The sequence below is a fragment of the Triturus cristatus genome, chromosome 10, assembly GCF_964204655.1.
Source record: "Triturus cristatus chromosome 10, aTriCri1.1, whole genome shotgun sequence".
Lineage (NCBI taxonomy): Eukaryota > Metazoa > Chordata > Amphibia > Caudata > Salamandridae > Triturus > Triturus cristatus.
Window position 1 is genome coordinate 977,465,293 of NC_140593.1, and position 1,153,433 is coordinate 978,618,725.

General features: G+C 44.7%; 2 protein-coding genes across 4 annotated transcripts; both read left to right on the forward strand.

The window, feature by feature from the left end:
• The first annotated feature begins 2,094 nt into the window (after positions 1-2,094).
• On the forward strand, positions 2,095-33,200 carry SELENON (selenoprotein N). Its single transcript, XM_085628885.1, has 2 exons — positions 2,095-2,170; positions 26,136-33,200. The coding sequence occupies exon 2, from the start codon at positions 26,138-26,140 to the stop codon at positions 27,830-27,832; it is 1,695 nt and encodes a 564-aa protein (XP_085485011.1). The 5' UTR covers positions 2,095-2,170; positions 26,136-26,137; the 3' UTR covers positions 27,833-33,200.
• Positions 33,201-62,619: 29,419 nt separating this feature from the next.
• On the forward strand, positions 62,620-575,191 carry MINDY4 (MINDY lysine 48 deubiquitinase 4). 3 transcript variants are annotated; one of them, XM_085628881.1, is made up of 18 exons: positions 62,620-62,991; positions 114,594-114,713; positions 138,770-139,008; positions 161,508-161,760; positions 163,133-163,563; positions 310,439-310,491; positions 352,369-352,478; positions 372,422-372,538; positions 399,337-399,416; positions 406,015-406,116; positions 417,147-417,210; positions 442,544-442,609; positions 443,891-443,958; positions 494,019-494,082; positions 496,406-496,567; positions 532,953-533,133; positions 550,763-550,835; positions 574,710-575,191. In XM_085628881.1, the coding sequence occupies exons 1-18, from the start codon at positions 62,929-62,931 to the stop codon at positions 574,756-574,758; spliced, it is 2,295 nt and encodes a 764-aa protein (XP_085485007.1). In that variant the 5' UTR covers positions 62,620-62,928; the 3' UTR covers positions 574,759-575,191. The 3 variants fall into 3 exon arrangements, with proteins under 3 accessions (XP_085485007.1, XP_085485010.1, XP_085485008.1); XM_085628884.1 differs by having other exon boundaries at positions 62,749-62,855; XM_085628882.1 differs by having other exon boundaries at positions 62,787-62,967.
• Positions 575,192-1,153,433: the final 578,242 nt, after the last annotated feature.

Here is a 1,153,433-nt window from a genome sequence, read left to right on the forward strand (position 1 = left end):
CCTTCCTGGAGATCTTGTATCCTTGGGGAATGGCAATGGCGATGTCCGGTCCCGAAGTGGTGTTGGTCCAGGTTTCGGTAAAGAATGCTACATCTGGGGTAGTGCTGTCGAGAAGGTCCCAGTTTTCAGTGGCGTGTTTGTGGAGGGATCGGACGTCGAGGAGAATGCATTGCAGGGTCTTCGGTTCAGTTGTATTGCGGGCGGATTGCGCTGGGTCAGTGGTCTTGGCGGTGCTGCAGGTGTGCCGGCAGCGGTGACAGCTGAAGGGTCCGTGGGTGTCGGCTGGTGATGCTAGATTGCAGTTGTTGCGGCCTGGGTTGAGAGCGTGGTGTGCCGTTGGGTCGTAGCGTTGGCGGTGCAGAGATCCAGGGTTCCTGGCGCTAGTCGGGTCGCGGACGGGTGCAGACGAGCTTGCCTTTGGCGCTCCGCCATTAAGTAGGGGTCGTGGAGGGCTGGACAGCTGGGATGCAGGAGCGGGTAGGGGAGCTGAATTGGGCCGTTGCACTGGTGGTGCTGGGGGGGAGGGGCCACGGGGGCAGCAGCGGCGGGGGAAAACGGACTGAAAAGGGCAAAAGAAAAAAGCCAAAACGAGAGAGAAAAGTGCAAATAAGGCAGCAAAAGTGCAAGAAAGAGTGGAGGAAAGACACAGAGGACACAGGAGAGTGAAAGGGGGGGGATTGAGATAAGGGTAAAAACGAGTGAAAAACGGAGGAAAGACACAGGAGAGTGAAGGTGGAGCTTGAAATGAGGGGGAAACGACATAAAATGGAGGAAAGACCTAGAAGGAGACTGAAGGGGGGAGATAGAAGTGAGGAAAAAAACGAGTGAAAAACTACAGTATAGTAGTCAGTGCGTCACGGGCCCTTGTACAAGGAAGAACATTGGATCCCTGTCTACTGTTTGAATTGCTAAATACTTCAATAATAAGGGTTCAGTGTGCCCCTCAGACCTCTGGACCCCGGTGCCACTACACCTGCTGCACCAATGGAAGCTACACCCCTGAAACTGTACGCAACACTCTAGGGACGCCATGGGTGGTTGAACAGGGAGCAGAGCTGGTGCACCCGAGATCCAGGAGGTGACTATTGAAAAATAACATTTTTGGTTAATTGCACCTCTTAGTCAAAAATACAATTATTCCACATCGATAACAACAATAACATTCAAACTCTCCCAGCAGAATTTACGTTGTGTACTCAGCTGCTACATAATTATCTAAATGTATATGTGTATGAATAAACGCCTCATAAACGATGTGCATTCCTGGAGTGACGTCGTCACAAATGTCTCTTAAAAGTCGGAAGTTTAGCAGAGAGGGGTCGTTTTCTTTTGAAAACATCAAATTGCACGACGATACACATATCGATTGCATTTGTTTTTAGTTCGTTTTTCGTACAGCGCTTCAAGTATCGCATTTGAAAGTACTTTAAAAATGCTATCAACACATAGTACTTGGGTGGGTGACAGTAGGAACGAAAGAGGGCAGTCTTTTACAACAGGCTCTAGCTTGCAGGCATCCGGACTACGTGCATTCTAGGAGTAAGCCAATGGGGGAAATTATAGGGGCTCTGGAACACTGAACAGATGTTCAGCGGCATCACTGCCTTGGGGGTAGACAGTTAAGTGCTTCTGCACCCGGAAGAAGGGATAATTGCTACAGCTAACGGTGGGGGCGGGTAGGTATTATATTAAGGAAATTAAAAACGTAGGTTAAAATAGAAGAATGCAGCCTCTACATACACCGGTCCTTCAATTTCATGCTTGCCCAAATTGGCCATTGTGTGGTTTGCATGAACTCTACGTTGATACATAGTTACAGTTCTGTTTCCTAAAAATGTGTTAAACAGCTGCAGAGCTCCAGAAGTCCCGTTTTTTCTTCGGACTATACCACTCAGCTTGTTTATAGCGGGGGTGATCTGATGGGAGTTTTAACCCTTGCAACGTCTTTATAGATCAGAGGACGCTTCCCATCCATTTATAAGAGTACATTTCTTTTGAAGGACACAAAACGACATCGATGAGCCACGAGAATAATATTTCATTGAACCAAAATATTTATTCTCAGTCGCCCCCCCCCCCGCCCTTCTTGGCTGTCCTGCGTTGGTACGTTGTAGCACAAACGCTGTTCACTCTCACTGACTGCTCACTAAGTCTGCGTGTGTTGGGAGGGGTAAGTCGTGATTTCTTTCGGCTATCGTTTGTGCGGTTAACAAACAGTATTTTTCTAGTTGTGTAACGTTTATATTGTGCTACTCTGTTAGCTGGTTGATATTAGTTTGTGAACACGCACAGAATGCCCGGTTTAAGAAGATGGCTGCTTTAGAGAGGTGATGTTCGAATCGTGGGCAATCATACGCCTCAACTTTAACGTGTTTTGCATTTTTTTTTTCTCACTTCTCATGTAAAACCTGCATCTCATCATCAGGGACTATCTGACGCTCGTTTCCGGGGCATGTTTGGCGCCGTGGGATACAGGAGAAGGCAAAGAACTAGCTTTATTTCTAAATCGATGTTACTAGACTAATGTGCATTATAGGGAACATGAATGATGTCAGCTACATTTTTTTTTACGTACTGGCTATAATTGGCCTAGTGTAAATCAATCAAAAATTATTCCAGGGAACCCCATTAAAAAATGAAATGCATTGTGGGCACCGCACAATGATACCATCCACTTGTAACTGTTTCCCGTGTCCGGAAGTGCCGTCCTTGAATAAGATGGAGCTTTCAAGTTTTCGAGGTCCGTGCCTGGGAACTTTATCCAGTCTTTGTTTTTCGTATGCTTTATGGGACTTGTAGTCCTGATTGTGCAATGTGATAAATAGCAGAAATAGTTCCAGGATACCAAGTGGGTGAGCTACTCGCCCAGGAAACGTGAGGCGCTAATCGGAATTTGGTAAAATCCTCTATTCTTTTTAAACATGCTGATTCTGCTCCTGTTTGCTTTAATAAGGATTTAGGAGTAGCCTGACTAGCTCAAATACATTTGAAATGGTTTTGTAATGTGTTTGCTGCATTACATATATAAAGTGAAAAAACTAGCTTTTACACATTTATTTTTTCCATTTATTTTAACCATCATATACATTGGTTTCTCTTGTGCTACCCTGTTATCAAGTTGCATTTGTTAGTTCTGTTTTGTTTTGCAGTTTTCCTTGGTTGTAGGAATATCTTTATTAAAAACCTTATTACGCGTTATATACACCACCGCATGTGAACCTCGTCTGCTTGTAGAATAGGGGTGGTTGACTGAGTGGGGATTTGGCTGCAGGGCTTTAAGTGGGATGAAAAAACTGGGGGGTCTCTCAAAGGGTCGTGGTCAATGTAATTAAGTGTGTGGCTTAAAAACACATAAACTGCAAAGATTTGGAATGATAAAAATATTGAACAAGGAGGGGTGTAGATCTTCAGGAGTCTGTAGTAGGAGGTGCCTAGGTTTATTGAAATACCAAAGCTTGCACGAACAGAATCCAAGTATTTTTATTTCTTTATTTGACTTTATAGTTTTATAGAGCGCAAACCAGACCCGTGAGGGTATCCGAGCGCTTAACAGGATTAAGGGTGTTATACAAAGCATTAGGAAGGTAGGGATCAATTGGGTAAAATAGAGGATACATTATACAAGAAAAACACAGTCTAAAGTCCCGCTACATGGGCTCCATGCTTATATAAAAGGCACACTAGTCTGGTCACTACACAGGGCCTAGCCCTCAAAAAGTAACTGAAAATGCATTCAATAAGTGAGTGAAGCTTTACCCTACAAAGTCCTTCGCTGATCAATGAGGGAATTTGGTTATAAGTGAAAGTACAATAATAATAAGTAGCAGTAGCAAACACATGGTTGCCATTTTGTGCAGTCATTTTATGAAACAGCAGTCAAAAGTATGCCACTGTCAGGTTTGTATTGTAGTATTTCTGTAACAGTCATATAAGAGCTCTTTCTTGAATGGCCTGGTACGTAATTACTACAGCTGTAATGCATGGCTGGTCGAAGTGTTTTGGTAAGTCATCTATTAGTGTTGAATTTTGGTGTCATTTGAGGACCAAAGCGTGTGCTCCATAGTTGGTGCAGCGAGATGTAAGCACAGCATACAGTTGCAAGCAGAAGTGTGGTGATGGGATCTCAAGCAGCTTATACAAATCAGTATTTGCTGGAGGGGATTCAGTCGAGTCCAGTATCTGGAAGAAGACAGGTCTTTATTCCTCCGATAAGTAATGTAGAAGTAGACAGAGCGTGTTAGCAGTGGTTTCTTCAAACTGTGTGTAGCACAATTACAGCTTAATTGTTGAACCAAACTATTATCAGTTGTCTGTGCCACTAGGCACAGTAATGACGGAGGACAAACTCAAAACCTGGAGGTGGAGGTTGTCATTTCATCCGTCAATCCTGCGTTCTCTCCTAAATCCAAGTCTCACTCTTTTGTCCATCTCAACATTGACTTTTCCCCTGTGTCCCACGTGCCCACTTTACTGGCCTCATACTGGTCATTGTTGCCTCAGTCCTACCTCTTCCTGCCTGCACATTTCTCTTGAATAACTTTTCATCTGGCTCACAGGTTGTATGACTTTCTCAAGTATGCCTTTTCCATGCAGCCTTTACCAGACAGATGTCTTTACCAGGCATGCCTTTACAGCGCATGCCATTAATATGCATGGAGATTACATGTATGGTAAATAAGTGAAAGAAAAAAAAAATATAAATATATATATCTCCCGCTCCTCTGCACCGTAATCAGCGCGTCACTCTTAAGGCGGGTGCTCTGTCGCGGCGATGCTCCTCGATAAATTATCGCTCCAAATTCCTTTCTTCTTTTCAAAAGGAAACCAGCACTCGCGGGGTCGGGTTGCAGCAAATTTAATTTATTTCGAACGCGCAACAAACAAACGCGTTTCGGAATCAATCCTTCGTCCGTGTTTACAGTTGACACTGCGAGGCAGCATGATGGGTGCCAGTGTATTCCTTCGATATGCTTGATAATGTCAGTAGTATCCTTAATGTAAGATGACAATTGTAAAACTGACAGAAAAAGAAAATGATCTACAAATCTAGGAAGGTTTTCCGTTAGACTGCCCAGGGAAGAAACTATAGGTCTCCTTGGTGGTCTCAAACAGTCCTTATTAATTTTTATCAGATGGTAAAATGTTGGTAGTATAGGATTCATTGATCTCAGAAATAAATACTCATCCATGATTGCCAGTCGCCGATACACGGCAAGATTATTCTGAGTTAATGGTAATTGCATATGCCAATCACGATTACTGATGATACTGTGACAAAAAATTAATTTGATGCATAAAGAATCGTCATGTGCTTATATAAGCATAAAATCAGGCATTAATGAGATTGTAAAAATACCATTACAAAATGGCGCTTGCATTTTTACGAGCACCATCCCTCTTTTATTTCAATGTCCGAAGCTATGACGTTTAAAAACATGCTGCCTCGCAGTGTCAACTGTAAACACTGACGAAGGATTGATTCCGAAACACGTTTGTTTGTTGCGTGTTCAAAATACATGAAATTTGCTGCAACCCGCCATGCGAGTGCTGGTTTTCTTTTAAAAAGAAGAAAGGAATTTGGAGCGATAATATATAACTTTTTTTTCCTACTGGCAGTTGCCAGTAGGTAGTTACAGTTAGGATGTCGTTTCCATAGGAAGAGCATTATTTCATTTGCCAATAACTTTGGTGTCGTTTGACGAATCCTCGTGAAATTTTCTAGTTCGAGCTCACTTCAACTGGTGTCTTGAAAGTTTTGGATAATCCATCAAACAGGGGCAGAGAAAAAGGGGAGGTCCAAAAAGGCATTTTCCCCATGTTAATTTCCATAGTAAACTTTAGGCATGGCTACAGCCCGAACGGCTGAACTTAATTACGCCAAATTTGGCAGAAAGGTAGGTGTTGCTTCAGAAAGCGACCTTTTTGTGAATTGGTGCAAATCCGTTCAGTACTTGCAGAGTTATTTAAATATTTTTCAGATATACAACTGGAGACCTGGCCAATCTGCGCCGCCTCCCGTGATCTTGTGCAGAGATCTGATTTGCTGCTAACACTTCAAACAAGGAAGTGTCAGCAACCATCGTGTGACTCAGTTGAACTGAGTCACTGGAAAAAACGTTAAAAAAAGGCAGGGCAAAACACCCTGACCCCCCTAGACTTCGGGGGGGGGGGAGGTTGCAAAGGATCCGCAAGTTCAGCTGAAAATGTAAAAAAAATGAAGTGTGAACCTCCAGGCTTCGTTCTGAATCATCCCCCGAATGGGCCAGGTCCCAGAGGCATTGTATAAATTGAGGAGGGGGACGCACAAGCCCCCCCCCCCCCACTGGGGCTTATCATACCACATGGGCCAACACCTGAACAGGGCTTATTTTTAATAAAAGTGCAGGGTTGCCTGTTTTGCAATCCCTGTGCCCTGGAGACCACCACCTCTCCAAGGCAAAATGTGAAATTTATGCGGTGGCGCCTGTGCGACCTGACCCCGGTGACCACCACCTCCCCGTGGCAAAATACATTAATGCGGGGGGGGGGAGCTGCACACCTCCCTGGGGACCGCTACCTCCCCGGGACTAAAATTTAATTTGTGCAAGGGCCCATAGGGCACCCCACAGCCTTGGGGACCACCACCTCCCCACGGCTCAAGTAAAGATTGGAGGGGGTCACGCGGCTCCCCTTCTGGAGCCCTAGATGGACGCCACCCCCCAGGGCCGGCTCCTGCTATGTCCCACGGTGCCCACCCCTGGGACATACCTGTTTGCTATGGCTTAGCGGGAGCTTTTCCTCTCCGGCCAAGCCATAGCAAACAGTGCTCCCCTTTCAGCAATTGAGAGCATTAAAAATGCTCTCACTTGCTTAAAGCGAAGCAGAATTGCTGAACATGCAGCTCCCTCTTTCTCAACGCAATGCCGGCTCCCGCAGGACGTGGGGAGCTGGCAGGGACCGCGAGGGCCTTGCGGCTCCCCCCGTGGTCCCCAACTGAGTGGGTGCCCTGGCTGGGACCAGGGCCCCCACAAGGGAGGCCAGGTACCGGTGGGTGGCCCCGGGGCTGAAATAGGCCCGGGGAGGGTCCTTTTGACCCCCTCCCTCAAAATTATTAAAAACATTTTTTTTTTTTAAAGGCTGGGCCCCGGTGGATTGAGTTCCCGGGGCTGAAATTTGCCCCTCCTTGAATAAAAGGAATACACAAATAATTACGAAAAACACCAGCAAGTCGCTGGAGGCCACGTTCCCTTTCTCCACCCCTCTGCATCACGCCTCCTGTCACAGTACTGGTGGGGGATGGTTTTGTATGAGGAAAAACTAACCCTAACTATAACGTCCCTGCAACCTGTTTTTTTTTTTTAAGGGTATATGTGTGTGTGTGTGTGTGTGTGTGTGTGTGTGGGGAGATACACACATATATATATATTCACTGAAAAAACCATAGGTTTCAGGGGCGTTATAGTTAGCTGGACCTTTCACTCGTACAAAACCATTGAAATTCTCCCGTTATAGTTAGTTCAACTAACTATAACTTGCGCGCGCGCAATGCACTGCTGATATCACATATTACATCACTCATGACATCTGAAATGACATCACTCATGACATCACTGATGACATCATCCAGTGAATGTGTGTTTTTCTGAAAATTACGTATGTTTTATATATGTATATCTCAAGGTCGATGGAAGAATAAATGGGTATATAAGTGTCTAAATGGATGATTTGTTTTTGAAAAATTGATTTATAACTGACTGATTAAGTGTATCTTAGTGAATACATGGCTTAGTGAGTAATGTTTAAATATGTAAATATCTGTATCAGTCTCTCACTTTGTGTATAAGTGGCTGCATGGGTTGGTGAGTAGCTACATGAGTGTCTATATAGGTTATTAGTTGGTTTTTTGAGTATCAGTATGAGTGTCTGTATGGTTCGGTGGGGGGTATTACGTAGTGCATAGGTGCATGAATGAGTGACTCACTGTTTCTATGTGTTGAAGACAGCATGTGTGCAGGACTGTATGGGTGGATGAGTGTGTGCATGGGTGTGTTAGGGAGTGAATGACTGTCTCAATAGTGTCTTTATGAGTAACTACATATGTGTTAAACTAGTATATGTGACTATTGGTGTATATAAGTGAGTATATGTGAGAGTGAGAGATTGAAAGAGTTCCTGTATGAATAAGTATGTGTTTCTATAAGTGATTGTTTAAAAGACTAAGTATGTGTAAGTTTCTGTAGAAGTAAGTGTGGTGGTGTGTGTATAACTGTGTATGCAAGTAAATGGATGTTTGATTCTTTATTAGCATGAGTGACTATGTGTGTGAGTAACTCATTGGATGAGTGGTGTTGTGTAACAGGATGTATAGGTGTAGGAGTACATATGATGAGTGAGTACATGTATGAGTGACTGTATAGGACTGTTGGTGAATGAGTGGATGTGTATGTGGATCTTAAAATTACTGAATAGGTTGTTGTAACTGGTATTGGTATGTCCATTGTTTTGAAAATGTTAGTTTCTATTTTTGAATGTGTGTATCAAAGGTTATATTAGGGGGAGAGGAGGTCTGCCACTCTAGCACAAGGATGATGTCATCAGTGATGTCATGAGTGATGTAATATGTGACGTCATGAGCAGTGCATTGCGGGTGCGTGAGTTATAGTTAGCTGAACTAACTATAACGGGGGAATTTCAATGGTCTTGTACGAGTGAAAAGTCCAGCTAACTATAACGCCCCTGAAACCTATGTTTTTTTCAGTGAATTTTTAAGGTTTTTTAAATGCTAATTTCTAACTATGCCTACAGAGATAGGACATGTGAAGAAAGAAGAAAAAACGCACAGAAAGAAAAAAAAGAAATGCAGAAAGAAGCAACAGAAGTCCTCAAAGACGAAGAAAAGTGCAGGAAGAAGGATAACGTGCAGAAAGAACAAACAGAAGAGCAGAAAGAAGCCTTGTTCAAAATCATCCTGTACCCTCAACTTTTTCAGACGGATACTGGTGGTAACTGAGTCTGCCTAACCAGTCCTAGAGCCAGTGCTATGTTAAAAGACACTCAGAATACAGTGAAAACACCTACATACACTAGGGAACACTATGTGTTGGGGTCCCCCTGTGATTAGCATGACCTCCTCTGTAACCCCTAGTATATAATAGGGCAGGGGATTAAAACTACCTCTTAAAACGCGCCACAGGGCGTGTTTGCACACGTCACCTCAGGCCCCGTCCCCTCCCTTCCCCACTGTGTAAACACGCCCTGTGGCCATTTTAAGTTGCGAGATTAAGTCCCCTTGAATCCTGAGGGTCCAACTAGCCCACTAGGTACCTCCAGTAAGTGCCACAGAGCTGCGTTGCAGAGAGATGTAACAAGCATTTACAATGCAATGGTCTCTGCATTGTTAAAGTTAGAGCTGTTGGCATTGCTCATGACATTCTTGTATGTTTTTGTTTTTAAAACATTTAAAGAAACGGCATTGTTATTTACAATGTCAATAGCTTAATCACTCTGCAATGCGAGACCTATTGCATTTGCACCCACACATACAGAGCCACATACACATACACAGCCACACTCACAGAGCCACCCACACACACAGAGCCACCCACACACACAGAGCCACCTACACACACAGAGCCACTCACAGAGCAACCTACACACAGTTACCCCCACCACTCACATAGAGCATTCTACACAGAGTTACCCCCACACAGACTCCCACACACACAGAGCCACACAGACACAGAGCCTCCCACACACACATACAGAGCCTCCCACACACACATACAGAGCCACACACACACACAGCCTCCCACACACACACACACCCTCCCACACACACACAGAGCCTCCCACACACATATACGCTACAGCCAGGGCTTTAAGAGGGCCGGGTCTCACCAGTGAAGAGCATCGGCAGTTTTTTTATTAACTAGGGCCTCGAAACGGGTCTCTATCGGGCTCTGTTTTGTGCCCTGGCACCAGCGGTCCGTTTTTTGTCAGTTTTGTGTCACAGCAGGCACATTGACGTGCGTGCTCACTTCTCTCTAGTGGAGAAGTTAGCTTTACCGTTGTAACCTTTAAAGATTTCCCTTCTGTTGAAACTCAGGAGCAGCAACATCATCGTGTTGTCACCAGGGCTTAAAGTGGAAGCTTTTTCAATATTACATATAATAAGCCCTAGTAAATGGTTCCTGAGTACCTAGGGCATAGAGACTGTAGAGGGTCCCCTAGGGGCGCCTCACCTAGGCCATGCAGACTGCCCTGTCACTTCTGGTTAATTTATTTTTTATTTTTTTACAAATTAAGCACTGAAATGGAGCAGACTCCATACCCACTTAGTACCACAGTAACATTGCATACCAACTCAATTTCAACCCCTACACAACAACAGTAAATCAGTGTTTGGCTAAAAATACCCTTCTCATTCACCCACCACAAGTACGCACCCACCCTAAGCCTTATGAAATTGCTCTACAAATGGAGAAACACTCAGACTCGTAAAAACACCTAAATGGCTATGTAACCCAGTTACAACAGTGTCAAATTTGCACTTGCACGTGACTGGTTGAGGAGGGATGCTGGTCCCAGACACCAAGGAGATGAAGAGCGAGTGCTAAAACAAAAACATAACACACACACCAACACCTGGGTCTTTGAATGATGCCTGCAGCACAGCGCCTAGATACCTCCCGGGTATTAAGTTGCGCTCTACAAATAACGTTTTATTGAAAGTTGGCAAAGGGAGCTCAAATCAAGCGCTTTTCAAAACAATGTGTAACTGACACCAATAGAGAAATACATAACTGTATCGCAGTGAACCAAAATATACTCTTACCCGCACGTCCTACATATCCCTACACTGCTCTCTCCTCCACTATCTCTCGTATTCTACTGCCCCTCTGAGGCACTAAGAAATATTTGTTAATTGTGGAACATTTGTTCTTCGTTAGCACGTTTGTGGAGTTTAATACACCATTAATTCGCAGGATACACCATCGTGGGCCTTCTGGTAGTGGGGTAAACGTCTCCAACGCAGACCGGGGGCCCCAGTGGCATAACATAAGCCCCCCCTTAGCAAAAATGCTGGATTGGAGCCAGGGCGTGGAGTCCCCCTCCGTGCACTTTACAGCGCCCCCCTCGAGTTTCGTTACGCCGCTGCGGAGCCCTGCTCAGTTTTGTGGAAGGAAGTAGTCGGTGTTAGTTTTAATAAATTCGGTTTTTCTGGCCAATGACAGCTGTGCCAAAGTGCTTACGCATTCCATCGGTTGCACAGGGGCTCTTTTCCCGGTAAAAACACGCATGTAGTAAGCATACTGCTGGTTGCCTTAACAGCCTGTTATTGTATTTTCAGGTGCGTGGCTTTGCGTACCGATGTGCGTCTTAATGCGCACTATGTAAGGTAGTTTAGCAAAAATACTGAATAATTATACCGCCATCTTTCAATAACTTTAGATCCCCGTAGTATCATTTAAATTTCAGAAAGTTGGCTGCCTCGGATCACAAGAATGAAATGGACATGCTTTTAAAGGAAGTGCACCTTCAAGCTACGCTCGTCAAACATGGCAGCAAGTGTTTACATTTGTGGAAAGCAGAAGATAAAGTTGCCAATCACTTCTCATCAGCATCACACACGCCGAGTGACACAGTATTTGAATTCCGAGGAGCCGGATACTACAAGTCAGACGAATGAAAGAAACCCGGATCGGACTGCGAAAGAAAAGTTTTCACTCACCAATTAAGACTCCTACCAGAAACGCCAATTAACAAATGCATCCGGACGCCGGGACCCCACCGCCTCTCTCCGAGGCGAAGCAGAAATGCCTCGGAGAAAGGCAGCGGCGGTTTCGGATTCGGGGGCGTGTTTTGCTGTTATCTCCTCTTGCCATTGGCTGGAGGAGATAGACTTTCTGCAAAAAACACGCCCCCCGATCCGAAAAGGACGGGGCCTGATCGGAGTGACGGGACCTCTTCTCCAATGGCTGGCCAGCATTGAAGAGGCCAGCCAATGGAGAACAGGGGAGAAGAGGGGCGGGTTCAAGCCCCTCTTCTCCAAGTCATTAAATCTCGGATCGAGACTGCGCAAGCGCAGCCTTCGAGCCGAGACCTAAAAAGGGGCACGGCCTAGGCCACCTCTCTGCAACGCAGCGCAGTGGCGCTTACTGGAAGCACCTGGTGGGCTAGTTGGCCCCCAAGGTCCCTCAGGATTGAAGGGGAAATATTTCCCCAACTTAAAATGCGCCACAGGGCGTGTTTGCACACGTCACCTCAGGGCCCCGTCCCCTCCCTTCCCCACTGTGTAAACACACCCTGTGGCCGTTTTAAGTTGGAAGATTAAGTCCCCTTGAATCCTGAGGGTCCCTAGGGGCAAAATAGCCCACTAGATACGTCCAGTAAGTCCCATTGCAGAGAGGTGTAAAAAGGGGCACGGCCTGCACCACCTCTCTGCAACGCAGAGCAGTGGCGCTTACTGGAAGCACCTGGTGGGCTAGTTGGCCCCCAGGGTCCCTCAGGATTGAAAGGGAATTATTTCCCCAACTTAAAACGCGCCACAGGGCGTGTTTGCACACGTCACCTCAGGCCCCGTCCCCTCCCTTCACCACTGGGTAAACGCGCCCTGTGGCCGTTCTAAGTTTAGAGATTAAGTCCCCTTGAATCCTAAGGGTCCCTACGGTCAAACTAGTCCACTAGGTACCTCCAGTAAGCGCCACAGAGCTGCGTTGCATAGAGGTGTATAAAGGGGCGTGGCCTCAGAACACCTGTCTGCAATGCAGCTCCCTGGCGCATACTGGAGATACCTGTTGGGCTAGTTGGCCCTCGGGGACCCTCAGTATTGAAGGGGAATTAATTCCCCAACTTACAACTGGCCAGGGGGCGCGTTTGCAGAGTGCTGCAAGGAGGGGCGTGGCCTCCGGCGCGATGCCGGTCCTTTATTTTATTTTTTTAAGAAAGAGGGATGTGTGGCCCCCCTTCTTTTTCTAATTTATTGGCCTTGGGGACCCCATCCCCCAGGGCCTGCACCCTATTTTTTTTTCTGTTGAAAAGAATTAATTTGGAAGGGGGCCGCGTGGCCCCCCTCCCAAGGCCTTAATCGGCCCCGGGGACCCCAACTCCCCCGGGTCATGGCCTTTTCTTTTTGTATTCTTTAGGAGGGGGCTGCGTTGCCCCCCTCCTCAGAACACTTATGGCCCCAGGGACCCCATTCCCCGGAGCCGGCCTTTGTTTTTTATTATTTAAAAAAAAATATATATTTATAGAAACACCTAGGACATGCTGGACAAACCGTATGTACCTATCACCATGACGATTTGCGTGATATTCATTAAAAGGCGACTATGCATACAATGAATCCACGTGGAATGTATTTACACCGCTAGTGAAGCTCTGACGTGTCTGACGCCCTACCGTGCCTAATCCCGGCGCCCCCGCCGGTGGGTACTCTCCAAGTAGACACCCTTGTCGTTTATTTATACAAACATGGGTAGCTTTAGACGGGCACATTTAATACACACGCACACCTAGCCATTCCAAGGGGATTCGACAAAAATTCGACCAAACTATGCAAGAAACCCCCTCACAGATAATAAAACACACATCCACCGCCGGATGTGTAATACTTTTTATTTTACTCTCTGGAAAGGAGACGAACCTCACTTGAGAGTCACAGCGTGCTCCTGGCTGAGCCCAATGCTGTGTTACACCCACCAGTGCCCGCCAAGTGCCACACACCTCTGTGTTGTATTCCACCAGCTAGTGCGTATGCTATGACACTCTATAGCCCATGTGCACTGTACCACCACCCCGTGAATATGTCATGCCACACTTGCCTTCGCGCGGGTTATATTGCCCCATCTAACGTGCCTTTCTCGATGCCTATGTTATAACGCACAGCGCTATGCCATACATATAACAATCTGGGATCCATATCTTTGTCACAGTGCATATGCAACGTTACACTCCCCAACACATATTTTATATTACAACTTTAGAGACTAGTTAGGTTACACAACACTGCCCTGTGCATATTACACTCCCAGGCGCATATCGCATAGCACGCGCTAGTGCCTGTGCTATCTCGCGCTCTCCAATGAATCTGTCATTGCGCACAATGTATTTCATATTATATTTCACGCCCCGGTTCATCTTATATCACACTTTTTGGTGCATAGTTTATACCATATACTATATCTAGTTTTCATTTTCAATCGTGCTCTCAGGACTATGTTCTATATAACACTGCGTCCACCTACCCTTTTCACGGGCATTACATTTGGCGATGGGGGTGGAGGGTCAGGGGGTGTTTCTACCAAGTGAGCCCGGAGTCACAGTCACAAACGTCCTCTTCTTCCTGAATAAAAGTGACATTATGCTGCATACTTGTTCACATTTTAAAAACAATAAAGTTCCTAATACCCACCTTCTCTGAACAGTTAGCTTGCTGCCCCATCCACCTCCTCCCTATCCTCTGTTGTCTGAATCCATGGACTAGCCTCCTCCCTCCTGCCATGCATGGTCTGATGTGCTGCCACTGCCCTCCATTTAGCATGATGTACCAGTCCACTCCTCCTGCCCTCCATTGCCCAATTCTATGGCCCATCATTGACCTCCTGTTTAGCCTCTGTGCTTAGCTTGCTACCCCTATTCTCCTTCCCCCTGCCCTCCGATGTCTTTGTGCATGCCCCCGCTCCCTCCTTTTTGCCCACCATGTTCAATGGACCTGCCACTCCTATCTACTCTGAGTGTTCTGTTGAGCTGCCACTCCCCTCCCACCTGCCTAGCATTGTCAGATGACTGTAACCTGTCCCTGCCACCTCCACCCTACCTGTCCACATGCCATGCCCCTATCCCCTTCCTCCTGTCCTCCATGGTCCATTTTACTGCCACACCCTTCTGCCCTCCCTGGTCTGTTGTGCTGCAACTGCTCCTCCTGCCTGCCCCGCGCAGTCTGTTGTGAGGCCCCTTCCCCTGAACTCTCTTGTCTGTGCCCAGGTCCTGACCCTCCCTTCTATCCTCCATGGTCCTTTGTGCATGCCCCTGCACCCTCGTTCTTGCCCATCATAGCCGTTGTGCTGCCACTAACCCTCCTGCTTGCCATGCATGGTCTTCTGTGCTGCCATGGCCCCTCCCACCTTCCCTGTGTGGTCAGCTAGCTGCCCCTGACCCCCTCCCACCTTCCCTCCATGGTCTCTGTGTATGCCATCATAGTCTCACTGTTGCTCTCCATGGTGTGTCTTGTTTCTAGTGCCCATCCTGCCTGACCTCCATGGTCATCTTGCTGCTCCTGCCCTGCCCCCTTGCCCCAGCATTCTTGTTTCCATGTGCATACCCCTATTCCCTCCCTCCTGGCTTGTCTGTTCCATTGTAATGCCCCAGATCCGTCCCCCCTGCCCTTTATGGTCTGTTATGCTGCAGCTTTCTCTCCTGTCTGCCCATTCTGGTCAGCTAGCTACCATTGCCTCTTCTCCCCCCCCCCCTCTGTTCTCTGTTGTCCATGTGCATGGTCCTGTCCCCTCCCTATTGCTTTCTATGGATTGTTGTGCTGCACTCCCGTCCCGCATACCCTGTGTGGTGTATTGTGCTGCTGCAAACCCTGATGCCTGCCCTGTGGGGTCAGTTTGGTGCACCTCTCCATGTCCCTCTTGTCCTCTGTTATCCAAGTCCATGTCCCTACCCCAATTCCTCCTGCCTACCATGATCCAATGTACCATACTTGCGAACATTTGAACCTGGTAAGAGGGAGATTTTGAAAAAAAAACGGGGTATTGATTTTCCCCTTTGAGTTACATTGAAAAAGAGGAGATTGTAGACAGGAGACAGATCAAATAAAGCCCATTTGAGCTTAAAAACATTGGACGTTTCCTGGCTGAAACGGGTCTGTAGGCATGTATGGTTGTACTACCACTGCCTCTTCCTTGTGCCCACAATGGTTTATTATATTGCCACAGCCTCTCTTGCCAGTCCTGTATTGTTGGTTTGTTGCCCCTGCCCCCCTTTCCACTGCCCTCCATAGTCTGTTGTGCTGCCACTGCCCTTCCTGCCTGCCCAGTGTGGTCAAATTGTTGCCTCTGCACTCTCCTACCTGCCTTCAATTTTCAGAGTCCGTGCCCCTGGCCTAGATTGTTAACATTCTATATTTATTACAAAAGTGTGGAACGCCTGACGTCATCTTATTGTAATCAAAACTGTAATACCTAGAGCATTTCCTTTAGAAGTTACATATATGAGAGGGTCTTATTTGCATCAAAATTATGGTTAGTGCTCTAAAAAACTAAAATGAGGACATATTTTCTGAGTTTTCAAATAGCGACAAAGAACTTTTACATTATTTGTAATCTTTGTTTTTTCATCCAGTTGACCACTTGATTAAATGTTGCACTTAGGGGAGAGGATGTGGTGTTACTTCCTGAGCTGCAGACTTTGCTACTGGGGAACCAGGTTGGAGTTTCTGCTTCAGCTCAACATTCTGTGATTCTGGTCAAATGACTTAATCTCCCCATGTCTACAACCGAAATGAATTTGATCTTCTGTGATGTAACCAATGCTCATGTAAAGCACTCCAATACCTGACAAGTCTGCACTATATAAAACTGCAAATACACAAAAAATAAGTGTTTTGCACACTTCTGTCATTGGGCTACATGTGGGCTACATCTGGGTGATATTTGTGCAGCATTTGGGCTCTTTTGTCTCTGGTGGCCATCTTGGGAGATTTATTTGTTATGAAGTTTCCTAATTTCCTCATTTACTGCAGTCTCCTCAGTAGGAAATGCATTCAGTTTTTTTACTTTGATTCCATCAAGAAGGTATTCAGATTTGTCACACATTTGCCATAAATTCTGAATGTTAGCACTCTAATGCTCATTAGATCACTGTAGTAAAGCTACTGCTCACCAGGCAAGTCTGCTGTTGGTATTAAAAGTGCATGTTTCAGTCTGCATATGAGAATGTTTTAATGAAATGGAAGAGGATTTGAGAAGTCACTCAAAATGTGCCCTAATTTTTCTTTCTTCAGCACTAATCATAATTTCTGTGGCAGAATGAACCCCCTCATTGTGTTCCTTTTTAAATTAAATGTTTTAAGTGTTACCAGTTTATTCCAATCAAGATGGCCTCAGGTGTGCCATACTTTTGTCATATGTAAGACTGTTAGCGCTCTAGTTGTTCGTTAGAACACTCTGGGACATTCTGTCATGGGCTATATTTGGGCTACATCTGGGTGATATTTGTGCTACATTTGGGCTCTTTTGTCTCTGGTGGCCATTTTGGGAGACTTATTTGTCATGAAGTTTACTAATTTCCTCATTTACTACAGTCTCCTCAGTAGGAAATACTTTCAGTTTTTTACTTTGATTCCATCAAGAAGGCATTCAGATGTGTCACACATTTGCCATAAATTCAGAATGTTAGCACTCTAGTTGCTTATTAGATCACTGTAGTAAAGCTGCTGCTCACCAGGGAAGTCTGCTGCTGGTATTGAAAGTGCATGTTTCAGTCTGCATGTCAGAATTTTTTAATGAAATAGAAGAGGATTTGAGAAGTCAAAACGTGCCCTAATTTTTCTTTCTGCAGCACTAATCCTACTTTCTATGGCAAAATGAACCCCCTCATTTTGTTCCTTTTTAAATTAAATGTTTTAAGAGTTACCACTTTATTCCAATCAAGATGGCTTCAGGTGTGCAATACGTTTGTCATAAGTAGGACTGTTAGCACTCTAGTTGTTCTTTAGAACACTCTGTGAAGCTGCAGTAGAACACAAAGGAATCAACTGACAGTCTGCCCTTGTTGGATGTACTTGTTTTACTGAGAATGTCAGACTTCATTCTCACATGACTGAGAAAGATAATGGGAATTTACAGAAAATATGCTCTCAGTTTAGCTTATAGATCACCTTCCAAACCTCTGTGGGAAAAGCATGAGAAAATAGTGTTTCTCTCAAACATGATTCATGATATCACAGCAGAAGGCTTTTTCACATAAAATCACCTTAGAACACACCACAATTCCTAAAATGAGTATGGTGCCATCAACAAATGATTTATAATGTAACTAAAGTCTTAAAACCTTCTATTAACTGCAATGCTTTTTAATGAGGTGCTATGATGTATATTGGTCCCAAGATGGCTGCCAACACTTCTTGGATGAAGTACTGACAGCCAATCAGATCTCACGATGAGATGTGTGGTTAGGCTCTGCCCAGATATATCTATCTTTTTAACTCTAATTTTCTCAGGAACTACTGAACTGATTTACACCATTTAAGCAAAAGGCATGAGTCTGAACTGAGGTCTACCTCTTTGCCAAATTTGGTGTAATTCCGTTCAGCAGTTCGGGCTGTAGCTGCGTCAACAGGTCCTATGGGGAAAACGTGTTTTGGGACCCCCCTTTTATTTCGGCCCCCACTTGACGAATCAGCTGGCCAAAAGTTTGGAAAATTTCACGAAGATTCATCAATCGGCGTCAACGTTATTCCAAATAGAATGTGTCAACGTTATTCCAAATAGAATGTTGCGGATTTCCTATGGAAAATAGGTCCTAACTATAACTACCTACTGGCGACTGCCAGTAGTGTGTGTGTATATGTATGTGTGTGTGTATATATGTATGTGTGTGTGTGTGTATATATATATATATATATATATATATATATATATATATATATATATATACACACAAAAAAGAAGCAGAGAACTCTGGGTAGTTCTCAAGTTTAGGTGGAAAGCAGTTCCTGTATGGAGCACTCTCAACACCAGCGACACTCTAGATCTGCTCACCTCAAATGTCTGTTTTTCTATCAAAATCTTTAAGCATAGGATTAGCACAGGGTCATCCACGCCGAGAAAGAAAAGGACAAAGTCTTTTGCCATTTGTACAGCAAAGTCTTTAAGCATAGGACTAGCACAGTGCTGTCCTTGCCGAGCTATAAAATGACAAAAGCCAATTACCACTCCAGGCACAGTATTACAGCTTTGAATTATATATACACACGATATTTAATACACCCCCTTGTTTTTAATTTACCCATAAGCCCCTTTATCACTGCCCACCCCTAAACCCTACAATTACCTCCCTTTACAAATAAAACAAGCATTGGCATAGCCAATAGGACTCGCTTTTGGTGCGTTATAAGTGTTTAGACAGAGCTATTGGGTTTGTTAACGTTTTTAATATGTGTTGTAGAGCATTGTGACTGTTGTGCAGCACACACAGCTGTGCATTGTGCAGAGATGTCAAAGGTAGCACGCACCACAGCTGCGCAGAGGTGTGAAAGTAAGTGCGCACCACAGTGCTAAAAAACGAGTGTTAAAAGGTGCGGTCAATTTTTAAGCTGTGTACTGTGCAATGGGGGGAAAGGAAGCACGCACCACAGCTGGACAAAGTGCAGAGATGTGAAGGGTAACAGGCACCACAGCTGCGTAGAGGCATTATTTAGCAGCTGGTGCCAGCAAGCACACACAAAAAGCAAGTGCTAATAATTAAGTGCCCATCGGCAGACACCGCCTCAAATTAAGCCCCCAGCAAGTCCCTGCATTATGCCCCTGGATCAAGCGAGTCCGAAAAACAATGTGGGAAAAGGAAGCACGCACCACAGCGGTGCGCTCTGCAGAGATGTCAAAGGTAGCACGCACCACAGCTGCGCAGAAGTGTAAAAGGAAGCGAGCACCACGGTGGTGAAAAAACGTGACTGTTAAAAGGTGCGTTCAATTTTGGAGCCATGTACTGTGCAATGGGGGAAAGGAAGCACACACCACAGCTGCGCAGAGGCATTATTTAGCAGACGGTGCCAGCAAGCACGCACAAAAATCAAGTGCTTATAATTAAGTGCCTATGTGCGCACCAACAGACACTGGCTCAAATTAAGCCCCCAGCAAGGGCCTGCGAGCACCAAAAGCAATGTGGGGAAAGGAAACTCACCACAGCTGTGCACTATGCAGAGATGTCAAAAGTAGCACGCACCACAGCTGCGCAGAGGTGTAAAAGGAAGCACGCACCACGGTGATGAAAAAACGCTAATGTTAACAGGTGCGGTCAATTTTTAAGAAGGTACCGAAAAAGAGGCGACTATAGAGGCCAACTACAGAGTACAGCAAATGTCTTGACGATAACATACTAATACAACGATAACGGTGCAGGAAGAGAGTACTGACATAGATGAAATGCGAGTGCTGGAAAAAGAAGCGTGCACTTCTGTGGCGGTGGGGTCTGTCCCTTGGCCGGGGTGGAGGGGACGCGCCTTGTCAGTATCTTATTGTCATGAATGTGAGTGCTGGAAAAGCAGCTAGCACTCTTGCGGCGGTGGGATCTGTCCCTTGGCCGGGGTGGAGGGGACGCCCCTTGTAAGGAAAGCTGCAAGGTCTTGAAATGAAACATGATCCACAACAGATGGCACACTGCGCGCCGTTGCTCGCTCCTGACAGCTAAACGCTGTGGGAGTAAACATTTTCAGAAAAGGTTGGACATGCACCTGCCTTTGGCCAATTGTGTGCTTTCATTTTTGAAAGCCAACGCAAAGGCCAATATCATGTGTGGAAAATCGAACACCACACGCATGAGTTTGCAGAAAGTCTGAAGTGATTCCAAGAGGCCTTCTCCTCGACAGCGCATGCGCGCTGCGCTAGGTTCGACCTAAAAATGTACACACACTTACTATACGTGGTGAAGGCATCTGCATGGTGAAGGATCTGCATGGTGTAAAGTTTGTTTCTAGGTTCACCACCTCACTTCGATGCCCCATCTCTCTATTTGTATATAGTAGTCCCTGCCTGTTTTCAATGTGCTCCAGTGATGAGGGACACTGTGCTTTCCTTTATTCTGACTTGAAAATAATCTTCTATCTGGAAGCGGTTTGATCGCATCTTTTATGGTACCACTCTGGGGGGGATGGGCTCTAACATGATTTAATTGCAAGGTATGGATGCTTGGAGATTAAAAAAAATAGCAAGTCATCACTCTTTGCCTTTTGTTTGATATAATTGGATTAGCAACCATAGCCGAAAAAAATAAAGTTTTTCACATTTTTGATAACTAGCATACAAATGCATCGTAATGTGTGGGAAAATTAATCTAATTCCACCACATTGCTTAAATTCAATATTATTTAAAAATAATTATGATTATTAATTGTAATAATTACAATATACTCCTTAAAATAATAGCAATAAAACGATTGTTTCCTCATATATTAGTATATGTATATAGTATAGATTATATGCATAATTTTTACTTACAATTTCAAATAATATTAGTTACATCTTATACAGGCAATGTATGTCATGTGTGAACATAAACACGATTTTATCATTCACATTCATTGTTGTCATAGTCTTCTTCTGATGAATAGGTGTCATCATTATCTGTGTCTGTTGATTTTCACATGCGGGAAGTTGCACATGTCACTGTGCTTGAGGTCATTTAGACAGCAGACAGGTACTGGCAGTTTGCAGTTCCTAATGCAGTTGCAAGCTATTTGATCTAAGACAGCCTGAGGTGCCGGCTGCCCCTCAATCCAGTCAATTACTAGTTGCTCTGCTCCCTCGTGTTTTTCCAACTTCAACTGTCTCCCATTTGGACTAGGTGTCTGTGGATCATTCAGAAGACATCCCTTGCTTATAGCGGCTTGATGATTCGCACGTTTGTCATGTTCCTTCAGACAATCCCTGCCAGGTGGAAGTTGATGACTGTCTATCTCACCCTTCCTTGCACAGAATAGGTGATATCAAGTTTTTCACGTGATGAACCAAAGATTTTGGTGCATACAGCAAGAACGAGCATTGCTCTCATTTGGACATTGGTTTGTCAGAGATATCCCATTTGTTTCTGAACTGCGAAAATGTTTCTGTGTATGCCTGTTGGCAGACAGGAATTTGAATGCACATACTTTTCCTTTTCCCACAAATGTCCCTACTGTCTTATATCTGGTAAATGTATGGGGACCTATCCTAGCCCGACAAACATTTTGACCAAGAGTTGAATCTATTTTCCCAATGTCATGGATTTGCATGCTTATTTCAGTACCACATTTCAGAAACAATTTAGCCATGATTCTGTCATGGAATCCCAAACACATAATAAACACATCGGTGTCATCTGAGCTTATCATTACTGCCTCATAACCCTCATTAGCAGTGTGTGCAGCATGCAGCAACCAACGACCATCTGCTTCTTCGTGTGTACTTTTGCGATCTGGCACTCCGTATTTCCCTTCAGATGTGATTTTGTTGCATTTGTCTTCACAGATCGCAAATAGTGTTTTATTCTCAAGTTTTTACAACATACTGTGGTTTCCTCCATTCATTAACAAAAAATGCGATGAGAGTTTTTGTATTCCTTACGTCACTTGGCTTTGGAATTTCTTCCCCTGTCCGACAATCTGGGAAGGTGAGATGCTCTGTAACTGGTACTAGAGTTCTTCCCCTCTGATTGTCCTTTCGCTGTTCTAAATAGAAGTCTCATTGTGTGTATCAAACACAACATCGATCCATTGACTCCTATTTTCTTCCAATAAAGCCATGGACAAGACAGACCTAGCCACCTCACCAAAGTTTGATTCCTTTTATTCTCTGAACAAGGACGATACCATCAATCAGCGTGGCTGAATTTCTAAGTATTTCCTCAGCAGGGGTAACGCTTTTCTGCAAGTATGTTGCAAAAACAGCTTTTTTTTGTCTTGCGCGAAAGACCTTGGTAAAGGTCCTAAGGGACGAGAGTGTACATCCGCCATTTGAAGGTTCGTATTTTGTGCTTTCACAATGATTTGACCAAATAGTGCTTTGTCTTCTTTCATGGTGAGTGTCCTGCCACTGCTGTTTACTGCATTCTTCTTGGACATGTTAGTGAAGGATTTTATTTTGTTTATTTTCATTGTGTCATTAAATTTCTTAATAGGCGTATTATTCTCAAGTCGCTCAAGTTTAACGTCTGTATAGCACTGTTCCCCTATTTCATGTGCCTTCATTATGTCTTGTGATGCCTTTATTGCTTTGGCGAGACTGAGATTATGTGGCCCAACAAATGGATTTATCCAGCTTGGAACCAGACTAACAGCTCTTGTAACAGTATCTTCATCTTTTTCAAATTGTGACTTATGTTGGTCTGCGTGAATAAGATCTGATGATACAAACCATTTCCCTTATCCACCCCAGAAAGGCGCTTGTGTGTACAGCCATCCTATATCTTTCCACAGCACCTGGCTTGAGGTTGAACCTTGTCATACAACCCGGAGTCTGTGTGTCTTTGACTGTTCTCTCTACCATTTGATCAACCAGAATTTGCCCAAACAGATTAACATCTGACGGTTGAACTGAAAATCATCTGTTGATGAAGTTGTGGTGTACCTGGATATTTTCCTGCAAGTAATGTCATTTCGATATAGTATACAGGCAGATATATAGCACAGTTCATCCTGTCATACACAAAACACCATGGGATCATAGAGCATATGGCGGCAAGATGTCAGTTTCTGTCTCGAGCAGCACGCAGCAGAGCCAGCAAGACGTTTTCATCAATATCCACATAAGACACTCAAATTGAAAAGAGATCTACATTGTCATGACGAAGATGTTCCAGGAATTCATCCCATAGCTGTTTTACTTCGGCAAAGGCAGCATTCTGCAAAACGTAATCTAATATTCGTTTGCATAGGTATTTTGCAAAGTCATTAACATCCTCAGTGAAGGAGCAAGTAATATTTATTTCCAAAGCGTGTAAATGCCGAGGCATCTTAGCACTAATATGCTGCCAACTGATTGAAAAACCTACTTGACACTAGAAGCAATGAGCCAAGTCTTCAAGGATTTCCTAAAACGCAGTCTATTTCTTGGAGACCTCAGAGAAAAAGGCATGGAGTTCCGTAGCTTGCAAGCCAGGGGGGAAAGACTTCTGCCACACCAAATAGCCTTCTTTACCTTAGGAATAACCACCAACCTAGCGGTAGCTGATATTAAGGCACATCAGGGGGCCTGCCAGGCAAAGGTCTTCTGAAACACAGGTGGTCCAGAGCTATGCTGTGCCTTGTGTACAATACTCAAGGCCTTAAATGTTACCCTCTCCTGAACGGGCAGCCAGTAGAGGTCCCTAATGCTCTTCCATATGGAGCTAAATTTGGGATTTTTAGAGGCACATGAGCTGCTATGTTTTGCAGAGACTGAAGGTTTGATTTGAGATGTTTATTAGTTCCCAAATAGAGAGCATTACAATAGTCCATCTTCAACAGAATCAAAGCGACTATGACAGTTTTTTCCATGTCTAATGAAATGAATGGAAAAACTTTCGTAAGTATCTTCAAAAGATAGAAGCATGAAGATGTGATTTGATGGACCTGTCCAGAAAAACAAAGTTGATCATCAAGCATGACCCCAAGATGTTTCACTTTTCGAACAGGAGATGGAAGCAAACCTGACTCAGCAGGCATCCAGGAATTGTTGGGGATGTAATTTCCAGTAGACAACCTGAATGTTCTCTTTGTAATTCTTCTCCACCCGGGGGATAGATTCCAACCAAGCCAGTCTCAACATTACTTCATACTTGCACTTGTGTACTGGAACTACACAATTGTACATACGCCTTTCTCGTACTGATGTTATTGAGCCTTCTGCTATCATGTCTGCTTCAATGCAAAGGTTGCGAAGGCCAGTGTCTTGACTGTGTTTTCCAAGAATAGACATGACATTGCAGATGCTGTGAAAGGTGCCTATTTGAAGAGTGAATCTGTCACACGTTACTTTATGCTTCCACATGATCTCAGTTGCTTCTGCATAGAGAGCTTGAACCATGACCATAAAAGTTTTCGCCAAATGCAGTGACTGTTTCAGCATTTCAGAAACAGTCATCAACTCAGTTGGAAGGGCAATAATGGTGGGCAAACAGCCAATGGTCTCCAGTGATACACTAACTAGGTCTCTAGTACTGATGTTAAATCCTGTCCAACTTCGTATTATCTGTGCAAGGCTCTTTTCTTGTCTTGTAACAACCCAGATTATTTTCTTATTTTGTGCAAGCTTCAATTGGGCAACACATTCCAGCGTAACTTCAATACTTGTCATCAATGGCTGAGACCCAACACATTCACCAGAAACATACTTGAACAATTATTTAGTATTTGTGGTGGTCAGTGTTTCTCAATGCTTGGGAGAGGAGCTTTAAAAGGTTGTGGTCCAAACAACTTGGGTTGCACAGCTATACTGTTGACTTGATGGATTGTCCCCTTACCAGTAATAGGCTTTTCCAACCTATCAATGTTATCCCATGGTAAGTTAGTGAAGATATGAGGCTGAATGTTGGTTCATTAAGATAGCAGCTAGTTTCTAAAGACACAAGGCGGTATCGTTTTCTTCCAGCTATGAGTATGAAATCCTGTGACCAAGTCTGTTTAGAGTGCAAATGATTTCAACATTACCTGTGTACTCCACTCTAATGCACTACTCCACTCTACGGCACTCTATGCCACTGCATTCTGACACTCTATGGGACTCCACAACACTGTACTCTGTGCCCCTCCTCGCCACTCTACCACACACTACTCTGCAACACTCCACTCTATCGCAGTACTCCAATCTCTGCCACTCTTTGCCACTCCACTCTTGACACTCTCTGCTACTTCACAACACTCTACTTCACTTTACACGCCTCTGTATTCCACTCTACACCACTCCAATCTATGCCTGTCCTCACCACTCTACACCACCACCCTCCACTCAATGACACTCCAAAATCCTCCACTCTACATCAATCCATGCCGCTCCACTCTACAATATTCCACTCTACACCACTAACTTGAACAGCAGCCAGGATGATGTTCAACATGGCTAAAACACATTGTTAAAACCAATAGCTCTTGCATTGACAAGACCTATTGGCTTGCCAATGCTAGTTTTTATGCTGCTCTTGTAAACATGTGCCTGGATATCTGCATACTATTCAGAATGGGTTGTATCATTGCTGTCTCTAAAGCTCAATGCTTTGTCATCAAGATCCATACTTTATGAATAAAACAATAAAAATACGAAAGTAGATTGTGGCAATTTTGTTGTCTAGTAAAGAGTAGACATAGAATTTTTTGAATAACATTGTTTACCCTAAAGCCAAACTGCGTTCTTTTGGTGCAATGTATGAGAATTGCTCATGCCTACTCCTCTAATTTTGTATTTGTCATTTAATCATTACAGTGATGTCCACAGACCTAAGGCTTCGACGGAAGGAAAGTGAGCAGAATAATGCAGCATCAGAAGAGAAAAGAGGCAAAGAAAAAAGTGAGGAAAAAAGATCATGGAAAATGTGTTCTTTTCTTGTGCGCATCTTCTTTCTGGTTTTTCTGATTCTGGCCATCATTTTGGGCATCAAGTTTTATTATGATGATCAGACTATTCAGCGGCATGAGGCAGCTCTCCGATCCCTAGGGACGGAAGGATTCTTCTTGTTCTCCTCGCTGGATGTTGACAAAGATCTCTACTTAAGCCCTGAGGAGTTCAAGTCAATAGCAGAAAAGCTGACTGGTGTTGCTCCTGTTTCAGACTACGAAGAAGAAGATGTTCAGGATCCCAGTGGGGAGACACTGTCTGTAGTTGCTAATTTTCAGCCTCTGATAATGGAAACCATGACAAAGAGTAAAGATGGCTTTTTGGGAATTACTCACAATGCCTTGTCAGGACTGCGAAATTGGACAGCACCCGTGACACCTTCCAGTGTTTATTTTGCCAGTCAGTTCAGAGCCTTCCTACCTCCAAAAAACAAGCTGAGCTTGGGTGATCCCTGGTGGGTAGTCCCCAGTGAACTCAACATCTTCACCGGATACCTTCCTAACAATCGTTTTTACCCTGCAACCCCCAGAGGAAAAGAGATTATTATCCACAAGCTCCTGAGCATGTTCCACCCACGTCCTTTTGTTAAAACCAGATTCGCTCCTCAAGGAACTGTGGCCTGCATCAGAGCTGTCAGTGACTTCTATTATGACATTGTCTTCAGAATACATGCTGAGTTTCAGTTGAATGAGCCTCCGGGCTTCCCCTTCTGGTTCTCACCTGGACAATTCACAGGTCACATTGTAATATCCAAAGATGCTTCACATGTAAGGCAATTCCATCTTCATGTCCCTAACAACCGGTCACTTAATGTTGACATGGAGTGGTTGTATGGAACAAGTGAAAGCAGCAATATGGAGGTTGACATAGGATACTTACCCAAAATGGAATTGCTAGCTACAGGCCCTTCCATCCCTTCTGTGATTTATGATGAGAACGGCAATGCCGTTGATAGTAGGGACCCCTTGGGTGACCCAATTGAGTTTGTGTTCGAAGAGATACACTGGCAATCGGAAATCAGCTGGACAGAAGCTGCAAAAAAATTGGAAGTAACCATGTATCCATTTAAGAAGGTGCCATACCACCCTTTCACTGAAGCCTTTGACAGAGCTGTTGCAGAAAACAAGTTGGTCCATTCCATTTTGCTTTGGGGAGCATTAGATGACCAGTCCTGCTGAGGTTCCGGGCGAACTCTCCGGGAGACAGTCCTGGAAAGTTCGCCCATCCTCGCCCTGCTGAATGAAAGCTTTGTCTGCAGTTGGTCCTTAGTAAAAGAATTAGAAGAACTACAGAGTGACAAAGACAATGGCTTCTATGCAAAAGTGGCAAAATTGCATCTTGAGAAATACAACTTCCCCGTAGAAATGATGATCAGCCTACCCAATGGGACAGTTGTTCACCATATTAATGCCAACTATTTCCTTGACATCACCTCTATGAAGCCAGAGGAAGCCGAGAGTAGCATCTTTAGTTTTACTGCTTCATTTGAAGACCCCTCCACTGCCACTTACCTGAAGTTCCTGAAGGAAGGGCTGGAGAAAGCAAAGCCATTTATGCTTACATAAGCTGCTGAGGAAAACAGATCCAGAAAACATGTTTTGACTTTTTTATGGAATTCATTTCAGCATCTTTTTCAAATACCTCTGCAAATTTGCACATTATTGGCCCAGTATTGACAAAGTGACTGCCAAAATACTTAAATATGTAAATAGATTTTAATCCGCTTTTTTCTTGGTCTACCAAGTACAACATGTCAATTTTAGTTTTGAAACGTTTGATGTTTCTCTTTTTGGTTGGATAAATCCCACATAATATCGAGATTTTACTTTAAGTAATCTGCAGCAAACATGTATTGTAAATAGGAACATCGCAACACAAATGTGATCATTTTGTTTTTAGAGAATGATTTTGTCTCCAAGGATTGATGAAATAATGCAAGTGTCCAAATCATTCCCTTAGCCGAGCTGACACCGATCTTTAAATTCCATAAGTAAGTAATCTGAGTTTTCAATTTTTAGCCCTTTCCTTTGTGAAAACTGTGATCACCAGCTTTCTAAAATTAAAAAAAGGTGTAATTTTCAACTACTCCAAGACTGCCCTTGGATTAAGGGAAAAGTGGGCAAGTTTAACTAAAGAATGAAAGGCGCACATATTGTTTGATTAATCATTAATCAATTTGCATGTTGAGCACGTTTCTGCAGAAAATAACAGGTCATTCAGGCTAAGACAAAACAAAAATATATTTGGAAGAAGGGTGTTTGAGTAGAGTTAATTTAATACTGTTTAAAAGGAAAATCCTAATTGTGAAGAAACATCGACAACAAATCATGAAGTCTGTCGAGAAATGTGTTGTGAAGTAATGGCCTCGTCTGTAATCGTTTCAGTGGAAATAGCACAATAGCATTTTTCTTCCTGTTCCAAAGCACTCCCAATTTCTTTTAGATGGCAGGCACCGGAAGATTACAGATTTTCCCAAAATCATAGCGTTTCATCGAGTTTGCAAGGCCACTGCAGGATTGCATGTCTTCTGTATCCATGGAAGACAATTAGATTGGAAAATTCTTGCTTCTTGTACTCTGCACTTTTCCTTTTTAGAGCCCAGTCACTGGGTTAGGTAGCTTGATGACACTAGGAGCAGAATATGTAAGGCAATGCACCCTTTGAAGTATAATCTGTGCAACTTGCAGTAGCATTTTTTCTACAATGTATGCACAATTTAGAGCTTCGAGGAAGATAGTAGGCACAAGAAAAGCAACCTGAAAAGACGTTCTTTGCCACTGATTTCCTCATGAACAGTGAATCTCAAACATTGCCTTAAACAAACTTGGAAGGCAAAAATAAGTTTCTTGTGCATCAATGATTTTAAGCATTCACAACTCTTCCCATTCATTTGATCAGTTGTTTTGGAGTCCCAAGTTTTTTTGTTATGAAATTAGGAAATGCTAAATGATGCTGGGCCACGTGACCGGTTCCTTAATTTTTTTGACCATCTGATGCACTGTGCCTTTTTAAATGTCCTAGTTCATGGGAAATCTTACTCACAGTTTTGAAAATGCTAAGTTGGAATAGTTTTCATTTGCTGATACACTGCCCCCCCAAAAAAATCAGCAGAGAGAGCCGTACTAAGATCATTGGGTAAAGTGGCTGGGAATGCCAGTTTAAAGAGACCATTGCAAATTTTGACCGATGTCCTCCTCACATAGACAGTTTGCCTAAACTGATGCACAAAATGTAATGAACATGGATTTGTAGCTTGCCACTGTAATATTATATTAAATTGAGCAGGAGTATTGACAGACAACTAAGAACTGACAGCTGTTTAACTCCAAGCTCAGTTTTGCTTTTCTTTCAGTACGCTTTATGGTGGGTGTAAAGAATGTAAAGCCATTGCGCTGTGCCTTACAGACTTCTCCTGATGTCTTGAGATTATTCAAAGTTATCGCCGAATGTATAAGACAAATTTATGCAGAAGTACCAAAACTTGCTCTATATTTTGCTAGCGGTCGACCAGAATGATTACAACCAGGCTGATCTGACAGGCTGATCTGACAACGTGGGTGGGTACATATGGGAGGAACCAAAGAGGCATAAGTGAATTGGAGAGACATGGGCATGGCAGATGAGGCAGCCCATCACAGTTTGGCTCTACAGTAATCCCTACATTACTGAATTGCGTGGAAAAAAAGGAGGCATGCCAGGTGTTAGAAATGGCCTGGATCAATCCACACTGCAAGAGATGTACATGGAAGCAGGAACAGAGGATGAAAAACAGCATAGAATGGTGTTGTGGGCTATCCTTTATATTCCATTTCAAAGTAAAAGCAGTCATGCAAACCAATTTGTAGTCCAATCGGATACAGTCGTGAAAGGGAAGGAGGGCCATAGGAAGGTTCGACATTACCCCTCACCTCAAACCTGTAATCAGGTCAGATTAAGACCCTAGCAAAAGTGGTGGGTGGAATTGCCCCTTAATAGGAGTACAAGAGGACAAGATGAGCCTAGTGAGCCACAGCCCATGTTAAAATTGTTCCTATGAATATAGTAAGGTCTGTACCCCCACTTTAAATTGACTACTCTCTGCTTGCACTGATTTCCCAACTTATATACATAAGTTTAGTCGGTTCAAAATGAAGCAGCAGGTATTGACACATAAAAACTGTTAAGATGTCTCTGCACATGATATTTAGCACATGGGAAGGCAGGCAGAGAATACATTAATGATCAATATGACACCAGCAAATCTTGGTTACATTTTACCCTTAGTAGTTGTTCTGTAGTCAGTTAGTCAAAAATGACTGATACCTGAAACGTGCATTATTCCATTGCTATACACTGTGTGTACTCATTTCTGTAACAAACATTAAAAATTGTGTAACTGGTCAACGTAGTGGATGTTTATCAGTAAGATGAGCAGCTGTACCACAAAGTTCTTTAACAAAGGAAAGTCTTAACCATCCTCGGCGAATAATACTTCGATTGCCATTTTTGACGACTACTAGTTTTTAAGTGGACTAATGGACACTTTCTGTGTATGTGTGTCACAGTTTCAAGGTCCGTAATAACACCTACTCATACTCCAATTTAAAGACTGACTGTCAGCATATCGGCAAGCTAAGCCTGTATAGGGAATTATAGTTTTCTGTTTTTAACTCCACATTTACTTATTTTGACATGTTGGTAGTCGTACATAACAAATACGGTTGTGATACTACAGAAAAAGAATATGAAAAAATGCAGTACACGATTTTCAAGTGTTTTTGATTTTGTCCTGTTGACATCTTGGCTGTGTAGGTTATTACAGTTCTTCAAGTAAAATCTAATGTTTTAATTTGTTTAAAGCAACATAACCAGGCCAGAGTCTGATGTCTGCCAAACATTTGACTGCACAAGCATAAGCAATTGTATACATTGTATTTTGTACTTGTTAAATGTTTTTGTTAAATGTAGTTAAGGACTTTTTAAATGTTGATCTATTTGTAAAGGAGGAGTGAAAGAAATACGTTGTTTCTCTTGACCTTCTGTTCTTCATGATGATCCAGTCTTAAAGTTAAGCAAGTAAGAGGCCGGGTCTGATTTCCTGACAGTTGCAGTGCAAGAGAAGAATATGCTTCTGTCTCTCCTCTTCCATAGATTCTTGCTATCCTCTGTGTTTTTGGTACACTGCCACTTCTGTTTTTCAGACCAAAGTTCTCCATTTCATTTTAAACATGATCTCAGAAGGGTGTGGAGATTCTGTTTAAGAAATATGTTTTACTATCTAGGGGACTATCCAAAATTCAATTGCACACTGAATAATGGAACATTTTGAAAGCATGCATTTGTGGTAATTTTCATATCTGCCTTTCCTTCGCTCGAAAGAGACTTTTGATTATTGCTGCTGCATTTTATATTGCTATTTCTCTGCAGCAGCAGATCAAAACACTTTAGCGACCAGGGCTTTTAAAAGCAATTTCCCAAATAAAAATACATTGGAACCGAAGTACAAACTAGACATTGGCTACTAGACAATGGCTAGATAGCTTGGTTTTAAACCCCAGTAGCAGAAAGGCTTCCAGCTGATACAAACAAGTTGGAATTTCTCTGGCAGCACACCTATCATGCCAGAAAGTAGCATATTCATGACCACATACGGGGGTGTTTCGCAACATCCAGATTTGGCAGGAAATATCGATGGTGTGGATTATGTCAACCTGTCTAGTACTGAGTGCTTAGTTTATCTTTCTGTGATGCTCTTCACCTCGGACCAGGACCAAATACGGCGTTTGATTTCAAGTACATCACCGAGCAGACTTGAGCAACGGTTGAGTCACGTAACAGAATCCGTTATGTTGGATTTTAATGACTCACTTTACCTTGTGCTCAAAATGCAAATACTAACTGGGAATGCCTTGCTTTTTCTTATGCGGTTTTCCTTTTATATTTGACAGTGGATCCACTTTGAATTTGATTGAGACCGATGTAATATGGGCTCTTGAGAGATTTACAATCCTCCTGAGTGTATATATAGGTCATCACTACCCAGGAAGTTATGGGCCCTGCGACAATAGCTGTTTGCATAATAGTTACAATTATAACTTTGTTGGAGTTTACCATGCCCGGTAATTATAGGGTATGAAAAAATCCGATCCCCCATAGTTAAATTTCGGCAGCTCAAACCTGCCAATATTTAACAAGTAATAAATGACCACTAAACCTAAAAGATTGGGATTTCTTTAAGCATAGCACTAAACTCTGCATGTTTATTTCCCGGTTGGATAATGAACAGTCTTAATAGATAGATATGTATTGGCTTCCATAAATAACACACCCCCACTGGGCCGCTCGTAAAGAGGGCCAAAGTGTATCGTGGATCTAATAACCAATGTTAGACAACCAAAAAGTATATTTTTAGACAGTTTGAGCCACACTTACTTTTCCACATTGAACATTTTGGTTTGACTTGAAGGGGATCAGGTGTTCTCATCCGTTATTAAAATACCATGCAATTTTATTTTCATACCATAACACCTTTTCCCCAGTCTTGACTGAAGGAACTTGCTAAGTAAGGTCCACTGACTGAGATGGACAGTCAAATAGTTTAATTAAAATGGAAACCTTTAGTCTGAGACTCATAATCTGCAAATGAACATCTCATGCTTCCTTATAAACACCTAAAGCAAACATTCTACAAATCAGGAAAATCAACAACTGCTCTCTATCCATACTTCAGTTGTGGCTTGAAATCGTATTTGCAATATGTGACGTATTGATGTTGGCTGTACCTGCAAATGTCTCCGGTTTAGTGAACGTTTCTGTGTTTATATTTGTATTACTTTATATCTTTTAGTCTTCCAGCAGGTGAATCTTCGCCACACCTACTGCCATTTATATGTGTACTGTTTTTATATTTTGTATCGGTTTCATAAAAAGATAATAAAGTTTTAACTTTAAAAAGTCGTTATTTGATTGCTTAAATTTTGCAGATGAAATCTGTTGTTCTGTCTTCGGATCACCTGCACCCATCCCATTTTTCCTTCATTTCAGTCACTCTCTCGATCATTCTTTGTATGCACTCTCACTCTCTCTACCTTCATTCTTTCTCTCTCCTGCTCTCTGTGACTGTCTTATCTCTCACTCCTGATCCTTACCATCTTTACATCCCTCCTGTCTTAATGCCGGGCTGCTGTGGTTTATATGTGGGAGCCGCAGTTTCAAGAGTGGTAATAATGGGTGTGAATTTTGCCCTTTCCCAGGTAAAAGTTTGTGGAAGAAGGTTACTTTAATTGCCATTATTTACTGACAATATGGAATTTCATGGGAGGTGAAGGCAAATGGGGAGATTCTGTTTTATTGGTACTGGTGGAGGTCTTGAGGTGAGGAAGGTTTGAAGTATCCTGTGGGGGGGTCTTCTTAAATGAGCAATATGGCTGAATGAGTTGAACGGTCACCGGTCGAGATGGTTGAGGTGCCTGTTGTGTACTGCGGCTGAAGGCATGAAGTTAGAGCTGTCAGTAAAATGGGTGTTTGGTCACCACTATCTCTCCTTGCACGATTTATTACAGTTCGGTCACCTGCTGAGCTGCACTTCCTTCACCTTATCCACATCTCCTACGCAAGACGCTCCTCCAAATTACTCCTTACTCTGGATCGCGCTGTTGGGCCCAGACTGCTCACAAACTGGAGGTATTGAGAGAGTTTATTTTGTTTTTAAAATAATGCTGGGAAGTGAGCTGGAAGAGATTGGGATACCAGGTTATTTGTGCGACAAAAGCAAAAGGGTATTGGTGCAGCAGATCATAAGTAGTACCCAGACCTCCTACTCTACAAAAAAAACAAGCATTTGCAATGCAATAGGTCTCGCATTTGCAAGATTTTGAGCTATTGGCATTGAAAGGGACAATGCCTTTTTATTTGTGTTTTGAAAACCTGCAAGCAATGACAAGAAGTACAAAGTGCACATAACTAAAAGGCATTTTCATTTACAATTCCAATAGGTCAAAGTTTAGAGAATGCGAGACCTATTGCATTGTAAATGCTTGTTTTTCTATTGACAATTACTTTGGTCCACGTTGGTGGCCCTGTCACTTTCCGCCACCATGTTATATTCTATCTAGAAAAGCTGATTCTGCGTATTTGGCTCTCGTTTCTACTGCCTTTCAGATGGGCAAGTCTACTAGACTTCCTTTTTTCATTGCCCCTTCTCATCCTTTCGCGTAGGACCAGCGGTTGCAAATGCCACACACCCTGCTAACTTTCTCCTATTCCAAGTTCCAAATCTATCCCTTTTTTCCAAGGCACTAGGAGCGCTCCAGCTGTAAAAATGCAATTTTGCCTGGAGCGCTGTACATGCTTGCATCGTTTTTGGAAGCATCTCCGACACTGCAGATGTCAGTATCTTAGAAAGAGTTTGAGTCATACAGACAGCTGACAAGTGATATCCTTATGTTTTGCAGTTAGTCCTTGTAAATTAAGCGACGTATTGGCATGGAAAGTGCGGCGGAAGCAACTGTAAAGCGTGCGCATATGTTTAAGTGGCAGGAGAGAGTGCGTGGCAGAGTGAAAGGCAGGGCAGGGAATAACACCAGGATAGGTGGCAGGATAAAGTGCGTGACACAGAAGAGGCACGGGTAGACAAAAATATAAGGGTAAGTACCAGGACACGCTGCCAGTGCCTATTTTTCGTCCTAGTCCGACCCTGATGAAGAATCATAGCAGTAGAAAGCACTGTAGTAATGCTTACAGTTGCAGAACATATTAATTCTGGGATAGGCTAGAGCAGTGTCTTTTTCAGGTAACAGACTTTCCGGGCATGAGAATTTCCTTTTAAATAAACATCGAGCCACTGCTGTCTGCAGCGCTCTTGTGGGAGAAGTGAATTAGCATGGAACAGACAATACTGCCTTTTCATATAATGGGAATCAACAGGAGAAAACAATCACACAGTGGCATGATACGCCGAGCTGTAAGTAGAGCGCGCTCCGAGTATCGGCGTCTCAGCTGCCGCTTCCGGTAAGGCGAGGAGTCTCACCGCCTGCCTCATTTATTCTTTCCTTTTACCATGAACAATAGTAATAAAGGCAGAAGTCATCAAAGGGAATTGGAGGAGATGTTCCAGGAAGGCTGCAGCTGGGAGGATTGGCGCTGACAAGGACAGAGGCCCCTCTTACCTAATTTCTCCTCACTCATGTTATTTGACGACTGTCTTGTTTTATCTTCCTTTCAGCTGAGGAGAAATCATGCATGCAGTGCTTCTCCTCCCGGTGCATGCCATCATCACCCTCACCGCAGAAGAGGGTTGTGAATGCTGGTATATTTTCTGAAGTTTAAAACCTGTCTATGTCAAGTCCTGTTATCAGCATTTACATAAAACATTTCAAAAGGAAAGTGGGAGGTTAAAAAATGCCCTACGGATTAAAGGACCAATTAAATCCTGCTCCGGCGGTGAATGCTTGCAAGAGCTAATAAATCAAGCGTGTGGTGGGAGCGTGTGAAAGCTCCTATCACAACAAAGGAGATGCCAGAGAGGAGACGCCATGCGTGTGCACATCGCCTGTCCGGCGCGCACATGGTTTGTCCCCCTACGCGAACGAAAGCAACAACACTAGAGTCTCGCAAGGCGAAGCAGCGCATGCGCTGCGTTCACTAGCGAGACCTAAAAAAAAATGACATGATCATTAGTGGCATAGAAATGCAACACTGCACAAAAAGCCTAAATGGTTTCTGGAAGCATGGTTGACCCTCACTCTCTTGTGGCTCTGCTAGACATAGGCTTGGCCCTACTGATGAATACAAGCCCCAGCTAGGCCCGCAAGAGACAAGGGTTCGCTCTTCTGTAACGAAATCTATAAGGAAGTTGGCACGGAAACTGCAAAGTACAAAAACAACGTTTATTAACCCTTAAGGGTGGTCCTACAATCCACACAACACTCTTCAGTATTGCAAGGAGTAGCACACAGCTTGCGTACATTGTCCCCTTTTATACACAACAGAGGGGCTCATGAGTGGGTGGATACCACAGAGTTGAAGAACATTACCATTTAGGGTCATTCTCGATACCAAATCAATACATGGGCGGAGCTAACACACTCCTTGGGCCCGCGAAAACACATGGTCAAGCAAAGCTAATTATAACAGATGTGGTCAAGTCTGGGCATGCGCCAGACGGACAAGAGAGAGCTATTTATAACTGTTGCTAGGCAGATTACAAGAGCAACTAACACAGAGGTCGGACTCTCCTCGTGGTGAACACGTGGCAGCATGTCAATACAAAATGGAGTCCGGACTTCGGCCAACATAGTGAGGAAAACACGATAAAAGGGAAACACTAATGTTTTCAGTAAATGCTTAATCACATTCTGTCCTTAATTTACAACAGACGACCCTTTCAGCATTTACTGAAGACATCTGGCTTCCAAGAATAATCATCGTATATGTCAATTATCATCATTCCTTTAACCTCTTTAGCTAGACCCTTCTGGCGGGCAACATCGGCAATAGCTTTCTTATCTGGAATGCAGAATGAAATGCATACGGAACAGCACAATGGTCCACATTGAATACACATACAGAAAAGAAACAGAATTACTACAATAATACAGAGACCAGTTAGAACCTTCCAACCCCAGGCAGTAACCAACGCCCAAAACCATCCAGAAAAGGACCAAGTGCCGTTTTCTGTGTGGACTTCAGCTGCTATTTTGTGCAGTTTATTAATGGCATTATAAACGGATGGCGTATGATCAGGGATGAACACGCAGCAGCTACTTCCAATAATTTTACAGGCTCCTCCTCGATCAGCTAGCATCACATCCAATACCATACGATTCTGTAATGCAACAATCCTGGTAATCTGTAATTCTTCCGTAAGATTCCCAAGAGCAGCAGCAGTCTGATTAGTCACAGCTTCTACCACTCTTGTTAATCTTCGGATCTTCCTACTATTCAGAGCGGCTCCAACAAAGAAAAACAGTCCTAAATTAAAATCAATATACTGTTGCAAGCTGGTATCTGTTTGATCCACCTCATCAATAGATAGAGTACGTTTATATCTATTTACAGTCACATTATTCAGCAATTTCAAATCCTTATGATATGACGCAGGTGCTAAGAATACAGGAGGTAATAGGAATGATACATAGCATACCCCAGACCACCCAGCCGGCAAACGGTAATACCCTTTATTTCCACATACAAAATAGGTATTATGGGATGCTAGGAAGGTGCTGTTATTTAACCCATCAATATTTAACACAGTTATACAATCACTGACACCGACAGGGATAAAACCCACACTCTGGACGCACAGGTCCGCTTGGGCTTGTGCTACTTGGATTACAATTTATCCTTCCCCACAGTGTCTCTGGTGTTCGTGAAGATATAGGGGATGGATTCATTGTCCGGTCGGTACTCTTCCCATTCCCAAATTGTCCCATTCGCTTGTGGATATCCATTCTTGTCCTGATGGCATTCTTTATTAAGTCTGAAAAGCAATCGTCCCACTGTCGGTTTTCGAGTGGCAAACAACAGAGTGTACCATGCTCTACAAGAGCCATTGTGAGAGAAAGGAAGTGGTATGAATGGCGTGCCTCCTTTCTTCTGATGGGCTGGCATCATCCCACATATCCAACAGTTCGTAGCATTTGTAGCAACGTGGGTGTGATGCAGCATCTGAATGAAAGTGTTATTCAAATAGGATTGTCGATGCTTCAACTCTTGATATGGCAATGTATAAAAGTAGTGCTCCGCAGGCACTGGAGTCGTCAACACAAGTGTCTCTCGGGCTGGAGTTGCCTCCTCCACAAACCATGTGGTTATACCAATGATAGCTACCGTTAGCATGAACCCCAACGCACAAAAAATTTTCTTCTTCTCCATGTCAAAGGAAACAATACCCTGATGTCTTCCTGTAACTAAAAAGTCTGTCAGAACTCTTCCCCTTGGGCAGCGGTTGATTTCTTCACCAGCGGGCCAAGACGGGTGTCGCTACACTAATGCAGGGCTGATCCCCCCCCCTTGCCTCATTGGCTCTCCGTTTCACTAACCCAAGGGCCGTTCTGACAGTATGTCCCGGTACTGGAAACCTCACTTCCTTGGTCGCAGATGATATCGCCTTCCTCCAGAAGTCGTATGGTCCGGAAAGAGCTCCTCAGTGTCGTTTGGCTCTGCAGCACGGCCTGTCTCTGCTGCTAGGATGTCTCGTTGATCGGTCAGCACGGCAGACCCCACCAATCCGGACGGTACCTTTCGACAGTGCAAGGAATGGATCCAATTCTTCCTGTTCGAGACTCGCACTGCCGTCCTCGTTGCAAGAAGGACTTGCTCAGGTCCGACCCATCTCGGCTCCAAACTGTTCGATCTGTCGAAAACCTTTATCATTACATGATCTCCAGGCCGGAGACCATGTCCTTCGCCAGTAGACCGATCAGGGAGCGCCTCTCGGACCTGTTGATGAATAGAAACCAAGTTATCCGTTAACTGTGCCAGATAATCACTCATCATCACACAAGGTACATCATACACAGCCTTAGGCCTTGGCGGACCCCAAATGTTCATTGGGCGTCCAAATACAATCTCATAGGGTGTAAGGCCGGTTCGAGAGTGTGGCACCGACCTAATTGACAATAACGCCAGTGGCAAAGCGTCTGGCCAAGTCAAAGACGTTGAAGCTTGAATTTTGGCGATCTTAAGCTTCAGTGTACCATTATATTTCTCGACTAGTCCTGCAGACTGAGGGTGGAACACGGCGTGGAACTTCTGGGTGATGCCTAGGCCCTTCAAGACATACTTTATAACATCTGCTACAAAGTGAGGGCCATTATCACTCCACAGAAGTCTACAGACGCCGTATCGGGGGAAAAACTCTTTCAGCAATAGCTTCGCTGTAGTCATTGCAGTATTGTCTTTCGCAGGGTACGCCTCGACCCATTTACTGAAGGCGCAAACTACTACTAGAACATACTTCAAATTGTTACAGCGCTCAAGCTGGATGTAATCCATCTGCAGAACCTCAAAGGGTGCAGTGGGTGTCGCAAATCCTCCTGCTGGAGTTCGCGTGCCTTTCCCTGGGTTATACTTCAGACAGATCATACAGGTCTGCACCACCCTCTTTGCCGTGCTAGCAATCTCTGGATGCTCCCAGACTTGGGTAAGCAATTTCACAATTGCGGAAGCTCCAACATGTGCTAGCCCATGTGCCATCTGGACCATAGGTTGTACAAAAGCCGTGGGTAATTTCCATCTATCCATCTGCTTATTTCTCCAGCAACCCTCGTCATCCAGTTCTCCTTCGCTAGCCCATTGTTCCCGTTCTTTGTCAGAAGCGGTCTTCTGTATTTCTCGCACTTCCTCCTTCGCATCATGCCATCTCTCCACCTGTGACTTCACTACATACATGGCAGTAGTACCGGGCTGCATCGCAGTCTCCCGTGCTACTCGATCCGCTAACGCATTCCCTTCTCCAACCTTATCAACTACTTTCCTATGGGCACTACACTTAACAATGGCAATTTTCTTTGGGTATGTCAATGCAGTTAAAAGATTGTGGACTAACTCCCCATGCATTATCTGCACCCCATGTGACGTTAGAAACCCTCTCTCCTTCCAGAGTAGGCCGAAATCGTGCGCTACTCCGAAGGCATAGCGGCTGTCTGTGTAAACATTCACACACAATCCTGTACTGAGCTCACACGCTCGTGTTAACGCTATCAGTTCCGCTGCTTGAGCTGATTTCTGTGGTATGCGTGCTGTCTCCACTATCGTCTGTAACGTGGTAATTGCATATGCTGCTGAAGTCGTACCATCTGGTAGCTTCAGGCATGATCCATCCACCCACAACTCTCCATCTACATCTGAAAAGGGCGTATCCTGGAGATCAATACGACCCTTTGTTTGTTCCTCAGTCACAAGAATACAATCATGCGCTTTCTGTGCCTCAGGCTGGGTCTCGGGGTATGGCAACAATGTGGCCGGGTTTAATGTCACGCACCTTTTTAACGTAATGTGAGGAGCTAAAAGCGTCAACTCATATCCCGTTAAACGGGCACTGGTCAAATGCTGCGTCTTTGTTTGATTAAGCAGGGCATCAACAGCGTGGGGAACTAACACCAACAGTTTATGGGACAATACAATTCCTTCACTCTGCCGTATTGACACAGCTGTCGCCGCAACCGAGCGAAAACACCCTGGCAATGCTCGGGCGACAGGATCAAGTACAGCCGAAAAGTATGCACAAGGGCGCTGCTTATCGCCGTGCATCTGCACTAAGACTGATAATGCACATCCATCTTTCTCATGCACATACAACGAAAAGGGTTTTGCATAATCAGGGGTCCCTAACACTGGTGCTGAACAAAGGGCCTGTCTCAATTGCTGAAAAGCAGCGTCACACTCATCTGACCAGGGGATCGGGATGGGCGTGTCTTTTGTCAAGAGCGCTAGTAATGGCTTAGCTATGTGTGAAAACCCCAATATCCATTGTCTACAAAAAGAAACAAGACCCAAAAATGCACGCACATCCTTCTGCGTGGATGGCCTTGATGTGTCCAAAATTACTTGGATACGATCTGGTGTGAGTGCACGCCCCTCCTTAGACAAAAGGTGACCCAAATAAGTCACCTTTGGTCTACAGAATTGCAATTTCTTCCTAGAGACCTTGTGATTGTGGGATGCTAAAAAGGAAAGTAAGGCTATCGTACTTTTCTCGCACAACTCCAGGGTGTCAGCCGCCAACAGGATGTCATCGACATATTGAATGAGGGCGACCCCCTCAAGTAAAACAAAGGAATCCAACTGTCGCTTCAAAGCCTGACTATAAATACTAGGGCTTTCTGTATAGCCTTGGGGAATTCTACAAAAACGATAAGATCTATTGTTTAATGTAAACCCAAAAAGAAATCGGCTATCAGGGTGAATGGGGATAGAAAAGAAGGCATTTTTCAAATCAATCACTGAGAACATGGTCGCCGTAGGCGGGACCAAGGTAAGCAACGTCGTGATATCGGAAACCACCGGGTACTGAGGTATCACGATCTTGTTTACCTCCCTCAAATCAATTATAAACCGATAGACTTTTGCATCCGTGTCCTTTTTCAAAATTGGGAGAATCGGACTGTTACAGATATTATAGGGAACTTCTTCCACTACTCCCACTGCGATCAGGTCTCGCACAATCTGTATGAGAGCCTCCTCGCCCTCCTGGGAAATACGATACTGCGGGAGGCGTGGTAGTACCGCCCCCTCCTGGACACTAATGTGGACCGGAGGAATCACCATTTGTCCGACATCTGTGTCCGAAGTCGCCCATAAAGCTTGGGGGAGGGTAGCCAACAATGCATCCTCTGAGATTGTACACATCCGCCCAGATCGGGGGTAGTTGTCATTTAAAATCACCCTCACACCCTCAGGGGAACAACGAATTGTAGCCCTAAAGTACTTTAACATATCAAGGCCCATAATGTTATCCGGTGTGTACGGAGCAAGCAGAAACGGACAAGGCGCAGAAAAACAATCAACTTTAAATGCAAGGGGCTGTGAAAGAGGGCTTCGAGAGAGTGTACCGTCAAACCCTACCGATGTAACTATTGAGCCGGATGGGGGAGCCCCCGGAACCAAGTACCTAGACAATGCACTACGTGTCGCTCCTGTATCCACTAGGAACTGATCAGTAGAACCTAAAACCTCAGCCGATACATAAGGACCCGTCTGATCGACCGGCACCTCAACTGATTCGGACCCCCATCCTACGCATTCCTATGCATGCTGAGAATCATGATATCCTGAGCGATCGATGTCCGATACATGATACTGGTGCTGGCGATCAAAAACATTTGAGCTATCTCGGTGCTGTCCAGCGGTATCGAAACGGACATTATCGTTGGAATTCCCTCTAAAGTTCGAGAAGCCCCCTCTACCTCTCGGGCCACCCGGAGTGTGCCCCTGACGCGAAGCACGCAACGCTGGGCAATCCCTGGCCCAATGGCCCAACTGCTTGCAATACGCACACTGATTCCTATTCAAATCCGATCGGCCCGAAGGGGGACCATAAGATCCACCCCTTCCCCTACTATTATTACCCCGGCGGGGCGGGCCATATACTTGTGCTAACATCACTTTGGTTTTAAGATCTTTCGATTTCTTCTCCTCCTGGCCCTTCGCCTCGTGCTCCTGACGCTCATAATACTGAGCAATGGTCAGAAGGGCCGTCGGTGTCGCGGAGGACCAAGAACTCTCACTCGCTTTTAACCGGGCCGCAACTGCCGGCAGCAGATTAGCCACATATTTGTCCGCGAAAAGGTGGCGGCCCGTGTCGTCAGTAAGCGACTGGCCACTAAAATCATGAAACGTCTCCTCAAAGCGCGTAAAGAAGTCCGCGACTGACTCGTCAACTTTCTGTTTACATGCAGCTAACATGTTCCAGTCAATCTTTTTAGGGGGGATAATCGTCTTCAACTTAGCCACAATAGCCGCAGGGAGATCTAAAATATTCTGGGGGGGTTTCTGTGCGGGCTTTCGTTCCCTATCCTCATCCTCAAGGTCAGACCACCGGGCCTTGAAGGCAACCGCATCATCTACCTTCCGGACAGAGCGCCACGTATCCGGCGGTAGGATAAGGCCAAAGAATAGGTCTATATCCGCTAAGGTCATAATGCAAGAATTCAAGGCCCCCTCGACTTCTTCATAGAAGGCCGCTGGATTCTTGCGGGGGTCGGGCAGCGCATTCTTTAATGCCATAACATCGGCCCTATGCCATGGAGTATAAACCCAATTATATACAAAATATCCCCTTGCATCGGCGGAGTTAACATCCGAGCTAGTCCCTGCTCCCTTAGGAGGAACATACAAAGGCGCCGCCTCTCGAATTGGTTTAGCATGCACTATGTCATCCTTATCTGGCTGGGAGGCGGATGGGTGGCCCCCTGCTGCAGACGAATCCGACTGCTTCTCCTCCTCCGTTTGTTGACGTGCTTTCTCTCTAAGGGCCAGCACTTCGTCCCGCAAAGCGAACAGCCGCCGAGCCGCCTCAGAAGCCTTAGGGGGAGAAAAAACACCATTACGTAATGCTCCGGCATCCGAAGACACGTCGGCAGGCTCAAGGACACTAGAATATTTTCGGAAAGCAGCAATTACTTCTTCTGAAAAATGAGACCGAAAATACACCCTCTCTCTATCTTGCCACGACCCCCAAGCATGGAACAACTCCTCCATAGACATCTTGCCCTTAAGTGCACGAAGGGAAAGTTTCCGAAGCTCAGCCATATACTCGGCCGATAACATGGACCGTGTGTCGACCTTACCCGGAGCCGGGCCAGAATCTTGCGGCCGTGGAGCAGATGCGCCAACATAAGGGGGCGGAGAGCGATCTAGTAAATAAAAATCGTCATCAGGATTATTAAGGACAGGATAAAGCGGCTGACGAACAACATATTGACCCGAAACTTGTAGCCTACGCTCTTTCTCTTGTCTGTCCGTTTGCTCTTTGTCCTCCCGACGCTTTGCTTCCTGCGCTCGCATATGATCATTCTTTCGTTGCTCCTTATCAAACAGCGCTTTCTCACGTTTCTCTCGCTCACGCACTTCCTTCACCCATAATCGCACACACTCAAACATATCCTGACGAGCACGTCGCTTACACATACACTGTTCCACATACTCAATCTTACGTATATCAAACGATCCATACAAAGGCCATCGCAACTCAGGATCCTTCCTAGTATATTTCCTCCATAACGTGCTGTACATTATGGAAGAAAGACCATGCTTCACGTACATATCCCTATTAGGAGTCCCCTCTGGGGGAGCTGGAGCAGATTCCTCGAGGTTCAACCGGTTCCCAAGACAGCAGCACCACTTACGAAGTGCGCTAAAAGCAGGCATGCTAGGAATAATGCAAAATATGCAGTATTATCAAAATAAAATGGCACTTAATCGTTGCGCCGTTCAAAGTTTACACAGCTCCGGAGAAATTTCTCCACATTACCTGCCTATATGTGTTGCAACGCATATATTTTCACAAAGACAAATTCAAAATATGACTAGTCACCATCAATCAAACTCAAATAGCCAGACCAGGCTTCAAAACTCGGAGCAAGTACCGTAGAACGGTTCTTACCAATCAAGAGTCCAGGTTCCAACTGCCAAGCTCCACAATCGCCCAAACGGCTCTCACGGCAGGACCGACAGAAGAGGTCTCAGTCGATGACCGGCGCCACCCAGATGGTCAGCTCGGAAGGGAAGGAAGAAAAACCTCGGGATGCCAAGGCTAAGACGCCGCTGGCAGTGATCACGTCCCCGGCCAAACTCCTCACCTTCGTCGCGACCAGTCCTTCGGGCATCCGAGTCGCCGATGAGCCCCACGTGACGGGCGCCAATTGATGAATACAAGCCCCAGCTAGGCCCGCAAGAGACAAGGGTTCGCTCTTCTGTAACGAAATCTATAAGGAAGTTGGCACGGAAACTGCAAAGTACAAAAACAACGTTTATTAACCCTTAAGGGTGGTCCTACAATCCACACAACACTCTTCAGTATTGCAAGGAGTAGCACACAGAACTTGCGTACATTGTCCCCTTTTATACACAACAGAGGGGCTCATGAGTGGGTGGATACCACAGAGTTGAAGAACATTACCATTTAGGGTCATTCTCGATACCAAATCAATACATGGGCGGAGCTAACACACTCCTTGGGCCCGCGAAAACACATGGTCAAGCAAAGCTAATTATAACAGATGTGGTCAAGTCTGGGCATGCGCCAGACGGACAAGAGAGAGCTATTTATAACTGTTGCTAGGCAGATTACAAGAGCAACTAACACAGAGGTCGGACTCTCCTCGTGGTGAACACGTGGCAGCATGTCAATACAAAATGGAGTCCGGACTTCGGCCAACATAGTGAGGAAAACACGATAAAAGGGAAACACTAATGTTTTCAGTAAATGCTTAATCACATTCTGTCCTTAATTTACAACACTACAAAGTCCATAGTGAATTAGGATTGACCTTACGGATGAAAAAATATGTTGTCTTTGATGCTGATGTGTATCATTCCTGTTAGGATATCTTACCCCATTGTTTAGAGGGACACTCCTGATGGTTGGCATCGCAGCGTAAGCAAATGTGGTGGACTTTCAGAATTCACTGGTCTTCCTAGTCACCTAGCTCCTGCCAGTATCGTCACCTGCTGTGCGAATACACTTAACACTGGTGCACTGGCAGGCTGACCAGCTGTAAACGATATAGGTCACATCCAATATCCACCAAATTCTTAGAGGGCAAAACAAAATGAACGAAAAGGGATACATTCCATGATATTTGAAAGTTTGTGAGGGGGGATCCCTGTATGATTATTTTCACTCAAAAGACAATTTACCCAGAAACACCTCCTCTTTAGCACTCAGAAATCCTTCACACCTTCATTTATGCCTTCTACCAAATCTCCTTCTGGCGTCCCCGGCCACAAACTGCCTCTTGGACCACTCCTCACCATCCAAACAATGCCCATCCAATGTCAAATGCATGTAGTGTCCACAACAAAGTTGTCATCTTTCGTTTTTTGTAATCAGAGAGGCTAGGGATTAACCACTTCTAGACTATCTAGGTATGGGAGCTTGGCAGCTTAGTTTGGATCTTAAATGGCAGGTGCACTCAGCCCTACACTCCTCAGAATTATCATTTAGGGCTTATAACGTGCTATTTTACGAGTACTCATTGCCTCCTCGCCCTACAAACTTCTGACCACCTTCCTTTCTCTTTATTTCCTTATTTCTCACTCCACCCTCTTCTCTGCCCTCCTCTTCCGCTTCTCTTCTCCACTCCTTTGCTCTTCTCCCTCACCTCATGCTTTGATTATTTTTTTGCTCCACCCTAATGATGTAACACCCTTAATCCTCAATGTATTCACTTGTGCTAAAATGAACCCTTAATCGACAACAGCAAGGTAAGAGCCTAACACCCAAACTATGGCACATCTGGAATCCACATCCAGAAGTTTCACACAGCATGTACTTTATACGGTATAAATACACAACATTCTATTTAAAACTCCCTCCCTCTGAGAAGTAACTTCACATAGCCACCATGTAACTCCCCAGATATTCCTATCTAATACTTGGGTACTTGCAAACATTTGCCCAGGGGCCACAAAGTACGGTTTGTGGTGTGATTGAGGGCCGCACTAATGCCAGCAGAGTGGCGTTAGGAGGTCTGGGTGGGTCAGGGATTGTGTAAGGAGGTCTAAAAAAAAGTTATTTAAACAGACAAGCATTTATTTGTAGGTTAATACATACTTGCCTGTTTATTTAAAAAAATTTATGAATATTAGTGTTCAGAAACTAAACAACATCTTGTGCTGCTGTTCACCATGGGGGGGCCGCATGTAAAGGTCAAGAGGGTTGCTTGCGGCACCCGGGCTGTACTCTGAGTATTACCGATCCAGTACCTTTAAAACCCTCTCTGCACCATTCCACTGCATTGAAGGATTACTTCCCCCCCCCCCCCCCCCCAAAGAATCCTGATCCCACTCCAGCTTCCTTATGAGCGCACACGTTGCTATGCCAGGCTTCGAAACAATCATCAGTCCCTTTTCTTCAGTAGGTTTTGTTTCCCGCTACTAGTGTTGCCCAACCCCAACCGTATCACCTATGTCATCCTCTTAGCTATTCAGCCTTGTGTGCATCTGGGCAAAGGGCGTCTTCAATGTCAGAAATTGGTAATGGCCTGGTTTCAAAGATTCTTCTCTTTAAGGCCCTCCTTTTTCCCAACATGTCTTCACCTGCTTCTTCCCTTTCTCACTAATCCACATACATTGCTTCCATAGTAATGTAAAGTCCATATGGTCGGACTCCCTCTTGTGTAGGCCCAACTCCATTTTTAGCAATCCGAGTCTCAATCTTCTCTATTTCGGCATAATCTGTGTCATGTCTGCCATTGTCGCAGATGTCATCTGACCTTATCTTTCTAAGAACTATCAGTGCCAAATCATTTAGGCAGAGACATAGATAAAACAAACACCTAATGCAACATCAGTCTGGAACAAGCATCTTATCACAACGTCAAGGTCAAAACAGAACAATCAAAGACAACTGTCAGTAAAGGTCCTTCGCCCACATTATCACACCAGATACTGCTGGAGACAGTTTTGACAGCTTTAGGCGCACCAAGAAGACACTGCATCATAACAAGCTGAGTCCAGGTATAAGGATGCTGCTGTGTGCGTTTCTTTCACAGGGAGCTCTGTCTTCACACCTCTTTGATAAACTCTGCTTTTGGTGTGAACAAGGCATGCAGTTCGTTGCTTCTCCCTAAGAAAGTCTAGATTTCAAGTTCTACTTTCCATGCTCTCCTAGCGTATCACAAAGAAGAAGGTGTTAGGCTTTAGATTTCATTTTAATCATGTTAGAAATGTTCATTTTATTCTTGTTGTTCACAACTTGCATTCTTTCTGATTTTGTGATGTTCTGTATGGTTGTTTTTAGATGTACTGAACAACAGGTTCACCCTTTTGCAATAAATGCTTTTGGTTAAGTGTCTATTCTTCTTAGTACCATTTCTGTGTGTTATATTATGAAGAGCAAAATTGGTTTGTTTTCACCACTCTGGTGCCACAGATCCCAGTTTACGATTTGTTAGTAATCCAAAAACAATGGTTTCACTTCAACAATTTATTGGATAGGTTTCTGCTGTGTTACAACGACCAGTCTTTCACATTCCGCGTTGGTGCATTGAAGTTCACCTGTGAGGCTTGTGGGTGGGAAAGCACACCTTGCAGAGCTAAGCCAGTCGTAGTTTACACAACAGTAATCAGTGGGTTGAATTAGCCTCAGCCCTAGATTGAACCCGCACAGACCCCATAGAGGTGTCTGACCTGTACCTCCACCACTGCTGTATGGTACACCATAGTCTATCTAATTGTCAAAGAAAACGTTGTTACTCTGCATTTGGATTCAATCTGCAAAATGTATTTAATAAAAGCTGTAATCACACAAATCTGGCCGCAGTCGCCAAAGAGGAGAGTTCCCAAAAGCAACGTAACACATTTATTGTGGCTATTAGAAACTTCTAAAATCAGGTCACATGCTTGAAGTTTAGTTACTTTAAGACAAGTGCAGGTGAGAAGAATAACAGCATGAGAAGCAGTGATACCTGAGACTGAGTGTCCTGTCATAGTGCCTGTTAGACCTGGCATATTTGATTTACCCGGTCTTTTTGCTTCTGGCCTCCTGTGTTTTTTGACTGTATGCTCCATTTCGTTTTTGCTGGATTTAGGACCCTGGGCACCTTACTACTGCTGGCCAGTGCTAAAGTGCAAGTGCTCCCTGTGTAAATTGTATTGGTGATTTGGTTTATCCATGATTGGCATATTTGATTTACCAGTAAGTCCCTAATAAAGTGTAACAGGTGTGCTCAGGGCCTGTAAATCAAATGCTACTGGTGAGCCTGCAGCACTGATTGTGCCACCCACATGAGTAGCCTTGCAAACATGTCTCAGACCTGCCACTGCAATATCTGTTTGTGCAGTTTTAAACTGCCATTTCGACATGGCTAGTGCACCCACTTCCCAGGCTCAAACCTTCTCTTTTACTTCATGTAAGTCACCCCTAAGATATGGCCAAGGCAGCCCCATGGGCAGGGTGCACTGTAATTAAAAGGTAGGACATGTGCTGTTGTGTTGTACACGTCCTAATAGTGAAATGCTGCTAATTTAGTTTTTTTTACTATTGCAAGGATTACCTTTCTTCTAGGGTAAGATGGGTATTGCCTTGAAATATCTATTAAGTGTAATTTCCCATTGGGGGCTGATTGAGATTTGGAGTTTGTAGTCTCTGAACTCCCAATTTAAAAGTACATCTTTTGGTGAAGTTGGTTTTTAAATTGCCTGTTTGAAAATAGCACTTTTAGAAAGTGTGCATTTTCTTGCTTAACCGTACTATGCCTCTGCCTTTCAATAGAATCCACATCTCGAATAGGATGACAGTTAGGCTCTTGTGCATTCACTCTAGACAGTCACACAAAGGGAGCTGAGGTGTGCCTTACATATCCTGATGGCCCATCACCAGGCTTCTGTTCCTTTCTGAGCTAGAGTGGTGGGAGGAGCGGTCACTGACACCTGAATAAGGCTGTGCCTGTCCTCACACCAAGCTGTCTCTACCCCCCTGTAGTGTGTCTGGAGCCAGGTCAGGAAAAGGCAGGGTTTTGTGCACTACAAATATTTTCCTTCGAAGTTTGGCAGAAAGTGGTATTCGTAGTGGACCTCTGACACTTCAAAATCAGAACACTTCTGGACTAAAGGACATTCTGCCAGAAAGAGGAGGGACTGTCACTCCGCCTGTTGCTTTGTTGTGCTTGCCTTCTGCTTCTGTCCTGGAAGAGAAAGGACTAAACTTTGCTTACTGTATCCTGCTTCCAAGGTTCTCCAAGGGCTTGTTCGTGTTTGCCTCCTGTTACGAAGTCTCAGGGACATCAAAGTCTTCACCTACCAGTGTCTGTGTTCTTCTGAGAGCCCTGACTTGCCAAGTGGTGGAAAATCCAGTTCCTGGGCCCTTGGAATTAGAATCTGGTGATCTGAAGTTTTCTTGAAGCAGCACTGTTGTCCGGCTAAAGAATCAACACAGTGTCTGCTTTGCAGCTGAAAAATCACTGCAGCCCAAGTCCCAAGCACTGTGCCACTGACGTCCGAGTCACCAGCGAGGACCCCGACACAGCCCTTGCTTCACCGCTGAAGAATTGATTCATCACCTGCTTTGCGGCTGTGAAATCAAAGCAGCACCTGCTTCGCCACTGCCGTATTGATGCAGCGTGTCTGGCTTTTCGATTCATCATTCCTCAAAGCCCGTCTCTTCATCCACATTGCCCTGCAGTAAGGACCTGAGGTGCATGTCCAGGGACCGACGCATCACTTCTCCTTCCAGTAAGAAACCGACGCATCAACGGCCCTGGCAGTAAGTAACTAACGCGTCGCCTCCCTTGTCAGTAAGAAACCAGCGCATGCCCTCCCCAGGCAGTAAGGAACCAGCATATCACCTCCCCTGCGAGTAAGGAACCGATGCATTGCTTTACTTTTCCAGAGCCTCACCTCACCTGCGCTTGTTTCGTCTTTGAATTTTGAAACATACAATGTACTTTGAGCCAAAAGAAATGCATACATAGATTTCTATGGACATTTGAAAAGTGATATCTTTACTTGTGTGTGTTGGATTTTTGTCGTTTTGGTCTTGTTTTATTCAGATAAACATTGCATATTTTTCTAAACTAGTGTGGACTCATTTTTTAATTTTTTTTACTGTGTGTATATGTACAAATGCTTTACACATTGCCTCTGAGATAAGCCTGCCCGCTCGTGACAAGCTACTAAGGAGGTGAGCAGGGGTTATCTTAGCTGTGTGAGTCGTTTACCCTAACTAGAGTGAGGGTCCCTACTTGGACAGGGTTTAAACCACTTCCAACTAGAGACCCCATTTCTAACAGAGTCTAAATAGGGCCAGTAGTTTTATGAAAATCACATCATAGGTTCCAAAACGCAAATCCCTGTCTCGCTACGACTTGTGGGCTTATGCATCAATATGCTTAATAAAGATGACTACTGCAGGTGACATGATTAATTGTTAGCATAACTATATTTAGCAACCACCCTCACTTATGTGCTTGACACAATCTTTAATGCTTTTACATGTATTTAACGTTCATTATCATACTTTTCTTTCCTTCATCTTGATCTCTTTCTATTCGCTTTACACTTACAATTATGGCCTTGTACTCTGAAATAAGTGACCAGGCCCTATTCCGAATAACATTTGAAACTGAAAATAAGTGACTAGTGTAGTGAAAATAAGGCTAGTTCCAATAATGTCTTACTCTAGTTGCCAAACCGGACCTACCATTCTTGATTATATTCAATACTTTGCCCTTCTATAATTGACATTAGTGTAGCAGAAGATAGATCCACCAGAGTGGTGTTGCCCTAGTCAATTCTGAATTTGATTGGAGCATGAGCTGCATTGCAAATAATGTGCTAGTATTACCCTGCTCAGCAGTCCCAATTTTTCCACTGTGGTTGGATGGGAAGCTAAGTTTGGTTTGCCAGTATTCATATCTAGGATATGTAAACTTTACTTAGCTTAAATGTTACCATATCTAACAACATTAGAAGATATGGAACATTAAATGCCAAATGTTACTTAATGAACACCACAAGGAAAATTTACATGTTGTCAAAGAGGAGTCCCAAAACGCAAAATCCCCATATATTTTCCTTAAACTTTTTTAGACAAGGCTACAGAGAAAACTACTGAACGGAATTACACCAAATTTGGCAAGAAGCTCGATCTTGGTCTGCAGATTCTGCTTTTTGTGATTTGGTGTAAATCTGTTTAGTTGTTTCTAAGATATAAGGGGACAAAAATAAATGTATATTTTGCAAGTTGGGCTCACGAGAGTCCCGCGGGCGTCCAAAAGAACGCAAATCAAAAATGGAGGCCTGAGATTGGTCAAGAGGCCAATTTTTCCCATGAGCCTTCATGCTCTCGCAGGAGGGAGCGCTCTTATTGGCTGGCTGTTGGACTGTTGGAAATAAAATGGCCACCGTTACTGTCTACTGTAAAAAATTAGAGGTGTTGTGGAATTGAAGTTAAAAAGCTATATCAGGGGGCATCAAAAAGGCATGCTGCCACCCTAGAATTAGAGATGAAGCGTCTAAGGGGTAACTACTGTGAGGATAACAAATGTATATTGTTTTTAACTAATCTTTTCGTCCTTGCAAGACTTTCACAGGATCATGAATAGTAAAAAGGAGTAGATGAGTTCTCGATACACTCTGTTAGTAAGAATGCATATTGTGGTCCTTGTTTTTGAGAGGAAGTGTGTAAGAGATAAGTACTGTGATCAGAATATTATATCTTTTTTTGTTTTAATATTACTATCTCACAAGACCCTTGCGGATCATGGAAGTAGGGACTAGATGATGCTTGAATACACTCTGCTATGCCCCCTTGTTATTGTATGAAGGAGTGTTGCTGGAGATGGTGTTTATTGGACTCTACTATTTATGTTTATTGGTTTGAGAAGAATTGTGAGTAGAGTTAATGCTCATCCAACAATCTACTACGCACATCAATCCGCTGAGATAAAGGTCTGAAAGGAGAGCCCAGACCCTCCCTACACCCTACTGCGCACACCTATAATTACAGAGAAAGGTCTCAACTAAGAGGCCAGTCCTTCCACACACTCATCTGAGAGAGAGGTCTGAAAGGAGAGGCCAGTCTCTCTCCACACATACTACTATGCACACTCATCATTACAGAGAGAGGTCTCACCAGAGAGGCCAGTCCCTCTACACCCACTCCACAACGTATGTGTGTATATGTATGTGCGGTCTTATATAGCGCTCAAATTACCCTTGGGCATCTCGGCGCTTGCATTGGGAACCCGTCCTGGTTTTTCCCTGTGAGATAACCCGTACTGGGCATCCCCAAGGTGAAAGCCAGGCATCCCGCCGCGGGGGGCCGTTGTGGAGATTAAGCAAGCTTGTTGCCCAGAGCTGCATAGTGTGAACTCGTGCTTAGAGTAGGCACCGAAGCGAGAATTATCGAGTCCGTGGACAATTGGGCTCCAGACCCTGCCGCGTCGGGAATCGAACCCTGGTCCCGGGTCTGACCTCTGCTTCAGGGTATGCCTCCTCTAACCAGTGAGCTACACTTCTCCACGTACACCTGTGATCTGAGAGGCAGGTTTGAAAGAAGTGCCCAGTCTCTCCCCACACCCTACTATGCACACCTATCATTACATAGAGAGGCCTCAGCAGAGGCCAGTCCCTCCACACCTGTCATCTGGGAGAGAGGTCTGAAAGGAGAGGGCACACTCTCCCCAACACCTTACTACGAACATTTGTTATCTGTGAAGTCTGAAAGAAAAGGCCAGTCCCTCCACACACCCTGCTATGCACACCCGTCATCTGAGAGAGAGGTCTAAAAGGAGAGGGTAGTCCCTTCCCACACCCTACTATGCACATCTATCATCTGAGAAAGGCGTCTGGAAGGAGAGGGCAGTCCCTTCCCACACCCTACTTCTCATGCCTATTATTACAAAGAGAGGTCTCAGCAGAGAGACCAGTCCCTCCACACATGCTACTGCGCACACACCCATCTGAGAGAGAGGTCTGGAAGCAAATGGCAGTCTCTCCCCACATCCTCCTATGCACAACTGTCATCTGAGAGAGAGGTCAGTCTCTCTCCACATCCTACTACGCACACCTATTATTACAGAGAGAGGTCTCAACAGAGAGCCCAGTTCCACCCACACCCTACTACACACACCTGTCATCTGAGAGAGAAGTCTCAGGAAAGAGGCTTATCCCTCCACACACCCTTCTATGCACTTCTGTCATCTGAGAGAGTGGTCTGGAAGGAGAGGGCAGTCCCTTCCTACAACCTACTATGCACATCCATCATTACAGAGAAGTCTCACCAGAGAGGCCAGTCCCTCCAAACACCCCACTACGCACACCTGTCATCTGAGAGACCGGTCTGAAAGGAGAGGGCAGTCCCTCCCCACACACTACTATGCACAGCCAACCGTCACCTGAAAGAGTCATCGGAAAGGAGAGACCAATCCCTCCCCACACCCTACTGTGCACACCCGTCGGTGGTTGCATTTAAGTATGGTAATTAAGTATTACTTTACATTAAAAAGAACCCTAGAAAAAATCACTGAAAAAAACAAAGGTTAAAGTAATGTTATAGTTAGGGGAATTTCTCGGTGACAACATTAATGTTTTGAATGGAAATATAATATCACAGGAGTTCACCAGTTCTAGTTAGCAGCGATAACTATAACTTGCACTGCTTATGACTGCACATTTGTTCAGCATTCCATCCATCATCTGTTCCTTTTGCTTTTGACGTCCTAAGTGGGAAGGGTATTTCAGATGTGGGTCGCAGGCTCACTGTGCCACTAGATTCAAGCTAGCCTGGCTGATGAGGGGTGATACCCCGAAACTCGTCCCAGGATGCTTATTTCCAACACCGTGAGAACCTGGCCTGGCAGTTCAGGCTGGAATGTTCTCATGGGTAGCAGGGTCAAGACTGATTTGCATATGGCTTGTTCCTTACTGGGGTAGCATGGTGATCAAGAAAACGATGAACTAAACCCAGATCTGTACTGGGGGTGATTGTTTGATTTTTTTAGCATTCAGTTTATCATTTGTACTTCTTGCTTATGACCGCACATATGACATCACTCATGACATCTCCTTTGACATCATTGACATTGATCACATTGAGGGAATAATGCTTCTCTATCTTATAAGAAATTACATCAAGGTGTGGGGTACCCATGGTTTCAAACTCCAGGAATTTTCTGTTTTTATGCAGCCAGCATATCAAGATACAGGACATATTACCTCACAGAGTTTGTAATGTTCTGAGATGCCAGATCTAAAATTAAGGGATTTGATGTAGCATAGAATTTCCTTCATCTGCCGACATGGGTGTAGTATTAGGGGCTACTGGTCATAGGGCAATACTAGTCTTGCAAGTAGTAGAATAGATAAAAACACAGGAATGTCTTTATTGTTCCAAAAGGTTTGAAATAGTGGGATCCATAAGTGAGGTGCTTCCCTAACTGAAGTATCCAACACATTATAAGGCTGGTATAGGAAACGTTTAGATGGAATAAACCCCTGGTTCTGAATTAAAACGTACTGAAAATTGACTCTAGTACTAGATTTGAGTAGCTTTCAACACAAAGGTCTTTCAGCCTACAAAAGATGCATGAGCTAATAAAAAACCTTTTTCTTTTCGGATGTCGCAGGGAGGTGGCCTACTATAACATTACAAGGCATATTATCTTTGGTTCTTTGCCTCCAGGTGTAATCACTTTGCTGTCCTGTTGTGCGTCACCAAGTTTGAACAAATCAACCATTAATTGCCCAATAAGATTACATGTATTTCGTTCTCTGTTAGGCATCTTATCAGTCCATGTTTTATTTAAAGTTCACTTTCTTGCCTAGCATCACATCATGGAATCTCATGCATCCATGTGACTGCCAGAAAATATGGTACCATCTTTGTCACAGCACCTTCCTCAACAGACTTTAGGAGAATCATTGCTGTCCATGTATTTCTTACCCTGGTTCTCCTGCACTAAGGGACGGATTCCTTCCACTGTTCTTTATATTGGGGAAAATTAAAAGAAAATGTTTCAGACTTCCTGGCAGGTTTAGGTGCCAGTTGCAACAGTGCTCTACCAATTTCCACCTTAGCAGTTTCTTAGATGATGATGATGGAGGGGGTGGGTGCAAGGCTGTCTTGATTATTGATGTAGAAGAAACAGTTTTGTCTGCAAAATGTTTGTGATTTGTTTTTGGAATATCAGAGGTGCATGAAACCTTTTTATGCGCATTCTCCAGAACTGACTTTGGTATAAACCTTCTTGTGGGGCCTTATTGACCTGCAATGAACCAGTCATTTCAGTTTGTAGCACAGCGGATGCATCTCTAGGGAGTTTGTATTGAAGCTTATCTTGAGTGTCACTGGTTACCTCAGACTTAAAGTCCTGTGTGTCAAAGTTTATACTCTGGTGAGCTCATGTAATGATGGGAGTGGGTCTAAGGCTGTTTTGAATATTGATGTAGAAGAAAGTGTTGTCTGCAATATTTTTGTGATTTGTTCTTGAAATCTCAGAAGTAGATTCTCCAATACCGACCTTGGTATAAACCATTTTGAGGGATCTGATTGACCTGCACTGAACCAATCATATTCCAGTTTGTACTGCAGCAGAGGCACCTCTAGGGATCGCCTATCAAAGCTTATCTTGAGTGTCACTGGTTACATCAGACTTAAGGTCTCACCAGTCAAAGTTTCCACTCCGGTGGTATTTGAAAATGCTCGAGCAAGGAGATGAGTCCCTTAAATGGGTGGGGCCCATTCCAAATTATCTGATGGCAGTTCTTGTACCGAAACTCTTCTACTCTGATGACAAAGCCTGTGTCCTATAAAAACTCAAAGTTCATGTATGGTACTAGTCTCTTCCTCCAATGAATTTTGTTGTTCAGAGGACTCTGCTGCATCACAGTACAATCAAACATTGGCAAAGCCAATAACTCTTGTCTATGCAAGAGCTATTGGCTTTGCCAATGTGTTTTAGCCATATTGTACACCAGTGTGGCTAAAAATTACTGGCATAATGAGAGTGGCATGGAGTGAAGTGGAGTAGAGTTAGGTAGAGTGGTGTGGTATAGAGTGTTGTGTATTGCAGTGGTATAAAGTGGAGTGGTGTAGCGTGGCATACAGTGGAGTGGCGTAGAGTGTAGTGGACTGGTTTAGAGTGCATTGGTATAGAGTGCTGCAGAGTAAAGTGGCGTAGAGTGCAGCAGCATAGAATTCTGTGGTGTACAATGCAGCATCGTAGAATGCAGTGGCGTAGATTAGAGTGTTGCATAGTAGAATTCAGTGGCATGGAGTGCAGAGTGTAGTGGTGCAGAGTAGAGTAGCGTAGAGTGCAGTGGTGCAGAGTAGATTATATTGTCATAGAGTGTAGTGGCATGCAGTGTAGTGGCATGCAGTGCAGTGGCGTAGAGTGGAGAAATGCAGAGTAGAGTGGCATACAGTGCAATGGCATAGAGTGCTCTGGCAAAGAATGCAGTAGTGCAGACTAGAGTGGTGTAGAGTGCTGTGGTGTAGAGTGGCGCAAAGTAGGGTGGCATAGAGTAGAGTGCAATGCATAGAGTGGGTTACATTGGAATGGAGTGGCATGGAGTAGAGTGGACTGGTGTAGAGTGTTGCAAAGTACAGCAGCGTAAAGGGCAGCAGCGTACAATGCAGTGTCATAGATTGAAGTGGTGTAGAGTGCAGTGGCATAGAGTGCAGTGGTGCAGAGTATAGTGGCAAAGGTTGCAGTGGCTTAGAGTGATGCAGAGTAGTGTAGTGGCGTAGAATGGAGTGCTGCAGAGTGCAATGGCGTAGAGTGCAGTAGTGCAGAGTAGAGTGGTGTAGAGAGCAGTGGCACAGAGTGCAGTGAGGTAGAGTGCAGTTACGTAAAGCAGATTGTTTCAGAGCAGATTGAAGTGGCTTCGAGTGGAGCGGTGCAGGGTAGAGTGATGCGGTGTAGAGTTGAGTGGAGCAGGGTATAGTCCAGTGGCATAGGGTAGTGGCGTAAAGTTGTGTAGAGTGCAGGGGTATAGAGTGCAGTTGTGCAGAGTAGATTAGAGTGATGTACAGTGGAATTCCATATAGTGAAGTGTTGTAGAGTGGAGTTGCGCAGAATACATTGTCATAGAGGAGAGTGATGTAGAGTGCACTGGTGAAGAGTGCACTGGCGTAGAGTAGAGTGGTATAAAGTGCATTGAAATAGAGTAGAGTTGTGTAGAGTAGAGAGACGTAGAGTGAAGTGGCATAGAATGGAGTAGTGCAGAGTGGTATATGGTGTAGTGGCGTGGTGTAAAGTGAAGTGGTGCAGAGTGGAGTGGTATAGTGTGGAATATGCATGGTGTAGTAACACACTTCCATTACAGACAACACATCTTCAGTTGGAATCACCATCCCATTTGCATAAATATACAGTATCACTGATAAAAGTATACAGTGCACAAACGATAATGTGTGAAAATGGCATCACGTAGTGTATTGATTTGCTTAGATCATTTTAAAATATTTGTTTCCACCACACGTCAGATTTACCAAAAATGTGCTGCATTTGGACTTTTCTAATTCTGTAATAACTGCACAGTTCATTTACAGACTTAATTTTTGTTATGTGCTAGGAAAAAGTAACATTGTACACTCCCCAGAGCCAGCATAATTGTCACATAAAGTCTCTCACTTTGAAGTCAGACAAAGAAATGTAAACACCAAGCCTTACATTTGACCTCTGCCTTTGAATGCACAGCAAATGTGACAAGTTAAGAACAAGATTTAAAGGATTTTTTTCAGAAATTGAGCACTGGTGGACGTATACAGTAAATAGGGTTCAGTCAAGGGAAGGGACAAACTCCAGCTGGACAGCCTAAAATAAATAGAGACAGCTAATAGAAAGCAAGCAAATGTGAGTTACAAACCACAAGGCTAATAGTAAACAACAGGCGGAATGCGTTCCCAGGTAATCTTTCCGAATGTCCCCAAGATTTTATTAGCAGGCTTCGACCTAAAAAGGAACTTTCTAGATGAAGGTTTCCTAGGTGAGAAACACAGGATTATGTAGGTCAGTAGTAGACAATTGGCCTCCACATCATTGCACAGCTCGAAAGCTGGTGTAAAATGTCATTAAGGGCCACACAAGTGTCCGTGGCCCCTTCTGTAATACCAAAGTGCCGCCGGGGGCTCACAAAGCGGGCGCTAACGCCCACTGCGCCCCTGGGGCACTTCTGTAATATAGCCCCCTGCTTGGCACAACAGGCGAATAGGACCGTCGTTGGAGCTGTGGTCCTCTCCTACCTCCTCTTGCCATTCCTTTCAATATTTTCTTTTTCTTTCCTATCTATTCTCTAGCCATCATTTCAAATCACCTCTCCTTTAACAGCTGTGATGTGTCCGTCCATTTCTTTCTGTTTGCTACTGTACTTATTCTTTCCTGTCTACTGTTCCTTTTTCATTGTCCCATCTCATAATGTCTTTCCAGATTAATCTTTTTCTCTTGTTCACTTTCTTTTTCATGTATAAAAAGAATTCTGTTTCCATTTAACTCTGCTCTTATACCTTTGTGCCGCACATTCCGCTGTTACCTCATACCAACCCTTTCCTTTCAAAAATGCCCCTCTTGTCTACATTCTTTGTTATTATTTACTCTTTTATCATTTATTCTGTCTCTTAACACCCTTCATGTCTTTCCTCTTATCTCTCATGTCTTCTTACTTTTGTGCTCCTAGCTCTCCATATGATCACACACTGTCTTTACTCTTTCTATCTTATCTTTCTTTTTGTTGCAGCTGGTCTCCTTTTAAACACTGCCATTACGTTCTGTTGCTTATTTTTCTATCTTCTTCTGGCTCGTTCCTCTCATATATGCTTTCAAATGTCCTCTCTTATTTCATGCCTTCTATTTCACTCAGTTATGTCTCTTTTTCAATTCGTTCCATTCTATTCCTGTTTCTCACTAAACCTTACCTTTCCTCCAGTTTATCTCACGCTCTTTCTATTAGTTCAATTTCTTCTGTTTTCTTGACTCTCTATGAACATATTTTTAGTTTTCTTCTCCCCTCTGTTCTTGTACTTTCTTTTCTTTTTCTCATTCCTCTCTAGCTGTTTTCTCATCGTTTTACTCTTCTCAAGTTATCCTGTTACACAAACAAGGCAAACTGGCTCCTACGAAAATCGGGAAAATTTCCCCGAAGCAGGTGCAATATGAAGGACAGTCCTTCAGGACAGAGACCTGAAGCAAGTTCTCCCATATTCCTACTGTCTTACTGTTAATACATTTCACAATAATATTTTTTTAGGAAGCTCATAATTTTTTGAACAGCTTAGTCTCTGTTGGTCTGCTAGCTCTTAAGCTGGTCACCAATTTAATTTTTAGATCTAGCTTCAGCGATGACCATTTGTTTTTCCAACAAATATATAAAAATACATACATGAATACAGGGGCCTTCAGTCATCCCTCTGGTATGTTGCAGTTCCATTCACATTTTGCTTCTGCCTATTACAGGATAATTCAATGGGTCATCCCATTTCCCCTCACTGTAAATTGCGGCATTCTGCCCAGCGCAATTTGCACACAGGCAGAAAAAGTTTTTATGTGAGGCCTTCTCACCAAACCAGATGTCTGATTGATTTTCAGTAGTCTTATAACCACTTTCTGTAAAATCAGGACAGCCCTACCAAAACCAGGTTTGTCAGATCAGAGACTGATGTTACGACTTTGACCCACTGAGACAAAACCCAAAAGCATGTATGTATATAAGGACATTTTATTTGCTCTCTATGAGAACCCATTATTTTATCAACCTTGGAATTCAAACGAAAGACAAAACCCACAAACCTCATTTTCTACGAGTTGTGGAATAACACGTATTAGTCAGTGGTGAGATTGTTGCTCCTTCCCCACGAATGGAAAAAAACTTCTCAAAAACAAAAGGTCTTTTCTTTTGAAAAGCTTCTATGGAGACCAATGCATAGGCATCCTACTTGTGCCAGCTTTGTGAATGCAGCTAACCTTTGCCTACAGTTCCTGTTCTGTTGAAGTATCAGCAATAAACAGATTTAGGGTTGTAAATGGTGCTTCCTCTTTTTTTTTTTTCCTGAAGGGGCCTCTTTTTAGGTCTCACGCTCTCACTTGCGTCAGATATTGTATTCAAGGGGCTTACTCCCCACCTATTGTTTAACATTTATTAGTTTCATTGTCGCTCATATACCTTCTAATTGGCCAACACGCGCTTGCTTCACTTCCTCTTCTTTTGGCGGAAGCATGGACCAAGTACTGATTGCTTCAGCTTGATAGCTGTCATTTCGCTGATCATGCTGTGATTGAAATACTATTTTTATTTTGTCTTCTTCACTGTCGTTCTTGTTAAACCTCTTGCCATTTGTAGCTGTGTTTTACTGTGCCACATGCACTTCAAAGAAGCCCTTTTCTCCTCTGCGCTAATGCACTTAAGAAAAAAAAAAGCCACACTGTAAAGCAGATACGCCGTACAGCTTGGCTACAAAACCTTGTCAAAGCCAATAACCCTCATAGGCAAAACTTTTTCCAATGCTTGCTTTGCTATCTTGCTTCTAAAAGAGGTTTGTTTCCAATGTAAGCACTGTGGATGACCAAAAGGAAGTGAGCAGTAAAAAGCCCCTAAAAGGTGGCGCACTTTCAGTGCACACCCTGATGGCAGCCCTCAGGTGGGGGCAAGGGGGTCCTGTGGACTACCCAGACATCCCCTTGCAGACAGGTGTAGTCACTCGCTGCACCCGCCTGCAAGTGGATCTCTTTCTCCTCTTAAAAGTGCAGGCGGGTTGTCACCTACACAGTGAAAAACGAAGCAGCTATTTCAAAGCTGCTTCGTTTTTCGCTTGAATGCGCTGCCACCAGGGCAGCTTGACTTCGTGGGTGCCCTAGGGGCAGCGCATTCAATGCAATTGGGTGCACTTTCCTTGTTTGCACCCCTCTTTTAAGATGCACTGTGGCGCAAACAGGGAAAGTGCGCCCTGTATGTAATAGGACCCCAGATGTTCTTATTTCTGCACAGCACACCGTCCTACCATGGGGCAGTAGTGGTTGAATATGATTTCAGCATGACAATCATTAGAATGTATCAAATAAATGTACAATGTCACTCCTAAAAGTACATATATGTCAAAACTCCCTAGAACTGAGATCACTACATTGGCACTGCATGTGTGCCTATACCTGGGAACAGTTAAGGGGGAGATTTAGAATATAATACCTGGAGAATTCGAATTCCACATAACTACATTGAACTGCAGGAATCTGCAAGTAAGAAAAAGCTACGGTGAAGCTATTTTTATCTTACAAAATTGGTTGTTTCCAGGTTCAATCGAGCTAAGGGTCATTATTATATCTCTTGTTCTAATCTATCCATTCTGCTTGCAGGCTCTGGGTTTGTGTAGCATTGCTAAACTCCTGGCACCAGTGCAGCTTAAGGTACTAACACACGGGCGGGTGGTTATGTTGGGTGGGAATAGGGTGGCATACCCTTTTAGTCTCCAGACCAAGGTCAATGGGGCAACAAGAGTGTCCTAATGCAAGAAAGGTAAATGGACCCTCATCCCTTGGTGTGGTAGTAAACAACAAATTCATGATGACATTGCAATGTAGCCCCACATCGCTCGGTGCCACTGCACGTGCTGCACTATTGGTAGGACATGCTGGTCCAGTTTGAACTTACCATTGCAAAGCATTGGACAGCAAGAGTAAGAAGTACAGAGGAACAAAACGATACTGCTTTTTCTGAAACGTGAGAAAACATTGATGGTCAGACCGCTTGCCCTCCTTAAAATAGAGAATACAATTTGATCGTCAATTGAATTATCATGCAGGCATCTCTGCAGACAAATGTATTTAAGTGCGACCGCGGGAGAGAATGCAGCCTTACCGCTAGAGCTGCCGACTTTGGAGCTCGGGAACAAGGTTCGAGCCTCGGCGTCGGCTCAGCATCCTGTGATTCTGGGCACTTAATCTCCCCGTGCCTACCAAAAATGAATGTATGATTGTGTAATGTGACTGGTGATCATGCAAAGCGCTCCAATACCTTCGGGGCGAGTGCGAGCGCTATAAATATGCAAAAGATAAGAAACGCTGCGGCCATCTAATAAGGACCTAGAAGAATCTTTCAATGCTACATAAATACCGTGGGCATTATCTTAAAGATTAAAATTCATACCAGGTACGTATTAGCCAAAAAAATGGACACAGATGGCTACGTAAACGTAAAACAGGTTGCGTTCTGGGTCTCTTCTGCTCCTTATCCTGCCAGCCCTTCGCAGCTGTGGCGGCTGCCTGACTGCATTCCCAGACTCAGACGGGGGCACAGTCGGCGAGAGGATTGGAGGAGGACGTCCCTCCCCCCGAAGGTCGTGCTTCCTTGGCAACAAAGCCATGACAACTCAACCGGCAGCAGCCGTTTAAAGCTGCAGTTCGAAAATGCTTCCTGGAACACTGTGGTCTGCAATGGCCGCCCCCAGAACTGGTTAGTCACTGGGCATGTCTTGGACGATCAATGTCAGTGAACGAGGGAGCCCCGGACGCCTCTGGGGGTGACGATGGATAATGCCTTTGTGGAAGAGGTCGCTGCGTCATTAGTAAGAGAATTTCTTAGTAGGAAGGTACTGTAAGCTCACGTATTTTTACATCTCGCCACTCGACTGTCTTGAATGAAAGGACACTGATAGATAACATACAGGGAGTCGTAATACCACCGACCCCCGTTTGCCCTAACAAACATCAGCTGCAACCATTAGTCGTTATTTTCAAATCTTTAGTAATTCTGTGTATGCAACATTGTAAAACGATAGATAGTATGCAATGGGAGGGTGAGCCGACTACATCTCCCAGAAGTCAATGTGTATTGGCCACGAGGTGCTTACCATCACAAATCGGACTGTTTTTGTTTTGAAGGGGCGCGTAGTTGGAAAAGAAACGCCCCTAGCTGTAACTGGAATGTGCTCTTCTGTCTTTTGGCTAGAGATGTATACAGACAAACAGCCGTTGTTCACTCGTACATAACTAACTTCTCAACAGATTCGCACTTTTAGGATCAAACGTTTGACCCTAAGGTTTTTTTTTTTAGATCTGTTTTGGCAGAACATCTGTTTCGACCTCACATGATAAAAGAGCTTTCAGTTGTACCACAGGGAGGGGTTTGGCTCTGGTGGTATGTTGGTAGACGGGAGTACATGTTTAGATTTGGCAGAAGTTGTGTGCTTCCAAAGAAAAAGTGCCTACCCATCAAGAGCTGTAATTTTATCAAGCTGTGGAGCCTCGGCCCTTTATCAAGACTAGCTATTGTTCAACAACAGAGCCCAATCTTAAGTTCAATCACTTGCCACTGTATTGCTATATGTCTCCAAGATAATTAGATATTTATGGTGCTTGTTATTTTCTGGCAGCAGCAGAAATGGGTGGAGAGTAAATGGGTGGAGAGCAGCCAGGAGGAATGTGTTGTTGTTTTGCAGTCCCATGAGTCTCCACTTCCTTTTTCCATCATCAACTTCAGAGATCTTCTTTTGAAAATTGTTTTTTAGGTCGAGCCTGGGCAGCGCATGCGCTGCTCTGCGAGGCATGCTGTATTCAAGTATGGATTTGAAGCTCCGCCCACTCTATGGCCATATTTTTCATTGGCTTGTGTCATTGTCCTTTGTAAATGCTGGCTACTGATTAGTTAATAGGCTTGTTAGTCCCTCCTTAGTATCGCCTTGTCTTCATTTGTAACCTTCCACGAGGGCTGGCCCTTTTACTTCTGTTGTTACATGGTATGTCTTATTTAGTCTGTAAGCACTATTATCTTTAATGAGTTTCTCCTACTGCAGGCACAACATGCTTTCCTGCAACATTAAGCGCGCCAAGCCTGCTTTCCCTTTCCAAGCAGCCTGGGACAATGGCGGGTGCTTCTTTGAAATGAAATAGGTCTCGCATTTACAAGAGTTTGAGCTTTTGGCATTGTGAATGACAATGCATTTTATTTATGTGTTGATTTTCTGAAATACATAAAAGGCATTTTCATTTATAATGCCAATAGCTTAAACTCTCGCAAATGAGAGACCCATTGCATTGTAAATACTTGTTTTCTAATAGAGCTAAGATTTATGGACTGGAGAGACTTTTTTAAGCTCCTAGACTCCCAAAAGTTAATTTAATTATTAATTTTCATTTATTTAATTTCTAAACATTACATTATTATTTAACTTCTGATGTAATATGTTTATATATTAATTCATTTACTTATTAAATATACTGTAATTTTAAATTACCCTTCCCTCAGCTCCAAAATTCTTCGCTGCTGCCTTATGCAACCCATTTCCTGAACTCCGCAAACTTCTTGCCACCGCTTAGCACTACCTTTCCCTGATCCCTAATAACACCTTAATACCCTTTAACTCTACTGTGAACCTTGAAAAACACTTACAACTCCTTAATGCTACTCGTCCATGAACCCTAAAAACCCCTTACTAATTTTTAGTATACTTAAACACCGATTGCTATCGCTCAATAATGCTCATCCCTGAACCCTAACAACCCTTACTACCCTTATTGCTACTCTTCCATGAACTCTAAAAATCCTTTGCTACTTCTTAACGCTTACATTCCCTTAACCCTAGAAACCTTACTATCCCTGAATGCTATCCATCTGTGAGCTCTAAAAAACATAATTCTCCTCAATGCTACCCTTGTATAACCCTAAAAGGCCCTACCACCTATTAATGCCACCTACGCTTAAACGATAAAGACCCTTACTATCGCTTCTCTGATTCCTATTGATATGAAAACCCCTTGATACCCCTTAAAGCTTCCTTTCAAAGCATCATAAGAATCTCTTACTATCCTTTATCCCTTAATGATACCATTCTCTGAACCCTAACACCCCCTTATAACCCCTTAACTCTACCTTTCCCTGGACCATACAACTCCTGTCTACCCCGTACAGCTACCCTTACCTAAACACTAAAAAACCCATAGTATTTCTTAATGCTTGCTACATTTTACCAAATTCGGAAAACTTACAACCCCTTAACAATACCCTTCACTTGACCCTAAAACTCTCCAACCACTCCTTAATGCTGTTCATCCTTCAATCCTAAAAACATCATACTGCCCATTAATGCTGTCCTTCCCTGAAATATAAAAACCCCTACTAACTCTTAATGCTACTGATCCCTGAACCATAACAACCCTCACTACCTTTTAACACAACCCATACATGAGTCGAAAAACATTTACTATGCCATTATGCAAACCTTCACTGAACCCTAAAAATTCTTTACTACCCTTCAACACTACTCTTCCGTCAACTTTAGAGTACATTTTACTTCCCCTTAATGCTACAATGCTCTTAACCCTAAAACCCCATTGCTATGACTTAACGCTTCCCTTCCCTAAACCCTAAAACAACACTTAACGCTACCCCTTCCTGAATCCTACAACCCCCTTAATATCCCTTAACGCTACCCATCCCTTAATGCCATCCTTTCTTGAAACCTAAAAATGCCTTACTACTCCTTAATGGTACCCATCCCAGAATCCTAAAAAACTCATACTTCCCCTTAACGCTACCCTTCTGTGAACCTTAAAACTCCTTACCTTAATGCTTCCTTTTCTTGATCCCTACAAACTCCTTGCTATCCCTTAACGCTACCCTTCCCTGAACTCTAGAAAACCCCGAATACCACTTAACGCCATCCTTACCTGAACCCTAAAAAAGCCAGACTACTCCTTGTCGCTACTCTTCCGTAAACCCAAAAAAACGATACGATCCCTTAGGGCTACCCTTGAAAGAGCCAGAAAAACCTTCTACCAATTAACACTACCCTTCCTCTAACCCTAAATACTCCGTACTACTCGCTAATGCTACCCTTCCTGAAACCTAAAAAGTCCTTCATATCACTTAATTCTGCCCTTCCCTGAAACCTACAAACCCATGCTACTCCTTAACTGCACTCACCCCTGAGCCACTAATACCTTTACTACCCCTTACTAATGCCATCTCTGAACCCAAAATCTTTTCTGTCCATTTATTGCTATCCTCCATGAAGCCTAAAAACCCTTGCTACCTCTTAATGCTAACATTCCCTGAACTCTAAAAACTCCTTACTATCCATTGTCTTTATCCTTAAACCCTAAAAGCATCTTACTACCCCTTAATTCTATTCTTGCCTGAACTCTAAATATTTCTTCCTGTCACTTAACAGTACAGCCCTCTAACCCTATAAACCTTACTACCCTTGCATCAATCCAGACAACCCTTAAGGTGAATTTAGGGGTCTTAGACAACCTTTATTTATAAAATATGTATTTATTATAAGACACTCACTAACACATACATGTATCTCTTAGCCAGAGATGTACACAATACTTATCAATAGAAACAGCTAAGTAGCACAGAATACACAGTGGTCACCAGGGGGAGACCAAACCATATACTAAAATAGTGGTATGTGAACCACAACTCAAGTAATGACTAAACCTAGATGACATAGAAGTGCCGGGGACCCACATAACCACCCAAGGTGAGTATCTAGGAGCCCCACGGAGGTCGTGTGTAGTGTGGGAACACAACCGCGTTCTGAGTACAAATCAACGGGTAAGTCGCGGTTGCAATTTTAAAGAAGAAGGACCCTTCCCAACGGACCCTGAGGCTCTCCAACAAGAGGTTGGAGAGCCACCTCACCCGTGGATACCCTAGGATCCAGGATACCTACACCAGGGAAGCCGGGTGCATAGGTGTGAAATGGCGTCAGAAACCGTCATCAAACTCAATGGGAGACTTCAGAAAGATGCCGCTGCTGGGAAAGGTGAAAGTTCCCGGTGAAATCCCAAGGTGGATTTGAGGTGAAGAGTACCTGCAAGCAGAGGGGACAGAGTCTAGGTCTAGGGAGCATGGCAGACGAGTGCCCACCGATGTCGGGTGTTGTAGGAGAAATGACGGTGACCTTGGAGCTGTAGCTGTGAGGACCAAAGGCTGTATGGGTGTCCTGCTCATGCAGGGGCACCCTCACACTTAGAACCAAATACCCTGCCTTCAGGATTGAAAAGGCCTGCTTTAGGGGTGATTTATAGGTTTTAAGTGCAGTGACTTTAGATATAGGGAAACCTATATCTTTCGTAAGTGGTACTAGCACCAGCGTACCCAGGCTGCAATGGCCGGCCTGTAGTTACAGTTTGAGTGCTCCCTCATGGGTGGCATAATGTATGCTTCGGCCAATGGGGGACCCCTGGTGTACCTATGCCCTGGGTGCCTTATACTAGGGACTGATAAGGGTTCACCAGTGTCCAATCTGGGTGTACCTAAGTACTTACCATACCAATTTAGGGGAGAAAGAATAGAGACTGGGGTCCTGGTTAGCAGGATCCCAGTCAGACTAGTCCGAAACAGCATAGCACCAGGCAAAAAGTGGGGGTAACCATAAAAGCAAAACCTACTTTCCTACATTGACTCTTATATGACGCATAAAACCCCTTTCTTCCCCTTACAGGTACCCTTCCCTAAATGCTAAAAACCCCATGCTACTCCTACTAAATTGGTAAAACCTATGAGCCCTTAATGCTACCCTTCACTTAAATCTTTAAAAAAATCCCCAACTACTCCTTAATGCTACCCATTCCTTAACCGTAAAAATATCTTACTTCCCCATAACACTGCCCTTCCCTCAAAACTGTAAAACCCTACTGCCACTTAACGCTGCCCTTCCCTGAACACTAAAAACACATACTATCCCTTTTTGCTTTCTGTAAACACTTAAAATTCCTTACTACCCCTGAGCAAATAGCCTTTTATTACCCCTAAATGCTAGCCTTCTCCCTACACTGAAAACCCCTCGCTACCACTTATTGCTACCCCTCCCTGAACAATAAAAACCCCCTGACTACCCCTTGAAAATACCCTAGCTGATCTCTATAAACAACTTAGCACTACCCTTCACTGAACCCCACAAACCCCTTATTATCTATTAATGCTACCCATCCTTTAATGTCACCCTTCCTTTAACCCTAAAAACCTCTCACTACCACTTAACAGAACCATCCCTAAATCCTAAATAACCCTCTACTTGTTCCAATGCTGCCCTTCCATGAACCCTGAAAACCTCTTAAAAAATCCTTAATGCTAGCCTTCCTGAACCCCACAAGCTCCTTGCTACCTCTAAACAATACCCATTCCTGAACTCTAAAAAGCCCTACTACGGCTTAAGACTACACTTTCCATAACCATAAAAAATGCTTTCTACCGCTCGCAGCTACCCTTCCCTAAACCAAAAAAACCTACTCTACCACTTAATGCCCCCTTCACTGAACCACTAAAATCCTCTACCTTAATCATTACCCGTCCCTGCACCCTAAAAAACCCTTACTACTCCTTGACAATACCCTTCTGCAAATGAGGGAGCAGAAGTCTTATTGGCATTTGAAGAGATTTGTGCGCAGGTGGCATCTGGTTTAACATTGCCTAGTAGAAGTCATACTAATCTGGGTGAGAAATGGTTTGACAAGGATTGCTCGAAAGCTCACCAAAAACTTATTTCTGCCTTGAAGCAGGTCCGAAGAGATCGTGCCCTTATAGCCCAATTGAGGCAGTCCTTTAAATGTACGATTAATTACTGTAAACAATAAATCGAAGATGAGGCCTGGAATGACCTGCTTTCGGTCGAGGTTCATAGAGAAAGTGCTAGATTTTGGGCTATAGTTAATAAACCCTTTTTTTACAGGACTAAATAATAATCCCTTATAATGTAATATTACGGAGGATCAGTGGTACTCCCATTTTAATACTATTATGGAGTATCCCAGTTTGGGAGGGGCTCCCCAGTTCTTCCTGACAGAGATTGGGGCAATACATCATTGAATTTTACAGAAATTGAAGTGGAAACAGCTATCACTCAAATGGCTAGTAATAAGGCCCCCGACCCTGTGTTCCGGCTGATCTATTTAAACAAACTCCGCAGCTCTGGGCAAAAATTATAACCAAACTTTTAAATACGGCTAGTATGTATGGATTTCCGATATCCTGGTCTCTCGCTACCATCATTCCAGTTTTTAAAAAGGAGCAGAGAGGTGAGCCAGGTTGTTATAGACCTATCTCCCTGATTGACTCAGTGGTTAAGGTTTTAAGTAGTGTTATTTTAAATAAACTTTCTGAATGGTTGGACGACACTGGACTTTTAACAGACTGTCAATATGATTTTAGAAAAGGCAGAAGCACTATAGATCAGTGTCTAAATTTGCACCTTCTGGCTGAGAAATATACAGTGGCGAAACAAGGTACGTTGCAGCGGGCCTTCATGGACTTGTACTCGGCCTTTGATCTAGTAAATAGATCAAAGCTATGGACAATATTGATAGGTATGGGGATGGACCGTTGCTTAGTCCATTTTTTAGCAGATCTTCATAAGGATCTTTATGCCAGGGTTAGAGTCAGCCAAGATGGCAAATGCACTAAGCACATTAAAATTGACAAAGGGGTACGACAGGGCTGTATTTTCGCCCATTTGCTTTTTACACTTTATATAAATAATTTAAACACCTCCCTTAGCACTGCTACTTTAGATATTCCACGTATAGGAGACAGGGTTATTCCTGCTCTCCTATACGCTGACTATGCAGTTCTTTTGGCCCGCACTGCAGTTGGCCTTCAGAGACTTTTGGATTCCTTTGGGTCCTTTATGCAATCACTGGACCTTATTGTTAATAAAACCAAATCGCACACGGTGACAATGGGCCAGAAGCCCAAAAAAATCCAAATCTTTTCATTGTGAAGGGGTTGAGTTGTCAAGGGTTTCCTCTTTCTCCTATTTGGGAGTTTTATTCGATGACTCCTGGACTCCCCAGTTAAGAGCGAAAAATCTTGCAATGTCTAGGTCCATAGCTGCTATACAAGGTTTTGTATCCCGACTAGGAGCGAAGCCCCTTGAAGCTTTGCTAAAAATTTATAGATCTAAAAGTATTGCAATAGCAAGGTATGGATCTGCGATTTGGGGAAACAAAGCTGTAGTAGAACTTCAGCAAGTTGAAAATAAATGTATGAGATATTTCCTGGCAGTACCCCAATTTACCCCTACCTATGATATTCACCAAGAGTTGGGTAGTGGTTTTGTTGAGGACCAAATTGGGCTGGGTCCTGTGGTATGTTGGCTAAAGACATGGATCAATACGGAACTGACACTGAATAGAGAAATTATCAAGGACTGTATAGAGCTGGACAATGTAAGAAAAATCCAATGGATACAATATGTCAAGTCAATGCTAGGTAAAATGGGACGACCAGAACATTTTGCCACCCCAGGAAAGGTAGTGAAAGAGGACCTGGCATGGGTTAAAGTACAATTTTTAAACGTGCTGTTTGCAGAGAGAGAGGCGTTGGAGATTGTGAAACCCATGGTGAAAGCCCATTTTCTGTTAAATAGAACCGTACTTGACAATTGTCACAAAGCCTTTCCACCGATCTCTTCTAACCAGGTTCCGTTTCAATCTCATCCATTGTCTTTTAGCAGATGTACAGGGTTGGAGTAAGGTAAATGATTTAGGCCCCTGTACATGTGCCAATTTTTCAACACCGGATACCTTACATTTTATAATGTTTTGTGAGCATTTTAGCCCCATAAGGAGAACGTTTTTTAGTCCCGTTTTAAAGGGGAGGGGTTTTGTGCAAGTTAGACCTGCCTTACTATATTTGCAGCTGTTAAATAACCCCTGGAAGATTTTTAATGTTGCAAATCTTTTGGTGGCGGCAGTTAGACATAGGAAGAAAGGGTGCTAGAAATTTAAAATTGTTGTTTGATTTTATATATTGATAAAAAAGTTTTATTGCTTGATTAATGAATTACAAGTTACCTCTTTTTACCGGTATTCTTTTATTGTTTGTATGTGGTATATTTTATTGAATTCAAAATGTATCAATATGATCTTATGTACTTTTCGTATGAAAATTGTTGTCTGTGGTGTACTTTTATGGCTTTTGCTAGCCAAATAAAGTGGTTTGAACTTGAATCCTAAAAAGTCATTACTACCCTTTAACACTGTACTTCCCTGAAACCTACACACCCAGGCTACCTCTTATACCTACACCTCCCTGAACCATAAAGGTCCTTACTGATTCATTTCTGAACCCTAAACCCTCCTTACTACCTGTTAACACTACCTTTCTGCGAACCTTAAAACATTTACTGCCCCTTGATGATGCCTCCATGAACCCTAAAACCCTCTTGCTTCCCCTTACCATACCATACCTCCCCCTGAACTTTACAAAACCCTTAACACTTCCCTTCATGAACCCTACAAACCCCTTACTATCCCATAATGCTACCCATCCCTGAAACCAAAAAACCCTAACTACTTAAAACGCTAAAAAAGTCGTTACTACCCCTTAGTGCTACCCTTCCATGAACCCTAAATGCCACTTAATGCTTACTCAGGAAATCATCTCCTGAAAGCAGGAGGAGCCTAAAGTGAAATTGTGTGATGAATTGAGAATCAAATTAGTGCTTCCCCCAGTAATATCTCATTTCTGAGGTGAACTTTAAAGACCAGCTTGTGAGCTGTTATTTCTGTCCCCACTTCCTTTCCAACAGTTATCAATGCCCCTGGTTTCGGGAACTCAGGGGTAAGTTACTAGGTGATACCAGACACATCGTTATAAGTCCCTTAGTGGCTGTGGGTAACACAGAAAAGCTTACTTTTTAAAGATTTGAAGAACTCTTTAGGGTATCTGTGGAAGCACTTTCAGGGCTACATGGTGCTGTTTATGTAAAGTGGAGCTGTGCTGCATTGCTATTTGGGAGAAATGAGCATCACCCATCTAATGGGAGTCATTTATAGAATATCAGATGTTTTACTGTTATACCACAATTCGGTAATAGTGTTACCACAACGAGTTATCATGACATTACTGCAAATTTGGAGATAAATGTGCAATCATTGTTTCTGCTTCTTTATCTCTAATTATTGGTACAGAATTAGCACCAGCTTTTTGCTTGTGCTGGGACACTAATGGACTCAGAATGGAGTAGTGTTCTCTTAATTTAAAACAAGCCCTTGCATAGCCAATAGGTTTCATCTTCAGGACCTTATAGATATTTAGCCATGCAGTACATTTTGCTGGGTGCTCCAACATCTACTGTTACTTCACGTGGCACTGGTGATTGGCCACACACCCAAGGTTCGTTTTTCTTGCTTTTTAATGAACACTGGAAATGCAATGCATTAGCAAAGCATGTAGGACAACCTTTATTGTGATGAACAACATTTGTGCATGCAATGCTTTCAAACTTCATTTTCAGTGCCTGTGATCGTGTTGGTACATTACAATCAGATCTGTTGGCTTTGCCAATGTTTGTTTTGTTTTAAATTGTCGACCTATAAACCCCCTAGATTCTATTCCCAAACTTGTTTTTCATTCATGTTATTTTAGTGAAGCTTTGAAGCTTAGTCAGCATTTTAATGTCAGGCATTCATCATTATAAGATTGTATGGAACTACTAAGGAATTTCTTTATAAGATGATGTATCCCACTCACATCATCCCATCATTTGGTCGGCACTGATCACTAAAATAAACAAGTAATAAAACTGGTCTGCATAAAGTGAAAAATCACTCAATCCTTGTGAACCTGCACAGATGCATTATATACCAGACCCCTGGAATTATGTGGCATCAGTGGACCAAATTGTTAGGTAGGGCTGACTAAATTATGTGGCATGCAAATCAAATTATAAAATGTAATAGGTCACATTCTGACACAGTATCAGCTCTCTATTTTGACATTTTAACACATTAATATTGCCTGGGCATACGTTTCACCTCATTAGTACCCGTTTAACACCTAAATATTGCAGTTGGCAAAAAAGGCGATCAGTTAACCTTAGCAAATGGTCAGCTGTGCCATATTGTGTTTGACAATTTTTTTAAAGCAACGTGTGATGTGTTTGAGATAAAAACATATTTTGTGTTGAAATCTGCAAATTGTGCAGCAGATGTTGGCCTACGTGGCAAGTGCGGTAAATTCATATTTACCAGGATAACACTACAGCTACAAAATCACGTTATTCCAGTGGTCCAGATTGTATTGGGTAATTTCGTCATAAATCTAGTGTAATCATGTACCAGAACCACCCTTACCCCCATGTTACTGTATCTCCCTGCTATGGAGTTACTGTATCTCCCTGCTATGGACAAATCTCGTACACAGGCTTGGGTCAGGTTAATGCTTAATAAATACCCTTAATAAAAAAATTAAAATGATAGCTTGAGAGCATAGGCATTGCTGTTACTGTTCTATTGGATGTACCTGTACTGATCAACCTGCTTTCAACTGAAGCTTTACACAAGGGGCACTAAGCCCTTTCGCTCTTATATTGACTACCTTCATCTTCCCTGCTACTCTCATCTTCTGTGCTCCCTGTTATCCCACCTCCAGGCTTCCTATTTGGCACAACCTTTTACCCTATTAAGATTCCAAATCCTGGAGTCTTCTGTCTTTACAGCATTTGTGAATAATTGGACATGTATCATAGGCCTGGTGTATATTGCCATGTTCTTTGTACCTCATGGATTTCTAATCCTCACTAGGTCAACAACACCCATCACATTGTGTGGCTTTCAATGCATGTTTCCATGCCAAACCATTTTTTCTTTTCTTTTACATTTTCACTCTTTTGTTCTCCAATCACACTTCAATTCTTTTCTGGCACATATTTCATTCATCCAAGCCTGGTAAATTACAGAATTAGGTTTTCTTCAGTAAAAAGTTCTAACAGGACTTTTCCAGTAACTAAGTGCGGAATTAGTAACATTTTACCCTCAACAGGAAAACTTATTTCCAAGTCTTCCCATTGACCTTGGACAACTGTAAAGTCTCAGTAAGCATGCTGGTAAATCTCTGAAACATTCCATTGGCTTCTAGATAATCGATCACACATTCTTGTATTTTACCTCTTCTTTTCTAAGAAAATCTTCAAGTTCAGACAAAAGTAACAGAACCCCACCATCTGTTAAAATAGAGAGTGGTAATCCCTCCCTACTAACATTTCATTAAAAACTCTGACTACATTGTTCCTCTTGGTACTGCTTGTCACGCCTATTTCTGGCCTTGTGGAATACATATCTATTAAAGCTGTGACATAATGTTGACCTTCTTTACCTGCCATCGGTTCTAAAATATATAAAGTCATTACCTGTCATGGTTTATCTGGTAATTTCCTTCTAATATAGGTTGTACTCTGTGACTGTGCATTGTACAATTTAAAAAACATCCTACATAATCCCTAACTGTGCTTTCTACTTGCACATCCACTTCTGGCCACCAAATACTCATCCTCCATCTTGCTTTAACCTTGCTAATACCAGCAAGTGTCCTTGATGTGACTGATTCAGTTTTGTATAACTATTTTATTCTAAATTACACACATACACGGATTCCCCAAATGATGAAGAGAAATGAAAGTCAAATTTAGCTAGAATGCAAAATGTTACAGCTCAGCCTTCCTTCCTTAGTTCACCTGGGGAACCATGTAGAGTAGGGGCAACATGGAAGAAAGTATTTGGACATTATACAACAGTATGTGGTAGATCATGATTGAGTGCAGAGAAAAACCTCTCTTATCCTTCACTGTCTTGATCCAGAAGTCCGCAATGTTTTGGATAATTTCTAGGATTAACCAATGAAGAGGCCTCAGACTTTAATGTCTTTGAAGTATGCATTAAAAAACTTGACTGCATTACCTATTCAAAGTTTAGTACGATACATAGGAGGTATTACTTTGAAAAGAGGGTGCAGAAATGTTTTGAGATAGTGTTGAAAGTTATGTGACAGATTTGCGCAAGCTGGCCTTTTCATGCAACTGTGGAATGACTCTAAAGGAGTGCATTAGAGACTAATTCATGCTGGGGTGTAGCCTAGAGAAAGTGAGCGAAAAACTGTGGCAATAGTAAAATCCCAACATCAGGTGGGTGTCTATTATTCAAAATGGATGCTAATATCATGATGGTCGTTCATGTAATCCCATTTTAGTGAGTGGCTGTTGGGTCAGATCTCTGGGCACCATTTGCTGAAACTATTGACAATCTCTAGTTCGGCCAGCAAGTGGAAAAAAACTTGAGAATGCTATCTTTCTTTTTTAAATGGTGGTGACTAGTTGGTGAGCTGCACGGTAGTTTTTTTTTAATCCTATTGTAAGTTTCTGACCATTGAATTTAATTATTTGAAAGAAACAATTGAAAATAAGCAAAATTCATTAAAAACCGTGTAGCATTATTGGCAAAATTTCCTTTTTAATGAGACTCACTTTTATTTTAAATTCTTAAGTGCCCAAATACTGATTATAGATCTCAGTTTGTATAATCATTTGCTAAAATTCAAATCTATTAGACGAGACTGGGTTACCAAGGTTTTAATATCCTGATTTCTGAGATAGAGTATGGCTTAACAACTTCATTTTTCATTGCTAGTTCTATCTTCTGTCTAAAGCTTTGGGCCTTGCCATTGACAATACCCAGCACCCACCGATATTTTAGATAATTTGCATTCATATCTAGTAACTGTATGAAATCCTGACAGATGATATGTAAAAAAAAACAGGTAGTCCTCAGTATAGTGTTGTGTATGGTTTCTCTCTCTGATTAACCTCTTGGGTGTGGAGGACAAGATGTCTGTGTCCTCTGCATTTCCTTCGTAGTGCCTAGGGCCTTATCATCTCATCCTCTACAAAGACTCAGAAAATCCCCTCCTTGTAAGGCAGATTGAAGTGGTTTATCCCTAATATCCCCTTAAAGGAGAGAGCGCCCACCACAAAAGTTAAGCAAAAGGGGTGGGGGGGACTGCAGAGTCATAGGACCTGACCCCCCCCCCCCCCCTCCCCCCAACCGTAATGGGTCCAAAAGGCTTACTTTTCCTTGGGAGACCGATTGAGGGTTTACTCCCAACCTTTTTCTGGGTGGGGTCTAAAACGCCACATATGACACCGGGGAATGTATTATTTAAAAAAAGGCATACTGTGACTTTCGCGAGCATCAGGCCTGGCCTACCTCTCATAAAAAGCCTGCAGGCATTTCTCCCCCACCATGGTGCAGATTTCAGGGCTTACCCCAATGTACTATTTTTGGTAGGATCATGGGGTGGGGTGCAGACATCCCAATGTGACACCATGATTATTTTTTTAAAAAAGGATGGGGCAACTCTCCTATGTATCATGACTGACCTCCCACCCCTAAATGACACAACAGCCTTTCAAGGGGGTGAGTGAGGGGACCTCCAATTTGGTTCTGTCAGGGGAGTGGGGGGGAGGGCAGCAGAAAGTCAACTATGACACCAGGAAATTTATTTTTAATTTTTTAAAAAACAAGGGTTAGAGTGGCCTGACCCATAACCCATAAAAGCCCAATAGACAAAAAGGATTATTCATTTATATGTTATTCATCCCCTCCTGTAGGATTTAAAAGAGTTTCAGCACCCCTTGGAGGCAGTTCGGGCCAGATTGGGGGTAAATGCCCGAGGGGGGAGGCAGAAAACTGTTTATTTCCAGGAATAAAAGATAAAAGAATGGGGTGGCTGAGGCGTCAGCCAGTGCAGGGCCATTCGACAAATCCATTGAACCCCATCAGTCTTTATGTCTCCTAAGAGGGAAAGTTTGATGATTTTTCCCCGAGTTTGCCCCCGGGGGCAGAAAGCACAACGGATACCAGGATTTATTTTTTAAAGTATGTGTATAGGGTGGAGCTGGCCAGTTCTGGATCAGGCTGCATCACACCCTAAAGCTGCAACAGTCTTTCAGCCCTCACGGGGCCTAGATCATCCCCAAGGAAATTAAAAGTAAATTTGGACTCATTTGGGCATAGTTTTTACATATGGGCCAGCAGAGAATTTCCTCTCACTTGCCATGGTGAATGGGATCACTATTCATTCTCTGGGTCAGCCGCCAACCAGGTAATCCTATCGACCCTGGGCTTTTCTGAAACTTATAGACACAGGCAAATCCACAGTGATGTGGCTTGTATGAATCCGAGCAAGTATTCCTACCTAGAATCCCCTGCATTAATGTATGGCTACCAATACGCAAGCGTATTAAATTTAAGATTTGCTGCATTTTGCACAAAGCACTAAACGGCTATGGCCCTAGTTACTTTGCAGTAAAACTTACCCAATACCAGCCACCAGACCACTTCGTTCAGGGTCAAAATCCTTGCTCCTTGTTCCGCGTTTTAAGAAATCTCGCATGGGTGGGAAACCATTCTACCATGTAGCCCCCTTCCACTGGAACCAGCTCCCCACACACCTCCGGAAATGCCCAGAATACCTGCAATTTCAAAAGCTCCTTAAAACTGAGCTTTTCTGAAATCCTTACCCCTATTTTCGCCTTAACTGTTGTACCTCCATAGGGCAGAGATACCCCTTTTGGGGTGATTTGGGCACTTTACAAGTCAATAAAAATAAATACAAAATATGGGTCAAAAAAGGCTATTTTTACCACATTTATATGACAGAAAACAAGCAAACTTCCAGACGGTTTCCAAAGTCTTACAACCCTGTGCTCCCACTCTTCTTCCAATTGAAACACTGTTTCTCATATGTGGTTAGACTTAATGCCCTACACATAAAAGAGGGGACAGATAGAAAAAGGAGGTCCATAAGGATAGCCTCCCAAAATACTACTACCACACAATAAATGTAACCGGCAAGATCAGACCCCGAATTAGGTTTTTTTTTCGAAAAAAAAAGAGTTGAAGAGAAAAACATTTCCTTTGAGAAAACAACCATCCACTACGATTTTCTGTCATCATGGGGTCTTTATTGCACCCTGGTGATGTTTAACCAAGGTGGTCTCAACCTCTAACAAGCATTGGCATAGCCAATAGGTCTCGCTTTTGGGACCTTATAAGTGTTTAGCCATACAACAGTTGCATAACTAAATACTTATAAGGTCCCAAAAGCGAGACCTATTGGCTATGCCAATGCTTGTTTCTGTTTATTACTGCTCTGTAGTAATGGCGGCGCACGGGTGCCACCATTACTACATAGAAGTAATAAACAGGAGGAAAAGAAAATGGCTCACGGAGAACATCAAAGCGGCCGTGCGGCCGCGAAAGTGAGGCGCGCACGCCCGCGCACATGCACTGTAGCTCTATGCTACAGTGGTAGCACTTTTTTGAGCCCTCACAATAAGTCTCGCTAGAACCAGTGCATGCGCTGGGTCAGGCGAGACCTACAAAGGAGCACTTAATATTATGTGTAGTGAAAAAGAAGGAGCACTTGAAAGTGTCTGGTATATTAACTGTATGCCTTTTTATTGTGGGATCATCGGACAAGACTAAAAACTTGTTGATGTATTAGGTCTTATGTTAACCCCCCATCCGTTATCACATGGGTACTCACAAGCATTTTGCCTGGGGCCACAAAGTATGGTCTCCGGTGTGCCTGAGGGCCACATTGATGTCTGCAGGGTGGGAGTGGGGCTCTGCTAGAGGGTACGGGCTGGAGAGACTAGGTTTGCGTGGGGAAAGTGAAGCATGTACATGGTGTAGTGAGTGAGTCATGGAGCCATTTTGAAGTTTTCATTCCATACTGCCCTCTGAATTAAGCCCTTAGTCACTAGAAGAGTCATAGATTTGACAATAATGTGTTATGCTATATTTGAATCGCGGTCCCTCTACCGCAACTTAGGGTAAGCCATATCTACTTGCTAGCACTACCTTGGGAGAGTCAAGTGTAAAAGAGAAGTAACTTCATTATTGATTGGAATGAAATAGAATTGCACTCATCAAAACCAGAAAACCTAGAATCAATCCCAGCTTCCTCATATGACCAAATTGTGTGACCCTTGGCAATTGGTTCATTTCACTTTGCTTCTTTTTCCCAATTATCACAAGAAAGAACACCTTGAAATACATATGTTTAGGATATACACTGTACATAAACCTCTCTTGTGTTTGAATTAAGAAACTATAATGTCCATGTACAATAACAACCGAGAGGGTTTGACATGACAGCTGACTTTGTTGTAGGGTGGGATTGGGCATGAATGCTTCTTTGTTCATTTTTTAAACTATCACTTAAAAAAAAAATACCTCTCAATGCACTGGTACAATCTGATGTATTAAGATGAAACACTCCTGCATGTTAATGAAGTACCCTTCTTTTCATTTTGAAGAGAATTTGTCATGTTTTTAAACTTTTGCTGCAAGATGTCTTAAAAAGATAATGTGTTTCTAAAGTTATGTCCTGCAGTCTACTTAATTACTTCTTTGCTTTTACTTTAGTTAGCTTGTAAATAAACGCTTCCCAGTCTATCATACTACTGTATGTTACTTATCTCTAAAGTAAAATGCAGCCCAGTGTGGCGGATCAGCATGAGGCCCATTGTGATGGTCAGGAGGGCCGCATGCAGCTCCCGAGTCGTACTTTGAGTATAACTGCTTTATCGTATGCATGTTTCAGTTAGACTGTTAAGCCTAAGCAGTTCAGCAGCCAGTGGTACACAGCATGTGGTGCGCACACGCAGCACTCATGAACTACTGTTTCCAATTATGTCACACTTGAGGCACACTATCAGAGCCACACTCATCCTAATACTTTAAACCATATGCCCCCTGAAAGATGAGACAAATTAATGAATGATTGAATTTCTAAAGCATGCATCTACTATGAGAGTGTCCCGGCACTAAAGCAGATAGCCAAAAGGAGAACTTCAACTGCCCTACAGTTTAAACAAATGGGTTTTCACTTGCTTTCGGAAAGTGTTTTTATCTGGGATACATCTGAGTGGGAAGGGGAGCTCGTTACAGTACTTGGCTGCCAGAACAGAGCAGGCGGAGCTGCCCCACTTCTTCCATTTAGTGTGAGGAGTAGCAAGCTACCGAGCAGACTGTGATCGCAAAGATCTTCTTGGACAGTATTCAAAAATCTTTTTGGACAGGTATTTAAGACCAGCCTCGTAAAAGGCAGAGTGCACCTCCGCCGGTGCTTTAAAAAATATAACTTTTTAGGTCGAGCCTATAGCGGCAGCGGGCATGCGCTACTTGCTTTGCGAGGCATGCAGTAATCGGGTATGGAGTGGAAGCTCAGTGAAAGCTCCGCCCACTCTCCGCCAATGTTTTTAATTGGCTCCGGTCATTGTGTTTCCTAAATGCTGCTAACTGATTGAATATGAAACTTGTTAGTCCCTCCTTATTTTGCCCATGTCGTAATGTATACCCACCCATGGTTACTGGCCCCTTCACTTTGAGTGTTACACAGTACTTGGACTGTGAGCACTACGTCTCACCCCCACCCCTCCCGTTATCCGTGGTGCATGCAATGCAATGTAACAAAGAAGGGTACAAAGTTCCTCGTGTACAGTGGCGGAGAAGAGCAGGTAAGAGAGTATCTCAGCTGATCAATGATAAGAGAGACCAATCAGAAGAAAGCGGGGGGAAATTCCCTTAGTTTGAACTAGTGCTCTCACACACCCAGCAAGCTAGGTGTCATGCTTCATCATATGAGCACTGCCCCTCGTCAAGTCGGCGCTGCAATCCTTGACGGGCTCCCGAAACCGGGGCTCTTTGTCGGGGATCTTTTGTTCCTGCCGAAGGTGCTTGGGGGTGAGGGGCCTAGTGTGAAGTGATGTAGCAGAAAAGTGGGTTTAAAAGGGGGTCAGTTGGTCCTACTTCAATTTTATTCCAAAGGTCAATTGCCCTGTTAAAAATGTGTAGAGTGGCTAATTGCTAGGAGTTAGGTATCTAGACATGAGCTCTACTCTATATGATCAACATGTTTCTTGCCGTAAGAGTCAGGAGGATCAAGGCAATTCATCAGGATCAAAATAAGACTGTCTACAATAATACGTGGTAAAGTGATTTTTACATACCACTTCTTATGGTTTGTTCCTGTTGGGGAGAAAAGAAATTCTTTATACTGTACATAACTATGGAATATTGTGTCGTAAGTGATCACCGTGCTCAGGCGTGCAACACGCAATTTCAGTACATAGTAGTGTCTCTAACGCCATTCGGGAGTGTGGGGTGGGGGAGGATAAATTAATATCCAATGATTCTATGGAAGGAAAAAGGACTCACCTAAAAGGGTTGCTACTGTTGTTAGCAACGGTGCTGGCGGCTAAAAAGGAACCCAATTGGGTCCTAGGGAGGACATAAAAGTTGCCAGAAAACCGTCGTTAATAGTATCTACATTTTGGAAAAAATATAGTATCTGCGTTTTGAAAAAATTATAACAAGAAGTCACCAAACATAAGGTGGCAACGTTATAGGGGGTCGAAGACAGCCGGGCAAAGCCACAGTTACCATAGCCCTGAACGATCACCCCGTACCGGACACCAAGATCGAGTCAGGGAGTGCTGGCCTCGGTACTTGGAGTCTGTCGGAATGGATCAGGAGGGTTCCGGTGGTCAGTTGGCAGATGTGACTCCTCGGGTGTAGGGAGAAAAGACAATATTAGATTCAGTACTCACCGACGTGGATTCACGTAAAGGGAAACGACCTACCCAAACCGCCAGGAACCGGGGTGGTGGATATCGAGAGGGAGTACGAGAAGATATACTGTGGTTCCGGGTGCGTCATCGAGTGCGTGGAGCACGTCGTGACGTGTTACGCTACAGGAGTACAGTCGAGTGATTGGTCCTAGGCACGGAGGAGCGTCTCTGTTGCTAGGAAACCTCGTGACGTTGTCTCTGGGACAGGTGACGTGTCTCGCTGTTGGGTTTGCGAAGTGTAAACTGGCACGTGACCCACCATAATGCGACGTGTTCCGCTAATGGAGTACAGGCATGTGATTGGTCCCAGGCACGGAGATGCGTCTCTGTTGCTTAGCAACCTCGTGACGTTATCTCTGGGACAGGTAAACTAGTACGTGACCCACCATAATGCGACGTGTTACGCTAATGGAGTACAGGCATGTGATTAGTCCCAGGCACGGAGAAGCGTCTCTGTTGCTAAGCAACCTCGTGACGTTGTCTCTGGGACAGGCGACGTGTCTCGCTGTTGGGTTTGCGAAGTGTAAACTATTACGTGACCCACAAAAATGCGTCCAAGGCCTTTGACTCATGAACTAAAGGGTCAAAGAACAGAACAACAATTATAACTGCAGGCCTAATCATCCGAAAGGGGGCGACACAGTGGTGAGTAGCGTTGTCGTACAGTATACGATGCATCAGATGATGAAGGTATAAATACACCACTCCCGAATGGCGTCGGATGTGTAACACAATATTACCACATGTGAAATTAAAACAGTCGAATATCGATCAGAAGATTGTGGATCATCATTGGTAATGTATAAGCACTGCATTGCTTGGGGGCTGTATCATGAAGATGTAGATAAGGAAATCTATGTGTCTACAACATAGCGTGTGGTATGAGTAACAATGTTGTAGTCCCTATGCAATCCAACTTCCTGAGGTCCAGGTGTAAGAATTGGTGTGTCAGTAATCACACAATGCGTAGAATGGCCCATCGGTACATGAATAAAACTTGAAAGAGGGGGCCTGTAATCAGTGTGTTCATATATAGCAATACGGGAACACAGGGAAACAGGAGCCTCGTATCCTGCCAATGAGAAAGTTAATAGCATGGACTATTCAAAGGAATGAACCAAACATCAGAGTGGAGTAGGATCAGGAGATTAGGGCATACAGTTCCCAGTTCAAGATAGGGTGCTCCAGGGTATATCATCATTGAGACCCTCGATATGGCTTGATAATCTATGTACCCATCTCTGTTCAAGCCTGAAAAGGGAGGATTTAGAAATCTGTGCATGGGATTCTAATATGACCCAGTGTAATGAGTCGGGAGTATGTTGTGTCTCCAAGAAATGTCTGTATAGTCTTGTAGTTGTGCGTTGGCAACGTATGTTACTCCTATGTTCAGTTATGCGGATTTTAACTGGACGCATGGTCGTCCCTACGTACTGTAGATCACAGGGGCAAGTAATCAGGTAAATACACTGTTTAGTATTACAGTTAGTGTGTTTTTGTATGTTCCACTTAAAATTGGAAAAAAACACAATTGATGGACAGAATGCAGAACAATGTCATACATTCACCCCAGTACAGAGATCTGGGCCTAAATCCATCGTTTTTTTGCTCACCATGCCATTCCAGTTTGAACCCAGCCATATGCAAATCAGTCTTGACCCTGTGCCCCATGGGAACAGTCCAGCCCGAACTGCCAAGCCAGGTCCTCCCTGGACTGGAAACAAGCATCCTAGGACCGGTTTCGGGCTTTCAGCCCTCGTCAGCCAGGATAGCTTGATTCCAGTGGCATGGAGAGCAAGGGACTCACGTCTGAGCATACCCTTCCCACTCGGGGTGACAAATGCAAAAAACACAATTGATGGACAGAATGCAGAACAATGTCATACATTCACCCCACTACAGAGATCTGGGCCTAAATCCATCGTTTTTTTGCTCACCATGCCATTCCAGTTTGAACCCAGCCATATGCAAATCAGTCTTGACCCTGTGCCCCATGGGAACAGTCCAGCCCGAACTGCCAAGCCAGGTCCTCCCTGGACTGGAAACAAGCATCCTAGGACCGGTTTCGGGCTTTCAGCCCTCGTCAGCCAGGATAGCTTGATTCCAGTGGCATGGAGAGCAAGGGACTCACGTCTGAGCATACCCTTCCCACTCGGGGTGACAAATGCAAAAAACACAATTGATGGACAGAATGCAGAACAATGTCATACATTCACCCCAGTACAGAGATCTGGGCCTAAATCCATCGTTTTTTTGCTCACCATGCCATTCCAGTTTGAACCCAGCCATATGCAAATCAGTCTTGACCCTGTGCCCCATGGGAACAGTCCAGCCCGAACTGCCAAGCCAGGTCCTCCCTGGACTGGAAACAAGCATCCTAGGACCGGTTTCAGGCTTTCAGCCCTCGTCAGCCAGGATAGCTTGATTCCAGTGGCATGGAGAGCAAGGGACTCACGTCTGAGCATACCCTTCCCACTCGGGGTGACAAATGCAAAAAACACAATTGATGGACAGAATGCAGAACAATGTCATACATTCACCCCAGTACAGAGATCTGGGCCTAAATCCATCGTTTTTTTGCTCACCATGCCATTCCAGTTTGAACCCAGCCATATGCAAATCAGTCTTGACCCTGTGCCCCATGGGAACAGTCCAGCCCGAACTGCCAAGCCAGGTCCTCCCTGGACTGGAAACAAGCATCCTAGGACCGGTTTCGGGCTTTCAGCCCTTGTCAGCCAGGATAGCTTGATTCCAGTGGCATGGAGAGCAAGGGACTCACGTCTGAGCATACCCTTCCCACTCGGGGTGACAAATGCAAAAAACACAATTGATGGACAGAATGCTCACTCCATGCCACTGGAGTCAAGCTATCCTGGCTGATGACGGCTGATAGCCAGAAACCGGTCCTAGGATGCTTGATTCCGGTCCAGGGAAGACATGGCTTGGCAGTTCGGGCTGGACTGTTCCCATGAGGCACAGGATCAAGACTGATTTGCATATGGCCATGTCTAAACTGGGGTGGTGTAGTGGGCAAAAGAACGATGGATTTAACCCAGATCTCTTGACTGGGGGAGAATGTCTGCATTGTCAGCATTCCGTCCATCATTTGTTTGTTGTAACGCTTTTCGCCCTAAGTGGGATGGGTATTCCCAGATGTGGGACCCGTGCTCACTACGCCACTGGAGTCAAGCTATCCTGGCTGATGACGGCTGATAGCCAGAAACCGGTCCTAGGATGCTTGATTCCGGTCCAGGGAAGACATGGCTTGGCAGTTCGGGCTGGACTGTTCCCATGAGGCACAGGATCAAGACTGATTTGCATATGGCCATGTCTAAACTGGGGTGGTGTAGTGGGCAAAAGAACGATGGATTTAACCCAGATCTCTTGACTGGGGGAGAATGTCTGCATTGTCAGCATTCCGTCCATCATTTGTTTGTTGTAACGCTTTTCGCCCTAAGTGGGATGGGTATTCCCAGACGTGGGACCCGTGCTCACTACGCCACTGGAGTCAAGCTATCCTGGCTGATGACGGCTGATAGCCAGAAACCGGTCCTAGGATGCTTGATTCCGGTCCAGGGAAGACATGGCTTGGCAGTTCGGGCTGGACTGTTCCCATGAGGCACAGGATCAAGACTGATTTGCATATGGCCATGTCTAAACTGGGGTGGTGTAGTGGGCAAAAGAACGATGGATTTAACCCAGATCTCTTGCCTGGGGGAGAATGTCTGCATTGTCAGCATTCCGTCCATCATTTGTTTGTTGTAACGCTTTTCGCCCTAAGTGGGATGGGTATTCCCAGACGTGGGACCCGTGCTCACTACGCCACTGGAGTCAAGCTATCCTGGCTGATGACGGCTGATAGCCAGAAACCGGTCCTAGGATGCTTGATTCCGGTCCAGGGAAGACATGGCTTGGCAGTTCGGGCTGGACTGTTCCCATGAGGCACAGGATCAAGACTGATTTGCATATGGCCATGTCTAAACTGGGGTGGTGTAGTGGGCAAAAGAACGATGGATTTAACCCAGATCTCTTGACTGGGGGAGAATGTCTGCATTGTCAGCATTCCGTCCATCATTTGTTTGTTGTAACGCTTTTCGCCCTAAGTGGGATGGGTATTCCCAGACGTGGGACCCGTGCTCACTACGCCACTGGAGTCAAGCTATCCTGGCTGATGACGGCTGATAGCCAGAAACCGGTCCTAGGATGCTTGATTCCGGTCCAGGGAAGACATGGCTTGGCAGTTCGGGCTGGACTGTTCCCATGAGGCACAGGATCAAGACTGATTTGCATATGGCCATGTCTAAACTGGGGTGGTGTAGTGGGCAAAAGAACGATGGATTTAACCCAGATCTCTTGACTGGGGGAGAATGTCTGCATTGTCAGCATTCCGTCCATCATTTGTTTGTTGTAAAGCTTTTCGCCCTAAGTGGGATGGGTATTCCCAGACGTGGGACCCGTGCTCACTACGCCACTGGAGTCAAGCTATCCTGGCTGATGACGGCTGATAGCCAGAAACCGGTCCTAGGATGCTTGATTCCGGTCCAGGGAAGACATGGCTTGGCAGTTCGGGCTGGACTGTTCCCATGAGGCACAGGATCAAGACTGATTTGCATATGGCCATGTCTAAACTGGGGTGGTGTAGTGGGCAAAAGAACGATGGATTTAACCCAGATCTCTTGACTGGGGGAGAATGTCTGCATTGTCAGCATTCCGTCCATCATTTGTTTGTTGTAACGCTTTTCACCCTAAGTGGGATGGGTATTCCCAGACGTGGGACCCGTGCTCACTACGCCACTGGAGTCAAGCTATCCTGGCTGATGACGGCTGATAGCCAGAAACCGGTCCTAGGATGCTTGATTCCGGTCCAGGGAAGACATGGCTTGGCAGTTCGGGCTGGACTGTTCCCATGAGGCACAGGATCAAGACTGATTTGCATATGGCCATGTCTAAACTGGGGTGGTGTAGTGGGCAAAAGAACGATGGATTTAACCCAGATCTCTTGACTGGGGCAGAATGTCTGCATTGTCAGCATTCCGTCCATCATTTGTTTGTTGAACCACTTAAAATTGGGTCGTAACACAATTTCTTTACTGGCTGTGAATTTGCAAACTGTACATGTACCACAGGGGAAATGTCCTCTGACCGGTGGTAAACCCCAAAGGGTGGTTTGTGATGGGGTAGTGTACTTCTTGGGTCTTGTGTGGATCAAGATATCTCTCAGGCTAGTAGTTCTCGTGTAGGCAAACCTAGGTGCAGGTATCTGTAGGTCGCCTGTGTTTAGAATGCCCCAATGTTTCAAGATAATCTTTTTGGTGGGGGCAGAATTAGGTGTAAATGAAGTTACACATGTGATGATGTCCTCAGGTTGTTTCTGGTGTACTTCTAGTAGTGCCTCCCTAGGGCTATTTAAGGCTCTCTTCATGGAGTTTTTTATCACCTTCTGTGGATAGCCTCTTGTCTTTAGTTTGTTGGCTAGTGAGGAGGCTTCTAGTTTATAGTCATTAGTGGAAGTACAGTTGCGCCTAATACGTAGGAATTGTCCCACGGGAAGGTTATCTTTAAGCGCTCTGGGGTGATGGCTCTGGTATAGGAGAAGGCTATTGCGATCTGTGGGTTTTTTATAAAGGCCTGTAGAGAGTTGGTCGCCTGATAACTTGATGTTCAAATCGAGGAATGCAATGTTTGTGTCTGAGATAGTATGTGAAAATTTCAGAAATGGGTTTTGTTGATTGATCCACTGCACAAATCTGTTACAAGTGTCAATAGGACCCTGCCAGAAAATCAAAATATCATCAATAAACCTTTTCCAGAGGATAAGATGTTGTTGGAACGGGTTGTGTACAGTATTGATGACTTCTTTCTCAAATGTTGCCATATATAGACAGGCCAGGCTCGGTGCAAAGGTGCTCCCCATCGATGTGCCCTGGCATTGATGGTATAATTGCCCTTTGTACTCGAAAAAGTTCTCAGTTAGCGCTAGGGAAGCGCAATCCATTATGAATGTAACTGGGGTAGGTGAGTCCCACTCTAATGAGTTCAAGGCTGCTTCTACAACTGTCAGTGTATCTCCTTGAGGAATGTTAGTATATAACGCCTCTACATCAAGTGTGATGAGGAGGTCAATACAGGATGAATCCTCTATGGAGTCAATGATTCTGAGGACGTCAGTCGTATCCCTGATAAAAGACGGGATATCCCTCACCAAAGGCTGTAAAAAATGATCCACGAATTTGGAAAGCGGTTCCAAAATTGAGCCGATCCCCGACACTATTGGGCGCCCGGGAACCGGTGTTGTGCCCTTGTGTATCTTTGGTAGAGTGTAAAATGCAATGCAATAGGTCTTGTGTAATTGCGAGTTCTATTGCATTGCAAATGCTTGTCTTACACAAGGTGCTTTAGTTTTAATATGGCGCACTCACGCCTTTCTTTTGTTGTGCACTCGGCACGCAAACATTTTTTTTTTTAATTGAAATTGACAACACAGGCGCCATTCTGTGTAGCCCAAATGTGCCTCCCCATTACTTGGGCCACAGCACTAATTATTTGCTGTAACTCCCGCTGGCCTTCGCCGCTGCTCTTGTCAGTACTTGTTTCGCCTGTATTGGACCAACCCTCATCCTCCCCTATGCTATCCCCCGGTGCTTCTACCGGCAGCTGCCTTCGTCTCTTTCACCTGGTAGCCTAGCCATGGTAGAGGAAAAGGAAGGATCCGTCACTGTGATCATCCGCGTAGCTGGGGTGAGGAATTCAGTCCCCATTATAACTGAAGAAGGTTGTAAAACGTGTGTGTTTGTTTAATTAGCGCTTGTGTTTTCAGCTGATCCTCGTTAATTGCTTTAAACTAACAAGGATAATCTGAAAACCCAACCACTTGCAGCTTGTTTTCAGCCTATCCTCGCCCCTCCCCTACAGCCCCTCTATCCTGGTTTACTTTATCAGCAACCAAGCCGAGCATTGTCCCTAATTCACCCCTGCTGTTTCTGCTCCGTCTCGTGTTGGTTCCCTTCCTCCCCCGCCTCCTCCCAGCGGTTTCTGCTGGCTTCACCAAACCCTGCCACACCACTCCACCCTCTGTCCTGCTTTAAATACCCCCACCATTCTTACCTTGTGTTTCTTGTTCCCAGCATCTGTAGAGGTTTCCTGTTTTAAAAACACTTCCTCCCTGCTTTTCAGCCAGGCAGCACGCCGTGCTTCCTGGGACCCGTTCCTAAGGTTTGAGTTTGGGGGCAGGAGATGAGTGGTGTAGGACTCGACTCTGTTGCTTACTGTAGCAAGTTTGTACGATCGAAGCGGTGTCTTGGATGAGTAGATGTGTTACAGGTAAGTGTTGGTAGCATTTATATACAGTCTGTTATGTTGCTAAAACCTAAATCTATGTCACCATATGCCTTTTTTTCGCAATGAAAATCAATTGTTCTCTGCCGATTGAGGTTTTTTCTGCTTAATACATTTTCTAACATATAATTACTTTCAGGCTCTTTATCTTTACACAGCACCCATATTTGCATTATCTCATGAGTTCAATTGAGTAATGTAATCAATTCCAGTGGTCAGTTAACTTGCTTAATTATAGCAGCCTTTGTTGTCCCCCTTGCTAATTTCCAAACATCCATTGTTAGAGATTGAAGAGTTTTCAGTGAGAAATGCAGCATTACTGCTACAAAAGGGTTACGGAAAAAGTGACAAGCAGTCTGTTTCGGTTTGATATTGCACTACTTTTAAATCCGGGTCTTTATAAGCCTATTGTTGACCCTAAATAGGAAAATTCCAGATTTATGTCCTTGTTATATCGGCTTCAGCTGGTGTCCATGGAATTCTCTGGTGTTGCATTTCACCGGCAAATATTTCACTGTTTGTTTCACTGGCCATATAAAATTTAATGTCAGGCAACTGAAATGCTACATTGGATCATGCGAAAACAGTTTTAAATATGGCCCACTTTTTAGGTCTCGCCTGGCGTTGCAGCGCGCATGCGCTGCTCGCTCGGCGAGCCATATTGTGGATGAGGAGATTTGTGAAGGGGACTTGAAGCCCCGCCCCTCTTTTTAATTGGCTGGCATCACCGTTTATGTAAAACGGTGGCCGCTGATTGAAACTGAGGCTTTTTGGTTGCCGCCCTTCCGCCTTTTCATCCGGCCCATCCGGACTGGATCGTCTGCTTCACGGCTGTCGTGAAGCAATTCCTTATCTTTATAGGGGCCATCTGTTTCTAATCTAAACAAGCTGTGAAGCAATGGATCCAGTCCGGATGGGCCGTCCCAAAAGGAGGAAGGGCTGCAGGCAGGCACAACACTTTCCGATTCCATTGCTTGGCGACAGCTTGTTTTAGTACTTGTGCCCTGGTACCAATGTATCAACGTGTAGCGCTAATCTGGCTGGAGGCAAAGAAGCGCTACACAAGTTGAAAGTACAAAAACAAACCACAGATGAATAGCAACATAGGAAGAATTTGTGATGTTGATTCTGGGGCTGAAGGCGTAAACAATGTATCAAAGTGTAGCGCTAATCTGGCTGGAGGCAAAGAAGCTCTACACAAGTTGAAAGTACAAAAACAAACCACATAGCAACATAGGAAGAATTTGTGATCGTCGATTTGAGGGCTGAAGGCGGAAACAATTTAGCTCTTGAGAAACAAAAAGGAGCAAAGGGATTTGCAAGAAACAAATCTTTCCCTGCCTTTCTTCCGCAGAGCATGAAACAAAGCGATATTCTTACAGGAAAAGAAAAGATGCAAAAAATTACGAAAAACCGGTTGACCCGGTTGCAGCCCCCCTGTTTTGTAAGGGGAGGTGTGGGGCTGTTTGAACACGAGGAAGGTTTTGTGAGGAAAAAAAATCTCATTTTTATTCTGCACAGGACGGTGTGCTGGCATCACACGCCCGCAGCCTGCTCGAGGTATGCATAGCAGCAGCGACAGCCATCGCTCTGCCCTAGCTCCCCAGCCCCACCAACAATCACCTTGAATTAATTCCCAAAATACCCAGTATCATAGTCGCTCAGACACAGTCAGCACTGGTACACGCTCCCCTCTTCTGTATGTTTACTTACAATCAATCATAGCACCTCGATGCGAGCCCCTGCACAACAGTTTTGTTAGTACGCATGCAACGACCAGCCGATGGTTACCTCAGCTGTATGTGGCTGGGCTGAGAGGGCCGTAAACTTCATGTACAAACTTGCACATATATATATATAACAATGGTATTTACAGAATGACACGTGGGAGGGCAGGAGTCACATTGTCACTAGCACGAGCTTCTGCAGTGTCCCAAACCCACTCTAATGCCACGTTGTATACCGCTTAGCCTATGGCCCTGGGTGCCCTGACCCTGTGCATTGCCTCAGACTCTTCACTGCCTGCCCCTCTGTACCACCCAGGTCACGTCCGTTGCTCCAGACCCCTCAGCATGGCATTTCCCACACCTCCTTTATTACCTCTTCGGCAGTTCCCTAGAAGCCTGCACACAACCCGGAACCTCACCTGTGTCCATCTGCAATAGACAAGCCCCCTTCCCTGTCCCCTGGTACTGCCTGGGGGTCGCTGCATCACCCATCCGTGCCTGCAGTGCCCCTCTCCCATTGCCCCTGCATTCAGTGCCAGGCTCCCAGCACCCCCTTGCATTGCCACAGTACTCTTGCATCCTGTCAGCCCCCGACCGTCGCATTGCCCTCACCTAGCATTGCCCCCCTCTTCTGGTACCTCAGCCCTATCATTGCCTTTCAGTGCCCCTCTATTATCTGCACCCCGTTCCCCACATGCCCCCAGGCCCTGTCACTCACCCAGCACCCCGGCCTCCGGCTCCCCGGGGGTGTTTGGGCTCGGCTCCCCCCGGGGGTCCCCGGGCTCGGCTCTCCCAGGCATGCTGCAGCTGCTCTCCCGTGCTCCGGGGAGGGGATGCACCGCTCCGCCCTGTTCAGCTCCGGAGAGGAGGGACAAAGGCTGGGCGCAGGGCGGGCGGGCGGGCGGCGCACACACACTATAGCTTGTATACTGAGTGCACACATTTTGTAATGTTTAAAATACTTCTGTAGTTACTATCTTTATTGTAATGCGCATGCCCAGTTTATATTCAGTTGTTTTGTTGTTTTTATTTGTAGAGTTTTATATATCACCATCACCATATACAATAACGGCACTATCCTCATTCAAGCCACAGACCGTAATTTAAATCTCTTAGACAACATCTTCCCCATCATTAAAAACCGGGTGTCTATATCCCAGCTGCCTTCTCTACCCGCTCCCTGCGGCAACACAGAGGGGATTAGCCCCCCAACCTGGTAAACAATACTTCCCCGCTACCGCCCTGTCCTCGTCCGTCCCCCACATAATTCACCCCCTCTCCCACACACAGCGTTTAACCTCTTCCTCACCACCCTGCTCGCTTGACACCCCTGCCCTGCATACTCTACGGCCACCGCTGGCACCGGTGCCTTATGGCTCTCCCCCCCTGTACACCCCTTCCATCCACACCCCCTGTCACTGCACCTGACCCGTGCATTCTACTGCCCAGCACGACTGAGACAGCCTACGCGCCTCCCTTAGATGGGGAACCCATTCCTCTGAAGCCCACCACTCCTCTCCCCCTCTACAGCTTATACCCCTCTGATTCTATCTCTTCCGCCACCTCCCCTTTGCCAGACACGGCCTCTCCTGACTCATACTCCCCTCAGCTCAGTCACCCCCCCCCCCTTGTAGACTGCGGGCTCATAACGTATCACCTCACCCCCTTTCTGATACCACGCTTCCTTCCGAGCAATCCACCCTCCATGCTATCCCTACTCCCTCACAACAGCCAGCCACCCCCACCTTACACCCTCCCACACAGCCATCCTCAGGCATAACACACTCACCAACTTCTCTCTCATCCGCACCAGACCCTAGACTAGAGGAAATTATGATCGCCCTGCACCAAATTAAAGCGGAGCTTCATTGGTTCAAGGTGATGTTGTCGAGACACTCATTGCGCCTCACTCCCTCAAAGACCTATAAATTACACGAGCGCCTGGACCTCATTTCATCCGTCTCTAAAATGCCCCGTCCCACAACACACTAACACGCCCAATGCGCAGCACCAATCCGTTTTCGGAGAGCAATCTTTTCTCTCTTCTGCACTCTCATGAACCCTTCCTTCCCAACTCCCTTGCGTCCTCTCAGATGACCATCCCGACTATCCCCCTCAACCCCTGCAGACCCGCTACACACAACAACAGAGGAGTCCGTGATAATAACCTAAGAAGAATCCCTATCCCTCAGGACCCCTCCTCTTCCCTCATTTCACCCCATCTGAAATGCACTCTGCTAAACTGTAGATCGGCCTCCAGACATGCAGCCGACATAGCTGACCTCATCATCTCTCAGGAGCAGGACATCTTATTTCTAACTGAAACCTGGTTAACAGAATCCTCCACCCCTCTCCTCGACATCCTAGTACCACCCAACTACGACATCATTAGATTGGACAGATCAGACAAGATAGGGGGTGGCATAGCTTGTATACATCGCAGCATCATCAACATAAACACGGCCATATCGCCTACTTTCCCATCATGTGAATACTTATGCCTGGACATGAGCTGCAAGGGCAAACCAGTATGCTCACTCCACATCATCTATCATCCCCCAGGAGACAACCTCCTCTTCATCGAACACCTCATGGACCTGATCTCCTCTAACAATGGGCGGCAAAATACCCAAATATTCCTTGGCGACTTCAATCTCCATTGGAACGAGAATAATGACTCAGTGATCAACAGCTTCAAAAACTTCCTGGATGATCTGCCCTCATCTAATCCTGCAACAGTCCGACACACAATAAAGGCTCAACCCTTGAACTTATTATCTCCAAAACTGACGTCATCCATGTGGACTCAATCCAACCTTGTGACTGGTCGGACCATCATATTATTGCCTTCTATATCAAAGAAACCACTAAACTCAACTCAACGCAATCCACAAAACCAAAGATCTGGATAAGAGACTTGAAAAAACTCAACCCCAACTCACTACCCTCCTCCAGCTACAACCTGCTCCAGCCTCCTGTAGGCACCTCTGACGTCCATGATCTCACCAACCACTATCTCAAAACTATGACCACGATAATTAATGAGGTAGCCCCTCTGCAACTTAAGAGAGCTCCCATTAAAGATTCCAAGCCCTGGTACAACGCTCTACTTAATGAGGACAGACGGGCCCTCAGGTCCTTGGAACGCAACTGGAGATCAGTCCCATCGGCTCACCACCTCAAACATCTTAGGAAAAAGAGAAATGCATACTACAAAAAGATTAAGCGGACTTCTTCAGCCATCAACTAGACCAAGCAAAAAACCGCCTCAAAAATCAATCCAAGGACGCACCCCAACGGCTACAAGACCTAGCTCGCCCATAACCAAACTGCGAAGAATTCTCTACCTTCTTCAATCTGAAGACCGACAACATCATGAAGGATCTCCTCAATGACCGATTACTACACACTGCTCCTCATACGAAAATCACCACCTCATTTACAACCGTGCCATTCCAACTCCTCCCTAAGCCTGGCCCTAAAAACGAGGCAGCATGGTCTTCCTTTGATACGTACACTGAAGACGCCCTAGGCAAGATTCTCAACATCCTGAAACCGGCCAATCACCTCATTGACCCTCTCCCTGCCAATGCAGTCAAAGACCTTTCACCTTGGCTTCTTCCACTATGGACCAAAATCATTAACAGCTCACTTCAACAAGGCTGCATCCCGGACTCCCTCAAAGTAGGCCAAGTTTCACCTATCCTAAAGAAACCCACAGTTGACCCTACGGACCTTAACAACTATCGTCCCATATCCAATATTCCCACCTTGGCCAAACTGCTGGAAAAATGTGTACAACGACAACTGACCAATCACATAGATCACTTTGACCTCCTAAATAAACACCAATCAGGCTTCAGAGCTGGTCACAACACTGAATCAGCCATGACACACATTATTGATGATGCGTTACAAATCCTTGACCAGAAAGGATCGTGCTTACTCATCCTGCTAGACCTTTCCTCAGCCTTTGATACGGTCAAACACCAGAAACGAATAGATCTCCTGGAGCATAGAATGGGTCTGTCAGGCACAGTGTTAAACTGGTTTACCTCCTTCCTCCATAACCGTACTCAAAAATTTAAGGTCAACAACACACTCTCCAATTCCTTTCCTGTAACACTTGGGGTGCCGCAAGGGTCCTCACTCTTGCCGACATTATTTAACTTGTTCATGGAACCACTCACTGAAATCCTACAGGCATCTAATGTACAATTTCATATGTACGCGGACGACACACAACTATATCTCAAGATCAACTCCCTAGAAGACATTAAGATGCTTAACTCCACACTCAAGAACACCCAGTCTTGGCTATCAGAAAATCATCTCAAACTGAACGCACTAAAAACAGAATTCCTCCTCATAGCACCACCGGTCAAAGTCCCCTTAATGCATGACTTGATCAAACAGCTTACTGCCTTCAAAGTTCAATCAACCATTGTGGACTCAGCAAAATCCTTGGGAATTACTCTTGACAGCAACCTCACGATGCAAAAACACATTAGTAACGCTACAAAGGGAGCTAATTTCCAGATAAACGCATTGAGGAAGCTAAAACCCTTCCTGCCAGTCGAGGACTTCAAGCTGGCAGTACAAGCTCTAGTTATCCCTTGTGTGGAGTACGGAAGTGTCTCCTTATGTGGCCTCCCAAAAGCTGCAACAGCGACCCTAAGAGCATCTATCAACGCTGCAGCAAGACTCATCACTGGCTCGAAAAGAAGTGCACACATTTCCCCGGACTTAAAAACCTTGAACTGGCAACCATTTGAATCTAGAATCCACCTAAAAGTTGCGTGCATGACTCATAAAGCCTTACATCACAGCACTCCCAGCTACCTCGCGCAGAAACTGACAATCTCTGGTGGTCTAAGGTCCTCCAGGAGTGCTGAAAACCTTTTACTGAAACCACAAAGGTTCAACAAGAAGAAAACTTATAAACGATCCTTCTCAGGGATGGCGCCCAAAATATGGAGCACTCTTCCCCCTGAAACCAGACTGAATACCTCTTCCGCTTCTTTCAAAAAAGAAGTTAAAGCGTTTCTCATGGCAAAATTTACATGAGCACTATCTATTCAGGCCCGAGTTCTTTAGATCCTGTTATAATATACATTACCATGTTTAATCCTCCTACGATATTTGCACGAAATGTTTTATATGATTGTTACTTGCACATTTTTGTTTGTTCAACTTACAGTTGGTTGTTATGTAAAGCGCTCTGATATCCGCAAGGATCTTGTTCGCGCACTATAAAACGTTCAAAATAAAATAAAAATAAATAAATATAGCGCGAACTAGACCCGGGTATTAGAGAACTTTACATGAGCACCAGTTTCGTTACACAAGGACACATTCATATAATGACATGACAACATAATTTGGCTAGCAATAACGGCGTTACAAAAAAGTGACGCGTGCCATGCACGCAGCTTCCGTCCGTCTGTCACTTCAGCCCTCTGTCTTCAGTTATTGGTAGAATGTACAACGCATATATATATTCGAATGGATGGAAAGCAGTGTCATACCGCCAACATGCCTTACCACAGAGATTTCTGCGGGTACTTCACGGCCTTTTTTAATTTATTTTATTTTTATTGGTTTCTATGGCGCTGACGAGACCTAAAAGCACGGTAGGGGAGTGCCGGGGAACGGGGCATAAAGGCAAACATAAATCGAGAGGGGTGTATGTTTGCAATTGGGCCGAGGAAGAAAGTGAGCAGCACCAAGTGAACAAGTGTTGAATCTACAGAAAATATACAAAGGAGGTACTGAATAAAATACCCCGTGGACGACGACGTGGACGACTTGTAGCAGCGAGGCAACAAAAAAGGAAAGTTGGGTACCCCTGGAAAGGGGGGCTCTGCGGCTCTGTGGTGGGAGCGCCGAGGGTCATTCAAAAGCAGAAGCTTCGGGAAAGGCCGCAGGGCCAGGTGAAAGGAGGAGTAGATGCATCTATGAACCGATAGTTAAAATCTGGACCGCGGCGCTGAGACGTGTGGCACGGGGGGCAAGGGCAAGTGTAAGAGGGGAGGGAGCGAGGGTGGAGGAGAGTCTCCTTTGTGTGATGGAGGAACACTGAGGGAGCTACCGGACTTCAGATGCTGTCATTCTTCAGGGATGCACAAAGAATAATTTAAAAAAATATATATGTTATTACAGTGCCCACATACCGTGGGAATAATTTACAGCACTACACAAAAGCACATGGAATAATGTACCACAAAATAATACAGTGGCAGAATCTGTAAGATTAAAATAAGATAACAAACCGAAATCCATGATTTTTGGGGGAAATGAACAGTAGTGTTTTTTACAAAGAAGGTGTAGAAGTAGCATTTTTTTCCTCCGAAAAACGATTGCATGAAATCCGGAGAGGCCTTATTTGTTTTCACAGAAACATATACGGAATTCTCGTTTTTTCAACAAAAAAACACAAACGCACAAAAAAACCTTGAGGATTTTATATTTTTCATCTCTGAACAGGCCGAAAGCTTTTGATTTATTTTTTTTACAACGAACTAACATCCATAATAGTAGCGCTATGAAATGAAAACGTGGGCGCTGCGCAGATGTTACGAAAACCTGCTTGATTTTAATCCTTATTTGGTGAATTATTCCTCTTAATCCCGGATGTATCTAGGGGACTTTAAAAATAAGAGCGGTGTTTGCTGTCGTGCGCAGCAGTCACGGGCGCCTCCATCTATTCACAACTGTTTTTAGCTGAAAATGGGATTTTTTAAACTTTAGGGCTTACTGAATAGCAAGCAGGGCAACAACACTGTGCGCGTCTTTTACTGTAATAGTTTAGTTTTCGTTTTTTAACATATTTATTATAAATTGTAGTGTTTGTTAATTTTTGGGGTGGTCTGCCAGGCCTGCGCCTTGCCATTGACACCACGTCTACTGATGCCCCGGTTACTTACCGGTAATCTTCATTACTCCGAGTCGTAGTCTTCCTTGCCACAGTATTCACATATGAGCCTCCGGCTCCACACAGAACTCCAAGTAAAATAAAAGAGCAGCGCTCTAGTCTCCCCTCCCTCCTCCAACATGGCCCCCAGTGGCTTCAGCCAATCCCATAAAGGGATACAAACCAGCCAGCCCGATCTGATAATCAAAGCCGCAGACAGGAAGCCATCATCCGGGCCGGGAGGGAAGGGAAACTATACTGTGGCGAGGAAGACTAGGACTCGGAGTAATGAAGATTACCGGTAAGTAACCGGGGCATTACCTCCTCGTCCAGTCTTCCTCGCCACAGTATTCACATATGAGCCGATACCAAAGCAATCAGCTTCATGTAAGGAAAAGACCACACCAAAAGTGCAGTGGAAAACATAATTTAATATACAGAGGTACAGCTATCAAAGACAACCCCTCAAGACATCCCCGCAGGCAGAACAGAAGATGCAAATGAAACAGACCCCCCACCCCCAACCTGGAGGCGGTAATGGGACATGAATGTATGAGGGGAAGACCAAGTAGCAGCCCGGCAAACATCCTCCATGGACACCCCTTTGAAGGAGGCCCACGACACAGCAACAGAGCGGGTGGAACGCCCCTGAACAGGAAGGGAGGGAACCTCAGAAACTGAAGCATACGCCAACAAAATGGCCTCCTTAATCCAGCGACTGATCGTCGAGAGGGAGGGTTTCAGTCCCTGACGCGACAAACCATAATTGACAAACAAGTTGTCCACTTTGCAAAAGGAAGAAGTGCGCGATAAATATATCAATAAAGCACGACGAACATCCAAGAGGTGCAACAGGGATTCCTCATCCGAGGAAGGATCAGGACAAAGACATGGAAGCACCACCTCAGAAGACCTGTGAAAATAAGAATCCACTTTCGGAATGAACATAGGATGAGGGCGCAACACCACACGGTCCGACAAAACCAACAAAAAAGGAGCAGAACGAAGGAAAGCACCCAACTCACCCATACGTCTGGCAGTAGCAATCGCTACAAGAAACACCACCTTGAGCGTTAAAAACTTCAACCCCACCGACTCCAAAGGCTCGAAGGGAGCCAACTGCAAGGAGCGCAATACCAAAGGCAGGTCCCAAGGTGGAGGACACATGATAGGACGGGGGCGTTGGAAAGAGAGAGACTTAAAAAGCCTAGCAACCAACGGCGAAACAGAAATTAAAGGGAGGACATGGAACGCCTGAATCACAGCCCACTGAGCCCGAAGAGTCGAAATGGCCAAGCCCAGCACAAATCCATCATTCAAAAAATCCAAAATGCGAGCCGGGTCCAAAGAAGCCACCGACAGATCGCGACACAGACACCAAGAAACAAAATTATCCCAGTGCTTCGCATAGGATTTAAGAGTAGAGGGTCTCCTGGATTGCTGAATGACCCCAGCCACAGCCAATGAACAGCCAGTGCGCATCAACGAATCCCTCTCAAGAGCCAGGCCCGCAGACCCAAGGAACGGAACACAGGCAGAGGAAGAAGAGGACCCATCAGAGGATAAGGAATGAATGGCAAGGCCCACTCCGGAGACACAGCCAATTCCAATATCAGGGGATACCAAGGTCGACGCATCCAACCCGGAGCAATCAGCAGCACAAACAACCCCTCCCTCTTGATCTTCTGCAAGACCGCCGGAATCAGGGGAACAGGGGGAAAGGCATACAAGAGACCCGTCGGCCAAGGGAACGACAGGGCATCCACCCTCCATGCATCCCGGCAAGGCATAATCGTGCAAAAGCAACGGATCTTGAAATTGTCCTGGGAAGCAAAGAGGTCGACAATCGGATAACCAAACATCCGCCGTAACCTCCTGAACATCACATGTGTCAGGGACAAAGATCCCATGGAAGGAAACACCCGGCTCAGACAATCCGCCACAGTGTTCTCCGCGCCAGGTAGATAAATGGCAGAGAGGGACTCCAGATGTATCTCTGCCCAACAACAAATCCGACGGCTGAGGCAACTGAGGGATCGAACCTTGCACCCTCCTTGATGGTTCACATACGACATCACAACCTGATTGTCCGTTCGGACCTGTACATGTTGACCCTGAACAAGATCCGAGAAATCCAACAAACCCAGAAGTACGGCCTTCAGCTCCTTGTAGTTGGAGGAACATGACAACACCGAGTGAGGCCAAACCCCCTGAGTCGTCGAATCCCCCAGAGTAGCACCCCACCCCAGCAGGCTGGCATCGGTAGTGACCACGCGGGTGGGAACAATCAGAAAGGGGCGGCCCCTGGACAGATGACCCTCGTCCAACCACCAACCCAGGACCATCCGAACGTCTTCCGACATAGGAACCAAAACAGTCATATCTAGGGAACAGGGGTCCCAATGCGACAAAACGTGGGACACCACCGGGTACATGTGGAGTCGAGCCCACGGCACCGTCAACAATGACGCCGACATCAGACCGTGAACCCTCAACCATAGGCTCACAGGATGAGAATGCCCCACCAACAGGGCACGAACAGCAGACACCAGGGACAGAATCCTGGGAGGTGGCAGGAACACCATACCCAACCGAGTCCTGAACAGAGCCAGCAATGAAAGTCAATTCCTGTGCAGGAACCAGGGAGGACTTCGGTACATTCACTAGGAACCCATGATGCTCCAGGACATGGCACACTCTCTGGACATGCAACTCCGCCTTAGGAAGAGAAGAAGCAGAAATTAAAATGTTGTCCAGATAAGGAAAAACACTAATGCCCTCCCCATGCAAATGTCCAATAAGAGGAGCCAGAACCTTAGTAAAGACCCTGGGAGCAGAGCAGAGTCCAAAGGGCATTACCTGGAATTGGACCCATCACGCAAAACCGGAGAAATTTCTGAGAGTCTGGATGAACAGGGATATGGAGATAAGCATCCCTCAAGTCTATCGATGCAAGGAAGTCGCCCTGAGATATCAGAGGAAGGATCAACTGAAGGGAAACCATCTTGAACTTCTGGTGAGGGATGTAAGTATTCACCCACTTCAGGTCCATCACTGGCCGAAGATCCCCAGTGCGCTTTGACACCAGGAATAGGATGGAATACACACCCAACCCCAATTGATCGATGGGAACAGGAATCACCGCACCCTTGACCACCAGGGATTCGATGCCTTCCAAAAGCGCCAATCTCCTTACAGGATCTCAGGGACAAGGAGTTGCCCTGAAACAGTCTGGGGGAGTCTGGATAAATCCAATACGCAATGCCTCTGAAACCACCTGCAGCACCCATTTGTCCGATATAGTCATTCTCCAAGACTCCAGGAAGAAACTGAGGCGACCCCCAACCGGACCCATACCAGGAGCGATCCAGTCATGACTTTGGTGCAGGAGTGGAGGAGGAAGAAGAACCGGAGAACCGGGTTTTTCCAAAGGAAGGAGCACCCCGGCCACGCCCCCTCCCACGAAAGGGCTGACCAGCTCGACCCCTCCGAGAAGGGCCAAAAGCCCTCTGAGAACCAAAGGAACGGAAGTGACCCGCCCTCTCAGGAGCCAGGAGTTTACGGTCCTCCGCCGTTTTCTTAACCATGTCATCCAGAGGCGACCCAAAAAGTTTAACCCCAGAAAAAGGAATCTTCATCAGGAGATTTTTCTGCGCAGCATCAGCCTTCCATGAACAAAGCCACAACTGGCGTCTCGCAGCCACCGAAGACCCAGCCGCGGAAGCCGCCGCTCCCAAAGAGTCAAAGGAGACATCCGAAAGCAACCTAACTTGTTGCTCCATCATAGCCAGGGTAGAAGAAACATCCTCCCCCTGGTCCAACAATTCAGACAGAGACTGAAAATCCTTAAGCAAGGATTGTATAGTGTAAGAAGCATAGGCAGCCGCCCTGATAGAGAAATTTGCAGCCGCAAAAGTGCGCTTCACCGCACCATCCACTTTACGGTCAACCGGGTCAGCAGGAGAAGAATCCTCAGAAACTACAGTCCCATGAGACGCCATGCTGGCCAACAAGGAATCAACCTTCACCGAGGAAGGGAATTTCACATCAAAGTCCAGTAGCGGGTACCTCTTATTCAAAAAGCGTGGAATGGAACCCTTGTCCACATCTTTCCATTCATTCTCCAGGACCCTCAAGAATGAAGAGTGTAGAGGCAAAGAATCAGGTTCAGGACGCTGGTATTGCGCAAATAGATCGTCTTCCAGAGGAACAACAGAAGCAGGAAACACCAAGTTCTCTCTAATGTGACCCAGCACCTCCTTTAGGTCGGCACCCTGCACAAAACGACCTCTGACATCAACCTCCTCCTCAATGTCAGAATCAGCAGCCGCAGCGCCATCAACCTTAGCCCGCTTCACAGGAGGAACAGGCATCTGACCTTGCATAGTAGCAGCCACAGCAGAATTGATCATCTGCTGCAACACGTCCATAGAGGGTATCTGTATACCAGAACCAGAAGCCTCAGGAGCAGAATCAGCCACAGAACCACTCTCCATCATAGTCATACACCAGTGAACGCATGAAGTGAAACACAGGCAGGGAAGAAGACAACACGCCTGGCATAAAAGGCCCCGGGGTTGCTAGGCAACCTAACAAGCCAGTACATGCAATCAGACAAATCAACATAAATGTCGGACGAAACAGCCGCGCGCATGCCCATAGACAGTGGATGCACTACAGAGACCGTCTTGTGAGGTCGGAGACAGATCGAACACCGCCCCACCACTTTAAGGAACGTGCACCGAACCTGCATCCGAAGAAATGCGTACGGGAGTCACCCTCCCCCACAGCAAATACACGCGGCCCCGTCAGGAGGTAAGAATGCAACCGGGAGCCTCCGGCCCCCAGAGCAAACGCATCCGGCCGCGCTACGTCCGCTTAGCAGGACGCGCGGCCGGTAAATGAAACAAACCACCGACAACAGTCAGGAGGCTGAATCCAGAGTCACAGTATGACTCACTGTCACAATCGAAACGAACGCCACTGAAAGTCCGCTGAAGCAGGACCAGAGGCGCGAAGGTAGTAGTAGGAGGTAAAAAAACATTATAAAAAGAATTAAACTACCGACAACAGTGAAAAAACATACTACTACCCCCAAACTAGATACCCTAGGGCATAACGGGTCCGCTCAAGCAGGAACCCAGCCCCACTCACCTGATCAACAGGCAACACAGCACTCGGAGAAGTGCAGAAAAAAAGAACAGATCGGGCTGGCTGGTTTGTATTCCTTTATGGGATTGGCTGAAGCCACTGGGGGCCATGTTGGAGGAGGGAGGGGAGACTAGAGCGCTGCTCTTTTATTTTACTTGGAGTTCTGTGTGGAGCCGGAGGCTCATATGTGAATACTGTGGCGAGGAAGACTGGACGAGGAGGTAATGAGATATTACATTTTAGGGAGACTGTCGAGCCGCCAGGCTAACGCCTGACTCCGTTTTACGCACCTTTTCTCCTCTTCTTCGCACAATTCCACCTCCTACCTTCTGCAAGCATCCCTGGAGACCAGAGGTTGGTGAAAAGTGATGTACAACCTCGTTCACATGCAAATGGTCTTTTAAAGACCTGTGAAGTACTTGGGTGCGGCTGTGTGTGTGCCCGGGAAGCTGTGTCAGCCTGGGCTGCCAAACACGACGGTGGAGGGGGGTAGAAGCCCTTTGAGCCCAATGGGCGTTGCGCGCCTGCCTCTAGTTACACACACACGTGAATTCTGTAGAGATCGCATTAACTACCAGCATTTTCCTACCCAAACCACGCATTTCCATAGATCAGTTTCACTTTTCATTTAAAGGTTTTGCATTACATGTTATATTCAGGTACCTTTAGGTTATAAGTACAACTTATATCTTTTGAGATGCCTGTCTCGCTTTCTCTTTATATGCAAGGTTACTGAAATTATGCAGCAATGGAAGACCAAGTTATTATGTGGGAAGAAAATAAAAAATATGAGGTGCAGTGCTGCACAATCTGTGGAAGTTGTATTTCACTATTTTATCATACAATATTGTCAAGCATTTGCAATGCAATAGGTCTTGCATTCACACGATTTTAAGCTATTAGTATTGGAAATAACAATGCCTTGTATTTACAATGTTTTAAAACCCAAAACATAAATAGAAGGCATTGTCATTTACAATGCCAATATCTCAAAATTGTGTGAATGCGAGACCTATTGCTTTGCAAATGCTTGTTGTAATTCCTGCAAGTCTTGGCAAAAGGAGACTAGACAGTTTCCTTCAAACATATGTGTGAATATTGCTGTAGACAACAAGTACGACCAGGTCCTGCAAAATGACATCCATGCGCAGGTGTGTTACATACAGAGTAAAAAAAAAATCTATTTAGAACTGATCTTATGAATCTAACAACAAAGATGCAGTGGCCTCACTTCTCCTTCTTACACTGTTAACACAGGACTCATCATAAAGCTTTTCCAGTTCATAGCTGCAGATTCAAGAAACAATCCAAACCAAAAGCAGAATGTATTCGACAACACTTTTCCTCCTGTCAGCAGAAACATATTAATTGTCCTGTATGGTTGTCCATGTCTAAGCGACTCACCGTATCAGCACAAATCTGAGGTCCTAAGAGCAATTGGCATTAACTGCCGTTGCTGACATGTTTTTATTAACATCTCTGCAGGGTGTGACCTGGCGTGTCACGCAGTTTGGCGCTTACTTTCCCTCCATGTTAAAGAACAGTAGATGTTTCAGCACCCAGGCTAATGTGCTGCATAGCTAAACACATATAAGGTCTCAAAGGCGAGACCGATTGAATTGCAAATGCTTGTTTTCACTGGTAGCCAATGAAATTGGTTACGATAGTGGGAGACTGAGGTATGTTTGGGGAGTTTAAACAAAAGGTGAATTGCCATGTTCTGCACTGTTTGTAGCCTCTGTATTAGGTAGTCCTGGAACCCTAGGTAAAGAATGTTAGCGTACTCCAATCTGGAGAGGAGAGACCACTCCCTGTAGTCAGACACTCTATTGCCATTAATATGGATGGCCATTGAATCATTCTCTCCCTATCAGACATTTCATTATTTAGAATACTCCTTGAACTTGACTTTAGGAATTGTATACATTAAATTAAAATCACGTCAACAGTGTGGCATCCGGTCCTGCCACCTACTTTTTTTGCCTGCGTACTATCAGTAAAATGTTTCCATGGAATCGTGTCCCCCTCTGACTTCTTCAAGAGACTGTCATCATTTATTTGGCCTCCACACATCCTGCTGCTGAGTTTGCCGCTTGAGAAAAGGAGCACAACTTTCTCCCGTCTGGTAGTCTATATAGCAGAGTCTCATGGCTGCATTGCGTCATTGCATAACATCCCCCGTCAATGCAATGTGTGTCTGTCATCGTGTTCCAACGCTGGTACGTATCCATTCTCTACCTATGGGTCCTGCAGCGTAAAGAAGGCTCCAATTCCTGTTGTTAGTTTCACACAAACCAGACAGCTCTCTAATATTTAGAAATATACAATTCAATTTCCTAAAGTTGTTACTTCTTACCACAAACAGAACCATAGTGCATATGGTCTTTTGGAGAAACTGCAGATGTAAGCTGTTAACAGTGTAGTGATCGTTTCCAGGATAAAACATTATATGAAGAGAATGAAGCTAGGTTAATATGTGTCTCCACCTTTAGTACGCAGATCCCATGCTCCAACAAATTACAATTGTTTACCAGAGCAAAAACTTGATGTCTAATCATTAGGCCTAAGGGCTTATTCTGTTGCAAGCAATGAGCCTGCCCAGCACACAAGTGAAGTACCTTTACGTCGAGCAGTGTGGCAACATTGAATATTTAAAAAAAATAAAAAATCATTGACCATTTATTTTCTCTCCAGTTTTGTTTACAAATGGAATCCAGTGTGCAAGAGAACACATTTTGAAAAATGCATCTGAATCACATGATATTATTGGTAACCAAAATTCACAGCTGTGCAAATAACCACTATTTAGAAACTCAGGGGCATATTCTCAAGAAAGTGTGATAATCATCGCAAATTTAGCTTAACGCAACTCTTCACATCGCAGTCTATCGCGGGAAAACAACTCCGTGTTAACGTGGTATTCTCAACACGGCAGTACCATGCGGTAGTCCCAAGATAACTCGTCAAATGACCGTGTCAAAATTAACGCAACCCCGGAAAAACACGAAACACGAACGTGAAAACAGTAGTGATGAGGCCAATCGCGATACAAAAATCAGCAATAACCAGCGCTAGGCCTGCAATTCCCACGCATCATTCGGGAAAATGCACCATAAAAGCAGAGTAAAAAACGGTGAGATGACAATACGAGCACAACCCCACATCCGTGACGTAGAACAAATGACCATTGTTCTGCATCAAATAGGCATCTCCTCACAGTCACAATGTACATTGACATGCAGTCTGCATGTAAACTGCGCCAATGCTGAAACATGCATGCAACACACTGTGAAACCGCATCTCCCCTTCACATTGCAGAGGGACAAGCAACCCATCCTGCACACAGATGTGTCATGACCATGATCAATCAAGTATGAAAGCGTAGACGAATGTAGGGGCAGTGACTCCCACTCACGTACATGTTGCCCATGTTGTGGAACTTGAGTAACATATCTGACCACAAAAGGAGCCCTGTTGTCACCTGTAGGTCACAAATGGCAGCCAAAATGGAATGATTTAGGACACATGTGAAACGCAGAAGGGTGGGATTCCCTACTAATTGTGACACACAGAACTGGCAGTTCGAATACGTGACACCCTAAACAGCCTCTCTGCACAGGGGTGACACACCCACCATCCATGAACAAATCATAAAATTGTTAGCACTACATGTCGCACTCACACTTGTCTGAGTGATGTACCTGTACAGATGAGTTAATGGGAAAAAGAGGAAAACACCGGGCACAGTGTATATAACATATAGATCACCTGTCAACTCCAAATTCAGCAAAATTACTAGTGGCTATACACTGTGAATACATACATTTGTAAAAAAGAGATTTAGAAAAAACTGATTGAAAATTTCTTTAATTTATTTTTATGTTTTTTTGTTGTAATATATAAATATTTTTGTTTTGCTTTCTTATTTTTGAATAAATGAATATATCTATGAACATATCCAATAGTAATAATCAATAAGTAGTCATAATATTAGTATACACATAAATTATATTCCTAGTGGTTCATGATATAGGTAATACACTTGTATAGCTCTTTATTTTTGTCATTCTCTAGACTTGATCTTAATGATGAATACTGAGCATTTCAAAAGAACAATTTATACATATCCAAACATAGTTCTTTCTCGACAGGCGGTTTGTAGACACAACGCGTTTCGGCTAAGCCTTCGTCAGGAACCCGCTCAAGGTTGTATACTATATGCAAGGAATAATCAAAAATAAAAACCAATGTTAAAATTAGGAGTCAACATGGCGATCTATACTTATTTACAAATTTTAATGTCAACATACAAATAATTAATACAAATTGTACAGATGAGTGACATCCACTCAGAGAATGTGTTTTTTGAATGCATTTATTTGCACATGCTGTGCCTGTGGTCATTTTGTACTGTCCCATGATCGCTAAGGACTTTCACAATGTGATGTGCTCATGTGAAGAAATTGTCAATGATGATGTTCCTACGGGCTATTCCTGCTGCTGCTGCAGTGGGGTGTGGTCCATCTGCCTCATTGTTATCACCATCGTCCGGTGCATCTGGCACTTGTATCCATGGGGCATTGCTGCATACAAATATGTTGTACAACATGCAACGATCATCTTGCACACGATGTCTAGGCTGTACAGGAGCCTTCCACCTGTGACGTCCAGGCACTTGAAACGTGACTTCAACACGTCAAATGTGTGTTCCACGATGCCCCTGGTGTGTTTGTGTTCCGCATTGTAATGCCTCTGGGCCTGTGTGTTTGTGGCTCGGAGGGGTGTCATCATCCAAGCGCAGAGTGCATATCCTTGGTCACCTGTGACAGTACAGAATGACATGAGTCAATATTTGGTTCTGCACTATGTGTTGGCAGGCTCACTGGTTCATTGGTGTGTGACTTTGTGATTCCTGTATGACATGTACTGCTTGTTGCAAATGAGCGGCATCAATGTGTATTACGTAGCCTCACTGCTGTTCTCCCTCCCTCTGAGCCTATTCACTAGTGTGTGCAGCGCTGTTGCATCACTTGCACCACTACGGCCCTCCATTGTCATGCCCGTCTGCGCATGTCCACAAGCCTGACAATGACACAGTGATGTTGTGCGCTGAAGGTGGGCAGCCATGTGTGTGTAGGACAGGGCGGAAACAGATGTAGAGTTCATGCCTGCTGAACTCGCCATGCGGTTGAAGGTAGACCTTTGGCTTATGCTGTGGAATTAGTGACACACACAACAGTTGGCATGTCTGATCCCTGACCCCGAGTGGCCTTGCGCACCCTCATGTACCCCTCGCCAAGTCCGCACTCCGGGGCATGCTACATAGCAACATTGTACATTGCATGACGGGTGGCGCCGACACTACACCATAGAAATAGCATTAGTTACATCCTTGGAAAGGCCTAAACTCAACAACGCCCAGAGCCATGTGTTAAATGACCACACCTCTACGCCGTACTGCGGTACGCTTGTCCACTCCCTTACGCTCACAGCTACATGTCCCAGGTCTACCCCACTGCCTGAGGTGACAAGGTTGCGCCCGCTGTACACAGCACAATGTAATGTTGTATGACCCGAGCCCTCATGGTGGCAAGCCTAAAAATAGTATTTTTGACCAATAACTCAGATGGCCTAGTTGTAAAACTACAGATGGCTACCGATTAATTTCACTACTTTATTCAAAAGTCTTATTAAAAAAGTATGGTAACCCTCCTAAAAGCACAGAAGTTCGAGTTGACAGCCATTCTGGCTTAATCATTCCCCTTTATAAGCTCAATGATGACAACCAATAATCTTTCTTCACTGATCTGGCAGTCATCACGATGGAAATATAAATTGTCCTTCTGGAACAGGGTACCACTTCAGGCACTAGCTTTAAATAAACAGTGTAGGCCTTAAACAATTACATGGTAACAGTAGACTCAGAGTTCTAATCTGTCAGATGTCAATAATAGCCAGCTGAGGCCATGTAGACTTGCAAATAACATTCGTTTTCTTAATTCTGTTCTTTTAATCAACTGCACTCAACCTAAGGTCACAAAAACTAATCTACCAACATCAGAGTAGGCCATACAACTGAGCCCAGTTAATCTTACTAATGCACCTCCCAATGTTGAAGAGCAAATCATCAATAAAGTTGATTCATCTGTTGACTCTTTAGAATGTGCTATAATTGTTAAAACAATCGGCAAGATCAAATTAAGGCCTCTAAAAAATAGAGGTTGATTACACAATTCAAAGGTCAGTTACTTTATTGTCTAGAAGTGCCAAAAAGAAAAAAAGCACAAAGAATTAAGTTTTTTTTCATGGATCATTCTAACCTAGTCAAAGTAGGCTCCAACATTTCCAGGTTGGATAAGATGACATGTGGCATGCCCCAAGGATTCATTCTCTCACCTGTCAATTGTAACCTTTACATCGAACCACTGAGCTTACTGTTGGAAAGGTCCAATATAAAACTACACCAGTATGCATACGATACCCAAATCTACCTAAAAATCTCCTCTCACAAAGATCTTAACATACTCCAAGATGCAGTCTTCCATTTTAAGTTCCTTGAAACTAAACCCTAAAAAAATAAGCCCCTGGTCCGTTCATGTAAATCAAACAATAACTAGATCCCTCACTTATCTACCTGCAGGTGAACTATGGATGCCCACCTTCTCCTGCCTATGTGGTCAAGTCCCTAGGATTCCTCATAGACAGCAAGCTCCCACTCAAATCTCATGTTCGTAACTTAGCCCAAGGAGCAAACTTCCACCTAGACTACTAAAAAGAATAAAAACATCTTCTCTCCAGCGATTAACTGAGAACTCTAGCCCAAGAATTGGTGGTCTCCAGAATTGATGGGTGGAATGGCATACTCTCTGGGCAACCAGCAAATGCTTTCCGTCCTCTGTAAGTGATTCTCCACTCAACAGCGTGCCTAGTCTAGGACAAAAAAATGTTTTACCACATTTCACCTATATTGAATGACCCAAAGGGGCTTCCGTTAGAAGCCTGGTTGCAATAGAACATTGGTTGCTTTACCTTTCAATCATACAGACCAAGCTACCTCTCCTGTTGAAATGTTTGGGTGGTATCAGAAAATCCCATCGCATTGTCTTAGAACATTTGAAATTCAAAACATCTTTAGCTCATCTTTCTCCGGTACTGCTCCCACATGATGGAACTACTTACCCAACAAATTAAGACTGGCGCCCATCCTTTCTTTCAGGAGCCTCATAAGACTTTTCTGTTTAAACAAACACTTGTCGGCCAATACTCAACAGCTATACCCCATTCCCCGTTATTTTCCTCCTCTTTACCTTAGTAGATCCATCAACCAACCTCCTAATACTTTCTTCACAGTGTTAACCATATATATATTTTTTGATTGGGAGAGACTCCCACCCCCAAGCGCCCCATTTATTTTTATTAGGGAGATCCCTCAAAACCCCCCATCTTTTAAAGTGATATTAAAAATATATATTTCCTTTTTGAGGGGGGAACCTCCCAAACCCCATATTTTTGTAACTTTACCATGCTGTTCCTGTACCCCCTATAAACCCTATACACATCCCCACCACCCTATAACCTAACCAACTCCATAAAACACCCTATACCCTTACCCACCTCTAAACCCTGAAAACATCCGTACCACCCATTTGCCGCTTCCCACACTTAAACCCTAAACACACCCTTATCACCCAACCCCCTTACTCGCCCCTAAACCCTAAATTACATTATATATATATATATAATAGCAGTGGCAGTCACCTCTGGGTAGTTATAGTTAGGTCAGCTGTTCCATAAGAAAAGCATTTTTTGTGTTGCAACTAACTTTGCCCCCGTTTGATGAATCTCCATAAAACTTTCAAAAAGGGTGCTGCTTTTTAACTAGTTTGTGCATGGAAAGATTTGGTGTGATCCATCAAACAAGGGCTGAGAAAAAAGGTGCTCCCAAAATTCAAATTCCCATGCATTTTACATAGAACCGAATTACACCACATTTGGGAGGAGGCTAGATCTTGCTACGCAGATTGCGCTTTTTGTGACTTGGTGTAAATCTGTTAAGTAGTTTTGAGAATTTGAGGTTAAAAACAATATAGATATCTGAATCTGAACAGGTAGGTCCGCAAAAGGCTTGAGGGACTCTCACGTGAGCGCCAATTTAAAAAGGTTTATGATTTGCCCACTGATGTTTTTTCCCTTGGGCCAATTTGCTCCTGCAGGAGTCAGAGGAACACCGTCAAACCTCACCAGGGCCAAAAGCTGAAGGGCCAGCTGGGTACCGAACAGTAGCACCAACCTAGCAAGGAGAAAGGCCCGATGATGAAGCATGGCAGTTTGGTGGGTGAGGTTCAGCTCATCCAATAAAGGATGACCTCTGGACGGATTTTACTTCATTTACTTGAGTGTTGAGTCGATGTAACAACTGAATTGTTACATCGACTCAACACTCGGACTCAACGCGGACGGTAAAAAAATATATATATTAATAAATACATAACTTAGCATTTAAAAAACCGTACAAATTCACTTAAAAAACCATAGGTTTCACACACGTTATAGTTAGGAATTAGCATTTAAAAAACCTTGCAAATTCACTTAAAAAAACATAGGTTTCACACAGGTTATAGTTAGGTGGATATTTCTCTCGTAAAAAACCAATGAAATTCCCCCGTTATAGTTAGTTCACATAACTATAACTCGCGCGACCGCCACTCTATCACAAGGATGATGTCATCAGTGATGTCATGAGTGATGCCACTGACCATGTCATGAGTGATGTAATATGTGACGTCATCAGCAGTGGATTGCGGGTGCGCGAGATATAGTTATATATAGTGGCCTTACCACACAGCATAATCTCGTTTTTTTCTGTATTCAACTCTAAGCAGTTATTGGTCATCCAAACTGCAATTGCGTTCATCCCTTTGGAGAAACATTCTTTTACTTTGACCAGGTCTTTCTCAACGAAGTTGACCAGCTGAGCGTCGTCAGCATAGGACAGTTTTTCAAATCCAAAGGATTTAATGATCTTCCAAAGTGTAATCTTCCAAAGTGTGACCTGCAACATGAGTGGGACCTTTAATTTTCTGGTACAGACCCAGCGTCTCTAAATTTGAAGTGAGCTGTGCTACATCCGGATTTGAGGGGTCTTCTCCGTGGTAAGTAAAATCGCCCAATAGAAGAAAATGTGATTACATGGGCCGCAATGTGTTCGGTTAAGCAATGGCTAAAGTCTTATTTAGGTCCTGGAGTGTGGTAAAAAGTGTTCCTTTCCAACAGTCCTTAGGGGAGAGTTAAAGTTTAAAGATGCATAACTCAACCCAGTTAGTGTTTAAAGGGCCTATAAGAGAAACTTTGACTGTGTCTTGAAAGACGATGGTGATACTTTTACCTGTCTTCCCTTCTCAATCAAGTTCAAGCATACGATAATTATCTGGGAGTGCCAACATAATAGCAGGTAGATTGGTAGAACGCAGCCAGGTTTCTGTGATAAAACTGACCTCTTGTGATAAGGAGGAAAAAAGATCCCAGAGTTTGATCGCATGCTTTGGTAAAGACCTGAAGTTACATTGCAGGCTAGTGGGTCAGTTTGCAGACTGGCGGTGTGAGGGGTGGGACTTGGTTGTGAGCATGCCTATGAGAGTGTTAAAGCCATCTTGCATGTCAAATAATCAGCCGACTGAACTCACAACATAATATCTCTGGTGATGCCATAGAAGTAGTTACATTTACATTTTAAGGAGGCCATGGGGCCTTCGCAGTGGTGTGGGAGACGACTAGGAGGTGGAAGCTCTAAGCAAGTTGCCATGTGTTTGTAATGCCGCCGGAGGAGTAGGTAATTCTAATCGTCTAACGCAGATGACTTTTATACTCCACTGGAATTCGTAAGTCCAATAGTGATGAAGTAAATGTGAAAGTTTAGAAAACAATGAAAACATTGTTTTCTATACTTTCAAGATTGCCTCCGCAATCTGTGATGCAACGTGCATTGCACAATCATGTCGCAGCAACACTCATGACAGCGTGGTGCATGTTGCGTCCTGCAACGTGTCAGCCATCTTGAATGTGTAGAAAGCAATGTTCTCATTGCTTTCTATATTTTTAACATGGCTTGTCGGGCACTGGCCAAGCCGATTGCTTCTGTCGATCGACACTGGTAAAGCGAGACCTTTACCAGTGCATGTTTACATTCATTGGGTATCTAATGTCATGAGCTTTACTAAACTCCAACCGAATAAATTCACCAACTTACCTTTAGCATCTGATAAGAACGTATTGTCTAACTCTAAGTTATACTCTGATAAAAATCATAGATCTGAACAAGTGACATTTCAATTATATATTTTTCATTTTAGACAGATTCTTATTTAACTCTAATTCAGTAGCTCTATAAAACTGGTTTGATTTATTTATATAGATGACTTACTTTGGATGAAGAGTCGTTAATACACAATCTGTTTACATCCCTAGTCCTAGCAGACTTGTGGCCCCAAGCAACATTGGTAGCATGAGGGAGGCTCTTGACAATCTCGAGTTTCGGTTCTTGAGAGGGTTTGTACATGTGCTACAAAATACTTAAACCTGGTTCTGCTCATCCTCCATACCACAATGTTAAAACTAGGATAAAATTTCCTCTACCCCCATATGGGAAGTAAAAAGAGTATGGGGGTTGTCTTTATGCGAACGGAGTCTTGTGGATGCAAATTGATTAATTCCATAAACAATTTATATTTCAAATACCTAATTGAAGGAATTACAAAAACAGCTGAGGCTGAGGCTGAACATCTTAAATTGCTCTATAGTGTTTTATTGCACTGATCAACACATCTTTCTGATCATATTATCCTGGGAAATTTCAACTTCCACTGCGAAAAACACGAGGACACCCACACATCCACTCAAATCTTTCCTTTCAGAAAACAACTTTCTTCAAGATTGTACCTTTCCTATCTACCTTTAAGGCACTACTTTTAACCTGATTTTTATAAAGGAACATCACATACACTTCCCTGAACTGCTCAATTTGTATTGAGTAGAACACTCTTTCATTCCTTTCAAAATTCTGACCTTAACGCACCCTGCATATACTAAATCGGAGTAAAATTTAGAGCCTGCAAACACATTGATAACAAGTGTTGGAAAGCCATTAAGTCTGGCTCTAATGTGCTAGCATATGCAAATTCAGTCATGTAAATGTGTGTAGACTATATAGTGATGTACAATACAAATGATAGAACAGCGCTATACACCGGCTGATAGCATAACAAAACATTGAATTTTGCCCTTATCTTCTCTGGTGGTAGAACTTTTAGCACTGATCTCCCAAGGCTTCATTATTCTTGTGTCATGTTGGCGATTTAGAGTGGTACTCTACTTTGTATGATCAGTGTTCTCTGTGCAATCTCCTAAATTCAGCAAATGAGGGTTACAATGTAAACCTCTCCTAAACAGACACACACATTCATGTACCATAGTTTTACCTTCCTGAAAGAGAGACTTCAATATGTAAAGGTTTAGAGATTGCTCAATCCAGTTTCAAGGAAAATCCCACCTACGAAACACGATTAACACTTTTTTACAACTGTTCTAATTGCACACATGTGAACAGTTGACGAATAACCTGAGCAAGGGTTTTTTGTGCTTTGCAGGGTTTAAAAAAGACTATTGGCACCATGGACCAAGAACTTCCACGTACAGATCGGAGCATCAACAACAGAAACGAACTTAGAAAACTGTTGAATTTGGATTCCCTATATACGCAGAACAAGGTAAAGAATATGCAGTTGGTAAATCTTCAAAAGTGTGTTTCCTACTAACATCTACGTATGCGGTGGAGGGTTGGTGACATAGTTCATGACTAGAGGAGATGTTTCTAAATCTAATTTGCTGTGTTGCCCAAGTATGTTATATTTGACACATCCATAAGTCTTCTAGATTTATTCACTGACAGTAGTAATATTATCTGTAGAAACACTGCATAAGAGATGGTGCTGTGGTTAACAGTTAAGGAAATACCTCTATAAATTGTCAAAGTGAAGGCGAGATTAAGGGAAATGTATTTACATACGACACATTAGAAGGAGATGATAAAGTGTGAATTTGTCTTAGATGTTAAATTGACATATGGTTGATTTTGTTTCAGTTTAGCCCCTACTGAAGCCCGAGGTGTTCGTCATCTGTCATATATGAGAGAATGTGGTTATAAAGCACTCTGAAAAATGTTTTTGTATGAAGTGATAAGCTCCCATGCCATCTTAACATGGTTGTTAGTTTATTTTAAAAACAGTTGTCTTTTGGAAAGTATTAAATCAGATAATAAGCAACGTATAGAGATGCTGTAGTGTTCCCAAATAGTTTCCTAGAAAGTGTGCATCATTGTTAATAGTCAGACGAAGTACACTATACTTCAAAGCAATATGTTCAAGCCACAAACTCCTATGTCATATTGAGATGGTCATACGTTTATTCAAAAACATTGTCTTACATAATCTAATGAACAGAGTGAAAATTAGCTTCGTAAACTGCTAAAGGGATCCTGGATATATTCCTGTCCCTGTAAAGATGGATACTTGTAGTACAACTTCTGTATGAACTCTGGAATACGACCTAAAGTCTGAACACTGGTATAATTCGTACATTTACTCCACCCCGAATCTTTGATAGATGATGAGCACCTGGACTATGTTTCCAAGAGAATGGCATTGACCATCTAAGACAAGTGCCAAAATTCTACAAGAAAACATGGGCAAATAATTTTCCGTGGGATAAGGTACCATCTATGTGCTCATTAGTTTCTTTAAAAAATTAGAAAAAAACGTACGCTAGAATAAACACAAATAATCCGCACAAGAGTGGGATTTCTGCCGTGTTTGAGATGTCATGTTATGAATAAATTTGATCATAATTAAATATTACTCAGAGAGTTTAACAAGGGACTTTGCAGGAAAATAATAATAAGCTTTTCAGGATACCATGCAAAAACATGACTTACCTCTTTTTCACATGGGCAGCCAGTCCTCCATGGGTTAAGATTATGATTACTCGAGATGGACTGTTTGAACAAATCTTTTTTTCATTTGGAGAGTTCCAGCATACCTTTCTGCATCTTTACCTGCTGCCATTCTGAACCTCACTGCTCTCGGCAATGGTGTTCTTTGTACAATTGTCTTGCAAAGACAATGGACACTGAGTCGAGGATGGAGATGGAGATGAGGAGCTACTTAGCTGTGACATTTCCAGAAGGTCTCTCTAGAAGAGTACCTATTAGGTAGTTCTTAGTCTCCGTGTACATCCTTGACCCAGTGGCCATCTTCTTGGCAAGTGTTAGACCTGTCAGCCCTTTGGGTGGTCCCTCCTCATCATTATTTATTTTGTCCCACTTTTGCCTCAAACCCTGTTAGAATTTTTCCTTTTTGGGAACCACCAGACTTTTTAGTGTTGATGCAGGGTCAGGGAGCCATTTTCCCTACCCCTGGAACTTCTGTCTGAGGGCCTGAGACACAAAATGGTGGCCACCCATTGTCACCTGTGACATCACTGGAACCTACTAGTACCTTCCAGAACATTCTAGAACCCTGTGACAGTGTGAGGCAGGTTTAGAATGCTGGGAAACCATCTCAGGTTGACAGTTGGCAGTTGGCATCTGACTAGAGAGGAGAGAGGACAGAGATTCAGAAGGAGGAAGGAGTGAGGCAGCAGGGGTGGAAACCAGTGCTTGGAGTGGGGTCCAGAAACCCACCCTTGATGCTAGTCCCTACTGACCAAGCCCAGCCTAGTGCCCTGTGTGGGATAAAGACCAGAAAATCATCTTAAGGACCTGAACAGCCGGAACAGGCCTTAAAGGAGAAGAACAGCAAGTTCCTGACCTGTTTGGTGGAATCCTCCTGGAGACCCGACGTCGAGAAGCCTGGAGACCTGGAGCCCGAGGTGGAGAAGCGGCGCTGACAGAAGGCAGACGTCGTACCCGGAGCCGCTAGAGGTCGAGTGAGGGCGCCGATGGAGGTCGTGGAGAGACACCGGAGGTCAAGTAGAAGTCACCTGAGGTCGAGGTGAGGCGTCGACGGGGGAGTGAAGTCCGCCCTCCGGAGTCGCCGGAAGCTGAAGTGAAGCGCGCAGGAGGTCGGGAGTGGAGATCGCACTCCGGAGTCGCCTGAGGTCGAGGCGAAGCGCGCAGGAGGTCGGGAGTGGAGATCGCACTCCGGAGTCGCCGGAACCCGAAGTGGAGCCGACGGAGGTCGGGAGTGGAGATCGCACTCCGGAGTCGCCGGAACCCGAAGTGGAGCCGACGGAGGTCGGGAGTGGAGGTCGCACTCCCGAGTCGCCCGGAAGCGGGGAGACCGTGACCCTGTGACGCCGGAACCCGACATCGAGCCGAGGCCACCGAGCGTCATCGATCCGGAGCCGCCTCACGGCATCGACCCGGCGTCAGGTAAAGCGGATCGACCCGACATCGAACCGAGGCCGCCCAGCGACATCGAACCGGAACCGGCCGACGGCATCGACACGGCGTCAAGTGGAACCGATCGGCTCGTCATCGAACCAGAGCCGCCCATCGACGTCGACCCGGCGCCGAGTGGAGCCGAACACCGAGAAAAGGGCAGTAAGTGGTAGAAGGGGCATCTGAGGCCCTGTGGAGCCCTAAAAGACCATTCCAGGGGCTAGAGGGGTGTTAGGACCAACCTGCGGGTGCTGGGGGGGGGGGGGGGGTGAACTGAGACTGGTGCAGGGACCTGTGTGAGGGACTGTGTAGTTGGTGAGCCAGAACCTTGGGGTACCCTCATTTTACCTCAGCTTAGGCCCCAGCCTTGACCACACTAGGTGGGACATCCCCAGGCCACCCCAGTGACCACAAGCTGTACTTGGGCATGGTAAAATCAATCTACCTCATAAATGTGATCTGATTTGCAATTGTTTGACTGCTTATATTATTCATTGAAGGAGTGTTATTTATTGTCTGACTGTATTTATTCCTGCCTGGTATTTATTGTCTGACAGTAGTTATTTGCCCTATGTATTTATCGCACCTCTATTTATTCCTTGTGTATTTATGACCTAATCCTATTTATTGCACCTGTAAAGTGTTATTATTTAATTGACCTGCTATTTCTGAAGAAAATCCTTTTGTATTGTATTTGTGACATAACCCTGCAACTAAGAGAAAATTAAGATAAACACAGAGAGATTCTTTCATAAATTTTTACGGTGTAGAGTCGTTTTTGGAACGGATGAACGCATGGTTATTGTGAGGGTGTGACGTACGCTTAACACGGTGCCTGACCCCCGACCGCTCGAGCCAAGCTACCCCTTATGCGTGGAAAGGCCGGGTGACTGCTAACCCGGTTGCCCGGTTTTCTAACATAATTGGTGTTCAGTGGTGGGATAGAGCTGTGCTTGCGTCCACTCGACAATAACTATGGGTAGTCCATAGGCCTACACCGGGAGTTTTCTCAAAGCGTACTTCCTAATTCTGAGTTTTGTTTTTTTTCAAATTTACTTCTGGTGGTGGGAGGAGGTATTACAAAAGGTACCCCCCTGCATAGCTTCTGTAAACACCTGTCTTCTAATCTGAGTGGGCAAAATGGAGTTTGTGTTGGAAGATGTGGAAACTTACACTGTGGCCCAACTCAGAGAGTTTTGTCAGAGAGAGGGGGTGTTTTGTCCCCAAGGTGCAAAGAAGGGTGAACTCCAGACCAGCTTGAGGGCTTGGGGGGAGGCACGACGAGAAAGTAAGGCTGAGCAGGTGGACAGGGATGGAGAGCCTGACAGCGAGGGGGCTGGGTTGTACCAACCTGAGGTGGGGAACCTGTTAGCGGGGCCCAAAACTCTTTCCAGGAAGGGCAGCACTGTCTCTAGCGGTGGCTTATCTGAAGCGGAGTTAACTGACCGGAGGGAGAAAAGACAGCTCACATGGAAGTTGGCGGAGCTGGAGAAAGAAAAGGAGGAACGGAGGATGGCTCACGAGTTGAGGCTCAAGGAGATGGATCTCCAGATCCTACAAGTCGGGGCACACACTGTTCCTAATGGTGGCAGCCAAGACAGAGAAATCACCAGGGAACCCAAACCCTATCTGCCAAAAGACCTAGTAGCTAGCTATAGTGCAGGGGATGATATTGCCAAGTGGCTAGCGGCCTATGAGGTCTCTTTAAGGGCCCATGGGGTTCCAGAGAAATATTGGGGAGGGGGATTGTACAAATACATGCCTCCAGCTGGTAGGGATGCATTATTGGCCCTAGAGCAGGATGAGCAGACCCACTACCCCACCATGAAAGTGGCGCTCGTAAGAAAGTTTGGACTAACACCCGAGAAATACAGACAGAAGTTCCGGGGTAGCCACAAACTGGGCACACAGAATTGGGTGGATTTCCTGGACTATGCGAAGAAGGCATTAGAGGGTTGGATTCAGGGCAGTGAGGTGAGGGACTACGAGGGGTTGTTTGATTTAATGTTGAAGGAACACCTGCTCGAAAAATGTTTCCCTGAACTGCGTCAACACCTGGTGGATAGCAAGCTGACCAATCCCCGGAAGCTTGCTGAGGAGGCGGACATTTGGGCTAGTACCCGGGTGTCCACAAGGGGGACTGGAGGGGATACTCAAAAGGCCGGACAGGGCGCCCCCCAGAAGAAAGAGGGAGGGGAAAAGAAAAAGGAGTTCTCTAAAGGCCCCCAAAATAGTTTCCCAGGGAAGGGAACAGGATTCACCCCTAGGGCTAACCCACCCAGAAACCCTAATCCTGGCCAGAGTCAGCAGCCAAGGGTTGTCCATTGCTTCGAGTGCGGTGGCGTTGGACACTATAAGGGAGATGCGAAGTGCCCGAAAAGACCACCCCCTCCCATTGGAGGAAAGGCCCCCGGAGTAGTTAGTGCAGTGCTCGGGGAGGAGATGCCCTTAACTGAGGGAAGGGAGTGGGCGGGTGTCACTTTAGTGTCCCTGGGAGAACGGGAGATGGTTCCTAAGATCCAGGTGCCCGCAAATACCGTAAAGTATGGGCAGTGGGTCACCATCAACGGCCAAAGAGGGGAGGCTCTGAGAGACACAGGAGCCAGTATGACTATGGTACGTAGCCAACTGGTGTCTCCAGAGCAGGTAATTCCCGATGTACTCCACCCAGCCGCGATGGCTGACGGCAGAACAGGCCACTATCCAGTGGCCGAGGTTCCCTTTGAATGGGAGGGGGTTGCAGGTTCACTTCGAGTTACCGTAAGCCCTGCCGTGCCAGTCGATTGTCTGCTGGGGAATGACATGGAGCACAATGCTTGGAAGGAGGTGGAATACCGGACTCATGCTGAGATGCTGGGTACACCTGACTGGGCCTGTGTGAGCACAGGGTCTGCGACTACCCGGAGAGGGAGTTCGTTTCGGCTGGAGCCTGGAACAAAGGCCCAGCCAGCTGCCGACCAAGGGAAGAACCGAGGACAGGAGGAGCCTGCCTCGGCATCCGCGCCCCGTGTGACGGATAGGCCACCGGAGGTGGTGGACCAGGAGTCCGCGGTGGGAGATGTTACCAAACTGGAGGACCTACCCATCCCGGCCGAGTGGCACGTGGAGGGAGGGCCGACCAGGGAGGAATTCTGCAAGGGCCAGAGGGAGTGCCCTACCCTTGAGGGACTAAGGCGACAGGCCGAAGCCCAGGCAGCAGGGAACGTTGAGGGGAACTACAACGTTTACTGGGAGGATGGCCTCCTCTACAGTGAACCCAAGGCACCCCTACATGGATCGTCACGAGCCTTAGTAGTCCCTCAACGTTATCGAGCCTTCCTACTGGAGTTGGCTCACGAGATCCCCTTGGCAGGACACCTGGGGCAAGACAAGACCTTCGCCCATCTTGTCCCACACTTTTATTGGCCTCAAATGAAAGTGTCGTCCGACACCTACTGCCGGACATGTGTGTCTTGCCAAGCCAGTGGGAAAACAGGGGTGAAGCTGAAAGCTCCCCTGGAACCACTTCCTGTCGTTAGCACCCCCTTTGAAAGGGTGGGCATCGACATTGTGGGTCCGTTAGATCCACCTACTACAGCTGGTCACAGGTTTATCCTGGTTCTGGTGGATCATGCCACACGGTACCCAGAGGCCATACCTCTGAGGACCATTACTGCACCTGTTGTGGCTAGGGCCCTGATGGGAATCTTTACCCGAGTGGGTTTTCCCAAGGAAGTTGTGTCCGACAGGGGGACCAACTTCATGTCAGCGTACATGCGGGCGATGTGGAAGGAGTGTGGAGTGACATACCGGTTCACCACTCCTTACCACCCCCAGACCAATGGTCTGGTGGAGAGGTTCAACAAAACCTTGAAAGGCATGATCAGAAGTCTGCCTGAAAGCCTGCGGAGGAAATGGGACGTCCTCCTACCCTGTCTATTGTTTTCCTACAGGGAAGTGCCACAGAAGGGAGTGGGCTTCAGCCCCTTCGAGCTTTTGTATGGGCACCCTGTGCGTGGACCTCTCAGCCTGGTGAGAGACGGATGGGAAAGAACTCCCAGAAAGCTTCCCCAGGATGTGGTGAGCTACATGCTGGCCTTCCGGAGCCAAATGGCTAAGTTGTGGAAGCAAGCTTCTGACAACTTGGAAGCCAGCCAAGCAGTAATGAAGGTGTGGTATGACCACAACGCTCACCCGGTGGAATTGGAGCCTGGCCAGAAGGTGTGGGTGATCGAACCAGGAGAGCTTAGCGCCCTCCAGGATCGCTGGTCAGGACCCTTTGAGGTATTGGAAAAGAAGGGTAAGGCTACCTACTTGGTGGATCTTAAGACCCCTCGCCAGCCCCTACGGGTGCTGCATGCCAACCACCTCAAACCCCACCACGAGAGGCCCGAAGTCATATTGATGATGGTGACTGACGGAGCAGAGGACGTGATAAGCGAGCCTCTCCCCGACTTATTTGCGTCTCAAGAGAAGGATGGGTCGGTGGAGGGAGTGATTCTCTCCCCATCTCTAACTCCTGAACAGCAGGAGGACTGCCGCCAGGTCCTGGGACAGTACTCTTCGTTGTTCTCCCTTGTTCCGGGTAGGACTCACCTGTGCGTCCATGATGTGGACACAGGAGACAGCCCACCTGTGAAGTCCAAGATCTACCGGATGTCAGACAAGGTGAAGGCCAGCATTCACAGTGAAGTCACTAAGATGCTGGAGCTAGGAGTGATCGAACCTTCCAGCAGCCCCTGGTCCAGTTCGGTGGTGTTAGTACCAAAAGCTGCACCACCGGGTGTCCAACCGGAACTGAGGTTCTGTGTGGACTACCGGGGACTGAACTCAGTAACCAAGACTGATGCTCATCCGATCCCGAGGGCGGATGAATTGATTGACCGGCTGGGAGCTGCCCAATATCTAAGTACCTTTGACCTTACTTCGGGGTACTGGCAGATCTCTCTGACTGATGGAGCAAGGGAAAGGTCAGCCTTCTCCACGCCCAATGGCCACTACCAGTTCTGTGTGATGCCCTTTGGGCTCAAGAACGCACCTGCCACGTTTCAGCGTCTGGTGAACCAGATCCTCACTGGAATGGAGAGTTTCTCTGCTGCTTATCTGGATGACATAGCCGTCTTCAGTAACAGCTGGGAGGATCACTTGCGTCACCTGCAAGCTGTTCTCCAGGCCCTGAGACAAGCTGGATTGACGATCAAGGCCAGCAAATGCCAGATCGGGCAGGGGTCGGTAGTGCACCTTGGACACTTGGTGGGTAGGGGAGCGGTGCAACCCCTCCAGGCGAAAATCGAGGCTATTATGGCCTGGGAACCCCCCAAGACTCAGACTGAGGTCCGAGCTTTTCTGGGCCTCACGGGATATTACCGCCGCTTCGTGAAGGGGTACGGGACCATTGTGGCCCCCCTCACGGAGCTTACGTCCAAGAAACAACCTCGACGGGTAGTCTGGACGGAGGCTTGCCAGCAGGCTTTTGTGAGACTGAAGCAAGCCATGTGCGAGGCCCCGGTCTTAAGGGCCCCAGATTTTTCCAAGGAGTTCATTGTCCAGACGGATGCATCGGAACATGGCATTGGGGCAGTGTTATCGCAACTCAATGAAGAGGGTCTGGATCAACCCGTGGTCTTCCTATCCCGGAGACTACTTCCCAGGGAACAGAAGTGGAGTGCAATAGAGCGTGAAGCCTTTGCCGTGGTATGGGCTCTGAAGAAGTTGCGGCCATACCTGTTTGGCTCGCACTTCCTAGTTCAGACCGACCACAGACCCCTTCGGTGGCTGATGCAGATGAAGGGGGAGAATCCCAAGTTGCTAAGGTGGTCTATTTCCCTACAGGGAATGGACTTTCAGGTGGAACATCGGCCTGGAGTGGACCACGCCAATGCAGACGGTCTCTCAAGGTATTTCCGCCTTAGTGATGAGAACTCCCAAGGGGTTGGGTAGCTCTCCCCACTTTCAGCTGGGGGGGACGCGTGTTAGACCTGTCAGCCCTTTGGGTGGTCCCTCCTCATCATTATTTATTTTGTCCCACTTTTGCCTCAAACCCTGTTAGAATTTTTCCTTTTTGGGAACCACCAGACTTTTTAGTGTTGATGCAGGGTCAGGGTGCCATTTTCCCTACCCCTGGAACTTCTGTCTGAGGGCCTGAGACACAAAATGGTGGCCACCCATTGTCACCTGTGACATCACTGGAACCTACTAGTACCTTCCAGAACATTCTAGAACCCTGTGACAGTGTGAGGCAGGTTTAGAATGCTGGGAAACCATCTCAGGTTGACAGTTGGCAGTTGGCAGTTGGCATCTGACTAGAGAGGAGAGAGGACAGAGATTCAGAAGGAGGAAGGAGTGAGGCAGCAGGGGTGGAAACCAGAGCTTGGAGTGGGGTCCAGAAACCCACCCTTGATGCTAGTCCCTACTGACCAAGCCCAGCCTAGTGCCCTGTGTGGGATAAAGACCAGAAAATCATCTTAAGGACCTGAACAGCCGGAACAGGCCTTAAAGGAGAAGAACAGCAAGTTCCTGACCTGTTTGGTGGAATCCTCCTGGAGACCCGACGTCGAGAAGCCTGGAGACCTGGAGCCCGAGGTGGAGAAGCGGCGCTGACAGAAGGCAGACGTCGTACCCGGAGCCGCTAGAGGTCGAGTGAGGGCGCCGACGGAGGTCGTGGAGAGACACCGGAGGTCAAGTAGAAGTCACCTGAGGTCGAGGTGAGGCGTCGACGGGGGAGTGAAGTCCGCCCTCCGGAGTCGCCGGAAGCTGAAGTGAAGCGCGCAGGAGGTCGGGAGTGGAGATCGCACTCCGGAGTCGCCTGAGGTCGAGGCGAAGCGCGCAGGAGGTCGGGAGTGGAGATCGCACTCCGGAGTCGCCGGAACCCGAAGTGGAGCCGACGGAGGTCGGGAGTGGAGATCGCACTCCGGAGTCGCCGGAACCCGAAGTGGAGCCGACGGAGGTCGGGAGTGGAGGTCGCACTCCGGAGTCGCCCAGAAGCGGGGAGACCGTGACCCTGTGACGCCGGAACCCGACATCGAGCCGAGGCCGCCCAGCGTCATCGATCCGGAGCCGCCTCACGGCATCGACCCGGCGTCAGGTAAAGCGGATCGACCCGACATCGAACCGAGGTCGCCCAGCGACATCGAACCGGAACCGGCCGACGGCATCGACACGGCGTCAAGTGGAACCTATCGACTCGTCATCGAACCGGAGCCGCCCATCGACGTCGACCCGGCGCCGAGTGGAGCCGAACACCGAGAAAAGGGCAGTAAGTGGTAGAAGGGGCATCTGAGGCCCTGTGGAGCCCTAAAAGACCATTCCAGGGGCTAGAGGGGTGTTAGGACCAACCTGAGGGTGCTAGGGGGGGGGTGAACTGAGACTGTTGCAGGGACCTGTGTGAGGGACGGTGTAGTTGGTGAGCCAGAACCTTAGGGTACCCTCATTTTACCTCAGCTTAGGCCCCAGCCTTGACCACACTAGGTGGGACATCCCCAGGCCACCCCAGTGACCACAAGCTGTACTTGGGCATGGTAAAATCAATCTACCTCATAAATGTGATCTGATTTGCAATTGTTTGACTGCTTATATTATTCATTGAAGGAGTGTTATTTATTGTCTGACTGTATTTATTCCTGCCTGGTATTTATTGTCTGACAGTAGTTATTTGCCCTATGTATTTATCGCACCTCTATTTATTCCTTGTGTATTTATGACCTAATCCTATTTATTGCACCTGTAAAGTGTTATTATTTAATTGACCTGCTATTTCTGAAGAAAATCCTTTTGTATTGTATTTGTGACATAACCCTGCAACTAAGAGAAAATTAAGATAAACACAAAGAGATTCTTTCATAAATTTTTACGGTGTAGAGTCGTTTTTGGAACGGATGAACGCATGGTTATTGTGAGGGTGTGACGTACGCTTAACACGGTGCCTGACCCCCGACCGCTCGAGCCAAGCTACCCCTTATGCGTGGAAAGGCCGGGTGACTGCTAACCCGGTTGCCCGGTTTTCTAACAGCAAGAAAATGGGTCAGTCCTGCGTCTCACAATTTCTTTGCCTTCTCTAACATTCAGTGGACACCTATAATGACTGCTATTTAGTGTGTTTTACTTTATTTGGCAAGACTATCACTATTTATCCTCGAGATAGTAGCAGGCTTGTTCAACAGTACACTTACAAAAGAATATGGCACATGCACCCGATACAGCACACATATGCCTTAAATTATTGTGATGGGGCACCAACAGTGCTCAACAATAACACAACTTTGACAGAACACATTAGCCAGATCTTTGAGAACATAAACAACTCAGGTAGGTAGAAAACAAGTTTATTTATACAACTGTCCACAAATCATTCTAAAAACACATTTGACAGTTAAAACCAATTAAACCCCATCTTGACTACCCAACGCCCCCTTCCCCTACTGTTCGTCATTAAAACTCTGTTTAACAGACTGTAAAAACTGAGCAATTCCAACTGACAAATCTAAATAGCGCATTTCTACATCCACAGCTTTTCTCATATGGACAGTATCATATTTAAAAAACAAAGGTTTTAAAAACTTAATACTGTGTGAAAGATAAACTGTCTATAAGTATGTGCAGTAGAGAGCATTTTACATTAAGGTAGCAGGGACATAAACCGCTGTTACCTTGAACCCTGGCCCAACGTGAGCGGGATGAGTGGATTGGGTTTCAACCCACCCCAACCCTTAATGTTTCATTTCACAACCCAGGGTCGGGTAACTGTAACCGGTATGAAAAAACAGTGTCCTGGCCTAAAGTAGGAAAGGTCATTAGTTTCAGTCACTAAATCTACAGATTCTTTCAATGCCTGCTTGCCTGGGATGGGGGACCAGTGTGTGATTGTACCACTGTCTGAATGGAGGTTCTTAATAACAGTCAATCTAATACTTACTTCCTTTGCCCATCTTCTTTCACTACCTTTAAACTCATCCCAGCACAATTTGGAAACGTTAGACACCTCATCACCCTATCTCAAGGCACGAGTGAAGGCCTGCTCTTTCCAGGAGACCAGATTGAACTCTCTTGTTATGGCCTGAACCATGGTACCTGGAGGGAGTGATAAAAGCCTTCTGAGAACTGCCCCTTCTAAACAGTCCTATCCATAGGCGGTATCAAGGGAAAAGACCTCTCCTCCATACAGACCCAGCAGAGGTATCTTCCCTTCGTAGGCCCTTAGTAGTGAAATATGGGATAGCCCCCCAAATTGACTGTTATATCTTGACTGACAACTGTCCTGCAATAAAGCCTTCTGCTTAGGTACTGTCCCAATGCGAAACCACCTAAAAGTCAAACCCAAATATTGATATTGGTCGACTTGCTCCACCTCCCGTTTGTCTCATTACCAGCTAAATGTTTTTACTTTGTTCCCGAAAACCAAATTCTTGGTCTTTTCCAGATTAATGTGAAGCTGGTTTTGCTTGCTATAGGTTACTAGGGCATTTAATTTCCTCTGCAGACCAATTGGGGTACAGTAATACCAAATTGTCTGCAAAAACAATCAACGTGCTGTTTCCCGACTTTAACACTCAGCACAGACATACCTTATATTTGTGTGTTCAAAATAGCAATGCCCCCAAAGACATACCCTTTCCCACCTTATCACAGCACACATTAAGACATAAACCTGAACATATGTTCAACACAACCCAAATATGAAAATAATTGTCTGTCAACGAGTACTTTACCACTGGATGATATGCGTTAACTTTTTAGTACTAATCTCTCGTCTTGCATCCCAAAACCATCACGAATATTTAGAATTAACATGCTGAGCATACTGATCATTCACTTCCACAGAACCAAATCAAAATGCACTCTGTTTTTGAACCATTTGGAAAGCCATACACAGACCAACAAAAGGTGTTGTGGTTCCATACTAATAGTAGACTGTGCGCTATGCAAGTTCTAATTATCAGTGACAAAAATATTAAGCATTGGCGGACAGGAGAAGGGTTTATAAAGCCTAGATTGAAGTCAAATGTTTTTAGGTGCCACTTGTATTTTCTTAGGAGAAAGATCTGGATATAGAAATGTTTTGCTTAGGTTCTGGCGTGTCTTTTAAAGGATAATTGGCATCCTACTATGCAACTGTACAGGAGTTCAGTACATACCAGCAAATGCTCCTTTTTAGGCTGAAACATACCAGACAGCACATCTGTCTGGTTGCTAAAGGCTTATTGAAGACATTCTGAAAGCTGACCTAAGAATCCATTCCGCCCATTGCTTACCATTGGCTTTGTGGTTTGTATCCCACATTTGTTTGCTTTCTATTTGCTGGCTTTATTTGTTTTAGTCTGTCCAGCATTTCTTTGTCCCTCTCGTGGAGCATATCCTGTTTACTGTATTCTTCCATGAGTGCTCGCATTTCTGTAAACAGGACTTTAAATGTTGTTCTTCTCTTGTTCCATTTGCTGTGTATTCAAAGACAAAGGTCAAATGTCAGGCTCTGTCTTCCGAAGGAGCTTGATGTTTACTTTTTTCGCTGTCTTCAAAGTGAGAGGATTTATCTGACAATCTAGGGATGTGATAGGAAGGCTTTTTGTAGCTCACAACAAAATTTTAATGTTTTAAAATGAACTGTGCCAGAGTCCGGTATCCTTATTGGGTTCCGCACCTGGGTACTCGCTTTCCCAGGAGTAGAACGTCTCCAACTGGAGGGAGAGTGCCAATAAATATTCCTGATAGGATCTGTGTCACCATAAAATTACCTTCTATACCTGTAGAGGGATTCTTTAATGTGGAAAAAAGGAACAAGGGTAAGATTAAAAACAAGGTTTGATGCCGTTCAGATGCATTACCATTCGTCCGCATCGTCAGTGGTGGTCAACATGTTTTGGCCGTAAAAGCCTTTAAGGGTCTGTGGCCTTCGTCTGGACTGATTTCGGTCAGATCTTTTCTCAATTGTAGTTGTGTTTTTTGTACTTTTTTAAAATAAACTCTCAGCTCTTTGTTATGATTTATAATGGATTGTTGCAGCAGGCTTAGCTATGGCCTGCATCTATGAGAAAGGACAAACAAAAGGGGAGATAAAGGACATGGAAAACAAGTACATATAGTTTCTCAGTTTGTGGATATTGCCATATTGCCCCCGATATGTGGCAATTTGTTTCATGCATTTACAGCCTGGTAATATAAGGTGCGGCTAGCTGCACTCACTATGTTTTTGTAGCGATGCATGCATTTCTTAGTGTCAGGTGACCCAGGGCATTGACTGTCAAACTATGTAAGATGGTCCTTGCAAACTAAATAAAAAAACTTTGGGATGGGAGTATGCGGATGGGTAAAAATCCCAGGTGATAGGGGAGATGTAGTATGGAGTCAGAGCCTGATATTATCAGTACTCCTGTACAGTTTTTTCATGTAGTACAAATACACTGCTAGTGTCCTGTCCATTCTGTAGAGGGATATGTCTAGCAGGCTTGTGGTGAGGCTGACCTTGAGTGCGCTTACAGCGGTAATGTTTTTTTTTTTTTTGTTTAAATGTGTTTTTATTGATTTCAATGTTCAAATTTACATTATTTCAATACACTTCAGGTAATGCATTTACAGTATATTTGCAATTCAATAAAATTACTTCACCTAGGGCCATATGTATGAGCACATTTTCCCTTTGATACATCTGACCCCTAGACCACGTTTCTAGCGAAACATATCTGATTTAAACATCAATACCTATTAATCTGGTGAGGGCTTTTTACTGTGGATTCACAAACCTGATGAACATAGGATTAGATTATTTGCAACACAACATTGATATAACAAAATAAAATAACACACTGACTCCTTTGTTTGAAATTGCACTATTGATATATAGCAACATGATGCACTTCTGATGTCTTCTGACTACAAGGTTTATTCGATTGTCTGCACACAGCGCCTGGATATGTATTACAGCGGTAATGTTGGTCCATCTATGCTATCGGCCCTTGTGGCTGGCCCTGCTGGTAACTAAATAAAAAGGTCATGTGCTTCCTGACTCGTTATGTCCCATACTTCTTTTTCAACTAGAAACATAAATGTGTTCTTACTATAATTTGGGCCTTAGATACAGTCCAACTAGTTCTCTAGTGTGCGGCTTTGCTGAATAATAGTAAGGCTAAGGTTATAAAAAAAGAAAGAAAAGCAAAGTACCTCTTATTTGGGGAAGCGTTGCTTCATAGTTAGCGGGCGCTGGTGGGGGAGTCGCACAGTACAAAAATGAACAAAATTTGTTATTTTTCTGTGTAGGGGCTCAGAGCATCTCAACATAACCGTCATCATTGAGATCAAAATGTATACAAATTTGTCTAAGAAGAAGTAGGAGCCCTCCGTTCATCACTTACTTGATATGATACGCGCCCCCGGCTGTTGCGCCAAATTGTTCTCCTCGTCCTGCATGTTAGGGATAGACAGTCATGCCCCAGTATTAATAGGCGGATTAAAGTGATTGGAGTCCTGAGCTGGATTACAGGTGCATCACGGATATCCCTAGGAACAGGGCACATCTTGCTAGAAATGACCCAAATATGGTCATAACAACACTGATAGTGTGGTGATACAGGCTTCATAATAGACATAGAAGCGAGCTTTATCAGGGTAATCTCTTGAACTGGAAATATCTATTACAGTAATTTCTGGTCAAATAAACCACTCCGTGTGAAGAACCTTTTTTAAAAATAAATTTAAAAAGCTATGGATACATTTTTAGGAATTAACTTTGGCACTAGTAATGTGCTTGTGTTTTTTACTGGCACTAGATTCAAACAGTAACAGCTGTACAGAGAGTGCACTTATCTGATCGATCCCAACACTTAAGAGAACACAACTGTTTTTAAAGATCGGGATGAATGTTAGTGTTGTCCATGCTGAGTGGTTTATTCACTTCACTCTGTGACACTCTACTCCACACTATGCCACTCCACTCCACTCCACTCCACTCTATGATACTTCAAACTATGGTACTCCACTCCCCTCTACAACATTTTATTCCCCTCTACAACACTATACACCACTCCACAACACTCAACTCTATCACAGTCCACTCCACTCTATGTTACAACTCTCTACAACACTATACAATCTCTCCACTCTACGCCCCTCCACGCTACGACCCTGCACTTCATGACACTCCACTTCTGTCTACTGCACTCTAGTCCACTGCTACACTTTTCACCACCCTACTCTACTACACTCTGTCACCCTACTCTATGCCACTCTACACCACTCTACTCCACTCTACACCACTTTACTCTACTCCACTCTACTCACTCTACACTACTCTACTCCACTCTACTCCATTCCGCTCCATGACACTCTACGACTCTCCACTCTGACACTCTGTCACTACACTCTGTCACAACACTCTACTGTACTATACTCCCATCCACGCTACACCCCTCCACTCTACAATACTCTTTCTTTGCCTCTCCACTCTGACTCTCTATAACACACTACTCTACTCTATGAAACTCCCTCTACTCCACTTCACCCCAATTTACTCCACTCTACAGCGCACTACTCCAATTTACTTCACTAGACCACTCCACACCACTCTATGCCACCCCATTCTACGGCACTCTGTGCCACTCCACTCTATGACAATCTACTCCACAACACTCCACTCTACGACACTCCATGACATGCCTCAACCACCAGTCCATGACACATCTCTCCACTCTACGCCACTTCACAACCCTCCGCTCCACCCCACTCTACGCCATGTGTCTCCAACCAGTCGATTACGAGCTACTGGTAGCTCCCAGACACTTTCAGAATAGCTCTCAGCCTTGAGTTCATTTTTAAATAGGCAGACAGTCATATTTTTCTTTTAAATTAAGGGAAGGCTGTGTTTATTTTGCATTATTATCATCAGGCTGTATAAAGCAGGGCCTGATTATGAGAAGTACTCAGTCAGATTTATGACCCAGGCAGGAGCTGCATCACAGAAGTGAACAACTGAAGCACTGAGGTATTTAACTCTTAATAAAAGTCCTAGTCAACTCAATATTGGAGCTGTGAACAAAATTATGTTTCAGAATGCTTTTAAACGGGATAAAATTTAATTGAAAAGTTACCTTAATGATAAAGTTAACTCTTAAGTTAAATTTTATGGCATGACATAGAGGCTAACATTATTCAAATCTCCTTTATTGCGCAGCTCACAGCAGCAACAATTGAAGAGATCTAGAACTTCAAAAACATTCCAACAGTGTATATAGTCCCTCCACACTTAGTCTTCTCCCTTCTTTGTTGCTGCTGCTGACAAGATAAGTACGTCTCATTTTCTTCTATGCATGTTGTATGCCTGTTTCAGCCATTCGTTTACTGTTATGATTAAATCCCTCCCAACCCCCTGCCACTTCTTGCTCCATGTTACACTGCATAAAACGTATTTTGGTTATTTCTGCCCTATTTATCTTTTATTTCGCGAGAAGGGGCTCTTTGTGATCACTAGGAGGCTTTCTGCCTCCGTTTCATTTAACTAGTGTACCCTTCTGCCTTATTTTCGAATTGAAGCAGAGACTTCCGACCCCGCTCCGCAATTATATCTAAATTCCCATTCAAGAACTGGCTAAACTAATTGCCTGTGTGGGAATTGGGGCGGAAGCTCTCTGCCTCCACCCTGACTCGTTTTATTGCTTTTCTCGTCTCTCTAATGCCGAGGGAAGCTCTTGTTTCATGGGATCAGCATTTTTTAAAATCTGATCTCGTGCTAAGAACTGCCATCGGACTCCGTGTCCTCCCGCTCCCATGGCAACCACACGGCCAGAACGGGAGCTCTGATAGAGCCCCGCTGGGTTACCATGACAGCAAAGAAGGAGCAAAGCGCATCGTGAACCGATCAACACACTGGCTCACGCTGGAGCTCGCTCCATGTTTCCCCTTAAAAATAAATAAGTAAAATAAAGGTTAACCCCTCCTTAATACTGTGCCGAGTCACCCTCCTTCTCACAACAGTCACCGATTAGTAATTTAATAAACTTAATTCATTAAAAAAAAGGAAAGAGAAGAAGGACAAATGAGTCATACAGGGTCACACTCACTACCAACATAAAAAAGGGACTCTGACAACAGGCCTAAATCTAAGGAAAAACCCTTAGTAACTCCTGGCAACCATTTTGTTAACCAGGTTAAGCTACTACAACTGTTTAAGCAGCCATTTTATAAAACTGGTTAACCTTACTTGTTTTTGACAGTTGGAAACTGACTAACTCTAAGGACAGCTGCCTTTCCATCACCACTTCTCCATTTCTAACCTTATTAATAATTCTGTCATCTGAACCCTCAACTAGCTCCGTGGAAGGTAGATTGGAGGGCCTTGTTAAAAAGCCCTAGATAGGGTAATAGTGTTACTTGATGACACCATTAACAAAAAATTGGAGGTCCTATCAAAAAAAGGCTGGCCAGGCACAGGACCCCGCGAGGAGGGCACCGAGACTGATAAAACCCCTAGGAAGAGGACTGATAACCTTCTTAAAGGTGCTAAAAAAGCCAAGACTTTCATCCCTCTGACTTCACGCTGTGCTGGTGACAATGACAGTGCCTTGGGCACAGTAGAGGGGCAAGAGAAAGGCCCGGTATCATCCATCCCCATCAATAGGGACGATGGTCTGGAGGATGAGATCAACCTCTCCTACTCCTCCAAGTTTGACTCTGAGGAAGACGGTGAGATCAGGAACGTGGATGCATCTGGTGAGGCATCCTAAGGCCTCGGGTCCAAAATGGGGATTGTAGACCCCTTTGGTGAGTGTATGTTTGACCCCCTTCTTATCAAACACCCTCTCACCCCAGAGTGGGTCCCTTCCCAACATGTAGGCGAATACTTTTGTTTCTAGCTCCGTAAGGAAATCGCAAAGGAGGTGAGGTCTCACCTCAGATCTGAATGCCCTCATCCATCTCTCCCAGACAAGGTGGCCTCAACCCCAGACCTAGACAACAAAGAAGTTGCGTTCATCGCCAAGAGCGGGAGAGACCCAAGGAAAGGTCTGAAGGGCCTGAAGTCTTGACCGACTCTTGGATACTACGTGCCCTCTAACAAAAATGTTTGAACCCATTGACCCCAGAGAGCTGTGCCAGTGGGCGCAAAGGGCCATTTGCCTACTTGGCAAAGCCAACACTGCACTCTCTAATGAGAGGAGGAAGAGTGTTCTATTACAAATCGACCCCATGCTAGTAGAACTAGCTAACAAGAAAGGTGGAGAAGCCTCTCAAGGCCTTCTCTTTGGGGAGGAATTTATCAAAGAAATGGCCAAGTATGTGGGACTATTTAACTCCATTCAGAAATCACAAAAGGACATAAAGAGGGTCTTCCACAAAAGGGTTTTTGGCAGGGCCTGGAGAACACCGGGTCAGTTCCCCGGCAGTGGCCAGGACTCAAGACCCTTCATGGGACGAGGAGAAAGATCCTCCCAGGCAGGATTTACGGGCCACTCATCCTTCCCTCAAAAACAAAGATTCCGTGCCAGAGGCTTCAGGGGCGATTGGAGACAAAGAGGCTTTTCAGAAGTTAATACTTATGAAAGACCCTTTAGATACCCCTATAAAGGTTGGAAGAAGACTAACCCAATTGTATGGGACCTGGAATCTGGTGAGCTAAGATCCCTGGGTACTGGGTAAAGTCAAAGAGTACAAGATGGAGTTTATAGACTTCCCAATACAAAAGAGATTACCCCGGGAGATATCCTTCTCACAACAAGATTCAGCCCTAGTGGCAAAGGAGGTAGAAGACTTGTGCACCAAAGCGGCAATACGATAGGGAAAAGAGTTAGGTTTTGTCAGCAGTGTCTTTCTAGTGGAGAAGAAAGACAAAGAGATAAGACTTGTTATAAACCTAAAAGAATTGAACAAATAGGTGGTTTACCACTACTACAAAATAGAGGAAATTCACCTACTCAGGGAAGTACTGAGGAAAGGAGACTGGTTAACTCGTCTAGACCTGAACGACGCTTACCTCACTATTCCTATCTAGCCTCCACATCAGAAATGTCTCCAGTTAACAAGGGAGGGCAAACTTTGGCAGTTCTGCAGCCTCCTCTTTGGCCTTTCGTCAGCCCCCTGGTGTTTCACCAAGGTGCTATGCCCAGTAGCCGGTTGGCTAAGAGCAAGAGGGATAAGACTGATCCTGTACTTGGATGACATACTAATAATGGCTCAATCCAGATAAGTGGCGTCACAACACATAGTTCTCACAATAAAGCTCTTAGAACACCTAGGACACTCAGTTCCTGTGTTTTATCGTAAATACAGTTCAAGCAGAGTTAAAATTACCTGGGGAGAAACTAAGGAAAGTTTGGAAGGAGTTAAGGAAAATACTGAAGAAAGAGGGATTCCCATTGAGAACATTAGCAAGGGTTCTAGGCCTCATGTCCTCAATGAGCCAAGCCATATATCCGGGCCCCCAGCACTACCGGGCCCTTCAGAGACTCAAGGCCAAAGCATTGAGATTGAATCAATCTTATTCCCAGACAATTTCCCTGGACTCGGACTTGAGGAAAGAATTACTCTGGTCGCTGAAGAATGCAGAGGCGTGGAATGGCAGAGCCATTTTTGGGGAGTAACCGGAAAAAATAATCGAATCAGACGCGAGCTTATAGGGATGGGGTACCACATGTGGCGACTCATCGACAGGGGTACGATGGACAGAACAGGAGAAGGAGTTGCATATCAACTGCCTAGAACTACTGGCAGTCTCCTTTGCAATTTGCAGGTTTACCAGGGACTTAATGAAGTATTCAGTCATGCTTCGCATGGACAATGTATCTGCAGTCAGATACATGAACAAGATGGGGGACCCCACTCCAAAGGGCTATGACCTAGCCAAGAACTTCTGGACCTACTGTCTCAGCAAGGAAATCTCAGTGAATGCCGAACATATCCCGGTCCTGAACAACGGTGTCACAGACAGGTTTTCCAGGAATTTCAGAGATTCCACCAACTGGAGGCTAGACAGGAAATCTTTCTGACCATTCAGGCGATATGGGGACCCTTTGGGGTAGATCTCATTGCAGACAGACTGAACACTCAACTACCCACATTTTTCAGTTGGAGGCCTGGACCCTCAAGCTTTGGGAATGGATGCCTTTCTTCAGAATTGGAGAGGACTAGCACCTTATGCCTTCCCTCCTTTTGTCATGCTACCAAGGCTTCTATTACAAGTTCGCAGGAACAGGGACACAATGGTAGTTATAACGCCCCTCTGAGGTCTCAGGCATGGTTCCCAATACTGGTGGAAATGAGCATAGACCTACCAATCCTTAGACCTACATTCGAGGAAATAATTACAGGTCCTCAGGGAGAATCCCACCCCCTTATACAGCAGGGCCTTCTGTCACTGATGGCGTGGAGGATTTCAGGAGACAGTGGCAGTTGCCAGGACCTTCGGAAAATGCTTTCAGTCTCATAATAGAGTCGTGGGCACCTGGCACAAGAAAAGCATATATATTGGCTTGGCAGAAATGGGTTTGTTGGTGTCTTCAATGGAACTACAATCCCGTTTTGGCTGATCTAGTACAAGTAATTAACTATCTATCTGAGATTTTTGCATTGGGTCTGGCCTATCAGACAGTGAATGTCTACAGATTGGCCATTGCAGCAGGCCATTGCCTTGTAGACGGAACATCTGTAGATCAAAATTTACTAACCAAGAAGTTAATGAGAAGTATTGGTGTTTTAAACCCACCATCTGCCAAATACACTGCCCTTTGGGATGTGACGGATGTCCTTCGAATGATTACAGACTGGGGTGAGAACTCTGGACTTTCTCTAAAGCAGTTATCTTATAAACTCACTGTTTTACTGTGCCTAGTATCCATAAGACGAACGTCTGATGTGAAAGCCTTAGAAATCACCAGTAGAGCATTCCAACCAGAAGGGGTCTGCTTTTACTTAAAAAGACGAACTAAGACCATGTCAACCTCGGTTTTCTACCCCTTCTTTCCACAGAATGAAAGATTGTGTGTAGTAAAGTGCCTGTTGGAGTACGAAAGAAGGACTGCAAGGTTAAGAAGAAATGTTGAACAGGTTTTTTTTTTTTGTAAGTTTTATTTATGATTTTCATGAAGCATCATGCAATACATACAGACGATAATGCAAAAGAAGGACAATATGAGTGAATAAAGAAATAAAGCAACAGTGTCATCAAACATAAAACAAATAAAAAGTGGCCATAAGATACATACGTAGGGGGTAGATTCCAAGTGCTACAACATAGTTATAGTAATAGTACAACACATACATTAATAATACTGACAGTTATACAGCCTCCGTATCAGAGGCATTGTGTGAAACAATGGAACGTAAGTATATCAACAGGGGTTCCCAAATATCATTTGGCCCAGAAGTCACAGGTAGCTCTACCGCATATAACACCAAATCTTCCCTGCAATACGTCAAGTCCTTAAGCCATTGTGCCTCTGTGGGGCTCCGTTTACTGTCCCATACCATCGCCACTCGTCTCTTCGCAATGAGTAATGCCACCCTAGCTAGTTTGCCTTTAGCACCTTTCAAAAAGGGGAGCAGACCCAATAAACACACCTGGGGCGAACAAATCAAAGTAACTCGACTACATTTTTAATAATGTAGTCGTCACTGTGGTCCAGTAGCTCCTCACCTTGTTGCAGGACCAGGCCAAGTGCCAAAAATCTGCGCTCAGAGCACCGCATCGCGTACACACATCAGACTTCCTGAGACTATATCTAAAAAATGTTGAACAGGTATTAATTTCCCATAGTACTCCCCATAGAGCAGTTTCCTCACCCACCTTAGCAAGATGGGTGAAAGATGTTATGAAACGAGCAGGAATAGATATATCCTTATTTGGCGCACACTCTCTTAGAGGGGCCTCAGCCTCAAAAGCCTTTATTTTGGGTGGAGGTCCACAAGACATCCTTAGAGCTGCGGACTAGTCTAATGAAAGAATCTTCAAAAGCTGTTATTTTAAACCTGCATAATGTTAGCCTCCATGTCATGCCATAAAATTTAGGTTTTTCACGGCCTGGTGGGAAGAAAATCTGGATTTTATTAATGACACAGAGGCTAAGATTATCCCTCCACTAAGTACCAACCCTGGGTAAACGACTAAGTGGTTGTTTTTTCTTGTCTTCCAAATTAGATTTTTCACAGAACTAAAGAATGACTACATTAAAGTTTGAAAAAAGAAGGTTAAAGTTCTCTTTTTCGCCGCACAAAGAAGGGAGAAGACTAAGTGTGGAGGGACTATATACACTGTTGGAATGTTTTTGAAGTTCTACATCTCTTCAATTATTGCTGCTGTGAGATGCGCAATAAAGGAGATTTGCATAACCTTAGCCTCCGTGTCTTTAATAAAATCCAGATTTTCTGCCTACCAGGCTGTGAAAAATCTACATTTTCTCCCATTTCAAAGTGTTGCATTTACAAACAGCAAGCCTGTTGCTCCCAGTGGCCTGTAGACACTGTGGCATATTTCTAACTGAAAAAGCAGTCATTTTTTAAATGAGAGAAATTTAAAGTGCAGACAAATGTTCCATGTTATGAACATTCGTGCAGAACAGGTTTTTGCAGTTTACATTTCTCTCATTTAAAAATAATGATTGTATGTTTATGTTATGCATTTAACAGTGCCACACATGGTGAAAGGCATATCCTGTGCTACAAGTACATATGACACAGGCTCTCAGTCACCCGTACAAATATATCCCAATTATACGCACACATGTTCACACATGCCCAAAGACCACAATCTTAGACAGACTTGGCAGCCCTGTCCTAGTTCCCCTATTCAAAGTATTTTGTCCAAACCATAGTGTTTGGCTCTATGGATATTAGGTTTAAAGTTAATGAAGATGGGCATGAGGGTGTCTTGTAACAATGCACGAGTTGCTTAGCCTTCAGTAGCTCACGATGATTTTCACTAATCAGAAGTAGCTCTCACTACAAAAAAGGTTGGAGACCCCTGCTCTATGCACTCCTTTCTACAACACTCTATGCAACTCCACTCTACAACTTTCCACTTCACCCCATTCCCTTCTACTCTATGGCACTAACTTTTAGCCGTGTTGAACAGCTGCCACACTGTTGTACAGCATGGCCAAAACAGATTGACAAAGCCAATAGCTCTTGCATAGGTGAGATATTGGCTTTGCCAATGCTTGTTGTAGAAGTTTCACCTTCAGAATTTAGTGCATCTGGGCATCTTTTTATCTGTTAGACTGCCCTTTGCTCACCTGATGTGCTGGGTAAATGAGTTGAGATGGTTCACAAAGCTCACAGCTCATTTATTGTTTAATTAAGACAGTTTTTTTCTTGTTGACGTAAAGTGAGATGTCAAATAATAAGGGACCCCTGATCACCCCAAAAATGAATACGGTAGACTAGCCCTAGATTGTGAGCATGAACAAGATACACAAGATTATTATTATTTTTTTTTTGTAGTTGCAGACCAGGGAGAGTCCTTTAAAAACTGCGATTGAAATCATTACAAGATACTTCCTTGAACAATTTGGAAAAACAGCTTTGTCGGGAGTGCAGAATTCAGCAACTTTTGTGCCGCAAAAGCAAGCATTTTCGCTGAATGAACCAGCTAGATCTAACCTGAACGTTTATGATGTCTCCGACAGCGAGGAAGGGGGAAGCACAGCAGTGTCCGAGACGAGCAAAACCGAGATCTACAGGTATTTTCTTTATTCCTTTTAGTTCACGTTTACTGAGGCAACTGAATCTCAGAAAAATTCTATGGATATGTTTTGTGTTTCAGAGTTCGAGCAAAATGACATAAGCTTTTAATAAGTACATTGTTTTTGTTTTCATTACTGTATAACATTATACATACCAACAAATGCAGAGACCAAAACAGAGTCAAGCGGTGAACAATCCCGGATGTGTCCTTATCCACACTAAAGAAATTTAGATGAAGTATGGACGCTCCCATATATGTTTCGAAGTTCGTAGGTATTGCCTTTAGCAAATTGTTCTTACATCCGCCTTCTCTCGGGCAATCATTCCTAGGAAATCATTTGTGCAGACAAAAATGCGGTCATCTATAGCCCTAGTAATAAAGTCAGTCCACATCTTATCTCCTGTGCCTTTGGACCCCCCGCCCCCACATTGGTCCCCAATCAGAAGTAAACATAAGCATTCTGCCTTGTTTATCTCCACTTAATGTAGTTTGAAACTCGAAACCAGAAAAGCAGAACGCAAATGGCGCCTATCTTACACATTTAACTGCAAAGCAACTTACAAAGACAAATGGGGATTTCCTCTTCCCCGAAACAATATTACTTTTATCGCAGTATATCCACCAGAAACAAGTAGAAAGACATTTTGCAGTTGTCATGGAGCTTTCTGACATTATCAACTTTCTTCTGCAAACCTTGCCGTCCCAAAAACATACCAGAAACTCTGCCCTTGACGCCTGTCCCCAGGCCCATTTCCCTCCACTAGTAACAAATTTTACGCTCTTCCCATGGCCTCGGCCGTAGATATAGCCAGCCCAATAAAATGCAAATTAGGCTCTCCATTACACCCCAGTCCTATTAAGATCTTGCACCTTAAACTACCAGATTTAAAAGAATCCATATGGAATGTCTTGAATCTTGCCATGACCTTTGGACATGTCCTGTTTGAAATGAAAGAGGGGATTGTATAGCTGGTTCTCAGAAAACCTGGTTTAGACCTTACCATGCCATCTAGCTATAGACCCTCATTCAAATAGTAGCTAAACTTTTAGTCTGGTATGTCGCCTCTGAATTATATTGTTTTTAAGTATCTATCCACATCCTGGATGATGTTCAAATAGGTTTTAGACCCAACAGAAGCACGAAATTTGCCTTCAATGTTGCAATCAACAATCTCGCTCTCCCTCTCTCTCTCTCATATATTGGACAGCATGTAACAGCTCTGCAATATTATACCTCCTTTCTCCGTTAAGTTCCCAGACACTAACACTAGGATCATGCACATCATCATTACAAGGCGCTCCTACTGAAGTTCCACAAGAGTCAATACTTTCCTATTACCTGTTTAACATATGCATGATCAGGGCTTTAGGCATCTTCTTCTTTACTTATGCTGATGGATCTCAATTTTCCAATTAACAGATGCTCATGCAAATGATCTCTTTCAAAAGTACCTTTACAAAGTAAAAAATTGGATGGACAACAGCTGACTTAAGAAGATCAACTTGGACAAAACAAAGGTAACGATTGTAGGGAAGCAATCCCTCTATCTGTTCCTTTAAATTCTTGTCCAGTTTGTGCAGTTCCTGCCCAGTTTGTGCAGTTCCTTCCCACCTCCAAGAAACATTGTGAAAAGCCTAGGAGTTAAAATATAGTCACAACTTGGAATGGAATCTCATTTCTCAACAGTTATTTCCTCCTGTTACTTTCAGATGAGGATAATTAAACATTTCCTCTCCTTCCTTACTCTGGAAGGCAGAAGAACAACTATTTCTGCTCTGATCTGTTTGAGCTTGGATTACTGCATTGCTGTTTATCTAGGCATTAATAAAATCCCTTCTACGTCATCAATCCATTTAAAAACAAGTTGCGTGACTTACTGTTACAGCTCCTCACTTTGCGAGAACCAAACCCTTTCTAACACAGCTGTACTGGTGTCGTGTGAATTCCACAGTGTGATTCAAAGTGTTATGCCTTGCACACGTGTGCCTCTATAGAGCTGGGCTTCCATTCCTTATCTTTAAAATATTCAATTTCTTCCCTGTACGGCATCTCAGCTCAGCTCCTCTCGTCTTAATCTATTCAAAATACCCTCTTTTAGGAATCCCTCCTATAGGGAACATGCTATTTCAGTACTCGTCCGTAAACTTTGAAACATTTTGTCACTAAACATTAAAAATATCAACTCGAAGATAATATTCAGACAAACATTTGCAATGCAATAGGTCTTGCATTTACGAGAGTTTGAGCTATTGGTATTTACAAAGCCAATAGCTTAAACTCTCGCAAATGCGAGACTTATTGCATTGCAAATATTTTTTGTGTCTAAGCGCCCCATGCTACACTTTCAAGGTCATGGAGGCCACGCCCCTTTCTTTAGACCAGCTGTGTCTAAAGAAAGGGGCCTGGGTGACATCAAAGTGAAACCACGGTTTGGGGGCTTTGACAAAAAAAACACGATCTATTTGTCAAGTTGACAAACAAATGCATTTTTATGTAAAGGCACCACATGCCGCGCTTTCACAATAATAGCGGCCGCGCACCTTTCTTTAGAACCGGCTTGTCTAAAGAAAGGGGTGCAGCCTCCATGAATGTGGAAGCGCCACATGGGCACTAGTAAACAAAATAAATCAGCGTGGCCGCTATACTTAAAGCAGACCTCGCTGCTAAAATAAATAAAGAAAGAAACGCGGCCGCTATAGTTAAAGGAGACCACCATTATTATTAAATTAAATTGATATGGCGCAACAGCTACCCGGAGGTTATCCGGCGCCTACGGACCCATGCAGGGGAAAACAATGGAAAGTCAGAGCTCAGAGGTTGAATAACCACGTTTTGTGGTTTTTACGGAATTTGGCCTAATTATGTTCATAACTAAGTGGGAGTGGAAGAGAATTGCATAAAGAAGGGGCCAAGTAAGCAAAGGACCGTCCACCCATTTGAGTGAGTTTGATCCTAGGGACAATAAACTTTGCCAGTTTGGATGATCTAAGAAGGCGAGTAGGAATGTACGGGTGAACTAAGGTATTAAGGTAGCGAGGAGCTGTACCGGGGTTAATCCTGTGCATGTAGCAGAGGGCTTTGAATTTAGACCAGTTTTCTATCTTAAGCCAATGTAAGTCCCAGAGAGTCCCTGTGATAGAGACCATTCGAGGAAGCTGACATAGAAGCCTGGCCGCCGAGTTTTGGACCACTTGCAGCCTCCGAATCACTTCCTTGTTGGCACCTAAATACAAAACATTGCCGTCGTCCAGTCTGGACACGATCAGGGCCTGAACCACAATTCTTTGTGTCAGTGGTGGTTGCATCCATAGGATTTTTCTAATCCATTTCAAAATTACAAAGCAAGTTGAGGCAACCTTGACCGCTTGCTGTCGCATAGACAGTTGATCATCTATAATAGTAATAGTAATCATTAGTAATTAAAATAAAAGCGGGTGGCATGCTGCAACGTAGTGGGTGGAATAGGGGCAAATTATTAAACAAAATAGTGCTCACAGCCAAGATAAAGCAGACCTGTAATACGACAAGTACAAGGTCCAGTCGTTATGGGAGGTTACAAATGCAGACAAGGCAGTAATAAGGGGGGACTAACAAGCCTAATCAGGAATGAAAAGCAATGATTTAGCAAGGACGGTAACAGGAGCCATTTGAAAAAATGGGTGGAGCTTCAAGTCCCTACCTCAATACAGCATGCCTCGCAGAGCAGCGCATGTGCTGCCCAGGCTCAACCTAAAAAAAAGAAGCACTCCTCCATCCTAAATTCATTATTCCTTCAGCACCAAGAGATCTTCAGGTGAAGGAGCACTTGTATAAATGCCACTTACTATAACCTACTCCTTCATAAACATTTCCTATCATGAACCATCTTCCCAGATTTCAGAATTGACACAGAGGACTCAGTGGCGTAACGATAATTAAGGGGGCCCCCCTGCAAGGTACGTGGAGGGGCCCCCTCCGGACTTTATCAGGAGATCCCCGGCCGAAGTGCAGTGCTGAGGGGGTCCCCTGGAGCTTGGGGGCCCGCCCGCACTGCGGGGGATGCGGGGGCCTGTGTTACGCCCCTCAGAGGACTGAGAACATCACATTGGTTAGGAAGGAAAATCCCCTAATTTGTACACCATGATGTTGACATATGGCCATCTCAGATGAGGGGGCATTTGTTATTTTTCTTTCTCAGAAAGCAACATGCACCACCACATGCCTCATTCTGCCTTGTTGCTTGTTTCCCCAAAGCAGTATTGGTGCTTTTGGCAAAGTATCTACCATAGACGCAATCTTGAGTACTTACTAAAATACTTTCAACTAATGTGGCAGCCATTACTGTGTGACCTCACATAGGAAAATAAATACTGTTGTGATGTTACTTTCACACCACTGCATCAGCTCCCTGCAAAACTGTTAGCCCAAAAAATAATTTGTACACACAGTGACCACACACACCACCTGCCACGCGAGATCATGTATGGTAAACTGTGTTCAGAGTACTAAATTACATTTTGGGCCTTCCTTTGCAATTGGTTCCTTAATCACATGATGGCATGTGATCAATCGAAGGATCTGTAGATCAATAGAGGGATCTGTACACATCTTGGTTCCCCATATCTATTATGGCTGCTGTCAGGACGTTCAATAGGGAGTGTAGATGATGGGTTAATACTGTGTTTTCAACTGTCCATCCTTTTACTTGAAGGGTGGTTTCCAGATAACGTTGCATATTTCACTCAAGTGATTACAGAGACCAATTCAGGGCCCTCATAACAGAATTATAGGACCCCCGGCAAAGCAGTGCACTGGGCCCTGCCTACACAACCACTCACAGGAATAAAACTGTTTAACGAAAAATGAGTGCTGAGTACTGGTTTGCATGGGACCCCTATGCCCATGGGGTCGCCAGGCAACTGCCCAGCATGCCGATGCATGAAGACGGCACTGGACTGATTGCCAATCCTGCACCTGGCAAAATCAACATCAAATCGCTCTCCACTGCCGAGTTTTAGAATGCTGTGGACTTCCTTCTAGATCCATTTTCTTATGCAGTCATCCATTACAGGTTATTGTAGTATATTCTTGTGGTGTGATAATGGGCCATTTATACATTGAAACATGCAGGCACGTTTTTATGGAGAAGAGCACATGAAAGAAAAGCTTGGCCTTTATATTCTATGATGGTGTCATGCGCTGAGTTGGGGTGTCTCATCACTTCCATCTAGAGTCTCTGTCTTTTTGTAAAGAGGAGGGCCCAAAGACAAATCCCCTGAGAGAAGTGTAAGGAGACCAAGAACACAGCAGCTAGTTCTTGGTAGAGATGAACCTCCCTTCTAGAGTGTTATGTGCACCGAGACTAAACATAAAGAAAGCTATTGAACATGTGGCATAGTGTGTAATAAATATACCCAGTTCTTGCTACTCATTATTGTCTACTTGTATTTTATTTCCCGGCTGTTTTTCTTTAGCTCTGAAAGTATCTAAAAAGATGAGGCTGTTACATAATCTGTGAACGCTTACCATTGAAAAGGCTTTTTTGACTTGCCTAAACTTTTGACCCTATGAACAGATTTCAACAAACTTTTAATAGTCTAAATAAAGCGAGGGAAAATAAAAAACAGTTGGTAGTAAATAGTTCATCATATGAGCCAAAACCTAATGATAGGGGAGCTTTGATAAAAGGTTCAATTCTTCCAATGTGAGCGCAAATGTACTTTATTTGGAAGGAGATCGACAATGTTTTGTGAGGAATCTAAAATTGAAATATTTTTTTCTCACACATTTTATCATAGCAAAAGTAACACAGTGTAATTGGATATTAAAATATTACATGCAGCTAGAGTAATACATTGCAGACGCCTGCACCTGACAGGGACTGCAAGTCCCGGAATCCCTGTGCCCTGCCCAGCTGGGTTGAGGCCGGGAGGTGGAACCAACTTCTTGAGCCCTATATAGCGCCAGCTACAGTCCCGCAGCGCTGGAGTATCTTACATTCACCAGCGCCTGACAGGGATGTAAGTCCCAGGATCCCTCTGTGCTGCCCCATGTTGGATGAGGCCGTGAGGCGAACCAACTTCTTGAACCCTATATAGCGCCAGCTACAGTCCCGCAGCGTGGGAGCAGCTTACAGACACCAACTCCTGACAGGGATGTAAGTCCCAGCATCCTTCTATGCTGCGCTATGTTGAACGAGGCCGTGAGGCAAACCAACTTCTTGAGCCCGCTATAGCGCCAGCTACAGTCCCGCAGCGCAGGAGTAATTTACAGACACCAGTGCCTGACAGAGATGTAAGTCCCAGGATCCCTATGCAGTGCCCCAGTTGGCATGAGGCGGAACCAACTTCTCGAGCCCTATATAGCGCCAGCTACAGTCCCGCAGCGCTGGAGTATCTTACATTCACCAGCGCCTGACAGGGATGTAAGTCCCAGGATCCCTCTGTGCTGCCCCATGGTGGACGAGGCTGTGAGGCGAACCAACTTCTTGAGCGCTATATAGCGCCAGTTACAGTCCCACAGCGCGGGAGTAACTTACAGACACCAGCGCCTGACAAGGATGTAAGTCCCAGTATCCCTATGCAGTGCCCCAGGTGGTATGAGGCCGTGAGGTAGGGGGGCAAATTCTTGAGCGCTATATAGTGCCAGCTACAGTCCCGCAGTGTGGTATGCACATAGGACGCACCCAGGCAAAGTCTGAACCAAGGCAGGACATTTCTTCGCCCGTCATCATCTGGAAGAGGCTGGTCTGGGCACCCTCTTGGCCTGTTATTTGGACCACCTAATTCTCTTCTTGTGAACCTGTGAATGTGATACAGATATGGTTTGCTGACTTACTATAAGATATGCTTGAGCAGCACTGGCTCCCTTAAATGTTTTTGCCTTGCATTGTGTAAAGTTTACCTGCAAGTACATTTGTAGCCATTAAAGAAACTTAACTGAGACACTAAACTAGTAACAGTTTGAATTATTCATTGAAAATTGGGAACAGAAAAGCTGTCACTTGTCCCCAGGATAAGCAAAACAAGAAAGGATAAGGAAGTAATAGGGATAATCCTATAGCCAAACAAGGTAACATACACGTAGGAGAGCCGATGTGTTTGAGGGAAACTTAGTTGATGAGACAAACCCAGAAAGTTTTAGAAGGAGAAGAGCACTAACCCTTGCTCCAAATGTATACAACATGTTAGAGAGGGTTCCTTGACCTCTGGGTTCAAATGCCATAACTCATAATATGATAAATGGATTAGGGGGCCGACATCAAGTGCAATAATGTCATCTGACTGCGTGCCATTAGCCAAAAGTTCTATTCTGACTGAGAATGATGTCTTTATGACTATCATTCCAAAGTTACGCCTTAGAATGCATGAAAATCCTGAATCCCTAAAAAGTGAGGTTGTACACTGAATGAGATGCATTGTTATTCCCTTATATATGCTGGCGTGATCAATGTTGATCATTATCCCAATATCATTGGAGACTGGGACTTTATCAAAATTACTTTAAAAGATGCCATATTGGTAGAAGGCTTAATATCACTTGGCATTAGGTCAGACCCTCCACAGCGCTCGAGAATCCACTTCTCGAGGTAAGCCACAAGTAACACATTGAGGAAGGGAAAAAGGGGGCGAGCCCTCGGATAGGCACCTACCTCCCTCAGGCTAGCCTTGAAAGATTCCAGGCTGGTTGATTAAGGTTCAGTGTGCGAAACCCAGGGGGAAGTAAATTGCATAGCAAGAAATCGTCTCCACCTCTAAGACAAATCTCCGATCCCAGTCTAAAAAACGTTATACTAATAGACTGTTGGCACCAGCGTATATTTGTAGATAAGAGTCCACCACCTTACATTACCTAGCTCACACTGATGCCTGTCCCAACGATCTTGGTGGGGTAAAAGGAGCTACCTCTAAAGTAGATCTGGGAGATACCCCTTTGACTAATCAAAATGTGTTGCAGATGTTTCCCTTATTCACAGTGTTTTATCCCTTGACCCGTATATGGATCATTTGGGGGAGGGCGTAAAAGCCACAGATTCCCCCCATACCCTGCAGAAACAATTGTCTATTCTTAGTTGGAACATATTAGGCATAAAGACTACATTGCTTGACAGGGATCGAGAAACTTTGATCGATTGCTTTAATGTATACATGTTGCAAAAAAGTATGCTACTAGCTAGGGCAAAGACTAGGTTATAGACATGAGCACGTTTTTGCCCAAAAATCTACTCTTGGCCAACTGTCGGGTGTCCTAAGTACATGGATAAAAACGTCTGTGTCTTGTGATATGAAACGGGTTCCTACTGAGTCTCCGGACCTTGTAGTCCTAAAGTTATTCCCAAAAACCAGAAAACTATCCTCCTAGTTCATGTATACAATAGAAGTACTGCTCACTCGTTAGTGTCAGAAACATTAAAACATTTGAAAAATTGCAAGTAGAGAAAATTAAGGAATAGTAGAATGTCTTAAATACCTATCTTTTATAATCAGACAACCCTACACAAGAATTCCAAGACAATCTTGCTAGAATACTTAATGAGGCTTTGAAACAAGTGTGGATTACTTCAATAACAAAGAGATTCTTCACAAACACATCAAAGGATCCAGATGTACTAAGGGATTCTACAGTGACAAAATATGTGGTCACTTAACCATGGGCAAAATCAATTTTTATTATTAACCAAACCCATTTTGCCATTCGGAAAAGTTATTCCAAATGGCAAAATGGGGTTAGCAACCCATTCAAAATCGCAGTTTGGAAGGGGCATGAAAGGGGTGTTCTTTCCAAATTGTGAGCCAGTATGGTATGTATCATTGGATTGCAACTGCAGTTCCGATTGCAAACCATTGATCAGTTACTGACTCCCAAGTTAAAGTGATAACTAATTCGCAGATGAGAACAGATCCCCTTTGGAATTCCTCCTCTTTGTGAATTGAAGTTGCATTCTCGGGGGTGAAGGTAGTGATCGTGTTTTTTGGTATTGTAATGCAGACACAGGGATGATGGCCTGCTGTCCCTTGGATGTGATTGTAAGACCACCATCCCTGTAATTGCAGCTAGTCGCAAGGGGTCACAAATTGCATAGTCTTTTGTTCATATTAATTTGGCTGTTCATTTTGTAGCCCCCTGTGATTCGTTATTTTGTGAACTGACCTATTAGTACATAGGCGCGTTCCCAAAATCTGATTCGATTTGCAAAAAGTCAGTGCTTGGTACTCATTTTACGACTTCTTTTGTCAAATTAATCTTAGTACATCTGGTCTTGATAACGTATGGCCAAAAATAAAAAGAAATGTAACTTGCCTTACATGCAGATGTATAATTTAATCAATACAGTTGTTACATCAGTTAGAGGATGCATGGATTATATTTTGCAACAATCAACAACATGTGAAGTAAATGCCTTCATTCAATATACCTACTTCAGATTTCTTAAAAAATTAGAAAAAAAGTATTTTGATGATCTTGAGGATGTTTCTGTATGTGCTAAGGGCATAATGCCACTATATATGCACCATATATGCACATATCACATGGTCAAATAAAGTGATAGAATGGTCTCTATTAAATCATGCTTTAAGTTAAAGAAATGAAATATTTCTTCTGCAACTGATAGAATTAACTTTATATTACAACTATGTTAGATAGATGAATGTTATTCTGAGTTTCATAGCCCTCTATGGGTTCACTGACTGCAACAATGTATTTATTTTATTATGAGGAAATCTGAGGAGATGTATATTTGGAACATCCAAAAATGGCAACATGAATTTAAGAAAATGTTCAGGTTTATTGTTTGAATTAAGGAATGCAATCTGTTTGTGGTAGTATCCATATACAAAAAAGCAAGGAGCAAAAGAATATTATAATGTTTCATCAGGGCCTAATGTGCACAACGTGTCAAAATAGTTTCCCCTCTCAGCAGTATATAAGGAAATTCCAACAGAAGAGTCTCATGAAAATATAGTATATACTTTGGATTATGAGAAAGTAACCGGCAAAGTGCCGCTCCGCGATCAGTAAATCAGCAGTTCTATGCCAGCGATTGATATCATGAAACACGTGTTAGCCATTTGATATTTGTTCAATAAATCAGATGACTGTGTTAAGATTCTTTTGCCCTTCACATTTTTGTATATGGATTTTTCTCACACCTGTGGTGGAAGACAGGTGCATTTTAGAGGGAGCAGCTCTGTGGTCAAATTTGGGTGATCTGCCTCAGCTTTGTTTTACTGTAGTGTCTACCACAAAATATTGATCCTGCCTACTCTTGCATCATTCCCCACCGTTTAACCATCGTTAAATCTTGCATTCTCACATCATTCACCAGTCTTACTTTTGCTACCCATAGAAATATAACGCCATCACCGGTCTCAATCTCCCTATACATCACACTCTGAAATTCAGAAGTCTCACTGTTACTGTTCTTCTATTGAGCCCCCTTTTGACACAAGGAAATTATAGTTCTGTAGTGCGGCCTTGAGCGTGGTTGCTGTGCCGTGCCCTTGCCAAAACAGTAAAGTTGCAATATTGTTATAAAGCAGTGAGCTCAGTGGTTCATTGAACCACTTTGACACAGTGGAATTGCACAACTGTTGTGAGTGTGTTGCTGTGATCTGCACCTCCATTACACAGATGATGCAGTGATGCTGTGTGGTGTTGAAGTCTAGCCTCCCACTCCACGTGACTGGCGCTAGGCATTGTGGGAGACGCGGGGGCGATTACGTACAGGGGCACTACGAGATTGTACGCCCGCGCTCTCCCTCTGATCATTGAAATAAATTACTTGAAGCCTCACACGGAGTCCGAGCCTTATTCCAGATTTTCAAAAACGTATGCACAAATTAGTCAAAGACATCAAGGGAGTCTTATATTTCCAGGACGACATACTCGTCATGGGGAAAACTAAACAGGACCATGACAGGAAACTGTCTGCTGTGCTACGGACACTGTCAACCAACGGCCTCACGGCAGAATGGGAGAAATGCAGGTTCGGCCTACGCTCCGTCACATACTTGGGGCACGAAATAAGGGACAGCAGAATTTCGCCAAAGAAAGCCAACGTAGAAGCCATCATGTCTGCTCCCACACCTCGAACCAAGAAGGAAGTCCGTTCATTCCTGGGGTTGGCTGAGTTTTACAGCAAATTTTTACAGAATTTCACCACCAAAACGCACCACCTCCGTCAAATCTTGAAAGAGAAAAATGTTTTCAGCTGGTCGCCTGGCTCCAATGAAGAGTTCGAGAAAATCAAGATAAACATTTGTGACGCCGTTCCCCTCCATGGGTTCGACGACTCTGCCACATCCACATTGACTACAGATACCAGTGACAAAGGCCTGGGGGCGGTCCTCTCGCAGATGTCCACGGGTGGAGTGGAAACCATCAGTTGTGCTTCCCGTTCCCTCACTCAAAACGTTCATCACACAGGGTTGGCCTGAGAAGAGGCACATGAGCAACAAACTCACGAATTTCTGGGAAGTGCAAGACGAACTCTCCATTAGCGATGATGCCATATTTTTACTACGAGGGGACAAAGTCATTCCGCCTCAACAATTAATAGACCGCCTACTCACCATCCTGCATGAAGGCCACTTGGGAATCGTGAAGTCGAAGAGACGAGTCAAGCAGTCGTACTGGTGGCCCGGCATCGACAACCACGTGGAGAAGCATGTGTGAGCAGTGCGGCAATGCGGACAAATCCCTAACCTTACTACGATCACCCCTGGGGAAGTTCACAACGCCCAACAGCCCATGGGAGGAGTTGTTCGTCGACATTTTGGGCCCCATTCTGGACTCCTGCGGTACAACCAAATACGCAATTGTCCTGATTGATCGATACTCCAAGTGGCCGGAGGTAGAAATATGTGAGAAAGTGGACACGGACACAGTCTTTGCCTTTCTTACCACAACGTTCTTGTGAGAAGGGATCCTGAAAGTCATCGCATGTGTCAATGGTCTCCAATTTACGTTGGAGAAGTGGAATGCATTCACCAAAAGAAATGGAGTCACGACCAAACACACCCCCATGTACCACCCTGCTGGTAACCGCCTAGCGAAACGGTTCAACCGAGTGCTCATGGGATTCGTTCAAGTTGCCATCAGTGCGGGTAAGAGTTGGGAGACAGAAATAAGACATACAGTCTGGGCATACCGCATCACACCCACCCTGACTGGCTACAGCCCATTCAAGATCCTACGTGGCCGGGAGCCATTCACACTGGATAACACGGTTTGGATGAACCTCACCCTGCAGAGCAAATGGTCCCCAGCAGTGGTCAGAAGCAACTTGGAGCAGGCTCAGAAAATCTACACGGACAACTACAACAAGAACGGAGTGCGAGAAGTCACCTTAGTAAAGGGGGAATGGGTCAGGGTGAAGCTTGGCCAATTACGTAAGAAGTGAGACAGCAAGTTCAGCGAGCCCTTACAAGTCAAATAACTTTACTTGCGCTCTGCCCTGTTAAGTGATGGCAAGATATGGTTGCACAGTAGAATGGCCAAATGCAGTAAAGGGATCAGATGGTACAAGGATGCTTCAACTACAAGCACAGGGCATGCTGGGTGGGAGTTTGAAAATGAGGAAGACGAAGTGGCTACCAGCACACCGAGAAATGGCACAATGAGAGACACCGAAGGTGACGTTGGCACCACAGAGGAACTGAATATTTCTGGGGGTACACGACACAGCATACCACAAGACTGCCACGACATAGGCGACCCAGGCACCATGCAGAGAACTCCCACGTCACACAACAGGGGCCAGGAGGAGAGTACTGGGGAAGCCAGTTCACATCCAGAGAGGCACAAGAGACACAGGTACCCCTTACAGACACCCGCACAGGTAGAGCGGTCGTGTTACCCAAGAGGTACAGAGAATTTGACATGTAACTGCATATCTATCGCGTAACGTTCCCTCCACTGTATTTCCCTTCTGTTTTCTCCCCTCTTACCTCCCCCCCTCCCCTATGGAAGTAAAGCATCTTGTGTTATGTTTCCAGGCTCTATATGTTTAGGCGCTTCATTATGATTTTTGGTATATTGAGAACCACTTGTTCGTTTGGGTGTGGTTGAAGTGGGAAGATATGTGGTGTTGCGGTCTAGCCTCCCACACCGTGTGACTGGTGCTAGACATTGTGGAAGACGCGGGGGCGATTACGTACAGGGGCACTACGAGATTGTACGCCCCACGCTCTCCCTCCGATCATTGAAATAAATTACTTGAAGCCTCACACGGAGTCCGAGCCTTATTCCGGGTGCGGGACCCGACTCTACATGCTGTGAAACCTGTTGCTCTGAACTGCATTAAGCTAACTCAATGAAGTTGCATTGTAGTGCTGCTCTGAATTTACTTGTTCTTTTCTGCACTTCCCTGACCCATGTAACAGCAGTGCCGTTGTGTGTGTGCATGTTGTGCAATTCACCCATCTTACACCGTGACGTGCTGTTCTTGAACTCTTCATCACTTCTTGCTAGTTTGTTTTGGCCCAATTTCATCTCACTCACTGAGTTCCTATTTTAGGAAAGGCCGCAACTACAAAGATAGCTATGTTTATTAGCCACCAGTAATTGTTTGTTCAAACTGTGTGTTTAGGGTTAGTAGGCAGCACTCTAGGTGCGTCTTGCCTGGCACATGGGTTTGCCTAGAGCTCCTTTCTACCTATTTTGTTCCCAGACTTGTACCAAAGATGCAAAGCATTAACACAATTAGGGGTAGAGAAACTTTTACCAATCTTAAAGTCCAGTCCCAGTTGGAGGCTTGACTTATTTTGTTAAAGAAATAAGTAATTTTGGTTTGAACCAAGCACTGTTTATAGTGTTTTAGCTGATTCCTGTGGTAGTTCACCATTCCTAGAAATAATCTGCCTTTTCAAACTTAATAGTGGGAGCAAACCATCGGTCAGTACCTTTTCATAATTTCCATATAATTCCTCTTCCTAAATTCAGGGAGGTTTGTCTGCTTTTCGTACAATTAAGGTCACTCTTTTTGCCGCCCTTGACACCTAATCCAAGAATAGGGCCAAAATGGTCCCTCATGCTCATTGGGCTTCTGGGGACACTCCGTTCTATTGTAGTGCTAGGGCTTCCAGACATCAAGCATGGAGACGCACCTTGCCAATAAAATGGGAATGTGTTGGTGTGCAAGGGGTTTAAATACTCTGCTTCAAGATTCCAGATTGGAATAGGTGTTTTATGATGTGATGAGATGAAAGCAGGAAGGGAGTTCTAACTGTAGATGGAAAACTGAAATGGAGGAGAAGCTGGCTCTGGAGTAAAAGTCAAAGAGTCTGGTTCATGAGAGGAGCATGAAGGAGCTGGACCTTAAAGCCAAACATGCAGCAGCGTCCAGCAACAGTGGCAGTGATATCCCAGGGTCCATTGGGGACAGGAATGTCACATCCCCACTGACCTGGTGCCTAACCTTGTTGTGGGTGAACGTCATAAATAAGTGGTTTGAGGCCTTTGAATTTGCCCTAGTGATGCACAGGGTCCCTGTGGAGGACTGGGGTGCCAGTCTCAGGAGGCACCTTCCAAATGAAGGGAGGGTTGCACTGTTAGCCCTGAGGAAAGGGGACATACAATGTCCACTCATAAAGGACACTCTTACCAGGAAATATGGTCTCGCACCTGAGAAGTACTGTCAGTAACTTAGGGACACACAGAAGTTGTCCCATCAGTCCTGAGTGGATTATGTGGATTTCTTTTGTAAGGCACTTGATGGCTGGGTGAAGGGCAGTATTGTGTGAGCAAATACTAAGGGCTGTAACAATTTATTTACCAGGGAGCACATGTTCAGCAATTGTTTTCCAGAGCTGCGTAAAAATCCAGTGGATAGTAAGCTTGTTGACCCCAGGGAGCTTGTTAAGGAACTGGACTGCTGGCTCGTTACCAGGGTCCACAAAAAGGTATCTAGGGGAGGAATCACTCAAAGTGTTAACAGGATCCCCAACAGAAAATAGAGGGGGAAGAAAAACATAAAAATAAGGAGTTATCTATAGGCCCCCAAAATAGTTCCCATGGGAAATCTAACGAGTCCCAATCTGATCAGAAGAAAAAGAGTTTCTTTGAATACAAGACAGGGGGGGGTTGAACCCCCAGTGTACTGAGTGCTACAAGTATGGGCACATGAAGGGAGTCACTTAATTCCTCATGAGGGCACAGCCCCCTACTAGTGGGCAGACACAGGGATTGGCCAGTGTAACGCTTGGGGAGGAGGTGGTCTCAGCACGGGGGAGATAGCAGAGGTTACCTTAGTGTCCCTGTGCAACAAGGAGATTGTGCCCAAACCCCACATGCCCTCAAATACTTCCAAGTACCAGCGGTGGCTTCAAGGCAGAGGGTGGAGGTTCTTAGGGACGTAGGAGCCTGTATCGCTACTGTAAGGTGTCATCTCTTGTCATCAGAGCAGGTGATACTACAACCTGCTGGAATGAGTTGGGTAGCAGTCAACCGTGAGAGTCACTATCCAGTGGCTCTGGTTCACTTTTAGTGATGTGGGGGGTCTTAGGTTCTCTAAATGCAGCTGTGTGCCCTGCCATGTCTGTAAATTGTCTGTTAAGCAATGATCTGGGGCACACTGTGGGTGTACATGACCACACAGTCCATGGCTACCCAAAAGTGGAGTCAAGGAGGCCTGGAGCCTCGAAAAATACTCCAGGCTGCTTCCAAAATGAAGAAGGGCAAGAGTGTGGAAGGCAGCCCTTGAAACTCCTATGGTCGAGGAGGAAGCAGAACCCAAGGGCACCACTCTGGAACCTACCGGGGAGGACATTGCCTCACAGGGAGACCTGCCTGAGCTTGTTGGATGACAAGTTTAGGGTGGACCCTCTAGGGAGGAATTCTGTAAAACACTGAAGGAGTGCTAAACTCTTGAAGGGTTGCGGCGGCAAGCTGAAGCACAGGCAGCTGGTGACATCTCTCTAGATCATCTGAACTATTGGGAGAATCTCCTATATAGCGAGCCTAAGGTTCCTGGGCCTGGGACAACTCATGTGTTGATGGTTCCCCAGTGCTGTGGACTCTTCCTGCTGGATCTGGCTCATGAAATATCCCTGGTAGGACATTTGGGGAAGACAACCCCTTTGCTAGGCCTATCACCCAGTTTTAACGGCCCTGCATGAAGACCGCCTCAGGTACCTTCTGTAGGTCATGTCCCACCTGTAAGGCCAGTGGGCAGACCGGGACAAAGCTAAAAGCTCCCCAGCCTGTCATTAGCACCCCCTTCAAAAAGGTGGGTATCAACATTGTTGGGCCCCTGGACTCCAAGACTGCCTTAGGCAGTAGATGTATCCTTGTCCTGCTGGACCATGCCACCAGATACCCAGAGACCACACCTCTGAAGTGTGTGATTGCACCCACAGTGTCTAGGGCCCTGATGGGAATATTTATCTAAGTGGGGTCCCCCAGAGAAGTAGTGTCTGACAGGGGTACTAACTTCATGTCTGCGTACATGAAGTCCATGTGCAATGAGTGTAACTTAAAAGTTCTCCCCACCCTATCACCCTCAGACAAATGGGCTTGTTGAGTGGTTCTGCATTCTGTCCATCAACTGTTTTTGCATTTGTCACCCCGAATGGGACGGATATGCCCAGACGTGGGTCCCGTGCTCTCCATGCCACTGGAATCAAGCTATCATAGCTGAAGAGGGGTGAAACCCCGAAACCGGTCCTAGGATGCTTGTATCCAGTCCAGGGAGGACCTGGTTTGGCAGTTCGGGCTGGACTGTTCCACGAGGCACAGGGTCAAGACTGATTTGCATATGGCTGGGTTCAAACTGGAATGGCATGGTGAGCAAAGAAAAGAATGGATTTAGGCCCAGATCTCTGTACTGGGGTAAATGTATGACATTGTTCTGCTCTCTGTCCATCAACTGTTTTTGCATTTGTCACCCCGAGTGGGACGGGTATGCCCAGACGTGGGTCTCGTGCACTCCATGCCACTGGAATCAAGCTGTCCTGGCTGAAGAGGGGTGAAACCCCGAAACCGGTCCTAGGATGCTTGTTTTCAGTCCAGGGAGGACCTGGCTTGGCAGTTCGGGCAGGACTGTTCCCATGAGGCACCGGATCAAGACTGATTTGCATAGGATTTCCGACAAACTTAGTTGGAGACCCCACATCGATAAAATGCTCCTAAACCACAAGAGAGTTGCGGGGGCTATTGGGAAGGAACATCGCTCATCCCAGAGCAGGCCCGTCGCTCCCGCACTGGTGGTTTATGCTGCAAAAGCTGTAAGCTCTGCACTTTATGGGGCCGAACTCTGGGGCTTCGATAATGTTAATGAAATCTCAATGTCGGAAAACAAATTCCTCAGGGTTCTGGTCTCGCTCCCTATGGGCACCCCGCTAAAGCCTCTTATGAGAGATATGGGCAGGCGCTCATTCAGGGACCTTGCCAGACTACGCCCCTTGCTTTTTTGGACCCGCCTATGGCGTACCCCCGAGCTCTCCAAATATGTTGAGGGTCTTAGAGAAGTGATCAGCTTGTCGGGTTCCCATAGGATCACTTGGCTGTCTAACATCAAAAAGTCCCTCTTTGCAATGGGCTTAAGAGAAGTCTGGGAGTCTGGAATGCACTTAAGCAAGGCCGATCTAAAGAAGGCTTATTGGATTTGGATTGACAACCAAGAGAACACTGCTGTGAATATTGGTAGATTAACTGAGGCCTTTTATTTACCCAAACCAGTGACAAGGTTGGAGTTCTACCTTGACCTTATCCAGAAGCCTAGAGACAGGAGACTGTATATTGAGTTCAGATTTGGTACGCTGCCCATTCGGGAGCGTACAAGTAAATGGAAACCCCCCTATCAGACGATTGCAAGTTGTCCATGTTGCAAAGCGAAGGCTGAAACTGTAGCACACTTCTTATTCGAGTGCCCAGTTTACAAAAATCCTAGGGCAAGATGGTTGAGTCCCGTCTGCAGACAATTGGGCACTGCGAACCATCGTGTAGTGCTTAGAATTTTACAATCGGATACTAGTGCTTTGCTTGTATGTGGGGTGGCCAAATTTCTTGCCTGGTCCTGGTTGATTAGATCAAAGCTCCTGGGTCCTTTGTCGTAACATGCTTCTTTTTGCCTCCCTACAATATGATATATTGCCTCTCCTTTTCTTTTTTTTTTCTTCATGTCAAAATGCTCAGGGGATACATTTCTCTTTTTGTATCAAATGTAATTTAATACTTTTTTAACCTTGTGAGTGTTTTTTTTACCTATTTATTAAACGTTTTTAGATGTCCTGTGTTAGGTTGAGGGGGGAGTGGAAAAAGGATGTAGTAATGTATCTTTATCCAGTATTCCGTCCATTGACATTTGTATCACTGTCTCGCCTTCATTGAATTTCGCTCTGATTTTTATCGCATTTTTATGTTTGTTTGTATGCTTTTATGTTATAATTTTATCGAAATAAAGCTTTTGATGATGATGATAATTTGCATATGGCTTAGTTCAAACTGGAATGGCATGATGAGCAAAACAACGATGGATTTAGGCCCAGATCTATGTACTGGGGTGAATGTATGAAATTGTTCTGCATTCTGTCCATCAACTGTTGTTTTTGCATTTGTTGAGTGATTCAATAAGACCCTTAAAGCATGGTTATGGGCCTGATTGAGCCCCTGAGGTGGAAGTGAGACTTCCTCTTACCATGACTGCTATTTGCCCACATGGATGCGCCACAGCAGGGAGTTGGGTTCAGCCCTTTCAAGCTCCTCTATAGCCACCCTGTTAGGAGACCTCTCGGTTTGGTGAAGGAGAGATGGGAGCAAGCTTCCAAGAAGCCCCCTTAGATTGTAGTCAGTTGCATGCTGGCACTCCAAAACCAGATGCAGCACTTCTGGAAGAAGGCCACTGCTAACCTAGAAGCCAGCCAGGATGTGATGAAGTTCTGGTGTGACCGGGCGGCCATTCTGAGTGAGTTGCAGCCTGGCCAAAAAAAGTGTGGGTTATGGAGCCCATGGACCAAGGGTATTAACCTATGTGCTGGGCACTACAAGGTGAAGGAGAGAAAGAAGGAGGTCATCTTCTTGGTGGACCTCAGGACTCGCAGGAACCACTTAAGGGGGTTCCATGTAAACTGCCTCAAGCCACACTACGAGAGGTCTGAAATCACCATGCTCCTGGTGACAGATGATGGGATGGAAGAGGAAAGTGAACTTCCCTCGACCTGCTATCTTCCAATGAGCAGGATGGCTCAGTGGAGGGTGTCACCCACTCCCCTACCCTGACCCCAGAATAGCATGTGGACTGTCACCAGTTGCTGGGGCAATTTGCCTCTCTGTGGTCCCTCACCCCTGGGCTTACTCATCTGTGTACCCATGAAATAGATACTGGAGACAGCATGCTTGTAAAGAACAACATTTACAGACTGTCAGACAAGGTGAGGGCCAGCATCAAGGCAGAGGTATCCAAGATGCTTGATTTGGGGGTGATTTAACTCTCCAATCCTCCCTGGTCCACCCCAGTTATGCTGGTTCCCAAAGTCACCTACTTGGTGCCACTCAAGAACTCCGGTTCTGTGCGGATTATAGGGGCCTCAATTTAGTTACCAAAACTGATGTTCACCCTATCCCGAGCTGATGAGCTAATCCGTAGACTGGGAGCTGGCAAGTTCCTGAGTACCTTTGACTTGACATCAGGATACTGGCAGATCTGACTGAGGGGGTTGAAAGAGAAGTCTATATTTGTGACAGCAAGGGGCCACTTCCAATTCAGGGTGATACCCATTAGGTTGAGGAATGCCCCTACCACCTTCCAGAGATTGATCAACTGGCTCCTGGCTGGGATGGAGGCATTCTCTGTCACCTACCTGGACAACATGGTGTCTTCAGCTCCAGCTGGGAGGAACACCTGTTTCTCCTTCAGGAAGTGCTTTAGGCCCTGCAACAGGCCGGCTTGACTATCAAGCCAGGATGTGTCAAATAGGGCAGGGATCTGTGGTGTATCTGGGACACCTGGTGAATGGAGTAAGGTACAGCCCCTCCAAGCTGGGATATACACTATCCTGGCATGGGAACCCCCCATAAAATCCAACTGAAGTGAGGGCCTTTCGGGGTCTTAATGGATATTATAGGAGCTTTGTCACAGGATATGTCACCATTGTTGCCCTCTTGACTGAGCTGAGTTCCAAGAAGCAGTCCAAGAAGGAGACCTTCAAGGAAGCCATGTGCTCGACACCTGTGCTCAAGGCTCCTTACTACTCTCAGCAATTCAACTTGCACGTGTATGCTTAGGGGCTTAGGAGCTTGCATAGGGGCTCTACAGTCACATTCAAAAGAGGAGGGCCTGGATCAAGCCTTCATCAGTAGAAAGTTATTTCCTAGGGAACAGCGGTGGAGTGCTATTGAACAAAAAGCATTTGCTGTGGTGTGGGCACTGAAGAAACTGAGACCATACCTGTTTGGGACTCACATCTGGGTTCAGACATACCACAGAGCCCTCAGAGGGCTCATGCAGATGAGGGGTGAGAATCCCAGATTGTTGGAATGCTTCTCTGGTCCTGACCATGCCACGTTCTTTCACTTTAGTAATGGAAACATTCTTAATGTTAATTCATATTGTGTAGCTATAGGGATATTTTACTATGGAAATGTGCTTAAGAATAGAGGTGTCTTTTACATTATAGCTGCAGATGTGTTTGTTATAATTCAGCCATTTTCCATATTGAAATATGTACCTCTACGTAAATTCTATAAGATGGGGTGGGGGCTTGTAACATCCACCTCTGTGTGGCATTTTTTTGTTTTAACAACTGTAGGATTTGGCCCTTTTTGGCTAAAGTTCCCTAAACTTTTTGCTTTCCCCCTAGACCGTTTTTCTGACATGGTTTTGCCAACTTAGATGCTTTGAACACTTTGCCACTGCTAAGCAGTGTCAAAGTACAAGTGTTCCCTGTATAAAGAGTAATTGTAATTGATTGTCGTATGACGCATTGCATTGTTTCTGCATAACGAACTACCTGATTAGCGTATTACGCATTGCATTATTCCTGCATAACAAACTTCCTGATTAGTGTATTACTCATTGCCTTATTTCTGCATAGCAACGTACCTGGTATTCGTATTACGCATTGCATTATTTTTACATTGCAAAGTGCCTGATTGTTGCGTATGCATTGCATTATTCGTACATTGCAAACGTGCCTGATTATAGTAATATGATCTGCCTAACATGGTGTTAGGATTACAGTAGACTGTTTAGAAGTGCTCATTAATATCGCCAGAACTTACAAGTGCTGGCTGGCCGGCCGAACAACCGGCCAGAAGGAATATTACAAATACGCATATGTTGGATTTATATTGTGTGGTCTTATCTTTTTACATAAAGTTTATACTCGTTTTTATAAAACTTGTGTGGAGTCTATTTATGGTGTCATCATTGGGCTGCTGTGAGCGTGGTCGCAAATACTTTACACATTTGCCTTGAAGATAAGTCTGGCTGCTCGTGCCAAGCTACGAAGGGGGTGAGCGGGTCTATCTCAAGCGGTGACCTTCTTTTCCCTGACGTGGAACCGCGGGTCTCTATTTGGCCTAAGGTACCTACCTCAGCCAACCAGGGATCCCGGGTCTAACACCGACCGCAAGCACCACCTTTTAGTTGATGTGTCTCTGTTTTGTAGAAATGCTCAATGGGGATAAATAACCTGTGCTTAACCAAAGGGTTAAGCCAAGTTTAATTTAGTGACATTTTGTTGTTCACCCCCTCAACCAACTACCCAATTTCCCACATCACCTGAAGGCGCAGATTCAGTATTTCACAAAATGATATCAGTCTTTGATAATATTAGGTACATCAACTGCTTGATGTGCCCAGAAAAGTGTTTTTGCAGTGTATCACATATTATAGCAGTAGCAATGAGATGATGGTCAGACACATTTATCTCCTTTTGGTGACTTTATCATGAAACTATGTGATCACTTCATGTGTCAGCTGCTTTTCCACAATATGGAGCAGAATGACCAAACCCCATTACACAGGGCCTTAATGACACCATTGTAGGTAGGAAGCAACAGCCACAGTCACTGACCTGTTTCTCGGCTACAATGAACCAGGCCTGCCTTTACAGGATGCCAGCTTCATCCGCCCCAGTCTAGGAAGTGCCTATGACCCTCCTAGTCCACTGGCAATTGTGTAGTCCACGCCTGTTGCATGACTTGGGGAATACAATGTCTACACCTCTCCCAAACTGGACTGTAAAATATGTTTTGGAGGCAGTGTTTACTGTAGTGGCATAAAAGTTGGACTTCCTCGAATGAGAAAACACACCCAAAAATATCAATATGCTGTACGACTAATTAATGTGAATTCGGTATTATGGACCAGCCTGCGCCTTGTGCACAAAGAACAGGTACAGAATGGCAAATGCACTGGGTGGTTTGTTCTTAACTGCATGTTCTGTATCATCCACCCCCATAATCCTGTCTAATCTGCACTGTACTGAGAAGTAAACCTTGCGTACACTAGTAAAGATAAAATCCATATGAACAAATTGAACATGTTAAATGCCTCATATTTTTTGTGATAGATCTGTTGGTGACATTTCAGTCCAGTCATTGAAACCCCATGCTACAAGTAAAGAATCTACAACTGATGCAGTAAGCAGTGGCTCATCCTCAGAAGGAGAGACAAAGGAGAAAATCAGCCTCATAAAAACCCCAGAAGATAAAGTGAAATCTACGGAACCCTTAGGAGAGATGAAGACCGCAGATATTCCCAAACCGAGATCTGGCCGAATCGTTCGGGGAATGATGGCAGGCCCCATTTCCAGTTCACTAGAGGTACCCATTTTCTGAAACTTCATTCAACTGTTTGTACAGTGTGGCATTTTTCTGCTGATCTATTTGCCTGATCGAGAACCTTTTGTTACGAAGAGATATACCCCATCCCTAAAATTCATTTAATTTGTCTTCACCCTGGAGATGTGCTCCATTGACTTTGTAAACAGTGGCTACTTTAGATCCTGTTGGGGACAGGTCAAGAAAGTATTTTCAGTTTATTTGCAAACTAGTCACAACTTTGCTTTTATTACATATTCACATTTATTTCTATATATAAATGAGTTAAACTATATTTGTCCGTTTATTGCGGTACATATTTTAATGCAATTTTTTTTAGAAAATGTATGTAAGCAGTGAAAGCACTCTTGTGCTTCCCATGCTATAACAACTAAATAAACACAAAAACTAACTGAGCATCTTTTCGCTTGGCGCAGTGGGCAGTCTTGCTACGAGGGTGAACATTTAGCTAAGCATATATTTTTGTGTCCTGATCTTGAATATCCTTGAATTATCCCTTTTTTTCCTCTCCTCTATCACTCCACTATCATTCTCATCCCACTTACTTTCATATTTCTCTATACTAATTCCCCACTAATCCTTTATGGATTCCAAAGTAGCGTGATACTCGCCGAAAAAGCGCTTCAACCCCCCATCAAGGGTAGCATGCGCTATATAAATGCAAACCCTTTTCTCTCTTCTATTGCTCCATTATCGTTCTCATCCAAATAACTGACAAACATATCCACCATTCAAATCACTTTCATATTTCACTATACTAATTCACCACTAATCCTTTATGGGTTTCGGAGTAGTGTGATACTCGCCGAAAAAGCGCTTCAACGGGGTCAGGGGTAGTAAGCGCTATATAAATGCAATTAAAATGCTGACACTAAGGGTTGCAATGCCACAATAGATTCTGGGCCCGAATTAGAAAGATTTGCTGTCTTTCTGTTGTAGTACTCCTGACTTACTCCTGAACTTCAGGCCTAGAATTCAGGAGTAAGCCAGAAGTTCCTCAAGTAAGAGTTGCACATACCCATACCAAAATGTTGGTGAACTCGTCTCATAGTGTTGGTAGGAGGTGACACGGGGCAGGGTTGTACACATTCTTACATGCTGACATCAGGATTTTAGGATTACCTAATTTCGCATTATATTTTCAGATCTTTTGCCAAGACGATTTCAGAGCAGATGTTTGAAAGACATAGGCAACCTTTACAATGTATTGTGTCAAACTTAAACTTAAAATTATTCATTAATAGTTCATTATTTTAAAGTTGTTTTCTTATCTCCTGCAAATGTAAATAATGTATTGTGTACAGCCGGAGTGAGAAGATAATTCAGTCCACTTTTTTGACATTTGTCTTTTTAGGATTCCTTAAAAAAACGGACAGTAAGAAGACCCCCAAGTGCCACGAGCATCACCCCTTCTAAATGTGAAGCCCCATTAAAAATGAATCAGGAGGTCCCAGAAGCAAATGTTCAGGATCGCGTTGGAAGCTCCAGCCATGGTGGAAGCTCCTCAAATGCCGCCTTGAACCTCGGCAAAGATTTTGCGGCCAAAGTCCTGGCAGAATCCTTATCCTACAGTGCCACGGACAAGGCGCGAAGAGTTCCCCTGGGGAGAGAGGATCCGCTTGGGAGAAAGCCGTCTGACAGGGATAGAAACGTTACTGACGATTTCCTCATGAAAAAACTTGATCAGACTGATGTCAATGAGAGAAGCTTCAAATATAGTTTCTCTCTTGAAAGTGCTGGAGATGGACAGGAGAAAAGAGTCAGAGGAAGCAAAAGAAACAAAAGGTGAGTCTATTCTGCGGTACATTGTTAGAAGCTGCAAGACCGCCTATATGCAAATAAAATAAAGACTGTCCTTTTGATAAATAGTTCAGAATGATCTACTACCTATATTTTTACTTAAGCAACACTACATATCCTAGGTTTCAAAATCTACTCCTTATACATGTATATATGTATAAGTGTATATATGTGGATATACATATATACCCCTATAACCCTTATACATGGATATTTATATATAATATACGTCACGAAGGGCTGTTCCTGAGTGGTATTCAATAGTACTACAGTATGATGAAGCTACAGTACCTCTAGAAACAGGTGCTCTATAAAACCATGAAATATTAAAATATTATTAATGTAGATCAAGTACTCCCCAGTCACCAAGGCACCTCTCATTTTCTTTTCGTCAATCTGATTATTATGTTATGTTATGTTATGTTATGCTATATAGAATTTCTATAGCGCACGGCTACTCCGACAGAGTGTCCCGGCGCTTTTCACTTGTAGCTCAGCGAGAATAACATAACATGAAAACAAAACGGAAAAAGTCAGAAGAAAAAACCTAAAGATTAAAAAGCCAGGTCTTAAGGCTCTTCCTAAACAGAAGCAAATTAGACGTGCTCCGTAGAACCAGAGGCAGCGAGTTCCAAAGCTGGGGGGCTTTCAAACTAAAAGAACGCCCCCCAGTACGGGCTTTCCTTACACGTGGCACCAAGGCCAGGTATAGAGCTTCTGATCGTAGAGAGCGGGCTGGGCGATAAAAAGTCAACCTCCGCTGCAAGTACTTTGCCCCTGTGCCAAACAGAGCTTTATGCATCAGGGTCAAGGTTTTAAACATGATCCGTTTCCGGATAGGCAACCAATACAGCGCCTGCACCAGCCCCGAAGCTCCCGCTCGCCTATGGAGTCCAAAAATAGCGCGCGCCGCAGCGTTCTGCGCCACCTGCAGGCGCTGGACCAAGTAGTCCGGGAGCCCCAGAAAGAGGGCATTGGCGTAGTCCAGTCTAGAGCCTATTAGAGCCTGAACAGTGATCCGCCTGTGCTCCTCAGAGAGCAATGGTAGAAATTTGCGGAGCATCTTCAAAATGCCAAAACAGGTGCCGACCAAACCAAGGATATGTGATCTTAACGTAAGCTTGTTGTCCAGCTTAACTCTCAGGTTTTTGGCGACCAGAGAAGACTGAGCAGGGGGACACATATCCATAGGCCACCAGACCTGCCATTCAGGGTCGGCGGTGCATCCGAAGAACAGGATCTCTGACTTGCTGGAGTTGGCCTTAAGGCTGTTCCGCTGGAACCAGTCAAAGACCATCCCCAGACAGCCCCGAATACACTCTCCATCGAATGCCTGATCTTTCCCGCATGTGAAGAGCAGTTGAGTGTCATCTGCGTAGGATACAATCTGGGCCCCAAAAGCCTCCACCAATGCCGCCAGAGGGGCCATAAAGATATTAAAAAGAGTCGGGCTCAACACAGATCCCTGTGGAACTCCGACTCCCAATGGCGGCATCTCTGCGGGGCTTTGGGAAACCCAGACTGTTTGGCGGCGGCCCTGGAGAAAAGATGTAAACCATTTGAACACCGTCCCCCTAAGACCGATGTCATAAAGCCTGGCGAGAAGCGCCTCATGGGAGACGGTGTCAAAGGCCGCCGACAGGTCTAGCATGACAAGCATGGCCTTGCCGCCTACATCCAGCGTCTCCCGGATGACCTCCGAGACCTCCAGCAGCGCCGTCTCAGTACTTAAATTGGGACGGAACCCAGATTGTGATGGATGCAGGAGATGGTTGGTTTCTAAGAAACCAGACAAGATGCCCTGGACATGCTTCTCCGTGATCTTAGCTAGGGCCGGGAGAAGGGAGATTGGCCTATAGTTGGCCAACACCTCGGCGTCTAGTCCAGGCTTCTTCAGGAGGGGGATCACCATCGCCCTCTTCCAGGCGCATGGGACCCTTCCCTCCCTCAAGGAGGCATTAAGGAGAGAATTAACCAATGGGTTCACCACCGATGCCACCCTGGCCAAAAATTTGGCCGGGCAGGGATCCAATGGCGAACCAGATTTAAGATTGGTTAGCAGCATCAGGGAAGCTTCGTTGGAGATAGCGGGGAACTCCTCCAGCACAACAGCTGGCATGGACGATGAAACAGATCCCACCCCAATGCTGCACCCCCCCTCACCAGACCTCTCCGGAAAAGAGGCCTGGATAGCCTTGATCTTCTCAGTGAAGAAGCTAGCAAGATCACAGACCCATGTGTCAGATGACGCTGGAAGGGGCGCGTTGGATCTCAGGGTCGTGAACTCCCTCACCACAGTGAAGATCTCCTTACAGGAGTTCATAGACGCCTCTATCCTCCTGGCCAAGTATTCCTTCTTCGCACACAAGATGCCACGATGGTACACTTTCACTGCCGCCCTATAGGCTAGTTTAGCCTCCTCGTCATATTGGAAGCGCCAGGCCCTCTCCGCAACCTTACACTGGCAGCGGGACAGGCGAAGCGCCTCTGTAAACCACGGCGCAGATAGTCGTTTGGCCGTGGACCGAGGGGCAACTGCAGGGGCGAGATCGTTCAGCCTTTCTGCCAGCCAGATCTGCAGGGCCTCGGTGTCCCGCTCCAGATCACCCGTGAGGGAGCACGGATGGTCCACCAGCGCCTGCGCCAGCATCTCAGGCGTCACTTTGTGCAGTGCCCTTGAGACTGAACTAGGTTGTATAGGGGTGTCGCTATGTGGGAACACCGCCTCCGGTATAGAGAACTTAATCAGCCTGTGATCAGTCCATAGCACTGGCACAGTATCGATGTCGACAAGAGAAGTCGAAGAAAACACTTGGTCCAAAGTGTGACCCCTCTCATGGGTGGAGCCCGTGACAAAGGGTGCGAGACCCAGCGGAGACGTAATGTCCATCAATCTGATTGCGTCTGAGTCGTCCTCCACATCCAGATGGAAATTAAAGTCACCCGCCAACAAGCAGTGCTGTGTGGACAGGGCCAGTTCGGAAATGGCCATCTGCAGGTCCTCGAAAAAGGGACCCACAGGACCTGGAGGCCTATATACCAGTAGCCCTTTCAGTGCTTGGTGCGGGGACAATCTAAGCGAGAAAGCAAGAGCCTCAGAACCACAGAGAGGATTCAGGGGGAGAAGAGAGCAGGAGACACTCTTCTTCACCACCACCGCTACTCCCCCTCCCCTACCCTTGACCCTATCCTGCCGGAAGATGTTATAGGCCGGAGGGATGGCCGCGAAGATGTCCGGGTTAGACGCCTCACCCAACCAAGTTTCGGTCAGTAGGAGGCATAAAGGGCTTTCCCTGACCAACAGATCATAGATGGCATGGCTGCCTAATGATCTGGTGTTAAGCAAAAGGCAAGAATGGATAGCACAAGCCTCATCTGGTCGGCGGGCGGCCACCGGAGCCCAAGTAGGCGACCAGCCACAACCCGGGCAACATCGTTTCCCCTTGTAGCGTCCCGGGAATGTTGTCCGACAGGAGCGAGAGGAAGTCCGCATAGCATGAAGAATGGATGAAGAGTAACAAATCATCCTAGCGGGGCGCCAGGTCTGGCCAGAGTCTCCCGCCGCTCCGTCGTCTCCGAGTCGCTGACGGGCGCAGACGGGCAGGACTCTGGCGAGACTCAGGCGTAGTGAAGGCGCTTCACCGCTGCGCGTGACCGCTGCGCTGCGGAAGTGATGTTATATAGGAGTGACAGGCGGAGTACTAGAGCGCTCACCTGGATGTTGCAGGAGCGTCCCAACCCGCTCCAAGATGGCGGCCAAAGTGCGCGCGGGAGCCCCGTGAGCCCGGGCCTGCCAAAACAGCGGTGCGTGTTTTGATGATTTTACAGTGCAGGTAAGGGCCAGGGAAGGGAAACCCCGCGATAAAAGCAAGGAATAATGAAAATGAGAATGAACCAAAATAAACAACAAGGAAGCTTAAAATCAATAAGAGCAGCCAACAGATGAGCGTGTGCGCGCTGCAAGCGCTAGATGCCCAGTGACGGTCACCTTTCCAGGCTGACCTACAGGGACTCGGCGCCTGAAATAGATTTTCCAGTCGGAGCACTAGAGCGCTCACCTGGATGTTGCAGGAGCGTCCCAACCCGCTCCAAGATGGCAGCCAAAGTGCGCGCGGGAGCCCCGTGAGCCCGGGCCCGCCAAAACAGCGGTGCGTGTTTTGATGATTTTACAGTGCAGGTAAGGGCCAGGGAAGGGAAACCCCGCGATAAAAGCAAGGAATAACAAAAATGAGAATGAACCAAAATAAACAACAAGGAAGCTTAAAATCAATAAGAGCAGCCAACAGATGAGCGTGTGCGCGCTGCAAGCGCTAGATGCCCAGTGACGGTCACCTTTCCATTGTAATGATTTTGTATCTTGCAGAGCAGTGAAAGTAGAAATCCAATCCCAAATGACAAAGTAAGAGACTTCACTATATGGTAGGTTTTCAATTCCCATCTCTTTTGGTCTGTCTTGATTTCTTCTCCCATCTATAATCCACTTTCCTACTCTCCATAAACCCAAAAACAATCAGCCACAAACGTCACAAGTCAATTTATAAACACAATATCTACAAAGTAGCTAAAATACAGTAGTACTAGAGAAAAACAGCACCATTAGAATATACCTCTCATCCTTTGCAGTCTTGTCACATTCAATATCAAACTGCCACCTTTCGAGTGTTTCGTGATTTTCAATACTACTGATCACTACGACCAATTTCTGAACAGAGCATTTGTACAACCAATCTTCAAGCTGCTCCACCACATTAGAAAGGTACTTTTTCAGCTCTGGATCTGTCGTCACAAGTAAAGTCAGTCCATATTTTTGCATACGAGTGAAGGTCTCAGATGGGTAGATTCCACGCTGATATAAAATGCTGTTAATGCCAAAGGAGAAAAATTCGGCCACGATCTGCGCGCTGCCCTTCAAAGTGATGCCCTCCTGGCCATGTTCAGTAGTAGTACTCTGCCTCCAAGACCGATGTGGGCTCTGCACCGTCACTTACTAGTGTGCCACTGCGCTAGACCCAGTCTTATTCCAAATGGGGCCAAAACCCAAAAGGCGTAGCTGAGAATAATGTATGCATGGATGATGATGTTTCCACATGGCATTTAATTACATCTGGAACAAATGGTTGGTGTCTGGAACAGAAGTCATTTGTAAGTGCTCGCGGATGTCGGGCACTAGTGTCGCTATACTGAGTCCAATGTCTTGAAAGGTGTTGGCCAGATGTGGACAACCATCTCCGCCACATATCCTGCGCCTTCTTAGTCAATGTGATCCTTGCATTCTTTCACTGAATACCGGCAATTCTGCCAAATTGTGCAGGATTTTCATAGTAAATACAGAAATCCATCAGAGGCGAGGCAGAGAGAGCAAATTATATTTGTTTCCATGCACTGATTTCACCACACTGATTCATAAGCAGGTATGTTATATATAAAAAGTCAAATGAAAAATATTTATGATGCAAAACCTCGATTTATTTTCAGTGTACACTTTCATAATTTACAAATGTTAATTATTCTTTGTTTTATCTAGCTATTTTTTTTATTATAACATTTATATAGCTTTTATTGCCCCATGAGGGATGTTAAAGTGCTTGCCTATATGGTTAGTACTCTACACCGTGTAGTATGTGGATGGAAGAGTGTTGTGTTTGCTTTGACTCTTTGTCGTGCAGTTTGACCATCGAGGTGCCATTATCATGCTGGTTAGGGGCATGACCCTCGGTAACCTATTTACACTCCACAGTTATACCTTTCCCGGGGCACAAGTCCTATAAAAAAGAAGTGGGGGGACTGACAATATGCAAATGACCTCATGACGTCACGTGCTGAACGTGTCCGGGTGTCTGAAAATTTCACCGGGACACATTCAGCTTATTTCTGTGGGGCCCAGCTTCTTGGCAGGGAGGATGGCGTCCACCCTGTGAAAAGAGTGGGGGGACACAGTGTACCTGGTGTACCCCTGGCTCGAGCCCTGACCTTTCCTTTGTCCCTTTCTTTCTTGAACTACAGCAAGTTTTACTATTACACACTGTCCTCGCTCATGTCTGCTACAGCCCGTGAATGCCTCTCTGGTGCAATTCACCTTGCTTATTACAATTTTGCATTTCTCATTCTGGATTGTTCTGCTTTTTAAGATTGAAAAGGTTCTTTAACTGAAGCATCAATCACTGTTCTTTTTCCACCATTTTTAGGTCTTGCCTGACCCAGCGCATGCGCTGGTCTGGCGATACTTTTTGAGAGGGCTCCAAAAAGTGCTACCAGGCCAGCCTAGAGCTACAGTACATGTGCGCTTGACCGCGATTACTTTCACTTTCGGGACCGCGTCGTGCTTGTTTTATTTCTATTATCTTGAAAAAGTTGGTTCCCCGCAAAGGTAGATTTCTGATGCTCGCACTTTGTTTCGCCGGGCCCAGCGCTGAGAAAGATCCGTTGTTTTCTTAAATTTCTTGGCACTTGTTTGCTTTGGGAGTTCTCATTCGTCAGGTGGAACAAAACGAGCGTGAGAAAGAATAGCTCGCTAATAGTGAAGGAGGTGGGGAGTTTGCGTTCAACCGCTTGAGTTATAAACCAAGTTATTTAAAATAAAAGTTTGTATTAATGGTTTTACTGCCATCCTTCATCTTCTCGGAGCAGATGGAGCCTTTGTGTCTTAGCACTGCATTTCGAGAAACGGCACAGCCGCTTCTCCAGAGTCCGCATGTAAACATCACGGGCCCACATAATTGGTTGATTGATTGTTGAGCCATTTTGTTTAATCGACCGTACTTTCTTTAATATGCCAAATCGAACAGCTCACTGGGTTAATGTGCCTGCGGTCGAGATCTGTATGTAAGTACTTACTGCTGCATTGGATACAGGCAATACCTAGTATTTTACAGTCTAAAAACCTACTGGATGTCCGGGATAGGACCACTCACCTCTGCTCTGGTATTAGCCGAGACTGTCTCCCAAGAAGGCGTGGCTCTCACATCTGTTTTGCCCCAAAAACTAATAATATCCTTTTGCACTTCTGTGAGGCAAAGCTTTATTTGTGCTACCGAGCACTTTTGAGGGGGCCCATTCCTGACCGTTCCTCAACATGTTTTTAGTGGCGCTAATTGAAAACTGTTAAATCTGAATTTGCTGGTCAAAATGCACACAGCCCAGGCACCGCTGGTCACTAAACCTGACTCCTGTCCGAGACCAGGATATGTCCCCTCAGATCTCTCCCAGGCTTCCCAGACCGGCAGCGGGTGTCTCGAGGTTACATCTGTGCATAAGAGACCTACAGCTCACAAGACCATCTGAGCCGTTCATCCTCCAGAGGTCGATATAATCAATAGCGTTGAATTGGGTAATAGTAATGCCCGTGGTTTACAGCGCTTAGAAACTGACAAACTATGATAACAAGTGCTGTATGTATTATAATGTTTGCATTTCGACAGAGGTTTTGAAACCAGGGTATGTGAAATCACGTGTCTAATCTCCACATCCTACTTACGGTTTTTAAAAAAACACAGCTTTCTGCCAGTCATGCAGTTTCGAAGTGCTGTGGGCGCTACTAATACTAATTTCAGGTCTATGTTTATGCAGGTAATCCCGGCTCCGCCGTTTGGGCTCGTTGTGTGATCCTGTACGACAGTTCCATTATCTGTAGGTATTGGATGATCTTAGAAACCCGAATAGCCAAATTAGTTAAGTGCTATTTAAAGACGGGGCCATTCGTTGACATTTCCACACCCAGCTCAACGGCTGCTCACCACGCATAGGTATTCCTACAACCGATAGGATATTTCGATAAAATTTGGAAATCTCAATTTGTTTCCGTTGACTAAAGTAAATCCAAGGAAACCTGGCAATTGTTGCCTCCTTTTCGACATCCCGTAACCATGTACCCCGCTAATTCAAACGCTTTAACGCTCCCCAAATTTCACATCTCAGGGTGTAAAGCGGGAACACGACGGAACCTTATACTATACGTAAAATTCTTGAAAAGTTAACTAAAGTCACACTTTAGCGGATGGGTTGGGCAAGGGCCAAGACAAACGGGCCTTGCTGGCAGGTGCTCGAGCACTGAATATTCGGGAGTGTCAGTTATCTTTCACTGGACTGTCCCTCCCCACTACATCCATCCAGATACATGAATTTGTGTCTTTTTTTCTCCTCTTGCGCCATTTAAGTGTACTGCCATTTCCCAGATGACTGGTCTCCAGGCGCAGTTCACGATATAGTAAAAAAGAGGGCCTGTCACCATTCGCAGTTCATGCTAGATTACAAATCATACAGCGCCCAGACGGCCGGTCTCCAGGCGCACTTCATGCTATAAACACAAATAAGTGCTCGCCTCTGCGTTTACGCTTTAGTCCATTACAAATGTGAACACAGCCACAGGGGAACTAGGATTCGAACTATATATATCTGTTGGTTAACCTGCCCAATTTCACAATTATTACTGTAAACCTTTTAGTGAGCCCCAGTTTGCATAAACAAGGCGCTGTCCTAGTGAAAACAGATTAGCTCTATCACATGTCTGTCACCACGCTGTTACCAGGCACTTTCCTGAAGTTCGCAAGTTTCACATTTTTAAATAGGTATTTTAATGACAAATTCAGTAGTCCCTGTCACCACTATACATTTCATCCTGCATTTTTAGGTCTCGCCTAGCTATTGCGTTTACGCAATCGCTAGGCGAGACTCTAGTAAGAGGGGCATTTCAAAGTGCTCCCAAAAGTGGATTGCATGGCGAGCACGCACACAATCACGTGCATCGTGCCGCCATGCAATCCGTTTGGGGAAGCGCTTCAGCCCACTGGCTCGTGTAGCCACAGCCTCGGCATCATACTTCAAAGGGTCCGCTCCCTCGCCTGGAATGCGCTCCCCCGCCCCCGCCACAGCATGCCGAGAGATTGTTTCCTCATGGCGCCTCTCACAACTGTCCCTCCCCCACCACAGGGCTAGTCTCACGGACGCATTGCCATCCATCGATTTCACTTTCATGCCTGTGTTCTCTTTGCCTTTCAGCACACAGCCCGCCCTCCCCCCTCCGTGTTTTCTTGCAGCTTTGCCCAGATCTGAGTCTCAAACCACCAAAATAATAAGTTTGCCCTGCACGCTTTCTGCGCTTACAAAGTTAACATATGCCGCGCTCCTTCCCTTTTCATCCTTCTAAGGTCGATAACATTAGCTCCATTAATTCTGCGTCTAAGGATTTAAATAACCATATGTTTTCTTGCAACTTTAGGCACTTCACACACACAGCCCCACTGCTCACACACACAGGCATCAAGGCAGCAACAGAATGCTCTGAGCCCCACCAGTGTTTGCCACACACACATGCCTCTCGCATCTTGTGTTTTCTTCCAGCTTTGGCCTGTGTTCTCTTTGCCTTTCAGTACTCAGCTTCCCCGTAACCACCATTTAACTAACATCCTGCCACACTCATTCCATTTTCATCCTCGCTTTCACTTTCATGCCCGTGTTCTCTTTGCCTTTCAGCACACAGCTTCTCCGTAGCCACCATTTAACGACCATCCTGCCGTAAACACCATTTAACTACTATCCTTTTAGTAAAAATAAAAGAATTGCCTCTAAGGGTTTAAGGAACCATAGAAATACAAGGTAAGGCAGCAACAGAACGCTCTGAGCCCCACCAGTGTTTGCCACACACACATGCCCCTCGCCTATCTCTCCCCCGCCCTTCCCCCTCCGTGTTTTCTTGCAGCTTTGCCCAGATCTGAGTCTCAAACAACCAAAATAATAAGTTTGCCCTGCACGATTTCTGCGCTTACAAAGTTAACATATGCCGCGCTCATTCCCTTTTCATCCTTCTAAGGTCGATAACATTAGCTCCATTAATTCTGCGTCTAAGGATTTAAATAACCATATGTTTTCTTGCAACTTTAGGCACTTCACACACACACAGCCCCACTGCTCACACACACAGGCATCAAGGCAGCAACAGAATGCTCTGAGCCCCAGCAGTGTTTGCCACACACACATGCCTCTCGCATCTCGTGTTTTCTTCCAGCTTTGGCCCGTGTTCTCTTTGCCTTTCAGCACTCACCTTCCCCGTAACCACCATTTAACTAACATCCTGCCACACTCATTCCATTTTCATCCTCGCTTTCACTTTCATGCCCGTGTTCTCTTTGCCTTTCAGCACACAGCTTCTCCGTAGCCACCATTTAACGACCATCCTGCCACACTCATTCCATTTTCATCCTCGCTTTCACTTTCATGCCCGTGTTCTCTTTGCCTTTCAGCATACAGCTTCTCCGTAGCCACCATTTAACGACCATCCTGCCGTAAACACCATTTAACTACCATCCTTTTAGTTAAAATAAAAGAATTGCCTCGAAGGGTTTAAGGAACCATAGAAATACAAGGCAAGGCAACATACACTCCGAATGCTACTCAGAGCCACATAATTACATGCCAGATAACTACAATGCACTCAATACAACAGACACTCCAAAAACCAATCAGTGCCACATAGTTACACACCACATAATTACACAGCGCTCAATGCCACATACACGTCAAATACCACTCAGCGCCACATAATTACACACCACATAATTACACACCACATAATTACAATACACTCAATGCCACATGCACTCCAAATAACACTCAGTGCCAATTAATTACAATGCAAACAATGCAAGATACACTCAAAATAACACTCAATGCCACATAATTACACACCACTAAAATCAACATACACTCCACACAAAACCACTCAGTGCCACATAATTATATTCTACATAATTAAACTTTATCTATCGCCCTCACACTCTGTCTATCTATCTATCTATCTATCTATCTATCTATCTATCTATCTATCTATCTATCTATCTATCTATCTATCTATCTATCTATCTATCTATCTATCTGACTATTGCACTCTATATATCTAATATGTTCTCTCAATATTTAGGCTTTATTACAAATGGCACAAAATATGATAATATTTAACTTCTGTTCTTGGATTTTGGGCACAATTAAATACACTAAACATAATCTTCACAAGAGTTATTAACAAAAGTTTAAACGATTGCCATTATAATTTACATTAACTTTTATTTAAGTATTAATTATTTGCAAAAATTAAAAGCCATTGTTATTTGTAATATCAATACATCTAAGTCACGTAAATACAACACATATTGCATTACAAATGCTATAGGTGTCACATTTGCAACAGTTAAAACTATTGACATTGTACATGAGAAAGCTAGTCATTTCAATATTTTCAATACCAACACATAAATAAAAAATTAGTCAATTTACAATACAAAAAGCTCAAACTTTCCTAATGCGAGACCTATTGCATTGCAAATGCTTGTTGCTATAGGGCAGTTGTGCAGCGCGCCACTTTCTCCATACAGGGGCTTAATAGCTGCATTCCTCGTTGGTCACGTGCTTTCGCTTCACTTTTGGTTGTTATCTGCTAATTAAATTTATGGCCTTTCCAGATGCTGACGCCCTTGGTTAACCTAGTATCCTGTTACTAAATTATTTCCACCTGGCTTTTCTTTGAAATGCTTGTTGTAATTGAAAACAGTCCCCAAATAACCTTTTTCGTCACTGTTTTTGTCCAAGCTTATTAAATAATAATACACAGTAGAGCCGTGTCCCACGTTTTACAACAGCAGTAATGAAAATGTTGTCCTGAGCACAAAAATGAACTTGAAGAATGCTTCAAACTTCCCTCTCAAAGTTGTTTCAACAGAAGGTGCTCGCGGTATGCTATAGGGAAGTTGTGCGGTGCGCCACTCTCTTCATTCAGGGGCTTAATTTCACCCGGTGTTTGCCGGTACGCTCATGACCAAAACATATTGAAATATGAAAAAAAATACGGCTAATATGTATGATATGCTATAGGGCATTTATGCAGCGCGCCACTCTCTCCATACAGGGGCTTAATAGCTGCATTCCTCCTTGGTCACGTGCTTTCGCTTCGCTTTTGGTTTCTCAACTTTTTAGGTCTCGCCTGACCCAGCGCATGCGCTGGTCTGGCGAGACTTTTTGAGAGGGCTCCAAAAAGTGCTACCAGGCCAGCCTAGAGGTACTGTGCATGTGCAGTGCATGTGCGCAGGCGCACGCGCCGCGCTTGACCGCGATTACTTTCACTTTCGCGGCCGCTTTGATGTTTGATCGCGATCACTTTTACGGCCGCTTGGTATAGCCAATAGGTCTCGCTTTTGGGACCTTTATAAGTATTTAGTTATGCAACTGTTGCATGGCTAAACGCTTATAAGGTCCCAAAGGCGAGACCTATTGGTTATGCCAATGCTTGTTGTTAAGATGTGTTGTCTCTTAGCATAATTCTTTAAATGTAAATACAAACATGTTACTGTGCATACATAATAATTACATGTGGAAAAAGGGAGACTTTCGGTGACAGGCTGGCAGGTGATTTTGAAAGCTAGTTTTCTTTGAGAAAGTGTCAGTTAGCTTGCAGAACTTTCTGTATTTGTACATGGATTCTGGAACACTAGTTGTGAACATTTCAGAGTGGGCGCACTGAGGATTGTCACATTATAACTGTTGAATTATAAATGCCCTTTTTACTTACAATTTATTTAACATGTGCACGTGCCCAGACATCCACTGGTGAATGATCTATTCAAAGAAATACCCACAATCTCCTAACTGTGAGTGTAAACAAACATTGTAATGCTTTTCACACTGACTGCCCTAGGAGTCTGTGCAAGGAAAAAAATATACAATCTGGCAGTAGACATGCACAGAGCCCTCTCCCCAGTACTCTTCTAGCTCCCGGCAAACAGCATCTCCCCTGGAGCAAATGAATGTTGCAACGCTGTTCCAATATCTGGTAGCTGGGGGACCCTCATCTCCCTGACAACCAACAAGGTGATCTGCAGGGCACTACTCCCACCCCCTTGCTTTTGTCTGTGGATGGTGGGAGCATCTGGCCTCTCTAGGACTTTGATACTCCTTGCTCCTGCAGCCTGCGCGAGTGGGATCATATAAGGATGCTGGCTCCCATGCTGGGTATATGCAGGGAGGCATTGGGACCGCAGGAACTTTGGGGCTCCACCTGCGGCCCCCAATGAAAGCAAATGCAGTGGGTGCACTAGTTAGGGTCAGGACATCCATTATAAGCACACACAAAACACTTCCTCTGCAATAGCTGCATCAAAGGGTCACCGCAGGGATAGGATCAGCTGGGGCCTAGAGCATCCCATAATCCCTTGCAAGGCAAATTGTATAATTTGAATATTCCATTTGTAGTGCCCCGGGAGGGCAGGGGCACCACAAAGAGATTTCTAAATGTTTGTAGGGCTTCCATGAGTGCAGGCAGCAGTCTCTACAGGAGCCCCATTCACGTTTTTTTTGTTTTTTTAAATCACCTTTGTTCTCCTAAGGTGTTTACTAAGTGACCCTAAGAGAGTTTCTATGCAGTCTCAATCACACCTTTTGACTTATGCCCAGAGGATCTGAGGTGGTGAGATCCTTGTTGGTGAGTTCTAAGGCTGTACTTGCAGCCTGTTAAAAGTAAAAACATAAATGCTCATATTTTTTTCTAATGGTTTATTATCAAATCCAAATTTGATAGTCATGCTTTATATGTTTAAATAAAAGTCATAAGAATGTTTTTTTCAAATATCATCAAGTTAAAAGTGAGTCATTAAAAGGCGGCACCACCACCTTAGTACTTTTAATTATATTGCATTGGTCTGGTATGTTATGTTTCTGCTTTTATGAATGTGGTAACACACTGACAAAGTCCATAGGCCTGCCTTTTGATAACTACACCCCCTTTTATTGTGCCTAGTATATGGGGGGGTAATATGGTCTTCTGGTTCAGGGCTTCCTAGGTGTACGGCTGTTAGGATGGTGTTTTGTAAATTAATATGTAGTAGCCCCAGTAAGGGAAATTTAAAATTTGCATATTCTACCTGCAGAGTCCCAGAGAGGTCAGGGTCACCACAAAAGTGTCCCTAAGTGTTTACGGGGCTGTCAGGAATGCAGCAGTCCCGACAGGAACACAAATAAGAATTTTTGTTTTTCTTTTAAGCTGTTCCAAGTTTTATCAGGGGTTCAATTAGTGAACACATGAGAGTTTTTACACAGTTTGAAGCACAACTAAAACTTCAGCTTTTGCTCCTCAGAGGCTGTGGGGACCCTTCTTGGTGAATCCTATGGCTGCATTTGCAGCCTGTTGGAAGTAAAAGAAAGACTCATCCTCATGTTTTATTGAAATTGTGATGCTTTTTGAGAGTGACATAATTGACAATATTTCCTTATATGTCTTAATGAAGTTCAGGTGAATGTTTTATTTATTATCACCAGGTTAGCAGTGAGTCATTGCAAGTTCTAATGAATGTCATTTTAATGTGTTCTCAACTGTAGCAGTTTTTATGGTGTTGTACTAGTCTGTTATGATGTTTCTGATCTTATGAATGTGGTGCCACCCTGACAAACCCAGTAGGTCTGCTTTTTTATAACGTCACCCGGCGGCGGCTTCTCTGCAATGACGGAGGAGTGTCTTCCCACTGCAGAATGAAAAATAAAACGAAAATAAAACAATTTTATTATCGTTTTATTTTTCACTGGCAGCTGGTGCTGCCGAGTCTAGGACCGGGCCAGGCAATCCTCTCTCGTCTCTAGTGCGGGGACTGGAAGGAGTAGTGGAGGGCACTTTTAAGTGCGCAGGTCTGTTTGAACGGCCATCTTAGACTGTGCACTTTGAATTTCTCCTCTCAGCCATATTGTACAGCTGGGTGGAGAAATGGCACAAGCTACCAGTCCCCTAGTGAGCGCCTAACTAGGCCACTCAGACCAATCCAGGTGCTGCTCTTACAGCATGAGAGCAGCGCCTGGACTGGGTGGAGAGTCTGTGCTGGTCCTGGAACTTCCGGAAGACAGGCAGCAGCGGAAGTAACCGGTAAGGGCATTTTTTTTTTATTATTTGCCCCCACGCTGTCCCACCATTTTATTTTCACAACAGCTGCTGCTGGCATCACCCCTGTATATTGTGTCTTATATATGAGGGGCATAACATGATATTAGGGTTCAGGGCTTCCCGGGGTTGTGGACTGTTAGGAGAGTGTAATCTTAAATATTTCCACCTGCTTACTTCTACATATATGTAAATTAATGCATAGTGTGTGCATAAAAACTACTTTTCCTTTTTCATTAGTAAAATGTATAGTCAATGATTTATTGGGTGTTGTTTGTTGCATACCTGTAGACTGGGGTACTAAATTCCACCATTTCCCCCAAGCACGTCTTGGACTACTCTGCATTGATAACTTGAGCGAGTCAAGTGCTGCAATGGGACACTTGGTCCCAGTAGATGGAAGGTTGCAGACTTATCACCTGAGAAGGCTCACATCCTTTCCAAGTAATATCCCACTTATTTGCATTGGTGAGGGTTGGGTGTCCTGCGCCTAACCACCGCTGTGCTGGGGGGGGGGGGGAGTAGGGGGAGCTGAGCCGCAAGTTGCCAAGGGGGTTTGGCATATGCTCAACTTAGAATATGATAAGAAAACACAGAATTTCACAGAAGAAACCAAATATCATAGATAAGATCTTAACTTACACTTGAAAAAACTGAAATTTACTGAAAAATACAAGGGTTAAAGCACCAATATAGTTAGTTGCTCAAATGAGATAAGAACTAATGTAAAAACACTGAAAGACCACTGAAGTTAATCAGTTATAGTTTAGTGAACTAGCTCCCGTCGTGCACTACTTATGACCTCACATATTATATCACTCATGGTATCTCAAATGACATCATCAATGATGCTGCTATTCACATTATTCCATAAACTCTTACCTCATTTTCAAAAATAAATTTGTTAGCAAATGGCTTATAGTTTTTTAAAGCCTAGAGTTAAGCTATGTGTACATGCAGGTGCATACATTGGAAATAGCATAAACCCTGAAGGCAAGTGTGGTTGTGCTTGTTAAAAGTTATGTCACATCCTTTACAAACCAGTAGTGTGTTTGGTGCAAGTAGTACTCTGTGTTGAACACAGTAAAGGTGAACAAACCTGATGTGAGTTGAAGAGGCATATTTCAAAGTAGGTTGTGACTTATCTCTAAAGCATTTTGCAAACAATCTGTGAGAAAAGCCAAATCTACTGTTGACAATAAATTATTCACCAGTGGATGTCTGGGCACATGTTGAATAGTTGTACTACAGTGCTATAAATAAATTGCATGTAACAAGGACATTTATAATGTGTGGATGTTTATTTCCAGAACTTCGCTGAAAAGTTTGAGGCATTGCAGATTGTTAAAAAATATAGAATGTTGGATAGACCAACTTAAAGATGGGTTAACTTGCATTGGGGTTGTAAGCATGGCTGAATGTCATTGTGCTCATCTCAGAAATGTGTGTAGTATATTGTACGAAATTATAGACGGTCGTCCATAGGATCTTATAGTGGCTAATGCATACTCTTAACTTAAAATGTTGGTTCATGTAAAGGCTTTAAGAGAGCTATCCTGTTAAGGTAAGTAGAGTCCAAACAGGTTTTTGGAAGGGGTTCAATGTTTCGAAACAGGGGTACCTCATTAAAGTCTATGGAGGCATTTTGTTTATTTGGTGGGTGAATTCCAGTACTAAGACGGTAACACCCACTAAATGTGGGTAACTTGACAGATATGCAATGTGTCCAGCATGTGGTCAAAGGTTATATAATTAATCAATCAATCAATCAGTCACTTGTAAAGCGCACTACTTACCCGTGAGGGTCTCAAGGCACTGAGGGGAGGGGGGTGCTGCTACTGCTTGAAGAGCCAGGTCTTGAGGAGTCTTCTGAAGGTGAGCAGGTCTTGGGTCTGTCGCAGGTGGGTAGGGAGGGTGTTCCAGGTCTTGACGGCGAGGTAGGAGAAGGATCTGCCGCCGGAGGTTGTTCGTTGGATGCGGGGGACGGCTGCGAGGGGAGGCTGGTGGAGCGGAGCTGGCGGGTGGGGGTGTAGAAGCTGAGTCTGCTGTTCAGGTAGGCTGGTCCGGTGTTGTGGAGTGCTTTGTGTGCGTGGGTGAGGAGCTTGAAGGTGATCCTCTTGTTGACGGGGAGCCAGCGCAGGTCTCTTAGGTGGGGGGTGATGTGGCTGCAACGAGGATGTTGAGGATCAGTCGGGTGGAGACGTTTTGGATGCGTTGTAGTCGTCGTAGGTGTTTGGCAGGGATTCCTGCGTAGAGTGCGTTGCCGTAGTCCAGCCTGCTGCTGACAAGGGCCTGGGTCACCGTTCTTCTTGTTTCGGTCGGGATCCATTTGTAGATCCTGCGGAGCATTCGGAGGGTGTTGTAGCAGGAGGAGGAGATGGCGTTGACCTGTTTCGACATGGAGAGGGAGGAGTCGAGGATGAATCCTAGGTTGCGTGCGTGGTCCGTGGGTGTCGGTGCTGTTCCCAGTGTAGTCGGCCACCAGGAGTCGTCCCAGGCAGAGGGGGTGGGGCCGAGGATGAGGACCTCTGTCTTGTCCGAGTTCAGTTTCAGATGGCTGCTCCTCATCCACTCGGCGACTGCCTTCATTCCCTCGTGGAGGTTGGTTTTGGCGGTGTGCGGGTCCTTGGTGAGGGAGAGCATGAGCGGAGTGTCGTCGGCCTAGGAGATGATGTTGAGGTCGTGCTGGCGGGCCACTTGTGCGAGGAGGGCCATGTAGATGTTGAACAGGGTCGGGCTGAGGGATGAGCCCTGGGTTACGCCGCAGATGATGTCGGTGGCTTCAGATCGGAAGGGTGGGATTAATAACTTGTTTGGGGAGATAAGCTAAGCTCACTTCTTCTGATTGGTCACAGTGGAAGCACTCTGGAAGTATAGACCTGTGCAGAAGTATTTTTTGTTGTTCTTATAAATTGTGACTTTAAGAGTTATTAATACCATCTCTTCTATAAAAAAAAACCTGCCACCTTCTTTTTGACAATAAGTATTGTTAAGCCATTGCTAGACCAGAAAATCTGTGCTACTTATTCTGCAAATAGGATAGAATATATCTTTGTTTTGTCCTACTCTTGTGATACCTGGGAAAATTATTTGAGACTGAATACAGAGTAGGCAATAGCAATTCTGCAGTTATTGTCAGGTCCGAGTTTCCATTGAAAAAGCATTTTTTTTCTTAATAATTTTGGCGCCATTCATCCAATCTGCATGACTGTATCCCATAAGAAGAGGTGTGGCGCAGCGGCCAGGGTGCCTGACACCGGACTACAGGGTTCACGGTTCGATCCCTGGTGCCGGCGGCAGGTTAGCCCAGCACCATGTGACTCTGGGCAATAGCTTGCTTAATCTTCCCGAGGGCCCCCAGCGCCGGGACACCACTTCGGAGGTAGCTGTGCGCTTTACAAATACTGGTATTTCATTTCATTTCATAAGAAATCCACCTAATTTGGATTTAGCATTCCACATTTTGTGCAGATCCATCAAAAAGGACAGGGTGAACACATGGGGAGGGGGTAAGAATGGGGGTGTCAAAGTGACTTCTTCCATTTTAACTCTCATCAGAACTTTTCTCACTGCAACAGAAAAAATACTCACTAAAATTACACCAAACTTGGAAAGTAGTCCTTTACCCTAGGAAGTGCAGTTGTTTGGTTTGTTGTAAATTTGTTCAGTAATTTTCAAGATACAGTTTAAAACTGGTTTAGGCTGTTTTCTCTAAAGAAAACAGTATAAGACACATAAGTACGTGCTAAAGTAAACTGCAACCATGCTGAAGTAAGAGTATGGCAAGCCCGGGCACCTGCGGAGAGGCGGGAGCATTGCTATCTCTGGTGCCACGTTGATGCTATGTTACTATTCACAGCCGTGGCCCGTGCAAGTAAGAGCTGTAGGGCAGGGGGGCCGGGTGGGGTAGGTATATCGACAGACAACAAAAAACTAAAAAAAAATTCCTTTCCCCTTGTCATCGTTTTTTAAAATTTTCTAATTTGATCAATAAATAGTAACTATGTTTCTGTCTGAAAATGGCCACACCGCATTTTGACTGAATGGCTATGGATGCTGGGCATTAAGAGCATACTGCTGGACACTGCATATCAGCATCAAGAATGTATCATGTGGTCAAAGAGATACCGATATAATCAGGTCGACTTTGGTCGACAGTTACACTAATATTTGATATATTTTATGGGATTAAATAATTGTATAAAATCAGATACCTCAATTTCATCAGTGTCTGTGTACCTGAAAAAAATGTCGTAGAAGCTGGAAAGCCCAAGCGACCTAAAGATAATTCAGTAAGACTAACACTAGCAAATGATTTGAGGGCAAACACTGCCACCACGTGGACTAGTTAAAATATACTCATTGACAAAAATGGAATACAGAACAAATGTTATGATCCCAGTCAGTTCTTAACACATGCAGTTTAAGGAAAAATAATCTTAACACATAACATTACACCTAAAAGTGCTTTTAAAGAACTTGCCAACAACCTTATTATATAGCAGAACAAAAGGAGTATATTTTGTTTAAAAATAAAAGATTTTACTTTTACAGCGATAGCACGTGTATGTCTTGTAGGTTACATTTCATAGCTCCAGTAAGCTCAATAACATTATTTAAAGATATATATATAGTCTGTACAAATATTACCACGTATTAAACCACGTCAAAGCCCACTCACGGATTTAAGGCAATTTCCTCTATAGTAAAAAACACTATGTGGTCCTCTGCAGTGGTGGGGTAGCCAATCGTGGCTCGAGGCTGGCCTGGACCGCGTGTCTGGATCTGCGTCAGGCCCTGGGACTGGTGGCTAAAATATAACCAGTTCTAGGATTTTGGGGGGGCCTGGGCAGAAAGGGAATGTATGAGGCCCCTCTAATTTGCCTACAACCTGACAGATTCAGGGCTGTTTGCGGCCCTATAGACGACCCTGCTCCTGAAGTGGCTTTATACAGACCCCTTCTGAGCTGCAGCCCTTCCTATCTGCCTCCTACAAGCACCTCTTTTACAGCTCATAACGGGGTGAACCTTGTGGATAGAGGAGCTTGTACTTACCTGCGGTCCCGCTGGCTTCTTCGTTGGTGCTCTTGCCGCTCCTGGGTCCCTGACGCTGCGGGTCTCCCCCGACGCCGCTTCCTGGCATCGCGGTTGAGACGGGGGGAGACTACAGCTCCCAGGCTGCATAGCGGCCAACTTCCTGCCGCATTCGCGCCCGGAGGCGCTTAAAACGCTGAAGCTCCCTCGGAGGAGCGGGTGAACCTTGTGGATAGAGGAGCTTGTACTTACCTGCGGTCCCGCTGGCTTCTTCGTTGGTGCTCTTGCCGCTCCTGGGTCCCTGACGCTGCGGGTCTCCCCCGACGCCGCTTCCTGGCATCGCGGTTGAGACGGGGGGAGACTACAGCTCCCAGGCTGCATAGCGGCCAACTTCCTGCCGCATTCGCGCCCGGAGGCGCTTAAAACGCTGAAGCTTCCTCCGCGTCGCGGGACGCGCGCGGGCGGCGCCGGGCTAAGCCCGGGACAAGGGCGGGACCGTCTGTGGCCGTCCGGGGCCGGAAGAGGCCGGGCTGGGCCAGCCCTCTAACTGCTACTGTAAACTGTAAGTACGTACACCAATACAGTGCATTTCCCACATTCAATACAATGACTACTAGAAAGGGCACGAAAGCTACACCCATAGGGATGGTTGCTGGGACACTGGATCAATTTATAACAAGGGCATCGTCGGCGTTAGAGCACGAAATTCAAATGACGCAACGCCGTTTGTCATTAGATCCGGTCCTTTCAAGAAGATCCTCCCTGGGCCTTGTTTCCCATGCTAGCTCTCCTGTCAACATGCAGCCAAACCTAGCCTTAGTGGATTCCCCATCTAATCCACATAACGTGGGGGTAAGCAGTGCGACTGGTCCTCAGACAGAGGTCTTAATGCGTCCATTTTGTGGCCAGCCTTCAAACAAATCTGTGGTTCCTCCGGAATCGAGTTTTAATAATGAAAAGGAGTTAAGACCCAAGGAGGGTGCAATCCCAAAGAAGAGGAAAGCTGATACTTCAGCACGGGGTAGTAAACTAAAACAACCTAAGAACACCATTGAACTGCCACCACCTTTTACGGCTCTCCCGGAGCCTCGCTCCTGTGAGATTTTAACAGTTAGTCCTGCCAAGAATGGCAGCCCTCCTGCAAACTCTTGCTCCCTGGACCTGGATTTATTGGTGGGCAGACTGAGCCTTCTTATATCTTCCCTTATCCAACCTGTGGAACAAAAGCTGAAACACCTAGATGATAGACTTGGGAAAATGGAGTCTTTGCTCATGGATAGCGTGGGCCTCAGGAAGGATTTTCGCGTTATCCAAACCCAAGTCAAAGATCTAACCCTATCAGCCAAAACCCCACAGTCACAAGACATGTCATTACATTTAACTGCAACTAACAAACCTACAATGACCACCAATCAGGGTTTGACCCAAGGTCACTGCAGTACCTGTCCAAATAACAGACCAAATAACTTGGATAAGGCACCTCCTGGGCAGCCCTCGCAATTGATAAATCCGGTAAATGTTGCAACTCGGGGGAAGGAGCACCCTAAAAACTCACCAGAAAAAACTATCTATCAAGATCTACCATGCATTAACTTACCTCCGGACTGTGCTCCATATGTCGTTATTCTAACGGAAGTCCCAGAGCTGCCAAGTGATAAAACAGAATCTTTTGAGGAACTCAGAAATAAGACTCTGCATTGGTTGAATACCCATAGACCCCTGCCTAGATCCTTTTTTAGTAAAATACTGTTTGTTAGAAGGGTGGGGTGGGTGGGTTGCAGACCTAAAAATGTGGGTGGGGACTGTGTAATCATCACATTTGAAGATCATAGGGCAGTTGATCACATATGTAGTTGGCAACAGCCAAGTTTTGACACAAAGATTAAGACATGGAAGTTAGACTATTTTTATCTCATGGACCATGTTTGTTCCTCTCTCGACCATGGGAGGTTTGTCCCTAGGCCACAGCAAGAAGGTACCTGGCATTGTGCACCTAGAGGCAGAGGTGGCCAATTCAGGGCAGAACCGATGGGAGTCCCGTTAAGTAATCGATTCAGTCTGCTTGATCAAGTAGATTGACTCCCTGCGCTGCCCAGCCACTGTCAGGATCATCAAAGCGCTGACTTAAAAAAAGCTAGAGCTTTGAAGATTACAAGGAAGAAGCACCCGAGGGAGGAAATTGATGCTAATAATTCCTTGCCTCCTATCAAGGATAGTTTGATAACTAAGGAAAAGCCCCTTTCATCAATAGGTGTGCTAGGGGACGGTTTATCTACCTCGCCGAATTCTATCTGTACTATGGTTTTACAACCCCAGATTGCCCATGCACCTCTAGACCATCGATCAGCTGGCCCTGGGACCCATGACTCTGTCAGGTCCTGTCTTGAGGAAAGCATGGAAAATGTGCAGCCTAGAGGTAAAGGGTCCCTTAAAATATTATCCTGGAATATAGCAGGCCTCGTATCTAACTTAGAAATTCCGGACTGGTATACATTTGTGGACTCCCATGGGATTTGTTTATTCCAAGAAACATGGGCAACTAGTCCCACACATAGAGTAGGATATGTAACTTTTGCAGAACCCGCAGTAAAAGGGCTAAGAGGTAGACCCTCAGGGGGGTTGTGTATATGGGTTGGTATTCACCTAGGATTCACAATGAAAAGAATAGAGACTAACAGTCCGGACCTGACGTGCATCCTGTTGTCCCATAACAAGACACCCAAGCTGGCCCTAATTAATATCTATTCACGGCCAGTTAAATATGGAGGGACATCTAATACCTTGGATATGTTAACTGCTTTTCTGCACACGCTAGGGGGCGACGCAGTGTTGCTGATGGGAGGCGACTTCAATTGTCACTTCGAACCTTTATATGGGGTCCCCTCAATCACCAAGGCTGAAGATGAAACATGGTCTGTTCCACCCCCAATTGCATACCCCGCAAAAAAATGGTCAGCCCTAGTGCTTCAGATGACTTCTCTCACATATGCATTCTCCCTGAGAGCCTGCAATGGCCGCTTCAAGAGCGATACTCCTGCCCAATTTACTTATAATGGCTTGGGACATTCATCGGTGATCGATTATTTTTTGGTGAGTTTAGTCTTCTGGTTTAAAATCATAGACTTCTCCATCTGTCACCGCACTGAAAGCGACCACAATCCCTTGATAATAGAGATGGATCTCCAACTAACCGGTGGGGATGCCGCTACAATCATTACTCCTAGTTGCGATCTAAGATTAGAGCAAGGTGGGAGAAGAATCCGCTGGGCGGCAGCAAAATCCTCTATGGAAATTATGCCCAACCTATATAGAAAAGTAATTCCCTTGCTTGAAAAGACAAATTCTGCCCTTTTCCATCCTCCCACTATTGACGTGATCGCAATTGGTGATATCCATAATGAAATGGTTACTCTATTAAAGGATACATTTTACAAAGATGGCGTAGTTAAATCTAAACCATGTCATGGCAATAATCCATGGTTCAATAGAGGATGTAGAGACGCAAAATCCGCATTACTCCAGGCCATCACTCAAGGAGCTAGGCACTGTATCATTGAAGCCAGACAAGCTTATAAGAAAATGATACATAGCGCTAAAATTGAATGGGAGGCTGACCGCTGGGTTGCTATTTCTTCTGCACTTGCCGCTAAGGATGCAAGATCCTTTTGGAACCTTGTTCATACTGGGAACACAGAAGGCAATTCTGCAATTATTCCAAATATTTCTGAGGAAGCCTGGTCCATGTATTTTAAAGATCTTTATTCTCTCTCCCCATCCTGTATCAATGAAATCCCTTTGAGTCCTTCACCCTCGACCCCTATCTCGCCAGTGCAATTATACACACTGGAGGAAGTAAAGACAGCCATACTTAAGATCAAGCCCAATAAAGCACCGGGTCTTGATAGAATCCCGGGTGATTTATTAAGAGATGAACCAACAATTTGGGGCCCCTATCTTTTAGCTTTATTTAATGCGATACTGCAGGGGTTACCATTGCCGAGTACTTGGCTTGGGGCGGAGATTATCCCAATTTATAAGAAGGGCTCTCCGCTCGATCCCTCTAATTACAGGCCAATCAGCCTTATAGATGTTACACAGAAAATTTATGCAAGGGTATTGCTGCAACGTTTGGAGGTCTGGTCCAGTGATAACAACATTCTAACACCACTACAGGCGGGATTCAGGGCAAAAACATCAACCATCGATCAACTATTCCGGTTACAAGTACTGTACTGGAAGCACGTGTTCCTGGAAGGGGGTAGTCTCTATCTCACTTTCGTCGATCTAAAATCTGCTTTCGACATGGTGGACAGGAAACAACTATGGTCCATTTTACTAACAATGGGGGTTCCACCGTATTTATGTCAACAGCTTAGAATCCTTCACGAAGGCACTTTTGCTAGAGTACGTTTTGGCAGATTAGGCCAGTTAACCGGGGCCTTCCCGATTGAGAAAGGTGTCAGGCAGGGGTGTGTCCTTGCCCCGACCCTTTTTTCTCTCTTCCTCAACGGGTTGATTGAAGATCTTTTAGCCACAAATGACATAGACTCCCCCAAACTGGGTGCCCGAAGATTTCCCGCCCTAATGTTTGCTGACGACACGCTTCTACTCTCAAAATCCCCAATGGGGATGCAGCGCGTGTTGGACCAGTTCTCCAGATTTTGCACCAAAAGAAACCTGGTAGTTAACATCAATAAGACTAAGTACATGGTTTTTAACGCAAATACTGTTAACTGCCCCCACCCAATGATGGATGGCAGACCCCTGGAAAGGGTCCCAACTTTTGAATATCTGGGCTTGACTCTGAATGACAAAATGGGTTGGGGTCCGCAAGTCGATAAGGCTAACCTAAGACTAACCCAAGCGGTAGGGGGAATCCTTAAGGTCCAGAAAAGTTGCACCTTCAAAACAATTAGTGCTCCTCTGGAAATTTTTAAAGTGCAAGCCAGGGCTTCTTCTCTGTATGGGGCAGAACTCTGGGGTCACACAACAGTGACCAAACTATCAATAACTGAAAATAATTTTTTAAGACAACTTCTGAACTTGCCAAAAAGCACCCCTCTAGTCCCGCTAAGACTCGACCTAAATCTTTGCCCTATTGCAGACGCTATTTTTGTCCGTCCATTATTATTCTGGAAGCGTCTCTGGAGCACTCCCGAGCTGGCGTCCTATAGGGAGGAGCTTAAAGTTGTCATGGCTTCAACTGGTTCTGGTAGGATCCCTTGGTTAGCATTCATCAAACAGTCACTCGCGCTGATGGACTTCGAGGAACTCTGGTTAAACCCCGAAGTCTCCTGTTCAGCTATTTCTAAGAAAACTATGACGAATGCTATAAAGGAAACTAATCTAAGGAATCTTGTTCGCTCAGTAAAAACCTCAAGCTTAACCGATGTGTTTTTGGATATTAAGTCCATTTATAGCTTTGAGCCTGCGATTGATTCAATCCAACCAACACTAGCAAAAAAGCTTTATCTGCAATTCAGATACGGCACTTTGCCTTTTTTTCACAATATTGGTAGGTGGAAAGGTGGAACAGCACGCCCCTGCCCAGGCTGCCGTCTAGAGGACGAGACCCCTATCCATGTTATTTTATTTTGTCCTGCTTACGCCTATATTAGGAAGAAATGGATCATTCAGTTGTGTAAGAATATGGGCATAAGACAATACTTGGTTTTCTTTAGAATATTAAAATCAGATACCGACCCTGTGATTGTCTTTGCAGTGACTAAATATTTACATTCTATGTGGTTTTTACGAAGGAACTTGATTAACAATGATGTTTTGATTCATGATCCAGTATAATGAACTCTGAGAGAATAGCGATATTTTAACTTTTTAAGAATAATTTTGTCATATCGATTTTAGAATTCTGAAATTATTTATTAATTTTAAAGCAATAATTGTCTAACAACTATGTAATAATCGGTGATTACAGGTTTGAAATGGATTGCCTGATTTGGTGTTTTGTATATTTTTTATGTGCTTTTATGGTAAATCTAACCGAAATAAAGCTTCAGACTGAACTGAAAAGATTTTACTTTTACAGCGATAGCACGTGTATGTCTTGTAGGTTACATTTCATAGCTCCAGTAAGCTCAATAACATTATTTAAAGATATATATATAGTCTGTACAAATATTACCACGTATTAAACCACGTCAAAGCCCACTCACGGATTTAAGGCAATTTCCTCTATAGTAAAAAACACTATGTGGTCCTCTGCAGTGGTGGGGTAGCCAATCGTGGCTCGAGGCTGGCCTGGACCGCGTGTCTGGATCTGCGTCAGGCCCTGGGACTGGTGGCTAAAATATAACCAGTTCTAGGATTTTGGGGGGGCCTGGGCAGAAAGGGAATGTATGAGGCCCCTCTAATTTGCCTACAACCTGACAGATTCAGGGCTGTTTGCGGCCCTATAGACGACCCTGCTCCTGAAGTGGCTTTATACAGACCCCTTCTGAGCTGCAGCCCTTCCTATCTGCCTCCTACAAGCACCTCTTTTACAGCTCATAACGGGCTGAAGGTGTGAGGTTTGCTTGTAGTCTGAGAGGGTTAAAACTGCGGGGAGGGGTGGGGAAGGGGGCACTTAACTGTGGGACAATGGGCGCCCCGTGGTGATTCTGTATGGGTATGAGGGTAGGAGCCCTGATTGCAGGAGAAACCTGCAGAATGTGTCTCCTTCAACTGGGAGCATGTTGGGGTGTGGGGGGCAGGGGGGATCCGGGAAGGGATAGGAGGCTATCCCCTGGGCCTCGCTACACCATAGCATCGAGTCCCAGAGGAGGAGGGCCCTCCCTCCCGTGGACACAGTTGCAACAAGTCACCTTACTCTCAGTTAGATGAGCAAGAGAGCCAGTGTGCCGTGGCCTCGCTGTGGCGTACTGGTGTGGGTCCCTGTGCAGCTGCACACTCTGCACATGCCTGGCGCTACTCGGTCGTTGGAGCGCAGCAGCTGTTAATGGGAGCAGATGAATAGTATCGGAAAGGTGGGTTTCTGCTGTAGCTGAAAGCAGAAGACGGAAGTGTATGTCTGAAGCTAGCTGCTCTCGCATATGTGTCGTGAAGGCTTCCAACCCCAAGAGCAGTTTCTCTGGGATCTTTTATGCTGCTTTATTTACAGGGTATTGTGCTGCTCTTGAAATCAGTCTTTGGAGGAACTAACCAATTCTAACAAAAAAGGAGAGAACATTCTCGGCAACGTCCAAAAGCACAAGCAAACCACACATTGCATCCTCCACTATTTGAGGTGTAGCTGTCTCAACAGTAAACCACAATTACAACCTAACTGATAGGATGGGTATAAATGAAGCTGAGGCGCTACACATCTTTCAAAAAACTTGCAGAAGAAAGCAAAATACAGTCATTAGGCGTCTGTTTTCCGGTCGGAGCATTCCAGTATGGTTTTTTCATGGACTGGCTTGACAGCACAGCTGTCACCAGAAAAGTATGTGAGAACTGCCCAGAGCGGGACCTTTGCTTCACCCACATGTTGGGAGTCTGGAGTACATGTTTTGATGAGCAAGAAGCTGTGTGCTGCCACAAAAAAGTGCCTTGGATAACTAGATCATTTATGGTGTTTTCTCTGGAAACAACACATATGGTAGGAGGGCAGTCAACAACCTAACCGCTATACACTTGATTGATGTGCAGGGAAACGTTATGTCTATTTCCATATGTCTGATCTGTTTATTAAGAAAAGTTACTACAAAGGCAGCAGGCCCTTCTTATTTAATATGAAAGGCATATGGGTAAAGCCAGTAGGCCTCTAACAGTGGATTGTTGTCACATTATGCTACAGTGATGTCACAAAGAGAGTTTCCTTTGGACTTGAAGCTAAAGATTTCCTATAACTAGCAAGACTTACTCCAATCACTCCAATAGTCACACAGATTCACAATTCTGGGGATGGTCCTCATGGTCACTCAGGTTACTCACACTCCTCTTACACCATCCATACAAACGAGAGCAGAAAACTAAACCCAAACTCAAAATACAATTTTTTTTTAAAATAACAATGAATCAATTTATTCATAAATATATGTATAAGACAAATGAATACAAAAAACATAAATCATTTGATAAAAAACAATCTAAAATCAATAGTCTATTACACAGATGACTGAAATACAAACTACATAAAGAGAGTACACATAAAAAAGACAACAAACTTTGTCATTACACACACATCCGTGGTGAAGCAATAAAAACAAACTATAACCCAATGTTATGATTGATTGGTAATCTGTGGTTCCAGCAAGTCCACGGATTGTGTAAGAAAGCGTCCCTAAAGGGAGAGAGGTAAAATAACTTGCAGATTAATAGCTTTTGAGACTTTTACAGGAATATGGGCAGGAATTTTTTACGTTGGCTTTCGTAAAAAAACAGAGCGAGGTTAAAGTCAGACGAAAGTAAAACAATCGTTTTAAAAGAGAGCTACTCTTCATGAAAGATTCAATTTATTAGAACACAATTATTACTTTTTTAACAGATGATTTTGCGAGCTGATTTAAGATAGTCAATCAGGACAGTTGGCTGGTGTGGATTTAGACAGCAGTTGGCAACTGAAAAATGCTCTATCTCAATTCAAATATAAAAATAAAAAGCTTTTGCAGTCCAATTTCAATATACTTAATCCACAAACAGGAAAATGTAGAACCGCTTTCACACCGTTCAGCCTTTTAACCAGGTAAGCATGCCGACTGCTCGGAACATCCTTCTGCCGTGGAGCTGATGGTCTTCCATGTGTTTTTACGGCTTTTACTAATGAGGTTTCATCTGCAATGATGCAAACTGCTTTTTGACATTGACATTGGGCCCATAGGAACTAACTGAAGATCCAGGACCATTAGAAAGGAGGCCTACTTCAACCCCTTTGTAACCATTAAACATACACTGCTCTACCTTTTTTTTTTTTTTGCAGATTTATATAGCGCAAACTTGACCCGAAGGTATTGGAGCACTTTACATGAGCACCGGTTACGTTAAACAAGGACATATTCATTTATTTGGTAGGCACGGGGAGATTAAGTGATTTGCTCAGAATCACAGGATGTGAAGTCGACCTCGAGGCTCGAACCTTGGTTTCCCAGCTACAAAGTCGGCAGCTCTAGTCGTGAGACCACATTCCTAACAGTTAAACCTACAATACAAGGAAATGTGATTCTTCCCGTGCTTTCCCAGTGGTAGGCGGGTGGAGTGAAGGTGCCTTGGGGCCATCTGTTTGGCAAAGGTGGAGTGAACCTTCCTTCAAATGGTAGTGGGTTCATCATGTTAATCAGCCCATTCATCTTCTGTCTGAAACTTGTGAATCGGTTCTCCTCTGTTTGATGCACGTCCACTGGTCCCCAATTATGCTAAGGGTGGCATTCAAGACACTTTGAATTTATCATGTGGATATAAATGAGCAAAGAAAGTTCAAGAAAACCCCTCTTCTTTCGTATCACATTTTTATCTAGTACCCCAGGTACCCTATGAATAAATATATGGTTTGGGTATACCTGTAGGTATTTTTAACATCACTCAGCTGGTTCTCTGCATGGCCAGTCAATATTTTATATAAGAACTCCCATAACATCTCTTTTGGTTGAGTCCGCCCAGGTAGTACCATCTGACCTGGTTGTGGAAAGATGCCTATGATGAAGCATGTCACAATAAGTGAGTGAGGCGTCTTCTCCAATATCTTTGGATACCCTTCCACTCTAAGATAGTTGGAGGACCATCATTCAACCAGATTGGGATCCACCTTTTTCTTTCCTTCCTTCCGTTGTCTGAATACCCAAAAAGGTTATACTGACACCAGCAGTTGCCTTTCGTGATGCAAGTATATTTGGGAGATTGCAACTGATCTGCTTCTCTCACTCTCTCTGGTGATAAAGAGATTTAAGACACTTTGCCTTGTGTAAAAATGTTGTGGCACAAACTTCTGTATGATCTAGGATCCACATTCCATAGCAAGGAGATGGAGCCAAACCTGCTGGGCAGATGCCAAAGTCTGCTAACTATGGCAGACTTTGGAGCCTTGGCACGATGCAAGAATTCAGAAAACGACTGATAGTTCACATGCTTCGATGGCCTCAGTAGACTTTACTGGTTAACCTCTTGAGCTCCTACGTGGAAGACAATCTCCTAACAAGTCTACATTTCGTAGAAGAACTTCTTACGAATGAGGCAAAGTAAAGAAAAAGTGGGAGTTGCATGAAATTTGTAGTTTCCCAAATTGATCAAAAGTTTATTTTCAAAAGCCGTTTGTTTAAAATGTTTGGTAAATACATTAGTAGGAACTGGAGATTCAGCACCTTATGACTTGGGGAAGAACTTGCGTGTCACACCAGGAGGTAGTCTGCAAGGCAGTGAAACAGGAACATTAAAATTCAAATCAAAATACATTTGTATTCTAGAAACCTCCTGATTTCTCCAAATGATTGAAATGATGTACGCATGAAAAGATAACAATGTGCTGAGAGTAGTGACCTCGAGGAGTGGCAAAATCTTAGCAGTTTTATCTGCGTCAGCGGGTCATTAAATGGGTGGTAGTGGCCATCTCTGATTAACGCGCTAATTCATTTTTGGGTAGTATCCTTTCTCCATTTCTAAAGAATGCACTGGTACACAGATCTGTATGGGACATGTTTCTGTGGTGCAGGTTACGGGTTTAGCCTTCTAGATGTCTGTCACGTGTAAACGTATACTCAGGCATTAGGGGGTGCCGCTTTTTTCAAGTGCAGCAATATTGCAGGTCTGAGTAAACCGCTTTCAATGGGGGTGAAATTGAGGAAAAAGTGCACACATATCTAGAGATCATGAGAAACTGACCAGCTCCATGGTTGATGAGAGAGGTCAGACATTCAAGAAGAAGCAGTGTAGTGAGGGCAAGCTAGAAGTGGTGGCCAGAAAAGCTTAGGCAGAGCATAAGTAAGGACATGGAAAGAAAAGAAGTAAGCAGTGAGAAAGTGCATTGCACCCTATCTCAACAGGCCACTAAAAGAGGGTGTTTGCATACATTTACTTTTTCCTAAAATGGTTGTTCCGCCTTAGTTTGGTCCTTGTCTTTTCTATGCATCAGAAATTTCAATCTACTACTGCCAGTGACAACGAAGGATTGGAGATTCCAACATATTCTCTTGTACAGACCCATTCACTGCCTTTTGTAATGACAATTGACATTTGAACATTTCCTACATTCAGTTAAGTTATTCTCTGAATTTCCATTGAAACTAGAGCATTATTATTTTGATTTTGCATCCTAGACCTCATGCCTCCGCAGATAGGGAACGAGTTCCTTCAGCATTTCCAGCAATGTAACCTGCACTAACCGTAGCCTTGCCCCTGGCATCCAGGCATTCAAGGCTCCTGTTGCCAGGTGGCTTGCGAATTCCTGTGACGTTAGAGGAGTCCAGCCTCCTGCAAGCATTGCTGTTCATTTTCCAAAGTAAAGGCAGTATTGATCGATGTTCAAAGGCATTGACCTCTCATAGAGATGAGCAGCATAGTTACAGGCTACTCTTCTTGCTTTAGTGAGCATTATCTCCATGATGCTTCTTCTCATAAAGATGCAGACTTTGGTCAGGAAGTTCTCAGGAATCTGTTTGCTGAAACTCGTTGCGGGCTGTGAAATCAAATTTCCAAACACTTGAGAAGGATGAGAAGGAGGATGACAAAGAAAAATAGAGAGTCCAAATTGCATTTTTATTAGAACATTGGAATGTTGGGAGCTCCATGGAAAACAATGGAGTGCTCCGGGCTTCTAATGGCCGGTAGAAGCCCGGAGCTCCAACATTCCAATGGTTTTTCAGTTATTGCTGTGAACAAAAGGCTTCAAGGAGTCGGGCTCCGTGAGGACTTTGTTTTACAAATTAGAACATTCTTCCAGCTAGAGGCAGAATGTTCTAATAGCCTAGGAGCCCTCTGTAGTGGACTCTACGAGCCATAAAACATCCGCTCCCTTGTTAAAGGCCCACGCCTTCGGCACAGGCTTTTAATGCTGGAGAGAGCCTTTAAGGCTATAATCCTAAACTTTGCTCTTCCTCCATCACAACATCTAATCAACCAACCTGATGGTAAGCATGTCATGTGCTAACAAGCATGTTAAGAGCTGGGAAGGAGTAGCTGGTGGTACATAGGGGCAGCTGGACATAGCACGTAAAAGAGGGCTATCACGCTGGGCTCAATCTGAAGTTCTTAAAATGGCCGCATATTTTGAAGAAGCCTTTCTCAGTCCTGCCTGTGGAGCAGGCAATACCACACTACTTGTGTAGTGTATAGAGAAAATGTAAGCGTGCCGGGATCACCAAAAATTCACTAAAAACATGAGTACTGTCGGAAGGATTAGGATCCAGATGTTGGGAGTGGAGCAGATGCTGGGGAGAGGGAGGGGAGTGAAGTCCGTAATGAAATGTGAGAAGAAAGAATGAGCATCACTACGGCATCCTTCTATCCTGCTCCCTCCATGACTATGGGACTATCAGAAATTAGCTCTGGGCACGATGAGTCTCAGGCTGTGTTTCAATCCATAGTCTCTTCGTTGATGGGAACTCGATCTGGAGCCACAGGAGAGAAGGCACTTGGCAACAAATTGGCTACATTCTCTTCAAAGGCTCATGAGTGGGCCTCTATGTGCTTTTCAGCCATAAGAGAGAGAAGGTGCAGCCGCAAGGGTCATTATAGGGTTACCGCAAGGGGTCATTATAGGGTTACCGCAAGGGGTCATTATAGGGTTACCGCAAGGGGTCATTATAGGGTTGCCGCTTTTCCCAGAGAAAAACACCAGCCCTCTGTTCATGTTTTAAGATTCTGCAAAGGCCGGGGCGTAGCACTTGAGTAGAACATTATATGAAATCGTCTGTATTCATTTTTTACCAAGGCCTTTCTGTCGTTGTTTACTTAAATTATCAGGTAGGTGTCATTAGGGTAGATCTAGAACACATTTTAAAATGTTTTCTTTGTATATTTGCTATCTTAATTATGTATTAATAAGGGGAAAAATACCAGCTTTAGGTTATTTTCCTCAATTTTTCTACCCGCTGAGATATCAGAATATTGTTCTTGCTGGTACGAAAAGTGGTCAGGTGGCAACCCTATTTGTACCCCAGTGCCACAATTAAACTAAACAAAAGGGTACATAGTAGATAGTACGACAAAAGACTGTCTACCCTGGGCACAGTATTTATAAAGTGCAAATTGAGCAAGCACGCAGAGAATGCATTTTGTAGCAGAGGCGATGGTCATAGCCTGTGCACAGTGCTTAATGTTTACTGCTGGTTATCTGGGCATCTGAACCCATTTTGGGGGATGAGGACGAATTTTTCATCATCAGACTTTGACTCGGAACAAGAGACCGAAAGGAATGGGGAAGAAAAAGGTAGGATAACAGGGACAAAAGGAGAAGGCAGCGATGAAAAAGAACATCGCAAGAGTGCTGATCATGTAAGCATCTGTCTGAGTTGAGTTTTCAACACTGCGCTTTAATTACTACCGGGACAATTACCAAGAAATACCTGATCGGCTTCAACTGTGCAAATAATGATGTGCACAGCAGGTGGCAGCACACCCCTACAGATTTAACATTGATGGCTTATAAAACCGAAAGGAACACTTTATCCATCTATTCTTAAACTGAAATATGCATACAATGAGAACAAAAACCTAATACATATATATGTGAAATAAACAAAGAATACGGAGAGGTTATAGTTAGGCTCAGATTTAACTCGTACAAAACCATTGAAATTCAATTCAGCAGTTAAGTTTGCCTAAGTTAACTATAACGTATGCTCCTGCAACGCACTGCTTATAGGGTGACCAACTGGCATTGGTGTGAATTCAGGACGGTGAGTGTAAAAATTCAGGACAAAGGGTCAAAATTCAGGACACAAATTCAGGACAGGAGGTCAAAATTCAGGACAATAGGTACATTTTACAGACACATCAGAGGAGGTCGCGCAATAGTATATACGTAAGCCAAGCCATATCCAAACATATTCAACCATTTGCAAACCTATCCATCATGTATCCTTCCATCTATCATTTAAACTCATCCATCCCTTCATCCATCCTTTCACTCATCCATCCATCCACCCTTTCACCCTATCCATCTGTACACTCATGCATCCACTCCTCTACCCATCCATTCACTCATCCATCCAGCCATTTACCCTTTCACCCATCCAGCCATCCTTTCACTTACTCATCCATCCACTCAGTCACTCATCCTTCCACCCATCCACCCTTTCAGTCATCCATCCATCCTCCCTTTCTCTCCCCAACAACCCTTTCACTTAGCCATCCTTCCTCCCATCCATCCACCCACCCATCTACTCATCCACTCATGAATCCATCCATTGACCCTATCACTCATCCATCCTTTCGCTCATCCATCTATCCTTTCACTCCTTCACTTATCTATCCATCCTTTTGTCCATCTACCCTACCTTTCACTCACTCATCCATCCTTACATCCACCCATTCCTCATCCCTCCATCCATTCACCCTTGCACTTATCAATTCATCAATCCATCCTTCATTTCACTCATCCATCCACCCACTCACTCATCATCCACCTTTTCACTCATCCATACTTTCACTCATCCATCCACCCTTTTACCTATCCAGCTACCCTTCCACCCATACATCCAGCTATTTACCTTTTCTCTCATCCATCCTTCCACTCACTCATCAATCCATCCATCCTCTCTCATTATCCATCTCTTCAATCTATCATTCATCCATTCGCCCTTTCACTTATTCATCCAGCCATCCACCCATCCCTTCACTTACTCACTCGCCCACCTTTTCATTTTAATTTTGAGCTGAGCCTTTTTGAGAAGAGGCCCATCAAGAACTTAACCCTCGCTGCAGGAGCCATTCTAGGACTGGGACAGGATCCACCACGGGGGGGGGGGGGGGTCAGGAGCCATCACAGGGGTGGGCGGCAGGAGCCATCACAGGTGGGGGGACAGAAGCCACCACATGGGGGGGGCAAGAGCCATCACTGGGGGGGGGGGGGGGGCAGGAGCCATCACAGCAGGGGGAACAGGATCCACCAGGGTGGGCATGCAGTATTCTAGTATCATCTTGGTCTCTTCCAGGGTGGGGTAGGGCTCCTCACCCCCTCCTGGACAGGACAATGAGAAGACAGGCTCTCTTTCCAAAATGTTAGTTTTGCCATCCCCCACTGTGATGTACAGTAAGCCTGGGCAAAGCACTATGCTATGCTCGCGTAGTTTGCGAAGTTCGCGCTACTTCGCACTACGCGAATTGCACGTAGCACAGTGCAAACACGCGTAGTGCAGCGGTCATTTTTTGCTGGCTCGCGGTCCTCAATGTCAAGTTGGCGACCGCGAGCAAGCAAAATGACATCCTGGCGAGACTTTTTCTTCGTTCGCGATCAGCAACCTCAAGTTGCCGATCGCAAGTGTGAAACATAAACCACCCGACGAGATTCTCAACGCGGGAGGTCAGGTTTCTCATTGCGAGTGGTAGCGTATGCTCGCGACCGCTCGCGATGAGAAACTACCAGTCCGCGTTAAGAAAGCTGCCGCTCGAGTAAAAATCTACAGAAAACTACAGCTCGCACTGTGCAAGATGCCGTTTTCAATGATTGCACAGTGCCGGATGCTTGTCCGCACTGTGCAATCATTGAAAACGGCATCTTGCACAGTGCGAACAGGGTACTACGCAGTTCGCGAAGTGCTATGCGTAGCTCGCGAAGTGACTTTGCATAGCTACGCGTAGCGCTGCTTCGCAAACTACGCCCAGGATAATGTACAGTACTTAAAGGAGATACTCCACGAGAACTGATTTAACTGATTGTCCTCCATACTTTGTTAATCAGTGTGGGTGCGATTGTGCCATTTCTTTATTTTATTACATTATAGACTGCATGCTTGAAGAACCGAGGTTTGCTTAAAGTTTAGTGACAGTAATTAAGCTCTGTGACGAGAACCACCACGTGCTGCCTCGGTGTAATCAGGGCCGGTTCTAGGACGTTTGGGGCCCTGGGCAGAAAGGGAATGTGTGAGGCCCCTCTAAATTGCAGACACATGACCATTCAGGGCTGTTTGCATCTGAATAGATGCTCCTGCGCCTGAAGCTTCAGCCCCCCCTCTCAGTCACCTTCAAACACCTCTTAACAGCTCATCAAGGGCGGATGGTGTGAGGGTTGCCATCCCGCTGTGCCTCTCCAATGCTGCTGAGTATCTGAGCTTTGGTACTGCATCGGAGTCTGTTACACCCGACCTCAACGGCATCGGAGTCAGGCCCGGCTCCAGGAATTTTTATATGGGTGGGCCAAGGGTGCATTTGGGTGCGCCACTGCGGGCTCGATTTGTCGCATATATGTCTGGGCAGGCCTGCTTCAGGGCCCTCCTTTATCTCTTCTTAGTCTTACAAGGCCCAGTAAATCGCACTCTTTTCCAAATCTCTTTCTAAATATTATCACTCTCAAAAACTGTTTTTTCTATGTAATTTTCCTTTGATGGGAAGAGGAGGTTTCTGAGGTGGTAGTATCAGGCAAGTGACACTACTTGGGCTCCCTCTGTTCGAGCCTTCATGGAGGATCCCTCTTCATTGCTAGCTCCACCTGGCCCCAGACTCTGCAACGCACTCCCTTACAGGCTCCCTCTGTTCGAGCCTTCATGGAGGATCCCTCTTCATTACTACCTCCACCTGGCCCCAGACTCCGCAACGCACTGCCTTGCAGGCTTGATTATCCACTACTCCTCTCCAGTGCACCTTATCTCACAGCTGACCTTGGGCCCCAGCCCCATATCAGGCATCATCGGGCTCCACTTTCATTTTTCCCGGTAAAAACAGTAAAATCACCTTCAAACTTAAAACATTGAATATAGCAGTAAATATAATTAGCATGCCCTTTAAAGTATGTTCCACAGTAGCCCTTATGACCCGACTGCTAATTAAATAAACAAAAACAGAAAGGCCATGACAGGGCCGGCTTTAGCGCTGATGCGAAAGTCTTTTTTGGCACCACACCAATAATCACTGCCATACACCACAAGTGCCCCTCAGCTCCCCATAGCCCCTACCCCTCATGACCTCCTCCTCAGATTCCCTCACTGCCACCCTCTACCAATGCCCCTCATTTCTCTGTAGCCCCTCCCCCTCATGACCTTCTCCTCAGAATCCCTCACTACTATCCTCCAGCAGTGCCCCTCATCTCTCCCTAGCTCCCCCTCCTCCCCCCTCCACCCATGACCTCTTACTCTGATTCCCTCACTGCCACCCTCCAACAGTGCCCCCCATCGCTCCATAGCCACTCCCACTACCTCCTCCTCGGATTCCCTCACTGCCACCCTCCAACAGTGCCCCTCAGCTTTACGTGGCCACTCTCTCATATGCATTTCATTTGTTGTGTAGCGCTACTTATATCAGTGTAGTGTGTGTCAGTACTTTACACCACGCACACATTATACAGAGACAACGAATCATACAAGTATGTAAATCAACCTACAGGGAATGTCACATAAGCCAATGAGGATTACAAGGTGTATGAATCACACGTCATCCATACTGGTGGGCAGTTATTTTAAGAGGGTTTGGTCTGGAGAAGCACAAACTCAGGATTTAAAGAGTACTCCAGTGGATAGGGGTCAGCTTTACTGATAAAAATGTATTTCTGCCCAAAGATACTCATTTTAGCAACATTAGAATAATGAAAGACTGGGGAAGTTCTAACTATATCACAAAACTAAAAACGCGAAGTTCTAACTATACCATTCAGGTTTGCATGCAGCTCTTTGATGACAGTTCATTGGTCACTGTCCTATGTTAGGATTGTAACTTCTGAACTGCAAGTAACACAAGGATCTCTGTCACAATGACAGTAACCCACTGAGCTTCCACATAAAATACAGTTCATCTGCACTTAAAACTACTAACAGAGAAATGATTGCTCTCCAGCAGGATCATTTATCGCCAGCGTTATCTGGGCATTTCTTTTACTGTCCTATTGTTGTCCTGCATCAGCCATGATAACGATAAAAACTGATTAAATGAAGCGCACACGAAGTACAGATCCTGCTGGGCCTGTGCAGAATTTAAAAAGAAAAACAAATAGTGACACATTCTCCTACCTACTCCATTAGTCAAACTTAGTGTCGCAGCCTGAAGTGATAAGCAGCTGCAGGGGTTGGGAAAGGTGAATCAAAATAAACAAACTTCTTTTCTCCTGCGCTGCATAGAAAAAGAATATCCACGCAGCAGGACAGTAGGCAAAGGTTTCCGCGGCCAAAGAAAGGATTTGTCGCCTTTCGCCATGCCCCTGTTGGAGATGAAGGGGTGAAAAAATAAACAAAGCCTCGCTAACATGTAAATGGTCTTTTAAAGACCTGTGAAGTACTCGGGTACAACTGCGATAATCTCAAAAACTGTCTGTGTGCGCGCGCATGGGGGCACACACACGACGGGGGAGGCGGGGGGCTTTGAAGCACTTGAGCCCCATGGCGTTGCGCGCCTCCCTTCAAGCCCTCACTGCAAGGGCCAAGGCTCCAGTTTACAAGACACATACATTTAGGGTGGTGCGACCGGTGCCTGGTTAAAATTACGGACAAATAGCGTCCGTTAAAGAATCCTTCACGGACAACGGACAGACGGCCGAAATTACGGACTGTCCGTGAAATTTACGGACGGTTGGTCACCCTAACTGCTTATGAACTCACAAATTAAATCACTCATGACATGGCCAGTGACGTCACTGATGACATCTCAATTACCTGGGAATTTGTAATTTCCAGGTCCGGTTCCCTCAGTAATGCTTCATTTTGTCCCTAATTCTACCCAGAGGTTTCAGGTGGTTTTAGTAGCCAAAATGATCTAGTGAAACGGAAAACTACAGCCGTTTTTCTGCGTATCTCATAATTCTGATGGCACTGGCAAGTATCGTTACAAGGGACCGCATAATGCGGAACCAAACCTCTTTTTTTCCATTTTCTTATACACCTATTTTTTGATCTGTATTTTTTGTGATGTACTTATGTATGGCGCTCAGTTTTCCTGAAATAGATCATATTCAGGCTATCGTTATAGGATATTCGGACTGTGTATTCCTCAGATTATTTATCGAAGCTGTGGTTTGGGTATACTCTTATTCTAAATAAATCAAATGAATTCATGTATTTCAAGAACATTTGTAAACCACTCTGTTTATGGAAACATCTTAGGGCATATAAATCCATCTAATTTCTCTGCTTTTGTCTTTCACTTTTGTATTTGTACTTTTTCAACTTGTGGACTGTGCTGTGCCATCTATCGAGACCTTTTTCGAAAACCATTTTAATTAGATAAATAAATGTAACAACTTTTGTCCGCGCTTATTTATTTGTTCTTTTATTTATGTTATTTTATTCACTGCAGCCCTTCAGAAAACTGTGGGACTGTAGAACGTAACCCACTAAACAATCCATAGTTGATGATAAGGGGACTTGCACATGTTTTGAGAATGGTGGCTAGGGAGGGTGTTAAAGTGGCGACGGGTCTTACTAATGGGTATGTGTTGAGTAGGTGTTTCAACGGTTTTTTACATTTGTTTCTGGAAGGGTCACTAGTTTGCTGGATTGTCTGTTTATTAGTTGGCCTTTTATACACCCTCTAATGAAATGCCAACCTACTTTGTTGAAACCAAGCAGTTTATGGAACATTCCAGAGCAGGCTGAGCTGCCGCAAATGTTACCATGCTCCAGGTTCACCCCATTTAAGTCCTGTAGGATCAAATTAAAACACCGAGACTGCTTCCATTTCAATCGAAAACTCCTTTTTGCGCCCCAAATAGGATTATCGTCTGGTGATATTTGCCTTTGTAATAGTAGCACACACGCCATGTACCACTGTGCAAATTATGCAATTTGCCCACAAGATTTTTACAGGTAAAACCTGGCGAGAATCTTGTACCAAATAGTATGAAATTCTAATTTGCACACATTGTAACTTGTTCCAGGGGGTGCAAATTGAAATTTTGCACCCTGGGATGCTTTCTGTGGAGATCACATGAGAATTTCACTCTATTTGGAACAAGATCCTTGCCAGGCAAATAGTGAATGGGCGAATACCGCCTGACTTCGAGTCCCCTTTCCGGTTCAAAGGGCAGATTGCAGCCGAAACGTAATGAGCCCGGTGGTTGTAATCAAGGCCATAGTGAACTCAGCTACCTCTCAGTAGCCACTGTTATAATTCTTACATGTGTGCACCTGAATGAATGCGGCCCTGAATCGGAAGGAGAATTACCCCAGATCTGTGCAAGCCTACATATGTCAATGTGTATTTAGTGCAAACTTAATGCTGCAAGGAACTTTTGTGAATTCACAAAAGTGATTGTGAATGCTATTTTCTGTTACTAATCTACCAAAGCAGTAGTAGTTGTGTAATTGTATAAAAAAACTAAACGCTGCCCATGGGCCTATTGCGACAGTTAGTTCTCTTTTTCTCAGTCTTGTCAATGCCAGGGTGTGTAATGTTAAACAAGCATTACTACTCTTGTTAATATCATGAAGTAATTCAAGAAGGTGATGAGGTAACTGTACAGCTGGTTCGTTAAGCTGCTTATTCTGCTCAAATTCATACACAGTCTACGATTGGCACAAATGGCTGACACATATACTTGGTTTGAGCTCCCAGTGAACCTTGCATCTTCTTTCTGGTGGAGTGGCACAGCGTCCTGGTGCTCAACACTTCCACAGTACAGTTACTGAAGACCAAGAACGCAGACCTGGTGCTGCCATGCCCGCACTGGTTCAGACAGATCACAGCATTTTAAAGAAATATCTTCTTGGTACTTGGTAGCACATGCATCAAGCCCGCATTTTGCAATTTGTAAATAGCTAATTTTACCAATTCGCTATTTAGAAATCGCAAAATGCAATGTATGAAGGATTCGCAAAAAAAAGTGATTCCTTAAAATTCCTTAATTGCGAGTCGCAAATTGCGAGTCGCAATTAAGGAATTGATTCCCATTCATTCCTATGGGCCTAGAGACCCATAGGAATCAATGGCAATTGCATGCGCAATTTGCGAGTACTCCATAGGTACTCGCAAATTGCGCATGTAATTTCAATGGTGCAAGGGTTCAAAAAGGATACCCTGATGCACCCCTGAAAATCCCCTTTTTCCACATGTTGCGCACACACAGGCTCCAAGGGCATGTGTGTGTGTAAAATGTGACTTTGAAAAATGCACTTTAGTGCATTTTTCAAAGCAATCGCAAATTACCATCAACTTTAGTTTGATAGTAATTTGCAATTCCTAATAGCGAAATCGCAATCATTTTTTGCTTAATGCATCGCATTTAAGGAATCGCAATTTGCGACTTCTTAAATTCAAATACTATTCAAGTAATCGCAGTTTTAGCGAATCCTTAACTTGCGATTTTTGCATTTGGGATGATGTATCCCAAATGCAAAAATACCGGTCGCAAAGGGACAGATTCTGCGAATCTGCCCATTTGCGACCGGTTTTTGGTTTGATGCATGGGGCCCCAAGGGCCCTAGATGATTGAGAAATGTTTCAAAGAAAGTACTTTAATGCATTCTTGTGCCTTCGTAAATACCATCCTCAATACTCATTAGATGGCCACCTTGATTTTAATAATATGTTCCGTTTTGCCTTACATACAATATAAATCCAGTGGTCATCAGCTCCATGCATTCAGATAGGAGCCTTTCAAAGTTGTTTTTTTATCTTTCTGTGAGTAAATAGAAAGTAAGCAACAATGCATCCGTATTAAAATAAATAACCGTGGTGGAAGAAATGTATTGGTTTGTCGCACGGTAAGTGTATATGTTACCAAGGGTACACCTTCTAAAACATTAATGGGGATGGATATTAATTGGACGCCGAGGCCACTTGTTCTCATCAACTTAAAAGGGAGAATGAGCAATTTACGTGCTATAGCCATGTGACCTGTAGGAAGAGACAACACTCACTGTTGTTGTGAGACAAAACCATGTTATACTTTTCTGAATGCTTAACGATTACATGTACATAGCTTATAGACGAGGAGGTCAACCTAAATAAATGTAAGACTTTAAAGTTTGCTATATACTGAGCTAAATGGCAGCTAGGTGGAAACTCAGTTTGATCCTTACAAAGTCTAGAGTGGAGTTGAACTCTCCCAATGCACATGCCATGGTTGCGTCCAGGCACTGGTGCGACCTATGGGTAAAACGTGAGCCTAACAACAGTCTATTCTTTATTTCTGTTTTAGAGCTTGCCTTAAGAGAGGTAGAAAAAGGACTGATCTGAATCTGTTTGGGGGCCATTTTAAGAGTAACGTGTATACTTATGTGTGTAACCATTGCAAAGATAAAGAAGTGACCCCATAGGATCTGTTCGGGGTCAATCTGCAGTGTTTGAACTGACTGTATGTGTTTGTATTTTCTGTTGTATATCCTCATTGCATTTGGAATTGATAATATAACTCTACCCAACATGTTTTTTTTTTTGTGTTGACATTTTTTATTGAGTTTATAATAAGAATACATCGAAGCATGAACATCAATAAATAAGGAGATGATAAATCCATAGTGAAATATACAGTGCAAAGAAGTATTGATGAATAAATATGAAATAAATATGCATTTACATAAATAAATAATAGCTGAAGCAACAATTAGTTTAAAACATAGATCGATAATACATCAGAGCATGAACATCAATAAATAAGAAGATGATAAATCCATAGTGAAATATACAGTGCAAAGAAGTACTGATGAATAAATATGATATAAATATGCATTTACATAAATACATAATAAGTGAAGCAACAAATAAATTAAAACATAGATTGATAAGACATCAGAGCATGAACATCAATAAATAAAAAAAAAAAAAGATAAATCCATAGTGAAATATACAATGCAAAGAAGTACTGATGAATAAATATGAAATAAATATGCATTTACATAAATAAGTAATAGGTGAAACAATAATTAAATTAAAACATAGGTTAATACATAATAAAGAGTAACCTATAGAAAAGAGAAAAAGGAAAGAACCTAGAAGATAAGTACACAAAATATGAATGAATGAAGCAAGGAAAGAGCAATTAGATAGAAACAGAAGGACGCTCTAAAGGATGGAAGAGGCAAAGAGAAGGAGAGAAATAAAAAGCAAAAGAGGGTAAAAGCTGATTAATCTGCTTGGGCAAGAGTGGAAGCAGGAGGGTCTGCAGCGTTTGATTTAAGAAATGGAGACCAAGTTTGAAGAAAAAGATCAGCTTGGTCCTGGAGATTATAAATTGTGCGTTCATGTGAGGCTGTCTGCATCATCGCTACCAACCAATCTTCCTGAGAGGGAGGTAAAGATGATTTCCAATGACGCAGTATACATATTTTAGCTGTAGCAAGTGAGGTATGAAAAAGGCGGAGTTGTGGTTTCGAGAGCTTTGGGGAGTGACCTAAGTCATGCAAGAGAATGTTAATTGGTGTAAGTGGTAATTTTAGAGGCATAGTGTAACTCAAGGAAGCACCAATGTAAGTCCAATAGGCTTGTATACTAGGACATTCACAAATGATGTGGGTGATATCACAACCAGGATTGGAACATCTCCAGCAATTAGTATGAGAGAGAAGGCCGGCTTTGTGTAATTTGACTGGAGACCAGTGCCAATTATGCAGTATTTTAAAGAGACAGAATTTGAGCCTTGATTCTTGGGTTCCTTTATGTAAATTTTCTAGGATAAGATCCCATTTGGTGTCTGAAAAGGAAACTGAGAGACGAGATTGCCATTTACATTGAAGATCATGCGAAAGAGATTTGGAGAAAAGATGAGACAATTTTTTTTTGTATAAACCAGAAGTAACACCTTTAAATTTCCCCCAAGTATTTAAATAGGATAATATAGGGGAATCTTGCAATAACCAAGGTGATGACCCCAGGTGAGTCTTCAAACATTGCTGAAGCTGAAGGTATTTAGAAGAATGATGTTGGGGAAGGTCAAATTCCGCACTGAGCTGAGAGAACGATTTAAAGTCACCATCCTGAAGAAGTTGATCCGGACAAAGGATACCTGCAGCCTGCCATTCTGGCCAGGATAACATACGACCATTGATACGGATACCCAAATTATTCCATAGGGGAGCCTTGATATGGATTCTTGGATTTGAACCTAGTAACCCTTCACTTTTCTGCCAGGATTTATGCATGGCAGACAGCATTGGATTTTTCGGATCAAAGCGACTAGTACCACTACCATACAAAGGAGTAAGATTTGTTTCTGAGGATAGAAGATGACGTTCTATTTGAACCCATTGTGGTAAATCTTTGATACCGGGTAGAAAATATGAGAGTTGGGAAATGTGCAATGCTAGAGAATAGTGTTCAATAGATGGAAGGCCAAGTCCCCCGCATAACTGATGAGCCTTTAGCTTTGTTATAGCAAGACGAGGTTTAGCGGTGCCCCAAATAAAAGATTTAATCTGGGAATCTATTGATCGAAGCAAAGATAAGGGAATCTGTAGGGGAAGCATACCTAAAATGTAGATAAATCTCGGAAGGGTGACCATTTTAATAGCCTGGGTTCTACCCCAGAGAGAAAGACCCAAAGCCTCCATTTATCAAAATCCCGTTGCATTTGGGAGATTAGAGGAGTTAAATTATCTGCAACCATGTCTTGTAACCCTTTATTAACTAGGACACCCAAGTATTTAAGGCGTGAAGACTGCCAGTGAAAAGGAAATCCATAAATAGCTGCTTTTGTAGTTCCATTAGAAATGGGTAATGCCTCACTCTTGTCCCAATTAATCTTATAACCTGAAAAAGAAGAGAAATCATTTATAATTTGAAGAAGAGAAGGAACCGACCGAGGAAGACGAGTAAGAGTGAGTAAAATGTCATCAGCATATAGGTATATTTTGGAATGTCCGATTGGGAGAGGGACACCTGAGACCTCCTCAGATTGGCGAATAGTAGCAGCCAAAGGCTCCATAGCCAGAAGAAAGAGAAGGGGGGATAATGGACAACCTTGGCGTGTCCCTCTCTTAATCGTAAAAGTGTCAGATAAAAACCCACCACAATTCACCTGGGCAGAGGGATTGTTGTACAATAAGCGTACCTTATCTATAAAGTTCTTACCTAAACCAAATCTGTCCATGACCGTAAAAAGATAATCCCATTCAATGCGATCGAACGCCTTTTCTGCGTCAGGTGAAAGGGCTAACGCATCTTCTGTAAGATGCTGAGCTGACCATAGTGCATGGGACAGAGAGCGCAGATGATTCCGGGAAGAACGTCCCGGTACAAAGCCTACTTGAGTATGGTGTATCAAAGAAGGTAAGACTTTACGTAAACGGGATGCAAGGATGCTAGCTAGAATTTTAATATCAGAGTTCAGCAGAGAAATAGGACGATAGCTGCTGCAAAGTTGGGAATCTTTACCTGGCTTCGGAAGCACAACAATAATAGCTTTGTTAGAAAGGGAACCTAATGAAGATACACTATCCGCCTCCTGGAGTGCGGCATGTAGAGTGTCAATAACATTGTGACCTGCCCATCGATAAAATTCAGCAGGAAATCCATCCTCACCAGGAGCCTTATGGTAAGGCAGGGCAGCTATCGCACGAGAAACCTCATCCTTGGTTATGTCACCCTCAAGAATGGCTCTGCCATCCGCTGAGAGAAAAGGAAGGTGCACCTTTGCAAGAAATGCTGACATCTTATCCGGATCCATGCGGTTATCTGAGGTGTAGAGGGATTTATAAAAGGAGGCGAACTCATTAACAATGTCTTGAGGCTTTGTGCACAAGTCTCCGTGCTCTGATCTGATGGCCGGAATGGCCATAGCCGCTTCCCTCTGGCGTAACTGCGCAGCTAATAATCTTCCCGCTTTTTCCCCTTGCTCGTAGTGTCGACCTTTCATTTTTTGTAAGGCATATTCTGCTTTAGACGTAAAAAGACTGTTTAAAGCCATTCGAGCTTGCTCGAGTAATTTACGATTTTGTAAGGTCGGGAAGCTGTATACAAGCGAGAGTAGGTTTGTATGTCATGTTCTAGCTCAGCTTGTTTCCTTGCATTTTGCTTATTAGCAATTGCTGCATCGCGCATTAATTGGCCCCTTATAGTAGCCTTAGCTGCAGCCCAAAGAGTCCTGCTGGAGGCCACAGACCCCTGGTTAGTGGAAAGATAGGTTTGAAGGTGTGATTGTAGTTGTGATTTGCCAGTAGGAGTCCTGTGGCGTTGTATACTCATACGCCCGGGCTTTCGTCAAGGCCTAGAAAGTCCAAAATCAAGGGAAAGGAAAACAGGAGAATGGTCAGACAAGGCTGCCTCCAGAATACAGGAGTCTGTGACCAATTGAACTACGTTATGCGAGATGAGGAAATAGTCAAGACCAGAAAATGTACCATGGACCGGTGAAAAAAAGGTATATTCCTTATCCGTTGGATGACTGAAACGCCAATGATCAACCAATCCAATATCTGATATGATATCACCTAGCAAAGCTCTATCTGATGCATTGCCCCTATCTAATGGGCCAGTTTTGTCTAGAATGGAGTCTTGTGTCACATTCCAGTCCCCGTCAATCAAATATTGTGATGCATTAATTTCTAGTAGCAGGCGGGATAATTGAAGAAAGAATGTTTTTTTAGTACCTGTAGGGGCATAAACAGATCCTACACAAATGTGAGAATCTCCAATTTTGAGTTTAGCAAATACATAACGGCCATTTACATCTGACCATGTTTTAGAAACAGTGACCGGAAGCGACTTGCGAAGGAGAATTGCAACTCCACATTTGCGAGAGGGACCTGCGTCATTGGATTCATCCTTTTGGATGCTACTATGTATAACCTTGCCCACCCAATCTCTGCAAAGTTTATCTGATTCTAGAGCATCCAAGTGAGTCTCTTGTAGCAAAGCTACACCTACATGTTTAGTCTGAAGGTAAGAGAGTATTTTCTTCCGTTTTATGTAATGGGTGAGACCATGTACATTCCAAGTAATTGTATTTAGAGAATGTGCTTTTGCCATATTAGAATAGTGCCAATATCAGTACCAGAAGAAGAATAAAACACAAAACAACGTTCAGAGCTAATCAAAAGGAACAAAGGATAAAGACTGGTTCAAGTGAAAAGCATAAAGAAAGAATTAAAAGAGCAAGAAAGAAAAGAAAATGAGATTTGGACAGATGGTACAATAGTAAACAAAACTATAAAATATCAGGTAGTAGCAAGTAAAGATCAAGAGACCGAAAACTGTTACCCGCGGGCCTGGGCGCACTGGAGCGCCGCCGCGGGAAAAAACCCCACAGAAAAAGAGAAAGGATTAGGAAAAATAATAATAGTATAGAAGGAGAGCCCATAAAAACATTTTGATATAGAACACAAGTACGATGGAGGAGAATAGAAGAGTAAGAGAAAGCAAAATAGGGGTTTAGAAACTGTGAAGCATTGCTCAGGAAGAAGAGATCGAGTAGTAATTAGATAACATAGAATAACCTAAAAGCATAGAACATACGTTACGCATATAAATAGACTTAAACCAATATGCAGGCAGGCACAAAATAAATTAGTAAAACGCGAATCAAACAATTAGGCGCCAAGGCACCCAAACAAATGCAGGACTAATAATGATATACTGTAAATTGTAATATGGAGAGCAAATAATATATTAAAAATAAAAGTAGTGCTATAATGCAAAGAAATGGTAGAACACAGGGTTAAAAGGAAGAAAATAGGGCATATAGCAAGTGAGGAAGGAAAGAAGGAGGGGAGTCAGACATTGTGAGAACAGCAAAATATACCAAAATACGTTAATTAACCTTGATGTAACTAACAATAAGAACGAGACTCACAAACAAGTATGGAGTCTACAAGTAACTACCAAAAGGTCTGAAGATAACAACTTTCAGGGGAGAAAAGAATCATTCAATCCGCATCTGAAGGAGTTTTAAGAGGAGACCTAGACTTGTCTCTTTGCAGATCTTGTGGGAATTGAGGCGTCGAAACCGATTGTGATGCAGATTTCCTATCTTCTTGTGAGCGATGAAGTCTTTCGAAGTCCCTACCACGAGGCCGAGGACTACTAGGAGGGCGTCTGCTGCGGTCTGGCAATGGAGTAGAAGACTTATAGGGAGAATGGGACTGATCCTGCTGCGAAGATGGAGTAAGGACCTCCATATCTTGAGGTTGAAGACAGTCCAAAAATTGCTGAAGATGCTCTGGGTCATAAAAGTCCTTAGAATCTCCATCTTTGGTGATGCGAAAACGTGCAGGTTCAAATAGGCCATACTTAATGCCTAATTAACGTAATTGAGGTCGCATGGAGAGAAAGGCTTTCCGCCGCTCATTTGTTTCCTTAGAGAAATCAGCTGCCATATGAATCCGATGGCCATCTAAGGAAAAGGAGCCTTGTAACCGAGCAGAAGCCAGTAATTGTCTTGTTTGTTCGTGGCGAAGGAAACAGGCAATGATCGGTCGTGGTCGCGCAGCAGGATCATTACGTGGAGGGCCAAGTCTATGAGCCCGCTGTATCTCCAGAGGAGTGAAAGAAATGCCAGTCAGCTTTGGAAGTATACGACACAGAAATGCACTGGAGTTTTGTCCTTCAATGCGCTCTGGAAAACCAAAAAAACGGATGTTGTCCCTCCTACTACGGTCTTCCAAATCAATGAGTTTGCTATGAAAGAATAAAAGGTCTTGGTCCTTGTTTGGAAGGGAATCAAATCGTTTCTCCATTGCCAGAACTCTGGAGTCCAGGGATTCAACCTTCACATGGAAGCTGGTGATTTCTGCTCTAATCGATTTAGTCTCTTCAGCCAAGGACGTGATTGTAAGGTTCATGTCATCTAGTCGGCGACTAACCTCAGATATTTCATGCAGAATACGCTGCATAGTTGCCGCCGACGCTTGCCCACCATTAGAGGGCGAAGTGTGAGGTGAAGGGGCCGAGGAGGATGCATTGCCTTTCGTTGGCATAGTAGTAGACTGTTTAAGAGCTTCTGCGAAAAGAAGTGGTTTAGGAGTCTTATTTCCTTGCTTGGCAGCAGACATTTGGAGAATAGGCTTGATGGAAACTTTGAAAATACGTGAAGACGTCTTTCCGTGTTATGAAATACTTATATGTGAGCACAAAAAATATGGCAAAGTATCGGAATATGCAAAAGCAGCACCATTAATAACTGTACATATATATGATAATAAGACACTGGCCCCCCCAAAAGGAGCTTATGTCTCACTTTCAAACACTGGAATGCGAAAGCATATTTTCAAAAAGTGGTATCTGTGCAATGACAAGGTATCAACTATCGCTATAGTCAAAAGGGCACAGAAATATAACAGTAATAGAATGAGAAACAGCGTATGTGCGCTTATGGCGGTGGCAGACAAATTTGTGATTATGGCGAGGCTTAAATAATCAATATTCCAGAATGCAGACTAGTCATGGCCCATGCAGGAGCAGAGAACACAATTCCTGACTGAAAAAGTTGACAAGAGCGCTATGACGACATTATAAGGAGACACACTCTAATGTATGTCAGTCAGTCTGCGCTAAAGAAAGCCATTTCCATGAAGCACCAGCTTATACAATAGTCAAAAAGCGCAAAATTGCAGCTGCAGTGAAGGTGTGGAGAAACAACTCTCAAAAGAGCGAAAGGTTCAGTTTTTTTTTTTAATTCAGCTGAGCTTGAGGAACCAGAAATTCCAATTACAAGAGAGCCGTTGACCGTGTAGAGAATGGAATGCACAATTCCTGTGCGAAATGTACGTCAAAGGTGCTACAACAGTAGTATAGGAGAAATTAGCTCTACCAGTAGCTGACGAACAACGCGGCAAAAATCATGGTTCCTGTCAGATGAAACTCCTGAAGGAGGTGTTGCTGCAGGTAAATTGAAGGAGGCGCGGCCAAAGTGAAACCAAGCAGGCGCCCGTCGTCAACATCGGGGGCGCGGCTTCATGAGGAGAGTGAGGCGGCCTGAGGGAGCACGTCAGGCAGAGTGCGCCGGATAGCAGCACCACAGAACATCGTCGAAACGGTCAGCAACAGAGAGCCGTTGTCGTCATGCCTCCGACACCCGCCCAAATCCTGCCCCCCACCTTCCGGCTGCAGCAGGGCATGAAAAGAAGACTCCAAAGCCGATGGAAGGTGAGAGAATTCCGTTAAGGGCTCATCCCGCGGTGGAGCTCACCCGTCAGGCGGCCATCTTCCTGCGTGGCCAGACCACGCCCCTACCCAACATGTTTAATTTTGTATGAAAGCATAAGCTTAAATCTTATATTCGTTGCAATAAAAGACAAGGAACTTCTGAAGGTTTGTCTGGGAGCCATCCTGCAGGTGTTAATTATATGTGTATAGATTTTCTAAGCATATTTCTCCATTGCATTTGAAGCTGATAATAAATTCTCAGTGTATTCAGTCCTGGTAAAATAATCATAATCAAATCCCCACCTAAACTGCTCAAGAGCTGTTTAAAGTGTTACATCTAACATCAAAGACCTGGGGTCTTCCCAGTATTCTGGGAGGAGAATGCTGAGCAAGAGGAAAACCACGGAAACCCATATGGCTGCTGCATATAATTTGGCTGAAGCAGGCATTAATGAACAGGTTCTTAAGCATCTTCAGAAACATAAGTACATTGTTTTTCCATCTGCCTTGACTGTCTCAAAAGTTAACACCCTTTTTAGATGCATTTCTGTCAAAATCTATTGAGTTTTCCAGGAAATCTGTTTCGGTTTTTGTTCAGGATATTGTGGTTTTCGATTTGACTGACTTTAGTTTCGTAGAAAGCAGACAAAGACCATATGGATTTTATATCAATAGTTATTGATCTGTTATTGTTATCAATAAATTACACTTTCTTAGACATGTATTTCAGTACAATGTTTGATTTTGCCTGGAGGGATGGAAAAGCAAATTTAAAAAACTGTCCTAATTTCACTATGCACGTGTTGTTTAGTACGCTGTCAAGTTTTGAGGCACAGTAATTTCTCAGAATGGTCTACTTCCTGTTTGGCAGAAAAACAGAGGGGGATCAATCCGTTTAATATTGTTTGCCTCATTTTGTATGAGAAAATAGAGGTTTTCAAAACTTATTTAGTAATAACTCTTCCCTTTGTTGTGACTGATCCATGTGGTTACAATCACAACCTCCGGAGGCCTGTTAATTACAATGGGCCCAGTAACCTACATTTCTGGGCCCATTTAAATTTTGAGTTTAGTAAGGACATTTCTGCTCAGTGGTATTTCACTCGGATAATTCACGTGAAGTCTCCAGCTGGAATACTGGGGAAATGCATGCATTGTTAAGTGCTGGACACAACATTAGCTTCACAGATTTTTCTATGGCTTCTTCGTGGTAAGGGCGATGCTTTCTGATAGCCACGTTGCCCTTCACTTAATTCATGCACCAATGATTAGTATCTGGAATAAAGACTGTTTGAAAAGGCCATCCAGCAGGAAGAACCTACAAGAAGATGGAAACAAGTAGCAGAAGAAACGGCTCGAAGGAGTCAGGGCTATAACAGTACGGGATAACAGACTGAAGAGAAAAGAACTCCAGGGAGCAACAGACTGGTTCAGAAATACAAGGATCAAAAGGAAAAGTGATGGGGCAATGTATGCGTTAAAAAAAAAAAAAAAACACTCCAACCGTGTTCCAACTCCATGCCTACTGGTCTCCAGCTCTTTGTATAGGGGTAGGGCAAATAACAGGAAACTGAAGGTGCTCCATTGGATTGGAAAGCAGAACTAAGATGCAGTGAAGAAAGCTTCCTTGGACTGATTTTTACTGTGAACCTTCTGTGTTGAGAAAATGTGAAAATAAATGCTGCCAAGGCCACTTATCATCCAGGAGAAGCCCCACATATGCCACCGAGGTCGAAACAGACATGTACCATAAGACTGGCATGAAGGAGTGCCACAACCTGCCATGCAGAAGAACTGCGACACACCCCTGCAAATCTTGAGAGGTCTCTACACTCTTAGTCAGCAGCATTGCGAGCCATCTTGACCCAAAACATAAGCCCAGTAGAAGCAATGCGCCTCAACCGCTGCTAGTCGGAGTGCACCCCTCTGCATGGCTTTACGGGACAACATGAGTAAATTGGCGTGATAAGTGGGATATCCTATTGTTATTCCTCAAAAACTCCTAATCTCCATGATTGTCACTCTGAAATTATTAAGGCCCCTGGAAATTGTAAATCTTGTGGGAGGCAAATTACAAGAAAGTTTTACAGTCCACTCGTAATGAGGGCCTAAGTCTGACTCTCTAGGACACATTTCACGCTAAAATACGGCACAAAATGATATTTTGCATTTTGAGTAATTATGCCTAATTTCACTTAAATTTGTTGAAATTCTGCATAATTACGGAAAAGTAAATTTCATGAATTTTGCACACCTCCAATTTTTAACTTGCATAAGGACCAGAGTATTTACGCGTCTAGCCCTACACTAATGCCTGTGTGTGGAAACAATGTAGATCTTGTAAGTACAGGTGGAAGATTGGTACAATGTAGCAGAAGGTACTTTCGTGGATAACGAATTCTTCATTGACATAAAAATGTCCATTCTCCCCTTTGTGCTTTTGTGCCCCAGGAAAAGACAAGTGGCTTCCCCAGTCTGGTGCCTCCCTTCACTGGCGACAGCATAGCCTTCTCTTGTTTCTGGCACTCAAACAGTGTCCTTAAATAATGTGGGACTATTTGGGAGTGATATTGCAGAGGGATGTTGAACCCCAATTGCCTCTAAGGCAGTGGGCTTCAAACTTTTTTAATGCCGCGGCCCCTGTGGAAATAAAATCATTGCCCCCCCGCCAAAGTTTTTCACAATTATTCTATTAAACTGGCTATGTTTAAATATGTCTAGACTTATTTAAACATTGCAGTGTGTAAGTTCTGTGCCGTTTTAAAAATGCAATGATAAACATGGATGCTAAACATACTATTCTGGTCAGGCAGGCCTTACTCTTCAAAGGTATCCACAGTGTGATTATTTGAAATAGGGCTCGAGGGGTTTGAAGAATATGTGGAGTCCCTTCCCTTTTGACACCTTTTCCCTGTCAGGATATAAATAAAAAAAGATGTTCGGTATGGCCCATTTCAGAGTGCGGAATACTGCCACTCATTATCCCCCCCTCCTGATGAACACAAAGCAATGTTATCAGCATAATGCTTCGTTTGCCGGAGCCTGACTCCCTCCTGGGCAGGGGCGTCACACAGGCTCCTGCAGCCCCTGCGGTGAGGGCCCCCTGAGCTTCAGGGGGCCCCCGAGCTGCAGGGGGTCCCCTCAGCACAGTACTCAGGCCTGAGAGCTCCGGATTAAATCCGGAGCGGGGGCCCTCTGTGTACTTTGCAAGGGGGCCCCCTCAACCTTCGTTACACTACTGCTCCTGGGATCACTTGAGGCCCCCCCCCCAGTTTGAAGACCCCTGCTCTAGGGTGAATACCTTTTAATATTTGAGTTCTTGAGAAATAAAATTAAGAACACTTAATATTTTTGCCTTCAAGATATCCTAATGTTTAGGAGAAAACCTCCTGGCGTTTCAAGTACTGAAAGATAACACATTGATTTATCAGTCCTCCAGTGAAATGAAACAGTGTGTCTTGTAAAATAACAGAAATTAAAATTTGTTTTGGCATAAATATACATTTGATATTTGATATGGATTTGATATGGATCGTATGGTACAATTGTTGTGTTGTTGTGTTGTTAAGATTAAAGCAGCAGTTTTATAAAAGTATGAAAGAGATAGGAATGCCTCCTTACTTGTCTAATGGTTCTTTGTTGTAGCCACAGTACTCGTTACAAATATATATTGGCAATGAATGCATGCACATTCTCCAGCACGAACTTTTGTATCATTTTTGAAAGGTGACCGTCTTAAAACAAATACAAGTCCATTTTCAGCTGCGTCTGATTTACCTATGCTCTTTTTAGTTCTGGGCTACAGAGAGTAGTACCCCTATGTAGTCATCACAACACATATATAGACAATAGCAGAGTGGGGTTTAGGCAGCTCCCTTCAGCCATTGACTGTTGCCATTTTTTCAGTCATTGGCTGCTTACATTTGTTTTTTAAAAGTTACATTTGGCCTGGTGTAATGTCCTTAAAGGCATGGCATTTCGTGAAATGTTACATAGTGCTTTAACTTCGTTCCCTGTGAGAGCCTCTCCATTTTGATGGCATCCCCCCACTGTCTCTTTTCTCCACTCCCACCTCCTTCACCCACCCAGCTCTGCAGTGCAGGATGTGGTCCTGGCTGGTACCCCTTATTGATACAAGTTGCTGGCACTCATTCCCATGTATTTTAGCTTCGCAAGTGCTTATTAAATTGATTCACAAGCATTCACAAGCCAAACCATTCCAGAATGGCCCAAGACATACGCATACGCACCGACCTTCTTTTAATAGAGATTTCAATATGCATGCTGCTCAATTAAAATATGTCTGCCATGCATCTTGTAAAGGAGTTTCTTTTTCAAAAACTCTTTCAAGATGGCTACACTGTATTTGCACACAAGCAAGGCCGACATCTTTGAATGGAGTTTTAAAAAAAATTATTGTGTACTACAAGAAGGTCGCCATGCAAGAACGTTGGGGTTGGGGGAGAGCTGATAGTCGTGCATTTGCTACCAGGCACAGATCTAATTGGCTTTGTCAATGCTTGTTTTGCCTTTTATTTCGGGGGAGGGGGTGGAGTTGTATCTTGCAAACAGAGTTGCAAACAGAGTTTCTCAATGACATGCACACAGGACAGGGACCCTCATTCTAACCACCGAACATCACAACATCATCCCGTAGGACCGATGGAAGAAATGTGTCCTCCACTCAGCCAGACCAGACTTGTCCATTATATCAGTCAAGGTTTGACATTGGATTGAACGTTAGGAAAGCTTCCTATATATAAGACTTGATCATCTTGTTCACCAACATCTTCTAAGAGAGTTTATTTTAGTGAAATTTGCTTTCATTGATAAGTTATATCCGCATATGGAACTAGCTCAGAAAGTGAATGGCAGAAGTCGGGCATTGTTTTGAAACACTGAAGTTTCTCATAGGTTTACTTTTTAGGTCTTGCCTGAGCCAGTGCTTTAGCGCTGCTCTGGCGAGAGCTTTAGTAAATGGGGGATTTGGAAGTGCAAACTAGTGCTTTTCAGGCCTCCAAAGACAGTGCATGTGCGCCGGGCGCACGCACCATTTGGCAGCCTGCCTGATCACTTTCGCGGCCGCTTTGATGTTCTCAGTGAGCTGCGCGGCCACTGAGAACATCAAAGCGGCCGCGAAAGTGATCACCATTTGCCACCCCCTCCCTTATCCCACTTCCTGCTTGTTATTTTATACTTGCCTCGTTGTCCCTTTGTAGCCCTTTTCGTTTGTTTTATTTCTTTCTGCAGTCTGGCTCTCTTATCTTTTAGAAGGGCTTTTCGGGTAGTCATGAGTAAGTAAAGTAAATTATTAAGTAATAAGATCTTCTGGTCTTGACTTTACACATCAGATAAGAAATGCTAAAAAGGATAATTGGCTATTGAGAAATTCATTTGGCCTAATTAATCTGACCTTTCCTTTATAATGCTTCATTTTTGATGAGTAAAACTAGCTGAATTCATAAACTCACACCAAGAAGTAAATGTGCAAATTATGTAATTTTGGCTGATACTACTGCTTCCATGCAAGGAACTAGTAATCATACATTTTTAAAATGACTTAGTATACTATAGAGCTACCAATGAGGATTAGCTGAATATATCACTGAGACCAATAGTATTGTAGCAGGAGTATCGTAAACTTGGAGCGTTGTATATGGAATAGTTGGCATAGGGGCTCTAGAGCAGACTGATGCACAGAAACCACATTGTGATGGTATGGGGCTGGTTCTAGACATCACACTGCATTTTTCATATTTTCACATCTGGATGCATAGCTAATGTGTGATTGTACGAGGTTGCAAAGATTTTCCTTCCCAAACTTTGTGAAGATGTCTTCAAAACTTTTCAAGGTTCACAACCTCCTTAAACACGGCAACATTTTAATTGCGAGAAACAAATCTGCAGGGTTTGCTAAATTAAACTTCAGCAAAACCAAATTCTCTCTCTAAAAGGTTTTAAGTTTACAAAACATTCTCACGTTTGTAAAGGGAAAACATACATTTAGCAAAACTATGCAGGCAGAATTTACATTTCACCAACTCAAAGTAATTACAAGCATTTGCAATGCAATAGGTCTCGCATTACTGAATCTTTGAGCTGCTATTGGTGTTGCATTATCATTAGCAATGCCAGTAGCTCAAACTTTAATAATGCGAGACCTATTGCATTGCAAATGCTTGTTAATATAAGTACTGCTTTCCTAGAATGGTTGTACAGCCAACTGTCACTTTTGAAAGCTAAGCTTTAGATTCATTTTGAGCACTTGCAAAGCAGACTAGCCACATCGCACATGTAAGTGCTGTATGATTGTGTAAAATTTAGTATATGGGATTTCTGCTTTTATTTTATTTGTTTAAGTTTATTTGTATTTGAGACAGCCCCACAGATTGCCTTAAGGCAGCTCCAGAGAACTTTGGAGATACTACTATTCTTTTAAGTCAGCTATACAGGGATGTGCCCAATCAATTTTGTAAGTGCTTACAATACTGTACTACAAATAACATTAACACATTCTCATTACAATTCAAGTATCTGTTGTTATAGCTAGCGGAGGGATCTTAAAATGTGCCTGTTTTTTCAAACATTGCTTGCTTCATCACTTGCCTCCTCTGTAGGCAGTATCTGACTAGCACTTGATTCTCTTTCTTCCGTGAGCCTTGTCCCTTCTAGTAAAAAAAAAAACTCGCTAATCCTGCTTTAGATTAACAGCATTTTAGTAGAAAGCCTGGTTGTCCTTCTGGACTCTACGCTGTCTATGGAATCAATGTGCTTTAAAATATTGCTGTGGTATGTCGGGGGTTTTCTGACATTGATTCTAATGTTGATTGACACTGGATGACAGTCGTCTTGCTTTTAAATTGTGGACATTAAAGATACATTTATATTGCTTTTCTTTTGGTGAGGGACCTCAGGAGGTCAGTTGTCATATGGTGTAATACCTTGCCTTAAAGAGTTTCCACCATTTGTGTTGACAGCTTTCCAAACCTATGTTTTGACCTGGGTTAGCTCTGGACTGTCAACGAATCTAAAGTTTCACTCAACTTTAACAAAGCTTTCATTTTCTAATCCAAGATATAATTTTGATAATACTTTTTGGAACCCTGCAGTTGGAACAGGAATGTCGCCTGCATGATATACGAGTATGTCCTTCTGCCCTGAGTGCAGGACTGCATGTATATCTAGCATCCTGTCCTTTATTTTGGTCCTGGTGTCATGCTAATCTTTGGTGTGCGCTCAGGCCTAGGCCTATCCCAGAATATGCAAAGTCCTTGACTTGTCCTGTGACCTGAAGGGGGTTAGCACACACAAAGGAATGGTGACAGCATGCTGTGTTTTGGAGTTTGGTAATATGGCCAGACCTTTTTCTGTGTTACTGAGATTGGGGTCTAGAGGCACCTCTTGTGCAAAGTTCAGTTGTTATGCACAGAACCTTGTAGTGACATCCTATTTGTATTTTGAGTGTGTGCATTGTACTTGTATGGCAGTAGGACTTTGTGTGTGAGTGAGCTGGATTAATGGCATGGCATAAGTTGGAGGATGAGGATAGCTTTCCCCAGATAATGGAAGTGTATTACTTTCATTTCTGTGGCTGGAGGGTGGGAATCTAGCCACTGAAGCGAGGCGAATGGAGACCGGGCTTTCCATTGAAAATCTGTGAGGACTATATTTTAGCAAGGGGCTGCTCATTAGTTCTTCCTGAACACTGCCACTTGGTTGATGGTGGGGTAAGGTGCGGGACTGAGGATTCTATTGTGTACGGTGCGAAAGATTCTAGATTAGCTTTGCATCTTTTGTCTATGCTGGATTACTGCTTCAGAGAACCTCACAACAGCCATGTGCAGAAAACTTACACTTCATTGTGCTTGCATTGTGGGTGCTCCAGTTTTCAGACTGCCTCAGTGATTCCTCCTGTGTAAAGCATCACTTCATTCAATGGCTGTGTCTGGAGCGCTGTCTCAGATAGACAATTGAAATAAAATTACCCCAAATTGGTTCTGAAGTTTGAGACAATGGATCCACATCCTCCATCTAGAAAATGTCTATAAAAGTGGAACCCAAGTCACCCCACATGGCTTCGGATTGAAATCTTTCAGGACCAAGGAAGGGAGGGATTTACAGAGTTTAAAGGACTGCTGTGTGACAACAACTAGTGTCTACCCAACTGCAAGTCTCCCAATGTGAGGGGACACATTCTGAGGGCTGCAGTTTCGTCTGGAGGAGCGGATGGTGGTCCTGGTGCCTAGAAACCGGCTTACCATTTCAGAGGGGGAAGAAGCCTCCCTGCAGGAGGCGAGACAGCCCATGAGGATAAGCCCAGCATGTCCCCGGACTGTGAAAAAGAGCGGGCCAGGGTGACCCATACTGCAGAGTCCCCTTGGTCTCTTGTATCTGGTCCCTGATGGGAACAACTTTAGGTAACTGCCTGTTTTAGCCCAGTTGAGGCTGCATCTCCTGTGTTGACGACAACTGCTGGATCTGGCCTAACTCTGCCTTTTTTTTGGCCCAGTTATGGATGTACCTGTTGTATTGCCAATAGTGATACGTTCTGGGCTACAACTGCCTGCTTTGGCTTGACTGGGGCTACATCTGCCACTTTGGTGGTGTTGGTTTTATCAGTGATTCAACTGCCTGATTGGGGCTGCACCTGCTATGTAGACAATAAACGCCTGATTGGGGCTACAATTACCTATTCTGGCGCAGTTGGGTCTGCACTTCCTGTGTGGACAGTGCCGGTTGGCTCTGCTGTCGTGACTGGCACATCACTGTCATTGGGCCAGACATGCTTTATGGTTGAATGTAGCCATAGCAGCCCGGGCAGCATGTACATACCACCAGAGACACTGCTTCACGAAACAAGAGCCTTTGTGGCTGCATGCACAAATGCAGCCATGCCTTCCCTACTCAGCCGCTCCCCAAGGCTGTCTTCACTCACCATGGGCCTATCTGCAGAAATAATAGAAGTCTACTGGATACACTTCAGGGCTGTACATTGCAGTTACTGTGGCTGTTTGTTAATTGTTGAATTCTAAGTTCATGCACCCACACACTACCTTTCGGAGAATCCTGTGACTGTTTGTCCTCACCACCCTGAGAGTCAAGTACAGAAGGGCTGCACTCGTCCCAGTTTGTAAAGCCATGTCAGAACAGACACCAGGACACAAGTGGCAAACCACCACAATTGGGGTCCAGAAGCCCCCGGCTGCCCTGTGGCCCCCGAACAGGATCTGACATTTACTATTTGTAGTTTATGAAGGGCATTTTTCTGGAATGCTCTGTTCATTGAAATTCAATACTGCACTCTGAACATTGTGACAGTCTGAGCTACCTGAAGGTTTTGCAATTCCTACTCTTGTTTGGAGGAGTGGGCAAATCTTTTATAGCCTATGTTAGAAGTGAAGTGTGACTCTTTACTGCTTTACATGCCACAAAAGCCCCTTTGGCATTACCTTGACATTTTGTTCCCATATGCTCATTCGTAATGGCTGTATCATAGATCGGGGGCATTTTGCTGGGCGTATTCATGGAACTAGGCTGCTTAGGAGCATGGTTTCTGTGCTGTTGCCATTCTGTTAAAGCAGTTGCCTGAATCCATCTCTACTCTATTTTGAGACAGTCTGGGACTGCCATTCCATCCCTTAAAGATAGGCTGTTATTTGCTCTTGTTATAAGTAGTGTTGTTCGATGGATGCAGAAAATGTTCCTTACATTGAATGGTGAGAAAACAAACGTTCTGTGGCTTGGCCAGCAACCATCCTTAAGGACGCCCTCCTGGTGGCCAATTGAACTTGGGGATCCACTGGTACCCACCCCCACAGTCAAGAATGTCAGAATCATCTTTGAATCAAGATATCTATTTTGACTTTCAGGTTAATCAAGTGGTTTGGCATTGTTTCATTCGTTTTAGGATGTTAAGGAAGATTGTGATTCTTCTCCCTTCCTCTGCCCACAAATCAATTTTCCACTGTTAGATTATATTGTGCCTCATTTTCGGCAATACCCTGGTACCCCCCAGCTGTCTCACTCGGCACCTTCAAATCATTACAAACTCTGCTGTTCCACTCATTTTGAACCTTCCTACTGCTGCTTCCAACTGTTCACATCTAAATGATCTTTGTTGGTTACCCATCAAACAATGCTCCAAACTCAAAGTCCTATGCTTAGTTCTTATAGCTTCCTATGATACAGGACCTTCCTATCTTAGGAAACAACTCTAGCTCTATCTTCTGCTCACTGCCTTTGCTCTTCGTCCGCTAAGCATATCTTGATCCCTCTCATCAGTAAAACATGCTTTTGCGTCTGTCCTTTTTGTATTTATCATCCAAGCAATGAACTTTCTCCCTCTTTCCTTAAATCTCTAAATTAGACTTCCTTTCCATTCCACAAAATACTCAAAACCCTCCTCTGTCTCCAATCCGATTCCAGTTCCTGAGGTCTGCCTTAGTTCCCTTTCCCTTCCTTTAGTGCCAGAACGTCCAGTGAGTTTTTGCCACGCTCTGGAAATTCTAATGATAATAATAACAAATTATGATCTGCAATACTTTGACAGTGAAGCCTCTTTCTTCAATGACCTTCGGCATATGGGAATATATACACATAAAACAATAGAGAGTAGAGTGCAGCCCGCCCCATGCAAACTAGAGTTACCATCTGCCTATGGCAAAGGGATATAAATGAGCCCAAAACTGGGTCTGGATTAAATAAGCAACCAAATACCGCGACTGACACAGAGGGGTAAAAGAACAAGAAAAAGGATTTTCAAAGTCAATTTATTTCAATATAAAGGATCAGGATATTTGTCAATAGGGAAGAGAATAAATAACAAATTACACATTACAGAAATATATAAGTCCCACACTAAACAATCTTACACACATACATTCCCAAAACATACTCATTTATTCAACAAACACAAAGTTCAAAAACAGATAATTTCATACAAAGGTTAAAACCAACAGTATTCAAGAAATAACAATTCCAGAGAATAACAGTTCCAGTGGATTTGTGCTCTCCCAGTCGTGTAAATAGACGGGGTCTTCAGGTAGGCACGAAATAATACAAGCCAACGCACGTTTCGGTGTTGAGCCCGAGGAGGGCTACACCTTCATCAGGGCAATGGTAATTACAAACGTGTGGGACACACAATGGACACACAATGGGGGTCCCGGAGGGGATTGAAGGAGCACAACCGATTCAGTGGATTGAATCTTTCGTTAAACAGCAGATTCTTCCAGGCTGTATGGATGACTTAACAATCACGCGGGCACATAGAATTCCATCGCATCCTCTTCCAAATTCTCGGATACCACGTACTGTACTAGTCAACTTTGCTGACTTCAGAGTTAAAGAGAAAATCTTGACTAAGGCAATTGAACAGAGACAATTTACGGTCAATGAGACATCAAAATGTCGTGTCATTTCAGACATGTCAGCGCAGGCAGCCAGAAGACGCAAAGAGTTTATCAAGCTTCTTCACCTGTTCAAAGCTAAGGGGGCACAAGCCTCCATAGCTCAGCAATCCAAACTAAAGGTTCTAGTTAGAGGCACATTTCTAATGTTTTCCTCTGTTGAGGAAGCTCAAGATTTACTGAAAGAGCTATCAACAGGGTAGAATGCCTTTCTGGGGGATGGAGACTGGAGAGCTAGAGGATAGAAGGGAAGTGAGGGTAAGGGAAGAGGAAGGAAAGCGAGAGAAGAGAAGAAGGGTAGCCTGGGAAAGAAGGGGGGTAAAGAGAAAAGAAAATAAAGGGATAAAAGGAGAGTAAGGGAAGGGAAGGAAAGGAAAGAAGAGAGAGGGAGAGAGAGAGAGAGAGAAGAAAGGAAAGGAGAGGGTAAGGGGAAAAAAGAAGAGACAAGGAGAATTTATGTATTCAGGCGAGTAAAGTCTGTATAATTTGTGCCTTCACTGGGGTGGGATGGGTTGTAGGTCACACACACAGGGTGCAACAACAAAGCACCCTATGCGGTATGGGTGGGAGAGGTGTGGAAAGCGGGAAAGTGCCATATCTCTAGGGGTTAGGTGGTTGTGGGATGGGGGGGTTAGGGTTGAAAAAAACAAAATGAGCAGTATCAGGGAAAATTATAATTTGGATAAATCAAAGGAAATTACGACCAGGATTGTTTTACAAAAGAATGGTTAGTAAAGGCAATAAATGTATCATAATGTCTGTTAACGTAAATGGGATCTTAAATAAGCAGAAATATGGTGGATTAATTAGATGGCTCACCTCCTTTCCCCCCCATGTTTTATTTATGCAAGAAACTCATTTGAAAACCAACCTTCCTAAATTATTTCTTCCTGGTTTCTTTTCTCATGCGTTCTTTGCTTCTTCTGGTTTAGCGCAAAGAGGGGTCGCAATTTATTTTTCCAGGAATCTTTCCTGGGAGTTTTCTCAAATAGAGAGAGATCCGCAAGGGAGATGGATTTGGGTAGTGGCTAAATTGGATGGCGCAATACTCAATTTCATAAACTATTATGGCCCGGTGGTAGATGAGACCCTCCAGTTAACTAAAATTGCAAATCTAATAAGGGGTGTGCCAGGAAAAATAATCATGGGAGGAGACTTCAACTTCATTCAAGACATTAAAAAAGATACATCTAATGTAAATAAAAAAGAGTTGAAACCACGTACTAAGAAAGTTCTTGAAGCCCTCAGATCGGAGCATCATTTATATGATCCCTGGCAGTTACATCGGTCCGTGCATCAATATACTTGTTTTTCGCGTCAATTTCTTTCGGCCTCTCACATTGATTTTTTCCTCTTATCCCAGTCACTAAAGTGCTTGGGTTCGGAGATAGGGGCTAATTCTTTTTCAGACCACTCATTTATTAAAATAGAAGTTGAGGTCTTTGAACAATTAAATGTTCGCTCCAGGTGGCAGATGGATCGGCGCTTAACGCAAGACCCCATCTGGGTGGCAAATACTAAGAATTGGATATCGGAGTGTTTTTTCTCATAACCAGGACTCAGCAGGGATATTTGCGGTCTGGGGTGCATTTAAAGCGACATTACGCGGCCAATTAATAGCTTATTCATCAGCTCAGAATAAATTACGGCGAGATAAAATTGCTAAACTTCAGCGCGATGTAGAAATAGCTTTACATCGTCTAAATAATGTACAAGGCTTTATCAATTTTAATGGTCGATCTCTCCTGGATAAGGCTAAACACTCACTGCGAGAATTTTTTATATTAGAAGAGATCAGTCATACTAAAAATTTTCAGCAAAGGGTGTATGAAGAAAGCCAGATGGTAGGCAAACTGCTGGCTGGGACAACCAAATTTAAGCAGGAAGCTTCATCGGTAAATGAGATTACATTCTCGAACTGAGAACACAACGCTCGAAAAAGAACGAATAGCCCAGATCTTTATGGACCCCTATTAAAATTTATATACCACACAATATAACTTACCTCAGGAAAGAATAATCGAATATTTTGAGGCGGTTTCTCTCCCCCACCTGTCAGAATATCGATGTGAGTTAATTAGCCAACAAACTACTGAATTAGAGGTTACACAAACTATAAAATCTATCTCAGGTGCTAAGGCGTCCGGAGCGGATGGCTTTCCCGCAGAACTATACAAAACCTTTTCCCAGGAGTTGACCCCATTTTTGACAAAGCTTTTCAATGTTATTAAAAATGGCTCAGACATTCCCATCAGTTTTAAAGAGTCGCTGATTGTCAGCTTTGTTAAGAAAGGCAAAAACCCAAAGGATGTAAATTCTTACCGCCCGATTAGTTTGCTTAATGTCGATTATAAACCTTTTATGAAAATTTGGGCTCAGCGTTTTACACCAGCCGCGCAGGAAATAATCCACAGTAATCAATCAGGTTTTATAGCCGGTCGCTTTATGTCATCTAATACTAACTACTTGATTCAAGCTCTTGATTACTGTACTTGTAATAAAATTCCATCAATGTTTATAATGGTTGATGCCGAAAAGGCTTTCGATTTAGTAAATTGGGAGGCATTATTTATCGGGCTAAACAAGTTTGGATTTCCATCATCAATAATACATATGCTAAGAAATATTTATTCGGGAGCTGAAGCTAGAGTAGTTTTGAATGCCGAGCAGATTGGAACAGTATCCATTAAACGTGGGGCTAGACAGGGTTGTCCCCTTTCTCCTTTATTATTTACGTTTTTTATAGAGCCTCTTACAATCAGAATCAGAGAAAACCCCGAAATAAGACCTCCAATAGGTGGGATGGAGAAATTGAAACTTTTTGCAGACAATATTATTCTTTATTTACATCCGGATAAATCCAATTTAGATCATCTGTTGGCGGAATTCACTAACTTTGAGTCTATAGGGGGGTATAAAATTAATCAAAATAAAACGGAGATCATTATACTAAACTTAAATGACAACTCTTTTTTACCACCCATTCTACAAATACAAGCAGCCAAGTTAGCCCCGGTACGTTATCTAGGTATTTTTATTTCTAAATCAATAGATCAATTATTCTCCCTGAACTATAGGGCCACATTGACAAAAATAAAAACCCTTCTTGATAAATGGTCTGTACTTCCTTTATCTCTAATCGGACGGGTGTCCCAGATTAAAATGTCGATTCTCCCGCTTTTGTTGTTCCTTTTCAGCAATGTGCCCTTAAAAATCAATGCGAGTTATTTTAAAGAAATTGATTCTTTATTTAGGAACTTTATTTGGGCTAAGACGGCATCCAGGGTTAAACTTGATGTTCTACATCTCGAGGTAGAAAACGGGGGGCTCGCACTTCCAAAAATGCGAACTTAGGCGGTGATGCTGGATAAAGTAGCTTGTTTATTAGATATCAATAATTCAGAAGATCATTTTTTTTTTAGACAAAATGCTTCAGGAGGCAGGCGTACAACTTCCTACTTTTTTGAAAATCATCAAATTGCCAAAAAAAACTAGGTATAAGACATTACGTGATTTTTCATTTAGATTGTTATCACTATTTAAACAGAATATTTTCCCAGGGTGGCTTTACTTAAAGCTTCAGGAATGCAAGACTTTAGGATTATTATTACATCCTGTACGTATTCTGAAATGGAAGGAAATGGGTCTAGAGGAATTGGGACATTTCTATATGAATAATAGGATCATCTCGTGGCAGGAGATTCAAAACAAACATCCAGATCAAACTGTGCTCAATTTTCTTGATTACTTACAGATTTCTCATTTTTTCCAAACGGCCAATTTCCCCCCCTCCCTCGGCGACGATACATCTGGCTTCCCTTTTATATGAAACTAAAGTGAAAGGCATAGGAAAATGGTATTCTCTTCTCCGGAAAGATAGCGAGCTCCCTATCTTGCATAATTTCTTGGATAAGGTTGAGCGGGAAACGGGGTGCGTTTTATCTAGCCAAGAATGGCAACTTCAAGCTCAGTTAGGTCATAAGGTGTTGAGAGCGGCTAATTTTAAACGGATGGCTTTTCTAAATAGATGGCTAGCATATTATACCCCTATGGCCCTGAGTAAACGATTTCCGGAGGTAGAAAATAGATGTTTTCGGGTGCCAGGCCGAAGAGGGAGGGAACTGGCTTCATATTTTCTATACCTGTCCGAAGCTTAATGAATACTGGCGAAATATTTTTCGAGCCATAAGTCAGGCCATCCATAAATCGGTAGATCCCCAAGAAAAGATAGCCTTATTTGGAATTTCTAGAACTATCTCAGGCTTGACCAAATATGAAGAAGCATTTGTAATGATTTGTTCATTGATGGCACGGTCTTTAATATTGCAAAACTGGAGATCACCTGAGATACCATCTATTGCCCTACCGCAAAGGAATTCACAGTAACCATTGTGAATCGGAGGGTTAATGTCCATGGTTGTTACAGGTTGTACCGTTTCTAACCAGTTTTACTATAATTTGTTTTTGGTGATGGTGGTGAATTCCATATTTCACTATTAGGAGTGCAACTATTATATGAGCAGAGGCCCTGACGAATGCCAAGGGATTAAACACCCGTTAGGCAGAAACATGTTGGCCCTTATGTAGACAGATAATTGTCACTGTCTTCTTTTGCACTGTTCTATTTTTTAATTAGGAGGCGTGTCCAGTCCGTAGAATAAAGTATTTAGAAGGAGGACATTCCATCCTATTTTAAATCACTTTCTTGTTCGTTGCACTATTTCTTCTTACTTTACCATCAAAAGATCAGTCATCATGGACGGTTTGTGTATTTGGTGGACCAAATCCTGATACAACAATAAGGTGCGGAGCTGAGTGTCCCACTGATCAGGGGACCAGCCTCATTTGCACATGGGTTTGGCCAAATGATAGGACTGATCATTGAGTCTAATTTGATGGAAACCCTTTACAATCTGTTGTGGATTAATCAGCCATTTTACGAATAATCGATGATGTACCGGTCTCCTCTATGCATGTAGTGTTAGCCTTTTTTCCTTCTTTATCTTTATTAATACGTTATGTGTGTGCGATAAAGATAGTTTGAGATCTTGTTGACTCAGTATCGACAGTGTAGCCTCTCAAATTTGGCTGTTAGACCCCCTGTGTTTCGTGTGTTATACATACCCTCATTTATGAAATGGTTTAATAAAATGAAACATACGAGGGCGTTTGAAGAAGCCTACGCGGTGAGGGTGGGAGCAATGAGCAAATTTAAGAAGACTTGGCAGTTTTTTGATTATTCTGATATGGCCTGAAGTTGATTTAGTTTTTTTTTTTTTTTTAAAACAGTACTTTAACATTGTGGCTTATTTCAGTTGTATACATACCTACATTTTATGGAAAAACGTTTCAATTGTGTTTTATATGGAATATGAACTTGACGTATATGGAGAGTTACTTCTTTTGATTGTGTTTGTTTTTATCCCTGCTCTGCTCAATAAAACATTTAAAAAAAAAAAAAAAAAAAGAGTTAGGTACAAGCCCTTTAGCACTGGTTAGCAGTGGTAAAGTGTACAGAGTCCTAACGCTGATAAAAATGAATTTCAGAAAAATAGGAGGGGAGAAGTCAAAACGTTTAGGGAAGACCACCCTATGACTTGCCATAAACATCTGTTGTAAAAGAACATTGCTGGAGCTAGTCAAGTAAGATGAGTGCTGTGGAATGACACTGGTCCAGCCAGAACAACATCTATTCACAAATGTCTAAGTTAATTCTGTCCTTTTTGGGGGTTAAAGCATGAGTGACAAGCATGTTAGTGATACCAGGTCACAGGAACGAAATGAGTCAGTCACTAAATTGAACTGTTAGACTTACAGATGGAAAGAAATGTAAATCTCAAGATGAATGTAAATTATTCATTAAAGGCCTGAAGACAAATTGGCCTGAATACAAGACAAAAAAGTAACAACATGAACTAAAGAAATCGATGTTCAACATCATTTATCATTTTTAAGTAAAATATCTAGGGCAGACCCCAAGAAGAACATATTTGAATGTTGTGGCAGCAAATTGTTTTAAATCACTAGAATACTAGCTATTTGTGTTTCCTTTGTGTAGCTGCAGTTCATCAGAGAGCTAGGACTATTCCTATGTCTTTTTCTGCCACTCTTAACTCAGCGGAATGTCAACATATTTTTTTCAAAACCTTGTTGATTCATAAAAGAAAGAAACATAGACGCACAAATTGTTTATAGCTAAATATTTTTATTTTATAATCGATTTAAATTTGATCACATAAAAGTTTATACTGCATTAATTCCGTGAGGCATGCGGTTTTTACTACTGTTAGGAATGTCTTCAAGTTGTGCAATATCTTAAATTCCACCCATAGTGATTCGAGAGTGATGCCACACAACCGTGGGCATTAACATGCATAATTCTTTCAAGTGAGAAAAGAGACCCAGCCTGGACTTTCAGGCATGTGGAAGGCCCCTTTGAAACAACAAGCAACTCACTCTTTCAGCCCTTGATGAGCTGTGAAAGAGATGCTTGTCAGTGTATGGGAGGGAGGGCTACTGCACAGGGGAGGTCATGAGCTAATCACCTGGTAGAGGAGTTGGCCTAACGGCTAGGGCGCTCGACCTCGGACCTGGGGAACTGGGTTCAAGTCTCAGTAATGACGCTGAACATCCTGTGATTCTGGGCAAATCACTTAATCTTCCCGTGCCTAACTAAACAAGCATTTGCAATGCAATAGGTCTCGCATTTGCGAGAGTTGGGGCTATGGGCGTTGTAAATGGCAATGTCTTTTACCCATGTATTTTTGTTTTGAGTGTTGTGGCTGTATGTGGTGTACTGTAATTGTAACTGCATTTATATATATAGCTCTAACAAGCCAAAGACGAGTCAGCAGTGCGCTGAGAAAAGAAGGACTCAGGACGTGTTTGTTATTTAAAAGGGTGAAAGTGACCGCGATATTAGTCTTCCATTCAAACCAGTGACACAGGCCAGCCGGAAAAAAACACATGTGAAGCAACAACTTAACAGCCTGAAAATTAAAATCAATTAAAACAGCTTTTAAAATAAATCTATTTACAACCACATTGGGTAACTTGACAGAACTTGGGTCAGTGTACATACAAAAAAGTCCTTCTCAGAGTATTTCAGCTGGAAAACCGACTCCCCGGGAGGTACATAAACATGCTGGAGAGCCTAAAGCAAATAAAGACAGCAAACAGAAAGCAGGCTAAGCTGAGGGACAACAACACAATGGCAACAGTAAACAATGGATGGAAGGTAGTCTTGGGCAAGCTTTCATCAGGTCGTAAATATGTCTTAGGAAAGGCTTGGACTTAATAAGGGGTTTGATTTCAGACCCTTTTCTGGTACTAGTTTATTTACCCTCGAGGGCACACCTGTACAATAGACGAAATAAGGTTTGCCCGCTCATAATCTTGTCACGTGCTGCTGCGAGGCACAGTTCCTTGATAGGCAAGGGGTGGTGTTGGTTTAAAATCTGTCCGTTTGATGTAAGTGATTGTGAACTGAAGACAAACTCCCTATGTTTTTAGAACGGAAGTGCTATGTGGAGCTGAGTGCCAATAGAGGGGGCACAATGGGGCGGTGCCAGCCAGAGATATGTATGTCGCTGTCGAACAGAGCGCGACTTCTGATGGTGAAAGGTGCATTCTGGGTATGTGGATAATGTGTACCTGGAGCCACCGTTTCGGCCAAATAAAAGGACCTGTTCTAAAATGAATTCCGTACCATCCTCTGGTAAATGCATGCCCTGTGTTTAAGCAAACTGCAGCAGCCCTGTGGGAAGGGTGACTCCTTGTAGCGCAATATTGTGCATGCTCAGCATTTGAACTGCAAATAATTCACTAATTCTTCTCGTTCTAAAACAAATGTGTGCGATGAGCTACACAACCCCTTCGTGTTGAAATCGTTCTGTGCCTTGCGTTTCACTTCTCTTGTATGCCAAAACTGTGACCTTCGTCAAAGGCGCTTCGATTTTCGGAGTCACTCGGACACAAGAAACTGTAGTTGTTCAGGTGGATGTAAGGGGTGGTTACTGGTCTCTCACACACAATGATGTCTTATTCGTGAGCCGAGGCTGTTCACACTGTTTGGTGCTCTTCAACAGAATACCTATTGGGACAACGATGCTATCGCCTAGACATTGTGCACAGCAAATGTACAATACAAATGAAATGCCACACAGCAGCTCTACCTTCACCTAGCTAGATTGACACCCCCAAAACCTTATGGATTCTAGTCGCACACTTGCCACCTCCAGTTGCTGCTCTGGGAAGGGTGGGTCAGGGAGGGGCTCTCGCAGCACTGAGCTCTGGGGAGTCATTCTATACTGGGGCTTGTGTTTGGCTGTGGGAGTCACTTCAAATTGCAGCCTCTCTGTTCTGTGCACTCTGGAGACACACAAAGCGAGCTCGTCGTTCCCATCCCATCACGCCTGAACCCTCGGCACTTACAAACCGTCCAAGTGCATTAAAGCGCTATAAAAGCGCCAGCATGATATAACAGCATCTACAAAGCGCTGCGAGAGGCGAGGACCTCACAAAAGTACCACCATCACTTACAACCATACATCAACTTTGATAAGAGCCCCATCTCAATCATCAACAAGCACTGGTGTTGATAGTTAAGTGCTGCTGCTGAGCACCGGAAACCACTGGTTCAAATTAAGCACTGACTGACGTGCTCCCATTCCGGCTCAGTTCATCTGCCCTGCATGGGATCGTTTCTCTGCTGGAATTGGGAGCTTTTGGAAACAGGCTACACGCCAATATCATACTCTATATATAAAAGAAAGTGACGTACTGCCTGGCACGTAGGAGCTGAAGCAATTTCTGTATTACACTCCTGGCGCCGCCTGACTCTGCCTGGCTCTGAGCAGACCCCATTCCTGGACGGTTACCATTCCTCAGCGAATGAAAGATGTACGGAAGGTATTGTGAGAGGAGCTCCTAGTGCCGCCAGTTAGAACATCTACGCATCCGAGGCTGGAAGTAAGAATGTCACAGGCTTGATTTCAGAGACCCCCGACTGGGAAATGACACTCGGTGGGCAATAAAAGCATCACGTTAGGCGGCAGCGGAGAGACGCGGAACTTGCGAAGAGAAAAGGGGACGTTACGCAGTAAAGAAAGAATGCGCCGCTCTCTGTATGACACGAACCAGTAATAGCAAAGAACAAGACGAATCTACACGTTTCCAGCTCAGTGGCTCACTTCAACCCAAGAATACACTGTTTTCACGATCATCGTTCTGGATTGTGTGTATTTTCCAGGGAAAGCCTGGCCATCATATCTAGGAAAACAAATACATGATCCTCACATACTCCGAACAAGCCGGAAGTCAGGCGCCCTTGCCCGGGACGTGGGTGGGGCATGCTCCGGCAGGAAGAGAAACTGGTGTGCCGTGCTAACACGGGGGTCCCATGCTGAAGGGAGGGCCCCGCGGTGGCGGGCGGAGTGGAGAGAAGTCCCAGGAGGGGACCCGGCTGAAGAGTGCGGTGGCCGAGGCTGTCCACGGCAGCGCGGGGCTCCCAGGAGTGCAGGGAAGCCCCGCAAGAGAAGTGCTGCAGCCGCGAGGAGGAGCCCCCCCCCAGGAAGAGCAGCCCGGTGAGTGAAGAAGGGCTGGGGGGCTCCGTGTGGGCTATTGTTGGTGCCTGATCGAGGCACAGTGTCCTTTTGGCATGCTGAGCGGCCCCGTCTTGCAGCGGGCCGCTCCAACGGGGCTGGCATGTGGTCGGAAGGGGGACGGGAGATGTGCACATCGCGTGTGTGGACGTGCGTGTTCACGTGCGCGTACACAGGCTCCAATCCACCAAAAGCCTGCGCGTGCCCATCTCCTGTCCCACTTTCGAGGCAAGTCAGCAATAATAGATCTCGCTGGCGACAGCGCTTTCACGCTGTGTTCGCCAGGCGAGACCTAAAAGTGAATGTGTGTCCTCATGTAACGTAATTGGTGCTATGTAAAGCTCTCTGCTACCTGATTGGATTCGGGTCAAGTTCGCGCTATATAAAACTCTGCAAAAAAAACAAAAAACGATTGGGATGCAAATAGGGTTCCCATCTTTCCAAAAAGCCATTTGTTGCTCTTTTAGGAGTCGGTAATCCCCGGGACAGAATACTAAATAGCATTGTAAAGAAAATCGTAAGTATTCATTTGTAACACGGTGTTGGAAATACCCCACTCCCACACCGGAAGGGTTGGTGGTAACGGGGTCTCTCCACACATACACAGTGGTAGCTTGGCTCGAGTGGTCAGGAATCAGGCTCCGTGCTAAGCATACGTTATACCCATACAATAACCATGCGTGCATCCGTTCCAAAAACGACACTACACCGTAAAAATTATGAAAATATCTTTCTTTATCTTCTTTTTCTCTTAGTTGCTGATTGGATAAAATAAATAACAATCACAATATACAAACTTTAAATAGTGCAGGTCAAATAAGTACTGGCTTAATGATTCAATAAATAGGGGTGATCATAAATACTGAAGGCATAAATAAAAGTGCAATACATACAGGCAATTAAATATTCTGAGGCAATAAATACTGTAAACCAATAAATATTGTGCATCAATAAATACTGTGGACCAATAAATACAGTGAAGCAATAAATAGGTTAAATACAATAAATACAGTGCCCCTAATAAATACTTAAAAGCTGACTGTGACACTCATAGAATCAGATCACTTTTGAATTCCTAAGGGCTGATTTGGCCCAGGCACAGCTTGTGGGGATGTGGAAGGCTTGGGGGTGTCTACTCCCTGGCTTGGACAAGGCTGAGGCCTAAACTGAGGTAGATCAAGGGGGGAATACCAGAGACCTGGCTCTCTTCCTCCACACAACTTCTCTAGATTAGTCCCAGCTCACCCCTGGCACAGTCAGGTTGGTTCCAGCACCTCCCTAGCCCCTTAGAGCAGTCTCTCAGGTCTCCACAGGGCCTTAGGCGCCCTCTACTCCACTTACTGCCCTTTTTCTGATGCTCCGACGCCGCTGGAGTCGTGTCGACGCCGTGAGGCGGTTCCAGTTCGATATCGGCGGCCTCGGCACAATGTCAGTTCTTTGACGACGCCGGTAGGCGGCTCCGGTTTCGATGTCAGCGGCCTCGGTTCGATCTCGGCCTCCGATTCGATGGCATCGGGCAGTCTTTACTCGATGTCGACTTCGGGCGGCTCCGGTCCGATGGCGACCTCGGATTCGATGACGTCGGCCGGCCTTGACTCGATGTCGACTTCCGGCGGCTCCGGAGTGCGATCCTCACTCCCGACCTCCGGTGCTCCTCTCCTTAGGTTTCCGGCGACTCCGGAGTGCGACCTCCACTCCCGACCTCCGGCACGATTCTCTCAGGTTCCGGCGACTCCGGAGTGCGATCCTCACTCCCGACCTCCGGTACACCTCACCTCGGTCTCCGACGACTCCGGAGGGCGGACTTCACTCCTCCGATGACGCCGCTCACTCGACCTCGGGTGACTTCCTCCTCGACCTCTGGTACTCCTCACGACCTCTGACGGCGCCCTCTCTCGACCTCTGGCGGCTCCGGGTACGACGTCCGCTTTCCAGTCGGCGCCGCTTCTCCACCTCGGGCTCCGGGTCTCAGGCTACTCGACGTCGGACTCCAGGGAAACCAGTTTCCAGGTCAGGATCTTGCTGTTCTCTGTTTCTAAGGCCTGTTCCTGCTGTCCAGGTCCTTAGGATGGGTTTTCTGACTTCTTCCCACACAGGGCTCCAGGCTGGGCTCAGTCAGTAGGGACTAGTAGCAAGGGTGGGTTTATGGACCCCACTCCAGGCACAAGTTTCCACCCCTGCTGCTTCACTCCTTCCTCCTTCAGGTTTCTGCTGCTCACTCTTCACCAGTCAGGTGCCAACTGCCAGCTCCAACTGCCAACTCTCTGTCTTAGCTTCCCAACATTCTAAACCGCCTCCAACTGTCACAGGGTTCTGGAATGTTCTGGAAGGTGCTAGCAGGTTCCAGTGGATGCTGGTGATGTCACAGGTGGCCACCATTTTGTGCTCCAGGCCCTCAGACAGAAGTTTCAGGGGTAGCTAAAATGGCTCCCTGAATCTGTAGCAACACTAAAAAGTCTGGTGGTTCCCAAAAAGGAAAAATTCAAACAGGGTTTGAGGCAAAAGTGGGACAAAATAAATAATGATGAGGAGGGACCACCCAAAGGGCTGACAGGTCTAACACGCGTCCCCCCCAGCTGAAAGTGGGGAGAGCTACCCAACCCCTTGGGAGTTCTCATCACTAAGGCGGAAATACCTTGAGAGACCGTCTGCATTGGCGTGGTCCACTCCAGGCCGATGTTCCACCTGAAAGTCCATTCCCTGTAGGGAAATAGACCACCTCAACAACTTGGGATTCTCCCCCTTCATTTGCATCAGCCAACGAAGGGGTCGGTGGTCGGTCTGAACTAGGAAGTGCGAGCCAAACAGATATGGCCGCAACTTCTTCAGAGCCCATACCACTGCAAAGGCTTCACGCTCTATTGCACTCCACTTCTGTTCCCTGGGAAGTAGTCTCCGGGATAGGAAGACCACGGGTTGATCCAGACCCTCTTCGTTGAGTTGCGATAACACTGCCCCAATGCCATGTTCTGATGCATCTGTCTGGACAATGAACTCCTTGGAAAAGTCTGGGGCCCTTAAGACCGGGGCCTCGCACATGGCTTTCTTCAATCTCACAAAGGCTTGCTGACAAGCCTCCGTCCAGACTACCCGTCGAGGTTGTTTCTTGGACGTGAGCTCCGTGAGGGGGGCTACGATGGTACCGTACCCCTTCACGAAGCGGCGGTAGTATCCCGTGAGGCCCAAAAATGCTCGGACCTCAGTCTGTGTCTTGGGGGGTTCCCAGGCCATGATGGCCTCGATCTTCGCCTGGAGGGGTTGCACCGCTCCCCTACCCACCAAGTGTCCAAGGTACACTACCGACCCCTGCCCGATCTGGCACTTGCTGGCCTTGATCGTCAATCCAGCTTGTCTCAGGGCCTGGAGAACAGCTTGCAGGTGACGCAAGTGATCCTCCCAGCTGTTACTGAAGACGGCTATGTCATCCAGATAAGCAGCAGAGAAACTCTCCATTCCGGTGAGGATCTGGTTTACCAGGCGCTGAAACGTGGCAGGTGCGTTCTTGAGCCCAAAGGGCATCACACAGAACTGGTAGTGGCCATTGGGCGTGGAGAAGGCTGACCTTTCCCTTGCTCCATCAGTCAAAGAGATCTGCCAGTACCCAGAAGTAAGGTCAAAGGTACTTAGATATTGGGCAGCTCCCAGCCGGTCAATCAATTCATCCGCCCTAGGGATCGGATGAGCATCAGTTTTGGTCACTGAATTCAGTCCCCGATAGTCCACACAGAACCTCAGTTCTGGTTGGGCACCCAGTGGTGCAGCTTTTGGTACTAACACCACCGGACTGGACCAGGGTCTGCTAGAAGGTTCGATCACTCCTACCTCCAGCATCTTAGTGACTTCACTATGAATGCTGGCCTTCACCTTGTCTGACATCCGGTAGATCTTGGACTTCACAGGTGGGCTGTCTCCTGTGTCCACGTCATGGACGCACAGGTGAGTCCTACCCGGGACAAGGGAGAACAACGAAGAGTACTGCCCCAGGACCTGGCGACAGTCCTCCTGCTGTTCAGGAGTTAGAGATGGGGAGAGAATCACTCCCTCCACCGACCCATCCTTCTCTTGAGACGCAAACAGATCAGGGAGAGGCTCGCTTTCCACGTCCTCTCCTCCGTCAGTCACCATCATCAAGATGACTTCGGGCCTCTCGTGGTGGGGTTTGAGGCGGTTGGCATGCAGCACCCGCAGGGGCTGACGAGGGGTCTTCAGGTCCACCAAGTAGGTAGCCTTACCCTTTTTCTCCAACACCTCAAAGGGTCCTGACCAGCGATCCTGGAGGGCGCTAAGCTCTCCTGGTTCGATCACCCACACCTTCTGGCCAGGCTCCAACTCCACCGGGTGAGCGTTGTGGTCATACCACGCCTTCATCACTGCTTGGCTGGCTTCCAAGTTGTCAGAAGCTTGCTTCCACAACTTAGCCATTTGGCTCCGGAAGGCCAGCATGTAGCTCACCACATCCTGGGGAAGCTTTCTGGGAGTTCTTTCCCATCCGTCTCTCACCAGGTTGAGAGGTCCACGTACAGGGTGCCCATACAGAAGCTCGAAGGGGCTGAAGCCCACTCCCTTCTGTGGCACTTCCCTGTAGGAAAAAAGTAAACAGGGTAGGAGGACGTCCCATTTCCTCCGCAGGCTTTCAGGCAGACTTCTGATCATGCCCTTCAAGGTTTTGTTAAACCTCTCCACCAGACCATTTGTCTGGGGGTGGTAAGGAGTGGTGAACCGGTATGTCACTCCACACTCCTTCCACATGGCCCGCATGTACGCTGACATGAAGTTGGTCCCCCTGTCGGACACAACTTCCTTGGGAAAACCCACTCGGGTAAAGATTCCCATCAGGGCCCTTGCCACAACAGGTGCTGTTATGGTCCTCAGAGGTATTGCCTCTGGGTACCGTGTGGCATGATCCACCAGAACCAGGATAAACCTGTGACCAGCTGTAGTCGGTGGATCTAACGGACCCACAATGTCGATGCCCACCCTTTCAAAGGGGGTGCTAACGACAGGAAGTGGTTCCAGGGGAGCTTTCAGCTTCACCCCTGTTTTCCCACTGGCTTGGCAAGACACACATGTCCGGCAGTAGGTATCGGACGACACTTTCATCTGAGGCCAATAAAAGTGTGGGACAAGACGGGCGAAGGTCTTGTCTTGCCCCAGGTGTCCTGCCAATGGTATCTCGTGAGCCAACTCCAGAAGGAAGGCTCGATAACGTTGAGGGACTACCAAGGCTCGTGACGATCCGTGTAGGGGTGCCTTGGGTTCACTGTAGAGGAGGCCATCCTCCCAGTAAACACTGTAGTTCCCTTCAACGTTCCCTGCTGCCTGGGCTTCGGCCTGTCGCCTCAGCCCCTCAAGGGTAGGGCACTCCCTCTGGCCCTGGCAGAATTCCTCCCTGGACGGGCCTCCCTCCACGTGCCACTCGGCTGGGATGGGTAGGTCCTCCAGGTTGGTAACGTCCCCCACCGCAGACTCCTGGTCCACCACCTCCGGTGGCCTATCCGTCCTACGGGGTGGGGACGCCGAGGCAGGCTCCTCCTGTCCTCGGTTCTTCCCTTGACTGGCAGCTGGCTGGGCCTTTGTTCCAGGCTCCAGCCGAAACGAACTCCCTCTTCGGGTAGTCGCGGACCTTGTGCTAACACAGGCCCAATCAGGTGTACCCAGCATCTCGGTGTGAGTCCGGTATTCCACCTCCTTCCAAGCGTTGTGCTCCATGTCATTCCCCAGCAGACAATCGATTGGCACGGCAGGGCTTACGGCAACTCGAAGTGAACCTGCAACCCCCCCCCCCATTCAAAGGGAACCTCGGCCACTGGATAGTGGCCTGTTCTGCCGTCAGCCATCGCGGCTGGGTGGAGTACATCGGGAATTACCTGCTCTGGAGACACCAGTTGGCTATGCACCATAGTCATACTGGCTCCTGTGTCTCTCAGAGCCTCCCCTCTTTGGCCGTTGATGGTGACCCACTGCCCATACTTTGCGGTATTTGCGGGCACCTGGATCTTAGGAACCATCTCCCGTTCTCCCAGGGACACTAAAGTGACACCCGCCCACTCCCTTCCCTTAGTTAAGGGCATCTCCTCCCCGAGCACTACACTAGCTACTCCGGGGGTCTTTCCTCCAATGGGAGGGGGTGGTCGTTTCAGGCACTTCGGATCTCCTTTATAGTGTCCAACGCCACCGCACTCATAGCAATGGACAACCCTTGGCTGCTGACTCTGGCCAGGATTAGGGTTTCTGGGTGGGTTAGCCCTAGGGGTGAATCCTGTTCCCTTCCCTTGGAAGTTATTTTGGGGGCCTTTGGAGAACTCCTTTTTCTTTTCCCCTCCCTCTTTCTTCTGGGGGGCGCCCTGTCCGGCCTTTTGAGTATCCCCTCCAGTCCCCCTTGTGGACACCCGGGTACTAGCCCAAATGTCCGCCTCCTCAGCAAGCTTCCGGGGACTGGTCAGCTTGCTATCCACCAGGTGTTGCCGCAGTTCAGGGAAACATTTCTCGAGCAGGTGTTCCTTCAGTACTAGGTCAAACAACCCCTCGTAGTTCCTCACTTCACTGCCCTGAATCCAACCTTCCAGTGCCTTCTTTGCATAGTCCAGGAAGTCCACCCAATTCTGTGTGCCCAGTTTGTGACTACCCCAGAACTTCTGTCTGTACTTTTCAGGTGTTAGTCCAAACTTTCTGATGAGCGCCAGTTTCATGGTGGGGTAGTGGGTCTGCTCATCCTCTTCGAGGGCCAATAATGCATCCCTACCAGCTGGAGGCATGTACTTGTACAATCCCCCTCCCCAGTACTTCTCTGGAACCCCATGGGCCCTCAACGAGACCTCATAGGCCGCTAGCCACTTGGCGATATCGTCACCCGCCCCATAGCTAGCTACTATGTCCTTTGGCAGGTATGGTTTAGGTTCCCTGGTGATCTCTTGGGTTTGGCTGCCACCATTAGGAACAGGTTGTGCCCCGATTCTCAAGATCTGAAGATCTATTTCTTTCAGTCGTAATTCATGGGCCATCCTCTGCTCCTCCTTCTCTTTTTCCAGCCTTGCTAAGTCCCATGTGAGCTGTCTTTTCTCCCTCCGGTCTGTTAACTCCACTTCAGACAAGCCACCGCTAGAGGCACTGCTGCCCTTCCTGGAAAGTGTCCTGGGCCCCGCTGACAGGTTCCCCACCTCAGGTTGGTACATCTCAGCCCCCTCGGTGTCAGGCTCTCCATCCCTGTCTTGCTCCTCAGCCTTGCTTTCCCGTCGTGCCTCCCCCCAAGCCCTTAAGCTGGTTTGGAGTGCACCCTTCTTTGCTCCTGGGGGACAGTACACCCCCTCCCGCTGGCAAAACTCCCTGAGTTGGGCCACAGTGTACGTTTCTAGATTTTCTAGTACAAACTCCATCTCGCCCACTCAGGTTAGAGGACAGGTTTTGTGCAGTAACTATGCAGGGGGGTACCTTTAATAATACCTCCTCCCACCACCAGAGTAAATTTGGAAAAAACAAAAACCCACAATTAGGAAGGCCGCTTTGAGAAAACTCCCGGTGTAGGCCTATGGACTACCCACAGTTATTGTTGAGTATACGTAGGCACAGCTCTATCCCACCACTGAACACCAATTTATGTTGGAAATACCCCACTCCCACACCGGAAGGGTTGGTGGTAACGGGGTCTCTCCACACATACACAGTGGTAGCTTGGCTCGAGTGGTCAGGAATCAGGCTCCGTGCTAAGCATACGTTATACCCATACAATAACCATGCGTGCATCCGTTCCAAAAACGACTCTACACCGTAAAAATTATGAAAATATCTTTCTTTATCTTCTTTTTCTCTTAGTTGCTGATTGGATAAAATAAATAACAATCACAATATACAAACTTTAAATAGTGCAGGTCAAATAAGTACTGGCTTAATGATTCAATAAATAGGGGTGATCATAAATACTGAAGGCATAAATAAAAGTGCAATACATACAGGCAATTAAATATTCTGAGGCAATAAATACTGTAAACCAATAAATATTGTGCATCAATAAATACTGTGGACCAATAAATACAGTGAAGCAATAAATAGGTTAAATACAATAAATACAGTGCCCCTAATAAATACTTAAAAGCTGACTGTGACACTCATAGAATCAGATCACTTTTGAATTCCTAAGGGCTGATTTGGCCCAGGCACAGCTTGTGGGGATGTGGAAGGCTTGGGGGTGTCTACTCCCTGGCTTGGACAAGGCTGAGGCCTAAACTGAGGTAGATCAAGGGGGGAATACCAGAGACCTGGCTCTCTTCCTCCACACAACTTCTCTAGATTAGTCCCAGCTCACCCCTGGCACAGTCAGGTTGGTTCCAGCACCTCCCTAGCCCCTTAGAGCAGTCTCTCAGGTCTCCACAGGGCCTTAGGCGCCCTCTACTCCACTTACTGTCCTTTTTCTGATGCTCCGACGCCGCTGGAGTCGTGTCGACGCCGTGAGGCGGTTCCAGTTCGATATCGGCGGCCTCGGCACAATGTCAGTTCTTTGACGACGCCGGTAGGCGGCTCCGGTTTCGATGTCAGTGGCCTCGGTTCGATCTCGACCTCCGATTCGATGGCATCGGGCAGTCTTTACTCGATGTCGACTTCGGGCGGCTCCGGTCCGATGGCGACCTCGGATTCGATGACGTCGGCCGGCCTTGACTCGATGTCGACTTCCGGCGGCTCCGGAGTGCGATCCTCACTCCCGACCTCCGGTGCTCCTCTCCTTAGGTTTCCGGCGACTCCGGAGTGCGACCTCCACTCCCGACCTCCGGCACGATTCTCTCAGGTTCCGGCGACTCCGGAGTGCGATCCTCACTCCCGACCTCCGGTACACCTCACCTCGGTCTCCGACGACTCCGGAGGGCGGACTTCACTCCTCCGATGACGCCGCTCACTCGACCTCGGGTGACTTCCTCCTCGACCTCTGGTACTCCTCACGACCTCTGACGGCGCCCTCTCTCGACCTCTGGCGGCTCCGGGTACGACGTCCGCTTTCCAGTCGGCGCCGCTTCTCCACCTCGGGCTCCGGGTCTCAGGCTACTTGACGTCGGACTCCAGGGAAACCAGTTTCCAGGTCAGGATCTTGCTGTTCTCTGTTTCTAAGGCCTGTTCCTGCTGTCCAGGTCCTTAGGATGGGTTTTCTGACTTCTTCCCACACAGGGCTCCAGGCTGGGCTCAGTCAGTAGGGACTAGTAGCAAGGGTGGGTTTATGGACCCCACTCCAGGCACAAGTTTCCACCCCTGCTGCTTCACTCCTTCCTCCTTCAGGTTTCTGCTGCTCACTCTTCACCAGTCAGGTGCCAACTGCCAGCTCCAACTGCCAACTCTCTGTCTTAGCTTCCCAACATTCTAAACCGCCTCCAACTGTCACAGGGTTCTGGAATGTTCTGGAAGGTGCTAGCAGGTTCCAGTGGATGCTGGTGATGTCACAGGTGGCCACCATTTTGTGCTCCAGGCCCTCAGACAGAAGTTTCAGGGGTAGCTAAAATGGCTCCCTGAATCTGTAGCAACACTAAAAAGTCTGGTGGTTCCCAAAAAGGAAAAATTCAAACAGGGTTTGAGGCAAAAGTGGGACAAAATAAATAATGATGAGGAGGGACCACCCAAAGGGCTGACAGGTCTAACACACGGCGTTTCTGTTTTTATTTAATTTATTATTACGCAGCTCTAGGACACTTTTAAATGTGTTTTTTATTTATTTTTGCTTTTTTAATTATGTACAGATAAAAGCTAAAAATAACGGCTTGAAATGATTTGCTTATTTCTATACTGGCCGGGACATGAAACAAAACAGACTGTAACAGTAAGCCAACTAGGTGGCAACCCTAGATGCAAACAGCTTTGAATGCGTAAAGAAACCCATTTTTTTACAGTTATGTATAGCGCAAACTCTTCCCGAAGTTATTGGAGCGCTTCATGAGATCCAGTTGCATTACACAAGGACTTATTCTTTTTTTTGGCAAAGTGATTTGCGCAGAATTACAGGATCTTGAGCTGAAGCCAGGATTGGAACCTGGTTTTCTAGTTACAAAGTCGGCAGCTCTAGCCGTAATGGCACATCCTGGTTTGACAGAGGGTGGCAGGAAGAAGCCACATAAAAACTCGGCTCTTTATGGACTTGTGGTTCAAACTAAACCTCGAGCTGAGTTTGAGCCACGGAGTTAGCCTTTGGTGTCTATTTCTCACTTTAAGAGTGCTTCAAAGTGCTCCCATATTGTCAGATCGGTAGACGAGTAATAGGGAGAATTGTATTTGCCTAGGATTAAACAGTTTGTTTAATTAGTAGACCCCGGACTGCAGCACATTGCTGCTTGGTACAAAGGCTATATATTTACCACTGTACACATTTAGGTGACTATTACATGACTGGGCACCTTCCTTCTCTCAGAAAATATTCAGTAAATGTAAAAAAACGTCGGTGACTTGCTGTTTTCACATTGAATCAAAATACTACTAATCTTGCCAAAAAAGGGACAGCAGGGCAATAAGGGCTCCTGGAATAATGTCGCGGGAAGAGTCAAATTGCATGGCAAGTATCATGCACCAAGAAAAGGCATAATATGCAGCGTAAATTGGCACATTCTATGATAGTATTACTTTACTATATTGTCATTTTTACACTGTTAACACCGCACTTAATTAGTACCTGTTTAAGATCCAAATGCAGCAGTAAGCGTCAGAAAGGTAACCAGTCTATATGTGTAAAGGATCTTTGGCTGTGCTGCAACACTTCTCTGAGTTGTATTTTGAACATTTGCGCTGGAAACAAAAATAGTTTTTGTTAAAACCTTCAGATTATGCAGCAGATGATGGATTATGTGGCAAATCTATAAATATGTGAAAAATGCAGCAGCCACACAATCGCATAATTCCAGAGGCCCTGCCAAGAAATTCAGAAAAGTGATTGCTCAAGAGCACCCAATTGCCCAAATGGGAGGCCAGGATTAACAAACGCGTCTCCTGGTTACATAACTCCAACTAGTCCACTAGCCCACAACAGGTGTGTCAGTGATTCTAATGGCAATTTGAAGGGGCTGCCACTGGCAGGGAATAAATTATCAGCCCCGTCTGACTTTGTTTACTGTGGAGCGTTATCAAGCGCACTCCTTTGGAGGATGTCTCCCGTCTCTTACTTATGATGCTATCGGATTGTTTGGACATCATCTACTGACCTACTACTCCTTTATTAAGGTTTTGTCGACATTTCATAGATATCTTTGACGCTTTCGCCTTATGTTGACTTGAGCCACACTTGATGTGCTTCGTATCCAATCTTTGGACTTCATTGCACGTATTTTACTTATATAGCCTTGAGAAAGACTTTAGTACCAATAATGTACTGACGAAACACGTGTTGGCTGTTTTCGTTTCTGGATTTTGATTCAGCTATCGAATAAAAGAATATTTTTCATCAAAAACAACATGGACCTTTCATCTCATATTTTCTGAACAGAAGATTTCCACAGATGGATATATGTACATATCTGTTTCTTTTTCCGAATAACGCATGTGTTTATTATTGGTTATTCAGTTGGACCTTTTATACACTGTTTATGGTTGTGCTGTAATAGCTCTATTTTGCAAATTATCAGGCCTGCTCACCTTTAGAGCATGGTGATTATTTCCATCATAAAGCAGAGATTAGATGTCAAATATCCTAGTTTCATGGTTAAAACGTACCAGTTGGACCAGGTTCTGTGGCAGTGGGTTTCTTATTGGACAGTATGCGTGGTAGATACTGATATTTACCACAGGCGTTTCAAAGCTCAAGACTATACCATTCTGTTTCAATACCAGAGTTCATTTTCTAAACGTGTTGCTCAAAATTTGCATGTAATTGAGAGCGTTCAAAGTTTACTCCAGGAGGTGGTAAATGGATTAGAACTCAAATATACTATGAAGAGTAATCCCGTTCGATAAACTCAATCTCCAGATAAGTTATCTTTAAACATGACCTTTTTTAGAGGGGAGATTCAGAATGAAACCCCCAAAATATGCTTTGTAACTTTTAATTCCCCTGCTCCCCAATAAACATCTTCCGATGTCTCTGCACGCAAAATGTGTCTCCACATGCGCAGTGTTTCTCCGAAGGCATAAATTGTCCTGTGAAGTGATAATGGAAAATTGGCTACTCTACTTGGCTCATGCAATGACAGCTGGGGAATATGGCTGTGAGGCCCAGGCAAGGTGACTCTCCTTCCCTGGGTCTTGCAGCACCAGACCATGGATGGGAGGCCCAGGCAGAGGGGCCTCATCCCATGGCCCATAAAGCACTACAGCATAGCTATGAGGCCAGAGAATGGTACAACGCCCCCAAGGGCCTAACAGCCTTGGATCATGGGGGGTGTTCCATAGGAGTGAACACCCTTCCCCTGGGCTTGTAGTGCTGCACTATTGTTGTGAGGCCAAAGATAGAGGGCTCCCCCATCCTGGGTCGCCTCTGCTTGCCCTTGCAGCACAGACTATGGTTGCAAGGCCTAGAGGTGTGGAGGCCCCTACCCTATTCCTCATAGCCATCATATAGCATTGACAGTCCATTTGGAGAGCCCCTCTCCCCTGGGCCTTGCAGCCATGGTTATGTGCTGTGAGGCCCATGGGTTAGTTGGCTCCCTCCCCTAATCCTTCCAGCGCTACACCATGCATGATAGAGGCCCAGGAGGTGCTGGGACTTGTGTGAGCCCCTCCTATGGGCCCCATTGAAATGGTCTCACAGCTCTGTGACATGGCTCTGTGCATAAGTCGATGTCAAGGTCTATGTCTTGTGATTTCATTTTCTGTGATTTCACGTTGTACGCAAATTAGAGGGAGCTAAAACATTCCCTTTCTGCCCGGGCATAGCTTTCAGTCAGGGATATAGTTATTAGTAGTGCAGTAGGTGTAGTGGCACTGGGCCCAGGGGAATTAAGTGCCCAGTGTTCCCAAATTATGACTTTATTTTACTGTGCAGCCAGTACACAAGAGTGAGGGGGCAAATTTACTTTGCACCAGTACCCATGGCATTATTGCTATGCTACGTACCTCTCTTCCAATGGCATTGTAGCCATGTTCCAGAGCTACGAGGCCCTCACTCCCCTGGGCATTGCAGAACAGGAATATTGCTGTGAGGCTCATTGGGGGCCTCTCTCAGGGGTGTAGCCATCAGTAGTGTCACAGGTGCAATGGCACCAGGGCCATGGATGTTCTGGACCCAGATTATGGGTGTGTTTTACTGTCCGACATAATTCTTTGCATCGGGGCAATGGCTACATTACTATGCCACTGGTCTCTTCTTTCATGCATCACACAGCCATGATCCAGAGCTGCAAAGGTCAGGAAAGGTCCATCCTCCACTAGGCCTATTAGCCATGGTCCAGTGCTGAGGGGCCCAAGGGAGAGAGCCTGCTATCTTGAGCCTCGCAGCACTGGTCCACGACTGCTTGGCCCAGGGCAAGAGGCCTCTCTGAAGGGCATTGCTATCAATAGTGCAGCAAGTGCAGTGGGACCGTGGCCTCGTGGTGTTATGGGTCCAATGCCCCAAAATGATTGCTGCATTTTCCAAATCACAAAAAAGGTATACAAAAAGTGATGGATGAAAGGCTTGAATTAATAACAGTAACTGATCCATTGTAATTTTGCACTCTATGCCATCTTAGTTTAGACCCAGCAATATGCAAATCAGTCTTGACCCTGCTCCAATGGGAACAGTCCAGACTGAACTACCCGGCAAGGTCCTCTCTAACCCAGAACACAAGCGACACAGGACAGGTGTTGCCCTAGTTATGGATCCTCAGCCAGGTATAGTTTTGTTCCAGTGACAGTGTCCACGGGACCCACGTCTGGGCATACTCAGCACACTTAGGGTGACTCACTAAATTATACAAAAAGGTGAAGGATGGAATGCTTCAATTACTCTCAGCTACTGCCGAGGCTGATGCGTCGCTATGATAGATTGAAGTCCACCAGGGGGGCCTCGTCCCATTTTGAAGACTTCTATTTACACCATTTGACTTTAAATTTTGTGCACTTCAAATTTGAGAGACTTTACTTAACTGATGAGGCACACATATTTTATTCTAAATTCTTATATCCCTAGAAGTTCTATTGAGATTATTTGCTTTGTTGCTCTGTTTTAGACATGAAAACACTATGCATGGCCATAAAATACTCACCAGACAAAACTCTAGAGGCCTGGCCTCTCTCCCATGGGCCTTGCAGCCATAATCCGGCACTGTGAGGCCTAAGGACATGGCCCGGTTTGTTGTACTCTGGAATCATGTAAATGTATACTAATTATTGATATAAAAACGTTTAAAGGCTTCAGACGACGTTGAAAGGGGTGTTGTAGCCATGGCTAATGGCACATGGCATTAAACCCCCTTTAGCCTACATATGTTTGTATTCTGGTAGTTTCTGGTGTTTTTCAGTGATGTCTTTAATATCTTTTTTGCATAAAGACTATCTTGCATTGGATATCTGGAAACCATCTTGGAATTTTAATCGATACTGGCCCCTTAAGGCCATTCTGCATATTGCTGCACACCTCACTAGGGCATAAAGAAATATGACCACATCATAACATGTCCTCTTTGCTGGCCCACATCATCTTCAAGCTCAGCTGCATATCTGCAAAGCTATCACAGTGCATTAACAGTCCACAAACCAGCTATCGTTCCCATCACTCCACGACTTTATGCTTGTCATTGACCTTGTACAGTTCTCCACTGCTTTTGGCTTGGTTTGCACTATACGACTGACACCCCTGCCTTCTTGGATGGTAAGCTTACCATTTCCAGTGGCTCTCTCCACAGCCACAGCAAGGACACCTTCAGACGGAAGAAGATGTGCAAAAAAGAGAAAAAACAAGAAAAAGGCCTTTGCAATCTATGCTCCAAAGATCTGAAATGTTATCCCCATATCCCCCCCCGCCCGGCAGACCGAAGTCCGCTCCAATTTATGAAACAATGAATACTCAACTTTTAAAAATAAATGAAGCATGATGCAGTCACGATCCACTCACATGTTGACTGTGTCTTTGACCCTGTACAGTGCTTAGCAGCCTTTCGGCTTGGTTTGTGTTATATAAATACTACACATATACGTATCTAATGCATTAATCTGGAAACAAATGTATTTATTAGTGTTAATATTTATATTTTTGTTTTACGGATATCTGCACCAAGAAAGTTGCTCTTGCAAAGTAGCTCAACAATAGTCAATTGATGGCACTTCCTATGATGACATTTTCTGTGATTGCACATTTTATGCAAGTGAGGGGGTGTACACACATTCCCTCTCTGCCCAGGGCCCCAAAAGTCCTAGGACCGGCCCTGTCTGTGTTTACCCTCTGTGGCTTGCCGTTGTTTACTCTGTGAACAGGTCGGTCTGGCCTACTCAGTGCATTAAATGGGCTAGTACTATCTGGTACTGAGTACCGGCACTTTTTTATTTTGTGAGGGAGAGTATCGGCACTTCTCAAGAGAAATGTAATACTTTTAATTAGGGAGTACCGGCACTTCTCAGAAATAAGCAAGTACTCTGTTACAGAGTGCCTGCACTTCTGTTTTTTTCCATTTCAATTACCAGGCCTACTGATGTGTGTAAGGGCATCACTTCAACAGAAGGAACATGGTAGCAGTGGTCGACCTCAGATCGACATGACGCTGTGCGACTTGGCTTGCTTGGCTTGCTTGGCACACTTCCGATATTCCCGGTACTTTCTCTTAGACAATGGTCACCCGACGCTGACTTACTGGCACAAAGGACACATTTCCCTTCAAACTGCTGCTATTAAAAGTTATATAAGGTTCTGGAAATGCCACCTGGGCAGCTCGTTAAACAATCGGTTAGATTCCCCTTGCGACTCTATGGTTATGAATGCGTGCTTTCCAAAATGGAAACCTCTGGACGGTGCCACTAAGGAAACTACACCAGGGCGGGGGTGGTTAAAAAGCAGTGGAGCCGCGTGACATGTTTTGAAACGGATTCCTTCACATTTAATTAATTTTGGAACAGGGCTGCATGGATGACATAGAGGAAGGTCGTAATGTTAGAATACAGTCGTGTACATTGGGGATATGGTGTGAATTGGGGCTGGGATGCAGTACATTCGAAATGGAATAGCGCTTAGAGCCTTTTTTGGGCACTTTATAAGTTACTCAGTTATAACAGGTGCTGCATGAAGTCTGGCAGGCTCCGGGGTATGTGTGTGTGCAGAAACGTTTGGAACTGGCTCATGGTTGGTGTTTAATAAATGTGGTCACCTGTAATTGCGATATTTTCTTGACAGTGAAGAAACCTGTAAACCAGAGTTTGCCACGTTAGAGCTGAGGCACGAAGCACTTTTTTGGCACCTGAAAGCTTGGTTTAAAAAACTGCGATATGTGTAGATGCTGCGTATATGTGTTGATACGTTTGAAGGGGATCTGCTTTCGGTTCGCCAGCTCTCCTGAGGTCATCCCTGCACTTGCCCATCAGAGTGGAATGAACATTTGACCAGTTTTAGAAACTACTGAAATGAGTATAGACTTGTCTGCTGCCTCTCCTCTGGGAGCTTGACTTCTTGGCTAGTGCCCGGGGACCCCCTGCTCAATTTTTGAGTCATGCCTTTTTAAGAAATGCACCTAAAAACTGAACCTAAAGCTGATTACTGAAGTTTTCTTAGACTCTGGGCTTTAAAGGAGTTGTAAAACATGCATTTGTGTATGACTTGGCTATTTCCAGTAAGGTTCGCTGTATGAGTGAGTGGTCGTGTCCGAGGCCCATATAGATCCAGCAGATTTCTGGCTTTCCTCACACCTCATGTAAAATGAGCTGCCCTCCCTCATCTGCTGAAAGCCCCATTTGAAATCCGCCCCTGCACTTGGCTATAATTCTGAGCACTGATATTCATGGATGGGTAAAATATATGTTAGAAGAATCTTATAAAGCACACTCTCACCACAACAAGTCTCCTGGAGCTGGGGTGCAGTTGGAAAGCTTGAGAGGGGTCAGTACTCCACCCTCTTCCTGACACAGAGAAAAGGCCTGGTCACACTGATGATTGACATAACCTGGTACGCTTCTACCACCTATAGGTCTATACACGCTATGCACTGCTTCTTGCCCCCCCTTCAGGTCACAGAACTGGTTCTAAACTTTGCATCACCAGGCCCAGGCCTGGCCTCTGTGCACACGCTAGATTAGCATGACGCTAGAGCCAAATGAAAAGTCTCAATACTAGTTTCACATGCAGTCAAGCACTCGGGCCGGGTAAACACACCTGTTTACCATTCACGGTATATTCCCATCCCAAAGGGGAGTGTCACTGCTAATAGTTCTGAAATAGGGTGATCTTCCTGTGTGCAGGCCATCTTTGGATCACAGTGCATCCCATCCCTAATGCTAGCCTGGCACTGAAAAGTGTACTGAGATAAATATCCGACATACTGTAAATTGTCTGCCAAAATACCCAGTTATTGAACTAGGAAGCAGAATATTTTATTCCCCACTTGTCAATCATCTCTGTGTGTGGCTGATATCTTAAAATAAAATACCTAAAAGCCTAAAGGTTTATATTTTAATAGTGACCTCTAGTGACTTCCTATTTAAACCTCAATTGTAATTTTTTAGAAACCTTTCTTTTTAATTTTGTTTTCTGAGATATAGTCTTTTTAATAATTACTTTCTATCCAGCCAGAACTTAATTCAGAAGAATAATTGCAGTCCTGAGCTGATGAGTAAATTAATGTGCTGGAGAGATTATTTTAGCGCTGACAGTATGAGAGCCTCCCTTTAAAAAATGCTGGAGACTGTGGCAATGTTATTAAATGATCAGGCCCAATGGCAGAGAGGACCTCTAGACCCCTCTGAGAAGCCTGGCCACCCTAAACCAAATATTTCAGGACTTCTATTAAATACCATTGCTGTAGGGAGGTCTACAAGTGGGAATGGATTTAGCATTGCATAGTTAATTGCCCTTGTCCAGTGACAGCTATAATTTCTTTTCAAACTTCCTGGAAAGCCCTAAATCTTGTTAAAGACTTGAAGTGAGCACAACAGATATCATTCCCTGCACAACTGTGAAAGAAATACTTGGGATTTGTTCACCGAACCACTTGAATTATTTTCCCAGAGTGAATTTACTCTAGAATTGGAAATCAGCAACCTTTTGAGGTCGCATGGGATAATGCTGAGGTCTGGTGGTAAACCTGTTTGTTTACTGGTGGACTCTGATTTCCTCTTGGAAGCTGCATGTTGGTGGAGGTCCTGACCGGTGCCAGTTGGCCAATTAACTGGAAGTGCTATAGTTCCGAAGTGGACGGTACTCACTCGCGTGGGAGTAAGCTGGTCCAGTAGGGCCTTGGTTCCCGTGCTTACACCTTTTCAACCCTTCCAGTAAGCGGATAGATTTACTGAAAACCTGTCCTGTAGATTCCGGATAGGAATGCCTATGGTATAACCCCAGAGAAACAGTGCGCATCAAGGTAACCAGCTTCTGACCACCCTTTGGCCAAGGTTCTTGATTAAAACACCTCGTTGCCTCTCCGTGCTCTGTTCGCCATGCCTGATCAAGCCATTGATAATGAGTGTCCATTCCTTTCAACTTCTTTGTAATAACTTAGAGAATTTTCATTTTGACTTTCAGACGTTTTATACTTTGTATTGAATATGTTTAAAGACAAATAGTTTAGGAGATATTTATCCCTGTACACAACCAGTTTTCTTTCTTTCCCAATTTTCTCTCAATTTAGTTTTTTCCAGTATAATTAAACCCTTGTTCTGTTTTCCTTCATTTTTATTTTTCTCATTTCATTTTCCAAGTCTCAGTTGAACTTGTTAGATATTGTAAGTTCTGTATTTCTTAGTGCATTATTATGTTTAATGCGGTTTTCATCTTCTATGCACACATAGTTTGTCGGAGGTTTTCCTTGCTAATTAAGTCAATTTACATTGGCGGGAAAAAAGGTGTCCTCATTGAAACCTGTTCACCCATATAGACTGGTCTTTGCCCTTTAAATCCATTACTCATCGGTATGCATCATAATTTAAAGGGATCCTAGCACTAATTAACAGTGGAGCTCCTACAGCGAACATTTCTTTTCCACATAAACATCTTAGACACAAATTGCTGTGCACATAAAAGGGTTTTGTGTGGCTGGTTACAGAAAGCAGTTATTTAAGGGGATGTAACAAGAACGTGTAGTAAGAACATTGCTATTATTTTTCTTAAGTCATTACACACGGATTGATGCAAAGTGTTGCCCAGTGAGTTCTGTGCCTTCTTAGGCCCTCTGTGCATTCATGGTTATTTACTGTTGCCATAGAGGCTCCAGCCTGTGCTGTTGCAAGCGGTGGCGTAGCAAGGTCAGGTGGTACCCGGTGCGGAACACATATTTTTGCCATTTTGTCAACCCCCTCAGCGATAACACCCGGAGCGGCCCGCACCCACCGCACCCCCTTTCCTACCCCACTGGTCGCCATTGCTCATATCCAAATGTGCCGGCAGGAAGCTCTTCCACCATTGCAGCCTGGTGCAACCAGTAGCACAGGGTTATTCCAGCATTGATGCAAAAACATCATTTTACGAGCCTAATTTGTAAATAGATCTTTGCTCACTCAAATGAGGCAGCAATCTTGCAACTGACCTGCGATCAACACTAACTCCCTACATCGATTTTCAAACTCAATATAGAGAAAGTGGTGCTCTAAGTACGAATGATTACGTATGTATCAAATATATTAATAATATATGTTTATAGAACGAGTTGCCTGATTTTTACAATTTAGAATTTAGTAAACTGATTTGTAGCCCTTTTTTCACAGATCTCTGGTCATGGTAATCTGTTGTTCTTTTCTTTATGGCCAAACTTTAAGCTGGACCTGTTAAGGAATCTTAGAGTTAGTGCGCTTGCTGTCTTGACGGTGGACTAGAAGACGGAGGGAGAAAGTTGTCTTACTGAGTTGCTGAAAAATGTTTACCACTGACATTGGGCTTGGTGTGCCCGCTCATTCTAATACAAGTTGACGATCTAAGATGCCTTCATGGTCCAACATGAGGATTTATCCCAATATATAAATCAGGCTCTACCTGCAGTGCTGCAAAAACCTGAAACTGAAGAAAGACTGGGCGGTCGGTGCAGGTAAGCGCGGTCGGGTGGGGGGGTGGATGAGTCAACAGATGACGGAGTAGGGAAAAATAAATAAATAAATAACTCCTATTCCGTCGTCTGCCGACATCCCCCTCACCCCGCCCTGCCTCGCCTCTCTACCCCACCTCGCTTACCTGCACCGACCACCGCTGCTTGAGGTACAGCAATTGCCTAATCCCGCACTCATACATACCCTGGTGTGTCATAGTCTAACTAACATAGGTTTGATCACGGTTTCCCAGGAGAAACTGCGCTGTCTCCTCTTTATAGGATTCCCTCTGATGTCCAGAGAAAGAAAGCACTTAGTATCATTCTTGCGCACTGAGTCGTAACCCATGGAGCCCGAAGTTACTCAAAAGCATAAATCAAGCATCGAAAGAGTGGTGCTATGGTATCTTGTCTGTCAGCTGCTGAAAGGTGGTAGTAGCGTCTGCCTGAATGCACCTCCTGCATGTAGGCATCCCACTCCTCATCCTCTACCTCTGTTGCATCCTGCTTGTAATTTACCGGTGCCCTGCATGAGTCGGACCCCATTGTCACATTCACAAGAAGCCTGGACCTTTTATGAACTGGCTTCTTTAAACATCATTAGGGCTCATGCTTATTAATGATCTCCTGAGCAAGAGGGTGCAGGTCATTTCAAACACTTTTGGCAAGGAACTAAACACGTATGTGAGGTGTTTAATGTGCTTGAAGTCATAATATATGCTCCATCTGCTATGTGCTTGCTATGTTAGGAATGATATGGACCCTTTAGCCTGAACTGCGAATATTACATTCTGATTCTGTTTTGTGGAATAGGTTGTTAAACCTGAGCTTTCTCCAAAATGGCAGTTTCAGGAGTTGAAATCATTAACTTTTTCTGGTACCCAAGTAGGCACCCCATTCATGGCACTGCATGGACGTGCGCCTCATCAGGGTCAACAAGTGGGCTTTGTTCACATTATGGATGCGACCCCACAATAAAGGTAAATTATCTGCTATGTACGTGCCACATAACAATCAGCACATGGTTATATGATTTTGATGCAGGTCTTGAGGCACATCTATTAGACTCACGCAAAGTGTCCTAATATGGGTAATTATTTCAAATAATTTGTTAGATGCTTCTGGTGCCTCTTACGCGTCCATTGCATGGCCCACTGTCTCCTTAAATCTCTCCAGTGCTTGCACTGCTGCCACCCTGCCACCAGTGGTTTCATCTGGCAGGAACTCTGTTTTTCATCTGGGTAAACGACTTTCCTGAGATTCTTCCAAGACATAGATCCAGAAGGTGTGATCCACATTGAGGTGGTGCACAGTCAGCTACCCTCAACCACACCCCTTGGACCGAGAGAAAGGACGACCCAGTACCCTCCAGGCATTCCCTACAGGATGGTGCAGTCACTCTGTACTTGACTGCAGAGGGATCCATACCCCATTTCAATCTTAGGCCAGGTTTCTGACAGCAGTGAACGTCAGACCAGCAGCTTCAAACAGCAGGTCTACCTTTCGCTAATATACTGTTCAAAGTCCAGGCACGAGTTTGCATCAGTGCTCTGGACAGCTCATTGACTTTAATCGGGTACCCTGTCTAAAGTCTTCACCTGGTGTACCCAGTTAAGGGTATGAAATGGGGCAGAGTGGGACTGTGTCCCTGTCCAGAATAGGCACCCAAATGCTCAAGGTCCTGTTAAAATATATCTAGATCTTCAGTTTCGAGAAGGCTGAGTCCCTATCAGAACAAGATGGGGGTTTGATCCTATTCTACCAGGTGGAATCACAAAGGTCCTCTCTAACTATTAGGCTGACAATAACCACTTCATCCATGCCGTGGCTCATTGACACACAAAGCAACTTGGAAGACATTTTAACGCAGCAACTTTGATTTTCTGACACAAACATGAACCTAAATGTAAGACCTAAATCACCATGACAGGAAAATCATTAGGTCTAAAAAGAAATTACCGTAGAGAAGGATAAAATGACCAGGATCCTAATAGTTGATATGAGAAATATGGTCCTCCAAGAATATGACAATAAAAAGGGCAGCATAAACTTTTAGGAAGCATCTGGTGCAAGGAAGGGAGTGCTCTTGGGCTGACTCACACAAGTGACCTTAAAGCTTAGAAGAGAGTTGAAATCCTCCTCCAGAGTCCTGTACATGCTAAGTTTCTCAGGGTTTTTTTTGGACATTGGTTAGGGAAATCAACCGGTTCACATGCTCAGTAGATACTGTGAAGTGCATTTCACATCATTTGACAGAAATGCAGGAGGTCACCTGCAAGACCTACATAGTGACTTACAGGAACAGACCCGATGAGACCTTCTTCATGGTAAACCATCTCATCAAGAAACGTTCTGACAGACCCGATGCTTAAGACCTGCTGTTGCCTCCTGGCTTCTGAACGTGGTTCTTGCTGACTTGATGCACAAGCCGTTCAAACCAATGACTCTTGCAACTCTAGGTTATTTCCATTGAAAAAAAAATGTCAGTGACCATAACATGAGCCTACTCAGTGGTACTACATGAATCCAGGGCTAGTCAATTAAACGCAACCAGCAGGCCTGCCATTCTTATTGTGACACCCACTTAAGTAGCAATTTAAAAACGCGTCTCAGGCCTGCCATTGCAGCCTGTATGCAGTGTTACAGTGCCAACTGGACACTACAAAATAAGTCTTTTGCCAGGCCTAAACCTTCCTTTTTAATGCCTAGAAGCCACCCCTAAATTAGACCCTTAACAGCCCAGAGTGCATGCTGCATTGTATTTAAAAAGTATTACATGTTTTTTTAATGTTTCACGTGCTCTGGTAGTGAAAAATTCCTAAATTAGTTATTCACAACTGCAAGGCCTACCTCCCCCGTATGATAACATTGGGTTACCTCATTATATTTAATAAGTGCTAACTTTTGATTGGGAGCAGGTGGAAATGACATGTTTGGATTCCAATGAATTGTAATGTAAAATTCTCTTTAATGGTAAAGTAGGGATTAGATTACAATTTTGAAAATGCCACTTTTAGAATGTTTACTTGTTCCTGCCCTAAACTTTCTGAGGCCTCCCAGCTGCCTGGGTCTGTTAATTGCCCCCCAATCAGGAATGCATATTGGACCATACAGTGAACAGTAGGACATGGGTGTAACTGGGAGAGGACCATCCTGCCAGAATGGGAGGTGTGGAGCTGTTCCCTGCCCGATTTACATTTCAAAGGAGCTGCCTCCGCATCCTCCAAATAACTTGACATCAGGGTTTTATCACCCCAGACATCTTGGAACCTGGGCAGGGAGTTAGAATATTCCAGAACCATCTGTGGGGTGGAAACTCCAGAAGTTTCCTTCACATCAAAAATGGCACTCGGTATAAATAGTGGACCCTCTGACCTACACTTCAGGTCATTCCTGGACCAGCGGAAGACTACAGAAGGACTGCCTTGTACTTCAGAGAATTGCCCTGCTGCTTGAGGCCTGTCTTGTTTTACAGAGGACTACCATACTGACTCCAAGGGTCAGTTGGCTGACCTCCTGTTCTGAGCTTCAGGGACACAACACACTCCAGAGGCCTACCTACAACTGCCCAGTTGCCTTGTTGCAACTTGCCCTCTCGGTCCTACAACTGGACCTGCCTGGTCCTGCAGCTGGACCCGTCTGACCCCTGCTAGCCTCTGCTGGAGTGAATTCCTGATCTACAAGAGGTGCCTCTCAGGGTCTTGGACTCTTGAGTGGCATCAGGTGAGCTCCTCCTGTGAAATCCTGAAATATTGAACTCTGCGTGCCAGACTTTGAGAAGGAAACCGTTTCAGCGGTACTAACCTAACCCCTGAATCCTGCCCACACTCCGTCATGGTCGATTTGAGCTTGTACCTTTGTCCCGGTCTAGCACAACCACATACCTACAGTTAGCGCTTTCTGCGTTTTGGTGCAATATTTACTTAAACCTTTAAAATTGCCTATCTCCGGTTCTATTGAATGGATTTTTGACATTTTGGTCTCATTTTATTTATTACATTCGACTCTGTGTTTTTTTAACTGATGTGGGATTTTTCTTGTGTTTTGTTTTCATTTTATTACTGTGTTCCATAAATACTTAATACAGTACATCTAATTTAAGCCTGATTGCTTTTGTGCCAAGCTACCAGAGAGTTCAGCACAGGTTAATTTAGTGACTTTTGCGGTTCACCCTTACAAGGATTGTGGTTGTTGCTTGAGAAGGGTTTTCACCCTTCTCAATCGAAAACCCAATTACTCATAAACACTCTTTAATAAACAGATATAGAAAGTGTCACTGCCCTCCTGTAGCTGGGAGAGAAACAGATAAGCTGATAATGAGAAACAACCTACAAGCTGGACCCGCAGACTATTGGTGAACAGTTTGTAATCTCACAAATGTCATCACCCATCTTTATATTTCAATTGGTATAGAACTATGAACAGAAATTTAGGGGTTATTGGCTTATTAATAATCAGCTCAATAGTCCTCATTATATTTATTTATTTGACGAGTTTTATATAGCGCTGGCTAGACCCGAAGGTATCACAGCGCTTTACATGAGGATCATTGAGTTACAAGCGACATCCATTACAAGAGCATAGTAAAGCACAGGAACAAAAAACAATGTTACGGTAATACATAGGAGGGAGGGGAGGAAGGAGCCACAGCGGGGAGACGAGGAGAACTGTGCCCAATGTCCGGCTGGGTAGGTGGAGGCCAAAGGGGAGAACCAGGGCCGATCTCCTCTATAGCTGTCTAGCAGCTCCACCGGGCATCAGCCATGTTGCTCAGATCTCAGCGGTCAGGAATAACAAGAATAGCAGTTTTGCCTAGTTACATTAGCTGCAGTGGCATAGTCAAACATAGAAGAACAAGTCCCCCTCAAAAGGATTTCAAGTTGAGCTGCTGGATTCGATTTTGTAATCATTAGATGCCACAAAAACCTCTGCCCCCGCACTCTGAAACCTTTTGTGACTTTTGAAAGCATCATGCCTTGGACATCTGCAGACAGTGAAAACAGCCTTATTGTTCTGTATTTTTGGAAAGTGCAGGTCTGGAAACATAGTTCCCACGCCCAACATGCGTGAGACAGTCTGAACGGATGAGTTCGATCTCTTAGGAATCCCATACATATGAAAAGGGGATTTGGAGCGCACACTGCCAGCACAAATCGTGCTTCACACGTTTCCTTTGTGGGTATTTTCGTCCTGGAATACCTTGTGGGACACATAAGGAAAACGATCTGACACCAGACGTCGGTATCTGTCAACACAATGATTGATGTCCCGGAAGTCCCCTGTAAACTGCTCCCTCCACAGCACCGGTGAGATTACTTGAATGCAAGCTAGAAGGACGCCTTCCAAATGTCTCCTTTACAAGAGTGTTATCTTATTTTGACAAGTATGACATGGCGAGATAGATAAGCATCCCCCCCCCCCCCCGCGCTCTAGCGTTTGTTTTTTGTTCTGTATTTATTCCAGGAAGATGATCTGTTTGCCAAAGTACAGTAAAGATGCATTGTTTTCAGTGCATTCGCTCCTGTGCTCACAGGAAACCTCTGTGTGGCTCTCCGCGCAGGGCAGGGAACAGGGAATTTTCCCATATCCGTTAGACAAATAGGCATTGCAAAGGATCAATGAATGCCAAGTGCATGAAAGTCTCTCGGAGAAGAACATTGGAGGCCTTATTAAAGGCTCCAGGAATGCTTTCCAAGAGAGGATGGAGCGGCAAAGGAACAGGTCTTGTATAAATATATATTTTCAGGCAAATAGAACTAGTGAGGCTTTTATTCAGCACATTGTCACCAAGGAAATTTAGAAGAACTGAAGATGACACAAGTTTCAACATGTCAACATGTTTTGCTAATATATATATATATATATATATGCTGGTATCTTTAAATACATCATAGCTACCTAAAAATAAGGAGCTCCGACCAACTGCTGCTTGAAGGGACGTTTATGCATATATATACACTCGTTACCTTGCGCTGCTGCAAGGAGGAACCACACTCCAGGTTTCTTTATGGCAAGTATTTAATACAACTTACACGTTTCGACCTTCCTGGTCTTCGTCTGAGTCACACACATTATCTATCTATCCATCCATCCATCCATCCATCCATCCATCCATCCATCCATCCATCCATCCATCCATCCATCCATCTATAATTAACAAAAATTGTAACACCTCACTTGTTAAAGCGTAACACCCTGCTCACCACGAATAACCACCTCTAATGTAAATTCATCAAGGTTTTAAATTGCAACAGCGAATAGGGTACCAGTTGACTCTTGCATTGTGTTTTTCGTGGCGTTGTCTTGCAGTTTTAATAACTTTATATCCATAATCTTTTAACAAAAGTTTGCAAATTATGTAACAGATGGTGGCTAATGCGGCAAGTGCAGCAAATATGGAAAAAGCTTCAATGGAAAAATAGCATAATTAAAGTATTTTTGCATGTCATGTACTAAACATATGTGAACACTAATACGCAAGGCGATGTAATATGCAAAATGGTATGCACGCGAAACTTAATAATCTCTGAGACATAGGTAATTGGTGAGGTTAAATTTTTCAGCAGCGTAAAATGGTACTTGTGTGGATGTATTCCTCTGCGTACTAGCAGCTGCAGCTGCTGCAAGTAAGAGCGGTGGGGCCATGTGAGGGAGGAGTTTCAGAGACGACCACGAGGGACAATTCATTATTTATTTAATTTTCCCTCATGGTCGTCTCTTGAATCCCCCCTCACCTGGCCCCACCACTCTTACCTGCAGCGACCGCGGCTGCGTACTAAATTCATAGTTGTAGCATCATGAGTAATGACGTACTTAAGCGATGTATTTGTTGAAGAGTATCCTCTAATCAAATACGCTTACTGCCTGTGACTACTCACACTGGTCTGCTTCTCATGCACTACAAAAGTGAGGTATGATGCGCAACACCATACAAATACTACACATAACACAGAACATCACAGTCAAACACCACAATGCCACACACTGAATCATACTACAATTACCACTCTATATTGCACAGTACCTGCCACATCACAGGTTAACTCCCAATATCACATCTCACAACACCCTGCCTTAAAACCCACAGGGCATACCACAACCGTCCTTAGGGGACTCTCTCATGCTCCCTAATTTGAGGATGCTTAATATGCTGTTGACTTTTTCGCCTACTTCCATATTTGTCTCACATATTCTTTTAGAGGAGGCATTGTGAGATTAGAATTTGAACCTGAGACTGGCAGTTTTAAGCATGTTTTATGCGACTGGTGTATGTTTATTGCTATAAAAATATATTGTTCTATCTGTATCTACAGTTTGTTTTTCTTCCAGGTCTTTTTTTCTTCTCATTCACTTTTTCATCTTTAATCTTCGTTATTGTATCATCCAATAAATTACTTATGCCAGTTCTGTGAAACAAATAAAAACATACCTCACGAAAGTATACACGCTTGGACAGATCATTGGTTTACATTCATTCTAGCACAGCACACACCACCACATCACCCAACAGGCTGACTCATTTAATAATGCCCCCTCCGCATTTAAACCATCATACATCACATACCTGCATTCACCTTCTCATACAGTATTCGATGAAGAACCTTAAAACATCTTACCTATTGTAACACCCTTCCCCCTTCAATCACACATTACAACAATCAGCACTACTAACCACTACATGCTTGATTATCCGCCAGCCTACACTAGACCACAAAGCCAAACACCTTACAGTACCTTGCCCCATCACACACTAGCACACCCTACAACTTGCCACATAATGCCGGGCACTTCCAACATAACACATCACACCTCTTCACCCATCTCCTCACCATAATATATATGCACAATGCACCACGACATATTATACCATTCCACGCCGTATCCAAGTTTAAGTTTCAAGTTTATTATAACTCATGCAGAGTCAATAAAGACCATCACATGCTATTTGAAATAAAAATAAAAAGATTGAATAAGAAAAAGAATCCATCTGAACCTATTTCCAGTAGTTAGCTCAAATTTTAAAAATCAGACTTGATTTAAAAGCCACAGGATTAAAGAAAGCAGCAGCGAGGGAATCACCCTTTTAGTATTCTCGATGTTCGCGTGGCGCAGTTTTCTTGTTTCTCTGTTTGGTCATACTCTGGTCCATAAATCTATCATTGCAGGATTATGAATGTAAAAGATGACTTTAAATTCATAAAACATATAGCACTGCATCCTAAAAACGTCCTAAAAACATGTTACAAGCAATAGAGCAACTCGAGTGCTGCAAGTCTGATCACACCTTCAGTTTACCCATCACCCTCTTTGGGGACTTAGGGGCTTATTTTTGAGAGCCCTGCATCACTTTTGCACCATGTAAAGTGGTCCATGCATGACGCAGGGCTCTCATAAAGATTTATGAAGCCGTGCAAAGCCACCCTTCATGGCTTTGAGTGGCCTCATAAATCATGAGTAAGGCGACACAGCGCAAATCGCTGCATCACCTTACTCTGCACCTGGAAGACATTCCATGGGCATTACAGTGGGTTTTCCCATGCAACACCCATGAATTTGACGATGCCCCAGATTTACAGAAACATGTAAACCTGGGGAAGCGCCAAATCCATACACCTCGAGTGGCGTAACGAGTAGAAATAACTTAATTTCTCCTTGGTTTTTACTCTTTCCATGTGTGTTGTATTCTGCAGCACATATAGAAAGAGGCAGACACCTCTTATGATTGTTTTTGTGCAAGACAAAACAATCCGTTCTGCACGGATGTATCCTGGTGCACTATGGTGCAAGGGTGCCTACTTTGGTACTAGTCTGCCAAAACTGCGCCATCACAGGCAGAAAGGACAGTTATGCATCGTATTGCTTAATTACGGTGCATTCCTTCCCTTTCACTTTTGTGTGGGGTAGCGCAGCACGGTGCCTTGCTGACCTGCCCTATGCAAAAACGCCATAAATTAGTCCCTTAGTGCTGGGCCATTGGTCTGTCGGTTCCAAGGATCCCAAGAAGTTAAAATGTCTCTCTGCCGAGAAGGCCATTTGCCTTACTGGTTCAATTTATTTCAGTTAAATGATGTTTTGAAAGGCACACAAACATTGCCTGTCCACTGGGCTGGACTCCAAATTTCTTCCTGGCAGGTTCTAGAGAATTTCATTTACACTTCGCCTGCTATTTAGTGATTTGCAATTGCCCTACTTTTTTACCCCCAAAAATAAGCATGGATTTTGTAAAATTGGCATTTAGAGTTGTGTTTGCTGGGTTCAGCACCTCAGCAATGGCTTGCCTGCATGTCCGGAGTGAAAGCTGGTGGAATAATGACTGCAGCATACAGCGCCGTTCTTACTCGACACCAATCAGCACGTCAAATTGCCCGAGATCACATAATCTCACAAAATTACTGCAAATCAACCCTAATCTCCTCTCGTGCTACTCAATGTCCCGACCACCACACCAAGAGTACATCTTACATCTCCATTCCAAACAACACTAAATCGATTGAAATGTCCTCTTTTGTCTGCACCAGAATAATCATTTTTTCTAATTGAGGAATGTAAGGAGCACTTTTTAGACTGTTTCGCCATTTGAAGATGAGCGATTCAGTTGTTTGATACAACCACGCATGCCTAAACCACGCATGCCTAAACCACGCATGCCTTAACAACGTGGTCTGAACCAGAGGCGCAACTAGAGCCAAATTTCGGGGGGGGGGGGGGGCTAAGAAAACATTTCGGGGGGGGGGGTGGCTGAATCTTTAAGCAATAGGCAGAGTGGAGCTACAGGGGCTCTTAGAAGGGGTGAAACAACAGCGAGGCCTCATTAACATGCAAATGGTCTTTTAAAGACCTGTGAAGTGCTTGGGTGCGGCTGTGTAAGTGTGCCCGGGAAGCTGTCTCATCCCGTTCATGCCTTTGCAACGAATTTCGTTGTAAAGGCATGATTGGTATAGGAATATGCATGGTGAATTGCGTATTGCAGCCCACCTGCCCTGCGCCCTAACATCTGTTACCTCAGTCCTGTAATCAACCCCTCCCCAGCCTTTAAAACTACTCTGACCTCTCTCCCTAAGTCCTAACATTTTCTAACACTCAGTACCTACACCAAAAACTACCCCACCCTGTGCCCTAAAACCCTGTCCCCCCCACCCTGAACCCTAAAACCAACCAGCCCTGCCCTTAAAACTACCTCTTCGCCTCACCCCAACCTGAGGCCTAAAACCCTGCCCCCTGCCAAAAACTACCCTGACCCCAACCCCCGCCCTGAGCCCTAAAACCGACCCCCCACCCCTTAAAGCTCCCCCTTCCCCTGCCCTGAGCCGTAAAACCCACACCAGCCCTTAAAACTACCCCAAACCCCCCCCTATGAGCTCTAAAACCCTGCCCCTTCTGAAAAAAAAATACCCCCGCCCTGAGACCTAAAACTGACCCCACCCCTAATAAACTACCTCCTAAACCCTGCCCCAGCCCCACTTACTTGGACGCGTCCTGTTCTTCTCCCCGCCCATCCGGACATCTAGACCACTGTCTGCCTTAACCACGCATGTGCGTAGTTAAGGCAGATGTGTGGTTCAGGCAAGCGTTGTTTCCCTTGCGGGGAAACTGTGCACGTGGCTCAGCCTTTGTTGTAAAGGCCATTCACTCCTACTCCTTCTTCTTGCTTCTACTTGCTTGGACACAGAAGGGCAGAGAGTTTATACAAGTACTTAGCAGAGAAGGTTCTATTGCAGACAACGCTGATGCCTTATTAAAACACCTTCCTTGCTCTGGTTATACCATTCTACAATGGCATGCATGCCCATAGATAGATTTATCTTTTTTTGTAGGAAACAAGATCGTTTGAAACCTTTAACAAATATGCACCTTGAATGAGCTGGAAGCTTAGCTTTAGGCCTGTAGACCTGCTTGAGGAGTTCATCAGAGACCATATTTTTATGATGCTTTAAAACAGGAGAGGCTGGAGATTTTCTTTAGACAGGAGAATATTGCCATGCTCGCAGAGTGGGACTCTCTTTGTTGTGTGCCAAGGCAGTAAGGGGAAACTTGTGGAAACAAGATGTAGTGTGTAAAGTAAATGATTTAGAATTGGAAAGAAATCCTGCAACCACAGACTAGAACACGCGTTGGCCGAGCCACCAGATTTGGCCTTGGCAGGCTGGTGAGATGTGTTGTTTTAATTTCAAACATATGTCACAAAAAAGAAAACATGCTACCATGTAAATGTTTCCGCCATATGCTTGCAATAAAAAATGTAAATTAAAAAATCCACTGATGTTGTCGTTTTAGTAATGAAGTTTTTAAACAATAAGCATTTCAGGTTTTCCATATCACCAGCTAACCCAGCATTTAAATACAGGCAGCTGCAATGCAGCATAAACACCTTTGAGCAGCAACTTTTGTAAAGAGTTGGACAAATTATCACCATAAATTTGGGCATCCGAAGTATAGGCAAAATAAATGGACATTTGAATACAATTTGAACCAGCTTTGCCGCTAAAGAGAAAGCAACTATTTCTTGGTGGTTGTGAACAATGTACACAGTTTTTTACAGTCACTCAAAGTGAGGGACGTCAGTGGTCCAAGGGGGCAGTCCCCTTCCCCCATGTTGTATCCTGTGGTGGGCGGATGGAGAATATGATTTGATTTGATTTGAATGACAATTTAACAGACTAGTAGATAAAGCATGCTGGGCAAAAGACACTTAGTGAAAACATAAATCTTGCATGATAGCTGAAGATGTGCCAGCGGCCATACATAACAAGCTTTGGCAATGCCAATAGGGTTTGCATACGCGAGAGCTATTGGCTTTGCAGATGACTTTTAGCCGTGTTGTACAGCAGCGAGGACCACAGTGCTGTGGAATGGTGTAGAGTGGAGTGGCTTGGAGTGGACTGGTGTAGAGTGGCATAGAGTGCTTTGGCGTACAGTAGATTGGCATAGAGTAGAGTTAAGTAGAGTACAGTGGGGTAGATTAGACAGATGGAGAGTGGAATAGCGTAAAGTTGAGTTGCATGGCTTAGAGTGGTGTGGAGTTTCATAGAGTGGAGTAGAATCAATCAATCAATCAATTAATCAATCGGGGAGATTATAAGCGCTCTACTCACCGTGAGGGTCTCAAGGTGCTGGGGGGAGGGAGGCAGCTCCGGTCAGTTGAAGAGCCAGGTCTTGAAGGTCTTCCTGAAGCTGTGCAGGGTGGGGGCACGCCTGAAGGTAAATCTGCAGCTCGTTCCAAGTCTTGCTCACGATGTGGGAGAAGGTTCTTTCACCTGTTCTTGCTCTGTGGATGCGTGTGGGTTCGGCGAGGTTGGCCGATCAGAGGTTCCTCTTGGGTATGTGGAAGGAAATTCTGTTTTTGAGATATTGGGGGCCGGTGTTGTGGAGGCATTTTTAGGCGTGAGTGAGTATCTTGAATGTTACTATTTTCTCAATTGGGAGCCAGTGGAGGTTACGCAGGTGCTGGGTGATGTCTTTGTGTCGGGGGATGCAGAGGATTAGTCTGACTGTGGTGTTCTGTATGGTCTGTAGATTACGGAGCAGAGGTTTGTTGATCCCAGCATAGAGGGTGTTTCCGTGGTCCAGTCTGCTGGTTATGAGCGTGTGGGTGATCGTCTTCCTTGATTCCGGGGGGAATCCATTTGAAGTTCTTTCAGAGGATGCAGAGGGTGTTGAAGCATGTAGAGGCGACAGCGTTGACCTGTCCGGTTCATGGAGAGGGAGGAGTCGAGTACGATGCTGAGGTTTCGGGCGTGGTCTGTGGGGTAGGGAGGGCTGTCAAGGGAGGTGGGCCACCAGAAGTTCTCCCATGCGGAGGGGGTGGTCCGAGGATGAGGACATCTGTCTTATCCGAGTTGAGCTTCAGGCAGCTTCTGCTCATCCAGGATGCAACGCCTTTCATTCCTTCCTGGAAGTTTGGTCTGGTGGTGATCTGGTCCTTGGTGAGGGATAGAATGAACTGGGTGTCATCGGTGTAGGATACTCTGCTGAGTCCGTGCTGTCTGACGATGGTAGCGAGGGGAGCCATATAGACGTTGAAGGGCGTGGGGCTGAGCGACGATCCTTGGGGTACTCCGGAGTTGATTTACGTGGGTTCGGAGAGGAAGGGTGGAAATCTGATTCTTTGGGTTCTGCCGGCAAGGAAGAAGCGGAGCCAGTCAAGGGCGGATCCCTGAATGCCGGCTTCGTGGAGTCTGTCGGTGAGTGTGCGGTTGGAGACAGTGTCGAAGGCTGCATAGCGATCGAGTAGGATCAGGGTTGCGGTGTGTCCTGGTCGAGGAGGGTGCGGATGTCGTCTGTGGCGTTGAGTAGAGCGGTCTCCGTGCTGTGGTTGCTGCGGAATCCGGACTGGGAGGGGTCGAAGATGGAGTTTTCTTCAATGAATTTCATTAGTTGGATATTGGCGGTCTTCTCGATGACTTTTGTTGTGAAGGGGAGAAGGGAGAAGGGTCTGTATTTCTTGCGGTCCGTGGGATTTGCTGATGGCTTCTTGAGTAGGGGTCTCACTTCTGCACGTTTCCAGTCATCGGGAAAGATGCCAATTTTGAAGGTTGCATTGATGGTGCATCATAGCTCACGAGCAATGGCGGCGGCGACTCTGTGGAAGATGGGCAGGGGTCTGTGGGGGCTCCTGAGTGGATGCTTTTCATGGTCGATGCAGTAACTTCGGTGGTGACTGGGGTTCAGGCAGAGATGGTGGGCTGGCTGGTGTTGCTGGAGAATGGAGTTGTTTCGGAGTCAGGTGTCTGGTTGTTGAAGTTGTCGCAGAGGCCCTTGATCTTCAGATGGCAGTAGGAGCCAAGCTTGTTGCAAAGGTCCTGAGATGTGGTGATGTCCGTGGTTTCGCTGGGGGGTTTGGTGAATTCCTTGCTGATGCTAAAGAGTTCTTTGGAGTTGCTGGCGTTGGTGAGGATCTTGTTCTGGATGAATGTCCTTTTGGTGGATCTGATGCGTTGGTGGTATTCTGTCATGGCGTTCTTATAGGTGTTCCTGTCTTCTGAGGATTTTCTGTTTCTCCAGTCCTACTCGAGACGTCTGTAGGTGCGCCTTGATTGTTGGAGGTTGGCGGTTAACCAGGTGGCCTTCCTGGGGCGCTTTCTGTCGGAGTTCCGTAGGTGTGCGAGCTCGTCTGCGCAGTTAGAGTTCCATCTGTGGAGTTCTTTGGCTGCATTGTTGGTGTCATTCGAGGTGGTGGGGGCCTCGCGGTAGAGGGCGGAGTTGAGCTGCTCCTCTGTGATCTTGCTCCAGTTTCTTCGTGGGGTGCGGGGTGCAGGTTTGGGTGCCGTGGATTTGTCGATGTGGAAGTGTACGCAGTGGTGGTCTGTACATGGGGTTTGCGTGATGTGGCTGTTGCTACCTCCTGCGAAGATGAGGTCGAGGGTGTGTCCTGCCTTGCAGGTGGTGATGAGTTGTTTCAGTCTGAGGTTGTCCAGGAGGGTGGTGGAGTTGGGATCATTGAGGTTGTCGAGGTGGAAGTTGTGGTCTCCGATGAGTATGTAGTCCATGGAGGCGATAGCTTGGGGTGAAAAGAAGTCGGCGATAGAAGTGAAAGCAGTTTGAGGTCTGTAGGCGAGGGTGCCTCTTAGGGTCGTTCTGGGGCTGGTCTGGATTTGGAAGTGGAGGTGTTCGGTGTTGGGTGGGCTGTTGCTTGAGGTCATAAGTTGGATGGAGCTCTTGTGTGCGATGGCAAGTCCTCCTCCTTGGCGGTTGGGGTGGTCCTTCCTCTGGATCTTGTATCCGTTGGGGATGGCGGTGGGGATCTTGGGGCGGAGGTGGAGTTGGTCCAAGTTTCTGTGAAGAAGGCGATGTCTGGTGAGAGGGTGTCGAGGAGGTAGAGTGGCATGGAGTAGCGTGGCTTGGAGTGGCGTAGAGTAGGGTGGCATGGTGTGAATGGCTTAGAGTTACACTGTGTGGCGTTTAAGCCTGGGCAGAGTTCGTGGTGAAGCTCCGTGAAGTGCCCAAAAAACTCCAATGCGCTATGTGAAGTTCCGCGAGTGGGCGGAGTTTTTCTCAGCCACGTTTATAAACATAGGGCCCCTTATCAACCTGTTGTAAAGTTTGTTTTAACTACTGATGTCTTGGGGATCTGGCAGGACCCTTCCTCACTTAACCCCTTCGGTGCTCATGACGGAACGGTTCCGTCATGAGCCACGGTTGAGCTGTGCTCATGACGGAACCGTTCCGTCATGCCCACGCCCGCGCAAGATTCCGTCAGCACAGCGGCGGAATTTGCGCAGCATGGAAGGGGTTAAAGCCCTGTTGTTGAAACTCAAACTATGCAATATATCCACACTTTGACTCGAGCACCAAGCGCTTTGACGACGTTTGGCGCGCATTGCACTATATAAAAATACAAATTAATAAAGTATCAACAGTTCCGCGGCAGGGAGGCTGGCACTGCAGAGAGCCCCATGTCATTGTTCTGGGCCTTGCGGGCACTGAATCTCCGGATTACGCGCCGGCATAATCTTTTTTGCAACATCATCCCTGCTCCTGGATGAGGTGCACGTTCGCCTGTCAGCGGCCACAGTGAAAGATTGGGACAAATACAGAAGGAACAAACGTGCCAGCACCGCCCTCACCACTGTCAACCTTGGGGTAGCGTGTGCCCTGAAATATACATACATCCTTTTAAAGGGCGAGCATGGGTCATCTGCAATTTTAAAACACAGAGCTACATTCGTTAAAGAAAAACACAACAGCTGACGTAAAGCCACATATACAGGAATAAAAAACACAAATCTCATGGTTGTTGCACACAAAAGCAGAGCGCCGCTCTGTTGCTAGGCACCATGTGTGTATTAACAGAAGCAATGCTTCATCCCTTTTACAATATGTTTAAAAAAATAATCCAATGAGAGAGAGGCATCGGAGTTAGCGCTGGTTTGAAATGCAGAGGTGACACGCGGCATGAGAGGATTACAATTTCCTTTAACCTGAGTTTTTGGGGAAGTAATTAAATCCATTTCTGTATGAAGCAGATGGGCACTGGGTAATGAGATGATGAGCCCCAGGAGGAGGGAGTCTGTGTTTGTTAGAGCCCCTCCCCATATGCTTGGTACTGATAGGCTAGTGGAAGCATTATAGACGCAAGAGTGGTTGGCGTGTATAAAAAATCCAAAGGGCTAAACATTCAGGGGTTCTTCTAGTACGGTGCACTGTCAAAAGGTGGACATTCGCAAGTGGTCTTCCAAAGCAACGAGCAGCTAGCTGCACAGTGGCCTTAAGGCTTAAATGCACCTTCATGAGCAGTGCGGACCTTCCTGGGTGGTTGCTAGGAAACCTGAGCACTGATGGCATAATAAAACAAGAGGTAAAATAAAAGTTATTGAGAGGAGCCAAACTACAGCTTCTGTGCACAGCAGGACCCTGCCAGAAGCATATACTGTGAAATCAATAACTGCTATATAAAGCCGAGTAACAAAAACAACTAAATTAAAACTTGCTTAAGAAATGTCGCGGCTGTGTCAGCTAAGAACATAGTGCCCGTTTTCAAAACAAGTCAAATAGGAAATAGTATGTGGCAGGGGATCCAGATCCTCCAAGATTACAGGGAAAACAAAAAGAGCAGTATAGAGCGCGTCGGGTAGCAGAAGCTCACCCTTCATGAATTCACCACTGGTGCCGCGCACACACTGGTCATTAAATGCACCTTCATTGGCCTCGCTGACCAGCTTAGGTGGTTAAACAGTGCATAGGCAAACGGGGCGCCACTGAGCAGAGAGGCCACATGCACGTCTATTGGATCCCGGCGGCTCCTTCTGCAGGCGTCCAGCAAGTATAACATAAAATAAGTGAATACAAGACCAATATGTTTCTTCTCCCAACACACACCAACTCCTTTCCTGTCCTTTGGGTGAGGTGCCTAGTTTGCACTTGAAAGAACACTAAGCGAGATCAGAAATATTTATTTCTGCCACTAAAGGGCAATGATAACCTGTTATATTTTTATTCACACAGTGTAAAAGTGTTAATGAGCAGTATGCACTGGTAAACCCCGCTCTGCCAGTGGTTGACCTAGTTTTTGCAGAGTTCCATTTTCAAAGCGGAGCACCGAGTGGCAAAACTCTGCAAACTCCACCGGCAGATTCGAGTTTACTGCAGACACCTAGTGGAGTCATGTGGCATGGAGTGACATAGAGTGGAGTGGTGAAGATAAGAGTGGACTTGCATAGTGTGCAGTGGCAGAAAGTGCAGGGCGTGGAGTTCAGTTGGGTAGAGCGGTAAAGAGTGCAGTGGTGTAGAGAGGTGTATAGTGCCCTGGAGAACAGTGCAGTTGAGTAGAGTGGCATGGAGTGGCTTAGAGTGCAGTGGGATAGAGGAGATTGGTCTACAGTGTGGTGGCATATTGTAGAGTGGTGCAGAGCAGAGTGCAGTATTGTAGAGTGGTGTATAGTGATGCAGAGTGCAGTGATGTAGAGTGGTGCAGAGTGGAGTGCAGTGGCATGGAGTGTACTGGCATAGAGTCCAGTGGCACATAGCAGAGTTCAGTGGTATAGAGTGTAGTGGCCACAAGTAGAGTAGAGTGGTGTGGAGTGTAGTGGCCAAAAGTAGAGTAGTGTGGTGTAGAGTGCAGCGGCGTATAGTGCAGTGGTGTAGAGTATAGTGAGTGAGGTACAGTAGAGTGGTGCAGAGTAGAGTGCAATGCTGCAGAGTAGAGTTGCATAGAGTGCAGTGGCACGGAGTAGAGTGGCACAGAGTAGAGTGGTGCAGAGTAGAGTGCAGTGGTGTAGGGGGCAATGGCATAGAGTAGAGTAGTGCAGAGCAGAGTGGCGTAGACTGCAGTGCCATGTAGTATAGTGTTGCAGATAGAGTAGAGTGCAGTGGCGCAGAGTAGAGTGCAGTGGTATAGAGTGATGAAGAGTAGAGTGTTGTAGAGTGCAGTGGTGTAGAGTGTAGTGGCCTAGACCAGAGTGGTGTGGCATAAAGTCCAGTGGTTTGAAGTTCAGTGGCCTAGAGTACATTGGTGCAGAGTAGAGTGTCGTAGAGTGTAGTGGCATTATGTGCAGTGGCGTAAAGTGCAGTCACATGGAGTGGTGCAGAGTAGAGTGGTGTAGAGTCCAGTGGCCTAGAGTAGACTTGTGCAGCGTAGACTGTCGTAGAGTGCAGTGGCATAGAACGGGGCAGTGTAGAGTGCAGTGGTGTTAAGTGCAGTGGTGTAGAGTGGTGTAGAGTACAGTAGAGTAGAGTGGTGCAGGGACGAGCAGAGTGGCATACAGTGCAGTGGCATAGAGTAGAGTGGTGCAGAGTAGAATGCAGTGGTGTAGAGAGCAGAAACGTAGAGTAAAGATTAGGGGGGTAGGAGTAAAAATAAAGAACATGGAAAACACATGGAGTGCTTGAACACAAAGAAAAAAATGTGCTCCCAACCCGGGAGCAGTGGGCGGACACAAGTATTTGGTCCATGCTCCAAGGGAGGGCCAAAAACAAGAAGAGGACATTATGCCCACATGCCATGACAAAATCGGACCAAGGAAATGAAAGTGATGCTGAAGCTAGCAAATAGTAAGCTTTGAGCTGATTGTAAGCACACTGTATGTAAACTACATTATCTATTGATGATGGTTTCAGAGCTCTCGGGTAAGTTAGGTTTTGTCATAAATTTGTGTTTAAAAGGGTGTGATCTACCTAATAAGCAAGGTGAAGAATACTCTGATAGCAGCGTCTTTGATGGTTGGATGGCTTTAAACCTATAGAATCTTATCCAAGGTTGGCACCTTTAGTTATGGCCCAAAAGGCCAGTGCGAAAGAGTGTCCAAGCATAGAACCTAACAACCTTGGTAGGTGCATCTCAATACATAAATATCCTTTTACAAATATATGAGAAATACAGGTGTCAATGCCACAGTATTAAGATCGATGGCTGTAGCAGCTGTGCCCCACCAGATACTGCTGCACCACTGCTTTCTTTGTCCAAATGAAATCTCCCATTTTGAAATACTGCGCCATATTTTAAAGAAGACTTTCTCGTTCTGCGGTCCTCCATGAAGGAACATACCAGGGAGAATGAGGTATTCTGAGTCCTCCTGGAAAGGGGAATTTTAGGAGAGATGACAGAGTGGAATTTTACCAGGTCTTTTTGATGTATGTGGTACATGAGATCTGGGGAGATGGCATCAAATCAAAGAAAAGTTTAATGAAAAAGTTAGTTGAAGCTTATTTGATGTGATTTCGGAGTGTCCCTTAATTTGGAATGTTTCCAAATTGTGCTTTCTTAATTTATCAAGAGGAACAATTGATGGACGGAATGCTGAACAATGCAAACATTCACCCCCAGTCTCAATGATCTGGGTTCAATCCATTGTTCTTTTGCTCACCACTCTATTCCAGTTTGGAACCAGCCATATGCAAATCAGTCTTGACTCTGCTCCTGATGGAGAAAGTCCAGCCCGAACTGCCGAGCCAGATCCTCCTTGGACCGGAAACAGGCATTCTGGGACTGGTTTTGGGGCATCACTCCACATCAGCCAGGTTAGCTTGAATCCAGTGGCGCAGTGAGCATGGGATCCATGTCTGGGCATACCCTTCCTACTTAGGGTAACAAAAGCAAAACCAACGATTGATGAACAGAATGTTGAACAATGCAAGCATTCACCCCCAAACTCAAAGATCTGGGTTTAATACTTTGTTCCTTTGCTCACCACGCAACCCCAGTTTGGAACCAGCCATATGTAAATCAGTCTTGACCCTGCTCCTCATGGGAACAGTCCAGCCCGAACTGCCTAGCCGATTCTCCCTGAACCAGAAACAATCATCCTGGGACCAATTTCGGGGCATCTCCCCATATCAGCCAGGTTAGCTTGAATCCAGTGGCGCAGTGAGCATGGGACCCACGTCTGGGCCTACCCTTCTCACGCAGGGCGACAAAAGCAAAAGGACCAATTGATGGACGGAATGCTGAACAATGTATACATCACTAGCAGAGGATTCAAGCCGAATTTTGACCATCTGCTCAAAAAGTTGTCCTTAAATCTTCCCGGCTTTTGAGAGCTTGAGAAACACCAATATATGTTTTAAATTACCTTGTGGTATAGAGTGATATTTTTAATTCTACTCTTCCTAAAGTAAAGTTAAAATCCAAGTGGGACACCCTGGGGTAGAAATTATCCCTCATTTCCAAGGTCACTGCTTTAGCCACTTTGCAAGCGAGAAAGCGAATCCTTGGATTTCTTCAGGATCGAGGTCCCAACTACTATCCTTATCCACTACCCACGCATGAATTTTTCTAGGTGGAACAGACTACTGAAGTAATGTTTCCAGAAATCCTCTGACAAAACCAATAAACAAAGTAGGGAAGAGAGAGGATGCCTATGAGTATACAAATAAAAGGCCCTATTAGGTATGCATTTGCTTTCTTCTTGTCAAACAACATAGCAACAGGATATCTTTAGGACAGCCTAGCCCATGAAGCATTTTTCTAAATCAAAAACGGTCATCCTCTTCTGTAAAAGGTTTGTCAACAAACACCTTAAAAATCGCTATGTTTCAGATACTATTAGCAATTGTAATTCTCTGGATTGACAAGGAGACATGTGACACGTACACTCACTTGGCACTATACTTCTGTATGGCTTTTGTGCACTGGATGATCACAGTTTGTTGTGCAAGATATGAAGAACATTATGTTTCCACCAGTTTTTCCTTGATTGTCTCTTCCCTTGATGTGCTACCACGTTAACACCTTCTGATGTAATGCACCATTGAAAGATGTTGTACCAGAAAGCATGTTCTGGTAAATATAAATGAATGCTGCCAATAAATTAAAAAAATCCCATCACTAAAACTGGATCTTTACATTTTACTTGGAAATTTGAAAGACACTGAGTCACCTATATCACTTTTGGTTTGAATAATATAGTTTTCTTTCTCTGCCTCCTTTCTCTATGACTTTGGTAATATTTGAGTTTATTTGTATACCACCATCTGCTGTGAAGGGGATGCTTCAAAGTATTTTGTTGATGCCATAAATAATGTGTGCTTGAGTCACAGAAATCCAGGAACAAAGATGGGTGTGGCTCTAATCAGCAAAGCTGAGCCCATTAGCATGAAGGAACACAACAACCGCCAATGCTGATAAACAATTTGAAAAGTCACTAGAACGCGGAAGAACTTTGAAACAACCACGCCTGTACTAATTAATAGTATTTAATCAAGAGACATCTTTTTTGTTCATATGAATTTCACATAAAAAATGTTTTACTCATGTACAATAAACAACACCACGTTGAATTATTACCGCAAAATTAACAACAATGACCAGGCTGCCAGTTTGGCAGGTAACCCCATTCACATATACATTCAAACACCACTCCTCATTCATCAACAACCAACTCATGCATACATTCTGCCTTTGGTTGCCAATAACAACGCTTTAAATGAACCAAAGGTCAACCCAAACACCGAAAGAGATTAACCAATTCAATTTAATGTGCATCTGTCCTGTTATTGGACAAACGTTAACAGTTTAACAATATTCTTTTTTATAATGCACAAAAAGAAACCACTTAAACCAGTGTTTGGTATAAAAACAGAAGAAGGTCTACGCGTTTCGAACCCCCAATAGGTTTGAACACAGGGGTTCTCTTCAGGACCCAAACACCAAATGGCAGCGCACTTGTAGGAGCCCTTTCTGTATTCTCAAGTAGGAGCAATAAGGTGATGACCACTCCCGTGGTGGAAAATGAGGCTAGCGCCTCTGTGGAAATATATCCATTACACGCAATTAAGTAGGAGCGCAGGCTCCAAGTTTACGAGTGCTTGAACTCTGACTCTGCCTGTCAAAGAGTCACCCGATTATCTGAAAAGGTGCTAGTAGGAGCACACGAACCTAATCCGTGGAGGAGACTATGTTCTTGAGCGTTTCTTCCGGCAATGTGCAAATCAATTGCGTAATTGTACTCGTAAACTTGGAGCCTGCGCTCCTACTTAATTGCGTGTAATGGATATATTTCCACAGAGGCGCTAGCCTCATTTTCCACCACGGGAGTGTTCATCACCTTATTGCTCCTACTTTTCAAAGTCAACAATGGCAAAAAGCAAAGGCTGTTATTTCCTTTTATGTGTATGTGTGCATTTTTGGGGATAATATAGAGGAACTGAGTGCTGACTAAGCTTGGTTGGTAGACTGCTCTTAATATTATCCATCAAGTGGGGAGAGGCTACTGAGGGGAGGGAGAGTCTCCATTGTACAGTGGTAGATGGGGGCTAGGAGGTATTCTTTGAAAAGACTGGTCTTCAGCTTTTCTTTGAACTACACTTAGGATGATTCAAGCGTGATATGGGGACCTTTCATCGGAAATATTCAAGATATCCATTTAAAGGATTGTGAAAATGCCACACCCAGGCGACATAGGCTGCAGTTGAGTGTTAAGTTTCAAATACATGCAGGAGGTTAAATATATCTAATGTAAGTGCAACAAGCATATTTTATTTTTGAGTGATGTGCATATGGCATTGGAAAAATACATTATCAATTGTTGCTTTTAATATATTTGTGCGTTTCATTTTCAATAAAAGCCATTCAATTGCGCATCCGGCTGTGCTTAATTTGAGCCGGTGGAGCCCACTAGCATTCATTTTTGGTGAACGGCACTTATTTTTCCTCATAAGAAATTTCCAGAGAGCAAGAGAGGGAAAACGCACAAAAGGGGAAAGAAGCAGGAAGAGGAAGATGGAAAAACCATCACGAAGGGAGAAAGCAGGAAGTGATAATATTGAGGAAAAGGAGCAGACAGTGCCTGGTAGTGGATTAAAGAGGACTGTGGTGGATTGAAGACTATGCATTTTTTAGTCCACATGCTGACATTTATCCGCGCTGACTGCAGGCCTCTAAGCAGCGCTATGGGCACCGGTACTCATTGTTTTACAAATTAAGCTCTGGTCTGATATTAAGAGTCTAAAGCTCAACAGCAGCCAAGCTTTGCCGATGAGTTCATTGTTATATGAAATGACTCATAGAAGGAAAGGGAACAATGGCTGAGCCTTCACACAGCTTGCCCATCTCGCACAGCACTATGCAAGGAAATTAGATCCTAATCTCTGTTTATGAAATGCCAACAAGATGTAAGCAAAATCTTCCCATTATCAAAAGGCAAGGAAGGTCACACTTTCCAATGATGGAGTCACGTTTCCTTGTTTATTCTGTAAAAGTTGCCTAAAAAAAGGTAGTAGTTACTTAACAATTTATGATGACCATGTATTTATCAAGTTTGTTTGACATTTAATATATTTGTACAGATTCTCCAGACCGCCCCTTTGATGAAAACTCCCTCATTTTGTTTGCTTCACGGTGCTAATTCACAGCGTTGATTTTTGCCCACATCCCATGGATTTTAAGCGGCTCATTACAACTTTAGAGAAAATCCTGATTACGGTGGAAACAAACGTTTCCCCTCCAATCGATATTAAGACACAATGACGCTGGGAAAAAGTGTTTGGAATGCGGGTAAACCAGTGCTTAATTTGTAAGGAAATAAGTGCCAGGGCTCAGGTCAGTGGGCCACTGCAGCTTGCACCTCACATTGCCACTGCTGCCAACGATAGTAACACAACTATTACCCAATTATCCCATGCCCCAAAGATGTAAGAATGAGTTGGGTAGCAGATAATAGTAATTTTTACTGTATATTGCATTAATAATTAACTGTTGTTGTGCTCGTCTCTAAATTAGACAGCCGGACCTTGTGGCGCGCTGTAAGACTGTGTTGAGGAATAAGTGCCGGTGCTGAGCACCGGAAACCAAAGGCTCAATTTAAGCACTGGGGTAAACATGCAGAAATGGGTGCACAAACACGGATTTCTGTCCTTAATCCTTTTTTGATGATTGCATCTCATAATCTGGAGGGAACTGAGATCCCTCTAATCAACGGGTGAGAGATTTTAGACCTGATTACCTTCAATTTTGTTTCTTGTCCAACCCAAGCCTGTGGGTGATTGTCAATGGCACAGGAACTAAGATGTCGACATCATAATGTCTGACTCAGGTGTTGTGAGTAAACCTGGGCAGTGAACTGCGACGACAAGTTGGCGAGTGCAAGCGAGTAAAATATACCTCCCAGCGAGATTTTTCCTCGCTCATGCTCATCAATGTCTGGTTTGTGATTGCGAGCGAGGAAAATCAACCTCCCGGCGAGATTTCTCAACACGGGCAGATGGGTTTCTCAAAACGAGTGGTTGCGTATGCTTGCGACCTCTCGCATTGAGAAACCTTCCGTTCGTGTTGAGAAAGTTGGCGTTTGGGTAGAAAATCTACTCGCGCAGCAGAAAGAAAGCGGCGCTGTCTTGCGCTGCACATGGTGCAGTTCGTGATGATTTTCCAGTGCGGAACAAATACCCGGTGTTGAAAAACACTGCGAGCGGCATGACCCTACCCCACTCCACTGCTTGCAGAATAGTACGCTTTGGACATCCTACAGATGGATTTATTTAAACACCATTGAGCTACATATCTGAGTCGCATCCTACAAAATACATGAAGAAGCATGATCGGCCACTATCACGGGCATTATTTCTTGTCTGGAAAGCTTTGAGGAAGTCACTGGATGTGACGGAACACGTGTCAGCTGTTCTCACGCATCTTGATCAGGACTGTACAGCTGTGAACTTTTTATACAATATTTCCCCATCTGTATGTTCTCTGTAACAGGGTTTTCTTTTACAGTCTTGATTGAATTTGTGATGTTTCAAAAGTAAAGAAAGTATTTTGCACAACCTATCTTTGTTGTTTGACCAGTGATATATTGATTACATAGTTTTGTCAAGTCAGCTTATCAAGGTTTTACGAGAAGAGATTTGATATTTAGAGTGCCGGGGTATAACTAGGTTTTTCTGTATTGCACAGTGACTGTTGGCAGTACCTGTGCATTTGTGTACCCAAGGTAGTAGGGTACATTTTTTTACCCTTAGTGGCACCATAAACAATTGTTCTATTGCTTAGGTTAAATATGAGAATTAACCATATTTGTGACTGTCCATATTGATTGCATACCTTTCTGAAGTGCGACCCCCCAAAACACTACTACCGCTTTTTGTATTGTAACCATATTTGTATTTTGGCAATGGTTTGATAATTTTGTCAATATGTCTCTGTCTATGATTGCGAAGGGGAGCATCCACTGCCCCCCCATAACCATCCTTCTGCCTAGCAGGAGTTTCATGGAGGTCTGCTCCGAGCTACGTGTAAAATCTTCTCTCCACCAGTCTACCCTATGCATTGTGGCACGAAGGCAATCTTAAATGAGATTTGCAACATGAAAATATAAAATCTCCTACAATCTTTATATAGCTCAATGTCTAGCCCCCGGAGTGGTGTGAGAATGCAGATACAGTAGGTAAACTAGAACATGCATGAGTAAGTACCAGGTAAACTGTGACCTTACGGTTGCTGCTATGTCTGGGTACGAAAATAGGCATGCGTTAATGTAGAGGCAGCCAAAAATTAACTCACACCGTGGATTAGAGACTTTAGGAGACGCTTTGCTTTGATGGAGCATTATATGATAAGAGGGATGCATATTTCCTGTATATGATCCACCTGACAGTAAAAATAATTCTTTCTTTCTTTCAGAAGAAATGGTATGTAGCCTTTGATGTCACACCTTTAGCCTTAGCAGATATGACTATCCTGCTAAAGGTACCCTCTCATTTGTTGGGGTGTCTTTTTCCCTAACAATAAATGGTGTTTGCAGAGTGTACCTATGACTTCTAAATCAGACAATTGGTTGCCCAGTTTTGTTAGGCAAATAAATGTAAGCTCCACCAATGGTATAGCCTGGAGCACCCAACCCACGCCACGACTGCAGACCTTGGAGATCAACAAATATGGATCTGGGTGTATTGGAAACACTTCTCAAATGTTCCCCCAAACATTATCTAGTATTCCGGTGCAAACTAGCATGGGAACCTGACTATCCACTAGTCTATATGACAGTTCTAATTGTTAAGTTTAATAAAACAAGAATTTAGTTTTGGGCACTCAGGTTATTCCATGTTATAGGAATCATGTCCAGGCCAACTTCATTTGGCTGTGTTCTTTACATTCCAAATATAGGTTGGGAAATCTTAAGGAGCGCATGCCCATTTTTTGAGAAAACTGAAAGCTATTATTAAACAACCAGACAGTCCAGCATGCTACTTTCTGACCCTAGAGATTCTATTTCCATTTAAATTATATTTACTATTACTAATTGTATATATCTATCCAGTGAAAACAGGGTTCTTTACACTTGTCCACTTAGCTAAAAATGTGATCAAAGTTGGCTACAGGAACTTGGGCGAGTCTATTCAACTCCTTACACAGGCTTTAATTCTGCCATCTGCAGCCTAAATTGCCCATACTATAGAACGTGGAAGGTAAAGAATGTAATTTTCGTGACCCATTAGACACTGTTTGTAATAGGGAATCCAAGACCGTGTGTCTCGCCAGTTTTGCTTGTTGATGTTAGAAGCAGTGATCCATGAATTGAATGGGCAAGCATGGTCTGATTAATCCAGAAAGGCAAATTATAGGGTGCCTATAGGATCAACCGTTATTGATTATATCACTTTTCCCCGCCCTTTCCCCTTTCAAGGAATCAGTTACATACATTTTCATATCCTGAGGACTCCCTATCTGTGAAAATGTTAATAGGCCATAAAAAGTTGATACCTGGTGACGCAACTAAATTGGTCCTAAATTATTGTCCCAAAAATTTACTTGTAAAGATCGTTTATAATTGTGAAATCAAAGCATCTTTCCTTAGGAAAATACTGTTAGGTGGGTTTACATAAACAAAACCACCACATTTTCATTAAAAATGCTATTTACAAAACTATGCAAAGAAAACAAATCTACATAGGAGCAAACAACAGCTATGTGTCCTAACCCCCACTTGCGAAATTACTCCAGAAAAGAACTTCATCTGAGTAGCAGCATCACTATTGCTGAGATCCGTGGATATGCACTGTGTACTGCACACTGACTAGGTTGCCCGATTGACACTCTTAATTATAGTAAAAGATCCTTCTCAAACCATCTGTTAGCAAGGAGGCTGAAAAAAACCATACAAATACAGAGTAGTTTTGTAAGCAGTTGGCAGTTCAAAGCAATTCTTGAAATTAAACTTGCAGATCCCTGCACTGCTTCCAGTGAGAGTGCTGGATGCCCTGCGCGTTTTTAATTAGCAGCACGTGGCTTACATTTTTGTCGCCAGAATGTAAGATCCCTGCAGACAGAGGAGTCTGTAGACATATCTTGGATTTACCACTTTGTTGTCATACATAAGCTGTTAACAAGAAGCTAACCCTTATACGTGTGGAAGATTCAATTAACCTCGAATGAATGAATGAGATACTTATATAGCTCACTATCACTCCAAGGGAGCATCGGGTGCTGGACGGTAGTTAGAAATGCCTGCTACACAAGGATCAAGTAGGTAGGAGTTCAGAGGATGAGTGAGTAACATAGTGAATTAGGGATCCTGAAAATACATGTTTTGAGTTGTTTTTTAAAAATGGGTTCTGATTCAAAAATTCTGAGTTGTCTAAGGAAAGTGTTCCAGGCCTTTGAGCCCAAGACTGCAAAAGATTTCCGCCCTTCGTATCTGAAAGAAACACGTTAGTTAGATTCCTCACCTTAGAATATCCCCAGGCGTCAGACTGGATCCGGAAGATTTTTCGTCAGCAATACCCCTTGCGCGTCGCTAGGCGTCGTCTGCGGCTCCGCGTCCGTCGTCGGCGTCGTGCGCCGGGATGACGTCGTCGGAGTACTTAGACGCCGCCCTCGCGCGCTGACGTCAGTTCTTCTTTTTTCCGCGCCAGTAAGCGCAGATCCGGGAGAGCTACCCCTTTTAGTCTTTTTTGACTAAATCTTTTTTGATCATTTTTGATCCTTGTCTGTCGACATCTGGTGCCGGTAGGATGCCTGGGTTCAAGGCTTGCGAGGATTGTCATCGACTGATGTCGGTGACCGATCACCACCGCCGGTGCCTCTACTGCTTAGGCCCCGACCACGACGCGGAGTCGTGCAACGACTGCCAGGCCCTGACTTCGAAGGCTAGGCGGGAGCGGTCCCGCAAGCTTCTCGAGCTTCGCCACTCGGCTCCGCGTCGTGCGCGATCCCGGTCCAGGAGGAGGTCCAAGGATCGCTCGCGGAGCCCTAGCCGACGCCATCGATCGTCCGGCTCCAAGTCGTCGGGTAAGTCCAAACGCTCAAAGAAGTCCAAGAGGCGACACCGCTCTTCGGACTCCCCTCGCCGGTCGCGCGACTCGGCCGAGGGTCAGGGTGGTTCCACCCCCGCGGCTCCGGCGGAGCCGCAGGTGCCGCGTCCGCCCCCATACCTTCCGGTCCCTGGGACTGACGCGGCGCCGGCGGAGATCAGTGCCTTCCTCTCGGCCATGAGGAGCCTGGCCCCGCCGTCGACGCCCGCTGGCGCGCCTTCGGGCCCCGCGGACTCGACTGGGCGACCTCGCCTGCCGGCGGCTCCGGCCCCGGCGCCGTCGACGACTCCGGTCTCGACGCCGCAGGTCCCCGCGGGGCCCATGCCTGGGCCCCAGTCGACGCCGGTTGACCTAGTCACTCCTCCACCGGCGCCGACGCCTGAACCACCGACGCCGTCACCGGCGCTGCCGACGCCTTTGACGCCGACACCCCAGTTTAGCCCTCATCCGGACCCGGCGCCGGCGCGGCGTCGACCGACGCCGCATCCGACGCCGCTTGAGTCTTACCATCTCTACAGTCCGGTTCCGATCATTCCTCCTGTTTATCAGGAATCGGAAGAAGGGGGCGACTGGGAGGGTTTCGAGGACCCTCTGGCTGTTCAGTCACAGCTTTCTCAGGACTGGGCAGATGAACTGGGGGAGGCCAGTGGGCTGGACACCTCGCCAGACACTGGATTCACTTCTCCTCCGACCGTGGCTTCGGAGGAGGGTGCAGCATTTTCTGTGGTGCTGCGCAAGGCGGCCGAGGCCCTTGGGCTCGAGTTGCCTGCCGTGGCTGTGAGGACTAACATCCTCACTGAGGTGCTTCAAACCTCAGCAAGCTCCACTGAGCCTCTGCTGCCGTTCAACGAGGCCCTCACTGACGTTCTGCAGGGCACCTGGTCCAAGCCCTCCACAGTTCCTCCTGTGGATAGGAACGTTGCCAGGCGCCACCGCCCTGCTCCGGGCAACCCCAGTTTCCTGTCCCAACACCCCACCCCCGAGAGTCTGGTTATCCAGGCCTCTACCTCCCAATCCTCCTTCCCGACCGCTCCGCCGGACCGGGATTCCAAGAGACTCGAGCAGTTTGGCAAGAAACTGTTCTCGTCCCTTAGTTTGGGCCTGCGGTCCTTAAATACCGCCTGTCTCTTGGACCGTTATTCCCATTCCCTGTGGGATACGGTGGAGGACGTGCTGCCCCTGTGCCCGGAGGATGTCCGGACGCGTCTTACCCAGGCTTTGGCCGATGGGAGGGATGCAGCACGGCACGCCATACGATGTGGGCTTGACACCACGGACTCGCTGGGTCGGGCGATTTCAACCACGGTGGCGCTCCGCCGCCACGCCTGGATGCGGTCCACGTCATTTTCCGGGGATGTCCAGACCACCCTCATGGACATGCCCTTTGATGGCACTCGCCTGTTTGGTGAGAAGGCGGACAGTGCGCTGAACCGCTTTAAGGACTCCCGGGCTACGGCCAAGTCCTTGGGCCTTTCGGCTCCGCGGGCGCACACCTCCGCTTTTCGCCCCTTTCGTGGCCAAGGAAGGGGCGCCTCCTCACGTCCGCAAAGCCACCAGCCGCAGAACCAACCTGCGCGCGGTCGCGGACGTGGCTTCCGCCGTGGCGGAAATGGAGGCCGACGTGGTCAGCCCACTTCCACCCCGGCAGCATCCGCCTCAAAGCCCTCCTAGTCCGAGCTTTCAGGCCCATACCACGCCAGTGGGCGGCAGAGTTCGCCATCACCTGCTCCACTGGCGGTCCATTACATCGGACAGGTGGGTGCTGCAAATCGTCCGAAGGGGCTACTCCCTCCCCTTCGAGACGACCCCTCCAGCCATGCCACCGCAGCACCACCGTATCTCGGGGGATCATTTGAATCTTCTCCGCGAGGAAGTTACGGCTCTCTTGGCCAAGGGGGCCGTCGAGCGCGTTCCGAGCCCAGAAGTAGGTTGTGGTTGTTATTCCCACTACTTTCTGGTTCCCAAGAAGGGCAAAGGGAGCCTACGCCCTATCTTGGACCTCCGGAACGTCAATGCCTTCCTCCGAAAGGACAGGTTCAAGATGCTAACGTTGGCTCAGGTTTTAGCTGCCCTAGACCCTGGAGACTGGATGGTAGCGTTGGACTTGCAGGACGCATATTTTCATATCCCCGTCCTGCCGGCCCACCGGCGTTACCTGCGGTTCACGGTGGGCCAAGAGCACTTTCAGTTTACCGTGCTCCCCTTCGGCCTCACCAGTGCCCCTCGGGTGTTCACGAAAGTGTTGGCGGTGGTCGCAGCTCATCTGCGCAGATCAGGGGTTTCAGTCTTCCCCTATCTCGACGACTGGTTGTTGAAGGCGGGCTCGCCCCAGGCAGTCGTCTCCCACCTCCAGACTACGGCGGATCTCCTGCATTTGCTGGGGTTTTCCATCAACGTGCCGAAGTCACACCTGAGTCCCTCTCAGAAGCTCCTCTTCATCGGAGCGGTTCTCGATTCGGCGCAGTTCCGGGTCCATCCACCGGAACAGCGGGTCCGGGATATACAGGCCCTGATTCCCATCTTTCGGCCTCTATCCTGGGTTTCGGTCAGGCTAGTGTTGCGGCTTCTGGGGCTGATGGCCTCCTGCATCCTACTAGTGCATCACGCCAGGCGGCGCATGCGGGCTCTGCAGTGGGACCTGAAGTTTCAGTGGGCCCAGCATCACGGCAACCTGTCCGACCATGTCTTGATCTCGGAGGGCACTGCACAGCAGTTGCAGTGGTGGCTCACGGACCGCGAGTGGGTCAAGGGCAAGAGCCTCTCCCTTCCCCAACCGGAGCATGTCGTAGTGACCGATGCGTCCCTCCTGGGTTGGGGTGGCCATATGGGGGAGGCGGTGATCAGAGGCCTCTGGTCTCCGGCGGAGTCTCGTCTCCACATCAACCTGTTGGAGTTGAGAGCGATCCGGCTTGCACTGAAAGCCTTCCTTCCCTCTGTCAGGGGAAGTGTCGTGCAGGTGTTCACGGACAACACCACCGCCATGTGGTATTGCAACAAACAGGGCGGGGTGGGGTCGTGGACCCTTTGTCAGGAGGCTCTGCGCCTCTGGACGTGGCTGGAACACCAGGGCGTCACCCTAGTGGTTCAACATCTGGCGGGCTCTCTGAACGCCAGAGCAGACGAACTCAGCCGCCGGTGCATGATGGATCACGAATGGCGTCTGAACTCCGAAGTGGCGCAAGGTCTCTTTCAGCAGTGGGGAGAGCCTTGGTTAGATCTATTCGCCACCGAAGAGAACGCGCAATGTCAGCAGTTCTGCGCGTTGGAATTTCCAAGGCGGCGCTCGCTCGGCGACGCTTTTCGTCACGAGTGGAGTTGCGGTCTGTTGTACGCCTTTCCGCCTATACCACTTCTGCCCAGAGTGCTGAAGAAGATCAGGCACGACCGGGCCCAAGTCATCTTGGTGGCTCCGGATTGGGCACGAAGATACTGGTATCCCGAGCTACTCAGTCTGTTGACCGATTCCCCGATACGTCTGCCCCTTCGGGAGGATCTTCTGTCGCAGCAGCAGGGGACGGTCCTCCACCCGAACCTGTCCAGCCTCCACCTCCATGCGTGGAGATTGAGCGGCGGCAGTTGATGCCATTTGACTTGCCTCCTGAAGTCTGTGATATCATTCTGGCAGCCAGGCGTCCCTCCACAAAGTCGGTATACGCCTGCCGGTGGAACAAATTTGTGGCATGGTGCACAGCAAAGGCTGTGGATCCCCTTTCCGCCCCTCTTTCTGAGGTTCTCCTCTTCCTTCTTTCTCTGGCCCGGCAGGGCTCTGCCCTGGGCACCCTGAAAGGTTATCTTGCTGCCATCTCCGCCTTCTTGCGGCTTCCTGATCAGCCTTCTCTTTTCAAGTCCCCTGTGGTTACACGCTTTCTCAAAGGCATTACACACACGTTCCCTCCTGTCCCTTTTGTAATGCCTCAGTGGGACTTGAATCTGGTATTGACATTCCTGATGTGCGCTCCCTTCGAGCCTCTTCACAATTGCCCTCTTCGTCTTCTAACTCTAAAGACTGCTTTTCTGGTAGCCATCACCTCGGCTAGACGGGTGAGTGAGCTCCAGGCTTTATCTTCAAAGCCTCCTTTTCTATCTGTTCATCCGGACAAGGTTGTCCTTCGGCCTCGTCCCTCCTTTCTTCCTAAAGTGGTGACTCCATTTCACCTTGGGCAGTCTGTCACCTTGCCCACCTTCTTTCCGCCTCCGCATCCTTCCAAAGAGGAAGAGGGGCTCCACCGTCTGGACCCAAAACGTGCGCTCTCCTTTTATCTGGACCGCACAAAACAGTTCCGGGTGGACGACCAGCTTTTTGTTGGGTACGTGGGCGCTAAGAAGGGGAAAGCTGTGCACAAACGAACCATCTCTCGGTGGGTCGTTTTGTGTATAAAAATTTGCTATTCCTTGGCTAAAAAGGACCCTCCTGTTGGGCTGCGCGCCCATTCTACTCGGGCCACGGCGGCTACTACTGCCTTGGGACGGGGAGTCCCTTTGCAGGACATCTGTCAGGCGGCGACGTGGGCTTCGCTACACACGTTTGCCAGGCATTATTGACTTGACAGCCAAGTCCGGAGGGATGGCTTCTTTGGCCGTTCTGTCCTCCAGGACTTTCTGGTGTGATCTTGGTTCGCAGACCCACCACCGGGGATGGTATTGCTTGGGTATCTATTCTAAGGTGAGGAATCTAACTAACGTGTTTCTTTCAGATGAACAAGTTACTTACCTTCGGTAACGATGTATCTGTAAGAAACATTAGTTAGTTAGATTCCTCACCGACCCTCCCATCCTCCCCGTTCTGCGAACTGACATCTAGGGTTAAGGTTATCCTTTTCAGGCCCCTAGATTTTATTTTTGGCACCAGTGTCGGTCTTTGCATGGCTCTGCGTTCCTGGCGCGGAAGGCTATGTACAAGAACTGACGTCAGCGCGCGAGGGCGGTGTCTAAGTACTCCGACGACGTCATCCCGGCGCACGACGCCGACGACGGACGCGGAGCCGCAGACGACGCCTAGCGACGCGCAAGGGGTATTGCTGACGAAAAATCTTCCGGATCCAGTCTGACGCCTGGGGATATTCTAAGGTGAGGAATCTAACTAACTAATGTTTCTTACAGATACATCGTTACCGAAGGTAAGTAACTTGTTCTTCAAGTCTGAACATAGGGGGTTTGAGGAGGTGTCATGTGATGACCTGAGCGTATGTGGTGTTGTATATTGAGTAAATCTATTGATGAGCTATTTTGGGATGGATTGCCTATTTGCTCTGAAAGTAAGTAGGAGAATTTTAAACAAAATCCTTTTATTGGCAGGCAACCAGCAACCAGCTGACGCAGGGGAAAGTTGGGGGAGTTTTAATACTACTCTAGTAGGGGCATGTTGAACCTGCATACAGACCGTTACAATAATCAAGTCAGGATGTTATTAGGGCAAAGGCCACTGTTTTCCTTGCCACTAAAGAGAGATAATCGAAGACATTTTTTAGTGATTTTATCAAACCAAAACAAGATCCTGCTACTGCAAGCGCTTTGTGGACGAAATGTCAGAGACGTGTCGAATTTTCCTCTTAGGTTTTTTTCCACCTTTATCATTACTAGAGGAGGGGGAGTGGACTTAGACCACTACAAAACTGGATCAAACAAATTGGGCTTCCCGATCAGCATAATCTCCGTTTTGTCGGTGTTACATTTTAAATGATTGGATTGCATCCGCCAAATTACTTCACCACGGCAGTTGCTGAAATGATGTTCTGATCCAATGGAAGCTCTATCAAGCGACAAGATTAACTGCGTATCGTCAGCATAGAAAGTTGCTTCAATGCCGAAGGAGGTGATCAACTCGATCAGGGGAGCATATAAATGTTATAAAGTGCAGGGCGAAGTGATGAGCCCTGTGGTACCTCAGAGGTGAGCTTTCTTTGGCGGGGATAAAAAAAGTCCTAACATGACTGTTTGTCCAAGGTAAGAGAAAAATAATCTAATCCACGACAATGCCAGTTGGGAAATGCCACATCTCTTGATGCTTTGCCAGAGGATATCATGAGAGATGGTATCAAATGTGGTTGATAGATCTAATAGGAATAGCACTGCATTTTTTCCCTCATGCAGGGTGAGCTTTAATGTGTCAGCAGCCACTAACTGGGTGGATTCTGTGGAATGGCTTGGACGAAAGCCAGAATGCTGAGGGTGAAGGATGTCTGTCTCCTCCAGGAAAGTTGTCTGTTGGTTATTGACCAATTTTTCAATTATCTTACACAGAATTGGGAGAAGAGAAATAGGACATAGAAAGTATAGCACTGAAGCATCGGATACCTGTTTTTTATGTAAAGTTTTGACAACTGCTAGTTTCCACTCTTTGGGGACCTCAGCGGGGGACAGAGAGGTATTTAAAATGTAATTGATCGGTTGGTTTACCATGTCAATAACTTTGTGGAGTATGGAAGGGGTACAAGGATCATAAGGAGAACTGGATTCACAAGACAGTATGGCCTGTGGTGACTGTGCTAGGGTAATACTCTTAAAGGTAGCTGGAATGCTCTTGTTGGGGGATTCTGCCCCCCTCAATCACCTTTAACCCCTTGTGTGCCACGCCCTTTCCCCGCCCTGTGCCGGGCGTTGCATTAGCGGGCGGGGTTCATGACGAGCTGGACTTGTCATGGGCACAGCGCAACCACGGCCCATGACGAGTCCAGCTCGTCATGGGCACACAAGGGGTTAAACAGTGGGATGGGGCTGAAACTTTGTTGGATGGAGAGTTTTTTTTCCTCAAAAAATGAGGATATCTCATTACATAGAGTTTGAGAAGGAGGAATCTCTCTGGACAATATGAGATGAACAGAGGCACACTAAACTCTTTATAAACGTAAATATGAACTGACCCAAAAAAAACAAAGACGCAGTTGTTAGCCCATGAAGATTACTCAAGTGTTGCCTATTGCCAGATTTATTTCAGTATTTCAACATTTCTTTCATACTTTATTTTTTATGTTTTAGCCCACAAATGAGAATTGGTTATTCCACAATTTCTTGATGAACCCCTGATAATGGTCGGAGGAATCCTAGGGATCGGAACACTGGTCTATATTATAGCCTGTGCTCATCATGGTGAATGGATTAGATATTGTGAGGTGATTTTTGCCTAGGAACTCATTATAACTTTGAGTGTTGACTTTAGAAGCCCTTTAGCTTAAACCAGCAGCTAGTTTAACATCTGGTGTAGGTCGAATTGACAACCAAAACATGAAAGTACTCCCAACAAAGGGAGATGGAATTAGAGGTCATAAGACACTAGAATTTCTACATTAAAGCATTCTTCCCGATGTGTTGCACATTGTTCGTTTGTCAGCTTCACATTCCTTGTTGGGCTTTATATTACTATATTACTATGGTCAAAATGAAATGAAATGAAAATGAAATGAAATAGTACACCATTAGTTACTTATCTTATAAGCATTTAATATGATAAAAAGGAATAAGTGGTTTGTATGGGAATGTAGACTGACAAAAACTCTCCTGCATCTCAGTCCTAACTCAATCATGGTCTGGTGGTGTAGAGATTATACCCTCCCTAAGGAAATAATATAAGCAGGTCATTGAAATAAGGCATAATGAGCATCAGGAGAGAGACCGGCGAGATCAGAAATATCCCAATACTTTTCGCTAGAGAATTGTTACGATGGGTTGTAAATGACCAGCAAATCTGTGTAGAGTCATACTCGGCTAAAATGGTTATTGTAGTTAGAGCATGGCCTGTAGTTCCTGCATGTAACTATATAATAAAAAATGATGTGGTAAATGCACAGTAATCCTTTAGGCCCTGATTAAGAGTACCACGGAATGGGCTGATGTATTTACCAAATTTAATAAATACTGATTCAACGGAATGAGGTATTTATCAGGTTCAGGAAAGGCCTCCTATTCTGAGTTGACATTAGATTAATGGCGATTTCCCACCCACGTCAGAGTTTATCATCCCAGTTGTAATCAGGACTTTCGTAATGTAAAGAAGAACATTAATTTTGAGCGTAGATTTTGGTTAGAAAGATTTTCATCCTTGAATGTATTCGTTTACAGTTACAATCCAACTCATATCACGTCATACCAATCTTTTGGAGTAGAACTTTACCCTAGTTGATGTTCTTGAATCCTATTACAGCTTATGTATGTATATGCTCTGTGTATGGGTAATCTCGTAAGAGAGGCGACATATTTAGGGTTTCAGGAGTAAGACATGTGGAGTGGACAGCACTTGTGCCTTAGCATAATTCTCCTGTAAGTGTAACTGACCCAGCCAACATTGATGGCTGCACCTAACAATTGTCAAATACATTTGCTGAATTTTGAAGTATTCACTATTATCGATAAAAAAAAAAAAAAGAATTAAAGTCCAAATCTGTGGTTTTTACTTCTCATTGGTAAACCGAGGAAAAGGTTGTTTATCATTTAGAAGAATGCAGTCAGTGGATTATCTCCCATCTCACTTCACCTTTGACAGTTTTAGTAAAAAGGAAACTGTAGAGGAAACATGCTTAGTACGTTCCAGCATTATGTTCTTTCCATGTGTTTTGAAAAGACCTTGTTGAGCTCTTCACAAAGGCATTCAGAGTCTAAAGTTCAAAATGTGGTTTGCTAATATTAAGTCCAAATGCAACTTATTTTCTTTTTTTTAAAATAATAACAAACCAGGTCTTAGATGTTGCAAGCTGAGGTTATCAGAATCTTGAACCGGATTCAAAATTACATCCTTCTAAATCCAATTTAGTAACAAGTATATTTCCTTAGATCTTATAAGCAGCAAGTAGGTGTTAAAAGTGCATGTCACAGATGATTGGGAATTCCTGAGAGTTTTGTCATTAGCACAGTTTTAGAGCTCGGTGTTTTTTTGTGGAAATTAAATAATTTAGGTAGCTTTGTGGATCATGTCAAAAAATGGTTGGAAAAGATCAGTATAGTCGGCTGTGTGGCTCATTTCATGGATATCGAAAGAACGCTTGCTGGTGGCTGTGGAACCAATCTTTTCTTATTACTGGAGAATGCCTGTTACGATTGCAAGAGAAATGTACATATTCACATGAACAGGTACTCGCACCATTAACCATTTGCAAAAAAAGCATTAGATTAGATTGGTGGTTTGCACACCATTTTTCCTGACACAACCATACCTCAATACCAACGCCTGGCTGCTGTCAAACCACTTCTAGTACATTACACTGATTTGTCTAAAGAGGTTAACACTTTTTTTTTTATTTGCCTGACATCTTTAAAGGATGTTTATCTTTGACAGATAGTTTATCAAGTTACACACTTCTGACCATTTACTTGAATTCTTTGCTGACCCTACACTTCTTTCTGGTAGTTTATGGGGTGAAATATTTGGTTGTAAACTTGTAGAATGCTGTAAGGTGGAGATGGTCATTTGAAAATACTTATTAAACCCCTTCCTATTTTGCAGTGGACTTGTGGATTTCCTCACCGAGGCAATTTGCTTGAGCTAAGGGAAATCGTGAAGATATACTGGCTAGTTCCTGCTGCAATTGTAAAGTTACACTGACGAACAACTTACATTTTAAAGTTATCCAGAAAGCTTATTTTGATTAAAATAAAGAGCATTCAAGACTAACACAGAAAAGCGTGATACAAAATTTTTCTGTATGCTTTTAACATAATGGATGTTATCTTCAATAACAGATGAAGTGAGTGGGAATGCCAATGTACAGATAAATAGACCACAAATTTGGGAATCAGCATGGATAGAAAAGATTTGAGAAAACTTTGTGAGGACATGTTCCATAGTTAAATGAATTGGATTTCATTCTACAGAAATAATGCTCTGTGCCTGCTGGAATTGTTAGTATCTAATCGACAAAGACGACAAAAAAGATGACTTAGCCATCTTTTTTGGATTGTACAGTGTCCAATAGTTTGGCGTGTTTATACCTAAAACAACATCATAAATACTAAGGAGCACCCGAAAAATGCAATTGCTTTTTGCATTGAACAACAACTACACAGCAATGGATTCATTAAATGTGGCTAAAAGTTGAGAGCATTGTGTAGGCTTCATTATCAATTCAAGCACACAAAAAGGGATGGGAGGAATGCTTGCAATTTGTCTAACCACTGGCAATAGGTCCGGGTGGCATCCCTACTTATTGTTCTTTTGCTCACCACTTCACGTCAGTTTCGACCCAGCCACATGCAAATCAGCCTTGACCCTGCTCCTCATGGGTGCAGTGCAACCCAAACTGCCAGGTATGGGCCTCACAGAACCAGAACACAAGAAACCTAGGACCAGCTACACCCTGAAAAAGGCTCATCAGCCAGATATAGCTTAGTTTCAGTAGCAAAGTGAGCAAGGGACCCACGTCCGGGTATACCCTTACCACTTATGGCGTTACATCAATTACACAAAAGCCGATGCGAGGAATGCTTGCAATTTGTCTAACCAATGGCAATCGCTTGAGGTAGCATCCAACCCATCGTTCTTTTGCTCACCATGCCACTTCAGTTTGGACCCAGCCATATGCAAATCAGCCTTGACCGTGCTCCCCATGGGAACAGGCCAACTAAACTGCCAGGTCAGGTCCTCTTCGGCCCAGAATGCAAGCAACCCAGGACTGGTTTCACCCTGAAAGGGCTCATCAGTCAGGTATAGCATGGTTCCAGTGGCAAAGTGAGCACAGGAGAAAAACAAGAGGTGGGTAGATGGGATATTTACCAATTTTTTGCCTATGCCTTTAAAACACCCGCCTCTAAATGAGACCCTTTATCAATTTATTAGCAAAGGTGATGGTTTCTGGTTTATAGAACCTTTTAAATAATTCCTACTGTTCAAATACATCATTTTACTAATATTTGTAGGAATAAATAGGGAACATGTCATACATAGTTTTATGTTCGTTTGCAATGAAAATTATTTAAAAGCAAAAAAGTGTGCATTTCTTGGTTGATTTTAGAGATTCTCTAGTGTTATTCTTTGTGTCCTTGTACTCACTGGTCCATAACTTTCAAAATCACAATATTACATTTTTTAAGTTTTGGCTTTCATGGCGTGTTAGAACTTTTTATTGCTAATCTGTTGGATGGAAATAAAAAGTTGGGAGTTAGATTGGAATAGGAAGTTGGTGACTTTGTCATTCAAGGGTTGTAATTGCTGTGACCTTAGATAGCAAAGAAGAAAGGGTGTTTAGATACAGTAACGTATAGTGTGGGATTTCGTTTTGTCATGTATGCGTTAGCTGAAAAGGGTTCCTGTCCTAATAGTCTGCCTGATAGAGTGAGGCATTTGTTGTCATTTTTCTGTGCATTGTATATCCTGGCTGGCTGTAAAGAGGAGAGGCGTGAGCTACATTATCCTAGGCCTGTTTTTCTTCTAATAAAGTCTTTCCATTTTTTCTTCAAGATGGTAATTGTTAACTGCTAGAAATTCTCTTAAAGGGATTATTAGCACCAGAACCAGTTTTTTAGTTTTTTACTTGTTGGTGAATATCCCTGAACACAATTTACCTGCACTTCACAAACATTAACAGAATGCCTATTTAGGATATACACCATAATAATTAAAAGTAGAAATACAACACTACATTAACATAATCAATAATAAATGTATTTCTTTTTCAAAACAAATGAAATCCTTTCAACCACATCAGTTTGTCCATAGATGCATCCATGTCCGTTTCCCATCTATTCATTCATGCAGTCATTAGCCCATTGATCCACACTCAGGCATCCATTCCACAGAGTGCTTTTAGGTAAGTTGTGTGTTCTTGTTTGCTTGCTTGGACACTGTGCATTGGCATCTGCCTCTGTTTTGTCCTGCACTTTGCCCTGTGTCTGTGTGCTGCACGGATGTCTTTTGCTTTGTCTCTGCATGTGTGCGTGCACAGTTTGTCTTGTGCGCATGCCCTATTCAAAAGCCAAGCCTTTTGGCATTGCCATTGAATGTCTGCATTAATATGTCAGATTTGTAGATTGGTCTGGAAAATGGTCGTGGTGGGGCAGGGGGGCGCCATTTACGAAGAATTAAGCTTGTGATCCGTTTGGATATAGAAGGCCTCTCCTTCTATGGATTTGGAGATAGTCCAGTGCTTTAAATGGGTCGGTAATCGCCAGTACTGAGTACCGGCACTTCTTAGATTTATCACTCTGAGTACCGGCACTTCTCTACTGCGGTGGAGAGTACCGGTACTCATGAAAAGGTAGGCTCATTGGCTGTGTTGGTGAGCAGGAGTGGAACGTGTCTCTGGCAGCCAAGGCCAGGGCCGGCTTTAGGGCGGTGCGACCGGTGCCACCGCACCAGGTGCTGGCTTCCTGGGGGCGCCCTGTTTGAAAGTTTATTAAGCTTTGGAAGCACCTGCTGCAGCGTTTCTTTCCGCCTGCAATTACCAGGCCTCACATAAATGTCAAGAAAACTCGTGTGATTATTTATCTTCCTGGAGAGAGATCAGCTTTTTGTATAGTTGAGGTTTTGACTTAGGTGAAGTTAGTGCAGAGGGTTAATATGCCTGCTGCAAAGAACTTGTATCTACAGAGTGCATATGATGTAAACAGGTCAGCAGATTACTGCTTTCAAAAGAGACATCCTTTTGTTACTTGCAATTTATAACTTAAAGTCCTAATATACAACAGTGAGCTATTAACTTTCATCCTAGAACTGCATACACACTGCAAAGTATACATTATTAGAACATTGATTAATGTTACAAAAAGGGTTAATTTGGCTAGAAATAGATTCTTATTATTAAAGAAAACTCCCAACTATGCTGTTTCTTTTTGACTCTGCGTTTGTGCTTCTCCACACCAAGCACTCTTAAACTATACGCCTACCAGTATGGATGACATGTGACTCCTACACTTTCAGTCCTTTGGCTTAAGTAACATTTCCTATACACTGATTTACACTCGTATGATTGATTGTCTCTGTGTAATGTGTGTGTGATGCAAAGTGCTCGGACACCCTACACTGGTATGAGTGGCACTGTATATCTAATTCAATGCATCTGAGAGTGTGGGGTTACGGTGACTTGGTCACTGTTAAAGGGTGCTAGTGAGAGAATCCGTGGTGGAGGTGGTCATTGGGGGGGCGCCAACAAACATTGTCGCACAGGGCGCCACCAGCACTAAAGCCGGCCCTGGCCAAGGCGCTGCTTCTGCAGCCCCCGATCTGAGCCCCAGCTGAGCTATTCCGCAAGGCTCATTTGAATAATGTCCGGGTGCTCACCATCACGCTGTGCTTGACAGAGCAGGATCCATTGAGGCCCTGTGCTGTCAATCACATTCCCACTATCCTGTGCATTCTTGCAAGCACTGGAATCATGTCAGTGCCCTGGCACTGCCGGGCTACGGCCAGTCCGGCCCTGGTGGCAATTAAAAAAGCCATGGTCAGTGAGGAGAAAAGATGGCTTTTATCATACCTTAGTCTTTTGTGTGTCTGCTATGATTGTGTGTATGCCTGTTTTTGTAAGATAAAAAGTGAGAGAAAGAGAGAGATAATCCAGACACTCTCAGGAGGCATTTTAAAGAAAATGGGTGGCACTTTGTTTGTACATCTCTGCTCGGCGACAAAGATTCATAAATAATGTAAAAGGGAGGGTTGGTGGGGGAGTGAGTGAGTGAGTGAGTGGATGGATGAGTGAGCAAGGGTGGATGTATAGATGGATGGATGAATAGATGGATAGATGAGTCAAAGCATGCACGGGTGAAAGAGAGTGTATGATTGGATAAAAGGGCGGATGATGGGTGGATAAGTGAAAGATTGGATGGATGAATGAAAGGTAGGGAGGATGGATGAAAGGGTGGATGATGGATGAGTGAAAGGAGGGATTGAGTGTAAGGGTGGATGGAATAAAGGAGTGAAACAGTTGATGGATGGATGAGCCAAAGGATTGATGGATGAGGGAAAGGGTGGATAAAGAGATGGATTAGTGAAAGGATGAATTGATAGGTTTGGGGATGGATGGATGGATAGGTTTGGATATGAAGGGTGGATAGACGAAATGGTGAAAAACTGAATGATTGATGAAAGACTGAATAGGTGATAGAATGTAAAGGTTAAATGGTGGACATCAGCAGGTAAATGGTAGGATGAAAGTATGAATGGATAGATCAATGGAAGAGACAAAAGATATCTTCTGGGGAGGGTCATGATGAGTTGCTTCATTTGCTTGGTGCCATAAGAGCTTTGGTTCGGCGTGGGGTATTTTCACTTTCTTCCTAATCGCTACTCGCGTGCTCAAAAATATATAGTATTGTGCCAAACAGAAATTAGCAGTATGACATTAAGAAGGTGCAACTATTGCAAAAAAAGGAACTGTTTACAGATTATCACATTTCTCTTTCATTTTGTGTGAGGAGTTAACCTGCTTTGTTTATATAAACACATTTCTCATGTGTTTTGGTATGTGCTGCAACTAATATAGAAGTTGTTAAGTATCATCATGTCTTGCCCTTAGCCCCGCCCCCTCACTACACCTCTAGCTCATTTTAATGAGTACCTGCACTTATTTCTTCCCATTTAAAGCACTGGAGATAGAATCACCTTTACCTTCGTTTTAAAAACTGAAATGTAGTTATTGGCATTTAAATCTGAACTCTTGATCGCATATTTTTAGCCCTTCTTCAAACTGAAACACACTCCTCTATTAGCAGAGTGTAAGATTTCTTGCAGTAGATTTTTCTTTCAATTAAATTCGCATGTTGTTTATGTCCATGACTACAATAGGGTTGATTTAATCTCGTCTTTATCACCTGTCGTTTGCTTCTGACTTGTCAGTAGATGGAGTTAGGGATCACAAGCCTGAAAATATTGCTCATGCGACACAAACTTGAAACTAAAACAGCCCAGTAGGTTTGGTAAAAGCACGAGGCAGGAACTGCTGCTGATTCTTTATAGTGACTTGCCCTGCTGCGGGCACTCACGTCACTTCACACGTTCAGAGGAGGAAACTCGTGTAATGGAAAGCGTTCCTCAGAGTGGGTATTGTTGCTTTAACAATATCTTGGGTTGGAAGGGTGTTGGTGGGAAACCGACTCTCCGTCACGTTTATACACATTAGTATATACAGCAGGCCCATTTACAATAGGTGACAAATAATTAATGATGTTAAATTGTTTCAGTGAAATGTTCATGTTCCCTGTAATGTGACAGCACAGATCAATCACTTCCTGACATTTCCGAAAGCTTCTGTATACATCTTTACATTTTGGTGATTTTTTTTATTTTTATTTTCTGGAAAACTTTCAATTGAAGCAGGATGCGCGCAACGTAAATAGCAACTTTTCAGTCAGAATTCAATCTTTTTGTGTTCGTTCTCATTAACTTTATGTAGTACATGTTGCAGTGGAAGAAAGGTTGAGCATAGCAAAAGCATAACAAGCATTGGCATAGCCAATAGGTCTCGCCTTTGGAACCTTATAAGTAAAAAAATACTGAAGTATAAGACATGCGGGAGAGTAGGTGGATGATGTGTGAGGATAGTAGGGCTCAGGTGTGGAAAGCACCGAAATATGCAAGATAAAATAAAGCATGTCAAATGTAAGCAGGAACAACATGGCTACCTTAACGTACTGGAACCTGGTCATAATACAATGAATGATGACCTGCAAAGTGAGTAGTGGTGGAGGGAGGGCATCCTACAGGGAAATAGGGCACTCCCTGTTTATATGTGTGTTGTTAAAAGGCGCGTTCCTTGAAATAAGAGGAGGGGGGAGGAGGAGGCAGCCGAGGAGAGTAGTGAGTGGCTGCTGAGCGTGAGGGCTGCTGGAGTGTGCGCAGCCTTAAAATAATGTAAATCAAACCTATTTTAGTCTCTGTCAAGGAATAAAACACTGCTCCCATTGTGTGGTTCAAAGTTTCCACTCTCCATCAGTCTGAAGGGGAGACAACCTGTCCCAATTGTTGTGGGCCCGCAGTGCAAGAATCCAACGCCAATACACGTAAAGAGAAAGCACTGTGTGCCACGCTGATCTGCATAACCAAATTAAAGCGGGCGGCCTCCATATTAATGGATGGATGAGGTAAGGGATTTGGCGATAATGAGCCCAGCACTACGGCGTGTCTGGAGCCTTCGGGGACCGCGCGGACTGTTACTAAAAACAAGATTAAGTAACGCATGTAAAATGTAAGCAAGAACAACATGGTTACCTTAACGCACTGGAAGCTAGCCATATTACAATGAATGATGACAGACTGGTGGTGGAGGGAGGGCACCCCATGGGGAGATACACCGTCCGTTGCAGCCCGTTTCGCTTTTGCGAGCGTTTTTAATTGTTTACGTCTCTTTTTTCCTTTTGGAAGGGTGGGAGTATAAGCAGAGAACCCCGTGCCCCCAAGTCTCATGTTCCTATTTTTTAAACGCTTGCATCTGCTGCACAGTGAAATACAGCGATCACAATCTTCTAAGGCTGGAGCTGGTTTTTCCAGGCCCACAGGTGAAGGGACCAGGATAACGGGATAATCTAGCAGATGGGGTAGTCCTAACGAATGACCGGCGCAGGGTTAAATGGGACAAGGTGGCGGCATCTTGCGAGGACCTGGCAAGACTGTATAATTCAATTTTACCTTGGTTCATTGAAGTAGATGCCCTAACCTCCCAACAACCTCCTCCTGATTTTAATATTAAATTGCAGGCTCTACACATGGGTCTAGTTGGTACCCTATTTACTGTGCTCAATCCATTGGCAACCAAGAGAAAGAAAAGGATTCCTCTCTCCTCTTGGTTTAACAATGCATGTCGCTTGGCAAAAAAAGAGTTGATTCGGGCACTAAAACTTTGCAATGATAAGACCCTTATCTCTGCCAAGAGAACACACTATAAAGCTATGTTGAAACAGGCCAAACAGGATTGGGACTATGCAAAATGGACCGATCCATCCTGTGCCCTAGAACAGAATGATGCCCGCAAATTTTGGGCTATAATTAATACAGGAAGCGGTGATCCTAAACCCGCAACCGAACCCAACTTAGAGGCAAATGTCTGGGAAGAACACTTTAAAGCTTTGTACGCTGCTGCAGCTAATACGGACACACATCCGGTTCTAGTATCATTGAATGATCCTCATGATACCATAGAGTTTACGGTGGAGGAAGTTACCAATGCCATCTCCAAAATTGCATCCAGAAAGGCTCCGGGGCTAGATAAACTGCCGGGTGATCTCTTTAAACATCAAACGGGGATCTGGGGACCTTATCTATGCATTTTATTCAACGCAATCTTGAGAGAAATGAACGTGCCCTCCACTTGGTTGGGTGCAGAAATTGTTCCCATCTTCAAGAAGGGTTCCCCTTTGCTACTGGCAAATTACAGGCCCATCAGCCTTATAGATGTCCCGCAAAAAATCTTTGCGCGGCTCATCCTTGATCGACTGCAGGACTGGATGGAGGAGAACGATATACTGAGTCAATACCAAGCGGGGTTTAGGAGGAACACTTCTACCATGGACCAAATCTTTCGCCTGCTATTACTATTCTGGAAAACGGCAAAGATTGAGGGTGGCAGCCTCTACATGGTATTTGTGGACCTCCGCTCCGCTTTTGATTTAGTGCCCCTGGGAAAACCATGGACTGTATTGCTCAGTTTGGGTGTGCCACTTCCAATCCTGGCAATATTGATGAAGCTGCACGAGGGGAATTTTGCCCGGGTCCGATATGGGAAGAATGGAGCTCTGACATCCAAGTTCCCCATTGACAGAGGGGTTAGGCAGGGGTGCGTTTTAGGGCCTACCCTGTTCTGCCTATATGTCAATGGCGTGATTTCCCATCTCAATAGTGCCCCTAACAATGATGCCCCAATTCTGGCAGGTAGCAGGGTGCCAGCGATTATGTTCGCGGATGACACCCTGCTACTTTCTAAGTCACCAATGGGAATTCAGCGTGTGCTCGATAGCTTCGAGGACTTCTGTAGAGGTCGTGGCCTGGAAATTAATGTTAACAAAACAAAGTACATGGTTTTTAATCCCTCGCATTCCACACAGCCGAATCCAAAACTAGATTCATCCAATCTGGAAAGGGTAAAAACCTTCGAGTACTTGGGAGTAACTCTCAGTGAAAGTCTCTCATGGGCCCCACAATTAGCGAAAGCGCAGCTGAAATTAACCCAGTATGCAGGGGGTATCCTCAGGCTCTCAAACACGTCTACCTATAAACCCATTAAACCTCCTCTTGAGATCTACAAGAGTCAGGCCAGAGCTGCAATTTTATACGGAGCGTAGCTTTGGGGGTCTCTAACAGGGTCTGAACTTCTCAAAATAGAAAATAAGTTTATTAGACAGTTACTGTCACTCCCACAAAGCACCCCGTTGCAACCTTTAAGGATGGATTTGGGCCTGTGGTCCATCGACGATGAACTAGCCCTGAGACCCCTCAGATACTGGCATAGGCTGTGGACTACGCCGGAACTATTGCACTACAGAGCAGAGCTGAAGGAAATCTTGGCTAGTAATGGTTCACAAAAAATCCCTTGGTTTATATTCCTAAAATCCCAGTTTATTAAACTTGGTTTACACGATATGTGGTATGATCCTGAAAAAAGCTGTAAGGCGATCTCGCGGAAGCTGCTTACCAAGACTTATGCGGCTGAACAACTTACTAGAGCACAGTCTGCTCCTAAGATTGGAGTTTTAACCAAATTATTTTTAAGTGTTAAGGACTCTTATCAATTTGAGTACTTTTTGGATATTATTTATCCTATTGCATCTAGAAAATTATACCTTCAATGGAGATATGGCACTTTACCCTTGAGAGCTTTCATTAGTAATTGGGCACACAACTCCACAGAGGCTTGCCCAGGTTGCAGTTGTGACAAAGAGGATGAGCTCCGTGTATTGTTTTTTTGCCCTGTATATATCAAAGCAAGGAAATATTGGATAGTGCCTATCTGCAAAAATATGGGTTTTCGGCAGTGTAGCCATGCTTTTAGAATTCTCAAGACAGACACCTCTGAATGTACAGTTTTCGCAGTCTCCCAATTCTTACTAGCAATGTGGAACAAGAGAAGGGGTCTGATTACCATTTAATGAAATGTTATGCTATATTATTATGTTGTGTATGCTCTGTCTTTGTACATATTTATTTTTGTACTTTTTAAGGCAAATTGCCGAAATAAAGATAATCTTGATGATGATGATGAAATACCGCGGTGCGGTGCAGACACGGAATTAATATCGCTGATACAGTGTAAATCTGTATCTTAATCCAGTATCTACAAGAAAATGGGACAAAACGGACCACGAGCTATTGCTAAGAGAAAACAGAAACAAGCTGTTTGTCCTACTCATTAGTAGGGTGGATGAAAAGACTGTGCGGGGCTACTGTCACCGAGTTTGTTTACCTCTGGTTGTGAGATCGAGGTCGGAAGCGTCTCGCGCCTTTGCACGCGCCCCAGAGCTAGTCTCTGTAAATAGAAACAAGGTGAACGTGCACGCGCTGTGCTCGCATCGGGAGATCAGTCACTGGCTGCTGCTTCAACAGACGTCAGTCTACGTCATTAATGTGACTTGATAACCGGGGATGGAAAGGGATGCCGAATGACCTGAGCAGTCGGCAGAATAATTAACCGCAACAACTGCAAAGGTATAAAATAACAGGAATGTAGGTTCCATGGCAATCACTTATCTTACGTTAAAGTATAGAATAGGTAATTATAATTCGGAAATTGTGAGAGATTAACAATCCTATTAAGTAATGAAAGTGTGATAATTGCACATTAATATATGCACTTTGAATGGGCATATCAAAAGCAAAATTAAAACAAGACCGGGAGCGAGCAGCAGCCGCGGCAGAAGTGTCATGTGATATGGCATGGCCTAATGGAGTGGGAGGGGAGGAGTGCAGTCCTAGGGAGCTCGGGAGCGAGCAGCAGCCAGCTGCTCAAGGAATGTGAGGTATGCAGCTGGCACCCAGCCGTGCTGCTGCTCGCTCCCAACCACCCTAGGCCAGGGGACAGAGAAGGCGGGACATACACACGCCTTGGGCCAATTGCGTGCTGTCTTTCTTATAAAGATGCACGCAAAGGCCAATAGCGGGAGATTAAAAAAAATCACACGCACAAGCGTGTGTTTTATAGTTTAAAGCCCTCACTAAAGCCTCGCAGAGCAGCGCATGCACGCTGGCTCAGGCGAGACCTAAAAAGTACTATGTGCAGCAGGTGTGGCTTTGAAACTTTTGTTTGTTAATGTGTAAAACTTTAACGGCTATGTGTACCGATTCCAGAAGGTTATTTTGTACAGTACTTCATATTGATTTGTATCCACATCAGGGATCCCAGTTTCACCTCATGGAGACTTTCAGGTGAAGTTAAAAATTTCTGATTTTGCATAACTCTTCCAGGCTAGGCTGCGTGAAAATGCACTGTAGCTCGAATGCACTGTAGCTCGAATGCCCCCCCCCCAACAACCCCCTTGTGAATAACCGCCAGCCCCTTTGGTTAGGGTCCCTGCTTCTTTATGGCCTCTAAGGGGTTTTCTGCAGACTGTCCCTCAGTTAGGATGGATGATCTGCCATTGTGAATACACTTTGTATATCCTTAAGTTAACGTGCATTGTGTCTCCTTCCCAAATGTAATGTTCTCTGTGTTTTTTTGTGTGCAGGTTACTCTTACGCAACTGATTATTTTTAGGTCTCAGCTGCAGACTGCTTTTACAGTTTTTTTGGCAAGATCCATTGTTTCCAGTACATATCATGTCCACAGAATGAACTATGAGTTGACCCCTTGCTCAGGACTGAGGAGCTTTGTTGTCTCTCTTACATCAAAGTTGCTGATTTAATGGGTTCCCTCCCTATTCTCGTGTACGTCACACCCAGGAGCATTTCCATTTCACAGTGATTTCATTGGATGGTGTTTCCTTCCATTCCTGATGTCAGAGCTTGGTTGTTTGCAGTCTAGAGGAGGGACTACTTCCTCTTCTTCTCTCTCCCCTGCTCACCCATCCCCCTCCCTTTCCCCCATTCCCCAACCCACCCAGTGTCCTTTGCCCCTTCTAGTCCTTTTATTGTTTTTAACTTTTTTTTAATTGTTCTTGCGCCTGCCATGCTATTGGTGTTTACCCACCTTAAAATGGATATTTGACCATTCCAAGATGACCTCCAACGCTCCTGCACACTAACACGGTCAGCATCTCTCAATGGGTTTTGTTTAATTTTACAAATCTCATTCAAAGATAGCACCCACAGATGTGCACACATCCGGAGTGGCCAAATTTAAACGGAATTTGGTAAAATCCTATCGAAATGTATTCAAGAATGACCACAGTGGGTGCACAACCATCAGCGGAGGCCACCTTTTAATACATTTTTGGGCCAGATGTATCAATGTTAGGAATAGCGATTACCTAATTGCGATTTTCTGCAAAATACAATTAGGAATTCACCATTTCTACTGTATGAAACTCATAGAGTTTCATTTAGGGATTCCTAGTGTGTCCTACCTCATCAATATTAATGAGGTAAGTCACAATTTGCGACCCATTAGGAATCAGCGCCATCACAAGGATGGTGGCCTGTTGAGGTCAGCAGACCACCAAGTCTATGATTGCTTTAAAATAAAGCAGTCTTTTTTTAATACAACCCATTTTTCTTAAAGGAATACCTTAATGCATTTAAACAAAAAAGATTCTTTAAAAAAAAAAAATATTTGTTTAGGAAGATGCAGTGGTCCTGTGGACCACTACCGTATCTTAAACAAACTTTCTTTTTACACTCATAAATGGAAAGGGGTCTCGAGGGAACCCCCTTACCAGTTGCAAATGCATTACCACCACGCTTCGATAATTGGTAAATTATTAACGTTTTACAACCAGAATTCGGTCGCAATACTTTAATACATACATTTCCAATTCGGTATTTGGAAGGGCTGCCCCTTCCAAATACTGAATTGGTATTTGGTCGCAAACCAAAATTGCTCTTCGGTAATCTCTTACCGAATCACAGTTTGGATTTTATACATACCAAAATGCTTTTTTGCAGTTGCAAATGGGTCAATTCTGCAAATCAGCCCTTTTACGACTGGAAAAAAAGCTTGATACATGTGGCCCTTTGTTAGGTTTTACAAGCCCATTCTGAGATTGTTCCATCGGATGCATGCATGTTTGGAGCAGCTGTCTAAGACAAAAAAGCATTGACAATTGGCTTTGTCAATGCTTGTTTCTGTCTGGAGACTCTCTCCTCTCATATTGCATAGTATTTACCCATATTGGAGACTGTCTCACTCACTCAAATTAGGTTGTCTATGATGCAGGCTCGTGTTGCAACCTTTAGTGTCCTTTCTTTTAATATCAAGAGTTTCTCCCTAAAATGTACGCACCTACGTTCCTCCTGGTAGGTGGTTATCCTTGTAGACTGACACTTTAACTTCATGCAGATTTTCACAGCAAGTCCCTCTTTCCATTAGTTGTCATCTCTGCATGACAGATGGTGAGTGGAGATGATTAGGCAGCAGTTGTTGACATGGGGTGGGCGGTGAAGTCTATATATGTCATCTTCTTACATCCCCCTGTTATTGGGAGATGAGCTGTTGGGCCACAGAGTCTCTACGTGCTCACTTAAAGCAGCAATACGTTTTCCCAGTCCCTATTCAAGAGCCTGTTGTGGTACATGTCAAACAGTAGTGAGGTGACCTGGTACCTATTGGTGGGATCAGTGACAGATACTGTATTTTTGCTTTTCTAATCCCAGCCTTTGAGGCCATTAGACTCATTTTTGCACTGTAAATTGTAAATTGATACTTGTATAGCGCACTACTCACCCGCAAGGGTCTCAAGGCGCTTGTACGAATACCGCTGTGGAACCCATCCTGGCTTTCCCTGTGAGGCGTCCACTCCTGGGCACCCCCAAGGTGGAGGCCAGGCATCCTTACCGTTGTGGGGGCCGTTGTGGAGATTAAGCAAGCCATTGCCCAGAGTTGCAGAGTGGGACTCCATGATTGGAATGGCACCGATGCGAGAATTATCAGGTCCGTGGAATGTTTTGAGCCCAAGACCCGCCGAGGCGGGGAATTGAACCCTGGTCCCGGGCTAGACATCTGCATCAGGGTCTGCTGCTCTAATCATTGAGCCACACTTCTCCACTGCAACACTTGTGCAACCAGCCTTCTTGCTTCATGGCTCCACTTTTCAGTTTGTGTGGATTTCCTATTTGTCATGAGAATTCAAGCATGAATTTATAGGCAAAGTCTAAAAATCTGTTTCTTAGCGCAAGTGATCAGGATAAATAAACTGTCTTTTACTACTTAGGTGCCGATTCCGATCTGGGTTGGAAAGCACTCCGACCGAGCCGGATCCGGAGGGTTTTCCGACCGAGCCGGAGGTCTGCAGTCTGACCGAGCGAGTACGATGCGGCCGTATGCTGCCGGACTCGGTGCGGTCGGACTCCCATAGAAGTCAATGGGAGCCGGTCGTACGACGCGTACATGGGCTCCCATTGACTGAATGGGTACTTCGCGGACAAGTGCGCCCCCTACAGTGGGTACGCGTCGGTGCCATTCGCACCATACATGCCTGTGTTGGGGAGACCCATGGGTCTCCCCCTGTGTCCGAGTCGTAGGGCTGCGGGTGTCAGGGGGTCTGACGCGGACCCCCAAATGCAACCACCTGGACGTTTTGCGAGCTGGACACTCCGGCTCGCACAAGCTGTCCGACGCGTGCATCATACTGGCTCGGTCGTAAATCGCATTCATTGTACGCCACGGTTGGCTTACGACGGAGACGTACGGAGCGGTTCGGACCCGGAAATGACTCGGTCGGTGAATTTCACGTAGCTCTCATCGTACTTGCTTGCTCGTACAGCTGTACGAGTCGGCCGGAAAACACGCGGACGGCTCATAGTTTTTCCGGCCGGATCATGTTTGGTGCCCTTCCAACCCAGATCGGAATCGGCCCCTTAATGTAATCTCCAAATAAAACAAATATTGTGTTTGTTGAGATTTTCTGCACCTTTTGTCTCCAATTGTTTTTTGTATAACTTGCATTTACACTGATTGAATTTGCGTGGGTTAATGTGCTAAAATGAGTATTAGTTATTTGTAAACGTAGTTTAATAGCCCAATTCCTCATTTGAATTATACTCTAAATCATTCATTGTCTGCCAATGAGTTCACAAGAAGCATGGAGTCCATGCAGTCTCAGGTAGATAAAGAGCACACTGTCTGCAAGGAAATTCTTGTGACCGGTTTTAATTTCTTAAAAAGCAATACTCAATCCAGTATATATATGTGAATCTGTTGAAGCCTACTGTGGTTATGTGTAGGGAGCTTGTTACCACAGTGTGCTCCTAAAGCCAGTGTGCCAGAGTCCTTCATGGCAATGTTTGTATTCTGAAACTGTTCGAACTAGAAAGAGAAGGCGAGGGAAAATATTATTTTCACTATGTAGAAGAGATTCTTTAATTTCCCTAACTCTGTTCCTGACAATCAATTACCTGATAGGAACTTCTAGCCACAAATTACTTACCTTTGAATATCCCCAGGTGTCAGACTGCATCTGGAAGATTTTCGAACAGTACTGCTGCACGCCGGTAGGTGGGGAAGTGTGGTTCTGCATCTGCCTTGTCCACTCCAGAAGTGATGTGCGCAGTACCTTTATAGACGCCACCATGTCGTGCTAAAGCTAGTTCTTTCCTTTCCGCACCAGATAGCGCTAATTCGGATTGACCTACCCCCTCAATCACTTTTTGACTGGTCTTTTTTTACTTTTTGCTGACTTTGTTTTAGTTGTAATCTCTTTAGTCTGCCCTCAGACCAGTCATCACCTCCCCCACTGGCGGTCACTAACATCAGACTGTTGGGTACGCCAGAAAGTCCAAAGGGGCTGCTCCCTCCCCTTTGTGACACCCTCTCCACCCATGCCACCAAGGTACGGTTGGCTGATGGAGGACAGTCTCTCCTTGCCCTGTCAAACCCCTTTGGATTATCTAGAGTACCCAATAGGACTTCTCCCTGCCCATTGAGACACCCCCTTCACCCATGCCACCCACTTATGATTGGCTGAAGGAGAAACATGAAAAACTGCAGGCTCTCTTGGCCAAGGAAGCCATTGAGAGGGTGCCTACATCAGAAGTAGGTCGTGGTTGTTATTCCCAATAGTTTCTGGTGCCAAAGAAGGACAGTGGACTTCGTCCTATCCAGGATCTGTACCTTAAATTCAAAATGCTCGTGCACACCCAAGTGTTGTCTGCCCTAGATTCAGGAGACCTGATAGTAGTGTTCAACTTGCAGAATACATATTTGCACATCCCTGTCCTGCTTGCCAGCTGATGCTATCCATGGTTCACTGTGGGCCATGAGCACTTTAAGTTTGCTGTGCTACCTTTCGGCCTTATCAGTGCCCCTTGGGTGTTCACACAGGTGATGGTGGTGGTTGCAGCTCTTCTGCGGAGGTTGGGGATTTGTCTGCATTAACCTTAACAACTGGTTGTTGAAGGCGAGCTCGCCTCAGGCAGATGTCACCCGCCTTCAAACTATGGCGAACCTCCTGCACTCGCTTGGGTTTACTGTCAACATGCTGAAGTCACACTTTACTCCCTCTCTGATGCTCCCTTTCATCGGAGCTGTTCTGGACACGGTGTTGTTTCAAGACTATCCTCCCAAACAGCGAGTCCACGATATTCGGGCTATGATACCAATGTTTCGGTCTCCATCCTGGATTTCTGTAAGACTGACTCTGAGGCTGTTGGGCCTCATGGCCTTCTGTATCCAGCTGGTGACACATGCCCGCTGGCATATGTGGGATCTGCAGTGGGACTTGAAGGCCCAGTGATTGCAGTATCAGGAGAATCTCTCTGATATGATCCAGATCTCGGAGGGAATCCTGCAAAAGACCTGCAGTGGTGGCTAACGAACAGCAATTGGGTCAGTGGCAGACCCCTCTCCCTTCCCCAATCAGATCTAATGGTTGTGACAGATGCATCACTCCTGGGCTGGGGTGGTCATCTGGTAGAGGTGGCGATCAAAGGACTCTGGTCTCCAGCAGAGTCTGAGCTTCACATAAAACATTTGGAGTTTGCGGCGATTCACTTGCCGTCAAAAGCCTTTCTTCATTCGATCAAGGGAAGGCTGGTGCAGGTGCTCACGGTAAACACCCCCTCCGTGTGGTACTGCAACAAATAGGGCAGGATGGGGTCGTGGATCCTGTGTTAAGATGTTCTACAACTCTGGACATGGCTGGAATGCCAGGGCATTTCCCTGGTGGTGCAGCATCTAGCAGGATCTCTGGACCCCAGAGCTGATGAACTCAGCTGAAGATGCCTTGCAGATCACAAATTACAACTCCACTCGTAGTTAGTGCAAGATCTCTTTCAGCATTGGGGAGAGCCTTGGTTAGATCTGTTCACCACCTCTGAGAATGCACAATTTCAGCAGTTTTGTGTGCTGGAGTTTTCAAGGCGGCTCTCGCTAGGAGACTCTTTTTATCTTGAGTGGAGCACCGGTGTCCTCTATGCCCTTTCACCAATACCACTTCTGTGCAGAGTTCTCAAAAAGTTCAGGAATGACTGGGTCGAAGTCCCTCTTGTGACTCCATTATGCGACTAGAAGTCTCTATTAGTTGAACAAGTTACTTTTTTTGCACAGTTTTTTATATAGCGCGAACTTGACCCGAATCAAATCAGGTATCAGAGCGCTTTACATAGCACCAGTTACGTTACATGAGGACACACATTCATTTTTTGTTAGGCACTTATCTTCAGTAACGCCATATTTGGTAGAGACTCTATCTAGGCGCAGATTCCTCACTGACACCCCTATCCTCCCTGCTCTGTGAACCGGTTCAGGTATAGGGGACACCCTTTTCAGGCCTTAGTGTTTTCCACAACAGTAGACAGTTCTCATCATGGCTTCCGGCTCCTGGCGTTTAAAGTCATAGAAGTAACTGATGTTAGCGCGCCAAGGTGATTCCTATATAGGTACAGTGCACATCACTTCCAGTGCGGACCCCGCCGCTGACATAGAGCCGATCATCGCCACCTACCAGTGCCCAGGGGTACTGCTCGAAAATCTTGTGGATCCAGTCTGACACCTGGGGATATTCATATGCAAGGAATCTGCAGCTAGATAGAGTCTCCACCAGATGAGGCGTTACTGAAGGTAAGGAACTTATTCGTTACTAATTACAGTTGTATATATAGAAATGTGTAGGTCCCGATAGATACTTCCATCTATTCATCCTCCATCTATTAATTGAAACAATATGCATTGCTGGATTGGTTTTGTTAATACACTTACCTTATGCTCAAGAAACTATTAAAGCGCTCAGCTGTATGTAAATAAGAAGACTTAAATGTGTATTGAATCATGAACATTGAGATGTTGAACATGACCACTATGTGTCAGCAGGGCACTAATTTAAGTTCAATGTTTTTCTTAGCGATTAGCATGTATTAATTTTCCAAAATGTTGTTTAAAGAAGAAATAAACAATCATACACCCCTAAATTGTCTTTGTGATATTGTTCCATATTGTTTGCAAACGTTGAATTCTTTTTCCTCACAATTACATTTTTAGATGTTTAAATTGCAGTCTCAACGAATGTGCACACATTTGATCCTTTATGTTTGAACAGTGATGTTAACGCAGTATTGAAAATTAATTTTCTTATTTGGTTTAGAGTGACCTCTATTTCAATTTCAAATGACAGACGGAAAGAGGACATCAAGCTAGGTATGTGTTTTGCATGACTGGAGTGCTTTTTTTATATTTTAAATTCTGTAGTAAATAAAATAATGTATGAGTTTGAACTATATGGAAGGTGATTCAGGTAACATGCGAACGAGAATGACTTGGTATACTAAGGTTTTCTGTTCTTGTTTCGTCTGTAGCAGGTTAACTTGGTGCATCTTTTAAATCCAAAATTATCTTTTTGCATCCGGTGTTTTGATTAATTCAGACTTCTTTCTCATGCGTCAAATGGAGTACAAACCTTATGAATTAAAAGCAACCCCTTACATGTACATACGAACCCGATGAGCCACCATCTTTCACTTCCTGGTTGAGCATTCGTTGCTTACTGTGGAAAGCAGTATACCCGTTTTGAGATTTTCTGATGTGGTCCTGATCATCAGGGGCAGCTCCTCCGCTGTGGAGGAGGAGCGTCGCCCCACTGTTTTTAAGCAGTGCTCTGCAAAGGAAACATAAAATGATAATAACTTTGAGTAAATGATAATAACTTTGAGTAAATGATAATAACTTTGAGTTATTATCATTTTATGTTTCCTGTTGCTTTGCAGACAGGCTGCTGGGCGGGGCTGCTCTGCTCTCCGACCAGGGCAGGGGAGGAGTTGATGTCATTCATATCGGTCTTGAAGAAAGCAGCTAAGGTATAGGAGCTGCCCTTGCCTACTGGAAAACAAGGCAAATATTCCTACAGACATATTGCAGCAAGTTTCTTTGACCTCAAAGACCTTGCTTTCCTTCATAGAGGCCTTGATGGAAACCTCCTGGTGGCAAGGAGCTAGCCAACGTCTGTGTTAGAGGTTAACCGTCAGGTAATCCATCTCCATCATCTAGCAAATGGGGCCTCCACATTTTTGACAGCCCATCCTTCCCCGAAGAGTCAAATGGCACAGACATCTTATTGCTCGAATCTAGCATTAATCCCTACATCTAACCACCCCTAACACGATTGTTAGTCTAAAAAGATTGAGGCCATGGCCAAGTACATTTCTCCTCAGAGAGCCTTCTTTTCGTTCCACAAATATGCCTTTTTGTCAAGAAGGCTGATGTGGCCTTAAGAGGTTCAAGTAGAGGCGGGCTACTTATTGTTCCCTGGGGATGGCCACCCTTGCACATCTGTTACTCAGGGAATACCTCAGGGCAATGCCTTTTCAGCAGCACCAGCCATTCTGGCCAGTAAAACAACCAAACAAACTTCTGCACAGCAGAAACCATAGGAGCCTGATGCGTCACCATAGCCAGTAGTAGTCTTCTTTCTGCCCTCCCGCCCCACCCGCAAAAACGCTTTAGCTCACTTCCAAGGGAACACGTGTAGCCAATTGGAAGGAGGGTTTCTTACCATTTGTCGATTTGGCAGGCCATCACTATGGGCTATTGCATTCTGCAGGTAGTTAGCAGGGTTCTCACTTCCATTCCAGGAGTTTTCCCCACCAATTCTCCTGTCCTACAGCCACTTTGATTAATCATGCCTGCATTCTGCAGGAGGAGGATGCAATTGTGGTGAACAAAGGAGCTATGGAACTGTTTCCAAAGCTCAAGATCAGGCAGGAATTTTACTCTTATTATTTTCTGGTCCCCAAGAAAAATGAGATCCTTCATCCCGTTCTCGACCTTCCGTTTAGAACGCCTCCTCTGCAAAACAAAATTAAAGATGCTGTCTTGCAGGTTCTCTTGGCTTTAGAGCTGGGCAACTGGATTGTGTCCCTCCACTTGTAGGACCTTGTATTTTCAACTACTGACCCTTAAGTCCCATAAGAGGTCCATGCATTTTGTGGTAGGCTCCACCCACTACCTATTTGCTTTTGGGTTAACATTGACACCTCAAGTCTTTAGCAGGGTAATGGTGGGGATTGTGAAACATCTTTGCAGGGTGGAGGGGGGTGCATGTTTCTGTACCTCGACAACTGCCTGTGGAAGGTGAAATCTCTGCAGCTGGTGTTAGACCACCAGAGATCCACAGCATGTCTGCACCCTCCAATTTCCATCGAAGGGAGCTCTAAAGTATACATTTGGTCTGAAATTGGATTTTCCACTCCATTATGCGTTTCCTCTGATTCCCTTGGTTTTAAGGACACTGCACCAGGACTGTACGCATTTGATCATATTCACATATGCAGTCTCTGTGTCCTCCTTTTCTACTTACACTCTGAGCATACCTCTTCTCGCAGTCAGAAGGTAAGAGATTACATCTCAACCATCAAAGCCTTCACTTTCATGCTTGGAAATTACAGCAAGTCATTGTTTCGACTTGCGTTGTAATGGTATGCGATGTAACAACGCGGTAATAACGTGTTGTAAATGCGTGCGATGTAACGTGGCCTATTCTCAACTTTGTAAATGATGAAAAGATCTTCAGAAACCACCCTCCTGCCCTGTTAGAATTATATATCATGGCTTCTGTTTTTAACTCCTTAATCCTGTCTCTAGTGGGTATTGCTGACCTATACAACTTGTCACTGATGTCTTCTTGATTTGTCAATTCTCTGAGGCAGCATGTACACAGTGATACTCAAAGTACGGCCCGGGGGCCGCATGCGGCCCTCCTGACCTCTACATAAGGCCACCTTGGCAGCAACAGCACAGGGCTGCTGTTTACACGACTCAGCACTAACATGGAAAAAAATGTTAAATATATAGCAAGCACTTATTTAATTGCAGTTATGGAAAGAAAGTAGCTAGGCCCTTAACTTTAGGAACACCTTCATTTTTAAAGACAGCCACTAGATATTCATGATTTGCTTCCCCTACACCCATTTTACACCCCCTGCTGGCATCAGTGCGGCCCTCGGTTACACCATAGACCAAACTTTGCAGCCCCCGGGAAAATGTTTGTGAGTACCCATGATTGTACACTGATGGAGTCAGCCACTCGGAGTGTGGGGACTCTGCAACAGATATGCATATGAGTACTGCGGCTTGTCAGGATACTTTGGTCCATCCTGTTTTTGTTCTGCAGCCTTCAACTTTTACAGTCTGAGTTTGGCCTGTGTTCAGAGAAATGTGGTGTCGTTTGTCAGCTTTTTCCCCCATGCTGAAAACTCTCTCCTTCTCAGCAAATGACTGGCTGTAGAATGAGAGAATATTTTACTCAACTCAACTTTACATGTATGCGTCTTACTTTAGGTATCTCAGGCACCTTTTTTGCAGTTTTAAATAGCGCGAACTCGACCCGAAGGTATCCGAGCGCTTTACATGATCACCAGTTGCATTACAGGCGGTCACATTCATTTTTAGGCACCAGGAGATTAAGTGATTTGCTCAGAATCACGGGATGTTTGAGCCTGCTGCCAGACCCGAACCTGGTTCCCCAGCTTTAAAGTCGGCCGCTCTAGCCTTTCTACCGCCTACTCTTAAGCAGGAGAGTGGACAAACTAACTGGGCATTGCAGGGTTAGCTAAGCTCTGACACATGCATTTTCTAGGTTGATGCACAGTCCAGCCTGCCTTGTGGAATCCTGCATTTTCCCCACAGCAATGACTGCACTCCGCTCTGGAAAGGGTAAAATGCTGGGTCAGTCGCGGCAGAGGCGAAAAGCAGAGGTGATGGGTAGGTACTGTATATTGTTTATCACCCTAAGCTCAGCCACTCTTTTTTCTGCTCTTGATGTGCATGCTTTGAATGGTCTGCTCATCATGCTTTACCTAGGCCCAAGATTCACAGCTCCCCTGGGAGCCACAGCAATTACTAAAGAGCTCAGTGTCCAGCTGGTGGCCCAGTGAAGGCATACTTCTGAAGTATTGTTCATCTAGACCTTCTCCGAAGGAATATACAGAAAATGTCCCAACGAAAAAGACAACTATTAGTTGGGATGGTGGGAGAAGGGATGTCCCTGAGATAAAAGTTATTTTTAAAACTTTGGAGTATTTGATGTAGGGTTCATCTCTTACAAAAGTGGTTTTAACTCAAAGAATTGGAACTGAGAGACTAAGAAAGTAATAACGGCATTATGTGCTGTATATGACTATTATTTTTGCCTTGCTGTTGAGAGTTGAAAGCTGTTGCTAGAAAGAGAGGATTCACACCCTTGGTTGGACATGCTAGTAGTATGATATCCATATCTATGAATAAAAATCTCATGCTATCATGTACTGGTTATTATCCACTTATAAAGTTTACATTCCTGAGTTTTTTTACCTTTGTACTACATTAGGTACCAGGTTCCTCCATGCATATTAAGGACGATCTTGTATTTATCTTTAGGAAAAAGAGTCAGGAGTTAAGTATAGGCTACTAGCAGTGCTTAATTTGAGCCATTGGTTTCCTTTGATCAGCACCTACACTTAATTGACAACACCGGTGCTTGTGACAGTCTGCCACAAGCTGGCACTCTCTGGCTAATTTAGATATGACCAAAACACCAGTTAATTATTAATTCAATATGCAATAAAAATGACTATTACCTGCCACCCAAGCGGCATAGTCTTGAAGGAATAGTCTGAATTGTCACACTTCTAGGAGTTAGGAGTGTGATTGTCACTAGTTGGTTTGTTATTATCATTGGCAGCATGGCAGGGGCAATGTGTGGTGAAGCTGCAATGGCTTCCTGACGAGAGCACTGGCACTTATTTTTTTACAAATTAAGCACTGGCTTCTTGGCATCGTAACAAGTACGGATGGGTGGAATTTGCGTAGTCGCGCTACGCAAAGCTCCGCGAAACGGTAAAAAAACCCTACGAGCAAACAGAAATTCTGCGAAACGCGCGGAATTGCTTGTTCGCGATACTTTTTTCCTGTTCGCGAATGCTGTTTGCGTGCTCGGGGGGAAATATCTAGCAACAACGCATTTTGAGACCGCGAACAAGCAAAAAATTCCACGAAGCCGCGGAACGCAGAATTTTGGGCAATTCCGTGTTCTCCGCGGAACACGAAGTTAACCAAATTCCACGAGCGGAACCGAATTTACCTCCCAGTCCTAGTAACAAGCACCATAACTGTGCTTCTGGAAAAGAAGCATCCTTCCGTGAGAATCTTCTCCCCCGCCCCTCCCTCAATATGGAGGTGAACCCTCCCTGGCTGATCGCAACTGGTGGTAGTAACCTTCAGAACATGGAGGTTACTGGTCACAAGACTGATTCTCTGCATGTCAAGACAACCTGTTTCACACAAACTTGAGCAGATGGACCTGCCTTACCCCTCATTGCTCCCCTCAGACGTAACTGCAGTGTTTGCAACCATAATATTGTCGATCCTAAGCTCAGACTCCTTGTACGTGGCACTGCAGAGTTAAAGAGCATGTCCATGCTTCATCCACAACAGACGCTTAGACGTGCTACTCACTACCCTGAGGACCAACGGCTTTGTCCACTCCCATCTCAGGAAACTCACTCCTCTTCAATCAGGGAATTGTTCCTCTCTCTTCCTTCGATTGATCTAGATAACCACTGATTCGTGAGTCATCTCATGGAAGAATGGCTATGATTACAGATGTAACCTCCATCCAGGCACATGTCAGCATCCTAATAAGCTCTACAGAACATATGGAGGACCATCTATCCATTTTGCTAAAGGAAGTGCAAAGTGGCTATCAAGAGAGTGCCTGTGCCAGAAGTAAGATGTGGTTATTATTCTTGCTACTTTCTGGTGCCCATAAAAGACGGAGGCCTTCATCCTATTTTAGACCTGCACCCTCTCAACGCCCTCCTTGGAAAGGAAAAATTCACATTGCTTACACTGGCCCAGGTCTTGTCTGCCTTGGGTGGTGGCATTGGATCTGCAGGATGCCTATTTCCATTTCCCTGTTCTACAGGCCCATCAGCACTACATGCAGTTTGTGGTGGGACAGGAGCATTTTCAGGGTGCCATGCTCCGCTTTCATCTCACCAGTGGCCCTTGGGTGTCCACGAAAGTGATGGCGGTAGTGGCAGCACACTTTTCGAGGTCAGGGGTTCCCGTCTTCCCCTACCTTAATTACTGGCTATTGAAGGTGGGCTTGCCCTACACAGTCACAACCACCTCCTGACTCTGGTGAACCTCCTGTCAACTTTAGGGTTCACTATTAACTTGCTCAAGTTACACCTGACTCCTTCTCAGATGCTCCCCTTCATCAGCGCCATTCTGGACATGGTTCAGTTTAATTGCCTTTCCCCCGAGAATGAGAGTTTAGAACATTCAGGCTATGATCCCGACATTTCAGACTCAGTCCTGGATTTCAGTGTGTTCGACTCTGAGGCTGCTGGGACTGATGGCTTCCTGCATCCTGCTGGTCGAGCACACCAAGTGGCATATGTGGACTCTGCAGTGGGATCTAAAGTTTCAGTGGGTCCAACAACAAGGGGACCTCTTCGACCAAATTCAGATTTTGGAGGAGACTGTAAAAAATATGCAGTAGTTGTTACTGGACTGCGATTGGGTCAGTAGCAGAACACTCTCCTGTGCCAATCCAGAGCCTACAAAGGTGACCAGTGCATCGAATCTGGGCTGGGGCGGCCATCCGGGAGAGGTGGAAATCAGAGGCCTCTGGTCATTGGCAAAGTCCTGACTCCATAACAACCTTCTGGAGCTGAGGGCCATCACCTTGTTGCTTAAAGCCTTCCTTCCATTCCATAAGGGGAGGTTGGTACAGGTGTTAATGGACAACAAAACTGCCATGTGGTACTGCAACAAGCAGGGTGACATGGGGTTGCAGAGCTTTTGCCAGGAGGCCCTGCGCTCTGGGCATGGCTGGAGCACCAAGGACTCTACCTGGTGGTGAACCACCTTGCTTGATCTTTGAGTGGGGTGGTAGACAAGCTTATCTGTTGGCGCCTAGCAGATAACGAGTGGCAGTTATACCCAGAGGTAGCGCAATGTCCCTTCAGCCAATCGGGAGAACCATGTCTCGATCTGTTCACCACCTCAGAGAACGAGCAAAGTTGGCACTTCTGAACTTTGAATGTAGTTTTCAAGGTGTTTCTCACTCAGAAACACATTTCACAGAGAGTGGAACTCGGGACTCCTGTATGCCTTTCCACCGATCCTGCCCCGAGTTCTCAAGAAGATCAAAGCCGACCGGGTGCGATGCTCGACAGATAGACCCTCTCCAAGCAAAGTTATCTGACCGTTTGTAATTTGGTTTGATCTTGGTCTGGAGCAGCTTTACTCTGGACACAATTGAAGGGTGCCCTTTGGCTATTTTGCTGTTCCCTAATTATTCCTCATTGTTTAAGTTTCCAGTTGTTATACGCTTTTTAAAAGGATTCGACACATTTGTTTTCTCTCTCTCCCCTTTGTGATGCCACAGTGGGACCTTAACGTGATCCTCACATAACTAAATTTGAGCCTTTTCACAGCTGTTCCTTGCGGCTCCTCACCCTTAAGACAGTGCTCCTCATCGTCATAACATCGGTGCAGCATGTGACTGACCTCCAAGCTCTTTGTGCCAACCCTTTCAGACAAATTGGTTTTGCAGACATGGACATCCTTCTTGCCTAAAGTTATGATGCCATTCCACATTGGTCAAAACATCACCTTATTGGTATTCTGTGCCTCACCTCTCTAATAAGTAGGACCCCAGGAGAGCACTGAACTTTTAAATAGAATGGACCAAAGAATACCAGGTGGACAATCCGCTTTGTAGAGTTGTCTGGAGCGGAAAAAGGCAAGGCTGTGCATTAGAGAACCTCGCCCGCTTAATTGTGCTCTACATTAAGATCTGCTATGCATTGGCTAAAAAGCAGCCTCCGGAAGATTATGTGCTCATTCTCCCAGGGTCAAAGCTGCTACCACTGTGTTGATATGTGGAGTCCCTGTCCTGGACATTTTACAGACAGCTATGTGGGTGTCCCTCCATATGCTTATGAAGCACTATTGTCTGGACAATCCGATTCGCCGAGAGGGACATTTTGCCCACTTCATCCTACATGGTTTGAGTGCAGCCTCAGACCCTCCTCTAAATAGGTACTGTTTTGGTATCTATTTAAAGGTGAGGAACGGCTAGAAGTCTCAATCAGAAGAACAAACTACTTACCTTCGGTTACACTCTTTTGGGTAGAAATTCTGTCTAGCCACAGATTTCTCACTAACCCTCCCATCATCACCGTTCTGTGATTAATAAGATCACAAGTCTAGGGACCTGCACACTGGTCACACCAATTTACTTTTGGGACTGTGGGTGTGACATTCTCGAAAGCAACTGATGTTGGCACTTGGGAGTCGTTCCTTTATAGACTTGATACTTCATTTCCAGAGTGGAATGGCATCAGTACGGAGCCGCAAAGCACCACCTACCGACGCGCGCAGAGGTAATGCTGTAAAGTTTCAGAATCCAGACTGATGCCTGGGGAATATTCATAAGGTGAGGAATCTGTGGATGCATAGAGTCTCTACCAGAAAGAGTGTTACCAAAAGTTAGAAACTTGTTCTTTCATTCCACTACAGAATTTCAGGCTTAGATAAAATCTTGTTCCTTTTCAATTGATGAGGGAGGGCATTCCAATAATATGGTGCAAGGACTGTAAATCTCCACCCTTGACATGTTTGGTGTAGTTAAGGACATAGATAAGTGTTGCATTTCATGATCTTGACCATCTTACATGTTGGTTGGAGTTTCTTTAAATTCTTTTGAGAAAGGTTTGATTTAATCTGAAGTCTGTATATCAATAAGGGGCATGCCACTGTGTTTTTGGATGTAATAGAGCTTGGCAATTACGAGATTGGTTAACCTGTGGTACATGCTTCATCCTAGAAGAATAAGCATGATCAAAGAACACGAGGGTGGATGAAATTAATCACATAATGTTCTGGCCATGTTAAGATATTAATTGTAGTATGTTACTAGTGGTTTTCTAGAGTGGTCTTCAGAAACAATTTAGTGCCAAATTAATCAATGAAGTTGCCAGCTGAGCGAACTAGAGACTGAAGTTCACTGTAGGTATCCGTCCATTGAAATTTCATTGTGGTTAATCATTAAATATTAATAATTTGAATCCATGCTTTGTTTATGTTTATACCCCCAAACCAGTAAGGCTTTATGACAGAATGGTATTGTCTTAAAGAGTGGTATGGTCCACTAACCCTCTCTGTTCCTTGACTATATCCAGAGTGGGTCTGTACATGAACAGCATTAGAATTCATTTAGAAGTTTAGGCTCATCAGACCTCAGCCAATCGTTGCAAATAGGCACGAACAGAAGTGGATACAATGAGAACCCTTGATTGGTGCCACAATCCATTATGTGAGCCAGTCATAGAAATGTGTTTGATTGACCATTTACATGCATATCCTCTTCAGTCTAGAGATCAGTATGCCCCTGGCTTTGACATCTAGTGCCCTAAACTCGCTCTTCAAATTGTTTAGTTTGTGTTTATACTGGGTCCATCAACAGTGTTTCGAATTGGATCTAGTTGTACTAACTATATACAAAACACTGGTGATCCCTCCTCTTCATCAAACCATCATCCAGGGTCTCAATTATCTTTTTTTTCTAGAAAACACCCCAAAAAACCTATCTCTCCCGACACAATGTTGAAAGCATTTCTGGTGCTTGACTCTCTCCTTACCCACGTTTTTGGAATTTCACATTTGACACATGTTGGACTTGGCCCTTTTTGCATGGTCATCCCTGAACTTTTTGCCCTCCTCCTATATTTTTATTGACCTGTTGTTGGCTGTTTTATGACTCTGGGCACTTTACCACTGCTGATCAGTGCAAAAGTGCATATGCTCTCCCTATTGTAAATTATTGTACGAATTAGTGATTCCATGATTGGTTGGTTTGGGTTACCTGTCAGACCCTAGTACAGTGCACCAGGAGTGCCCAGGGCTTGTAATCCAAATACTGCTGGTGGGCTTGCAGCACTGGTTGTGCCACCCACAGAAGCAGCCTGTAAACATGTGTCTAAGGTCTGCCATTGCAGAGCCTGCGTGCAGTCTGGTACTGTCATGCTGACTGGGCAAGTGCACCCACTTGCCAGTCCCGAAACCTTCCCTTTTCTTCATATCAGACACCCCTATGGAATGCACAAGGGCAGGGTGCATTATAAGGGTAAGGTAGGACATGCCCTGGTGTGTGTGGCATGTTCTAATAGTGAATTACAGCCATTTTCGTTTTTCACTATTGCAAGGCTACCTGTTCTCCATAGGCCAGAATGGGCAGTTTGGTTATTACATCTTATAATCCTAACTGACTCAGAGAACATGGCAGAAATTCGCATTTAGTATGCCTGAACTCAGGATGATAAAATACAACTTTTAGTGAAGTTGGTTTTAACATTCTGTGTTTGAAAATGACATTTTTAGAAAGTAGGCATTTTCTTGTCTAACCATTCAAACCTGCCTCTGCTAGGCTGTCTGTATTCCTTTGTCTGGAGTTTGAGTGACAGGGCTGGGGAATTCCAGGAGACAGGGTGAGATGCCCCAGTGGTGAATAGAGAGATCTGCATCTAGATGGGTGGGAGGTGTTGCACCTGGGACCTGAATAGGGCTGTGCCTGCCTTCCACAATGCTGGCTCCACCCCCTGGGGAGTGGCTGATGTCTCTGCCCTGCACAGTGAATGAAGAGAAGGAATCCTATCAACAAAGTGCTCCAGGGCTGTACTTGCCTTCCACAATGCTGGATCCACCTCCTGCGGGGCGTCTAATGTTTCTGCCCTGCACTGTGAAAGGAAAGGAGAAGTCTGGTAAACAGAGTGCTCAGGAACTGGTTTGGACTGGGCAAAGGCCCCACTGCCTTCACAGGACAAAGGATTTCTGGGTATAAATATTGGGACCCTGATCCCAAGAATTTAGACCACTTTGGGAAAACAAGAAGAACCTCTGCTGAGGGAGGAACCAGAAGAAGCTGAGGAGGAAACTATCCCTGAATCTGGGGGATTAGCCTGCAGTGGTTGCCTTACTGCCAAAGAGAGGAGAAAGGAACTTTGTGTGTACTTTTGCTCAACTTGTGAAGGATCTCCAAGGGCTTGGAAAAGAGCTTGCCTCCGGCTGAAGTCTCAGGAACAACAGACTTCACCCCCCAGCTCCCCAGAGTTCTTTGGAAGTGCCTGCTGCTGTTGTTGGGCCTCTGAGGGACTGCGTGTCGCAAGGAGCTGGAAGCGCGACTCAAGAAGGAGAAACGTGCCGCCGTCGGAGCTGTTGTCGTCGCATCTCGTAAAGTGTGTCGCCGCTGCAGCATCGCATCGAGCGGAAGCGTCTCGCATCATCCAGCAAGTGTCCCGCAACGCCGAAGAAGCGTGTCACCATCGCAGCCATAGTAGCTGACGCATTGCACCACATCAAGAGAAGAGTCTCGCATCGAGGAAGAAGCGTGTCGCCATCGCAGCCATCATAGTTGTCGCATAGCACCGCATCAAGAAAAGCGCCTCGCATCCATGGAGAAGCGTGCCGCCGTCGGAGCTGCTGTCGTCGCATCGTGTAAAGGGGTGTCGCCGCTGCAACATCGCATCGAGCAGAAGCGTCTCGCAAAAGTCGGAGAAGAGTGTCGCTGCCAAGGCCGCTGTTGTCGCATCGCGTAAAGGGTGACACCGCTGCAGCTGAAGCATCGAGTCGAGTCTTCTCGCAACATCGGAGAAGCGTGCCGCATCTGGAAGATCTTCATGTCTTTATTTCTTTGCACCAAAAAAACTTAATCGCATCAACATCGTTGCAACACTTTTGTTGCCCTGCGTGTCGCATCTAAAAGGTACATTGACTTAAAGTGTTGCATTTAAGAACTTAAGAGAACTAAGCAAAATTCTACCGTCTAAAGTAACAGTATTGTGTATTTTTGTCGTTTAATGGTCTTGTGGTAAATCTATATAAAGGATACTTATTTTTTATATAAAGCCTGTGTGGTGTCCATTTGTAACGTTTTCACTTGGTTACTGTATGTGTTCACAAATGCTTTACACACTGCCTCTGAGATAAGCCTGTCTGCTCGTGCCAAGCTACCAAGGTGGTGAGCAGGGGTTATTTTAGGAGTGTACCCCCTTACCCTGACTGGAGGATGAGGTCCCTATTTGTCACAAGTACATACCTGTGCCAACTAGAGACCCCCAAGTCTAACAACACTTTCATCTTCTTTTCTTTTTTTATCACCACTTTGCAGGGACACCAACATATCCGTCTCTTTCCCATCACTATGCCCACAAAACCTCAATCTAGTCAGAACTGCCTGACTGCAGAGCACTATTGGATACCATTTTTATGGCTAATGTCTAAATTACCCAAATATGTGGTCGTTTTATCATAACTTTCTAATCATAAGATTTATTTTCCTATTTCATAGCCTAACCTCCCATTGCCAACAATGTAGGTTTACTATTTGACTCCAAAATGCAAATCGAATCCTTCTTCTTTAGCTACAACTGCCATATTTCACCTACCTAATAGCAAACAGATCTTCCTCCACCTTCCATTTCAAAATGGTAAAGTATTTGTGTACTCACCTGTCAAGAGAAACTTGGACTATTTCACTGGCTTGTCTTGCAGTCTTTCCCAGTACTTTTATTCTGACTCGACAAAGTGACGAGCTTCACCACAAACATGCTTTATAATTTCCCACATGCGTAGTTTACTCCCAGTACAGGTGACAGAAAAAATGACTATTTTCCAACAATAGAGCCATGTTTAACCTCCTAATTTTGATTTTTAACATGATCTTCAATTGAGCTTCACCCTACCTTGCCAACTGCATACTTGATATTCTTCTACGCAAACGCTCAGTCTTGCTATCCTCAGGCTCCAATCTGTGCCTTCAATGTTGGCTGATGTCATGGCCAACCTAATTTTACCATCATTTGAGACTGCTTTAAAAGGGTTCCTATTTAATCTTGATTCTCATCAATAAAGCTCTGTGTATGCCCATTTGAATTGTTATCCAACTCCCATTTAATATAGTAATAAATGCTTCTTGTCTTCATCTACCATTCACAAATGCCTCATACAATGGTAATTTTTACTACCTAAACCTTATAACTGAACTATATATCAACTAAGATTGGTGAGTAAGAGATTCTTGTTCAAAACCTGATGCTTAACAATCAATAGTCACCTAAAAAAAAAAATGAAGATGGTAAGAAAGGGCTCAGTCTTAGAAGCACTGAGTCGGTCACTGCAGATTAATGTGCTGATCGCCTGTATCAAACCTAGCCGACAGATCTAGAAGAATTAGTATCTTTGTATTGCTATTCACTAGATATACCAGCAGACATGCCCTTAAAGGAAAATGCTGATTCAGTGGTTTGCCATGATCTAAATTCTTAAAGGAATCTTCAAGCGTGAAATGGCTTTACACCAGGTGTGAAGATATTTACACGACCAGGGTTTCTGTAACTCCCCAGTTGAGAAGGGGTTTGAGAGGAATCTGAGGTTACCATCAATGTGTGGTTTATTATAAGAGTTACCGCTTCTTGCATCAGCTTTTGGGAGGCTAGGCAATCCTTAATGATGAGATATACATTGGGTGCAATAACGGGAGCTATGGAGCAAAGTCCTTCAACTGGGTATAATTGCCATAAGGTGATGTTGAGTGCCTCATATTATTTCGTTGTGATTTTTATAGCAATACAGTTATAAGACCATTTTTTTGGTCTGGCATACAACTAAGATTGATTGATCTGGCTACAAGTGTGAACAGTTACTTCCAGGGAAGTTTCATGGCGCTATCAGAGGAAGTATAATCCATGAATCATACCTAATACGGTGAGCTTGGAAATATATATAGCAGGGAAAGATTAAAACGATGCAAGATCGAGGTATTGCTTCTAAGAGGCTACAGTGCTAGCCTTTATATGAGAATAAAAAAGGTTTGAATCCGTTTTCTAAAAGTGAGAAGTTTAGATTTTGCACGCCTTGCAAGTGGCAAAAAATTCTACATCTTTGCAGTGGTAATGGCCAATGAGCGCCCCCTTTGTCTTACTTTTCGAAATCATGGAGTCACGATTAGAGATGTGTGTTTGGATTTATTCTCTCGAGAGGGGACGTGCCACAAAAAGAGTGATGACTTAAGTGCCCAGACAAGTGTTTTAAATGGTTTTGTGGCACGATCACAACCCTCTAAACAAGCATCTTGTATGTATTGTAAGCCTGTGCCAATTCTGTAGATCTTGTGATTGGTGTATCTCTCCTGAGGCCCAAAATCAGCCTGTCGGCTGTATTGTGCGGCAGCTGAAGATGGTAAATGCTTGAGCAAGGTGGAGTGTGAGATGGTGACAAAAGTGTCTGAAAAATCTAATAATAGCAAGGTACACACTCCATCATGGTCTTCGATCTGTATGATTTTGTTTGTAACTTTAGCTATAACAGTTTCAGTACCAAAGCCTTTCTGAAACCCTGATTGTACCGTGTGCACTAGCTGATTAGATTCTTTGAAACCCGTCAGTCACTTGTGCGCTAGGTTTTTGGTCAGTTTGGCATATGTAGGTAGCAATGAGATAGGCCACTAGTTTGATAGAACATTTAGATCTAGGGATGGTTTCTTCCACATTGGTGTGACTACAGCTGATTTTCAGTTTCATGGTACACTTCCAGAACTTAATGAGGAATTACACTGCATTTTTAGAGGTGGTATTAATATTATTGTTCCCAACACTTTCTTAAGTTGTAGAATAGGCCCAACATCTGTGGAAGAGGTCATTAATGTTAAAACCCGACCTATTTCTTCTGTGGGAACAGGAATAAATGTAGACCAGGGTTTACTGATGATTAAACTAACAGGGATGACCTATTTTAGTTTTCTTGTACCTAGTCACTTCACAATATCACAATAATAATAATAATGGTATGGAAACTATTCAACCAAATAAGCAGATGGTCTGAGACACAGTCACATACCACTTCAACACATCTTATTCCCACAACTATCCTCCCAAAGTTAAAAACATACATCAACAGCTTAAATACTCCCATAGTAATGAAAATACATAATGTTGGGAGTCAAATTGAGAGGCCAGTACTTTCTAAGTCACCATCTATAGAATCTGTGCCAATAATGCTTTAAACGACTTCTCATCTCCTAGTCATTAGTCATAACCGCTGACAGATGGTTAACCATCGACTACTGGCCTTGGGGGCTCAGAGTATTTTCCCACAAAATTTACAAAATATTATTATGAACGAAATCTGACATTCTATCTCAAAGCTCCTGTGATGGAATGTGCGTGTTGTGTTCGGCAGCCAGGTATGCCAAACATTTGTAGATCTTATGGAACTCTGATTGGATTTTTTCGAACTTAAACATAGAAATTCCCCTACACCTGAATGATTAACTTGTTTTACAACCTATCGCACCAAGAGCAATGTTATCCGAAAAACCGTGAATAAACAGGTTATCACAATGTATATAATTGCACAGTAATTTCTAATTGTAAACTGGCAATATGTTATTCAGTTGTATCTTTAGCACACTGTATATAATTTGCACAGTTCTTTCTTGTTGTAAATAAGCATTCTCTATTGTACATATATGCATATGAAGCTCATATGTTATTCTCATATTTATTGACGTAATCTCAATAGATGCTCTATATGTGTATTTTTGATGAACTCTTATCTATCTTTGGTATTACTGTACAAATGAGTTTTGTTCCGTTACTGTTTAATTATGCCTTTTCCCTGCACTGTACATACATGCACTAAGTATGGACATATTGTTGCATATGGAGATATGCGCTTCATTTCAACTCCAAACGGCCCCCATGTATTGCCACTGACTCATGCAGTCGGGTCCATGCAAACATAGACAGCTGCAAGTCATTCACCGGGCACGGCTGCTCGGGGCTCTCTAGATGCCTGACTGACGCTCGAGTGCTGTGCGTGCAACGTGCACGCTTCCCCGGCTGAAACCGTCAGTCTGCTTAAAACCGGATGCCGTCTTCCAGTTCGTCCTTGCACTTGAACTCGGCAGGACGACTCCCTCGAAGCGTGCGGCGCCCGTTCTTTTCGTTTCAAGGTAACAATTGGGGACACGGTCTTATTCTTTCCTTGGAACCTTTGGGCAACTTAAGGGGTTATTAATATACATTTCCCTGTGTTTTTATTTAGGGATTACTCACCTGATTTATTCTGATGTTCAACCACCATGGAATTATGTAATTACGGTTTTTAATACTGTCGAGGACTTCACAAACTTGGTCCTCTTAAGTTGAATTCACCTTAATCCAGGGGGTGAGTGTTTTACCATGCATTCTACGTACCTTTAACATCATTGTTACCCTTAACACACACTCATTTTTGGTAATTGCCATTCATTCTTCATTGACATGCCTGCGATGCCTGTGCGGCACCAGGATTAGGTCAGTACAATGACGTTTTTCTTCCTACCTCCCTTGTTCTGGGTTTTTTAGCGCCTAATTAATACATGATTGATCTTCCACTCCTAGGTTGCCCACTCTTGTCCTGAAGAAGACTCGCAGCAGAGGTTTAAATCACCCTCTATGCACTAGCTGAATCGAAACGTCGACGTTCCCCACCCACACAGGGCCTGTACCGCATTCCTCCCTATCTTCTGATATTGCATTGATGCATTTACAAAGAAACTGTAGAACATGGTGTAAATAATTTATTTAGGACAGGCCATTCTGTACTGGTCTCTTTACCAGTCCGTTGCCATAATTATTCAAAAAATGTGTTTATTCTAAAACTAGTGACTTTCACCTCTCCCTATTCATCACGAGCACACCCATCCCTCACTCCCCCTCTTGAGCAACCTTATACATCTTTCTAAATGTCAAATAATTTTGATCGCATTCAAGTATATGGAATAAATATACTATAACTTAAATAACTTTTTGGCGCTTTTTCTTTTTGTTTAACATTGACTGTATGTTTTGAATAAATTCCTAATTTTGTTATTAGGGTATGTAGTTCCATTTCTAAATGGTATTGATTACTAGTGTTTGACTGACATTGCGACACACGCAGGCTATATCACAATTTATTTCTCTCTAAAGCAGTCACGGACCAATTTTTCATTCTCGCATTGTACCCAGGTCTGGTGACGTTTATTGGGCTACCCCATTATTTTGTAATGACTGTAGTTTCGGGCAGATGCATATTACATGTATGGAATCTTCTTTTTTGCTCCTGCAGAGACGGTATGCTGTTGACCCGTTGTATATCCAGCTTGGTTGGTCCGCTAAGGACGGGAGCTTTCCGAAGCGTAATACCATCAACTGTTTTTGTTGGTATGCCGAAAATGTAAGAATTAGGTAGGCTGCTGCTGTAAGGGCTTTGTAATTATTGATCACCATCCAAGCATGAGATCTATGAGAAAAAGTGTTTAGTGTAGGTGTTTAGTGAAGTCATTGAAGAAGGTTGCATGTAAGAAATCCCCTGGCACAACAAGGAAAAAGAGCAGCAAAATACCTTTTTATGTGCTATGACTAAACTCCCCAATATTTTGTCATGATACCGCAAACCAGAGGCTCATAAACTATTGTTGTCTTTCCTTTTTCTGATGTGTGACAAGCGCAATACTTACTCTGATAGGGGTGCAGTGGAGAAGTGATTCAAGGAACAACGAATCAATATATAATGAAGATGGTTACATTAATGAGTACTGCTAAATCCAACCTAAGTTCCTATATAGTTGCAAAATAAGAACCTCAAATGTTATCCTATTGGCAAAAGTCAAAGCGTCCGACAAATGTTGCAGAGGGGTTTTTCAACTGTGTCTTGCCGCCAATGCAGGCTGGCAGGCTTGGACTTTGGCCCAGTAAAAGTTACCCTGTGATTTAGGGGTTATTTTGAAGCTGCATTAGTGGCGAATAATCTAAAGCTGCATCTCTTGAGCGTTTCATGAGATCAGGCCGGCTAGTTGTGAATGTGTGGTAAATAAAAAGAAAATGGCATTTAAAAAAATCCATTTGGTACAAAATTCCATTTGATTGTGGAGGTTGAATGCGGTGTCCTCGTTACTTCAAAGCTAATTCTCTCAGCTAGTTCTTGTTTAGCAGGACGTAGACCTCACTTGCGGCCCACAGTGTCATCTAATACCTAAGGGAGTGTGTGGTGAGAACAATCAAGGATGGGGAAAGGTTCTGTCATGGTATTAATCAACAAAGGTTGGGACAGTGTCCTGCTCCATGGACTTAAGCTTTACTGCACCCGTCATCCTCTAATCCTTCAGCCTCTCAATATTACTGAATACCTTTTTTCTAAGGAATTCTAAAGTTGCGGTTTTTTGGACATTATTCAAATCTGGGAGGACTCCTCTGGCAAACATTCAATGCCACAGTCAGGCACAGGACTTTAGAGCAAGCTACTAGAACTGTCCACTGGTTTATATGGATCCTTGTATATGCCTTTACTCAGCAAATAGATCATAAATGGTTCTTGAAACTTGGGACACCAGCTTGTGAAACACCCAACTGGTCCCAAGGGTCAGATACAGAGTTACCTTCCAACCTCTGCAGTCAAGTTCGGTCCAGGAGCTGAGAGCACCTTTTCTCTTCATCTTAGTCCAGGGATTCGGAACTGAATTTAAAATTACTTCAGTTTCAGTTGGCCCAAGCCTGTTACTATATAAGGAAATGTGCAACTTTGATTAGTGGACTTTCCCATCATTATGTACAAATCCTAAGCTGTTTCCAAACTGGTGAAGTTGCCAGCGGCATGGAATGCCCTACATGCTTCCAACATTAAGCTTTATCAGAATATTAATAGTCAGGTTAGCCTAGTAATTCATTCTAGTGATCAGTCACAGCACATTCTTCAGGTGATGATGGTAAATACTTGGAGAAACTCCAGATTTGAATCTTTATTCTCCCAAACCCATGCCTACATTTTCACACAGATGTTATATCCAAGTTCTTCAAACTCCCAAATTAGCACATTCTTGGTTGCTTGCAAGACCAACACCCCTTTACACATATTTGAAGTTTTCAGCCTGAACATGTTTAGAACAAATGTACTATCTTCAAAGATAATTCAAAATGGACATAAAATGCTAAGCAGTTTATCATTTGCCACACCAACTATGTTGTTTTCTTAGTCAAATGTGAATGAGAACTTATTTATGCTGGCAGCACATTTTGGCAGCTTAAAGTGCGTTGGATGTGCAGTCGCGGCTGCTTCCTAGAAGCAGCAGTGGTGCGGGTGGGGGTGAAGGGGCAGATGGGGGGGGGGGAATCAGGATAAAAAAATAAAATCACTTACCTCCCGGCCAGCTGGTGCCTCTCCTGTGTACCGTCCCGTCCTCGTTTCTGGCTTTTTGTGAGGAAGCAGGAAGACCCAGGGCTCCCATGCTCCTCGCAGCCAATCACAACGCTACAATGCAGCGTTGTGATTGGTCTGCGTGCTGTGACAAGGCGCTCAGCGAAGGGCTGGAGGGGTGGGCATGTTCTCCATGCAGACTGTAATGCAGCCTGCATGGACAACAGGGAAAGGGCACCTGACTGTTTTGGGAGGCCCAAGAAGATTACTCCAAAACTGAAAGTGACTCTCAAGCATTTGGGAATGGTGACCTCTTACTGGAACTTTAACATAGAGCATTCTGTCAATTTCCAGAGTCATATCGAAGGTATCCAAGAAATAGCTAATGCTCAACCTGTCGTGGCTATGTGGGGGCTGTCTGTCTTGGTGCCTGTTTTTGACAGAAAGTCATCTACATGGTTGAAGACATGAACCCATTCCCTGAGTGCCCAGCTGTATTGTTGTCGGAATCCCTAATGCTGATTTTTTGTTATAAGTGAACATGGACCATGCATTTGTGCCATGACATAGGCCTGTCTCACGGATCGCAATTTTGTTGGAACGGGAGGGTCGACCACAGCACTACCCTTATAGTAGGCTACCCCCTTCACCAGGAGTTAAGCAGCATGAGCACAGTAGTGGCAGTATACAATGTAGTTATTAGTAGTGAACAAGACCTTTATACCCTGTGTCACTGGAGTGATACCTACAGGCCCATTCTAATTTTTAAGAGATCTGCTGCTACGTGCTTAGCTCAACTCTTGCAGCATAGGAACAGTGGTTCTGCCACATAAAATTTAATTTTTGATTTATGTCCCTCTAGCCAGATAGGACTTTGCAGTATATGCGTAAACGGCACACAACAGAAAACACAACAATTTTATGTTTCATCAAATCTTTTTAGTGTTTCAGAAAATTAAAGTGTAGACATAAAATATTGACAGACAATATTTAACATACACAACAAAAAAAATATATTAACAATGGTGACATGAAGTGGGGACAGATTGTGACAAAACACATCAAATACTCCACAATTATTAACAAAAAGACAAAATTGCATTGTTAGCAACCACAAAGACCCTAGCAAGACTACGTTCACTCTCTATGTCTTGCTGGGCTGGGAACATGCTTGTTGTTCAACATTGATGTTTTGACCCCTATTAGCATGTGTGTTTCATAAATATCACAGTGGGGTCTTCATCAGGACAAATATATCGCTGTGTATGCCCGCATGAATTGTATCTGACGATTAAAATGTGTTCCACAAGAATCGTATGTAATGGTCCCAAAATAATCAGGAGTTCCAGACGATTAATCGTCTCAGACGCATTAGCGTGGTAGAAGGGACAAAAGTACATCCTCCGGCTCGCAGGCTCGGAGAAAAAGGCATGTAATCACCCAACGTCCATTAAATTGACACCACAGATGGGGCGTCTTTCTGTATACCTGGAACGACCTAGGTATTGTTGCCCCACTAATCGGGTATTAATCTTCAATATCTCCGGCAGCGTTTCTCAGAGTCTACAAATTAAGTTGTCCTCTTAACTCAACTCTTGGCCATCATCAGGTAGATGTGGAGTGATGCGCAGCACAGGAGTAAGGACTCCGTGCTGGACAGTGCACACAAACTGTGTGTGTGCTGAATGCACAGTACATGTAAAGGTTAATGGGTACATTACATGGAGGTACTAGCTGGACAGTAAGTCTGCTGTGTATTTAGACCGAATAAGTGTGCCTGCAATTGTACATTACATGGAGGACCCTTGGCTCCATTTTGGGAAGCCCAGGCCTGTCTGTTGCAGACATGAGTAGGAGAGGAATCTCACAGACAGATAAGTGTATTGTTTCATTCTTGTGAGCTGGGTGGGACACGCACTCCAGGGTAAAAGGAAGAGACTTCTTTTACACTTCAAAGGACTGCTCTTTGATTCAGTGACAGATCACAAGGAAAGGGCCAGGACACATCTCCGGAAGGGATATAGGGGTTGAGAAGGCAATCATACAGAGTAGGGCTGGGGCCTGGGATTAATATTTTGATGCACATATAACTGTGGCTGACATCCAGTTGTAAACTGTGGTCACTTCAATGAATTGTGTTATGGGACAATCAGCTTCAGAGTGTGACTGACAGTCTTTCATGAGGAGAGTAGAAAAGGAGAAGTGTCCACTTCAAAAGAAGCAGAACCTCAACAAGACTCATACCCTAAATTACATTTTGGTGTTTGTAGAACGACTATAAGAAGGAGAACTTTCTTATAGTCCTTTTTTCATCTGCCAATCAGCTAGACGGGCTTCGTGCGAAGGGGAAGCTTTGAAAGACTTATGTCTGCTATCAGGACTGGCGGCAAAGGCTTGCTGGCCTCCCTGCCGGGTGATGGGACATCAGTCAGGACGCCAAGATCACATGCCCTGGAGTCTGAAGCATCAGCGCCTGCCTGCCTGCCTGCCAAGACCAGTGTGCCATGTGAGGAAAGTTGGAGAGAGCAAGGTCCAGTGGGGAGCCCTGTGAGATGATTCCCTGAGCGAGGTGTGAGGTTGTGTACCTGGTCAGTGAACTGCTGCTCCTGTGCAGCTCCCATGAGTTGCTGCCCTGCAGACCCACTGACCCTTGCTGTGTAGTGAGTTTGAGGCCCTCCTCCACACAACCTTGGTGGCCCAGTTGTAGAGCGTCTATGCTCTGCTGCTGTTTCTGCCTTCTGTCCCTGTGTTTTCAGCTACTTCTTCCCTTCTCCTTCCTTTCCACCTTTTGTTAGGCTATTTTGCTTTTGCCACTTTTTGCCAATTTTTCTTTCTTTTCCACTTTCACTTTACTTCACCCTTTTTGCGCTGCTGCAGACCCCCACTGCCTGCCCCTTTCCGGCGCAGCATTTCCAGCTCCCCTCTTCCTGTCTCCCTGCTGTCCATCGGTGGATCTGCAGCCTCCCCCAGGGCCCTGAGATCCTCACGGGTGAGTAGCTGCACTTTACAAACCCCTGATTGATTGATTGATTGATTGGGTCGATGCCCGTGTGCCGTGTTGGCTCTGCAACTTCTGGTATGCCAAGGGAAGGCTGCTGGATACTGAGCTGAGAGTTAAGCGTTGTGTGGATCTGGGCTATCCCTTACCCCAATGCTGACCCATATGCCAGAGGGGGGCCACCAGTAAAGTTATCACTGCTGAATCATTGGGACTCCTGACTTTCTCGGCGTCGGTATTTCCACAAAGAAATTCTGCGCCTGTGTTGTCCAAAGACCATGGAAACCTGTATGGAGGAGGGGCTGCCGGTACCACCATGCCAAAGGAATCGAGCTGTTACCTGAAGGAGAGACTGAGGCTACAATCCCAGAGTTGGACCTGCACTGCAAGGTAACTGTACCTGACTTACCTGAGAGCTGATGAAGACGCCGTGCATGGTGTCAAACCCTCACAGCTCCAGTCAGGAGTGAAGAAAGGATTCCTCCCCCTCCCCAGGGTAAAGCCAAATTACCATGTCTTCACAAGCTGGGAGCTGCTCCGAAAATGAGAAGGACTCCGACACGCGTCGCTTGGGAGAGAGATCCAATGTCATGGGTGCTCCCGCTTTGGCTGCAAGCAGCCCAGCTTCTCCAAACTGAGCAGGACTCGCTTGTGCTCAATACGAGGGCACCCACTGCTCCATCAAACTCCTCGGTGCTGCGATAGTGGGCAAGATGTGAACAGGGCAAGTATAACCCCAGTGGACTTGCTGCTAACGGTGCTGCAGCACCCTAGACACTTTTGCCTAAATTCCTTAAGAGTCAAAGGGGAACTCTCGAGTATGGCCTACTGTGAATCAGGAATAACCCTGAACATGTTTCATGAAGGAGGGTGGGACAGGGATTTGCCTGACCGCTACTAGAGCTCCGTTCTCAAGGGGGATTATGTTGTTGCTTTTGATTGTCGCATATATTTGCATGTGCAAAGTTTGAAATAAAAGACGTATTTTTCGTATAAAAACAAGTATTTGATTGGATATTAATTTATTCTATATTGATTAATTGTTTTTACATTAAGAGTAAAGGACCTCAACCACCATGATTGGGCCGAGTAGCCCCTGGGTGGCCCACGGGCCTCTGAAATGGATTCTGACAGTGTCATCTACACTTCACACAGAATCGTAGCTCAGTGTTCCATGCTTTAACAATAATAAGCATTGGTAACTTCAAGGGCCACTTCAGAGCCCCATCATCTAAGTTCAAAATGTTGGCTCGCTACCCTTGATGATGTCTGTAAACTTATAAGACATCTACACATTTAGTTTTTGGCCCACTCCCTCCAGTGGATATGTCATGTACTCATCAATGTGTCAGTCCTGTTATCAGAGAGAAGTCGTAGAACTGCTGCAATAACTTCCAACTCTTCCCCAGCTATCTTGATGTCAGCTTGGAAGAGAGAGCCATCCTTTCTATTTCCTGTGCCGGAGGTCAGGTGAAGCAAACATTCTCCGCTTCCACTTCAGCTGCTATAAGAAAGAGCTGGCTGATGCCGACTGACATAGACCAGACGCTAATAACTAGACGTCTTCACTCCAAATGTCCTTCTAATTGCAGCGTGCTTTACGGGACGAATTAAAGTCCTGTACAAATGTAAATGCCCTGAGGAAGCCCCAGGCCGGACGGCCACTTAAAGGGGCGAAACACGTGTTGGCTGTAAGCTTCACACTTTGATTTATGGATCATTGATCCTGTATTTACTTTTGCATACGACTCTGAGTTCTGGAAAAAATTAAGCCTCATAAATACCTCATAATACAACCTTGAATTGGAATTTTTTCAGAGAAATGAGTGATGATTCTAACCTGTCCTGCCAAAACTTCAAGCTATGAGAAAGAACACCAGATCTGCATGATCATGGTGAGGTTTAGGTTGCTTACATGCAGTATCCTGTGGGGTTACCTCAGGAGTATGTAGATCAATGAGGTCAATCAAATTGCCAAACTTTTTTAAAAGTTTAGTATTTGGTTTTCTTATTCCAAAGGGCATAGAAAATCAAAACATAGACCACTCAAACCTCTTTTCCTAGTTGTTCCTCTTTCAGGGAGCTTTCCGACCTCACAAGTGTTTGGTCAGCTCTTGAGTGGCATTGAGATTATTTGTAGCTGTCTTCAGGCTTTACACAATATTTGAAAGGGAAGTGATGGTTTTCAGGATTTTCACAAGTCTACGATTTAATCAGGGATTGCACTGAGGATCAGAGCACAACTCCTCATGTCAGCACTCCCTGTTGTAGTCCTAGTCTACAGGGACTATCAGAATTCTGAATTCCCCTCCGCTATGGTTAAGCTCGCATCCTGCTCGGTGCAGAAGGAAGCGGAGACAGACAATGGAATGTGTTCCATCTGTTCAGGATCCACAATCTTTGAACTGACGTCCCTAGTGATGTTATAGTATCACTACTGGAATATGTACTACTGTATGGTATAGTTGGAAGAAACAGTAAAAATGATCAACTTGTGGCTGTTCTCCTGGATCATTTGTGTTTGACGAAAGCATGGGTGTGCGCGAACTGGTGGAGTTCATTAAGATAGACATACATCAATATGCCTGTGGCATATCATAGTGGATAGTGGTATGTTGTTGTGTTATGGGTTAGTGTTACGTTGAGATGCTATTGGTATCTGTAAAGCTCTCTATCACCTGTGAGCATATCTTGTTGCTGAGCATGTGTGTGTGCCTAGCCTTTCCTATGGACTGGTATGGGGATTGGGTTATTCGAAAAAAAGATTCTTGCAGAGTTCAAGAAGAGAGGAGAAGGCTCAGTTGTGTAGAGGGAGTTCTATCCATAGATAGGGTGCGACGTACTACAAGGCCAGGCCTTCAGATCTGTTTCTGTCTTTATGTGGGATGTGTGAGAGTCTGGAAGTATGGAGGTGTCTGGGTTGTTAGTGGAAGGAGAGATGTGATTGTTCATGTAGCTAGGACCTATGTTGTGTAGTGCCTTGAATGTGAGAGAGTGCAGTGTGAAATGAGTGTGTTTCTGTATTACGAGCCAGTAGACCTCACTGCGATGTGGTTTGATGTGTGTTCTTTGAGGGAGGTTGAGGATGAGTCTGGCTGCCAAGTTCTGGATGGTTTAAAGTCTTCTCATGAGATGCTCAGTGATTCACGTGTAAAGATTGTTCCCGTAGACCAGCTTGCTGGTGACTAGGGCGTGTGTGGCCTTGTTTCTGGTGTTCCGAGGGAGCCATTTGAAAGTCTTCCTCTGCATCTTCATGGGGGATGCACAAGGCAATGATGGCGCTGACTTGTGCACACATGGCCAGTTTGTTGTCAATGACGATTCCGAGGTTCCTGGCATGGGTGCTACGGCTGGGTGTGGGAACAAGTTTGACCCGTCATCAGGCGAAGTCCCACATTGAGGAGTTCTATCCAAAGGTAATTATTTCTGTCTTATCGATGTTGATCTTAAGACATTTGTAATTCATCCAGTGGAGACTTTCGTCATGCAGGAGATGAGCTTGCGCCTTGTGCCGTGATGGTATCTGAGAGGGAGAGTATGATTTGAGTGTCATTTGCTTTGGAGAGAATTTTGATTTTGTGTAGGTTGATGACATTGGTCAGAGAGATCATGTATGAGTTGAAAAGGGAAGGGCTGGGGACGATCTGTGAGGCACTCCACAGATGAGTTTACTGGCTTGCGAGGAATATGGACCCAAGACTCACTATTTGTGTTCTATCCAGCAAAAAGAAGCAAATCCAGCAGATGCCGGGGCCTTGGATACCAATCTCGGGAAGGCGTTTGATGAAGATGGGATCTGAGACTTTGTAGAAAGCTGCACAGAGATCCATTAGGATGAGGGCTGCTGTCTCCTCTGTCTAGGATCATACTTCTTGACCTCATAGCTAACTAAATGGATCATCTGTAATTTGCTGAATGTGAATTTAAATGTTCTCTCTAATGTGTGCTCCAATAATATGTTACTGAGCTTTTCAATATATTTCTCACATTTTTCTAAAATGTGTTTCTAACTCAAACGGATTAAAAGGTGACTAAAAACAGAAAAACACATAGGGCCTGATTACGACTTTGTGGGACGACGCCAGGTCCACCCCACTGCCACACTGCCAAAGCCCTGGTTACACCGCCAGACAAATTAGGAGTTTTCCTCCTGTCTGACTGGCTGGTTTTTGGCATTCCCGCAGCATTGGCTCAGAAAATGGGCACCACAATGTGAACGCCAAAAACAGTTCTGCACGGCATCCATGCAATGCAGGAACTGGGGTGCATGCATACAGGGGGGCACATGTTGTGCCCTCCTGCATTCATCCCCATGGGCCCCTTTTGTTTCCTCTCCACCATGGTGTTCATGGAATAGGAACCTCCATGACACCTGCCATTAGAGAGGAAACTCGTAATATGCCTCGTGGGACTGCAGCGGTCCCGCCAAGCATATTGTGCTGTCCTGACCACCGCAACACCACCAGGGAATGTGGCTGCAGGGGGCAATGGTGATCCAACTGCCCTAATCATAATAGGGCCGTCAGTAGACTACCACTGCTGCTCTCCCACCAGACTCTTATTCGGCCCCCTAGTGCCACGCAGTGGGAAAACATTTTAACTGGTCACCTTTAGTTGCTGTTTTTGTACTTGGCTGTTAAACTGGTACTAATCGGGTGAAATGTTTATCCAGAAAATATTATTGTGTGTTAAAGTAAAAATAGTGAAATAATAAGGCCACAGAATATTCAACATTGTGCAGCATAATTTCCCTTCTCTTGCTGCATAATTTAGTCAACCCTGCTGCATATTTTAGTCAACCCTGCTACAAATTTGGTCCTGCATTGCCATATAATTTTCAGGGCCTTCCTTATGTGGCATATTGGTGCTGTTCTTTTGAAAGTTGGCCATTCCTTTGGGAACCAAGGAAATAATGTACATTTTACATTACTTAACCAAGATAACTATATCTTAGTTACTACAAGCACTAACTGAAAACAGTTAAAATATTTGATCAGCCCTTGCACTTCTGATATGGGCAGATGAATGGAGAAGTTCACTGGCATACATTGATATTACATGCCTACAAAGCCAAATCATGTCATGCATAGTTTATGTTGCATAGTGCTGACTGGGCACTCAGTTTTGCACATACAGCCACAGGTTTCTGTGGAGCAGGTGTAGTATCCCAGTGGTTCCAAAAATAGCCAACGTAGACAAATCCGTGCCGAAGGACAGGGAATGTGAAAGGAATTTTTCCTCATTGTGGAGTCTAGGAAGGACTCAGGAGGTGGAGAAGTAGAAGAAACTTGGGAAGATGATGTCTAAACACTATGGCCTTAATATGATGGCGGTCGGTTGGACCGCAGACCGCTATCGTGGCAGTCAGGAGACTGCCTGGCAAGCAGTCGCAAAGTACTCTTTTACACAGCTGCTTGTGCTGTGGCCCAGAAAAAGGGCCGCAGCACAAGCCGCAGTGTAAAGGAGCACTTCCTGCACCTCCGTGCACCGTGTACCATGCACCATGTGGTGCATGGTACATGGTGCATGGAGGTGCGGGGGGCACTACTTGTGCCCCGTGGCCCACGATGGAAGGGGGCCCTTCTTGGGGCCCCCAAAATCAGTTTCTGACAGTCTTTTCATGGCGGTCTTTCCGACATGAAAAGGCTGTCGGAAAGGGATATCGTAATCCTGATGGCAGTCCCTGCCTTGGCACTGCTTCCATTTGGGATTGCGATTCCGACAACCGCCCCGATGGGATCACTGATATTGCCGGTGGCAGCGGTCTTCGCCTGACCGTTTAGAGTCCGACCTCCTGGATTTGTGCTGTTCCTTATTGGATCATTCATTATTATATTATTAGTTGCTCATCCTAAAAAAGAAGCCTATCCAATGTTTTAAAGAAGGATTTTACTTAGAAGGAAGAATTCAATTGTGAACTTCTAGGGGCAACACTGTTATGTCTTCTTTTTAAATTCCAAGATGAGTGTTACGTATTAATACATTGCATAATATTTAAGAGGTTTAAACGACACTCCACTTTCTTGCCCATTAGAATTTAATAATGCTTCTATTCACTTTTTTAGGACTACATATATGAATTGCATAATTTGTTACATAAAGTGAGCTTTGGCTAATACTGATAGCCGTAACCTCCTGAGGCACAGCCGGGAGATAGGTGTTGTTGATTTTAGAAGGAAATAATTTTAAAAATTGCACGCAATTGTTTTTAAAAGCGCACGCTCTACCTGCCTTGTATTCCACCTGGAAAGCTTACCCAGCAGCGGTTGACACGCTGAGAGGGAGAGCTCGTGGGAGGCTTCGTAGGCGCCATCAGCCCGACGGAACGAGGGACACGCCCACTTTGCGGACACACCCCCCTCCCTCTGACCTATAATAATGTGTATGTACCGGAGGCCCAGCGGACGAGCGCAGCGGGCGCGACGAATGCGCGCCGAAGGCGCGCATAAGGCAAGCTCGTCTGCGCTCGTCCGCGCCGAGTCCGGGCCTAGGGCCAGCCCCCCTACTCCTCACCCCTCAGTACCCCTGCAGTATAGCCCTGACACCCTGCACAGTTTTAGGACATCCACTAGCAAGGGATGCCTACACAGATTTCAAGCTGATGCCCTACCCCCTACCTGCCCAAATTGTAACCTCCACCTTAAGCCCAAAACTACACCTGAACTGCTATATGATTACCGCATGTACCTGTTGAACTGCCGCTCCCTCCCAAAACATAGGGTTGAAATTTCTCTCCTAATAGAGGAACTTTCACCTGACATACTGTTTTTAACAGAAACCTGGCTAACTCCTGACGCTGAGCCAGCGATTCTGGAAGCCCTTCCCTCAGGCTTTCAAATCTCTCACCAAGACCGGCCTAAAGGGAGAGGAGGAGGTCTAGCGATAATTTATAAAGATCAATTTCGCTGCCGTGTAGCAGCCGAATCCATCCCGGACTGCGAGAGTATCACTTTCCATGTGGAACTCTCACCTAATAATTGCCTTTCCGGCACGCTTATTTACCGCCCTCCCGGCCCCCCGAATCAGTTCCACGTCTGCTTACCCTCAAACATAGCCGAACGCCTTAACCCCTCATCTAACTTTACCGTTTTAGGTGATTTTAATTTCCATTTCGACTCGGATTTGGACCACATAGCCACTATTCTAACAGAAGACCTCGCAGCTCTACAATTGACCCAAAAAGTTACCTCCCCCACCCATGTTAAGGGTCATCTGCTGGACCCGGTTTTTAGCAACTGCATCGGCCTCACAACAGGATCACCCATCCACTTGCCTTGGACCGATCATTTTTTGATCCCTATCAGTTGGTCTGCACTGAAACCCTCTAAATTGACACCGACCACAAGACTCACTAGAGCTTGGTCAAACCTCGCAATCGACAAATGGACTAATTTACTTGCTGAGAATCCCCCCCTAATCAAAGATAACCCTAACCTTGCTAATCTGGCTTATTCTAATTGGATCACTCAGTCTCTAGACGTAGCTCTCCCCAAAAAAAAAATCACACTAAAACGACTTCAAAAAACTGCCCCATGGTATACTGAAGATCTCAGAGCCAAGAAACGCTGCTGTAGGCAGTCTGAAAGAAGCTGGCGAGCTGATTATTCCTTAGGAAAAAAAAATCTCTATCATGAAGCCATCAGGGAATACAAAATGTTGATAAAATCGACCCAAGCCGCTTACTTTTCGGAGAAAATCTCCCTTGCTAAATCTAAACCTAAGGAAATTTTTAAGATCATAAAAAAACTGACCAAACAGTCCCCCTGTGATCAGGCAGATAAGTCCACTACCCATTGTAACGACGTCGCTGAATTCTTTCACCAGAAAATAAATACCATTTACTCTGCTTTCCCACCGAACAACCTCACCCTCTCAATTCCTACTTGTCCCCCCATGACTCCCACTCTTCACTCACCTACATTAACACATTTCCCCCCACTAGAGCTAGCTACTCTTGAGCCCCTAGCACGGAGTGTTAAATCTGGTTCCCCCAACGACCCAGCACCCCCAGACATAATAATGGCAGCATCTCAAACTACTCTGCCTATAATTAAGGACATCCTAAACGCCTCCATTTCATCTAGTGTGGTCCCGACTGCCTGGAAGCAGGCTATGGTCAGAGCTCTAGTGAAGAAGCCCAACTTGGACCTTAATGATCTGAGTAATTATCGCCCCATATCCCTGCTCCCATGGATCAGCAAGATTCTGGAAAAATATATTAATAAACAACTAATCACTTTTCTGGAAGATCACCAACTACTGGACCCGACCCAGACGGGCTTCAGACCCAAGCATGGGACCGAGACCGCACTCCTTATGGTCACTGAGGAAGCGAGAAAGATCTTGGATCAAGGAGGATCAGTGGCAGTGATCCTCCTTGATCTCAGCGCGGCCTTTGACACGGTTAGCCATAACACTCTGCTATATCGCATGTCCCAGGTTGGGATTGAAGACAAAGCCTTGTCTTGGTTCAAATCTTTCCTCCAAGACAGATCCTTCTGTGTGTTTGAAGACGACTCTGTCTCCGCCAGCAGACCTTTGAAATGTGGAGTCCCTCAGGGATCATCTCTAAGCCCTGCACTTTTTAACTTGTACATGAGGCCACTGGCTGACGTCGTCCGTCCGTATGGGATTAAGATCATTTCCTACGCGGACGATACGCAGCTGGTGGTCTCCATGACTCAGGAAGCCACTCCATCGGCTCCAGGCGGGCTTAGAGAGTGCGTTGAAGAAGTGAAAACCTGGATGTCCCTTTCTTCGTTAAAACTGAATGGGGACAAAACGGAGCTGATGATCCTGGGCTCCCCAGACCCCAGCATTCCCCCCTCTTTATGGCCACCCAGTCTGGGCCCCCCACCTACTCCCAAAAACAGCATTAAAAGCCTTGGAATGTGGCTGGACAGATCCCTGTCCTTTAATACGCAGGCCACAAAACTTTCGGCCACCTGCTTTGGCATCATGAAAATGCTGAAAAGAATCCTCCCCCTCCTTCCCTGGGATGCCAAACAAACTGCCATACAAGGCTTAATTCAATCGCGACTCGACTTCAACAACATACTTTATCTTGGTGCCCCCGAATCCACCCTCAGAAGGCTCCAGATAGTTCAAAACTGCGCAGCACGCAGTCTATTAGACCTTCCCCGCAGACAGTCAGTGAGAGCAGGCCTGACTACCCTCCACTGGCTACCGGTGCGACAGAGGGTCCTGTTTAAAGCCATGTGCATTGCGCACCAGGCCTTCTGGAACACTGGCCCTAAAATTACCCAAGACTTAATTACCCATTATGTGCCTAACAGAAGCCTCCGCTCCAGTCAAATATTTCTTGCAAAAACCCCCAAAATAAAAAGATCCAGATCCGGAGGCAGGACCTTTTCTTTCAACGGTGCTAGAGCCTGGAACGCCCTCCCACTGCACCTTAGAGCTAATTCTAACCTCTCAACCTTCCGCAGACAACTAAAGACCCATTTATTTCACTCAATCTAGCTAATCTCATTCCTAATTTTCCTTCTAAGCCTGCTGTAGGTATTCGGTTTTCCTAGCGCTTGGACGCCTCCGGGCAGCAATTCGCGCTATACAAATGTACATCCTATCCTATCCTTGTGTTTCAGAAATTGGCAAGTATTGTTTGGAGATAACTTAGTTATTGAAGAAACATGATATCCAATAGTACATGGTCCTGGCCTATTTGATCTTGCATCCTCATCAAAGGCAGAGCTTGAATCTGTATCCTTACCCACCCATTATAGAGAGATCAGCCTCTGTTTTTATCTATTTTCCACAGCCATACATTAATCTGTGTACTCTTTTAATCTTGAGACTGTAGGACACACCTGCCACCCGCCCCCACTCCAATCCAATGTCTTGTCTTGCGATCATCACCTCTAGGCAGTATAATGATGTGTTTGTGTCTGGGTTGAGTAACTTAATTATAATTACAGCACTATTACTATTATTTAATGTTTCAACAATTTCTCAATATTTTTAAGTGAAAAAAGATTTTAAAAATAATTGTATGTTTTCTCTTCTAATTTTGCCAATTTTTAACTGCAAACCAGCAAAGCCACAATCTGAACACTCCATCTCAGGGCCTCTGCACATTAAATATCAAGAATACAAATACATTCCCATAATTGCCTTTGGAACTCCCAACTCACACTATCTGTGTGTAGTAGTTATAGTAATCATAATATTAACCATAATAACAATAAGCCCCTTTTCTAAGGACTTTGAGTAACAGGTTTTACTACAACCCAATTTACGGTAGTACCGATACCGTACAAAAAAAGGCTGACCAGCAGATCACATGTTCTCTAAAAACAAGCACCTTATTCATCTCGTATGATTACTGCTTCTCTAAGGCGCAGCTATGTGCTCCCACATGGACAAGGAAGCTAAATAGCTTGAGTCCTATGGAAAGGAAATTGACCAGAAATAAGGTTTCTCATTGGGGCAAGCCAGTGCTAGTGTGAACATCTCAAAACACCTTTGGATTGAGTTTGACTGTTGTTCTTCCTTGCTCATAAACTATACCCAGGAGAAGTATAGGTGTATCCTTTAACTAGGCAAGGGAGAGGCTGGGTCACCTGGCTCCACAACAACACTACTGCCTGAACTATGATCAGAGATCTTTGCTAGCATTGGCAAGCATGTCGGGTGTCTGCAGACATGAAATCAATAGCCCAGGAGAAAGTCATCAACTTCTTTTGACAGCAGAAATCACTTTGCTCTAGATAATGATGAGATCTCATAGCAGTACAATGCCATCAAAGCAGTCAGACCACAGTCCTTTCTCAATCCATTGAAAGCTTTTTCAGGTTTTTAATTCCATGACCATTTTTCAACCCTTCCTCTGGCAGTCACCTCTTTTTCCTTAGGCTTGCTTTCCCCGTCCAAAGCAAAACACATTAGAACAAAGTCCAAACCATTCCTGTGGACCTGTTACGGAGCAGAGAAGTTTTAGATTTATATAACCTCCGCAGGTGTCTGCCATCTTCCTCTCATCCATCTGAGTTGGCTACCTTCCTTCCACTAATGAAAATGCCTTTCCTCCATGACCACCATTTGACCCAAAGCACCACTGATTCATAGGGCCTCTTAGCGGTTTGTGACAGAAGCATGGCATAGCTTATCCAGCCATCTTCATCTAGAACACATATGTCCCAGTCCTCATATTAGAAATTTCTACAGACGATTGAGAGTCTTATTTTGTTAAGAACTATTCATGTACGTACCCACCAGTAGCAAAGAAAATAGCTCCTTTTTATGATGGAAAATCAAGTATACTAGTACAAGACCTCACCTTCCAGCTTAGTAGAGCACATCGCTGGATTTTCTTAGGCATTTTAGGCTCAGTGACTGTTTTCCCGCAGCTACAGTTCCTACTCCTAACTGGGTGATTGCCTCATTAGGGATTTGGGAAAGTAGCTAGCGGAGTCCCATCTGGCATAAGCCCTTATGATCATGTTCAGGAGTGGGTTCCCGGTGAACAAACCAAAATCATTCCTGGTACCACAAAGGAGGTTCAAGCCCACAGTGGACATTCTGACCTTGGAAACTGAACCTACCTTCTCCTTCCAAAAAGAGTACTGCCATTAATCTGGCTTCTGGACCAGAACCTATGGAGCCTAGCATATCAGCATAGGATCTTCTGTGGCATCAGGGACTACAGGCATTGTTTATGGTGGTGGAGTCTGAAGCACCACTCTTGACATACATGTAGTTTTTGTATCTCTGCCTGGTAGACCCCTTTGAACTATTGCTGGACAGTCAGTGTGCGCCTTTCCCAGGCATCTCTGACCATTCCTGAGATGTTGGGCTCACGTTTCATGTTCTTAGCAGGCTCTGTTCCATCTACCAAAGTAGTAGATAAGAATTTCGAATGATTCATCTAGTTTGGACGGGGAAAAAGGTCTCAGTTTAGGGTGGAGGGGCTCTTCATCAGGAAATAAAATAAAAATGTGATGGGTGGCTAAACCTGATAGTGCTCAAAGTGTCCTTCTTGGTCCTAAAGGCTTCCATCCAGTGATCAAGTTCAGAGTGGTGATTGTTCATTGGGACAATACCACAGACCTAATTATCGTATAGTAACATAATGGAACTTGCTGTGCGCACATATATTTGCTTGAGGTGGATTCAGAAGTAGGCCATCACCCAGGCCATTTGTTTGCTGGTTCACACATGGTGGAGATTCACAACCAGAGTGTAGCAGCCTTATCTGGAATCTCCAATCCCCACCATAAACCATCTTCTAAACTTGTAGGTGTCCAGATGTTAATGCTTTTGCAACTCACCAGACTTTCAGGTAAGGGCAATTCTCCTCATGGTTGGGCAGAATCACATATATCTGCACCTGCACGCTTCTGTGATTGAGGTGAACCTGTGCCACCGCCATATTTGATGAGCTTTAATTTTTTGCCAAGACAGAATCTGGACTTTGTTTTCCATCGAAAAACTGTTGGTATCTCTAGTTTGGTTGCAATGATGATGGCTACACCAGCTCCTTCGAGAATTCCTGCATTTCCCTCTATTATACCTTGTATAGGACAGTTGCTCCATCTAGTGTCAAAGTATACTGGATCAGATGGTCCTTGGGGATCCTCCATCAGTCAAACCACAATTACAGATAGAACTGTGCCCAAGTAATCAAAACATCAAGTTCAAGGAATGTACAAATGCTGTATAAAAACTCAACTGCTATTACTGGCCTTCTAAATATTTTGAAAAACACTACTTGGTTGCAAAGTCACTGACTTCTGATCTGAATTCCTTTTTGGGACACCTTCTATCACTACATTTTCGTCTTTATTGGTCTAGCTTAAATTCATGAAGACCCAATTTAGTTTCCATTGCATTAAAGAACCCAACCTGTGCAAACAGTACATTTGCAACTTGTACATTACTTGTATTTTTTTTAGCAACAAGAGTGCTACACAAAACATTCCTTTTTTCTCATCTTTTGTTTAGTTAGGACAAGTAATACTCTAGTATTGGCAGAGTTATGTAGCTGTGCATAATGGAAGCAAGGTTAGTTTGGGTAGCTGCACAGAGTACTACCACCTGCGCCGATTAGATTGTTTTTAAAAACAGAAAGCAAGGTCTGATCAGCAAGGTATAGGAGCACAGAATCTCACTTCACCATGTGCGCCAAAACTCTTTCATCTGTACTGTGGAACATAGATTATCCAGTATTGGGGTATCTTTCATAGATTCACATGCTTAGAATCATCCCCGCCGACGAGGTGGGTGTCTTGCGGTACAATAAAACATATACATAATAGTCATAAAAATCATTATACAATAGGCTACTATGGACAGTAAGGTCACTACATTAGCCTATCTTAGTCTTTTTGTAAAAAGAACCAAATTTGAAACACAGCCAATCAGGCTGTAGCACCCTCTTAGAACCCTCCACAGAGAGGCAAACCCTCAGATTTTTTACCGCACGTCGTGTGACAGGGAGTCTCCCTGAGCTCTGCTCAGTTTTTCTTCACCTTTGGCTGAACTTTGTGAGTAGATATGTCTGATTCATCAAAGAAAAGCTTGTTTTTGCCTTGCTCTTCATGTGGGAAGAAGAGACTACATTTTGAGGATTCCCACAAGGAATGTATTTATTTTCTTTACCCAGCACACAAGGTTAAAGACTGCAGGATTTGTTGAACCTTCCCTGCCAAGACTTTGAAAGACAGAGAGGGAAGATTGCTGGTTTGGCTGGAGAAGTTGAAGGCTGCATCTGATGTTGTTTCTGGAGATGATGGCAGTGTGAGTCCTCAGGCGTCCACCCCTCTGACCAAAAAGAGGGATAGATCTGGTGATCCCCCTGAGCGACAGAGTAAGACCTTGAAGAAGCCTCACTCTGAGACTGGTCACTCTTCCTCAAAAAAAGAGAAGCTTTCATTCTCTTCAGAGGTGAAATCTGTTGAAAAAATTAAGATTTCAGTGAAAACTGCCTCAAAACAGCAGAAACCTCATTCTGAAATCCCGTCGATGTCGAAAAAGCACAGTCGACGATGAAATCTCTTCAGATGATAAGTGATTCCTCGACGTCGATGAAGAAAATCCCGTCGTCGACTATCGCTTCGTCGACAACAGCACCGTCGACGATTATATCATCGCCGTTGACTATGCCAATCTCGTCGACGCCTACTTCGTCGTCGAGGGGACACATGCCATCAACTCTTTTGACGTCGACAACGATACAACTCTCGTCGACGGGTCCACGGTTGACGACGATACTACTCCCGTCGACGGGTCCGCCGTCGACGACGATTCAACACCCGTCGACGAGTCCACCGACGACGACAGCGGCTTCAACGACAACATCGCCGACGATGTTTTTTCCGTCGACGATTACAACGTCGATGGTAGCTTCTGTTATGGCTATCTCGGCTGATACTGATTCACCGTCTGTGTATATCTCGTCAACGCTGATGCGTAAAAGGCCTACATCTTTACAGATTACGCCAGTTTTAACATCAAAATTGTCATCGTCATTCTCATCTTCAAGAAACTATTACCAGGACGTTTCTCATATTTCGCCCTTGCCTCCTAGCCATTAACTGGAGCAGTAAGATGATGATGGACTTTTTAGCCCAGCATGTAACCCTTCTCAACTCCGAATCAAGTATCAGGATGATGAGGAAGAGTACTATGAGCCTTGTGAGTCTCTGCTGGGTCCTCAAGAGGCTTAATTTCAGCAGGAACCTATAGTGCACATGCCTATAGCCTTGATGAGGGATTTGACTGCTATGTTGAGGGATTATCATACACACTTTCCACCAACAGCGCTTGTTTCAACTCAACCCACTACATTGGCGGTTTTGCAGATTGCAAGTCCTTCTGCCCCTATTAATGTACCTCAGGAGGTTGTACCTGTGCAACATTTAGTCCAAGATGATGATGGCGATACTGTGGTTGAAGATGGGGAATTACCAAACTCACCCACAACTGTGGATGAATGGGATGAATATTTGATTCCTACGCCATCCTCACCAGTTCCTCAGGCAGTAGATTCCCCTCCTGAGGATATTGGAGCTTTTCACGCTATTATGGAAAGGGCAGCAACCAGGTTTCATCTTTCTGTATCTGTGAAGCAAACAGATTGTTTCCTTTACGATTTTAAGGACCAAAGTAGGAAGTCTGTGCGTTCTATCCCTATAATAGATCATATCTGGGAAGAAGGGACTAAAATAATAAACTCAATTTTCAGCGCCTGCTATTCTCCCTAGAATCGATAAAAAGTACAAAGCACCGGATAATGCTCCTGCTTGCCTGTCCGGACATCCTAGACCAGATTCCGTTATTTCACAGGCGGCTCAGCGTAAGTCTCGAAATCCATCCATTCCTGTAACAGCACCACCGGATAAGGATGGGAGGCGCCTTGATAACATTGGTAAGCGTTTCACCACCATGGCGGCTGCTTCAGTTCGTGCTACTAACTCTTTGGCGATTCTAGGTAGATATGACCGCCAACTATGGTCGGACATTTCTCCATACCTTCATTTCCTACCTGATGACAAGAAGCAGGAGGCAAAGAAAATTCTTATTGAAGGAGAAAGGGCTACTTCGGAAATGATTGATATTTCTATGGATTTAGCCTCCTTGGGCTTTCGTCAACTTGCCGGAGCAGCAGTTCTTAGACGTCAGAGATGGTTGAAATCTACCACCTTTCGCCCTGTGGTCCAAACGAAGATTTTGGACATGCCATTCGATGGTTATATGTTATTTGGAAAACACATAGATGAGGCTTTGCAAGACATCATAAAAGATACTGACACTGCCAGAGCCCTTGGCATCTTACAATATAGGAAGACTCCTTTTCGAGGATATAGGGGCAGAGGATCGTATTCCTTTCGTGGTGCCTATCAAAGATACCAAAACCAAGGCAATCAGGGAAGATATAATTATCAACAGCAATCCTACAGAAACCCTCCAGCTGCCGCTTATAGACAGCAGAATAGAAGACGTCAACCTCAAGGCAGGGATTCTGCTAGAAAACAGTGACGACTTCTTAGCACCTGCAGCAGATCTGCCACACCATATTTACAGGATTCCGAATGTTTCCCGTCATCTCAACAATTGGAAAAGATTAACCAGAGACAAGTGGGTCTTGGATATTATAAAATGTGGGCATACCCTGGAATTTGTCAATACCCCACTCCTCATCTACCTTTAAAGAAACATACCCCACATCTTGCTCTTCTCAGGAAGGAAGCAAAAAACATGCTCTCGAAAGGAGCGATAGAGAGAGTGCCTCGCTCTCAAGTGGGGAAAGGGTTTTATTCCCGCTTTTTTCTAATAAAGAAAAAGTCAGGGGAATGAAGACCTATCCTGGATTTAAGAAAGCTGAGCAAATATCTTCAAAAGAAATCCTTTCGCCTGGTCACCCTTCAAGAAATCCTTCAGCTTCTGGACCATGCAGATTTCATAACAACATTGGATCTCCAGGATGCGTACTTCCACATCCCCATTCATACCAAGCATCGGAAATTCCTTCGTTTCACTGTGGCAGGTGCCCATATCCAATTCAAAGTCCTTCCCTTCAGCCTGCACTCAGCCCCAAGAGTTTTCACGAAATTCCTGGCTCTGGTGGCAGCTCCTCAGACTTCAAGGCATACAATTATTCCCTTATCTGAACGATTGGCTAATAAAGGCTCCTTCCTTTTGGAAGGCTTCTCGAGCAACGTCCTCATGCCTACAGCTATTTCAATCCCTGGGGCTGTCCCTGAACATTCAAAAATCAGTTCTTTGCCCTTCTCAAAGAATTCAATTTCATGGGGCAGTGTTGGATACTACCCGGGACAAGGCATTCTTGTCCAAAGAAAGGCAATCGAGTCTCATTTCTCTGGCATCAGAACTCCTAAAAAGGAGATTTGCTTCTGTGAGACTCATCAAATCATTCCTGGGAATACTATCATCAGCAATTCTATTAGAATCTCACAGCCGTCTAAGAATGCGGCCGATTCAAGAGGAACTAGACAGTCAGTGGCTGCAGATCTCGGGGTCGTTCGACGACCTAGTGGAAATTACTCCAGTTATGCGAGAAGCGCTTTTCTGGTGGCTGCGCTCCAAGAATGTCTCAATCGGGCTCACTTTTCTGCCTTCCATACCGGACTTCATCCTCACTACAGATGCCTACCTAGAAGGGTGGGGTGCACACCTTCAGGATCTTTGTATAAGAGGAAGGTGGTCCGCTGCGATGGCGAAGATGCATATCAATTTCCTAGAACTTCGAGCCATTTTCCTGGCATTGCAGTCCTTTCTCCCAAGGCTTCAAGGGTCAACAGTTCTTATCAGAACCGACAACACCACTTGCATGCACTACTTAAACAAGCAAGGAGGTACCCGTTCTCACATTCTGTCTCAAGAAGCTCAAAGTATTTGGGAATGGCTGCTTTCTCACAATATCACGATCAAAGTGGAGCATTTGCTGGGGATTCACAACACTTTAGCGGACACTCTGAGCAGGACCTCGAAGTCCTGTCACGAATGGGAGTTGGATCAATCAGTCGTGGAACACATATTTCAGACGTGGGGCACACCAAATCTGGATCTCTTTGCATCCAAGGACAATCGGAAGTGCACATTCTTTGCCGTATGGAAACCGGAGAAGGGCTCGTGGGGTAAAGCCTTCATGATGAGATGGACAGGGATCTTTGCGTACGCATTTCCCCCTTTCCGTTGATCCCAAGACTTCTACGCAAGCTCAAGATGGAGCCATGTTGCATGATTCTCATTGCTCCGCGATGGCCGCGTCAGCATTGGTACACAGAGCTTCTCCTACTGTCCAAACGCAGACCATACCGCCTTCCTGCAGTTCCGATCTTGTTATCAATGAGCAAGGGCCAGATACTTCATCCTCGTCCAGTCCAATTGCATCTTCATGCATGGTTTCTGGATTCACAGAATTCAAGGAGATAGATCTTCCTCAAGATTGTAGAGATATTCTTGCTAGGGCAAGAGCTCCTTCTACCTTAAAGACTTATGCTTTGAAATGGAAACGATTCTGTGCCTGGTGTACTGACAGAGATCTACATCCTGTACGATGTTCTCCAGATAAAGTTCTGCCTTATCTCCTTTCGTTATTTAAGTCTGGTCTTATGTTTACTTCTGTCAAGTTGCATTTAGCGGCCATATCGACCTACAGACATTCTGCAGGAGCTGCATTCCTTTGCTCTAATCGCTTGATCAAACAATTTCTAAAATGGCTGTTCAGAACTTTTCCATCCGTCAAAGCCCCTCCTCCAGAATGGAGGCTTAATCTGGTGTTACAACAACTCATGAAACATCCTTTTGAGCCTGTTTACAAGGCTGATCTCATAAACCTCTCTTGGAAGACGGCACTTTTAGTGGCTCTCACCTCTGCTAGGAGGGTCAGTGAAATCCAGGCTTTCACTATCAAACAACCTTATTTGAAATTCACCAACGATTATGTCCTCCTCAGAACTAATCCAACGTTCATTCCGAAGGTTCCCTCTACTTTCCAGCTTAATGAGCCGGTTATACTGCGTTCTTTCTTTCCCAATCCTTCTTCCTCTGCGGAAAAGACTTTGCATACCTTGGATGTTAAAAGATGTCTGAAATGTTATATTTCACGTACTGTGTCGATCAGAAAGTCTGATCAATTGTTTATTTCTTATGGTGGTCAAAAGCCTGGAACAGCAGTTACGAAATCCACTATTGCAAGGTGGATTGCATCTACTATCCAATTCTGCCATAATAAAGCTGGACATACTTTATCTGCGAAACCCAAGGCTCATTCCACAAGGGCAGTGTCTTCATCTACAGCTCTTTTTGCCGGAGTGTCTATAGAGAAAATTTGCCGTGCTGCGACCTGGAAAACGGTGCACACTTTTTACACTGCATTACTGTCTGGCGACAGAGGCTGAATCCGCTGTGGGTCAAGCAGTGTTTTGAAACCTTTTCAAATAAGGTAAGCCTCTGTAAGGAGATGACTAATTCATTACTTGTTCACATATGCATGGTGTATTGTTTATTCTGTTTTTTCATACTTGCTTCGTATGTATATTTATATATATATTTCTCTCTCTGTATATGTTATAATATTTCCCATTATTTGGGTTAGAATGTTGTATTGCAGCGCTGTATTGGTGTAACGAGGTATCTATTGTTTTTTCTTATGCTACCCACCATCCACTATACATCTAAGAATTTTTTACTGCTAACTATTCTGATTCTAAGCATGTGAATCTATGAAAGATACCCCAATACTGGATAAGAAAACAAGTTACTTACCTGTAACTTTAGTCATCCAGTATTGGTATCTTTCATAAATTCACATGCGACCCACCCTCCTCCCCAGAGAGGCTTACCTTATTACCTGTACAATTATTGTCACTTGTGCTCCGAAAATCTGAGGGTTTGCCTCTGTGGAGGGTTCTAAGAGGGTGCTGCAACCTGATTGGCTGTGTTCCAAATGTGGTTCTTTTTTCAAAAAGACTAAGATAGGCTAATGTAGTGACCTTACTGTCCATAGTAGCCTATTGTATAATGTTTTTTATGACTATTATGTATATGTTTTATTGTACCGCGAGACTCCCACCTCGTCGGTGGGGATGATTCTAAGCATGTGAATCTATGAAAGATACCAATACTGGATAACAGGTAAGTAACTCGTTTTCATATTAACTATGATGGACGAATGGGTTTATAGATCTTTCAGTAAAGTTTGTCTGACCAGTTCGTACATGTGAGCTTCTCTGTGAACCTTCTGGTATCATTTTCTTTTACTAGGAAATTTCACACTGATAATTTCAAACAGCAGCACTCTGTATATATTACAAGAAATACATCTTGTTTTTCAGATGATGTGGACGATGAAATGTTAGCTGGGGAAATTCATAGGACCCCCGTCCATTTTCCAGTCAGTAAAATTAAAGTGGAACCAAAGGCGATTGACTTTTCCCAAGCAAAGGTAAGAGATGTCTGTGACGGTGTAATGAACCTGTTTTCAAAACTTGAAGAAACTTCTTATATCTGATTTCTTTATATTTTTTTAGAAGAATGTAAATGTAACTCCAAGCCTTGTTTTGTTTTGTTGGGCTGCAGAGTTTCCAACAGGCCAGTAGTGCTGGTAATAGACTGGCCCAAAATGAAGGCTGCTTTGTGTGGGGGTTAGGTCTCATGACCTTCAACTTCAGTGTTTTTGTGCTTGTACCTCCACGTAATTTGAGATTGTTTGTCCTTTTTGTTTGACCATTCTTACTAGACTGTGTATTCTTGTTCTTGTTCACTATGTGCTCAAATCACATTAAATATTTTTTTAATGTTTTTGTTATTTAGAAATGTGGCCTTTTCTCCTTTCATATTGAATGATACAGAAACAATTCTAGGTAATTCATGATGAGTATACATTCATTAGTGTGAATTTACCATGCAAAAATATGTCCAAATCAGTGAAAGAATTTTCAAACCTTAAGCAAGATGATAAACAAGTAATATAAACACTGAATGTTATTTATGCTGCTTCTGCTCATCTCGAACAATGTCACAATATCAGCAGCATCATGAGAACCATGAAAATATTCATTGAGATTTTTGTTTGGAATCTCAGAATTGCTCTCCTTTTTATCCAAAAGGCCAGATACTTGGTTACCTCTTCCTGCCACCAGCGAGGGGTTTGATCTGCAAGTTTAAGCTGATTCATTTGTATCTTTTTTTTTTTTTTTTTTCAAAATCCTTTATTCAGCAGATAGCGTCAACACACGGCTTGGTGCCTACAACCTCGACGGGCCGGCAGCGTAGCAAGTTAGACAGAAGAGTGTGGGCGTACACAGCGGTTTGCCAACAACCCGAAAGGGCCGGCCGCGTCACAGTATATATGTGTTTCGTTTCCTTGTTTTGTGCGAGGACATTATAATGGAACACTATCACAGCGTACATTGTGCAGCAGAGGAGGGAGGAGCAAAGAAAAACAAATGGGCAGTCCGTCACCGACATCGCGAACATCAGGGTCCAATCAAGGAAGTGCAGCAATAGTTGCTCAAAAACGAGGCTGCAAGGACTTACACGTCTAGAGGGACCACTCCACTCTCCATCGGTCCGTCCATCCCACTCTCTCTCTCATCCATACAGGGATCGCTTTGCACGGGGGGGGGGGAACACACCTATCCTCCACCGTCAGCAGCCCGGCGGGCTTCTCCGCAGGCTAATGCGAGGGGGGGGGGGCCCAACTCCGTGCAATCCACCCTACTCTGGTGCCCCATCAGGCGTATCAGGCGTTGCGGCCGCTAGGTAGCACCGCAACGGAGCCCATATGTCCGCGGGACGGGACGTTGTTGGCAACAGTTCAGAATATGTGCTAATCTGCTCTTGACAGTAGGTAAGGTCACAAATCCAGTCCTTGAACTTCGGGGCTCTGCCCCTACCCCATCGACAAGCAACCCGTCTTTTAGCAATGAGGAAGGCAAGCGCAATAAATTTGCGGTACCCCGCGCGTATGGGCTCTACATACCCCAGCAGAGCAAGGAGGGGGGAGGGCTCCACCACGGAGTCGACCATTTTGGAAAGTGCTTCACATACTTGACACCAGAAGCGGCGTACTGCTGCGCATTCCCTCGCAAGGTGCAAAAAATCAGCCCCGGGGGCCCGGCATCTATCACATCGGTCATTATCCCGAAGCCGAAAGCGGCAAAGTCGCGCCGGGGTACAATACAGTCTGTGGACATATTTGTAGTGTATTATCCTAAATCTACTGCTAGCAGAGATGCGTTCCGTCTGCAACAAACAGAATTCCCACTGTTTATCCGTGAGCGGGGCAGGCAGCTCTTGGTCCCATTTAACACGAGCTGCCAGTGAAGGCGCCGGCATGGAGGAGTGCACCGAACGGTATATTTTAGAAACGAGTTTGGTCGGGACGTCGTCGCGCAGGATGCGGTTCAACGGTTCCATGGGCGAAGGCTCCTGTGGAAAGTCAGGCACAAGTGCCCTCATCCCTTGTCGAAGCCTGAGGTACAGGAAGACGTCGAGTGGAGAGGGCTGCATGCCTGCATACAAGTGGTCCATCGATCGAAAGGTGCCATTATGGAACAGCTCCCCCCATGTCGAGACGTGGATGTTGTGCAGTAATTTGTGGAAACCCGCTTCCCGCAGTAGGAGCATGCTAGGGTGATAAGCCAGGGGCAAGAGCGGCGCGTATAGGAAATCCAGTCCTACCTTAGCAGTCAAGTGAGTCCACGCGGACACCGTACTGAGCAAAGCCGAGGGCGTTTTATCTCTACTTGTCACCGGGATATACAATGCGCCCTCAATGGGGACCGGGTGCGCCAGCCAGTGTTCGGCCGCAAGTTGGGGCATATATCTGGGCTGTCTTATCCAGAAGAAAGCGAAATGTGCCTGAGCTGCATAATAGTACAGTTCAAAGTCGGGGATGCCAAAACCTCCCTGATGATACGGCTTTATTAGAGTCTCCCATCTCAGCCGAGGCGCCCTGCCACCCCACACGAGTCTAATAAGTTCAGTGCGCAATTGCCGGAAAAAGAAGGCTCCTGGATGAAAGGGAATATTCAGGAATAGATACAGCAATTGAGGCAGTATCACCATTTTGACCATGGACGATCTGCCCGCCATAGAAAGAGGAAGGGAGTTCCAGCGCGTCACATGCTCCGCGATGCGCATAATCGCCGTACCGTAATTAGCCCGCATGAGTTCCTCCCTGTTTTTTTCAACGCGTATGCCCAGGTATTTAAAGTCACCCTCACACCAGGCGAGGGGGAAGTCCATTTCAAAACGCTCGGTAGAAGGCGTTAAGGGGAATAGACAAGACTTGCCCCAATTTATCTGGACCCCAGAAATCTCACCAAAACGGATAAACTCCCGGAGGATCGTATTGAGATTGACCACAGGGTCCTGTATGTAGAGAGTGATATCGTCTGCATACATAGATACCAATATCTGTCTCTGAAAGCATCGTAACCCCTTGTCTTTATGGTGTTGCCGCAATCTCGCAGCCAGAGGCTCCATAGCGAGGGCAAACAGCAGAGGCGATAGCGGGCACCCCTGCCTGGTGCCCCTGGATATGGGAAAAGGAGCAGATAGCCGACCATTCACCAACACCGTGGCTTTAGGGCCAGTGTATAGTAATTTAATCCAGGAAATGAATATACTGGGGAACCCCATACGCTCTAGCACTTGGAACGCATAATCCCATTCCAGGGAATCGAAGGCCTTCGTGGCATCAAGGAAGACCGCGGCCATAGGAAGGTCATCATGTACCGAGTTCAGAATGGAAAAGAATGTGCGCAGGTTATGGGACGTCGCCCGGCCGGGCACAAAACCAGCTTGGTCAGGCAAGATCAAGTTGGGGAGTAAGAGATTAATGCGAGTTGCTATGAGCTTAGCTAGTATTTTCACGTCACAGTTTAGCAGAGAGAGAGGCCGGTAAGAATCAACGTTATTAGCCGCTTTGCCTGGTTTAAGCAGGGACGTGATGAGGGCCATACGCATGGATGGGGGCAGGGAGCCGACCTCCAGAGCATCTTCATACACTTCTCTCAGGACAGGCGCCATAAAGTCGATATAGGTCTTATAAAATTCAATGGGTATCCCGTCAAGCCCTGCAGTCTTACCCGACCGCATGTGCATGATAGCTTCCCGCACCTCGTCCAGTTGGAAAGGGGTGCTAAGAAACTTCTGTTGCGTAGGGCTGAGCCAGCCAAGCGAGACATCCCCTAAGTATTCCTGCAATTGGAGACCTCCGGCTCGGGTAGACGAGTAAAGCTGGCGGTAGTGCGCAACGAACCTATTAAGGATATGTGTGGTGTCTCTGTACAACACGCCGTCCTCCCCCAAGAGCTCCACGATGGTATTAGAAGGCCGCATCAGACGCACTGTCGCCGCCAAAGCTTTACCCGGCCTCTCACCCTCGCCATAGCGGCGAGCGACCCAGTGCCTGCCTCTGAATTTCACCTCTCTAGCGGCTTCATCCATGTACTCAGTAACCTTCTCGCGGATGTTCGCAAGCGTGGCATCATCGGGATTGGCCGCCAGCGACGTCTCGAGCGTCCCCAAGTCCGCCTCCAAGAGGCGAATGCGCGCCAGTATGCTCTTCAGTACACCCGACCCTTTGGCAATGCACATGCCCCGTAGCGTTACCTTAAATGCATCCCAAATGGTGGCGACGTCTTTCACCGAATCTTTATTGCGACGGAAAAAGTCCAGACATTCTTCGCGCAACTCTTCCTGAAATAATTCGTCCAACAGCATCGAGGGCTGTAGACGCCAGGCCGTCCTCGGAGGGCCAAGGTCAGGAGCCCGCAGGGTGACTCTGACCGGCGAGTGGTCAGAGAAGGTGCGGGGGAGGTGAGCCGCCCGGACGAGTGCTGCGAGAAAACGAGGGGCCAAGAGGATATAGTCGAGCCGCGCCCACGATTTCGCCTGAGCCGTGGTGTGCGTACCCTCCTGTGAAGTAGCGTGGAGGTGCCGCCACGCATCAATCAAATGGTGTTCTGCAAGTATCCCCAGCAGCGCTCTGCGGGATTTGGTGAAGTGATGGGGAGCAGGGTGGGACCTATCCATCTGCGGATCAAGAGTGGTGTTGAAATCCCCTCCCCATATGAGGTGCTGCGGGCCGGCACCTATTATGGATGCCTCAAGGTCTATGAAAAATTGCGGGTCATCTACATTGGGGCCATAACAGCAGACTAGGGTCACCGCCAGCTGGCCAAGCCTGCCCCACATCAGACTATACCTGCCCTGGGTGTCACTCTTACAGTCAGCCAAAACGAAGGGGGTCCCTTTTTTCACTAATATCGCTACGCCTCGCAAGTAGGAGGAGTAGGAGGAGAACACCGCGTACTTAGCCCATCGACAGGCGAAAGTCGGAGCAGTCTGGGTGCCAAAGTGAGTCTCCTGTAGGAACGCTATGTGTACGGTATGGCGGTCTAGGTAGGAGAGAATCTGTCTACGTTTCCTCGGGTCCCCCAAGCCTCTAACGTTCCAGGTCAGTATGGTCAGGTCAGTGTCTCCCATCCGAAGTTGGGCGAGAAGAAGGAACAAGGCGCAATGGCCAAGAAGCCATTGCCCGGACATCTACCCAAGGGACACATGTCAATCTCACACATCTCACATCACCACTAGCAGCGTAGTATGCCTCATGCCGCACAAATGCACCTATACGCAGTCCTCGGAGATAATAGCACAACCATTCCGTGAATAGCAACATCCTGACATCATCTGCGCACCAAAGCGTACCAACATAACAAAAAAGAACCACACCCCCACCCCTCCCAACCCGCGGCCCAACATTGGATCTGTAACCTGTTGCAATTATGGTCTCAGCTATCGACAGGTACGTAGATAGCACATGGTATAAGAATAGGGAAGAAGCGATAAAAGGAGAGGAGCCGCTATATATCCAAGCAGGTACATACCCTGTAACCCCCACCCCCACCCACTGAAGCAGCCCCAACTTGCCAGAAAGTACATCCCACCCCCCTCCCCAAATTACCACTACACAGCTCAACAGGAGCAACATAGTCAGTTCGTCCATAGGGGAACACCCTTCGGGGGACATCCAGAGGACTCGCGTAGCCACCCTTTGCGCCAAGCTCCCCAGCACAGCCAGAGGAACGGGGGAGGGTGATGCCTGGAATATCTTACCGACCGACAGCCATCAGCCAACCAGGACAGCGCAATGCCGCCTCGAAGACAACATCCAAGCGGGCACGTGTGAAGGACTTCCATAAAAGCGTCTTACAGTCCTTCCCTGGGCCCCGCTGCGAGCACCAGAAGTCGGAGGGAAGGCAGTCACTGTTCGTCATCGTGCTCAGTACTATCCTCTCCGCGCTGCCCATTACGTGCATGTTTCAGGGATCTCAGAAAATCGTCCACTTGCTGCGGGCTTGTAAAGAAATGTTGCTTCGCCTGATGGGTGACTCTCAGCTTCGCTGGATAGAGCAACGCATAGTCAATTTGAAGGGCCTTAAGTTTCTTCTTCACATCTATGAACTTGCGCCGCTGTTCCTGGACGACAGGAGTGAAATCCGGATAGAGGGTGAAGTTGACACCATCATAGGTGAGTTGCTGATTATGGCGCGCAGCCCGCAGCGCCGTGTCACGGTCTCTATAATTCAGTAGCCTCGCTATGATGGGCCGAGGTGGAGCCCCTGGTTTGGGACGCGGCCCAAGCGAACGATGCGCTCTCTCAACTATGAATTGCTTGGAGAGTGCCTCAGAGCCGACGGAGGCCAGGAGCATTTTCTCCACATAGTCTTCCATGCGCCCTGTGTTGGTGGACTCTGGAACCCCCACCACGCGAATGTTATTACGCCGGCTGCGAGCCTCCAACTCCTCGTTTTTAGCTGCGATAACTCTCAACACATTATCCATTCTCGAGAGTTGCGAAGTATGTGAAGCAGTGACGTCATCATTGTCGGAGATCCGTCTTTCAGCCTCGGCGATACGTTCTTCATGCACGTCCAGCTTCTGCGCAAAAGCATCCATGCGGGAAGAGATGCGATCTACTTTGTCGACCACAGTAGCGAAGCCCTGTCTCATCTCTTGCATCAGCTGCTGTATGTCCGGCGGCAGCGAGCCCGGCCCAGCGGCAGTCGCCGGGGGGTCGGCCGGGCCCCCAGAGTCAGGAGTGCCCCGCAGTCCCTTCTTGGCCGCCGAGGCCTCGAATGAAAGCTTCGGTTGTCTGCTGTCTTGTTTCCCCATTACTGGTCCTCCGGAGAGGGGCGATGTAGAGCCAGGGGGGGGGGGGGGAGACGCGGAGCACACCGGTCGGTCACAGTCCACCAGCAGGCACCTCTCGATACGCAGCCGATCGCTGCACAGCTACAGGGCCCAGCCAGATCACTAAGGCAATGACCGGCAGGGAGAGGTCACCTCAATGCCACCGACACGGACAGCCGTCGTCCCCAACCCACAGCAGCAGCGGGAGAGCGGTCGCCGCCGCAGTCCGCAACCAAAGTCACTACGTCTCTGTATATGCAAGGGTCAGACACAGGTAGTAGGAAACACCACACAGGAACCTCCCGGTCGTGTCGCCCAGGGCTCGTCGGTCAGCCGCTTCACACCCTCGGCCGCCGTAACACGGCCCAGAGGAAGGCCCAGGGAGGCAGATGATCTCAATAGTACGCCACAGGGACCAGAGCTCCACCAGTAGCCCCCAATCCGGTACTCACTTATCAGCAAGCGATTGCCATCCGCTCCAGGGGGACACTAAGATTCGCCGAAGCAGCCACTCCGCACCTCACCGTCACAAGGTCCTGCGCACGGAAATGTGCAGAGGACCTGGGAGAGGCCCGCACAGCAGTGATCCGTATCCACCTCCGGCGGGGCCCAGCCGCTCCTGCTCCTCTCCGGGCCGTCGGAGGTGGGGGGGGGGGGGGAGACCAGACAGCACGCTCCCGGTTGACACGGGGACACCACAAGTCGAGGGGGGGAGTGCTCCAGCCACCTGCAGCCTTCGGCAGGAGCTCCGGACCCCGTAGGACCCAGGAACAGGGGAGGGGGGGGCCTCAGCCACAGGACACCCACTCCGGCATCGCATCGATCCCCAGGCAGCAAAGTCGATCCGCTCTCCGGAGGCAGAGGGGGTGTGTACTGAAGGATCACACCGCGGGGGCCCACCTTCCTCGTGGCGCGCCACGGACTAGCGTAGACCAGCCGCCCAGCCGCGGCCGCGCTCAGCTAGCGCACGGGTCGCGGTCTCGCTCCAGCTGCCTCTATCCTCGCCGCAATAGGCTCCACGGCCACCAGATTCAGACCGGAGCTGCAGGGGGCTAGCAGGAAGACAGCCCAACGGTTATTGTCGGTCCGTCAGTCGGAAACAACAGGATAGATGTAGGATTCCTGATCCAGGCTGCAGGAGCCTCACAGGAGTGCGGCCATTCTGCTCGCGCGCCCTCTAGCGCCCCCCGCTGATTCATTTGTTTCTTGCTGAAAATGTAATTAGTCCTCCATCATAGCTCTCTCTCATTCCATTACTGTTGATACTGTGCCACTTCATAGCAAGATGTAGCTGTAAGGCTAAATGTTTCTCATGTGTACATCATTCAAGTTAATGCATAGCTGCTTGTTGTGTCTTTTGACTCTAAAGACTGTCCTCCTCATTGCGATCAAATTAGATCGAAACGTGAAAGAACTTCAGACACTGCCAGTGCAACCGAATTACACCACCTCTTGTCTGGACAAACTGGTGCTTAGGCTTGGCTTGCCTAAAGTTGTGACTCCCTTTTGCGTTGGAAAACCCATTGCAGTGCTAGCATTCTTCTCCCCATCTCACCACTCGAAAGAGGAAGAGAGACTTCATTGGCTGCACCTCAAAAGGGCTTTAAGCTTTTACATTGAATAATCCTTTTGAAGTGAACAGTCCTTTGCATTAACATCTGACATGCACTGTCCGAGAAACAGTCTACAGAAGGACTGAGAGCCCAATTCACCATGGAGTGCCTGTCCTTGATATCTGCCATGCTGCTACGTGGGCTTCAGTGCAAAGGTTTATGAAGTACTCCTTCCTTGACAGCCAGAGCCAACGGGAAGAGCATTTCACCCATTCGGTCCTGCAGAATATTTTGGTCTGAGTCCACTCCACAGTGGAAGGGACTGCTTTGGTATCTATTCTAAGGTGCAGCATCAGTGGTTACAAGTATCCATCAGAACCAGTTTTTTACTTTTAGTAACACTCTTTCTGGTTGATGCTCGATCTATCTGCAGATTCCTCACCGTCCTCCCAACTTCCTGTTGTGTAGAGTTGCCTCTTTTTAACATCTAAAAAGGCCCCAAATTATGTAAATTATGTAATACTGATTTATTTTCATTTTTTATTATTTGCGGGTTGTTATGTGGTTTGTAGGGGTATAGGGTGGGAAGTTAGTTAAGTAATAATTAACAATTAATTGTTAATTATTTAATTGATTTTTATTTATGTAAAATATGGAATACTTATTTATTTATTTCACCTATATTTTAGTTGAGTGCTGCTATAGGACTAGGGTGGAAAGTTAAGTAATAATGAACAATTTATTATTAATTGTTGATTATTTAACTGATTCTTAATTATGAAAAGTATAGAATGCTGATTTGTTTTACCTTATATTTTAGTTTCTCTGTAGGGATCTAGGGTGGAAAGTGAATAATTAACAATTCATTACGAATGAATAATTTTTAGTTATGTTAATTATGAAATATTGATTTAGTTCACTTATTTTTACTTGTAGGAATACTAGGCTTGTTGGAGTATCGGTTGAGAAGTTAATTAAGTAATAATTAACTATTAATTATTATTTGTAAATTAATTATTTTAGTTTATTTTAACTGTGCAAATTATAGAACACCTATTTATTTTACTTATACTTTAGTTGTGGGCTGCTAGGTTTGTAGGTGTTTCGAGTTAGTAGTTAATTAAGTAACAATTATTCATTGTTAATTACTTCATTGATTTTACATATGTAAATTATGAAATACTTATCTTTTTGTTATATTTTGGTGTGGTCTACTGGGTTTGTTGGGGTATAGGGTGGGAAGTTAATTGATAATTGAGTAATAATTATTAATTGTCAATTATTTAAATGAATAGTAATTATGTAATTTTTCTTAATGAATATTAATATTTTTCATGTTAATTAATAATTTTTATATTTAGAACCTAATTTTTTCTACATTTGTGGATTTACTCATATTTGTAATGTGTTTGAAGTGAATTATTATCCTACTCTTGCTTAGACTGCAATAGGAATAGTAAAATTAACGTCTTCGCAGTTCAACTCTTTCCCTACTGTTGTTCTGTTTGGAGTGCGAACAGTGAATCTAACCGCTCCGTAATCCAACGCTTTCCCTATTGTTGCACAGATTGGAGTGGGAATAGTACATTTTACCCCTCTTGAAATCCAACACACTCCCTACTGTTGCGGTGTTGGAGTGGACTAAAATGGGGAGAGGTAATTTTACTGCTCGAAGTCCTATATTTTCCCTACTGTTGTACTGTTTGGAATGAGAATAATACTTTTTACCCCAAAGTCCAACACTTTACCTGCTGTTGTGCTGTTTGGAATATGAATAGTAAATGTCACCCCTCCAAACTCTAATGTTTTCCCTACTGCTGCACTGACTGGAGTAGGAACAGTAAATCTAACCCTTCAGAAGTCCAAAACTTTCCCTACTGTCGCCGTGATAGGAGTGGATAGTACATCTAGCCCCTTTGAAGGCCAACACTTTCCCTACTGATGCATAAAATAGACTGGGAATAGTATATTTAATATTCTTAGACTCCAGTAGTTTTCGTTATATTGGTTAAATAGATTTTATAACATATAATAGTTTTTTTAATTTTATACTTTTTTTTTAAATGTAGCTTTATAGAATATTTTGTAAACGTGTTTTGGGGGGTTTTAAGAGGTTTACTATTTTATTTATTGCCTAGATCAATTAATATATTTTTTGGTATTGAATTGTTCATCATTTTAAAGATATATATATTCTCCGTTACCAAATCCAATGATAGGCGCTCTCATAATCCAATGTAAAAGGGAATTTATTTAAAGCTCAAGGTTACGCATTTGGGAAGAAACTACCTTGATCACACAAAGAGCCGGGTGAAAGCAGTGCATTACATAGTCTCGGCACGGAACAAAGAAAGAGGACAAAACATGACTGTTCAATTGCACAGAAACAGAAAAAGTGTCGGCCATTTTAGACTGTAAAAAACACAACTTTAGCTCTTACTGATTGTATACAATGTAAATGCAATGCAATGCTATATTGTACAATACATAACACAGAAGAGCAGTGAGGTTAGTAGAAATAAATAATAATGGTTGTCCATCATGCACGCAGCGTATGCTGCTGTATTAAGTGCATACGAGATAATGGACTGTGGTGTATTTTAGTTTTCAAATGGCTACGTGGTATTGGTCATCGGTATGTCGGCTCCGCTAAAAGATTTACACACTAGTTTCCTGTTCTCTACTTCTATGACGGTGCTGAAAGGTGTAGAGAACCACAAACTCTACAGGGGGAAGCAAAGCTAGCACAAATTATTCCAATTCCCCAGCACACGTGAATATGAAAACTTTAACGTTTTTGTCTGTTTAATGACAAACTCAGCAGGCCAAACAATTTAAAGAGTCATGAGTCAAGTCTTCTTCTTTTCTTTTTATACATGAAGCCTTCATAAGAAACTCCACAGCCGCTGGTGGTCGAGGCTGTGGTGTATTTTAGCCATGATCCAAGCGCCAAAGTGGCAGAACGGACAACTATGTGCAGATTGGTCAAAGTGCAAATTGCGGACCAGAGCATGAGAGCAAAAATATTTGCTCAGTCATCTTAAACATGCAATAAACTTCTTTGTTTTCATCAACTATGGAGTCTGTGCTCGTGTTTGACCCAGCGTGATCTTGCCTTGGGATCCTGGTTTATATATATATATATATATATATATATATATATATATATATATATATATAGAAGACACAGACAATCCAGAAACTATGACAGATTTCGCCATGACATCAGGCTTAGAAATATCCAGTACCATAAAAACACCATTTAAACCCAGATCAGTATTTTTACCCATGATTCCTAAGGGTGGGCTAGATAGCTTTGCAGAAAATGTCACCAAAGATCTGAAAGAGCTGGCATACAAAAGCAGCAAAGAATTTGCGAGCTCAAATCCTAACAGCTTGACAAAATACAACGAGCTACTTGACAAAATCAAATAAAGACAAGGCATAGTTGTCCGATGGTCAGACAAAGGAGGAAATGTTGTCCTCTGGCCATTGGAGTTATACAACAAAGAAGCGCGTAACCAACTATCAGACAAAGAATGTTAGTCGTGTGAGCCCAAACATCATTGTGGGAATCAAAGAAAGATTTCACAGAGCTCTCTATGACTGGAAAAGTATGGGTTTGCTTAGCAAGCATGAATTTGAGTATATAAAAACTGACTATCCTGTACTTCCTCAACTATACCTAATTCCTAAAATCCACAAGAACGCAGTAGATCCACCAGGAAGACCCATAATTGCTGCAATAGGAGGACTATTTGAGAACACGTCTAGATTTATAGACCACTTCCTACAGCCATTTGTCTGTGGTCTTCCTGCTTACATCAAAGAGACGGGGGACTTCCTCAGGAGAATATATGATGCAACATGGGTGAATAACTATACTAATGACTTTAGATGTAAACACACTTTACACCAGTATCAGACACACAGATTGACTTAATGCTTTGAACCATTATTTAGAGAAAAGACCTATGCCCTTATTTCAGCATTCACTGATGATTGTACAAATGGCTGAGATGTGTCTTGATAACAATGTGTTTATATTTGACAATTTAACCTACAAACAACTTCAGGGCACTGCTATGGGTACTTGCTTCGCCCCCAGCTATTCTAATTTGCTTATGGGCTGGTGGGAGGAGCAAGTACTCAAGATGACACACAGTGCAACATTTGCAGAAAAAGTAGTCATGTATGTCAGGTATATCGATGACATTTTTATACTGTGGAGAGGGTCTGAAGAGAGTGCTAAAATCTTCTCTGAAGAAATCAGCAACAATTCACTCAATCTGACGGTTCACATGTAACACCAGTGGGGAAAACATACACTTTCTAGACTTAGAAATTTATGTAGAAGGAGGCAAACTGCAATCTAAGACATTCAAAAAGCCCACTGCAGGGAACGCAATACTACACGCGCACATATTCCACCTCACCTCGTTGAAAGAGAGCATACCCTACGCTGAATGCCTACGCATGAAGCGCAACTGCAGCACCACCAGCAGCCTAGATCAAGCTACTAGTGAACTTTGCGATAGACTAGCACTCAGAGGGTACAGCCCTGAAACGCTCACAAAAGCCAAAAACAAAACAGCAAAGATCACTCGAAGGGAGCTTTTGACAAATTATGCAAGTAGAACAGAAAACACAATTGAACGCACCACCATCAACACACCTAGACTAATAACAGGTTTCAATGCATACCATGCACAACTAAGGAAATGAATACACAGACACTGGAACTCAGTCAGAAACGACCCAGTCATTGGCACCATTTCCAGCAAAACTCCTCAGATTACCTTCAGGAGAGCGAAGTCTATGAGGCAGGAGATAGTTAACAACGCTCCTTGCAAAACGAAAAGTGGTGGTACATGGCTCAAAACACCCAAGGGCTTTCACAAGTGTGCCAAGTGCAAGGCGTGTAAGCATGGCGTCAATACTAAAGAGGTTAAGCTACCGTTCAGACAATCCCCGTATGTTATCAGAGGGAGTTACACATGCAAATCAGACTTTGAGGTCTATGTCCTGTCATGCACATGTGGGAAGACATACGTGGGCAGTACAATCCACCCAGCACACGTCTGCATCCTGCAACACCTCAGGGCAATCACCAACAACGACCCTTCCTACCCTGTTGCCCGCATATCAACACAGCCCACAGTGGAAAGGCGCAAGTTCTCTCTTTCTATGTGTTGGACTCCGTCCCCAAAAACCCTAGGGGAGGGAACAGACAACTCGCCCTTAGAAGGCTTAAATCACGCTACATCACCCTCTATAATTCCAAAATCCCTAATGGATTGAATGCGGATGAAGCATTAACTGTACATTTATGACATGCCCCTTGCTGCTTGTCCCGCTCCTAATCCAGACTCTGTAACGTTAGGTCACATTCACTTTTAATTTGTTCTTATTTATTTTAGTCACCCTTTCTTCACCCACGATAGAGCATCTTACCATGAGACAACCTGTTCACATGTTGCTACATACAGTGCCCTTACACCTTGAGCAGTTTTATATTTTTGGTTAGGAGGGATCTTAGCCGTTTACTTTCTCAGCCCACTTGGGCAACATGGTTTGCTATGTCACTCTCTTCGGCAGCCGTGCACATGCAGGATCACTGTAATACAAGGCAGAATGTTTCCCTCAGGCTACCCAGCTGATACAGTTCTGTGCCAAAGACACAGTCAGCGACTTGAGGGTAGCATTCCCCCACAGCCCACCAGGGCGGCACTGATGTTTGATGTTTAATGTTTAATGTTCTATGCCTATTGTCTTTGGCTGTAGATATTTTGGTCCGTTCACAAGGGGTCATATCTCTCATGAGATCGTTTTTGCCTCCAGCCTTGGCACTATCGTATGCTGGCGCAGCTGCCACACACATTGCGCTAACATGGGTTAACATTTATCTCTGCCATAACCCTGCACGGCAACTCACCTGCACGTCCCCTTTCCCTCCTTTCCCACTTATCCCTCTGGTCAGTTCATACCGTGCAATACAACTTCGTTAAGGAACACGGGCACTTTCATTTTTTTTCTATGTTTACACATCAGGACAGAATTAGTCACACACGGGTGGCGGCTTGCCCCCATTTCTTTAATATTACAGTTTTTTATTTCTTATGTTTGCAGTTTTATTTATGACAGTAATACATTTAAGATTTAGTTTACTATTGTATTTATTTGGCATGTTTTTACATTAGATTAAACGTTTTGCACTGTCATGATGTATAGGACATAGGAAATTTCTATGTCTATCACAAGGTCGGTTTGGTTGCGGTGACAACCGTGTGAAGCTAGGTGCATATAACGTGTATTTTTCATGTGTACCTGATGTAGTGACCAAGGCGGTACGCCGTCGAAACGCGTCTAAGCTGCTGTTGGATTAAATACTTTTGTGCCATCATTTCACGGAGTCAGTGCCTGTCTGTTCGCCGACGCCAGGATTGGATTATAATATATATATATATATATATATATCACACCACTTCTCCCCATGGAGATTCCGAACGCACTCACGATTAAGGAGAACTCCAACCAGCAATTATCACAATTCCAATTTATTCTAGCATGCCAGAAACATCTCTACGCATTTCGGTCCCTTCAGAGACCTTGCTCACGAGAATGGCAGACTAACAATGACTGCGCTTTTTTTAATGTTTTTTTAAAGTCCTTCAACACCAGTGATTACATCATTTCCTGCCCAAGGCAGCTATGCATTCTGGGTCACGTAGTTTAACACTACATCTTAACCCCTTCGATGCGTGTGACGGAGCGGTTCCGTCATGCGCGTCGGTCACACTGTGCGGATGACGGAACCGCTCCGTCACGGCCCTGCCCGCGCACGATCCCTTCAGCACAGCGCAGTAATCCTCGCCGTGCTGAAGGGGTTAATCAGTGAAAAAAATAATATGTGCAATTTGTGTAAATATCCAAAATTATTGAAATACAATAATTTGCTATTACTCTTCATCAATATCGCGAGCATTATGAATAAACACTTAAATTACTTCAATTTATGGTGAATGCATAATTCCGCCTGCACTCGCGATCTGCAATTACAGACTCCAAAACCAATTTCACATTAATTAACAAACATATTCAGTCTGACCCTCCAGTGGGCAAAGACACTTTTCTCCCTCTCAATGCTGCCCTCTAGTGGGCATTTCACAATAGTATGTTTCTTCACCTTAATTTATCTAATTTCATTGCTCCGACAACAATAGTATTGCTTCATTGTATTGTTTTTCTAATCTTAAATCTTATTTACACGTGAAAAATGGTGACTGCTTAATAGTGAAAAATAGGAAAAAATATGTTTTCTTATACTAACCCATAATCTACAAAAAACACTATTAGAATTTTATTAACTAAAAAATTTAAAAAATTTAAAGTGAGATTAAAAATCTAGGAAGGCCACTATCTGATCTATACTATAATCTCCTATGTGTTTAACCATGGAGCAAATCCTAGTCAGTTCACAAATGATAATCACAAGTGGTGTGATTTGTTAACTTGTTAACGGCTTGGCTCTGCCGTACCGAAGACGCACCGCCATAGAGCACCCAGGAATCAGAAAGCGGGCCATGGTGGAAATATATACCTATATATCAGTGCAAACACACATATGTGTTTGTGTGTTTATATATGTATTTTTAAATATTAGTGGAATTTATTTAATTTACTTTAGCAGGGTAAAGCCTGATTTGCATATGGCTGGGTCCAAACTGGAATAGCGTGGTGAGTAAAAAAGCAATGCACTAAGGCCCAACTCTCTGACTGGTGGTGTGTTTTTGACACTGCTCAACATTACGTCCATCAATTGTTCTGTTAGCATTTGCCACCCGCAGTGGGATGGGTATGCCCCGACGTGGGTCTCGTTCTCGCCATGCCACTGAATTCAAGCTATGCTGGCTGAAGAGGGGTGATACCCTGAAACTGGTCCCAGGATGCTTGTTTCTGGTCCAAGGAGGACCTGGCTGGGTTGTTCGGACTGGACTGTTCCAATGGGGAGCAGGGTCAAGACTGGCAGAACTGGCCACTCCAAGTTCACACGGGGGAGTATCTGTCACCTACCACACTTGCACATCACAAAGGCTCTGTATGAAAACTCTCCCAAATAGTTTCTCACTTGTCTTTTGTGACCCCAGATGAGCTGGGGCCAGTCCCAAGAGGAAGGGGAGGTCTGACACCTGAGGTGGGTGAAAACCTCTAGAAACGTCTCCTGCTTCAAAGTGGGCACCAGGTATAATTATTGGACCTCAGACCCCAACTCCCCACTAGACTTCTGGACCTGTGAACTCTACCAGGAAGGACTGCTGTGCTGTTGAAAGGACTGCCACTCTGTTTGGACTGCTGCCCAGACGGACTTCTGCCCTACTACCCTCTTGCCTGGATGAGAAAGACTGGACCTGCTTCCTCAAACCAAGGACACCAGAGTGACTCCTAAAGTTAGTTGCAAAAAGAACTGTTGATGGACAGAATGCAGAACAATGTCATACATTCACCCCAGTACAGGGATCTGGGCCTAAATTCATCGTTTTTTTGCTCACCATGCCATTCCTGTTTGGACCCAGCCATATGCAAATCAGTCTTGACCCTGTGCCCTTTGGGAACAATCCAGCCCGAACTGCCAGGCCAGGTCCTCCCTGGACTGGAAACAAGCATCCTAGGACCGGTTTCGGGGTTTCATCCCTCTTCACCCAGGATAGCTTGATTCCAGTGGCATGGAGAGCACGGGACTCACGTCTGAGCATACCCGTCCCACTTGGGGAGACAAAGCAAAAAGAACTGTTGATGGACAGAATGCAGAACCAAAACCAGTCCTAGGATGCTTGTTTCCAGTCCAGGGAGGACCTGGCTTGGCAGTTCGGGCTGGACTGTTCCCATGAGGCACAGGGTCAAGACTGATTTGCATATGGCCAGGTCTAAACTGGGGTGGCATGGTGAGCAAAAGAATGATGGATTTAACCCAGATCTCTTGACTGGGGGTGAATCTTTTGATTTGTTCTGCATTCCGTCCATCAATTGTGTGTCTTTTGCTTTCTCGCCCTAAGTGCGAAGGTATGCCCAGACGTGGGTCCTGGGCTCACTGTGCCACTGGAATCAAGCTATCCTGGCTGAAGAGGGGTGAAACCCCCGAAACCAGTCCTAGGATGCTTGTTTCCGGTCCAGGGAGGACCTGGCTTGGCAGTTCGGGCTGGACTGTTCCCATGAGAAACAGGGTCAAGACTGATTTGCATATGGCCAGGTCTAAACTGGGGTGGCATGGTGAGCAAAAGAATTATGGATTTAATCCAGATCTCTTGACTGGGGGGAATGTTTTGATTTGTTCTGCATTCCATTCATCAATTGTGTGTCTTTTGCTTTCTTGCCTAAAGTTAGTTGGCAGACACTCAGGGACAGAACAGGCTTCCAACAACATTGAAGCCAGCACCTGCACTCTGCCATTGGTGAGTCCTGCCCTTGCAAGTAGTGCCACCCCAGTCCTTGACCTCGGAAGTGGGCCTGAAGGTCTACCAGACAATCTGTGGATTCAGCAGAACTGATAAATCTCCTCCGCGGTGCAGTGCATCTCCCTCAGAACTAGCGCATTGCCTTTGCCACTCGATGCCTCGCCCTTTGAACCGACACATCGCCTTTACTGCATGGACTTTCCCAATGCAAAGATTCTGCTTCGCTTACAGCAGCCCATCGCATTGTCTCACCCAACGTAGCCGTCGGACCTGCTGCTGCTCAATGCATCTCCATGTAAGAAATCACCTTGCCCAGCGCAATCCATTGGAACCACTGCTGCATGACGCATCTCCACGCAAACACTCCACATCGCCTCTGCTGCATGATGCATCCTGGACGTGGGATTCCTCTTCACAAACTGGATCAAGGTAGTTTATTCAGCAGAATTAATTGAGCCTCTGTAGTCGCCACACGCTCCATTGCTGTCATCCTGAACTTGTGACTTTGTTCCGGTCTGGCATGACAAGAGAACCACAGTTGGTGCTTTGTGCTTTTTGGCGCTATGTTGACTGAAATTTTTTAACTTGCAGCTCTCCGGTTGTACTGATTGGATGTTTGCCGTTTTGGTCTCAAAGTGTTTATTACATTTTACTCTGTTTTTCTAATTTGTTGTGGGAGTTTCCTTGTGCTGTGGTTTCACTTTATTGCTGTTTAAAGTGCTGTGTAAACAATTTATACATTACTCCAAGTTAAGCCCATCTGATCAGTGCCGAGCTGTCAGAGGGTTGCACACAGTTAATTTGGGGTTTGCATGTGAAAATAACCTGACAATGTTTGTGGCTGCTACTTACATAGGGGTTCACGCCCCCTCAGCCAGCAACCCAATTTCTTACACCGCCATTTCAGGTTTTATTAAAACTCAAATAATTTCAACATGTCTTCTGCTTCACAAATTGTGCATTGGTTACGTGTACCTAAACAGAGAGAAATGGGAGTGCCTTGAATTAGTTATAGTGCTTAATGTAGAATATGAACACACTTCCTACAGAAGAAACGTATTTAATGGACTCTTCTGATCTTCAGCACACTTCCAATTGAGGTGACGTTGACCAAAGCCTCCTTCGACTAACCTTTATGATGTTCCTCGTTTTGGAACAAGGTTTGAGATTCCCAGGAGAGTGTCCTGTTAAAGGTTCTCACAATGTTAGTGTGCAGAGGTGGGGGACGTTTTCCCTTGCAAACGTTATGGGGCCATGGGAAGTGACCTTGCAGCTAAGAAATGTTGGTTGCCTATCATACTCGGTTTTCTGTGTGCATCTGTAAAGAGAGCTAGCTATGCAGCCCTTGACAAGCCTTTCCGTGTGAGAAGTGTCCCTCATTCTACCACTGCAGAAGCAAGGTTGTGAGGATTAGGGTTTGCAGCTAAAACTCTAGATGGTCGAAGAAACATATACATTCCTTAACTATTATTTGAGGCGTAAGTTGAGGATGAAACCAGGCAGTAAGATGAGGTAGAGAAAAGGACAAATTGATCTCCCAGACTCAACCACATCCATTAATGTAATTAGCACCACAGTATCCAGGCCCTGAGAAAAACGTTCCATCTATACATAGACAACCGCACCATAGAAACATGTTCTTCTCGCGGAGCAGGGTATAAGTGGAATGACAAACTCTGCTTTACGGAAAAATGAAAGTATTTAACCCTACTTTTCCCATTCCTAAACTCTAAAAACCAGGTATAACAGCATACCCTTACACATCACGAAACCCTTAAACCCCTTAGGCCCCTTACTTTCTCTTAATTCTCTTATTAGCATGTAATTTAAAAAAACGCTTACCTGCATGGTAAAGTCCTGAATTGTAAAGTGCCACAAAATGGCATTTGCTGTACATACATCCATGGTAATGGCCATATTGTAAATGTAACACATGGTAACGGCAACGCTGTAAAGACTGTATACCCTTTTGTCTAGCTGCTCAAATGTTAAATTGTTGCTTATTGACATTGGGTCCAAATATCTACTTGTGTGTTTTCGGAGAGAATGAGGCAGAATATATTCATATAACTGATACTCACACCTAAAAAAAAGGAGAAAAACATTTTTGGAGATTAGGTAAATTGTGTGGAATTATGTAATTTTATTTATACGATTCAAGGTTTGTTTTGTTTTAGGAAATGAAAAATCTCCTTTTTGGATCAAGCCTTTGCTGCTTCAATGAAGAATGGAAAATGCAAAGTTTCACATTTAGTGAGAGACCTCAGTTAAAGTACGGGATTGTCCAAAAAAAGGTAAAGTATAGTTTTATGTCTTTTTAACTAAATTACTATTTAAAAAAAAGAGTGGCCATAGAGATGATTCAAAAGGGACATCTTCTTTTATGATGCCCAACTCCCTTCCTCTCCTAACACCTTACGATGGGACTAGAAGCTGCCTTCATAGTTTAAAGGTGTGAGACCAGATTAATTTCTAACTACATATACCCTGATCATGGTTCGTTGAAATCCACTGTGATCACCTTTCCGTTTGGAAGTGCTGGTCAGTAGAGGAGGAATACTGCTGCAGCTGCATTTCACCCAAAATCTTTTAAAATGATTTGATATTTTGTTTTTACAGTTTTGTGGCCAAGCTTAATGTACAAATATTGAATGTGTATTGTCCAACTTTTAATCCAAGCTTTTTGAATACTCAGCTTTTGCCCCTCCAAAGTGCAGACCCCGAGTAACGTTAATGCTTGGTGAGGTAACAGTAATGATAAACTCGCCTTTAGCTTCCTTCACCAGTTGCAGTCTTCACCAGATCAGTCTAACAAAACATCCATATGAAGGGACATATTATGTATTGTGTAGTATTTTATACTATGGAGTTTAAATTCCTTGCTGTGACCCCTTTCAATTGTTCTGACCACTTCTGAGGATTAGGTGTGACATTTAATGTAGCACTTACTACTGAAGGACAGTTACCCACAGTTAGCAGAGGTGTTGGATGAGAGGAAACTTGCCTCTTACTGCAGATTCTCATGTTCATGTGGAAGTAGACGTGCTCTCTGTCTGTTCTCTTAGCGCATATTTTGCAAGCCTAAGTTGACTTTGTGGATAAACATACCTGGCAAGTTACTGAGCCACCACCACTTCTTACTTGAAGGAATGCTAAAATTAATATGTCTCTTGAATGGTTTAAAGATGAGCTGAAAGTAGGACATCATTGTAAATCTTCAGAAGGTCTAGATTAATCTTATTTTGCCAGATCTTAAAACGGAACTGAATAGCTTAAGGAAAAGTTAATGTAATGCCTATATTGACACCAAAATGAATTTCTTAAATTATTCAGTTAGTGAAATCAGTCTAGCTGTGAAAGTTTCCAAGATGTTAACACAGGTGGAGAAACCACTTACCTCTGATCTGCTTTCCTTTAGTTCATAGATTTGGCGTGGGGGAATTCTTGTTTCACATTTGAGAGAACATATGAAAGGTTTGGACTTCGATTGAAAGGTTGTACATAGCTAATTTAACTATCATGAGTTAATTAATTGCAGCATATGCATTGCTGAATACCAACTCACTGTAAATGTGAATATCTTCTTTACCGACAATACAACTGAGGATCTTATTACAGAATTTTTATGCAAGGCGGCTTTTTGCTCCGCTGATATTTGTCATACTTCAGCTATGAAAGAGCTGACCACTCTTTGTCCCATCCATTTCTGGTTTGGTCATTGAATTCTTCAGAACTGCCAGCATATCAGACTCCTTGAAGACATCTTGGATTATTTCACTGCGAAAAAATAACCCTCCTTAAATCTGGACAGGCTTGTCAATTTTGGCCCGAGCTCCAATATTATATTTTTAAATTAAGATCTTGAAAAAAGTAGACTCAGTATAACTATAGGTCAATATTTTACATTTAGATATGCGGGGTAGCATCCCAGTACAGACATCAAGACCAGCCTTGGATTACTTAGGTGCTAAAAAGAATCCTCCTTGGATCTACACTGGTTTGGCAGTTATCGTCCGAACTCCAATATTATATTTTTAAGTTAAGCTCTTGGAGAAAGAGTCAACTGTCTGTAGGAAGCTGATTCTTTATGTGATATATCAATAACCTGATATACAGTACAAAGAGTCCACGGGTTCCCTTATAAGTGGACAGGGACTTGCTCTAGCAATCCCATGGTGCTCAATTATGGGTAGTGTGTTAGATCAGCTTTAGGCTTCACCGAGAGGCGTACATGACACCTGCAAATATACACAATGATCAATGAATGACACACACAACTCTAGAAGGAGATTCACACGAATTTATAAAAATAGCACATATCTTAATATATGTTTAGGCATGAGAGTAAAATCATTCAGGTAAATACGTATTTAGATATAAATTATTTTAGGGTTCAAAAAGTGGACACTGGAGTTTTTGAGTTCTGCAATGTTATATCGAAGGTATACAAGTTCTGCAAACAGGTAAAGTACAGCAATTTACGGGACCTATCTCCTGGATTTAAGGTGAGTGGGTGGCAAGGTCCAAGGCAGTACCAACAGTACGCCACCAGCGGCATGAGGGTGGCCGGGTACAGGGTGCAAACCTGCGTCAAGAGCCCAATTTTATTCCATGGAGATCGGTCTCTGTGGCGTTGAATGCTGAGGTGTCCTTAGGCATCGGGTTTTTCCTTACCGGAGCAGTCGTGTAAGAGGCGGTCTTCATGCAGAGGCTGCAGGTGATGTCAGAGGATCCACAAGGGGTGAAACCACGATGGACTTCGGCTCTGGAGGCCCTGGGGGACCTTGATGACACCATTTAGCTCACTTTGACTCTGACTTGGAGCGATGGGTGCAGTGGTGGATTCAGATGTCAGGTTCCGGAGGCCTTGGAGTCCTTTCTTTTGAAGTTGCTGCGAGATGTAGGAAATAGTTCTGCTGTGCCATGGGAGGTTTTGGTTCTTTATCGAAGTCAGGCAGTCCTCCCAAGTTTCTGGATTCAACAGCTGCAGGACGAGTCGTCTTTGCCGCTGTTTTCGACGAAGGATGTAGACCGGCTTGGGGGCCGGTACCAGGTCAGCTGCTTCTTCTCTCCTCTCTGCTTTTGTGGCTCTTCGGTTTCCTATCTCTTCTAAGGGTATCGGGATCTGTTTCTCCGGTGCCAGGGAAACCCCCAAATACTACATTTAGGGGCGTTAGAGGAGTGTAGGGTACTAGGTAATGGGTTACTGACCCTTGGAATTACTACTCTCTTGTTAGACTTGGGGGTCTCTAGTTGGCACAGGTATGTACTTGTGACAAATAGGGACCCTCGCCTCTAGTCAGGGTAAGGGGGTACACTCCTAAAATAACCCCTGCTCACCCCCTTGGTAGCTTGGCACGAGCAGACAGGCTTATCTCAGAGGCAGTGTGTAAAGCATTTGTGAACACATACAGTAACCAAGTGACACTACTACAGATGGACACCACACAAGTTTTATATAAAAAATAAGTATTCTTTATATAGATTTATCACAAGACCATTAAACGAAAAAACCACACAATACTGTTACTTTAGATGGTAGGATTTTGCTTAGTTCTCTTAAGTTCTTAAATGCGACACTTTAAGTCAATGTACCTTTAAGATGCGACACGCAGGGCAACGAAAGTGTTGCAACGATGTTGATGCGATGAAGTTTTTGGTGCAAAGAAATAAAGATGTGAAGATCTTCCAGATGTGGTACGCTTCTCCAATGTTGCGAGAAGACTCGACTCGATGCTTCAGCTGCAGCGGCGACACCCTTTACGCAATGCGACGACAGCGGCCTTGGCAGCGACACTCTACTCCGACGTTTGTGAGACGCTTCCACTCGATGCGATGGTGCAGCGGCGACACCCCTTTACGCAATGCGACGATAGCAGCTCCGACGGCGGCACGCTTCTCTGTGGATGCGAGGCGCTTTTCTTGATGCGGTGCAATGCGACAACTACGATGGCTGCGATGGCGACACGCTTCTTCCTCGATGTGAGACTCTTCTCTTGATGCAGTGCAATGCGTCAGCTACGATGGCTGCGATGGCGACACGCTTCTTCGGTGTTGCGAGACACTTCCTGGATGATGCGTGAAGCTTCCGCTCGATGCGATGCTGCAGCGGCGACACACTTTACGAGATGCGACAACAACAGCTCCGACGGCGGCACGCTTCTCCTTCTTGAGTCGCGCTTCCATCTCCTTGCGATACGCAGTCCCTCAGAAGGCCCAACAACAGCAGCAGGCACTTCCAAAGAACTCTGGGGAGCTGGGAGGTGAAGTCTGTTGTTCCTGAGACTTCAGCAGGAGGCAATCTCTTTCCCAAGCCCTTGGAGATCCTTCACAAGTTGATCAAAAGTACTCACAAAGTTCCTTTCTCCTCTCTTTGGCAGTAGGCAACCACTGCAGGACAATCCCCCAGTTTCAGGGATAGTCTCTCCTCAGTTTCTTCTTGGTTCCTCTCCTCAGCAGAGTTTCTTCTTTTTTCCCAAAATGATATAAATTCTTGGGATCAGGGACCCAATACTTATACTCCAAAATCCTTTGTCCTAGGGGCAGAGGGGCCTTTGCCCAGTCTAAACCAGTTCTGGAGCACTCTGTTTACATGACTCCTTCTTTCCGTTCATAGTGCAGGGCAGAAACATCAGACGCCCCACAGGAGGTGGAGCCATCATTGTGGAGGGAAAGCACAGCCCTGGAGCACTTTGTTGACATGATTCCTTCTCTCCTTTCACAGTGCAGGGCAGAGATATCAGACGCACCCCAGGGGGTGGTGCCAGCACTGTGGGGGGCAGGCACTGTCCTATTCAGGTCCCAGGTGCAACTCCTCCCTCCCATCTAGATGAAGATCTCTCTATTCACCACTGGGCGGACTCACCCTGTCTCCTGGAATCCCCCATTCTGGCCTATGGAGAACAGGTAGCCTTGCAATAGTGAAAAACGAAAATGGCTGTAATTCACTATTAGGACATGCCATACACACCAGGGCATGTCCTACCTTATACTTACAATGCACCCTGCCCTTGGGCCTACCATAGGGGTGTCTAATATGAAGAAAAGGAAAGGTTTAGGGACTGGCAAGTGGGTGCACTTGCCCAGTCAGCATGAATGACAGTACCAGACTGCACGCAGGCTCTGCAATGGCAGACCTTAGACACATGTCTACAGGCTGCTTCTGTGGGTGGCACAACCAGTGCTGCAAGCCCACCAGCAGTATTTGGATTACAAGCCCTGGGCACTTCTGGTGCACTGTACTAGGGTCTGACAAGTAAACCAACCAACCAATCATGGAATCACAAATTATACATTAATTTACAATAGGGAGCACTTGCATTGTGGCACTGGACAGCAGTGAGGCAACAGCGAAAAATGAAAGGGAGACCCACGCCAATGTGCCAGGTCTAACACTTGTCCCCTCCAGCTGAAATGTGGGGAGAAATACCCTACCTCCTGGGAGTTCTCATCACTAAGGCGGAAAAATCTGGACAGACCATCAGCATTGGCGTGTTCTGTACAGGTTGGTTTTGTTACACCCTGAAATACATCCCCTGTAGGGAAATGGACCACCTTAACAGCTTTGGATTCTCACCCCTCATCTGCATCAACCATCTGAGGGACCTGTGGTCTGTCTTAACCCGAAAGTGATTCCCAAACAGGTAGGGTCTCAGCTTCTTCAGTGCCCAGACCACAGCAAAAGCCTCACGCTCAATAGCACTCCACCTCTGTTCCCGTGGTAGTAACCTCCTACTGATGAAGGCTACAGGTTGATCTAGGCCCTCCTCATTCATCTGTGATAGAACAGCCCCCACACCATGCTCTGAAGCGTCTGTTTGCACTATGAACTCCTTTGAGAAGTTGGGTGCCAAGAGCACGGGCGATGTGCACATAGCAGTTTTTAAGGCCTCAAAAGCTTCCTGACAGGTGTCAGTCCAAATCACTTTCCTTGGCTGCTTCCTGGAAGTCAGCGCTGTCAAGGGTGCAACAATGTTGCCATACCCCATGACAAACCTCCTGTAGTAACCTGTGAGTCCTAAAAAGGCTCCCATCTCTGTCTGGGTTTTGGGCGGCTCCCAAGCCAGGATGGTTTCAATCTTGGGCTGTAGGGGCGCCACCTGGCCGCTCCCTACCTGGTGTCCCAAGTACACCACGGAACCCTGCCCTCAACACTTCCCATAGGTGGCGCAGATGTTCTTCCCAACTGGCGCTGAACACTGTGATGTCATCCAGGTAGGCGGCACTGAACGAGTCCAGTCCAGCCAACACCTGGTTGACCAACCTCTGAAAGGTGGTAGGGGCATTCTTCATCCCAAAGGGCATCACCTGGAACTGGTAGTGCCCATCTGGTGTGGAAAATGCTGACCTCTCCTTTGCCCTATCGGTCAAGGTGATCTGCCAGTACCCAGACGTTAAGTCAAATGTGCTGAGGTACCGCGCAGCCCCTAGCCGATCTATGAGCTCATCAGCTCTGGGGATGGGGTATGCATCAGTCCTGGTGACTGCATTGAGCCCTCAGTAGTCCACACAGAACCGGAGTTCGGGTGTGGCACCCGGCGCAGCAGCCTTTGGGACCAAGACCACTGGGCTGGCCCAAGGACTGCTAGAGGACTCAATTACCCCTAGCGCAAGCATCTTGGAGACCTCCTCCTTGATGCAAGCCCTTACCCTGTCAGTCACTCTGTAGGCTTTGTGCCTCACAGGTGTACTGTCCCCAGTGTCCACCTCATGGACGCACCAATCAGTGACACCAGGAACCAGGGAGAACAGATCAGAAAACTGTCCCAGCAACTGGTGACAGTCATTCTGTTGCTCAGGGGTCAGGGTGGAAGAGATGTTGACACCATCCACTGACCCATCTTGCTCTCTGACTGACAGGAGGTCAGGAAGAGGCTTGGTCTCCTCCTCCATTCCAGCATCTGTTGCCAAGAGCATGCCCACTTGGGACCTCTCCAAGTGGGGCTTCAGGCGGTTGACATGCAGGACTCTCAAGGGGTTCCTGAGAGACCGCAAGTCCACCAAGTAGGTAACCGGACTCTTGTGCTCCACAACCTCAAAGGGGCTGGTCCACTTATCCTGGAGTGCACAGGGCTCCACTGGGGCCATGACCCACACCTTCTGTCCAGGCTGAAGCTCAATCAGAGTGGCATTCTGGTCGTACCACCGCTTCATCTCCTCCTGGCTGGCTTCCAGATTCGCCTCAGCGAGTTGTCTGAAACGCCTAGTCTGGTTCCTAAAGGCCAGCATGTAGCTATATACATCCTGGGGAGGTTTCCTGGGAGATTGCTCCCAGCCTTCTTTGACCAGACTTGGAGGTCCTCTTACGGGGTGTCCATAGAGAAGCTCGAAGGGACTGAACCCTAGAGATTTCTGTGGCACCTCACGGTAAGCAAAGACCAGGCATGGTAAGAGGACGTCCCACTTACGCCTCATGGGTTCCTAAAGACCCATTATCATGCCTTTAAGGGTTCGGTTGAATCTCTCAACCAACCCGTTTCCTTGGGAGTGGTAAGGAGTGTTGAACTTATAGGTTACACCACACTCCTGCCACAGGGACTTCATATACTTGGATATGAAGTTGGTGCCCCGGTCAGACACTACCTCGTTAGGAAATCCCACTCTGGAGAAAATTCCCATCAGTGCTCGTCCCACCACGGGGGCCGTCACTGTCCTCAGAGGTATGGCTTCTGGGTACCGGGTGGCATGGTCCACCAAGACCAGGATGAACCTGTTGCCCATGGCTGTCTTGGGGTCCAGTGGCCCCACAATGTCAATACCCACCCGTTCAAAGGGGGTGCTGACTACAGGGAAGGGCTGGAGAGGAGCCTTGCACTTCCTACCACTCTTACCACTTGCCTGGCAAGTCTGACATGTCCTGCAGTGAGTGTCTGAACTCCTGCACATTTGGGGCCAATAAAAATGGGTGACAAGCCTTTCAAAGGTCTTGTCCTGCCCCAAATGTCCTGCCAATGGAACATCATGAGCCAGCCCCAGTAGGAAGGCTCTGAAGCGCTGGGGTACCACCAGCACACAGGCTGACCCAGGCTCAGCAACCTTAGGCTCTGTATACAGGAGATCATTCTCCCAGTAGATCCAATGTGATCCAGACTGATCACCTGCTGCCTGGTCTGCAGCCTGTTTCCGCAGACCCACAAGAGAAGGGCATTCTTTCTGCTCCTTGCAGAATTCCTCCCTGGAGGGTCCTCCTTCTTGCTGCCAATGGGTCAGCTCAGGCAGGTCCCCCAGTTCAGCTACCTGTTCCCCTGTAGGCTCCAGGGCATCCCCCTCAGGGTCTGCTCCCTCCTGGACCGTGGGAACTTCGGGGCCGGTTTCCCGAGCCCCCTGCCACTACTCTTGACAGCAGGTACCTGGGCCTCCCTCTCAGGCTCCAGGTCCTCTTGAGCACCTTTACTCGCTGTCATTGACCGGGTGGTCACACACGCCCAGTCAAGCATACCCAACATTTCTAAATGTGCATTCCGCTCCACCTTCGCCCAAGGTGAGCTCTCCAAGTCATTCCCTAACAAACAGTCAACAGGCATGGCGGGCCTCACAGCTACCTGAAGAGTACCAGAGACCCCCCCACTCAAAGGGAACCTGAGCCACCTTGCAGTGACTCTCTGTGTTGTCAGCGGCAACAACTGGGTAGAATGCTTCAGGGACAACCTGCTCTTGAGACACCAGGTGACACTTGACAGCTGTCACACTGGCCCCTGTGTCTCTCAGAGCCTCCAATCTATGGCCATTGATGGTCACCCACTGCCTGTATGTTTTAGTGTTATCAGGCAGCTGGGTCCTAGGGACCACCTCACAGTCTCGTAATGAGACAAGGGACATCTCTGCGGGGCCCCACCCACCTTGGGCACCCATCTCCTCACCCAGGGCTACACTAGCCATCTGCCGGGGGGCTGCACCAGTGGGTGCTGGTTTTCCAAACAGGCGTCACTTGGTATCATTGGCAAAATGACCCAGCTCTCCACATTTGTAGCATCTCGGGGGCCCTCTTTGAATAGGTGGACCTGTCGGGGCCCCTGACGGTTTCTGGGGGGGAGGCTGAGAACCTTTCCCTTGGTTCCCTTGGGGATTACTTTGGGGCCTCTTATGGAACTCCCTCTGTTTACCCTTGCCCCCCCCAGTCTTCTGCTGGGGACCCTGCCCACTCTTGGCTGAGTCTCCCACATGACCCTTGTGGACCCTGGTACTGACCCAGCGGTCCGCCTCCTCAGCAAGCTTCCTAGGATTAGTCAGCCTACTATCAATCAGGTGCTGGCGTAGCTCAGGAAAACAGTTACTTGACAAGTGCTCCCATGCAATCAAATCAAGCAGTCCCTGAAAATCATTAACTTTGCTACCCTTCAGCCAACCATCCAGTGCTCTGCAGAAAAAAGTGACATATTCAACATAGGTGCTGTTTGCTATCTTTGTGCAACCCCTGAACCTCTGTCTGTACATCTCAGGGGTCAAACCATATCTAGACATCAATGCATCTTTCATGTGGGGATAGGAATTATGGACATCAGAAGGCAAGTCTAGCAGTGTGTCCCGCCCCTCACTAAGGAACCGCCCCCACAACCCCGCTCCCCAATCCTTCTCAGGGACCCGGTGGGAAGACATGGCTACCTCATAGGCCTTGAACCACTGCCCAATATCATAATTTTTCAAAAATTCATTCACTACATCTTTAGGGGGATGTATGCTCTAGATTCCACAGGTATTGACGGTGTGCTGCCACCAGAGGGAGTACTCCCTAAGCTCTGTTCATGTTCAAACTGTAGCTTCTTTTCTTCTGGGGCTAACTTTCTACTTTGCATTTCAAATTCTAACTGCCCACTTAACTTGAGCTTGGTCAACTCAATTTCATGCATCCTACACTCTTTTGTATCTGCCAACTTCTCTGGAGATAGACTTTTAGCAGAAACACTACTACCGGCAGGGGAAGGGGTTCTCCTTCCTCTTGGACCCACTGGCCCATCCAGCTGCTCCTCTGCATTATCCTCATCAGTGGCATTCCTTGCTTCTACCAAGGCCCTCAGCGCCTTGTAGAACTCTGCCTTGTTTTTACATCCAGTAGTAAAAACATTAAATTGCTTGCAGAAGAATTTTAGCTGCTTTGCAGTGAAACTGTCCATTTTCTCTTCTTCCCACTCAAATTCAGTATCAATAGAGACTATTGATGCTGCTTTCTCCATGGTGGTTAATCTTGGCAGTACTCAAAAATAGAAAGTCCCAAAAAGAAATCTACCAACAAGTATTGGTTGCGTTAAGGTCTGCACTCACTAAGTAGTGTTCACCAATCACTGTACATGAGTCACTAATGCAAGTCCAGAATCCTCACCGCTGACCACCAGTGTTAGACTTGGGGGTCTCTAGTTGGCACAGGTAGGCACTTGTGACAAATAGGGACCCTCGCCTCTAGTCAGGGTAAGGGGGTACACTCCTAAAATAACCCCTGCTCACCCCCTTGGTAGCTTGGCACGAGCAGACGGGCTTATCTCAGAGGCAGTGTGTAAAGCATTTGTGAACACATATAGTAACCAAGTGACAACACTATAGATGGACACCACACAGGTTTTATATAAAAAATAATTATTCTATATATATTTTTATCACAAGACCATTAAACGACAAAACCACACAATACTGTTACTTTAGATGGTAGGATTTTGTTTAGTTCTCTTAAGTTCTTAAATGCGACACTTTAAGTCAATGTACCTTTAAGATGCGGCACGCAGGGCAACGAAAGTGTTGCAACGATGTTGATGCGATGAAGTTTTTGGTGCAAAGAAATAAAGACGTGAAGATCTTCCAGATGTGGTACGCTTCTCCGATGTTGCGGTAAGACTCGACTCGATGCTTCAGCTGCAGCGGCGACACACTTTACGCGATGCGACGACAGCGGCCTTGGCAGCGACACTCTTCTCCGACGTTTGCGTGACGCTTCCACTCAATGCGATGTTGCAGCGGCGACACCCCATTACGCGATGCGACGACAGCAGCTCCGACGGCGGCGCGCTTCTCCGTAGATGCGAGGCGCTTTACTTGATGCGGTGCAATGCGACAACTACGATGGCTGCGATGGCGACCCGCTTCTTCCTCGATGTGAGACTCTTCTCTTGATGCGGTGCAATGCGTCAGCTACGATGGCTGGGATGGCGACACGCTTCTTTGGTGTTGCGAGACACTTCCTGGATGATGCAAGACGCTTCCGCTCGATGCGATGCTGCAGCGGCGACACACTTTACGAGATGCGACGACAGCTCCGACGGCGGCACGCTTCTCCTTCTTGAGTCGCGCTTCCAGCTCCTTGCGACACCCAGTCCCTCAGAAGGCCCAACAACAGCAGCAGGCACTTCCAAAGAACTCTGGGGAGCTGGGAGGTGACGTCTGTTGTTCCTGAGACTTCAGTAGGAGACAAGCTCTTTTCCAAGCCCTTGGAGATCCTTCACAAGTTGATCAAAAGTACTCACAAAGTTCCTTTCTCCTCTCTTTGGCAGTAGGCAACCACTGCAGGCCAATCCCCCAGTTTCAGGGATAGTCTCTACTCAGTTTCTTCTTGGTTCCTCTCCTCAGCAGAGTTTCTAATTGTTTCCCAAAGTTATATAACTTCTTGGGATCAGGGTCCCAATACTTATACTCCAAACTCCTTTGTCCTCTGAGGGTAGAGGGGCCTTTGCCCAGTCCAAACCAGTTCTGGAGCACTCTGTTTACATGACTCCTTCTTTCCTTTCACAGTGCAGGGCAGAAACATCAGACGCCACACAGGAGGTGGAGCCAGCATTGTGGAGGGAAAGCACAGCCCTGGAGCACTTTGTTGACATGATTCCTTCTCTCCTTTCACAGTGCAGGCCAGAGACATCAGACGCACCCCAGGGGGTGGTGCCAGCACTGTGGGGGGCAGGCACTGTCCTATTCAGGTCCCAGGTGCAACTCCTCCCTCCCATCTAGATGCAGATCTCTCTATTCACCACTGGGCGGACTCACCCTGTCTCCTGGAATCCCCCATTCTGGCCTATGGAGAATAGGTAGCCTTACAATAGTGAAAAACTAAAATGGCTGTAATTCACTATTAGGACATGCCACACACACCAGGGCATGTCCTACCTTATACCTACAATGCACCCTGCTCTTGGGCCTACCATAGGGGTGTCTAATATGAAGAAAAGGAAAGGTTTAGGGACTGGCAAGTGGGTGCACTTGCCCCGTCAGCATGACAGTACCAGACTGCACGCAGGCTCTGCAATGGTAGACCTTAGACACATGTTTACAGGCTGCTTCTGTGGGTGGCACAACCAGTGCTGCAAGCCCTCCAGCAGTATTTGGATTACAAGCCCTGGGCACTCCTGGTGCACTGTACTAGGGTCTGACAAGTAAACCAAACCAACCAATCATGGAATCACAAATTATACATTAATTTACAATAGGTAGCACTTGCACTGTGGCACTGGACAGCAGTGGCACAGTGCCCTGAGCAGCTAACACCAGCTAAAAATACATGAGGCAACAGTGAAAAATGGAAGGGAGGCCCACGCCAATGTGCCAGGTCTAACATCTCTTATATGACCTCTTCCTTTGGGAAGTGGTATAACCCTGTCCCAGACTTCCTAAGTGTGCCATCACAAAGATGTCTACTTCTGAAAATCGTGTCCATCTCAGTGTAGCCCACCTTAGGGGTGTTACTAGCCTGGAGGTGAAACAAAGCCTGCTCTGTGCGGAGATGCTTCACACCTCCTCCAGTACAGGAAGGCCTTCCGGGGCAGAAAACTTCAAAGGCAATGCCACTTTGAAATCCAACCCAGGAACCTCCAGAAAGTAGGGGAGGCCAGGCCCTATTTCCTGCTCCACTTTTGGCAGGAAGAAAGGCGCGAAAATTAGTTAGATTAGGAGGAAGGCCCCCACTTAACCTACACCATCACCAGGGCAGGATAGGCGATGCAAACCCCTCTCCTGAAACCCCACCATCTTTGGATGGTGAGGAAACCTCCTATAAGGGCTAGGGTAGTGCTGCTTCCTGCAGGATGTTGTCACTAGTGGATGTGTAATTGCAGAAGAGAGGTGGCCCCACCAACCGAAGGGACCAGGGCACTACTGCACAGTAGAGGTAAAAGATGTCCTTTTGGGAAAACAAGCTCAAGGCACATGCGTTCAAACTCACTCGCACACTGTATGTTCTCCAAGACCTACTGCATAACCTAAAAAACCACCATGCATACCTGGCTAACACATTAGGTGCTTAAGCCATGTAGTGCCACATCAAAAGCCAAGAAAATGCCAGACTGGAAACCTGACACTGAAAGAAATAGAACTCTAGACTTTGTCCATCACCACGAGAAATATCCCAATTTTCCTGCGACTCATAAAGTTCCTGGTGACCCACCCCTTCAAAGACTACCACAGCAGAACACTATGGTTCCATCACCCGTAAATGTTCTGTCTCATTGTATGCAATCCTAATCTTGCCATTAGGCCCCTGCCCACGTTCAGTGCTCTGCTGCTCTCCAGCCGGTTTGTGCTATATAAGCGCCCCTTCATATATACATAAATTAATCATACGCTGCACAACCAGCAGTGTCCAGAATCAAGCCGCTTAAATTGTAACAAACCCACCCTCACACATAAGCCACCTGTGTTGCAGGGACTTAAATGGTTCCCTTTTGAGGTGCTCATTTTGTTGAAAACTTCTGTGTATGGCATCTCACTTTCCATAGCTAGGCTTCATTCTACAGGAACAATAGAATAATCTCTTTCTATCAGCCTTTAAAATCTTTTCATTGCAGTCAAGTATCCATATAATAATTGTAGCGAGATACCAATTTAATGCCAGAGCAAGCGTTACACCATGGTCGTGCCAACAATGCGCATAATATACAAAGAATTACCAACATGATACCAAAGCACGCATTGCAGCAGTGTTCGGCACAGGAAGACCAATAATACCCACAGTATATAAAGAATCAACAGTATTATGCTTGTGCTAGCATTACACCAGTCGTGAGCAACATTGTAGCAGCAATGTTTTCAGTAAATCAAGAATTAGCGGCAATGTAAGTTCACCCAAGCCCGGGGAAACCCGTGGATTGCCCCAGTCTCTGTGCTAGGTGGAGATCCCACTGTAGCTTCTTTCTACGGGGTTTGCTTTTCTTTTCCAGAAATAAGACAATGCAATTTGCTTCTCTGGCCATCATTACGAGTATTGCGCATTTGGTACTGGTTACCGGTTGGGGACAGAGGCTGACAATGACAGGTGTAGGTAAGAATGGTGGGGCCTGGAAGGGGGGTGGGTATATCGCAGGACGATGACGAGGGAAAATGTAATAATTAATTATTTTTCCCTTGTCATTGTCCGTCGAAATCCCCCCTAACAATAACCTACCACCCCCCCACACCTCCCCTCCCCATAAGGCCTTCACCCATCCCCGCCCTCCCACCCTGCCTCACCGCTCTAACCTGCACGGCCGCAGCTGAGATTCGTACACCAAATTCCATGATTGCGAGTGTTTGTCCCAGAATGTGAACTACCTGCTCAGACTCAGTAATATCAGTGCTTTTCTGGGCAGTTTTTAGGTCTTGCCTAGTGACACAGCGCATGCGCCACACGCCTTGGCGAGATCTATTGTCGTCAGTTTTGCTAGCGAAGGGGTACAGGAGATGTGCATGCGCCCGGACAGGCGTGCACGCACGCGCCCGGACAGGCATTGTGCACGCGTACGGCTGGCGCGTTCAGCACAACGCGCGCCTGGCGCGGTTGCGCTTTCACTTTCCCTCCCTCCACCCCGGCAGCGCCGACACAGGCACCCCCTCCCTGTCTCCTGCTCCTCGGGCCTGCCCGGACAGGAGCTGTGAACGCGCACGGCATCTCTTTGGCTCACGGCGCCCGAGGTCCCCCTGCCCCCACCTCCGACTGGATACCGCAGAGCCGTGTATGTTTATGAGTTTTACCACGGCGACTGTCTGTACAATTGTGATTTCACCAATGCTTAAGTACCGGTCCAACACCAAAAGCACAGATCCACGTATGGGATTAAATGAAAAATGAAACTAGCGTACTTCGAACAAAACAAAAAGCAGGAAACCGTATCATCAGGTGGCGGGGCGGGGGGGGGGGGGAAGCACTGCAACCAGAGCTCAGAGTATGATGTGCCTTTGTTCATGGAAGAGAATCAATGCTTGCTCCACTAGGGGCGCTGTCGATCCCAAGGCCAGCGGCCGGCTCTGTGAAACAGAGGGAATGGAGGCGCAGAAGGGGCTTGCGACGCTCCCAGGGAGGACTCCCGCCAAGAGGAATAGCATTTCAGGGCCACGTCAAGGCCCAATGTGCAGGTGCAGTATCGACGATCTGCTTGGCTCGTGCAACACAGCGACTGCTACATGACAAAATCAGGGCAATCCGGGGACTAACTATCGTGGACTATGTTCTTAAAACGTTAATTCGCCACCTAGCAGTTCTCCGCTCTGGTACAACCTACTATTCAGCCTTGCCATTACTCCGTCCCTATGTCCAGCGCCACCCCGGAGAGGCCACGGCCATTCTTTATCTCAGCTTTCCCTGTCTCCCATGCACACCCTTCATCCCTCCGCCACCCACCTGATGCTCTCACTCAAGGCTCGTCTTCGTCACCTTCTCTCAACCGTCACACCTCCTTAAACCTCCCACTCACTCCCAACTTACCCCCCTGGATGTCCCAGTAGCCAAATATCATCGTCATTTCTCTGACGGATTGACTGAATATCTAGGTTCTAGTGCCTAAAGGTGGCAGATGTCCTTGGAACTTCAAGGCGTGATTTTATAAAGTGCTTTGCGCTGGAGCACGCGAACACCCGAGGGTGGCGCTAGTAATTGGCAGCGGAAGCCATAGTGACAGCTTTTTCTCCACTCGAGTCGGAACTCACGGGGAGGGACGGACGCCCTCACACCGCGCGAGATCCCCCTATCCGCACCCCCGATTGGATACTGCAGAGCCGTGTATGTTTATGAGTGAGTCACACCTCTCACGGTGCCCTCACACCGCGCGAGATCCCCCAGGGTCCTTGCCATTGTGCCCCCACCCCCGACTGGATACAGCAGAGCCCGTGCATTCCTCGCCTGGAGTGAAGGTCAATGTCTGGGCTGGAACCTTTTCCCAAACAGTCCAGGCGACACCTAACTTCCTTGCAACAGGGAACCAGACCCCCAGCCCTGCGGCAACAGTTTGCCTCTCAATACGTTCCCGGACTCCGGAGCATGCCAACAGCTCATCCAGTGGGGAGGGAAGGGGCACCGAAACAGCATGGCAACAGCCGGCTACACTCTTCCTCCCAGGTGTGGGGGTCTCGCTGTCGGCCCTGCTGTTAGGGGCAAGGGCACCAAAGCAGTCCACACGGGCCAGCTCACCTCAGTCCTCTGGGCCCAGGCAGATGAAGCAAGGCTCCCAAGGCAGTACTTCTAGAGTCGGTCTCCCTCCATGACAGGACTTCAAGGGCCCATCACCTCAGACTCGTCCTGCTCCTGTTGACACTTGAGGTATGCGGGTTGTGAAATGTGAGAGGGCTGTGTTATTTGCGTCTCCATCTCCGTGCCGGCGATACGTTCTGTGCTCTGCAAGTTTTGTGAAGCATTATAAAGGAGCTCGCTGGCTATGACCCCCCCCCCCCCCCATCCCCAACCCTGGGGGGTATGCATATTCACCACCCGTTGTTCTGTTCTCACACAGCACTGTCCCTTTCCAACCTCTGGAACCGGAATTTTCACCCACGGCCCCCTACAAACCCACCCTGCCCCAAGCCCTCCTCACACTTAATAAATAATCTTCACCTCGTTAGGGCGCTTTACGTTTACCCTCCCGTCTCCCTAATGCATTTAAACCCTTATGCTGCTGCAGATGTAAGGACACGGTATGAGTGTTTATATCCGCGTGTCCTGTCAGTTTTACAGTACATTAATTGATGTGCCTTTGATGTGCTTTGCTGCTGAAAGAAGTTACAAGGGCATTGCCTCTTGAGGCACCGCCCACAGCATAAAGGCCGTGTTTTTGCCACTGACTCTTTCAATGAATCCCTTCTTTATTTTCAAGGCAGCCTTGGGCATTAATCCTCACTGTCTCGTGTCAATCACTGCTTGCAGTCAGCTATAAATTGCTACATTGAGATAACAACCTTCCTGTGTGTTTCTCTGTGTGTTTGAATTTGTCACGGTATGCGTTTTTTTCCTTAAAGTGCCTATCTGTGTGTCTTTGCAAGTTTGTGGCTTTGTGCGTCAGTGTGTCTCTCTTTGGGTGCCTGCTTTTGTGTGAAAGTGCTTCTGTGGATAGATTTGTAAGTGTCTTTGTAGATTAGTCTGTGTGCATGTGTCTGCCTGTGGATGCCTATGTGTGTTTGTAGGCGCACTAAATTATAAACTTACTAAACCTGTTTCCAGTTTGTAATCTGTAGACAATATCTCAAATGGCACATGTGGTTACGGTGTTCATTTAGACACATTAGTTTATGAAATTATGTGAGCAGAGTGATAGAGTTAAAGACATGTTCCCATATTTAAGTAATGCCCCCCCCCCCCCCACACTTTGCTAACCCTGAGACTCCATGTAGTGTTACACATGTTCTGCTGTGTCTAGCTGTGGCTGTTTTATTACCAGAATGGTATGGTTTTCTAATGTCGAAAAAATAAAAGAGGGAAAGCAGGGAATATATACAAGGGGTGTAACAAATAGCATAGGAGACACAATCTGATCATTACTTTTGTTCTATTAATTTTATTAGTTTTTCAAACCCCAGCAGAATTTGAAAGATGACCAATAGTTCAAGAAGTTGTGGAGTATATTTGTAGGACACCGTTACATCTTACTTGAAGATGCAATAGGTCTCGCATTTGCGAGAGTTTAAGCTATTGGCATTGTAAATGATAATGTCTTTTATTTATGTTTAAAAACCAACACATAAAAAAGGCATTGTCCTTTACAATGCCAAGAGCTCAAACTGTTCCAAATGCGAGACCTATTGCATTGCAAATGCTTGTTCCTAATTGCAGATGAAAACTGCCGACATGTTCTGCCTTCTGTGAGCAGACAAAGTGTCAGTGGGAGGACTGGTGGGGTCGTTGGGACATGTGTGCAGGGCAGGTGTCTGTCTGTCCGAGCATTGACTGCTGCCCCGTGCTACTGCAGGGGGCGGGAAGGGGCTGTGATGCTGCCTGCTTCCGCAGACCCCACTGCAGCAAAGTGAGCTCCGGAAGCTTCAGGCCTGGAATTATTGGATCCAAAGTTTTCGGACCCTATATTTCTCTCAGCCCAAAGCGACATGGACTTGCGAGACGCGAAGTTACTGCTCCGGGCAAAATATCACAACTTGTAGCGAGGGCCTGAGATTGAATATTATTTTAAGATTCAAGGCAGCTGCTTTAGATGCCTTCGAGCATTGCATCATGGTAGTGCTTTCACCACTACCAGACAAGAGCTCTAGAACACACATATAGTTTGAGATGAGAGTACAATTATTAATGAATCAGTGCGGCTCTACATGATATTATTCTTTCTAATTGTGTGGGATGAATGAAACTATTGTGGTATAATTTATAATATCAGTCCACAACCCCATTCCATCACTTCAAAACGTTGCCCCATTTATGAAATCTAGCTGGACACCGACTGTTAAGGAAAACGATGGAAATATGCTTACTGAACACAGTGTCCTGGACAGCGAGGCGCTGTAGCACCAGACAAGCATTGTTGATTGCGAACTGTGATTGAACCTTTCCCACCTGTTGCAAATACAGACAGCTCTGATTAGAGAAAATTACGAGTAGAGAAGTTCTTTGAGATTCGTCCTAAACCGTAGAAATCTGTGTAGAGCCTAGTACACATTTTTAAATTTCAGCACTTTAACTCATCAACATATTTTAGCAAGGAAACAGTGAAAACATTTTTGTTAGCATTCAATATTACTGTCAATTAAAGCAAATCAGTCGTATTAAAATGTTGACTGACATCCCAACTCTTCAGCAGCATTTTAAAAGGAAAATAGAAAGTAGGGAATGGTGCTTTAGCATTTAATAAAAGGATGTTGGCATTTTAAGTATTCGAGCTGCAGCAGGGTCCCATCTTCTCAGCACAATCAGTTGGGTAGTACCTTTGTGGGGCTCAGTTATATAAAGGCTCTCTTCAAACCTGTATGCTCCTGGTCTACAGTGAGGCTGGTGGAAGTTTATAATTTCATAGCGATTAGACTTGATAGAGAATTAGTATTACAAAGTCCATCCTAGCGTTCTTTTCGAGAATCATAAATTGTAGAATAAAGTAGCAAATTCATCCACACACCTCCCTGACTTGTCTGGTTCTTCTTTCAAACTCCCACTTTTCTAGAATGTTCCTTTACCTTCACCAGTGTTATCGCACAAATTAATTTCGTATTTTTAAACTAACCTCAGGCCATAATATACTCAGTTCAAAGCCTAAACATGAATTCCCATTTAGCTGAATCCAATGCTTTTTCAGAATTGACAACTCAGCCTACCTAGTTGTTAGCATCTCTGTCTCCCAGGCAGCATGCACCAAGTGCCACACATCATTGGCCCTGCTTCGGCCAGCCTGTCGAATAGTCCCAGTTTCGCCATGCACTGTAGCCAAGGACTCAGCATTTTGAAAGAGGCTGTTGAGACTGCATTGACACGGCACAGAACATTCTAGGCTGCACAGCCTCCTGTACTCTTCACGTTGGGAAATGAAACATCCATAGCACCCAGCTTGGCCTGTAGAAGAATTTGCTTTCAATCAATCAATCGGTATTTGTAGAGCGCACACTGTCACCCCTAGGGGCATCTGGACGCTGAGGTGCCATGTTCTCGAAAAAGCAAGGCCATGAGCTTCTTTCTGAACTCTGCCAGGGAGGGAGCTGTTCGGAGGTAGAGTGGTAAGGCATTTCAGGTCTTGTCGGCGATGTAGGAGGAGGAGCAGCCCAGCTGTGGCTGCGATGGATGCAGGGGGTATGTGCGAAGGAGAGTGAGGCAGAGTGCAGGTGTCTTCCAGGCAGGTGGAAGATCAGTCGATAGTTGATGTAGGATGGTGCTTGGTTGTGTAGTGCTTTACAGGCGTGCGTGAGGATCTTGAACTGACATCGCTTCTGGATGGGGAGCCAGTGGAGATCCCTGAGATGGGGGAGATGGTCCATTTGGGTAGGTTCAGGATGAGTGTGGCTGTGGTGTTCTGTATGTACTGGAGTCTTTTGAGGAGCTGGGTGTAGATTCCGGCATAGAGGGCACTGCCGTATTCTAGGTGGCTAGTGACGAAGGCCAGTGTGATGGTCTTCCTGGTGTTGATAGGGATCCATCTGAAGATTCTACGGAGCATACTGAGGGTGTGCACATGGTCTGTCTGAATGGGGGTAGACCCAAGTTCTGCTGGCCCCCAGCTATGGTCCCATACGGAGGTGTTTTTCCCAAAGATCAGTACTTCTGTTTTGTCGGTGTTGAGCTTGAGGTAACTGTCTCTCATCCAGTTGGTTACGTCTGCCATGGCACCGCGGAAGTTGGTTTTGGCGTTTGTGGGGTCCTCAGTAAGTGAGAGGATGAGTTGAGTGTCATCGGCATTGGAGATTATGTTGAGGCCGTGGCATCTGATGAAGTCTGTGGGGGAATCATGTAAATGTTGAATAGGGTGTGGCTGATGTAAGATCTTAGGGTATGCCGCAGGTGATGTCCTTGGGTCCGGAGGAGAAGGGAGTCAATCAGATGTTCTTTGTGCATCCTGAGAGGAAAGAGGCAATCCATTTGAGGGTGTTTTGCTGTATGCCGGCAGTTTGGAGTCTGTTGATGAGGGTATGGTGGGACAAGGTGTCAAATGCAGCAGAGAGATTCAGGAGGATCAGGGCTACAGTTTCCTCGCAGTCAAAGAGAGATCTGCTGTCGTCTGTGGCGGCAATCAGCATGGTCTCAGTCATGTGGTTTGTTACAAACTAATGGGGTTACTCAAAAGACCAAGGGACCTGGGTACAATTTGATACAAACAACAAATTGGCTTATTGGCAAGGATACAAAACAGACACGGTATCCAATACCATATCTACATCAACATAAATTGATTCATGAAAGAGAGAAGAGTAGTCCAATGACAACGGGCTATGTAAATCAATTCAACTCTTTATATTTCCCTTATCAAAAAATACATACAATCAATAATTACTTTCTGGTTGCTCCATGAAGTGCAAAGGAAAAGTGCTCATAGGAGTGCTCAAGTGTGGAGTGCCACGAAGGAAGAAAGAATAATTAATCTGGAAGTTACAGTAAACTTTAAACACTGTGGCAAGCAATGTGCCACTGTGATCATCCTGCCAGGAAAAGCCTCTCAAGTAATCAAGGTATATCCATATAAGGTCAGGTGGCGGATGAATCAAAGCACATCAGTTATTAGGATAATAGGAACCAGTCCAGCTTGTATAATTGTGTTGACGTTTAGACCCGGATGATTAATATGGCAATTAAAGACATAGATATTGGGTCTTCATCAGGACGGAAAGAAAGGAATGTGGCAACCTTCCGTGGTGTGGTAAGACTCTGCACAAAATCAAGGGTATGAAAGGGCCAATAGGCACCTGGTCCAACCTTACATGTTGGCGGAAGATCTAAACAATATAGTGATTACATCCGAGGGTACTTCCTGCTCAAGTTAGAATTAGTGTGAAATCAGGGGTGCAGGAGACCATAATTGAGTAAATCGGAATGGGTCACTGGCTTCGTTCTGCTGAGTCACGATTAGAGGTGCCCCTATTTAAATAAATAAAAAATGTGTCATTCACTTGGTAACACTGTTTCCAAATGTACACTTTTCCTTGCTCGGAAACAGAAAATTCTCTGAGGCGGTGCTGTGGTTGGTTCAGAATCCGTATTGTGAGGTGTCGAGCAGTTGGTTGAGTTCCAGGTATTCAGGGAGCTGTTGGTTGATGGCTTTCTCAAGTACTTTGGCCGGGAAGGGTAGCAGGTAGACTGGTGGTAGTTTTTGAGATCGGTGGGGACGTCCAAGGGCTTTTTCAGGATGGGTCTGAGCTCTGTGTGTTTCCAACCATCTGGAAAGGATGCTGTGGAGATGGAGGTGTTGAGGATTATGGTGACCTCTGATAGGGTTGGCTCAGAGGTTGAAGAGATGGTGGGGGCAGGAGTCGGCGTGTGCCCAAGAGTGGATGGACAACAATATGGTAGAGGTGGTCTGCACAGTGAGTGGCGACCAGATGGTGACTGTTCAGCCGGTGTTTGCTGGTTGCTTGAGGTTGTCAAGGCTGGGGGTGGTGGGTTTGGAGGCAGAAGTTGTTGAGGATCGTGGCTATCTTGCTGCGGAAGTAGTCTCCCTCTCAGACTACTTCCGCAGCAAGATAGCCACGATCTACAACAACTTCTGCCTCCAAACCCACCACCTCCAGCCTTGACAACCTCAAGCAACCAGAAAACACCGGCTGAACAGTCACCACCTGGTCGCCACTCACTGTGCAGACCACCTCTACCATATTGTTGTCCATCCACTCTGGGGCACACGCCGACTCCTGCCCCCACCATCTCTTCAACCTCTGAGCCAACCCTATCAGAGGTCACCATAATCCTCAACACCTCCATCTCCACAGCATCCTTTCCAAATGGCTGGAAACACACAGAGGTCAGACCCATCCTGAAAACGTTTTTGGAAGGGGTGGATGGTGTTTTCTATGGTTGGGCGGCTGACAAATTCCTTGACAGTCTTGAATAAACCCTTTGTGTGGTGGCTGCGGTGTCTATGTGGTCAGCGATGGCTGCTCTCTTGACTTCCTTGATGCTGAGGGCTGCTTTGTGGCCGGCTCTGTCGGAGGAGTCTTTAGAAGCTCACCATCGCTTCTCGAGTCGGTAACAGTTGAGCTTGGTGGTTCTGAGCTCTGGGGTGTACCAGCTGGCTAGTTGTGAGGCTTTGTTGGTTTTGGCTGGTTTCTGCGGGGCGACTTTGTCAGCGCATTTGATGATCCAGACTGTGACGTTCTGGCCGGCTTGGTTGAGATCTGCTGAGGTTTCGGATTGCGAGGTGCTTAGGGATTGGGTCCATCGCATTCTGGTAACTTTTCCCCTTCTGCTGTGGGTGCCCCTGTGGTGTTTGGTGGTTCTGTTTGAGCTCTGCTGGAGATGGTAAAGTGGATAATAATGTGTTTGATCCAGGTGAGCTCTGTGGTGTGGGTGAATTTGAGTTGGCCGCTGTAGATGAAGTTGACGTTGAGTGTGTCCCCGGCTTTGTGCATGGGTTCGTTAGCTGAGGCCAATGTTGTTGAGGTTCTCTAGGAGGGAGGCGGTGTTTGTGTCGATGAGGTTGTCAATGTGGAAATTGAGATAACTGAGCAGAATGTAGTTCTGGGAGTCGATGGCCAGGGGAGCAATGAAGTTGGAGATGGCACCGCAGAAGGCTGTTAGGTGTCTCGGAGGTCACTAAGCGCGGGGGCCTCTTATCGTGATCATGGCATCTATATGCTTTCTTTATGCTTCCTCTGATTCTTGTTGACAGATTATCATAAAGCATATTGCCATATCAGAAAGCATATTGCCACATTCCTGGTAGAGTTCTACTATTGGGATCATGCCATCCCAGCATCTTACCCTTAGCCATTGTGCATAAAGCAACCCTCACCTTTTGAGTGTCTGGGATTATTCATTTTAAAGAGCAACCTTTATCAGCAGAGGCTGCTGCCAAAAAAAAGTGGTGGAGCATCACAGGGGCAAATAAAAACAAAAATCCCTAACCTGCTACTCTTGCTGCTGGTCGCCTCCATGCTCCTCTCTTCCGGAAGTCTCTGGGCCAGAACAGGCTCCCAAACTTCCCAACCAATTCAGATGCTGCTCTCATGCTGTGAGAACAGCGTCTGAATTGGTCTGAGCGGCTAAGTTAGGCGCTCACTAAGGGACTGGGATCCTGTGACATTTCTCCACCCACTGTACAATACAGCTGGGTTGGAGAAATCTAACTGCATATGTCTGTTTGGCCAGTCTACGACGATCAGCCAAACTGACGTGCGCTCCTACAAGTGCCCTCCACTCCTCCTCCCAGTCAAGAGAGAATTCCCTGGCCCCGCCCTAGACTCTGCAGCATCAGCTGCCAGTGAAAAATAAAATGATAATAAAATTGTTTTATTATTGTTTTCTTTTTCATTCTGCAGTGAGGCTATGCCCTTCCGCCACTGCGGAGGAGCCACCGCTGACCTTTACACTACTGTTTGTGTAAACTGGTGCCTCTGGTTATCCTTAGTTTGTCGTAGTCCTGTACTCCCTATAGTCAAAGGTACAAGAGTTGGCTGAAGGTAGAGTGGAGCCCATTTCGGACTTCAGATGGGCGTTTCCTCAGAATACGTTTGGTCACATTTCAATGATGTGTGCCACAAAAATACCAATTAAATATATAACCACATTTAAATAAAAAAAACTGCTGCAAAAGGGAGGTTAAACAAACTGTTATCCGCACCGTGAGAGCACCCATGGTCTGGAACAGGGTATAACCTGAATGTTCCCAGTCTACCTTTTCTGAAGATACAGATCACAAGATCTCCTCTTCACAAGGAAGAGACACCCTGGGGATCTAGAGCCCCTCTTGAGTGAAAGGGATGAAGTGTCCTGATGCCGCCACCGAAAGATGCCCAAACATACTGTGATTGTGCTGTTTATGACGCCCTCCTTAAAAAAAATATTCTACTCAAGTCTTCCTCAGTATATGCACTCTTAATGCGTATGTCCTCCGCTACCACGTTCATGGCTTTCAAGTTTATTCCCGGATACTCCGAGACCTTACAGTCTTCTGACGTAGTTGGACAAAAAGTTTCGGATGATGCAGCCATCATCCAATAGCGCCTTCTCATCTAGTTTCTGTTTGGATGTGCCAGGAATCTCGATTTAGATATGGTTGGAACATATGGTTAATACTACTTTGAGCAAAAAATGGTGGAATAGAATCTGTGCAAATTAACTACCAATTACCAAGCTTTTTTCACGCATTTTCATCTTCGTTTTTTGCTTTTCTCACTTTGGATGCTGAACAATGAAAAACGTATTTTCGGATTATTGTGGGGAACAATCCTAATACCCGTATCGATCTTTGGACTCAGCAGGTCTCCTTGATTGGTGTTTCAGCCTCTCTTTCTCATTCTTGTAAATATCTGGGATTTATCCTAGATTCCTGCTTTACCCCTTACAAACACGGTGAAGTGTTTGTAATCTCAACCAACTATTATCTCTCTCCTTTTTTATTTGTCTTTTGTTCTTTTACCTTCCATTTCAGTATTTTCTCTTAGGACAGTTTTTCTTGCTGTTTTTTTAATCTGTTGACGCACTGTGTGATTATTTTGATGTGTTGCATGTTTATTTCGAAGAGCTACTCATTCTTTTTTTCTGAGAAGAGGTCGAGGGGATGTTTCTAAAAAATAAATAATAGGATTACAATAAAATCATCGGCTTACTCATTTCTGCCAGTCCTGAAAACTGACAGCTGTAGAGCTAATGAAACCTACACTTTTTAAAGAAAATTCCAAGCCTATGTCCCGTTAGCCCAACCCCTACACCTACAAATTGTCCTTAGAGGGAACCTCCCACTTTCTTAGAGTCACCATCGAAGGGCAAATGCTCACTTTTTTAACCATAGGGAAAACCTTTTATTTCCCATGTGGAAAATATTTTTCCTTGTGAAGAAATCCTTCCCGGGTATCTTCCACCCTAATTATATTTCTTATACTCCCCTTTTTTAGATATAAAGGTACATGTGCCCTGAAGGTTGGAATTATATTGTATAACTTCTCTGATTTGCAACTTTGTCAGTGTTCACCACTTAAGTACTATGTGTGTAACTGTGCAGATGGAAAATATTGTTTATGTTTAAATGAAAGGTTCCTTATTGTGGATGGAACTATTCCCCTGCATTTTTAGCCTACTCTGGAGACAGGAATAAAGCTTGCAGTCAGAGTATGTAGTTCTCGTATTCCAAGTTCTTTCCCCTCTGCATCTAAATATAAGTATTTCAAAAGAACAAGAGCAACCCATATGTCCATGGGAACTGGGTATTAAGTTAAACTTATAACAAGTGTTCACATGGAACTCATTTCTGAAAACAATTTCTTACTACCACAGAATATTTCTGTGTCGACTTAATCAAAGAAAGAGAGATTAATAATAAAACAGAACACATCTGTCATAAATGAATTGAAAAAAGACTTAAATAGCCCAATTATTGCTGTTACAGAACACAGTTCAGCTGAACTGACTCATTTATTCTCATATTGCTAGCAGGGTTGAAACGTTGTCGGCACCAACTAAAGGAGGTAGCACCAGAGAACAGTCTGGTCGCTCGTTTTCCAATGTAAAGTGATCACACAGACGTCCTTGTATATACCAATAACCTTTTAAAAAGCAATGTCACGTTATTGTCACCTCTTTTCTACATTGGTTATGTTTGGTTTACTTGGGGTTCTCTATCACTTAATTCGTATCACTATTCACATTAAACAGTATGCGCCTATATGTTTCGTGTTAGAACGAGAATAAATAACTCAACTCGGCTGACCTGAGATCCTTGACAGCAATTATTGGTGTAAAACTACTTTAGGAGATGGTGAATAGCGCAAAATTGTAATTTTACACCTAAATGCAACAGTGCATTTACACGTGAAAAATCTACCTGTGTAAATCTATCTTTGTGACTAGGGATTTTTCATCTTTTCAGTTACTCCTTTACCCCTCCGGTACGAGTTGTCTCATAGTTGTAGTTTTGCGGAGGCGAACTCTGTGTTTACCTCCCCTTCCCCCCTTTTGTTTGTTCACCACTTCAAAATGCACTTCCATGACACCACACATCTTCTTACCATAATTACAAACCCAAAAAGTCCAAACCCCTGGTTTATTGTTCACTGTAGTTGGTGCCTTCTGATGCGGTAATGGTAATTATGTGGGTAAGGATGTGCCATTTGTGTGCTCATCTGACACTTGGGGCTCTTGGTGTCCCGCAGGAACATAAAACATCTTGTGAATGAGGCTAAATGCAAAAACACAGAGATCAAAAGAGATGCAAAACCATAAACTGAACACATTCCACAGCAGCGTGCCCATTTCTCCCTGGATACCATGTGTTTACTGTCTAATCCAGCTGTTCTCTGGTCCTCTTTTTAGGGTGGCCCATGTGGAGTGTTGGCCGCGGTTCAAGGCTGCCTCTTGCAACGACTCGTCTTCGGAGAAGGCAGCGATTCTCGGTAAGTCCGCGTAATATACCAGAAGGACATGGCCCAACTGAAAGTACAAGTAGCTGTTCTTGAACCTGGTAAAACGAGTGACCTTTAGAACGAGAAACCCACTAGCATGACATTTCTAGTGCCTGTGAAATTGAGTTAGCTGATTTATTCATGTTCATTCGGGCCAAACGAATGTGCCTTTTAACTCATGGATGTGAATGCTTTACCTTTCCACCTTGGAGTCTCGTGACCACATAAACATTTTTCACAACATTACTTGTATAAAGGGTGTCCCATGGAGAAAAGCAGGTTGCCAAAAGAATGCAATAAGGCATGGAAAGGCCAATGCGAGCATGGGGTCTTTCACAGAAGATAATACTTGTGAAGTGCATGCGTTGCATGTAATGTTTTAAATGTTTCTTAGTTTAGCAACTCATTTTCCACTCCTGAGAATTCTAAAATATTGAAGATTGAAGATTTCAGAGCACTACGAACATATTGTTAACAAGTTTTTCTATGAACAAGTTTATATTTGTGTTTCTGTTGGAATAATTCCATACAATAGTCCTACAAACACAAACCAGTTTCCACATACAAACGATCCTTCGGTCAGTTTTGGATATTTAACGTGAGAAACAAAGGAAAGAATGTGTAATGGGTCACGGTTGACAACATTGTCTCAAATGACATACAGTCTTTAAGGTCCAAACCAAGTCTAGCTAAAAGATAACGGTCACATTAAAATAAAGTAGGAACACGATCAGAATTGGATCAGTGGATCAAGAGTTAATAATAATCAAAACAACTCTCCCCAAAAATAAATAATGCCACCTTGAATCTTTTTTGGAAGTGCCTTTGAATCGGTAGTTGTTTCTTGATCCAGCCAATCGATGAACATCAAATCAAAGAATGTGGGAAGCTCACGCAGAGTATTGAATCAGTCATGAAAGTTGTCAAGCTACTCCAAACTGGTTTGAAGTATGAAAGTGTCTGGAAAGTAGAGTTTATCTGGGTAATTTAAATGTGGGTTTGTACATGGCACATCATGTTGAAGTCATTTGCTAGCAATGGTAGTTTCCCTCGAGCATTCACCTTGTCTGGATAGTGAGGGTCACTCAAGTTCAAGGCTCTGAGCCTGAAAGCTGAGTGTCGAGGTCTTTTGAGCCAGAAGCTGTGGTTTGAGTAAGCAGGTGAAGCTGGAAACTGGCTCCTGCCAGGGTGCATAAATCTGTTTTTGAAGGTCTTAAGTCAGAGATTTGATCCTGTTCTGGTCCCTGGAGAGCCATTGTCAAAATTTGGTACAGTGACTAGACATGATGAAAAGTTGTAGAAGTGGTTACAAGTTGCAAGGGGCTGCCCACCTACTCAGGCTTATAGACTCTTTCTATCAGCATCGTGTTTGCAAGATTGAAGGACCTCAACAGAGGCAGGACCTCAATTCAGCTCACTTTAAAAGACTCTTTCACTCAGTAAACATTGCAAGCAAGCAGTAAAGAGCAAGTTCTTGAGTTTTTTTTTCTTTCAAAAAACTTTATTGGCATTTTGATTCATAAGAACAAGTTGCACAAGCAGGAGCCAAGTCAGGGAGACCCATGTTCCCAGACCCCAATCTTGCCCCCCACAACCACAGATATGTGCCATGTACAGCCACACCAACTATTTTGGGGGGATATCCCCTTACAGTTCTCTACAATGATTTCTATGCCAACTAAACAGCATTAACTCCCTCCCTCTGTGTCATAGTTCCAATTTTCTTATTATGTGCGTCTTGCAGGGATTTCGATTATCTCAGGGTATTGCCACCCAGCTCCCAATCCATTAGCATCCACCCGTCAGCGGTCCTAAAAACAGCAGCGCCATCCGCCGTATCAATCCTCCAGTGCATCAGGGGTCTGTGAGTCCCTCAGGTCCGCTAGCAGAGCTGCCCATGCTCGGGTGTCATCCTCAAGCTTTCCGTCCCTCTGGACTTGTTTCATACTGTTGCCCACTCACGCATGTTTCGCAGCCATGCATCAATCCCTGTGGGTACAGGGCTTATCCATGATATTGCAATATGTCTCTTCGCTAACACTAACCCCAAAAGGACAAACCGTCTACTCAATTTCTTAGCTTTGGGAGTGGGCAACAGTCCCAGCAGCACTGATTGTATCTCCCTGGGGATTGTCCATCCTGTAGCTTTTTGCAAATGTGCAAGTATTTACTCCCAATATAGAGTTAGGACCAGGCATGTCTATACCACGTGTAGAAAGGTCGCCTCTGTCTCTCCGTATCAGGGACATGCACCTGAGTGGGCCGGGTAGATTTTGCATAAGGTCTGCGGGGTGAGATAAACCTGATGCACAACATTGTATTGTATTAGCTTAAATCGCACATATGAACTCACCTCCTAGACCCCCTCATGAATTCTCGACCAATCTCGCTCTGAGAGGGGCTCCCAGAGCAAGTTCTTGAGTTATTCCCTTTTTGTTCCTTTTCCATATTCCTGGGTGGTTTGATGTGCAATGACCATGATAGTGGTATATGAGATATTCTTAATGTAATAACAAATGACTTTGGTTGTAGCTTTGTGCTATAGATTTGCATGACAATAGTAAACAAGCATTTGCAATGCAATAGGTCTCGCATTTGCGAGAGTTTAAGCTATTGGCATTGTAAATGACAATGCCTTTCATTTATGTTTTGAAAACCAGCGCATAAATAAAAGGTATTGCCATTTACAATGCCAATAGCTCAAAGTCTCATAAATGTGAGACTTACTGCATTGCAAATGCTTGTTTTATATTGCATACACATGCCACATGGTGCAAATAATAACACATTTCCCAAATGCGTAATACAATCTCCCGTTCTGTAAAAGGAAAGTTGACGGGCCAGCTTGAAAATATATTTATTACATGGATCTGCCTTCCTTCACCACCTTTAAATTCCAGAAAAAGTGCATTTGGGAAAAAAATAGAATACAAATAATAAGTGTGTAGTTAAGGGGTCTGCCTGTTCCCCAGGCATCGAGTAGCAACCACCCAAGACAAGTACTCTTCTCTCCTCCATTTACACACACACGTCCCCCGGGCTGGCTCTGCTGCTTAACATATTGTGGTGAACAGGTTTCTAGCGCCCGCAGCCTGTGCTTGCAGCCAGCAGCGCTATACTGGTAGGACTTGTCGTGCAAGCCACATTCATTGAACCCACCTAACGTTGTGCAACAGCGGTGGCGGCACCAGAGGGGAAAAAAGAAAACAAGGAGGTAGTATGATTTCTTTTCTTTAGGGAGTTAGCAAGAATGTGGCTTAATGGCAAATTGTACGACTTTGAAGCTGGGGAACCAGGTTCGAGTCAGGCGGGAGGCTCAAACATCCCGCGATTGCAGACAGGAGTCCGTCTGTTTAAAAATAATAAGAAACTGAAAAGTGCTGCTAAATCTTCGGGTGAAAAGCAGCATGAGCAGAAAAACAAATTGTTCTCTTAGACCAATAGAAAAACATTGCAAGCGTAACTATACTGTACTTAGCTGGTGTTCCTTTGGTGAACAAGGGAAGTGACGTTTCGGTGGCTGTACCAGTTATGAGGCAGTAAAGAAGAGCGACGCAGGAGTTTGACCAATTTTGAGTAGCAGGAGGGAATAGTGTGGTAACATTTATCAAATTAGGTCTCGCAGACAGCGCATGTGCGCTGATGCTCGACCTAAAAAGGCCATTTACACTGATTTCTTTAAGTATTGCATCTGTTTCCTGTCTTTCGGTGTCAAATAGCCACTGATGTCCCCATGTACTAAGCCTGATTTGAAAATAGAAGTGAGTGCACCAGCAAATTAATAGCATGAGCAGGGCCATTTTTTGGCTTTAAGAGTCCATCGCGAGCAAAGCCATGAAAATGTTTGGCATGTACATCATGGAATAAACGTAGTGTAAAAATAAGATGCAGTCTCTGCAAATTTGAGAAAATTGCAGGAAGTGTTTCACCTTAGCACATTGGATCAGATCACTGCATAGACAGACATTTATTAAAAGTGATACTTTTTTAAATCTGACCTTAGAAACATTATTGACTCTTCCCCCCCCCTCCCCACCCCCCGCCAACGACAGCAACATAGTGCAAATAGGATGTCTCTGGTTGTCACTTTGAGTCCCAACACAGCCCGCTTCACGTGTCACACTGGCAAAGGCCGCGTCTGAACCCAGGCATGGCCCATGAACACAAAGAAAGGAATACCACAGTGCATATAGTGAAAAAAGAAGAGGGCGGAAAAGAGCAGGGGCTGCAATATAACAAGAGAGGTCCACCATTTTGGGGACAGATCGTGCTGACATGTAAACACGAAAAGGCATTAGGTGGGCATTCTAAAGATCCGCAATTGAGCCTTGACAAAAACATCACAAGCACTTAATTCACCATAGAATGGAATTCTTTGTACATACAACGCATTTATGAGTATGAGTGTGTAATGACTAAAGGTATATTTCCGATGTACAATAGCCCTCCATGTATTGCAACACCTTAGGAGTTGGAATGATACACCAGAAAGCCCATAGTATATGGTGAGAGGGTAATATCCCGCTGTGCCTACTGTATATTTCAGCTCTGCTACTTCTGTTTGTGTTACAGGAAGCATGAGTAGAGGCTGCTATGAAACAAATGGGGTTTTACTTGAGTACAGGCTCATCACCAGTTATTCCCTATGTTGATGTCAATCCTACACTGCACTGTGTGCTTGAAGGGACTTCACCACAATGTGCTGATTGGAAACCCTTGCAGTGCAGACAGCGCAGTTACTCCCTTCTCTCTCTCCTTGCAGCAGTATCTGTGATACAGAATCGGGGTCGTAGTGTAAAGCTCTCTCCTGACCCCGGTCAACTGGTGACCTATCACTCCATAGCAAGACGGTAAAGTGATTTTCAGAGCTGTAAAGCAAGGGCCTCATTTACCGCTTTTTGGCGCAGGGCAGCGCAGCACGGCTTCTTGTTGATCTGCCCTGCATCAAAAGGAAAGGGCAGGAATGTGCCGTATTAATGAAATACATTGCATTCCTGTCCTTTCTGCCTGTGCATAATTTGGCGCTTAGTGCCAATGCAGGCACCCTGGCACCATCGTGCAAGAGTGTCTGTGTTGTTGGCAGGATTGTTTTTGTGCAGGAAAGTGCAGAGATGCGTTTTCCTCTTTCTATTCTGAAGCACACATGGAAAGAGGAAAAAACTAGGAGAAATGAAAACATTTCTCCTCGTTATGCCTGCTCTGGGGAGCAGTACATTTTTTGTGCTGCCCCAGGTTTAAGTGCTTTTGTCAATCTGGGGTAGAATCAAAATCCATGAGTGTTGCATGAGAACACACACCCCAGCACCCTTGGAACACTTCCTTGACCCAGAGTAAGTCCACGCAGCACTTTTCACTGACTTGCCTTACTCCATGTCTGTGAGGCCATGTAAAGCCACGCAGAGTGGCTCTGCGTCGCTTCATCGATACGATTGAGAGGCTTGCGCCGCTGGAGCGTCAAACAAAGAGATGCTCCGGTGGCGCAGGCCTCTTGTAAATACGCCCTCATAGCTGCATAGAGACCACTGCAATGCATGAGTACCCACACTGCATATGGCCACGCTAATGGTCTGGGCCAGTGCGCCACCGCACCAGAACCCTCTCTGTGTCTTGTTCTGGCTGATGGTAGAAGAATTTTCCAGAGCATTTTGGAGGTGAGTGAGGACATTAGAATCAGATTAACAGTATCGCCATAAAGGCGACCTTATCAGAATCCTGCATTCTTGTTCTCTTCCCACGCAATGAGTAGATACCCCTACAAAGGAGGAGTTAGAGGGGTGAGTTGAGAAGGGGAGCATCCAGCAGCCGAATATAACATCCTTAAGATGTTGTGAATAAATTGCACATCGTTCCTCGAGGTCACATTAAGAATGTAGTGCATACAGAATGCATGTGGGATAGCCTGTGTATCTCTCCTACTCTCTAATATGCTCATGTCCAGGATATGCAACTGAAGCCACCTCAGCTGTGTGGAGTTTGTAAATTGTTTACAGGAGTAGACGACTTGTGCAGCTGATAGTAATGCTCAGTGTGCTTTATTATCCAAGAGCACTTGAAGATTCTTTTTTGGGACATGGGCCTCAGGCCAGGTGCAACCCCAGTCCCACAATTCAACTCCAGATTCCTCCCATACTGTGAAAATAATAAGGTATGGATCTGCTTTAGGCAGCCATGTAGTAAGGTATTTTCTGCATGGGCTAATCGGGAAATTACAACAGGAAAGATGCTGTAAGGGACCAGTGTCTGATTCACGTTTGAAATGTGCTCTGGCAGCCATTTTCATCATTAAGATCCTGTTACTGTGATCACTTAGAGTTAATAGTTTTATATTACCGAACATTGTCTCTATTTGCTGTGCTACTTAATTGAAAATATTGGTTGCCTAACTGGGTATAAAAGCAGATCAAGATAATAGTTTTTTTTACCAGTGTCCCATAGCAACAGAACGCGTATGTGGTGTGTATACAAATCAACAACCAATAGCTTTAGAGGGAGGCACCTGTTCAGTGAATATGCTCCTGAACTCGAACTTTTTTTCCTTTAATGTTTTTTCTGTTTGTAAACGACTTAACCTTAATGCGTTCTTTTACAGGTGTTTAAAACCTTCAAATCACCAAAGAACAAATTGCCTTTCGATAGCCATTGCTGATATTTTGTGGCGTGCAGGCAACAGAGACCATGCAGTTGTTGCATTGTGAGTTAAATGCAATGTCTTAACAAAATGATAACGGTGCATGCATGCATTTTTATAAAACAATTGTGTGGCCTTCCTAAATAATCAGTGCATTTTTTTCGTTTGTAATTTTGTGGCATCGTCCACTTTTTTATATATATATTATTTTGTCATTGTTATATCAATGTATATGTACATTTGAGTGTATTAGGGGTTGAAAACATTAATCTATATTAATATTAAAATCCTAACTAAAAATAACATGAACAATTGATTTATATTCACACAGATGGCTTTAAATCATAAATCATTTACAGATATGCAGATTATCATATCTTTTTATCCGTGCATTTAATCTTGATGTTCTCATGACATATGATATATTCTATAGGTAGCTATCTCTTGAGACTTAGGGCCTTATTTTCAGTTTGACGGTCTGATGGACTGCTAAACCCACGGTGATGGTGCGGCTCCCGTCGCACTGGTGGTCCAATTGCCCTATTACAAGTTGGGCAATGGGACCTCCATGGGACTGCTGCTGACGCCAGGGATCTGCGATCCCTGGCGGTTTTGCAGTGGTCTGAGGCCCCTATGGTGGTGCCGCTGCGGCACTGCCAAGCATATTAGTTTTCTCGCCGCCACAGTTTTCATGATGGTGAACCTGCCATGAAAAGTGTGGCGTTGAGGAAACGGACCCCAGTTGCCTCTGCTCCAGGGGATGCATGCAGGGGGGGCAAATATGTATGCGTGCACCCCCAGTTCCTGCAGGGCATGGATTTGACAGTCCATGCCCTGCAGGAACATGCAATGGCATTCCCATTGTGGTGTCTTGCTAAGGCTCATGTATGAGCCTTAGCACTGCACCGCTGTGGGCCAGCCGCCACAGGACTGCCCGACCTGGATTCCAGTCCTCCATTCATTTCAACCCACTTTTGATGAAGAAGCGGTCTTAACTGCACCAACATCAACAACACTGATCTTCACTCCGGAATTCAACTTGAGAGGAGTGTGGGACACTTTAAACAGGTTGAATATCCTTCATCTCTTAAGCAATACACCCTCACTATTGTATCTTACATCAGAGCACTTAAATTAATCAAATTCAAAACCTACTCCTGGATCAGTTGCAGAGACTCCGTGTTACCAGAGTGGACAGATAGCTCAGACGTCGAACGCATCCTAGCGAAAAAGGAGCGTTGTAAGGATGGGGCAACCACATCAGTGAGCCAGTGACAGAAAAGTACCTCCATATCTTGATAAAGAGGCAAAACGCCCCTACAAAGCAAAAGGAAGCCTAGCTCAACCTGAGAAGAACAAAGCAAATAACCACCCACGTATGGGGGAAAAAAGATCACAGTTCACCTGACAATTAATTGGGGGAGGGAGGGTTGGCCATCAACTGGCACTATAATTAGTAACACTTCCCGCAAGGGGGTGGCTTTCCACTTCCCTCGCAACCAAGGTCCAGCTGAATCCCTAGCAGCAGATGACACACAAAAAAGGCAGTCAGATCAACAATTAAAATAATAAACTGAAACGTGGCAGGACTAAACACCTCGCTTGACAATAAAAGCGCTCTCGAATATTTAAACAGAGTGGACATCTTGTGCTTCCAAAAAACACGGGCCATCGCACCCACTTCCATTCCAAGGCACCACACAATTCACACAGTGGCACCGAAGAAAGACTTGTTTGGGAGATCCAACTGGGGCCTTTCCACCTTTGTGAAACTTGTCCTGCTGTTAAAAAGAAAGGAATTATTAAACCTCATGAATGATATACAGGCTCCTGAGCTTGAAGACCTGGCAATGGATGGGAAAGCCAATCCCATCATGGTGATAAACCTGTACATCAATCCGAAAAGGGACAAGAAAAGAAAGGTTGTTACGAACATCTCCTACCAGATGCTCCATTATGAATACCCAGGGCATAAGTGCATTGTGGCTGGTAATTTCAACACACGCTGTGCCATCTTGGGGGGTACATAAGGCTATGCATCGTAACACATATGAGGACTGCATCAGGGAGCTTCACCTGAGCTCCTGTGATTAGAAAGGCACCCCGGAGCATAAATCTAAACCCACATTCAGAAATATTTCATCACTGGACTATATTTTTCTGAGCAAATACCTTCTGAGCAAATGTGAAGCATACCAGGTTCCAACTAGAACTGAAAGAGACCATCATCCGCTCTCCATCATGGTCAACATGAGCTCTGAGACTTACATGGCCCACAATCTGGCAGTCCAACTGCTTCCAACTAACGCTGGGGTGCCACAATAAGAGAACTAAATGCGGCTTTAACCTCCAATAAGGAACAAACCAAACCTTGCGTGCCCATGAGACACAAGTCCTTCTCATACGCTGCAAACAAAGGGTTCAAGCTTAGTTAAAGAATGTGTTGTTTGGCTGAAGAAAGACACAGAAGGGCCCAACCACCGAAAGAGCGCTAAAAGAGGCAAGGAGAAAACACAAAAAGGCAGTGTAGGCGTTAAAACAAAAATATATAGAGGAAGAGTGGAAATACATTCACACTCTGCCGGCCCCATGCAAGTCCCAGGAATTCTGTGGCTACAATAATGGCTTGACAAGCAAATTGACATGCAAAGAGAACGCCATCCCTGAAGAAAAATGGGTCGACCATGCGAACAGCCCCTATGTAGACAACATGAAATCTAGGGCCACTTGGGAGACCTTAATTGTGGAGCCATAGAGGGCCTAGAGGAACCCGCAAATGTAAATACTGAAAAGGAGACAGTAACCATCTTGAAGACAATCTGCAAGGATGGAGCTCCAGGGCCAAATGGCCGACCTGGGAGCATCTTCAGTGAGGATACCTATCTGTGGGCCCCCTATATGTCCAAACTCTTATCCACCATCCTGGAATCATGGAGTCATGGAAAGGCTCAATCCTGTACCTAATACATAAAAAGGGATCATACACAACATCAGGATATTCTGGGCTAATTGCACGCTTAGATGTAGACAGAAAAGCCATAGTGAAGGGGCTTTTGCGTGAACTGGAGAACTGGATCAGGGGCAACAATATTATTCCATTTTACCAAATAGGATTTTGGCAAAACGCATCACCAATGGACAACGTGATTGTTGTGATATGTTATTAGATTGTATTATGTACTCGAATCGCCCCAGAAGGGCTATCTCGGCGCGGATGCAGGAAACAGCAGAACTAAAGCAGTTAAAATAAGTTGGTCCTAAGTAATTTCCTACATTGCAAATGGTCCTTGCAAATTCGCATTTGAAGAGGCAGCTTTTTCCAATAAAAAGTAGCTAGGAAAGAGTACAACCTGCCCCCTGACCAGGACTTCCTGACCCTAGGGGCCCTGAGCAATGCTTTGCCGGAAGATCTTAAAAGTCTTTGAGGGGAGTAGCGGTTGAGTGTTGACAATAAATAGAAAGACCCATTACCGTATAAAGCTTTATCGGTTAAGCAGTCAATCTTAAAAAAATTCTGTTTTTCACTGGTAGCCAGTGTAGAGCATGAAGAAGAGGAGAAGAAGCTGCTCTGGAGGGGAGATTACAGATAAGGTGTGCGGTGGTGTTCTGCGCCACCTGAAGCTTAGATAGCAGCAACTCGTTTGCTGAGGCCAAGAGAGCATTCCCATAATCCAAAAGGCTAATGACCAGTGCCTGGACTAAAGTTTTCCTTGCTGTAGGTGGTAATAGAGGGAAGGTTCTTCTCAGCAACCACATCATATAGAAGCATGAGTCCGTCCTATCTGGCGGCTAGGGCTGTTGAAAAATCCACAAGCCCGATCTACGCCAGTTTCTTCGATTATAGTGCTATTTTCATTGGAATTGACCAAAATATACTATGGACCAAACTGGCCGCTTGGGGGATCCCAAACAACTTCATGCAGCCATTTTTGCCCTATATACAGACACTTGGGTAACCCAAACTCATGCCACCGCAAAAATACATGCAAAGAAAGGCTTGAAAAAGGGATGCGTAAAATAAAAATACCCCACATACAATATGCGGATGACCTGGTGATACTAGATCACACAAGCATTGGCATGAGGAGGGCACTGGGCATTCCACACACCTGAAATACTACCAACTCGCTGCTCGCAAATGCCACAAAAACCAAAGGGCCAAAAAACACCAGCTAAAATGGCAAATAGGCCCCTTAATCATAACCACAATCGGTAAATAGAACTACGTTGCCGTTTAACTATCGGATTCAGGAAAACCCTGCCATTAGGCAAAGGCCCTTGAAGAAAAAGCGGCCAAAACATTGTTTGCCTTAACCAAACTTCACCACACGTTACAGAGCCCAACAGCAGAGGTGATTTGAATAGTAACATGTGCCAAACTGCTACCTAGCATAAGTTATGGGCGTCTTGCATATCCTGTAATGCTCACAAAGATATTCGAGCATCTTCATGTAGGTGCCTACAGAAAAATACACGGTCTCCCTAAAACAACTAGATGCACGCTGATTCATATGGCATTTGGGTTGGTAAACATGGACATTGAATGCGAAAAGGATTTAATCAAATACTACCACCAAGTGGCTAGAGCAGACAAAGACTCCCTGAAAGGAGCCCTGCAAATAATATTTCAGGACGATAAGAGCATATGGGCAACAGTGCTATAACTACATACATTTGAGCACAGAATGCCTCATGAACCCAGTTGTCACCCTACAGCACATGAAGAGCACTTTAAAGATGTAGGGCAAGCTCCTGTCACAGGAACGAAATCTAAATGAAATAAGCCACACCTACGGCGCCATGGGTCTAGTTAAATCCCATGAAGATGTTCCCTGCCAACCATACTTGAGAGCGGCATTGGGAAGACGAGCCTTGAGGAACAAATTGTTGACCAGACTCCTGACACTGCCTATATGTCAGCACACGACCCATTGGAAAACAAAATCTCTAGGGCAAGGGCATCTTGGAATCTGTAGAACCCCTAGTATGCTGCTGCCCAGCGTTGCTTCCCCTAAAGCGAATCCTCTTAAGGCATCTGATTTTGCAGCACGGCATAAGAACGTGCACAGAAGCTGTGGCTTACGTTTTCTTGTCCGATGTCTCCATGTAGCTAGTACGAATTGGCAAGTTCTTTGCTACAGTGGGAAGGATGCTAAGGAACTATAGCTCGCAAGTGCATATATATCAATCGGGCTGCACTAATTATGAACTTGTATGAACTCCAACATAAGTCCACGGACTAGTGGACTTGCAGGCTTCTCATCCCCCCTTTTTGTCCCAGTTGTATTATAACTCTGGACCGCATGTACCCATGTATGCTCCGCAGGTCGCTTCCTGCACTAGTAGATCACTCTTTGCTAGGGCTCGCACTGCAATGCTTAATCTCTTTCATTGCTCCTCTTACAGGGTGGCTGTACTTAACTCACTTTTCACGTGACACACGCATTGGTTCTCCTTCATGGCACTTTGCACTTTGAAACATATTTGCACGTACTTATTTGCAAGCTTGCAGACCTGGGGACGTTCCTACTGTCTCTTAATGCCCTTTTGTCCCAGCTACATTTTGCTTTTTGCTTGCTTTCTAGCACTTTTCACTTTGAACATATTTGTACTATACTTACCTATCTGCATGTTGTATCTTAGGACCGCAGACCATTCCTCGTCATGGCCAGCGTTGCAATGCCTCACTTGTTTTGATCGAGCTTTGTTGCACTTTTATTAATGGCACAATGTGTCGGTCATAGGGCAGACCACCCTTCAGGCCCTATATTCTGGCAAAGGTCCTTACCCCTACCAAATTCTCCCTAAGTTGGCAGACCATGCCCAGACGTGGGTTCCTTGCTCAATTTTCCACTGGATTCAAGCTAGCCTGGCTGATGAGGGGCGTTACCTCGAAACCGGTCCAAGGATGCTTGTTTCTGGTCTAGGGAGGACCTGGACTGGTAGTTCGGGCTGGGCTGTTCCCATGAGGCACATGGTCAAGAGTGATTTCCATATAGCTGGTTCTGAACTGGAGTGACGAAGTGAGCTAAAGAACGATGTTGGATTCAACCCAGATCTGTGACTGAGGGTGAGTGTCTGATAAGTTTCAGCACTCCGTCCATCATTTCCTTGTGTTTGCTTTGTTCAAATAATTTAATACATTTTACTCCATTTTTCTAAATTGTTGTGGGGTTTTTCATGTGCTGTGTTTTCACTTTATCACTGTTTGAAGTGCTGCATAAATATGTTACACATTGCTTCTACGTTAAGCCTGAATGCTTTTGTGCCAAGCTACAAGAGGGTTGGGCACATGTTAATTTCGGGGTTTGCTTGTAATTAACCCTGACAGGCATTGTGGTTTCTGCTTGATTAAGGTTTCACCCCCCTGAACCAGTAACCCAATTTCAAACAGGCACTAAACTTCCTTTTTAGGTCTCGGCTGCGAAGGCTGCGCTTGCGCAGTCTAGCTCCGAGATTTAATGACTTGGAGAAGAGGGGCTTGAACCCGCCCCTCTTCTCCCCTGTTCTCCATTGGCTGGCCTCTTGAATGCTGGCCAGCCATTGGAGAAGAGGTCAGTCATTCCGATTAGGCCCCGTCCTTTTTGGATCGGGGGGCGTGTTTTTTGCAAGAAGTCTCAAGGAGGAGATAACAGCAAAACACGTCCCCGAATCCGAAAACGACGCTGCCTTTCTCCGAGGCATTTCTGTTTTGCCTCGGAGAAAGGCTGTGGTGTTCCTGGCCCTCACCTCGCCCGCTTCCAACCCCTCGTTCGCTTGGATGCTAACACACACACTACCACTTAGGAGTGTGAAACGTATTTTAAAAATGGTGAAAAAATTGTGTTGCCCTTAATTGAATGGGGCATTCACAGAGCTCATTGGCTATCGGGCTTTGGATGCTTATGATTGGTTGGAAAACCGCTTGTGCGTTTAAAGACTAAAGTTTAAACATCAAACCCAGTTGTTCATTGGTTGTGATGCCCGGAGAGTTCACGTGACCGGAACAAAATTAGCTTTTTGCAACAGACGGGCCTCCCCCTTTTGTAAATGAATTGGTTCTTTGGAGTTTCACTTGGTGCCTTTGCTAACCCCATTGAGCGAGCCAGTGAACTGGGACACAAGTACCTCAAAAATCCTTTTAATCGTCGTAAACGGGGAGGTCGCTGATGACTGGCAGCCAACCTAGTTCTGATACGGCTGTGACAGCAACTTGTAAGACAACAGACCGCCGCCGGGAGCCACCCGGGCTCTATAATCGTCACAGGTCGTGCGTCTCCTTCATACTAACCCAGCACTCTACCTCTTTTACGCCACAACTGCCTACCGTAATTATAAAGTCTAACTTTAGGAGTTCTACTGTCCTGCTTTCCTACTGCTTCTTCCCACCTTGGCCGGCTGCCACTTCGGCAGGTGAGTGTGCAACACCGTATTGCGCCCTTTGTGGTAGTACACTATAGTGTCAGATTGAAACCGGTGCTCCGTCATTCGCAAGGGTTCTCCCAACTCTCTTCTAGCATGTGCCTTCCCATACGCTTATTTAGTACCTGTTGTTGTGCAATATTGCAGTTCGTTTTATTGTGATACCAAGACGGAAAGTTAGCTTCTATAATCTAAATTGTGCATATTTTCAAAGTTCCAGAAAAATAAAACTTGCCGCAGCAAGATCAGCTACTACCATGGTGCTCGAGTGCAGCAGGGCAGAAACTGGGGTAGGGCCCTCTTGTGGCGGCCCCTACTCTCCCATCTCTCTACTCCTCCCCCCACCCCCTTTACTTCCTCATCTCCGTCCCCAGGGACTGGGCGCGCAACACCAATTGGACTCAAAGGGCTTCATCCCCCCCCCCCCCCCCCTCGTGTGTGGCAGCCCGGGATGAGACAGCTTCCCAGTGCCCACACAGCCGCACCCGAGCACTTCACAGGTCTTTGAAAGACCATTTGCATGTTAATGAGGCCTCGCTGGTGTTTCACCCCTTCTAAGAGCCCCTGCAGCTCCACTCTGCCTATTGCTTCAAGATTCAGCCCAGCCCCCCCCCGCGTAAAAATGTCTTAGCCCCCCCCCCCTCGAAATTGGGCTCTAGTTGCGCCTCTGTGTGCAACCAGACCTCTTGCACGGTCTGGGAGAAACAACCTAACACATTGCTTTTATAAGTGTTCCCCTTAACTTAATTGTTTTGTTCGGTGTTGATTTTTTTCTTCTCCCTGTCACATAATAATAAAATGCACGATACAACTGAAATGCTTGTGACAAAACATCACCAGTAAAACAGTCGGATGTTATTATTTTTAATTTCACAATATTTATTGCAAGCATATAGTGGATTGGTCAGGTAGCTGCCTGTTTTCTCTTTTTGTTTTTGTGCCGCTTGCAAAATATCCATTGCGACAGCTTGCCAAGTCCAGATACATTGGGTTTGCCAATGCTTGTTTGTAGTTACTGTGACATGCGCACAAAGCACTGCATAACAAGCATTTACAATGCAACGGTCTCGGCATTGTTAAAGTTAGAGCTATTGGCATTGCTCATGACAATGCCGCTTCTTTAAATGTTTTAAAAACAAAAAGATAAACAAAAATAATGTCATGAGCAATGCCAATAGCTCTAACTTTACCAATGCCGAGACCATTGCATTGTAAATGCTTGTTACATTATATCTTAGGGACGCTTAGACATCGAATCCAGTGAAAGTCTTGGTAGAGACTGGCAGGATAAAGCCAGGAAAAATGCTAATTCCTACGTTTGAAATATTGGCTTTAAATTCTTCTCCATTCTTTAAGGAGTGATCTTAAAACATATAATATATTAGCAATTTTAGTACATTGGATCTTTCAAAGATGCACATGGTTGAAAAGTTTCCTTTCACCATGCTGTCAATCTCCAGTACCCACAATTAACAGAACAGTGTCCTATACACTTCAAATAACATTGAAACATGCATAGTCTACTTCAGGCCTCTTATTATGTGACTGAATACAGGCATTGAGGGGAAGGGATCCAGAGCTGCAATTCACCACAAAGGCTGAGTGGTGCTGATTTTCTTTCATAGTCAATCTGACAGCTAGAGAATCCTCACATCTCTACTTTTCTGGGACTTTTTTCACTTTGTTTTGGTGGTCTTTACAGTGTTAGGCAACTTTCTCACTTTACTCTACAGGAGGTAAGCATTTTTAAAGCCTCCCCCACTGCCCATTTTGTATTTGGCAGGCTGAACCCTTAACAATCTTCCTATTGGCTGACACTACTAGGGCTAGACCTATATTTAAGCTTTGTCAAACCTGCGGTGCCAGGAAGATTTATTATGACAACCCCATAGGAAATCCCCAATGTGTCTTCACTGATCAAAAACGTGTCATGGAGATGTATGATCAACCAGGCAACCAGTCATAGTCCCTTGAATGTATTGATGGCTGCTCCTATTTTGGGGTGGTGGGGCAACGCAAACTCGGGGGAGGGGTGAGGAGAAAATATATATTTTTAAACACTTACCTGCTCCTACATCTGCTGCCTTGGTGTACCTCTCCTCACGTTGGTCACGCTGCACAGGCTCTCAGGGGCAATCACAGTACTGCTCTCATGCTGGTAATACCTGCATGAGAGCTGAGCGGGCTGACTTGATGCTCACTCAGGCCCAGGGAGCCTTTGGCTTTGCTCCAACCCGGCCTAAGATGTCCAGCCAAACTGACATGCGTACTTAGAAGTGCCCAACACTCCTCCATAAAGCATGACACTCAACAGGATAGCCCTGGCCCCGCCCACGCCCTAACCTTGGCTGTCAGTAGTGAAAAATAAAATGATAATTTAGTGGTTTTATTATAATTTCATTTTCAGTAGGGCGACGCTCCTTCACCATAACGGAGGAGCCTCCCCTGCCTGAATGATAGAGAGGTAAGAACTTTGTGCATTCTGTGTGTACTGTCACCAAGCTCCATGTCGGCTAAAAGAATGCTTTGCACAAAGGCTGAGAAGCTCTTGTCTTCAGAAAATATAAATAAATAATTGTGTACTGCCATTACAACACTGAAGACATCTCTCTGTTCAGTTTATAATCTCTTCTTACAAGACACTCTTTAAAAAAGTTTTAATCTTGCATTTACAAATCACCTAGCACTTGATGAATGAATGAGTGCATCCTTTTATATAGGGGCAGTTATTCTCTAGGGCTATGAGCTTATAAAAACATGCAGGTAAACGAGAAAGTCAAAACACTAGAAAATGTACAACAAATAGCAGCGGCTGCTGCCACAAAACTCCAGTGTTGGGGGGAGGAGGGTAAGGAAGATAAAAAATGCACCTGTCCTGCTGCCGACACGTTGGTGCTCCTTTTCTTTTCTGATGGTGCCCCAGCAGTCCTGGCACACCTGCACTGGCTCTCCACCGAATCCAGACGCTGCTCTCATAGCATGAGAGCAGTGCCAGGATTGGTCTGAGCGGCCTTGCTTGCCACCTAGACAGTGCCTTAGTTCCTGTGGCGTTTCTCCAACCCGGCTGTGCATCTCAGCCGGGTTGGAGAAACCCAAGTGCGCATGCATGTCTGGCCGGCCTAATACAGCCAGCCAAACCGACAAGCACACTTTACAGAGCACTCTACCCCCTCCTATCTGTCATGCCTGACACGCCCTGCCAAAGACTTCCTGGGTCAGTCAGTCAGTGGAAATTATTTTGTTATATTATCATTTTATTTTCCGCTGACTGACTCAGTGGGGTGACGCTCCTCCGCCATTACGGAGGAGCCTCCCCTGACAACTAGCAATTCCATTGGAGGCATGTTATTAAACAATGTACGTCCACACTGCATCTAGCCCACAGAATGCTGTGCCGAAGGATGAACAAATACATCCAAATCACATTAAAAAAATATTCCACCTTTTTCCCCACTTTTACTTTTATATTGATTTATTCAAATGTGTCTTAATATGCTCTTAAAATAAATCAAACATACAAAATGCCGCACTGTGCCATTTTACATAACCACACTTAGACAATTGTCTAAAAGAGCAAAGCTTATTGTCTTTTTTACTGCTTAAGTTACTTTAATTAGACCAATGTATCATATGAGCACGTTCATGTATTCGATTGCTCTAGCGAACTGATGTTGTGTTTCTAATCTAAACAGATATTCAGGAAGACAGCAGTTCAGCCCTGCTGGGAGGTACAAAGCAGATGGAATCTTGGAGACGGTGAGCTGTGCTACTATACTCTCAAAGTAACTTTTAAACGCATGACTAACAGGGCCGGACTTGGAACCGAAATTGGCGCTGTCAAACTGCTCAGCCGGTCCCCATGGGGTGAGCAAAGGGGTGCGGCCGAGCTGTTTGAAACAGCCGATTTCGCTTGATTTTGTTACCGGGGGCTGATATTGCCAGCCCACGGTAACAAAAACAGACCTCCAGGGCCTAAAACCGGCCCCACCCTGGCGGCCTACCGAGGAAACGCCGGTGCCCGCTATGGCCAGTATGGCCCTGATGACTAACTATGGAGGATATGTAGGCTAGCAGCTAGAGCTGCTGAGCTGGGAACCTGTGGACCCAGGTTTGCATCCCCGCTTCGGGCTTTGGCTTCTCTTGCTGTGATTCTTGGCGAATCACTTAATCTCCCTTTCCTTGAAATGTGAATTATAATGAATGAATTGTATTTCGGTATTGCCCCCTTAGGGCCTGATTACAAGCAAAGGCATTATTTATCATACCTGATAAATAACGATACCACGGGGTACGTTATTTATTGGGTGCAATAAATAATACCTATTACAAGTTCATAGGACTAACTTGATTTTGGTGTTTAGTGCACCAAAATCTGCTTGATGTTGTATGTACAATATTTTTTCCCTTGGTAAATTTCAACGAAGGTTGAGTAATTTAATGTATCCGATAATTATTAGATGCGTTAAATGCCGCCAAACTTGTAATTCCGACCGATGCGTAAACAAGAGTTTATGCATGGGTCACAATATTACGAGGAACTCATGATCAGGCCCTTAATATACACAATCGTGTAGCTTGTCTTCCATTCCCCCAGTGCTTAACTTGTAAAATAATGAGTTCCAGTGCCAAAAACTCTTGTCAGAAGCCCACGGCCAATGCTATCAAATGTCAGCGGCCGAATGCCAAGGCTGTGTCCTCTTGAATCAGCTCATGCCTCTTTTTTAAGTTTCAGAAAATTTTTATTGAAATAAGAAATGCTCAAATATTACATAGTGAGGTAACTAGAAGAAAGATAAATAGCTAGTTAAGTAATGACAATAACATAAGCTGTATAATAAAATATCGCAGATTAAGAGAAAATATAAGCAAAAACTGGCAATTGATGTGGAATAAAGCATTAAAAAGGAATACGAAATACACACTATAATCAATAGCAAAGTTGAAAAACAACCAAAAAAAAAAAAAGAGAACGCATAAGAAGTACCTTATTGAAAAATAACAGGAAATCATGGAGGTTTAGAAACTTCTTGCTGTATCGGGAGTAAAGACAGAGAAGCACGGGCACTTACGTCAAAAATTACTGTAACTGGGCTCCACAATTCTCTTCGTTTAACAGCTAAGGTTAAGGGGTAAACAAAAGTTGTGTCTAATCTATGATTGTAGCAAACAGCATACCACCAAGCCTTATAAGATAATTTGGTGAAATCCTTCCAGTTTTTGGTGATTTGTTGAAATGCCACAGCTAGTAGCAAATCAATTATCCTAACACTACTAGTGCAATGCTCCCAGATGGGGGATGAGCTCCCTAAGAAAATATGAGATAGAGAAAAAGGATGGGTGGAGGAAAAAATCTTGTTAATTTGAGACCAAACCTGCCTCCAAAAATTAAGAACAAGGTGACAATCAAAAAGCATGTGGGAGAGATCTGCACCTGGTAAAGAACAGGACCAATACTTGTCTGAGGTATCTGGGAAATGGTTGCTGAGAGTGAGTGGTGAAAACAATAAACGATTGTAAATAAAAAATAGTGTTTGGGTAGTATTGGCCGCCCTAGAGGATCTACGAATTTTCAACCACAATTTGTCCCATAACACAACAGGCCATGAAGTTCCAAAATCATTTTCCCAATGTTCCTCTGTAGTGGTTTTGGTGCGGGGATAGGACAAAGTGTGAAAAAAAGCATATATCTTGGAAGCTTTAGAATGTGTAAGAAGTAAAGAATGCAACGAAGGCGTATCAGATGACGTGGGAATTGATGAGGGAGGTGCAGCAAGATGAACCTTGTAGTCTTGCTGTAAAGCGTGAGTCAACAATGAATATTTGGTTTGAAAAGTAAGAGGAAGATTAAAAGAAGTGGCGACTAAACCAAAAGGAATGATTTGAGCATGATGGAACAATTGCCTCACCCAAATAAGACCACGTGTTCTCCAAGATTTCCAAAAGACTGGCTTATTGTTGATTAAAATGGATGTATTATGCCAAATAGGTTGATCAAAAAAGGATGAATCAGGTAGACAAGGAAAGATTTTGGAAGTATGTTTAAGAATGGGAGTTGAAATGGACTGAGGTCTGCGAGAGAACATAAGATACTCTTTGAAAGAGAAGGGGAAAATGAAAGACTGTTCTAAGGTTAGCCAGAGAGGAGATGTTAATGAGATGTCTTCAAGCCAATGAGAAACTTGATGTAACAGGAAAGATTTATGATGCAAGGAAAAGTTAGGAAAGTTCACCCCACCCTCCCTTTTAGAATGCATCAGCCTAACCAAAGACATACGAGATTTTTTATGCCCCCACAAAAAGGAAGAGAGAATAGAGTTAATCTTCTTGAAATATTTCAAGGGGATAGGAAGCATCATTTTGATGGTATCTAATCATCCCCACCATGACAGGTAGAGAGGATGCCATTTGCTAGTGAGAGTAGTTAATTTTTGTATACAATCTTCCATAGATTTAGTAATTGTGCCCGAAAGAGAAGAATGAAAGTGGAGGCCTAGATATTTAATAGAATTAGGGCTCCAAGTAAAACCTGAAGTAGAGAAGTCGTCCTTGAAAGTTCCTTTATTGAGTGGTAAGATCTCGCATTTATCTTTATTTAGTTTATAACCCGAAACCTGAGCAAAAGAATGAACTTCGTCTAAGAATGCTGGAAGGGAGGTGACTGGTTGGGATATAAATAATAAAACATCATCAGCATAAGCTGCCATTTTAATGTTGGAATCATGAAAATGAAAACCATGTATATTATCATTCTGACGAATTCGTAAAAGGAAAGGTTCTAGAGCAAGATTAAACAAAAAGGGTGAAAGTGGGCATCCCTGCCTAACCCCTCTCCCTAACGAAAAATAAGAAGATAAGCCTCCATTCGCCGAAATAGCAGCCCTAGGACGAGAGTAAAGAAAGGAAATCAGGGAAGAAATTTTTGGTCCGAAACCGAACCACTTCAGAGTTTCAAATAAATAAGGCCATTCAACTCGATCAAAAGCTTTTTCCGCATCCAAAGCTATGGCTGCAAGGGAATGAGGGTAATGCGAAGTCTTAGAGAGATCGTCAAAAAATAATCTGGTGTTATCTGATAACAATCTGCCTTTAACAAAGCCAGATTGTTCTTTCCCTAAAAGCTCGGGTAATGAAGATTCTAAACGTAAAGCCAATACTTTAGAAAACATTTTGTAGTCAATGTTTACCAGAGAAATAGGGCGGTAATTTTTACAATGCTGTGGATCTTTACCCGGTTTCGGAATAATACAAATAAGGGCATCGGAGAAGGAAACAGAAGCAGAACCAGTTTGAAGAAAAGTAGAGAGAAGCAAATGCAATTTGGGAATTAGCAAGTTTGAAAAACAGGAGTAGAATTCAACAGTAAAGCCATCCGGCCCCGGAGCTTTATCCTGTTTGAGAGTGTGAAGAGCTTGAAGAAGATCCCTGTGAGTAAGATCAGATTCTAAGGAAGAAAGGTCCGGAGGGGTATCAAAAGGACAAGATATGGTAGACAAAAATTGGGAGATGGACTGTTCAGACGAAGATGCTTCAGAGGAATATAATGTTTTATAAAAAAGCAAGAATTCTTGTAAGATGTCCTCATTCTTATGTTTCAGCATCCATCCTGACCATAAACAGAATCAATGTTGACTTTGTTATGTTTGACCTTTAAATAATTAGCTAAAAACTTACCAGCCTTATTCTGACCACCGTAGAACTTGGCGCTGGATTTTAAGAGAAAATTAGAGGCATTAGATGTGGAATCTTTATTAAATTGAAGTTTGGCAGAGATGAGGTCGTTTAAGCAATCTTTTGAATTAGAAGTATAATATAAGTGCTCTAAATATTTAATTTTGGAAAGTAGAACATTAGTATCCTGTTGGGCTTTCTTCCGTTTACGAGAAACATAAGTAATGATGAAATCCCTAGCCGACGCTTTGAAAGCATCCCAGACTACAGGAAATGGAACTTCACCTGTATGATTAAGCAAAAAATATTCATGAAAAAAAGACGTGAAAGAAGATACAAATTGTGCATCAAGAAGGAGAGCGTTATTAAAACGCCATTTTTTAAAGGAACTAGGATTCTGTAGACCATCCAATGTAATGGAAACTGGAGCATGATCCAATATTAAAATGGAGCCAATGTCAGAAGAAATGAGGGACTGAGTAAGGTGATGTGAGAGAAAAAAATAATCTAGTCGAGACTGAGTTTGGTGAGGGGGTGAGAAGAAAGAGTATTCTCGGGAGGTGGGATTGCAGAGTCTCCAGGCATCAGTAAATTTGAATTGTGCGATAAGGTGAGAAAAAGATTTTTGTGACTTATGAGGGATGTAGGCGCTAGCTGAATGCCTATCCAAAAAGGGGTCAAATACTTCGTTACAGTCACCTACAAGAATGAAATTATCAACATAATGTTGAGTAATTAGGAGCTAAAGAGGACCAAAAAGAGGCATCCCCACATGTAGGAGCGTACACATTTAAAATAGAAATAGGAACATTGTCAAGATTAAAATTGACTAACACCCATCTACCTGAAATATCCGCAAAATGCGTTATTGACTGGACTGGAAGAGATTTTTTAAATAAAATCAAAACGCCATTACGTTTACCATCACCTGGAGAAAAATACACTTCGCCTACCCAACCCCTTTTCAATTTAGCAGATTCAACTGCTGATAAATGTGATTCCTGTAAACAAGCTATATCTGCATTTAGTGTGGTCAAATGGGATAACACTCTCTGTCTTTTAATTGGTGAATGCAAACCTCTAACATTCCAAGAACATATTTTCAAAGGCACGAAACAATGTTAAAAAAACATATCAATATATCAGTAGAGGAAGAAGCGTAGAAATAAACCCAGAAAAAGATATGAAAAACATACATATATGTTAATAAGAGACAACAAAGATAAAGGAGAATAGTGTCATAAAAAATATCAAAGTAAAAACCAGTAACAAGATGAGGAAAGAAAGGGAAAATGGAAGCACGGAAATGTATTGTAAACAAGAGCAGGAACGAAGAAAAATGGAAAAACTGGATCAAGAAGAAAGAAGGTTTCTAAAGAGCATAAAGAAGAAAGAAAAATAAATGGAAGAACAATAAAACAGAAGAGGAAGAACAATAAACTTACATATTGTCGAGGACAAACAAAAGGAGAGGAGGGTGGAGGCCACATAGAGCAATGACGAGTCATAAGCTCCCAAGGGAAGGCAGGTAGGGAAGACAACCGCAACGAACTCTAGGGGCATGAAGGTGAATGGTGATGTGAAGGAAGAAATCTGTAGGAAGGGGAAAAAAGGGTGAACGTTAGATATGAAGAACATGTACAGTTAACAAAAAACAACCAATTGAGAAGACTGTATAAACATAACAATCATAAAAGATCAACCAAGAACAAAGCGTACAGTCAATAATACAAAACAGGTAAATGTAACCAAATATTAAGAACTAGACGATGCAGCAGTGTCCATACTGGTAGCATTATGAGAATAAAGAAAGCTCTTCAATTTCAGCGGATCATCATAAGTAGTAGTCTTGTTATTGAAAGTCACCTTGAAAAGGCAAGGATGAAAAAGTCCATATCTCGCTCCCATAGATCGGAGCTGTGGTCTAAGTGAAAGGAAGTCCTTACGTCGATCAGCAGTAGATTTAGCATAATCCTGTGAGAAGAAAAGCCGATTACCAGACCAGGTGAGTCGAGGAAGTGCCCTGGCAGCAGACAAAACGGTGAGCAAATCGGTGTATTCCAAAAAATAGAGTATAACACCTCGCGGCTTCTTAGCATGAGTGGTCGAGAAGCCAGTTGGAGGAGGACCTAACCGATGAGCCCTTTGTATGTTCAGACTAGTGGTATCCGGCAACTGGAGAATCTTCGGTAAAAAGGATTTGAAAAATGCTAAGGCGTCAGATCCCTCTGAATTTTCCGCCAGGCCATAAATGCGGAGGTTATTTCTCCTACTTCTGTTCTCCAAATTCTCAATTTGTTTGTGGAGTGCAGACACTTGAACACACAATGGATCAACCTTGGCAACAGAGGAAGCAAGAGTGTCAACATGGTGTTCTAAAAGGGTAACACGACCATCAATATTCGACCACTTGTCGGAAAGCAGCTGAAGAGTAGATTTGGTTTCCTCAAGAGTAGATTTCGTTTCTTCAATAAAAGGGCGTAAAGCCCTAATTTCTTCCTAAAGTATATCCATCGTCACTGATGAGTTTTGCTTAGGAGGAGATGGAGGGTCTTTTTTTAGCCTTTTGGTGGAAGCTTTAGTGACGCCTCTTGTGTGTGGAATAGAGACTGAAGAAGAGCTCTTAGCCGATGGATCAGAAGAGTCATCCATTTCTAGACACCTGTATCTAGACCCCGTTTGAAGAAGAAATTTACGAGGAGTTGGAGAAGGCTTGCGTAGCTCCTTGTACAGTCTACCCATAGATGTTATAACAAAAGCAAGAGTAGTGGCCACAGAATGAGGAAAAAATGAACAGCAATAAAAAGTAACAGTGGCATCCAAAAGCGCGAAAAAGTCAGCACTATGTCAATACATTTGAAAGAGCCAGGACGAAATAACCTTTAAGGGAAGCAGTACTCATCATAGAGCGCAGTTAGAAATCTTTTAACACTTCCAAGCGACGAAGAATAGGGTCAGTTAGGAGCAACAACAAATTGGCGGCCACAGATATATGTATTAACTTCACATAACTTTATGAAGTAAATGAAAATATGTCACATTATAGTAAGACATAGAATGTGGCCCATGTCTAGTGAATTGTAGAAGAGAAAATCCGCAAAATAATGATCATACATACTGCAGCGTCACTGTGAGGAAGAGGGAAGAGCCAGAGATGAGAGGAAACCCAAGTTGCAAAAAAAAAAAAAAGAAAAGAAAAAACGCTCTAAAAAGAGCCAGAACTCCGCTCAAAAGTGAAGAAAATACATCAAGGCGTGCAGCAGGCTATTGAAGTGAAGAATAGTCATGTCAAGCCGCCGTTACCTTCATTAAACAGGAAACGCCATGCATGAAGCTCCGTACGCGCTGATACAGAAGGCTCCGTCAACGATGAATCAAAATGGCGGACGCGGTGACTGAAGCCGGCGCTTCAAACATTCGCCGAAGTAAATGAAGAGCCACAGGTAAATATGAGGCGTTAATGTCACCCCAGCAGTGCCTCAGCCATTCCGAAGTCAAAATTCATGACTTCTAAGTGTGGAAAACACGTCTGGAGTCTCGCTGCGGTCCCTCCTCACCGCGCTGCCCGGGAGAGCTACATAAAAGCCGCCATTGTCCGCGGGCGCTAGCCATGCCCCCCCAGCTCATGCCTCTTTAATCCACTGCCAGACACTCCCTGACACTTTATCTCACTCTTGCAAGATCTGTTTCTCTGTCTTTCTCTTCCCATGTTATCACTTTCTTGGTAAACATCTGATATGGAAAAGTAAGATTAGGTCCCCAAAAAATAGTGCTGGTGCCCCCCACCGGCAACCACCAGCTCAAATTAAGCACTGCATTCCCCCATCTAATGTACAGCACTCCGTTTCTTCAGAGCTAGCTTAGTGCTATATAAATGACAATATGCAATGATTACAACTCCATCATTATCAAAGTTATGGTAGTGCTGAATATTTGGTATCTTGCGTGATGAAGATCAAGGGTTACATTTTTTGTTTCTCAAAGAAGAGCATGCTATTTGCTGTAAAATACTGTCTCAATTGCACCTTTCGACCACACCCCTCAAAAAGCTGAGCCATTGACCCAGCCCATCAAGACATTTGCCCAGGGCTCCAGGAACTAAGGTGTAGGAATACCCGTTTCATTCCAGAACAGATGCAATTTGGCCCTCGTTGAAGGTTGATAAAAGAACCTAGTGGCTACTAATGAGGCACTTGAATGACTGTTATCCATTACCATCCCGCCCTCTTACTTGACTATTAAAACCAAACTATAACATCTTCAAAAAGAACATATTGTATTTACTTAATGTAAGTGGGAAAGCTCGTTTTAAATGGAGTATCCAGGTTAACTCAAGATATCAATTGATTTACAATCATGTGTGTGCATGGTCAATTTTGATTTCATATGTGTGTATGTAATATGTTCAAGTCCTTCTTGAAGGTAGAGCTTTCTTATATCAAATACCTAAAATAAATTAAAAAAAAAAATGTTATGTAGTCCTGGTAAGACTTTAGTTTGGGGGTGATAATTGTAATCATCTTATCACCTACAATGTATGTGAAACTGAGTTACATACATGTCCCTCTTCAAAAGAGTCGATAGCGGCCAGCAACGGTGAATCGGAAATCAAGTGATACATGGAAAACCCTTTTTGACCCCAGGTTGACTGGTATTAATGTGTAATATGTCCTGAGTACAGCAATGTCAAGTTTCAAGCCTGATTTCGCAAGGCATTTTTCATCAAAGACGAGAAAATGCCTCTTTAGAGGCTCTTTTACAACACAGTTTATATTGATGCTAAATTGAACATAATAATTCTTCGCAAAATATATATGTATGGATACCAAAGTAAATTTTTTTTCTTTTTACTCTCCCCTAATAAACATGAGAAATGTTTTGGAAAATAATAATTTTTTGCCTAAAAATGCGAGGTTGATATTCTACTCAAAACACTTCTATTTGGTTCTCCATTGCATTCATCTAATCTTTTCTAGAGTAGTTCAAATTCTTCCCATTATATGAGGTTATAATCCGCTTCACTGTTACAGATTATTAGGGCTCCCTTTACATTGCTTGATTTATTGGTACTGTCACCTAATTAAGTGTTTGGAAGTTTCTTCCTAATCATCCCTTCTTAGGAAAAGTTACATTAATCCCCTCCCAGCTTTCTACCTGTACTCTTCTGATTCCCCACAAGGTAAAACTGCAGGGGGGTTGAGCATTAGTAATAGTATCTTTCTCCCTCCTCACTTCTATTGTCAACATTTTTCTCTGTCCTCCTCATCTCGTTTTTCCTTATGAAAATAGGTATTTGTCTTCCATTACTATCATTTTCTTTCTTTCTCATCTACCCCTTCTGCGCCTCGCATCTATTTACTTCTCTCCTTGACTTTTCCCTTCCCAAGGTTCTCTCTGCCTTTCAATTTGTATCTTCTTCATTCACAGCTCACTTTCTTTCTCACCATCTTCTCTTTTTCACCTATCCCCTCTGTTAAATTCCTCTCTCAGTTGTTTCCTCATTTAGGGCCTTATGTAGGTGGGCTGGCATTTACCACTTCATAAATACCGATTCGGTATTTATGAAGTGGTAAATGCAATGTAGGTAATGAGTCGGTAAATATTACCGAATCGGAAAAATTCGGTAATTACCGAATCGGTATTTACCGATTCGGTAATGAGGCATACCTTCCCATTGATGGGAAGGTATGCCTCATTACCGAATCGGTAAATACCGATTCGGTAATGGGGGAGCACATGCAAGGGTGGCAGGGTGTCACATTGACACCCTGTTGCACCCCTGATTCGGCCATGTGTGCACATGTGGCGCACATACATGCCCTAAGGGCATGTATGTCTGCCACATTGCACACTTAAACGTGCACAAAATCGTCATTTACCACCAACCTTTAGTTGGTGGTAAATAACGAATCCCCACACCCACCACACACTCCCCCTACATCTCATTTCATGATTCGGTATTTACCGAATCGGTAAATTTACCGAATCGGTAATATTACCGAATCTGTAATTTTACCGATTCGGTAAATACCGAATCATGAAATTCTCCCCCTACATCTCAAAAGCCAAAATACCGGTCGGTAACGGTATAATTACCGAAAATCGTCCGTTACCGACCGGTATTTGGCTTCCTACCTGAGGCCCTTATTCCCTAATTTCAAGACCTTATCTCATCGATGTGTAGGTCAGCGGCACAAGCAACAATAGGATTCTGGTTACATTCTTCATAGGATTGTCGTCCATCCCACAGTGTGAGAGGGATACCATCTTTTATAAATCAAAGGCTAGTTTGAAGGTTTTGTTTGTCACTGAATAAACCATTCCATTTAGTTGCAATCTAATCCTTCACTCTGTGTTGTCAAATATACATTAATTGACAAGAAACACCCCACTTTGATCTGCAAAATGTCCATTGAGCGTTGGGCTGAAGAGCTGTAGAGATGGATCCATTACAGCAATAAGGAAACAAGTTTTGATTCAAGTGTTTCACCATCCAAAATGAATTCAAGATAACATTATAACCGATTCTGTGTATAAAATGCCTAAGCACATTCTTGTGTTTAAGCAATTTTTAAGTTTGGATTTTTGTTCTTGATTTCTACATTTCTAGAACTTGCTACGGGTAACTCAAGTTAGGACACTGTTGAATAAATTTGTTTGTATTTATGCTCGGTTTGTCTCTGTGTATGACAGTATTAACTCTACTTCTTTGTGTTCAGGTTTCTGCATGTGTTCATAAGGAGACATTCCATATAACTGTTTTAAATCACAGTACCAACCCTCTTAGATACACTGGATCTAAGACTACTGACACAGAAGGGCCTATTCGCTAAAGTAAACTTGCATATGAGTAAATCTAAATTTTCTCTTAAACATTGTAGTAAATTTACTACTTATGGCTATTCACCATAACTGAGTGCAACGTTGCTGCAAAATGTAGACTTACACCTCAGTTTAGGGGGTGGACTCTGAATGAATTTAAAATTCAACTGCAAAGTCACTGGAGTGAGAACTCCTTATGGTAAAGTATAGGGACATTTTTTAAAGTTAATTAAAATTTCAAAATATAGTAAAAAAAAGATATGTATAGTGTGAAATAATTTTGAATCAATATTTATTTAACTTAAAAATAATATATTTTTAAAGCTTTATAAAATAATTCCCCCAAGTAAAATATTTATATTTATTATGTATTAACCCCTTGAGTGCCCCGCCCTTTCCACGCCCTGTGCCGGGCGTTTCATTAGCGGACGGGGCTCATGACGAGATAGTCTCGTCATGGGCACAGCGCAACCGCGGCCCATGAAGAGACCATCTCGTCATGGGCACTCAAGGGGTTAAAATTAGTAAACCATATGTATAGATTTAATTTAAATTAATTTATTAAAAAAACAATGGTTACATTTATTCTTAAATTAAGAAACAGTTAAATGGTTAAAATAAATTAATTTATTTTAACATTATTTCCTTTGGGTTTTTATCTTAAGTCCATGCCTCCATTATTTTCTACAGGATGGTGTTGCAGTACCAGTGGTTGGCCATGTGTGTTACTAGACTTACTCCAGGACTGAGCAGGAATACATTTACTACTGTTTTGGGTCCATTTTGGCTGTAGTAACTATGCAAATGCAGTTTCAGTTTTTGAATAGCAATAGGCTTACTCTTTTGTGGGTGGGTGGGTGCATGCCCCCCTATACTCCTTCCTAGCACTTCATTAACTGCACCTGACTCCTACCTTATGTCCTCCATACACCTTTCTAAGCTACTTTCATGTAGTTGTAGGTATTTCCCATTTCCCAGCCACTCCATACTGTCCCTCACACATTTAATACTAAAAATATAATAATACATGTGTGGAGATCTGTGAACAGAAAAAATAGAAGCAGTGGAGACGCACACCTCCCCAAGTGACTAGTGAATTATATTTTGTTGTACATGAGTAGTACTATTGTATTACTACTAAGTGTATTATAAAATGCTGTTTGTGACTAGGCCTCTATGTGTCCATTGCAGTGATTGCTTGCTACCCAGCAGATATCGGGCCTATTTAGCCTTGACATTTCTATAGATGTATCATTACACAGGCCCTAATCACAAGCAGATTGGAAAATGGCAACGCACTCTATGCTGGAATCCCAACCCATCTCCTTCACAGACTGCAAATATTCAAAAATGCCACCTTCAGACTCGTCCTTCACCTTCTGCACCAAATCCACACCACACCACTCCTCAGAGAGCTCCACTGGCTCCCCATCAAGAAGCACTGCCAGTTCAAACTTCTCACACACACATTCAAGTCACTACACAACACAGGACAGAATACCTAAAGCACCGGCTTCACTTCTACCAACCCACTAGTCAACTTTGCTCAGCATCACTCTCACTTACACACACACCCCGCATCCACAGAAGCAGAACGGGATATCGATCATTCTCCTACCAAGCAGCCAAATCCTAGAACGACCGCACCCAACACGTCAGGGCCTCTTCCTAACTTTTTGAATTCCACACTGAGCTGAAGACCTGGCTCTCTGGCTAGTCTTCTTGTGGGACAATGGAGACTGCCTGTATTCAGGCCCAGCCTTACCACATGCTTACACTCACCTACACAGTGGCTGGATACCCTCACAGGTGATAAGCTGCGCTCTACAAATCCACCTTTCATTATCTGCAATGACATCTTTCTTTCTACTGGCATCTAGCATATTTCTGATCTCTCACGCTTAACCTTGCGTGCAACTTTGTAGGTATTAAGCACATGGAGATTGAAAAAAGAAAGTATATATAAAAAAGTACCACTTTAATCCTTGTTTAAATTGTCATAGATCACGAGTTAATGACATATCTCAACTAACCGAGGCAATGTTAATATTGAAAAATACGATGTCGATGTACACCATGGTATCTGTACGTATGATAATGGACTTGTATCTCTGTTGTTGAATTCACCCGATATGACCTCCCCATCAACCTCAAATCAGAAATACGTGGTCAGGCAGGCCTTGTGACCTAGGCCTGAAGCAACTGATTGACCGATCACAGGTGGGGGAACACATAACCCTTACTTAGACAAGTGCGTGAACTGGAAAACCCAGATCGATCCCACAGATAGGCAGTGACACCACAATGGTCTCAGGAAATTGGCCCCAATAAAACACTTTTGGCCGGAGGGGTGCGCGTTGTCAGAAACACCATAAAGTCAGATGCCACACTAAGTTAGAAACACACAGCCAATCAGAACACAGCATGCACATTACACGCAGTGATCACATGCTCTCCATGCCAGACATCTGGACACATACCTACTGGCCCGCATTGTGCCCACGTAGAGGCCCACCTGCGCTTCTTATCAAATGACCAGATTTATGGCCCGTGACTAGGCCCAAATTTCTGTCTCCGAAGGAATGCCTATATCGTTTTATGACGCTTCATGTAATGTATAAAATGACGTCCGAAACCAATGATGTGCTTTGAAACAGTCTTCAGACCCTGACTTTGTTGCCTACTCTCCTGGCCACTGCAGGTAATTAAATCAATTGTTCCTGTTTTGCCACACGCCTCTTGCCTTTCATTTTTTAATGGCAAATTCATATTCGAGCAACATTTTGGCAAGCCAGATAGGAGAGATTGGTTCTTCAAGCCCAACTGCAACATTGGTATGTGTTGGACTTGATGACCACAATGGAGGGTGGGTTGTGTACCAAGATAGGTGCATCCTGCTGTACTTTTATCCCTGGAAACAACATAGATAGCGGGACACTAGCACTTGCCATCCAAGCACTGAATTGTCTACAAGCTGACATGAAAAAGGAGGGTGGTGCCCCTGCGCAGTACTGGTTTTCTGATTTGTTTTCCTGGTTCCCCTAATGGGTGACACAAATGTGCCTGTGGTTGCTCAAGATTATCATTGTTGTGTTTTTTTTTGTGTGGTTTCCTACAAGTGGAGGTTTCCTGCTGTAAAAAAGCAGTCCGCAAGTTAGGTAGAACTAAGGAATCAGTAATAGACACAACAGATACACACCGAAACTCAAATAATGTGACTGTCATGAAGTATGGTGTAAATGATGTAGTTGACAATTCAACTAGAGGCGGGAAAGTTAATATTGAAAAATACGATGTTGATATACACCATGATATCTGTACGTATAATAACAAACTTGCATCTCCGTTGTTGAATTCACCCGATATGACTACCTCCTCAACCCCAAGTCAGAAATATGTGGTCAGGCAGGCCCTGAGACCTAGGCCTGAAGCAACTGATTGACAGATTACAGGTGGGGGAACACCCAACCCTTAGACAAACACGCAAACAGGATTGATACCATAAGAAAGGCAGCAACACTACAATGGTCTCAGGAGATTGGCCTCAGTAAAATACGTTTGGCCGGAGGGTCGCACGTTCCCAAAAACACCATAAAGTCAGATGCAACACTAAGTTAGGAACACACAGCCAATCAGAAGACAGCATGCACATTAAAAGCAAGGGATCATGCGTTCCCCATGCCGGACATCAGGGCACGTAACCACTGGCTCTGCATTATGTTCACGTCGAGGCCTGCCTACGCTTCTTAAGAAACAGCCAGATTCATGATTGTAGTGATGGCTATTCATCCTGTCTTGCTCATCTTCTGCTGTCACCATGTGGAATGTTGGTATTCATGATGACAGATTAGAATGTTGGGTTCCTAGCTCTGTGAATTCAGTTGGGAGCTTGGGGCTGTGCTGTGAGGAGACAGCTCCTGGTGGGGTTTTTATTCCATACTATTTAACATCCTGATACCTTGTACCATCTACTAAATAAATACTTTATTCTTCAAGAACCTACGTGGACTTGACTATCATTTTCCACATCACTACAATTTTGGCGACGTTCTGGGATTTCAACTTTATTCTTACTTCAAATTTCAAGCAGCAACAAATGGACTTTCTTCAACAAGGTAAACATTTAAATTTTTATTTCTTCAAGTGACTTCCTAGCATACTGGCAACCCAACTACTGAACCCCACCAGTGACCATTCAATCAGTCGCCCTCATCTCAACAAGCCAGTCCCTGCTGTAACTTTCTTCTATTTTTCAAGTCTAAGTTCCTGACTTCTCCATCACTTCGTAACTGATGTTCCTTTCATGCCACTTTTGGACAGTGTGCCTTCAATTCCACAACGACCAGTCCTTGCTTTGCTAATGAGCGTCTAAATGATTTACTTTGCCTTATTTCAACTTTAATGCTGATGTCCTGCCAACTTTAACTCCAAGTTCATGCTGTTCCTATTATACCTGTTTGCCCTCAGCAACTTACTGCAATTTCTCTTGCCTGCCATATCATATTCTGCCTTTTCAAGTACAATTCTCACAGAGATGCAGCCGGCCTGATCACCCTGCTGTGTTTATCTGGGCTTGGTAGCAAGTTTTGCTCTTCATTCAGCGATTTTTGCAGTCAGTGTTTGTTTAAAGGCAACGGTTTTGGGGACTGTGACAGTGATTAAATTTACCTCATTCTGTGAGCATACTGCTTTAATGCCAGCGCCATACATAAAGGCCAAGTGTTTCTTCGTGAATCCTTTAAACAAGCGCCATCCAATTAATGTTTTTGGAGCCTGTTTCACGACCTGGTTTAAACGCTTATACATTTCTTCTGCATGTGAGGCAATTTTTTTTGAAACATTTGCGGTAATTTTTATTTTAATATTCATTATGGGCCTTGATTCATCATTTTCACTTGGCAGTTCAACCGCCCACTTAGTTTTTGAAAAACAGCGTGTGCCATGCTTAGCGCGCGCTCTTACCTTCGTATTTCAAGCTTCAGCCGCAACAATGCTTCCTTCAATGACGTACTTGCTCTCCGTCTTTGAAGCTGCCTCCATGTCAGCAGAGCAACGTTTGGTGCAATTTCCTGCTTTGAGCCATCCTGCAAGGCGTGCTGTACATGCCGCCATCTTGTGGTTGACAACTACTACCATACTTATACCTGACTCATCCTATTACAATTCTTCCGGTATTTCCTTCAATTGCCAACCGTGTTTTATTTTCAACATGAAGGCAGGCAGTTTCATCGTCAACATGAGCACCGAAGGTACATTCTGTCACGTTCTGTCACGCTGCGAGTTCGTCAGGATTATCGTCTCACCCAGGATGTTTAAGAAGGATTTGTGACTCTGCGAATGTGTCATTTTCCGTGGCATTTTCTTCACAACAACTGCAAGTCATTTCATCTCTGAGCCTATAATTGCTGCATTGATTTCACGACTTCTATTTAATTGAAACTTGGTCATGTTCCTAAATATTCTGCTTTGTTGTTTTATTTACAAGAATGTTTTTCTTGGCATAGTGAACATTATTCTTTTATCTGAGTACAGTGTGTCATCTTTTGTGTTTTGATTGAAATTGCTTATTTTCATTTCTTAACAAGTTTTCACATTCTAGTGCACACTCGGGTACTAGGTCGAGTACCGGTGATGTTAGTTCTTGTATCCATTCAAAATGTTTGAGCGAACCTTCACTTTCTATTCCTATTTTGTGAATGACAGGTTCATGTTTTTAAGAACGTAATCTCAAGCTGTAATGTTTGGTTCTTATTTCAAAATGATGCATTTCGCGTTTCTGCTGTGCAAGTTATAATGAAATTTTTCATATTTCTGTATTTCTAATGACAGTACGTACATGTTTTTAAGGTTTATTGCTGACGTCAGTTCTCAGTTTTAGTGCACAAAACCTTTTCTGATTTTTAAGAGCTCTATGATTTTATTCTATTCTTATGCCAGTTTTCTTCTTTGCGCAAAGTGTTTTTCATGAAATTTCCTGGCAATTGAGGTTTTATTCTAATTAAGTTCGTACTCCAGTGTTATTCCTGAGCTTCATTTATTCTTCTGTTAGGAGTACTTTTTCTTCCATTATGATAGTTGTTTTTCTGCTGTTGTTTCTGACGTTCGTTGGTTTTCATCTCCACTCCTGTATGGCCAACAGTTGTGTTGTGGATGTAACTCTCAACTTTGCGTCGTTTTCTTATTTTTGTTATCTTTTATCCTTTTTACTGTGTGATTTCCTCTTCTTTTTGTGTCATTTTTAGGGAGAAGATGTGTTCTATCTCGTTCTATCTCCTATATGTTCCATCTCGTATGTGTTCTATTACCTTCTATCTACTATATGTTCCATCTCTTATCTCCTTCTTCATGTTTTTTCTTCTTCGCTTATCCTCTATTCTTCTGTTATATTAGGGTATCTTCTTTTCTTTAATTATAGTTGTGTTCCCTTTTCCATATTCCTTCCTGCTTTGTAATTGCTCTTTTTTCGTTATGTCCTTATCGTACTCTGTGTATTCTCTTTCTGATGCTATGTGTACGTTGTACATTTTAGTTGTTTTTATAAAAAGGTATAAAGGGGAAGATGTGTAGTGATGGCTATTCATCCTGTCTTGCTCATCTTCTGCTGTCACCATGTGGAATGTTGGTATTCATGATGACAGATTAGAATGTTGGGTTCCTAGCTCTGTGAATTCAGTTGGGAGCTTGGGGCTGTGCTGTGAGGAGACAGCTCCTGGTGGGGTTTTTATTCCATACTATTTAACATCCTGATACCTTGTACCATCTACTAAATAAATACTTTATTCTTCAAGAACCTACGTGGACCTGACCATCATTTTCCACATCACAACAATGATGCTGTGACCAGGACCAAATTTCTGTCTCCAAAGGAATGCATAAATCTGCATAAATCGTTTTATGTTGTTGTATGAACTGTATAAAATGACAGTCGAAACCAATGTGCTTTTGGGACAGTCTTCAGACCCCAACTCTGTTGCCTGCTCCCAGGTCTATGCGTTTAATTAAACCAATCATTCCTGTTTTGCCAAAGATCTTATGTCTTTCATTTTTTCAAGACTAATTGATATTCGAGCAACAGCAATCTGCCCTAAACATTGAAGCAGTTGGCTTTTCCCATTCTGCTCAGGTGAAATGTATCAGACTTCCTTAAAAACTTTCATTGTGGTGTAAGAGAGCACCTATGTAGATGCATTGATGGGATTCTATATCTTGAGTACAATCTAAAGTGGCCATCTAAAATGTTTTTGTTTTTTTCATTACTTTCATGAAATTGCAGGTTTTGTCTTGAGGCACGTCTGATTTTATTTTTCATCACCCTGTGCGCTCTCTTATTCTGCTGTACATCATATCCAGATGGTAGTAAATTGCCTGTAGCTGATGGGATCACCTCAAATCTCCTTCTAATAAAAGCAGTCATTTCACTTTAATGCTAATGTAAATGATCCTCCTAGCCCAACGGCAGTCCTGTGCCCAGAAGGTACCTGTGTAGCCAAAGGTAATGTACACAATGAGCTATGGGAAAATGAGTATTAATCATTGGGGTTGAAAATATGGCCTGCACCCAAAGGTGTCAGAGTGCAACCTAAGGCTATGCTCACTGGGATCTTTTGGGAGGGGTCATAATCAGGCCTTGCAACCAGAGGCCACTTGAGACAGATGAAGGCCATGTCCGGAGATTGTTGAGAGCCGACATCCAGATCACAGTGGGTGTTGCATGGTCACCCCCAGGAGTAAGACTGTTGAGCACAGGATGCAAGATTGGCTACCCTCGGCCTTCTGGGCACCGCACAAATGGGCTCTTGGTTTGGCAACGTTTCACGCTCAATCCAGGAACTCTTTGAACTCAAAGGTGCTGCTAAGTAGAGTTTGGGGCTCAGGAGACTTGAACAGCTGATGGGTATGTAATATTACCAGAGACGTTGTAGATGATGTTGTTTTTGGTGTCATCTGTGACCATGTTTGAGGTCAGGAACAGTACATTTTGCGGAGTTATGGCTGTGTTGTTCCCCATAATTGCCAATTTTGTTTGTGGTTTTAAGTTTCAATCACAACCGTAATTGCTCTCCAACTGAAGGGATTTTGGGCACATTTCCTAAATATAAAGTATGTGTACGAGTATAATAAGAATGTACAGGCAGGGTAATGCAACAATGTGAGTATTTCAGTACTGCAATAAGGATGGAAGTCGGATTGAGCTACATAGTTTGGGAAAAGTTTGCAGAAATGTGTTGCAAGTAGATGGCATAAAAGTAATTTACTGACATTGTTTGAAATGTAAGGCACCACGTATGGTGGCTGTATTTGTACCCCAAATAAATTCATGTGTTTTTCATTCAAGCGTTTACAGTCTACCAAATTGAAACACTAAAAGATTTCCTGGCTGATCAGTCATAAGCCACTTGTGGGACACCCCCGCGCCACACGGCCACCAGCTGCTGCGTGTGCCCCTTGCCTGCCCTCTGCCTCGCTGCTGCCTCGTTTGCCGGTTGCCGGCTGCCTCCGCTGCGGTTGTTTTTGCTCTTGTTTTGTCGATAATTTGTGCCTGTTTTGTTTTAATTTCATTTTGCCCTTGTTTTGTCGATAATTTGTGCCTGTTTTGTTTTATTTCATTTTCCCCGTGTTTTGGTTTTCCTTCCTTGTTGTCCGCCTACCTCGCCGCCCTCCGCCCTCCCTTCCCGCCACCGCCGCTTTTCCCCGCCCCTTTTTCGATTCTGTACCCTCCCCGCTCCCGCCTCCCAGCTGCTCCGCCCACCCGCGCACTTGGCCTTAAATGGCGACCGTGCGACGCAGGTGAGTGTGACCCACTTGTGGGACACCCCCGCGCCACACGGCCACCAGCTGCTGCGTGTGCCCCTTGCCTGCCCTCTGCCTCGCTGCTGCCTCGTTTGCCGGTTGCCGGCTGCCTCCGCTGCGGTTGTTTTTGCTCTTGTTTTGTCGATAATTTGTGCCTGTTTTGTTTTAATTTCATTTTGCCCTTGTTTTGTCGATAATTTGTGCCTGTTTTGTTTTATTTCATTTTCCCCGTGTTTTGGTTTTCCTTCCTTGTTGTCCGCCTACCTCGCCGCCCTCCGCCCTCCCTTCCCGCCACCGCCGCTTTTCCCCGCCCCTTTTTCGATTCTGTACCCTCCCCGCTCCCGCCTCCCAGCTGCTCCGCCCACCCGCGCACTTGGCCTTAAATGGCGACCGTGCGACGCAGGTGAGTGTGACCCACTTGTGGGACACCCCCGTGCCACACGGCCACCAGCTGCTGCGTGTGCCCCTTGCCTGCCCTCTGCCTCGCTGCTGCCTCGTTTGCCGGTTGCCGGCTGCCTCCGCTGCGGTTGTTTTTGCTCTTGTTTTGTCGATAATTTGTGCCTGTTTTGTTTTAATTTCATTTTGCCCTTGTTTTGTCGATAATTTGTGCCTGTTTTGTTTTATTTCATTTTCCCCGTGTTTTGGTTTTCCTTCCTTGTTGTCCGCCTACCTCGCCGCCCTCCGCCCTCCCTTCCCGCCACCGCCGCTTTTCCCCGCCCCTTTTTCGATTCTGTACCCTCCCCGCTCCCGCCTCCCAGCTGCTCCGCCCACCCGCGCACTTGGCCTTAAATGGCGACCGTGCGAACGCGCAGCGGTCACGCGCAGCGGGCGCGCCGATTGTGCGCCGAAGGCGCGCCAAAGGCAAGCCCGTCTGCGCCCGTCCGCGCCTGGACCGCGCCCAGTGCCAGGACCCCTGGCCCACGAGGACCCCGACCGACCCGCCTGACGTACTCCGCCGCCACCCTCACCGCTCTCAACACCGGCCGACTCCCAGAATGCCATCAAGCCACTCCACGACGTACCCACGGACCTTTCAGCTGCCACGCCTGCAAGTTCACCTGCATCCGGACCAGCCTCGCACCAGCACCCGCCAAGTCGAACACCAGCAGCACCCACCTCAAGTGCATCCTGCTCAACACCCGCTCCGTCCACAGACACGCCATCGAACTCTGGAACCTCCTAGACGCCACAGCCCCTGACGTTGCCTTCCTCACGGAGACCTGGATGAACGCCTCTTCAGCTCCCGACATCGCCATCGCCATCCCAGAGGGCTACAAGATCGTCCGGAGGGACCGAAACGCCAACCAGATGGGAGGAGGCATCGCCATCATCCACAGGAGCACCATCCATCTCACGACCAGCACCGACAACACCCTGACCAGCGCCGAACACCTGCATTTCCAGATCCACACCAACCCGAACACCACCCTCAGAGGCACCCTGATCTACCGACCCCCTGGACCACGCACGCAATTCAGCGAGGACATCGCCGACTTCGTCAGCCCGCATGCCCTCCCCTCCGCTGACTACATCCTCCTGGGAGACCTCAACTTCCATCTGGAGAACAACAACGACCGCAACACCAGCACCCTGCTCGACAACCTCGCCAACCTGGGACTCAAGCAACTGGTGTCCACCCCCACACACCTCGCCGGACACACACTCGACGCAGTCTTCTCTTCCAGCACAGACATCGACTTCAGCCACGCCACAGAGCTTCAATGGACGGACCACAGCTGCGTCCACTTCACCTTCAAGAGAACGACGACCCACCAACACCAGCAACAGGCCGCCCGCAGAAGCTGGAACAAGATCACAGCAGACCAGCTCACCACCTCCCTGAGCCAGCACCCACCTGCCAGCTCAGCGAACCCCAGCCAGGCCGCCGACAACCTCATGAAGTGGATCAGCAACTGCGCGGACGAACTCGCCCCACTGAGGACCCCGCCTAGCAGACCCGGCAGCAAGAAGGCCCCATGGTTCACCGACGAACTCAAGAGCTCCAAGAAGAACTGCCGAGCCCTCGAGAAAGTCTGGAGAAGGGAACCGACACCGGACAACAGGACCTCCTTCAAACTTGCCACCCGGAAACACCACCAGCTGATCCGCGCCGCCAAGAAAACAGCATTCAAGGACCGGTTGGACAACAACGCACACAACTGCAAGGAACTCTTCAACATCGTGAAAGAGCTTTCCAACCCCAGCGCAGGAAACAACGACATCACCCCATCGCAAGACCTCTGCAACTCCCTCGCTTCATACTTCCACAACAAGATCGCGGACATACACAACAGCTTCAACAACCAACCAACGCACACCATGACCGAGCAACCACCCCCCACCACCACCCTCCACGCCTGGACCCCGATCAGCACCGAAGACACCATCCGCACGATGAACTCCATCCACTCCGGATCACCGACCGACCCCTGCCCTCACCACGTCTTCAACAAGGCCGACGCTGTCATCGCACCCCACCTGCGAGACATCATCAACACATCCTTCGACACCACCATCTTCCCTGAGAGCTGGAAACACGCCGAACTCAGCGCTCTACTCAAGAAACCAACAGCGGACCCCACCGACCTCAAGAATTACCGCCCCATCTCGCTCCTCCCGTTTCCAGCCAAAGTCATCGAGAAGACCGTCAACAAGCAGATGGCCGCCTTCCTCGAGACGAGCGGTTCCCTCGACCCCTCACAGTCCGGCTTCCGAGCCAACCACAGCACCGAGACCGCCCTCATCGCCGCCACCGATGACATCCGAGCCCTGATGGACAATGGAGAAACAGCGGCCCTCATCCTCCTAGACCTCTCCGCGGCATTCGACACGGTCTGCCACCGCACCCTAGTACGGCGCCTCAGCAACATCGGAATCCAGGACAAGGCGCTGGAATGGATCGTCTCCTTCCTCGACGGAAGAACACAGAGAGTCCGCCTACCACCGTACAAGTCAGAGGCCTCCGAAGTCATCTGCGGCGTCCCCCAAGGATCATCTCTGAGCCCCACCCTCTTCAACGTCTACATGAGCCCCCTCGCGGCCATCGTACGCAAACACAACCTCAGCATAATCTCCTACGCCGACGACACCCAGCTGATCCTCTCCCTGACCAACGACCCCGCCGCCGCCAGAGCCAACCTGCACGAAGGGATGAAAGAGGTAGCCGAGTGGATGACGACCAGCCGCCTGAAACTGAACTCGGACAAGACGGAGGTCCTCATCCTGGGCTCCTCACCCTCCGCCTGGGACGACTCCTGGTGGCCTCCCGCCCTGGGCACCGCACCCAAACCAACAGACCATGCACGCAACCTGGGCTTCATCCTGGACCCCTCCCTCTCCATGACCAGGCAAGTCAACAACGTCTCCTCGGCGTGCTTCAACATCCTACGCATGCTACGGAAGATCTTCTGGTGGATCCCCACCGAGACCAGGAAGACCGTCACCCAGGCCCTCGTCACCAGCCGACTGGACTACGGCAACGCCCTCTACGCCGGTACCACCGCCAAGCTCCAGAAGAGACTCCAGCGGATCCAGAACGCCTCAGCCAGACTCATCCTCGACATCCCACGAACCAGCCACATCTCCGGACATCTGAGAGACCTTCACTGGCTCCCCGTCAACAAAAGAATCACCTTCCGCCTCCTCACCCACGCACACAAAGCCCTACACGACCAAGGCCCGAGCTACCTCAACAGCCGAGTCAACTTCTACGCTCCCAAACGCCACCTCCGATCAGCCAACCACGCCCTCGCCGCCGTCCCCCGCATCCGAAGAGCGACTACAGGAGGAAGGTCCTTCTCCTACCTGGCCGCCAAGACCTGGAACTCCCTCCCTCCCGACCTGCGCCTGACCCAAGACCACCTCTCCTTCAGGAAGAAGCTGAAGACCTGGCTGTTCGAGCAGTAGCTGCACCCCCCCCCCCCCCCAGCGCCTTGAGGCCCTACGGGTATGTAGCGCGCTTTATAAGTGTCACTGATTGATTGATTGATTGGTTCTCTCTGGTCAAGCCTCCTCAGCTTCTTCCTCCGCTAACCCTATAGTCGTATTTAGGCCTGAACAATAAATCTGCGACTTTCTAATGTGAATTGAAAATAAGTGGTACACAGTTGTTGTAAGGGCAAAATGTAATTCAATTGACTATTATCAGTTTGTACTTTCTGTGTGAGTTGATCCTTGCATGTATACTATGTTCTGTTTTTACATAACATACATCATATTTTTTGTAACTCTTTTTATTGCCATTTTATCATTGTGCAGGATTCGTACAGCTTAACTGTTTAGTGAGAAACTTTCAGTACAGATTCTGCATACTGTGCATATCATAGATTGTATAACAGTAAGAATGGACATACATTAGAGCACTTTAAACGCTCTGTTTCTGGAATTGGTATGCTGTTGAGCTCCATTCGACTGTAAGTCACAAACTGCATGCTGCTTTGTCTCTTTTGTGTTGACCTGCTGAGTTGGTGGTATAGACCACCACGAGTTGTGCCTAAAGACTGTATGAAACATAACTCAAAAATATGGGTAGCTAGAACTGGGATTCACTGCATGGGAAAGGACTCGCTATAGTGAGGGATGGGAGGCCAAGAAGCGGGTGTCTGTTTTAACTCTTGTAGTGCAGGACATGGGGCTCGGGCGCCCGTGCGTTTGGTGTAAGATACTGGTCACTTTCAGGTTATGGGCTAGCCTCGGTCTGGGGTCGCTGCGAAGGGGCAGCGCGCGGTGCGCTCTTTGGGGGGGTGCCCCGTGGTTGGTGGTGGGGTGGCCTGTTCATGCGGGTCTTTCGCTGCATGGTGCTTGAATGCAAAGAGCAATGTCACCCATTGCATGGAGATGTGATGCTTGCGCATTCCCTGCAACTCTTCAGAGCGAAGAAACTCCTCTGCGGCCACCCACTTACTAAACGCGCCTCTACAGGCCTCAATTGGTGGCCCTTCCGGGGCTCTCCAGTGCATGGCTATGCATCTTTTGGCAAGCAGGATCGCTCGGGCGGCAAAGTGCATCTCTACTTTCTGTTGCTTGCGACACCTGGTGATGCCTAGCGCACAGGCCTCCCACGTATTAAGATCTGAAAGCCCCGTGACCTCTAGTAAGGTGGCATGAATCGTAGCCCAGTATGAGTGGAGCGCTGGACAACCCCAGAACATGTGGATAAAGGATGTGCCCGGTTCCGGACATCTAGGACATGTAAAGCGCGTGTCAGGGTAATAGCGTTGGAGGCGTTTAGGGGTGAGGTATGCTCGGTGTAAAATATGATATTTTATGTTTTTGAACCCGTAATTACGGGACACCTTTTTCGGGAACTCCAAGGCTCGTTCCCATTCTTTGTCATGAAGGTGCCTCTGAAATTCCTCCTCCCATTTGTCACGGAGATGGGTGAGGGAAATCGCGCCCAACTCGTGCACCGTTTTATATAACCATGTCACTAAGTGGCGTCCCGGACCCATCTGCAAGATTGTATGTAGTACTGGATGTGTGGGCGGCCCAGAGTCAATAGCATGCTACATACGACGACAATCGGCCAGTAGTTGTGTATGTGTGAGAAATTGTCCATTGGGAAGGCCAGAGTCGGCAACTAGTTCCACAAAGGTTTGCAGTTGACTGTTCACAAATAGGGTATATGAAATACATCATGAACATATTTCCTTTTAACTTTGGCTCCTTTGACATTTTTTTCAATTTTACTTAAAATGATGTAAAAAAATCCAAATGCATTGACTTAAATAAGAAACTTGAAATGAAAAGGATGTGGGGAAGAAGTTGCATCCACTCAATCATATCTTTAACCTGTTTGTCTTTCTTTCAGATTTTATTGTATACTTTAACCAAATATGAAGATCTTAAATCTTTTCTTCAGCAAAACATTCACCAGGTATGACTTTTGCTCCCTTATCTTCCTCTACAATCTCAACTTAATTTTGACTTCTTATCCTCCTGATCCTTCCTACTTCGAATATCTTTATCGTCTTACTTATGTATGATCAGTCAAATGTTTCAATGTTTCATTATCAACCTGTATCCCCAGATCCTTTGTTTCACTCCTGTATATCTCATCCCTAGCCTTATTATAATTCTCTTACTTTTTATGATATCAACTTCAGACATACTGTATTCTATTGTTCTATGCGTTGTTGAAATGTATAACTTCTTCTTATTCTATGTACAGCACACTGATACCCTAGGTAGCTCATACTTTGTAAGAAACAAAAATAAAGAAATAATTCACTACATTTAAAGTCTAGATTGGGGATCTGAATCTGAAGAGCACATTTTATTTTCATTAAAAAAAAAACATTTAATGTTGTGTTCTTCTAAATATAATGTATTTGTTTGCTTAATGTTTTTCAGTGCATCAAATGTCTTGCAACAATTCATGGAAAATAAGTGTTGCAATAGATAACAAAATAGCAACATTTGTAGCATTTGCAGTTTTAAATTAATGTTGTGGAAAAGCTGCGGGAGTTTGAAAAATGCTTCAGTCAAATTATCATCACCAGCTCACATATGTTTTCACTGCTAAAATATACAACTATTTGTCATTGTTTAATGAAGCACAAAAACCTCAGTGTGACTATTCCACATCGTCTGCCTTTAATGTATAGTTAAAATATTTCTCATTCACTGAAAGGTTGTCAAATTCAGGAACCGTTAATTCATTGAGGCGCTTAAAAGAGTTTTGTGAAACAGCTTGGAAACGTAAACAGATTTTCTTTCCATGTTGTTTTAAGTCTTTAACTCTGTCCATGGATCAATGAAGTCCTTATATATTTAAGTAATAGGTAAAATGAGTACAGAATTGATTTTCATAGGTTTCTTTCTTAGAAAGTGCAAAAATCAGTCTTTGGATTTTTTATAGAAATCCTAAAATGACCCTCTTGTTTTCATGCATTTGACGAATACCAGAATTTACAGTACGGGTCAACTCACAGAAACTGATATGTTCTCTTTCTGGTCTCCATCCTAACAAGTATTTTCATTGTGAATACATTTGTATTAGGATATTTTCTGAGTTGACCCACATGCCAAATAGGCAATTTTAGAAACATTTATGAAATCTTACTCTGCTAAAGTATCAATTCAACAGCACAATTTTTCCTAACCTCATTACATTAAAATGTACTGATTTGTAAATACGCTTTGGTATCTTTTACAGTTTGAAAATGGTCCTTTCGGATGTATTCTTCTCACTTTCTCCGTAGTCTTCTCAAGATCCTTTGCTTTGTAAGTATTCTCTTGTTGCATGTGTTTGTAGCCCGTCCAATGTGCTTAACCTGAAAATATTCTTGATTGCATCATCTGTTTAATGGTACTTGATTTGTCCACTACTAGAAATAGTAAGATGCTGATTACTTTACTCAGAAAACTTTACATATCTGGGGTCAGAAGGGCCCACAGATACTGGGCAACATGAACCTTGCTTCCATCTCAAACCATATTATTATTAATTTGCAGAGACCTACACAGAATTGCTTTGTTTGCCTATTTGTGATATTGCTGCTCATATTCTCTCAGAACTTGCACTTTATACTACCCTGGAGTTTTAACCCCTTCCCCGCTCATGACGGAACCACTCCGTCATGAGCCACGGTTGCGCTGTGCTCATGACGGAGTGGTTCTGTCATGCTGTGGCCGTTGGCGGCCGCTCCGCCCACGCGGCGCTAATTCCCTGCCTGTGCGGGCGATTAGCGCAGTGGGCGGAGACGTGACGGAACCACTCCGTCATGAGCACAGCCCAACCGTGGCTCGTGACGGAGTGGTTCCGTCACGAGCACAGCGCCACCGCACCTGCCCCCGCCCCCAAACCCCCCCAGCGCCGCAGCGGAATTCCTGCCGCGGCGAAGGGGTTAATCGATTTCTCCTGTCGTTTGTTTTATTTTTACACAAATGTATCCCCATGTGTTTCTTTTTGAAATTTTATCTCAATCGATTGCTTTGATGTTTTAAGCACCATGGTGGTTCGCTCCACGCCTTTATGATTTTAAGGAAATCAAATAAAAGTATTTTCTTTTTCTATCACTTTGTATAGACCAGGCATAGGGGCATTCCGGCCACTGCATTTTTTCCAAAAAGGTGCCCAGCTGGATTGTAGTGCACATCACCTAGTGTCTTTTTATGGAATACTGATTAAACATTTCTCTTCTCAGCCATTAAAGGATGGTTCCCAGGGAGGGATAGGGTTCGGCAGCTGTAGATAGATTGGGTTTATTTATTTATAATTCACAACCTAAGTGCCAAAATATGTGAGGTGGCCATTATAGTTGTAATTGTCTAGACACAATGAAATGGCCAACACACAAGAGCCAAAAAGAAAGGGCCATTCATCAGAAGAGCCCCTCTTTAGATATTTCTGGAAAGACAACAATGAGTGTTTACCTTTAAGTTGGATGCCTTTATAGAGCCTTCAATCCAACATCAGGAATCTTTGATCACCTTGAGAGTTACAGTTAGAGCAAGGTATTGCTAGGAGACACAAAGCTGCAGACCAAAGTAGGAGGTTTGGCTAATGCTAGACTATTATCTGTGTAAGGGAAGATAAAGGTCTGTGGCAAATAAATGTCATAAACTATTAGGACATTGTCATCACAAAACAAAGTTCATATGCGGTATCTATGTTGATGCCATAAGAACTCAATCTATTTGCAATATTTAACCTGTTTTATTTATGCTAGGTAGCCAATATTTGGACGTTTGGCCTACAAGACCCTGCTAAACAGCACCCCACTGCTGCATGTGCCTTTTTCCACTAAAGAATGCAAACCAATGGTGTTATTAAATTTACATATTTGCCATTTTTGTAAGTCAGCTACTTATCAGGCAGACATTTTATTTGTATTCTTTAAGATTTATATAGCGCAAACTTGACCCGAAGGTATCAGAGCGCTTTACATGAGCACCAGTTGCGTTACAGACAGACACATTCCTTTTTGTTGGGCACACGGACTTTAAGTGTTTTGCCCAGAATTACAGGACGTTGAGCATTCCTGCTGAGGCTTGAACCCGGTTCTCCAGCTTCGGGGCGATCGCTCTAGCCGTAAGGCCACATCCTCTCCCGTAATCACATTGCTCCCTTTGCTTCAATGTCAAATTCCAAAAGTGCATCTGCTGGAAATATTTTACTTTTCATATTTGGAGCAATTCCTGCAATCTGATTTTAAGAAGGTCAGTGAAGCACTCCAGTCTAGACCTGGACATTACAAGAAAAGTCCATCTTCCCCATCTCCATAGAAATTAACCAAACTGTCTAAATATAAAAGGTAAAATACATCCTGGAAGGACTGAAGAGATCATAAACTTCAGGGTATACAATCACCAGCTAAGCAGCCAGAACACGGCTTAAGTTAAATAAAGGCAGCAACATCTATGCAGCATGCAGCGCATAGACCAGTTACTGGCTGGGCAGGGAACCAAGTTTGAACTCCTTCATCTGATGTGTAAGGACACCGAGGGTGCAGGCCCAGATGATCTTCAAATTAACTTCCCATGCTGCACCGTAATGATCTGTTGAGATATTTCCTGATAATTGTTTCTACAAACACAGGGAAGAAAAACAGAGCTAGCACATAGTAGATAGAAAGGCCACAACTTTGAAATGTCCATGATTCTAACTTGTGATGCCAAGCATACTACTGGCTGCTTAAGAAGAAACTAAAGGCAGCTCTATTCAAACAGACCTTTGACACATAATTGGAGAGAATACATGAGCAAACGGGCTCCAACGTGTCCTCGGTCTTTGACAGGTATATTTCAGAGACTTTGGGGCGTAAATGGGCAGTGATCCTGCCACATCAAATGTACAATTCTCCATTTTTATTTGGGGTCAGGGGAAGTGCAGTGTTTTCGTCAGCAGAGCCTCCGATGGCTCTGGCAGTGCAAACCTCTGACATGGATGGAACCCCTGATGCCAAGGTGCCACCAGATCACGCTGACGATCGTCCTGCTCTTATGAGGGTGGGTGCCCTTCCTTGGCCCCTATCTATCGGCCATGGCAGCCATGGGGATTACATGTCGAAAAAGGAGATATTGGGAGTTTTTGTTCTCAATGCAAAGCAGTTTTCCAAGCGGTGGCTTTAAACATGGCGTCCGCTCAGCACACCCTCAGTGATGCGAAGGGAGCAGCTGTGGCAACCCTCACAGCAAAGAGACCCCTTCGGGCAGGTGGGGCTCTTCAGATAGGGAGGAAGACCCACGTACTCTTACAGGAGTTTCGTTTCGATTAAGCCATCATCCGTTTAGTTGCCATGATCACTGAATGTGGGCCAGGTAAAGATGTTATTCAGTCAGGAGCAGGTAGTCTGATATTTCAATTCTGGACTGACCAGATGTTATAAACTGAAGACAATAAACAGCTGACGTACACTTATTAACCAGAAATGGAAGTATTTGAAATATGTGCTTCTTCTAAACAGTGGTGCCTAATGCGCCAATGTGTGCTGGCCCTCGGCGAGTGGAGGAATTTGTGCTGAGGGGACCTCCTCTAAACGCCTGCGCTGATTAGATAAAGGCCTTTGTAGACATTTTTTTTTATTTCGTTTACATACCTATCAGCTGCTACGGGTTGTCCCGTAGACACGTGTTCTCTTTCTGACACGAGATCTGACCCATTTCCTTTGAGTCTCTGTGCCAGTTAGTTGCTGGTACAGGGAAAGTCAACGGCTTTTGTTTACATACCCGACATATTTCTGGCTTCACTTGAAACATCTGAAAAGAACACTCAAGTTCCTTTTGGTTCAGATTTATTATTTGTACACCGGGTCAGGCTGCTCGTAAGCATTTATTAAAAAGACTCACACAACAGACTAGCGAAATGGTCCATTCATTTCTTCATGCTTTCAAAATATATTTTATTTCCAAGGCATAATTTCAGCACTCAAATAGCAGTATTTTAATTTTAATTGCAGTTCTTCGTTACCTTAAGTGAACCTTTGGTTTTTAGCCAGTTATGGGCGCTGTTTATTTGGAAAGAAAATATGAAGAGCGTGGGGCACATTACAAATAAGCACTGGTAAAACCAATAGGTCTGGTTGTAAATAAAAAAAACATTTTCACTGAGTGACGGTTTTGTATGTGTAGTTTTGAACAGAGTTGTTTGGAAGGATGAGTGAACCAATGGAAAATGAATAAAATGTTGGATTTGATGAACGAGTGCACTGCTAGATGAATGCGTGAGTGGCTATGTCCATGCAAGTGAGTTGATGGATGAGTGAGTTCATGAGTGAATGGTTGGGTTGGTGAGAGTATAAGTGAATGGGTGAGTGCATAAATGCATGAATGGTTGTTTGAGTGAATGGGGAATAGCAGACAGATTATATCAATATTACAGTTGACACCTCAAACAACAGTAATAATACTGTTAATAAACTTTCCAAGAATTACCAATATTATGTCTATGCAAGCATTACACAAGGGCAGGGCACCACTGTGCCAAGAATTATTGCAATATGTGAAGATGTACTATTGTTATTCTAGTACAAGCATTAGTCCAGGGTGGTCAACACCAGGCCGGGACTGCTTTTAATATATTAAGAATTACCTCCATCATGCCAGTGTAAGAACTGCACAAAATAATGCAAGAATTGTGTATGTTCATATTTGCCCCGTTACTCAATAATCATAAAAGCATGTTTAAATCTGCACCCTGCTGCATTGTAAATGAACAAAAAAGGAGAACTGTGACCTGTTGTCCTGCATATAGCTTACAAAGTTGCCCTTACATCGAGTGTTATACTTTCAACCAGTACCAGCTTTTCTGATGGATACTTCTAAGTGCAGGTTTCTCACCTTTTGGATTTGCCCCAGGCACCAGACTTGACTTGGAACTCCTTGAAACATTTGCCCCAGTGTAATAGCAGGTGTCACTATTAGACTCCGCTGCGACCCCACAACCCCTCTGAAAGTGACTGTGCACTGACGTCAGTTCTTTGCTTTACATGCCATTCGATGTGGATTCAGAGCCCTGCTTACAACTTTTGTCAGTGTTTTAACAACTCCAAAAGCATTTTTAAAAGGTAGTGTGCAAGGGAAAATGTCTTACCTAAAGATAACCGGCTGCAAGCTATTCCGCAGAGGTCAGTCACAGATCCACTCAATATCAGCCAGTGGTGTCTAGGGTCTAAGCACGACTTAAAGTCCTGTAGCAAACGCTTCCTGATGAACCAGAAGGCCATCAGGGAGCAGGAGATGAAACTAAATGTCACCGAGCACAATAAAAGCATCACGTCACCCATCTAACAGCAGATCTGCTCTCAGTCGCAGGACTGCTCTAGGTCCTGGTCCTGCTCCAGGTCCCGGTCCCGCTTCGAGTCACCATCCTTGGGTAAGTTGAAGTCAAGGGACAAGTCCCGGCATAAATCAAAGATGTCCAAGTGGGACATGTTCCATCACCTTAGTCCAGCTCCAGAGAAAAGTCTCACAGCCAGCACTGAGGGACCTATCTCTGCCCCCATCATCTAGCTTGGAACTTGCTCAGAAACTTGTCCCAGTACGTGCAGAGTTCCATGGGCCATTGTCAACACAGCAACATATAGAGGCTTTCAGGGTGGCCATGCTGCACGCTGTCTTCCTGTTTGTGAGGGACAGCCCCTCACAAACAGGAAGACAGCGTCAGCACAAGTCGTGCACACAGCGAAAATCGCTTAAACCGCATTCAAACCCTTCCGTTGAAGCCTCGAACTGGAGCGCTTTAAGGTAATAACCTTCTTTTAGGAGTTCAGCGAATTGTCATCTGAACTCCTCTTTCACCTAAATAGTGGGCAATACCCCTATTTATCATCACTATATACTCTTAAGGTCCTGATGAAAGCCCCCATGACCCTGCGGGGCAAATAAGGGGCAGAAACATGTCGACCCACTTTTTGGACTGATTGTGCAGCGGACACATTACACGCCCATCCTGCACAACTTCCTCCCATTTTATTCTTTTCCCATGCACCAGACAAAAATAAAAATTATATTCTAGGTAGCACGAGGAAATATCTTTCCCCCTTTTTAACACACTGATTCACTGGACACGAGCACTTCATCCTATATTTTTTATCTCTGATCACTACTGCAAATATCCAGTGGTTCCCTTCGGGTGGAGGAAGCATAAACTAAACCCAATGATGATGCTGTCACGTTATTTAGGCGGAGAATCAAGATATACCGGCATCCAAACCATCTAAATGTGAATGAGGGTTTTTTAAGGAACAGTTGAAAAACCATATAACCCTGGATAACAGGTACAAGTGATCCATTCTATTTTGATTACAAACTACTGACTGGAAGGTGAATGGATCACGTTTCCTTCTATCTCCCTCACAATTGATTGACTACTTGTTATGAGATTACCCAGACGCAGCCCCAACTTTTGGATAAACTTCGGTCTCCATCTTGACAGCAGTACTACCATAGGCTGGAAACCATTTTTGGAATCGGATTCAGATGCAGTTCAAGGGTTTCAAAATGCTCCACAAAACAAGGATGACAGGAAGGAGGCAGATGCATTTCCCCCTCCACATCACACTCATGCTGGCCTTTATTCAGGTCTTCAGAATGCAAGTGGGCCGCATACTTCCCATGAGAGCAAGTTGGACTCCTCGCTGGGGTCTCCCACAGTAGTAGTCGGCAGAGCAGTTGAAGGGCTGGGCCTTCAGCTACCGACTAGATCGGACTAAGGCAAATCTACTGATAAAAATCTTACAACTTGGGCCTGTTACTGCAGAGCCCTTGCTTCCCCTTAATGCGGGATCGACAGAAGCATTGATGGTTTTTTGATGTAAGCCCTGTTTGGCTCGCCTTTAAGTTGTCCAGTGGCTAGGCATCATAGGCCCGCTTTTGTGGACCTGGCATTTCTGACACAGCCCCTTTACTTCTGAGTGATTGGTACTTCACTGTTCCATCAATCAATCAGGCGTTTGTTGAGCGGGACTACTCACCCATAAGTGTCTCAAGGCACTGGGGGTGGGGGTGTGTGTGCAGAATCCAGTCCATCAAGGAGGGGGTCTGTCGAAAAGCTAGGTTTTGAGGTTTCTTGCGAAGATGGGGAGTGATGTTGTCTGTCTGAGGTGGAGCAGAAGGGCGTTCCAGGCTCTGGCCTCCAGGGAGGAGAAGGAGAGGCCTCTTGATCTGGTCTTTCTGGTGCGGGGGACCACAGCGTAGGAGAGCTGGGCTGATCGTATGGTCATTTGGGGTGCGTGGAATTTGAGTCGGCTGTTCAGGTATGCTGGTCCGGTGTCGTGGAGGGCCTTGTCTGTGTGGGTGAGCCTCTTGAAGGTGACTCTAGCGTCGATGGGGAGCCAGTGGAGTGTGCGCAGGTGCTGGGAGATGTGGCAGTGTCTTGGCAGGTTGAGGACCAGTCTTGCGGCAGCGTTCTGAATGTTCTGTAGATTGCGTGTGATGTTTTTGTTTATTTCGGCGAGGAGTGCGTTGCCGTAGTCGAGTCTGCTGGTGACCAGGACGTGAGTGACTGTCTTTCTGTGTTCGAGGGGGATCCATTTGAAGGTCTTACGTAGGAGGCAGAGGGTGTGGAAGCAGGAGGACGAGACGGAGTTGATCTGGCGGTCTATTATGAGCTCGGAGTCCAGGATGATTCCCAGGTTGTGTGCGTGGCCCGTGGGGGTGGGCAGACCTCCGAGGGCGGGGGGCCACCAGGTGTCATTCCAGGCGTCAGGGTTTGGGCCCATGATGAGTACTTCTGTTTTGTTGGTGTTTAGTTATAGGCAGCTTTTTTTCATCCATTTGGCAACGGCTTCCATGCCTTCTCGAAAGTTGTGTCTGGTGGTGTTGGGCTCGTTGGATAGGGAGAGGATGAGTTGGGTGTCATCTGCGTATGACACAATGTTGAGTCCGTAGGTTCTGACGATGGGGGCAAGCGGAGCCATGTAGACGTTGAAGAGCGTAGGGCTAAGGGAGGACCTCTGGGGGACTCCGCTGGTGGTTGGTGTAGTGTCTGAGAGGAAAGGGGGGAATCTGATCCACTGCTTCCTGCCAGAGAGGAAGGAGTGGATCCAGTCGAGGGCCTTGTCCTGGATCCCTGCGTCGTGAAGTCTGTCTATTAGGGTGCGGTGAGAGACTGTGTCGAACGCCGCTGAGAGGTCGAGGAGGATGAGGGCTACTGTTTCTCCTTTGTCAAGTAGGGTGCGGATGTTGTCTGTTGCGGCGAGGAGGGCGGTTTCTACAGTGTTTTTTTTCTGAAGCCGGATTGGGAGGAGTCGAGGATGTTGTCGAGGATGTTGTGCTCTTTGATGAATCACAAAGCACTCCAGACTGTGCCGACAGCCTGCAATCCAAACACATTGATTTATTTGGGAAATTGGGTTTTTCTTTAACCAGTTTGTCTTTGAGGTCCCTGAATGCCATCTGTCTGGTGGGATTCTGTACACATGCTCTTTGTGATATGCCTATCTAAATCTTACCATGGATTCCAGTTAAATTCAAGAATGATTTTGCTCAGACAATCTGGGACAGGCGTGGCGTGGTTATGTAATTCTACAGCTTGGTTTCTGGGATAACTATCCCTGGCCCGTCAATTCCACCAGCAGTAATGAGATCGTACCTCTGTTCTTTACCAGAAAGTTCACTCTCTTCTGGTGAGAGATTCCCAGAGGTGGAGAAGGGCAGTGGCTGGTACTCCCGATATTTTTACTAATATAGAAAGACATACAACTCAGACAGACCGATACAAGACCTTCAGCTTGTCAAAACCTTCCTTTGGAAGAACAAGTTGTTGACTTTGTCCCAGGTTCTATCTCTCATGGATACAGAAGATTGGATGGTGTCCATGACTTGCAAGACTCCTACTTTCATGTACCCGTCCTGCAGTCCCACAGTTGCTTCATTTGGTAGGGGCAGGGGTCGGAGCACTTTTAGTTTACTATCTGATCCTTCCCTTAGGCCTTACCTCATCCCCTGGGGTGTTTACAAATGTAAAAGCAGTGATTTCGATCCAGCTTTACAGGTTGGAGATGCATGTATTTCCTTGAGTCAATACCTGGCTATTGAAGGCCGGCTTTCAGCAGTAAGCTTTGGACCACCTGTAGACAACTGTTACCTTTCTGATCTCCCTTGTGTTTTCCATCAACAAGCTGAAACTCCCCCTATAGTCTAGGCAGAGGATTCCCTTCATAAGGTTCATCTTGGTCAATGTGGTAGTCAAAGTCTATCTCCCCCTGCAACAAGTTTGGACTATTCAGATTATGATGCTGATGTTTTGGGCTCACTCGTAAGTTCTGTTGAAGACATTTCATAGGCTTTATGGCCTCATGGCCTCATGCATCTGGGTGCTTCCGCCTACCTTTGTGCCCCCGCAAGCCATGCAGTGGAACCTCCACCTGCAGTAGGCACAGCACATGGGGCTGTCTCTTGTATAACATCTGTATCTCGAAAGAGACAGCTTGGAACCTTCGATAATAGAGGGCAGGCACCATACTGAGCTGTGGAAGGCCATAGGAGAATGGGTAGGGCCCCATCCAGAGCTCACCGTGGTTATGAATGCATTGTCACTACTCTGTGGTAGGGTCCTGGGATACGTTGAAATCAGGGATGTTTTGTTCTTGGTAGAGCAGAAGTATGATAGCAATCTTCTGGAGCTTCAACAATTCCGTTGGCACCTGATGGTTGTCCTTGCGTCCATGAAAGGGAAGCCATTCAGGTCTTGATGGGCAACACAACTGACATGTGGTACTACAATAAACAGGGCGGTTTGGAATCGCTTGTCCTGTGCCAAGAAGCAATGTGACTCGGAAGGTGACTCCACCTCCAAGGGATCTATCTGACGGGCAAATATTTGGCAGGATAACTGAATGCCAGGGTAGATGAGCTTAGAAGATGTTATCTGGCAGATCACAAATAATGTCTTTATCCAGAGCTTGTTTAAGGTGTCTTCACACAGTGGGGCATGCGTTGGCTGCATCTTTTCATCACCTCCCAGAGTGTATAGCGTCGGGGTTACAGAGCTCCTGGAGTTTTCACTTCAAGGCTCCCTGGGAGACACCTACGCTTGCAATGAGACTCTGGTCTTCCTTACGGCTTCCCATCCCTGCCTCTTCTGCCCTGGGTTTTGAAGAAGATGAGAAAGGACCACACTCAGGTAATCCTAACAGACCCAAATCTGTCCAGGAAAGTACTGTACTCTGATCTACTGAGCCTGAGAGTTTGCACTCTTGTCTGTCTGACAATTCAGGGATCAGCTGTGCCCAACTGGGCAGGGTTCTGCACCCAAATCTCAACAAACGACACCTCATTGCATGGAGATTGAGCATCACCAACTATTTGGGTTTGATCTGCTTGCTGAAGTAGATGATGTTATTCTTGAACCTGGATGGACCTCTACAAGATCTATTTGTTCAATTAGCCGAAGTTCATGGCCTGATACCTAGACCGTCAAGTTGAACCTCTTTAGAGTAAACTCACGCACCGCTAAACCTGTGCTTGAACCGCCACCCAGATTACGATTTTCTCCTGTCTGGTGGGCAGTTCTTTGGCTTTCCTATGGCGGTGCCTATGAAATGGGCACCGCAATTGGAATGTCAAAATCAGTACCTACACGGCATGGACTGCTACAGCCCATGCTGTGCAGGTACTGGGGTGCATACACAAAGGGGGGCTCAACATGTGCCCCCACCTGAATGCACCCCATGGTGCAGAGGCACAAGGGGCCCTGTAGGCCCCCCTCTGCTTCCTCACGCCACACTTTTCAATGCGGTCAAACTGCCATGAAAAGTGTAGCGGTGAGGAAACTCGTAATATGCTTTGTGGGGCCTAAGCGGCCCCACCAAGCATATTGCTGCCTCAAGACCGCTGCGCCTCCACCAGGGATGTCTAATCACTGGTGGTTGTGGTGGTCCCAGCGTGGCCCGGCTGCCCTGGTGGTAATGGGGTGGTCAGAAGACCACCCCACCCCTCCGAGTCTGGCGGTCCGTGGACCGCCAGACTCGTAATAAGGCCCTTATGTTTGGTCAAGCTGCAAAGCTGGGATTGAAACCGTTTTTCACATTTTTTCATCTTCTGCTATGATGACATTTTTATTATTGAATGAAGGAGCAAGTCAGTTGTCTTGTGCCTCCTATATAAGGTCTTTATTGTTGTTATATCTCGAGCAACATTATGCTGCATTAAATCATATAAAAGAAAGTATTTTGTACAGTGTGCATCCTGAACTGAATTACCTCAAGGCGCTCTTAAATGTAATGATAATGGAAAAGGAGTTACAATGAAGAAAAGCAATGTTCAGGGTCATACATTTTGGTCAAGCTGGGAAACCCAGACTCTGTTGGTCAGGGCACCACAACTACTTTGTGTCTTGGGCCCACAAAAGCATCTGACTACCCTGGATTACTTACACAATTGGTGATGCAGAAGTACTGATTTTTCCTGATAACTGGCTGGTGGTGCAAAAACAAAGGAGAATGTTTCTGGAAGTTAGGAAATGACTCCCTTAATCACACCTCAAGTGCATGTTATAATTCCCAGCAGACCTGAAAGTCCTGCACAATAGGAATTCTCACTTCTTCACTGATGTGTCAGCAGAGTGAACATGTGCTAAAGCACTGACAGACTGTGGAATATCTAGGAACTAATCCCAATACAGGCCAACATTATGATTGCAATGAAGGAGAAACTGCAGTTACTTGGCAGACCATCCTCTACTCTGCACAAGCTAAGAGGGTGGCTGCCGCAGTGGTCGCACTCAATGAATCCTTGAGCTTGACTGGCACCAGTGATTCAGGACACCGCTCATTGGCAATTGGTGGTGACACAGACATGCTGCAGTTGAGACTACTTGCTGTAACTGAGCACCATTGCCTGCTACTCCTTACTCTAGCCTGTGGTACGCTGCCCATGAGTATTCCCATATGGAAACGGAAGGCGGCAGAGCTGCAAGATGCAGCTTTTTGGGGTACTGTGAGCCAAGGTGGACTATTATGGAGAAAATTAAGAGAAATCAAGACGCATGCTGACATACTAGGAAGTGTTAAGTCTTACAATGTGTCACAATTTGTTGATGAAACTAGAACTATAACCATAAATGCCACATTATACTAGCTAAACCTGTTTAATGTGTAGTAAAATACATTCATCATTTGTTCTGCTAAAACTCCTTTAATGCAGGTGTAATCTTCAGTAAAATTTGTTAGAGGCCCAGTGTGCTTTAAAACGAATTATCTGCCATGAATTGGCCACACAATGACCCCTATGCACATTACTACAATAACTAGAACAAGGAGAGGATGTGGCATTAAGTCCAGAACTGCCAACTTAACCTGGGGAACCAGGTTCGAGTCTTCGCATCGGCTAAGCACCTTGTGATTCTGGGCAAATCACTTAATATCCCCATGCCCCAAAAGAAAAAGTTACCTTTTGTAATGTAGCTGGTGATCATATCAATACCTTGAGGCCGATTTTGCGCCCTATAAAACTGCAAAATAAATAACTGGATCACTCGCAACCTTTTAAGCCTGAGGCTGAATTTGTGTTCGCTTCCAGCTTTTTAGGTGTCACCCTTCCCCGGAATTTGGGTCCAGTTTCGCCCCTGTTCAGCACTACTTGCTAATGCAATCTCAAAGTTCACTTCAGTCCTAACTGCAGAAATATACGGCAGAACCTGTAGTGCTTTCCAAGGGCAGCTGGCGTGATCCAAAGGCTTGCCTCAGAACACACACTCACCAACACCTAAACACCTATAAATATTGTTTGCTGTATAATTGAGAGCGCTGTTAGGGAGGGCACGTGATTCAGAGTTCATTAGGCATAAAGTTTAAAGGTTTCCATCAACATTATCTTTTGGCGCGAGTAGGTACCAAAGGCACCGCTGATGGTGTGTGGTGAGATTGTAATAGGAGACCTGGGCGGGGAACATTTACAAGAACAAGCTGTGCCAGTGAGTGAAAACTGAAAAACAGAGTGAAACTAAAAACAGGGAGTCTTTCAGGACTTTCATTCTTTTGAACATACCAGATATTAACAGATTGCGCAAAGTGAAACGAAGTAACGCAGCATTATTTATTATTAGGAAATACTTTTAGGGAACGTTTTATTTCATAAAGTGTGTGAAATGTGCCAAAATTCTCGTAAGCCCCCACTCTTTTCTAGTCTCGTTAAATATGTGCCATGTCTCGGAATGTTGGCACATTCGGCGTCTCGGAACGCCTTAAAGCAAGGTTTCGCAACACGTAGATCCAAACGAGTGGATGCAAAACGTACTAGTTTGAATCATTTTAGTCAACAAGAGACGGCACGTTATAGACCTAACAGCATGAAGGGGGCGCTACAACAGATAAAAAGAGCTTCAAGGTCGCTACAGGGCTTGTCAGGTGAAAAAATCGATATTGAAAGCGTGATATTGTTCCAGAGTTTGGAGGTGCAGCAAGAGGGTGGCGATCAGAATTGAATATTTATAACCGTGAAAAATGGCACAGGAGGGTGGGATACCGGTGAGGGGATGGGCATGCGATGGCACTGTAGTAGTTTAGAGGAGTTCTCAAGATAGTTGAGTAAAGCTGTTGATGACGTATTGTTGGATGTCTCTCTTGAGTGGTAAGATTCAGGTGGTGGTCTCTGATGTCCGATGGGACAGCATTCCAAATCTCGGAGAGTTACCCAAGAAAGAATGTCAGCGAGGGAGTCTTCTGAAATCTGTGTGCCAGTCTTGAGCAAGGCACGACTTCTCACTACAACTACTTTAAACAAAGACCCTTGATATGTCACACACAACTAGTATTTAATACATGGGTTCCCCCTAATCCATATTTCGGGCAGGAAAGGTACTGGTCTTTATCTAGGAACATCCCCAGTATGTGTGTTATATTCTAAAAGACAGGTCCTGTGCCCAGGGATAACATAAAAAAACACAGTGAAAAGATATGTGGAAAATGTATTTATAAAATATAGGAAGGGTCTCAATTAGGCAAACCCAAAGGAGCGATTGGCAGGTTCTCACCAGTTTGCTCTTTCTTATCAACATTTCTCCTATATATAAAGGAGCCAAGACCCGAACAATTCAGAAGAATGTTGTGTGTGTGTGTGTGTTGCATATACAACCCTGTTATGTGTGGCACACATCTCAAAAAAACCCTTGGGTCGCCATAAATGGAGGGGAGAATTCATCCTCACAGGGAAAAAAATATTAAAAATGACTTGTGAATAGCAATTTGCAAGTGTCTTTAATTATTTATGCCCACACTCTTAATTTATGTGAATTCGTCCTGAATTTTCTCTTTGTATCACAATTAAATCATTAAGAAAACAGCCCTTTAGTTTTAGAATAAAATAATGCATAGAAGGGTCTGTATGCAATGTCAACTGTGCGTCTGTCTTGCTCACATAATACAATCATAATCAGCAGAAGCTTATAAACCTGAGAAATTACATATTTTCAGGATATAGGCGAAAGAGTCACATTGTAACAGGGAAGGAATGATCAAGTTCAATTTGGAGTATAAGTGCAGTGGTGATGAATTTAATGAGGTTTAGTGTCAAGCTGTGGTCGGTCCGAGGCAACCTCTCAACGGGTGTCCATTTTAAGAAATGAAAAAGCAAAGAATCAATTCAGCCTGAAGGCTTAGTAAATACAAATAGAGTTCCTTCCGGTGCACTAGAGACTCGTAGCAGTGCAGAAGCCACCAGGGACCCCCATGGAGAAGGCAGGGCAGATGAGCTCACCCGGTGAACGCCTTGTGGGCTAGTGGTGGCAACTGAATCCAAAGGTGGCACAGGACATCTTGGGCCAAAGGAGAGCTCCCTGGCTTGATCTCTTTGCCACTGCCGAGAACATGCAGTATCAACACTTGCACGCTGGAGTTCCCAAGAGGGGGCTCTCTTGACGTTGCATTCTGCATAGGGTGGAGCTTGGAACTCCTGTATGCCTGCCCACCGCTATCTCTCCTGCTCTGAAGAAGATCAGTAATAACCAGGCCCAAGTTTTTCTAATGACTTTGGATTAGGCCGGGAGAGTGTGGTATCCTGAACTTCTGGGCATGAGTATCTGTATCTGTCCTCCGATCACGCTGATGCTTCTGGAGATGTTTTTATCGCAGTAGCAGGGCAGGGCCTGCACAATATACACCTGTATTTGTGGAGATTGAGCTGCAGTAGTTGACTGGAATTGATCTGCCTCTTAAAGTAGTGGTTGTCACCCTGAAATCCTGGTGGCCTTCTACAAAATCCATTTATGCAGGATGATGGGACAAGTTGAAGGCTTGGTGTAGCACCTGTAAACCAGACCTATTACAAGTCGAACTGTCGGATTTGTTACTATTTGTTCTGCCGTTGGCCAGCAGTGCACACTGGTAAAGGCTATTTGTCTGGCCTTTCTGCCATTTTGCATTTGATGGACCAACCCTCCTTATTTAAAGCACCTGGTGTGATAGGTTTTCCCAAAGGTTTGGTCCATATGTTTCCTCCAAAACCTTTTGTGATGCCACAGTGGGGCCTTAAACTCATCCTTACTTTTCTGATGCATACTCTCCTTGAACTGCTACACACCTTTACCCTACTTCTGCTGTCTCTGAAAAAAGTCTTCCTCACCATGATAACATCAGCTCATTGTGTGAAAGAGCTTCAAACTTTTTCAAATCAGCTGCCTTACACCACTTGCTTTCCGGGCAAGTGGTGCTGAAGACCAGAGCGACCTTTCTCCCAAAGGTGGTGACCTCTTTTCATGTCGGCCAATCCATCACTCTTCTGGTGTTCTATGTCCCTCAATACCCATTGAAAGAGGAGGAGAGACTCCACCAGCTAAATCACACAATGGTGCTAAATATTTATATCGATCATTCCAAAGACCATCAAGTTGATAAACAGCTTTTTATGGGGATCTCTGGAGCAAAGGAAGTCAAAGCAGTGCAGAAGCTGATCTTGTCCACATGGATGTCATCACTTCCAGGGTGAAGGAGAGTCACAAAGGAGCCTCAATCTTCCAGATCCAGTCTGACACCTGGGTATAGTCTGAAGGTGAAGAATCTGCGGTTAAAATGGAGTATCCACCAGAAAGAGGTATTATCAAAGGTAAGTAACTTCTTTCTTTCCTCCTTGGGTCAGATAATTTCGGCGTTCAAAGCCAACCGGTGCTTCCGATGGCTGCTGTTTTCTGTGACGTAAGGGTTTCTCCATGGGTGTGACGGCTGCTCTCCCACTGTATTTGGTTTTAAGATTATTATAAGACTTGAATTCGGTCCATGAGCTTTTTTTTGTTGCTTTTGACTAACATATCAAGAAATAGACGTATTTCTTTTCAACAAGACATTTAACACAACCTTTCAGCATTCTGTAAATTAGAAAAACAGGGCACCTGTATACCAAAGTCATTTTATCTGTACGCATATGATTATGGTCGAAAATATCTTCATTTACACCTGCCAGGAATTTAAAGGATACCTGACAAGTGTAAATATTTTTTCTACTTGTGCAGTTCTCCACCGCAAGTACATAAAAGTTTGCCTTATCATTCTGTAAATGCCCATAAGCTTGTGAGATGGTGTCCATACACACATTCTGATCCTACCCTTTCCCACTATGGAAATGCTCTACGTTTTACTTCAGCAAAGGGTTGAAGTAGCTTCTCTACAAGGGTGGGGAGGGACACAGATCGTTTCCAGACTTGGAGGGGATGTAGGGGCGGTGAATGCTACACAGGTAAAAAAAATTCCCCTTAGGGAAAAAAGGAAATAATACGCACTTGCATACCGGGCTGCATTTTCCAGTGTGTAATTTTGGACCATTAACAACCACCCACTGGGAAAAAAGGGGCCCATAAAATATGTCACATCACATTCCCCGTAACATATCTTGCATCCTGCACGTGGCACAGCTTGTAAGTGTACTATTTGGAATGTTTGTGATTTGCAAAAAGTGTAAAACTACTTTCAAACTGAGATGCAATTCTTCACACATACTTACCCACTTTAATTTATGAATCAAGCCCAAGGACTATAATAGCGTATATAGTGTCATTTTGTATATTAAAAATGTGTTGCTTGTGTAATTTTAAAATATAAAGGTATAGTGTTTAGTTTATCATAGTCTCAATGACATGTTATGACTCTTTCTTGCCATCATGTCCTAGTTTTTAGCCTTGGCAGCAGGAGGTTTATTTGAACGATAGGATCTCATTCCTCCACTACACACACAACATACAAGGCGAACCACACACAGACATAAACATAGAAAGGGGGCTTTAGATCATCTCTTAGTGGTCATTTGCTTTTTTTGGCTGAGCCCCCCTTGGACATTGGCTCAATGGGCCGTCCATTACGTTTTATATTAGCCCACGGCATTTTGCAGATGTTTCCATTGTCACACAGTAGTCCCTATTTGTATTTACAGCTAATGAGGTGAAAGGGCCAGTTCTGAGGAAGCCAGCCATAGCCATAACCTATGATCATTGGAGAGGGGGCAGCATGGAGCCTCTGTGAAAACGTCTTTGTGAACTACGGCGCTGACATACATTCATGGGTGGCAAGATGCCATGCTGTGGCACATTTGTGTAGGTGGGGTTATGTCAAACAGGAATGCATTTATTGTCTCCTGCTTCATAAAAGGAAATCCCATTACGCTCCAGGGAGTGCTGCTTCAAGAGTGCTCGGCCTCTCTCTGTCTTCGTCGCCATGATAGCGGACTGCTTTGGCCCTGTTCCACTTTCTTACCTTGCCATACTGCTTCACTGGCCCATCTCGTGCCAGAATTTGCTACTATGATAGTGCACCAAAGCAGAAGCTATATTCTGGTGCTCGCAGGCAGACCTACCGAGCCACTCATGCCTTCCTTCATCCAGGGCTGCAGTTCACTGACTTTGTGGTGCTGCAAAAGGGCGGCTTTCAAGGCTCTTGAAGCGGGCCTGCCTGCTGGTAAAGAGATGCATATGAGTCAGTGCCCTGGTGAAAGGCTTCCAAGCTGGCTCTGCTGACCAAGCCCACTGGCAGCTTGCAGGTTTGCAAGGGAGGAGCTTATAGTGCAGCTACGTAATTAAATGTGTTCAATTGTAATTCTGACTCATGCTCTCTCTCACCATTACTGACTGTTTTTGCAGTGAGACAGCGTAAGAGCGTCTTTCACTCTGAAGTCACATCAATTCGTGGTGGTGCCCTGTCCTGGAATACAATCTGCAGACACTCATCTCCCTGAACCACGTGCCTTGGAACTGAAAACATGCACCCTATCTCTGTCTTGTACACTTCCCGTCTTTAATACAAAAGCTGCCACATACTATCTGGATTTATCCATCACTATTTTTCCTCTGCCTCTCTTATTCTCCTCTTTTGTCTTCACTCGTCTGTTTTCCCTTCCTGTATCTCACTCATTCTTTGTTCCATGTACCTCCTCTTCATACACCTGTTTCTTCCTAGCATCTTCTGCTCCTCCTTGCCTTTTCTGAACTTTGTGCTCTCTTCTTGCCTCCCCTATATTTCAGACTCAGCAGTTTATATCAGCCTTCAACCATACATCTCAAATCACCTGCCTTGTGTAACACCCAATTTGGAGGATTTTGCGCCTTCCTACCCACCAGCCTCCCACTTTCACCTACCTTACTGTTGGATGAAACAGGCTCTTACCTGCAATATCAGTCAATAAGCAGCAGCAGCAGCAGCCTTTATTATATACCTTTAATAATAACTTGTCTCTTATACAGTGCCTCCTAGGTTGTAGATGTTATGGTACTTAATTTACTGCCCTTCGGGAACATAGCACGCTGAGTGGGCTCTGCAAGGATTCAAACTTGTGACCAGCAGCTCAGCACTTTCGTCACGGCATGACCCTTCAACTCATTGAGCTATTCCTACCTCATGCTAATCATAGTTTCACAGCAAGGAGAAGAGCACCACACAGCCCATGTATAATTTGAAACACTATCTCATTCAATGTGACATGCACTTGGATCACTGTTTATCTAGTTTGTTTTAAACATACAGATCCAAATATACAGCTGACAGGTAAAATAGTGTCTTACTTTGTTTAAAAGAAATTGGGGGTATCCTGGTAAAATTGGTAGCCGACCGGCTACTACTAAAGGTTGAAAGGTATTGAAGCGGCCATTCTCTTCTCCATCCTCCTGCAACCTTACACTCCCAACCCTTTGTCTCCTCTCTACCTGCTAGCGACTCTAACACCCTTTGGCAAGATATTCCAAAAACTTGCAGAAACGCAGCACTGTGCATGAGGAGAAGTGTAGATGAGAGTGAGACCGTATGAGGTGAGGGATGCCTTTGTTTGTAGAGGGGATAAAATGTGCTGGAGTGTGTGGGGCATAGGTGGGAGGTTCAAGGTTGTGAGAGATGGGGAGAAGTGCAGGAGATCAGTGCTTGCATTTGATGTGCAGGGGTATTGAGGTGGAGATGCTTATGGAGTGAGAGGCACAAAAAGGTATGATTTGGAGAACAGATGCTTCAGGGATCCTATGCAACAGGAGATTTTACAGTCTGGGTGGGGGCCTAGTGCTGCTCTCCAAGGAGCTATTATATCCTTCCTTTGCCCAAAGCTTACTCTGCCATACCGAAATACTCACCTGTGGAGATCAGTAGAGCCACGCCACTGCCGCCACTGCCAAGAGTCCAGGGGGCCATTACAGCGCCAGCAAGCACCATCTTCCGCGTCGCCGCCCCGGGACTGCAACTCCCGGCAGCCTCAGCGGCGGCGCGACGAGCTGACGCGGCGCAAGCGCCAGGAGGCGCATACAAATCGCTGAGAGGCCGGCGGAGCGGGGGGAAGCTGCCATACCGAAATACTCACCTGTGGAGATCAGTGGAGCCACGCCACTGCCGCCACCGCCAAGAGTCCAGGGGGCCATTACAGTGCCAGCAAGCACCATCTTCCGCGTCGCCGCCCCGGGACTGCAACTCCCGGCAGCCTCAGCGGCGGCGCGACGAGCTGACGCGGCGCAAGCGCCAGGAGGCGCATACAAATCGCTGAGAGGCCCGCCTCGCGGGACGCGTGCGGGACGTGCCGGGCGAAGCCCGGGCAAAGGGCGGGCCGTCTGTGGCCGTCCGGGGCTGACCGTGGCTGGGCTGGGCCACCTCCCTTGATTTTCATCACAGGTATTCTGTTGCTATCCTTATATAAGGGGTTCTTTGGATACATCGAACGTACGGTGGTTGTGAAGAATGGGGAAATCCACGCGGATGGCCACTCGTTCAACTGTTAAAACTAAAGCCCCACCTAAGACCCCTCTCCCAAGTTTGACAGCAATAGACAGGATGTTGCAAAAAACAATTGGGGTAGTCGCCAATGCTATTGAGAGCACCGAGAGGCGGCTATCACTACCCCCTAGCCTATGTTTGCTAACGCAACAGCATCAGGACACAGAGGATCACTCTAACACCGTGCTGAGTATGCCATTATCGCAAGAATCTATTCTAATGGCCTCATATGCGGACTTTCCGGTCAAGGGCTCGAACTGTGTTGTAATCTCGCAAACTACACCTCCTGATAATTTCATGACTCGGGAAAATAGGTTGTCTTTAACTCCTAGATTAGGATCAAGTGAGGGATAATCTAACATAAATAATGTGCCTGATCACAGGGAGGAGATAATTGTTTGTGAAAATGAAGATATAAACACTGTGGGTTTGACACATGGTGCTATCTCCTTACAGGAGATACAAGGGAGTAGTCCAAAAGCAAAAGCTGTGCAGAATGTACGCAAGAAAGGGAAACCAAAAGGCAAAAATAAGAAAATTGTATTACCCCCCCGCCAAGAGAATGGGGACAAAAGAAAGTCATGAAATAGTATTGAATCCCTTAACCAAGATGATAATTCCACCCTACAAGAAGGAATTACATTGAGTGATTTGGTAGACTTCATGATAAAAATTGAGCAGGTAATGAAGTCTTTGATATTGCCAGTAGTAGGAAGACTAAAGACCCTTGTTGATAAAATTGAGGGCTTAGAAAAGCAAGGGGCAGGTACTTTAAAAACATTGGAACATCTTAGTACACTAATTAGACCTAAAGTTGTATTGAACACCAATAAAACAGATGATGCTGTTATTAATGTTCCGCATTCATTAGCACCTGCAAATCTACCTGAAAGGTGCGAGAAGGATGATGCACCCCCTATCCTACCTACGGGGGCAAATATGTTAAATGAAATGGATTCTGGTGGTAAAAGAATTGAAAAAGAGAAAGGTAAGGGATATGATGAGAAGGAGGGAATGGCAGACTCAAAAGTCTATAATCGAAATGACAAGGATAAAAGAATATATATTGACCTCCCTCCACAGTCAATTCCCTATACCGTAGTGTTGACAGGGGTACCAGAGTTGAGCAACCGAAAGGCAGAAAATTATCAGGAACTCAAGAATAAGGTAATTCACTGGCTGAATAACAATAGGCCATTGCCTGGACAAACTCGTGTAGAAATTCTAAATGTTAGGAGGGTACACTGGATTGGACAGAGGCATAAAGATATTCAAGGAGATTGTATTATCGTGAACTTGAGGGACAGAAGAGCAGTGAGTTTTATTTGTCATTGGGAACCTAACTATAATACTGGCAGAATTCAAACTCTAGACCTAACCTACTTTTATCCGTTAATGGATCTAAGGAGAGATAACACCTGGCATCCCGGGGAACATAGGTTCAGACATAGAGGTAATGTTAGCCCAAATTTTAAAATCCCTTTAGCAAATAGATTTCAGATCTTGCAGGGGTTAGCAGATATTGACTGACTCAGGGGAGACAATGGACCCACTGATTCGAATATTAGCGAAAGTAGCAAGTTAAAGGACCAAGGGCTTCGGAATACCATCACCGAACTAGAGACAGCTAAGGTGGTCCTTATTAGCGAGAGCCCACAAATCGAGGTACTTTGTGGTGGGGAAGCATCTCTTAATAGTAATAATGATTTAGTGGATGATCAATTTAGTGGGGAGTTCTGGTCCCTCTTGAGTTGGAATATCGCAGGACTGAGATCCAAATTGGGCAATAAAAATTGGGAAAAACTGGTAGGCAATTTTGATGTAATTAGCCTCCAGGAAACATGGACAACTGAACCCATACACATTAATGGATTTAAAACATATTTTTCTCCAGCAGTTAGCTCAACTCATGGTAGGGCTAAAGGAGGTTTTTGTACTTATGTTTCGAATCTGCTAGTAGGAATTAAAACTGAGTTAGTTTTTAATAATGTGTATTATCATATTATAAGGATCACAGTCAATAAGGGGTTTTCCATAGTTTTGATTAATTTTTATGATAACATCCAAGGAGAAGACCCAATGGATGTTTTCAGATTATTAGGCAGTAACATCACCTTAGCAATTGGGCGGAGGACAGAGGACACCTGCATTATTTGGGTAGGAGATTTTAATTGTCAATTATGCAGGAGCGCTGAGAGTGGGTAATGTGGGATAAAATTAGATAGAGACATTGACTTTAGTCATTTTGAACACTCTGGACGAGGGGATTATTTAAATGAATTAATATTTGAAAATGATTTGGACTTTGTAAATAGGTTGATTAGTCCAGAAATCCCCTTTTTACCAACGTTTAATGGCAGAGGGGCAAATACAACTATTGATTATGCCCTAATGACTTCTAGACACAGGGATATGATTCGGAACTATAGAATTCTGGATTGCCCACTTAGTGATCATTTTCCTTTAAGCCTTAATATAACCATGAGACTTAAGAAATATCGTGGTAGGGTCAAATCTAAAGTGATAATAGATAACATTACTATGGCCCGTAAAAATGGTTATGCTCTAAAGTGGACAAAAATTTGCCCCGCAGATTTCCAGGAGAAATTAATAAAAAGCATGCTGCCCCAATTTTATGTATGTACAGATGTGAATGCCAATGATTCTGATTTTATTAATAATTTTTTATTGATTATTGCCCAAATAAGGAAGTTATTGTGGGTTGGTACTAATGGTGGGAATACAAGGCAGAAGAGGTGGTTTGATTCAGAATGTACTAAGGCTTATAGAAGTCTAAAGCGTGCTATACATGCTACAGAGAAGGATACTGATTTAATCAGGAATTGTAGGAGTGTCTATAAGCAGAACCTCAAAAATAGGAAAAATGCTTTAAAGCTGGAAGCATTGGATGCTTTATGTGACGCCTCGTTAAGCAAAGACTCTGCCTCATTCTGGAAAGTTGTTAATGCCCCTTTTTTAAATTTCAGCGACACGGACCCACTAGATGTGGCAATTACTGAGAGTGAGTGGGCTGAATATTTTGCTAAGTTGTATTCCATTGTACAGGACAATATGGAAAGTACCAATGATAATATCCAATTGAGAGACTATACACAGAGTAGTAGCCAACTTGAACCTGAAATAACAATAACAGAGGTGCAGAAATGTATTGATGCAAGTTTGGCGGGAAAAGCACCTGGCCCTGATGGAGTCCCTGTTGATTTATTTAAAAACAACAGGGAACTATGGGCTCCAATCCTTACACGTTTGTTTAACGCCACTCTGAAAAAAGGCCTCCTCCCATCGTGGTGTGAATCCCTGATAGTCCCAATTTTTAAAAAGGGTGACCGTGAAAACTGCAAGTGTTACCGCCCAATATCACTCCTGGATTCTACTATTAAAATTCTAGGAAGGGTAATCTTAGATAGGTTACATGTATGGGCTAATGAAGCTAATATTCTAAGTGACCTGCAGTATAGCTTTAGGAAAGGTCTTGGTACTATTGAACAGTGTTTGAATTTGCATATTTTAATTGAAAAATACACCAAAGTTAAAGAGGGACGAATGTTTTTAACTTTTGTGGATCTTACCTCAGCATTCGACTCAGTAACACATTGTAAACTTTGGGTAGTAATGGATAAACTGGGTGTGGATAAACAGATTATTACCTTCCTGAGAGATCTTTATGCAGGAGCATCGGCCAGAGTAAGATATGGAAAAAATGGCGAATGCACTAGATCCTTTGCAATCAAAAGGGGTGTACGACAGGGCTGTGTCCTGGCGCCGTTCCTTTTTACACTCTATATTAACAACGTGGAAAAGATATTGATAACTGAGTGTAAGGACGTACCAATGGTAGGAAAAAGATCAATCCCAATTTTGTTATATGCAGACGACGCGGTCCTGATGGCTAGAACACCGCAGGCCATGCAAAGAGTAGTTACATCCTTTTTTGATTTTATGAATCAGCTTGATCTAAGCATAAACTGTTCTAAGACATTCACCATGCACTGTGGGCCGGGTGCACAGAGGAAGAAAAAAGCAATTTATATTGGAACTACCCCAGTAGAGGACACCTTAACATTTCCCTACTTAAGGGTGTTAATTGATAGTTCCGGGTTATGGAACAATACAATTAAGACAAGGAAATAGTTGTACTGCAAATCTATCATGGCTTTAAAAAATTTTAGCCGAAAAATAGGGAGGAAACCAATTAAGGAAATGTTGACTGTTTATAATGCAACTTGTGTAGCTATTGTCACTTATGGGGCAGGCCTATGGGGATATGCAAACGCCAGTACATTACAAGTGGTCGAAAACAATTTTATGAAATATCTCCTAGGTGTCCCACAGAGTGTTTCGACATATGTTTGCCACATAGAACTTGGTGAACCATATCTAGAAGATATAATAAAAACTGCACCAGTTCTATTATGGCATAGAATATGGACCGCAGATGAATCTGGTTTAAATCGAATGATCATGGAAAATGCGATGGGTCTAGAGAAGTGTGGGAAAATTAGATGGCTGAATTATATTAATAATTTTCTCACGTTACTAGGGCTGGGGGACTATTATACAGACCCGCCCTCTCTTTGTAATATATCTAGGAAATGTTTAAAAGATAGATGTATGACCTATTTGCAAGAGACCAGAGTAAGAATAGAGTTCAAGAAACCTACGGTGGTAGCTCATGAGCAAATTGTAATTTGCAATAGTTTACAGCCATATTTAAAGCTACAAACGAGTGATTATGAAAGGTTTTTATTGATACGTTTTAGATTTAACTTACTATTTAGATCACTCAGCTTTCCATCTATGAATAATTGGTCAAAAATTTTGAATAAATGTCCCTGTGATGATCTATCAGTGCAATCTGATATGCATATACTCTTCTTTTGTAAATTTTATACCAGACCTAGACAAATGTTTGTTGTTCCTTTGCTAAAAATGATGGAAATTAATCGGTGTCGCCCTGCTTTTTTAGCTGTACAGAAATTGGATAACATTTTAACAGTCGTATTTATTTCCTCATTCCTTAAAATTTTTTTAAATTACGGAAAACAATTGAGATCTGAACTTACTCGGTTTTTCCTATGCTTGGTTCCTATAATTGTTATTTTAATATATGTGTAATTATGTCTTTGTACTTTTATGGTTATTTTGTTTTAATAACCGAATAAAGATCAACTTGACTTGACTTGACTACTCTGCCATTACCTTAAAGAAGTCTCGACAGTTAGAATCTGCCCACCCCCTCAACCACTCTGGCACTCCTTGAAGCAGTCAAATTGGGAAAGCGGGTGAAACCCTACTCCAGCATCATCCACAGTTTCTGTCAGGGTGAAGTCACAACCAAACCACAAATTAATATTTGCTTAACCCTCTGATAGCTTGACATACAGCAGTCAGGCTTAATGTAGAGGCAATGTGTAAAGTATTTGTGGAGCACTTCAACCAGTAATAAAGTGAAATACAACACAAGAAAATTCCAACACCAATTTAGAAAAATTGAGTCATTTTTAATAAATAATTTAAGACCAAAACAACAAAATCAAATCTGTGAAACTTGAGATATACAATTTTAAAGATTAAAGTGCAAATAGTGCCCAAAAGCCCAAAGCGCCATCTGTGGTTATCTGGTTGCACTGGACTGGGACAAAGCCACAAACTCAGGCCGACCATGATGGAGTGTGGGCCCGCTAAATGAACACAGTTAGGCCCTCTGAACAAAGTACCTTAAATCCTCCTTGAAGAGTGATGTGGAGTCCTGTGTCGAGGAAGCGTCACGCAGCAGAGGCAACATGAAGGTCGGGTCCTTCTCACTGAGACAGGAGATCAGCATGGCAGCAGAGTGGTATTCCTTCTTGCAGCAAAGCAGCACAGCAGTCCTTTTGAATCTTCTATAGGTCCAGATCTGTACTGAAAAGTTGAGTCGAGGGTTCAATATATATACCGGGTGCCAGCTTTAAAGTAGAAGGTTCTGGAGGTTTCCACCCCCAGAGGTGTTTGGAATTTCCTTCCTCCCTACCCTGGCCCCAGCTTGTCTTAGGTCACAAAAGGATATTGTCACACCCTTTGTGAGTGTGCCCAGGCAGAGCCTTTGTGATGGGCTTGTGTGGTAGGTGACAGCTCCTCCCCGTCATCAAGTCAGAGATGGCCCATCCTGCCAACGCCAATTATCTCTGCCTACTCCACTGTCTGGGAGCAATACACAAAGACCAACTGCCAGTTACACTTAGTCATATGACCCAGAATACAGGCTGCAGACACTAAATGGTTGGGACAAGAAAAAGCCAGCTTTCTAAAGTGTTACAACAAACAATTGATGGACGGAATGCTGACAATGCAGACATTCTCCCCCAGTCAAGAGATCTGGGTTAAATCCATCGTTCTTTTGCCCACTACACCACCCCAGTTTAGACATGGCCATATGCAAATCAGTCTTGACCCTGTGCCTCATGGAAACAGTCCAGCCCGAACTGCCAAGCCATGTCTTCCCTGGACCGGAATCAAGCATCCTAGGACCGGTTTCTGGCTATCAGCCGTCATCAGCCAGGATAGCTTGACTCCAGTGGCGTAGTGAGCACGGGTCCCACGTCTGGGAATACCCATCCCACTTAGGGCGAAAAGCGTTACAACAAACAATTGATGGACGGAATGCTGACAATGCAGACATTCTCCCCCAGTCAAGAGATCTGGGTTAAATCCATCGTTCTTTTGCCCACTACCCCACCCCAGTTTAGACATGGCCATATGCAAATCAGTCTTGACCCTGTGCCTCATGGGAACAGTCCAGCCCGACCTGCCAAGCCATGTCTTCCCTGGACCGGAATCAAGCATCCTAGGACCGGTTTCTGGCTATCAGCCGTCATCAGCCAGGATAGCTTGACTCCAGTGGCGTAGTGAGCACGGGTCCCACGTCTGGGAATACCCATCCCACTTAGGGCGAAAAGCGTTACAACAAACAATTGATGGACGGAATGCTGACAATGCAGACATTCTCCCCCAGTCAAGAGATCTGGGTTAAATCCATCGTTCTTTTGCCCACTACACCACCCCAGTTTAGACATGGCCATATGCAAATCAGTCTTGACCCTGTGCCTCATGGGAACAGTCCAGCCCGAACTGCCAAGCCATGTCTTCCCTGGACCGGAATCAAGCATCCTAGGACCGGTTTCTGGCTATCAGCCGTCATCAGCCAGGATAGCTTGACTCCAGTGGCATAGTGAGCACGGGTCCCACGTCTGGGAATACCCATCCCACTTAGGGCGAAAAGCGTTACAACAAACAATTGATGGACGGAATGCTGACAATGCAGACATTCTCCCCCAGTCAAGAGATCTGGGTTAAATCCATTGTTCTTTTGCCCACTACACCACCCCAGTTTAGACATGGCCATATGCAAATCAGTCTTGACCCTGTGCCTCATGGGAACAGTCCAGCCCGAACTGCCAAGCCATGTCTTCCCTGGACCGGAATCAAGCATCCTAGGACCGGTTTCTGGCTATCAGCCGTCATCAGCCAGGATAGCTTGACTCCAGTGGCGTAGTGAGCACGGGTCCCACGTCTGGGAATACCCATCCCACTTAGGGCGAAAAGCGTTACAACAAACAATTGATGGACGGAATGCTGACAATGCAGACATTCTCCCCCAGTCAAGACATCTGGGTTAAATCCATCGTTCTTTTGCCCACTACACCACCCCAGTTTAGACATGGCCATATGCAAATCAAATCAAAAGAACGATGGATTTAACCCAGATCTCTTGACTGGGGGAGAATGTCTGCATTGTCAGCATTCCGTCCATCACTTGTTTGTTGTAACGCTTTTCGCCCTAAGTGGGATGGGTATTCCCAGACGTGGGACCCATGCTCACTACGCCACTGGAGTCAAGCTATCCTGGCTGATGACAGCTGTTAGCCAGAAACCGGTCCTAGGATGCTTGATTCTGGTCCAGGGAAGACATGGCTTGGCAGTTCGGGCTGGACTGTTCCCATGAGGCACAGGGTCAAGACTGATTTGCATATGGCCATGTCTAAACTGGGGTGGCGTAGTGTGCAAAAGAACGATGGATTTAACCCAGATCTCTTGACTGGGGGAGAATGTCTGCATTGTCAGCATTCCGTCCATCACTTGTTTGTTGTAAAGCTTTCTAAAGTGGCATTTTCAGAATTGTGACTTAAAATGCGACTGACCATTAAAGAGGGCATAATTTACAATTCTTTAGACACCAAACTCCATATTCGTACATGCTCCCAATTGAAAGCTATCACTTATTAAATGTGATAAGATGACCCCATGTTAGCCTATGAAAGTGACAGGCCTTCCAGTAGTGAAAAACACATTTTTAAGAGTTTTTCACTACCAGGACAGGTGAAAGTTAAAAGTACATGTCCAACTTTTGAAATGCACTGCACCCTGCCCTGTGGGTTAGTTAGGGCTTACCCTAGAGGTGACCTATATATATTAAAAAGGAAGGTATGGGCCTGGCAACAGCTTTATTTTGCCAGGTGGAAATGCCAATTTAAAACTGCACATGCAGGGTGCAATGGTTGTCCTGAGACATGTTTTAAGGGCTTCTTAATTGGGTGGCACAATACACGGCTCTAAAAATATGTTTTAAGGGCAGGCAGTGGTCCCAAGGACCACTGCCTGCCCTTAAAAATGTAAACTGAAAAGTTTCATTTTAATTTTTTAAATGCATCCCGTCTTACTTTAAGGAAAACGGGCTGCATTAAAAAAAACTGCTTTATTCAAAAGCAGTCCCAGACATGGAGGTCTGCTGAGTCCAGCAGGCCACCACTCCAGGAGGCCCAGCCATTCCCAATGAGATCGCAAATTGTGAGTGCCTCATGAATATTGATGAGGCATGCAATTTGTGACCCCATTGGGAATCGCAAACAGTGTCTCAGACACTGTTGTACATGGCAATTTGCGACTCGCAAATTGGGAGACGCAATCAAGCGCAAATTGTGAGTCGCAAATTGTCATGGTCGTACATCTGGCTCTTGATTCAGAACGACAGAGCGCAACAGTCAACTGAGTGATAAAAACTCTACTTTTTCAAAACACTTACCTGAGGACTACAACACACACGTCTCCTCTTGTTTTAAGAAATTTAAAATAAGCCCTAAACTTTTCATTAGAAAGGGAAGGCTGTTGATAATGTCTGAGTTAAGACCAAGATTTTTAAAAAAGTAGACATAAACGCATATGACATTTTTCTCTCTTTCAAAACGGCAATCTAAGAATATTTGATCTAAACAAAAGTGAGTGCATCCTTGAAATCTTGTGCAGAATTCATGTGGAGACTTAATAACTGGGATAATGACGGTACCATAGCCCCAAGATACCAGACTGAGTTTGAGATGGCTCTGACCAAGGATTTTTCACTGTAATTGGTAGTTTTGGGCGCATCCGAGGTCGTAATTACGACAGAGTACGATTTCACAAGCATCCTCTTTAGAGATCAGTACTAGGGCCTAGGCCGCCTATTCTGAATTCTCTTTGTTAATATGGCAATTCTGCCTATGCTATCATTAATTATTGTTCAAGAATAAATACTTTTGAAGTTATTTCTTAATGTATTTGCTATTTTAAGTTTATCGTTCAAAGTGGAATAATGCCACCTTTGCCACCTTTGTGGGATTTTTCAATATTTGTTTTACCAACTTATACATAAACATACTCTCCATGCCAGTAAAATGCTGTCCACCTATAAACCCTAAAAGGAAAGGTGCCCCAAACCTATCTCGGAAGCTAACTCGTGCTGATTTTGTCACCTCACCTGTAAATCTTGCAGCCTGTGTGGCATCCCTGCGTAGCCTAAATGGCCCTGTCCTAGCAGCCCTCTCCTCTACTGCCTCTTGCCCGTCATCGTCCCCCCCCATGTCTCCTCCACCCTCTGTGGTGGGAGTTGCGGGAGAGCCCAGTCTAGTGATGAGCCTTGCAAAAGCCAATAAATCACTTTCTAACTTGACAATGCATGCCAGCAGTGGCCACTTGCCGAGGGAGTGTTGCGGGGTGTTGAGGCGGGGTGGGGTGGGGAGTAGTGTACTCAGACATACGGCAGACAAGACTCAGAGTGAGCCTTACTCTGAGTTCTGTCTGTCGTATGTCTGAGTCCGTTACCCCCCACCCTGCCCCTCCCACACCCGCCTCACCGCCCGCAGCACTCCCTCGGTGAGCCGCCAACTGCATGTCAGAGCTATTGGTTTTTCCAGTGCTGGTTGTAATTCGATATCAACCAGGTCCTAAAGACCTAATGATCTACACACAAGATGTTAGGCTTAAATGCTCCCCCTGGAAGACGGATGTTGTATTTAGCGTGATGTGCTGTTATTTGGATCTATGGTTGTTCTATAACAAATGAAGAAAATACAAATATACCCTTGTTGAAACATTCAAAGCGATTTGTAACTATAAGGAATGTTTACACAAATTCGCTCATCAGTTGTGAACGGTCCCCATATATATTCCGCAAGGGAAAGGTTACCAAGTATTGTCAAGGCAACCATACATAGATAGGGAAGGACAGATTTACTATTCTCAACTCTACATCTACTTACCTTGAAGTAATTGTGAAGTCGATTTAAGTGCAGATCAATATACATTTTTTAATATTTTGGTGGAAACGCCCACTTATTCTTCATTGATGTGCCATTGGGAAACCTTAGGTTTCAACATTTAGTTAATGCTGCCACAAACACAAGACCTTCCAACAGGTTGACACACCATCATCCCTTATATTACATGCCTGCAGTGTACCAAAAACAGATTTATATAAACGAGTGCTCTTTAGTCAGCTAGTCTGCTTACTCTTAAAGCCGATTGGCTGAGGAGAATGATTTATGTTCTTGATATAGATTAAAAATATGTAAGAAGCTTTTCATTGCTAATGAATGAATATATGGTGAATCAAGGAAGGGGCTGGGCTTACAATAACTACTAAAATAGGACTCTATTTGTAAAATGTAATAAATGGCTAAAGCAGAAGCAAGCTATTTCAGTGGCTTTTTAAATTAAAGTTTGTTGATCAAACTGTATGTGTCCACGGTCTATACGTGTTAAATTAATTATAATGTTATGATATCTAACATTCGTATAGTGCCCTATGGCTGCTCCTAGTGTTGAATTGTATTGCACATGTTCTGCAAGCTTAGACCCCTTGTATTTCATGTATTACACAAGGGATATAGTTAGTGGTTTGCAAAAGTGTTGTAGTCCCTGTGGGATTTTACCACAATATGGACCTCATTCACAAAGGTACACTTACACTTTGTAGTAAGTTTACTACTGTTTTTGGTATTCACAAACTACAAGTGTAAGTTCACTACTAGTAATGTTTTGATTGTGGTGTCTACCATGAGTGATGTGTCTTGTACAATTACTAGTAGCAAAAATCACTTGTATTAAACTTTTTACAAAGTGTAAGTTTACCTTTCTGAATCAGGCCTTATATATGTACAGGGACCCTAAACGGTATAGGGTACATGTTTCATTGGATTGTAATACAGGGAAAATACTGCATTGCCCTGTAAGAGGCCAAGCACATTACTTATCCTGAGGAGAGGATATTTTCATTTCATTTCATTTCCTTTGTTGAAAGTATAAAGAAAGATCTACTCTAGCTTTTATTTTATTTTATTCCCATATCATAAGCAGAGTAAGGCCACAGGTGCTTAATTTTAGTGATTGTGGGTACCACTGACCTACATCTTTCAGACAAAATGCTCTCAAGATATGTGGAAGCTGTCTAGCACATTTCCCTTCTGCACTGTTTCTGGTTTCTATCTCCTCTGAACAGAGAAAGCTTTCAGAAAATGCTAGGTGCTACTTTGTCTATCTACGTTTTTGTTTCACATTGCAAATTTGAGGTAGAACCCTGTTACTGAAAGGTTCATTAAGACTGGTATTATTTTGCATTCAAAATTATTATTTTTTCTCTCTGCTGCAACAAGAAAATTACATTTCCGAGAACTACATCTGGTCTATCACAGCACTCAAATAAAAGGGAACCAAAGTATGCTAAAACAAATCCAACCACTACCATGCCAAGAAGCACGAGATCTTAAAGGCTTCTTTTAAGTTTTCACCATCCCATCCCTTACTACTGTGTAGGACATGTTTCCTTTCCACTAGTGTGCCATAAATCACAACTTACCATTAAAAATCAGTGTCATATATGCAATCACAGTTTACTATGTGGACAATGATGGCTATACCCGCCTGTTCCTCTCCTTCCAAGAAACTCAACGTCACTGCCAACTGTGAGCCGCAGACTCTGCAGCAAACCGCAGGCCCTCCATTAGTACATGAACTACAGGACAGAAATGGCCACCTAGCAAGCCACGGCAACACATTGCCCTAAAAATTTCTTTCCTGACCATAGGTAATTATAGTCATTATTATTCTACCACACTGTAAAGTATCATGAAGCCACCTCCAGGGAGAATCAGGCCTCCCTGTACATAAAGTAGTAGTGATACTGTTGACATTCAATGTTGAAAAGTCTCTCGCTACATGAGGAGATGAACATAGCATATGATAAAAACCACTTACTGCACAGTAAATATTTACCACCACTTCACGCATGTGGCAGATAGTGTCCTCATGAAACCAGGAAACGTTCAAAGAATGGAGCTCCTACAGAATTTTATTTTTCAGTGACTAGTTGATGATTCATGATATATTTAATTTTGGAAGTAAAATGCAGCATATGCTTGATAGCTGCTTCCTTTAGTGCGGGTGTGATTTGAAAGGCAGCTGTAATTTGTATTGTGTAAATTGGGATGCCCTTGTAATACCCCCTAATGCTTTTACCCAATGATGCAATTAGGACTTCCTTCCATTGTCTGCTTTGTTTTTCCCTCTGCTCCAAATTGATGCAGATCTACGTTAATTAATCCTTAACTAGGTTACTGGTTTTTCAAAATACAAGTTCTTCCTTATAACAAAAAAGTGGCCAAGCTCCAAAGATCAGAATCTTGAGTAGAACATACTCTTGAACTAAGAAATCAGATCATTCGCTTGTATTCATATTCAGGATGTTCTTTTTACAAATTTGGCATTGCCCCAATAATGATAAGAAAGGCATCCATCATTTATGAGTAATCAGTTGTCTAGCTTGTCTTTCTCAAATGCCCATTGCCGTTTTCCCCATGGTTTGTAATTGTCACATGAAGAGCCGGGTAGTCTCAGCTCCTAGACACTCTCTTTAACTAGATTAGCATGTGGGCGATACAGATCACCATTGTTTATCTTCTCATTGTATGTGATCTGAACTGATGAATGAATGAACTGGTTCCAATTCTCACCACATCAGTCTTGTTTGTATATTTTTCACATTCCATGAGATCTTTATTTTTTTCCTGTTTTGGCTCAGCCTAGAGGTTTGGCGAGCGTGTTCAGGGGCAGGGGAGTTCAGTCACCTCGTTCTTGGACAAGTTCTCGTGTGGATACTTCTGGGTAATCACTTCACGTAACAATTTTGCAGTACGAGTTTTAATTATGGAAGAAGTAGGTCATATTAGCGAATGATACTGGAGCAAAACTTAAGATGTGTGGGTTTAAGGGTTTCACATCCAGTCACTACACAATTTGTAATTTAGGAGGGCAAGATCCGTATGTGAGAACCATCTTGTCTTTTGGTAAATAGATGTTTTATTTGGCACATTAGTATAATGATTATTTGACGGGACTGCATAGTTGCAGATTCCACAAAGAGGAACCACATAGTGCTTTGGGGGGTTCCCCCCAAAAAGTGAGAACAATGTCACTTGTCCCCCATTAGAGTGGAAATGGAGGGAGAATCCTAGAAGTATCATTATATTTCAAAGCTATTGATACTAAAGACCGACCAGTTAACAAAACTCTTTGGAAACATTCTCTGCTTGAAACTAGCACTTATCTAGTGAAAACATGAATTCAGTGCTCCTCAGTGAAGAATAGGGCAGAGTGGGGAGTGGTATTGGGTACCGCGGTATACTTCTAGTGTGCAATTGTTTCTGTGTACTTTTTTGCTTGCTGTTGGAGAATTTGTTAATGTATGTCATTCCTTTGCCATAGAAATGTAAAACAAGATGAGATCTGGTATTCTTTCTTACCTGTACAAACCAAATCACAATGAATAGACTGTTTATATCTCCTTTTTAATTTCTACCTTCTTGGTAGTTTGGAATGAATCATCGCTTGAAATGCTTTATTCTCTAGGTCTCATATAGTCCTTATGGATGATGACCCTGCAAGCTCTGGTTTTTAAATGTAAGACTGATTACCAGTACTCCATATTTACACCACACGATTCTGTTTCTCAAATGTATTGCTTCTATCTTCGTTGCCCCATGAGAAGTGCACCATTTTCAAAGTATGCAATCGCATAGTGATTAATATAATCAGCATGATGTTACAATCAATCAAGGGTTGGTAAAGCGCAACTACTCACTCATGAGTGTCTCAAGGCGCTGGGAGAGGTGGGGAGCAGATCCGTTTAAGTGCTGAGGTCATTCGAAGAGCCAGGTCTTCAGGTCCTTCCTGAACTGGAGTAGCGTGTTACATACGCAAGTAAGTACATTTTTTATTGTTTGGTCAATTAAAACCTTAACAATATGAAAGACATTTAAAAAGACAATGAAAAAGATTCACTTTACATCAATAACAAGCTCATAAAATATCATACATGGTTAAAATTATTAGTCGAATTCTTGTCCATTTGCACTGCCAGCGTTCCAACCCTGTTAACAAACTTGAATGTATTTTTTTTCCCTTTTTTTCCCCCCAAATGTTACCACCTTCGGTGTCACTTAAAAAAAATCAGTTTTAAGGGCCTGGTCAAAGACATTAAGGAATTTAATCAATTTGCAGTTCAGTTGTGGGTCCGATGGATTTAGGCGCACGATTATTGCAGCTCTACAGGACCTGATGCCTCTAGTGTTAAAAATTTGTCTGAGTAAGGTGGTTCCTGCATTGTAGAGTTTGTTGCGTATACAGACTATATGGATATAGTCCTCTTTGTGGTAACCACAGAGTCGACATGCTTTTGGCCCTGTGTGCACCCAGGTAGGCTGATCCGCTGTTGACAGTAACTTTCCGAAACGTATTGCCATTAATTGTTTTTTCAGATAAATTGAGAATGTCCTATTCAAGTAAGTGGCTGGTGCAAGTAACTTATAATTATTAATCACCATCCAAGCGTGCAACCTTAACCTGAAGATATTTTTATCAAACTGTAATGAATGAATTTTTGCTGCTTTATTTATTGTTTGTTTGAAGGACTGGTATGGCAGGTTTTTGTTCCATAGGTCGGTTGTACAGGTTATTGACAAGGATTTATAAAGATATTGATTATAAGGTGACTTTCTGTCCTCGTCTACTTCAGTCCAAAGGGCTTTGTTAATTGGTGAGGTGGCCGCGTTCAGTTTCAGCCGATACCAAAGCTTTACTGTGGTGTACATTCTCCCTATAGTTTCGTTTGTGAGAACGAAGTCAAGACAAACCTGTGCCGGAGAAGCTGACCGTTGTAACTGAAAAACATTTTTATAAGTAGAGACTATTAGTTGGTTTAAAAGCTCTGAGTCTTTGCCATGAAACGCAGTACTGGCGTATGTTATCGCTGGAAGGATTTTCACCACCATCACCGCTAGCAGTGGTTTATATGATGGACTATTCAGCTTTTTTGCCAGTTGACTAACTGCAAATGTGAGAGCACTGGTTCTCTGTGTCATGTACATTTTTGCTCTAAATGATTTTGTAAATTTTCTATATAAAATCCCAAGTATTTATAGCTTTTTACTTCCTGTTTGTGTTTGCCATTGAGCCAGACGTTCAGCATGCTTCTCCGGTGATTGACCATCAACATTGTTTTAGTTTTTGATACGTTTATTTAAATCTCTTTGAAGACCGATCCTAGTTAGACTCATTAACACCACATCATCGGCGTACGAGAGATGTGTGAGTACTAGCTCACCAATTTTCGGCGGGTGGGAATTAATGCAATCTAGCCTCTGTGCAAGATCGGACATGAACAAATTGAAAAGGTGTGGGGCCAATACGCATCCTTGTTTGAGGCCTTTAGTCGTAATCAGCTTTCTTGATAGAATGGTGCCATCTCCTATCTTGATTCTAATCCATGTATTAGAGTAGAATTGCAGTATACCTTGTAGTAACCTTTCGGGGATGTTCCAGGCTCGCAGTTTTTTCCAAAGGAGGTGACGGTCTACACTATCGAATGTTGCCTTTAGGTCTATAAAGCAGAGGTGAAGTTGTTTCCACCGCTTGCATTTGTTTGCTATTAATGATAGTGCTAAGATGTTCCATATCGTCCCTATACCTTGCCTGAAGCCTGTTTGATTAAGTGGAATAAGATTGAGATTGTCTGACCATTCCTTCAGGTCTTCCTAAATAAGTGAGGCATGATATTTGGCTTCGACATCCAAAAGGGCGATTAGCCTGTAGTTCGATGGATTTGTTCTATTTCCTCCTTTAAAAATAGGTGTCAGTATCGAGCCTTGCCAATTAGGTGGATTGCAGTTTAGGAGCTCTATTTCTTTAAATAGCTTGAGTAAATGTTTGCTCCAAAAGGATGGGTCATTCTTAAAAATGGCTTGTGGGATGCCATTAGGTCCTGGAGCACCGTCTCCTCTACCTTTCTAAATTATGCGTATTACTCTATCAGCTGACATGGAGGACTGGTTTGTCTTTGCATTTGGGGAACTGGTGCCATTTTTACCCTGCGATTTGATTTTTACCTCCATTGGCTTAGCGCCCGAGACCTTGTTTACTATTATATGACACGTACTGACCTCTCCTGAGTTGCTTGTGTCACTGACCCCTTGTGTGATGATTTCCGATATATTTTTTTCCTCAGCTAGTTCCTGGGTGTTCAATACTGGCATGTCAGGAATTACGATTTCTGTGAACTTTGTAGTTAGAAATTTTGCCCACTCGTGTTCTTGTATGTTTGATGATAGCATGTTTAGTGGCCTGTGCAGTTTATTTATTATTTCCCAAAATGTGTTCGAGTTGGTTTTCTTAGCACTACAAAGTAATTCAGCCCAAAATTTGTCATTGATGGTTCTCTTTTCTTCCCATAACTTTTTTTTATAGGTTTTCCTCAGCTGACGTGCATTATCCCAGGCTACTTGGTCGAGGGATGTTGTTTTTAGCCTCCTAATAGCTTTTTTGAATTCTCATTACAAGGCTCTTAGCCCAGCCGTTGATTTTTGTTTAATTTCATTTTTGATTTTGAATCTGATGTTGTTTACTCGGCAATAATGTTGTAAGATCCGAAGTTAATTTTACCCAAGCTTGGATTTTATTTGGGGCCTCAAATTCGCTTACCGTTATCATCCTCTTTAATTTAGTCTGGATTGTTTCTATTGTTTCATTTGACCATTTTAGGCATTTTAGGTCAATTGTGTGGATGCTTCCTTCTATTGTCAGGTTTGCTTGATGTTTGGCTATTTTTAGGCTGAAATGTATATGCTAGTAGGAATGGTCACTCCTGGTTGTGTACTCTATGGAAAAATGAGAGAGAAATGGCATCAGTGCTACTGAGATGGCTGTATAATCCAGTCTTGATCGTGTCTTTCCTCCGTGGAATGTATGTTTTGGTGGGAAATCGTCAGTTGTTCTGCCGTTTATTACTCTCAGTCCAAGAAACTTTAGAGCATTTACCAGACGTTGGCCTGCGGGGTCCGGAGATGATCTCTTTGGCTGGTATTGTTGTGGAACATTCTAATGTATATTGTCAGCTATTAACTTCTCATCTTCATCCAGGGTGTGTATTAAGTTAGAGTTAAAGCCCCCTGTCAGTATCATGTCCCATGAGGGGTATGTACTCCTTATATCTGTAATTGTGGCGATTAACTGGGCTTTATGGGCTGTTTTTTTCCTTACTAACGGATGTGCATATGTATTGATCAACAGGACAGTTTTTGTTCTGCCGATGATCCCAGAGGTGAGTTTTATTAATTGTATATTTGGTCCAGAGGAGACAATCTGTTCCGTTTCGATGTTTAATGCAGTGGATATATAGACTGCCAGTCCCCCTTTGGGCGGTCCATAAATTTTGGTTTTTTATGCAGGTACTGTGTAGTGTATGTAACCTGCCAGGGGTAAATCATCCAATGCCCATGTCTCCTGAAGCGCTATTATATCGCATGTTTCCCAGTTATTAGGGTGACAGCCATTTTCTAGCCATTTTTTTGCCCCAGCAATGTTCCATGAGAGCAGATTTATGTTTCCTACGTCTTGATTAACGGTTGTCTTTTCCGATGGTCAGTAGCCCTTGTCTGAACTTAACGCTCCTGGCAGCCAGCTCCATCTATTCTGGTCTGGGTCATTTATTACTGTCTGATCATTATGCAATTCTCTCCTCAGCGAGGTTGTTAGACTGCTGCCTTTTGCTCCTTTTAGAACTGTATATATGTGCTGGTTGTTTTCTCTTTGACTTGGTCCGTGACTCTTATTGTAGTTGGAGTTTAAAGTCAAAGGGCCAAGATAGCGTGGTATAGATGGTCTTGACAGTTTAATTTACCAAACTTCGAATTGCAGATTAGAGTTCATGATGAGCTGGGCATCATCTTCTGACTGCCATGTAGTCAGCGTTTGTTCGATATTTTTATGATTTCCTTTGGCTCTAAATTATACTGCCAATAAGTTCGATGAGTTCAAATATTTTAAGGCTGGGATATTTACTGTTAATTTCAGTATATTCCCTCTGTTCAGAGTTTTGTGGGCCTTTTGATTCGTTTTTCGGTGTTAACAGTATTTGCTGTTTCGGAAGTTGATGCCCTTGCTCTATCTGTAACATTGGGTCCTCATTCTTGTTATCAGCTGTTATTTGCTTCTTTTCATCTTTTATTTGGACTCTTAGGTTTACGTATTGGGTCGTGCTTCCCTTTCTGGTGTTTTGAGCTGGGATTTCTAGCAATGCCATGTTCTCCTGATTGGACTCTTTTTTGTTGTTGACTGCTGTTTCCCACCCTGAGTTTCCTGGATTGCTCCCACGTCTATGTACCAATAGATGTTTCGGTTGCGTGTTCTTATTTAGGCTTACTTCTCCTTCACCGAGATCCTGGGCTGTTGGATTTTCCGTTGTCGGTACTACCGAGATGCTGTTTCTATAATTACGAGCCTCAGGCTTTAAGTTCTCTTTTATTTCTTTTTCCATTTTATGCTCTCGCTGTCCAGCCTCATGGGTTTCTATGGATCCATATCCGTTTTTCAGGTCTCTTAGTCTGCTTGTTGTCTGCGCCTTTTCGAGCAAGGGCATTGGAGTCCGGTGGTTTCCTCTCTGTTTTCTCTAACTGTTCGTAGTTCTCCCAGTCTTCATCATTGGCGTCAGTGCCTTGCCTGCTTTTCTTCTGCGGTTGTGACTTGCTTACTTCATTTGTCTGAGTCAGTTGCTTGTTTCCTGTTTTATGCCTGGCTACTGTGTATTTTTTCTCAGAACCATATGTTATATCTCCTTTTCTGTTTGTAGTCTCCTGTGTTCCCACATGGTCTACACCCAATACTGGGTTTGTATCTACTCCTCTTCCTAGGATCGGATTAACTTCAGCTATTTTATCATTGTCCGCCTTTTCTACCTTGTGATTGCTAATCGAGTCTTCGTCTGTACTTGCTGTGAGACTTGCCTGGTCCGAGCAGAAAATTGGATATACCTTGGTGGTCTGCTGTTTTGTTTTAATACCATTTTGTTTCTTGCTTTCCTATCACCTTTTTTTTGTTTTCGTGACAGCTTTGGTACTTTATTTTTTTGGGCCAGGTTTGTTACTCCAACGCTTTCCAATATCAAATCTTGATTTGTGACTTTTCGGTGAGCTGGGCTCAGATGGACTAGCATGTCTTCTGGTTTAGGTGCTGTTTTAGTTTGTTTGAATTCCTCTTTTGGTAGAGGCTTACAGAGTTGCAAGGTATATTTTTCATGAGCTTCAGCATTGTTATCTGTCACTCCCATGCTTGATTTATTAAATGATATTATCTGTTCTAATAACGTCGGTAAGAGGCTCAGTTTGTCAATAATCGGGCTGCAAGCACACTGGACTGAGTATTTGGATTGAACTCTTGAAATAAGGTTATTCATGTTGTCCAGTTTTGTGTTTATTCCTGCAATTTGTGATGCTATGATATTCGTTAAGTCTATTTGAATATCCATTTTGTGTGTTTGCATATTGAATGCCTTTGTTGTTGTCTGTAATGTTTGTAGTAAAGATTTGAAGAGCTCTAAAAGGCTACTTTGGTCAATCAGTGTCTCTCCTAGCAGACCGCGGCTCACAGGGAGGCACAGGGAGGCAACTCGCGGCTCCCACCACACAAGAGAGCAACTCGCGGCTCCCGCCGCACAGGAGGACAACTCGCAGCTCTCCGCGCGCTCAACAACGCCCTGTGGCTCCTGTCGCGTTGGGAGGCACTCGCGCCTCCTGCGGCACCCGCAGCTCGTGGGAGAGATCACTTGACCGCAACTCCCACCGCACAGGAGGACAGTCCGCGGCTCACCTCCGCGCTCACCTCTGCGCTTACCAACGCTCAGCAACGCCGTGCGGTGATAAGCGGCACACTCGGCTTCTGCGGCTCCCGGGAGAGAACGCTCACAGGAGAGAACACTCGGCACTCAAAACAGCAGCAGTAGTGTCTGGCGTCTGTAGGTTGATAGAGTTGGGACAGGAACACTGGCATGTATGTAAACAGCACCACGAGTCACAGACCTAATCCTTAGACGAGGCTACGCAAAGTTGTCATTACACTTCTGCAGTGTTACATACTTTTATTAATCTCTGTGATGGACTTAACCCATGGAACTTCTCTCTCCATATCACAATTGAGATAGTTGTCACAGTCTTTGATTGTAACCTGGAATGATTGACAGTGAGTGTATTCATATATTTAATCTACTTAGACTGTTTTGCGGTATGTGAAGTTCATATATTTACACTTTAGTTGCAGGTTGGGTTTATTGATGAAGTAATATTATGGGCGGTGATTTTCAGCAGGAACCGTTTGTACTTATAATTAAGCGAACTCTCTCTCTGTCACCAGGATGGAACCTGCTAATTTTTTCCTCAATCACAAGACTTTTCTCAATAGCTTGATCACCTGATGTCTCGAAAAGCAATGTGTTTTTTAATTCTGTTTTATGCACTCAACAAATTAAAAGTATGTTCATGATCTATATGTTGTATCATATTCCAAGTCCTACCGCCTACGATTGCAAAAGCTTTTTTTCAAATCCAGTTTGTGTGAAAACAGGCTGTAATTGCTAAAAGATTCAACCTTATTTGATTAAACTGTAGTGAGTAACACAATTTCAGAGTATAATAGAAGAATGCCACGCTTGTGTGCCTCATTCCAAATCCATTGATTTTTTTGTACCTTTTTTTTATTTGCATTTGTCATAATTACACACACACAGATATGGTCATTACATTCCATCATGTTTTCCTTCGTGATACAAAGTACTACGCAGGCTGTGCATTCTTGCCGTCTCTCCTGTTGCTATCCCTGCGACTAACACATACAACAGAAAACACTGCTACTATTTTAGAAATCGTGGAATTGATCCGTTCTGCCTACTGAATACTAACTAGGTCTAATCTCAACAATATATATTCCTGGGTTCATGTGTCTATGTATATCTTGTGCCGCGAATCTATTTTGGGTATGAGCTCTAACGGGGAGATCTTGCTAATAGTGCCCCTATTTTGTCTCTCTTTTTTTATTTTATTAAAAGAAAAGAATGGAAAGCAAAAAGGTTTATTCATAAACTTGAACAAGTAACAAACATATGCATGGTGGTCCGAATATCTACAGGAGCTAAGAGCTATTTGATCACATTATGGGCAACACTAGGTGGGCTGGGGGGGACAGAGGGTCAGTTCGACTTTCAACCTATAACCCCATATTGTCAGAGTAGCATAACCAATAACAGGACTTCCAGGGACTCCTATTGTTTATGCTCATCCTCACATTTCGGTCTACTAAATCCTTCATCAGGTGTCTACCATATTCACCGCTTATTCCCATCTCTTATTATGGACCAGCTCTCCACCCTAACCCCCTGGTTATAGGCTCACTTCAGTCAATAGTCTGAGAGCCATCTCTTTGGCTGACCTCAGAATCTTGGTCCTCCGCGGGGAGCTCCCAAGCATGCGAGGTCCCCCCACCACTTCTCAGCAATGGGGCGGCTCCGCAGCCCTCTCACTTCTTCCCTGGTCAAAGCCCTCCCTTCCGCTCCAGCCCATATTGTCACGTCTCGTCTCCAGTCCTCCACCCTTGGGCCTATCACAGACTTTCAGGCCATGGCTATTCTCCTTCTAGCTAGAACTAAAGCCAGATCTAGAAATCTGTTCCTGACTTTCCGTTTAGGGGGCTGTGGGAAGAGTCCCAATAAGCAGACCTCAACATTAGGAGACAATGTGTGCCCCAGGGTCCCGTTCACTGCAGCCACCACTGGCTCCCAATACGACCACAGGCTGGGGCATGCCCATGTCATATGTACAAAATCTGAATCCTCATAATCACATCTAGGCCAACCTCAGGCTTCACCACCGTAAACTACTCTTAGGTTGTGGGGTGTCATGTACGTCATGTACAAGTAGTTGAATTGTGTATATTTCAGTCTGGCATTGCAGGAAATCGTTCTATGGTGTGCAAGTATTCTGTTCCACTCGGGGTCAGATAGCTCCCTATTCAATATCGGCTCCCAGCGCTCATGTTGCCGTGTTAAAGGTTCATGAGATTCCCCTGACAGCGAGCAATACACCACTTCACTAAGTGGCCAGCTGAACCCAAGGTTAAAACAGAATGCAACACTTGGTGTGTTTTAGGTTAGTCTCTACCTCCTCCCCATAATTCCTGAAAATTGCGTAATAGAGCCTCATATTGTAGGAATTGACCTAGCGGGATGTCTGCATCCGCTCCTAAATCTTCCAGGGGGATAAGAGTATCCTGGTGGAGAGGTCCCCTGCAGTAGTTAATCACACCTCGGTCTAGGCTCTCAACTGTTCAGGTGACAATATAGAAATTGGGTCTCCATGCGGTAGCCTGATCAGTGGCAGTACTGGAGAATACAATGGTGTGCCTGCCGTCTTAACCAGCCCTCAATGCCAACATTGCAGAGCAATCACCAATAACGGAGAGTGGCACGGGACCTCCACAGCTGGATTAAGCAACTTGGCCTGGAGCCATGAGGAGCCCACCTCCCTCCCCGTTTGATCTGTGTCATCCAACCATATCCCTTCTAACCACTGGGTAACCCACTGCAGTTTGGAAGCCTAGAAATAAAGTTAAAAATTCAGGACTCCCAGTCCTCCCTCACTCATAGGGCATTGCAGAGTCGTCAATGATACCCTGTATCGTCCCGTATCCCAAATGAGATTCCTCAGTAGAGAGTCAAGCTGACAAAACCAACTAACCGGGATTGTGATCGGAAGGTTACTAAAATAATATACCAAACGTGGAAGCATGACCATTTTAGATAAGGAGATCTGGGCCATGATAGGCAGGCGCAAGGAGCACCAGAAGGGGACCCAAGACCTAAGGGACCGAAGTGCTCTCCCAAGATTGCCCATTCTGAGGGCTTCCAGTGAGTGATAAATGTGAATTACCAGGTATCTAAAAGTGGATTGAGCCCAATTAAGTTCAACCTGGAGTTCCTGGGGTCTGGAGAATGAGGGGTCGACTGTAAATAGATATGTCTTGTTTCAATTGACTTTTAAACCGGACACACAGTCGAATTTCCCCAGCAGTTCAAGTGCCAAAGTAATACCTGTCACTGAATCCCCCAGATAGATCAGAAGGTCGTCCACATATAAGGAGCTGATATGCTTATGTCCTCCCAGGGGTATCCACATTCCCTTCCCACCCATTTGGAACCAAACAGCTAGCGGTTCAAATCCAAGAGCAAACAAGAGTGGCGATAGGGGGCAGCCCTGTCTGCTGAGATACAGTCCTGCCTGCTGAGATACAGTCCTGCCTGGTCTAACCCGAACCATTGGGGCCTCATACAATAACTTGATTTATTTCAGCCAATCATCCCCTAGGCCCATTTGTTGCATGGTTTCAAACAGGCAATCCCACCGCATGGTGTCAAAGGTCTTTTCCAGGTCGAGTGACAAAATAGCCACCCACTGCAGGGCCTGGACCTTCAAATGAAACAGAACAGAGTACAATCTCTACAAATTGAGTGATGTATTCCGAGAGGGGATAAAACCATTCTGGTCAGGGTGAATCAAAGTAGTCATGTGTGGAAGTAATCAAAGCTCCATAACTTTACTAAGGATTTTAAAATCTATGTTAAGCATGGAGAGTTGGTGGGGGGGGGGACTCTCGCCGGGAGGCCCTATGGATAGCCGTTTTGGGGAGAGAGATTACCACTGCATCACCCGAGGAATCTGGAAGTCGCCCAAGTATTAAAGATTTTGCATATAGTGTCACCAATTTGAAGGCCAATACAGGGGCATAGGTCGAGTAGAATTCTGCCAGGAGGACGCCTGGTCCCGGGGTCTTCCCAGTAGCCATGCTTTTAATAAAAGCTCGGACTACCTGCGCCATCACCGGTCTACCCAGTTCCTTCCTAGACTGGAGTCTAGTGTCCGCAGTGGTAACCCTTCCAGAAAGTCCCTCTGCTCGGTCAGTGGGATCAAAGGTGGCGCGTCATACAATTTTCTGTAATAATCACAAAAAAGGACATTTATTCCCTCAGGCTCATATACATTTCCACCACTTCCATCCTTCACCTGTATAATTGGGGATTCTCGGCATTCCAGCTGTATCAGCCATGACAGTAATTAACCTGCTATCCCCTCTTCCTCCTGTACTCTCATGTAATATTCTCTGAGATCATGGCACCGTAACCGTTCTAAAGCTTTGTTATAAAGTGAATGCATCTCTCTCAGATTCTTGGGTCCTCAGACTCTGTTCCCCTTGCATTTCCCAGTTGGTGTAATCTATCCTCTACTGTCTGTAATTCTAAATGTAATTCCTGTTGTATCCCTATTGAGTGTCCTAGGCAATGTCCACGAACCACTGTCTTAAATGCATCACAATCTACCAGTCTTGTGGATGCTGTCTGAATATTATCAGTGAAGTAATTATTGATGGTGAGCTGCAGGGTTTCCTTATAGCAGACATCTTCCAGCGCCCCTGTATTGAGCCGCCATCTTCTCATTAAATGATGTCATCAGCTGTCCTGGGGGTGACCTCTGGCAACAGTGTGCTGTCCACTCGAGAAGACTCGGATTCAGAATCCCCTGTTCTTTTCACTGAAGGAAAGCCAGACTCCAATATATTCTCTGATCCCTTCATGAATGATGCCACTGCCTGTAGGGCAGCAGCTCTTTCTTTTTCAGTTTGTAATGGGCTGGGTGTTTTTTCTGGGCCCCTCTTGGTTCACCTCTGAGGTCTCTTCCTCATCTCCCCTGCTTGCGTGAGTTCAATTCTGTCTTTAGGGGGCCGTGTCCCAGTCTTATAGGATTCAATCCAGTCCCAGGCCGCTGCCGGGTCTTTGCAGAAATAAGTCTTGCCTTCCAACATGATCCAAAGCCTTACAGGAAACATCAAGGAGTATTGTAGGCCCTCCTCCCTCAGGGTCTTCTTGACTTCGAAAATATGTTCTTCTTCGCACTTCCATCGTGTAATCAGGGAATGTGGAGACCTTACTGTTATTAACTATGAAGGGGCCAGTAGATCTAGCTTTATGGAGCAACAGGTCTCTGTATTTATAGTAAAGGAGTTGTGCCACCACTGGGCGTGGAGGGCGGCCTGGTGCCTGCGGGCGGGCCGGCACTCTGTGTGCTCTTTCAAGTGTGTAAAAGGCAGTGCCAATACTTATTTAAGCCAATGTTCCAAATAGACAACCATAACTGTGGTCTCCACCCCCTTGGGTAGCCCAACCACCCGGATGTTGTTGCGTCTATTGCGCCCTTCTGCATCTTCTACTCCGCGTTCAAGCGCGCAAACCCTGCTCTTAAGTTCTGTTATCTGGAGGGAAGTTGTTACTTGCACCGGGTGGAGATCAGCAAGGGAGGATTCTGTCGCTTTAACTCTGCCGGCTAGCATGTAGTGTTCCGCCCGAAGTAGACCCAGTCCTACAGACACTGTGCTGATGTCCTGGTGTAGTGTAGCTTTGGCGTCCGCTATGGCCTCAAGGATTTTAGTCAATTGCAGCTGCACTGGGTCACAGGAGGTCCCTGGTTCCTGTCGTTGTGCATCTGTGGTCTCCCCCTGGCCAGCAGGTGTTTCTGATGGCTTGCCCCTGGTTTTGCCCATTCTCCTCCTATGAGTGTTACCAATCAGATTTATGAAAGGCTTTCATCTCTGATCTCTCAATCGGACATTGGGGAGATAATCTGTGACCAGGCAGGGGAGCTTTGGGAGAGCCGGTAATATTGTCTGGAAACACAATGCACCATTTAAAAGAGTCTTGTCAACAAGTGAAGGGTTTTAAGAGTGCTTCAGGCTAGAGGGGGCCTTAATCTGTTACTCAGCCACTCACTGTTTCACCTCTTGCACCATTTAGACACCTTACTGTTCAAGAGCATAGCTGCCCTACAGTGTGCGAGCACCGTCGAGTTACTCCTTCACACAGTCACCTTGGTTTATTGATCCTCATTAATAGACAGTGGTATCTCAGCACGCCCCCCAGGTACAGTGTTTTCCCCAATGCACAACACTTGCTCACGACGGCCAGGGTTTCCTGCTCAGAGCTCCACTGCTCAGTCTCTGGGGTCTAAAGGTGGCTAAGCTTAATATGAGGCCTCAATCCAAGCAATCTAAGGTGAATAAACCGAGCACCCAATTCTTCTCCACTACAATTTTGCACCTTAGTTAAGCCACTGGACCCTGACAAGGGCCCCAAGTTTCCTCTTTTACCGGTGCTTTATCCCTCTTCATCACCAGAAGATTCCTGCCCGGGCCCTCTGAGCTACATCCAAGCCTACTCTATCTTGCAGGAGACCAGGCCTTCTCGCCGTCTCAGCGGCCCCTGCTGGCAGTCACTGGCAGTCGGTGTCCCCCCCACTCCCCGGTGGAGGCGGTATTCCGCTCCAACCTGTATGCAGGTCTTCATCTCCTCTGGTCTCCGCCTTGGTGCCCTCTGCACGTCCACTGGGTCGCACTTCTCTCTTTGCCAGAAGCTAAAGCAGGGCTCCTTCTCTCTTCCGTAGCCAATGTAGACCCATTGCGATCGCCGGCTCCTCTTTCCCCTCCTGTCGTCTAAGCTCCGTAAGCAGGATCTCTGCTGCGTTTCTTCGCTACCTCGACTCTCAACACAATTTTGTTCCAGACTTCGGGACAGTACAAGTTGGTGCTGCCGTCCACCAGTGTCGCGGCAACCGCCTAATTTCTCGGTGCAGCAATATTCGATGTTCAAGGCACCATTAGGCAGGATTAATACTGGTCTGGTGCAGAGTGGCACACTCACGCGCCCGCCATCTCTGGCTGCTAAGCCACGCCCCATTCAAAATCCGTTGATAATCCTTACGTCCTGCTTCCAATTTAATTTTATTGGTTACCTGGCTATCCTTTGTTTGATGAGTTGATCTCAGCAGAAGGACAGCAAAATTATGTTGTAGAGACTTGGTGACTGGAAGTTTGAAGTTAGCACAAATTATTATTGTGCACTGCATTACTGCAGGTATTTTAAAATCAGCATGGCATTGAATAATGAAGGCACTTAATGATAATCAAAGACTGCTTGCAGAAGGCAACATTTAGGAAGTATATCAAAGAAATACCCTTTCAAGCTTAGAATGGCACAACAATTATGTAAAAAAAAAAGTAGGGAACACTAGGTAGTTCCCATGGTTTAGGTGGAGAGCAGATACTTTATTGTACACTCTACAACACCACTGACACTCTAAAACTACTCACCTCAAAAGTCTGTTTTTATAGAAGAGTTTTTACTCATAGGATTAGTATAGTGCCATTCACACTGAGCTAGAAAAGTGACATTTTGGGCCATATGTAGGTAATTTCTATTTACCGATTCCTAAATTCCGAATTTTACCGATTCGGTATTTAAGAATCGGTAAATAGAATGTAGGTAAACAACCGGTAAATTTTACAGATTCGGTAATATTCATTATTACAGATTCGGTATTTACCGAATCGGTAATAAGGAATACCTTCCCATTCATTGAATGGGAAGCCATTCACTATTACCGATTCGGTAAATACCGATTCGGTAATAGGGGGAGCATATTCAAGGGTGGCAGTGTGTCACATTGACACCCTGTTGCACCCCTGATTCGTGCATGTGTGCACATGTGGCGCACATACATGCTCTAAGGGCATGTATGTCTGCCACATGGCACTTTTAAAAAAACACAACATTGCTTTGGAAAAGGTATTCGGTATTTACCACCAACCTGTAGTTGGTGGTAAATAACGAATCCTTAAACCAAAAATGCACTCACTTGAGTGCTCCCTACATAGGATTTAAGGATTTGGTAATTTACCGATTCCTTAAAATAACAAATCGGTAAATTACCGAATCCTTAAATCCAGCATCCTACATCGCAAAGGGCTAAATACCGGTCGGTAACGGGAAATTTACCGATTTTCGCCCGTTACCAACCGGTATTCGCCCACCTACATATGGCCCTAAGTCTTTTGTGATTTTCTCATTTTCGCAGCAAAGTTTTTAAGCATAGTGCCATCCATGTCTAGTTGAAAAATGACTAAATTCTTTTACCTCTCTAGGCACAGTAATACAGCTTTGGATTGGCCAAATCCAAGCCAACCTTAAATGAATAGCAATCCCTGAGACGTGTTTGGCTCTCATTAGAGCTTGTCACTCCACGATGAAGTAGCAGTCCACCTCCACTCTCAGACGCCAACTTCCACTAAAGTCATTGCTCAACCGCTATGCCTTTGACTCTGCACAGCACTCTGCTGCCGTTTGTCTTGGTTCCCTATACAAATGCTACAGACATACATACATGTAAATATGCTTGTATACATCTCAAATGCAGGTCCTTGTTGAGAATGGACCAACGTTTTTAGATATATTATTTGATTACCTAGAACTCTCCCTATTTAATCACATGTTCTTCAATGGAGAGAGTGGTGTACTCTGGATCACTAGGCCCATACTGCTATTCACATGGACTAAGTCTCGATTCAGCTAGTAACTGGTAGTCATTGCACTGTACTCGAAGCAAGTGAACCGTGTCTACAATATCCATGCCTCCAAACCTCTCTAGGTTTACTCTTTCTTCTTCGGAGAGTTTAAACACCCACAATGACGATTCGCAGTGTTAAAAGTGGCATCAGCATCCAAAGCTAGTTTTCAATAAGTCACTGCCTCAAATAAGTTATCCAGCATGGCAACTAGAGCAGGTTCTACCCCGTGATGGAGTTGTGGCATCGCTCTTCAGCACACAACATAAAAAGCATCCACTACGAGAAGGCATTTCAGGTGGAATTGCAACGTTGTACCTTCTTCATATCAATGTTCATTAGCTAATGCAGTTAGGTCTATACTTGGTATTTAATAATTACTTTAGGAAAGTTTCTAAGGTGTCGTCTTGATCAAATGAGATGAGAGCTTGTTTAAAAGATGACATGTGATGTTTCTTATGTGAGGAAACTATTCACTGTTGCTATTACCGCTATGGAATATTGGGCAGGATATGTCTGTAAGAGCAGAAGTAAGGTAGTGTTTGTTGGGCAGGATGGAGGTTTTTTTTCTTCTAGAAGTGCTATTTCTTTTTACTAAAGCATGGCGAAAGTAAAATAAGAGAGTTGTTACGTTGATTGGCTGCGTTTTTAAGACATTGTTCCTTTTAATTAGTAGGTACCTCAGTTGTAGCTACCTTAGTTGTCTTTTATGCATGTAGTAAATACATAAAGCTTTGTGCCAAAGATTTCTGGTAGCAAATCACCAAGGTTATTGACCACATGAACATTTAAAGGATGTCTGCCACCTATTGATCTCAAATACAGATTTTAATAGTTATTGTTGGTCAAATCTAGACTCCTTGTAGCAGAAGAAACAGCCATTGCGGGAGCTGAAAGATTTCCTTTGTAACGTTTGTTATACAGTCCACCATGGTCAGGATTAGGTGCATACATGTTTTCATAAATCCCCAAAAATCTAATACAGCCATTCAATTCTTTGACTGTTATTTGGATCCAGAAGGAGTCTAAAACTTGTAATTCCTTTGTTTACAGAGTACGTGCAGACTTTGATGTACCAACTAATTGTTTGATTGGAGCCCATGGATACTGTACACAGGTGAGCATACCTGGTGTGTTATTTATTTTATTCAAAGAGTGATGGGTTTAGCATAATGCCATTTTTTGCTTGCTTGACTACTGTTGGTATCTTAATGGTTCTTCCCAGTACTTGCATACGTATGCTCAGTTTGCTCGTATTTATACCTGTAAATTAATTTAAGTCCTACTCTTCCTCAAGCTATCAGACTGAATTTCATGTACAGATCCAATTTACTTCTGAAATTAGAGTCCAGCCACAGGGACCAACTTTGGACATAAACACATGGCTTGTATAGAGTTAAGCAAAGTGACAGGATTCCTTTGAAGAGCAACCAACCATTCATTTGCGCCATAAGTCTTTGTCATCAACAAATGATTGACCTCTGACACTTTGTACAAAATATGCCTCTCCAAAAGAGAACCGAAGCTGGTGCCTGTGGTATCCCCATTAGCCAGGTGTATGTTTTAGCCACTGCAACACCACTGTCATCTATGGCACTGTAATTTATCTAACTTTCTGAACCAGAAAAAATATACTAAGACTACCCTTGATGGCCATAATACGGTGTCATCTCAAAATAAAAGTGATTCTTACACTTCAGTGATTAGTTGCTGTATTGCATTGCTGCATGCAATTGCTCCACAACGGGCCCATTGCCTTTGTAGATGTGTTTGTACACTGTAATCAAACGCATGTCCTCCACTCATACTATAAACTCAGTATCCCAAGTCTCCCTCTAGGCTTCTCAACTACAAATCTATAGTGCAGCGCCTGAAAATGCAATGAGAGCCTTCATCTACCATTTCCTTGGTCAAATATAATCATCCTCCACTTCTATGCTGCTTCCACCAATAGATCCACTGTACCAGTCCAACACACAGCACCCAGAAGATTTCATCCTATCACCTAGGTCCCAAACGTTCACCGCTACACGGAGATTCAGATATGGTCTCCTAGCCAAAGGCTCAGTCTTTTCTTTGGACCCTTCATTCATATCCTCATTTCTGACTATTGCCTTCAGTGCTTCTTCTTAATTGAGATTTGGTTCACATCAAAGAGCAACACGTATTTCTGCACCTGCTCATTCCATCTACTGCCTTGAGGTTCAAAACAGCTTGGTTTTCATATAATTGTTGCCATCATTTACACAGTCGCTATCAGAGTCACTACTGTACTAAATATCCATTCTCCACCTCAGTGGCAAAGCATAGCTGTCTATATCATTCTGTTCCTCTCCTCCACTTTAGAATCCCTCGTGTGTCTCTGCCCCCAAAGCACATCACACATTTCTTATCCCCTTCTCTTACATGTTGAGACCATAACTACAGGCCAAACCATAGTTTAGGGTGATTTGAGTTTCGGTTCTCCTTTCACAGAACTCATCTTGCATCAGAATTTTGGACACCATCCTCAAGCTCAAAAGAACTCCTATGCAACCTTAGAGTAAGTCAAGCACTGCATATGGCCACTCACAGGTACTGCAACAAAGTTCCATAAAAAACAGTAGAAGCAGGAAAATAAAATAACACAACATAGGACCTAAAGTTAAATAAATTAAATTATTTTCACCTTTATATTGTATACGTCTGTGTTGAAATTATCGAACTATTTTTGTATTATTTTATCATTTACCAATTAACTTCATAAAAAAAAACAATTTTTTAACATTTATTAAAATATTAAAACCAATTTAAATTGACTACATATTAAAAATAACAAAATAGTTTTTATTCTTTATAGATGATTCATAAAATAAATTAATATACTTAAAATTATTCTTTAGTGCACATTATTTGATGAGTTAACATGCTGTACTATTTTATTTTATTAGGTCTAAGCAATACATATTTTAAATTAATTTATATTTATATTATACCTTTATAATATTTTTAATATTGTTTAAAAAATAATACAGTTTCTGGATATTCTCTGAACTTTCCCATAGGGAAGTCTCTGCCACGGTAGTGAAGGCCTCCACCCACTTATGCAAATTTACTAGTAGTAACTTTAAACTCATAACTCCTGTTCTCTGATGCTCCCCCCCCCCCCTTGATTTGCATGGATGGAGATGTGTACAACAACATATAGCCCTAACTCTGCACTCGGAAATGGCGAACAGCAGACAAGTGTAGATTTACACCTAGGTGTGGTATTAAATGTACACATAAGTAAATATATATATGTATATGTATCTTTGTGAATAGGCCCCTTGATTTATATCAGTATATGTTACTGAAAACAATCTGTGCACTTCCAAAATATTCAAACCAAAGCTGTCAACTGCTTTCCCTTTAATAGCTGGCTGCATTTTAACATTATCAACTACTTTCCATGTTAACAGGAACTTGTGAACCTTGTGATGACCGGTAAAGCTGTGTCTAATGTGTTCAACGATGTGGTGGAGCTCGATTCTGGGAATGGCAATATCACTCTGCTGAAAGGAATTGATCTTCGCAGTGACATCGGTTTCTTGTCTCTCTTTGAGCATTACAATGTGTGCCAGGTACAGTGTATTTATATTTCGGAAGGTTTTATTTAAAAAGATTTTGCACAAATGATGGGAAAGCAGAAGAAATGAAATCATCTAACGGTGTTTATTCAGTACAACAGCTGACCGCATGTTATGCCATATATTAGGTATATAACTAAAAATGCAGTTACTGTAAAATAATCCTTTGCCAGGACTGCTCCTTTATATAATTATTAGTTATTTTGCTGCAGCGGGTAAAACCTGTGCAGTGCAAAGGGGAAAATGAAAAAACAATATCTTCTGTTACCTACTCACCACTTGCTTTTTTGAGATTAAAGTCAAGAAGATTCATTGCCATGTTATTTCAACACCAATCTGAGGAATTTGTGCCACTTCATGTTTGCTTCAATTTAATGGTGTAAAACCATACTTCTCAGTGAGGTTCCTTGATGCATTTTCTCCTATTTAGAGGTGCACTGTGATTTCATGCTTTTAAAATTTTTATATGGTTGCAATTATATTGTGTAGTTACTATTACTTGTGAGAGACAGAGATATCCTATGTGCTGCTCTTTACATAGGGTTACACCTTTTGAATCTCTCTGCACTATTAAGCGTGATCCAGGTAAAACTTTATGCATTCTGATTCCAGTCTACAGCCTAATGCTCATTCTACCACCATTCACGCAAAGTGGTGGTATGCTACTTTATTTGTATACATACCACTAGGACAGAACACTCTCTATATAATGTGCTCCAGGGTGGCGTGTTTTGTCTGCTTCTGGAGGTCTAGGCACCTTCCCATTTGTTTTTTTGGGTCTTCCAGAAGGCCAAGGAGGGATCTAATGTAGAATTAAAATTAGTCCCCGAGAAGATCGCCTGCCTCCACACCCAGTGAATCTCTAGTCTGGGATGGTCAGTATTTGGAGGTGAGCAGATGGAAGAGGAAAATTGGGACTGTCGATTGTGGACTAGTTTGTCCAGCAGTTGAGTGCCCATTCTCTGTAAGCATCCCTGCCACCTTTTAAAACGAAGTAGCCAGTTGCCACATGTCTGATCTGATGCACTGAAGGAGGGGGAAAAATGTCTTCTATTGCTACTGTGGTCAAGTAGAGCTAATTAGTTGTACCCTATGCGGAGTAAGTAGTTAAACCTTTTTTAATTGGCTCTGTTTCCTTATGTACCGGAAGATAGGACAGGGTTGTTAATTCTTGTGGTTCTGATTCGTGTAGGTCTTAGCTTTACCTCACTATGTTAAGGAGCCCCTGGGTGAGACTGTACAGTTTTCGTTCAGGGAGTGTGGGTGTTGCATCTGTAGGATCTTTTCCTTGTGGCTTTAACAACAGCATGCACAGTACAGACCCAAAATGCAGACTTGTGATTAGCATCATTATTATTCACAAAATGTGAATTTGCATTTGTAAAGCAATTTACAAGCACCTTTATATTTCATGTGTGAGTAAATTTCTCATGGGCCTGTCATGCTCATTCGAGGATGAGGACACCAGCAAAAATTGGAGAAAACCTATAAGCTCTGATGAATAGTGGGTATTTGCAAAACACTTTGCAGGTAGTTTCCCACCCTGAAAACTTTTCCCTATTACTAGAGAAATATTGCCCAAATTAACGTATATGAATGTCTCTATTTTCTTTCACGATTCCCTCAAAAGGAGCCATCCCAGTCAATGCAAAATGCACTTGAGCCTTTGAGGTTCTACAAAATTTGCAATGTGGCTTTTCTTCATCAGATGGTCCAAGGTAGTCATGTTTACACCACCTAAAATATGAAGACATCATCTTTTTGGTTTCTAGGTATTCAAAGTTACTCTAATAATACCCATGCCTGCAAAGGAGGGGTGATCTCTTCTTTTAATTTTTACATGTCAGTGCTCATACTAGCAATCATATATAAACAGTAATCCCAATTTATCCATGAGACACCTAAAAGAATTAAATATTCTCAGGTATGGACATCTGACAAACACATTCACATTATCTGCATATTTCCATACAAATCTAGGGTATTTTACTTGTGATATAGGATCCAACTTGGACAACTTATGTTGTCTCCAATACAGCCTATAACCCATGAAGAATGTTCCCTTTTAAATGTGGCCAGTTGCACATTCGTGCACACAAAATATATTGATGCTTGACATAGTTTACATTCTTCCAGCACTGACATGATCTTTCCCCAAATGCTGGCTGAAGGATCCAACTTTGGTTTTTCTTGCTATGAAAGGTAAATATAGCATCTCAACTGTTTGTCAGAATTCAGTTTTTCTTTGAACATCCTCATAGAGCTATAAAGTTTTTGATTATCTGTGGCCTTAAATCAGTTTGCAGGTATTTGAACATTGACAGTTTCCTCTATTGACCCAATATAAGACCTCCAAAACATCAATTTCTCCTCATCTTAGAGGTTGACTGGGTGAATCTGATAAACTTTCAGGTCTGCCTGGGGAGCTCCACAGTGGTCAGCAAATGCCGACCTTGCTCCTAATATTAGATGACAATCTAATTCAGCCCTTTGAGGCCTTGAGTCAGTCTTTTCTATGAACGAAATAACATATACAATTAGACTTGCTGTTTGGTGGGGTATGTGCTGAATCTCAAAAACACTAGGAGCTTTCGCTCTCCTCCCAAATGCCAGAATGCTCAAGTCCATTTATTATGGTAGGCCCAATGCCATCCCTGACGGTAACTTTAATTGTCTGCCTTATTCATTCATCTGCACAGCTTCTTCAAAGCCAACTTATGTCTTTTTAATCCTTTACCAACTATATAACTGCAATTTCTCTATGGGATTCATCACAATATGCAGAGTCATGCTGTCAAACACGACAATGATTCATTTCTTCAAGTGTGATTTAGGCTATTCTGTTACTCTCGATAAGTGTCTCTAAATGAGGATTGACAGTTTAGAGGTTACTGTTACTCTAAACTTCCAATGTGCTGCTAAGCATAGGGCGTACTGCTATCACTACTCCATACCATAGTCTCAGATTTGTTGGAATTTACTTTATAACCCAACACACATCCAAACTCTAGTAATGCTCTCATGCTCAGGTATATCAATCTCCACATAGATATGTGCACCCCAGGTCATCTGTGTACAGGGCAAGCTTTTTTAAATAGCCATCAAAAACTAGCAGTTGTATCAGTTGTTCTCTATTTAGCTTACAGACTAAAGACTCAATGTAGAGATCAAATGTCTAGGGAGACAGGGCAGTGTGGGCTTTTGTCACACTCTATATTCAACTCTCGAATAAATTCTTGATTATTACCACCTTCACAGTGGGGTTGGAATAGCAATGTTTGCCCCATTTACATTCTCCCCAAACTAGAGCTTCCATAATCCTTCCAGAGATAGGCTCAGTTAACTTAATTGAAGGTCTTAGCCATTTTAACTGGGCAAATGATCAATGGTAGAAAATGTACAATTGCCTATAGTGGGTTTTAAGAACAGAGTTAGACATGCGCTAGGTGTGATGCCCCATCTGTGGGAGTGCAGCATGTGTTATGAAACTGCCCAGAGATCCATCCTTTTGGGAAGCTGTACTGTGGAGTCTAGAGGAAGTCACAAGCATGGGTATTTTCAAAATTTCTAGGAAACACAAGACTGCAACCTGTTTTTAGAATCTCGCTGGAAGCTCCTTACACCCCCATATTTGGAAGCCTGGGTTCATACTGTTAAGAAACAGACAACAGACAAAATCAGTGGCAACAGCACTTCATTGAGAGGAAGTGAGGGGTCTGTGCCGCTCTCCAATAGCCCAGGACCGGTAAAGTTTGTTATCCCGACTGACTGACCCTCCACATTCCATTGATTCTTCAGTCATTGCCACTAGCCTGGACCCACCCTGCTCAGATGTTAGGGATGCACATCATCCCCTTTGAGACCCCCACCCCCGGTGGCCATTCTTTCCTGCCTTGCTTCTCTCAAATAATAAAAGACTCCCATATTAGTCACTTACCCCGCCCCCCCAGTCCCTCCCCCAGTTCCCCGCTGTATGGTTTACTCCCCTTTTCTCCCTTTTATCACTAAACATGAGTGTCAGATGTAGAATTAAATCCTCCTTTACCTGTATGTATATCTCAAATAGTAAACAATTAGATGGGATACCTTACGTAACTTACGATTTTTAATTGATGCCCATGATTTCTATACTTTAAGTTCACTGTTTAAGGCATCTAGTTATAATGGGGACAGTACTGGTAAGTGAACTTCCTGCTGCCATCTTTCCCGCCTCCCTAGATTTTCCACTAAGCTTTCTAACTATTGGATGAAAGCCTGACATTTTGACGAATTTAAGAATTGCATTATTATTCTTGAACAATGGAGCTGAAATGAACATGCATGGGCTAGGTTTCAAATGTGAGTGTGCTATATGAGGAGGAATTAAGAAAATAAATACAGTGTGCAGCAGGAGTAAGCACAGCTAAAATATCCAGAGTATGGCAATGCAGTAAACAAATGAAGACGATTGAAGCGACGTGAGCTGATTAAACTCACTTCGTTTATATGAGGCTCAATTTCATCGAAAGCGATCCAGTCCTCTTTTTGCACAGAGGCCCTACACAGGTCAGGTGTGCCATTGAAAGATGAGATCCTAATCACTGTCATCACTGTGCTAATGAATGGAGAATTCTGAACCACACACCATGTCCTTAAGCAGCTCAATAAGCAAATAAAAACTGGTGGGGACAGAATGAAATCCTTAGACACATAACAGAAGGGACTTGTTTGCCTTTACTTTGACAAATTGTGTACAACTGTAAAGAAATGGGCAAACTAATCCTAGACCACCTTGCTCAGATCCATCCATAAGATATCAGAAAGTGTCCCTTGGCCCACACTATCATGCCAGATAAGGATCACGTATATTTCATCATCTGCCTTATTGATTGTGGCCTGTCTCTGTACCACTGATAAACCTGAAACAAGTTAGATATGAAAAATTAAGCTGGTTACTGGCCAAATGATACTATAATGAATCTGCTAAACAACTGTTAGTGCTTTGTTAAGAGACAACAGTCCACTTATCAGAATGACATTTGCTAGGTTTGCCAGGTCTAGAATGATTCCTTTCAAAGAAGGAACATATTCAGCCTTGCAATGGTTTGGGAGAAATTCCTTGCATCTGTGATTAATTTATATTGGGAATCCAAAGATGCTTATAAAATGTTGTTTAACAATGATGAACAAAATAAAAAACCTTTCATGGCCTAATGAATGAATACAATTCCAACTCAGTTAGCAATTTAAATTTGTTCCAGAATTATACTATGCTCGCATCAATTAAAAATAGAACAGCTTGCAAATTGTGAGAAAACGTAATTACTTTATCAGAAGGAGAGAATTTACTTATTTTTTTATATACATAAGCATTGGCATTGACCAATAATTATTACAATTAATACCTGGAAATAATTATTTTGAGTAATTTTAAACAGCAGATTTGAACGGATTATTGTTACACCATTATGTAAACCCGCAGAAAGCTAGTAAATAACATCAACATTCTGTGCTCTCTTTTTCTCTGAAAGACCTAGATTTGATCTTTCAGAATGCAGAAGGTCTGTTAACCATACGCCTGAAGGATACCGCTAAGATTTAATTTTATGCAGAGGGCAGAGGTGATCCTAAGTATCATAAAAAAGATCAAAACATAATTAGCTGAGTGCATTTAGTGAGACTGCTAGTTTGGAATAAATCATTTTCATTGAATTAAGAAGTTATGTGGAAATGAGAATTAGGATTGAAAGAAATTTTGAGTCTCAACAAATAATTAATGTTGTCCAAGAAAAAGGATTATTAAACATTTCAGAATTAACTGTTGTATGCCACCTAGAAATATTTAATGGATGTAAAATTCACTGTGAAACATAATTTAATATACTGCTAGAGCACAGAGCCCTCAGTCCAAATTTCCATGCAACTGACCTTTTTTTAGGATTGTAAAAAAATAAAAGGGAGGTAACATCATTCACAAGTTCAATTTATACTGTGTAACCAATTTTGGCCAAACAGTGAGGGCCCAAAGTCGGTAGATAAGATTAATTATACATTTATTACGGATTTATTACAAATTGAAAGCCAAACTGACATACACTAATCTCAAACATACATTGTAGAAATACAGGATCACTCATGACAGACCAAATCATCTAACAAAGTTAAGTATCTGCACCAGAAAAAACACAAGAAACTCTGTAATGGCAATGCAGAAAAGCTAAAGCAGGATCTGATGATTAGAATATGATTTGGGTTCCTCTTGCCTAGGCATGAGTAAATCTAAGTTACCTAAACTGAGCCTACTCTATGTCGCACTAATCGGGGAAAACCTATTTAGATCCAGTAAAGGAGGAGGGTGTCCGCATTAGAGACTTCTTTAAAAGCTCTCCGACATCAGTAATATTGCATAGTATAAAGCCACTCAACATAGAAAAAGCAAAGAGGTCTGTACCCCTCTGAATCTAAAGGGAATCTAAAGGGAATCTGACTAAAGCTGAAGTGTGACAACCAATTAAAAGCCACAAAAGAACATTCGAGAATACCATATCATGTGTCTTATTACTTTCCATCTTCACATGATAAAACTTGGCAACTACACTTGATCCACACATCAGAACCTCCTTGGATTCTTCCCATCTCCCAATTCCGCACAGACAATAGTCCTCCCTTTGTATGTTAAGGCTTCTCGTCCTTGCCAAAAGTACTCCTCCCGACATACATAAAATTAAAAAAAAATTAAACATAAAATTCAAACACTAAGGCCTTTGGTCAAGTTAACGTGGCAAGTATCTCAGTACACATTTATAGATACATATTTGGTTATAAAATAAATGCAGAATACTATTCAAACGAGTACGTGAACATATAAGAATTAACAATATTATTCAAACCATACAAGTCCAGATATATATGAGAACAGCAATCGGATGACACAGTAAGGGAACATTTGTATGCACACTCATAAAAATGTTGAGATTACACAGAAAATGCACTTTTTGTATCTTTTCAAGTGCACTACATTACGTTAATGATGTTAGATCAGACATACATGTGACCATGTATACGTATTTATGTCATGGTCAAAACATAAGGAGTGGAGCTAAAAATATGCCGCTCCAATGCTTGAAGGAAAATGCTTTTAGGAGGTGGTGTATTATAGGTACAAGTACATGTAAAAATGAGATATTGGAAATCACATATGAAAAAATTAATTGAAAAAAGGGTTGTTTGCCATACTGATTAACAGACATGTTTCATTACCTGTTAAATGTACATGACTGGATAATCAAGGTTGCTACGCTATGCTAACAAAGGCTCAATGTGACAAGCAAATCACATTAAGTATGGTCTTTGGACAGCCCCCTCTGTCCCACCAAGAGTTTTGTTACTCTGATTAAATCCATTTTATTGGAGTTACCAACTAGTCTAACAATAATGGAAGGTGATTTTAAGGTCTGATGCCTTATAAGATAGATATATCTACCTCACATTGTCAGTGGTTCCTTAGACATAATCACTAACAATTTTGCGTGATACATGGTATTATGTGACACTGCTGCTCCCAGGAGGGTGGTTTCTCATTTTTCTCTGGTGTGCATAGATTATTCTCACTCATCAATTACTTCCCAATACCCGCTTCTGGCTTGGAAACCAATAAGGGAATTGGCCTGCACTCTTGGCAATTTTATGACCATGTCAGAGCCGGACTGGGAACCGAAAGCAGCCCTGGCAATTTTGTTGGACCAGCCCCCTGTGTAGCACTGCTGCTTTTGTTACTGAGGGCCAAAATTGCTGCACTGCTGCAAAACCCAACCCCATTAACAAAAACAGCCCCCACCGCTGCAAAATCAGCCTCCACCCTTCCAGCATCCCAGGGAAATGTCCAATGGTCACTACAGCCAGTCCGTTCCTGGAGCACCTACCAATTGAATTACAATTTTATGCAGACCACCTGAAATCCAAATACCATAGTGACTTAGTCTTGGTGGCTCGTGAATCAAGATTCACAGATGCTGCATTAGAAGATATGAAACTATACTTTGAAACAAACACAGATACTGAATTCACAGCTGTCCTTTGGGAGCCATACACAGCAGCCACATAATCAGTAAAGTCACACACCATTAAATTGAACAGACACACAAAATAAATGAATTGGAGACAAAAGTAATGACTGTAGTTCCAATAAACTGATGATAATCTGAACAATTTAACTCAAGCCAAACTAAAGCACAAACGGGCTAAACTGAATGCCACCCATTAAACATGGTGCGCAGAATAAAGTTAACTGTACGAGCAATGTGACAAGACCGATAAACTGAAACACTAGTTGAGACACAGGGAAGAGGAATCTAGGCATATCAGTCAGCTATGTGGTGAAAATTGTACTATCCTAGCACAACTTATAGATACTTCAAACGCATTAGCAGGCTAATAAAAAAACTCTAAATGGGCGAACTAAATCATGTTCACAGGAACACGTCTTTGAATTCTTGACCCCCATTCGGATGCCAATCTTGTCTGCCATGGCGAAGTCTACATTCAGCGAACCAATATCAAAGAAATCACGGAGGCTGGTAAGCAACTCTTCTCAGGTAAACTGCTAGGTCCGAACAGTTTCACTGTGTAGTTTTTCAAGTGTCTTGTAACCCCATTCATGCAACCACTACATGATTCCCGTCAAAAAGCTAAACCGGACCGCATTCCAGATATGTGCTAATCTTATAGACCTATTTCTTCAATAAATATTGAAGCAAAGATCCTCGTGAATGTACTGGGTACCCTGCTATATACAGTTTACGGTTCTCAATGATCTTGTCTATCCTGACATTGGATGAGATAGTAATTTCTGCTGTCTTTGCTGTTATTTACCATAACAATAGCACCTGTGAGGAGAAGACTTAGACAGGCTACACAGATTACTGGCTTTTGATGGACCACTGAGTTTTAGGATAAAATATTTGTATATGCCAATGACCTCCTTATATACACAAGTAACCCCATGGCATGTGGGCCTGCAGTAATGCCGATACTAGACAAATGCAGCTGTTATTCCAGGTTGAAGGTCAATTTAACTCAGACAAGCCACCTCCACCTGTGGCTTGCAGATATATATTTGCTTTGACATACTCCACTGGCATGCAGTTTAACACATGAAATATTAAATTTCCCTGCATACAATCGACACATAAAAATTACATAGCCTAGGTGGCTAACATGTATCCATTGATTGACCGGGTTTGCAGAGACTCTCTTGGTTGTCTTTACCTCTGTCAATGTTGGGAAAATCTTTTCTACTGAAAATGATTACCTTCCCCCAAACTCTTTATACTTTACAAAACCACCCCTTTTCTCTTCCAAGGAGTCTTCTAAGTGCCTTATCATCTCTTATGAGAACATTGCCATAGAATGATAGATACCTTAGAACAGGTTTCTCCAAAGTCAGTCCTGGAAGTTTAGATCCATGCCAGATTTTTAGCACATGCCCATATAGATAAATGTAGTTATCTTAAAAATCTGGCATTGATCCGGCCCTCCAGGACTGACTTTGGAGAACCCTGCCTTAGAATATCACTAACCAAATCTTGTAAATCAACATATGATGGAGGACTGGGTATTATAGCCCCCACATTGTACCATGAGGCTGAACTCTGCTAACAGTGAACAGTTAAATCTATATTTCTTATATTGGTTTCTTCAGTGGCATAGCATATTTGATAGAGCCATCAGCAATTCGAGTTTCCCCATTTATTATTATATGGAGGTAAACCCCACCCAAGGAAACAACCTGCCAGAGGCATAGCTTAGTGAGATTCAGGGGTGTGAATCTCAAATTTCCCAACTAAAAAAGTAGTGGGCTGTAGACTGGAGCGTGGGGGGGGGGTGGTGACCAAGGTTCGGGATGGTCTGTTTCCATGAGGGTCAGTACTGATTTGCATTTGCTGGGCCTCTGTTCAGTGTGGAACAGTGGGGGAATAAAGTGGAAGGGAATGGTACACTGAGTGATTGCCACCAGTTAGACTATTTGCAAACATTCATCCATTCACCTTTTGGGTGTTTGATTGCCAGTAGTATGTCTGTAAAATTGAGACTGGTGCAGCTCTCCAAACCTACTACTGCCAATTGTTGTGAATTCCAAAAGTAGTAAATTGTCACCCATTCAAGAAGTACTTCTATAGGTGCAGAAACTGGTCACTATATATATTTAAGATCCTGTTCCAATAAATGAACAAGTTAAAATCTCAAACCTCTTTGTGACATGAAAACAATGCGAAAAACAGACACAGATTTAGCAGACTAGACTCCGAGCTACCAGACCCAACTATCAAACACAAAAATGCATTTGAAGGGTGTCACACCACAATCACCCAGCTGAAGCTATGCCCCTGCCCATCTCATCTAGGCCTGGTAGTTCTTCCTGGGAACTCATGGCTATGGTCACATACAACACAACTCTCTGGAGTCCCTGCCCTGGGATCACATATTCTAAATGTAATTTCACTGCATGCATTCTTCGTCTCTACTACACGAAGCCTTGATGGTGGAGTTGTAAAATAGATGAATATGGACAGGGTCTCATGTTTTTAGTCCTTGTCTTATACAAACTTTTATCAAGTGTTCTGATGGTCCCATATACTAAGCCCGAGTTGCAAATTAAGGACTGCGCACAGTGCATTAAATACTATTATTTTACATGGTATAAGAGGTCAAACATATAACGAAAGAAGCAGTGCATGGAGAAAGCGAAAGTCATACTTAATGTAGTGTGGCTACTGAGTTTAATACACTATGTATGGAGGCGTGCTAGTTATAATAATCTGAAGGTGTCTTGTATATTATAAATTAAAGGTATACCTATAAGTCAAAGAATGTAAATTTTTCTGTACATTAACTTTTGTTTTTAGCTAAAAAAGAAAGTTATATTAATATAAAGGTAGTGTGTAAATGATCAATTTAAGTAACTTAAGTATTTCTAATATTTGTGTATTTTAAGTTTGGTTTGAATAGAAAGAATAAATAAAGTTTCCCAAGTATAACAAATAATTAACCTTTGTTTTTAACATTGAATGTCAATGTTTTTTATTGATAATAAATGTTTATTGGGAAATCGTAGAGTTTACTGTTGTCGAGTGGAGTGTCATTAAGTTGAGTGTGGGACAGTAGAGTGGAGGTGAGTGTTGTAAAGTGTACTGTGGGATACTAAAGTGCCATAGAGTAGATTAGATTGGAGTGGTGTAAAGTAGAATGTAGTAGATTGGAGCGGCGTACAGTGGAATAGCATAAAGTGGAATAGCTTAAAGTGGAGTATTGTAGAGTGGAGTGGCTTACAGTGGAGTAGGGTACAGTGGAGTGATGTAGAGTGTAGAGTGGCAGAGTGTAATAGCATACAGTGGAGTAGCGTAGAGTCAAGCAGCGTATAGCGGAGTGAGGTACAATGTAGTGATATACAGTACAATAGCGTTGACTGACAAGGCATAGAGTGGAGTGCCACAGAGTGGAAGAACAAACGGTAGAGTGTTGCAAAGTGTAGTGATGTAGGGTGGAATATGGTATAGTGGAATGGCGTACAGTGGAGTGGCATAAAGTGGAATAGCATAGAGTGAAGTGGGAAGAGTGGAGTTGCGTACAGTGGAATAGCATAGAGTGGAGTAGCAGAGTGCAGTGGCGTAGAGTGAAATAGCATAGAGTTGATCAGCATAGAGTGGATTGAAGTGGCATGTAGTAGGGTAGAGTAGAGTGGTGTAAAGGTCAGTGGCGTACAGTGGAGTGGAATACTGACAAGGGCCTCCTTTACAATGGGATACCTCAGCCTCTTCTCTTTCTCTAGAGTCAGTACGTTGTCCTCCCATCACCACAAATATGACACTAAAAGCACCGCTGCAGTCCTCCTTAGACATCCTCTGAACCGCTACAGCTACTTCCTATGCCAGACATAACCTGTCTATTCAACCCCCTCCTTAAAGTCAGGCACATAGTCTCTGAATATATGAACTCTTTCTTCTGCACTGGACACAGTACTAGTGCTCACACCATTTTTGCTAAACTCTAACAGCTATTTGGCCTTCAGGTGGACCCTTTGACTCTCAAGCTAGCAGGGCCCTTTCTCCTCCAAGGCGCTCTTAGCTTCACCTTTTCTCTCCTCTACATGCAGCCGGGCCAGAGTCAGGTCCCACTCAGCCTGCCTGTCATTCTGTTCCTCAGGGGACTGGGTTTGGGAGAAGACAGTACTTCTTGCACCATATCCAATAGAGAAGTCTCTCTCTGGGGGATCCCCTTTCTCCTCTGGACACTTTACCCACTAATTTCTCCACTCCTCTGCCTCCTTCTGAAACCCACTACCCTTTGGGATTTTGATTCTGAGGTCAACTACAATCAGGGTTCTTCCTTTTCAAGAGTGCAGAAGTAGTGCTCTTCAAATTCTTCTTGTGGTGTAGATTGCATTCTGCTGATGTCATCCAGGTTCTAGGTGTGAATTAGAACTCAAACTTGGATGTACACATGTGTAAATAAGTGTGTGAATAGTCTTATGGGTGTGTCGGTGACTGTCTGCCTGTATAAGTGATGGATACATAACTGCTTTCATGAGAGTGCAACTGGGTCTTTAAGTGCCTCCTTGACTTTGTGAGTGTGTGTGAATTACATACTATTAAATTACATACTGTAAGCACCCACCTCTAATTTCAAACACATTAATTCATGCTAGCTTAATATTAATATACATTCAGTATAGCAATTCCTCTTTCCCCTTTCCTGCTCACAGCACCCTTCTATTTTCCCTTGTAGTACACTGTCCTGAAGCTACACATTTTCTCTCACCTTACATAGACTCACAATTTTTTTCTAAATATACTTTAAATACTACAACCTAATTAACATACCTGTAAAAGCTCTTTGCTGTTCTCTCAGTTTAATCTCTATGTCTGGTAACATCCGTTTTCATTCGAAATCTCCAGCAAACTCGTGCAACCCACCATTTCTCTCAGTAGAAAAGCAGGTAAAATGGCTACACCTCACCATGTGCTCTTACTTATACTGCTCTAGTTAACAAATCACAGGCTTCCTTTCATCTTTCTTTTTTGTCATACCTCTTCTAAATTGTCAGTGTTTCTATAATGCTTTCCGTGTTTCCTGCGAAGAAGCCTAATATGGTTGGGTTTTTTCATGAATCTGCCTATCCACCTCAATGCTCAGCACAGCCCACCCATGTAACTGCACGGCGAGATTCACAAATTTACAAGGGGCTATGCTGAGCCCAGCGACAGATCCACAGATATTGCACGTAGCAAAAAAAAAAAGTTTACTGGCATTTTGCTGCCCATCTGTTTCACAAACATGGGATAAACATGAGGAAAGCTCTAACCTGAACCCTTCATTTATTTTAGAAGCTACTTTTCAGTCTTGGGGACCTTTTCTGTGAAGTTTTACCCAGCTAATCAGGACTAGGACCTTGCTTTGGCACGTGGAACCATGGAGTCACTGCAGTGGATTCGCGGAGGGGCAACCTCCCTAGATATACAAATTTGGCATTCTCTTAATGTCTCTATAACTACTGAATGGATTTACACCAAATCACAAAAGGGGCTCTTTCTGGACCAAGAGCTAGCTTTCTGCCAAATATTGTTTAATTCCGTCCAGCGGTTCAGGCTGTAGTCCTGTCTAAAATCTCTATAGGAATTAACATGGGAAACGCACTCTTTTTGACCCCCTTTTTTGTCAGTCCCAGCTTCATGGATCACCCCAACATTTTACAAGCAGAACTAGAATTAGTGGCACAGTTCAAACTGTGCCAAACTTATAGGCAAGTCAAAAAACACTTTTCCTATAAAAACTAGGTCCTACTAGGTCCTAACTGTAACTACCTACTGTCGACCACCACTAGATAATATATATGTGTGTGTGTGTGTGTGTGTGTATATATATATGTATGTATATATATATGTATATATATATATTATCTACTGGCGGTCGCCAGTAGATAGTTATAGTTAGGACCGTGTTTCCATAGGAAATCCGCAACATTCTATTTGGAATAACTTTGGCGCCGGTCGACGAATCCTCGCGAAATTTTTAAAACTAATGGGGCGCTACGCTCCGCTTCTACCCTGAAAGTCTCGGGGGGGATTCGTCAAGCGGGGGCTGAGAAAAAAGGGGGGTCCCAAAACACATTTTCCCATAGGACCTTTAGTCCGAGCTACAGCCCGAACGGCTGAACAGAATTACTTGAAATTTGGCAGAGAGGTAGTCCTCAGGTCAAGGATGCGCCTTTTGTAGGTCTGGTGTAAATCTGTTCAGTAGGTCCTGAGAAAATAGCATTTAAATCAATATATATATCTGTAAGCGCGCTCCGTGCGCTTACCGTAAGCTTACCGTACGCGTACGGTGCCGTGCACGAGCTTAATTCTGATTGGTGGTTACATGACTGTAAACATTCGAATCGGTCGAAATCAGGAAGTGTCGGCCGCCATTTTCTGTCTCTCGCACTGAGAAACAAAGGTGGGGAACGTGAAAAGGGGGCAACGAAGAGAGTTGCAGACCCCCTAGTGTTTGTCAGGGGGTCTAAGAAGGACCCAAAAGTACGAAAAATACATTTAATAATTTTTAAAAAAAATCGCGGAGTGCGCGTACGGTAAGCTTACCGTACGCGCACGGGGAAAAAAAAAAAAAAAGAAGTAACAATCACATTTATTAAATAAATTAAAGGACCCACAAGGGAGAAAAAAACAAATGTTACTGTGTAAAAAAAGGCGAGGCTCGCACGGCATGGACTGCGCAACGTGGGCGCTCGGTGCGCGAAGCGGACCGAGCGCCCACAGCGCGTGCACGGTGCGCAAAGCGCACCGTGCGCGCAGGGTGTGCGCACAGTGAAAAACCAGAAAAAAAATTAAAAAATAAATACATAACTTAGCATTTAAAAAAACCGTACAAATTCACTGAAAAAACCATAGGTTTCACACACGTTATAGTTAGGAATTATCATTTACAAAACCTTGCAAATTCACTTAAAAAACCATAGGTTTCACACATGTTATAGTTAGCTGTACATTTCACTCGTAAAAAACCAATGAAATTCCACGTTATAGTTAGATCAGGTAACTATAACTTGCGCGACCGCAATCCACAATGTGTAATTTCAGATGTCATCATTGATGTCATGAGTGATGTCACTGACCATGTCATGAGTGATGTAATATGTGACGTCATCAGCAGTTTATTGTGGGCGCGCAAGTTATAGTTACCTGATCTAACTATAACGTGGAATTTCATTGGTTTTTTATGAGTCAAATGTACAGCTAACTATAACATGTGTGAAACCTATGGTTTTTTAAGTGAATTTTATATATATATATATATATATATATATATATATATATATATATATATATATATATATATATATATATATATATATATATATATATATATATATATATATATATATATATATATATATATATATATATATTTATATAAAACCCTTTCAGGAGAGAACTCTGGGTACTTCCCAAGTTTAGGTGGAGAGCAGCTCCTGTAAAGAACACCCTAGAACACCAGCAACACTCTGAATCTGCTCACCTCAAATCTGTATTTCTAGCAAGGGTTTTAAGCATAGGATTCGCTTAGTGCCATCCACGCCTAGGTAGAAAGGGAGAAAGTCTTTTGCCATTTCTACCAGGGATTGGGGAGAGGGGGTTGGTTGTTGACATGCAGATTTCCCCTGGTTGCACTGACGAGGAGACTTCAAGCAAAAACTCAAGGTTAGCCCGATGTGCAACTGGGATTGTGTGGCTTGGGATACTGCAGTGGTTTGGGTCATTTGGGCACTATCGTCGGCTTACTTTAGTGGCTGCTGGTTCAGTCAGGAAGAGAATGTTGCTGCAAAGCACGCATGATGCATGGAGCTTTACAGGTGGCACCAATACTAGGACAGCAGGAGCCATTTTGAGAAACACAAGCCCCTTAACTTCACACCTGCAGGGGCAAGACATCAGTAACAGACCATGGGAGAGAGTGAGTCAGCCTTACAGACTGTCTTAAGGAGTGCTTATCAGATAAAAAAGCCCCCATTAGCAGAAAAAAACAGCTAAATCTTGATAAGGCCGGTAATCCCTCTCCCCATCAGAAATCCATTAGAGAGTATGACATTGAAGCCAATGGGCAGTGTAATAGTAGTAATTCTGGCCTGAATTCTGACTCCAATGACCTCAGGAGAGGAAACTTAACCAGTTTGTCTTTAGCTGGAAATATCCTGACTACTTCCTATTTGAATAACCAAAATGAAGACGTATACAAGGTGAATAGTACAGCCCCGGTATAACAGGAATGGATATTGTAGATTTGGGGAGTGACGTTTTGAAGGGGGAAAATGTCTTTGGTGATTTATCATGTCAGCAGCGAGGACTCTCTGCAGAAGGGGCAAAGGTCATTTTGGCTAGCTTAGTGGCAGACAGAAGGGATAAAAGCAGGCAGCATATATTAGATGAAGTTTCACTGGAACTTTATGAAACTCAAGAAGGTCTTGAAGCCTTTTTCTCACTTTCCAAGGCTAGTAGTCAATCTGAGTTGGAAGAAGAATATGAGGATCTGAGAAGTGTGAATCAAGGACCAACCAGGGTGGGGTCATTATTGACTACCATCACCCTTACCCCTCGCACTATGTAAAAGAGATACGTCTGGAGCATCTATTGTGCTATTCACTGTGCAAGTGGAGGAACTGCTGATGTGTGCATTTGAACTGAACAGTGCTCAAATCCTCTAAAACTGGGGTGAAAGGTACAGAGGGGCTAATCTCACTGGCTAATAAAGTATCCCTCAAGCCAACCTGTATTAATCAGCCTGATCCTACTCTCTTGGAAATCTATGAGTTTATACAGACCCTCAGGGATCAGAATCGCAAGGTTAATCTTCCATTGAAAACTGCACTCCTCAAAACACAAGTTTTGCTTTGTAAATTGTCAAGGAATATGGATATTTTGGTTGATGGGTCAAGGAACATGGCGGCCGCCTGCTAAGCGGCTGCGGCCTCACTCTCCCCCTCATGCATAACGGATTCCTGCCGGGTGGAACTGTCACCCTGAGTGCGTAAGGAAAATATATACTCACTTTGCGGTATGCTTGTGGATGTCTCTTCTGACCCCCCGAGGGAGCCGTGGGCGCTGTGGTCGTCGGTGGAAGCAGAGTGGATGATAGCGCGGAAAACGGACGACACCGGCAATGCTGACCTCTGGCGCTGGGGAAAGGCTGCCCGGGGACACAGGAAGCGCAACATCGCCCTCTGCCTGTTCCGGGTCACGAGAGGAAGAGCTGCTGGAGGAAGAGCCGGAACCGGCGCAAATTGGCAAGGACGGAGAAAGGGATCAGACTGGGTAAAACGTGGTGAGACTGCCGATTCTGAGGTAGGGAGTCGGCGTTTTTTTACATTGCTCTCGGCTGCTGACACGTACCTGGGTAATCAGCGGCAGTGCCAGTGTCAAAATCGAGAGACTACAAGTGGCTTCCCATTTTTTGACATTATTAATGGTAGCTGTAGTGCTTGGTGCAGAGCCTGGTGGGATTCCCTGGAGACAGGGGGGGACTGCATGTACTGTATGGATTTTGAAAGAGGAGTAAAAGTCTGTGATCTTGGCTGTAGTATTGGTTCAGAGGCCTCTGGTAATTTCAAGGACATAACCGCAAAAGTAGGGTTAAGTAACATCCGAGAGGTCAAAATAAATAGATACATCTTACGTAGTAGAGCCGCGAATGACATAGAGGCGCCGGCATATCCCCCCGTGTCTCTCCTCCGATCTCCGAAGTGAAGGCCATCAGAAGTCGAGGACTACCCAAAGATAATAGCACGGACGAGGCCAAAGGGAAGATAAGGGACTCTTCGAAGAAGAAAGGCAGGGGGAAGAAGGGGTCCCCTTCTAAAATAAAGATAACTCCATCACTCAAAACTTTCTATAAAGTAATGTCCACCACTACTACAACTACCACTACGGCCACAGCAGCCACCCCCCCTTCCCAGAGGGTTGCTACTAAAGATACTCCAAGTTTAAATCTGGTTAATACTTTAAAACCACTCAGTACCCCATCACTACCGCAAGAGAAAGCTGAGGGTATACAGATGAGTACTGCTCCTAGTATCAAGCACTCGATAGCAAGTCTGTCGAATAGATTTTCGGTATTGGCAAGCGAGGAATTATTGATTCCCTCTGATGACCAACTTAATGCGCCCAGCGGTAATAGCCCCAGCGACAACCAGTCAGACTTTATAGCAGATGATGCGTTGGCCCCTGTGAAAGGAGCAGATGCAATCGGTCCACTGGGCACGGAAAACATGGCATCACATACATTGGCAGATACACTTCTCGCAATGAAAGACGAAATCGCAACCAGATTTACGGTCTCTGAAAAGAATCAGGCAGAGATGACGAACAGATTTTTAATTTCTGAGGCAAACCAGGCAGCAATTCAAGCCTCCTGTGAAACATTGACCAAAAGATTAGACTAAGTAACGGCAAAAACAGATGCCATAGAGCTGGAAATTCCTCAAATTAAGGATTCTATTTGCACTACGGAAGCTGACTTAGCTAAGCTATCTGCCCAAAATAAGGATCTGAGAGAGGATCTTGAACGCTTGGAGAACCACGCTCGGAGGAACAATCTAAGGTTTTTAAATGTTCCGGAAGCCCTGGAAGGGGCTGACCTTAAGGGTTTTGTGATATCTATTTTAAGGAGCTCGGTCTTAAAAGACACGCCAGAAATCGATCTTAAACATGAAATACAGAGAGTGCACCGAGACCCTTTCAGGAGAATCCCGGCCAGGCAGAAACCAAGAAAAATAATGGTCAATTTCTTAACTTATGCAGTTAAGGAACGGATTTTGTCCTCCGCACTAAAAGAAGGCTCTCTGTCCTATAATCTCCCCACACCTTTCACCTTTCAAATTAGATCCGATATTTTCCACTGAACGGCGACTAGACAGTGGGAGTTGGGAAAACGGATGGAGGAGCTCAATAAAATTGGGGCAAAGGCACAGTTAAAATTTCCGGCATTACTTCGGGTAATGTGGAAAAATCACATGTATCAGATAAAATCCGGAGAGGAAGCGGATGCTCTTATTGAAAAGATTAAGGAAGAGCAAGGGGAAAAATAGGACAGTAACAACAATAATGAAGGGTGTTCTTTTCGGTGGGAATTCAAATTAAAGTTAATTTTTGTTTCTTTTTTTTCTTAGAGGGGGAACGAAGGCTAAACAGGCTTACGCCTATTAGAAGGGAGGGTTCCTTGTGGGTAAGAGGCACCTAGGAAGGCTCTGGGGGATCCGGGGGAGCACACGGGTGGGGTGACATGGGAAAAAAGGGGGGGAAATTCTTCACCTCATCATATCAAGTTATCTTGGCCGCAAAAATGTTTGACCGTGGAAGGGCGTTAGTTTTACAATCAACTTATGGGTGATTGGGGGAACAGAAAATTAGTTTTTGTCTCATGGAACGTCAATGGGTTGAGGTGTCCTAGGAGACACAGGTTGATTCTTAAACATTTGGAGCTTTCTCCTGCCAAAGTCTGTTTGTTACAAGAGACACACTTAACTTACAATGAAAGTTGTTTGATTTGTTCTAAAACCCCCTGGATTCAATCTTATAGCATGTCACTTCAGACGTCACATATCAGAGGGGTCGCAATTTTAGTTAAGCATGGTGTACAGTGCTCTTTAAAAAAATCACAATCAGACTCCTCTGGAAGGTGGCTAGTCACACGTTTATTGTTAGAAAATATGGACCTAGTTTGTGTCTCTTATTATAGCCCAAATGTTGATGACCCGAGTTATCTATGTAAACTACAATCAGTATTGTTTTTGGAATCCCCTCCATATATTATTGGTGGTGATTTTAATGTTTTGTTAAATCCTTCGAAAGATAGGTCTAATTTGAGTCATTATATAGGAGCTCCGAGGATTCGTTGTGCTTTATTAAATATGATTCAGGATTTGCATTTAGTAGATACTTGGAGGGCTAAAATGAGAGATCAACATGGGTTTACATTCTATAGTAAAAAATATAGTCACTCTTCTAGGATCAACTTTGTTTTTATAGATAGGCTATCCTTGAATAGGTTAGACTAGATTCTGGTTATGCCAAGTCTCCTCTCAGATCACTCTCCGGTCCAATTTATATATCAGGGTAAAGGGGTGCAGCCTCCTCCAAGGTGGACTCTAAATAGGGCTAAGCTTTTAGAACCAGAAGTTATAGAGGCTGCTAAGTCTTCTACCTTGGAATTTTCCTCCTTTAATATGGGTTCGACATCATTGGATTATATTTGGGACACATATAAGGCGAACCTAAGGGGGAACCTTCATGGTATTATTAGCTCTATAAATCGAATCGAGGTATGGCAACTAAAAGGCATTGAAAGAAAAATAAGCCAGCTAGAGAAACAGAGGAATGATCTAAGTAGAGGAAATAAGGAACGATCATTGCAGGTTCAGAAAGTTCTAGAAGAAGCACAACAGGAGTATAGGGGGAGACTGGACGCAAAATGTAGAGCTCAATGGCATTCCAGAAGTATGGAAAATTTTGAATATGGAGAGAAGGCGGGTGCCTTGGTGGCTTGGAAGGCCAGAGCTGATCAAGCAAGGAAAAATATTAAAGAACTAATAATTAATGTTGAAGGGGAAACATCAGTCAGATTTGAGGATATGCAGGCCTGTCTCCTTTCTCTCTTTTCTGATGTCTATAAAGAAGATTTGTTACCCTCTTCAAGTTCAATTGAAGCATGGTTGAGGGACAAAAGGTTGCCCTCCTTGTCAGAGGAAAGCAGGAATAGGTTAGAGGCCCCTTTTACACACGAAGAAATAACTGAGCAAAGCAAATAAAAAAATCTAAAAATAAAAAAGCAGCTGGTCCAGACTCACTTCCAAGTGAAGTGTATAAGCATTTGGCAGAGGAGCTGACCCCCTTATTAAGCACCATCTTTAATTCAGTCTATTGCTCCAAGGGCAGGGTTCCTGAGTCTTGGAAACAGGCAACAATTGTTCTGATTCTGAAGCCAGGCAAGGATCCTTTAAAAGGAGACTTGTATCGTCCAATCTCCCTGCTAAATGCCGATTATAAGATCTTTATGGGCATATTAGCAGGGAGATTGGCTAAGGTAATCCCAGAGTTAATTCATGCAGACCAGAAGGGTTTTGTTGCTGGACGGTACATTCAGGAGCAGACGCAGCTGTTAATTGGTAACATTGATTTGGCCATGCAGAGATCAGATCCTTTGGCTATAATTGCTGTCGATGCCGCCAAGGCATTCGATAGAGTCTGCTGGATGTACCTCTGGGAAGTACTGGAGAAGGCGGGTTTTGGACCTATCTTTATTCAAACGTTAAAGAACTGTTATCATGGTGCCTCGGCCAAAATTCTCTTAAATGGAATATTGACATCAAGCTTCTCCATACAAAGGGGTACTAGGCAGGGATGTCCAATGTCGCCACTACTGTTCAACATCTATATAGAGCCGCTAGCCAAGCCCTAAGGTTGGACGACTCAATCCGCCCTTTTAGGTCAGAACAATACAGTTGTAAGTTAGCCCTATATGCAGACAATTTAATTATATACACCAGTGACCCAGAAGGGGCTATCCCTCGGGTGGAGGCTCTTTTGTCTAGTTTTGGGGACCTGTCTGGATACCTGATTAATAGGTCAAAAACAGAAGTAATGTGCTGGAACTTAGATCAATGGCCTGGCAAAGTTAGTACTGAATTCAGATATTTAGGGATCTATATAATCAAAAATCTGGAAATGATCCCACAGATAATTCTGAACAGAGTAACCAAAGAAATAGATCGTCTCTTTAGCCAATGGAGGAACCTTCCCTTGACCATCTTTGGAAAAATTAATTTGGTGAAAATGATTATTCTGCCCAAACTCTCTTACTTATTTTCTACTATTCCCCTTGTTTTTCCTAATAACTGCATTAGCAAAATACAGAGTAAAATTGGGAGTTTTGTATGGGGAGACAAGGGGGTTCGGTTGACATGGAAGAAGCTGAGACGCAGGCTTGTTAAGGGGGGGCTGGCTCTTCCAGATATTAGTTTATATGCGACAGCCATCCAGTTTAAAAGCATCCGGATGTTATGTGTGAAACCTGAGAAGTCAGCATGGGGTAGATTGCTAGGGGAGATGGTTAGAGCCGAAGGAGGTGGTGGGAGCCAGTCTTTTTTGTACAAGTTTGGCGCCCCAAAGTTCTTCAAGCAAGTCCGCTTGAAGGTGCTGAGGGTAGCCTTGGAGCTCTGGCATAAGATTAGACTCAAGTGGGGTATTGGATACTATTCTGACTGTGCCCCAATTTGGGAATCCCCTGGAGCTCCGGATTGCCTTAGAGACACACTAGCGCTTCCTATTAAAGGGGCGGATATTAATTCCTGGTCCGAGCTGGCAGACTCCGAGGGGATTTACCCCTGGGAATATTTGCGAGCTAGAATAGGGGCTGGATTTTCCAGGTTTAAATTTTTGCAGCTAGAGTCTTGGGTCAATGCGGAAAAAGGAGAATTTTGAGGAAATCGAGACGTTGAAAGCTTGTGCCAATCTATTAATCCATTGAAGAAAGAGATCTCAATGGTACAAACTGTTAATTGATGTTGATGATCAGAAGATATCCTCTTCTGAGATGGTTTGGTCTCGAACACCTTTGGGTCCATCCATAGGTTCCTTGTTTGAGCCATCTTTGAAGATATTATTCAAGCAAGCTAAACCTGCTTGTCTGAAAAAAAATCATTTTTTGTTATTTACAGGCTGTACTATACCCTGGCAAAGATTGCTAAATTTACCCCATCCCCCCCTCCCAAATGTTTTAGATGCTTATTACCTTTGGCTGACGATTTACATGTTTTCTTTGACTGCCCGGTCTTGAAGAATTTCTGGAAGGAGGTTGGAGATTCACTCCAAGACATTTTTAAGATTAGCATCAGTATTAACTTGTCATTTGTGTTTTTTGGAAACGATGGGCTAATATGTCATACAGTTTCTTCACTACAGAGAGGTCTTTTGTTATATCTGGTCCTTCTGGCCCGGAGAGAGATCTGCAAGAGATGGAAAGCCCACCAACAAGGGAGAGCTGGCTCAGGGCCTCATTCAATATGGCTTGTTTGGAGTATGAAAGTGCGGCAGACAAGTCATCTAATATTTGGCATCCTCTTATCTGTTGGGGCCGCAGCCTCCGGTTAATAGAATCGGTCCAATGATTACATCAAGCTCCCCTAAGATAAGGGGTTTGGTCGGGGACCAAGGTGATTGAGGAAAAGCCAGGAGGCCCTCAGAGGGTTAAAAGTCTTTATAAGATCCGCATAGAAATGTTTGGTAAGATGAGGACCCAAAAAAAAAAAAAAGGAATATGGATATTTTACAGACTAGGATTGCAGACATTGAAATCAAACCGAGCAATTTTGCTCAACAGACTCTAATTAATAACTCCCAAATGGTATTTTAGGGATCCTGGAGGAGAATCAGTGGATGACACTAGATATTTTGAGGTCAATTTGTTTCAAACAGCGTTCTCTCAGCTGGCTGACTGGGATATGAATAGCGCTATCCAGCGGGCACACCAATTTCCATTTCACAACCTTGGAGGAGGCCGAGGGGCTCAATATCCATGGGCCATCCTAATTTATGTTGGGAATTATATTTCACACCAGTTTATCCATCATGCTGCCTGCACTAGATGACCAGTTAGAGCACTGGGTATTTAACTATTAGTAAAATTTGACTTTTCCAAAGAAACTGTGGTCCGGTGATGGCGGCTACACCAACAAATTTCTGACCTTCAGAGGGTGGGAGCAATTGTGTTTCTGCTTGAACCGGCTACACTGAAGATTAGATACTAGAGCAAAAACTATTCTTGCAATGATGTGGCTCCAGTTAAGGATCTTATAGATCAATGGTCAAAGTCGACCTCCAAAGGGGGTGACAGTGAGATGGGCCAAGAATCAATATATTAAAGAATATGCACCCAATCCGTAATGCTCAATATCTCCGTACCACTAGTTAGGAAAATGTTGCCTCTTTCTCACTCTTGGCGTATCATGTTTTTTATTCTTGGTACAAATTTGTGTTTCCATGTATTAGTTTACCCTTTCCAGTTTTGTTGTAGGCTGGTGGGGCTTTCCATCATGAGAGCAGCTGATGCTATTGGGCAATTGTCTGGGGGTGGTTTGGTTCATACTGTCATCAGTGTGACAGTATTTTTGTGGGCTGGATCGGGTGGGGCTAGTGTGTGTCAGTGGGTCTTGAGTGGGGGTGTTCCGATAGGGAAAAGGTGCAAAACGTTTCTTCATTATCACAGTATGGTATCTGAACAGTGAACGTGGTGGATTGGTTGCAGGAAAATACCAAAGGCTTAAATCACACCAAAAGAAAGCATGTGCAAACCGCCATTAAAAAACAATGCTAAGTTAAAATGAAAAGCTAAAATAGAGACTAAATGTAAGCTACATAACAGGGTTACGAAACAGCTGAACTGTTTATACGACACTTGAGTACTCTAAAAGTACTGAATGTAGAACCTTGCATGTATATCATTTAGTCTGGATGAAAATTGCATGAATTACTAAATACCATTGATATACCTTTATTGTATATAACCCTAATCTCCTGGTCTGATTATAGCATGGTTATATATCTGGCTGGAGACACTGTAAACTTATGAATTTGGGGCATATAATGGGGAGGGGGCATATCCTTCCATTTGAACATCTGCGTCGAGATCAGGGGTTACCCAGTAAAGCTTTCCTGCAATATTTGCAACTTAGGGCCCGATTACGATGTAGTTAGGAAGGCCTCCTAACGGCATTTGCTCTGTCCGAGTCGGATCGGGAATGTGTCTTTCCGACCAAATCGAAAAGGTTTCTGACCTACCGAGTACGATGTGAGTTAGGCGTTAGAAATATCCCAATCCGAAACCGACGGAATTCCGAATGACTGAGCTGCACGGAGCAGAATCGTATGTCTCTATGGGCCACGTTTCCGATCACCCGATTATGATGCTGTATTCAGACAGCCTTTCCGAAACGTGCCATCTGATTTGAATCGGCAGTCGTAATCAGACCCCATGCACCCGGAGCCTTCCCAATCGAGCCATTGGGGGTACCCATGGGTACCCCCTTACCAGCCATGCACAATGTGGCAGGTACCATGGGGTGCCCGCCACAGGGTGCCCGATTTTCCCCAGCCACCCCTTCCTTCAATGGGAGACCATGCATTCAGGCGGAACATAGTCTCCCATTGAAGTCAATGGGAGTCCAACCAAATCGTATCTGGAAGCATCCGGATGCATCATACTCAGTCCGCCGGATTCTCCCAATCCGAAATGGTCGGAAACCATTCTCAAACCGATTTGGTTGGAGTGATTTCCAAACCACATCAGAATCGGGCCCTTAGTATTTTTTTTGCTGTAATTTGCTGAGAAAATATAGACCAGGAGAGAAATGATTTCCTGGATTTGGGTATCTTCATGATTCATACAGGTTGTATAAAGCATCATAATTCAAGGAGAGACGACTCATTATTATATGTTTGCTCGGAAGTGGAGTAGATATTTAGGCCAGCATGTGACACCTCAAGACATAGCTAAATGTAACATGCTGTATCAGATGGTGCCTAATGTATTGCGTATAAAGGCGCATCAGTACATCTCTAATGATCTTTACCATACACCTCTTTGATTATATAAGTGGGGAGTCAGAGACCAATCCCTGGTGTTTTCACTGTGGTATGTAGGGAGCAGATGCCATTCATATTTTTTCAAATTGTTCTGTGATTAAAATCTGCTGGAATTGTGTATTTGGGAAGATCAATTGATTAATTGACCGTGGTATGAAGTCCCATGTTAATTATTTTAAGACATTACAATCTGATATGACTCCCTCGTGACCTAAATTTCTTTTATAAATGTGAATTTAAATTCAGCATGGGCTAAACAACAACAAAATTCAAGAAGAAAACTTTGTTTATAAATATTAACATTATGTATTTAGCATCTTTGTTTTATCAAATTCTTTTCACTTTCTTTTTTTTTTTTTTTAATATAAAACCATTGTTGTAGACATATACAGACAAAATTGCATGATTGTTACATCAATTTTAAATACAAAACATTCTAGGTCAGTAACCCCAGAGTGAGAAAACAAGGCAAAAAATCCATATAGCCTATATCACAAACATTCAACCTCATATACACTCATACTACATTCACTAATACATATATCCGGAAAGTGGGAGACAAAAGGTTGCACAGTCTCCGCGACCAATTATAGCAGGATCTGAACAGCATTGGTCGACGCGCGTTTCGGTGGCTTAAAGAATGGTAGCACCACCTTCCTCAGGACCTTAGCCAGATATCAGAACAACACAAGAACATGCAGGGGAAACATGAAAGGTATAAACAACATTATATTCAAAGCCCATTTAGAGAACAAAGTTAGTCTATTGGACCTTAATGCACAAGGTATAATTCACGTAAAAAATAGTTAAGAGACAGAACTTACACACCTGAATTTAAAGACACCGACTAATGTGCACAACATGCAGCAAAGATCAACATTATTACCTCCCCATTTTCACTTTGGGGGCCATGTCAAATAAGGCTAAACATAGAAATGTGCATCAGCCACCTTGTGCCATAGTGAACGGCCTAAAAAAGAAGAAAGAACAGCCCACATAGTCAAAAAGAACTTGCCCAATGACTGTCCCGTGTTTCATTGTGAACGTCAATTGTGGGAAATAAAAGCTCATCGTAGGGTACTGGTACTGTCAATATTAAGGAAAGAGCCACTGACAGTCTCTGTCTTATGTGGCTATATTCTTGGTTGAAAGGACACGTTCTGTCAAGATAAATAACACAGAAGGTGTCATAAGTAAGGGAGACCGAAAGTAGTATGCTGGAAATATCTTTACAGAGGGCCAATGCTATCTTACCTAAAAATCTCATATCTGATAGAGACATCTAGCCGCAGATTCCTTAACTTAGAATATCCCCAGGCGTCAGACTGAATCCGGATATTTTTTTTGCAGCAGTACCTCTGCGTGCCGGGGGTCGGCGCCACACGACCCCGCCCTGACGTCGTCCACGGACGTGATGTCACCGAGGTCATATAAGTCCCTACTGGCACGCTGACGTCAGTTTCCTTCTTTTCGCGGATGTGGAGTAAGCGGTTCCTCTGGCCTGTTTCGGGCCCTTTTTTGACGCTTCGCGTCTGGAACAGAGTACCATGCCTTTGGGCTTTAAAAACTTGTACCGCCTGTTCGCGGCAAATGTCCGTGACCGACCTACACCTTATCTGCATGTGGTGTCTGAGCGAACACCACGACTCGACGGACTGCGACGCCTGCCAACACCTCAAGCCGAAGTCCCGGCGGGAGCGCAGGATGAAGCTGCTTTCGGCTCGTCTGTCCCGGTCGGAGTCGTCTCGGCCCCTGGCCTCCTCAGTGGCGACAGGTCCCTCTGGCAGTGGGTTCCATTTGCGGCATCGGTCGCCCTCTGGTTCCCAGGTGTGTCGTTCGCCTCACTCGGGTAAGTCACAGCGCATGTTGCCGAGGTCCTAGACCTCACTTCCTTTGTTTGTCGGGGGCACTAGTTCCCGGAATCCTCCGGACGTGCGCCCCCGGGAGTCGACCCTTCTTTATCCGCCAAATCCTGGCGCGGGGGTGACTCGGACCCAGATGGAGGCCTATGCCGCGGCCCTGCAGGCCTCCCTTGGGTCCCCTCCTCTCCTTGGGGCATCCTCGGAGCCTCCGCTGTGGGTGGGGTCTCTGGTGGACACGCCGGCAGGTTCGGCCCCTGGTGCCGACTGTACCCCTTACCTCTAGGGATGATGGAGATGTGGCGTCGTAAGGGCGCGGCGCGGTTGGTTCCCCCTGTTTGACCCATAGCACCCCTGCACCGCATAGTCCAGTGGGGCTCCCTGTGGCGCAGCAGGTGGTTGCTGGTGCTCACAGCCCTGCTTTGAGTACACCTCAGCCTTCCGGACAGACGGCTGCCTGTCCGGAGGCGGGGTCGGCACGGGTCTAGCGTCGTAGACTTGCCTTCCCTGCTCTGGCGCAATCCCCTTCTTCATCGGAAGCGGAGCTCGTCGTGGTTGAGGTCGAGTCGGCGCCGAACGAGGCCGAGTTGGCAACTGACGGGGCTGAGTCGGTGCCAGACGGGGCCGAGTCGGCACCGGACGGGGCAGGGTCGGCGCCGACCGAAGTCGCCCAGGCGCCGCCCCGACGCAGGATTATTGACTCCTCTCTGGGGGCTTCTGGGGGGAGTTCGGCATCGCTGCAACGCCAGATTTGTCCTTGCCTCTCCCCCTTTGGAATATGTGGCCCCGGCGGACTCCCCGCCTCCTCAGGACCCTCATTCATCAGTGGGGCTTCCTTCTTTTTGGCAGAGGTCGCATCCTCAGTTCATTGGTCAACCTCTTTGGGGTGGGAGGCTTAGTTTACAGCCCTCACCCACAGATAAGTTGTTGTTCCCTCCTCGGAGGGCTACCGAGGCGGGTGTGGCGTTCCATAGGGTTGTCTCCTTGGCCGCTCGTGTTCTGAGTATGCACCCTCCTTCAGTCCCCCTACCAGTTGACCCTCTGCTGGATGTCCTCCACCACGGTTCAGGGACTGTAGAGCCGCTTCTACCCTTCAAAGCTTCTCTTTATGGTGCCAGCTTCCGGTGATCTGGTGGCTCGTTCTATCTTGTACCTCCACCGTCCTGCTATACATGATCCAGTTTGTTTATTTGTTCACCCAGACGTTCAGGGGTTTGTCCTGCAAACTGCTTTCCCTTCCTTGCCTCAGCTGTTGCTTCCTCCCTCTCGGGAGTCCAGATGGCTGGAGTCGTGGGGCCGTAACATTTTCGCATCCACTAGCGCAGCTCTTCGATCACTAAATACAGTGTGTATCTTGGCTCGGGCTACTTCTGCCCTTTGGAACTCTGCCGAGTCTCTTCTATCGGTCAATTCTGAGGGCGCTTTTGTTGACCTCCTTCCTCTTCTCTGTGATGGCTGTGATTTGGTGGAATTTACAATCCGCTCGGCCTTGGATACTGCGGATTCCTTAGGCCGTGCTATGGCTGGTTCGGTGGCCCTACGGCTCCATGCTTGGGTGCGGGATGGCGTCTTTCCGGAGAATACTCGGGAATGCCTTGTTGACCTACCCTTTGATGGGGTCCTTTTGTGTGATTCCCACTCCGATTCAGCTGTTCAGCGCCTCCTTGCGGGATTTTGTCCTCCCCCCATAGGTCTGTTTTCAACGGTTTCCCTTTCACATGATCTGGGGTGGTTACCCCTTTATTTGGCGTCCACCACTTGCACTATGCGTTTTTTGGGCTGGCGGTAAGCCTACTGTGGCGGTGTTCCACAGATTGTTTGTGTTCTGTCCTCTGATTGTGGTTTGCCCTAAAAGGTGTTCCTCCATGGTTCTTGGGGGTGTGCCAATCTCCAAGTGGAGTACCTGTATGCTATTGTATAGCTCTGCTATGCGTCACGCGGGCATGGAGGTCCCTTTGGGCTGTCTACGTCCAATGACGCCCTTGTCTTACCTTTGCATGGTGTTCAGTGTTGTGCCTTTGGCGCTATCTCCTTTACGCCGTGGGTCTCGCCTTGCTTGAGCCTTGCGAATGTGCCTCATTCTCCTCTTTTGGAGATTTTCAATGTGTTTCGACACGCTTTAAAACGCGACTACCTCTTGCCACGGATGCACTAGGTGGGTTCCTCCTACGGCACTCGTAGTTGCGTGGTCGTAGCTCACCCCCCTTGCTCCCCACCTCTCTTCGCTACTGCGAAGTCTGGTCCTACATCTCTGTGTTTCAAGGAGCAAGTCAGTGCTTGTACTCGAGCTTGCCCTCGTTCTGCACGGCGGTGGCTTTTCTAGCACCTTTATGTGCACTTCGGTGTCTTTCCCTGCATCTTTGACAATAAGGGTTCCTTGCGTTCCACTCCCTGGGATGGTCCGCACGCTTCACGATGCTTCTTTCTTGGCCTATACTAAACAGTCCCACTCTTCTGTAGGGGGGTGCATTTCCCCTCACAGTCAGAGGAAGTGGTCTGGAGATCTGAGGTTCTACTCAACAGTTATGCGTGTTCCTATTCACAGCTCCTATTGGCACTTTTGGTGCCTCTGCGGCCACTCCCTTTGGATGTGTCTTTTTTACTGGGACAGGACAGATGGTCCAGTGGTAACTAGAAGGAGTTCTGAATGCTTTTTGACAAGGGTTCAAACCCCAGCTAGGGAACTTCAATTTACGTCACCCTATTCTATGTCTCCTGTGCCTGCAGGACAGCCCCTCTGATGCAGGTTGTCCAAGGTGCTGCACCCTGCTTCTCTGTATTTCGTGGGTGAGTTCTTCCCTCGACCTTCAAGCTCCCTCGTTGGGCAGTTCCATGCTCATTTCAGCTTTTGCCATGGCTGTCTGCTTGGTGTTTGTTTTAGTTGTGGTCCGCTTCAGCGTGCTTCAGAGTGATACTATTCGCCCCGTCACACCTTTTGGTGAATAGGTGTGATCTTGGCGTGTCTTTGTTCCTGCCTGCTCTTCTAAAATGTTGCTCAGTTCCTGCCTCTGCCCTTCACTTCTGGCTTCTGGCTGTGGCCTCTCCAGCTTCCCTGCGTGGGCTAGCCTGGTAGGCTCTGGTTACATTTCTTGTTATCCTCTTGCTTTCGTTGGTGTCCACTTAATGCACCATTGAGCCAGGAGTAGTCCTTCTCCATCCTTCGTTATGGACTCTCTCTTCTGTTCTGGAATATGGCTAGTGCTGTTTATACATCTCATACTCTTACGGGTATGGTGTCGCACTATTCTGGCAGTTTGGGATGTCTTGTCTTTTGCTCTTTCGGGCCACTTGGGTTGCTGTCTGGCTGTTCCGCCACAGCCTTCCCCATGGTCCGTAACTCAGTGCTTCGGGCACTTTCTGTTGTTCTGTCGCAGACCCACCTCCCCCTGGGGGTATGGCTGTGGTATCTATTCTAAGTTAAGGCATCTGCGGCTAGATGTCTCTATCAGATGTACGAGTTACTTACCTTCGGTAACGATGTATCTGGTAGAGACGTTGTCTAGCCGCAGATTCCTTAACGTCCACCCATCCTCCCCGTTCTGCGAGAACCTTGCCAGGTGGGTTATCCACTTTGTCTCCTTTCAGTTGCCATTGGTTTTCTTTCAGGGTGCTCACATTGTTGTGCCCTCTTTAAGAATTGCCATATGCGGCTGCCTCTCTCCAGGTGGCTTCTTTCCTGTAAAACGGTGCCTTTTCATTCACCATTGTCAGGAGATTCTTCTTCTTCTCCTGTTGCTTCCCTCCCGCATTCTCCATTGAGTCAGGACTCTTGTCTCCTCTATAGTAGCCTTCTTTGGGGATCTGCTGGGCTATGTTTCGGTCTTCCCTTGCTTAGGGAAATACCATTATTTTCATACCTTCTCGCAGTGGACTGTTGTTCTTCCTGTGTCCCGTCCTTGTTGGTCGGCACAGTTCTACATGGTAATAACAATCTTTCTTGCCTGTTGCGATATTCTTCCCTTGTTACTCAGCCTTTGGAGAAGGTCCATGCTTCGCTTTGCGGGGTTTTATCTCAGAGCTTTGCTCTGCCTTTATTTCTTCTCGTATAGGTAGACAGTGTCTGCTACTGACTTTTATGATGGTGTTTTGCACCATCCACCTTCTTTCTTTCTTTTAAGGATTTTTCATCCTTCGCACACTGTTCCCATACTCTCACAATTTTGTTGGTGGCTGCGCATTTTGCCACGGAAAAGTTTCTCCGAAGAAAACTGACGTCAGCGCACCGGGAGGGACTTATATGACCTTGCTGACGTCACATCCGTGGACAACGTCAGGGCGGGGTCATGTGGCCCCATCCCCCGGCGCGCATAGGTACTGCTGCAAAACATTTTCCGGATCCAGTCTGACGCCTGGGGATATTCTAAGTTAAGGAATCTGCGGCTAGACAACGTCTCTACCAGATACATCGTTACCGAAGGTAAGTAACTCGTACATATATACTGTGCACTAGATATAGTGTGTATACATGAATTGTATCAGCGGGGTGGAATCTACTGTGAAAAAAACCCAGAAAATTGGTATATCTGGAAGGAAGGTATGATAGTAGCTGCTGTTCTGTCTGAGTCATAAAATACAACATACCTTGTAGTGAAAATTATTTGTATCAGTTAATCGTATTAAATATTTCTGTGCCTGTCAGCTTCGTGAGTATCTAATTTTCTATATTATGAACTCGTCAAAGTCCGTGCTGAACGGCTCTACGAAAGAATTACATGGAGTTCATTAGTTCTAGGTCATATTGCTTAAAAAGAGCTAACCATCCGGGTAACACTCAAAGTGTATTGTGTCGCTAGGCTATTACATCATAGACCACGCGTATTACAAATTCCATTTGCGTATCTTTGTGTTCCAAATATAGCCAAATAGCTCCTGGTTAAGCTTTATGACTAGACAGTATGCCATACATAAGCCTCTAAAACATTAACCCGGAAACATGTTCTGCAAGGTTCACTGCGAGTACATGTTGGGGATTCTAAATAATAGTTGATTAATAAAGGCTACAAGGAACTGTTCCTGATATTGAACACAGAAAAGGCAATCTACCGCTAGCGGTCAGGAGTGATAGCGTATATTAACAGTGCACAATAGAAGAATATGTCGGGTGCCGAGTTCGGTCTTACCATAGTATGTAGGCACAGAGTCATTTGTAGGTCAATAACGAAGGGACCGGACGGAGAACCCAGCGAAGTTGAACTTATTATTGAAATTATTTTAGGACCTTCCAGGGAAATTGCCACTCGGCTGGTTGGTATTTATTTCAAGGTAATTGCATTGGCCAGATTGGGGTTGGTGTGATTTTGGCTACAGAAGGAACCACCTCACCCATTATCTTGGTGGTCAGAGTTTATTATCATGTGTGGTCTGAAAATGTCATTATTATAAAGTGATAATCATAGGTCAAAGATTTTTCTTATTGGGGATCCCATAAAAGCTTGGCTTTATAAAAATTAGATCGGATACGATCCTGTATGACAAGGTTGGGTTGATATAGCTTTCTATTATAATATTTTACTCTTGGATGCCAATTGCGGAAATATATGTATATTGTGCTTAGGATACCGTTATCCGACATATGTGAATTTCTTGTTCCGATGCATGAAGTATTTTTGTACATACATTTACTACTCTTTTGCTTACTTACTGTGGCTGTTTATGTTTTGACTTTAAGTGGCTATAAAAAACAAAAAGATGTCCTAAATGATGTGATAGAACATATCATGAGTGATGTAATATGTGAAGTCCTAAGCAGTGCATGGCGGGGCGCAAGTTATAGTTAGCTTGCGAGCTATAGCTGGTGAATTTCTTTTTTTTTTAGTTCAGAACATTAATGTTGTCACAGACATTTTCACCTAACTATAACCTTTTCATTTTTAGTGACTATGTATATATGGTGGTGGCCACCAGGTCTGGTGACAACCAGTCATTTTGCAAAATAATTACCCATGAAGACAGGAGTTCCAACTTAAAGATTGACTGTTACCTGAAATCTGGGGCTTGGATAGACCACCTCACAAAGTTATATGATCACACCTCAATTGAGCTTACTGCACCTGCTTGACCCCACCCAGACCCTACTTCCTTGGATCTATATTTTACAATTGAGGAAACTAGGGTATCTATTACTGCAATTAAACTGGGCAAGGCGACGGGTCCACATAAAATCCCTGGCGAGCTACTGTGTTATGATATGTCAGTTTGGGCCCCATTTGTCAACTGCTTGAGCAGTGCCATAGCTGGAGGGGCTCTGATCTCCGACACATGGAAAAGGGCAGAAAATATCCATATTCATGAAAAGGGGGACCGGAGGTGACCTGGTAATTATAGGCCTATAAGCCTCTTGGATATTCTCCAAAAGGTATATGCGAGGCAGTTGCTATTTAAATTAAATGACTGGATTGAGGATGCAGAAATGTTTTCCCTTTACGAGGACAGGTTCAGACCCAAAGTCAGCATGACAGATCAGGTCTTGAGGCTGCTCCTTATAATCTGGAAGTATACAATGCTTAAAGAAGGTCATCTGTATATAGGCTTTGTTGACCTTAAAGCAGCTTTTGATTTGGTCTCTTGGGGGCTCATTTGGGTATCACTAAAAACTTGAGGGGTTCCTGACGTCCTTCCTGGCCAACTGGTTAGACTACATCAAGATAATTATGCCCAGGTGCGATGAGGTCCCCATGGGCAACTAACAGATCGAATTCCAGTATTTAGCGGTGTGAGACAAGGGTGTGTGTTGACTCCCACTTTCTTCTTCCTATTCGTCAGTGATGTTATTGAGGCCCTCTGTTTAAGGTAATATTGATGCCCCCAAACATGAAGGGGAGAGTGTCCCTGCCTTACAATTCTCAGACGACACCCTCCTGTTCTCCCAGACCCCTATGGAATTGCAGCAATTATTGGACAACTTTAATAACTTTTGTGGGGCAAGGGGTCTGGAAATCAATTTCTTGAATACCAGGTTTATGGTAGTTGGACCCCATAGATCATTTAAAAATGCCTTATCCCTGGGAAATGAGAATCTGGAGCAAGTCTTCAGATTACTGTATTTGGGCATTATGCTCAGTAGCAGTGCTTCATGGTCTTCCCATATCTAGAAGAGAAGGTTGTGCTTCAACACCAGGCCTCAATCGTTTATGAAAAATACCACGGGTCAACTTCAAGAGCCCTACTGCCAGCCATAGAGATATACAAATTAAAGGTGCAATTAGCTGCGTTATATGGCACTGAAATTTGGGCCCATGCGAAAACAGACCCCACTTATGTTTAGCAAGAATAAATTCATTTGCTTGCTCCTCCATCTTCACAGAAGTAGCCCCTTAATCCCAATGTTTCTTGATTTGGCACTTAAATGGGTGGGAGAAATTGTCTGGCTCAGGCCACTTACATTTCGATGAGGATTTGGACCACGGAGGAGTTTAAGCTATACCGGAATGCAGTAAAGGAAATGCTGTCTCTTGACACAGGCCTATCTTTTCTGTGGTTTAGGCATGTACGTCTCTAGTTTGAAAAATGTGGTCTTGGATACTTTTGGTCAGACCCTACATTGTTGACTGGTGCCTCAAAGAAACAACTCAAAACCTGTTTTGGGGAATATATTCAAGCTAATCTCTTCCATGCTTCTAGTCATGGAAGTCTGGCAAACCAATTCTTGCTCCTCAAAGATCTTGCTTCATATGAAGCCTTTTTCAACATCCCTCTACAGCAAATGGCAAAAACTCTGTATCTAAAGTTCCGTTATGGAATCATGAAATAGGATCTTTTACATCCATGTGGAATACTGGCAGGAGCACTGATCTTACTGATCTCTGTACAATGTGTTTTCTGTCAGTCAGAGAAAATATAAGACACTTTCTGTTCTTTCGCCTTTTATATAGTAAGCCCAGAAGTAAATGGATCCGTCCATTGTATAGCTATCTAAACATCAGGAGGCATACTGATGCCTTAAGGGTGCTAAAGGGTGATACATCCCTTTATACCGTGGCTACTCTAAGTTCATACTTATTTACAGTGGGGCTGATAAGGAAACAAAAAGGCCAAAAACTCTAGATTTGGTTGAGCTGGTTGACTGGCAAAGCGGGTTGGGCCACATTAAATATATCTGTTGTCTCCTTGATCAACTTAGGAACCCATGATTTAACTTGATGTCTAGAAAACATGCGCTAGCTTTAGGTACACCTCTTTTAAATTGTTATGAAATTCGACTTCTGTCCCCTCTAAATTGCTCCCTACCGTACTGCAGGGAAATGTTTAATTGATTAGTCTTTTAGTTATATAGAATTTGTATAGTACTTTGGTAGTAAATAGTTTACATTGTGTATTATCTTATGTATTACTTGATTCTAAGGAATATGTAAATTACTCATGCCTCCCATTCTATGAAAGAGGGGCACAGATCGGCTATGAAATATTATTAATTGTAATTTTTGCACATTGCACTTTTTTGCTTGGTCCTAGACTTTAAATGTACTATTTAAGTGTGGGATAATCTTATAAAATGAAATGTTTTATTGAATGTATGTTTAATGAAATCTAATTTACGAAATAGGCCTTTACCTGCCACCAGACACCAACACAACAGGCTTAGTTTATATTTCCGCACATTTATTTATTGTTTGCTGTGACGCGTTTCGGCAGTAACTTCTGCCTTGCTCACACAATGGACGCCATTACTTCCCATGATTTGTTTTAGAGCAACATATATATGTATATATACATATATATAGTGTTTAGTATATACATTTTTGCATGTCATCGTTTTGAAACTGTGTGTGGTTGTATTAGAGATACAATGAAATCAGGAACTATTAACGGCTATTTTTTTTCTCTAGCCAATAATATGTACATTTTCTTTTGTTATAGGTCGGTTCTTACCTTAAAACCCCAAAGTATCCTATATGGGTAGTGTGCAGTGAAAGCCACTTCAGTATAATCTTTTGTTTGCGGAAAGAACTAATGAATGACTGGAAAATGGAAAGGAAGTTTGATCTTTATTACTATGACGGCCTAGCAAATCAGCAGGAAGAAATACGGTTAACAGTGGGTAAGTACTAAATGGCAAGTTCTCACTTTTTGATCTATAGATTGTATTTCCATCATACATTGGTAAACCACTGAGATAAGTAAACACTTATGGGTTCATTGAGTCTGTTCGAAACATCAAAAAACTCTAGCCTATAAGTGAAGCTAGGGAGTTGAAGCTAGGGAAGTGTACATTGAGTGGTGAATATTTGTCTAGTCTTTTAATCATAGGGTGAAGTCCATGCTGTGCTGGAACTGGGAGTGCATTAACACAGGGGGGCACAACAAGTGCCCCCCTGCATGCAACAACATGCATTGGTCAAGGGGGGGCCTCTAGGGCCCTCTTTGTTTCCTGACCGTCAACAGTTACATGGAGTAAGAACCTCCATGAGATTACTGGTGGTCAGGAAACTTGTAATATGCATGGTGGTGCTGCAGGGGCTTTGGAAGCACATTGTGAGCCCCTGACCACTGCGCCACCACCAGGTAACGCGGTTTCCTGGCATTTGCGGTGTCCAATGGTTGTGCAACCGCCAAAGTAGTAATACGGCCGCCGGCCCGCAGGTGCAGCGGTGGCTAGACCGCCACCTCCGCACCACCGTGAGTTTGGCTGTCCACAGACCAACAAACTCATAATTAGGCCCTTAGAGTTGATGGTCTCTGACAGAAATATATCCTTTGTGAGGGGGATTACATAATTTAGACTCGATTGTTTACTTTACATGACTCTACCGGAGCAAAGTGGACTTTTCTACACTTCCCAACCAACTCCTCTTGTGTCTCTGGTTAGGTAACACAAGCTCAGGAAGGTTGAGCTGCCAAAGGTGCATTACGTGGAGTTGAATACAAATAGTGGATTAGGCCCTGTTGGTACTTACCTTCGGACTTAGAAGAAGTTTAAAGAAAACATTTCTGAGAATGTGGAAGATCAACAAGACAAGGCTACAGGCAGTGGCGAGGAGCAGGCGTTGTCATCGGAGAGCTGCTGGACGAAGTTATGGTGAAGATGTCTTCTTTCAGACTTCGATCCTTATTTAGATCGTGGTAGATGGAATACTCCATCACAAACGTGACGGATATCCCATCTGCCGTCTTACAATCTCTGTAGGATACAAAGGGATCGAAATACAGCAGATGGGCTATCCGTCACGTTTGTGACAGAGTTTTCCCCTCCTCCAAGATGTAAATCAGGCCCTTAGTCTCTTTTTTGGAAGTTGAAAACCTTCAGCGGGAATAGGCTGGAGGTTGTTGCTGACGAGAGTTCCATGAGGCCAGATACCTCTTTTGTGAAGGACCGCTGAACAGGATTTGCTGCTGCAGCTAAGAACATAGTGGGAGCTTCCACGAAGTCAGGCCGAATGGCGATTCACCTTTGGTGGATAAATGAACAGGTCAGTACTGCTCTCCTCTCCTTTCTCAAAGCAGGTCCTAGACAAAAATTCCCAAGTATTGCATTTTCTCTATCTTGGCACCTTTAACACCACCACCAGTCCAGGACTGGAGGAACACCAATTGAGGGGGGGATAGGACTCACTCAGGCTGGGTCCAGGTGTGGGTTCAAGATAGTTGGAGCTTTTTCTGTTTATGAGACTCTGATCAGGAGGCCAGCCAACTAGACTTTACGTCACTCTGGGTTCAAAAAGTGGAACAAGGCTCAAGCAGCTGGACAGGTTTCAGGCAGCAAAGCAGTCCTTCCAGGTGCAGCAAGGCAGTCTTCTGAAGAACACAGCAGAAGGCGGCAGCCCTCTGAGAGTCCTTCCTCAGGTCTAGAAAGTGAACCAAAGAGTATGATTGAGGCTCCTGTCTTTATGCCTGATGCCTTTGTTGAAGTATGAGAAGTTTCTAGATAATTCCTCTATTTTAAGTGCTTGAGATTTCCTGCTACCCCTGCCCTGGCTCCAAGCTGGTTGCATGAGCAATGCAGGGGTGACAAGTCATTTTTGTGAAGGCAGATTACAGCCTATTTAGTTGAGTGCGGCTGTGCCTGGCTCCGCCCCCCATCCTGCCATTGATGGCCCACCCAGGCACACCTAATCCCTCTATTGTGTGGCTGTCTTTGAGAAATAAACAACGTCCATCTGCCAAAGAAATAAACAACGTCCATCTGCCAACTACACCCAGTCATGTGATCCATGAACAGGCGGAAGGCACCAAAAAGTAAGGATAGGAAACTGCCAACTTTCTCGACGTGGCATTTTCAAAATTGTAACTTGAAATCTGCCTTTTTCCATTAAAGAGGATTTTTAATTACATTACACGAAACATGAAATATTTACCTGTTCTCAATCAAATGTTATCACTTAATAAATGTAATAAGGCATCCCAATTTTATCCGATGGCAGAGATAGGCCTCACAGTAGCGAAAAACTAATTTAGGAGTTTTTACTACCACAACATGTAAAACTTAAAAGTACATGTCCAACCTTTTAATTACAATGCACCCTGCCCTATGGGCTACCTAATGCATACCACGGGGTGGCTTGTATGTAATAAAAGGGGATTTTAAGGCCTGGCAAGGTGGCTATTTTGCCAAGCCAAATTGGCAGTTTAAAACTGCATTCAGGCTAAAATGGCAGGCCTGTGACATGTTTAAAGAGGCTACTTAAGTGGGTGGCAAGATATGTGCTGTAGACCCACTAGTAATATTTAATTTACAGGCCCGGGTATGTAGCCTATCACTTTACTAGGGACTTATAAGTAAATTAACTATATCAATCAGGTGCATGCCAATTTTACCATGTTTGAGGCACATGCACTTTTTCACTGGTTAGCAGTCCTAAAGTGCATAGGGTCCTAGAGCCCCCCCAAAAATTCAGAATAAATAGGAGTGTGAAGGCAAAAACGTTTAGGGGTGACTTAGTCCAGCACTATTTTTGCCCAAATGTAAGAAAAGCAGGGAAAGTGTTGAACTTTAGAGGGTTAGATTTACTCTTCCCATTCCAATCAAAGCAACAGTAGGGTAAGTGTTAATCTTTAGAGGAACCGATATACTATTCCCATTCCTAAACCATTTATAAGAAATACTAAAATACATAACAAAAGAAAAATATTTAAACATATTTAAAATAAAAAATAATTGCACTGTAGATGAATACATTTGAATGCAATGGAAACAAAATAATTGCACAATACAAAATGAATTTTAAAAATATAAAAGAAGTTAAAAAGGTGTAAAATATACTTGCCTCCCTACTATCCAAAAAACCCACCAACAAACACAAAACGAATTATATAAATGAAACATGTTTAATATTAAATAGTTATTAAATAAACATATACAATTGAAACAAATAAATACAAAACTCATTTACTTTGTTTATTAAATACACTGATTAGCAAATTATTAAAAAACAAAAAAGACATAAAATATCTATTAATCAATAAGAATTTACAAAAATAACCATCAGCTAATTTATTAATTAACATAAAATTCATTATAAATATAAAGCAAGAATATATATTTTCAAAAATTTCCCATCCTAATCCCCTACAAGCCCAACTACCCGCAACTGAATAAAAAAAGTACTAATTAAATTTTAGAAAATGCAAATTACACACAAAAAATCGCCCACTATACTAAAATAATTAAAATTACAATTAATCAATTGAATAATTACACATAACTGCTAATTAATAATTTCATTAACATGGAAAACAAATAAAAAAGCAAACTTTCCTTCTAATCCACTACAAATCCAACAACCAGCTACTAAATAATTACACATTACAATTTAAAACCATACTACTAACAATTTAAAACCATAATACTAACGCCTAAAACAATATAATACCTAAAAAAAACAATATGATAACTAGTATATATAATGTTCATTAAAATTGGATTTAATACAAGTATAATAAAGTAAGCAATATTATATACAACAATATTTTGAAAAAACAATATTAATTACCTAAAAAAAACAATATTCTTACCTCGTTTATTATGTTGACCAATATTTTTGACTTGATGATATTTTGACATGATATTCTTCTACCATGATTTTAATTCCTCTACATTTTGGTAATTCTGTGCTGCAGGCAGCTGCTGAGCCCTGCTCCTCTCCACCTTCCTTCTGAACAACAGGGATCAGAAGCAAATGCTCTCTCCAATTTTGCTCTTGTGCCACCCACACCCAGCCCACCTGCACCTTAGCCATCTGAATAGTCAGCAAACTCATTTACCACATGCTTTTTGCAGCTGGTACAGGGTGCAGTGATACTCCCTATTCCGAGAGGAAATAATTGGTGAACCCTGGAAGGGGCATTGGTAGGATGCTCCCAAGAGCACAGTCAGAGTTTGGATCTGTCACAAGCATCTAAAAAACAGATCTGGTCTCCAAAATTTGAAAACAAAATTCATTAAAATGGAATGATTTTTTTATGGATTTCTGTAAAGTAATGGTCTAATAGTAACATATATATATATATATATATATATATATATATATATATATATATATATATATATATATTCACTGAAAAAACCATAGGTTTCACACATGTTATAGTTAGCGGAAATTTTACTGATAAAAAACCAATGAAATTCCCCCGTTATAGTTAGTGCAGGCAACTATACCTCACGCGACCGCAATCCTATACCGGGGGAATTTCATTGGTTTTTTATCAGTAAAATTTCCGCTAACTATAACATGTGTGAAACCTATGGTTTTTTCAGTGAATTTGCAAGGTTTTTTAAATGCTAATTCCTAACTATAACGTGTGTGAAACCTATGGTTTTTTCAGTGAATTTGTACGGTTTTTTAAATGCTAAGTTACTTTACGCCATTCGTGGCGTGCGCGCCCACTTTACGCAGTTAGTGCCGTGCACGCACGGTGGGCACGCGGTGCGCTACGCGCACCGCGTGCCCACGTTACGCTAGATGGGCCATGTACGCACGATGCGCTTCGCGCACCGTGCGCACATGGAGGACATATGATGCACTTCATTTTGAAAGGTAATATTTTAATTTTTCGTATATTTTATAAGCCATGCACAAATGGTGCCCTTCGGGCACCATTTGCACACGGGGTGAAGAGAGTGTGGATAATTTTTTTTTTTATTATTTTTTGTTTTAATATTTTAGTTTATCTCATGTATAATAAGCCAATTGCACAATTGGTGCGCTTCGGGCACCAATTGCACACGGGGAGGAGAAAGTGTGGATAATTATTTTTTTAAAAAAAAATTTTACCGTACGGTAAGCGTAATCGGCGAAATTACCGAAAAAAATAAAAATTCCGTTTTTGGCCTTGGGGGATCTTTGGGGACTCCCTCAACATGGCTATGTGTGTGGGAGCTGTCTAAACAGCCCCTTTACATGTTTTTGGGCTTTATATTTTAAAAATCACTCTCAGTGCGAGAGAGAAAATGGCGGCCGCCACTTCCTGGTTTCGGCCGATTCGAATGTTTACTAAGATCTAAGAGCCAATCAGAATCGCGCTCTCGCACGCCACCGTACGCGTACGGTAAGCGTACCGTAAGCGCACCGTAAGCTGTCTCAGATATATATATTGATTTAAAGGCTATTTTCTCAGAATCTACTGAACAGATTTACACCAAACCTACAAAAGGCACTTCCTTGACCTGAGGACTACCTCTCTGCCAAATTTCAAGTAATTCTGTTCAGCCGTTCGAGCTGTAGCTGTGTCTAAAGGTCCTATGGAAAAATGCATGGGAAAAACGCGTTTTGGGACCCCCCTTTTATCTCAGCCCCTGCTTGACGAATCCCCCCGAGACTTTCAGGGTAGGAGCGGAGCGTAGCGCCCCACCTATTTTGAAAAATTCGCGAGGATTCGTCAACCGGCGCCAAAGTTATTCAAAATAGAATGTTGCGGATTTCCTATGGAAACGTGGTCCTAACTATAACTACCTACTGGCGACCGCCAGTAGGTAATATATATATATATATATATATTTGTTTTCTCACAAATCCATACAGAGTTATGATTCTCATTATTTCCCCACTAAGGTATTAAGCGGCAGCATGTCCAGCAACCTACGACCTTTTCCCTACTGATGACGGAGGAATCCAGAAACACGTGTCTAGGGCTACGTGATAACAAATTAAGGCATTAGCCTATTATTATTACGAACTTTGTACTGAACTGAAAATGATGCACTACATCGACCAAGATGCCCAGAGGTAATGACGCTGAGACGTGATGACAGTGTGCTCCTAACTCCTTTCACTGTTTGAAAGGCTCCCGCGAGCGGCCTGAGTTGACAAACTTGGGAGCGCCTGCATGCCCTGAGTGGAATTATGCCTGTGAAAATTAAGCGGCAGCATGTCCAGCAACCTACGACCTTTTCCCTACTGATGACGGAGGAATCCAGAAACACTTGTCTAGGGATACGCGATAAAAAATTAAGGCATTAGCCTATTATTACTACGAACTTTGTACTGAACTGAAAATGATGCACTACATCGACCAAGATGCCCAGAGGAATGACGCTGAGATGTGATGAAAGTGTGCTCCTACCCCCTTTCACTGTTTAAAAGGCTCCCTCGAGCTGCCTGAGCTGACGAGCTTGGGAGCGCCTGCATGCCCTGAGTGGAATTATGCCTGTGAAAATTAAGCGGCAGCATGTCCAGCAACCTACGACCTTTTCCCTACTGATGACGGAGGAATCCAGAAACACGTGTCTGGAGATACGCGATAACAAATTAAGGCATTAGCCTATTATTACAATAAACTTTGTACTGAACTGAAAATGATGCACTACATCGACCAAGATGCCCAGAGGTAATGACGCTGAGACGTGATGACAGTGTGCTCCTACCCCCTTCCCCCAGAAAGATATTGTATGTTGTTGAGCCGTATGCCTAATCAGCCAAGCAGAATTGAAAGAAAGTTAGTTTACGTTTAAAAAAAAAAAATTGGGACTTATTGGGCTTCCCTTTCAGCAAAAGCAAGGGAAGGAGCCCCGTCTGCCTTCTATGAACTGGCAACTACTTTAAAAAGGCTGATGGAGTGCTACTGGTGAATCATGACCGGTTGTACACAGTGTTCCCTTTGTGTGTCTGTAGCAGTAGCTCTAGCCTGCAAATGAAGTATTCTGACAGGCAAGCTGCCTATGTTTCATTCAGGGTGCTAGTTTGGATTTATAGAGTGCCCCATACCACAAGCCTGTAAAAAACAGATTGTACTTTTACCCTAATTTATGGTACTCAATTGACCGTTGAAGGATGGATGGATGAGTTACCTTACCTGCAGAAAACTTTAAATGTCAGTGGCTAGTGTTAATTCACAGAGTCATCTTGCCAAAAAATACTTTTATATTTGACCGTGAGTGATTCTGAAGTCAAGTTTTCATTATGCTAGAAAATCCCAGGACATGGGGAATGATACAATGATGATAATGTGCTACATAATCACCAATCAGGATGTATGACAAAGAGGAGACACAAGCAGCAGCCATGAATGCCAGGGAGGGCATTTTCCTGGCTGTAGATAATAAAAAGAAAAGTATCTCAATACTGTTGAACTTGTGGACAGCAGGCCATTGACTGCTGGCCAAACTAATGGATTTGTCTGAGGTAATAGATGAGGCAAGGGAATGTTTAACATCTGATATTTCCTAATATAAGTTATCTGTGATTTAAAAATGATCAGGCCATATCCTATTGTAACCAAATAGCCAGCTGAACTCCACAAGGATCGGGTTTGTACATGCATTTCTTTAACATTTACTTGGAATTTTGATGATTTGATTTGATCCTCTGGCTCACAATACAATAATACAGAAATCGAGAAAATTCAGACTTTTATTGCAAAATCAAAACGTCTTTCAATGGGCACAGTAAAATGGAGGTCTGCCTATTGGGAATCTGCAAGTGGGTGTCTAAGGGCCTCATTACGATGACGAGCATCTGACCCCCATCGTATAGGGATGGAGACCGCCCAACATGTAGTCTCCGCCCGCCTTATTATGATCCGACATTCGTGAAGGCGGTCAGAAACATACCTTTTTCAATTACAGCTTGTGCTGCGGCCCGGAAAAGTGCAGCAGCACAAGCCACAATGGAAAAAGGCATGTTTTTAAACATCCATGCACTCTGTGCCAGGCACCATGTATGGATATTTTGTGGGTCACAAGGCTCTGCTAGGGGCCTCCAGGTTCCCTTTCTCTCTGCCTTTAAATAGCGGTCGGACTGCCATGTAAAGGCAGAGGGAAAAGGGACATTATGATCCTTACAGCGATGCCTCTGCAGGCACCACCCCCATTGTAGGGATTACGGATGGACCGACAGGCTACTTGACCTCCGACCACTGCGCTCCGATCGACCGCATCATAATGCAGTTGTTGGATGGCCATCCTGGCTGTCGGCCGGACTACTACCAATGGCTTGTCGGTGGTGGTCTACCGGATATCCATATCTGGCCCTTAATGCTGGCCCTATCTGAACACTGCAAAGTCTAAGATCCAAAAAATGGCCACTGGTTTTGCAAGAAACACCTGGAGACATAGCCTTCTACTTTGAAACCTAATTTAAACCTGGTGAACACAGGAAATTGGGCACAATTCCTGAATTACTAATTTAATGTAATGACTCAAAAAATAGTGCATATTCAAATCAAGAAATGGGGGAGTAAGAAGGAGCTTTGATCCATTCAGCTTCCTATTAATCAGTCAAAATCAAATGGGAATGGATCACTTGTACCTGCAACCAGGGTCCACTGTGTTCTATCCATCAGTACTTCAAGAAGTACTTAAAAAACCCTAATTCACGCAGGTAGACTGTTTGTTGGTTTATCTTGGTTCTCCGCCTTTGTTAGGTGCGTGACAGCATCATCATCGGGTCTCTTTTTTGTATGCTTCCTCCACCTGGAGGGAGCCACTGGTTTTGACAGTAGGGATCAGAAATCAATGGTGAGTGAAAAGTGTTCCAGTGAGGTGTGGTGCTCTTTAAAAAGTGATCCTCATACTACCTAAAAATAACATTTTTATTCCATCTGGTGTATGGGAGGACTGTATAAAAAGTGAAGATCGTGTAGCGACGGACTGATTATGAGTCCACCTCACTATCGTAGGTGGTCGACATGTTTCAGCCCTCTATGCGCCCCTTAAGGGTCGTTGGGCTTTCTTCAGGACCTAAGAACAGTGTGAGAATTGGGTGTTGTCCAATTCAATAGATCAGAGTGAATACTCTGAGGTAGAGGCCGGTAGTACCTAAAAGTAAAGAGACAAGCAGTGATATTTACGAGTGTGATAAAATGAATTGTAAAAAGATGGTGATGTGTGTCCTTGTTCAACTTGAACATGTAAAATAAGCAAACATGAGAAAAATGGCAATTCTTTATCTCGTTAAGCAGACAGTAAAAATGGCAAGTCTATAAATGCTGTTTTGCTTGTCCAGGGTTATGGCAACTTGAACAAGAATATAGGCTAATACAATTGAATGAATGCATCTTGAATTCATGGTTCAATATCTGAAGTTAACTTATTGGTTACAGTATGTTCCTCAGGGTTAGCGATGCTACGTGCAGTTAATGTGCGCATCGATGTCGGTGTTTATCTAGTTACACATCTTCGATGATAATGTGTTGAAGTGATGTTCTGGGGGCATTGGGTCTAGGGTATACTCTGGGTGGTAAATAGTTCGATAGCTGTGGTTACGGCATACATATCAGCCTGGAGTCTGTTTCTGTTACAGAGAGGCGCTTATGTCATGGATGAATGTTGTTGTGCTATATACAGTATACTATAGCGCTCCGCTATTATTTTGCCCTGGTTAATTTGCATGGTCTATTCAATCTTTTATTAGAAAGGTGTTTATAATAACGGCATTCCGGCAAATTAATAAGTCACCGAGTAGCGCATGTGTATAAGGCGCGGGTAATAGGGGTTTTGGCAAAGTGTACTAAACTGGTGTCTATTGGTTCAAGGGCGCTTTTGGCGTAAATCAATGCGGTACACGGTGCTGTAAAACAATTCATTTGTGATTGCGTACCTTTTAGAAGTCCCGATTCAGGCTTCAACGGGGCCGCTGCCAGCGCATAACCTGCTGTTGGATTAAGAGTGAAGTTAACAATAGCATCTGGTAAGAGTACATTACGTGTCTTCCAAGGTGCAGTCCAGCGTTGGTCATACCTCATTGGCGGTGCTGCACGACTTGTGCTGGCGCTGATTGCAGGGTCCCGGGTGTTGCGGGATCTCATGTGCAGTCATTAAGTTACTTCATTAGTCATGGAGAGTAACGAAAGACTAACACGATTCTGTGTTCTCAGTAATAAAGGGACTCAGATATTCTAGGGTCAATTCAATTAAACACTTTTCAGGTTTTTGTGAAAAATTAGCCTGGAAAAAAGTGGTGGTGCCGGATCTCGTTGCAATCATTAAGATACTTTACCATTCATGAACTACTAACACGATTCTTTGTTCTTGATAAACTGCCTCCTATATTCCAGGTTTGTTTTTACAGTTTTCCGATTTTAATGAAAAGCTGGGCAGGGCAAAAAATTGTGAAAGATAGGTCAGTGTTTTTGAAGCTAACTTTGTAAATTCCATCCTGTAGATGGTTTTGAGATGGTTTTGAGATTGTGAAGTGAAGCGGGTTGAATGGCCTTCAGATGATACTTAAGTAGCTGAGGAGATATTGAATCTCTACTGTATTAGTTATGAAAGAGTTCATTTTATGCTGAGCCACGGGATGTTATCATTCAGACCTAATGTGTTCGTCTTAAGGTGGTGTACTCGTCTTTGCTCTTTTTCAAAGAGAATCTTCTCCGCATTTTGGGTTGTCCCGGTTAATGTCTCAATGACAACCCTGTGTAGGTCATCGATGGAGTGGCAATGTTCAATGTAATGTGTACTCATTTTGGTCATTTCACGTTTACATTTGACATTGCTTCTATGTTCACAGATCCTCTGCTTGATTTTTTGGCAGGTCATTCCGATTTATCTGAGGTTGCAAGGACAGGTGATCATGTAGACCACATGTGTTGTATTACAATTAGTGTGTTGCCTAATCGTCCATTTCAGTTCTGGGGTCAGTTGTATGCTTTTGGTGGTAGTCGTTAATTTGCATACTGAGCATTGTCCGCATGGATAGTGGCCTGTGACAGGTTGTGTGTTCCACAGTGTATTGGTGGTTTTGCTTATTTGAGGCGCTTGAGATCGTGTGTGCACTAGGATGTCTTTGATGTTTCTTGTTCTTCTGTTTGCAAACCTCGGTTTTGGCCAGTCTAGTGTGCCAGATGTTAGTATGCGCCAGTTTTTGTTTATTATCTTTTTCACTGTATTGCTCGCTGTACTGTAAGTGGTGACACATCAGGGTGTTTTGTGCTGGAGTCTTTTGTATGGATTCGAGTAGGCTTTCTCATGGTTGATTCTTTGCCCTCTTTTGACACTTTGCCACTGTCTTAATTGGGTAGTCCCTTTTGCATAGTTTAGAACACAGATCTTTGGCTTGTGTCTTTTATTCTGTTAGTTCACTGCAATTCCTCTTCAGGCGCAGGAATTGCTGTAAGGTAAATTGTCTCTAAGTGGACGCGGGTGGAAGCTGTTGTAAGAGAGGAGGCTATTTTTTGCAGTAGGTTTGAAAAAGGTCATTGTCTTGATAACGTTGTCTTCTATGTAGACTGTTAGGTCTAAGAAATCAAGTTGTCTTCGATCGGCAGTGTAGGTGAATTTCAAGCACTCATCCTGCGTATTCATCCATTTGTGGAAGTGGCTAAGACTAGATTGGTCGCCTTCCCAGATCACCATGACGTCGTTTGTATACCGCTTCCAGAAACGGATCTTGAGGACTACTCATTATAGTGCTCAAGGAGGCCACGGGCTATGAGAGTCAGATTTGATCATGTTGAGCTATTTTTAGGGCCTACTGGCCTGTATGGCAGGAACTGAGGTGGCAGGGAATGTGTGTTTTGTTCATTCCAGAAAGTGAATGAGCAATAAAGATACCTTTAAATCTTGTAGCATTTGCTGTGTTTGAAGACTGAGATCAAATATCAGTTTATGTCTTCTGACAGATTGCTATTTATTTTATTCTGGAGACTGGAGTTTCCTTTTCTTTCTCCGACTGCAAAGTTAGAGCATTTGGTAAAGTGAACTGTCTGACAATGGTGCTGGACACATGACAGTTGAATAGCTTGTAAATGAACCATACAAGTATTTCAAAACACATTTCAGTAGTGCTAATAATAAATATTTGCTGACACCCGATTTCCACAGGTTGGTTGGAGACTATCTAGTTTTGTCAGTAAAACTACCTTTAAGTGGGAAAGTTTGTGGACATTTCAAAGGAAAATGTCTCTCTGTAAATGGCAATTCACTACCACATCATGTTTTATGAATATTTATTAAAATTGAGAGTTTTTAAATATGAACTAAGAAACATTTTTGCATCCGCTCTGCAGGAACATAGTTTGGTCAGTAAGATTGGGGGGTGTAACAGGGGCGTAACAAAGGCCCCCGCAGCCCCTGCGGTGCGGGGGCCCCCATGCTTACCCATACTGGAAGGGGGCCCCCTCATCCACTACTGATGTGAGTGTGAGGGGCCCCTGGCGTGAATGCATGAGCTCACAAGAGTAGTGCCATTCACCAACAACACTGCACCAAACACTACCCTTGCAGTCTGGAGCAGTGCACTTCAACGCTTAATCAGGGGTAGTAAGCGCTACATACAAAACAATATAGTCATCTTGTAAGTGTGTTTTCTGCACGTGGGTCGACGTGTCTGTAATGTCGCCCCTATGACGAAATAGGCACGACCCCCTGGGTGATACCATTGTTGACCCAGGGTCTGTACTGTATGTGGCGAAACCCCCCCGTGCCCCGCCATAAGTGGGAACGCCGAGAGGGGGTCATGTGACCAAGCTAATAAAGATAAGCCCTCGCGGATGTGACGCCAGAGGCGCGCATACGCAAGAGCTATTTGCCTTCCTAACAACTGGTGTCCGAGTTTTGTTTTGCAGCCTGCGCCACGTGTATTGCCCGCTACCGCGGAACAGAACAGTGACCTCTCATGTGTGGTATTATTTAGTGCAAGGTACTGGTTGAGGGGCAAAGAATCATGTTTTTCTCCTGGAGGGCTCTCTCGCAGGTATGAGACGCAGGCTGGGGGCGGGTAATTGCTTGTATTCTGTGTAGACGGATTGCGGCCCCCAGGGGAAGAAAGGTCAGCGGACTAGTCTTCCCCCGGGGATTTCGCGCAAGGAAGGACAGGGGAGGAAGGGGTGGGATAAGGGGTGGGGTCAAGGGAAGAGGTTAAAGGGGGCTGGGAGAGGAAGTCCTTCCTCTTCCTTTCCCCAGCGCCTCAGGGTGGGCCAGTAAGTTGAGCTTTGGCCACCCGCCCACCCTACAGTAGTGGGACTCGATTTCGGGATGTTAAGTTTTATCAGCGTGCCAGTTTAGGACGGGTTGGGAGAGTGCAGAGCGGATTGGGGAGGGGGGAGGAGTCCATGACGGGCATACTCACCCTTCCCGGGAGGGGGATACTGGTGAAAGGTGGGGGTGCGTCAGACCAGTGTACGACGAATGGAGATGATGGAGGAGTTTGGAAGAGAAGTGAGGAAGCGAATGGGATAAGTGAGGAGGTGCGGTGTGAAGTGGGGATGGAGTATTTGGAGTCTGGGAGAGTATGGAAAATGAGAAGTTATGTTGTTGGGGATTGTTGGGGGGTTTGTGTTATGTTTGGTTATGATTGTCCAACCCTGTCCTAATAAATGGCCTTTTACGCTAACTTACCTGGCGTGGACTGATTATTGCGCGATGCCCGACTCTCCAGCAAGGAATCAAGGTCGGAGTCTACCGCGAGCTCTAATTTTCGATTCCCACTCAGACCGTGCTCAGGGAGAGGCCGTCTCCTCTGATACAGTCAGCCCCCTCTGATGCCCAGTTCTGTCGCCCATCACATGCCCAGACTGTCACTGGTCGGCTCGAGCACAGCAGGCCAGTCGGGCAGTCAGAACTACAACCGCAGAGGCATGGTGTCCTCCTGTGCAAGTCTCCAGGGTCAGTGAAAAACGCAGGTATGTGATCAGCAAAGGCTCTATTGTGGGGCGACCGACGGCGGGGGGTGTCTCCAGGTTATGTCTCCAAGCTGAACGCTCGCCGCAGATGACATCTATAGTCTGCACTCTGCTGATCACCATTCAGGAGCCCGCACGACTCAGCCTTTTACCCTACGCATTCCATAAATTCCCCACCTGTAAAAGAGTAATAAGGATACCTTTTATCCACAGCACTTAGAGACGGCAGAAGCGCTGTGCACTAAAGTGAGTTATTGTGTCATATTTCGTGGGGTGCACTCGGCTCCATGTGGCTCTAAGGGTGCAAGTGTTGAACATGCCAATCTTTATATGTACTGAACACCTCTGTGTGTCTGAGACGTCCATGAATCGCACTGGCAGGCTTCGAGGCACACGGCACAGTGTGTTTGTGCATAGCTCCGACCTGGGGTTCACTCTCTTTCCATCGACTCCCACTGATCATATGACTGACCCGAGGCATGGTTACTAGCCCAGGCTCACCCGAGCAGGCCAAGACCATCCCCACCAACATTGCGTTCTTTGCGTGACACTTAAAATGTTCACACTCCCTATGACTTCTGTGATGTAGCACCCCCACTCTGTACCCTACTACCCCCTCGCTGCCTCCTAGACCACTAGGTGGGGGAGAGTTTGCATTTAACAGGGAAAAGGTAAGGCTTACATTTTTGACATCCTGTGCCACGTCACAGTAGAGACCGTAACACACCCTGAACTGCAACGAAGACATTCACAGTCCTGTGAACCCTCCCACAGAACAAGTCAATCAGAGGTGTATGTTTGGGGAGCTACACCCCACCCCCCCTCAAAATAAATGCATTCTCTAGTCTAGTGAATAGTTAGGTACAGGTGCTTTCAGTTGGGTATGGTGAGGTGGCTGCAGGATTTCACCAATAATTTTACCTGCACACAGAGACAAAAACTCACGCACACACACTCCTCTGCTCTAAAAACTGTTGGTTATTTTACAACATTTTCAACATTTTACAACACATTTTTTTTGAAGGTGTCGAAAGGGGACTGCATAACACAATTGGGCCTGCGGAGTTTTTCAGCGATGTGATGAATAGATTCCTTCACTAATTATCTTTTTAGTCACTTCAGGCGGAGCATTTTCATGTGGACTCCTCCGATTTAACAAGTTGTTTTGGTATATTGTATCTGTTTTTGTATTTGCATTGCTCCTTGCATTTTCCATCTTGTATTTTGTTGTATGTTTGACTTGACTGTTATGTGCACAGCGCTCTGATACCCTGAAGAGCCATGTTCACGCTTCATAAAACTCCACAAGTAAAATAATATAAATAACATGGTGAATGCTGCACAGCTGAAATTTTGCCACTGACAACAGCGATTGCACATAATTCACACAGCCTTTAGATTTTCTTGGGGGCTCAGAGGAAGAAGTGGGTGGCTGTATCATTTGCGAGAGGCTGAGAACAGCGGGGCAGATTTACAAGCCCCCTGCGCCACCAGTACATTTCTTTTTGTGACGTACTGGTAGCGCATTTCACTGCTCCATATTTACAAGGACGGGAAAAGCCACACTGCGTGGCTTTTCCTGTCCTTGTAAATATGGCCCCTTTAAGCTCCAGAGGGGCCCCCTCCAGCACTGTGCTGGAGTGGCTGGCCCACGCCCTGAGAGCTCCTGAATGGGTCCAGAGCGTGGGGGGCCCCCTCCATGTACTTTTCAGGGGGGCCCCCTCAAGTTTCGTTATGCCACTGGGGTGTAAGCTTCAGATTTCCCAGCAATCACGCTGGCATATATTTTTAGAATACATAATAAGGCTTAAGGGCTTAAGAGGCAGAGAAAAGAGAGAGGAGTGCAGATTGTTAGGGGTATTTAAAACAATTGTTTTTAACCTAACCAAGTTTTTAGGCAGGGACGGGAGTGTGTGTGTGTGTTTGTTTGTGTGTGTGTCCTTGTGTGTTTCTCTCTGTATGTGCATGTAAAAATCCAGAGTGAAATCCGACAGACACCTTACCATGCCTAACTGGAAGCACCTGTACTCAACTATTTATACAGAATACATGTTTTAGGGGGGTGTAACACCCCAAACACCTCACCTGATGCTACGCCCCTGCCACTATTAGGGAAGAGGCAAGTCATGAGTCATGTTTACCCTAACATGTGTGCTAGATTTTATTATACACGGAGCAAAAGTTGTCTTTTAAGTCAAACTAAAGAGTGTTTGTATAGCAGACATGCTAAACTCACATATTTGAAGGCTCTCTCCTTTTTGATAATAAAAAAGGCTACCTGGTGAAATTAAATATTTGACCAGGATTACACAATTTGAGACCAGTTTTTTGGTCATGCACATTATAGTTAGGTCGAGACTACTCAGGTCACCACACCTGCAGTTCTGGTAAAACCAATTCCGATTTTTTTGAGGGCTGCATCATTACATATGGGTAGGAAAAAATCTTCTCCCTGTTTGATTCATCTGTGGCAGGACAATAATGTCAGTCATTCTGCTAAAAAGTAGGCCTGGGCGAAAATTTCGTTCCGTTCGCGGAAATTGCGATAATTTGACATTTTCGCGTTCCGCGGAGAGTGCGAAAATGTCAAAATTTCCGGTTTCCGCAGCTTGGCGATAATTTGTTTCTTGCTCGCGCTGTAAAATAATACATTCTCGCGCGCACGCGATCACCTTACCTGAATCCCTGCGTTCGCCGACAAGTTTTCTTGATCCGGTCGCGTTCTTCATGAGATGTATTGTTTTTAGCCATTTGTGGTGTCTCGCGACAGTTCGCGCCCGCAGTGACGTCATGCGTCGCGCGATCACGTCTTTCTTCTCGCGATCATGCACCGCGAGACAACTCAAAACAAGATGGCCGCGCCCGCAAGCAACCACATGGGTAATTTGTAGACCCGCAACCATGCAGAAAATCTCGCGAACATGCGGGAAAAAAGCTTCCGCATCTTCGCGATATTTCCGCTTGTTTGCGATAATTTTAAACATTTTCGCGATAATTTGCGAAAGTTAATTTCGCAAATTCCGCCCACCCCTACTAAAAAGCCAAGAATGGTATGGCGTGCCTGCCACTGGTTGACTATGTCCGTCGCTTGTTCGAGTAGTACTGCACCTAGTTAAGCTCTGTTCAAGGTGCTCTGCATCAGTCAGTGTTGGACCTAGGATACAGAACCCAAACAATTGGCAGGAAGGTTGATTCAATATCACCCGGCCACATCCCTCAGGCCTGTCTGTCTCACATCATAAGCTGCTTCTGCTGACAGTTAGGACAACAGATACTTACATAGGCAGTTCTCGCCTTTCATTCTTTGTAACTAGTGATTAAAACGTATTTTTTAGAAATACATGTTGAATGAGTGTCTTTGTTACAGGTAACTTCAATTTTAGAAAACCCCGTTGATATCTTCCTATTAAAAAGAGATTTGGACTGCCATCAGAATGAGGACTGCATTTGCCCGTGTACCATAACACTCATTCTGTCGTGTTTAGCATAATGTCACAGTATCACTTTCCCCTCTGCATTTTCCTAAGTATAGATTATGTTTACCCATTCTTTTTAATATTAGATGTGTCCATCTTTTGATCAGGTTACTTCGACTAAATCTGATTAATTACAAGAGCATTATTTTATAAGCTTATGTTTCACTTGTTACAATAACGTGTTCTTTATGTTTGCAGACACAACAGCAACCTATGAAGAGGGTAAAGACGATGAGCTAATTCCACCACTAGATCACTGCATAAGGACAAAGTAAGCCAACCTCTTTCAGACGCTTGTAATATATCGGTTTTTTATGAAGAGAGTTAATTTTTGATTAAAAGAGTGCCTCACAGACCTGAAATCTTTGGCAAGTTTTACTTAGGCTGCATACTGATTTTTCTTCTTGTTGATTTATTGAAGTCTTTTGAAGAGGGAAAATCTTACTTTTTCCTGTAATCGCTTATTATCTTATAGTAGAATAGATGTAGACCAGGAAACTGAATGTGCTAGTGCACAGTAGATTCGCAAGCACTATATTGTGTAAACTCTTGTAAACTCTAGGTGTCACTTGTATCCCTAGGTTGATTCACTCGTCCCACATCGTACCACATTGCACCTTCCTCACAGTGCAGCTCTTATACCATTGCCCTTACCTTCCCCACCGCTCTATCGTCTTTGATTTGGGCATCTAATTGACTGGGCTCCTGTGTGCTGGTGTGGCTAAAGTGGCTCCATACGCTCCCTACTGTTCTTACCTCATGTGCATTTATTTGAGCTCATGCACAGTTGTTCTCTTCGTTTCGTCACTATCAAGATGGCATTTTTCAACACCATAACATCGGCCAGGCGAATAAGTGAGCTTTAGACCTTGTCAGCGGTTCCACCTTATATATCTTTTTTCCCAAGATGAATTAGTCCTGCGGACAAAAGCGACATTCGTGCTTAAGGTAGTGACACCCTTCCACCTAGGGCTGTCACCTTGCCAGCTTGCTATGCACCCCACCACTCTTCAAAGGAGAAAGAACGGCTCCACCGCCTTGAAACTAAGAGGGTCCTAAGCTTTTATGTAGATCGAACCAGAGACTACTGACAGGAGGACAACATTTTCATCAGTTTCTCTTGGGCTAAGAAAGACAAAGTAGTGCTAAAGAGGAACACCTCAAAATGGATTTTGTTATACATCAAGATCTTCTACGAGCTGGACAAGAAACAGCCTCTGGAAGGCTTGCATGCGGTAAAATGGGAACTTCACCCTATCTGACCTGCAGGATTCCTGGTCTGAGGCAATCCACAGACTAGAGGAGGTACTGCTTTGATATCTATTTAGAAGGTGAAGAGTCTGGGGTTAGAAGTCTATAGCAGAAGAAAAAGTTACTTGCCTTCAATATGCCTGTTCTGGTACAGACTCTATTGAACCGCAGCTTCCTCACCAACCCACCCTCCTCCTCATTCTGTGGAATGGCCTCATACTGCCGATTAATAGGATTCCAAATCTAAACATCTGCACACTGTCCTATCTGATTTCCATAGCTTTGTGTGCAATAGAGATTAGAATGAAATTGACATCAGCACATGTAGGTGCATATACATTGGGGCCCGTCGTCATATCCGGAGTGGACAGATCTGATGCAAAGCCACACAACACCACCTGTCGATGTGAAAGAGAATTGCTGAAAAGTTTCTGGAATCAGTCTGGCTCCTGGCTAAAATGGTGAGGACTCTGTGATAAGATAGTCTCTACTAGAAAAGGTTTTTTCAAAAGTAAGTAACGTGTTCTTTCATGATATCTTCATTGATAAATTTAAGTACTGAATAGAACAGCAAGTCCATTCATTCAAAGCATGGTGGAAAAAAGTGAAATATCATGTTCTACTCAAAGTGGTTTCCCCTTAGAAGCCTGGCCCACTTCAACGTCAGACCTATAGACTATGTGTTATAGTAGAATGTTTAGAATGCTTTCTCTGACTGTATTCTATTTCCATGGTTTCAATTACTATGCCCTGTTTGTATCTGGATAAATGCTTCTTGTTGTTCCACGTTTTGAAGAGCAGTTCTTTCTCAGTTACACTGCTGCTCTTCAGGAGGTGGATGCTCCAATAAACTACTCTACAACTTCATATGAAAGTTTCCGTGGATTACTTCTTATTACATATTGGCGACGATTTGGGATTCCTTACCTGTCTCTAGATGCTGGAGCATCCACCCCGCACTTCATTTGGATTGTTTTTCATCCGTTTCCTTGCAATTTGTTTCCTCGTTCTTCTCGGTACTCTGCCAGTATCGACGTGTTTCCATTGACTGAATTGGTAATGGAGTTATACCTCGTCCATCCAGAGTTTGCGCCCCATATTTTCTGTTTCCTGAGCACAGACTACCTTTTGTCTGTGAATTTCACCAAGCTGAATGCCTTTTTGTGCCTGCTGTCCATAATATCGCTGAGCCGCCTGCCTTTCTGTGCCTAATTGTAACTTCGTAGCACCTCTTGAAGCCTACGATATTTTGTTTGATCTCTGAGGACTGCAATTTCACTTATTCCTCATGCGGCTCTACTTTCCGAAGAGCTTGCGCTGTTTGTTTTCAACGCGCTCTCCAACGTTCTGTCTTCACTTCAAGTAACCGAAGTACGTCACGGTGACCTGCCTCTACGACTGGACTTACATCACGCTGACATTTGCCTCGCAACATTTCCTGCCACATCATCACGTCTCCTCATGGCTAATTGGTTCTGGGTTCCTATGTGATACTGCGTGCCTCGGTGACACGCACACCTTGTTAACCCTTTCTTTTCTGTTTGCCTCAGTGACACGCTCATCTTTTGTCATTTTTCTTTCCTTTTAATCTGTATTTTCTCGCTTCTTTGTATTTTCACTGCTTTATTGCTGTTCTATCTACTTCCACTTTAACTGTTATAGCTTTATTTATTTTTTAATTACACTATGAACACTGTGTGTGGTAATCCTCCACTCCCTTTTATTCTGGTCCCAATCAACCAAGTTTGAAATGGGAGAAATGGTATAGGCACTTTAGTAATTATTTATTAGCCATTAATGGAGACAGTTTCAGTGCAAAGAAATAAAGCCTTGCTTTTAAATACATTAGGAGGTCATGCCGAATATGTTTTTGAACACTTACTTCCCTCTCCTAAATCAGTAGGTATGGAGAGTGGTGATTATGATTGCTTCACAGAGGTAATAGAGAGACTTAAAAAAAGATTTACTGATCAACCACATATTGTCATGGAGAGATATAATTTTTATACTCGACATCAATTGATTAATGAGTCAGTTGATGCTTATGTTGAATGTTTAAGAGTGTTAGAGGCAGAATGTGATTTTGGGGCACAGGTAGATAAATATATTCATGATCAATTAACTATACGGTGCTCTAATGAAAAAATTCAAGCGCAACTTTTAAAAAGGCAACGTAATTCATCCTCACAAGAGGCAATTGAAATTGCCAAAAGTGTGGAACGATCCATTCATTCATTCAATACTCTTAATGTAGATAATTTATCTTCAGGTGTAGCGGCTATTAGTGCAAAAGACTCTTATGTTACACTTTGTCATTTTATAACCAAACCCAGCAAACCATCTACATCACATAACCCTGTTAATAAACAACTTTTAAACTCAGGTAAACTATTGTGCACTCGTGGTTCTAAATCTCATTCTTTTCAGTTTAGGCATTGCCCAGCTAGGGGTAAAAAGTGCTTCAAATGTAAAAAGTTAGGTCATTTTGGTGCGTGGTGTCAAGCCAATAGGAGAGTGGCTAGTCTTGCTGATGAGGAAATTGTTGATGAAGCAAATAATGAACCAACTTTTGTAAACAGCATCATTTGTATATTAGAAGATGTATCTCAATCTCATAAATTAGGTCAAGTATCTGTTAATGTTTATAAAAATATTGATTCAGAACCTTATGTTCCTCCCATGTGTACCATTATTATTGATGACAAAATGGTGGAAGTCATGGCAGACTCTGGCTTCCCCTATACAATCATTTCTAATTCATTTTTCAATAAGTCTTAGAAAGACAAACTGCTTGAACCTAATGATATTCGTGTTTATGGTTTTGGGGCAAATAAATTGAAATGCTGGGATATTTTGTCTCTGATATTTCTTTTGCGCAAAAAACTATTTTTGGGAAAGTGTATGTTGCTGTTGATAGATTGCAATGTGCTAGGGTGGAAACACCAAGGTAAATTTAATATTACTTTGCGTTCTAATCCCAAAGTATAAGTATGTATGGTGGAAGATCTACAGGTTGTGCATGATGATTTTCAAAACAATGAGAAAATGGTTAAGTCTATTCTCAACAGACATAAAGAATTTTTAAAAAAAGAATTAGGAAAATTCAAAGGATTTTCACACAAAATAGTATTAAAAACAAATGCTGTTCCGTCTAAACACAAGCTGAGAAATGTTCCCTTATCTGTGAGAAATGAATTGGCTGACATGATCAAAAAATTATGCGCTGATGGAGTAATAGAACCCATCAATGCTTCGGAATGGATTTCTCCAATTGGTCTAGTTAAGAAACGGAAGGGAGAACTTAGAATGTGCATTGATTTGAGATCAACAAACAAACAAATTGTTATGGAATGTCACCCATGACCTAAGGTACAAGACTTACTAGCCAAATTGGATGGTGCTAATTTTTTACCACCATCGTTCTCAAATCAGCGTATCATCAAATAGAGTTAACAGAGGATTCAAGAGACATCACTACTTTTATTACACCTGAGGGAACTTTTACATACATTAGAATGCCTTTTGGCCTGTCATCAGCAACATCAGTGTTTCAGAAGCTTATGAATTGCTTGTTCGGAGACACTGATAGAGTGGTAGCGTTTCAAGACGATATCCTAATATTTTCTGATACTATTGAGAAACATCTTTAAACAGTAGATAAAGTATTATCTGTGTTGGAAGATAAAGGTATGATGATTCGTCTAGATAAATGTAACTTCTTCTCGTCTAATGTTGAATATTTGGGTCATCAAATTAATGGCAATGAAATTTCCCCCAAGAAGGATCTTCTTGTCTCTATTAAGAAAATGAACGATCCTCAAGATAAAGAACAACTTAAATCCTTTTTAGGGTTATGTGAATACTATTCAAGGTTTGTTCCAAAATTCTCTGACATTGTTTTTCCCTTAAGATTGTTACTTAGAAAAGGCAGTAAATTTATTTGGACCCCGGATCACTCACAAGCTCTTAGTGCCATAAAATCTGCTATCATTGGGTGTAATCCATTGTCTCCTTTTTCATCATCTACTACTAATGTTGTCACTGTTGATGCAAGCACCATCGGTCTCGGTGCTGTACTCAGTCAGGTTAAAGCTGGCAAAGAAGTCATCATTGCTTTTGCTTCAAGACCTTTGCCAATTGCTGAGTCAAAGTACTCCACCATTGAAAGAGAAACCCTAGGTTGTTCACGGGCAGTTGAACGTTTTAAAACCTATTTGTGGTGCATGTTTTTTAAACTTAAAACTGACCACAAGCCTTTAATATCTCTTTTATCTAACAATGGTGTAGGGAAAGCTTCTTCAAGATTAGTTCACATTCTGGCTAAACTATATGAGTACAATTTTGAAGTCATTTACATTACTGGTTCTCAAAATATGAGAGCTGATTGTTTGTCCAGGTTGTTGTCAGATTCTCTAACCCAAAGTCAATTAGAATGTTTTGAAGAATGTGTTGTAGCATCTGTTGATGATATGGTCCTTTCAATGTCTCAAGTTATCTCAAAAGAGGAATGGTCGAAAGCCACGGATGAGGATGGAGACTTAAAGATATTGCAAAAGTACATTGTTGAAGGATGGCCACTAGAAAGAAATTTACCCAAAGAAATGGCTGTTTTTTGGAAAGTTAGAGAAGAACTGTCTATGAATGAATGTCTTATTTAAAAAGGTGATTCCTTTATGCCTCCAATAGCCATAAGAAAGAAACTTATGTCTACTGCTCATTTAGGTCATTTTGGTCACTTCAGCACTATTAAAAAGTTAGAGACTTGTTTTGGTGGCCTTATATGGACAGTTGTGTAATTAACTTTGTTAAAAATTGTCCCCTGTGTGCTGATTCTGATAAAGTTTTAAAGCTACAACACACAGATTTTGTGCAAGTCCAATTTCCAGACAATCCATGGGACAAAATTGCAATTGATGTCCTAGGTCCTTACAAAGGAATTTCAACTGAGAAGTTGTATATTCTAATTGCCATTTATTATTTCTCTAAGTGGGTTGAAATCAAATGGGTCAATCAGTCTGATTCCTTATCTATTATTGAGTTTCTGCAGGAAATTAAAAAAAAGAAGGTTTACCATCAACTATTGTATCCGATAACAGACCTCAATTCACCACACGTGTGTTTGCTGATTTTCTCAAAAGTGCCAATATTTTCCATGTCAAAACTGCTCTTTACTCCCCAAATATAAATGGCCTTGTAGAAAGGTTTAACAAAACCTTAGTGGAGGGTATTCAATTGGCCGTTAAATCTCGCATTGATGTTACAGCTCACGTAGCAGAATTGGTTTGTTCTTATCTGTGCACTCCACACTGTACCACTACGTTTTCTCTTTTTGTGCTATTAAAAGGTAGGAAAACCAGAAAAGAATTATCTCTTTCATGGGCTAAATCTTTTGAACCTAACTTGGATATAAATAAAATACATATGTCCGTCAAGCAAAATTGCAACAACTTCAAACATCCTGCTAATACTAAACAGCCTGTATTGCATGTAGGTGATAAGGTCAAAATCAAATTACCTGTACATGAAAAAAAAGGACAATCAACATTTTCTGATGTTTTTATTATTCATAAGGTTGGTAAAACGTCTGTGCATTTGAACAGTGGTTCTTGGTGGAGCATTTCTATAATTGCTAAAGTTAATGTAACCCAATGCCCAAACATCTTTGTGCTCTTCTAACCCAGACTTTTCCAGTGATTCTGTTATTTCGGAAAAAGGAAAGGAATCAACATGTTCTCAGTCTTTTGTAAATGTTGATGTTGACAATATTGTTTCTCCTTCCAGTTCTTCCAAGTCGTCTGGCACTAGAAGACAAAAAATGTTACTTAAAAAATTTGAAGATTTTGTATTATATTAATGGTATCTCTCCCTTGCATTTCTTTCTTTTTTTTCTTTTTATTGTAAGGAAGGAAGATATGTTATAGTAGAATGTTTAGAATGCTTTATCTAACTGTATTCTATTTCCATGGTTTCAATTACTATGCCCTGTTTGTATCTGTTTAAATGCTTCTTGTTGTTCTACGTTCTGAAGAGCAGTTTTCTCAGTTACACTGCTGCTCTTCAGGAGGTGGGTGCTCCAATAAACTACTCTACAACTTCATAAAGTTTCCGTGGATTACTTCTTTACACTATGGCTTTAGACAATAGTGTTTCGTTATTGTGTGGACTGACCTTCAGGTAGTTGCTTTGAAGAACTCTGCTTATATTTCTTATTAAAGTAGTAGTTGCAACTTTAGCTTTGGCATAGTGAGCTTTGGGCCTACCCTTTATGGCTTTCTGACAGCAAAACAAGATTCAGGAGATACTGCATTTAGAAATCAATTGTTCTGCAGTGGATGTTCTTGTTTGAACAGGTCCATAATACATGAAACCCCTTCCTACTGTTTTGATTTTGACTTGACCTTTTTGTGTATGCCACGTTTTTGACTTTTAACTCTGTTTTATTCTCCTGCCATTAGGTAATTAGTTTTGTTTCCCACTATGGTCACCCCACATAATTTTTTGCGGCACTTTTAACAACTTTAATATTTCTGTTAGTGTTTTTACCATATTACATGTGGTTTGCTAAGTCCTTAGCCCACTTGATGGTGTTGTGTTTGGTTGGAACATTATGGGGCCGATTCCGATCCTGGAAAAATTTCCCCCGTACGAATCGTATCCGTTTTTTTTTCCGTACGAATCGTACAAGTAGCGTACAAACTGCCAAGTACGATTCGCATGGGAAAAACTCCATAGGAATCACATCGGGAACATTTCCCCACATGTCCTCGGGTCGGAAAATGTGTCCGACACATCCCCGGACGATTTACCGTACGAATCAGAAAAATGAAGTCCGACCGCGCAAGTACGATCACTCCCGTCCTTTCGATTTTACAACTGTATGGAAAAAACACCGTACGGACCGAACTCCTATAGCAACCATGGAGACATGTGCCCGCATACGCGCCGAACACCCCACCCCAGACCCCCTATGTACGCGCAGAACACCCCCCAGCCCTCGTATGTACGCGCCGAACCCCCCCCATCCCCCGCATGTACGCGCCAAACGATCCCCGGCCGCGGATGTACGTGCCGAACCCCCACCAGTGTATGTATGGGTGTACCCCCACCCGTGTATGTATGGAGCGTACCCACACCCCACCAGTGTATGTACAGAGCGTACCCCCACCCGTGTATGTACGGACCGTACCCCCACCCGTGTATGAATGGAGCATACCCACACCCCACCAGTGTATGTACGGAGCGTACCCCCACCCATGTATGTACGGAGCGTACCCCCACCAGTGTATGTACGGACCATACCCCCACCCGTGTATGAATGGAGCGTACCAACACCCCACCAGTGTATGTACGGAGCGTACCCCCACCCGTGTATGTACGGACCGTACCCCCACCTGTGTATGCATGGAGCGTACCAACTCCCCACCCGTGTATGTAGGGACCGTACCCCCACCCGTGTATGAATGGAGCGTACCCGCACCCCACCAGTGTATGTACGGAGCATACCCCCACCAGTGTATGTACGGAGTGTACCCCCACCCGTGTATGTACGGAGCGTACCGCCACCCATGTATGTACGGACCGTACCCCCACCCGTGTATGTACGGAGCGTACCCCCACCCGTGTATGTACGGAGCGTACCCCCACCCGTGTATGTACGGAGCGTACCCCCACCAGTGTATGTACGGACCGTACCCCCAACGGTGTATGAATGGAGCGTACCAACACCCCACCAGTGTATGTACGGAGCGTACACCCAGCCCCCCCTGTATGTACGGTGCGAAACACCACCACCAATGGACGGTGCGGACCAACATTCTGTCCGTGTCTGTACGCACCCTACCCCAGGCCCCCACACCAGCACCCTCACCCAACATCGTGCAATACGAGTCGTACTAAGCCATAGCAAAGGACAGCACTGTACAACAACATGGCCCATGTACGCACCGTACAGACGCAAAAAACACTCGTACTGAACCAGGACAAACCAAAAAAACACAAGGAGAGTCAATTCGATGCACACAACACCACAAAACATGTCCAACAAGCCCAAATACATCCTATACACTGACCTGCAACTGACAAACAGCTAACGGACATGACCCGTGTACTCCGTCGGATTGCCGAAAACATGGGCAACCCTCCCTGTGCCACCAGGCGAAGAACATCACCACCCACAGGGAGGGATCAGGAGGAGGAGGATTCATCCGACGGAGCATCACAAGCATTGTCACGGCCTGCTTCTGAGGGTCCCCGCAGGAGGGTGGGTCGTCCACGCAAAAGACCGTAAGAGTCAGCGGAACATCACCATCTCCCACGTCACCTGGCCTGGCACCTGGCCCTCTGGCCCAACAGCAGCACATCAGCAAATGACATTCTCTGCCCCACATGGCCTTGCTGGTCACTGTCTGACCAATGTTGACAAAGACTGTGGCATAGACTCTGATGACTTTCAATGGCAAGGATACCAACTCCCCCTGTGAACTTTGGATTCTACACTCCCGCCAAGCACCTCTTGTCATCCCCCCAAACACGTGCCCCACCACAAATAAAAATCATCACAATCACGAGATGATGCAGTCATTTTGCATTATTCCACTACATGTGTGTGTTGTAAAGTCAAACCATGCCTGATTTCAGAAGTAACTCCAACCATCCATACCCTGGGGTCTGAGTCTGGCACAGGACACACATGGGTCACAATGTATCATCCAATACAGACATGGAGCACCATACTCACCCGTGATGGGCCCAACCAGCTGAGGGGGTGCCCGCACAACTGTGCCTACAGACCTATTTAGAAGAGCCAACAGTCATGCGCAGAGGTCAGGGATCATGTGTAGTGTCCTGGGGTGGGAGTCCCAGGTATGTGTAGACACGTGGCAGAACCATGTCCTGCATGCTTTAGTCAGGTGGATGTGGAGAATGGTAGGCCGGCCAAGGTTGGATGCATGGAGATGGCACAATGGGGTGTTGGATCACAGTGCCACAAGGTTGTGTTGTGGTTGTGGGCTGCATCCTGAGTGTGTGCGTGGATTGAGAAGGTCATCCTGCAGCTGGCAGTGATCCATTCCCCCCATCTCTGTTGGACGTTGATGTGGCCTGGTCGCCGGATGTAGAAGCAGAGCTGTGCAGATGCACCCTGGATGTGGACAAGTATCATGGGAGTTGTAACGCACATGTCCGTAGAGTGCAGGGTAGGATTAGACACGGATGTCGTAGTTGACCTGGGGGATGGTCTCCTTCTTGCCTTGAGGTGGATGGAACTGGGGATCTTGTGCATAATGCAGAGTGTGCTGCAGCATGAGGCACAGATGCTGCTGATCAGCATAGCACATGTCAGCAAGCAATCCATGATGAACACCAGCTCGTTTGCGTGGACACTGGGTGCCCTTGCTGCAGGGCCTGCAGCAGCATGCGACATGTCAAGAAAACAATGCCACAAGTAGCACACAAAGACAAGAATCTCAGGAAGGAACTATGCAAAAGGTGTATGTCAAGGAAGGGACGTCTGGTTCAACATGGCACACACACACACAATGGATTCACATGCAGCACAGTGGCCGTCGTGGATACTGACATGCCACAATACCTACACAGCCATGGACATCATGCACAATACAGATTCTAATCCCTGACAAACAGCTTGCATCTTGCTACTCTACACATAGACTCATCTCTGAGAACAATGCCAGACATGCCGCATGCACAGTGGCAACAGACCACCATTGACAGAGATGAGGCACCTTGGAGGCAGAGGGACACCTTTATTACTCATGTGTGTCGGAATGCTAATGCAACTCTGTCAACACATACACAGGTCATGTGGATGAACACGTGGGACCAACACTGGCACCCCCCTTTGCACCACAGATGCTGGAAATCCATAGAACTGGCACACAAGTGACGGGTTACAGCTAAACACCCCCTGCTGCTCACGGAGAGGCTGCTATACACCATTGAGCCCCTAATGGGGAATTCACACACCATGTCAACCCGGTGCAACCCGTATGTTTCCGAGGGCAGTGTTACACACATTGATGGCTTCATCACAATCCACAATCCCATTACAGATGACTGTCACCAAGTCTGACCATCAATTCAGGTGAATTCAGCTCCATGTCATGTGCCCCATGGTGATTCTACATCTATGTAAGGTATCCAAACATGAACAGGAGCAGTGCACACACATTCAAAACAAATACCACTCCCAAAAAGCCGTGCTGCATCCCTTCCCCTAAGGAGATTTTCAAACTTGTCCGTGCATGTAACGCTGATTCAGCACATGTTGCTGTGTTCATGAGGAATAGCAGGAGCACAACAATGCCACCAGCAGACAGCATGTGCATGTACCTGTGGATGAGAGACACACCAGAAGTCAGCCAAAAGAAGCACATCCGCATGCATGTGCATGTACTCGACACGTATAAGGTTGTCAACATGCTAGGTGACAATGATGACTCTGGAAAAACATTCTTCCATTGCACCATCACTCGAGTGACACACCCAAACACACCTCTGACTCACTTGGCAGACATGCAGATGGACATACACATTGCAACACATGCCACACACGGCACAATGCGTGCACACTCAGACACTGGAACTCACCACTAAGCAAAGAAGTTGCGTATGAGCCGACTCCGGATGTCCTCTACCGCCTCCTACTCCTCCACATCACTTGCCTCGTGACCAAGCCCTTCATCCTCCACGGGTGGATGGTCCTGCTCATCTGGATCCAGGATGAGTGGCACAGCTTTCTCCACTGCCATGTTGTGCAGCATGCAGCACACGAGGAAGATCTTGCAGACCTTCACCGGTGCATATGGGAGTGCGCCACCGGTCTTGTGGAGGCAACGGAATCAGCTCTTCAGGAGGCCAAACGTCCTCTCTATCACTCGCCTGGTCCGCCCATGGGCGTTGTTGTAGCGGTGATCGGCAGCCGTGCTGGGGTTGCGGAGAGGCGTGATCAGCCATGGCATGTTGGGATAGCCAGCGTCCCCTACATGGAAACATTATGGACAACAGTGGGTCAGGAGAAGCAGTAAGACAGGAAGATGACGTTAAATACAGGACTGCCAGAGTATACCCACCAACAATACATGCTCGTTCGTTGCGCAGCTGCAGCATCATTTCAGGCACCCTGCTACGCCTCATGATGTAGGCATCGTGTGCTGATCCTGGAAAACGAGCACAGACATGTGAAATAAACCATGTTGGCAAGACACACCACAAGGGCATTAATGGAGTGGTAATGCTTGCGGTTCCTATACGCTACCTCCTGTGCCTGTGGTGGTACCAAAGCCACATGTGGTCCATCTATGGACCCAATGACATGGGGCATCCCTCCCAGGGCATAGAACTCACGCTTGACACCTGTCAACTGCTCAGGAGTTGGGAATTTTATGAACTCATCCAGGTGATCCAACATGGCCTCTATAAAATCATGCAGAACACGGCTGAACATGGTTTGGGACATGCCACCAACATGGGCAATGGTATGTTGAAAGGTACCCGTGGCAAAGAAATGTAGGGCTGCCATCACCTTCATCTTGGGTGTCAGTGCAGTAGGATACCTGTGTAGCAGTTGGAGGTGTGGTGCCAGCCGTGTCGTCAAGTCCTCAATCAAATGTTGGGGGAAGCGGTAGCGGCGTATACAGTCATGTTCCCTCAGGTCAGCCAAGTCCGGAATTGGTCGAGTCAGGTCTGTGCAATATGCCCTGGACATGGATGCCAGGCAGGTGACACTCCTACCAAGAGCCAGCTACAAACGTTGATTCTCAACCTCAATATGCCATGCCATGAAACTAGCTGTGGGCCAGTGTAAGTGAACAGGCAGACGCATTACAGGAGTTACAGACATCCACATATGTGCAGAAGAAGGATGTTTATTGTACAGACAGGTTGCGGAACACTAGAGGCACAGGTCACATGTCATAGAAAAGGGACAGACCACACACCTTGCCATGAAGGATTACATGTCAAGACTGATCACACATACATTGAGAGTATGCAGATATGTCCTTGTTTTGAAACTCCATGTCGATGCATACATACACACCTTACGTCGGATTACACATGTGGGCTGGTGTGCGTAACAGTGTGCCATGGCCATCTACACACAGACACATGTTGGTTGCAGCAACTGCAGATGCATTTGACCAAACACCTACAGCAAACCTATGGGAACACATGACATAGTTACAGCGTGCAACGCGGGCATTCACATGTCAGGGGTAATATTCTGTGTACCTGGCATCAGGGGACAGTTGCGGGTGTCGGTGACTGTGCCATGCCAGTGACGCATGGCTCAACAAGTCTGTAATACATGCACACATGTCAAAGGAGTGAAGGGGATGTGTGGCACATAGGGTACCATCACACATGACATGTGTACACAGCTCATCATACTTTTATTAGCTTCACACCTCAGGAGTATAGTGCCACATCACAGCCTGACCCACCTGTGCCCGACACATGTAGTACTGCACAGACAATGCCTTGATGTCCAGCCTTGGCCAAGTATGACAGCTCAATTCCTTTCTGTGTGCCACCTGTCACCACTGTCAGGTGTGAAACGCACCGTACATACACTCTGAGGGCGTGTGTAGGGTCCCAATCACTATGGGAGTGCTGGCGTATGCGTACGCCACAGTGATACGGACCGTACACACGTGTGTAGTGTCCCTATCACTATGGGAGTGCTGGCGTATGCGTACGCCACAGTGATACGGACCGACCCTACACATGCGTGTACGGTCCGTAGTACTATGGCGTACGCATACACCAGCACTCCCATAGTGATAGGGACCCTACACACGCGTGTACGGTCCGTATCACTATGGCGTACGCATACGCCAGCACTCCCATAGTGATAGGGACCCTACACACGCTTGTACGGTCCGTACCACTATGGCGTACGCATATGCCAGCACTCCCATAGTGATAGGGACCCTACACACGTGTGTACGGTCCGTATCACTGCATTTGGGGTGCCATAGGGCCATGGAACGGACCGTACCTGTGTGTAAATATTGAAATAACATAGGGGACACATGAGGGACAAGTATAAGGGCCTAAATGCATGCTGGTTGTCATGGAGACCCAGTTTAAAGTTTGAATTATTGCATCAGGTGGACAGCAGAAGTCGGTTGGAAACAATATACTTTGTTGCAAAGTGGTTGTTGACTTGACATCATGCTCAATTTTTAAACCATGCAAAGCCACTCACTGGGGTAGGTTTAAAGGGATTGGAGGAAACGTAGGATGCTAATGTGACTGACCAATCACTCTGTACCCCTGTAAATGAAACAGGCCAGCAAGGCAGATATAAGGCAGACAGGTCCCATGAGAGAGCACTTGCCTGCACATCCTTTCATTCCACAACACTGCTGCTGCTCGTGATTCCTCTGGCACCATGTCCAGGTCTGTGGAGAGGGCCCAGCCATTCACCATGGAGGAGAATATGGCGTTGGTGGATGTGATCCTCCCACAGTACACCATGCTGTATGGTCGACCAGGGGAGCAGGTGAGTGCAGACTCCACTAGCTTAGACTGTGCCCCTTTTTTGTGACTGTGACTTCCGGCATTGTGTCCCTGTGTGACAGACATGCAATGTTGTTTCGAGTGGGTCCCAGGGTGGGGAAGGCCTCATGTCTCCCATGCAGAGCATGCTGTGGTTCCTGTGTGCACTCCTCACTTGCATTGTGCTTACTGTGACAATCAATGCATGGTGCATGCCACATTCTGCCTGGCTCCTCCTCCTGGGAATGTTGTTGCTACAGTCCTGATGTGATTCTGTGGTCCCCCCAGTGTGACAGGTGACAGTACCCATAGATGTGTGTTTGTTTAGTGTACCTGTGCTGTGAGTGTCCAAATGATGTGTTCGTCCCCTGGACATTGGTGTGTGTGTAAGTGGCCTGTCATGTGGGTGAGTGCATATGGGGAGTGTTGCACACCAGCTGCATGAGGGATGGATATACCCTGCCCATGTGATGTGAGCAGGGAGCAGTGCTGTGTGACTGCCGTGCTGAGCCAGCCCCACACCTGTGACACCCCCCAGTCTAGTGGCACATGGGCAGAGTGAGGTTTGTACCCGCAGTTGGCAATGGCAGGTGATTGTCCTGTGCCTGTGTGTGTCTGTGTACTCTGCTGAGGTAGCGTCAGTGGGCTGGGGCATGCGACTGCTTTGAGGTGCTGTACATAATCCTTGTGTAGCTTGTGATGCACAGTGTGATCCAGGATCATTGATTGTGTGGCACCCCTCATGCCACCTGTGTACTTTCAATGCCACGTAGTGCATTTTGCCTTTCACAGTGGATTATGTCCCTATGACAAATGTGCAATGAGTTGCCTGCATACCATGGCCTGTTCAAAGAAGACAAATTGTTAATATGTGTGTCTCTGTGTCATTGCTCAGGTGAATTAAAGTATTCTCACTTTTGCATCCTCACAGGTAGGCGTCCATGCCAAGGGCAAGATATGGAAGCAAGCCGTCAGTGCCGTGAGGAATACGGAGGGTCGGAAGCGGCGCCTAGCCCAGGTGAGGAAACGCTGGCAGGATATCCGGTGCTGGACGAGGAGGATTGCACGGGTCCTGCTGGGGTACTCACCTGAGAGCCGGAAGAACCGTGGGCGCTGGCGTCTGACCCACATCCATAAGCGTGTGCTGGCGGTGGTCTTCCCCGACTTGGATAGGAGCTTACAGGAGAAGCAGCAGCAGGAAGGGGGTAGGTACATGTGTGTTTGTTGTGTGTCACCAGCTTTTGGAAGTGCGCAGTTGCATGGATACACTGCCAGGGTTTACATGTGCAGTGCATAACCAGTTCCCCAAAGTAAACCGGTGCTGTTCTTCCTCCCTTCCCCTTCTTGCCATGTATTCCCTGGTCTGTGTGTAGTCACTCTTGCACAAGGTAATCTAGGCTGGCAGTTAATCCTAGTGCCCAATGCTTGCAGCATCATGTGTGGGGGTGGAGTGTAACAGGTTTTGGGACCTTGGCTGTGCCCTGGCCAGTTCAGTCATTGTGGGGTCCATGTCCGTTGGCACTGATGCTGAGTCCCAACATAGGAGTGTGTCTTTAAAGTGTACTGCCTTCCAGCATGCATGTCCAATGTTGTGCCCTCTGACATGATGTGCATGAGTGGGAGTTATGCATAGTGCAGGGACGGTTGCTTCAGTTGCAGTCATATCCATCCAGGACCATGGAGGTGTGTGGCCACTACCGTGCCCTGGGGCACCTTTTCCTAGGTATCATGTGTGTCATCCAACAATGTGGACATTCTCTGTGTCTTCGGCATAGGTTGGGCTCTGTGGCATTGTACCCTGGCCTCATCTGTATTGACGTAAACTGTGCTACATGTGTCCACTGTACAGTGTGACCCAATTTTGCTTGTGCATACTCACAGTGGGCAGTGCCTGTGTGTCTTGGAACGACAATCTGATGATGGTTGATTGTCAATGATATATGTGGACAGGCGCACCAGGGGTAGTTTGTGTACAATCAGGATTTAGTGCAGTCCATGTGTTTTTATCCCAGAGTAAGAGGTGTAAGTACTTCCTCTGTCTCAATCACATTGTCTCAGGTAGGGGGTGCTTTGTGCGGGCAAGGCCTACATGTCCAAATCTGAAGTCTCCCTGCTAGGTTAATAGACATGGTTCCTGCTCATCCCTTTTTTGTCAACGCTGTGTGGTACAGATGCTGTGCACGATTGTCCCCAGAGCCTGGCTCCTCTGTCCTATTTGATATCAAGTAATTTGCTCTTGGGTCATGCTCTCCATTGTTTCTCAGTGGCATGGTGGGTCAACCAGATGTGTGTTGCAGGGCCTACATATGTACCTTGTGTTGTAGATGTTACTCATGTTGCTTTTCAGGCTATGCACTGTGATCTATGTAGATTTGACTCATGTGACATATGTATACAGGTGTCTGATTATTTCCTGTCTCTTCACCTTGCCCACAGCATCGTCGCGGGACTCCGAGGGAGACACTGGCACGGACCGTGAGGAGGGAGCAGGCACCAGTGGCAGCAGTGCTGTCTTGTCTGGCGCATCGAGTGGCACGGAGGCCGAGGGGAGTGAGGCGGAGGACCTGTCCAGTACCACCACCGACTATGACGCTGACGGGTCCGAGGCTGATCTCCCAGAGGGGCCGGAGGCTGCTCCCACAGCTGACAGCAGCACTCAATCTCTACCCACCCCCTCGATTCCCATCATCGGCCTCCCACTTGCTCTGGTCCCTTTCCGCCGTGCTAGGTCACTACATGTCTCCTTCTTGCCAGGCACCGCACCCCCTGCCCCTGTCTCCACTGCTGCCGCGAATGCCGAGTCTGTAGACATCCTGCGCCAGTTGCAGGTTGGTCAGACTGCGATGCTTAATGTCCTCCATGGCCACACACGAGTGCTCACCCAGATGGAGGCATACATGGAGGGCATCTCAGCTGCGTAATTTCTAATTTCTAATTTAAAACATTTGTAGAGCGCGGCGTACACCTTGCGGTTTCTTGGCGCTGGGGGTTGAATAACTGAGGGAGAAAGACCAGGAAAAGAATGAGATAAGTTTAGGCGGGGAAAGCCTGGCAGAAGAGGAAGGTTTTCAGATCTCTACGGAAGGAGAGGTAGTGGGATGCGGAGCGGAGATGGTCTGGAAGTGAGTTCCAGAGAGTGGGGGCCAGAAATGAGAAGTTAGACCCGCCCCACTTTTTGCGTGAGAAGCGGGGAATCAGGAGAAGAGACTTGGAGGAAGACCGGCGTAGTATGACCAACGCCAGTTGCTGAGGTCCATTGACTCGACACTGACTGCAGCAGTGCGTCTCCTGCAGCGCTACGTCCCCCCCTACCCCTGCACCATCCACACTTCCCACTCCCATGCCTGTCCAAAGCACACCCAGACGTACCCATGCACGCACCCCACCAGACACAGGCACCACACCACCAGGGAAGGCCAAGCGCACACCTCCTGTCACGCACACACGGGGTGAAGTAGGCACACCCACTGGGTCGGGGGGCAAACGGAAGACACGCAGCCACAGTGGGAGTCCACATTCATCACAACCCACTACCTCCAAATCCACTCCCCTCAGCTCTCCTGGCCAGGATTCCACCAAAGAATCCTTCATGGCCGCTCTGTCCCTGAGCCCCAGTGTAACACCACCCCACAAGCGGTCGAAGGAGTCCCCGGTCAGGGTAGTTGAGTACCCCCCCCTGTCCACACCCTTCCCCAGTAGCGCTGCGACCCATCCCTCCGACACCCCCCCTCCTTGGGTCCTGTGGTTCCTTCGGGTGCAGGAGAGACGCTGGAGGACCTTGCAACCATGTGCAGCGTCATTCTCACCTCCACCTTTGGCGCTGCCCCACCCCCTGTGGTGGAGTCCTCCGTCCCTGCACCCACAACACCTACCCTTGTCCCTCCTGTCCCTGCGGTGCCTGGTCCTTCCCCCCCACATGATGCCCCCCCGTGGAAGCAAAGGAGGTATGAACTGTGCAGGCAAGCTAGGGGACACGCGTCCCTATGTGTCCCCCACCAGGAATTGGACTATGGACTGCCCTATGGGCCTTGTACATATTCAACTTTTAATAACAAATCTTTTTTTAATGCTGAATAAAGCTATGTTTTTTTTCCCTTTGCACACTACTGCTTTTCTGGTATTGCTGTTGGTGGTGCTGCTCCATGATTTGGGGTGGGGATAATGTGTTAGGTGTCTGGCAAATGTAGTAGTGTGCTGCTCATGGGATGGACCCTGGTATCTGTGTGCCATCACAAGGTATTTGCGAAATAACTTTGTTCATGTATGCTCTTACTGCATGGTGACATTGTCCCAAGGTGTGTTCCTTCCTCTGTGGACCCTGACATCTTCCCTGCAGGGTGTTTCCTAAATGTTGTGCTGAGCTGTGTCTACATATCCTTGGTGTGTGACGGATCCGTTCAATTTTGGCCATGTATGCTGGGCAATGTCTCCACCTGCATCATTTGTGGCATCCTTGGTGGTCACTGTACTTGTGTGTGGAGTATATTGAAGTTACTTCATGTGGACATGTTCCCTTTTACACACTATGCATGTGTGTACTCCCAGCCTCGCACACATGTTACGTGTTCTGCAGGGTCTTTGAGCACCTGACTGACAATTGTGGGCATTGTATCTGTGGGTACTGCACCCTTTTCTTTCCATGGGCACTGCTGGGAGGACTCTGCACCCACCCCTCCTGTGTCTGGGCACTGCTGGGAGGACTCTGCACCCACCCCTCCTGTGTATGGGCACTGCTGGGAGTGATAGGCACCCACCCCTCCTGTGTCTGGGCACTGCTGGGAGTGATAGGCACCCACCCTTCCTGTGTCTGGGCATTGCTGGGAGTGATAGGCACCCACCCCTCCTATGTCTTGGCACTGCTGGGAAGACTCTGCACCCACCCCTCCTATGTCTGGGCACTGCTGGGCGGACTCTGCACCCACCCCTCCTATGTCTGGGCACTGCTGGGAGGACTCAGCACCCACCCCTCCTGTGTCTGGGCACTGCTGGGAGTGATAGGCACCCACCCCTCATATGTCTGGGCACTGCTGGGAGGACTCTGCACCCACCCCTCCTGTGTCTGGGCACTGCTGGGCGGACTCTGCACCCACCCCTCCTATATCTGGGCACTGCTGGGAGGACTCTGCACCCACCCCTCCTATGTCTGGGCACTGCTGGGCGGACTCTGCACCCACCCCTCCTATGTCTGGGCACTGCTGGGAGTGATAGGCACCCACCCCTCCTATGTCTGGGCACTGCTGGGAGGACTCTGCACCCACCCCTCCTATGTCTGGGCACTGCTGGGCGGACTCTGCACCCACCCCTCCTATGTCTGGGCACTGCTGGGAGGACTCTGCACCCACCCCTCTTGTGTCTGGGCACTGCTGGGAGTGATAGGCACCCACCCCTCCTATGTATGGGCACTGCTGGGAGGACTCTGCACCCACCCCTCCTATGTCTGGGCACTGCTGGGCAGACTCTGCACCCACCCCTCCTATGTCTGGAAACTGCTGGGAGGACTCTGCACCCACCCCTCCTGTGTCTGGGCACTGCTGGGAGTGATAGGCACCCACCCCTCCTATGTCTGGGCACTGCTGGGAGGACTCTGCACCCACCCCTCCTATGTCTGGGCACTGCTGGGAGTGATAGGCACCCACCCCTCCTGTGTCTGGGCACTGCTGGGAGTGATAGGCACCCACCCCTCCTATGTCTGGGCACTGCTGGGAGGACTCTGCACCCACCCCTCCTATGTCTGGGCACTGCTGGGAATGATAGGCACCCACCCCTCCTGTGTCTGGGCATGTACGCTCGGGACATACACGGGTGTGGGTACGCTCCATTCATACACGGGTGGGGGTACGCTCCGTACATACACTGGTGGGGTGTGGGTATGCCCCATTCATACACGGGTGGGGGTACGCTCCATTCATACACGGGTGGGGGTACGCTCCGTGCATACACGGGTGGGGTGTGGGTACGCTCCATTCATACCCGGGTGGGGGTACGCTCGATACATACGCTGGTGGGGTGCGGGTACGCTCCATTCATACACGGGTGGGGGTACGCTCCGTACCTACACTGGTGGGGTGTGGGTACCCTCCATTCATACACGGGTGGGGGTACGCTCCGTACATTCCCGCACCCACGATCTGCAGGCCTGGGTACGTACCGTACCCATGCCTTAGGAGCGTGGGTACGGGTCGTACCACGCCCACCCCTACATCACCCAAACAATGGCGGTACGGCCCATACCCACGTTCTGAAGGCCTGGGAACGGGCCGTACCAGCATTGTTGGGGTGATGTAGGGGTACGCGTGGTACGACCCGTACCCACGCTCTGAAGGGCTGGGTACGGTGCGTACCCCTACTGCAACCCATTGGGGTCTGCACCGTACCCAGGCCTTCAGGGTGTGGCTACGGGTCGTACCACGCGTACCCCTACATCACCCCAACAATGCTGGTACGGCCCGTACCCAGGCCTTCAGAACGTGGGTACGGGCCGTACCGCCATTGTTGGGGTGACGTAGGGGTGGGCGTGGTACGATCCGTACCCACGCTCTTAAGGCGTGGGTACGGTACGTACCGGTATTGTTGTGTTGCCGGTTCGCGTCAACATCCACTTCCTTTGTGCCGGATGCTTGCGTTGCTGGACACGCCCCTACCCCCTCGAGGTGACCAGGTCCTGCAGGTCAGGTATGTCCAGGGCATGGGGGTTATGTGTCCTGCCCCTGCCCCCCCCCCCTTTGCCCCTGGGTGTTGTTCTGACCTTCTGCGGCGTCTGCGTCGGTTCCTGTAGAGCAGGTGGACTGCTATGAGTGCTGGGATGACACGTAGGTTCGGGTCCATGGCTGTCCGTCGCGTACAGGTGCTCCTTGTGCGCGTCGTCCTGATTTCCCGGCAGTTTTTGGCAGCTGGAGAATTTAATCCGTGCGGGGTGACGTCGGTGCGGATCGTACTTCCTGGTTCGTGAAACGCAGCCTGAATGCGTCCCGACGTCACGTCGGCGCTGTCTCGGATCACATTGGTATGTATTTTTTCGTCGGTCGGTGTTTTTTACGAATCGTACGGAAATGGTGTTTCCGTGCGAATCGTACTTGCGTGTTTGTAATGTTTTTTTCCCGGGTACGAGTCGGACGGAGAAAACGCTCCGACCGACGGTTCGTACCCGGTTTTTCCAGGATCGGAATCGGCACCTATGTGTGCTATCCTTTACCCTTGTTGACAGTGTCGATTTTTCTTCCCATTTACTTATCCATTCCTCTGGTCCTTGCTTGGCATTATTAATTCATCTTATGTTTGTTCTGGTGTACATCTGTATATATTTTGATTTTCTTATTTAAACTACTGGGGTTGGGCGTTTTACCTTTACCTACACATACAGTCCTGACGATGGTCTCGCTTATTTATTATATGTAAGACTGAAATGTCAACGCACCTTTCATATCTTGCTCAGCACATAAAGAAGTGCACTGCTAACCCATCAACTGTTGAAGCTATTTAAGAATATGGGTGCACTATGTCAAGCAAGAGTGGAGTAGCACATATATGCACCTATGCATACTGTTTTTTAATATTGTTGCCTCTGCTGGTATTTGTGTTTATCTACCCAAGCTCGCAATGGGTTATTGAGTTGCCACTCCTTTATACTGACTCATGTGAAAGTGTGCATTTGAAATAGAAATAAGCGCGATGCTGTGGAGTTTAAGGGAGACAATGTCTGTCCTACTAAAGAATTAATTATTCTCTTTAGCAGCTAGAAGATAGTCTTGATTCAATAGAAAACATTTTTATCCTTTGACTATGCAATATACGCACAGAAAAAAAATGGTTTGGTCTGTTGTTTAGGTTCATTTGGCACGATTGACTTGTAACACCAGACGATGAAGAGTATCAACTTCTAGATAGAAGTGTTGAAGATGGAAGTTTTAAAATGTCTTCTACATTGTTCGTTGTTCTTTTTAAAAAGGGTGTTCTGGCCACTTCCTTAATATTTTAATCAATCAATCAGTATTTTTTCTGCATGGCTACTCACTAGTGAGTATCTCAAGACACTGGGGGTGGGGTAGTGGGGGTGGGTGGCGGGGTTGCAGCTCTGAATGGGCACTGTGGTTCATTCAAAGAGCCAGGTCTTGAGAGCTTTCCTGAATTTTTAAAATAAAAATTTGCTTTTTTTCTAAGAAAAATAAACAAATTTGACAGTCTCTAGAGAGAGGTTTTTTCCAAGTAGCTTTGCTAAAGAAAAGTTCCACTTTTAATTATTTTATAAAAATTGGTCTGGGATTTCACAGGCGTGCACGACTATTCAGTGTCTATCACTTGGTTGGATACTTTCGTTATGGGGAACCAATATAACAGATGTGTATTTTTCCCTTTTATTTCTCACTGGTTGAATTATTTATATTGTGTGTGTGCCGTTTTCCTCGCTAATTGGGTTGATCGTTTTTGCAGGAGTAGTTTTCTCCTCTGTGTTCTCAATTTGGATTACAAACAGCAAATCTGTCATCAGTTATTTAGTGCTGCGTGTAAATTGAATCATTAGTGTTGTAACTCAAATTTGTTTATTGATTTAGGTAATTAGCCCTGCTTGTTCTTATTTTTACCATATGTATTAATATATTGACTGTGTATTTATATATTGTTTATAGAAAAGAACAGTGCTGCTGGGCATTTCTTTTGAATTGCAAATCTTATGACCGCCATGCAGCACCTGGTTTCTGCCTTGACTGCTGCACCAAGTTAACATGGAGAGTCAAGAAGTCAACTTTGCACTGTAGTCCCAGTATAACGATTAGCAGAGACCACCTACAATGTCACCCTTTACACTGGTAGATTCTTTCCACGATCTGCAATGATCAGTGAAACACCTAACAATCCTTTTGGGCTCACCTATTCCATGGCTGGTGTTTTCCATGGATTCCATAGATTACAAACAAGTATGAAAGAAGGTGTGAGGAGGCCAAACCTTCAGTGTAAAAGGTGTAAACCTGACACAACTGTGAGGCATAGGATGCACATGAACACAGGGATTATATGTAGTTCTTCTCCACTGACTTTTAGATTGCAAAGTAAATATTTAGGGTCAATATATTTTGGCAAAGAATTAGTTTCATTCTTCATATTTCACAAATCCTTTATCTACAATTACAACACATCATTTGTTTCAGTATTCATGATACAGTTACTGTATTAGTCCTACAGTTAAATGCACTGATGTCATGTGCAAGGGATTATAGAGATTGGTGAGATTACAAGGGCATATTGATGTATAACCTTTCAGCTATATGTTTTTCTCATTGGCTTTCATAGCAATAATAATTAGTAAGGGAAATGTTAATGCCTATGTTGTGCGATTATCCCTATTATTGGTAATTACTTTTTCTTATTGCTTACTCAGGTGGAAAGGAGCTTCTGTGGACTGGAATGGCACAGAACCTATACTCTGAATAAACAGATGGGTTTTGTGAACTGATCAAGGCGTTGTTCCAGGACATACCTGCATTCCAATGCATGTTTGAAAATATTCCTGTACAGCTTTTTGAATGCTGATATTACGGAAGGACTATCCAAAGCATTCTACAATTTCATCCAGTGCTATAATTATTTATTTTTTATGCAATCACACAATCTACCCATGGAACTCATTTGTTTAAATTATGTTACTGTACATTCTGGACAATTGAGGTATCTGAAGAAAAGATGACACTGCACTTTTACTCACTTTTGGATCCATTTCCAGAAGCTTTGGTTGTTTGTGGATTTGACAATATTAAGCTGTTGTAAACATGGTCATCCTGTTGATATATACGACTGCTTAATCTTAAAGCCAAGAAGTGAAGACAGGCGGTTTGACTTCTTAATAAATATATTCAAAAAGTATCAGTGCTTCATGGAACTATATTGAGAGGTACTCACCTATGTCCTGGAATATGCATTGTAATAGACGGATGAAAAAAACACAATGGGCACAATTATCAATAAGTTTGCCAAAACACACCTACTCACTTTTTGGTGGTTCATAATTATTTAAGATGTACTTGCCACACTTCAGAAAGAATGTATGGAACAGTATTCATTTCAAAGACAAAAATGGCCATAGCGGGAAAGATTGGACCCGAGGGCATTGCCTAACCCTATGTCATATAGGTATCATATAAATTGAGTATGTCTAGAGGTAGATCTATTATTGTAAATGCCTACACATTTACAGACCGTTTACAAAATGTGTACTATACTTGAGATTACTTGAGACATGGCTCACAGTGTCAGCTAAGAAGTTGAAGATCAAGTATTTATGGGGGGGAATATTCTTATGCAAAAACAACAGTTGATGCACAGAATGCAGAACAATGTCATACATTCACCCCAGTACAGAGATCTGGGCCTAAATCCATCGTTTTTTTGCTCACCATGCCATTACAGTTTGAACCCAGCCACATGCAAATCAGTCTTGACCCTGTGCCTCATGGGAACAGTCCAGCCAAAACTGCCAAACCAGGTTCTCCCTGGACTGGAACCAAGCATTCTAGGACCGGTTTTGGGGTTTCACCCCTCTTCAGCCAGGATAGCTTGATTCCAGTGGCATGGAAAGCACGGTACTCACGTCTGAGCATACCCGTCCCACTCGGGGTGACAAATGCAAAAACAACAGTTGATGGACAGAATGCAGAACAATGTCATACATTCTCCCCAGTACAGACATCTGGGCCTAAATCCATCGTTTTTTTGCTTACCATGCCATTACAGTTTGAACCCAGCCACATGCAAATCAGTCTTGACCCTGTGCCTCATGGGAACAGTCCAGCCTGAACTGCCCAGTCAGATCCTCCCTGGACTGAAACCAAGCATCCTAGGACCGGTTTCGGGTTTTCACCCCTCTTCAGCCAGGATAGCTTGATTCCAGCGGCATGGAGAGCACGGGACTCAAGTCGGAGCAATCCAATTCCCATGAGGCACAGGGTCAGATTGATTTGCATATGGACATGTCTGAACTGGGGTGGTGGAGTGAACTAAAGAATGATGATGGATTAAACCCAGATCAGTTGACTGGGTGTGAGTGTTTGATTTGCTCAAACGCTCCGTCCATCATCCCCTTTGGTATCGTGAGGAATATTCTTAAACTGCAACATCCAGTGACATTGGTGGTTTTAACAATAGTAATCACTTTTAAAACCAGAGTAACACTTATTGTTGAATGTTGATGTATGTTCCACACGTCAACTAGAGTGAGTGTGGGCTTATGCCTTATGGGAACCCCCAGTTGAATATGGACTTGCGTAGGCACTCCCTAAATAAAGAGTATCACTGACAGGTAAGGCAAGGAGATGAACTGTTACGTAGATGTAAAAAAAGTGGCTGTGTTTGAGCACCCAAAACTGGTCTGCATTTAGCTTCACTGTAAAGTAACGCACTAGGTAGTAAAGAAACTGAAGCCATAAAGAAGCGTTTCAAATGTACTTATTTGATTGATATTATGACTTTTTAGGGTGCACAAACATATATGAAAATATAAAACATAGGTGGAAGCATATAAAACATATAAAAATATATATATGGAAATAAATCGTCCACATTCACCAAATCTCCACTTTTAAAAATACACATACAGTGCAGATAATACAGTGCTCCTATATACACTTCAATGTTATACTGATTAGACATAGTTCAGGCACAAAAGCAAACCCTTAGGTACCTTTTATCAATTGAGTTCAATGTTTCCGGCTGGTCATATTTTTTGATTAAATCTTTCTGGTCCAGAGCTTCACTGCCATACAGAAGCAGATTGATGATTTTAAGCTTCCCTTAGTACTTCAGTTATCTTACATACCCTATTTGAAATCAAGCTTCCATCGGGGTTCTGCTACTATATTTTCTCATCCTATGACAGAATTAACATGATGATGAAATGTCATGTTATTTAGAGAAGGTCACTCCCAAATAGCATTAACTGTTTACATTTTGTAGTGGGTGTTGCTTTAGTTTATAGATAAAGCTCTGTTTGCAGCACTCATTCGGAACACCAGTACTTTTGTTTTCATGATATTGATCTTTATATAACTCTTCTGATGGATACTTCTAACCACAGATTCCTCATTTTTAGGCTCCATATTGCCCTTCTTCCACCCCCAAAGTTACGGCCTTCCTTAGAGGCTTCTTCACCTTTTTGGTTCAGACCTGTTGCGTAAACTAAGGCTTTGAATTCGTTCTGGAAGGTGTGACTTTCCGACCAACGATGCCTGAACTTAGATCAGTGCATGAATGCTTGAGCATGAAAGTACAGGTTGCTGTTGACCCAAACAACCCTACTCAATACATAGTTGATATGGTGTCTGTGAACCAACAGTTCCTTAAAATGGGTGTCAGGGACGCAGTAGTAATTCAAACCCAATTTTGAGTTTTAGAATAAGAGAAAAGACAATTTATATTTAAAAGTGTTTTTTTCAATAGTCTCATCCTGTTGCCAAGCACATTTGAATAACCAATCAGAATACTATTAAAAGAGAACTGAGGCATGTCACTTACAACAAGAATAATATAAACGTTTCTAACATAGTCAAAATGCCTTTAGCAACCTAACACTAAATTTTACTTCTAATCACTATACTGTGAGAGCATGGAGTAGTTTAACTTGCATCTAGATTTTCTTATTATTTAGAGCACTCCATACACATTTACAGCAAGAAGCTATCTGTAATTATCAGTGGCCAGGAGGGAGTTTTCACTCGAAAGGAAAACAAACATCAGTTGAGCTCAGCTCCTCTCCTCTCCTCTCAGACTTGTCTCCGAATCAGCTCTCAGTGTAGGACTGGATGCTGTGGCAAGTACTGCAATCTGGCTGTCTCTGTCAGGATCTCTGGCAGTATCTAGTGCGATGAACTGGGGCACAGGACCTCTCTCTTCCTGAATGGCCTCTCTAGAGCCTTTTATACTGATGACCAATGATCTCCTCTTGTATGGGGAAATTCTTTGAGGATTTTCTGGCGTATATGCATCAATATGCTGGTTTTAAGAGCACTAGTATAAACCAGTATGGTAACATTTGTCAATTCAGACTACATTGTTTATGTTATCTGACTTATATGACCTTCAAATATAGATAACAAAACACTTGTCCCTAACTGATGTTGCATTAAGTGTTTTATCAATGTCATTGTCTGAGTGATTGACACTTTAACAGTTTTTCGGAAGATAAGGATAGACGGCGTCTACATCATAGTTAGACATGCTGGTGATCAAAATAGAATTTTGGCCTTCTCAAAATGGAGCCTAGCTTTAGGGTCTCTATATCAGCCCTGGCTTGGACATCTGAATATGACGTAGTTAGGTCGCACATATGTTTAGGTATTTTATTTGTTTTGTAACAATGTTTTGACTAGAATTCCATGCTCTCAGAATGGGAAGATATAAAACTATATCTAAAATGATTTTATAAAATTCAACATAAATATAAAGAAAGAAGTGAATATATATGTAGAAATTCATCACAAATTAAAAAACATTAAAAAGTAATGCAGTAAGCTTCGCATGAATACTTCTTCTAAGCCTGGCATGTTTCAAGAAGTAAAATAAAATAGTATGTTTTAAAAAAAGACATCACATTATGATATTTATACGTGAGAGATGCTTTTTGGCAACTAAGCAGATTTTTTGCAGAATATTGATTATTCAGAATTGGAAAAAAATAAAAAATGCAGCTTAGAAAAGAAAAAGAAAATAGTCCATTTAAATGTTCCTGTTTTCGACACACTGTTTGTAATAAATACAAGATGAAGTAGATGGATAAGTAAGTGGTTGTAGCTCTAAAGCACTCATGGATGGTGAGTGTGCCTTGTTCAGAGACTTGAATGACAGCAGTGATCCAAGCCAATTGTCAGGAAGCTACTCAAAGAGTGACGCTGGTGATATTGATCCATCATAATGAGCATCATGCAGTAGTGACATATGCATTCCTCAGCATTGCCTTTGGTGTGATTGCTGTGGTTGAACCAGCACTTCCACATCTAAGAAAGTCATTGGGGGCTGCTCCAAATATATATAGATTCAAAATAATTTCAGTTGGACAGTTCATGCACCAGAAAACAAGTTTCACAGACAGAGCATTTATTTTCTGAAAGGACAACATCCAGTTTTCATTGAGCTCATAAAGCCGCTCTTGTCCCGGATAGTGTGCTAGGGTTTCACAGCACTTTTGTTCAGCTGAATGCGTGTACTCTGTGATGATGATTTCCTTGTTGGATTAGGAGGAAACTGACAATACTGCTGCTGATGAGTACAAAGATGGTAGGGAATCCACCAAAAAGACTGGAGAACAAAGAGTGAAAAACGTACGGTATCAGTTTGAACACAGTTTTAAAACTAGTCATCAAGATCCGATGTGCTTAAAACAAGTTCACAATACCCATTGCTGTCGACATGTTGAAAATCTTATAGACGATATCAGCAAAGTAAGTTGGGTATTGTATCTGTAATAGCCTCTGAATCTTCAAAGCAGTTCTGGCTGTCTGCAAATCATACGTTTCAGCCACAGAAGTCAAAAGGACTCTTTCTTGTAGTAACACTGTGACTAATTTGCTAGTTTCGTCAAAACACTTCCTTCATATCAATTCTATGCCAAGGGACAACTTTGATTATGTGTTGAGTTGGTGGGTACAAAGCTCTTCTACAACACCTATTGTTTTAGAAACCGTAATCACATAAGGTTGGCCAGTTTCCAGCCAGCAACAACTGATGTTGGTTAACAATAAATAAGAACCCTTATTTTATAGCTCATGGTGCACGCCCATGGATGAAGTGGAAGTAACCGATTGGACACATATCTAGGTATCAAAGCATTACACAGTCCATTCAACGAAATTGAATCACACAGTTGTGAATAACCTAGAGGATTCCTGCAACTGGAAATACTGAAAAACACAGGGTCATCCTCATTTGAACACATGTAAGAGAAAGGAAAATGGAAAAGATGTGAATTGTGTATTCTTTCATACCAGTCTAATAATGTGTATTTTAACAATCATGAAAAGAAAACTTGTAATAGGCATGGGAATAACTCTCATCCATGTAACTGGTAGATTTCCACTAACTGACAATGGTGTTTCTTCCATTTGCTCGATATTTAACAAAGTGTACATAGATTCTTTTTGAACCATTGTTTTCTCTGTCAGGGTCAAATTGTAAGGCTCAAAAATAGTTTTTTCATTCAGAATTTGCCAGGGCACATAACCGGATCAAAGAGTTTGTACAGCCAAAGTTATTTGTATTATACTCTTGACTGAGCTGGCCATGCTGCAAACAACCAAAATCTCGTTCAATAAGATCGAAGGCTGAAGACATGTTGTTGTTTAAAGAATACATTCTTTAGGAAATCTGGTGTATGCCATTGTCGATAATTTTAAAAATGTCTTGCAGATTTTCTTTATCTGTCAAACTCTTTCTGCAGATTCTCTCTTTGAGTATATGTTCTTTAATTTGTATATGGCATAACTCCCTATTGCTGTAGATCATTTATTTCCAGAGGGTTTTGGTCTCAGAAGGAAATCAGAAAAAAACATTTTTTTTTTAATTACATACAAATGTTTCTTCACTGCCGAAAGACTGGAATGTGCTAACCCACGTTCACACAGCTTGCCCATGTGCAACCTATTCTAGGTATGCAGTTGTTGTATCTTGGATCACGGCAAATGACTTTAGGGCCAAGGGTGTTGGAAAGGAAACAGCAGATGTATGTGTATCATGTCCTAATAATTCAATGCATTCAAATAAGGTTCTTTATTGTATAAAGTGGAATACGTCTTCAAATCAGAAATCATACATTTTACAGTTTCAGTATCCCAGTCATCTGAAACAGTACCAGGAATAATCCCATCATTCTTTAAAACGTTCAACACATATGGCAATACAATGTCTCAGTTGATCCTATACTCTGATAAGTAACCTTTTCCTAAACTGTGCTGTCAGACACAGGTTAAGCTCTGATGATTACAGCGTAGAGCTCTCATTATGCTCTGTGGAATGAGAGATGTGTTTAAAGTTCTCGACCACAGATTATAGAACAGTTCTTTCAGGGAAGTGATGTCTATTCAGCTGTGGTGACAACGGTCAGCGTCATCAGCCACAAAATAAAAAGAAACACTGCTGCAACAATCCAAATATAGGACCACAATGGTATCAAATACCTGTCATGAAATCAATGATAAACTAGAAGAAATTAATGGCATAGAGTGACTATGGAGTGTGATGAAAAAGTCTGTGTGCAAAATGCAGATTCATTCGCATAAAGCATTAAATCTCGAAAAGGCGGCATCTCGATCGATGTTGAGCTATGCGGGGATTCATAATATACCATGGCGTTGCTTGGAACATTTGCAACTGTAATGATGGTAGCATAAGATTCACTCATGGAATCCATTGCTTGGTGCAATGCTGGAGATGCAGTACACTCAAATATCCCCAGTTGGGTATTACAGCTAGTGACGTTTCTGCTTTCTTCTGTAGGGACTTTATTCAGAGTAGGAGGAATCTGAGAGGTTCTACTCTGAATCCTTCTTGATGCCCAGGAGCGTCTGCTATACACAATTGGTCACATAGTGCTTCCTGATGTGGTCAATGGACACCTGTTGCTTTTTGTTCGAACCAGACAAAGGAGGCAGGATTACAGTTTGTTCTGCTTTTACCCAAGGAACTGGTGGTCTGTAGGATGGTTCAAAAGCTTGCTTATCGTAGATCTTTTCTCAAATTAAGTCCCCTACTTTAGGGACCCACCTGTCAGCAGCTGTAAAAACCTTCTCTTTGCTGTTGGTAGCTTCAGAATACTTCTCATTGGACAGCTTGTCTCTGACCTCCTGGGCATTCTGTAAGACATTTAAACTTTGGTCCTGGTCACACTCTTTTATGACTGCTACCTTTCCATGTTTATCTAGGCCAGGTACATATATAGGCGTTCCAAAGAGTACTTTGTATGGAGTGTGCCCTCCTAATACTCATCCAGTTGCGAATGTGCATATTTTAAGGTCACACTGAGCCTGAATTATACGATGTCAGAGCTCCTAGTATACCGACCCCCCCGGGCCATCCTCAGATTTCAGGGAAGCCCTCGTGGAAACAGTCAGCACATTGGCGGTTAACACCGCCAATTTTACAGTCTTAGGGGATTTGAACCTTCATTTGGACAATCTCGATGATACTGACATAGCGAATTTTGTAGCTGACCTTGCAGCATGCCAGCTGGTGCAACTGGTATTAGGTCCAACACATATTGCTGGGCACCTGTTAGACCCAGTTTTTAGTAATATACCCTTGATTACAGTGCATGCGCCCATCCCTATGGGATGGACGGACCACTTGCTGGTCTCAATGTCACTCCAGGACTTAATCTCCGCTCAGACTGAGGAACAGAGGCCCTCCCTCAAACGCCCCTGGCACAAACTGAACTGGGAGGAATTTGATGCCTGCCTCTCGGCTACCTGTCTGAATTTGCCAGAGGACCTCAACTAGGGACATAGGGTGTCCTCTGAGTGGATCAGCCAGCCGTTAGACAGCCTTATCCCTAAGAAATGGTCTGTTAACTGTAGAGCAAAAATCTGACCATGGTATAAGAGTGAACTTGCCGATATGCACAGGGGCTGTAAGAGGTTGGAGTGGTTATGGAGAAGGGACTTTAGTCCTGCGGCAAAGAATATCCATCGGGCGGCTATTAAGGGGTATCATTAGGCCATACATTTGGCACGGGCAGCATTTTACGCCAACCAAATCCGCGAGAGTGATAATCCATCTAAGAGCATTTTCTCTATACTCTCTAGCCTGCAATCCCGGCAGACCACCGCTGGGTCGACTATCAAGTCTAATGAGCAGTGTGAGGACCTTGCCACCAATTTTGTTCAAAAAGGTGGATGACATCTACAGGGCCCTTTCTGACTGCACATAGTAACGTGCAGGCGGCACGATGCTGTCAAAAGGCTGATACCCTAGATACTTTCCCACCTATCCCTGTTGATCAGCTGCTATCACTGTGCAGTAGGATTAAGTCTGGATCCCCTGCAGACCCGCTTAAACCAGACCAATTCAGGAAAGTACTTCCTACAATCTTACCCTCCCTGAGTCAGGTGATAAACGGGTCCCTTGCCACGGTACCGTGCCTAGGGCATGGAAACAGGCTAAGGTAATACTAATTCCCCTGCTTAAAAAACCTGCGCTCGATCCGGCCAGACCAGAGAACTAGCGCCCTATTTCTTTGCTCCCTTGGGCGGCAAAGATCACAGAGGCATATGGGAACTCTCTCCTGTTGGATTTTCTGACCATGAATAACACACTGGATCCCTCCCAGAATGGCTTTCGACCAGGTCACAGCACGGAGTCTGCCCTCCTGGCCGTGACAGAATATCTCTGGTCAGCACTGGATGCTGGGCAAACGTCGGCACTGATCCTGTTAGATATGAGTGCCGCGTTTGACACCGTGTCTCATGCCGTACTGCTGAGATGCCTGGAGGAAGTGGGAATTACTGGCTCGGTCCTGGAGTGGCTTGCCTCATTGCTCCATGAGAGGTCATTCATGGTAACAGCTCCTCAGTTTGCCTCAGGCGAACACTCTATTAATCAAGGGGTGCCACCGTGCTCCTCCCTTAGTCCCCTGCTATTTAATATCTATGTTCAACCCCTGGCTGCAGTGGCCATGAGCAGGAGCCTGACCATGGTCTCCTACGCTGACGAGACACAGTTGGTGGTGGCACTCTCGAATAACACAGAGCGAGACGCCCTTAAGTTTCAGGGCGACATTGTGGCGGTTGCCGGGTGGATGACCGCCAACTGTCTCCAGCTGAATTCTAACAAGTCGGAGGTATTGTTAGTGGGAAAGGACCATGGTCAGTGGAGTGAACTCTGGTGGCCAGATAGCCTGGGCAGGTCCCCGCCCCGAAGCAGGTAGTGAAAAATTTGGGGGTTTGGCTGGACTCATCCCTCAACTTTCGAGTTCAAACTAAAAAGGTGTCAGGAACCTATTTTGGACTTCTACGGGGGCTCAGAACCCTATTGGGCTTCTTTGAGGTTATCAGGTATTCAGGTTATCATTCAGGCATCTGTATTGTTTAGACTTGATATGTCTGCTCTTTATATCTGGGGTCCAATAAGGCGGAAGATCTGAGGCTGCAAAGGGCACAGAACGCGGCAGCAAGAACCCTTCTAGGCTTGCGCCGGTCCTGTCCAGTGTTCGAGGCCATCCGCCGTCTCTACTGGTTGCCTGTGGCCGGGCGAATTAAATTCAATGCCTTATGTATCTCCTTCAAAGCCTTGAAACTGACCACCCCCACTATTTTGGCTAATCTCCTCTTGTCATATGTCCCTTCACGACATCTTCGCTCACAGGGTTAGCACCTGGTGGTGGTTCCCCGGACACGAAGAGTTCGTGCTGGAGGTCGCTCTTTTCGCAGTAGAGAGGCTATTCTTTGGAACGCACTCCCTTCGCATATCCGTGGCCTTAGCAATTACTTAGAATTAAGTAAGGCCATCAAGACTCATCTTTTCTCTGCACCATAGTCCTTGTCCGGTCCATCTGCTTGTGTTAGTCTTTTCTTGGTACCAGTGCCGAGACGCCTCTTTGCTGGGGCAGCTGTAGCGCTCTACAATCTACAAGTCTCAGTAACATAACATAACATAACATAGGCAAGTTATTTAATGCTCTCTGAGCTCCATGCAGATGATGTTTCAACTAAGAATGAAACTAATTATCCTAGCAGTCAAGGCTTGTTTATTCAAGCCTTTAGCATGCTCCACTAATCTGTTACTCTCTGCTTGATACGGACAACTGAATTGCAGACATATTTCCAGAGCAGACACCGCTTCTCTGTAAGCCTTGGAGACAAACGCAGAACCATTGTCTGAATGAAATGTATGAACTGCTTCCGTGCCTATTAGTCTTTAAGACTGCTTGAACACACGTATTTCTCTGTGCCCCACCCATAGAAATTATGAACATGAGTCATGCCTCCAATATGTATTTATATTGGGTAACAGAATTTATTGGCTTGACATGGGATATTGAGGAGCCCTCATCTGTTGACAAATCACATTGTCTAACACAATCAATTTCTGTTCTGTTAATATACACAGGGCCACCAGTAGTGTTGCTGTAGCATTGCTTTGGTTGCATTTATCCCAGCATTGGCAGACCCCTTATGGGATTCCTTAATTAAGTCTAATCTGGAAAGTTTATTAGGAATTATCCTGCCTTCCACTCTGGGTATAGTAACCACAGGAGTGCTATCTGAATAAAGGGTGTAGGAGTATTTGAGAGAAAAGCTATCTGGAAGTGTTTCGCTCTTTGTAGTTGCCTGATTCACTGTTAATATATCTGTCTTGATCTGCATTTGAGATCTGGTAAAGACTGCTACCTTGAAAGTACTGCATCCTTTGCAGCTAAGTTGGTTGTACAGTTCTCTTTGGCATGAATGCTGTAATTCTGATGGCCTAAAGTGTGCTTCACATGAGCCAATGGAAGCTTAGCTTGTAAGACAGCTACCTTTCCCGAGAGTTTATTCTTGATAGGTTTTCTCTTTTGAATCGGTGATTCCATATAGACAAAAATAATTTTAACTACATTGTAACCCTGCATGCAGAAGGGTGTATTCCGACACTATTAGTGTTTGAACTGACGGGTCAAGCTTCTGTAGTGCAAGTACTAAGGCATGAATTTCTGCATCTTGTATGGTGCCGTCACCAAGAGGTTTTGTGTGGGTGCGCTGTGGATGGAACTCACTATTTTTCACTACACCCTGCACTGCTTCACAAGCTGTGGAGTACTTATATTTGGCTTCTAGGACAGGTTGTGCAGTGCTGTCTATGTGGGACATGCTCTTATATGACTCAACGGGGAAGTCTTTGGGAGCTGGAGTGACATTCTGTTCATATTGTTGGAAAGCTTGATTCCGAAGAGTTGGATCATAATGAAAATTCACATCCATTGCACTTAAGGAAGAGGCGCACTGCACCCATCTCGGATGTAGAGCTCGAGCATTAGGAATGTTTGCCTTAGTGGTTGCCTCCAGTGCCGCTATGAGAGACCCCACAATTATTAGTTTTCCCTGCGTCAACGAGCGCTCTTTTAAAATAGCTGTTCGCACAACTGCAAGAATCTTCTCAATGGAAGCAAAACATGCTTCGGCTGGAGAATACAATTGTGACTTGTAGGCTATAGGAATCATCTGTCCGTCATTATAGATTACATATATGTAACCTGAGTAGCTTGGACAACTTTGGAAAAGGGGGGAGATAAAGGATTTTTGGCTGTATGACTGATATACTATGCAAGAAGGAGCGCTAAATGAGCCAAACTATAAACACCTAATTATTAAAGACAGAAATGATAACATAAATATGTATTTTTCAATTTTTATTTCTTTTTTTGCTAAATATTATTATTCTGAGTTCATTTGTAGGATTAATTCCTTATATCAAAAAGATAAAAAGACATTTAAATGTGCCTATTTACAAAAACTGATGAAAAAAGCAATTACTTTTGATCATATCATTATTCAAAGAACTACATGTACATAGATATTCAATCCAATTGCTGATACAGGATTAGAGGGTTCAATGTTCTCAATTCAATTATTAACGTAATTGTTTGAATTACTTTCTAGTATTTTCAACAACGTTTAAGCTATATACATAGGATCTTGAAAACATTAGATCATTAATGACACGTAATGGAGAAACAATAGATCATCAATAACACGTAATGGAAAAACTCGTGGTGAGAGAACCAACGCGTTTCGGCAGTGCCTTCTTCAGGATTCCATCACTCAATGTTATATGACCAGTTCACAGAGTACCGAGCGATCACACCGGTTTAAACGTCCTTTCTCGGATGTCGATTGCCTACACAGTCTAAGTTATTATTTTTCCTTGTATATATGACTTCATGTGCGGTTTGTGCGATGTCAGTCCATCCGATTGTAACCACCTGTTGTTATGGCAAATTTCTGACAGTTCTATCCTTATATTGAAATCTCTGATACTTTCCCTTAGGTATGTCCCGAGAGACTGAAAAGATAGAGCCTTTTTCTGTTTCACTCTATTTCTTTAGTGTATGATCTGTCCAAACAACAAGTTTCTTATCGCGTATGGATGTCCAACAACGGTGTATGCAGGATGTCGGCAGGACATCCATACGCGATATGAAACTTGTTGTTTGGACAGTTCATACACTAAAGAAATAGAGTGAAACAGAAAAAGGCTCTATCTTTTCAGTCTCTCGGGACATACCTAAGGGAAAGTATCAGAGATTTCAATATAAGGATAGAACTGTCAGAAATTTGCCATAACAACAGGTGGTTACAATCGGATGGACTGACATCGCACAAACCGCACATGAAGTCATATATACAAGGAAAAATAATAACTTAGACTGTGTAGGCAATCGACATCCGAGAAAGGACTTTTAAACCAGTGTGATCGCTCGGTACTCTGTAAACTGGTCATATAACATTGAGTGATGGAATCCTGAAGAAGGCACTGCCGAAACGCGTTGGTTCTCTCACCACGAGTTTTTCCATTACGTGTTATTGATGATCTATTGTTTCTCCATTACGTGTCATTAATGATCTAATGTTTTCAAGATCCTATGTATATAGCTTAAACGTTGTTGAAAATACTAGAAAGTAATTCAAACAATTACGTTAATAATTGAATTGAGAACATTGAACCCTCTAATCCTGTATCAGCAATTGGATTGAATATCTATGTACATGTAGTTCTTTGAATAATGATATGATCAAAAGTAATTGCTTTTTTCATCAGTTTTTGTAAATAGGCACATCTAAATGTCTTTTTATCTTTTTGATATAAGGAATTAATCCTACAAATGAACTCAGAATAATAATATTTAGCAAAAAAAGAAATAAAAATTGAAAAATACATATTTATGTTATCATTTCTGTCTTTAATAATTAGGTGTTTATAGTTTGGCTCATTTAGCGCTCCTTCTTGCATAGTATATCAGTCATACAGCCAAAAATCCTTTATCTCCCCCCTTTTCCAAAGTTGTTCCTTCCTTGGCAGGTAATCCTGTGTCCAGGGGCCCCGTTGTTTTTCAAACACCTGAGTAGCTTGGTACAGCTCTTAACACTAAGTTTGTTTTGCTATCCCTACTTTGTAAATATTCACCCTAGATCATGTCTGCTTTTTTTTGAAGAAAATGTGGGAGAAATTAAATCGTACAACGGCTTCCCTCACCTAGCATAGTAGCAAGCAGTTTTCCCCTAAGTTAAAGGAATCACAATAGGGATTGTAACTTTTTCAGTAAGTTGGGAGGCTGAAAGGTTGCACATTTATGAAGGAAATGATATGCCAGACCCTTGCCCTCATTGTACAACTCACACTCAAGAAAAGTTACCATCAGGTAGACAATTTTAGACTTTTTAAAGTTAATCTTATAACATTGTGATGTTAATATTGTCACTATCCAGTCCAACCTTGTTAGGTGTGTGTCTAAATCATCATCGGTGATATAGATGTCCGCAGTGTATGATAGAGCCTTGGGAACTGATGTAAGAGATCCATTATGCGTGCTGGAAATATGCCAGAGCTGTTCCTATACACCATAGGCAAACATTTGAACAAGTACTGCACTCCATCAAACCTGAAAGCAGTTAGATATTCGCTTTCAGGCACTATATTCTGACTTAAAAACCCATTGAACGTATCCATGGTTGTTTTGTACATCTTTCGTACTAGGTTTGTCACTAAAAATGTGCTTTTGGCATTTTTGTACTGTTTACATTTGTATAATTTAAAATTATTCTAAGGATTCATCTGGTTTTGAGATGGAAAACGGGAGTATTCATTGAAGAAAGACAAGGTGCTATAAAGACCTAATATTACAATTGATTTAGTATTGCTTTTATTATTATGCTTTGCTTCTGGCTTCAAAGGATATTGGCCCTGACTTCAAGGGATAATGAGTAGTGGAACAGCATGGTAAATAGTGTGTTTATCCCACCCCGCTTGGTTTCTGTGTAGAAATGGAGCCTATCTAACAGCCCACTCCCTGGTGTAAATTTCCCTGATATCCTCAGGTGTTATGTGGGAGAAGGCTAATTGTATTACTTCCTCCCATTAGGGTGCTTGGATTATGAAGATTGGAGGCCAATTATCTTCTGCTAGTATAATGCAATATTCTTCAGGTAAATGTGGCCAGAAGACTGCTTCAATAGTGCACGGCTAACCCCTTTAATCTGTATACCTAAATTGTACACCCTATCCGGAGGGTTTCAATGATACACAAAAAGATGATGGACAGAATGCTGAACATTGTCAAACATTCACCCTCAGTCGCAGATCTGGGTGTAATCTATCACTATTATTCTCGCCACGCCATTCCAGTTTAGACCCAGCCATATGCAAATCAGTCTTGACCCTGCTCCCCATGGTATCAGTCCAGCCCGAACTGCCAGGCCAGGTCCTCCCTGGACCGGACATTTTAAATAAACAGTTAGTTATAGATTCCTTACCTTAGAATTACCCCCAGGCGTCAAACTGGATCCGGAAATGTTTTCATCAGCAGTACACCTGCCTGTCGGAAGGTGGCGTCGGTGGACTCGACGTCCGTCGTCGTGGTCACCGGAATGAAGTCGCGGTAGCTACATAGATGCCGTCCTCGTGCGCTGATGTCAGTTCTTTCCTTTTTCGCGCCAACAAGCGCAGATCTGGAGAGAATGGTACCCCAGTCATTTTTTTACTGAGTTTTTGCGACTTTTGTCGACTTCGTTTTTGACTCTCAACCGACTCCTGGTGCTCGAGGGATGCCCGGTTTCAAGGCATGCGGTTCCTGTACCCAACTGATGTCGGTGACAGATCTGCACCGCGTGTGCCTCTACTGCCTGGAGCGCGACCATGACCCCAAGTCGTGCTCCGACTGTCAAACAATGGCCCAAAGTCTGTGCGGGAGCGGTCCCGAAAGCTCCTCGAGGTCTGGCAGTCGGCTCTGCGTCGCTCAAGGTCCCAGTCACGTGGGAGATCGAGGGACTGATCGCAGAGTCACCATCATCACTCCTCTTCTAAGACTTCGCAGTCAGGGTCAGGTAAGTCAAAGCACAAGAAGAAGTCGAAGAAGCATCGTCACTCTTTGACTTTGCCTCGTCCGTCAGTCAACGTGACAAAGGGTGCGGGTGGTGCCCCACCCGTGGCTCCACGTGCGGTCCCTTCAAGGTCGACTCTGGCCTTCCCTCCCTTCCCGGGACCGACCCCGGTTCAACTTCGTCAATTTTACAAAGCGATGCATGCCATCTTTGGGCAGCCTCACTCTGCCAGCGCGCCTTCGGGCCCCGCCAACACTGGCTGGGGGCCCTAGGCCTTCGACGCTGGTGGCTCCGGCCTCGGCACTGCAGGGCCCGCTTGTATCCAGGCCTAGATCCGGATTGGCGCCGGTCAACCTCGTTACACCTCCACCGGCGCCGGCTCCACCGGCACCACGTCACAACTGACACCGGCTGGACTCCCAGCCAGCATCGACCCCGGCTTCTGCCCCAATGTTCACACGGAGCCGGACTGGCGTCGGCCATCACCGGATTTGGTGCCGATGGGTACTTTTGTCCCTGTGTTCCACCCTGCCCATTTTCAAAAAGATTGGCAGCCAGAGGAGGGTGAGGAAGACTGGAAGGGATCTGGTGACCCTTTGACAGACCAGTTGGAGTACGATCCGGACTGGGGAGAGGAACTGGGAGATGCCAGTGGTCTGGATACCTCCCCAGACCTAGGCATGTTGTCTCAGCGTCATATGCAGTAGTGTTGCGTAGGATGGCCGAGGCTCTCCACCTCGAGCTACCTACGGTGGCAGTCAGGACTAACCTCCTGAAAGAGGTCCTTCAACCGGCAGTGAGCTCTTCGGAGCCCCTGCTGCCATTTAATGAAGCCCCCACGGACATCCTTTTGGGCACCTGGTCCATGCCCAACACAGGGGCTCCTGTGGACAGGATGATTGACTGACGCCACCGTCCGGCCCCGGCGACCCCACTTTCCTCTCCCTACACCCTACCCTTGAGAGCTTGGTGGTCCAAGCCTCTACTTCCAAAGGCGCCTTCCCAACCGCATCACCGGAAAGGGAATCCAAAAGCTGGACCCCCTTGGGAAGAAAATGTTTTCTTCCGCCAGCTTGGGACTGCGGTCGGTAAACACTGCATGTCTGTTGGGCCGTTACACCCACTCTGTGTGGGACAGTGTTGTGCAGGTGCTGCCTCAGTGCCCGGAGCAGGCCCGGGCCTTACTCTCCCTTGCAGTTGACGAGGGGAGAGACGCAGCGAAGTTTCCCATCCGCTGTGGGGTGGATACCGCCGACGCACTTGGCAGGACGATTTCAACGTCAGTAGCCCTTCGACACTACGCTTGGTTGCGTTAAACTGGTTTTTCCGGGCATGTTTAATCCACCCTTATCAACATGTCCTTTGATGGCCGTCGCCTTTTCGGCGACAAGGCAGACAATGCGCTAGAGCGCTTTAAGGACTCTCGGGCTATGGCCAGGTCCTTGGGCATCTCCACCACCTGCCCTGTGCAGTCTGCCTTTCGCCCTTTTTGTGGCTACAGAAGGGGTGTCCCGCTACGTCCCTCCCAGGGCCACAGGCCGGTCCAAACGTTTCAGCCCGAGCGCAGCCGGGGACATGGGAACCACCAACGTGGTCCTATGGGGCAGCAGGCAGGCCACTCCACTACAGCCCCCTCTGCAGCAGCCTCCAAACCTTCCGAGTCTGACCTTTCAGGGCCTCCAAATGACAGTGGGCGTCAGGATCCGCCATCACCTCCCCCACTAGTGCACCATCACGTCGGACAGGAGGGTTTTACAAATAGTCCGAAGGGGCTACTCCCTCCCCTTCGAGACTACCCCTCCCTCCATGCCACCTCAGTACCATTGCATGTCGGAGGATCACCTGGCCCTCCTCCAACAGGAAGTTTCAGCATTCTTGGCCAAGGGTTCCTGTCCCAGAAGTAGGTCGTAGTTGCTATTCTCACTACTTTCTGGTACCCAAGAAGGACAAATGCCTGTGTCCTATCTTGGATCTCAGGAACATCAACCACTTCCTCCAAAAGGAGAAGTTCAAGATGTTGACGCTCACTCAGGTCTTGTCTGCCCTCGACCCTCGAGACTGGATGGTAGCGATGGACTTACAGGACACTTACTTTCACATCCCCGTCCTGCTGGCCCACCAGCGTTACCTGCGGTTCACGGTAGGCCACGAGCACTTTCAGTTTACCGTGCTCCCCTTTGGTCTTACTAGTGCCCCTCGGGTGTTCACGAAAGTGATGGCCGTGGTCGCAGCTCATCTGCGCAGATCATGAGTTCCAGTCTTCCCCTATCTTGACGACTGGTTGTTGAAGGCGGGCTCACCCCAGGCTGTCGATTCCCACCTCCATACTAAGGCAACCACCTGCATGCGCTGGGGTTCTCCATCAATGTGCCGAAATCACACTTAACCCCCTCTCAGAAGCTCCTCTTCATCAGAGCAGTTCTGGACACAAAGCAGTTTTGGGTTTATCCTCCCAAACAGCGAGTCTGGGATATTCGGGCAGTGATTCCGATCTTTCAGCCCCTATCCCGGGTTTCGGTCAGGATCTGCATCCTGCTGGTCGATCTTGCCAGGTGGCATATGCGGGCTTTGCAGTGGGACCTGAAGTTCCAGTGGGCGCAGCATCAGGGGAATCTGTCTGATTGCATCCTGATCTTGGAGGGTACTGCACGACAATTGCAGTGATGGCTCACGAACCAGGATTGGGTCAACGGCAGATTCCTCTCCATTCCCCAAACAGAACAGATAGTGGTGACAGACGCATCCCTTCTGGGATGGGACGGCCACATGGGAGAGGCAGAGATCAGAGGCCTCTGGTCTCCGGCGGAGTTTGGGCTCCACATCAACCTTCTGGAGGTTCGGGCGATCCGTCTTGCACTGAAAGCCTTCCTTCCCTCTGTCTGGGGAAGGGTAGTGCAGGTGTTCACGGACAACACCACCGCCATGTGGTACTGCAACAAACAAGGCGGGGTGGGGTCGTGGACCCTATATCAAGAGGCCCTCCGCCTCTGAACATGGATGGAACATCAGTGCATATCCTTGGTGGTTCAACACCTGGCAGGTTCACTGAACGCCAGGGTGGAAGAACTCAGCCGCAGGTGCATGATGTATCACGAATGGCGTCTTCACTCTGAGTTGGTGCAAGGTTTCTTTCAGCAGTGGGGAGCGCTTTGGTTGGATCTATTCGCCACCGAAGAGAACGCGCAATGTCAGCAATTCTGTGCTTTGGAATTTCCAAGGCGGCACTCGCTAGGCAACGCTTTTCGTTGCGAGTGGAGTTGCGGTCTTCTATATGCCTTTCCACCTATACCACTTCTGCCCAGAGTGCTGAAGAAGATCAAGCGCGACCGGGCCCAAGTCATTCTTGTGGCCCCGGATTGGGCATGAAGAGTCTGGTATCCCGAGCTGCTCAACATGGCCTTCAATCCTCCGATCAGACTGCTTCTTCGGGAGGGTCTTCTGTTGCAGCAGCAGGGGTAGGTCCTTCACTCGAACCTGTCCAGCCTCCACCTCTTTGCGTGGAGATTGAGCGGTGGCAGTTGACGTCATTTGACCTGACTCCCGAAGTCTGTGATGTAATCTTGGCAGCCAAGCGTCCCTCCACTAAGACGGTATACACCTGCAGATGGAATACATTTGTGGCATGGTGCACAGCAAAGGCTGTGGATCCCCTTTCTGCCCCTCTTTCTGAGGTTCTCTTGTTCCTCTAATCTTTGGCTGTGGCCAAGCATGGCTCTGCTCTGGGCACTCTTAACCTCTTGAGTGCCCATGACGAGATAGTCTCGTCATGGGCCGCGGTTGCGCTGTGCCCATGACGAGACTATCTCGTCATGAACCCTGCCCGCTAATGAAAGGGCCGGCACAGGGCGGGGAAAGGGCGGGGCACTCAAGGGGTTAAAGGCTACCTCTCAGCCATTTCAGCCTTCCTCAGGCTCCCTAATCAGCTTTCTCTCTTCAAGTCCCCTCTTGTAAATAGATTTCTTAAGGGAATTACTCGTCTTTTTCCTCCTGTTCCACATATCTTATGTGCGCTCCCTTTGAGCCGCTACATAACTGTCTTCTAAGACTTCTACCTTTGAAAATTGCTTTTCTGGTGGCCATCACCTCTGCATGCCGGGTGAGTGAGCTGCAAGCTCAGTCTTCTAAGCCTCCCTTTCTGGCTGTCCATCTGGACAAGGTCGTCCTGAGAACTAGACCTTCCTTTCTTCCCAAGGTGGTTACTTCTTTCCACATTGGCCAAACCATCACTTTGCCCACCTTCTTTTCGCCTCCGCATCCTTCGAAAGAGGAAGAGAGGCTCCACCGTCTGGATCCAAAATGTGCGCTTTCTTTCTACTTGGATCGCACAAAACAATTCCGGGTGGATGACCAACTCTTTGTGGGTTACGTAGGCGCTAAGAAAGGCCGGACCATCTCCTGGTGGGTTGTTTTGTGCATCAACGCCTGCTAATCTTTGGCTAAGAAGGAGCCTCCAGTGGGGCTGCAAGCCCATTCCACCAGGGCAATGGCATTTACAACTTCTTTGGGACGAGGAGTCCCCCTAAATGACATCTGTCAGGCAGCTACATGGGCATCGCTGCACACGGTTTACGAGACACTACTGCCTGGACAGCCAAGTCCAGAGAAACTGCTTTTTTGGCCATTCTGTTCTCCAGGACTTTCTGGTGTGAACTTAGTTTGCAGACCCACCTCGGGGTTGGTATTGCCTGGGTATCTATTCTAAGGTAAGGAATCTATAACTAACTGTTTCTTTCAGATGAACAAGTTACTTACCTTCGGTAACAATATATCTGTAAGAAACATAGGTTAGTTATAGATTCCTTACTGCCCCACCCATTCTCCCCGTTCTGCAAACTGACTTCTAGGGTTAGGGTCATCCTTTCAGGGCCCTAGTTTTGTGCACCAGTGGTCAGTGTCTTGCATGGCTCTACGCTTCTGGCAAGTCGTGTACAGAACTGACGTCAGCTCACGAGGGCGGCATCTATGTAGCTAACGCAACGTGTCGCTGACGACAGACGCGGAGTCAACCGACACCACCTTGAGACGTGCTGGGGTACTGCTGATGAAAAACTTTCTGGATCCAGTCTGACACCTGGGGGCAATTCTAAGGTAAGGAATCTATAACTAACCTATGTTTCTTACAGGTGTATCGTTACCGAAGGTAAGTAACTTGTTCAACAAGCATCCTGGGACTGGTTCAGGGTATCTCCCTTCAGTAGCCAGGCCAGCATAAAATCGGTGGCATAGTGAGCACGGGACCCACGTCTGGGCATACCCTTCCTACTTAGGTTGTAAATGAAAAACAAAAAGATGATGGACGGAATGTTGAACACTGTCAAATATTCACCTCCAGTCAAGAGATCTGGGTTAAATCCATCAATCTTTTGCTCGTCTCACCATTTCAGTTTAGACAAAGCCATATGCAAATCAGTCTTGACTCTGCTCCCTGTGGGAACAGTCTTAGCCCGAAATGCGAGGCCAGGTCCTCCCTGGACCGGAAAACAAGCATCCTGAGACCCGGTCCCAGGATGCTTGTCACCTTTTTGCTTGCTATATTCATTTTTTCTTTGGTGCTCGGTTTGACCCCTGTCTCGGCTCGTTTACTGTCAGAGTCCTGAGAAGAACGGGAAGGGCAGCTATCAGAATACTGCTTTTATATTTTGTTGCGGTCTGTTTAATTTTAACCACCCTGAATACACTTCTAAGACTTAAAAAATACGGTCCATCTTTTTCTCCCCCCCCCCCCCCCCCTCTGCTTCTTACCTTCCCTTTCAGGCCTTTCCTTAACAGAACCTTCAATGTCACTTTTAGATGTAAAAATGTGGTTCAAGGGCTCGTGTACCCACGGTATCGCAAACCCACAGAGTTATAAACGTTCAAAATTATTTTCAGTAATTCCCGTTCTTGGTCTTGAACCAGAAGTGTGTAAGAATCTTGCTCAGTGTTGCTAAGAATAATTTCAGGAAACTAGAAAAATTTCCCTTTAACTTCATAGCTAAGTGTGCTCATCCAGTTCTTGTTGCAGTTTTTTAGCGAGACCTGCCAGTGAAGGTGTGCCATGCGTTTTAGTGTACATACAAGCTAATATACTTGCCAGGTGTTGCACTCCTCTTTGGGTGGCACAATTCCTTTCGGAAGACATATAGTCAGAATTCCATGTTTGTCTTGCTGTGTCTGGTGATGGTAAACCGCTTCCAACTGGATGGTCTTGCGATCAATTCAGAAGGCAATTTCGCTATGCTTCGTGGGCATCTTTCCCATTATAGTGTTTATCATATGGAACTGAGTGCTTGTGTGGCATCCTGGCCCTGTACTATTGGTCCTGCTAAAATTAGACTCCTGGGCATAGTTCGTAGCACATAATGAATCAGTTTCCTGTGTAAGGAGACTATATAATTCAAGATCACTACAACATCAGTGGTGGGTAAGGGCTCATGGCATGTAAAGGGTGTGCATCTATCTAGTACTGGTCATTTAGCTCTTTCATTCCTCAGGGTACATATCTAACAATCATGTGTTTGTGTGTTCTAACCCACCAACCAATTTGTATGCTCTTGGTAAGTCAAAGAGATTTCAGATCCTGGTATTTTCTATAATGTTCAGGTGGTGCTGCCAGTTTGTAAGCCTGAAACTGCACTGAGGCAGCATCTATAGCCTTGAACTCTACCAGTGAGCAAAATGTTTCCAAGTCTTACACTGCATGTGCAGCTATTTGCAAATGTGACTGCCCTCCCAACCGCATCAGGGACACCGCTATTCATGAGATATTGTGGTCTACCGCTGGGTAATTTACTCCCATCGTAACAGGTGACACCATTTTAACCAGATTTTAAAACTTATTGGGTTCATAAGAAACAGAAAACCCACAGATGGGGAATAACCTTTTAAAAGCCAACCTTGACAAACCTACAGCAATAGGTGCTCTCTTATTCCCTGTAGGAGGTAACCATGATTTCTACGTACATCTCTGTATATCTGTAATGATGGTCTTTCTTTGTATGTGCATTTAAAGACTACTCAATGGTAAGAAAATCTGAATATCCCACGTTGGGCTCCATGTTTTATAAACTAAGGCTTTGGCTTAACTCTACAAGGTTTGATTTTCCCACCCATGGATGCTTCAACTTAGTTAATTTCACTCACGCTATAGCCTGCAAGTACAGGGTGATGTAGCCCCACACAACCCCTGCACTAAGAGAAAAGGCACCTTACATGTAGACGTGTTTAATTTCACAGTCTCATTCAGTTGCTTAGCCCATAAGATACCTTAGAGAATATTATTAAAACAGATCAGATATATGTCACTAACAACAAGAATAATATGAATGTTTCTTTCATAGTCAAAATGTCATTTGGCAAAATCACACTAATTCTGTGTGGTATACTACGAGACCATGGAGTAGCTCAGCTTGCATCTAGAATTTCTTTGAATTTAGTACATTACATACCAGTTTAAAGCATGAAGCTGTAATTATCAGTAGCTGAGAGAGAGTGTTCCCTCAAAAAGAAGACAAACATCAGTTGAACTCATCTCCTCTACTCTTAGACTTGGTTCAGCTCCCAGCGTAGAACTGGATGTTTCTGCAGTACGGAAATCTGGCAGTCTCTGGCAGGATCTCAGGCAGTATCTTGTGTGATAATCAAGGGCGAAGGACCTCTCTCCCTAAGTGGCCACTTAATGAAACTTTCATGCTGCTGACCACTGATTCCCAATATTATCTTGCATGGGGAATTTTTGAGGAATTTTATGCATAAAAAGTAGGCATCAATGGTAGTCTTAAGACACATTAGTATATACCAGTATGGTAAAATACGTCAATTTAGACAACATTGTTTGTTATTTTCATTATTTGACCTTGAAATATAGATAGCAAGGAAATTGTCCCAGACTAATGTTGCATTAGCTGTCTTATCAATGTTATTGTCTGGATGATTTGACACTTTCACAGGTTCCTTGAAAGAACAGGACAGGTGGCATCTTTGTCAATGGTAGACATGCTGGTGATCAGGCAGAAAATGGAGTCTTGTCCTAATCAAAATGGAGTCTGGCCTTAGGGTCTTTACATCAGACTCAACCTGATCAACCTGACAATGGTGATGATAGGGTTAATTTATTCCCACACTATGTTGATGATATTTACATGGGCTTGGAGGAGACCAGTGGGCTGGATGCCTCTCGGAACTCGGGGTTGGTGTCTCCCCTTTGATCCCCACTAGAGGACAGCTCATCATATGCTGTGGTGTTTAGATTTGCAGCCTAGGTCCTGGATTTACAGCTACATTCAGAGTCATTCAAGACAAATGTCCCTGCGGAGGTGTTGCACCAGGGACAAACCTCTTCCAAGCCCTTACTTCCATTTAATGAAGCTCAGATTTGACACCCTTTGGGGTACTAGGGTGAAGCTGTGCTCATGCCCACCTGTAAACAAGCAAGTGGCCAGGCACTATAGACTGGAGCTTGGTGACCCTGACTTTCTTACACAACACCCGGTTTCTGAGGGTTTGGTGGTTTGAACATCTGCCAGTAAAGATAACCATAATGTATTCCCTGCAACCCCACAGGACAGGGAGTCTAAATGTACTGAGGAATTCAGAAAAATAATGTTTTCATCCACCAGCTTGGTGTTGAGAATTGCTAGTGCTTTACAGCTATTAGGCCTTTATACAAAAACCCTTTGTAACATCAATAGCAAGATCTTGCTGGGAGTCCTGGTGGAATTTTATGCCTCTTCGACTCAAACCATTCAGGACTGTCAGGGTGCAGCAAGTTATGTCATTAGGGTAGGCCTGGATATGACTGACTGGTTGGGGCAGACGGTGGGCACTAGCACGATATTCTGTCACCAAATGTGGATTCGATGCACTGGCTTTTCTGGAGATGGGTAGGCGTCTCAAATGGATATGCCATTTAATGGGTCCTGCCTCTTTGGTGAATAGGTTGATTCTCCCCTCCAACGCTTTAGGGAAAGCATACCAATAGCTTATTACATGGGCCTTTCTACGCAGCAGTAACCTTTGTCTTTTTGTGCCAAGGATTGGGATCTGACAGACATCGTGCTGATCATCAGGGATGCCTCCCCACTCAGTCCCCTACCCCTTTTGCATCAGCCTTCAAACTGCTTTAGTTGGTCCTCAGTGGCACACAGCGACCCCATGGAAGGCAGAATTAGACATTTTCTCCCAGGGTGGCAGACCATGACATCCAACAGGTGGTTCCTTCAGGACCTGTGTTCGCTAACTTTAGTAAATAAGGGTGTCTGTCAAAATACAAGGGTGGATGCAGGGAAATGCCCATGCTCCACCCTTGTAATGCCTCCATGATGCAAGACAGAGATTTGCGCTGCCCTGTGTTACTTATGGGATAAAATCCCATGCAAACCTGTGCAGTTATGCAAATCTTGATTTGTGTGGCTTGGAAAATCCCAACATCGATGTTGCGCCACGGCTGTGCCACAAAAGTGGCGCAACCCCGACACAAAATCTTTGTACATCTGAGCCTTTATGTTAAAGTGCAAAATATTGACAACGAAAACATAGAAGATCACAATATCATGAGATAGGTAAGCATATCACATTTTGTATACACTACATTAACTTGAAAACATCTATTAACATTCGAAAGCAAATTACATTTAAAATATATACTTGTAAAATTAGATTTTCTATTCCTACTCAAACCTGAGCAGCCGTAGGAAAAGTGTTGAACTTTAGAGGGGTTAGATTTACTATTTCCACTAAAATATTAGCAATAGTAGAGAAAGTGTTGGCCTCTGGGACTCATATTTACTATTCCCATTCCAATGTAAGTAACCAGTGGGCAAGATGTTGAACCTTGGAGTGGTTAGATTTACTATTGCAACTTTAACTTAAGCAAAAGTAGGGTAAGTGCTGGATTTTTGAGGGTTCAGATCTACTATTCCCACTCAGCGTAAGCAAGAGTAGGGAAAACATTATACTTTGCACAACTCAGATTAAATTTTCTGCATAATAAATAATAGAACAAAAATCCATGTATATAAAATAAATAAACATAAAATATATTTCCATAAACATTAAATATTTGTAACCTAATATACATTAATGAAAAGTAAAAACATATAATTCATATATAAAATGATCCATAAAATATATTTAAAAATGATATCAATAAAATGTTTAAAATATTAGATGTATCATACTTCCTACAGTATTGCCTTAACATTTGAACAACCACAAAACAAATCAAATTAATAGAAAGAAAGTTCAAACTTCGATGAAGAAGTGAATAGCCCTGGGTTATGGGACAGTGGAGTGAAATAGGGTATCGGTCAGGTTCTGTAACTATGTGCTAAGTTGAATGATTCCATTCTCAGAGAGATAGTCCAATCTGGAATAATACACAGTCAATTCTCAGGTCTTACCTGCTTTGATACACTAAGGCAAAAGGACATCTGTATTTAAAGGAGTCGAAATAGCCTATTGTGGTGACATCCTCAAGACTATACAAGAATTCTATTTTGTATTGCAAATGGCTAACAGCAGGCCTCCCAGCGCTGCAACAGATACCATAGAACATCAGGGACTGAGAAAGTTATTACCTGAATAGCCAGGTCTTTAAGGCTTTGCTAAAGCAGAGTTCTTGCTCCAGAAGACGTAGTTCAAGAGGCAGGGAGATTAGATGCCAAAAAAGATATGGAGCTTCTACCCCAACGTGAACTGTGAATCCTGAGGACCTTCAGGAAGTAAGCAGAGGCTGAACTAAGAGGTCTCCTAGGCAAGTAAGGGGAGGCTAATGATCGAAGCAAGGAGGGGCCTCTATTTTTGATTGCCCTGTGCATGATGCAGAGAGATTTAAACTGAATCCGGAGTTCCACCGGGAGCCAGTGATGATCTCTAAGAGCCCTAGTAACTGACTGATATTTGTGTGTGTTTGTAAGAAGTTGAGCAACCGTGTTCTGCACCCTTTAAAACCTTTTGACCACATAACAGGGTGAGCCAAGGTATCGGGTGTTCCAATAATTCAGGTGTGCCAACACCAAAGCCACTCTTCTGGCTGTAAGAGGGAGGAGCTTAAGAACCTCCCTCCGTAATCTCAAAATTCCATTGCAACAAGCAGAGATTTTTTTGATTTGATGGTCCATTGTAAGATTAGGATCTAGCCACATTCCCATGCTCTTTATCGAGCCTTTGGGGACTGGCAGCTTGCTCAAATATTATGGTGAGGGGCTCTGGACATTACTACGGAAGTTATTGCCCAGCAACATAACTTCCGTTTTGTCTACAGCTGGCAATCCAGCTGGCTACTTCCTGGAGGCAAGGAGTCAAAGATAAGTGATTAGAGGTATGGCTGGGGGAGACCGACATAATCAACTGGGTGTCCTCGGCTTAATAGACTAATGATAACACGAACAATTCCACAATGTTGGCAAGGGAGCATGTACACATTAAAAAGGGTAGGACTCTGGGAGGAGCCCTGAGGCACCCCACAACTAAGGGGGAGACTGGTTGAATATTATGCCTGATCCAGAACCTGAAATTTTCGATTCTCCAAAAACAGAAGAGAAGAATTCTAGAGCTCTGCCCCCAACACCAGCCTTCAAGATTCTCTGAAGGGGGGATAGATGGGGGTTAGATGGTGTTGAAGGCAGCACTTAGATCAAGTAGTATAACTTCTGCAGCTCCTCTCTGGTCCAGGAGTCTCCTTAGTTCCTCGACCACTGCTAACATTGCTGATTCAGTACTGGGTTGTGGTCGGAAGACCATTTGAGTACGGTGAAGCATTGCCTTAGATTCCAGGAAGGCAGAGAAATTTGAATCTGAAAGAAACAGTTAGTTATAGATTCCCTACCTTAGAATTAACCCCAGGCGTCAGACTGGACCCGGAGAATTTTTTCATCAACAGTACCCCTGCTCATGCTCATCGAAAGGTGGCGTCGGTCGGCTCTGCATTCGTCGTTGGCGCCGTGGTCGCAGGGCTGACGTTGCAGCAGCTACTTAGACGCCCCCCTCGCGTGCTGATGTCCGTTCTTTCTTTTTCTGTGCCAGCCACCACAGATCCGGAGAGAGCGGTACCTCTAGTCACTTTTTGACTGACTTATTGCCGACTTTTGTTGATTTAGAGTTTTCGACTCCGGGTGCACTTCAAGGATACCCGGTTTCAAGGCTCACAGCTCCTGCAGTCGGCTGATGTCGTCCCGAAGCTTCTCGAGGCCCTGCAGTCATATCCATGCCATTCGAGGTCCTGGTCGCGTGGGAGGGCGGGGGACCGGTTGCGGAGCCACCACCACCAGTCTTCTTCAAAACCTTCGCACTCCTCGGGTAAGTCGAAGCACAAGAAGAAGTTGAAGAAGCACCGTCGCTCTTTGACTTCTCCCTGTTGGTCGGCCGATGCGACAAGGGATGCGGGTGGTGCCCCAAGGGTCGACCCCAAGTTTCCCTCCCTTCCTGGAACTCGGAGCGACCCCTGCCCAGCTTCGCACCTTTTATGAAATGATGCATGCCATCTTTGGGCAGCCTGACTCCGCCGGCGCACCTTCGGGCCCCGGGGACTTAGCTGGGGGCCCTGGGTCTGTGACGCCGGCGGCCTCGGCCTCGGCATCCAGGCCTGGACCTGGATCGGCGCTGGTCAACCTAATTACATCTCCCCCGGCACTGATTCCACCAGCACCATGTCCACAGCCGACGCCAATTGTGTCCCCAGCCGGCGTCGACCCCGGCCTCCATCCGCATGTAGACACAGAGCCAGACTGGCGTCGGCCGACGCTGGATCCGGTGCCGACAGGTACCTTTGTGCCCCTGTTCTATCCTGGCTCTTTGAGACCAGATTGTCAGCCAGAGGAGGGTGAGGAGGACTGGGAGGGGTCTGGAGACCCTTTGACTGTCCATTTAGGTTATTAACCGGACTGAAGAGAGGAACTGGGGGAAGCCAGTGGTCTGGATACCTCGCCACACCTTGGCATGTTGTCTCCTCCTGCCGTGGCTATGGAAGAGGGAGGGTCATACGCCGTGATGTTGTGTAGGGTGGCTGAGGCTCTCAACCTCGAGCTACCTACGGTGGCAGTTAGGACTAACCTCCTGACAGAGGTGCTTCAACCGGCAGCGAGCTCTTCGGAGCCCCTGCTACCGTTTAAAGAAGCCCTCACTGACATCTTTTTGGGCACCTTGTCCAGGCTCAACACAGGGGCTTCTGTGGACAGGATGATTGCCCGACACCACCGCCCGGCTCTGGGCGACCCCACCTTCCTCTCCCAGTATCCCACCCCTGGGTGATTGGTGGTCCAAGCCTCCACGTCCAAAGGTGCATTCCCTAACGCACCACCTGATAGGGAATCCAAAAAGCTGGATCATCTTGGGAAGAAGATGTTTTCTTCCTCCAGCTTTGGACTGCGGTCGGTAAACACAGCATGTCTGTTGGGTCGTTAAACCCACTCTGTGTGGGATACAGTGGTGCAAGTGCTGCCCCAGTGCCCGGAGGAGGCCCGGGCCGTACTCTCCCATGCAGTTGCCAAGTGAAGAGAAGCAGCAAAGTTTATCATTCGCTGTGGACTGGATACCGTCAACTTGCTAGGCAGGACAATTTCCATGTCGGTAGCCCTTCGACGCTATGCCTGGCTGAGGTTGACTGGTTTTTCACGGGATGTCCAATACACACTTATAGACATGCCTTTTGATGGCCGTCGCCTGTACGGAACAAGGCAACCAATGGTCTAGAGCGCTTTAAGGCCTCTCCACCACACACCCTGCGCAACCTGCTTTTCGCCCCTTTCACGGCTATGGAAGGGGTGCCCTGACACTTTCCGCCCAGAGCTACAGGCTGGCGCATGCTGATCAGCCCCTGCATGGGGGGGACGTGGGAGCCACCGCCGGGGTTCTGGGGGCCAGCGGGTGGGCCAGTCCACTAAAGCCCCCTCTGCAGCAGCCTCCAAACCCTCCTAGTCCGACCTTTCAGGGCCACCAATTGCCAGTGAGTTGCAGTATTCGCCATCACCTCCCCGACTGGTGTACCATCACGTTGGACAGGTGGGTTTTGCAAATAGTCCAAAGAGGCTACTCCCTCCCCTTCGAGACTCCCCCTCCACCCGTGCTACCTCAACACCATTGCATGTCGGAGGATGATTTGGCCCTTCTCAAACAGGAAGTTATGGCTCTCTTGGCCAAGGAAGCTATCGAACGAGTTCCTGCCCCAGAAGTAGGTCGTGGTTGCTACTCCAACTACTGTCTGGTACCCAAGAAGGACAAAGGCCTGCGTCCTATCTTGGATCTCTGGAACATCAACCGTTTCCTCCGGAAGGAGAAGTTAAGAATGTTGACGTTAGCTCAGGTCTTGTCTTCCCATCGACCCTGGAGACTTGATGGTAGCGCTGGACTTGCAGGACGCCTATTTTCACATCCCTGCCCAGCTTGCCCACAGGCATTACCTACGGCAGGCCACAAGCATTTTCAGTTTTCCGTGTTCCACTTTGGCCTTACCAGTGCCCCTCGGGTGTTCACGAAAGTGATGACGGTAGTCACAGCTCATCTGGGCAGATCAGGGGTTCCAGTCTTCCCCTATCTCAACGACTGGCTGTTGAAGGAGGGCTTTCTCCAGGCTGTCGTCTTCCACCTCCAGACTACTGTCGAACTCCTGCATTCGCTGGGGTTCTCCGTCAACGTGCCAAAGTCACATCTGTTCCCTCTCAGAAGCTCCTCTCCATCGGAGCTCTTCTGGACAAGACGCAGATTCGTGTCTGTGATCCCGAGCAGCGAGTATGGGATATTCGGGCTATGATTACGATCTTTCAGCCTCTATCCCGGGTTTCGGTCAGGATGACCCTCAGGCTACTGGGCCTGAGGGCCTCCTGCATCCTGCTGGTGGACCATGCCATATGGCAAATGCGGGCTCTGCAGTGGGACCTGAAGTTCCAGTGGGCACAACATCAGGGCAACTTGTCCGATTACATCCAGATCTCGGAGGGCACTGCACACCAATTGCAGTGGTGGCTAACGAACCAGGATTGGGTCTGCGGCAGATCCCTCTCCCTTTCCCAACCAGAGTTCACAGTGGTGACTGTTGCACCACTTCTGGGATGGGGCGGCCACATGGGGGAGGCAGAGATCAGAGGCTTCTGTTCTCAGACAGAGTCCGGGCTCCACATCAACCTTCTGGAGCTTCGGACGATTCGTCTTGCACTTAAAGCATTCCTTCCCTCTGTCCGGGGAAGAGTAGTGCAGTTGTTCATGGACAACACCACCATGTGGTACTGCAACAAACAAGGCGGAGTGGGGTCGTGGACCCTATGTCAAGAAGCCCTCCGCCTCTGGACATGGCTGGAACATCAGGGCATATCCCTGGTGGTTCAACACCTGGCAGGTTCGCTGACCGCCAGGGCGGACAAACTCAGCCGCAGGTGCATGATGGATCACAAATGGCGTCTTCACTTGGAGGTGTGCCAAGGTCTCTTTCATCAGTGGGGAGAGCCTTGGTTAGATCTATGCACCGAAGAGAACATGCAATGTCAGCAATTCTGCACGTTGGAAATTCCAAGGCGGCACTCGCTAGGCAAAGCTTTTCATCACGAGTGGAGTTGCGGTCTTCTCTCCGCCTTTCTGCCTATACCACTTCTGCCCAGAGTATTGAAGAAGATCAAGCGCGACTGGACCCAAGTCATTTTTGTGGCTCCAGATTGGGCATGAAGAGTCTGGTGATAATATAAATGTATGAAAGGCACTCAATACGATCAAGGAAAGTAATTCATATATTTTCTTAGGGGTGCTTCCGTGAAGTGGGCTGGCTGTCTGGACAGACCCTAAAATTAATGTAAGATTTTGCAAGTATGAGAATCTTGCTACGGAGCAACCTTCCCTGGGTGCTGATGCTACTAATTTTAAATCAATTGAACTCAATATACAGACAATTATGTGACTGGTGATATTCAAAAAAACAATTTATTTTAAAGAACAATTTTTTACTTCGACATAATGGTTGTTCAAAACAACATTTAATTATTGTTTAAATCACAATAGTATTTTGTTCGTTTCAATTATACATGGGTCAAAAATTAATTATGTTCATGCTCGCCCAATGCATTTCGGGCCTCTTGGCGGCCCTTCTTCAGGGGTAAATCTAAAAACGAAATGAAAATAGATGCAATCATTTTATCGTTCTGAGTGCAGACAACCGCTATAACATACCAGAAAAACTTGTTAAGTTCGACAGTACATGACGTCAATTTGTTGTACAAACGTGATACTCATTATTTGAAAGTCTAACATAGCCAGAACGTAATCATTCTAAAAGAAAAAACCTTACGGAACCCAGTCACCCAAAGTGATGAAATAATACACATGAACACGTGTATAGGGAAAACCCCACAAGCTGAGCATACCTGATAGCCATGTGTTTAAAACGCTCTGTAAAACAAGAAACATTCCAATCTTTAGCCAAAAAGGACCATATAACCTCTAGACAATCAAGACTCAAAATATAAAAATCACCCTTAGACTAACCTTAATTCCTGAACTACTCTTCGGAAATAAATACCCCCGAACGGTACTTCAATAAGAGTAGGGATTACTGAAAGAAAAATCATGTGGGCAAATTACCATCCGCATAGTAGAACACACTACCGCTGAAACTGCTCCTGTTAACAAAGAGAGCATCCGCTCACCTTTTCAGAAACTCTTCAAAGTAGACGATGCCAAACCAAACTGGACTCGTACTCCTCTACCGATGTGGAGAACCATATCCGCGTCTACCACATATGGAACGAATGCCGCTAGCAGCGAAAACGGACTAAACCTGAATGCTTCTCATACCTATTCGCCCACCATTTTGGAATGGGATACCATACTTCACGCAACATATTGAGTACACGTTCAGTGTTAAATAATTTGCGTTAACAATGCACCCGCATTTCTCGCGAACAAAATTGGAAACCACACATCCTGTGACCAAAAACCACTTAGAGTGAACACTCCATATCAAAATGAAAACCGAATGTGAAAAACAGCTACTATATGTGAAATTCAAAGACAAAGTGAAGAATAGGACAGTAAAATAAAATAAAAAGAAACGTTCTGAAAATCCAAGCAGACCTGGATTATACATGCTACCGAAGATCCATAAAGACCTTTTGGATCCACCTTTTAGACCTATTGTCACAGGGTGTGGAACCATTTTTGAACCCATAGGTCAATATATTGACCATTTTTTGCAACCTTTTGTCCAGGAATGGACATCCTACATAAAAGACACTACTCATTTTTTGCAGAAACTACAGAATGTAAAGATAACTAATAACATTGTACTGTGCACATTGGACGTAAAATCCTTATACACCTCCATCCCCCACATTGGAGGGATGCAAGCAGTAGAATGGGCTTTACTGAGACAAACCACCTTGAAGACAGATAAAGTCTTTTAGTTGGAAATGTTACACTTTTGTTTGCACCATAGTTATTTCGAGTGGAATAATCAGTATTATCTACAACTCAAAGGTACATCTATGGGTTTTGCAGGGGCACCTGCATATGCTAATACTTATATGGCCTACTTTGAAGATCAATACATTTACAGTGACACCGAATGGATAGATAATCTTTTGTTGTATGTAAGATACATAGACGATATTTTCATCATGTGGAAAAACAATACTGAAACATTGGAGACAAAGATATCTCAACTGAATGAAAAGGATGAACACATTCAATTTACAAGCAGCATTAACGAGTACTCACTTCCATTCTTGGATGTCTTGGTAAAGATAACTGATGGTACTATCTACACCAAAATTTTTTACAAACCCACAGATAAAAATAATGCGTTATTATATTCGAGTTTCCATCCACAGAATTTGATGCACAATCTTCCATATTCACAATTTTTGAGAGCTAAAAGGATCTGCTCTACAGAACAAACGTTCCAAAGTAATATTGACTGTATGAAGAAAAGGTATTTATCCAAGGGTTACCCGGAAAACATTCTAGGAGAAGCCATCACCAAAACTGAACAAAGAACCAGGGAAAATCTACTGCAAACCAAACCTAAGGAACAATTAATTCGACAGGTCTTCGTGTCTACATATTCCACAGTCTCTAGGCAAATTAAAAAGATCCTGATGAATCGCTGGGATGTGCTACAAAACGAGGAAGATTTTAAAGATCTTTTTCTTGAAAAACCTTTATTTGCCTATAGAAGGTCGAGAAACATCAAAGAAATTCTTTCGATGCCATTTAATACTGATGGAATGGAATACAAAGGTACACAACGTTGTTTAAATTGTGTACAATGCAATAACGTCATCATTGGAAATGAAGTACATCATCCCTTCACAGGGGAAACTATTAAATTACGTCACAATTCTACTTGCGACTCTATGAACCTGATCTACGCCATAAAATGTCCATGTGGACTGTTATATATAGGTAAAACCGAGAGAAAAATTAAGACAAGAATTTCTGAGCACAAAAGCACTATTTGAAATGCAAATCCTAAAAGCAGTCTAGCAGTTCATTGGAACACGTGTAAACACTCTATATCACAACTCAAATTCCAAGTGATAGAGAAAATGGTCCCGACCCCTGGTAAGAACCTTACGAAAACACTTTTACAAAGGGAGGTTTTCTGGATAAAGAGGCTAAATACACAAGACCCCCATGGGATCAATGAGAAAGTGGATTTAGGATGTTTCCTCTAATCAGATGTATTGTACATTATTGGAGACATGTCGACTGATTTTTTATAACTATGTTTACAATTTCATCTGTAGTCAGAACGTTTCTTTTTATTTTCTTTTACTGTCCTATTCTTCACTTTGTCTTTGAATTTCACATATAGTAGCTGTTTTTCACATTCGGTTCTCATTTTGATATGGAGTGTTCACTCTAAGTGGTTTTTGGTCATAGGATGTGTGGTTTCCAATTTTGTTCGAGAGAAAGGCGGGTGCATTGTTAACGCTAATTATTTAACACTGAACGTGTACTCAGCGTGTTGCGTGAAGTATGGTATCCCATTCCAAAATGGTGGGCGAATAGATATGAGAAGCATTCAGGTTTAGTCCGTTTTCGCTGCTAGTGGCATTCGTTCCATATATGGTAGACGCGGATATGGTTCTCCACATCGGTAGAGGAGTACGAGTCCAGTTTGGTTTGGCATCGTCTACTTTGAAGAGTTTCTGAAAAGGTGAGCGGATGCTCTCTTTGTTAACAGGAGCAGTTTCAGCGGTAGTGTGTTCTACTATGCGGATGGTAATTTGCCCACATGATTTTTCTTTCAGTAATCCCTACTCTTATTGAAGTACCGTTCGGGGGTATTTATTTCCGAAGAGTAGTTCAGGAATTAAGGTTAGTCTAAGGGTGATTTTTATATTTTGAGTCTTGATTGTCTAGAGGTTATATGGTCCTTTTTGGCTAAAGATTGGAATGTTTCTTGTTTTACAGAGCGTTTTAAACACATGGCTATCAGGTATGCTCAGCTTGTGGGGTTTTCCCTATACACGTGTTCATGTGTATTATTTCATCACTTTGGGTGACTGGGTTCCGTAAGGTTTTTTCTTTTAGAATGATTACGTTCTGGCTATGTTAGACTTTCAAATAATGAGTATCACGTTTGTACAACAAATTGACGTCATGTACTGTCGAACTTAACAAGTTTTTCTGGTATGTTATAGCTGTTGTCTGCACTCAGAACGATAAAATGATTGCATCTATTTTCATTTCGTTTTTAGATTTACCCCTGAAGAAGGGCCGCCAAGAGGCCCGAAATGCATTGGGCGAGCATGAATATAATTAATTTTTAACCCATGTATAATTGAAACGAACAAAATACTATTGTGATTTAAACAATAATTAAATGTTGTTTTGAACAACCATTATGTCGAAGTAAAAAATTGTTCTTTAGAATAAATTGTTTTGTTGAATATCACCAGTCACATAATTGTCTGTATATTGAGTTCAATTGATTTAAAATTAGTAGCATCAGCACCCAGGGAAGGTTGCTCCGTAGCAACATTCTCATACTTGCAAAATCTTACATGAAGAGTCTGGTATCCCGAGGTGCTACACATGGCCATCGATCCTCCAATCAGACTGCCTCTTCTGGAGGATCTTTAGTCGCAGCAGCAGGGGACGGTCTTTCACCCGAAGCTGTTCAGCCTCCACCTCCTTGAGTGGAGATTGAGCGGCAGCAGTTGACGTCATTTGACCTGCCTCCCAAAGTCTGTGATGTTATCTTGGCAACCATGCGTCCCTCCACTAAGACGTATATGCCTGTAGATGGAACAAATTTGTGGCATGGTGCACAGCAAAGGCTGTGGATCCCCTTTCTGCCCTTATTTCCGAGGTTCTCTTGTTCCTTCTTTTTTTTGGCCGAACAGGGCTCTGCTCTGTGCACTATTAAGGGCTACCTCTCGGCCATTTCAGCCTTTCTTAGGCTTCCTAATCAGCCTTCTCTTTCTAAGTTCCCTGTTGTAAATCGCTTCCTCAAGAGCATTACTCATCTTTTTCCTCCTATTTCCTTCGTAAGGCCTCAGTGGGACTTGAACTTGGTTCTGACTTACCTAATATGCGTCACCTTTGAGCCACTTCATTACTGCCCTCTCAGACTTCTTACCTTAAAGACTGCTTTTCTGGTTGCCATCACCTCTGCTCGCAGGGTGAGTGAACTCCAGGGTATTTCTTCAAAACCGCCTTTCCTGGCTGTTTATCGGACAAGATTCTACTAAGAACCAGACCTTCCTTTCTTCCCAAGGTGGTTACTTCTTTCCACATTGGCCAAACCATCACTTTGCTCACCTTCTTTCCTCCTCGGAATCCTTCAAAAGAAGAGGAGAGGCTCCACCGTCTGGATCCAAAACGGGCGATTTCCTTTTATTTGGATCGCACCAAACAATTTCACCAAACAGACCAGCTCTTTGTGGACTACGTGGGCGCCAAGAAAGTTCAGGCCATTCATAAACGGACCATCTCTAGGTGGGTCGTTTTGTGCATTAAGGCTTGCAATTCCTTGGCAACCAGGGTGACGGCAGCTACTACTGATTTGGGACGAGGAGTCCCCTCAATGACATCTGTCAGGCAGCTAAGTGGGCATCTCTGCACACATTCACTAAACACTACTGCCTGGACAGCCATGTCCAGAGAAACTGCTTTTTTGGCCATTCTGTTCTCCAGGACTTTCTGGTGTGAACTTAGTTTGCAGACCCACCTCGGGGTTGGTATTTCCTGGGTATCTATTCTAAGGTAAGGAATCTATAACTAACTGTTTTATTCAGATGAACAAGTTACTTACCTTCAGTAACAATATATCTGTAAGAAACATAGGTTAGTTATAGATTCCTTACGGCCCCACTCATCCTTCCCGTTTTGCAAATTGACATCTAGGGTTAAGGATTTCCTTTTAGGGCCCTAGTTTTGTGCACCAGTGATCAGTGTTTTGCATGGCTCTGCACTTCTGGCATGGAAAGTCGTGTACAGAACTGACATCAGCGTGCGAGGGCGGCGTCTAAGTAACTGCTGTGATGTCATCCAGGCGACCACGACGCCAATGACGAACATGGAGACGACCGATGCCACCTTTCGACGCGCAGGGGTACTGCTGACGAAAAAATTCTCCGGATCCAGTCTGACGCCTGGGGGGAATTCTAAGGTAAGGAATTTATAACAAACCTGTGTTTCTTACAGATATATCGTTACCGAAGTTAAGTAACTTGTTCAGTAACATGTTTTTCCAGGAATTTTACAACTCCAAGTAACAGAGATATAGGCCTATAATTACTTAAACAGAGGGGGTCAAGGTTAGGCTTTTTTAAAAGTGGCTTAACTATTGCGTGCTTCCATTGGTGCGGAACCTGCCCGCAGGAGAGGGAGATGTTTAATAACTCTGTGAGCACCGGAGCAATACAATCAGATCCTTGGCAAAGAAGATTGAGAGGGGCCGGATCCAGTGGTGAACCCGGTTTTATCAACCACTTATAAGAGTCTTTCACACGACTCTCAGTGAGATAAGAAAGATTGAGAAGAATGAGAAAGATTTTGCACAAATAGGCTCCTTAAGCCCTAAACTGCAACAGTCTCCGATCATAGCTAAATTTAACCCTAATTCTGTGTAACACACATTGCTGTTTTCACCAAACAGTACATGAAATGCATCTAATAGGATCATATGGCAGTCGGAGACATGAAGAGAGATTGAATCACTGCCCCAGCACGTAAAGCAAGAAGATTTGACAGTTCGGCTTTATCACTTGCACTATTAGTTACCTATAAAATACCTAAAGAAAAAGAACAATGATGTAAGATGTTCCTCTAGAGATCGTGTGGAAGGGGTTTTCACTCTGAGTAAGGATGGAGCCGACCCAACAAATATTCCTAAAATTAGCAGAGAACTTTAGGGCCTTGACTTAGGGCGACCAATTAGTCTCACTGCTTAAAAACAGGATGAAAGGAAGGACATACTGGGCAACGGTGACAATAATGCTTAATGGAGTCTTGTGGAAAATAAGGATATCATCAACCTAAAATTGATTTCATATCCAGGGACCTAATCCGGGTAGTCTTTGTTAGAAGGGGAAGAAGGTTCAAACAGTAGAATGTACATTAGGTATATCCTTGAGAAATTAGGTGGTTATTATGAAACTTAGGGGGATATTCACAAGAACTTGTGATAACTACCGCAAGAGTAGCGTAACACAACTTTCAATATCACAGCCCATCGCAGGAAAATAACCCAGTGTCAACGTGGAATTCACAACAAGGCGGTAACATGCGATAGTCCGCCGACACCGCGGACAATGTCCGCGATACAACCACCACGATGGAGATAAAAACACAAACCTCAACAGCAAAAAGCACGCGATGGGCCAAAGCGCGATGAGGAAATCTCTAAATTGCGATTACTTAAATGCAATGCATGAAAGTAAAAATATTAGCGATTTCGCTAATAGGGGGAGCAAATTACCATGAAGTTGAACTTCATGGTAATTTGCAAAAACATTGAAAAATGCACTAAAGTGCATTTTTCAAAGCTCCATTTTACACACACACATGCCCTTGGGGCATGTGTGTGTGCAAGATGTACTCATATGCAGATTTCAGGGGTGCAACAGGGTGTCCTTTTGACACCCTGGCACCCTTGAAATTGCATGAGCAATTTGCGATTCTCTAATTGAGAATCGCAAATTGAGAATGTCTTCCCATTCATTCCTGTGGGCCTCTAGGCCCATAGGAATGAATGGGGAGGTATTCCTTAATTGCGACTCGCAATTTGCGAGTCGCAATTAAGGAATGTTTAGAAATCGCTATTTTGTAAGCAATTTCTACATGCATAGCCTTTTGCTATTCCTTATTAGCGAATCCTTATTTTTCGCTAATAAGGAATCGCAAATGGCATTTTTGATGCATGTGCCAGATTGTGAATGCATTTAGGGAATCACAATTTGCGATTCCCTCATGCCGATGCATGGAGCCTTTCCTAAATGCGAACTGTGCATTTAGGAAACGCTAATTACGCTAATTACCATCAACTTCAAGTTGATAGTAATATGTGCATGCTTTGAAAAATGCACAAAAATGAATTTTTCAAAGTGCCTTATACATGCCCAAGGACATGTGTGTGCTTTACATGTGCACACTTGCCTTTTTTTGTGGGGTGCTTCAGGGGGGCCTTAGATTTGCATTTGCTATTTGCGATTACCAGTTGGTAATTGCAATTAGAAAATTCAATGCCTTTCAGGCCTGCAGGCCCATAGAAATGAATGGAGTCACATTAGCTAATAGCGACTCGCAATTTACGAGTTGCTATTAGCTAATGTTGAGGAATCGTACATTTCTTGGCGATTCCTACATGCATAGGCATTTGCGATTACCAAATAGCGACTCCTTAATAATCGCTATTTGGTCATCGCAAATTGTACCTTTGATGCATGTGCCCCTTAGTCACAGTGCCTGTATAATCACCATCCGTTCCCACTGGCCCTGGGCACACGCACCACTTCCACTGCGTGGCATGAAACAGGACTTCCTGTCAGGAAGCAGCAATGTGATGGGCAGGTGAGGTGGAGGGAGAAGGAAACCATAAAGTGGGAAACACATTTTCCCGAGCAACTGGTGGATTTCATAAAGAATACATAAAAGTGTTTTAAGCGGGGAACTACCTTGACTAGTGTCGAGAAGGCGGTGGTCCCTGCCCTACAGATATGGACTATTAGGAGCGAGCTTAAGAACCAGATTAATGGTATTTAATGAAACCATTATTAATGCAGATCGTGTTTTCGTTTTGAAACGTGAAGCTTTCCCTGGCAGCTGCACTGAGTGATGGACTTTCATCTCGTGCCCGCACTTGATTCCACTGGCTTGCAAGGCCTCGCTTATCTGCGGTGATGCAACTGGCTACTCGGGCAAAACAATATTGCTAGAATTCCACTTGTTTCCCGATTTTTAACCTTGTCTGGCACGTTACAAACTTCGGAGACGGGAATGATTTATTCCAGGCGTTAGAACACCGCGTCCCATTACAAGCTCGTTTGTTATTTCAGGAAACTCGAAGAAAAAGGGACTCGAGGATATTGTAAGGATACATGCTCAGCCCTTAATGACTTCCGACGTGATTTGACGTGGTGGGCAAGTAAAAATGCATTCAGGAATTTTTACAGTTTGCCAAACAAAATTAAGACCTACTAAAAGGGCGTGTGGCTTATACACTGCTTTGAGGTACAACTATGTAAACTACAGTTGCCTTTCACAGCAGGGTTGCTGTAAAAAGACTTCCTTTACAGTACATTATGATTTTTATGTATTTGTTTTTATTGGCTTGGTGATGTCGAGTCCGACTGTGAATTCCCAGCCCGAAACAAAGAAACAGCTTCCTCAGGATTACGCAGAAGGACTCTCACATCGACACCATAGAGGGGCACGCACCTTTGATGATTCGTTCATGCCAAAGCAAGGCACCGATTGCATTTTGTGGTACATGTATTTTCTACCTTTCCCCCCTTTTTTAATATTTAATGTTCTACTTTAATAATTTATTATTTACTATTTTAATATTTAGGGGCAGATTTACAAGAAAGTGAAGCATCTGTAAAGATGCGTCAGTTTCCCTACGCCACCCTGAGAAACCCTTGTGCCACCATGGGTGCGCCATATTTACAACATGACGCACCATGGCGCAAGGACTGACAGATGCCTAAAAAATTCTGAGGCATCTGTTGGCGCAAAAGTCACGCATTGCTGGAGTCATGTTGCAAGCACGACACAAATCCAGCATTGCAGGGCACGGCCGATCATTATTGTGCTGCGACACTCCTTACACCTGCTCCAAGCAGGCGTAAGGTTTTGACCCAGTGGCATCCTAGAGGTGGCACAGCGACATCTTGTAGCTGTCACTGCGTCACGTCTACTGGGCTTTTTTGCGTTGGAATGCCCACCCTGAATACATTATACCTGACGCAGGTCTAATGTGACGCAGGGCTTTACAACGTGATGCATCTCCCTAGATGCACCTCGTTGTAAATGGCCCGCATTTTTACTCCGCCGCTGCGTCACAAAAAATGACGCAAGTGACTTGTAAATCAGCCCCGCAAATTTGCACTTGCAGACATCATGCCATGGCTGTGTAGTGATCATCCAATCAGCATTCTAGTGTTGCACCCTGCTGTACCACACACTGAACACCCACCCACCACAGGCGTCACCAGTCAGGTGACCCTGATAATAAAAGAGGCCGAGCGCACATGCTCTGGGCCAGTTATCCACCCATACTATCTGTGTCTGCGTGGTCCTTATACGAGTATGTGGGCCTAGCGCCCGCCAACTCTACAGGCTGGAGAAGATTTATTTCTGCGCCAGAGTTGGTAGGATTGTAGCATGGATTCCACCTCTCCATAACTTTTAATGGAAAAAAAGTGTGTGCCTTCTTGTTTACGCTAGAAACCATCATTTTTTTTAAAGTTATTTTTTATAGATTTTTCAACATGATTAGTTACAACTTGTCATCAACAGTGTCCTGGAATAAAGAATAGGTAACAGCACGAGACAGTCCATACATTTCAGATGTGTGCAGTCAGTACTAATCCTTATTATATTTTATACAGTTATGTGTATTCCTCTGTAAGACTGCCAGATTTCTCACATTTGTGTCCATTTTCTGGGTCAATCTCTGTCTTCGTACACCTGCTTCACAGTCCACATGCACCAATCTATGATCTCCTTCCATGTTCGCAGATCTGGTGGCTCACTTGCTCTTCAGTGTATTGCGATGTTACACCTTGCAACTATCAGGCCGAGAGCCAACCACAGATTTGTGTACTTGTGTAAACCCTGTCTTCCCCCATATATTTAGTAAAAACAGTTACCTGTAACATGCACTCCCTCATCTTTCTGCTAGTACCACTGTATTTCAGGACAGAACCAGAAGATGTGGAAGGACCACCACATGAGCGCAGTCTCTGATACACTTATCCTTATCTGTTCTGCCGCTCTTTTTTTTTGCACCACTCTGGAGTGAGAAACCGAATGTGTAATTGTATGAGCCTAGACCCTGGTCTTTTGGCCACTTCTCCAGGAGCTCCCCACACCTCTTACAATCTTCCCCCCCAAGGGCACCGACGTCCACCTCCTAGGTAGCTTTCCACTTCTGCATAGTGTCTGGAGAGTTAGTAATTATTTTCTTGTAAATCATGGAAACAGCTTGTGTCAATTTCCATTACCCTTTTAATGTGAGACACAAAGGCATGTTTGACCTATTGATATCAAAAAGACTCTGAATACGCCAGTTGAAATTCTCGGTGGAGGTTGTCTAGGGAGGTAATTTCATTGCCCACCCAAATATCTCCTAACTCGCTGATATCTATGAGGTCCCATCTGAGAAATCCCTTGAAGTTGCCTATTTCTAGCAGGGCATAACTGTCCCACAAGGGAGTCTCTCTGGGGAAAGCCACCTCCCACCCTAGAATTATTGTAGCTTCCTTCCAGTCTAACACTACTGTTTTCATATAGGTTGGCAGTGTCATGTGTGATCTATTTTTATACAGTGCCACTAAGAAACCCCGAATCCCTGGCTTGTCCTGTGGGGCAAGGATCCAGTCATTAATGGTTGCCGGCTGCATGCCTAGTAACATTTGGAAATATCTGGGAGTGATATGTCACCATCATGTGCACCTCTCATAAATGTATTAAAGTCTTGTAGGTGTCTTTTCATTCCATAACAACAGCTGAACAACAGGCTCAAGTTTCTTGAAAAATAATCTGTTGGAATTTTGAACGGGCGGCCTTGGAGAGCATACAGAAACTTGAGCAGGGAGATCATTTTGAACATGGCTGCCTTGCAAATCAGTGAGAGTAGCAAGACCCTCCAATGTTTGACATAATTTCTGAATTTATTGGGGATTGTGTTCAAGTTTCGATCAAGAAAAGCATCTGCATCCAAAGTTATGTATATTCCAAGATACCTGAAGCTCTGCACTGAGATTTGTAATGGGCAGCTTGTTAGTAACTTCCGCTCCCCCCCCTACTCCCTCTGTTAAAGGATATAGGTGGAATTTACCCCAGTTTATTTTGTAACTGCAGTACTTACCAAATATACCAGAGACCTGTAGCATTCATTGTGGCTCTACCTCATATAACAGCATGTCATTTACATATAACAAGATTCTGTTCTCCCATGTATCCTCCCATCTGAGACATTTTATCAAAGGGCTGCCCAGATCCATGTTACAATGGGCTCTAGTACCAAACCGAAAATGGGTGTAGGGGAGCAAACCCTGCCTGGTCCCTCTTTCCAACCAAAACACATTCTATAGAGTGCCATTAACCCTTAGTCTGGCCATCAGTAGTTTATATAGGTTCTCCAACTGCTTTCTGTATTGAGGCCCAAACCCCATCCTTTCTAGTACTTTGGATTGGTACGTCCATTCCAGGGTGTCAAACACCATTATGGCATCTAGCTACATCACAATAGCCAGTTTTGTCATATCCTCTGTGTATTCCATACAGCCAGTTAGTTGAACGGCATGATGTTTCAAGGCAGAGGATTTCTGACAATAGGGCATCCATTTGCACTCTTTCCTTCCTTCTGCCCTGCAATTAATGAGGTTGTTTGACACCTTACTATGGGTTATAGTCTTACCAAAGTGTGATATGAAAAGTGGCCTAGTCCTTGTTTTCTTTAAAATATTGCTCCTAGCTTTCACTCAGTTTCACCATTTTTTAAATCACATATAGCATATTTATGAAAGGTGACACAAAACTTAAGTCAGATTTATCAAGCCACGCCACGCCACCTTGAGTGGCCCTGCATGGCTTCATAAATTCAGAGTAACGCAACACAGCGCAAATCACTGTGTGCGTTACTCTGCCCAGGGAAGGCATTCAATGGGTGGAGCGTGGGTGTTCCCACGCATCCACCCATGGATGTTGACGCATTCCCAGATTTCATCAAAACTAGAAGGAGTGAGAAGACTTTTATAGCGGTGAGCCGTCAGCTTCTCAAACTGTAATCCAGAACTAACTTGAGGGTGAGTACACCCAATTCTCCTATCTGCCACCTACCGTAGAGAGGTATACGTGAATGTTCACAATATCACAAGCGAGTGTACAGATGGCACCCAGGTAAATTAGTGGCCACACCACAGTTTTTGGATATATATATATCTAGGTCATGACCTGCATCTCTCCTTGCTTCCAGTAACATTCAGAGAAGCAGGGATAGATGCAGGCCATGACCAGGGATGCACTCCCTTGATGAATGTGTGACTACAGGGACCGTCCTCCCCTGCAAGCCCAATGATGCCTTATGAATAGATAAGCTATCCATTGCCATACCGGAAAAGGTCCTAGTAGTACGGCATGTATTTGGCGTGCATGCTTCTTTTAATAATGTGAATGCATTGGAGTAGGTTTAAAATCAATCATATAATGCACGGCAAAAAAGAATTTGGATCCTGAAGAAAGCCGATAGACCCTTATCGGCAACTACACAGCTTATTTAATCTGCATCAATTCCTTTTCTAAAGTTTTATTCTCTGACCTCACTGTGCTGGCCTACTTTTGTAACTTGTTTGCAACATCTAAGATGTGAGACAGATTGGTATATGCGCCCATTCCAGTGTGCCTCCATCTGTCACTGAAGATGGGACCGACCATACACTAACAATATGTGGTTAGAAAAGCTCTGCGAAAAGGGAATGGGAAAAATGAGAAAAATAGATTCAGTAGATAATATCAAACTGCCTGGGTGCACAGATGGACTTGGTCTATAATGCAGGAGCATTGATATCTAGAATCAGGAGGATACTTACAACTGTACTGACTCCAGGTCCTCACGTTTGATGCAGTATATGATATGCCTTCTGTTTTTTCTAACTCTCCATGGTTGAAATACAATTAGAATATAATTAACATATGCAATTGATGCTCCTAGCTATTATGCATTATTTACTAAATAAAACTACCTTCAAAGTTAGGCAATAGCTCTCTGTAGTTGGATTTACTTTCAATCTGTCTGTAAACTGTAACAAAGAAATTAACATTAATAAGATTTGGGGGCATATTAGCAAGAACCTCGTTAAAATTATCGCCATTTTAGCGGCAGGAAACGGCGATAATGGGCTTGATAATATGCGGTATAGAAGCCCACGTTAGGTGTGCAGGACATCTAACCTGGGCTTCTATTGGAATTCTATAACGCATATTAGCAAGCCCATTATCGCCTTTTTAGTGGCAGTTTTCTGCCACTAAAACGGCGATAATTTTAACGAGGTTCTTGCTAATATGCCCCATAGTTTGCCTGGTTGCCAGAAGTCACTTTCCAATCTAGAGCTACTATTTAATACCATACATCTTGCAGGAAGGTTATGAAAGTCTGTGCACGGTGAAGATCTTTTTGCTCCTATTGTAGAAACAAACAAGTGCAAATATAAGCCTCCAAAATCAATAACGGATTACTCTTGAAAATAGAATTCAAGTGCAAAATCAATTTCTTGAAATATGAGTGTTGTGCAGGATACTTCTCTGAATCCAGTTCAGTCTTTCGTTGACTTCCAAGCGATAGCCAACTATGAAGTTCCCAAAAGTATGGCAACAATGTCCAGGCTGTACCAAGTTTGTATCACTGTTAGACCTGCCAGCAACACGGTGGTTTACCACAGACGTTTTGCCTTCTCTCATCATGTTTTTCTGAATTCATTTTTGTTGACCTTGTGAGAGCTGATTTTCTTTCATTTAAATTCATTGCTGTTTTTGCTTTGCTAACTTGAAATATGTATCCCATGTTCTCCATCTTGTTTCAACCTCATTTGTTGGCGTTAACTCTGTTACATGTAAAGTATTGCAAGACTTACACTAACAAACTGAAAAACTGTTCTCAGATATGGATTGAGTGTGACTCACTCAATGCCTATTTCATGGACAAAATTAAGACCATAAAAACAAGCATTCCTACCATCTCTCTATCTAATATGAACACTTGTGACGATATTAACCAGATCACATAATGTTCATTTCCAGAAATCAGTGACGTAGCCTTCACGGACCTACTGATGGAAGTAAAGTCCCTAAAGTTTTACAGTCTGCTCTTTCCATTATCTCGGATCCTATTTTAGCCCTTTTTAACCCCTCCCTCAACTCAGGGAAAGTACCTAGTACATTTAAGTCCCTCTTCAAAAAAAACTTGGTGAAGGCCCTCTATCTCTATAAAATATCGCCTAATTTCCCTCCTGCCTTACCTAGCAAAAATACTAGAGGCGCATGTGGCATACATCCTCGGCACCTTTTTAGAAAACTCTGAATGTTTAGACCCTCATTAAGCGCGCTTTCGCCTAACTCTCTTGATGGAAGCAGTCTCTGTGTTTAACGATGTGCACAAGCACTGTGATTGGGGCCATACTCAGGCACTGGTCCTCCTTGATCTCTCGGCAGCCTTCGACACTGTGGACCATTGCATTCTGGCGAACCATGTTGAGGCTGCTGGGCTGAGGGGTTCAGCAATCGATTGGAACATATCATTCCCAAAAGACTGCTCACAGTCGGTCCGGTTAACTCCATTCTTCTCTTCACATGTCCACCTTGATTGTGGAGTCCCACAGGGATCATCTTTATTCCACCATTTATTTAACATATACATTCGCCCCTGGTCCACAATCTGAAAAAATGAATTGTGCCATCTGCAAATATGCTGACAACATGCAATTACTTTTTAGGCTAGACAACACCCATGAATCCAAGGCATATTTTCAATCTACCATGCAGTACATCCGCGAATGGATGAACAGCAATCATTTGAAATGTAATGCGGATAAAGCCAAGCTTGTTTTCAGCAAAAGAAAACTTGAATACTGAACTGACTCACTTTGGCCTCCTGAGTTGGGAACTCCTCCATCTCAAAAAAAGCAGTAAAAATTCTTGGAGTGATCATCGACACCAAACTCTCTATGAAGCCTCAAATTGGCTCAGTGATCTCCTCAACCTTCCTCATGCTGCGTAAAATCAAGAAACTCACCAAATTTCTTACCTTGGAGGCCCCATCCAGGCTGTTATTGCTCTTGTCATTTCAAGGATCGATTATGCCAACTCTTCTATGCTGGACTACCTAAATGCCTTGTTAAAAGGCTCTGAATCGTTCAGAACCAGGCAGCATGTCTTATCCATAAACAACCTAAACAATATCATATCACTCCACTCATGAAAAATCTCCATTGGCTGCCTGTAAAACAAGGAACGATCTTTAAAGTAGGATCTATAACTTTCAAAGCCTTCTATAATAAAAGCCCCTCTTTTATCACCTCCCAACTACATAAATACACCCCTATGTGCTCATTACGCTCTGCCCATCTGAACTATATGTCTATTCCTAAGTTCAGGAGGAAGAGACAGAGCGGAACCAGTTTTGCGGTCATTGCCCCTAACCTTTTCAACTCCCAGGGCAGTCCTCTTGGAGCAGCAGGGCAGTCCTCTGAAGTACATAGCAGGCCACATGCAGCAGTCCTTTAAGAGTCCTCCTCAGTGGCGGCTGTCGCCAATTGAATCTGGTCGGCCAGCGCGGGGTGGGAGGTGGAGTTGGGAAATAATTTTATTTTTTTAAATCACTTACCTGCTGTTCCGCTCAGCTCCTGCTGCCTCGTTGCTCCTGCTCCTCTCCTCCTCTAGAAGTGGATGGGTGTGAGAGCACAGGCTCACCTCCCAATCCAGATGCTGCTCTGGTCTGAGCGGCCTGGTTTGCTGCTCAGACAGTGTCTGGGTGCTGGGTTGGAGAAACATAAGTGTGCATGTCTGTTTGGCTGGGCTAAGACGGCTGGCCAAACTGACATGCACACTTATAAGTGCACACTCTTCCTCCCTGCCATGGCCTGGTCTGCCACTCCCACTCCACCTAAGCATCGCAGACAGAGATAAATAAAACAATTATAACAATGTGTTATTATCGTTTTATTTATCATCTGCTGACAGTGGGGCAACGCACCTGTGCCATTTCGGAGGTGCCGCCCCTTCTGCATGTCCAGACGTGAACTGAAGAGCGGGTCTGACGCTTTTATCTTTATACTTGAAATGATTGGAGTTTCCCTCACAGAAGTATCTGGAATTTCCTGCATACATGCTCTGGTGCCAGGATGTCTGGAGCCACAAAAGGCTAGTGTGAAGTTCTTTTTGTGTGTGCTGAGGTAGTATCTTTGAAGTGCAAGTAGGGCTGTGGACAGCTCCACCCGCCCCCCCTGCCAGGACGGCAAGGATGGCCCACCCTGCCAACACCTAGTCTCCTTATTGTGTGGGCGTCTGGCAGTAATACACAAAAGCACACTACCAACTACACCTAGTTGTCTGACCCAGGAACAGTCTGCTTGATTACTGCTTTGTTGCTTGAACCCAGGTCTAACAGAGTGGCTCCAAAAGCTAGTTGGCCGAGCCCCTGATCACAGCCTCATGGACAGAAAAGGCTCGAACCATATTGAACCTGCACCTGTACTCAGCCTGAGAGAATCCTGACCCTCCAAGTAATACCTCCAGTCCTGAACCATTGGAAGTGGGGTTGAAGGTGCCCAGAGACTCCAAATCCAAAACTTGAAACGTAGAAAATCTTCTGCCAAAATGTGCTCAAAGAACCAAGAGGAGACCGGGATCTATCTGCTTGCTGATTTACCCAAACTGGATCACCGGTCGTCCTGACTTTATGGTAATTCCTGCTATATTCTTCTCTGCAGCAGCAAAATCTGTTCAGCGGCTACTCACAAATGGGGTATACAGCCTCATAGGGCCCTCCTCGGCCACAGCTTCTTCCCACTGGAGATCTTGAACTTCCAAAAAAGAGAAGAAATCTTCACTGCGACTTCTGCAGCTACTCCCCGATGAGTCATCCTCCGCGGATACCGCTATCTGTCTGCCCCACTGAACTATACCTTCTCAGACTATTTTAATCAGATTTCTTCTAAGTCGGAAGGTAAACAAACACTGGGCCCAGTTCCTCTTATGTATCTGACCGCGCTCCATCGCGGTCAGCCATCATTTTTGACTTTGTCTCAGTATCGTGCGACTAGATGTCTGTGGTTAGCACTTTGATCTTTCAGGTGCTATTTTTCACATTAAACTTTTAAAAATCATACTCTCTTTCTCTAAATCATTGTGACATTTTTCTTGGGTGGTGTTTTAACTTTTGTACTGTTTAAGTGCTGCATGAGTACTTTGGGCTACATTTATCAAGGTCTTGTTTCTCCCTTGCACCAGAAAAGTATATGCACAGATGACGCAAAACCTCAGTGAGATTTATTGTGTGGCCATGCATGGCTTGATACATCTAGAGTAATGCAAGGCAATGCAAATCGTTGCCTTGAGTTACTCTGTCTCAGATGGGCGATTTATGGGTGGAGTGTGGGTGTTCCCACGCATCCACCCATGGATTTTGGTGTATTCCCAGATTTGCCATTAGTAGTACACATGGGAATGCATCAAAATGCTACACCTCCCCAGGGGAGAAGTAACAAGGAGAAATATCTTTATTCTCTTTCTGCGTGTGCTGCATTCTGCAGCGCACACAGAAAAAGGGAAATGCATCTCAGGATTGTTTTTGTGCAGAAAGGTGTCCAACAATGCAGGCACCCTTGCATAATGATGCAAGGTTGCCTGCATTGACGCCAGGCAGCCAAAAGTGCACCAGTGCTATGAAAGGACAGGATTACTCTCTGGAATGTTACATTTGTGCCCTTTCCCTTTCACGTAGCACAGCATGGTTGCTAACTGTGTTACGCTGCATGAAAAAATGATAAATATGGGCCGCTTTATACATTGCTTCTAAGTTAAGCCTGACTGCTTTTGAGCCAAGCTACCAGACGGTTAAGCACAGGTTAATTTAGTGTCTTTTTGTGGTTCACCCTGACAAGGATTGAGGCTGTTACTTGAGAAATGCTCACAGACCCCTCAACCAACCACCCCATTAATCACATCATGATTAGCTATCAAGCACACTATGGACTATGAGGAACATATACACAATTTGCAAATCTTGTGAGAGGAACATGTAGTTATTCAGCCCATCATTTGCGTGTTTAAAGTAGCACATTCATCGAAGACCTGAGGCCTTTTTCCTGGTGGTGCACACTCTCAGCGCACCCTGCCAGCCTCTTCCACTCGTGAAGACTTGTGGAGTTTTTTTTTTAATAACTGATGTTGTTTTTTGAACTATGTAAAGTTCCATAACTTCCCTTTAACATATTTTTCAGAGATTGGTTTGATTCAATTAGGAAATACTTTGCACCACTGGCCAAAGTATCCACTGTTCCAAGTGTAGCGCATTAGGTCACATCCACCACTCAGTCATTTGGCCCACTTACATTTCCGGGCATGGTCTGTGCCCACACATCAAAATGTTTAGGTGCAAGTTTGGCCTTCTTCCACACCCTGCATCCAGTTTGCCTATTCCCATAGCCTCTATGCTATGCCTACCAGCTCCAACAAAGTGTCTAGCCTTTCATCATGTCTAGCGAGTGCCCATCCCACCACCAAAAACCTGATCTGCTGTAGCTACCAAACTCGGGGACTTTATATGTGAGGTCCTGTGCAGCTCACTGGGTAGGCTTATGGTTCCATTGTTCACCATAATTGCCAAGAAGTTTCAGTATGGCATTGTTATCAGAACATCTCTCAAGCTGAAATTAATTAGATACATTTCTTTAGGTTTATATCCTGAACTTTATTTCTCTTCTGGGTAAAGAACCCTAACTTACTTTTAACAGTAGTTTTTATCGAATACATTTTTTAAATGTATTTTTATTTTATTGCCCTGGCCACAGGAGCAACCCATGCACATGGCCATCAGGTGACCATGATGTCATTTTGGCTCAGGATGTTGCCTCGGGCCATGTCCGTCCAAAACCACCATACATTCAGAAAATAATGTAGATGGTCTTTGGGCATGTGCAGTTGGATCCGGGTATAAGGCATATATTTCGCCTTGCCCTGCTCCCGGCCACTGTGCCACATAATCCATAGCACACAGACAAAGTCTATGTGCAGTTGCCTGCAGGTGTACGACATAGCAAAGTTAAATAGGCTCTGGGTACATGGATTGGCAATCGACTTTATGCCAGCCCCAGCTTCTGTGCCTCAGATTACACTTTGCGGGACCTTTGACCATGCAGCGCAAACTTCTACGGGCAGGGTTTGGACTTTTGAGTCTTGAACCTTCTGCCTTGAGCTTTGCACTCTGGACTTGTAGGCTCATCATTAAAGTGGAGAAAGCTCCCATAGTAAAAATGATGTTATAAGCCAGGACTGGCTGAAAAATTTAATTGGGGCAGTCTGGACTTCCAGATTTATAGAAAATATTGACACTTGTAATCTCAGATCACAATTAAAATTGGGGCATATTATCAAGACTATTATCGCCGCTTTAGGAGCCGTTTTTGGCTGAAAAGCGGCGATAATGGCATCGCAGTATTAGCAAGGACACACTAGCGCGTGTTTCCTTGTCTTAGCACCGGTTTTCCTTACGCCTTGCATCGCATCTCTAATGAGATGCAAAGTAGGCGTTCCATAGCAAAACAACATTAAAAATATCGCTATCTGTCCTTCGTGGTATTTACAAGCCCGCCCAAGACACATATAGCGATATTAAAAGCCGCGCTAACCGCGGTTATCGCCGGTATTTTACGTCTGTGAAAATCCTGACTTGACTATCTTTTACATGGGAGGTGGATTGTACGGCTAAATCCACATCTCCCTATCACTAAGGATTCCTCTATTGATGCAGGTTTATTGCTGGATTCACAGCGATAAACCTGCATTTGCCGCTTTCGCCGGATTTTTCATCGCCGTGGAGATATGCGTTGTAAATAACGCGATATCTCGGCAATCAAATCCGGCTATAGTCGGCGTTAAACTAAATCGTGCTAAGCGCGCTCTGCGATATTTGTCGCTGATCGTTGATGATATGCCCCATTGTTTGTTTAGACTGTTAAGGAAAAAATTGTACAACATTTGTTTCCAAAGTAACTATCTTGAGCACAATCAATGCACTTGCTAAGAGCTGCAAACCACTGTGCAAATAATGCCGGTACAGCCTGGGCGATAGACAATTTAATTGAAAGTTTACTATGTAAGTGTTATTGGTCAATCCATATATCCATACACAATTGATGGCCCAGTCTGGTCAACTGCTTTTCACACCACCATTTGCTAGAACATTCTTTGCTTCAGATATACACTCGCATTTCATTGGAAATGTTTTCTAGCATCCTTAACTTCTCCGATCCATTCGGAAAATCATGGGGCATATTTACAACAGACGGCGATAAATATCGCAAAGCGCGCTTAGCGTTTTTATATTTATCGATGTTTATCGCTGGAATTTATCGCCATGCTTGCGCTGTATTTACAACGCATAGCGCAATGGCGATATAAATTCCAGCGATAGCGGGGTAATCGCCGTTTTGCAGGGAACATCGCTGGTTTTCCAGCGATGTTCCCTGCAAAACGGCGATATGCTTGTTGATACGACCATGTTGTCGTAACACAAGAATACACCCCCCCATGTTAGGTATGGGTTAGTCATGATTTTAGCAGACGTTAGTTTTTGGCGAAAACAGCGTTTTTCACCCCAAAACTAACGTATGCTAAAATGCGTGGGCCACCTTGTAAATATTGCTATGTGCACATCAGCGATATTTACAAGGTTGTACTGCCCAGTGACGCCCACTTTGCATCTCATTAGAGATGCAAAGGGAGGCATCGAAAAAAAAGGGTGCTAACATGCGCTAATGCGTGTTAGCACCCTCTTGTGAATAGGGCGATATTTTTATCTCTGCTTTTTTGGCTTTAGAAGCCAAAAAAGCGGATATATGGCCCTTGTAAATATGCCCCCACGTTCCGCTAATGCTAGTTTGCAGGAAAATGTTTAAGTATTTCCTCCTGACAGCACAAAGAATAAGTCTACTTGAAACCAGAACTTGTGACCAGATCCTTACCAGCCTTTCTTATTAACTAGATGTCATAGGTTCCCCGAGGCCCAGTCCTAAACATTTAACCTGTTTTGAGTTTAGGCAGAAAAAAAATATAAGCGAGGCAAACAAGTTGACATTTATTTTATTTTTGGATGCCACCATTCTGTCTTCTGGCTGATGGAGTCCCTGGTATCACATATGAAAGTGTATCATAACCACTCTGTCGGTGCACAACATATTTTTTGCTATTTCTGCTGTAATGCGATTCACCAAAGTAAGCGTAATTCGCAGAAAAAGTATTTTCAGGATTGGGTGCAGAAGTACAATTTGCTTGGTTACCATAATATAAATTGTTTGAAAATGAGTATTATCTGAAACTCAATAAATTTATTTTCAATTATTGAAAAATAATCGTAAAACAACAACAAAATACAATGTCATTTCATAAAAATCCAAATTACAGATAACATGTAACTATTATTAAAAACACCATAGTAATAAATGTACAATCTCACCCTTGGCGTTCAAAATCGATAAAGAAACTTAATATAAAGAATATCAAGCACAGAAGTTGTCCTAAGGAAGTGCTAAATTCGTTTTTTCGAAAACCCTCACAGAGTGGCATACAGCAGAGTCGGAAATCATGCAGAGCAAATTAAGTGCAGGGATCTCTTGGCAAAAGCCGTATTTTTTAAAAACTTGTATTAAATATGTATATCTAAAAGGATCATAGTATTTATGCTAACAAAAAAAATGGCCCAGTGTCTGAGGCGAGGTCTCATTGCAGGGGCAGATCCATATACACTGCAGCACTCATCCAATGACTCAGGTACTACCCATGCATCCATGCAATCCCCCATGCACTACCCATTACTCATCCAATCACCCAAATGTCGCTTCTAATTGAATCTACACGAAATTTGGTTAGAAGTGACCTTTCCCATGTGTTTTTCACCAAAGAAGGATAGGACTCCATCTCCCAACATATTTTAAGAACTATATAATCTCTCAGAACCAGTTTTTCCAATTCCCTGTTCTCCCTATCTTCAGATGCCGACTCATAAAAAGCTCCTTCACCCTTGCACTTTCGTCCTAGCTCAACGTATGGGGTGACAAATACAGGTCTGGTCTTCCCAGTGCTTCAGCAGTTCTCTTCATATAGCTCAACCATGGAATCTTGTACTCAAAATCGTACAATAGAAAACCAGTATTAACGTCACGCTGATATGAGGCGTGCTGGCCTCCCCATAGCATAATCCAAAGGAGGAGAGTCACAAGTTTTATACAATCTTCCACATAGGTTAGGCTCAGCTCCTCGTGAAGAAAGTAATGGGGACTGCTTGAGCCTACACCTAACAGCTGCTTATTAAAGCGATTATCTTCCAACTGTAATTTTGAACAATCCTGACACCCTCAAATGGCCGCCTTAAAGGTCAAAACTGGAAGACTTTTTAGTTTGTAGACTTCCAGCAATGACAATATGGGCTTACTACCAACTCTGGTCACCAGCCCAAAGAGTGTCCCAACAGAGTGATTGAAGCAGAGGCACCAGTTTAAGATGCAGGGGAGCTAACTGCTATGGTAATCAAAAGTTATCCCCAAATAGAATAAATCATTGACTTTTGTGATATGTTTCCGATTGATGAGATTGGTATAATTTTACAGTTTTGCTGACCACTAACCATGCTTGAGTTTTTCCAATGATGGTTTCCAGGTTAAATTGTGCATAAACATAACAAAAGTATCTATAACACCATTTGCTGTGAGGGAAAGCAGGACAGCATTGTCAGCATAGAGCAGAGCAGGGACAAAGGAGGATTTCACCGTGGGCAAATCCTTGTCCTATGCAATTAAAAAAGAATTCAGAAATAAACCATACGCCCCGGAATAAGCCAAAAGGTTTGGTATCTTTACCCCCTACTCCATATCTGACTGGTGTGGTGACCCCGTGGTGCAGTGGTATTCAAACCTTTCAGTGCCGTGCCCCCCATGTAAAAAAAAAAAAGCCATTGGGCCCCTCAGTGTGAAAATATATTTTTATAATTCTTGAAAATTGGCAAAGTTTAAATATACTGCAGTTATGTTCCATTATCCCTTTTAGAAATGCATTAAAGTACATGGTTGCCAACATGTTTTGGGCAGTCTGGTCTTATTAAAGTGTAAAAATATTCAGTGTGACTCTTTATCTGAAAGATAAGGGTGGGGAGGGAGGGTTAAGAATTATTTGGAGGCACTCCCCCTTTGACTCGTACTTCTGGCAAGACTAGGAGTGACAAAATATGTTAGTGATGGCACATTACAGAGTGGCTTATTTCAGCATTGTCTTTTTATTAGCATAGTGATTCTCTCTGCCAGTGTCTGGTGCACCCCCCAGGACCACTTAGGACCCCCAAGAGGGGCCGCCCCCCAGTTTGAAGACATCTGCCATGGTGCAATGCATGCCAAAATTCTACGAAAGGCTGGGGCAAACCCCTGCAGATAAAAATATTCCATAAGTTAGCCGGATCAAAGGCGATGCAACGATCCATGTAGGCATGGAAAAGTGTACATTTTTGGCAATGTGTACTTTCCTATAATTAGGTATAAATTCAAGCACTGTTCTTTTGTCCCTAACCCTCCTCTAAACCCGTACTGTACTGAGCTGAGAATACCATTTTGCTTCACCTAATTCTCAGTCCTACGTAGGATATTGCGTCCCACAAGAATCTCAGAATCTAGCAGGGATAAAGTGACTAAATTACAAGGAGTGGACAGTTGGAGGACTTCATGAGTCATACATGCCATCTAAAATTGTGCCAAGGCTTTAATGGAAAGCCATTGCAGTGTTATATGGCAGGCATGATATGGTCACATTTCTTGCAACTGGAAACAGTGTGCAGAAGCATGTAACATTGAAGCTAAATGAATTTATGGTCAGCCAGTGTAAAGCACATTTCGATAATCCCTAAATAACTGCGTTGCATGAAACTTTGATAAATGAGGCCCCAGGTGTTGATATAAAACTTATGGGGCTACATTTATCAAGGTTTCATGCAGCACAGCAAGCCACCTTGCTGTGCTATGCTGCGTGAAAGGAAAAGGGCAGGAATGTAACGTATTTAACATTATATGGCTCATTCATGTCCTTTCCCTTTTGGCATTGAGATACTAAAAGGAATAACCTTTATATTTCAAGGACAAGACTAATTCATTCAGCAGGACTCAACAAACCTCTTTTCAAACACTGTGAACCCATATGAACTTTTACCACTTCCACAATTCCTAACACTCCCGAATCCCCTCCATTCAAACATCTACATTCACTGAACAGTCACTGACCTCTAACTCCTTAGTCCACCAGAGATATTGAAGCAAAATATTTGATATCTCAAATTGGTCTCTTCTCCTGAACCTAGGTAATACCTCCAAAGAGTCCCTTCATTGTATGAGTACCTCCATTTTATAGGCAACAGAAGCATCTATTGTTTCATTAAAAATATATATTTTTTTCATCATATGACTTCCGTAGCTGTAGCAACCTCTCAGCCTGATCAACCCCTGCTGCTCATAACTTGGGGGTCCAATCTCAGCTAATGTTCTTGTGAGAACCACCCGCAGCGCACATCATGAGCTGACCAAGAGGTATACTCATTGGACACTGTAAAGTAGTCTAATCATGATCTAAATGATCTAACACATTCCAAAATAACCCAAGTTCTGTTCTTTCTCTAAATATGATAACCTTCAAGATTAAATCTCTATGGTATCTTACTGAATTCCACCAGGCTCTCCATGTTGGGGGTACCGCCTGACGCCATAACTTACAGATCTCCCTCCTTGCCAAAAGGACCAAATAAAACAACAATTTATTCTGTATCCCGTGAAGCCCAACGCCCCTTCGGGCGTCAATACAGTGCCAAACAAGATAAGAGAAGGGCTTACCTCAACCTCAATGCCCACAACATCGGACAGAGTCTTACCGACGTTGCCCAGAATTCTTTAATCATGGGGCAGAAAGCAAACACAAGAATATCATCCGCCTTCTGGGCACCACATCTCATACATCTTGCTTCTCCACTGCACTTTATTTTGGAGAGTTTAAGTGGGGACTAGTATATCCTGTGGAGCGTAAAAAGTGTTTTCTCCTTAGTTAAGCAGATTCAATAACTGGATAAAGTGTGTTTACAGATACTTGCCAAAGATTTTTCAGCTCCTTACTCGGCAAGCACTTCTCCCAGACCAAGTATGGATGTTCCAGCTTCCTATCCGCGAGGAGATGATTATACTACTGTGCTACTTCCTTCTTTTTTGGAGTCAGATCTTGTAACTCATCTTCCATGGAAATGTCCTAGGAGATGGCCAGTGTTGGCTCTTACACCATGATGAAATTTGGTAGTACTTAAATCTGGAGAGAGCTCCGCTGGTAAGATTCCTCCAGAATTCCCAGGGGAAACATTTGTTGCCGACCACAACGTCTTTCCAGTGTATGACACCCGCGTCTTTTAATGGCTAGACTAAAGCGTCTAAAAGAAACTCTGGTGTTCCTGGGGAGTCCCACACTGGAGCCTATTCACTGTAATAGGACAATCCCAAACAGGCCCGACAGTCCGACCACAGCTTGGCCGCCGCATACAGCATCTTCAGCTGGACTTTTTAAACAAATTTAGGAGCGCCAAATTTATACATAAATCCTACCTCCTCTACATCCAGCAGCATAGCTTTAAACGTGCTGCCAATCAGTGAGCTATCTGGCCTGCGAAGTAGCATCCTACAATTCTTTAATTGATACGCCCAGCAGTACAGCTGGAGATCCGGCAAGCTCATACCACCGTGTGAACGTTTACGTCTTAATTTCTTTCAGGACAACCTGATCCCTTTGCCTGCCCAGATGAAGGAAGAAATCTTGCCCTGTATTTTAAGCAATTCACCTTTAACAAACTCCAGGGGGATGTTATTAAAAAGATAGGCATATTTAGGGAGCACACACATTTTAATCAGATAAACCCGCCCATAGTGGATAGCGGGATATTCTGCCACCTTTTCAGTAGAACATCCACCTCCTTGGATACTCTCTCCAAGTTAGTTTTGGGGATATCTCTGAGATCTTGGGTTATTATTGCTCCAAGTTATCTTAGCTCTTTGGAGAGCCTCACCCTTTGAACTGCGATGTTCCAGGTCATGATCTCTGTTTTGTCGTTGTTGACCTCATAGGCAGACAGCGTCCCTAAAGCCTGAACTTCATTAAGAAGCTCAGATAGAGTAAGATTGACATTTGATGATAATAAAATCGGGTTGTCAGCATATAGTGCTAATTTCCTCGTGAACCCATTTGCTGCGAAGGGGATGATCTTTTCATTCTGCCATAGGCTCTGTGCCAAAGGCTTGATATACAAATCAAAAAGAATAGGGGCAGCGTGCACCTCTACCTTATACCACGCTCTATTGTGACCGCCGCGGTAAGGCTCCCATTGACCAACATCTGAGCCCGGGGGCTTTATATATTTTCTTAAGGACCTCCCGAAAGATATCGCCAAAGCCAAAAGCCTTCAAGGTGCTATTCAAATAGTGCCAGTTGACTCGATCAAAGGCTTTTGCTGCATCAATGGTAATGATTGAAAGAGGGACGCCCTGTGCAGTTGCCAGATCGACCGCACCAATTAAGGCATACACCAAATCCAAAATCTGCCTGCCCGGGAGGAAGCCCTTTTGATCTTCATGGATTTTCAGCCCCACGATCTTACAGAGCCTGGCATTCAGTATCCCTGCAAAGATCTTGTAATCACAATTTAGTAGTGATATTGGCCGTTAAGACTGGCACTGGGTTGGATCCTTCCCGGGCTTCAGAATCAGTGTAATGACAGCCTCACTCCACGAGTCAGGTAAAGGGGACATGCCTCTAAGAATTTCATTAAACAGCTTCAGCCAGACCGGAATCATTTCTTTGATCATTGAAACATAGACCTCAATTGGGATCCCTTCCTTAGCTTTGTTTAGGACAGCAAGTATCTCACTCCCTGTTATATCTTGGGTGAGTGTTTTTTGGCTATCCGGATTCAGCTTTGGAAGCTGTTTCCCAGTAAGCCAGCGATCTATGGCCTCTTCCTCAACCGATAAATCCTCACGATATAGACCTTGAAAAAATTCCATAAAAGCCTGCTCAATATCCCCTTTGTCCTCCGTGATTTGGCTACCCACTTTAATCTTGGTGATATAATTACATGATCTGTCTACTCTGCTTTTCATGGCGAGACGTTTGCCACAATTCTCACCCTAGTCAAAGTCCCTCATTTTGCTTACCTCCCACCTCTGGAGCATAATCTCTTCAGTTTTTAAAGTCTGAACTTCAACTGGAGATCTTCAACCCTCCCTAGTAGGCTTTCTTTCCCCGCGCCAGAGGCCTGCCCAGCCTTTAAAGCTGCCTCAGCCACTGCTTGCTGCCCCTCCAAATCTGCCATCTCTCTTTTTTCAGATCTAGCCCATCCCGCGGCTACACCCTTTAGAGTCCCTCTCAACCAGGCCTTAAAGGCATCCCACAGTATATATAGGGGGGGCCGAATCCCGATTATGCTGAAAAAAGATGGCAGTTTCCCTCTTTATCAAGCCTGGGATAAAAGGTTGTAGGAGAAGTCTCCTATTCAGGGTCCGTCTTCTTAACATAAGCTCTGGGGGAAATTCGAAGTTTAGGGCTATAGCTCCATGATCGAAGAGTGGATAGGAAGATATTCTATTAGCCTTACTTTTCCTAATTCCAGAAGTTCTATAAAGATGTAATCGATTCTGGAGTAATAGTGATTTTTCTTACTGTAGAAAGAGTATTCCCTAGCATCACCCATTTTTTTCCGCCAAACGTCACAAAGATTAAGATTTTTTAATATTGCAGAAAAATGTGCTTTAACCTGTGGTGCTGCTATCTGAGTTCTAGGGGAAGATCTATCTATCTTATTGTTTAAAAGAACATTGAAGTCTCCACCTAGTATCAGGGGGGCCTCAAAATCTGCCAGAGCAAGACAAAGATTATTTAGAGGAGTGATATCATCCTCGTTGGGACCATAGTAGCTGGCTAAAGTATATTTAGCACCTTCACACCTCACGTCAGCTATTACCCAACATCCTCTGTCATCCGCCTGCGTCTTGATAAGCTCTACTCCCGAATTTACCTTAAGAATTATGGCCACCCCTTTCAAGCAACATTGCTGATCAGAAGCAACAATCTTATCAACCCATCTTTGCTTATCAAACAATGCCTTGCATTCTGAATGTAACAGGAGTGTCTCTTGGAGCAGGAGAATCCTGGCTGGACTGTCTTTAAGATATTGCAAGTCCAGGCGCTGTCTTCTCTTGACTCTTAGTCTATTCACATTCCAACATAAAACTTCAAGGCGTCCACCTCCCCCAGGACTAAATCTATCCCCCCATCATTATCCTGATTCCACCTCAAGCTACCTCTACAGGTGGTTGTTAAGTCACATGAGGTCTCTATTACATAATTTTTTCAATGCTCCCCACCCACACACATGCAGCACCCACCTACCCTCCCGCTCCACCCGCTCCACCCACGAGAACCCGGGCCGCTCATTGGCAATTAACAATTGCCACTTTAAGCCGAAACCCACTAACCTCTAAAAAATAAAACAAAGTTATCATCATCTCAAAAGCTGAACTCCCTCCAAACGTTTAAATAAAACCTCAACTAACTAAGGGGCATATTCTCAAGTTATCGCCGAGTTATCGGCATATTAGCGCAGCCAAAGTCACGCTAAATTTATCGCCCCATTCACAAGCGAGTGCTAACAGCTGATATCACCAGTTTTCCGGCGATAGCATCCTCAAAAAACATCGCCACGGATGACCCCGACAACTATCGCTAATGAGATGCAGAGTAGGCGTTCCCGAGCAAAAAGCAGCAACAACTCCACACCACAACATTCTCAACGACCAGCCAGATCAGCAATAAGAACACAAGACAGGCGATAAGGCGCGTTAGCAGCAGGAAACTAACACCTGCTCTGACCTGGTGCAAAGTCGGACGACAACTGGCACCAGACAAGGGAGCCCAGACCACAGCCACACCTGAAGACCAACAGATGCCATGGAGCTACTGATCATGCAGCTCGGAGCCCCAACAGGGCCACAACACTCACCGCCACCACCCCCAAGACCGTCACCCCCCTGGACTTCCCCGCCCCCCCCCCCTCCCTTGGACCACCACAGAAGCAGCGCAGACAAAGACAGCAGACCTTCAGAAAATGCACCAGCCCCACAGACCCAACACCAGAGAATGTCAGTGCCCACTAAAGGCTCAAAAGGACAACCATCCCACGCATCCTTACCACCATTGCCCACAGGCAGATGGCACCAACACAGCGGACAACCAACATCCCACCTCAGACAAAGCTGCTGGCCGTGCTGCACGTGTCGGCCTCTGGTACCTTCCAAACAACAACTGCCAGCGTCGGAGGAGTCTCACAGTCAGCCCAATCCAAGTTACCCCCAACTGTCTTGGATGCCATCATCAGCTTGGTACCACACTACCTATAAGTCCCCCACACTGTGCAACAGCTGGAGACCAAGCAAGGCATCTATGCCACGTGTCAGTGGGCAATTGATTGCACACGTCCTACTTGTGCCCCCTGGCAACACTGCACACAATAACCGCAACCCAAAGCACACGTATTCCATCAATGTGCAGGCAACAGCGGACCACCGGGAAATCCCACCAACGTTGACGCCAACCACCCAGGAACTGTGCATGATTCCTACATCATCCGACAGTCTATCATCAACCAGCGCTTCCAGGCTGGCACCTACGGAAATGCACTGCTTGTTGGCAAGTAAAAAATGAACACACCACACACCTCAACAACACAATCATGCAACTCACAACACTGGGAATGCACACGTCAGAAACTCACATACAACATGCCAAACAACATGCCCACCCACCAGACACAAGAGCACAACTTACTGTGGCAACCTGGGCCAGCCATGCACAGAAGCCATAAACGGCATGGCACCTCAGCCACACGATAGCAGATTGTGGGAAGACGTGGAGACCAGGCATGTGCGAAGGAGGCAAGTGACCAATGAATGAGAATGTACACAATGCCAAGTGTGGCGTACATGTGATGGTCAGACTGCAGTATGCATACCACAGACATATCCATGTTGACATACACCGCTGGTGTGTGGAGTGTAGTGGACGGTGGACGCAACCATGTCACCCCAGCCAATGGGGAAGGTTCCGGAAATGTCGTTTGTTACGTCCCCCCCTGTAAGCGTGAGCAGAGTGGGCTGGGCTGGCGTACGCCAGGCCAGAATAGGCGTGTGAATAAAAAGCATGTAGCTCTGGGAGTGGTTCTCTTCCGGAATGGCCAACGTCTCTGCCAGGGCGGTGCCCCTCACCCCGCCATGAGGCCGATGCCATCGCCGTGAGCAGTGTTGCCTGCGATCCTGTGCGCCTGCTGCACCCCGGCCCGCTGGTCCCCGAACTAGTCCTGCCTGGCCCGGCGCACCCAGGCCTCAATGCACACCCGCCGACACCGACGTGTGTCAAAGAGGGCCCACCACGTGCTGGTGCAAGCTCCAAACCCGAGTGCTGCGACCCTGGCAGCCTCCTCAGACCATCAAGGCCTCCGCGACACAGGCCCGCAGTGCTCCTTTCTCGTTGACTTACTCCACCGGCATACACAGCGGACTAGTAGGTCACACATTTGGAACCGAGTCTTGATTTTTCAATGGCAGAGTACATATCATTGCACGCAAAGAGAGGTGCAAGAGGATGACGCATTTCAGTCAGGAGTAAAAAGGACAATTTTTACGGAGGTGATAGAACACTACCGACAGCTGCCCTGGTGTCACTAACTCTGTGCATCGCGAGCCAACAACACGTGGCTGTGGGCCACTACTGAACGCTGGCTCCGGCCTACACTGCGGTCGAGTAGGTCATACATTTGGAACTGAGTCTTGATTATACAATGTCCCAGTACACACATTAATGCAGACTTTAAATCACTATACTCCCTTCGATGTGGTGACACCAAGTCTGTGCATAGCATCCCAACCACGCGTGTCTGCGGGCCCTTGATGACTAAGCCTTCGGCCTACACAGCGGTCCAGCAGGCCTCACACCAATCCAATCCAGTCCGTACCAGGCAGGACACGTCATCGTCGCTGACTAAACACCCGCTCAGCTTTGGTGCTCCCACCTCCGTCAACCACAAGTCACCCCCATATGCCATTTCAACGTTGTGTGTCAGAGTTCCAGGAGGAGCTCGCTGAACAGCGGTTGGCCCACGCTGACCGCTGCCTTGGGCCTACACTGCGGTCGAGTAGGTCACACATTGGGAACTCAGTCTTGATTTATTTATGGCAGATTTGATATTATTGTACAGGCCTCATCGCAGACTGCATCCCCTATCAGCTTCTGTGTCACTAAGTCTGTTCCCCGACATCCATGGACACTTTCTGGTTGAACTTTGGTGGCGACTGAGTCTATGGACTGGGGGTTGTCTTCATCATCATGTCGGTGATACTGACTTGGTAGCAAAAATGAGGCAGTCACATTCCACTCCTCCATTTGCTGCTTCCGGACGGCTTCTACCCTCTGCATCATGCCCTGGAGGACATCTTCCACTGTCCCCCGCAACCCTCCGCCACAATCACCTCGAACATCGATGAGGACCCGCTCAGCTCGCGTGGCCTATCTCACTGCACCGCAAGTCCTTGTCCCGTGGCGGTGTGCCTGTGGCGGACGCAGTGCATCCGGGGCCACTAACTCTGTGCAGTTCAAGTCAGGGACCCTGTCTGCTGAGATATTGCATGGCCTCTGAGACGATGGCCTTGGATCATCGACGCCATGTGTATGTGGCCCTGCGATGTCCACTGTCTCTGGCCTCAACTACATCAAATCGAGTCCTGACCTGCCCGGATGTTGCATCACAGCAGGAGGCACACGCCGCCACCGCCAGGACCAGCTCCAAATGCCAAAAGCCAGAGTCGGAAGTGTCTTACTGTCAGAATGTCAGTGTTGTTTACACCTGTCGTGGATGCCATCATCTACCTGATACCCTGCTCAGCACTACAGGTGCCACTAACTCAGTGCACCACAGCTCATGGACACTTCTGTTTGCTCATTGGGTGACCTCTGTACTTTCTCCTGCTACCACCATGATGCTCCGCAGTTGTCTCTGTAAGGCTGGTGTTTTCTGTTTCTGTTTTAATGGTGTCCACTGTTGTAGTTGTTGCCAGCACCAACCACTCCTTGCGGGCTGGCTTGCACTCACCCCACACACATCCAGCACAGGCGTCACTGTACATGTGACCCTGCCAATAAAGGGGCCGGGCACACGTGCCCGTAGTCAGTCCCACAAACTATCTGCGTGTGTCCGTGTGGTCTTCATGTATGCATGGGGGCCCCGGGTCCTACAACATTACATTGTGCTGTGTACAGCAGATGCAAACATGTCCCCGCTGCACCTTGGACATGTAGCTTTGTCGTCACCCACTCAATACATAAGAGGAGTGGCCTGGGCCGTCGTACGGAGGTCCAGCATGGGTGTATGAATGAGGATTCCTGGGCTCTGGGTGTGGTTCATTACAGGAAACATGCAAATGCATGTGTCTCTTTCGCGGTGTGGGTTTCCTTTGTGGGGTGTAGGTGGTCCCTGATGGGACTTGAGCACCCACGTATGTGATCTAGTTCGGGTTCCATGAGCTCTGACCCCACCCACACCTGTTCGGCCACCTCCTTTTGGCATTCTGACACCTGGCTTTGGAATACGATGTGTGCCTCGGTGAAGTGTTGGGAGCCAGCCGTGGTGGCGGGTGCTTCCTGCTGTGTGGTCTGTGCAGGGGCTGGAGTCTCCTCTATGTAGCTTGGCTACCCTGCTCCTGGGGGTGGGTCGCCTAAGATGTCCATGAGCTGTTTTAGGGCATCAGTGTCGGAGGTGTGGTGGTCCTCTCCGGCATCACTGATGAGTTGTCTGGTCTGCTCTGCTGGAGGCGTTGTTTATCCCTCTGCAATGTGTAGGGGAGATGCATGTTGACATTGTGTTGACATGTATGTTTGTGCATTGCTCTTGTTTACATGCAGACTGTATGGCAAAGTAAATTGTGACTGTTTGGGAGGTGCTGATATTTGTTGTGGGACAGTGGACATTTGGACTACATGACGGATGTAAGTACATTTCCATCACGCAGTTTCCTGCTATGTTAGATGTGATTGGCCTGTTTCCGCTCATGGGCGGACCTAGTTGTGTCCTCTGTTCTGCAGTGTCGGTGTTGCACTTTGTACCACATTGTCGTGGGATGTGCTGTGATTGCCATGTGTGTGTGCTGCAGTGTGCCACGGGGATCAGGGACATGATCCTGGGTCATTGGCGGTGTGCAGTGTGCTACACATCGTTGTGCATGTGTGCCATTGTGCCCATCTCCCCCGTCCCCCCAGTCCCTGGTCGTTGCTCACCCTGTTGATGTTGTGTCAGGTCCTATCGTGCTGTGTCCGTACTCCCGACTCCTAGCATCATCTCCACACTGATGCCTGTGGCCTCCATTTCCTCCAGCTCCTCCTGTGCCGCCGGACTCCCACCTCCTATCGCCGTTGCTGCCTGTTGGCAGCTGGTTTGTGCTTGGTTTGGCTTTTCACATCATGCCAGTGCCTCTTGGCCTCCGCCGTTGACCTCCTTGACACTGCATTCACGTTCATCATATTGGCGTTCAGTTGATGGTAGTGTTCTGTGACGCTGATCTGGTTTTCCTGTGAACTGCACCATGTCTTCCTCTTCCTCTTCTCCTAGTCCTTCCCCGACCCCGGGCTTCGTTGCTGGTGGTCTGTTGGGCTTGTAGGCTTTGTGTTGGCCTCTGCACTCGGTACGGGTGCACCCATGTTGCTACGCAGTTTATTTTGTTTTTGGTGTGTTTTTCTTGTTCTGCTTACATAGTGCATTTTCCCGCATGACGCGTGAGATTTGCAGGCCTGTCGCTGGTTATCGGTGATTTTGGTATCGCGCTTGGCCTCATCGCAACTTTTTCCGTGACCATGTTTCACATTTTTGCAGCGTTACATTGGTTTTAATGCGGTCATTTGACACGTTGTCATGGGACTATCGCATGGTGCCACTGGCTTGAGAATACCATGTTAACTTGGTGTTATTTTCCCGCGGTAGACTGTGATGTGAAGAGTTGCGTTAAGCTACTTTTGCGGTAGTTATCACACGTTCTTGAGAATATCCCCCTAAGTGTTTATTGTGTGCCAGAAAGATATCAACTTCCTCAGGAGATCTAAAATTATACATCTTGTTGGCCCACATCACTTTCAAGACGGCAGGGAATCTTAACTCTACTTGAGCACCAAGCTCTCTCAACGTGTCCATCCGCTTGCCCATCTCCCACCTTCTATCCTCTGTAATACGAGAGATGTCTGTCTCTGTAATATGATCGATGTCTGACCTTATTCTAAAAGATGCGTCTTGAACCTGAATACTCTTAATCTTAAGAGCAGCCCCAAGTAGTTGTTCCTTAAGAAGGTATGGTTGAATATATACCAGGATCTTCCTAGGCTTCTTCTGTCCGGGGTTCAATTTAAATGGATCCCTATGAACTCATTGCATCTCAGTGTTTCAAACAGACGCAGAGGCAACGTGTGGGAAAGCTTTAGTCAAAATCTCTATGACAAAGGTTTCAATATTGTCTCCTTCCAGTCCTTCTCTCAAATCAAGAATCCTGCTATTGTTCCTTCTAGAATTATTTTCAAGTCTCTCCAGTCTTTCCGATAGATCCCTTTCCCTTTCCTTCAGCCTGGCCACTTCCTGAGTATTACCCTTCACTTCCAGCCTCAACTCCCCCACCTTGTTTTCTAGTTCCTCCATGTGATACGCTAACACAGACAGGTTTTCCTCTAAACTGGTGCAAGTATCTTGGATCTTCTTTTGGTTTATTTCCTAGGTTGAAAAGAACTCCTTAATCTCGAAAGACAATTGGCTCAACATCCCTTGTATTGGATCCGAACCCTGTGCTACCATGGTGGCCACCTCTGGGGATGCATCTCCTATCAGGTCACCTTCCTTCTGACTGCCTTTCCCCGGTGTAGAGGCTGACTCACTTAAGGGAGCGAATCTATTAGACAAAGTGATGGCTGGATTTGGTAGCAGAGTCCCCTGGCATAGATACACCCTGCTTAGTGTTTTCCATACCACCCTGTGTGTTAAGTTTGAAATAGGATCTGAGTGAAGAGGTCAACTTTGTAGGTGCTAGAATACTTTTCTTCTTTCTCTCCTTTACAGGATTGGTTTTCCCTGATTTAACTGGCAACTTCCTATACATATGCTTATTCAGAAAGGCACCTAGAGGTTGACTGGACTGAGCATCTTGTTGAGGAGGAGGGTCTCTCCCGAGGAACATGCTAGATCTTTGTTTGTACCTTTTGCCTAATAATGTCTCACTATCCGGAATAAGGCTGGTGGGGAGGGCAGATAATGATTTGTGTAGTGTTGGGAGATCCCCCTTAAAAAACTGTTTTTTCCCCCATCTTGCCAAAGAGCTAACTCCATAGACCTAGAGGCCGTATCATGTCTTACCTCATCCCTTTTTAGCTGGCTTAAATCCTTAACAGGGCAGACTTCTAAGAAACGCCCTTCCGAAATACCCAGGGGCAAAGTACACACCTCAGTTTGGGACCAGCCAGAACCGACAGGAGTACAGGCTCACCAATGCTGCAGCTTCCCCCTGTACCACAATGGCGGCTTCCCCCCTCGCCATGTCTTCTCTCTGCCTGCTTGCTGGTCTCGGACTGAGTGAATGACCCTAGACTCATGGCTACGGGAGGTGCTCACGGTGCGCTCCTCACCGCTTCACCACTTTGCCGCCTTGGAATTGCAGCCGCGAAGCACAAACACAGAGGAGAATCGGTGGTCGGCAGTCGAAGTTCCAAAAAGCCACCAAAGTTCACAAAAGCACGGGACACGGAGTGCGAGGAAAGTACACCGGAGGGTCACGGCCGCGGCGAGGAGGAGAAAACTGAGAAAGCGGGCAAAATAAAGCATTGTCAACCACCGCTATACAGTGTCAACAGGAGTCCATATCAGAGAGGTTAGTGGAGAACGGCTCGCGACCGGCTTCCTAGCTGGCCGCCATGTTCCCCCTCAATCGTTTCATTTGTGACCTAATGGATGTTTGCTGAGTCAATCTCGGCTCAGATGGGAGTGGCTTCAGCTGCAGAAACAGCCCCAATTACCACTGATTTGGTCCAGAACACTTTGAAAATGGTCAAGAAGCTGCACTTCAACTTCCTGTAACCTGAAAACGTGATGCTGACTTTGTGTTTTTGATAGCAGATTGTAACTTTGTTTCACATTATTATTATAGTCTCTTTGAACAGATTCTGCTTTAGGAATTCTTTTTCATCTATAGTGGATTTTTTTTCTTTTTAACGTATGTTAAGAGATGGGTTCCCAACAATGTTTGTATTAGGGGAAGAAGGAATGGTTCATGTGTCCTGCCAGTGACAGAAACAAATACTTTATTTAAAGTACCTTTGTTAGGACTATTCTGTAGTATACGTGTGATTCTTTGGTCTTGGCCAGATGTTTTCTTTGCATTCTAGTACTAGGTTTTATAGTGCAACAAACAATTATACAAGTACCAGAATGGGAAGAAAAAACCTGGACTGGATTAGAGAACAGTGGCGGTGCGTCCATTGGGGGCGTTGGGGCGTTGCCCCACTAAGCTGGAACAGCCCCAACGCCCCCAATGGACGCAAACTCCTGCAAGGGCATTTACATTCCAATCCAGCCTGAAAGTCCTTTTCAGTTTCACTGAGTGCGCGTCGCAGTCTGTGGGTGTGTGTGGGGGCGGGGCTGCCGCTGACGTGGAAATAGCGGCGAGCAGCAGTCCAGCAGACAGCAGTGCGCAATGCGCATGTCAAGTTTTGGGCTCTATTCTGGAATCCTGGCCCGAACATGCGCACACGTGTGTGTGTGGCACTTAGAAACTTTGACTACTACAGTGGTGACTGGGACCCGAGGGTGCGTCTCATAACGCAGCCCCCCGGGTCTCATTATGGGCAGGGACTAACCCTGCTCTTAAGCCAATCCTGGCGCTGCTGGCACAGTGGCGCTGGTAATGCAGCGCCAGGGTTGGCTGAGTCTATTCACCGCGGTCTGCGCAGCGCGCGCAGTGCAGCAGTCGAGTGAGTCATGGTGCGCCGTACGTATGGTATGGCCAATCACACTGCGGCAATGTGAAGCCATGCAGTAGTGATTGGCCATTTCAGTCTCTCTCTACGCTGTCGGCGCACCACGTCACCACGCCAGTGCCTGCTGCCTGCCACACGACACACACGAGACGACACACACGAGGTGCGAGGAGTCACAGTCAGAGAGAGTCACGAGTCGGAGCGAGCACGACGAGCAGACGAGTCACAGTGCAGCAGCCAGCAGCGAATTTTGACTCTAGTATGTATCACTCTCTATAATGTGGAGGCTTAAGCTTTTGTACTTTGTAATGTGTACACTGTACAGTACACCGTCACCGAGCCCTTCGACTGAGGCCCAGTCCCTTACACATAAGAACCCCTCTCTCTCCTCACTTGCACTTACCCAGCACTCTAGCCAGCCGGCGGTCCATGCTCTGGCCTAAAAATGCTTTCTTCATACACCGGACTGCCCCAGCCCCTCCCGTCACAGCACGAAGATCCCTCCTTGCACCCAGGTTCGACTGTACAGTTCCAACTCCAAGACAATTCCCCTCCTCACCCCGGCCCCCACCTCCACTCTTCAACTTATTCTCAATTAGGATCCAGGAATGTGCTCTTAAAAGTGCAGTCCACACCCTAGCAACAGGCAAAATAACAGCACCCTCGGTGAGCCTAGGCCAGGCAGGGCCAGTCCCTGCTCTGAGGTGCCTCCGGTAGGAGGTATCGACCAACTCATAGGCACGAGGGCTCCCATTTGGGGTATTTTTGCTTCATTCTGTTATCTTACACACTAGTCCCAATTTAAATTGAAAAAATACACACAAAAGTAGTTATCTACAAGTGTTTCTTCCTCCAAAATACCTCTACAGAAAAATCTGACACTATCTTTTTCGGGCTGAAAATGCAATTTTTTAAAATGATTAGTTACTTTCCATCCTAAATATCAGAGCTTCCTTTCCATTTCTATACTCTTTCGTCATTTTGACAGAATGAAATAAATCTGACTAACATAAAACCCTGCCCCCGGGCTCCGGGACAAGAGAACGGGGGTGTACGACTGTGACTCACCCTTTGGGGCAGACCTAGGGCAGATGGAGGGGTGGATGAGGCCCCCTTCCCGCCTCCAGTGGTGGTCGGACAGGGGCCTGTGTGTGTGGCACAAGGCTTATTAGGAAGAAGTGCGCTGCTAGCGTGGAGGAGTACAGACGGCACAGCGAGAGAGCATAACATCACACAACACACACTAAGTAGTATAACAGAAAACTAATAAAATACGAGGAATGCTCCCAATCCTGCTGTCAAGTACGAAGCGAGGGGATGCGCCCAAGAGAAGGGGAGAGCAAACAGAGACAGATGGAGGGAAAGGGCGCAGAAAAAGACGTGGGAGGAAGAGTGTAATGAACCGCAAGAGGGAGAGAAGAGAACGGGGGAGGCAAAGGGGAGACAGGAAGTGAAAACAATAGTGACAACAGAGAAAAAGGGGACAACGGAGTAGAGATAAAAAAGGATGTAGAAAGGAATGGTGAAGCGGGGGGGCAAAAGAAGAGACAGGGGAGAGAAACGAGCGTATGAAGTGCAAAGGTGAGAGACTACAAGACAGAGAGGGGTGAGATGGGGTAGGACAAGGTCAATAAGATGAAGAGGAAGAGGAAGGAAGAAAGCAATTACAAGGGAGTAGAATGAGGAGCATGCCAGAGGAAGAGAGAAGAGATGCGAAGAGAGGGAAATGTTGTTATAGATGTAAATGCAGAGATGAGAGGAAGTGTGAACGAGCGAGGAAGGAAAGGAGCAAGGAATAAAATAAATAGAGAAGGAGGGGAGACAAGAAAATGGAAATACGATGGAACGGAGGGAAACTGGAAAGGAAGGGAGTAAGAAAATAAGGCAAGAAAGGAGGAGGGCAGAGAGAAGCAAACAAAGATCAGAGGAAGGGCTCAAAGAAAGTAAAGTAAAAAGTGGACAGGGGGAGCTTGATGGCGAGAAAGCTGGAAATTTGCTTGAAAATGCACCATTTTTCCACTCTTTTTTCAAAAAAGTTGTTCGGGCTCGCTCGCTACGCTCGCTCGCTATGCTGAAGTATGAAAAAAAAATTACGCCCACCACTTTCAAATGTCACACATGGACATGGGAAACTTGGCAGTGCCGCAAACACATAGCTCATAACGGAAAAATTAAAACTGTGTTTGGAAAGCTGTGACGGCCACATACTATAGAGGTGCCAAGTTGGTGCACGACAGGCATGAATTATACCTGAAGTCTTGCACTTTGAGACTGGTAGCCCGTTTAACTTGAACCCTCTGAGTTATATAACAAGAACAGAATTGAGTACTTCTCTGCTAAACTCCTGATTACCAAGCAAATAAAATGTACTTTGTACCTCACACCTGAACTTTGCATCCAAAATTGTAATTTGATTCCAAAACTGCGCTCCATGGGCCTCCGACTGTCTATACAGGACTACCCGCCTTTCTTCTTTTGTTGATTTACATTTAATACTTCATGGCAGCTGAAACACCACCTTATGCTTTGTCACCCCCTGATACCCACACCTTGATCATTCCTTTGCTATACCTTTATTTTTCTCACCATGGGCATGGCTAACTGATGCGGTAATGCACCTGTACAGCTTCCTGTTCATAGGCCAATGAATGTATGGGCGGGAGGACAGCATTTTATAACAAATGCGCCCACTTTACTTTTGTTCTTGTTAGACGCACGACCTTCTTATAGGCATGTGCATGATTCATTACCTTTAACGGCGATGATCAATTAATTCCTTTTCAGAGTGGCTTTTCACCCTTCTTTGACTTTTTGTCCAGTATATTTGCAAAACTGTTCTGTAAAATGTGCTCAATGTTCTAAATGTTATTGAGGAGGGAGCACTGCAAACCACACATGGACAGGGTCTGGTTCGCTCACTCACTGGGTGCTGATGGAAGTTTGATCATTTTTGCCAGGGCTGCTTCATCAACATCACCAACAAAAAGGCCATCAAAGGCAAATAAAATGCAAACACAAATTAATACATTGATAACATGTCTTCACAAAAGCACAGTTCTAAAAAATGAATCAGTCTGTGGGAGTATCAGAAAGTGTCACGTGCATGAATTTTCAGGTTTGAAGTTTCACGTTTATTTAATATTGTTTGGTTAATTAAAACCTTAGCAACCAAGAACAGTGATAAAATATTGTAAATCAATTCAAATATCGATGTCATCATACAACGATTACAGGGTCACCGCACTTTATTTACAAGGTTGAAAACATAAGTTCTCAGTTTGTGTCATGTGCCTGAGGCGAAAAAGAGGATCAATACATCTTACAAAACCTTAAACAGCGCGCCATAAAGTGTCACGTTAATAGACAGTGAGAAATATCGACATAGCACAATCAAGGAAGCTCAACATGTGGGCAATTCCAATTAGACACATGATCATTGTTGTAGATAAAAGAAAAGTAAAGAGAAGTAAAGAAAAGAAAAGAAATCACCACATTTCTACTTAGTCCGGCCCTGCTCATTAAACTGTGTGGCATATGTACAAGCCATTAACGCCATCACAGCGTAAATTTTACGGATGTTGTGGTAGCGATAGGGGCTGCGCCTTATGTACAATTAACGTGGCTTAATCCTGCCTTGTACATAAGGCCCCCTTTCAGGCTATGCTTAGCGTGAACGGGACGTGCAGTGGGTGTTGTGGGCGTTCCACCTCAACACCCATTGTATTTGACGCTGCCCCCATGTACAAGGGTGGCGTACATAGGAGGCAGATCCCAAAATTAAGGCCAGGAAAACCCTGGTCTTAAGTTGGTGAAACAAGGAGAAATGCATTATTTCTCCTCGTTTTTGCTTTTTCCATACATGCTGCCTTGTGCAGCACACATGGAAAAAGCAAAATGCCATGGTTTGTTTATGTACAGGAAGGTGTCCCTTCCTGTACATTAACAAACCTTTAAAGAAAATGCCATTTTGTTACTTTCATGTGTGCTTCATGAAGCAGCACACATGAAAGTGACAGTATGGCATTTTAGGATTGTTTATGTGCCGGAAGGGACACCTTCCTACACATGAACAATCCTCCCCTGCACGCAGACACCCTTGCACTCTGGTGCAAGGGTGCTTGCGTTGGCGCTCAGTTGCTACACTTAGCACCATCGCAGGGGGAAACGCAAGGCTGCACCACATTCTTGTAAATATGGTGCAGCCTTGCGTTTCAGAAGGGGCGGAGCGCGGCCTTAAGTCAAGGAGGCTAACAACATGCTCCGCCAATTCCTAGTACATATCGCCCTGTACGTCTCAGTTGTGCCAACTTGAGCTAAAGCAGGAAAAACTCCAGAGATCCCAAAGATGCGTGGTATTTTTCGAAGTCCATTGTTTCTAAAATGTTACTCGGGACGTTTGAACAGCTATTTTATCGAAAGAAGGTGTAAAGATACAATTGAAAAATAACATTAAACATAACACTTTAAGAATATGTTCGAAAACACACTGATTCGCATTTCAGATGTTGTGATTTCGTTCTCCTATCTTTCCACCTTGTGCGCTCTGTTAACTGTGTTAACTGTGCCAGTATGTGTTGTGATTAATGATGGTATTTTGCTCTCTGCCTCGCCCAAGGCAGTCTGTTCTGGCTGTACATAACTCTTGTTGCTGGCTGGACTTCACCATGCAACTAATTACATCTCCCACAGAAGTGCTGCATCAGGAATTCATGCGAAACTGGCCAAACTAGGAATTAGTTGGAACATCCTAATTCTGCGGGTGTGGTCTCAGTTTTTCATAATCCCCTCTATAATGTTGAATATCAGTCGTTTTATGTCATTTGAAAGCTATGTTAAGAATAATTTCAACTCTGAAGTATGTATCTGGAGAAATAGTGCAAAAAATAAATTTTAGACAATAAAACAGATATCCTTTTAAACGGCACGCAGATTTGTTTAGGAGTTGGTGGGGATGTGCAGAACTTTTAATATGTATTCCAGATGTTAAAATCAACCGAACTGAATGCTCTTACAGCATCGCCTCCCAATCTAAATTTGAAAAAGCACAGTCTGAACATATCCATAGATTCACTGGTCTGCACTATTGTGCGTTCAGTGAATACACACCCGCCGCTGACTGTGCAGGTTGTGAAGAGGTCACTGGCAGAAAAATAGCTGAAAAGAAACTGGAGAATTAATGACGTGTATGGGAGTAGCAGGATTCTGTGTGTTTTTCCTTTGGGAGCTCTATATTTTGCTTACCTCTGCTGTTTCTGAGGCTTGGCCCATTCTGTTCCTTATATGTTGTGTTTGTTGTGACTTTTACATCTATCACCTCATGGATGTTCTCTACAAATTGCCTTGCACCTCAGGCCAATCTAGCAAGGTTAGTCTAGGTTACCCTTATTGCAACCCCTTTGACTCTGTTTAATCTTCAGTTTGGGCAGTGAGGGAGCTCACTCACGGCTCCTATCAAGATTGTGACCTATCTTTCCAGCAGCATTCCAACCTATTTTCCCTAAACTGAGACTTCACAAAACCCAAATCTACCTGGTCCAAAACCTTGTTAGGCTAAAAGACTCTTAAAGGAATGCTTGGCTCTCCTTTGGATGGAGCTTAGCTAAACTTTAAGGAGCTGCAAATAGGAGTGTGAGCTGAAGGCATCAAAAAAACTATGCAATACAGTCCAAAGTCTGACCATAGAAAAAGCATTTATTAGAACTGATGATTCCACTCTCCATTAAAATGATTCTAGCCCTTGTTGTGTTTATTTTACACTACTCCCTCATCTCTGTCCTCTAGGACGCTGTATTCACATGATGGGGGCATCTCTGCCTCAGACGGAGAAATTAACCATGGTTTCAACAGACTTCTATGTCTATATCCACCATATAAGCCCCTCCCTCCAACCACACATCCTGTCTTTAGCTCTGTCCTCGGTGGACTAGGTAACTAAGCCACGCTAATGATATTTACCATTTGCTATGTTTCTTTATGCTTACTGATTATTGCAGCTGTCACTAGGTGTGGTGATTTGGTGTTGGACTCCTAGCTTTATAGCTAAGGCCTATCCAAATCAGTCAGGGCAGTGTTTTCGGTGCCACAATCATCCCTCCGCCAATTGGACGCATATAATTTCACAGTGTCCCCTGATCCAGAAATTTTGGATCGACATTTTTGATTATTTAGCAGCAAAAAGTATATTAACAAGTGGTCCCAATGCCTTGTTGACAGTCCTTGGCTACGACCCAGATCTCAGCCTACCTGATAAAACGATAAAACTTCTTTATATCGGAATGGCAGTTGCCAGGTCACTTCTACTTCAAAGGTGGCGATCAGATCTAATACCTTCCGAATATGAATGGATCTGGAAAATGGAACAGGTCAAAAGAAGCGAACAAGCATTTGCCTTACGAACGGGTGGGCTGAAGAAGTTTAACAAGATTTGGGTTATATTTTTTTATGGAAATGCTTAATTTGACAGATTTGGGGGACTCTTAGGAAAAGGTAATAGCACTATATTCTGCTTAGAAGGGTCTCTGGGATTTAAGTGAACCATTTAGGATCAAGTTATATTTTTGACACGTACCGTCATTAGGTTTTGTTTTTAAGAATGGAAGATCTTAGAATATGTTTAAAGTTGATGGGTCTATGGGGCAATGGACGACATTCTACGGCAATAGGCTTTCTAAGCGTCTGGACTTGAAATGTTTTTGACTTATTAACTTGATGAATTTCTGATTAAGTATTTATGTAAAAAACTTTAATTCCAGCTAATCGGATGATATTGATGAATTTCGATGTATGAATTTCAATATTTTGATGTATGATTATTAAGATGCAAAATGTTTGTATTATATGGATTTCAATAAAAAAAAATATGAAAAAAAAAGGAAGTGGCGGGGCGTGGCGTTAACCTCCTTGGCTTAATGCCATGCTCCACCACTTCTGAAACGCAGAGCAGCACCGATATTTGGAAGAGAAGGGTTGGCTAAATGAATACCTCTCATGACTCTACTGACTAGAGGGGGTTCACCAATTTGTTTGCCCTCTAAGAATGACCAGCTGAAATATAATTCACAGAGAAATGGGTTAAACCATTAGTAGCCATTTCTGCTAGGAAGTTGATGACAGAAGCAACTTGGGTCTCCAGGGGATCCAAACCCGATTTGCCACACTTGCCTAACCATCTCCTTCAGGCAGAGGCAATGCGCGTGTGGGTAGCGTTTGACCAGGACTTAGAAGTAAAAGAGAGAGATTGGTCTGAAAGGTCTGCGAGGATCCAGGTCAAATGATGTGGATGGTCCATTAGAAAATGCGGGTGTTGTAGGCCCACCGGGTCTAAAAGAAGGTCAGGCAGTAAGGGAATATGAAATGGGCAATCGCAGAGCATCTCTAGAGGGACCGGGTACCAGGGCTGAGCTTTCCATAGGGGAGTCACTAGGATAATTTCTACTTGTTGATGGGATGTCTGCTGACACCCTCTGAAAAATCAAGATTGGAGGGAAAGCGTAATGCAGAGGGCCCTTTCAATCCTGAAGAAAGGCGTCCATGGTTAGGGCCATCGGATCTGGTATCAAAGAAATAAATCACTTCAACTGAGCGGACAGATGGGATGCAAAGAGATCTGTGTGGCACTGACCCCAGTGGTTTCCAGAGTGCTTGAATGATCGTGGGGTGTAATTTTCACTCACTGGTATCTTGTAGGTATCTCGAGTTCCAGTCGGCCACTGCGTTGTTCTAACCTGGAAGGTATTCAGCTATCACTGAGATCTGATGTTGAAGGCAATAGTGCCAGAACATCTTTGCAATTTCTACTAAATCCAAAATCTCGTCCCTCCCAGTTTGTTTATGCAGCGGGCCACTTAGATATTGTCTATATTCAAGAGAACACAGCAACTGAATCGAGGAGATAGGGTTTTTATAGTGAACAACCCGGCTAAGAGCTCTGAGCAGATTTGTGAAGGCTGGTTTCTTCTGAGGATCATCAAACTTGGGTGGAGGTATTCCGCATCTGGTGCCCCACCCCCACAGGCTGGCATCTGATTCTAGAATGACGTCTGGCAAGGAGCCGAATATAGTCCTGCCGTTCAAGACCATCATGTGATCGAGCCACCATTGAAGCCAGTTCCTGGTCTCCGGAGTCAGATCGATCATCTCTGCGTAAGCTACTCCCTTTTGAAGATGACATATCTTCTGGCATTGGAGCGCCCTCTAGTGAAGAAGCGCCGGGGCATGGCCTGGATAGATGGAGGCAGCAGGTCTACGATTCTGGCCAACACTCTCAAGGATATCTTGTCCTTGTGAAGGGTGGATTGTATTTATTTCTAGACTGAGCGTAGCTTCAGTTAGGGAAGTGATAATTGGGCTGACACTGAGTCAATTTGAAAGCCTAGAGATTTAATGGATCAAGAGGGAACGAGAATGGATTCCTTGTCATTGACCAAGAAGCCTAGATCCTGAAGAAGATAGACTGTCCATCTCAAGTGACAGAGTAAAACCTGCTCGTCTTGCACCATAAGAAGAATTTTGTCTAAGTAAATAATCAGATCATGCCTCTGGCGTGAAGGCTCTTGACAACTGTATGCAAGACGTTGGCAAAACACCAAGGGGCTGATGATAGACCAAAAGGGAGCACTTTTTTTCTCTCTGAGTTTTATATAGCTCGAACATATCAGAGTGCTTTGCATGAGCAACAGTTGCGTTACAGATAAACACATTCATTTTGTTAGGCATGGGGAGATTAATTGATTTTCCCAGAATTACAGGATGTTGAGTGTGCCTGCCGAGACTCGAACCCGGTTCCCAGCTTCGAGGTTGACGACTCTAGCCATTAGGCCACATCCTCTCCCCATTGAAACTGTGCCATTGGTTGTCCCACATAAATTGAAGGAATTTCTGGTGAGGAGAAAAATGTGAATGGAGAGGTTGGCATCCTTCAAATCAAGGAGCACAGTCCAATCCTTTTCCCTGAGAAGATCTCTCAGAAGATGAATCCCTTCAATTTTGAAATGGCGATAAGAATCCATCCATTCAACTCATTCAGATTGATCACTAACCTGGAGCACCCGCCCCATTTGCTCGCTACAAAAATGTTGCTGCAAAAGCCAGAGGGGTCGGGTTGACAAGTACAATATGCGTCCTCCAGGACCAGTCAATCCACTCTTCAGGGTCTTTGGTGGAGCTCTTTAGGAAACTGGCAATTCTATTGCTGCCTTTCTTAATAAAGGATCTCTATCTTCTTTCAGTAAATTAGAGATAAAAGGATCTCCATCATGTTTACAGAAAGAGGCTAGGGTGACTTGATCTGTTTATCCAGTTTTCCATCATTTTGTCCCCAGCGAGTCAGACACATTTTCTGGGCTGAAAAACAAGAACAGAACTTGAGGTTAAACAGAAGGTGTGTCCCCTGTCAAGGTAATGCAGATTTTCAGCTACAAATAAGCTCAAACCTGGTAATAGGCATAAGGTGTTCATTTCCAAAGAAAAATAAGTGTGTGCAATTTCAGAAAGGTTCAGCACAAAGGTTCAAATGACAGCTAGGGCACTGTGTATCTCAGCTCTAAAATTTTAAAATCCCCATTACAAGTTCAGGGCTAACTGCTTTTCTCTGTGTGCACAGAAGGATGCCCAGGGGTTGGATTTCAGAGTTGGTTGATAATTTTACACCCTCTCCGTTTTTGTCTGATAGGTTCCAGTAGGTCAAACCTGCAAAAATGAATCAGGGGAAAAGCATGTTATGCTTCATTTTACTGGTGAAAACTTGGAAAATGAGATATTTACCACACCTGGAAAATATCCCACCCTTGTGTGTGGTATATATCTCACCCTATTCTGCCCAATTTCTAATGAGGGCCTAAGGGGCTAATACAGATGGGGAGGAGGTAAGGTAAGACACCATTTTACCGCAAGGACAAGTATAAGAAGATGTAAGATGAATTACCAAATGTGGCAGCTTTAGAATTTTCATTCTTCCTGGTGTGTTGAATTCTGTTCAGGTGGTGCTAAACTCTTTGCTTACAACACACATTGTCCCATGTGGCATGAGGAAATTATATTCATCCCCTCTTAAGATACTTCAGACAGATCTCTTCTACATGTCTAACTATTGTTGAACGGTTCATACTTTATCAGTAAGACTGTGCGTTTGGACAACATAAACATCAAAACTGTGAAAGACTGAGTCCATGCACACCATCAGGATATGTTGGCCTTAGTCCTGGCTAGTGCACCATCTGGACTGCTAACCTTACAAGGTACCAGATGGTATGGGCAACCTCAGATGATGACTACTCTGACTCCCCAAGGAAATCGTGGAAACAGATCAGTCCAGTTCGTTAGTAACTCATGCATGCCCAAAGGGAGACACAAGAAATGCTCGATTTGTCATTTCAATCATTTATTGAAGCTATAAGATTCTTTTGTAAAATATACATGTGCTGCAATGATTAATAGAAGGAAATAAAACAGAGTCCTTAGAATTATGAGAATGGTAAAAAAGATATACAATTAAACCCTTTTGCTGTTACACTGATTATATGCATGCATATATAATCATATCTATATTCCTGACTTGCGCTTTCTAACCTAATGGGCTTACGGGGTGAAAATCTGCCAGAATACCATAGGGTGATCTAACATATGGGTATGTTTAATCTGGGAGCCCATTCTTGTGCAGAGCAGGCCAACAAGGTGAAGGTGAACAAGAATCAGCTAGGGTGGAATTCCGGCATGAGGAGACCTCTACTGTGACTGTGACATGAAATTAAATGAAATGAAAAATTATATTTATATAGCGCATAGACTACCCGGAGGCCTCGCAGCGCTTTAATTGATCACTGTGGCGGGCCGCAGGGTGAGACTAGCACGTTTTTGCAAACAGGTGGGTTTTCAAAGCTTTCCTAAAAGCCAGCCGGTTATTATTTTCTCTGAGGGCTAAGGGGAGGGAGTTCCAAAGTCTTGCAGCAGTATGGGAGAAGGAACGGCCGCCCCAACGTGCTTTGTTGATTTTAGAAGTGGTAACTAGGTGCAATGATCCCGAGCGAAGGGCTCTGGAAGGAGCGTAGGGCACAACTAAGGGGGACAGGATGGCAGGGCCTGTTCGATGGAAAGATTTGTGCACAATGCACATAGCCTTAAACTGTGCTCTAGCAGCCATCGGGAGCCAGTGCAATTCTTTTAGAGCTTTCTTGGCTGACTGCCAGCGGGGGATGTTGAATAATAATCGGGCGGCGCAGTTTTGCGTGACTTGGAGCCTGTTGGTCACTGAAGCCGGGGCACCCAGATATAGCGCGTTTCCATAGTCCAGGCGGGAGAGTATCAGGGCCTGAACCATGATTCTCCTCGCCTGGAAAGGAAGCAGAGGGAGTACTTTGCGGAGCATTTTCATTAGGCCGACACACGTGGAGGCAGTTTTGGTAGCCTGGACCGAGAAGTCCAGCGCTTTATCGAGCCAGATTCCCAGACTCTTTATCTGCGGTTTGGGAGGGGGGGGAGCACCAAGGCAGGTGGGCCAAATTGATGTCAAAATGGTCGGAGAAGGGTTACCCAATAGCATAATCTCTGTCTTCTCCCCGTTAAGTTTGAGACAGGACGATTGCATCCACTTAGCAACGGCCTCTAGACAGAGGCCCAGGGTGTTGGACGGCTCCTCAGTGTGGTCCAGAGAGACCACCAACTGGGTGTCGTCCGCGTAGGTGACAATACGCACGCCAAAGGGCTGGACTATCTCCGCTAGAGGTCGCATATAGACATTAAAAATTGTGGGGCTCATGGAGGAGCCCTGAGGAACCCCACATCTAAGTGGTTGCTTAGGGGAGACTGCTTTGCCCTCAAACACCTGGAAGAAGCGCTCGTCCAGGAAGGAGGTCAGCCACTCCAGGGCCGCGCCCGACACGCCCATGCCTTTCAGACGGTGTAGCAGTGTGGCATGGTTGACAGTGTCGAACGCGGCACTGAGGTCGAGTAGTATGATGGCTGCTTTTCCTCCCCGGTCCAGCACCAATCTAGTTTCTTCCGTCACTGCTAGGAGAGCAGTTTCAGTTCCATGATGCGGGCGGAAACCCGTCTGAGAGGCGCATAGCAGACTATTTGATTCTAAGTAGTCCACTAAGATATTATTGATGTGCCTTTCAAGCAGTTTGCTCATCCAGGGAAGTAGGGAAATGGGGCGGAAATTGGCCAAGTTGTTCTGGTCCAAGGTGGGTTTTTTCAAAAGGGCCCTAACCATCGCACATTTCCATGGTGCTGGGATGGAGTTAGAGGAGATGGAAGCCTTAAGGACATCCAGAATGACAGGGCGGATGATGTCCATCACCTTATTGAGAGTTTGCGGGGGTGCTGGGTCATTGGGGGATCCCGAGATGACTTTAAGAAGCATTCTGTCTAAAGTGTCGGAATCTAGGAGGGGGAATTCATCCAGTGAGCTGGGGGCTAAGAAGTCAGAATCTGTAGTGGTGGTGTGGTCCATGTCATCACTGCCAGTAGAAAATGAAGAATAGATGGCCTGGATCTTCTGGGAGAAGAAAGTGGCTAAATTATTGCAACGGGTTTGTGCGCCGTCAGGTGACAGACGCTCGGAGGGAGGGGGAGAAATTAAAGATTTGGCTATTTTAAAAATTTCTTTGGGGGAGTTTGCAGCTAGATTGATTTTGGCTTCATAAAAATGGGCTTGCGCAGATTTTATTTGATTTTTATAGAGCTTTATTGCGGCTCTATACTCAACTTTCTTTGATTGTGAGTAATCTTGTCTCCAGGCTCTCTCTAGTTTGCGGCAAGATTGCTTCATAGTCCTGAGAGTCGGGGAGTACCAGGGGGCCACTTTGGCTCTGTTTATTAAGTGCAAAGATTCCTCTGGTAGGACTAGGTCAAGGGAACTGGAGATCCAGTTATCAAAATTGACAATGGCTGTATTGGGATTGGTCACATTTGGGGGTAGGTGTTCTATAAGAGCCAGTTTCCACTTAGAAAGTGGGAGGGAGGCCCATTTTCTTCCCCGCTGCTTATTGTGATTTTGTGAGATGGGGGGGGAGCAAGTGGACCATGTAAAAGGTACTAAAAAATGATCGGTCCAGGATAGTGGTACGGGAGCCTCGACGGTTAAGCTATCTAGATTGCTGTAGATGTGATCTAGGAGATGTCCCTTAACATGCGTTGATTGAAAGCCTTTCTGAGCCAGGTCAATGGACTGAAAGTTTGTTCGAAGACTATTGGCTGTTGAATCAAGTGGCTCATCTAGGTGTAAATTAAGATCGCCCAGCAGGGTGAAATTTGCCGAGGTGAGCACTAGGTTGGCGGCTAAATCCGTCATGTTAGTGATAAAGTTGTTGAGGGTGCCAGGTGGTCGATAGACTAGGATACCGGAGAAAGTAGTGGATGGGGAGAACTCAAGAGTGAAATGTAGGTTCTCACAGGCTGGCATGGGGGAGGGAGTGATGCGGCATCTAAAGTTGTCCCTATAGATAATAGCCAGCCCTCCACCTCTGCCAGTCTTGCGATCCAAATGTTTAATAGTATAGCCTTGGGGGGTGGCCCATGCTATTGCAGGATCAGTTTCTAGCTGAAGCCATGTCTCTGTTAGAAAGAGGGCGTCTGGATTGAGCTCCTCTATCAGCATGGCCAGTTCAGTATGGTGTTTGGGCAGGGAACGGCAGTTAAGAAGGAACATCCTCCATTTCTGCTTGGAGGGATTTTTCACAACATTTGGAGTAGTTATGCCCCAATCACAAGTTTTGCAGTGGGCCTTCGGGTGTAAGGGAAGGACTGAATCAAACATAGTGGGTTGACCGAAGGACGCAATGCATATAGTGAGGAAGTGCTGTATGTGAGGAGATTTCCTACCATGATGACAGCTGGGTCCGGAGACTGGAAGCGTCTGGACGCAGACTGGCTTCTCTTTGGCGCCTCTTCGGCGCGTCTAAGGCGCTACCACTGCGCGTGCCGCTGCGCGGGGCGAAGGAAGTTAATATAGATTGGGCTCAGGGAACACTGGAGCGTCAACCCACTAAAATGGCCGCCAAGAAATGGCACTACCAGGAAGTAGGAGCGCTCTGTTCTCCCTCCACAACAATCAGCCCGAGTAGCTGCGGTGGACCGGGGAGTCAGTGCACAATTCGAATCACATTAGCAACAGCAGTTTGCATGTAAAAACGATTTTCTCTTTTTAAGAAAACAATTTTCTCCTTTTAAAAAAACGATTTTCTCTTTTTAAAAAAACGATTTTCTCTTTTTAAAAAAACACATTCAACAGAACAGCAAAGGTGCTATCACCTAGAGCGCTGGCGCAGGAGTGATCAGTTCAGGTTTTACTCGAGCGTGTCAGCGCTGGGAGCCTAAGTAGTCAGGGCTCAGGGAACACTGGAGCGTCAACCCACTAAAATGGCCGCCAAGAAATGGCACTACCAGGAAGTAGGAGCGCTCTGTTCTCCCTCCACAACAATCAGCCCGAGTAGCTGCGGTGGACCGGGGAGTCAGTGCACAATTCGAATCACATTAGCAACAGCAGTTTGCATGTAAAAACGATTTTCTCTTTTTAAGAAAACAATTTTCTCCTTTAAAAAAAACGATTTTCTCTTTTTAAAAAAACGATTTTCTCTTTTTAAAAAAACACATTCAACAGAACAGCAAAGGTGCTATCACCTAGAGCGCTGGCGCAGGAGTGATCAGTTCAGGTTTTTTTTACATTAGACATGCTCCTCTGTCTAATCAAAGGATTTGAGTTGTTTACATAATAAACTTATAAACTTCACCCCTGTTACCATGACTGAGCTCTCTAGTAGGACCATCATTATTGATTGTACCTGATGATACTAATGTTTAAAAAACACAGACTTCCCTAAACTTTAAATGGAAAATATGACCTTGTGCTTATCTAAAAATGAACTCAAGGCTGTGACCTACGCTGAAGGTGTCTAGGAGCTACTGGTTTGGGACACCTGGTTTAAATGTTGCGAGAAACAGACTAAACAATACTGTTCCCAGCTGCTGCAACAATGTTACCATTGGCTGCTTCTCACATGTTCCAGTGGACAAACATGGTCAAATCCAACTCCTCAGCAGCCGCTGAAGGTGTGACAGTCAATAGTGTCAGTTCATCCAAAGACGGCTCATAATATGCATTTTGTAGCAACAGCAGTCGCACAGGGCAACTTCAGAAATAAGCTTTTAACGGACCCATCTGCAGTTCTATGTATGTGGATTGGACATGTTACATTCCAAGGTATAAATCCAGGGCACACTCATAAGTGCACAGGAGACAGTGGAACACAGGCTGCACGCAGTGTAACCAGATAGGCTGAAAGGACAAGAACCAGTTATAATTTAGTTCCTGAAGCAAGGGTGTGCCAAAATACTGTATTATTCTTTCAAGACAAGAGAGCACGTGTGGCAATACCATCCCCATTTGGGTGGGTGATGGAACATACATTGCGGAGCAGATAGAATAAAATCAAAATACTAACTATTTGGAGCAGAACAAATAGTAAGAGTCCAAAAACGCTTCCAAGCATGGAGTGTATAAAAGATTAAATTACTCCGAAGACAGTCTGGAAGGCACTAACAAACCTGAAGCCAATTGTTTTAAAGAAGTGTACTACTCCAGCAGTAGTTGAGGCATTAAAATGCTGTGCAAAAGCTCCCCAAAATGGTGTGGGAGGTTAGTGTGCAGTAACAACTATGGCCCAGATGTACGAAATTCTAAAATAGCAACTCGTAAATAGCGATTCCTTAGAAATTGCTATTTGTGAATCGCAAATCGGTGGGTATGAATGAAGCGATTTCGTATAGCATTTCCTATGGAGTGGCAATTGCTATTAAGAAATCAGTATTTAAGAAATTGCTAAATTGCGATTTCTTAAATAAAAAATCACAAATTAAGAAATTGAGCCCATATTGCAGTTGGGAGCAAGTAGATGATTTCAGAGGCCAGGGAAAAGCTGATGACAGGGTGTGGCTACCAGACAGAGTTCTAACCTACCTACTGGAAGCAAGGATTAGCCCAGACATATTGCTGCCAGCACAGGGAAACCTCAGCACACTGCATCAGGGATGCAAGGAAAGAAAAGGAAGGTGGGACCATCAGAAAGTGAAAAATAAACTTTTCAGACAGGGAACTGTAGGTGCTCACAGATGAGTGCATAGAAAATATAGCCTAGCTTTTTTGGAAGGCGTGCTTTTCAGTCCCAGATGCATAGAAGAACAGCATCTGAAAGGGGATACTGGAGAAGATAAATTCCCTGGGGGTGATACAGAGGACTATCCCTGAAAATAGTAAGAGATGGTATGACCTACACTCTCAAACCAAGGACAAGCTGACCACTAGGAAGGCAGATGGACAAAAGACTGGAGGAGGACAATTCAAACACCCCCTCTGTACTGCCATGCAGAGGCTGATCGAGGGGACCCTTGAAACAGAGAGTATCAGCAGGCTTGGGAACATTGACACCTACATCGCAGCAGGCACCAGCCAGCGTAAGTCATTTATCTTTATGTCACATCCAGGCCACAAATTAGGGCAAACCACATCACATAAAACACAGCATGAAATACTCCATTGAGCTACTTGGCCCACCCAGGCAATGCATCATGGGAGTTGTGGTGCACTTTGTCAGTGTGCTGTACTGAGTGCTGATGACCAGACCAAACACATAAGCACATAACCAACATGTCATGCACACATGCAGCAGAGTCACAACATTACAGTGCCAAAAGTGTATACCATTTATTTACAACCTATGTACAAATATGACCCTCAGATCACAGCCTGGATGGTACTGCACCTGTAACAACTGTAGGGGATGCAGGGACTGATGTCCAGCAAGACGCTAATACACCAACAACATCTGCGCATCTACACCAACCAGCAGGAGTGCCCACAACACCACACTGTCCCCATTTACTGATAGTGAAGGTGAACAATCGACTGTAAGAGACCACCCACAACAAAGGCCAGGCCTGTGAGCAGTCACACAGTTCCATGGCAGGAGCGGCTGGAACACCATCCATATAGGGTGGCTCGTAGCAGTCTGTTCTAAGAACACAGCGCCTGCAGAACAAAACAATAGGCGGGTCATTAGGGAACTGCAGTGCCTGACCAAGGCAGGTGAGAAGGGGCAGGAGCACTGGCAAACTGCAATTGAGCATGAGCACAGGGTGCATCGTATGCGCCACAGGTTGTTCATTGGACAAATTGACACCTTTACAAGCTCAATCAACAGCTAGGCAAATGCCACATCAAGCCTGGCCAGGCATACAGTGAACATCCAAATGGATATGCACCACAAGGAAGGTAAACACCCGAATGATTGAACACCGGAGTAATTTCAGGTGTAAACGCGACAACACTAAGATGACAACCCATTTTCTGGAAAAACGACACACACCAAACGACTTCAATTGGGTCATCTTGGAGCATGTCAACAATCACCCTAATATGGAAAAACAACTACATGAAAAAGAACAACGCTGGGTCTTTAAGCTACGTTCAGACAACAATGGTCTGAATGATGATATACCCTGGAGCCAGTTCTCTTGAATATCCTTTTTCTCTGGTGAATTTGGTTAATTAGCCAAGTTCATCTCCCTTTCTCTATCCCTTGTGCCCTGTGAAACTATGTCAATTAACTATCTTCTAGTAGCTAAGGATTCGCCTAGTTATTAGAAAACATCACTACCATCGATTACCTGTTTAACCGGTCACCGACCTTTAACTGTCAATACTATGTATAAAGTTTTGTGAAAATTCCCCTTATACAAAACATAGTAAGGAAAACGCCCTGGTAACGAAAATCTCGCCACCGCCAAAAAATTTTTGGTAAAAGTGTGACTATCCGCATAGGGATATTGCGCATTACCAACATTAGTCTCTACCCTTTTAACGTTATTCGATTCCAACATACTTAATATTTTTTGCTTTATTCACTTGGCTTCCGATCCCTATCCAAGATGGCGGCCCAACTCGCGTACCGGCACAGGAGCCCTTCTCGCTTTCCTTTGCAGGCTCACTTGTAGATAAAACAACTCGGCTGCGAGGACACGCCAGAATGCGGTCCGTGAGGTTTGGCTCCTATTAGGTATTAATGAGTGTGGTGTTCGACGTACAAGTAAGTGTTCACTGAAGGGTTAGATCTCCATACCCGTACGCTACGAGGTGATCTTATCTTTCCCCCGTAGGGCGAACCTTCACTACGGAGCACGCCATTACCCTAACGATCTCAATTACTATCCTCTCCTAGATGTACGAGATCGCCGCACCCCCTCCGTTGACCATGAAGCACATTGTTGCTTTTTACTAAGCATGTTATGTCTTTTTTTATGTTTATTGTATGTTTGTGTGTATGTTATGTCAGACATGTCAATATTACGAATTTCGATTCACTATTTTTTAGCACAACGCCGGCATGGAGTGAATAACTATATTTCTCTTCATTTTTAATCACAAAACGGCACATCAGAAAGAAAAAATGTGCGAACACTTGGGTGTAGTGTGCTCACAATTAACATTGACTACAGTACTTATTATCAAATATTTTTCCTTATTAACTTTTGTTTTATATCCTACAGACTATTTGCTGACGTACATTACGTATGTATTTTAAAACGCATGCCTTATAATTACGGCATCACACTTATTGCACCTTACTCAGGTTAACTAGGAGTGGCAAGTTTCTCGACACTGGGCTGGTCCCAGTGTAGTCCTGAAGAAGAGCTGGGGAAGCTCGAAACTAGTTGACCAGATCATATGCTAGGCACACCTTTCCATTATAGTTAGGTTCCCCTGGCATATTACCCCGTTTTTAATCTTTTCAGCTTAGAGCACTAATAAAGTTTATTCTTGGCCCACTAGCTGATTATTTTAATTATCCCACTCCACCACATTTTCACTTACACTACACATAGTCCCAATTTTTCAGTGCTCCTACGTAACCTCGCAAGTTGTAGCACGCCTCAGTCCGAAGAGGACTGGGAGGACCCCTATGATGAAGCATGTCACCGTGGGGAAACCCTGGTGAGTGAGGGGACTCAAGAAAGAGATAATTCTTCCCTTTCTTTCCAATCGGTGTTCTTCAGGATCAAAGTGACTTCTGACACCATCTGTTTTCCCTGGTTAGGTTCTTGTTTACCTGACTTGCTCAGGTAGTTGCTTTTGAGATATGCCCCACTGCTGCCAGGATGTTGCATTTGGCCTGGTGCAGGTCACAACAACACTTGAGAGCATACAAACCCACAACCTGTGTCTGCCCCACATACCACACCACCTGGGAGTAAGGAGGGATCAAGTGTTAGTAGTGTGTGTGCACAGTAGGCCTGCCCAACTAGGCGAACATGCCGCCATCCATTGGGGTGCGAGATTGCATTGGGCCCCCAAAGCAGTGCAGCTGAGAAGCAAGCCAACCCAAGAGGATGCAAAAAATGAGTCCATGTAGACTCTGTTGTAAGCTTTTTTCATTTTCCTCACACATATTTGCAGTTTTGTAATCTATGGGGTATATTCACAAGAACGTGTGATAACTACCGCAAGAGTAGCGTAAAGCAACTTTCAATATCGCAGCCTATCGCGGGAAAATAACCCCATGTAAACGTGGAATTCACAACAAGATGGTAGCATGCAATAGTTTGCCGAAACCGCGGACAATATCTGCGATAAAACCACCTCGACGGAGATAAAAACACAAACCACAACACCAAAAAACCTGCAATGGGCCAAAACGGCATGAGGAAATCAGCGATAAGCAGTGCCAGGCCTGCAACACACACCTGGCAGGCGGGAAAAATCTCCCAAATGCAGAAAAAACACCCACACAAACTGACCTACACCCAAGCACCATGGAGGCAGCCGGAGCAGGTGCAGAGGATGAGCACAACCCCACAAGCACCCCGGACGACCAGCCTGGGACCCCGGGGATAGGGAAGGGCAAGGACAAGAAGATGAGGAAGACGAAGTTCAGTCCGTAGGCGAAGAGGATCATAGTCACGGAGGTGATGGAACACCATCAACAACTCTTCGTCACCTCCAGCGTGTCACTGGGCACCTAAACTGCAATATGGGGGGACATCGTCGACAAGGTGAATGCCGTCGGAGAGCACAAGAGGACAATGGATGAGGTCAATAGGCAATGGAATGACATCAAGAGAAAGACTAAGGAGAAACTTGCAGCCAACCAGAAGGCAGCAATGCAGATTGGAGTTGGGGGCCCAGCGCCACAGCTCGTGCTGGATTACATGGAGGAGCTGGTGCCGACAGTCATCAGTGTGGAGACTGTGGCCGGAGTCGGGGGACCGGACACTGCTCGACAGGACAAAACACAACCGCAACAGGGAGAGTGACCACCAGGTACTGGGGGGATGGGTGGAGAGGGGCACAATGGCACACATGCACAATCAAGCATAGCACAGTGCACACCCACAATGACTCTGGGTCATCGCCCAGATCTATAGACTGTCACAATGTACAATGCCATGCTGTCTGAATGACAACCTGTACCATGCGTCTACACACATGTGGACACATAGTAATACACCATCTCCCCTTCACATCACAGGGGCACCGTCAACACCTCCTGCAGAGCAGTCCGAGCCACTCATCACAGATGATGAGGAGGACAACACCAACATCGACGCCCAAACCATCCAAGACATTCCATGACCTCATCCGCCACTCACCTCCAGGCTCAGGGCAGCCCAGCTACATCGATGAGACCACACCCACCACCCAAACCACCCAGCAGGAGGCACCCACAGCCCCGGCACCCTCTCAAGACCTCCAGGAACAACACATGGCCTTCCAACGCTGTGTGCTGGAGTGCCAGATGGAGACGGCTGAGCAGGTGCGGGTGGGCTTCGGCATCATGGCTGCCAAACTGGACGCCATCCTTGGGTGTCTATGTCCACCCCATGGTCTCCAACGAGCCCTGACTGACCGCTGGAGTCATAACGTGGAGAGTAGAGCAGCTGTCTGCTCAGAGGGGCTCCAGCGATACCAGCCGTGAGCTGGCACAAATACGGAGGCTCATGGAGGACATGGTGCGGATGGAGGCGGAAAGGATGGCATCCACCGCTGCACATCATCGAAATGTAGCTGGGATCTATCATGCCATACAGACGTCCAACATGGAATTGCCGCCACAAGGCGTGGCGCTGATGAATGCTGCTACCCTCACACCATCCACATCCCCGCCCCCTGGTGTGTCAGTGCCTTCCAGTGCAGCAGCCGGATCCACTCAGGCCCCTGATGTGTCAGTGGCACACAGTGCGGCAGCTGGTTCTGCAACACCCACAGGTGGGGCAGGGCACACACCTGGTGACGAGGACGTGGATGGCACTGTGGTCAAAAGGACCTGGCACTAGCATTCATTACGCCACCTGGCCTGTGCTTGCTTGGTCCCGCACATGGCCTCATGACCTTCCACTGACCCACGATACACTCTGTTGCACTGACCTTGGACAACAACATGGACTGCCACTTCAGAATTGGTGACCAATGACATGGCGACCAGGCTGTGGACTGTACCCTTCCCTTCAGCAGGACTTGTCATCCCCGGATGGACTCTGGCTGGCCCTCCACGGGCCTGTATTGTGTAGTGTGCTGGGCATTGCCCTAAACCGCTCCGGCTGCAGAATTGCACTGGATGTGCAATAAACATCCATTGACGCACTGCTGTGTCATGTCCATCATCAGTCATGTATGCATGTGTGGATGAATGTAGGGACAGTGATTTCCCTTGCGTCAATGATGCTCATCCTGTGGGATGCCAGTCAGAGGGTCCTACATTGCATTTTGTGTACCGGGTCCCGTAGACACTACAACTGGGACACACGCATCACTCACTTCCTTGTCCAGACATGGACTGAACCAGGCCCAGAGCCCACGTGCCATTGTGGCAAGCCCTGAGCTGGTCTGGCGTACGGCAGGCCAGACCACTCCACTTATGCTCCAAGGGGGGACCCTCATTGCTCCCCGTCGCAGGCAAACTCGCTGGTGGTGTGCAGGTCACTGGTCTAGTTGCCAGCATGTCACAGCCACTCCCTGAGGGCAGGTTTGCATGCACACCACACCCATCCGGCACAGGCGTTACAGGCCATGTGACTCCGCCAACATAAGGGGCTGATGATGTCACATTCGCCTCTGCCCGTGGTGACTGGATGACGAACGCCGCGGTTCCCACTCATGAAGGGCACAAGAGTTTTGTTGTGCACAGGGTTAGTGGCAACCCAGGCCTGCGTACGGCACAGGCCGACCATCACGTGGCGCTGACTGGGGTTGCACAGGGTTAGTGGCAACCCAGGCCTGCGTACGGCACTGGCCAACCACCATGTGGTGCTGACTGGGGTTGCACAGGGTGAGTCGCACCCGGCGCATTGCGACAGGCACAGGCACCCCGCCACGGGATGGTGACTTTGGGTGCACTGAGTCAGTGGCACCTTAAGCTGCTGAGCGGATGGGCACCCTGCAAGTGATGCCTCGTCCTGGCGGTCCGGGCAACTCAGGTTTTGTGTGCCCTGCTGGACCGCAGTGTAGGCCAGAGTTAGCGGGCAGCGCGGGCCTACCGCCACGTGGCCTCGCTTCCGGGTCACAGACTTAGTGGCACCCATTGGGCTGATCGGTGTGCAAAAGCCACACAATTGATGTACGTACTGCTGAACAAATCAAAACTGAGCGGGTGTGCAGCCTGTGATGTTGCCGGGTGCACTGGTATGTCCTCAGCCATGGAGTATTCAAGACCCAGCAACACGTGAGACCTGGTGGCCTGCGGAGCATGGCTGCATGGTGTGAAGGGTGCCATGTCTGCGGGCCCCGGGCCTGTGGCTTGCAGCGGCACGTGGTGGGACATCCAGTCTACACGCTAGTGGCGGAAGGTGAGCAGTGAGGCCTGGGTGTGCATGGGTGGGTGAATGCTCGATGGGCGGTGGGAGCCTATGTGATGCTTCTGCCTGGATGTGCATGGGCGGGCAGGAGCTGTTGTCTTGTGCGAGTGTGTGTACTGTGCCAGTCATGTATCTGGACTCTGTTTCAGATGACGGCTCTGACTCAGATGTGGGACCTAATGGACTGCACTACATGCCGGCAAGTGGTTGGAAACACACCGGTGGCAGAAGGTGAGCAGTGTGGCCTGGGTGTGCAGGGTCGGCTCTCTCTCTTCTTCTCTCTCTCTCTCTCTCTCCCTCTCTTCTTCTATCTAGCTCTCTCTCCCCCTCTCTTCTCCTCTCTCTCTCCCCCCTCTCTTCTTCTCTCTCTCTCTCTCTCTCTCTCTCTCTCTCTCTCTCCCCTCTCTTCTTCTCTCTCTCTCTCTCCCCCCTCTCTTCTTCTCTCTCACTCTCTCCCCCTCTCTTCTTCTCTCTCTCTCTCTCCCCCTCTCTTCTTCTCTCTCTCTCTCTTTCCCTCTCTTCCTCTCTCTCTCTCCTTTGCTCTTTATCTGTCCTTTGATGTGCGCAGGACACACCTTCTCATCATGTTTTTTGTCTTGCAGGCTGTGACCTACGGACTGTCGCACGGGGAGCCCCCATGTGTCTTAATTTAATTTCGGTGTTCATTTTAATAAAGTTTTATTTGTTGCTTCGAAAATGAATATGTGATGCTCATTTCTGTGACGACACATGCATTTCAACTGTTGTGATTGTGCGACCTCATGCAGAATATTTGGTACATGTTTTTGTGTAGCTGATGTGGCATGTCTTTGTGGGGGGGTGCCAGGGAGGGGTGGTCCGGGAGGTGGTGTCGGTGGGTGTTGTGGCCCTCTTGGGTGTCCGGACCGCATGGCCAGTGGCTCCATGGCATCTATTGCCCTTCCGATGTGGCCCTGGGCTGGTCTCCCTTTTGTGGTGCTGGCTGCCGTCCGACTTAAAACCAGGTCAGAGCAGGTGTAGATTTCCTGCTGCTAATGTGCCTTATTGCCAGTTTTGTGTTCTTATCGCTGATCTGTCTGGACGTTGAGAATGGTGAGGAGTGGTATGGTCGCGGCTTTTGGCAGGGGAATGCCCACTCTGCATCTCATTAGCGATAGTTCGGGGATCCTCTGTGGCGATGTTTTGTGCGGCTGCTATTTTGGGGAAACTGGTGCTGTGGGTTGTTTGCACCAGCTTGTGGATGGGGAGGTAAATTTATCATGACTTTGGCTGCGATTAAGTGCCGTTAATTCGGCGACAGCTCCTTGTTAATATGCCCCTATGTTTCTCCAGTTGTTCTAGCCACCTGAATAAACGGTGGTCACTGAGTTGTGCACCAAGGAGTACCCCATGTGTGTTGTATCTTTTCTACAGTGTCATGTCTTCATTCACCTCAGAAATAGTTGTTTATAATATCTGCACATCGTGGATGTCCCTCAGCTGCATGGGGTCCATCCTGTTACCCCTGTAGTGGCTATTGGTCATTATCAAAGTCATTGTCAGAGTTTGAGTTGATGGTGACATTGTGCAGTCCATTTTCATAGCAATGCTGTGCAGGATGTCACAGGTTGCTATGATTTTGCAGCATGTGTGTGACTTGTAGAGAAGTTCCCCACTGGTCTTGCATATGATGCAGAAATGGGACTTTAGGATGCCAATGTTTGCTCAGTGAGTGATCTCGTTGCCCTATGTGCCCTGTTGAATCATCTCCCCTTTGTGTTCTTGGGGTCAGGAAAGGTGTGAGGATCCAGGGTCTTAATTCATAGGCGCTGCCACCTGAAGGCATGATGGGGAATCTATTAGGTCACATCGCACATACACTCTTGACCAGTGCATTCATTGCTTTGGTGAACATCTTACCTAGCAGGAAGCCGTCTCCTACATTGCCCTTGCCAGGTGTTTATCCCACTGTGGCGGAACATGAAGGAGTCATGGGTGCTCCCTGGGTATCTAGCCACAAGGTCAGTGGTGACACAGGAGGCATCACACACTATCTGTACATTCAGTGAGGGTGTGCTCTTCCAGTTCCTAGATGTATTATGTGGCAGCAAAGGGGCATATTACATTGGGGAACTGTGCTACCCCGTAAAACTGAAATTTTGTCTGCTGTAATATTGGGGTGTATTTGGGAAATATATATGTTGGTTTAACTTTCAACCTTTACGTCAAGCAACTTGTGGAAGAACCTTGAAAAAGCACTTTGTGACACCCCTCTGCCACTGCTATAACTGACTTGTAACTCCCAGACGCTCGCAGGTGTAGTCAACACAATCCCTGCACATGGGGAGGTATAGCATTGCTCCCAAGTGTTGGTGCCTGTACCTGGGATTGTAAATCAGCTATCAAGTCAAGTATGACCTGACTACTCAGTCTATACCTGTCTATGATCTCCTCCTCTGTCAGGTTAATAGATTGACCCGCACCCTGAATAGTCTCTCCTGTCACCGCTTCCTCCTGTCCCTCACTGCCAGAATCGTCATCCTCCTCACCAAGATGTATAATACTGCCATTGTGAAAGAGCCAGATTCCTTTTGGGGCTATTTTTATAATTTGCGCATGGTTACTAACTGGTCAGAATCAGTGGTAATTTTTTGACCAGTTGCAAATAGGTAATCCTTAGTGCATGCGGTTGCAATTCTCTAATAGGGAATCGCTATGTGCGATTCCCTATTTTACTGAATTCCAATTTGCGATTCCTACAGGGTAGGAATTGTAATTTGCGACCGCGTTTTAGGCATTCGTATATACCAAATGCCAGTTTTGCATTTCTTAATAGCCCGAATTAATGATTCAGTCCATTGAGAAATGCAAAATCGTTTCGTACATCGGGCCAATATCTCAGAAGAAGACCTTGCAACTTAAAGATCAAACATCTCCCGTACATATGTTAAGGCATCTTCCTTCTGAAACATTAAGGCTTTCGGTCTGCTTACAGCATCAAAGTTCACATTTGAGATTGGAATTGAATGCCAAATTGCCACTTCTCTAACTGTGTGGGCAAGTGGAAAAAGCATTTGTGTACAACAGATTACAACCTCAGAAACTGTCACCAGATATGGAATTCCAGATTACATCCCACAGCAATCTTGGTCATTCAACATCAAATAGCTTCCATTCGAAAGCAGTTTGCATTCCGGCCAAATTACAGCAGCTGCGCAACCTCTGAGTTAAAAGGACAGGATTGCCTTGAACACATTACATGGCCCATGAAGTATAACTTTCCTGCAAGCAAGCGAATGTCCTAAATTGTTCTCGCTGTCTATACCGCTAAGAAAAGCTTCAGGTGCACCATTTCTACATCTGTAATTGAAAGGTAAGAGCCATGCCTCACGTCCCTCCCCCAGGGCTTCATATCTGCCTACTTGATAATGTTGTAAGCAGTACTTAAAGTGAAAATTAGAAATTGGCAGAGAAATAAACCCATATATTATCAAAACAGCTGATGATGTCTCTGCTGGTATTCGGACAACTTAGTCAGTTGCAGAAATATCGAATTTTTTATATATTGCGACAGAGATATATTGTGTGCGAAATATTGGTGACAAAAATATCGATATAATTAATGTAAGAAATATTGCTTTTTAAGTTTCTTTATGTGTTTAAGGTATTTATATTTTTAATTTAATTGTAAATAGTAATTTATAGTTTTGTTGTGGGTTGTGAGTTTTGTAGGGGTACAGGGTGGGAAGGTAATTAAATATAATTAATTTAAACTTTTTTGTAATTAATATGAATTATTTATTTGATTATTAAGTATGGAAATTATGTAAATACTATTTTTTTCAGTTATATTTTAGGTGCTGGTTGTTTGGTTTGTAGGGGTATAGGGTGGGAAGTTAATTACATATTATTGATACATTTTCAATGTTGATAAATTATTAATTAATTGTTAATTATGTAAAATGTGTAATTATTATATTTTTCAAATTTAGATTTTAGGTGTGGGTAATTGGGTTTGTAGAGGTGTAGGTTGGAAGTTAATTAGTAATTGATTGATTAAACTACTTTTATTATTAATTAGGTTTGTAAATTGTGTAATTATTATAATATTTTAATTTTTATATATGTTAAATGTGCATTGCTAGGTATGTGGGACTATAGTGTGGGAATTTAATGAAATAATTATTAAAAAAAATGAAATTAATACTTGTATTAAAATAAGGTATCTGTTCGAAGTGAAGAACTTTCCCTACTGTTGCTCAGACTGGAGTGAGAATAGTACATTTTACCTCTCCTGAGTCCAACGCTTTCCCTACTGTTGCACCGACTGGAGTTGGAAAAGTAAATTCTACCCCTCCTGAGTCTAAAGCTTTCCCTACTGTTGCACATAATGAAGTGGAATAGAATATGTATTATTCCTAGAATGTTATAGTTTTGTTTATATTGTTTAAAATTATTTTATTCTAATTATGTTTTTGTGTAATTAAAATGATATTTTTTAATTAGTAATGTTTGTTATACATAATATATTTTTAGTAAAATATATTCTTTTATATTCCTTACTTTTTCATGTGTGATTAAATTGTTATGTTTATGAATTTGTTTCCAGTGTATTACCATTTTTAATTTATGTTTGTATGTGTGTGTGAGTGTGTATATATATGTACTTGCTATATTATTAAATGTTAAAATAATTTAGTAAATTATAATATATATTACAAATATTATTTTAATAATAGTAAATAAGAATATATATATATATATATATATATATATATACACATATATATATTTATAATATTGTTTAAATGTATTTAATTTACATTATAATACTGTTATATGGAAAATGATATTTCTGTGCTCGATATTTTTTACACAATATTTTTAGCCATGATATTTTGGGTTTCGATATTTTGTCTCTGGCCACCGTCACCATAATGTGGCGGCCAGAGTTTAAACCTACCATGTCGGTCAGAAAGCCTCCAACTTGAGGCTGGCGGCTTTCCTACCGACATCTTAATAAGATCCAGTGATGGTCAGAGAATATATCCTTGTAGATAATGGCGTATTTCCCTTGTCTACTACTGCTATAGCCTTCTCTATATTTGCTCTGCCAATTTCACGTATTCTCTCTGAAGCTTCCATACTTAATTGTATATTGCATACAAAAGAATTTTGATGTGGTTTTCTAGCACCTAACAAGAAATCCTGTAAATCCATGCTATCAGAAAGGAAAGACAAGTGTTGTTTCACCTCATCTAACATTGAATGCTGTAGCCATTCTAGGCACAACTTTCCAACGCTAAATGTTGTTTCTACTCCCGAGTGTTGTGTCTGTACGTAACGTCGGTCTGGCCTATTGATCCTGAACTCTTGTGTGGTGTTAGGAAAACTTGAATGACACCCATTATTATCTATTGGCAACACTAGCCATCCTTCTGGACTGGAACTGGAAGAATTGTATGTACCAATCCTAAGCATGTGGTTGAATATTTCCTCCATGTAGTTTGTGATTTGTTCCCAATTTTCAAAGCATGCAAATATGTGAATATTTGGTGTATTCATATCCTTAATCTTGGCAAGGCCAAGACAGGATGCTTTCTGCACCGTTTTGTTCAGGAAAATCATTTGTTGTGGTATAAGGCATGCTATAAACAAAGCCTAATTTCCCTGAAACTGCCAATCTTTAGTTCCCCAGATGAATTTCAAATCAATGTTATCTTTCGAAAAGTCATACCCTTGTATTGACAACTGTAAAATGAAAGGGGCAAAATAAATTAGCACTGTGTCAATTAGCATATTTTTCTTTGCTGGGAACCAGAAAGGGTTATAATAATAGAATTTTAGGTCTACGGGATTGGGACCAGAAAAATATGCAAATTGCTGTGCAAATGTCTTTGGACTACCCTCTGGTGGTGTAGACCAGTATTCCAATTGTGTGTAATTTAAAACTACATGTGGAGTACCTGCTTTACTTAAATAATGGTGTCCATAATGGTGAAAACAAACCATTTCATCATAATTAGATGTACCACTGCATATCTTCACTTTCAAATACAGAATAATGTTCCAAATCATCAAACATTTGCTTTATTGTGCAAATGTTCCAGTCATCAGAGATGCTGCCAGGAGTAACAAAATCATTGAAAGAAATATGAAACATTTATGGGAGATGTCGAGTCTCTGTCAGTCCAAATATATCATAGGGTACCTTATCTCAAACCATTCCATCAAGAACCAGAATCACTGAAATTTTTACAAGGGGCAGGTCTCTTTGCACTTTTTGTGATAAAAAATGAGGCTTCAAAACCTTGTTTACCAGTTTAACAGTAGAGCATTCTGGGAGATGTGTCCGTTCAGAAGTTAAAAAAAAGACAGTCACAAAACCAATCCAAAGAAAGAGGAAAAGTTTCAAAATTGTAATCCAAATGTGTATCCAGGTGGGATAAAGTATGTCTTCTTAAGCTAAATTAAAAATGCACCAATTCCATGCTGTGGAGGGGGGTTCAGTCAAATCAGATGAAAAGTCTTCAAAGCCAACAAAGTAGTCTGATGCAATTTGTGCAAATGTTGGAGGCTCGTGGAACTGTGTAGAACTGGTAGGTAACTTTAATGGTGGGTTGCTGTAAACAACTTCATTGTTTAACTCGTTTTCTGTAAATATGTGGAGTTAAATATGATGATTGTATAGTGTTTGTAGATGTAACTAGAAGTAGCGGAACTTCAGTGTTAGCTGTACTCAGATGGGGAGAAGAAACCTCATTGTTAGTTAAAGCTTGTAAAGAGATTTAGTGCATGGTAGTGAGAGGAAACAGATAGCTACTCAAGAGAACTTGCAGGCTATTATAAAGAACCGACCACATATTGTGGTTTGATGAGATCAATCAAAAAAAATCTTTTGTGTTTGCTGCCAGCAAGAGGAGGTGAAAGTACAGTTCTGGTATCTTGAATAGTCGCAACAAGCACTCTGTAAGAAGGCCCAAACTCTATTTTGTGGGTTACTTTCTTCCAAACTAGATCACTGCTCTTCGGAATCATACTAGGAGTGGCTGGTACTGCCTTGAATTTACCAGTAAATGAACATTTCTGTAGTTCATTGCTTTGCTAATTTCAGAAGTCATTTAGCTCCTGTACTACAGTCAAATGTTCACTGATATTGAAAGGTTTTTCCGCCCCCACTGTACTGTGACTGTCAAGATATGGTACCCTCATCTTAATCCCAAACAAGCCTTGTAGGGAGTCCAAACAGTCAAGTACCTTCCTGGAAGATTGTTTAAGGCTCTCAGTACCCCATAGATGTGATGGACCCGACTGCAACCTAAACCTAACATTCTAGCTGTTAAAGACTGCTTTAAGTCACATTTCTTAGCACAACCACATTTCCCTCATGATGGTATGGGGATGAGTAGTGCAAAGTTACACCCAGTGTCCTCATGGTATCCTGGTAAGCTTTAGATGTAAACGCTGGGCGTTAGTCCGAATGGAATGAGGCTACTGTATATGTTCTGATAAAGACTTGCAAGTCCTTTATAAAAAAATGAGCGTCAGCTGAGTTCTGTGATCAAACCCATAGGGATCGAGGGCAGGAATCCTCTGCCAACTTGCTGTATTTTTAAGACCCACCAGAGTGTAGGGGTCTGCAGTAATCCAAACAAATACAAGCCAGAAGCTTGTTTGAGATCAATAGAGGTGTCTGTGGCGGGCGAGCTTTGGTGGAAACCTTTATTTGTTAGCAAATGTCACATTTAAGGACACAAGGCTTTATTTTGAGTGCAGTGGTGCTGGGACCCCTGTGCTTGTGGTAGCGCACCACCCCAGTGGCCCAACTGCCATATTACGTTGGTGGTGGTTGGACCATCACAAGACCACAGCCACCACCAGGATCCAGCAGCTGTGGTGGTGGGGAAAGTGGGAGGGATTTGCAGCGGTGCTGATGCTGGCACCGCCAAGCAGATTCTGACCTGCCTTTCCACAAACCATGTCATGGCAGGGACTCCGCCATGAAATAGTTGGTGAAAAGGCTTGGAAAGGGGTCCCAAACAGGGCACTGGGCAAATCTGCCCATGGGGGTGCGTGCAGGGCCACTTGCTGTGACCTCTCAAAAGTGCACGGTTGTGCATGCACTGTGTGACCTGTATGACATGGTGCATGCCACACCGTGCATGGACACGCTGGAGGTGATGTCAGGGTGGAAATATGCTGTTTAAGCTCTCTTATGAGCCAAACATCCCTGCTGCCGTGACACTGCCGTTGCACCGCCAGCCCTGGATTCAAATTGGAATTTTGGCGGGCGGGTTCAACGTGGGCTTGGCGGTCTTCCTGGGACTGCCGTGGTGGCGGTCCTACAGTTAGACTACCAAACTCATAATCAGGGCCATAGTCTTTTTTTCTGTTTGTATAGACCTGGCCACCAGTAGCGCTGCTGCAATAGTAAAATCGTAGCTGCCACCCCTGCATGAGCAGATGCTAGACCCTTGTGTGCTGCTAGGATTAATCATAAACTGCAGTCTGTATAAGGTATTACCCCGTCCCTCACCCCAGGAAGATGAGCAATTGGAATGTTTTGTGCACTTAACTGGTAGGAGTATTTTGCCGGAAAACCTTTTATTAAGGGGGTGCCACAGAGTGAAGCCGTGATTGCCTTCATAATGTCTCCATCTATTCTCATACTGGAATGAGTTACTGCAGCTATGGCGGCAGTCTACACCGTTGTCTTTGCGGCTACATCAGCCAATGAATATGACTTACATCAACTCTGCAGAAGAGAGGTAAGCTGGCCTCCTTCTACAATCATCCCACTCACTGTTGTAGCCTGGTAAGATTGCTGTGAAGTGTGGCCTGGTCTTAGATGCATGATTGCAGTTATTACTAGTCACATCCTTCACAGTAAATGGTCTCTAATGTTTTCTTCCTCTCACGCTCTCTCTGAGAATGCTGGATAGCTTCAGGTAGGGCATGTGGCTTTAGTGCTTTACAAATTTGATTGGATTAGATTGTATTGGATTGGAGGTAACCCTACCAGAGAAATGTAATGCATCAAATGTCTATGTTTTCTGCATTCAGATACTGCAATCATTATGAAGTATTTATGCATGTGTCTCTAATAAAGAATAATGCAATTCTTCCTTGCTGTAGTTAAATATATTTTCCAACACATGACATATGAAACACAGATGCCTATTCAATTGACTATTGAGTAAGCATTTGCAGCTAGTGCCCATTTTAAGTATGGGTAGTCCTAGAGGCATAAGCACACACACTCACCCATGACTTGACTGCTGCTGGATCTATGAAATTTGTGACACTTGTTTGGGTAGTGCTAAAGTTGTTATTTCTCTGCATTGGTTGGTGTATTCACATCCGACAATGGCATATCATTCTGGCATAGCTGGCGCTCAGGCTCAAACCCTATCTCACTTTTTGCCATGCTTGCCAGATATCACCACAGCACTCAAACAATTCACAGTCAGGTGAAAGTTATAATTTGTTTTACACCACTCTATAAACGTGTGGGATAGACTTACTCTGACTTACTCTGATTAGAGCACTTGGAGGGGGAAGCAGAAGGGTGCCAGTAGACTGAACCAGTGGGTCGGTTATAGTTACCTGTCTGAAGAAGGTTGAGGTACAAGTTGAGAGGATGTTTGCCACTATCCCAACATGTATAAGTTAAACATTTCAGTTTAATTTACTTGTGTGTAAATAAGGTAACATTTATTTCTCATACCACAAAAGATTCATGTATCAGATGTTACTCAATGGTTCACCCATAAAAAGAATTTGGTTGTATTATTCTTAGCAGACTGCCTGATATTCCAGTAGTCACCTGTCTGTTCTGAACAGGATTTGCTGACAGCCAAGACATGCAGTTGTCATGTGTTATACCAGGGATATTAGAAAACCAATGCTTAATGTGAACATTGGCATCATTCATGAGAAGCACATTTTTCTTATATCTCACTTCTTTACTGTGTTTTCCAACTACAGGTTCAGAATGCATGTGATACAATGATAATATAGTGCTAAACAAAGAAAAACAAGGGAAGAGATCCACGTTACATATCACACAACGTAAATGGAAGAATAAAAGGCTGCCATTGTGTAACATGGTGAATCTTCTCCATCAAATGTAATACGAGCACACAGGAACAATAAACTCAAAGAAAAATGTAATGGAAAACAAATCATCCAATTTCAAGTGGGGACATCTAAGTAAAAGGGTTATGATGGGTCCATCAGGTAGAGCACCTACACCAGTCAACAAACTAAAGTCGCCGACCACCTCTCCCTGCGTGCCATCAAAGCTCCACATGTATTTAATGACACCCAACTATGGACCCCTCCAGTACGGATGTAGAATTCAAGTTATCACACTCGGGTTCCCCTAATCCTGAACCACAGACCTCAATCCATCAAGGCCCGGGGTGTGCTGGAAGGAAGTATTGGAGTGTGCCCCGTCTCCCTTGTCTTCAAGAAGTAAATGGATCGGGGCAAGCTCTCCTCCCACAGTGATGTCCCTATTCCTCCCGAGAGGAGTGCACCTGTGTATAGTATTTGAGAAACGTAGGAGTGTATGCCCTCATTGAACAAACAAAAGTGCAGGAGTGTAGTTTCGATTTGCGGATAGCAAGTATCTGATTGTGCCCATCAGATCCCCCTTTGTATGCAACCTCTGTTTTTCCATGTGGATCCATTGCAGGGTTTCCCTGTTGGCGTTCAACACGTATACCATATGCGATGGTTGAGATGCCAACCAGTAAGATTCAACTTGTGGGAGGAGCAATCCTCCCCGCTTGGTTACCACAGAAAGTGTGGGGGCCTTAAGACATAGCTTGCATCCACTCTGGATGAACTGTCTGATGAACTGACTGATGATCAGTCAATGTGCCGTAGCAGTGCTGCAAGCACCGTCAATGCTTAAGACATAACATTCATTTTTATGACCTGCAAATTACCCATAGGTACAGCAGTAATTTCAACATAAAGGCCAAATTAATTTTCACCTTTCCTAAAATGGAAGAAACGTTGTCTCTCACCATGATTTTCTAGGCATCTATTCAGGTACATGCGGAGGTACTCCAGGTGGTTAGAATGTCAGGTGAATAGGGATACCACTAGGGATCTTCTAGTCATGACAGTGGTCAGCGACAACACTTTTCGCTTGGGCCAGTTTACTTTATAGCCCGAAAACTCTGAAAAGGAGTCAGTCACCTCCATCTGTGCAGGTGTGGAGTCTGAAGGCTCTGATAGGGCCACCAAGATATCATCTGCATTGTAAAATGGCTTCTGTTCCCCCGCTACCGTCGGTATTCCTTAAATAGCGGGCGTATTCTGTATGGTTGCAGCTACTGGTTCCAGTGCCAAGAGAAATAACATAAGGGAGAGTGGACATCCCTGTCTCATTCCCCTATTGATATTAGAGAAGGGGGATGAAAAACTCCCTCGCGACACAGAGGCCACGGGGGTTCCATACAGCCAGAAAACCTTATCTACAAATTAATAAATATGGCTAGTCTAATCCATCAAAATCCTTTTTGGCATCTAGGGAGATGAGGATCTCTTCCCTCTTTTCCAGCCGGACGTGCCACAGAATGCGGTAGAGCATTCTGAGATGGTTTGTCGAGGAATGTCCGTGTACAAACCCTACCTGAGGGGGCTGTAGCAGAAGCAATAACATTGATTTAATTCCAGTAGCCAGGATCTTTGCCAGAATCTTCAAATCCACATTTAAGAGAGAAATCGGTCTATAATTGGCACAATAAAGAGGATCCCTGCCTGGTATAGGATGTAAAGAGATTCTGGCACTATTAAATACTGGTAAAGGGGTGGCCTTGATGGTTATTACCCAGAATACATTTCCTAGACTGGGCACAATTATTGCCATGGTGGTCGTATGCAACTCTATAGGTAAGCCGTCATATACAGGCACTTTTGCCACAGCAATGGCGTCAATTGATTGTGCCACTTTGTCATTACTAATGTTACTCTTCAGTCTGTCCGCCAGGTAGCTTATGAGTGACATGCACATTTAAAAGGTATTAGTGGTTCCAACTGCAGAAATATGTCCAGTGCCATCTGTTGGTTTTACTGTGACATGTATGCAGTTGGGCACACGAAGAACATATTGGAATGTACACTATGATGACATTGAGGTGCCTTATATTGTGTCTTCCTCACAGAGCATGGCATGGGGATGTGCTACTGCCTGTGGGTGGTGATGTATTAATGTACATGGTTCAAGCTTCTAGAATTCACAGCTGTCTAGCCTGTGAACAGAGCCGCAATGATGGCTAGGATTCTTTGAAAAAAGTCTCTGGTCTGGTAATGTAGTGCTGCTAGTACCTTGAGGTGGATAGGAACGGCATATGACCGTGCAATATATTTCAGTGCTGGTAAAAACAAATATAGACCCCGCTCTACCAACTGTCATAGATAAGAAGAGAATTTCAGAACTTTGCTGATTTGTATCCTTCTTCTCCAGGCAGTCTCAAGGACTCACATAAGGCCACATTCTCCCCTACTCTAGTCCAGTACTGTGTGAAGTTCCACAATGATCACCTGTTGGTAATGACCATCTTTGGCATAATTTCCCCCCAGTTTTTGTCCTATCTGTTACTCTGCAACTATGTGCACTTCCCTGTGTCTCTTCTCCCACCAGGCGTGCATTTACATGTGTGTAATCCCATTTTAGATCTACTCCGACCCTGCCTGCCTTTTTCTCGTCTTTACCATTAAGTCTTCATCTGTTTGACACCACAAAATCTGTTCTCAGTTATTTCTGGATTCAATAACGCTCGTTGCCAAATATTGCCGACATTCAAACACAGGAAATGCTTGGATAGCTGCAGTTTTAAGTAGATTGGTTAAAATCTAATCAACAAGGAGGCCAGACAACTGACATTCCTAGTATGCCCAGCAGCCCTGAGATCATCACGTTCTATTGCATACCCATGTTCTATTCTAAAGACATTGCCACAGGTGGTATATAGTTTAGATCAATTGTGTTCTGGTTTTGAGGCGTGTTAAGCTACATGCATTTATAGAAGGCATTGAGGGTTATTGGAATAACATCTTTAGAAGCGAGATACATTTGACCTCATCAATTGTGTTATCTGTGGTTGAGTATTCGTTTTCAGATGATGTGGGGCAGCTCTCCTTTATGTTTGTTTCCTCACCAGTGGCATGTCTTTTGATAGCAAGTGCATGGATGTATAGCGAGCCATCCGTGGTACAGCAATAATTTTCCAGACTTTTGAGTATGCATAATTTGGAGAGAGCTTTGCACATTTGTAATGGTAGGGGGGTCAGAGAGCGGGGGGAGGGGGGACTCTGGTCTGGTCTCCTATGACAACATGGATAAAAGACAATTTTGGCTGGAATGATTGGCTCCCCCCAGGCCATGAGGTTACTTGGGGGCATATTATCAAGAAACGGCGTTACAATTATCGGTGTCAACATGGGCTTCTATTGGACTTCTCAAGGGCATATTATCAAGCCCATTATCGCCACTTTAGCGGCAGTTTTCTGCCGCTAAAGCGGCGATAATTGTAACGCCTTGCTTGATAATATGCCCCTTGATATTTAAGCAGTCATGACTCATGAAGGTAGCCAAATAATAAGGATCGGGTTCCACCAATGGTAACTTGTTCCTTTTTTTTTTGCAAGGTGCTTACCTAGTGATCTGACACTGGGCATTGGGATACAAGTGGATTGGATATTAATGGCACTTAATTATACGCAATTTAGTTGTCCTCCTTTTGTTTCTGGATCTATGAACTACACGGACATATGCTTTATTGCAGGGGGAAATAAAATGTTTGGGATTTGTCTGCAATGAAATTAACTCACCAATAAGTGGGCTGTATTTATATGGTCCTGTGTAACCCAATTAGAGCTAACCCCAAGATCTTGATTACCTTTGACGTTAGATGAATGAATTGGTTGTGGTTTTGTAATCATGCTATGCTCTTTTTTGACAAAAAAACTTATACAAAAATAACAAAACTCCAATTAGTTGTGGAAGTTAGATTTTTAAAACTTATGCCAGAAAAGTAAGGTGAACGTTACCTTTTTCCTGTCTGAAGCTCCTGGAGGATAATTTGTAATAGCCTGCTGCCGGCTACCCAGCCAGTGCTTGACCTTGACCTTAATGAGTTGTGAAACCTGCTCACAGAGTAGAACAATGACTTACGCCTGGTGACAGAATGGGCTGGGTGTAGGTCATGTGATCCTATCAGCTCAGGGAGGGCTTCAGTAACTTGAAAAGCGGCAGAGGTGATGCTTGCCCAGTCATAGTTTAGTAAAGGAGAGACCTGCAATGGGAAAACTCTTTGAACCCAAAACACCTAGTAGTCAGCCTATTGCTGTCAAGTTTGTGGAAGAGCTGGCTCAGAACCACTTGATGGAGCTTAGGAGGGGGGTGCTAATTTTCCTATACACACCCCTCACTGGCAAACAAGTTACCTCCAAAGGAAAAAGACCTGTGCAATCTTGGATTTCAGATTAATGCAATATGGGATAATATGCAGCAAGGCAACTAGGATGTGTTGCAGATTTGTGGGGATTATTGTGGGAAACATTTTCCTCACTGTCTAAGGAATGTCCAAAGGTCACCTCCCCCCACTGGCTAGTAAAGCCTTTAAAGCTGGCACCTTACCCACAGCTCATCAGAACAATTTCTGAACCTGCGGATGATCAGAAGAGGACTGGGCCAGCTATCTATTACCTGGGTCAAGACAAAAAGGATTGGATCTGCTCCTACTTGTAGCAAGGATTGAGAGGTGGACTCCAAGGGTCAGTTGATTGAACTTGTGGCTACAGGGACACAACAAACTGAAAAAGAAATTTTTCCTGAAGGGACTAGTTGGCCAGTAACAATGGGACCTGGATCCTGCTGGGGTGAGTCTTGGCCCCTAAGTGCTGTCCCTGAGGTCCACAGAGCCTTAGACATGACATAGAGCAGCTGATATACAAACCCTGGAAAGCTGGAACTTCCAAGACCTCCAGAGTGCCAACAGGACCTTGCAGCATAGGTGTCTGATTTAGATGTAGCTTCCTCTGATACATCTTCCAGCTTGCCCCACTGGAGTATATTGAGCTCTATTTAAGAGTAAGAAGGTAACATTTTCGACTGGACTAACCAGCTTGATTTATCCGACCTGCGCTCCATCGCAGTATTACTGAAATTGTGCCTAGATCTCCAGCTTCCAATAGACTATCATTAGAGCTTACCATTTTTGACACTATTTTCACTTAAATCTTAAAAAGATCATATCTCTGGTTTACTTTAATGTGTTATTTTGTCTCATTTTTTAAATTTAAAGGTAGTCAATTTTCTAATTTGTTTGCGATTAAAATTTTTTGACTTTATTACTGTTTTGGCACATTGTAAATACTTTTACAAATTGCTCCAAGTTAAGCCTGTTTTCTCTGTTGCATAGCTGCCATTGGGTTGAGCTCAAGTTTGTTAAGCGACTTTTGGGGTTCACCTTGATGAATTAGTATTATTATTCAGTCAGTCAAAGTATGCTTTATTCGAATATTATTCATAAAAGCAAAAACATTTACAATAAAAAATTCATACAGAATAAAAAGAGATTAAATTGGAATCGATATATACAAAGCATACATATGTCATGTACAACACCATAACATATAATTCATCGAGGATAAGGAGTTAAAAAGGGTTTTTTTTAAAAAAAAAAAAGATAAAACATTAGAGGGAATAATCAGAAGACTAGCAGTCTCTCCTAAATCACGAGAGTAGTCAAATGACTAGCAATCTCTGCCTGATTGTCCACGCCCAGCCTAAATATTTAGCAGTGGCCACTGAGATCCATGGCAAAGTATTAGTACGTATTATACGCAAGGCCACACTGCCACTAGTTGTTCCTAAATTTTTGCACATCGGAGACAACCAGTAACGCCTTGGTGCCGCGTAAAACCTGCAGACAAATAAAAAATGTCCAATAGTCTCCCTGTCTGCACCACAGGCAGGACATCCATCACATAAACCCCCTGCCCACTTAGATGTCAAAGATTTGAGGGGAAGAGCGCCTACTCTCAGTTGGAAAAGGAGCTTTCTTTCCAGGGGCCTCGTTATAATGTCCCAATATGGTTCCAGACAGGGATACATCTTAACCTCAAGAAAGTCTGCAGTCATGGAACCAGCACACGAACTGCTCCAGTTCCGTCTTGCAACCGACTCCCAATATATATTCTTTATGGCAATTTTAGATGGAAAAGATGCTCCCGCCGGATCATCCCAAAGTGTGCGCAGGCCAAGATTACACAGAGATGTCCTAAGTGCCTTTAGCCAATCTATTTTATGGAAAGCATCTGACCTTATGATATCTAGAAAACCCTCTACATAGTGAGAAAGGGCAGGAGTTGTCCATATCCTGCGCCAATACAGAATAGGGCGCAGTTGTGCCAAATCCGAGATTGCTTTTCGGCCCAGATCATAATTAAGAGGCAACAATGGGGTACTTTTAGGTAAACCTGTTATTGCCCTTAAAAATTTATTTTCTGAAATTTGGAGGGCAGCAACCTTCTCAAAGCCCCAGAGCTCTGCACCATATAAGGCGGAGCCTATAGCTTTAGCTTCGTACACCTGTAGAACTGGTTTTATAGGTTTGGTCAATGATTTTCTATGTTCTGAGGAAATGGCACCTGCCAATTGTCTGTGCCTAAGTGTAGCTAAATCAGTGTGATGTCGCCAATTTTGCTCGGTGGAAATATGCATGCCCAAATATGTAAAGGTGTTTACTACTTCCAACGGGCGATCATTCAAAATAATTTTTGTTTTGAAGCTACAATGAGGATTGAATGTCATTAACTTTGTTTTGGTAGTGTTAATTTCTAATCCATATTCCCTACAAAATTCATCGAAAATGGATAAGGCACGCTGGAGTCCACTTGGAGTCTTAGATAGGATGAGCGTGTCATCAGCCAACATTAAAATGGGAATTTTGGTCCCAGCTAAAAAAGGGGCATCCACTTGGGCAGAAGTCATTCGGGCTACAACATCATTAATGTATAGGGTGAATAGAACAGGAGCCATCGAGCAACCCTGCCGCACTCCCCTTTCAACAGGAAAGTCCGAGGTTACCGAGCCGTGTCCTCCCCACTGGATTCTGGCATAGTTAGATTCGTGCAATCTCATAATCAAAGACAATAAATCACTTGGAAGTCCCTGTTTATTTAATACCAGCCATAGCTTAGAACGGGGAACGAGGTCAAATGCGGCCCGTAGATCGACAAAGGCAGCGTACAAGCTGCCTTTGCCCAGCGTCACTGTCTTCCATTGAATTAAAGTAAAGCGGAATGCCTGGTCCACCGTACTTGTGGACCGTCGGAAGCCAGCCTGGAATTGTGAGAGAGCATTGGTCTCGTCCGCCCATTCCAGGAGCCTGTTGACAATCACACGTCCCACGACCTTCTGGATGGTATCAATAAGGCTTATTGGCCTATAATTGCCTGGCAGGGATCGATCGCCTTTCTTGAAAATTGGGATAATGACTGCACCCTGCCAAGTTTTTGGGACCGTAGCACCGAGGGCAATAGCGTTGATAAGAAGGAGAATATACTGGCACCAACGATCCTTATCATTTACAAATAAGTCTGCTGGGACACCGTCGAGACCAGGCGCACGGCCACGGGCAACCGTGTTCAATGCCGTCGCGATTTCATCTATATCGAAGAGATTCACTTTGGGAAGGTCAAACCTAAGGTCCTCAGCCGTGCTATCACTATTATTATTTGGGGCGGCATACTGATTTTTGAAAAATTTTATCCATTCCTCTTCAGGCACATTGTTATTTGGGGGCTCTGGAAGACCTGTTTTACCCCATCTAACAATATGCCAGAATAACCGGGAGTCCCTACTATCACTGGCTGCCTTTAGCTCCGTCCAGTGATGTTCATCCCAATCTTTTTTGGCCTTTGATATACTTGTTTTATAATTCTTTCTAGCGGCCTGAATTAGAATAGATTGCCCCCCCTTGATAGCTTCGCCCAGGGTTAATCGTGATTTTCTACATTGATCGTTATACCATTTGGCTGGCTTAGGGACTCTATTAGCTTTGTTTTTTACAGGTTTGACAAAGTACTCCTTAATTTTGCAAAAGAGAGAGTTGTGTAAGCCTTCTACCTCTCCTAAGCCAATCCCAAGTGAATTAAAAAGTTTTATATCCGATATTGCAGTGTCCACCCGAGAGTTAATTTCTGCAATGGCCTGTTGGTTAATAGCTACCTTTTCCCACCTTAATCTCCGCATATCGTTTGTGGGGACGGCCCGAGGGGGGGCAGTCACAAAAAGACCAGACAATAAGGTGGTGTAAAGCCACCATTTATGAGTGACACACAAAGGATTGTGATCGCTCTCTATCCTCTTCACAACCTCCATATCACAAATTGAGGGCCATAGTTTTAGACTGCAGATCACATAATCAATCCTAGAGTTGTGTCTGCCATTATCAAATGTACTTGACCCATCTCTATCACCAATAGTCCTGCCGTTTAGAGCTCTAAGGCCCTTTTCATAGCATAAAGTATTTAGGGCTATGATATCTACCGTCCATCGCGGAACTGGTGAAAGTTCTAATTTGGGAACAGCCCATTGTCGATCCTCTTCGTCGTCAGAGAAGTCATCGTTATTCAATAGGGGTTCAAATGTTCTATTGAGGTCACCTGCAATAATGATATTATTATTTGTAGAGTTAATATCTATTAAACTGCTTAAAGCACCTAAGGTGTCAGACCTTCTCCCCTTATTACTCCGGACATAAACATTGTAAATGTCCAATATGCCTAGTTTGTCTGTTGCCAGTCTGATCAGTTGGATATCTTGGTTCTTGGTGTCAATGACTTTAATAACCAGCTTAAGACACTGGCGAACCCATATTGTTAGTCCTCCCATGGGTCTGCCCCTAAGACCCTTGGAAGCCGGCACAGAGTAGTTCAAAAATCCCTGAACAAAGCAAGGTTCACATGACCATGTCTCCTGAAAAATGCAAAGGTCATGTTTGTTAACAAAACCAGTCCAATCTTCTGATTCCAATTTGGAGTTCAGGCCAGCAATATTCCAAGACAATAAACTCCCCCTGTTCCTCTGTACATTATTGGGGCAAATATCAGATGGTAAGGGATCATACGTTTGTTTAGGACAAATATCAGTAATTACCTCCTTATCATGATTTGGTGGCAAATTGCTAAAAGAGGAAGGATCAGACAATGGCTCAACAGGCTCAGCAACTCTTGCTGACATGACATGATTATTATCAAGTCAATCTACCTCTTCGAGGTCAGCTAGGACCTCAAAACGATTTCTCATTGGGATCGATACATTGGGTTGAGCCCTTATTGAGGCCCCAAAGTTAAAAGTGGAAGCTAACCTAGGTCTAGGAAAAAAATAAGTTAGTTCCCAAGTGCTAATGGCGGACCTCCCAGAGTCAGTATTATTATTCCTTGAGGTGTGTGACTGCCTACTCCAAATAATCCACTTTCTTACATCTCCTGTGTTGCCATTTTATACCATCTCACTCCTCAACACCTTTAGATCATAGGCAAACAACAAAATAGACATCTATGATAGACCTGAGAGCATTAAGGGGATCTTTTCCCAAACATTTTGCTTTCTCTCCTTCTGTTTTGCTGGAATTCATTTTTGTTGTCTTTAGGACTTTGTGCAATTCACCCCTGCTAATCAGTGCTAAGGTGCCTATGATCACTCCTTCAAACATGGTAAATTTGGATTACACCCAATTGGCACATTTAATTCACTTATAAGTCCCTAGTCAAGTGGTACTTCATGTAACCAGCACCTGTACATTAAATGCTGCTAGTGGACCTGAAGTACTTATTGTATGACCTACTTCGGTAGCCCTTTTAAAACATCTCAGGCCTGCCATTGCAGACTGTGTGCAGATTAAAACTGCCATTTCAGCAGCCTGTCAAAATAAACCTTTTGCCAGTCCTAAAACTTTCTTTTTAATACATATAAGTCACCCCTAGAGAGGCCTTAAATAGTCCTTAGGGCAGGTTGCAGTGTATTTAAAAAGTTGGACATGCACTTTTAAGTTTTACATGTCCTGGTAGTGAAAACCTCTTACATTCATTTTTCCCTATCCTAAAGGCTTTCCTCTTCTATAGAATAACATTGGGTTATCTCATTACATTTAATAAGTGATACCTTTTGTTTGCGAAAAGGTAATCATGTAATGTTTTCACTCAAATGAATTGTAATTAAAAACCCTCCTTATTGCTAAAGTCAGATTTTAAGCAACAATATTGAAAAAACACTTTTAGAAAGTTGACTTTTTGTCCTAACCATTTGGTGCCTGCAGCCTGTATCCTGGGTCACAAGACTAGGTGCAGTTGGCAGTTGGCCTTTGTGTATTGCTCCCAGACAGTGACACAGAGCGGGACTAGATGTTGGCACAATAGGCCATCCTGTCAGGATGGGAAGGGCGAAGCTGTACACAGGCCCACTTACATTTCAAAGGAGCTGCCTCAGTACACTCACAAAGGACTTCACACTAGCCTTTTGTAACCCCAGACATCCTGGGACCTCAACAGGAAAATTCCAGAACCATCTGTAGCAGAAAAACTCCAGAAGTTTTTTTGACTTCGAATCTGGTACCAGGGATGAAAATAGAACCCTCATATCCACTCTTGAGTACACTTCGGGACCTGTGGATACTACAGAAGAAGGATACCTGGCTGCCAGAGGACTGCACTGCTGCTTGAGGCCTGCGTACTCTCTGAAAAGGAAGATTGGACCTGCTCCCTTCTTCCCAGGCAGAGTGACTCCAAGGATCAGATGACTGACCTCCTGTTCTGAGCTACAGGTCCACAACATGCTCTAGAGGCCTCCCTACAACTACCCAGCTGACCTGCTGCAACTGGACCTGCCTACCTGGACCTGCAACTGTACCTGCTTGAGCCCTGCTGGCTTCTGCTAGAGTGGGTCTTTGATCCCCAAGAGGCACCTCCCGAGATCCCCTGGTTGGTATCAGAGTGCACTCCTCTGAAGAAATAGGAGAAATCCTGAAGTTTTGGGCTCTTTGTGATCATGAACAGGTGAGATCTTGCTGCCCACGACCACTGCCAACGTGAAGCTCTGTGAAGGCCAACGTGAAGGACCAAACTCTTTGCTCTGCAGTGACTGACAACGATGACTGGTAACGCGAGATCTACACTTCATGCTATGGCACTGACAGCTCGTAACGACCACCCATGCGCAGCTTCAGCAACACCGACAGGATCTTCAACCTACAACGTCACCCATCTATGACCCACTCCATGCTCCTCGTGGCCTCCTCCACAGCAAAGTGGAGTGTTTGAGCCGAACTTTGAGAAAGCACGTTTTTCATCTGGACTAATCTGGATCCTGTATCTAGCCCGTGCTCCATCATGGTTGGCCAAAACTTGTGACTTTCACCCAGCCTAGCAGGACCAGATAACCGCAAGTTGCGCTTTGTATGCTTTTGAGTATACTTACCTAAATCTTTGAAACTGCATGTCACCAGTTCTACTAATTCAACTTTTGACATTCTGGTCTCATTTCATTTATTAAAATGTACCCTGTTTTTCTAAATTGGTGTGGAATTTTTCTTGTGTGGTGTTTTAACTTTATTACTGTTTGTTTGCTGCAAAAAACGTGTTACATATTGCCTCTATGTTAAGCCTGACTGCTTTTGTGCCTAGCAAGAAGATGGTTAAGCACAGGTTGATTTAGTGACTTTTGTAATTCACCCTGATAGGGATTGTGGTTGTTGCATGTGAAGGGTTCACACCTGCCTCAAGCAAAAACCCAAGTTATCGCAATCTACATGTCCCTTGCTAATGGCACTCAACTCTACTAAGGCACCACCAACACATAAACTACACCAAGTCCTAGAAGCATGCCTAATGAAATCATGGGTAGTATGGAACCACCTGAACCTCAAAAAAAGCCAAACTGGACTACTATTTTTCAACAGCAAATGCATCATCACACTCCAACCCATTTAAGCTCTTATGCTAATTATGGGTCAGTCTTGTACTTCCAAAAAAATGTAAAAGCCTGAGATTAAATCACAACCAAAACGTGTTCTTAACATACACCCCATTCTTTATCATGACTTCCTGAACATCACATTTCCTATTGCTATATAGTCCAGAACACCTGAAGGAAGTCAAATTATGTTGCCCAAAACGACATCTCCCCAACTCTAAAGCCATCACATTGGCTTCCTATAAAGGTCCAAATCACCTTCAGCACCCTCTACCTTACACATTGCTGCATTCCAGGCATAGTCCCCTAAATATCCCAGTATTAGAATGCAAAACTACTTCCTTAGCTCCAAAATACTGTAAGGAGCTTAAAATGGGGCATGTGCATTCCATTTCCAGCACCCAAGCTATGGAACATAGCCTACATGACTCTCACCATAGATGCAAATCATTATAGCTCTAGAAGACACAGATTCCTTCGTGCACTAAGTTCTCCCAACCTGTGAGAGTCTTGGGGAATTCCAGTTCTTAGGGCTGCCTGTTAGTATCACAGAGAGCAATTTTGCTCTGAATGTCGGAGTCAATTGAAGTCATTGATATTTGCACGTAAATGTTAATGACACTCAAGCAGAAATTAATATTACAACACAATATGTAAAGTGAATACAAATTGTGTGTTGAGCGTGACTTTTTGTCTGTTTCCAGCATAATCATTCTTTTTTTCATAATATATTTAGTCGAGCTTCAAATAAAACTTCAAACCAAACACCCCTCAGACTTACCCATCCTCCCCCCGTCTAGGAGGACACATAGGAAACCAAATTAAACACATTTCTCCCCATTACTGCATAATGTTCTTCAGATCATGGTCATTGCCTGCACCTCCATTGGTCCGTGGCTACTTACCCAGTCCTTTGTTCTCACTGTCATCTTGGGGATCACCATCATGGTCCATCCACTACAGCAAACCCCCTCCACTCCCAAAAACCAGACCATACCCTCACATCGGGCTTTCCACGCACCCCAGACTTTGTCAAACTTGTTTGGACAGGCCCGCTCCTTCTCGATTTGTTCCTCCACTCTCATGCACCAGTCCATGTTGGCTTCCCAGTCCTCCACAATTGAAACCCTAGCACTGCTCCATTTCAGGATCACATCACGCCTAGACACCATTATGGCCACAGTACAGAATAAATTAGTATATTTGTCCAACGATTGCTAGCCCTAAATGCCCAATATCACAAATTTCAGCATGAGGTCCAGTGTGGTGTCAATGACCCCAGACACCCTGTTCCCCACACCCATCCAAAAGGGCCGCAACTTGGGACGTCCCATAATGTGTGAAGTTATGTGCCCAGGTGTGAGCATCCCTCCGAGCACCTGTCTGACGTGCATCTATTCATGAGGAAGAATTGTGTCCTTGTAAAGTACTCCTTATGTAGGATTTTGAATTGGACCAGCCTAAAGTTTGCTTGTATCTCCACCTCCCCAGGATATCGGCATACCTTCCCCCGCTCATCATCCTCCAGTCTGCCAAGATCATCCTCCCACCTGTCTCTAAGGAATTTGAGCAGCAGGGAGCTATTGGCTAGCAAGGTGGTATGGCATGCATATGTAATGGGGGGCAAAGCAGCATAAACTCTAGGGGGATTTCCTCCTGGAGCTCCTCAATCTGACCTACGCATTCCCGGAAGAGGTATCTGATTTGTACGTAGTGCAAGTACTGACTCCCTACCAGTTCATATTCTGCCTAAAGTGTCTCAAAGGGAATCAGGGCCCTTATACTCCACACATGTCTTAGCTTCAAAATTATCTGGAGATCCCATTTGGTGCTTCCCCGACTCCCTGCAGTGGTGTCAATGTGGCAGCTTCCCAGAAGGCACGTCCAGCCTATAAATGCCCCGCCACCCAATATACTTCGTGGCCTTTCTCCAGGCAATGATGACCATGGCTGTGGGGAAGAGCAACAACTTTAGATGCCCCTTACCATGCAACTGTCTAAGATAGCTCCCCAGTGCCATTGATCTCAGATCCTCTGCCAAGGAGAGTTCCCTCTGCTATGCAAATGATCAACAATTTGCAATGACTAACGCCCAATAGTATAGACGGAGGTCAGTGATGGATGTGTAACTCGCCACGGCTCCTCGAGCCCCATTGCCCCTATTAAGCTACTCAGTCTAGCATTCTCCCCCCCTTGACCAGACTGTCTAACTCCCTTCCCAGAACAAGGTTCATGCGACCACCCACCACCAGCAATAGTTTAGGAATCAATGTAATCCCTTCTGACATCTTGTCCAGGCCCTGAGACTGGAGGTCCAGGGGAAAGTACCAGGATGCCAAATATAATTTGTCTCCCTCCCATAACTGCCCAGTAGCCCTGGCATTCACCCACGTCTCCGTCACCTGGTAGGGAAGGGATCTACAGGCTAGAATGCAGGTGCCATAGGAGCCCACCATGAATCCCGCGTGGGCAAGCAGAGTATACCTGCCTTTGTCTCAAGAAGCGCAGCTGTTGCCCAGTAAGTGGGTCTCCTGTAACACGACAATGTCTGGTGTGTCCCTAGCCAAACATTTCAAGACCATTTATCGTCTCAGTTTGTCACCCATGCTGTTTACATTCCAGGAGAGGAACATGAGGGAAGGTCCACCTGTGTTATGGAGGTGATGTATCTCTGTTGTGTGCAACCACATCCTCCCCTTGTCTGGACACATGGTAAGGATATAGCCATTGATCACCAACATGCCTCTCCTCCTCCCTCAAACTGCCCCCTATTTTCCCTCAACTTCCGAGCCCACCCTGTTTCCTTGTGTGGTGAGTATGCAACAAACCCACCACCAAGTGCCCGAGGTACCTGTCACCCACCCCAACACGTTATACTTCACCCTACTGAGAGTGCAGTTCAGCGACTCTGCAGCATATTGCCGGGCCCCACAGCTCTCCACTCGTTCTGTGCTCCAGTCTGAGGTGTTCCAAAGTCCCATGCTGCGACTGGCAGTCACTTGGTGGTGCACTCCCCCCGGCCAGTACTCTCAAACAATTTTGTCTACTGTCATGGGTGTCTCCAAGGGAGGGACAAAATTCCCCCCTGGCTTCAGAGACTCCCTCACTGTGTCCTGAATCAGAGAAGTCCATAACCAAGGTGGACCATTTACTATTTGTGGACCAAGGGTGCCTCTTCTGGACCTCCTGGACCACCTTTGAGTGCTCCATCTGGGCCTGATCCTTTGTAGAGAATCCTCTGCCCAACCGCCAGGCAGAGTGACTGGATCTCTGCTCTTGCCATTCGGGATCAGAGCCCTGGTCAGCCGATCTGGACCCCGGATACCCCTTTCACTTTTCTCAAGCCAGTCCTAAACCTTGGCCACTGAAGCAAAGAAGAAAGGCTCCCCCTCTAAGCACAAGCACAGTTTTGCAGACCAGCGTGGAGCATATTTCAAATTCAGGCCTCTCAGCTGCTGTTTCATCCTTAGAAATGTTTCCCTTTGCCGCTAGACTGCCGTGATGTGGTTGAGATAGATGTTTAAAAACTTGAGGTTTGGGGTGACCCAAACCTGCGTGATAAGGTGTATAAGGCAACTACATCTACTGTATGGCATTATGACATTAACCTATGAGGATGGAACTATGTTTGAATAATGTCATTTGCATTTATGTGAAATACAAGCCTTTTTCTTTCATTTTCACCAATATTGTGGTTTAGTTTGTTTGCATATATTGTTATATTGAATTGCCTTAAGACAATTCTGTAAAACCTTTTGAGACCTTAGAGTCTACAGCTGTGCATCACGCAGGTTTGGGTCACCCCAAACCTCGAGTTTTTTTCATGATTGTATAGGGGTCAGGGCTAAAACCCCACTACGTGATAGCACGCTCTACAGAAGATACATGATCCATTGATATTGCATTTACAATATATTAAATTCGTATACGAGGTGTGCAGGCCCATCCATTTATAGTTTATGAGATAAATGTTTACCAGGTTGCCCTTGACCTGCCAAGCACGCTTTGCACGTGCCTTCTGTAGAATGCAGTTCCGGTCTCTGATGATGAATAGTTTCGCAATTATCGGCCTGGGTGGCGCTCCCTATTCGCTCTCCCTGCGTTATACAAGTTGGAGGCCCTACCTCTGAGCGCCTCCTTCTGCAGCCACTGTTCCACAATCAACTCCATACTGGGGGTCTACACATCTTCTGTGACCCCAATGATAAGGATGTTGTTTCGCCTAGAGTGGCCCTCTGCATCGTCCATCTGAGTTGTCAGCTTGTTGATCTCCGACTGCATCTGCCGAATCATTGTAGCATCATCCGTGACCAACGGTTTGATCTCGGTAAAGGAATGTTCTATGTCAACCACCTTTGCCATGAGTTTGCGGCGATCCGCCCACAACAGGCCTACATTCTGAGCCACTATCTCTATCTTCCATTCCAACGCCAGGTTTGTGACATGGATTGCCACCAGGATCCTGTCCAGTGTGCTTGAGTGGCCTCCCCCCTCTGGCTCTATACCATCGCCCGTTTCAGGCCAGGCGTCTCAGCCCTCTGTGCCAACTTAGCCTGCTTTGGGTGCACCATATCCACCACACGGTCGCCGGCTGAGTTATTGCAGCCCAACACATCGCAAATGGAGAAAGCCCACACCCCCACGCACAGCTCACTCCAGGGGACACTTTGCAGTGCAGGGTATCCCCAGTCAAAGGTCACCGCAGCGATGGGAGCAGTCACCAAAAGATGTGAACCCACTTACAAGGCCAGCGTGTAGCTTGGTTCCCCAGTGTACCCTCAAAGGGCCACCATCAGCCCCCGTTCCAACAGGTGCAATGAGATTAGCCTGCCCAGGCCCGATCAAGCTTCAGGACATCTCTGGGGGCCAAAGGTTCTCAAAGGAACTTTATGTCCCCTTGCTGGCTTCCAGCCCCATCAGGACTTTCTCACTTGTGAAGGACTGCCAGCATTCAGATGAGCCCAGGGTACAACACGTCATCTTTGGCCATGCCCTATGAGTATCACTACCCGGTTTTGGCCTCTTCAGCGTGCGGTGTCTGTTCCCACCACCGATCCTGTCCTTCGTCCCACAGGTGCCTCAGGATCAGGGGGGACTCCTGGTGAGCACCACACCCTAGTCTTGCAGGGGATGCCTGGTGAGCGCCACATCCTGATCTCGCGGCTTCAGCCCTGCTGCCGCAACTCCCTGACACCTGTGGCCTCCGCTACTGCTGGGCTGCACGGCCACTGCTCGGTCTTCAGGGCATCACCTAATTAGATTTCATGGCCCAGCTCGGACCCCACTTTTTGCAATGGAGGAGGAAAGTATGCCCTAGTCCGGCCGCCTTTGACGTGCCCCGCTTTGCCTGGAGTCCACAACTGCTCACTGGGCCGGGATTTCAACAGGATGACTTGCTGGGGGGGGGGGGGGGGCAGTGGCACGGAGCCAAGCAGAGATAAATCACCGCCATTGCCTTCCAGGCAACGGCCCACAGCATAATTAATCTTGATCAGAGCAGCCTGAAGCTATCCTACACCAGTAAGGTAGATAAGTTGAATAATGCACCTGCCGCAAGGATCCATCTGTTAGCAGAATGTCAGAGGTATGAATCCCAAAGAGGCTATTTCAGCCTTTCAACATTTTAAAGTTTACTAAATGAGAGGTTAGTCGGTTGGGCACTCGTAGTGTTGCTAGAAACTTAGTAGCTAGCCCAGACCCCCAGGTCCCTATCACATAAAGTGAGCTGAGATCTGAGGATCGCAATTAGGTAATAGCTATTTCCGAAGTATGTAGCTCCATGAGTTTCATATACTGATTCCTAGTGGATTGTAAATCAACCAACCTCATTAATTTTAATGAGGTAGAACGCAATTTGTGGCCCTCTAGGAATGGCTAGAATCACAGGGATGGTTGCCTGCTGGGGTCAGCAGACCGCCATGTCTGTGATTGCTTTTAAATAAAGTAATGTTGTTTTTTTAAATGCAGCTCGTTTTCCTTAAAGGAAATGGGCCCACTGCCTGCTCTTAAAAAACATTTTTAAAACCATTCCCAAAGGGGAAGGGGTCCCTTGGGGACCCTTTCCCATTTGCAGTTGGGTTACGACCTACTTAAAGTACATGGTAAAATGCAAATGTCTTTCAACCGCACTCACGGTCACAAACATTCATATATACCATTAGGATTCGCTATTTGGAAGGGTCGCCCTAAACATGCCCCTTCCACATAACGAACCGCAAACCCATTTTGCGATTCAGTAACAGGTTACCGAATCGCAAACTTAGGTTTGATACATGTAAAAAGCCTTTTTTGCATTCGCAAATGGACCGATCCTTCAAATTTGCCCTTTTACGCACGTAAAATTGGTTGATACATGTGGCCCTCAGTCTCCCCAACAGTTTTGGGCTGAGCGGCTTCTAAGCAGTCGGAGAGCTGGAGCAGCGCTGTTTAAGTAACTCAAACACTGTAAATGGTTGCTTTTGACCGGTACTTTCAAAGCACGTGCAGCTTTGGACTGGGAATATAGCGGTATTTATTTCAATATCTAAGGTAAATATTAGAACATAGCACAACATACAAAATGAATAGACCAAGACATATTTAACTTAAAAGGCCACACCGCAAGAAAACAGACCTAATAAAACGCAACACAACAACTGTACTACAAACAGCAACGCAAAAAAACAGACCACAGACATCACCACTGCAACAAAATGCCACACATCAGTTAAGCACAAATGTTATTGTCACATATTGCCACATGCAGAATCCTGTTTTCGGAATCAATGTATTTTGATCAAGGTCTGCCTTAACTTACCACCCAGGACGTGAAATAGCGACAGCCAAATATATTTTGGGATCCCACCCCCGGACAGGAAAGTTGTGGACAATGCTAGTGCAACTAATTATGGGGCATATTATCAAGACAGGCGATAGAATTATCGCCGCTTTAGCAGCAGAAAACTGCCGCTAAAACGGCGATAATGGGCTTGATAATATGCTCTATGGAATTCCAATTGAAGCCCATGTTAGATGTGAAGGACGTCTAACCTGAGATAATTTTATCGCCTGTCTTGATAATATGCCCCTATGTTATTATCAGATACGGTAGTACAATGTTTGTCGATAGGACCTGGTTAGCAAGTGAGACAAAAAATCACTCCGCTAAATGTGAGAACAGAAAAGAATCCGCCCTTTTTTTAATGCGCATTTTATAGAGGCCGCAAAGTTTATCAGGATCACCCCGTGCCGTGTCGAACTCGGTTGAGGTGAACGTCTTTCTGTGGCCTTGTGGTTGTCGGGTGAGAGTGAAAGCCAAGGCCGTGACATGAGACCAGAACAATGCATGGTGACATTTGTCTGTGCTGAGGGCCCACGCCTCTCCAGAAGCGAGCTGAACAGGACAGGGCGCGCAACAACGCTCTTCCTTTGTTTTATTGCTGGCATTCTCTTCATGTTGTGCCAAGGAGGGTTGTTCGAGGAAGTGCCAATGATTAAGTGCTAATGTTTTTACCTGCTATTCCCAGGGAATTTTCGTTGACTTGTAGCGTGGTGTTGTGTGGGAAGATGTTATTAAACCCAGGCAGATAACCCGAAGTAAACACATTGGTGTGACTTATTTGTCTGGGCAGGATGGACTCGGTATTTTTAAGGTACAGAATTTCGCACTGTTTTTGTAGACTGCGTCTCCTGTTACGTTTTCGTTTTTACAGCTTCTTGCCATTGTTAAGAACAGCAATAACATCCGTGTCTGTTTTACCGGCATGACTAGCCTGAAGGCCGAGGACGCAAAGATCCTGGGGGCAGATTTACAAGCCCCTTGCGCCACTTTTGCGTCACTCTTAACATGGGAAATGTGACGAAAAAGGGGCGCGAGGGGCTTGTAAATATGCCCCCTGGAGAGCAGTCCTATCTATTGAATATTTTCGATTTTTGTAAAACAGTTTTCTACTTAGTAACAATTTAGCCGTATGTCTGCATAAGCCTCTTGAAAACGCATATTAGATGAAAATGTAATCACCTGTCGAGGCAGATGGGTTGTTTTGGTGAACACATCCTTGTTGTTGAGGTGTGTGTGCGTGTTACTGAAAGTATTATTTGATGTTTAAATATCAATGCGCAATCCTAAATACTATGGGGCACATTTACTATGATATCACGCAATGCGGAACCGCAAGTCGCTTGCGCTGCGTGAAACGGATAGAGTAGAAAGGCTCCCTATTCACACAGATATGCAGCATGTCGGCGGTGTGCTGCTTAGCGCCAACGCAGGCACCCTTGCATCAACGGGCAAACAGAAATGACACACACCCACTTGCTAAATTAGTTTATGTCACCAGGTGCTCATCGTCATGACAAACAAGCATTTGCAATGCAATAGGTCTCACATTTACGGGATTTTGAGGTATTGGCACTGCAATAGCTTAAACTCTCGCAAATGCGAAATCTATTGCATTGCAAATGTTTGTTTGTTTACTAGCGCCTATGCGGCGCTTTCACATTCATGGAAGCCGCTCCCCTTTCCTTAGACAAGCCGCTGGGCTTGGCTGACATTAAAGTGAAACCGCGGCATGGGGCGCTTTGGCAAAAAAAAGCATCTGTTTATCAAGTTGACAAACAGATGATTTTTTGGGAAAAGCGCCCATGCTGCTAATTGTACAATCTCCTAGTTCCCTAATTTTGGCCAATAGGGCAGTGGTAGTGGGCGCCTTGACAAAATATTTCTACCTGACAACTGTGGCTCCAGAGAATTCCATGAAGGCCCTCATTAAATGCATCTTTTTGAAACCGAGCAATCCCTGGTCGGCCAAACATTCCACAGCTAAAGATCTGCTACAATTAGCACCCGGGAACTGAGAATCAAGCTTAATCAACTATGCAACCATCAAATCAGTAATAAAGAGGCAATTACGCACCCGCTCTAGCACTTTGGATATGGAATCCTTGGCAGCCAGAGACTTACATGAAACCCTATGCCTCCCTCAAATTTTATATATTCACAAACCCCACCTCACGCAGGCCATGGGGTGACAAGCACTCAACTGGATCTCAGATGCAAGACCACACCCGCTCTCCTTAAAAGAACAATATCCATCTTGGAAAGCTCTGTTGAACATTACAGCATGACGTCTAGGTAACTACAAAAGGGAGTCCCGGGTACATATTATGTTATGCTGCCTGGCCTTGCGGCAAGCCCGTGCCATTTAACTCAGACCCAGACTGGGCACCCACAATGCAAAGGAGGCAGTTTGCCATCTCTACTCTTTGGACATTGTGAAGAACATGGCCAACTTTGGTAAATGTGTACATCATACTCAGACCCTTTTGAAAGACAAGTTGGCAGAGACTGACTAACAGGCTGACGAGCCCAGGGAGGGCTCTCTTCATCCCATAACAGTCGATTTGATCAAGGGGCTGCATTGAGCATCAGTTTTCTATCAATGATTTCAATGACTATGCTAATACCGGCTGTCCATACATCTCCTCACCGGCCTGGTTCTAAACATTAGAAGTTTTTAACTTTCACTTCTTATGACTCCAATCTTTATGCTACATAATTTTGTATGTTGTAATGGTTTTAAGTTATCACACAATTAATTAATTAATTAATTAATTCATTCATTCATTCAGTGATAGTGAGGTAATGATGGTTGGGTTCCATAGTGCTCCATTTCCCTGTCTGTGTTTCATCCTGTTTGGAAAAGCACTGCTGTTGAGGCTGAAGACAACAGCTCTTAGCTCAGCCTGGATCTCCTGCCTTGCTGCAAGTGTCTCTGACTTTCAGTTGGTTTACAGCTAAAGTACAAACTTTTAAATAATATGTATATTTTTGATTGATCCACTTTGACAATTTAGATTATATCACTGTACAGAGAGGTCTTTATTAGAATTAGTGAATCACACCCTTTCTGCTTTTTAATAATGACTCAAGAGGCAAGTCCATTGTTTTGTTTCTCCTATATGAGCCTTTTTCTTTTGTTTAAATAGATGGAACAACATTATGGTATATTAAACCATACATAAGAGATGTTTTTATGGTGTGCATCCTGAAACAAACTATTTGATTGTGCCCTTAGACTTGATCTTGGAAAGGAGGTACAGTGAAGAAAAGCAATTTCCAAAGTCACATTGTTTCGAAATTCTTGGAAGCTTTATTTGAAATCACGTTTCCTGATTAGAAATTGTGCAATTCAGATCTTGGATCGGTATAGCATGCTTTTCCAATTTTGTCCTGATAACAATTTTATTGGTCACTCAAGCGGCAAGTAAGTTGTCTTGTGCTGCATTTACAAGGCCTTTTTTTTTTTTTTTTAAAAACCTTTATTTACACATCAAATATTCACAGTCATGGGCCTACAACCGCCTGGGCCGGCCGCTAACGTAGAAAAAGGGGAGGAAATCAATAATACAGCAATCATGAGGGCAGGAGCGAACCGCACGCGTAACGGCTGCAGCCGCCCACAACTGAACCCAGCACTACTGAAAGGTTTCTTATTAAATTCGTTATGAATAAAAACAACAAAAAGAAACTTAGACCAGGCAGAAGAACTCCATTAGCAGGGACCTGCTCTCTCATGAGCGGGGGACAACAGCGACAATGCAGCCCATTATACAGTTACTCGCGTTAAGAATGGCAGGAGGGGGGGGCAGGGAAAAGATCGGCCATCAATCCTGCAAAGCAAAAGGAGAAAAAGACCAGGAACATCAAAGTCAAGGGGACATCGTTACGTCTGGTGCGACCACCAAGGGGGGGGTGCATATATCCCCACGGTAGGAATTCCAGGGACCCCACATCTTACTCCATTTCTTAGGTTTGCCTCTGGCCACGTAAACCGTCTTCTCTCGGAACATGCACCAATCCATATTCTCTTTCCACTTCGTAACTATGGGAGGCCTACCGGAACCCCTGAGCTGTGCAATGTCTCTTTTAGCGATCATGTTGCCCAAAGTCACCCAGCGTTCTTGTGCCACATTGCCGTCAGTCGGTTCCCACACATTCAACACACATCGCCGAGCCTCAGGGAGCAGAGCCACACCCGTAACCTCCTCCATCACTGCATGCACACCAGTCCAGAAACGTAGCACCTTCGGACACTCCCACAGAATATGAAGAAAAGTACCAAGCAGGCCACACCCACGCCGACATAAACCATCACTTGTGTAACCCATATGAAGCAAGCGGGGACCGGTGACTTAGACCCTATGTAATATCTTTAACTGCACAAATCGAAGGCGAGCCGGTATGGCCACCTCCCTCGGCGAGGCTATGGCCGCGACCCAGTCCTCATCATCCAATTCCAGGCCATCGGCAACCCAGACCTCTCGCAGATGTGTGAGGAGGTCCGCTCGAGTATTGATCAGTTTTTTGTAGATCAGGGAAATAGTACTATCCGGCAGGTAACCATCAAGTAAACGATCTTCCAACGGGGAGGCTTCAGGGATATCTGCAGGATTCGGGAAAGCGGAAAGTAACGCATGGCGCATCTGCGCATAGCGATAGAACTCCCTATCGCTCAGCTTATATTCCGTCTGAAGAGCTTCAAACGTTTTAAAAGCGCCCTTCGTCCAGAGGTCCCCCACACGACTAATTCCAATCAAATCCCACTTCTCAAAGCCCTTAGTACGCCATAAACCACCCAACACATCAGACGCATACAGTGGAGTCGCACGAGACAGGCGGCCCGTCCATCCCGTAGCAGCGGTGGCGCAGTGCCAGGCGCGTACTGCATTTTTCCGAGGACCTGTCAATTTAGTGCCTCCCTTCGTAGAATAAAGCGCCCTATTGAAATCTCTGCTCGGCAACAGTAGCTTATCCATCTCGTACGCAGGGTTCACCGCCGGGCCATATGTCCCGCGATTCACCGCCACCAGCTGGGACGCCCAATAATACCTTCTAATATCAGGAAGAGCTATGCCACCGTCATACCACGGAAGGGTCAATTTAGCGAGAGCAATTCGCGGTCTCCCATCCCAAACTAGTTGCCTCTGTAGGCTCTCTACCTCACTAAAATATCGGGCGGCCACCATGTCCAGCGTATTCTGCAATGCATACAAGAAGCGTGGAAGAGACATCATTTTGAATAAGGCTGCCCGGCCAAGCGGCGATAGCGGGAGCTTCCGCCAACAAGCAACATCGGCCCGCAGCCGCTGGAGCGGGGGCAGCAGATTCAGAGCATAACGGACTGCTGGATCCAGGGACTACAAGGCCTTTATTGTTGTTAAAGATGGAGCAATTTTATGGTGTATTGAAAAATACATAAGAGATGTTTTTATAACGTGCACATCATGAATTGACTACCTTAAGGTACTCTCAAATAAGATGATCACAAAAAAGGAGGCAGAGGGAAGACAAGTCAGGTTCACGCAGTTTGGTCAAGCTGGGAAGCTGTGATTGAAACCAGGCTCTGTGCGTCAGGGCCTGCGACTAGTTTTTGCCCTTATAAATACAGGGCAGACACAGTGCAAGTTTCTAAACTTGAGAGGACATGTACAGCGAGGGTAGCATCAGCAAAAGTTTTTCCCATCACAGGTACAAATTGGGCAGCAGCAGTGCTAGCCTTACTTCCTCACAGAAGAGTGACAGTATGCAGTAGCAAATTAAGCTTCCCTCTCTCACTGAAGACAATACATGCAATCTTCCACTTCCCGCTGGGCAGATCTAGAAGGGCAGACTAGTACTAGCTTTCACCTCTCACTGAACATGAACTGTTAAGGCATGAGTGACATGTAGGTTACAGACAGAGTACTGGAGTGGGTGCTTAAGCCACTGATATGAATGTATAGGTGGAATATGGGAGTTCTAACACCATTCTTTATTATGTGATATATCAAGTCAGAATTCGGAAAAACCTAATGCTGTCACTTGATTCCTTGATGTCCATGTATTGAGAATTAGCCATCACCTAGTAAGTAATTGTCATTTAGAGCAGCCGCCTCACCACAGCATAACTATGCTATAGACGGGCAGGCAGGTGCTAACCTCCTCAAAAAGGTTTTAAAAGCAAGCACACCAAGCACTGTGCAATCCCAGACTCTGTGTGGGTACTGCACCTGTTAAAAATGTTGTAGACCACCAGTGCCATCCTTACGTTGATGGTTGTTGTGGGAGTCGGAAGAGGAGAGGCATGCACAGCTGAATGACAGACAACCTATTGAACAGAAAGTGAAAGAAGAAAACACAATTTCTTACATATGCTACTGTAATATTCTACTATAGAAACATATATTTACTTATTTACAGTTTGCTGGATTCTAGTACTAAATGAAGACTTCTAAGGTGTGAAAATCAACTTTTACTGTTGTGTCCCTAAATGTAAGTGTAGTGCCAAAACACCCTAAGCATTTGAGGGGTTTGCTGGACATCTAGATATAGTGTGATTGCGATGTTCAGGTATTCTGCTGCACCTATGTAGTTGAGGGAAATTCCATGTCTAGCCTGAACATTGTCAGATGGTCTCACTTCATCAAGTCTTGGAATAGACTTTTTTTGTGTGCATTATTTGTTTGTCATCTTGAATTAGAAATCCTCATTATTGCTCGAAGATGACTCCATCTAGGATGATTTTTCTGGAAAGCTACTTGAACTAGCTGAGCAACTTGAACTGGCTTTCTTGTCCATGATTGCTCATGTGAGGAGAAATGATGACCTTGCTTTTAGATCCGCTTGGGGCTTTGTTGATGGTGCTCTGTAGAATATGCTTAGTTGTTTTCATCTTGCACAGTCTGCAATCATGCCTCATTGTGAAGCACTTACCTTCATGAGGATATGGCACTTGGCATCAATTGCATGCTTTTATCCCTTAATAGGGGCAAGTGTTTTTCTATTTGGCGTTCTCTAGCTCTCCTCTCATCCAAGTTCATCTCTCTTGTTTCTTCTCATTTCTTTTCTCTGAATGATAAGTGAGGCCAAAGGCCTTTTGCCTGTTTTCCCTATCTCAATTTCTTTGGCTTAGAATTCAGCCTGATTATTGATTTCAGACATTTCTCCCATATCATCTTTCCTTGCAGATTGTGGTGCAAGAATTGAGACTGAGATCCTTTGGTGATGTGGAGGCTGAAGGCCTCCTGATCAGCCATTGAATGGAACTGGCGGTGGCTGTACCAGTCACTTGAGTCATAAAACAATCATTCAAGTTCTCCCCTAATTGATTGCTTGCTAGTATCAATGGATATTTCTTATAGTCTGCAGTTTTATTTCAGAAATATTGCATTCAAAGCTGCTCTCAGTCCCTGATAAGCCTTTGTCATGTTTTGAAAAACAGCCCTTGATGATTTTGCACGTCTTTTCTAGACCAGTTTTCCATTGTGAACAAAATCTGTGTTACATCTTTTTTCACAAAGGATTCTATGAAGTTGACAAACCCAACTAGCTATTCTCTCCACTTGGAACCCAGGCTGTTCTCTAAGGTTATGATTTTTGGTACATGTGCATATAGGTATGCTTCCTACTCTTTGTTTTACTTGTTGCCCATTTTGTCTTTTTCTTTATGTCTGTTCTCTTGTGTTGGTTATTCACCTGGCTCCTGTTTTCCTTGATTTTGCATGCTGTGCTCTTTCTAATGAAACCCTCAAGTACACTTGGGTTTGGTGCTGTTATACCTGTCAGTCTAAGGTTGGTCTTCATCCAAACGTTTTGCCTTCCTCCTTCATACTTGCTGATCTCGTCTTTTGGGGATCTTAGGACTCTGTGCACTTTACCACTGCTAACCTGTGCTAAAGTGCATGTGCTCATTCATTAAAACATAGTAACATTGGTTTTTCCCAAATTGCCATATTGAATGTATTTATAGGTCCCTAGTAAAGAGGTACTACATGTACTTAGGGCCTGTAAATTAAATTTTACACGTGGGCCTGCAGGCTTTATTATGCCACCCACTTTTTATACATGTCTCAGGCCTGCCGTTTCAGCCTGTGTGTGCAGTTTTAAACTGGTATGTCAACCAAGCAAAATAAACCTTTTGCCAAGCCAAAAGTTTCCTTTATGATACATATGCCAACCCTAGGATAGACCCTAAACAGCCAACGTATTTAAAGAGTAGTACATGAAATTTTAAGTTTTACATGTCAAGGTAGTAAAAAACACTTTAATTTGTTTATCTCTACTGCAAGACCTGTCTCTCTCATAGGTTAACTTTGGAGTTACTTTTTTACATTTAATAAGCTGTAATTTCCAAATGGGAGCAGGTAACCAGTTTATGTTTGGTATCTTCCAATCATAATGAAAAACCCTCCCTTATGATAAAGTCAGACTTTAAATTACAATTTTGAAAATGCCTCTTTTAAAAAGTTGTCATTTTCCTCACTTAACCATTTCCTGCCTGTAGCGTGTCCCTGGGCCACATGACTGGGTGTAGCTAACAGTTGGTCTTTGTGTCTTCCTCCTAGACAGCCACACACAATAGAGATCTTAGGAGTTCCTGTGTGGGCCATCACTGTCAGGGTGGGAGGTGGAGCTGGGTACAGCCCTTCTTACATTTGAATAGGCTGTGTCCTGACTCTACACAGGGGCAGCAAACCCGCTGTAGTTAGTCCGGAGTCAGCACAGGGAAGACAGGATGCCTGGGGACTTCAAAGTGAAACCTCTAGAAACTCCTCCCACTTTAAAGCAGAACTGGGTGTAAAACTTGTATCTCAGACACCAACTTTCAGTACACTTCTGGACCTGTGGATACTCTGCCAGGAAAAAGGACTGCTGTGCTTCTGAAAGGACTGCCACTCTGCTGGATATCTGCCCTGCTGGACTACTGCCATGCTGGACTGCTGCATTGCTGTGCTGACTGGCTGCCTGCTGCCCTCCTGCCTGGGTGAGAAGGACTGGACCTGCATCTGTTGAAGTCAGGCCCCAAAAGTGACTCCAAGGGGTAGTTGGCTAGCCTCCTGACTAGAGCCTTAGGGACGGAAGGCTCCAACAACCTTGAACCCAGCACCTGGACTCCACCATGTATGAGTCCTACCCTGGCAAGTGCTGCCAACTCTGTCTTAGACCATTCGAAGTGGGGCTGAAGGTGCTCTGCCAGTCCAACTGTGGATCCAGCAGAACCAACTCATCTCCCCTGCTGCGAAGTTTCTCTCAGCAAAAGAAATCCACATCGACCTCACAGCCCGCATCAGAGCCACCGTGGTTCAAAACTTAACTGACGCAGACCCTCGTTTCACAAATCTATAATAGATGACACAGGTTCTTGCATCACAGCCTTGCAGCTCTTGGGAACCAACGCATAGCCTCAGCTGCGTGACACATCCTAAATGCCGGGCTGCGCATTGCAAGCCCTCATCGCCCGAATCCTTGATAAGGATGCAGGACCTCGCATTGCAGCTTCGTAGCATCTTGGACCTAACACATCGCCTCAGCTGCATGACGCATCCTCAGCGCGGGACCTCGCAATGCTCTGTAACCAGAATTTAAGGTACTCTTGTCCCTGTAGCCACAAGCACTTCATCGCGGTCGGCCTGAACTTGTAACTTTGTCCCAGTCCAGTTAAACCATATATCCACAGTTGGTGCTTTAAGGATTTCAGTGAATATAGCTCCAACAACCACAAACTTGTATTTCTCCGGGTCTACTCATAGGATTTTTGTTGTTTTGGTCTTCTTTTATTTACTAAAAAAATACTCTTTTTTTTCTTAACCGGTGTGGGATCATTTTGTGGTGTGTTTTCACTGTATCACTGTTTGAAGTGTTGCACAAATACTTTACACATTGCCTCTGAGTTAAGCCTATCTGCTCTGTGCCAAGCTACCAGAGGGTTGAGCATAGGCTAATTAAAGTTTTGCTTCTGACTTTACCCTGACAAGGATTGTGGTTCCTGCTTCAGAAGGATTTCACCCCCTTAACCAGAAATCCAATTTCTTACGGGTGGTATATGTGTATCCTTCTTTTCTGCACCTGTGGTTCAGTTTGGTTCTTATTAGGCTGAGTCCCCCCCTCCTTGCTCCACTTGTTGCATCTTGCTTTATCCCTGTTGACTTGCAGCCTCTTCTTTTTTTCCCCTTGTTTTCTTTTATTCTCCTTGTTTAGTTCTCTCAAAAGATGGCCAGTGGCTCTTCTCACTTCATCTCATTTTGCTTCTATTGTCTAATTCTAATAAGGCTGCCAATTATGTAGCTCCATTTTAGGTTGTATTAATTTTCTTAAAATTCCCTGAATGCCACCTTTCTAAGTTGGCCCTGCATCATGCAGCTCCTGCAGTGAAATGGCACTTATTGTTGCTATGCTGAGTAACACTCCCTTAAATTTATTTCATCTGCTTTTTATGGGCCTGGAAGCTACCTTGGCCTGAAAAGTGTCCACTTCCTGCCTCCTTCACACGCCACCCTATCGTTGAGTTCACCAGTCTATCACCCATCATTGTATGTTATCCTGTTCCACTTTGCACAAGGGAAAATGATCTCATTACTGGCCACCCACTCGCCAGGTACTCATGATATTTCTTTACTTGCTTGTTTGGAGTCTATAGAATTGAGATACATTGGATTGAGCTGCCCTGGCATGCTGTGTGCGTTTTCTGCTTGCTTTTGTCCACCTTACATGCATATCCATCATGTTTCTCAGAAGGTGGTGTCTAGTGTCCTGAGGTGAGGTCTGTAGGTAAGTTGGTACTATTGCATCCATGCAAAAAACACATACTTAACAGGAGTAAATCTTTAACCATTTCCCGGTGGCAATGGGTTCACAAAAGGTTTGTGAGTACATACAAATTAGGACGTTCTGGGGTGTGCGCAAACGCTCGGGTCATTCCAGTGTTGAAATGCCCACTCCCCACCCATCACAGTAGATTTACACAATTAAACATCTTCGTGAAATCATTGTTTGTGAGTGTAAGAGTATTTGAACGAATGTATGATGTTACAACGCATACATTTACAAAGCACGCCTTTACAATGCAGTTTTTACATCACAACATCCTTTGCAACGCATTCTTTTGCATCGCATGCCATTACATTGCATTTTCAGAAACTACCTTTACAACGTATTCCATTACATCGCATTATACCTTTACAACGCATACCATTACAATGCATACCATTACATCGCATTTAAGGTAAGTGTTGGATAGTATAGGGGTAATAATTACTATTCTAACTCCAGTGAGTGCAACAGTAGGGTAAGTGTTGGATAATGTAGGGGTAAAAATTACTATTCCAACTCCAGTGAGTGCAACAGTAGGTTAAGTGTTGAATAGTGTAGGGGTAAAAATTACTATTCTAACTCCAGTGAGTGCAACAGTAGGGTAAGTGTTGGATAGTGTAAGGGTACTATGCGTTGTAATGGTAAGCAGTGTAATGACTTGCGAGGTAATGCCTGCGGTGTAGTGACATACATTGTAATGACATGCGTTGTAGTGACATGCGATGTAATGGCTGTGTTGTAATGGCATGCGATGTAAAGGATGTTGCAATGTAATGACTGCTATATAAAGGTAGTGCGATGTAATGACTGCGTTGTAAAGGTTGTTTCCCATTTGAACATCTGAGCTAAATATACATATGCATTTTTTTTGTAATCCATGTTAAATGATTGGAAATGGAGATAATAAGCAGGGTGAGGTGAAAACATAAAAGTTGCTTAGGAATTTCTTTATTAACAATGGGAATGCCCAACATCTTTCTGGAATATTAGGAATCTCTGTGTCACGTAGGGCAAAAGAATGAATGACTTGCTATATATAAATTTTCCTTTTATTTTTCAGTGTGGTTTTGAAGCTCAGACGAGGGGCCAAAAAACAGTAAATTCAATGTAATTAGTTTTTGTCTTTGTAAAAACATATGCTTCAACGGAAAGCATGGTACAGCCCTCTGCAGATTACATGAGTTTGTTATGTATGGCACTTTAAGAGAGCCTCAATCGTTTATTTTCAGTTTCTGAAAGTCATTGCTCCTTGCTATGACATCACAAAAGTTGATAACAAAAGTAGGGGCATATAAACAAGGGCTTGCAATAATATTATCGCCGCTTTAGCGTCCGTTTTGGGACGAAAAGCAGCGATAATATTATTGCTCTATCTACAAGGACACGCTAGCGCTTGTTTCCTTGCATTAGAGCCCGGTTTCATGCCGCCTCGCCTCGCATCCCTAATGAGATACAAGGTGGCCGTGCCTCGTGAAACTTCATTGTGGAGTATCGCTATCGGGGCTTCGCGATATTTACAACGAAGCCCCGAGCAGTGTAGCGTTATTCATTTCAGAGCTAACTCGCCCTTAACGCTGCTTCCAGACGTCTGCAAAAAACCTGTGTTGTGTATGTTTTAACATTGCTGGTGGATTATGCTGATACGACCACATGGTCGTATCGGCAAGATTATAGCCGTATCCATGAGTTCAACGTGTGTTTTCAGGCGACGTTGTTGCCATTTCCCCCCTATCGCTGGAAATTTATCGCCCGGTAGAAACGCGTTGTAAATAACGCGCTAACCGGGTGATAAATTTCAGCGATAGACGGCGATAAATACAAAAGTGCGCTTTGCGCTATTTATCGCCGTCTATTGTTGATATGCCCCCTAGATATCAACTGTTGTGATGTCATAAAGGTCTTTCAGGCCAGGTCATAGGGCTCTCTGAGACGCGGTCAGCACAGCGCTGCTTGTCTACTTTCATGCAACTCTAAATTTGAGGATCTTCGCTGCCTCCAACATTATAACAATATGTTCCCCCCCCTAATATGAAACAATCATAAAAATAACTTTAAGTTCTACAAATATACTACTGATATGAATTGTACTTCACTTCAAGCTCCGCTATATTCAGTCAATGATATATAATTATAGGAAATGGGCTCCACCCATTTAATCCCCCTGGATATTCTACTTTATGACTACCCGGTTTTGCACTTTTACTGTGAGTGAGTATCACCAACTGAGTCTCACTCATGGGAAATTCTGTGGAAATGGACTGAGACTGCTAACTGCTAGTGTCTGGTTTTTATGATAAGGTCTGCCACTGCGCATCTGAGTAAGAGGCTGTAAGAAATTGGGTAACTGGTTGAGGGAGTGAAACCCTTTAGCATTTCTTAATGGGACGAAATAGCGATTCCGCCCGTTAAGAAATGCTAAATGGCATTGTACATCTATCCCATAGTGACTCAAAATAAAACCACTTAGGAAATAATGTTACATTAAATTAAATGATTTAAAATAGTTGAAAATATAAATAAATATAAATTAACGTTAACAAATTTAAAAATAGTAAATATTTATTTGATTATAAAATATTTGATGACCTATTTTCAATTTAAAAAAGACTGTAATAATATATGTGACTAGTGTAATAATAAATGCTATTTATTCAGGTATTTAAAGACCTCTCTTGAAATACCCTTAATAGGAGGAGTAAGCACTTCCACAGAGACATATAAAGTAAAATTGTTCCTTTCCATTAGCACTCTGGTTCAAACTGAATTCGAAAACTCACATTATATAAATCTATTGGGGGTGGGTTAAGAGATTCCTGGGTTGCCTCAGTATAAGTGAGAAGGGTGATCCTTTCCTATGGTGCAACAAAATAAAACGGGAAAGGGCTTGAAATAATTAAAGGAAAGGTGACAATGGTGACTTCAGAGTGAATGCTTGTAGGAAAGGGTCCGTTTTGTATGGTCACCCACCCACTTTTTGTCCTAATGCTGATGGTTATGACTCTTAAAGTGCACTGGAGCCTATTGCCCTGTCCTTGGTGTAAGTGCTCTCTCCGTAATACCGATGTGTGAATTGATAACCCTAATTGGCAAAGGACTTTAACCCCCTTATGAGTCTCTAGTATATGGTGCCAGTGGTACCCAGGGCAATGGTGTTATAGGGGTCACCCGAACCTGAAGCACTGTTTGTGTCACCCTGAGTGACTCATGTAAACTACTGACAGCAGGCCAGCCATTTCAGACTGCAGGAGCAGTGGAAACTGCTCGAACTTGAATTTGCCCTCACAATATAAGGCTAAGTCAATGCAGTCAATGCCTATTTTTAATAAATGCCATTCACCCCTTGTGAAGGTCTCTTGAGCCCAGGAGGCAGGTGCATTATATTAAAGGTGTTTACATGTAAGTGCAAGCTTATATGTCTCTATAGGCTTTTACCATTAAAGGAGACTATAAGTGATTGACGATCCATAGGATAACATGGGCTGGCACCCAGGCAAACCCGAGGTTGGGAGCTCCATTATGGGACTACATATATAGGTTGTGTTTGATATCAAACGACTGACATGAATGTCATGTTGAGGAGGATGTGGCATGCACCTAGGTGGCTACCTTAGAGGTTGCCCACCTAATTCCCATAGCCTTTCCTGTGATCTGGCTGCCAGTAGTCAGAGATAATGACTTGGACGGGAAGGAGATCACACTTCTCTCCCTGACTAGATGGCTATTGAAGTGGTGCATGAGGTGGTGAGCTGCAAAAGCTGCACCACCTGTGATATGCAACCAGGCTGCCTCTCAAAGGAGGAAACAACCTCCCCCGAACATTAGGTATTCAGGGGGTGTACACCACCAGAAGGTTAGCCGCACCTCTAGGGTGGGTTACCTGGCCTGACAGCTAAGGAAGACTTCTGTCATTTTTAAAAGGGGTAGGATAGTGGGTTATCGGTAGAAAAGGTGACCTACACCCCCAGATGAGGTCACCTCAGGGGCGGATTAGCCACTGGGGCAAGTAGCCCATTGGCCCCTTGCACCCACACCTCTAATGTCCCAAAATGTAATAGTTAAGAGCTACCCCTAACACCAGAACCTCAGTTCTGATCTGACTTGCAACAAGGACAAAAAAAGAGGCCTGCGTCTGTGACAACAGGAGCTGCACAAACCAAAGACGTGATACGCTGCAACTGTGGTAACCAGTGGCGGCTACTGGTGACCAGAAGTGGTGAGGCAGCTGGGATTGAAAAGTAGAAATAAAAATTGCTTACCTGTGTACGGCCGCCGCCTCTCCTCCATCCTCTTCTGTTCCTGACTCCCGGCAGCACACAGGCTCCCAGACTCCTCTAAGCGAATCACGACGCTGCTGTCATTCTGGTAATAGTATTACCAGAATTAAAGCAGAGTTGTGATTGGTCTGAGCGGCCTGGTTTGCTGCTCAATAAGTGCCTGGGAACCTGGGAATGTTATCAACCCGGCTGTGGAAATGCTAAGTGCGCATGACAGTTTCTCCATCCTAAGATGGCCAGCGAAACCATCATGCGCACTTGTGGTGCGTGTAGGAAAGTAGTATCTGCTTCTCATGGTTACCCTCACTTTTTGCTTGATGTCTCACAGTTTTTGACTAGTCTGACTGGGATCCTGCTGATCAGGACCCCAGTCTATCTGCTTTCTACCTTAAATTGACATACATGTACTTTGGTACACTCCAGATTGGATACTGAGGTACCCTTATCAGTCCCTAGTATATGGTACACATGTTCCCAGGGCATAGGTACCACAGAGGCCTCCCATGGGCTGAAGCATGTATTATGCCACCCATGAGAGGCCATGCAAAATGGAACTCAAGATCTGGTACTGCACCACTTACTTTAGATATAGGTTCACTAAATCACTACGCTTAAAACGTATAAGTCACCCCTATAGCAGGCCTTAACAATCCTGAAGGCAGGGTCCTGGGTTTTATGCGAGAGGGTGCTCCTGCATGAGCAGAGCCTCTCTGCAGCCTTTGGAGACCATTTTCCCGGGTTGTCTGTGACTCAGCCAGACATATAGGTAGAGGTGCATTATAACCTCGCGGTAATTGCTATCTCGAAAACGGCTGCATAGAAACATAATTGGTATCAAACACCTGGGAATCATACCTCCACACCAGTAACTGGTGTGGGAGGTATGATTCCACCCTTCTGAAGCGAGCTTCATGGGGTCACTGGTCTTAACGGTGCCAGCCTTTTTGACCCGGGCAGCACAAAATGGATGCTGCCGACCAGAGACACATTTCTGCCCTTTTGCTGCTGAGATAAGCTCGAGCAGAGGAAGGCAGCACAATAGGCACCCTGTTACGGGGAGGTGTGACCACCTCCAAGACTGGATTTAGTGTATTAGGGCTGGGTGGGTGCACTCTGAGAATGCCTGAATGTCTGCACTTGGGCCATTGGCTCCTGCTCTGGCGCGAAACGGGACAAAGGACATGGGTTTTGCCACCCCTCTGTCCTTCCCCTCCCCTAGGAGGGTCCCCTGAATCTGTCCAACCCTCTTCCGTGGGTATACAATGGGTTACCTGGCTACAGGACATTAGATTTTACGTGGACAAGATTCTCCAAGAAGAAACCACTGATCTTTGACCGTCTGGACACCTTGGACTTCATTGGACCTCGACTGGGTTTGACTTTGTCCCCCTTTCCGTCCGAAGCTTAGTTTGTGCCTTTGCTCTATACAGGCTCTGTTCAGGACCTGTGGTGCACTTAAGACAACAGAAGAATCTCCCTTGGAGTGAAGGAGTCACTCCCCTGCTTCGCAAGCACAGAGCCGCAACTGACTGGTCTGCTGCTCCTGAGGTCCTAGGGACTCTGAAGATTTCATTAACACAGGAGGTGGGTTTCCGAAGTTCCCTGAGGTCAACCTGCCCTCTCACCGAGTTTGAGGCCAGTATCCCTCGTGGGGACTGCATAACCAGAACACCTGTGCACCGCGTCCATTTGCAGTTGCATATACTTGTTGGCGATTCCCGAGCTTGGCATTGGACTCCGTGTAGTTCTGACCCTGAGCAGTATTTGCACCAAAGAACTCCAGCCTCCTCGCCCCGTGTGCTGCGTGGGCTGGTACTTTGCAATCTCGCTCGAGGTCCCCTAGCGACTCCTGGTCATTCAGCCTGTGGGTCCTCCTGAGGGTCATATTGATTTATTGTGGGCTTTTCTGGTTGCTCCAGATGTGCCCTGACTCCACATTGCTTGGTGAGTCCCCTGGACCTTGCTGGTCCACACCGTAACCTGCTTGACCTTCCTGCGTGGGTTGCTTTTGCCAAGGCTTGTTGGTGCTCCTGCCGGACACTGACCCCTCAGCACTCGACACCCTTTGTGGGACAGCTCACCTCTGGCTCCTGGTCATCCTCGACACCTCCTGGTCCTCGTGGCTGCAGAGTCAAGCATCCCTTCTTTGCACCTGAAGCACCCGACATCGGTGGGCATTCGTCTCCTAAGCCCCTGGTTACCCTGAAGTGACCCAGACTCTGTCCCCTCTGCTTTCAGATTCCTTTCTCCCAGAATCCAGGCTTGGATTCCACCGGACCCTTTTCACCTTCACGGCAGCAGTACTTTTTCACAGCCCTCAATTGTGAACAACAAGAGTTTCCGACGCCACTTCAGACCTATGCACCCGGCTCCTCTGGGATAGGTAGCTCGGATACTATGGTATCCATGGGTGGGGTGGCTCTTCAAACTCTTAAGTTCCAAAGGGTTTGCTCGAAATCCTCCTAGAAGAGTCCTTAAACTTTAAAAGTGTAACAGCGACTTTCCCAATGAATTGTACGGAGCCAGCAGTTGTGTTCCCACACTGCACCCGGCCTCCGTGGGGTCCTGTCTACTCACCTTGGATGGTTCCTTGGGGTCCCAGCGATTCTACATGCTCTAGACCTTGTCTTGATCTCAGTCGTGACTGTTATACCACTATTTTAGTATATGGTTTGCTACTTACAACGGTTCTATTGAATTCGTATTTTGTGCTTTGTGTTCTATCCTCATTTAGAGGATAGTAGAGAGTGTTATATTAATGAATACACATTTTTATATAACTAATGTGTGGTTCTCCTTCATTTAGTCATTCAGGAGGTGATATTCTGGTAAAATATGCTGCTTTACATTCCTTAAAGATTAAGCCTGAAGGCTGCTATCCACAGCTAGCATTAGGATAGACTTCTAAAGGTAATCTTTGACCTCATACATCATAAGGGTCGTTTGGACTGGTACAAGGTTCCCACTTTAATTAGTGGACAGCAAACACCAGGCCACCTTCTCACAATGCGCACGCACCACTCCTCCTCCCTGTTTTCTGCTGCTGTCCATCAGGTTAGCACAGCCCCCCACACCCTGACTCAGCACTTAAAAATAAAACGATGATACCATTGTTTTATTATGATTTTATTTTTCCTTTTTTTACTGCTTAGAGAGCAGTGGAGTGACGCTCCTCCACCTTCATGGAGGAACCGCCTCTAGTGGCACCCTTCCTGGAACTGCACGACTGCAGCTAGTACTCGACCAAAGCACTGTTCCCCCAAACAGAGAGACTCCTTTGAGAGCCAAAGGCATCACCAGGCTACCCTGGACTCGTGGCACTAGTCCCCTGAAACCCCAGGTAAAAATAACGTACCAGAACCAAAGAATCGCTGGCCATTGTGCCCTCCGAGTGATTGCCCAGAATTAGATGGCATAATCTTTACCCTCCTTGGGTTTAACGCAACTTGACCTGCAAGTGACCAATTATCACTACCACTTTTTCCCTTTGACCGCATTGCAAATGTTCTGCAGTAGTGAATTGCTGTGAGTTATGTTTTCTTCTCATATTCATAACTCCTGTTATATATATCTGATCCCGTTTTTTGGGTGTCTAAATTAATATAAAAATCTGCTTTATTTTTATAAATGAGTGTCGGATTTCTTTTGAGTTGTGTCAATTACTAATTGTCCATGTTGGTACTCTGAAATGCTTAACACGTGTTCCTCTAGTAAAGCTTGACTGACCTTTGCCACCAGGACTGAGCTGAAGATTTAATGTGAATCAATGGACCATCTTTGGGGTATTGTGAGAGTATTGCATGGTGAAGCCTAACCAGCATCACCACATAATAGTCCACCTTCCTACATTGGTGTTACAGTGATGGGATTCTGAATTTGTGTTTTGCAGTACCACTTGGTCATAAGTGATTTTTGCACTAGAAATCCACTATTGACTTTAGACTCAAAACGTTTTTGGAAGAATTTTTCCAATTTTTTTTATATTGGAATGCTGGCGCCCTATGTAGACCCTCATTCCAATAGTACATTAAAAGGGCTTAGGACAGTTAGGACAAGGTTGAAAAGTATTTTTTTAATTAAAAATAGGTCCCAACTTCCAAGTAAAAAGTTAGGCACAATGGAGGCTGGTAAGAATCTCGACTTGGCAGTCATCCGAGCCCTGAGGATCAGTGATCTGAGGGTTTTGTTCAAAGCAAGGAGTATTAGCTATAGAGTTATGGCTAAAAAGGAGGAACTTGAAAAAGGCCTCAGCCCCTAACAACGTGAAAGACAAGAGAGGGAGAGCCATTCCTCAAAAAAAGACCCTGAAGCGGGTGAGAATATTGCCCTATCCAAAATTCTCCACCTTTTGCCAGGCCCCCTTTACCAGTGGGAATTAAGAGGAGTCAGTGAATCTGACCCCCTACTGGTAAGGTGGTAGCAAGCCTTGAGGAAGAGGTTGGTCTCCTCTCACTTGAGAAGAGAAAGATTAAACTTGAGGAAAGGAGACAAGCCATAGAAGAAAAGAAAGACTGGTCAGGATGGCCTTGAATCCCAAAATAATGGTGACAGCAATTTTAATAGGGAGAAGGATAAATATATAGGGGCAGATTTACAAGCCCCTTGTGACACTTTTACGCCGCTGTTGCGTCACTTTTGTGACGCAGCGGCAGGGTAAACCATGCACCACGTTGCGACTTATTTGCAACGTGACACATCTAGGCAAATGCATCACGTTGTAAAGCATTGCGCCACATGAAACCTGCGTCAGGTATCATGTGGGCATTCCGTCACAGTGTGGGCGTTATGTCAGGGGAAAGCCTCAGAAAAGTAATGCAGTGAAATATACAAAATTTCACTCAGTTACTTTTCCGACGCTGCTGGGTCAAAACCTTGCGCCTGCTTGAAGCAGGCGTAAGGCGTGACGCAGCATGTTGGAGATAAGCCGGGTTGGAACAGTGCTGGAGTTGCGTCGCGCCCGCGACACTACTCTCGCACTGCGCCAACCTTACGCCGGCAGATACGTCACGCATCTGCCTATCCCTGCGCCATGGCGTGCCGCATTGTAAATGCGGCGCATCCATGGTGGCGAATGGGTAGTTTTGCGTGATGCATCTTTCTTGGCGCATCCCTGCTGATTTGCAGGGATGTGCCAGAAGTTGTAAATCTGCCACTCAGACTCTAAATTCCCCAAAGGGATTGCCCTCAAGATTAGTGATGGTGATGACATGGCAGATTGTTTGAAGCCTTTGAGAGGGCCCACGAAATGAGGAGGATAGGTCACCAGCACTGGGGCTCTCTACTGTGGGAGTTATTCTTAGTGAAGGGCAGAGATAGACTACTGGCCCTTAATGAGGATGTGGCTGAGTACTATCAGCATATGAATGAGACCTTGAATGAGACCTTGATAGAAAGATTTGAAATTACCACAGAGGAATATAGATTGGAATTTAGGAACACCCATACAGGTCAAAACCAGACATGGGTGGACTTTGTGGACTCTTCAGTCAAAGCACTGGAAGGCTGGATTAAAGGCAATGAGGTGTATACTTATGGTGGGCTTTAAGATTTAATTATGAAAGAGCACATTCTGACTAACCGTACCACAGATAAATTGCATTAGCTTTTGGTGGATTGAGATAGGGTCAGAACCAGGGTGTCTCTGGCCTCAGTGTACAAAAGTCATATTCTTAAGTACTTTTGATTTTACATCACGGTGTTGGTAGATTGGACTAACCCAAGGAGCAAAAACGAGATCAGTATTTTCATCCCCTAAAGGTCACTTTCAATTTATGGTGATGGTCTGAACAATGCACCTGCAACTTTCCAAAGGTTGGTGAATAGGGTGCTCTCAGGCCTGAACAACATTAGTGCAGCATATCTGGATGATATAATTGTTTTAGTTTCACCTTGGAGGATCACCTGGTCCACCTTAGGGAAGTTTTACATTCCCTGCATCAGGCATGCGCAGCTATCAAGACCAACAAGTGCCAGATAGGGCTGAGTTCTGTTCTGTACTAGGGCCACCTTGTGGGAGGAGGCCAAGTCCAAACTCTCCAACCTGAGATCCAAACCATTCTGGGATTGGAAACCCACAAAACCCAGACCCAAGGCAGGGCTTTCCTTGGCTTTACTAGGTACTACAGGAGGTTTGTGAAGGGGTATGGGACCATTGTGGCCCCACTCACTGAACGTACCTCCGAAAAGCAGCCTAATAAGGTCTTATGGACCAAAGGCCTTTCACACCCTGAATGAGGCTATGCGCTCAGCACCTGTCCTGAAGGCACCAGACTATGGAGAGGAGTTCATTGTCTAAACAGACGCTTCTGAACATGTAATTGGGGCAGTGTTGTTACAAGCAAATGACGAGGGCCAGAATCAACCAGTTGCCTACATCAGCAGTTTACTCCATCCTAGAGAGCAGATTTGGAGTGCCATTGAGAGGGAAGCCTTTGCTGTGGTTTGGTCCCTAGAGGAGCTGAGACTCTACTTGTCTGGGACTCAGTTCAAGGTTCAAATCGACCACAGGCCTCTCAGATGGCGGATGCAGATGAAAGAAGACTATCCCAAATTGTTGAGGTGGTCCATTTCCCTACAGGGTATGGACTTTTCAGTGGAACACAGACCAGGTACAGAACATGGCAATGCAGATGACTTTCCATGTTTTTCCACTTAGATAATGAGAACTACCAGGGGATACGTTAGGTGCTCATCACCTTTCGCCTCAGGTGGGGGTCATTGCTTCCATAGCAGGATGCAGATTCCTGGACTGCTAACTGTACTACAGCTGGAAATCATGTGGGCTTACCAACAAAGGGGGCACACAATTGATAGATATTAAAAACACATAGACCAGGGGGTAATGTTGTGGGTTGTTGGTGGAAAAGGACATGTGGTCATTGCGACATCTGGGGGTGCGGGGGGTGGGGTTCCGTTTCCATCTCGTAGGATTTCTTACTAAGTCGGACATTTTCATGGTTATTATGTTGGGGGATTCACAGTTGAGGCAGTAGATCTCTTTTTTGGGGCAGGAACGATCAAAATATTTTCATTACAAGAGTGGCAGGACCCACAAAGTCGCAAACATCTTTGTACACTGCATAAAGACGTACAAAGTAGTGTTTTTTTAGTTACAGAAGGACTCGAGGCGGCGTGGAACAGGGAGGAGAACGCGGCCAGGCAGGGGAGGCGGCAGACAACAGGTAAGTGGTTTCTTTTGCATTTTTTAAAGACGTTGGGAGGGGGGAGGGAGCGTAGAGTATTTCCACAGAGTTTTTTTAAACTCCGTGGAAATACACGTAGAGGCATTACGCCTGCTACACCCAGTGTTATTTAAGACCCAACCTGTAATAGGCACCCTTAGAATAGAAACACAGAGTAAACTATGTCAAAAGACTTGTGTAATGCTCTTGCTAGCCTAGACATCTGAGATTTTTGGAGGTCCATCTACCTTCTGCTAAAGATTATGGGCCAAATTTATCAAAGGATTGAGTTGCAAGGTGTCGCAATCCTTAAGTCAGATTTAGCAAGCTAGGCAAGTCACTTTGTGGGTCCCTGCATTGCTTGGTAGATCTGGAGTAAAGCAAGTCAGCACAATTTGCTACTCCGCTGTTTGGCACATTCCCAGATATACCAAGACTGGTAAATATGTGAATGCCTTAAAATCATACACCTTCCAAATAGAGGCCTCATTGTTTTCTCTTTCTAAGAGAAAAAGAGGAAAACGCCTCTATGGATTGCTTTTCTGCAGGAAAGTGTCCCTTCCTGCACAAAAACAAACCTGGCTGTACTGCAGGTACCTTTGCACCATGGCAGAAGGGTGCTTGTATTGGCGCTAGGCAGCACACAGGAATGTGCCATACCTTTATAGATATGGCTATCCTGTGCCCTCTCCATTTAACGCAGCTCAGTGAAGCAATTTGTCTTGCTGCATCAAAGAATGATAAACCTGGGCCTTTACTTTTTTTATCGCACAGTCAGGGAATGTATTTTAGAATAGATATAATCTAGGCTCTTATGACCTCTTCACTACAACTGAGCAGATCTAAATGGTTTTCATGGCAATCTCAGAACACACTCCAGTTACATGCGATTTCCACCAAAGTGACACGGCCAGGAAGAGCAGAACACAGAGGATTTATGTGCCATGCAAAAACACAGACCATATGAGCAAGACTATATCAGCAAATTCAGGAGTACTTCAACATTAATGAGACTATGACAATGTATATATTTCAATTGTCTGCAAGCCTTTGAGGTCTGGAGACACAATTACTAGCAGCTAGATTAAATATGGCTAAGGTGGAGGTTAGACTAGAAAATATTTGTGAGGCTAGGGAGTACCTCCCAACATCCAAAAGCTTGAAGCAACAGGCAAATATCTCTGTTTTTCAATGGCTTACATCAGGGAATTATACTCATCCATACATCTTGTTAGCCTTTTTGAGACCATATCTGTCCTAATACTGGGTGTGCACTACAGGGGTATGTTAGAATAACAGAGAGTCGGACAGGTGTTTGTACAAATGTGTCATTGTACTGATAATTGCATGCCTGACCAAACTGAATAACTCTTTTCTAGAGATGGGAGCCATCACCCCCTCAATGATGGATCCAGCTATTGCTCTTATCCATAAACTGGACAAACCCCCGATGATCACTCGTCATACAGACCTATGTCTCTTTTGAAAAATGCACCTTAATATATTCACAAAGAATCTGGCCAATTATTTGGAGGGTTACATTCTTTACTGCATAGAGTCAGACCAATACAGCTTTATTAAAAATAGACAAGAATTCAACAATTTCCACAGAATTCTAGAAGTAATCAAGAAATCAAGCAATAGAAAGATCCCGATGTCCATCTTGTTACTTGATGCTGAAAAGGTATTTGAGCAGGTAAACTGGTCCTTTCTACAATTCGTATTAGTTATGCCAGGCCTGGACATGGTGATGATATACTGGCTGTCTGTGAGCAATAAACATCCAATTGGATGATCCTTTTTCAGGAAGCACCCTTGGTGCGTGAGGATTTGTGCATCTAGAAAAAGGATCCCCATTGGATCTAAGAACAGCAAACTTTTTGCTACTTTATACGGCTTAATCAATAGGGAACGTCATACCATTTTCGTGTGAGATGCAGCCTTGATATAATTTGTAAATTTGCAGCGATTGGAGACCACTAATAGGTTTTCTTAGGATTGAGACACCAGTCTTCTCCCTGCTCAGGAACTTAGAGCCCTTGGATTGTTGTGGGACCCTAAACTTATATTGCTAGATCTTGACCTAGAATGAGGAAGTAGTGTAACAAATAAAGGAATGTGATGTTGTAGCAAGCTCAAACTTCCTGCTTCTGCGCTACTAAGGGAGGGTGCTCAGAAGAGGTGCTCAGGTGCAGCTTGTTTAGAATGAAATTGTTCTGTCTACATAACCTTTGAAAGTACTGTGATTGGGCACTATAATTTATTGAGATATAATCAAAAACATGTTAGAAAAAATTAATTTTGTAAGCATTATTACACATGTGCACTATAAAGATTGTAAGTGATCTATCTATCTGTCTGTCTGTCTATCTATCTATCTATCTATCTATCTATCTATCTATCTATCTATCTATCTATCTATCTATCTATCTATCTATCTATCTATCTATCTATCTATCTATCTATCTATCTATCTATCTATCTATCTATCTATCTATCTATCTATCTATCTATCTATCTATCTATCTATCTGTCTGTCTGTCTGTCTGTCTGTCTGTCTGTCTGTCTGTCTGTCTGTCTGTCTGTCTATATTTGTTGCTAGTTAATTACGTTATGCTTTCTGTTATTGTGATATACTGGCATAAATATGAGGGCCTATTTATGAGCCACGCAACATGGTGCAAGAGTGAGGCAAACCTTACGGGAGATTTATGAAGCTACGCAAGGCCACCTTGCGTGCCATGAGTGGCTCCATATATCTGGAATAAAAAAAACACAGCACAAATCTCTATGTTGCCTTACTTTGCCATGGGAAGGCATTCCATTGGCGTTGCGTGGGTGTTCCCACGCAACTCCCATGGTTTTTTATGCCTTCCCAGATGTACCAGAACTGATAGACCTGGGAATGTGCCAAAAAGATACACCTTCCATGGTGAGGCATAACGTGGAGAAATATCTTTATTTACCCATGTTACTTCCTCTTTCTATGTTTGCTGCATCACACATAGAAAGAGGAATATGCTGCTCAGGATTGTTTTGGTACAGGAAGGTGTCCCTTCCTGCACCGAAACAATCCCGCATACAATGCAGGCAGCCTTGCACCATGGTGCAGGTGTGCATGCGTTGGTGCTAGGCCGCCAAAAGATTGTCAGCTCAAGGGAACAGGCAGGAATGCAACATATTGCCATAAATATGGCGCATTCCTACCCTTTCCTTGTTAAGTAGTGCAGTGCAGCAAGGTGACTTGCTCTGCTGCACTGCGTGAAATTCTCATAAATAGGCCCCAGTGTGAGGTCATAAGCATAAACTACCCAGATTTCCTAGCTTATGATCTGCATAATTTATGCAGCACTCTAAGCTCCCAAGTGTTTGGTTTTGACCTACAGCAGATGCACCATTGTATCTGGACAAAACTTACATTCTGTGATGAGCTCAAATATTCATGGATCACAAGTCGTCACTGATTTTGTTTATTCAAGTTGGTTTGATTGGTATTTTACCAATTCATAACTGTAATTCTGTGCCTGGATTTGAAAAGCCCTTTGTCATTTGCTTAAAAACGTTGCTGTAAGATTAACAAAAGGCTTTGTCATTTGTGTATCTTTAGCACACATTGCACTGCGCTCACTCAATACTTAAACATTCTGCTAGATAATCAGACATTTGTGGTGGGCAGGTTTAAAGCGTCACTGATGTTGTCCCACAACTAAACATCGACTGGCTTGTGAAACGGGATACATTTTGTGAAACAGATGTACTAATCATTCGCATCATCAAATGTCCATTTGCAAGAGGGCGCAAAACCTGATGTATCTTAATGAAAAAGGAGGTATTTTTCAAACCTTGCAAAAGTCTGAAAGTGCAGCGATAGAGGCCTTCAAGGAACAGCAGACGTACATCTCTGGGGCATATTCACAAGGAGCGAACTCCGAGTTAATAGCACTTCATCGCAGCCAAAGTTGCGATAAATCGATCACCCCATTCACTGTCAAGACCCCACAAGCCTTACCTGGTTTTGTTTGCGGAGTTATCTCGCAGGGACGACGTGAACAACCTCCACCGTTCCCCTCCCTACCTGATCGGGGTGACAAGACAGACCCAGGCAAGGATGGGATCAGGGGAAGGTGCCTAAGGGTGTCGGGAAGGGATGTCGTTGGTGAAGACCAGGTGAGGAATCCCAATAGACCGGGGCAGCTCTTCTGGGTATCACCAACTACACAAGGGAAAGAAGCTATTAAATGCGTCTGCCTTTCTGCTACTGGGCATGCAAACATTCATAACAACCATACAGCAAGGAGCAATGAAATCAAACAACAGTCACCTGGCATATGAGGATCGGGTTCCACTCGAAGGTCACTCAGAAAGAAGGCTGTACCAGGGCTCCCGACGTCTGGTGTTGAGAAGGCGAAGGAAGGGTCACGCATACGTGCATGACGGCAATGGTCAGTAAGGAAAACAAGGGCGCTCCTGCGCAATGAGAACTAAACAAGGGAAACCATGAGCACACTTCCCTATACGTGTCATGGAACAATCAAGAAGAACAGGCGCTCCTGCGCTGAGCAGATAACAAAAGATACGTGACCATGCTTCCCTTTGCGTGTCACGAAAGATGAGGAGATTAAGCACTCCTGCGCTGGTGAGGAAACAAGTGTATCCGTGACCACGTTTCTCTTGCGTGTCACGAGAGGTCAGGGGAGTGGGCGCTCCTGCGCCAAGAAGGAACCAAGAAACAACCGTGCCCACGCTTCCCAAGCGTGACACGGAAAGCAGGGGGATAGGCACTCCTGCGCCGAAGAGAAAACAAGGACGTGACCGTGCTGATGCTTCCCTGTGTGGCACGGAGAACAGAAGGGTAGGCGCTCCGGCGCCGTGTGAAAAGCTGCAAACAGCCGTGACACGCTCTCCAAGGCGTGTTGCGGTTCAAACCTGTCACAAGGTCTCTGCGGGGGTCCGTCAGAGGGTCGGAGCTTCGCCGGTTGCCGCAGCTACAGGGGGAGCCGGTAAGTGCATTGGGCAGGATGGCGGCCGGCAGCAGCTGGGTGTCTGAACTGGATGCACTGACGGCATTGAGCGCCGCGGCTATATGCGGTCTCACCTGGAAGTGCTTCCTGTGTTCGAGCACTAGACTGCTGACCGTGAGCGGTGTAGTGCTCCGTCTGCCGGAACCCACCATGCATTCGCACACACACAAACCCCCGGCCGGGTCCATGACATTCACAAGCTGGTGTTAACAGCCCACAGCACTAGTTTACCCGCGATAGCAGCTGCAAAAAACATCACCACAGAAGACCCCTGCAACTATCGCTAATGAGATGCAGAGTAGGCGTTCCCGTGCCCAAAGCCGAGACAACACCACTACACAACATTCACAACAACCAGCCAGAACTGTGATAAGAACACAAAACAGGCGATAAGGCGCGTTAACAGAAGGAAATTAACACCTGCTCTGACCTGGTGCAAAGTCGGACCACAGACTGCGCCACAAAAGGGAGCACAGCCCACAGCCACATCGGAAGGGCAACAGATGCCATGGAGCCCCCAGTCATGCAGGCCGGACACCCAAGAGGACCACAACACCCACCGCCCCAGGACCCCAAAAACCACCCAGAACACACCCTGCCGGACCACCACACAGGCAGTGCAGACAAAGACAGCGGACCCCCAGGAAACGCACCAGCCACACAGACCCAAAACCTGACAATGTCATTGCCAACCACAGGCTCAAAAGGACAACCATCGTACGCATCCTGACCAACAACGCCCAACAGGCCGACGGCACTAACACAGCGGACAGCCAACATCCCACCCCACACAAAGCTGCTGGCTGTGCTGCACCTGTTGGCCCCTGGTACCCCCCAACCAACACCCACCACAGTCAGAGGAGACACACAGCCAGCCACATCCGAGTCCCTTACACCTGACCTGGATATCACCATCAGCCTGTTACCCCAGTCCCTATACATCCAACACAATGCGCAGGATCTGCTGGACACCAAGCAAGGCCCATATGCCATAGCTGGATGCACGCACGTGTCAGGGGCAATCCACAGCACACATGTCATACCTGAGCCCCCTGCCGACACAGCACACAATCACCGCAACAGAAAGCACACGTCTCACATGAATGTGCAGGCAATAACCGAACACCGTGGAACCTCCACCAATCTCACCTCCAAATACCCAGCCACTGTGCACGATTCCTCCATCCTCCGACAGTCCAGCAGCAACCAGCGTCCCCAGGATGGCACCAAGGGAAATGCACAGCCCCTTGGCAAGTTCCAAATGAACACCCCACTCACCTCAACTCCACAACCATGCAACTCACAACTCTGGCAATGCACACGTCAAAAAATCAAAACCAACATGCCAAACAACATGCCCACCCACCAGACACGACAGAACAACTCACAATGGTAACCTGGGCAAGCCGTGAACATGAGCCCTCAATGGCATGGCACCTCAGCCACACACTAGCCGAATGTGGGGAGAGGTGGCAACCAGGCATGTGTGAAGGATGCAGGAGAACCATGACTGGGAAAGCACACAATGCCAAGAGTGGCGGAGATGTGCTGGACAGACCTCAGTATGCAGAACACACCCATATCCATGGCGACATACATCTCTGGTGTATGGAGTGTAGTGGACAGTGGACGCAACCATGTCACCCCGGCCAGTGGGGGAGTTCGCGGAAATGTTGCCTGTTACGTCTCCCCCGTAAGCGTGAGCGGAATGGGATGGCCCAGCGTACGGCAGGCCAGCGTAGGGGTGTGAATAAAAAGCATGTAGCCTTGGGCGTGGTCCTCTTCCGGAAAGCTCAACGTCTCTGCCAGGGCGGCATCTCTCACCATATCACGAGGCCGACGCCGATTAGCGGAGTTGCCTACGATCCTGTGCGCCTGCCGTACCCCGGCCTGCTGGACCCTGAACCTGTCAGGCCCGCCCCTGCACAGCCAGGCCACACTGATCACCTGCCAACCCTGGCGTGTGTCAAGGAGGGCCCACCACGTGCAGGCGCAAGCTCCAAGCCCGAGGCCCGCGATCGTGGCAGCCTCTCAGACCATCACGGCCTCCACGACACAGGCCCGCTTCAGACCTTTCTCGTTGACGTGCTGTACTACCGCCTCCGGCCTACACTACGGTCAAGTAGGTCACACATTTGGAACTGAGTCTTAATTACACCATGGCAGTGAACATTATTTAAGGAACAGTCCATGTCACTATACTACCTTCGATGTGGTGCCACCAAGTCTGTGCATAGCATTACAACCACACGTGTCTGTGGGTCTACGCGGACTACTGCCCTCGGCCATCGCTGCGCAAGAGTAGGCCACAGAATTGGAACTGAACATTGATTATTCAAAGAAGAAACATCTCATCGCACGCAAAGTGAGGCGTAAGTGGACGACACGTTGCAGTCCGGAGGGAATAGGATCATCGTTACGGAGGTGATCGAACACTACCGACTCCTGTCCTGGTGTCACTAACTCTGTGCATCGTGAGCTAATGACAGGTGGGAGTGGGCCACTGCTGACCACTGCCTCCGGCCTACACTGCGGTCCCGTAGGTCACAGAGTCTTGATTTAGCAATGGTGGAGTTCATATCAGTGTATTGGCATCTTCGCAGACTACCTCCCCTCTCAGCACCGGTGCCACTAAGTCTGTTCCCCGACATTCATGGACACTCTCTGGTCGAACATTTGTGGCGTCTGAGTCTATGGACTAGGGGCTAGTTCTCATCCTCATGTAGCTGATACCGAATTGGTGCTGAAAACGAGGCTGTCACATTCCACTCCACCATTTGCTGCTTCCGGATAACATCAGATCTTCCGCATCATGCCCTGGAGGACACCTTGCTCCGTCCACCGCAAGACTCCGCCACATTCACCTTCGACATCGATGAGGAACCGCTCACTGTGCATGGACCTACCTCAGTGCACCGGAAGTCACCGTCCCGTGGCAGGCTGCCTGTGCTGGCCGCTGTGCATCCTGCGCCACTAACTCTGTGCTGGTCAGGTCTGGGACCCCTCCTTCTGAGATATTGGATGGCCTCTTAGGCGATGGCCTTAGGGTCATCAACGCCATGTTTCTGTGGCCCTGTGCTGTCTGCTACCTCCGGCCTCAACTGCGTTCCACCAGGGCTCACACACCAAATCGAGTCCTGACCGGCACGGACATCGCATCACCACAGGAGGCACACGCCACCATCGGCAGGACCACCTCCAACCGGCATCTGCCAGAGTCGAAACGGTGGTCCTGACAGACTTACGGAGTTGCTCACACCTGTCGGCGACGCCATCATCAGACTGATACTCTGCTCGGCACTCCAGCTGCCACTGACTCAGAGCACCGGAAGCCATCGTCCGTTACTGATTGAGTTTTGTGCTGTGGAGAGGTTGCGCAGCGATGTCGCCACAAGCAGTGTGGGAGTCCTGGGACATTGATGAGGAAGATGATGCAGGTGTAACACACCCCACTGCATCTGCATCAGGAATATCTCGAAGGGACACAATCCGAGACTTTTTCTTCACATGGGCGCGCTCAGCTGTAGTGCCCAGACCTCAGTGCGCTGCAACTCATGGACACTTCTGTTTGCTCATTGTGTGCTATCTGGACTTGCTCAGGCTACCTCCATGATGCTCCACAGTTGTCCCTGTGATGCTGGTGTTGTCTGATTCCGTATTCATTGTGTTAACTGTTGTATTTGTTGCCAGCACCAACAACTCCCTGAGGGCTGGCTTGCACCCACCCCACACACATCCAGCACAGGCGTCACTGTACATGTGGCCCTGCCAATAAAGGGGCCAGGCACACGTGCCCGTAGCCAGTTCAACATCATGTCTGCGTGTGTCCCTGTGGTCTTGTTGTATGCATGGGGGCCCAGGGCCCTGCGACATTATGTTATGCTAGGTGGTTTTATATAGCGCGCAGCTGCCTCAGTGAAGAGGCGTCCCGACGCATGCGGCAGTGTCAGTAAGAAGCTAGGCCTAGACCGTAGGGAAAAAGTAGGTTTTAATAGCCTTGTGGAATGACAGCAGGCAATCTAGCCACCGGATCTGGACAGGGAGGGAGTTCCATAGTTTAGCAGCAAGAAACCAGAACGACCGGCCCCCCGCTCTGAGGCGCTTCACTCGGGGGATCGTTGCTAGGAATTGCTCAGCAGAACGTAACTGGTGTGCAGGTATACAAGGGACTAGTAGATTAGATAGAATCTCGGGGAAGGACAGCTTTAAGGTTTTAAAGGTCAGGCATAATGCTTTGAATTGGATCCTTTGAGGCATCGGTAGCCAATGTAGGCGTCGCAAGGCACCTGACGCAGAACTGGCTCTGGGGAGCCTCAATAGTACTCGGGCAGCAGCGTTCTGTACTCGCAGAAGGCGACTGACTTCGGCCTTGTTGGCGCCTAGCATGAGAGAATTAGCATAATCTAATCTAGACAGGATAGTCGCCTGGACTATCAACTGTCGGGTTGGAGGATCAAAGAAGCCCAGCATGGGCCTCAAGCTCCAAAGGAGTCCAAAGCAAGTACCAGCGGTCTTCTTGCTATGCTCTTGAAACCCAAGGGTGGAGTCAAACCAGATCCCTAGGTTTTTTACTGCCGATTTAGGGGTAGGGGCAGTGCCCAGAGACTCCGGCCACCAATGTTTGCTCCAGAGCCCCTTGTCCTCCCCACCAGCAGCACTTCTGATTTGTTGGCATTAAGTTGAAGGCAGTTTGCGGTCATCCAGGGCGCGACTGCCGCTAGGCCGCTCCGAAATCGCCCTGGGAATGATCATTTGAGAGGGCCACCGCTAGCTGCGTATCATCGGCGTACGAGACCATGGTCAAGCCATGATCCCTTGCCACCGCCGCCAGGGGTTGTACGTAGAGATTGAACAACATGGGGCTTAAAGCCGACCCCTGTGGAACCCCCTGTTCAATGACGTGGGCGTGTGAGAGGAAGGGGGGGGGGCGAAACCTGGAATGATCTGTCAGAAAGGAAGGAACAAAACCACTCCAATGCCAGGCCCACCACCCCCGCCTCCTCTAGCCGACGCAGGAGGTTCTGATGGGAGACCGTGTCAAACGCGGCGCTGAGATCGAGCAATATGAGAGCCGCAGTTTGTCCCTCATTCAGGATGGTCCGTAGATGTTCACTCACTGCTAGAAGCGCGGTCTCGGTGCCCTGACCCGGGCGGAAGCCATTCTGGGAGCGTTCCAAGGCACCTATGTTGCTCAGATAGCCTGAAAGAATGGTATTGGTGTGGGCCTCCGCAATTTTAGCGACCCAGGGCAGGAGGGATATGGGTCGAATATTTTCTGGTTTATTTGGATCAAGGGGACCACCGTAGCTTGTTTCCATGCCAGGGGTACCACCGACATGGAAAAAGATGCATTGATTATCTGACGCAGAGGCGTCATAAGAACAGGTAGTGTATCCCTGAATTGGGTCGGCCTCATGGGATCTATAGGGGAGCCTGATTTTACATTTTTGCTCAGAGTGAGGAACTCACCCTGGGAGATAGGGGGAATCGCTACCAGGGTATTAGTGATACCTGGTGCTGTGTACAGCGGATGCAGGCATGTCACCGCAGGCATCGGGTTTGAGCTTGGACAAGTAGCTTTGTCGTCACCCACTCAATTCGTAAGGGGAGTGGCCTGGGCCGTCGTACGCAGGGCCAACATGGGTATGTGACTGATATGTGCGTGCCCCTGGGCGTGGTTGTGTACTGTGAATGTGCATCTGCAGGTTTCCCTATTGCGGTGTGTGTCTCCTTTGTGAGGTGTAGGTGGTCCCTGAAGGATAATTGACATCAATGTATGCAATCTAGTTCGCCTTCCATGGGTTCGGACCCCACCCACACCTGTTGGGCCACCTCCTTTTGGCATGCTGACACATGGCATTGGGGTGCTATGTGTAGGTGGGTGTAGTGTCGTGAACGAGCTGTGCTTGCAGGTGCTTCCTGCTGTGTGGTCTGTTGCAGGCTCTGTGTTATCCTCTAAGTAGCTTGGCTGCCCGGGTCCTGGTGGTGGGTTGCGTGGGATGTCCATGGGCTGTTGTAGGGCGTCGGTGTCGAAGGTGTGGTTGTCATCTCCGGCATCACAGATGTGTTGTCTTCTGTGCTCTGCTTGATGTGTTGTGTGCCCCTCTGCAATGTGAAGAGGAGATGTATGTTGACATTATGTTGACATGTATGTTGGTGCATTGTTCTGGGTTACATGCAGACTGTATGACGATGTACATTGTAACTGTTTGGGAGGTGCTGACTGCTGCTGTGGGACAGTGTACATTTGGACTACATGACAGATGTGAGGTCGTACGCGTACATTTCCATCTCACGGTTTCCTGCTCTGTCAGATGTAGTAGGCATGTTTCTGTGAATGTGCGGAGCCAGTTGTGTCCTCTGTTCTGCAGTGTCGGCTTTGCTCATTGTACCACGTTGTCGTCAATGTGGGTGTGCTGTTCTTGCTATGTGTGTGCTGCAGTGTGCCAAGGGGATGAGGGACATGATCCAGGGTAGTTGTGGGTGTGCAGTGTACTACACCTCATTGTGCATGTGTGCCACTTTGCCCATCTCCCCCCGTCCCCCTACTCCCTGGTCGTTACTCACCCTGTTGATGTTGTGTCAGGTCCTCTCGAGCTGTGTCCATACTCCTTGCACCCTCTCCACACTGATGACTGTGGCCTCAGTTTCCTCCAGCTCCTCCTGTGGCGCAGGACTGCCGTTTTACGACTGCAAATTATATTTGTACATCTGTACATCAGTCTGTTAAACGTTTGTACGAATATGCTCTTGTATTCAGATAAATCATTAAATGTCACACCGTTGCACGAGAGGAAGCCACCTGCTACATTATGGAGCCCTGCATTAAAATACCTATTACACTTGATTACAATATATATTCAAAACTACAGTTATCTCATTGTTACAGATTACTCAATGCAATCATTCCGTATCAATGCAATCCTTTTAAAAGTATAATATGTGTCTGGTTCCGAAATGTGGAAAAAAATAGTTTAATGTTTACTTTCACTTGATACTCCAAGCCTGCAGATAAGAAAATGGACCATGTAGAACAATTTTAATACCTATTGTGCACCATGTTCAGAATGTATCTAATTCTGGTTACGGCTGGAGCAAAAATCAGCACATAGGCCTTTTGGATGACTGCCATCTCTTCGCCAGCAGGCACTGTGATATTATTGAGTAAGATTCCATGAGTGCCACTCTTGAATCAGTTAAAGTAGGAAACCTGAAAAGTGACCTATATAAATTCAACAGTAGCAGTCAAGGTAGCTGCCAGGAGAGTGAGGCAATTGAGACGAATGGTTTCATGGAAATATGCAGGCTTCTTCCCACTACAGACTTAGAAATCAAAAACAAACAGGGCTCACACAAAAAGCACAAGAACGAGGAAGGGCGAGATTTGGAAAGCTATGGGCCCAGGCAAGCCAATAAATGGCAAAACAATACATAAAGCGTCTTCGCTTCCACATACTTCAGGCAGCTGAACTGGTTGCAGCTGCTGCTCCTAAGGGTTTGCAATTAGTACACCAATGCCCTCATCCCAGTGGCCTTGTAACCAGTGTGATTTGAGTTGGAATTTATCAGGTGTGAATAATACCACCCAATTAGAAATTTCGGGGGAATACCATGTGGATTTTGGTGCTTACCACACAAAAATCTGCAAGTTCCAGTAAATACCAGGTGTTTTCCCCAATAACCAACACAATATTTATAAATGTGATATGTGTGGTAACTACAGTTGCCGCATGTATCACAATTAACCTGGTCACTTGTAATGAGGGCACAAGTGACAATAACATTGACAATGCATGCGCTGTGGAACACAAACTGAATTCTTTCTTTTCTACCTATATATTAGTTGTTTTAGTTACTGACTCAATGGTTTTAATTATTGAACATCTAGATTGATGTTTAATGTGTGATCTAAAAGTTATATACAGGTTGTGTTATTAAGGTACTGAATCATCTCACAAAACCTTCAGTATATACTATGTGATAATCAGTGCACAAAAGAGGGAAAAGCCACAGAACAGATGAACTCTTAACGTTTTAGGTCAAATTAAGTGATCCCAATATATATCAAAGTGGGAAGGGATCTGCACCCAGGTGAATCGGTGTAACCTTGCATCACATGGATATATTAGTGGGATCCTCACCCACTAGTACCGCCAGTGGCAAGCTTCATCATCGAATCCTCACCCACTGCACCTAGTGTGAGTGGGTGGGTTCAATGTGGTTTGTAAGCAGAGCTCTTACTAAAACCTAATTGCAAGTTAAAAAATCCTTCAGGATTCTAATTCCTGTTTATTAGTAAGGTCCTTTACCTGGGATAAAAAACTGTGTGATTTTCAAAGAGTGCAAAGACCCCTAACATCTATAGCTCCTTAAGGTCGACATGTTTCAGCTTGTTACAAGTGCCGCTCAGGGTTAGCAACTCCTAATGATGGTTTACTCAGTACGCTAAACATGAAGTATGCAGTCATACAGACCATATAGGACCTTTTCTCTCTAATGGTCTATGACTCCTAAAAATGCAGGCTCCATGAGGTAGTGGGGTGGAATTATCCCTGCCGTCACAATTACACCAAGGGACATCGTCCTCCCTTTTACCTATTCAGCTACCCGCGCTCCTCCGACGGAGGTCCTAAATGGTCTGTATGACTGCATGCATGATTCATGTTTAGTGTACTGTGTAAACCAGCATCAGGAATTGGTATTTAACACTATCTGTAGAAAATCTAAATGTTTAGTTGGTCCTCCAGAAAGCCTGCTGCCCCCGAGGTGCAGGACTACATATCACCCAGGTAATTTAAGAGCTTTGGCAAAGCAAGAAAAGCATACTCAGAAAGTAAAAAAATCATGGAGAGTTAAAGCCTAGCCAGATTTGGAGATCTGACATTCAACTCCTATGATGACATTGATTATAACCACAAACCTATTTAAATAGTTCTGTTTAGAAGGGTTTCCTGAATGTCAGTGGCAGTTGAATTGTTGTATGTGGTATATGTCTGTCAGTCAGTCAGTCAGTGATACTTTATTTTGCTAGTTATATGAAACAGCATAAAAAGTGTTCTATTATTACATAAAATCAGAAATACATTAAAAAGTTCTTTAAAATTACGATCAGGTATGTAAAATGGTTAAAGATAATTTTTAAACTGTTATAAATTGTATCGAAATGTCTTTATGATTGTCCTTTGCAGGTCTTTAAGGCACTTTGTAAAAACCTGGCCAGACAATAACAGCTATATGGGTCAGGAAGTTGTTTAAGGAGAGAAAGTGCTGGTTGACATTGTCTGAGCCCTGACTTACGTAAGATAGGACAGAGAAACCTTTTCCTCTCCTCTCTATATATTGGGCAGAAAAATAGCAAGTGGAGATCACATTGAGCGGATAAGGAGTCACAAGGTCATGGAATCAAATCATTCAATGAATAAGTGTTGGCGGGAAAACCAAGCATCAATGGGATATAATTCATGCGAAGTCTTATCAACAAAAATCTGTGGTGCTGATTAGTCACAAATGTTAAATAATTAAAACCCAAAGAATTTGTTTTGGGGTCAGAATGATATTGTCTCACCCTAGGTTTAAGTTGATTTATTTCCCATCTTTCCTCAATCTGCTTTTCAATGATGAGTTTTTCCAACTTCGCCCTTGAGATGGAGCAACAAGACGATGGATCATCAAATAGATTTGGAAGCCCAATACTAGATAAGGCATTCTTAAAAAATTTCAGCCATTTTATTCTGTTCCACCCATCTAATTTTAAACAATCTAATATGATATCTTGTGTCAACTTTGAAGTGTTCCTCTTCCATATCGAATGCCAAAGGAGAGTGAGAGCGGCGATGATTTAATCAGAAATGAAGAGGACGTCTAATTCAGTGTGACAGTTAATGACAGGACAAGAAAGGGGGACACCTAATATACGTTTCAGAAATTTGTTCTATGTTTGTGGAAGTATACATGTCGGAGTAACTCCCCATACTGCTGTACCATAGGTTGCAACTGCAATTGTTTTCGATTCATAAATATTTTTGATAGTTTCTATAGGCTTAGACCCCAATTTCTTAATGAAGCTATGAATGGCCCCCTATGCTTCGCTCCAACATAAGAGCTCGGTTTTCTAACATATTGCTCCATGGGTTTTTGGCGACGAACATTACTTCCAAATAAGTAAACGTTTCAACTACTTCCAGTTTTCTCCCTTCAGCATACCATGTCATTAAAATCTTTGGTCTGGGTCCAGCTACGAGAACAAAATAATTTGTTTTGTTAACTTTCAGATCTAGATTACTCATGTAGTTAACATAAGTTTCTACCAGCTTCTGCAATGCCTTGCCTGTTCGAGCCAACAGAACCGCATCATCTGCGTACAGAATTATAGGAACTGGTGCTGAATTAAAGATGGGAACGTCGCTTTGTCCCCCTTCTTAAAAATTGGTACAATGATAGACCTTTTCCATGAATTAAAACAGGTGAGTTTTAGAAACTACATTTAAAACATAGGTGAGCAGGGGAGCCCAAAGCTCCTGGTTGTTTAAGAAGAAGTCAATGGGAATCCTGTCAGGGCCTGCTGCCCTCAGGGTGCTACTTTGTTTCAGTGCCACTTTTATTTCATCTAAATTAAAAAAAATAGGTAATAATCCTCCCGTGGAGGCTGACACTGAAAGTCCTCTAAGGAGTCTTCATTTTCGCCATCAGAGACTCCCGAGAAGTATCTTACCCAATCTTCCCCCATTACATGTTGGTCTGTAGATGGGTCAGAATTTTTTCCTAAAAAGGGGGTATTGATTACATGCCAGATTTCCATGCTTTTTTTTTAGAACAGATGCTTTAGTTAATTTATCCCATGCCTCTTCTTTTAACTCCCTTGATCTATTCTCCCTTTCTGTTTTATAAGTAAGACGTAGGGATTTTACAAACAAAACATCCATTGCATTTGCACACAGGGCTGAATGAAGGTCTTTGAGAGCATTAGTGCAGCGATTGTTAAACCAGTGCACTCAACCCCTGTTCATGCTTTTAAGGGGAAGTAATAGGGCATCATTGATTTTTGTTAGGATTCGCTCAAAGGCTATTGCTAATTCCTCTGGATGTGACAGTGGATCTAGACAAGTTGTGATTTCCTCAGCCATGGCAGTGACTTTAAAACGAGTGAAAGTTGGTATATACACTTTTTCCCACTTTAATGCAATTCAGTTTTTCCTTGAAATACGAGGTTTTGGGACTCGTTTACCTGAATTAGGGGTCTTCCTACCCCGTGGTATTTGGCAGGTGATAGCCACATAATCACTAAAAGAATAGACTATCGTCCTAATTGAGGACAGCTGAGATCTTAAATATTCAGAGGTCAGGATAAAATCTATCATTGATTTACAGGAGCGGGCAAAAAAAGTATTTTCTAATTGGCCTGTGCTGCTATCAATTGTATTTATTATCTCCAGATTATGGATCAGTAGTAGTCTATTTAAGGTAGTGCCATAGCCATTATGAATGAAGTGGTAGATCGGGTCCCCAAGAACATCTGTATTGCCACATATGGGGAGGTGTGATCTATCACATGGGTGAATATATTATAGTCCCGTCCATAAAATATCTACCGAGCTAGGATTATTTTCTTGTAATTTATCTTTGTCTTTCTACATTACTTCTATTACCCCCGCCATATCACCAGAAAAGTTATTATTGTACATATTAATTAGGATCCAATCCCCTCCTTACCTCCCTTCACATAGAAGAATGTGGTAGTATATTGACGTATTTATAAACTTTTTTACCGTATTCCCACTATTGCAGGCTACTAGACTAACCAGTCCCCCTTTTGCATGACCTGAACATAATGCTACTGCCAAGTCTAATAGGTTCTATACCCGTCTATATTGATATCTGATTCTCCCAGGTTTCTTGGAGACACACTGTCAAATTTAGAAACTATTCGTGACCAGTCGTGATCCCGTGATTTTGTTCTAAAACCCGCTATATTCCACGAGATAAGAGACAGGTTGTGCTCATAAGATACCAAGGTCGAGTTGGCCTTACATAGGGAGACTTAGTTTGTGGCTAGTGCTTCAGTTTGGATTATAAGTCAGTCACAAGCCTTTAAATCACCTAAGGTCTCACATCTGTTTTTTAATGGGACTGATGACCAGGTTGACTGAGGCTGATTCTGGGGGGGTATGGGTAAGGGCCATCCCCAACGATTGTTAGTATACCTTGGGAGCTCAGAGGGTTTATAGAAATTACCGAGAGGTAGTGCAAAAATCTGTGATTCATGAGTAGGCACATTTGGTAATGCATTCAATAAGTGCTCTACAAGCCTAAAATTATTGAAGTCTATGACAACACAATCCCCCCGAATCGATTTGTTGCCTTTGTCCACCTACTTAACCCTTCTGGCCATTATGATGTGGTTATACAGCCTGAAATCCCCCTTGCTAAATTTAGAGAGCCAATATAATGCTTTATCCATCAGCTGCGAGGTTGTCTCGTGCTGTTGTTTTTGAAGTTCAGGTGTATTGGCTAATTGGCTAAGATTAATAACATGCGGGCATGCGTCTGGAGGTAGGTCCAATTGTTCCTTACGTGATATAGGCGGTGCTCCCTCCAATTTTGTGGATCCCTCCCCCTGCATAAAGCCCATTGTGTCTTTGCAAGTTTCCCTTTGGTCCTCATGGACAGAGCCCAACCTATCCTGTGGCTGTCTCCCTAGTCCTGATAATGCATTTGAATGAGCATTACCACTTTTTGTGGCATCATAATGATGAAAGTTCGCAGGGGGGTTATCCGCTTAAGGTCATTTTAGCTCTCTACAGGGCCATAGCTGTGTAGGGGGAGTGTTTATGTTTGCAATATCACCTTGAGCATTGGTGCTCGCGTTTCCCAGGACAAGCCTGTGTTCTGTTATCTGCTGGGGGAGCTTATCAGTACCTCTCAAGAGTGACTGGAGAGTAACTTCTATCCTTGTTAGCCTATCTGTGATCGGCTGTAACACAGTGCGTAAAATAAGATCCAGTTTCTGTGTTAAGGCATCTTCCAAGGGAAGAAGAATAGTTACTTTATTGATTTGATTTAAATCATAAAAGAGCGGCATAACCGCTAAAACACTTAAAATTCATATACAAGAAGCAGATTATTCGACAAGTTCTCATAAAATATATGATGATTTTTTATTTTTTTTTAAACAAGGTGCATTAGTGCCTTCAATCTTGTGATTTTAAGCCCAGCTGTTAAGTGCATTATTTTATAGGTAGAATGCAAAATAATTGGCTACACATTGTCACTATACTTGCTTTGCCGGTGCAGATTCTCTATTGCTATTTTCATGTTCAGTTGCAACTACACTCAAAAACTTTATTGCTTTGCATGCCAGTTGTGTTGTTGAACCTCCTAAGCATTTTATTACAGCAGATCTACAAATCCTTATTTGTACTCTTTTCAGTATTGGCCGCAACAGTTCTTTTTGTTTGAGTAATAATACTGGACAGATGCAAAGTAAGTGGAGTAACGTTTCATCTCCTTGCCCACAGAGACGACAGACCATTGAGGGCCAAGTCCGTTTCCATTTTGGGATTAGGTCTTTAGTTGGATAAACTCCCATTCTCAATAAAATCAGCTGCTGCTTCATGCGATTTGCGAAATGGTCGAACAGGTATGGTTGAGGCTTTAACGTTTTGTATGTTGGCAACTCGATCCATGCGTTGGTTTTTGTAGTCAATGACGCTTTATCCATTTCCTGAGATGTCAGATTGATCTTTTTGTTGACTGTGCGTTTAAACTCCTGGTAGGATAGAATTGTGTGCCAAGCTTCCTCTAACTTTAAAGCTTCGATCGATTGCCTTAGAGATGGATAAACAGAGTTGTTCAATCTAGATTGCCTTTCAACCTGCAGCCAGCAGTAGTGTGCCAAAGATTCTTCCTCTGCTGCCCGCATTCTCCAATAGTATTTTACCAGCCCTCCTTGTCTTGACGGGATCTGTTTTTTTAACCTAAATTCTAGTGTAATCCGTGCTTGAGAAATGTGGCACGGAATTTTAAATAGTTTTTTGAAGAGACTAGTTTGGGCGATGTTCAGTTTTGTTGCATCCTTTGTGTTTAGGAGTTCTGAGCCGTATGCGATCGAGGGTAAAAATGGTGCCGCCACGACCTTTAATAGGTGGGACGTCGAGCAGTCACTGAGTTTATTTTGCAGGGTTTTAAATGCAAATAATAGCTGTTTAGCTTTTGTTTTCCGCTGTTCTTAATGTTGCTTTTAATTAAGGTGGCGATCCAAAGTTATTCCCAAGTATTTATATGTTCCCTCCTGGTCCAGGCAATTGTTTTTAATCGTCCATTTGAATTTTGGTATCTTTTCTTGTGAGTTCGCAAAACACATGACCTTTGTTTTTTTAAGATTTATGTCCAATTGATTTGAGACTATGTATGCTGCTAGTTGGTTTATCAAACGTTGGAGGCCGCAGGGCGTTTGGTAAACAGCACAGTGTCATCGGCATATTGCAGACTATTACTATTCTCACGTCTCCCAATTTTGGGGGGTCCCCTAGTGTCGAGCGTAAATTGTTATCTAAATCAGCTGTATATATGTTAAATAAACAGGGGGCTAGAACGCAACCCTGTTTTAGGCCATTGGTAGTGGTAATTTTGTTTGTTGAGGATCGTCCGTCTCCCATTTTTATTTGAACCCATGTTTTAGAGTAAAGGTTAATGATTACGTTCAATAGGTTTGTTGGAACTCCCCAAGATTTCATTTTTGCCCACAGCGCTTGTCTGGGGACCTTGTCGAAAGCTGCCTTGAGGTCCTCAAAACATGCATACAGAACTTTGGAGTTGGCGATGGCTTGATTGGCCAATAACGTGACGGCAGATACATTTGTTAAAGTGCCCATTCCAGCTCGAAAGCCTGTTTGTGTATTGGGGATTAGTTTGATGCTGTCAACCCAATCCTCCAGGTCTTTCAGCAAATTTGCGGCGTACATTTTTGCCTCAACGTCGATGAGGGATATTAGCCTATAATTGGAAGGATTCGAGCAGGCCCCTGTTTTAAATATTGGTTGTAATATACTTCCTTGACAAGAGTCTGGGATTGAGTGGGATTCCAAGATATTTGCGAACAGTAATGATAAGTGATGTGACCAAAATGCTGGATCTTTTTTAAATAAGGCGTTGGGCAAGCCATTTGTTCCCGGCGCTCCGTCAGACCTTTGGTTTTTTATGACGTACAGTACTTGTTTTTGTGTAATCTGTAAGTCAGGACTTGTTTGATCTAGCCCTAGTATTTCGGGTAGTTCTCGCTGAGGTTTACCTTCTAGTTGTTTCACTTGGGGATTATTATGATCGTTCGAGTTTAATTTGCAAGTGGTGGAATCTAGGGCCTGAAAGATTGGTTTTGGTGTGTCGGCCATCCGATGTTCTCTAATAAAAATATCACTAGAGATACTGGTGCTGACCCTTCTCGCCTCCAGTGTGTCATTTTTTACAGTAGTCCCAAGGGCTTTCAGAGTGTTAAACGTAGCCTCAATATGGGCTCTCCATGCATGCTCGGTTATATTGGAGTTATGATGTCGATTTTTTCCATTTAATAAAACGTTGATTTGGGCCCAAAACTCTTTTGAGTTTTGTTGTCGGCTGACGTGAGGCATTTTTGTCCAAAGTTGTTCATTGTGTGTGCGTTTCGCTGCATGAATCGCTTTTTTTAAGTCGCTTCTCATTTGTTTGATTGTAATCAGAGCCTGCCTGGAAGGTTGTTGACCATCTTCCAAGGGGGAATAAGGAGGTGCTGGCATTGTGGAGGTGGTTGTATCGTCCCTTCTCTCATGAGATGCCCCATCACAACATTTTTACGTGATTTAGTGGTCTTTCCCACAATGTTGTTAGAGTTATTGGGAGCTGTCTTGGTCCTTCTTCTCCTCCGTTTGTCAAGTGGTTTGTCTGGGGGGCTGTAATCTGTCCCAGACACATTGGTAGCCTTAGTCGGCTTCCTCTGTGGTGTCACTATTGGGGTTAAAATACTAGCTGAAACAGTCCCAGGGGGTAATCTACTTCCCCCCCTTTATATCTTCTATAATTGTAGTTAGAGGGTGTCTTACCCCTTCCAGCGAGAGGTGTCGCTCTGTGATTTCAATTTCCTTGGACAGGACATCTGCCGCTCTATTTAGGAAGGAGTCCAAGGTGTTTATGATCTCTCCTACTAGTTCTGCAGACCTTGTTTTTCTCTTGCCCATGGCCCATTCTTATTCTCGTCCCCAAAAGCCAGATGAAAGGGAGGTGGCCCAGCCCAGCCTCTTTCGGGAGATGACGGATGTGGACGTCCCGCCCGTGGCCCGTGCACATCCCTGCGTGCGTCCCGTGCTGCGGGACTCCTGGCACGCTTTATGCACAGTGTCTGATGGCGTCTGGAGGCACAGGGGCTGCTGGGTCTCCGAGTCCCCTGAAAATGAGGTGCTCCCAGCTGGAGTGAAGAATTTGCAGTTACAGAGCCGCGGGACTCCTGGCGCGCTGTATGCGCAGCATCTGATGGTGTCTGAAGGCGCAGGGGCTGCTGGGACTCCGAGTCCCCCGAAAATGTCGTGCTCCCAGGGGGAGTGAAGAATTTGCTGCTGTGGTATATGATTTAAAAAAAAATCAAAGTTCACTGAGAAAAATAAGGTTCAAAGTGAAAGTGTGGTTAGTTTTGTTTGTAACACCTAAACACAGGTTTAAAATAATACCTTAGGAACAACCAGGCAGTGGAGGAGGGGGCTCAGAGTGCTGGATTAGCTGAATATTGGCATAAACTCCTTCTATAATGAGGGCTAGGCCGACTATAGCTCCCCTCATATGTATTGCAATGGAGGTTGCCACCCCACCCGTGTCAGACAGCCATCTGCTGTTATTACTGTGGAGGAGGCTTGGGTAGGGGAAGCTCAATTGTTAGATGACCCTAGTCTGACCATCATGGGTCCAAATATGAAATTGCCATTCATTAGAGGGGGCGACACTGGAGCTGGATTTAACAATTCTGCACGCTATTTCATCCCTGCTTCACACAACTAGGCAGCAAGAGGTGAAGGAGCACACAAACTCATTTGGTTTTACCATTTAGTAAAAAATGATCGAATGGGCGATAATAATCCCACTCGACCAACGCTCCGCCGAATGTAGGGGCATATTATCAAGGGCAATATCGCCTCTTTAGCGGCACTTTTAGCCGCTAAAGTGGCGATATTTTTATTGTCCTATTAGCAAGCTTTTGCTAACAACTCTTATCGACAGTTTACTGGCAATAGCGTTTGTTTTTTTGTCGCTTTGCATGTCAGCGATATTTATTGCTAATGACATGCAAAGTAGGCGTTCCTCACTAAAACTAAATGGAAACAGTCGTAAACACAACTTCCCCCTATTATCAATGCCAGCGTTGCGATAAAAAAAGTTGCGCTAACTGCGATTATTGCTGGTTCCTAACGCCTGATTGAAACCTGACTTAGACATCTTTTCAATGGGAGGTGGATTGTCAGGCTGAGACCACCTTAGCTTATTACCAAGGATTTCACCATCGCAGGAATTTCATCGCTGGATTTCCAGCGATGATCAGTCATTTCACCGCTATCGCTGTTTTTTTATCGCCTTATAGATATACGCGTTGCTAATAACGCGTTATCTCCGCGATAGAAACCAGCGATAGCCGGCGGTAAAAAGATTTATGCTAAGCGCGCTTTGCGATATTTATCGCAAAGCGTTACTAGTATGCCCCGTAGTCCCAACACCTCTTTCCTGAATGCTCTAAATGATGGAATAATAGACCCCTATTGTCTGGATTTTTGTTGTGACCCAAAACTTGTTTGTAATAACCATACCCTAATACCTAAACAATCCACACACCAACACAATCATTCTAACATATATAGCAACACATCAACCAACTTTCCAGATTTTAGGCCCTTTGGTGTTCCCCCATGCAAAGAACAGTAATACTGATTTAATGTTAGAAAGAGAAGAAACACCAGTGACACAGGCATAAATCACTTCCTACATGAGGTATTTCAGCACTTGTAGGAAACAACTTCTTGCAAAATCATTCAGCATTCAATGGGAACACATGTATACTGCCAAGATGAACACAGTGGCAATAAATAATCTCAGCGGTTGTACATTTCCCGTTTCTGAAGAACTAAGTATATCTGAATGCCTTTTTAGCAGTCCGAAACACAGATTTTTCAATGTATTCTAATAGCTCTGAAAATGTCACCAGTTTCAATGAAAACTTAATAAACTTCACATTTAATAGAAAATGTTGTAAAAATAAATGTAGGCAATAAAACGTTTTTTTAGAGCAAGTGTACTAATAAAGGCACATCCACATCTATATTACTACAGTGCAAAGGTCGCATTGCATTTTATTACCACAGTAGAGTGAACTTGGCATGAAAAAACACTGTTTGCTGCCTCACACAGTGCATCTTGTAATTACTTTACACATGGAAACAATTCTAATGGTCATGAGGACTCTTCATTAGAATTGTATCATACTGCTCAAATTCAACCCCTTGAATCCTGGTTTGGTTAAATGTATTATTTTAAAAACAAATCAAAGTGAAAAATGCCATGGTATATACTATAAATGCATACACGCAGAATATTTCATGCAGTTTATCACCATTGTGGAGGAAGGAGAGGGGAATCATGACCGACTAAAAGCTTCACCTCTTATGAGACATAGTCTCTCCCAACACTCAACAATCCTAATAAATAGCATAATACACTCTGCACCTCTACATATATACTCTAAGGGGCATATTCTCATGGTGATATCGCCGCGTTAGAGGCACTTTTCTGCCGCTAAAGCGGCAATATATTTATCGCTGTATTCTCAAGCTGTCGCTAACACCCGTTAGTGACAGCTTTCTGGCAACAGCGGCCGCTTATAACATCGCCAACGATCTTAGCGACAACTAATGCTAATCATATGCAATGTAGGCGTTTCCATGATAAAATGCCCGCTAACCCCACTCCACGATATTCTCAACGATCGCCCGGACCGGCGATGCGATAAAAAACACACACGCTAAGGCCCATTAGATGCTGGAACTTAAGACCAGAAAAAAGTAGGTCGTAAAAATTGTGAAAAATAGCAGTATATAAAGTAGACTAGCCCAGAACCTTATCTGAAGACACACTGATGACATGGAGGTACTAATCATGCAGCTTGGAGCACCAAGAAAGCCACAACAACCACCGCCACTGCCACCTCCCCCAGGACCACCACCAAGGCTGCGTCAAATAAGACAGCGGGTCCATCGCCGATGCCTCAGCCTCACAGACCTAACGCCAGAGTATATAATTGCCCACTACAGGCTCAAAAGGACATCCCTCCTCCGCATCCTGACCCAGATAGCCCACAGGCTGACGGCACCAACACAGCGGATAACCAACATCCCTCCGCAAACAAAGCTGCTGGCTGTGCTGCACATGTTGGCCTCTGGTACCTTCCAACCAACAACTGCCAGAGTCGGAGGAGTCTCACTGCCAACCCTATCAAAGTTCCTCACAACTGTCTTGGATGGCATCATCAGCCTGATACCCCAGCACCTTCACTTCCCCAACACTGCGCAGAAACAGCTGGAGACCAATCAAGGGTTCTATGCCATATCTGGTTTCCTGCATGTATTGGGGGCAATTGACTGCACACATGTCCTACTTGTGCTTCCTGCCGACACTGCACACATATACCGCAACAGAAAGCACACACATTCCATCAATTTGCAGGCAATAGTGGACCACCTGGGCCTGTTCACCAACCTCGTAGCCAAGTTCCCAGGCAGTGTGCATGATTCCTACATCTTCTGCCAGTACATCATCAACCAGCGCTTTCAGGATGGCACATATGGAAATGCACTGCTCGTTGGTAAGTATTAACTGAACACACCACACACCTCAACTAAAAATCATGGAACTCACAACTGTGAGAATGCACATGTTTCAAACTCACATACAACATGCTAATCAACATGCCCATCTACCAGACACAACAACACAAGTAACTGTGGTAACTGGGGCCAGCCATGTAGACACACCATCCCCAAAGGCATAGGCCCTCTGCCACACAATTGCAAATGTGAGGAGAGGTGGGAACCAAGTATGCGCGATGGAGGTTCTCGATCTACGAAGAAAGAATGTACACAAGGCCGAGTGTGGCAGTGGTGTGCTGGACAGTCTTGAGTGTGCAGAGCACAGAAATGTCCATATAGTGCATTTCCGTTGTCCACCCTGATGGCAATGACAGCGTTGGTGACTGTCCTACCTGACAGGGGGTGGGAACCATGTGAATGTAGCATGGAGGATGCAGAGGCAGTTGAAGCAGCTGCAGGCCACTGCATAGACCTGTTGGTACATGAAGAAGGAGGAGTCGAGTACCTAGAGTTGTCCTGGGGGGGCTGCCGAAGGCGGTGGACCACCAGGTGTTGCCACATGCTGATGGGGGGGTCAGGAGGATGAGGACTAATGTCTCCTCTTTGTAGAGCACCCCCCAGCTGTTGAACATCCATGTTGCAACTTGCTGCAATCCTCCCTGGAACCACAGTCTGGTGTGTGTGGGTGCCTTGTTGAGGGAGAGTATGAGCTAGGTGTCCATGTAGGTGGTGATGTCCAATGGTTCCCTTCATTTAGCTCCAGTGCAAGTCCACGCATTTGCAGACACATCTGTCATCCTGGATGTTCTTGGTGACTGAGGTGGCATTCATTTCACGCTGTATGTTGGAATTGCATATTGGGGCAAGTGTGTATGCGCAGATGGAGATACATGTGTGGAAATTCCGGCCAGCACTGTTGGCATTGCCTGAAGCGGTGTGGGTGTTGCTGTTGATGATGGCGTGTACCAGATCCCCGGTGACTCTGCTCCAGTAACTCTGTGTGGCGCCAGCTGTGGGTTTGGGTGTCATGGTGTTTCACGACAATGAAGTGTACTCTCTGCTGGTCACACCATGGGAGTTGAGTTGTGTTGATGAAGTGGACACAGTTTCCACATGTGAAGATGGGGTCAAAGGTGTGCCCTGCCTAGAGGCTCAGTGTTGAGAAGAGTTGGCTCAGTTCGATGTTAGCAAGCATCTGCCAGAGGGTAATGGATTTGGAGTCCTTGTGGTATGTGAAGTGGAGGCTCCGCTCTTGGATGAGGACGTAGTCCGTGGAGTAGATAACGTGGCGTGTGATAGAGGTTGATTGTGAAGCGTTCCTGACCTCAAGGGCTCTGCAGGTGAGGGTGCCACTGACTATTGCTTTGTGGCAGGTCTGGATCGGAAACTGCAGGTGTTGGGCGGTGGGGAAGGGCTAGCGGTAGCGGCGGCAGCTGAACAGAACGTGAGCCGTGTCTGGTGTTGCCCATTGGCATCTAAACGTTCTTCTGGCGTTGACTGGAGTGTGGATAAGTGGTAATGCTAGATGTTAGGAGAGCCAGGGACCCTGCTAGTGTAGGTGTCAGGCTTGTGGACATGTGCAGACAGGCCTGACATTGGAGCGCTGTTGGAGTGCAATGTGCTGCAACCGTGCAGTGCATACAAGTAAATAGGCTTGTGGGAGGGACGAGCAGCTGTGAGGAAATGTCATTCACATTGATGCTGGGCATTTTGTCAGAAGCTACACATGGCAAACATTAATCCCAAAGTAGCACCAATCACTCACCACAAAACTATTAACACTGCCCACACAACATGCATAACAACTAATGGACACATCTCTTCATTACATGTCACAGGTGATCAAGGAAATGCACTCACCCCATGGATGATGACACCCATCCGAGCCACCAACACTCAGGCCCAAAGGCAGTATAATTTGGCCCTTGGACGCACCAGGGGCATTGTGGAGCGCACGTTTCCGGTGCCTTGACATCACAGGTGAAAGACTGCTGTACAGCCCAGAAATAGTGTGCAAGATTATCATAGCATGTTGTGTATTGCACAATATATGTGTACGCACCAATGCCCAATAGATCCAAGTGCCAGATACACCGGATGATGCTCAGGATGATGAGGAAGATGAGGCAGGTGGAGCAAACCTCACAGTTTCTGCAGCAGGAACAGCCCAAAAGAAAAGAATCATTAACAATTTCTTCACCTGGGTTCATCACATCATGACTGTCCTTAGCAATCATATATCAGTTCACAATGACCCCAAGCACAGTATATATAAATAAAAAACACTTCACATATACTCCTGTGTGCATGTTTCTCCTCCGCATGAGTACATCACTCTGACAAGTGTAAGTGTAACATTAAGTGGCAACAACATCACAAGTTTAAACTGATGGTTGATATGTCACCTCTGAACAGAGATGCTGTTTAGGGTGACATTTGTTCTAAACTAGACATGTTAGGGTGTCAAATGTGGTACACAATTCTACTGCTCAGCATGTCATATGTGGATACAAATGATGTATAGGGTGTCAATAGTGGTAAACTATGAATATCAGGGTGTCATTTGGGGTCAAATATTACATTTAGGGTGTCATTTGGGACAATTATGAAATTTAGGGTGTCATCTGGGGGCAATTATGAAATTCAGGGTGTCATATGGGGTCATTTATGAAATTAAGGGTGTCATCTGGGGTCAATTACGAAATGTAGGGTGTCATCTGGGGTCAATTATGAAATTTAGGGTGTCATTTTTGGGTCAATTATGACATTTAGGGTGTCATCTGCGGCCAATAATGAAATTGTGGGTGTCATTTGGGGACAAATAAAGCTTTTCATGGTGTTCTTTGGGATAAGAAATGAAATTTCATCTAAGACTGTTCATCTGTGTAAGAACTTCCACTTAGTGTGCAAAACTGCCTGCATTTCCGCAAATGAGATGTGTTTTCATACTAGCGATGGAAAATACATCGCTAAACACATTGAACTATACAAAATGTAACCCCAAAGCCTATTTGCATGCAGATTTTCATCGCTGTGTCAAAAACAAACAGGAAGGGATGTCTGCATGGTTCCTGTTTGCTGGAGGAGTGCTGTGCACTTTCACTTTCTTTTTTTAGCACATTGCTGGTGTTTGTGGAAAGTGCTGGAGGTGTTTGGTGGTGTGTGCTGCAGATTGGTGATTTGGGGAGTGTTTCTGTGTCCTGTCGATAGTGTTCCTGTGAAGTGTAGTGTACTTGTTTTTACGTGTTTTATTGTCTCTTGTCCTCAATCTTGTCGGGTGTTTGTCTTGGGGTAGTTAACCTACTATGTAGTTGGTCTGTTATATTGGGTTTTGATTTGTGGCAGTGGGTTTAGGTGTGTGCAGGGAGATGGTGGGTGTGGGCAGGGAAGACAGGATGTCCGAGGGGGCATTGGGGGGCTTCTTCTGGTTGATCAATATTTACCTGTTCCTGATGGTGGAGATGGGGGGCCGTATCCTCTAAGGATATGACGTCAAGGTGCAGAAGGTCAGGTGGGAGTGTGTGCGGGCGCAGATGCAGCATATCTTTGGGGTGGACCAGACTGTGCGCCAGTGGAAGCACAGCTGGCAGGATTGCCTGGCCCATGAGAGTGACCTGCTGGACCACCTGCGAGTCATCGTTGGCCTACAGTGTGGGAAGTTTAAACTCCAAATTTAATTATGAACACTGTAATAAAGCCAGATTTTATGTGTGTGACACACTGGTGTCCAAGTGCAAAAATGTGGCAGAGGGAGGCGGGAGACGTCATGCATTCACGCATATCGTTGGCACATCAGAAACACAATGCTGCATCATATTGACAAGCATAGGGTGCAGTTTGGTGTTATCCACTGCGCTAGCGCAACACTGCGTGCAGGACAAAGATTGTTTGTACACAGGAAGGGTGAGTGTACATGAACAATCCAAGGCATTGTTTCGGGAAACTGTGTGCTGCACAAAAGGAAGTGTAGAAATGCTGTGCACATGAATATTTGTACGTTTGCTACAGTTCCGTTGTACATATTCTCCGTGTGACAATGTTTGAAACTTGTACAATAGCTTAAAGGTAATAGGACATCTCCAGAGTGTCATACACCACCAACACCTGTGAAACAGCCTTGTGTGATCTGCAGTGATGCAATCGTACACAGAGCATGTATAACATCATGTTGCGTGTAGAAATAGGGCCTTGTGAATGTGTCACACAACTAGAATGCGTAAGTTTTCTAGCATTGTTGTCTTGTTTGGCCCAACTCAGCATTCACAGGTCTTATGTGAATGCCAGGCAAAGTAGACCCAACCATTCAGCAAACATGTTACGCAACAGTTACGGAGCATTGTCTGTAATGGTGATGATATGTATGATGAATATGACACGTGTAATTTCAAGTCTGATACCAACACATATTGGATTTTATGTCTCACAGCTGGACGACCTCTCATCAGGCAGGGGGACATCAACAAGTTCAATGACCCACACACCACTGGTGAGTTCGGACATCATATATTGGCATAGTGCGGTGTCATGAATGGCTGGCTAAAACAAGCGACGGCGTAGTATGCTGTATGGGTGTGTATCACATGTACCTTGCCTACAGTGTGATGATGTTTTGTTGAAGTCATAAGTGTGTATGAATCAGTAGGTTTACGTTGAGCTGTGCATTTGTCTTCCAGTTGTGACTTTGCACATTCCCAGTCTGTGATAAACATGTAAATTAGGTCTATGGGTTCTGTCACAACAGGACATGCATGTGGATGACAGAGCGCACTAATAGGTTAGGAGACATGTAAGTGGTGTAGCTGATGAGTATTAGCAGACATGGAATGCATGTTCATCCTTGACTGAGATGACTATGCAAGTGTGCGAGATCATGCACAAGGAGGCTGTGGTTTTCAGACTGTGCGTGCTCAGACACAGGTCGGGAAAGTAATTTCGCAGGTATGCTGCATACCAGCTTCACAGAAGTAGCAGTGCATAGTTCTGAGCCAAGCATATCAATGGTACGTTCCACAAACACCTAGCAAAGATGGCCCAAAGAATCACATAGGCATGTTTGGTCACTGCAATGGTGTTGTCATGCTTCCTCCTTGGGGTAATTCCCTGGTCGACTCTGGCTCAGGTGAGCCCCTCTGTACAGTTTGGAGGCATTACTCCGCATGCATTTACAATGCATGCTTTAGTCCTGCATTTATTGCTGTGCCATATATTTTACAATGCAGGCCTCTACTACGCTATCTGTGAGAATGCATTGGCCATTATAACACAATAACCGTTATGACTCCATGTTGATGTTACAATGGGGAATGCCTTGTAGCAGTTTGCATTGTGAAGGACTGTGTAGTGAAATTGACTACGGAGTGACAATAGTGGATCCAAGACATGCATGATTGACAATTCATATGAAACAATGTTTCCCGCTCTGGGCAGCAACGTGTCACCTATTGTGAAATAGTGTTGGAGAGAGTCTCAGCGCCTCATGTACAAGTCTGTGTTCAGCAACCTGATGTGTTTCTATGTGTGCTGCATGATGCAGCACAGATGAAAGTGTGATTAGGGCTGTCCCAGTATTGCTCCTGTGCAGGTTGGGTAACTTTCCTGCACATTAACAAGCCCCTCCTGCACACAGACACCCTTGCACTCTTGTACAAGAGTGCCTGTGATGATAAGAAAAGAGCAAACGGCAGACCAGGGTCCAGCACATCAAATCCATGTGTACATTCTATTCGTAAGAGGTGCAAACACTTCCTGCACCTGCCGTCCGGAGATGCCAATACGAGCTAAATGTTCAAAAGAAAAATGAAAGTTGCATTAGTAGCAGAGTCAGTTAATCAGGCCAAGTTTGCTCCAAAATTACTTCATTTATTAGATCAATCTTTAAAACTGGCACACAGCCAATGCATTTCGTTCCCAATTTGCCAGAGGGAACTTCGTCAGGGCTGTAGACAAATATAGACAAGACATGACATCAATAACATATATCATACATCAAATACAATAGTAATTCTAGACAACCCACAAACTTACGTTACAAGACTTTACATAAATAATACAAACATAATTTAACCATTTTAAAAACACCAACTATACTGACGAATTCTGAGACAATCATTTTTACAAAACAATAAGAGTCAACAAATTGACCATCACATGTATACACACATATATTTAAAAACAACTTTACAAACACAAATAATAATATCAAATATACAGGTAGAGAGAATATGTATATTCAAGTTGATAACTGAATATCTAAGTCAAAAACAATCCATTTATAGGTAACACATGAAAAGCAACATAAATATCAGAAAGGTGAAAATTGGCAAAAAACAATCTAACTACATAATGCTACTTGATATAGCTGAAACATACAGAGAACCTCGTTGTCAGTAAAAATGATTCTAATTTGGTGTCAAGGCAAGAATTAGTGCATGGATGAGAAAAAATTTATATCGTACATATTAAAAAGGATGATGAGTACCCAATGATATTGGGGCTCGCTAATCTCAACAGACAAAGAAATGGCAGCTGCAAAGGAGATTTCATGATAATGTAGATTTAATTCTCAACTCTTCAGTATCCAATGGGTCGGTATATACGATTTACAATATAAAGTAAATATAGGAATCTGTAGGCATTGTCTGCCGCAAAAGTAACATCAATATATATTAAAAGTCTGAAAAAAAGAAGAAGAGAGAAGGAATAAGGAAAAGGTCCATATACTGGAGAAAAAGCAAAGTCTCAAGTTAAATAAGCGTTTGACACCATACTGCATGGCAATAACCAAGGACATTATTGACTTCTTAGCAATAACCAAGCACCATGTCATATATGTGGCTATATTCAAGCATGCAAACCCGACTATTTCAACCAAGAGCAGTGTCGTATATATGGCTATATTTAAGCGTGCAAACCCGACTACTTTAACCTAGGAAGTCACCAAGTGGCTCATTCAGATCTGTTACTGTAGCGGTTTCTGATAACCATCATTCTAAAAGATAGACTCACCTCGTTTTCAAACAATTCACAATTGAATTAGAAAGATAAAAGTGAAGTCCAAGTCATCTCAAAACATCTCAAGTCAAGCAAGGGACTGATATGGCTCAGAGTCCATATTTAAGACCTGTTAATGAAGATGAGGAAAATCAAAATGTCATCCGGCGTATCAATATGTCCCAATGTCATAGAGTTGCCTTCCTTGGTACCCTCACCTTATCACTGCAAGTGCATTGACTACAACCCTCTATTAACCTCCTTTCAATTAGCACATCCATTCTGAGCTAACAGTACAGCTTTCTCACCTTGTCCTGATCTAAACATTTACCTAACTCTCCTTCGTACTCAAGATGAACAATTATTTTCTCAACCCTTCTGAAGGAACTATCCTATCACCTCTCCAGAGCCAACCTTCTCTGATAGTTTATTTATTCTTAACACAGAAAACTGTTGCTCATTCTCTTACACCTTACCTTTGCCAAACTGCCCCAGTGAGGGTGCTCTCTCTATTCTTGATAACCTCAAATTTTCTATGCCAATCTTCCAGAGTTTACTCTTGTTGTAGCATAAGTGTATTGGGCCTCATATACAAATTTTTGATCCAGAATACATTTTCCTAAAATAACCTCAGCTACCATTTAGTGTCTTTCCTTAGGTCCTCCGATGGATCTTGTTCTGTGCTGAAAGGGGCTAGAATACTTAGAGGCTGAACCATTATCATATGAGGACCAGGAATAAGATAATAGTTGACATGTATTCCTTACCAAATGGTCTGGTTCAGGCAAACACTATTCAGATCAGATGAATTTGGGAAACAGACAAAAATGACCCCAACAAATGAATAAAACACAATCAGAAGAATGTTTATCACAGTTGGTAGCTTTATGGAATCTAAAGAAAAATGTTGTGTCCCCAGCACCTGCACTTTCTGAATCAGGGACCGGGCCAGGAGGACTTCATCTCCCAGCATGCCTGCTCCCAGAGACGACAGCTTGGCGCCCGGATGCGCATAAATTTAACAGTGCGGCTCCGCCGCCCCGCACCTCCCGGCATAACGCCCCAGAACATGCACTTTCTGAATCAGGGACCGGTCCAGGCGGACTTCTTCTCCCAGCATCCACGGTCCCTGCAACCACAGCTTGGCGCCGGGAGGTGCATAAATTTAACAGCACTGCCCTGTGGCCAAGTACCTTCCGGCAGACCACCCCAGCACCTGCACTTTCTGAATCAGGGTCAGGAGGACTTCATCTCCCAGCATCCCTGGTCCCTGCGACAACAGCTTGGCACCCTAAGGCGCATAAATTTAACAGCACAGCCCCGCACATACCGGCAGACCGCCCCCGCACCTGCACTTTATGAATCAGGGACCGGCCAGAAGGACTTCATCTTCCAGCATTCCCGGTCGCTGCAATGACAGCTTGTCGCCCAGAAGCACATAAATTTAACAGCGCGGCCCAATGGCGCGGGATGGGCGCAGGCAGCGCCCGGGCAATGCCTGGCCAAGGGCGGGCCTGTCCTGCGCCCGTCAGAGCCAGGAGGAGGCTGGGCTGGGCCTCTAACGTCCTTCCCTCACGAATACCAGGAGAATGGGGAAGAAGAAAGTGACCCAACCAGCTTCAAACGAGGTAAGTAGAACTGCACTTGATACCATTCTTGCAAAAGCTACCAGCACCTTGGACATAGAAATAGCGAATGCCGAAAGGCGGCTGATCTGGGAGCCGGGGGGCTCTCAACTGACTCCTAGCACCCTCTTAGCTGAACTGCCACACCTCCTACAGCTGGTGAGATCACTGTATGTGAACCACCCCTATTGTGGGACCCACCCTTGGTCGCATTGCTGGGGGCCAGCTAATGCCTGAGGCAGCTGTTCCGACCGCCCAAAAAAAAGAGGTACATCTAAAGCTGCTCAAACTCTTACAGCCAAAAAACCAAGAAAGAGCAATCCCATCCAGGTCAAAGCAAGAACCCCGGCTTCCAAACAGAACAAACCCTGCTCTAGCTGCAGCTGGCAGGAGGTTGAAGTACACCTAAAAAATCTCATAGACCTGATTGTCACTCGTCTAGACACCATTGAACGAACTCTGGCTGACTTAGCAGCAAAAGACCAGAGCACAGAACATGTAATACAGGTTGGGGTGAGGACATTAGGTGTACCAGCACATGTTATTTTCAGTCAGGATGCTATAAGCAGTAATCCGCATCAGGGTCAAGCAAACATAGCAATCATCACCAACATAGATACCGCCAGAGCTACAACGCAGCTGGCCATAGCTCCTCCAGGGGTCAACAGAGGCCCACATCGGGTGTATCTCACACTCACTAATCTCAATTCATGCATACTCCCTGCAGTCTCAAACTTTAACCCTAACATCAATTCTAATGCTAATATATTTAGTACACACCTCCCTGTTACACCGCAGATCAGTGCCCCCCCCCAACTCTCAACCTAGCACCCGCGGCTTGTCCTTTTGTGATCACTATGGTAAATGTTCCGCCACTCAGAGTATCCCAAATTAAAACTATTATCCAATTGATGGCGAAGGCCAGACACTTGTTAACTAATGCTGCTACCATAGGCCATTCAATTCAAAATCACCTGATGATGAGCAGGAGAATACCTTGGGTGGGTCACGGGACAAAATTAATTAACAACGACTGCATTGTTCCTAATTTCGACAATCACGGTATGGTGAGGTATCTACTATGTCAATTACCGTCAGCTCCCACCATACAATCCCAGATCTTTACAGTCCCGCTGGGTTTCTTTTACAAACCATTACCTCAACTTAAAATCATGACTAATAATGTAGTACCCCTGGCAGCTAATACCCCAACCTGCACTACCCAGTTATTTGAGCGCAACCCATTGTTTGGAAACAGATATGCTGCACTTGAGGATCTGTACAGCTGCCATTGACTCTGCTCCCTCCTTAATCCATTATCCATACCCAGCATTTCAGAGCCCGAGGGAACACAACTTGTGACAGGAGGACTCATTAGGATGGGTGGCTCACCTACTACCATACAGGTCTTACACGACCCACTATCCCCATTATCAACTGCCCCTAGGGGGGAGTCTTCACTTCAACCTGACGAAGGAGGTGTTTCACTCATATCATGGAATATAGATAGGCCTTCCTGTTTTCAGTTTCTATTTTTGGTAAATTCTGGTGGGTTTTTTCAGTGTTTTCAAGTGATTTCAATACCTTAAATAAACAGTGATTATCATTGGTTACACATTTTCGCATCATTACCATTAAAAAAAACAGAAACAGTGTTTTTCCGGTGTTTATGGAACTTTTTGCTTTTATTATTGCTTGCTTTCTGCACTGATAGTGCATGGTATATAGACAGTGTACGTACAGTGTAAATTAGGTCCAAATACATTTTTACAGATCAAACTTATCATAGTACACCATAAAATACTTCTTCAGCGAGTCTTTGGCCATGCACGCTCTCTCTTTCCTTCGCATGTAAGCTTTTATCTGTGAAAAGCCCCTCTCAACATTGGCACTTGAGACAGGCAACGACAAAATAGCCAGTATACTATTTGCTACCTCTGGCCACTGACATAGCTTTCCATGCCAATACTAGTGCACCTGAAGATTGTTATTCTCTATGACAGGTTCTGCAACATATGCGTTAAACGGGGTGGTGGGTAAATGTGAGGGTTCATATTGAGAAAGATTCTTATGAAACCTATATTGTATCAGTGAAAGACTCAAACGCAACCAAAAAATCAAATATGATTTTGATATTTCCTGATTCCCTACAGTTTATAAACTAAATAAACAACACCTAAAATATGCTTCTAACCCCTGTATCTTTAGACCTAAAACCACAAAACTGAAAAAAGGAAGACGAAACAATATTTTAGTGACATCCCTAAACACCAAAACTCAAGCAGAAAAATGTTAGCCCAGTCTTTCTTACTACTACCTTATATAACAAAGTTACATTGTGTTGGGCCCTTCAGGAAGAAATAAATATGACTTTCACTCTCCTTTTCCTTTCTTTGAATGGCATTTAGTTTGTGGTTGTGCAGGTTTTTTTTCAGTGTTTATATGTTTACACTGGGGATGGCTATTGCCCTTCCGGTGGGATTTTAGCAGTTATTATAGGTTTAAACCCAAAACCGGACAGCCTAAATATAGAGTGCTTTTAAAAGAAAAAAGACTCCTCAATGTGGGAATCAGAGCTGAGTGACTTTAGCATAATTTGTTTGCAGGAGACATGGGCACAGAAACCTTTTTTCCTAAATGCTATCTGTTATGCCCTGCATAGTATTTTCATATCTTGCAGTTTCCCAGTTCTCCTGCTGTTCAGCCACAGCGTGTGTTTGGAGTAGAATGTTGAGAATGCTGTGATGCATAGAACGTTGGGAGTCTGACTGGGTGACAGATGACAGTTACAGATGGGCTGAGCAGCAGGCAGGCTGCTCCTGGTGGGGTTAGATACTACCAAGGGGGTTTGATACATCAAAGGGGGTTTGCTGTGACATAGTACCAAGGACTGACCACTGGGCTACCCTACTCACCTTATCTTGTTACCTGTTCTACCTGTTTGATGTACCTGTGAACCATCTTGCTGTACAACTGGATTAAAGGTACTAAAAGATCTTACATGGCTAACAGCGTCTACTTCATGTGAGAGTACAACATATTTTTGGCGACGAGCGAGAGTTGGAAACGTACTCACTGCCCTGGGAGATGGTACAGTAACAAGAAGAAGAAAGAAGAAGAATTTTCTAACAGCGCAACTAAAGAAGTAACTCAAGATGTCACTAGCAACAGAAGAAAGTCGCACAGCACTCTTCGCAACCCCACCAGTGTCCTGTACATCGGACAGCCCAAGCAACAGAGTGCTGTACTGTGTGGTTATGCGTACACCCACAAGTTCTGCGCCTAAATGGAAAGTTAATGGCTTGGAAGTATATGTCTACAAGTACTTAGGCGCAGCAAAGATTAAGACAAACAAGGACTGCTGTTTAGCGCCTTATTTTGATGATGCCTGGTGCTGGCGCTACTTTGGAGGTGCTTAAAGACTGACTTTAATTTTTACTGTTCACGTAGCGTAGCGTAAGTCAAGTCTTATATGTGGAGGTGCTTTAGAAGTGTCTGAAAAAACGATTTATACATGCCTCATGGAGCTACAAGGTGTGTATACATGTGGGTCAGTTGTGTCCTCTCACAACGATTTGGTTTTAAAAAGTGCACTTTTGGGTCTTTATCAGCGTGGAGAGATCACACAGAGCTGAGTGCGTTATGGAGCTTCACTAACGGGATCTGGTCAAATATGAGCTTCTTCATGGCAGTGGCTAATAGTATGGCAACAGGTGAGACTTGTTTTTTTTGGTTTGTAATTGTTTTTGAGCTCTCTCTGAGACTTTAATATCGCGGTGCCAGTTCAACCGCCGATGCCTTATTTCAAAATGTGTAGCGCGAGCCATGCTATGCGCGTGCCTACCTCAGAGTTTCAACGTCGTGTCCATCTTCGATTCTTGGTGCACGCTGGTGGAGGGAGCCACTCGACGCGGCGTGTAAAAACATGCCACCATTTTGTGTCATGAACATTTATAGTCTGCCAACCACGTAATTGCCATTTGAGACGCGAGCCATTTCGCCAACCACGTAATTGTGCCAACCAAGTTTTTTTTTTTGTTTCTCCACGAGCCCAGTTTCTTCAATAAAGTTTTATGTAGCAGGAAGATGATCGTGGTGGTCGTTTCAACTCTTGTGAGCGGGCTGTTTGGATCATCCATCAGAGGACAGATGGACCCGTTTGTTACACCGGCGGTGAGTGGAAGTTTTTGGTTCTTTCAGATCTATAAGTATACGGTGGCAGAATTTGTGTTCCCGCTTCACATGGACATTTAGAGAGTTATATTCAGAGACTGATCCTGCTTCAGAACATTCGGGCTGAATAGTATGGTATGACTATTTGGAGCACTGGTGATTTAACAACACTAACGGTGGAAATGTTTTCGGGTGAGAGATCGCTCACCGGTGTGGCATACAGTTTAAGATGTTTTGCATTTAAAATGTTTGCAAATTTTATGTAATGTTTTTTTGGAGTGTAATTTTCCACAGTATTTGTTTCCCTTCATATGGGTAGGACATGTAATGTCGGGGTGGTTATCACAGGTTTTTCCCTAGTTACAGGGATCGAGTTTGTTGTGTGCTCATCACACAGTATAGTGCCCTTAGGCAAGGGATGCCCTATTTGTGTTATTGGGCAGAGGTTACACGTATGCCTGATTTTGTTAGTGAGTGTAAAGTTGAGGTGTCTAGTCCTCAGTGGTTCAAATTCCACAGGTTGCCCTCTTAGTGTCTTTAATAGGCTGTGTTTACACGTTCCCTTATTTTAGGGATGGGTATGGGTTTGGTTCTAGTTCCTTCCCATTTAGAGTTATTGGAACCCCTGCTCTGGGGAGGGTATGTGGTCTTGTTACACTTTAAGCGGTACACGCGGCCTGTTTATTGAGGTGAGTTGGTGAGTGAGATTTTTACTCACAGTTCCCATATTATAGGGATGGTCATGGTCTGGGTACGAGTCCCTTTCCATAGTGCGTTACACGCAGCCTTTTCTAAGGTGAGTTTATGGGTATTGGTCCCATTCGAGGTTTATAGATTAATTTTTTTTGGTAACCCGGACGCAGGTCATGTTTTCATGGTTTCCACCAGTTAACATAACATTTTACCCTCTCTGGGTTGGTTTAGATGTATGGGTACGGTTCCCCTACACAGGGTGCATCTTTTAGTTATGTGGTCCCATATTCATTGTTATAGTCTTAGACCCTTTCATTAGGGTGGTTTTTAGGGTCATAATCCCGAGTTTTTGTACCTCACAAGAGGAGTGAAGGTTTGCTTTTAGTCATCTTCACAATGTAGGTGAGTTTCCTATGCTAGGAACTTTGCTTTTCATTTGTTCCCTTTCTTTAGGGATTGTACTATAGAGTTGGTATGTGTCGGATGGGTCCCATGCTTTTCAAGGTCATTCCTACTCAGGATGTGCATGCATGGGAGTTAGACTCAAATACAGTGGCAAGGTGGTTACCTTTTGTCTAACGCGATGACACTTTCTCATTTTTTGTTTTTGGGAGAGGATGGGTTGTTGTACTCAATTTTTACAATTGTTGTTTATTATCCGTTCTCTACTATGAATGGTTCATTATCTCTCGTGATGTTCTTATTTGCACATCCCTGGTTTTGATTCATTCTTTTCTTGGGTAATTTTGCTATGTTTGAGACTTGGCAATATGTGCTTTATGCGGGTTTGTTCCCCTTTTGCTATACGCTACTTATTGTCTCAATCTATTGTATTCATTTTATTACAGGTGTATTTTCTTTTGTGTATGGCTTGCTCATATTGCATTGTTGCATTTCCATAGTACAAATGTCACTTTTGTTTTTCATTTTAAAAGAAGGGGGATATGTTATGCCCTGCATAGTATTTTCATATCTTGCAGTTTCCCAGTTCTCCTGCTGTTCAGCCACAGCGTGTGTTTGGAGTAGAATGTTGAGAATGCTGTGATGCATAGAACGTTGGGAGTCTGACTGGGTGACAGATGACAGTTACAGATGGGCTGAGCAGCAGGCAGGCTGCTCCTGGTGGGGTTAGATACTACCAAGGGGGTTTGATACATCAAAGGGGGTTTGCTGTGACATAGTATCAAGGACTGACCACTGGGCTACCCTACTCACCTTATCTTGTTACCTGTTCTACCTGTTTGATGTACCTGTGAACCATCTTGCTGTACAACTGGATTAAAGGTACTAAAAGATCTTACATGGCTAACAGCGTCTACTTCATGTGAGAGTACAACACTATCGCTCTTTTTTCACGCCAGCCATCCCCTTTATCGCAGGTAGAGCCAAAGAATTTAGTGATCACTCCTTTCTGCATTTTACGTTTAGCTGGCATTCACTCAAAAGACTGGGCACCAATTGCTTACCCAAACCAAACTAGCCAGGAAAAATGGCTATACTTTAAAATGGGAGAACATTGACCCCACAAAATTGTAAACAAAAACAGTGTCCTCCTCCTATAAGGAGATCTGTCTATGCTTGAACTTACCACCCTAGGCTAACCAAACCATGGAAGCATTTAGCAGTAATGTAGCTTCCATAAAGGAGCACCTTATTTGTCAAATATCCCCAAAAACACCTTCACAACAAAAGTGGTTTGGGAAAAATTGGTCACGAGCATCAGCGGATCTTCATAAAGCACTCAAATCGCGACCTAGAGATCAAAATCTTATCAGAAGCCTTAGGTCTGCTTATAAATCCGCAAGGCAGGAAAGAAAAAGGATGATAGTCAACGAAGCCTGGGAAAACTTGAGATCAGCTTCCATTTCCAAATACAGCAAATCTTTCTGGAAAATAATTAATAGGCCTCTTTTCCAGGACGAGAGTGGGCCATCACTGGACCTTCACATAGATGAGGCCACGTGGATAAGCCATTTCCCAAAAATATTCCAGGAACAACCAGCCAAAACGTTAGAGCTATCTGAGCAATATTCGAGGACTCCACCAGTACTGGAGTTTTCCAGTGATAAAGTAGAACTTGTTTTAAATCAATCACCAGCACTGAAGGCACCGGGCCAGACGGGGTTCCACTGGATGTCTTTACAACTTGTAAACCTCTCTGGGTACCAGGACTCACAATAGCATTTAACGCCATAGCTAAAGCCGGCCCTCTTCCATCTTGGAGACAGTCCTTAATAGTCCCAATCCATAAAAAGGGGAGCAACGCAGATCAGGCTAACTACTGCCCGATCTCTCTATTGGACAGCACAGCAAAATTAATGGGCAGACTGCTGATAAATAGGCTGGAGGAGTGGGCAACTGAGAACAGATTCTCGCTGAAGTCCAATATGGCTTCAGGAAGGGGAGGGGCACTATAAATCAGTGCCTCAACCTTGCCCTAATCGCCACAAAATACTCCGTTGCTAAACAGGGGCAGCTATTTTTGGCATTTATGGATCTGCCAGCGGCCTTTGACTGCATGAGACACAATAAATTGTGGTTGATCATGGAGTCATTGGCCGTGGACCCATCCTTAATCTCATTTATCAGAGAACTATACGGAAATGCAGAGGCAGTAGTCCGATACAGAAAATAAGGGGCGTGCACAAAATCTTTCAGGATCGATAAAGGGGTAAGACAGGGTTGTGTACTTGCCCCCTTCCTTTTCTCCCTGTATACAAACAATCTTTCTGAAGTCATGACGAAAAATGCAAGGACGTTCCAATGGTAGGTACACACCCTTTACCTGTTATGCTCTATGCAGATGACGCCGTCCTTTTGGCCAGAACTCCAATGGCCTTACAGCTCTTGACTGAGACGTACTCTACCTACATGGCAGAGATAGGCCTCCATGTTAATAAAACAAAATCATATGTGATGGCCATAGGTAGGGACAAGAAGCAGAAACTAATGGGCTTCCATAAAAACAGCAGAAGACTGGATAGAGTAGACAACTTCATTACCTGGGAATCTTCTTTGATGAAAGACTAAAATAGTATACCATGGTGAGGAACAGGGCCCTCTTGATGACTAAAAGTATAGCCGGTATCTGGAAATTTGCAGTAAAAATAGGGAACAAACCAATAAACGAAATGTTAGAAATCTATCACGCACAAACAAGATCCATAGTGTCATATGGTGCAACCGTTTGGGCAATAGAAAATACTGACTCTCTACAGGCAATAGAAGACAAATTCTTAAAGAGACTTTTAGCTATCCCAACCTCTTGTCCAAGCATTTTACTCCATAGGAACTAGATTTTCCGTTCCTATCTGATATATTAAAAATTGGCCTGCTTCTAGCCTGCCTCTCAGTCCTGAAAAGGGAATCGGTCCCCCTGAACCACTCAGTACTAAAGGGTATCTTAACCTTGGATCGTGCTTCCTCCATCAGCTGGCTAGCTGCTGTGAAACAGTCCCTCAGAGAAACGTCTGTTCTCTTCAGAGATGTGTTTCATTTAATGTACCTTGTATTTTATTTTTATAGATAATACTATAATGTGGTTTCCTGACGAAGGTGGCACGCTCGCCGAAACGTGCGTCGATACCTCCAAGAATCAGCTCCACATTTGTTATATCTGAATACATGTGCTCATACATAATCTTGTTTTTTCCGTGTGGCAAAGTATTTGTATGTTGGCATTGTGTCCATGTTCTGTGAAACCCATTAGATTGTAATGAATATTGTACTGTACTGTACAGCAACTGTTGTGTAGGCTCATCAGACCACCTTAAGAGCGCATTATGACCCTCAGGTCTTCAATCCACGGTAATAGTCAGCAACATATTCATTTGTTGTCATTAAATGTTTTAGAATGTTAGATGATACTTTGCCACATTTTAAAATATTTTGAATAAATAATAAAAGGCGATACATTTCTATTTTTGACTGGTACATTAAGTTCTTCTTGCATTATGTTTCTACTTTAGGTCTGATTATATCAGTATCTGACCAAGTTGTTGCCTAGTGAATTTGCATTGCCAATTGATCAGATGAACTATAACATCCAGGCTCTATCACTCCCTTTGTCATTGTATGTCCCAGGGGCTGATTTTGTTGCACACAATCCCTCACAAACCTAGAATATTACTTAGCAAAACCAAGGAATGAAAATCCTAATACCTTCTCCCCCCCATCTCCTACATGAGACCAACTCTACTGGGCCTCTAAGCCCTGTCCCGCTCTTTCACCTCACCTCACCCTCCTATATACCACTTTCTCTCTTCCTCTGAAATTATGTTTCTCAGTTTACCTTACTGGTCAACCATATACTTACCTGTTGTTTTCTAGTGAGTCGAGATTACTCTTGATGGTTTTGGTTCTGTGTAAAGCATGCTCCTTTTATCTATCTCCTCCCTCACCCTCGCTCCTGCTTTCTCTTCGGTGTTCTGTATGGTCTGGAGTTTATGGAACAGAGACTTGTTAATCCCAGCATAGAGGGCGCTTCCGTAGTCCAGTCTGCTGGTTATGAGTGCATAGGTGATGGTCCTCTTTGATTGCGGGGATCCATTTGAAGTTCTTTCGGAGGATGCGGAGGGTGTTGAAGCAGCTGGAGGCAACAGCGTTGACCAGTCAGGTTATGGAGAGGGAGGAGTCGAGTACGAGGTTTCGGGCATGCTCCATGGGGGTGGGAGGGCTACTGAGGAAGAGGACCTCTGTCTTCTCCGAGTTGAGCTTCAGGCAGCTGCTACTCATCCAGGATGCAACATCCTTCATACCTTCCTGGAAGTTTATTCTGGTGGTGATGGTTCCTTCGTGAGGGAGAGGATGAGCTGAGTGTCAGCGGCGTAGGATTCTATGCTGAGTACGTGCTGTCTGACAATGGCGGCGAAGGGGGCCATGTAGATGTTGACCAGCATAGGGCTGAGTGACGATCCTTGAGGTACTCTGCCACTGATTTCCTTGGGTTCGGAGAGGAAGGATGGCAGTCTGATTCTTTGGGTTCTGCCGGTGAGGAAGGAGTGGATCCAGTCGAGGGCGGTTCCCTGTATGCTGGTATCGTGGAGTCTGGTGATGAGTGTGCAGTGGGAGATGGCTACTCCGCCTGCTCCCCGAACAAGCAACACTTGTCCCGCTGCCCACGGGAGCCATCTACTCTTCTACCCTGCTAACTCCTGAGGGCAATGTGCTGGGTTTTATGGTGGCTGCGCAGAAGCAGAGCAGGTCTACCACGGTTGGGGAGAGTGCTAAGGAACTCCCCCTTCCTTCACTGCCTATCTTGGACTCGGAGTTGCGACCCAAGGCCCTACCTCCTTCTTTTTTCCTGCATGGGAGAAGGGTGCGGCACTCCCCCATCATTGTCCTCATAGCGGGCCCAGAGTTGGTGTCCTCGACCATAAACCGGCCTGGGGTTTGGGGACCCCAGGTCCTCTTGATGCAGTGGAGGGGGCCCACACACACCAGTCCCAGCAAGTAAACAAATGAAGGATTCTCTAGGCGGAGATTCCTGGGCCCTGGGCAACCTCGAGTGGGAAGGGGTTTAGGAACTGGGCGGCTGAGCTCCATGCACTCCATGATTGCTAGGGGTGAAAGGTCAAATCATTTTCTGGCTGATATCTCAGGCCTGTTGGGCTGTTTTGAATGTTCATGAACTCATTTTGCTCCTGGTGGCGAGCCCTAGACACCTGGAGCACCTTCCTTGGGCCTTCTGGTCTCTAAGGTGGCAAACTTTGCAAGGAGCTGGTCTCAATGACTCTCTGCACCAGTCTTTCTCCTGTTTCTCCTCTGTGGCTTCTCTTGGTGCAGAAGCCCAGTCTTTCCCCCAATTAGTCCTTAGGAGGTGTGTGGGGACCAGCTTCCCTGGTCCTGGGAAGAGCCGTTCTGGTCCTCGAGTCAACTGATGTTAGAGTCCTTAGTCCAGATGGGCATCAGAGTGTTCCTCCTTCCAATTTTCCATGGCTGCTGCCTCCAGTCCCAGTGTCCAGCAGAAAGTCACAGCCAAGAGACAGCTCCCCTCATTGCACAAGACTTTTTAAGTGGGGGCGGAAGGTTCCAGAAGTGTGGCACCTCTGGCCAGTCCTGGTGTGTCACATCACCTTTCTGCCCGTCCCAAAAGCTCCTGCAAAACCTGCTGGGAAAAGTCCAAAATGGCATCACCCAGGAGTCACTAGCCATACCTGCTCTGGGGGTCTCATGTCTGCCCTTCTCTGAAATCATTGCAAGGGCCTTTCCCACCAAATCTTCAAAGGGAGCCCACTTCTGTGTTGGCTCCATAGGACTGGGCTCCCTCCTTTGTTCCGGTGGCTTGGGCAGGCCCATCCTTGGTACAGTGTGACAGCTGATTGATCGATGCAGATCTTTCTGCCTCACCCCTTTCCTCCTCATGAGCTGAGTGAAGCACTGTTATTTGCTCCCTTTTTGTGGGGAGCCCTTTGTTCTTGCTGCTGGAGAGACATGTTATTAACTTTGCACAATTGGGTGACAGCTGATCCTGAACTGAGCCAGAGAGTTATGACAATCCTGGTTGACCCATAAGCTGATCAGATATCTGTTTTAAACTTGCAGATTTTACCCCACAGGTTACACCCCAATTTGATATGTCACTGGTCTCAGCATTAAGTATGGAGGATGTGACTTTGAATGAATTTAGAAAAGCTAAAAACTTCTCATTAAAATAAAAATATAAATATTTTAAATTTGTTCTGAAGTGAAAAAAATATTTTGTCAATTGTGTTTTGTTTGTTGTGTATTTTTTTGCAGTACAAATCATTGAAAATAATTTGGCTGGGGTCCCCGGCATCAAGTATTAACTCAGAAGGGGTCCCCTGATTCCAATAATGATTCAGTGGGGGTCCCTGGGTACTAGTAATGATTGGTGGGGGTCCACAGACGTTAAAAGGTTAAGAACAACTGTTTAAGCATGTTGATGATACTTAAAATAAACTGAAATAACATACCTTTCACAAGGAAAGACTGAAGAAATACTGTACATTGTAATTATTATGTCATAACAACCCCAGCTCTTGATATTTAAATACATATCTGAAGTACAGCCCCTAACTAAAACAGATTATGGATGTACAATTCAAAGAATATAACAAACATAGCATGTTGCACACCTCGATGTTGGAGTTCTGGGCACACAGTTATGTGCAGAGACTTGGAGATCCTGCACTGGAATGCAAGGTCAAGCAAAAGAATCATAACAGCTGTGATGTAGAATAAGGCAGGTGCATTATAGACCTTCCTGCCCCTTTAAGGTAAGAGTCTGATCCACAAAACGATTGCAAGTCTTTTACAATTTAAATGAGTATGGGCAACAGAGCATTGCTAAAGTTTGGAGTTGTGCAAAGCCACAGGGATCACAGGGCACATGAGCTAATGTTGAGGGTCATCTGTTAAGAAAAGTTGTTTGGCTTAGACCTTCAACAGGACAAAAGGCCTCCGACCCCACTACCTTGACAATAGCAATCACATTTCTACTGAGCTGGGCTTCTTGGCTGCTGGTCTCAGGAAATATTTCATTTTGTAGTTGTTTCCTGTTGATGACAATTTCCCGAAAGTCTGAAAACCAGCAAGGATTTACTCCTTTTTAATCTTTTTGCCAAGAAAAATGTTTAGGTAAAAAGAGTCAGGCAATCCTTAACTCTCTTCTTGAGAGACAGACTTGGAATTTAATTTGAGTAATCTAATCAGTACGCAATGTTTCTTTATTTTTTGTTTTGTCTCTACAATAGATCATCTGAAAAAGAAAATGAGAAAAAAAGGGGGCAGAGAAAGAATGAAAGAAAGAGAGAGAAAGAGTGAGAGAGTGAGAGAGAGTACTCTTAAATATAGAAATATATTGAAAAAAGATCATAACTAATACTTAATGAATTCATCAATATCCATATAATACTTTGTTAGGTCTAACATGCATGGCACATCACACGCACAAAAACAGTTCAAAACACAAATAGCATGCCCAATTTAACTACTAGTATCTCTAAAAAGTGGCATGTAATCCAGTGTAACAAAGGGAAGATAAATTATCTCCTACTGTAATACAGTTTTGGCATTGAATCAGAAGGAAATTCTTTACTAACACCAAGAGATGGGCACCATTTCATTTAAAACCACATAAGAGGCATTCTTTGGCAACTATACATTATTGTTATTTCTCATTTAAGGGCCGGATTCACAAAGTTAAACTTACACTTTTGCGTAAGTATAACCTTTTTCAGTGTTCACAAACTACAATCTAATATTCACTTTACAACTGCGGAGACTCCACCGTCGAGGCAGAGAACTTCACACATAAAAAGATAGGCTTATCCTGAATAATTCCCTTATTCTGTGTATTCTGGTGATCAGTGTAAATGAAAGGGTGCTTTGTGTCTAGAAAGGAAAAAGGTATAAGAAATAAAGTGTTCCTTGTACAAGAGTAGTGAATAAGAAAAATGTAAAAGAAAAAATGTACAGAAACCCATCTAAAAACATGTAGTGACTGACTAGAGTTATTCCGACATAAGGTTCTCAATTACACTATTTAATTCACTGTACAACATTCACCTTAGCTTCAGGTGGACCTAACAATATTCCTTATTTTTTCAGGAATCTACAGGACTATTAAAGAAAATCAGCAGCTAGAGCAGACCTCCATAAACTTGGAGCCCATGTCAGATAAGTAATGAAATGAATCAAAATATAAATAGTGAAGTAAGCGCTAAAGCGCTGTTACGGTATATGAAATCATGCAGCTTTTCTCTGTTTTGTCTTGTTGGATTCAGGTATAAACTCCCCAGGGGACTGGAGTCTACAGCTGATTGTAACTGGGACCCAGATTTGTCGTGAGAAGCCAGGCAAAGGTACGCCAGTCCAGGAGATGCTGACTCGACGAAAAGGACGCCGACAGACGACGACCCGTAAGTGCAGGTAAGTGACCCAGAAACGAAGCAGAAACGTCAATCGTCTCTGTTCGGGATAAAAGAGTATTTGAGCTCCTCGGCTGGTTCTCGCACCTGCGCACTAGCTAGAGCCAGCAATATTTGTAGTTCGCGACCGGCAAGCACTACACTCTAAAGAAGTATAATTTTCTTCTGCTAGGCTCTTTTCCTCATTTTTTTCAAAGACAACTTTTTGAAGGACAGTCACGCCAATAATTTCTTTTATCTCGAATTCATGTTTCAATCAATCAATAAATAGCTTTCGTCGGAAATATAATAACATGCATAAAAGCACTTACAATATTACATCAAGAATATAATTCATAAAATAAAGATCAAACAAGATTAAAAAAAATAAAACAACAATATATGTTACAATAATTTTAAGACAACATAGACCTACGAGCTCGCACTGCACATTTTAACAAAGCCCCAACATACAAAACTATTTCAGCATTAGGTAGGGTCACTAAAGGTCTGAGGGTGGGCCTACATTGACCAATATTTTAGGAATTCTTTTTTAAAACCGGAATTAAAAACAATCTCATATACCTTACATAGGATTTACAGAAAAAGGTCAAATGGAGCATCGATTGACATGAAGCATTATCGTAGGGACAGTGTACAGCCTCTAAATTATGAACAACACCCTAGAGGAAGCACAACAGGTATTTCAACGTATCTGATCTAAAGCAGAATAACAAAGTTCATTCCCATCTACTCCGAGAATACCAAATATAATCAGGAGGACAGTCAGGTTCACATAATCCTATATATGCAGACACATTTGGCTTTGCCACCATATCCCTTAAACGTAGTGCTTGTGCTACTATCTTTTTATTTTTGTCAATACAAGATGATGGCTTAGTGAAAACAGATTCCATTTTAATTTTACAATATTCAGCTTTCACATAGACCAGTCAGGGAATAAGTAAATCCTTATCCAAAGAGAGGCAGTTGAAAATAATGTCTTGTGTTAGACTGACCTCAACATTCCTCAATGACTTCATGTTTAACTGATGTGGTTTAATTCACATTTTAGCATCACATGTCACAGTGGATGCAAATGTATGATCACACAAAATATGTTTTTCTCTGTTGGTATTAGTTTCAGTTAGTACTAATATGATTGAATGCTTAATTTCAAATCTCGCTATCTCATAGCTTAGCAGGAAAGGACCTGAAAATCAAATTATGTTTACATTCTCTGTATTTCACCTGATTAACTAGACATTTTGTTAATTCTTTGAGTCATATAATAAATTAGAAGAACATATAAAATTGCTGTCTCTTACCTTAAAGCAAACGCAAGGAGATGATGGACGGAGCGCTGAAACTTTTCAAACACTCACCCCCAGTCACAGATCTGGCTTGAATCCATCATCGTTCTTTAGTTCACTTCGCCACCTCAGTTCAGACCCAGCTATATGTTAATCAGTTTTGACCCTGTGCCTCATGGGGAGAGTTCAGCATGAGCTGCCAAGCCAGGTCTTCCCTGAACCGGAAACAAGCATCATGGGACAGGTTTTGGGTAACGCCCCTCATCAGTCAGGCTAGCTTGAATCCAGTGGCAAAGTGAGCAGAGTACCCACGTCTGGGCATACCCTGCCAACATAAGGCGAACAAAGCAAACACAAGAAGATGATGGACGGAGTGCTGAAACTTTTCAGACACTCACCCCCAGTCACAGATCTGGGTTGAATCCATTATCGTTCTTTAGCTCACTTCGCCACCTCAGTTCAGACCCAGCTATAGGCAAATCAGTCTTGACCCTGTTCTTCATGGGAACAGTCCAGCCTGAACTGCCAAGCCAGGTCTTCTCTGGACCAGACACAAGCATCCTGGGACCAGTTTCTGGGTAACACCACTCATCAGCCAGGCTAGATTGACTCCAGTGGCAAAGTGAGCAAGGGACCCACGTCTGGACATACCCTACCCAACTTAGGGCAAACAAAGCAAAAACAAAGATGAGGAATGACGGAGCGCTGAAACTTTTCAGACGCTCACCCCAAGTCACAGATCTGGGTTGAATTCTTCATCGTTTTTTAGCCCCCTTCACCCCCGAGTTCAGACCCAGCCATATGCAAATCAGTCTAGACACTGTTCCTCATGGAAACAGTCCAACCCGAACTGCCAAGCCAAGTAGGTCCTCCCTGGATCGAAAACAAGCATTCTGGTACCAGTTTCAGGGGGAAACCTCTCATCAGCCAGGCTAGCTTGAATACAGTGGCAAAGTGAGCAAGGGACCCGTGTGTGGGCATACCCTGCCAACTAAGGGCGAACAAAGCAAACACAAGGAGACAATGAACAGAGCACTGTAACTTTCCAGACATTCACCCCCAGTCTCAGATCTTTCATTGAATCCATATGTTTTTTGACTGTAGTAAACTGAATAGTTTAAAGGCAGGCATTGAACGTTTTCTATGTCAAAACCTGGGGCAACCAATACCACTAACTCCAACTATGATGATACTGGGTTTTGACGAAAGCTTACAGTTAAACCACAGTTCAACTTACTTTTGCTTTATGGTCACTGCCATCTATCGGTTACTTATTTCTACCAGGTGGAAGGACATAGATCCCCCAAATTACCAGGCTTGGTATGCTAGACTCTATCACATTTATAACCTGGAGAGGGTATTATATGAATGCAAAGGCAGGAAAGGCATGGCTAAGGCACGAAAGATCTGGGGGCCACTGATGGAATAAATAATAGCTATTGGTGGAGAATCTTTGACATGTATGTGGGATTATGGCTGTCGTGACTCTACGCCCCTGCTATTACTATTATGGTTACGTGATGCCGCCTATGTCTTCTATCCCCTGTATTTTATGTATGTATTGCATTGTCCAATTTGATTTTGTTGACTTGGAACTTGATCTAGCTGCTGGCTGGTACCTCAGGAAACCTGTTATTGTAATACTGCTGTCTGGTTAAAAAATAAAATTAAAAAATAAAAAAATAAAAAAGAATCCATCATCGTTCTTTAGCTCACTTCGCCATCCTAGTACAGACCCAGCCATTTGCAAATCAGACTTGACCCTGCTCCTCATGGGAACAGTCCAGCCCGAACTGCCAAGCCAGGTGTTCCCTGGACCCGAAAGAAGCATCTTGGGACCTGTTTTGCGGTAACACTCCTCATCAGCCAGATTAGCTTGAATCCAGTAGCAAAAAAAGAACAAAACAGCTGACCAAGGTCAAGCACTTAAAGTTCCATTAAGTGACAATATATACATTCGAGTGCAACAACTCCCAGTATCTGCTGTTTACCGATACTTGTCTTACAAGGAGTCCATAAAGAAAAAAAGGAAGGTGCACTCCATCATAAGTCTTTATAAAAGCAACACCAATATTTGGAAATAATTTTCTTCCTTTATTCGTAGTCTTCAATAAGAAAATAGGCACACAGCCAACGCGTTTCGTTCCATCATGCCTTGGGAACTTCGTCAGGGCTGCAACAATTTATAAAAACAACCACATAAATATACATATAAAATACATATATAAGTGACAATATAAGACAATAAACCTAAATGACAATAATAAAGTATCTATAAAACATGACAATTCAAACAGTAAAAAGAACAGAAAACATCACAGACTCAGAATTAGCACATTACAAACAATGACAAAATACCAATCATGAACAAAGTATGATTTTGAAGTCAACCAACACGTACAATATGTGACATCCAGAGAATGGAGAAAATACGAAAAGGGTGAAAAGAACAACAAAAATTTAAATAAAATAAAATAAATTCAAGACCAAGAAAGAGAAAAAGATCAGCAGAGATTGCCAGGAGAAATAAGTCCAAACACACGTATCCTGTCTTGTCTATATTCAATGTCTTTAATAAGCCACACTAGAATGTGGAAGTTCAGCGTCAGAGCATCAAGATACCAAAATTAAAAACCGTCAAACAAAGAAAGAATATATAGGATCAAAATCAAAAATTAAAAAATACCAGAAAACACCTCAAAAAGTGGTGGGTGCAGAATAATAGAAACACCCCCATACTGAAAATAATAATAGCAAGTGAGCTCGTGAAATAGAAGCATCACCCAGGGCAACAAAGAGTATACAATAAAGGTCAATTATAAATCTTCCTTACCTTCCTATAGATGTCAGAAAAAGTCAATATAACCCAAATACGGATAGTATCATCAATGAGAGATCAAGAGTCTAAAATTGTTGCTCAAGAACACCAATGTATACGGGTTCTAAAGAGGAAGATTTAAGAAATAGAGGAAAAAGTAAACACCCAATTTCTAGGAAAGCACAAATGACTAGTGTAGTAACACAGGCATTGCAAACACAGGTAATTATTACCCCAAGGCGCCAGAAATTCATCATAAATCACAATAGTGCACCCAAATTACAAACATAATCAACAGTCAATAACTGTACAATATATTAAGCGCTGTCCAGAAATACGTTCGTACCAATAAGCAGATCGAAGGCAAAGGTTACAATATTTGAACAGTATCGTTATTTGGTAGATCGACATGGTGCAGCAATATTAAATAATACAAAGGTTTTACTTGTATATCAAGAAACCACGTAAGAGATGCTAAAATCTATTTGCATATTGAAATAGATGCGGATACAACAAATATACGGGCCCCTGCATTTGCGCTACGCAAAAATAAAAATGAAAATGAAATAACATCCTAAAAAGGTTTCTCACCTTAAATAATATATGAAGGTTATACCTCCAATAAGGCACTACTTCAAAGTTATAACCTTGAACACAATCGAAAAGTCTCCAAAGGTATCTGTTAACAGAAAATATAAAATCTAACCAAAAACAAAAAAGTGAATTAGATATAGACCACAACAACGATACACAGAGCCCTACAGTATGCCTGTATATATATAAGGATATTCACAGGGCAGCAAATACCTGAATAGTTTTCTCTAACAAAGGCGCAGTATGATAGCTGTTAACCTCAAAATCGGCAAAAGAGGCCATAGGTCTTACTTCCGCGTTTAAAAGACCCATTGACAAGTCACGTGACCGCATTCGTCATCGTGAACGTTTAAGCAAACACAAAGAAAGGTAAATTCCAGACATACAACAATAAAAAGACCCCAAAGGTGTATGAAACCACCATATATTAAAGTTCAAATTAATACGCAAGAAAGAATGAAAGAACAATAGTATGTATAATGATAATGACTTGCCCAAAAAGAAAACAGACGGTTAACATAGCCGAAAGTGACCAGCCAGATCCGACTATCCTATGAAAAGAGAAGAGAATAATTTATATGTATAAACATAAACATATATAATAATGAACTCATAAATAGTGACAAAACCATAAATTAAGTAGCCACTATCACCACAAAACATTAGGGTGACGATTCCGATCCTGTAAAACCCGGGTACGAATGGTCGTACGGAGCGTTTTCTCCGTACGACTCGTACCCGCGAATTCCACCTTACAAACCAGCAAGTACGATTCGTACAGAAATACCATTTCCATACGAATCGTAAAAAACACTGTACGACTAAAAAATACATACAATTCTGATCCTGGACAGCGTGTCCCAGCAACCCCGTCCATCTTGACCGGTAATATCACTCTATAATTACACATCCGGCATTATGGCATGCTCTTCAGCGCACCTCGGGCTGATTTCAGCTTATTAAGCACATATTGTTCCTTACCAACAGCTTAAAGTTACACTGCTTAGAAATTCATGACGTGTTTTACAGTTTACTTTGATTCTCTCCTATACGCCTTACCTTGCACATAATTCATAGTCCAATTGCCTTAACGTCTTGTATATGTCCCAGGTTGCCAGCCTTTACCTCTCCTCCGTGAATTTTTATTGCCATTTTGTATATGAAATACAGGTTTTCAGTTGTTGCCCCTCTGAAATCTTTCTTTTTTATGTCCTAACCTTATTATCTTCTCCCTCTCTCTTCCCCTTCTTCCCTAAGGTCATTCAGGTTATACCTTACAGGCATTATTGTCCTTGTCCTGATGATGATCCTTGCAATTTCTTTATAGGATCGAAACGCCGTCGACACCTACAAATATCCTATATGTTGTAAATATCAATTGTGAGACATAAGGGTATTGGTTGAATTGTTTGTTTCTCCAATTTTCAGTTACTTATAACAAACCTTGCTTCGTGCCTGAACCTTTTGTTGTTTGTTTTGTGTGCTTTGATGTATGTATTGTATGAAAGAAGTGGTCCCAGCATACAAATCATTCAAAACAAAACATTGAAAAACAGTTAACCAAAAAACTCAAAGAAGTTCAAATGCCATTTAATCACATTGAACAGTCATAAACGTTTTACTGAGGTCCATAATTAAGGCAACAATTTTGAAGTCATAAAAGTGCCCAGAAAAGGAGGAGTAGAGGGGTGAGTGATTGAGTGTGGGATTTGGAAGGAAGTGAACACAATGATAGATCCACTTAGAATACAATCAAATTGATCGACATAATTAAATCACTGCCGCGTATTACATACAGATCAAATCATGATTACAATATCAACAGTTCTGAGGAATGCCATATATGTAGAAGATCACAGTGTATCCTGTACTGGTGATAATATTGGCAATGGTGTTATGTCGACGTTTCGACCCCTTGTGTGTTGTAGGTACTCATTGCAACCTTACGAGATGGGGTCTTCATCAGGACTGGGGTACGTGTGGAAGGGGGGTGGGCACCTAAAAAAACAAAATTAAATGAGTGTAAGGCTAATCAGTCTCTATTCAGGGGGACGGAATAAATAAATTAAGAATATTAACGGAAGTTACCCTATCTGTCAAAGGACAGGCCTCTAAGACGTCGCAAAATCGTCAAAGAGAGAGGGGTTCAACCTCCTAGATGGTAACGGCAAGGGCGAAGAGAGTGGTAGCCACCTAAACTCAAATAAGGTAAATCAGTGGACAAAATAGAAATGTATTAACAAAAAAAGGGCGCTCCAAAAATAAGCGCGTGATTTACTCTACCGCAGAAAGACTTTTCTGTCGAGTTAGGTCCTGAAGCTCTTAACAATCAGCACTACCGGAGCCGTGTTCAAAATATTTATGACGGATTGACTGCTCGGGATTAGTCACCGCTAGTTCACCGTCGGGGAATCAATCTAAAAAAGGGGGAGAGAGGAGAATAGGTAATCGGAAGACAGGGGGGGAAACTGCAAATGTATTGTCAAAGAGCATGAATGAATTAAAAGGGATCACAGGTAATGCCCAAATGTGTTAAGCTAAGGGAAACTAAGTCTTAGAAGTATTCTGAGAAACATCTCTGTGCCTGTCACATGCGTGAGTCCAGTAGGATCACGATGGCATTAGACTGAGGGGCATTCAATCATAGATGCGTGTCCGAGGACACCGCGGCACTTAGGGGAAAAAACAGTCCAGGCGCATGAGGCACTTAATGAGAGACCACACGGAACAATGAAAGGATTCACGGACAATTGTCAAAAGTACATAGTTAGTAGGGAGCTACAAGGATATGCTTACCCTGGATCTCTACTCCCGCTTCACAAGTAAATAGAGAAACGCGCCGAATGCTCGTAGTTTAAGTCGGGAAACGCGAGGTCATCACGTGATCTCAGTTACCGTGCTGGCGCTAGATACCGGTTGTTTAACGTAATGGAGAAAAGACTATGGTTGTGTAGTTAACGGAAAATGTGGGGTGCGGGGTAAACAATGTCTCGTGGTTTTGCAGTTCCTCTGTATGATAAATACTAAATTATTAAATTGAAGCAAGCATTGGCCGAGTACAACTGGAGTGTTCCCACTCTGGCGCTTGCTGATGTTAATTTATATGTAAATTTGACTGTCAGAGCCCAGCACACGGCATAGATAACATTCATGTCAGAAAAATCAAACGGTATAAGTTGTCATTAAGCAGCGTATACATATCTATGACACTAGTCAAATGTTAACAAATGTCGGTTTAAGGTTACAATTAGTCATACCACATTTCAAAATAGTTTAGTGCGAGAAATTATGAAATTACATGAATAGAAATCCGCAGGTTGCTATTGTTGAAACTTGTCAATTTAAATGGGTTCACACAGGAAGCAAAATTCTACAATTGTATGCACATACACCACATTTATGTTAGAGGAAGGGATAAGTGCACGTCCTAGCATGAGAACTATTAAAATGAGGCACAGCTTGACACTAGAAATCAGTGCACATTAGTGTATATTGGCAAACAATGAATTTGCAAGAGATTAAATCCTGGAACTAGGGGGGGGGGGAAAAGTGTACCATATACGGAAGGAATACATAAAGGTTAAATTCGAAGGACCGCTAATTGGGCGTTGCTGCCATCGAGTTCATTCAGCCCATTAGCTACCGTGTCCATCCGTGTCATCCATTTAGATTCTCTCACATTAAGAATAGCTGACAAATTACCACCTCTGGGACCCACTTTCACCTTTTCCAGTACCAGCCATTTGAGATCATCCGGCTTGTGATTTTTTGAAACACAATGTTCAACGAGGGGGGCACCAACAACATTACACCGGATTCGGCTGTGGTGTTGCAGAATTCTGGACTTGACCTTCTGTTGTGTCTGTCCAATGTAGAGTAACCCACAGGGGCAACTAATACCATAGATTACATTCACAGAGTTACAATTAGTGAATGAACTAAGAGTGATCGAATGTTCTCTATAGGAAAAAAAAATTGTCGTGTCAGTAGTTTCACAGGCCTTACAATGACCACACTTGAAATGTCCAATCACTGGTGGCAAATTCCAAAGTTCTTGGATGGTCGGTGTTGTTGCTGTTTCCAGGAAAGAGTGGACTACATAATCCTTCACGCTTCTGGCTTTCTTGAAGGAGTGCATCGGCGGGTTGGGTTGGTCGATGTCATCAGCCACCAGTTTCCAATGTTGATTAATCACTTTCTTAATTGCATTGCTTCGTGTAGAGAAGGTGGTGACACAAATCATTCTCTGCAATGCCACGTCTTGTTTGTTTTGCGTGTTAAAAGGGTTTCTCTGGGATTAAACCATGCCCTCTTTCGTGCTTTCTTGACCAATCTCCTCGGGTACCCCCTTATTAGTAGTCGGTTGCTGAGATCCTCAGATTCGACAAGGTAGTCATCTTTTTTAGTGCAGTTTCTGCGGATCCTCAAAAACTGGCCAAAAGGTAAGTTATCCCTTAGGCCACGTGGATGGTGGCTATTGTATCTGAGTAAAGAATTGCGTTCAGCAGGTTTCCGATACAGTGTTGTATGCAATTTGTTGTCCTCACTGTAGATCTTGATGTCCAGGAAAGCAAGTTCTTTGGCATCAGAGTGTATTGTGAACTGAATGTTGTCATTGCATTGATTAAGCCATTCATGGAAGACCGCCAATTCCGTGGCGTCGCCATTCCAAATCAAGAGTATATCGTCGATGTAGCGTCTCCATAAATTGATCTTGCCAGAAAATGGATTATTGTTAAATCAATCAATCAATCAATATGAACTTTATTCGGATAAAAACAACATTTCCATAAAAGTGCAGTTAAAAAACATTATTTACAATTGGACATAGAAGAAATTAGTCCGAAATCATAGAGTTACGAAAACGTACAGCCATTTTTAAAAAGGATCCAACTCGGAAACATAATTCATCATTATCAATTGCAAGCATCAACTCATAGGCTATTTTATAATCAGTTACGCATCGGGATTTTAAATACGGAATCAGAAATTTTTCCGTGAGCGGTAAATAAAAGGAACAAAAAAATGAGAAATGTAACATTGATTGTTTCAGATTGTGGGTACATGGACAGGGGGTGTGATCAAGGTTCAGAGAATAGCCAGTTGGAAAAGACAGTAAGTATTTCATGGTGTCGGTCCTTAGCCTGAAGAATAGACCCCGTTCCCAACAGCCAACCGGTTTTAAGAGATATGTAGGCATTACTGTGGATACATGCTCTATTCGCATATATCTAGCAACGGAGGTTTTATTGCCTTCAGCTGCTAGCCTAGTTTCTTTATACGATGCATAGAGTAGTTTTTCCACAGTTTTAATGCTTGGAGGGTTTTCGGCTAAAGGGTTTATAAAAAGGTGTTCCAAATTCAGGCTAATTAAGCTTTTGTGGACTCCGGCCAACCATGATATGACCATCCCTCTGTCACATTTTAAACAATCCAGGATAATTTCCCTAGTCAGTTGTGCAGCCGGGTTTTTCCAAATCCTAAGCCAGAATAATGTCGGGCGTGCCTTAATAAAATCCTCTATATAGGATAAATGAAGCTCGCCGTGGCAAGCATATGTAGATGAGGAAAATGGGGCACCCAATATTTTGCGACAAAACCTGTTCTCTTCTCGTTGGATAGGTGAGCTGGCAGTGTTCCCCCATACCTCTGCGCCGTACGTAACGGTTGGAATGCATTGTTGTCTGTAAATTTTGACAATAGCAGGCACTACCTCTATGTTTTTGGGTTTGGGTAGCCTGAGAATTGTATTAATGGAATTAATAAATTTCCTATTGCAATGGGCAATGTGATCATTCCACAAACCGTTAGATGCAAAAACCTGGCCCAGATACGGAAAAGTGCTGGTGCTAGACAATCTGGTAGAGTTAGATACAATAGAAAGGTTAAAATACTTCTTAGTCCCACATGACATTAAAAATGATTTCTTAAAATTAGTACACAGATCTAATGTTGCCATAAATTCCACAAAACCGTTGACCAAAGCTCTCAGGGCATTAGGGGTACGCCCCATTAGCACAGCATCATCTGCATAAAGCAGCGCGGGGATTTTATTCCCGTCGATGCTAGGGACGTCCTCAGTTAGGGGCAGTAGAGATTTAGATAGGTCATTGATGTATAAAATGAATAGGAGGGGGCCAAGACACAGCCCTGTCTGACCCCCCTACCAATTTCAATTGGCTTAGAGACCTCACCGTTCCTTCCAATGCGAACCCTGGCTTTCAGGTCTCTGTGTATATATGCTAAAAAGGAGACTAATGAGTCGTCAAGGCCGAGAATTAAAAGGGTTTTCCACAGCTGGGATCTGTTTACAAAATCAAAGGCTGAGGTAAGGTCCATGAATGCCAGATACATTGGTGTTTTCTTAGCTACGGTGTATTTACTGACAATCAGGTGAAGATTCAGGCATTGTTCAACAGTGCCGACCCTACTCCTAAAACCCAATTGAGACCGATGCAGGACCTTGTTATCCTCAGCCCATGAATTAATTCTGTTAAATAACACCCGTCCCAGGATTTTTAGGGTGTTATCAATCAATGAGATTGGCCTATAACAGCTCGGGTTGGATCGGTCTCCTTTCTTAAAAATTGGGACAATAGTGCTAACTGACCAAGTGTCTGGGATAGATGAGTTGGTGAGATTGTTAAAAACATTCGTAAGAAGTGGCGCCCAAAAATCAAGTTTACTTTTAATAAGGTCGATAGGGAGACCGTCTGGTCCGGGGGCTTTGCCCCCCAGGCTTTGAGTTATTGCTTCTTCGACCTCATATAGTTCAATCAATATCCCACCAGTGTATATGTATTCTTTTTTGGGATTATTGGAAATTGGGGCAGCATAAATCTTACTAAAATGATCTTCCCAAGATTCACTCATAATGTTACATGCAATTGGTGTGGGGATATTGCCCATAGATTTCATATCCTTAACTGCCTTCCAAAAATTCTTGCTGTTTTTTAACACATTAGCCTGCACAAGATTTGCCCAGTTGTTATTAGTAAGCTCTTCCTTTCTGCGTTTTATAACTTTTTTATAGTTTGCCCTGAGTGATGATATAACGGACGCCACTCTGGGTTTGCTTACAAGGGCCTTTCTTAATGCTCTATTAGCCGCAGAGCATTCAGCATTAGACCAACCAAGCTCATAATTCGTCTCCCTTATTGGTTTAGACAGTATATTTTTAATGCCAGAGCATAGCCCTGAAAAGGCGTTAACTACCTTTATATTATAAAGGCAGGGCGTTAAACAAATATCCACCAGATTTGAGTGGTGTTTAATAATTTTTTCAAATAAAGTGTTGTTGTCAATGTTGCGCCAAACTACTCTGAGTTTGTCATCTGATGCCACCAAATCACGTGCACCGAGCGCCAAATCATGCGCAGGGCGACGTGAAAAGCTTAGAGTAGTACTAATCGGATTATGGTCGCTTTGCATAGTTTGAATCACCTCTGCCTTTAACACATAACTTTCTAAAGAGGCGGTTACAAATATATAGTCAATAATAGAAGTGGAGCCTCTGCTTCTATAGGTAGGAATTGCACTACTGTCAGGGGGGGAGGGATCGGCAATCTGCAGAACATTCCGGAAATTATGGGAACTTAAAAGATTCACTAGTTGTTCCCCTCGTTGGCTCAGAGGAACTTGTGTGTCAAGTCGAATAGCAGAAAAAATGTCTTTGTGAATCTTAACATTAAAATCACCGCCCAAACATATACCCATAATTTGGTCATCGCACGTACTAGATTGTAATTGTAAAACAAAATTAAACAGAGATGAAAAGTTCATATTGGGCACAGTTTTAAAATCATCATTGTAAAAATTTATCAAATAAATTGAAACTCCCCTAGTATAAAGAACTGCATGAAATTTGTCACTGTTCGTAGGTATAATTCTGAAACGACCACCTGCCTTAATATTAATCCAAATTGACAGACCTCCAGCAGGTCTGCCTGATGTGGGGGTGGGGGACAAGATATTAAAACATTCAAACCCCTCCATATACAAATCCTGGGTTGCCCAAGTCTCCTGGAACATAACAACATCCTGCTGATAAATTAATGCTTGCCAATCTACTAAATTTAGCTTGGATGACAAACCAGCTATATTCCAATTTAAGATTTTAAGTGTCTGATTATTTTCCCTGGTGTCTAATATATCCAATATGGGAACATGGGGACTATCTTGGGTTGGTACTAGGATTGTAGCGTTAGTTCTTGGAGCATTCACTGACTGAGTACGCAGTCAATCTTGACAGTCCAAGCCCGACAACGGGGTAAATCTGTTATAAGTTGAAGTGTAATCATGTATATTACGGGGTGGCACTTCAAGTACAGGTTTATAGAAATAACCTAGAGGTAGGGCCCAGATATTAGTATCTTGACCCATCTGTTCCATCTGGGGTGTCAAAATAGTTTTAGCCACTGATTGTCGTCGAAAATTGATGATAATGCAGTCACCATCGATATCTTTGGGTGAAGTCCCCAACCAGCCTACTCGTCGTACCATAATTATGTTCCCGATCAATGAGGGCCTGAATCTCTTATGTTTGGTAAGCCAATCCACGCACTTACAGCGTAGTTGCTCCCAGGACTCAAACTGATCTTCTCTTAAGGGGGGAACACCTGCTAAAATTACGACGTATGGGCATGCCTCAGGGGGCAGGTTTAACACCTCCTTATTGCCCACAAGATTAGTTATTGGCTTTGGGTTAATATCGGCCTCTTGTATGATTATTGTTAAAAATGAATAACCGTTCAAAATGGTCCATGTAGATTATTGCTAGATCTGGAGCAAAGGCTGCTCCCATGGCTACACCTTTAGTCTGAACGTAGTAATCTCTTTGGAAGACAAAGAAGTTTTTCTTCATGGCAATCGTCAAAAGTGAGATTATAAACTCTGTTGGAACTCTCATTGGTGATGGTCGGGTATCAAGAACTTCACTCATCACTGACAAGGCAGGTATCTGGGGAATGCTGGTGTATAAGGACACGATGTCACAGGTCACAAGTAGCTGGCCACTGGGATCAAAGGGTAATTGGTCAACCAGGTTGATCGTCTGCATCGTATCCCTTAAATAAGCTTCCGTTTTCTCCGCCAGTGGTTTCAGAAAGAAATCCACATACTTGCATAATGGTTCCAGTAGGGAGCCACATCCTGACACAATGGGGCGTCCCGGTGGTTTGTGGAAATCTTTATGAATTTTAGGCAAAGTATATATGGTAGGCAATCGAGGATATTTCTGGTTGAGATAGTCAAACTCAAGTTTACTCAGAATGCCTTGTCCATAAGCTTCGGAGGTAACTTGCAGGATTTCCTCTGCGAGGTCATTAGTTGGATCAGATCGTAATTTAGAGTAACTCACCCCATCTTGGAGCTGTCTCAAAATCTCATCCTTGTATGCTGTTGTATCCTGGATGACGATGGCACCGCCTTTATCGGCAGTCTTTATAACAATATCTTTGTTGTTCTTCAATTTAGTTAAAGCCATCCTTTCCAATTTACTAGTGTTGGGGATGGTGTGTTTGTGAGTTGCCAATAATTTCGTCACGTCGGTTAATACAATGTTTTCATATGCCAAGATCTTGCTGGTCATTGCATTGGTGGGCGGGACAAAGGTGGAGGGGACCCTCAATCCTGTAATCGAGTGTGATAAATCAGACACAGAATGTTTAAAGAAGTATCTCAAGCGGATCTTCCTGAAGAAGGCATGTAATTCAACCCTTGTGTCAAAGTTATTTGGATGAGATGTGGGTATGAAAGAAAGCCCCTTAGATAGAATGCGTTCCTCATCTTCAGTCAGTGTATATGATGAAATATTCACCACTGGGTTGTCCTTTTCTACCATCTGTACACCTTTCGTCTTGTTGATATTTCTCCATGGTTCTCCGTCTGGAAACGCACCTGCTTCCCTGCAGATGCCCTGCCCCTCTCCTAGTTCGTTGTATTGGATTGGCGACCTCTCTGCGGTCCCCTCTGCCAGGTGCCTCGTCCTCTGGGGGGTCTCCATTGGCCCTCGTCTAAAAAAGAAGGGTAGTAGCCTTGTGGAGGATACCAATTGTCACGGTAACTCTGGTCAGAGCTGGTGGATGGTTGCTCGTTGTCACTTCCAGAGCTGAATGAAGAGTCTGAAAAAGTGGTAAAATTCCTTCTACCTCTATAGGAGCCTCTCCCCCTACCAGTGAATCTCCCTTGGGTATCCTGCTTATAATAATCCTCGTTTAGGTAGGGGTAAGTGTTCTTTTTCTCGTAGAAGCGAATATCCTTTGCAAGTTTATCCAACTTCTTGCTCTGAGTTGTGAGCTCAAAGTCTTTTAAGGATTTGGTCAAGTTAGCCAAGGCCTCCTTTGCATTAGTTAGGGTGGAATCCCCTGCAATCTCCTGTTTTAGGGAAGCAATTTCTCTGGATAGTGTTTGTACCTGCTCGGCTGCAGTTTCAACTCCCAGCACCATCCAGTGACGTGAGGCGTTATTAGCAACAAAACTAAAGCCTTCTTTAAATTTGGGTATGTCAACAAAAATAGCTGGTTCATTCTTAATCTGGAGTCCCACTGGTATCACATTAGCCTGAAGGTATTTGGTGAGTAAATGACCATGAAGGCGGGTGCGTATTAGCTTTTTTTCAAGACGTTCTAAACGTGCCACCTTATCATTCAGAGTAAAATCAATATTGGGAGTATCTGAAGATAGGAATTGGTTAGCAGGGTCCTGTAACAACCGATTAATATAATCCTCTGTGTAAGAAAGAGTCACACTCTCTGCCATCTTTTTTACGGTGATAAATCACCAAGAAAGACCTCGCAGGTATGCACCTGCTCTGAAGTAGTTAAAGAAAGGGTAAACCCATACGAAGTCACTGGGACCTGGGTAGAGAACAGTATGAAAGAAGTGGTCCCAGCATACAAATCATTCAAAACAAAACATTGAAAAACAGTTAACCAAAAAACTCAAAGAAGTTCAAATGCCATTTAATCACATTGAACAGTCATAAACGTTTTACTGAGGTCCATAATTAAGGCAACAATTTTGAAGTCATAAAAGTGCCCAGAAAAGGAGGAGTAGGGGGGTGAGTGATTGAGTGTGGGATTTGGAAGGAAGTGAACCCCTAGTATCTGTAGTAGACTTTTGCACTTACTATCATTCTTATGTGAGTTTAGAGTTTCTGTTTGTATCTTTTCCTTTAGTGAATTTGCAACTTGTATATATGCAACTCTAACCACTAGTATCTGTAGTAGACTTTTGTACTTACTACCATTCTTATGTGAATTTAGAGTTTTCCTGTTTGTATCTTTTATGTAACTCATGTACTCTGAAGTCCTTATGTAATGTAACTGGTCCTTTTATAAAGCGCTCTGACACCTTCGGGTAAAGTTCACACTATATAAAATCGCAATACATAAATAAATTCAATCAATGACGTTTGGGCCCATGCCGTAAATGCATTTGTGGGCAATGCAGCTTGCACTAAATAAGCAGCATCTGGCCATGAACAGCCAATGAAATGATTGTATAGCTGGGTAACATGGTCATGCAAGTGAAGATGCACTGGCTATCTGGCTGCTTCATTTTTGATTCATTTGAATTAATACACTTGAAATAAAAAGTGAATCGAACTTTGCAGCCCTCAAATGGCAAAATTGAAATAAAAAGTGAATTGGACTTTGCAGCCCTCAAATGGCAAAACACCCAAAAATTAACCTCATTTAACTTACATCATTTAAAGAGTTTATATGCATTTTTCTTGCAGCAGAGCAACACTTCCTCTCTCATTCAAGGCTCATACCTTTCTCCCTTGACCTTTGGTAATATATATTCAGGGCAGAATTTCTTAGATGTGTTACCTACATAGACTGGACAATCTGGTAGAAAGTTCTGGGAGTAATGAAGAAGAATTTGAAGGTCACGCTGACTGCTGATGGAAGTCAGTGTGTCTCTTAGGGGATGACAATATATTGGAAATTGACTGTCTAAGTCCCTGGCTTTGGTGTGAAGTGCATTATTTAGGGTCTTTGGGCCCGATTCACAGAACTAACTTAAGACAAAATTCTAAACTCACTACTTTTGGTATTCACAGAAGGCATTTAGTTGCAGTAAAGTTAGGATTTTGTCTTAAGTCTGTCTGAAATCTGTCTTAAGTCTGTCCTAAGTTTGCCTTAAGTCTGTCTTAAGTCTGTCTTAAGTCTGTCTTAAGTCTGTCCTAAGTTTGTCTTAAGTTTGTCTTAAGACTGTCTTAGGTCTGTCTTAAGTCTGTCTTAAGCATGACTTAAGTCTGTCCTAAGTTTGTCTTAAGTTTGTCTTAAGACTGTCTTAAGTCTGTCTTAAGTCTGTCTTAAGTCTGTCTTAAGTCAAACTTAAGATACAATCCTAACTTTACTACTACTAAAGGCCTTCTGCGAACACCAAAAGTAGTAGGACAGACTTAAGACAGACTTAAGACAGACTTAAGACAGACTTAAGACAAACTTAAGACAGACTTAAGACAGACTTAAGACAAACTTAAGACAAACTTAGGACAGACTTAAGACAGATTTAAGACAAAATCCTAACTTTGATACTACTAAATGCCTTCTGTGAATACCAAAAGTAGTAAGTGTAGGATTTTGTCTTAAGTTAGTTCTGTAAATCAAGTCCTTTGTTTATTTAAGAGGAAAGTAGTTTGCTCTTCCTGTTGTCAAATCTTACTATGGTACATGTTAATAGGGTAGTCTTGAATACAGGATTAGATGGCTATGCCCAGGAGAGTAAATTTGTGGCCTTATGTTATGACATAGATACTTGTAAAGTACACTGTCAAAAAAAGCTTCTTGGCGCAAAATCTGAAAAGTATTATAGTTAAAAGGAAAATGAGTTATTGATGTAACAAAGGGTTTTTAGCTGCTTCCTGAATACTGCCAGAGTCGGTTGAGACTGAAGGTTCAACTGAAGAAAATTCCAAAGCCTTGCAGCTGCAACTGAAAATCCTCTGTTGCCACAAAGTTCTCTGCAGGAGAAATTGATTTGCAGAATGTGGGGAGTGGGAGGAAGCATACCACGTACATTTTGAGGCTGGAAAGAGAGGAGTTTAGGATTACATTTTTCTATTACAATGGTTAGAGATTTTAAGCACTATATCACCACAGTGGAGCCTGTGCAAACGGCTGAGGACAGGATAACTGTTTTCCCATTTTTGGTACACAGTAAGCAGTCTGGAGTCACATTACCCACAGAGCCCTGCACTCCTCCTCACCCTCCTACCTAAGCAAGGCACTGAAAATTTCCAGAGCAAACAGGGGTTCCAGAAATGCCCAATACCTGCTACTGCAACCTCCCACCTTCAGCTGAGAACGCTACATGAATCCAGACTTTCTCTGGAATGGCCACTAAAATCTGGAACTTTTTGACTCCCTCACTCCGTCTAACCACCTGCCTAGCAACCTTCAAAAAGTACCTCAAGCGCCTCCTTTTTGACACACATCTTGGTTAATTTACCCTCAAACAGACTTATGTACTCACTCCACGGTGTTCTGACCTGCCTTCGTTATTTGACCCCACCATCTAAACTGATGCTGTAAATGTGTGTTTCCTCTGACTCATTGCTATAGCTGTTTCTTGCGGTTACTCCGGCACACATCCACTGAAGTAATCGTTTGAGTTTAAATACTAGTAATGTAACCTGCTGCAACCCTTATATCCCGCTTGTTGTAAAGCGCTTTGATGCCTTCTGGCCATGTGTGCGCTATATAAAATTGCAGATAAATAAAAATAATTAAATTCTACTCAAAACACCAACATTTCTGGGGATTACAAAAGGCAAATGTGCCTTCTCTGTACCAGCCACAAAGAAATGGAATGTCTAGACCTAACTATTTGAGAACCACCATAAATGTCATTCTTTTCAGGCAAGATTTTACCACCTGACTATTCTAACTACCCTTCCCTTTGTAATTTCTTTCTCTTCTGTTTTTTAGCAGTTTATCACCGCGCCAAGAAACCCTTCTTAGTTTACCTATGCTATACAAAAGGGAAAAATGCATAAATACATATAAAATGTGATGTGATATAAATCCAAACCTGTTATGCGGTTCGTTCATTAATTCCTTAAAAATACAGTTTCCAAAGACTCCACCTAGGCATTTATCCTCATGTTTTCGTAATCTTTGTTTTGGGTTTCATTTAAGTACAATACACCCAGAAAATGCTGTCCATTGTGTTGCAGTGGATAGTCCAAGCGCAGATGGTGTTCCGTGCCACAAATCTGGCTTAATCCAGTTACCAGTGAAGATTCCAAACAAGCTCTAGTCTAAGTTTAGAGGCTTTTCGTGCTGTTGTTAAAGGGTTCGTTTTATGGCATTTCCTAAGCTCTGACAAGCGCACATATCCTAGAGAGGAAAAAGGAAAGAGTCTGATCCTGCCATGTCTTTCCGTCTGCGTGTGATTCCACCTCAAATGCCCTTTGTTTACTTAAAATTAGACCTCAGGGGCGTTCTTGGGAAAGCGGGAGAGGACATTGTCCAGGAGTCTCTAGGGAGCTCACAGTTTAGCGAGCAGGAGCCTGAAACGCAGCGAGTCAGTCTGTCACCTGGCAGACTTTCCCTGGCAGTTTGTCGTGAGTGTTAGTGGAAACTTCTCAAGACGTGTGCCCCCCTGGGGGTTGGTGGGTGGAAGTTTCAAAGCGCCCGTTCCCATTTCTTTTCGGCCAGTGACGGAGTCTACCTCCAGACAACCTACCCCGGACAGTCATTACGGGGTTCCACGCCACTGGCTGTGACCTCACTGTCATTGTTCGCCCAAGGGCAGGATTTGAACAAGACACTGAGGCGGAAGTTGTGTTCTGCAGTGCAGACTTCCTCTCCATGGCGCCAGGGCCGTTTCTAGGTGTTTTGCCACCCTAGGCGAGAATTGAAAAATGCCGCCCCCTCCCTTTTACTACCATCACTCTCTCCCCCTGTCATCCAGGCTAGAGAGGCACACCCTCTACTGCCAAACCCTTCTATGTTACTCGCATTTACTATCAGGAAACATGATCACAGCAGTCAGTCCTGCAAATGGCCTAAACAAAAGGCCCGACCAGACCGTTACGGTAGCCATACACTCACAGAACTATGTACACAGATGCCCAATAGAGCCTTGTGTTTAAATACCACAGAGGCATCAGTGCACCTCGTTTTCAAAACCAGAAACAACAAAATTAGTAACTTGCACCATCTTCCAAGGCCAGACCTGGTGGTTTTGCCAACGCTTGTTTTTTTCTCTCACTGAGGCACCTGAAATAGTTATCATCTCCATTGCATCCATTTAATAGAGGCTGATCACAACAATTAAAAGATTTCCACGTCAGGGAGATTATACTTCATGATGCTCAAATCTGCGCTATTCAGATACTATGGCAAGACGTTAATAAAGTTTGGCATACAACACAGAATGAACTGCTTCTTGGCGCTGTGAATAGAAGTTATTGACAAGCTTGTGCATGTTACCACTATGAGAGTAATCCTGACCAGAATTTGAGCCGGTGCAAGGCAGTATGCACACTTCACCATAGTTGAGAAGTGGTTCCATGTTGTGGAACACCTTCAACCAGTCCTGGGTTTGCGGCCACCTGTGTGTTGCATTCTGGGATTTGTAGTCTTACTTTTAACAGGGTAAGCACTGGCTCAAAAATCCCAGAGTGGACATTGACGTTGGCCTAAACAGTCACTACCGGATGACGGTATCAGACATGGCACTAGACTAGTGGTTCAATTCTTTTTTTTTACGGAGTTTTATATAGAGCGATCTTGACCCGAAAGTATCTGGTATCAGAGCGCTTTACACGAACACAAGTTGCGTTACATCATGAGGACACATTCATTTTTGTTAGAGACGAACAGCCTATTATTATTACAACATGCGCAAAGTCATATTGAAGATGAAGCCAACTTAAGTGCAAATCTCTAATCATTCAGTTGTTAAGCCATTAACCAGTTACCAGTAACGAAATTCGTAAAGGTTATATGTGATACTTACAGGATAAGAGGCAACCGCCATGCAGTTACTCTGCTCAACCTTCCAAGAATGTCTTCATAAAGGTACCGAGCGGTAAAAAAAATATGATTTTTTTATGAGGGTCAAATGAGACAAAATTTGCCTTTTTATTGAAAAACATGAGCGACATTGGGGTCTAGCCCTCCATTTGTAAGTCTGTTGACATCCATTCTCGTTGTGCGTCTCATGTGTTGTGTTGACATTTGCCGGGAAGTGAGCACTGCCACTGCTATTGCAGCCTTGGGCAATTTTGCATCTTCGGGTGTGCATTATGCCAACAGGAATCATATGAAGGGTATTTGATTCTATGATGAGAAATAACTAAACACGGTCTGGAGGGTCTGTTCAGCTCTGTGCACGGTGTGCAGACTGCGCGCAGGTGGTCTGTGGCTGGTGCTGAAGACGCACAGCCCTGGAGTGGGGGTGCCTTGAAGTAGCAGAGGATGGCCCCCTTTCAAGTAGAGGGCTATCCGATACCATCCTGGGTTACGTTGCATATTATTTGTACAGCGCCTGTGACGTCATAAGGGCGCCTCAAAGCACTGAAATCAGTTCTCACTACACCCGTCTCTATGAGCTCTCAGTGTTTAGGAAAGCCGTGGTGAGCGGTTTAAAACAGTCTACATTCCCTGCACTGCCAGCCCCTTCTCTTGTACAGGCCGAGACTCTGCTTGTTTGGGATTCCAGCACCTTTCGCGCGCATTAGAAAGAGACGAAAGGCCCGGGGTGGGGATTTGGCACGAGTTGCCCTCTCTGGCTGGATCCGGCGAGAGACAGTCTGTGCCCCCTGAAGGGTCCTCAAAATCGAGGCCATTTCTATTAGGCAAGACTAGGCAGCTGCCTAGCTTTACGTTCGTAGGATCAAATAAAAAAACGAAAATCCCCCTTTTGCCGCCCTAGCTCTTTTGACGCCCTAGGCGGCCGCCTAGTCTTGCCTAATGGTAGAAACGGCCCTGCATGGCGCTGTCTTTCCTTTTACTAAAGAATTTTCGGGACACAACCTCAGTGGCTCCCTCTGAAGAAAGAATGGGTCATTGTATGTTTTTCTCTGATATGGCTATTTTGAAGCTTTTGGGAAATGATTCTCCAGTATTAAAAGGCAACATTGACGACACTGTATTAATAGGTGTTTGTGGTGTTGTCTTGCCAGCCACAGTCACGTTAGTACGAGATATCTCACTGGATCTCGAGTCAAGGGTCTAAAGTGAAAGTCAACACACATATAGTTATAGCGCATGTAATAACAAGCCAAAGACGTCACATGCTCAACAATTGCTAGTTGAGCTGAAGAGCAGTGGACATTAAGCGAGTGAGTGGATGGAAGTGCGTTCTTGGTGGGATTCCCGTCGTCCCTCCATGGCGTCGGTTACAAGGACTCCATTGAACTGATGGAGTCCCGCTTGCTGTATTTAGATGTGGGCTGACTGAACCGCCGTCCGCATCGACAGACTGTTTACCGCAGCGAAGTGGCACCCCTCTGTCGACACGGTGGACTCCGTTGCTGGTTAACAATACTACTTGGCCTTCAAACCGGCAGGTTTGCGTCGAGCCGATTTAGATTTCCCCATTGAGCTGGTGTTGTCCTAACAGCGGTTACCTGACAGAGTGGGTCCTCGGTGTAGTGGATACTGGTTAAGTACCACTTTTATAATGTGTCCGTACACATTTAGGTTGTGTTTGGTTTAAAAAATATATGTAGGTAATGTGTCATGCCCCTTTTTGTGCATATAGAATAGTACACATACAACATATACACACTATTGAATGTACACCCACATGCACCACAAACACAACACCCACAACCACCACAACAATAAAAAAAATAATTGCAAAACAGGTGAGTTCAATTTGAAATGATACGTTGTAAAATGTATAATAATGGAATACACTTAAGAATAAAATTGCATGTAAGAGCAATACAAAAATAAATGAGGCTAAAAGAAATGTAAACACATGATTCATAGTAAGACGTGTACAAACTTACCTTTGATCCCGCCAACAATGGAGTTGATTAGTGTTGTGGTCAAGTTGTAGCAGCAAAGAACAGACCTCGACAATGGGCTTCAAGATGGAAAACAAAGTGAGAAACAGTAAAAAAGATACATTTTTACCTCATTTAATTTGAATTTGCAAAATCAAGTATGAAGGTATCCCTGCCACAGTGCTCCCAATGGAAAGGCACTTCGTGATTAAGTTGGCAGTAATCCTGGCTGGGCTCCCTCCGACAGCCGCTTTTGCCTATGGCGCCATCGACTATGGAGGGAAATCCTGGTGGAGTCGTCGGCACTCCGACGGTTTTTCGTTCATGATCCGCCAACATCTAAATCGAGCTGGCAGACCACCAAGTAGACGGGTGGTGAAACCGTTGAAAAAAGTGACGCAGGACCAGACCTGCCAGGATCTAAATCAGGGCCTGTTTCAGCAAACTCCGTACTGGCTCTCCATTCAAGACAAACTCAATATATATTTGTCAAATCCCATAGGTCTTTGCATGATCGGAATTCAGGCTTCAGCTCACCCGAGCTACCAAGATTATTACTTGAAACCTTTGCTACAGGTTTGACCTTGGTCAGGTATAAACATCATCACCACATCTCTGTGGGTCTGAACTCAGTAACTTCTAGGCAAAGGAGATATACAAAATAATCATCTTGATCTTTTAATGACACATGGATTTAGCACCAATGCACCGAGGGGCAGATCTACAAGAAACTAACGCAGCGCGGAGCCGCAAGTCGTTTTGCTGCGCCATGCTGCGCCGTGTTGCGTTAGTTTCAAAGCACAGGGATGCAACATATTTACAACAATATGTCGCATCTCTGTGCTTCCCCCGTGTTGGCGCACAAACTGTTGCTATACGCCGGTGCAGGCACCCTTGCACGATGGTGCAAGGATGCCTGCTTTGGGAGATTGTATTTGTGCAGGAATGGGCACCTTCCTGCACAAAAACAATCAATTGAGGTGATTTCCACTTCCAATGTGTGCTGTAGAATGCAGCACGCATTGAAAGAGGAAAAAAACAAGGAGAAATGAAAACATTTCTCCTCGTTGCACCTCGCTAGGGTGGCGTAGCATTCTGACGCATTTCCAGATTTACGATTTCTCACCCACAGCAACACCCATGTCACTCCCCTAACACGCAAAGTGTTGTGTGAACAGGGTCGATATTTACAAGCACAGGTTAAGTCACGCAGGGTGACTTTACCTATGTTTGTAAATATCACTCAGCAGGTCGCTCCACCGGTGCGCCAAGCAACGTGATGCACCAGTGGCGCAAGGGGCTTGTAAATCTGCCCCCTGCCTTTTAAGTTTTGTTTTTCTTATTGACCCCTTCATGCCCCCTTTCCTAATTGGTGTACAGCAACTACATCGATGCACAGGTAGTTCTTAAAGTATGATGAAGCTACAGCATAGATTCAATTCGCCACCTTCATTTCATCAATGGTGCAATCCCAGCTGAGACACCAGTCTTCTGGTTCAGCCTGAATGAGTCCAAAACTAAACTGTCGATACGTTCGGCTGCACATACATTTTCCAGTGCCAAAAAACCCTGCACTGAATGTTGCCATGTTCAACGTTACCACAGAAAAAAACAAAAACTGTGGAAGTCTATCATAAAACTAGTGGATGGTGAATATGTAATTGATTTCGTCTACCGACTCCCTGAGTCTTTTTTGGAGAATTAACTCACTCTTGGCACAGGGCCACCTTTAAATGATAGCCAATGTTAACGTAGGCACTGGAATAGGAAAACAAGTTCAATTGTGTAAAAAATGGAGCTCCCCAATTCAAAATATGCGATTCACAACCCAACACTCCCCTTCTGGACTGATGTAATGGGTACTACTCCAAGGCCTGTCAGAGAAGCCTACAACCTGGGCAGATATCTTCACACTGCCCTGCCCTCAGAGCAACGTATATCCAACATCTCCTTTTTTGGCAACTACAAAATATAGACTGCAAGCCCTGGTACTGTCCAACGTAGATTATGGTAATGTCTATTACGTGGTTTTTCCAGAGAAAGAACACACATGCCTTCAATAGGTTCAAATTGCATCTGCTCGGTTCATTACCGGGAGCCCCTGACAGTGTGATTCTCGCCCATCCTCAGACAACTGCTCTGGCTTCTCATTAGGAAGCAAATCCTCTTTAAGGCTATGTTAATCCTGTATTGTCTGTTCAACAACGCATTTGCTTTCCATCCAACTTTCTCAGTATGAATTGACCAGCCTCTAAAGACCCAGAGGTCAGTTTGTACCTCAAATCCCAAACATCTCCTATTAAAGCCTTCGGAATAGAGACCCTTCAGTCCCCGCTGTCATTGAATGGAAGTAGCTTCCCAATGATACCTGGCTTCCACATCACAACTGCTCTTTCCAAAGCTACTGAAAACTTACCTTCTCAGGGGCATATTAACAAGGGCTTTATCTCCGCTTTTTTGGCTTTAAAAGCCAAAGAAGCGGAGATAAAAATATCGCCCTATCAACAACAGGGTGCTAACATGCAAAATCGCATGTTAGCACCCTTTTTCACTACGCTTTCCTTTGCATCTCTAATGAGATGCAAAGTGGGCGTTCCAGAGCAAAATAATAGGAGAAATGTCGCTAAGCGACATTTCTCCTATTATCAAGCTTCACGCTAACCCAGTTAGAGACAAATAAAACAGCGCTAACCACGGTTAACGCTGCTTTTTTACGTCTGCTAATTTTCAGATTTAGCCATGTAATCCAATGGGAGGTGGATTACATGGCTAAATCCACCATGGGCTATCAACAGGGATATCCCTATCCTTGTAGTTTTATCGCTGCATTACCAGCGATAACCTCCCAAAATGCCGCTATCGCTGGATTTTTTATCGCCTAGGCGGTTAGCGTTGTTAATAACACGATAACCAGGCAATATTAGCCAGCGATAGCAGGCGTTAAAAAAAGTAACGCTAAGCGCCCTTAGCGTTAATTTTCCCTGTTCCTTGTTAATATGCCCCAGAGTCTGCAAACCCTCTCCTCATTTGTATCCACATAGTTCACATAATGTTGGCTATAATTGTCAAGAAGTTTCAGTATATATTTGCTTTACAAAATAAATACAATACAATATTCTCCACAGGAGATGGTTTATTGTAAAATTTACAGTAATGTGCTTATTATTTGCGGCCATTGCATATGACTTCTTAGACTTAGACAATTATTTTTGTTCACAAACCATACCAATCCTCAGGCATGAATTTATTTTATACCACCACAATGGGATTACAACAGTTGTTTAATTCATGAAAGATGTAATTTACTATTCCAAATTAATATCGCCTAATGTACCATTCTCATACAAAGATTATTTGCATTACGTTAGAAAGAAACCAAAATGAAGCAGCCATTTAAATTAAAAAGTATCTGTATCTGTATCGGTTTTGTGAACACATACATACTATTTGTTGTATATGTTGCGGTGCAAAGTATTAATGAAGCAGTCCTATTTTAGTTATTTTAGTTTTATGTTCCAGCTCATCCATTATATACATATGTTATCCTTGTTTTTTCTTTGAACGAGTGCCTCAAATGTTGTTGAAGCATATCAGCCTCCAAGACTTATTTTAATGGGCCTTTCTTAGGACAGAAGCAAAAGGACCCCTAACATCCAGTATTATAGTAGACAGATGATAGTGGTATTGCTGGCTCCTGTTTGAGCTCCCTCTCCTTCAGCAATGCAACCAGTGCTACAGTCTCTGCCACCAGTCTGAGGTCACCAAATTCGCACCTATTGTGGCGGCAACATTTAATGGTATCCTGGGAGGATTTTGGGGAGTTCCTACTGTTTTGTTGTATTTTTTGTCAGTTGGGTGCAGTAGGTCAAGACACATCTTGGACCGGCAACTGAGAGCATTTCTGGTTTCTAGAATAGGCACAGTCATCCCTGCAAATGACAGTCCCACGGGAGCTGGTGATCTCCCCAACACTGTCCTTGCAGGCTTGCCTTGCAGAGCGCCAATGTCCACTCAATGTACTCCTTCGTTACCAGGTAGGTTGGGGAGGTTGACAGAGTTACAATAACCATCCTCCTCCACCTCAGACTAGGAGCTGGATGCCCTGCTGCAACTCCATGGATTAAGTCATTGCACCTTCTTCTCATGGGGATGGAGTAAGGTGTTTGGGGGTGCATTGCATTTAAAGAGTAGGGCATGTAACTTAAGTTTTACATGTCCTGGCGGTGAAAACCTCTTTAAGTTGTTTTTCACTGTTGTACGATTTGACTAATACTGGGTTACCTTATTTCATGTAATAAGTGCTAATTTTGGATTAGGATTAGGTAGTGATTATCTGTTTAAAATCAAATGAATTGTAATTTAAAATCCTTTTTGTTGGTAATGTCTGATTTTAGGTCACATGGAGACCAGGACCTTGATAACCGCATGGTTAAGCGTTGAGAAAGTCATCATTCGACAAAACACGTGTCGACTGTGTGCTCCACCTGAATTGTGAACAATTAAAGGACTTAAAAAGTGCTTTTCTTTGTATACTTATTGATGTATACTGCTGGACACAACTGATAAGGAACCATGAAGAACATGGACCTTGCTACTGATATATAGTGGTGGTGCTCTGGACACACTTTGCTTAGAACTAGGTGTAAATATGTGACATTCAGGGCCTCTCCTCACAACCTTCCTGGACCTGTGCAAGTTCAGGAGAAGGACTCTCATGTTGCCACAGAACTGCCTTGCTCCGTGAAGGACGGCCTTGCTGATGGAGAAGTAATATTGGACCTACTTGACTTCATCCCAGCCTACACAGAGTGACGCCAAAGGTCAGTTAGCTGACCACCTGTTTGAGCTGCAGGCTACAGAGACACAAAAAGCTTCAGAGGCTGCCCTGCAACTGCCCAGCTGACCTGCTTCAACTGGACCTGTAACACAAAGGCTGACAGCAAGTATTAATATTGGACCATCAAAACATAGAGTGTCCCTCTGGCTAATGCCTAACTTGTTGTACTTAACAAAGGTTTGGGCTTCGTACCAACAGCACATGTGAACAAGTTCAGGATGAGATGCAAGTTGGGAAAATTCTTTTGAAAAATTCATGTGAAAGTGTTTTTTTCAAAATGCTCCTGCCGAATAGATAGATAATGGATATACCAGCCTGCAGAAGAAATTCAACTTTACCCACCCCTGTCCACGATACCACCTGAAGTATGGTCCTTCGAGGAAGCAGTGATAAAGAAGTGGAACAAATTAATCCCAGAAGAGATGCCTATCAGAATGCCACCAGAGGCAAGAGGAATGCACTGGAGTCACTCAGTAAAGAATGACACGTTGTCATCAAACCCACTGTTAAAGGGGGTGAGATCGTCATCCACACCAAAGAAGATTACAGGGAGGCATGCCTCACCCTAATATAGGATGAAAGGAACTATGGGGTACTTTAGGAAGACCCCACTAAACGCCTACAAAACATCATCCAGAGCCTTGTGGAAGAAGCTTTTGACATTACTCGATCGCAAAGACAGCTGCGGCCACTGCAGGTAAGAGGGCAGGGGCGGTGAGGCAAGGGTTTAAATCCCTTAATCTAGGGCTTTGACATCTTATTATTTTAAGATGCTGTTACACCTAGATTTCTACTGACTAGCTTTCTTAAAGGCTATAGTACACTAATAGTGTTGACCACAACCACCTCCATATAGTGTGCATATCCCCAGACCTACATATAGGGTGCATATACCCATCAGAGGTGGACATCTCTGTGGTCCAGCTCAATCCAAAACAGGAGATGTCAGCACCACTGTCATTTCAGGGGTACCACCATTTATTTATCTTTATTTTTTTACATGAAACTTTTTTTCTGCCATTTGCCAATAACCCAGACAACCACATGCTAGTATTTTTTATATGTTTTGCTTTCATACTTTAGGGACTGATAAATGTGCCAAATCTTTGTTCAATGTTACGAACTCAACTTTATGGGTCATTCCGTCTAATTTTATTATTAGTTTTATGGTCCATACACGTGTATTTGGAATTGCTATGATATGTGCGGGGACCTGAGAACTTCATTTTACAGAGTTCCCGGTCCTTCAATGTCACGTTAATGAGTGCTGATGCGGCCACGCATTGAACTTAGTTGCACACATGCAAATTAAAGGAGTTTTGTCTCTCCTGTGTCACCTGTCAAGCCAGTAGCAAGACAAGGGTGCAACCAAAGGCTCCCTTTGAGAGGGCATGAATTGACATTGTTGGCCCACTTGACCCACAGACTGCATCTCGAAACGGATTCATTCTAGTGGTAGTGGACCATGCCACTTGGTGCCCAGAGGAAATTCCTCTCAGGACTGCCACTGCCCCTGCAAGGGTGGAGGTCTATTGTGTACTTGGGCCTCCTTGTAGGTGGAAGCCAAGTCCAACCACTCCGACCCATAATCCACACCATTCTGGAGTGGAAGCTCCAAAACCCAGACCCAAGTCAGGGATTTCCTTGGTTTGAATGGGTACTACAGGAGGTTTGTGAAGGGGTATGGGACCATCGTTGTACCATTCACTGAACGTACCTCCAAAAAGCTGCCTAAGAAGGTAATCTGGACCACAGGATGCCACCAGGCTTTGACACCCTGAAGGAGGCTGTGTGCTCAGCACCAGTCCTGAAGGCACCAGACTAGGGAAAGGATTTAATTGCCCAAATAGATGCTTCTGAACATGGGATTGGGGCACTGTTGTCACAAACAAATGATGAGGGCCAATATCAACCAGTTGCCAATATCAGCAGATGACTCCTCCTTAGAGAGCAGGGTTGAAGTGCCATTGAGAGGGAAGCCTTTATTGTGGTTTGGTCCCTGAAGAAGATGAGACCGTACTTGCTGGGACTCACTTCCAGGTTCAAACCAACCACCGGCCTCTGAGATGGCTGATGCAGATGAGAGGAGAGAACCCCGAATTGTTGAGGTGGTTCATTTCCCTACAGGGTATGGACTTTTCAGTGGAACACAGACCAGAGACTGACCATGCCAATGATGATGGCCTTTTCATGTTTTTTCACTTTGACGATGAGAACTACTAGGGGGATTGGTTACCCATAACCTTTTGTCTGGGAGTATTTAGGTAAGTGTCCTTTTTATGGTCAAGCCCACCACTTTTTGATCCAATGTTTATGGTTATGACTCTGAAAGTGCATCGGAGTCTGCTGCTCAGGCCCAGGTCTGGGGCTCTCTCTCTAACTGAAACTGATATGTGTGAATTGGTGACCCCAATTAGCAAGAACGTTAACCTCCTTATACATCCCTAATATATAGTACCAGTGGTACCTAGGGCATGGTTATTAAAGAGGTCATCAGGACCTGAAGCACAGTTTGCGCAACCCTGTGTGACCCAAGTAAAATACTGACAGCAGGCCTTCCATTGCAGACTGCAAGTGCAGTTCTGATTGCTTTAACTCAACTTTGCCCTCACCATGTGTATCAAAATCAATGCAATAGTTTTAATATATGCCACCCACCCCTAAGAATCCCCTTCAGCCCCCTGGTTCTCGGATGATCTTAGGAGGGAAAAAAGTCGATGTATAGGATTGGAAAGGCCAGAGGAGAGCAGGGGGACGGTGGTTCACGTGGCGGTAACATCCCATCTGGACTATGCTAATGGTTTATTCATAGGACTGCCCAGTTATCTGATTCACAGACTTCAGATGATACAGAATGGGCTGTGAGGCTTACTCACAGAGTGCATTTCCGCCAGCACATCTTCCCTCACATCAGGCGCCTCCATTGGCTCCCGGTTGTAAAACGCATTGAATTTAAGGCCTTGACTTTAGGTTTTCGGGCAATCCACAATATAGGACCTATTTACCTCAGAAAGAGACTGATCCCATACCAATTGACTCGCACTCTGAGATCTAACTCTAAGCTCCTGCTGTGTGTTCCCCGGTTTGTCAAGGCCAGGAAGGGAGGCAGGGCTTTTTCGGTAAACACAGCTATGCTATGGAATGCTCTGCCTCTGCATCTCCGCATGCTGGGTACTGAAGTTGAGTTCCAAAAGCAGCTGAAGACATGGCTCTTTGACTAGATCAACTAATGTCCTTGACTGTTCCGGACTTCCGCTAAGCGCTGGGACGCCTCTGTTTGAGGTAGCTGTTTGTGCTATACCAAGTATCATTATTATTATTATTATTTTTATTATTAAATGCGAGCTTATATGTCCCTATTGTGGCCTTTACCATTAAAGGCTATTATAAATAATCTGCGGTCCAGAGGATAACAGGGGCTGGAATCCGGCAAATCCAAGGTTGGCAGCTCTATTATGGTACCACCAAAATGTCATGTTTGGTATCAAACAAAGTGCCTCATCCCTTTTGACATGAATCTCGTGTCAAGGACGAAGTGGCATGCTTTCTTAGAGGCTGCCCACCTAGTTGCCCCAGTATTTATTGTGCTCTACCTGCCAGCCCACAGATGCTGCCACCAAGACAGGAATCTGCCCCCCTGCCAGGAGGTGTGAACTCTCCCAGAAGTCAGAAACAATGGCCTGGATGGAAAGGAAGTCACACCTCCCTCCCTGACAGGATGGCTAGTGAAGTGGGTCATGAAGGCAGTGAGCTTTAAAGGCTTCACCACCTGTGATATGCAACCAGGCTACCTCCCAAAGGAGGAAACAGCCTCCCCCTGCCAACAGGTGCATTCACATCCAGGCAGGTGGGAAAATTAGGTGTTCAGGAGGTGTACACCCTCTGAAGGCTCGCCACACCTCTAGGGTGTGCTACCTGGTCAGTGAAGCTAAAGAAGACTTCTGCCACTTTTAAAAGTGGTGGAATGAAGGGTTCTGGTTAGAAACCTCAGTTCTTATCTAACTTGCAACAAAGGACACAAGAAGAGACCGAGTCTGCGACAACAGGGGGGATCAACCAAAAGTAGATGGTCAAGTGCATTGTGGAAACATAGTCCTAACCTCCACTAAGTTTCAAGAGGCTACTATTTTCCCCAGGACCTCTGGACATTGAAATATTTTCTGCTGACCTTACCGCTGCCAAGGAATGCGCATGCACAGGTGAGCATGCATGCGCAGTTTTCACAATCATCACCCAACTTAGGAGAGAGACGGTGAGGAAGAGGAGGAGGGCAGCCCGGGGAAGCCGCAGTACAGTTAAGTGTTTATTTTTGTTTTAATTTATGTCTAATACATTTTTAATAGGGGGGTGGAGGCGGGTGGGGGAACGGAGTTCCACAGAGTTTGTTCCCAACTCCGTGGACCTCTGCGTAGTCCCGCTCTGCCAGCTCTGCCCAGGGTTAGAGTTATATACTCAGATTATGTCACCTGTTTTTAACTTAATGTTCATATGTTTCTTGAAACCTCTCTACTGCATGTATGAAACTGGGGAGCATATTTATGCCAGATTGAGCCACATTTGCACGACGCAACGTGGTACATGCGCCACACAAACCTTAAGTGAGATCTATGAAGCCACACAAGGCCACTTTGCGTGGGCCTGAGTGGTTCCATAAATCTGTGGTAAAGCAACGCTGTGCAAATCGTTGCATTGCATTGCCTTACTCTGGCTAGGGAAGGCATTCCATGGGTGGTGCACGCAACACCCATGGTTTCTGATGCATTCTCAGATTTCCATGTCTTCAGGGTTCAGTGAGGCAAAGGGTGCAGAAGAGCTAAATTGCCTATAGCAATAACTGTAGAAGTTCATCCTGAATTTGAGGTAGAAGCTATTTTGGACTACTGATATAGACCTGGCTGCCGATCACGATCCGGTAAAAAATGTCCCCGTACGACTCGTATCGGGTCTTTTTACCGTACGAATCGTACAAGTGCCGTACGAACTGGCAATCACGATTCGCATGGTAAAAAGTCCATACGAACCGCACTGGGAATCATTCCCCACACGTCCTCGGGTCGGAAAATGTGTCCGACACGTCCTCGGACGATTTACCTTACAAACGTGAAAAGCCAAGTCCGACCGAGGAATCACGATCCATCCCGTGCATCCGAGCGTACAACCGTATGGAAAAAACACCGTCCGCACCGAACTCCAATAGCAACCATGGAGACATGTGCCCGCATACGCGCCCAACACTCCCCCCAGCCCCCATACGTCCGACACGTACCCCCCGTGTATGTATACCCCCACCCGCCTAGGTACACCCCAGTACGTTCAAGTCGTACCCCCACCCCAGTACGTGTCGTACCACCGTCTATGTACACCCCAGTACGTTCGAGCCCCACCCCCACCCCAGTACGTGTCATACCCCCGTGTACCTACACCCCAGTACGTTCCAGTCGTACCCCCACCCCAGTACGTGTCGAACCACCGTCAATGTACACCCCAGTACGTTCCAGTCGTACCCCCACCCCAGTACGTGTCGTACCACCGTCTATGTACACCCCAGTACGTTCCAGTCGTACCCCCACCCCAGTACGTGTCATACCCCCGTGTACCTACACCCCAGTACGTTCCAGTCGTACCCCCACCCCAGTACGTGTCGTACCACCGTCTATGTACACCCCAGTACGTTCGAGCCCCACCCCCACCCCAGTACGTGTCATACCCCCCGTGTACCTACACCCCAGTACGTTCCAGTCGTACCCCCACCCCAGTACGTGTCGTACCACCGTCAATGTACACCCCCCCACCCCAGTACGTGTCATACCCCCGTGTACCTACACCCCAGTACGTTCCAGTCGTACCCCCACCCCAGTACGTGTCGTACCACCGTCAATGTACACCCCCCCACCCCTGTACGTGTCGTACCACCGTCAATGTACACCCCTGTACGTTCGAGTCGTACCCCCACCCCTGTACGTGTCGTACCACCGTCCATGTACCCCCCCACCCCTGTACGTGTCGTACCACCGTCAATGTACACCCCCCCACCCCTGTACGTGTCGTACCACCGTCTATGTACACCCCCCCACCCCTGTACGTGTCGTACCACCGTCAATGTACACCCCTGTACGTTCGAGTCGTACCCCCACCCCCGTACGTGTCACACCACCGTCCATGTACCCCCCCACCCCTGTACGTGTCGTACCACCGTCCATGTACCCCCCCACCCCTGTACGTGTCGTACCACCGTCAATGTACACCCCTGTACGTTCGAGTCGTACCCCCACCCCCGTACGTGTCACACCACCGTCCATGTACCCCCCCCCACCCCTGTACGTGTCGTACCACCGTCAATGTACACCCCTGTACGTTCGAGTCGTACCCCCACCCCTGTACGTGTCGTACCACCGTCCATGTACCCCCCCCACCCCTGTACGTGTCGTACCACCGTCAATGTACACCCCCCCACCCCTGTACGTGTCGTACCACCGTCAATGTACACCCCTGTACGTTCGAGTCGTACCCCCACCCCCGTACGTGTCACACCACCGTCCATGTACCCCCCCCACCCCTGTACGTGTCGTACCACCGTCAATGTACACCCCTGTACGTTCGAGTCGTACCCCCACCCCCGTACGTGTCACACCACCGTCCATGTACCCCCCCCCACCCCTGTACGTGTCGTACCACCGTCAATGTACTCCCCTGTACGTTCGAGTCGTACCCCCACCCCTGTACGTGTCGTACCACCGTCCATGTACCCCCCCCACCCCTGTACGTGTCGTACCACCGTCTATGTACACCCCAGTAGTTCCTGGCGCACCCCCAACACAACCTCCTAAGTACGGAGCGCACCCCATGCCCCAACATCACAACCGCATGTACGAGTCGTACAAAGCCACACACAAGGACATCACCGTACAACCAAATGGCCCATGTACACACCGTACACACGCTCAAAATGCACGTACACATGGGGGGAACTGCAACCACAACCAAAATCACTAACAGGCACGCAACCACCACAAGCCATCGCATGACTCAACCACACCCCATGAGCAGGCACATGCCACTGCTGCCACCATGCCCCATGCACCCAGCTGGACAATGTCAAGTCACAGGCCACAGAAGACAACAACACATGACACGGTAACCCGGATGGCGGGAGGCTGGGCACCAAAAATCACATAGTGCGACTCCAAAGCAGACAACAATGCCCTCTGCCCATATGGCCTAGGTCACAGCCAGACAAACAGTGTGTCCCAACACAGGAATGACTTGCCAGCAAATGCCGGACGCCTTGCATCAACACATGGGGGTGAAGGCACTGGTTTTCACATGACGGCAGCTAATGAACAGCCAACATTGTGAAAGAGTGGCAGCACACACCACCACAGCAGCAGCGCACAGACACACATCACACCAAATGGGTGCCTGGAGATCAGAAACAAACTCACATCAACAAGCCAAGGGCCACTCAAAGATCTGCTAACAGTGTGTGCCCAGGAAGCTGGGCCGAGGTGACAGAGGGTGACACACGGAGGGAGGGAGAGGGGGACACAGAGGGAGGGAGAGGGGGACTGAGAGGGAGGGAGAGGGGGACAGAGATGGAGGGAGAGGGGGACAGAGATGGAGGGAGACGGACAGAGGGAGGAGGCTGACACACGGAGGGAGGGAGAGGGGGACACAGAGGGAGGGAGAGGGGGACAGAGAGGGAGGGAGAGGGGGACTGAGAGGGAGGGAGAGGGGGACAGAGATGGAGGGAGAGGGGGACAGAGATGGAGGGAGACGGACAGAGGGAGGAGGCCGACACACGGAGGGAGGGAGAGAGGGACACAGAGGGAGGGAGAAGGGGACAGAGAGGGAGGGAGAGGGGGACAGAAATGGAGGGAGAGGGGGACAGAGATGGAGCGAGACACAGGGAGAGCAAATCAGCCGTGTGGCGTGTGCGAATGGCTGCTCGTCAGCAGGTAGACTGCGTGCATGTAGACAAGGGTGGCCAGTGCCAGAACCCCCCCTCTTCACCATGCCAAAACGCAGGGCCATGTCACAACCTGTACACGAGCACAAGGACAGCTACCTGGATCATATAAGTGTGTGGATCCACTCCATGTGCACATGTACAGTGCTACAAGGAAGGCGCAAATGCATGGCTCGCCACACCTGCACACTCCACTGCTGACTGCAGTCACACTTGACGCAGCAAGCAAGACTGTGCCACACATAGTTAAAGGGGCCAAAGTGGTGGCCAAGGGACACACCCATGCACAAGTGCACTGTGAGTGGAATGCAAGACAGATCCTAATTCCAAGAGGAAATGTGTCAACTTTGAAAATGATGAAACATGGATGTTGCATGGACCAAAATTAACATTGTCTCTCTCACACACAGGTCAACGTCGTGGTGCACCCCCCAACACTGGGGGGGAACACTCACAGGACCTGGATCTGCAGGAGCCCGATCCCACCGGCAGCGACCACTCTCACCACTCTGCGGACGACCCCGACCGACCTGGCCCCTCTGGTGTCCAACCACCTGCAGCACCTGCGTCAGGTACAACTGTGCCAACCACCACCCCCACTCCTGCCACATCCCAGGAGACACCCAGGATCCCTGCCCCAACACCACAATGCAGCCAGGCTCGCCAGGAGGGACACGGTGTCCCGGGCACCCAGGAGGAGGCAGGCGACAACGCCAATGCCACCCCTCAGGGGTCCCGGAGACCCCATGTGCCCACAAGGGCAGGCCAGGCGCAAGTGGGCAGGGGTGGTGGGAGTGGAGGACGGCGGAGGCGCGAGCCTGACCAGTTGGCTGGGGATCCGGCATTGTCCCATGTCCGTAACATCCTGGACACATACCGGGAGGACACCACGGGCATGGCCCAGGTTGTGTCCGTCCTCGAGGGGATCAAGGCACAGCAGGCCCAGCAACATGCCTGTCTACTGGAACACCAACGGAGGATGGAGGACAGACAGGCTGAGCAAGTGACGGCATTCGAGGGGATTCACGCTACACTCCGTCGGATGGCCGACATCATGGCCGACCCTCCCTGTGCCAGAAGGCGGAGAACATCACCACCCACAGGGAGGGTCCAGGAGGAGGAGGAGGAAACATCCGACGGAGCATCCCAGACGTCGTCACGGGCTGCTGCTGAGGTTCCCTGCAGGAGGCCGGGTCGTCCATGGAAAGGACCGTGAGGGTCGGCGCTACATCACCATCTCCCAGGACACCTGGCCTGGCACCTGGCCCACTGGAGCAACAGCATCACAGCATGAAGAGACATTCTCTGCCACATGGCCCTGCTGGTCACTGGCTGACCAATGTTGACAAAGACTGTGGCATGGACTCTGAGGATTTCCAATGGCACGGACACCAACTCCCCTACTGAACTTTGGATTCCCTAATCCCGGAAAGCCCCTCACTTTGTCCCCCCCCCCCCCAATAATAAATCACACTATTAAGAGTAGATGCCTGCTGGTCGCATTATTACCTAACATGTGTGTTGTAAAGTCTAAACATGCCTGAGTCATCTTTTCTCTTCAACCATCCACACCCTGGGGCCTGAGTCTGGCACAGGACACATGGGTCACAGTTTATTAGGCAAGACAGACATGGAGCACCATACACACCCATGATGGGCACAACCAGCTGAGGGGGTGGCCGAACAACCGTGCTGACACACACATTGAGTACACCAACAGTCATGCGCACAGGTCAGGGATCCAGTCCAGTGTCCTGGGGGGCACCCAGGTATGTCTAGACAGGTGGCAGAACCATGTCCTGCAAGCTTGAGTCCGGTGGATGCAGAGAATGGGGGCCTGGCCAACGTTGGATGCATGGGGATGGCACATGTCACAATACCCACGCAGTCATGGACATCATGCCCAATACACAGTCTCAGGCCACACACACAGCGTGCATCTTGCCACTCGACACATTGACACATAGCCACAATCAGGGAATACCATGCCAGACATGCAGGATGCACCGTGCCAACACACCAGCATTGACTGAGAAGAGGCACCTTGGAGGCATAGGGACACCTTTATTAGTCATGTATTCGGGTTTGCAGAGCCAACTCGAAGTACAGATGAACACATCATGTGGAGTGACATGTGGGTCCAACACTGGCACCCCCCTTCTGCAGCACAAATGCGTGATAGCCATGGTACTGGCACACAAGCGTCGGCTAACAGCTAAATACCCACAGCTGCACACGGAGAGCCTGCCATACACCATAGATCCGCTGATGTGGAAGTCCCACGCCATGTCAAGCCAATGCTAACCGTATGTGTCCGAGGGCAGTGTCACACACATTGATGCCATCATCACAATCCACTATCCCATCACTGATGACTGTCAACCAGGCAGACCATCTATTCAGGTGTACCCAGCTGCATGTCGTGTCCCATGGGGATGCGACATGTCTGCAGATGAACCAAACCCCGACAGGGGCAGTGTGCACACATCGTGAACAACTGCCACACCCAATACACCCCAGATGCATCCCTTACCCCATGGAGACTTCCAAACGTGTCCGTGCCTGTAACGCTGAGTCAGCCCACGATGCCATGTCCATGAGGAATAGCAGTGCCACAACAATGCAACCAGCAGATGGCATGCGCAGGTACCTGGGGAAGAGAGACACACAAGAAGTCAGCCACAAAAAGCACAGCCACTTGCATGTGCATTTACTCGACACATGTATGGATGACAACATGCTAGGTCACAATTATGACTGGGGAAATACTACCATCACTGCCACCATCACTCCAGTGACACACCCACACACACCTCTGACTCACGTGCCATACATGCAGGTGGAGACACACATCACAACACATGCCACACGGGAACCAAGGCGTGCACACTCAGACACTGGTACTCACCACTAAGCAAAGAAGTCGCGTATGAGCCGAGTCCGGATGTCCTCTTGCGGCTCCACATCCTCCACATCACTAGCCCCATTGCCAAGCCCTTCGTCCTCCACGGGTGGATGGTCCTCGTCATGTTGATTCAGGATGAGTGGCACAGCTCTTTCAACTGCCATGTTGTGCAGCATGCAGCAGACCATGAAGATCTTGCAAACCTTCGCCGGGGCATATGGGAGTGCGCCGCCGGTCTTGTGGAGGCACTGGAATCGGCTCTTCAGCATGCCAAACGTCCTCTCTATCACTCGCCTTGTCCGGCCATGGGCGGTGTTGTAGCGGAGCTGGGCCGGCGTGATGGGGTTGCGGAGAGGTGTGAGCAGCCAAGGCATGTTGGGATAGCCAGCGTCCCCTACATGGAATGCACATGGATATCGTTAGAACTGGCGAAGCGGTCGTGCTGGTCGGCTATACAGAATACAGGACAGACAGACTGTACCCACCAACAACACATGCCCGTTCGTTGCGCAGCTGCATCATCATATCAGGCATCCCGCTACGCCTCATGATGTAGGCATCGTGTGCTGATCCTGGGAAACGAGCACAGACATGTGAAATCACCATGTTGGACAGACACACCACAAGGGCATTGATGGAGTGGTAGTGCTTCCGATTGCGGTACGCCACCTCCCGTGCGTGTGGTGGTACCAAACCTACATGTGTCCCATCTATGGACCCAATGACATGGGGCATCCCTCCCAGGGCATAGAATCCACGCTTGACCTCAGTCATCTGTTCAGGGGTTGGGAACTTTATGAAGTCATCCAGGTGAATCAACATGGCCTCCAAGAAATCATGCAGCACACCACTGAACATGCTCTGGGACATGCCACCAACATGAGCTATGGTATTTTGGAAGGTACCCGTGGCAAGAAAATGTAGGGCAGCCATTACCTTCAGCTGTGGTGTCAGTGCCGTAGGATACCTGTGCTGCGGTTGCAGGTGTGGTGCCTGTCTCGCCGTCAGCTCCAGAATCAACGGTTGGGTGAAGCGGTAGAGCCGGATCCTGTCATTCTCCTGCATGGCAGCCAAGTCTGGAATTATTCGGGCAAGAGGCGGCGCTCTGCAGTAATTTGGAAGTGACAAGGAAGAGTGAGTGCACTACGACAACAACTCATGTCTACTGAGCACATGTAAATCTGGCAAAACACACATGCCACATAGGGAGTCAGGTATGTGCTACATGCCCAGGACACGCATGGCTGCCAGGTGACCCTCCTACCAAGACCCAGCTACACACGGAGATTGAGAACCTCCCCATGCCACGCCATGGGAATAGCTGTGTCCCAGTGCAATTGAACAGCCAGACGCAAGACAGGAGTGACATACGCCCACACATTAGCAGCAGTAGGATGCCGATTGCAGAGACTGGTAGCGGAACACTGGAGCCACAGGTCACATGACATAACACTAGTCCAGCCCACACACCTTGCCATGAAGGAGCACATGTCATGACTCACCACACATTCCTTGTGAGGATGCTGACATGGCCTTGTCACGCTACTCCGTGTCCCATGCATACATGTGCACCTCACATCCGATAACACATGTGGCATGGTGTGCGGAACAGTGTGCAATGACAATCTACACACAGACACATGTTGGTTGCTGCAACGGCTGCAGCTTTTGAGGGTGCTACAACATCAACCTGATGAAAATCCCGGACACATAAATGACATAGTCACATTGTGCACTGTGGGTAGTGACAAGTCATGTGTCATGACCCCTGTACCGGGCATCATGGGACACTTCCGTGTGTTGGTGTCCGTGCCATGCCAGTGACGCTCACCCCAAGTGCGCAGTATGACATGCACACATGTCAAAGGAGTCAAGGGCATGCCTGGCACACATTGCACCGTCACACAGTACACCTATACACATCTCATCATACATCTGGTGCCTTCTCCACTCAGGAGTCATGTTCCACATCACAGCCTGTCACACCCGTGCCCCACACATGTAGTAATGCACAGACGATGCCTTGATGTCCATTCCTGGACAAGTATGTCCATCCATGGACAAGTATGTCCATCCATGGACAAGTATGTCCGCCCTATTCCTACCTGTGTGTCGCCTATCACCACTGTGATGTGTAAAAACCGCCGTACTGCTGCTAAGAGGGCCTGTGTATGTTCCCAAATCACTGTGGGAGTGCTGCCGTATGTGTACCCATCGTGATGGCGAGCGTACAGGCATTTGTACGGTCTGTACCACTACGGGTACGCATACGCGTGCAGACCCATAGTGATAGTGAGCGTAGATGCGTGTGTACGGCCCTATCACTATGGGTCTGCACGCGTATGCGTACCCGTAGTGGTACGGACCGTACACACGCATCTACGCTCACTATCACTATGGGTCTGCACGCGTATGCGTACCCGTAGTGGTACGGACCGTACATATGCCTGTACGCTCACTATCACTATGGGTCTGCACGCGTATGCGTACCCGTAGTGGTACGGACCGTACACACGCATCTACGCTCACTATCACTATGGGTCTGCACGCGTATGCGTACCCGTAGTGGTACGGACCGTACATATGCCTGTACGCTCACTATCACTATGGGTCTGCACGCGTATGCGTACCCGTAGTGGTACGGACCGTACACACGCATCTACGCTCACTATCACTATGGGTCTGCACGCGTATGCGTACCCGTAGTGGTACGGACCGTACATATGCCTGTACGCTCACTATCACTATGGGTCTGCACGCGTATGCGTACCCGTAGTGGTACGGACCGTACACACGCATCTACGCTCACTATCACTATGGGTCTGCACGCGTATGCGTACCTGTAGTGGTACGGACCGTACATATGCCTGTACGCTCACTATCACTATGGGTCTGCACCCGTATGCGTACCCGTAGTGGTACGGACCGTACATATGCCTGTACGCTCACTATCACTATGGGTCTGCACGCGTATGCGTACCCGTAGTGGTACGGACCGTACACACGCATCTACGCTCACTATCACTATGGGTCTGCACGCGTATGCGTACTCGTAGTGATAGTGAGCGTGCATGCGAGTGTACGGCCCGTACCACTACGAGTACGCATACGCGTGCAGACCCATAGTGATTGTGAACGTAGGCATGCATGTACGGGCCGTTGCCATGCATTTGGGGTGCCCTAGGGCCCCGAAACGCACCGTACCTGTGTGTGATGCTCCAAATTACATAGGGGACAAGTATTAAGGCCTACATGCATGCTGGTTGTCATGGAGACCACGTTCAAATTTCGAATTTGTTCTGGAAGGTGCACAGCAGAAGTCAGTTGGAATTCTTCTACTTTGTTGCAATGTGTTTGTGGGGCTGACATCATGCAGGAGAATGAAACCGATAGAGAACCCACAGACTGCTAGGTTTGAAGGGATTGGTGGAAACATAGGATGCAAATGTGAGTGACCAATCACTCTGTACTCCTGTGCATGAGACTGGGCAGAAGGGCACATATAAGGCAGCCAGGTCCCATGAGGGAGTACTTGCCTGCACATCTTTGCATTCGTCGACCCAGCTGCTGCAACTGATTCCCTGGAACCATGTCAAGGGCTGTGGAGAGGACACAGCCATTCACCCTGGAGGAGAACATGGCTCTGCTGGATGTGATCCTCCCACAGTACTCCATGCTGTATGGCCGACCAGGGTATCAGGTGAGTGCATAGGCCACTGCCACAGACTCTCCCTATGTTGTGACTGTGACTTCAGGCATTGTGTCCTGGTGTGACACACATGCCATGTACTGTCGGGGGGGTACCAGGGGGGGGGTGCCTGATGTCTCCCAGCAGTGCCCTGAGACAGGAGGGGTGGGGCCCTATCACTCACAGCAGTGCCCTGAGACAGGAGGGGTGGGGGCCTATCACTCACAGCAGTGCCCTGAGACAGGAGGGGTGGGGGCCTATCACTAACAGCAGTGCCCTGAGACAGGAGGGGTGGGTGTGATGCACAGTGTGAGCCTTGATCATTGATTGTGACATTGCCATCATTCCACCTGTGTACCCACTATGGCACGTACTGCTTTTTCCCTCACCAGGGCATGATGTCCCTATGACAAAGGTGCAATGCGTTGACTGCATGACATGCCTTGTTGTATCCAGCTAATTTGTACTCATATGTCTCTCTGTGACATGTGGCTGGTGTATTGATGTGGTGTCACTTGTTCTTCCTCACAGGTAGGCGCCACTGCCAAGGAGCAGATCTGGCTGACCGCCGTCAGTGCCGTGAGGGGTGTGGATGGTCGGAGGCGGAGCCTGTCCCAGGTGAGGAAACGCTGGCAGGATATCCGGTGCTGGACGCGGAGGATTGCACGGCTCCTGCTGGGGGACTCACCTGAGAGCCACAAGAACCGCGGCCGCCGCCGTCTGAACCACCTCCACAGGCGTGTGCTGCCGGTGGTCTTTCCAGACCTGGAGAGGCGCCTACAGGCGAAGCAGCAGCCGGAAGGGGGTAGGTACATGTGTGTTTGTTGTGTGTCACCGGCATTTGTAAGGGCACAGTAGCATGAATTCACTGGCAGGGTTTAAAGGTGCTGTGCAGATTCTGTTTGCCCCAGTATAGCGCTGCGCCCCTGCCACCCTTCCCCTCCTTGCAATGTGTTCCCTGGTCTGTGTGTAGTCACTCCTTCACAAGGTAATGTAGGCTGGCGCTTGGTCCACGAGAACAATGACTGTAGCATCATGTCTGGGGGTGGTGTGTAACAGGTTGTGGGACCTTGCCTGTGCACTGTCAAGTTCACTGCATGTGGGTTCCATGTCAGTTGGCACTGAGGCTGACTCCAGACATGGGAGTTGGTCTCTCATGTGTCATGCCTTACAGCGCGCATGTCCTATGTAGTGGCCTGTGACATGATGTGCATGAGTGTGCGATACGCATAGTGCAGGGATGGTGACGTGTGTTGCAGTCATTACCATTCAGTAGCATGTAGTTGCGTGCCCACTACTGTCCCCTGGGGCACCTTTTCCTCAGTGTTGTATGTGTCATCATAAACGTGGACACTCTCACTGTCTACAGCGTAGCTTGTGCTCTGTGCCATTGTCCCCTGTCACCATGTATATTGACGTGCTATTATGTACAGGTGTCCACTGTGCAGCCTGACCTGATTGTCCTTCTTCATACTCACAGTTGCCAGTGCCTGTGTGTCTTGTTATACTCATCTGAGGATGGGCACTGGTACCTCATTATTTGTACAGGCGCACCTTGGCTGTTTGGCGTCCAATCTTGCTTTTTGCCTGCCCCTGTGTTTATCACCCAGACTATGAGATGTTGGTGCCACCTGTGTCTCAACAATTTGCCTCGTGTAGGGGTTTGTTGGGGCGGGCAATGCCTATGTGTCAAATCCGGATTTCTACTTGCTGGGTCTGGGCAGTGTGTGATGTTTCTGGACACACACGCAAGGTGCAGTGACCGAGTCATGTTGGGCATGTTTGCAGCATTACCTATGCAGCATGTGTCTCAAGTTCATGGATATGGTCCCTGGTCATCGGTATTTTCGCCAACGCTGTGTGGTGCAGATGCAGTGCTGGATTGTCCCCAGGGCCTGGGTGCTATGTCAGACTCCGTTTCCTGTCTTTAGCTATTGTCTCATGCTCTCCATGGTATTTCAGTGGCATGGTGGCTCAACCAACTGTGTGTTTCATGCCTTACATCGGTACCTTGTTTTGAAGATGTTAGGGATCTTCCTTTTCAGGCTATGCAATGTTACCTATGTCGATTGGACTCATGTGACTGATGTGTACAGCTGTCTGATTAATTTATGTCTCTCCACCCTGCCCACAGCATCGTCGGGGGACACAGAGGGAGACATGGACACAGGCAAGGCGGAGGGACCGAGCACCAGTGCCAGCCGTGACATCGGGGCTGGTACATCGAGTGGGACAGAGGTGGAGGATAGTGCTGCCGAGGACCTGTCGACTGGCACGTCAGAATACGAAGCTGACAGGTCCGAGGAGGAGTTCTCCGAGTGGGCGGTGGCTGCACCAGCAGCTGACAGCGGAACAACACCTTGCACCGCCCCCTCGGTTCCCATCAGCCGCCTCCCACTTGCTCGTGTCCCTTCCCAGCGTGCCCGGTCACCGCATGTCTCCTTCCGGCCAGGCACCGCACCCCCTGCCCCTGTCTCCACTGCTGCCGCCAATGCTGAGTCTGTGGACATCCAGCGGCAACTGCAGGTTGGTCAGGCTGCGATCCTTAATGTCCTCCATGCCCACGGGAAAACCCTCACCAACATCGAGGCATTCTTGGAGGGCATTCATTCTTCGCAGGCTGACCAACGCAACTTGCTCAGGTCCATAGACTCCACACTGACTGCAGCAGTGGGTCTCCTGCAGCGTGACCTCCCCCCACCTACCCCTGCCCCATCCACACTTCCCACTTCCATGCCTGTCCCACGTACACCCAGACGTCGGCATGCACCCACCACAACAGACACAGGCACCACACCAGCAGGAAAGGTCCACCGCACTCCTCCTGACACGCACACACAGGGTGAGGTAGGCACACCCACTGGGTCGGGGGGCAAACGTGTGACACGCAGCCAGAGTGGGAGTCCGCATTCCACACAATCCACTCCCTCCAAATCCCCTCCCCTCAGCTCTCCTGGCCACATCTCCCCCAAGGACTCCTTCATGGCCGCTCTGTCCCTGAGCCCCACAGTTCCACCACCACGCAAGCGGTCAAGGAAGTCCTCGGTCAGGGTGGTTGAGTCTCCCCCCCTGTCTCCACCCTCCCCCGGTGGCGCTGCAACCCATCCCTCTGACCCCCCCCCCCTCCTTGGGGCCTGAGGTCACTTCGGGTGCAGGGAAGTCCCTGGAGGACCTTGCTAAGGTGTGTAGTGCCATCCTGGCCTCCGCCTTTGGCCATGACACACCCCCTGTGGTTGAGTCCTCCATCCCTGCACCCACAACGCCGCCCCTTTGCCCTGATGTCCCTGCGGTGCCTGTTGCTTCCCCCCCCCCGATGCCCTCACCAGTATGGAAGACGATGCCATTTGACTGTGCAGGCAAGGTAGGGGACACACATCCCACTGTGTCCCCCATCCAGCTGGGAATCATTGACTGCCCTATGGGCTTTGTTAAAATTGAACTGCCTGCGATCCACGGACATTGTGCTCATGCTGAATAAAGCTTAATTTTGTTTTCCTTATCACACTACTGCTATGGTGGTATTGGTGTTGGTGGGGCTGCTACATGGTTTTGGGTGGTGTTTAAGGCTTTGGGTGTGTGGGATTTGTAGTAGTGTTCTGCTCATTGGGGGGACCCTGGGATCTGTGTGCCATCACAAGGTGTTGGCTAACTTCCTTAGGTCATGTCAGCAGTTACTGCATGGTGCAATTGTCCCAGGGTGTATTCCTTCCTCTGTGTACCCAGATTTCTTCCCTGCAGGGTGTTCCCAATGTTTAGCGCAGAGCAGTGTCTACATGGGCTGTGTGTGTGACGGAGCCCTTCTGCTTTGGCCATGCATGCATGGCCATGTCTCCACCTGCAACAATCGTGGCATCCTTGGTGATCACTGTACTTGTGTGTGGAGTCTGTTGACATGAGTTCATGGGGACATGTTCCCTTGTAGGCAGTATTTATGTGGGTAATTCCGGCCTCACACACATGTGTTACACCCCTCCTGTCTCTGGGCACTGCTGGGGAGGACTCTGCACCCACCCCTCCTGTCTCTGGGCACTGCTGGGAGGACTCTGCACACACCCCTCCTGTCTCAGGGCACTGCTGGGAGGGCTCTGCACCCACCCCTCCTGTCTCAGGGCACTGCTGTGAGTGATAGGGCCCCACCCCTCCTGTCTCAGGGCACTGCTGTTAGTGATAGGCCCCCACCCCTCCTGTCTCAGGGCACTGCTGTGAGTGATAGGCCCCCACCCCTCCTGTCTCAGGGCACTGCTGTGAGTGATAGGGCCCCACACCTCCTGTCTCAGGGCACTGCTGGGAGGACTCCACACCCACCCCTCCTGTCTCAGGGCACTGCTGGGTGGACTCTGCACACACACCTCCTGTCTCAGGGCACTGCTGGGAGGGCTCTGCACCCACCCCTCCTGTCTCAGGGCACTGCTGGGAGTGATAGGCACCCACCCCTCCTGTCTCAGGGCACTGCTGTGAGTGATAGGGCCCCACACCTCCTGTCTCAGGGCACTGCTGGGAGGACTCCACACCCACCCCTCCTGTCTCAGGGCACTGCTGTTAGTGATGGGCCCCCACCCCTCCTGTCTCAGGGCACTGCTGTGAGTGATAGGCCCCCACCCCTCCTGTCTCTGGGCACTGCTGGGAGGACTCTGCACACACACCTCCTATTTCTGGATATGTACGCTTGGAACATACACGGTGTGGGTGCGCTCCATGCATTCGAGGTGAGTGTACGGGTCTAGTTACACTGGTGTGGTGGGGGTACGGTCCGTGAGTCCGCGGTTGGGGGTACGGGTCGCACTTACACTGTTGGGGTGGGGAGTACGCTCCTTGCATACGCGGGTGGGGGTACGGGTCGTACTTACACTGTTGGGGTGGGGGGTACGCTCCTTGCATACGCGGGTGGGGGTACGGGTCGTACTTACACTGTTGGGGTGGGGGGTACGCTCCTTGCATACGCGGGTGGGGGTATGGGTCGTACTTACACTGTTGGGGTGGGGGGTGCGCTCCTTGCATACGCGGGTGGGGGTACGGGTCGTACTTACACTCTTGGGGTGAGGGTACGCTCCATGCATACGGGGTGGGGGTAGGGTCCGTACATATCCGTCCCCACGCTATGTGATGCTTGTGCGGGCCGTACCCAGGCCTTTGCCACGTGGGTACGATCCGTCCCGCCATTGTTGGGGTGACGTGTGTGTGGGCGTGGTACGACTCGTACCCACGCTCTTCAGGCGTGGGTACGGGACGTACCTGTCTGGTTGTGTTGCCGGTTCGCGTGGTGACGGACTTCCGTTGTGGCGGTCGCTGGCTTATCAGGACACGCCCCCACCCCCTCGTGGTGACCAGGGCATGGGAGTCAGGTATGTCCAGGCCATGTGTGGTGTGTGACTTATGTGGTTGTTTTGTGGCCTGCCCTGGTCGTGCCACCCCCACCCCACCCCACTTTCCCCCCTCCCTTAGTTATTCTGACCTTCTGCGGCGTCTGCGTCGTAACCTGTAGAGGAGGTGTACTGCTATGAGGGCAGGGATGACTCGTAGGTTCGGGTCCATGTCTGTCCGTCGCGTACTGGTACTCCTTGATCGCGTCGTCCTGTCGCGTACGGGTCCTCCTTGTCCCGTCGTCCTGGTGCGTACGGGTCCTCCTTGGTCGCGTCGTCCTGTGTGTCCGTCACGTACTGGTCCTCCTTGTTCGCGTCGTCGTCTGTCCGTCGCGTACTGGTGGTCCTTGTTCGCGTCGTCCTGATTTCCCGGCAGTTTTTGGCTGCCGCAAAATATTCACCGTGCGGGGTGACGTCGGTGCGAATCGTGATTCCTGGGTCGTGAATGGCTGGCTGCGAGCGTCCCGACGTCAGGTCGGCGCTTTCCCGGATCGCATTGGTAGGTGTTTTTTTGTTCGGTCGGGCTTTTTTACGATTCGTACGGTAATGGTGTACCCGTGCGAATCGTAATTCCTTGTTTGTAAAAATTGACGACCGGGTACGCGTCGGACGGAGATTATGCTCCGTCCGACGGTTCGTACCCGGTTTTTGCCGGATCGTGATCGGCACCCTGGTGTATTACAGTACCTGATTGCCTGAAAGGGGTACGATGCAGCAGATAGATAATGGGAACCATCTTCCTTTTTGCACGCACGTCGATTGGCAAAACAGGTTCATGCAAAGTTCCAGCAGCAGACCTCACCTAAGATGGCGCAGAGAAGCTTGCTGGGGATGCACTCTCAGGACTACCGGTATAAGTGGCATGAGACCAACAGGTGTAGAAACCAGGCATGGCAGGGAGTAAATAGGAAAAAGTGAGATAGGAGGATTTTAACAGCTGGTCCAATGGCGTAACATTATCCCCGCAGCCACAGTAATGCGGGGGACCCCAAGCTACCTCTGCCACTGTGCACTGGTGGCAGGCCCCTGGCCTGAGAGCTCCTGAGTGTGTCCGGGTGGGAGCACTCCATGTACTTTGCAGGGGGGCCCCCTCAAGTTTCGTTACGCCACTGGAGTGGTCAGTGGCAGTTGAGGCACAAAGGTATCAGGTGGTCCTTCCAGATGGTTCACTGATAGAATAATGATGACAAAAATATTGATATTCAAAATATCGAGAAAAAAATATAGAGTCCAAAAATATCGACTCCCATACATACACAGGTAAGTACAAAAATAGTGAATCAAAAATATTGATGTAAAAATTATAGATGTAAAAAATATTGATTTAAATATATATAACATAAAATAATATATATTAAATATTAATATCAATCTTAACAAAATACATGTTATTTAATATACATCTTAACAAAATATAACAAATAAACTTAATTAAAAAAAGATAAACACACAAACATAATAATTTATACATAGATATATATTTATATACTTTAAAATAAACTATTATCTTTAATTTATTTTCAAAATTAAAATTATATAAAAATAAAATATATATATCAATAATTTAAAATATAAAAAAAATCTATAGCAAATTAAAACATTAAATTAAAAAATATTTAAACTTACATTTCCCAATACAATCAGCGCAACTGTAGGGAAAGTGTTTGATAGCAAAATATTTTAATTTACTATTCCAACTCCAGTGAGTGCAACAGTAGAGAAAGTGTTGGACAGTGCAGGGTTAAAAGTTACTATTCCCACTCCAGTGACAGAAACAGTAGGGAAAGTGTTGGATAGCAGAGGGGAAAAAAATACTATCCCCACTCCAAAGAATGCAACAGAAGGGAAAGTGTTGGATAGCGGAGGAGTAACAATTATTATTCCCACTCCAAAGAGTGCAACAGTAAGAAAAGTGTTGGATAGCCGTGGGGTAAAAATTACTATTCCCACTCCAAAGAGTGCAACAGTAGGGAAAGTGTTGGATAGCGGAGGGGTAAAAATGACTATTCCTTCACCACTGAATGTAACAGTAGAATAACTGTTGGATAGTGGAGGGGTCAACATTTGTATTCCCACTCCAGTGAATGCAACAGTAGGGAAAGTATTGGTTAGCGGAGAGGTAAAAATGACTACACCTACTCCAGTGAGTGCAAGAGTGAAGAAAGTGTTGAATAGTTGAGGGGTAAAAATTAGTATTCGCACTCCTGTGAGTGAAACAGTAGAGAAAGTGTGAAATAGTGGAGGTATAAAAATTACTATTCACACTCCAAAGAATGCAACAGTAGGGATAGTGTTGGATAGCGAAGGAGTAACCATTACTATTCCCACTCCAAAGAGTGCAACAGTAGGGAAAGTGTTGGATGGCGGAGGTGTAAAAATTTCTGTTCCCACTCCACTGAATGCAACAGTAGAATAACTGTTGGATAGTGGAGGGGATTTTTTTTTTATTTCCACTCAAGTGAATGCAACAGTAGGGAATGTGTTGGATAGCGGAGAGGTGGAAATTACTATTCCCACTCCACTGAATGCAACAGTAGAATAAGTGTTGGATAGTGGAGGGGTAAAAAATACTATTCCAACTCCAGTGTGTGCAACAGTAGAGAAAGCTTTGGATAGCGGAGGGGTAAAAATTATAATTCCAACTCCAGTGAGTGCAACAGTAGAGAAAGTGTTGGATAGCAGAAGGGTGAAAATTACTACTCCGACTCCAGTGAGTGCAACAGTAGGGAACGTGCTGGATAGTGGAGATGCAAAATAACCATTTCCAGTCCAGTGAGTGCAATTTTAGGGAAAGTGTTGGATAGCGGAGAGACAAAAATTTCTATTCATACTCAAACAGTTCAAACAAAAATAAAAAATATTAAAAAGTATTTAAATAAATCAAAAAAATAAATAAACAATATTTAAAAATGAAAAATCAAATGTATTAAAATATATAAAAAGAAAATATATTATAATATTAACTACATATAAAAAATCTACAATTAATATATATTATAAAATAATAAATACATTTATAAAAAAAATATTTTCAACTAGAAAATATTTAGAAACAAATACATTAATTGATATATAAATGCATTCATTGTATTTCCTACTTTATAAAACCACACCAATAACAAAACACTTCAACATTTTTAATTATTTTTTTGCTCCAAAATAAGTCAATTAATAATCAATTTAAAAATGATTATTAAGAAAAAGAACGAATAAACATTAACTGACTACACACACTTTAACACTATGATATCCACAACACACACCTAAATTGAACGCTAAAATAATAAAACACAATTAAAACGTATTTCTAAATTAAAAACTATTTTTATTAACAATTAATAATAAAGTAATTCAAATGTTTTAATTACCCACCCTTTACCCCTTTAAAAGTAAAAACAACAGAGAAAAATAAACAATTACCCAAAATACATATCTAATAATTAACATTAATTAGCAACTATATATTAATTAACTAAATACAAATTACTTCCCACCCTTTACTCCTATAAACAATAAAACACAGACCTAAAATTAATTACATAATTACCATAATTAATTATCAATTGATTAATTAAAATTAATCAAGATCCAATCATTAATTCATCAATTAAAAATAGATTACGTCCCACCCTTTACACCTATAAACACAACAGCACATACCTCAAATTAATTACTCAATTACAATAATTAATTACCAGTTAATTAATTAAACTTAATTAACATTCAATTAATAATTCATTATTTAAAAATATATTACTGCCCACCCTTAACACCAATAAACACCACAACACACCCCTAAAATTTATTACACAATTAGCATAATTAATTACCAATTAATTAATCAAAATTAATTAACAGCCAAACATTTATTCATCAATTAAAAAGACATTTCTTCCCTCCCTTAACACCTATAAACACAACAGCACATACCTCAAATTAATTACTCAATTACAATAATTAATTACCAGTTAATTAATTAAACTTAATTAACATTCAATTAATAATTCATTATTTAAAAATATATTACTGCCCACCCTTAACACCAATAAACACCACAACACACACCTAAAATTAATTACACAATTACCATAATTAATTACCAATATATTAATTTGAATGAATTAACAACCAATTATTAATTAATTAATTAATTAATGCTAAATTACTTTACACATTTAGTACTATAACATCTCAATTAAGCAAATATTAATAAATATAAAAATCAATACATTAAGGTGCCGATCACGATCCGGTAAAAACCGGGTACGAACCGTCGGTCGGAGCGTTTTCCCCGTCCGACTCGTACCCGGTCGTAAAACTTTACAAACATGGAATTACGATTCGCACGGAAACACCATTTCGAAACATACATACGAATGTGATCCGGGAATGCTGCGACGTGACGTCGGGACGCTTTCAGGCAGCGTTTCACGACCCAGGAATTACGATTCGAACCGACAGCAGTCCGGACGGCAATATTTTCACGGCACCCAAAAAGTGCCAGAAAAGCGAAGTACGGCGCGAATCGACCAGAGTAGGTGGCCTGGTACGCACCGTACCCCCCCCAGCCCCCGTACGTACGCGCCGACCCCCCCAGCCCCCGTATGTACGCGCCGACCCCCCCAGCCCCCGTACGTACGCGCCGACCCCCCCCCAGCCCCCGTATGTACGCGCCGACCCCCCCCAGCCCCCGTACGTACGCGCCGACCCCCCCAGCCCCCGTACGTACGCGCTGACCCCCCCAGCCCCCGTACGTACGCGCCGACCCCCCCCCAGCCCCCGTATGTACGCGCCGACCCCCCCAGTCCCCGTACGTACGCGCCGACCCCCCCAGCCCCCGTATGTACGCGCCGACCCCCCGTGTATGTACACCCGTGTACGTTCGAGTCGAACCCCCCGTGTACGTTCGAGTCGAACCCCCCTGTATGTACACCCGTGTACGTTCGAGTCGAACCCCCCCGTGCTACGCGCTGGGGGTACGTACCGTACATACACGGGTGGGGGTACGACTCGAACGTACACGGGTGTACATACAGGGGGGTTCGACTCGAACGTACACGGGGGGGTACGACTCGAACGTACACGGGGGGTTCGACTCGAACGTACACGGGGGGGTTCGACTCGAACGTACACGGGTGTACATACACGGGGGGGTCGGCGCGTACATACGGGGGCTGGGGGGGTCGGCGCGTACGTACGGGGGCTGGGGGGGTACGGCACGTACCGGGCACCTGTTTGGACGTCTCCATGGTTGTTATAGGAGTTCGGTGCGGACGGTCTTTTAACCATACGGTTGTACATTCGGACGCCCGGGACGGATCGTGATTCCCCGGTCGGACTTCGCTTTTCACGTTTGTACGGTAAATCGTACGAGGACGTGTCGGACACTTTTTCCGACCCGAGGACGTGTGGGGAATTATTCCCAATGCGATTCGTATGGTCTTTTTCCCATGCGAATCATGATTGCCAGTTCGTACGGCACTTGTACGATTCGTACGGTAAAAAGACCGGATACGAGTCGCACGGGGAAATTTTTTACCGGATCGTAATCGGCACCTAAATATAATTAAATTACTTCCCACCCTATTCCCTTGTAAACCCACGACCCGCTTTGAAACTAGAAATGCAAAATTCAAATAAAAAAATAATAACTACTAAAAATGTAACACATATGTTAAAAATACAAACAATTCTTATTAAAGAAAATACAACACACATATAAAATATATGCTAAAATACATACTATTAATAAACAAATAATATTTTTAACAACTATATTTTTGCAAACGATATTAAACACTTCAATATATTTAAAATTGATATTACTTACCTTAAGTCGATATTTCTGATCCACGATATTTAAAAATCGATATTTGTGCAACTCAATATTTTTGACTCGATATTGTGTCCCTGCACCTTTCCTGGTGAAGGACACTGAGAGACCAAATAGAGTGAAGCTCTGGGGGAATGGGAGAGGTTACAGGGAAATTTAAGAACTATAAGAAACAGTGGCCGGTTGCCTCACAAGTGCTTAGTTGTATCTCTCTCCGATTCATAGTTTCACCCACCCTTTACTACTTGACTTCAGATTTGCTGTTTTCCCCCTCCTTTTCTTGTTTTCTTCCCTTTTGCAATTGTCTGTATGTTTGGCTTACTTGTCCTCCATTTGCTGTCTAACTGTACCAGTTATGGTCTGAACCTATCTTTCTGTCATGTTCCTCTGGTGCTTCCTCCCAAAACAATCCCCTGGCTTTATAGCTGCCGCACCTCGACTTGTTCACTTCCCAGTCCCCAGGTCCTAGAGGTTCCCAGAGGTTTACAAGAACTCTTGGCCAGTTACTGGCACTTCCTTACTAACAACCTGGTAGGTCCTGGACTGGAGTGAGGTTTGTGGCTGGAGTTGGTTCTGCCCTGTATTAACTTTCGCCTCTTTCCTGTCTCTAGGTGGTACTGGGGGGATATATTCAAACAGATGAACCTCTGAAGAATTATCAATACATGCAAAGCTGGTATCGAACCACTGAAGCTGCCTCCGGTGCTTCTTTAACCCTTATCCCCATTTCCCCCCAGTCGAGAATACGTGATCTGATGTCCTTTCACTTAGAACTGCTTCGCACTCTAATGGGTGAGTCTTGTGCAGTAGATCAAAATCCACCCAATGTATCCTTTTAAGTCTCAAACCACACAAGATAGGAGAACAAGCTAAAGACACTGTCAGTGAATCATATTTGGGACTTGAGAGTGTGGATGAGGGTATGGCGATTAACGCTGTTGAATGGAGCTGTGTTTATATTTATTTGTAGTAAGGACAGTGTTGTCTATGATTTTTAAAGTAGCCATCTCAGTGCTGAACCATGATCTGAGCCGGATTGGTAGTCTTACAGGAGGTGGTTGGCACTGATGTGATTTTGGCACTGTACGTAGACGGCTTCTTCGATCATCTTGCCCATAAAAAGTAGTTGAGCGATGGACTCATAGTTGGCATGGTCGTCAGGGGCTTGCATGGGTTATTTCAGGAATAGGAGGATCTATCACATCTTGAGTACTTCTGGGGAGGAGTCCTTAGTGAGAAAGGCATTGACTATAGTGTGTAGGGCTGAGAGAGCTTCTTCAAAGAAGGCTTTGATGAAGGACAAGGGTAAGACATAATCTTGATAGAATGTGGTCTAAAGGGAATTGGGGAGATCAGTGAGGTCTGCAAGAGTTAAGGGTTAGAAGAAGGAACATTATGGGATGCAGCACAGAGAGGTGTGCATTAAAGGGGAAGCAGTCTTGGTGTTATCACTGTGCTGTGAGATCTTCTATATATTTTCAGGAATGAGGAAGTGTATGTTTCTATTAGCGAATGTATAACTTTATTCGACAATAAGTCATAAAAGTATCACAAGAATACATAAAACATTATACAAGTCATAAAAAACAATTTGATAAATAATTAAAATTGATAAAAAACAATTAAACTCACATAATTAGTGTTGAATAGATTTCTTAAAAAGGGGATGTACATAAGGTGACCGTAGTTCAATAATTAGTAACTAGAGCGAATCTCCATCTTAAAATTTTTCGGATTTCATATACCTAGCAATCTTCGATGGCTCTTATTACCCATGCCCATTTCAAGAATTTTGCCATAGCCAATGCAATTGTTTCTATTAGCACTTCAGTGAGTGTATTTGTATAGTTGTTGACTTTGGCTGATTAGGTATGTTGTATGCATGTGGCACAGATGGTATTCAGTAGTGTGAAGTCATCAGGGGTTTTGGTTTTACCCTTTTCCTATCCTCTGTTGACAACAATGAAATTGGGGTTTTAGTTTTATTTTTGCTTATGGTTCTACAAGTGTTCAATATACTTGCACATCTGCTCTTTGATTAATCAGGAATGGTTTTTGTTTTTCACTGCAAAGGTCTAAGTTACAGAATGACAAATACAATTTTAAAACACTAAACTGTAGGGAAAGTGAAAAGGATTAAAGATGGAAGGTGCTGAATAAATTAAGATAAGTTTTCTAAACAATACTAAATTGTTTAAGTTTGTGAGCATCATTGTGAATTAAATACTAAGGCATGCCGGTATGCATTCGCAGTATTATTTGCTTTGAATCTTTTTTCTGGAGTAGTTTGGTATTCAGTTAAACTCGTTGAAATGTTGTTGAAAAAGAGAACTACATATGATAGCAAGAGATCATGCTCACATACGTACTAGTCTTGAAGGGGTCATTGAAGTGTCCCACAGCGAAGCAAAGTTTGAGTTCTGTTGTAGCTTATCAGCAGTAGTAGATGAATCATCTGCTTTGTTTCCTATTCTTGCTAAAATTACAAAAATAAACCATCGTTGTTATTCATTACTTCATATGGGTGGCAAATATGGTACCAAACCATGAAATCTGGCATCACACGAAAATCATAAACTGTAATGCATAACTTTCTGTCACTACTTTTCTGTCATACATTATTATTTAGGATTTAGACAACCTCCAAAAGAAATAGGAGACTTGATGGCAAAATGATAAGTGCTTTGCTGTGTTTTGCCCCAAACTTACAATTTAAAAAATTGCAGAAAGCGGGGATAAGGCTCTTTAAAGCCATCCCATTATCAGCAAAGGAGTAAATGTCGCATGAAAATCAAAGGGTCAAATCACACAGGGCACTCCTGTCTCTGATATAAAAAAAAACAAATACCAATGAAATGGGTAATAATTATAACTGTCATCAGCGTCTAGATACCATTCACTTCAAAGAAAAAGTCCAAACAAAGCCCATATGAAACACATTGTGGTCACTCAAAATACCCTATGCATTGATTAGAAGATAAAAATGTATCTTGATTAAAAAGTGTGGATTGGGGGGCGTGGTCTCGCGCCGCAAGAAGATGGCGGCTTGTCATTAAGCTTCGCTCGAACGTGGAGCTTCCCTCAGGATTACAGCCTGCTTTCTGCCCACGAAGGTGTACTGATGCCGGAATCTTGTTGATGAAGGGTCGGAGCGACGATTGAGGTCGTTCCGACCACGCTCGCTACATTCTCTGAGCCAGCGGCGGTGATTTCCTTTCATCGAGATGTGAGCGGCGGTCGCCATTTTGTACCGGCCGCTTGCATATTTCAACCAGCTGTGAGGTAATCCAGCGTTTTTATATTATAAACGCGCGGCAACGTTTTTCACTATCTACATGAAGTATGGCAAAAGACTCTCAAATCTCTACCTGCATTATAATTGCTGACTACAATATGCCCTGCAACATGCTTTATTTCTCCTCACCTCAACCTCAAGTTCAACATGTACACTTTAATATAAATATGGATATTATTTAAAGGTGCTGATATTTGCATTATTTTTTTCCTTTCTATGATCCTCTGACTTTTATATTCAGCAAGTGTCTGCTTTAATCTTTTTATCACATTCCTGACACACTTCCTAGCCTCTTGATAACTTGGTATTTGACTTAATATTGTCACGTCGTTTTCTCATGGATGCCTGTCAACTACTATCAGAGTGCTAACGGAGGGTGACGCTCTTTTTTTTTTTTTTTTTTACTGCACATGCTTTCTTTTTTGGTATCTTTTTCTCTGGAGCCTCGTTGATTAGTGATGTGTTTTAATTAGGCATATGGGCAGACTGAAATCTTTATTAAATCACTTCTCGACCTCCACATCATTTCAAGATGGCTAATGAAGCTCCAATTTCGGTCAGAGCCTCGTCTTCAGCTACCAAACCCAAGAGAGCCAAAAATGACCCTCCCTCACCCATATTATCCTCTCAAAACCCTGTTCTTGACACTATTTTGGATGAGGTAAGGGGTCTTAAATCTTTTATGACCACGACTAACGAGAAGCTTCAACAAATTGAGGATAGATGGATTAATATGGAAGCTAAGGTGTTAGATATGGAGCAACACATCAGTGATGTACATGATGTAGCTACTAAAATCCCGATTTTGGAACAGGAAATTCAACGTTTCAAGCTTCACACTGAGGACCTTGAAAATCGTAAATGACGCAACAACCTACGTCTTTCTGGTCTGCCAGATAATCTTGAAGGTCCAGATATGCTTCTCTTTCTAAAGAATTTTTTGCCAGAACTTTTAGACCTTTCACCTGAACCTTCATTAAATATTCAACGAGCTCATAGACTTGGTCGTATTCAACCTCATGCTTCCAAACCTAGAGGAATCATCATGTTGTTTTTGGAATTTACTGATTTAATGCGAGTCCTTTCTGCAGCCAATGCAAAACATCTCCTTAAATGGTCGGGTCAAAACATCTTCATATCACAAGATTTGTCTAACGCTACTAATGCAAGAAGGAAGGAATTTCTGGCTCTTCGTCCACAAATGAGACAATTGAATATTCGTTATGGTATCCTCCATCCTTCTCTGTGTAAAATTACTCACGAAGGCTCCACACGTTCTTTTGATGACCCTCTTAAACTGAAGTCTTTTCTCCAGAACCTTTCTACAACTTCTGCAACTGGTTCTTCCTATCGTCCTTAATGTTCTTGTTTCTTTTAGTTACCTTATTTATTATGGCTGTTTATAACTTTTCTATTTTTATCTTTCTCTCTGTCGTTTCATCTCTCGTCGGTGCTGTTACGCCCCATGCATCTGTTATTGTTGCTTACTTTTAGATCTGGATATCTTTGGTTGATCTATCTTCTTTTTTTTCTTTTACTATTCCCTTTTTCTTTTTTCGCTTTTTCGTTTTTTCCTTTTATATGTTTCTTCTACTCGATAATGTTCTACTCGTTGCATGTGTCCATTAGTATTGTTTGTTGTTGTATAGCATATTTTTTCTACTCATCTTATTTTTGGCGTCTTTTTCTTTTTAGCTGTATCCCTGAAGTGTATCATCTCTTTACATGTATTGCCCCTCCGTCCCTCCATCATGTGTAATTTTGTCGAACCCCACCCGCACCTGCTCAGCCGTCTTCCTCTGGGCCTTCAGCACATGGCGTTGGAAGGCAATGGGTTGTTTCTGGGGGTCTTGGGAGACTGGCGGGCCATGGGTGCCTCCTGCTGGGTGGTTTGGGTGGTGGGTGGGGTCTCCTCGATGCAGATGGTCAGCACTGATCCAGGAGGTGAGTCACAGATGATGTCAATGATGTCTAGGAGGGCTGGGGTGTCGATGCTGGGGTTGTCCTCCTTGTCATCAGTGAAGAGTGGCTGGGACTGCTCTGCAGGGGGTGTTGACGCTGGCCCAGCAATATGATGGGGAGATGGTGTATTGCAATGTGTCCACATGTATGTAGCCGCATGGGACAAGTTGACATTCAGACAGCATGGCATTGTACATTGTGACAGTCTATGGATCTGTGCGATGACCCAGAGTCATTGAGGGTGTGCACTGTTCTCTGCTTGATTGTGCATGTGTGCCATCTCCACCCATCCCCCCAGTACCTGGTGGTCCCTCACCCTGTTGCGGTTGTGTTGTGTCCTGTTGAGCAGGGTCTGGTTCCTTGACTCCGGCCACAGTGTCCACACTGATGACTGTGGATACCAGCTCCTCCATGTCATCCAGCTCGAGCTGTGGCACTGGGCCCCCACCTCAAGTCTGCATTGCTGCCTTCTGGTTGGCTGCGAGTTTCTCCTTGGTCCTCCGCTTGATGACATTCCATCGCCTCTTGACCTCGTCCACTGTCCTCTTGTGCTCTCCGACGGCATTCACCTTGTCCACGATGTCCCACCATATTCCTGTTTTGGTGCCCAATGACACGTTGAAGGTGACGAACAGTTGTTGATAGTGTTCCATCACCTCCGTGACTATGATCCTGTTCGCCTGCGGACTGAACTTCGTCTTCTTCTTGTACTTGCCCTTCCCTGTCCCCGAGGTCCCGGGCTGGTCATTCGGGGTGCTTGTGGGGTTGCGCTCATCCTCTGCGCCTGCTCCGGCTGCCTCCATGGTGCTTGGGTGTTGGTCAGTTTGTATTTGGGTGTTTTTTCTACTTTTATGGTGATTTTTCCCGCCGGCCAGGTGTGTGTTGCAGGCCTGGCGCTGCTTATCGCTGATTTCCTCATCGCGCTTTTGCCCATTGCAGGTTGTTTGGTGTTATGGTTTGTGTTTTTATCTCCATCGAGGTTGTGATATCGCAGACATTGTCCACGGTTTCGGAAGACTATCGCATGGTACCGCCTTGTTGTGAATTCCACGTTGACACAGGGTTATTTTCCCGCGATAGGCTGTGATGTGTAAAGTTGCGTTAAAAGTTTTTGGTGATCTGTAGCACACGTTCTGGTGAATATACCCCTAAATCTTTAGTTACTTATGGAAAAATACTTTGACTATCGAAAGCAGTCGGGATATGTTTATTCAAACACATGTTGAACACAGTTTAATAAGGGTCTACACTATTGTTGAAATTATATCTTTATGAGATGCGAAATCATTTGCGTTTGTTGCTCAGTGAACTTTACTGTAATGCATAGATAGAGGTGCAGGCTGCAAATGTGAATAAGAACAAACCATGGAAAGGGAAAAAATTACTAATTCAAGGCTGCCTATTAGCTTCACTACTGTTCTTTCAGTAAGTGATGGATGTGTTCTTATTCTTTTAAAAAAAACTGTTTCTTCTTACCATGCTTGAAAACAATGAATAACATGTATTTGTACATACAGATGACCTCATCTTGTTTGAATTTACCCAACTTGCCTGCAAAAGAAACACATCCAGGATAAAGGTGTGGATTAAGATAATATACAATTAATTTGCGTGTAAGCAACATTATGATATTTAAAAAGAGAGCCAAGCATGTACTGTGAAGATGGTTTCTTGGTGGCATACCATTACATTTCATGAAAAGAGTACTTCCATAGGGAACATTGTTGTCCTTTGATTCTGCTTCTCCTCTGTCTTGGAAGTGCCTAAAAATGAAGGTGCCTTGGACATTGATTTGTTAATTGGTCTTCTCACTATCCTTACAAGAATAGGAAACCAAAACATGCCTGCCCTCGGGATGATATGTGAATAAAAAACAACCGTAATCCTGCTGTTTGGTTCTGAATTGTTCCCCAGGAGAGGCGTAATGAGGAGAAATATCTTTATTTCTCGTCGTTTTTTCATCTTACTATGCGCGCTGCATTTTGTAGAACATTTAGAAAGAGGAAAATGTTTCTCAGGATTGTTTTGTGCAGGAAGATGGTACCCCTTCCCGCACAAAAACAATCCTACATGCAACGCAGGCAACCTTGCATTATGATGCAAGGGTGCCTGCATTATATAAAAACAAATACAATAACATTAAGATAAACACAATTGTACATACAATACTACAAAAAGAAAACATAAATTAGCATTTGCCAAACAAGGATTTAACTGATAAAAAAAATTCAAATGATACTAAACCAACCAATAAAATAACACTATAAACAGCTTTCACCAATAAAATACTTAAGAAATTGAACAAAAAATATAAAAGACCCACTAATTTCAATAAATAACTATTCCCGAAATGACAAACACTGCAAGAGGAGGAAATTCTGCCATAATCTCACAATAAACAATTATATATAAAAAAAATACGCCTCTACAACTACATATTCAAGTAAGTAAAACTTATATTTACACACAAAATTAAATTTTACCAAACAACAAAAATGATTAATTAAAAAGTAAACAGTAACTCACTCTGTAACTTTTCTCATTTTACTCCGACTACCTAATAGAAAAAAAAAACCAACAGACTCCTAGAACTTCTGCGGTATAACAAAGCACCAAAAACATATAATAAAGTAAGTATAAATAATGAAGAAATAAGAAAACTCCAATCTGAAAAAAGTTGGGGAAGGTGAAAATTACCTTTCCCATTCAAACATAAACCAACTCAGGGAAGGTGTTGGACACTAAAGGAGTTACATGTACTATTCACACACCAATTAAAAAAAATTGGAGAAGGTGCTGAACAATAAAAGTGTGAAACTTACTATTTCCACTCCAATATAAATGAATTTAGGGAAGGTGTTGGACATCTAAGGGGTGACATTAACTATTCCCACTCTAATCTAAACAAACTTGGGGAAGGTGTTGACCACTCAAGGGGTAACATTTACTATTCCCACTTCAATCTAAACCAGCTTGGGGAAGGTGTTGGACACCAAAGGGGTGAAATTTACTATTCCCACTCCAATGTAAACCATTTTTGGGAAGGTGTTGAACACAAAGGGCCTCATTAGCACTTTGGTGGTATTGCTGCTGAACTCTCGCCGTGACAGTCTGAGGAAGACCGCCAATCCATCGGCATTCCCGCCCGCCGCATTACACAGGCTATATCATGCAACTATCCTGCATTATAGAGTTCAGACCAGGGGCGTAATGCATGGATCACAACCCTCCAAGGGGGGCTGCATTCTTTCCAAGAAAAACTCATCTATGTGAGACATGAGAGACTCAGGCCTACCCCCCCATCACATTCTGCAGGGATGGCCCAACATTTTGCGTTAAACTATTGGTTCGGACATAGTCCGATAACAAATCCAAGAAAAGAAAGGCCCCTGAAGAGAGATATCTTAAGGGTGCAAGAAACTGTGGCATGGAGTTGGACATCAACAATTACTGGTATTACATCTTAAACTGCCTCCCATACCCACCAAACCTGATAATCGTGAATAGAGAAATCACTGACTCAGCAAGGTATGTAATCCCAATTTGTCAGTAAAAACCATTCTCTCTACACTGTCCCAAGGACATATTTTGTGAGGGTATTCTGTATGGAATCAAAGATGGAAAAAATATGTAGGAGTCTAGAGGAGATATAGAAAGCTAACCAATTTACTCCCTAATACTTGAAATGATGTCCCCATCGACCAACATAGGAAAACGATCCCCTTTCAACAAACCCAGTGGCACATCCAAGCCAGCAGGATAGCATAGATTTTAAGTTAAGACAAAGGAGCATTGCTCTTTCTTACATTGGAAGAGATAGTACAGTGATTTTATCTGCCAGGTATTAACGACATGCTCGAGATGGTACAGCATGCTAACAAAAGGTCAGAGCAGACTATTTACCCATTACCGCCCTCATGCCTTTCGGCACTCCACAGCAGCATTGGGAAAATGGGAATGCCTTATGGTAGGTGCCACACTCCAAGGGCGGACGAGCGTCCAGGGGATCCCTTAAGCCACTCTTAACTGTCAAAATTCTTCAAGGCAAAAGCTAGTTTAAATGTGGGCTGGATGGCCTTGCAGCTTGAGCTCCTTAACACTGTTCTGGAACACAGAGTCAGCATTGTAAATGCTAGGCCTTTTGGATGCCTTTTTTACTGGGATAGAACTATGTAGAGCGCATCCCTGGGCAAAACAGGCCAATATACCCACATCAGGACCCCACAGGTACCGGCTACCCACTAGTTTTCAGGCGGAAAAGTGTCAGTGCTCTGGTTGACACAGATTTTGCCCTGGCAAGAGCCATCTCCCTGCACTGGCTAGTACCACATATTATGACAGTAACTTCACCCAGTGGTAGGGTGAGGTTCAAGATTACATACAGTATAGCCTACTAATAAAAAGGTAATTTAGGGTCTTATTGGAGGAGATAGGAAGCCCTGTGTGATAGTCATCAATTTTGAGCCTTGCGGTGTGCAGATTTATGTTGAAAGGAAGACCGAGTATCTCAGTTTTCAGAAGCAGTGAGTGGTTCAGATCCGAAATAGCAGATAGGGCATCAAACAATCAGATATCTTTTTACTCAATGTCTCAACCTTTTGAAATATTGTTGGCTGATCAAATTTGCAGATACTGAATGAAGATCTCTCATCTGGGCAAAAATAAATACCAATGACTAAGAGTAATGAATGGATGTCCATGAATTACTTTTTCTCTTTACATATTTAGCCGTATGATGTCTCCTTGCTTTGCCATTTGGTGACTTTCGACCAATAAATAATAGCAAGTAATCCGGACAGTTCCTCTTCTTCCCCTAAGGAAAGACAAATGACACCCTCCAAATTACCACATTATGGGGCATATTTACAAGCCCCTATCGCCAACACAGCATGCCTTTTTGGGATGTTGTGGTGGCGATAGGGACTTCACCTTACTTACAGGGCATGTTAAATCACTTAACGTGGCTTAAGGCTGCCTTCGAAATAAGGCCCCCTTTCACGCTATACTTAAAGTGAAAGGGGGTGAGCAATGGGTGTGGCAGTGGGCGTTCCACCGCTGCACCCATTGATTTTGACGCTGCCCCATACCTATAATGGCAGGGTAAATATGGGGCAGTGTGTGGTGTCGTTTAAATGAAGATAATGAACAGGTAAGTGGACTTTATTATAATTACACCTCACCCAACGGCAGTGGCAGTACAACTGCCAGATCACAGAATCCTCTCACACAAGAGTTCTCAGAGAATTCCAACAGTGACCTCATTAGCAAATGAGGTAATACGCCACACATCTTCCTTCCACACAAAAAGTAACACTGAGAAAACAATTTGAGAAGAAAACAAATCATACAAAATAATCTTTGAGATCAGCGGTTTTCTTGATAACTCTGATACTCCTCCTATGTGTTGAAGAAACATTACTAGGCAAACCATGCAGCTCAGAACTACAGGACCCGCTTACCACGGTATAGGTTTCAACACCGAATGGTCAAAAGAATTAATTTTACATGTGATAACAACACGGCTTTTGTTCCATATGCGACCATCATGTGTCTTAACAGCATTTTTCAAACATTTGATAACTTGAAGTTCTCTGGTGAACTTGGACCACTCTGCACACCCTTTAGGAGCCTTTACTTTGACAAAATCACCCACATTTACTTTCACATCTTTCACACCTTTTTAAAAAAAAAACCCTCTTTTCTTTTGTGCTGAGAAGCTATTTCTTTTTCTCTCCACAAACCAGGAGAATTATCAACACACCCTTTGTTCCATTTCATCCAACTCAGACAAACAAGAGTGGATGCTGTTCTACCTTTGAATAGTTCAAATGGAATCTTTCCTGTGGCAGCTTCCTCAGACCATCACGGCCTCCACGACACAGGCCCGCTTTATACCTTTCTCGTTGACGTACTCTACTGCTGCATCCGGCCTACACTACGGTCAAGTAGGTCACACATTTGGAACTGAGTCTTGATTACACAATGGTAGAGTACATATGTTCATTGCAAATTTTACATCAGTGTACTCCCTTCGATGTGGTGCCACCAACTCTGTGCATGGCATTCTTACGACACCTGTCTGTTGTCCCCTGTGGACTACTGCCTTCGGCCTACACTACGGACAAGTAGGTCACACATTTGGAACTGAGTCTTGATTATGCAATGGCAGAATACACAATTCATGGCTGATTTTATGCCACTGTACTCCCTTTGATCAGGTGGCAGGAACGATGTGCATAGCATCCCAATGACACGTGGCTGTGGACCCTTGATGACCGCTGCCTCAGGCCTACACTGCGGTCGAGTAGGTCACACACAATTTGAATTCAGCCTTGATTTATTTATGGCAGACTTGATGTCATTGAACAGGCCTCAACGCAGACTGCATCCCCTTTCAGCCATGGTGCCACTAAGTCTGTTCCCCGAGACCCATGGACACTTTCTGGTTGGATGTTGGTGGCGAATGAGTCCATGGACTTGGGGTTTTCGTCCCCATCATGTCGGTGATAATGACTTTGTGGTGAAAACGATACCGTGGCATTCCACTCCTCCATTTGCTGCTTCCAGACAGCTTACACCCTCTGCATCATGCCCTGTAGGACACCTTCCACTGTGCCCCGCAACCCTACGCCACATACACCACGGACATTGGTGAGGACCCGTTCCGCTCGTGTAGCCCATCTGACTGCACCGCAAGTCACCGTCCCATGGCGGGGCGCCTGTGCCAGCTGCAGTGCATCCGGGGCCACTAACTCTGTGCTGGTCAGGGACCCCTTCTTCTGAGATATTGGATGGCCTCTGAGGCAATGGCCTTGGGGTCATCAACGCCATGTGTCTGTGGCCCTGTGCTGTCCGCAGCATTCGGCCTCAACTTCGGCCCACCAGGGCTCACACATCAAATCGAGTCCTGACCGGCCCGGACGTCGCATCACCGCAGGAGGCACACGCCACCACTGCCAGGACCAACTCCAACCATCAACTGCCAGTGTTGAAACGGTCGTACTGGGAGACTGACGGAGTTGCTCGCACCAGTCGTGGATGCCATCTTCTGCCTGATCCTCTGCTCAGCACTCCAGGTGCCACTAACTAAGTGCACCATGAATCATCGTACATTACTGTTTTGATTATGTGCTGTGGTGACTTCATGCAGCGAGGAAATGCACAGCCCCTTGGCAAGTTCCAAATGAACACCCCACACACCTCAACTCTACAACCATGCAACTCACAATTCTGGCAATGCACACGTGACAAAATCACAACCAACGTGCAAAACAACATGCCCACCGACCAGACACGACAGAACAACTTACAATGGTAACCTGGGCAAACCGTGAACATGAGCCATCAATGGCATGGCACCTCAGCCACACAATAGCGGAATGTGGGAAGAGGTGGGAACCAGGCATGTGTGAAGGAGGCAGGAGAACCATGATTGGGAAAGTACACAATGCCAAGAGTGGCGGAGATGTGCTGGACAGACCGCAGTATGCAGAACACACCCATAACCATGGCGACATACACCGCTGGTGTATGGAGTGTAGTAGACAGTGGACGCAACCATGTCACCCCAGCCAGTGGGGGAGTTGGCGGAAATGTTGTCAGTTACGTCCCCCCATAAGCATGAGAGGAGTGGGATGGCCCAGCGTACGCCAAGCCAGCCTAGGGGTGTGAATAAAAAGCACGTAGCCATGGGTGTGGTCCTCTTCCACCCAACATGAATGCCCAACATCTCTGCCAGGGCGGCACCTCTCACCCTGCCATGAGGCCGACGCCGTCCTCGTGAGCGGAGTTGCATGTGATCCTGTGCGCCTGACGTACCCCGGCCCGCTGGACCCCGAACCCTTAGGGTCCGCCCCTGCGCAGCCAGGCCACACTGATCACCTGCCGACACCGGCGTGTGTCAAGGAGGGCCCACCACGTGCCGGCGCAAGCTTCAAGCCCGAGGCCCGCGACCTTGGCAGCTTCCTCAGACCATCACGGCCTCCACGACACAGGCCCGCTTTATACCTTTCTCGTTGACGTACTCTACTGCTGCATCCGGCCTACACTACGGTCAAGTAGGTCACACATTTGGAACTGAGTCTTGATTACACAATGGTAGAGTACATATGTTCATTGCAAATTTTACATCAGTGTACTCCCTTCGATGTGGTGCCACCAACTCTGTGCATGGCATTCTTACGACACCTGTCTGTTGTCCCCTGTGGACTACTGCCTTCGGCCTACACTACGGACAAGTAGGTCACACATTTGGAACTGAGTCTTGATTATGCAATGGCAGAATACACAATTCATGGCTGATTTTATGCCACTGTACTCCCTTTGATCAGGTGGCAGGAACGATGTGCATAGCATCCCAATGACACGTGGCTGTGGACCCTTGATGACCGCTGCCTCAGGCCTACACTGCGGTCGAGTAGGTCACACACAATTTGAATTCAGCCTTGATTTATTTATGGCAGACTTGATGTCATTGAACAGGCCTCAACGCAGACTGCATCCCCTTTCAGCCATGGTGCCACTAAGTCTGTTCCCCGAGACCCATGGACACTTTCTGGTTGGATGTTGGTGGCGAATGAGTCCATGGACTTGGGGTTTTCGTCCCCATCATGTCGGTGATAATGACTTTGTGGTGAAAACGATACCGTGGCATTCCACTCCTCCATTTGCTGCTTCCAGACAGCTTACACCCTCTGCATCATGCCCTGTAGGACACCTTCCACTGTGCCCCGCAACCCTACGCCACATACACCACGGACATTGGTGAGGACCCGTTCCGCTCGTGTAGCCCATCTGACTGCACCGCAAGTCACCGTCCCATGGCGGGGCGCCTGTGCCAGCTGCAGTGCATCCGGGGCCACTAACTCTGTGCTGGTCAGGGACCCCTTCTTCTGAGATATTGGATGGCCTCTGAGGCAATGGCCTTGGGGTCATCAACGCCATGTGTCTGTGGCCCTGTGCTGTCCGCAGCATTCGGCCTCAACTTCGGCCCACCAGGGCTCACACATCAAATCGAGTCCTGACCGGCCCGGACGTCGCATCACCGCAGGAGGCACACGCCACCACTGCCAGGACCAACTCCAACCATCAACTGCCAGTGTTGAAACGGTCGTACTGGGAGACTGACGGAGTTGCTCGCACCAGTCGTGGATGCCATCTTCTGCCTGATCCTCTGCTCAGCACTCCAGGTGCCACTAACTAAGTGCACCATGAATCATCGTACATTACTGTTTTGGTTATGTGCTGTGGTGACTTCATGCAGCGATGTCACCTCAGGCAGTGTGGGAGACCTGGGATGACGATGTGGAAGATGATGCAGGTGTGACACCCCCCCACTGCAGCTGCATCAGGAATGTCATGAAGGGACACATTCCTAGACATTTTATTCACATGAGCACGCTCGACTCTGGGGCACCATCCGCAGCGTACTGAAACTCATAGACACTTCTGTTTGTATGTTGGGTAACCTCTGTACTTGCTCCGGCTCCCTCCATGTTGCTCAGCAGTTGACTCTGTTATGCAGGTGTTTTCTGTTTCCATTGCACTGCTGTCCACTGTTCAAGTTGTTGCCAGCACCAAGCACTCCGTGAGGGCTGCCTCATATTCACCCCACACACATCCAGCACAGGCGTCACTATACATGTGGCCCTGCCAATAAAGGGGACAGGCGCACGTGCCTGTAGCCAGTTCAACATGATATCTGCGTGTGTCCCTGTCATCTTGTTGTATGCATGAAGGCCCTGGGCACTAACACATTACATTGTGCTGTGTACAGCGGACGCAGACATGTTACCGCAAGCAGCAGGTTAGAGCTTGGACATGTCACTTTGTTGTCACCAACTCAAATCGTAAGGGGAGTAGACCAGTCCGTCATACGCAGAGCCAACGTGGGTGTGTGACTGATGTGTGCGTGCCCCTGGGCGTGGTTCTGTACTGGGAATGTGCATCTGCATGTGTCTCTATGGCAGTGTGGGTCTCCTTTGTGGGCTGTAGGTGGTCCCTGAAGGGTAATGGACACCCATGTATGTGTACTAGTTCACGTTCCATGGGTTGGGACCACACCCGCACCTGTTGGGCCACCTCCTTTTGGCGTTCTGACACCTGGCATTGGGGTGCCATGTGTGGGTCGGTGAGGTGTTGTGAGGCAGCCATGGTTGCAGGTGCTTCCTGCTGTGTGGTCTGTGCAGGGGCTGGGGTCTCCTCTATGTAGCTTGTCTGCCCTGGTCCTGGTGGTGGGTTGCGTGGGATGTCCATGGGCTGTTGTTGGGCATCGATGTTGAAGTTGTGGTGGTTGTCTCAGGCATCACTGATGGGTTGCCTGGTCTGCCTTGCTGCAGGAGGTGTTTGTCACTCTGCAGTGTGAAGGGAAGATGCATGTTGACATTGTGTTGACATTTGTGTTGGCGCATTGTTCTTATAGACACTCAGACTGTGTGGCAATGTACATTGTGCCTGTTTGGGCAGTGCTGGCAATTCGAGGGGGGACAGTGGAGAAGTGTGGCTCACTGGTTAGAGTAGGCAGACCTGGAAGCAGAGGTCAGCCTGGGACCAGGGTTCAATTCCCGGCTCGGCTGGGTCTTGAGTCCATAAATTGTCCATGGACTCGATAATTCTCGCTCCAGTGCATACTCGATTCATGGGTTCACACTCTGCGACTCTGGGCAATAGCTTGCTTAATCTCCACAATGGCCCCTCGCGGCGGGATGCCTGGCTTTCACCTTGTGCCCTGCTGTGTTATCTCACAGGGGAATACCAGGACGGGTTCCCTAAGCAAGCGCTTAGAGACCGGTTGGTGATTTGCGCTATATAAATATCTGCACATTTACATTTACATTTACAGTGGACATTTGGACTACATGACTGATGTGAGGTTGTAGCCCTACATATGCATCTCACAGTTCCCTGCTCTGTCAAATGTGATTGGCCTGTTTCTGCGCATGCACGGACCCAGTTGTGTCCCCTGTTCTGCATTGTCGGTGTTGTACTTTGTATCTATGGATGCACTCCCAAATCCTTGGGGTGTGTCCCCCGGGCACAGGGATGGTCCTTGTCATAGGATTCAATAGCTTGTGTTGAGTTTAATAAAACAAGTGTAATCCGTCGATGTTAATGTTGTTTAATATTGTTATACCATCACAATATTATTAACAGACTTCAAATCCCAGAATGCATTGGTTCCGGAAGAATTGTTTCGTAGTATCCAACGTCTAATCATACATTTTTCAAACCCAATGCATTTCGGCTATTTCGCCTTTGTCTGGGGATTATCTGTAAATGAATATAATTGGCTTTAGATCTATGCCATACTAGGAGAATGCCTAGTAATTATAAGTGCTCCCCAGGTTTACATGCGTGTTTGTTGTAGGTGAAGGATTTAAACGTGCACCTTATGTTTACGAAGTTACTACATAGTGAGTTAATGTGGTAGTGAAACTAGCGACATTTGTGGCCATATGCGAAAAAGGTAAACAAGCGGATAGTTTTAAAGCACCCGAGATGTTAAACATTAGTAACTCACTATGTAATAACCTCGTAAGCATAAGGTGCACGTTTAAATCCTTCACCTACAACAACCACGCATGTAAACCTGGGGAGCACTTATAATTACTAGGCATTCTCCTAGTATGGCGTAGATCTAAAGCCAATTATATTAAATTGCAGTTAATCCCCAGACGGAGGCTAAATAGCCGAATTGCATTGGGTTTGAAAAATGTATGATTAGACGTTGGATACAACAAAACAATTCTTCCGGAAACAATGCTTTCTGGGATTTGAAGTCTGGTAATAATATTGTGATGGTATAACAATATTAAACAACATTAACATCGACGGATTACACTTGTTTTATTAAACTCAACAGAAGCTATTGAATCCTGTGACAAGGACCATCCCTGTGCCCGGGGGACACACCCCAAGGATTTGGGGGTGCATCCATCGATATATTCAGAACACCCAGTTCAGAGAGTGATACCCTGGAGCACGGAACAACGATATAAACCTCTATTAAATTAGGTGGTGCATTGGCTGAATCTCTATTCATTGGGTGTTGCACTTTGTGCCACTTCGTCATGGGATGTGCTGTGATTGATATGTGTGTGTGCGGCAGTGTGCCACGGGGATGAGGGATATGACCCTGGGTAATAGTGTGTGTGCAGTGTGCTACACATCGTTGTGCATGTGTGCCCTTGTGCCCACCTCCCCCCGTACCCCCAGTCCCTGTTCGTTACTCACCCTGTTGTTGTTGTGTCAGGTACTCTCGAGCTGTGTCCATACTCCCACCTCCTTGCACCGTCTCAACACTGATGACTGGCCTCCTTTTCCTCCTGCTCTTCCTGCGGTGCAGAACTCCCACCTCCTGTTGCCGTTGCTGCCTTCCTGTTGGTGGCGTCTTGGTGCCTGGTTTAGGTTTTCACATCATGCCAGCGCCTCTTGTCCTCCTCCATTGGCCTCCTCGTTACTCCAGCTGCATTCAAGGTGGTCTGATTGTGGGTCAGTTGCTGGTAGTGTTCTGTCACCTCTGTGACGCTGGTCTTGTTTTCCTGCAGACAGCACCCATCTTCCCCTCCCTCTTCTCCTTGGCCTTCCCTGACCCCGTTGGTCCTTGCTGGTGGTCTGTGGGGCTTGTGGGGTTTGCGTTGGCCTCTGCGCTGGGTCAGGGTGCATCCATGTTGCTACGCACTTTGGATTGTTTCTGGTGTGTTGTTTGTTGTTGCTTTTATAGTGCATTTTCCCGCCAGACCCATGGGATTTGCAGGACTGCCGCTGGTTTTCGCTGCTTTTTGTATCGCAGTTGGCCTCATCGCAGCTTTTTTGGCATTTGTGTTTCACATTTTTGCGGCGTGGCGTTGATTTTAACATGGCCATTTGAAACGTTATCTGGTGACTATCGCATGGTACCGCCGTGTTGTGAATACTTGGTGAACATGGCGTAAAATTCCAGCGATCGACTGCTATGTTGTAGGTTGCGTTAAGTAACTTTTGCGATGGTTATCACACGTTCTTGAGAATATACCCCAGAGTATTTTCGAACAAAACGTGTGACTTTATTTTACTGAACGAGTGAAAGATAGTCGCTGGGGTGTCTGTTGCTTCTTCACAGTGATGCATTCTTTCAATTGTTTTTAAAGTCTAAATTCTTTATTTTCTTATTTTAAAAATGTCTGCTTTGTTTCCACGCTTGATCTGAATCCGTGGGGCTATTACAAAGTATTTGGGCTTCCTTAGTTGGTGCATGAAGATGTTATTGCAGTCGACAGGGCTGTCGTGTAGCATACACGATTACCTTACCTTTTTTAATTCTTCTTTAAGCCATTTGTCTTCAGATGCTGATGTCTATTTCACCTTATTCAGTGTCTGATCTAATGGTATTCTGCTACAAGTAAATGCCTCACTTCTAGCCTTCTGACCTGTGACCCATCTGAAAAGGTCGGTTGAGTGATTATTCAATTGGGTTCTTTCAGCACCACTGTATTCTCTCCTCTTACACAATCTCTTAGAGCTATAAGTGTGAGCATGTGTTCTCCTAATCTCAGAGGGGCATATTTACAAGCCCCTTGCAACACTTTTGTGCCACTGTTGCGTCACTTTTGTGCGTAAAGAATGCGGTCAATTTACAACGTGACTCATCTAGGGAGATGCGTCACCTTGCAAAGCCCTGCCTCACATTATACCTGTGTCAGGTATAATGTATGCAGGGTGGGTGTTCCCACGCAGGAAAGCCTCCTAGAAGCGATGCAGTGAAATCTACAAGATTTCATGGGGCCACTTCTAGGACGCCACTGCGTCAAAACCCTACGACTTCTTGAAGTAGGCATAAGGAGTGATGTAGTGTATTGAGAATAGGCCTCCCTGTGCATTGCTGGAGTTGCATTGTGCTTGCGACACGACTCCAGCAATGCGTGACTTTTGCGCCAATAGATGCGTCAGAATTTCTGACGCATCTGTCAATCCTTGCGCCATGGTGGCGCAAGGGTTTCATAGGCTGGCACAGTGAAACTGACGCATCTGTACAGATGCGTCAGTTTCTTGTAAATCTGCCCCAGAGTGAGTAAAACCCTCTCATACATCAGGCAGGGCCTTTAATCCTCAGGAATTTGTTTCAGTTTTATTGTTACCATGTTATTAAGGAAATGCAATAATACATTCTTACACTTGAGCATTCACCTTTAAGCTAGAGATGGAAGGAATAGAAAATAATGCCTACACCCATGTTTTCACAGCACATGGACTCTGCCATTTAGAGACAAGCATGATCCAATGACTCACCAAAGATAACTTTGGCCCCTCTATATGATAGTTAGGTCAAGTGGAAGACTTAAACCTATAAGACAAGATAGGGTATTCAATATACAATGCAAACCCAAAGAGATGATGGACGGAGCAGTGATACCTTTCAGACACTCACCCCAGTCTCAGATCTGGGTTGAATCCATTATCCTTCTTTGGCTCACTTCTTCACCTCAGTTCAGACCCAGCTATATGCAAACCAGTCCGACCCTGTGCCTTATGGGAACAGTCCAGCCTGAACTGCCAAGCCAGGTCTTCCCTGAATTGGATACAAGCATCCTGGGACCGGTTTTGGGGTAGCATGCCTCATCAGCCAGATTAGCTTGAGTCCAGTGGCAAAGTGAGAAAGAGACCCACGTCTGGGCATAACCTGCCAACTTTGGGCGATCAAAGCAAACAGAAGGAGATGATGGACAGTGCGCTGAAACTTTTCAGACACTCACCCCCAGTCACAGATGTGGGTTGAATCTATCATCGTACTTGAGATCACTTCACCACCTTGGTTCAGACACAGCTTTATGCAAATCAGACTTGACCCTGTGCCTCGTGGGAACAGTCTATCCTGAACTGCCAAGCCAGGCCTTCCCTGAACAGGAGACAAGCATCCTAGGACCGGTTTCGGGGTAACACCCCTCATCAGCCAACCTAGCTTGAGTCCAGTAGCAAAGTGAGCAAGAGACCCACATCTGGGCATACCCTGCCAATTTAGAGTGTACAAAGCAAACACAATGAGATGATGGACGGAGCGCTGAAACTTTTCAGACACTCACCCCCAGTCACAGATTTGGGTTGAATCCATCATCGTTCTTTAGCTCACTTCGCCACCTCAGTTCAGACACAGCAATTTGCAAATCAGTCTTGAACATGTGCCTCATGGGAACAGTCCAGTCCGAACTGCCAAGCCAGGTTTTCTTTAAACTGGAGACAAGTATCCTGGGACCAGTTTCAGGGTAACAACCCTCATTAGCCAGGCTAGCTTGAGTCCAGTGGCAAAGTGAGCAAGGGACCCACATCTGGGCATACCCTGTCAACTTAGGACGAACAAAGCAAACACAAGAAGATGCGATGGACAGAGTGCTGAAACTTTTCAGACACTCACCCCAGTCACAGATCTGGGTTGAATCCATCATCATCCTTTAGCTCACTTTGCCAGCCCAGTTCAGACCCAGCTATATGCAAATCAGTCTTGACCCTGTGCCTCATGGGAACAGTCCAGCCCGAACTGCCAAGCAAGGTCTTCCCTGAACCAGTGACAAGCGTCCTGGGTTGGTTTCGGGGTAACACCCCTCATCAGCCAGTCTAGCTTGATTCCTGTGGCAAAGTGAGCAAGGGACCCACGTATGGGCCTACCCTGCCACCTTAGGGCGAACGATGATGGATTCAACCCAGATCTGTGACTGGGGGTTATGTTTTTTAAAGTTTCAGCATTCCGTCCATCATCTATTTGTGTTTTCTTTATTCATTATACAACACCACAGCAATGTCCAGAAAATTTAAATTACAAAAAGAAAAAACAATGGCTTAATTGGAAACTGCTCAAGGTAAAAGATAGTCAATTGTGTCTCAGTTTGGATAAAATATTAATTATTATCTATTATGGATTTGAAGTTAGATTAAGGATTAAAAAAGCATGTATTAGGGGCTTAAAGAACAGTCAGAAAAGAGTGGGTTCATGTCTTTATTATTATCTGGTTGATACTGAGCTAAGATTGGATCGCTTGTCTTCGGGGTACGGAAACACAGTCAAGCTTATAGCTGGTATTTGCAGGATGGAGAATGTGCCACAGGCCAAAAGATTTCTGGATTGGTCACGGGTCTACGACAGAAGACTTTCAACTAGGCTGATGGATGTACAACGGCACCACAAGCTAGCACCTCGCCACCTGTCCTCCCACACCTCCTAACACCTCTCTGCAATGAGCATCTCTCTGCAGCCAGGATATGAAACCCCTCTTTTTACCCTGTGTCAAATTTACGTCTAATGATGGTAGATCTTTTCAGTCCAAGGCTCAGGTAAATATGGAACTCATTACGAGGGCGCTTGGGACTCTCAACCCACTTCCCAGGATGTATTAAAGGGCTTATGTGCATCAAGCAAGTGAAGAATAGGCAGACCTTCCCGAAGAGACCCCGGCAGCTGCGGCCCGGTTGTGGGAGGGGAGAATTGACAGACTACCACAAAATCTAAAAAGTAATACATTTTTCCTTGTCTGTCAAAATTAACCCCCATCCAGCCCCACCGCCCCACAGGGCCAGACTGGTAATGCAAACCGGCTCTAGCAATTGAGTTGGGCCGGCTGCAGGTGGGTGGGGGGTAGGTGCACCTGCAAAACACTGCAGCTGCTTTTATTACAAGGGGCCAATATTGCTCCCTGGTAACAAAAACGCCCCCCCAGGGGTCCAAAACCAGCCCCCACCCTGGCGCCCACTGGGGAAACCGCCCGGCGCCTGCTGCGGCCAATGCGGCCTTGTCGCACCACAGCTCTTACCTGCACGGGTCGCGGCTGGGCCCCTGGGTAGTTTGTGTTATTTTAAGGTGATGATGACTAGCTATATCAAGATCTTGGTAGGCCTCCACAGCAAAGTATTTTGACTCGAGGTCATTATCCTCAAAAAGTATATTTGCAAACGGTCCTCAGTTATTCTGCTCTACCTGGCCTGTTTTATGGGATAGAAGTGTTGCTTAACCGTGCATGTGCTGTTGTCAGTGTTGAGGATGGGGCTGCATTTCTATGGAGGCGAAGCGGGTTAATTGCTACAGAAAATTAACAAAGTTAGCCTGCTAAAAGGAGCATGACACGAAAATGTCGTTTAAAAAATATATATATATATTGTCCTTGTGTAAAATATTCTGGGGCATATTATCAAGCCCATAATCGCTGCTTTAGCGGCCGTTTTGGGCTGAAAAGCCGCGATAACGGTATCGCATTATTGACAAGGGCACGCTAGCTCATGTTTCCAAGTCTTAGCGCACGTCTTCATCATGCATCCCTTCGCATCGCTAATGAGATGCAAAGTAGGCGTGCCTGACAAAACTTCACGGGAAAATATCGCTAACGCAGGTTCGTGATATTAACAACGAGGTCCTGTCTGGCGTAGCGATAAACATAACCACGCTAACGCGCCATTAACGCTGGATTCTAACGTCTGCTAAAATCATGGCTTACGCATACCTAACATGGGAGGTGGATTATGGTATTACGACCACAAGGTGTTATCAATAAGCTTTTCGCTGATTTTCAGTAAACATCGCTGATTTTCCAGCAATGTTGGCCCATTTCCCCGCTATTGCTGGAATGCTTTTCACCATTGCACTAAGCGTTGTTAATAGAGCGCTAGCATGGCGATGAATTCCAGCGATAGCCAGCAATAGTGAAAAACGTGCTAAGCGCGTTCAGCGATAATTATCGCTGCTGCTTGATAATATGTCCCTCTATGTTCTAGTGATTAACGTGGATATATCAGTGACTTGTTCATGGTGTGATCGGGCAAGAGGGTAGGGAAGATGAGGCACAGCTGTGGCTCGCCAAGCGGCCTCCAAAGTTTATTTACATGATATAGATTCCATACATTGATTTATGCAGGGCCAGAAAAGGGATTGGAGGTCAATCTATCAGAGAATAGCTGGCTTGGACATATCTTTTATGAAGTGCACATGCATTGCTCTGTGAGAGGGAGACGCCAAGGGTAGGCAGGAATGCCCTAAATGTTTATTAATTGAAAGGTGTGTGAAGAAAGGCTGAGGCAGGCATACACAGTATATGAAGAATGGAGCGGGTGTAGGAGGAGAAGTAATATAGAGGCGCATTAATCTATAGAATGTAGCTCTAAGTTTATGCACTAAAAGGTGATTGGGGAGTCAAGCGTGCTAAATAAAACAAAATCTTATTTCACTGCATATAATAGAAAGTTGTATTTACTACACATTTTTCGAAGATGAAGACCCATTGACTCACATCTAACACTTTCTTTTACTCCTACGAGTTCTCGTTGATGCAAACTGCAGCTTTTAACAAGTGAACATGGCTTCTAAAACTAAAGGATTAAGTATCGAAACCAGGAATGTTATGAGGCTTTTATGCTATATTGTGTATAATATTTTTTGATTAATTGTATTCTTTGCTTTCACTGTTCACTAATGGAGGAACGAAGGGAAACCTCTCCCATATAAAACAAGGGATATTTCAGCCCTGCTGAAAACTAACAGAAACAAGCTAGAATGTATGTCTTTGCCTAGTTTGAAAACTTGGCACGTTAGTGTAATCAAAATAAAAGAGGGTCATAACCTCACATTCATAGGTATCAAGTGATTTTTTTAAAGAAGTAGAAAGAGGTGAAAAAATACAGAATTGAAGTACTCTCACACCTGGAGTTATGAATGATATCATAAACAACTCAAACCTTATCTCTCGTTATCTATTTTGAGTCATACACAACCCCTCTTGGTGAAGAATAGAAAAATCCCTGTCATTCGCAGTCAAAGATCTATTTCTATATAATATTTATTACATTAGGTTCACCAATGGTACAGATGAGAAAGGAAAATAATCATTTGTTCTCTACATCTGTTTGAGGCAAGTGAAACATTTAATAGATTAATATTATTTGATGTAGGAGGTGATTTATGGGCTGATAACATTGCAGGTGTTAATGCCGTAATTGTAAGATTGGTAAAGCATCTTTTACCTTTGAGATGGGCAAACTGAATTTCGACACCATTTTGTGCTAAGCACAGTCGATTTCCAGTAAAGAGTATTTCTGCTGATTCCAATAATGATTAATTTATGCTGCATACTGTTTTCAAAAAGATGTCATTCATTTGTGATTTTCTTGTGTGATATATTAATATTTGAAAGAAAATCACTATGCAGACATACCAATATTTAGAGCAATGCGACTCAGATAACTTGCTGTGCTTCTCAAATAAAGAGAGAAGGAATGTGCCATATTTACTAATATATGGCGCAATCCTGCTCTCTCTTTGCACTGGCTCGCATAGTGCAGCCTAGCGCCAGCCTAGGCACCCTTGCGTCATGGTGCAAGGGTCACTCTAGTCAGGGCAAGGAAGGTACACGCAAAAGATAACCCCTGCTCACCCCCTTGGTAGCTTGGCACGAGCAGTCAGGCTTATCTCTGAGGCGATGTGTAAAGCGTTTGCGCGCGCACCCAGCAACAACACCCAAGGCCCACCACAAAGGAAACTCCACACAAGGTATTCTATAAAAATAACCTTTGTATTATACACAACACATTAGATAAAAACACACACTTTACAATGTGCCAACAGGCACGGGCAGAATTTACAAGGGATTATATATACAGGAGACAGGGCCACATGGACCACTGTCAGGAATTAGCACTTTGTAGAAATAGCACTTAGAACGTAGGAATAATATTTTAGAACATAGCACACAATAACATATATAACACACAATCAGTAACTCCTGATAACCAGAAAGCACCACCTACGCAACCCTAACCACCTTAGGAAAATACTGCGCAGGGAATCAGGACCTCACCAGTACCACCTGTACTAGGAGAAAAACAACCACCTAAGTATCCCTCTACCTGTAGGGGTCTAAGCACATAAACACATGCTGCATAAAATACATTGAGGTGTAAACACAATTCAGGAAAGAAAATATCATTAAGGCATTGCGCAGGCGCAAAAAGTACATGTATGAAAATCGCCAAGCGCCCTAGGGGAGGGCACAACACAAGATAACTGTCCCCAGGCCAACTGGCCTCTCAGGGGTGCAGAAATCACCAATAGCCAAAAATGTCAGGGCGTGACTGCGCAGGCTGCGCAAGCCAGGCGCACAATGTACAACCTAAACGTTGCAGCTGCCCACTAAGTGCTGGGCAGCTGTAGAAGTGAGCGAGGGCACCACTGTGCCTTTTACAACAAATGTGGCATACCTTGGGGCCTCTCTGGGCTCTGCCAACAAGAATGCCCCCAAACGTTGGAGCCTGGTGGGCTCAATAAACAAATGTGCCCCGTTAGAGCCTCTGTGACTCTGTAAACAAATGTGCCCCGTTGGAGCCTCTGTGGCTCTGAAAACAAATATGCCCCAACCGTTGGAGCCTTTTAGACTCTTGAACACACAATGCCCAGTCGTTGGAGTCCTCTAGACTCTAAACAAATATGCCCCCAAAGCAATGTGGGAGCCTCGTGGGCTCCTTAACAAATCTTGGCCCCGAATGCTGGAGCGGCCCGCTGTCAGTTACGGGGCCGCTCTGGTATCACTACGAGAGCCCCCCTCCACTCACCGGGTTCCAAGGGAGGACTCCAGGCTCTTCGTAGCGCGGAGGGGCAGGCACCGACAATGTGCCTCGCGCCCCCTCCGCTCCCGCTCCGGCCGCACTCCTCCCGTCAGGATCCAGCGCGGGGTGGGCTCCCGCCTGGATGCATCGGCACTTCAGGACTTTGGCTGCAACCGCGCGGGGCTCCCTCAGCTCACGGGAGCCCTGGTCATCTCTACGTCGTTCCGCTCCTCTCGGGGAAGCACGGGGTAGGCTCCCGTCTGCTTCCTGTGTTAGGCCACGCCCCTGTCCCTTCCGAGGCTGCCTGACTTCCTGGTTCGCCGCGTTCGTGGCTCGGGCCGGCGGCGGTGAAGCGGGGACAACGAGGGGTAGGCTCCCTCTTACTTGAGGTGAATAAACGGAGTGGGCACCCGATAACTAAATAATTAAATAAGCGGGGTGGGCACCCGCCAACGACCACCACAATGCGGGGTGGGCACCCGCTTCGATCTTGGCAACCCGAGGGGGAATCCCTACGCCGGGGATTCCCTCTTCCAGGAGGAGCAGCTCGGCACCGCTGCAGACACGACACGGAGCGCTCTAGAAGCGCTGGGGCCACAGAGAGAGCGCTCCTAGCGCTGTAAGGCAGAGAAAAGTGCTCCCAGGCGCTTAGGGGTGCCAGTAAACACAAAAGTCCAGCAAAGTTATTCAAAAGGCAGGGGGGCAAGGCTGGACCCAGAGCCAGCTCACTGGGCCTCCAGGCAGGGAGGTAATCCAAGTGGCGGTCCTCTGGTCCAGCAGCAGCAGCAGCCCCCCTCAGGTAAGATCCTGGCAGAGAACAGTTTCTGTGGGGACACAGCCCCATTTTTATACATGCAAACCCTTTGTTCTGGGGTCAGGGTGAGGGGGAAAACCAGTCGCAGCTGGTTGGGGAGCACCCTTGATGTGCTCAGCCCCTCACTCTATTCACTGGAAGGGCTAGGGTCGTCAGTCGCACCACAGGGGGCGGGGCCAGCATTGTGTTTGGAAAACCCTGTCCTATTCAGGACCCAGGTGGACTCCTCCCACCCATCTAGCTGCTGATCTCCCCATTCACCACTGGGTGACTCATCCTGACACTGGGGAATCCCTAGCCCGTCACATGACACGACCAGCCAATCACGCGACAGACACACTGCACACAGAAGTGCCCACTTCTAGAAGTGGCACTTCCACACTAGGTACATGCACGCCGCACACATCATCGCGCAGCATTCACTCCCCCGAGTCCGCACATACCAAAACTCGGGCCTGCACACCCCACGCATCAGGAACTACTAGGGACACATACATTCCCCATGCATTCCTATGGGAGGGCAGGCCTATCTCACCACATGCACTCAGAGCACGCACGCACTTTACCCTGTGACACAGGGAAAGTGCGCAGAGACCAAACAATCACCATACCAAGTCACCAATAAAAAGCCAAAAAGTCCAGGGGTGAACCTGCCAGAAGGGCCAAGTCCAACACCCCTCATTCTATTTGTGCTGTAGAATGCAGCACACTTAGAAAGAGGAAATAGCAAGGAGAAATAAAGCGATTTCTCCTTGTTGTGCCTCCCCCAGGATGGCATATCTTTTTGAAGATTTCCCGGGATTACCAGTATTAGTAAATCTGGCAATGTGCCAAAATCTATGGGCGGATGAGTGGGGACACACATGCTCCATTCATAGAACAGCTTTTTCAGTAGGCTTGACCTTGCTGCTTTTGAGCCAAACCCTTCCGTTGGTATCCCATTCATAGAACAGCTTCACAAGGCAAAGTAAGGCAAGGCAGCGACTTGTGAAGCGTTACTCCGGATTAACTATGCCATGCACAGCCACACATGGAGACTCTGCTTAGAATAGTAAATCTCACTTAAGGCTTGGATTTGCCCGTGCCTCACTTTGTGTGATGCAAGGGTAGTGCAATCCTTTGCATTTTGCAGCACACATAGAAAGAGGAAAAAGCCTCTAAGGATTTTTTTTGTGCAGGAAGGTGGTACCCCTTTCTGCAGAAAACCAATCCTACATGCAACGCAGGAACCCTTGCACTGTGGTGTAAGGGTGCCTGTCATGGCTCTAGGCAGCCCATTGTGGTCTAGTGCAGGGGGAAAAGTCAGGAATGCACCGTATACCTGCCTTTTGGGCTTAAGTGTTTATTTGCAAAACGTCTTCAGTACTAGTCCTGCTTCATTCCAAAGGTTTTGAACTTGAAGGAATTAGGGGCACATTATTATGCCCTGGGACCACAACTGACAGGCTGTTGTTGGCGGTCCTACCAACAGACAGCCCTTTGGGCCGACCGCCACCTTACGATGCAGGCGGTCAGACTCTCGATAGTCGGGGGACAGACCACCTCCTCCGACAGGATCTACTGATCTCAACTGGGCAATGCTCAGAATCGTGATCCTGAATGGAATCGGTGCCTGCTCAGGCACCGCCGTCAGGATCACGATATCCCTTTCTGACTACCTGTTCATGATGGTCCCACCACCATGAAAAGGTAGCCAGAGAGGGACTTTGGAGGCCCCAAGCAGAGCCCCAATCCCCCGCGGGCCACTGCTTAGTTGCCCTGGGGGCACATGTGGTGCTCCCCCACACATTCAAGTATCGTGTGCCAGGCACCACATGGTGCCTGGCACACGGTGCATGGATGTGCACAAAATGCTTTTTTCTAGTGCGACTTGTGCTGCAGCACATTTCCTGGGCCGCAGCACAATCCGCACTAGAAAAAAGCATTTTATGACCACTTGCATGTGAGTCGTATCATGATAGGCCGGGCGGGACCGCCGACTCATTGTCGGACGGTCACCTGCCCGCAGCAATAGCGGACGCTCGTCCGACCGCCATTGTAATGAGCCCCTTATTTCTGGCAGCCTTCCAGCGTGCTGACTGAAATATATAAATTCAGTTTAATTTCATTTTATCATATTTACATAGTACAGAGAAATTAGAAAAAAATATTACCCATGGAGTTACATAGGAATAGCAACCTACTGAGAAAAATAGTGCCTACCTAACTGGGCAGGACAGATTTGTGGAAACATGAAAAGTACCACAAAGGATGATCTTAAGAATGTTAAGTAGTGCCCCCCAAGAGTAGAAGAATACGTGTTTAAATGATCTTGTAAGAGCATGGGACCAGAGCCATGAACCACATGAAGTGCAAGATACAAGGCCTTGAAATGTATCAGCTTCACAACAAGAATAAAATGAAGTTTACACATTTGTGGGACAACTAAAGTAGTGTGAAAAGGGCAGATTACCATTGGTGCGGTAGCATTCTAAACTACCCACACTCAAGAGACCATCCATTTGACTAATCCTAAATCACGCCATTCCATGACACAAATATAATGAAAATACCGCTAGTCCCACAGTTAGTTTACCCTTCTATAGTAAAAAAGGAAGGATCTATTTTAAAGTATTCAGGAGAAGAAAAGAGTATGTTGCTAAACTGTTCACTTTAGGAACAAAGAATGGAATTTAATTGAATCAAAACATCCTGTTACGAACATTTGTAGCTGGAATGGAGGGCTACCTAGGACTTTTGGAGAAGATGCAGGGGTCCATGCATGGCCACCCAGATTTCAAGCCTCAGTTTTCTCTAAATCAAAATTGAAGGTGTTGTCTGACATCAAAGAGGTGGATTGGTGTTGTCTGACATCAACGAGGTGGATCACTGACATAACATGGATCCAACAAATAATGAGAAAAACAACTATCATAAATGAAATATCAAGACCAAAATATTACCTTTGTATACATAACTATAAGAATCACCAATTTTGAGCACACAAATATTGTTAAAAGTACAGATTTTGACATATAACGCTAACAAAAATATTGGGAACACAGATATTGTCACCTATAAATAAACTTGTACCTGGACAAAGTTATTGATTACCACAATATTGACTACAAAATTATTGTCCAAATACAATACTAATAGTAAAAAAACTCAGGACCATATGTACAAAGAAGTGGCAGAGTGGGGCGTTTGCCATCATGGCTTAAAGCCCCACTCCGCCACTTCAGAAACACAAGGCTGCACCACATTTACAAGAATATGCTGCATTTCCCCTTGTACTGGTGCTAAGTTTAGCAGTTTGGCGCCAATGCAGGCACCCTTGCACCATAGTGCAAAGGAGTTTGCGTGCAGGGGAAAATTGTTTATATGTAGGAAGGTGTCCCTTCTTGCACATAAACAATCTTTAAATACCGTTTTGTCACTTCTATTTGTCCTGCTTAATGCGGCACACATGAAAGATACAAAAGTCATTTTTTCTCAAGATTGTTTATATACATGAAGGGTCTCCTTCCTACATATAAACAATCCAAGGCCTTTTGCTTTTTACATGTGTGCTGCGCAAGGCAGCACACTTGGAAAGAGCAAAAACAAGGATAAATAAGGCATTTCTACTAATTCGTCCAAGTTAAGACCAGGTTTTCCCTATTCTTAATTTTGGCGCTGCCTCCAATTTACGCCACCCTTATAAGTAGGGGGCAGCGTCAAAATCAGTGGGTGTTGCCCACCAGAACACCCACTGCCCACCCCTTTCACGCTAAGCATAGCATGAAAGAGGGCCTTATTTACAACGTAGCGATAAGCCACATTAAGTGGCTTAACGCTGCCTTGTAAATAGGGCAAAGTCCCTATTGCCACAGGAACATCGGAAAAAGTGACGTTCCCATGGCGATAGGGGCTTGTACATATGCCCCTCAGTTTTTACAGAAACCAATTACTTCAAATAATCCTAAACCTATAATAAACATCTATAATTAAATCAAAATATATCACATCACCTAAAAATTCAACATTTGCCCAAAAAACATAGCACACCTGAAAATATACAATAAATACACCAAACACATTATTATTAACTATAATCATTTAAATACAAACAATAATATAAAATATTATACAAAACAAATACATTCATATTTAAATAAAAATATATATGATACTACAAAAAGAAAATATAAATTAGCGTTTACTAAACAAGGATTTAACTGATCAAAAAATGTCAAATGATACTAAACCAACCAATAAAATAGCACAATAAACAAATGTAACCAAATAATTTCTAGTCCAATTAAATGAAAAATACTAAAGACACACTAATTATAGCAAATAATTGCTCAAAAAATGACAAACACTGCAAGAGGAGGAAAAAATGCCGTAATCTCGCAACAAACGATTATACATGAAAATATACATCTCTACAGCTACGTATTCAAGTAAGTAAAAGTTATATTTACCCAAAAAATTAAATGTTACCAAACGAACAAATTATTAATTAACAAGTAAATAGTAACTCAATCAATAAATGTTCTCGTTTTAAACAGGCTACCAAAAAGAAAAAAAGAACTTTCAAACCAACAGACTGATAGAAAATCTTAGCTATAATAAATCACCAAAAATATATAATAAAGTAAGTATAAATAAATAAGAAATAAAAAAAAATCCAAGCTAAACCAATTTGGGGAAGGTGTTGACATTACAAGAATTAAACTTACCCTCCCCACTCCTACATAAACCAAATCATGTAAGGTGTTGGACACTAAAGGGGTGACATTAACTATTCCCAATCCAATCTAAATGAATTTGGGGAAGATGTAGGGCACTAAAGGGGTGAGATGTACTATTCCCACTCCAATTTAAACCAATTTGCCATTCTGCAGCACACATAGAAAGAGGAAAACACTTCTTATGTTTGTTTTTGTGCAGGAAGGTGTCCCTTCCTGCACAAAAATAATCACCCCTACAACACAGACACGCTTGACCATGGCGCAAGGGTGCCTATGTTGGCGCATGGCAGCCCATTGTGCTCCATCATAGGGGAAAAAGACAGGAATGCGCTGTATCTCATAGGTATGGTGCATTCCTTCCCTTTTCTTTTGACACAGGCTATCTCAGAAAGATTACTTATGGTGCTGCCCTGCTCCGAAACCTTGTAAATTAGGCCTTTAAAGGGTGATGTTTACTATACCCACTCCAATCTAAACCCAACTCAGGGAAAGTGTTGGACTCCATAGGGGTGACATTTACTATTCCCACTCCAATCTAAACCAACTTGGGGAAGGTGTTGGACGAGGGATGACATTTACAATTCCCAAGCCAATCTAAACAAACTTGGGGAAGGCATAAAAAACCTAAAAATGCAAATGTATTAAATTCAATTAAAAATACAACTGTTTATGAAGAACATTATATTTAAAAAAAAACACAATTAGTATTATACATTATCACACTCAGTAATTTATAAAATTGTCAAAATTATTCTATCACACTAATCTAAACTACTATAATTTATATACAAATGTAACTTAAAAAAATAAAACATATAACTAGCAATAGGATTTCCAAAATTTTAATTAATATTTGTCGGTATTTATAAATGTTAAAAAAACTACAATTACATTTGTTTCAAGTAACCAACATTTCTAAATAATAATTCAAAAATTATTTAAATTTTTTACATTATAACAATTTATAAACTATTTCCTTCATTCCAAATATTATTATTGTAGTTTCTTTTGTACAATTATAAAAATGTAATACAAGGAATTTAGGTGCCGATTCCGATCCGGGAAAAAAAAATTGCGTACGACTCGTATCCGTATATTTTCACGTACGAATTATACAAGTAACGTACAAACTGCGAAGTACGATTCGTACGTGAAAAATACATACGAATTGCGTCGGGAAAATGGTCCGAGAGGGAGCCGTAAATTTTTACGTCTGAATAGCGTCGGGAAAAGTGTCCGATAGGGAGCCGGACATTTTTACGTGCAAATCGTAAAACAGAAGTCCGAGCGCGCAAGTACGATCCGTAACGCCCGTCCGAATACACAACGCATGTAAAAGGTCCCGTACGGAGCGAACGCTGTAGCCTACATGTACACGGGTAAACTTGTGCCCGGATATGAGTCGTACAGCCCCCCTCACCCCGCACATGTCAGCACCGTACCCCCGTATGTCAGCACCGTACCCCCCCTCCGCACTGTACCCCAACACCGTAGCACAGCCCCGCACCTGTACGCGCCGCACCCCAGGCCCGTCTCCCAGCCCCGCACCTGTACGCCCCGTACCCCAGGACCGTACCCCAGCCCCCCACCTGAACGCGCCGCACCCCAGGCCCTTCTCCCAGCCCCGCACCTGTACGCCCCGTACCCCAGGACCATACCCCAGCCGCCTACCTGTATGCGCTGCACCCCAGGCCCGTCTCCCAGCCCTGTACCTGTACGCACCGTACCCCAACACCGTAGCCCAGCCCCGTACCTGTACGCACCGTACCCCAACACCGTAGCACAGCCCCGCACCTGTACGCACTGTACCCCAACACCCTAGCACATCCCCGCACCTTACCTACGCGAAAAAGACTCATACAGAACCAGGACACTGTAAAACAGCACAAGGAGGGTCAATTCGACTCGCACAACACCACAAAACACGTCAACCAGACAAAATACATCTCTATGACTGACCTGGCACATCCAAACAGGCAAACAGAGGCCCTAAATCACAACCACCTCTTATAACACACCCACCACAAATTCAAACCCAGCCACACCCACAAATGGACCAATAAAAAGGGCCCACACACACAACCCATGAGCCTTTGCAACAGACCCACTGCTGACAGACCCCACAGACAAACAACTGCACCTTACTTTCACCTTAACTACACCTTAACTTACACACCTTCACACAACCTCATTCACAAACACACCCTCTTCACATTCACACACACACCGTCACATTCACACCCACACACCCACAACCATCCACACCCACACCTCACACCATGCCCACAGACAAGAATCCAAATTTCACAAGGGCGGAGCTGGACCTCCTCATCAACGAAGTCATCAGAGTCGAGCCACAGCTGTTTGGAACATTGGTCAGACAGACCAGCATAGCTCAAAAAACAAGCCTGTGGCAGAGGATCGTAGATAAGGTGAATGCTGTTGCGTCCATCCAAAGGACCAGGCATGAATGCCAAGCCAGGTGGTACGATCTGCGCAGGGCAGTCAAGAGGAAAATGAACGAGGAATACGCCCAGAGTAACATCACTGGAGGCGGGCTGCCCCGCAGACCCGTACATTACCATCCCTGGGAGGAGAAGGTGATGGCCATGCTTCCGCCGGTGGGAGTACACGGAGTTGAAGGAGTCGCAGAGCCTGGTGAGTACACAAACAACTCACGTAACATGAGGGGAATGCCATCCACACCACAAATACACCAAATGCACGCAACTTCCCCCAAGCCCTCACCGCACACAACCACACACTAAAACCACGCTCATGCCATTAACGTCTCCATGCCCCATTCACAAATAAAGGCAATGCCATGTCCCAGGCCACACCAACCACAAACCCAAGACTGGATGTCCGGGATGCTGGGAGGGTGGGGCTCACACAACACATTGTGCAACTCCGAAGCAGACACCAATGCCCTCAGCCCCTATGGCCTAGGTACATACCCATGCACCATGCCCAATGCACAGGGACTGGCAAAGTACTGACAAGGTAGCTGACACTTGGCCCTGCTGTATGCAGCACAAGGCCCTTCTGTGACCACTGTACACTCAAACACCAACTACACAAGCTCAGATATCTAGCACAGGCACTCAAACTCACTGTCATGCCAGAATGCACCATGAGGGGACAGACACATCACCTGGGAGACCCAATGACAAATCACACTACACCCAACAGCAGGCCCGGTCACACCCCCCTCACACAAGCACACACCCCCGGGGCAGGCAACGGATTTACCCACTCTCACAACGGACATGTGACACACAAGACCAATCCATCGCCAAATAAGCATTCGAGCCAAAATTCTACTGGTCAAACACTCAGGAGAACATACCCAAACTGTCCCCCGCAACATACCCATCCCCAATTGGACATTGAGAGGAATGCTAGGCACATCCAACTACCTGGAGGATCTGCGACAACTTGAATATGTATGAAACATGGATGTGGCATGAAACAGCATTAACATTGTCTCTCTCTCACACACAGGGCAACGTCATCAACCTCCCCCCAACAATGGGGGGAACAATCACAGTCCCAGGCTCAGAGTGAAGATGATCCCACCGGCAGCAACAACTCTCACCACTCCGTGGATGACCCCGACCAACCTGCCCCTCTGGTGCCCAAGCTCCTGCAGCACCTGCATCAGGTACATCTGTGCCAACCACCACCCCCATTCCTGCACATCCCAGGAGACACCCAGGAGCCCTGCTCGTACTGAACAACACAGCCAGTCTGACCAGGAGGGACAAGGTTCTCCGGGCACCCAGGAGGAGGCAGACAACCCCGCAAATGCCATCCCTCAGGGTTCCCGTAGACCCGATGTGCCCACAATGGCAGGCCAGGCTCGTGTGGGCAGGGGTGGTGGGAGTGGAGGCAGGCGGAGGCGCGAACCTGACCAGCCAGCTGAGGGAACTGGTATGTCACACATACGCCACATCCTGGACACATACTGGCGTGACACCAGGGGCATCAGCCAGGTGGTGTCGAGCCTCACAGAGATGAAGGGGACCCTTGACGAGATGAAGAACCTGCAGGCCGAGCAACATGCCAGTCAACAACAACACCAAGGACGGATGGAGGCAAGACTGGCTGAGCTCCTGGCGGTGCAAACGGACATGAGCCGTTCACTCCGTCGGATCGCCGACAACATCGGCAACCCTCCCTGTGCCACCAAGCGAAGACCAGCACCAGCCACAGGGAGGGAGGAGGAGGAGGATTCGTCCGACGGAGCATCACAGACATCGTCAAGGCCTGCATCTGAGGGTCCCCGGAGGAAGGTGGGTCGTCCACGGAAAAGACCGTGAGAGTCAGCGGACCATCCACATCTCCCAGGTCACCTGGCCTGGCACCTGGCCCTCTGGCGCAACAGCACCACCTCACCCAATGACATTCTCTGCCACATGGACTTGCTGGTCACAGTCTGACCAATGATGACCAACACTGTGGTCTGGACTCTGATGACTCCAACTGACAAGGATGCTAACTCCCCCTGTGAACTTTGGATTCTATGCACCCGGTAGAGCACCTTACTTCATCTACCAAAAGACTTACCCCACCAAAAATAAATACTTTATTTTGTCATGAGATGTTGCTGTCATTTGGCATTATTCCCCAACATATGTGTGTGTAAATGTCAAACTATGCCTGAGTGTTGAACTAACTCCACACATCCATACCCTGGGATCGGAGTCTGGTACAGGACACACATGGGTCACAATGTATCATTCAATGCAGACATGGAGCACAATACTCACCTGTGATGGCCTCAACCTGCTGAGGGGGTGCATGCAATTCTGTGCCAACAGACCTATTTGGAAGAGTATCATTAAGGCGTAGAGGTCATGCCTCATTCGGAGGTTCCCGGGGAGGGAGTCCCAGGTATGTGTTCCCAGGTGGGAGAACTATGTCCTGCATGCAGGAGTACGTTGGATCTGAAGAATGGTGGCCAGGTCAAGGTTGGATGCACGGAGATGGCACTACGGGTTCTCGGATGACAGTGGTACAAGGTTGGTGTTGGGTCGGGGTTGTGGCCTGCCTCCTGAGTGTGGGTCGGGAGTCTGAAGGTCATCCTGCAGCACACAGTGATCCATTGCAGCTATCTCTGCTGGACGGTGATGTGACTGGGGTGGGAGATGTTGCAGCTGAGGTGTGCAGATGCAGCCTGGATGTGGACAAGTGTCCTGGGAGTTTGGATGTGGCTGCCCCGTAGAGGGCAGGGCAGTATTTGACACAGATGTTGTCGTGGACCTGGGGGATGGTCCGTCTTTCCTTGGAGTGGATCTATCTGGAGATCATGTGCATAATGCAGAGGGTGTTGCAGTCTGAGGCACAGATGCTGGTGATTACCATGGCAAATGTGAGCAAGCAATCCATGATGCACACCATCTTGTGTGCTTGGACACTGGGAGCTTGTGCGGGGCTTCTGCGGGTGGGACACAAGCAGTTGACCCAGCTGTAAGGGGACAATCCTCAGTTGTTGACCTCAGTCCTGTACAAGTCCAGCCTCAGGTGGCTGCTGTTCTGCCATTCATCAATGGATCTCATGCAATCTAGAATATTGGAACTGGCAATGTCTGTGTCCTTGGTGAGGGTGAGGAGCACCTGGCTGTCAATGGCATACGAGTTGATGATGAGGTTGTGTGCGCATGTGATGGTGGAGAGGGGGGTCCTGGACACATTGTAGATTGACACGCTAAGAGATGATACCTGTGCCATGTGCCTCACAACGACAGCATACTACATGCAGAAGCCTTGAGTCCCACTCCCATGGCCTTGCCGGGGTACAGAGCCGGTGGGGAGTAGGAGGGACATGACCTGGTGGGTGTGACATGGCCTGGAAGGCGTGGCAGCGCTGTATCGGCAGTCGGAGTTGCACACTCATCATGCAAAGGTGTTGTGTGTGCGTTTAGTGTATGCCTGAGAGCTGGCGGCAGATGTGTGGATGGACATTGCTTGGAGGGTGGCTGCAACATCAGACTGTAGTGTGATGTGGGTCATGCAAGGACATGAGGCCCGTGCAATGTGCACATTACATGAGCAGGTGGTCCAGCCTTTGGGACGGCGTGGCCGCAACTGTGGCACAGACAAGCTGATGACAGCCAAATGATTGGGTTGATGGAGGAAGGGAGGAGCATCTTTGATGTGTGTGTGTTGCCAAATCAGGAAACTTCGTGTGCCCTTGCTGCAGTGGCTGCAACAGCAGGCGGCATGTCCTGGGAACTATGCCACAATTTCCACACAAAGACTAGGATGTCAGAAAGGACTACTGCAACAGGTGTATGTCAAGGAAGGAGTGACCGGTTTTCAATGGCACACCCAGAGACAAAGGATGCACAATCCCCAAAGATGACTGACACCGGATCATGAAACTGAACGCCAAGCTGCGCACAGGAAACACACCCCAGAAGGTGTTGACGGCCCGTTGTGGGGACCAACATACCAAAACACAAACACAGCCATGGACGTCATGCACAATAGAGAATCAAATACATGTAGAACAGCATGCAGGTTGCTAATCTACACATAGACTCATATGCACAATCCTTGACAACCATGCCAGAGATGGCACATGCACAGTGGCAAGAGACCTGCATTGACAGAGATGAGGCACCTTGGAGGCTGAGGAACACCTTTATTACTCAGGCTCACACCTATGGAAATGCATCAATATTAACAGACTCACATGGTCTTTTGGATTAACATGTGGGACCTACACTGGACACCCCCTTCGCACCACAGATGCTGTCAATCCATGGGAATGGCACACAAATGAAGGGGGTGAGCCAAACATCCCCTGCTGCACACGGAGAGGCTGCAATTCCCCATTGAGCCTCTTATGGGGATGTCCCGCAATATGTCCACCCGTAGCACACATTGCATTACTCATGAGGAATAGCAGGAGCACGACGATGCCACGAGCAGACAGCATGCGCAAATACCTGGGGATGAGAGACACACAAGAAGTCAGGAAAAACATAGTCATCCGCATGCATGGTCATATGCTCTACATGAATAAGGTTGACACCATGCTAGTTGTCAATTGAGTGTGTCAGTTAAAATGTGTGGAATGACATCAGCACACACCTCAAAGTCACTTAGCATACAGTCAGCTGGACACACACATTGCAACACATGCCACACAAGGCTCCAAGCGTGCACACTCAGACCCAGTGACTCACCATTATGAGAAGAAGTTGCGTATGAGCTGACCTCCTCCTCCTCCTCCTCCTCACTTGCCTCGTGACCAAGGCCGTCACCCTCCACGGGTGGATGTTCCTGCTCATCGGGATCCAGGATGAGTGGCACAGCTTTCTCCACTGCCATGTTGTGCAGCATGCAGCACATGAGGAAGATTTTGCAGACCTTCACCGGTGCATATGGGAGGGACCTGCCGGTCTTGTGGAGGCAACGGAATCGGCTCTTCAGGAGGCCAAACGTCCTCTCAATCACTCGCCTGGTCTGCCCATGGGCGTTGTTGTAACAGTGATCTGCAGCTGTTCTCGGGTTGCGGAGAGGCGTCACCAGCCATGGCATGTTGGGATAGCCAGAGTCCCCTACATGGAAACATCATGTAAAGAAGTGGGTCAGGAGATGCCGTCACATACTAAGATACCGCTGAATACTGGACAAATAGAGTCTACCCACCAACAAGACATGCTCGTTCGTTGTGCAGCTACAGCATCATTTCTGGCACCCTGCTACGCCTCATGATGTAGGCATCGTGTGCTGACCCTGGAAAACGTGGACAGACATGGGAAATCATCATGTTAGCAAGACACACCACAAGGGCATTAATGGAGTGGTAATGTTTACGGTTACGAAAGGCTACCTCCTGTGCCTGTGGTGGTACCAAAGCCACATGTGTCCCATCAATGGACCCAATTACATGGGGCATCCCTCCCAGGGCATAGAACTCACCCTTGATACCTGTCAACTGCTCAGGAGTTGGAAAATGGATGAATTCATCCAGGTGCTCCAACATGGCTTCTAAAACATCATGCAGGACACGGCTGAACATGGTCTGGGACATGCCACCCACATCAGCTATGGTCAATTGAAACGTACCGGTGGCAAAGAAATGTAGGGCTGACATCACCTTCATCTTGGGGATCAGCGCAGTCGGATAACTGTGTCGCGGTTGGAGGTGTGGGGCCAGCCTGTTTTTCAGGTCCACAATTAACTGTTGGGGGAATCTGTAGCGGCGTATGCAGTCACGTTCCCTCATGGCAGCCAAGTCTGGCATTGGTCGGGGGAGAGGCGGTGCCCTGCAGAAATTTGGAAGGAATAACGAAGATTGAGTACATTACTACACCAATGTCAATGAACTGAGCACATGTTCAACAGCTAATACACATATGCTACATACAGAGTCTGGTCTGTGCAATACATCCTGCACACGTATGCCAGCCAGGTGATACTCCTACCAAGAGCCAGCTACAAACGTGGATTGTCAAGGTCTACATGACATGCCATGAAAGTAGCTGTGGGCCAGTGTGACTGAACAGCCAGGCACATTACAAGAGTGACATACATCCACATATGTGCATTTGAAGAATGTTATCTCATACAGACAGCTGCCGGCAAGCTAGATGCACAGGTCACATGTCATGGAAAAAGGACAGACCACACACCTTGCCATGAAGGGGTACATGTCAAAAATGATCACACAGACATTGAGACTACGCAGATATGTCCTAAGCTCGCAAGTCCCTGTTCGATGCATACAGACACACGTTACGTGTTATTCCACATGTGTCCTGGTGTGCGTAATAGTGTGACATGGGCATCTATACACAGACACATGTTGGATGCAGCTACAGCATATGCCGTTGACGGAACACCAACGGCAAGATCATGGGAACACATGACACACACATGACAAAGTCACATCGGGGCACGCTGGTAGTGAGATGTCAGGTGTCATCATCCGTGTACCTGGCATCAGGGGACAGTTGCGGGTGTTGGTGACTGTGCCATGCCAGTGATTCAGTGCTTGACAAGTTTGAACTACATGCACACATGTAAAAGGTGTGAAGGGGAAGTGCGCCACATAGTGCCCCATCACACATGACATGTGTACACAGGTCATCACACAACTATTGGGTTAAAACATGAGGAGACATGTGCCAGCTCACTGCCTGACACACCTAGGCCCTACACATGAAGCACTGCACTGACAATGACTTGATGTCCATCCTTGTGCAACACTACCATAGGGATAGGACCAGTGTGTACACGTACGTGTGTACGGTCCGTACACACACGCGTACTCCTACCCAAACCCCATATAGTGATACGACCGTACCCACGCCCTCAGAGCGTGTGTACGGCGCGTTTCACAGCTTACACTGGTGATAGGAGGTGCACAGGAAAGGAATGGAGGTGTCTGACTCGCACAAGGATGGACATCAAGTCATTGTCAGTGCAACACTACCATAGTGCTACGGGCCGTACAAACACGTGTATGGCCTGTAGCACTAGAGTAGTGGTGCCCTAGGGGTACGTGTGAAACACACCTTACCTGTGTGGGGATTTGAAATTTACAATGGGGACACATAAGGGACAAGTATTAGGGCCTACATGCATGCTGGTTGTCATGGATACCCAGTTTGAAGTTCACATTTTTCCATCATGTGGCCTGGAAAAAGCAGTTGGCCACAATATACATTGTTGCAAAGTGGTTGTTGACTTGACATGATGCTGCAAATTTGAAAAAATGCTAATGCTGTCACTGGTGTATGTTTAAAGGGATTGGAGGAAACGTAGGATGCAAAGGAGTCTGACCAATCACTCTGCACTCCTGTTACTGAAATAGGCCAGCAAGGCAGATATAAGTCAGGCAGAACCCATGAGAGGGCACTTGCCTGCACAACCTTTGATTCGACACCACTGCTGCTGCTTGTGATTCCTCTGGCACCATATCACGGTCTGTGGAGAGGGCCCAGCCATTCACACAGGAAGAGAATGAGGCGTTGCTGGACGTCATCCTCCCACAGTTCCCCAGCCTGTATTGCAGACCAGGGGTGCAGGTGAGTGCTGACTCCGCTACCTTTGACTGTGCCCCTTCTTTTTGTGACTGGCACTTCTGGCATTGTGTCCAGGTGTGACAGACATGAAATGTTGTTTAGAGTGGGTCCCAGGGGGGAGGGAATGGCTCATGTCTGTCATGCAGAGCATGATGTGGTTCATGTGTGCACTCCTCACTTGCATTGTGCTTACTGTGACATTCACTGCATGCTGCATGGCACATTCAGCATAGCTAATCCTCTTGGCCCTTCTTGTTCTATAGTCCTGAGGTGATTCAGCGTTCCCCCCGTGTGACAGGTGACTGTACCCATAGATGTGTGTGAGTTGAGTGGAGCTGTGGTGAGAGTGTCCAAATGATCTGGACATTGATGTGTGTGAATGTTCCTTGTCATGTGGGTGAGTGTCTATGTGGAGTGTTGCACCACAGCTGCATGGAGGAGGCAACAGCTCGACCCATCTGATGTGAGAAGTGATCCGTGCTGTGTGTCTGACTTGCTGGGCTAGCCCCACGCCTGTGACACCCCCCAGGCAAGTGGCACATGTGCAGAGTGAGGTTTGTATCGGCTGTTGCCACTGGCAGGTGAATGATCTGTGCCTGTGTGTGTCTGTTTAGTCTGCTGTTGTTGGGTCAGTGGCCTGGGGCATGTGACTGCTTGGAGGTGCTGGCCATCAGCATTGTGTTGCTTGTGATGTCCAGTGTGTGCCATGATCAGGGAGTGTGTCGCACCCCTCATGCCACCTGTGTACTTTCAATGCCATGTAGTGCATTGGGGCTTCCACTGAGCCTAATGTCCCTATGACAAAGGTGCTATTCGTTGGCAGCATACTATGCCCTGTTCAACATATCAAAGATGTTCAAATGTGTGTCTGTGACATGGAGCAGGTGTAGTGATGTTGTCTCACTTTGTCATCCTCACAGGTAACCACCTACGAGAAGGGGGAGATATGGAAGCGGGCCGTCAGGACCGTGAGATCTGTGGAGGGTCGCAGTCGGTGCCTGGCACAGGTGAGGAAACGCTGGCAGGACATTCGGTGCTGGACCAGGAGGATCGCCCGGGTCCTGCTGGGAGACTCACCAATGAAGAGTGTCCTGGCGGTGGTCTTCCCTGACATGGATGGGCGGTTACAGGCGATGCAGCAGCAGCAAGGGGATAGGTACATGTGTGTTTGTTGTGTGTCACCAGCTTTGGGAAGTGCCCAGTCGCATGGATACACTGGCAGGGTTAATATGTGCATTGCATTTCCTGTTCCCCAAAGTCATCCGCTGCTGTTCTTCCTCCTTTCCCCTCCTTGACATGTGTTCCCTGGTCTGTGTGTAATCACTATTGCACATGGTCATCTAGGCTGGTGGTTAATCCAAGTGCACATTGCTGTCTGCATCATGTGGGGGTGGGGTCGGAGACATGTGTTGTTACCTTGCCTGTGCCCTGTCCTGTTCAGTCATTTGGGGGTCCACATCAGTTGGCACTGATGCTGAGTCTCAACATAGGAGTGTGAGTGTTCAAATGAACAGACTTGCAGCATGCATGACCAATGTTGTGGCCTCAGACATGATGTGCATGAGTGGGAGATATGCATAGTGCCAGGATGGTAGCTCATGTTACAGACAGGTAATTCCAGGCCCATGGAGCAGTGTGCCCACTTCAGTACCCTAAGACACCCTTGCCTCGGTATCATGTGTGTCACCCAACACTGTGCCCATTCTCAATTTGTTCAGCATAGTTTTCCCTCTGTGGCATTGTTCCCTGGCCTCATTTGTATTTATCTAAAGTGTGCTACATGTGCACATTGTACAGGCTGACCCCATTTTGCTTCTGCATCCTCACACTGGCCAGTGCCTGTGTGTCTATGTCCAACAATCTGTTGAGGTTTTGTGTCACAAATATGTGTTGGCAGCCTCACGAGGTGATGTGGAGTAAATTTAGGATTTCCTGATGCACTTTTTAGTAAACCCAGATTGAGAGGTGTCACTTTTTGAGCTGTCTCAATCACATTGTCTCGGGTATGGGTTGTTTTTGCGGGCAAGGACTACATGTCCATACCTTATGTCTCCTTGCCAGGTCTGACCAGTGTGTGATGATTGTCTGGACAGGCATTCTACATGCAGTGACCCAGGCATGTTGTGCAGGGTGTCATGTTTGTGCGTTGTGCTTTGCAGCATGTGTCACAAGTTAAAAAACATGTTTCCTGCTCATCCATTATTGGCACGGGTGTGTGCTCCAGATGCTATGTGGTTTGGTCTGTGTGTGCTGACATCTGTGTGGACATTCTTCGTTCACATCAGGGTGTCTCTTCAGTGCAGGTGCTCCTTATTCCAACACAGTTTCAGGGCCATTTGCTAATGAATTGTCCTGTGTCTGGACATGTGTGCCACTCCACATGACTGGTTGTGTGTCAGATGTGTTGCCAACTGTGTCATCATGGTACGGATGGCCATGTGACAGGTGGCATGTTTTAAGTTGTTATACAAGAAGGCATGTGCCCTGGCACTCACTACACTTGTCAACATGTCCCAATAGTTTATATGCTTCACTCTGATTTTTGTGAAGGACAATGATGTGCCTGCATGACAGAGGTCTCCCAAGGGAGTGCACAAGTACCACTTTTACACTTTTGTGGAACACGCTGGCACAATTAGAACATGGGCATATTTCAGGCCAAAAGTTGTTTAGGATTTATACATATCCATGTTCCCACAGTGTGTTAGCATTTGGGTTAGTCCTTGGTTGTTGCTGAAGGCAACTTACCGGTGTCAAGTCATCCCGACCACCATGGTGCCATGTATGTGTACTTCCTGATACCACATTTCTTCTTAACATTGGCTTCTTGCCATTAGGCGGGTAGCTCAGACTATGACTGTGTAAATGTAGTTTTGTGTGCACCTCCTTGTGTGTCTACTGATATTCATGCACATGTGTGTTCTGTTCCACAGGTGGGACATTCAGACATTCCAAATATGTCAATTGTGTAAAATGTTGTGCTTCCCAATGGATCAGATAGTATTACATTTGCTTTTCTACAGTACTCACAGGTCTATGAGTGTGGGGCCCCTTCAGCATTGGCGTCTGTTATTTGGCATTGGGTGCACCAATACTATTTCGTTCACAGTGACCAGGAGGTGGCATGCCGTCATGGTCTGCCTGTGCTCCACTGTTCACAGACACTAGCTTCTCTGTTTAATTGGATATCCAGTTATTTGCTGTGGTGTCCTGATTTTCATTATTTCACGTGGCATGTTGGATCAACCAACTGGGGAGTGCAGGGCTTACATATGTGCTGGGTATTCTAGATGTTCCTCATGATGCTTTTCATGATATGCACTGTGACCTATTTAGTTTGGACTCATGTGTCAGATGTACACAGGTGACTGATTATTTCCTGTCTCTTCACCTTGCCCACAGCATCATTGAGGGACACCGAGGGAGACACCTGCACGGACGTGGAGGAGGAATCCAGCACCAGTGCCACCACACCTGGCGAGTTGGCAGCATCAAGTGGCACGGAGGGTGAGGGGAGTGCGGCGGAGGACCTGGGTAGTACCACCACTGACTACGACGCAGACGGGTCCGAGGCTGAACTCCCTGAGGGGGCGGAGGCTGCTCCAACAGCTGGCAGCAGCACTGCAACCGTCACCGCCCCCTCCACTCCCATCACCGCCCTCCCACTTGCTCGGGTCCCTTCTGTCCGTGTAGGGCAACAACATGTCTCCTTCGTGCCAGGCACTGCACCCCCTGCCCCTGTCTTCCCTGCTGCCCTCACTGCCGAATCTGTGGACATTCAGCGGCAGTTGCAGGTTGGGCAGACATCGATCCTGGCTGTCCTCCATGGCCACATCAGACTGCTCATAGTGATCCACCCATAAGTATACGTGTATGCCAGGATCTCCCAGAACAAAGTATAAGACCCCACAGTGGTGGAGAGTATACACTAGTTGTTAAAATACCCCTCACACACCAAAAGGGCCCTTGGTGTCATGCTTCATCATAGGGGTCTTCCCGCCCCTCTACGGGACGGGGCGTGCTACGACCTACGTGTGCGCGGGAGCACTGTTGTTATGAGACAACTATGTGTAGTGTAGGGGTGAGAGGAAGGGTCTGGAGTGAATGGAAATAGTGAGATAAAAAATACCTGGCTCGTCGGTCTAGAAAACTTTAATATACCTATGAGCTGGTATTATTAAAAGGTGGGGGGGAGGAGGTGTATGTGCCTCAATGAGCTGTGCCTCCTATGTCTGCCGACATGTTTCGATCGGCTCCGTTGGATCGGGGAGGTTGCGTCAAACAGGGCAGTGTACCCGGGAGTCATAGCCTATCAGTAGGCTGTCCGGAATTCGGTTTCAACCGAATATTACCGACAGTACACTACCGGACGAAAATCAGCGGACTCGGTTTAAACCGAGTGTCACTGATTTTCGTTGCCGTTGCACCACTTGGCCACTTGATGGAGCCAAAGCGTTAGAGCCAAAGCCCCAATTTAGGCCCGAGAACAGAGCAGTTTACCATTAACCTTTAAACGGACAAGGACACTCCATCTGCAAGATGATTGACATGAATCTGCGGGAGGACGCGGTGCGGGAGGTCAAGCTGCTGTGTAAGGGGCGGGGGGGGTGGAGGGGGCGAGTCGGGCGGTTTTAAAAAGACCTACTTTCAGTGCTGCAGGAGTGAGGGCTGGAAAGCAGGGGCGCAACGGAATTGGGCTCAAAGAGCTGTCTGTGTGTGTGCGCGCCCGGGCTGAGACAGCTTCCCACACACACAGACAGCTTTGAGATTATCGCAGCCGCACCCGGGTATTTCACAGGTCTTTACAAGACCATTTACATGTTAACGAGGCTTTGTTTATTTTTTCTCCCCTTCATCTCCACATGGCGAAAGGGACAAATCTTTTGTTTGGCACTGGATAGCAGACCCTACTCTCCTACAACTCTCTATAGTCGGACACACTACAGATAGTGCAAAGTCTTCTCTTCAGTCAGTTTATGAATTCACAAGTACTGCTAAAATAATATTTCCCATCAATCCAAATGTATTCGAAATTTGTATGTTCTTTTACTCTCTTTTGTGCTTTATTCATTTGTTCCTAATTTACTGTACTCTCATCTTCATTATCATCTCTGCTATGAATCCATAAAAATTATTCTACGTACCCCAAAGCATTTCACGCTGTATACACTTCATCAGGAGAATGTTTCTCAGTGGTAGTTCTGGCACCTACTCTTAAATCCTAAAGTTGTTTCCCCACACCAAACCCTCTTAAAATATATTGCCCACTAGTATGGATGACGTGATTCATACACCTTGTAATCCTCATTGGCTTATGTGACATTCCCTGTAGACTGATTTACATACTTGTATGACTCATTGTCTCTGCACCGACAACTCCCGACAACTCCCTGACCACCGCCGAACACCTGCATTTCCAGATCCACACCAACCCGAACACCACCCTCAGAGGCACCCTGATCTACCGACCCCCTGGACCACGCACACAATTCAGCGAGGACATCGCCGACTTCGTCAGCCCGCATGCCCTCCCCTCCGCTGACTACATCCTCCTGGGAGACCTCAACTTCCATCTGGAGAACAACAACGACCGCAACACCAGCACCCTGCTCGACAACCTCGCCAACCTGGGACTCAAGCAACTGGTGTCCACCCCCACCCACCTCGCCGGACACACACTCGACGCTGTCTTCTCATCCAGCAAGGACATCGACTTCAGCCACGCCACAGAGCTTCAATGGACGGACCACAGCTGCGTCCACTTCACCTTCAAGAAAACAACTACCCACCACCACCAGCAACAGGCCGCCCGCAGAAGCTGGAACAAGATCACAGCAGACCAGCTCGCCACCTCCCTGAGCCAGCACCCTCCTGCCAGCTCAGCGAACCCCAGCCAGGCCGCCGACAACCTCACGAAGTGGATCAGCAACTGCGCGGACGAACTCGCCCCACTGAGGACCCCGCCCAGCAGACCCGGCAGCAAGAAAGCCCCATGGTTCACCGACGAACTCAAGAGCTCCAAGAAGAACTGCCGAGCCCTCGAGAAAGTCTGGAGAAGGGAACCGACACCGGACAACAGGACCTCCTTCAAACTTGCCACCCGGAAACACCACCAGCTGATCCGCGCCGCCAAGAAAACAGCATTCAAGGACCGGTTGGACAACAACGCACACAACTGCAAGGAACTCTTCAACATCGTCAAAGAGCTTTCCAACCCCAGCGCAGGAAACAACGACATCACCCCATCGCAAGACCTCTGCAACTCCCTGGCTTCATACTTCCACAACAAGATCACGGACATACACAACAGCTTCAACAACCAACCAACGCACACCATGACCGAACAACCACCCCCCACCACCACCCTCCACGCCTGGACCCCGATCAGCACCGAAGACACCATCCGCACGATGAACTCCATCCACTCCGGATCACCGACCGACCCCTGCCCTCACCACGTCTTCAACAAGGCCGACGCTGTCATCGCACCCCACCTGCGTGACATCATCAACACATCCTTCGACACCACCATCTTCCCCGAGAGCTGGAAACACGCCGAACTCAGCGCTCTACTCAAGAAACCAACAGCGGACCCCACCGACCTCAAGAATTACCGCCCCATCTCGCTCCTCCCGTTTCCAGCCAAAGTCATCGAGAAGACCGTCAACAAGCAGATGGCCGCTTTCCTCGAGACGAACGGATCCCTCGACCCCTCACAGTCCGGCTTCCGAGCCAACCACAGCACCGAGACCGCCCTCATCGCCGCCACCGATGACATCCGAGCCCTGATGGACAACGGAGAAACAGCGGCCCTCATCCTCCTGGACCTCTCCGCGGCATTCGACACGGTCTGCCACCGCACCCTAGTACGGCGCCTCAGCAACGTCGGAATCCAGGACAAGGCGCTGGAATGGATCATCTCCTTCCTCGACGGGAGAACACAGAGAGTCCGCCTACCACCGTACAAGTCAGAGGCCACCGAAGTCATCTGCGGCGTCCCCCAAGGATCATCTCTGAGCCCCACCCTCTTCAACGTCTACATGAGCCCCCTCGCGGCCATCGTACGCAAACACAACCTCAGCACAATCTCCTACGCCGACGACACCCAGCTGATCCTCTCCCTGACCAACGACCCCGCCGCCGCCAGAGCCAACCTGCACGAAGGGATGAAAGAGGTAGCCGAGTGGATGACGACCAGCCGCCTGAAACTGAACTCGGACAAGACGGAGGTCCTCATCCTGGGCTCCTCTCCCTCCGCCTGGGACGACTCCTGGTGGCCTCCCGCCCTGGGCACCGCACCCAAACCGACAGACCATGCACGCAACCTGGGCTTCATCCTGGACTCCTCCCTCTCCATGACCAGGCAAGTCAACAACGTCTCCTCGGCATGCTTCAACATCCTACGCATGATACGGAAGATCTTCTGGTGGATCCCCACCGAGACTAGGAAGACCGTCACCCAGGCCCTCGTCACCAGCCGACTGGACTACGGCAACGCCCTCTACGCCGGTACCACCGCCAAACTCCAGAAGAGACTCCAGCGGATCCAGAACGCCTCAGCCAGACTCATCCTCGACATCCCACGAACCAGCCACATCTCCGGACATCTGAGAGACCTTCACTGGCTCCCCGTCAACAAAAGAATCACCTTCCACCTCCTCACCCACGCACACAAAGCCCTACACGACCAAGGCCCGAGCTACCTCAACAGCCGGATCAACTTCTACGCTCCCAAACGCCACCTCCGATCAGCCAACCACGCCCTCGCCGCCGTCCCCCGCATCCGAAGAGCGACTACAGGAGGAAGGTCCTTCTCCTACCTGGCCGCCAAGACCTGGAACTCCCTCCCGACCGACCTGCGCCTGACCCAAGACCACCTCTCCTTCAGGAAGAAGCTGAAGACCTGGCTGTTCGAGCAGTAGCGGCTCCCCCCCCCCAGCGCCTTGAGACCCTACGGGTATGTAGCGCGCTTTATAAGTGTCACTGATTGATTGATTGATTGATTATAATGTGTGCGTGGTGTAAAGTACTGACACACTACACTGACATGAGTAGCGCTGTACAACAAATGAAATGCATATGAGAGAGGGGCTACGTAAAGATGAGGGGCACTGTTGGAGGGTGGCAGTGAGGGAATCTCAGGAGGAGGTAGTGGGAGGGGCTATGGAGCGATGAGGGGCACTGTTGGAGGGCGGCAGTGAGGGAATCCGAGGAAGAGGTCATGGGGTGGAGGGGGGGAGCTAGGGAGAGACAAGCCGCACTGGTGGAGGGTGGTAGAGAGGGAATCCGAGGAGGAGGTCACGAGAAGGAGGGGCTATGGGGAGATCAGGGGCACTTGTGGAGTGTGGCAGTGAGGGAATCCGAGGAAGAGGTCAATAGGGGGGGGCATGGAGGGATGAGGGGCACTGTTGGAAGGTGGTAGTAAAGGTATTTACGGAGAAAGAGGTTATTGGTGTGGCGCCAAGAAAGACTTTCGCATCAGCGCTAAACCCGGCCCTGTCATGGCCTTTCTGTTTTTGTTTAATTAGCAGTCTGGTCATACAGGCTACTGTGGAACATACTTTCAAGTGCGTGCTAATTATATTTACTGCTTTATTCAATGTTTTAAGTTTGAAGGTGATTTTACTATTGTTTTTACCGGGAAAAATAAAAGTGGAGCCCGATGGTGCCTGATATAGGGCTGGGGCCCAAGGTCAGCTGTGAGATAAGGTGCACTGGAGAGGAGTAGTGGATAATCAAAAAATATTTAACAAATTAGATTTTGCTTCGGGGTTGTGCAAAAAAATTATGCAACCCTGATGCAAAATCAGGGCCTTAACAGACAAGAGAATGGGGAGCCGAGGTGTGAATGGCCAAAGGGCCAGAGCAACACCAGGCCCCCTGCCTGGCTCACATGGGGGGGAGAGGAGCTATTGTGTTCTGCCATCTGTCTTACTACAGCCGCACCTGAGTACTTCACAGGTCTGATTTTTTGCTTAGTGATGATGCAAAAGGCAAGAAATGTGAGGATCTTCGGGGGCATATTGATAGTGATGTCAAAAAAAGTACATTGTACTGCATTCTTAGATTCCTACAGGAAAACATGACTGTTGTAGTGGACATAATCAAAAAACTCGAGTCAGAAAACACCCTGGTCTACCAAGTGTTCAGCATAATTGGTGTAGATGTCAAACATCTCCTCGAGAGTAGGCTTGGCAACACTTTTAGTGACTTTGGCACTGCAACATGTTCCCTGTTAGAATGCTTGCCACTTGGTAAGCAGAGAAGTGTTGAGGACCAATTCAGGAAATTTTATTTTACAGTGCATGAGAAATGGCTAGCTATGATGCATAGAAATGTCCCTTCACCAACCATGGCGTTTGAAGCCAATGAAGCCTCACTTTGGTACTCTGCGCAAGTGTTAGATCCCTTCCGTAAAGGGGAATTTTCTCCAGACTTTGCGAAGTACAGCTTCATTTTTGACCGCTTTAACACCTCTGAGGGCATATGCACCCAGTTCAACGCATATGTCGCAGAACCTGGCCCAGAGAATGTCAACCTTGAGGTGCGCCAGTATTGGCATGGAAAGCTACGTCAGTGGCCAGAGTTGGCAAATTGTGTACTGTCTGTCTTAGCGTTGCCAGTCTCAAGTGCCAATGTCGAGAGGGCCTTTTCCCAAATAAAAGTGTACATGGGTAGGAAAGAGAGAGCGCGAATGACCAACGATTCACTGAAAAAATATTGTATGGTGTACTACAATAAATTCGACTTGTAAAAATGTATTTTAACCTCATATACACTGTACATAGACTGTCTATATTCCATGCACCAATTAAGAAAGCAAACAATAAAAAAAGCAAAGCGTCCCATAAACACCGGTAAAACACCGTTTCAGTTGTTTTTTTTGGGGCGAAAATGAGTAACCACTGAAAAGCACTGTTTTTTCGAGGTTTTGAAATCACTGGAAAACACTGAAAAAACACCACCAGAATTCACCAAAAATAGAAACTGAAAACAGGAAAGCCTACCTATCAGGCACTCCAACCACCCGATCAACAGGCTCATGACGCTTTCTATTTTGCGAAGTTCAAGTATATTGACAATAAGGACCCATTGAGGCATCATATACTTTATATTTTCTAGTAACTAGTCCTTCACGTTATCACACGCCACTGTGAGTTTAGGGAGGGATCCTTAAGGTCCTGAAGAAGAAGCCTGGGGAGCTCCGAAACATGTCGGCAGACATAGGAGGCACAGCTCATTGAGGCACATACACCTCCTCCCCCCCACCTTTTAATAATACCAGCTCATAGGTATATTAAAGTTTTCTAGACCGACGAGCCAGGTATTTTTTATCTCACTATTTCCATTCACTCCAGACCCTTCCTCTCACCCCTACACTACACATAGTTGTCTCATAACAACAGTGCTCCCACGCACACGTAGGTCGTAGCACGCCCCGTCCCGTAGAGGGGCGGGAAGACCCCTATGATGAAGCATGACACCAAGGGCCCGTTTGGTGTGTGAGGGGTATTTTAACAACTAGTGTATACTCTCCACCACTGTGGGGTCTTATACTTTGTTCTGGGAGATCCTGGCGTACACGTATACTTATGGGTGGATCACTATGTTTATTGACTAAAGCTTGGGAGGACGTATCCACCTCCACCACTCATGCTGAGTGGTACCTCTCTACTCCCCCCTTTTGTTCTTTTTTTTTTTTCACATCAGACTGCTGACACAGATGGTGTCGTACATGGAGGGCATGTCATCAGCGATGTCTGACAAACGGATGTTGCTGAGGTCCATGGACTCGTCACTGACGGCAGCAGTGAGTCTCCTGCAGCGCTTCGTCCCCCCACCTACCCCTGCACCATCCACACTTCCCACTCCCATTCCTATCCCAAGCACACACACACCTTCCCAGGCAGGCACCACACCAGACACAGGCAGCACACCAACAGGGAAGGGCAAGCGCACACCTCCTGTCACGCACACTCAGGGGGAAGAAGGCACACCCACTGGGTCTAGGGCACACAGGCGGACACGCAGCCACAGTAGGGGTCCGCATGCCTCACTCTCCAGTCCCTCCGATGTCACTCCCCTCGGCTCCCCTGCCCCACAGTCTGAGAAGGAGACCTACTTGGCTGTGCTGGGCCTCAGCCCCACTGTTTCACCTGCGCGCAAACAGGCAAGGCACTCCACGGGTAGGGGAGTAGAGTTCCCCCCCTGTCCACCACCTCCCCCAGTAGCGCTGCAACCCATCCCTCCGACCCCCCCCTCCTTGGGGCCTGTGGTTCCTTCGGGTGCAGGGGAGACGCTGCAAGATCTTGCGGACGTGTCCAGCGCAGTACTGACCTCCACCTTTGGCGCTGCCCCACCCCCTGTGGTGGAGTCGTCCGTCCCTGCACCCCCAACACCTGCCCTACCCCCTCCTGTCCCTGCGGTGCCTGGTCCTTCCCCACATGATGCCCCCACCCCAGACGATCAACCAGAGGTATCTGATGTGCAGGCAAGCTAGGGGAGACGCATGGCCATGTGTCCTCCCCCAGGACTTCGTGTCTGGACTGGCCTATGGCCTTTGTAAATAGTGTCCTTTTCTACTTTTTGTTTTCATGCTGAATAAAGCATTTTGTTTTTCCTTTGCACACAATTGCTTTTCAGGTACTGATGTTGGTGCTGATGCTCCATGAGTTGGGGTGGTGATCATGTGTTGGGTATCTGGGAAATGTAGTAGTCTGCTGCTCATGGGGTGGACCCTAGTATCTGCGTGGCATCACAAGGTCTCTGCAATGATTCTTTGGTCGTGTATGCTCTTTGTGTTTTGAGACATTGTCCCAAGGAGTGTTCCTTCCTCTGTGGCACCTGACATCTTCCCTGCAGGGAGTTGCACCATTGTTATGCTGACCTGTGTCTACATTCCCTTGGTGGCTGATGGATCCCTTCAACTATGTCCATGCCTGGGGGGAGGAGCCAAGATGGCGACCGGGACGGCAGCGTAGATTCCCGGCTCCGTGAACCTCCGCATCCCGCACGGCTATCCTGCATGAGATCCTTACTCTGCGCTACGAAATCGTGTTCGTGAACGAAAGTGGCGACCGATCGTGTGACTCCGAGGTTTCTGACTGCCGTACAACCGGAGTAATCAGCGGTTGAACTTTGCGGCCCGTGCGGTCCCGAAGCCGGGACCTCGAGTGGACGCCTTCGCCGGGTGGCAGTTGAACAACAGCGGCCTGTGGTGACTGGGTGGAGTCGGTCCACCGAAGCGAAGCTCCCCTCGGCCTGTGTGCTGTTGCGGACTGATGACATGCCCGGGTGTACAATTCTCGGATTCTGTGGCGTTTGCCCCTGCCTTGGACGGTGAGCTGCCCGGACGCCGTCCCTGGCCCGCCCTGATCCTTGGGGGCTGCTCCCGGCTTTCTGCGGGAGCTGGTCCGTGGCGGAGACGACTGTCGCCCGTGCCCGCGCAACGGCGGAATCTGTGCCTGTCCCAGGATCCCTGTCTTCAGCGACGTGGACCTTGAGGCGTTGTTCCCGGGGTCCGGGCCTTCCCAGCGGCCATTTTGTCACGATGCAGCCTACCATCCTCTCCGCTGGGACGCAGCGAGACAGGGGGTGTGTGCCTTTCGGGAGTGTGGCGGAGCGATCGGAGGGAGCTGCTCTGGGGTACGGCGACCTCCTGGAGGCCCTTGGTGCCCTTCATTACTCCTTGGCTCATGGCGCCGGGATCCTGGGGGGGAAGCTGGATGATGTGGTGACAGCGTTGGGACAGTGGCGGCATGCTGGTCCACAGGTACACAGTGGCTTTTTACACTGCACACAAGAGGAAGATGTTGCGGCCCCCCCCGCGATTAGTGTACAGCCGGACACTCCGGACGATATGCTACCGGGTGGTCGGCTAACTGTGGACTTGATCTGTTCCGGAGGTATTGGACCTGAGCGGAAGATGGTGGCCTTGTCCCGTGCGCGGTCTCCGGCGGCCCGGGGACAATTCCGGCAACGTGTGTCTCATTTGGCTGATTCAGCCTGTCTGGACCTTGTGTGCAGCGCAGATCCTGGGGCGGCACTGGAAAAGACACCCCTCCATGAAGCGGTCTGTGCGGATGCTCAGAGACTTCCACCCCACCCGTGTGCGGCGCTTCCTGACTGTTTTTGGACACTCCTATACCTTGGGACATCGGACATGGTGCTGGGTCGAGGGGCAGGCATGGGCAGAATCGCAAAAAGTGGTCAAGGCTGAGGCCGATCCTTCGGGGGTGGTCACCTAGTAGACAGGCGGACTCATGGTTGCGCGCTCTCGTGGTTATTCGCATAATTGGTGTATAATGCTCCCCATCCCCCCCCCCCCCCCCCTTTTTTTTTTGATATGTCGACTTGGTGCTGCTAATTGCTTGCTGGGGGGAGATTTCACCGTGCGGGAGGGAGAAGCCGGGGGTATGTTTTTTAAGGCCCTTCTCCAGTTTATTATTTTCTTTCCGCCCCCCCGTCTGGGGGGGCTCTTTCTCACTCTCTTTTTTCCCTGTCTCTTCTATATTTCGGGTCTAGTTCCAGGGCGACAGGCACACTGCTGGGGGGTGGGGCCATACTCATTCGCAGAGGTGCAGGGTGGGGGGATGGGGGAGGGGACTCTTTAGTCTTTATCTCTTTTTCCATGGCCTCCTCTTTTTTCTCTGTTCCTTTTTGCTTATTTTTCTGGGATCAGTGTGATACCCTACCCTGATTGTGAATCGTTTGCTCTTCATGTGTGCCACAGTTTCCGGGGGGTTCGCTGGGCTTTAGGTGCGGGGACCTGCAGGCGCAATTATTTTTGATATTTCTCCACATCCGTACTTTTCGCGCCTGCGCCATTGTTTCAATGTATTGCTGCTTATTGTTTACGTCTCTTATCCTTGCCCCTTCTCGCTGTTGGGAAATTGTTTGGCACCTGATCCTACTGTTTTGTCTTATCATAAAATGAAAAACCTTTTCTCTCCTGGTGTCCTACCTGCGCGGCTCATTGGCCGGACTACATTGGATTGAAGACTTTACTCTCCGAGGTGCCGCCTGTGTTGACATTTGCTTTTATTATCCTGCTTACTTAGCGGCCGGCCCCGGGGGGTTGTAGGCCCATACGTGTAAATGATTGAAACATTAATAAAGGTTTTTCAAAAAAAAAAAAAAAAAAAACTATGTCCATGCCTGCTCAGCAATATGTCCGGCTGCATCGTCTGTGCGATCCTTGGTAGTCACTGTACTTGTGTATAGAGTGTGTTGCCATGCCTCCATGGGGAAATGGTCCCTTTTCCGCACTATGCATGTGTGTACTCCCAGCCTAGCACACATATGGTACTTGTTCTGCAGGGTATTTGGTCACCTGAGTGACAATTGTGGGCATTGTATCTGTGGGAAGTCCACCCTACTCCTTCCATGGGAGACAACAACTTGGTGGCTGTGCCAGCACCTGTACATTCCTATCAGTCCTGGAATGTGCGTGACAGTGTGTGTTCCCTTTGGCTCTCAATACAGTCTTGTGACATGATCTCAGTGTGTGTATTGTGCAGCCTCTGCAAGGGGTGGGTATGCATGTGTCATTTGTCATCGCACCCACATGTGGTGTGTCATGCAGTGGGGGAATGACATCCATCCTCATGGGAGTGGGACACTGCTGTCAGTGATGTGTTGATATGGCACTCTCAACATAGTCGCACATTGAGGATGCATTCATGGACCCATGGGTTTGTGGTCATCTGAGGATGATGCACCCACCCCTCATATGTCTGGGCACTGCTGGGAGTGATATGCACCCACCCCTCATATGTCTGGGCACTGCTGGGAGTGATATACACCCACCCCTCATATGTCTGGGCACTGCTGGAAGGCCTCTGCACCCACTCCTCATATGTCTGGGCACTGCTGGGAGTCCTCTGCACCCACCCCTCATATGTCTGGGCACTGCTGGGAGTGATATGCACCCACCCCTCATATGTCTGGGCACTGCTGGGAGTGATATGCATCCACCCCTCATATGTCTGGACACTGCTGGGAGTGATATGCACCCACCACTCATATGTCTGGGCACTGCTGGGAGTCCTCTGCACCCACCCCTCATATGTCTGGGCACTGCTGGGAGTGATATGCACCTACCCCTCATATGTCTGGGCACTGCAGGGAGTCCTCTGCACCCACCCCTCATATGTCTGGGCACTGCTGGGAGTGATATGCACCCACCCCTCATATGTCTGGGCACTGCTGGGAGTGATATGCACCCACCCCTCATATATCTGGGCACTGCTGGGAGGCCTCTGCACCCACCCCTCATATGTCTGGGCACTGCTGGGAGTGATATGCACCCACCCCTCATATGTCTGGGCACTGCTGAGAGTGATATGCACCCACCCCTCATATGTCTGGGCACTGCTGGGAGTGATATGAACCCACCCCTCATATGTCTGGGCACTGCTGGGAGTGATATGCACCCACCCCTCATATGTCTGGGCACTGCTGGAAGGCCTCTGCACCCACCCCTCATATGTCTGGGCACTGCTGGGAGTGACATGCACCCACCCCTCATATGTCTGGGCACTGCTGGGAGTGATATGCACCCTCCCCCATGTCTCTGTCCACTGCTGGGAGACCTCTGCAGCCACCCACCCACCTACCCGCCCCCTTGGTACAGTACACTGCTGTCCTGTGCATACACACACATCAATATACTGCTTATATGCTGCAACAGGCCCTATGCCAACATTTGTGGCGTGTGTAAGCCTTGTATCCATTCTGTACTGGTGCCGTAGGGGTACAGGTGGGACGGACCCTAACCCCGCATTCATAGGGTGTACGCGCCGTACCCACACTGTGGGGGCATGGGTACGGCCCGTACCACCAGTGGAGTGGTGATGGAGGAGTATGCGCCGTACCCATGCCCTCACAGCGTGGGTACGGCGCGTACCCCTCCATCACCACAACAATGGTGGTACGGGCCGTACCCACGCCCCCACAGCGTGGGTATGGCGCGTACACCTCCATCATCACCCCAATGGTGGTACGACCCGTACCCACGCCCTCACAGCGTGAGTACGGCGCGTACACCTCCATCACCACTCCAATGGTGGTACGGGCCGTACCCAAGCTCTGGGGGGCGTGGGTACGGCCCGTACCTCCAGTGGAGTGGTGATGGAGGGGTACGCGCCGTACCCACGCTGTGAGGGTGTGGGTACGGCGCGTACCCCTCCATCACCACTCCACTGGTGGTACGGGCCGTACCCACGCCCCCACAGCGTGGCTACGGCGCGTACACCTCCATCACCACTACAATGGTGGTACGCCCGTACCCACGCCCTCACAGCGTGGGTATGGCGCGTACACCTCCATCACCACTCCAATGGTGGTACGGGCCGTACCCACGCTCTGGGGGGCGTGGGTACGGGCCATACCACCAGTGGAGTGGTGATGGAGGGGTACGCGCCGTACCCACGCTGTGTGGGCGTGGGTACGGCGCATACTCCTCCATCACCACTCCACTGGTGGTACGGGCCGTACCCACGCCCCCACAGCGTGGGTACGGCACATACACCTCCATCACCACTACAATGGTGGTACGGCCCGTACCCACGCCCCCAGAGCGTGGGTACAGCCCGTACCACCATTGTAGTGGTGACGGGTACGCGTCCACAACCACTTCCGTTGTGGCGGTACGTGGGATTGGTTGACACGCCCCCCGAAGTGACCAGACCATGGGGGTAAGTTATGTGCAGGATATATATGTTTTGACTTGGGGGGGTTATGTTTCTTGCCCCTCGCCCCCCCACCCCTCCCACCCCTTTGCCCCTGGGTGTTGTTCTGACCTTCTGCGGCCTCTGCGTCTGTTTCGGTGCACCAGGTCGTAGGCTAGGAGGGCCGGGATGACACGTAGGATGGGGTCCATGGCTGTCCGTCGCGTATCGGTGCTCCTTGTTCGCGTCGTCCTCAATTTCCCGGCAGTTTTTGGCTCCCGTAAAAAATTCTACGTGCGGAGTGACGTAGGCACGAATCGTACTTGCTGGTCCGTAAAACACTGCCTGACTCCGTCCGGACGTCACGTACGCGATGTCCCGGATCGGAATTGTGGGTATTTTTTCGCCGCCCGTAGTGTTGTACGATTCGTACGGAAACGGTATTTCTGTACGAATCGTACTTGCTGCTTTGTAAGGTGGATTTCCCGGGTACGAGTCGTATGGAGAATAAGCTCCGTACGACCATTTGTACCCGGGTTTTACAGGATCGGAATCGGCACCTTAATGGTAAATATCTAAACAATTACAACTATAATACTTTATAAAGATAATTCAAAACTATGTAATATTTTATTTTAAGCCAACATCACAATATATCTTATTTCACATTAAATTTTAAAATAAAATAAAAATGAGAAATAATAAACTTAATTTTACAATTGTAAAAAAGTGCATGTCTTAAAATTATACATGTAAAATGATAAAATAAAATGCAAATGTTTTTAATAAGCGCCCCACCCTTATCCCCTATTAACCCAAAATTCCACTGCAATTTCTTTAATTGAAAAAAAAATAAAGCAGAAAACATGACTAATTATAAAAATTTCATAAATAAATTGTTTTTCTAAAATTAAAACATATTAAACAAAATATAAACACATAGAATAACAAAAGACAATACATTACATAACATTTAACGCTAAAAAACGATATTATATTCAGTGATAATATTTTTTTCAATCAATAATAAAAATAAAACTTAAAATGATACTTTTATCTTTGATATTCCTTTCAACTAATATTTGTAATCCCGATATTCTTGACACGCTCTTTCTGCAACACAATATTTGTGATCCAATATTTTGTCCAAACATCCATGAGACAACAGGTATCATGTAACTTTGGAAATGAATGATACAATTTGCTTTATTCAACAGGATAAAAAACTGAGTGTCGCTAGCATTAAAAAAGTAATGTGAACTTAAAGGAATGTATCAACACTGCCACTGGAACCACATAACCAATTAAAAAAACATAGATCAAAGAATATTCCTATTGTTGTCGTCCTTTCTAATGGCTCTATCAAACTTCCTACCATATATGTATACCCTCCCACAGCTGTAATCTCTTTCATCGCTCAGGAATTTAATTCTCTTTTTTTAATTTTTAATGATTTCTTATGCCATTCTTTATTTATATGCTTCGATGAGTCAGTTAATAGAGCACTACAGCCAACATGTGTTTCATGCACACCTGTGCTTCTTCAGAACTGTCAAACATAGAAATTACAAATCAGTGTTTTATATACAAAAATCCAAAACAGACACATATTACAATACAGACAATGTTTCCCTAAAACATAAAAGCATCTATTTCACAGGTGTGAAATTGTATAACCTAAAACACTTGCATTCCAATGCATTTTCATGCATTCTAAAATGAAATACAAGGGGCCTCATTTATGAGAAGTGACACATTGCTGCGTGAAAGCAGCGATGCGTCACTTCTCAGTGCGTCCTCCTTGCGACATGATGGATGCGTCATTTTTACTGTATGACGCATCATGTTGCAAGGAGTTACAGATACGTCGGTATTTCTGACGTATCTGTAGGCACAAAAGTGACGCATTGCTGGAGTGTGTCACAAAAGTGACGCAACTCCAGCAATGTGTCCTTTCACATGGGGAAAGGGCCTGCGTCAGTCTTAAGCCTGCTGTGAGGCAGGCGTAAGATATTGACATATTTCCACCCTAGAAGTGGCACAGTGAAATCTCATAGATTTCACTGCGTCACTTCTACGAGGCTTACCTACTTGGGAACGCCCACCCTGCATACATTATACCTGACGCAGGTATAATGTAGCGCTGGAGTTTACAAAGTGATGCATTTGCCTAGATGTGTCACTTTGTAAATAGGGCGCAACAGGAGGCATGTTTTACGCCGCCGATGCGTCACAATAAGTGACGCAACTGAAGCTCAAAACTGTCGCAAGACCTCATAAATAAGGCCCAAATTATTTATCAAAATCATATTGCACAACAATAAGTAAATACAAAACAAATTCTTGGGTTCTATAGTATTAGCTGTTAGACTTGGCATCTTTGGCGTGGTTCCCCTGACTTTTTGCCTCTACCTCCTGTAATTTTGATGCTGTGCTGAATTTCGTTTTTGCTGGCTTAGATGCTTTGGGCACCCGGCCAATGCTGATGTGTGTCAAAGTGCAAGTGCTCCCCATGTAAATTGTTGTTACAATTGGTTCTCCTTGTTTGGCATATTTGAATTACTGGTAAGTCACTAGTAAATTGCACTGATGTGTGCCAGGGCCTTTAAATCAAATGCTAATAGTGGGCCTGAAGTACAGATTATGCCACCCACATGAGTAGCCCAGGGTGAAGTGTATGTGAAAGGTAGGACATGTACTGGTGTGTGTGACGTCCTGAAAGGGAAATACTGCCAATTACATTTTTCCCTATTGAAAGGCTATCTTGCCCCATAGGATAGAATAGGAAATGCTTTGTAACATCTTACAAGTATAACTTCCCATTGGGACAAGATAGAGAAATAACGTTTAGGCTCTCTGAACTCAGAATTTAATAACACATATTTTAGTAAAGACGGTTTTTAAATTGTGTGTTTGAAAATGCCACTTTTAGAAAGTAGACATTTTCTTGTTTAACCATTCTATGTGCTTCTGACTGTGTATTGACTGTCTAGTTTTGGAGTGACAGGGGCTGGAGATGTGCATTCACTGTAGACAGCCACTGGGGGGTGGGTGAGGTGTGCCTGGCCCTTCCTGGATGACTCAGAGCTTAGCTAATGGGGCTTGGCTGCATATAGAGTAGTGGGGGGAGATTTCCTTGCACCTGAATAGTGCCTGTCTCCCTTGCACAATACTGTATCCACCCCCTGTGGTCACAGTGAGGACAGGACTTGTTTGGACTGGGCTCAGAAACCTTTGCACAAAGAGAACAAATACATTTTAGGGTATACGTATTAGACCTAAAACCCCAGGGATTTAGATCACTTCCATACTCAAGTGGAACCTTTTTCAAGGAGAAGAGTTGAAACCTGTGAGGAGGAGTTCTACCTCTTTGTTGTGTGCTGTGTGGGGTTGGCCTACACTTGCTGTTTCTGCCTAAGAGAGGACAAAGACTGGAACTTTGCTTTTAACCTCCCTGAAGAAGATCTTCAAGGCCTGTGTGTGCTGGCCTCCTGTTCTGAAGTCTCAGGGGCACAAAGACTTCACCCCCCCAGCTCCTCTGAACTCTGCTGCTGAGAGCTCTGACCTACCAGGAGGTGCCTTTTCCAGTTCTGGGCCTCTGGAGGTTTTGCTTGCTGCTGAGAGCCGGAAGAATCCCAGAGAACTGAAGAAATTGATGCATCGCTCTTCCTGCGGCTGTTTTCCCGATGCAGCACCGCTGTGCAAGAAGAATCTCCACCTATCACCGGCTGCTGCCAAAAATGACACAGCGCCTGTCACTGCTGCACGAACCGACGCATCGAGGGATCGTAGCTGAAGAAACCAATGCAGCGCCCCTTGATGCTGCCACATTGATTGCCAACGCATCCCGGATTTCTACACATCGTACCCATGCGGCGAGTTTTCCAGATGCAATCCCTGCGGACCAGAACCATATTGGAATCAATGGATCACTCCCCCTACAGACCGGATTCGACGTATCACTTCTCCTCCTTGCAGCAAAGCTGTCGCATCGTCTCCCCATGGTCTCAGGAACTGTTTGGCCTTGTGAATTTTGAAGCATCTACAGGTACTTTGCGAGAAATCCCGCATCCATAGTTTTCTATGGACCCCTTTGTTTGAAGCTTTGGAAAAGTCATATTCTTATTACATGTATGTTGGATTTTTGTTGTTTTGGTCTTGTTGAGTTTAAGTAAAGATACTTTATATTTCTAAACTGGTGTGCCGTGCATTTGCTGTGTTATCACTGTATTACTCTGTGTTTTGAGTACAAATATTTTACACATTGCCTTTGGTATAAGTCTGGCTGCTCATGCAAAGTTACCCAGGGGATGAGCACGGATTATCCAAAGTGTGTATCCCCCCCTTACCCTGACTAGAAGCAAGGGTCCCTTTTTGGAAAGAGGTACCTACCTCTTCCAACTACAAAGCCCCATTTCTAAAATTAGCTATGCACACGTTTGTATTCCAAAGCCCAAGGATGTCTCAAACAGGCCCTCCAATTACCCTGTTTGCTCTTCTCCTTCAGGTTTTAGAAGTGAATACAAGTAGAGAGCTTTGCATATTCCATCCTATTTTATTCAAATTATTTAATTCTCAGCGATTTTCCTCTGTGGTTAATATTCATCGTTTAACAAGCTGAATCTTGCAAATTGAGTCAATCTTCAATCTGATGTATCTACTTTAGTGTCACCCTCTGCAATTGGTAAAGAATATTATGACTTTAGTTTAATATATTCATACAATGTTAACTGTAAGAGTTCTTTCTATATGTACGTGCTTACTTACACTGTCAAGGAGGTGATTACTCAGCACTTCTCCACTAAGTCCTATTTATGTGTCACAACTGCACCTTCCACATGATCCTCATAATGATAGTATGTAGTTGTCTATAGAAAACATGAAAACACCCTTATTAAGTGTCCTTTAATTTAATTTTTCCCCTTTTCATGATTCCTCTTTATAATTCATTTTACGTCAGATTCCAGCATCAATCTAGTCTGTTACCCAGAAGCTTTAATTATATATATATGGCTGGTGTTGAAGGAGCTGAATAAACTTCCACTTTTTGCACTACAACGTGGTCTGTGCTCCGTTACCTAAACTGGTGGCAACAGGGATGCAAGCGGCGTGCTCCTGCCAGACTAACAAAACATGAAGACTCGATCAAAGAGAGAAAGGCGACGAAATTCCAACGAGATAGGAATGATTACATGCAAGGGAGAGTGTACACGTTTTCTAAAAAATTTGACAATATACGAAGACAGCAACTATCAAATACTGCTGGAATGTTACAAAAGGGTACAGATCCTAGCGCGTCAGAACTGAGCTCGGAAGTGGAATCGGAAACGGAACAACTCAACGATATGGCTCAAAGACGAAAACCGCCGACAGTAATCCAAGAATTGGGTTCTTTACGCTTAGAGAGGCTCACAAGCCTGCGCCCGCGGCCCCCACGCCAGGATCAACAAAAAGACACATCCCGGGTACATCAAAGGGAAGAAAGAGAAAAAATAGACGCTGGGGGAAACAGTGCACAAACACAACAACAACAGAAAACAAACAAACAGCAATACAGAAGAAACAAGTGCAGATAAAAGAAAAAGAAAAAGACAAAGCAAACGGAGATATAGAAAACACAGTCATAAATCTTACCAAAATGGATCTTACTAAAAACGAACAGAAAATTCTCGCATTAGGACTCTGTTTTTGTGAAAGAACCAATTTTGACTATTCGCAAACGCGGATAGACCTTTTCCAGTATGTAAGGAAACTAAAGCTACAAAAATACTTTGCGAACAGTGTTAACAAAGACCCTCTCCAACCCACTTGTGATGACATACACAACGGATTGTCAAAGGCAGATGAGAACCTAATACAGGATCTACTATCCATGCAACACGAAAATCAAGAAACAACGAATGTTGGGATAAACAATGAAATACAAGAAACTCGAGGCCCCGAACACACACCATTCAAACCCAAGTCCATATTCACACCGATGATGCCCAGAGATGGTTTGGATATTTTTGCAGAGAATGTGGTCAAAGACCTTAAGAATTTGGCACTCAAAAGTGATAAAGAATTTACCAAGTCACGCAACATGAACAGGACGAATTACAACAAAGTCATGAGCAAAATGAAAGAACATCAGGATGTTGTAGTTAGATGGTCAGACAAAGGGGGCAATGTGGTCCTGTGGCCCCTGGAGGACTATAACATGGAGGCAATGAAACAACTCAACGACAAGGATTGCTACTGCAGGATTGCCCCTACTGTTATAGTAGGTATAAAGGAAAAATACCATAAATCACTGTATGAATGGAAAAGTGCCAATTTGATCACTAAATCAGAATTTGACTATTTAAAAATAGAGTATCCAGTAACACCTCAATTGTATCTAATCCCAAAAATTCACAAAAATGCCAGAAACCCACCTGGAAGGCCCATCATTGCAGCTATTGAGAGTCTATTTGAAAATACCTCTCAGTTTATTGACTTCTTCCTACAACCACTGGTCTGTGAACTTCCATCTCACATCAAAGACACTGGTGATTTTCTCACTAAGATATACGATGTCAACTGGAATGAGGATTATGTTTTAATGACCCTAGCCGTCAACTCGTTATATACGAGTATAAGACACAAGGATGCTCTAAAACATTACTTAAACACGAGACCAGCTAATATGGAAGAACATTCTCTGATGCTGCTGTGTATGGCAGAATGGTGCCTTGAAAATAATGTGTTTATTTTTGATAAATTGTCCTATAAACAGCTACAGGGCACTGCCATGGGTACTTGCTTCGCCCCCCAGCTATGCTAACTTGCATATGGGCTGGTGGGAGGAGCAAGTACTCATGAAGGACTTAAAAACAGTAATGACTAAAAATGTGGATATTTATGTACGTTACATAGATGACATAGTCATTCTGTGGCACGGCACTTTGGATAGTGCTAAAACCTTTGCAGAGGAACTGAATAGCAACAGCCTCAATCTGTCATTCACCAGTCACACCAGCAAAACCAGCATTCAGTTTTTAGACATTGAAATATATATTGAGAATAACTTTATATAGACCAGAATATACAGGAAAGACACCGCAGGAAATGCAATACTGCACGCAGATAGTTTTCACCACAACAGTGTCAAGGAAGGCATCCCATATGCGGAGTGTCTCAGAATGAGACGCAACTGCAGTACAGAAGAAGGTCTCAGGAAATCTACTAATGAACTTTTTGGTAGATTACAGAGAAGAGGGTACAAAACCGAAACCCTTGATAAAGCAAAAACCAGAAGTGAGCTGCAAACAAGGGAAGACCTCTTGTTCAAGAATAAAGAACAAACTGCAAGTAGGGTAGCTGGTACACCCAGATTGATTACAGGATTCAATGTGTACCACACTACACTCAGAAAAATACTACACAGACACTGGCAGACAGTCCGCAATGATCCGGTTGTGGGACATACTTGTCCCAAAACCCCAGCTATTAGCTTTAGAAGAGCTAAATCAATGTGTCAAGAATTGGTACGTAACTCTCCAACGATTGTGAAAACTTGGAATTGGCTCCAATCACCAAAAGGCTTCCTCAAGTGTAGTAGATGTAAGGCCTGCAGACATGGTACTAACACGAAGTCTGTCACCATGCCTTTCAGACATTCACCATACCTTATTCGAGGTAGCTTCAACTGTAAAACAGACTATGTTGTTTATGTGTTGCACTGCACATGTCCAAAAATCTATGTAGGCAGCACTATCCATCAGGTTCATATTCGCATCCTGCAACATCTGAGGGCCATGGCGAATGAGGACCAAACATATCCTGTGGCACGTCATATTAATGCGTGACATGGTGGCAAGTCCCAGGATCTCTCCTATTTTGTCATTGACAGCGTTCCTAAAAACCCTAGGGGAGGGAACCGTCAACTGGGACTGCGGAGATTGAAATCTAGATACATTATCCTTCTAAACTCCAAAATCCCACAAGGGATGAATGCCGATGAAGCGCTTAATGTCCATCTCTGATCTCTGAATTAGGGACATGCGCCCCTCCGTTAACAAACATTCCTCGTAGTATGTATGTTCTATTACCGATACTACAGAATCTTACTGCACCCTTATCTGGAATACCGCTCGTTACCCAGTCCCCTTACTACCTATGTGTACGACATACACTTCACCTTTGTATCCTGTCACTATTTAAAAATCTAATTGGAGAGTTTCAGCCGACAGTGTATTTTTCTCTTCCACCATATATCTTGTAAATATTTCATTCAGCCCACTTGGGCAGGATATTTGCATGAGCCATGTTTTTCAGATCCCAAATGATGGTTGCAGAAATTAAGCAGGATTGGCCATTTTACTTGAGTTTAACTTTACTCTCATTTTGAATCACAATCCGCGATTAGAGGAAGAGTAAACACACGTTTATACACGATTGATATTTATATCAGTGATTATTCTCATGCACACCCTCCATACGTGAACACGATCCCCTTTGGTAGTGAGGACAATTCACGGTAGACACATGTTTAGTTATCTCATGTCCGCTCAAGCGGTATTCCTCTCGTTTATTATTTGAGTGGTTGTTTAACTCATTTTATTTTCAGGAACCAGTCACATATGTTAGCTGCTAATATTTAAGCTACATTTGTATGTTTTCACTTTTTTCATATTGTATCCAAGCTAATGCATCACAATTACGGTGAAAAACTTCTATGTCTATGACGTTGTTGGTTTCTATGGCAACCAATGGTAAATAGTGGTGGTATTTGTATGGTTGACACTGACAGAACAGATCATGCAGTGAACAAGGCGGTTTTGCCGCCGAAACGCGTCTGACCAAGTTTTGAAATAAATAGTTCTCTGTGCCAGAATTATTCACGGAGTTGGTGCCTGTTTGTTGAAGAGACGCTCAGGTTGTTAATATATATATATATATATATATATATATATATATATATATATATATATATATATATATATATATATTCCAAACTTTTGTTGGCTGTTCCCCAGCCACTTGTACGGCGGGCACTCGGCAGGGGTAGCCACCCCCAACAAATCCACTCGATACCGCTGCGTCTCACTTTCCCCTCACGGGACGAAAGAACACTGGAGCCGAGGCCACAATAGAATGCGTGTTTATTAACACCAGGTCCGACGCGTTTCGGAGTTACAAATCACTCCTTTTTCACGGGCAACAGACTGTGTTGTTTTTTTGTATTTAAAACGCAAGTGCCGGTCACGTGCCATAGACATAGATAACATACTTAAATTTTTTCCATTCATTGCATTTTAAACGTTACAATTATAATCATGTGGCAATTGATTCAAGCGATATCCCATCATCAAACAAATAATTATACGCATGGAACTTAAAGCAACTTCATCTTTTTGCATAGCGTAATTCAACATACAAGAAACTTTATCGAGGCGCAAGTGCGCACACGAACAAAACGGGAAGCTTCAGACTTTCATGGTACCGCTTCATTGAAAACAATAATCATCGCCCCAGTGGGCACCGATTTCAATAAACCACTAGGAACCAAGTTGATCATTACTATGCCACCAATGAGTATTACCTGTTGAATTCACAATGATACTCAATAGGTTACGTACATCAAGTGCACTAAACCAATGTGTAGCACTCAGTATTGTCTATACACACAGTCTTGCCCCAGTGGGCATGAATTTACACACTGTTAGTCAATATCCTGACCATAAGTACATCAAGTTATGTGAAAACACGTTTACAGTAAGTGGTTTTCTCCAATGCAGTTGAAAGTTTTTATGCAGTAATCCCCGTTATTGTCACAGTTCCATAGGCCACCTGCAAGATGAATAGAAAAACATTGACACAACTAAAACAAGTGCATTGACCAAATAGTTTTAACACAAAAAGTTAAAAACACATAGAGATCAGTACCAAAACCCGCTGATAGTGACAATTATAAGTGTACTGAAAGTTCCTCATCAAGGTTGAGGCCTTCTGGGGCCATGGTGTTATACTTTATAATTATCTTGGACTCAAGTCTTCTAAGCTCCCTCGTCCTGTTACCACCCCTGCGTCTCGCTGGGATATGGTCCAGGACAACAAACCTCAGAAGATTCGGATTCTGTCCATGGAATTCAAAGAAATGTCTTGCGATGGGGTAAGTTTTATCATTCTTGGTGATCGCTCTGCGGTGTTCTAATATTCTGACCTTGCATTTGTGGATGGTACTGCCCACATAAAACTTATCGCAGGGACATCTAAGTGCATACACTGCAAACTCTGTGTTGCAGTTCAGATGTTTCTGAATAATCATGGGTGATTGATCTTTGGAGAGTTTGATGGACTTACAATTATTACTGAATTTACATGCCTTGCACTTATTGCAAGTGAAAAATCCTTTTATGTCACTTTTTTTAACATCAATCAACATGCTTCTGCAAAGTGTGTCACATAATGATTTTGGTTTCTTAAATGTGAGGGCAGGATATTCACCTACATGTTCACATAAGTCTTCGTCATTGCGTAAGATTCCCCAAAACTTTTTGAGACTTTTTCTCATTTCCCAGGCTTGAGTGTTGTAAGTTGTTATGAACCTGATAGGTTCATTCACTTCTTCATCTTTGCCATTAACAATTGGGAATAATAATTCCTGCCTATTCAGCTTGTCCACTTTCTCAGCTGCTTGATTCACTAAAGTGGCATCATAACCTCTAGACAAAAATCTTTCAATCATAATTTTTTTCTCAGTGAGGTAATTGTCATCCTCGCTACAATTCCTGCGGGCTCTTAAAAGTTCTCCATAGGGGATGCTACGTATTAGTTTTTTGGGGTGACAACTGTTAGCATGCAGTAAGCTATTGCCCGAAGTTGCCTTCCTGAACAGCTTAGTGCACAATTTGTTGTTTTTAATCATGACTAGCAGATCAAGGAATTCGAGTTCTCTAGCATTGATGGTACTAGTAAATGAAAGATTAAACTCATTTACGTTCAAGGCCTTGACAAACTCTTCAGCTTCCTCCTCTGTACCATTCCAGATACAGAAGATATCATCAATGTATCTTAGCCAGAGGACGACGTGGGTTTTGAATAATCCGATTTTATTGATTACCTGCTCCTCCCACCAGCCGAGGTACAAGCCTGCAAAGCTGGGGGCGAAGCAGGTACCCATCGCCGTCCCCTGTATTTGTCTGTACATACAATTGTCAAAGATGAAGAAATTTTTGCTCAAACACAACTGAATCATATCAAGTACCATTTCAGTGTGAAAGAGAAAGGACAGTGATCTTTGTTTTAAGAAAGACCTGCATGCCTGGATCCCTAAAGCCTGAGGGATGCAGGTATACAGACTGCTGACATCCAAGCTCATTAAAAGGTAATCTGCCTTCCAAGTGATGCTCCCAATTAACCTTAAAAAATCACTGGTATCCTTGACATACGAAGGAAGGGATTGGACCAGGGGTTGTAGAAAATAATCTACATATTTGGATGTGTTTTCCAAAAGACTCTCACGTGAAGACACAATGGGTCTCCCTGGTGGATGTGTGGCATTTTTGTGTATCTTCGGGAGGAGGTAAAGAACCGGGATTTTAGGATTTTTGCAATGCAAAAATTTGTATTCTTCGTTATTAATCAGTTTTTTCTCTCTCCACAGTGACAATTTCTTTCCAACTTCTCTGACTGCTTCATCATATTCAGTTTTGTTGGATTGGCTGTATCTTGTGCCATCCGACAATTGTGATTTACCTTCCTCAAGGTACATGGAACGGGGCCAAATTACCACGTTACCCCCTTTGTCAGATTTTTTTATGACAATATCAGTGTTTGCTTCAAGCTCCTGTATGGCTAGCCTTTGTTTAGTGGTTAAATTGGACTTGTTGGCAGTTTTACGTTTAGAAAGTTTTTTCAATTCACCAATCATTCCTTTTTCAAAACAAAAAATAGCCTCGCTAATGACTTGAGGTACAAATGTGGATTTTGCTTTAAAATTAGTTTCGCCACCCCTTTCAACATTAAGATCGGTGTTCCCCAAATTAATGCACGGGTCTTCAGAAAAACCAGCCACCTCGGCAAGCTCATGCACTGTCTGTAAAGTTTCGACATCATCTATATTGAGGTCAAGAGCCCTCTCGGGTAGTGTGACTTTCTTGCTATTCTTGTTGATAGAAAACCATTTTTTCAATTTTAACTTTCTAATGAAGAAAAACAAATCAATACGTGCCTCAGTGTAATTAAAACCAGCCGTGGGACAGAAAGATAACCCCAGCGATAATACATCAAGTTGATCTTGAGTCAAAATAAAATCAGAGAGATTTACCACTGTCATGTTGTTCATTGTTTTTTTGCAAATCGTCCCCTTGTTCTTGTTCCCACTGGGCTGTCCGTTGGATTTACGAATTTTGATCTGTTTCCTCCTCTGCCGCCTCGCCCACGATTTCCTCTTGGGCTGCCACTGTGTGCCTGAACATGTGTTCTTTCTTTGGCCATCAGTGTGTACTCCTTTAAAAAGCGTGCTTTTGCTGAATCAGGTTCCTGTTGTGCTGTGGTTTCTCTCATTTCTGTCTCGGTTTCTTCTGCAGTATCAGTGGTCGGTGTTTCAATATTCTCAAAGATCGGTGTAACGACTGGCTTGGGGTGTCTTGTTGAAGGAGTGGTATTCTCGTTAGTATCATTCCATAGTTGTTCGAATTTTTTACCAAAAGTCAAGATCTGTCCTTTGTTGTAATCAATTTCGTCTCTTTCAAATTTACTTAATTTCTTCATTTTAATTTCCTCTTCAATTTTACTCAATTTGGTCTCCATTTTGGCCATCTCGCTGTTGAACTCGTCATTTGTATATAACTCCTTGAGTTTAAGGATGATTGTTTCACTTTCAGCGGTAAGATCACGACTCTCCTTTTCAGCATATTTAATTAATATTCTTAGCATGTTCATAGAACAATTGTGGTTATTTGCAGTCCATTCCTCAATCATGTTAGGGTCAGGTAGTTGTAACGTGGGGGTTATAAATATTCGTAACCCTCTCGGAATCCTGTCGCAGTCAACGTACTGTTGCAACGCTGTTGCTTCCCACCATTTAGATTGTTCTTTTTTAAGAACCTTCCATAACTTGTCCCAAAGCTTTTTCTTTTCAGTCACAGTGCTAGAGGTGAATTGCAGCACACTCGAATTATCCTGGGTAACTGGTACTTTGGTGAACAGCTTGTTAGCTGCATCACGTCTCCTAGTGTCTCTGGTGTTGGACATATCAATGTCGACGACTCACTTAAAGAAGCGACAGACAGCTGCCCTTCAGCTGTATAGAAACACAATATCCGCAATGACACCGAACTTACTAAATACTTGTAAGTTCAGATCTCCGTATTGCTCCTCTTCACCACACGAAGTATCTGCACCCCCCACGTAAAACCCGGCTTACCTCGGTAGAACGCGTGTCACGGATCAGAAGGCTCCGTCCTCCGACCGTCCCTTCCTCCGCCACTCTCGCTCACCAAAAGCAGTTCCGGGTTGTCGGGGCAAAAGTAATCAATCAATGCTTCTTCGTGGTGCGGAGCGGGCAGGGGATTTTGACGTTAATTCCAAACTTTTGTTGGCTGTTCCCCAGCCACTTGTACGGCGGGCACTCGGCAGGGGTAGCCACCCCCAACAAATCCACTCGATACCGCTGCGTCTCACTTTCCCCTCACGGGACGAAAGAACACTGGAGCCGAGGCCACAATAGAATGCGTGTTTATTAACACCAGGTCCGACGCGTTTCGGAGTTACAAATCACTCCTTTTTCACGGGCAACAGACTGTGTTGTTTTTTTGTATTTAAAACGCAAGTGCCGGTCACGTGCCATAGACATAGATAACATACTTAAATTTTTTCCATTCATTGCATTTTAAACGTTACAATTATAATCATGTGGCAATTGATTCAAGCGATATCCCATCATCAAACAAATAATTATACGCATGGAACTTAAAGCAACTTCATCTTTTTGCATAGCGTAATTCAACATACAAGAAACTTTATCGAGGCGCAAGTGCGCACACGAACAAAACGGGAAGCTTCAGACTTTCATGGTACCGCTTCATTGAAAACAATAATCATCGCCCCAGTGGGCACCGATTTCAATAAACCACTAGGAACCAAGTTGATCATTACTATGCCACCAATGAGTATTACCTGTTGAATTCACAATGATACTCAATAGGTTACGTACATCAAGTGCACTAAACCAATGTGTAGCACTCAGTATTGTCTATACACACAAGAATTTAAAAAGTATACGTACCATGTACGAGAAGAAAAAAGAAAAAAGAAAAGAAACGAGCAAGGAGTGCCAACAGGAAAAGAAGAAAGAATGATACATTAAAGACACACAAATGTGCAAGTATTTACAAAAATAGTGTCATTATGGAAAGACGCAAAATACAGACGAACTTGTGCAGGCAGAAATTTCCAAAGCCCGGTAGGAACATTACTGTCCACTTAACCCATAGATATTTGATCACAGGGGGGTGAGCTCAAAAGAAGGGGACAGATAACCAAATTGAGGGAAAGACAGGGTCAGACTCAGAATTACTAACCTTTTTTCAAATACGAGATGCAAAGCTTAAATGTCATAAGGTCATCACCAGATTCTCAAAGATTAGATATTCGGATCCATATCCATATTACCCAAGGTCCTAGGAATTGAGAATTTTAGTCAGAGAAGCGATACAGAGTAACTTGATCAATCTTCTTTAAAGACTTATAGAAAAAAGAGACGAAAAAGGAACTGCCAATAATAATTACTTCTAATTTATCAAAGCGGGCCTTAGTGATAATGAGACCTAGGAAGTAACACGGCCTTCTCTGGAGCGATCCTAGGAACGTGTTTATATCACCCTCCTGATATGTGAACATGGAAGAAGAGAATACAACATCCGGGATTGTTCAGGATTTTTACCAAGTGCTATAAGTATGTCGCCATATGACTTACTAGATAAATGCATGGAGACTTTTCATTCATCATTCTCCTGGCTATGTCGTGGTTATTTCGAAAACAAACTTCGTCCCCAAGAAATCTCGCGTCTGGATGAGCCCACTCCTCAAAATGTCAAAAATCTGAAACATAAGCCCAATAAGCTTATTTGTATATATAGACTGGATTCACAGGTCTATTGTATTTGGTCCTAATGTAACTTACTTATAATAGTTGTGATGGGGATATCCAAAACTAAATGGGTCCCAAATTTTGGGCTGTGATATGCCCCTAAAAGGTCAAAACAGACAAGACAGTATAAATGATCACCAATAAAACAAGTATCAACCAACGAATAAGCAACCTTATAATACTGTTTTTCTTACTATATAAGAACATTACATATGAGTGCCGGGGTACGTGTATTGTTCAAAGTTTCTTGTATGTTGAATTACGCTATGCAAAAAGATGAAGTTGCTTTAAGTTCCATGCGTATAATTATTTGTTTGATGATGGGATATCGCTTGAATCAATTGCCACATGATTATAATTGTAACGTTTAAAATGCAATGAATGGAAAAAATTTAAGTATGTTATCTATGTCTATGGCACGTGACCGGCACTTGCGTTTTAAATTCAAAAAAACAACACAGTCTGTTGCCCGTGAAAAAGGAGTGATTTGTAACTCCGAAACGCGTCGGACCTGGTGTTAATAAACACGCATTCTATTGTGGCCTCGGCTCCAGTGTTCTTTCGTCCCGTGAGGGGAAAGTGAGACGCAGCGGTATCGAGTGGATTTGTTGGGGGTGGCTACCCCTGCCGAGTGCCCGCCGTACAAGTGGCTGGGGAACAGCCAACAAAAGTTTGGAATTAACGTCAAAATCCCCTGCCCGCTCCGCACCACGAAGAAGCATTGATTGATTACTTTTGCCCCGACAACCCGGAACTGCTTTTGGTGAGCGAGAGTGGCGGAGGAAGGGACGGTCGGAGGACGGAGCCTTCTGATCCGTGACACGCGTTCTACCGAGGTAAGCCGGGTTTTACGTGGGGGGTGCAGATACTTCGTGTGGTGAAGAGGAGCAATACGGAGATCTGAACTTACAAGTATTTAGTAAGTTCGGTGTCATTGCGGATATTGTGTTTCTATACAGCTGAAGGGCAGCTGTCTGTCGCTTCTTTAAGTGAGTCGTCGACATTGATATGTCCAACACCAGAGACACTAGGAGACGTGATGCAGCTAACAAGCTGTTCACCAAAGTACCAGTTACCCAGGATAATTCGAGTGTGCTGCAATTCACCTCTAGCACTGTGACTGAAAAGAAAAAGCTTTGGGACAAGTTATGGAAGGTTCTTAAAAAAGAACAATCTAAATGGTGGGAAGCAACAGCGTTGCAACAGTACGTTGACTGCGACAGGATTCCGAGAGGGTTACGAATATTTATAACCCCCACGTTACAACTACCTGACCCTAACATGATTGAGGAATGGACTGCAAATAACCACAATTGTTCTATGAACATGCTAAGAATATTAATTAAATATGCTGAAAAGGAGAGTCGTGATCTTACCGCTGAAAGTGAAACAATCATCCTTAAACTCAAGGAGTTATATACAAATGACGAGTTCAACAGCGAGATGGCCAAAATGGAGACCAAATTGAGTAAAATTGAAGAGGAAATTAAAATGAAGAAATTAAGTAAATTTGAAAGAGACGAAATTGATTACAACAAAGGACAGATCTTGACTTTTGGTAAAAAATTCGAACAACTATGGAATGATACTAACGAGAATACCACTCCTTCAACAAGACACCCCAAGCCAGTCGTTACACCGATCTTTGAGAATATTGAAACACCGACCACTGATACTGCAGAAGAAACCGAGACAGAAATGAGAGAAACCACAGCACAACAGGAACCTGATTCAGCAAAAGCACGCTTTTTAAAGGAGTACACACTGATGGCCAAAGAAAGAACACATGTTCAGGCACACAGTGGCAGCCCAAGAGGAAATCGTGGGCGAGGCGGCAGAGGAGGAAACAGATCAAAATTCGTAAATCCAACGGACAGCCCAGTGGGAACAAGAACAAGGGGACGATTTGCAAAAAAACAATGAACAACATGACAGTGGTAAATCTCTCTGATTTTATTTTGACTCAAGATCAACTTGATGTATTATCGCTGGGGTTATCTTTCTGTCCCACGGCTGGTTTTAATTACACTGAGGCACGTATTGATTTGTTTTTCTTCATTAGAAAGTTAAAATTGAAAAAATGGTTTTCTATCAACAAGAATAGCAAGAAAGTCACACTACCCGAGAGGGCTCTTGACCTCAATATAGATGATGTCGAAACTTTACAGACAGTGCATGAGCTTGCCGAGGTGGCTGGTTTTTCTGAAGACCCGTGCATTAATTTGGGGAACACCGATCTTAATGTTGAAAGGGGTGGCGAAACTAATTTTAAAGCAAAATCCACATTTGTACCTCAAGTCATTAGCGAGGCTATTTTTTGTTTTGAAAAAGGAATGATTGGTGAATTGAAAAAACTTTCTAAACGTAAAACTGCCAACAAGTCCAATTTAACCACTAAACAAAGGCTAGCCATACAGGAGCTTGAAGCAAACACTGATATTGTCATAAAAAAATCTGACAAAGGGGGTAACGTGGTAATTTGGCCCCGTTCCATGTACCTTGAGGAAGGTAAATCACAATTGTCGGATGGCACAAGATACAGCCAATCCAACAAAACTGAATATGATGAAGCAGTCAGAGAAGTTGGAAAGAAATTGTCACTGTGGAGAGAGAAAAAAGTGATTAATAACGAAGAATACAAATTTTTGCATTGCAAAAATCCTAAAATCCCGGTTCTTTACCTCCTCCCGAAGATACACAAAAATGCCACACATCCACCAGGGAGACCCATTGTGTCTTCACGTGAGAGTCTTTTGGAAAACACATCCAAATATGTAGATTATTTTCTACAACCCCTGGTCCAATCCCTTCCTTCGTATGTCAAGGATACCAGTGATTTTTTAAGGTTAATTGGGAGCATCACTTGGAAGGCAGATTACCTTTTAATGAGCTTGGATGTCAGCAGTCTGTATACCTGCATCCCTCAGGCTTTAGGGATCCAGGCATGCAGGTCTTTCTTAAAACAAAGATCACTGTCCTTTCTCTTTCACACTGAAATGGTACTTGATATGATTCAGTTGTGTTTGAGCAAAAATGTCTTCATCTTTGACAATTGTATGTACAGACAAATACAGGGGACGGCGATGGGTACCTGCTTCGCCCCCAGCTTTGCAGGCTTGTACCTCGGCTGGTGGGAGGAGCAGGTAATCAATAAAATCGGATTATTCAAAACCCACGTCGTCCTCTGCCTAAGATACATTGATGATATCTTCTGTATCTGGAATGGTACAGAGGAGGAAGCTGAAGAGTTTGTCAAGGCCTTGAACGTAAATGAGTTTAATCTTTCATTTACTAGTACCATCAATGCTAGAGAACTCGAATTCCTTGATCTGCTAGTCATGATTAAAAACAACAAATTGTGCACTAAGCTGTTCAGGAAGGCAACTTCGGGCAATAGCTTACTGCATGCTAACAGTTGTCACCCCAAAAAACTAATACGTAGCATCCCCTATGGAGAACTTTTAAGAGCCCGCAGGAATTGTAGCGAGGATGACAATTACCTCACTGAGAAAAAAATTATGATTGAAAGATTTTTGTCTAGAGGTTATGATGCCACTTTAGTGAATCAAGCAGCTGAGAAAGTGGACAAGCTGAATAGGCAGGAATTATTATTCCCAATTGTTAATGGCAAAGATGAAGAAGTGAATGAACCTATCAGGTTCATAACAACTTACAACACTCAAGCCTGGGAAATGAGAAAAAGTCTCAAAAAGTTTTGGGGAATCTTACGCAATGACGAAGACTTATGTGAACATGTAGGTGAATATCCTGCCCTCACATTTAAGAAACCAAAATCATTATGTGACACACTTTGCAGAAGCATGTTGATTGATGTTAAAAAAAGTGACATAAAAGGATTTTTCACTTGCAATAAGTGCAAGGCATGTAAATTCAGTAATAATTGTAAGTCCATCAAACTCTCCAAAGATCAATCACCCATGATTATTCAGAAACATCTGAACTGCAACACAGAGTTTGCAGTGTATGCACTTAGATGTCCTTGCGATAAGTTTTATGTGGGCAGTACCATCCACAAATGCAAGGTCAGAATATTAGAACACCGCAGAGCGATCACCAAGAATGATAAAACTTACCCCATCGCAAGACATTTCTTTGAATTCCATGGACAGAATCCGAATCTTCTGAGGTTTGTTGTCCTGGACCATATCCCAGCGAGACGCAGGGGTGGTAACAGGACGAGGGAGCTTAGAAGACTTGAGTCCAAGATAATTATAAAGTATAACACCATGGCCCCAGAAGGCCTCAACCTTGATGAGGAACTTTCAGTACACTTATAATTGTCACTATCAGCGGGTTTTGGTACTGATCTCTATGTGTTTTTAACTTTTTGTGTTAAAACTATTTGGTCAATGCACTTGTTTTAGTTGTGTCAATGTTTTTCTATTCATCTTGCAGGTGGCCTATGGAACTGTGACAATAACGGGGATTACTGCATAAAAACTTTCAACTGCATTGGAGAAAACCACTTACTGTAAACGTGTTTTCACATAACTTGATGTACTTATGGTCAGGATATTGACTAACAGTGTGTAAATTCATGCCCACTGGGGCAAGACTGTGTGTATAGACAATACTGAGTGCTACACATTGGTTTAGTGCACTTGATGTACGTAACCTATTGAGTATCATTGTGAATTCAACAGGTAATACTCATTGGTGGCATAGTAATGATCAACTTGGTTCCTAGTGGTTTATTGAAATCGGTGCCCACTGGGGCGATGATTATTGTTTTCAATGAAGCGGTACCATGAAAGTCTGAAGCTTCCCGTTTTGTTCGTGTGCGCACTTGCGCCTCGATAAAGTTTCTTGTATGTTGAATTACGCTATGCAAAAAGATGAAGTTGCTTTAAGTTCCATGCGTATAATTATTTGTTTGATGATGGGATATCGCTTGAATCAATTGCCACATGATTATAATTGTAACGTTTAAAATGCAATGAATGGAAAAAATTTAAGTATGTTATCTATGTCTATGGCACGTGACCGGCACTTGCGTTTTAAATACAAAAAAACAACACAGTCTGTTGCCCGTGAAAAAGGAGTGATTTGTAACTCCGAAACGCGTCGGACCTGGTGTTAATAAACACGCATTCATTCTATTGTGGCCTCGGCTCCAGTGTTCTTTCGTCCCGTGAGGGGAAAGTGAGACGCAGCGGTATCGAGTGGATATATATATATATATATACATATATATATATATATATATATATATATATTCACTGAAAAAAACATAGGTTTCAGGGGCGTTATAGCTAGCTGGACATTTCACTCGTACAAAACCATTGAAATTCTCCCGTTATAGTTAGTTCAGCTAACTATATAACTTGCGTGCCCACAATGACATCACATATTACATCACTCATGACATGGTCAGTGACATCACTCATGACATCACTGATGACATCTCAAATGACATCACTGATGACATCATCCAGTGAATGTGTGTCTTTCTGAAAATTTAATATTTTTTATATATGTAGATCTCAAGGTCGATGGAAGAATAAATGGGTATATAAGTGTCTAAATGGCTTAATTTTTTTGTTTGTAAAATTGATTGTATAACGGACTGATTAAGTGTATCTTAGTGAATACATGGGTTACTGAGTAATGTTTAAATATGTAAATACCTGTATCAGTCTCTCACTTTGTGTATAAGTGACTGCATGGGTTGGTGAGTAGCTACATGAGTGTCTATATGGGTTGTTACTTGGTTTTTCGAGTATCCGTATGAGTGTCTGAGTGTCTGTATGGTTCAGTGGAGGGTATTACTTAGTGCATAGATGCATGAATGAGTACATCACTGTTTGTATGTGTTGAAGACAATATGTGTGCAGGACTGTATGGGTGGATGAGTGTGTGTATGGGTGTGTTAGTGAGTGAATGACTGTCTCAATAGTGGCTTTATAAGTAACTACATATGTTTTAAACTAGTATATGTGAGTATTGCTGTATACAAGTGAGTATATGTGAGAGTGAGAGATTGGAAGAGTTTCTGTATGAATAAGTATGTGTTTCTTTAAGTGAATTTTTAAAAGAGTAAGTATGTGTAACTTTCTGTAGAAGTAAGTGTGTTGGTGTGTGTATAACTGTATATGCAAGAAAATTGATGTTTGATTCTTTATTAGCATGAGTCACTATGTGTGTGTGTAACTCTATGGATGAGTGGCATTGTGTAACAGGATGTATAGGTGTATGAGTACATATGATGAGTGAGTACATGTATGAGTGACTATATAGGACTGTTGGTGTATGAGTGGATGTGTATGTAATTCTTAGAATTACTGAATAGGTTGTTGTAACTGGTATTGGTATGACCATTGTTTAGAAAATGTTAGTTTCTATTTTTGAGTGTGTGTATCAAAGGGTATATTAGGGTGAGAGGTCTGCCACTCTATCACAAGGATAATGTCATCAGTGATGTCATCAGTGATGTCATTTGAGATGTCATGAGTGATGTCATGAGTGATGTCACTGACCATGTCATGAGTGATGTAATATGTGACATCATCAGCAGTGCATTGCTGGCGTGCGAGTTATAGTTAGCTGAACTAACTATAACGGGGGAATTTAAATGGTTTTGTACGAGTGAAATGTCCAGCTAACTATACCGCCCCTGAAACCTATGGTTTTTTCAGTGAATTTCTAAGGTTTTTTAAATGCTAATTCCTAACTATAACATGTCTGAAACCTATGGTTTTTTCAGTGAATTTCAAAGGTTTTGTAAATGACAATTTTTTAATGTATTAATTGTTATATTTATTTTTTTGACACTGATTTACTACATTTTTTTAACTATTTATTTTTAGATATTTTATTTTTTAAATTACATTATTACATTATACATTACATTACAAAATATACTTTCTCAGAATGAATTACTTTAGTTTAAATACTTTGTAAATAGGCAATAGACTTTTAAGTGCAGTAGTTACAGTTGTTGCAATGGGCAACACAATTTCAAACCCAATGCAACATTGAGCTCAATAGGAATTTCTAGTTAAATGCAATTAGTTACTTTATGGATTACTTTTCTAACCACAGGACTGGATCCTAGATTCAGTCCTGTGACATCTCCTGTAAACAGTTGAGTAAAAGCGTTTTGGTTACACTAGTGATTTCAAGGAATATTTTTGTATTGTGAAAGTTGACACTTAGAAACTTTTCTGGTGAAAAAAAACAATGGATTCCTATGGAAGGAAATACAAGTTACTGGTAAGTACGGTTAGAATTACTTTTCAGGATCAGTACTGGGCTCAAAAATGCAGCACAAAGGTCTCTCCTAATACCAGGTGAGTAAATCGGAATTCGTAGTTCGGCTGATTTTAGAGGAATCTTTAAAAGTTCCAAACTCCACACTTAGAACAATTTCCAAGTGAAACAAATCAATGTTAGCCTATGGAAGGAAATTCAAGTTACTGGTAAGTACAGTTAGAATTACTTTTCAGGATCAGTACTGGGCTCAAAGATGCAGCACTGAGGTCTCTCCTGATAACAGGTGAGTAAATCGGAATTGTAGTTCGGCTGATTTTACTTCGGTCCAGTATATATAGAGCCACTTTCCTACACCATCCCCTCCCTTCACCACTGTGCAAACACGCCCTGTGGCGCTTTTTAAGTTGGGGAATTAATTCCTCTTCAATCCTGAGGGTCCATGGGGACCAACTAGCCCACCAGGTACCTCCAGTAAGCGCCACGGAGCTGTGTTGCAGAGTGTTGTAAAAAGGGGCGTGGCCTCTGAATACCTCTCTGCAATGCAGCTCCCTGGCGCATACTGGAGGTACCTGGTGGGCTAGTTGGCCCTCACGGACCCTCAGTATTGAAAGAGAATTAATTCCCCAACTTAAAACGCGCCACAGGGCGTGTTTGCACACGTCACCTCAGGCCCCTCCCCCTTCCTTCACCATTGTACAAATATTCCTCTAAAATCAGCCGAACTACGAATTCCGATTTACTCACCTGTAATCAGGAGAGAACCCAGTGCTGCATCTTTTAGCCCAGCACTGACCCTGAAAAGTAATTCTAAGCGTACTTACCAGTAACTTGTATTTCCTTCCATAGGAATCCATTGTGTGGTTTTCACCAGAAAATTTTCTAAGTGTCCATTTTTAAAATGTACATATATACATCTAAAATCAGCCGAACTACGAATTCCGATTTACTCACCTGTTATCAGGAGAGAACCCAGGGCTGCATCTTTTAGCCCAGCACTGACCCTGAAAAGTAATTCTAAGCGTACTTACCAGTAACTTGTATTTCCTTCCATAGGAATCCATTGTGTGGTTTTCACCAGAAAATTTTCTGTCTATTTTCACAAACTAAAAATATTCCTAAAAAATCGTCTGTATGAATTAAACACATTATTTCAACTGTTTACAGGAGGTTGGCCAGTGCTGGATCCAGGATCCACCACTGAGTAAGAAAAAGTAACGATAACACTACTTACCTGCTAAGTGAATTTTCTGCCATAGGATAGCATTGGTTATTCTATGGGAAAAAGTTTCTAAGTGTCAACTTTTAAAATACAATAATATTCCTCAAGAATCACTACTGTAACCAAAGCGCTTTTACTCAACTGTTTACAGGAGATGTCCAAGGACTGAATCTAGGATCCAGTCTTGTGGTTAGAAAAGTAATCCATAAAGTAACTAATTGCATTTAACTAGAAATTCACAATGTGCTCAATGTTGCTTTATGTTTGAAATTGTGTTGCCCATTGCAACAACTGTAACTACTGTACTTAAAAGTCTGTTGCCTATTTGCCAAGTATTTAAACTAAAGTAATTCATTCTGAGAAAGTATATTTTGTATTGTAATGTATAATGTAATTAGAATGTAATAAAAAAGTATATCTAAAAATAAATAGTTTAAAAAATGTAGTAAATCAGTATAAAAAAAAATCAGTATAACAATTAATACATTCAAAATTGTCATGTAGAAAACCTTTGAAATTCACTGAAAAAACCATAGGTTTCAGGCTTGATATAGTTAGGAATTAGTATTTAAAAAACCTTTGAAATTCACTGAAAAAAACATAGGTTTCAGGGGCGTTATAGTTAGGAATTGGCATTTAAAAAACCTTAGAAATTCACTGAAAAAACCATAGGTTTCAGGGGCGTTATAGTTAGCTGGACATTTCCCTCGTACAAAACCCTAGAAATTCCCCTGTTATAGTTAGTTCAGCTAACTATAACTCGCGCCCCCGCAATGCACTGCTGACGATGTCACATATTACATCACTCATGACATGGTCAGTGACATCACTGACGACATCACTGATGATATCTGAAATGACATCACTGATGACATCACTGATGACGTCATCCATGTGATAAATTAGTGCATCTTCTCACACCCTTTGATATACTCAATCAAAATTTCGGATGTCCATTCTCAAAACCATAGATACTCCAATACCAATAACTACATACCCACTCATTGACTCTTAGATCTACACACACATCCACTCACTCACCTGTACAGTCACTCATACTTACAGTCACTCAGTACAGGACTATCATATGCATTTATACACCTACATAGACACTCACACACCACCAATCATCCATAGAGGTACTCTCACACCCAGTCAGTCATGCAAATAATTAATCACACTCCCATTTACTCACCTATGCAGTTATACACACACAAGTTCACTTACTCATAAAAATAGTACCACATTCTTACGCTCTTATACAATCACTGATACAAGCACACACTCATCCATACAGCCACTCTCACAATCACACACTCTCACATATACCCACTTGTATACTCTTACACACATATATACTGCCTTTCACATATGTAGTTACTCACACATGTACCACTGAGATATACATTCAATCACTAACACACCCATACATACACTCACCCAACCATACAGTCCATCACAGATGCACTCTTAAAACCATGCACCCATAGAATCACCCACTCACGCATGTATGCACAGAGTCACACACACCCCACCCACACAAACACTCAGGCACCCAAACAGATACTCAGACAACCAATCAATAACCCATAGAGACACTCATATAGGTATTCACAAAACCATGCAGCCGCTTATACACCAACAGATAGACAGATACAAACATTCACACAGTTTAGTCACTAGTCTGCAGTAAGATACGTTTAATGACTCACTTATACAGTCAGTCATGCACCTACTAAATCATCCATTCACACACTTATACACCCACTCATTCTTCCATAGGTTTTTCCCTATATATATATTAAACATATTTAAAATTTACAGAAACACACACTCACTGGATGATGTCATCAGTGATGTCATCAGTGATGTCATTTCAGATGGCATCAGTGATGTCATCAGTGATGTCACTGACCATGTCATGAGTGATGTAATATGTGACGTCATCAGCAGTGCATTGCGGGGGGGTGAATTATAGTTAGCTGAACTAACTATAACAGGGGAATTTCTAGGGTTTTGTATGAGGGAAATGTCCAGCTAACTATAACGCCCCTGAAACCTATGGTTTTTTCAGTGAATATATATATATATATATTAAACACACCTCTATATATTATGTGTATATATATATGTATATATATATACATTTATATAAGTTTGTATGTATCTATAAAAATCATTCGAAATTGAAATAATTTTATTATTTTAACAGCTGCGTTTTTTTTTATTCTCTAGTTCCATTATTTTTTTTCTGAGTTGGTTGCAGTACTGAGTAGTGGCCATGTGTGGTGCTTATACCAAGGCTGGGAAGGAGTACATTTATGCATGTTTTGTGACCTTTTAAGGCTGTAGTAACTTTATCAGTGTAGTTTGTGAACAACAATGGTCTGACACATTTGTGGATGTGTTTGTATCAACATGTCAATCCCTAATCCTCCCCTTTCATTTCCTTAAAAAAACTCCTATTCTTGAGTAACTACTTCCTGTTTGTTCACCACTTCCACTGGCCCCACCCTAATCTAAATCTAATTTCTATACTTATTTGTACATAGATCTCTTCCATGTAGTATATGAGTAGTACTATTGTAGTACTACTTCACATTTTATAAAATGCTGTTTGTTAATAGACCCAACTGTTAATAAAAAATAAGTAATAATACAGTTAAAAATGTTTAGTAAGAAAAAATGTCAATGTGGAGGTATCATCACAGTAGTACATTGCAGCATAAACTTACGTTAATGTAGAGGTCCATGATGTAGTGATCACATTCTAAGGGCATAACAAAATAGTAGTAGGTAAGGTAGTAAGATGCAATGATTGGAGATATGCAAATTCTATTTGATATAGTCAACAAGCTGTGCTCATTGTTGCAGTATTGAACCTCTTCTAAACCTCTTCTAAAAATTGTGTTTCTCATTTTCAGAAATGATGTTATTCCGAACCTAAATTAGAAAACACATATATACTTAGCAAATCAAGTTGGTTTGTAAACCATGAGTTTACTTATCCAAACAGGACAGGACTGTTGTGGAAGTCTTCTTTTTCATAACATTGAATTGATTTATTGGCCATTCACAAAACACATACCCCAGGTGGATTAAAATTGGATTATTGTTTAATTTTGTTTCATCAATGGCTAGTCTCTCTTTCTCATCACACTTCTAACTATAGAAAGGAGAAGCTCGGAGACTGACAAATATGCTGCTTCTGTATCAATCAGACTCTTTATCTCCTCCCCGGTGATCCATTTTAAGGGTGAGCACCAATTCTCCGTCTGTTTTTACTCTCATCCTTGGAGGCTGGCCAAGGATTACCTGCCAAAGCATCATACAATGCGTACTACCTGTGTTGTTAAAATAGCATTCTGTGATGCCATCTCTGAGGCTCTGAATCTGTTGGCCACAACAGAGTGAACTCCTCAGTAATACTATTTGTTCTGAAGGACAAACGTTGTTATTCCTGCAAATCTCAGTGCATATCCAGAGGGCATGTCTGAGTTTCATTAGTGCTTGCGGGAACATTAAAGTTTGGAAGTCCTGGTTTCTTGCCTTATTAGTTTTACAGTGGATGATTCTTTGCTGTCTCCCATAGCTTACTTTAGTTCACTGGCTGGCGAATTGTTGACCCATTTTTGTGTAATTACTATACTATAAAGCAGCTGAGAATATCAATTTCAGCCGATAATCAGTGTTTTTGATCCCTTATTCCATGTGCAGGTTGAAGCCTATGAACCGTTACCTTCTGGTGAACAGTTAACTGTGGAATCAGGTTGAGCTTCACAAATGCAGATAGTCTGGCAGTTATTGCGCTGGCATTTGCTGATATATTGGTGTTCAACCTAGGTCAGGAACGCATCTTGCTCCTTTTTGTGTTGTTGTGCTTCGGAGATCATCAGCACTGCCACATTGAAAACTTTTTCCTCCATTCCTGTCTTCGAGAATGTTGTCATGAATGGAAACCTAGCTGATGTTCTTTCTGGTGCATTTTGTATATCCAAGTGTGTTCTAGAAATGTCGGCACAGGTGTCTTCTTTTTGCAAAGCTGCTTTTATGCCCTCATATAGTTAGGACTCTCCTGAGGAGTAGGAACATGTGGATTTGGCTTGGATGTCTTATGTCCTCATATAGTGGCTCATTACGATGGCAGACAGACATGAGTCCACCCACCATCGTTGCGGTGGTAGGGACCGCCTGCTAGTAATGCGGCGGTCCCACCACACATATTACGATGCGCCCGCCAGTATGGCGGGCGCATCTCAGGCCATTAACATTGCAGACAGTGCTGCTGGATGCAACACCATTCACAATGTCAAAATGGCACTGCATTTCCCTGCACTGCGTGGCAGGCACCTTGCGGTGCATGCCATGCAGTGCAGGGAAACCCAGTGCAGCAACACCTCCCCCTGAGACAAGGGGGGACTGCAACCGGACCCCAAAACCCCATCCCTGCCAGCCTTTCCATGGAAAGCCCTTGTCCACACAACATCCTTATTTGGTGGATGGTGCCTGCTAGGCACCGCCACCATTTTAGTCACCCCGCACCTTCCAACAGGCAATCGGCACGATTGCCTTTGGCGGTGTAGTGGTGGACAGACTTTGCGTCCGCCGCGGAACCCACCGCCATCCTAATTGGGCAGTAGGTACAATGTCTAGTGATGGCTGGAGGACCGCCACCGCCGACCCGATGGTGGCAGTCCTTCCGCCACCCTAATGACCCCCATAGTTAGGACTCTGCTAAGGACTAGGGACATGTGGATTTTGCTTGGATGTCTTATGTCCTCATATAGTTAGGACTCTGCTATGGACTATGGACATGTGGATTTTGCTTCGATGTCTAATGTCCTCATATAGTAAAGACTCTGCAGAGGACTAGGGACATGTGGATTTTGCTTGGATGTCTTATTGCTAATCTTCACAAAAGGCAAAATGAGAAAATCATAAAACTGCTCCTGTTGGGACTTTTCTTAATTTAGAGTGGATTACTGACTTTTTGGGGATTCACAAAGCTTCTCAGTCATACCCCAGGAAATACATGTAAGCTATAGATTACCTGAGTGCTTTAGTTTTAAAAAATGTACATGCGGAAATTAAATTCAAATGTGCATTGGTGCATGGAATAGTTTGTTCTCTCCACAAGGAAAATATTTGAACAATTCTTAAATTGCACTTACATCTGACATTTGTAGGAGAAAATTTAAATGTGTTACCTTCATATAGTTTGGGACTACCCCCACACACATGAGTCAGTGACTATTTATTTATTTAGCTGGGTGTTCCATTCAAACATGTTCAAAATTCCACTCTCACCCTAAACCTGTGAATTTGGTGATTCCACTATATTTCTGTCTTCATATGTGCACCTTTTGACCACAAGTTGCCTCCAACCCTGATTCCTGGAAATAGGATGTGGAATTTATTTTCTGAAGTGCCTAATATGTGGCCCTGTCTTTAGCTAAAGCTGTTGTGACTTAGGTACATTCGATTCTGCAGGTTAGTAGCGGAATCTAAAAAACAAGATCAACAGTATATCCATGGCTCACAAGTATTTCTCTACCTGATAAAGGTGCACCATGAGGAACAACTGGGAGAATCAGGACCAGAATTACTGATTGCTGAAGTAAATCCTTATTTCAATCAGGATCCTCAGGCTCACAAATGCAATACCATGTGACGCCGCCCACTTGGAGTTACTGATGGTTTTAGTAAATTTGCTGGAGGGCGGGTTACTAGGCATGACTCCAGGACTCTCCTAATGAGGCCTAAAAATAGGTATATAAAAAGGAAAAGATGGATTTGGTATAATAGATTTTTAATTACAAGTAATATCAAAGTGAGGTAAAATAATGCAGTGTCTGGTTTGCCTGAAGGTATGTGACCAACAGCAATCCCCTTATGAGGATCTAATTGCACTTAGAAGTGTATGCATCCATAGCTGCCAAGTTTCCCAGGTTGGTGAGTGACTAGCTAGTCCAGTCCTGTTGTCTTCTTGAATTCTGAGACATGTAGTCCTGATTTTATATTGGGTTAAATAAGACTACAAATCACAGAATTCTTCTTTAAAAAAAAACAGGACTGGTCTAAATAATAGCCGAAGGACCTGGACAACTTGGCACCTCTATGCATTTGCATGTGCCTTCTAGCCTCTGCAGATGGAGGGCTCTGTCTAACCTCACAAAGGAAGTGGAGCGGGATGAACCTAGGAAGTAACTGTGATGGGCTCTTTCCCTTGAAGCTCTGCTGAGGCATTGCCTATTCCTGCCCTGCTAGAGTTCCTGGTGGCTGCTCGCTGTCACTGTGTAGAGAGCAGAGGCATCCCGCGATGCCAGGAAACTGACAGGAGGTGAGCTGCACCTTGAAGATAAGGCGCTCATCTATTTGACGGCTGCAGCACTGCATTCCAGAGTGACTGCTCCCCGGTAGGCCTGAACACTGCTGCTTCATGCTGTGCTGCACGTCATAACCATAATGGCCTTCTAATCTGTACCTACGCCCCTCCTGCCATCATGAAGGTCTGGGTCGAGGGCACAGCCTGGCCAAGGACCAAAATAGCCACTTGAGCCTGAAGCTCTGGAGAGGTGCTGATAATATCTGGGCCTAAAACCTACTGAATCAGCATTGGGCCAATCTCTATGGAATGGCAGGCAGTGGGTGACTTGTCCGCTGCCTGCAGCCGTTCAATCCTGCCCGGCCGCACGCTGAATTGAAGATTCATAACATGACGATTGTGGCGTGGCGCAGCCCTTGAAGGCCACACGACGACAGGGGTTGCGGGTGTAGCCTTAGGGAGAGTTCATGACTACTCCCAGCCACACTCCTGAAATCGAGACCCGTTCTTCTGTGGATCCCTTTGCTCCTCGGTGCCCTGTGGAGAGGATTCCCTGTGTGATGGCAAAACAGCTACCTATACCATCCGGGCAGGAGCCACTGAAGGTGGTGAGTCGGTGCATCCACATATGTCCTGCTTTCCACAACGTCGGATGCCCGGCCCGCTGCACATCGATCGTGGCCCCTCTGCCGGTTTGAACATCGGGCACGGTGCTAAAGTTCCAACTGCCCGAGCTTCGCTCATTTTACCAAACAATAGCCGGTTGCCTGGCTTTGCGGAGGTGGCCTGTCCGACGCATGATTTATTGCGCCCATAGGGGAGTGCTTCTCTTGGTGCTACTCGGAGAGTGGCGCATGGCTTGGCGGACTGGCTATAAATGGCGGTGTAATGGATCCATGTTTCTTGCGAGATGAAGTGACCTGAAGGACTGGTCCCAGACGTTTTTCTTCACCAGACGGGTGCAGTGAGTGCTCTTTGGTGGCAGGATTTGGAAACCCCGCTGCATTTATATCTGCATATGTTTGTTATCTCCCTCATTATCAGCTGTTGACAGCTTGATCCTCCTTGGGCAAAAACATCAAAAGGAAAAACGAAAAACTAAAAGGAGGAAAAAAGGAAAGGAGATACTGCTCCTCTCCCTGGTGAAGTCACCTTGACTAGCTATGGACACAATTACTGGGCTCCACTATCCTCCCTACAGAATGTTGCGGTCAGACCCCTGTCAGTGCCCGCTCTCCTTCAAGGCAACCAGAACCCCTCGGCGGGGTGAGGACGAGGGCTCCAGTGGGTCAGCTTCCAACACAGGAGATCCAGACCCTCAGATTCCTGAGGGCACAGCGACAATCATAGCCGAGTTGCGTGCTGGATTTAAATCAGTTGACACCCCGACAAGACTCATTGGCTGCCCAGCTTGATAACATGAACCAAAGAGCCGAGCAACACGAGGCGCGCATCACGGCTGCAGAACTGTGCATATCTGACCTTAAATATACTACTGCTACAACTTCAAAGCAAAAATACTGAAACTCACTGCCGTGAAAGGAGAGGATTTGGAGGCAAGATCACGTAGAACTAATCTCCACATAGCAGGAATTGCTGAGTCCACCAAAACTAGGCGCATGTGCGCATAAGCAGAGACACTCCTCATGGAGCTATTCGGAACAGACGTGCTCTCGTCTACATTCACAGTTGAGAGAGCTGGCCCACGCCCAGCGCAGGATGCACCCACCTGATTGATTATAGCCAAGCTCCTTAATTACTGGGACCGTAATATGGTTCTGCATTTTGCCCGAGAGAAGTCCACATTGCAATACCAGGGCAAGGCCCTATCATTCTTCCCTGACTTTACGCCTATTCTTCAAGAAGCGTGCCAGAAGTTTGCTGATGTAAAGCACTTCCTGCTGAAAGTTAACGTAAAATACTCCATGCTATACCCAACACGGTTACAGGTGCATTTAGATGGTAAAACTCATGCATTCGACACCCCTGCTGATCACTTTCTGCAAACAAAAGAAACCACATTGGATCAACCTCGTCGGCTGGCAATGGCCAATAGTGGCCCTAATAAATCTTGGTCATGCCCTTCAATGTCTTGAGTGAGACATTCTTAGCTTGCTGATCATCATATCCATGATCTGCGCCTATATACCATTATATAAGGGAGACAGCAAGCTGATTGCTGTCACTAATTTAATCCATGCTCTGCCATCAGTGCATTTGCGCTATTGCAAGCTGCAACTAACATAGTGCACTGAGTAGGCCCTACTGTCTGTGACATGTAACTTATTGCATATTGGCACTCTCCACAGGATGACTCCATACGTAAGATTTCTTTATAAGATGTTTATTGTGTTGGTGGGATGCGGGTTCTTAGCTATGTGATGTGGGTGGTGGGAACTGGGAGTTTACACGGTTAATCTGTTTTTAAAAAAGAAGTTTTAAACTTGCTAATTATAGCTCATATTCTAGAGGGGTATGCATACTAATATACAAAACTGTCCCCTTTATCACGTGAGATGTTATCGCTGATTCAGAAGGTCGCTACCTGTTAGTCTCTGGCACATTCGCAAATTTACACCTTATATTAGTGTTAGACCTGGCACCATTGGCGTGAGTCTCCCTTCCATTTTTCGCTGTGTCTCCTCTGTTTTTGCTGGTTATAGATGCTCTGGGCGCTGTGCCACTGCCATTCAGTGCCACAGCGCGAATGCTCCCTTTGTAAAGATGACATGTGAATTGGTACATCCATGATTGGCTTATTTGGTTTACCTGTTAGTCCCTAGTAGCGTGGCCTGTGTGTGCCCAGGGCTGGTAAACCGAATGCTGCTGGTGGACCTGCAGCACTGGTTTGTGCCACCCACAGAAGCAGCTTGTAAAGTGTGTCTCAGACCTGCCACTGCAGTGTCTGCGTGCACTCCAGAACTGCCATCTTGGCTGTGAAGTGCACCCACTTCCCAGCCCCTGAACCTTCCCTTGGCATCGTGTAATCCACCCTTATGATAGGGTGCATTGTATGTGTAAGGTAGGACACGCTCTAATGTGTGTAGCATGTCCTAGTAGTGAATTAGACCCAATTTTGTTTTTCACTACTGTAAGGCTACCTGTTCTCCATAGGCCAGAATGGGAGGTTTTGACTATTACATTCTATAGTCCTAACTGACCCACAGAACATGGTAGAAAAACGAATTTAGTATGCCTGAGCTCAGAATATTAAAATACATCTTTTAGTGAAGGTTATTTTTATATTCTGTGTTTGAAACTACCACTTTTAGAGTATAGGTACTTTCTTGCCTAAGCCTTCCAGTGTGCTCTGCTATTATGTGTATTGGCTGTCTGGTTTTGGAGGGACAGGGCAGGCTGAGTCAGACCTAGGTTGCATAGAGAGATCTGCCTTGGAGTGAGGGGAGGGGTAGCTCCTGCACTTGAATAGGGCTCTCCCTGGCAAGGTGAATGCTGGCTCCACCTCCCACTGTGCGTCTGAAGGCAGACCCCCTCTCTCTGAAAGGAAGGATGCAGCCTGGTAAACAAAGTGCTCCAGGGCTGGGCAGAACTGGTTCTGGCTGGGTTCAGAGACTTGTGACTCCTAAGAACAAAGACTTTGGGGGTATAAATATCTGTGCTGAAATTTGTATTGCTCCTGGACAACAAGAAGAACCTCTGTCCGTGTAACTACAGGAATCTGCAGGAGAAGGACTGTCTTTGTGCTTGTGTGCTGTTTCTTGGACTGGCCTGCAGTGGTTACTACTGGACTTGGAAGAAGAGGAAAAGGACTTTGAAGGAACTTTTATTTTTGGCTACAGCAATCACCCAAGGACTAGAAGAGAGCTAGCCTCCTGCAGGAGTCTCAGGCACATCAGACTCCACCACCAGCCTCCTGTTTCCTCCCAGTGAGGATTTCTATCTGCAGGTGAGGCTCCTGTGAGATCCAGGGCCTCTAGTTCTACTGTTGAGAAAAGAGTGCTGAAAATCGTCGCTAACCCCCGTTAGCGAGCCGCTGCAGCTAGAAAGCGTGAGGAAAATTGTCGCTCTGCTGCTGCCGGGCGCTCGCTACCGGAGATCGTCGCATCACCTGTCGGCGGGCCTGAAAACGCTCGCTAACCCCGAAGATTATCGCATTACCTGTCAGCGGGCCCCAAAGCTCCCGCTAACCCAAGTGCATCGCATCATCTGTCTGCGGGCCTAAGAGTGCTCGCTATCCCGAAGATTACTGCATTGCCTGTCAGCGGGCCTGAAAACGCCCGCTAACCCAAGTACGTCGCATCACCTGTCTGTGGGCCTGAAAACGCCCGCTATCCCGAAGATCATCACAGAGCCTTTCGGCGGGTTCCAAAACGATCGCTAATCCAAGTTATTGTATCGCCGGACTGCGGGCCTGAAAATGCTCGCTAACCCGAAGATTGTCGCATAGTTTGTTAGCGTGCCCGAAAACGCTCACTAACCAAAAATCATTGCACCAAGTTCATCGCAGCGCGGACGCCGTGCGTTCGCCATTTACCCTGCATCGCATCAGGATCGTCGCTCCCTTGCAGAGCACCATTTTCTTTTATCGCAGCAAGATCGCACAAGCAACAGGCTCGGCGCATCATCCTCCCTTAGCGGCAAGGATTTTATCGCATCACCGGCTTAGCGTGCAGAAGTTTGTCGCATTGTCCTGCCCGCAACCCAGCGCGTCATCCTCCCTTGCGGTAAGGATTCAACGCATCGCTGGTTAGCGTGATGAAATTTATCGCTTTGACTATTACACTTCGCTGTATTCATCCCTCTGTAATAATACTGCAGCAGCAATAACATATTATCTGGTGGAGGTAGTCATGGTATGGTTAGATACTGGGCAACAATAATTTCTTGCATGCCCTATCTCCAATGATGTGATTATACAACCTATTGACACCTTAAGCAGTACCTGGGTCCCTGGCCGGGATGGCTTTACTGAAGCTTTCTATAAAGCTTAAAAAACAGAGCTAGCCCCCCACCTACTTGAAGTTTATGCAGAATATCTCATGAGGAGCAGCCTCCCTCCATCAATGCGTGAGGCGGTGATAGCTGTGGTGCTGAAACCAGGTAAGCCCCCAGATAAGTGCACCTCCTACAGGCCAATATCACTACTAAATTATGACAATCAGATATTGGCTAGGATACTTGCCACCCGTCTCTCTTTGCTCATCAGTCAGATAGAATCCCAGATGCAATCAGGATTTATCCCAAATCGCTCCACATCCATAATGTTGTGGACCATATTCACAATTCTCAACCAGATAAACCCAGAACTCTCTGTGGTGGCAGTCCTACTCGAAGCGGTAAACGCGTTTGGCTCGCTTGAATGGCTCTTTTCGCTGCACTGACCAAGTTGGGAATCCCTAACAATTTCCTTTCATTGATCCTCTTAATTTACAGTAACCCATTGGCTCAATTGAACATTAATGGTACTCTAACAGACCAACTCACAGTGTCCCGTGGCACCAGGCAGGTATGCCCCTTATCTCCCCTTCTTTTTATAATCACCATGGACCCCCTTGTCAGACACATGCAAGAGCGTCACTTAATGAGGGGTCTCCAATTTCACCAGGGATCACTCGTGGCCTCTTTATATGCAAACGACATCATGCTATTCGTAAGGAGCCCTGAGACCAATCTTCCGCCTCTCATCCTCAAGGTAGTGCACTTCGGAGCACTCTCTGAGCTAGTAATCAATTGGAGCAAGTCCGAAATCTTTTCTTTAACGGACACCACAGCCGAGTTTGCTTTTGAATTCCCCCTAAAATGGTGCTCGGAGCCAACCCAAATAGCTTGGCATCTATCTTCACCATCAAAGTACTGAAGTCATGGGTTAAACTGTGGTCCACCAATTGAAAAACTAATGACTTTGATAGAGACGTGGATTGCGTTCTTATTATCCATTACAGGCAGAATTACGATTATTAAAATGGTGGTACTGACCCACTTTTTATACTTATTCCTCAATATTCCTACAGCGCTAACCATGGCTTTCTTCGATATGATGCGTAGTGCTCTGACACGTTTGGTATGGGCTGGTAAGCAGCCCAGAATCAACTGGCACACTCTGACCCTGCCATATGCACGTGGAGGATTTTGTGTTCCTCTTTTTATCCTTACGTCTTGGGAGCGCAGGCACACTTCGCACATCATTGGTACCATTATGACGCATGACTCCAATTTTTAAAGCCAGAATGGTCACAAATACACCTCTCTCCTCGCCACACAATTCTTCTATTAGGTATGCCCAGAAACACCAACAAAATACAAACTCTTTCAACCACTTGATGGCCCTGGACCATCCCTCCAAGGTATCTGGGGTATGACTGCTTATACTCTCCGAGCATCCCTCTGGCCGACAACCCTTGGCTACCAATAACCGTAAAAAAACGCACAAAGTGCACTTTGATCGACTGCCGACTGCACAAGCTCAGGGGTCTCTCCACTGATGCTCTTCAGCACTCTCCTGCATCCCTAACAAACGAGTGCAATATGTTACACATGGACCAGTCAGAACATACCTGCTACATGCTACTGCTCGTGCCACAGTCCTGTCTGCCCCAGCTGAACCTCCAGAGTTACCCTTGCTGTCACTAGTCATTACAACCAAGGACACTACACATTTGGTTTCACGACTGTATCATGCGGCTTTTTTGCTGAAGCTACCAGAGAGGGGAGTGCGTGAGGCGTGGGGTGTAGATCTGGGAGGTCCCATACCTGACAAGACATGGCATTTTTGTTGCAAGCAAACCAAGTTAGTCTGAAACAACCATTGTCATAAACTCCCGCATTTTAAATATATTCATCGTGCATACACTACCCCTCAACTGTTAGCCAAGTTTGACCCCACCAGATCCCATAATTGTACTAGATGTGCCATGGACCATGCATGCTTTCTCTATCTCGCATGGAGCTGTGCACAGATAGCTGCTTTTTAGGCCGAGGTTTTCAAGATCTTATCGACAATGGTTGAAGTAGAGATGGCTCTATTCCCCTAATGGCATTACTTGACTATGTTAAGCCCCCTCCTTGTATCGATTAGACGATATGCTGCTATTGCATAATTGTTAGCAAAACTGCAGGTATCCTTACACTGGGGTGCTATATCAGTTCCCACAGGACAGGGGTGGATGAGGGACCTAATTTTTTGCTACAGTCATTGCAGCCCCTCATCTCCAGACCTAAGAATATATGGCATCCAGTGCACCTGTATTTGCTGCTCCGTGCACCTGATGAGGGAGTTGCACCCCAGGCAGGAGGGAGTTCTGACTTACTATAAATATCAGCAGCAGTGGCCCTGGTGTAAGAGGAGTGGCATGTGGGCCCTTGGGGATTGCCCCCCAGCACTGTATGATTACCACACTCAAAGTACCAGCCCTCTCAGTCGTATCATTATATACCCCACTTGTGATGATGCATGGCTCTGATTCACACTGCTTCCCCCAATGACATTACGCAACATGGCACATAATTGTTATTGTATTGCCTTCTTCTGTGTTTGTGTATTGCGAGATTACACAAGCAATTGTCATATTGCATTTATTTGATTCCCTTTTTTTGTCCCCCCTGGATATATATTACGTTAATAGTAATGTGTTTGATGGCTAGTTATGCTTTTTCTGTTGGTATGTTACACTGTTCTTCGAAAAAATCAATAAAGATACTTAAAAAAAAAAAGGTCTGGGCTGTGTGGACATGCTGTGGCCTGGAGTGGAGCAGATGGCGCTACCATAGCACACAATTAAGTCTTCACTCCCTTGTTGAGATCCCCACTGGCCATGTGGGCCCTTTAAATTATGCCAGGTCACTACGCTTTGGCGCTGATGTTCTAGGCTCACACCCATGGCCCACACCCATGGACAACCACCTACTACTGTGCTGTCTCAAGTGGTAGTTACTCCCTTCTACAGAGTGGAAAGCCTATAGGACCTTTGCCCTCCGGGCCCCTTTATGGAGCCTGCGACCACAGGGGTGTTCTCAGGGCCCTGACCAGTTGACCTCTGCCTGCATACCCCTTGGCGGGCATTTAGTAACCTTGATTTCTGTGCATTTACAACTCATGGGGCTCTGGAGTGCCCCATCCCCATTCGTACAGCCCTATGGATAAGGGTTTTCTGCTGACACCTTACTCCGAAAAGGGTGGACAGAGCTACAGGCCTAGTTGGTTGGTACGAGGGACACTGGGTCAGTACGTTTCCATGAATTGAAGCTCTGCCAGCCCATTTCCTCTTCCCTGAAGCTGTATACAGTGTTTACAGGCCCCTGGGGCTGGTCTATGACTGTGATCCCATGAGCCTCTGTACTGGCTCTGAACTTTTCTCTAGTGATTGGGTGGTGTGTAGTAACCACTTTCTCCGGGGATCAGGCATGTGCCTCCTCACCAAATGACATAGCGAAGACCAGCAGTCTGCCACTTCCTGTTCTTGGAGGCAGTTGCATGCCCTAGATCAGCCAACCATGGACTGCTCCTTCCCCAACCACCGCTGAGATGGATATGCTCCTGAAGGAAATCACAGCCAGAGGCACAACTTTGATGACTATGGACTGTAAAATGACATATCTCACCATGGAAGTGAAAACGCTGAGAAGTATCTATGCTGCTCAAACAATTGGACATTGTAGACCTCGATGAGGTAGAGGCACAATATGATGCTCTGCTTGGCTGGGGTAGAGATATTGATTTACTCCACAGAATATCACTTATTTGGGGGATAGATCACAGTGGAACAATTTCCGCATCAATGGTATGCAAGAGGAGACAGAGAGGGGAGATGTGGCCTCCTTCTTAAGAGATCTACTGCTGAAACTCCTTAATCTTGGGTTCTCTGAATCATTGGAGTTTCAAAGGTCCCACCATATTCGGGCAAAAGAACTCTTAAGTCTTGCTCCTCCCCACGGCCAATTATTGCCTGAGTCCTCTGCCAACAACATGCCAAGTAATCCTCCAAGCGGCACGGAAATCCAAGGACCCAACATTATTCAGGGATGCCACATCTCCTTCTTTGCTGACTATTATTCCGCCACTAGCATCAAGCACTGAGCCTTTCTCACACTACGACCATGATTATGACAATAGGATCTCTAAAATGGTCTCATGAACCCAGCACACATGCTGGTTACGATTGATGACAAAGCTATGGGCTTCTCTGACCTGGAAGATCTGGAGTCTTTCATAGATAGGATGGATAACTATGTCACTCAGAATGTTTCTGCATCTCGGCCAAATGCTGGGACACAGGCCCCTCTGCAGCTGCATCTCCAACATCAGAACCATCTGCACTCCTCAATTGGCCTGCGCGAGGAATTTTACAATGAAGGTCTTAAGCATTTGGTGAACTCTCTTCAAAAGGATGGAGACATGGACAAGCCTAGATCCCCCCTCAACACGATGACAATGGACCCAGCATCTGGTGATACCAGACTGACCCCGGAGTGGGTCTCCAGAGTATGTTGGTGTAGGGCTTTGCAGGTTTGTCTACGTTGGAAATATGGTAATGCCCTGTCTCTTGTATCTTCCTACAGACTTAGATAATTCTTGCCATTGCTCCTACACCTTTTGCCCTGACGTATTAGTCTTTCTACATGCCTCTTTTGTGCCTGACACTGGTATGGGTTGACTGGGGGTACTCCTGGGTATTGTCCTGCTCTGGCACCTAAGGTCTTTATTGTTACCTCCCCATCTTCCCTTTTTTTCTCTCTCCTGTGGCCACTTTTGCTGGGATACTTTTAGGGTGTTGGTTGCGGTCCAATTGTATTGTCCCTTTGGCACATTGCCCAGTGTGAACCACTGCAGCGGTATGATGCATGGTCACTTCCCTTGCGATGGTGACACAGCTCTCCTTCTGTTACCGGGGTTTGACACTCACTTCTGTTTTTCGGTGGGGGCCAAAGTTAATGCCCTTCAGTGGTACTGTGCTTTAAGGTCTCTTGGTGGCATATTATCAAGAAACAGCATTAAAATTATCGCCGCTTTAGCGGCAGAAAACTGCTGCTAAAGCGGCGATAATGGGCTTGATAATATGCCGCAGAGAATTCCCATAGAAGCCCATGTTGTGGTGTCAACATGGGCTTCTATTGGAATTCTCTGCGGCATATTATCAAGCCCATTATCGTCACTTTAGCGACAGTTTTCTGCCGCTAAAGCGGCGATAATTTTAACGCCTTGCTTGATAATATGCTCCTGGTTCCTTCCCTTTTTTGCTCTTCCTTTACCTACCCCTCACCTTTGCATACTGGAGACAACCATTCTTGATTGATTTACATCCTCTGACTTAGTGAGGTGTGCACAGACAACCTTAGGTTACCATCCCCCTCTGTTACGTCGGAACAGTTTTCCTCCTTCGTAACTTTCTGCTCGTCTCTCTCAATCCCTTTTCCTCTTCCTTGTGTTCACGTCCTTACCATCTTTGCTGTAAACAGTCTTCAGACCAATTCTTCTACATGTCAAAGCCTCTGTCAATACTGTCTTGGAATGTTAACACTTTGTCTCATTACACTAAGTGAAGGAAGATATTGCATTAATTACAGACACAACATTCAGATCTATCCCTACTCCAAAACATGCAGCTCTCTCAGGCTGAATCCCTTAACGTTAAAAGAGTTGGCCATGGTCATGAGCAGCAGCTGACAGGTATTGGCCATTGGTTACTTGTCCCTATCCTGTAGCTCTTCCAAGAGGTGTGGGGTTGCAATCCATGTAGGATGGAACCTCTCTTGCAAAGTTCTGAGCACCTGGACAGACAATAAGGGCAGATGGGTCTTTGCCAAGCTGCAATTTTGGGAAAGTCAGTGATAGTGGGCTCTATGTATCCCCAACTTCAGGCAGGCAGCCTTTCCTAGCTCGTCTCTCACAGCCTTGGGACACGCAGCTCTGGTTTGTGGAGGGTACTGGAATATGACTTCTGACCCTGTCCAGGCCCAATCTGGCTGCCCTGATGTTTACAATCATGAGGACAGAGCTGTTCTCTTGGTGTTTGCTTCAACTCACAACCTCGGACTATACCTTCTTCTCATACCCACATGGGAAAAAGCCTCATATTTATTATTTCCTAATGCAGGATCAAGTGCTACTGGATGTGGTGCAGTACAATATTCTGTCAGCTGGCATATTGGACCCTAGTCCAGTGTGGTTGGACCAGGATTTCGGGTTGGCTCCGCGCCTGCTGATTGGTTGGAGGATGAGAGATTTTACCTATAGACACGCCGAGCAAAACACACAGGTTCCAAATCAGTCTGCATTTGACTGATATTGAAGATTCTGTGAGCCCCCATAGGATACTGTTGACCTCTGGAAAGGCGACATTGCATGGCATCATGATGCATGACTCAGCCATTCAAAAGCGCAAAGGTTTGTTGAATGTCCGAGTTTTTGATTGATGGATCAAGGCATGTCCAGTTGCCTTATCTTTTCCGGGTGATGTCCCGGTTAGGGCTGGAAGAAGACTTCATAGGTAAAGTCAGACTTCTTAACGACTCCCCCCATGGCAGAGGTTAACTGTGGTGACTTTCTGTCGCGTACCTTCATGATACACCGGGGCACTTGACAAAGATGCCCTCTCTGCTGCTCTTTCTGTTGGCTCCTAGACATCTCTTTATTGCCATTCGCCAGACACCAGAAGTTGAGGGCCTCTGTCTGGGTGAAGGTAAGGTCAAGGCTTTACTGTGCGAAGGTGACATTTTGCTTCTTCTGTCACTTCTGGAGGCCTCTGTCTCAGCTGTAATAGCCATTGTTGACCATTTCTCCCACCTGTATGGGTACAGAATCAACTGGAGGAAATGTTAAACATTCCCTATGTCGAATGCGTTGACTTAATAGGGGTCTGAGGTATTTGGGCATCCGTATGAATGGTGGTCTCTATGGCATGGTCTAGGATAAGGATGTATGACGTTACAACGCACACTTTTACAACGCATGCACTTACAACGCATTTTTTACAACGCATAATCCATTACAACGCACTACACTTACAACGCATGACACTACAACGCATTTTTAAAAACTACCATTACAACGCATACCATTACAACGCATAATATTTAATTGCATTTAAGGTAAGTATTAGATAGTATAGGGGTAAAAATTACTTTTCTAACTCCAGGGGGTGCAACAGTAGGGTAAGTGTTGGATAGTATAGGGGTAAAAATTACTATTCTAACTCCAGGAGGTGCAACAGTAGGGAAAGTGTTGGATAGTATAGGGGTAAAAATTACTATTCTAACTCCAGGGGGTGCAACAGTAGGGTAAGTGTTGGATAGTATAGGGGTAAAAATTGCTATTCTAACTCCAGGGGGTGCAACAGTAGGGTAAGTGTTGGATAGTATAGGGGTAAAAATTGCTATTCTAACTCCAGGGGGTGCAACAGTAGGGTAAGTGTTGGATAGTATAGGGGTAAAAATTACTATTCTAACTCCAGGGGGTGCAACAGTAGGGTAAGTGTTGGATAGTATAGGGGTAAAAATTACTATTCTAACTCCAGGGGGTGCAACAGTAGGGTAAGTGTTGGATAGTATAGGGGTAAAAATTACTATTCTAACTCCAGGGGGTGCAACAGTAGGGTAAGTGTTGGATAGTATAGGGGTAAAAATTACTATTCTAACTCCAGGGGGTGCAACAGTAGGGTAAGTGTTGGATAGTATAGGGGTAAAAATTACTATTCTAACTCCAGGGGGTGCAACAGTAGGGTAAGTGTTGGATAGTATAGGGGTAAAAATTACTATTCTAACTCCAGGGGGTGCAACAGTAGGGTAAGTGTTGGATAGTATAGGGGTAAAAATTACTATTCTAACTCCAGGGGGTGCAACAGTAGGGTAAGTGTTGGATAGTATAGGGGTAAAAATTACTATTCTAACTCCAGGGGGTGCAACAGTAGGGTAAGTGTTGGATAGTGTAGTGTAATATTATGCGTTGTAATGGTAGGCGTTGTAATGGTATGCGTTGTAAATGTATTTTTTAAAAATGCGTTGTAGTGTCATGCGTTGTAAGTGTAGTGCGTTGTAATGGATTATGCGTTGTAAAAAATGCGTTGTAAGTGTAGTGCGTTGTAACAGTTGCGTTGTAAAGGTTGTTCCCCCTAGGATAATTTATTACCCTTAGTGGAGAAATTTAAATGCAACTTCCTCAAATGCTAAAATCTGAACCTGTCATTTTTGGGAAGAGTGCAAACAGTCAATATGACAGTAGCGCCTCTGTATACCTATATGTTAGGGATGCTGCTCGTTTGGGTACCCCCTGCTCTCATTTTGGGGATCGAGCCATATATCCGCCCCTATATCTTGAGTGGGAGTGAGCCCCAACTCTAAGTCCCGCATCTGTGGGCAGATACTACAGCAGGAGGGCAGCGTCTTGTGCATATGACATCCAACTGTCTGGCTTTCCAATTCTCTCAACTCTCTTGCCACTTACTTGACTGAACAGATGTCCCTATGTGGGTGCAATTTGAAGGCCAGATCTTGGGTTGGCCTCACTCAATCCTCCTGGTCTATTTGTTCGACATGCTGGAAAGCCATATACTCAATGCAACCCTAGGGCATGAAATTTGGCAAATAAGCTTTGGGCTATGATTCGAGGATCAAATACTATAAGATGGCATTATGAAATCCTTCTTCCAACTACAGGATGAATTTAGCCTTCCCTAAAGTGAACATTGGAGGTTTCAGCAGATGGTCCACTGCCTTCAGAAAACCCTGGGGATCCCACTGATTGTATTGCCAGTTTCTCCTATCTATCAATATCTGTGGTTCTGGAGCAATTTTAAGGCGAGGGTGTTGGGGCTATAAGGGGTCTTGATCAGTGCCATGCGCTCCAAACCCTCCCTCTCTGCAACCCGGCTGCATTAGCAGGTGCTCTTTGTAAGGTTTATGTGCCCGAGGATTGAGCTACTCTACTTCTATACCATGACAGATTCCCGAGAGAATGCTGACTAAATGTCCTTTACTTTAAGGCCCTCAATGACTGGTATTGGTCTCCACGTATGTTGCACAAATCCCATTTGTTAGCATGTTCGGTTTGCAGGAACTCAATTTATATATATATATATATATATATATTCACTGAAAAAACCATGGGTTTCACACACGTTATAGTTAGGACTTAGCATTTAAAAAACCTTAGAAATTCAGTGAAAAAACCATAGGTTTCACACACGTTATAGTTAGGAATTAGCATTTAAAAAACCTTAGAAATTCAGTGAAAAAAACCATTGAAATTGCCCCGTTATAGTTAGTTCAGCTAATCAGTGATGTCATGAGTGATGTCACTGACCATGTCATGAGTGATGTAATATGTGACGTCATCAGCAGTGCATTGCGGGCGCGCGAGTTATAGTTAGCTGAACTAACTATAACGGGGCAATTTCAATGGTTTTTTACGAGTAAAATGTCCAGCTAACTATAACATGTGTGAAACCTATGGTTTTTTTCACTGAATTTCTAAGGTTTTTTAAATGCTAATTCCTAACTATAACGTGTGTGAAACCTATGGTTTTTTCAGTGAATTTGCAAGGTTTTTTAAATGCTAATTTTTTTTTTTCTTCTATTTTTTCTAACATATTTTTATTTTTATTTTCTTACCTTTTATAAAGACTATGATTAAATTTTAAAAATTCTTTAATATGTTTTTTTTAATATATTTTTTAAAATAAACATGTAAAATTTATTAGCAGTACTTTTTTTCTATTTTTTTTATTATTTTTTTAGTACGCGTACCGTAAGCTCACGGTAAGCATACGGTTCACGTAACGTCCGTAATTTTTCTACGCTGCTTGCGTATAGTTACGCAATTTGCGTAGCCGCGCGTACTCCGCGTGGGACGCGTACGCGTGTACGCTACACGTGCACGTTACGCGGAAGTGTCGGGGAGTGACTGTTATGCGCATGCGCGCAAGCGCGTGTCTTTTTTACGCGCATGCGCACTTTTGCCGTAAGCGTACCGTAAGCGTACCGTAAGCGTACGGTAGGTCATGTGATCATGAAACACAACTTTTGATTGGTTGAAACTACTTTTTTGATTTTCTTAAATGCACATGTCCAAACTGCTTTTTCAGACCACCACCATGTGTAACCTGGGTGGCTGCCTACATTCCAGCAAGGGCAACCAGCCTTAGTGATGCTGAATGTATTTGCATTACTGAGTCCAACCTCAAACCCTTAAACTATTCTTTTTTTTTCCAGTACACCTTAATTTATCGTGAAAACATAGTCCATATTATTTTACATGTTCCTCACATTTAAATTTCTCCCAAAACAGAAAATAATAAACACAACTTCAACAAAAAGAATTGCTTTTCTATTATTCATTTCTTAATTTACCATATACATCCCCTCTCAAACTCTAAACTCACCTTTAAAATTAGTTAGTTGTGAAAGAAATGTGGCACTCAAACAGCAGATTATCAGAGCCAGGATCTCTGTTGTGTTCACCTCTCTCCTCTCAGCAGAACCAGATAATGGCAAACTTTCCCTCTATTTTTCCACACATATACATGTAAGTTTCAAATCTCAGTGCTTCCCCCTTTTTTTCAAATGTAATCACACATTTCTATTGGTTGAAAACCAACCCTTTCCCAAAAGTACCCTGCCCCCAACTTGACTTCTGCCTAGTACCCTTCCCCCAACTTGACTTCTGCCTGCTACCATAGCAACAGCTCATGGAACACTGCTGTGTGGAGTTAGGTCAGAAGTTCGCCACACAATGTTTCAATTCCACAGAGCAAGAGTGCTTGACTTTTCAAACCTAACAGCAAATCCATAGTACTGTTCTTTGGTTACACATTTTTTTGTACCAATACAAAACATGCTTCTATTAATTTACACATACAGCCTAGTTTTTATTCTAGAATGGTATGAAACAGCCAATCAGTTCTTTTTGTTTTGAAAAAAATATGTATGCCTCCATTTCCAAACTGTCTTTCTTTTCATATTGCCATTCTACTGAAAGACACCTCCTGAGTGCATCCAGTTCTCCTTTGAAGATGTTCACAGTGTGGATTGTAGGGCACAGCTATGTCTTCTGGAGTGAAAAGTATGCAGAGAAAACAGATATGGTGAGAGACCTTGCTTTGCCAAATGTAGACATTAAATGGATTGGTCAGAGAGGGTTAAAGTGGCACCAATTGATGCCATTGGTGAAATCCTTCATGCAAATCCAACACCCTGACCTTATAATAGTGCACTGTGGTGGCAATGACCTAGGCACTTTGACTGGGGTAGGTCTGGAAATGCTTATGAAGGACACCTTTACACAACTGTTTTCACTTTTCCCTAAAACTGCCTTTGTGTTTTCCAACATATGCCAAAGGCAAAAATGGAACTGGTCCAATCATTTCTGTCCGCAGATTGACAAAGCAAGAAAGCACGTCAACAAATCTGTTTCTGCTTTCCTCCGTGACTATGGTATGGGTGCCATTTACCACAACAACTTGCGTTATGACATGCAAGACATTTATAGAGGAGATGGTGTGCACTTCAATGATGAAGGGAACAGAGTCTTCCTTTTGAACCTTAGACTCTGCATCGGTACTTACTTGTAGGTACCACTAAAAAAATGACTTCATAAACACAACAGCTCTTTTTAGAGCTCCCTAATATCTAAACTCTTAATTCTGCATTTCATTTTTTTATTTTTATTTTTTTTTACCGTACGCTTACCGTACGCGTACCCCGTGATTTTTTTTAAAATCAATAAATGTTTTTTTTGTACTTTTCTGTCCTTCTTTGACCCCCTTACAAATGTTAGGGGGTCTGTAACTCTTCTCATTGCCCCCTTTTCTTGTTTTCACTCTTTTTTTTCAGAGTAAAATACACAAAATGGCGGCCGCCGCTTCCTGGTTTCGGCCGATTCGAATGTTTACTAAGATCTAAGAGCCAATCAGAATCTCGCTCGCGCACGCCATTTTTCTTCCGTACGCTTACCGTAAGCTCACCGTACGCGTACCCCGTGATTTTTTTTAAAAACAATAAATGTTTTTTTTGTACTTTACAGTCCTTCTTTGACCCCCTCACAAATGTAAGGGGGTCTGTAACTCTCCTCTTTGCCCCCTTTTCTTGTTTTCACTCTTTTTTTCAGAGTGAAATACACAAAATGGCGGCCGCCGCTTCCTGGTTTCGGCCGATTCGAATGTTTACTAAGATCTAAGAGCCAATCAGAATCGCGCTCGCGCACGCCACCGTACGCGTACGGTAAGCGTACGGTAAGCGTACCGTAAGCGGGCTCAGATATATATATTGATTTAAAGGCTATTTTCTCAGAATCTACTGAACAGATTTACACCAAACCTACAAAAGGCACTTCCTTGACCTAGGGACTACCTCTCTGCCAAATTTCGAGTAATTCTGTTCAGCCGTTCGGGCTGTAGCTCGTTCTAAAGGTCCTATGGAAAAATGCATGGGAAAAACGCGTTTTGGGACCCCCCTTTTATCTCAGCCCCCGCTTGACGGATCCCCCCGAGACTTTCAGGGTAGGAGCGGAGCGTAGCGCCCCACCTATTTTGAGAAATTCGCGAGGATTCGTCGACCGGCGCCAAAGTTATTCAAAATAGAATGTTGCGGATTTCCTATGGAAAAGGGGTCCTAACTATAACTACCTACTGGCGACCGCCAGTAGGTAATATATATATATATATATATGTGATCAAGGCTCCACAGAGCCGAAACGCGTCATGGCTGACTTACCTCGAGTTTAAATAAACAAACTTTTGCATCCAGTGGTGGTCCGTGCTCCTTCTCTGTGGATCTACAGGCGCTTTCCAGGATACAGGCGCAGGAGTTCTTTCGATATATATATATATATATATATAAATATATTATCTACAGGCGGTCGCCAGTAGATAGTTATAGTTAGGACCGTGTTTCCATAGGAAATCTCAAAATTCTATTTTGAATAACTTTGGCGCCGGTTGACGAATCTTTGCGAAATTTTCAAAACTAATGGGGCGCTCCGCTCAGCTCCTACCCTGAAAGTCTCGGGGGGATTCATCAAGCGGGGGCCAAGAAAAAAGGGGGGTCCCAAAACGCGTTTTCCCCATGCATTTTCCCATAGGACCTTTAGTCGAAGGTACAGCCCGAACGGCTGAATAGAATTACTTAAAATTTGGCAGAGAGGTAGTCCTCAGGTCAGGGAGGTGCCTTTTGCATATATGGAGTCAATCTGTTCAGTAGTTCCAGAGAAAATTGCAGTAAAAAGCACATGCATATCTATAGCCACGCACCGCCGTGCACCGTGCGCGCACCGTACGCGCATCCTAACGTGCGCGAGCGTAATTCTGATTGGTTGTTACATGTCAGTCAACGTTCGAATCGGTCGAAATCAGGAAGCGTTGGCCGCCATTTTGTTTGTTTTCAGTGCGAGAGTGGAAAAGGAAGGTGGCGAACGTGAAAAGGGGGCAGGGTAGAGAGTTCCTGACCCCCTAGCCTTTGTCAGGGGGCCCTTGAAGGACCCCGAAGGCAGAAAAAAACATTTACATTTTTTTTTTTTTAAATCGCGGGGTGCGCGCACCGTGCGTGCACGGTGAAAAACCATAAAAAAAATTAAAAAAATGTTTTAATACGTAGTTTATTGAAAAATAAGTATATAAAAAAAATAATAATACATACATAACTTAGCATTTAAAAAACCATACAAATTCACTGAAAAAACCATAGGTTTCACACACGTTATAGTTAGGAATTAGCATTTAAAAAACCTTGCAAATTCACTTAAAAAACCATAGGTTTCACACATGTTATAGTTAGGTGGATATTTCACTCGTAAAAAACCAATGAAATTCCCCCGTTATAGTTAGTTGAGATAACTATAACTCGCGCGACCGCCACTCTATCACAAGGATGATGTCATCAGTGATGTCATGAGTGATGCCACTGACCATGTCATGAGTGATGTAATATGTGACGTCATGAGCAGAGGCGCGCGAGTCATAGTTATCTCAACTAACTATAACGGGGGAATTTCATTGGTTTTTTACGAGTGAAATATCCACCTAACTATAACATGTGTGAAACTTATGGTTTTTTAAGTGAATATATATATATATATCAATCATATCTTGTGATTCTGCAGAGCCTAACGCCCTATCAGCATGTATGTGGGCCAGTTTCCACTGAGATAGCTCTCTGACACTGGCTCCCTCATCTTCCCTAGCACTCCTGCATGACATGTTGGATAGCTCAAAAATTGATTTATACAGTCACCGCTGGCTGGTTGTTGCTCTGGAGGTGGCTAAGCTCTGCATTCTTCGCTATTGGCCCCAACCCAGGATCCCCACGGGTAAGGAATGGTTACTATAATTGCAAGGAACAGAGCTCCATGAACAGACTGCATGCATGCTCAATCATAAACTCAAGACATACACGAGGGTCTGGGGCGCTTTTGTCTCCTACGAATAGTATGGTCTGTAGCACCCTGCTCCCTTAAGGTTTTCTTTCCTCTGTAATTCGTTCCATTCACCTCTCCCTCAGTATGAATCAGCAGTGATAGCTTCGTCCTCAAACCCTCTCAAGGGCCTTTGCGGCAATCTCAAGTGAAATTAGTGGCATGCAGTGGCGGCTCCTCCACTAAGGCAGAGGAGCGTTGCCTAATTCTCAATGAGTGAGCAAATACAAATTGAAAAATAAAATGATAATAACAACGTTATTATCATTTTATTTCAATGTACTAGCTCAGTTGTTTGGGAGCGTGGTGGGCTGGGCTGGGTGGAGAATATGCCCAGGGTCCCATTCCCTGTTTGAGCCCGAACCACAGAGTTCGGACCAATCACAACGCTGTATTACAGCATTGTGATTGGCTTAGGGGAGCCAAGGTACTTCCTGCTTCCACTGAAGCCAGGAAGAAACGTAGAGGAGGAAGGAAAGGCGGCAGCTGGCCGCATCCAGGTAGGTGTTTTTTTAGAATGTATTTTTAATTCCCTCCCCACCGCCCGTTCGACAGCAGCCGGTACTGGTGGCATGACTGTAGTTATGTGGGTGCACCATGTGGAGATCCCTGGACGTAGCTCTTGTGCTTCCCCTACTCACAAACCTAGAGGTGCGACTTGCATGTGCTGCCTGCCCCTTGCGGTGCTCTGCCATGCCTTGCTCTGTCTTGATTTGTTTTGTTCTCTATCACCTCTGGATGAGCTCTGGTTGGGGCTAAGACTTAACTGCCTGAACATCGGAACATTAGAATGGTTGACTGTATATCTTAATGTTTTCTGATTGCCAACCTGCCTCACCATGGGTGCTAGGGGGTTTGGAGAGGATGGATTGCGGAATAGTTGATTGACTGTTTCCTGTCCCGCCACTGCGTCCTCTACGCTGCCATGTTGTCACGTGCTCACCCCAGTCAACACATTGCTCAAACCCTCATCCCTCCACCTCCCTTCAGTATCACTGGCTTACACTGGCAGTGGGATAACTTTGGAAAAGTTTTTTCTTACCAATTGTTCATCTGGTCTATGTGTACATACTGATGTTCTGGTAACTTATTATGCAGCCCTACTTGTTAGGCATTGGCAGCTATTATTGCTTTTTTATTTAAATCAATAAATACATGATGAAAAAATTAAAAGGATGGGAGCTGCACAGTTAATTTGTTAAGCATTAGAGATGTCAACCCACACAAGTAGGGCGTGCACATGGATTTCATCCAAATCACCACCCTTTCTCAAGCAAGTTATATCCAGAAAAAGCTGCATTGCACAATAATTAACTCAAATGACCTAACACTATACTGGATGCTCCAAGAGAGCTGAAAGTGGGGCTTGTGAAATGTTTGCAAGATGGCTGTGCACAATTTGGAATCAGTTACAGCCTTATTGTTGTTATTTATGTGGCAACATGCTGCTGCACAATATATCATCAATATATTTATGGCATTATTCATGTACAGAATATGCAGAATAATATACTTTTATCTGCAGAATAAATAGTCACTAAGAAGGCTTATGTCCAAAGTGATGAACAAGGCCAAAGGACAAGGGGCCATATTAGCAAGGACTTGCGATAATCATCGCAAAGCGCGCTTAGAGCTGTATTTTTCATCGCCGGCTATCGCTAAGGAAAATGTCGCTAATAGGCAGGTGAGGATTCAGCCGTAAAATCCACCTCCCATAGAAAACAATGGCTAAGTCAGGATTTTAACAGGTGTTAAAATCCAGCGATAATCGCGGTTAGCGCGAGTTTTTTTATCGCTTCGCGGGCATTGCTAATAGGGAGAAGTTGTGTTAACGACTTCTTCCTATTACTTTTTGTGAGGAACGCCCACTTTGCATGTCATTAGCAATAAATATCGCTGACATGCAAAGTGGTAAAAAAACGGCCGCTATCGCCATTAAGCTGTAGTCAACAGTTGTTAGCGACAGCTTGCTATTAGGGCGATAAAAATATCGCCGCTTTATCAGCAAAAAGTGTTGCTAAAGCGGCAATACTGCCGTTGCTAATATGGCCCAAGCTCTTTTACAAGGTCATGACACATCGTCTATGTACGTATGGTAGGGGGTATTTTATTCCTTATACTAGATGGCAACACCAGCAACTCATTTCCATTCAATAACTAAAAATAAATGTGAAATCAGTAATGTGGAAACTAAAGACATCAATTTGCAATTTCCTGCAAATAGCTATGTTAAGCGTTTTAATGAAAGTTGCGTTAAAAGAAGGCTTTGTCATTTAGAATGTGTATTGAGTAAAATTATTTTTTACTTGTATCTGACAGCAAACACTACAGCATTAGATTTCCAATATAACTGGCCAATGTGGAAATCTGTGCCATGGGGCTTTATTTAGATACAGATCTTGAGACGACTTAAAATATGCTTCAAGTGAAAATATTATTCTGATCAATATTCAAAATACCAATTGCCACAAACAATTAAATCCTCCTATTTACGAAAAGTGCTTAGAAAGGATTACTTTCTATTTTGAAGCTTGGAAACTGCCTTACTATCTCATGTTGTGCAATGTCCGAGTTTAGAAGCATGACTATAAGCTATTTTATATGTACCTTAGATTTAAGGTACAGCTGGAGACAGCTTCTCCTGTTTGGCAACAAAAAACACAAAATACATTTGCGGGCGAGGGGAACAATTTCACCACCTCTCAACCACAGGGAGAGGAGATATTTTTTCGCGTGCATATTCCCACTTCTACAAAGGCATTGGTAGTTCAGGAAGCTCTGTCTCTGTGTTGTATTTGCATTCACATCATTCAACCTCCTGAACCAGTGGTGTGATAGCAGTGGCATCTCTCAACTGCCATATTCCGTGCCTGCTGTGCCAGTGAGGGACAAGAGATCTAGTTCAAGATTGCAGGGGCACAACATTTCCTGGTGTTGCATCATGCCCCACTGGGGAGAGGGCAGGGTAAAAGGAGCAGAAGTGAGGGCTCAATGTGCTACATACTCAGTGCATGAAGTAGTGGTATCTTGTTCTACTAGCACAGTGAGGTACAAGAGCTTGCTGTACTCATGCCTTTGCAGAGGAGATGGGAGTGCAGCATCTAGCAATGAACCACCGTGGTGGCAGTGCAACTCATAGATGCTCGGGCTTGCCCCACTCCCTCCTCTGCGTCCTGCCACCAAGGTGCAGCACTGAAGCTTGCCATTCTCACGCTGCAGCTGCAAAAACAGGACTGTGTGCAAACCACACCTCCCTCTGCAGAAACACTTTATAATGTACCTTGGTCTTCTCCCTTGGGGCACCCTTTTACTTAGTGTATCTATGGAATGTCCAAATGATTGGTTTCCATTAAACGTTTGGAGCCAACTTTGAATCTGAGTGTTAATTTGGTCTGAGTACAACTACTACTGTCATGGATATTAGCTGCCTCTCTTGGCTTACCCAGTGCTCGCTTTTTATTTCAAGGAATGATGCACACCTGTGAACGTAAAGGCTTGGACCACCAGCAAATCTTTGGCTGTCAGTGAGAAGTAAATTCCAACAGCTAAGGCTAAGATGATGTTCGGCAGTATCGGAATAAAGGCGCATTATACAGCATGCTCCTAAGTCCACTGCACTCCAATTGCTTTGATGAGGGATGAGCTTTCTGAAATTGAAGCCTGCGTTAGTTTCTCAGACAGACCAAGGATTTCCCATTCAGAATGACTGTGATTTCAGCAAGAGCGCAGGTGTGCCTCAGCCCTGTTGTCACTCCCATGAAATATGTCCTGTGTGTCAGGACTCCTATGCTATTATTGCAACAAAATTTAGGGGCATATTTATCCAAGTGGTGCATCACCCTTGCACCACACAAGGTAACCCAAGGGCGACGCAAACCTAGATAAGATAAGATTTACCAAGCCATGCAAGGCCACCTTGCTTGGTCCTAGAGTACTTGGTAAATCTGAAGTAAAGCAATGCAGCACAAGTTACTGCCTTCCGTTATTGTGCTTCACGGAGGTGTTCCATGGGTGTAGCGTGGATGTTTCCATGCATCCACCCATGGATTTTGACGCATTCCCCGATTTACCATGAGTGGCAGATCTGGAAATGCATCCAAATTCTATGCCTTCCCAGGAAGGCGTAACAATAAGAAAAACTTTTATTTATCCCTTCCTGCACAAAAACAATCTTGCCTGTAATCTTGCATGCAATGCAGGCACCCTTGCACCATGGTGCCAGGATGCCTGTGTTGGCTCTAGGCAGCCAAAAGTGTGTCAGCTCAAAGAGAGAGCAGGAATGCAACATATCTTGATAGATATGGTGAATTCCCACCCTCTCTCTTTCACACATTGTAGCAAGGTGTCTTGCTGCATTGACGTGTGTGAAAAAATGATAAATATGCTCTCAGTCTTCTGCAATATTGGTGTCCATGTGAGGCCTTTGTGCAAACACCCCTGATTTGGTGTGCACCTGTAGAAAATTGGGTTATCAAATGTGGAGAATGTGAGGTCTGCACAAGAAATATGTCCACGATTTCCCCTTATTGAGAACCAAGCACCCCTTTGTATCTCTTTACTCTCTCAGGGAAGCAAATCAGAGCAGTTCAAGGCCTATTCAGGGGAGGTGGTATGGGCTAGTAATCACCATTTGCTGGTACACAACAATAACACCCAATAAATGATTGTCCAGTCAGTGCTTTTTCTTTAGAAAAAGAAAAGGTACATTTATTTCACACACACACTACTAAATACTACACATTAATTTACAAATATATACATTAGGTAGATTGAAAATACCGTAGATGACATTTTGTGATCACAATTGACCCCTAAAGGGTCATGACCCCCATAATCACAATACCTCCCATATATACCCGATAACACATCACAATATAGGGGGTATTACTTTAGCTAAAATAGGCCTATTAGCTTAATCAAGGGTTCAATTTCAACAAATCACAAGTTAAAAACACCATCATTTTGTGCGTAAGTGCAATAATCAATAATTTCCATGTATAAATGCACTTATTAATGTTAATAAAGCATATCCATCTTGATCATTAATCCCTGGCAGCATTATTAAGTCATTGAAGCATTTAAAAATGAACATAACATGCATCTTGTGCTCTTTATGTACTTTCAAGCCATATGAAATGCAGTCATAAAAACAACTCCTAGAAAGCACTTCTTTCCATGTATCATCCTCATTCACCTTCATGCCTCATTAAAGGTAGCCATAGAACCAAACCCTAGAGAGCCTATGGGGCTTTACAGATTGATTCAGCAGCGTAATATCCCTACTCCTACATATTGGGACATCTCTACCCTGTGCTTAATAATAATCCACATTTGTAAAGCGCGAACAGTCACCCGTAAGGGTCTCTAGGCGCTGGGGGCCGTTGGGAAGATTAAGCAAGCTATTGCCCAGAGTCACATGGTGCTGGGCTGATCTGCCGCCGGCACCGGGGATCGAACCTTGATCCCCAGATTCCAGAGTCAGTCGCCCTGGCCGCAGCGCCACACCTCTTCAATGTTATATGTTGTACGTCTTTAACATATTATGTTTTAAAGGTTTTTACACATGTGGTCACTTGCCTTGCCTGTTGTATGTATGAGCACTTACCACTTGGCGCCGACTTTTTATCGCATCTGAAGCATCTTGTGTCTACCGTTGGGAGGCTTGAGTAAACCGTTTGAAACACTAAGCAGCATCTACCTACATGTGTATTGAACATGTTTTTATAATGTCTTTCTACTCTCTATATTTAGGTTGAAAAATCTTATACCGAGGTACTTACCTATTAGGGGAGTGCCTGGCACTACACATCCCTCTCTAGGTGTAGAGTAGGATCTTTCTGGCCCTGAAGAAATGCCAGGGATTCAGATGGACCAATAGGTGTGAAACATGTCGTACTCACATATGCATTAAGGCTATCTTGGTTCATTGAGCCCTCATGATAGCTCCTTTTCAATTGTTTATATCTCTGTTAGGGGAACCATCATATTAAAACTAATTAGGTATTCATTAGACAGTTTAAATTCACTTGGCACTTTATTTGAATTCACACCATGCCACATATTCCGTATCCTCACACACACCCGCATGATTACGGCAGAATACTAAAAGGATCCCAGATAAAGAGCCCTCTCGTGGGGCCTGTGAGGCATTGCAGTACCGGCCCGATGACGAGCACGCCCTATGGTGATGCATGACATTCATTTGAATGTATGAGGGCATCAAATAATGATCATAAAGATTTCCTTGAATTATACACTTCCAACCTTGTTTTCCTCCCTTTTCCTCTATAGGAACAGTACCTTCTGGAATTATTGTTTGTGATACTGTAATTTCAAAAGCTGCCGACTCTGATTGGGGCCTGACTGTACGGCAAGACGAAAGAAGGGCCCGCTAAAGTGTCAGGTAACGTTTGCCTGTGACAAGGAGGCCTCTTTGAAGTGTGTCCATAGCCCCAGCAGACTTCTCAAGCAGCATATGACATTCAAGCAGGACTTGACACTATAATGTCAAAAATGGACCTTCCAGCCCCATTTCCAAATTCTGTCATGTTCAGAGGGGTCATATCTGCCCATTCAGGCTGACATGTTTTGCTTCTAAGAGAAAGTTAGCACCTCATTCACGTCTATTTAAATGGTAACTACTGGCTGGCTAAACTGGAGAAGAAAAGGCAGATTTCGGTTCTAGGGTCTTCAGGCAGGGCAAGGCTAACATTTTAAAAGTCACTCTTTTGTAGTATTTAGATCTCACAATTAAATTATATTTTTCACAAATATTAACTTTTATTAGTTGTTTAGGTATTTTTTAGCTAGTCACATTCCTGAGATACAGTATTAGTGTTTCATTTTGCATGCCAGAGGTTTGCTGTGTTAAAGTCAAACCTGCTACAGTGAAAATAGCTTTGAGAGCATTTTCACTGTAAGGACATCTTTAACATTAAACATTTATATTTCTACTGTAAATACCATGCACTCTGCCTTTATGAGCAATAAGGGCTACTTAGGGGTAAAATGAATGTTTAAAAATAAGTTTTAGGCCTGTCACAAGGGGGCTATTTTGACAGGTAACATTTTCAGTTAAAACCTGCACAGTCAGGGTACTGGTGGAAGGCCTTTAGTCATGTTTGCATTGCCATTGCAGTGGGTGGAACAATGGGTGCTTCATTCTACTTGTAATCTTTAACTTATCGGCCTTTGGTACATTTTGGCATACTAGGGACTTATCGGTAAGTTAAATATGCCAGTCAAGTGTATACTAATTTCATCATGTTGAAAGGAGGAGCAGAAGTGCTTTACCACTGGTAGGCAGGTGTAAAGTGCACACAGATCTATAGCCCTGAAAAATAGTGTTCAGAAAAAAGGGAAATAAATCCTAGGTCACCCTGTCCAAAGTGCCCATTTCCAACCGTTACCTACTCCTTCCCCTGTTTGTTTCATTATTCTTTGTCACACTTTTAGTTAATCTTTTGTAGACATAATTTAATTTTTATGACCGTTGGGTGGAGTCAGTCCGTTCTATAGATTCAACAGTGTGATGCTTTCAAGTTCATAATTCTGAGAAAAAGGGGGTCTCTACATGGTGTTTCTACATTCTTAAAAGCCACGTATTTTCTCTTTAGGTGGACAGCATAGTTACTTTTCTCGGGGGGGGGTGGGGGGGAGGGGGGGTCGAGGGAGTCTCACTGTCCCTAGCCAGATTTAAGTTATGCTTGAAGTTCAAAGTCGCTCAAATGCATCAGTCAAAGTCTGTAGGAGCATCAGTTTTTATTAACCAAGCAATTGTAGATTCATCTGAACATCTTGTATAAAGAACAGTCCTCCCTTTTAAAGAACACATTCTCTGAAAGCACATTTAGTTGCTCACTTGCTCTGTGACACAAGGAATGGCTATTTGGTTGTGTTGCACTTAGATGTCTTCATTATGCCATCTTCAGATTATGTGATAAACTTATGGTGTATTTATTAAAGCAAACACAAGGAGATGATGGCTGGAGCACTGAAACGTGTCAGACACTCACCCCCAGTCACAGATCTGGGTTGAATCCATCATCACTCTTTAGCTCACTTCACCACCTCAGTTCAGACCCAGCTATATGCAAATTAGTCTTGACCCTGTACCTCATGGGAACAGTCCAGTCTGAACTGCAAAGCCAGGTCTTCCCCGAACCGAAAACAAGCATCCTGTGACCGGTTTCGGGGTAACACCCCTCATCAGCCAGGCTAGCTTGCATCCAATGGCAAAGTGAGCAAGGGACCCACGTCACGGCATACCCTGCCAACTTTGGGCAAACAAAGCAAACACAAGGAGATGATGGATGGAGCGCTGTAACTTTTCAGACACTTACCTGTGAGTGTGTTTACTGCCAGGAACATCTTAAGGATTTTGGAGGCCCTGGTCCAAACCTATTTTGGGGGACCCTGGTCCCTACAGCTTTGAATTTATGATCCATTTTCAGCTAAATCATACCCATTGATCATACCTTAAAAGTTACGCAATAGTAAAAGAAAAAAGACAAATGATAGCAATTGCTTATTTAAAATAAGCACCTGTAACCTTTAACATCCCTCCTTTTCTTGACCTGCCCTTGGACTGCCCCGATTCACATACAGCACAGGGGTTGGCATGGAAGTGACTCATGGGACAGCCCTATATGAGGCTATGGTGTACATGCCTATATTGTATGGCCAAAGGAGGTAGAGGTAGTTATTACAGCTTCAGTATTCTGATAAGTTAATGAAGTGCTCTGTCCTTACCGAATTACAAGGGGTCCCTTGAAAGGTGAAGTCCTGGGCCAGAGCCCACTTTGCCCATGCCTTAAACACCTCTGTTTGCTGCCCAGGAAGCAACTGCTGAATTTTTTTTTTTAACAAGACCTACTTTGAGGAACTCCCTGAAAGTGTCAAGCACATTTCTCCTATTCTGCAACAGTAACGCAGGAAGGCTTAGAACGATCAACACTTTGTGGCAGTACTAGGTCACCAAAACTAACGGAAACTGGCCCAAAGTGCTGATTTATAATTTAGTTTCGATCACAAAATTTGGTTTGCGTTGGAAAGTCACCTAAAAGTAATGCAAAGTGGTTCTTTGCACTATCCAAACTACTACAACCTTTTGCCAGAGAAATGGGGAACTGCTGCAGAATTGGTGTTTCTTCACTGATTTCCACATGTAATTCTGAAGTTATGGGCACTTGTCTGCTGAGCTATTGTGCCCAGCTTTACTTGCCAATATGTGTCATCCTCATAGGTGCGGATTTACTGCATTTCTAGAAACCCTGATTCAGCTGGCAACTCTCACCAGCCAAATCGGCATTTTCCATGCTATAAGAAGCTAGGGCTTTAGAATGCCACAGTCATGGTCTAATTATGCAGTGTACGTCTCACCCTATGGTTTACCACGTTTGGCTCAATGAATGCAAGAGTTGGAATGTACAGCTTTATCTTATACCTCGGTCTCACAGAACAAAGCGTTCTATTGATGTCTTACAAAATGATTCAATGTCAGTTATCAATTTTTTTAAAGGAAAAATATGTATGTCTAGTGGCCAAAGTAGCACCTTGAATCCTACATTTGGGAGATTAGTCTTTGTTAACTAAATAGTCCAGGGCCATCTTTTGTTCTCACGATTAAAACACGCATGCTTTTAACCTGTTGTTGCAGACGGACACAGAGACAGACACACACAGACAGACAGCAGACAGAGATAGATAGATGGATGGATGGATGGATGGATGGATGGATGGATGGATGGATGGATGGATGGATGTGGTTATGTAAAGGGAGAAAGAAAACTAGATGGGGTGTATCACCTCTGACACCAATTTTCCAATATTTTTGTAGACTACTGAAACGAAGAAAAAGATACGCACGAAAACTCTATTCCTTTCCAGTAATAAATAGATGCAAAGGGCCCGATTCACAGAACTAACTTAAGACAAAATTCTAAACTTACTACCATTTTGGTATTCACAGAATGCACTTACTGCTTTTGGTATTCACAGAATGCACTTACTACTTTTGGTATTCACAGAATGGATTTACGACTACTAACTTTACGTCCGCACTCGGGCCGGAAATTCCGGGCCGGAGGCGGAGCTTCCGGGCCGGAGGTGGAGCTTCCGGGCCGGAGGCGGAGCTTCCGGCCTGGAGGCGGAGCTTCCGGGCCGGAGGCGGAGCTTCCGGCCCAGAGGTGGAGATTTTGGCCATGGCTAAATCTCTGCCACTGGCCGGAATCCCCACCTCCGGGCCGGAAGCCCCGCCTTGGGCCCGGATGCCCCGCCCCTGGGCCGGAAGCTCCGCCTCCGGGCTGGAATTTCCGGCCCGAGTGCGGACGTAAAGTTAGTAGTCGTAAATCCATTCTGTGAATACCAAAAGTAGTAAGTGCATTCTGTGAATACCAAAATGGTAGTAAGTTTAGGATTTTGTCTTAAGTTAATTCTGTGAATCGGGCCCTTTTAGTTCAGGTAAATCCTCTGGTGAGCAATAGTGTGTTTAAAATACTGCTGCACCAATGCTCAGCGAGCACCAAGAGCACATACGAATTGTTGCCTTAATCAGACAATGAGTTACTGTGTAGTTATTCCCTCCCCTTATTTGTTTAAGGAAATACGTCAGCTCATGATTCTGACATTTGAAAAATACTTTGGCACCTGCTCTTATAAATTAAGCAAATATTCTGATATTTTTCTGCCTGTTCTCTACTGTATTTACTTTATTTTGCAGAAATACGCAGCGCGTGCTTCTCAGCTCGTGGTACCAAAGAAGCTTTCAGCCATGACAATATAAGGCGACCCCTGCAAGTGTTAATCTAAGGCCTGGGGATACATAGGACTGTATCACAGAAAGAAACCAGTTCCATAGCAAGTGCTACTTAGGAGAAGGGGCAGGATCATAACACATTTTTGACCGCTGCTATTTAATGTTTTTGTTCATAAGGTAGTGTTTGGGGCAAACACTTATTGTCAGCATATTATGAAAGCAGATTTCTCGAGATGGTAACGTGTGCCAAGAATATTTGTGAATGTTTGCTGTGTGGCACTTTGTATTTTGTTGTGGTGGGGATGTGTTCTGTCGTTTTTTGTGCTGTTCTGTTTGTGCTACAGAATTGCAATGTGATGTTATGTCGCATGGTCCTTGTTGTGTTGCATTTTATTTGGATTGTTTTGTAGTGTTACACCTTCTTATGTTTTAATTGTTTTGTTGATTTTGTTTGGTATTGTGTGACTTTCTATTTACTTTAGATGTGTCGACAAATGCTGCTTTATTGGCCAACTCAAAATTCTAACAAAACTTCGAACTGCATCACATGAAGTGAGCACTGCGGGAGCTAAGTTAAGATACGGTCTTTGCAACAGTGTTGGGCCTACTGATGGCTTAAATAATTGACTATCTGGACCAGCGGTAGTTTAGTACCCTTAACAAGGGAAAATATTAGGGGCATATTCACAAGGAGCTATTGCCAAATTAACGGCCCACAGCACCAGTTTACCGGCGATAGCAGCCGCAAAAAACATCGCCACAGAAGCCCCCCACAACTATCGCTAATGAGATGCAGAGTGGGCGCTCCCATGCCAAAAGCCGCGACAACATCACACCTCAACATTCTCAACGACCAGCCAGATCTGCGATGAAAATACAAAACAGGTGATAAGGCGCGTTAGCACCAGGACATCTACACCTGCTCTGACCTGGTGTAAAGTCGGACGGCAACCTACACCACAAAAGGGAGCACAGCCCAGGGCCAGATCCAAAGGGCAATAGATGCCATGGAGCCACCCATCATGCAGCCAGGACACTCAAGAGGGCCACAACACCCACCAACACCACCCCCAGGACCACCCCTCCCTGGCACCCAATGAAATGCCACATCAGCCACACCTAAACATGTACAAAATGATTCGCCTGACGTCGCACAATCACAACTGGTGACATGCATGTGTCGACACAGAAATGAGCAGCACACATTCACTTTTGAAGCAACAAATGAAACTTTATTAAAATTAACACTGAAATGAAATGAGGACACATGGCCGCTCCCCTCAGGACAATCCGTAGGTCCCAGCCTGCAAGACAAAAAAACATGATGAGAAGGTGTGTCCTGCGCACATCAAAGGACAGAGAGAGCGAAGGAGAGAGAGAAGAAGAGAGGGAGAGAGAGAGAGAGAAGAAGAAAGGGAGAGAGAGAGAGAGAGAGAAGAAGAGAGGGAGAGGGAGAGAGAGAGAGAGAGAGAGAGGAAGAGAGGGAGAGAGAGAGACAGAGAGAGAAGAAGAGAGGGAGATAGAGAGAGAGTGCCGCCCCTGCACACCCAGGCCACACTGCTCACCTGCTGCCACCGGTGTTTCTCCAACCACGTGCCGGTATGTATAGCAGGACACCAGGTCACACATCTGAGACAGAGCCGTCAGCTGAAACAGAGTCCAGATACATGACTGGCACAGTACACACAGTTGCACAAGACAACATCACCGGCCTGCCCATACACACCCAGGCAGAGGCACCCCAACCCCTCCCGTTGCCCAACGGAGCATGCCCACCCATGCACACCCAGGCCTCACTGCTCACCTTCTGCCACCGGCGCATAGACAGGAGGTCCCACCACGTGCCGCTGCAAGCCACAAGCCCAGGGCAGGCGGACATGGCACCCTCCACACCATGCAGCCACGCTCCGCAGGCCAACAGGTCTTACGTTTGGTGCTGGGTCTTGATTACTCCATGGCAGAGGACATACCAGTGCACCCGGCACCATCGCAGGCTGCACACCCGCTCAGCCCAATGGGTGCCACTAACTCTGGGATCCCAGAAGTGACGCCACGTGGCGGTAGGCCTGCGCTGCCCACTGGCTCTGGCCTACACTGCGGTCCAGCAGGGCACACTAAAACTGAGCTGTCTGGTCCGCCGGGATCGGGCATTATCGCAAGCTGCACACCTGCTCAGCAGCTTAAGGTGCCATTTACTCAGTGCATGTCCACCAGGCCTCGGATACCACTAACCCTGTGCAACCCCAGTCTGCGCCACGTGGCGGTAGGCCCTTGCCGTCTGCCAGGCCTCAGATGCCACTAACTCTGTACAACCCCAGTCTGCGCCACGTGGATGTAGGCCCGTGCCGTACGCAAGGCCTCGGATGCCACCAACCCTGTGCGCAACAACTCATGGGCCCTTTATGAATGAGAAGCGTGGAGCGGCCGTCATCCTGTCACCACCGGAAGAGGGGAATGTGACGTTGTCTGCCCCTTATGTTGGCGGAGTCACATGGCCAGTGACACCAGTGCCAGATGGGTGTGGTGTGTGTGCAAACCTGCCCTCAGGGAGTGGCTGTGACATGCTGACGACTAGACCTGTGACATGCACACCACCAGTGAGTACGCCTGCGATGGGTAGCAATGATGGCCCCCCGGTGCGTCATCGGAGTGGTCTGGCCTTCCGTACGCTGGACCAGCGCAGGGCTTGCCACAATGACTCGTGGGCTCGGGCGTGGTCCAGTCCATGTCCGGACAAGGAAGTGACTGATGCGTGTGTCCCTGTTGTAGTGTTCTCCGGACCAGGTACACAAAAATCAATGTCGCACCCTCTGAGTCGCATCGCACAGGATGAACATCATTGACGCAAGGGAAGGCACTGTCCTCACATTCATCCTCACATCCATACCTGTATGATGTAAGACATGACACAGCAGTGCGTCACTGGATGTTTATTTGCACATCCAGTGCAGTCATGCAGCTGGAGCGGTACAGGGCAATGCCGAGCACACTACACAATATGGGCCCGTGGAGGGGATGACATGTACAGCGGAAGAGGAAGGGTACAGTCCGCAGTCTGTCTGCCGTGTCATTAGACCTCGAACAGGATGTGGCAGTCCATGTCGCTGTCCAAGGTGAGTGCATCGGAGTGTATCGGGGGTCAGTGGAAGGTTATGAGGCCATGTGCGGCACCAAGCAGAAACAGGCCAGGTGGCAGAAATGAATGCTTGTGCCTCCTGATCACAAACCCATCCACGTCCTGGTCCCTGGATGTGTGCTCTGCCCCACCTGTGGGTGTTGCAGTACCAGCTGCGGCACTGTGTGCCACTGACACATCAGGGGCCGGAGGGGGATTGTCGGCATCACTGTGTGCCACTGACACATCTGGTGCCTGAGTGGATATGCCTGCCGCACTGGGAGGCACTGACACACCAGGGGGCGGGGAAGTTGATGGTGTGGGGGCAGCAGCATTTATCAGCACCATGCCTTGTGGCAGCAATGCCATGATAGAGGTCTGAAGGGCATGATAGATCCCAGCTATATTTTGATGATGTGCAGAGGTGGCTGCCATCCTTTCTGCCTCCAACCGCACAATGTCCTCCATGAGCTTTCACATGTGTGCCAGCTCACATTTGGCATCGCTGGAGCCACTCTGAGCGGACAGCTGTTCGTCTCTCCGCGTCATGACTCCAGCGATGTCAGTCAGGGCTTGTTGGAGACCATGGGTCGGACATAGACTCCTAAGGATGGCGTCCAGTTTGGCAGCCATGAGTTCAAACCCGACCCGCACCTGCTCAGCTGTCTCCCTCTGGCCCACCAGCACACGGCGTTGGAAGGCCATTTGTTTTTCCTGGGGGGGCTTGGGAGGGTGCCGGGGCTGTGATGCCTCCTGCTGGGTGTATTGGGTGGTAGGTGGGGTCTCATTGATGTAGCTGGGCTGCCCTGATCCTGCAGGTGAGTTGCGGATGAGGTCAATGATGTCTTGGATGGTTTGGGTGTCGATGCTGGTGTTGTCCTCCTCATCATCAGTGAAGAGTGGCTGGGACAGCTTTGCAGGACGTGTTGAAGATGCCCCTGCGATGTGAAGGGGAGATGGTGTATTACAATGTGTCCACATGTATGTAGCCGCATGGTACAGGTTGACATTCAGACAGCATGGCTTTGTACATTGTGACAGTCTGTGGGTCTGGGCGAGGAGCCAGGGTCATTGTGGGTGTGTACTGTGCCCTGCTTGATTGTGCATGTGTGCCATCGTGGCCATCTCCACCCGTCCCCCCAGTACCCGGTGGTCACTCACCCTGTTGCAGTTGTGTTGTGTCATGTCGAGCAGTGTCCAGTCCCCCTGACTCCGGCCACAGTATCCACACTGATGATTGTCAACACCAGCTCCTCCATGTCATCCAGCACGAGATGTGGCGCTGGGCCCCCACCTCCCGTCTGCGTTGCTGCCTTCTGGTTGGCAGAGAGTTTCTTCTTGGTTTTCTGCTTGATATAATTCCATCGCCTCTTGACCTCGTCCATTGTCCGCTTGTGCTCTCCGACAGCATTTACCTTGTCGACGATGTCCCGCCATATTCCAGTTCTGGTGCCCAATGACACGTTTTAGGTGGCGAAGAGTTGTTGATGGTGTTCCATCACCTCCGTGACTATGATCCTGTTCGCCTACGGACTGAACTTCGTCTTCCTCATCTTCTTGTCCTTGCCCTTCCCTGTCCCCGATGTCCTGGGCTGGTCATCCGGGTGCTTGTGGGGTTGTGCTCGTCCTAGGCTTTTTAGACTGCTTTCCATCTTGATAGATAATGATTAAGGCAGAGAATAAACTACGAACAAAGAGTGCTTTCTGATTCCTTGATACCACAGCAAATAACCTTCCTATGAATCGGCCTATAAAACTGTTCTGTTGTTCACAGTGTTTTATATTTCCCTTGTGCTTATTCCTGGGCATAATGCAATCACCTATATTTGCTCACCGTAGCACTGTGTTGGCTGCAGTATATTTCATATTAGCTATTTATTAATTAGCTCCTCATTCTTCTACACATTGTTACTTTACATTTAAGATGTTTTCGTTTGGTATTGAATATCTACCATTTAATAGATATGCTATTGATTGCCCGGTAAAATTGCATGAACATTTGCTAAATGTACTCTGAAGGCCCCACTGTGTCATTGTGTTAGATATTACCCAGATTGCTAGGAACAGTAGGGTGCTCAGTTTACATGTATTTATGAATTGATTTTGATAGCAGCAAGATTTCAGAAAGGGTTAGCGGATAGAGTAAAAAGGGATACAAAATCAAATGCTGCACTAAAGGGCTGTGGAATGATACAGTGCTATCGCCTAAGTACCCAGCAAATGCTACTAAGCCTGCCATTTTATAATATTTGAGACTTCTTGCAATAAATACAGCTCAGGGTAAATCAGGCCCTATGACTGTTTATTCTGTCTCCTCTAAATAACTGTATGTATCACCTTATATATGTTGATTCTAATAAGCACTGGACTTTATTGGGTGGTGTCATTGTGTCTTCAAAAACTGACAATGCAGAGGGTCACATATACTTCTGAGATCAGGCCCGATGGGCTGAATGACTTTGTGGCTCCAGGGAGAAATCTTCCAATTGAGTAATCCTCCATGCAGGTGCAGATTAATTTGGGCTTTGTTCTTGCTCCACTACTCCCAAGTCAGCCCAGCAAGAGAGCTCTTCTAGGCCACAGGTGTGCTTCTAATCCAGGGATAAAACAGCAACTTGGGTCAAACCACATCTCTGAATGGGCCTCCAGATTGTATTCTGAATCCCTGGCAAAGAAAAGAAACTGTATCTAGAGGATTTTTTTCTAGCCAATTCTGGTGGGCACTGGTGGGAAATCAGAGCCCATGATCCACCTTCAAAATCCACAACTACCATTGGTCTATTAGAGGGCATGCATTTCCAGGGACATCCACACTACAAGGAGGGAGTAGGCAGCGAATGTGGCAACGAATTTCTAAATTAAAAGAGACTGGCTGAACTTTACTAGTGAGTCTCTCCAGTTTTCAGAGAGATCTCAGCTCTATGCGAAGTTGGAGAATACTGGTCAGCACAAAAATGTACAATATAGTACATATAGACGTCATCTTGAGCAGGATAGACTATCCCTGAGGAGTTCTCGGATCAGAGCTATCCAGCAAGTTAAACCAGTTTTGATAAGTATTTTATTTTCATGTGAGGTTCTGGCTGAATTATACATTGGAGAAGAAACTGCTAAAAGGTTTTCAAGGTGCAGACCCACTGGCTGCTCCAAGGACAGAAAAAAAATGCATTTATTCTGTGCAATGAATGATCATTTTATACTGGATGCCAATGCAATCAGAGAAGACACCATTTATACTGCACATGGTAGCAAAATATGTCATCACAATTGTATAATACTCACTCAGGGGCTCTGATTATGGGAGGCTGAACAGAGTCACACAGAGGGTCAGGAAGCATCTTTTTCAAGTTTACAGATAAAGAGGCATGTGCTATGAATAACCTGTCACCAACCACCAATCTTACTGCAACCTGGAAAGGGGGCTGTAGTCATTCCCAATATAAGTGGAAACACAGTGTGTGTGTTGTGCCTTCCTACAAAAGCCGAACAATCTGTAGGTGAGATGCAAAATCATTATATAAGCTCTCCAAGTGGTAAACCCATGGCGCAATGCTACAGGGCAGAATGAGTATAGTCAATGCCAGAGTGCTGAAAATGGAAGTATGACCTATCAACCATGCCTAGACGTGTATGTACTATAATAATATTTAGAGCCATGTGAAAAATTGAGTTGTTATTTGAATGGAGTAATGATCTATGTTCAAGCAGCAGCCACAGTCACCATCAGGATGAGCCACAAAAGTCACTAAATTAACCTGTACTTAACCCTCTGGTAACTTGGCACGAAAATAGTCAGGCTTAACTTTGAGGCAATGTATGAAGTATTTATGCGGCACAGAAACAGTAATAATGTGAAAACACGACACAAGAAAAATCCTACCTCAATTTAGAAAAATAGAGCACATTTAAATAAATTATTTGACACCAAAATGATAAAACTCCAATTAGCAGAGATATGCAATTTTTAAGATTTAGGTAAAAATAGTGCTTAAAAGCACAAAGCACTAAATGTGGTTATCTGGTTGCGCTTGACCAGGACATGGTCACAGGCCCAGGCAGACTGCGATGGAGTGTGAGCCATATACAGGGACCATTGCAGAGTGCTGTGCAGCAAAGTTCCCAAGAAGCAACGTGTTGTATTTTAGTAGATATATTAATTTTATGTGTTACTATTGTTTATATAAACACTATTTTTTTTAATATAGCATAACATTTTAAGTGATCTACAATTTTGTATTTAATGTTTAATAGTATAGTGTCATAGCAAGTTGTTGTGTTTGTAGGGATAGCGTGAGAAGTTAATTAGGTAATATTTAATTATGAATTATTTAAAACATTTTATTTAATTACATTATTGATATTTTATAGGTAAATTATGTAATATTGATTTATTTTTGTTACATATGATTTGTGGGCTGTTAGGTTTGTAAAGGTTTTGGGTGGGAATTGACTTAAATACTATTAATTGTTAATTAACCGCCAAGCTAAGGGGCGCCAGGACGCCCCTTAGCTGGGGCAGCTGTGCGCAATATAAATGCTCCTAACATAACATAACATAACATAACATTTGATTTAAAATATGTAATTTCTGGAATACTTATTTATTTTACTTACATTATAGTCATAGGCTGCTATGTTTGGAGAGGTCTAGGGTAGTAAGTTTACTGAGAAATATTTAATTAAATATTAATTAATATTCATTATTTAATTGATTCTTAAGTATATAAAATACTGAATACTCATTTATTTTACTTATAATTTTAATTGCCGGATGCTAGGTTTGTAGGGGTATATGGTGGGAAGTTAATTAAATAATTATTGATGAACTATTCATTATTATTTGAAAGTTATTTATTTAATTCAATTGTTAATATGCAAATGATCGAGTACCTATTTATTTATTTTATTTATTTTAATCCTTCATATCACCAGAAAAAGTGTCTGCAATACTTTATGGAGCCGCCCTCTAGACTATGCGCCCTGTGGCCACTGCATTCACTTTGGTCTGTAAACCTTACCAGACCAACACCTTCATTGGTGTCATGATGTAATCATTGGACCAAAGGAAGATATTCAAAACCCAAAGCTATGCTCCTTATCAAAAATCCAGCCAAATATTAAGGTTGTTCTCCTTCACCACTGACTGGTCTAAATGGGCAATTCCGGAGTCCAATATAAACGATTTATGGTGAAGAAGCGATTCTGTTTTTAGGTTAGCTGATTTTACAAATTTGCATAGGAGCCTCAAGGAAGAGTCCCAAACTGTCTCTATGTCACACTCAAGGGAAGCCCTGTTCCAAACCAGATGTTGTGGTAGATAGTTCTTCTCGTCCGCCTCCAAGAGTTTCTCATACCACTTAGAAACTTCCTTGTTCTTAGGATTGACATCTTGAAGAAATAGCTCCAACTCCCAATTGTCGCAAGCTTCTCTTCTTTCTGACATAAACCATGAGGTTAATTGAATAAACTTACATCTTGAAAAATCGTTCCCAATCTTTGCTCTCTAAACCTCCCAGAGGTGAACGCCCCCATTGATATCAGACCATTTTGTGATACCTGCCCTTCTAATTGGTATACTCAAGCTGTCTTTCAAACAAAACGGGGTCCATGGAGATTCCCAGATTGGGGTATAATCCGAATAGTAGCCTAGACCCCACCTACTCCTAACCTTATACCATAAGTGGAGGGCAGACTTCAATGTTTTTAAGCATACTTTTTTGAAGTACCTGGGAACACCGAATTTGTATCGAAAACCATCCCCACCTTCCTTCCTCACTATTTCACCCAAAAGCCTCTCCCAAGTTGAATCATCAGCCTTCCCAAACAACATCCGGATATTTTTGAATTGGAAGGCTACACAGTACCAATTAATATCTGGGAGAGCCAAACCTCCTTTAATGAGCCTACGTCTGAGTTTCTCCCATGCCAACCTTGCACCCTTATAAGCCAATATGAAGCTTGCGAATATTTTAATTCATTACTATGAATATTCACACACACACATCTAAAAATATTTATATTCATAGCAATGAATTTAAAATATTAAAAAAATAATGTAATGTAAAATAATTCTGTTATAATGTTACACTGTATATATATATAATATATATATATTTATATATACACAAACATATATCTATGTGTGTTTGTTTATATAAGTGTATATTTATTTATAGCATTAGTGGAATGTATTTAATTTATATTATACTAAATTTATATAATAAAATATTTACCATTTGCTACTTTAAAATCTACTTATATATATATACAAGCAGTATTTTGTGTATTTTCGGACGATATTAGTGTCAACAATATTTAGTTTTCAGCATTTTTTACTTACCATTATAAGCATAGGAGCACGATATTGTGGTAAATAAAATTTTTGACCCAATATTTTTGTTAACAATATTTTTACCACAATATTGTGTCAGTGAATCCAACAACAGTGCCTATTTGAACAATACTTAATATCTCATGTATAATTAACAGTACCCACAGAAAGATTGCTTGGCGGACTTCAAATGTCTCACTTCAGTGTCAATCAGTAATTTCTTTTGTTGGAGTGTCCTGGCTTGGGACAGATGCCAGATATTAGAGAAGCACATGTGTGCACTACCACACCTTGCCTCCAGATTACGTGGATTATCGGGAGAAACCTAGATGGCTAAGAATAACCCCCAATATTGCACAATTTCACCACGATCTCATGATTGCAACATTTAACTGATAAGAATAAATATACTCACAACTGTTAAAGGTTTTGATATGGAAACTGATCAGTAATACTTGTATCACATTAATACTTTTATACTGAAAGGAGATCGGTATCCTAATATATTTTATCCAGTGTTCCATGAAAATATCCCAGTTATATCTTAAATAAGATTTAGAGATAAAGGGCCATATGTAGGTAGCTAAATACCGGTCGGTAACGGCCGAAATTCGGTAAATATCCCGTTACCGACCGGTATTTAGCTATTTGAGATGTAGGGGGCATATTTCAGGATTCGGTAATTTACCGAATCGGTAAAATTACCGATTCGGTAAATACCGAATCCTGAAATGATATGTAGGAAACACTCTAATGAGTGATGAGTAGGAATTAGAATTCGGTATTTACCACCAAATATAGGTTGGTGATAAATATCGAATACCTTGCAAAACGTGATATTTTGCAGATGTGAATGTGCCATGTGGCAGACATACATGCCCTTAGGGCATGTATGTGCGCCACATGTGCACACATGGACGAATCAGGGGTGCAACAGGGTGTCAATGTGACACCCTGCCACCCATGATACTGCCTCCCCCATTACCGATTCGGTATTTACCGATTCGGTAATGGTAACTGGCTTCCCATTCATTCCTATGGGCCTCCTGGCCCATAGGAATCAATGGGAAGGTATGCCTCATTACCGAATCGGTAAATACCGATTCAAAATTACCGACCCTTTCCGAATCGGTAAATTTTACCCATTAATTACCTACATCACATTTACCGATTCATAAATACCGAATCGGTAAAATTCGGTATTTATGAGTCGGTAAATGTGAAGCTACCTACATATGGCCCAAAGTACTTAAAGTATGACTTTAGAGCACAATATCAACAATTTAGAAGTCAATTTGATGTTTGTGTAATACATTAAAACATGCAAAAGGATGAAAAAAATAGCCGTCCCAATACTGAAATATGTTTCCGCTCCTCGGCAACTCACTATGAATAGTCCAAACGTGTGATGTGTGTGGCAACTCCTGTTATTGCACATATTGAAATTATAACTTTACAATATTTATGGTATCTGTACATATGAGCTATGTTAAAAACTGCATTCCACGAGACGTCAAACCTGCTAATAATGATCGTGCCCGGTAAATACCAGGAAGTGCAGACTTTGATGAAGTAAGCACCAAAATCCAAATGTTATTCACATTTCAGTGTCACATTTTGTAATAGATGATAATTATCACACACACAATATGTTCTGTACACATCAGCATCAAATGTTATCGTATGTTACAATTATCACTCAGAAAATAGGGCCACTCATAATGAGGTGTAACTGTAGGGCTCCATGACCCTAATGTGATTATCATGGGCTGTCTGTCTCCACTTCTCACTATTTTGGATTCACTGGCATGTGTTTCTTAACAGAGGATCCATGTCAAGAGTCCTCTAACAGGTGCTCATCTTTGAGCTTTAGGTTTAGGTTTAGGAGTGCTGCACTCTCTTGGATTGTAAGGGTCAGTGCAAAGTGGTACTCCTTTCATCATGGAGGACTAATTATACCTATGATTAGGCCATGACACGCCTTCTTGTTTGAGGCAATTGATCCATTTTCATTGTGTAAAGGTCCTTTTAACGCCACCCTAACTGGGGTATTATATTCTGGTACTCCCTGATAAAGTATATGTATTCATTCACAAATGGTTACCCTCCTACCCCTGAAATTTAGGGTGCGCGTGTGTGTGTATGCATTTGCATGTGTGTGTGTGTAAGAGAGAGAGAAAGAGTGAGAGTGAGAGAGAGAAAGAGGAACTGGGTGTAGTTCTTGTACAAATGTAGGGTTGGTATAGCTAAATATATGTAGCCCCTGTTTTGTCATGTGCTTAACAGGGTGCTAGAACATACACTATCTCTGCATCCATAGAAGTGGCATTTTAGCCAGGTGCTATTTGTACGATTTGGGTTCACATACTCTTCACTGAAGCTGCAAGGTTTCTTTGTGTTCATCTTTGCTTAAGCAAACCAATTCCAACAGGTCAACCTGTGGCCTTGAATATGGAACATGTTCTTTGCGAAAGGACAGTGGCCAAGAATATGGCACTGCAAAATACCTTCATGAAAAAGATAGATTGTCTGCTCATCCTGTGCTCTCCACGTCTAGCTTTCAGGGAAGCAGAAGCACAGCAACAGCCTGTGGTTAGTGGGATGCTGTCTGAGCATCTTACAAAGTTGAGCTTTAAGAGCCTTGTTTTGCTATTTAATCCACTTTTAAGATGCAATTAAAATTAACCAGAGTAAATGTACTATTTTACTATGTGGGATAAAGTACCCCCTGACGTATATTAAAGGGATATTGCAAGTCACAGAGAAGTTCCATCACCATATAATGGAACAAGGCCGAACCCAAATAGTTCATACAAATATGGTACTTGTAATAATCAATCTTTGGAAAAAACAATGGTAGAAAATATAGAAAAAATAAAAGCAGAGCTATTAAAAGTGGAATCATTTTATATCTCAAGAAAACCTATAATGGTAAGAAGGAGTCTATATAATTATAAGTTTACCAAACATTCGTAAAATCAAATAATGTCAACTTATAGGTCTCAAAACCAAGCAAAAAAGAGAATGTTTGCAATGAAACAACATGCATGTAAATTAAGTTACAAAAATTTCAGAATAAAAGTTAGGAATACAAAGCAAGTAATAAATATCAAGAAGAATGACATTTTCAATGATTGCCATGTGAAATCAAAACAACAGACACGGATAAGAAAAAGGAAGGAAGCATGAAGATGATGGGGCATAAAAGCAGGAATGGAATCAATGTATTCGATAGAGACGGCCAAATTCTTTGAAACTTGTGGAAACAAATTTAGATAAAGGAGAGTCAGTAATAAATAACTTGAAAAAAGTAAATCAGGGGGAGGTAGGGAATGCAGACTTGGTCATCTATTTGGAAATATTACCAGAATGGTTAAAAAGTGAGGAAACTGCAACCCCCAAATACATCAATAATTTTGGGTATCTTCAAACTAACAGTAGACATTAAAGAAATCACCACAAAAGGTCTCCAACACACAGGCTTTATCAAGACTCAGAATGATAAAGAGTTGACAAAAGCGATCTTCTTTCTCCTTTTGTAAAAAATATAATCTTAAAATCTTTTGACTCTTTGATAGGTTTGGGTTTAGAAGTAAAATTGAACTGATAAATGATAGTAAAAATGCAAAATGCTATCTCTGGATCTCAGATACTGTATAATCATGCAGGGATATTTTAAAACCAAATATTCTTTCAAGGTTATAACACGATCTCCAGACAAACAAAAGGGCGCCATGAAGTCCCTAAGTGTTATCAAGAACAACTGTTGTTCCGTAATGAATTGTGAATGATCTTCTCAAAACCCTATTTTATGGGTCAATGTCCAATAGGTGCAATGTTTTATCGATTACTCTTAACAATCTCGGTGTAATAGGATAGAATAGCATGAGGAGGTTCTCCTGCAACAATAAATTGCTTTAGCTGGAATATTTGCGGTTATGATCAACTATTTAAAGAAGAAAGTATGATAGAAATACTTTATCAATATCACATTCCTTAGGTTTAAGAAAACATGGTTGTAGGAGAAACCCAAAGTTTAATGCTATGTGACCTTTTGTGTAAATTGCTCCCAGATGAGTAGTGGAAGACTGTCAGGTGGCGTACTTACACTAGCGTCATCAAAAATCATAAAGGCTGCATGGTCATGGTTAATTAAAAAACAATAATAATTATGGTGTGGGATTTCAATTTAAAATTGGTACATTTGGCTGCAGATGAAATTGTAGGGGATGTACTGGAGGTGTTTAAGATTCCAAAGACCGTTTTCCAGGGTTGCAGTTGTACCAGTGTGGGGCAAATTGTAAGCAGGTGGTTGGCCAGAAATAAATGTGCTTGTTGTAATGGGCACACAACTTTTGATTCACCAGCAGATAAAACCTCACCTCTTGACGCCATAATAAGGCATTCCACACACTTTGTTCTAACATGGTAATTTTGGTTTAGTGAATTTAAGCTGATCAGAAGTGAGGGAAATGAACACTGGGCATTGGAGATTTTTTCTTTCTCCAGTAATTTGCAATATAGATTATAGTTTAGACAGAGTCCTTACAGTAGGAATTGGCCATCAACAAAGAGCGACCACACGTTTTGACCCAACTCATATACAAATACTCTATGAGTCAATCAGACAGTTATATTAAAGTCAAATTCAGTGAAGGCAATAATAAAGTTGAATGGTATCAAAGTAAAGTAAATAAGGTTGTTAAATGTATTTTTGTTAATGATTTAAAAACCCATGAAAGTGTAAAGAGAAAGAAAGTATAGACAAAAGCAAATTGGTTTGATACCTCCTGCCATGAGTTGAAAAAGAAAATATTCTAAATGGGAATCTTAAAAAGAGAGTTTAAATCATGGGCTCTGGTAGAGGAAAAATGAAAATAAAAAGAAATTACAAAGAACGTTTAATCGAGAAGAATACTAACACCAAAAGGAAGTGGATGAAATCTGTTATCCAATCAGGGGACCAGGAACATTTCTGGACACTGATAAATTCTACATTTAACACGAATATATCTTCATTATTGAACACAATCCAGAGGAAAAATGGGAATGTAATTTAAATAAATTATTTGGATTTCCTGCTACAAAATGTATATTAGTTGATCAGATGATAGATTAGGATATTGTACAATCATTCTCAATAAATTGTATAGGAAACACCATGCAGGGATTAAAATTTACTCAGGCCGCAGGAGCAGATAATCTCCCGGTATTGGTGGCTCAAAAGAATATTGAATGGTGGATAAAATTTTACGAACTTTTATTGAAGTGGATATCAGTCACTTGGGAGATAGCAGACTCCTCAAGGGATGCTGTAGTAAGAACAACAAATCTTTGAAAATGGAAATGAAAGTAACTCTTAAAATAACAAATTCATTTGGCTGACCAATGTAGGACCAGAAATCTTGGCGAAGATCCTTCTAGCTCACCTACTGGGTTGGAGCTTAAGTAAAAATAAAAAAAAGAATACCCATATGGTGGGGGGTGGGGGCGTTCCGAGTAGGTCACTCGACAATTGATCATTGTTTTTCCTTGTTGGCTGTAGTTCGGAAGTCACTTGAGATAAATCAAATGCTTTGTGCATTCTTCGTCGACTTCCAAACTGCCTTTGATACAGTGGATGGGGAATAACACCTATTTTACATTCAATAATCCAGCTATTATAAACATGTAGCTGGGCACAGGTTGAGATTGATAAATCGGGAAATTTATTTAAAAAAAACACAATTTAAAATAGTCTACTACAAGGCCGTTTTCTCGTCCCCGCACTGTTTAGTCTCTATATAGCTGATCTCCAACTCTTACAACAACTCACTCGCTTTCACCCAAAATGCATACTACACATATCCCTTGCCTTATCTATTCTATTGTTTATAGAGCTCTTGGTTTGCAAAGATAAAAGGACGTGCTTACTGTAAGGTTAAATTCCCAAAATATAAATACAGACAAGACAAAATAATATTTGGTAAAGATGACCAAAATATAAATAGCTCATCTCAAAAGAAAGAATAAAGAAGTTTAGAATTGATGAATATTGAAGGATAATATTAACACATAATTTCAATTTGAAATAAAATGTTCAATCATTTAAAACAAGAGAGACATTATCAGCATGGGTGTTAGTAAAGTTAAAAAATAAATATTTAGGTTAGTCTCTGTGCCTCTTTTGGCAGAACTATCCTTACAAGGGCCACCTATGTTACTTTATGGAGCAGAATTACTAAATACAAATATTAATCCATGTTGAGAAAACTTGGAAAGTGACACATAAAAGAGTGTTATACCAGCCAAAGGAACTATGATTTAGGCCATTGGGCTTGACTTTTGTCTGGCCTCGTGGTCCAACCTTGCGGAAATGCACCAGCTGCATGTTTTTTAAATAAAATTATCTCAAGATGAAAATATAGATTAAGGGCCTAATTATGAGTTTGGCGGATGGAATATCTGTCACATTTATGATGGAGTATCCCATCCGCCAAACTTGTAATCAGGCCTAAAGTCTCTTATGTCTTTTATGTGAGTCACAAAATAATGAGTGACAATGGGCATCCTCTTTAATTAAAACATTAAAGCAGTGTTAAGAAAACCACAAAATGATTGGTAATATAAAATCATGAGATCCACTTCCTAGTAAACATGATCTAAAATATTCTGTGACAACAATGTCGTAGGAAAGCTATCTGGATCGCCTAGAAAAGAAACAGTCAATAGCAGTACCAATGGGAACATTGGGGAATGAGGAACTATTTTTGTATATACACAAGCTTATAGATTGTAAACTACGGCTTTGCATTTTCAAATTTAGATTAGGTTGCAACCCGATTTTTTCGAGGTTTACATTTTATCGAAAATAAAATTGCCTGTACAACACAAAATGCACCTTATCACACATGTTAATTTATTTTTTTATTCATGGCTATTCGTTAAAAGTATCTTAGTTTTTTTTTAATACAGTACAAGGACATGAAAATCTGCAATAAAGCTGCTAGTTGATCACTTTATTTAGATGTGGCTATAGCAAAAGGATGATGTATGATTGCCGTTATAAGAATGATGATTAAATTGGATTTTAATAGCTGACTAATTAATTTGTTTTTATGTTTTGTTTTATAGTTTTGCATATTTAGGCTTTTTTATTTCCCAGACTAATTTGTGTAAATAAAGTAATTTGAAATGATTAATATACAGTATGTTTTAAATAATCTTTATTGTCAGCTCACTATTGTAGCATTTCATTAAACATTTATTGATGATAAGCTGAATTTATGTATTTCTTGTAAAGCAGTTTTTGCAGCATAGACCAGACCCAATGAGTGACAGACCATTTTCCATAGAAGCAGTTTTATATAAATTATTGAGTGTCAAATATATCATAATTTAAAATACAATTAATTATTTAAAAATATTACAGAAAAAAGTATGATAAAATAATATAATACCGTTAGAATAAGGACAGTGAATAATAATGTATGCTAAACCATTCTCAAATACAGTAACCACCCAGAAAACTCAGCTATTAGCGTCCAGTTTTTTCAGTGAAAAGATACAGCAGGAGCAAATATTTCCAAGTTCAAAAACTGCGCCGGTAAACTGCAGCTAGTAGCATAGCAACATTTATAGCTGCAAGTGGACCTAACAAAACAATTTTACAAATTAGTGGTATTTTAAAACCCTCACAGGTCGGAATTGTCCTTATATCTGATGGTGTGGAGTTCTACAACACACCAGGTTCACTTTCCAAGAAGGGCTTTTTAAGAGTTTTGGCTTTTGTTAAATTCCTGTGTTTCAAGGGAAAGAATATCTTTGCTCTGAAAGAGGCTTTCTCTGCAAGAGATTGTGGATGTATGGGCAAGATAGTTAGGTGTTCCCAAAAAACATTGCACAATGCAAGCTGGTTTAAAGATGCTCCTCATTTCTAGGGGGGAGGGGCCCTCTATAGTATACGGTTTAGGTGAAATGTGCTTAAACAATCCCAGAACTGCATATCCCCTCATCGCCTTGAGACCCCCACAGGTGAGTAGCACACTTTAAAAATACCCTGTTTGATTGAGTGATTGATTGCATATGTGGCCACCCTGGTATTTGTTTGGAGGGTAGCTCTGAGGGGAGTTAAATGCAGTTTGGAAACTCATATTAGTTTGAAGTTAGACAGTCCAATCTTAATAGTACTAGAAATGGGATTACTGGCTTGAAATCCTGCACTGGGACAAAGGATGACATGACACAGGAGTCTGAGTTAGAAACAGGGGCGTAGCTTGGTCAGTAAAATTGGGCACAGGGTTGAGCTTTAGAATTTGTAACAATCACGCTGGCATATCTTGTTAAAATACATCATATGAGAAACAGGACGGTGGGAGGGTGGAGATTGCGGATTGTTAGGGGTACTTTAAAATCATTATTTTGTAAAATAACCATTTTAAGTCTTTCAAAACAGACACAAATGTTTGTGTATGTTTTTGTCTGTATGTGTGGTATCTAAAAATCCCAAGTGAAATCTGATAAACATCTCACCATACTCGACTGTAAGCACCTGTACCCAACTATTTATGAGGGAATACATTTATTAAAGGGGTGTAAAATCCCAAACACCACCCTTAAAGCTACACCCCTAGATGGAATTGTGCTCCCTTTGCCATTGTGGTAATGTGCGCTTGAAAGTTACGTTTTTGTTCAAGAACAAAATAAGATTGAGGGGATATTCACAAGGATCTATTAACAGCACTTTATCACAGCCAAAGTTGCGATAAACTTATCGGCCCAATGATAAGCTGGTCTTAACATCCCACAGCACCTGTTTACCCGTGATAGCAGCCGCAAAAAACATCACCACAGATGACCCCCGCAACTATTGCTAATGAGATGCAGAGTAGGCGTTCCCATGCCAAAAGCCGCGACAACAGCACTCCACAACATTCACAACAACCAGCCAGAACTGCGATAAGAACACAAAATAACACCTGCTCTGACCTGGTGCAAAGTCAGACCACAGCCTGCACCACAAAAGGGAGCACAGCCCACAGCCACACCTGAAGAACAAAAGATGCACCCGGGCAACTAAACATGCAGCCCGGAGGGCCGAAAGGGCAACAACACCCGCCGCCACCACCCCCAGGACCCACCCTCCCCGGCACCCCCCGACCAAAGACATGCCACATCAGCTACACCTAAACATGTACAAAATAATCCGCTTGATGTCCCACAATCACAACTGGTGACATGCATGTGTCGTCACAAAAATTAGCATCACACATTCACTTTCGAAGCAACAAATGAAACTTTATTAAAATGAACACTGAAATGAAATGAAGACACATGGCGGCTCCCCTCGGGACAATCCGTAGGTCACAGCCTGCAAGACAAAAATCATGATGAGAAGGTGTGTCCTGCGCACATCAAAGGACAGAGAGGGAGTGAAGGAGAGAGAGAGGATGAGAGAGAGACAAGAAGAGAGGGGGAGAGAGAGAGAGAAGAAGAGAGGGGGAAAGAGAGAGAGAGAGAGAGAGAGAAGAAGAGAGGGGGAGAGAGACAGCAAGAGAGAAGAAGAGGGGGAGAGAGAGAGAGAGAGAGAGAAAAGAAGAGAGGGAGAGAGAGAGAGTGCCGCCCCTGCGCACCCAGGCCACACTGCTCACCTGCTGCCACCGGTGTGTCTCCAACCACTTACCGGTATGTATAGCAGTACACCAGGTCACACATTTGAGACAGACCCGTCATCTGAAACAGAGTCCAGATACATGATTGGCACAGTACACACAATTGCACAAGACATCGCCTGCCCGCCCATGCACACCCAGGCAGAGGCACCCCAGCCCCTCCCACCACCCATCGGAGCATGCCCGCCCATGCACACCCAGACCTCACTGCTCACCTTCCGCCACTGGCGTGCAGACAGGAGATCCCACCACATGCCGCTGCAAGCCACAAGCCTGTGGCCCGCGGGCATGGCACCCTCCACACCATGCAGCCCCGCTCCACAGGTCACCAGGTCTCACGTTTGGTGCTGGGCCTTGATTACTCCATGGCATAAGACATACCAGTGCACCCGGCATCATCGCAGGCTGCACACCCGCTCAGCCCAATTGGTGGCACTAACTCTGGGATCCCAGAAGCAACGCCACGTGGCGGTAGGCCCGCGCTGCCTGCTGGCTCTGGCCTACACTGCGGTCCAGCAGGGCACACAAAACCTGAGCTGTTTGGACCGCCGTGATGGGGCATCATCGCAGGCTGCACACCCGCTCAGCAGCTTAAGGTGCCACTAACTCAGTGCACCCAAAGTCACCATCCCGTGGCGGAGTGCCTGTGCCAGCCACAATGCTCCGGGTGCCACTAACCCTGAGCAACCCCAGTCAGCGCCAAGTGGTGGTAAGCCCTTGACCGCCACAAGGCCTTGAGTGCCACTAACCCTGTGTGCAACAACTCATGGGCCCTTTATGATTGAGAAGCATGGAGTGTCCGTCATCCAGTCACCACTGGCAGAGGGGAATGTCACGTTGTTGGCCCCTTATGTTGGCGGAGTCACATGGCCTGTGACGCCTGTGCCGAATGGGTGTGGTGTGTGTGCAAACCTGCCCTCAGGGAGTGTCTGTGACATGCTGACTACTGGACCAGTGACCTGCACACCATCAGTGAGTACGCCTGCGACGGGTAGCAATGAGGGTCCCCCCTTGAAGCATAAGCGGGGTGGTCTGGCCTGCGGTACGCCAGACCAGCGCAGAGCTTGCAACAATGACTCGTGTGCTCTGGGCGTGGTTCGGTCCATGTCCGGACATGGAAGTGACTGATGCGAGTGTCCCTGTTGTAGTGTTCACGGGACCCGGTACACAATATGCAATGTAGCACCCTCTGACTGGCATCCCATAGGATGAGCATCATTGACCCAAGGGAAATCACTGTCCCTACATTCATCCACACATTCATACATGAATGATGAAAGACATAACACAGCAGTGCGTTACTGGATGCTTATCCAGTGGAGTTCTGCAGCTGGAGCAGTACAGGGCAATGCCGAGCACATTAGACAATATGGGCCAGTGGAGGGCCAGCCAGAGTCCATCCGGGGATGACAAGTACTGCGGAAGAGGAAGGGTACAGTCCACAGTCTGGTCTCTGTGTCATTGGTCATCAAACAGGATATGGCAGTCCATGTCGCTGTCCAAGGTGAATGCATCGGATTATATCGGGGGTCAGTTGGCGGTCATGGGGCCATGTGCGGCACCAAGCAGAAACAGGCCAGGTGGCGGAAATGAATGCTAGTGCCTTCTGATCACAAACCCATCCACGTCCTCGTCCCCGGATGTGTGCTCTGCCCCACCTGTGGGTGTTGCAGTACCGGCTGAGGCACTATGTGCCACTGACACATCAGGTGCCGGAGTGGATACATCTGCTGCACTGTGAGGCCATGGCAAACCAGGGGGCGGAGATGTGGGTGGTGTCGGGGCAGCAGCATTCATCTGCTCCACGCCTTGTGGCAGCAATGCCATGATAATGATTTGCAGGGCATGGTAGATCCCAGCTACATTTCGCTGATGTGCAGCGGTGGCTGCCATCCTTTCCGCCTCCATCCGCACCATGTCCTCCATGAACCTCCGCATGTGTGCCAGCTCATGGCTGGTATCGCTGGTGCCCCTCTGAGCAGACAGGTGTTCTTCTCTCCGCGTCAGGACTTCAGCGATGTCAGTCAGGGCTCATTGGAGACCATGGAGCGGGCCTAGACACCCATGGATGGCGTCCAGTTTGGTGGCCATGAGGTCAAACCCCACCCGTACCTTCTCAGCCGTCTCCCTCTGGGCCTCCAGCACACGGCGTTGGAAGGCTGTGTGTCGTTACTGGGGGTCTTGGGAGACTGCGGGGGCTGTGGGTGCCTCCTGTTGGGTGGTTTGTGTGGTGGGTGGGGTCTCCTCGATGCAGCTGGTCAGCCCTAATCCTGGAGGTGGGTCACAGGAAACGTGGGACACAACTGAGAATTTATATATGGATGGTTTTACTTCTTATTTTAAAAGTGCAGTTCCATCTACAGTAGGTAGACAGAAGGGAGGTCTTCTTTTTCTGGTCTCACTCAAACTCACCTGCTCCATTAGAACCGTAGAGTTGCAATCAGCCAATTTGTTAGTAATAGAGATGTTGTTTGTGAATTGCCCCCCTCTATTAGTAGTATATTTTTACAACTCATGCCACTGAATATCTAACAGCACTGGTGAGGGTTTTTAACAATATGATGAGAGGTTGGCTTCATACTATGAGGCCATAATTTTAGGTGACTTTAATACGCATCTTTGTCACTTGGGCTGTACCTCAGGGAGGAGCCATATGGATGCCTTACCTCTAGTGGCCCACTTTGAACATACAGAATCAGGCCATCTAATAGAAAAATTCCTGGTTGTAAATAATCTGTTCTATCTAGAACAGCTGGGCACAAATGCTCCAGTCCCCACTTTTATAGGCATGGGTTTCTGTAGTACTATTGTCTTCATAATGGTTTCTGCTCCCCAAGCTGATGACCTCATCGCTCATGGCGATCATAACCCTCTAATGCTGGAACTGATGTATTGTATCGAAGCCCATAGAGGGGAGGGTAGGAGCATCCCAAACTCTGACCTTAGCACAAAAGATCAAGCCGGCAGGTTAAAATGGACAAAGGTGGTACCAGAGACTTTCTTAGATAGCTTATATTCAGAGTGTGCAATGAGATTCTGCTTTGCATGGACACAAGATCTCAGGATAGGGTGGTTTTAGTTGCGTTTGAATAAAATAACAATGTGTATATCTAATAGCCTTATGATTAAAACCAGGACCAAAGGCCGCAAGGAGTTAAGGTGGTTTCATGGTTCCTGCACTAAGGCTCACAGGAATTTAACCCATGCCCTCAAGCAATGCCCAAGGGATGAGGCATTGGTTAGATCTGCTAGGAGGGCCTTTAAATCCATACCTCAAAATAGGAAGAACACCATTAGGGCTGAGGCTTGGGAGGCAATTGATGAGGCAAGTGTGCTGATAGATAGTACAAAGTTCTGGGAAGTGGTTAATAGTCCCTTCTTTTCAGATACAGCAAATGCCAAAACAGACTGTACCATAGCTGCTGAAAGATGGGTTTCACGCTTTGAAGGGATGCATAGTGATGATGAATTGGGGGGGGGGTGTCAGATATACAGTGGGACTTTGGTATAGATAGTGCCCCATTGTATTTTAATACTGAAGATGCAAAAAAAAGCAATCCTGGCCACAGCTTGAGGGAAAGCGCCGGGTCCGGACGGGGTACCGGCAGATCTGTATAAAGCAGACACCCGAACCTGGGCCAGGATCCTAACAAGAATGTTTATTGCGTCCTGTTGTTGTGATCTTCCCTCTTCCTGGTCACAGGCCACTATTATACCTATCTTTAAAAAGGGCTCTAGGGACGATCCAGTATGTTATCGACCAATTTCCCTCTTAGACTGAGCTGCAAAAATCATGGGGAAAGTAATTGTGGATCAGATAAGCACCTGGCTAGACACGTTTAACACTGTGTCAGACTTACAGTATGGCTTTAGACAGGGGAAAGGGACATTAGACCAGTGTTTTAACCTACATTTGTTGGTGGGCAAGTATACTATAGCAAAAGAGGGATTTTTGCACATGTCTTTCATGGATCTAACATTGGCTTTCGACCGCGTTAACAGATCCAAGCGATCTTCTATTCTTTTGGAGCTGGGTCTTGAGGTGGATCTAGTGGCATTTCTACACTCTGCCTATAATAACACCACGGTAGTTGTGAGCGTTAATGAGGATGGTTGTGTGTCAGCTTCGTGGGCTGCTAAGAGAGGGGTCAGGCAGAGGTGTATCCTGCTCCCCCTACTGTTTACACTCTACATTAACAAGTTAGGGGACATCCTCTCGGCTACTAGTAGTGACATCCCCAGAGCTGGGGCCAAACTTATACCCGCACTTCTGTATGCAGAGGATGCAGTGTTGTTTGCTAGGACAGGTGTAAGACTACAAAACGTTTAGAAGTGATTATAGTTTTTATGAACTCGCTTGATTTAGCAACCAATTTCTCTAAATTACACACCATGACAATTGGCTCTAAGAAGGCTGCGGGGTGTAAATTCTTCTGCAGGGGGGCTGAACTTACTAGAGTCCAAATCTTTCCCTATTTGGGTGTGCTGTTTGATGATAACGGGTCAGAGGTTGTGCAGAGAGCACACAAAAAGAACGTTCTGGCATGGGCGGTGTGGGCTACTATGGACTTTGCAAAAAGGTTGGAAACAAAGCCCGTCCTTGCACTGTTAAAAGTGTATAGGGAAAAATGTATCTCGATAACCTCCTATGGCTGTGACGTGTGGGGATATAAGGATGTGAAAGATTTACAGATGTTAGAAAATAGATTCTTGCATAGGCAACTTGTTGTCCCCCACTGCATCCCCTCTTCCATGTTGCCTGAGGAGCTTGGATGGGATGCATTTCTGTTCATATTGCAGTCGCACATTTAGTACAATGGATGAGAATTTGGTCCTCCTGAGCCCCCACCCTAGATCAATTTGTTATAGAGGATTGCATGGCTCTGGAGGGGCTCTGCGTATTCCTTGGTTAGGTACATAGCGGAGCAACTGAGAGGTCTAGGTTGTCCTGATCTGTACACAAACCCCAAACTATTATGACCTATTGACATCAGGAAGATTAAATCCCAGCTTCTGGCCAGGCGACAGGAGGAGAGGGAGGGCGTGGAAATTGCTAAGCCTACGGTGGAAACTTACATCACACTTAGTCCATGCCCATGGGCTCACCCATACCTTTCTCTTGTCAATAATGCCCCTCATCGTTTCCTGTTAACCAGATTCAAACTGAATCTTATCCATTAGCTATTAGCCTTTCCAAAAGGCTTTTTGAAGCCTGGGGACTCAAAGCCATGTCCATGTGACAATTCTTCCGATCAGGACACTTTGCACTCTGCTCTCTTTTGTGAATTTTATGTTCCTCTGCGTAAAAAACACATTCTTCCGCTTTTGAGCTCATGCCATTTTGTCCAAGCAAGGCGAGCATTACTATACCTGCAGATGTTCTCCTCGTCCATGATTAGTTTAGGAGTTGCTAGCTATAAGAACGAGGAGAAAGATGCCTCTTGTCTAGATGAATTTGTACCTTCCATTATGAAATGCACAAGAACTTATCTCTGATTAATTTTATATGCTGAATTTTTATAATCTTTGTTTTTAATTGAGCCATAAAGCTATTTTATCCTTTATTTAAATATGGTTTTAGGGAAATCTATATGTGTTAATTGTATTTGTTGTGTATTTATGGTGTTCCATTGTCTTGCTCTAATTATTGCTCCTGGTGTATTTATCTTGTGCTTTTATGGCTTTTCTTAGCCAAATAAAGAATTTTTGACTGACTGACTGATAGAGCTGACCCTACATGTGTGCCAGTTCTATTTTTATGAAAGAAGTGGCCAAGCAAGCATCTGCTGTATCTTCTATAATACCAAGGGGCCCTGGTGGCCCACATAGGGGGTGCATATGCCTGGGTCACTTAGTGTAATATAGTACCCAGGTTACTAGTGAAAGGACACTGGGACTAGGAACAGGGGACGCACTCTAAGCTCACAGTTCTTGAGCGCTATTATTGCTGGTTTGCTTTTCAAAACTTGAAAGTTCACAGGGTGGTACTGGTAGAAAATGATATAATTGTACTTCAAATGTGACTTTTTGACATGTTTCTAAAATAAACTCTTGAATTCTGACAGACAGTATTGATTTTGATACAGAATTGTACATTATACGGATGGCGACATTCTCCTCATACAATTTTCCAAGAATAAACCACTTTGTGACCACACCGCCAACCACAAAATGGCCTTTAAGCTAATCAAGGTACTTCATGAATAGTTTCCTTTCGCTAATGCACCATAATAGAAAGAAAATGAAAAAAAACTGTAGTTATAAGTGTTGTGATGATACTTTCATTATTTCTCACCAGTTAAGAATAGTTGCAGATTATAGCTGCACAACAATTTGAAAATTCATTAGATAGCAGGGTCTATTAAAAGAAACCAAGATTGGCTAATAGTCCTACCTCTCATTTTGTAGATTGAGCAGACAAAGTCAAATGCTTAGTGGGGGAAAAATGGGTGAATCCATGAGGAACTGAGCTAGAGAATGTGAGTATATGTATTTAAAATAGCATCACCTGTATACTTGTGAAGTGCGGATTCATCCCTGGAGGCATGTTGGCACTGACTGAATAACAGGTGTTTAGTGTCACTGAACTCAATGGTATTTATTTTATTGACCTCGGAAGAATGAAAGGCTGAGAGTCCCAAACAGGATTTGAACCAGTGATCATAAAGTCAAAGAGAGATTACTAGACTAGAAGCCATCACACACTGCAAACGTTAACAATGGCTTAGTTGAGTATAGAGTCAGAAAGTGTATGTGCGTGTGTGTGTGTGTACACGTGTGCATGTGCTTGTGTGCATGTGGTTGTGTCTGTTTCATCATAAGTCACCACCCTGCCGATTAGTATTACCATAACACATACTAATTTTTAGATTTCAATATGGTACTGAAAGAGAAAACGGAAGATCTGAAGATATTGAGTTCATTTCACAAAATAATTAAAAAATCAAAACAGTTTTACCAGTTTTAAAGGAAATGTCTAGCGTTTTTGGAATTCTCAAAGAATTTATTTAGTCAAGGAAAAGTATATCAATCTTAGATTTCCTTGAACACTGAAGTTTGTCACAACTTTTGCGTAGGAATTTGTAACAGATGCAAACTTCTGCAGAAGCAAATGTTCATTTTCAAATTGCCACTTTTTCCCCTACAATCCTACTAATTTAGATGTGCTCCATCTTATTCCTTTTCTGGATATGCACTTATTCTTATCATGTCCAGGAGGAAATCTGGTGTGTTTCTAAGTGTACATCAAGAAGTGATATTTCTAATGTACCATGAAACCTCCAAAGTATCCCACAGTGAGCTTTGAGATACATACAGCAATTGTGGGAGACATAAGTCCTGATTTATAAAGCATTCTTGCATGAGTAGCTGTGACTTACTAATGGAAATTTAGGAGTAGGTGCCTCATTTTATGTTTGCTAGACCTTGCTCGGCTGGCGGTAACATTATTCATTTGTTGTGCTGGCAGTGGCCAGTGCTTCCAATTTAAAGACATCTGCTTGTTTGCCGGATTCTTTTCCCTTTCAAATCTATATCCATGGCACAAGATGCTTCAGGTGGGAAAAAGATCAGTGAGGACAGGTCTGCCAATCTGATGTTGGCGTTGCAGACATACCTGCATTTATAGTATTTCGAAGAAAGGATCTTTCGATGAAACTAATGCCCTTCGTGCACCTTGAGTTCTCTTCCAGTGCTTTAGGTTTAGGACATTTTGGGTCATATTTACAAGCCCCTATCGCCACAGGAACTACTCTTTTTATGATGTTCCTGTGGCAATAGGGCCTTCACCCTATTCACAAGGCGGCGTTACGATGCCTTGTAAATAGGGCACCCTTTCACGCTATACTTAGCGTGAAAGGGGTGGGCAAAGGGTGTCACGGTGGGTGTTCCACCACAACACCCATTGATTTTGATGCTGCTCCATATTTACAAGAGTGGGGTAAATATGGGGCAGTGCCAAAATGAAGACCAGGGAAAAACTGGTCTTAACAGGGTGCAATGGGGAGAAATGCTTTATTTCTCCTAGTTTTTGCTGTTTTTATATGTTCTTCATTGTGGAGCACACGTAAAAACATCAAAAAGCCATGCTTATTGTGGAGAATGATTGTTTATGTGCAGGAAGGTGTTCCTTCCTGAACATAAACAATCATTTTAAAAATGACGAGTTGCAACTTCTATGTGTGATGCACAAAGCAGCACACATAGAAGTTACAAATCACAATTAGTGATTGTTTATGTGCAGGAAGGAACACCTTCCTGCACATAAACAATCAGTCTCCACATCGCAGGCACACTTACACTATAGTTCAAGGGTGTCTGCATTGGCGCTAGGCAGCTGAAATTAGTGCCAGTGCAGGGGGAAATGCAGGGCTGCATCGTATTGTTGTAAATAAGGTGCAACCTGCGTTTCAGAAATGCCGGATGGCGCGGCATTAAGCCAAGAAGACTAACGTCGCGTTCCGTCACTTCTTTGTAAATATGCCTCTTAGAGCCATATGTAGGAAGGCAAATTGCGATCGCAAATGCTGAAATTCGCCGAATTTCGGCGTTTGCGATCGCAATTTGGGCAGTGTGCTATGTAGCACACAAAAACCCACACGCAAAATAAGGAATCGCAAAATTTGCGATTCCTTATTTTGCTAATGCATTTAAGGAATCCCAAATTGCGATTCCTTAAATGCAATGTAGGAAGCACCCAAGTTGTGCAATTTTGGCTTAAGGAATCGCATATTACCACCAACCTCAGTTTGGTGGTAATTTGCGATTTCCTTGAAAAATGCACTTTTTTGCATTTTTCAAAGTGCCATGTGGTGCACATACTTAGTGCATGTATGTGCGCCACATGTGCACACAAGTTTATTTCAGGGGTGCAAAAGGGTGTCCTATTGACACCCTTGCAACCTTGAAATTGCATTCTCAATTTGCGATTCTCTAATTGAGAATCGCAAATTGAGAATGTCTTCCTATTCATTCCTATGGGCCTTCTAGCCCATAGGAATGAATGGCAAGGTATTCCTTATTTGCGAATCTCAATTTGGGATTCGTAAATAAGGAATAGGTGGGAATCGCAAAATATTTTGCTAATTCTACCTACATTCCGTTTTGCAATTCTCTAATTGTGATTCCCTAAAAATGGCCCGTAGTGTTTTTGAATCCCATAATTTTTGGGTGATGCTGGATCAAATGGATAGTGGTGGGAATTATGCCAAATTGGGCACTTATGCCAGAACCAGTCCTGGCGGCTTCCAGACAGTTGCAAGGGTTTCTCTGATTACTGAGCAAGCAGCGAATCTACAGTAGAAAAAACTGCATTCCCTGACATTTAAGTGTGACGGAGGAGAATAGGAGAACAGACACCACACCTGCCAATTTTTAGCAGATGTTTCATAACCACTCTCATCGAAATTCTGTTTAAAGTCAAGAGCAAGCCAAAGCAAGTCACCCCTTTTTACAGAAAAGCTTTATGAATCAGGCCCAATGGGAGGGTGTGGAAACAATGGATCTGTATTAACGTGCTAAGCGGAGCTATTTCAGTGATGCATCTACTGGATACCACGGGGCATATTTACGAGTTTTGTGGCGCAGGGCAGCACAGCAAGTCACCTTGCTGCGCTGCCCTGTGTCACAAAGAAAGGGCAGGAATGTACTATATTTGTCCAATATGGCGGATTCCTGTCCTTTTCCCTTGCACTGGAGCCGTTTTGGCAGCCGAGCATCAACGCAGTTATCCTTGCACCGTGGTGCAAGGGTGCCTGTGGTGTAGACAGGATGGTTTTTGTGCAGGAAGGGGCACCTTCTGCCACAAAAACAATCCTGAGAGTCTTTTTCCTCTACATAGAAATAGGAAAACATTAGGAGAAATAAACATATTTCACCTTGTTATGCTTCTCCAGGGGAGACATATTTATTTAACGCATTAGCAGGTTTACGAGGTCGTAAATCTGCACTGTGCAGAGTAATGTGCTGCCTCAAACATATGACTTAGAGATTTGCATCATGCATGTACAACGTTGTGTGGCACCAGCATGACGCAAAGCTCTCATAAATATTCCCCCACATGTACAAGACACAGATTGCACAGTACTCAATTCCACTCAGCTAACAGATTTGGTAAAGAGAAGTATGGCTGTGCGAGCAGGCCGAGGAACAGAGGCCAACAAAGAGATTGCTTAACCAGTAGGTGCTTTTGAAAGGCAGGACAGGCTGCCAGACATGTGACTAACGCGCTTACAGTTTTTAGGTTTTAGCTCAGGGACCTGCCTTGCTGACGTTCTCTTTTCTGATAGGTCCCTTTGGGATCTGTGCCTTTCCTGATGAAAGTTTCAATCCGTAATAGCAATGTGGCAAAGTCTTTTTTTTCTAGATGCCAGCGTTGTGCCACACCCCCCCTTAAAGATGCAAATTCCACATTCTAAAGGGTTTGTGCTGATACTGAGGTGGCACCTTCAAACGAAAATGTCCCACAAAAAGCCATTCTGGTCAGGACTCCCATCCCAATTCGTGAAATCTTGCCTCCTTGAAATTGTGTTCACTTCCGGACTGCTCGATTTGGGAAGTGTCATGTTTGTTCATTGAGGGCTGCGGGAATAGAGGCACCCCATAAATCAATGCAGCCATGTGCCAGCTCTCATTGATTATTATGGTGCGGGGAGAATAATTGTGTTTGCTCCCATGCTTCCCTCTTAGCTCGTTTCCTGTGTTGTCCTTGAACACGCCTTGTTAAAGAACAGCACTGCCAAGTGCTGCATTAGCCTTCCCAAGTCCTAAACAATAGGTGCGTCAATCCAAGGTCAAACTGCTCTATAAATTGAACATCAAAGGCAAGCATTTCCAGATTGCACTGTAGTTTTCAAGAGAAGTTCTCTTAATAACTATACAGCATTGAATGTTTGGAACTACTCAAAATTGGCCGCATGGTTTGGCAGAGCTGAACATGTGGATATCAGAGTGTGCTGCGGCAACCGTCTCCTTGCTTTTCTTAATGCACATGTACCAAAATATGTATACATTTTATTTTTCAATTTTTTAATAATTCTTTTTATTGGTATGTAAACGATGGTCAATACATACTAAGAACAATTATATTGTGTCATCATTTCTTGTTTTGGTTACAAGACATGTGCAGTATAGGATTTGCTACAATTACAAAGAAGCTACATCACCGTATCCATCCTACAAGCCTTGACATGTCTGCCTTGCCCCCAAATGTTATCTCTTTTTTTAGGGTGCCCTCTACTCTTGTATATTGTAACTTCCGCCTGCCAGCACCAGTCAAGATCATTTTCCAATTCTTCCACAGATGGAGTGGCGGACGCCCCCCATTTTATTGCCACGCTTTGCTTTGCCACTACGGCAGCTAATATCAACCATTGCTTTACATGTCTTGGCCAATCATCGTTTCCGTTGGTTATCAGAAGAAACCACTTTGTTTCTAGTGGATCTTCCATGCCCACCACCTCTGTCATTCCCTCAGCTATTTTCCGCCAGTACACCTGCAGAATTAGGCATTCCCACAGTAGATGGTAGAAAGACCCCTCAGACTTGCATCCCCTATGACACAATGTAGCTTTGCTATGTCCCATTCGGTGGAGCACAGACCTGGGATCATATACCCTATGCAGTATTTTAAGCTGTATAAGTCGGAACCTTGCCCGTATCACCACTTCTCTCGGACCCTGGAGCGCCTCCACCCATTCCTCATCTTAAATGAAGCCCACGTACCGTTCCCATGACATCCCAAGGGTGCCCAGGGGTCCAGGGCATTATTAATTATTTTTTTGTAGATCAGAGATATTGTTTTGTCCTGCAGTTGCTCTGTCAATATCCTGTCTTCTAACGGAGAGGCAGCCTCCAGGGTCTCTCCTTCCCTGAGATATATTCCCAGGGCATGTCCTAGCTGAATATATCTAAGCTCCTCTCCTTTCCCCATGTCGTATTCCCCCTGTAGATCAGCAAATGTGATCCATGCCCCTCCCCTCCAAATGTCTCTCAGCGTCTCCAGCCCCAATACTTCCCACTTAACAAAGCCCCCATCAGAAGATCGCCCGCCCATAGAGGTATAATTCCTGTGAGTTTACTCTCTCATCCCAAATACTTAGTCGCTGCATTCCGTGACTTAATCACTGTTGTAGTATGAGGTGGGAGGTTCTTACCTACTTGCTTAGTGTAGAGCACACCCTGTGGACCTCTTGCTCCCATTGCCAGTCAATCAGTCCTGTACGCTGGGTCCTGCCTGTCCTAAAAAAACCACTCATATACGTTCACTAGCTGAGCTGCCCAGTAGTAACCACTGATGTCCGGTACTGCCAGACCTCCGTCACATACCCCTCTTTGTAATTTACTCGGGGCTATACGTGGGGCCGTTCCGCTCCACAGTAGCGCACGGAGTCCCGGGTTTACTCTTTGGAAATAGGAGAAGGGCACCTCATATGACGTGTTATTCAACACATACAATAGACGTGGTAGCATCATCATTTTGAACATTGTCGCCTGTTCCATCATTGTCACGAGGAACGAGCGCCAATGTTTTGCATCTGTTATGAGTCTATCAAGCTTTAAGCCGCGTTCTGTCGGTGAAATTCTTGGGGATCTCGTGTTATGTAAATCCCGAGATACTTAAAACCACTCCCTTGCACTGGCACCACGCATCTGGATGCCAGGGTGGGAGCTTCTCCGGCCAAGGGCTATAACAGTGACTTATCCCAGTTAATTTGGTAACCCGCGTAATCCCCATATATGCAGAAGATCTGTAGGATGCTATCTACGGAGTGTCTCGGTTTCCTCATGTACAGCAGAATATCATCTGCGTACATCACTGTGCGCAGATGATATTCTGCTGTACATGAGGAAACCAAGTGACTATTGGTATCCCCCAGATCAAAGGGTCCTGTCTTACCCATGCCGCAAGTGGTTCCAGAGCCAATGCGAACAAAATTGGAGATAGCGGCCATCCCAGTCTAGTGCCTCTCTGTAGGGTAAACACCCATGATATCATGGCGTTGACCCACACCCTGGCTAGAGGCTGTTCATATAGGAGTCTGATCCAACCGATACATTTGGGACCCATAACAAATTTTTCTTAAGACCGCGAAAAGGTAATTACACTCCACACTGTCGAATGCCATTCTAGCATCTCTGTTGTGTGTAGTATTCCAAATAAGGGTGGTAATTACCCCCAGACAAGCGTGTGGCTAGGAGCTTGACAAGCACTTTCACCTCCAAGTTGAGTAGTGAAATTGGTTGATATGACCCGCTTACCAGGTTTTGAAATTGTCGTTATCACCACCATCCTTTGGTCCGGTGGTAATATACCCTAAAGCCTCGCCTGGTTGAATATATTTAGCAGGTGTTCCGCAGTTACATCTAACAATGCCTTGCACATCTCTACTGGTAGGCCATTCGCTCCCTATCCTCCTCCGAGAGTCGCGTCAGGGAAATGTCGCGTAGAAAGTCTGTACAGTCCTCCTCTGTGTGCTGCAAGCGGGAAGCATAGATACCCTCATAATATTTGGCAAATTCTTTAGCTATTTCTGCGCCTGTTTCATACCTGTCCCCTATCGCATCTTGCAGTCCTAGGACCCAGCTTCCTTTCGACTGTCTTTTGTCCAACCAGGCCAGCAGCTTGTTGGCCTTGTCACCCACATCATAAAGTCTGTGCTGTGTGGCAAGTACTTGCACTCTGGCGCTGTCTTCCGCTAAATCCCTCAGCTCTTTTTGCCACACCCTTCTGTGCTGTCTGTCTCTAATTGCTTGAGAATCGGTTCCTAATGCTCAGGCCTCCAGACTTAATATGTCTTTTTCAAGGGTGAGGCCTTTGAGGTATTTTTCTTTCTTAGTGGCACCTATTTTTGCCAGTGCTCGACCTCTGAGGACCATTTTAAAAGCTTCCCAGAGGGTCACTGTGGAATCAACTGTTCCCACATTAGCCTAAAAAAACTGCTCTTCCCCTTCACACTTGTCCCCGCTGAAGTCTTTGCCCTTAAAGATCCATGGATCTATCCTCTGTGGCAGTGTGTGGTCTCTCACCGGGCCTGCTAACTTTGTTTCCACTGGGGAATGGTCAGATATCCCTTGTGCCATATGCATCGCGTCCCTAAACTCCCCAGTCCATGACCCTGTGTGATAATGTAGTCAATCCTTGAGAGGTTTCCGGACGCCATCGATAAGTGAGTGTATTGCTTCGTGGTTGGGTGTTGGTACCTCCAAATGACGCTCAGCCCCATTGCCTCAAGGAATCCTTCCAGTTGACCTCCTTATCTTGTGGTGCCCGTCCCCATGGGATCCCGGCCGGCCACATCAAGTTCCATAGACACTATGTCGTTCATATCACCTCCCAAGACCAACCTACCCTCAGGCAGTTGCAGCAACAGGGGGTCCAGTGCTTCCAACATGGCCACTTGGAGACCCGGGGGAGTATGCTGAACAAAGGTTAATTCTTTTCCCTTCCCATATCCCACTTACAACAGCAAACCTCCCCAAGGCATCTGTACACACATTACTTTGGATGAAGGGAAATGTAGGTCTGGTTAGGATCCCCACTTCCCTGGAGCCAGAGGTGTAGTCTGCATGTGCTATCAGAGAATACCCATATCTATCTAGTGCTTTACAGTAGTTAGCTTTAAGGTGTGTTTCCTGTAAGAGGACTATATCTGGCGCATGGCGTTTAATGAATTGAAGCACTGTTGACCTCTTTAGTTTGCCATTGAGGCCATTCACATTCCAGGACCAAATCTTCACCGAAGATTGGGACTGTTTATGGGCCGCCATCTGTTTATATCATTTCTGTTTGTACCTCCTTCTCCACAATGGTCCTCTTTTCGATTGTAGGCTTCCACTCACTCCCTTTACGTAGCTCTGTGATGTCGTACCTAGTAACAAATTCATTAACCCAACTCCCTCCCCCCATCCTGCTGCCCTGCTTTTAAGCTTATGGAAACCCCAACTCTCCAACCTGCAGAGCGCCTGTCGCCCCTTAACTTGCATAACAGTTCATACTAATAGATTGGGGGTGCCTGATCCCACCGTATCTACGTTAGATGAACGCTGCTTTATCCCCTCCAATCCAAGCCCATTCCCCAACTGATAGCCTCTATAACTGTCAGTTGAGTAGCCTCTGCCGGATCTTTCGGTCGGTGCAGTCTCAAAGTCTCGTTACATCCATGTGCCACACAGACCTTCAGTCAGGAGCAGGCACAAATTGTTTCAGTCTTACCTCAGCACCATTCTCACCACTCGTTATTCTTTTGCCGCTTCAAAAATGGTAGGGCCAGTGGACCCAAATGGAAAGAGCTTGCTGATCCGGCCCCATCCCTGTTTCGACGCCTCCCTTGTGGGCTCCGCCCCTTCTGATCAGATCTTTGCCTTGTCCACAGCCACTGTGCGCCATCCCTCCAGCCATTCCTGGGATTCCTCTTGAATTGCAAAGTGCCAAGTTTTCCCCTTTGCTATCACCCGCAGCCGAGCCGGGAACAACATCGTGTATTTAAGGTTTCTGGATCGCAGCTTCTTTTTGACAGGCTCAAAACTTCTTCTCTGTCATTGTACTCGAAGCGTAAAGTTGAGAAAGAACCTAATCACAGTGTTTTCATATGGTAAGTCCCTTTTCACTCTGGCTGCCTGCAATATTGCGTCCCTGTCACGATGGTTGAAATTTCTGGCAATAATTGTTTGAGGTGGGGCTCCTGGTCTAGGAGGAGGCATCGGAGCCCTATGCGCTCTCTCAATGGAGAAGAACTTCGACAGGCATGGGGGTTGCAACTTGTTGACAAGAAGATTCTCCATGAACAGGTCAACTCTTCGGCCTTCCACGTCCTCGGGCACCCCAACTACCCTTCTGTTGTTCCTCTGCGCTCTCCCCTCTTGTTCCACCAGTAGCGCTGCCATATGTGCTGTCTGTTGTGTTAGGGTGTGCACCTGCTCCTCGAGGCGTTTTGTCTTTGACTGAAGGTGGGCAGTATTTTTTTGGCCCTGGATACCTTTTTGGTTAGTTTGGATAGGTCCACCCTGATCAGGGTGACCTCCATGGATACTAAGTCTATTTTCGGTTCTAGGGATCCCTTAACGTCCCGAATTGTCACTATTATTGCAGTCAGTGAAGGCTCTTCTGTCCCGCCCTCCTCATTCATGTTTGTTACGGATCTTGTGACTGCATAGTTATCCATCTTGCTGGTTTGCACTGGGCCCACGCCCCTGGGTTTCCCCATCCTTCCTGTAGAGGTTGCCAGTGTTTTGCCGCCAGGAGTTCACCGCTTCCCCCCTCTCCTGGCTCTTTATTTAAAGGGGGCCTTCTCACCTAATCACTCCTGAATCAAGTTCCTAAAGAGTCTGTCCTGTGCCTCTTCAGACACACTGTAGATCCGCACCCAGGCCCAGATCACTTGTGCTGGCACATAAATGTTCTTTTGACTCTACGAATTGGCAGCAGTTTATAAGGGGTACTGGTACCTGAGAGAGGTCCTCTTGCTATTCTCAGGTGTATTAGTGGCAATTACATTAAAATCCCGATTGGGCCACTCCCCACTATTTTGGAGGACAGAGGACCTTTTCCATGATCAGCATCTCTTGTTGGTACCCCCCATGGCTCCTCACATCAGGCGCCTCGCCTCACTGATCCTTCATCTTATCCATCGTGGGGTCTCCACTCCTCTGGTTCAGTCTGCTCTCTTCCACTGCTGCAGGCCTCTGATATGAGGGGCTGAAGCCCAGCTCCAGTCCTGGATCTTCGCTGTGAGGCCGACGTGGGTGCAGCCCACCTCGATCTGTGACCCGGGAGAAGCCACTCTCCCTCGCCATGGGGAAGAGGGATCACAGACCAGGAGCCAGTGTATTGGCTGTCTCCGAGAGGCCCCGGCGATCCCCAGTAGCTCCTTTGTTCCAGGACTCCACTTCCGCTGCCTCCGCTGAGCCCCTCCTTCACGGTCATGGCTCTGCGCTGCACCGTAGCTCCCTGCCCTGGCCACCGCCTCATTGAGGTACCGGTTCACGCCAGGAATAAACGCACAGCTCGCTGCTCGCCTGGCCCCCAGCGGTGCTCTGGCAGCCGACTCCACATCGGTTTGCCCTCCCGCTGGCCGCTGCTCAAGGTCGAGACGGTCTTCTGTGGTGATTTCCTGATTTCGTGAGGGCAAAGAGATCGCCGATCTCAGTGTCGGGTGGGTGCTCCCTTGACCGCTGCAAGTCTCTGCCGAAAATGTGTTGTTTAGAGGTGCGGATAATGTCAGATATTTAGGCTTGAACCAGAGCTCTGCTACAGCGTGGCCATCTTAGTCTGTGGTCAGGCCACACCCCCCCAAAAAATATATTTTAAAGCAGACCAGTTAGAGTGAGTGATGGGATGGTTCTCTTTGCATGAGCAACCCTTAATTTCCCGTGTTTTATTTTTCTTCCTGGCCTTTTCCATCAATGCATTCAGGACCTGGAAATCTTGATCAACATCCCCATATCCATTAGTTAATTTGAACAGTTCTCCACTTTAACAAAGTGTTGAAAACTCATCCCTTTAAAGAATACTACATCACAATGCATTGACTGTTTATAAGTCCGTTCATAAGTCAGCTTCCTCACCTATTTCTTTCCAAATTTAAGCTTGCCTTTGACCATATATATATATATATATATATAGACATATATATATATATATATATATATATATATATATATATATATATATATATATATATATATATATATATATATATATATATATATATATATATATATATATTCAATGAAAAAACCAAAGGTTTCACACATGTTATAGTTAGCTGGACATTTCACTCGTAAAAAACCAATGAAATTCCCCCGTTATAGTTAGTTCAGCTAACTATAACTCGCGCGCCCGCAATGCACTGCTGATGACGTCACATATTACATCACTCATGACATGGTCAGTGACATCACTCATGACATCACTGATGACATCTCAAATGACATCACTGATGACATCACTTATGACATCATCCTTGTGATAGAGTGGCAGACCTCCTCTTCCCCTAATATAACCTTTGATACACACATTCAAAAATAGAAATTAAAATTTTAAAAACAATGGACATACCAATACCAGTTACAACAACCTATACAGTAATTCTAAGATCCAAATACACATCCACTCATTCACCAACAGTCCTATACAGTCACTCATACATGTACTCACTCATCATATGTACTCATGCACGTATACACCCTGTTACACAATGCCACTCATCCATAGAGGTACTCACACACATAGTCACTCATGCTAATAAAGAATCAAACATACATTTACTTGCATATACAGTTATACACACACCGCCACACTTACTTCTACAGAAACTTACACATACTTAGTCTTTTAAACAATCACTTATAGAAACACATACTTATTCATACAGGAACTCTTCCAATCTCTCACTCTCACATATACTCGCTTATATACACCAATAGTGACATATACTAGTTTAAAACATATGTAGTTACTCATAGAGACACTATTGAGACAGTCATTCACTCACTAACACACCCATGCACACACTCATCCACCCATAGAGTCCTGCACACATGCTGTCTTCAACACATACAAAGAGTGAGTCATTCATTCATGCACCTATGCACTACATAATACCCCCCACCGAACCATACAGACATCAGACACTGATACTCAAAAAACCAACTAATAACCTATATAGACATTCATGTAGCTACTCACCAACCCATGCAGCCACTTATACACAAAGTGAGAGACTGATACAGATATTTACATATTTAAACATTACTCACTAAGCCATGTATTCACTAAGATACACTTAATCAGTCAGTTATACAATCAATTTTTCAAAAACAAATCATCCATTTAGACACTTATATACCCATTTATTCTTCCATCAACCTTGAGATATACATATATAAAACATATGTAATTTCAGAAAAACACACATTCACTGGATGATGTCATCAGTGATGTCATCAGTGATGTCATTTGAGATGTCATCAGTGATGTCATGAGGGATGTCACTGACCATGTCATGAGTGATGTAATATGTGACGTCATCAGCAGTGCATTGCGGGCGCGCGAGTTATAGTTAGCTGAACTAACTATAACGGGGGAATTTCATTGGTTTTTTACGAGTGAAATGTCCAGCTAACTATAACACCCCTGAAACCTATGGTTTTTTTCAGTGAATTTCTGAGGTTTTTTAAATGCTAATTCCTAACTATAACGTCTCTGAAACCTATGGTTTTTTCTGTGAATTTCAAAGGTTTTTTAAATGCTAATTTCTAACTATGCCTACAGAGATAGGACATGTGAAGAAAGAAGAAAAAATTAAGGGTGGGCGTAGTGATGCTGAATGTATTTGCATTACAGACTGAAACCTCAAACCCCACTCGCTTGTAAATACTGTGCATGATTCTACATGGAAAGGAGCTGGGTGTGTGCTAAGAGTCTGCTTCTGCACAAAAAAATGGCTCCCCCTTTCCATCTAATGCAACTGTGAAATCACCATAGCAATACGCAATAAATCTCTGCCTGTAATTCCTCTTTGCACACAGAGTCATGTTTTCACATTAGTCACAAAACGAAATTTCTTTGCCAATTTGAAAGCACACTTACTACTCTTTTTTTTGGCAAGTGATAATCACTTTTACAGACTGACACATTATGAATCCACTTTTCAGATTTTTTAAAAAGCACATGTCCAAACTGCTTTTTCAGACCAGCACCATTTGTAACCTGGGTGACTGCCTACACTCCAGCAAGGGCAACCAGCCTTAGTGATGCTAAATGTATTTGCATTACTGAGTCCAACCTCAAACCCTTAAACTATTCTTTTTTTATACCAGTACACCTTAATTTATCGTGAAAACATAGTCCATATTATTTTTCATGTTCCTCACATTTAAATTTCTCCCAAAACAGAAAATAATAAACATAACTTCAACAAAAAGAATTCCAATTCTATTATTCATTTCTTAATTTACCATATACATCCCCTCTCAAACTCTTAACTCACCTTTAAAATTAGTTAGTTGTGAAAGAAATGTGGCACTCAAACAGCAGATTATCAGAGCCAGGATCTCTGTTCTTTACACCTCTCTCCTCTCAGCAGAACCAGATAATGGCAAACTTTCCCTCTCTTTTTCCACACTTATACATGTTAATTTCAAATCTCAGTGCTTCCCCCTTTTTTTCAAATGTAATCACACATTTCTATTGGTTGAAAACCAACCCTTTTCCAAAAGTACCCTTCCCCCAACTTGACTTCTGCCTAGTACCCTTCCCCCAACTTGACTTCTGCCTGCTACCATAGCAACAGCTCATGGAACACTGCTGTGTGGAGTCAGGTCAGAAGTTCGCCAAACAATGTTTCAATTCCACAGAGCAAGAGTGCTTGACTTTTCAAACCTAACAGCAAATCCATAGTACTGTTCTTTGGTAACACATTTTTCTGTACCAATACAAAACATGCTTCTATTAATTTACACATACAGCCTAGTTTTTATTCTAGAATGGTATGAAACAGCCAATCAGTTCTTTTTTTTTTGAAAAAAATATGTATGCCTCCATTTCCAAACTGTCTTTCTTTTCATATTGCCATTCTACTGAATTACACCTCCTGAGTGCATCCAGATCTCCTTTGAAGATGTTCACAGTGTGGATTGTAGGGCACAGCTATGTCTTCTGGAGTGAAAAGTTTGCAGAGAAAACAGGTATGGTGAGAGACCTTGCTTTGCCAAATGTAGACATTAAATGGATTGGTCAGAGAGGGTTAAAGTGGCACCAATTGATGCCATTGGTGAAATCCTTCATGCAAATCCAACACCCTGACCTCATAATAGTGCACTGTGGTGGCAATGACCTAGGCACTTTGACTGGGGTAGGTCTGGAAATGCTTATGAAGGACACCTTTGCACAACTGTTTTCACTTTTCCCTAAAACTGCCTTTGTGTTTTCTAACATATGCCAAAGGCAAAAATGGAACTGGTCCAATCATTTCTGTCCGCAGATTGACAAAGCAAGAAAGCACGTCAACAAATCTGTTTCTGCTTTCCTCCGTGACTATGGTATGGGTTCCATTTACCACAACAACTTGCATTACGACATGCAAGACATTTATAGAGGAGATGGTGTGCACTTCAATGATGAAGGGAACAGAGTCTTCCTCTTGAACCTTAGACTCTGCATCGGTGCTTACTTGTAGGTACCACTAAAAAATCACTTCATAAACACAACGGCTCTTTTTAGAGCCCCCTAATATCTAAACACTTAAATCTGCATTTCATTTAATTTTTAATTTTTTTTTTTACCGTACGCTTACCGTAAGCTTACCGTACGCGTACCCCGCGATTTTTTTTTAAAATCAATAAATGTTTTCTTTGTACTTTTCTGTCCTTCTTTGACCCCCTTACAAATGTTAGGGGGTCTGTAACTCTTTCCCTTGCCCCCTTTTCAAGATATCACTCTTTTTTACCGGAGTGAAATACACAAAATGGAGGCCGCCGCTTCCTGGTTTCGGCCGATTCGAATGTTTACTAAGATCTAACAGCCAATCAGAATCGCGCTCGCGCACGCCACCGTACGCGTACGGTAAGCTTACGGTAAGCGTACCGTAAGCTGGCTCAGATATATATATTGATTTAAAGGCTATTTTCTCAGAATCTACTGAACAGATTTACACCAAACCTACAAAAGGCACTTCCTTGACCTGAGGACTACCTCTCTGCCAAATTTCTAGTAATTCTGTTCAGCCGTTCGGGCTGTAGCCCTGTCTAAAGGTCCTATGGAAAAATGCATGGGAAAAACGCGTTTTGGGACCCCCCTTTTATCTCAGCCCCCGCTTGACGAATCCCCCCGAGACTTTCAGGGTAGGAGCGGAGCGTAGCGCCCCACCTATTTTGAGAAATTCGCGAGGATTCGTCGTCCGGCGCCAAAGTTATTCAAAATAGAATGTTGCGGATTTCCTATGGAAACAGGGTCCTAACTATAACTACCTACTGGCGACCGCCAGTAGGTAATATATATATATATTTTTGTTCAACAATGGCCAATGGCTTAGGAAGGCACTCAAACGCAGCTTCTCTTCTTCATGAGACGGTGCTCCTCCCCACGGTATGGCACCCGTGTAAGTAATTTTGTTCAACAATGGCCAATGGCTTAGGAAGGCACTCACAGCTCGCCTGCCTGCTGGCATACCATTCTCCACTCGCCTCAGTCACCAATTAATTTTTCGTTTAGCCGACGCGTTTCCAGGCTCTCTGCCAATGGCCAATGGCTTAGGAAGGCACTCACAGCTCGCCTGCCAATGGCAGAGAGCCTCGAAACGCGTCGGCTAAACGAAAAATTAATTGGTGACTGAGGCGAGTGGAGAATGGTATGCCAGTAGGCAGGCGAGCTGTGAGTGCCTTCCTAAGCCATTGGCCATTGTTGAACAAAATTACTTACACGGGTGCCATACCGTGGGGAGGAGCACCGTCTCATGAAGAAGAGAAGCTGCGTTTGGTAACTAATGCCGGATTTTATGCAGCACAGTGAGCCATTCCAAAACGCATTCACCTCATTTCCCTACCTTACTAAAAGGATTTAAATATGCGAAATATGGACAATGATACAAGGCACCTACCAAGGTAAAGACTTTTACTCGTTTTTAAGACAACATGTCCCAGGATGCACTCTGTCAAATACGTGCTGAAAGTTCAGCCCACTAGGAGGCTACGAACCAATAAAATGTTGAAAGAAAGAGCAAAAACGAGTTTGCCTTGCATTTTGTCGCACCAGCCCTGGAAGAAGAGGCAGAGAGCCTGGAAACGCGTCGGCTAAACGAAAAATTAATTGGTGACTGAGGCGAGTGGAGAATGGTATGCCAGCAGGCAGGCGAGCTGTGAGTGCCTTCCTAAGCCATTGGCCATTGTTGAACAAAATTACTTACACGGGTGCCATACCGTGGGGAGGAGCACCGTCTCATGAAGAAGAGAAGCTGCGTTTGGTAACTATTGCCGGATTTTATGCAGCACAGTGAGCCATTCCAAAACGCATTCACCTCATTTCCCTACCTTACTAAAAGGATTTAAATATGCAAAATATGGACAATGATACAAGGCACCTACCAAGGTAAAGACTTTTACTCGTTTTTAAGACAACAGGTCCCAGGATGCACTCTGTCAAATACGTGCTGAAAGTTCAGCCCACTAGGAGGCTACGAACCAATAAAATGTTGAAAGAAAGAGCAAAAACGAGTTTGCCTTGCATTTTGTCGCACCAGCCCTGGAAGAAGAGGCAGAGAGCCTCGAAACGCGTCGGCTAAACGAAAAATTAATTGGTGACTGAGGCGAGTGGAGAATGGTATGCCAGCAGGCAGGCGAGCTGTGAGTGCCTTCCTAAGCCATTGGCCATTGTTGAACAAAATTACTTACACGGGTGCCATACCGTGGGGAGGAGCACCGTCTCATGAAGAAGAGAAGCTGCGTTTGGTAACTATTGCCGGATTTTATGCAGCACAGTGAGCCATTCCAAAACGCATTCACCTCATTTCCCTACCTTACTAAAAGGATTTAAATATGCGAAATATGGACAATGATACAAGGCACCTACCAAGGTAAAGACTTTTACTCGTTTTTAAGACAACATGTCCCAGGATGCACTCTGTCAAATACGTGCTGAAAGTTCAGCCCACTAGGAGGCTACGAACCAATAAAATGTTGAAAGAAAGAGCAAAAACGAGTTTGCCTTGCATTTTGTCGCACCAGCCCTGGAAGAAGAGGCAGAGAGCCTCGAAACGCTTTGGCTAAACGAAAAATTAATTGGTGACTGAGGCGAGTGGAGAATGGTATGCCAGCAGGCAGGCGAGCTGTGAGTGCCTTCCTAAGCCATTGGCCATTGTTGAACAAAATTACTTACACGGGTGCCATACCGTGGGGAGGAGCACCGTCTCATGAAGAAGAGAAGCTGCGTTTGGTAACTATTGCCGGATTTTATGCAGCACAGTGAGCCATTCCAAAACGCATTCACCTCATTTCCCTACCTTACTAAAAGGATTTAAATATGCGAAATATGGACAATGATACAAGGCACCTACCAAGGTAAAGACTTTTACTCGTTTTTAAGACAACATGTCCCAGGATGCACTCTGTCAAATATGTGCTGAAAGTTCAGCCCACTAGGAGGCTACGAACCAATAAAATGTTGAAAGAAAGAGAAAAAACGAGTTTGCCTTGCATTTTGTCGCACCAGCCCTGGAAGAAGAGGCAGAGAGCCTGGAAACGTGTCGGCTAAACGAAAAATTAATTGGTGACTGAGGCAAGTGGAGAATGGTATGCCAGCAGGCAGGCGAGCTGTGAGTGCCTTCCTAAGCCATTGGCCATTGTTGAACAAAATTACTTACACGGGTGCCATACCGTGGGGAGGAGCACCGTCTCATGAAGAAGAGAAGCTGCGTTTGGTAACTATTGCCGGATTTTATGCAGCACAGTGAGCCATTCCAAAACGCATTCACCTCATTTCCCTACCTTACTAAAAGGATTTAAATATGCGAAATATGGACAATGATACAAGGCACCTACCAAGGTAAAGACTTTTACTCGTTTTTAAGACAACATGTCCCAGGATGCACTCTGTCAAATACGTGCTGAAAGTTCAGCCCACTAGGAGGCTACGAACCAATAAAATGTTGAAAGAAAGAGCAAAAACGAGTTTGCCTTGCATTTTGTCGCACCAGCCCTGGAAGAAGAGGCAGAGAGCCTCGAAACGCGTCGGCTAAACGAAAAATTAATTGGTGACTGAGGCGAGTGGAGAATGGTATGCCAGCAGGCAGGCGAGCTGTGAGGGCCTTCCTAAGCCATTGGCCATTGTTGAACAAAATTACTTACACGGGTGCCAAACCGTGGGGAGGAGCACCGTCTCATGAAGAAGAGAAGCTGCGTTTGGTAACTATTGCCGGATTTTATGCAGCACAGTGAGCCATTCCAAAACGCATTCACCTCATTTCCCTACCTTACTAAAAGGATTTAAATATGCAAAATATGGACAATGATACAAGGCACCTACCAAGGTAAAGACTTTTACTCGTTTTCTAAGACAACATGTCCCAGGATGCACTCTGTCAAATACGTGCTGAAAGTTCAGGCCACTAGGAGGCTACGAACCAATAAAATGTTGAAAGAAAGAGCAAAAACGAGTTTGCCTTGCATTTTGTTGCACCAGCCCTGGAAGAAGAGGCAGAGAGCCTCGAAACGCGTCGGCTAAACGAAAAATTAATTGGTGACTGAGGCGAGTGGAGAATGGTATGCCAGCAGGCAGGCGAGCTGTGAGTGCCTTCCTAAGCCATTGGCCATTGTTGAACAAAATTACTTACACGGGTGCCATACCGTGGGGAGGAGCACCGTCTCATGAAGAAGAGAAGCTGCGTTTGGTAACTATTGCCGGATTTTATGCAGCACAGTGAGCCATTCCAAAACGCATTCACCTCATTTCCCTACCTTACTAAAAGGATTTAAATATGCGAAATATGGACAATGATACAAGGCACCTACCAAGGTAAAGACTTTTACTCGTTTTTAAGACAACATGTCCCAGGATGCACTCTGTCAAATACGTGCTGAAAGTTCAGCCCACTAGGAGGCTACGAACCAATAAAATGTTGAAAGAAAGAGCAAAAACGAGTTTGCCTTGCATTTTGTCGCACCAGCCCTGGAAGAAGAGGCAGAGAGCCTCGAAACGCGTCGGCTAAACGAAAAATTAATTGGTGACTGAGGCGAGTGGAGAATGGTATGCCAGCAGGCAGGCGAGCTGTGAGTGCCTTCCTAAGCCATTGGCCATTGTTGAACAAAATTACTTACACGGGTGCCATACCGTGGGGAGGAGCACCGTCTCATGAAGAAGAGAAGCTGCGTTTGGTAACTATTGCCGGATTTTATGCAGCACAGTGAGCCATTCCAAAACGCATTCACCTCATTTCCCTACCTTACTAAAAGGATTTCAATATGCGAAATATGGACAATGATACAAGGCACCTACCAAGGTAAAGACTTTTACTCGTTTTTAAGACAACATGTCCCAGGATGCACTCTGTCAAATACGTGCTGAAAGTTCAGCCCACTAGGAGGCTACGAACCAATAAAATGTTGAAAGAAAGAGCAAAAACGAGTTTGCCTTGCATTTTGTCGCACCAGCCCTGGAAGAAGAGGCAGAGAGCCTCGAAACGCGTCGGCTAAACGAAAAATTAATTGGTGACTGAGGCGAGTGGAGAATGGTTTGCCAGCAGGCAGGCGAGCTGTGAGTGCCTTCCTAAGCCATTGGCCATTGTTGAACAAAATTACTTACACGGGTGCCATACCGTGGGGAGGAGCACCGTCTCATGAAGAAGAGAAGCTGCGTTTGGTAACTATTGCCGGATTTTATGCAGCACAGTGAGCCATTCCAAAACGCATTCACCTCATTTCCCTACCTTACTAAAAGGATTTAAATATGCGAAATATGGACAATGATACAAGGCACCTACCAAGGTAAAGACTTTTACTCGTTTTTAAGACAACATGTCCCAGGATGCACTCTGTCAAATACGTGCTGAAAGTTCAGCCCACTAGGAGGCTACGAACCAATAAAATGTTGAAAGAAAGAGCAAAAACGAGTTTGCCTTGCATTTTGTTGCACCAGCCCTGGAAGAAGAGGCAGAGAGCCTCGAAACGCGTCGGCTAAACGAAAAATTAATTGGTGACTGAGGCGAGTGGAGAATGGTATGCCAGCAGGCAGGCGAGCTGTGAGTGCCTTCCTAAGCCATTGGCCATTGTTGAACAAAATTACTTACACGGGTGCCATACCGTGGGGAGGAGCACCGTCTCATGAAGAAGAGAAGCTGCGTTTGGTAACTATTGCCGGATTTTATGCAGCACAGTGAGCCATTCCAAAACGCATTCACCTCATTTCCCTACCTTACTAAAAGGATTTTAATATGCGAAATATGGACAATGATACAAGGCACCTACCAAGGTAAAGACTTTTACTCGTTTTTAAGACAACATGTCCCAGGATGCACTCTGTCAAATACGTGCTGAAAGTTCAGCCCAGTAGGAGGCTACGAACCAATAAAATGTTGAAAGAAAGAGCAAAAACGAGTTTGCCTTGCATTTTGTCGCACCAGCCCTGGAAGAAGAGGCAGAGAGCCTCGAAACGCGTCGGCTAAACGAAAAATTAATTGGTGACTGAGGCGAGTGGAGAATGGTATGCCAGCAGGCAGGCGAGCTGTGAGTGCCTTCCTAAGCCATTGGCCATTGTTGAACAAAATTACTTACACGGGTGCCAAACCGTGGGGAGGAGCACCGTCTCATGAAGAAGAGAAGCTGCGTTTGGTAACTATTGCCGGATTTTATGCAGCACAGTGAGCCATTCCAAAACGCATTCACCTCATTTCCCTACCTTACTAAAAGGATTTAAATATGCGAAATATGGACAATGATACAAGGCACCTACCAAGGTAAAGACTTTTACTCGTTTTTAAGACAACATGTCCCAGGATGCACTCTGTCAAATACGTGCTGAAAGTTCAGCCCACTAGGAGGCTACGAACCAATAAAATGTTGAAAGAAAGAGCAAAAACGAGTTTGCCTTGCATTTTGTCGCACCAGCCCTGGAAGAAGAGGCAGAGAGCCTCGAAACGCGTCGGCTAAACGAAAAATTAATTGGTGACTGAGGCGAGTGGAGAATGGTATGCCAGCAGGCAGGCGAGCTGTGAGTGCCTTCCTAAGCCATTGGCCATTGTTGAACAAAATTACTTACACGGGTGCCATACCGTGGGGAGGAGCACCGTCTCATGAAGAAGAGAAGCTGCGTTTGGTAACTATTGCCGGATTTTATGCAGCACAGTGAGCCATTCCAAAACGCATTCACCTCATTTCCCTACCTTACTAAAAGGATTTAAATATGCGAAATATGGACAATGATACAAGGCACCTACCAAGGTAAAGACTTTTACTCGTTTTTAAGACAACATGTCCCAGGATGCACTCTGTCAAATACGTGCTGAAAGTTCAGCCCACTAGGAGGCTACGAACCAATAAAATGTTGAAAGAAAGAGCAAAAACGAGTTTGCCTTGCATTTTGTCGCACCAGCCGTGGAAGAAGAGGCAGAGAGCCTCGAAACGCGTCGGCTAAACGAAAAATTAATTGGTGACTGAGGCGAGTGGAGAATGGTTTGCCAGCAGGCAGGCGAGCTGTGAGTGCCTTCCTAAGCCATTGGCCATTGTTGAACAAAATTACTTACACGGGTGCCATACCGTGGGGAGGAGCACCGTCTCATGAAGAAGAGAAGCTGCGTTTGGTAACTATTGCCGGATTTTATGCAGCACAGTGAGCCATTCCAAAACGCATTCACCTCATTTCCCTACCTTACTAAAAGGATTTAAATATGCGAAATATGGACAATGATACAAGGCACCTACCAAGGTAAAGACTTTTACTCGTTTTTAAGACAACATGTCCCAGGATGCACTCTGTCAAATACATGCTGAAAGTTCAGCCCACTAGGAGGCTACGAACCAATAAAATGTTGAAAGAAAGAGCAAAAACGAGTTTGCCTTGCATTTTGTCGCACCAGCCCTGGAAGAAGAGGCAGAGAGCCTCGAAACGCGTCGGCTAAACGAAAAATTAATTGGTGACTGAGGCGAGTGGAGAACGGTATGCCAGCAGGCAGGCGAGCTGTGAGTGCCTTCCTAAGCCATTGGCCATTGTTGAACAAAATTACTTACACGGGTGCCATACCGTGGGGAGGAGCACCGTCTCATGAAGAAGAGAAGCTGCGTTTGGTAACTATTGCCGGATTTTATGCAGCACAGTGAGCCATTCCAAAACGCATTCACCTCATTTCCCTACATTACTAAAAGGATTTAAATATGCGAAATATGGACAATGATACAAGGCACCTACCAAGGTAAAGACTTTTACTCGTTTTTAATACAACATGTCCCAGGATGCACTCTGTCAAATACGTGCTGAAAGTTCAGCCCACTAGGAGGCTACGAACCAATAAAATGTTGAAAGAAAGAGCAAAAACGAGTTTGCCTTGCATTTTGTCGCACCAGCCCTGGAAGAAGAGGCAGAGAGCCTCGAAACACGTCGGCTAAACGAAAAATTAATTGGTGACTGAGGCGAGTGGAGAATGGTATGCCAGCAGGCAGGCGAGCTGTGAGTGCCTTCCTAAGCCATTGGCCATTGTTGAACAAAATTACTTACACGGGTGCCATACCGTGGGGAGGAGCACCGTCTCATGAAGAAGAGAAGCTGCGTTTGGTAACTATTGCCGGATTTTATGCAGCACAGTGAGCCATTCCAAAACGCATTCACCTCATTTCCCTACCTTACTAAAAGGATTTCAATATGCGAAATATGGACAATGATACAAGGCACCTACCAAGGTAAAGACTTTTACTCGTTTTTAAGACAACATGTCCCAGGATGCACTCTGTCAAATACGTGCTGAAAGTTCAGCCCACTAGGAGGCTACGAACCAATAAAATGTTGAAAGAAAGAGAAAAAACGAGTTTGCCTTGCATTTTGTCGCACCAGCCCTGGAAGAAGAGGCAGAGAGCCTGGAAACGTGTCGGCTAAACGAAAAATTAATTGGTGACTGAGGCGAGTGGAGAATGGTATGCCAGCAGGCAGGCGAGCTGTGAGTGCCTTCCTAAGCCATTGGCCATTGTTGAACAAAATTACTTACACGGGTGCCATACCGTGGGGAGGAGCACCGTCTCATGAAGAAGAGAAGCTGCGTTTGGTAACTATTGCCGGATTTTATGCAGCACAGTGAGCCATTCCAAAACGCATTCACCTCATTTCCCTACCTTACTAAAAGGATTTAAATATGCGAAATATGGACAATGATACAAGGCACCTACCAAGGTAAAGACTTTTACTCGTTTTTAAGACAACATGTCCCAGGATGCACTCTGTCAAATACGTGCTGAAAGTTCAGCCCACTAGGAGGCTACGAACCAATAAAATGTTGAAAGAAAGAGCAAAAACGAGTTTGCCTTGCATTTTGTCGCACCAGCCCTGGAAGAAGAGGCAGAGAGCCTCGAAACGCGTCGGCTAAACGAAAAATTAATTGGTGACTGAGGCGAGTGGAGAATGGTATGCCAGCAGGCAGGAGAGCTGTGAGTGCCTTCCTAAGCCATTGGCCATTGTTGAACAAAATTACTTACACGGGTGCCATACCGTGGGGAGGAGCACCGTCTCATGAAGAAGAGAAGCTGCGTTTGGTAACTATTGCCGGATTTTATGCAGCACAGTGAGCCATTCCAAAAGGCATTCACCTCATTTCCCTACCTTACTAAAAGGATTTAAATATGCGAAATATGGACAATGATACAAGGCACCTACCAAGGTAAAGACTTTTACTCGTTTTTAAGACAACATGTCCCAGGATGCACTCTGTCAAATACGTGCTGAAAGTTCAGCCCACTAGGAGGCTACGAACCAATAAAATGTTGAAAGAAAGAGCAAAAACGAGTTTGCCTTGCATTTTGTCGCACCAGCCCTGGAAGAAGAGGCAGAGAGCCTCGAAACGCGTCGGCTAAACGAAAAATTAATTGGTGACTGAGGCGAGTGGAGAATGGTATGCCAGCAGGCAGGCGAGCTGTGAGTGCCTTCCTAAGCCATTGGCCATTGTTGAACAAAATTACTTAAACGGGTGCCATACCGTGGGGAGGAGCACCGTCTCATGAAGAAGAGAAGCTGTGTTTGGTAACTATTGCCGGATTTTATGCAGCACAGTGAGCCATTCCAAAACGCATTCACCTCATTTCCCTACCTTACTAAAAGGATTTAAATATGCGAAATATGGACAATGATACAAGGCACCTACCAAGGTAAAGACTTTTACTCGTTTTTAAGACAACATGTCCCAGGATGCACTCTGTCAAATACGTGCTAAAAGTTCAGCCCACTACGAGGCTACGAACCAATAAAATGTTGAAAGAAAGAGCAAAAACGAGTTTGCCTTGCATTTTGTCGCACCAGCCCTGGAAGAAGAGGCAGAGAGCCTCGAAACGCGTCGGCTAAACGAAAAATTAATTGGTGACTGAGGCGAGTGGAGAATGGTATGCCAGCAGGCAGGCGAGCTGTGAGTGCCTTCCTAAGCCATTGGCCATTGTTGAACAAAAAAAAAAAAAAAAATATATATATATATATATATATATATATATATATATATATATATATATTGAAGTCGTCGTGTCCGCCCAATTCTTGGCATGGACCTCGCAACTCCGAGGAAGAAATCAGGGACTCCCACACAGCATTAGTGGGTGAAGCAGTGCAATTTATTCAGCAAAAAATAATATCGGAACAGTGTCCTCCATGACGCGTTTCGCTCCTCCTGGGAGCTTGATCTCATGATGCGTCTCCATTTTACAGACGTATTTAGAGTGAAAAAGGGTGCACAATCAGCTGTAGAAAATGAGCTAACCAAGTTACAGTAAACATCAACAACAGACTCAGGCACTTATAATGGTCTCTGAAACGCAAACTGAATCTTCTAGATATATATTATTTTGAGAGAGAGTAAAGTGCATAATACATTTTTTGCAGCAGTAAAAATAAAATACATACATAGTGCAACTAATATAGATTTAGAGTCATAAAATAAGACCCAAAACCGGTTCGTAATCACTGCTGTAAGACAGATCTCGGCAAGTGCCGGAAAGTGAAGCACCTAAAATACATCTTCTCATTAGACCTAGCATTCAATAATTGTTTCGACCAAAGTTCAAAAACAGTGCAAAACAAGGCAAGACAGCAAATATTCATAAATTATGCAAACGATAATCTAAGATGTCACAGTTGGGTCAAAATTAGCAGCAGGCAGATAGATTTCGGTTCAGAAAATAGTAGCAAAAAAAATTCCATACTAGAGTGCAAGTGCAATATTGTCAGGAAAATTTCTAAGGACATAACTGAACCCAAACTGCTAAAAGACACAAAACTGCGATGTATAAACAATAGGTGATGTTTAATAAAGTCCCCACGTATGTTGCACAAATCACATTTGTCACCATGTTCGGTTTGCGGAACGCGTGCTATGATATATATATATTTACTGAAAAAACCATAGGCTTCAGGCACGTTATAGTTAGAAATTAGCATTTAAAAGACCTTAGAAATTCACTGCAAATAAACCATAGGTTTCAGGGACGTTATAGTTAGCTGGACATTTCACTCGTAAAAAAACATAGAAATTCACCCGTTATAGTTAGTTCAGCTAACTATAACTCGCGCCCCCGCAATGCACTGCTGATGACGTCACATATTACATCACTCATGACATGGTCAGTGACACCACTCATGACATCACTGATGACATCTCAAATGACATCACTGATGACATCATCCATGTGATAATTTGATGCATCTTCTTAAACCCACTCTAAATTACAAACTGCCACATTCTCAAAACTATGGACACCTAATTTCTAACTATAACATGCCTGAAACGTATGGTTTTTTCAGTGAATTTCAAAGGTTTTTTAAATCCTAATTTCTAACTATAACATGCCTGAAACCTATGGTTTTTTAAGTGAATTTCAAAGGTTTTTTAAATGCTAGTTTCTAACTATGCCAACAGATGTAGGACATTTGAAGAAAGAAGAAAAAACGCACAGAAAGAATCAAAAGAAATGCAGAAAGAAGCAACAGAAGTCCACAAAGATGAAGAAAAGTGCAGGAAGAAGCAAAACATGTGCAGAAAGAACCAACAGAGGAGCAGAAAGAGGCCTTGTTGCAAAATCATCCTGTGCCCACAACGTTTTCAGACGGGTACTGGTGGTAACTGACTCTGACTAACCAGGCCTAGAGCCAGTGCTATGCTAAAAGACACTTAGAATACAGTGAAAACACCTACATACACTAGGGAACACTATGCATTACCCTGTGATTAGCATGACCTCCTCTGTAAGGCCCTAGTACATAATAGGGCAGGGGGATTAAAACTACCTCTAAGTCAGAGGTGCAGAAATATGCTACTTAAAGTAGTAGTTGCGTTTGGAGAGTGGTGGAGAAAGGGTTGTGGCCGCCGTCCTAGGCGTTGAACCAACACTCAGGAATTCCACTGCGTAGGATTTACAGGAGGTACCAGGAGGGATTCTTGGCCCCCAAACTCCCTCAGGACTAAATTGGACTTCATCCCCATCCTGTAGTCTGCCACGAGGCAGGTTTGCAGAGTGGTAGAGAAAGAAGGCCATGGACTCCGAAGACGTCTTAGCAATCCCACTGTGTGGGACTTACTGGAGGTAACAAGCGGGGTAGTTGGCCCCCAAAGACATCCTTGCGGGCCAACTTCCCAAACTATTACCTCCAGTCAGTCCCACCCAGCAGTACTGGTAAGTACTCGTACCAGGCCACACCCACTTTGCCCACCACTCTACAAACAAGCTCCCTGGCACGCTCTTGGATGGGGATTGAAGTCCCCTTCAATGCTGGGGGCCCTTTAGGGGCCAACTAACCTACCTTTTACCTCCAGTAAGCCCCATGCAGTGGGATTGGTGAGAGGTAGACAAAGGCCATGCCCCCTTTCTCCACCACTCTGCAAACGCGCCCCCTGACGTGTTGTAAGTTGGGGGATTAAGTCCCCTTGAATCCTGAGGGTCCCTGGGGTCTAACTAGCCCATCAGGTACCCCCAGTAAGCGCCACAGAGCTGCATTGCAGAGAGGTGTAAAAAGGTGCATGGCCTGGCCCACCTCTCTGCAACGCAATGCAGTGGCGCTTACTGGAGGTACCTGGTGGGGTTGTTGGCCCCCAGGGACCCTCAGGATTGAAGAGGAATTAATTTCCCAACTTAAAACACGCCACAGGGCTTGTTTGCACACATGTCAACTCAGGCCCCGCCCTCTCCCTTCACCACTGGGCAAACGCATCCTGTGGCACGCTTTAAGTTAGGGGAAAAAGTCCCCTTGAATCCTGAGGGTCCCTACCGTCCAACTAGCCCACCAGGTACCTCCAGTAAGCACCACAGAGCTGTGTTGCAGAGAGGTGTAAAAAGGGGCGTGGCCTGGACCACCACTCTGCAACGCAGCCCTGTTGCGCTTACTGGAGGTACCTGGTGGGCTAGTTGGCCCCAGGGACCCCCAGTATTAAAGGGGAATTAATTCCCCAAGTTAAAACGCACCACAGGGCGCGTTTGCCGAGTGTTGCTGGGAGGGGGCGAGGCCTCCGGTACAATTGCGTCTTTTTTTATTCTTCTCTTTTTTAAGAAGGGGGGCTGTGTGGTCCCCCTTCCTTTTCTATTTTATGTCCCTGGGGACCCCATCCCCCAGGGCCTGACCCCTATTTTCAAAATTTTTTAAAAAATGGAAGGGGGCCACGTGGCCCCCCTCCAGAGGCCATATTTGGCCAGTTTAAAAAAATATATATATTTGGAGGGGGGCTGTGTGGCCCCCCTGCCTGGCCACTTCTGGCCCTGGGGGCCCCATCCCTCGGGGCCTGGCCTCTCGTTGGGGACCGTGGGGGGAGCCCCAATTCCCCCACGGTCCCTGCCGGCTCCCTGCGTCCTGCGGGAGCCGGCATTGCTTTTCCACATGGGGAGCTGCTGACACTCAGCTCCCCGTGTGGAAAAGCAATGTGGTTTGGATTTTGGAAGAGAGAGCAGGTTTCCTGCTCTCTCTGCTCTCTCTTCCAAAACCCAAACCACAGTTTGCTATGACAGGGTGGGAGCCACGAGGTTCCTGCCCTGCCATAGCAAATAGCAGTGTCCCGAGGGTGGGCACCCTGGGACACTGCAGGAGCCGGCCCTGGGGGGTGGCGGTCCCCAAGGCTTTCACAGGCTCCAAGAGGGGGGCCACGCAGCCCCCTCCCACCATTGGCAGAACCCCAGGAGGTGGTGGTCCCCGGGTCGCGGGGGTCTGTTACGGACCCCGAAATTTAAATATTAGTGCCCCGGGAAGGTGGCGATCCCCGGGGCATGTGGGGGTGGCTCGAGCCCCCCCACATAGGTCCTTTACATTAAAAAAACAAGCCCCGGGGGTGGCGGTCCCCAGGGCTACGGGGGGTCATGTGCCCCCCACAAATATTTGATAAAAGCCCCGGAAGTTCTGGTCCATGGGGCTTGGAGGCCCCCAACATTAAAAAACAAGCCCCGGGGGTGGCGGTCCCCAGGGCTGCGGGGGGGCATTGTGCCCCCCCAAATATTTTAGAAAAGCCCCGGGGGTGGCGGTCCCCGTGGCTGCAGGGGTCCCCCTGGCCCCCACAATTACCCCATGCCCCCAGGACTTGGCCCACCCAGGTGCTAAATAATAACGAAGCACGGGAGGCCTCACTTCGTTTTTTAAAAATGTTCAGCCGGATTCCCGCACCCAGAGCGAATTTGGCCTTTTTTTAATGCTTTTTTTGGCCCTGGGGGTCCTTGTGGGACCCCCTGAGCTGGCCTAGGGGGTCAGGTGTTTCTACCATGCCCCCTTTTCTTTGTTTTTGCATTTGTTTTCCCTGTTTTCTTGTGCCGCAGTTACCGAGGCACAAGATGGCTGCCAACACTGGTTTGGAGTGTTGACAGCCAATTAGAATAAAGCTCGTGATCGGGAGGGTGCGCGGATCCACCACGCCTCTAAATATCGAAACATTTATTTTTTGATTTTCTTAGCAACTACTGAATGGATTTACACCATTTAAAAAAAAGGTCTCTTTCAGAACCAAGGGCTACCTTTTTGCTAAACTTGGTGTAATTCCGTTCAGCAGTTTCGGCTATAACTGTGTCTAAATTTTCCTATGGGAAATTGATTTTCTGACCTCTATTTTTCGAATTTCTCAAGAACTACAGAACGGATTTACACCATTTGAAAAAAAGGTCTCTTTCTGAACCAAGGGCTACCTTTTTGCCAAATTTGGTGTAATTCCGTTCAGCAGTTCGTAGCCGTGTCTAAAGTTTCCTATGGAAATGAACATGTAGAAAACACATTTTGGGACCCCCCTTTTTTCTTCGCCGAATCACCCCGAAGCTTTCATGGTATGAATCCATTCAGTAGTTGCTGAGAAATTAAAAAATAGGAGTCAAAAAATCAATTTTACATAGGAAACTTTATGCAAGGATACAGCTGATACTGCTGAACGGATTTATCCCAAATTTGGCAAAAAAGTACTGCTTGGCTCAGAAAGCGACCTTTTTAAAAATTGTGTAAATCCGTTCAGTAGTTGCTGTGAAAATCAAAAAGAAAAGTTTTGATATTTAGAGGCGCGGAGGGTCCGCAGATCCACGCTGTGGATTCGCGCACCCTCCTGACCATGAGCTTTATTCTAATTGGCTGTCAATATTCCAAACCAGAAAGTGTTGGCAGCCGTTTTGTGACTCGGTAGAACCGAGTCAGAAGAAAACAGGGAAACAAAGGTGACAAAGAAGAAAAAGGGGCAGGGTAGAAACACCCTGACACCCTAGGCCTCCTCAGGGGGTCCCACAAGGACCCCCAGTGCCCAAAAAAGCATATTTTTGTAAAAACAGCAGAATGCGTGCTTGGTGCGCGGATCCAGATGAAAAAATAAAAAAAGACGAAGCAAGGGCTTCCTCGCTTTGTTACTTTAAACCCCCCGGCTGGGCCAGGTCCCGGGGGGATTTGTTGAATGAAAAGTGAGGGCTCGCGGAGGCCCAGGGCTATATTTTTAAATTTTTTTAAAAAAATGTGTGAGGGGGCTGCAGTCCCCCCCACATGCCCCAGGGCCCACCACCTCCACGGGGCTTTGGAATTGTTGGTAGGCGGGCTGCGCGGCCCCCCTCCTGGAGCCTGTGATAGCCCTGGGGACCGCCACCCCCCAGGGCCGGCTCCTACAGTGTCCCGGGTTGCCCACCCCCGGGACACTGTTGTTTGCTACGGTAGGGTGGGAGCATGGTCTCCTGCCCTATCTTAGCAAACTCTGGTTTGGATTTTGGAAGAGAGAGCAGGAAAACACGCTCTCTCTTCCGAAATCCAAAGCAGAATTGCTTTTCCACAAGGGGAATGGCATGTTAGCAGCTCCCCATGTGGAAAAGCAATACCGGCTCTCGCAGGACGCGGGGAGACAGTGGGACCATGGGGGCAGTGGGGCTCCCCCCACGGTCCCCTATGTAGTGCATAAGCCCCGGGGGATGGGGTCCCTGGGGTGAATATAAATTACTGGTAGGTGCCTTTTTTTTTTAATCGAAAAATTTGGAGTCGCGACCCTAGTGCGTCGCTCAGCACGGCCCCCTGGTGTGCACGCGAGGGGTGCTTGACTCCCAGCCCGGCCCCTAGTGTGAACACAAGGGGTGCGCGACTCCCAGTGCGACTCCCTGGTGTGAACGCGAGGGGCGCACGACTCCCAGCACAGCCTCCTAGTGTGAACGCGAGGTGTGCGTGACTCCCAGCGCTGCCCCCTGGTGTGAACGTGAGGGGTGCGCGACTCCCAGCGCGGTCCCCTAGTGTGAATGCGAGGGGTGCGTGACTCCCAGCGCGACCCCCTGGTGTGAACACGAAGGGTGCGCGACTCCTAATCGCTCTGGGTACGCGACTCCTAATACAAAAAAATAATACTTTTTTCATTAAAAAGATATATTATATGTTAGCATCTTGGGTGGCTCTCAAAAGAGCACTTGTGTTTATTGGGAAATTTTTGTAGCTACATGTAAGTGCTGATGCAGAGTCTGAAGTTGTTGAGAAAGACTCTGTTTCCCTCATCTGTGAAATGTTCACCATCTCTCCTGTATATGCCATCCATATTAAAACTCAGATTGTTGTTGTATATGTACCCCATACTATGGTCTCTGAGATAAGCAGAAACATCTTTATTGACATTTTTCTAGCTTTCTCAATCTGAGGACAAAATTGATTGGACCACTTTCATTTCTGTCTTTGGCAAATGTTAGAGTAGATAAAGGGAGTTTGGGGGAAAAGCAACATCAATTCTGCAAATGTGTCCTTCATTAGCATTTCCAGACCTACCCCAGCCAATGTGCCTAGGTCATTGCCACCACAGTGCACAATCATGAGGTCAGGGGGTTGGAAGTGCATAAAGGAATTAACCAATGTCATCAATTGGTGCCACTTCAATCCTCTCTGTCCAATCCATTTGATATCTACATTTTGTAAAGCTAGGTCTTTTGTCAATACCCCTGCTTTCAGCATACCTTTTGCACCAGAAAACATAGCTGTGCCCAACAATCCACACTGAAAGCATCTTGAAGGGATCTCTGTAGGTAATCAGAAAATGTCTGTACCTGAGGTAGGCGGGTGGTAGAATGAAATCTATCTAAAATGGTGGACCAGATGCTGCTTTTAAGAAAGTAGAGATTATTTTGAAATGTTTGAAAGGTACAGCAGAAAGGATAAGGGCATGCTTTGCAAAGCCAACCACACCTGCTGTTGTCATTTGCAACATTGTGTGGTGAACTTGTGACCTGTCAGCTAAGTTGAATGTTGCATGTCCTGTTGCCATGGAAACTGATATTAAGGACAAGGGGTGAAGATGTCAGTTGAAAAGTATTATTCTCTGTGACCAATGGAAAATCGTTTATCAAATTGAAAAACACTGGGAAGCAATGTGATTTGTGGGTTATGTGTATATGTATGGAAAATTAGAGGGAAAGTTTGCCATTACTGGTTTTACATTGGAGAGTGTGCTGATCTACATTCTCTGTGACTACAAGAAAATCCTGACTGAGTGTGTGAGATTTTTCATTTAACAGATTTATTTAAAAGGTGAGTTATATTTTAAAGAGATTTATGTAATATAAATTTGACATTTTTATGAAACTTTGCTGGTTAAATTAATTTATTAAATGTACAGATATATATTGGGATACTTTTATTGTACTTAAAGTTTGTTTATAAAATAGTATGTGCACTAATATATATAGTATTAAGTGTCTTGAAAGATATAGTTGAATGATGCTTCTTATTTATTAATAATTGGTTTAATGGATAAAGAATGTGTATTATCAAAAAAGTTTATATAAGGTGCAGTTTAATAGGTATGCATATTGCTTCTCAGTAAAAAAGGTACAGTTTAATAAAATGGCAAAAGTATAGATAGTTTGGTAAAATGAGGTAGAGCTGTGCTGTTTGCAAGATGATCATATAAGGTAGTAATGATTACAATTCTGCTATTAATTTGTACATTTTGAGTGGTTTTAGGAATCCTCATAAAAAAAGGTGTTGTTGATTCTTCTTCTTAATTAAGTCTGTTGAGAGGTACAGTTTGGTGATGTTGCATATTTCTAGATTTAATTGGCAATATGTATTTCAAATGAAAACCACTACATTTTACTCTTTCTGGCAGTTGTCTCCTTAAAGAGAATAGTATGTCATGAGTCATGTATTTGTTTAGATGACATTTATATAGTTGTTGCTATATTTACTGAATTAATGAGAGGTACCTGATAGATTACAGGAGTGCAAAGGTAGTGAATATGTGATTTTATAAGTGCATGAGAAGTGTTGTTATGGTTTTATAATGTCTAATTTCGTAGTTAGTATGTAGGTAAATGTGCACAATCTATACGGTCTGATAACTCCCTGCGGCCTACTGATTTCCTCCTGCAAAAATCCAAGTAGTAGCCATGTAGTTCAGTAATCACAGTGTGAGTATCTGTCCACTTCTGCTATATCCTTATCTAATCTCTGTGTCAAAACACAAACACTTATAAACTCACCCTGCTGTAAACTACCAGCACTCTATCTGCTCAGTCACTGTGTATGCACTTGTAGAATGACTCAGGCATGAAGAGACACTGTGCTACAGTCAAATCTGCACAATCTATGCAGTTCCCTAACCCCCTGCTGACTGATTCAGTTCTGCAATAATCCAGATAGTCCTCATGCAGTGCCCCAATCACACTGTCACTCTCTGTCCACTCTTGAAATCATTCTGAGAGAACCATATTCTTCTCTAATCTCTCTGCCAAAACACAAGCACTCATAAACTGATCCTGCTTTCAACTAGCAGCACTCTATCTACCCAGTCACTGTGTATGCACTTGTAGAATAACATTGGCATTAAGAGATACAGTGCAACAGTCAAATGGGCACAATCTATGCAATCCCCTAACCCCCTGCTGACTACTGATTCAGTCCTGCAATACTCCAGATAGTACTCATGCAGTGCCCCAATCACATTGACACTCTCTGTCCACTCTTGAAATAATTCATCCTGACAGAACCATGTCCTTATCTAATCTCTCTGCCAAAACACAAGCACTTATAAACTGATCCTGCGTTCAACTAGAAGCACTCTATCTACCCAGTCACTGTGTATGCACTTGTAGAATAACTCTGGCATTAAGAGATACAGTGCAACAGTCACATGTGCACAATCTATGCAGGCCCATAATCCTCTGCAGACTACTGATTCAGTCCTGCAATACTCCAGATAGTACTCATGCAGTGCCTCAATCACACTGTCACTCTCTGTCTACTCTTGCAATCATCCTGACAGAACCATGTCCTTATCTAATCTCTGTGCCAAAACACAAGCACTCATAATCTCACCCTGCTCTCAAATACCAGCACTCTATCTACCCAGTCACTTTGTATGTACTTGTAGAATGACTTAGGCATTGAGAGATATAGTGCTACAGTCAAATGTGCACAATCTATGCTGGCCTCTAAACCCCTATAGACTACTGATTCAGTCCTGTTATAATCCTGATAGTACTCATGCAGTGCCCCAATCACACTGTCACTCTCTGTCCACTCTTGCAATCATGTTGACAGAACCATGTCCTTATCTAATCTCTGTGCTGAAACACAAGCACTTATAACCTCACCCTGCTCTCAAATACCAGAATTCTATCTACCCAATTACTGTCTATGCACTTGTAGAATGACACAGGCATTAAGAGATATATTGCTACATTCAAATGTACACAATCCATGCAGGTCCCTAACCCCCTGTACACTAATGATTCATTCATGTAATAATCTAGGTAGTACTAATGCAGTGCCCCAATCACACTTTCACTCTCTGTCCACTCTTGCAATCATCCTGACAGAACCATGTCTTTATCTAATCTCTGCACCGAAACACAAGCACTTCTAAACTCATCCCGTTCTCAAGTACCAGCACTGTATCTACCCAGTCACTGTGTATGCACTTGTAGAATGACTGTGGCATTAAGAGATATAGTGCTACAGACAAATGATCACAATGTATGCAGGCCCCTAACCCCTTATAGATTACTGATTCACTCCTGAGATAATCTAGGTAGTACTCATGCAGTGCCCCTATCACACTGTCACTCTCTGTTCACTGTTGCAATCATCCTTAAAGAAGTATATCCTTATCTAATCTATGTGCCAAAGCACAAGCACTTATAAACTCACCCTACTGTTAACTACCAGCACTCTACCCAGTCACTGTCTATACACTTGTAGAATGACTCAGGCATTTACACATGCAGTGCTACAGTCAAATGTGCACAATCTATGCAGGCCCCTAACCCACTGCAGACTACTGATTCAGTCCTGCTATAATCTTGATAGTACTCATGCAGTGCTCCAATCACACTGTCACTCTCTGTCCACTCTTGCAATCATCCTCACAAAACGATGTCCATATCTAATCTGTCTGCCAAAAGAGAAGCACTTATAACCTCACCTTGCTCTAAAATACCAGCACTCTATCTACCCAGTGACTGTGTATGCACTTGTAGAATGACTCTGGCATTAAGAGACACAGTGCTACAGTCAAATGTGCACAATCTATGCAGGCCCTTATCCCCCTATACACTACTGATTCACTCATGTAATAATCTAGGTAGTACTCATGGAGTGCCCCAATCGCACTGTCACTCTCTGTCCACTCTTGCAATCATCGTGACAAAACCATGTCCTTATCTAACCTCTGTTGCAAAGCACAAGCACTTATAAACTCACCCTACTGTCAACTACCAGCACTCTATCTACCCAGTCACTGTCTATGAACTTGTAGAATGACTTAGGCATTAAGAGATACAGTGTTACAGTCAAATGTGCACAAACTATGCAGGCCACCAAACCCTGTAGACTACTGATTCAGTCCTGCTATAATCCTAATAGTATTCATGGAGTGCCCCAATCACATTGTCACTCTCTGTCCACTCTTGTAATCATATTGACAGAACCATGTCCTTATCTAATCTCTGTGCTGAAACACAAGCAGTTATAACCTCACCGTGCTCTCAAATACCAGCACTCTATCTACCCAGTTACTGTCTACGCACTTGTAGAATGACTCAAGCATTAAGAGATACGTTGCTTCAGTCAAATGTGCACAATCTATGCAGTCCCCTAACCCCCTGCTGACTACTGATTCGGTCCTGCAATACTCCAGATGTACTCATGCAGTGCCCCAATCACACTGTCACTCTCTGTCCACTCTTGCATTCATCCTGACTATGTCCTTATGTAATCTCTGTGCCGAAACATAAGCACTTCTTAACTCACCCTGCTCTCAAGTACCAGCACTCTGTCTAGCCAGTCATTGACCATGCACTTGTAAAATCATTGAGTCAGGCATTAAGAGATACAGTGCTACTGTCAAATGTGCACAATCTATGCAGGCCCCTAACCCACTGCAGACTACTGATTCAGTCCTGCTATAATTTTGATAGTACTCATGCAGTGCCCCAATCACACTGTCACTCTCTGTCCACTCTTGCAATTATCCTCACAAAACCATGTCCTTATCTAATCTGTCTGCCAAAAGAGAAGCACTTATAACCTCACCCTGCTGTCAAATACCAGCACTCTATCTACCCAGTCACTGTCTATGCACTTGTAAAATGACTCAGGCATTAACATACGCAGTTCAACAGTCAAATTTTTACAATATATCCAGTCTCCTAACCCCATTCAGAGTACTGTTTCACTTCTGCAATTACCGAAGTAGTAGCCGTGTACACCGTTATATACAACGTGTTTATTTAGTCATAGAAGAGTATATTTTATACATTTATTTTAATATTGTCATATTTAAATTTTTTCTTGTACAGATATTGTTCATCATCATTAAAAAAAACTTACCATGACTAGAATAACACAAAAGAAGAAAGAACAAAAAAAGGAGTATTATTTGAAGAAAAGAGAACAGCAAAAATTAGATGAACTACAACATGTGGGAAAGTAGAAAAAGTCTTCTGGTAAGAGAACAAAATAATTTGTTAAAAAACTTTCAAAGGCTAAAAACAGTGTGCTCAATGTGGAACGTATTAAGAATTCCCCAACAACAAAGAAAAAGAAAAAGAAAAAAGGAGAAGTTAGTAGAAAAATGCATTCTGAAGAATTAATGTATGGTAAAAGGAGAAAGAATCAGTTTGAAGAAATTAGAAAGAGAACGTTTTACAATAGAGTTGTTTTTAATTTGTTGAAAGATGTGAAGAAATATAAAAGAAGATCCGCTTTTTATAAAAAAAAGAAACCGATTGAAACTATTGTTGACAAGGCTTTTGAATTAAAAAGGAAATTATTCATCTTAGTTTTAAACAGAATTCGATCACTTGATAAGCCAATACATTTTATAAAGGCCAAAAGTAAGAAGAAGAAAGTTATTAACAGAAGTAACTTTTGCGATTTTTTATGGGTGAATGGAAACACAGTTCAAGTTCAGAGTCTTTTTTTAATGAAGAGAGTTATTTTCAAACCAATTCATTGTTGCTTGCAGTTGATAGCAGTGGTCGAGCTTATGAGGTTAAAAATGGTTGCCCAATTGAGAAAGAGAAGATGGTTCCCAGAGATGTAGAAGAAGTGGTAGCTGATGAAGTTCTAGGGAGACGTCCTAAAGCTCCTGTGTATACTTGGGATTGTAGTAGTATTTGTAGTATACGACAGGAATCTATTGGAATTTTACGCAATTTCCTACTAGACTATAGTAAAAAAAAGTGTTAAACAAAAGATTAAGTTGTTGCAAGGACAAGATCCTTTCCGAGTAAGAAAACATACTGGTTTGCAAGGTCATTCTCTGGCTTGTCTTTTGAGAAAAGTATGTCAAAGTGTTTTCATCATTTTAGAATGTTAGCAGTACATCATTTTCAAATGTGGAAGTTTGTGAGAAGATTGTATTATGCTAAAAGTCCAGCACTAATTTTAAATGACTTAAACAGTGCTCTTTTGCATGGAACAGTATCAGATGTTACAAAAGTTTGTGATGAAATAGAGTTTCGTTACTTTGGTCCTGAAGAAGAGAGTGGACAAAGTGAGACATTGATAGAAGTAGATGTTGAAGAAAATGTGGAAAATAGTAGTACAGAGAAGTTTGAAGAACAAATTACAACGTTTAAGGTAATTTTGTGTGAAAAGCCAAATTACACTTGTATTTGTTGCCGACGAACTCACTATAGAAAGACGAGGACTGTTGATTTATATTTAAAATGTGAAAGAGAAAGAGAAAATAATGATAAATGGAAGGAATTTGTAACTTATTTGTTGGTAGAGGAATACTTTGATTTGGGTACTGATCAGCGTATTTGTAAATATTGTTATAACAAATTAGACGATAATAAAATGCCTGCTAGAGCTGTCCATAATGATGTAGAGTTAGTAACTATTCCTCCAGAATTGATAGATTTAAACACGTATGAGTCTATTCTGATTCAATGTGTGCACCGATTTCATGCTATTGTTCGCATGGAGCCTTAAACAGGTAAATTGCCTCCTACAGATTTACAGCGAGGATTAAAAGGTAGAGTTGTATATTTATTTCTAGATTTAAAGAAGAATATTGAAACTATTGGTGTAGAAAATGTAGAAAGTGAACCACTAGCATTCTAGTTAATGATGTTCCTACTAAGAGTAAGAAAATTTGTCAGGAATTAGTTGATGTTAGGAAAGTGCAAAAGGCAACATTATATCTTATAAAAAACAATGATTAAAACAAAAATGTTTATGTAGAAGAAGAAGAAATAGTTTTAGGAGATGATAGTGAAACATCAAGTGGTCAAATTGAAAAAGTTGACATGTTCAAAAGTGAAGAAATTTATGAACATTATAGTGTACATTCACTTAATTCAAAAGAAGTGATGGGGAATAGTATTGAATTATTCCAAATGAAGGAAGCAAAGGGGACTCCCATGAGTGTATGGGACTTCAGTTTGGAAGCTCGTTGTTTTCCCCAGCTGTTCCCAACTGGAGAAGGTGGACGCTATGACGAACGATAAGTACAGATTCCTGCATCAGAATATCGGACAACAAGATTGTATGCAGAAGATCCAAGATTTCAACAATGTATCCCATATATATTTCATCTTTTGTTTGAGAGTGACTTGTCTGGACTTTCATATGCAGGCAACCACATCTTAAAAACAGGAGTACATCTTAAAAATGTTTCTGCAAAGGAATTCATGGATAAAGTATATCAGAGAGACGATCATTTAGAATCTCAAATGATTAATTTGATGGCATGTCAGCGCGGTACTTATGAGTATTGGTATCGTCATCATGGAGAACTTAAATGCATGCTAGGGAACTTAGGAACTCATACGTGGTTTGTTACCCTAAGCTGTGCTGAATACGCTTGGGATGATTTACTTGAATTTCTTTGAGAGGCAAATTCAAATATTATAAATACTGACACAAGACACCTGGAGAATTGTGCTCTTTGGATCCTGTAAATGTATGTAGATATTTCAACCATAGGTTTGAAGCTATGATGTCTTTTATCTGCAATAAAAAGAATCCTCCTCTTGGAGAAGTTATTGATTTCTTTTGGAGAAAGGAGTATCAAGCTAGAGGTGCTCCTCATATACATATGCTTTTATGGATCAAGGATGCACCCAAATTTGGAACTGATTCGGATGACACTGTTTTATCTTTTATTGAAGATTATGTCACATGTGCTATACCAAAAAGAACAGAAGAAAACACCTTAAGGCAACAAGTGTTACGATTCCAAAGTCATCAATGTGGCAAATACTGTCGACGGAAATACAAGTCGAAGGAAAAGTTTTATACCAAATGTCGTTTTGGATTTGCACGTCCAGTAATATCCAGAGAAAGAGTAAACAGTTTCATGTCAGCAGTGAGACATACCCTCACTAGAAAATCTCCCAAAAATACATACAATTTGAGAAGAAGTGAAGAATCAAAGTATATCAATGATTATAGTCCAGTTATTCTCTCAATGTGGTATGCTAATATAGATATCTAGTATGTTGCGTACAATTCCATTGCTGTTGCTCGGTATGTAACATCATACATAACAAAATCAGAAAAGACGGAGTTGAAAGAAATGTGGGAAGAAATTTCCCACGAGAAGAGTCTTAGTAAGAAATTGTACAGTTTTAGTTTGAAGATATTATCCCATCGAGAGATTGGAGCGTATGAATGCTCGGATCGGTTGTCGTCTGCAAGTTTATATTCAAAGTCAAGAGGGATCATTTGAGTGAGTCTAGGTCTTGCTGCAATGCGAAATCGAGTACTTAAACCTATACAAGAAATCAAATATTTAGCAGTAAATGAACCGGGAAGTACAAAACAAACATGTTGGATACATACTATCCAAATAGAAGTCGTCATCTTGAGAACATATGTCTCTATGAACTGCTGCAATTTTACAGTTTTAAGAAAAATACTACAGAAAACATAAATGAAGGAAAATATGCAGCGATTGGTTCAGAAGGATCTTTGGTGATACTAAAGAAAATCTAATTGATCACAGGAAACTGAGTTGTGATACTGCAGATAAAAGAGAATTTTACTATTTTTTTTTGCAAATCTGCTTTTATTATTTTTTAAAGAATACACGTTTTGGCAGCATACATTACACACAGGAGTTCGTGAGCATATGCAAATTGTTAATCCGTACTTGGTCTAAAGCCAATTTAATATAACACGCATTCGAATTATGTGTCAACCACCACCCGCTCAGGAGCCGGCCGCATTTTCACAGTAGCAACCGTATATCAGCCACTTAGCCGTGCATGCAAGCTTATGCCGCCCACTCAATTTAGGCTTAGAAACAGATGAGTTACCTACAATTCAAAAGAAGAACTCATAACAGTGGCAGCGTGAACAGTTGTATACATATATTGCTCCCCCCCTTTCTACCCCTGACTCCCCCAAAGAGAATTTTACTATTTAGCACTTTTACAACAGTTCAAACCTTGGCGTACGGGATTGGAATTACTTGGAGATTTTCAGTGCTATGAAGATTCTTTCAATGCATGTAAACATAGCATTGAATGCCCAGTTTTTGCAAATATCTGAAAATGTTGAATGAAAAAATTGATCAAGAAGCTACTATTGCAGCTGAGATTGCTAGAGACAGTTCTCAAGACAGTCAAAGTTCTGGACCTCTGAGTCAAGATCCACTAGGACAACCAATTCTTGAAAATGAAGCAGCAATCGCCATGATTGAAGTGGAAACAGCAATGCATCAAGCTCAAGAAGATATTATGGATTTAGAAAACTTGGCAGAACAACTACATTTTTAACAGAAAGAAATATATCAGCAAGTTAGACAACAGATTGACCATGGTTTTCTTCATGAAAAGAAAGAATGCACATGCACATCATTTCAATCTATCCGCATGTATATCAGTGGTCAAGCTGGCGCAGGAAAAAGTTTCTTGATTAAAGTTTTGACCACTTATCTACGGAAAATAACTGACTCACATTTGTCTTGTGTTGTAACTGCTCCAACTGGATTGGCAGCACACAACATTAAAGGAATAACATTACATCGTTTACTAATGCTACCTGTGGAACATAAAAATAAATTGGAATATCAGAAGCTATCTGGAGAAGCTTGTTATGAAGTTTCAAGAGTGCTAATGAAAATGAAACTTCTGATTATTGATGAGGTGAGCATGGCCTCAAACTTAATGCTTGCCTTTGTGCATTTAAGACTGCAGCACATTTTAAAAACAGAATACAATGTCTTATTTGGAGGAAAACATGTGATAGCTTTTGGTGAACTACTGCAACTTACTCCTGTAAAAGGGCAACCAGTATTTAAAACACTTGTGCATGAAGATACCAGAAAGTCTTTGGGAAGTGTTGGAAACTTTAACATTTGGTCATATTTTGAGTACAAAGAACTCATTAAAAATATGCGACAAGCAAATGATGAAGTTTATGGAACCATTCTTCAAAATATAATAATTGGAGTATTGACAGAATATTGCAAAGAAGCTTTGCAAAGTCGGATACTTACCAACTTGTTTCCAAATGAAAATATAGATCCTGCAAAAATATACAAAAATTGGGCAGAAAATAAATCTATAATATGCCTCATGCCAACACTGCGAGAGTGTTGTACATTTAATGAAGAACTTTTACAGCTGGAAAATGAACAAATATGAAAAATGGAAGCCATTGATAAAATAGAGCATGAGGGAATTACTATTATTTTGACAGAAAAACTGAAAACAAAATTGGATTCTTTGGAAAAATCTATATCTAAAACTGCTGGTTTTGAAAAGAATTTATATGTATGTGTAAACTGTCGGGTTATTTTACGGCATACTTTAGATGTAGAAAAAGGTTTAGTAAATGGAGCAATGAAAAAAGTTGTTGATTATGTTAATTATCAAAAAGAAGATGGAATTGAATTTTTGAAAATCAAATTTGATCAGATTGAAGAAGTGGAACAAATTGCTTGTTGTTCTGCTCGTTTATTGCTTGTTAAAGATGTGTATGTTCGTAGAAAACAGTTTCCTCTTTCTTTGGCATATGCGGTGACTATTCATAAATCTCAAGGTTTAAGTGTAGACAGTGCTTTGGTAAATATTAGAAGTACCGTATTTAAAGAGGGTATGGCATATGTTGCTTTGTCCCGAGTCAGAACTTTATCTGGATTGTATTTGATTGATTTTGATGAGAGAAAGATTAGTGCAGATGTAAATTGTGTAAGAGAGTATAATTGGCTAAGGAGACTGCATGCTCCCAATTTAGGTGAATATCCAGTATATGAAAAGCGTGTAGTAGGTCGAAAAAGAAGGTATGAGGAAATCTGTAGTGAAGTTAATTAGAAGAAAAAAAACAGGATAATGTTAAAATTCCAAGCAAAAAGAAAAAGGACACTATTGGAGAGATTGTCAGATATCAGTTAGAAAATAGTTCAGGTATCAACTGCTATGCTAATGTAGTGGTAAATGTTGTATTTTGTCTCGAAAATCTGCTACAGCAAATTATAGAAAATCGAGAAAAAAGGTTTTGTTCCTTGTTGTATTCTATTTTTGAAAAATTGATAACTAATAAATGTAAAATCCAAACTGTTTCTGATATTAGGAAGCTTTTGGATATATATTCTGGTTCTACACAATTTACACAGAATGTGCAACATGATGCTCAGGAATTTTTAATGTACATGCTTGCAGTATTAGAAGAAGAAGGAATACAAATTGAAAATCTATTTGGACTTTATTATAAATGGGAACATGAATGTAAAAATTGTACGTTTACTTCTACCACTAACATAGACACTGAGAGATTTATATATTTAACAATACCAGACTGTAAAACAGTGTCTGTCAACAAATTAGTTAAAGCAGCAAATCAAAACATGGAGTGTAGCCAATGCAAATCAGAAATGTTATCAACACTATTTATACAAAACTTTGGACAATATATAATTTTAATGAAACAACATTGTACAGCTGATGGAAGAAAATTGGAAACTTTAATTAAAAATTTTGAAGCAAGTCAGGATAGAGTACAGAGACAGCCCTTCTAGAGGTGGCAGAGTCAATTTGTGAAACTCTAGATCTAGGCAGCTGTGCAATGTTGGTGCTGCTGGATTTGTCCGCAGCCTTTGACACAGTTTCCCATAAGATCCTCCTGAATAGACTACATCATTTAGGAGTTACGGGGACTGTGTTACGATGGTTTCATTCATTTCTTGAAGGAAGGTCGCAACAGGTATTTCTACATCCCTATGTCTCCAGTTCTAGACCTATGCCTTATGGGGTCCCACAGGGTTCCGCTTTAAGCCCTACACTTTTTAATGTCTACTTGGCACCCCTGGCGGCAACTGTAGAAAAATGGGGAGTGCATGTTGTCTCGTATGCAGACGACACTCAACTTGTCTTCTCTTTTAAAGAACAAAGCGAGACAGCCTTTGCCAATTTTAGACAGTGTCTTTTAAATATTTCTTCCTGGATGACGGATAGCTGCTTAAAGTTAAACACTGATAAGACGGAGGTCTTATTTTTTAATCAACCAATTCCTCCATGCACCGAGCTATGGTGGCCAGCTGAGCTAAATCCGCCCCCACTACCTGTGTCCTCGGCGAGGAATTTGGGTTTCCGGTTTGATTCCCAACTCACAGGTAAGGCACAAATTACGCATGTCTCCTCTCAGTGTTTTTGGAGACTTAAAGCTCTGCGTAGATTTCTTCACTTCCTGCCTATGGACTGCAGGAAGTCAGTGGTTTATGCCCTAATTACCTCCCAACTTGACTACGCTAATAGCCTTTATATTGGTCTCCCTGAGTACCTGATGAGGAGACTACAGCGTATTCAAAATGCAGCATCCAGGCTGATCAGAAATGTGCCACTGCGATATCACATTACCCCCCATATACACAGCATACATTGGCTCCCAGTGAGGAGAAGAGTTCAGTTTAAAGCTCTTGTATTGGCTCATAGAGCAATAAGAGGGGTAGGTCCTCACTATCTGAAGCGGAGGCTCCAGAAATACCATCAAGTAAGAACGCTCAGATCTAACAGTTGTAATCTTTTGGTCACCCCTCGCTTTAGGAAGGCAAGGACGGGTGGCCATACATTTTCCGTCAAAACAGCGACGTTATGGAATACAATGCCTAATGATTTGAGACAGTTAGATGCGGAATTGCCTTTTAGGAAGGCCCTGAAAACTTGGCTTTTTGGGTTGCCCTAAAGACAGTGTTCCTCCTGGCTCTCCCCCCCCTCAAATAGGATGCTAGCGCCGGGACACATCCGTTGGAAGTAGCCGCGCGCTCTATAAGTGCTAATAATAATAATAATAATAATCTATCAATATCAGGAAGAACTTTTGTAGCAGTAGCAATTATTTTCCACGATGGACCTTCTACAACATCTGGACATTACACTGTCTATTTAAAATGCAATAAAGGATGGACATATTGTAAAGATGTTCATTTAGTTTTTAGATATCGTTTGCCAAACAAATTACCAAATTCATATCTAATATTCTTAAAGCCAAAGTTCTAAGAACATAATTCGACCTATTGGGTATATGTTAAACTCTATTAATACAATTACTTTAGACAATTTCAGTATAAAGGATTTCAGGGATATCATTTGGCCTAGAGGAAAGATATTAATGTGAATTAAGCACCTTTTCTGGGATATTCTGACAGCACATATTTTAAAGAATATCATTTAGAGTATATGTAAATTATGAAGAATTATTGATTGAATTATTGTTTTGTTTCTTTTATCTTGTAGTAAAACAATTCTCTTATAAAGAAGCATTTTATATATGTGTGATTTGTATTATATGCTCTGTTATCGAGGATGGTATTTTTATACAATGTGCAGACATAGTTCACTATGTTGAAAATATTTTTGACACAGATTTGTTTTTTTTCAAACAATCTTCTTGATTGTTTTTTTTTGGCCCGCTGTTATGTGATGAGTAACATTGAAATCACTATTTATAGTGAAATTCAATATATTCTGAGAACAGCAAAAAAGGCAAATAAAATAATTTATATTATGTTTAAATTATGTTGTATTTATAACATGATAATATTATATATTATAACTGTATTTTTTCTTCTCTTTTACAGATCTAAATTCTAAAGTTAAAACGTTTTTAAAATTTAAAATATAACAAACAACTGCAAATTAAAAAAATTCCAATATTGTGATATCTACTACTGTAAAGGTAAGGTTAAGTAATCCAAACACTATCCATCCACTACTACATTCACCCAGGCACTATTCATACACACCTTTAAACACCTACGCACTGCTTAGTAATGTCTAAAATACCTCAGGTACTAACCATATAGTCCACCAATCACTATGGTACTGGTAATGCAGTTTTTAAGTTATTTACTACTAGCATTTACTAATTCAATACCTTTGTCAGTACCCAAGCAGTTATGCATTTTCTCAGATGATCTCCGTGCAATACTCTAATCATTCACTAGAACTATGTCCTTATCTAATAACTGCACCAAAACACATGCACTTATAAACTCACCCTGCTGTCAACTACCAGCACTCTACCTACTCAATCACTGTCTATGCACTTCTACAATGATTCAGGCATGAAGATACACCATACTACAGTCAAATCTGCACAATATATGCAGGCCCCTAACCCCTTGTAGACTACTGATTCACTTTTGTAATAATCTAGGTAGTACTCATGCAGTGCTCCAATCACACTCTCACTCTGTCATTACTGTTGCAATCATCCTTAAAGAACCATGCCCTCATGTAATCTCTGTACCGAAACACAAGCACTTATAAACTCACCCTAGTGTCAACTACCAGCACTCTATCTACTCAGTAACTGTGTATGCACTTCTACAATGATTCAGGCATGAAGAGACACTGTGCTACAGTTAAATGTGCACAATCTATGCAGAACTGTAACCCCCTGTAGACTACTGATTCACTCCTGTAATAATCTAAGTACTACTCATGCAGTGCTCCAATCACACTCTCACTCTCTCTTCACTGTTGCAATCATCCTCATAGAACCATGCCCTCATCTAATCTCTGTGCGGAAACACAAGCACTTATAAACTCACGCTGGTGTCAACTACAGCACTCTATCTACTCAGTCACTGTGTATGCAATTGTACAATGTTTCAGGCATGAACAGACACCGTGCTACAGTTAAATGTTCACAATGTATGCAGGCCCCTAACCTCCTGTAGACTACTGATGCACTTTTGCTATAATCTATGTAGTACTCATGAAGTGCTCCAATCACACTCTCACTCTCTCTTCACTGTTGCAATCATCCTCATAGAACCATGCCCTCATCTAATCTCCGTGCCGAAACACAAGCACTTATAAACTCACCCCGGTGTTAATTACCAGCACTCTATCTACTCAGTCACTGTGTATGTACTTGTACAATGTTTCAGGCATGAAGAGACACTATGCTACAGTTAAATGTGCACAATGTATGCAGGCCCCTAACCCCCTGTAGACTACCGATTCATTTTTGCAATAATCTATGTAGTACTCATGCAGTGCTCCAATCACACTCTCACTCTCTCTTTACTGTTGCAATCATCCTCATAGAACCATGCCCTCATCTAATCTCTGTGCCGAAACACAAGCACTTATAAACTCACCCTGGTGTCAACTACAGCACTCTATCTACTCAGTCACTGTGTATGCACTTGTACAATGTTTAGGGCATGAAGATACACTGTGCTACAGGTAAATGTGCACAATGTATGCAGGCACCTAACCCCCTGTAGACTACTGATTCACTTTTGCAATAATCTATGTAGTACTCATGCAGTGCTCCAATCACACTCTCACTCTTTTCACTTTTGCAATCATCCTCATAGAACCATGCCCTCATCTAATCTCTGTGCAGAAACACAAACACTTATAAACTCACCCTGGTGTCAACTACAGCACTCTATCTACACAGTCACTGTGTATGCACACGTACAATGTTTCAGGCATGAAGAGACACTGTGCTACAGTTAAATGTGCACAATGTATGCAGGCCCCTAATCTCCTGTAGACTAATGATTCACTTCTGCAATAATCTATGTAGTACTCATGCAGTGCTCCAATCACACTCTCACTCTCTCTTCATTGTTGCAATCATCCTCATAGAACCATGCCCTCATCTAATCTCTGTGCAGAAACACAAGCACTTATAAACTCACCCTGGTGTCAACTACCAGCACTCTATCTACTCAGACACTGTGTATGCACTTGTACAATGTTTCAGGCATGAAGAGACACTGTGCTACAGTTACATGTGCGCAATGTATGCAGGCCCCTAACCCCCTGTAGACTACTGATTCACTTTTGCAATAATCTATGTAGTACTCATGCAGTGCTCCAATCACACTCTCACTCTCTCTTCACTGTTGCAATCATCCTCATAGAACCATGCCCTCATCTAATCTCTGTGCCGAAACACAAGCACTTATAAACTTACCCTGGTGTCAACTACTAGCACTCTATCTACTCAGTCACTGTGTATGCACTTGTACAATGATTCAGGCATGAAGAAACACTGTGCTACAGTTAAATGTGCACAATCTACGCAGGCCTGTAACCTCCTGTAGACTAAAGATTCACTCCTGTAATAATATAAGTACTACTTATGCAGTGCCCCAATCACTTTGTCACTCTCTCTCCACTCTTGCAATCATCCTCACAGAACCATGCCCTTATCTAATCTCTGTGCCGCAACAGAAGCACTTATAACCTCACCCTGCTGTCAAGTACCAGCACTGTAAATATGTAGTCACTGCCCATGCACTTGGACAATGACTCAGTGTTAGACCTGTCAGCCCTTTGGGTGGTCCCTCCTCATCATTATTTATTTTGTCCCACTTTTGCCTCAAACCCTGTTTGAATTTTTCCTTTTTGGGAACCACCAGACTTTTTCGTGTTGCTGCAGATTCAGGGAGCCATTTTAGCTACCCCTGAAACTTCTGTCTGAGGGCCTGGAGCACAAAATGGTGGCCACCTGTGACATCACCAGCATCCACTGGAACCTACCAGCACCTTCCAGAACATTCCAGAACCCTGTGACAGTTGGAGGCGGTTTAGAATGTTGGGAAGCTAAGAGAGAGAGTTGGCAGTTGGAGCTGGCAGTTGGCACCTGACTGGTGAAGAGTGAGCAGCAGAAACCTGAAGGAGGAAGGAGTGAAGCAGCAGGGGTGGAAACTTGTGCCTGGAGTGGGGTCCATAAACCCACCCTTGATACTAGTCCCTACTGACTGAGCCCAGCCTGGAGCCCTGTGTGGGAAGAAGCCAGAAAAACCATCCTAAGGACCTGGACAGCAGGAACAGGCCTTAGAAACAGAGAACAGCAAGACCCTGACCTGGAAACTGGTTTCCCTGGAGTCCGACGTCGAGTAGCCTGAGACCTGGAGCCCGAGGTGGAAAAGCGGCGCTGACTGGAAAAGCAGACGTCGTACCCGGAGCCGCCGGAGGTCGAGAGAGGGCGCCGTCAGAGGTCGTGAGGAGTACCAGAGGTCGAGGAGGAAGTCACCCGAGGTCGAGTGAGCGGCGTCATCGGAGGAGTGAAGTCCGCCCTCCGGAGTCGTCGGAGACCGAGGTGAAGTGTAACGGAGGTCGGGAGTGAGGATCGCACTCCGGAGTCGCCGGAACCTGTGAGAATCGTGCCGGAGGTCGGGAGTGGAGGTCGCACTCCGGAGTCGCTGGAAACCTAAGGAGAGGAGCACCGGAGGTCGGGAGTGAGGATCGCACTCCGGAGCCGCCGGAAGTCGACATCGAGTCAAGGCCGGCCGACGTCATCGAAGTTGAGGTCGCCATCGGACCGGAGCCGCCCGAAGTCGACATCGAGTAAAGACTGCCCGACACCATCGAATCGGAGGTCGAGATCGAACCGAGGCCGCCGACATCGAAACCGGAACCGCCTACCGGCGTCGTCAAGAACTGACATTGTGCCGAGGCCGCCGACATCGAACCGGAACCGCCTCACGGCGTCGACACGACTCCAGCGGCGTCGGAGCATCAGAAAAAGGGCAGTAAGTGGAGTAGAGGGCGCCTAAGGCCCTGTGGAGACCTGAGAGACTGCTCTAAGGGGCTAGGGAGGTGCTGGAACCAACCTGACTGTGCCAGGGGTGAGCTGGGACTAATCTAGAGAAGTTGTGTGGAGGGAGAGAGCCAGGTCTCTGGTATTCCCCCCTTGATCTACCTCAGTTTAGGCCTCAGCCTTGTCCAAACCAGGGAGTAGACACCCCCAAGCCTTCCACATCCCCACAAGCTGTGCCTGGGCCAAATCAGCCCTTAGGAATTCAAAAGTGATCTGATTCTATGAGTGTCACTGTCAGCTTTTAAGTATTTATTAGGGGCACTGTATTTATTGTATTTAACCTATTTATTGTTCCACTGTATTTATTGGTCCACAGTATTTATTGATGCACAATATTTATTGGTTTACAGTATTTATTGCCTCAAAATATTTAATTGCCTGTATGTATTGCACCCTTATTTATGCCTTCAGTATTTATGATCACCCCTATTTATTGAATCATTAAGCCAGTATTTATTTGACCTGCACTATCTAAAAAGTTTGTATCTTGTGATTGTTATTTATTTTATCCAATCAGCAACTAAGAGAAAAAGAAGATAAAGAAAGATATTTTCATAATTTTTACGGTGTAGAGTCGTTTTTGGAACGGATGCACGCATGGTTATTGTTTGGGTATGTCGTATGCTTAGCACGGAGCCTGATTCCTGACCACTCGAGCCAAGCTACCACGGTGTGTCCGGAAGACCACCACCACCCTTTCAGAGTGGGAGTGTGGTTTTCCAACATAAATTGGTGTTCAGTGGTGGGATAGAGCTGTGCCTACGTATACTCAACAATAACTGTGGGTAGTCCATAGGCCTACACCGGGAGTTTTCTCAAAGCGGCCTTCCTAATTGTGGGTTTTTGTTTTTTTCCAAATTTACTCTGGTGGTGGGAGGAGGTATTATTAAAGGTACCCCCCTGCATAGTTACTGCACAAAACCTGTCCTCTAACCTGAGTGGGCGAGATGGAATTTGTACTAGAAAATCTAGAAACGTACACTGTGGCCCAACTCAGGGAGTTTTGCCAGCGGGAGGGGGTGTACTGTCCCCCAGGAGCAAAGAAGGGTGCACTCCAAACCAGCTTAAGGGCTTGGGGGGAGGCACGCCGAGAAAGCAAGGCTGAGGAGGAGGACAGGGATAGAGAGCCTGACACCGAGGGGGCTGAGATGTACCAACCTGAGGTGGGGAACCTGTCAGCGGGGCCCAGAACCATTTCTAGGAAGGGCAGCAGTGCCTCTAGCGGTGGCTTGTCTGAAGTGGAGTTAACAGACCGGAGGGAGAAAAGACAGCTCACCTGGGACTTAGCAAGGCTGGAGAAGGAGAAGGAGGAGCAGAGGATGGCCCATGAATTACGACTGAAAGAAATAGATCTTCAGATCCTGAGAATCGGGGCCCAACCTGTTCCTAATGGTGGCAGCCAAACCCAAGAGATCACCAGGGAACCTAAACCATACCTGCCGAAGGACATAGTAGCTAGCTATGGGGCGGGTGACGATATCGCCAAGTGGCTAGCGGCCTATGAGGTCTCGTTGAGGGCCCATGGGGTTCCAGAGAAGTACTGGGGAGGGGGATTGTACAAGTACATGCCTCCAGCTGGTAGGGATGCTTTGTTGGCCCTCGAAGAGGATGAGCAGACCCACTACCCCACCATGAAACTGGCGCTCATAAGGAAGTTTGGACTAACACCCGAAAAGTACAGACAGAAGTTCAGGGGTAGTCACAAACTGGGCACACAGAATTGGGTGGACTTCCTGGACTATGCAAAGAAGGCACTGGAAGGTTGGATTCAGGGCAGTGAAGTGAGGAACTACGAGGGGTTGTTTGACCTAGTACTGAAGGAACACCTGCTCGAGAAATGTTTCCCTGAACTGCGGCAACACCTGGTGGATAGCAAGCTGACCAGTCCCCGGAAGCTTGCTGAGGAGGCGGACATTTGGGCTAGTACCCGGGTGTCCACAAGGGGGACTGGAGGGGATACTCAAAAGGCCGGACAGGGCGCCCCCCAGAAGAAAGAGGGAGGGGAAAAGAAAAAGGAGTTCTCCAAAGGCCCCCAAAGTAACTTCCAAGGGAAGGGAACAGGATTCACCCCTAGGGCTAACCCACCCAGAAACCCTAATCCTGGCCAGAGTCAGCAGCCAAGGGTTGTCCATTGCTATGAGTGCGGTGGCGTTGGACACTATAAAGGAGATCCGAAGTGCTTGAAACGACCACCCCCTCCCACTGGAGGAAAGACCCCCGGAGTAGCTAGTGTAGTGCTCGGGGAGGAGATGCCCTTAACTAAGGGAAGGGAGTGGGCGGGTGTCACTTTAGTGTCCCTGGGAGAACGGGAGATGGTTCCTAAGATCCAGGTGCCCGCAAATACCGCAAAGTATGGGCAGTGGGTCACCATCAACGGCCAAAGAGGGGAGGCTCTGAGAGACACAGGAGCCAGTATGACTATGGTGCGTAGCCAACTGGTGTCTCCAGAGCAGGTAATTCTCGATGTACTCCACCCCGCCGCGATGGCTGACGGCAGAACAGTCCACTATCCAGTGGCCGAGGTTCCCTTTGAATGGGGGGGGGTTGCAGGTTCACTTCGAGTTGCCGTAAGCCCTGCCGTGCCAGTCGATTGTCTGCTGGGGAATGACATGGAGCACAACGCTTGGAAGGAGGTGGAATACCGGACTCACACTGAGATGCTGGGTACACCTGACTGGGCCTGTGTTAGCACAAGGTCCGCGACTACCCGAAGAGGGAGTTCATTTCGGCTGGAGCCTGGAACAAAGGCCCAGCCAGCTGCCAGTCAAGGGAAGAACCGAGGACAGGAGGAGCCTGCCTCAGCGTCCCCACCCCGTAGGACGGATAGGCCACCGGAGGTGGTGGACCAGGAGTCTGCGGTGGGGGACGTTACCAACCTGGAGGACCTACCCATCCCGGCCGAGTGGCACGTGGAGGGAGGCCCGTCCAGGGAGGAATTCTGCCAGGGCCAGAGGGAGTGCCCTACCCTTGAGGGGCTGAGGCGACAGGCCGAAGCCCAGGCAGCAGGGAACGTTGAAGGGAACTACAGTGTTTACTGGGAGGATGGCCTCCTCTACAGTGAACCCAAGGCACCCCTACATGGATCGTCACGAGCCTTGGTAGTCCCACAACGTTATCGAGCCTTCCTTCTGGAGTTGGCTCACGAGATACCATTGGCAGGACACCTGGGGCAAGACAAGACCTTCGCCCGTCTTGTCCCACACTTTTATTGGCCTCAGATGAAAGTGTCGTCCGATACCTACTGCCGGACATGTGTGTCTTGCCAAGCCAGTGGGAAAACAGGGGTGAAGCTGAAAGCTCCCCTGGAACCACTTCCTGTCGTTAGCACCCCCTTTGAAAGGGTGGGCATCGACATTGTGGGTCCGTTAGATCCACCGACTACAGCTGGTCACAGGTTTATCCTGGTTCTGGTGGATCATGCCACACGGTACCCAGAGGCAATACCTCTGAGGACCATAACAGCACCTGTTGTGGCTAGGGCCCTGATGGGAATCTTTACCCGAGTGGGTTTTCCCAAGGAAGTTGTGTCCGACAGGGGGACCAACTTCATGTCAGCGTACATGCGGGCCATGTGGAAGGAGTGTGGAGTGACATACCGGTTCACCACTCCTTACCACCCCCAGACAAATGGTCTGGTGGAGAGGTTTAACAAAACCTTGAAGGGCATGATCAGAAGTCTGCCTGAAAGCCTGCGGAGGAAATGGGACGTCCTCCTACCCTGTTTACTTTTTTCCTACAGGGAAGTGCCACAGAAGGGAGTGGGCTTCAGCCCCTTCGAGCTTCTGTATGGGCACCCTGTACGTGGACCTCTCAACCTGGTGAGAGACGGATGGGAAAGAACTCTCAGAAAGCTTCCCCAGGATGTGGTGAGCTACATGCTGGCCTTCCGGAGCCAAATGGCTAAGTTGTGGAAGCAAGCTTCTGACAACTTGGAAGCCAGCCAAGCAGTGATGAAGGCGTGGTATGACCACAATGCTCACCCGGTGGAGTTGGAGCCTGGCCAGAAGGTGTGGGTGATCGAACCGGGAGAGCTTAGTGCCCTCCAGGATCGCTGGTCAGGACCCTTTGAGGTGTTGGAGAAGAAGGGTAAGGCTACCTACTTGGTGGACCTGAAGACCCCTCGTCAGCCCCTGCGGGTGCTGCATGCCAACCGCCTCAAACCCCACCACGAGAGGCCCGAAGTCATCTTGCTGATGGTGACTGACGGAGGAGAGGACGTGGAAAGCGAGCCTCTCCCCGATTTGTTTGCGTCTCAAGAAAAGGATGGGTCGGTGGAGGGAGTGATTCTCTCCCCATCTCTAACTCCTGAACAGCAGGAGGACTGTCGCCAGGTCCTGGGGCAGTACTCTTCGTTGTTCTCCCTTGTCCCGGGTAGGACTCACCTGTGCGTCCATGACGTGGACACAGGAGACAGCCCACCTGTGAAGTCCAAGATCTACCGGATGTCAGACAAGGTGAAGGCCAGCATTCATAGTGAAGTCACTAAGATGCTGGAGCTAGGAGTGATCGAACCTTCTAGCAGCCCCTGGTCCAGTCCGGTGGTACTAGTACCAAAAGCTGCACCACCGGGTGCCCAACCGGAACTGAGGTTCTGTGTGGACTACCGGGGACTGAATTCAGTGACCAAAACTGATGCTCATCCGATCCCTAGGGCGGATGAATTGATTGACCGGCTGGGAGCTGCCCAATATGTAAGTACCTTTGACCTTACTTCAGGGTACTGGCAGATCTCTTTGACTGATGGAGCAAGGGAAAGGTCAGCCTTCTCCACGCCCAATGGCCACTACCAGTTCTGTGTGATGCCCTTTGGGCTCAAGAACGCACCTGCCACGTTTCAGCGCCTGGTAAACCAGATCCTCACCGGAATGGAGAGTTTCTCTGCTGCTTATCTGGATGACATAGCCGTCTTCAGTAACAGCTGGGAGGATCACTTGCGTCACCTGCAAGCTGTTCTCCAGGCCCTGAGACAAGCTGGATTGACGATCAAGGCCAGCAAGTGCCAGATCGGGCAGGGGTCGGTAGTGTACCTTGGACACTTGGTGGGTAGGGGAGCGGTGCAACCCCTCCAGGCGAAGATCGAGGCCATCATGGCCTGGGAACCCCCCAAGACACAGACTGAGGTCCGAGCATTTTTGGGTCTCACGGGATACTACCGCCGCTTCGTGAAGGGGTACGGAACCATCATAGCCCCCCTCACGGAGCTCACGTCCAAGAAACAACCTCGACGGGTAGTCTGGATGGAGGCTTGTCAGCAAGCCTTTGAGAAATTGAAGAAAGCCATGTGCAAGGCCCCGGTCTTAAGGGCCCCAGACTTTTCCAAGGAGTTCATTGTCCAGACAGATGCATCAGAACATGGCATTGGGGCAGTGTTATCGCAACTCAACGAAGAGGGTCTGGATCAACCCGTGGTCTTCCTATCCCGGAGACTACTTCCCAGGGAACAGAAGTGGAGTGCAATAGAGCGTGAAGCCTTCGCAGTGGTATGGGCTCTGAAGAAGTTGCGGCCATACCTGTTTGGCTCGCACTTCCTGGTTCAGACCGACCACAGACCCCTTCGTTGGCTGATGCAAATGAAGGGGGAGAATCCCAAGTTGTTGAGGTGGTCTATTGCCCTACAGGGAATGGACTTTCAGGTGGAACATCGGCCTGGAGTGAACCACGCCAATGCAGACGGTCTCTCAAGGTATTTCCGCCTTAGTGACGAGAACTCCCAAGGGGTTGGGTAGCTCTCCCCACTTTCAGCTGGGGGGGACGCGTGTTAGACCTGTCAGCCCTTTGGGTGGTCCCTCCTCATCATTATTTATTTTGTCCCACTTTTGCCTCAAACCCTGTTTGAATTTTTCCTTTTTGGGAACCACCAGACTTTTTCGTGTTGCTGCAGATTCAGGGAGCCATTTTAGCTACCCCTGAAACTTCTGTCTGAGGGCCTGGAGCACAAAATGGTGGCCACCTGTGACATCACCAGCATCCACTGGAACCTACCAGCACCTTCCAGAACATTCCAGAACCCTGTGACAGTTGGAGGCGGTTTAGAATGTTGGGAAGCTAAGAGAGAGAGTTGGCAGTTGGAGCTGGCAGTTGGCACCTGACTGGTGAAGAGTGAGCAGCAGAAACCTGAAGGAGGAAGGAGTGAAGCAGCAGGGGTGGAAACTTGTGCCTGGAGTGGGGTCCATAAACCCACCGTTGATACTAGTCCCTACTGACTGAGCCCAGCCTGGAGCCCTGTGTGGGAAGAAGCCAGAAAAACCATCCTAAGGACCTGGACAGCAGGAACAGGCCTTAGAAACAGAGAACATCAAGATCCTGACCTGGAAACTGGTTTCCCTGGAGTCCGACGTCGAGTAGCCTGAGACCTGGAGCCCGAGGTGGAAAAGCGGCGCTGACTGGAAAAGCAGACGTCGTACCCGGAGCCGCCGGAGGTCGAGAGAGGGCGCCGTCAGAGGTCGTGAGGAGTACCAGAGGTCGAGGAGGAAGTCACCCGAGGTCGAGTGAGCGGCGTCATCGGAGGAGTGAAGTCCGCCCTCCGGAGTCGTCGGAGACCGAGGTGAAGTGTAACGGAGGTCGGGAGTGAGGATCGCACTCCGGAGTCGCCGGAACCTGTGAGAATCGTGCCGGAGGTCGGGAGTGGAGGTCGCACTCCGGAGTCGCCGGAAACCTAAGGAGAGGAGCACCGGAGGTCGGGAGTGAGGATCGCACTCCGGAGCCGCCGGAAGTCGACATCGAGTCAAGGCCGGCCGACGTCATCGAAGTTGAGGTCGCCATCGGACCAGAGCCGCCCGAAGTCGACATCGAGTAAAGACTGCCCGACGCCATCGAATCGGAGGTCGAGATCGAACCGAGGCCGCCGACATCGAAACCGGAACCGCCTACCGGCGTCGTCAAGAACTGACATTGTGCCGAGGCCGCCGACATCGAACCGGAACCGCCTCACGGCGTCGACACGACTCCAGCGGCGTCGGAGCATCAGAAAAAGGGCAGTAAGTGGAGTAGAGGGCGCCTAAGGCCCTGTGGAGACCTGAGAGACTGCTCTAAGGGGCTAGGGAGGTGCTGGAACCAACCTGACTGTGCCAGGGGTGAGCTGGGACTAATCTAGAGAAGTTGTGTGGAGGGAGAGAGCCAGGTCTCTGGTATTCCCCCCTTGATCTACCTCAGTTTAGGCCTCAGCCTTGTCCAAACCAGGGAGTAGACACCCCCAAGCCTTCCACATCCCCACAAGCTGTGCCTGGGCCAAATCAGCCCTTAGGAATTCAAAAGTGATCTGATTCTATGAGTGTCCCTGTCAGCTTTTAAGTATTTATTAGGGGCACTGTATTTATTGTATTTAACCTATTTATTGTTCCACTGTATTTATTGGTCCACAGTATTTATTGATGCACAATATTTATTGGTTTACAGTATTTATTGCCTCAAAATATTTAATTGCCTGTATGTATTGCACCCTTATTTATGCCTTCAGTATTTATGATCACCCCTATTTATTGAATCATTAAGCCAGTATTTATTTGACCTGCACTATCTAAAAAGTTTGTATCTTGTGATTGTTATTTATTTTATCCAATCAGCAACTAAGAGAAAAAGAAGATAAAGAAAGATATTTTCATAATTTTTACGGTGTAGAGTCGTTTTTGGAACGGATGCACGCATGGTTATTGTTTGGGTATGTCGTATGCTTAGCACGGAGCCTGATTCCTGACCACTCGAGCCAAGCTACCACGGTGTGTCCGGAAGACCACCACCACCCTTTCAGAGTGGGAGTGTGGTTTTCCAACACTCAGGCATGAAGAGACACCGTGCTACAGTCAAATGTGCACAATCTATGCAGGCCCCTAACCCCCTGTAGACTACTGATTCACTCTTGTAATTATCTAGGTAGTACTCATTAGGCCTGGGCTAAAATTCCGTTCCGGACGCGGAAATTGCGATAATTTGACATTTTCGCGTTCCGCGGAGAGCGCGGAAATGTCAAAATTTCCGCAATCCGCATTTTACCAGAAATTTTTTGCTTGCTCGCGCTGTTAAATAATACATTCTCGCGTGCGCGCGATCGCCTTACCTGAATCCCCGCGTTCGCCGACAAGTTTTCCCGATCCGGTCGCGTTCTCCATGAAATGTTGGATTGTTGGTAGCCATTTGCGATGTCTCGCGACAGTTCGCGCCCACAGTGACGTCATTCGTTGCGCGATCACGTCTTTCTTCTCGCGATCATGCACCGCGAGACAAGTGAAAACAAGATGGCCGCGCCCGCGAGCAACCACATGGGTACGCTGGAGAGCCACGACCATGCAGAAAATACCGCGAACAGGCGGGAAAAAAACTTCTGCATCTTCGCGATATTTCCGCGTGTTTGCGGAGATTGTTAACATTGTCGCAATAATTTGCGAAAGTGAATTTCGCAAATTCCGCCCACCCCTAGTACTCATGCACTGCTCCAATCACACTGTCACTCTCTCTCCACCCTTGTAATTATCCTGACTAAAAATATACATATAGTGTGGCCTAGCCACTAACACAAGTACACCTACATCATTCACTGCACTATGCATGCACACCTCTAACTACATACATACTATTGGAACACTCCTGTAAATACTAAGGTACTACCCATGCAGTCTAGCAAACCTCTTGTTACTGCTATGCACTTTCTCAATCATCCATCCAGCACTATGTACTTATCGAAATTACTCTGCCAATTCGTAAGCTCTTATGGAGCAGATTTACAAGCCCCCTGCGCCATTAGTACATCACTCTTTTTGACGTAGTGGTGGTGCTGGGGACAGCTCCATGTTTACAAGGAGAGGAAAAGCCTCCCTGCATGGCTTTTCCTCTCCTTGTAAATACAGCCCCGTCATACGCAACACTTTCTGTTGAAGGGGCGTTCCATGGCTGTTGCTGTGTATGTTCCCACACAACACCCATGGAACAAGATATATCTCTAGATTTACAAGAAATCATAAATCTAGTCATGTTTGTGAATACTGCAGCACTCTAGAGGTGGTGTAGCAAGACACAACGAGGAGAAATGTTTTCATTTCATCTAATTTTTTCCTCTTTCAATGCGTGCTGCATTCTACACCACACATTGAAGGAGGAAAATGCCTTTAGTGATTGTTTTTGTACAGGAACGTGTCCCTTCCTGCACAAAAACAATCTCCCCATGATGCAGGCATCCTTGCATCATGATGCAAGGGTGTCTGTGCCAGCACATGGCTACAGTTTGTGCACCAGTGCAGAGTGAAGCATAGAGTTGCGACATATTCATGTAAATATGTTGCATCTCTGTGCTTCAGAAGTGCTGCAGCGCAGTACAGCAAAAAGGCTTGCAGTGCCACACTACAGCACTTCCTCATACATCTGCCCAGTGCCACACTACAGCACTTCCTCATACATCTGCCCCTATACATTCACCATACACTACTAATGCATTCTTTCAGTCAATCATGCTCTACACATATATTCAACCAAACTGTCACACATTACCATGTAATTATAGTTCCTTTTTTTAACCAGATAATGTAGTTCTGACAAGAACTTTTTTTTTTTGGTATGTTATGAACAATTTTGTATTTTTTTGGTGTTTTTTTTTCAAAAAAAGAACAAAAAATAATGAAAGTAAACAGGTGATTTTTGGAATTAGTTTTCATTCCAAAAAACGCAAAAACCCCAAAAAATTAACAGTGGTGGCTGCGTTGTGCAGCACAAACTGCATCCACTGACTGCTCGCCGTAGCAGATGATTTTTTGCACTTCACACAGTGCTGTTCTAAAAATGCGAACTCTGCCCGAATGTCCATTGGAGGTGTTGGCTGAGATGATCCGGAGTTGCTAACAAAATCCTTTTTTTTAAGGTCACATAGGAGTCGAGCACCCTGCCCTTAGGAAGAACGCACCCGACGCGACTCCGCAAAAATATAATTAAAAATAACATTAGTTTATTACAAGTACAAATATATTATTTTTATGATTACTTTAGATAATCACTTGCCCTAATATGTACATTAAAGACACTTACATATCATTTTAAAATATAAAAAAAAATTGCGGGAACCGTGCACCCAGTGCGCCCCACATATGATGTCAAGCGAGGCCTGCCACCGCGCAAGCGTCGCGTACCGTAATGCGCATGTGTCATGAATTAGCGGGAGCAGGAGTCGCGCATCGGTCGTATACCTATTGCGCACAACACGTAATATTATTCGTATATCACGTAACTGGAAAACACGCACCCATCGCACACCATACGTGGATCCTTCACAACTTTTTCAATATGGCGGCTGTAATACACACACCCGTTGCGTTAGGTATGCTTTGTGTGCGCGACTCCAACATTTTTAAAAAAAAGAAGATAATATAAAGATATTAAAGTAAAAAAATAAAATTACAGTATATTTCAGTTTTAATTAAAAAAAATGTTTTAAAAGAATTTTCAGAAAAGTGTATAATACTGTTTAATAAATAATATATTTACAAATTAACAGTTTAAAAAAATCTTCAAATTCTGTACAAAAAGCATAGGTATAACTACTTTTATAATTAAATATTTGCATTTAAAAAACCTTTGAAATTTACTGAAAAAACCATAGGTTTCAGGCACGTTATAGTTAGAAATTAGCATTTAAAAAACCTTAGAAATTGACTAAAAAAACCATAGGTTTTAGGGACAGTTATGGTTAGTTGGACATTTCACTCGAATAAAACCATAGAAATAGCGTTGCGTACCGTAATGCGCATGTGTCGAGAATGCGCGGGAGCAGGAGTTGTGGACTGGTCGCATACCAATCACGCACATCACGTAATATTAAATGTATATGAGGTAACTGAAAAACACGCAGCCGTCACACACCGTACGCGGATCCTTCATGATGTTTCTAAAATGGCGGCTAGAATCCACACACCCACCGTGATATGTACGCTTTGGGAAACAAAATATTAAAAAAGAATATAATATAAATATATTAAAATAAAAAATAAAACAAAAAAATTAAACAATTTTTCAGTTTTAACTTTCAAAAAAATTTTTTTTTGCAATTGTCAGAAAAATATGTAATGTTATTTAATGAATTAAATATTTATAAATAAACAGTTAAAAAACTGTAGAAAATCAGTACAAAAAAATAGGTATAACTACTATTGCACTTAAAAATTAGCATTTAATAAACCTTTGAAATTCACTGAAAAAACCATAGGTTTCAGCGACGTTATAGTTAGAAATTAGCATGTAAAAAAGCTTTGAAATTCACTGAAAAAACCATAGGTTTTAGAGACGTTATAGTTAGAAATTAGCATTTAAAAAACCTTAGAAATTCACAGAAAAAAACCATAGGTTTCAGGGGTGTTATAGTTAGCTGGACATTTCACTCGTACAAAACCATAGAAATTCCTCCGTTATAGTTAGTTCTTCTAACTATAACTCGCGCCCCTGCAATGCACTGCTGATGATGTCACATATTACATCACTCATGACATGGTCAGTGACATCACTGATGACATCACTGATGACATCTCAAATGACATCACTGATGACATCGCTGATGACATCATCCATGTGATAATTTCATGCATATTCTCACACTCAAATATAACTTTTGATACACCCACTCTAAATTACAGACTGCCATTCTCAAAACCATAGACACTCCAACACCAATAACTACATATCCACTCACGGATTATTAGGTCTACACACACATCCAGACACTTACCCATACAGTCATTCATACTTACGGTCACTCAGTACAGGACTATCATATGCACTCATACACCTATATAGAAACTCCCACAACGTATCCATAAAGGTACTCACACACCTAGTCATTCATGCAAATAATTAATCACACTGCCATGTACTCACCTATACAGTTATACACACACCAGCTCACTTACTCAAACAAATACTAGCACATACTTACACTCTGATACAATCACTGATACAAGCACAGACTCATCCATACAGTCACTCTCACAATTACTCACTCTCACTTATAGCCATTTATAAACTCCAATACACATATATACTGCCTTTCACATATGTAGTTACCCACACATATAATACTGAGATATACATTCACTCACTAACACACCCATCCACACACTCACCCACCCACACAGTCCATCAAAGATGCACTCTTGAAAGCATGCACCCAGTGAATCACTCACTCACACATCTATGCACAGAGTCACACACACTCAACCCACACAAACACTCAGACACCCATACAGATACTCAGACAACAAATCAATAACTCATATAGACACTCATGTAGCTACTCACCAACCCATGCAGTTGCTTACACACCAACTGAGAGACTAATACAGACTTTCACACAGTTTTGTCACTAACCCATGCATTCAGTAAGACACGTTCAATCACTCACTTATACAGGCAGTCACACATCTACTAATAATCCCTTCAGGCACTTGTAAATCCACTCATTCTTCAATACACCTTGTCATAGATATATATGACAAACATTTAAACTTTACAGAAACACACATTCACTGGATGATGTCATCAGTGATGTCATTTGAGATGTCATCAGTGATGTCATGAGTGATGTCACTGACCATGTCATGAGTGATGTAATATGTGACGTCATCAGCAGTGCATTGCGGGGGCGCGAGTTATAGTTAGCTGAACTAACTATAACAGGGGAATTTCGATGATTTTATACGAGTGAAATGTCCAACTAACTATAACAGTCCCTAAAACCTATGTTTTTTTTAGTCAATTTCTAAGGTTTTTTTAAATGCTAATTTCTAACTATAACGTGCCTGAAACCTATGTTTTTTTCAGTGAATGTTAAAGGTTTTTTAAATGCTAATTTCTAACTATAACATGCCTGAAACTTATGGTTTTTTCAGTGAAAATATATATATATATATATGCATTCCAAAGTTCTCCGCTGAGCATGAGCAAGGCGCAAGCCGAAATGCGTCGTTTTCCAGCCATTAAAAACTTTATTCAGCATATTGGAGTGTCCGAGTACTTTCTGCCTATCAGCGGAGAACTTTGGAATGCAAATTACGGTCTCCGGTAGCCCGAACTCGGACTGCCCGTGTGACAGTCTTGTACAATCCTGACCGGAACTGGTGGAGTGTCTATCTATCTATCTATCTATCTATCTATCTATCTATCTATCTATCTATCTATCTATCTATCTATCTATCTATCTATCTATCTATCTATCTATCTATCTATCTATCTATCTATCTATCTATCTATCTATCTATCTATCTATCTATCTATCTATCTATCTATATATTCACAGAAAAAAACATAGGTTTCAGGTGTGTTATAGTTAGCAGGACACTTCACTCATACAAAACCATAGAAATTCCTTTGTTATAGTTAGTTCTGCTAACTATCACTCGCGTGCCCGCAATGCACTGCTGATGATGTCACATATTACATCATTCATGACATGGTCAGTGACATTACTGATGACATCACTGATGACATCATCCAGTGAATGTGGTTTAGTTTGAAATTTAAATATTTATTATATATATACCAATCTGTATTGAAGATTGAGTGGATATATAACTGTCTGGATGGATGATTTAGTAGCTGTCTGACTGTCTGTTTAAGTTAGTAATTAAAAGTGTCTCACTTAAAACATGGATTAATAACTAAAGTATGTGAATGTGTGCATCACTGTCTCTGTTGTTGTATAACATGCTGCATCAGTTGGTCACTAACTACATGAGTGTGTATATTAGTTATTGATTAGTTGGGTGAGTATTTTTATGGGAAACTGTGTTTGTGTGTGGTTGGATGGGGTGTGTGTAACTTTATGCATAGATGTGTGAATGGTTGATTGACTAGGTGTTTAGGTTTAAGAGTGCATGTGGAAACAGTTGTTTGGGTGACTGAGTGTATTTATTTGTGTGTTGGTGAGCGAATATATATTATAGTTGTACTTCTTCAACAAAGTAAAAAAATAAAAGCCATTGTATGTGAGAGTTGGTGTATATAAATAAGTATATATAAGAGTCAGTGATTGTGAGAGTAACTATATGAATGAGTGTATAATTGTAATGGTGATTTTTTAAAAAATTACATATGAGTTACTATGTGTTTGAATACATGAGGTGTTGTGTGTATAATTGTGTAAGTGAGTAAATGTAAGTGTGATTAATTTTTTTCATGAGTGAGTAGGATGACTGCATAACCGACTAAGTTGACTGCTGATGTGTCAATGTCTATATATGTGTATAAGTGCATTTGATAGTGTTCTATTAATTAGTTGTTGAATGGGTAGTTGTGTGTGTAGACGTAGGAATCAGTGAGTGGGTATGTAGTAACTGGTATTGGTGTGTCAATGGTTTCAAATATGGTACTTTGTATTTTACAGGGAGTGATGAAAGGTTATACTAGTGTATGATGAGGTGTAGCAGATTGTCACGTGGATGATGTCATCAGTGATGTCATCAGTGATGTAATTTGAGATGTCATCAGTGATCTCATCAGTGATGTCACTGACCATGTCATGAATGATGTAATATGTGACATCATCAGCAGTGCATTGCGGGCGCGCGAGTTATAGTTAGCAGAACTAACTATAACGGAGAAATTTCTATGGTTTTGTACGAGTGAAATGTCCAGCTAACTATAACACCCCCGAAACCTATGTTTTTTTCTGTGAATTTCTAAGGTTTTTTAAATGCTAATTTCTAACTATAACGTCTCTGAAACCTATGGTTTTTTCAGTGAATTTCAAAGCTTTTTTAAATGCTAATTTCTAACTATAAAGTTTCTGAAACCTATGGTTTTTTCAGTGAATTTCAAAGGTTTTTTAAATGCTAATTTTTAAGTGTAATAGTAGTTATACCTATTTTTTTGTACTAATTGTTAACTGTTTATTTATAAATATTTAATTCATTAAATAACATTACATATTTTTCTGACAATTGCAAAAAAATATTTTTTTTAAAGTTAAAACTGAAATATTGTTTAATTTTTTTGTTTTATTTTTTATTTTAATATATTTATATTATATTCTTTTTTAATTTTTTGTTTTCCAAATTTTTTTCGGAGTCACGCACCCAAAGCGTACATATCACGGTGGGTGCATGGATTCTAGCCGCCATTTTAGAAACGTCGTGAAGGATCTGCGTACGGTGTGTGACGGCTGCGTGTTTTTCAGTTACCTCATATACATTTAATATTACGTGATGTGCGCGATTGGTAAGCGACCAGTCCATAACTCCTGCTCCCGTGCATTCGCGACACATGCACATTACGGTACGCGACGCATGCGCGGTGGCAGGTCCCGCGTGATGTCATATACGTCTTGGGGCGCGCTGGGTGTGCGACTCCTGCAAAATGTTTTTATGTTCTAAAATGATATGTATGTGTGTTTAATATACATATTAGGGCAAGAGACTATCTAAGATATTCATAAAAATGATATATTTGTACTTATAATAAACTTATATAATTTTTAAATATATTTTCGCGAAGTAACGTTTTTCAAAAAATATCAAACAAAATGGCATCTGGACAGCAGCAGCAGCAGGAGGAAGTATCTTCTGAAGAAGAATTCTTGCACGTCCACAGAGGCCGGAATCTGTTGTGTGGAAATTCTTCACTTTTCCACCTGGAGAGAAGAAAGTAAATGCGAGAAAGGTGACGTGCAAACTTTGTGACCGAGTCCTGTCCAGAGGCAGTGAAAAAAAATACTCTTGTGGCACTGCTTCTATGTACAAGCATCTCCGGACCACACATCCTCTCAGTCTTGCTCGGGAGGAAATGAGGCAAGCTGCTTTGAACCCCTCACCTGCTGTGTCAAGTACATCTGGAGCGTCCTCAGGAACACCTGCAATCGACATTAGGCCAGAATTCGCCTTTCTCGAGCAACACTGCGTGAAGTGTAAGAAACTTATATGCTTCGGTGAGCCGTCGGTGGATGTAGTTTGTGCTGTGCAACGCAACCATCGTTGTTAATTTTTTTGTTTTTGGATTGATAAATAATTCCAAATGTTTCCTGTTTTATTCGTTCTTTTTTTTGTTCATTTTTTGAAAAAACACCCAAAAAAATACAAAATTGTTCAAAAAAATAAAAAATAAATACAAAAGAAAAATAAAGAAAAAAAAAATTCTTATCAGAACTACCTCATCTGGTTAAAGACAGAACTATAATTGCAAGGTAATGTGTGAAAGTTTGGTTAAATATATGTATACAGCATGATTGACTGAAAGAATGCATTAGTAGTGTAAGGTGAATTTATAGGTGAAGATTTATGAGGAAGTACTGCAGCGTGACCCTGCAAGCTCTTTAGCTGCACTGCACTGCACTGTGGCACTTCCGAAGCACAGGGATGTGACATATGTACATGAATATGTTGCAACTCTGTGCTTACCTCTGCACTGCTGCACAAACTGCAGCCATGCGGTGACACAGGCACCCGTGCTCCATGGTGCAAGGATGTCTGTGTCATGTGGAGATTTTTTTTGTGAAGGAAGGGACACCTTCCTGCACAAAAACAATCAGTAAAGGCATTTTCCTCTTTCAATGTATGCTGTGGAATGCAGCATGCATTGAAGGAGGAAAAAATTAGGAGAAATGAAAACAATTCTCCTCGTTGCGCCTTGCTACACCAACTCTAGGATGGCGCAGCATTCACACACATCTCCAGATTTACGATTTCTCATAAATCTGGAGATGTGTCTTGTTCTATGGGTGTTCCGTGGGAACACCCACAGCAACACCTATGGGACGCCCCTTCAAAGCAAAGTTCTGTGTATGAAGGGGTCATATTTACAAGGAGAGGAAAAACCATGCAGGGTGGCTTTTCCCCTCCTTGTGAATATGAAGGAGTGCCTGGCGCCATCACTACGTTACAAAAAGTTACGTACTTGTGGCTTAGAGTGCTTGTAAATCTGCCCCATAAGTGCTTAGGTACTGTCAGACTGATACAATAAGAACATAGTGCTGGATGGGTGATTGAAGAATTGCATGAGACTGACAGGAGGTATCCTACGCTGCATGGGTACTACTTCAGTATTTAATGGAGTGGACCAATAGTATGTATCTGCTTAGAGATTTGTAGGGATTATGCACAGAATATTTTATGTGTACTTGTGTTGGTGCCTAGGTCGTTTTATATGAATACCACTAGTAACTGGAATGATGACAGTGCTGCAAACATGCAAACAGAGTGAACACTTAATTTATAAGTGCTTACGTATTGGTGGAGTGATAGGATAAGTAGATAGTGGTAGATAAGCGAATAAAGAAGTGCATGGGACAGACTGGGCGATTTCTACACTGCATGAGTACTAACTGGGTATTTAGAAGAGTGTATCAATAGTATGTAGCTAGTTAGAGGTCTGCTTGGATAGTGCACAACATATTATAGATGTACTTGTGTTAGTAGCTAGGCCATTCCATAAGTTCATGACTAGTAACTAGAATAATTACAGTATTACAAACAGAGTGTATAGTGAATTTATAAGTGCTTAGGTATTGGTGAAGTAATAGGATAAGTAAATAGTGCTGGATGGGTGAATGAAGAAGTGCATGGGACAGACAGATGGATTCCTAGACTGCATAGGTACTAACTGGGTATTTAGAAGAGCGTATAAATAGTTTGTAGCTGGTTAGAGGTGTGCATGCATAGTGTACAAAATATTGTACCTGCACTTGTGTTAGTGGCTAGGCCATTCCTTAAGTATATGACTAATAACTGGAGTAATTTCAGTGCTGCAAAGAGAGTGCATGCTAAATGTATTAGTGCTTAGGTATTGGCAGAGTGATAGGGTACGTAGATAGTGCTGGATGGTTGAATAGAGAAGTGCATGGGACAGACAGAAGGATTCCTAGACTGCATAGGTACTAACTGAATATTTAAAAGACTGTATCAAAGCTATGTAGCTGATTAGAGGTCTGCACGCATAGTGCACAGAATATTGTAGCTGTACTAGTATTGGTGTGTCTATGGTTTTGAGAATGGTAGTCTGTATTTTAGGGTGTGAGGAGGTGCATCAGATGATCACGTAGATGATGTCATCAGTGATGTCATTTGAGATGTCATCAGTGATGTCATCAGTGATGTCACTGACCATGTCATGAGTGATGTAATATGTGATGTCATCAGCAGTGCTTTACTTTAATCCAAAAAGCTGGTGGCCATATTGGCCTGGTCACGATGTGAAAATTCAGGAATTGATACAATAAAGAAAAGAAAACAAGTGTTAATATGCACACAATGTCATTTCAGCATATCTTGCCCGTGACCGCCATACCTGTCTGTTCGTCAACGTGACTTATTCATAATAAACATACTTAGAATTGCAAACATCAACATAAACAATGGACTAGACATTACTTTAAAGTGAAAGGCTATCGGCCATATTAATCTGGGCACGTTGCGTATTATAATGGTTCTTACACGAAAGAAAAGGAAAAAAGGGGTGCTAATATACACACACTATCCCTAAATAAAGTTCTAGCGATTATAGTTCCATTCCATTCACAGCTCATTTGAGATGTCATGAGTGATGTCATGAGTGATGTAACTGACCATGTCTTGAATGATGTAATGTCTGAGGTCATTAGCAGTACATTGCGGGGGCGTAAGTTATAGTTAGCTCAGGTAAGTATAACTGCGGAATTTCACTGGTTGTGTATGAGTGAAATCTGAGTCTAACTATACCGTCCCTGTAATCTTTGTTTTTTTCAGCATATTTCTAGGTTTTCTTTTAACGTTACTTAAGATGCATATCACAATGGATGGTGGGGGGTTGAAAGCAGGGCCTGGCATTGTGCTGCCCCCACCCAAGCTTGCTGCTCCTGCCTTCCCTCCTCCTAGCCATCCATTGTCCAAGTCCATGTCCCTGCTTCCTTATTACAGCCCTTTGTGGCCATTGTTCTGCCACTGGCCTTCCCGCCTTCTCTGAACAGTTAGCTTGCTGCCCCATCCACCGTCTCCCTATCCTCTGTTGTCTGAATCCATGGACTAGCCTCCTCCCTCCTGCCATGCATGGTCTGATGTGCTGCCACTGCCCTCCATTTAGCATGATGTACCCGTCCACTCCTCCTGCCCTCCATTGGCCAATTCTATGCCCCATCATTGACCTCCTGCTTAGCCTTTGTGCTTAGCTTGCTGCCCCAATTCTCCTTCCCCCTGCCCTCCGATGTCTTTGTGCATGCCCCTGCTCCATCCTTTTTGCCCACCATGTTCCATGGACCTGCCACTCCTATCTACTCTGAGTGTTCTGTTGAGCTGCCACTCCCCTCCCACCTGCCTAGCATTTTCAGATGACTGTAACCTGTCCCTGCCACCTCCACCCTGCCTGTCCACATTCCATGCCCCTATCCCCTTCCTCCTGTCCTCCATGGTCCATTTTACTGCCACACCCTTCTGCCCTCCCTGGTCTGTTGTGCTGCAACTGTCCCTCCTGCCTGCCCCGCGTAATCTGTTGTGAGGCCCCTTCCCCTGAACTCTCTTGTCTGTGCCCATGTCCTGACCCTCCCTTCTATCCTCCGTGGTCCTTTGTGCATGCCCCTGCGCCTTCCTTCTTGCCCATCATAGCCATTGTGCTGCCACTAACCCTCCCGCTTGCCATGCATGGTCTTCTGTACTGCCACAGCCCCTCCTACCTTCCCTGTGTGGTCAGCTAGCTGCCCCTGACCCCCTCCCACCTTCCCTCCATGGTCTGTGTGTATGCCATCATAGTCTCACTGTTGCTCTCCATGGTGTGTCTTGCTTCTAGTGCCCATCCTGCCTGACCTCCATGGTCATCTTGCTGCTCCTGCCCTGCCCCCTTGCCCCTAGCCCTCTGTTTCCATGTGCAGACCCCTATTCCCTCCCTCCTGGCTTGTCTGTTCCATTTTAATGCCCCTGATCCGTCCCTCCTGCCCTTTATGGCCTGTTATGCTGCAGCTTTCTCTCCTGTCTGTCCATTATGGTCAGCTAGCTACCATTGCCTCTTCCCCCTCTGTTCTCTGTTGTCCATGTGCATGGTCCTGTCCCCTCCCTATTGCTTTCTATGGATTGTTGTGCTGCACTCCCATCCCGCATGCCCTGTGTGGTGTATTGTGCTGCTGCAAACCCTGATGCCTGCCCTGTGGGTTCAGTTTAGTGCACCTATCCATGTCCCTCCTGTCCTCTGTTATCCGAGTCCATGTCCCTACCCCAATTTCTCCTGCCTTCCATGATCCAATGTACCATACTTACTAACATTTTGAACTTGGTAAGAGGGAGATTTTGAAAAACAAACTGGGGTATTGATTCTCCACTTTGACTTACATTGAAAAAGAGGAGATTGTAGTCAGGAGACAGATCAAATAAAGCCCATTTGGGCTTAAAAACATTGGACGTTTCTTGGCTGAATCGGGTCTGTTGGCATGTATGGTTGTACTACCACTGCCTCTTCCTTCTGCCCACAATGGTCTATTATATTGCCACAGCCTCTCTTGCCAGTCCTGTATTGTTGGTTTGTTGCCCCATCCCCCTTTCTACTGCCCTCCATAGTCTGTTGTGCTGCCACCGCCCTTCCTGCCTGCCCAGGGTGGTCAAATTGTTGCCTCTGCACCCTCCTACCTGCCTTCAATTTTCAGAGTCCGTGCCCCTGGCCTCTTCCTCTCAACAGTATCCTAATGAACAACTAGATTGCTAACATTCTATATTTATTACAAAAGTGTGGAACGCCCGACGTCATCTTGTAATACCTAGAGCATTTCCTTTAGAAATTACATATATGAGAGGGTCTTAATTTGCATCAAAATTATGGTTGGTGCTCTAAAAAACTAAAATGAGGACACATTTTCTGAGTTTTCAAATAGTGACAAAGCACTTTTAAATTATTTGTTATCTCTATGTCTTTTATACAGTTGACCACTTCATTAAATGTTGAACTTAGGGGAGAGGATGTGGTGTTACTTCCAGAGCTGCAGTCTTTGCAACTGGGGAACCAGGTTGGAGTTTCTGCTTCAGCTCAACATTCTGTGATTCTGATCAAATCACTTAATCTCCCCATGTCTACAACCAAAATGAAATTGTTTTTGTGTGATGAAACCAATGCTCATGTAAAGCACTCCAATACCTGACAAGTCAGCACTATATAAAACTGCAAATACACAAAAAATAAAAAGTGTTTTGCACCTTTCTGTCATTAGGCTACATGTGGGCTACATCTGGGTGATATTTGTGCTACATTTGGGCTTTTTTGTCGCTGGTGGCCATCTTGGGAGATTTATTTGTTATGAAGTTTCCTAATCTCCTCATTTACTGCAGTCTCCTCAGTAGGAAATGCTTTCAGTTTTTTACTTTGATTCCACCAAGAAGGTATTCAGATATGTCACACATTTGCCATAAATTCTGAATGTTAGCACTCTAGTTGCTCATTAGATCACTGTAGTAAAGCTACTGCTCACCACGGAAGTCTGCTGCTGGTATTAAAAGTGCATGTTTCAGTCTGCATGTCAGAATGTTTTAATGAAGTAGAAGAGGATTTGAGAAGTCACACAAAATGTGCCCTAATTTTTCTTTCTTCAGCACTAATCATAATTTCTAGGGCAAAATGAACCCCTCATTGTGTTCCTTTTTAAATTAAATGTTTTAAGTGTTATCAGTTTATTCCAATCAAGATGGCCTCAGGTGTGCCATACGTTCGTCATATGTAAGACAGTAAGCACTCTGGTTGTTCTTAAGAACACTCTGGGACATTCTGTCATTGGGCTATACTTGGGCTACATCTGGGTGATATTTGTGCTACATTTGGGCTCTTTTGTCTCTGGTGGCCATCTTGGGAGACTTATTTGTTATGAAGTTTCCTAGTTTCCTCATTTACTACAGTCTCCTCAGTAGGAAATACTTTCAGTTTTTTACTTTGATTCCATCAAGAAGGCATTCAGATGTGTCACACATTTGCCATAAATTCAGAATGTTAGCACTCTAGTTGCTCATTAGATCACTGTAGTAAAGCTACTGCTCACCAGGGAAGTCTGCTGCTGGTATTGAAAGTGCATGTTTCAGTGTGCATATCAGAATTTTTTAATGAAATAGAAGAGGATTTGAGAAGTCACTCAAAATGTGCCCTAATTTTTCTTTCTGCAGCACTAATCATACTTCCTATGGCAAAATAAACCCCCTCATTTTGTTCCTTTTTAAATTAAATGTTTTAAGAGTTACCACTTTATTCCAATCAAGGTGGCTTCAGGTGTGCAATACGTTTGTCATAAGTAGAACTGTTAGCGCTCTAGTTGTTCTTTAGAACACTCTCGGAAGCTGCAGTAGAACACAAAGGAATCAACTGACAGTCTCTGCCCTTGTTGGATGTACATGTTTTACTGAGAATGTCAGACTTCATTCTCACATGACTGAGAAAGATAATGTGAATTTAGAGAAAATATGCTCTAAGTTTACCTCATAGATCACCTTCCAAACCTCTGTGGGAAAAGCATGAGAAAATAGTTTTCTCTCAAACATGATTCATGATATCCCAGCAGAAGGCTTTTTCACATGGTAAAATCACCTTAGAACACACCACAATTCCTAAAATGAGTATGGTACCATCAACAAATGATTTATAATGTAACTAAAGTCTTAAAACCTTCTATTAACTGCAATGCTTTTTAATGAGGTGCTATCATGTATATTGGTCCCAAGATGGATGCCAACACTTCTTGGATGAAGTCCTGACAGCCAATCAGATCAACAAATGGGGCAGACCAGTCAGCTGCTGTGTTAAACATTTCGGGGTGATTCGTCAAGCGGGGGCCAAGAAAAAAGGGTGGTCCCAAAGTGCATTTTCCCCATGTTAATTTCCATAGGAATTTAGAAACAGGTTATGTAGTGAGGACTCCCTTAATACGTACATACATTGTTAAGTTAGCATAACCGCGTTAGAGGTTAGAAAGCCATCTTGCCGCTTTTGCGCACGACACTGCGTTTACATGTTATTGCTTAAACAAACTGCTGACTCGAGCTTTGCCTCACACGGAAGCAATCTGTTGTTACCATCCCGAGCTCTGCGCAGCGACCTTGGTCTGTACATGGCGTGACAAAACAGTCTGGTTTGTTAGACAATGCATGTTTTCTACTCTAGGTTGATCGACCCACTATTTAGACATAACACACAGGCAGCTGTAAATACCTGAAAGATTGGTGCTTTTAATATCACAGACATCATGTTTATTATTCAGACCGAAGACGAGCCTTCCTGCGAGAAGACTCCTGATGCTCCTGTGATGTGATTTCACTAAGCTGATCTTTGAGGTATGGGGTCCCCTATTCAAGCCTAAGAGACCTTCTATTAGCATAATAATAATATTAGCTTCTTAGTAAAGGGTAGGTGGTAGTTTCCACTGTCATTATAACATGATCACCCCTTTTATATTCTATGGTATTGTAACGATGCTGATGGTTTTGATTATAATCATTTGTCTGCTTGTATTAGCCAAAGTACTGCATCTTAGGAAACGTGGTCTATAAAAATAAACTCTTTTTATTTTCACCGTGTCTCTGTTGATTCTTGTTGTGGACTGATGTGAGAATAATATACGAACAGGTCTTTCCGATTCCCACCATTCCTGAGAGTATACTGAGTCGCTTGTTCTGGGTTGTCTTTTCATTGGGATCTCTGAGCCTAATCTCGGATAACGAATGGGACACTAATGCTAGCCGGATACTGGGTTCTGGGTTCTGAGGTGAATTTCTGGTACACCACAATTCACTGAGGTCCTGGGGTTCTACGCATAGTTCTGTGTATAAGCAGAATCCCTGCAACATGGCGCACCTAACGTTTGGTCTATGAGTTGAAACGCCTTAGCAGTGCTTGTATTCGTCCACAACACCCTCATTCTTGTTTCCGGATAACAAGTCTGACGGATTTAAACCTACCTAGTTCTATTGATATAGGTTCCTTCAAGCTTGATCATTAAAAAGGTTATTGAACCCTTGTGCTACTGATAGTATCGAGTGTAGCTTGTCCTTATGTCGGTGGAAATTGCGGCGCATAGCCGAGCAGCTCTGAAACGTCATTTGACGCAGTATGGGGTGGGCGGACCCCATACATGATGCTCTTCGGAATCAGAATGTTTGTTCCAGACCTTGATGGTCTAGACATGGCGGCGTCGACCGCACCCTTTGACGTGATGATCACTGTGCTGTTTTGCAGACTGTACAAGAAGCCAGAGACACTCTTGCGAAGGAACACTTGCCCTCCACATCTGAAGCTGAGGTTCAGATTCCGGTAGTCGGCTGGCTACCCCGAGTTGGAGACCTGGTCCGTGAGAAGGTGGAGAACAAGAAGGAGTTCGGCCCCTCTTATCGTGCACCGGTTCCAGTGCTTGGAGTGCAGGGTACAAGAACAGTCATTTTACCTCCACTTCCTGGTCGAAAAGAAAACAGGTACATCTCTGTTGACAATGTCAAACTTCAGCGAGTGGCCGATACTTCTTAGTCTGACTCCAGCAGTTTCATGCCAGACGATGCAAAGAAATTCAATGTTGGTTCCTGCTTCTAACACCTTGTCTGATGTTGCCATCGAGATGCAGTCAGTTACTGATCCCCTGTTAATACCACCGGCTGGTGGTCTGCCCGAAGAGACTGAGTATGCTTATCCTACAAATGGTCACTCACCTGTTTTACAATCTACGGTGCTTGACCAGTCCCGTTTCTCCTTTGACACTAACTCTTTGCCCTCAACTCCCCCATCGAACATTGCTGTTTTTGCGAGCTGGTTTAAAAGACATTTTTTGGTTGCCCCTTGGACATACATCTGGTTGTTGCTTTTCAGTGTTTTTTTGTTAATGTCCATTGGGTTTGTAATAGTTTTTTTCCGTTTGGTGGATGGACACTATCTCAAAGAGAGATCTGCAATTAGACTTATCAATGGAACTTTGGCCCCCCACTCCTCGTCCCACATCATGAAAAGGGAGCAGACTTTTGTGAATATTACTGCCTGGCCCGTCTTGGATGGAATCGCGTGGGATGCTGTTAAATTCCAAATTCATGGGCCTACAGAGGTCATTAATGTGCCTAATGTATTTCGTGTTTCTATGGGTGATGTGGTTAAGCAAAACATACGTTCTGATGATTGGGATGTTCACGCCATTGAAGCACTGTTTTCAGATTTGAAATATTATGCGGCTTTTGATGCTGAAGATTTATATGAAAATGCGGCTAATTATGCGGAACAATATTGTTTTCAACATTATGGCAATCACTTTCTGCATAAAGCAAACACTTTTCGTAATTTTGTAAATTTTACCCAATGGGAACACTGTCCCACCCCCTCATTCGGCAGTTCACCTACATTAGTTGATAAGTATACTTATTTTACTGATTTCAGTGTTTCCAGCCCAGCTTCCTTTTATTTTAAGGTTATGCCTGAGTCTGCCACAAAGGTTAGACTCACACACACCAAGTTACTTTATTCTAAGTCCTTTATGGACGAGTTGTCAATCAAAGGTTATGATCTATGGAAGGCTACTATTGATCTTAAATCGGTTTGGGGTTCCAAACCGTGGCAGGTTCAGGGAACTGAAGCTTTGCATCGTGCCTGTCTTGTACCAAATCATATGTTGTTTTTAAATTCAACCATCTTCCAAACCACCTGTTTCGGATTGGCCACTTCTAAACAACTAAAGTCACCTTCTGTGCCGGATCTGGGTGCTTACCCCAATTGGGATAACCACACGGATCTGTCCCTTCCTGCTTTGCAGTCATTGATTTCTAATACCTCTTTCAATATTTCGAAATTTAGTAGTGATGGATGGTTAGTTTGGCAAAGCAGTTCAGATACATGTCAACGTCGTTTTCTAGGTCTGAAACCGGGGTATACTCAGCAACGAGTGGACCCTCGGTTTGAGTCGTCACATACCGTAACTACATACTCTGTAGGAAAGTTATGTCAATCCTGGCTGCGACATTCCACCTTGGCATCTATCAAAGTTCATTTATCAAGATTACATGACAAAATAGATTTGAATGATTTTGTAAAAGGTCCTGTGGGTGTCAGATCCAAAAGGTGGGCGTATGCTATTTACAACGAAGTATGGAAACTGTCGCAAATAGAGGCAGCTTCACGTTTGAGAGCTATTGATCAGGCAAATATGGAAAAGGTATTAGCAGTTATTGATAACAGCATTAGCACTCTTTCTTCACGTATTTATACATTGGACAATATTGTTTCTTCAATTGTTGATATTGTCCATGATGATGTGTCTGTATTGTATCATGGTCAAAACCAGTTGCGTTCTGTTATGCAGTTTGCATGGACATTACAAACGTTAAAGGCAGGGAAGGTCCCCTGGGACTACTTGAATACAACATCTTTATTTCTTCCCTTTAACCGTACTGAAAAACAGCAGTTCATGTCCATGAAAGATGCTACATATTCATTGTTACATATTGAAAAATTGGAACCTTTACCTTTCTCTGTAGCGGAATTGGATACAGCCGTGTGGTTATTACATGGGTTGATAACTCTCCCGTTCGCACTTTTTAAGTTTACGTCCTGTATGAAACACTATGCTCTGGGTCGATATGAACAGCTGGGCACCGCTTTCATACATGAGGTTTGGTCCCTCCCTTTTATGTATAGATGTACAAGGGACGGTATTGAGGTTTATCTGACGGGTGAGGAATGTACAACGACACCTGATCACTCTGTAGTGTGTAGGCACATTCAGTTACACGGTGCATGTAATGTACAAGCTCCAAATTTGGCCTGCGTCCTAAAAGGTATCCCAGTGCCAGTGATTACGCCATCTTTCACGCTGCTTGCAAACGGTAGTTATTTAATTTTGAACAATGAAGCTTGCTGCGGGATGTTAGTGGGAATCCCTTACATAGTGACTGTATCGCAGAGAGTTGGCTGCTGCAATAATGTTCTATTTCCACCCCCGCATGGGCGGCTGGATGTTTCCATCTGGCCTTCTATTCCGACCTTGAAGGCAGAGTTCAATAATATGAGCAGAATAAGGGCGCTATTGTCCCAAAAGGTGGTGCCATTGACTTCCTCCCGTGAAACATTCGTCCTTCACGTTGCAAATACGCGTACTGAGGTACAGGCGCTTTTGAATACTGACCTCCCCCTACATTTTGGTGCTTTGATCAAAACAATTTTCAATGCCTCGTCCACGACCGGCCTGGCTCATTTTTTTAAGCTTGTGGGCTCGGGCCTCGTGACCTCTTTCCAAACTATTTTTGGTGTGATTCCGGCATTTTTTCATTCTATTTTCTCGAGCGTCTTTGGAGGTGTCCCGCTGATTCTGGCGCTTGTGGCAGGAGTGCTACTTTTACTTTTCATACTGCGAAATGGCTGCTCTTTCTGTGCCACACGACAACCTGTCCCGTCTGCATCTTCTCCGTGACAGGATGCTTGAATATTATGGTACGCTGCGATTGGCGACTTTGAGCCTGGCGTATGGATTATCCTTCCGGTATTCCTACTTCACCTGCGTACAGCCTGTCTTTCACTGCCTAGATTGTCCCTTTGAATGGCCTTTGGATTTGTGCTTAACCAACACGGTGTCTCCGGTGCCGGATTATGATCGACTGATGAGGCCCTTAGTGTCTCACGAGTTTGCCTGTTCTGGTGTTCGGATTATGGCCTGTGGTGCGGCGCATGGTATCCTGGGTAATTGGGACATCGCAAGAGCAGCCTATGATTTCTTGAATATGAGCTATCTGGAGGAACAATTCGGTTGCCCTCTGATCGTGCTAGAGGCTCCGCTCATTGAAGAACATGTATGTTCCTTTTCTTTGATTAATTGGATGGCTGAAACTTTTCGTGGCTCTGCAAACGATTTCTTGTTGGAAGCAGTGGCCACGTATGCTGCATATACGTTCATGGATTGAGTGAACTGTGGTCCTCTAGGTTTTTTCTCCCGTGCCTTTGGACTGCTGCCCACAGCAACATTTTTTAATTTTTCCCATCACACGTTTGTGGTTTTTTGGTTTTTTCTCCCCTTTTCGGTTTTCATGTTTTCGGCTTTTGCCTGAACTATGAATTGTTTATTAATTGAATACGCCTTGTTCTGCTCTGTCGAAACTGAACTTTGCATTCTCCTTTTTCTTGCCTACTGTATAGTGCTTCGATCAAGGGGGCATTTAGTGAGGACTCCCTTAATACGTACATACATTGTTAAGTTAGCATAACCGCGTTAGAGGTTAGAAAGCCATCTTGCCGCTTTTGCGCACGACACTGCGTTTACATGTTATTGCTTAAACAAACTGCTGACTCGAGCTTTGCCTCACATGGAAGCAATCTGTTGTTACCATCCCGAGCTCTGCGCAGCGACCTTGGTCTGTACATGGCGTGACAAAACAGTCTGGTTTGTTAGACAATGCATGTTTTCTACTCTAGGTTGATCGACCCACTATTTAGACATAACACACAGGCAGCTGTAAATACCTGAAAGATTGGTGCTTTTAATATCACAGACATCATGTTTATTATTCAGACCGAAGACGAGCCTTCCTGCGAGAAGACTCCTGATGCTCCTGTGATGTGATTTCACTAAGCTGATCTTTGAGGTATGGGGTCCCCTATTCAAGCCTAAGAGACCTTCTATTAGCATAATAATAATATTAGCTTCTTAGTAAAGGGTAGGTGGTAGTTTCCACTGTCATTATAACATGATCACCCCTTTTATATTCTATGGTATTGTAACGATGCTGATGGTTTTGATTATAATCATTTGTCTGCTTGTATTAGCCAAAGTACTGCATCTTAGGACACGTGGTCTATAAAAATAAACTCTTTTTATTTTCACCGTGTCTCTGTTGATTCTTGTTGTGGACTGATGTGAGAATAATATACGAACAGGTCTTTCCGATTCCCACCATTCCTGAGAGTATACTGAGTCGCTTGTTCTGGGTTGTCTTTTCATTGGGATCTCTGAGCCTAATCTCGGATAACGAATGGGACACTAATGCTAGCCGGATACTGGGTTCTGGGTTCTGAGGTGAGTTTCTGGTACACCACAATTCACTGAGGTCCTGGGGTTCTACACATAGTTCTGTGTATAAGCAGAATCCCTGCAACAGTTACAATACAAACTGCTGAACTGAATTACACCAAATTTGGCAAAAAACTAGGTCTTGGCCTAGAAAACATAATTTTTTTTTAAATGGTGTAAATCCGTTTAGTAGTTTCTAAGAAATTAAAAAAAAATATATTGATATCTGGGTGGAGCCTAACCACACATCTCATCGTGAGATCGGATTGGCTGTCAGCACTTCATCCTGGAATTGCTGGCAGCCATCTTGGGACCAATATACTTGATAGCACCCCATTGAAATGCATTGTAGTGAATAGAAGAATTTGAGGGTCACCAAAAGGAGAAGTATAAAGGGTGATAACAGACGTTAGTTATATTAGAATTCATTTGTTGATGGTACTGTAAATAACTCTCCTGAGACGTGAACATGAAGAAAGAATAAGTCCTCTATTAGATTCACCAACACAGGCTCCACTTGAGGCGGAGCGCAGGGTATGAGGCCACTCCATGAGTCATCAGCTGTCAGCTGTCAAATTGCCAACATATAGCTCATGACAGCCGGTGGTGGTACGTTGTCCACGCAGGGACACAAGAATGAACTACCAACATACGGTGTCTTCGCAGGGACACACGAGTATAAACATAACACATTTTCCCCCTTAGGAAAGGAAAGAGAGAGAGAGAGAGAGAGAGAGAGGGAGGGAGAGAGAGAGAGAAAGATGAATGAAGCTAACAACTACAAGATAAATGCGTGTGTGCAATGTAATCCGAGGGTTTTACAGGAGGTAACAACCTTCTTTCTGCTCTGCTAGTGCTGATAGGGAGAGTGATGTCATGCAAAGGTGTGGAGGGCAGCTGCCTTCCAACTCTGCCTGTGATGTTGCGATCAGGTAAAACATGCACAGGTGCGGCCATGGGCTGCAAAGTCATGCTGAGTGTTGTGGTATTTGAGGTGAAGGGCTCATAGTCAGATTCCTCGTCAGACACACCAGTGGGGGCACTGCTGGGTTTACTGGTTATGGGAAGCTCACTGGAGGGATGTAAGGGCAAGGTACTGTCTGGGTCCCTTAAGGTTTGTCTGCAAAGGGAGAGGGCAGAGAAGTGCCACACTTTACCGTCGCTCAGGAGAGTGGAATCACAAAACACCTTGTGTACTGTTAGGGGTGGGGAGTACCTAATCCTGGCCTTTGCTTATGTGCCCACTTCTCTTGATCCTGACAGTGTCCCCGACGTGGAGCTCAACTGGTTTGCAACCATGCTTAAGGTCGTACCTGACTTTGCAACTGGATTGTGCCTGTACCAATCTTTCCCTTACACGGTAGGCTGACCAGTGTACTCTTTTGGCGGCTTTGACCCAACCCACATTGTCTTTGGACAATGGTGTCCTGCCCCGCATAAATTCAAACGGGCTGTGGTTAGCCAGTAGTGTCAATCAGAGAGATGCAATAAGCCCAAAGTGTTTTGAGAATTTCCTGTCTCCAACTTAGGTTGTTACTACAGGCCAACTGGACTATACCTTTGATGACCCTGTTAAAGCATTCAACGGCACCGTTGCCCGCTAGATGGTAAACAGAAGTGGTCTTATGCTCTATTTGGTTTCTTTGCATGTAAGTCTTGAATATGTCTGACATAAATTGGGGCCCATTGTCACTGACAATCTGTTTGGTGAGACCTTCGTGTGTGAATATGTCGTCTAAAAATCTAACTATGCATTCAGAATCAGGTTTTTTGACAAACTTTAGTTCGGGCAACTTAGTAAAATGTTCTATAACGACGATTATGTACTACTGTTCCATTTGTTCTACAATGGGACCCATGACATCCATTCCAATACTCTCTCAAGGCATGGAGGGGCACGCAATGGGATGCAGTGGTGGTCTGAAAGTGACCTACGTTTTATCTGAGTTGAGGCATAGGGTGCAATCCCTGAATATCCTTTCTACTGCCAAACTAATGCCGGGCCACCAATATCTATTTTTAACCCTGCTCTTGGATTTCCCTATGCCTAAATGTCCTTCATTGTTACAGCAAACAAATGATGGATGGAATGCTGACAATGCAAACATTCTCCCCCAGTCAAAAGATCTGGGTTGAATCCATTGTTCTTTTGCCCACTACGCCACCCCAGTTTGGACCCAGCCATATGCAAATCAGTCTTGACCCTGTGCTCCATGGGAACAGTCCAGACCGAACTGCCAGGCCAGGTCCTCCCTGGACCGGAAACAAGCATCCTAGCACCAGTTTCAGGGTATGTCACCCTTCTTCAGCCAGGCTAGCTTGAGTCCAGTGGCACAGTGAGCAAGGGACCCACGTCTGGGCATCCCCTTCACACTTAGGGCGAAAAGTGTTACAGCAAACAAATGATGGGCAGAATGCTGACAATGGAAACATTCTTCCCCAGTCAAAAGATCTGGCTTAACTCCATCGTTCTTTTGCCCACTACGCCACCCCAGTTAGGACTCAGCCGTATGCAAATTAGTCTTGACCCTGTGCCCCATGGAAACAGTCCCGAACAAACTGCCAGGCCAGGTCCTCCCTGTACCGGAAACAAGCATCCTGGGTCCGATTTCAGGGTATGTCACTCTTCTTCAGCTGGGCTAACTTGAATACAGTGGCACAGTGAACAAGTGACCGACGTCTGGGCATACCCATCCCATTTAGGGCAAAAAGTGTTACAGCAAACAAATGATGGATGGAATGCTGACAGTGCAAACATTCTCCCCCAGTCAAAAGATCTGGGTTAAATCCATAGTTTTTTTGCCCAATACGCCACCCCAGTTTGGACCCAGCCATATGCAAATCAATGTTGACCCTGTGCCCCACGGGAACAGTCCAGACCGAACTGCCAGACCAGGTCCTCCCTGGACAGGAAACAAACGTCCTGGGCCCAGTTTCAGGATATGTCACCCTTCTTCAGCCAGGCTAGCTTGAATCCAGTGGCACAGTGAGCAAGGGACCCACGTCTGAGCATACCCATCCCACTTAGGGTGAAAAGTGTTACAGCAAACAAATGATGGACGGAATGCTGACAATGCAAACATTCTCCCCCAGTCAAAAGATCTGAGTTGAATCCATCATTCTTTTGCCCACTACACCACCCCAGATTGGACCCAGCCATATGCAAATCCGTCTTGACCCTGTGCCCCATGGGAACAGTCCCGACCGAACTGCCAGGCCAGGTCCTCCCTATGTATGTATGAACGCTTTTAACAATATGGAGAGATTTATGGTTGAATCATGTAATAGTGTGCTGCTTTATATTTGGCTAGGCCCAACACTCATGCAGTTATAAAAACACTCAAGTACTACCCATGCAGTCTTTGAATGATCCAGGCACAACACATGCACTACTGTAATCACTCAGGCATTACTGTTGAACTCATGCAATCTTCTAGTCACTACCTATGCACTCATTCAATCACCAAGGTATTACTCAGCACTCTTTCAATCATGTAGTCAGTACTAATGCACTTTTATAATCACCCAGGCACTACCTATGCACTCATGCAATCACCCAGGTATTACTCATGCACTCTTTCAATCACCCAGCCACTACTCATGCACTTATATAATCACCCAGGCACAACCGTTGCACTCCTTCCATCACTGAGGCACCACCCTTGTACTTATGTAATCACTCAGCCAGTAGTCATGCTGTTATGAAATCACCCAGGCACTACCTTTGCACTACTTTATTCACTCAGGCTCTACCTCAGTAGTCCTGCAATCACCCAAGAAGTACCCATGCAGTTATAAAATCACCCAGTCACTTCCTATGTAATCATGTAAATCCCCAGATATTACCCCTGTAGTCATGCAATCACCCAGGTGTTACCTATGTACTTCTTTAATCCCCTAGATGTTACCTCTGTACTCATGCAATCACCAATGCATTAACTTTACAGTGCTTCATTCAGCCAGTCACAATCTTTCCACTCTTTCAATCACACAGGCACTACTCTTGTACTTATGTAATCACTCAGCCAGTACTCATGTACCTATAAAACTACGCAGGCACTACCTTTGCACTCCTCTAATCCCTCGGGTAGTACCTTAGTACTTTTGTAATCACCCAGACAGTACTCATGGACTTATAAAGTCACCCATTCACTTTCTATGTATTACAGTAATCCCTCATATATTACCCCTGCAGTTATGCAATCACCAAGGCACTACTTATGTACTAACTCTGTAGCCGTGCACTCATGCAGGTTGTACCTATGTTGATAAGAATTCACCCAGGCAGTATGTTACCACTCCTTTCTTCACTCAGGCACTAACTCAGTAGTCGTGCAATCAGCCAAGAAATACTCATGCACTTATAAAATGGCCCAGGCACTGCCTTTGCACTCCTGTAATTACTCAGGTAATACTTTAGTACTTCTGTAATCACCCAGGCAGTACTCATAGAGTTATAAAATATTGTATACATATTTCTTTTAGATATGATGTTGGTTTGAAAACGTAGAGACATATGTATGCATGCTTCTTAGAATATGGAGAGACTTGTATTTGAGTGATGTAATAGTCTGCTGCTTTATATTTTGCTAGGCCCAATAGTTACGCAGTTATAAAAATATTCAAGTCCTACCCATTAATTCTTCTATTAATCCAGGCAGTACATATGCACTGTTGTAATCACTCAGGCATTAATCCTACACTCATGCAATCACCCAGGCAATACCTATACACTCATACAATCACCAAGGTATTACCCATGTACTCTTTCAATCATGTAGCCACTACTCATGCACTTATATAATCACCCAGCACTATTTCAATCACAGAAGTACTACCCTTGTACTTATGTAATCACTCAGCCAATAGTCATGCTGTTAAGAAATCACTCAGGCACTACCTTTGCACTCCTTTATTCACTCAGGAACTACCTGAGTAGTCCTGCAATCATCCAATAAGTACCCATGCAGTTATAAAATCACCCAATCACTTCCTATGTAGTCATGTAAATCCCCAGATATTACTCCTGTAGTCATGCAATCACCCAGGCGTTACCTATGTACTTCTTTAATCCCCCAGATGTTACCCCTGTACTCATGCAATCACCCACGCATTAGGTATACAGTGCTTCATTCAGCCAGCTACTATCTTTACACTTTCAATCAGGCAGGCACTACTCTTGTACTTATGTAATCATTCAGCCAGTACTCGTGTACTTATGAAACGCCCAACTACTATCCATGCAGTCTTCCAATGATGTAGGCACTACATATGAACTACTGTAATTACTCAGGCATTACTGCTGCACTCATACAATCATCAAGGTATTAACTACGCAGTATTTCAATAATGTATCCACTACTCATGAATTTATATAATCACCCAGCACTACCGTTGCACTCATGCAATTACCCAGGCATTATCCCTGTAGTCATGGAATCACCTAGGAATTATTGCTGTAGTATACAATTACACAGGCATTACCAAAGCTTTTCTTGAATCATCCAGGGACAACAGTTGCTCTCTTCAAATCACCCAGGCACTATGCCTGTACTCTTTGAATCATCCAACCAGTACCTATGCACTTATAAAATCACCCATGCACTATCTCTGCACTCCTCCAATCACCCAGGCACTACTACTACACTCATACAACCTTACACACATTACTCCTGCACTCATGCAATCACCCATACTTTACTTACGCATGCCGCCAATCTCCTAGACATTACCCTTGCACTTATGCAATCACCCTGGCATTACACATGCACTCTTTCAATTACTTAGACAGAACACATGGACTCTGTACCTCTGTTCTTTCTTTCTGCACTTATTTTGTGTCTTTCTGCTTGTGTTGCTTCTTTCTGTACTCCTTTTAGGTCTTCCTGCAGCCCTGTTTCCTCTTTCTGCATCCGTGTTACCTCTTTCTACACCTCTGTTAATTCTTTCTGCACTTTTTTTTAGTTTTTTCTGTACATGTCTTGTTTCTTTCTGCGCCTTTAATGCCTCTTTCTTCACCTCTCCTCTCTTGTTGTATCCCTCTTGCCTCTTTCAACACCTCTGTTGCTTCTTTCTAAATCCTCTAGCTTCTTTGTACACCTCTGTTGCTTCTTTTTGCACCCCTCATGTATCTTTCACACTGTCTTTGGTCTTTCTGCACCCCTCTTGCCTCTTTCTGCACCTTTGTCTGCAGTGTCTGACATACTTTTGGAATGCAATTAAAAATATTTTTTTATTTATGTATGAGAATATTTGTATATAATTATTTTATTAATATTAAATGATTTAATGAAAGTATTTAAACTTTTCTTTCTTTTCAGATACTCACCATTACTATTAATAAAGATTCAGTATCGCAAGAAAAGATCAAAAGAAAAGTAAAGAAAGAAAAGAGTACAATTGAAAAGAAACAGAAAAGGAGAAATCAGACAAAGTACAACATGTGACATTGAAGAAAAAGGCTTCTGGTAAGAGAACTAAAGAATTTGTTAAAAGAGTTTTAAAGAAGATTACGAATTTAGAAAATGGAGAAAAGAAAAAGAAAATTAGTACAACCATTCAGAAGGAAACAAAAAAATGAAATATTAATAGCAAATCATGTTTTGGGAAAATAATCTACGATGAAAGAAGGATGAAACAGTATAAGGATATTAGGAAATGAATGTTTAAAAGTAGAGTACCGCAAAAGTTTATGAAAGATTGCAAAAAATATAAAAGAAGATCTGCATTTTACAAGAAAAAGCATCAGATTGAAAGTGTAGTGGAAAACGCTTTTGAATTAAAAAGAAGATTGTTTATATTAGTTCTGAATATTAGTTCTGAAAAGAATGACAACATTAAATAAAACAACGTGTTTTATGAAGGAGAAAAGTAAAAGAAAAAGACTTTTCCAAAACGTTTTGGGTGAATGGAAGCACACTTCTAGTACAGAACCTTTTTTTAATGAAGAAAGCTATTTTCAACAAAATACATTAGTTCACGCAGTTGATATCATTGGTTGTTCAATTGAAAAAGAAAAGATGGTTCCTAGAAATGTAGAAGAAGTAATAGCTGAAGAAGTTCAAGGGAGACGTTCACAAGCTCCAGTGTATAGGTGGATTGTAGTAGTATTTGTAGTATACCACAGGAATCTATTGATATTTTACAAAATTTCATACAAGAGTATGGTAAAAAAAAAAGTGTTCACAAGAATATTAAGATGTTGCAAGGACTAGATCTTTGTAAAGTGAGAAAATATACTGGCTTGCAGGGTCATTCTCTGGCCATTCTTTCTAGAAAAGTGTGCCAAAGTACTTTTCATCATTTGAGAATGTAAGCAGTACATCACTCAGGAATGCGGATGTTAGTAAGAAGATCGTACTATGTAAATAGCGCTGCATTATGTTTAAGTGAAATAAACACTGCTCTTTTGCATGGTTCAGTATTGGATGTAAAAAAAATTGTGTTGATATACAGTTTCGTTTCTTTGGTCCTGAAGAGTAGTGTAGAGAAAGTGAGAGTTTCATAAGTGTAGGTGTTGAAGAAGAGGTGAAAGATAATAGTACTCAGAAGTTTGCTGAAGAAATTACAAAGTTTAAGGTAGTTTGTTGTGAAAAACCAAACTATGTTTGTATCTGTTGTCGACGTACTCACTATTGAAGTCAAACTAGGAATGTTGATGTGTATTTAAAAAGAAAAAGGAAAACAATGATAAGTGGGAGCAATTTTGTGCTTATTTGTTGTGGAAGGTCGATTTGAGTTGGGTAGTGATCAACGTATTTGTAAATATTGTTACAGCAAACTAGTGGAGAATAAAATGCCAGCTAGAGATGTACATAATAACCTAGAGTTGGTAGGTATTCCTTCAGAACGAGTATATTTAAATACATATGAATCTGTTCGCATTCGGTCTGTGCACCCGTTTCAGGCTATTGTTCGTATGGAGCCTAAAACAGGTAAGCTGCCTCCAACAGATTTACAAAGAGGGTTAAAAGGAAGAGTTGTGTATTTACCTTTAGATTTTAAGAAAAATATTGAAACTGTTGGTGTTGCGAGAGAGGAAAGTGAACCTGTAGTTATTCTAGTTAATGGTGTACCAAGAAAGAGTCGGAAAATATGGCAAGAGTTAGTAGATGTCACCAATCCTCAAAAAGCTGCATTATATCATATAAAAAACAATATTTATTATAAAAAGATACACGTGGGCGAAGAAGAAATATCTTTAGGAGATGATACAGAAAATTCAACTGGCCAAATCAAAAATGTGGATGTCTCCAGGAGTGAAGAAATTTATGAACATTATAGTATGCATCCTTTACATTCAAAAGAAGCGATTGGAAATACTATTGAATTATTCCAAATGAAGAAAGCGAAGGGAACTCCTATGAGTGTTTGGGAAAGAAGTTTAGAAGCCCATTGTTTTCCCCACTGGCAAAGGTGGAAGGTATGATGAACGACCCATGCAGATTCCAGCTTCAGAATATCGTTCAACAAGATTGTACTCAGAAGATCCAAGATTTCGACCATGTATTCCATATATATTTCATCTTCTGTTTGAAAGTGACATGTCTGGACTTTCATATGCAGTGAATCACATATTAAAAACAGGATTTCATCTTACACATGTTTTTGTCAAGGAATTAATGGACAACGTACAACAAAGAGACGGTCATTTAGAATCTCAGTTGATTAATTTGATGGCGTGTCAACGTGGTACTAATGAGTATTGGTATCGTCATCATGGAGAACTTAAATGTAAGTTATGATTTATTTGAATTTCTACGAGAAGCAAATTCAAATATTGAAAACATGGAAGTGAACACGGCTGCAGAACTGTGTTCCTTGGATCCTGTAAATGTGTGCAGATATTTTAATCATAGGTTTCAAGCTATGATGTCTTTTATCTGCAATTAAAATACCCATCTCTTGGAGAAGTTATTAATTTCTTTTGGAGAAAGGAGTATCAAGCCAAAAGTGCTCCTCATATACATATACATATGCTATTATGGATCAAGGATGCACCTCAATTTGGAACCGATTCTGATGAGACTGTTATATCTTTCATTGAAGACTATGTTACCTGTGCTATTCAAAAAACACCTTAAGACAGCAAGTTTTACGGTTTCAAAGTCATCGACGTGGGAAATATTGTTTGACGGAAATACAAGTCAAAGGAAAAATGTATACAAAATGTTGTTTTGGATTCCCACGTCCAGTAATTTCCAAAGGAAGACTCAACAGTTTCATGTCAGCAGTGAGGCATACTATAACTCCAAAATCTCCAAAGAATACTTACAATATAAAAAGAAGTGAAGATTCAAAGTATATTAATGATTACAATCCAGTGAATTTGAGGATGTGGAATGCAAACATGGATATCCAGTATGTTGCAGATAATTCAATTGCTGTTGCTCGCTATGTTATATCATATATAACAAAATCTGAAAAGACAGACTTGAAAGAAATGTGGGAAGAAATTTCACAAGAGAACACTCTTAGTAACAAATTGTACAGCTATAGTTTGAAGATGCTTTCCCATCGAGAGATTGGATCGTACAAATGTTTGGATCGGTTGACATCTGCAAGTTTATATTCAAAGTCAAAAGGAATCATTTGGGTAAGTCTAGGTCTTGCTGCAACACGAAATCGAGGATTGAAATCTATACAAGAAATTGAATACTTAGCATTAAATTTACTGGAAAGTACAGATATTGTTAAAACAAACATGTTGGATACATACGATCATAAAAGAAGTCCACATCTGGAAAACATATGTCTCTATGAAGTACTGCAATAGTACAGCTTTAAGAGAAACGTTACAGAAAATATAAATGAAAAAAAATATGCCGTAATTGGATGTGATGGATGTTTGGTAAAACATACCAAAGGAAATCTTATTAATCACAGGAAACTCAGTTGTGATACTGGAAATTTTTCTATTTAGCACTTCTGCAACTCTTCAAGCCTTGGCGTACCAAAGTGGAATTATCTACAAATGTTGAATGAAGAGATTGAACAAGAAACTAGTACTGCAGCTGAAATTACTAGAGACAGTTCTCTAGATAGTCAAAGTTCTGGTCCACTAAGTCAAGACCCGCTAGGACAACCAATTTCTGAAAATGAAGCAGCAATGGCCAAACGGCAATACAACAAGCACAACAGGATATTATGGAGTTGGGAAACTTGGAAGAACAACTAAATACTGAACAGAAACAAATATATCAGCAAGTTACACAACAGATAGAGAATGATTTACTTCATGAAAAAAAGAATGCAACTGCACATCATTTAAACCTATTTGAATGTATATTAGTGGTCAAGCTCGTACAGGAAAAAGTTTCTTAATTAACGTTTTGACCAGTTATCTACAGAAAACCACTGAATCACATTTATCTTGTGTTGTAACCACTCCAACTGGGTTAGCAGCACACAACATTAAAGGGATTACATTACATTGTTTACTGATGCTACCAGTTGAACATGAAAATAAGTTGGAATATCACAAGCTATCTGGAGAAGCTTGTTATGAAGTTTCAAGAGTACTAAATAAAATGAAACTTCTGATAATTGATGAGGTGAGCATGGTCTCAAACATAATGCTTACCTTTGTACATTTAAGAATGCAACAGATTTGAAAAACAGATATTGATTTTTTATTTGCAGGAAAACATGTAATTGTATTCGGCAATCTATTACAACTTCTCCTGTGAAAGGGCAACCAGTTTTTAAAACACTTGTCCATGAAGACACCAGGACATCTTTGGGAAGTATTGGACATGTGAACATTTGGTCTCTTTTTGAATATGGAGAACTTATTAAGAATATCCAACAAGCAAGTGATGAACATTATGGAAACATTCTTCAAGATATTAGAATTGGTGAATAGACAAAAGATGGTAAAGAAGCTTTACAAAGTCGACTACTAACAAACTTATTTCCAAATGAAAATATTGCAAGTGAAATAATGTACAAACAACTTAAAGAAAAGAAGTCTATAGTTTGTCTAATGCCAACACTGCAAGAGTGCTCGACATTCAATCAAGAACTTTTGAAACTGGAGAAACAACCAATAGTTAAAATGGAAGCCATTGATAAAATGGAACACAAAGGAGTTACTATTCGTCTGTCAAAGAAATTACAGTTAAAATTAGATTCTTTGGAAAAATCTGTATCTAAGACCACTGGTTTGGAAAAGACTTTATATGTATGTGTAAACTGTCTGGTAATATTACGGCGTAATTTAGATGTTGAAAAAGGTTTAGTGAATGGAGCAATGGGAAAAGCTGTTGATTATGTAAATTTTCAGAACAGAGATGGAATTGAATTTTTGAAGATTACATTTCATCAGATTGAAGAGGTAAAACAGATTGGACGTTGTGCTGTTCATTTTTTGCTTGTTAAAGATTTGTATCTTCGTAGAAAACAGTTTCCTCTTTCTTTAGCATTTGTGGTGACCATTCATAAATCTCAAGGTTTAAGTGTAGACAGTGGTTTGGTAATTATTGGAAGTACAGTTTTTAAAGAGGGTATGGCACATGTTTCATTGTCTCGAGTAAGAACATTATCTGGATTGTATTTGATTGATTTTGATGAGAAAAAGGTTAGTGCAGATGCAAATTGTGTAAGAGAATATAATCGGTTAAGAAGACCCTATGCTCCTAACTTAGGTGAATTTCCCATACATGAAAACGTGTAGAATGTCCAAAATGAAAATATGAGAAACACTCTAGTGAGGTTGGAAAGATGAAAACAATTTAAGAGAATGTTCAGGTTGGAAAGAAAATGAAAATGGACACTGTTGATGATATTGTAGGATACCAGTTAGAAAATAGTTCAGGTATCAACTGGTATGCTAATGTAATTGTGAACGTCGTGTTTTTTCTAGAAAATCTTCATCATCAAATTATGGAAAATCAAGAAAAAGATTCTGTTCTTTGTTACATTATATTTTTGAAAAGTTGAAAACTGATAAACCTAAAATCCATACTGCTTCTGGCATTGAGCATCTTTAGGATATATGTTCTGGTTCTTCACAATTCACACTTAATGTACAACAAGATGCTCGAGAATTTCTTATGTTTATGCTTGCAGTATTGGAAAATGAAGGAATACAAATTGAAAATCTGTTTGGACTACGTTACAGATGGCATCATAAATGTGAAGACTTCTATTTTCTTCTACCACTGAAATAGACACTGAACGGTTCATATATTTGACAATACCAGATTGCAAAACAGTGTCTCTTAACAAATTAGTAATATCATCTAATTAAGATATGAAATGTACTCACTGCAAATCAGAAATGTTGTCAACATTATTTATAGAAAGATTTGGACAATATGTCATTGAATGCTACAACGTTGTACAGCAGATGGAAGAAAAATGGAAACCAAAATAAAAGAATTTGTGACAAGTCAAGTGTCAATGTCAGGAAGAACTTTTAAAGCAGTGGCTATTATTTTCTATGATGGACCTAGTACAACATCTGGACTCTATACTGTGTATTTAAGATGTGATAAAGGATGGACACATTGTAATGATGCCCATTTGGAATTCAAATGTCTTGCAAATTACCAAATTCATATCTGATATTTTTGATGTCAAAGATTTGAAAACATCATTCGGCCTATTGGGAAGATGTAAACATGAATTAACGAGTTTATTTTGGATATTCTCAATGCAAATGATTTGGGGAGATGTGAATAATTAGTGTTTAGAATTTCTGTTCTTTGATATTGCATTTGGAAAATTGTGTTTGAAAGAAGTTGTTCATATATTTGATCTTTGTATTATATGCAGTGTAAATGAGAGTGATAATTTTTTTAAATGTAAACAGATAGTTGAACTTGTTGTAAATATTTTTAAAAGAGATTTGAGGGGTGACAGTTAGGTCAGTTGTTCTTTGCGGAGACCCAAATGCCAGGGCACAAAGAGATGACATTTACCTTGATCATTTGCCTGGGGAGGCAGGTGGGTTGCTTATGACTTTGATGAGGATACCCCTGGGAGAGAACTAGGATTACAGGTATGTAATTTATCCTTCTCTTCCTGGGAGATTCTCATCAATAGTCATAAGCACATGAATCGAGTAGCAACCCCATCCCCTCTTCCTGCGGGCAAATGATAAGCATAAAATGAAACAGACATTGATAAAAACATCATAACTCCAATCAAGCTAGCATTGGAACAGAATCCTCAAGGAGGCTTGACCTACTTGGGTATCCGCTATGGAGTCAGAATCGAGACAGTAGTGTCTATTAAACGTATGTACCCACTTCCAAGTCGCTGCCTTGTAAATCTCGGCCAGCGGTACATTGTGTAAGAAGGCTATTGTAGCCGCTTTTCCTCTAGTGGAGTGAGCTTTAGGGGAAACCAATAGAGGCTTGTTCGCCAATTGATAAGCCAGTTTAATGCAGAACACTATTCACCTCAAAATATATCGTTTGGAGGCTGGAAAACCTGCCCATATGGCACCATAGTTTATAAACAATTGGTCAGACTTTCTAATGGATTTTGTTCCCTCCAAATAGAATTTGAGAACCCTCTTGAGGTCTAGTGAGTGAAGAGACCTTTCTTCTGGTGTAGCAGGATTGGGAAAAAAAGAGGGGCAAGAAATTGTCTGACACCACTTTTGGTAGGAAAGAAGGATGAGTCCTCAAAACCACCCTATTGTGATGGAAAACCATATATGGTTCCTTCAAGCAGAGTGCCTGGATTTCACTCACTCTGAATGCTGATGTAATAGCCACCAGAAAAGCCACTTTCCATGTTAGGTGCTGTAACGTGGCCTTATGAATGGGTTCGAAAGGAGGACCCATCAATTTGGACAAGACTAGATTCAACTCCCAAGGAGTAGAAGGAGGTCGGACAGGGGGAAAAACCTTCTTCAACCCCTGAAGGAAATCCTTGACCACCTGAAGCTGAAAGAAAGAAGGTTGGTTAGGTGACTTTCTATAGGCTGTAATGGCCACCAAATAAACGTTTATAGATGTGCACTTTAAGCCTGATTTGGCTAAATAAAGAAGATACAGCAATATTACCTCCTCTTGCCCGCTAGTAGGACTACAACCATCACGCATACACCACAAGTAAATTCTCTTCCATTTAAAAGATTAAGAACTCCTTGACGACGAACTCTTTGACTCCCTCAAAATGTCCATACAGTCCTGAGGGAGCTTCAAGTGTCCGTACTGCAGGACCTCAGGAGCCATGCTGCCAAGCTCAGTGAGGGAAGGCTGGGGTGCAGAATCTTGCTGCCCATTATGGTCAGAAGGTCCGGCCTGCACGGAAGCTTCCTGTGCGGACAGATCGAGAGCTGTAAAAGGTCCGGATACCACCATTGGCGAGGCCAGTCCGGTGCTATCAGGATCATCTTCATCCTGGATCAGATGAGCTTGGTCACCACCTTCGGGATGAGAGGAAGGGGCGGAAAGGCGTATGCAAACGTCCCGGACCAGTCTATCAAAAGAGCATTCCCTCTCGTTCCTGGCCGGTAAAATCTGGACGCAAAGGCGGGGTATTTTCTGTTTAGATCGTCTGCAAAGAGGTTGATGGATGGACAACCCCATTGATGAAAGATGTCTGCCACCACCTCGTCGTTGAGCACCCAGTCTTCTTGTTCTATGAAGTGCCAACTGAGAGTGTCTGCCCGCATGTTCTGTTCTCCTGGCAGATGCACCGCTGTGATCAAGAGGTTCCTGGCCAGGAGCCAGTGCCAGATCGCTTGAGATTCCAGTGACAGCAGGCGAGAGCGTGTTCCTCCTTGTTTGTTTAAGTAATACATGGTGGTTATATTGTCAGTTTGTATCAGTATCGGACTGAATCGATGGATGGAATGCCTTGAGGGCTAGATGAACCGCCCGCAGTTCTAACATGTTTATATGATAGGTCTGCTCTTTTCTCGACCATCTGCCCTGAGTCGGCAGGTGACCCAGGTGCGCCCCCCATCCCTGAAGAGATGCATCCGTGATCAGGGATTGTTTTGGGAGACGTTGATGGAAAGGGACTCCCACTAGGAGATTCTTCGGCAGAGTCCACCAGACAATGGGCCTCTTCGCTGATTGGTCCCATTTGTCCTCCAGATCCTGCTGTAACATTCTCATTCTCAATCTGGAGTTAGGGATGAGAAAAATGCAAGAGGCCATCGACCCCAGTAGTGATGCCACTTGCCGCACTCATGGTTGATGTGCTTGAAGGAGGGTATTGCATTTGTTTCTCATCGATAACAGTCTCTCCTCTGAAGGAAGCACTTTTCCTAGGCCGGAGTCCAGAGTGGCACCCAGAAAGTGGAGAGTTTGAGTGGGCTGATGAACTGATTTCTCCATGTTCACATGAAGGCCCAAGAGGTGTAGTAGATTTAAGCAGGTGGGATAGTGGTTCTTCACCATGTGAGGAGATGAACCCATCAACAGCCAGTCGTCCAGGCATGGATACCCATGGCGCAGATTTGAGGCCAAATGGTAAGACTCTGAACTGGTAATGTTTTGCGCCTACCATGAATCGCAGGAACTTGCGATGACGTGGAGCAATTGGAATGTGGTAGTACGCATCTTGGAGATCTATCTAACACATCCAATCCCCTTTCTGTAGATGTAGATATATTTGATGGAGCGCCAATATACAAAACTTCCCCTTTCGGATGACCTTGTTCAGAGATCGGAGATCCAGGATAGGTCTGAATTTGTGTGCTTGGTCTTTTTTTGGTACAAGGAAATATCTAGAGTAGGCTCCTTTTCCCCGTTGAGCAGAAGGGACCTCTTATATGGCTAGTTGTCTTAGAAGGATCGACACTTCCTGACGCAGCAAATTTAGGTGGTGAAGATGTGATCTTACTGGAGGAATGTCTCATGGAGGTGCGCGGAAACGTAGTGCATACCCATTGCGCAGTATATTTAGCACCCACTGATCTTTGGTTATGTTGCACCACTGTTTTATGTGATTTGAGATACTTCCTCCCACTGGAGTGAGCAACGGTGGTAAAGGAAGCGGAAACTCATTGCTTGCCTGGAGTTTTAGCTGCGGTGGAAGATTGATGCTGATGTCCTCCTCTGCCTCTAGAGGAACGGTGGCCTTGATATTGTGACTTGGATTGCTGACTTTGCGACCATTGAGGGGTTTGAACCCTCTGATGGTAGTTATTGCGGTTGTAAGGCTTGTAGCGGTGCCTGAATTCCTTTTTCTTCTCCAGCCTTCAGAGTATCTAGCTTGACCTTCATTCTGGCCATCTCCTCGTCGGTGTGTGAACCAAAAAGAGAGTTGCCAGAGAACGGAAGATTTAAAATACGTTGCTGAGCTTCCCGTGTCAAAGCAGTTAGGCGCAGCCAGGAAGACCTCCGTGCGCATATTCTGTGTGCATATGACTGTGCAGCCAGAGAATCCCCATCCGCTGCTGTGCTGATCACTTGATTGACTACCAGCGCCCCTTCCTGGAGAACCTCCACAAATATTGGTGATCCTCTTTCGGCAGCTTCTCTTTAAAGCGTTCCAAGGAATCCCATAAGGATCTGTCATAGCGGCCCGCCAGGGCTGCAGCGCAAGACACCTTCAAAGAAGACGCTGCAGAACCGCATGCCTTTCTCCCCCAAGAATCCTGAGCTCTACTCTCCTTGTCTGGAGGAACAAAGGAAGAGGAAGCGACAGCATGCGTTTTCTTTGCTGCTGCGATGATCACAGAGTCCGGTGGAGGATCTGATTTTAGAAATAAAGGATCCGATTCCGCAGGCTTTTTCTTTTTCTGGATCCTTCGCCGGAGCTGCTTTAATCGAGGTTTGGGTGAGAAAAATGTCCATTACTGGTTGAAGGGGACCAGGGACCAGTGAGAGCAATGGTCTAGCCGCAAACCGCTGATGGAGAACCTCAAATAAACGTAAAAGTTTGAGGTGCTGACATATCTATACTCAGCTTCTGCACCCCTCTAGCAAAGACATTGTGGAAGGTATTGATGTCATCGATAGGTGACACTTTTGAGGGAGGGCTATCCGTAAGGGTAGGAGAGTAGTCCCTTTTTGAAAAGTGAGTCGAGGAAGATGACCAAGATGGCGTTCTTCTTCTTTTACGATGAGCATGAGCTGGTCTACGCTCCGGAGATTTGTCTCGACGATCCCTGGTCCGAGTAGTAGGTGATCTGTCCACCTCCTGCACCAGTCGTGCTAGTGGAGATCTATGCAGTGGACTGGAATGGTCCGTAGGTCGCTGTGCTCGGCTGGAAGGCTCTTTCTGCCATTCATGGAGGGGAAGAAGCCATCTTGGCGAAAGATGAACAGAAGGCGATTTTTGCCTTCGTGGAGAGGTTCTTGGTGATTTTTTTGTCTGTTGCTCTGGAGACGGAGAAGAAGAGCTTCTCGACGTTGAGAGCACCTGGGGGGAGCTCATAACTGAACCAGGGGACTCTATGCGGTCTTTGGAGGCTGAGCGGCATCTTGAGGAACGATGTGACGTCGATGGAGAGTGTCTCGACGTCGACCGACTATGTGTCACCTGTACCGGTGAACTTTGAGAGGGATCTTCTCTAAGGGTGGGCTGAATTTGCGAAATTGCCTTTCGCAGAATATCGCGAAACTGCAAAAAATCTCCGCGAACACGCGAAATTTCGCGTGCTCGAAGAGATTTTGGGCTGATTTTAATGCGTTACTGAATTTGAGCTTTAACTCGGGCACCTGCTTTATTTATATCTGTAAGTGCTTCCTGTTGAGGTTTAATTTTTGTGACAGGAGCATCGTGCCAGAATGAATACTGCCCTGCATATTTACCCAAGAAGATGCCACCGTTTTGTGCAATACCTCTACTCAACTGGAGTACTTTCTGCTGGCTAAACAGTGCTACCTCGTTGGGTAAATGTATAGTGCTTTTCCTACACTACAGCTGCGTAAAGGGCCAGAAGAGTTGTCTACAGTGACCATGTGTGTCTGTAACGTTGCCACCGCGCCGACGGGTGCCGGGGTCCCTCGAGTGAGCTGTCCATGATAGTTGGGAAAGGGCAGGAAGACGTTGTACACTGCTGGTGTGTGGGCCGGGGCCAAATGGGCGGGGCTTCCATGCAGTTCACATGCCTCTTGTCTATAAAGGGCCAGAGACCGATCAGAGCAGCAGATGAGGTGACAGACCCTCCTGGTGTCAGGAACTACAGATATATAGATATGGGGAGAAAAGCACACCTGCCTAGCCTCAACCGTGCTGACGAATGTTTTGTGCTGAATAATTTGTTACTGAATTTGAGCTTCAACTCGGGCACCTGCTTTATTTATATCTGTCAGTGCTTCCTGTTGAGGTTTAATTTTTGTGACAGGAGCATCGTGCCAGAATGAATCCTGCCCTCCACATTTCCGTTCTGCCGCGGATCGCGAAAGTTTCGACATTTTCGGGTTCCGCGCGCAAAACGGAAATGCCGAAATTTCGCAGTTCCGCGAGCGGAACGGAATTTGTCGCCCAGGGTTAATCTTCTCCTCAATGTCGATCTTTCTTTGTGTCTGGACGTTGAATGTTCTGACATCGAACACCTGGACCTCACCGACCTCACCCTTGACGTTGAGCATCTGGGAGACCCCAACAAAGTGTGAAATGACGGAGAAACCCTTCTCAACATCGTGGCCTTCGACCTCTCGGATCTCTCTCTCGACGCTGAGCGTCAAGTGGAACCCAACGGAGTTGAGATCGGAGCCCTTCTTGACGTCGATGGAGACTTCCGCCTCGACGCCGAACGTCACCTTGAATACTTCACATTGGGTCTCGACGACAAATCCTTCTTTGCCATCGATGCAGATCTAGACCTCGATGTTGAACGTCGTCTGGTTGACGACAACGGAGGTGTCAGCTTGGACGTCGAATGCCTTGCCCCTGGTGACAACGAGGCACGTCTCGACATTGACTGCCACCTGGTTGACGGCAACGGAGACACCTGCTTTGACGCCGAGCGCCGTTTCACTGACGATGGCGGAGCATGTCTCGATGTCGAGCGCCGTACGGACGGCGGTGACGGAGACTTATCTCTTGACGTTGTGCGTGACCGCACCAACAGAGAATGACTCCTCGAAGCCGGGTTGACGACGGCGGAGGATCCGGCGTACCTGTAGTCTTCTTCAATGACGGAGACCTGCCTCTTGATGGTGTTTTTCCCTTCTCTCTCTGTCCTTCATAGTTTGCTTGGACAAGGACTGGCAATGCCGGCAAGTCTTGGGAATATGATCATTACGAAGGCAAAGGATACAGAAAGAATGGGAGTCTGTTTAAGCCTTCTTTTTGCCAGAGGAAGGGCAAGAGTCAAAATGAGAGATCATTTTTAAGTGAAAAAATATGCTCAACTCTCCCAAAAATAGTAGGAACCTAGTTCAACAGTAAAAAGACGTCGAAATAATAAGCTTTTAACATAAAAACAGGAAAACATTTCTGACAGAAATCCGAAAAAAACTGAAAGGTGAAGTTACCAGTGTCCTGACAGAAGGAGCCGGAAAGAACAACTGACCTAACTGTCACCCCTGAGGCATGATGGGAAGTTAGGGGTCATGGCTGCCTTAAAGGCATGGTGCCAGTTCTATTCTATGTGTTTCTGTGGGTTAGCTTTTCAGCTTTCTACACTAATGTTTCTGCAATGCAGCCTATGGGCTAGCAGTTTTTTTCATTCCTCTTTGCAGGATTATGATTTCTATTGTGTATTAAAGCAGTTTTCAAATGTGTTTTCTTAATGCCTGCTTTATTGGAATTGTATATATGTGCAAAGGAAATTATTACAACATTACTCAGCCCTTAGTGTATGGAAGGCTGCATTGTGTTTATACATATATATATATATATATCTATATTCACTGAAAAAACCATAGGTTTCACACATGTTATAGTTAGGAATTAGCATTTAAAAAACCTTGCAAATTCAGTGAAAAAACCATAGGTTTCACACATGCTATAGTTAGCTGGAGATTTTACTCATAAAAAACCAATGAAATTCCCCCGTTATAGTTAGTGCAGGCAACTATAACTCACGCGACCACAATCCTCTGCTGATGCTAATACTGTATTTAGACACTTATTTGCCCATGTCTTCTTCCATTAAATTTTAGCTATACATATATTGCGGTCGCGTGAGTTATAGTTGCTTGCACTAACTATAACGGGGGAATTTCATTGGTTTTTTATGAGTAAAATCTCCAGCTAACTATAGCATGTGTGAAACCTATGGTTTTTTCACTGAATTTGCAAGGTTTTTTAAATGCTAATTCCTAACTATAACGTGTGTGAAACCTATGGTTTTTTCAGTGAATTTGTACGGTTTTTTAAATGCTAAGTTACTTTACGCCGTTCGTGGCGTGCGCGCCCACTTAACGCAGTTCGTTCCGTGCGCGCACGGTGCGCTTCGCGCACCGTGCACGCACAGTGAGCACGCGGTGCGCTTTGCGCACCGCGCGCCCACTTTACGCAGTTAGTGCCGTGCACGCACGGTGGGCACGCGGTGCGCTACACGCACCGCGTGCCCACGTTACGCTTGATGGGCCATGTACGCACGATGCGCTTCGCGCACCGTCCGCACATGGAGGACATATTATGCGCTTTGTTGTGAAAGGTAATATTTTAAATGTTCCTTATCGCAAATACGCCATGCACAAAAGGTGCCCTACGGTCACCTTTTGAGCACGGGGAGGGGAAAGTGTAGATTATTTTTTTTTTTTTAAATAATTTTTACCGTAAGCGTAATCGGCGTTTTTTCGAATAAAAATAAAATTGAATTTTTTACATTGGGGGTTCTTTTGGGACACCTCGATCAAGGCTAGGTGGTTAGGAGCTGTATAAACAGCCCCTTTACATGTTTTTTGCCTTTGTTTTTCCTCCCCCCCTCAGAGTGCGAGAGAGAAAATGGCGGCCGCCGCTTCCTGGTTTCGACCGATTCGAATGTTTACTAAGGTCTAACAGCCAATCAGAATCGCGCTCGCGCACGGCACCGTACGCGTACGGTAAGCTTACCGTAAGCGCACGGTAAGCGCACCGTAAGCTGGCTCAGATATATATATTGATTTAAATGCTATTTTCTCAGGATCTACTGAACAGATTTACACCAGACCTACAAAAGGCACTTCCTTGACCTGTAGACTACCTCTCTGCCAAATTTCAAGTAACTCTGTTCGGCCGTTCGGGCTGTAGCTGTGTCTAAAGGTCCTATGGAAAAATGCATGGGAAAAACGCGTTTTGGGACCCCCCTTTTTTCTCAGCCCCCGCTTGACGAATCCCCCCGAGACTTTCAGGGTAGGAGCGGAGCGTAGCGCCCCATTAGTTTTGAAAATTTCGCGAGGATTCGTCGACCGGCGCCAAAGTTTTTCCAAATAGAATGTTGCGGTTTTCCTATGGAAAAGGGGTCCTAACTATAACTACCTACTGGCGACCGCCAGTAGGTAATATATATATATTCACTGAAAAAACCATAGGTTTCACACACGTTATAGTTAGGAAATAGCATTTAAAAAACCTTACAAATTCACTTAAAAAACCATAGGTTTCACACATGTTATAGTTAGCTGGACATTTTACTCGTAAAAAACCAATGAAATTCCCCCGTTATAGTTAGTTCAGCTAACCATAACTCGCGCGCCCGCAATCCACTGCTGATGATGTCACTCATGACATCACTGATGACATCTCAAATGACATCACTGATGACATCACTGATGACATCATCCATTGAGTGTGTTTCTTAACAATTTTAATATGTTTAATATATATAGGGAAAGGCCTGTTGAAGAATGAGTGGGTGTAGAAGTGTGTAAATGGATGATTTTCTGTGGCGCGTAACTGACTCTATAAGTAAGTCATTAAATGTATCTTACTGCAGACTAGTGACTAAACTGTGTAAATGTTTGTATGTGTCTGTATATTGGTGTATAAGTGGCTGCATGGTTTTGTAAATACCTATATAAGTGTCTATATGAGTTATTGATTTCTTGTCTCAGTATCTGTATGGGTTCCTGAGTGTTTGTGTGGGTAGGGTGTGTGTGACTATGCATAAATGTGTGAGTGGGTGATTCTATGGGTGCATGGTTTTAAGAGTGCATCTGTGATGGACTGTATGGTTGAGTGAGTGTATGTATGGGTGTGTTAGGGATTGAATGTATATCTCAGTGGTACATTTGTGACTAACTACATATGTGAAAGGCAGTATATATGTGTGTAAGAGTATATAAGTGGGTAGATGTGATTGTGAAAGTGACTGTATGGATGAGTGTGTGCTTGTATGAATGAATCTATAAGAGGGTAAGAATGTGGTACTATTTTTATGACTAAGTTAACTTGAGTGTGTATAACCGCATATCTGAGTAAATGGGAGTGTGATTATTTGCATGACTGACTAGGTGTGAGAGTACCTCTATGGATGATTGGTGGTGTGTGAGTGTCTATATAGGTGTATAAATGCATAAGATAGTTTTGTATGGAGTTACTGTAAGTATGAGTGACTGTGCAGCTGAATGATTGGAGGTGTATGTAGACCTAAGAGTTAATAAGTGGGTATGTAGTTATTGGTATTGCAGTATGCATAGTTTTGACAATTGAACTCTTAAATTTTGAGTTGGTGTATCAAAAGTTATATTAGGGTGTGAGAAGATGTGCTAATTTTTCACATGGATGACGTCATCAGTGATGTTATCAGTGATGCCATTTGAGATGTCATCAGTGATGTCATGAGTGATGTCACTGACCATGTCATGAGTGATGTAATATGTGACGTCATCAGCAGTGGATTGCGGGCGCGCGAGTTATAGTTAGCTGAACTAACTATAACGGGGGAATTTCATTGGTTTTTTACGAGTAAAATGTCCAGCTAACTATAACATGTGTGAAACCTATGGTTTTTTAAGTGAATTTGTAAGGTTTTTTAAATGCTATTTCCTAACTATAACGTGTGTGAAACCTATGGTTTTTTCAGTGAATTTGCAAGGTTTTTTAAATGCTAATTCCTAACTATAACGTGTGTGAAACTTATGGTTTTTTCAGTGAATTTCAAAGGTTTTTTAAATGCTAATTTTAGAATTTTTTAATATATTTTTTAAATATTTCTTTTACAAAAATGTCCCTATATATACATTTATAAATTATCTGTATCCTTTAATTTTGTGTGGGTCATTTTTTTTTTACTTTGAATTTGGATAAAGTTGAACAGCATAGTTAATATCTTCTATTAACTTATGTCCACTTCATTTCTTTTTTTTTTTTCTATAAATTTTTGGGGTGTGCGCACTGAGCGCGCACCTAGTACGTTTGCGTACGTTTTTCATGTATGCAGGCGTACGTTATCTACGTACGCATACATACGTTTTAGTACGCGCTCGCAGCGCGCACCTAGGACGCATGCGTAAGTTTTTTGTGTACGCATGCGTACGTTATATACGTACGCATACGTACGTTTTAGTACGCGCCCGCAGCGCGCACCCAGTACGCATGCGTACGTACGCATGCATGCGTCGTACGTGCTCACGTATACGAGTAGAGTACGCGCGCTGACGTTCGCGCATGCACGTGTGCTGCGTATGCACGTTCGTACGCGCATAATACTTATGCGCATGCGCGCGTACGCGTTTGCGCATGCGTAATTGCACGGTGCGCGCTCTGAGCTTGCTCCGTGCGCACACCTCGGGTTATGTGATTAATAAAACAACACTTTTAATTGGTTTTCATTACTTTAAGTTTCAGATTGTTTCACCACCACACCCAATCCCCTCATGGCAAGTCATGTGATCAAGAAACATCACTTTTCATTGGTTCAAAGTACTTTCAGTTCCAGATTCTTCTAAAACTACACCCACTCGCTCATTGTTAGTTCTGATTCCCTTGGAGAAGGAGCTACTCTGTTTTTGTGAGACAATGGCAGAGCACCAGCCACCTTCTGAGAGTGAGCAGGACACTCTTGAGAGACAGAGGCAGAGGAAGCAGAAAGACTCCTTTATATGGCAGTTTTTCAATTTTCCTGAGGGACAAAAGAAGGTGAATGCACCAAAGGTCACCTGCACACTGTGTCACCGCACCTTGTCATGTGGGAATGCTAATAAGAAGTACTCTTTTAGTATTCACACTATGATGAGGCACATTGAGTCAATGCATCCTGTGACTTTTCGTCAAGCTTCTGGAGCAAACCCTCCACCTGCTCAGCCGACCACATCTGCAGCAGCTCAGCCGAGCACATCTTCGGCAGCTCAGCCGAGCACTTCTTCTGCGATGGTGCCTTCACCTTCTTACACACTTCTGGATATTCATCCTTGTTTTGGGTGGATGAGTACACGTTGCATGGATTGTGGTACTCTTATTACTATGGGTGAGAGCAGTGTTGATCTCATTCAGAGAAAATTTGAGGAGCATCCTTGCACTAGGCCATAGTTTTTTTTCCCTTTTTTTTTCGTTTTTCTCTTCCTCTGTCCCTACATTAACTCAAGGGCTCTTTTTAGAGCCACCTAAAATCTAAACTCAAAAACGTGTTATTTGAATCTATTTTTTAATTTTGTTTTATGGGGTTCTATGACATTTTTTTTTTTTTTTAAATCTTTTTTTTTTAGTTTAGTAAACCTTCAGGGACTCCCTGACAAAGAGAGGGGAGTGACAAAGTAATTAAAAAAGAGATGGTGTACATTTCACAGATGAAGGGAAGAGAGTCTTCCTATTAAATTTTAAACTCTGCATCAGTACTTACGTATAGGTACCCTAAACCTATCAAAAAAGATAATAGCTCATTTTAGTGCTGCGTTTGAATTGGCTGTATTTACAAGGAGAGGAAAAGACACACAGAGTGGCTTATCCTCTCCTTGTAAATATGGAGGAGCACCCTGCGCCACTAGTACGTCAAGAAAAGTGACGTAGTGGTGGCGCAGATGGCTTGTAAATCTGCCCCAGAGATGTTAAGGAAGTTAAGGAAGTTAAGGGTAAAACAGACAAACAGAGAGTGACAGATACAGAGACAGAAAGCAAACAACTGAGAAGGAGTAAGGCAGTTAAAAAGACTAAGACATATGGATACAGAGAAAGAAACATGGATGAAAAATTAGTGATGGAGGTAGTAAAGGTAGGGGAGTAGTAGAGAAGGAGTGAGGGAGTTACAAAAGACAGTAAAGCACGAAGAGAGAGTGAGAAGAGAAATGAGAAAAGCAGAGTAAGGAGAGGTGAAGAAAAGGAAGCATGAAACGAAAGCAGTGACACATACTGTCAGGGTTCACGGGAGGTTTCCTCCGCGTAATTCAGAACCCACCACTGTGAATACCATCTCCTCGGTTAAACCGAGTAATGGAATTCATGGGGCTCTCAGTTGGCGCATTTGTTGGCGCCGCTGGAATTCCAATATGGCCGCTGACGCATTCATGGGTCGGCGTTCTAGTCTTTACTGAATTCTAACGCAGCAGGTGAGGCGCGCCAGCCAACGTTCTCGAGCGCACTTCACCAGAGAAATTATCGAAGCAACACGTACCTCACCGTCGTGGAAGTTAGGGTAGGTCGCGTCGAGGAATTTCGTCGTGCTATCCTTCGACGGTCACCTTACATACTCAGGTTAGTGTATTTAGTTGAAACTTGAATAATATGTAGAACCTATTCCTGACAAGTAGGAAGTCCGAATTCTAGTCATGAGTGACTAAGAGTAGTTCGGAGTCTGGTGACAATTCTGAGTTTATTCCGCAGAAGGAATAAGACTCTCTCAGAGTATTCAATAAGACTCTCTTAGAGTATTCATTAAAACTCACTTAGAGTATTCATAGTTTAAACCTGAACAACGCGAAATCCTCCTCGCACTGTTCAAGTTTAATTCTTTTTGGGACAAGACAGATAGTGCATTCGTCTTAGAGTTTCCGAGTAAATCAACCATAGTACCTAGCAGCGAAAAGAACCTCAGATATTATAGATAACTAGGAAGTCTATTACGCCCAGCTTACGGTTACCTGTTCCCAAGGCAGTAGCTCAACGAAAAGTACAATATGCTCACGGCTAGAAGATGAAGTAAGTTAACAGTTACATACAGCAGTGTAGTAATACTCGACAGAGAAAATTCACGTTACTCACCTGTTAAATTCTATTTCCAAGACCCAACACCACCTTCACTCCAGTAAGAAAAGAAGAAGAAGAAAGGGTTAACAAGAGCCAGAGCAAGTCAGTTGTTACACACTCAAGCAACTGAGAAATAGAAGAGAGGTTTGGCCCTGAATACCTCCTGGTAAGACAAGCTAATTCATTACCTCATATACAGTAAGTTAATGCTTAATGAATTGTGTAGTGAACAAATGCTAAATGTTGCAGAAATCGTTTCTCTACAACGAAGAAGAAATCCAGGGCTGTCTCTTCTCTGTCCAATTCCCCTTTCCCCCGTCGACACTTGCCCGTAGAGAGTTATACTCATTCTCGCGGAAACGTTCCGATGGGGGCATTGGGAAATTAGCATCATTCTGCTCCCGTGTTAGTTGAAGACCGTAAACGCCTCTGACAGAGTGAAGTGCCCACGTTGTCATCAACACCTGAGCAGAATGGCGGAAGGGTTAGATCTAAAAAATTTGAGCGAAATACTTGGAAATATACAAAGGGATCTAGGAGCTGTTAGAGAGGAGAATCAAATCTTAAGACAGGAGATACTGGTTATCAAGGGAAGGGAGACCATTTCTGGAACAAATGTAAAATCCACAGCCTTTGAAACTCTAGGACAAAACATAAGTTCAAGCTCTGTACCCTTGGGTACCACTCAGGTGGTGCACTCCTTGTCCCCAGTAATTCCCCTTGCTCCTCCGGAGCGATTTAATGGAGACACCCAAAAGGCCCAGATTTTTCTGACTCAATGCTCCCTACACTTTATGTGCCGTCCTGCGATTTTCCCTGATGCTCAATCTCGGGTAGCGTTCATTTTATCTTATCTTAGTGGGGATGCTGCCTCCTGGTCGATGCCCTTAGTAACACAAGACGATCCAATCCTTCACAATCTTGAAGATTTTAAGAAAGAATTTCTTCGTATATTCGATAGGAGGAAAGCTTCACAGGCCACGGATAATGAATTGCTAGAGCTTCGTCAGGGTAATAGAGAGTTGGTAGCTTATTTGGCTCAATTTAATAAGTTGGTAGTGGAGACAAATTGGCCAATGAACAAAAGAGCAGCAGTGTTTTACAGGGGATTGAAAGATGAACTAAAAGATGCCCTGTCTCAGGTTCCAAATCGACCCTCTGAAATCTCAGCCTTAATAGACCTGGTGTTAGAGATTGATTATCGCCTAAATGAAAGAAAGGGAGAAAGAAGAAGGGATTTTAGATCAAGTGTCCCTCGGTTTGATCGAATCAAGTCAGAATCAACACGAACTGTTGAGCAAACCACTCGAGAAGAACCTATGCAGATAGGTGCCATTAGAGGCCCATTGTCGCAGGAAGAAAAAGAAAAAAGACGTCAGAACAAGCTTTGTATGTACTGTGGAGGAAGTGGTCACTTTGTTAAGGCCTGTCTGAAGAGACCTAAGTTACAAAACAAGGAGAAGGAAAACTCTCAGCACCACCAGTAGGCGGAGTTGGACTGGTGGATGCAAGTAAAGACACAACTCCAGTGTTTCATCAACTGGCGAACACCCAGCAAGTCTCCACACCTCACCTGACCTTAGCTGTTACTTTGAAATTTCGAACAGTGATCTTGCAGGAAATCGCAATCATGATAGACTCCGGGGCAACTGGTAATTTTTGCGATCAAAAATTTGCAGTTCAGATAGGTTTACTGGCAATCAAAAAGGAGAAGAGCGAAAAGGTTAAGGCAGTTGATGGGTCAGACTTAACTTCAGGACCAATAACCAGCCACACTGAATCTGTACAGATAATTACCAAGGAGGGTCATCAAGAACTAATGCAGTTTGATCTAATAGATGCTCCTCAATTTCAATTCATTTTAGGAATTCCATGGCTCACAGAACACAATCCGTCAATTGATTGGGAGGCCAGAACCATAGCCTTAGATTCAAAATATTGTGCCCAACATTGTTTCTCTGAACCAGACACACTAGCTGAAAAAAGCGTGGCTGCGCAACTTTGTGACAATGGACAGACAGTATGCGTAATTCAAACTACTGAAATTCCTAAAAACCTTCAGGATTTCAAGGATGTTTTTGACGAAGCTGAAGCAGAAAGATTACCTCCACATCGGTCTTATGACTGCAAGATAGACCTGGAACCGGGGGCGAATTTACCATGCAGCCGAGTTTACGCCCTCACTGAAAAGGAGAATCTTCATCTAAAGGAATACTTAACGAAAAATCTGGATAACGGTTTCATTAGACCTTCCCAGTCACCAGTATCCTCCCCTCTCTTCTTTGTGCCCAAGAAAGGAGGGGACCTTCGAATCTGTATAGACTTTCGAGCAATCAATAGAATAACAACAAAGAATCGTTATCCTTTGCCTCTGATCTCTGTGTTGATTGACCAAGTTAAAGAAGCCAAGATTTACACCCGACTTGATCTTCGGGGAGCCTATCACCTAATCAGAGTGCGAGGAGGTGACGAATGGAAGACAGCCTTCAGGACTAAATACGGTCTTTACGAATATCAGGTGATACCGTACGGCCTATGCAATGCGCCAGCGGCTTTTCAGTACTTCATAAACGATGTTCTGAAGGACTTCATTGATCTATGTGTGATAGTATACATAGATGACATCTTGATTTATTCTAAGTCTGAAGAGGAACATCACGGACAGGTCCGAGCTGTTTTACAACGTCTCAGAGAGAATTCCTTATATGTGAAGCTAGAAAAATGTTTGTTCAACACTACCACAGTAGAGTTCCTGGGATTTGTGTTGTCACCTTCTGGAATCACCATGGATGAACACAAGGTAAAGGCAGTTGCGGACTGGCAATCTCCAACCACCATCAAGGAAGTTCAGAGTTTTATAGGCTTTGCTAACTTCTATAGAAGATTTATCCATGGTTTTTCTCAAAAGATTCTACCCTTAACCAGATTATTGAGGAAAGGAGTTCCTTTTAATTGGTCAGAGGAAGCTGAGCAAGCATTCACCTTATTAAAGAAAAGTTTCACTTCGGCACCTATTCTTCTACATGCTGACCCCACAGAGCCATTTTATCTAGAGACTGATGCCTCCGACTTTGCTATAGGAGGCATTATATCTCAAAGGCACAAAAACACCGGCCAGCTGCATCCTGTGGCGTATCGCTCTCGTAAACTCAACCCAGCGGAATGCAACTACACCATCACAGAGAAGGAGCTTTTAGCCATTAAGGATGCTTTTAAAGAATGGAGGCATTACCTCATGGGTGCTAAGCATACGGTGACGATATTCACTGACCACAGAAATCTGAAGTTTTTACGTTCTGCAAGAACTCTTACACCACGCCAGCTTCGATGGTCCCTCTATTTTGCGGAATTCGACTTCGTCATTACATACAGGCCTGGTTCCCAAAATGGGAAGGCGGACGCCTTGTCCAGATTGGATACTGACCATCAGAGTATCAAGGTCGAAAATCAGCAAATAATTCCGTCTGACAGAATCATTGGAACCATTTCCTTGGAACCTTTTGAGGATCAAATTCGAGAGCACATGACCACTGCTCTTATCCACGACTGGGCCGCTGAAGACCCTTTACGAACTGTTCAGAATGGATTACCCTATCACGGACAAGCACTATTCCTACCTACCACAGACCTTCAAACTAAAGCCTTACGTGAATGTCACGATCACCCTCTAGCAGGTCATAAAGGTGTCCACAAGACAGATGAATTAGTTAAACGAAATTTCTGGTGGCCACACATGACAAGTGACATTCGGCAATATGTCTTGGGATGTGAGATTTGCACTCGGGGAAAATCGGACAGGCAAGCACCAAAAGGCCTTTTACAACCTTTACCAACTCCCCCATATCCCTGGCACACAGTATCTTTAGACCTAATTGTCGATCTCCCATCCTCTCATGGTTTTGACACTATCCTAGTCTGTGTGGACACTTTTAGTAAAATGACACATTTTGTACCTATTAAAGGCACGCCAACATCACTACAATTATCACAGTTCTTTAACCAACATGTCATTCGCCTTCATGGCATTCCTAAGGTGTTAATCACTGACAGGGGGTCCCAATTCCTATCTCGATTCTGGAAAGCCTACATAAAAGGGTTAGGTATCGACCACCGCTATTCCACTAGTTTCCATCCAGAAACGGATGGACAAACTGAACGCACAAACCAAGAGTTAGAACAATACCTACGGCTTTATTTGCTTGATGAGGAAGCAGATTGGCCTGATTACTTGTGGTCTGCTGAATTTGCTCACAATAATGCTCAAAATGTTTCCACTGGGTACTCCCCCTTTTTCATAACTTCTGGCAGGCATCCTAATGCACATATTCATTTGTCTAACATCGAAGTCCCTGTAGTTCAGGATTTTGCCCAACGCCTAGTCAACATCCACCAATCGGCTACACGAAATTTGGCCGCTGCTAAGGCGTCTTATAAACGTGGTGCTGATCGGAAAAGACGACCTACGCCCATCCTTAATGTAGGAGACCTCGTTTGGTTGTCTACAAAGAATTTACGCCTGAAGGGCACCCGTAAATTCCAACCACGTTTTATGGGTCCTTTCCCTATTGAAAAAATCATAAATTCTGTCACCTATCGTTTGACATTGCCAGCTACTACTAAAATTCACCCGGTTTTTCATGTTTCCCTACTAAAAAAGGTGCAATCCACTTTACGTCAAACATCTCCCCCTGCTCCCATTATTGTTGAGGGAGACCCTGAATATGAAGTAAAGAGAATTTTGGACTCAAAATGGAGTCGCAATCACCTTTTTTATCTCATTGATTGGAAAGGTTTTGGACCTGAAGAGCGATCCTGGGAGAAATGCTCGGATGTCCACGCACCACATTTGATCCAAGCCTTTCATGCCAAGTATCCTAATAAACCTCGTTTGGAGGAAACCCCGTTGAGAGGGGGTACTGTCAGGGTTCACGGGAGGTTTCCTCCGCGTAATTCAGAACCCACCACTGTGAATACCATCTCCTCGGTTAAACCGAGTAATGGAATTCATGGGGCTCTCAGTTGGCGCATTTGTTGGCGCCGCTGGAATTCCAATATGGCCGCTGACGCATTCATGGGTCGGCGTTCTAGTCTTTACTGAATTCTAACGCAGCAGGTGAGGCGCGCCAGCCAACGTTCTCGAGCGCACTTCACCAGAGAAATTATCGAAGCAACACGTACCTCACCGTCGTGGAAGTTAGGGTAGGTCGCGTCGAGGAATTTCGTCGTGCTATCCTTCGACGGTCACCTTACATACTCAGGTTAGTGTATTTAGTTGAAACTTGAATAATATGTAGAACCTATTCCTGACAAGTAGGAAGTCCGAATTCTAGTCATGAGTGACTAAGAGTAGTTCGGAGTCTGGTGACAATTCTGAGTTTATTCCGCAGAAGGAATAAGACTCTCTCAGAGTATTCAATAAGACTCTCTTAGAGTATTCATTAAAACTCACTTAGAGTATTCATAGTTTAAACCTGAACAACGCGAAATCCTCCTCGCACTGTTCAAGTTTAATTCTTTTTGGGACAAGACAGATAGTGCATTCGTCTTAGAGTTTCCGAGTAAATCAACCATAGTACCTAGCAGCGAAAAGAACCTCAGATATTATAGATAACTAGGAAGTCTATTACGCCCAGCTTACGGTTACCTGTTCCCAAGGCAGTAGCTCAACGAAAAGTACAATATGCTCACGGCTAGAAGATGAAGTAAGTTAACAGTTACACACAGCAGTGTAGTAATACTCGACAGAGAAAATTCACGTTACTCACCTGTTAAATTCTATTTCCAAGACCCAACACCACCTTCACTCCAGTAAGAAAAGAAGAAGAAGAAAGGGTTAACAAGAGCCAGAGCAAGTCAGTTGTTACACACTCAAGCAACTGAGAAATAGAAGAGAGGTTTGGCCCTGAATACCTCCTGGTAAGACAAGCTAATTCATTACCTCATATACAGTAAGTTAATGCTTAATGAATTGTGTAGTGAACAAATGCTAAATGTTGCAGAAATCGTTTCTCTACAACGAAGAAGAAATCCAGGGCTGTCTCTTCTCTGTCCAATTCCCCTTTCCCCCGTCGACACTTGCCCGTAGAGAGTTATACTCATTCTCGCGGAAACGTTCCGATGGGGGCATTGGGAAATTAGCATCATTCTGCTCCCGTGTTAGTTGAAGACCGTAAACGCCTCTGACACATACAGATATGTTAAACTTACCTGTCCATCAAAGTAACTTATTTAGAAATAAATGTTTTTTTTTATTTGCAAGGAAACTGAATTACATTTTCTAAATTTTCTTTATAGTTCTGAAAAAAAGAAAAAAATAATATTCAACAATACATTTTATTAAACAGTACATGATTTTTCATATTTAGCAAAGCAATTTTTTGCCCTTTTTTTGCTGTTTTCAGAATGTTTTGATTTTTACTGAAAATAGTGAAATCAATTGTATTCATCATTTAACAGCGGGCAAAAAAAAAAAACAATCTGAAAGATTGTTTAAAAAAGCCCCTAATGTATCCTCACTAAAACATACCTTGATAGAAATGTCAAAATACATTTTAAGTACATTAACAATTTTCAAGAAATAACATCTGTAAACCTTGTTGCAAAAGAACATTTTCCAAAATAATATCTGTCAAAGAAGTCCACAATTGTTTGTTTTACGTTTCCTTGAGGCCAAATGGTAAGTTTAAAATCCTTTTTGAGTGAAATATCCAATTTTAATCCTTTAAAATTCAAATAATGCTTTCTTCCGATGCTGATTTTAGTATTTAAAATTTGGGTTTCAGAAAAATTAAGTAACAATTGGGTAAATCAGAAGGCAAACGTTGCTTGAAAATCAATTGAGAATCATTACACAGTATCCATCCTTTTTCACATTTAAGACAAACTGTGTAATGACCAGAAGTTATAGAAGGACCGTCATGAAAAATGATTGCAACTGCTTCAAAAGTTTTTCCAGATATAGATAATTGATTACCAACAAACTTCTTTAGTAAAGTTTCCAATTTTGTTCCATCAGCTCTACAACGTTGTACCATTAAAATTACATACTGTACATATTTCCTTAAAATAACGTTGACAACATTTCAGATTTACATTTAGAACATTCCATGTTGTGATTAGCATCTTTAACCCCTTGGATGCTCATGACGGAGCGGTTCCGTCATGAGCATCAGTTGGGCTGTGCTCATGACGGAACCGCTCCGTCATGAGGACAGACCCTGGGGGAAGCGCTGGCGCTCCCCCCCTGGGGCATCGATCGTGCCCCCACAGACGGGGATGGCAGCGGAAGAGTTTCCGCTGCCACCCCCGAGCCCCCCCACGCTTCCTGGTGACGTCAGCGCGCACAGCGCACGCCGGCGTCATCAGGAAGTGCTCGGACGCCTGGAAGCCATTTGCTTCCAGGCGTCCACAGAGGCAAGGTGAGTCTTGTTTGCTCCGGTGGGGCGGCGGGGGCCTTTTAGAGTGTATTGAGGCATCGGGGGAGAGGAAAGAGTATTTCCTCTCCCCTGATGTCTCAATACAGGGCATTCCTGCTCCACGATCGCGCACAGCCCCACTAGACACCAGGGATGTGTGTTTTTTTTATTTTGGAAGCGACCCCTTGGGTAAGGGTCGCTTCCTGGGGCCATATATACGTTTTGGGCCCTTGCCTGCCGCAGGTACTTGGGCCTCCCACACAAGTGAGGCACCATTTTTACCGGGAGACCTGGGGGAACGCTGGGTGGTGGTAAATTTGTGTGAGCCCGGTGATGCCACTACTTTCCCACCCCAAAATGTGTGAAAAAAGTGATTTTTTGAGCAAAAATTGAGGTTTGCAGGGGATTCTGGGTAAGGAAACGTTGGGGGATCCACGCAAGCCATACCTCCCTGGAAGCCGCCGGGTGTCTAGTTTTCAGAAATGCATGGGTTTGGTAGGTTTCCCTAGATGGCCGTCGAGCACCGGGCCAAAAACCAAAGTGACCCCCCTTGCAAAACCAGGTGGTTTAGCGATAGGCCATTTTGATGTCGCCTCACTACGTTTTGGGCCCTTGCCTGCCGCGGGTACTTGGGCCTCCCACACAAGTGAGGCACCATTTTTACCGGGAGACCTGGGGGAACGCTGGGTGGTGGTAAATTTGTGTGAGCCCGGTGATGCCACTACTTTCCCACCCCAAAATGTGTGAAAAAAGTGATTTTTTGAGCAACAATTGAGGTTTGCAGGGGATTCTGGGTAAGGAAACGTTGGGGGATCCACGCAAGCCATACCTCCCTGGAAGCCGCCGGGTGTCTAGTTTTCAGAAATGCGTGGGTTTGGTAGGTTTCCCTAGATGGCCGCCGAGCACCGGGCCAAAAACCAAAGTGACCCCCCTTGCAAAACCAGGTGGTTTAGCGATAGGCCATTTTGATGTCGCCTCACTACGTTTTGGGCCCTTGCCTGCCGCGGGTACTTGGGCCTCCCACACAAGTGAGGCACCATTTTTACCGGGAGACCTGGGGGAACGCTGGGTGGTGGTAAATTTGTGTGAACCCGGTGATGCCACTACTGTCCCACCCCAAAATGTGTGAAAAAAGTGATTTTTTGAGCACAAATTGAGGTTTGCAGGGGATTCTGGGTAAGGAAACGTTGGGGGATCCACGCAAGCCATACCTCCCTGGAAGCCGACGGGTGTCTAGTTTTCAGAAATGCGTGGGTTTGGTAGGTTTCCCTAGATGGCCGCCGAGCACCGGGCAAAAAACCAAAGTGACCCCCCTTGCAAAACCAGGTGGTTTAGCGTTAGGCCATTTTGATGTCGCCTCACTACGTTTTGGGCCCTTGCCTGCCGCGGGTACTTGGGCCTCCCACACAAGTGAGGCACCATTTTTACCGGGAGACCTGGGGGAACGCTGGGTGGTGGTAAATTTGTGTGAGCCCGGTGATGCCACTACTTTCCCACCCCAAAATGTGTGAAAAAAGTGATTTTTTGAGCACAAATTGAGGTTTCCAGGGGATTCTGGGTAAGGAAACGTTGGGGGATCCACGCAAGCCATACCTCCCTGGAAGCCGCCGGGTGTCTAGTTTTCAGAAATGCGTGGGTTTGGTAGGTTTCCCTTGGTGCCGGCAGGGCTAGGGTTCAAAATCTACAGCTAGTCACTTTGCCAAAAAAAGGGTCATTTTTCACTGCAAAACCACGTTGCGTTTTGCGCCGTTTCCTGACGCGGGCACTAGGCCGACCCGCACAAGTGAGGTACCATTTTTCTCGAAGGACTTTGCGGAACGCGGGGTGGGTGGAAATTTGTGGATCCACGCAGATTCCAGAACTTTCCATCACAGAAATGTGGGGAAAATGTGTTTTTTTTGTCAATTTTTTACGTTTGCAAGGAATTCTGGGTAACAGACCATGGTGGGAGGCAGTCAAGTCACCCCATCCTGGATTTCCCTGGGTGTCTAGTTTTCAAAAATGTATAGGTTTGCTAGGTTTCCCTAGGTGCCGGCAGGGCTAGGGTTCAAAATATACAGCTAGTCACTTTGCCAAAAAAAGGGTCATTTTTCACTGCAAAACCACGTTGCGTTTTGCGCCGTTTCCTGTCGCGGGCACTAGGCCGACCCGCACAAGTGAGGTACAATTTTTCTCGTAGGACTTTGGGGAACACGGGGTGGGTGGAAATTTGTGGATCCACACAGATTCCAGAACTTTCCATCACAGAAATGTGGGGAAAATGTGTTTTTTTTGTCAATTTTTTACGTTTGCAAGGGATTCTGGGTAACAGACCATGGTGGGAGGCAGTCAAGTCACCCCATCCTGGATTCCCCTGGGTGTCTAGTTTTCAAAAATGTATAGGTTTGCTAGGTTTCCCTAGGTGCCGGCAGGGCTAGGGTTCAAAATCTACAGCTAGTCACTTTGCCAAAAAAAGGGTCATTTTTCACTGCAAAACCACATTGCGTTTTGCGCCGTTTCCTGTTGCGGGCACTAGGCCGACCCGCACAAGTGAGGTACCATTTTTCTCGTAGGACTTTGGGGAACGCGGGGTGGGTGGAAATTTGTGGATCCACGCAGAGTCCAGAACTTTCCATCACAGAAATGTGGGGAAAATGTGTTTTTTTTGTCAATTGTTTACGTTTGCAAGGGATTCTGGGTAACAGACCATGGTGGGAGGCAGTCAAGTCACCCCATTGTGGATTCCCCTGGGTGTCTAGTTTTCAAAAATGTATAGGTTTGCTAGGTTTCCATAGGTGCCGGCAGGGCTAGGGTTCAAAATCTACAGCTAGTCACTTTGCCAAAAAAAGGGTCATTTTTCACTGCAAAACCACGTTGCGTTTTGCGCCGTTTCCTGTCGCGGGCACTAGGCCGACCCGCACAAGTGAGGTACCATTTTTCTTGTAGGACTTTGGGGAACGCGGGGTGGGTGGAAATTTGTGGATCCACGCAGATTCCAGAACTTTCCATCACAGAAATGTGGGGAAAATGTGTTTTTTTTGTCAATGTTTTACGTTTGCAAGGGATTCTGGGTAACAGACCATGGTGGGAGGCAGTCAAGTCACCCCATCCTGGATTCCCCTGGGTGTCTAGTTTTCAAAAATGTATAGGTTTGCTAGGTTTCCCTAGGTGCCGGCAGGGCTAGGGTTCAAAATCTACAGCTAGTCACTTTGCCAAAAAAAGGGTCATTTTTCACTGCAAAACCACGTTGCGTTTTGCGCCGTTTCCTGTCGCGGGCACTAGGCCGACCCGCACAAGTGAGGTACCATTTTTCTCGTAGGACGTTGGGGAACGCGGGGTGGGTGGAAATTTGTGGATCCACGCAGATTCCAGAACTTTCCATCACAGAAATGTGGGGAAAATGTGTTTTTTTTGTCCATTTTTTACGTTTGCAAGGGATTCTGGGTAACAGACCATGGTGGGAGGCAGTCAAGTCACCCCATCCTGGATTCCCCTGCGTGTCTAGTTTTCAAAAATGTATAGGTTTGCTAGGTTTCCCTAGGTGCCGGTAGGGCTAGGGTTCAAAATCTACAGCTAGTCACTTTGCCAAAAAAAGGGTCATTTTTCACTGCAAAACCACATTGCGTTTTGCGCCGTTTCCTGTCGCGGGCACTAGGCCGACCCGCACAAGTGAGGTACCATTTTTCTCGTAGGACTTTGGGGAACGCGGGGTGGGTGGAAATTTGTGGATCCACGCAGATTCCAGAACTTTCCATCACAGAAATGTGGGGAAAATGTGTTTTTTTTGTCAATTTTTTACGTTTGCAAGGGATTCTGGGTAACAGACCATGGTGGGAGGCAGTCAAGTCACCCCATCCTGGATTCCCCTGGGTGTCTAGTTTTCAAAAATGTATAGGTTTGCTAGGTTTCCCTAGGTGCCGGCAGGGCTAGGGTTCAAAATCTACAGCTAGTCACTTTGCCAAAAAAAGGGTCATTTTTCACTGCAAAACCACGTTGCGTTTTGCGCCGTTTCCTGTCGCGGGCACTAGGCCGACCCGCACAAGTGAGGTACCATTTTTCTCGTAGGACTTTGGGGAACGCGGGGTGGGTGGAAATTTGTGGATCCACGCAGATTCCAGAACTTTCCATCACAGAAATGTGGGGAAAATGTGTTTTTTTTGTCAATGTTTTACGTTTGCAAGGGATTCTGGGTAACAGACCATGGTGGGAGGCAGTCAAGTCACCCCATCCTGGATTCCCCTGGGTGTCTAGTTTTCAAAAATGTATAGGTTTGCTAGGTTTCCCTAGGTGCCGGCAGGGCTAGGGTTCAAAAACTACAGCTAGACTCTTCGCAAATAAAGTGTAAATTTTCAGTGTGAAAATGTGGTGCGTTCACCTTAGGTTTTGAGCCACTTCCTGTCGTGGGCACTATGCCTACCCACACAAGTGAGGTACCATTTTTATCGGGAGACTTAGAGTAGTTCAGATTTGTAAAGCAACTGTTATTACCTATTGATTTTTGATGCATTTCTCCCTTCCAAATGAAAGACATTGTGTAAAAAAAAAGTCATTTTGAAAAATGACCAATAATTGTCATGCAAATATGAGTATTCCCAATTTCGAAAATGTGCAAATATGCACTGTTTCTAAACTCTGTAATTTGTTCCCCTTTCAGAAATACATAGGTGACTTTCATACCGATTTTTCCATGTATACATTTTCCCACAATAATTGCTATATACCCGGAACAAAAAAAAAAACATTACAAAATGCTGCTCAGTTTTCTACTCTGGGTTCATTGGGCTCTTGGTGAACCCACAAGTCCTATATGTCCCCACAACCAGGAAGGTCCACCGGATGTAACGGTACATTGCTTTCAAAGAGATGTCATAATTCGAAGAAGTTACAGGTGAAAACGTTGACTCAAAATGCTGCTTTTTTCAACACATTTTTAATTTTTCCTATATTTACCTGTAAGTTTCTATAAAGAAACCTTGATGGATCTACACAAATGACCCCTTACTGAATTCAGAATTTTGTCTACTTTTCAAAAATGTATAGCTTTCCAGGATCCATTATTGTTTTTGTACCCATTTCTACCGTTAACTGGAAGGAGGTTGAAAGCACAAAAAATAGCAAAAATAGGGTATGTCCCAGAAAAATGCCAAAACTGTGTAAAAAATGTTGGTTTTCTAACAAAATTCTGTCATTCCCTAAAAGCTGGAGAAATGGTGATTTCAGCCCCACAAACCCTTTTTTGATACCATTTGCAGAGAAAAACCCAAAAGCTTTCATTTGCAGCCCGTTTGTCCAATTTTTCACAAAAAAAACAAAATTTTGCTGTATTTTGACTAATTTCTGGGAACCCTGTAGGAGAATCCACAAACCCTGGGTACCTTTAGAATCCCCAAGATGTTGGAAGAAAAGGACGCAAATTTGGCATGGATACCTAATGTGGTCAAAAAGTTACAGGGGCCTAAGCGCGCACTACCCCAAATAGCCCAAAAAAGGCTTAGCACAGGAGGGGAAAAGGCCTAGCAGCGAAGGGGTTAACTAATTTACTAAAAGTCACTGTTTTACTTTCTGGTAATGGTAAATATATGAACCTTTCAGAATCAACATTACTACTGCTTGTGTTCATACAGTTATCACAACAATGTTCCCATTTATAAGAGACACCAAATACATTTTCTACTTCTACCCCTTCATCTTCCAGTACCATCAGGATATACATCAAGAATTCCTGTGCATCTTGCTGGACATTTTGTGTAAACTGTGTACATCCAGAACATACATCTAAAAGATTTCTAACATCAGAAGCACTTTCAATTTTATTTTTATCATTACTCAGCTTCTCATAAAGGAGACTCAGCAAAGAACAGAATCTTTTTTCATGATTTAGTATTATCTGCTCTTGCAAACTTTCAAGATAAAATACAACATTCAGCACTACATTTGCGTAGCAGTTGACACCAGAGCTATTTTCAAAGTGACAACCAACAACCTCTTCCACACTGTCCTTTTTCTTTTTGCTTGCAGTCACATCACTGTCTTTTTGTTTTCTCTTCTGTACATCCTCATTACAGATATTCTCAAATCTCCTTTTCCGACAAACAACACGTTTTTCAAACACAGGATACTGACCTAAATGAGGAGCATAGCTTCTTCTTAATCTATTATACTCCTTTACACAGTTTGCATCAGCACTTACTTTTGAGTCATCAAAGTCTATCATGAATAAACCAGATAATTTTTTCACGCGTGACAAAGCAACATATGCCATACCTTCTTTAAACACAGTAGATCCAATGTTTACAAAAGCACAGTTAATCCTTGAGACTTGTGAATAGTTATAGCATATGCTAGAGAAATCGGAAACTGCTTCCTACGTACATATAAGTCTTTCACTAGCAAAAAACGAACTGAACAACGACTAATGACTTTAACCTCTTCAATCTGATCAAATTTTATTTTTAAGAATTCAATTCCATCTTTTTTCTGGTACTTTACAAAACCCACAACTTTACCCATAGCTCCATTCACTAAACCTTTTTCTACATCCAAATTACGTCTTAAAATTACTCTACAGTTCATACACACATAAAGATTCTTTTCCAAACCAGCTGTTTTTGAAATGTTTTTCTCCAGAGAATCCAATTTAGTAGCCAATTTGCCTGTCAATATAATAGTTATTCGTTCATGTTGAATTTTATCCACAGCTTCCAGTTTTATGATCTCTTCATTTTCCAATTTCAAAAGTTCTTGATTGAATACAGAGCATTCATGTAGTGCTGGCATTAAGCAGATTACAGTATTTTTTTCAGCAATTTTCTTGTATATTTTCTCTGGAACTATTTCTTCTGTTGTACACAAATTAGTCAGCAATCGACTCTGTAATACTTTTCTGCCATGTTCTGTGAGTAGTCCAATTCTTATATCTTTCAGAATACTTGCATAGTCCTCATCATTGGCTTGCCTCATATTGGTAATGAGTTCCTTATACTCAAAATATGTCCAAATATTTACATTGCCTATACTTCCTAACGACTTTTTCGTGTCTTCATGTGTAAGTGTATGGAATACCGGTTGTCCTTTAACTGGAGTAAGTTGCAAAAGATCCCCAAAAACTATGACGTGTTTTCCTCCAAATAACACGTCATACTCTGTCTTCAGAATTTGCTGCATTCTTAAATGCACAAAGGCAAGCATTAAGTTTGATACCATGCTTACCTCATCAATAATGAGTACTTTAAATTTCTTCAATACTCTTGAAACTTCCAAGTATGCTTCTCCTGCTAGTTTGTGGTACTGTATTTTGTTCTCATGCTCTACTGGTAACATTAGCAAACGATGTAAGGTAACTCCTTTTATGTTATACGCTGCTAACAAAGTTGGAGCAGTAACAACACAAGACAAAATGGAATCCATTTTCTTCTGTAGGTAGCTTCTAATTACATTAATTAAGAAACTTTTTCCAGTTCCTGCTTGTCCACTTACATACATTCTCATTGGTTCAGAAGATGTGCATGAGCACTCTTTATTTTCATGTAGTAATCCGTGATCAATTTTTTTCCTGACTTCTTCATAAATTTGTTTTTGTTCTTCATTCAGTTGCTGCTCCAAATATGTTAAGTCTACTAAATCTTCCTGAGCTTGATTCATAGCTGTTTCCACTTCATTCATTGCTATTGCTGCTTCATTTTCTACGATTGGTTGTCCTAGAGGATCTTGACTGAACGTCCCAGAACTTTGACTGTCTTGAGAACTGTCTCTAGCTACTTCAGCTGCAATTGTTGCTTCTTGTTCAATTTCTTCATTTAACATTTGAACATAAGTTGTGAAAGTACTGCATTCTATGCTGTCTTTGATAGCATTGAAGGAATCTTCATAACTCTGTAATTCTCCAAGTAGTTCGTCCTCTGAACGCCATGGTTTAAACAGCTGCAAAAGTGCCAAGTAGTAAAATTCCTTTTTGTCAGGAGTGTCGCAACTCAGCTTCCGGTGATTTATCAAACTTCCTTTTGTTTGCTTCACCAAACATCCTTCCTCACCACTGACTTTATATTTTCCATTGTTGATATCTTCTGTGGCATTCCGTTTAAAAATGAAGTTCTGCAGCACTTCATAAAGACACATGTCCTCAAGGTGATGACTTCTTTGTGGGTAATATGTATCCAACATGTTTGTTCTTAAAATGTCTGTACTTTCTGGTTCGACCTCTGCTAAATATTCAATTTCTCAAATAGATTTCAGTACCCGATTTCGCATTCCTGCAAGGCCTAAACTTACCCAAATTATTCTTCTGGATTTGGAGTACAGACTTGCAGATGATAACCTATCTGAGCATTCGTAGGATCCAATTTCTCGATGCGATAACATCTTTAAACTGAAACTGTATAGCTTCTTACTGACAGTCTTCTCGTGAGAAATCTCTTCCCACATTTCCTTCAATTCCGTTTTCTCTGATTTAATGATGTAAGATGTGACATACCGAGCAACAGCAATAGAATTGTCAGCCACATACTGTATATCCATGTTAGCATTCCACATGGATAAAATGACTGGGTTGTAGTCATTTATATATTTTGACTCTTCTTTTCTTCTTAGGTTGTAGGTATTCTTAGGCGATTTTCTTGTAATAGTATGTCGCACAGCTGACATAAAACTGTTTACTCTTCCTTTTGAAAGAACAGGTCGTGGAAATCCAAATCGACATTTTGTGTAAAATTTATCTTTACACTTGTACTTTCATCGACAGTATTTTCCACATCGATGACTTTGGAAACGGAAAACTTTCTCTTTTAAGTTTTTCTCTTCTGTGCTTTTAGGTATAGCACATGTTGCATATCCTTCAATGAAAGATAAAACTGCTTCATCAGCATCTGTTCCAAATTTTGGGGCATCCTTGATCCACAACAGCATATGAATATGAGGAGCACCTCTTGCTTGGTACTCTTTTCTCCAAAAGAAATCCACAACTTCTCCAAGAGGTGGATTTTTTTTATTGCAGATGAAGGACATCATAGCCTCAAATCTATGATTAAAATATCTGCAAACATTAACCGGATCCAATGAGCACAATTCTCCTGCTGTCTTGTATTGTATGTTTTTAATGTTTGAATTTGCCTCTCGCAGAAAATCCAGTAAATCATCCCAAGCGTACTCAGCACAGCTCAGGGTAAGGAACCATGTAGGAGTTCCTAAATTCCGTAACATACACTTCAATTCTCCATGGCGTCGGTACCAATATTCATTAGTTCCACGCTGACAAGCCATCAAATTGATCAATTGAGATTCCAAATGATCATCTCGCTGTTGCACTTTGTTGAGAAAGTCCTTTGCTGACACATTATGTAGATGTACTCCAGTTTTCGAAATGTGATTTACTGCATAAGATAGTGCAGACAAGTCACTTTCAAATAAAAGATGGAACAAATAAGGAATACTTTGACGAAATCTGGGATCTTCTGCATATAATCTTGTAGTCCGATACTCCGAAGCAGGAATCTGTACTGGACGTTCATCATATCGTCCACCTTCTCCTGTAGGAAACAGTTGGGGAAAACAACGAGCTTCCAAGCTCTCCTCCCATACACTCACAGGAGTTCCTTTTGCTTTCTTCATCTGAAACAGATCAATAGCGTTTCCCATAACTTCTTTAGAATGAAGAGGATGTATGCTGAAATGTTCATAAATTTCTTCTTCTTTTGACTTATCCACTTTTTCAATTTGCCCAGTTGGTATTCCTGTGTCTTCTAGTATTTCTTCTTCCTCTTCATCCATATAAATGGCTTCATACCATTTATTATTTTTTTTCAAATACAAATTTGCTTTTTGTACTTTTTGTACATCCACCAGCTCCTGCCAAATTTTCTTATTCTTTGTTGGAACACCATTAAGCAGAATAACTAATGGTTCAGTTTCCAAAGTATCTGCATCAATTGTTTCCATATTTTTTTCAAATCCAATGGCAAATAGACAACTCTTCCTTTTAAACCTCTTTGTAAATCCGAAGGAGGTAATTTACCTGTTTTTGGCTCCATACGCACTATGGTCTGAAACGGATGGACACATTGAATGAGTATAGACTCATACGTATTTAAATCAGAAAGTTCTGGAGGAATATCAACCAATTCTAATTTATTATGTACAGCTCTTGCTGGCATTCTATTTTCTTCTAACTTGTTATAACAGTATTTACAAATACGCTGATCTTCACCCAATTCAAAACAATTTTCCAGAAATATATATGTTGCAAAATATTTCCACTTATAATTATCTTCATTTTCACTTTTTTTTATAGAGATCAACATTCCTTGTTTGACTTTTATAATGGCTTCTCCTGAAACAAATACAAGTAATATTTGGTCTTTCATTAGAGATGATAGTAAATTTTGTCATTTCATCTTCAAAAATTTTACTAACAGTAAGTTCTACATTCTCTTCCACATTTTCATCAATAACTGTGTCATTTTCTGCACTTTCTTGTTCTGGACCAAAGTAACAAATCTGAATCTCATCAGTAACCTTCACTACATCTGATACAGATCCACGGAACAGAGCATTATTCAACTCATTTAACTTTAGTGCTGGACTTTTAGCAAAATACAATGTTCTCACAAACTTTCTCATTTCAGTATGATGAACAGCCAGCATCCTAAAATGGTGCAAAACACTTTGACACACTTTCCTAGATAGACAAGCCAGAGAATGTCCATGCAAACCAGTATTCTCTCTCACTCTGCATGGATCTAGTCTTTGAAGCACCTTAATTTTCTGTTTAACACTCTTTTTACTATATTCTCTTAGAAAGTCACGTAATTTATCAATAGATTCCTGACGCACAGTACAAATACTACTACAATTCCAAGTGTACACTGGGGCTTTAGGACGTCTCCCCATAACCTCATCAGCCATCACTTCTTCCTCATTTCTTGGAACCATTTTCTCCTTTTCCATTACACAACCATCCTTAACTTCATATGCTCTACCATTGGTGTCAACTGCATGCAACAAACTATTACTTTGAAGATAACTCTCTTCATTAAAAAATGGTTCAGTACTTGAACTATGCTTCCATTCTCCTAAGAACACTTTACAAAAGTAATTTTTTTTTACTTCTCTTTTCCTTTTGCTTTGTGACTTCATTGCATTGACTAATTTATCTAATCTACGCATCCTGTTCAAAATTAAAATGAATAGTTTTTTTTTATTTCTAATGCCTTGGTAACAACACTTTCAATTAATTTCTTTTTCTTATAAAATTTGGTTTTCTTCTTATATTTTTTCACATCCTTTAGCAAATTTAACATCACTCTTCTCTGAAACATTTTTCGACGAATGTTTTTAAAATCTATTTTCCGTGTTAAGTCACTCTTTCTTACTTCTGAGTCTACATTAGCATTTTGTTTTTGCTGTCGACTCTGTTGTTGTTTTGTACTTGAAACACTGTTTGAATTTATCTTTCGATAATTTTTTTTTTTTTGAAGATATTTAAAAAAAAATCTTTAGTCTGCTTACCAGAAGACTTCTTCTGTTTTCCAACACGAGCTTCTCCTCCTATTTTCTTTTTTACCAGTTGTCGTCAAATATAGTTGTTGTTGCTTTTCTTTTCTCTTTCTTGACTTTATAGGCATCTTTAAATTTTTTCACTGTTGCTCAGCAATACCTGCAAAAAACTAAAAAAAAATACCTTTATGTAATTTTAATTCATTACAATTTTTTTTTTCAGCTTTTCAAATCCTATCACATGAGCTGATCTTTTCCTATGTGTCCAAGTCTTACAAAACAAGAGAAACATAAATTAAATCTCTGACAACAATTCCTGTGTGCACACAGACTCATGGTGTGATTCTAGGCAGAAAACGATATTTGATTGGCTATTTGAAAGCACATTTACTACTGTTGAGGAGCAAATCATAATTACTGTGACAGCCTGACACATTTTTCTTATATTTTAGAGAAGCAGAAAAGAGCACATGTCCTAACACCTATTTGAGACCATGACCATGTGTTACAGGGTGAGTGATTAGACTACAGCAAAGGAAATGAGACTTAGTGACATTGAATCTGTTTGCGTTACACACTGCTATCTGAAACACCACATACAGCTGAGTAGTACACACGGGAGTGTACGAGAAGCTGCTGCGTGTGTGCAAAAAGTGTGTTTCTGGAGAGTGTGTATTGTCAGTTGCAAGAGAGATCTGCATGGAAACTTGCACAACTGCATGAAGAGTGCAGACATTCGTATAAGAGTAGATGTGTGGTAAGGGTTAATTTGAGTTTTGAACATGTAGGATCTACCTCCGCCATTGCAAGATTTGATGGTAAATCTACCTTGTTGATTTGAAATGTGTTAGCATTTGCCTCTCATTTTTGAGATAGTGATTTCTGCTCAGTGCTAACCAACACATTTCAAGAAAACAAGCTGGCCCTTTCCTGAAAGTGCAAGTTTTACAGAACAACAGCAACACAAATTAAATCTCTGACAACAATTCCTGTGTGCACACAGACTCATGGTGTGATTCTAGGCAGAAAACGATATTTCCTTTGGCAATTTGAAAGCACATTTAGTACTGTGGATGGAGCAAGTGATAATTACTGTGACAGCCTGACACATTTCTCTTATATTTTAGACAAGCCAAAAAGAGCACATGTCCTAACAGCTTCTTAAGACCATGACCATGTGTTACAGGGTGACTGATTAGACTACAGCAAAGGTAATGTGCCTTGGTGACGTTGAATATGTTTGCATTATACAGTGCTATCTGAAACACAACACAGAGCTGAATATTATGCATGGGAGTGTAGGAGAAGCTGCTGCATGTGTGCAAAGAGTGTGTTTCTGGAGACTGTGTATTGTCAGTTGCAAGAGAGATCTGCATGGAGACTTTTACAAGTGCATGAAGACTGCAGATATGTGTGTATGAGTACATGTTTGGTAAAGGTTAATTGGAGTTTTGTACATGTAGGAACTACCTCAGCCATTACAAGATTGAAAGGAAAATCTACCCTGTTGATTTGAAATGTGTTACCATTTGGCTCTCATTATTTTGATAGTGATTTCTGCTGAGTGCTAACCAACACATTTGAAGAAAACAAGCTGGCCCTTTCCTGAAAGTGCAAATTTTACAGAACAACAGCAACACACATAAAATCTCTGACAACAATTCCTGTGTCCACACAGACTCATGCTGTGATTCTAGGCAGAAAACGATATTTCCTTTGGCAATTTGAAAGCACATTTAGTACTGTGGATGGAGCAAGTCATAATTACTGAGACAGCCTGACATTTTTTTTTTATATTTTAGAGAGGCAAAAAAGAGCACATATCCTAACAGCTCCTTGAGACCATGACCATGTGTTACAGGGTGAGTGATTAGACTTCAGCAAAGGAAATGAGCCTTGATGATGTTGAATGTGTTTGCGTTACACACTGCTATCTGAAACACAACACAGAGCTGAGTATTACGCATGGGAGTGTAGGAGAAGCTGCTGCATGTGTGCAAAGAGTGTGTTTCTGGAGACTGTGTATTGTCAGTTGCAAGAGAGATCTGCATGGAGACTTTTACAAGTGCATGAAGACTGCAGATATGTGTGTAAGAGTACATGTTTGGTAAAGGTTAATTGGAGTTTTGTACATGTAGGAACTACCTCAGCCATTACAAGATTGAAAGGAAAATCTACCCTGTTGATTTGAAATGTGTTACCATTTGCCTCTCATTTTTTTGATAGTGATTTCTGCTGAGTGCTAACCAACACATTTGAAGAAAACAAGCTGGCCCTTTCCTGAAAGTGCAAATTTTACAGAACAACAGCAACACAAATAAAATCTCTGACAACAATTCCTGTGTCCACACAGACTCATGCTGTGATTCTAGGCAGAAAACGATATTTCCTTTGGCAATTTGAAAGCACATTTAGTACTGTGGATGGAGCAAGTGATAATTACTGAGACAGCCTCACACATTTCCCTTATATTTTAGAGAGGCAAAAAAGAGCACATGTCCTAACAGCTACTTGAGACCATCAGCATGTGTTACAGGGTGAGTGATTAGAGTAGAGCAAAGGAAATGAGCCTTGGTGACGTTGAATGTGTTTGCATTATACACTGCTATCTGAAACACAACACAGAGCTGAGTATTATGCATGGGAGTGTAGGAGAAGCTGCTGCATGTGTGCAAAGAGTGTGTTTCTGAAGACTGTGTATTGTCAGTTGCAAGACAGATCTGCATGGAGACTTTTTCAACTGCATGAAGACTGCAGATATGTGTGTAAGAGTACATGTTTGGTAAAGGTTAATTGAAGTTTTGAACATGTAGGAACAGGAGTGGAAGGAAAATCTACCCTGTGGTTTTCAAATGTGTTAGCATTTACCTCTCATTTGTGAGATAGTGATTTCTGCTGAGTGCTAACCTTCACAGTTGAAGAAAACAAGCTGCCCTTTTCCTGCGAGTGCAAGTTTTACAGAACAACAGCAACACAAATTAAATCTCTGACAACAATTCCTGTGTGCACACTGTCTCATGGTGTGATTCTAGGCACAACACAGTATTCCTGGGTGATACCAGGCCCTTTCCTGAAAGTGCAAGTTTTACAGAACAACAGGAACACAAATTAAATCTCTGACAACAATTCCTGTGTGCATGTTGTCTCATGGTGTGATTCTAGGCAGAAAACAGTATTCCTGGGTCATACCAGTACACCTTAACTTATGGTGAAGACATACTCCATAATATCTTTCAAGTTCAAGGCACTTAAATATCTTCCTTAACATAAAATGTAAAACACAACTTTTAAGGTGGTAGGAAAATGTACCACGCTATTTTCAAATGGGTTTGCATTTGCCTCTTATTTTTGAGATAGTGATTTCTGCTGAGTGCTAACCAACACAGTTGAAGAAACGAAACTGCCCTTTCTTAAAAGTGCAAGTTTTACAAAACAACAGCAACACAAATAACATTTCTGACAACAATTCCTGTGTGCACACAGACTCATGGCGTGATTCTAACCACAAAGCGATATTTTGTTTGGCAATTTGAAAGCACATTTAGTACTGTGGTGGAGTAAGTGATAATTACTGTGACAGCCTGACACTTTTTTCTTATATTTTAGACAAGCAGGAATGAGCACATGTCTTAACAGCTCCTTGATACCATGACCATGTGTTACAAAAAACAAGCTGCCCCTTTCCTGCGAGTGCAAGGGTAATAGAGCAAGACCAACACAAATTAAATCTCTGATAACAATTCCTGTGTGCACACTGTCTCATGGTGTGATTCTAGGCAGAAAACAGTATTCCTGGGTGATACCAGTACACCTTAACTTATAGTGAAGACATACTCCATAATATCTAACATGTTCAAGGCACTTAAATATCTTCCTTAACATAAAATGTAAAACACAACTTTTAAAGTGGTAGGAAAATGTACCATGCTATTTTCAAATGTGTTTGCATTTACCTCTCATTAGTGAGTAACTGATTTCTGCTGAATGCTAACCATCACACTTTAAGAAAACAAACTGCCCCTTTTCTGCAAGTGCAAGGCTAACAGAACAAGAGCAACACAAATTAAATCTCTGACAACAAATCCTGTGTGCAGACAGACTCATGATGTGATCCTAGGCACAAAACAGTATTCCTCAGTGATACCACTACACCTTAACTTACAGTGAAGACATACTCCATAATATCTTACAAGTTCAACACAGTTAAATATCTCCTAAAACACAACATGTAAAACACAACTTTAAAAGAAGAATGACAATTCTAATATTTATATCAAAAATCACCACATACATCCCCTCTCAAACTGATAACTCACGTTTAAAATTAGTTAGTTGAGAAAGAAATGTGGCACTCAAACAGCAGATTATCAGAGCCAGAATCTCTGAGCTGTACACCTCTCTCCTCTCACCACAACCAGTAAATGGCAATGTTTCCCTCTCTTTTTTCACACATATACATGTTAATGTAAAATCACAGTCCTTCCCACATTTTTTCAAATGGAATCACACATTTCTATTGGTTGCAACTTTCAACCCCTTTCCAAATCATCCCTTCCCCCTACATGACTTCTGCCTGCTACCATAGCAACAGGTCATGGAACACTGGTGTGAGCAGAGAGGTCAGAAGTTCAGCACACAATGTTTCAAATCCAAAGAGCAAGAGTGCTTGACTTTTCAAACCTAACAGCAAATCCAAAGTAATGTTCAGTGGGAACACATTTTTCTGTACCAATCCAAAACATGCTTTTAAAAATGTAAACATACAGCCTAGTTTTAACTGTAAAATGGTATGAATCAGCCAATGAGTTCTTTTTATTAAAAAAAAGTATGTATGCCTCCATTTTTCAACTGTCTTTCTTTTCATATTGCCATTCTACTGAAAGACACCTCCTGAGTGCATCCTGTTCTCCTTGAAAGATGTTCACAGTGTGGATTGTAGGTCATAGCTATGTCTTCTGGAGTGAAAAGTATGCAGAAAAAAGAGGTATTTTCAAAGACCTTGCTTTGCCAAATGTAGACATTAAATGGATTGGTCAGAGAGGATTAAAGTGGCACCAATTAATGCCTTTGGTGAAAACCTTTCTACATCTCCCACAGCCTAACCTTATTATTGTGCACTGTGGTGGAAATGACCTAGGCACTTTAACTGGGGTAGGTCTGGAAATGCTTATTAAGGACACCTTTGTGCAATTGATGTCACTTTTTCCACAAACTGCCTTTGTATATTCTAATATATGCCAAAGGCAAAAGTGGAACTGGTCCAACCAATTTTGTCCGCAGATTGACAAAGCAAGAAAGCACGTCAATAAGTCTGTTTCTGCTTTCCTCAGAGACTATGGTATGGGTTCTATATACCACAACAACTTGCGTTACAACATACAAGACATTTATAGAGGAGACGGTGTACATTTCAATGATGAAGGCAACAGAGTCTTCCTCTTGAACTTTAGACTCTGCATCGGTACTTACTTGTAGGTACCGAAAAACACTCAATGAACACAAGGGCTCTTTTTAGAGCCACCTAATATCTAAACACTTAAACTTGATTTTTATTTCTATTTTTTTTTATGTTTTTTTTCGGGTGCGCGCAGAGTGCGCGCACCTCGCAATGTTTTTTAAAAAAATTTAAATCATTTATTTTGCCCTTCGTGGTCCTACTGTGAACCCCTGACAATGGCTTGAGGGTCAAGAACTCCCTACTCTGCCCCCTATTCATGTTCTCCACCTTTCCTTTTCAGTGCAACAGACAAAATGGCGGCCAACACTTCCTGATTTCGACCGATTCGAATGTTTACTGACATCTAACAACCAATCAGAATTACGCTCGTGCACGGCAGGGTGCGCGCACAGGGCTTGCACAGTGCGCGCACCCTGCGCGCGTATAGATATTGATATGCTTTTAAATGCTATTTTCTCAGGAAATAATGAACAGATTTACACCAGACCTGCAAAAGGCACTTCCTTGACCTTATGGCTACCTCTCTGCCAAATTTCAAGTAATTCTGTTCAGCCGTTCAGGCTGTAGATGCGACTAAAGGTCCTATGGAAAAATGCATGGCGAAAACGTGTTTTGGGACCCCCCTTTTTTCTCGGCCCCCACTTGACGAATCACCCCGAGGTAAGAGCTGAGCGGAGCGCCCCATTAGTTTTGAAAATTTAGCGAGGATTCGTCAACCGGCGCCAAAGTTATTCAAAATAGAATTTTCAGATTTCCTATGGAAACACGGTCCTAACTATAACTATCTACTGGCGACCGCCAGTAGATAATATATATATCTATATCTATATATATCAACGAAAATTGGAGTCCCAACGCGCTCTCGGAGACAAACAGAATCACCAGGGAAACGAAGGTCACTTAGACACAGGTAGGTTTATTAGCATCATAAACCTGCTGCAACGCGTTTCACCCGCGAACGGGCTTGTTCACACAGCGTGTTCAAAACAATTGTCACAATACATACTGTTTCGTAAAGTAATCATAGAAAGAGGACTTCGAAAAGTCTACTCATAGTACATGTATCAACAGAAACGGTTAATAACACACAGCGCCATATTGTACTCTGTTTCATGTCGATAAACAGTGTTGAATAATAAACCAAACATGTCCTTTAGTCATCGCACATCATGATTTTTCAGTCGAAAACAAACATTTTACACGATGGTGTAAATAGCGTTTAGGCACAGTGATAATATTAAAAGTTATTAAATGGCCACAAAACGTGTAAGTTCCCGGCAAGGTGGCGCAAAATTTCTCTAGATTGACAATATCAGATGGGTCTGCGCTCTATCCAGGTTGGGATCTCGATTATCTCTGTGCACTCAAACAAGATTACATGTTTGTACAAGTGAGAGAAATGAAACTTTATGCGATCACGTGACCGCACAACAACCGCTCTTACTCTAGGCAAGGGTATTAGCAGTTAGTGCAAATAAAACTTTATGCGAACACCTAATCGCATAGCGGACATTGTTCGTCAAATAGTGACTGGGAGTAGCCTACAATAGACTCAGGCAATGAAACTCATGTGAGTGGAGGGAAAAAGCCACTGTGAGTAGGTCGATACACAAATAACAAGTGGATTTAAATAACATGTAGATAAAAGTAAATGTTATGTTTGCCCAATAGTGGCACAGAACCGACTCTACTACACTAAGATAGGTGCGTAAAACATGCGGAGATGTTTGTAAGTATCTAATTGGTGTATCGACGAGTGTCCGTCTTGAGTGATCACCTTGTGTAAAAGGTGGTCTGGACCTCTATTCAGGGTCCCACACTGCAGTTAATTAAAGTATGTACGTGGCAAATTGAGTTGCCCTGTTTAAACTTAGTTCCTATAAACACCCATATGTGTAAATCAAAATGTGAGAACGGAATCAAATTGCAAAGAGAGAGAGAGACTATAGTGCAGCGTGGTCCTATTGGCAATCAATAGTAAACATAGAAATTAAAGTTTAATCATAGCTAATTAGTGCATCGTAATGTAGAATACATGGATATCTAACCAAAATCTCAACTACTATAAAAAGTACTTGATAGTAATCAGAATACTTGATAGTTGTCAAAGGCCCAGTGGCTGGAAGTAAAAGCGAAGAAAAGGATAGGGGCCCCCTCGTTCCTCTAGGCAACAGTCCCTTCCCTTCCTCCTGCAGGCAGAAGAACAAGATAAAAGAGAGAAAAGAAGCATAATGAGAAAAAGCAAAAAGAGAGTCAAAAGTCATTAAAATACATGGTCTTGTACAACATGGTTCAGTAAAGGGATTCATGTCAATATATTACTAGATAAAATACTCTAGAGTAGGCTATGATGCTATTCACAAAGCTAACATTTAGCTCCCTCCTACTAAACATGGTTTAAGCAAATAGAACGATTTAAACCATTACGGAATCTTTTAAAAGAACAGAAAAAGAAGAAAGAAGAATAGTACACATGTCACAATGTTACTGCCTGTCATTCAATCAGATTGTAAATGAATTGACAACTCTTCGTCCAGATTATGCCCATTTGGGAATCTGGTACACATCCCAATGATGTGTCTTGATTCCCTTTGTCTGAGCCGTAGGGTCCGATCCCCCCCACGTTTGTTTGGTAAGATTTGTTCTATCCCATAGTAGGAAAGTTTTTTGCAATCCGAGAAGTGGAAGCTTTCGAAGTGCCGAGCGATAGGATATTGCTTATCCTTATTCGTAATCGCTCTCATGTGTTCCAGGATCCGTTTTTTTGCCATGTGTATTGTACTTCCCACGTACCTAAGTTTACATGGACATTCTAGTACATAGATTACAAAAGTACTATTGCATGTCAGGAATTGATTGATTTTGACCATCGTGTTAGTACTTGTGTTCCAAAATTCCTTCACCATGCGACTATTGGCACAGGCCTTACAGTGTCCGCAGGGGAAGAAGCCTTGAATATTGATGCCTCTCTGGACAGTACTGGTTGTAAGGTCACTGTGAACAAGTAGGTCTCTAAAGGTTCGGCCCCTCTTGTAGGTGATTTTCGGTCTATCTGGTATACCGTCGCCTATTATGGGGTCACTTTTCAAAAGCTTCCAATTCTGTATCAAAATCTTTTTTATTGGTTCAGAGTTACCATTAAAGGTTAGGATCATGCATGCAGTGTTAGAATCATCTTCTTCTCCTCTATGTTCTTGCATTTTATCTTTTAAGAGAGTATTCCTTTCAACGTTAGAGATTTTATCCATTGCCCTTTTTAATACCCACTGTGGGTACCCTCTTTCTCTGAATCTTTTCACCATTATTTTTTCTTCGCTTTGGTAGTCTGTCAGATTGCTACAGTTTCTTTTAGCTCTAAGCAGCTCTCCGTACGGGATGCTCCATTTCAAGTTGTCTGGATGACTGCTCATAGCGTGGAGCAGTGTATTACCTGCCGTACTTTTTCGATAGAGGATAGTTTGTAATTTATTTTCCACCACCCTAACTTGGGTATCCAGGTAATTCACTTGATTGCGACTGATGGTGCTGGTAAAGGTCAAATGTTTGTCATTTTGGTTCAGAGACTGAATAAAGGAACTTAATTCTTCCTCTTCGCCTTGCCAGATGAAAAAAATGTCGTCTATGTACCTCAACCAAAGAGCAACTTTGGTTAAGGTATCACAGACGATAGTGCTCTTCTGAAGGTCCTCCTCCCATGCTCCCATGAAGAGGTTCGCAAAACTCGGGGCAAAACATGTACCCATTGCTGTCCCTAAGGTTTGCTTGTACAGATCGTTGTTAAACATAAAAAAGTTATTCTGTAAGCAAAACTTGATCATGTCAAGAATCATAGCTGAGTGTCTTAAGAAGCTTACATTCCGCCGTTTGAGAAATCTGGCGCATGCCTCCAGGCCTTGTTCATGGTCAATCACTGTGTAAAGGGAATTGCTGACATCAATTCCTGACATGCAATAGTACTTTTGTAATCTATGTACTAGAATGTCCATGTAAACTTAGGTACGTGGGAAGTACAATACACATGGCAAAAAAACGGATCCTGGAACACATGAGAGCGATTACGAATAAGGATAAGCAATATCCTATCGCTCGGCACTTCGAAAGCTTCCACTTCTCGGGTTGCAAAAAACTTTCCTACTATGGGATAGAACAAATCTTACCAAACAAACGTGGGGGGGATCGGACCCTACGGCTCAGACAAAGGGAATCAAGACACATCATTGGGATGTGTACCAGATTCCCAAATGGGCATAATCTGGACGAAGAGTTGTCAATTCATTTACAATCTGATTGAATGACAGGCAGTAACATTGTGACATGTGTACTATTCTTCTTTCTTCTTTTTCTGTTCTTTTAAAAGATTCCGTAATGGTTTAAATCGTTCTATTTGCTTAAACCATGTTTAGTAGGAGGGAGCTAAATGTTAGCTTTGTGAATAGCATCATAGCCTACTCTAGAGTATTTTATCTAGTAATATATTGACATGAATCCCTTTACTGAACCATGTTGTACAAGACCATGTATTTTAATGACTTTTGACTCTCTTTTTGCTTTTTCTCATTATGCTTCTTTTCTCTCTTTTATCTTGTTCTTCTGCCTGCAGGAGGAAGGGAAGGGACTGTTGCCTAGAGGAACGAGGGGGCCCCTATCCTTTTCTTCACTTTTACTTCCAGCCACTGGGCCTTTGACAACTATCAAGTATTCTGATTACTATCAAGTACTTTTTATAGTAGTTGAGATTTTGGTTAGATATCCATGTATTCTACATTACGATGCACTAATTAGCTATGATTAAACTTTAATTTCTATGTTTACTATTGATTGCCAATAGGACCACGCTGCACTATAGTCTCTCTCTCTCTTTGCAATTTGATTCCGTTCTCACATTTTGATTTACACATATGGGTGTTTATAGGAACTAAGTTTAAACAGGGCAACTCAATTTGCCACGTACATACTTTAATTAACTGCAGTGTGGGACCCTGAATAGAGGTCCAGACCACCTTTTACACAAGGTGATCACTCAAGACGGACACTCGTCGATACACCAATTAGATACTTACAAACATCTCCGCATGTTTTACGCACCTATCTTAGTGTAGTAGAGTCGGTTCTGTGCCACTATTGGGCAAACATAACATTTACTTTTATCTACATGTTATTTAAATCCACTTGTTATTTGTGTATCGACCTACTCACAGTGGCTTTTTCCCTCCACTCACATGAGTTTCATTGCCTGAGTCTATTGTAGGCTACTCCCAGTCACTATTTGATGAACAATGTCCGCTATGCGATTAGGTGTTCGCATAAAGTTTTATTTGCACTAACTGCTAATACCCTTGCCTAGAGTAAGAGCGGTTGTTGTGCGGTCACGTGATCGCATAAAGTTTCATTTCTCTCACTTGTACAAACATGTAATCTTGTTTGAGTGCACAGAGATAATAGAGATCCCAACCTGGATAGAGCGCAGACCCATCTGATATTGTCAATCTAGAGAAATTTTGCGCCACCTTGCCGGGAACTTACACGTTTTGTGGCCATTTAATAACTTTTAATATTATCACTGTGCCTAAACGCTATTTACACCATCGTGTAAAATGTTTGTTTTCGACTGAAAAATCATGATGTGCGATGACTAAAGGACATGTTTGGTTTATTATTCAACACTGTTTATCGACATGAAACAGAGTACAATATGGCGCTGTGTGTTATTAACCGTTTCTGTTGATACATGTACTATGAGTAGACTTTTCGAAGTCCTCTTTCTATGATTACTTTACGAAACAGTATGTATTGTGACAATTGTTTTGAACACGCTGTGTGAACAAGCCCGTTCGCGGGTAAAACGCGTTGCAGCAGGTTTATGATGCTAATAAACCTACCTGTGTCTAAGTGACCTTCGTTTCCCTGGTGATTCTGTTTGTCTCCGAGAGCGCGTTGGGACTCCAATTTTCGTTGATAGTAATTACCGGTCGTCTCTGCCGGTTCGCGCCACCCCTCTTGGGGCTTGAACTTCAGAAAGAGTGATTTCGTGAACAAATCTATATATATATATATATCATCATAGTCTTTATTCGAATTAAAATAATTCATACAAGACACAAACACAAAAAACGAATACAGATAAAACAGGTCACTAAATGGTTAAAAGTCTAAAAACTTTTCAATAAATAGATAAAAGTTTTAGGTAAAAGGGATATTAAACATTGAAATAGACAAGATGATATGGATTAAACATCAATGATCAAGTAGTGCTAAAAAAGTTAATACACGAATAATAATCATGTTTGAGGGCCTACCTATGTGCCTTTTCACTGGACCGGAGGGCTTTTAGTCTGAGGGACCATGCCCACCCCATGTATTTGGCTAAAACTACTGAGTGGAATAGTAAGGTGCTTGTAAGTAGAATTCTAATGGCAACGGCAGATCTCCTTGTGCCCAAAAGTTTACATAAAGGAGAGAGCCAATGACGTCTGGGGGTGACATATACCGGGCAGACAAACAAGAAGTGAGCAATTGTTTCTTCTTTAGCGCCACAAGCAGGACAGGTGCATATAGTTGTACCAAACCACCCGCAAGTTAGAGCCCTTAGTGGAAGGGAACCTGCTCTGAGTTGGAAATAAAGTTTCCTGTCAGTTGGTGAAATAATCAAATCCCAGTAAGGTTCCAGGATAGGTGAGGCCTTTGCCTCTAGAAAGCAGCTGGTCATTGTAGGGGCAGAAAAAGAACCCCATACCCTGTGGTTTACCTGTTCCCAATATAATGTTTTCAATAGCTTTTTGGCTGGGAACACGGCACCAACTGGATCATTCCATAGATCTTCCAACCCCAGGGCTTTTAAAGATTCACGAAGGTTCCTTAACCATCCAATCTTGTGAAACTTGTCAACCCGGATTATGTCCAAGATACCCCATGCGTAGGGTTGTAGCTCCGGAGTGGTCCATAGTCTCCTCCAGTATAGAACCGGACGGAGACTGGCCAGATCATTAATGCCCTTTCTACCTAGGTCATAACGCAATGGGACCATTGGCGTACTTTGTTGCAAGCCGACGATGTAACGGAAAAATTTATTTTCTACGGCTATTAGGGGTGTTAATGAGTCAAAACCCCAAAGCTCTGCCCCATACAAGACAGAGTTTAGGGCCTTTGCCTCGTATACTTCTAGCACTGGTTTGATAGGTTTAGTGAGCGATTTTTTATGCTCTTTAACCAGCGCCCCCGTGATCTGGGTAAATTTCAACGTGGACAATTCCAAATGTCTATTCCACCGGTTATTATGGGAGACATGGATGCCCAGGTAAGGAAAGTTTGTTACCTCCTCCAGGATTTGGCCGTTCATTAAAAGCTTGCCAACTCTGTAGCTTGGGTGTGGATTGAAGGTCATAAGCTTGGTCTTTGCCACATTTACCTCCAAGCCATGATCTTTGCAGAAATTTTCGAAAATTGACAGAGCCCTTTGCATGCCGCACGGTGTTTTGGACACTATAAGGGTGTCGTCGGCAAACATTAGTATTGGTATAGGGACTCCTGCCAATTTAGGGGCGTCAGTGTTTGCTTGGAGCATGTAGTCAACTACTCCGTTGATATACAAGGAGAAGAGTGTAGGAGCCATGGCGCATCCCTGGCGCACACCTCTCTCCACAGGAAACTCTTGAGTTGTTTCCCCCCGACCACCCCATTGTATTTTTGCAAAGTTAGGCTCATGGAGTCTCCTGATTAGAGTCAAGAGCTCCGGAGGTAGACCTAGCTTTTCTAGAACCCTCCAGAGATGCTCTCGAGGGACAAGGTCGAAGGCTGCTCTTAAATCCACAAAGGTGACATAAAGACTGCCTTTGCCTAGTTCAACTACCTTCCAAAGTAATTGTTTAAAGCGAAACACCTGGTCCACAGTGCTGGTAAATTTGCGGAAGCCCGCTTGGAGATTGGAAAGGATCTTATTAGCTTCTATCCAACTGAGTACCTCATTCAGTACCATCCTCCCAATGACTTTTTGAATTGTGTCAATTAGGCTGATGGGCCTGTAGTTCCCTGGGAGGGTTTTATCGCCCTTTTTATATATTGGGATTATAATAGCGCCCCCCCAAGATTTAGGTACTGGGGCACCTACAGCCACGGCGTTCGCGATTAGGGCGATGTACTTGCTCCAAGAAGCTTTATTACTAAGAAAAAGGTCGGATGGGACACCATACAAACCGGGGGCCCGCCCTGTAGCTACACAAGACAAGGCAACTAAAACGTCGTTAGCGCCAAAAGGGCCCGACGAGTAGAAAACATATGGAATAGAGCCCAAATTACTACAGTGGGGTTCTCGTGCGTATTGGGGTTTGAAGTACCTCAGCCAATCATCTTGGGTGACATGGTTCGCGGGGTTATCAGGGGAACCCCCTCTGCCCCACTTTAGCACGTTCCAGAATAATCTCGTGTCACGGGCATAGCAAGCATCCTTCAATTCAAGCCAAAACGAAGCATCCCATTTTCGTTTAGCTTGAGTAATGCTTTTCCTATGAGAATGTCTAGCAGATTGGATGAGAGGTAAACTCCCCATGGAAAGGGCTTTGGCCAGGGTGACTCTTGCTCTTTTACATTGTTTATCATACCACCTAGGTCGCTTGGACGGTGGTATAGTGCCCTTTCTTGATTGTTTAAAAAAGAAAGCACGTAAGTCCTCGAAAAATGACTCATGTATTCTAGTTGCTTGTACATTTTGGTCCTGGGATTTCAAAGTTACTTCAAGATTCGCATTGGTTGCAGAAAGAGTGGTATCAATATGAGCCATTACTGAGGCGTTGGTCTTTACCATAGACCATTTTAGCCTCCGCATATCGTTTGATGGGACACACGCCAAGGGATCCACAGTTGTTTCCTTGGTCAATGAGCGGGGTGAACCCCACCAACAATGGGAGACGCTAATGGGGTTGTGGTCGCTCTCTAGTCTTTTCTCCACCACCATATCTATAGGGTGACGCCACAGCCTCAAACAACAAAGGACGTAATCAATCCTACTGGCCGAGCGGCCATTATCAAAGGTATGTGCTCCCATCAAGTCACCCTTTGTTCTGCCGTTCAGTGCCCGTAAGCCTTTTCCAAGGCAAAATGCGTTTATCTGGACTGATGCCGTAGACCACCTTTTGATGGGGGGTAACGAAAGACCTGGGATGCCCCATTGACCGTCCTCGTCGGGGTCAGTGCCCCCTTCCAAATCAGAATCTAAAAGGGGTTCGAAGGTGTCGTTAAAATCCCCAGCTACGATCAGGTCCCTCTGGCACGAGTTGGATTCAATGAGTGAGGTTAAAATATCCAACTCCCTTGACTTTTTCCCTTTAGTGCCCCGAAGGTAAATGTTATAAATATCCAGGGAGCACTTATGGTTAGAAGTTAATCTCACTAGTTGGATATCCGGGGACCCGGTGTCAATCGCGACAGCATGTGGAAATAGATCCTGGCGAGCCCAAATAATTAGGCCGCCAGAAGGACGGCCTTTCGGGCCTTTCGTCGCTGGGACATGAAAGCTCAGGTAACCCGGCAAAAACCGAGCCTCGAGGGACCATGCTTCCTGCAATAAGCAGAGATCGTAATTATTTACAAAGCTAACCCATTCGGGGGAGTCGAGTTTGGTGTTGATGCCAGCCAGGTTCCATGACAAAAGGGTGCCAGAATAGTTGCCGGGCCGTATAGTGTGGAGCACGGTAGATTGACTAGATGAGTTTTCCCTCTCACACAAGCCGGCTGAAGGTGGTGTTGGAGCTCTAGGTGTTGTTTCGGATCCGGTCCGAACCAAAGGAATGACCACCGGATCTATTGGTGTACTAACGGTTGCCCTCAATGTCACGGGATGAGAAGGGGGTGTCAAACTATGCGATTGTCACTGGCAAAAGCCTCCAGTGTAAAAATAAGCTAAATTGTGGGCCTCTATGCTGGATCTAGAATCAAAAGATGTATGCTCAGTAATGAACCTGGGGAGGCGTGGGTCTTTAAAATTAACGATGATGCAGTCACCCTGCGTGTTTTTTGGTTGGGGGCCTATCCAATGGACCCTTCTAACAAAAAAAATCCGACCATTCAATTCATTCGGTATTGGTCTATGGATGTTAAGCCAATGACTTACTTTATTTTTTAGTTGTTCAAAGGATTCCATTTTGTTGTTAGGAAGTTCGGGGACACCCGTTAATACCACGACATATGGGAAAGATTCTTGAGGTAGATGTATTTGGGTCAGGGATGGCCTGGTTACATTACATGGGGGAGGGATGTCAACAGTCGCGTTCGATCTTTCTGGGTTCGCGGTAATGGGGCCTGAGGGTACATTGCTTAACCGACCCGATTGCTCAGGGACTGACTATTTAGTTGCGCTCCCTCCCGCCGTGGTGGTTGTTGGGTATTTAAGGATGACATGGAAGTATTCATGGGTAAACCAGTGCCTAAGGTAGGGAGGGCAGCAACAGAGGATTGGCCGCATGAAGGTGGGATGGCAAGGGTTGGATTTGCTCCATGAGTGCAGTTAGTTTTCGATATATCCCTAGTACACAGCTTAACAACATTCTTCAGTGAACAGAAGTTGTCCAAAATGCATTGCTCTAGTTTATCAACTTTAGTTACAACCTTTTCGATCCTTTCCAATAATGGAGAAATGAGAGATCGTACTATGCGTTCTAGCTGTGAGGTTGTATTAGTAGGTTCGGGTGAGGGGGGGGGCGAGTAAGCTAGTTTCAGTCATGGGGTGGTGTGCGCTAGTACTTGCAGTGACAGGGGGTACCAAGTTTTTGGTTGCCTTGGATATTTTCGCCTGCCTACCACCATCCTTAGCCCCTCCCCTTTTCCTTTTCTGAGTAGCTGCACCGGTGGATGTGTTAGATCTAGCCCCTGCTCTAGTCTGGGGGCGGGGGGCACTAGGAGAGATTCGAGATACAACTTCCTCCTCTGGCACTACATCCATATTTATTGGGGGATTTATCAACATCCCAGGTGGGGATGACATCTGCTGAGATGAATCAGACGTAGAAAGTAGTGATACCTCCTCCCTCTGCCGCTCTCTGGAAATGATTGGTGATTTGACGAGAGCAAGCGGGCCCAATGAGGAGCGCCGGCCCGACAAAGAATCTAACGAGAGGCGTTTTTCAGTCATGGCTATCTCATGTTCCAGTACCGAGACGGCACGTGTAATGAATTGGTCCATAGTCCCGGCTACTGTAGAGGGGGCTGTGAAACGCTTACCCTTTCCAGCCATTTGTCACAGGGCCACACAAATCAGTGAATTACAACAATCACGGGTTAGCCAGATTGTCAGTGAAAAAAAGTCAAACTCTGCTGCAACTTACTTCCAGCGTTATCAGGGGGGAGGCCCAGCCCGGCCTCTTCCGGCCCCGGACGGCCACAGACAGCCCGCCCTCTGCCCGGGCTCAGCCCGGCGACGCCCGCGCGCGTCCCGCGACGCGAAGGAAGCGCCGGATTTTGAAGCGCCTCCTGGCGCGGGAAAGGTTGTGGGCGGGTCTCTGGCTGCACAGGCTGCTGGGCAACGTAGTTTGTCCCCACTCGGCGACCGCTGTTGGTGCTTGCGGCGGCGGGGGACAAGGGATTCAGCAGGGCAGGGCGCTCAGCGCACAGGACATACAAAGCGGCAGGAGTCAGCGATACGCCCACAGGTCTACAAAGAAGCAACCCGCTCTGTCAAGGAAGCGCCGGATTTTGAAGCGCCTCCTGGCGCGGGTAAGGTTGTGGGCGGGTCTCTGGCTGCACAGGCTGCTGGGCAACGTAGTTTGTCCCCACTCGGCGACTGCTGTTGGTGCTTGCGGCGGCGGGGGACAAGGGATTCAGCAGGGCAGGGCGCTCAGCGCACAGGACATACAAAGCGGCAGGAGTCAGCGATACGCCCACAGGTCTACAAAGAAGCAACCCGCTCTGTCAAGGAAGCGCCGGATTTTGAAGCGCCTCCTGGCGCGGGAAAGGTTGTGGGCGGGTCTCTGGCTGCACAGGCTGCTGGGCAACGTAGTTTGTCCCCACTCGGCGACCGCTGTTGGTGCTTGCGGCGGCGGGGGACAAGGGATTCAGCAGGGCAGGGCGCTCAGCGCACAGGACATACAAAGCGGCAGGAGTCAGCGATACGCCCACAGGTCTACAAAGAAGCAACCCGCTCTGTCAAGGAAGCGCCGGATTTTGAAGCGCCTCCTGGCGCGGGAAAGGTTGTGGGCGGGTCTCTGGCTGCACAGGCTGCTGGGCAACGTAGTTTGTCCCCACTCGGCGACCGCTGTTGGTGCTTGCGGCGGCGGGGGACAAGGGATTCAGCAGGGCAGGGCGCTCAGCGCACAGGACATACAAAGCGGCAGGAGTCAGCGATACGCCCACAGGTCTACAAAGAAGCAACCCGCTCTGTCAAGGAAGCGCCGGATTTTGAAGCGCCACCTGGCGCGGGAAAGGTTATGGGCGGGTCTCTGGCTGCACAGGCTGCTGGGCAACGTAGTTTGTCCCCACTCGGCGACCGCTGTTGGTGCTTGCGGTGGCGGGGGACAAGGGATTCAGCAGGGCAGGGCGCTCAGCGCACAGGACATACAAAGCGGCAGGAGTCAGCGATACGCCCACAGGTCTACAAAGAAGCAACCCGCTCTGTCAAGGAAGCGCCGGATTTTGAAGCGCCTCCTGGCGCGGGAAAGGTTGTGGGCGGGTCTCTGGTTGCACAGGCTAATGGGCAACGTAGTTTGTCCCCACTCGGCGACCGCTGTTGGTGCTTGCGGCGGCGGGGGACAAGGGATTCAGCAGGGCAGGGCGCTCAGCGCACAGGACATACAAAGCGGCAGGAGTCAGCGATACACCCACAGGTCTACAAAGAAGCATATATATATATTGTCGCCAGTAGATATTTATAGTTAGGACCGTGTTTCCATAGGAAATCTGAAAATTCTATTTTGAATAACTTTGGCGCCGATCGACGGATCCTCGCGAAATTTTCAAAACTAATGGGGCGCTCCGCTCAGCTCCTACCCTGAAAGTCTCGGGGTGATTCGTCAAGCGGGGGCTGAGAAAAAAGGGGGGTCCCAAAACACGTTTTCCCCATGCATTTTCCCATAGGACCTTTAGCCGAAGGTACAGCCCGAACGGCTGAACAGAATTACTTGAAATTTGGCAAAGAGGTAGTCCTCAGGTCAGGGATGTGCCTTTTGCATATATGGTGTCAATCTGTTCAGTAGTTCCTGAGAAAATTGCAGTTAAAAGTACATAAATATCTATATGCGCGCACGGTGCGCGCACCGTGCCGTGCGCGAGCGTAATTCTGATTGGTGGTTACATGTCAGTCAACATTCGAATCGGTCGAAATCAGGAAGTGTTGTCCGCCATTTTGTGTGTGACAGTGAAAAAGAAAGGTGGAGAACGTGAAAAGGGGCAGGGTACAGAGTTCCTGACCCCCTAGCTTTTGTCAGGGGGTCCCTGAAGGACCATGAAGGGTGAAAAAAAAATTTTTTAAATCGCGGGGTGCGCGCACGGTATGCCCACCATGCACGCACCAACGCGAGGTGCGCGCACGGTGGAAAAAAATCATTAAAAAAATAGAATTTAAAATCACATTTAAGTGTTTAGATGTTAGGTGGCTCTAAAAAGAGCCGTTGTGTTAATTGCGAAACAGAGGAACAAAAAAATGACAAAAATTATAGGGTGCCGAATGTGTGCTGCTGTATCTTGCTCTCTATTAGGGGAATGCTGGTGTCCCCATAAGAGAGAAGAGCATTGCACGCATGGCACCGTATATGCACCCTCTTAAACAGAGGGTGTATATCCAGAGGAACAGAAGCGGGTGAAGCTGCTGCCGCAGATGAAGTGCTCGGCTGAGCTGCCGATGATTGATGTGCTCGGCTGAGCTGCTGCGGATGTGCTCGGCTGAGCTGCTGGAGGGTTTTCTCTAGCAGCTCGAGCATAAGCCACAGGATGTACATCTCTAACGTGCCTGATCATAGTGAAGATACTAAAAGAGTATTTCTTTTTAGGATGTCCTCTTGATAAGACACCACCACAAATAGTGCAAGTGACTTTTGGAGCATTCACCTTCTTCTGCCCCTCTGGAAAAGTGAAAAATTGCCATATAAAAGAGTTTTTCTGTTTCCTCTGTCTCTGTGGCACAAGGGTCTCCTGCTCACTCCCAGAATATGACTGCTGCTCTGCCATTCTCAAGTACTGGAGTACTGGAAAAACTGCTCAGCTCCTTATCCCACGGAATCAGAAGTAATAATGAGGGGAGTGGGTGTGGTGTTGGAAGTTTCTGGAACTGAAACTACTATAACCAATGAAAAGTGCGCATACGGAGCACGTGCATGTGCACGGAGCACGCACCCATGCGCGTACGGAGCACGCACGCATGCACGTACGAAGCACACGCGTACGGAGCACGCGCGCATGCGCGTACGGAGCACGCGCGTACGGAGCACGCACGACGTACGCATGCACATGTGTAGCACGTACGCATGCGCACACGGAGCACGTACGCATGCGTGCACCGTGCGCTCACCGTGCGTGTACCGTGCACGCACCGTGCGCGCACGGTCAAATACACTTAAAAAAAAAAATAATAATTAAAAGTGTTGATAAGTTTATAGAAGATATTAACTATGCTGTTCAACTCTATCCAAATAAAAAAAAAAACTGAGCCATTCCATATTACAGGTTAAAGATTATCTATAACTATATATATAGTACAAAAACTTCAAACAATGACGCTCACTCTGGAGTCCATTGCAACCATAGAGGTTTAATAAAGTGAACCGCTACGCGTTTCGACACAGAAAGTGTCTTGATCACGACACTTTCTGTGTCGAAACGCGTAGCGGTTCACTTTATTAACCTCTATGGTTGCAATGGACTCCCGAGTGAGCGTCATTATTTGAAGTTTTTGTACAATTTGATACCGGCTTGGGTCACTACCGGAGGACGCTCCACCTGGCGACGGGACTGATCCCAGAAGGACCCACATTGTGTATGAACTATATATATAGGTAGCTTATTGTAAAATAAATATTTAAAAAATATAATAATACATTCATAAATTAGCATTTAAAAAACCTTGCAAATTCACTGAAAAAACCATAGGTTTCACACATGTGATAGTTAGCTGGACATTTCACTTGTAAAAATCCAATGAAATTCCCCCGTTATAGTTAGTTCAGCTAACTATAACTCGCGCGCCCGCAATCCACTGCTGATGACGTCACATATTACATCACTCATGACATGGTCAGTGACATCACTCATGACATCACTGATGACATCTCAAATGACATCACTGATGACATCACTGATGAGGTCATCCATGTGATAAATTACCACATCTTCTCACACCCTAATATAACCTTTGATACACCGACTCAAAATTTAAGAGTTCCATTCTCAAAACCATACATACTGCAATACCAATAACTACATACCCACTTATTATCTCTTAGGTCTACATACACCTCCACTCATTCACCTGTACAGTCACTCATACTTACAGTCACTCCATACAAAACTATCATATGCATTTATACACCTTTATAGACACCCACACACTACCAATCATCCATAGAGGTACTCTCACACCTACTCAGTCATGCAAATAATCACACTCCCATTTACTCACCTATGCGGTTATACACACTCAAGTTCACTTACTTATAAAAATAGTATCACATTCTTACGCTCTTATAGAATCATTGATACAAGCACCTACTCATCCATACAGTCACTCTCACAATCACACACTCTCACATCTACCCACTTATATACTCTTACACGCATATATACAGCCTTTCACATATGTAGTTAGTCACAAATGTACCACTGAGATATACATTCAATCCCTAACACACCCATACATACACTCACTCAACCATACAGTCCATCACAGATGCACTCTTAAAACCATGCACCCATAGAATCACCCACTCACACATCTATGCATAGAGTCACACACACCCTACCCACACAAACACTCAGGAACCCATACAGATACTGAGACAAGCAATCAATAACTCATATAGACACTTATATAGGTATTCACAAAACCATGCCGCCACTTATACACCAACATACAGACACATACAAACATTTACACAGTTTAGTCACTAGTCTGCAGTAAGATACATTTAATGACTCACTTATAGAGTCAGTTACGCACCACAGAAAATCATCCATTTACACACTTGTCATCAGTGATGTCATTTGAGATGTCATCAGTGATGTCATGAGTGATGTCACTGACCATGTCATGAGTGATGTAATAATAATAATAATAATGAACGTCATCAGCAGTGGATTGCGGGCGCGCGAGTTATAGTTAGCTGAACTAACTATAACGGGGGAATTTCATTGGTTTTTTACAAGTGAAATGTCCAGCTAACTATAACATGTGTGAAACCTATGGTTTTTTCAGTGAATATATATATATATGTATTTAGAGCTACATATATGTTTTCCACATATATGTTTTTATATGTTTGCGGGGTCCCCACATATGGACGGGAATATTCATGTGTTTATGTCTATTAATGAGGATCCCCTGGAAGAGAACTATGCATTCATATGATCACCCAGGCATTACCTATGCACTTACAAAATCATCCTCACAATACCTATCCACTTAGAAAATCACCCAGGCACTTCTTATCCACTCATGCAATAACCCAGGTGCTACCCATGCACTGCTCCAATCACCTGTGCACTACCCATGCACTCCTCCAATCACCCAGCCAGTACCTATGCACTTCTTCGAATACCCAGCCAGTAGCCATGCACCCAGTCACTACCCGCGCACTTATAAAATCACCATGCACTATCTTTGCACTCCTCCAGTCACGCAGGCAGTAGCCATGCACTCATGCAATCATCCAGGCACTACCCTTGCACTCATGCAATCATCCAGGCATTACTCAAAAACTCATGCAATCACTCAGGCAACACCTATGCACTTACAAAAGCATCCAAACAATACCTATCCACTTACAAAATCACCTAGGCGCTACCGATGCACTCCTGCAATCACCCAGGCACTATTCAGCCACTCATGCACTAACCCAGGCATTACCCATGCACTGCTCCAATCACCTGTGCACTACCCATGCACTCCTCTAATCACCCAGCCAGTACCTATGCACTTATCCACTCACTCCACCAATACTCAAGCACTTATAAAATTGCCATGCACTACCCTTGCACTCTTACAATCACCCAGGTACTACCAATGCACACATGCAATCTTCCAGGCATTACCCATAATCTAATGTAATCAGTAAATCATTACCCATGCACTCTTCAATCACCCATACATTGCCTGTGTACTCATGCAATCACCCAGGCAGTAACCAAGCACTTACAAAATCAGCCAGGCACTACCCATGCACTCCTCCAATCACCCAGACACTACCATTGCAGTTATACAATCACTCAGCCATTATGCATGCACTCCTTCAATTAGTCACGCACCATAGGTTTCAGAGACATTATAGTTTGCAATTAGCATTTGAAAAACCTTTGAAATTCACTGAAAAAAACACAGGTTTCAGGGACATTAAAGTTAGAAATTAGTATTAAAAAAACCTTAGAAATTCACTGAAATAACCACAGGTTTAAGGGATGTTATAGTTAGTTGGACATTTCACTCTTACAAAACCAGAGAAATTTGGCCGTTATAGTTAATTGAGCTAACTATAACTCCCCCCCCCACAATGCACTGCTGATGACGTTACATATTACATCATTCATGACATGGTAAGTGACATTACTGATGACATCACTGATGACATCTCAAATGACATCACTGATGACATTATCCAGTGACAATGTGTTTCTGTAAAGTTCAAATATGTTATATATATATATATATATATCCACAACTATTGATCGCGAAGAAACCCAAGCCTCATGCAGCGGCAGGCTGTGGCGGGGTCGCGAACCTCTAATCTCCACCACAATCGTTATTTTGCCATACCAGAAAAGACAATGCCACAGCCACGTATTCCTTTTCAAAGCCTGTTTATCTGATTTCGTTTAGCCAGTCACTCGACGCGTTTCGGAGTACAACTCCTTTTTCACGAGTAAGAGTGCTTTGCAAATAACTGTGTTTATACAAGCTTAAAGTGCCACACCTTCTTAAAAGTAAACAGTGAAGACAGACCTCACGGCATATTCCAGTGCAAGGAGCTAAAGAAAACAGACTTCACAGTCAAATTAAGCGAATGATTTCATTTTAAACATTTATCATGGTGATTCATAAATATACATTTACCTAAGGTAATTCATATTTACCAAAGGGGCATCATTGTTTTTCTACACATATACAGCCGCTTATTAATGGATCGCTGCACATTTTGTATAAACTTTATGGTTCCATTGTGGTATGAAACAATATAAACACTGGCCTCATATAAGCCCAGGTGGGCGTTCAAACTTTTTAAATAAAAAACGGCTTTTTATCAATCAAAAGTAATGGCCAATCTATTAAATTAGAAACATGAGAACAAATTAGGAATTAGGAAGTACCTACGTGATCAAATGGATTACGAAAAAGGACAAGTCCTTACGTTTGCTAAAAAGTTTGATCATTTGCGTAAAGAACAGCCAATTAAAAATGTTGCAATTAGACAAAATGTACGTGCTGAACACATTTTAACAAACGGTGAGGAACCAACTACCAGCAATATTGGAGAAATGAGTATTTCTGAGACAAATGAAAATCCAGTCACTGTTGCACCAAAAGATCGCATTTTAAAAGAATTTGCCCTTCTGGCGCAAGGCCGAATGGAAACACAAAACAAACCAAACAGTGGGGGACAAAGAGGATGTGGATGAGGAGGCAGAGGAGACGGAAGATCAAATACGAAGATAAGAGAAGAAATTATAAGCCCGGTGGGAACTAGGACAAGGGGCCAGAAAAAACGAGGACAATAATGGATATAAAAAATGTAATTAACCTCTCCAAGCGTAAGCTTACGGATATGGAAATTGAGGTACTGTCTTTTGGTCTTTCCTTTTGTCCATCAGTTAATTTTGATTATACACAATGTCGTATTGATTTATTCCAATGTACTCGAAAACTCAGGTTAAAAAAATGGTTTGTTACTAAAGTTAAAGAACCAAGGCCAATTAATCCTGAGAGACCGAGTGTATTGGCTATACAAGATATTGACTTCCTTCATATGTTTCATGAACTTGATGGTAACCCGTTTCTTAACCAAAATCCCATTTTGAATTTGGTAAATGACAATATAAGATTGGACTTGAACCACGATAGTGGATTCCGGCCACAATCAATATTTTTACCACAAATAGCGAATGAAGCAATTGATGTTTTTGAGAAGGGTGTCATTACCGAACTGAAAAAAATGTCAAAAAATAGAAGCTATGTTAAAAACAAATTTTCAGAAGCACAGACAACAGAGCTTAAAACTTTACAAAATGATGAAAGCATTGTGATTTAAAAATCTGATAAAGGAGGGAACATTGTAGTATTACCAAAGGAAATGTATATCAAAGAAGGGTTACTACAATTAAGTGATAAAAACAAATATGAGATTAGCACAAGGAAAGATTATGGCTTGGCGAAATTGAAATTCCTAAATCAGTTGGATGATTGGAAAGATAGAGGCCTACTTGAACCGGAAGAACACAATTTTCTTAGATGTAAACAACCTAAACTTCCAGCGCTCTACCTCTGCCCCAACGTACACAAAAGTATGACTAATCCTCCTGGAAGACCTATTGTGTCCTCCAGAGGAAGTTGTCTGGAAAATACGTTGAGGTATGTGGATTTTTATTTACGACTCTAGTTCAGAACTTACCTTCATACCTAAAAGATTCAGGTGACTTTGTTCGACTTATTGACACAATTGAATGGCATCCAGGATGCCTACTCATGAGCCTGGATGTCAACAGCCTCTATACAAGTATTCCTCATGAAAGAGGGTTGGAGGCATGTCACAATTTTTTAAACACAAGATCTTTATCTTTTCTTTTCCATGCAGAAATGATTCTTGATATGATTTTTATCTGCCTTACACATTTTTTTTTCATCTTTGATGGAACTATTTACCGTCAAACCCTTGGTACTGCGATGGGCACTTGCTTCGCCCCCAGCTTTGCCGGGTTACCCTGGGCTGGTGGGAGGAGCAAGTGGTCAGGTCCCTAGAACAATATAAAACCTGGGTAAGATATATAGATGACATTTTTTGTGTGTGGGAGGGCAGTAAAGCGGAAGCTGAGGAATTTGTTGATACTTTGAATTTAAATGATTTTAATTTGACTTTTACAAGGCACATTGATATGGAAAAAATTGAATTTCTCGACCTTCTAGTTAGTACAAGAGAAAATAAACTTGTGACTAAGCTCTTTAGAAAAAAGACAGCTGGCAATAGCCTGCTCCATGCACATAGCTGCCATCCTGACAGTCTCATCAAGAGTATTCCCATGGGTGAGTTGTTGCGAGCGAAACGAAATTGCAGTACTGAGGAAGATTATTTGGTAGAGAGTAAAATCATGTGTGAAAGATTCAAAGACAGAGGTTACACTACTAGATGTATTGAAGCAGCACTGTCTAAGGTTAAGACCAGAGAAAAGGCTGATTTAATCAAGTTAAAAGACAAACAAATGGAAAAAGGAGCTTCAGAGAGCACTGAAGGTAATGAAACAGTACGGTTCATAACTACCTTTAACCAGCAGTCGTGAAATGTTAAAGGAGCACTGAATAAATTCTGGGGAGTCCTTCAAACTGATCATGATTTATCAGATTGTCTTCAAGACTATCCCCAAGTTACGTACCGTAAAGCTAAATCCCTTAAAGATTCATTGTGTAAAGCAGTAATACAAACAGCGAAAAGGAAGAGTGGCATTCAGGGTTTCTTTACCTGCCAGCAATGTAAAGCCTGTAAACACAGTTTTAACGTGAAAGAAGTACAACTTTCTACCCATTGTAAACCTTTTAAGATTCTGGAACACTACTCATGTAATACCGAATTTTTAGTGTATGCCCTTAGGTGTCCATGCGACAAGTACTACATTGGTAGTACCATACATAAAGCTAAAAAACGAATCCTTGAACACCTAAGGGCAATTAAGAATAACGACAAACAATATCCAATTGCAAGGCATTTTGCCTCTCATCATAAGGGTAATAATGCACTTCTCTCTTTTTGTGTTCTTGATAATATTCCAATCAGAACAAGAGGAGATAGAGTACAAGAACTCAGACAATTGGAATCTAAATTAATTATCAAGTATCACACTTTGCAACGTGATGGCCATAATTGTGACAAGGGACTCTCAATACATTTAGGCTAATGTGTATGGTTATATTTTCCCTTGCATAGATTAACCCCTTCAGTGCCCGCCCCTTTCCCCACCCTGTGCCGGCCGTTACATTAGCGGGCGGGGTTTATGACCTGCTGGACTCGTCATGGGCACAGCGCAACCGCGGCCCATGGCGAGTCCAGCTCGTCATGGGCACCGAAGAGGTTAAAATGTACATCCATTGTTAGCTTGTCTAGTCTGTTTGCTTTTTTAAAAGATATCTAGTGCTTGTTAATTTTTCACAAATTTTAAATTGGTGTTTCATTTTATTTTATTTTGTTTGATTCGACAGACACACGGCAGGGTGCTGGAGGAGAGTTGAGTATAAGACTCATTGAAGTATTTGATTTACGTGAATGATTTATGGAATGTATAAGATCGGGAGCATCTGCATCAAATCACCAATACCCACTTGGGTTGGACTAATTTGTTCTCATGGTTCTAATTTAATAGATTGGCCATTACTTTTGATTGATAAAAAGCCGTTTTTTATTTAAAAAGTTTGAACGCCCACCTGGGCTTATATGAGGCAAGTGTTTATATTGTTTCATACCACAATAGAACAATAAAGTTTATACAAAATGTGCAGCGATCCATTAATAAGCGGCTGTATATGTGTAGAAAAACAATGATGCCCCTTTGGTAAATATGAAATACCTTAGGTAAATGTATATTTATGAATCGCCATGATAAATGTTTAAAATGAAATCATTCGCATAATTTGACTGTGAAGTCTGTTTCTTTAGCTCCTTGCACTGGAATATGCCGTGAGGTCTGTCTTCACTGTTTACTTTCAAGAAGGTGTGGCACTTTAAGCTTGTATAAACACAGTTATTTGCAAAGCACTCTTACTCGTGAAAAAGGAGTTGTACTCCGAAACGCGTCGAGTGACTGGCTAAACAAAATCAAATAAACACGCTTTGAAAAGGAATATGTGGCTGTGGCATCGTCTTTTCTGGTATGGCAAAATAACGATTGTGGTGGATATAAATATATATATATCTATATATATATATATACATCAAAGAACGAAGTTCCAATTGTACACTCAGAACCTTCAAAGAAATCACCGAAATCCAAGGGTCATTCAAAAAGGGGTTTATTCAACTCATAAACCCTGACGTGACGTGTTTCACCCGTTGAGGGCTTGATCACACAATATGACTTTCATTGGTGAAGGCTTACATACTTTCCCGGAGTAGACAATATAATAGAAAGAGGACTACTTGTTACATTTACAAGCGCCATTTTGCATTGGTTCGATCGTGAACAACATCAATACACATACAGCGAAGGGGCATGTCACCGCTGTTAAAGATACATTTGCAAATATTCAGCAGTATTAGAAAATATGTTAGTTGGATATGTGCTGTACTGTCCTGCATACTTGTCAGTGCATGTGTGCTGATTCAAGGGAAACCGAGTGTATGGACATCCGTCATTATAACGTATCATATCGTGAGGATCATGCAATGGACTCTGGGATACGGAGTACTTGCAAACAGTCCAGAACCGTTCTCAAAATGTAGATCACATAAATCAATATAACAATTACTCTTCAAGAACGGAATCGATCAGAAATGCATCTCGTATAAATCGAGCAATGTATCAGCTAAGTACATCCTTGTCCACTTGTTGTCTAGATCGTGACAATAACTTTCTGGGGGTGTCATATATGTTGCCGCCCCACTACCCAGCATTGCAAAAATGTACCGCTATTCCCTGTCCATCCAACATGTGTTAGACATCATGCGACTGATGTTGTGTTCAAACTAGCACTGGGCATGATAAAAAATGGTGTTTGTTTCTCAAAGTACTGCTCATATCTATCTATATATATATATATATATATATATATATATATTACCTACTGGCGGTCGCCAGTAGGTAGTTATAGTTAGGACCACGTTTCCATAGGAAATCCGCAACATTCTATTTTGAATAACTTTGGCGCCGGTCGACGAATCCTCGCGAATTTTTCAAAATAGGTGGGGCGCTACGCTCCGCTCCTACCCTGAAAGTCTCGGGGGGATTCGTCAAGCGGGGGCTGAGATAAAAGGGGGGTCCCAAAACGCGTTTTTCCCATGCATTTTTCCATAGGACCTTTAGACAGGGCTACAGCCCGAACGGCTGAACAGAATTACTAGAAATTTGGCAGAGAGGTAGTCCTCAGGTCAAGGAAGTGCCTTTTGTAGGTTTGGTGTAAATCTGTTCAGTAGATTCTGAGAAAATAGCCTTTAAATCAATATATATATCTGAGCCAGCTTACGGTGCGCTTACGGTACGCTTACCGTACGCGTACGGTGGCGTGCGCGAGCGCGATTCTGATTGGCTCTTAGATCTTAGTAAACATTCGAATCGGCCGAAACCAGGAAGTGGCGGCCGCCATTTTCTCTCTCGCACTGAGAGTGATGTTGAAATATAAAGCACAAAAACATGTAAAGGGGCTGTTTAGACAGCTCCCACACACATAGCCATGTTGAGGGAGTCCCCAAAGATCCCCCAAGGCCAAAAACGGAATTTTAATTTTTTTGCAAATTTCGCCGATTACGCTTACCGTACGCGTACGGTAAATTTTTTTAAAAAAAACAAAATTATCCACACTCTCCCCACCCCGTGTGCAATTGGTTGCCGAAGGCCACCAATTTTGCATGGCATATTACACATGAGATAAACTATAATATTTAAAAAATAAATAATAAAAAAAAAAATTATCCACACTCTCTCCACCCCGTGTGCAAATGGTGCCCGAAGGGCACCATTTGTGCATGGCTTATAAAAATTACGAAAAATTAAAATATTACCTTTCAAAACGAAGTGCATCATATGTCCTCCATGGGCGCACCGCGTGCCCACCGTGCGTGCACGGCACTACCTGCGTAAAGTGGGCGCGCGGTGCGTGAAGCGCACCGCGTGCTTACTGTGTGCGCGCGTGCGCGAAGCGCACCGTGCGCGCACGGAACGAACTGCGTTAAGTGGGCGCGCACGCCACGAATGGCGTAAAGTAACTTAGCATTTAAAAAACCGTACAAATTCACTGAAAAAACCATAGGTTTCACACACGTTATAGTTAGGAATTAGCATTTAAAAAACCTTGCAAATTCACAGAAAAAACCATAGGTTTCACACATGTTATAGTTAGCGGAAATTTTACTGATAAAAAACCAATGAAATTCCCCCGTTATAGTTAGTGCAGGCAACTATAACTCACGCGACCGCAATCTTCTGCTGATGACATATGTGTCTTTATGAAAAAAAAAATATTTGTAATATATGTATAGCTAAAAATGTATGGAAGAAGACATGGGCAAATAAGTGTCTAAATACAGTATTAGCATCAGCAGAGGATTGCCGTCGCGTGAGTTATAGTTGCCTGCACTAACTATAACGGGGGAATTTCATTGGTTTTTTATCAGTAAAATTTCCGCTAACTATAACATGTGTGAAACCTATGGTTTTTTCAGTGAATATATATATATATATATATTTATATATATATATATTTTTTTTTTTATATATATATATATATATGCCAAGGTGTATTGAAGAATGAGCGAGTGTATAAGTGTCTGGATGGTTTAGTTGGTGCGTGACTGAATGTATAAGTGAGTGATTAAACATGTCTTACTGAATGCATTGGTTAGTGACTAAACTGTGTGAATGTCTCTATCAGTCTATCAGTTGGTGTGTAAGCGGCTGCATGGGTTGGTGAGTAGCTACCTGAGTGTCTTTATGGCTTATAGATTGGTTGTCTGAGCATCTCTATGGGTGCCTGAGTATCTGTGTGGGTGAGTAGGGGGTGTGTGACTCTGTGCATAGATGTGTGAGTGGGTGATTCACTGGGTGTATGGGTTCAAGAGTGTATCTGTGAAGGGCTGTATGGGTGGGTGAGTGTGTGTATGGGTGTGTTGGTGAGCGAATGGATGTCTCAGTGGTACATGTGTGAATAACTACATATGTGAAAGGCAATATATGTGAGTATACATGACGCGTTTCGGCCGAGGTACCGGCCTTTGTCAGATATACTGGGAGCCAAATTGAGCTCACCTTTTATGGTGTAAGCAGGTCACATGGTACATGAACATGAAAGAAAGGAACGCTGAATGCGACAATATTTAAAATTATAAAAATTTCAACTTTCTAACATAGTTCAAGTAAACCCAGCTCTTTTTAACTACTACAACTCCTACATCCTGATACGTGCCCTGCTAATCTTGTTTGCACTTTATGATGTTTTTAGACTATGAAGACCAGCCGGTTAAATACCAACGACCAGTGTCGGGTCCTCATGTCAAAATATATATATATATATGTATATATATATATATATATATATATATATATATATATATATATATATAGAGAGAGAGAGAGAGAGAGAGAGAGAGAGAGAGAGAGAGAGAGAGAGAGAGAGAGAGAGAAGGAGAGAGAGAGAGAGAGAGAGAGAGAGAGGGAGAGAGAGAGAGAGAGAGAGAGAGAGAGAGAGAGAGACATGTCGGCTTCTTGTGCCAATCTCTATGCTATAAAAAAGAGGTGAAAGGTGGGACACCAGGGAAGTACCTGGGAACTTGGGTGCAGAATTATCAGTTCCTCCAGTAACTCCTCATTTCTTATGGTAGCCTCAGACAATACATTTTAATCACCAGGGTAGTCCTCCACTCAGCTTTTATCTATGTCCCCACTATCAAATGTAATGAGGCCCATAATGGCAATACAAGTATAAAACACTTGACTGAGAACACTCCAAGGCTTGACAATCCATACACAATGGATAGGAGTTAAGCCCAATGGAATTGCACATGCCAGGCGGATTTCAAACCAACTACATTTGGTCAGCTACCGGTCATTCAAGTTCCACTTAGAATACAAGTGATCCATAGCTGTGTTCTTCGATCTACTGAAAAGATATGGTTGTAATTTCATGCAGTGTGGTACTTGTCTTGCATGTACAATTCATTTTAATGTAATTAAGTATTATGCATCTATAATATTTTTCGAGTCATTAGGCTTACCTCGTCTGTTGAGTGTCTAATCTCATTCTGGTATTTTGCACTTAGAAGGCCTATGATGCTTCAGGCATATGGACTCTGGAACTTTAAAAAAAAAACAGAAGTCTATAAAAATAGCATTCTCGTAAATATTAATCTAAACTTGAGGTTTCTCTTGGACCTACCAAAAAATGAAATCACTTATTTCCCTGTGAGAGAGTTCAATTAATATTATTTATTTCACCTTGCTCAGTTCTTATTGTATCCCAATTATCTCAAAAGCTTTGCCTTCTTCTTAGTTCTCAGCTCCTCGAACCCCTTCAATTTCCTTTTCGTTCCACTTCCATCCTGAACCCTGACCCTCTTTTGAACTCTACCTGACATTTCTGAAGACGGCCATAAAAGTTTTCAAACCCTTCTCCTTTTTTAACAAAACCTGCTGCCTTCAAATCTGTCTCATGTGATTTTTCTATTGAGATTTGTTCCTCTGTTGAAAATAAATGTGCACTATTCCTGTTCAACCTACTGTATGTTGTCAGTCTACTCAGTGCTGGAGGGGCGGGAAGGTGTGTTGGAGGGAGACTGCACTCCTCCTGAATACTAGGCTGTGAGCTGAGATGTAAAATTCTATGTGCTGAGATGCACACTGGAACATGCACCCCTCCCAGGTGCTTGCTCTGGAGTCAGGTGCTGGGATTCTTACTGGGGATACATTTTGGGTTTTGGGATCATGCCAATAATGGCTGGTGGGGAGTGAGTAAAATGTCCCTGGAGCAGTTGGGTGTAAAGCTCCCTTATTTTTAAATAAAAGGCCCTGGTAGTAGCCCACTATATTCGAAGTATGGCAACAAATAAATGTATATGAAAGACAAATAGAGGAACTACAATGACAGTGTAGCTTAAACGTCCGGCGTCTGTCATGAGCCTTGCATGAGCCATGGCACATCAAAGAATGGTGATTATATGGCTTGCTTGTTACGTCACTGTGGGAGGCCCAGAGAGTCTCATGGGAAGGTTCTAAAATCTAACACCTTGGTAGCTCAACTTTTTATATTAACACCCTCGCTTGGGGCATGGAGGGAGTGGAATACTGGATGCCAAAAGAGAGCTTCAACTCATTAGCTGCGGTGGGAATCCAGAGCATTACTATAATCTATTATATTTTGATGCAAAAGAGGGAAACATCTTACCCTCTTACAGGAGTGGAGCATTAACAACTCCCGGTGACCTGAGCCGGGATAAGAAACAAGCATTGAGAAAGACATAATGAACATTGACATCCATGCAAACAGAGGGCATCCATAGCATATGCTTCCTCCATTGAAACCTGTGCAGAAATTAGAGTAGAAAAGGATCATCCTGATTCATAAATATGTCTACTCCTATGAACTCCATGTTTGAAAATGGTTTATGAGAGTCAAAGAGTAATGGTCAGAAATAAATCGACACAGGCAGTCCACACATGAATTGGATGCATCTCAGATGTACACACTATATAGAGCTAGGATGCAAACTGTCACCCACCATTGAATAACGATCGATAGAGATGACAATGTTTATGGAGCCATTCCACTGTATAGCCCTTTAACTGGTCACCATATTATCTATCTGTATTACAACAATTCCATTTGGTATAGATGAAGGAGAGTATCTTCATGCCTATTGTTCAGCCTTCATGCCCTTCCAAACAGATAAATAGAACTGCATGGACGGAGCCAGCAATCCCACCACAGATAGATCGAATGTGTTATGCTGCACCAGCCCTCTAGCATCAACCTTAACAATAAATAGAATAGAGAAACAAAGATTAACGTTTTTGAGGAGGCTTCATGGTAAAGCAGCCAATGAACTGAGTCAAATATATCTCTAGTGTCAGTGATTACTGCTCTGCACTCCCCGTAAACGACCATCAAATATACAGCAAATTATAAATCAGGAAACCTAAATGCACCTAATTATCAATGGCTAAAGTCCATTATTGCTGCAAAAGCTTGGCTAGGCATACTCTAGTCTTGAAAACCCTTGCGTCTGGGATTAAAACTGAATTCAGTTGTCCGCCAAATCTTGAATAAGCAAACTGCTGGTCTTGAGCTGGCTGAAGATCAAATTTCTAAAGATACACAAGGAATTTGTTAGCCAATAGTTGAGACAACAAAGTGTTGTTGTATACATTTTGGAACTAGCGGGACTTGGCATTGTTATTCCTAACATAGATCCTGAATTAGAGTTTGGCAGAGAAAGTACCCTCTCTGCCAAACTAAAGTTCCGCCTGCCTCATTTAAAGTTGGGTGGAATATCAGTATATCATCAGTGGAGACTACCCCGTTATCGCTGCTGACATGCATTTCAGACCATTTACAAAAAGGAGCCATAGAGGGATACAGATCAGGTCGCCCCCCCACTCACAATATTACAACACGATAAGGACCTGATCCTTTAGCTGAACACAATGGTTGGATTTCGCTCCGCCATCATAGGCCACACAAAATTATGTATATCACCAGCAGCTACAGCTATACTGTCTGTTGTAGGGAATCCATGTTCGCCTTTGTATAAAATACTTGTACTTAGTCTCCCCCGGTTAATCCCACCTTGTAGTGCAAAGAGTCAAGTGTTTAGAAAAAAGGTGGTCAAAAGACTGGCAGTGCCTCACGGGAGGAATACCATGGGAGTTCACAAATAGGTTCTCACCCGTGAACTCAGGTTCTCATCATCAGCAACTGCTAAGCAACAACAGAAAAAGTGTAGGAAAAGTAAAGAAAAAGTCACGTGCTCCGTGTGGTGAATCGTGAGACCGGCACTCGGATACCATTATCCGTATGCCCACATATTCTGACCCAATAACGGAGTAGCGGGAACTGAACGTGAATACCGCTATTCCGAAATTAAAAACGAGCTAGACAACCACTGGCTATACTCTTTTATTCTATGCTGTGGGTCTGCTCACATTAAAACCAAAACACACTGTTGCCAACTATCTATTTTGTTTATAGAGGGCCAACATGTTTCATTGCCATGATTGAACTTACGAATGCAAAAGCAACAGTTGATGGACAGAATGCAGAACAATGTCATACATTCACCCCAGTACAGAGATCTGGGCTTAAATCCATAACTTTTTTTGCTCACCATGCCATTCCAGTTTGAACCCAGCCATATGCAAATCAGTCTTGACCCTGTGCCTCATGGGAACAGTCCAGCCTGAGCTGCCAAGCCAGGTCCTCCCTGGACTGGAAACAAGCATCCTAGGACCGGTTTCGGGGTTTCACCCCTCTTCAGGCAGGATAGCTTGATTCTACTGGCATGGAGAGCACAGGACCCACGTCTGGGCATACCCTTCCCACTCGGGGTGGCAAATGCAAAAACAACAGTTGATGGCCAGAATGCAGAACAATGTCATACATTCACCCCAGTACAGAGATCTGGGCCTAAATCCATCATTTATTTGGTCACCATGCCGTTCCAGTTTGAACCCAGCCATATGCAAATCAGTCTTTACCCTATGCCTCATGGGAACAGTCCAGCCTGAACTGCCAAGCCAAGTCCTCCCTGGACTGGAAACAAGCATCCTAGGACCGGTTTCGGGGTTTCAGCCCTCTTCAGCCAGGATAGCTTGATTCCACTGGCATGGAGAGCACGGGACCCACGTCTCAGCATACCCTTCCCACTTGGGTGACAAATGCAAAAACAACAGTTAATGGACCGAATGCAGAACAATGTCATACATTCACCCCAGTACAGAGATCTGGGCCTAAATCCATTGTTTTTTGCTCACCATGCCGTTCAAGTTTGAACCCAGCCGTATGCAAATCAGTCTTGACCCTCTGTCTCATGGGAACAGTCCAGGCCAAACTGCCAAGCCAGGTCCTCCCTGGAATGGAAACAAGCATCCTAGGACCAGTTTCGGGGTTTCACCCCTCTTCAGCCAGGATAGCTTGATTCCACTGGCATGGAGAGCACGGGACCCACTGGCAACTTACGGTAATTTCTTTAGGGCAAGGGTCAGTTCTTGCCACACTGCAACAATCTTTTTATATTTTTTACCAGGTTGTTGCTACCCCTGGGCATATCTGCAACCCCCTCTTTTTCGAATGTGTGTATCCGTCCACACTTCTAGAGTGTATCGCCACAGCTGCTTTTTGTCAGCCGGGTCTTCTAGAGTGTTTGGCCTTCGCTCAACACCTCAGGGTCCGAATATATGCATTTCAGACCACCTGACGGAGCAAGGGCCATTGAAAGTTTGTCCATTTGATCACTGACCAGATTTTGAATGGCTGTTCAAAGAGCCAGTTTTTACAGTTTATCATCACCAGGTTAAAAGTTTAATGGAAGGTACAGTCATGTTGACTGATAATGTCCAACAAAGTTTTAATACATTGACATGAACCACTGTGATGGTGGTTCCTGCCAATGCAAGACATGTTTGCTGGGGTGGCAGACATCTTTAGATTTGGAGAACCGGTACTCCGTCAGGGCACCTGAGTATTTTACTTTGCCACCCTAATGGAGTATATACCATCCTCCGAACTCTAAATCAGTCGCCTAACGCCTGTGTCATACCGTAATCACAACACTGGCATCAGTACTGAGGGAAAAGCAAAGGGAGAAGTGTCCAGGCCAAAGCTAAAACATGGAATTGCCAGTGATGCAAAACCATAGACATCTGGTGGATCAGTCTCACCAGAATATCAAGGCACATATCCTGAGGGGCAATTGTTGCCAAAAATGTCTTTGTGCTTATCATAGTTCAAAATCTGCTGTAATTTTAAATCTTAAATACTTGCACTGGAGGAGCTTATTTACCTACAAGTCTATATTCAGTCAGTCGTGATCCAATGGTATTTTACCACAAATGCTAGTGAATACACTCCATATCCTAGCTTTTGCATCGATAATTGGGCAAGTGCAACGTTCTGTACATAGGCCAACCTCTGGGTATGGACTGTGGGTAGAAGTGCAGATCTGGGTAGCAGAGATCTAATTCACCCATTTCATTATCTTCAGGAACCAGGAATCTGAGACCTGAGACATGAGCCTGCCACAGGTAGGGGCGATAACCTCCTCCGCCCATGGTCAGTACCAGTGTGTTACCATGGCATAGACGGCGGTGCTGCTGGGGCCTTGCAAGTAAGCACCCACTTGAGTTTTGCTTTAGCCATGTGAGGCCTTTTGAATTTGACTAAAAATGATTTCTATTCAATAGATCACATTAACTTCTTCTATGGAATGGATCCCATTTCAACCTTTTCATACAAACTTCTGCTTTTAACTGATTTGTCAAGAATTAAAGTCATTCTACAACCAGTATTTGTCCCTGAGATTTCATCCTGCATAGGAAGCTCTTCTAAATCCCATCAACTTGCCAGTTACTTAGAAAGATATACACTTGAGCCAAAACCTACTGCCAGATGTTACCAGGGCCAAGAATTGCAAACCATTGAAGGCCATATCAGACATGAATACACTCGGAATCTCTATATTTACATGAAATTCAGAGAAGTCCTTGTGCGTCGTTAGAGAAATTAAGAGGGACTGTCAGCCTTTGACTAAATACTGGACTGAATAAATTGCATAAATACCAGCTCACAGAGCTTGGCTAAGGGCAGAATAGGACCTCTTCAAAGCAGAGGCAATATTGTTTGCTTCTGAATCACAGGATGTGACATCCACTGAGACAATTAAGAGTCTAAACACACACACTTTTATTTAAATCTTAGAAATAATTTTGTGTGCTGCTCCACTGTTAGTTCCCACACTGAGTTGTAGTGAAACTTTCATCAAATATCCTTACTTGTTTAGAACTGCACACTCAAGGATGTGAAAGATTCAATTCATTTTTGTAACTTTCCTCAGCAAAAAAAGCAAAATTCATCAATGATTTCTCGTAAATCTTTCCTTGCAGGTAATTAAGAGCATTACATCATACCATCAATCAATTTAATTTCTTGTGGCAAATAAATTCCCTTATATTCAGGGGAAGAATTGAAGTAAATGTTCGGCTCTGCTGTAAAGTCTTTACTAATTAACGTTCCACCTCTGCAATACCATTTCCCTCTGAGATACAACTTCTGAGACATCGAAGGTTTGGCCTCATAGATTGGATAATATCAGATTTACTTGGAAGACCTGGGGCTGTATTTCCAGAGTGCCCCGGGGGCACAACGGGCGTTTGCACCCACTTTGCGTGCCCCCGGGGCACTTTGGTACAACCGAAGGGGCTTTAGATGCTTGTGCGGACTCTTCTGTAATACCGATTGTGTTGGCGCACATAAAGTGACAGTGCTATCATAAGAGGTTGTTCCCTTTTTTGCACGGGGATGTGGCCCCATGCAAATAAGGGAATCTCTTTGCCTCTGAGCCCGGGCATATATAAAAACGCGGGCGCAGAGGCAAAGAAGCTGTTAGGAGGAGCACTGACAGTCCACCACCTAAAAGGTGGCACGCTGGCAGTGCGCCCCCGGATAGCAGCCCTATTGAGCAGGGGAAGGGGTCCTATAGAGCCCCCAGACATCACCTTGCAGGTGTGTGCATTCACTCACTGCACCCACCTGCAATGGGATCTCTAATCTCCTTTCAAAGTGCAGGCGGGCTGCTGTCTGCACTGTGAAACACGTTTTTCACTTGAATGCACTGCCCCTAGGTAAGAGCAAGTTCGCGGGTGCCCTGGGGGTAGCACATTGACTATAATGCTGTGCATGTTCCTGGTTAGCGTTGGGCACACCTTTCGAAAGGTGCACCCAGTGCTATCCTGGAAAATGCGCCCATACCGTAATACGATCCTTGGTGCAAAACAAAATCCCACAAATCTAGGCAATAGTTCCAACCCTTAATGCACATTATGAAATATATTTTTATAATCTACCATTCACAAAGGTGTATATTACTTACTGACACTGTAATTAGTAGGGTAGTGGTTGAATAGCTATTCAACTTTCCTCCAATGCTCCTATAGAGTAGGGATGGGGGATCAATTGAACAAGGTCTCACTGGAAGCTCAGGACTGTACTTTCAGAATGTCTTCTCTACATTATCATTCCCTTGTAGATATATTCTTTGAGGCAATCAGGGGTGTAAGAGTAATAGAACACACGGAACAGTGGTCCACTTGTGCTGGACTGCCTTTCTCCAATGATACAGCCACATTTGTATTTATATAGTTCAAGACCGCTACCATGTTCGATTTCTAAGTGTTTGTTCCCACTTGCTCAAACTCAACCTCTGGCACTTCTTCATCATCTTATTCTGTGGAGCAGGAATCCAGCGACACCCAAGGCACTCCTACAGTGTGCACCTCAACAATGTACATCTCGGCAAAAGTGCACACATAAGCACACACTATGTGAACTCTCTTTTCCTCTGCAACTTTATTTTTAAATGCTGGAGAGACTGCACACTGGTGTAAGACCCAGGGCGTATTCACAAGCCAATAGGTAATCGTGTGAAATCAGAGCATTCTGAAAAAGTGGTGGGATAGAAGTAGTAACTGGATTTACGATAGCCTACACCGGATACACAACATCAATCGAACTTGGTATGAACAAAGGTAGAAGCCATGTAGGGATTTTGTGTCAAAAGGCAACAATCACAAACAAACATAAAAGCAAGAAGACAAAGTACTAATTAGGCAGAGTGCCTCCACCCCCAACCCCAGAGGCTCTCTGCTTATGGAAGTATTTCAGCTCTCCTGAATTTTCTAATACAAGTGTAGGTGCTTGGAGTCTGTAACTTCCTGTCCCATGTAAAACAGGGGATGGGGAGCAAGCACCCTGGAAGAGCATTTGGGCAGTCGATCTGTGTTTACATTGATAGATCACTGAGTCCTGAGAGCACATAGCTACATAAGTGTGCAGATGTGTATGCTTCTAACACAAAAAAAAAGAAAATTCAAACCTGCTTTTAGTCAGCAGCTGACTGCTAGTTCATGTTGGAGAATATTTGAATGTCTACAGTGACTATGCGCATTCTAACATATGTCTTCCTGAATCAGCGATCAGCCAGTGACTAAATACATTTTTAAAACGCTTATAATTATACTTTCAGACATATCTTTATTCAGTGCTTTAAGTGGGATGAAAACGGTGGTGGGCCCTAAAATGGCGGTGGCGTGAGAAGCCTTTCCAAGAGGTGTGTTCTATTGAATTGATACATGTGAGATGCCATTCTTAGTTTGACAGATTCTTAAATAGACTTTCACTGGACATAGCATAATCAAAAGCAGGAGGATATTTTATTTTACAGTTCACATAGCACCTTTAACCACTTCCAAGAGCATAAGAAAAAGAAAACTTGACCAGGTAAGTTTAACAATACATTAGTTATTCAGTTGAAATGGAAAGATGCTTTAATCCATGGAAAACCAATGCAATACAAAAGTAGCCACCTGTCACTGAGTCCCTGTGTCACACAAGGAACTTGTGTGTGGTGACATTGCATTGCAGCAATAGCATGTGATGAAGAAGAAGGTGACAGAAATAGAGGGCCTCACAGGGCCCTGGTTCAATGTCCATTGTTTTGCCTTTGTCAAGTGCTGGTCCTTGCAGGCTTTGCCCACTTAGAGTCTTTACTGATTTAATTAAATATGTATCAAATACTTTGAGTGGTGGCTCCTCCGCTAAGGCGGAGGTGCGACACCTCACTAAACAAAAGGAAAAATAAGATGATAATAACCATGGTTATTATCATGCTATTTTCCCTATAGCTGTCAGTGGCTCTCGGGTGGGACAGGGCGGGGTGGGGCTGGCCAGAGCAGGGAAGGAGTGGTGGGTACTCCTAAAGTGCGTATGAACTGTGTTGCCTGCCCTCTTGGGCCGCCCAAACAGTTCATGCACTCTTTGCATGTTCCTACCAGGCTGCATTACACAGCCTGGCCAAGAACATGCACAGGCTCCCTGTTCCAGTCTGAGCACCGATCCATGGCGCTCAGACCACTCGCAGCCTCATTGCAGCGTTGAGATTGGCTCAGGGGAGCCTGTGTGCCGGGTGCTTCCTGCTGCTGGGCAGGAGTCTGCAGGAAGATGACAGAGGATGCAGCAGAGGCGGCAGCCGGCCGGCAGGCCGGTCATTCCAGGTAAATGAGATGTTTTATTTTTTATTTTTTGTTCCCTTTTTGAACCCCTTCCCCCCTGCCCCACCACCCGGGTCCGGTACTGAAAACAATGGGCAGATGGGAAGACAATACAGCAGACTTCAAGTAAGAATTACTTTTACTTGGTAAAACTATTATCTTTGGCAGAGGAAACATCTTATACAGTAGTTAAGATCAAAGGGGCATATGTATCAAACGATTTTGTATTCGCAAACGCTGCGATTCGCAAAAAAACAGCGTTTGCGAATACAAAATCGCTAAATGAGATGTATGAGCCATTTTCGCATCGCATTATTAAGGAATCGCTAATTTTGCGATTCCTTAATTTTGCGTAAGCATTTAAGGAATCGCAAATTGCGATTCCTTAAATGCTATGTAACACGCACCCAAGTTGTGCGATTTCTCCTTAAGAAATTTGCGATTTCTTTGAAAAATGCACTTTTTGGCATTTTTCAAAGTGCCATGTGGCGCACATACATGCTTTTAGGGCATGTATGTGCGCCATATGCGCACACATGCTAATTTCAGGGGTGCATCAGGGTGTCATCATGACACCCTTGCACCTTTGAAATTATTCTTAATTTGCGATTAGCAAATTGCGATTCGCAATTTGAGAATGACTTCCCATTCATTGCTATGGGCCTCCTGGCCCATAGGAATGAATGGGAAGGTATTCCTAAATTGTGATTTCGCAATTTGCTAATCGCAATTAAGGAATATTAAGAATTCGCTAAATATGTGCGAATTTTTAAATACATCCCGTTTTGCAATTCTCAAATAGCTATTCTCAAAAAATCGCTATTTGAGATTCGCAAATGGAGATTTTGATACATATGCCCCAAAATGCTTATCATTATTGACAGAAAACAAATGCTTAGAAGTCATATAGGTTTCCCTACTCCCTGAACAGATGCTGCAGACCTCCAGAGTTCCAAAAATAACAGGTTAAGAATCACTGTTGTAGAGAGACCAGCGCAGGCTGCTAAAGAAGGAGAACAGATTAGCACGGAGGCAACAAATGATGAAGAGGAATAGGAGAGCCTGCCCCTTCCTCTTGCAGTTGTTAAGTGCATTAGTCAGAAAACTGAAAATCATGCAATTCAACACAAGCATAGTGACTGCATCCTGCTTACCATACTTCATACATTGGTAATAGCCCCCTTTCTCCCTTTCACTTATGGTCTACAGCATGGGTTCTGGCAAACATTTTCTCATGAGCCAAATAATTAATATGTGGTGTGACCGAGGGCCGCATTGATGCCTGCATGGTGGCGGTTGGGGCGTAGGAGGTGTAAGGTAGGCATAGGAGAAGCGACGCATGTACATCTAGTAGTTGATTTGCACCGGGGATCAATCCCAGCTTCCACACTTAACCAAACTGTGTGAGCCTATGCAATTGTTTTATTTCACTTTGCTATTGGCATTGTTGTCAGGTGGGTGGGGGAGGCATGAATATTTTTTTAATTCATGTTTAACAACTTTCGCTTAAAAAATAAATGTGCGATGTACTTTTAGATTCTGATGTACTAAGTTGAGACTTATTTGAATTTTGAAAGGACTTTATCATATTTTTACACTCTTGTTGCACGACTTCTTTCAAAATTAAAGTGCTCTTACAGTTAAGTGGTGCAGAACAGCTTCTGTGCCTCTTTTTGTTTTACTTCCATTCGAATGTAAAGAAATGCTTGCCATATGTTTAATATCTTTATGAATATTAGTGCTTTGTAAAGTAAACAGCAATCTAGTGCTATTGTTCAGCCAGGGGCCTCATCTAAAGGTCAGGTGGGCCGCATGTGGCCCTAGGGCCGTACTTTGAGTATCACTGGTCTAGAGGGTCTCCAGAGGAAGGGATATCTTATGGTGTCTCCTGGATATCTGATTTCTGTTATCCATGGCAGTGGCAATCTAGACCACTGTAGTTTGGAGCCAACACATGTGCCTGCTTCTCTGCGGCTGTAGCACCGCCTCTGCATTCCTACCTATATATAACCTTGGGGCAACAAACGTGTCTCAGACAATGTGGTAATGGCTCTATGCACTGTTGTTCTCCTAGGTTCTGTAGACCTCTGGTTTTCATACCTGTCAGCACCCTCTCTAAATTAACCTGGATCAGGTCAGTAGGAAGAGATCAGACTGGCACTCTGAAAAACAGCAGAGGGCAGCTCCTATCAAGGTATTGAGATTTGTGCCCAGCCATTTACAAGCTCCTCATGGGCCTTAATGGCCATTAAGAAAATAGGAAAAAGTCAGCACCAATGGTCATTACTTTCCTGAACCCAGCACTCTTTTAAATAATCAATAATAATTGTGTAAATAGTGCGTCGTCCTCTAGTGAGTCAGCCATTAGCACTTCTCATGACTGACAGGTGATCAAACCGAAACACATTTCCTTTTATTAATTTATTTATTTAGGTATTCATTCATTCATTCATTCATTCATTCATTCATTCATTCATTCATTCATTCATGTATTTATTTATTGAGTTGAAGGACTTGTAATGTGCAAACAGCAACCCTAAGAGCATATTGGTGCTCAGAATGGGGGAATGGAACAGAAAAGATGTTATGGTGAGTCCTGCATACTGAGAGCACACCTCAGACACCAGGAAATGAGGGACGCAGAGAGTACACCTCCTCCTGCACTGGGTCCCACCTACAATGGGTTCTGATACACATATCAATCCTGCTTTTATTCCAGCATAAAGAGGACACTTCTCATGCTGCTGTGTGTTAGATATACATAGAACAGATGTCATTCTATGGTGAGTTCAGTATGCAGAGAGTACATATCATCCAACAGTGAACACAACCTTCCAAGAGCATGGCTCATCCAACGGTGAGTTCAGTATAAAGAGATCACACAGCATCCCATGCATGCAGAGAGGGCACATAATAGGGTAGTGAAACCAGCATGTAGAAAGCAATAGCTGGCAAGTGGCTCCATGCCATGTGTGACACCATCACCATCAGTCCTTGCCTTTTAATAGCACTTGGGGTTTTATGTATGGACTTCACAACAGCTATTTAAAGACACTTGCAGCACGACAACACAGTGGGTGCTCTGGCAGGGATTTCTATAAATGTGGGATAAGCAGTAAAAAAAACTGTCTTGCAAATAACACTTTGCTAAAAACCCAGGCCTTTCGATTATCTTCCTCGATGGTAGTGGCTAAAAGATGATATTGGACCGGTGATTAATGATTTTAATCACATAGGCTGTACTGCAGTTAAGAATGTTAATAAACGGGGAGGAGGGTTTGCTAATATTGTATGGGATTACCTAAAATGTTGTTAACTGTACTTTTGTACACAACCCAATAGTCTGGCTGTACTAAACAAGCATTAGTAAATGCATTAGGTTACGCCTATGTGATTAATAATAAGCTGTTTTTGATGTAAGTTGCAGCTTGCTGAGTAGTTGTACAATATAAGTTACAGAAAGTCTGTTAAAGTGTTATGACTTGTTTACGTACAAAAAGGCAATATATTGTGATGTTACTAGTGGTATAGTGCTGGTAAGTAATAGCAACAATTTGAAAAATGAAGTGAAAGAGGGAAATAATAGGATAAATTGATATAATAGCAATATTATGGGTTTAGAGGAGTTCTGACAACTTTTGAGCTCGGTGCCACTGCACCTGCTGCACTGTTTGAGTCATGCCTCTAGTGCCTGCAAGATAACTGTATTTGTGACTGCCTGTTTTGTAGTAAAATAAATCAATATTTGGTGTTCATAGGAGTTATGACAACTTTTGGCCCCAGTGCCAGTGTACTCCTGCATCATTCAAATCATGACCCTATTGCCTGTTGTTAGGCAACTGCACTTGTGACTGCTTATTTAGTAGTTAATTATAGAAATATTTGGTGTTTACTGGGGTCCGTAGAGCTTCTGGCCCGGTGCCACGGCACCTGCTCCACCATTCAAATAATGCCTCTGTTGCCTGCAAGATAACTGCACTTGTGACTACCCGTTTAGTAGTAAAATTCTAGCAATATCTGGTGTTTAGTGGAGTTATGACACATTTTGGCCCCGGTGCCATTGAACCTGATGCGCTGTTTAAATCAAGCCCTTTTTAACTGCAAGATAGCTGCAATTTTGACTGTCTGTATAGTAATACATTATAGCAATATTATGTGTTTAGAGGAGCTCTGACAACTTTTTGGCCCAGTGCCACTGCACCTGCTGCTCAATTCAAATCATGGTCCTATTGTGTGAAACGTAACTGCTCTTGTGACTGCCTGTTTAGTTGTAAAATATAGCAATTTTAGGTGTTTAGTAGGGTGCTTAGAGCTTTTGGTCCTGGTGTCACTGAGGGGTTCTGATAACTTTTGGGCCTGATGCCACTGCACATGCTGCACCATTCAAATCATGGCCCCGTGGTCTCCAAGGCAACCTCACTTGTGGTTGCCTGTTCAGGAATAGCATATAGCAATATTATGTGTTTAGTGTGGTGCCTGGGCTTTTGGTCCAGGTGCCACTGCACCTACTGCACTATTGAAATCATGACTAACGCTTCCTAGATAACTGCATTCGTGACAGCCTGTTTAGTTGTAACATATAGCAATATTAGGTGTTTAGTGGAGTTATGACAAATTTTGGCCCCAGTGCCACTGCACCTGCTGCATCGCTTAAATCAAGTACATATTAACTGCAAGATAACTGCAATTATGATTGGCTGTATAGTGGTAAAGTTTAGCAATATTAGGTGTTGAGAGGAGTTCTGACAGCTTTTTGGCCCAGTGCTATTGCACCTGCTGCACCATTGAAATCATGACCCTGTTGTCTGCAAGGTAATTGCACTTGTGACTGCCTGTTTAGATTAAACTTTTAGCAATAATCTGGGTTTGGTGGGGTCCCTACAGCTTTTGGCCCCAGTGCCACTGCACCTGCTGCACCATTCAAATCAAGTCCCTTTTAATTGCAAGATAACTGTAATAGTGACTGCCTGTTTAGTAGTCAAAGATAGCAATATTATGTGTGGAGTTCTAACAACTTTTGGGCCTGGTGCTACTACACCATTCAAACCATGACCCTGTTGTCTACAAGGTAACTGCACTTGTGGCTGCCTGTTTAGTATTAAAATACAGCATAGCTCTTCAATATTAACTTTATTTTTAACATGCAATGTTTATTACAACATTTGGAATTTGAGCATATTGACCAAATAGATTAAGTTGAAAAAAGCAATCCAATAATGCCTACTAAGTGCAAAGAAAACTACCGAAACATGAATAGGAAATGCCACAAAAGTTCTAAGGCTAAAGCATCTGCGTAACAAAACTCAGTAATAAAAAGCAAGCATCCCAGCATACTATTAGAAGCTGTCTGCTTTTACATGGGAAGAGATCTTATCTGGATAGTGAACGAGGCTTAAACAGCGTGAACAGCTTTTGTAGAAGTATTGTAAATGGGTGCAACCAGGGGAAGTTAATAAAAAAAAGTTCCACACAAAAGCAAATGAACACAGTAATTCGGCCATGGGAACTGACAAGAGCCCCATTTTAAGATATATTAAATACAAGAGATTACACAAGCATGCGAAACCTAAAAATGAGAGATACAAACACCTTCTTCGAAACTTTTCTGGTCAAAATCACTGGCCTATCTCGCTCAGAGTGGAATTTCTTTTAATCTCCACATGGGCGCTATGAAGAATTCAATCTCCTGACGGCTACCTTATCCTAATTTAGAACTGATAACTTGCATATAGCAATCCTGGGACAGTTCCATCTTCATTTTGTTTTCCTGCCAGTGACCTTTTAATCAAATATAAGGAGTGTTTCTCTCTTTTCAATTTAACTATGAGTGGCTCTGTCCTCAAAAATATTAAAGGCCACACTTTGGACATTGTGTGCTCTGGTACTTCCCTCGGTACGCCTTTTTTACAGTTTGCTTTAGCTATATGGGGCCATTTTGCATACATTTTGTGGTCCCTTACTTGCTGTCTTGTAAGTGGTACTATAAGCTACCTACCTTAGATAAGATTTGCAAATGGAGAATCATCTCAGTTGAAGCACGGGCTTTGCGGTTCCAGCGGAGAGACTTTTTTGCTGGGCTGGCAACCAGTGGCTATTTCAAGAGAACCATAATAGTCAAATTAATGCAGCTTCTAGCCAGAGAGCCTCATTGAAAATGATCCCTCTAAAAAGGCCCAAAGCATTCCATAGATGATTTCATGTTGACAAGCATAATATCTGTAAATCTCCTCTCAAACTTTAACGTCTCTGATGCTGAGACTATTCTCCTGATGCCAAACTGAAATGTTTAATGCTCTTCTACAAATATATCAACAATTTATTAAACCAGATCAGTCATTATGTTTCTTGCAGAGTTTTTTTTCTGCTCAAATTTTTGACTGCTATTTACGCCATCATTAAAGAATTAAGGGATCCACCTTCTTGATGTGATTTCATTGGCTCTGCTGCTAGGTTCCACTATTTTGCAGACTTCTAAAAAGAAAAGATCACATGATCAAAATGTGCCTGGATTAGTGGGAATATGTTCTTTCTACTGTCATGCATTTTGAATTACTTACTGCTCAACCCCTAACACACTGTAACACTCTCTAGAGTGCAGATCTTGTTTTTCTGGTAAGGAACACCAACATTTTGGATCGGCTGCTGACATTCTTCCAGCTAGAGTGCATAAAAATATACTGTTTTTCAATCTGATAGAGTTGAGAACTATATCGAATGCCTCAATGGCCTCAGGCATGGTTGCAGGTGTTTTTAAGACGGTACACCGTATATCTTTATTGAAAAAACTGGTTCTTGACATCTTATCAAATTAACGGGCAATCTAACAACTCCCTCATTTACCCAAAGCTGTTTTCATTCAATTATCTGTGCATGTGGAAGCTAACAACCTCTGTCATACAATGTAAGCTGGTTTATGGCCTGTTGCAGCTGCCTTGGATGAATAAAGCCTGTTGGTTGACAACAATGTTCCAGCTTCTTTGATTCTTTGGGACCTGTCCTTGCTTTTTGACACCATGGACCACCACATGCTGGTTGTTGGGCATGGCCTTCTTAGGGGAACATCCCCGAAACCTTTGCTAGAACTTGGAGCATATTCCCACTGTACTGCAGTGGGAAGATATGAGCAAACTCACCACATGGGTTAGGAGCAGGGTGCTCACATGATTGGGTTATGTGTCATACCCAAGAGTGTCCTATAAAAGGGTACACCATATACCCAGGGCGGGTACGGAATTGGTGAGTAGGGGGATGTGGCAATGACCATACCCCCCGCAGGACTCACCTGCCCATTATGTTTCCTACTCAGGTTGGCATCTTAATGGGTGAGCCGACCCGGAGGAGGCCTCCCCTGCCCCTAGAGTGGCCCTAGGGCACGTACCGAGGGGTGAAGCTCGAGGTAGGCAAGGAGCCGGTGGGGGCCCAAGTGTGACATCTGCCCAAACAGGGGAGGGCCCCTCCGTAGAGTCCCCCTACCTCAGAGGTCAGTTCCCCTCCATGGGACACCTCCTGAGGTTGCCAGTGCCTCTTTGTGGCCATAGGGTCAGAGCTCTTCTCTACTGTAGGTGCAGTGTTGGCATGCACCTCCGGCCTGGAACAGACAGCCGGTGTGAGTGCTAGTTCTCATGTGGAGCCCAAAGGCTTTGGGCCCTTTCTGACTGCCCTGCAGTGTAAAAGTGCACGCCGCAATCCGTCGCGTTAGATAGTGGTGCAGACATGATGTTTGGAAACGTAGGTCAGGCCTGCCATTGCGGGCTGTGTACGACCTGCTGTTGCTGGCCGGTGTGTGCACTCGCACGGACTGCCCGTTCGAACATGTGTCCGACCTGCGACAGCAGCTTTGTGAGAGCAACCTTGAGCGGGTACTCCGGCTGGCCCATAGCAAACATGGTCCATCCGGAGGAGGCCTTTCACCTCCACTAGGATGGAAGGTGAAGGCCTGGGCAGGCACCCATGGGTGTTCGCTGCCCACATAGTAAGGAAGACCCACAAAGGTTTCCCCTAGTAAGGAGGCTTGCTCTTCCCTTAAGTTAGCTTAGGGAAGAAGTCGCCTGTATTTCAAGCTTCAATAATGGATTGCAGTGGTGCAGCCCCATGATGTTTCCTGTCAATGGATTTGCTGGGTCAAACCCGTCCAAATGGTAAAGGTAGGCTTGGCATATCTTGCATGAAATTGCCACTTATGGAAAGTGGACATTTCTATGCATCAAATTCTTTGTGTGCCATAGTGGTTGGTGCAAGTCAACACTGGAGGCTGGGGTAACACATCTGGGCATTTCCCAGTGACAGCCATAAACCATTTGGCATGCATTTGAGATAGCCAACCTTTCCCATTTGTGGGTCGGGTGGAATATATGGGGGGCATCGATTGTGACAGCTGCACCCTGGGGCCAGATCATGGCCTCCATATAGATAGGGATCTGCATTCCATGGCCTTATGGCAGACACAACTGAAATTTAGCTGGCACATCTGTGGTTCAAAGGAATACCCTTTTAACCTTCCCCCAATTTCAAAGGCCCAATGGGGTATAACTACCCAGGGCCACCCCACCAAGAGGAGAGATATGCTTGTAGGGGATGCTGGACCGGAGAATCTGGTCTGCATGGTGCACATCACCAGAGTACTTTGTTGTGTACATGGAGGATAACTGCTGGGAAAAGGACCATGTGCCTTCCTGAGGAGTGACTGGCCTTGGCCAATGACCTGCTGATGTGTGGCACCCTGATGTGGGTTCCCAAGGACCAGCTGGCTGTTCTCCAGCTCTCTCAGAGGTCTCAGGGATATCAAAGATCTCCTATGAGTGCCCACACCCTCTACCGGTGACAACTGGAGAGGGGTGCCCTCCAAGTGCCCACATTGCCTGCTGAAAGCTGGACAGCACAGTGTGAACTTGGAAGTACAGGACTGTGCCTGGAGACTGGAGTGCCTAGATTAGCTCAAGAAGTTGCACACATCTGTAGCGAAGTGGTTCCTTTACTGCAGAGACTTCGGCACTCATAAGTATCTTGTTGGTTGTGAGCAAATTCACTGGTTGTGGGATTTAAAGTGGCCACTTCATCAACTGCTCATTGCATGGGGTATCCGAATCACAGGTTGTGACCCTCAAAGGTGGGGGATGCACCCATTGCAGTCTCACTATACCTCCTATGGCTTTGTGGAACTTGCATCTGTGTATGTGACCAAATCATCTGGTGCAACCGACATCAAGGTGTGCCGGACATAGTGCCTCAATTCCAGGGTGATACAGAATTGCAACTCTAGTTCATGTAACCTGAAGTGTCCGCTGCGACTCATCTCGTCATGTGCCAGACCCTGTGCCCAGATTGCCAGGGCACAACCAGGGCACAACTGGCATTAACATGCAACCGACGGGGGGCCTTCTCAAGCGTAGAGGCTCTTCTGTGTGTTATTCCTCACTCACTGATTGCTCCCTCACTGGCCCCATCATGGTAGACTAACTGCCCTCTCCCCATCTGACCCTTCTGAAGACTTTGTGGCACCAGGGAAGGAGTGAGAGGAATTGACTAGGCCTGAGAAATGATCCCGAAAAGGTTCGGGAGCAGGTCAAGAGAGTGCGTGACTCCATGTGCTTTGCAAAACAGGGCTGGTGCCGGAAGTCCCTGATGGACCCCTATTTGTAATTAATTGTTGCTCTTAGCCCATTTCTGCTTCCCAACTTGTTGGTGAACTTCCTGAGTCATGCTAAGACCCCCTTTGTTTATGTCTATCTCTTGTTTAAGATTACTGTATATCCCCATCTGCCTTCCGGGGACCCAGATGAGGTGAGGCCTCCGCCATGAGTGGTCTTGTGTCTGGAGGGAGAGGCTGGTGAACTTCTGTCTGAGGTTTCGAGGACAGTCGGGGTGAACTGAAGGCTAGTGGGAGGCTTGGAGCCACGGGGTCTGTGTAGGGTTATCCATTGGCCAGTTTGGTATCAGTGACACTGCATTAGGGTGTGAGGTGCGTATGTGGGGGGAAAGTGCCCCTACGGACCAAGCTGCTACCTGTCACGTTGCGTAGAGGTGCAAAGTGAGCAAGAATGTGCAAGGGTCAGGGCGTGGCTTGCAGCCGACAGAAATGGCCGCAGCCTAGGAGAGCTCCGCGCTCCCTGACGTCTTGCCCCATCTATCCTGTCTTTAATCCGCGTCCACGGCGACGTTCAAAGGCACTGCTGAAGACCTGGACGCAGCGGCGACGCCTGGGCTGACTCTCGGGGCGGTCGAGGCCGCAGAAGGGACAAACTCCGGGAGACCGGGAGTGAGGCCTGCCTCCCGGGACTGCAGCAGGGGACTGAAGTTGTCGAGCTGAGCCACGGAGGTGGCGCCCGGCGCGACCTCGCGCAGACGGAGACGGCTGGGAGGCGGAGCGGCGAGCCTCAGAGCAGCGGCCCCTGACACACGATACTTTCCGGACGGCGGAACGGGGGCGGACCTGAACCCTGCGGCGCTGAGAGCCCCCCCCCCCGGGGAGAAGTAGGCCTGCTGGACGGGGTGCGTGGTGGGGAACAGGGACGAGCTTGCCGGATGCGGAGACGAGGGAGCTCCTGAAGGGATTGTAGACGTTGGAGCACCAGCCCCCCCGCCGGCACCTAAGATAATTTGGGGACGACATCGGCCCGGCTGCTGGGGAGCCGAAGCGGCGGCCCGGGGTCCGGGTGGGGCGCGAGGTGCGGGCTAGTCGGGCCCACGGAGCCGCTGCTGCAGACAACCCAGATCTGCGTTTCGGGGTGCCAGTCGCGGCCATGCTGGGAGTGTGACTCGAGGCCACAGATCGACTAGGAACAGCTTCGGTGCCAGGCGACGGGGGTAGAGACTCACACCAACGGCCCCCCCCCTCGCAGTCCTAATAGGCAATACAGACAGCAGCGCTGCTGCAACGGGTTCCCTGCGGCCTCGAAGGAGTGGGCCTCTGCAGGACAACGACCTCTGGTGCCGGGGGCGGCGGGGAGGAGAAGACGCACCGAACAGCCGAGCGCTACCCATACTGGCAACGGCAAGTACTGACTGCCCTCGCGCCTGCCCCCTGCGCCTCGAGCCGTGAGACACACAATGGGGGGGAAAGGACAACGTGGGACACAGGCAGGGAAGCTGGACAAATATGCCTACCGCCCAGAGAGATCGGGGGCCCCGGAGACTCCCAAGAAGGGTGAGGACGGAGCACCGGCCGGCCCGCCTGGAGAGTTCACCCTGCAAGATGTCATGCGCACATTGACGCAAATGCAAACGGCGATCGACACGATCTCAACGGATATCAACCTGCTGCGGGCGGATGTCTCCAAGATGAATGACAGGCTGAAAGAGGTGGAAGTCACGACGATGACCCTGTCCGCGGAAACGACGCAGCTGCAAAACAGAGTGAGATCCTTGGAACAAGTGCAGAAACAACTGGAGGCAAAACTGGACGACCAAGAAGGGCGCTCCCGTCGAAATACCATCCGCCTAGCGGGAGTGCCGGAGACAGTGCGCGGTCTGGCACTGGATCTATTTGTTGAAGATCTGATTAAGACGAAACTCCAACCTAGAGGACTGTCGGGGTTTTTCTCGGTGGAACGGGCGCACAGGGTGCCGGGAGGAGCGCCCAGGCCTGGGGCCCCCCACGGCCTATACTGGCGAGAATCTTCAACTTCCGCGACCGAGACGCCATTTTACAGATGGCCCGAGTCGCTCCACCGCTACAAGTAGAAAATACCAAAGTAGAAATATACCCGGACTACACTGCGCTGGTGACAAAGCAGCGGAGAGACTTCCTGGAGGTAAAGAAAGAACTCCGGAGAAGAGAACTGAAATATGCGATGCTCTTCCCCGCAAAGCTCAGGGTGGAGGCGGAGGGCAAGACTTGGTTCTTCTCATCACCTACAGAGGCCAGAGAATGGCTAGAGGGCTGGAGGAAACCCACGGGCCGTCCTGGTGCGAAACAGAGACCGGGACACTCAACGGATGGAGCGGAGGAATCGGATCTAGCCTGACAGGGGGCGACCAGAAAACCAGTTCTACGCCGAACACGCCGCAGGGACCGAAAGAACAGTGACATTGGCTCGACGAACGGTGCGGCCCCGGAGGGGTGGCCCTGGGGGCCGGACTTGGACCTCCGCGCCGGAGACTTTCCCTGGCGCTGCACAAGGGACTTTCGTGGGCGGCGTATGCTGCCATTTTGCTAAAGGCTGAAACCAGGGGCCCGCACCGACGGAGAGGTCGCTACAGCCGTGGACATCTCAGAACTTCTGAGGGGGAGAATGAGACTGGGGGCAACTGGTGTCTCCACCCTGGCACGCAAGTACAAAGTTAGGGGTGTAATGCACTCTGCTCAGTTGGGGTGGTGGGTAGTTTGGAATCCGCCGGGCAGGGAAGCAGGGAGGGGGATGGGGGGAATGGGTGGTTATCAGGGGGTTTTTGTTACACACAGTTTATCTGCATACCGAGAATACAGGACACGTCAATACAGACACTACTCACGACGTCCATTGCACAGGACACACACACGACACCATAATCTATGGGACCGGCCAGGCAACAGTCCTTAGGGGAGGCTGACACCCAGAACGTCACCACCCATACTAGCCACGGCAAACGCCTCGCAGTTCTATCGTGGAACGTCAACGGGTTGGGGGACAAGATAAAAAGGGGGCTGGTACTCCAATACATTAAACGAAAAGGGCCGGCGGTGGCTCTATTACAAGAATCGCACTTGGTGGGTTCCACGTGTAAAGCCCTAGATAGATGGGGGTATACCATGGGAGTCCACTCAGAGTTCACCTCCGGCTCCAGGGGTGTGGGAATATTGATTAACAGGCGATGTCCCCTCATAGTACAACAGACGTGGGCCGACGCGCAGGGCAGGTTTGCGGCTCTGGCGGGACAGTGGGAAGGGAAACTATATAACTTCGTTTCGGTATATATCCCGCTGGCTTTGCATAATACAGCGCTCCCAGACCTCGGCGCATTTCTGCTTTCGCTTCCGCAAGGGGCGACAATTATAGGAGGGGATTTTAACGCAGTAATTGACGTGACCATGGATAGGCGTCCCCCTAGAGGGCCCAGTAGCCCTAGTACCAAACTTAGAGATTTCATAGATATGATGGGCCTTACGGACGCCTGGAGGGCGAAGTTCCCGCGTGATAGGCAGTACACCTTCCACTCAGGAGTCCACAACAGCGAGTCGCGGATAGACCACATTTTTACCCAGATGCTAGGGCTGGATCAGCTAGCTGAGGTGGTGCACTTGCCCAGGGGCATATCGGACCACTCCCCGATACTGCTCACCTGCTCATCAGGCATCCCCGACCGGCGTAGGCTATTCCCGATTTACCCATATTATCTAACGGTCAAAGAGATCAAGAAATCATTGGTCACCACCACCAAGCGTTATTTCAATGAGAATGAACATACGGTGAAGTCACCAGCGGTGCTCTGGGAAGCCTATAAAGCGGTCCTGCGGGGCCAGGCCATTTCATCCGTGGCCCACTACAAGCAGCGCCAACGCCAACAACTCCATCAGTTGGAAGAGAATCTGCAAAGGGCGGAGACAGAGCACACCGCAGACGTGACGGTTGCCACCGCACAAGGCCTGCAGCTGGCGCGACAAGAGTATAGGGCATTTGTATGGGAGGAGGCAAAATCTAGACTTCAGAGTACGAAGAACACAGTCTACGAGCAAGGGGACAAGGCGGGCAAACTGCTGGTCTGGTTAGACAAAAAAGAAAAAGAAAGCAGGTGGATAGCGGAGCTGGCCAAGACAAATGGTGAGGTAATTACGGACCCCCAGGCCATAGTGGAGGAACTGGCGGCACATTATGAACGTGTATACACGCCGACTGCCACGGCCACAATTGCTGATAACAGAGACTTCCTTCGCGACATCCAAATGCCAAAACTGGCTCCAACAGCAGCACAAGCGCTTGAGGCAGATATCACGCAGGCAGAAACGACCCTGGCGACACTCGCACTCCACACAGGGAAAGCCTTAGGGCCTAACGTTATCCCGGTGGAACTCTTTAGACACCTGGCTACGGTCCTCACGCCCCACTTAGTGAACATGTATAAAGACAGCTTGCAGAAGGGGAACTTCCCGGGGACCAGCGCCTGGCAACGATAGTAGCAATACACAAACCGGGTAAACCGAAAAACAGTTGCATGTCATACAGGCCCATATCTCTCATCAATGCGGAAGCAAAGATCCTAGCCAAGGTGCTGGCAATGTGACTCCAGCCTCACTTGGGGGCGGTGGTCCACCCGGATCAATCAGGGTTCATGCCGCGCCGGAATACGGCGCTGAACCTGCGGCGAGTGCATAGTGTCATGGCACGTAAATCATTAATTCAAGAAGATACTATAATCCTGTCCCTGGACGCGCAAATGGCGTTTGACATGGTGGAATGGCCATTTTTATTCGCGGTCCTTCACCACTTGGGGTTTGGACTAAACTTCATAAAATGGGTGGAACTACTATATACGAAGCCTATGGCGCAAGTGGTGGCCAACGGGAGAATCTCAGGCACTTTTCCCCTGGCTAGGGGAACGCGGCAGGGATGTCCACTGTCGCCGCTTCTCTTCGCACTTGTGCTGGAACCCTTGGCGGCGTGGATACGCCAAGATCAAGTGATCCGTGGGCTCAAGTGGGCGCCGGGCTGGGAGGACAGAGTATCGCTCTATGCAGAGGACATGCTCCTCTATCTGGCCTCACCGACCCGTTCGCTCAACTGTCTGATGGATATCTGCGAGGTGTTCGGCCGGGTGTCAGGATACACAATAAACTGGACGAAATCACTCATTTACGTACTTTCGGGGGACCAACCTCGACTCCTGCGAAACTGTGCGGCCAAGATAGTGTCGGATGGGTTTAAGTATTTGGGCATATATGTCACGGCGCACGACTCCCGCTTCATAGCTGAAAATCTTCAGAAGCCTCTGGCGCGGTTCCGCAGGGATGTGCAGGGCTGGCGCGCACTGCCGCTTACTCTCTTAGGCAGGGCGGCCATCTTTAAAATGATGGCACTCCCGAGGTTCCTGTACGCCCTGCAAAACACACCCTTTCCGATACTCGCATCGTACTTCAGAGAGGTCAATAATGAGCTGAACAAGCTGCTCTGGGATGGCAAGGCGACGCGCATAGCGATGCACAAACTAGTGAAGGGTTGGTATGATGGAGGAATAGGGCTCCCCAACATTAGGGTCTATTACTGGGCCGCACACCTGGCGGTAATTAACCAATGGCTTCACGTGGACCAGGCAGACCCGGCCTATCGGATGGATAGACATTTGCTGGGGGCGGACAATCTCATGGGGATACTCTACAACACCAATCAACACAAACATCTAATAGGACCAACAGCTCACACAGTCAGGATCTGGCATGAAGTACAGAGGGCTGTGGGATGGGAGGGAGTCATCACGCGGGCGACGCCGCTCTGGGATACTAACAAGCTAGGGAGGCTCAAGAACACGAAGGGCTTCCGACAATGGGACCTGATAGGTATTTCGAGGGTGGGGGACCTGTGGAAAAAGGGGGAGATCATCACATTCATGCAGCTGCAAGAGAGCTATGGCCTGGCGGACTCGGAGCACTACAGATACTTACAGATAAGGCACGCATTGACGGCACGCATACCCCAAGGCACAAAATTGCCTGAATCCTCTCCACTAGAGGATAGGCTCCTTACTGATCATATGGCTAAGAAAGCCATATCATTCACTTACAAAAAAATCATAAATAACCGGCCAGATCCTACGCAAACTCTAAAAGCTAGATGGGAGACTGACGTGGGGGAGTTGGATGAGGCAGATTGGCAGGAAGCGTTAGCGTCCCCCAGGGAGGTGGCGATCTCGGCCCGATTTAAACTGGTACAACTTAAGATACTGCATCGTACCTATTACACGAGGACGCTACTACACAAATTACACAGAGCCGATACGTCGCTTTGCGTTAGACAGTGCGGGGAACAGGGCACGTTCTGGCATATACTATGGGAATGTGTCGCCATCCAGAACTATTGGAAAGCAACAATTCGCACAATGGCGCAGGTGATGGGAGTGACCCTGATTCCCGATCCACGGGGTTGCATCCTGAATGTCTGGGAGGCAGCGGACATCACTCAGACAGTACAAACATGGGTGGCTCTAGGGGTGGCCTTAGCAAAAAGGGATATAGCGCAGCACTGGGGAGCCAGGCAAGCCCCGACACTCAGGAAATGGTGCAGTGGTATGGACGAACTGATGGTAACCGAAAGAGCAGTCTACGTGCATAGAGGCTGCCCTAAAAAATGGACCAAGATATGGGGAAAGTGGAATGTATATCGGGGCAACATCTGCGATCCCCCACAGGACGACTCACAATCAGACACTTCCGACTAGTAGGGGAGCACGCGGAGGGATTGGGGGAAGGAGATGAGGGAGTGTTGAAGGAGACAGGTGTCAAGATAATGAAGAACTCGACAGGGGTCTCTCCTGTTGATTACGATTGTATTTGCAAAAGCTGTAATGTACGTTGTGAAACACGATATGGTAATGCAGTAAAGGTTGTAAGTAAAAAGGTTAATAAAAAGATTACAAAAAAAAAAAAGAATGTGCAAGGGTGTAGTCTGTGGACCACCTATGCTTCATGACACTGGTCTGCAGTGTTGGTTTATATATTGTTCTTGTTCCAAAGGCACGTTACCTCTCAACAGTGGGTTTACCCACATGGCCTTGCCCTGCGGTGCTGCTAAAAGTGTTATAATTCTGAGTATGTACATAATACTCATATTGTTTTATCCCAGGGTGCACTCTATAGCCGTGGGAAATTGCATATTAGGATTGTGAGGATAGGCAGGGGAATGACACTGTGTTGCACTGCATAAGGGTGCTGTTTGGGGATTAGAATAGGACCTTTCTCATGTGTGCATATTATCTCTATCTGATTAACACAAGTTGAGCCTAGTACTGCTAATAATACTGCCAAGTGTGATTTATGCCCCACATTCCATGATATTCAAGTTTGATTGTTTAATGTGTGTGTTGATTATAAACAGCATTTCTGAACGTCGTGTGAAGTCTCTCTTTTGTGTTATGCAAAACATTTATTGTGTGTGAGTACTGTGCTTTTGCTTTTTACATTGTTTCTGAAGGGCGCCTGACTGCTCAGTGCCAAGCTACCCAACGGTTAGAATGGTTTGTGCATTGTGTATAATCACCTGCCCTTGACGGGAGTGGTTCCTTCTGCCTGGCTGGGGCAGGGGCATCCCAGTTCCAACACTGTTTCAAAAACTAGAGGCCTTTAGCTTCAATGAGAATGTCCTGGCTCGCTTTAAAAACATTTTGGCAAATCGATTTCAACAGATGTCTGTCTCTCCTTTTTTTACGTGCGATCATTGGTATTTGGAATTTCTCAGGGCTCAGTTCTGTCCCTATTGCTCTACAAATCATCATTACACTCCAGGCCTATGTCATGGACTGTGCAGCAAGTTGCACGTTTACCTTTAGAGAACAGAGAATTGTATATGTCTCAATCAGTAAAATTTGCACAAGGACAAGATAAAAATGCTGCTACCTTATGGGCACTTTTTCTAGTCACAATTAGGCCTGGGCGAAGCACTACGCTACGCTCGCGTAGTTTGCGAAGTTCGCGCTACTTCGCGCTACGCGAACTGCACGTAGCACAGTGCGAACACGCGTAGCGTAGTGTTGCGTAGTGCTGCGGTCAATTTTTGCTTGCTCGCGGTCCTCAACGTCAAGTTGGCGACCGCGAGCAAGCAAAATGACATCCTGGCGAGACTTTTTCCTTGTTCGCGATCGCGAGCATGGAAAATAAACCTCCCGGCGAGATTCCCAACGCGAGAAGGTCAGGTTTCTCATTGCGAGGGGTCGCGTATGCTCGCGACCGCTCGCGATGAGAAACTACCAGTTCGCGTTGAGAAAGCTGCAGCTCGAGTAAAAATCTACTCGAGCAGCAGAAAACTACAGCTCGCACTGTGCAAGATGCCATTTTCAATGATTGCACAGTGCCGGTTGCTTGTCCGCACTGTGCAATCATTGAAAACAACATCTTGCACAGTGCGAACATGTTACTTCGCAGTTCGCGAAGTGCTACGCGTAGCTCGCGTAGTGCGAACTTCACTTTGCGTAGCTTCGCGAAGTGCTACTTCGCGAACTACGCCCACCCTTAGTCACAATGCTTAGGGGATAAACTTCTGCCAGTTGCCCCGTCAAGAAGTTAACGAGTCAAATAAATTCTACAGTAAGTCTGTATTTTCCAGCTTCAGATTCTACAATGGATCATATATACATTTTGGGGGATATTCTCAAGAACGTGTGATAACTACAGCAAAAGTAGCTTAACGCAACTCCCCACATCGCAGTCCATCGCGGGAAAATAACACCTTGGCAATGCGGCATTCCCAAGCCGGCGGCACCATGCGATAGGCTCACAATAAGGCGTCAAATGTCCGCAATGAAGTCAACACGGTGCCGCAAAAATGCAAAGCACGAACGCAAAAAAAGCTGCGATGAGGCCAAGCACGATACAAAAATCAGCAAAAACCAGCCACAGGCCTGCAAATCCCACGCGTCATGAGGGAAAAAGCACTATAAAAGGAAAGAAAAAACACACCAAAACCCAATCAAACTGCGTAGCACCATGGATTCACACGGACCGAGTGCAGAGGACAACCCGAACCCCACAAGCCCCATGGAGGACCAGCCAGGAACCCCCTGCTCAGGGAAGGGCAAGGAGAAGAGGAAGAGGAAGATGGGGTTCAGTCCGCAGGACGACCGGATCATCGTCACAGAGGTGACAGAACACTACCAACAACTGTTCGTCACCTCCACTACGTCATTGGCAACACAAACGGATATATGGCAGTCCATCGTCAACAACGTGAATGCAGTTGGAGTGTCGAGGAGGTCAAGAGGCGCTGGCATGAAGTGCACAGCCTAACCAAGCAAAAACTCGCTGCCAACAGGAAGGCAGCAAAGGCGACTGGAGGAGCTGGATGAGCTGGAGCAAATGGTGGCCACAGTCATCAGTGCTGAGACGATGCAAGGAGCTGGGGGTCTGGACACTGCTTGATATGACCTGACCCAACAGCAACAGGGTGAGTAACGACCAGGGCCTGGGGGGACGGAGGAAGATGGGCACAATGGCACATATGCACAATCATGCACAGCACACTGCACACCCACAATGAGTATGCAACATGCCCCTGAAACCCTTGGCACACTGCAACACACTTAGAAACACCAAGTAGGTCCCCGTCCACAATGTGAACAAATGGGCCCCCGCCATATCACCAATGCCACAACCTACCCATGCACATGTGCTGAAACCAGAAATGCAGCGGCTCACTGAGCCACACAGACTATGCAAGTGACACTGCATGACAGACAGCATGGCTGCAGTCACAATACATGACATGGTGCATGAGACGACTTTGAGGTGGCTGAGTGTGGACAACATCCGTAAAGGAGCATGTCATACTCTGACACATCCACGTGCACATACAACCCATGACGTCAACAACACATCTGCAGACAAACAATGCACAAGAGTACAAAATATGTACAAGAGCACAAAGAACCCAAGTTGCAAACATCACAGCACCCACGAAGCACACAAGTCAAAGGCACATTGACTCAAAGAATTGAGGGGCTGCCAAATCAGAGCTGCAGGGCCAATGCACCAACAATGCAACCCACACACATAGCAATCACAGTACATCAACATTGACGACAATGTGGTACAAAATGCAACCCTTACAACACAGGACAGAGGATGCAACTGGTGCCGCTCGTGCGTAGACACTGGTCAATCACATCTGGCATTGCATGACACTGTGAGATGATGTCTGAGTATAACCTCATATCCGTCATGTAGTCCAAATGTACACTGTTTCCCAGCAAATAGCCAGCTCCTTCAAAACAGTCACAATGTACATTGTCATGCAGTCTGTATCTAAACATATACAATGCATGAACATACATGGAACACACTGTTAACCTGCATCTCCCCTTCACATTGCAGAGTGACAATCAACACCTCCTGAAGGACAGACCACACATCTCCACAGTGATGATGAAGGAGACACCCTGCACATTTGCCCAGACACCCTCCAATGGCTCGTGGACAGATTCCGCACACCATCCCCAGTAGCAGGGCAGCCCAGCAGCATCTCTGTGAGCCCACACCCTGCACAGACCACACAGCAGGAAGCACACACCACCACAGTTGGCCCACAGGACCCCCACGACCAACACTATGAATTTCAACGCCATTTGTTAGCGTGCCAGGAGGAGTTGGCAGATCAGCTGCGGGTGGGTTTCAACCTCGTGGCAGCCAAACTCGATGCCATACGTGGGTGTCTGAGTCCCATCAGGGACCACATACAGTCCCTAACAGACACCCCCTGTCTGCACCATGCTCACGACAATCCTCGGCTGACCTCGCTGGAGCCATTACTCGAATACAAGAACTGTCTAGTCAGACAGGCTCCAGCGATGACAGCACAGAGTTGGCACAGATGCGGAGGACAATGGAGACCATGGAGCGGATGCAGGCTCGAAGTAGGGCTGCCATGGCTGAACACCAGCGACATGTAGCTGGGATCTTCCAGGCCCTGCAGATCCTCATCTTGCCATTGCTGCCACAGAGCCTGTACCAGATGACTGCTGCAGGAACCTTGACACACACTACTCTGCCCCGTGATGTGTCATTGGCACACAGTGATGCGGCCATTACACCTCCCCCTGATGCATCAGTGGCCCACAGTGATACAGCCATATTACCACCACACACGCCTGACACACCGAACACAGAAGACATTTCATCGGAGTAAGATGTGGTATGCAATAACCTGTGTGGGGAAGGAGGCAGTAGCATCCGTATCCGCCACATGGCCAGTCCCTGCATGGTTCAGCCCTATACATCATGTCCTGGAACAACACCTCCCAGTGTCCCCGGAACACTCTGCGACATTCACCAGGATCCCGACATGGACTGCTATATCTGCTCTTGTACCAATGACACAGCAATCCAGCTGTGGACTGTACTCTTCCTCTTCAGATTAACTTTGCATTCCTCCAAGGACTCTGGTTGGCCCACCAGTGGGCAACCATGTAATGTGGACTTGAACTGGCCATGTATCCCTCCATCCCCAAGACTCCCCAGAATGTGAATAAAACATTCCAAATGACACAGATGTGTCATGTCTATGTTCACCCACGTGTACAAGTATGGATGAATGTAGGGACGTTGATTGCACATAAAGGTACACCCTTGTAAATGTCATCAATGCGCTTGTTGGAGCCTGACCCACATGGCCAATTATATGACTGTGAAGGTGTGAACTAGCTGTGGCCTCATTGCACATGCACAGCAATCTCGCATCCCCCAATGTAGCCCCACGTCCATGTATTATATAGGGCTGTGTGTGTCAATGTCAGAATCGGCAGCTCGCCTAAAGTAGTGTCCCCCATCGATTGTGGCTATGGAACTTCTGTTTGCATGACGTACTCACACACATCAGTGTATACACAGTCTGCTTCAATGGATCATGTTGATCCACATGGCAAGAAGCTGGACACCATACTGACACTGCTGAAGACACGTAGGATCACGGGTCTGCCACCAACTATCCCAAACACAATGTGTGGCTCACAGAGGTGGAGCTGCCAAAGGGGATTCACCACCTATGTACCAGAGGCAGTCTTTCCCTCCCTGTGTACGGACAATGTTCATTGAGGCACACGATTGGTCATACTAATCAACACTCATCACGGTTGTACACTGGTGAAGTTGCGTAGGCTTTATTAGCATGTGCGTGTCAGTACGGGCAGGTGATGGGCCACAACAGGCAGACAAATCCTTAAGACACTTACAGGCAGAATGGGAACGTGTCGATGTTCAAGGAATGGGGTGGCAAAAATCTACACATATCCTTACGGTTGGCAACGGTCTCCACCCACCTTGCCTTGCTGGTCGAGTCATGTGAAGTTTGGCGTCTGGTCATTGCCCTGTGTCAGGGGACACGACTCACAGCCCATGGGATCTGCATAGAGCTGTACAACTGGACTGCGCAGACTGTGTGCTTTGCTGACAGAGGAGAAAGGGACCAACAAGGTCACATGTCGTGCTACATTGCCATGTGTGCAGTCTCCCTCTGTCAGTATGTCAGATTTAGGAACTTTGCCAAGCGACGCTGTGCAGCTCCGCCCATTGGGCTGCAGCAGCTTGCACAAGTGCACGCAAATGCATTCTGAGTCCGAGCGAATGCAGACATGTCCACTGTTGTACTGGCTTATGGAACCAATCCTCCAGGATGCAACATGGTGTTGGGACCTGTGCTCTGGGTGTCAATCAGTTGTGGCTGCAGGAAGCTAGTTACTCATCCATGAATGCGAGCGCTGCTTCATAGGCCATCAGTTCCAGAAGTACATCATTCTCGAATTCAAGGAACACGAGCGAGAGCCAATCCATTGACTGGTCCGGACAGTTGTGCTCCGACCACGCAGTTTCACCAATCCTCAACACAGCCCAATAGGGAAGCGCCTCGATGTGGTCACTGCACACGATGATTTGTGCAATCTCCCATCCACTGCTGCCGGCACAGACACCACATATCAAGGCATCCTATTAGGTTGCACTCCTGTTCGTAGACCAACAGGGGGCGCACAAGCAAGTCGTAATCCAGTTCAGCTACCGTTGTGTTGGATAGGCAGACCTCCATGGGCCACTCGAATGTGCATGATCGACAGTGGAACCATGGCTGGACGCATGTGGCGTACGCCAGCCGGAAACTCAGACGGTAACTGATTTGCAAAACTGATATCGGCAGAGCTCCCAACAGATGCAGCATTCGTGCAGGGTACAGTTCCACGTGACTGGGGTTGTGCATGTGCCTGGGATTGACTGCCATTGCGTTTGTTGGTCTCGTACCACCGGCACTCCTCAGACCGGCGGCAGTTCTGGGGACGATATACCACGGCTCGGAGTTATGAGTCGTATGTGTGTTCAATGTTTGGACATATGGGTTGTCTTTTTTGCCGATGTGTTGGGGGAATGCCATGCAGGTGTTTCTCGAGCAGGCACGAGTGTGTGTGGGGTGTGGACAAGTCGCTCTTTCATTAGCGCAGTTCATGGTGTGGGATTTGGCAGAGTCTGGTATGGTATCTCACTCAGGGGGTGCCAGGCGCATTGGAGACCAAGGTCAGAGGTTCGGATGTCCTTCCGCCTTGTGTATTGAGACAAAGGAGCTTTCATGCCTAATTTTTGTCTGGCTACTGCTTGCATTTCTGAAATGTGATGTGGCCTTCATGCTGAAATTGTTGCCAGGCCTTAGATTTTGGGTGCACCAATTGCGAGACACACGCAACAGTTGGCTTGTATGTGCCAAGGGCACGATTGTCCTTGCACTCCTTGTTCAATCTGTCTATCTCTCTCTGTCCTTTGGTGGGTGCCTGACACACCTTCTTATCTGGGATATTGTCTTACAGGCTGTCACTTGCAGATTGTCCAGGGATGACCCGCCATGACTCTAGGAAATAGTTGTTTGGTGTGGAAATTGATTGTGATGTTTTGTTTGAACTATCAATAGTGGATGTTTGATTCTGATTTTTCTGTACTCACATGGCTGTTAGTTGTTGTGATTCTGCAGCATCAGGCGAATGGTTTTGTGCATATTTTGTGATGTTGACGTGCATTCTCTTGGTCCGGGGGAGGTGGGGGGTGCCTGGGTTGTGGCCCGAGGGGATGGTGCCAGGGTAGGTGGCGGTGGGTGTTGTTGCCCTCTCGGGGCTCCGGGATGCATGTTGTAGGCTCCATGGCATCTGTTGTTCTTCATGTGTGGCTGTGGTCTTGGCTCCCTTTTCTGGTGCAGTTTGTAGTCCAACGTTGCACCAGGTCAGGGCAGGTGTTAATTTCCTGCTGCTAACACGCCTTATTGCGTGTTTTGTGTTCTCATCGCCAATCTCGCTGGTCGTTGAGAATGTTAGGGTGTTGTGTTGTCATGGGTTTTGGCTCGGGAACGCCTACTCTGCATCTCATTAGCGATAGTTGCCGGGGTCATCCGTGGTGATGTTTTTTGCAACTGCTATCGCTGGTAAACTGGCGATATGAGCTGTTAGCACCAGCTTGTAAATGGGGCGATAAATTTATCGCGACTTTGGATGTGATAAAGTGCCGATAACTCCGCGATAGTTCCTTGAGAACACTTGCACAAGACAACATCGCCTGCCCGCCCATAAACGTATCGCCCCATTCACAAGGTGGTGTTAACATGCACACCTGCCATACGCCGGACCAGCGCAGGGCTCGCAACAATGACTCGTGGACTCTGGGCGTGGTTTAGTCCATGTCCGGACATGTAAGTGACTGATGCGTGTGTCCCTGTTGTGGTGTCCACGGGACCCAGTACACTATATGCAATGTAGCACCCTCTGACTGGCATCCCACAGGATGAGCATCATTGATGCAAGGGAAATCACTGTGTGAGACCGGCCTCGTGGCGTGGGTCCTCCCGACCAGCCAGCTACCCTGCAACCACGCCGAACCTCGATGTTACAGCCTCCCGGCCCCCGTGGGCCAGCCTCCCGAGGGCCGGCCAGATCCCCAACACTCATGCCCGACTGAGGGAGGGCGAAACCCCCCCCAAAACCAGACCGAGAGGCGCCGATCCGGTCACACCTCTGGTCTCTTCCCCGAGGGAGGTTCGATCGACCACAAGGCCCCCGGTGAGCAGGCGCCTCACCCGCTGGGTGTCTGGAGTCCCTCCAGGACCCCCCTGAACAGATGAAAGGACCAGAACCCCGATACACCGCCCCAGGCACCAGACCCCTCTCCACGAGGACTCCGGACTTCAAAGAGGAGGGGGAGTATAACAAGGGGTGCTGAAGGGAGGGGAGAAGAAGAAGACCTGGACTGACGAGAGCCTGCTGACGCTGTCGCGGCTCCTCGAACTCTGAAACATCTGAGCCCTGCTGACGCTGTCGCGGCTCCCCGAACTCGGAATCATCTGAGCCCTGCTGACGCTGTCGCGGCTCCTCGAACACTGAACCCTCCGAGCCCTGCGGACGCTGTCGCGGCTCCTCGAACGCTGAACCATCCGAGCCCTGCTGACGCTGTCGCGGCTCCCCGAACCCTGAACCAACCGAGCCCTGCGGACGCTGTCGTGGCTCCTCGAACTCTGAAACATCTGAGCCCTGCTGACGCTGTCGCGGCTCCCCGAACTCGGAATCATCTGAGCCCTGCGGACGCTGTCGCGGCTCCTCGAACACTGAACCCTCCGAGCCCTGCGGACGCTGTCGCGGCTCCTCGAACGCCGAACCATCCGAGCCCTGCTGACGCTGTCGCGGCTCCCCGAACCCTGAACCAGCCGAATTCTGATCCATCTGAGCCTGCCGGCGTCGCCGCGGCTCCTCGAACTACGAACCTCCGGTGCCTGCTGAGTGACTCACGGCCCGCTCCTCCAAGAGAACCAGCAGAGATTGCCGAGAGAAGCAACACCCCCTCAGCTCGAGGATTGAGAGCTGTGCGGCGGGTACTCCGCAGAGACACTGATTCAAAGACTGTCCCGCTACCCCTTACCCCTCATCACGAGACCTCTGCCGCTTGTGGCACTGATTCTGCTCCTGCCTTCCGGATCATAAAGATCCCTAATAACCTATGATAAAATCTATTATCCTGCAACCAACTACTGTGTGGTGTCCCTCTATCTGAAAATAGTAGTGCAGCGTGTGCGATCCTAGGTACGAGACCCTTCCAGGAAGGGCCTCCCCGCTCTTGCTCGGCCAAACTCAAGGGGAGGTGGGCCTCCGGGTGGTCAGGAACGTAGTCCGCAACATCCCGGGGGAACACTTTCCAACATTGGTGGCAGCGACGGGATCCGAGCCAACACCTAGAGATCGTGCAGTAGACGGCTAACGCACTACCCAGAAGAAATGGAAGGAGAAACTTCCCTAGGTGCCGCCGGCACCAACCCGAGCACGACATTCTGAGAGGACCAGTTGGAATCTTATACGCACCGAGAACTGAAACAATTTTGCAAAGACCTTGGAATCGCTACCACCGGACTAAGCACGAAAGAGGACTTCCAGGAAGCATTAAGAACCTGGGTCGAGGCGGGGACTCCCCAGACACAAACAGAAGGAGAGCCTCCTAATGAACCCCGAAGCAGCCCGGGGAGGAAAGGTGCCCCCGAGGGGGGCCTATCCCCAGAGGAAATAGCGGACCGAGAAAGAGGTCGCAACCACGAACTAGAACTAGCAAAATTGAAAATCGAAGGAGAGATAAAGCTGGCCGAAAAGAAACTGGCGGTAGAACAGTTACGCCTACAAGGAGAACTTGAGGATAAGAAACGACAAAGAGAACACGAAGAAAGAAAACTCCAGCTAGAGCACGAACGTAGCCTGAAGGAGATCGAGCTCAAGGCTAAGAATGCAGAAGTCAGACCCCCGGAAACCCGACCCCCTTCCGCCAACGTGGAACTAAAGGTCCACATCCCCAAAGATGTGGTGAAAGAATACTATAAGAACGACGACATCCAGCAATGGTTCAAAGCCTACGAAGTCGCCATGACCTCCCACCGGGTCCCGCAGAAAGACTGGGGGGCTGGGCTGTGGGGCCGGTTCCTGAGCGAGGGAAGAGATACCCTGCTGGACCTGCCTTCCACGGTAATGAACTCCTACAGTCACATGAAAGAGGCCCTATTAGCCAGATATGGGCTCACCCCTGAAATGTACCGGCAACGGTTTAGAGACTGCAAGAAGATACCCGGTACCACCTGGGTGGAGTATGTGAACTTTTACAGCCGGGCCTTGGACGGGTGGATCAAGGGCAGCAAGGTCTCCACCTTTGAGGAACTGTTCGACCTGATCGCTTGGGAACACTTGGCCGCTAATTGCTTTGTAGAACTACGCCAGCACCTCCTGGACAGCAAACTCACAGACCCTCGAAAACTGGCCGTCGAGGCTGACCGGTGGGTAAACACCCGGGCCTCCCGGGGTCCCGTGGGAGACTATGGCCGCCACAGTCAGGGCCCCCCCCGCCAGAGGGGCGGAGGGAATCAAGGCCGGCCAAGGGAACTTCCGGGGGGATCCCCACGCAGCCCCCCCAGAGGACAACCTCCACCCTTTCCAGCTCCACCTCCAGCCAGCACCGGGCCACCGGGGAGGCCGGGGCCTCGCGTGAGGATCACCTGTTTCCGCTGCCAACAGACCGGACACTATGCCAGCGACCCTCAATGTCCCATGTACCAGCGAACCGCCACAACAACTCCACCGGCTCGACAAATGGCCTCCGTAGCCCTGGGGGAAGAGATGGAAGACTCCGAAGAATGGGAACCCGCCGCCATGGCCTTGGTCTCCCTAGGGGACCGGGAGATGGTCCCCGGAGCGCCCCTGCCCGCTAACACGAAGAAGTACCGACAGCAGGTGACGGTCAACGGTCACCGCGTCGAGGGCCTCCAGGACACGGGGGCGAGTGTCACGGCGGTTCATTGTCACCTGGTCTCCGAAGATCAGATCCTACCCGGCGCCTTTTGTCCCGTCATATCCTCAGACAATTCCGAGAGCCTCTGCCGGATGGCTCTGGTCCCCTTCGAATAGGGGGGAGTCACCGGCAAGTTAAAGGTGGCGGTACGAACCTCCCAGCCCGTGGACTGCCTCCTGGGCAACGACCTCGAGAATTCCCCGTGGGGACAAGTGGAACGAAGAGCCCATCTCGAGATGATGGGTCTACCCGAATGGGTATGCGCCACTCGATGACTCTCAGAGTGCCTTCCGAGGAGGAGGGGGAGGCCATGCCGCGGAGCACCACCACCATCC

Coding starts and splice junctions, on each gene's coding strand:
- MINDY4 (XM_085628881.1), top strand. CDS start 62,929: ATGGATAATGCCTTTGTGGAAGAGGTCGCTGCGTCATTAGTAAGAGAA. Junction 352,479..372,421: donor TTGACTTTTCCCAAGCAAAG/GTAAGAGATGTC, acceptor GTTTTGTTTTAG/GAAATGAAAAATCTCCTTTT. Junction 417,211..442,543: donor CAGATGGAATCTTGGAGACG/GTGAGCTGTGCT, acceptor TCTTTCTTTCAG/ATTTTATTGTATACTTTAAC.